This window comes from Hemicordylus capensis, chromosome 16, assembly GCF_027244095.1.
Source record: "Hemicordylus capensis ecotype Gifberg chromosome 16, rHemCap1.1.pri, whole genome shotgun sequence".
Lineage (NCBI taxonomy): Eukaryota > Metazoa > Chordata > Lepidosauria > Squamata > Cordylidae > Hemicordylus > Hemicordylus capensis.
Window position 1 is genome coordinate 12,783,096 of NC_069672.1, and position 1,139,438 is coordinate 13,922,533.

General features: G+C 50.3%; 19 protein-coding genes and 2 long non-coding RNA genes across 77 annotated transcripts; 8 read left to right on the plus strand and 13 right to left on the minus strand.

Annotated features, from left to right (window-relative positions):
* The first annotated feature begins 15,282 nt into the window (after window positions 1–15,282).
* On the plus strand, window positions 15,283–19,741 carry HES4 (hes family bHLH transcription factor 4). Its single transcript, XM_053281572.1, has 4 exons — window positions 15,283–16,773; window positions 17,456–17,551; window positions 17,887–17,974; window positions 18,803–19,741. Exons 1-4 carry the CDS (start codon window positions 16,666–16,668, stop codon window positions 19,384–19,386), a joined length of 876 nt encoding a protein of 291 aa, XP_053137547.1. The 5' UTR covers window positions 15,283–16,665; the 3' UTR covers window positions 19,387–19,741.
* A 25,177-nt stretch (window positions 19,742–44,918) lies between these two features.
* PERM1 (PPARGC1 and ESRR induced regulator, muscle 1) lies at window positions 44,919–117,309 on the plus strand. Its single transcript, XM_053280818.1, has 8 exons — window positions 44,919–47,327; window positions 49,593–50,401; window positions 51,970–52,119; window positions 59,494–59,650; window positions 96,633–96,700; window positions 107,573–109,529; window positions 112,700–112,813; window positions 116,140–117,309. The coding sequence occupies exons 6-8, from the start codon at window positions 107,573–107,575 to the stop codon at window positions 116,220–116,222; spliced, it is 2,154 nt and encodes a 717-aa protein (XP_053136793.1). The 5' UTR covers window positions 44,919–47,327; window positions 49,593–50,401; window positions 51,970–52,119; window positions 59,494–59,650; window positions 96,633–96,700; the 3' UTR covers window positions 116,223–117,309.
* A 5,510-nt stretch (window positions 117,310–122,819) lies between these two features.
* On the minus strand, window positions 122,820–173,074 carry PLEKHN1 (pleckstrin homology domain containing N1). The gene is made up of 16 exons (XM_053280824.1): window positions 172,721–173,074; window positions 163,455–163,554; window positions 149,426–149,572; window positions 148,520–148,600; window positions 146,150–146,237; window positions 141,258–141,382; window positions 138,189–138,338; window positions 137,200–137,280; window positions 130,245–130,314; window positions 129,049–129,203; window positions 128,603–128,788; window positions 128,244–128,510; window positions 127,541–127,684; window positions 126,429–126,638; window positions 125,965–126,013; window positions 122,820–125,575 (listed from the first exon to the last, which is right to left on the minus strand). Exons 1-16 carry the CDS (start codon window positions 172,927–172,929, stop codon window positions 125,385–125,387), a joined length of 2,253 nt encoding a protein of 750 aa, XP_053136799.1. The 5' UTR covers window positions 172,930–173,074; the 3' UTR covers window positions 122,820–125,384.
* A 2,280-nt stretch (window positions 173,075–175,354) lies between these two features.
* On the plus strand, window positions 175,355–259,917 carry NOC2L (NOC2 like nucleolar associated transcriptional repressor). 3 transcript variants are annotated; one of them, XM_053280821.1, is made up of 18 exons: window positions 175,355–175,502; window positions 213,587–213,761; window positions 214,928–215,041; window positions 215,163–215,283; window positions 218,115–218,205; window positions 219,032–219,110; window positions 220,325–220,435; window positions 221,415–221,528; window positions 221,995–222,183; window positions 225,087–225,226; window positions 233,669–233,780; window positions 240,724–240,837; window positions 242,523–242,624; window positions 244,119–244,262; window positions 246,288–246,401; window positions 247,648–247,783; window positions 257,071–257,217; window positions 258,520–259,917. In XM_053280821.1, the coding sequence occupies exons 3-18, from the start codon at window positions 215,012–215,014 to the stop codon at window positions 258,645–258,647; spliced, it is 1,872 nt and encodes a 623-aa protein (XP_053136796.1). In that variant the 5' UTR covers window positions 175,355–175,502; window positions 213,587–213,761; window positions 214,928–215,011; the 3' UTR covers window positions 258,648–259,917. The 3 variants fall into 3 exon arrangements, 2 of the variants coding, with proteins under 2 accessions (XP_053136796.1, XP_053136795.1); XR_008312609.1 differs by lacking the exons at window positions 175,355–175,502; window positions 258,520–259,917 and adding exons at window positions 210,726–210,817; window positions 252,227–252,422 and having other exon boundaries at window positions 257,071–257,207; XM_053280820.1 differs by lacking the exon at window positions 175,355–175,502 and adding an exon at window positions 210,726–210,817 and having other exon boundaries at window positions 258,520–259,916.
* KLHL17 (kelch like family member 17) lies at window positions 182,069–210,645 on the minus strand. 2 transcript variants are annotated; one of them, XM_053280823.1, is made up of 12 exons: window positions 210,600–210,645; window positions 197,961–198,220; window positions 196,738–196,859; window positions 195,625–195,846; window positions 193,326–193,442; window positions 191,659–191,872; window positions 191,277–191,421; window positions 190,479–190,646; window positions 190,130–190,218; window positions 189,702–189,775; window positions 188,021–188,202; window positions 182,069–187,528 (listed from the first exon to the last, which is right to left on the minus strand). In XM_053280823.1, exons 2-12 carry the CDS (start codon window positions 198,169–198,171, stop codon window positions 187,300–187,302), a joined length of 1,773 nt encoding a protein of 590 aa, XP_053136798.1. In that variant the 5' UTR covers window positions 198,172–198,220; window positions 210,600–210,645; the 3' UTR covers window positions 182,069–187,299. The 2 variants fall into 2 exon arrangements, with proteins under 2 accessions (XP_053136798.1, XP_053136797.1); XM_053280822.1 differs by lacking the exon at window positions 210,600–210,645 and adding an exon at window positions 206,502–206,782.
* A 987-nt stretch (window positions 259,918–260,904) lies between the features above and the next one.
* Window positions 260,905–510,974, minus strand: SAMD11 (sterile alpha motif domain containing 11). 10 transcript variants are annotated; one of them, XM_053280812.1, is made up of 17 exons: window positions 510,533–510,974; window positions 506,512–506,653; window positions 477,487–477,577; window positions 447,790–447,838; window positions 387,513–387,604; window positions 350,268–350,446; window positions 340,330–340,380; window positions 320,778–320,902; window positions 305,347–305,439; window positions 296,619–296,789; window positions 291,016–291,166; window positions 280,910–281,025; window positions 279,681–279,759; window positions 278,667–279,364; window positions 269,694–269,818; window positions 264,950–265,060; window positions 260,905–262,276 (listed from the first exon to the last, which is right to left on the minus strand). In XM_053280812.1, exons 5-17 carry the CDS (start codon window positions 387,582–387,584, stop codon window positions 262,037–262,039), a joined length of 2,211 nt encoding a protein of 736 aa, XP_053136787.1. In that variant the 5' UTR covers window positions 387,585–387,604; window positions 447,790–447,838; window positions 477,487–477,577; window positions 506,512–506,653; window positions 510,533–510,974; the 3' UTR covers window positions 260,905–262,036. The 10 variants fall into 10 exon arrangements, with proteins under 10 accessions (XP_053136787.1, XP_053136788.1, XP_053136789.1 ...); XM_053280813.1 differs by lacking the exon at window positions 510,533–510,974 and adding an exon at window positions 509,949–510,280; XM_053280814.1 differs by lacking the exons at window positions 506,512–506,653; window positions 510,533–510,974 and adding an exon at window positions 485,107–485,124.
* Window positions 510,975–511,780: 806 nt separating this feature from the next.
* On the minus strand, window positions 511,781–784,078 carry RERE (arginine-glutamic acid dipeptide repeats). 15 transcript variants are annotated; one of them, XM_053280792.1, is made up of 25 exons: window positions 783,856–784,078; window positions 783,248–783,321; window positions 705,757–705,873; window positions 688,213–688,683; window positions 667,042–667,112; window positions 637,650–637,755; window positions 636,858–636,954; window positions 631,050–631,154; window positions 617,707–617,755; window positions 614,172–614,296; window positions 613,704–613,803; window positions 604,856–604,954; window positions 574,440–574,520; window positions 534,021–534,183; window positions 531,617–531,709; window positions 530,717–530,916; window positions 527,476–527,640; window positions 526,345–526,458; window positions 524,511–525,853; window positions 523,041–523,263; window positions 521,828–522,551; window positions 518,854–519,006; window positions 517,903–518,049; window positions 517,153–517,333; window positions 511,781–515,377 (listed from the first exon to the last, which is right to left on the minus strand). In XM_053280792.1, exons 4-25 carry the CDS (start codon window positions 688,535–688,537, stop codon window positions 515,344–515,346), a joined length of 4,698 nt encoding a protein of 1,565 aa, XP_053136767.1. In that variant the 5' UTR covers window positions 688,538–688,683; window positions 705,757–705,873; window positions 783,248–783,321; window positions 783,856–784,078; the 3' UTR covers window positions 511,781–515,343. The 15 variants fall into 15 exon arrangements, with proteins under 15 accessions (XP_053136767.1, XP_053136771.1, XP_053136773.1 ...); XM_053280796.1 differs by lacking the exon at window positions 705,757–705,873 and having other exon boundaries at window positions 527,476–527,637; XM_053280798.1 differs by lacking the exon at window positions 705,757–705,873 and having other exon boundaries at window positions 523,128–523,263.
* A 245-nt stretch (window positions 784,079–784,323) lies between these two features.
* On the plus strand, window positions 784,324–787,629 carry LOC128338418 (uncharacterized). Its single transcript, XR_008312610.1, has 3 exons — window positions 784,324–784,617; window positions 784,971–785,144; window positions 786,965–787,629. It is a non-coding gene; the product is annotated as an uncharacterized LOC128338418 (long non-coding RNA).
* Window positions 787,630–790,022: 2,393 nt separating this feature from the next.
* ENO1 (enolase 1) lies at window positions 790,023–813,169 on the minus strand. Of its 3 annotated transcripts, none has more exons than XM_053280785.1 (12): window positions 813,031–813,169; window positions 807,850–807,943; window positions 803,404–803,499; window positions 800,103–800,161; window positions 799,411–799,480; window positions 798,520–798,653; window positions 796,805–797,027; window positions 795,412–795,609; window positions 794,193–794,394; window positions 792,658–792,766; window positions 791,466–791,524; window positions 790,023–790,622 (listed from the first exon to the last, which is right to left on the minus strand). In XM_053280785.1, exons 2-12 carry the CDS (start codon window positions 807,932–807,934, stop codon window positions 790,553–790,555), a joined length of 1,305 nt encoding a protein of 434 aa, XP_053136760.1. In that variant the 5' UTR covers window positions 807,935–807,943; window positions 813,031–813,169; the 3' UTR covers window positions 790,023–790,552. The 3 variants fall into 3 exon arrangements, with proteins under 3 accessions (XP_053136760.1, XP_053136761.1, XP_053136762.1); XM_053280786.1 differs by lacking the exon at window positions 800,103–800,161 and adding an exon at window positions 800,488–800,546; XM_053280787.1 differs by lacking the exon at window positions 813,031–813,169 and adding an exon at window positions 812,620–812,638.
* An 11,017-nt stretch (window positions 813,170–824,186) lies between these two features.
* CA6 (carbonic anhydrase 6) lies at window positions 824,187–842,230 on the plus strand. Of its 3 annotated transcripts, XM_053280775.1 has the most exons (10): window positions 824,187–824,329; window positions 824,421–824,618; window positions 826,951–827,133; window positions 832,980–833,128; window positions 833,806–833,901; window positions 835,186–835,252; window positions 836,332–836,489; window positions 837,556–837,679; window positions 838,975–839,073; window positions 840,180–842,230. In XM_053280775.1, exons 1-10 carry the CDS (start codon window positions 824,191–824,193, stop codon window positions 840,791–840,793), a joined length of 1,827 nt encoding a protein of 608 aa, XP_053136750.1. In that variant the 5' UTR covers window positions 824,187–824,190; the 3' UTR covers window positions 840,794–842,230. The 3 variants fall into 3 exon arrangements, with proteins under 3 accessions (XP_053136750.1, XP_053136752.1, XP_053136751.1); XM_053280777.1 differs by lacking the exons at window positions 824,187–824,329; window positions 824,421–824,618 and adding an exon at window positions 824,990–825,059; XM_053280776.1 differs by lacking the exons at window positions 824,187–824,329; window positions 824,421–824,618 and adding an exon at window positions 825,197–825,288.
* LOC128338405 (solute carrier family 2, facilitated glucose transporter member 5-like) lies at window positions 824,264–861,360 on the minus strand. 3 transcript variants are annotated; one of them, XR_008312602.1, is made up of 13 exons: window positions 860,744–861,360; window positions 857,041–857,139; window positions 856,173–856,333; window positions 855,171–855,295; window positions 852,930–853,082; window positions 852,701–852,826; window positions 851,414–851,601; window positions 850,414–850,524; window positions 849,418–849,519; window positions 848,890–848,962; window positions 847,824–847,951; window positions 845,825–846,793; window positions 824,264–824,370 (listed from the first exon to the last, which is right to left on the minus strand). XR_008312602.1 is itself a non-coding variant. In XM_053280778.1 (12 exons), exons 1-12 carry the CDS (start codon window positions 860,810–860,812, stop codon window positions 846,563–846,565), a joined length of 1,566 nt encoding a protein of 521 aa, XP_053136753.1. In that variant the 5' UTR covers window positions 860,813–861,360; the 3' UTR covers window positions 842,853–846,562. The 3 variants fall into 3 exon arrangements, 2 of the variants coding, with proteins under 2 accessions (XP_053136753.1, XP_053136754.1); XM_053280778.1 differs by lacking the exon at window positions 824,264–824,370 and having other exon boundaries at window positions 842,853–846,793; XM_053280779.1 differs by lacking the exons at window positions 824,264–824,370; window positions 856,173–856,333 and having other exon boundaries at window positions 842,853–846,793; window positions 860,744–860,778.
* Window positions 861,361–883,682: 22,322 nt separating this feature from the next.
* LOC128338408 (solute carrier family 2, facilitated glucose transporter member 5-like) lies at window positions 883,683–894,962 on the minus strand. Of its 2 annotated transcripts, XM_053280783.1 has the most exons (14): window positions 894,873–894,934; window positions 894,197–894,277; window positions 894,048–894,124; window positions 892,908–893,003; window positions 891,320–891,480; window positions 890,759–890,883; window positions 889,623–889,775; window positions 889,261–889,386; window positions 887,054–887,241; window positions 886,664–886,774; window positions 886,288–886,389; window positions 885,352–885,427; window positions 885,105–885,232; window positions 883,683–884,181 (listed from the first exon to the last, which is right to left on the minus strand). In XM_053280783.1, exons 3-14 carry the CDS (start codon window positions 894,090–894,092, stop codon window positions 884,008–884,010), a joined length of 1,485 nt encoding a protein of 494 aa, XP_053136758.1. In that variant the 5' UTR covers window positions 894,093–894,124; window positions 894,197–894,277; window positions 894,873–894,934; the 3' UTR covers window positions 883,683–884,007. The 2 variants fall into 2 exon arrangements, with proteins under 2 accessions (XP_053136758.1, XP_053136759.1); XM_053280784.1 differs by lacking the exon at window positions 894,197–894,277 and having other exon boundaries at window positions 894,873–894,962.
* A 3,796-nt stretch (window positions 894,963–898,758) lies between these two features.
* On the minus strand, window positions 898,759–912,308 carry LOC128338406 (solute carrier family 2, facilitated glucose transporter member 5-like). Of its 4 annotated transcripts, XM_053280780.1 has the most exons (14): window positions 912,259–912,306; window positions 911,824–911,991; window positions 910,909–910,987; window positions 909,186–909,281; window positions 908,618–908,778; window positions 907,337–907,461; window positions 905,849–906,001; window positions 905,644–905,769; window positions 904,577–904,764; window positions 902,760–902,870; window positions 902,183–902,284; window positions 901,646–901,721; window positions 900,584–900,711; window positions 898,759–899,005 (listed from the first exon to the last, which is right to left on the minus strand). In XM_053280780.1, the coding sequence occupies exons 3-14, from the start codon at window positions 910,951–910,953 to the stop codon at window positions 898,832–898,834; spliced, it is 1,485 nt and encodes a 494-aa protein (XP_053136755.1). In that variant the 5' UTR covers window positions 910,954–910,987; window positions 911,824–911,991; window positions 912,259–912,306; the 3' UTR covers window positions 898,759–898,831. The 4 variants fall into 4 exon arrangements, 3 of the variants coding, with proteins under 3 accessions (XP_053136755.1, XP_053136757.1, XP_053136756.1); XM_053280782.1 differs by lacking the exon at window positions 910,909–910,987; XR_008312603.1 differs by lacking the exons at window positions 898,759–899,005; window positions 900,584–900,711 and adding an exon at window positions 901,958–902,039 and having other exon boundaries at window positions 901,714–901,850; window positions 912,259–912,308.
* Window positions 912,309–915,030: 2,722 nt separating this feature from the next.
* Window positions 915,031–926,915, minus strand: LOC128338343 (solute carrier family 2, facilitated glucose transporter member 5-like). The gene is made up of 13 exons (XM_053280598.1): window positions 926,784–926,915; window positions 926,224–926,298; window positions 924,476–924,571; window positions 923,360–923,517; window positions 922,591–922,715; window positions 921,900–922,052; window positions 921,694–921,819; window positions 920,763–920,950; window positions 919,165–919,275; window positions 917,512–917,613; window positions 916,957–917,032; window positions 916,712–916,839; window positions 915,031–915,450 (listed from the first exon to the last, which is right to left on the minus strand). Exons 2-13 carry the CDS (start codon window positions 926,266–926,268, stop codon window positions 915,220–915,222), a joined length of 1,539 nt encoding a protein of 512 aa, XP_053136573.1. The 5' UTR covers window positions 926,269–926,298; window positions 926,784–926,915; the 3' UTR covers window positions 915,031–915,219.
* Window positions 926,916–930,308: 3,393 nt separating this feature from the next.
* LOC128338660 (solute carrier family 2, facilitated glucose transporter member 5-like) lies at window positions 930,309–946,983 on the minus strand. 9 transcript variants are annotated; one of them, XM_053281393.1, is made up of 14 exons: window positions 946,670–946,679; window positions 945,825–945,990; window positions 944,876–944,970; window positions 943,038–943,136; window positions 941,938–942,092; window positions 940,744–940,868; window positions 938,501–938,653; window positions 938,294–938,419; window positions 936,667–936,854; window positions 935,869–935,982; window positions 935,159–935,260; window positions 933,788–933,863; window positions 933,525–933,652; window positions 930,309–930,729 (listed from the first exon to the last, which is right to left on the minus strand). In XM_053281393.1, the coding sequence occupies exons 3-14, from the start codon at window positions 944,942–944,944 to the stop codon at window positions 930,487–930,489; spliced, it is 1,578 nt and encodes a 525-aa protein (XP_053137368.1). In that variant the 5' UTR covers window positions 944,945–944,970; window positions 945,825–945,990; window positions 946,670–946,679; the 3' UTR covers window positions 930,309–930,486. The 9 variants fall into 9 exon arrangements, with proteins under 9 accessions (XP_053137368.1, XP_053137370.1, XP_053137366.1 ...); XM_053281395.1 differs by lacking the exon at window positions 945,825–945,990 and having other exon boundaries at window positions 946,670–946,983; XM_053281391.1 differs by lacking the exon at window positions 946,670–946,679 and having other exon boundaries at window positions 945,825–946,131.
* A 2,089-nt stretch (window positions 946,984–949,072) lies between these two features.
* LOC128338659 (solute carrier family 2, facilitated glucose transporter member 5-like) lies at window positions 949,073–983,352 on the minus strand. 5 transcript variants are annotated; one of them, XM_053281388.1, is made up of 24 exons: window positions 983,205–983,352; window positions 982,808–982,882; window positions 981,593–981,688; window positions 979,617–979,771; window positions 979,158–979,282; window positions 977,552–977,704; window positions 977,237–977,362; window positions 973,880–974,067; window positions 971,535–971,645; window positions 970,076–970,177; window positions 968,535–968,610; window positions 968,305–968,432; window positions 962,087–962,161; window positions 960,482–960,577; window positions 959,816–959,973; window positions 959,131–959,255; window positions 957,401–957,553; window positions 957,195–957,320; window positions 955,380–955,567; window positions 953,899–954,009; window positions 953,148–953,249; window positions 951,870–951,945; window positions 951,623–951,750; window positions 949,073–949,484 (listed from the first exon to the last, which is right to left on the minus strand). In XM_053281388.1, the coding sequence occupies exons 2-24, from the start codon at window positions 982,850–982,852 to the stop codon at window positions 949,251–949,253; spliced, it is 2,877 nt and encodes a 958-aa protein (XP_053137363.1). In that variant the 5' UTR covers window positions 982,853–982,882; window positions 983,205–983,352; the 3' UTR covers window positions 949,073–949,250. The 5 variants fall into 5 exon arrangements, with proteins under 5 accessions (XP_053137363.1, XP_053137360.1, XP_053137365.1 ...); XM_053281385.1 differs by having other exon boundaries at window positions 968,305–968,450; XM_053281390.1 differs by lacking the exon at window positions 981,593–981,688 and adding an exon at window positions 981,445–981,521 and having other exon boundaries at window positions 968,305–968,450; window positions 983,205–983,328.
* A 1,837-nt stretch (window positions 983,353–985,189) lies between these two features.
* LOC128338662 (solute carrier family 2, facilitated glucose transporter member 5-like) lies at window positions 985,190–996,980 on the minus strand. 3 transcript variants are annotated; one of them, XM_053281400.1, is made up of 13 exons: window positions 996,891–996,980; window positions 995,599–995,671; window positions 995,211–995,309; window positions 993,789–993,949; window positions 992,708–992,832; window positions 991,230–991,382; window positions 991,022–991,147; window positions 989,894–990,081; window positions 987,751–987,861; window positions 986,716–986,817; window positions 986,225–986,300; window positions 985,982–986,109; window positions 985,190–985,411 (listed from the first exon to the last, which is right to left on the minus strand). In XM_053281400.1, exons 2-13 carry the CDS (start codon window positions 995,635–995,637, stop codon window positions 985,214–985,216), a joined length of 1,506 nt encoding a protein of 501 aa, XP_053137375.1. In that variant the 5' UTR covers window positions 995,638–995,671; window positions 996,891–996,980; the 3' UTR covers window positions 985,190–985,213. The 3 variants fall into 3 exon arrangements, with proteins under 3 accessions (XP_053137375.1, XP_053137376.1, XP_053137377.1); XM_053281401.1 differs by lacking the exon at window positions 995,211–995,309; XM_053281402.1 differs by lacking the exon at window positions 995,599–995,671 and having other exon boundaries at window positions 996,891–996,923.
* A 1,100-nt stretch (window positions 996,981–998,080) lies between these two features.
* On the minus strand, window positions 998,081–1,010,543 carry GPR157 (G protein-coupled receptor 157). The gene is made up of 5 exons (XM_053281096.1): window positions 1,009,230–1,010,543; window positions 1,003,488–1,003,701; window positions 1,001,188–1,001,382; window positions 999,579–999,856; window positions 998,081–998,902 (listed from the first exon to the last, which is right to left on the minus strand). Exons 1-4 carry the CDS (start codon window positions 1,009,931–1,009,933, stop codon window positions 999,638–999,640), a joined length of 1,332 nt encoding a protein of 443 aa, XP_053137071.1. The 5' UTR covers window positions 1,009,934–1,010,543; the 3' UTR covers window positions 998,081–998,902; window positions 999,579–999,637.
* Window positions 1,003,629–1,006,484, plus strand: LOC128338519 (uncharacterized). The gene is made up of 2 exons (XR_008312648.1): window positions 1,003,629–1,003,767; window positions 1,004,598–1,006,484. It is a non-coding gene; the product is annotated as an uncharacterized LOC128338519 (long non-coding RNA).
* Window positions 1,010,544–1,054,788: 44,245 nt separating the features above from the next.
* H6PD (hexose-6-phosphate dehydrogenase/glucose 1-dehydrogenase) lies at window positions 1,054,789–1,070,283 on the plus strand. Of its 7 annotated transcripts, none has more exons than XM_053281087.1 (6): window positions 1,054,804–1,054,927; window positions 1,057,738–1,057,839; window positions 1,059,687–1,060,333; window positions 1,063,852–1,063,969; window positions 1,065,824–1,066,093; window positions 1,067,030–1,070,283. In XM_053281087.1, the coding sequence occupies exons 3-6, from the start codon at window positions 1,059,704–1,059,706 to the stop codon at window positions 1,068,388–1,068,390; spliced, it is 2,379 nt and encodes a 792-aa protein (XP_053137062.1). In that variant the 5' UTR covers window positions 1,054,804–1,054,927; window positions 1,057,738–1,057,839; window positions 1,059,687–1,059,703; the 3' UTR covers window positions 1,068,391–1,070,283. The 7 variants fall into 7 exon arrangements, with proteins under 7 accessions (XP_053137058.1, XP_053137062.1, XP_053137061.1 ...); XM_053281086.1 differs by having other exon boundaries at window positions 1,057,738–1,057,826; XM_053281081.1 differs by lacking the exon at window positions 1,054,804–1,054,927 and adding an exon at window positions 1,055,521–1,055,652.
* Window positions 1,070,284–1,079,845: 9,562 nt separating this feature from the next.
* On the plus strand, window positions 1,079,846–1,121,899 carry SPSB1 (splA/ryanodine receptor domain and SOCS box containing 1). The gene is made up of 3 exons (XM_053281098.1): window positions 1,079,846–1,080,086; window positions 1,112,953–1,113,819; window positions 1,119,492–1,121,899. The coding sequence occupies exons 2-3, from the start codon at window positions 1,113,126–1,113,128 to the stop codon at window positions 1,119,617–1,119,619; spliced, it is 822 nt and encodes a 273-aa protein (XP_053137073.1). The 5' UTR covers window positions 1,079,846–1,080,086; window positions 1,112,953–1,113,125; the 3' UTR covers window positions 1,119,620–1,121,899.
* The last annotated feature ends 17,539 nt before the right edge of the window (window positions 1,121,900–1,139,438 follow it).

Genomic DNA, 1,139,438 nt, shown 5'->3' on the forward strand with positions numbered 1-1,139,438 from the left:
AAGCTGCTGCCAGTCCGTGTAGACGACACTAGGTGGACCAAGTGTTGGACTCGGCATAAGGGCAGCTTGCTATGTTCCTAAGAGGTATATGTGTCTAGGGACAGAGAACAGGAGGGCGGCTGACGTCCAGGCGTTTGGTTTGGAATAACCTGCCCCTTTGGAATGGGCTGCAGGTCTGGAAGCTGCCACAAACTGAGTCAGACCATGGTCTATCTAGCTCAGTATTGTCTTCACAGACTGGCAGCGGCTTCTCCAAGGTTGCAGGCAGGAGTCTCTCTCCGCCCGATCTTGGAGATGCTGCCAGGGAGGGAACTGGGAACCTTCTGCTTTTTCCAGATTGGCTCCATCCTGTAAGGGGAATCTCTTCCAGTGTCCACACATGCGGTCTCCCATTCACATGCAACCATTGCGGACCCTGCTTAGCTAAGGGGACTAGACCTGCTTGCTACCACCAGACCAGCTCTCCTCTCCAAAACCATCCGTCTCCAAAGAAAGCAGATCCGGCAAAGGCTGTGCGGCTGGGGCCTGGGAAAGAGGAGGCGGGGAAGGACCCGGCCTTCAGCTCTGCGGAGCACGGCGCTCCAAGGAGACGTCCTTTCTGATTAGGCACAACTGCTGAGCAACCCCCCAAGGGTCTTGACCCATCTTGGTAATTAAAGACCCCACCGCCTGCGCGGACCAGCAGAGCCCCTCTCTGCCTCCTCCCAGGCCAGTTCTTGAGGCCGGGGCCACAATTAGCCCAGCTGGCCTCCCCACCCCACCCCCCACCCCCCAGCCTCGGCTCCTGTCTGGTCAGCTCTGGGGCCACTGTGATGTGGGAGAACACATGGTGGGTCCCAGTGGGGGCTGCCCTCCGCTCTGGGGGGAGGGACCCGGGAGAGATGAAAGGTGCATTTCGGGGTGTCCGGCCCATTACCCGGCTGCTACCTCATTAGGCGAGGGAATCGGCCGGTCCCCTTTTCGGCTCCTTCCTTCGTTACTGGAAGGTCTATACGGGACCTGTCCGTGGCAATCAGCGTCCCAAGTCAAGACGAAAGGGCTTCCTTTCTGCCGCTTGGTCTCCTGCCACCAACCCTTCGTAATTCATCTCGGCCCCCGCCTTCCTTCTGAATTCATCTCCGCGGCCTCATCCGCACAATCGTTTGAATCCAGGTTAACGGGGGCCTTGTATGTGTGTTCTCTGAAGCACCGTCAGCCAGTTTCGTCCTTGCCGCTGGTAAGGACTGCTCAGCCTCGGAGGAGGGTGCCCGCGGTGTTCCTGCACGAGTCGCTACTCTGAGTGGAGAGAGATGGGTGGGATGCTGGTCCGACCCCATTAACGGCCGTGGGGATAGCCCGATGCTTCTGTTGAATCAGAGGAAGCTGGAATGGTCCCCCTGCGGATCTAGGCCTGAAGCAGGGATCGTAGAGCAAAGGCTCTCTGCCATGATCCAACAAGGGAGAACGGGTAGAATCATTGAAGAGAAGAGAGCCTCCGGAGAGTTTCTCCTCTCTTCAGTGATTCTACCCAGTCCCGATTGGAGAACTGGAGGTGCGCCATCCCTAGGCAAGGAGAGGATGGGGAAGCAGGAAGCTGGGATGATGCAGGGGAAAGATATGGGTGTTGTCGGGGTTGCGTTTCGGCAGCTGCAATTCTTGAACTGCTGATTCATCTGACTCCTGTCCCTGAGTTTCTTCCGACCTGCAGCAGCTCTGCAGAGCTCAGAGGACCAAAGTTCCCCCAAGATCTTTAGTGGAGATGCCAGGGATGGGATGGGCTTTACTCTGAATGGGCTTTACTCGCCCATCCTTACTTTACCTTCCGAATGGGCTTTACTTTTTTTTCTCCACGGGCTTTTACTTGTGAGTTTAAGGGCCCTTCCCAACGGCGTAAGCAGCAAGGGAAATGCTGACCACAATCTCTCTCAGCATCGTTCTCAGCATGTACATAGTTCCCTTCTCCAATATGCAGTTCCTTTCATCAGCAGACACCAGAGATTATCTTTCCAGGCCTTCTGCTGGGCTTCCGTTAGGAACATGTGGCAGGGCTCATTGACAATTAAGCGATCCTATTAATTATTTACCCAGCAGTCTGTGGGGACAATCAAGGGGTCTGGCGAGAGGAACAGGCAGCAGGGATGTGCTTGCGTTTCCCTTCTGTCTGGGACAGATCTTCAGTCGTGGTGAAGTGATTGCGTAGGACAAAGCCATCTTTGTTTGTTCTTGCCTTTAAAAGTTGCAATTAACAGATAATTAATCTGGCAAAAAAAGGGAGTGAGATATTGGGGGAAAATGTGATGAGGAGGAGGGGGAGAGGAGGAAGAAGAAGAGGAAGAGGAAGAGGAAGAGGAAGAGGAAGAAGAAGAAGAAGAAGAAGAAGAAGAAGAAGAAGAAGAAGAAGAAGAAGAAGAAGAAGAAGAAGAACCACCACCACCACCACCATCATCTCCCCAAACAGGGACATTTTTAAAATGAACTTTTTGTTGAGTTTAAAGTTGGAGGAAGAAACATCAATAACTTGCGCTACGCTGATGACACCACTCTGATAGCTGAGAATGCGGATGATCTGCAAGCTCTAGTAATGAAAGTCAAGGAGCACCGTGAAAAAAATGGGACTAAATGTAAAGAAGACTAAACTAATGACAAGGGGAAACCACAACCAGCCTCAGAATTGACAATGAAGACATTGAAGTGGTGGAAAGCTTCTGCCTTTTAGGATCGACCATCAACAGTCAAGGATCCAGCAGTCAAGAAAGACGCCACAGACTAGCACTTGGTAGAGCTGCAATGAAGGCCTTGGAAAGGATATTTAGATGCCGTGACGTGTCTACACCTACAAAAATTAGAATCGTTCAGACCATGGTTTTTCCTGTGACACTCTATGGATGTGAATGCTGGACTTTGAAGAAGCAAGATAGAAAAAGCAGTGATGCTTTTGAACTTGGGTGCTGGAGAAGACTTTTGAGGAGGCCATGGACAGCCAGGAAAACAAACACATGGATCGGAGAACAGATCAATCCAGAATTTTCACTCAAGGCACAAATGACCAGGCTCAAACTATCATCCTTTGGACACATTATGTGAAGATCCAGCTCCCTTGAGAAGTCCATAATGCTGGGAAAAGATGAAGGAAAGAGAAGAAGAAGATGACCAGCAGCAAGGTGGATGGACTCGATGATAACAGCAATGAATGCACCACCAAGAGACCTAAAAGGCCAAGTTGAAGACAGCTCATCCTGGAGAGAATCTCTCTATGTGGTCGCTCAGAGTTGACACCGACTTGACGGCACTTAATCAATGAATCAATCAATCAGTCTGAGGATTTTTATTCATTCATTCATTCATTCAGTTTCTATACCGCCTTTCCAAAAATGGCTCAGGGCACTTTACATTAAAATTTATTCATTTATATCCCACTCTTCCTCCAAGGAGCCCTGAGCGACATATATGGTTATTTCTCCTCACAACAATCCTGCCAGGTAGGTTAGGCTGAGAGAGGTGACTGGCCCAGAGTCACCTGTGGACTGTCATGGCTGAATGGGGGTTTGAACTTGGGTCTCGCTATTCTTAGTCCAACACTCTAACCACTACACCACACTGGCTCTCAACTTCTCTCTCTCTCTCTTTTAAAGTTTCTAGTCCTTAAGGCTGAAGTGAAAATATGCTAAGCAATGAGCTATGTGGACCCTTAATTCTGATCAGACCTGAGGTATCACTAGGTTGAACAAGAATTGTTAATAATAATAATTTTCAAAATGCATGATTGCATTGATCTGAACACTATGGATCCAGGATACTGTCTGCACACGGGGGAGAGGTTCAGATTTCCTGCCTTATGCCACCTCGGAACAATGACGCTTAAGCCGTAGCAGCTTCATATGGGGGGGAGGGAGATAATTCTGCAGAAGGGAGTTCACACACTTCTTCAGTTTCCTTCCTGGCTGATGTTAATGGAGGTGTGTCAGCCCTCGTCAGCACGTTAATCCTCTCTGAACGGCTCACAAAAGGTAACAAAACTCTCATCCGTGGCTGACCGGGCTTGTTCTGTCTTCTCTGGAAACCGCGAAGACTGAACGTGTTTCCATCCTGAGTCATAGTTTCAGTAGCAATGCTGACTCGACAGGTCTGGAGAGGGCAGACGTGGCCACTTTGGGAACACACCAGAGGTTTGTCTCGGCCAGCGTCTTGATTCCAAGAGGGGCTAACAAGATGTTAAGTCTAATTGGAACTCACAGAAAGGACATACCCTCTTGGGGTTGTTTTTCCCCTGCCAAAGCCCACGTTCCAAGGTATACAGCCCCTAGATCTGGAGGTTCTATTCTGTGACCGTGGCCAGTGGCTGTTGATAAGGCCTGTTCTCCATGTATCTGCCTGATCCAGGGTTGCACAATGTTGGATGCAAAGCAGCAGAAGGTCCCAGGTTCACTCCCTGGCAGCATCTCCAAGTAGGGCTGGGAAAGACTCCTGCCAGAAGCTATGGAGAGCCGCTGCCAGTCATTGCAGGCAATGAGCCAGGGTGGACCAAGGGTCTGACTCAGCGTAAGGCAGCTGAGCTTCCTATGTTCTTGTATTCCCACTTCAATCCTGCTCGTACCCCAGTTTCGCTATCACCAGCTAGTCATATAGAACCGTTCGAAGTCTTTTTGCCTAGGTGAATTTGGCGGCAAGCCCAGGCAGGCCTACTTAGGAGTAAGACCTGTAGCATAGATACCATTACACGGGATCAGGCTGTGCAAGAGGCCAGAGCAGGAGGGATTCCATTCCATTTGTCTCTGGGATTTCTGTGTCGGATGCAAAGGTATGGAGAATTAGGTGATTTATTCTTCTCACCTCCCAGGTCTCCGTTCATGTCTATCAGGCTTGCAATTGGCAGTGTGAACTCTGCAGAGGACCCCTAAGGCAAATGACTGCCCAGTAAGAGACGGTAGCACAGGTGGGAGGCAGGGACGGAGCCACCATTGAGCGAACGGGTTCAAAGAACCTGGGCCGCCACCAGTCAGGGGCCGCGAGTGCAGCCCCAGACACGCCCCCAAAGTCTGACCCAGAGGGCATTCTTTTAATCCCAAATGGGGTTGCATGCATCTGATGTCAGATGTGGGGGGCGGGGCTAGGGGGCTGCAGCAGCCTCCCTACGCTGCTGGTGGGAGGGGAGAGAGAAAGAGAATGTGTTCCGTGCACACCTCTAGTGAGCACTGTACGATTCCCCCCCTTAGGGGATGGGGCCACTCTGGTGAGAGCATCTAGGTTCCACATTCCCTCCTTGGCAGCATCTCCAAGATAGGGATGAGAGAGAGACTCCTGCCTGCCACTGTGGAGAAGCCGCTGCCAGTCTGGGTAGGCAATACTGAGCTAGGTGGACCAAGGGTCTGACTCGGTAGAAGGCAGCTTCCTCTGTTCCAATTTCCCTAATTTGTAAGTGCCTGCAGACGAGTGTGAACCCTCCTGCCGAGCTGAAACCCTCATTCCCACCCTCTAATTCTGTCCTGTTTGCAAGAGATGTCGTCCCAGCCGCCTACCTCACAGGGGTGTCGCCAGGAAGACGACTGCCGGCGCTCGATAAAAAGCACTTCATGCCCACCATGAATTGGAGTGGTGTCTGCATATAGCCAGAGCAGAAAGCCCAGGTCCTGCCAACACACCATCACAAGTTTCATCTCATTAGGGTTGTAAACACGCTGGACTTTTTTCACCGCGCTCCGTTTAGGCACCAAATCAAATGTTCCAGTGATTTACGAGATTCGATCTGGTCTCCCGCCATAAGCCAGCCCAGGCTCCTGATGCCCGGATAGCCGACTTGAAAGGGGGAAAAGGTGCCCCACTGTTTCAGCTAAGTGACCCGTTCTAACGGGTCCCCTTTGAGGCAGAGCATGGGTCTCTTTCGAGAGTTCATTCGACACAGCTTACAAAAGATTTTCACCCGGGATGAGAAAAGTTTACAAAAAGTTGCGGGGAGCGGGAGGGAGGGAGAGGGGTGGGGTGGGGTGGGGGGCGGCAGAGTCTTTTAAAAAGAGAATAAATTACCTTTTGCTGTGTCTGGGTTGCGCTAATCTGATTAGGCCAACCTCATGAACGGCCCCAGTGAAAAGGCAGTGGGGGAAACCATAGATTTTCAAGAGAAAGGACCAGTGATGTTAGGCAGGTTGGAACAAAACTCAAGGTCTCGCAGCCTCCTTGCCTACAGATGGCCCGATGACAAATGGATTGAGAGGCAGAACCAATATAATTGATGCTTCTTCTTCTTCTTCTTCTTCTTTTTTTATCTCCAGGTATGGGAACAGACACTTAATAAGATTAAGGGAGGCAAAAACGAAAGACCCCGTGAACACGATGGATATTTGCAATGGGTGTTTGGAGAACATAAAAGTTTGAGGGCTCTTGAATGATGCCCCGGGGGATGGTGTGGGGAGCCATTTGAGTTAATTAAGTTAGCAATCCTTGATTGCTCAATAGATCAGAGCTGGTTAGGCGTCATGTCGGGGTCCCTGCGCACGAAATATGGATAGGGCTGTTTGCATAAAGACGGAGGACCCTTTAACAACTGGGGGCAGTGGGCATGAACCCAAACGTTTGGTAAGGTCCCACGAAAAGGTGGTGGGACCTCCACGTCAGACAGGGGAGTATCCTAAAGGGAAGGTCACAACAACCCTGCAAAGTCCTCCAGCCTGAGAAGCGGTGCTTAGCTACGGCCCCCATCCGTTGCGTGAGCTGACTGAGATCACTTCCTAGTCAGGACGCGGAGGATCGCAGCCTCGGAGAGATTAGCCAGCCGGCTCGGAAGAACGTGAGGATGTCCAAGTCCTTAAGACTCCGTTCTCAGATTCCTTCGCACGCCGGAAGAACACGTTCTGCTGCCCCTTAGCAAATATAATTAAGGAGCAGTATCCATGGAGGGCCATGTAAGGAGATTTTCTTCTGGAGGCCTTCCTAATACAGATGTAATTGACTCTGTTTTCTGCCTTTTGCACACATATGCACCCGTCTCCGTCCTATTATGCACCAGCAAATTAACTGGGGACCCGCTGAAAAGGGCCTCTCCATCCGGGAGTGCGTTTGGAGAATGGAGCTCGGGCGGCGTTAAATCTGGACACCCCCATTCTCTCCTTGCTCCGGCTTTTTATCTCCGCCGCCTTTTCAAGATGTTTTCAAGCTGGGGAGAAGTCAGCCAATATGTGCTGGAGGAAACCAGAGGGGCACTTTAAAGAAGCCTACATCTGTTGCATTCAGGAGGTCAACCGGCCGTCTCTGGCTTTCTCTTCAGCACGCTCCACAAGACTGAACTTTGCTACTCCCCTCGAGCGTCCCCCTAACTCTGGGGGGGAAAGGGGGGTATTGTTTCATCGCTCCCCCAACTTCCCTGAGCGATAGGAAGATCTAAGCACGAGAGGAATGGAGGCTTAGGAGGCTTGGCAAATATCTTTATCTGTGCGGATAAATAAACTCAGCTCGAGGCCAGATTATGACATGGTGAGACCCTAAGCCAGGCATCCCCAAACTGCGGCCCTCCATGTTGCTGAACTACAACTTCCAGCATACTCAGCCACAAAAAATTGTGTCTAGGGATGCTGGGAGTTGTAGTTCAGCAACATCTGGAGGGCCGCAGTTTGGGGATGCCTGCCCTAAGCTATATCAACCATAAAAGGCCCCATAGCATTACTAAATGGGTCCCAGATTCTGCCCCAGTGTGCAACTCTATCACACCACCTTCACTGCACTATTTACGGGTTACAATTCAGGGCTGCGCAACTTTGGCCTTCCTGCAGATGTTGGACTACAGTTCCCATCATCCCGGACTATTGGCTGGGGATCATGGGAGTTGTAGTCCCAAAACATCTGGAGGGCCCGAGTTGTGCAGTTCTGGGTTACAGCAACCCTGAGACGCTGCCCATTAGCATGGTAGAGGACCTTGGGGTAAACCAGGCCCTGGTCTGATGAAATTTTGATATAACTTGGGAATTATTCCTGCACGGATTGATAAACTCCATGTGATAAATGATTGTGCAGCCATAGAAGCGTGTCTTTGGCTTCTCAGAATGACCGTGTAGTCTGTTTTCAAGTCCTTTCCCCTGTATTTTTTAACCACATATAAAACTTGAAATGTAATCCTCCGTTGGTATTTAGAAGTCTCCTGTAATGCGAGGCCCTAAGCAGTAGCTTACTTCGCTTGTGGCTTAATCTGGGCTGGAAGGACAGTTAGGCACGCGGACGGATTTTGCGAATCTTTTAAAAAGCATCGATTTCTTCGCAAAACAGACAGCAGCAGACCCTTAGAGCTCAGCATGGTCTACACTGACGGGCAGCTTTACCACTGATGCTGAACATATGAAGCTGCCTACTGAGTCAGGCCCTTGGACCATCTAGCTCAGGATGGACTACACTGACTGGCAGCAGCTCTCCTGTGTTTCCAGCAGGAGTCTTTCCCAGCCCTACCAGGAAATGCTGCCAGGGATGGAAACGGGGACCTTCTGCACGCAAAGCTGATGCGCCAATGCTGAGCTACAATCCCCATGGTAAGCTGCCATCTACTGAGTCCAGCCCTCGGTCCATCGAGCTCAGCATTGTCCACACTGACCGGCAGCAGCACTCTAAGGTCCCAGGCAGGGTCTTTCCCAGATCTACCTGGAGATGCTGCCAGCTATCAAACCTGGAACTTCCGGCACTCTTCTACTGAGCTACAAGCCCTTACAGGATACCTTGACAATCTAGACAATCCACCAGTCGCCCCACAGAACCAAACATTTTGGAAAGTAGGAGACCTGTCAAGAATTAGAAGGCAAGCGACAATGCATATCGCCACCCTGGTAGACCCTGGCCTTTTCGTGAGTGGCCATAAAGATGGAGCATCCTTTGGCCCAGTGACTGAGGAGCTGTCCGTGGTACTAGACATGGAGAGAGTGGTGGGAGACCAGTGGGTGGGACCCCACTGGTCTATCACCACCGTTCAGTTCCAGTTGAAGGGCTGGATCCTATCAACTTCTTGGCCGTCCGTTTCATCCCCCTCGATGGCCCCTCTCTCCTACCTCTCTGGCTTGAGATTGGCACAAGGCTGCTTGATGGATCAAACTGAGGTGATGATGATGATGATGATGATGATGATGATAGCGCCCAAACCCTACGTCTCTGGGTGGCTTACAAGGAAGCAAATAAACCAACAGAAAAAGTTAAAAGCATTAATTAAAACAAAATAAACGACAGCAGAAAAAGTTTAAACGTTAGTTAAAACAAAATAACAGAAAAGAGTTAAAACATTGCAACCACTCATTTCCATTTCTAACCTCATAGGAAGCTGCCTTCTCCTGAGTCTCCGTCTAGTTCAGTATTGTCAACACTGACTAGCAGTGAGCGACTCTCTCTCTCTGCCTACGGAGTCAGACCCTTGGTCCGTCTAGTTCAGTATTGTCAGCACTGACTGGCAGAAACTCTCTAAGGTTTCAGGCAGGACTCTCTCCCAGCCCTACCTGGGTGCTTTCCAGACTAGACCCTGCAACGGAGTCATGACACATCTCTGAAGGGTGCTTCTTCCACACTTCCTGTGTCGTGACACCGCAGTCCCGACGAAAGCGCCAGGGTGCCGTTCATACGTCGGAGGCCTTGTTTCGAATTTAATTGCTGCAACTTAGTGCTACGGCGTCATTTATCCGGCGTAAAAAAGGTCTTGTTTTTCCGGGTTGTTCGTTTGCACAAGACTGCTCCCCCGTAATTTGCCTGTGAATGGAGCAGTCCGCCGCTTTTGAGCGGCTAGTCTGGAAAACGCCCTAGAGAGGCTGCCAGGGTTCGAACTCGGAACTTCTGCAGGCAAAGCAGATGCTCTGCCACTGAGCTAGGGATGAGCCTGGTGGACATATATGAAGCTGCCTACTGAGTCAGACCCTGGGTCCATCTAGCTCAGTATCGTCAACAATGGCAGGCAGCAACTGTCCAGGGTCTCAAGCAGGAGTCTTATCCGGTGGGATAAGCAATAAACTGTCGAAACAGGATAAAATGCATTGAGCCCCATGGAAACGGGCAGGCTGCTGAACCCCTTTCCCAAAGCATGCACGCACATGTACACACACACACAACCTTCTTCACAGAGGGCCGTGCTGTCCTTCCAGCCAGATCCCAAGCCTCAAAAGCACGCCCAGAGTGTTTGCTTCCATTCGGGCCATCGTCACGGCTTGCAGGAGGAGGAGGGTGGTACAGATTCCCGTGGGAGTTATTACACGAAGTCCCTTTGATGTTTGTTGAAAGAGAAACCTCCGTGTGGGGTCTCTGCAAAGAGTCTGCAACATGTACGTTACTGCTGCTGCTGCTGCCTCTCCTCTGACAGCAGCAAAGCACAAGAAACTGCCCCGGGAAACGAAGCACGGTCCCTTATCGGAAACAGGCCAGCAGCACAGGAAGCTGCCAGAGTCAGACCCTTGGTCCCTCTCGCTCAGGATCACCTACTCTGACTGGCAGCAGCTCTCCAAGGTCTCAAGCAGAGATGGGGCTTTCCCAGCCCTCCCTGGAGACGCTGCCAGGAACGGAACCCAGGACTTTCTTCATGCAAACTCCACCACCGGCGTTCCCTCTAACAGGGAATCCCAGATGTTGTCGACGACAACTCCCATAATTCCCAGCCAAAGGCTACCACAGCTGGGGATGCTGGGAGTTGTAGTCAACAACATCCGGAATTCCCTGTTAGAGGGAATCGAGTCCACCACACTGTACAGATCGTATGAAGCTGACCAGCCGAGTCAGGTCTTTTGGTCCATCTAACACAAGTTTGTCTGCACTGACTGGCAGCAGCTCAGCAAGGTTCCAGGGAGGAGTCTTTCCCAGACCTACCTGGAGATGCTGCCAAGGGCTGCACTTTGGACCTTCTGCATGCAAAGCAGATGCTTTGCCCCATCCTTAAGAGATATGTGTGTCTTTAGACTTATAATTATTATAATAACCACAAGGATTACAGCCTTGCCATGATGTGTGGATCTGCACTCTCTGAGCCAAAATATATCCCTCTATTATTTAATTCCAAAAAAAATTGGATATTATATTTTTAAAATGTAGGTCGCTCTGTTGGCCCCTTAGAAAAAAAGACCAAAGGATGCAAATACTTTTTTTAGGGCCAACTAATATATTGCCAAGGAGTGAGCAAGTTTTCTACTTATTCAGAACTCTTCATTTTAGCATCCAGCCGGATGAAGAGTTCTGCAGAACTCAAAAGCTGCTTACTTGTCGGAAATGTTTCTTCTTCTTCTTTTCTGACGTGTCACTCTGCAAAGTGGACTATAGGTGGCGCTGGCGGGCTTCCGTCTCTCTTCGCCTCTTCTTCTTAGCCATTTTCCAGACATAATTATTCGTGAACAAGAAACTGAAAAACAGGGTAAGGACGGGAAAGGATGCAATTTTCCAGCCGCCTCTTCCAACACGCAGCCACACACACGGTTTTCTTCCTTTTAAACATTGGGTCGTGCTTGGAGATTTGATTATCGGGGAGGTCTGGAAAAGAATTGAAGGGAGAGGTTTTTTTTAAAAAAAAGAAAATACGATAAACCAAACCATTTGATTTTACTTTGTGTTTCTGTGTGTGGCCCAGCTCATCACTCAGAGTCACGTGTGGCTTTAGAAGAGGGCTAACAAGAACAGAATCCAAAGCCCAGGGGACACCCACTCTCACTAGGTGGCACTCTGCACATTCTCCAAAGAACTCTCTGCATAAGATTATCCTCACTCTTTCGCGTGAGCATTACAGAGGCTCTGTTCATCCACTGGCTTCATTTTGCAGTGGTAAATAAATGGCCAGTCGTGTTCACTCTGGATTTCAGAGTTGCCAGCAGGGGGACCTTTAATGAGTCGCCTATGGGGCGCAAGACCCCAAATCTCATTTGCTGCCTCCTTCCTCCCTGACCTCTTCCAGAAAGGAAGGGCAACCATAGAGACACCTGCACCGAGCATGGGAGAGAGCTCCCTAGGAGTGGGAGAGAGAGCTCTTAGATCTCGGCGGCGTCTGCCTTCGTAGTTGCTTTATTTTATTTTAGACTTTCCTTATAGACTTAATTTTATCGTAGACTTTTAAAAATGTAATTATTCTGGGGGCTTTGTGGGCCCAAGACCTGAATATTTAAGCACTTAGCAATGCCCCTTGGAGGTCAGCTTAACACTAAGAAATCATGAGGCAGGGAGTTCCACAGTAAAGTGGCCACAGGGGGAGGCTCTGTCACACACAGCCACCCAGCCAGCTTCGGATGGCAGCAGGAAACGCAGAAGGTCCTTCTCAGACGGTCCTAGAGAGCAGGCAGGAATCATGTGGGAGGAGAGCATTGTTTATCCCTGTCTTAAACTGTGCAGTGCTCTCAAGGTAAAATATGGCTGGTCGGGAGCTTGACTTAATCCCCAGATGTTCGGGGAATGGCTCTGGTTATTCAGCTGGGAGGAAGGCCGCCAGCAGCTGGTCTGAAGATGCTTTTTGTTCCTGCCAGAGAAGCCTCCAGGGGTGTCGTGGAGTGTGTGTGTGTGTGTGTGTGTGTGTGTGTGTTTGTGTGTGCACCCAGACAGTCAGACAGAAAGACAGATCTGGCAGGGAAGCAGGGAGGGAAATGTAGGTAGGTAGGTAGACAGATTCTCCATCCTCAAGTCTATCCCGGTCTAAAAAGAAACATAAGGTGGGCACCAGTGACAGACACAGCAGGGATGCTGTGCTGGGGCTGGATAGGGCCAGTTGCTCTCCCCCTGTTAAATATATAAGAGAAATATCACTTTCTGCCTCTTGGCCCATGTAACTGGGATGGTCCCCAAACTGTGTGCCGCAAGAGGACCTGAAGATGGTTCTCAGCCCCCAAGGAGCTTACAGTCTAAAAAGAAGCACAAGGGAGACACCAGGAACAGCCACTGGGAAAGATGCTGTGATGGGGTTGAAGAGGGTGCCCCCCCGCCCCGAAATTAAATATAAGGATATCACTGCTTTAAAAGTGGCCTCCTCTGCTTTGCATGCAGAAGGTTCCCGGTTCACTCCCTGGCGGCATCTCCAAGTCAGGCTGGGAGAGACTCCTGCCTGAAATCTAGGAGAAGCCGCTGCCAGTCAGTGTCGACAGTACTGAGCTCGATGGACCAAGGGTCTGACTCAGTATGGCAGCTTCGTATGTTTCTGCATGTCCAGCCCCTGGGAGCATCCTGAGCGAAGCCCCCCCCCCGCTGGAAAACTGGAAGAACCGCTGCCAGTCAGGGCAGACAATATTGAGCTAGACGGACCAAGGGTCTGACTTGGTGTGAGACAGCGTCCTGTGTCCCTCCTTTCTATTAGCAGGGGTGCGTTCCTCCCTGGCTCTGGCAAAAATGGCATTACATGGGGACATCGGACGCTGCCATTACTGAGTCAGACCATTGGTCTCTCTAGCTCAGTATTGTCATCACGGACTGGCAGCGGCCTTCTCTGTACGTCTCCTGCTGGATCAGGCAGAAGCTTCTCTCAAGAGTGGCTAATGGGCTTTTGTTTGTTTGTTTTTAAACCTATTTTATTTTTTTTGCAACCGTCTGGGAGAGAAAGACCAAGCAGCCCCATGCCACACTGCACATTATCTCTGCGAGGGAAAGCAGAGAAGCAAGAAGGAGGGCGCGCGGGAGGGGTGGCGGGGGGGGGAGAGAAAGAGTGATGAGAGAGGAGAGAGGCGTGGTTTTCCCATGACTGCTTTAGTGCTTCTCTCTCTCTCTCTCTCGGCTTGGCTTGCGCGGCAGGAGTTTTGCTGGAGAGGATCTTTCTTCCTTTCTTTTTTTTAAAGAGTGTGTCTGTGTCTGTGTGTGTGTGTGTGTGTGTGTGCAGGAAGCCAGAAGCGCTTTGGCACGCGCTCTCGTGGGCCAGGCGAGAGGAAGGAGGGAGGGAGGGAGGGCTGGGGGCCCCCGCGCGCCCGCGCACGCGCGCACGCACGCACTCCCCGAGCTGGCTGGCCTCGCACAGCCGGGAGGAGGCACGACGAGAGAAGCACGGGCCGCGGCCGCGAGGGAAGGCGCGCGGGCGCAGGGGCAGGGAGCGGGGGAGGCCGTGATTGACAGCTCCGGGAGCCGCCGGCCAATCGGCGCCCGCTTGGCTCGCGGCCGCGCGGCTATTGGCTGCCTGCCTGGCACGGCTTCGCGTGCCGGACCCGCTGCTGCTTGCTGCTGCTGCTACTTTGGGCTGGTTGTTGTTTTTCTTTTTTTCTTTTTCCTTCCCCCCCCCCCGCCTTCCTTTCTCCTTCTCCTCCTCCACCGCCCCCTCCCACCACCCACCCACCCACCCACTCCGGCTGCTGGAGCAGAGTTTTTGCAACAGCTGGAGGGAGATGCGGGCGAGGTTTTGTTTGGAAGCAGAGAGAGAGAGAGAGGCAGGTCTTTTAAATGAAACCAGGCAGAGAGGAGCCAGCCCCCCCCCCCGCCATCTCTCTCCCTCTCTCTTTTCCTTTTGCACATCTGCCTGCTCTCCCTTTTAGAGCGCGCCATGGAAACCGCGAAGATACGATACAGATAATATAGATTTTTGAAAGCCCTGTTTTAAAAAGCCGCGGGGGAGGCGGGGGGGTCGGTTCCTTGGCGGATGTCCTCCCATTGCCAGAGGTTTTCCAAGCAGCCTTAGTGGGTCTGTGCCTGCTAAAGCAGCAGCTGTATTTATAATATCGAGGTAGATCTGCATCTGTATTATAAATGTATCTGTTGCTTTATTGCTCCCAGACCCACGAGACTGCTCTGTGTTGCTGAGTGCAGTGCAAATAAGAATGGGAAGAAATGCAGGCTGTGGGGGGCGGGCGGGGGGGCTTGTCAGAGGCCGCTTTTCCAACCCGGAAGAACCGGCGGTGCTTTAGGATTAGGGTCTGATGGCCTTTTCTGTGGACGCAATCATGTAAAAGGATCATCGGGAAAGCAAGCACAGAAGTGATGGAAATCGCTGGGATGGGGGGGCTTTAATTCCTTTTAAAAAAAAACAACCCGCATCTTTTCTATTGAATGTGAAGAGTTTGCTTAAAAAAAAAAAGACCCCCCCCATTTTTTTAGTAATGCAGCGGGTACCACTGGGGGGGGATTATTCCTTCTTCTCCTTCTCTGCTCTCTGTAAGAAATGTTTTTAAAATATCTGGGCCGGATTTAAAAAATAATAATCAAAAAAAAATCTCTGCTTTAACAACCTTCTGCACCTTAGCCAAGGAAACTCCCACAGGGAAGGCTCCTTACTGATTGCCGGGGCGGGCCACGTCAACCTCTGCCCAGCCTTTTTAATACTTCCAGAGGTCGTCTGTGTGCGCGGGGTCCCCTTAATCCTCAGATAAATACTTGGGGTGGAGGGTGGGCGGGGTGGGGGGGAGAACCGGCAAACAAACAAATAAAATTTAAATAAAAGTACAATGCAAGTAGCCTGTCGTGTTTAGAGGGGGGATGCCCCCCCTCGATTTCTTTACTTGGCAATGCTTTGGAAGCCCGCACGTATCACTGAGATTTCTGCATGCCAACCTGTGCTGTTAACCCCCTGCTTGAAAAGCTGGGGAGCTGAGCTGTGGCGCCCTCTTGATGGCTAAACAGGTTGAATCCCCCACTTTGGAGGGTGTTGCTACCCTCCCCGCTGCAGTCTCTCTCTCTCTCTATATATATATATATATGCAAGCAATTGTTGCATGATTGTTGGGGGGTGGGTTTAAAGTTCATATATGTATATATTGTTGCATGAGTTTTTGGATTCATATATGTACAGTTGCATGGTTTTATTAAAAATCCGCATATGTCTATATCGTTGCATGGGTGTTTTTAAAAAATTCATACATGCATACTCTCATGGGTATTTCCAATTCATATATGCATAGTTGCACGGGTATTCTTTTTTTAAAAAAAAATCGTATATGTCTGTATTGCATAGGAGGGAGAGAGAGAGAGAGAAATTTTGGTTTTTAAAAATTAATATATTTATACATTGCATCGTTTTAAAAAAGAATGCCATATACGTATATATTGTTGCATGCAGATTTTTTTCTTCTTTTTCTTTTTCTTTTTTTCTTTTTCTTTCTTCTTCTTCTTTTTTTTTTAATTTTGTGGAATCTCTGCGCGTGACTGACAGCTCGCGGGGGCGTCGTCCAATGGCGGAGCCCGACGGGGTGAGTCCCGTCTCCCATTGGCTGGCGGGAGTGTGGGAAAGAATGTGGAGAAGCTTTCACACGAATTGGGAAGCGCCTCCGGCTATAAAGGCGCAGGGGGGTCCCTGCAGCCTCGCAGCCGCCCGCCCGCCCGCGCTGCCCTCTCCTCCCGCTACAAAAAGCCAGGCTCAGCCAGCGCTGCAGCCGCCGCGGGCGTGCCTGGAGCCTTGCCCGTGCACCCTCGCCTCGGACGCCGGCTTGCTCGCCAGAGGGAGGCTTCCCCGCTCCCGATGCGGTGGGGCCGGCAGCAGCAGCAGCAGCAGCAGCAAACTCCCTGAACGGCTGAGCTCAGGAAGCAGCAGCAGCAGCAGCAAACTCCCTGAACGGCTGAGCTCAGGAAGCAGCAGCAGCAGCAGCAAACTCCCTGAACGGCTGAGCTCAGGAAGCAGCAGCAGCAGCAGCAAACTCCCTGAACGGCTGAGCTCAGGAAGCAGCAGCACGCCTCTGCGCCTGCACCCGCGTCGGATGTACAGTGTCTTCCAGCCGCCGGTCCGCCTCGCCTGCTCTGGGTGCCGCCGCCGCGTTGGTTTCCTTCCCAGTTTGGCTGCCGCGTTTGCACCGCCTTCCAAGGACTGCAGACATGCCGGCTGACACCATGGAGAAGCCGACCGCCTCCCCCATCGCGGGGGCCCCGGCCAGCTCCAGCCAGACCCCAGACAAGCCCAAGAGCGCCAGCGAGCACAGAAAGGTAATACTGCTTCCCTGGCGTGGTTGGTTGGGGGGCATCCCTCCATCACATACACAGACACACGCGCCACTTGATTTCTGGATGCAGGTGGTGGAGATGTGTGGGGGGATATCAAGATCCCCCCCCCCGACAGCGGATGTGATCTGTTTGGATCGAGACCCTGTGGCCATCCCCTCGGACCCTGATCACACATCCTAAATTGAGATATGGGTGTCCTTGGTGTGGTGGGGTCTGCTGGTGTGGCTGCAGAAGATTGCTCAGTGGGGGGTGGGTTGGAGTCGTATGTGTGTACGGGTGTGGGGCATGCTCATGAGGACTAGCTTCTTGGCCGGGATCTGTAATTAGGACAGAAACTGTAGGTAGCCTAATTGGCGTTCGTTTTCTGAGTTGCCCTGTTGGTGTGAATGCACAAGGGTCTAGAAACCAGATATACTGCTCTGTGTGTGTGTGTGTGTGTGTGTGTGTGTGTGTGTGTGTGTGTGTTGCAATGCTAAGAGGACCCCTCACTCAACCCAAGCAGATGCCGATATACCTTGTTGAGTTACCGGAGCTTTAGTTCAACTGCAAAACGGCTAGGAAGCTAAAGCAAGGAAGCCGGCGGCGTATCAAGGTGTTGGGTGGAAGCCTGTCTGGTCTGATGCCCGCCTAATCTGCTGCTCCTCTTCTCTCCCTCGCCGTGCAGTCTTCCAAACCGATCATGGAAAAGCGACGGCGTGCCAGGATCAACGAGAGCTTGGGCCAGTTGAAGACGCTCATCCTGGACGCTCTGAAGAAAGATGTAAGTTGGGGAGAGGGGGAGAGGAGAGGGCCCTATCCGGGTGGGTTGCTAAGAGGGGAAGCGCGGGGTCTCCGGGCAAAGCCAGGGGGCCGCCTACGTGAGCGCAGTGTGCACACCCAAGCTCCCGGAGAGATCCCAATGGACTCTGAAATATTTAGCTGTCTAGTTTGTACCATGGCTGGAGCCAGTGAGGGTGGGAAGAGAGGTGGGCCCAGGCGACCAGATGCAAGCAGGCCACGTTGCAGGGGAGACTCCTTTGCATTTTCTTCTGCACCCCCCCCCAACAAGCTCACTTCTCTCTCTCTCTTCCCCCCCCCTTTTTTCTCCCCCACCAGAGCTCCCGACACTCCAAGCTTGAGAAAGCAGATATCCTGGAGATGACCGTCAAGCACCTGCGGAACCTCCAGCGGGCTCAGATGACAGGTCAGCGCGGCAACGTCCTTCTTGGCAGCTCTCTAGGGCAGGAGTCCCCAGCAGTGTAAGAGGAATTCCCAGAGGGGCTTGACTACAACTCCCATCACCCCCAGTGTCCTCTGGCAGGGGAATATGGGCGTTGTAGTCAACCCCATCTGGGAATCCCTCTAACAGGGAACACCGGCTATAGATTGCGTCATCCCCTGCCACAGTGGTCTTTGTTTCTGGACCCTCTTGTATGCTTGCCCCTCGGTCTGGCCTCTCGACAACCTTGTAAGCCGCCTTATAACGCTTTTGTAAGGTATACAGATAAAACTTTATGGCCTCACAAGGCGTATGGGAGGGGCCCCGCCTGCCGTGCATTTGTTCCTTCCAGGGAGGTACCTTCACAGGGGGATATCCCTCCTCCCTTTCAAAAAAAAAAATTCCTCATACCAACCCCCAGCGAGGTAGGCTAGGTAGATAGAAAGTGATTTCCCCAAGAGCACCCAATTGAGCTTCACGGTTGGGCAAGAATCTGAACCCAGACCTCACAAGTCCCGATGTTTGACCCGCTTCACCGCAGTGGCTTCCCTAAAGGGGTTTGCCCAGGGGCCGCCAAGAAGCTTCATGGGATTCGAACTCGGATCTTCCTCGGCCAAACCTAGCTGACGGGCGGCACGGCCTCCCCAAGAGCTCTGCGGAGGAACCATTTCTAAGGCCAGCAGAGAGCGGGCCTGTCAGTTTCCTAAGCAGACGAGGGGGGAGGATGCATCCCTGGGGGAAGGAAGGGGCTGCCAGACTCCGAGGCTTCCAGCAGCTAATCTCCCTCCTTCCGTTTTCTTTTCTCCGCTGCAGCCGCCCTGAGTGCCGATCCTACTGTTCTAGGCAAATACCGGGCCGGATTTAACGAGTGCATGAATGAGGTCACCCGTTTCCTCTCCACCTGCGAAGGGGTGAACACGGATGTCCGCAGCCGGCTGCTGGGCCACCTCTCGGCTTGTCTGGGTCAGATTGTGGCCATGAATTACCCTCCGCCGCCGCCGCCCCCGCCGCCGTCGGCCACCAGCGGGCAGCCGGCCCATCTGCCTCAACCTCTGCACGTCCAGCTGCCCGGCCCGGCGGGAGCGGCCGGGGCCATGCCGGTCTCCTGCAAACTGAATCCTGCCGAAACCCTCTCCCCGAAGGTCTATGGGGGATTCCAGCTGGTGCCAGCTACCGACGGGCAGTTTGCTTTCCTCATCCCTAACCCGGCTTTCCCGCCTGGCACCGGGCCAGTGATTCCGCTCTATGCCAACGCAAACATGCCCGTCTCCTCGGGCAACTCCACAGCGACGCCTTCGGCGTCCCCCGTGCAAGGACTCACGTCTTTTGGGGGCAACTTGGCCCCCGTTTCCCAAGCCGGAGGGGAGCGCAGCGAATCTGTCTGGAGACCCTGGTGACTGCCGTCGGACACACGGTCCCCACAAAAGACTCTGAGAATATATTTGGTTCCGTTGTATGGAACTTGGATTTCTGTTTTTGTTGGTTTGTTTTTTATTTATTTGTTTCCAAAGGTTGGGATTTCAGTTTGTATTTTTTACTCCCCCCTTTTTTTTTAATTAAAGAAAAAAACCCACAAATTAATACGTGTTGGTTTATGTGAAATAATTCCCGTTTAAAAAGAAAGTCTTAGTTTTGTATCGAATATTCCCACATATTATGCCAAAGCTTCTTTTTCGTGAGTCTGTGTACGTCTGAGCTTTTTGAAAGTGTTGGAAGGTGTTTGTACAAATAAAAACTTTCTTGAACTAGAAACGCTGATGTGTCATTTGGCGGGTGGGGTGGGGGTGGGGGCGGGGGCGGGGGTGGGGGCAAACTTGAAAATAGCTACTCCCCTAGGACAAGTAAGGGGCAAGCTCTTATAAAATTGGATGATGTAAAAATGGAATGATGTAAAATGTCCTATGGACTAGCAACTTGGCAGAGCTCTTCTGCTTTTAATGGATGCATTACAGGTAGAACCCCTTTTGTCCATCCATGTAAAGTTTATGGCAAGCACATTTCCACCACAAACCTTTGCATGCTTGCTGAGGAGTAACTCCCACTGTGTTCAGTAGGCTTATGCATTCAGAACTGCAGCCTTAGAAGTCCTCTCTCTCTTAAATGGAGGTTTTCATAGGGTCCCCTCCCGACTGAGACACAGTACTAGTTCACACAACCATTCGAATCTAGGTTTCATGTGGGTTACCGGCATTCCCGTGATTGTGTGAGCCCACGCAAAATGGTTTATGGTCTGAGCTGAATCTGGGGTTCCCACCTCAGCGTGGGTTCACACAATTGCGCTAACGTCAGTAACCCACATTAAACCTAGGTTCAAACGGTTGTGTGAACTAAGCCACAGAATAGCTAACCTGTACCTGGCATGTGCCCCTGATAGTTTTTGAAGTGAGAAGAGTCCTTCAGAGCCAGCAATCTATCCTACCTAGATCTATCATGATCTCCCTTGAATCAAATCAATGGTGGTTTCTAGGGGAGTCGTGATAACAGAATTTAGAATGGAAAAAATGTGGATACACATTGGTTGGACTTTTGCCAGGTTTTCTAGCCCAGCGGGAGCATGTAAGCCTCCCTCTGTGCTCCCGCGGGGGCCCCTGAAGACCACCACTTACATCCTGCCTTTTTAAGCTGACCTTTGTGTATCTAGAAAATTTAAAGACTAGATTTCCCTGCACAATGTCCACCCGGGGGGTGGGTGGGCAGGGGGGTACTCATTTCTGTATCACAGTGTGAAAATTCCCCTTCAAGCACAACTTCCTCAAGGATCAGAAGCCCAGCTGTGCCCTGAAGCCTTAATTTTCCACAGTTGACTCTTAATGCCAGGCGTGCAAGCATTGGCAAGGATGATTTCAGGTTGCAGGGGATGCACTTTGCACATGTGCAGGGGCACGTTGTTATTCCACACAGCCCAGGGCTGGGGGCCAGCCTAGAAACAAAGTCTGAAGAGTAAGCTCGCGTACCTGCGCCATGCTTCCAAGCACCCTTGCATAGGATCATAGGAAGCTGCCTTATACCAAGTCAGACCCTTGGTCCTTCTAACTCCGACTGGCAGCAGCTCTCCAAGGTTTCAGGCAGGGGTCTTTCCCAGACCTACCTGGACATGCTGCCAGGAAGTGAACCTGGGACCTTCTGCATGCCAAGCAGATGCTCCGCCACCGAGCTACGGATGCTGCCTAATGAGTCAGACTCTTGGTGTGTCAACCTCAGTACTGCCAGCACTGACTGGCAGCAGCTCTCCAAGGTTTCAGGCAGGGGTCTTTCCCAGCCCTACCTGGAGATGCTGCCAGGGATTGAACCTGGGACCTTGTGCATGCAAGCAGATGCTCTGCCACTGAGCTATGACCCCACCCCTTCTTATTTTGTAGGGAACTGGCAGGTATTCGTCCAGCCACCCGTTTCCTTTCAAAGAGGTGCTGGGGCGAAGGTATGCCAGGAAGTCACACCTTCTGCCCCAGAAACCCCAATCCAGATGTACAGGAACAAGCGACGACATCTCAGCAGGGAAGTTAAGATGTTCTTTATTATTAGTCCAGACATGTTCCCCAGACTGAACTCTGCCACAAATGACGCCGGGGATTGCCAGCTGGCCAGAAACAAGCCAAGCCTGGTCTGATAATTCTGCCCGCTTAAGGGCTGGCTGGATCCACAGAAACCAGCCAGGGGGGGGGTTTATGGCCTGGGACGAAACTGAGAAACCCTAGGATGTCAGAGCTGGAAGGGTGGTTTGAGGTCCTCGCCCAGCCCACACCTGCTCAGGGCAGGAATCTGACAGGTGTCTGCCCAGCCTCTCTTTGAAGACCTCCAGCAAAGGGGCTGAGACGGCAGGATTGGGAAAAACCCCTTCCTAAGACATCAGAGGAGTTCCTCTGCCGGTCAAGCGAAGTAGGACCGATGATGCTTCAGAATAAGAGACAGATTCACGTCCCCGTTTATCAGGAGGGACCACATTCCGTAGATACACAGGCAGCTGTCAGACTGAGTCAGACCCTTGTTCCATCCAGCTCAGGATTGTCTACACCGACGGGCAGCAGGGCTTCAGGCAGGAGTCTTTTTCTAGCCCGACCTGGAGATTCTGTCAGGGATTGAACCTGGAACCTTCTGCAGGCAAAGCAGGGGCTCCGCCACCGAGCCATGTGGTAGAGCAAAGGCTTTGCACGCACAAGGTCCCAGGTTCAAATCCTGCCACCTGCAATGGGCAGGATACAAGGTTTCAGGGCTGGAAGAGCCCTCACAGGGCACTCTAGAGGCCCTCTGCCAGTCCGATAATACGATATTGGACTAGACTTGGGGTTCCCTAACTTGGATCCCCAGACATTGGTGGACTGCCACACCCATCATCCCTCTGCCCATTGTAGCGGGGGCTGATGGGAGTTGTAGTACAAAATTTCGGGACAAAATTTCCAGAACTCCTGGTTTCGGATGACCCACCGCTCTTTCTCACCCCAAAGCACAGGTTGATCTATTGATTTTAAAATTAACCCCAACTCAGCCCGGCCTGAAACCCACATTTTGTCGTGAGCTACCTGGGAAGAAGACATGCACGCACACCCGGCACTCTTCTATCTCCACCTCGTCTCATTCAAGGAGACGGGAGAAGTGGGGGAAAGCTACCCTCCCGCCCTCCCTCGGAGGGGAGGCAGAGAAAACCTTGGCCCTTTTGTGGAGAAGGGTAATTACAAGGTATAAAAGGTCTCATTGAAAATGCCGTGGGCTTCTTGGCAGGCCGAGAATCTATTGAGATCCTGGGAATGCAGCACAGAAGGGTTAAATGTGCTTCTTTCCCTGCTCTCCTCCCCCCCCACCCCCCGCCCCACGGAAAGCCCCCTTCTCATTGACAGGGCGAGATGGACTCTCATTCTTAATGGGGTTGTAAATTCAACCGCCTGCCCTCACAATGCCTGGCCCATAAAAGAGGCCTGTTTCTTTTTCTTCTTCTTCTCTCTCTCTCTCTCAGCCTGCCCCCTCTCCTTCGTCCAGGGCGGGAAAAGAATGGGGAAGACAATTTTGCCACCCATTATGACACACACACACACACACACACACACACACACACACACTCACACCCAAAGAAAGCATGTGAATCAATCCTAGCAAAAAAGGAAGCAACTGCAATACCTTTAGTGAGAAATGAAAATCGGCACTGCTTAAAAAGCCATAAAATTAAAAAATGGGGAGGGGGCAGAGCGGGGGGGGGGAGCCATAAGGTGGGGTCAGGTCTCTGTCTCAGGTGGCTGATCAGAGCTCCGGCCGTCTCCGTTTTCTCGGTAAACCGCTCGGGGAACTTTTTAAAATTGAAAAGCAGCATATCCATAACGGGGACCATAATCGTCGCGGCAATGCTGCACGGCATTTCCGAATTCATTGCACGTCCTATACAGTTTCTCGGCAACCTTTACGACAGCCCTGTGAGGTGGGCTGGCAGCGTTATTAATTGAGGGATGGCCTTGCAAGTTGCCATCGGGTGACTCCCATGCGTTTTGGCGCAGGAGTTTTGGGCGCTGGGATTACTCCGGCAGAATTTCCCGCGCTGGGAACAAAACGTGGCAGTGTGTCCTAGACTCCTCCTGTGCAGGGATCCAGCAAGTGTGGGACAGCAGGCGGTCTTCTTTAAAGTCTCATGTGCAGAGGTTGAGTTTCAAGAAGGGGGAAAGAGGAAAGGACACTTTCCCCCTTCACCACTCCCTTAGGCCTTCCTCTGCTGCTCTAGAGGGGCAGGTTTGGAACTGCGCAGGGTGGAGTTCTAGAGGGTGGGAAGAGGAAAAGGTGTTATTTTCCCTTCCCTCCTTCCTGAAACATCTGTATCTGGTGCAGGGAGGGGAGCTTTTTAACCTCACACTGCCCACATCCACCCTTTGTCTCCATTTTCCTTTTTAACGGAGTGACACTCAAGCTCAAAAGCCCTCAATATTCCTTCGGTCCTGGAGGTTCACAGGGCCATTTAGGATTCTTTTTTTTTTTTAAGACAAAAAAGTTCCTTTAATTCCCAGTCAAACACACTTCTGCATGCCGAGGAGGTACCTAGGGAGCAGAGACTACTTCTTTATTAAATGAACAAGTTCAAGTCCCATCAGCACCATAGAAGACCCATGTGAGGGGGCCGTAGCTCATGCCAGAGCCTTGGCCACGTGGGAGGTTCCAAGTTCAATGCCTGGCAGCATCTTCCAGTGGGGCTGGGAAAGACTCCTGCCCGAAACTTTGGAGGAGCTGCTGCCAGTCCGTGTAGACAATACTGCACTAGACTCAGAGGGCAGCCGCAAATGTTCATCAGGAGCATCCTTGGCTCAGTGGTTGAGCATCTGATTTGCATGCAGAAGGTGCCAGGTTCAATTCCTGGCAGCATCTCCAGGAAGACCTGGGAAAGACTCCTGCCTGAAACCCTAGAGAGCTGCTACCAGTCAGAGTAGATGATGCTTGGCTCAGAAGGCAGCTGCAAATATTCACCAGGAGCCTCCTTAGCTCAGTGGTTGAGCATCTGATTTGCATGCAGATGGTCACTTGCAGGTTCAATTCCTTGCAGCATCTCCAGGTAGGGCTAGGAAAGACTCCTGCCTGAAACCCTGGAAAGCGGCTGCCAGTCAGTGCAGACAATCCTGAGCCAGATGGACCAATGGCCTGACTGAGCTTCCAGTGACCCCAGTTTAAGAGACATTGTTGACACTGACTTCAGCACGGCAGGCCCAGATTAATTTGCCTGGATCTCTTCTGGGGAGACGGAAAACCGCAAAAGTTTTCCCCGGAAAGTCCTGGGAGAAAACGGCCACCTTTACTTTCAAGTTTTGGCAACATCAGAATTTGGCTCAGGGAACAGAGAGCTGGCACGGCGGTTGCAGCTGGAACAAAGGTAGATGTGCCTTCAATTCTGGCCCTTCTGCTAAACCAGAGAGGCTCTTAGCTCTGCACTTAAAGCTTTGCGTTAGATTGCTCTACCCATTAAATCAGTCCAAGCATGCAGCCCTAGATATTTGGATATCTCTTGGGTGTCAGCAAGAAAATCAGCCATGCAAATAAGCCATCCGGCTGGTATAATATACGTCAAAGGACTAGATCTCTCTCTCTCGATCTCTCTCTCTTGCTGGTGCTGCTGAGTTGAAAGTCCAAAGAGGTGAGTCAGGGTTGGAAGAGGTGGCAATAATGCCGGCTTTGTCATATCTGGAGGGAGAAAGGTTGTTTGAAGGGAGGCCAACCTCTTTGGCACGTCTGCCGTGAGTCCAGTCCAAAGGCTGAGGTCATGCCCCATGGGCGTGCACTGCCATTCGGAGCACAGTACAAGGATGCATTGCCAATCCTTATCCGAGCTGGTCTCTTGCCACTTGCTAAGGGCCTCTCAGAAATGCTCCTCTCTCCTTAGCTAGGCACGCCTTACGAGCCCTGCATTATCAGGCCAAGGACTAATCCGTGCCAGCATCCTGTTTCCCACGGTGGCACACCTGATGCCTCTGGGAAGCCCAGGAGCAGGGCATGAAAGAAGAGCCCTCCCCAGCCTCAGGCATCCTGAGGTGATACACTTACTTCCCAGGGGAATACACACAGGATTGGCCTGTTAATGCCAGCACTTGATTGCTGGGAATCTCTCTCCTGTGTCCAGAATGCAACACCCATGCAGTTCGGGAAGATGGTATCTGTCAGATAGGGGAAAGGGGAGAGATACTGTGGTGGGGAAAGTGGCCAGAGATAATCTTTTCTTCCTAGGACTAGAGGTTGGGATGGCCCGATGAAATGGATGGGCAGCAGGTTCAGGACAAAATGAATGATTCACACTGCGCATAACCAATTTATGGGATTTTCTGTGGCAAGAGAGGATTATGGCCACTGGCTAGACAGAGAGACCACTTCTCTCTCCTCTCCCACAACTTCTCTTCCTCTCCCACAATTAACTGCTAACCCGTTTAACGGGGTGGCCACGTTCTAAACTGGTTAGCAGTTAATTTAGGACAGACAGCAGGAAGAGCTTCACATGAGGGGCACCCCCAGACTTCAATGCCATACATGGTGGGGGGCCCCTGCCAGGGCGCATATGGCCTTCACAGTCTGGCATAGCTACCCAGGGGATGGCTAACCCATCCAAGCAGTGGGGTAGCTACAACTGAGAGGCGTAGCCAGGGGAGAGGGGGGCCGTGTTCGCCCCACTTCCTGGAGGCCCCTTGAAGAAAATAGGGGGGTTGGGGAGCAGGGGGGCCCCTCAGGAGGTGGGGGCCCTGGGTCCTTTGAACCCATCCGCTCAATTATAGCCACGCCCCTTGATGGGTTCAAAGAACCGGGGCCCCCAGCTCCTGAGGGCCCCCCCCGGCACCAACCCCTCCCTATTTTCTACATTATCTCCGAGGGGCGGGCCCGGGAGAGGAGCGAACACTGGCCCCCTCTCCCCGAGCCACCAACGCCTCCCCTGCTCGACTCCAAAGGAGGGGTTGGCCACGATCCTCAACTTGGCAGCTTCCTGCCTCCTCCTAGGCTCTAACCACTGCACCACCACTGCCTTTTTAAGCGGGGCGGCGGGGGGGTCCCCTTTAAAGTCCGAGGTAAGGGGAGACGCTGCAGCAGCAGCCCGAGCGAGCCCCCGGCCAGCTCTCCGCCTGCCCGCCCGCTGCCTTGGCTGCCCTGCCGGAGCAGGAGGCAGAGAGCGCGCTGGGCTGGCGTCCGGCCCGCCTCTCCAGCCCGCTGTGCGCGCTGCCTGGAGGTCGTGAGAACCGGGCGCACTCCGGCAGCCGGGCCCTCCTCCTGGCCTCCCTCCTGCGCGCAGGCCGCGGCCGGGCGCGCCGCCAAGGCAGGCTCACAGAGAGGGAGGGAGCCCTCCTGGCCGGCGGCGGCTGCGGCTGTGCTGCTGGCGGCCGCAGGCGGCGGCGGCGGCGGCTCTTGGCCAGCCGGGAGGAAGCGCTCAGCCGCCCACGCGGGGCCGGGCTGGAGAGGGAGGGACGCGGCAGCAGCCCTCGCCTCCTGGCTCCGCGGCCGGGAAGGAAGAGGGAGGCAGGAGCGCGCCGCCGGGCTGCGCCAGGCAGGAAGCGTGAGAAGCGAAGCCAGGCGGGCGGCCGGGCTCTCCAAGGCGCTGCGCCGCCGCCCGCCCCAGGGCTGGCTGAACTGGGCCCTGATCCAGCTCCGGGGCGTGGCGGCGCTGCTGCTGCTGCTGGCTGCTGCTGGGAACAGGAGACTGGGCTTGCAAGGGCAGCAGCTCCAGCCAGAAAAGGGGCCCTTTCCCACCCCGCCCACACTGCCCTCCCTGCCCTACTGAGGAAGGTGTCCTTCCAGGGTCCCCCTCCCCGCTCGGTCCTAAGCCACCTAGGGCGTGAAGGGCCATTCCCAGCACTTCGCAGGGGAGGCTGACTGAGTGGAGCCTCCATGTTCAGAGGCAGTGTGTTTGTGAGTGCCAGCGGCTGGAGACCGCCGGCGAAGCGAGGGGTGTGGGGCTGGTGCCTTCATGCCCCGCTGCCGCCGCCGGTGGGCGTCTTGGCCGGTGGCATCTTTGGGGGCACTTTGGGGGGGGGTAGGATGCTGGGCTAGGCAGATGTTTCATTGGTGGAGCGTCTGCTTTAAACGGTGCCCTGCCTGAAAGCTTGGGAAGCCGCCGCCGAACTGTGTCAAGCACCTTCATTGAGAGGCCATAGCTCAATGGGAGGGAAAGCCATGCAGAAGGTCCCAGGTTCGGTCCCTGGCTGGCAGCATCTCCAGGCAGTGCGCCGGGGAGAGGCTCCTGCCTGAAACCCTGGAGAGCCGCTGCCAGTCAGTGTAGGCAGTCCTGACCTTGATGGGCCACGGGCCCGACTCAGCAAGGCAGCTCCTTGTGTTCCTATGATGACTCAGCAAGGCTGTTCTTAATGGCTCAGCCTGCAACCCTGCGGTTTCCTGCCCTGAGTTGGGGGTGGGGGTGGACTAGAAAGCCTCTAGGGTCCCTTCTGACACGAACATCTAGCATTCAGCTTTCTTGGGTGTCAGTGGACATACGTCTAGCTTAGGTTAGATGGCTTTAAAAGGGGATTAGAGCTAAACATGGATGGGTTATTACCCTGTTTCCCCGAAAGTAAGACCTACCCCGAAAGTAAGACCTAGCAGTAATTTCTGATGTACCGCTAATTGCCCTAGTGCATTTTTGGGGGCTAAAATTAATATAAGATGCTGTCTTATTTTCGGGGAAACACGGTATTAGCCATCCTAAGTGGAGCCTCCAGGCTCAGAAGCAAGCAGTGTACCTCTGAATCCTGGGCCCCGGAGACAGAGAACTGGGGAGGTTGGCACTTTGGGGCCCTGATTTGTTTGTTTGTTTGTTTTATACACTGCCTGACTCCAAAGGCTCTAGGCAGTTCACAAACCATAAATACAACAAAACACAACCCAACAAACTATTAAAACAATGGAAAACATTCAAGGATTACTAAGAGCCAGGCTTTGCAGGTCCCAAAAGGCATCTGCCTGGTTACTAGATAGACACTGGTTTGCTCTGGCATGGCCATTCTTACATTCTTATGGCCCCGGCTGGTACAGTCTGAAGTTGCACTAACCAAACTGGGATAATAAGTCAATAAATTCGTGGCAGAGCATCTGCTTAGCATACGGAAAGTCCTCAGTTCAAACCCGGGCAGGATCTCCCGGCAGACTCCTGCCTGGAACTTTGGGAGAACTGCTGCCAGCCAGTGTAGACAGTGCTGAGCTGGATCAACCAAGGGCCTGACTCAGTAGACGGCAGCTTCTTGTGTTCCTCACTGGAGAGGCCAAAGCCAGGCCCTTAGAATATAGCTGTCAGCTGTGCTCAGTCCGCAGGGCAGAGGGGAAAGGCCCTGATCCGAGCCTTCGGAAGCTCGTGCTGCAGGTCACAGCTGGCCAAGCGGTGGGCAAGTTGACTCGGCCTCTTAATTTGATTAATTGGAAATAAGTGCCTCTGGGGAAGCGGCCACCATTCTCCGGGGTCAGAGGGGGTCACTGCACTGAAGCGCTCCCTCGGGACTTTCCCTTCAGCCTGACCGGATCGGAATGCCGGCGCTTTCAAAGGCGGGCGGGTTGGCGCCAAATTTCTCGGAGTGGTTGCTCTCCGCTTCTCCTGTGGCGCTTGACCGGACACGCCCACCCTGCTGAACGCAGACGCCGGGCCCGGCACAGGCAGCTCCGCCTGTGTTGTCTGTCTGCGGGTCCTCGGAGCAAATTAAATAATTTAAACCCAGCCCCTCTCTCTTTCCCATCCACAGCAAATGTGTGCCCCTTTCTCCATCCTAAGAGAGCATTTTAAAATTCTCTTTCCCTTACTGCCCCTTTCCTGGTGTGGGCACAACACTCCCCCCCCCCCCCGGTGGCCGTGACTGCAATCCATGGGAGTTGTCCACCAGGGCTTCTAGAGATGTTGCAGCCAGGGTTGCCCTGGTCATACCCTGGTGGCTCTTTTTATTAGTCTTGGTGGGCACACAGTCCCCCCCGGCTCAATCCCTGGCAGCATCTCCAGGTAGGTCTGGGGGAGGCATTTAGGAACATAGGAAGCTGCCATATACTGAGTCAGACCCTTGGTCGATCCTGCTCAGTATTGTCTACTACACTGACCGGCAGCAGCTTCTCCAAGGTTGCAGGCAGGAGTCTCTCTCAGCCCTATCTGGAAGATCCTGCCAGGAACCTGCCAGGAACTTGGAACCTAGATGCTCTTCCCAGAGCAACTCCATCCCCTGAGGGGAATCTCTTCCAGTGCTCACACGTCTAGTCTCCCATTGAAATGCAACCAGGGTGGACCCTGCTTAGCTAAGGGGACCAGTCATGCTGGCTACCACAAGACCAGCTCTCCTTAGGTATATTAATCTATTAGGTATAGAGGCAGGTATAGGCACCTTAAGTGGCACAGCGGAGGGAATGCTTGACTAACAAGCAGAAGGTTGCCGGTTCGAATCCCCGCTGGTACTATATCGAGCAGCAGCGATATAGGAAGATGCTGAAAGGCATCATCTCATACTGCACGGGAGGAGGCAATGGTCAACCCCTCCTGTATTCTACCAAAGACAACCACGAGGCTCTGTGGTCTCACCAGGCGTCGACACCGACTTGACGGCACACTTTACCTTTTATGGAATATGAAGCTGCCTACTGAGTCTGACCATTGGTCCATCCAGCTCAGTATTGCCTACTCTGACTGGCAGCGGCACTCCAAGATTTCAGGCCAGAATGTCACCCAGCTCTGTCTGGAGATGCTGCCAGGGAGTGAACCCGGGACCTTCTGCACGCAAGCAGGCAGATGCTCTACCACTGAGCCCCATCTCCTGAGGATAATCCCACCCCTCCAGGAGAAGATCTTACCGGGCTCCCTAAGGCAGAGCCCTGCTTGTCCAAGGGGACAGCTTATGTTCACTACCACAAGCCCCGCTCTCCTCCCCTTCAAGCTGCGGCTTGCATTTTTAACCAACCCTGCTACCATCCTAGCAGCTCAGATTGTACTAATCACTGTTGTCAGCTGTTTCAAAAGGAGGTAGGGAACTGGTGGCATAAAGGACAGGAAAACACCTCCGAGAGCTGGCCACACGTCTCTCCATCACAAGGCTGACCTTGTGTACCGTCCTGCGCACAGAGGCGCCTCCACCCAGAGGCTTGATGACTTCCCTAACCAGGGTTCAAGTTGTGTCAAGGTGTGCTAATAAGCAGCTGCTTTGTGGGGCAGCCGGAGGGCGGGGGGGGGAGGCAGTGTGTGGGGATCGCGTTCGGTATAATAATAGCAAAAAGGGGATTGTTTCCAACCGCTTGGATCTTCTTCCCCGGCTCACTCCAAGCAGGTCATGGCAAGTCCTGGCTGAAAATCCAAAGCGGAAGATGATTTGCAGGCCTGCTTAGGTACCTTTGGGGAGGGGGGGGGACAAGCAGCCCTACTGATCAAATCATTCTTATGCTGCTCAGCGGTCTGCGGCCTCCCCCACAGGAATCATTAGGAGCCGATCTGCCCCCCCCCACACACACACAACTTCTCCTTCCCTTGCAAACCCGACATCCTGCAAATCCCTTCAATTCCTCCCGACTCAGAACCATTTTTCTTCCCGTCACGCCAGTTAAAAATAACACCTTGAAGATCTTCCATTTCTGGTGCGAGAGTGTGAGAACTAGAGCAACAGGCCAGGCGCCCCTCAAAGCAGGGAAGATGAAGGCGCCCGCCCTCTGTACACTGACCCTCATTATCCGGACCGAGATGTCTCCCCAGCGAAAAATCAAAGACTGGTTTCAGGTCTCTTCTCCCAAAAAGGAACCTCAGAGGATTTTCTCAGATTCCCTACCGCCGCAGTGTTTCCTATGGCCAGCAGCGGACAAACAGTTCCCGGGGGTGGTGGTGGGCAGAATACATCTTCAAAATAAAGAAATAATCATAACACAGGGCACTGAAGCCTCTGCTTCTCCTTACCCACTTCGTCTTTCTAAGTTCCCAACCACACCACCCCCATCCCCAGCTTAGGGACATAGGAAGCTGCCATATACTGAGTCAGACCCTTGGTCCGTCTAGCTCAGTATTGTCTTCACAGACTGGCAGTGGCTTCTCCAAGGTTGCAGGCAGGAGTCTCCCGGCCTCAGCCCTATCTGGAGATGCTGCCAAAGAGGGAACTGGTCCCTCCCTGGCACCACAAGACCAGAAGAGAGCTGGTCTTGTGGTAGCCAGCGTGTCTTGTCCCCTTAGCTGAGCAGGGTCCTTCCTGGCTGCATATAAATGGGAGACTGGAAGTGTGTGCACTGGGAGATATTCCCGCTCTGGGAAGAGCAGAAGGTTCTAAGTTCTGGGCAGCATCTCCAAGACAGGGCTGAGAGAGATTCCTGCCAGCAACCTTGGAGAAGCCGCTGCCAGTCTGTGAAGACAATACTGAGCTAGAGGGACCAAGGGTCTGACTCCGTATATGGCAGCTTCCTATGTTCCTAAGTTGGAACCTTCTGCATTCATGCAAGCAGGCAGGTACTCTTCCCAGAGCAGCCCCATCCCCTAAGGGGGACATTTTTCAGTGCTCACACATGTAAAGGTTCACCTGACCATTACTGGGGCAAGGAATGGGGATCAGGCCCAAAGCCTTTCTCGTCCAGCATGTTTCCACCCCACCCCGAAAGAATGCACGCGATGGAATTATCAAACTATTCGCAATAGACAGGAGAAAGGACATCTTCAAGTAACGCCTCAGTCACGAAGGCATGCCCCGTCTCCTGCCTTTGTTCCCCTGCAACTGGTATTCGGAGGCAACCTGCTTCTGAATCTAGAGGTAGCCTATAGCCTTCAGGACTAGCAGTCTTTGATAGACCCATCCTCCATGAATCTGTCTAAGCCCCTTTTAAAGCCACCCAAACTAGTAGCCATCACTGCATCCTGTGGCAGAGAGTTCCACAGATCAATGGTGCAATGTGTGAAAGACATACTTCCTTTTGTTGGTCCTAAATTTCCTGGCAATCCGTTTCATGATTTCCTTGCAATTAACTTCAGTCACCTTGGTGGGGCCTGTATAGCCAACTGGCCCCTAGCTTTTCCCCAACCTGGGTGCCTTCTGTCCCCAGCTGCGCTTACTTATCTCTCCCCGCTGTGTGTGCAGCTAGCTTGTGTGTGCTCTCTCACTCTCAACAACAACAACAACAACAACAAATATTTATATACTGCTTGTCAACAACCGTTTCCAAAGCGGTTTACAAATTTATTCGATTTTTCAATTAGAGAAATAATACATTCATAGATGGATCCTTGTCCCCAAAGGGCTCACAGTCTAAAAAGAAATGTAAGACGGACACCAGCAACAGTCACTGGAGGTACTATGCTGGGGGTGGATAGGGCCAGTTACTCTCCCCCTGCTAAATAAAAGAGAATCACCACGTTTAAAAAGTGCCTCTCTGCCCAGTTAGCAGGGGTTAACTCTCCGCCTTTCTGCACGCTCCCCAAACGTTGGTCTGCGCCTTTCTCTTAACGAGAAGTTAAGCTGCTATCGAAAATCGATTCTCTGAGAGCACAGCGCGGCTGGAGTCTCCGGCGAACCCCTCTGTGGTTTCATACAGGACGTCTTGGAAACCTTAGAAGCCAAAGGGCTTTTTAAAAAGCTTTGACACCATTTATATATAAAGGAAAAGCCAAGGTGAGAGCGTCAACGTCTACTCAACAGGATGGGGACAGACGGCCGTCTGGCTTTCAGGGAAGCCTGCATCGTCTTTAAAGGCTTGACCTTTCGGCTGGCCCGCTCCCCCAGCTAAAACTGGCCTCTGCCGAGGAGCTGTGCTTTGTTTACTTAGGCTTAGGAAAGAGGTTTCGGGTCACAAGGTGGCAAGGAGTTCAGGTCCGGCAAGGGAGTCCCGGTTTCGGACAGAGACCGGCACCGAAAGCCAAGCCGAGTCGAAGAGCCGCCTGGTATGTCTAGCGTGTCGGACGTATCGTTCCATCCCAGGGTGTCATGCGAGCGCCCGCCTTGCTGAAACGAAGCAAGGCTCGTTCTGGTCAGCGGCTCGATGGAACGCAGCCTGGGGACCCCCATGCCTACTGCCTAGGGTTGCCACATGTCCAGCGATTGACCTGGACAGTCCAGGAAGCTGACATCTGGTCCAGGATGTAGGAAAACGGAGTCGCATCTTGGATACGAAATATCCAGGAATTTGGGAGAGGAAGGTTGGCATGTCGGAAGCTGCTTTGTCCTGAGTCAGACCCTCGGTCGATCTAACACAGTCTTGTCTACACCCGGCCTGCTCCACTTTGGCCCCCCGCCAGCTGTTTTTTTTGGACTACAACACCCATAACCCCCAGCCAACAAGGACCTAAGAACAGCCCTGTTGGATCGGGCTCCAGGCCCTGTTTCCCACAGTGGCCCACCAGATGCCTCTGAGAAGCCCACAGGCAGAAGGTGAGGGCATGCCCTCTCTCCTGCTGTTGCTCCTCTGCCATTTATATTTAGTGGCATTATGCCTCTGAGGCTGGAGGTGGCTTATAGCCACCAGACCAGTAGCCATGGCAAGACCGGTCCTCCATGACTTTGTCTAAGCCCCTTTTAAAGTCGTCTTGGCCACAGACATGTCACCTTAAGTGGCGCAGCGGGGAAATGCTTGACGAACAAGCAGGAGGTTGTGGGTTTGAATCCCCGCTGGTGCTATCTCGGGCAGCAGCAATCTAGGAAGATGCTAAAAGGCATCATCTCATACTGCACGGGAGGAGGCCATGGCCAACCCCTCCTATATTCTACCAAAGACAACCACAGGGCTCTGTGGGCGCCCAGAGTCGAAATCGGCTTGACGGCCACACTTTGCCTTTAGGCCACAGCCACAGCGGCCAATAGCCAGGGATTATGGGAGTTGCCGGCCAACATCTGCAGGAGGGACAACGTTGAGCAGGCCTGGTTTACCCTGACCGGCAGCATCGCTTCAGGGTTTCAGGCTGGAGTCTCTCCCCGATCTACCTGGCGATGCTGCCAAGGACTGAATTTCGGACCTTCTGCATGCCAAGCTGATGCCCCACATTCGCCACGGCTCCAATGTGCTGACACGAGGCCCTGTAGGCAGCCCCTACTCCTCACTGTCTTGTTCCATATCTCAAGGTAAACAGGAATGCTAAAGAGAACTCATTCCTGCAACCCAGCCGAAGAGAAAATGTGTGCAGAGAGTGCTGTGATGGACGGATGATGGGGCCCTCATATAGCTGATGACCTGTCAGGTGAAGCTCTGCAGCCAGGAGCGCTGGATGGGGAAACGCATTCACCGATAATAACGAACTTCCCCATCAATCACAAATATTGTGATACAGGGGCCGGGTGTGACAGGCCAGCCTAACGCCACTGTGGATTGACACCTCTGCGGATTGCAGAACAGGGGATCATGCAGATAGAAAGGCTGGGTGCCAGTTTAGGGAAAGAGGCCAGCACACCCCACTGGGGGTCCTCCAGTGAAATAAAATTCACACAGAAAATTGCTGGGAAGAAGCAAAGCATTTGAGGGCTTTCTTCATTGGGGGGTGTATGCATGGAAAAAAGGTGTCTGAGGGAGCCATGCCCAAGAGGGAGATTTATCTCGCTCCAAATGCTAGAACACAGGGCATCCAATAGAACCGGCTGGCAGGAGGTTCAAGACTGGGAAATGCATAATTAGAAAGCTACGGAACTCACCGACACAAGATGTGGCAATCCACCCCTAGCTGAGGCCTCCTTGCCGCCAGATGAGGCAGGAATGAGGTGACAGAATGCTGAGGGTGGATTGTAGCACCTAAGATGTGAGGCGGAGGACTGAATTTTTCGATCCTCCCTCAGTCTGAAAAACCACTCCCTGTAAGTAGAAAACTAGTGCAACAGGAAGTAGGTTGGGACAGAGCTTCTCTCTTCGATGTGTTTCTTTGTTTATTCATGTATATCTCGCTGTTCCTCTAAGGAGCCTAGAGCAGTGTACATAGTTCAGTTTACTCCCACAACAGCCCTGTGAGGTAGGTTAGGTTGAGAGAGAAGTGACTGGCCCAGAGTCACCCAGTGAGTTTCACAGCTAACAGGGATTTGAACTCGAGTCTCCCCAATCAGAGAGGATTTGGGTCCCCCACCCTGCCAAAAATCAAATCTTCATTATAGTCAACAACCAGCTTCATATGGTGAATAATCACTATAAAACAACAGCAACAATAATAATGGCGATAACAGCAAAGCAAGAAATTGTGCAAAACATATAACATGGGGACCTAAGCTGTCATATTTATTATTTTATTTATTTGTTCGATTTCTAGACCGCCCTTACGGAATAGCTCAGGGCGGTCCACAAACATATCAAAACCGTTAAAATCAATCCATGATCGGGCGTGAACATTTTAAAATACAATAAAACAGCTAAAAACTAAAAAACAATTCCAAACCTTACAAAGACCCAAGACATTAAAAACCCTGGAAGGCCAGGCCGATAACATATAGCAACGGAGACGAGCTGCGAAGGAGAGCCTCCATGTCTAGGAGCAGTACACCGCAGAAGAGCAGGCACTAGGAGCGGACAATGGGGCGGAGGGGGGAACTGCTACCTTAATACACGAACTTTGCAAGAGCTTGAAACTTCTCTAAGCCCCCAGGAGGCCCCGCATTGCTGGTCTGTGCTTCCTCCTCCTCCTCCTCCTCCTCCTCCTCCTCCTCAACCATCCCAATTATTTCACGGATGGAATCCAGACAGGGGTTTTTTTCTCTCCCACAAGGACAGTGAAGGGTGTTGGCGGCGGCGAAGGAGGAGAAGGAAGGCGGGCAGTCAACTGGCAGGCCGGCCGCAGGCTCGGGCATGCTCTGGAACGTAGCTGTGGGGGGAAAGTTATTCATCATCTAATTCCTCCCTGGAGGTTTCTCAGACTGCTCTTTCCCACCCAAGGTATCCGGTTAGGGCTGTCAGGCAGGGAGGGCCCCCCCCCGGGTGACACAGGGCACAAGGCATGGGAAAATGCCGAGCCCGCCCAGTCCTCACGCACACGCCACTTGCTTCACACTGGAAGCTCACCTGCCGTGGGCCGGTTCGTTTCGTGTCGTTGCAGCAGCTGCACGCTGCCGGCAAGCCGCCGGGCTGCATCGGGTCGGGCGGGGGGGGGGCGGGGGGGAGAGAAGCCAGACGGTTTTTTTCTGGCAGGGTGGGTGGGAGGCGAAGTCAGAAGAGCTGCAGAAATAAGTGGATGTGACTTGATGCTACAGATCCAGGATTTCATAGGAGCATAGGGAGCTGCCGTATACCGAGTCAGACCCTGGGTCCAATTAGCTCAGTATGGTCTACCCTGACTAGCAGCGGCTTCTCCAAGGTTTCAGGCAGGACTCTCTCCCAGCCCTACCTGGAGATGCTGCCAGGGATTGAACCCAGCTCCTAAGCATGCTCTTCCACTGAGTTACAATCCCACCAGGTTATCTTACAGCAGGCAGTGTTCATGTGTGGTCACCCATCCAAATGCAAACCAGGCCGGGCCCTGCTTATCAAAGAGGGCAATCGGAAATGTTGCCTTATACCAAGTCAGACCATTGGTCCATTCAGCCCTCTATCACAGACACTGACTGACCACAGCTCTCCAACTCAAAACATATCTCTGGGGTGCAAAGGATGTACCCCGCAAACAGCTTTACCATCCATCCCATGGTTAGCAACAGCAGAAGGAGCAATTCAATGCACATTACTGCACACAGGTCGTGAAATTCTGCTTAGCCAGTGCAGAATTTAGATAGGCAGGCAGGCACGTCGATTTCGATGTTGCTCTGGAATATATTTTACACTCCCTGCTTTTTCATTCGAAATGCCTCTTCCCTCCCGGGCACAGACCCCTTTGAAGCAAACAGAAAGCCAAAAGGCTGAAAGATTCAACAGGATACAAAATGCAGCACAGGGAACGAGGCTTTTTCTCTGCCTGGTTTCGCCCAGGTCAAAGTTCATCAGAGCAGTGCTGCGCGTTCAGGAAAAGCTGGTAATACAAAGCACGGAAACCATCTCCTCCAACCTGTACTGTGGGTCTGAGGCCCCTTGCCACACCTCTGTCCCCATAGCTGACATCCTCCGGCTGAAGGGGAAATAATTGTAACATCAGGGCCAACCACCCCAGCTCTACAGTTGGAATTTTAAAGGGATCTTCTAGGCAAAGGACAGTCTTAACGTGGAAAGTCTTTTATGTTAAAGCTCACAGGGAGGAAAGTCTGCTGTCTGCTCAACAGGCTTGTTCACACCACCACTGGCAGGCCAGGAGAAGATGGGAGGAGACGAGAGCTGGTCTTGTGGTAGCAGGCGTTGAAAAGTGGAATATAAATATTCATAGTAGTAGCAGGATCAAGCTGTTCAGCCTAAAAGGAACCTCCATGCTCCAAATGGCCTGTTTGGGAGCTTTTCAGGGCCCCCACCAGGCCGGAAGCAGTGGTAAACAGGAGGGTGGATGACATGGTGTGTGCTTACCAAAGGGATAAAGCCCATAGGCTGGTCTAGCTCCACAGGAATCTCCAGGGTTTCATCTCGTTGCTCTGCAGATCCCTTCATTTAGCTGGAGGGTGTCTACCTCCAATCTTTGCTGTAGGACTTTGCCTTGAGTCGTGACTGGTGGCATCTCTGACCTGCCCGCACCATAATCCCACCAGCTGCACCAAACCAAGGTTCGCAAAGCATCATTGGGAAGGGACTGCCCTCCAGCAAACGGGCCCAAGAAGACAGACTAGGTGCTTTTTCCCACACCTCGCACACATCACCTCTTCATCCCAAATGGTGCAACTTGGCATGAAGTTCGTGGGAGGAGAAGGCAAGCAGATATTCAGAGAGGAGCTGCGAATGAAGTTACGAAACTCAGAGGTATCAGGGGTTCATCACAGATCAAGGCTCCCTAGGACTGTGTTATTCCCATAAAGGGTGGCGTTGTGTAGGAGCGATAATTTCAACATCTCGTGACTTCCTTTTGTCGCCCTTAAGAAGGGTTGAGAAACCCTAACTCTTTGTTTTTTGAATGCAAGCTAGGATCAGTAGTGGAGTGAATGGATCTTTCTCTGAGAAATGGTGAGAATATGAATGAGAATTATGTATGGTACACATTCAATAAGTTTGCCTGTTGTCCCTCTTCAGGTGAGGGCTAGGGGGACCTTCATCTCCCATTCTGTGCCCATTCTGCAAAATGTGTACAATCACACTGGGGTATTGGAAAGAGATCTGAGATGTGGTCCATTCACACCATAATTATTAAAGGTAAAGTTGTGCCGTTGAGTCGGTGACTCGGTGTCGACTCCTGGTGACCACAGAGCCCTGTGGCTGTCTTTGGTAGAATACAGGAAGGGTTGACCATTGCCATCTCCCACGCAGTAGGAGATGATGCCTTTCAGCACCTTCCCGTAACGCTGCTGCCCGATAGAGGTGTTTCCCATAGTCTGAGAAACATACCAGCGGGGATTTGAACTGGCAACCTCTTGACGCAAGTCATTTCCCCGCTGTGCCATTAGATGGCTACCATGGTTATTAGGGTAGGACAAATAGCCTAGCCTAGTTCAGGAACTTTGCTAACTCCCATTTTATGATTGTGTGCTCTTAAAAAAGTAAGGCCGGAGAGGGACAACATGATTGTCTGGGTCAAAGGAGCTGCATCAGAGGGTGCCCTTCTAACCCTACCCAGCTCTCTAGCCAGCACGTTACTAAGGTAGGAGGAAATGTCATCCAACCCAGCTCCTTTCTCCCAGATGATCGCTTGCTTTTTTAAAGGGCCCATGATCCCAAAACAAGAGCCAGCAGGGAGCTCCCAGATTAAGGCAGGGCCTAGTAATCAACACGTGAACTGGCCTTATGTGCATGTGAACACATTTTGAGCTCACAACATGTGCTGTGCCCCCATCGTGATGACCCCTCATGAGATCAGGGGAGAGGGGGTGAAAGAAAAGGTATTCTTGCCTGGTTGTCTCAGCTCTGGCTGCACTGGGGACTCCTCGAAGTCAGGGGATGCTGTGTTGTCATGTTGTGGTGGGTGAGCTTCCTGACAGGTTCTCCTGGTGTGTGTGTGTGGGGGGGTGGTCCTGGTGGCATGACACTGGGTCGTAGGATATCCCCACCCGGTCTCAATGTAGGACGCTGCCCTGCAGCAACTCACAGGAACATGTGAAGCTGCCGTATACTTAGCCAGACCACTGGTCTCTCTAGCTCAGAACTGTCTACCCAGACTGGCAGCGGCTTCTCCAAGGTTGCAGGCAGGAATCTCCCTCGGCCCTATCTTGGAGATGCCACCAGGGAGGGAACTTGCAACCTAGATGCTCTTCCCGGAGAGGCTCCATCCCTTAAGGGGAATATCTGAACAGTGCTCACATGTGGTCTCCCATTCAAATGCAAACCAGGACGGACCCTGCTTAGCTAGGGGGACAAGTCATGCTTGCTGCCACAAGACCGGGTCTCCTCTTCCATGAACCCAGGACCTTCTGGCATGCAAAGCAGGTGCCCTGCCTCTGAGCTAGGGCCTCATCCCCTAAGGGGGGAACTGTCTCGCAGCGCTCACATGTAGTCGCCCATCCAAATGCAAACCGGGGTGGACCCGGCTTAGCAACGGTTACCGTCCCATGCTTGCTACCCGAAAAGCAGCTCTCTTTCCTGTTGCCTTCGGAAAGGACAACGTCCAGTGTTCCCGCCGCACTGCTTCGCTTTGCTTTTTTCCCCTAAAGGCTGCCGGAGATAAAAGGCGCTGCTGTGCTCCCTCCCCGGCTTCTCCCCACCGGCAAGCACCAGTCAGCACCGCAGCCCAGAGCCAGACGCACCCTCCCTATGTTGCTGCTGAGAACACAACATCCGTATTAGACTTGGCATCCTTTCACTGATACGGAACCCGCGTGTCTTGGCTTCTGTCGCCCTCCGAACGAACGCCCTGCAGCGGCTTTCGACTTTCTGTCCCAGCCGCCGATGACGCTAAGAGAGAGAGAGAGATTTGGGAGTGGGCGGGCCCCAGTGAAACCCATTACGGTTCGGGAGACGAATCAAGGGCAGCCGGCAACATCCTGTCGGGATTGCTCTTCTCGGGGAAAGAGCGGATGAAAGCTGGCACCGCATTATCATCTTCAATGGATTCGAATTAAAAAGATCCCTGACAGAGCTGTTCCTAATGCAGAGGGACAGGAACACCGAGCATGTGGGCTGGTCCGGGGAGAGATTTCAGGGACTCGCTTGCAGCAGCCAGCAGATCTGTTTCCAGATGGTCTGATTTACATAGCAACCTAGGAAGCTGCCATATACTGAGTCAGGCCCTTGGTCCATCAAGCTCAGCGTTGTCCACACAGACTGGCAGCGGCTTCTCCCAGGTTGCAGGCAGGAATCGTTCTCAGCCCTCTCTTGGAGATGCTTGGAACCGAGATGTTCTTCCCAGAGCGGCTCCATCCCCTAAGGGGAATACTTTACAGTGCTCACACTTCTAGTCTCTCATTCATATGCAACCAGGGTGGACCCTGCTTAGCTAAGGGGACAAGTCATGTTGGCTACCACAAGACCAGCTCTCCTCCATGGGGAGGAGATTATTCCATCCTAGGGTCTTATTCTGGGGTGAGAGTCAGAGCAGCCGCAGAAAGGACACACCCCGTCATAGGGGCACAGGATGCTGCCTTATACCAAGTCCAACCTTGGTGCATCTAGCTCAGTATTGTCTGCACTGACCGGCAGCAGCTATGCTGGTCTATGACCATAATAAAGGTTGATTGATTGATTGACCGGCAGGAGCTCTCCAAGGTATTGGGTCTTTCCCAGACCTAGATGCCGATGCTGACAAAATTTGAACCTAAGGCTTGCTGCATGCAATGCAGATCCTCTTCCGCTGAGCTATAGGACGGGTGTGCCTGACAAACATATGATGCTGCCTACTGAGTCATGTCATTGGTCCATCTACCTCAGTATTGTCTACACTGACTGGCAGCAGTTTCTTCAAGATTTCAGGCTTTCCCAGCCCTTCCTGCAGATGCTGCCAGGAATTGAACCCAGGGCCTTCTGCGTGCAAAGCAGATGCTCTTCAACTGAGCTATGGACTCTCCCCATATATGAAGCGGCCTCCTACTGTGTCAGACCTGTGGTCCATCTAGCTTAGAACTGTCTACGCTGACTGGCAGCAGGATTTTTCAGGCGGGCGTCTCTCCCAGCCCTGCCTGGAGAGGTTGCCAGGGTGTGAACCTGGGACCTCTTGCATGAGAAGCAGCTGCTCTTCCTCCAAGCTAGGTCCCCATCACCCTTAGGGCAGGCCTGCTCAACTTAGCCCCCGCCCCCAGCTGTTTTTGGACTACAACTCCCATAATTCCCAGCCACTGTGGTCAATAGCCAGGGATGATGGGAGTCATAGGTCAACATCTGCAGGAGGGCTGAAGTTGAGCAGCCCCGCCTGAGGGGAATATTTTACAGTGCTCACATCCAAATATTTTAGTCTCCCATCCAAATGCAAACCAAGGCAGACCCTGCTTACCATTCCTGCTCGCTACCACAAGTACGGCTCTCCTCCCCATTCATTTCTCTTGTTAAGGTGCCAGCATCTTCCCCCAGTTTCCTAGCTATTAGACCAGATTACATAGGGACATAGGAAGCTGCCATATACTGAGTCAAACCATTGGCCCATCTGGTTCAGTATTGTCTTCACAGACTGGCAGCGGCTTCTCCCAGGTTGCAGGCAGGAATCTCTCTCAGCCGGATCTTGGAGATGCTGCCAGGGAGGGGACTTGGAGCCTTCCTAGAGCGGCTCCACCCCATAAGAGGAATATCTTACATGGGGATACATGAGTGGAGGGGAAGGAAAAAGCAACTTGGGTCTAGTGTACATGCATGTTAGTGGATGCACATGGTGGCACACTGCTTCTCTTCCATCCCACACCATAATGGCTTCTCCAGATACTAAATGCAGCTGTTCTATAAGGAGAAGAACAAAATTATTTTATTTATCATTATTCCTGACATTTCTATACTGCCCTGTACAAAAAAAGGTCCCTGGGCAGTTCAAAATCTAAAAACCATTTAAACAATGACACAATTAAAACAATGTTTAAAAAAGGACAAATATGATTATTTCTTACATGTGCAAGCATTCTACTAAATAACCTTACATTACAACAAATATTGGTTATTGTCAGTTTAACATACAGCAAGCAGAGAAGAGCAATGTGCAAAAGTCAGGCCAGGAGAAGAGGGGTTTTCTATGACCGCCAGAGTGTCCCTGTTTTCTTCCGAGAAATGTTAGTGGGTCTGTCAGATGTACGTATCTGAACCATCCAAAGATATCAATGGCAAATTTTAGTCAGCAAAGCTGAGAGTTAAGGGCACCCTTGCTTCTTTTCTCAGGCTATTCGGGTAGCATGTTACAGGGAATGGAGAAAAGAAAATGAAATTGAAACGTGACCCTTTCTTCTCACAGTTAGATTATAATGTTATCCCACACTGTCCCCCGTATCTCAAAAAGGCCTTGACCTTGAGGGTTGGGTGCTATTTCTTTCTTTCATTTATATCCCACTCTTCCTCCAAGGAGCCCAGAAGCATTATTATATTTATCCTCACAACCATCCTGTGAGATAGATCAGGCTGAGAGAGACGTGACCGGCTCAGAGTCACTCAGTGAGTTTCGTGGCTGAACAAGGATTTGAACTCAGGTCTGTCACTCTAACCACTACACTATGCTGTGCCATGCAAATGTGCCTGCATTCACAGCATAATCTGGTCCTCCTTTCATGGAAGTAAATCTCCCACTAAGTTCTGTGGGGCTGAATCCCTAATCAGTTTGTACCCCTTCTAACGGAGCAAAGCGGCACCTTTTAATAAGGCGGTTCTCTTCTATTTAGCCCTCCCTGGAAATGCTGCCAGGGATTGAACCTGGGGCCTTCAGCATGGAAAGCAGATGTTCTACCACTGAGCTAAAGGCCCCCTTTTAACACTTTATCTGTATTTGACATCTTGTGGGTTTTTAACTTTTTAACTTATTTCAAAGGTGGTTTTAACCGAGTCTTGTGTTTAGTTCATTTCTGTTGATTTTATTAGTTTTATCGTGGATCCGTTTTACTGATTCCTGCGAAGCCACAATGTACCAGAGGGATGGGATAAACATATTTGAAATAAACAAACACAACACCGCGTGTCGACCACCCGTCTGCAAAATGCCGAGAGACAGCAGGCCGGATTTGACGCTAAGCTCTTCGATTCCTGCGAGGGCTTCATCCCTAACAAGCTGGAAAGCGTCAGAGTTCGGTGCTTCTAAGGGACCCTGGAACAGGCAGTCGTCGGCGCACCTAATTCTGCCTAGAATCCAGCTGCTTTAAGATGCTACAAATATTTCTTCAACATTTCCTGCTCGAATTTCCCTGCGTCGTTCCACTCCTGTCAAACAAGAAGAGCTATGACTTCCCGGAGATGCTGGCAGAACCGTTTCCCAGGGCAGAAAAGGGGGGGGGCGTGTGGAGGCCTCTTTTCTTTTAACATCTGAAACAAAAGACTGATTGTATCAAAGGTCATTCTGGGATTTCCGTATTTTAATCTGCTAAATCGTATAACTCTTAAAACTCGGTAGCAGATACCCCTGGCTGTACGAAGGACAGTGTGGTGGCGTGTGAGTGATTCCAGTGTTTAGCTAAACAACATGAAAACCAAAACGATAACAAGCATACAATTTAAAATTAACAACATCCTAAAGCAAAAGTTTCCACTCACCAAGTTCTTTCTCTAAACTTGGCTGCAGAAAGAGTTAACATCTTTGGGGTTTTGCTTTTTTTCCTGCCAACCATCCCTGTGCTTTTAGCAGCAGCAGCAGCTTATTATTATTATTATTATTATTATTATTATTATTATTATTATTATTATTACATTTATATCCCGCTGTTCCTCCAAGGAGCCCAGAGCAGTGTACTACATACTTAAGTTTCTCCTCACAACAACCCTGTGAAGTAGGTTAGGCTGAGAGCGAAGTGACTAGCCTAGAGTCACCCAGCAAGTCTCATGGCTGCATGGGGATTTGAACTCGGGCTCCTTGGTCCTTCACAGGGTTGTTGTGAAAGAAAAACTCAAGTATGTAGTACACCGCTCTGGGCTCCTTGGAGGAAGAGCGGAATATAAATGTAATAATAATAATAACAGCCTATATTTTGCGACGATATCTATAATAACCAACAAACAGTATTGATGATAAAATTCTGGCATCCCAGGTCCTTGGGAAGGACTCGATGTCTGGATAAAACAAACCAGTCAATAACACCTGTCTGACTGTGTAAACAAGAAATAATAATAATAATAATAATAGATAGATAGATAGATAGATAGATAGATAGATAGATAGATAGATAGATAGATAGATATGCAAAAAGGAAAGAGGGAAGACGTACAGAGAAAAAGATGTGCAGAGAAAAGGAAGGAAGGAAGGAAGGAAGGAAGGAAGGAAGGAAGGGGAAAATGTAGCATTCACAGTATCTTAAAAGTCCTTCAAAGTAGTTGAAGGGCTACCTAGAAAGTCTATGACTGAGGTAAAACTTGATCCGGGGCCCTTTAACTGAGGTAAAATGTAAGCCAGCAGCTTTTGCTGAGGTAAACTTTGAACCAGGGTAACAGAAAACGCCACTACGCTCGGCAGGTTTCCCGAAAAGGGAAACAACAGCCTATATTTTGCGACGATATATAATAACCAACAAACAGTATTGATGATAAAATTCAGCCATCCCAGGTCCTTGGGAAGGACTCGATGTCTGGATAAAACAAACCAGTCAATAACACCTGTCTGACTGTGTAAACAAGAAATAATAATAGATAGATAGATAGATAGATAGATAGATAGATAGATAGATAGATAGATAGATAGATAGATAGATAGATAGATAGGCAAAAAGGAAAGAGGGAAGATGTACAGAGAAAAAGATGTGCAGAGAAAAGGAAGGAAGGAAGGAAGGGGAAAATGTAGCATTCACAGTATCTTAAAAGTCCTTCAAAGTAGTTGAAGGGCTACCTAGAAAGTCTATGACTGAGGTAAAACTTGAACCGGGGCCCTTTAACTGAGGTAAAATGTAAGCCAGCAGCTTTTGCTGAGGTAAACTTTGAACCAGGGTAACAGAAAACGCCACTACGCTCGGGCAGGCTTCCCGAAAAGCATGGAAGAAGCGTCTGCTTCCAGTTTATGTGGCAGCATTTGTGTGGAGGGACAGAGTGCCGTCCAGTGTGATGTTTAGATGCGCAAGAAGGCAAACTGCTTGTTTACAAAGCCGCACACCCCAGAAACCGTCACGCGTTCAGCCGAACGGAGCTGACGAGAGGTCACCCAGGGAATGAACGCCACCACGCACAGCCGGACTGTCATCTCTCCCCAAAGCGACTTTCTCCTCAGGGAGAGGCGCTTCTGCGCTCAAGTTGCCGGAATGGCCTTGGGCGTGCGGCTGAGGGGGTGGTCTGGAGAAACGGAGAGGACAAATGAGCCCTGATCCCTCAGCTGCGTCTGCTGCAGCCTTCATCAGGCGTCAGGCCTCTGCTTGTCCAGGCCGGGCCTAACATGTCCTCTCCTCCTGCGCTGCATGTCCAATTCTCCCCCCCTCCCACAGCATTTGAACTCTGCTGACACGGATCAAGCGTGAACGCCGCCACGGAGCAGTTTGGTTAAAGAGCTTTCAAGAGGGGTCCGTGACCTGGTGTGAGAAACATGGCAGTTCATATATCGAGAGAGGAAAAGCACACATGAAGGGCAGGCCGGGGGGGCAGAGCGGGGAAACAGACACAGGGGGTTCTCGGTTCGGGCCGACGAGTCGGGAGAGAAACGCCCAAACGGGCCGACACAGGTCAAGAGGGCCACGGAGAAATGTGCGTTTCGTTGCGGGAACGGCCCGCTTGGGACAACAGCTGGTCTGACCCCCATAACTCATGAACTGTTATTTCCCTCACACAGAGTCTGTGACTACTAGGGTTGCTAGCCATCCCGGATGGGCAAGGGGTCTGCAGGGATTGGCCTCTGGAAAACAGGGCTGGAGATTTGAAGGGCTCGATGTGGTGTAAAATATGATGCCAAAAAAACCCCTGAGGGGGAATTCAGTCAGGAGGATTCGTGAAAGGATGAGGAAAAGAAGGCCAATGGTTTGTTGACAGAAATTGGCAGGGAAGTGGTTTGTGGACAGAAAGTCAATATTTTGGCGGCTGTTTTTAAACTCAAGCAAACGTTTCCCTCATTGTTGTCATACCAAGGATACCTCTTTTTTTTGTTTATCAATTATGGCTTTTCATTTATTTTGCCACTGGGACAAGGTTAGAAGCAGTTCTCTGGCTCCTGGAAGGCCACATTCAGCAAAAGGAACAGCCCTTGAAGGTGAAATGTGGAAAGAGCCATCTGTTCTACAAGCACTTCTGATTATTATTTCTTCCTCATCAGCAGGGTCAGGGCCTTGCGCCATCCACCATGGTATTGTCAGCACTGACTGGCAGCAGCTCCCCAAGGTTTCCGGCAGGGTTAGGGTTAGTCTCCCGGAACTACCTGCTAGGGGTTTTAGTATTGTTGTTGGTGGTGTGGTGTTGTTGTTGTTGATATACCACTTTTCAACAAAATCAGAAAAAGAAAACAAGACAGAAGACCCTGTCCCCAAAGGGCCCACCACCTAAAACTGGATTCAACCTGAGACCATCTGCCTGCAAAGCAATTACTCTACCATTGAGTCACAACCTATCGTCATAATCTAGTTATTTTGCACCGAGTATCCAACGGTCAGAATATATTCCGTACTACAAGCTTGCCTCCATTTCATACCAGCTTCAATTGTCGTGGCTTTCCCAAAGGATCGCAGGACTTGTCGTTTGATAACGCTTCTAGGAACTCTGTTAGAAATCTCAGGTCCCCTCAAAGAACCCAAATGAGGGGCTCGACTAGATGACCTCTAAGATCCTTCCCAGCTCTAAAGTTCTACTATTCTGCTCTTCTAACTGCAGTTCCCAGAATTTCTCACAGAGACCAAATGACACCAGTTTAAGCCGGCATGGCAGAGATGTCTTCTGTCGCATAAAGGTAAAGTGTGCCGTCGGGTCGGTGTCGACTCGTGGCGCCCACAGAGCCCTGTGGTTGTCTTTGGTAGTATATAGAAGGGGTTGACCATTGCCTCCTCCCGCACAGTATGAAATGATGCCTTTCAGCATCTTCCTATATCGCTGCTGCCCAATACAGGTGAGCGGGGATTTGAACCGGCAACCTCTGACTTGCTAATCAAGTCATTAGATGGCTGTTCTTCTGTTGCATAGTGCCTCCTTAAAAGACAAGCCCACAAGGCCTCAAGGTAAGGTGGCCATGTGAGAGAGCTGAGGGGATGGCTTCTATCTTTGCAGAAGAAGCCTGTGTGAATGACTGAATAAAACATGCATAGCCAGAAGGCCTCAGGATGAGAAAGGCCATGTGAAAGAACTGGAGGTACACTATTTTTGTTTTGCAGTAGATGTCTGGGTGAGTGGTTGTGCCTGTATGACCTGAACAGCCTTAGGCCCAGCTGGACTAGAAACTAGAGACAGATAAGTTGCACTTTGGGTTTTTTTGCCCAAGTTTTATGCAGCATCCCACACCCCCACTCCCGGGAGTTGTTTGCAATAACCAGTTGTCTTAATAGCAGAGATCTGCTCTGTGATGATGCTCTTTTACATATCTAGCACCTTCAGGGTGCAGTCCAGACAGATGTGCAGGATGCTCCTAAACTCTTATCATAGGTGGTTTGAAAACACGGAGAAAGGGAAGATTAGAATTGTGTCATGGGAGTCTGCAAAGTCCCCAGTTCATTAGCAAATAAAGCTTGTAAAATGATGCAAGCTTAGGGGTGGGGTTGTAATGTTAGTTGCTAATTATTCCCCAGAAATTTGCAAGAGACATTGGTGTCAGTTTAGCAACTGCATTTCATGCTGCAATCGCGCAATGCGGGCGCGGGCGGGGGGGAATAATAATAATTGCAATAATTATTTGTTTAAACATTTCACTCATCTGCTTCTACTGAGGCATGGCCATGACGCTACAGCAAGGGGGAGAAGAGATTTGTTGGGTCCTCCAAGTCCTTCTGCCCATTTGACCCAAAGGAAAAATAACCAGATCACATTCAAGATGGAGGGGGTGGCAGACAGAGAGGTCATTCACACAATCAAAAACTGTGTTATAGCTGGGTTTGGGAACTGTGTGTGCTCCCAGTTTTCAGTGGTGTGGAAACAAGGTGAGAGGAAAACCAGGGCAGCAGAGATTGTGTGGAAGCCAGGTTGGAGGAAAAGCTACCCAGGTTTTCTTCCCACCTTGCTTCCACCACAAGTTTACTTTCTGAGTTTACTGAGTTTACTTTCCTTGCCAAAAGATTTCAGTTACAGACATTTGCAGAGTAAATGCAATTGCTGAAGGTGACCTGTTCTTAGGAACATTCTCAGGTCTCCTAACAAGAACTGTGTACACCAGACATCAGGGTCTCCATTTTCCATATGCTTCTCCAGGTGTGTTCTGTGGAGTTTGGTCACCATCCACGAACATCATCATTAGTGCCTTAAATAAGACAAAGCCTGCTATCTGCTGCCCATATGCAGTTGCAGTGGTGACGAGGATGAGGATTTTTCTTGGGCCTGATAAGAATATGAGTACATTGATGTGCTTATATTTTAAAGCTTTGGATCTCTCTCTTTGCTTTGTGAGTCCAGTGGGCATAGAGCCTACTTGAACACAGAAACACAGAAAGAACATAGGAAGCTGCCTTCCACTGAGTCAGTCTCTTGGTCCATCTAGTACAGTATTGTCTGCACTGACTGGCAGCAGCCATACAAGGTTCCAGCAAGGGGCTCTCCTAGGCCTACCTGGAGATGCTGCCAGGGATTGAACCTGGGACCTTCTGCATGCAAAGCAGAGGTTGTCCCACTGAACTAGGCATGCTCCAAAATGAACACATGACGCTGCCAAACTGAGTCAGACTCTAGCTCACTGTTGTCTACACTGACTGGCAGTAGCTCTCCCAGCAGGAGTCTTTCCCAGCCCTACCAAGAGATGCTGCCAGGGATCAAACCTGGCATTTTTGGCATGCAAACAGATGCTCTACCAATGAGGAATATCTGACAGCGCTCACGTGTAGTCACCCATCCAAATGCAAACCAGGAGAGACCCTGCTCAGCAAAGAGCAGCCCCCAATGCCATAAGACAGACTCTCTTGAACGAATCTCACAAGAACAACCTTGCAAGAATGAATCTCACAAATCTATGCCTCAGTAGATGCAGATGAGTAAGAGATTTAACTGCTCTATAATTTAATTTCTACCACTTCCCCAGGCAACAGAACCCAGTGCCGGCGTTTCTTCCCTGGCTTCAAGAGCGGCAAGCCGTGCAGACTGTGCGCTTTAAGGCGCAAATGCGCATTTATGGTGCCATAAAAACGAGGACGACACAGGAAAAGCCCTCCGAGGCCTCAGATCCTCCAGGCCGGGCCGTCTCCCTTCCTGGTTTACAGCGCCCAGCCAGTCGGATTGCCGAGAAGGGATGTTGGGAGCAGCCCCAGTAATTAGCTAATGAAGGCAAGACGGTGTGGAGCAACTTTGAAGCACCAGAGCATGATAAAGGTCAGGATGTGGACGGTAGATTGGCGTCACTCCCAGTCCTCCGGGCTCAACTGTCCAGCCTTTCCTTTCCTCACGTGGCCTGGCGTTAATTCATTCCGCAGAACTTGTCTGGCATCTCCCCGTAATCCTGCTCGCAAGGGAAACGTAATCCATTTGGCACATGGGAGGATGGTTGTGCAGACCAGAGATCACTGACATTCACTCAGGAATGTCAGTATCTACAACTGCCCTTCGCTCTGCCTCCGTCTTAATCTTTGCCGGCTGCTCCACTCCAGGCTCACAGGCCAGCCGTCAGATGGTATAAAGTGCTTTCAGATGCCAGGACGTGCAATGAAAAACCTGGCAGGGAGATTTGCCTGTGAGGCGCACATATTTTTATTTTAAAAAAACCAAAAAAAACCCCATGCAAATCTGATTATCCTTTACTGCCACAGACACCTACCTAGGCTACGCGTGGGAAAGTTAAAGGAGAGAGAGAGCGAAGAAGAATCAAGAGCAAGCATGGGGGAAAGGAAAGAAAGGGTAGGTGGCAAGACTGAGAAATTTATATTTTTACCCTAGCCCTTTTCCCCAAGTTGCTCAGGTGGGTTGCATTATCCTCTGCTGCACAAACGAACGTAAGAACAGCCCTGTTGGATCAGGCCCAAGGTGGCCCACCTAGTCCAGCATCCTGTATCACACAGAGGCCCACCAGATGCCACTGGAAGCCCACAGGCAGGAGTTGAGGGCATGCCCTCTCTCCAGCTGTTACTCCCCTGCAACTGGTACTCAGAGGCATCATGCCTCTGAGGCTGGAGGTGGCCTATAGCCCTCCAACTAGTAGCTGTTGATAGACCTCTCCACCATGAAGTTATCCAAACCCTTCTTAAAGCCATCCAGGTTGTTGGCTGTCACCACATCTTGTGGCAGGGAATTCCACAAGTTGATTATGTGTGGTGTGAAAAACTACCTCTGTTTGCTGGTCCTAAATTTCCTGGCAATCTAGAGTTCCCAGCTGTTGATGTCAACATCTGCAGCAACCTGAACACAGTGTGCCAGGATGTAAGTATACAGAGTGACTATAGCCCCTCGAAGGGTTCTACAGTGGTTAGTGTGTTGAGCTGGGACTGGGGAGACTCGAGTTCAAATCCCCCTTCAGCCATGAAATTCACTGGGTGACTCTAGGCCAGTCACTTAACTCAGACTAACCTACCTCCCAGGATTATTGTGAGGATAAGCATAGCTTATGTGCTATGGGATCCTTGGGGGAAGAGGAGGACATAAATTTAAAAATAAATAGATTTTTTAAAATGGCATAAGGATTGAGTGCTTCTCAGCATTCTCCATATATTCAGAGGAACACTTAGTGCTTCATGTTTCAGGGCTGAGGTGGCAGGTCCTGAAGTTTGGTCCTATCACCCCCCCTGACTATCCAACTCCCCATCATCCCTGACTATTGGCTACAGTGACTGGGGATGATGAAAGTTGTAGTCCCACAACAGCTGGAGGGCTGAAGTTGTTTAGCAGACCTGACATACACGAACAAACATGGGAAAGGTTAATCTTCAGCTCCGAGATGCACCTCCATCAGAAACGCATTGGGCAGTGACTTGGATCAGGGCCTTTTTGGTGGTGACACCTAAGTTGTGGAACGTCCTCCCCATAAAGCAGGCTTTCTTAACCTTAGGTCCCCAGATGTCATTGGACTAAAACTCCCATCATCCCCAGCCATGGCTGGGGATGATGTGAGTTGTAGTCCAACAACATCTGGGGACCCAAGGTTAAGAAACTCTGCCTTAGAGGACATTCCTTCCGTCATCAGATTAAGACTTTCCGGTTCTGAAGACTGGTGCTTTTATTACTGACAACTGCAGTTGGACCCTCTGTGTATTATTGTTGCTGAGTCCAAATGCAGAAGAGCACTTCTATCTATCTATCTATCTATCTATCTATCTATCTATCTATCTATCTATCTATCTATCTATCTATAATATTTCTATACTGCCCAAAACTTGCATCTCTGGATGGTTTACAATTAATAAATTGTAAATGTATTGTAAATTTATAAAAAATTATAAATTTAATAACATAAATAAATTTCTTTCTCACAGATTCTCAAAATTTGGTTTGGACAACCACCTAATCTACAGATGGGGAACACAAGATGGTTGCACATGCATACCGTAATCCTACAGAAGCACGAACAGGTTACAGGACTGGGCACGGAGTGAGTGCCATTTCCTCAGAATCTCAGCTTTCAGGTTAATAAATATGAGTTTTTCATCATTTTCATCCTGGAAACTGTGTGAGCAATCCTAGCTAAAATAGCAGCCGCCAGAGTGGGTGGCTGAACAGGGTTTCTCTAGTGGCCGTGGGGCAAAGCCATGGCCAAATAAAAATGAAGGATGCACGACAGCCAAACTTGCTAAATAAGTGACACAAAGAGAAAATATTAAGATCTGAAAGACTTGCATAACGTATGCTGCTGGTTATAGATTTTCTTTTTATTTATCGTGAATGTCTGTGCCACCTCTTTCAAAGGCACCCAAGGCAGTTGGTAAATGTATTTTTATTTTAGATGTGTGTTTTTCTTAGCACAGAGATTTGATTCCCTAAGTGCAGAGTATTAATCTTAGGAACATAGGAAGCTGCCCGATATGGAGTCAGACCATTGATCCATCTAGCTCGGGATTGTCTACACTGACTGAGAACGGCTCTCCAAGGTTTCAGGCAGGAGTATTTCCCAGTCTTACCTGGGAGTTATCCACACATGGCTTCATGCTTCGGGGTAAAAGTTGAGCGAAGCCACTTTGAACTACACTCGCGGCATTGAGGGAAGCAGCCCCTCCCCTCTGCTCTCGGGTTTTGTTTTGAAACAAGTTCACATGGCATGCCTCCGTGTTTTCCTTCTAGCCAATGGGGTGGGGGTGGGGGCAGTGCTTCCTAAAGAGCAGCATCTGCATTTCTAAAGAGAACATCCCTCTTATGTGCCTCTCGCTATTTGTTCTGGCATTTTCAGAAAAAGTAGCTTAAAACTAGCATTTTAAAAATCCGGAAATACATCGAGATAAGCTAGAATTCGCAAGACAAAGCCCAATTTGTGTGTGGAGTGGGTCCCAGGATCTCGAAGGGACTTCAGGGTAAGTTTGGCAGGTGTATGAATGCACACTCTCTCCTCTGAAGGAGATTCGGGGTAGAAGCCCTGTCTTAAAAAGCCTCCTGGAAGTTTTTCACACAGGGCTCTCTCCTCTGGAATGGAGAGAGTACGTTCACATATCAGCCAGATTTACCCCAAAGTCCCTGCGAGTTATCAGGGAGCAGTTCACAAACAATTCGAGTTTTTCACTGCGCATTAAGAGTATAGTCTGATTTATATCTGGGGTAAAAAAAAATCCATTATTTTCGTTGTTTTTTTAGAACAACTTTGATTTCACAGTAAAGCTTCCCAGTAAAAGCCACTGTGTGTCAAAGTCCCTGGAGATATGAGGCAGTCAGTGAACTTGGGATGTTCTATTGAACCACAGCCCATCCCCTAAGGGGAAGATCTTACAGCACTCACATGTTGTCACCCATCCAAATGCAAACCAAGGCAGATCCTGCTTAGCAAAGGGACCATTCATGCTCACTACCACAAGAACAGATCTCCTTCTTTTTGGAGCTGATCTGTGATTATTCTGTGTACACATCTGTAGGCTTTTGTTGCAACAGGCAGCTCGTGGCAAAGGCTTCACGGAAAAGGAAGTTTTTGAGGAGGTATCTGAAGGGCAAATACCTAAGTGCCTTGAAGACTGTTTTAATGAAAGGTGGTATAAAAAAACAAAACAATAAATAAAATAAAATAAAATAAAATAAACAAAGAAAGGAGGCGCCATGCAGATGCTCTGAGAGGCAGTCCCAAGCATAATATCTGATTCGATACAGTCAGGCAGGCAGAACTTCCCCAGATGCTGTTTATTTATTTATGTATTATTTATTTATTTATCTATCAAATTTGTACACCGCCCCAAACTTTCGTCTCTGGGTGGTTAACAACAGCATAAAACAAGTTCAAAACAAACATAAAACAAATTTTTGTATATGTTTTTTGTATAAAACATATACAAAAACTAAAAACAATTTAACAATTTAAAAATAAACCACAAATTAAAACCTAAAGATTTAGGAAGCTGAGAAAGCTTGGGCGAAAAGGTGGGGGATCCATCCCCCTGCCAAAGATGGGGACCCCCCTGCCAAAACTGTGGGAGATGATGGGATTCATAATCTAACAATAGTCGGGAAGCCCTGAGCTAGCAGGGTGCGATGCATGGGGCTTTTAGAAATCCAGCAGTCACATTTCGGTCCTGCGCTATTCCCCCCACATGCGAGCGGTTGGCCACGCAGCAGAATCTCTCTCCCCACAAAAGTGGCTCAGGCACGGCATCGAATCATTTTGTTATTCACCCCTTCTGCTAAGTCTCCAACCAAGTAGAAAGCAAACACGAATAGCAGGGCAGGTTTTGTTATTTTTTTGCTTTCTCTCTTTCAACATCGCCACTCCACCGTCCTCTTTCAGTGGTCAACACTCGTCACTGCTGAGCTTTCCCCTCTCTTTCTCTTTGGGGAGGCTTGGAAAAGTTTACTTGGCTGCTGGATGAATAGAGATGGCAATAAAAAAATAAATAAATAAAATAAAGGGACAATGCCCGGCCCTTGTGCGGAGGTACGAGTTGAGCTATTGAAACTCTACGGCTTAGGTCAGATGGGGACCATATGTCACCATTCCACAGCATAGTGGCGCATGGTATCCCTGGAACCCAAATCAGCCTGGTGCATTGTTTCCATGCCCGGGCGATTTCCCCCCCACATATATTCATAGCCGACATGAAGGCCTTCCTCGAAGACAGAAACAAATTGATACATACAAGCGCCCACCCCCATCGGGCTCGCATGACACATTTCTTGCAGACAATAAAAGGGCATTTCAGACTGTTTAAAATCTTGAGAAAGAGTTGGTTGCCACGGCAATCGGTGGTAGGCCCCCGATGCGGCCCATTAAACTCCAATTGCACCATATTCATTAGGACTGACTCTCAGGAGGTAGGGGAGGGAGAAGAAGAAGAAGAGTTTTAAAATGGAGTTGGGGGGTGGACCTAAAGAATGGGTCTCCACAATAACCAGTTTGTTCATCAATTCAGGTGTTGTTTAATTGGTTCCATTCAGGGGCCCCCTTTGTTTAAAGCGATGGCCTCCACAAAAGCCCCACTGACTTATAATTTCCAGCACTCTATCAGGATGGGTTTCTTCAAATCCTTGAACAGCACTTCGCGGCAAAAGCGGGAGCAGGGGAAAGAAAGGGATAAATCAAAGCCGGGGAGGAGATTTGTACTTTGGAACTGGCTGATGGAAAGGCTTGTAAATTTGGAGACGCCTCTTGGCCGGGTGTTCTGGAAAGGAGGTTTTTAAAAAGAAGGACGCACCTCTGCTTAGGCGTGGCAAGGCTGCTGTGTGTGGAGCATGAGGCAAAGAAGTGTCCCACTACACACGTGTTGAGCTGAGATTTGTTTGCAGATGCTCGTAATGTGCCCCAGGACTTTTGTTTTTCCCTTAAAAGAAAATTTAGAACTTCACAATAGTAAGTGTAAGAGCAATTCCGGTCTGGTAACCGGTCCACTTCTGGGCTAGATTCAAGGTGCTGGTCTTGACCTTTAAAGCTCTAAAAGGCTTGAGGCCAGGGTACCTTTCGGACCGCATTTGCCCATATAAACCTGCCAGGGCCCTCTGCTCATCGTCTCAGGCCCTGCTCATGGCCCCGCCACTAACAGAGATCCAGTTGGCGGGGACTAGAGACAGGGCCTTTTCAGTTGTGGCCCCTCGGCTTTGGAATGTCCTCCCTGAAGAGCTTCGCCATGCTCCCTCCCTCAGTGTTTTTAAAAAGCAACTAAACACACAACTTTTTACAGAGGCTTTTAAATGTTCAATCTGTTTATATCTGGTAGGTTCTTTCATTGTTACAGTTCTAAGTTTTTAGCTTTTAAAATAACTTTTAATTTGAAACTTTACCAAAAAAATGATTGTAATGTTGAATGTGGCCTTAGCTTGGTCTTTTTAACTTCTTTAACTTAGATTTGGTTAACTGTATGCGTCTTATTTTACATCCTCTCTTTTTATTGTGCTGTGAGCCGCCCTGAGCAGTTGGGTACTGGAGGGGTGGGGTATAAATACTTTAAATGCATAAATAAATAAATTCACACAGGTGGGAATGTATATGACACACACCGGTGCATTTTCCTGGTCTGTGTGCACCAACTTTAGGCTGGCCCACACGCTCTTTGATAGGGTAGGACAAGCCTCTTACCCACATTCGGGAACTGTGCACACCCTGTTTTTTGTGATCGTGTGCTTTCCAAAAACAAGGTGGAAGTGATGGTCTGTGAGGCTCCTGTGAGGCTTTGGTAGGGCTGGGTTGGAGGGCTTTCCCCCTAACCTAATTAAACCACTCTCCTACCCAACGGGAGTGTCACACACCGTCACCTCCCCACAGGGCCGGCCCAAGGTTTGGGGGTCCCCCAGGCGAAGCCTGACTTCAGCACTGACCAAAACACTTTCACTTTTCCTTGGAATTGCTCTGAGGTTTTACCTGGAAAGGCACCCTTCCAAATCTGCTCAGAATTTCAGATGGATCAAATCCAGCAGCAGAATAGGGAAAGGCACAAATTTAGCTCCCCCCCCCCATGCCTGCACGGACGGGTATCTCTCATCAGGCGGGTGATCCATGATAGTCCAGCCTTTATTTGTGGTCGCCACCAATCCTCTTCCCCCCTACCCCCCTTTAGATCCTTTCCTGGCACACATGCAAAGGGCTTAGCAGGGAAACGGGTCTGTCATCTGCACTGGGGGATGGAGATGTGAAGAGCCAGTCGGCGCCCTCTCCTACATCTCAGAAAGGATTCCTGCTGTTTCTTACCCTCAGAAAAGGCAGCAGGAATGACTGAGTCCTCTGGGGAGGAGATCTGAGTGGTGGCGGTGCTGGGTGCCAGAGGGCTGGGGGTACTCACCCTGTTGACTTGGCAAGTGGGTCTGTAGACGCCTGGAGATGCACAACCCTCACATATGCTTTGCTAGTTTTCTCAAAAAGAGACTCTTTTGGGGTTTCCCAGTTTTCTGCTTGTGGAGGGACCCCAAGAGTGGCACCTGTTGGGTTTCTGCCTACTAAAAGTGCCTATCCTATGTAAGAGATTTTTAGATGCCCCAAAACTCCCACAGTCAGGAATAAATGGGGATTCCAAAACTCTCACATTAACAGAGCCTGTGGATTCTTCCTCTCTGCTGATTGCATCCCCTCTGTTTCTGACCCCAAATGCTCGGGTTCAGGGAAGGGGCACCCCTATCAGAGCATGACGTCCCCTTAGCTAAGCAGGGTGCACCCTTATTGCACATGAATGGGAGACCACATGTGAGCACTGGAAGATATTCCCCTCAGGGGATGGAGCCACTCTGGGAAGAGCAGAAGGTTCCAAGTTCCCTCCCTGGCAGCATCTCCAAGAGAGGGCTGAGAGAGACTCCTGCCTGCAGCCTTGGAGAAGCCGCTGCCAGTCTGTGAAGACAATACCAAGCTAGTTAGACCAAGGGTCTGACTCAGTCTATGGCAGCTTCCTATGTTCCTATGCCTGGGGCCCACAAAATGAGTTTCACAGTCCTTGCCCCTGCCCTATGGCTGGCCGGTTATTAGGGTGCCCTGACCCAGCCGTGGCCATTTTGATTCAATAAGCCCATCAGATTAGAAGGGAATAAGATGTCCATCTGTGTGGTGAATGGCATGCCCTCAAAGAAAAGCAAGTTTCCCACCAGTCCCTTAAGTCCCAATTATTCCCAGATTATCTTTTGAAACCTGAAGATCTCAGCTGAATAAACCAGTTGGCTGAATTACTGACAGGCGGGTGAATCTCTAAGGGGGGCAGAGAGGGAGCTGAGCCCCGTGGGTTAAAGGTGCCGGTCCCCTCCGGCGACCTTTGGGGGTGAGGGATGCTGTGTTATTGACTGGCGGCAGATAAGCAGCCGAGGGTTTGCTGTCTCCTTTGGCATGCCAGTCAGGCAAACAAGAGAGGGCGAGAGCCTTCCAAAGTTAAAGAATAACTCTTTGGAGGGGGCAGGAGACCCCGGGGTCTTCATCCCTGCTTTGGGCCCTTCAAACCAAGCGTGAGGTAAACAGCTTCAGAAAGGAGAGGAGGCAAAAGTCACCTCCATGGTTACCAAAAGGAGCTTTGCTCTCTAGCAACAAAGGTTTCTCTCTCATCTGCCCGCCCTCTCTCTCCAACCAGCTCTCCTCGTTTTTCTTACAATATGCAACTGTATAAGAGGCAGAACTCCCCTTCAAGAGGCACAGAGAGCGGCTAGGAAGAGAAAAGTTTAACCTCCTGCTCGGCTGTCCCACCAGAAGGTGTCCTGACGGGAGCTAGGGCTCGCCCAGATGGGTCCCTCCTTCCTTAATTTCTAAGCCGTGGGGCTTGCCAGATTTGGGATCTGCCCAGACAAACCTGCCCACCCGCCAGCCCAGCACCTGTGAAGGGCTTGGCAACAACCTCTTGGAGAACTGTGTTCTGCAGTCCCGGGCCGGCAGCAGAAACATGAGCCAATCGTGAGAGCGAGCGGGGTGCAATGGTTAGACCAGGCTTGCTCAGCTTAGCGCTCGCCCCCAGCTGGTTTGGGACTATAATACCAAATTATCCCATCACACCCAGCCAATGAGCTACGGCTTCATCCCTTAAGTGGAATTTCTTACAGCCAACAGTACTCACATGTAGTCACCCATCCAAATGCAAACCAAGGTGAGCCCTGCTTAGCAAAGTCAACCCATTCATGCTCGCTGCCACGAGACCGAGTTCAAATCTCCATTCAGCTATGAAACTCAACGGCTGCCTCTGGGCCAGTCATTTCTCTCTCAGTCTAACCTACCTCACAGGGTTGCTGTGAGGATAAACAGAACCATGTACGCCACTCTGAGCTCCTTGAAAGAAGAACAGGATATAAAGGGGGGGGGAGGTGGGGTTGAGTCTGGGGGAGGTGGTGGCAAGTTCCACAGGTCTGCCCAATAGTATTTTTTTAAAAAAAATTACTTCCCACCTATCCATAAGCAATGTTCGAGGTGCAGAACAACCTCAGGTTCAAACAACATCATCGATAGAAATACAAAGATTGTAAAGATACAACACAGAACTAAACAATACAGAACCAAAGAGCAGGGAAGATGTTTTAAAAAGCCCCATTACATCGAATTCAAAGCTTTCTGAAAGAGAAAGTTTTGTACTCTGCATGTGGCAAAGGCTACAGTGTAAACAGAATCATAGGCCGATATCCAGTGACACTGCGCTTGCGCAAACATGTTTATTATTTATTTATTTTATTTACGACATTTCTATCCCGCTCTTCCTCCAAGGAGCCCAGAGCAGTGTATATGGTTATGCTGATCCTCACAACAACCCTGTGAGGCAGGTTAGGCTGAGAGGTAAGTGACTGGCCCAGAGTCATCGTGTAAGTGTCATGGCTGAATGGGGATTTGAACTCGAGTCTCCCCAGCCCGAGCTCAGCCCTCTGACCACACCAGCTATCCAGATGCATGAATGTTCTGCTGTGAAACTTCTCCTTTGTATGTTTGACAGGGAACTTTTGCACGAGACCACAACTTTGAACATCCTGCGACCTCACACAGCTACGCAGCCATCTCGCACTAGTGCTATTTCGTTGGTTTCGCAAGCACCTGCGGAGTCTGGATGTCCCCACCATAGAATTTTATAACATCCCGTCATGGAGGCTGAGGTAAGTCAGCAGTAATCTAGCCCTCAGAATACAGCATAAGATGTCACAGTCTCCGTTTCGGAAATGAATTTCAGTGTATCGTGCACCTCATCCGAAAGGTGGTCGCCTCGCTGGTGGAATGGGGTGATTTCCATACGAATACTGAAAATGCAGAAGTGTTGTAGGGCAGAAGAGTTGAATAATAAATAAAGCTGGTTTAAAGGGGGGGGAGACCTGGGCGCCCTAAAATGGAACTATTGATTTCATTGTGTGCTCAGGACAAGAGTAGAGAGAAAATCAAAGCCTTCCGTGGTCATTTTTCTATCAAAAAGTGATGTCGGGTGAATAACTGATTTACATGCCAATGTAAAATGCTGTTCTGACCTAGGGTGGGGAGGAGGGGAGCCCATACAGACTGTCTATTATCTGCAATCAATTATTACCAGAGATCCTGGGAGCTGCCCTACTAAGAAGACGTTAACGAGGTGCTCCCTTGTGCATGGGGAGACGGCCTACAAGCATTTAATTCGTGATAGATTATATTTATCACACTGACAGCAAAGGGGGTCGAGGGGCTACTCTCCTTGGCCGCCGTGTGGGTGGGGCGACGGGGGTAAGGGCTTAAAGGTTGGGAAGGAGAGGTGGCGGAGGGGAGGGAGACCCTTCCCATAATCTCACATTGTTCTGAATTATTCATTAGAGTCCTTAAAGGAGGGGGGATAAATCAAGAGAAAAACAAAGCCCCCGAGATGGTATTGTGCTATCTCTTGAGGCCAGCTCCAACCCAGGGCGAGGGGAAGAGGGGGGCAAGCGGCAGAGGCGGAAAACAGCCTTTCGGGGGTCATTTAGCCATAGGGAGAGGCGAAGTTATTAAGAAGTGTTTAAGAGATGTAACCGGGCCTCTTTTTTAACCTTGGCCCACCGGAAAGGTCACTCGCCGGGTAAAGCGTAGGCACCCAGGAGAATGGTTTGCTACATGCATGCACTCACCATCTGGACCTGTTTAGGGCGTGGGTGAAAAAGACCTACATCCAAATCCCCACCCAGCCACGGATCTCACTGGGCAGGCCTTGAATCTGCGCTGTGCCTGGTCTGCCTCCGTAGGCAGGGGCGACCCAGGGTACTCCAGGTTAGGAAGCAAGGGGCAAAATGCTGCCCTGCCCCAGCATGCCTCTAAGTGTGGGGGCAGCCCCCTTTCCCAACCGACTCCTGCAAGCTTTGAAAAAGCAGGAGCAAGGAGGAGGGACGCTTGCCAGCAGCTTCCTTTCCTCTTCTCAGACTTCTTGCAAGGTTTGCAAGGAATGTGAGGAGAGGCTCTCTCTGAAAAGTTTGCCAGGGTCAGATCGGTTCCCTTAAGAGTTGCTTGCCTCCTACCTAATGTTCCGATGATCTGCCACCGGAGGCGATGGCCTCCCCAGGGTGTGTGAACGGACTGCCTTTGCTTGTAAGGTTAGAGCAGGACAAAATGGGATATCCCTCTGTGGGTTGCTCTGAAGTTTTGTAAACATTTTGTGCGTGTTTTTTTTTTAAAGGACGAAAATACTAATATTATTAATATTGGCTGACATTCTGGGCAGTCTAACCACAGCCAGAATGTCAGCCATCATGATTGATTGATTGGTTCGTTGGTTGATACGCTGCTTTTGTGCTGGGGCTGAATAGAGTCGGTTGCTCTCCCCCTGCTAAATATTCTCTAAAAGAGAATCCCTGAAAGGTTTCTTTTTGCCCAGTTAGCAGGGGTTAAGACAAAGATAATACTGTACTCCTATGGCCTCCAACATTTCACATCTGAAAACAGGGAGCCACGTGTATTTTAAACAGTTTTTTTTCCTTATTCCACATGCTACTTGGGCCTCTGCCTTTCCTCTCTGCGTGCTGTACATTATATTTGTTTACTCTGCAATTGCCAATCCTGGCTTCTGAAGCAGCAGACATCATAAAACTGACCCGTTCCCTTGAAAGCTCTCAGAGTGCATCTTGTTGGACCAATAAAGTAGTTCAGCTCAAACATGTTCGGTGTTTTGGAACGTTCTCCGTAGTGGTCCCCAGTGGGATGCCCTGCGTCGTTTCAAAAACCTGAAAAAGAAACTTGCCTGAGCCAGTGTGGTGTAGTGGTTAAAGAGAAGAGAGCGGGGCTTGTGGTAGCAAGCATGACTTGTCCCCTGGCTGCATATGCATGGGAGACTTGATGTGTGAGCACTGTAAGATCTTCCCCTCAGGAGATGGAGCCGCTCTGGGAAGAGCATCTAGGTTCCAAGTTCCCTCCCTGGCAGCATCTCCAAGATAGGGCTGAGAGAGACTCCTGCCTGCAACCTTGGAGAAGCTACTGCCAGTCTGTGTAGATAACATTGAGCTAGATGGACCAAGGGTCTGACTCAGTATGTGGCAGCTTCCCATGTTCCTATGTTGGACTAGTACGGGGGACCCGAGTTCAAATTCCTGTTCAGTCATGAAACTCACCTTTGACTCTGAGTCAGTCAGGGGCGTAGCTACCATTGAGTGAATGGGTTCAAAGAACCCGGGCCACCATGTTCCAGTGGCCATGCCTGGCACCCCAGCCACACCCAGTCTGACGTTAGATGCAGAGGGCGTGGCCATGTTAGCAAACTCCCCACCTCCACCACTGTTTGGAAGTAAAATTCGGCCAGCGTGGCTTGCCACTTGGTTTGCAATGTGGTTGGGATTGCAAGGCAGGGAGAGGCATTCCCGGCCAGGCTGGGAGCCCAGTGCTGGCTGAAATTTCTCAAAAACGGAGCTGCGTGGCCAAATTTTACTTCCAATTTTACCCATCAGCTAATGTGGCCATGCCCGCTGTGCCTGACGTCAGATGCAGGGGCCGGCGACGGCAGGCTGGGCAGGGGCCACCATCATCCTCACTACACCACTGGAGTCAGTCACTTCTCTCTCAGCTTAACCTACCTCACAGGGTGGTTGTGAGGATAAACAAAACCATGTACACTGCTCTGTGCGCTGTGGAGGAAGAACAGCATAAAAATACCTTACTTACCTGAATCCAAGACTAGTTCCTGCCCCCGCCCCCCCCACCCCACCAAATCCTTAGATGTCCGAAATCTGAGGAGCCTCTTAAATTCAAAGTCCTCTTCCTTTGGGGCAGGTTGTGCACTGCCCAGAGCCTTTAGAACGCGATAGATAGATAGATAGATAGATAGATAGATAGATAGATAGATAGATAGATAGAACAAGTATAATCTTTATTGAACCTCTATTTTTAAAGGAGATTGCCTTAAATTCAGAATCCTCTTCAGGTAAATAAGCTATAGCAAATAAACAGAGTCAAAAGAAACGTATTCTGTATATATCCTGGGTGCCAAAAGCTCTCTCCAGCTACTTGCTTAAAAAACTACCCTCCATCTTCAGCTTTTGAGGCCGGTTCCCCACCCCACCCCGCTTCTCCTGTCTGAGTTGTGAAGAGAAAAGGAAAAATCATCTAATGAAATATTTAAGATTTCGGCAGGCAGGAGGGCCTTGAGCGAGGCATTGTTCTCCGCCTTCTTGCAAAAAGATGGGAGGTAGGCTGCGGGCAGGTTGCTAGGGTGTCTCCATATTGATGGGAACGGAGTGGGCATGGGCTACAGCTGTGATCTCCCGGCACCCAACTGAGCCACCAGCAGGGAAGCCTTTGTCCTCCTTTGTGAAGAAGACACCGAGGGGCCAAATTTACACAGACCTGATTGCAATCCTGCTTTGTCTCCAGCCTCAGCCAAAAGGGGAGCGGAGAGAGCACACAGGGAAGAAGGGGAGAGAGAAAGGGGTGACAGTCGTGATGAATTCCATCACTGCTGGGCCACATAATAAATTCAAACACAGGAGAAATCCCGGCTCCCCCCGCCACACACACACACACACCACCCGCCCTTCCCTCTCTCAAAGAAAATCTCCCACTGCTTGCCTTCTTGGAACCTGCTTTTTTCCCACTAACTGCTGGCTGATTTATTGCGGCTCTCTTGGAGAGAGCATATGTGGCCAAGACGGCTTTGCCTTGCCTGACGTTTCACTGAAGCAGCTGTGGGGCAGGGCATTTCCCTGCAACGGAAGCCGCGGAGGAATCACACTCAGCCAGGCCCCACAGCCCCACGTGCTTTCTTGACACGCGTCCCCTCTCAGGGCCGATCCTAAGGTCTTTGGCGCCCTAGGCGAAGTTTGATTTGCACACACACACACCCCTGCCGACCCCCCCGCCAAGAAATGCAGAGCGCCGGATTTAACTTGAGCCATTGAGGCTGCTCATCCGCAAGGTCAAATGACCAGCCCACACAGATGACCAGCGGATGACTAGTCCACGCTGGCTTAGCCATGAGCCATTTTTTCAAGTGGAGGCTCTCTTATATTTAGCAGCAGGGAGCAACTGTCCCTAGAGGCCACCTCCGGCCTCAGAGGCACGATGCCTCTCAATACCAGTTGCAGGGCAGCAACAGCAAAAGAGAGGGCATGCCCTCAGCTCTTGCCTGTGGCACCTGATGGGCCACTGTGGGAAACAGGATGCTGGTTTAAAGAGGCCTCTTTGGGCCTGATCCAGCAGGGCTGTTCTTATGTTATCCAGCCCCAGTGCAGCATTCATCCAGTGGCTGTTGCTAGTGTGTACCTTGTTTTCTTTTTAGATTGTGAGGCCTTTTTGGACAGGAAACCCTCTCTCTCTCTCTCTCTCTGTCCGTCTATCTATCCATCCATCCATCCATCCATCTCTCTGTCCATCCGTCTGTCCATCCATCTATCTATCCCTCCATCTACCTATCAATCTATCCATCTACCTATCCATCCATCCATTCATCCCTCTATCTATCTATCTATCTATCTATCTATCTATCTATCTATCTATCTATCTATCTATCTATCTATCTATCCATCCATGTAAATCGCTGTGAGAACTTTTGTTAAATATTCGTAGAAGCAGCAGCATCCTTTGTGTTTATTTCCTTGCTAGATATATAGGGTGCATTCACACGGTCCACTGGCAAGGAGGGAATGGGTAGTATCCTGGTGAGCGTGTCATCCGAACCTACCCAGCAGCAGTTTCCCAGCCCTCTACGCAACTTTCACCCAGCATTCTCTGCTCTGCTTCAGATCTTAATTACAGAAGTCCAGTGAATGTCAGGTGGGAGTCAAGCAGAAGGCTTGGGAAGCAGCACCCGTGGACCATGATGTGAACCCACTCGTCTCCTGCTTTGTTTTAAGTTTGTTTGGGGTTTGTTTTTTTTGTTTGTGTTTGTCTTCTACACAGGAGCTCAAGTGCACGTCAGGAACCGTCTCCTGAAACGCAGAAGGCAAACACAAGACAGTAAAGCAGCACTGCTCAACTTCGGCCCTCCTGCAGATGTTGGTCTACAACTCCCAAGATCCCTGGCTATCGGCTACTCTGGCTGGGGATTATGGGAGTTGTAGTCCAAAAGCAGCTGGTGGGTGCGGGGGACAAGACCAAAGTTGAGCAGGCCTGCTATAAAGAGATGGCTGAAAGACCTGCACGCTTTGGGGGATTTCTCGGAGCCTCGGAAGGTCTGAAATCTGACTCTTTAAAAGACAGACACGCACAAGGCAAGGGTGGGGGAGGAAATGAAGTTTACTTGGGTCTCCGACAATGGTGTGGGTCAAAGGCCTCACACTGGCTGTCCAGCTGCCTGGACATCTCTCCCCACCCCCGGCCACCCCCCAGCCTCTTCCCTTAATTTATTTTCTACTTAATTTGACATAATCATTGGAGATTATGTCAGGGCTGCAAGGAGCAGGCTAGATTGTCGAAGGCTTGAAAGCAGGCTCTTTGGCCTGTCAGAATTTTTCAAGCCGCGAAGACACTAATGAACTTATAATGAGAATCGGCAAGGCATCTGCAGGAGGGATGAAAGGGTGAGTGGGTAGGTATGACCAGCAAATTGTGTTGCTTCCCTATCAAGACAGGCTTCTGATAGAAATTGCTTCTCCATCTCACCAGATTTCTATCTCCAGCGTGGAAGTAATTTCTAAAACAAGAGAAATTGTTTTCTGCCAGGAAACGCATTATCTCTTGCCCCAGACATGTGGCAGCTGGTTACGGCTTTTCAATGAGGAAGAAATGGCACTTTGCCCATGCTCAAAAACACTCGGGCAGTTCCAAGGGTAACGGAATTTAAAAACAGAATCAGAAGCAATGTCCAAAGTTTGGCACACAAGGCTCTCCTATAACCCTGGATTGTAGGGGAACATGGGAACATGGGAAGCTGTCTTAATACTAAGGTGGACCATTGGCCTGTCTAGTTCAGTACTATCTTCTCTGACTGGCAACGGCTTTCCAGGGTTTCAGACAGTCTTTCCCAGCCCTACCTGGAGATGCCAGGATTGAACCTGGGACCTTCTGTATGCAAAGCCGAAGCTCTACCACTGAGCCATGCCCTCACCCCCAACAGATAAGAAACGGCCTTATATAGAGTCAGACCCTTGGTCCATCTAGCTCACTATTGTCTACTCTAACTGGCAGCAGCTCTCCAAGGGTTCAAGTAGGAGTCTTTCTCAGCTCTTCCTGGAGATGCTGTCAGGGATTAAACCTGGAACTTTCTGCACCGCATTCCTGCACTCAGTTTTCCTGGAACTTTCTGCACTCAGTGCTCTGCCACTGAGTTAGAGAGAGACCTGATCATAGATAGCTGCCAAACTGAGTCAGATCCTTGGACCGCCTGGCTCAATGTTGCCTGCACTGACGGGCAGCAGCTCTCCCGGGTTTTCAGGTCTCTCTCAGCCCTACCTGGAGAGGCCACCAGGGATCGAACCTGGGACCTCCTGCATGCTCTGTATCACTAAGCCACAGCTCCATCCCCAACTCACAGGGGTCTTAATTCTTATTGCCTCCACGCACCCTCTCCTGTTTTTCCATCTCTGCTGGATTGCCAAGCAGGAATTCCAGCTCTTTTAACTGGCTTCCACAGGTCCCTAAACTGGGGGCCCGGAGCAGGCTACGGAGATTACCTTCTTTCTCAAGAGTTCCTCTTTCTGCATTTAAGTGGGTGGTGATGACGGGAGTCATTTCTCCGGAGAAAGAAAGGAGGCGGGCGGATGGGGAGGGACAGAGAGCCATGCTCTTGAATGCGCAATGCTCTGGCGGCGGCGGCGGCCCTCTTTCTTCCTGCCGCGTGACACGCAGGGCTGGCATGCAAAGCTGCATCGTTAGTTGTTATTAATGACCCTGGCTCTCCTTCGGTCCCCGAGGGACAATCTGACTTTAATAAGCCGCAGCTGGAGGGTGGTTTCCGGGCCTGCTGCAGCTGAGGGGAGGGAGGGAGGGGGGGAGGGAGAAAGCAGCACCAGAGGAAAGAGAGAACAGGCGGTGAGCAGTGTTCTCCCTCCGTGGGAGGGAGCCAGCCAGGGATGGTGTGTGATGAGCGGGGGGGGGGCGCACGGCCGTGCCATCCTCTTGCGGTATGGGGAGAAGGGAAGCAGGCTTGGTGCCCCCAGAGGGAGGGCCCAGACTTGGTCCAGAGAAGGCCCAGGCAGGCAGCAGCAGCAGCAGCAGAAGAGTCCTGGTCTCCTCCCTTAAAGGTAACGTTGTGCCCTCGAGTAGGTGTCGACTCGGGTTGACCATTGCCATCTCCCGCGCCGGATGAGATGATGCCTTTCAGCATCTTCCTAGATCGCTGCTGCCCGATACAAGTGTTTCCCATAGTCTGGGAAACACACCAGCGGGGATTTGAACCAGCCACCTCTTGCTCACTAGGCAAGTCATTTCCCCTCTGCCCCATGAGGTGGCTTGATCATCTCCCTTAGAGAACCGATGAAAAGCTGGTTGAAATGATAGGGGGGCGATATCTTTTGACCCTACTGCAGCCACTTGACTGTGGCTCTTAGAACCTAGGAACCTAGGAAGCTGCCTTCTACTGAGTCAGACCCTTGGTCCATCTAGCTGTCTTTTTAAAAGTTATTGTACACCGCCCAGAGCCTCTGGATGGGGCGGTTTAAGTAAGTAAGTAAGTAAGTAAATAAATAAATAAATAAATAAAAGCTCAGTATTGTCTGCACTGACTGGTAGCAGCTTCTCCAAGGCTGCAGGCAGGAGTCTCTTCCAGCCCTACCTGGAGATGCCGAGGAGTGAACCCGGGGCCTTCTGCATGCAAAGCAGATGCCCTGCCACTCCAACGACAGGAGCATGTAGCTGCCAAACTGAGTCCGACCCTTGGTCCATCTAGCTCAGTACCGTCCACACTGACTGGCAGTAGCTTGCCAAGGTTTCAGACAGGAGTCTGCCCCAAGCCTAGCTGAAGATGGTGGGGCTGCACCGATCCATCCCTCCTGCAGATGTTGGCGTACCACTAACTCGCCACTATGGCAAAAACACATAAAGGGAGGCTTCTTGTGGGAAAGAGCAGGTGCTCCCACTGAGAAGATGCTGTCCTGCATACCCACCAAACATATTTCAAAATAAAGCAAAATCTGCTGACACCCAACTCCTGGCGCCCACAGAGCCCTGTGGTTGTCTTTGCTAGAATACAGGAGGGGTTGACCATTGCCATCTCCTGCACAGTATGAGAGGAGGCCTTTCAGCATCTTCCTATACCGCTGCTGCCTGACAGAGCTATACACAGTTATTTAAAGTGTGTGAGTGTGAGTGTGAGTAAGTGAGTACAGAGGCACTCTTACCCCTGGACTTCTGGGCCGAAGTCCAGGGCCTCCACAGCCCCTGAGGGCCTCCAAATTCTCTTTAGTCTGTCCCGGGTGGTGTGTCCACCCAGCGGAGCATGATGATGCTTAATTTGCAGGGGAGGGGGGCCTCAAAAGGCCTTTTAGTCCAGGTTCCAAAATTACCGAGGTGCACCTCTAAGTAAGTATGATCTGAAAGAGCTGGCAACCCTAGTCTGAAAAAAAAAAAAAACAAAAAGGGAGGTAGATAGCCAAGCTTCTTGTGGGAGGGAGTTCTCAAGTCGGGGACCTCCACTGAGAAGACCGTGTCCTGAGTTCCAAGGAACCATATTTGGGACCTTAAGTGGCGCAGCAGGGAAATACTTGACTAACAAGCAGAAGGTTGCCGGTTCGAATCCCCGCTGGTACTATATCGGGCAGCAGCGCTATAGGAACTTGCTGAAAGGCATCATCTCACACTGCGCGGGAGGAGGCAATGGTCAACCCCTCCTGTATTCTACCAAAGACAACCACCGGGCTCTGTGGGCGCCAGGAGTCGGAATTGACTTGACCGCAGAAACTTTAGCCTTTGCACACAGTTATAGCAAACGTGTGAGAGTGAGTGAGTGAGTAAGTAAGTAAGGATGCTTAAACGAAGCAGAGGAAAAGAAAGCCTTCCTTGCACGTAGGGAGGAAAACAGAGAGGAGATGTTAGCGAAACATTGGGAAGGGGAAAAGCGGCATCAAGAGGGGCTCCGAAGGTGGTCTCCCTAACCCTAATGCCTTTCCCTGCTGTCCGGCTGGGTCACCCAAGCTAAGCGGTGAGCGGTGACCTTGACAAGGGACCGTGGCCAAGTTCCACGAGCCAGAGACTGGGGGGAGGAGGCCTGCGGGGAGCAGGGTTATGAAAAGCACCTTCCCTCCAGCATGTACACAAGGAGCAGGAGCTGACAGGCCGACCTCGGTGCTTGGCGGCCGCCCAGCTGCTTACACCGCTTGGCACGGGAGAGCGTGAGAAAGCAGGGGCCAACCACCCAATGTCATCACAGCTGCAAAAAGTGGGGGGGGGATGAGAAAAGAAAAGAAGGGGGGGTTGTGAGCCTGCTGCTGCGCAGGAAGAGAGGGGGGGACCCTAATTAGAAAAATATGCAGCCCGAGGCCTTTCCGCCACGAAAACACACCCTCACTGACCCTCTCCTGCCAAATGTGCAATGTTGAGTTATTTGAGGCTATGGAGTGTGGGATTCTTTAACCCGGCTGAGGCAGGGTGTAGCCAGGAGGGAAAGGGCCGGAAGAGGAGGAGGAGGGAGGGAGAGGAACAGGGGCCCCACAAAGCCAAGCTGCCCCCTCTGTGTGTCCGGGCTGCAAGATGAAAAAGAAGGGACACCATGCGGGCGGGCAGCCTCATGCGAACCTAAGAAAAGCCCTGCGGGATCAGGCCAGAGGCCCGTCTTGTTTCCGCCTCTTGCTTCAGGCAGTGGCCTGGGGAATCTAGGACCAATGAAAGGAAGCACTTCTTCTCCACACCATGCTATGGTGTAAGCTGTGGAACTCTCCGCCACGGGATGTGGCGATGGCCACCAGCATGGACGGCCCTGAAAGGGGCTTAGGCAAACTCAGGGAGGACAGCTCCCGGACATCTGGTGTTCAGGGGTATGCCCTATAGCGGGTTCGGACCCCAATGGGGGGGGGGAATTTCAGGCCCCCGCCACTGCCGCCACCACCAGGCCAAACCGCCGGTCTTCCCGCACTGGCAAGGCCCATGCCTACCATTCGGAGCATGACACAAAGTAGGCGGCAGAGAGAAGACCTGGTCTTGAGATAGTGGGCATGAATTGGCTAAGCAGGGGCTGCCTTGGTTTGCATTTGGATGGATGATGTGGGAGCACCGAAAGCTATTCCCCTGAGGGGATGGGCCCACAGCTCACTGGTAGAGCATCTGCTTGCTTGCATGCAGAAGAAGACCCCAGGTTCACTCCCCGGCACCCCCAGGAAAGAATCTTGCCTGCCACCTTGGAGAGCCGCTGCCAGCCTGTGTAGGCAGCACTACTGAGCAAGATGGACCAAAGGTCCGACTGGGCAGAAGGCAGCAGCTGCCATGTTCCTTTGGCAACGGCGGGGCCGCTGTAGCTCAGTGGTGGGGCATCTGCTCTGCACACAGAAGGCCCCGGGGCTGCAAATCCTTGCACAGAGCTCGCAACCCGGAGGGCGCCCTGGCAGAGCTGGGGGAGAGAGAGACCCCCCTGCCGCCTGCAAACCTTGGAGAGTTGCTGCTGCCAGTCAGTGTGCAGGCAACCCTGAGTTCGGCGGACCAAGGCTCTGACTCAGTACAAGCCAGCTTCCGGTCCCTCAGTAAGGCTGCCCCCGCTTATGGCACAGCACGCCAGCAGGAGGAAATCCACCCACGGCCTCGCTGCACCCCCGGAGTATTCCGTGGAGACAGCCCGGACGGGCCACCCATCAGGCCGTGGAGGGAAGCGTCGGGCGCGGGGGATCCGTGGCGGTGGCCGGCTTCCTTCCTTTGCTAATGAACTTGGGTGGCTGGTTGCAGCCCTGGCCGGCGAGAGGGGGGGGGGCGGCGGCGGGCGGAGGCGCAGCCAGCAGCGCAAGGGCGCGCGCAATGGCCACTTGCTCTTTGTGACAAGTCCGTCTGCTTCGTGTCTGGGAGCGAGGAGCCGCCGCAGCCACCCACGCAGCCGCTCGGGACTCGGAGGCTGAGCCTGCTTTTCCCAGCGCCCTCCTCCTCCCTCCTGCTGCACTCGGCTCCCTCCCTTCGTGCCGCTGCCCTCTTCTTCGGGCTCGGCCCCCCAGAAGCAGGAGGGAGCAGGGCAGGCAGCCGGCTGGCGAGCGGCACGCACGCCCGAGGCGCCTGCGGAACGGGGGGCCACCCGACCTGGCTGCTGCAACCCTTCTTCGTCTCGTCGGGATCTCCCTCGGGAGCTCCCCGCCGGGCCCCTCTTTCGAGAAAGACCACCGCTGTGGAGAGCGGGAATTGTGGCAGCAAGCAGGACGTGTCCCCTTTGCTAAGCGGGCGCTGCCCTGGTTTGCATTTGGATGGGAGACTACATGTAAGATATTCCCCTTAGGAGATGGGGCCGCGTTTCTGGGAAGGGCATCATCTGAGCGCAGAGGATCCCAAGTTCCCCTCCCACCTAGCATCTCCAGGTTCCCTCCCTGGTTGCAGCACTGAGAGAGACTCCTGCCTGCAACCCTGGAGAAGCCGCTGCCAGTCTGTGTGGACCATAAGGAACAGATGAAGCTGCTGCGTTATACTGAGTCAGAACATTGGTCCCTCTCTAGCTCAGTATTGTCTACACAGACTGGCAGCGGCTTCTCCAGAGTTTCAGGCAGGAGTCTCTCTCAGCCCTGTCGTGGAAATGCCACTGAGGGAACTAAAGGTGTTCTTCCCAGAGTAGCCCCATTCCTGAAGGAGAATATCTCACAGTGCTACAGATAGTCTCCCATTCAAATGCAAACCAGGGTACACCCTACTTAGCAAAAGGGACAATACATGCTTGCTACCACAAAACCAGCTCTCAACTCCCGCCCCCGCCCCCAACAGATGTTGGCCTACAATTCCCATAATCCCTGGCTATTGGCCACTGTGGCTGGGAATTAATGGGAGTTTTCATCCAAGAGGTTGCTGGTTCAAATCCCCACTGGCATGTTCCCCAGACTATGGGAAACCCCTATATTGGGCAGCAGATATATAGGAAGATGCTGAAAGGCATCATCTCATACTGCGTGGCCCGCCTGTATTCTACCAAAGAAAACCGCATGGCTCTGTGGTCGACACTGACTCAACAGGCACAACTTTACCTAGACCAAAAACAGCTGGGGGGTGGGGGCTAAGGTGAGCAGACCTGGTGTAGGCAGTCCTGAGCTAGATGGACCAATGGTCTGGCTCAGTATAAAGCAACTTCCTATGTTCCAATCAGGAGTGGTACATAGGAAGCTGCCATATACCGATTCAGACCATTGGTCCATTGAGCTCAGTATTGTCTACACAGACTGGCAGTGGCTTCTCCAAGGTTGCAGGCAGGAATCTCTCTCAGCCCTATCTTGGAGATGCTGCCAGGGAGGGAACTTGGAGAAGATTTTGCTCTTCCCAGAGTGGCTCCAGGGGGGGAATATCTTCCAGTGCTCACACTTCTAGTCTCCCATTCATATGCAACCCTGCTTAGCTAATTGGACAAGTCATGCTTGCTACGACCAGACCAGCTCTCCTCTCCAGATCTCCTCTCCAAGGTAGAAACAAGTGTCCCTGAAAGGCAGGCTGTGTGTGTACCTGCCACTGAGCCCCACTTGTATTGTGCCACCCCAGGGGAGTGTAAAGTACATTTTCGTGCTCAGCTCAGACAGGAGAATGCTCAGCACCGTCCCTAAACTATTGTCTCTTTCCCAGGCTCATGGGAACATTAACAGGCCTGTGGCTCCACATCAGGCATACAGGAGGACAGTTTATGCAACCCTAATGGGGGGGAAGAGATGAGTCCTACCAGTTTCAGGAGCTGGGCAGGGCATGCTTCTTTTTGGCGATTGTGTGTTGAGTCAAACAAGGTTGGAGACAGCGAGCGTGATCGTCCCTCGAACAAGGTAGGTGGAGAAACTCTCCTAACCAGCTGGAGCTTGACAGATGATCATGCTCCCCATCTCTGACCAGTGTTCCCTCTCACAGGGATTCCCAGACATTGTGGACTACAACTCCCAGAATCCCCAGCTGCAGTGGCTTTTGCTGGGGGGTTATGGGAGCTGTAGTCCACAACATCTGGGAATCCCTGTGAGAGGGAAGGGAACACTGTCTCTGGCCTTGCTTTTATCTAACACACGATCTCCAAAGGAGGTCAGGCTCATCTCCTCCCCAGTTTACAGTCATGTGAATGACCCTAGGATCTCACTGTGAGAAAATGGTCCGGTTCACACAATAGTTTGAATCTAGATTTAGGAACATAAACATAGGAACCCTGAAAGCTGCCTTCTACCGAGTCAGACCCTAGGTCCGTCTAGCTCAGTATTGTCTACACCAAGCCTGCTCAACTTTGGCCCCCTCACAGCTATTTTGGGACTATAACTCCCATAATCCCCAGCCACACTAGCCATGGATTTTGAGAGTTGTAGGCCAACATCTGCAGGAGGGACAACGTTGAGCAGGCCTGGTCTACACAGACTGGCAGCAGCTTCTCCAGGGTTGCAGGCAAGAGTGACTCCCAGCCCTATCTTGGAGATGCTGCCAGGGAGGGAACTGGGAACTGGGAACCTTCTGCATGCAAAGCAGATTCTCTCCCGCTGAGCTATGGCTCTGTTGCAGCCGGTCTGTCTGGTACAAGGCTGGGGAAGAAAAGAGAGGTGCTTTAAGAAATAAACAACTTACACTTCCCTGTCCTGACGAATGCATTTTAAAAGGCTTTAAGGCAGAGGAAGGAAGCAAAAGGAGGCAAACAAAGGTATTTCAGGCCTCATTCTGATGCCATCCCTACGGGAAAAGAAATGAGCTTTTTCTTTCTTCCTCCTTCTCCTTTTCTTTGCTGAAGTTAAGCCCTCGGAATGAATGCCTTAACCAGTATCCCGGAAACCTGACTCATTTTATGATAGCACGAGTTTGCCTTATTAAAAAAGAAAAAAAGAAAGAATGGCGAGGCGGAGGGGGGCAGGGAGAGACACAAGGTTTTTATTCTCCTCTCCCAACGGCAGCCAAGGAAAATGGGAGTTCTTTGATAATATTTATGGTCTCTTGAGTTGGAGATGACAGTGCCGCTGTGTTGCTGAAATGGGTCATACCGGATGGAGGAGCCTGACGGGTCATATTTGCACAGCAGACAGACTGGTGGTGGTTTCTGTTGCACGGAGAGCCGGGTTGTGTTGATTCAGGGTGCAGGCGTCCCAGAAATTCTGGCCACCAGGACCATCTTGGGGGACAAATGCTCAGAGAGCTTTTGGGCAACGTCAGCCCCGCTAGAGATGGAAAAGATGTGACAGCATTGTTGCAGTAACCACTTTCTGTGTGTCCTCACCCCTTCTTTATCTCTACCCACAAGGGATTGGGGTAAAATTTCAAACATTTTTTTTTTTTTGGCACGGAGGAACGGGTCAGGGTTAGGGCCCTGTACGGCCCTCTAGTTTTTTAAAAAACACTACAACTCCCATCAGCCCCAGCCATAGTGTCCAATAGTCTGGGATGATGGGCATTGTCGTCCAGCCGAAGTTATGCAGCCCTGGGTTAGGGTTAGGGCCGAATCTCTGGAGGACGTTCTTGCCTGTTGCTATTTCCATTCCTTTTACAACATCGATAAAATTGTACAGTAGTTTTTTGTGTTTTTTAAACTTTGTAAAAGGATTTTTTAAAAAACACCATTGTAAATGTGGCCACGGCAGGCCCGAGGATCAGGACAATCAAAGCCTGAGAACACACCGAAAGCCGGAAGTATTGCAATATGATCCCCTCTTTTCCAACTCTGGGGGTGTAGACCTCGTCAAAAACCACAGTGAACACTGTCCTCCCACTTGGTACTGACCACCCCTAAAGGATGACTGCGGTTGTGCCAATATCCTGCTTTGCCACACCTGACACCAGCAAGATGCATGAGGATCATGCCCACACTTCCGGACGGCAAACTGAGATTTGGGTAGGGTTGACCAGACTGTCATAATCCAAATGAAGAATTGAGTATTGGACATGATTTGTGGATAAAGGTGAAGTGTGCCATCAAGTCGATTTTGACTCCTGGTGCCCACAGAGCCCTGTGGTTTTCTCTGGTAGAGTACAGGAGGAGTTTACCATTGCCATCTCCTGTGCAGTATGAGATGGTGCCTTTCAGCATCTTCCTATATCGCTGCTGCCCAATAATATAGGTGTTTCCCATAGTGTGGGAAACATACCAGCAGGGATTCAAACCGGCAACCTTCTGCTTGTGAGTCAAGCATTTCCCCACTGTTCCACTTAAGTGGGCTGTGTATATGCCCAATGTATGGCTGTGTGTCTGGAGAATGTGCTCTTGGCCACTTTGCTGTGAACCTGGGAGCTGTCTTTTTAAAATTCAAGTTTCTAGCCCTTATGAAAGGGTGATGAGAATACATGGTGAATCACAGAAACCCAAATGGGGGCTGAGTAAAGTTTCTAGCAGCCTGAGCGCTGGGCTTCAGTTCCTTGCACATCATGCAAAAATTGTAGGATACACATTGCAAAATCAGTACAGAAATCATGCAAATGTGTCCCCTATTTGCATTATTTATGGACTGAAGAATCTAGCTGGTCATTGCATGCAGTATTTATTATTTATTATTCACATGGTCAGACAGATGTTATTGACTGGATTGTTTTGTCCAGACATCGGGTCCTTCCCAAGGCCCTGGGATGCCTGAAGTTTATTGTCATTATTGCTGTTGTTATTGTTGTAGTAAATATTGTTGCAAAATGTAAGCTGTTCCCAGAAAAGTTGCTTTTTGTAATTGACTGATGGTAATTTCCATGGCCCCTATAGTATTGAGGTGTTCTTCCAAGATGTTTTGGAATTGCATCTAGCGCACCATTACTACTGCAATTATTTTGGTCTTCTTCTGCTACAACCTTTAAATTTCGATTTGAAGATCTTTATATTTTGTTATTTTTTTCTGTCTCTTTTTCTTCTATCCTGCTGTCCCCTGGTATTGCTATGTCAATTATTTTGACTTGTTTTTCTTGCTTCTCGACTACAGTTATAGCTGGTGTATTATGTAACAGATGTTTATTATTGTATTATTATTTCTTGTTTACACAGTCAGACAGGTGTTATTGACTGGTTTGTTTTATCCAGACATCGAGTAGTAGTAGTAGTAGTAGTAGTAGTAGTAGTAGTAGTAGTGGTAGTAGTTATTTCTGGCACATGTTGCCCAGGGTAACATTGTGATGATGCATGGTTATTTTGCTCTGCTGTCTTTAACTTTGGGAAGATCCAAAGAACCTGAGAGGGAGTATAGGCAACTGATACTGTGTAAAGGTAAAATGTGCTGTTGAGTCTGTTTCAACTCCTGGCACCCACAGAACCCTGTGGCTGTCTTGGGTAGAATACAGGAGGGGTTTCCCATTGCCATCTCCCATGCAGTAGGAGATGATGCCTTTCAGCATCTTCCTATATTGCTGCTACCTGATATAGGTGTTTCCCATAGTCTGGGAATTATTATTATAGGGTTCACATAGTCTGGGAAACATATCAGCGGGGATTTGAACTGGCAACCTTCTGCTTGTTAGTCAAACATTTTCCCGCTGCACCACTTAAGGTGGCTAGCTGTGCAAAAAAGTTGATGCCTGAGGGAACATATTCAACCGGCTCCCCACCCCTAACACTGAGACAGATATACTCCCCACCCCTAACACTGAGACAGGCTGGAATGCTTTGTCAGTTCATCAGTTAGATGAGCTGGTCCACAGTCTTTAGATTGATTACTGCCAATCAGTTTGATTGGGCCATCCCTAGCTCTGCCTGTATGAGACAGAGAGAGAAAACCTTCTCTCCATCTTCTGCACACAGATATCATAGGAACATAGGAAGCTGCCATATACTGAGTCAGACCATCTAGCTCAGTATTGTCTTCACAGACTGGCAGCAGCTTCTCCAAGGTTGCAGGCAGGAGTCTGTCTCAGCCCTATCTTGGAGATGCTGCCAGGGAGGGAACTTGGAACCTTCTGCTCTTCCCAGAGCGGATCCATCCCTTAAGGGGAAAATCTTACAGTGCTCACACTTCTAGTCTCCCTTCCATATGCAGCCAGGGCAGACCCTGCTTAGCTAAGGGGACAAGTCATGCTTGCTCCCACAAGACCAGCTCTCCTATCCATTTGTAAATCTCTGTGGTCTTCCCCTTAGCCATCTTTATCTGACCTAATTATCTTTCTTGGAAACATAGGAGGCTGCCTTAATACCAATCCAGACCCTTGGTCCATTTACTGTGACTTAGGATTGTCCGCACTGACTAGCAGCGTCTCTCCAAGGTTGCAGGCAGGAGTCTCTCCCAGCCCTACCTGGAGATGCTGCCAGAGATTGAACCTGGGACCTTCTGCATGCAAAGCAGATGCTCTGCCACTTGAGCTATGGCCCCATCCCCTAAATAAATAGCCGTTGCTCCATCTAGCCCAGAATTGTCTACACTGACAGGCAGCAGCTCTCCAAGGTTTCAGGCAGGCGTCTCTCCCAGCCCTACCTGGAGATGCCACCAAGGACTGAACCAGGTGCCTTCTGCATGCAAAGCAGATGCTTCCCACTGACCTACAGCCCCATCCTTTCATAAACAAAGTGCTCATTTTGGTCGCCCTTTCCAACACTTTTTTCAACACCTCTGTCGGGCAGCAGCGATATAGGAAAGTGCTGAAAGGCATCATCTCATACTGCACGGGAGATGGCAATGGCCAACCCCTCCTGTGTTCTACCCAAGACAACCACAGGGCTCTGTGGGCACCAGGAGTCGACACCGACTTGAGGGCACAACTTTACTTTAATGTCAAAGCATGTGGCTTCCAGACATCTGAGAAAGAAACCCTTGGAAATATGGAGAGACGTGGGTTTCTTTGGGTGGGCAGAGCTTGTGCCAACAGACAACAGGAGGCTGGATGGTAAACAGAGGGGGGCAGGAGTTCCCATGCTCTCTCTGGGGCAGGCTCTACCGCCTGCATACCAGACGGAGACCTCACATGAACCAAGTCAACATTCCGTCCGGTTGTGCGTGCGCACTGGGGCCCACAAAGTGAGCTTGGCAGGACTTCTGAGAGGATGGAGGAGAAAGCCAGGCTGTGTCAACTGACTGGAAGAGAAAGGAGGGACCGGGGGGCGGGGAGGAGGAAGAGGGACAAGGCATTGGCATGATAGATGCAAGTCACTGCTCTCATAACAGAAGTCTCAGGTCTGGTCCAGACTAGCGGCAGAATGGGGTGGCAAGGCACAGAGTGGACCATACCAGGCTGGAGGGGTGTGTGTGTGGGGGGGGTTGGAGGGAGTGCCATTTCTTATTTCTCGGACTAACCTACCTCACAGGGTTGTTGTGAGGAAGCAATGAGGGGGCAATAAAGATAAAGCAAACAAGCTACCGTGAGCTTCAACTCCTCCTAACTGAGCAGAGAGGCACCTTCTAAAGTGATGATTCCTTTCTGTTCAGCAGGGGAGAGCAACTGACCCTGTCCAACCCTGACGCAGTATTTTCCAGTGGTTACTGCAGGTGTCTTGTCTATCTTATGTTTCTCTTTAGGCAGGGAATGAGTTTGTGGACAGAAAACAACCTTATTTATTTGTTCATGTAGACTGCTTTGAGAACTTTGGTTGAAAAGCAACGTATAAACATTGTAGGAAAGGAAATACCCAAAGGGGCAGTGGATGGGGCCGTGGCTCAGTGGTGCAGCCTCTGCTTGACAGTCCCAGGTTCAGTCCCTGGCAGCATCTCCAGGGAGGGCTGGGAAAGGCGGCCCTTGCTTGAAACTCTGGAGAGCTGCTGCCAGTCAGAGTAGGCAACACTGAGCCAGATGGACCAAAGGCCTGACTCAGTAATAGTAGAAGGCACTCAAGGCAGATAAGGCAGAAAGTACATCTCCTGCTGGCTTATATACAATTCAAACAATGAAAAAGCAATCAACAATTAAAAACAATATAGAAGTTTTAAGTAAAGAAGAAAATGCAAGAAGAAGAAGAAAGATGATGACGAAGGAACTGGAAGTGGCAGGCAGGAATTCCACCGGAGAGGCTTTCCCTCCCCGCCCACCACCCGTCCAACCCCTGTAGAGTTGCGCGGCCGTGGGAAACGGCACCTTGTTTGGAACAGCCGTCCTCCAGGCTCCGGCATGACGCACGACTTTGCGCGCGCGCGCGCTCCATCTTGGCCCGGCGGCAGAACAAGCAACAGCCGCAGAAAACTGTGCAAGCTTGCTTTGCGCGTGCGGGAAAGCGGGGGGGGGGGGAATGGAGGTGCGCGCGAGGGGTTGGGGGCGCGGCACGCCTCCCCTCCCCGCACAGCTGCTTCCTCTCTCAGTCGCGTGGCCCTCGGTGGCGCGTGCAGGCTGCTCGCGCCCCCTTCCCCGCACGCACACACACACACTCACTCACTCAATGTCTGCAAGCCACAGCTGGCAGCGACTGGACGACGGAGAGGAGGTGCGCGCCACAGAGGGGCTGGCTCGGGGGCGGGTGGGGGTGGGGGAGTTGCAGCCATTGGAAAAGCTGGAGGGGTCGCAACTCCGCACTTAGATGTGTTTACTTTGGAAAGGAGAGGAAGGACCCTTTGCGGGGAGGAGCAGTAAAATCCAGGAGGGAGCGCCACAAATGCCTGTTCGGCGGGACCTGAACTCCCCTGGCAAGGCAGCGTGGCAGTGCCTCCCAGGCTGAAGGAACCGCTGGCTTCTCAAGGCTGAGCTGCCTGACGCAGAATGGCCCCCTCTGGGCATGCTTGCCAGGTGGTTCTAGAGCTGGTCTTGTGGCAGTGAGCGTGAATGGTCCCCTTTGCTAAGCAGGGTTTGCCCCGGGGTTGCATTTGAATGGGAGACTGCATATAGGGACACAGGAAGCTGCCATATACTGAGTCAGACCATCTGTCTGTCTAGCTCAGTATTATCTTCACAGACTGGCAGCCGCTTCTCCAAGGTGGCAGGCAGGAGTCTCTCTCAGCCCTGTCTTGGAGATGCTGCCAGGGAGGGAACTTGGAAGCTTCTGCTCTCCCCAGAGCGGCTCCATCCCCTAAGGGGAATATCTTCCAGTGCTCACACTCCTAATCTCCCATTCAAATGCAACCAGGGTGGACCCTGCTTAGCTAAGGGGACAAGTCATGCTTGCTGACACAAGACCAGCTCTCCTCTCCTCTCCTCTCTATGAGCCGCATAAGAAATTCCCCTCATGGGATGTGGCCATATCTCAGTGGAAGAGCATCTGCTCCCATGTGGAACGTCCCAGCTTCACTCTCAGACTCCTCCAGGTAAGGCTGGGGCTAGAGAACCTGCCTGCCACCTTGGAGAGCTGCTGCCAGTCTGGGTGGGCACTGGCAGTACCGAGGCAGCTGGACCTGAGGCCACTGGACTCTTATCAGGCAGCTTCCTATGCTCTGTTCCTTGCACTGTGGCAGTGGGGCCATAGCTCATTGGTGGAGCACCAGATTTGCATGCAGGAGGTCCCAGGTTCAGTCCTTGGCAGCATCTCCAGGTGGGCCTGGGAGAGACTCCTGCCTGAAACCTTGGAGAGGCTGCTGCCAGTCAGTGTAGACAGTGCTGAGCTAGATGGATCAAGGGTCTGACTTGGTATAAGGCAGCTTCCTGTAGGCTTACGTACCCTGCTCTCCAGCCCCAACCTCTCTCCTCCTTCTCCTGGTCCTCAACGCCTAGCACGCCCAGCCTGCCCAGCCTCTTGTATTCTCTTCTTCCTCCATCCACCCTGCAGGCCAGCCACCCACTGCACCCACCCTGCCTTGCACAGGGGCGGAATATGATTAGCGATATTAAGAAAACAAGGCCTCTTCCCCGGACTTAATGACCCACCGGCTGCACGGCCTGCTAGGCAGAAATCTCCAAATCCTGGAACGGCTCCAGTTTTGACTCACTGGAGGTCAAACGTCTCATCACAGGGAAGCAGCCACAGGAAGCGGCTCGGAGAGGAAGAAACGGGGGCTGTCAGGAGGGGCCCCACAGCGTTCTGTTCCCAGAACTCAGCAGGCCCCACAGCTTTCTGCTCTATTAATCCTTTCCAAGTTCCGTCCTCACTCCAAGGCGTGGATTCTTCTGAAATCACACAGGCCGACTCTCTTGCCAAGAGGAGACCCAGGGCTTGTGGTGTCCATCATGGGACCCAGAGCTGAGCGTTCTCAGCTCCAGAAAGTCACAGGTTGTGTCTTTAAAAGAAAAGAAAAAAAGCACCCTCAAGATCATTTTTAATCTTGAGATTATTCTTTTTTAAAATAAAACTAGCAAACTTTCCATCAGGATGACAGGCAGAGAAATAATCGAGCTAATTGTTTAGGGGCTTTCGTGAGTGTTGATTCGTTTCTGGGATTAAAGGTGCCAGTCACTTTAGAAGCCTAGACTTTTGGCCTGTAAACCCATCCTAGATGTGTGTGGGCTGGCATATGCCATGGTGGGCAAAAGGCCCTTTGCAGATACTCAGAGGCATTTCTTCTTCACGGTTTCATTAATCTGATTATAAGTAGACCCTAATGAGAAGTGTCAGGACCTACAGGGATTCGCCACTTTCAAGGTTAGGTTTCAGTCCTGGAATATTATTTATTTATTTGTTGAATTTCTATACCGCCCCTCCCAATTTGGCCCAGGGCGGTTTGCAAACGAAACCGCCATTAATAATATACATTGTTATATTATTAAGAATATGTATATGCAGCTTTCCAGCAACAACGAAAAGTTTTCAAAGTGGTTTACATGGAAACGTAGGAATAAGACGATTCCCTGTCCCAAATGGCCTCACAGTGTATAAACTTTGTGAGGCCAGTGTGTAAACTTTGTGAGGCAACATCAGCAAAAACCACTGGGCATAAGCTGTGCTGTGACCGGATAGGGACAGTTGCTCTCCCCTTTGCAGGGAAATGCTTGACTAACAAGCAGAAGGTTGCCGGTTCGAATCCCCGCGGGTGCGTTTCCCAGGCTATGGGAAACATCTATATCGGGCAGCAGCAATATCGGAAGGTGCTGAAAGGTACCATCTCTCACTGCGCAGGAGGAGGCGATGGTCAACCCCTCCTGTATTCTACCAAAGACAGCCACAGGGCTCTGTGGGCACCAGGAGTCGAAATCGACTTGACGGCACACTTTACTTTAATATGGTTATAATGCAGCCCCTCTGAAGGTGGGAGGAGCAACAGAGCTAGTTGGGGCCAAGAGCCCCCTCACCTGCTCTCAGTGCAGGTGCCTCCATGGCTGCTTTTCCTTCCTGGAAGAGGCCGTGGAGAACAGGGAGGGGGCTGGCAAGATTCGGAGCTCTCTGAGCAACTCGCTGGGAGCCGGTGCCCCATGGCCCACCCAGTACGGACGTCCCTGCGGGGGGCTGTCTCCAGGAACCGGCATTCCTCTCCAGGTGACTCTTGGAAGCACTGCTTGAGATTTGAGCGGCTTGAGCTTGTGACAAATATTGGGGCTGGATGTGGGGGGAGTTATAGGGGAAGAGGTGGGCGGGAATACCCAAGGGCAGTCAGAGTTGGCAGCCCTGAAGGGCAGGCTTCCAGACCAGAGAGGTCTCTCTGCAGAAGGTCCTCTCCACTGATGCCGCCACACCAGTTCTGAATCCTCAACAAGTTGGCCGCCGCCGGGGATGGCGAGGGATGGAGGTTGTGCCCATCCAGCTGAGGCGGTGGCTTCTCACTGGATCAGCGGCAGCCTGGCCTTTCCCCCAGGAGCTGAGCGACCGTGCGAGGCCCCCTCACTCCGCCCCAGCCACTGGCACTCTTCCTCCTCCCTCACCCTGAGCCAACAGAACCGATGCTAAATTCTTCCCAGCTGGACGTCAGCGTTACATGCATCATGTTTTTTCCCCTTCCCTCCCCACCCCGCTTGGCCCGGTGGCTGCATCTGTGGGCCAGACACCGCTGCGTCGACTTGGAAGGGGAAACCGAATCCTCCCCGCTTGCTTCGGGAAGGAGCCAGGCCGCCTTAGCCGTCCCAGAGACATGTGCGTCAAAGCAACCCTTGAAGTCACGAGGGATTGCTCAAGCCGCTTTTGGAAGAGCTGGGCCCACAGCCAAGCAGGGGTCCCATCGAGGGAGAGAGGGAGGACACAGGGAGTGCTTTTATCAGAACATCGGAAGTTGCCTTCTACCTAGCTCCGTCTTCTAGTTCAGTGTTATCTACACAACGTACACAAGAGCTGGTCTGGTGGTCGCAAGCGTGACTTGTCCCCTTAGCTAAGCAGGGCCTGCCCTGGTTGCATTTGAAAGGGAGACTAGAAGTGTGAGCACTGGAAGATATATTCCTATTAAGGGATGGAGCTGCTCGGGGAAGAGCATCTAGGTTCCAAGTTCCCTCCCTGGCAGGGAGAGACTCCTGCCTGCAACCTTGGAGAAGCTGCTGCCAGTCTGTATACCAGGCTTGCTCAACTTACGCCCCCCCCCGCTGTTTTTGAACTACAACACCCATAATCCCCAGCCACAGTGGTGAATAGCCAAGGATTATGTGAACTGTAGGCCAACAACAGCAAGAGGACCGAAGCTGAGCAGCCCTAGTAGACGATCCTCAGCTAGATGGACCAATGTTCTGACTCAGTATATGGCAGCTTCCTATGCTCCTGTGTACACTGGCTGGCAGCCGCTCTCCAAGGTCTTTCTTCCCAACCCTACCTGGAGATGGTGCCAGGGTTTGGAGCACGGTTCCCTCCCACAGGGATTCCCAGATGTTGTTGACTACAACTCCCAGCATGCCCAGCTACAGTGGCCTCGGGCTGAGGATTCTGGGAGTTGTAGTCACCAACATCTGGGAATCCCTGTCAGAGGGAACCGGTTTGGAGTGGGGGCCTCCTGCGTGCCACACAGATGTTCTGCGGGGGCCCCATCCCGTGCCATGTTTCAAGCCACCCGTGTGATTATTCCGGGGTTCTTCTATGTCCCATCAGCTCACTTACCTTGCATTGTTTGTATCGTGACTGTTCTTCTGTTCGGATAAACAGGGTGGGCTTCATCTTGCACGCATGCACCCCATTTCAAACCCTGTCATGCCAATTTGAGGCATGTAATTTTAGGAGAGAACCAGGGTTGGGTTAAAATGGGGGTGGGGCTGTCACTGAGTGGCTTTGTGTACAGGAGGCCCTAGGTTTGGTCCCTGGCTGCGTCTCTCTCCATGGAGAGCTTGAGAAGACTCTCATCTGGTTCCTTGGAGAAGCTCCTGCCAGTCAATGTAGACCATGCTGAACTGGACAAACCAAGGTCCGACTCAGTATAAGTCATCGGGTCTTGTGGCAGCGAGCACAAACAGTCCCCTTTGCTAAGCAGGGTCTGCCCTGCTTTGCATCTGAATGGGAGACGATATGTGTGAGCAGTGTAAGAATTCCCCTTAGGGGATAGCTCAGTTTAAGAGCACCTGCTTGCCTGCATGCAGAAGGCTCCAAGTTCCCTCCCTGGCAGCATCTCCAGGATAGGGCTGAGAGAGACTCCGGCCTGTAACCTTGGAGAAGACGCTGCCAGCCTGTGTTGACGATACTGAGCTAGATGGACCAAGGGTCTGACTCAGTATATGGCAGCTCCCTGTGTTCCTAGCTTCCTGTGTTCTATGTAAGAAGGATTTGGGGATGGGGCCATAGCTCCTTGGTAGAGTGTCTGTTCGGCACGCAGAAAGTCCCAGGTTGAATCCCTGGCAGCGTCTCCAGGCTGGGAAGACCGCTGGAGAGCCGCTGCCAGTCAGTGTAGACAATCCAAAGCTAGCTGGACCAATGGCCTGACTCTGGTGTGAGGCAGCTACCTAAAAAACCCGGCTTGTGGGGCCTTTTAAAAGGATAAGTAGACAGGCAGGGGATGAGCTTATCCCACTCCCAAGGATCCTCTCTCAATGCCTCTGGCATTAGCATTGCTAAACAGCCCCACATTCACAAAGGTGATTTGTGGGTCCACCCTCAGGGGGACGTCCAAAGTACATATGACTTTTGGGGTGGGTGGGCTGGCTGGTTTTAATGCTTGAGTGGGTGGACCGACCTGTGTTGCCAGATTAATATAAGGTTTTCAAAACAGCCACATCCAGTTGTCTCATCACAGGCCTGGTTCCAGCCACCGAATTCAGGACGAAGGACAGGAAGGAGACCCTCCTCATTTTCCTCCCAGTGAAATCTCTCTGCTCATCCCCTAACGGAACCAGAAATGACACCTCAGCAAGAATTGTGTTGCCTGGAAAGGGATGAGGCAGAGAATTAATTCCCCTCCCACCAGAAGGGCCCTGAGCAGCAGTGGTGCTCAGCACCGCTAAGACACCCACACCAGGACCCTTCCTAACCCGGTTTCTGAGCCTCCTCCTGGGGCACAGAGTGTAAGAAACACATTCCAGGACTGTGGTGGCGAACATGACTTGTCCCTTCTGCTAAGCAGGGCTCATCATGGTTTGCTTTGGGGTGGGTGACTACATGGTGTGAGCGCTGTGGAATATTCTCCATTGGGGATGGGGCCTGTCGCGCAGCCGTAGAGCTGCTGTTTTGCATGCAGAAAGGTCCCAGGTTCAACTGCTGGCAGCATGTCCAGGTAGGCCTGGGAAAGACCCCCCTCTGAGAAGCCCTGGGGAGTTGCTACCCTAACCCTAACCCTAAACCAGTCAGTGTAGACAATAACGAGCTAGGTTTCCTGTGTTCCAAAGTAGCAAGACCCCTTTCCCGGGGTTTTGTGGGTCCCTCTGTGCCTCAGTATCCAATTACCAAACCCAAAGGCAGGCCTAAAATAAACACACACACACACACACACACACACACACACACACACAGAGCCAGTGACTTGTTTAGATCTGGATGGCAGTGGCGCGGCTGAGCGGAAGGCTTTATTTTATTTTCCCTTCTTTCTTTTTTGGCAAGGTGGGGGTGAGGGCGAGCAAAATTTCCTGCTGGCCTTTCTTTAAAAAAAAACAACACCCAAGGTGTGTTATTTGTTCAAGGCTATCCAAACATTTGCAGAAGCCCAGGCAGCCGGGGAATGCGCAAGGCGGTGTGTCCTAGGCGTGGGAAAGTGCTGCTCTCCTCAACCTTTTGCAAGCCTCATTCCCCCGCCCTGAGGCAAGCAAGCGGTTCAATTAAAAAAAAAAAAGGGAGAGAGAGAGAAGCCAGTGCCAAGAGATTTATTGAGCTGATAATGACAGCTTCAGTCAGCAGCAGGCAGACATTGGGGAGAGAGAGAAGCTGGGAGGGGAGGGGAGTGGAGTGGGGAGAGGAAGGCCTCCAGATCACAGGAGAAAGAAAGGAGAGGAGTGTACGGATCAGCCAGGAAGGATCTGGTGTCACCGGAAGGTGAGAGAACAGAGAAGCAGCCCTGCTCTTCGCTGGTTTCGGTGGTTAATCTCAAGGATGAAAGCTGTCAGGGGGGTAGAGTTGCCACTGTCTTGGCCCAGGTCCCCCTTCCTTTCAAGGCCAGCCGTTCCCAGACTTCTGACAGCAGAGCTGACACGCAGTGCGTTCTTTCCTCCCCCCGCTGAATTCAAATTTTAAAAGACCCATTTCGCTCTCTGCATCAGGAACCGTTTAGAATCACCCCACCTTCTAAGGAGCTCCCCCTGCCCTGGGTGGCTGTGTGAGTTGCTGTGTGAGTTGCAGGCCAGGTACTCGCACAGAGATGTGACAGCCGTCCTCTGCAGGTAGAGGATCCTGCTACGTTGGGAAGTGTGGAGTGACGCATTCAGGGACTGATTCTCAAGATCAAAAGCCAGGTCGCGCTTTTGATCTCACAGTCAGAAGCTGGGATGCTGTGCTAGCCCTAATCTGGGTAGGATGGTGTGGGGCAAGACATCTGCTGTAAGAGTAAAGCGTGCTTCATCATAGGTTTGAGAAATACTGAGGTCATTCACACAACCAAACTGTGTTCTACCCAGGTTTGGGAGCTTTGTGTGCTCCCAGTTTTTGTTTGTGTGGAAGCAAGGCGGGAGGAAAACCTGGGAAGAACTGATTATGAGCAAGCAAAGTAGGAGGAAAACTTGGGAAGAATTGATTGTATAGAAGCAAGGTAGGAGGACAACCTGGGTAGCTCTTCCTCGCACCTTGCTTCCACACAATCACTTCTACCCTGGTTTTCCTCCTTCCTTGCTTCCACACAACCGAAAAGCGAGAGTGCACACAGCTCCCAAACCCGGGAAATACACAGGTTTTGATTGTGTGAATGACCTCACTGACTTGATCATTGCAGCGTCAACAGAATGGGCTACCTACCCCAGATATGAAACCTCAGAGTGAACTCCCCCTCACCTCCAGCACAGTGCTTTCCCTAAAGGGTGTCCGTTCACACATCCAGTCACTACCAGGCATCAAGTCAAGAGCAACCCAGGGTTAGATAAATATTTGCCCAGAAACGACCGAGTTATAACAAATGGTGCCTCTACTGTTGCATTATGCTACTGTAACTTTGCGACATCCCGTTACTCTATCAATATTTGCTGTAAACACAGTTTTTATATCTTTGAGTGTGCGTGTGTGTGCATGTGGACAGGCAGTGCAGGCATAGTTAACTGAGTGGCCCAGGGTAATGGGAAAGCTATGTGTGGAAGGAATAGCTCCATCTGGGGCTAAGACTGTTGAGACCCTGAGGAGCTCACGCATACCCAACCACTCACGCAGGCTTTGGCTGCAAAACAGAAAGAGGGTCTCTTTTCAGTCCTTTCACCTGGCCTCTCTCATCCTGAGGCCTTCTTGAGGCTCAGCTACTGCTTCCAAGCAGACTTTCCGGATTGTGTTTCAAGGCAAAGAGGTCAAAATGCCCTGTGTTCTCCCTGCAAGCCTATTTGCGGAGAAGGCTGTGTTTCTGTCTGAGTCACTGTTCCACAGCCCCACCTCCTCCAGTCAGGCACCACTGATGACGGGGCACGCAGTTCTGCTGTGCCTCCGAAATGGGGTATGATTAAGCCAATATATTCTTCCGGATCTAACAAGATTGCCTACCCACAGAGGAGGGTGCCTGTTGTATTGTGGCATGAGTCACTGTTCAAGGTTTTCCTCCTCCTAATTAGCCTCTGCTGGGGAAGGGCAAGGAGGCAGTTCCTTACCTACTTACTTAGAGTTATATTCTGCTCTTCATCCATGGAGCCCAGGGTGGTGTACATGGTTATGTTTATCCTCTCAGCGACCCTGCAAGGTAGGCTAGGTTGTGAGATCAGTGACTGGAAGTCCAGGGGTAACAGCACCTCTGCACGCACATGCACACGCACACCCCCCCCCATGACACTTGCAGTATTTTTAACACGTGGGTTTTTTAAGGGCACAGACAGCCACGGAACTCACAAGAATGTCAGAATATAAAACAGGGATCTTTGGGCAAGTATGCAGCAGCAGGAACATTTCAACCGGCAACTTCACAACCTCTTCCCATCCCACATATTTCTTTCCCCACACCCCCCCCCCCCCCCGCTGTCTCTGGAGCAGAGGTCACGCTCGGCTGCCAGGGCTGCAAGGGGGGGGGGTGTCAGGGTGTGTGGAGGCCCTGGATTTCGGCCCGGAAGACCAGGGGTTCGGTATGAATGCCAATGCCTGTGAGGAACAGTTAGGAACACAGGGACATAGGCAGCTGTCGTATGCCGAGTCAGACACTTGGTCCATCTAGCACAGTATTGCCTACTCTGACTGGCAGCGGCTCTCCGAGGTTTCAGGCAGGAGTCCCTCCCAGCCGTCCCTGGAGATGCTGCCAGGGACTGAACTTGGGACATTCCGCATGCAAAGCAGATGCTCTACCATTGACAGGGTTTGTCACCCACAGCGTTTGCAGTGGCAAGCAACCTCCGGTGGCAAAATCCAGTCCAGCAAACCCTCACTTAGTTGGAGGCATTTTAAATACTGCCCTCAGCCGCTGTCTGAAGCAACCCTTGGTTTATCACTGCCTCAAGGTGCAACCTGGGTGTGTTTGCCTTCAATACATTTCCCCCTCCATGGGGAAGAAAGCGGGATATAACGGCAACAATGCCACTTTTTGCCTACTTTGTTTTAAAAAATGGCTCTGAGGGAGAGATTAGAGATAGCTTTTGTTCTCTGACCTGGAGGCCCTCGCCGCTCTGGTCAGCCCCAAGAACCCCAAGGCTCAAGGGGGGAAAATGCTGCAAGTTAACATTGCTGGGGTGAAATTCTGGATATATAGCCTCTGTCCTTTTGATTGCAGGAGACAGACAGACTATACTCCAGCTTTCTCTGTCCATTAGTCTGGGGTGAACCTGCCCACACGTCTATACCCCTCTAGGGCCCTTGGAGGAAGAGCAGGATAGAAATCCAGAAATACATAAATTAAATGCATCTCATTGCCTACCATGCTTGTGAAGAAGGCAGCGGGCAATTCTGAAAAGCGCACTGCATCGTAAGTGTTTTGCATGCACCCAAATCGGTTCAGTTACAAACCTACCAAAATAACCACACAGTTTACTTATTTAGAATGTTTATACCTAGCCCCTCCAGTATTTATATCTGGCCCCTCCAGTATGAACCACCTTAAGTGGCGCAGCGGGGAAATGCTTGACTAACAAGCAGAAGGTTGCCGGTTCAAATCCCCTCTGGTCCTATATCGGGCAGCAGCCATATAGGAAGAGGCTGAAAGGCATCCTCTCATACTGCACGGGAGGAGGCAATGGTCAACCCTTCCTGTATTCTACCAAAGACAACCACAGGGCTCTGTGGGTGCCAGGAGTTGAAATAGACTTGAGAGCACACTGTACCTACAGTACGGTGATGCTTGGGGTAGCTCATAAAACCAATAAAACAGATAGACTGAAAAAGAATTTTAAAAGAAAGAAAGAAGAAGGAACAGGAATTGGCCAAGAACAAGCTTTGGTTAAAACAAAATTTAAAATAAGTTAAAAGTTAAAACCCGCTAAGCTGCAGCTGAAATATTAAAATGCCTCTCTAAAGAGATGGGTCTTTTTTTAAACTCCTTTTTGGAGATTTCCCAAGGAGGGAAAGCAATTCTATCTCCCCCCCCCCTTCTCCCTCCCCACATCTTCTGCCCTGTTGCTGCTGTATATACAGATATATATTTTTCTTTCTCCATTTACGTTTTGTTATGTCAACGCCCGGGGCCAGACAAACAGTTTTTGTCCCACGCTTAACGCTTAAGCACCCCACTTCAGGATGGAGAACGGATAGATCTGTTTACTGTAAGCAGCTTGTGAACGTGGAGGGCCTGGGTGTGTTTGCGACTGTGTGGCCAGGGCAGTGCTGCTCCTGTGGCGTTAAGAAGGCCCTCCTCGGCTGCCAAAAGCCACACGGGGTCCTGGTTATGCTCCACTGGTCCACTGGCATTCAGAGGCACAGGAACCCCCGGATTTTTACGTTGCATGGAATTGCAGTTTTTAAGCTGCACTCTGGGGAACTCATCTTTAGCAACGGACATAGGCACGTAGGAAGCTGCCTTATACTGAGTATGTATGTATTGGCCCAGCTAGCTCTGTGTTGTCTACCCTGACTGGCAGCGGCTCTCCAAGATTTCAGGCAGGAGTCTCTCCCAGGCTGACCTGGAGATGCTGCCAGGGATTGAACCTGGGACTTTCTGCATGCAAAGCAGATGCTCTGCCACTGAGCTAGGATCCTACATAAGAACAGCCCTACTGGATCAGGCCTAAGGCCTATCTAGTCCAGCATCCTGTTTCACACAGTGGCAGCATAGGAACATAGGCAGCTGCCATATACTGAGTCAGGCCATTGGTCCATCTAGCTCATTTTTTGTCTACCCAGACTGGCAGCAGCTTCTCCAAGGTTGCAGGCAGGAATCCCTCTCAGCCCTACCTTGGAGATGCTGCCAGGGAGGGAAGTTGGAACCTAGATGCTCTTCCCAGAGCGGCTCCATCCCCTGAAGGGAATATTTTACAGTGCTCACACAGGTAGTCTCCCATTCAGATGCAAACCAGGGTGGACCCTGCTTAGCAAAGGGGACAATGCATGCTTGCTGCCACAAGACCAGCTCTCCTCCTAAACTCTGTCCTGAGCTAAGATGGGCCAAGGGTCTGACTCTGTATAAGGCAGCTTCCCATGTTCCTGGGTCATGGAGGGCTGAGAAACCCTACCTGTGCTCAAGTCCCTTCTCCCCCGCCACCACCTGCTCTACCGAAGCCTGTCGCTTTCCCTCTTCTCTCCGTCTCCGATTCCTGAATGAACCCATTCATAAGCCTCCAGTGTCACAGAACCTGTTCTGCCTCGGGACTGTAGCCCAAAGTATGATCCTGGAGGGTTTTTGTGGTTTTTTTAAAACGATGCTTAAAAATAAAAACCAAAAGCCCAGACGACCTGCACCTTGAATAGCAGGTCACCGTGTGAACAAAGAAGCCCCTTGACTTTTCTCCCAGGCGGGGAAGCTGGCAAGGAGCTGGCTCTTAGCCTAAGCAATGTGGGAAGGCCTGGCCTGCTTCTCTGTGGCTGCACCTGTATGCTTAACCCCCCTGGCTCTGTGCGTGGCGCCGGAACGCACAGCCCTCTGCCACAGCTGCCTTCACCTGTGGGGAGAGATGAGGCGCAGTGTGGGAATTCTCCACCCTCCTTGACTCGGAGCCAGAGGTTATGTCTGTCCCGGGGCACAGCCCAAGCAGGCGGGTTAATGAATTACGCAGGAGTGTGGGGCGGTGGGTGGGGGGAGAGGGAGACCAACCGGCATGCATGCGCGCACACACACACAGACAGACAGACACAGACACACACAGCAACAGAACAGCAAGGCGAGGCCTGGTTTCAGAAGTCAAGTATGCAGAGGCCTTTGACAAATTTTATGGTATGTGGTTTATCACCCGTCCGACAAGCTCTTGCCCAACCTGGAAGTCAGTAGTGTGGGAAAAAAAGACTTCTGAGAGAGAGGCCAGGGAGGAGGAGGAGGAGGGCGGGCTTAACTCTTTCATGCCCACCCCAGATTCGCAGCCGTCGGCAGGTTTCCTCCAACACTTTCTCGTTGCTTGGCCTTTTTGCACGGATTTTGCTTATTAGTGATAACAGCAGTTAGACTATTTCCAGGCACGGAGAGGGAAAGCTTGGTAAGAGCATACTGTGTTGACCGGAACCCAAGACTGTTTCCCTCCCAAAGTGTTTTGATATTAGAAACTGGAGGCCGTCTTAAATTCAGAGTTTTGTTCTTTCGAGTAAATGCAGGTATAGCCTGTATTGAACCTATACTTTTTAAAGGAGTGGTGTCTTCAGAGTCGTCTTTGATTTGAAAATCTGTCTCACAAAATCAGATTAGGAATATAGAAAGCGGCCATATACTGAGTTAGACTCCTGGTCCATCTAGCTCATTATTGTCTACATAGACTGGCAGCGGCTTCTCCCAGGTTGCAGGCAGGAATCTCTCTCAGCCCTATCTTGGAGATGCTGACAGGGAGGGAATTTAGAGCCTAGATGCTCTTCCCAGAACGGCTCCATCCCCTAAACGGGGGAATATGTGCTCACACTTCTAGTCTCCCATTCATATGCAACCAGGGCAGACCCTGCTTAGCTAAGGGGACAAGTCATGCTTGCTACCACCAGACCAGCTCTCCTCTCTCACAAGTGGCTGGGAGTTGTGGTCCATCCACATCTGGGAAGCCACATTTGTGGCACCCTGGATTAAAGGCCCAACTGGATGTGATGCAATCAGAGCTCCTGACCTCTTTTTCTTCCCAAAGAAGCAGTCACATGCACGGCAGACAGAAGTTCAATGGGTGCAGTGTTTCAAGTTTCCCCTTTATTTTCCTCTTAACCGTCGTGCTGCAGGCAGAAGTTCAACAGGTGCAGTGCTCCCTGGCACCATTGCTCGCCTTTCGCAGCCCTGTATTCCCAAGGCAGTTCAGCAGGGTGCATGGATGTGTCTCACCGCAAAGCTCCACCCAAGCAGTAGGCACCTCGCCTGGGTCGTCCCTGCAAGAAGGCGTAACTAATTGCATTGTTAATTGGAGTTCTGCGGGAAGGCTGCAGGCAAGCCGGGCGTTGTCACAGGCCCTGGTGCCGTTCCTGCTATGGGCTGCACGGCCTTGCCTAATCACCCTGCAATTACTGTGGCTGTCTCGTGGCATCCAGTAGCCCGCAACCAGGGTGGGAAAGTTACTGAGTTACTCATTTGCACCTCCCTTTTCAAACAGTGGTATGTTGACAGCTGCCATCTTCGCTTTGGTACTGAGCCTGGCTCTCCACCTCTGTTCCGGCCCTGAGCTGGAAAGCAAAGATGTAACTCAGCCCTATTCCTTTACACTGAGCACAGGAGTGTGGAGGATGCTACCTTTGGGAGGCCACTCTAGCCAACTCTTTTCTGTCCTGGAGGACAGAAGTAGTTTCCCTCCGCGGCGTCTCCTGTGCCTTAACCTCTTAACCCAGGGGTTCTCAGATTTGAGTCCCCAGATGTTGCTGGACTACAACTCCCATCATTTCCATGCCACAGCAGGAATCTCGGATTCTTCTTGGGCCACCAATTGACATCGGTAATCTTGGCATGGATTCGCACAATCACACTAATGCTGGTTACCAATGGTAAACCTAGATTCCAATGATTGTGTGAACCAGGCCTCTCCGAATACAGAATCAGTGGCAAATGCAGTACTAATCACAATAAGAAAAGCAGACCTCTATAATAAAGAGGTCTAGAGAAAGAAAGTTTAGGAACATAGGCCTTATACTGAGTCCAACCCTCTGTCCCCCTAGCTCAGTATTGTCTACACTGACTGGCAGCAGCTCTCCAAGGTTTCGGGCAGGAGTCTTTCCCAGCCCTACCTGGAGATACTGCCAGGGATTGAACCTGGGACCTTCTGACCGCCAAGCAGATGTCCGGCCCCTGAACGGCAACTTCTTGTCAACTCAAGAAGATTTCTTTTGTGAAACTTGGTTCTCTGGCAAACAATACCGGGAAGGAAAGGGGAAGTTGCTATTGTCTTTATTCCAAGGTTAATCCTGGGAGTTTGTACGCTAACACCTTGGCACCAAGAAGAAGCTGCCTTCTTACTGTGGCAAGGAGGAGAGAACAACCCTCTGGAGCAAAGGCAGTCACGAACTGCTTTAAAAAAAACCAGACACACACACCCAGTTCGGTGTCTTCTTATTTTCTCATGCTGTGCCAGGCCCACACTGGCAGCTCCAGGACTACCGGGACAGAGGAGCGTCTATCTGGGGGTGAGCTACTGGATCAAGGCGCTCCACACATCTTCCAGGGCATGCATTTCCAGACAACCTGCGTTCCAGACCCTCTTGGCATTTATCCACCCTCTTGCTGTGTGTAGCCATCAGTTTTCTTTTGGTCGACTCAAGCCTCCTTGGCAGTCTTTCCCAGTCCATAGGAACATAGGAAGCTGCCATAGACTGAGTCAGACCCTTGGTCTATCTAGCTCAGTATTGTTTTCACAGACTGGCAGCGGCTTCTCCAAGGTTGCAGGCAGGAGTCTCTCTCAGCCTTATCTTGGAAATGCTGCCAGGGAGGGAACTTGGAACCTAGATGCTCTTCTCAGAGTGGTTCCATCCACATCTTCCAGTGCTCACATTTCTTGTCTCCCATTCATATGCAACCAGGGTGGACCCTGCTTAGCTAAGGGGTCAAGTCATGCTTGCTACCACAAGACCAGCTCTCCTCAACTTTTGTAATTTCTTCATCAGTAATATTAAACGCTCCCAGAACGCTGTCGGCAGGGAGGGTCCACTAGGCTGAGCCCCCAAGTATCAGTGACAAACCTCAGCCCAAGTAGCATAGGAACATGGGAAGCTGCCATATACGGAGTCAGACCCTTGGTCCATCTAGCTCAGTATGGTCTACACTGACTGGCAGTGGCTTCTCCAAGGTTTCAGGCAGGAGTCTTTCCCAGCCCTACCTGGAGATGCTGCCAGGGATTGAAACTGGGACCACCTGCATGCAAAGCAGATGCTGCCTGATGAATCAGGCTATTGGTCCATCCAGCTCAGTATTGTCAACACTGACTGGCAGCTGATTAAAAGCCAAAACAGTTAAATTAGCAATCCTACACACAAGGTAAATTAAACTCTAGATATATTGCTGGTAAGGAACCTCTCCCAAAGGGTGGAGGGTGTGGCTTGTGGTGGGATTTTATTAACCCAGTCAGCTCGGAGGGGCAAACAGTTGCCAGTGGCGCTTATCAGGATGATTAACTGAAGTGCTACACAATTAACTTTTTCACTGCTTGCAGCCTCTAATCTACCCGGCATAACTCAGAAGGGTGACAGATTGGCTGTTTATTTGTCCAGGTTACTAAAGGAATGGGGGTGGGGGGAGAGGAACAGCCCTCCCCACAATTTACGGCCGGGCTCTGTGACAGGTTCAGAAACAGAGGTGCTTGGCGGCGGTAGGCTGAAGCATCAGGGACAGGCCTATAGAGGGGCCCTGTCTGCACAGACTGGCAGCGGCTTCTCCAAGGTCACAGGCAGGAGACTTTTCCAGCCCTAGCTGAGGATGCTGCCGGGGAAGGAACTTGGAGCCTTCTGCATGCAAGCATGAAGATGCTCTTCCGCTGGCCCCATCCCCTAAGAGGAAGATCTCACAGCGCTCACTTGTAGTCTCCCATCCAAATGCAAACCAGGGCAGACCCTGCTTAGCAAAGGGGACAATTCATGCTCACGACTACGGGTCCAGGTCTCCTCCCTGAGACAAGCTCTGCTCTCGGAAAGTGCACCCAGTCTTGGCGGTTCAATAAGGATGCCTGTATGGGGCATGTGCTTCAAACCTGTATTTGTCTCAGGAACATAAGAACAGCCCTGCTGGATCAGGCTCAAGGCCCATCTAGTCCAGCATCCTGTTTCACACCGTCGTCCTGGTTCACACAAGGCTTGTTCACACAGTCATTTTAATATAGCTTCAATGCGGGTTACCAACATTAGTGTGATCGTGTGAACTCATTGCCAAGGTTGGGATCTTGGGCCATAAACCGCTTTGGCATGGGTTCAGACAATCACTTAAGTGTTAGTAATCCACATGGAACCTGGATTCAAATGACTGTGCGAACAAGCCTATTATCTAGGTTTAATGTGGGTTACTGATGTAAGCGTGATTGTGATTTACTGCCCAAAATGAACCTGAGATTTCCCCTCTTGTAGGAAAGATAGCAGAGTTTAATTTTGAGAGAGGGAGGGAGGACAAGCCAAGCTTTAGGGCAAGCCAACCTGAAGCTTGCCTGGAAGCCGTGCCTCTGATTAGGATGCCAGTTACCACATCACAGGCGTGTGGGAAATGGCTGTGTGACAAGCACCCAGATCTGTTTCCTGGCAAGGCACAATGCCGCAGCTGGAAATATCACATATAGGACCAGGAGTGCAGGCAGTGTAGGAGGATAACCTCGTCGCCTCCCTCAGTCATGGCCAAGGGGAGGGGTTTGATCTTATCTGGTGCGAATGCGCAAGGTTGCGCAGGTTGGTTTTTTTTTTTGGGGGGGGGTTTGGACAGTGGTGCATGCAAAACGTGGAAGCATGTTCCAGCCCGCAAGGTGGCTTCACTTTCCAATTTATTATTAGCACCCAACATTGTACAAGCAAGCAAACGGAAGCACCCAGTTTCACCTTCTTGCAGACACTGGGTGAATAACATTTTGGAAAATGTAACCAGAGAAATGGTCCGAGATGGGGCCCAACTTCCTAGAGATGCATAATTAAATAGCAAGTTCCCCTTCTATCTTCATTTACATATATGAACATTCTCTTCTGTCCTTTCCCCCTTTCAGTGTCTTCTCCTTTTCCTTCTCCTCTGTGGTAAACCATATAAATATGTTAAATAATGCAGTTGATAACAAAACTTGGAGAAATAGAAGTAAGGCCAAACGTGCTTCTCACTTCCCTGAAAAGACAGAATGTTCTTACTGTCCGTTTCCCAATCTTTTCTTATCCAGGAACACTCAAAGGCAAGGGAGATCCCAAAGTTTCTCATGATGAATGCATTTCATTTCACTGAGTGCTGGTGAGTTATTTGAATTTTCCCCCCTCCTTCTTCTTGTTTTGGTTTTGATGAATGTCTGTATGTGACTTTGTTGCTTTTTCCTGCACTAATATCAACAAATATAAGGTGTTTTCAAACAAACACACAAGTTGCCAAGAAGTGCAAGAGACCCTGAAGCTTCATAGCAGGCAAAGGCAGGTCTGCAAAGAGGAAACCTTGGGGCGATACCTTGGGGCGATACTAATCTTGGGGCGCTATACTCCCACACACCCTCAATATGAATACATTGCGGGGGGCAGGTTTATGGGGCTCCTGGGAAACTTGTCCCACTTCGCACCCTCGAGAAGTAGCAAAGGGATTGGCTCTGGAATCACCCGGGAGCACAAGGATTTTGGTCCAAATATCCGAGCTGGAAGAAGATTGAGTCAGGGCTCAAATTAATCCAGGGCTTGGCCTTCCTTAGAAGACCGTTGTTCTCCAGGAAGCCAAAGATGGCGGCCACAGTGAGAACCCATCCAGTAACAGGGAGGTTTCAGGCTATTTAAACAAAGCCATTCAGACCATATTTGTTTGTTTTTGCATCCCTATCCCCTCCCTTCTTCCAAGGAGCCCTGAGCAGTGTACACAGTTATGTTTATCCTCACAACAAGCCTGTGAGGAAGCTTAGGCAGAGGGAGATGTGGCTGGCCCAGATCCACCGAATGAGCTTCATGGCCGAGCAGGGATTTGAACCCGGGTCTCCCCGGTCCTGGTCCAAGACTCTAACCAAGTTGTGGGCAAACCTGGCGCTCCAGATGTTTTAGGCCTACAATTCCCATCATCCCCAGCCACTGAGGATGATGGGAGCTGTAGTCCCCAAACATCTGGAGGGCCAAGTTTGCCCATGCAAGATGCCGGCTCAGTCACGGTTATGCCGAGATCCAGCCCCTTTATCAGAGCTAGCAATGCCCCCACATCTAAAGTCAACCCTCTTGACTGCAGTTCTTCGTTGGTTGCTTTGAGTTTTTAGCTGGAACACAAGTTTGTTTTACCTTGCCTGCTGCCGCCCCCTTTCCCTCTCTCTCAACTCAGCCCCCGCCCCCCACAATTTCAGAGCACTCAAAGGACCCCATGGCTTTCCCCCCATTTGTGGGCACACTTTAATCTCAGCCACAGCGGCCTCCTGCCACGTCCTCGAGCCATAAGACAAAGAGGCGTTTAGGCTAATAGAGTTGCCAGCCCGAGCAAGGCCAAGGCAAGCCGCTCAGCGGTGAGCACACAGAATTGAACGCTTGGACGTTCCCCCCGCCCCGCCACGTCTGTCCCCAAAACCAATATTGACCCGAGCCCCCCGCGTGGCGGCTTTTAGAGAGGTTTCAGCACACAAATCAAAACTTTCCACAGAGACGCCCGCCCAGGGGGTTGCGTCTGAGGGGAGGCGAAGACAATACCTCTGCCGGGATGGGGCCAGGCCGGCCCCACTGGGATGACGGCAAAGGAGCCCCACTTTCCCCGGAGGGCGTCCAAGAGAAAATGCCCCCCTCCGCGGCCTAAAAGCCGGGCCCAACCTGCCCCGAATCGTGGGGCCACGTGAGGAGGTGGAAGACGGTTGCGTTTCTCCTCAAGCCGCCGTCTCGACAGAACTGGAGGAGAGCGTTTTGGGTGTTGAGAAAATAAAGGGTTTTTTTCCCTTGCCCTTAAGAAGCAGCCGCTTATGTTCCATTAAGAAGCCCTAATGGGGCCTGGAGCTTGGGCCAAGTGGAGGAGAAAGAGGCAGGGTCATGCCAGAACAATGTCTTGTTGACATCACTTGAAGGAGCGATTCATGAAGTGGCAAGTGGCTGAAATCGCCCCCCTCGACTATCAAAGAAGACTCTGAACTCTTCTTTCTGTCCCCGCCCGCCTCGCCGCTCCTGTGCCCCTTCTCAGCCGCCATTTCCATGAGGCGCATCGTTAGAGGAGGCTAGTAGGGGAGGGTGGCGGCCATTTTGCCTCCCGCTCCGTCACCTGCTGAGGGGAGCAGCAGCCACCTTCTTTCTGTGAGGTGGGAGTGTGAGGCAAGGTGGGGCTGAGCCTGGGGGACAGCAAGGTTGGGGGTGAGGGGGGGAGAAAGCTTTGGGGGGCAGGAACTGGCTCGCCCGCCTCATTAGTGGTCACGTGACATCATTATCTCACATTAGCGCCACTCTTGCCACAGTAATTGGGAAGCCTCCGGAATGGCCTAGGTGACCTTTAATTATCGTGGCGGGCTTTTTCAACCCCTCGGATGGGTTTTTTCTTCCCTCCCCCCTGGTTGCCTCGGCACAAGGCCTTATTAAAATGCCAACATGGGGGAAAGTGCCAGGCCCACGCGGAGAACTTCTGAAGGAAACTGATACAAAGGCAAGGTGGATTAACCATCGCCGGTGACTCCCATGTCTGTGGCTTCCTCCGCCACAATCCATCGCCTGACCTTCACCCGCGAGCAAGCGGGTGGGGAATTGCCTCCAGCTGACCCACTGCTGGGTTGATTAGCTGGGCCGAGATACCCCGCCGGAATGGTCCCTCCACCAGCTCTGAATGCCTCCCCATTGAACTCTATGGGGGGAAATTTTTACCCGACCCCTCTGGGTAAAAGTAATGAGCAGCGCCCAACGCAGCAGATGGGAGCAGCCAATGATGAGAAGATGGCTTTTATTTTCCATCGGCAAATGGAGGGTGGATCTCTTTGGAAATCCTTCAGAATGGAGCGTTGGGGAAAGAGCGAATGGAGCTGAACACAAGGAAGCAATTTCTGAGAAACGTCAGGCTGTTTTAGGCCCCTGACTGATCAGGAGGGATAACACGGTGGAGTTAATGGCCTGCAGTCTAACCTCGGTGTCATCCAACTTTCCTCTAATAACCGCAGCTGAGGAAATATCCATTCTCCAACTGCTTTAACCATGATAGTTTTCTTCCCAAGGAACCCGGAGCTCTAAAATATCTCCGTGTGGGGTTTTTGGGGGGGGGTTTTTGGTAAGCAAAGCCAGCGGAAATAAGAACATCTGTCAGGTTTTTAGATGCATCCGGAAGTTTTCATTTATGCCGTTAAATGCAGGACTTCAGACTCCTACCAACATTATTTATTTTATTATTATTATTATTATTATTATTATTATTATTATTATTATTATTATTATCAACAACAAAAAACAGTCATGAGGGAATTCTGGATCAAGGACTGTGCAAGCGGGAGATTAACCCCACCTATGCTGTTTTCCTGCCAGGTATCCCCTGAATGGTTGACCCAAATATCTCCCACAAAGGTATTGGCTTCAGACAGCAACTTTGGGACAAATAGCAGCTTGGAAGAGGGAGATCTTTGGTGGGCGTTGTTGGGGCAGGGCATAGGAACATAGGAAGCTGCTGTCTACTGAGTCAGACCGTTGGTCCATCCGGCTCAGAATTGTCCACACAGACTGGCAGCAGCTCTCCAAGGTCTTGGGCCCAAGAGTCTCTCCCAGCCCTACCGGGAGATGCTGCAGGGACTGAACCTTCTGCATCCAAAGCAGATTCTCTACCACTATGGGCCCATTGCCACCCCCTGCACCCCGCCTCTCCCTGCCTCATGGAAAGGCCGCCCTTCTTTCTGTGTCATGTGGGGCCAGGCCCTTATCTGTCTCCTCTCCTGCAGTACTGGGCTAATGACCCTCCCCTACCGTACAAAGCAAGCGTTTATTAATATCACCGTCTTTGCTCCCTGTTCTGGCATTTCCGGGGTTAAACCAGCCTCTTATTTTTATTTTGGTTTTACACTGCTGCTTTAATTCGAGCCAGATTGAGTTTCAGGAGGCGGCAGCAGCTGCCTTCGCCGGGAAATTCTCCTCCTTGCTCTTGTGGGCATGTGTGAGAAGTTGAGGAGGGGGTTTGCCAGGGGCTTCTGGGTGTGCGTGTGCTGTGATCACGCCAAGCGGACCTTTTCCTCTCAGTTGCACTTTGAAGCCGGAGACCAAAGGTGGGCGGAGGCGGGGGGGCAGGCGGGGAGACCAGCACAGCGCCCGGCCTGTCGCCAGTCAGAATCCCAGCCCCGATGCCGGCTCTTTTCCCGCCCGGAATGCCATTCTTCTTGGCAGCCCTCGACGGGAGTGGCAGGAGAGCGGAGAGGTGTGGGTGGGCAAGCAGGGAAAGGAGCCTGGCATGTGGAATGATGGGATCCCGCAGATGTGGAACAGAATTTTTTTCGCCCAGGTGGGGGGCGGCGGTTATGGGAGAAGGAGGGGTTGCTTCGGCCTACCGGGAAATGAATCAGCTGTGCAGGAAGAGAGAGAACACTGCCTTGCCTCGTGCATGGACGGCAGTCAGCCCAAGGCGGCCCTCTGGGGCCATCTGTGTGGCCCTCGGGTTGTAGAGAGGAGCTAAGCTCTGGGGAGAGCGAGAAGGTTCTGCAGCTCAGTGGTGCTGGAGCAGCTGGTGGTTTGCAGGTTCTGGGTTCAGTCCCAGGCGGCATCTCCAGGTAGGGCTGGGGAAGACCCCTGCCTGGGACCCTGAAGGGGGCTGCTGCCGGTCAGTGTTGACAACACTGAGCCGGATGCACCAAGGGCCTGACTCAATGGGAGGCACCTTCGGACGTTGCTTAGGAAGCATCCATCGCTTAGTGGCAGAGCATCTGCTTTGAATGCCGAAGGTTCCTGGTTCAATCTTCGGCAGCGTCTCCGGGGACTTTTATGCCCAGCAGGTTTTACCGCGAGTTTATGGGGAGGCTTTACCGCGAATTCGAAGTTGTCCCAAAAAAGCCATTGCAAATAGTGGGGTTGTTTTATTTTTTTTAACCCCAGATATAAATTGGGCTACACTCTACCGTGCAGTGAAAAGCCTGAATTGTGTGTGAACTGCTCCCCAGTCACTCGCAGGGACTTCGGGGTAAATCTAGCCGATATGTGAACACACTCCCTCCATTCCAGAGGAGATGTGAATTTATTTATTTATTTATTTATTTAAAATATTTCTGCCCCGCCCCTCCAGTGCAGTACTGCTCGGGGCAGCTCACAACAATAAGATAGACACAGATACAATAAAAGTAATAAAATTAACTTTTTTAAAAAAAGTCAGATTGAAAACCACAATTATTAGGTTCAAATTAAAACTGAAAATTCTAAAAAAGCTAAAGAAGCTAAAGAAGCTACCAGATATAACAAAACAATCATGGAGCATTAAAAAGCCTCCTTAAAAGGGTGTGTTTTGAGACGTTTTTTAAAAAAACACTGAGAGAGGGAGCAGAGCGAAGCTCTTCAGGGAGGGCGTTCCAAAGCCGAGGGGGCCACAACCAAAAAGGCCCCGAGTTAAAGGGCTTCAAAAGCCCCATGTGAGAGACTTGCAGGTCGGGCTGGGAAAGAACTTTGCCTGAAACTGCCCAGCTGCTGCCAGCCAGTGACTGAGCTGGGAAAGAATCCTGTCTGGAAACCTGCAGAGCTGACAGTCCGTGTAGAGAGCTAGATGGGCGAATGGCCTGACTCAGTAGACGGTCCAGGGGCTGGTCTGTGCTCCATACCTGTTACGGCATTTCTCCCAGGGGGTTGCCAGCACCGCTGGACTCTTTGAGAAGAGCTCAAATGTTTCTGTGTAGTCTTCCCTGGCAAGCAAGAAGAACACAGAAGCTGCCCACCTTGGTTCTAGGGTCTCATCTTTCTCTCTGGCCTCGAGTGACACCTAGTGGCTAAAAAACAACTGGCAAAGTTGGGTGATGTGATGCCACAAGCAGGCATCACATGAAGCCATCTGTACTCAGAGGTAAAGGGCTTCTGAACATGCAGGCTCCATTTAGCTACCGTGCCAGCTTCATTCTGTTACCATGCCCAGATAAACATCTGAGGGCCAGTGCAAATGTAATCAAGCAGGCAGGAAAGGGTTGTCATTCCCATGAGCGTGATTCAGTACATCTGGAAGGGTCCACCCAGCCTCAGCGGCACTAGGGTTGCCAACGTTTCATTGCCAGAATGAGGGACACAAGTTTTTTTTGGGGGGGGGGCTGGTGGTTTATGCAGTGGTCATCAATAATGCCAGCATTGTTATTTTTCAGAACATATTCAAGTGATACCACTTTCCCACCAAAAACTTCTCAAAATAAGAAGCCACCAAAATGAGGGACAAATACTGTCCCTATAGGGACCAACATTTCACCCCTGAAAGGAGCGACGTCCTGTGTCATGAGGGACAGTTGGCAACCTTCAGCAGCACCCCAAGGGCAGAAGGGACATGCCTATGAATAAACCCCTCCCCCCCAATCCAAGTGAATGGGGAGGAGAGGAGAGCTAATCCTGCAGTCGTTGTGGGCAGGAATTATCCCCTTTGCTAAGCCAGTCCCTGCCCTGGTTTGGATGGGTGACCACATGTGAGCACTGTCAGATATTCCCCTTGGGCTATGGGGAAGCCGAGCATTTGCTTTGAGCGCAGAAGGTCCCGGGTTCACTGACTCCCTGGCAGCATCTCCCAGTAGGGCTGGAATTAGGAAAGCCGCTGAGAAGGAAACCTTGTTCCCTGACAGCTGCATACAGCAGAATTTCGCGGGTTTTTAGTGGGGTGGGTTTAGCTCTTGCCTATGCCAGCCCTGGTTGAATGAATGCACCACTGAGAGACCCTAAAGGCCAAGCGGAAGACAGATCACCCTGGAGAGCATCTATCTTTGGGGTCGCTAAGAGTCGACACACCGACTTGATGGCACTTAATCTATCTATCTATCTATCTATCTATCTATCTATCTATCTATCTATCTATCTATCTATCTATGCCAGCAAAACCAATCAATGCCAGCAAAAATCAATCAATCAATGCCAGCAAAACGATGCTCCTGACAAAAGGAATCTCAGTTGGAGTGGGTGCTGCGAGAAAAATGTGAAGGTGAACCAATGCCCCCCGCCTCCGCCCAGATTCTTCTTCAGAGAGGCAGGAGGGAGAGAGCAAAAACTGTTAAAGGGGAACTAAAAACTGTTAAAGGGGCCCTCTCTTCCTGGGGGCCCAGCGACATTTGTCTCTCCCTTCTTTCTTTAGTTGTAGCGCTCCTATCCCAAACGTCTAGTGCTTGGTGCCAGAGCAGAACCATTATAACCAATGCTGCTTTCCTGCAGCACGACCAGCAGATGGCAGTTTTCAGCCACGTTTCAGCCCTGGGCGCCACGACCCACAATCTACAGGCGTCAGCCTTTTGAGAGTGTAACACACAGGGGGCTAGCCACCTAATGGCGCAGAGGGGAAATGACTTGACTAGCAAGCCAGAGGTTGCCAGTTCAAATCCCCGCTGGTACCTCTATCGGGCAGCAGCGATATAGGAAGATGCTGAAAGGCATCATCTCACACTGCGCAGGAGGAGGCAATGATAAACCCCTCCTGTATTCTGCCAAAGACCGGTGGTCCCCACGAGTCGACACCGACTCGACGGCACACTTCCAACACACAGGGGGCTCCAGCATTCTTAGCCAGTGTCTAAAAACTGTTAAAGAGAGCACTGAATAAAGAAGGGGGGAAGAGAATCCCACCGTTATGGGGGATGAAATGTTTTGAGACAGGTTTCAAATCCCACAGCATACACACTTTGTTTTATAGTCCCAGCCTTGCTTCTGCTTCAAACCAATGATAGTGCAGGTTTTTGACACCATGGAAGATATTCTGGGCAGTTTAGTGGAGGCTAATGTGGGCAGAAAGAGGCATGCCTCCTCCCGCTCCCTTTCAGGCAGGGGGAAGTAATCTTGCCCCAGCCGACATTTCTAGGAATCTTTGTGGGACTTAAGACGGCAGGCCGTGTGGAAATCTGGTGTGGTTGTGTGGCATTGTGGGTTTTGCTGTGCAGCTTTAGCAAACATTTCCCGTTTGGGGGGATTGCAGCCGGCAAGAGTTATCTTCCTTGCGTCTAGACAAGCCGTTTGCAGATTCCCCCCCCGCACTCAGCCCTTTTAGCCAGAGGGAAGTTTCCTATCCCCCGCCTCCACCCCCAAAGCAGGAAGTAGGATAGTGGGTGAAATGAATTGGCCCACGCCACCATCCCATGCACGACGGACGGGCAACGGCTTCCCTTTTTACTCCATAAGCTCACATGATGGAGGCAGAAAGTCAGAGTCTGAATATTCTTGTGAGTCTTTTCTGTCAGTCTAAAAGACCATCCAGCATTTAGGTTCCACGGAGACCAGCCAAGTGAGGAGGAGAGCCGGTCTTGTGATAGCGAGCATGAATCCTCCCCCCCCACCCTGTGCTGCACAGGATCCATCCTGGTTTACATTTGGATGGGTGACTACATGTGAGCACTATAAGATACTGTATTTCCCTTAGGAGATGGGGCCGCAGCAAAGTGTTAAAGCATCTGCTGACATGTAGAAGGTCCTCGGGTACAATCCCTGGGAGAAACTCCTGCCTGAAACCTTGGGGAAGCTGCTGCCAGTCAGTGTAGACAATACTAAGCTGTATGGAACAAGAGTCTGACTCAGGCTGGCAGCTTCTTATGTTCTTCTGGAGAATCCCTAGCTCAGTGCTAAAGCATTTGCTGACATGTAGAAGGTCCTGGGTACTATCCCTGGGAGCATCTCCAGGTAGGGCTGGGAGAAACTCCTGCCTGAAACCTTAGAGAGCTGCTGCCAGTCTGGGCAGACAATAATGAGCTAGAGAGATCAATGACCTAAGGGAGCTTCCTGTTGTATGTAGCTGATGATGCTGGGGAAGCCACAAGCATGAGACAGAGGCAGCAGCCTTCACCCAGCAACTTGCCCCCAAGCAACTGGTCTTCAGAGGTAGAATGCTCTTGAACATGGGGTTTCCTTGTCTCGTGTGACTAATAGTCATTGAATCTTTGTGAATCTCCTAATTCCCTTTTAAGGGCACTTAGCTCAGTTCCTGTGGCAGCAACTACACTTCAAGCCAGAGTCCAGAGTGCCGTTGTAGCCCTGCCCTCCCTCTTCTGCCCACCCACTCTGTGCTGAGATTAAATTGATTGGGACAAAGTTGGTCGAGATGTCATGGGAGCCGTGGGGCACAGGCCCCCAGTGGATGGCTCAGAGCCCCCGATCTCATTATCCTCCTCCTCCATGACCTCTTCCATGAAATGCAGCAGTGGAGGCACAGAGCACAGGAGAGCGCTCCTGTCCCAGGGATGGGCAGACCTGGCGCTCTAGCTGCTGCTGAACTACAACTCCCATCATCCCCAGACACGGGAGTTGCAGCAGTTCAAGAACAGCTGGAGGACCAAGTTGGACCTCTCCCTGCGAGCCTCACCTTGCTAGGGTTGCTGTATCCAAGCTTCCCAAATCTGGCGGCCTAATTTGCATATCATGCAAATCTGCATATCATGCAAATTATGCGGCAACTAATTTGCATTTTATTTATTTATTTATTTGACAGATTTGTAGGCTCCACCCTCCTTCTCTGCCCTCCCATGTGATCAGATCCAGAGTGCAATCCGGGCAGTGCATTTGAAATCCGTGTAAATCCGGGTGGAATTTAGCAGCTGGGGGGAGGAGCCAAAATCCGGGGGGGCTACCCTAAATTCCAGGGGCCATGGAAACCCTTCACTTAGCCCTCAGGCATGCTATCAAGCAGAAAGCGAATTCTTTGGTGTGCCTGTGGGAGGGCTCCTTGCCCGGAGTGGCTTGCTATTCCTGGACGGGCCCTTTGCATTTATAGAATTTCATGTGACAGGCTCAGGAAGGGAGGTTATTTTCAGCCTGCAGAACCTGCCTCTTCCGAGTCGCCCTGCCTGCACTGCCAGTGCCAAGGGTACCGGGTTCAGCACCATGCCACGCTGGGAGAACTTTGCTGTGCTCTCCCCGGCGTGGCCCTGGCATCAGGGCAGGCTGTTGGCAAGGTAGGATCTGCAGCAAAAACCCCTCCCTTTTCTGTTTGCATCTGCTCTCCTCGGAAGGAGCGGCCGTTTTTTGTGATTTAGTCTGCGAGCCAGTGTGGGGTGGTTGGTACCATGGGCGGGGGACGAATGCTCATGTTGATTTTCTTCCGCTGGCCTTGTGGTAGAAAGCATGACATGTCCTTTTGCTAAGCAGAGTTTGCCCTGGTTGCATTTGAATGGGAAACTAGAGGTGTGAGCACTGTAAAGTATTCCCCTTAGGGGATGGAGCCGCTCTGGGAAGAACCTCTAGGTTCCAAGTTCCCTCCCTGGCAGCATCTCCAAGATAGGGCTGGGAGAGATTGCTTCTGCCTGCAACCTTGGAGAAGCCACTGCCAGTCTGTGAAGACAATACTGAACTAGATGGAACAAGGGTCTCAACTCAGCATATAGGAGCTTCCTGTGATCCTGTGACAACAAGGTCTATGCCCCTAGAGATGGCAAAGAGGCAATTTGCTTTGCAAAACATTCAGCGTTGGGTATGTCGCGAAGAGCATGTTAGTAAAGATCCGTCATCAGCTAGTGTGACCTTCAAGGCCTCGTCCTTCTGTGGGGCGAACTCTCCAGGCCTCTCAGCCAGGCAGTGACTTTCTAGGTCTATTTTAACTCACACCCTCTGCTGCCACTGTTTCCCCCTCATTCAGTATAAACGCCCGTTTTGGGTGGTATTGAAAGGTGTAAAATAAACAAACAAAACAAACTCCCATAATCCCCAACCAAAGGCCACTGGGACTTGGGATTAAACAATGCTGGGCTGGATGATCTGACTCAGTAGAAAGCCTCTACCAGAGGCTGTGGTAGAGCCCCTTCTCTGCATGCATGCAGAAGATCCCAGGTTCAATCCTCGCCTTGGTGAAACTTCGGAGAGCCGCTGCCAGTCAGTGTAGACAACCCTGAGCTTGACGGACCAAAGGCCTGACTAGGTCGAAGGCAGCTTCCTAAGTTCCTGTGCAGCTGAACTTTGATCGCCTTAGTTCACAAAACAAGCATGCTTGTGGTCAAGTCTTGCTAAAACATAACTCTCCCCCCCGTCCCCCTCCCCACTTGCCCCACCATTCCACCCCTTTGGACCTTCCCAGATGGAGAATTTTGAGTACAGCATCCAGCTGAACGACCGGGACTGGGCCGAATTCTGCTTGGCCTCTGAAGAATGCAGCCTGATCCAGCCCATCTTGGCCACAGCTGACGAACAGCTCCTCAGCAACCTTGAGGAAGGGGAGGCTGAAGACAGAAAGTCGGTCCGAGTGAGGGTGGGCCCCGCTTTAGCCCACAGAGCCCCTGGCAGACACCTGGTTGCAGGAGAGGTTTTGTCCGGCAGCGAGGACGAAACGGAGATGGGCTCTGTCAGCAGGTTCCTCTGCAGCCACAGCCAACTGGGCACGGCTTTTCCGCCGTCTTCTGGGACCCAGGAAGGTCAGATGTCTCATGTTGCTTTAAAGCCACCTGGAAGCCAGTCAAGATCTGCCAGAGGACATGAAGCTCTCTTTGCTGGGAAGGAGAAAGAATCGGAGATTGGAGGTCGTCGCATGAATCCTGACAGTTCCACATCCGTGGTCTCCACTGCTGTCCAGGAGGACAACGTCCCAGGGCAGGAGATATCAGAAAAACTTACTTGTGCTGGGCAGACGAACGTGGATACTTCAGAGGGGATGGAGAGTCCAGCAGAAGAAAACAGAAGTGGCCCCCTCTGCTTGGAGCTACAGCAGCCTCAAGATAAAGTCGTCTCCCGGGCAACCTCTGTCGACTTCCAGTTTCCAACATCCGTGGATTGCCTTGCAGCTCATGAGAATCCAGAAGCCCTGGAGTCTGAAGATCTAGCTGCATGTTTTCCATCTCCAGAGCCTGAAGGAGCTGAGCACCCAAAGAAGAGCACCAGGCCCCTTCAGGTCAATGTGATGGCACGGGTGACGCCATTCCAGGAACAGCCTTCTATATTTCAAGGGCATCCAGTTCCGGTTGTGAGAGTCTTGACTCCAGTTGTCCCACTGTCAGGGAGTTATGGGGAAGGCACCTTGGAAAAAGAGAGCCATGGGGAACATGATGTTGCACATCTCGAAGAAGAGGGGAGGGCAGACCCTAATGAAGACTTAAGCCATGACATCCTGAAAGCCGAGGGTCAACGTGCCCAAGTAATGAGTTCTGCCATCGGCGGTGGAGTAAATTTGCAACAGTTCCCAGGAGGACTGGAGAAATGTCCACGCCCAACATTAGCCGTTGATTCCAGATGTGACAGGGTGCTGGATAAACACAGAGGAACTGCTCCATTTCTGGGAGGAGCGGAGAAGGGTGATGTTGGAGAACCTTGCCACCATCTTGGAATGGCTGCAGCACCATCAGAAGAGGAATCTCACGGCCCGCCTCCTGGAAACCAGGGACCGGACTTCTTAGCAGAGTCTGTTCCTTGTTGTCTGGCACAGGAGGACTCCCCAGAAAGCAACTTAACCGCCCTGACCTCGCCAGAGATGTATGACTATTTTTCCTATGGTGACACCCAGCAGCAGGGAGGAAAGATGAGGGAAGGGATGGTGGAGGAAAGGCAAGGTCCAAACACTGACCCCGGAGTTCCTGAAATGTATGGGCCAGAAATGTATGAATATTTCTTTAATGAAATGGGTGAGGACTGGGCGAGAAAGGACAGCATGGATAAAGGCATAGAGCTGGAGGTGGTCAGCACTGCTGAACAGCGATCGATTCCACCTGGTGGCTCGGAACACCCCGATTCCGACACGGTAGACAGTGCAATGGCCATCTCTGTCCCGGAGGTGTACGAACACTTTTTCACCAACGGAGTCAAGGGCAAGAGGAACTGGAGGCGGATTTTGCTGAGCGTGCCAGCCTCCGAGGCGAGGAAGGTTGCGAGAGCTTTAAAATCCCTGGTCTGCAAACCAGCACGCCTCCTCCAGTCGCGTCCAACGAGCCAGGGGGCTCTGCTTCGGAGGGGATCCCAAGGGAGGCTAGTGAGCCTGTCTCCAGTACTGTTGAGAGAAAGCCAACCAAGACCGGGAGACCCAGGAATAGCTGTGATGGTACCACCAGGTACCATTTCCCCCCATTACATAGATTGCTTTGGGGTTCTTACTGCTTGCTACTCTGATCATTTAAAACAATTTCACAATTAAACATGCCAGTCATCCACACCCCTAGGAAGGGGAAAGAAGTGATAGCATCGCAAGGCCTTCAGTAGGGATGTGCATGAACCTCTTTGGAGGCCCTTTTATGGTTCGAACAGGTTCGAACATTGGCCGGCGTGAAGGTTCGATGGCGGCGGGGGGTCTGCCTTTAAACGTGGGGGAAGTATGCTGCTGGCCCAACGGACTTTTAGGAAGTAGAGCGCCAGCAGGGGAAACACGGTGTGTGTGTGTGTGTGCATCCTCCCCTGCCCTTAAAGTTATCCCACCCCTATCAAACCGGCCCCTGCTGGTTCCATGCACATCCCTACTCTGAGATGGTACCAATGGTCAAAATTTGTGGGCCTGGCTCATAGACTAAGGGGAGACATCAATTGGTTGGTGGGTGGGTGGGGTTGGGTTGGGTTGTGGAAGGAGCCATATGTTCCTGACAAAGAGAAAATTCCCCTCAAATGCCAGGCATTAAGACTGGCAAAGAGAGAGAAGATTACAGAGAAGGGAATCTAAGCAAGAAGCCAGGTCTGCCTTCCTCGGTGTTTCTCCACTACGCATTATTTGCATAACTAGGCCTTCTTGCCTTGGCAAGAAGTGGCTAATTACATCCGCCTTAGTTGATTGCCCAGCCCTAGATCAACGAAGAAACCATCCACAGCCTTAAGTCTTACAACACACCGCAGTGGTTAAAACCCTTGTAGCCGGCCTCTATGCTTGTTCACTCAGAAGTAAGCCCCACTGCATTTAGTGGGATTTACTGGTAAAGTAGGTGGCACAAAATTAGACTTGCGACCTTGAGTTTAGGGCTACCAACTCAGAATGACGCTATTCCTGGAAGGTCCCCCCCACCACCAGTGTTTGGTATGATATCAAGGCCTTAAAATCTCCAGACTTGCTTTGAAGGGTCACCTGGGCATTTTTCACACAAAGATTTTAGTTCGCATCCCCTCCGGAATGGAGAGGGTGCATTCACATATCAGCCAAATTTACCCCGAAATCCCTGCAAGCTATCCGGGAGCACGTCACTCGTAATTTGGGTTTTTCATTTCACTTTAGAGTGTAGCCTGATTTATATCCAGGGTTAAAAAACAAAAATCCACTTTTTGCATTGTTTTTTTTGGGCAACTTTGAACTCACAGTAAAGCCTCGCAGTAAAGCCTGCTGTGTGAAAAACACCCTGGGAGAGAGAGACCAATTCCTGGAGGCTTCAGGGCATTCCCAGAGGGCTAGTAACCTATTTGGAGAGAGCTCTAGTGACCCCAAAGGGAAATTGTGTCCTGCACATACTTTGGAGACATAAAGACACATAAGCAATGGTTCAGTGTTGCTCCTTGTGGAATCAAAACAATACACCACAACTATTCAGAAGCTGTTGCCAGCTCTGAACCTCACGACCAAGTGAGCCTTTTGCTGTTCTGTAGGAGGACGGTGCAAAGAGGGCACACAAAACAACAGACGTAGAATTGGAACTCATAATCCATAGGAGAGCGTTGCAATCACACCGCTAAGACACAGCATTTGTTTAAATACAGGTTCAACGGTGGGCAGCCAAGATGGGGAAGGGGTCTGGAAACCAAGTCCTATGATCAGGAATGAAGAAACGTTGGCTCAGTTTATCAGCCAGACAAAATATTTTATTCGTCAAACTGTGTTGGTGCATTTGTTCATCAGGGCACTTTCCAGATTAAACACTACCCCAGTGTCACTACGGATCTGCTGAGTATGCTTCCATACATCCCATGTTGTGACACCACAAGTCCCTGCGCTGACAGCAAGGTGCCGTTCACATTTCCGAAGCCGCCTTTTGGATTTTATCTTTCCGTTCCAGTGCTACAACCCGGCATGTGCATTGCAAAAAAGCCGCTGTATTTCCCCGTTGTCAGAGTTTGAGATTCTGGGGGTCGTTTTCAAGATGCTCCTGCCAAGCCAAAACATTTTACCCTTGTTGTAGCGTTTAATGTGGAAAGCGCCCAGGACTTTTTGCACTCATCAGGCATCATTTTTCGCCCATCACAGACTAGTAAAGGTAAAGTAAAGTTGTGCCCTCGAGTCGGTGTCGGTGCCCTGTGGTTATCTTTGGTAGAATACAGGAGGGGTTGACCATTGCCATCTCCCTCACAGTATGAGATGAGGCCTTTCGGCATCTTCCTATATCGCTGACTAGTAAGACTAGTGGATTTCTGCAGCCCTGACTATGAGGAATGGTTGAACAGAAGGAGCTGGGGAGGTTTAGACTAATGGGAGACACAGTTTCCATCTTCAGATACCCAGTCATGTAGGAGGAGCAAGCGGATTGCTTCTCTGTTGCCAACAACTCATGGAATTCGTTGTAAAACTTTTGAAATTTTGAAACAAAGAAGCAGATTTAGGCTGGGACATTAGGATGACTCTCCTGAATGCAAGGACAGTGGAACAGTCTGCCTCTTGCAGCAGTGGGCTTTCGTTTGCTGGAGCTTCTTCCCCCTGAAGACTAGAACCAGTGGAATGGCAAGGAAGCAGCAGATCTAGGCTAGACGTTTGGAAAAAGAGCTGCTTGACAGTGTTTTAGACATCACTGAAATCTGTTTTGTGGCTAGAGATGATGGGAATTGTAGTCCAATAACATCTACAGGGCCAGTTTTGCCCACCCCTGCAAAGACATATTTATTCACCCAAGCTTTTTAACTAGAGTTGCGGTTGTAAACTATATTAATGTTTTGATTTGTTTTGTGTTTGTTGTAAACTGCTCAGAGAAGTGAGTTTGGGACCGTGTACAAATGGCGCAGCGGGGAAATGCTTGACTAACAAGCAGAAGGTTGCCGGTTCAAATCCCCACTGCTACTATATTGGGCAGCAGCAATCTAGGAAGATGCTGAAAGGCATCATCTCACACTGTGCGGGAAGAGGCAATGGTAAAACCATCTTGTATTCTACCAAAAGAAAACCACAGGGTTCTGTGGGCACCAGGAGTTGAAATTGACTTGATGGCACACTTTACCTTTACAAATGAGAGAGAGAGAGATCTTGATTTGGGATGAGCAGATGCAGCCTCATTGCTTTTCAAGAGAGACACACACCTTGGTTCTTTTTCTTCTCCCTCCCCAGAGAGGCCCCTCCAGCTGGTTCTCACACACAGGGACATGTGCCTGGGGTTCGTGGCGTTGGCTTCATGGGCTGTCAAGACCTCCGATCTGCAGGCTCCGGATGCTTGGAAGATCGGTAAGACCTGGCCAGGGCTGCGTGGGAGGCAGAAAGCTCTGGGCGGATTTGGAGAGGGGGCAGATTTAAGCCTGGGTGATAGGGAAGGAATGTTAACATACTGGTTGTGTCCTGGGTCGCGGAGGAACCAGTGCTGGGAATTGTTTCTCTCTCTTGCTTTTTACTCTTTTAAAACTGCCTGTTTAAATGTTCTTCTAAACCAAGGGTTCCTTGAATCAAAATGAGCTGTACTTTACTCTTACTCCTGAAAAACACGGATCACAGAAAGCTGCCTTCTACTGAGTCAAACTCTGGGTCCCTCTAGCTCAGTATTGTCTGCTCTGACTGGAGGCAGTAGCTCTCCAGGCTTTCAGGCAGGGGCCTTTATCAGCCTTAGCTAGAGATGCTGCCCGCCCGGAATTGAACCTGAGATCTTATGCGTGCAAAGCAGATGCTCTACCAGTGAGCTGTGGGTCCCCTGATGAACATACAAAGCTGCCAAACTGAGTCTGAGCATTGGCCCCTCTAATTCAGTATTGTCTGTTCTGACTGGCAGCAGCTTTCCCGGGTTTCAGGAAGAGGTCTTTCCCAACTGGAGATGCTACCAAGGCTTGGAACCCGAGGCCATCTCTGTGCAAAGCATGTTCTGTTCCACTGGGCTAGGGTCCCTCCGTGAAAGTTTACAGTTTGTAAGAGTAAAAAAATCACCCGCTCTTGGACACCTTGCATTGCTGTGCAAGTCTCTGATCTGCCGAGTCACTGATTAGGACTAAAAAGGGAGTAAACCTTCAGAGAAGCAACTCCTACAGAGGCAGAACAGTGAAACTCCCCTGAGGTCAGTTGCTTCTCTGCCTTGGGAGGGTCCAAAAGGACCATTTTCACCTGACGCAGAGAAAGGACAAAGCAGTCTGCCCCTCAGCAGAGGCAGGCAGATTGGAAGCTGGACCCGCCACAACAATGAGCACGCTGGGACACAGCAGGCAGGCTCTTCTGGAGGTGGGTACTTGCAACACACAGGGGACTTTAAATTAGGAGTGTCTGCTCCACAGCCCACGAGCAGTTCTTTCAGGGCCCACCAGTCGGGAATGACTCATCTATCTGTCTGCCTACCTACTACTTCATTACAGCTTGCTGAGCCTTTCCACCTAACGCCAATGGTTTAATATTATCATTTATTCATCATAGTACACACACACACACACAAACACACCCCTCTATCCCACCTTTCTCAGGAGACCTGGTGGCTAACAACTCCAGAAATAAAACCATATCATTATAAAACAAGGAACAACGGCCAGCCGAGAAACCACAGGCAGAGGAGCAACCGGTGTTCATTCAGGAGTGCAGCTGAAAGGCATACGCTTCCCGCTTCCGTCCCTTTTTCTGCCGACCTGAACGCTCAGAGGGTGCCCCTTCAGTCAGCCGGAGGCAGGGGAGCCTCTTATCGCCCCATCTGCCCCAGCTCTGCACGCCCTCTGCGAGGCGAGGTCAGTCTCATTCTCACCACACCTTTTCCTCCCATATATTTCTTAACACCCACTGACAGGAGCTTTAATTGACACGCTGTCAAATCCTCCTCGAGCCAGCTTGGCGCGCACTGGGATCGCCCTGCCGGCCTGCTAATAAAGGTAGTCCAGGCCCACGGGCGGCCAGCCCTGTTCTTGGCCCGCCAGGGCTGCAACAGAGGGAGCCTAAACGAAAAGGAAACACCATGAAAACCCGCCCCTGCTGGGTCAGACCCAAAGTCCATCCTGCCGAGGAGGATCCTGTTTCCTCTGGGAAGATGCCACAAGCAGGGCCTGACGGGGGTGCCGTCCCCTCTGCTTTGTTGTACAGGCTAGTAGCCAGAGGTAGACTGCCTCTCTCCATGGAGGCTTCATTGAGCCCTCACGCTTCACAACGACTGATAGGTCCAGCCTTCCATGGATCTGCCTAACCCCCTTCTCCAACCATCCAAGCTAGTGGACATTGCCACGTCTTTTGGCTGCAAATCCGTGACAAGTGGTAGTTCATTATGAAGCGCTTCCTTTTGCCTGTGTCCTGAATTTATTGCTAGTAGTAGTTCCATGGGGGAGACCAATCTTCAGGCTGTTCCAGCTTCTAAAAATTAACTTGCATAGGAAGCTGCCTTATACAGAACCAGGCCACTGGTCCATCTAGCTCAGGATTGTCTATACTGACTGGCAGCAGCTTCTCCAAGGTTCCAAGCAGGAGTCTCTCCCAGGCCTTCCTGGAGATGCTGCCAGGGATTGAACCTGGGACCTTCTGCAGGCAAAGCAGATGCTCGAGATCCAAACTATGGCCCGGTGCCTTTAGACGCTGAGTCCATAGGAAACTGCCTTATACGGACCATTGGTCCGTCTAGCTCATTGTTATCTACACTGACTGGCAGAAGCTCTCCATGGTTTTGGCACAGGAGGCTTTCTCAGCAGAGCAGATGCTCTACCACTAAACAGGTTCCCTCTGTCTGGGGCTAAACTCAATACTTTCTGGTGTTTTTGCAAGACCTCAGCTCCTCTGCAAAAGAGTTCAAAATAAGCTTTGCAATACCTGAGCTTCCCAAAAGCTGAAGCAGAGCTTCTCCTTGCAAGAACCTGATGTAGGGCTGCTGTGTGCAGAATTCGTCTTCCAGAGAACTTCCACTTTGGTGTGTTGTTTTAAAACAAGTTTCTAGCCCTGATGGATGGAAAGAAATGCTTGGGGCGGGGGGAGTGACACGTGGGCAAATCCCAGGTGCCAGAACTGTTGCTGAATGCAAAATAATACACCATGAATGGTTCTTATTGCTAGAAACATTTATACACCACTTTTCAACAAACAAACAACAGTTTTCAAAAGGAATGAGAAGGTGGTTTCCTGCCCCATAGAGGCTGAGAATCTGAAAAGAAACACAAAGGATACAGCAGGAATAGCCAGTAGGGAGGGACGGCATGAGATGGACAGGGACAGCTGTTTCCTTCCTGCCAAACACGACACAGCTTTATCATTTATAAAGGTGCCTCTTGGCCCAGTTAATAGGGATCAAGTTGTGCAAACCGAGAACTCATGCAAAGTTACATAATGTGTGCAGGGCACAGGATTTTTGGAGAGGAAAAACACAGAGTCACAGCCACGGCCCAGCACTTTCACTAGTGGGGACCAGTGATGTGGCTGCAAATGCAGGTGCAATCCATGACAGCCCCCATGGATATGCCCACCCCCACAGCCAGAGAAGCTGAGAAGCCCCTGCACATCCCCCCCCACACTCCACTACACCCCTGGTGGGGACGGCCTCACTTCTTGTGGATGACATAACCGTGCGCCTGTCTAATCTCTGCCTGTGCTGTGGGTTGCGTCTCTTTCCTCAGTGCTCCTGGCAAACGTTGGCACCCTCTCCGCCATCCGCTATTCCCGAAGACAGGCCGTTGAAGACAGAAAACAGGGAACCTAAGGCAGAATGAGGGAACCCCACCCGGTTTCTGGTGGGCCATGCAGGACGGTTTGGAAAGCACGCCACGCTTTCCTCGGAGGCAGGGAACCAACTTGTGGGCACCCCCAGATTCCAGGACTTACTGGGGTCCCCCTGCTGTGAAAGGAGGCAGATCCGCCAGAAAGAAGACTTCTCCGGAAACAAGTGTGGTGGGTGCTACTCAACCAGGGTAGCATTTTTGAATGTGTAACTAGCTAGGCTGTGACCTATAGATGCAACAGCCAACAGGTCACTCTGGAAGTCCGTATGAAGTATGAAGTAGAAAAGATTCCGGTGGTGAGCTGTAGGGACAGTTTAAAAACAGAAACAAAAACCAAGAACCACCACCCCAAACTCTAGAAAGCAAATCATTAGGAGGACATTCTGACTGTACTGGGGTGGATTTCATGGAGGGAAGAGACAATTCAGAGGGGAGATGTATGCATATACCGACCGTTTCTAAATATTTAGGTGGATGTTTAAGATGATGTCTGAAGGGAAGGTGGGCCACTGTTTCTGCTGAGGACAGACGCAACGGCTTTTAAAAGAAAGGAAAGCACACTTTTACTCAGCAAGAAAGGAAATGTCATAGGAAGAATATAATATTAAAGGCCTGCAGGACCTAGGAAGCATTTAGCAATTCCCCACACAAGACAGATTTATTGCTCCTCTAGAGAAGCAGCTGCCAACATTTGAATTTGATAAATAAATAACTTCAACATGGGGATGTGTGTCTTTTTAACAGCAGTGTAGGCAGAGACGTTTGGGCTGAGTATCAGGACGCATAGCCTTGTTTTGCCACAAAGGAAAATAGGATTGAACAGTTCTGTGGGTTCCTTAGGAACATGACAGCAGTGTGTGGTTCTCTCTTACATGTATTTTGTTGAAGAGCTAACTTCTCTAACTGGAGTTACTAAGAGCATTTGTGTTAATAAACGACCTTGCTTGCTGTGTCGGCAAGAAGCCGCTACTGTAATGCAGCTACCTGACGAAGAAGAGTTCTGCATAACCCTAAGGTTTGCAAATTCCTGTATCGATGGAAGTTGAGCTAATAAAGGATACCACATCACTGGTTCTGCGCTGGTCAGTCCTAGGCTTTTGCTTGGAGGAAAGATTTACTCCGCTCGAATTGCCTTTGGAATTCTGCCCCTGATCCCTTCACCTCACAATGCATGCTTAGGAACGGAGGGAGCTGCCGTATACTGAGTCAGGCCACCAATCCATATGGCTCAATACTGTCTACCCTGACTGGCAGGGGCTCCCCAACATTTCAGGCAATGGATGAGGAGGGGAGGCAAGTCTCTTCTGAACCGGCTTGGTGCGTGACAAAGCGTCTGAATGCAGCTGCCTTTTAGCATCCTATAAATTCCTAATTAATTCACACCCATTAACGAGATCACTCCAAGAGGAACCGAAGCAAAGCGCTCCCTCTCCCTGCCCCCACATGTTGGAAGCAAGCTTGACCTTCTGAATCTCCTCTGGCTGGCCATGCCGCTGATGAGCACACGGGAGCCTTGCCCTAATTTAAAAGCAGGCCATATTTCCTCTACCAGAAATCAAAACAAGGGTTCTCCCAACGCTTGGCACAGCTTCAGTTTCTCTTTGCAAGCAGGCCCCCTGGGGGAAAGAAAGGTCTTGAATCTAACCCTTCACATGGGGAGGAGAAAATGAGAGAGGCGTTCCTGGAGATCTTATCCACTCCGTCTTCGGCTTGCGTGATCGCTGTTTTGTTCTCGACGCCGAGGTGGGTGAAATATTGATTTATTAGAGATGAGGCAGCAACTAACCATCGCCCAATCCAGATGGGCTCAGGAGAGACGGGGAACAAAGATTAGAAACTGCAGCCAGCAATGGGAGATAAGAAGCCAGAGGTTTCTGCTGGTCTTCTGGGAGTAGCAGAGTTCCAGTGGGAAGCCACTAAACTGGGTTTGTCTGGAAACATTCCCACGCAGCATTTGCTTCTTATCCTGACCTTTCCGAGTTGCCAGCCAGCTCTCGGTACTTGATCCAGAGTTTCAGGGCCTTAACTTCCTACTCGAGGTTTCCAGGAGAAAAGAATGACCTCCCAGAGGGAGGACATACCCTCCAACTGTCCTGATTGAGGGCCAGCAACTCTGGTGCCTGTCCCTATTGAAATTATAACAAGTTATAAATTTGTATATATGAAGATGCTGAAAGGCATCATCTCATACTTGTGGGAGGAGGCAATGGTCAACCCCTCCTGTATTCTACCAAAGACAACCACAGGGCTCTGTGGGCTCCACAAGTCTACACTGATTCGACGGCACACTTTACCTTTATAGCGCTTGAGCATTTGTATAGCGCTTGAGCATTCCTGTGCATTATGGGCTCATCAGCCTCCTCTTGCGGCTGAGAGACAGCGGTTTGCCTGAGGCCGCCTAGTGAGTTTGTGGCAGAGGTGAGGTTCAAAATGGGGACTTCCTAGAATTTCAGAGTCGGAAGGGAGCTTGAAGGTCCCCTCGTCCATCCCTCAGTGCAGACAACAGCTGCAGCATCCCTGACAGGTTGCCTCGAAAACCTCCAGCCATGCATGAGGCAGGCTGTTCCACCAACCAGCTCATGGAGTCAGGAAATTCCACCTCAAGACTAGCCTCAATCTGCGTCTTAATTTCAATGCATTAATCATAGTCCTCCCCTCAGGGGCCACAGAGAACAAGCCCGCTCCTCCTCCTACACACAGCCCTTCAGAGATTTGAAGACTGCTCTCATCTCTCATCTCTCTCATCTCTCCCTTTAGTCTCCTCCTCTCTGGGCTAAACATCCCCAGGGACTTCCATGCACAGCAGGTTTTACCACAAGTTTATGGGGAGGCTTTACTGTGAATTCGAACTTGAAGCCGTCCAAAAAACCCAACACAAATAGTGGAATTTTTTTTTTTTTACCCTGGATATAAATCAGGTTATATTATGATGCTTGCCATCTAATGGCACAGCAGGGAAGCAACCTGCCTAGAGAGCAGGAAGCTGTGGGTTTGAATCCCCACGGGTATGTTTCCCAGAATATGGGAAACTCCTCTATCAGGCAGCAGCGATCTAGGAAGGTGCTGAACAGCATCATCTCATACTGCGTGGGAGATGGCAATGGTCAACCCCTCCTGTATTCTACCAAGGAAACCACATTGCCTCCTCCCACACAGTACGAGATGATGCCTTTCAGCATCTCCCTATATCGCTGCTGCCCAATTAACAAAAACCCCAAATTGTGTGCGAAGAGCTCTGAGCTCGCAGGGACTTCGGGGGTAAATCTGGCCGATACGTGAATGCACCCCCTCCATTCCGGAGGAGATGCAAGCTAAAAGCCGGGTGTGAAAAACTTCCTGCCACCTGATGGAGCTTCCCTGCTAAGCTGTGCTTTTGAATCTGTAACCACTGGCAAGAGGACTTTCCCGGGCAACACCAGCAGTGACCTTGCGGCCCCCCCTTTACTTTGCAAGAAGCCTGCCAAGGCAAGTGAAACGGGCTGGCATTTAGAGGCGGCGACGACAGGGGCACCGAGTCGGCCTCTCTCTTTCCCCAGCATGCACCCTGCCCAGCATCGGATGGCGGGTTTCCTGCCAAGCCACTGAAAAAGTCAGACAGGTGCTCCTCTCTCTGTCACCATTGTCTCCAGGTTTCGGTCCGTCGCCGTCGGTGCCAGCTTCTCCCCAAAGTGCCCCTGAAACATAACGCCAAGCGCGGGCAGCCAGAATCCTTCCTGCCTGTGGCTTTGGGATGTCAGAGGCTGGAATTAATGTGGGTCACGTACCGCAAGCCTCGGGCAGGTGTCTGCAGGCTAAATCCACACCTCGCCCTGCAACGAGGCTCTGCGGATAGCTCAGAGCATGAGCTCTCTGGGGCCACACGATACAGCCACCTTGCTGAAGCCAGGCCCGTCTTGGTGTGCTCAGCGCCTGGAAGGGAGGGAGACCCACGTATGGGGCTGGGGCATCTGCTTAGCATGCACTAGTAGGTCATAGGAAGCTGCCATATACTGAGTCAGACCATCGGTCCATCTAGCTCAGTATTGTCTACACAGACTGGCAGCGGCCTCTCCAGTTCAGTCACCGGCAGCATATCCAGGCAGAGAAGTTTGGGAAAGTCAGCTGCCTGAAACCTTGGAGAGCCACTGCCGGTCCGTGCAGGCCATACTGAACCAAATGGACCCAGGGGCTGACTCGGCATGCGGCAGTTTTCTGTGTTCCTAGTAATCTTGTCAGTTGTCAGCCGTTAACAACAGCGCTGTTATTATCAATATTTATACACCCCATTTCAACAAAAAGAAAGTTACCAAAACAATTTACATAGCACAAAGAATGAGGAATAAACACTGATCTAACATACAAGTTGTTAAAGCGTGCCATTGAGTCGGTGTCTATTCTTGGCGCCCACAGAGCCCTGTGGTTGTCTTTGGTAGAATACAGGAGGGGTTGACCATTGCCTCCTCCCGCTCAGTGTGAGATGATGCCTTTCAGCATCTTCCTACACCGCTGCAGCCCGATAGAGGTATTTCCCATAGTCTGGGAAACAGACCAGCGGGGTTTCGAACTGACAACTTCTGGCTTTCTAGTCAAGATTTCCAGCTGCACCATTAGGTGGCTGCTACCAGGTGTTGGTAAGTGGCAATGGGAGAGGGATATGTGTTTGGCTTCCGGGCCTCCCCAAAGGGCATGTATCTGGCCACTCTGGGAAATGGGATGCACACGCACAGGGACCTAGGAAGCTGCCTGGTACCAAGTCAGACCCTTGGGGTCCATCCAGCTCAGTATTGCCTACACGGACTGGCAGCAGCTCTCCAAGGTCTCAGGCAGGAGTCTCTCCTAGCCCTACCAAGAGATGCCGCCCCAGACTGAACCTGGGACCTTCTGCGTGCAAAGCAGATGCTCTACCGCAGAGCTACAGACTTCCCCTGTATATGAAAGCTGCTTTTCTGTTGAGTCAGACCCTTGTCCCATCTAGCGCAGTATTGTCTACTCTGACTGGCAGTAGTTCTTCAAGGTTTCAGGCAGGAGTCTTTCCCAGCCCTACCTGGAGATGCTGCCAGGGAGTGGACCAGGGACCTTCTGCATGCAAAGCAGATGCTCTATCACTGAGCTATTTCTCCATCATCCCCACTTGATGGAGCTCTGGTCTGATCCCGCAGCCTCTTCTTACCTTCTAAGCCAGTATCTTAAAGCAGCCATTCAGGGGTGCCGCTATAATTGTGCGGATGGGTTCAAAGAACCCAGGGACCCCCCAGCTCCACCCCTTCCTATTTTATTCATTCTGTCTCTCACTTCGAGGGTCCTCCAGGGAGAGGGACGGACACGGCCCCTTCTCTCCTAGCTACGCCTCTCCACCAGAGTTGACTCTTGCCCCCATCCTCTCTTCCCCGAAACTGGCCATTCAGTCAAGAGGCAGCAGGCGAGATCCTTGAGTGGAAAACTGGCTGAGAAAACAAACTGAACATCTCAGCCTGCCTCTAATCCCATCCTTTGATATGCGCCTTAGAAAGTTTGCTTCAAGATAAGGGTTTGCACGTGATGAGACAGAAACGGGTACCATCTAGCACAGAAACTGCCTCTCTTGTACAAAGAAGATATCCAGAGAGAGCCCCTTCTGGATTCATGCCAGGTCTGGACTCAACAGCAGCAGCAGCAGCAGGAAGATCTAGGGGAGATCTAAGGCTTTCTGCTTGTTGGGAAAAGGCACGCAGACCACGCGAGAAGCCAAGCAAAGGAACAGTTGCGACATCTTCCCCTGCAACAAGTATAAAAGGGCTCAACCCAAGGAAAAGTGGTAGTAATTTCCTCGTATTACATAGGAAGTCATCTTAGGGCAAGCCATAGCATTGGTCCATCTAGCTCAGTATGGTTTACACTGACTGGCAACAGCAGTTCTCCAAGGTTTCAAGGCAGGAGCCTCTCGCACAAAGAGAAGCCAGGGAGTGAATCTCCCCTAAGTGGAATATCTTAGAGTCCTCACGTGTACAGTAGTCACCCATCCAAATGCAAACCAGGGCAGGCTCTGCTCAGCAAAGGGGACAGTTCACGTTCGCTCCCGCGAGACCAGCTCTCCTCCCCACACGTCGGTGAAATCAAACACACAGTTCCTATATAGAAGCAAAGCCATTTATGCTGCAGGCTCATAGGAACATAGGAAGCTGCCATACTGAGTCAGACCATAGGTCCAGCTCGCTCGGTATTGTCTACACAGACTGGCAGTGGCGGCTTCTCCAAGGTTGCAGGCAGGAGTCTCTCTCAGCCCTATCTTGGAGATGCTGCCAGGGAGGGAACTTGGGACCTAGAAGCTCTTCCCAGAGCAGCTCCATCCCCTGAGGGGAATATCACATTTCAATATCAAATATTGGTGCTCACACATCAAGTCTCCCATTCATATGCAACCAGGGCAGACCCTGCTTAGCTAAGGAGACACGTCATGCTTGCTGCCACATGGCCCGCTCTCTTTTCCTAGGGCTCCATTCGAAGTGCCTGTCCTCGTCCACCATTCAGATTCTGGAGCGACATCGAAGCCACAAGTGTGAACACACCCTGTTCAACTCCTCAAATACACACACACACACAAAATCAACCCTCCAGGATGATCACGATATATTAACTTTTATTAAGGGTACGGTCTTCAGAGAAGTTGTGAAGAAAACTGTACAGCAAGTTAGGGTCTAGGCATTTACAACTTTGCAGTGACACACCCCCCCTACACACACATACACACGGACACACACCACAGACAATCTCCCCCCACAGTCTTTGGACGCTGCTCTGCCCACAGCTGAAGTCCAGCCATGTGCGTTTTCAAGGCCGCACCTCCCTCCATTGCAGGCTTTTGCTTTGCAGATAGCTCTTGCAGAAATCTCCCCCTCAGAGTTTTGTTTAAAAAAACAAAAAAGAACACCTGGAATTCACATAATAATGCTATAACAAGCTTCCCTGGGAGTGGATTACCAGGGAAACAAGAGACATCCTGCGAGGGCTCCAAGCTGTCCAGAATTACAATATTGAATAGATTCCCCCACTCTCCCTCTCCCTGAAAGCACCCAAATTTACATATTAAATAAAGCGTCCAGTGAAAAAAACATGTAAACTTTGCCGAGTGCTGTGCTGTGACGCAACAAAACCAAAAGCATTATTCATTTCTGCTTAAGTTCAAGTAAAGGAGGTCTGGCAGGCTTCCTTATCTGGGACCAGCACAAAGTCATAAAGGCTGGACGAAAGCTTCCATGCACTTCGGGGTCTGGAATACTGGCTTGCAGGATCGAAACCAAAAGAGCTTGGAGAAGTGATCCCTGTGTGTCACATGCTGGCCCTCTTGGATCGGGGGCAAGGCCACCTTCGCTCTACAGCTGCTGCTGAACTACAACTCCCATCATCCCCAGCCACGGGGATGATGGGAGTTGTAGTTCAGCAGTGGCCTCTCCCTGTTTCGGAGCTTGGCTCTCTCCAGCCTAAACATGCAGTGGCCAACTGAGTGGTCTGGGGCCTACATCAGATTCACAGAGCCCCTGAATTTCTACCTGCCTTTGCAGCCAGCGCAGCCACATTTTCTTATGACGGTGGCCGCCAGGAGTGGTGCACAGGTAGTCGGCACCGAACACAGTGGGCCCACAGAGCGGGCTGTCGTCCCCAAACCAGGCGATGAGGGAATGCAGACTGCCCCAACCCAACACTGAATGGTAGGGAGCAGATTCACAGGTCAACGAGTTCGCCCTTTCAGCGTGGGGGGGCCGCTTCGGACACGAGGTGGACCTTCAACGGTCCAGAGGATGGTTCTCATGACCGGCAGCTGAGTAGGGGATACTAGCTAGACGCTCCAAACTATACGCTCCAAAACGAGCGATACACTCCGAACCTAATGCACGCACCCGAGAAAAGGCAGCGTGTCGGCAAATATCGAGGTAGGAAGAGGGGGAAGAGATGGTCCGCTAGCCCCAATCTGGGTAGGATGGCAGCAGCTAACACACATGATGTACCCAGCACTGTACTGAAGGTCCCGCCCCATGCTACCCTACATCCCGCCCTGCCCAGATTGCAGCTATCACATGATCACGTCCCCTTTTCCTGCCTCGTTTTTTTGCCAACACCATACGGCCATTCCTCAGGAGGACGTGTGATGCTTGGAGCCTGGCTGGACATCCCCCCTACGCAGCTGTTGGTGGTAAGAGCCAGTCCAAGGTCTAGTCACAGGAGCCTCCGCCAGGACCTCTGCCTCTTAATCCTGGGGGCTGGTGATTGAAACACTCAGAGGTACTCGCGTCTTGATTGTGTGCCCCAAGAGGCAAGGACCTCATTCTTAAATCAGTTTTCCCCAGAGGTGAAAACAGACTGTCTGTCATCCATGAGCCCTCCTTTCCCACCCCCCTAAAGCAGTTTAATATATCGATATATACTTATAACCATAATAATCTTCAACAGTATACCATTTGCGTCGTCATCTTCCACCAAGCCAGGATTGCCTGCAATACTGTCCGCTTTAACACACCTTCACAGACTTCAACACTTTGGGTCACCAATGTTTATTGTACCCTCAGTTGCTCCTGGGTTGTCCTCTGTCCCCAAATTCTTAATACTGAAGGGGCCAGAAAATCCCTCTCCCAAGGAGCCTTGTTCCACCCATAGTTGCTGGATTCTTCTCCACACCCAGTGGGCTTCTAGGTCTTCTGTAGCCTTTGGACTGAGCTGCAGGTTAAAAATGCAGCCTCTCTTCCTTGCTTGAACAGTCAGTAGGTTTCCTTCTTGCTCCTCTTGCATAGAATGGCAAGGGCAGTCCATCAGGTGCCAAACTAGGGGTGTAACTCCCCACCTTAAAAATGAAGGACACTGGTTTTTTCTTCATAACAACTATAAAGGCCCGGAGGCCCAATTGCACGAGTGAGGACTTCTTGCTAGGATTTCCCGACTCCTTGTTTTCATAGCATTCCACCAGAAAGTAAACAAACGAAAGAAAGAGTGTCCAAAAATAAATGCGAAGGGCAATCAGAAAGGGCACACCCTTCCCTAGGATAACTCTTCCATTTCCAGGGCAGAGGGGGAAAGCAGAGTCTGGACAGCTAGGAGATCCCCACCCAATCTTTACATCATCAGCTGGAGACCAAAGACCAGGGCGCTGGCAAGACCCATTTCACCTTCTGCCCAGCGTTTCAAGTCACTTTCCTTCAGCAGTGGTAAATCTCGTGGCTCGACGCCGGCGCAATCCGCCAGGACCCGGCCGCCTTTGTCTCCGTGTCCCAGATATTGTCGTAACTGAAGTCGCTCTGAAAGCTTTGGAGCTCGGCGTAATCGTGATAGGCCGAGTCGAGCCGTTCTCGGCCGTTTCCCGGCAGGTCATAGGGTCCGATGCTTTCGTCTGCAGAGCCAGAGGATAAGGGGTGCAGGGGGAGGTCAGTATATTTACATGCAAATACATGGTGCCTTATAAAGGAGAAGGCCATTGGTCTATCTAGCCCAAGTACGGTCTACTCCAAGGCTTCGGCCAGAGGCGTTTCCCAGCTCTCTGGGAACAGGGACATGCTAGGGACATGTAAGGGCTCTACTATTAAGCTAGCCCTTTATTATTTCAGCTCTCTGTGGTTAGGTTGCATCCTCGCCAGTGTTCTTTGACCCATTTTGTTTGATTTCATCTGGATTCCTCCCTCACTGCTGGGCACTCTTTCTGGAAACCCCGCAGCGGGCCCCTTAGGACTGTATCAAGTCAGGGCACGAGGGTCCAACCCTCCCACTACCCGAAGGACTCACCAGAAGCCGGCAAGGAAGGCGCCAGAAATTCATCCCTTGATAAGGTGCTCTGATGAGAGAGAGAGAGAAGAGAAACACGATGACGACCTTAAACACCACCAAGAAAAACGACAAAGGGTTTCCTTTCCCCCCAGTACGACCTCTTAGGGCCAAAGCAGCTGTGGCATTAAATAATCTAGTTTGGAAGGTTTTCTAAGATCTTAAGCTAGCAAGGACTGGACGGGGGCGTGCGTCTCAAACTGGATTAGGACTGCAGCATGGGAGTCTAGGCCTTTAATGCCATTTGCATAGGAGCAGGAGGGCTGGCCAGAAATATGGCAAAGCAGACCAGCAGCACGGAAGACCATCCCAGCTGGAACTGTCTTCTATGCCTAGGAGTCAGAAAATCGTGCCTGTGTGCATATCTATATATATGAGAGAGAGAGAGAGAGAGAGAGAGAGGTCTGCCTCTCAACTGTACTTACACTCGTCAAATAGTCGATGTCCGAAGGGGGTACCATTGAGCCAGGACTGCTGAACCTCTTTGCAGCCATCGGCTCTCGCCAGTGGTTGCCCAGTAGTGGCTGGGAATTCTTCTTCTGCAGCGGAGGATGCTGGGAAACCGGGACAGACACTGGCATGGCTGGGTAGCCATTCTGCTGCTCCACACCGTTCTGGCCGTGGCGTCTCACGAACTTTCGGGAAAGGAGGACACTGCTGGGTTAGCTGGTTATTCTGAGGAGGGGGAAGCCCTCTCTGTACCCACCCAGTTTGTAGCTTGATGGGATGCAAGCAGAGAGAGTGAGGCACGAACCCCAAAACTGGTGGAGAGAGAGGTTTTCCAGTGAACGGAACGTTAGTGATCTATCACTGCTCCCTGCATCTCTCAGTGAGGCTGTTCTGAACATCCCTCCTGATTTGGAAGGTGGTAGGCCCAGAACAGCGGTCATCAAGAGATGCAGCAGCCAGTCTCCTCTGAAGGCAGGCATTTCAGAGGCAGTATACTGGTTTCAAGTACACTGGTTCCTGTAGGGCTGGAAAACAGCCAGGAAGGACTCGTTTTCCCACCCTGCTCATGGATTCTTCAGAAGCCTCTTGCTGGCCAATTCTGGGAAACAGAAAGCTGGACTAAACAGTCTGATCCAACAGCACTCTTCTTCGGTTTTGAGTTCTGCTATGTATCTGCGTCAGGAGTTATGTAAACCACCCCATCGCACCTGATGCAGAGAGGCCGCAGAATGACCCAGCCCCACCCACAGGCAAAGCCAGGGCAGCTGGTCGTGTCAGAGACCCAGCAGGCAGCCTTCTCGGAGGGTGGGCCCTTCTGCCGTGTGCATGCTCCATTCACATTGGAAATGAGAGCAGAACGATCCACCCTCATTGAAGGCTGATTGGGCAGAGACAGGTCCAGAGGAGTCCAGAGATGCATCAGGCAGCCTCCTACCCAGGTGAATGCTTTGAGCTCACGGGAGCCTTTCATTGGTTTTATTAACTTATTCCACCAAACCCCTGCAGTTTCCTCGTCGGAATTCCCAAGTCACACCTTTTTTTGTCTCCCTTTGGAAGACCTCACATCAGCTTTAGATGCGCATATTACCTCTTCGAGGAAGTTGGGGTCCCCCGCCCCACGTGCAGAGGGAGAGTTAGGTGTGTAGGGGTCAGCATACATGGGGGAACAAGGCTGGGGCGTCTTCTCCAAGTTTTCAGATGCCATGCAGTTCTGAATTCTTGGCAAGTTCCACTGTTTTAGCAGAGCAAGAACAAGAGCAGTGTGAATACAGAAATCAATTCCAGGGAAGAGTTAGTGTGTTTACTAGGCTGCATGCAATTCTGATGTTTTGGGGTACTTGCAATTTGCAAAAGAAAAAGAAAAAGCAACAGGGGAATTCCAAGGGTAATGGAATCAGGCATGTGACCACTTTTTCGATAACTGTAGCCATAAACAAATTTTCAAGTTAATCTTATATATAGGATTAGAAAAAGGACATCCACTATAAGACCAACTTTTTAGAAAATCCTTAAATACTATCATGTCTGAAACATGCAAATTATGTCGGTAACGGAATCAGAAGTGATATCCAAAATTCCGATTCCGTATGTTGCATGTTGGAGACACTATCTATAATATTTAAGGGTTCTGTAAAGAGATGGCCTTCTCCAGGAGATGTTCTTCTGCCAGTGGATAAATATAACATCAACTTGGGAAATTTTCCTTTGGCTACAGGCATTGAAAAAGTGGTAACTTGCTTGATTCCCTTCCCCTTGGAAGTGCCCACCAGTCTCACTGACATGCCCCTTACATTGTTCATGTCCAGACGCCGCGGGGGAACCTCAGGGTGTCGCTGGTGAACCAGGGCTGTGTATGGCTCATTGTACACAGGAGACAAGGCTTCTCCATTGGGATGCTCCGGGATGAGCTGGAAATGGCTCCTTTCCGAGTCCTGGGTGTTGGGTTGCGGCTGCTGGGCCGGCGGCCCACCTTTGCCTTTGGACTTGCGGGAGCTTCCTTTTCGTTTCAGTTCGGGTTTCAGAAGCCCTGTGCTTGTTGGGACTGGGTGGCTTGGGCACTGTAAGAGGAAGGGAACGCGATTCGTCACCCAACAAATCAAAGCCAAAGAGGTTTCCTTAAGCACCCTCTTTCCCAAAACTCCCAACTTACATGTACTGATTGAGGCAAAGGGTCTTCAACGAGCCGGTTATCGGGCATCACGCCGTACGACTGCCTCTCCGAAATGGAGCCTGCGCTGTTCTGGGAGTGGTGAGTGGAGGTCATCCCTTTTCCTCCAGATGCCCAGGAATTTGTTCGGCCATCAGAGGTGAGCGAGCCTCTCCCGCTTCCAGAGAACTAAACCAAAGAAAGAAAGGAAGGAAGGAAGGAAGGAAGGAAGGAAGGAAGGAAGGAAGGAAGGAAGGAAGGAAGGAAGGAAGGGACTCTTGGGTATTAAATATCACAGAGTCTGAATGGATTTCCCTCGGAACAACAGGATACGGAGAGTTGCCCGCAGACAAGAGAGAGGCAGACGCAAGTCCTGCTTGGACAACGCATAGAAGACCTAGTTCAGAGGGACCCAGGCCATGCCATGGGACAGAGGTCTGGGGACTTACCTGCCCTAGGTGTGGTGGTTTTGGTCCCGAGAAGCTTTCGGATCCGGAAAGGGAGGAATCAGCATTTCGGAACTGAGCTGTTTTCAGGCAGTACAGCCACTCCTGGTAATCATCATAACTGGAGCAAATCACCCGAATGGAGTTGATCAGTCGGCCTGCAAGGGGTATACATCACATCTGTTTGACTGTCACATCGGACCATGGTGCAGGGATGACTGCAAGGGGTAGCAGACGCTCCCCAAATACAGTTCCCGCCCTCCCTTCCACCAGACTGGAATTTCCCAGCAAAGTGTCAGACTATAGAGTATATCATGTCCTATAGCCTAAATTAATCATTTTAAAAGAAGGCTGTTGTTTAAGGAAGCCCCATTCACTCACTCTTCAAGCCCAGAAAACAAGCAGAAGCCAGTGCGGCGAGGTGGGAACTGGGAGGACCTCCAACTTCCCAGGAGCCAGGCCAACCCCTTCACTTCCTCCCTGGTCAGAAACTGGGCTGGGTGAGATCCTGTGTGTAGTGGGGTGCAGGGTTATCTCCCCTGCAGATTTCAGCTGGCCTGGGACTGACCGCTCTCCCCACCTCTGATTTTCCTGCCACGTGGTCTTGGACAGGAAGAGAAAACTAGTCTGGAAGGTCTGACCTCATCCAAAAGGACAGGATTTTCTAAGAACCCAATAACCTTCTTTGCCACCCCTTTGCTCCCCTAAATGAGCTGTTTTAGAGACACTCCTGTCATGGTTTGAGCTTCCAGACGTGCTCATGATGGTTTCTGTCCTCAGCATGCCTCTTCATAAAGACACTCCTTTCTCCACAGCATAGCAGCCCCTGGAGGTAGCTATGGTTTGTTGCCCCTTCAGATCTCATGCCAAATCATGGTTAGCGGAAACCATAGTTTGCAAACCCAGTTCAAAGCTTGGCTTCCTAGTCAGGCTTGCCGGTTGATTCTAAAGCACAGTTTGCTGCACCAAACCATTGTCAAGTTCCCCTCTTTCACCATGATACTGACTCTAAGCTTTCTTTATCCTCTTTGGATAAGTTTTTAATCCTGCCTTCTCAAGAGAGGCCCTGTTTCCTGGCTTAAAACCCTCTCTCTGTGTATCCACCTCCCATGCTATGGGTCTCATCATCACAGCACTTCTTTGCCTGTGAATAACTACTACCCTTTAGTTTCGTTCCATGTTCACCATCTGTGGCATACCTTCTATTAGAAAAGAGGTTTTCTGGTTTTCTTCAAACTGTACTTGGATTGCATTCAGAGGCAATTCTCCCTGTTGGTAGAAAAAGAAAGAGAAATTAAGTAAATAGATCTTAATCTTCCATGTCCCAATCCAAAGAAGTCTCGCCCAGGCTGAAACTGCTCACCTATGGCATATCAGCTCACCTATGGCGAGCTAAGGATTGCACTGTGGCAAATAAATTTGGAAGTTCCACAAATGCTGGTCTTTCTTCTTTTAGGCAACAAGTTGTACCAGATTTATAGCTCCTTCTCTTCACCACTATGCTAGGTCAGCTCTCATTACATCGTATTTGTTGTTGTTAACAAGATATTTACACACTGTTTTTCTAACAAAAAGTTCTCAAAGCGGCATGCCTAGCAAAACAAATGAGAAAACGGTCACCTGTCCCCAAAGGGCTCACAATCTAAAAAGAAAACACGAAAAAGAGTCACCAGCGACAGACACTGGAAGGAGATGTTCTCCTGAGTGGAATAGGGAGACAGTTGCTCTCCCCTGCTAAATAAAAAAGAGAATTGCCACTTTAAAAGATGCCTCTGATAGCTGTCAGAATCTTCATTGCTCCGTTTTGAAAACAGAAAAAGATCTCTCTTAAAATTGTGGGAGAGCAAGTTAGGTTATTATCAGAGCTTGCACATTTAAGTTAGACTTTAGGATATAGAGGCGGAGCGGCGGAGGGGAGAGAGAGAGAGAGGGAGAGAGAGAGAGAATCGGGATATGCTGGGCGTCGTTGAAAAGTTGTTTTAATTGGGAGAAAATGAACAAAAATGGCAGCTGATGTTAGAGAGATCTGATGATTTGCTGAAGGTATTTACACTTGGAATTTTATAGCGCAGAACAAACAGCCAAAGAGACATTTAGACTCATTCAGTGCAGCTGTGAATGAGGATGTTTATTTGGATCCGATGCCCACGCAAAGCCTGGTTTGGAAGCAATTATGTATATCTGAGAGGATTTCGTATGCACACATGTGTTTATTTCTGTGCATATTTTAATGACAAACCGTTCACATTAAAAAGCCCCGAGTGTCATGAAGACACTTCTTTGGAATCAATCCCTGCTAAGTCACTGTCCCAGTTTGGGCCTTTAGGGGATGTGTGGTTAGCAGTGTGCAGATGCAAGATGTGCTTCGCTCCAGGTTATAGCTCTCTGCACCAGGTCTAGAGAACTTCCAGCTCTGAGTTGGGGTTGATGGCGGTGGAGACATCTTATCTCCAGTGTACATACTTGGGAATGGCACAGCCATGAACATGACGGGGCCAGAAACATCTCTACTGAAACATCACCGAGCGACAGCCCCACCCCCAGAGGTAGAAAGCTCTGAGGGAGGGGGCCATAATGCAGTGGAGAAGCATCTGCTATGCACACAGTGGAGGTGTTTCAGAGAGTCTAGATGCAGACAGAGTCAGGGATTGGTGGGCTGATGTTAAAGATGCCAGCCACAGAAGGAACCGCTCAGCTGCTCTGAAGAGTCTTCGTAAAACTCAGGGGGATGAAGCCCTAGCTCAGTGATTGAGCATCTGCTTTGCATGCAGAAGGTCCCGGGTTCAATCCCTGATAGCATCTCCAGGAGGGCTGGGAAAGACCCCTGCCTGAAACCTTGGAGGAGCTGCTGCCAGTCAGTGTAGGCAATCCTGAGCTAGATGGCCCAAGGACCTGACTCAGCAGAAAGCAGCTGTTCCTGTGTTCCACATTGCCCATTTCACACACCAGCGACACTTGGCTTGGACAACAGATTGTAGGCCAGTTACATTTTTTCCTAGCACTTCAAAAAAACTTAACTCTCTCTCTCTCTCTCTCTCTCTCTCTCACACACACACACACACACACACACACACACACACACACACAGAGCTTGAAAAACAAAACACCATGCCAGACAGACTGTTGCAAAGTAAATGACAATGTACAGCAGGTGGAGAAAGGCCTTGAGCAACATATAACTGGGGGACGACAACACTTGGGCAGTTATCATTGACAACAGAATCGAGGCATTACAAGCATATCCTCATTTTATCTGTCAAAGGTGGGAGGGAATGTATGTAATTATAATCCTCGTCATCCTTCTCAGAAGCATCTGAGACCCATAGCAGAGCTGTCCTTAAGCAGGGCAACTAGGGTGGGTGACCACCCAGCACCCTGTTCTTTGGAGGCAAGCTACACAGGAAGCTGCCATATACTGAGTCAGACCCTTGGTCCATCTAGCTCAGTATTGTCTTCACAGGCTGGCAGCGGCTTCTCCAAGGAGTCTCTCTCAGCCTTATCTTGGAGATGCTGCCAGGGAGGGAACTTGGAACCTAGATGCTCTTCCCAGAGCAGCTCCATCCCCTAAGGGGAATTTCTTACAGTGCTCACATGTAGTTTCCCATTCAAATGCAAACCAGTTGCAAACCCTGCTTAACAAAGGGGACAAGACATGCTTGCTACCACAAGACCAGCTCCCCTCCCCTCAAATGCCAGTCACGTCCCACGGAAAGACCCGCCTGGACTCTCATGACCTCCAACATCTCAAGAAGCCAATGCTGTAAAAGAGGACAGTCCTGTGACCCCAAGGACTTTGTTCCTAAGATGCCTCTGGCCACTCGTGTCTAATCCCAGCCTCGGATGGCACCCGACGCTGTTTGCTTTTTCGACTCGAGCAATTTGTTCAGGATGCAGTAGCAGGTTCTGTCTGATTTTCCTGGCGACCTTGGGGAGGCGAGGGATTAGGGAGCAGAAGTTCTGTCTGGTGTGCAAAGATCAGAGCAAGCAAAGTGCGGCGAGGTGAAAGCAGGGGAAAGGGCGTGTGCAGAAAGCGATACAGAAGGGCAACAAAGACCCGGTTCGGAACAGAGGATCCAGTGGAAGGAGAAGGTGGTTCAAGAAGGTGGTTCAGTGACTAGAAGAAGCCAGCTGGAGCACAACACTGAGGCAGTGAGGAGCACACACCCAGAGGCAGCCCTTACATGAGGCATGGGGAGGGGTTGCCTCGGGCGGCAGATGATTGGGCATGAGCAGGGTGGCAAAATGCTCCTGTTACTCCCATCAGAGCAGCTCTTTGGGACCGATCTGATTCATTTCCAGCTTTGCCTCTCCATCATACACCTTGCAAAGTTTTCAAGAAGCATGAGGGGAGAAGGGAAGGATGCTGGCCACTTTGCCTTCTCCCTGCCCTTTGGGTACTTCCAGAGCTTGCTTTGGAAAGGGGGCTGGCCTCCCCCAGCTAGCATTTTGTACCTTGCTTCATGCCCCACAATACCTCAGGCCACCCCATACCCGTGGATAAATGTAGAGTGGCAAGCTCCTATCAGACACTGACACAGGCAAGCACACCCGGCCACCCACAGTTATTCCTAGTACTTTAGGAACAGAGGGAGCTGCTGTGTACTGAGTCAGACCATTGGTCCACCTAGCTCAGTACTATCTACACTGACTGGCAGTGGGTCTCTGAAGTTTCAAGGCAGGAGTCTCTCCCAGCCCTACCTGGAGATGCTGCCAGGGATGGGTGGAATCATTTGCACGGCTGCCCAGAAAGCAAGAGAATTTAAACTTACTAAAAGAATCAAGTCATACGCCCGAGGACTCATCATTGTCCTGCTTGAACAGCATACCGACACCCCTCTTCTCATCCACACCCACTCCAAAAATCTGGTTTATTTCCTTTCTAGCCACCTGGTAGTACTATCTGGCTATTTGGCAACAAGTCTGACAACCTTAATCTCAATACTTAAGAACATAACAGCAGCTCAGCTGGATCAGGCCCAAGGAAGCCCATCTAGTCAAGCATCCTGTTTCCCACAGTGGCCCACCAGATGCCTCTGGGAGAAGCCCACAGGCAAGAGGTATGTGCATGCCCTCTCTCCTGCGGTTGCTCCCCTGCAACTGGTATTCAGAGGCATCTTGCCTCTGAGGCTGGAGGTGGCCCATAGCCACCAGACTAGTAGCCGTTGATAGACCTCTCCTCCATGAATTTGTCTCAGCCCCTTTTAAAGCCATCCAAGCCAGAGGCCATCACCACATCCTGTGGCAGAGAATTCCATAGATTAATGATAATCGGCAATACTGAGAGCCAACGTAACAACTTAAACCAGAGAGACCCGAGTTTGAATCCTGACTCAGTCATGAAGGTCACTAGGTGGTCCTGGGCCAGTCATTCCTTCCCAGTCAAATCTACTTGACAGGCTTGTTAACGAGGATGAAATTGGGAGTGGGGAGCCATGTCCTCCTTGGAGGAAGAGCAAGATGAATATGAAATTAATCCCCATGAGGATTGTAAGGTTAAACCGTGCATTGTGTTAACTGCCAAATCCCTAGTGAGGAGGGCTGGATCACAGAGGCTGCTGCGAAAATGACAGCTCGCACCCAAGCCCAGAGTGACCCAGTTTGCTTGTCCCTTTCGCTCTGTTTTTGGTTCCAGATTTTGTCAGCGTTAAGCAGGAATGGGGAACTGAGCCCACGGAAGGCACGGCCAAGCCCAGACATGCCTACAGAGAGAGCCAGGTTCCTTCAGTGGTTTCATGGGGCAATGAGTCACATACTCTCTCGCACAGACGCATCTCGGCAAAAAGCAGAACTCCTGCCATGCAGAAGGCAGACAGGGCTGCTGGATCCTGGAGCATTTTCTCACGCTTTCAGTTCTCCATCTTGTGTCTCAAGGTTACCAGGGGCCGGGGCTTGACCCGGAGCTCCAGGTTCTTAGCCTCTTTCTCGGGGTCCCCAAGGAAGGGAATTAAATCTCAAGGTGAGGGGGCCAGAATAAAGTGGAAGAAGTCCCCTGGGGCCAATCTCCAGAGTCTCTTCCCACTCTAAAGGTTAAAGCATGTACTTCCAGGCTCTGTTGCCAGATTTGGCTTTTTCTAAGCCAAACTTTGGGTTATGGCCCATTTGACTCACGAGTATACCCCTGAGGTATTTGTCTCTCCTGGAGCTTTCCCACACAACAGGCTTTACTGCAAGTTCGAATTCCCCCCCCAAAAGACGACACAAAAAGGGTTTTTTTGTTTTTCCCCACACCTATACAACTCAGGCTGCACTCTTAACGTGCAATGGAAAACCCGAATTGTGTGAGGTGCTCCCCGATAGCTCGCAGGGACTTTGGGGCAAATCTAGCCAATATGTGAATGCACACCCTCCAGTCTGAAGGAGATGCAAGCTAAAAGCCGGGTGTGAAAAACTTCCTGGGGAGTGGAGGAGTGACTGAGAATCCAGCGTAGACGCAATGCAGGAGGCCTCCCTGTGGCCTTTCGGGGATGGGGCTCCAAGCATTTGCTTTGCATGCTGAAGGTCCCAGCGTCAATCCAGCATTAGAAAGATTCTGCCAGTCAGTGTACGCAATACTGAGCTAGATGGACCAAGGCTCTGACTCAGAAGGTGGCAGCTTATTAAAAGGGGAGGGTCAGAACTTGATGGTAGAGCATCTGCTTTGCATGTTGAAGGTTCCAGATTCCGTCCCTGGCAGCATCTTCAGGTAGGGCTGAGAAAGACTCCTGCCTGAAACCTTGGAGAGCCGCTGCCAGTCCGAGTAGATAGTATTGCGCTCGATCAGGCCTGCAGAACTTAGACCCTCCCCCCAGCTGTTTTTGAACTGCAACTCCCATAATCCACAGCCCCCATGGGCAATAGCCAGGGATTATGGGAATTGTAGGCCAACATCTGCAGCAGGGCCGAAGCTGAGCAGCCCTCAGCTAGATGGACTAAGAGCCTGACGCAGTAGGCAACATCCTAGGTTCATCGGGTGCATCCACAGCTCAGTGGTAGAGCATCTGCTTTGCATGCAGAAGGTCCTAGGTTCACCCCCCTGACCTCTCCAGGTAGGGCTGTGGTGGGGGAAAGACCCTGTCCAACAGCCTCTGCCTGTCAGAGCAGACAAAACTGGGCTGGGTAGACCAACGGTCAGGCTCAGGCAAAGGCAGCTTCAGACAGGAAAAAGGGCAGTGGTGTCCAAAGAGGAACCAAACGGTCGCTCCAACAGGCATCCTTTACAACAGGGCCCTTGTCCCGGCATGGAAGGGTCTTGAAGTGTGATGCGGCTGGCTGGGAAGCAGCCCAATTCGGCCAGCTGTCAGCAGCAGCTGGACCCTCGTGCATTTCCCCACAAAACCACAGGCATGTGCTGCAGCAACTGCCCAGTGACATGAGCAGGGGACCCACGGAGAACCCAGCCCCTGGGAAGACGGCCAATTTGGAAAGGAATCCCAGGACTGCTGCGGGTTGCAGTGGGCGGAATCCGCGTCAGAACTCCGTCCGAGGGGCAGCCTTCACCGTACATTCCGTGCCGGCTCCGGATATCCAAGCAGGAAGCACGCAGCGCTTTGGATCAAGCGCGAAGGGCAGGTGCACAGAATGCGGCCTCTCCTGATGCGGGGAGGAATCGAGAGGGAGAAGCGACCTGGGGAGTCGGGGCATGTTTCCCACTTGGCAAGAGGCTAAGACCCTATTCGCACTGCGGGCGCCGGGCTCTGTCTACCCCGTACCACTTCAGATCCAAGTCTGAGACTGAATGGTCCTCCATAGATATACGCAGGTAGACCAGGGCTGCTCAACTTCGGCCCTCCTGCAGATGTGCGCTTACATAGGAACCTGCCATATACCGAGTCAGACCATTGGTCTATCTAGCTCAGTATTGTCTTCACAGACTGGCAGCGGCTTCGCCAAGGTTGCAGGCAGGAATCTCTCTCAGCCCTGTCTTGGAGATGCCGCCAGGGAGGGAACTTGGAACTTTCTGCTCTTCCCAGAGTGGCTTCATCCCCTGAGGGGAATCTCTTCCAGTGCTCACACATCAAGTCTCCCATTCAGAAGCAACCAGGGCAGACTCTGCTTAGCTATGGGAAGAAGTCACGCTTGCCTTCACCAGACCAGTTCTCCTCTCCGAGATGTTATGGACGGCACATTAAACATGGGATAGGAAGAATGCATGGGGAGTCTGAGAGAAGCACTTACCTTGAAGTACAGACCGCGGCGTTCTTCAGACACAATTACCAGAGTGGAAGGATAGAGGATCAGCAGTCGGTTGTGCTGCTCCTATGAGGGGGGGGGGGTGTCACAAAGACTGAACATCAGAGGGAGCAAAAATGGTCAATTCAACCCTACATAGACTCCTAGATATATTCGATGAAGTCACAAGCATAGAAGGACCCAGAAGGGACACACAGTTCAACCACCCCCCACCTCAAATCATGGCGGTGTGTGTGTGTATTCTGCAACCAGCTGCAGAATTCGGCTTTCTGAGAACCTAATTAATAAGGTTGGGGGAGAACAGGAGAGCCTCAGAAGCCAGAGGAGTGGGTAAAATAAAACTTCTACTGGCTTGGGGCAGCAGCTGTCTCCTGATCTATAGCCCCACATCTAGCAAGAGCAGTTATGCAAATATATATAACCCTTGGGAAAGGCCCCTTTCCTACCTGGAGACAGGATAGATCTCCCTACCTGCAAGTATCAAGTATGGTGAGAGCCAGCATGGTGTAGTGGTTAGAGTGTTGGACTAGGACCGGGAAGTCCCGAGTTCAAGTCCCCGTTCAGCCATGAAACTCACTGGGCAACTCTGGGCCAGTCACTTCTCTCTCAGCCTAACCTACCTCACAGGGTTGTTGTGAGGATAACATAACCATGTACACCACTCTGGGCTCCTTGGAGGATGAGCAGGATAGAAACATAAAAACAACTAAAAAATAAATAAAATATGTGCTCCGCCGCGGAACTACAGGTATCCTCTAAGCAGACTGTTTGAGACTGAGAAGTAAAGCGAGATGGAAGGAATTCCTTCTTGGCCACCAACACCCCACACGTGAATATGATCATCTGACTCCCAGCAAAGCCTACCCACCCAATGGGTCCACCCCACCGCCACCAGATAAACACCAAACAACGTTAAGGGAGATGCAAGCAAAATCAAAGCTTATTTTGCTCTCTGGTGGAACAGATGATCGTACCTGGAAGGGCAGGTGTTGTAGCTTCACTTTAGACACACAAAGGATGTCCCCCAGAGACTCCCGCTGGGTGCCCCTCCACTCCTGCACGGGGGCGTTCTGCACAGACCACCTCAGCTGCTCTCTCCCAGCGGAGTTTTGCTTCCAGTCATTCTAAAGGGAACACAAATGTCATGCTCACGTAGGCACCGGCAACAGTGTTCTCACCCGCCCTGCCTCCCTGGCAAGCAGGACACCCAACAGCACAGAGATCGTTTCTGTGAGGGTCTGGAGAAGAAGAGGGACAGTGGGCGCCAGCCCTTTCTGCTCTTCGGAAGAGACTCCCATTGCTTCTTACTTCCTCCAGACTGCAGCAAAGAACAAGAGAGAGGGCCTGACTCTTCTCCCAAGGTCTTAGAGCAGGGATTCTCAACGTTGGGTCTCCAGATGTTATTGGACTTCAACGCCCATAATCCCCAGCCCCAGTGGCCTTCGGTTGGGGATTATGGGAGCTGAAGTCCAGTAACATCTGGGGACCCAACGCTGAGAATCCCTGCCTTAGAGCATTTGTAGCTGGAGGCCAACACAAGTAATGTCTGGCTAGTTAAGCCCACCCAGCTTTTGTGGGTCTCCAAGTACGAAATCCCTATCCGCACATCATTTCAGCCACTCATACAATCTGTGTACAGCGTATGCCGGTACAGTTATTCACTTACTAGGCTAGTTCACACAATTGGAGAATTTGGATGTTGTGTACACTCCCCATTTTTGATCACGTGTGAGTGAAGCACAAGGTCAGAGACGGGGGGCTTGATCGTGCCCTAAGCCCCAGCTGGGCGGGACGAGCACGCCCGACCCAGATTCCATCCCCTGCTTCGGGAGGGAGAAAAATTGTCCTATGGTAAAGTGCCATAGCCCTCTGCATGAGCTCTGAGGTCCTCTTTTCCTCTCATTACTGTTCCCTTTGGCAGAAAGGCAGACTTGGTTGCTCCTTCCAACGAGGCACATTTTAGTTCTCGTGTGAAACAAGATAAGCTTTGCAAGAGCAGAACTGCTGGATCAAGAGAGATTTCCCGGCTCTCACCACACTATAGGGACAGGGATCCTGTTGAGTGGAACCCTAGGCGTAGGATCTCCTGAATAACTCAGCACAACCCACAAACCAGTTATGCTGGTTTGCCTTCCGCCTTCTATATGCTGTGCTTTTGTCAGAAAGGGAGAAATGGTTTTCGAGTCTGGAACACAAGAAGTTGCCTTTGACTGAGTCTTGCCTTGCTCCGTCAAGCTCAGTGTTGTCTACACTGACTGGCAGCAGCTCTCCAAGGTTTCGGAGAGGAGCTTTCTCCAGCCCTGCCTGGACATTGAACCTGGGACCTTCTGCGTGCAAAACTGATGCTCTTCCTAAGAGCTACAGATTCTCCCCTAAAGGGACTGCTTCATACCAGATCCAGCCATTGGTCTATCTGATGCACTATTCTCCAATAACATGGGAAGCTGCTAAACCGAGTCAGACCATGGTCTATCTAGCTCAGGGTTATCTGCATGGGCTGGCAGAGGCTCTCCAGGGTTTCAGGCAGGAGTCTCTCCCAACCCTACTGAGAGGAGATTTGGTCTAGGAGAGAAGAGCTGGTCTTGTGGTAGCAAGCATGACTTGTCCCCTTAGCTAAGCAGGGTCCACCCTGGTTTGCATATGAATGGGAGACTACATGTGTGAGCACTGGAAGAGATTCCCCTCAGGGGATGGAGCCGCTCTGGGAAGAGCATCTAGCATCTCCAAGATAGGGCTGAGAGAGACTCCTGCCTGCAACCTTGGAGATGCCGCTGCCAGTCTGTGTGGACAGTACTGAGCTAGATAGACCAAGGGTCTGACTCAGTCAATGGCAGCTTCCTATGTACCTGGAGATGCTGCCAGGAACCTTCTGAATGCAAGCAGATGCTGTCCCACTGAGTTTCGTTCCCACCCACCAGCACGATGCAGCACCAGCGCTGAGCAATCAGGAGGCAGACTGGAAATGCTGAGTGGGTAAGCGCGATCTCCTGGTTCCTCATCCTGGGCAGCATTACTCACACCGGGGAGCAGACTGAAAAGGGCTTGGTTTTGCAGCACAGGAGGAGAGCTTGCTAGCGAAGGAATTTCCAAGGCCCGACACAAAAGCGTTCGGCTGGCCTGCGTGGTGGTTGGTTTCCTTCACCCCGCTGCCCTGCCCCGCTCACAGGTGTGGATTCTGGGATGGCGTCCAATCCATTCTTGCTAACTCATCATTTCCCACACTAAGGCTTTGTTTTGGGAAAGTTCTCTTCCAAACCCAGCACAGGCCTCCTTGAATCCCCCACCCCCCCCCCCGCCCCCGAATAGAAACACAGCCTGGGAATGGGAGCAGAGGGGCGTCATGGGTTTAGAACGGGAGCAGAGAGAGACACCTTGCCTCAGGGGTTGATAGACAGGTTTGCATTCTGCAACTTTAGCCTCGGCTAGCAAGTAACAGGTCTATCCGCCCTGCAGAATAGGGCTGTAATCTGGTTAAAGAAACTTTTGTTGATTAATCTTATGAGTCAGTGGACTAAATATGTATAACTATGCATAGAAAAACTAGTAGTTCTAGAGGGAGGGGGCAGATGTTGTGTTTATATAATGCATCTGTAGCATCTTCTTGGAAGGGAGGGCTCATTCCTGTCAGTCTGTCTGTCTCAGATAGGAAGGAATGCCTCTCTGAAGACGGCACATATCATCTGCAGGGGTGTGTGTGTGTGTGTGTGTGTGTGTAAGAATAACTTTTTAAAAAGTCGTGCTGACCCATTAATCAACTAAACATCACAGCCATCATTAGTAAAACTGTGTGAATCCCATGATTCCACTCCATTTTTTGTTACTAGGTGTAGAATCCAACATCCTGAGAACTGCACTTTTTACATTTTTAAAAATAAAAACATGTTGCTAGTGCTTATCTTGTTCCAACAGTCATGTCACCTGTGGTCAATTGCTAGGGAGGGGAGAGGAGGAGGGGAGAGGAGGAGAGGAGAAGGGTTACAAGAATGCCAGTTCCGTCATTGCACAACTTTGCCCGGACATCCAGCCTCAAAGCAGACGCTCACCTGAGACAGGAAGGGCATGTCCAGGCTTCCTCCATTTAAATGGATCTGCTTCTCCAAGTGGTACAGCCACCGCTTCAGCTCCGACTGGTTGGGGCAGTAGACGATCAGGGGGTTCAGCAAGGGACCTACAGGGGCAAAGTGGGGAATACGTTGATCGTTTTCAGACACTGTACAGGACGCTGGCAGGGCAGACATGTGCCTCTATGAAGCTCCCTTTGGAGCAACTCGGTCTTTGTTGAGCATTTGGTGGCTCGGTTCACACAATGGCTCAAATCTAGGTTTAATGGTAGGAACAGGAGGAAGCAGCCTTATACGGAGTCAGACCCTTGGTCCATCTAGCTCAGTATTGTCTTCACAGACTGGCAGCGGCTTCTCCCAGGCTGCAGGCAGGAGTCTCTCTCAGCCCTGTCTTGGAGATGCTGCCAGGGAGGGAACTTGGAGCCTTCTGCAGGCAAACAGACTGCCCAGAGAACTTGCGTTTGGGGCGGTATAAAAATTTGTTAAATAAATAAAACAAACAAACAAAACAGGCAGGTGCTCTTCCCAGAGTGGCCGCATCCCCAAAGGGGAATATTTTCCAGTGCTCACATTTAAACGGCAGACCCTGCTTAGCAAAGGGGGCGATTCATGCTTGCTACCACAAGACCAGCCCTCCTCCCTCTAGTCTGTTAATCTAGTTAATCTAGACTAAATTATCTAGTCCAGTGTTGTCTCTTCTGACCGGCAGCATTCCTCCAAGGTCTGGGGCAAATATCTTTCCCAACATCCTTTTAACTGGAGATGGCCAGGATCAAATCTGGGGCCTTCAGCATACACAGCACGCCCTCCACCCCTGGCTTTCAGTTCTGTGATGCTGTGAATCTTTCACAGCAGCTCTCTGCGACACCCCTCCAAGTCCAGACCTGGGACAAGCTACCTGTCAGTTCCAGGATTCCCATCTGTCGGCAGACAGCCCTGTCCCATCATTATGATAAGCTGTTAACGGCCAGCTTCCCGACGACGGGATATGACCTAGGCTAACAATCAATCATTTATCATCTGCCTCTTATTAAAGCAAATATCAGGCCCGCTTTGAAACTGGTCCGATGGCGGCGCTTGGAGCTCTTAGATAAGCCACTACTCAGCCAACCGTCATAACAAACCATTATCAGCAAAAATTAGAACTTTGGCCTTCTAGGGAGGCTTCTGCTGTGCCGTGTTGAACGCAAACACTGATTCATTCAAGCTTTGCCATGGTTCTGCCCAGCAGGAAAAATGCAATTCTCTCCCGTCATGCCAAGAGGGGAACTGAAAAGCCTTATGATTATGCTTTCTCCACCTGTGGAAGGGAGGAAGGGGATTACACCCCGATTGCTTTTGCCATTGGGGCAATTCCAAGGGTAACGGAATCAGGCACGTGACCACTTTTTCAATGACTGTAGCCATAAGCAAGCTTTCAAATTAATACTATATATGTACCCTGTGGCAAGAGAAGCCCCTCCTAATATAAGGCCATATTTTAACAAGACCCATAAATGTTATAGTGTCTGAAATGTGCAAAATAGGTCGGTAACTGAATCAGAAACCATGTCCAAAGATGCTGATTCCGTTACTGGTGTATTTTGCACATTTCAGACCGAAGGGCAGTTCACACAATCATTGTTAGGGTTGGAAGAGCCTCCTACCCTAATTAGGGATCTGGGTGCACTCCCGATTTTTGATTGTGTGTTAGATAAAAACAAGTTTTTAACAAACTGAGGCGGGGAGCTGGATCGTCAGTCAAGTCCTAGCTGGGTATGATGATTTCCCCCACCTACTTGATTCAGAAGCTGGGAATGGAATCTGGGTAGGGCATGCTTGCCCGACCAGCTCGGGCTCAGCTCACGATTAAGCTCTCCACCTCCTAGCTTGTTTTTAACTGGCATGCGGTTGAAAATCAGGAGTGCAGAGAGCTCCCGAATTCGGCTACGAGGCTTCACCAACTATGTGAATATTTACAGGTTTTGTAAAAATATGGCCTTCTAGTAGGAGACGTTCTCTTCCCGGTGGGCGTATATAACATCAACTTGAAAATCTGCTTATGGCCACAGTCAGTGTAAAAGTGGTAACATGCCTGATTCCGTTATCCTTGGAATGGCCCACAGAGTCCAAAAGTGCTTCAGTTTCTCTTGTGCATAGACGCTTGGTTTATACCCAACTTAAAAACAGTCAAGGAGAGAAATGACTGCATGTTGAGGCAGGGACACGAATCTCTGTTGTGGCTTTGGGAGGAGCCAGGTAGAGAGAAAATGCTACACTAGGTAACTTTTGAGTCACTGCAGCAGTTGACCCAAATTCCAGAATATCCCAGTCTCTGATTGGACAGGGAGCCTCATACAGCTTGTGGTTTTGCAGGCGCTGCTGTAATAAGTGGTTTCTTGGGCTCATCCACAGGGCATGAACTTTTCCCCTCTGCAATCTTAAAATCGCCACGCAACTTTCCCCTCACCCTCAAGGGCAATTCCCTTCAGAAAATACAAGAGGGAAGGGACTCGTTTTCGGTGTGTGTGTGTGTGTGTGCGCAGACGAACATCAGATAAAATTTCAGTGAAGAAACAAACATTCCCATTTCATTAGCCTCCAGGAGGCTTGAGACCCCACTTGCAGGGTGGCTGGGGCTCTGGCTTTGACCTGAAGACCAGCATCTCCAGGGGAAGGAATGAGATCTCAGGGCAAGGGGACAGGCTTGAGGGGCAAGCTACATTTTGTTTGGCTTTCAGAGCTTTTGTTATTAGCTCTGTCCCGATGGTAGCCGACAGGCTCCATCCCTGAGACACCAAGCACAGTCAGACTCGGACACAGTCAGACTCAGACATCTTAGGCGTATCGGATCCCACGTATCGGCTCCTATGAGGCTCCGCCCCTGCCCTACAAGGTCCCACCCCCTGACCTGCCAGGCGCCATCCTTTCCGTTCTCAAGCTCCCATCCCGGAACCTGGAGAGATCTGGCAACCTGAACCACTAAAAAGGAGCACGTTTTCAGGACAATTCAGAACCCACCAACTGAGACTGAAGCATCCAGAGATATCAGGTCTCCCTCATACAGTGCACTAGTGAAGAACTCAGGAGGACAGACCAAGGCATGAGTACAGGGGTCAGCAGAGGCCTGGAGGTTGCCAGACACCAGACGTTTCTGCAAGATGGACCAGAGTTCGAACTCAGAAGGAGGCAGCTTCACACGTTCAGGAAATGTCGGGAGAAAACCCAACTGGTACCCACTCTCCACACTATTATTATTATTATCATCATCATCATCATTATTAACCACAGTTCTACCCTGCTCTTCCTCCAAGGAGCCCATGTATGTGGTTATGTTTCTCCTCCCAACAACCCCGTGAGGTAGGATAGGCCGAGAGAGAAGTGAATGGCCCAGAATCACCCAGTAAAGTTCATGGCTGGATGGGGATTTGAACTCCTCCTTGGTCCTAGTTCAACACTCCAACCCACTCCAGCTATTGGGAGTACAACTCGCATCATCCCCAGCCAGGGGGTGATGGGAGCTGTAGTCCAACATCTGCAGGAGGGCCAAAGTTGTGCAGTCCTGCTCCAACCACTACACCACATTGGGACTCCTCTGCTGGGGGGATTCCTCTGCTCTTGAGCGAGACCGGACAGGAGAAGTTCCTCAACGCCGTGCCTACTGCTCAGAGCCAGTTCTGTAACCTTCAGGTTGATGCTATCAGGACAGCCAGCCACAAGGTCACGTGGAGAAGTTAAATTCCCTCCTGCACACACCACCTTCTCCCGCCATCTCGTAAAAAAATAATAATAGTAGTCTCTTTTCTGAGTCATGACACTTTGCGGAAGCCCTTCCCAGGAGAGGTCCCTGTCTGCTCACTGGCTTGGAGGGCTTCGCAATTCCTGCATGACGGCTGCTGCTCCGCAGCTACCAAGAACGGTTACAAAGCATGAGGCAGCCAGAGAGAGAGAGAGAGAAGTGATAAGAGACAGTATATTCAGCCAAAGCCCAGTGAGTAAGGTGCACAGGATTGGCTGCCTACGTGCATCTGTGCCAGGCATGTCTTAGAATGACGGAGGCTGAACTCTTCCGTGCGTGCACGTGCATACAGAAGGAGGGAGGGCAAACGGGTTGCCTTCTTTCAAGTCGGACCATTGAGTCATCCAGCCCAGGGTCGATCCTGACCTCCTGCCTGCCTCTGTATGTTGGCCAGTTTCAAATGTTACAGCTCCACACAGCTCTCTTGGGAAATCAGAAGCAGGGCTGGCACACCAGGTAGGAACATAGGAAGCTGCCATATACTGAGTCAGACCCTTGGTCCATCTAGTTCAGTATTGTCCACACAGACTGGCAGCAACTTCTCCAAGGTTGCAGGCAGGAATCTCTCTCAGCACTATCTTGGAGATGCTACCAGGAAGGGAACTTGGAACTTTCTGCTCTTCCTAGAAGTCTCCCATTCATGGGCAAACCAGGGTGGACCCTGCTTCGGTAAGGGGACAAGTCATGCTGGCTACCACAAGACCAGCTCAAGACCTACCACAAGGCAGGTGTGTTGTGCTCTTGAGAGCTGGTCTTGTAGCCAGCATGACTTGTCCCCTTACCGAAGCAGGGTCCGCCCTGGTTGCATACAAATTGGAGACTTGATGTGTGAGCACTCTAAGATATTCCCCTTAGGGGTTGGAGCCACTCTGGGAAGAGTATCTAGGTTCCAAGTTCCCTCCCTGGCAGCATCTCCAAGATAGGGTTGAGAGAGATTCCTGCCTGCAATCTTGGAGAAGCCGCTGCCAGTCTGTGTCGACAATCCTGAGCTAGATGGACCAATGGTCTGACTCAGTATATGGCAGCTTCCTATGTTCCGGGGTGGAAGATTGTCCCGTCTGACCCACAAGAGGAGAACAGAAATGCTGTTTGTTACCTGTAATCTGAAAAGCATGAACTTCTTCCTGGGATTCCTTTGGGTTCTCCAGTTCATTCAGCTGCAGTTCTCTCAAAGGCAGCAAGCCCTGTGGAGACAGAATGCAACAGTCATATTCTGTAGCTGCCAACCCAGTTTTCTTTACCAAGCTGCCTTTTTAAAAATATCGATGTCTATCAGAAGGGAATCAGACACCGCAGACCCAAGGTTTATTCCCATGACTGTGTCCCATTGGAGTGGTGGTGCTGCATACGTCAGACCCAGGGCAGACAAGCGGATGAGGCGATAATGTGTTCCCTGGATCCGTAGAGACTACGGATGGGGGAATCTCATGGATCAGTGCTCCGCCATGAAAAATAAACCACCTGCACATAGAGATCAGCACTGAGGAAGAAGGCTCAGCTGGAACCCTTTCCTCTCTGCTAGGGCGTGCCCATTTTCTATGTGCAGGAGAAATATTTAATCACGTTAAAACCTTTGCTGTAGTTTGAAATGGTGCAGTGCAGGAAACTGAGACAGACCCTTGGTCCATATAGCTCAGTATTGTCTACACAGACTGGCAGCGGCTTCTCCAAGGTTACAGGCAGGAATCTCTCTCAGCCCTATCTTGATAATGCTGCCAGAGAGGGAACTTGGAACCTTCTGCATTCAAGCAGATGCTCTTCCCAGAGCAGCCCCATCCCCTTAAGGGAATATCTTACAGTGCTCACATGTCATCTCCCATCCAAATGCAAACCAGGACACACCCTACTTAGCAAAGGGGACAATTCAGGCTTGCTGCCACAAGATGCTGAAAGGCATAATCTCATACTTGCAGGGGAGTAACAGCAGGAGAGAGGGCATGCCCTCAGCGGCATCTGGTGGGCCACTGTGTGAAACAGGATGCTGGACTAGATGGGCTTCCTTGGGCCTGATCCAGCAGGGCTGTTCTTATGTTCTTACATAGCTCCAGGAAACACACAAGCAGTTAGCTCGAGATAAGGGAGCAGAGATGACAATCTCTCAGTATCATATTCCCAGAATGCACGGCACTGGATCCTTGCTCCAGGGAACGACAGAGAAAGTAGTTCTAGAAAAGAGTGCACTCTATAGACTGAGACAGGTCTATCCGCTTTGCCACCATTGCTTAGAGGACCATGACTGGGCTGTGTGGGAAAGGCATGACGCCAAGCGAGGTATGGGGTAGAGATATGACCCTCAAAGGCACCCTCAAAAAGGCACGAGGCTTTGAGAGAGAAGTTCGTTTCTTCACCTCGCGATGGGTGATTCACAACCCTGTGATGACAATGCATTTGCCTTGAACGGCCTTGGGAAAAGGACACGTCATTTTTAAGGCTTATCCACATCTCTGACAAAAGGAACTCGTAAGCAGCATATCTGGATCAAGGGCACAAGCTGCAAGATGGGTTGGGCGCACGGCAGACAATACCGGAGGGGGACTGAGCAGGATGCAGAGCAAATAAATACTCAGGGGACGGACTCTTAAAGAGGAGCAGGAAAAGAAGAAGCTGCCGCCCAGCATGGAAGACACCAGGATGGACTGGTTGGGAGAGCTGGCCTTGTGGTAGCAAGCATGAATTGCCCCCTTTGCTAAACAGGGTCCCCTTGGGTTTATATTTGGATGTGAGCCCTGTAAGATATCCCCCTTAGGGGATGGGGCCGTAGTGCAGCAGAAAAGCATCCATATGTTTGCAGGTTCACTCCCTGGCAGCATCTCCAGGTAGGGCTGGGAGAGACTCCTGCCTGAAATCCTTTTGGCAAGCGGGACTCCCAGCACCCCACAGACCTCCTCCCCAAAGGTCTCTGCTGCCATTTTGGAGAAGGTAAGGAACAGCAGAGATCCTTCCTGAGCAGTAGCAGAGGGCTCCCCCTGTTTATTTCCCTCTTCGTGGCGCTTTCCAGACTAGCTGCTCAACAGCAGCAAAATGCCTCCGTTCAGGCAAGTCGCACTCGAAACGTAAACAGCAGGGGGAGCAGTCTTGCGGAAACAAACAACCCGAAAAAACAGCAACTTCCTTACGCCAGATATACGATGTCCTAGCTCTATATCACAGTGATTAAATTCGAGACAAGGCCTTGGAAATGTGAACAGCACCCTGCTGTGATGTCACGATGCAGGAAGTGTGGAAGCACACTTCCGAGATCCGACGTGACCCCGTTGCAGGGTCTCATCTGGAAAGTGCCCATCTCCCAGTGCAAGTGACAGATGGCCTGCTTCTCTGCTAAGCCCTCTGCCTCTGCACCAGAAAAGGGTCTGAGGGAAGAGAGCGGGTTGGTGGTAACCAGAAGTAATGGCTGGCTGAGCCGAGCCCAAATTTGTCGGTCCCTGGTTATGGGCAATCACAAATCTAAGATTCTGACTTCCTTTACCTGGTAAGTGAGTCCATTGGGACCGAGGGACTGGAAATAGAGGTAGGCTTGAAAGAGTTCCAAGTAACAGTCGTTCACCTCCTGCAACAAAAGGAGAGATTTTTATTTATATATATATAATTTTTGCAGAATAGAAGCTTCGCGGTTTTTTCAAGCATCTATCCATCCCATTGTTGATTCCAGACAACAGGGGTTTCCCAACCCGTGGTGATCCAGATATTGCTGAAGTAAAACTCCCATTATCCAAGGCCCCAATAAATTGGGGATGATGGAACTTGCAGTCCAGCAACATCTGGAGTGTCTGGTTGGGAAGCCGGCACACAGGTTGGGAAACCCTGGTTTGGAATATCCACTCGAGTGGGCTTGATGGAAAAGGAAACACAGAGTTGGCTTCAGCCTATTGGTGGCACCTCTCTCCAAATCTCTAGACAGCCTCCTCTAACAGTTTCACATCTATCTTCAATGAGATTGGAGGAGAACTGGTCTTGGGGTAGTGAGCCTGATTTGCCCCCTTTGCTAAGCAGGGTCCACCTTGGTTTGCATTTGGATGGGAGACTACCTGTGAGCACTGTAAGCTATTCATCTTAGGGGATAGCTCAATGGAAGAGCATCTGCATGCTTGCATGCAGAAGATCCTAAGTTCATTCTCTGGCAGACACGAATGAGCTGGAAGGACCTAGGGTCTTACTCGGTATAAGGCAGGTTCCTACATCCCTAACCTTAGGTAGCTGGGAAACAAGATAGAACCTTGTGGTATTCCACAGGAGGAATGCTTCATAATAGCTTTCTCATCTGCAATTTCTATTCTCCGGTCTCCCACGGGTTTGAGATAGGTCTTGGTGCATCTTTTCTTCTCCCCCACCCCCACCAAATGTCTGGTATTTACCTGTCCTTCTCAGAGCTCACCTGACAGTGCTGAAATTTAAATTTGACCTTGGAGTAATAGATAATCTTCCCCAGATTCCGCACCACCGTCTTCCTCCTCCCTTTCTTGAAAAGGCTTGGGAAACGTTGGTCAAAGTTTTCCTTCTCGTGGTCCTGGTTTGTAAGGCTCTGTAACAAAGAGGGAAATAAACAATTTTGGATGGCAGATCACATTGGAAAAGAGAACCCACAAATACCTGAAGAGGACAGCAGAATTCACAGCCAGCCAGAACTTTACTAGTATATAATACTCAAAGATAACCAACATTGGTGCCTAAAAAGTCAGATTCTGCCAGGCTATATTCATGACACCTGTTGAATACATGCTCCAAAGAGGGGTTGGTAACTGAACTTATTTATGCACAAATACAGGACAGGGAAGATCTGGCTTGGCAGCAACACAGGGGTGGGACTACCGTGTTCCGGGGTGTCCCAGGCTGGAACAAGGGCCCCTCTACCCCTCAGGACCATGCCCCTCCGCCCCTCTGACAGCTGAATTTCTGGACTTGGTTTCTGATTCCGTTACTGGTTTATTTTGCATGTTTTCAGACACCATCTATAATATTTAAGCTTTTGAGGGGGGGGGGATATGACCTTATAGTAGAAGATGTTCTCATCAGTGGGTGTATGTAATATCAACTTGTACATTTACTTACGGCTACAGACATTTAAAAAGTGGCCACATGCCTGATTCCGTTACCCTTGGAATTGCCCTCTGGGCTATATGTAAGAGGATAGTGCAACGTTTATTCATTGTACCTGAGTATACTACTACTTCTCTATAAAAGGGGAAAGGGGTTGTGTGTTGCTGGCAATGTCTCTGTCCTTTGGACCAATACATATTAGAAAATGGGCATTTTGGGGACTGCAGACCATTGATTTGGCCTGGCAGAACTCTGCTCCCAAACACTGAGATGCCTGCCCTTTAAGTCAAGCGGTCGGAGAGGTGTGTGTTTGTTGCCCAGTCTCCATGCCAGCCGAGGATTTAACATTTTATTACTGCTCTGCAGATCCCTTGCTTGCGGTCCTGGAGAGGAGTCAAGGAGGGATTTAAAAATCAAACTAAAACTAATCTCGTTGCAATTAATCCGGCTAAAGTGGTTTGAAAAGGTGATAACTTAATTTGACTCAAACTAGAAGTAGCCGCACCTGGGCAAAAGTCAGTTGCCACATAGAGCTTCCTCCTAGACAGACACACACACACCCCGGCCCTCTCCCTGCTGCTTTTCCAAGATCAGCTTGATTGTAGCTCACCCCACCCACTGGGCACAGGAAGTTTCGCCCCCTGCTATGCATCTTTCCATGACTGCTAGCCTACAGCCACACCTCATTTTTATTGATCACAGAACGCCTGGACCAAATAAATAAAAACAAACACTTGCTATGGAGTTTTCCCCTCCATCAGAGCCGTCCCACTGAACTCCAAAAGCAGCCTTGGCCGAATCCAGCAGGCGCTGGGATCAACATCCATGTGGACGGACAGGATTAGGCACTTGTCTAGTCTTTCTGAGGCCAAGCTGCTCCCTATTACAAGTCAGTGGGGTGTAACAGCAATGGATTTGGACAGGAGAGATCTGTGTTCAAATTCCTAACCCTAACCCTCTGCCATGAAGCTCACTGAGTGATCTTGGCTAAGGTGTGGGTTTCTTTCCCCCTCCCCAGTCTAACCTACCTCACACGGGTTTGTTGTGAAGACAAATTGGGAGAGGGGAAATCTTGGCTTCAACCTTGAGCTCCTTGGAGGAGGACGAGGAGAGCAGAGAGGATTTTTATTACAGTCCATTGACCAGCAAAATACAAGAGACCTTCAACATGAGGCCAATAAACCAATAGAAGACAAGAAAAACCTTTTTTCTAAAACTCATAAGAAACATACATAAACAAAAATAGGAACATCGGAAGCTGCCTTATACTGAGTCAGACCCTTGGTCCATCTAGCTTAGTATTGTCTGCACTGACTGGCAGTGGCTCTCCAAGGCAATGGTAAATCCAAGTCCAATTTCGACTCCTGGTGCCCAAAGAGCCCTGTGGTTTTCTTTGGTATTTATTATTATTATTATTATTATTATTATTATTATTTTGGTATTGGTATAATACAAAGGGGTTGACCATTGCCTCCTCCCACGCAGTATGAGATGATGCCTTTCAGCACCTTCTTATATTGCTGCTGCCCAATATAGTACCAGTGGGGATTCAAACCGGCAACCTTCTGCTTGTTAGCCAAGCATTTCCCTGCTGCGCCACTTAAGGCGACTATGTAGCTTGATATATTGTCACGTTATTTATTGTTACGCATTGTTAAACGTGTAGCTTGGTATATTATTTATTTACACTTTTTTGTAAACCTGAAAAGCGGTATATAAATGCAAAACAAAATAAATATAAACAAAACAAAAACACAATTCAACGAAAACATCCCCAAAATATTCACAAGAAATGTAAATATGCATTAAAGAGAGAGAGAGAGACACCCAACCCTTGGAACTACTTTTAAAATAATCTGGTATTGGGGTGCAATGTTCCCTGTAACAGAGATTTGCAGATGTCATTGGCTACAACTCCCATTATCCCCTGCCAGCCGCCACTGCAGCCAGGGATAATGGGTGTTGTAGTCAATGGCATCTGCAAATAATCCCTGTTACAGGGAATGCTTCCAGTAGGGAAGGAGCCTATGGTAGCCCCAAAATGGCCTAACCCTTGCCGTCTGTCTACCTGAGAGAGAGAGAGAGAGAAAAAAAAAAGCAAGGAGCTGGAAAATGAGAGACAGAGACCATGGGACGAATGGCACACAATACCGCTCTTGCCCTCTCACCTTCAGCTGTCACCCGTCTCCAGCCAGACAGCCTCTGCAATCTGCCCCATCAAACTCTAGAAGGCATGTGTTATAAGCACAAACGAAACGAGTTTAAAAGGTCTTGTATGGCCCAAAGCAGAGCGTGGGGGCTCAAGCAGCAGGCAGATCGCCAGGGGAGGGAGCGTTAGCTGGCCGCATCTCGGCTGCTTAATCCGCAGGGGCTTGCTTTCTAAGCAGACGGTGCCAACCAGACAGCTGCAAGAAGAGCCCCCTTGATGGAGGGAGGCTCAGCAGTTATTAACCAGACCAGCATTGCCCTCCTGGGCGCTTGGCTTACCTCACCTCTCTGGCATCGGCCTCCCCTGCCTCCAGCAGCCACTTCAGAGGCCTTCAACAGCTCAAGAGGAACGGCTTGACGGGTGGCAGGGCGCTAACGATCCACAATCCCTTTTTTAAATCTCCGGTTTCTTTGGGCCTAATTGGATCGAGAAACTGCAGAGCCTATAGATAGGCTGGGCTCTAAGTTTGGGGCAGGCTCCCGTAGACGGACAAGAGAGGGAAATACCATGAATTCTCTCTTTTGCTAAGCTGGGTTTGCATTTGGATGGGTGGCCACCTGGGAGCACTGACTGCTGTGTTGTATTCCCCTTCAGAGATGGGGGCATTGCCCAGTGGTAGAGCATCCTCCTCAGCCTGCATGCAGAAGGTCCTCGGTTCACTCCTTGGCAGCATCTCCTGCTCAGGCTGGGAGAGACCTTTGCCCGAAGCTATGGAGAACCGCTGCCAGTCAGTGTAGGAAATACTGAACTAGATGAGCCAATGGTCTGATTTGGTATAAGGCGGTTTCCTGGTAGCAAGCATGAGTGGTCCCTTTTCCTAAGCAGGGTCCACCCTGATTTCCATTTGAATGGGAGACTACATGTGTGAGCACTGCAAGATGTTCCCCTTAGGGGATAGCAATAGCAATAGCACTTACATTTATATACCGCTCTATAGCTGAAGCTCTCTAAGCGGTTTACTATGATTTAGCATATTGCCCCCAACATTCTGAGTACTCATTTTACCGACCCCGGAAGGATGGAAGGCTGAGTCAACCTTGAGCCCCTGCTCAGGATCGAACTTGTAACCTTCTGGTTACAGGGCGGCAGTTTTACCACTGCGCCACCAGGGGCTCTTCTGGGATGGGGCTGCTCTGGGAAGAGCATCTGCCTGCTTGCATGCAAACCGCCTTGGGACTGTTTTTAATGAAAGGTGGTATATAAATTTAACAATGGATTTTAAAAACCAGCAATAAATAAATAAAGGTCCCAAGTTCCCACCCTGGCAGCATCTCCAAGATAGGGCTGAGAGAGACTCCTGCCTGAAACCAGGGGCATAGCTATAATTGAGCGAATGGCCCCCAGCTCCTGAGGGCCCTCCAGCTCCATCCCTCCCTATTTTCTTCATTATCTCCCTCATTCTGGGGGGCCGCCAGAGAGAGGGATGAACATGGGCCCCCTCTCCCCTAGCTACACCCCTGCCTGAAACCTTGGAGAAGCCGCTGCCAGTCTGTGTTGATGATATTGAGCTAGATGGACCAAGGGTCTGACTCAGTAGAAGGCAGCTTCCTATGTTCCTAAGGTAGGGGCACTCTAGTCAAATGTGATGTAAAGTCATTCTTGTTCTTTTTGAAAAAATGAGTCCATTTCTGTTAAGATCAGAGGATGCAGGCCTTGGAGTATCATAGAGTTCTTCATCTAAGAGAACACAATGCTTGCTAAGGGTTAGTTCACACTGTCCCCATTTGTAAAAGCACAGCTGGTACTCAGCTATCCAGAATCAAGGAGCGTCTGTGTATTCTTAAGCCCTAAAACAGATGCACGCATTACGACTTCTTGTACTGCACCAGTGATGAAGTATCCCACGTCCCCAGCAACCCTTTCTGCATGGCTAGGATCTGAAGGGGAGGACTGATCACAGCTCTCACTTTTGCAAACTTCTTTCAACCTCAGAGTGCTTCTTCTGCTTACAGCCACCGAGCAGGGTGCCTATGCACATACTTATAGGATTGCCAACTCTAACTGAAGCTATTCCTGGAGATCTTTTCCTCCAATAATTCCCCCAATAGCAAGCCATTAGAATATCCAGGATTTCTTTCCGAGCCACCTGGAGATTGATGCCCGGTTCCTGGAGATTCCAGGGAGGGAGGGCAACCCTACTCTCTTGCCCTACATATCAGAGACGCAGCCTCAGGGCGTGGTTTAAAATTAGGAGACGGTCCTTAGATCTCCACGAGGCTCAGAGATCAGGCACAGAGAATGGAATTTATCCCATATGCAAGCCGCAGACAGAAGCAGCATACACTCAAAAGCTGCTTCCTAGGGTTTAATTATCAAGGCCAACCTTTCATCAGGAGAGCTGCTGGCCGATCTGCCCCACTTTCCCCGCCGTAGAAACACAGAGCGGCCCCAAAGTGGAGGAGTCCATAATTATCAAGTAACATGCACGCTGAACCCGAGATGAACAGGGCTGTTAAAGCAAACCGCGGTGCTTCCCTATGAAAACTGAAAATACATTGGAAGGCAAGCTTCACATTTATACCCAAGAAGCGTGTAACAGTATGAAGGATCCAGTCAGAACAGCCCACATTTCTCTGTGTGTCACTGTTTTGCCCGCACCTCCTGTGGGGAGCTGGGATGGGGTTGAGTGGCAGAGCATCTGCTTGGCATGCAGAAGGCCCCAGATTCACTCCCTGGCAGCAGCATCTCCAGGTAGGGCTGGGAAAGACTCATGCCCGGAACCTTGGAGAGCCGCTGCCAGTCAGAGCAGACAATACTGAGCTGGATGGACCAAGGGTCTGACTCAGTAGGAAGCAGCTTCATATATAGGGGGAAATAGCAGCTTCATATATAGGGGGAAACTCTCTTATCCCAATTCAAAACTCTTGTTTTGTATAGCTCGGTTATTGTCTTTTGGCAGCAGGGCTTTAGACGGAGAGCTTCCCCAACCCGATCTGGAGGTGCCAGGGATTGGATTTGGGAGCTTCGGCCAGAGGCACTCTTACCCCTGGCCTTTGGGGCCGAAGTCCAGGGCCTCCACAGCCCCTGGGGCCCCCCAGATCCTCTTTAGTCTGTCCTGGGTGGCGTGGTCGCCTGGCGGAGCATGATGATGCTTAATTTGCAGGAGTAGGTGGGACCCCTCCAAAGGCCTTTAGGTCCAGGCTCCAAAATTACCTAGATGCACCTCTGGCTTCAGCAGGCAAAATATGCTCGCGTACCGTAAGACACTAGTATGAGTTATATTTATGGTGTATTGAACTGGGTCTCATGCTTATCCGTTTTGGAGGCCCATTTTCTAGGCCGCACGGTGGGATATACATCTATCAGCAAAAATTCCTGAATAAAGGGTCGGTTTGCGGGGAAATGACTTGAGTAGAAAGCCAGAGGTTGCCGGTTCGAATCCCTGCTGGTATGTTTCCCAGACTATGGGAAACACCAGTATCGGGCAACAATGATATAGGATGATGCTGAAAGGCATCATCTCATACTGTGAGGGAGAGGGCAATGGTAAACCCCTCCTGTATACTACCAGAGAAAACCACAAGGCTGCAGGAGTCGACACCGACTTGAGGGCACACTTTACTTTTGCTACATTAAAATCCCACCTCAGTGTAGTCATGAGAGAACAGGCCCTCCTCTTATCATCCAAAGACCCCCCAGGCAGAGACTGTGTTCACATTCTGCACAGTACCTCACACACGGCTGAAGGTATTAAACCGCTTAACAGTACCAATAACGAGCACACCGAAGAGCTAAACGAGCCTAAACGATGCTGGCAGAATGACTGAGGAAAGTTTCAAGCTCTCAGAAGTTAGGAAGCAGGAAACGTTTTTGAACCGACTCAAAGATACCTGGACCCACACCCCAGCACGCCACCTATGCCGTGCATTATTGAAGCCACACACCCAGTTTTAATTAGACAGCCTTCAGGCCATTAAGTGGCACCTAGATCTCATCTTTTGGTGTTCCCAGGCTTCCCAAGCCAGTAGGAATTCGGCACATGCCTGCCTTGACGTAAACCACAGGTTGCAGCCTCCTAAACCTAGTTTGGCCGGATTGCAACTACCGATTATGACCAGACTAGGGTGGCCATATTCTGGCTTTCCAAATCCAGTTGCCTCATTTGCATATCATGTAAATTGGCTTGAAAATAATTTTGGAGCAGAATCAGGACTGCACATTTTGCTCCATCACTCCACTTCTACAAGGGCGAGAGCTTAGCTTTAAGAAAAGAATGAAAGCTGAAATCTGGGTGAATCTCCCGGGGGGGCTAAGCAATCGGGGTGAGAGGCTTAAAATCCGGGTGAAGCTTGGAAGTTCAGGGGAGACATGGCAACTCTAGACCAGACTGAGATGGCAGAAGCCGGGTTAATAATTTTCAAGAGGAACGGGCTTCTAAAGTCAAGTTCATAGACGAGTGGGTGCATGCTAGGAAATTCTGTCAGATATTTTACTTTTAGCGTGCCAACAGAAAAGATGGCAAAATGGGATAAGAGGCAGATGATAAAATGGCCGTGGGAAAGGTGTGTGTTCCCCCTGCATTTTATAATGTCACCTACATTCAAGAGTTGCACATGTGTCTGATAAATATGAAAGGTAAAACACCGGACAAAATACAGAGATACCACCCAGTCTTGTTCGCATGTGATGATTAAATAATCATGACTAATTCTGGGGAAATCTCTTGCACTGCCTGCCAGTTCCGTGGGGCTTATTTTCCAATTAGCACAAATCTTTCACATCCTTGAAAGGTCATGGACAAAAGGACCCACTGCCAGGAACCATTGACTTCTTCAAGAGGCTAACGTTGTGGGTGGTTGGCCAGCACACAGCACATATGGCCTTATTCCCAGCTGCACAACTTCAACCCCTCCAGCCGTTGTGGGACTACAACTCCCATCATCCCCAGCCACAGTGGCCAACAGGGGGATGATGGAACTGTAATCCACCAACAGCAACAGTTGTGCATCCTCAGTCTCTCATTCCTTTTGCCGTGTGGTAGGAATAATAATTTGTTACAGTCAAATTGACCAGATTTAGCACAGAACAAAACTGGAAATATCCGAATGAGTTTTCGGTCAGGTGGATGTTATTATCTATGCCTGCATAATACCAGCAGAAGGAAGGAAGGAATTAATGGTCCCAAGTTCCTTCCCTGGCAGCATCACCAAGATAGGGCTAAGAGAGAGATTCCTGCCTGCAACCTTGGAGAAGCCACTGCCAGTCTGGGTGGACAATACTGAGGGAGATGGACCTAGGGTCTAATTCAGTATATGGCAGCTTCCTATGTTCCTATGAATGAATGAATGAATGAATGAGAGAGAGAGAGAGAATGTGTGTGTATCTTTATTTTATTTATTTATTTATTTATTATTCCTCTGTGTAAACCACCCTGAGCCATTTTTGGAGGGTGGTATAGAAACATAATAATAATAATAATAATAATAATAATAATAATAATAATAATAATAATAATAATAGTGTGTGTGTATAAAAAAATTAGACAGACACAAATACCAGGTAGTGTCTGCCCTGTGAATCGTAACAGGTGTACAAGTTCCCAGGCCTAGTTCATGCTTGACCAGTTCAAGGGGAGACTGAGGTAATTTCTTCCCTCAGCATTTATATGTTTAATACAGAAAATGGGGTAAGAAGTGGCAGCAGCAAACATGGGGTTAGAAATGTGGAAACTAACGATATATTCTCAACATTTAAGAAGGGAGGTCATAGGTGGCAAGCAAATACCACACAAATTCAAATCTCCAGTTGATTGGACCCAAATTTCTCTCTCTCTCTCTCTGTATATATACGCATACACACACACATATATAAAATATTTATTTTACTGTATCATTGTTTGGTTGTTTGTTAATTTGTTTCTCACTGCCCTGGGGTCCCAGGATGAAGGCAGTATATACATATAAACAAACTCACTCAACTGCTTACAAAGGAGGGGAGGAGAGATTCTCTCTCTCTCTCTCAAAAAAAGGCAAGAAATATTCTCTCAAGCAAGATAGATTTCTCAGGTTCCTCAAGCAAGACATGTCTGTTGGTTTTGGGTGTGTGTGTGTGTGTGTGTGTGTGTGTGTACACACACACACACACATACACACATGTTGTTGTGTGAATGGGTTGCTTATTCATTTGTTATTCACTGCCATGAAGTCCCAGGCTGAAGGGTAGAGGGTGTGTGTGTGTGTATATATATGTGTGTGTAGATAGATAGATAGATAGATAGATAGATAGATAGATAGATAGATAGATAGATAGATTCTATCTATCTAGTAACAGTGAATATTACTAACTCACTCCGAAATTTTCATTATTATTATTTTTAATTTAAAGAAGAGAAATATCCTCTCAGGCAAAGATCATTTTCCCAGGAAATATCCTCTCATCTTCCTGAGGCAAACTGCCCCACGCCCCCAGCCCAGGCGGCTCGAATAATAGTTTTGTCTTGTGGCCTAAAGCAGGAAGGAACCAGAGTTTCATGTGTGGTTTTTTGGGGTCACCTCCTTCATCACTCAGCGGTATTTCCCCCCTCCAGGCTGTTCACGTTTCTCCCGGATAAACACTCATGCCTCCCTTTTCCCAATTAATCCCAGCCGAAGGAGGTTTTGGCGCTCTCAGGTTTCCCTCACCGTTTGCATCACCCTCACGAGAGGATTTTGAAACCCGGTTTCTCTGTGGGTTGACCGAGCAAGCTCCACTCACAGAGAACAAGGCCCTGACATGTCTTGTCGGCTCCTTCTCGGCCTATAGGCGAGGCAAGTTAAAAATTAAACTCCCTGAGACCTTCACTGGAATGGAATTGAATGATAAGCGTTTAATCATCAGGGACGGCCGCCCTGCAAGGAGGATGTCAGCTTTGGACAGATTATTGCGTCAAAAGTCGAGTTGCCATGCCCCCCACCGAAATTCCAGGTTTTACCCTGATTTGAAGCATCTCACCCAGATTGCTTAGCCCACCCAGATCTGCCCGGATTTCTTCTTCTTCTTCTTCTTCTTCTTCTTCTTTTTCTTCTTCTTCTTCTTCTCTAAGCTCTAGCCCTTGTAGGAGCGGAGTGATGGAGCAAAACGGGCCGTCACAATTCTGCTCAAAAACGATGTTCAAGCCAATTTACACACGATGCAAATTAGGCACCCCGATTGGGAAAGCCAGAATAGGACAACTTTAATCACAAGGGAGCTCTAAATGGAGCCTCTGCTTGATAACAATGAAGTAAAGTGTGCCCTCGAGCCGGTGTCGACCACAGAGCCCTGTGGTTGTCTTTGCTAGAATACAGGAGAGGTTTACCATTGCCATCTCCCGCACAGTATGAGATGGTGCCTTTCAGCATCTTCCTAGATCGCTGCTGCCTGATAGAGGTATTTCCCATAGTCTGGGAAACACACATTAGGAGGGGGAAAGAGGTGTGTGACGGGTGGGGGGAAGATGTAATATTTGTTATCTAGACTTCTCCTTCTTACTCATGGAGCCAACCTCGTTTTCTCCTTCAGGACATGAGCACTACAACTTGGGAAATACTGCAATACAAGAAGCACAGGACAGTGGCCAAGCCTCAAGCTCTGGGTTCAAATATGTCCGCCTTTGCCACAGGCAAGTTGCTTAATCTTTTCTCAGCCTCCAGCGTACACAGTGCCATACGGCGTTAAGAACCAGTCTTCCTTTCACAGTTGCACCAAGAGGATGAATGCACGCAACCCTCGTGTACACCGTTGTTATGATGAGGGCAAATCAGCCGTGGTGTTGATGCCAACACAGCAGTTCTGGCGGTTGTCGGACATGATAGAGCATTTCTAACATCTCCAGCATTGACCCCCATGAGCAACAGAGTCCTAATAAAACCACAAGAGGTAGTCTTGTGGGAGCAAGCATGACTTGTGCCCTTAGCTAAGCAGGGTCTGCCCTGATTGCATTTGAATGGGAGGTTTGATGTGTGAACACTAAGATATTCCCCTTAGGTAATAATGGGGCTGCTCTGGGAAGAGCATCTAGGCTCCAAGTTCCCTCCCTGGCAGCATCTCAAAGATAGGGCTGAGTGAGACTCCTTCCTGCAACCTTGGAGAAGCTGCTGCCAGTCTGTGAAGACAATACTGAGCTAGATAGAACAATGTTCTGACTCAGTATATGGCAGCTTCTTATGTTCCACTGTACACCATGTTAATTCAACTGGAACAAATACAGCCACCCAGCTCCATGGTGAAAGAGGCCTACACACAACCACACAGGGATACAAGAAGCAGCATTTTAATGACTCAGACCATTGGTCCGTCCAGCTCAGTATTGCCTATACCAGCAGTGCACAACTTCCAGCTGTTGTTCGATTATGACTCCATCCCCAATATTGGCCTCTGCGGCTAGGGATGGTGGGAGTTGTAATCTAACAACAGCTGGAAGGCCAAAGGTGTGCAACCCTGGTCTACACTGACCGGCAGCGGCTCTTCAGGGTTTCAGGCAGGAGGCTTTCCCAGCCCTACTTAGAAATGCTGCCAGGGCTTGAACTTGGGATTTTCTGCAGGCAAAACAGATCTTCTGCCACTGAGCTACAGCCCCATCCCTTCGGGGGAATATCTTGCAACAGACAGTGGTCACATGTAGCCACCTATCCAAATGCAAACCAGGGCAGACCTTGCTTAGCAAAGGAGACCATTCATACTCACTGCCACAATCCATGCACTCTACTTCCCCTTTCCACAACTCTGTTAAAGTTGCTAACTCTGGCTGAAGCTATTCCTGGAGGTTCCACTTCCCACACCACTACCACCACTATTTAAACAGTGAATAGAGGCTCCAGGCCATTCCTGGTGGGTTGGCAACCCTATATACAGGTCAAGGCTGGACGACGGGAGGCAGTCAGAGCTGGGTTGCTTGAGAACTGGTTACTCCCCACCCCAAAATATGCACTATAGGGATAATAATATTGACCCACATTAGAGGGTTATGCTACAATTATTGAGTAATGTATGCAAAGCTCTTTGAACTCTCCAAAACATGCTATGTAGATGCTAATTATTACATATAAATGCTACTCCCCAAACACACACAACAAATTGATAGGCTTTTGGTCCACCCCAACTCCTAGTTGTTTTCACAGCTTAAAAGACCAAACATTTATTCTGGTCTGTACAGCACCAGAATTAAATACCCCATGCAGAAACTCATCTCATATAATGTTAAGGCAGTGCTGCTGCTGAAACCCACTTCTGCATGGCAGGGACTCAGTGCAGCTGCCATAATGTATGTCAGTGGACTGACATTATTGAATAGAAAACCTCTGTGCCAGTGACCTCCAGGAAGGGGTAGCCAAAAATCAAGGGGTCCAAACTCCAGCCATGTTAAAACCTCAACACAATGTTTTTTACATTCTGCTCAAACACCAGTTTCTGGAAGATTCTTAGGCCTTGGCAAGTCTGCAAGGGAAGAGAATTTGGTGTAACATGAGCTAGCTTCTAGGAATACCTCTCTCTAATGTGATGGCTAGAGGTTGCAAGTGGCAGATATCCAGTGCAAGAGGTTATGGCCTGATTCAGACGATCCAGCAAATCAGCAGCTCTATTCAGACACCACATTCTACAAGTGTACAGATATTTATACACTCATAGATGTTTTTGTGTGAATGATTGTACCTGCATTCATTTTAAATGTGAACCTAGGTTCAGGTCCCCTCAAATGCGTGATATAGATAGGAAAGGTACTTTAGTACAGTATGTGTGTTCAGCATAATGTGAAAGTAACTGCACCTGTGTGAAGATCTGTACCTGTGTACACTGAACATTGTAAGGGTTTTGGACATCACATGTGAATAAGGCTATTCTGTCGGATGGTGAATGAGCCATAGAACTTGTGTGCATCTCCCTCCATGTACCCAGTTAAATGCAAACCTATAGAGATCATGGTTTCTCAGGACTGCTTTCACTACATTCCCAGTCCAGACATCACTGTGGTTTAAGAAATCAGGACACTTTACGTTTGAGGAAAAGCCAGGTTAAAATCTTGCGTTGGTTTTGAGCCACCATTTCCTAGAGTCCCTTGCCTTGCTTCTTACTCATTCAGAATGGCTGCAGTCCCTGCACTGGGAGGGGGAAATTTGCACCTGATAGAATCCTCCCTTCTCCACCACCCTTACAGATCTCTCTTCTTGCCCTGTGACAAGCCCATCTAGGAACGACTCTCAGGTACACCCACCTCTGGAGCTCCTACACAATTCCCAGGCACCACCAACTGCTGGAAAGATTGGGTGCAACTTCTCCTTGCACCCCGGAAAGGATGAATCAGTGTAATCCATAATCTAATTTCCTGTCTTCTCAAAAGAACAGGGAGAGCAGTACAATTCTTTCCTCCCTAGCTCTTTGTACCCAGAATTCCAGATAGACAGGTTGGTGACAGGGCCTTATCCCCACCCATGGAAGCACAGCGTGAGAACATGCAAGCCTTCCTCAATGGAGAGGAGACTGTGTTTGCATTCTGAATTCTTGTTAAAAAGGTTCAGGGGCACAAAACTCTGACTGTGCCCTGGCTAATTTGTGTATTTTAGCTGCAGCTAATTAGCAGTTTGCATATCATTAGGATAAATGTGGCAGGGCCACTGGCTGGCATCTTGTACTTTCACTGAGAGTCCGGCTGAGTCTCTCCCCGTGAGGGAGAGAACGCTCTCAGACGCTTGCTTCTAAAGAGAGTCTCAAAACTGGCTACAATGCCAACAAACTTAAAAAGCCATTCTTTTTTAATGCATCCAAAACCATCCTGGCATCCTGGCTTCCATCCCTAATCCTCCCAGCCACTCTGGCTCCATCCCCTAAGGGGGGGAATCTCTTCCAGTGCTCACACTTCTAGTCTCCCTTTCATATGCAACCAGGGCAGACCCTGCTTAGCTAAGGGGACAAGTCATGCTGGCTACCACAAGACCAGCTCTCCTCTGGAGTCCAAGCCTTATCTCCTCAATCACAGCAAACAGCCTTGCTCAAGTCCCTATCTCTCAATCGGTTTCTCACCAGAAAAAGGAGAATAGTAACAACCTCTCTGATAACGGGATTAACAATGTAAAGGAGGCCTTTGTGGGGACTCATGGAACTCTTTACCAAAAGAAGTGCCATATACATGAATAGGAACAAGGCAGTTGTCGTCACCACCAACCCCTGCCAAAACTGGTTTTGCTGCTGTTACATTGGTACTTGCCTTTCCAGGAATATACTGGAGTATCTTGTCTGAGGTCACATCTCGCTCCTGTCCAGGTTCAAACCCAAAGAGGCCTGCTAGCTTTTTCTTGTTCTCTTGCCTACAAAGCAATTAAAACATAAAAAGAGAAAGATAGTCAGGCAGGATCAAGGCAAGCAAAGGAAAATCAAGACGGTGTCAGGGCAAAATTAGCAAAGCTTGTCGCTCCTAAGTGTCCAGGCCTCATAGCTGGCTGTCAAGAATGTAAGAGGCTTAGCTGAGACACTGTAGGCTGTTTGGCTTGGGTTCCTTTGTCTTTGAACAGATGAATGCTTAGCACTTTCTGCCCTGGAAGGTCTGGCAGCTTAGAAGAATTCAGTCTTCCTATGGGCAGAATTAAGGAGAAAAGAAGAGGCTTCTAGTCTGCCTCCTTAATTTTATTTATTTTTCCAGTTCTGCCACTTAGGACACCAAACAGGATGCTAGACACATAGAAAGAAAGAAAGAAAGAAAGAAAGAAAGAAAGAAAGAAAGAAAGAAAGAAAGAAAGAAAGAAAGAGTAAGTATAACAGGACAACAATTTTTAAATGACACAGAGGACTAAATGACAAAAAGACCTTCCATACTCTACACTGGGATCTATTTGGAGGCAAGGTTAATAATCTGTAAATATGACTGTGAGCCACAGCAAAAGTCAGTGTGGTTTAGTGGCTGGACTTGGTCCACAAGGCGAGGTGAACTTAAATCCCAGCTCAGCTGTGAAGCTCATGGGGTGATCTTGGACCAAACACTCTTCCTAAGCTTAACCTACCTCTCAGGGTCATTGTGGGAACACAACAACCCTGTGAAGCAAGCTAGGCTGAGACAGAGAGTGAGTGGTCCAAGATCCTCCAGGGAATGAAAAGAGGGGATGTGAACCTGACTCCCACTCCTAGTCCAACACTAGGACACACAGCCTCTCCAGCATAGGCCAGTTTCATTTTACTATTATTATTGTTACTTATATATGTCAGTTTCACATGTAAGTGTTTTGATTTTTTAAAATTTATCTATCTCCTGTTTTCAGCTTGTGGTATGAATGAAAGAGCAAACGTTATTTTTTAACTAAGACACTAAATCAATAAAAGGAATTGCTCCCCCACTTGCCAATTCAACGTTCAGCTAGACTAGATTCTCTTCTCACGCTTTACTAGGGCATTGTTGCTGTCCAGGTGTCTGCTGATGTCATCCAGGGTTTTCCCACCACCACCCTCACCATCTCCAGACACAGTTTCAGTTCTTGAAAGCAAAATTACAACATTCCTCTCCGGGAGGAGATTTGTGTGTGTTTTTTTAACCCTATGCTTTCTTGCATGGGGTTGCATCATAACAAGAAGAAATTCTGCAAAAGCAGCTCTGGTTTTTAAGCCTGTCACTGCTTTGCCCTCTGCAGCAAAAAGCAGCTGGGGGTGAGATTTGGGTCAGGGAAGGGTTAAACTCCCTCCTCCACCTGCACTGTTGCCCCAAGCCAAATTGCAACCCCGCCACTGCTTTTTCTGTGGGAGCTCCAAACATGGAATTTAAGTATGGCATCTGGTTTAACCCTTGGGGCTGCTGCCACCTTCCACATTGCAAATAAGGGAAATAATTACCTTTGTGGTGTGTTTATTATGGTCAGATACACAAGTCTTTCTCAGGGCGGAAACTCATACTTAGAAATAGGAAGCTGTCTTATACTGAGTCTGACCCTTGGTCCATCTAGCTCAGTATCGTCTACTCTGACTGGCAGCAGCAGTTTCATGCAGGACTCTTGCCCCGCCCTATCTGTAGATGCCAGGGATTGGTCCTAGGGCCCTTCTTTAGGTTAATAAGAACATAAGAACAGCCCTGCTGGATCAGGCTCAAGACCCATCTAGTCCAGCATCCTGTTTCGCACAGTGGCCCACCAGATGCCGCTGGAAGCCACAGGCAGGAATTGAGGGCGTGCCCTCTCTCCTGCCATTGCTCCCCTGCAACTGGTACTCAGAGGCACACCCTTGAGGCTGGAGGTGGCCCACAGCCCTCTGACTAGTAGCCATTGATAGCCATTGGATGATTTCCTCCATGAAGTCATCCAAACCCCTCTTAAAGCCATCCAGGTTGTTGGCCGTCACCACATCCTGTGGCAGAGAGTTCCACAAGTGGATCACGCATTGTGATCAGGTTAAGAATCAGGTTAAGAATACCAGGTTAAGAATCAAGGTGGTTGAGAGATGGTTAAAAAAGGAGGAAATCTCTCATCTTTTCATTGCACTATTATGGATCAGACGGAGATTTTAAGGCTGGAAACAGTCAGTCCATTTTAACTGAACGAAAGTGGTTTGGAGGAAGTATCACTTCATGTGATATAAACACACACTTCTTTTATCCCACTGTCTCCTCTGGTCAAACAGCTTCTGCAGGTTTTTGAAATCATATATCATTCTGCAAAACCTGATCGACTAGAGGCGAATACAGGATGAATCAACTGTATATACAACAGGCAGAGATACCTCTTCAATACCATCTGAAACTTATTTGACAGGAGGAGGCTTGTCTCCAGCCTAAAATTAGAAGTTGTGAAGAGAGCCTGCGCAGTGGTTAGAGGAATGGGGATGAGGAATGGGGAGACCCGAGTTCAAATCTCTGCTCAGCTAGGGGACTCATTGCGTGATCTTGAACCAGTTACACACTGGGGGCCATTCACACAACCTACTGGGCGGGCGCGGCTTCACAAAATCTGCCTTCTCCCCAGACGAGCATCCTGAGTTGGGTGGGAGTGTGCACGATCCCCGATGCTCCGTGGAGCAGGGCAGATCGCTCCGAGGCGGGGACTCGTTATCCTGGCCTTCGGGTATCCCACATGGGCGCTCTAAGCACCTGTCTCTGCGTCAGCACGAGCTACAAGAAACCTGCACTGACAACATGATCCTGGGAGCTGATTGCTCCCTTAAGCTTGACTAAGAGCCAGGCTTCGGCACTAGCTTTGGGGCCGCGGTACCGCCGGGATCCCAGCAGTTCTCATGGGATAGCCTTTTAATTGTTTTTACCGTGCTGTGAACCGCCCTGAGCCATTCTGGAAGGGCGGTATATAAATCTAATAAATAATAATAATAAATAGCCCAGGCTTGGAGGCCTAAATCTGGGCTTGGCTGCTCGTGAGAACAGCTTCACTCTCTCTCAGCCTTACATAGGAAGCTGCCTTATACAGAGTCAGACCCTTGGTCCATCTAGCTTACTATTGTCTACACTGACTGGCAGCAGCTCTCCAAGGTTCCAGGCAGGCATCTTTCCCAGCCCTACCTGGAGAGGCTACCAGGGGTTGAACCCGGGACCTTCAGCAGGCAAAGCAGACGTTTTACCACTGAGCTATAACCCCTCCTGCTGCACAGGTTTGCTGTGAAACTTAAAATGGTGGAGACAGAGAACCATGAGCTCTTTGGAGGAAGGGCAGCGGCGGGGGGGGGGGGGCGGGTAGGGAAAAACATAAAGAGAGTAATAATTATTCTAGATTAATTTAGAAGATGCCAGGATTCAAGGATCTATTAAATTAGTCCTGTGAAAGACAGCCAAGAGAGCTTTCTCCCACGGCTTGGGGATTGCTTTTGAACCTGAACTGAGTTTCCCTGAAAGGAGCCCACCCCCCACCCCACCCTGCCCGCAACATTGGGCAAAGCCAGTGGTGGCAACGGAACAAAAACTGAACAGGGGCACAGAAGGGGCAAAGAACATTTATGGGTGGGCAAGCTGTGTCCCACATATGAGGTCCCCGAAACAGAAATGGGGGGGGTGGGCAAACCCCTTGTCTGGGGGGGTGCTTACCCCACTCCCCCCCCTACCTCGGAACCACCCTTGAGCAAAACACAGCACTGCACAGTGAGAATGGTCACTTGCACATCCTGGGACTGTGCAGAGCATTCAGTGTCGGCCAAAGCTCCACACAGGCCCCATAAACAAGTAGTCAAGGTGCCGCAGATCCACTTGGGGTTGGCGGGGGCCACCCCTGGCCCCCGAGCCATAACAATGCTGAGCACTGGGCTAGAACATGTCCCAGAATCCTCTGCAATGCGCCCAGTGGCGAACATGCAGGCAGGGGTTCCTCCGCAGGCAAGCAAGAATCCAGGATTTTCTGAAGGTGGAGCCTTTGAAAACCCACTGGTCTTAGCCTAGCATTGCTTCCACAAATAGCGAGCCAGCTAGGTTCAGGAAGCTCACAAGAGAAGGATGAAAATTAGGGCCTTTCCTTGCCTGTCTGCACCAGCTGGTCCTTAGAGGCAGTGTTCCCGGTAACAGGGATTCCCAGATGTTGACTACAGTCCCCCAAATCCCCTGCTACAGTCCCCCAAATCCCCTGCTACAATGGCCTTTGGCTGGGGGTGATGGGAGCTGTAGTCAACAACATCTGGGAATCCCTGGTCAGAGGTATACTGCCTCAGTATACAGAAGCTCCATTTAGGTGTCATGACTGCCAGCTGCTGGGAGATCATGAATTTAACGAACCTCCTCCGTAACGTCCTCTCAGCAAGCATCACCACATCTTTTGGCAATGAATTCCATGGGCTGTGTGAATGAGTTCTTCCATTGGGCACACACATGATGATCAGGACCCAGCACAGGCATACGCCCTCACATAGTCTTCACACACGTGATCTACTTTTAGTACTGCTTCCAAGACTGAAACACATTCTGCAAAAGAATTCGGTCATCGCTGAAGTGGCCCTGAAAAGCCTTCAAGGGCACACACGTGCCAGTTTGCTAGTGTGTATTTGCTACCTTTGCTAGGAGTCCTCAGGTTGCCACACACACACACACGCACCCCTAAAGCAAATAATGGATTCTCTGAATCTGCAACCCCTCTTTTGGCCTAGCTCAGCTGACTTCACTGGCATTACTCACAACACTAAGCAAACAGAGAAACCCACCACCTGTTGCTACCCTTGAGTATATCCAAGGGACCCAGTCCTGCATAGCTCTGGACGTAATCTCTCAATGGCTTAATCAAACAAAGGAGCAGAAACAAATGGATTTAAATGCAGTGACCTAATTGGAAGAAATGATCCCATTGCTCTCGACAATAGACACTGTTCAAGTAACTGGGGTGGGGTCATAGCTCAGTGGCAGAGCATCTGCTTGCATGCACAAGGTCCCAGGTTCAATCCCTGGCAGCATCTCCAGGTAGGGCTGGGAGAGACTCCAGCCTGAAACCTTGGAGAGCTGTTGCCAGTCAGAGTAGACAACACTGAGCTAGGTGGCCTAATAGCCTGACTCAGTAGGCAGCTTCCTGCATTTTTTTTAATGTGCAATGACTTAAGACACAACTCAGTATGTGCAAGTGTTGCATTTTGCAAACAGTGTTCATTTTCTTCAACGGGTCGGCACATTTAGGCAGTGTTCCCTCTAACAGGGATTCCCAGATGATGACTACAACTCCCATAATCCCCAAGCAAAAGCCATTGCAGCTGGGGATTCTGGGAGTTGTTGTCAACGACATCTGGGAATCCCTGTGAGAGGGAACACTGCTTTTAGGCCATTCTCATGCCTGCTGTTTGCAACGTCACACATCACAGAGTCACGCACAGAGTGGTAGCTGGAAGCAGGGGAGGTTCCTTCTTTCCAGCAGTGCTCCTCTGGAGACTCCTCTGGTGCCTACAGCAGTTTATTTGCTGTGGCTATTCCTTTCTGGAGAAGGAACGGTGCGGTATGCTGATCAACAGGCTGCTTCCACCAGAGGAGTCCACCATTTGGGCTTTGGGCACGGAACAGCAATGACTGCATTGGGATTACCTGGCCAGACTGAGTTTTCAACATATCACATACTCTCACATGACCCACACAGCTAAATTTCTGCACTGCACGCCCCTGAATAACCCATTCAGTTGTTAACGCATGTAAAACTGTATATTATGCATGTGTCCATGTATGTTCAGTATTAGTACAGATCAACATGTCCGAAAGTATCTGCATGTGCAAGCCTGGCCCTGCACATCTAGGAGACTATGGAGAAAAGAGGGCAACCAAGATGATCAAGGGCCTAGAGCACCTTCCTTATGAGGCAAGGCTACAATACCTGGGGCTTTTTAGTTTAGAAAAAAATATGACTATGGGGAGACATGAGAGAGGTCTATAAAATCATGCATGGTGTGGAGAAAGTGGATAGAGAGAACTTCTTCTCCCTCTCCCATAACACTAGAACCAGGGGTCATCCCATGAAATTGACTGCCATGAAACTGACTGCCGGGAAATTTAGGACCAACACACGGAAGTACGTTTTCACACAACGCATAATCAACTTGTGGAATCCTCTGCCACAAGATGTGGTGACAGCCAACAACCTGGATGGCTTTTAGAGGGGTTTAGCTAACTTCATGGAGGAGAGGTCTATCATCGGCTACTAATCAGAGGGCTATAGGCCACCTCCAGCTTCAGAGGCAGGATGCCTCTGAGTACCAGTTGCAGGGGAGCAACTGCAGGAGAGAGGGCATGCCCCTCTCAGCTCTTGCCTGTGGGCTTCCCAGAGGCATCTGGTGGGCCACTGTGTGAAACAGGATGCTAGACTAGATGGGCTGCCTTGGGCCTGATCCAGCAGGGCTGCTCTTATGTTCTTATGAGAGGCTGTAGCTCAAGTGAGAAAGCACACGCTTTGCACGCAGAAGGTCCCCCAAGATCAGTCCCCGACATCTCCCGTTAAAAGGTCTCAGGGCTAGAGAAGATCCTGGAGACAGAGCCACTACTGGAGTACTGAAACAGAGTGAGCAATGTCTGACTCAGTATAAGGCAGAGGCAGCACCGGTTGTGTGCGGGGGGGGGGGCACAGAAGGGGAGAGCTCTGTCCCACCTTTCTGAAGCAGAAATGGGCGGGGCAACTTCTTTTCCGAGGGGGTGCTTGCCCCCTCCCCCACCGAAGCCATCCTCCATGTAGGGCACTTCCATATATATTTTTTCAAAGAAAAATAAGTGTTAGAATCGGATTCCTGTTAAGCTGGGCAACGAGGTGCCTTTTCAAGAGGCAGGTCTCTTATATTTAGCAGAGGGGAGAGCAACTGTCTCTGTTCATACTAGCATAGCCTCCCCGCACAGTGGCTCTTGCTGGCGTTTGCTCTGTGCATGCCTGCGCGCATTTGAGCCCCTTTGGGACCAGCCAGGGACCATCTTCTCATTCCTTTTGGCCCATCAATTGATCTTGAGAAGGCTTTTTATTGAAAAGGAATATTCAAAATCTCAACAAGAAGCAGTCTTGACGCCTTGACACTTTCCCCCACCTAAAAGCAAACACCCTGCTGCCAGTAATCATCTAGCACATTAGCAAGAAAGATTCTAGCCCCACCCACTCCCTCTGTGCTAGCTTTTGACTTGCAAGCAGTTGTTTACGCAGAGGGAGATTTTTTTAAAAAACTGCCCCCTGCACGTTGAAGTGGTACAGTCTCACCCCTACCACCTCATTCTGCTCCCTGTGGAGACCAGGCCTCTGTTTCAGGCAGCCAGGACTTCGACAACACCACACACATAACTAGAGATAACCCAAGTGCCTGTCCACTCACAGGCAGTTAGGCATCTAAAGCTGGTGGTTAGTCATCAGATTTTGTTTCAGCTGCCCTTACTCCTAGGAATCCAAACCAGTTTTCCATTCCTCCATATATACAAACATTTTGCTCGGTGGGAGTGACTATGCGGGATCTGTCTAGGGCTAGATTAAGTCGGGTGAGAGCCAAGTGAGCGCAGGGCACCTTAGAATGACAGGGGTACCCACCTTACCCGCCCCCCCCCGCCCCCAGCACAGCCATTCGATAGCAAACCAGAGTTAACTTTGCAAAAAGCAAAATGCAATGATGACAAAATAGCATTTCTTACATACGGACACTGCCTGGTGTTCTAAATTTGGAGGGCAACGTGCTGTTTCAAAATCAGTTTCACAGCAACCCAGAGGGCCTAACCCACACTGCTGGTGGTGCCCAACTGTACATCTACCCAGGGGCCACACCTCAAATGTGATGATATTTTGACACAGAGAATTGTTTCCAGGTAGGAAATAGCATGCAATCTGCCTGTAGGTCTTGCATATAATGATCATGCGGACATGTTATTCATTTCAATGAGATGAATGCCAGAGATATAACTCTGTTTGCATACACAGAGACTGACTTCTCATACTGCACAGGTTGAGGATGCGATCCTCAGCGCACTTACACAGAAGACCCACAGAGTCCTATGGAGGGACTTCCAAGTTACACGTTTAGAACTGAGCTGTGACAGATTTCCTGTGGCACCAGCTTTCGTGGACTAGAGCCTCTTCAAGTGTAGGCTGCAGTCTGTGCAAGGGCAGCACTAACAAAATCATATGCCACAGTAAATCTGTTCGTCTTTGAAGTCCTGCAAGGCTCTGATTTCACCATGTGTGTATGCAGCAAAACAGACAAACACACAGTTTGCAAAACTGCATGCTTTTCTCTAAACAAAGTAATATCCACATTGGAAAAAGTAGTCACAAAATAATCCCTGTAACACCAGAAATTGACCACAGTTATCTCGGGAAGCATCAAAAGGAAAATACACATGCATATATACACACACACCCCTCACCATTTCCCAAATCCTCTAGAATTGCTTCCCTTACTGTCTTTTGAAGGCAAATTGATTTTGGGGCCCCATGGGTGTAAACCACCTAGTTTTCACACTGAAATGGGCCGTAGAAACAGCTGTACATATTTTGGATTTTAAATTCCAAGCGAGTCCCGAGAAAGCAGGCTCTTTCAGACTCTGCCTTTAGGCAGGGGAAAAAGTTTCACCCATGAATCTCTGAAGCAACACTTCATGTTAAAAGTTGGTTTCTGAAGATGCATTTTAATTGTCAATACTGGTTGCTTACATTGTTTTTGTCGGCTGCCTTCAAGATTTTCAATTATAACAGTTGCATATAGGTGGTTTTTTTGGTTTAAGAAATGTATTAAAATTAACCAGATTCAAGTAGACCCATCTCCAGCCAGTCCCCAAGGGAAGCACAATAAGCAAGACAGCTGCACTTCATCCCCCAAAGTTTAAGAAAAGAACTGGGCAGCCAAAATCCTTTATACACGATACTAGAAGTTATTCTAACATGCGCATTTATAAATCCCAAGAAAAAATATCTCTCGCTCTCCTGGGAGAGGCAAGACAGTTTTAAGAGTCCCGAGAGAAGAACACGACAAAAAAGTGATCTTCAGCGCGAGGGATTGAAGGGGTGGTGGGGAGCGAAGAAAGAAAGACACACACACAAGACTGAAAGCACAGATTCTGGGAGACCGTGTACTACTCACTCTTTCCTGAGCGAATTCTTTCTGGAGAAGGAATATCTGAAGCGCCCAGGTGCCTGGGGAATACAAGCCATGTTCCCCATGTTGAGAGCAGTATCAGCCCAGGAACAGCTGTGGGGGAACCGACGGGAAGGCAGGCTGGAGTGCACAGACGAGGAGCGTGTGAAGCTCGGGGAGGAGGTGTGCGCTGTAGCTGTTGGAGAGTGTGTCATTCAGTCTTCCCCACTTCCGTTTGCAAGGGTGACTCTTATGGGTGTGAACTAGGAGCAAACAGTCTTTTGGCCAAGGGCTGTTTTGCTGCTGGAGTGGATTCTCTCATGTCCCCTCCTAGGCTGTCTCTGTGGACTGATAGCACAGTTTCACAAGTTGGAAGGGTGGGGGCGGATTCTCTGTGCCTCCTTCTCCTTTCCAGGTGGATGGAAGAGCCAGGGGCTTTAAAAAGGAAGCTGCCAGCCACTGAGTCAGGCATTGGTCCATTTAGTTCATTGTTGTCTGCACACTGACTGGTATCAGCTCTTTCCCGATAAACTGAAGAGGCCCATTTCTCAACTCCGGATGCTTTAAAAATGAGGCTGAGAGACTGAATCTAGGAAGCTGCCTATCACTGAGTCAGATCTGGATCCATTTCAGTATTGTCTACACTGGCTGGCAGCAGCTCTCCAGGGTTTTAGGCTGGGGTCTTTCCCAGCCCTACCTGGAGATGCTGCCAGGGACTGGAAGTGATCTTCCGCATGCCAAGCATGAGTTTCACCCCTGAGCCACAATCCCCTCCTTAATTACTGCTTGTCAATTTCATCTAATAGGATGAAGGCAAATATTTATATACTGCTTTTCAACAAAAGTTTCCAAAGCGATTCATTCATTCATTCATTCGATTTCTATGCCGCCCTTCCAAAAAATGGCTCAGGGAAGTTTACATAGAGAAATAATAAATAAATAAGATGGCTCCCTGTCCCCAAAGGTCTCACAATCTAAAAAGAGACATAAGATAGACACCAGCAACAGTCACTGGAGGTACTGTGCTGGGGGTGGGTTGGACCAGTTATTCTCCACCTGATAAATAAAGAGAATCACCACATTAAAAGGTGCCTCTTTGCCAAGTTATCAGGGGATTACATAGTGTGTGTGTTTTTTTAAAGGCTCGCTGTCCCCAAAGGGCTCACAATCTAGAAAATAAATATAAAACAGACAACAGCAACAGCCACTAGAGAGGAATGCTGTGCTAGGGACAGATAGGGCCATTTGCTCTCCCCCTGCACTATAAAGAGAATCATCACTTTAAAAAGGTGCCTTTGCTCATTTAGCAAGGGGCTTTAAAAATAAGGCCGAGAGACTGAACCTAGGAAACTGCCTATCACTGAATCAGTACTTGGTCCATCTCAGTGTTGTTTACACTGACTGGCAGCAGCACTCCAGGGTTTCCGGCTGCGGTTTTTCCTAGCCTTACCTAGCGATGCTGCCAGGGATCAAAATTGATCTTCTGCATGCCAAGCATGAGTTTTACCACTGAGCTACAGCTCCTCCCTGCTTGTCAATTTCATCTACAGGCAGCTGGGCCAGTTAAGATCTTAAAGCAAAGCTAAACTATTTGTTATTGCATACTTTCTATTAACTCCCCCTCCCACCTGACGTTAAAACTAGAAGTCCACTTCACTCATTCAGCTGAAATTTTTTTACTTGTAGAGCGTGGAAGAGTAAAAAGTGTCTGCCCACTATAGAGCTCAGCCCCTGTGTTTCTACATGAGTCCTAGTTCTGAGTTTGCCCCATTGTAGGGAGTAGAACAGGGGAAGTCAATGTGTGTCTCTCCTGATGTTGCTGAACTACAACTCCCATCATCCCCAGCTATAATATTGTGACTGGAGCTGATGGGGGTTGTAGTTCATCAACATCTGGAGAGCTACATCATGTTGCCTACTCCTGAATATCTGGGTCAGAGAGGCAATGTTCCCAGAAGTTGTTGACTACAATCCCCATCATCCCAAGCTGCAGTGGCCTTTGGGGTTATGGGAGTTGTAGTCAACAACAAACCCAAGGTCAGAGGCCTTGGGTTGTCCCTGGAGCTTGATCTGCAGTAGTAGCAACAGTAGTAATAACAATTACAGCAGCAGCATATTACTCCTAGTAGTAGTAGTACTATCACTAGTAGCAGTACAAGTAAATCAGACCCAGTAGGCTCTTGCCCACAAAACAGATCATGGCACAAGGGGCCGAACCCCTTGAGGTGCCGATTGATTGATTGATTAAGTGCCGTCAAGTCGGTGTTGACTCCTAGCGACCACATCAATAGATTCTCTCCAGGATGATCTGTCTTCAACTTGGCCTTGAAGGTCTTTCAGTGTTGCATTCATAGCTGTCACCATCGAGTTCATCCACCTTGCTGCTGGTCGTCCTCTTCTTCTCCTTCCTTCAACTTTTCCCAGCATGACGGACTTCTCAAGGGAGCTGGGTCTTCGCATAATGTGTCAAAAGTATGATAGTTTGAGCCTAGTCACTTGTGACTCAAGTGAGAATTCTGGATTGATTTGTTCTATGATCCATTGGTTTGTTTTCCTGGCTGTCCATGGTATCCTCAAAAGTCTTCTCCAGCACCAAAGTTTAAAGGTGCTTTGCTACTACTATTGTCCTTGTTCTTACAGACTAACATGGATTTTCAGAAATCCACCTTGGAAACAGAATTTTGCATTGCCATGGGTGAAACTGCACATCATCTACGCACCATCGTTGGGCTTTGGCTTAGGGGAAAAGGCTTCCATCATGGCTTGCTGCTTCAGACTCCACAGAAAGGTAATTGCTCACAATCCCATCATCCTTAGCATGTCTTGAATGTTTAAAATTTAATTAAAGCATTTGTAGCTGAATCGGTCCCAGGCACCAAAAAGACATAAGAAATACAAAGCCAAAGGCTAGATTAACAAGTATTCTAAGTAGGACTTAGCAGAAGGTGGGCTGTAGTTTGTCACTGGATCTCTGGTCAATTTCTGGTGGGGCACTGCTGGTTGCTGGTAGCCACTGAATGCTGCAGCGGAGAAATGACTTGATTAGCAAGCCAGAGGTTGCCGGTTCGAATCCCCACTGGCAGTTTCCCAGGCTATGGGAAACACCTATATCGGGCAGCAGCGATATCGGAAGATGCTGAAAGGCATCATCTCATACTGAGTGGGAGATGGCCATGGTAAACCCCTCCTGCATTCTACCAAAGACAACCACAGGGCTCTCTGTGGTCGCCACGAGTCGACACCGACTCGATGGCATACTTCACCTTTACTGCTGGTTGCTGGGATTCGTGTAAAAAAAAAACAATAATGTTGGATTGGGTGGGTTCAGTGGTAGAGTATCTGCTTTGCATGATGGAGAAGGTCCCAGGTTCAGCCCCTGGCAGCATCCCCAGATAGACCTGGGAAGGACTCCTTCCCGAAACCTTGGAGAGCCTCTGCCAGTCAGTGTAGACAATACTGAGCTAGGTGGACCAATGGCCTGACTCAGTAAAGAGCAGCTTCCTATGTTTCTTTGCGGGGGGGGGGGGGGCGGGGTGAGATGGGGCCATAACTCAGTGGCAGAGCATCTGCTTTGCATGCAGAAGGCCCAGGTTCACTTCCTGGCAGCATCTCCAGGTAAGGGCTGGGAGAGACTCCTGCCTGAAACCTTGGAGAGTTGCTGCCAGTCCGTGTAGACCCTGAATCACATAGACTACTGATCTGACCTGGTATAAGGCAGCTTTCTATGTTCCTAATAAACAGGTTAGCAAAACCTTACATGTAGAGGCAAGTCCACCTACCTCTTGTGTGAGGAGAGCTGGCCTCGTGGCAGCAAGCATGACTTGTCCCCTTTGCTAAGCAGGGTCCACCATGGTTTGAATTTGGATGGGAGACAACATGTGTGAGCCCTGTAAGATAGTCCTCTTAGGGGTTGGGAAGATCTTCATCTGCCTGCTTGCCTGCAGAAGGTTCCAAGTTCCCTCCGAGATAGGGCTGAGAGAGACTCCTGCCTGAAACCTTGGAGAAACTGCTGCCAGTCAGTGTAGACAATACTGAGCTAGGTGGACCAAGGGTCTGACTCAGTAGAAGGCAGCTTCCTACGCCCCTATGTTTGACACAGGAAGGCACGTTCTTATGTTCTTAAGCAAGACTGAATACCTAGGCTCACTGAACACAGCTTAGCTACACCTTGACAGTCAAGTGATGCTGAGTATGGACTCTTTGCTTTGCCAATCTAAACACACATTGGTGGACTATAGGGATTCTAGGAGTGGGGGGTGGGGGGACGGAATATGCAATCATGCTGGTTGTAAATCAGCCAGCTGGCAACCCAGTGTTGGGGTCTTACCGCAATTGAAGAGTTCCCTCCTGCCCACGTCATTCCAAACCTGGGCATCACCCACCTGATCTCACTTCACGGCAGCTTGGCTTCTTTGAAGTTCATGCTTTACTTACAGCAACAGCTTCTGGACTTGTTCCCATCTGCTTTCGATCAAATGCTAGATCCTATACAACGAAGGTCCCCCAAGACAAGTCTCAAGAATCAAAGCGTGGGCAACGTTTCCCTCCAGCTGACTCACTCCAGCTTTTCATCCGGTGTGCCTCGCTTCATAGGATCCACCAGGCCTACAAAAGCACCTCTGTCCTGTGTAAAGAACTAACAGCTGCTTCCTCGAGATAGAGGGAAAGCAGCTTCAGATAAACTTCAGCAGATGCCAATCAGCCTGTGGAACACAGCGCCACAGGGTTGTGTGCGATGGCCAGTAACGGAATTCCGTTTCAAAGGAAATGCGTGTAGCATGAAACCACCAACGGCTCTTCGGCAAGGATAAAGGAATAGGTGGCAGGGAAGTGGGTTAAATACGAGACAGACCAACAAAGGAAGAAACTGTGGCTGGGAAAGTCAACATTGCCTCCGAATAAATTATGCCAAACATCTTGCATTTCTGCAGATGGGCTGGGAGCAGAACGACACATTCACCCACCAACACAGGGTGCCTAACCCCATGTTTATTACTAGTATGCAAAGCAGCAATGGCGGGGAAGTATATGTAAAGGAGAGGTGGCAGATGGGAAGGTGCTAACCTTTTCCCATACGCCACTTTCCCTTGGCCATCTTTCCCCTGGGATGTGTTTGCCTCATAGGGACACAGGAAACTGCCTTACACCGAGTCAGGCTCTTGGTCCCTCTAGCTCAGTATTGTCTGCACTGACTGGCAGTGGCTCTCCAAGGTTTCAGGCAGGAGTCTTTCCCTGGGACTTATTCACACATGGCTTCATGCTGCGGGGTAAATGTTGAGCGAAGCCACTTCGAATTACACTCGCGGCATTGAGGGAAGTAGCCCCTCCCTTCTGCCCTTGGGTTTTGTTTTGAAGCAAGTTCACATGGCATGCCTCCATGTTTTCCTTCTAGCTAATGGTGGGGGTTGGGGGAGAGAGAGATTACTAAAGAGCTATATCTGCATTTCTAAAGAGAGTATCCCTTTTATCATGCTTAAAGTAGCTTAAAACCAGCATTTTAAAAACCCAGAAATATACCGAGATAAGCTAGAATTTGCAGGACAAAGCCCGATTTGTGTGTGGAGTGGGTCCAAGGATCTCGAAGGGACTCCGGGGTACGTTTCGCTGGTGTGTGAATGCACACACACTCTTCTGAAGGAGATGCGGGGTAACAGGCCCCCCCAAAAAACATGTAAAAGGCATAGGGAGTGAGAATCCTATCAGGGCTGAAGTGCTGGAAGAGGGGTTTAATCCTTTTGCCCTCATTACTTCCCTTCTCTGAGTAGCTGCCCTTTACACCCACAGTTTGCACCATGGGGGAAGATGTACAGGGAGTGTGTGTATGTGTGCCTGTCTTTTTTCCTCCTCCTTTGAGGAAGAAAAGAGTCAGGGCGCATCACTTCTTGAGAAAATGGCAAAGGAGAAAAGGGTTAAAGGACTCGAAATCAAACACAGAATCTCCTATCGTTCTGGCCTGATTTGTTGGGAGCTTGAACATACATTAAATGACCCACACTCCTGTTCCTGGTAATGAAGGGTTTTTTTTTTCTTCTTTAAAGGGTTGGTTAGCAGACAGGCTCCATGCTTGGAAAGACTTTATGCAACTGGTGGTTATTTATAGAAATCTGAGACTGGAGTAAGGGGGCTGGGCTGCAATGCAGAGCAGGTGGGGAACTGTATGGGGAAAGAATACGCCACTGACTGATCCCACATACAGACTCCACCGGTATTATTTACACCACACCATCCTTGTCTGCACGGATCTTCCAAGAGGGTTTGGGAAGCAAGGATGCAAGCTTTGGAATTATACAGAACTGTCCCTCGGGTTAGATGTTCAAAAACGGTGCTGGGGTGGAGAAGAGAAAAAGAAAACAGACATTCACTCGTGGAGACTAGCCTTGATCAGACTAGCCAAGGATCTTTCCAGGGCTGGCCGGTCCAGAAGGTAAACCTGGGTATAGGTGGCCACCTAGGGTACCAGTTTTTTGGGGGGTGGTTTGTGCATGCACAAACAGTGCCAGAATATAGTCAATACTGTCAATTATTCCTTCTTTCCCTCTGGTATTGCACCCCTGAAGTACTGACCAGTGGTGTAAGGATGTAATACATAATCCTGCTCCCCCCGCCCCGGTCCCCTCAGGCTTGCATATTCTGCACAGTCTTCTTTGCTTCTTTGCCTCAGATTCCCCCCCCCGCCAAAAAAACCCCCCACCTAGCCTCACCAGCTGCACTCCGTCTCTTGAAGATGAATCGCCTGCCTCAGCATTCCTGTCCAAAAAGAAACGGTCTCCGGCTGAATTTCCAAATTCACAGCAGCCCCTTTTCATCTCTGAAGAGTGTTGCAGTCCTAGCAGACTGGTTCAGTCTGCATCCTCAAACTAGCATGGCCTATTCATCTGCTGATCATCTGCACGGGCTGGTATTTGACCTCACTCACACACGACCTGCACAGCCTGCACGGTTAACACCATTTTATTTATATCGATGTTAACCACTTTGGGAACTTTTGTTGGAAAGCAGTATATAAATATCCGCCGTGTTCGTATAAGGCTCCGCACTTCTCAACGGGGAGTGGGTGGGGCGCGGAAATCAAACTTTGCCTAGGATGCCAGGAACCCTAGATGCTGGCCTTGAATCTCCCCCCTCCAGCTTGTACAGTCTGCAGAAACGGAAACAAAGACCTTCCCTGAACCCGTGTTTTCCCTGAGGGACACTTGCATTCAAAGCATGCCCTGAAACTAGGACTTAATCATCCTTATATATGTGCTTCATAATAACTGCAATTATGTTGTACTTGAAAGTCTCCAGAATGCTTTGAATATAATTAACCTCTGTGATTCTTACGACGACTTCGTAAGGTATATCATCTGGTGTGGAGGCTGAGAGAGAGGAACTTGCCCAAGTCCACCTCCTTGTTTCCCAGCAGAAGCTGAGTCTGAATTGAGGGTACTTGGTTCCCAGATGACTTGCTTTGTCAATACGCTACACAGGAATTCTTCTAGAAGTATGTTGCTACCGTGGTGAAAAATTATGTAGGGACCGAATAATACTTAAGGTCCTATCTAGGGGATAGGGCCGTGGTTCAGTGGTGGAGTATCTGCTTTGCATGCAGAAGGTCCCGGATTCAATCCCTGGCAGCATTTCCAGATAGAGCTGAAAACCTTGGGGAGCTGCTGCCAGTCAGTGTAGACAATACATATGTTCATCAGGTACCTCCATAGCTCAGTGGTAGAGCATCTGTTTTGCATGCAGGAGGTCCCTGGCATCTCCAGGTAGGGCTGGGAGAAACTCCTGCCTGCCTGCAACCTTGGAGAAGCTGCTGCCAGTCAGTGTAGACAATACTGAGCTAGATAGACCCATGGTCTGACTCAGTATATGGCAGCTTCCTATGTTCCTCCTATCTAGGGCAGAACTGTGGCCTTCCCAGCCCTTCCTCTGTGGATTTTCATCTTGCATTCCTACTTAAAAAAAAAAAAAAGGCTAACAGGTTGCATTTCCAAACACCAGCAACTGTCACACGTGCTCAGAGTTTCCTAGAAAAGCCACAGCTCCTAAAAGACTGGGAGAGCTTCACAGCCGGAGGGAAGAGATTCCCCCTTAGCAAACTGATAGGGGAAAGCTAGCCCCTTCCCTCCCGCTCTCCCCTCTCCTCCATGTGGACTGGATAAGCCAGCCCCCAGCCCACTGTGCAAGGGAGCAGGCATGACAGACAGCAGCTGCTGAAGGGTTGCTGGGCTGATCTCCAGCCGCCGGCTGTCAGGGAGAGGCAATCGGGACAGCTCTTGCCTGTGGGCCAGTATGTGGACAAGGTGAAAGGAGGATAGGGTTGCCTTTTTATTCCCACCCAAGGCTAGATGTCGTCAAGCACAAACAGAATCCCAAAGCTGCAGTGTGTGTTTTGTGCATCGGGCGAAATCGGGCTAAGGGAGCCTAGCCCAATTTTGCTCGCAGCCGAGCCCGGTCTCACCAAAGCCAGGTAACCATTAACACCAAGTTGCTTGGCAGGAAGCAGGGCTTTCTCTGTGGTTGGCAGCAGGGCCGATTTGGCTCTTCCCCCCCAGTGCAATGCACTACTCTCCCCCACTGTTTTTAAAATAGGTGGCCAAAACTTCTTTAAGAAGAGCCCTGCCGGGCCAGACCAGCAACCAGCCCAACCCAGCATCCGGTTTCTCACACTGGCCAACTAGCCACCTCTGGGAAGCTCAGTGGTGGGGCAACAAGACAGAACCCCTCCACTGCTGCTCTTCCTCAGCATATGATATGCAGTGGTATACTGCCCCTGGGAGGTTCTATATCACCATCACCACCAGTTATTGAGAGACTTATCCCACCCGCCCTCCATCCGTTGCCATGGACTGAGGCAAGGATATTCAAGCATAAAAAGGCACATACCTTGGGCAGCTGGCTGAACCAAAGCTTAAATGCAACGTATGAGAGCGCCCTCACCTGGCATCTGAAAACCACCAGCTTGCACCACACATCCAGCAGGCAAGGTGGTGAGACCATTTTGGACTGTACAGATTCAGAATTGTGCGGCTGAATGTTTTCCAGTTGGGGTGAGAGAAAGTCCTTAGAAACATCGATGTATTACAGAGGCCGCTAGAGTTCTTCTGACATGCAGTTTCCCCTATGCGCAGGTTTTTGTTTCTTTCAGTGTGGCAGAATATGCAAAACAAACAAACAAACAAACCCATATCTAGCATGGAATGGTACACTGCGAGAATAACTATAACCACCTCAGCTACTGTTCATGTGAATAAATAATATTATAGGGTCAATATGTGTGTTTCCCATAACAGCCAAGTCACTGTGCAGAACACTGGTGGTTTAAAAAAAAAAAAATCACAAGGAGCGACAAGAGAGGATTCTGTGATATTCATGAAAAACTTATTTTTTTTATTGTACACACTGGCTCGTATTGCTCAGATCCCCACCCCGTTATAGTGCAAAACAATTCAGAAACACAAAATAAAGTTAAAATGCACATAAATAAAGTCGACACACGTTGCATATAAATTAAAAAGAGGCTCTTTCAAGGTTGGGCAATTGAGCTGGGGGTTTGCACCATGGCTGAGCCAGAGGGTATATTTCCAAAGGGCATGGAGTATATGTTGTGGGGGCGGGGCGGGGGGAGACCAGGTTTATCCTCCCCCCTTCCCAAGCTCCTCTGCTACAGTCTCAACACATGCTCAACTCTGGGTAACAAAGCATCCCCCAAAGACAGCAGGGCTGTGCTAAACAGTAACATACTCCAGATGAAAAGCACTTCAAAAGTCACGTTCAGATTAGTCTAATGCAGGTTAAATTAAGAAAAGGCAAAAGGGAAACCACAACACGTGCACACTCACAAAAGAGGCCCTTGATGGCTTTAGTCACTGTTTTGGCTGGCAAGTTTTTTGTTTGTTTTTTAAAGTACTTTCACAATCTCACTCACCGTCACACTCCTATCACAGAGATGTGGGATGGAAATTTCCCCCATACTTTATTTTGTTGTGGAAAATGTTTCCTTTCTAAAATTTCTGCTTGAAGAACCTTTGAGACACTGTGACAAGAAATTGCCATATTTACCCAAATCCCGGACTAGATTTTTTCCAAGTTCTTTGACATTAGAAATCAAGGGGGCATCTTCATATTCAGACTTCTCTTCCTTTGGGTAAATATAGGTATGACCTGCCTTTAAAGGAGGTAGTCTTAAATTCATAGTTGTCTTCTATTTGGGGTAGATACAGTAATATGGTGGAGGCTTTTGTGTTTGCTTTTTATTGGTCAAGTAAATGCCCAATCAGATCACAATCTGTTTAGTTTTTCACATCATGAAAATTGCATGAGAAAATTGCGGAGAACAATTGCATGGGGATTTTTTCTGGGGAAATTTCCAGAAAACCCACATCTCTGCTCTTATCATAGAGAATCAAAATTCTCCAAGAGGCTTCCAGCCCTCTCCTGGCATTTTAGGGCCAGGTGAACTGGGATGCTCTCAGAAGCTCTTCTGAACCTTAAGGACACAAAAGGCGAACGTCATTGCCCTAATAAAGATGTCTAGGCTTGGCACAACACAGTGAATTAACAGGGCAGTTCACAGAGTGCTTTCCTGTATTTCTTAAAAGAAGCCATCCATCAACGCTACTCCCAGATGATCGCAGAGAGAACATCCACCAAGGGATTCAGTGGCTGCTCCTGAGATCTTCCACAAGTGAGCTGCATAGATGCCAACACTTTCCCCTGGACACACCCCACACACCAGGGGGCCAGGAGCTCAAAAGATCCACTCTGTGGATGCTAAGAGTTCATCTAGACGTGACTCCCTAATCTTCTTGTTGACCAGGAATGCAGAAACCTGCCAGGTAGACAGAGACTCTTTCCTGTTGGACAGCTCCATGGTGTGCATACTGTATAAATGCTATGGCTGTGGATGGTGTGTCCCAGTGATGGAGTTCCACATCCCTAGATTGCAAGGATCTTAAAAAAAATGGGAGCTTTCCGGAGAAGTCCTGAACGTTACCTTGGAAGTGGCCCTCTGCTAAATCCAACCAATTTAGAGTCGCAAGTGGCAACTTCCGTCCTTTCCCCCAGTATGGGAATTTGGTATCCCACACCATCACAGGTCAGCAAAGAATGCACAGAAAACAAGACAACACAGGACTATCAAACAGGCCTTGGTTGGGTCACACACAGTTTGATACAAGCAAAGATGATGAAAAGAAACAAGGCACTGATCGAAAAATCAATTGCGCACTATCCTAAAAAGTATTGCACTGGCAAAGCTCCAACGAAGCGAACTAGTGGAAGGGTAGTTATTTCAAGTGCTCAGATCAAGGAAGGTACCTTAGAAGCACCTTTTGCTCAAAAACGTGCTCCTCGCACTCAAGAAGTGTCTCTGTAGGAAGGGCTAAACATGTCAAAAAATGTCCTTTCACACACACAACTGTATGGAGACTGGCTAGTTTGAAAGCTCTTAGAAACATTAAGCTAGGGCCAAACTTGACAGGATTTGGGGATTATTTTTCTTTATCAAAAAGCACCCACAGGGGAGGGGGTAACTTGGATCGAGGCCATGAACTGGGTCTAACCCCTTTCCCTAGGCCACAAATCCCATCTAAATCCTCTCTGAAGCCATTAGCCACTGAGGGGGGAAACATACAGGCACAAGTAATCCATGTTTTCCCCTCCACAGCTAGCCACTGTGTGTGAGTGAGAGGGGTTTATGCTGGGAAACATAAGCTGCTGTCAGCTTGTCTAGTGGCAACTCAGAAGGGAGCCCTTTCTGTAGTCGCCCGGAAGCCGTAGAATGCATTCCCTGTCAGAATAAAAGCTGCATCATCTCCAATGGCCTTTAGAAAAATATTGAAGGCACACCTGTTCAGCCAGGCATTTAGTTAAGTGTGACTTGCTTTTAAATGGCTTTTAAGGATTTGATTTTAACTTACGGAGGATTTGACTTGGCTGCAAAGTGCCTGGAGACCCTGGTTATAGACGGTCTATAAATATGTTAAATAAAATAAATGTGGGGGAACAAAGAGCCCCAAATGGGTGGCCCCCGTGGGTGCTTTTTTAACAAGGGGTGGGTACGGCGGGGAGTCATCAATGTAATTTCCATGCCACTTTTAGCTTGACCCTCCGTCTCCATGCAGGACTGCCACAACCTCCAGGTATGTAAGCAAATCACATATGTGGACAAAGAAGTGGCAGGAGGTCAGGCTGGGCATTCTTTGGAGCTGTGCAAATGTCATTCTCTGTGCAGAGTCCCCGCTCCTACCATCACTGTTGTCAGGCAAACTCCCTCTACAAAAATCAGACCTGGGCTATAACCAGTATTCCCTGTAACAGAGATTCCCAGATGCTGTGGACTACAGCTCCCGTAATTCCCAGCAGCAGTGGCCTCTGGCTAGAGATTGTGGGAGTTGTAGTCAATATCTGGGAATCCCCGAGACAGGGGTCACTGGCTACAACGCTTTGTTTTCCCACCCTGAAACCCAGCAGCCTTTTATACGAGTCTTAAGCTCTCTCTCCAGTTGCCAAAGACACACAGACTGAAAACTCACGGCAAGTTAAGCTCTCCATGCAGAGACACACCATATGAGGAGGACAGGGCTGTTGTGTATGCGCCAAACAAGAAGCCATCAGCTGTTTTTGCAACAAAAAGCCAAGCCCATTATTGCCGCAGTGGAACCGAACTGATGAATGAGAGAGAGAAGATAAATTGGAAACAAGGAGATCTGAGAACAGGATGAACAAGTACAAATTGGAAGAAGTCTTTAGCTAGATGAATTAGGCCAGAATTGCAAAAAGGAAAAGGAAAGGGGTGTGTGTGTGACCCAGGGCTACTGAGGTAAAAGAGCTGGATCCGCTGCAGTGGAGGGTGGCTGAACTCAGGATTAAGCCCCACTTGCAAGGTCTCCATCACACACAGATCGCATCAAGGATAGTGTATAATGTAGTGAATCGCATCTTTAAGCAATGTCCCCCGCCAACAGAGGTTTTCATGGTATAGGTGGGTCTCGGACAACAGAATTGTTGGGTTTACAATACGAACGCAACGAGAGAGTTTGTTACATCCCAGCTCAATGCAGGGCTCCTGGGCCAGTATCAGAGCATCCTTTTCAGTGCAGGTTATCCCAGTATGCATGTGGCATTTCCTTGCTCTCTCTTTCTCCGAAACACACACACGTGCTTCTCCAAAGCATCAAGTCACAGCAGTCACCACTGGCGAGGAACTCCTCCGTCACGAGTGCGACTGAAGCAAACCCGAGTTCCGCCAGAAGTACAGCACTCCCACTGAAATGAATGGGTGGCACACAAGAGGACTCTGAAATCAGCAGGACTTAAGCGGATTGCACAATGCCGCTCTGAAATGGCCAGTGCTACACAAAAGTATTGCGAAATGAGCAGGGCTTGAACTGGACAATAAACGGGACATGCATGAGAGTGCCGCTATAAAACTCTCCATCATTTCAATGGGAACGCTCTGTTGCTGGGCAACCCCCATTCATTCCAATGGAGCTTTTGTACAAGTCCCCCCCCCGCCCCCACATGGATTGCACTCACTGGAAAAAATATTTTAAAGTCTACAGCTGTCTCTTCATCCCTTTCTGCAACCCTCCTACTTAAATTAAAATAGAAGGGGCAGGTTCAGGGAATCCCAAATCTGATGGGAAATTAAAAATGATAAAAGGCTTTAAAATAATTTCAAAATACAAGCCGGAAAAAAAAGAAAAAGGCGACGGATATATAGTCGGAAGGACACACGTGCATTCTGGGAACTTGCGCCATTCTCCAAAGACCATTCCAGAGCAGCCTTGGATAAATTGCAGTCAAACACCTTGGACTAGCTTCTTCTCGATATGGAAAAAATCAAAATGAAATTAAAAAAGAGCCAGCACATTGGTGGGTGCCCCTGCACGCTGTGCCACCAAAGAGGGCAGGGGAATGTCAGAAGTGGTGGCGCAGAACCAGTTTGAGACCATGAAGGACTGCAGAGGATGTTGGGGGACCTTGTGATGTTGCCGTCGTCCCCCTCCAGCCCTGTGTGGCTGTTGTTTTAAGGCATCCCTTTTGATAGACACCAGCGAGAGAGGCATTGCCTCCTAGTCTTTAACAGTGCGCTATAGGCGTGGGAATAAGTTTTGGCTAATTGTGACATTCACAGCTTACATTCAGCTGTTGGTGCAGCCGACGCAAGGGGCTCTCTGGCCTGAAGAGATGGGCTTGGTTGCTTCTTGCATCCCGGTTGGTTGGATTAAAGCTCCGTTGTGCATGGCGGAGTTGAAGGTCACGTCCGGTCGTCGAAGTGGGAGATTTAAGGAGTCTGGCCTGGCAGGGCTAGACGGAGGGGTGGGAATCGGCCCACTTATGATGGAGCAGACGAAAACCAGGAGGCCATTTTTGTTAACGGAAGGGGCTCTTGTTGCAGGAGGTATGTGATCCACATCCCCTCCTGGAGCTACACCGCGAGAGCCAGGAATGGACCCCCGGGAGACATTATTACTAAAACGGTCTCGACGCAGTATCTTCACAGAGAATGGCTGCCACAGGGATCAGGCCAGGCCGGCTTGGCACTCCGACAGATGCTGCAGTCCCCTCGAGGCGAGGCGTGACCGGACTCTTTGTCAAAGACTCGTCGAGGAGACAGACAGGGTGGGCGAGGAAGGGGGTGGGAAGTTGAGCAGTTCCAGCACGGCCACGCCCACGCTGCTACGGCGGGTGAACATGCAGGAGGCTGCCACCCACTTATTGCTGCGTGGGTTGTACTTCTCGATGGAGTTGAGGCTGGAGCTGCCGTCATTGCCGCCCACCGCATACAGCCACCCGTCCATGGCCACCAAGTCGTGGGTGCTCCTGGGAAGAAGATCAAGGCAATATACATATTTATAACTTTCTACCTCACTTTCAGAATTCCAGTTTGAATAGTAGGTATTCATATATATTCCTGCTATTCATATACCTGCTGGATAAGCTTATTCTTGAGCTATAGCACCTAGATTCTGTTGCCCCATTAGGGTTAGGAAGGAACTTCCATATTCAGTCGCAGTATACTCCAAATGCCAGACGCTGGCGGGAAATCCACTACCATCAAGCTCTGTCTGCAAGCACTCAGGGGTCTTTGGTAGAGATGTGCACGAAATTAGCATGAATCGATTTGAATTTTAACCATTGAACAGAGTGGAGCTTCGTTCAAATCGATTCAAATTTACCCACATTTGAATCAAATTCGCCTGAATTTGAATTGATTCGAATGAATCTCCACTCTGTTCAGTGGCTCCAAATTGCCCGAAGCAATCGGACACCCAGCACAACCCTCAGCCCTCTTAGGAATCAGCTCCTCCCTACCTCCGGATGTTCATGGGCGCCACACTTTCCCAAGTGTTGGTTTTAGGGTTGTATCGCTCCACAGAATTAAGGCAGCTGGTCCCGTCGTTGCCACCCGCCACATACAACATCCCTTCCAGGACAGCCACACCGGCACTGCTGCGGCGACTCAGCATGTTGGCTATTGGAGTCCACGTGTTGATCTGGCGGGAGATAGCGAAGGAGAAGGGAGGAGGAGAAGGGAGGAGGAGAAGGGAGGAGAAACAACTTACTGTGCACATAAGATGGAGAAAGCAAAGGGCTCCTTTGTCTCTCTCCCCTTTCCTGGCATTCGGCACAATTCAGACATGCTCTAAGCTAAGAAAGCTTAACTAGGGCTTGGTGCAACATAGTAGTGCAGTGTCAGAGTTGGCAAACTGTTGCTGCAGCAGTTGGAGATCACTGCATCTACAACCCCAGAAGTCCTGAGCAGGCAGGAAATGAAAGCAAATATGCCATACATTTGGAAGCTGAAAGCATGGTTGGCTTCCAGACGATGGTGTGCAAATCCAGATTTGAGGCAGTATCTGAATTGGACTACAGAAAGAGAGACTTTCGGACTCGGGAGAAGAGAAGAGGTACAAAGTGGACAAGGTCCCAGGTTCAAGTGTTGGTATCTCCAAGGAAAGACCTGTCTGGGCCCAAGAAGAGCCAGCCAGAAGAGACACCATAATGCTGCAAAACATCTGTTGAAATTCACCCTACGTTGAGTCCATTTCCTTTGAAATGAAATTCACTCCACGTTGAGTCCATTTCTTTGTGCCCGTCTTGTTTTTGTTATGATCTGGGTATATATGATCTGGGTATATTTTATATGGTTCGTATAAAAAACTTACTTACTATTTTTACTTATATACCACTTTTCAACAAAAAAGCTTTCAAAGTGGTTTACATAGGGAAAAAATAATAAGATGGTTTAAGCATAACTACGTCCACAGCTTATTGTGATGATAGTTTTCCTACAGTTATTACCATAACCCAGACATTATCTTGATGTTTGGATAACCAAATTCTCAACCATGGTCTTTCCAAATCTTGAAAGGGAATCAGGAAGAGCTTTTCCTAACCCTTAGTTATTTATTCCTCCATAACAGCAATGATTGTACTTGTCTTCATAGAATAGCACAACATGCAGCACACACACACACAAATATCCCATCACTACCACTTCACCCAAGTTCTCCGAAATCACAGTTAGTTGAACAACCCATCTTGGACTGACAGGGAGCTTGCCACAGAAACTATAATCCCCAGTGACTTATGACCAAACTAGGCGATGCATCTATTGTGTGATCAGAGCCTGTACGCTTGCTTTCTCCAATATAAATAGCCCACAGGGAGCCCTTGATCCGGGGCTTCGGTGGATCAAATTCCCCCTCCCTTGCCACCAATCTGAATCAGGGCCCCTGTGCATGTTATTTATGTTTTGAAAATTCAAGCATGCAGGCTCTAATCATGCAATACACATATTGTCAAGCTGGGCCCAGCACCCAATCATGACTTGATAGGAAATAACACTTCTCTCTCTCTCTTTCTGGTCCACACTGGGAGTCATATGTCCCATGTAGGTTTCCATTCCTTCTTGCTCAATGGCTCTCATGCTATTCCAGTGGAGGGATACTGTCACCGCTCCAAGTCCTTTGCTTCACTTCTTCACATTTACCTGTGGCTCATACTTCTCCACGGTTGCCAAGTGCGATGAACTATCGTAGCCCCCGACAGCATAGAGGTTGCCATCTGCAAAACATACAGACCACAAGATCTATAAACAAACCCGTTGTGACACAAGAGTCCTTAGGGCTCTGAAAGAGGATTGAAGAGATGGGGTGGAAGCACAATAACTAGATTTTCCTTCCTTCCCTCAGCAGTTGGGCCAAATCAAATGTGGTAAACTAAGGAAAGAAGAGGCACAACTGAGATCTAATAATCCAAACACCCAGCACCCAGCCCCAACATGCAAGGGAAGCATTTCACACAGTTGTCTGCACTTTGACTTCTCAAGGAGGCTGCCAGCACTAACTCTGACATTGGTTTGCACATTCTCAGAACACCCCAGCAGGTTCCTCTTTTTGATTTAGAAGTTAACCTCACCTAGTGTGGCCACTCGGACATATCTCCTCCTGGTGCTCATGGCAGCGATCGAAGTCCAAGTACCCGTCAGGGGGTCGTATCTCTCGGCACTAAGGCAGTTCACAAGAGAGGAACAGGCCAAGAGTTGAGAGAAATTCACAGGGAGGACACACTTCTGCACAAGAAATTCATCAGCTATTTACTCTGAATGTCCAAGGCCTCCGATTCTGGAACAGGAGGTCCAAGAGGTCTTTCAAACCATTTAAAAAAATGTATGTCGCAGTGATGACAATAATCTATGTTAGCAGCTGGCCAAGATATCATAATGGAGTGAGAGGAGGATAGGTGGATACCAGAGACATCCCCTTACCTGTTGAGACACGAAGCCCCGTCGTACCCTCCAGCCGCATAGAGGAGTCCGTGCAGTGCTGCTACCCCTAGACAGCTCCGTCTGGTCCCCATGGACACCTCGGTCTGCCACGAGTTGGTGACGGGGTCATACGATTCCACTGTGGCCAAGTCAGATGTTCCATCATAGCTGACATGAACAACAACAACAAAAATGTTCTTAAAACTTTGTGGGGGTTCTGGGGATTGTCGAACTCCATCAGTTACAGTTGCCTTATACCAAGCCGTACCCTTGGTCCATCTAGCTCAGTACTGTCGACACTGACTGGCAGTGGCTCTCCGAGGTTCCAGGCAGGAGTCTCTCCCAGCCCTACCTGGAGATGCTGCCAGGGAGTGAAGCTGGAACTTTCTGCGTGCAAAGCCGGGGCTCTACCAGGAGGAATCAACCTTTCCCACCCTCACTTCTTTTTTTCTTATAGACATTGACCAGGCCAGCCATGATCTTCCACCTGAGCACCAAGCTTACCTAGAGAAGGCACTTGGCTGCTACTGCTCAATACCCACCGGACTCAGGCAAAAAATCCCAAATAAATAAATTTTTTAAAAATGGATTTAGCCCACAACTGCAGCTCTCCAAGGCCTCAGGCAGAAGTATTTCTCGGTCTGGCTATCTGCAATTCTCTTAACTGGAAAATGAACTTGGGATACATGAAGAGGATGTATCCCGAGCATGACCCTCCCCGGATCATGTCCCTCCTCAATGAAGGCAGGATGTATGCCTTGAAAAGCTGCCTCTCCTTGGCAAATGATTTCTCCTTACCCGCCCACGGCATACAGCTTGTTCCCAATGGCTGCGACGCCCACCCTGGCCCGGCGTGTGGACATGGAAGCCACCATGTGCCAGCGGTCTGTCCGGGTGTCGTAGGCCTCACAGTCTCCATGGATGGCAAACAGGCTGCCTCCACCTGCAAGAAAACACAGCAGGCAGCATGAATCACCGGAAACCAACAGAAGACTGGGGAAATGGAACGGTTCCATTGCCTCATGGACACCAAGTCAACTTGGGCTCAGTCCACAGAGGATTATTTCCAAAGCACTGAAAGCTGCTTGGATTTGGATTCTGAGGGAAGCTCTCTTATTTTGAAGGAAGCGCTCTCCAAGACCCTTCCCTTATTTCCTGAGGTTTGGTCGTTCCTCCTTACCCACAGCAAAGAGCACAGTGCTGGCCCCCTCGCAGCGCCGGGGTCGGGTCCTGCTGTTGCTCAGCACCCCGCGCTGCTCGGGCATGAGGTGATACTTGAGGGCCTCAATGAGAAGGTCCTTGCACTCCGAATGGTGCCTCACGAGGAGTTCGGTGTCCACGTTGCTCATCAAGAAGTCACGGCTGAGGAGGGGAAGCCGGACACACTTCATGAGCTGTGAAGAGAAAGGCACGTTGGGATGAAGCGAGGAGGAAATGTCAACACCGGCCAGACTGACTGTGCCAAGATCAGGAGCCATAATCACAAATGTGGACATGCAAGAACAACTATCATAGGAACATAGGAAGCTGCCATGTACTGAGCCAGACCACTGGTCCATCTAGCTCAGTATTGTCTTCACAGAGTGGCAGCGGCTTTTCCAAGGTTGCAGGCAGGAATCTCTCCCAGCCCTATCTTGGAGATGCTGCCAAGGAGGGAACCTGGAACCTTCTGCTTTTCCCAGAGCGGCTCCAGTGCTCACAATATATCTTCCAGTGCTCACACTTCCAGTCTCCCATTCATATGCAACCAGGGTGGACCCTGCTTAGCTAAGGGGACAAGTCATGCTTGCTACTACCAGACCAGCTCTCCTCTCTGTCCTGTGAGAGAACTAGGAGGGAGAGCTGGCCGGCCAAGAAAGTGCCACACACTAGCTCCTGGGCTGGCTTAGAATTGCCCCACCACTAAATCACCACATTCAGTCTGGATTGCAGGAGGAGCCAGGGGAAGGACTATAAACAGGAGGTGGGCTATTCCCAAGAGTCCCCCCTCAGCAGACTGCAGTTGGAGCTTGAGTGAGGTCCATCCCCAATTCCTTCCTTGAGGCGGGCCACCGAGTCCGGTGCGGCCCCCATAAAAATCCACCATACTGGCTGCATTGGTGAAATGAAATCCCAGACTTGACGATGGGCAATTATTCCTTCTCGTAATGTTCCTTTCCCCCACATGGGGGTGCTCATAACACAACAACATTGGAAACCCGGATATGTGGCTAAGACATACGGTGAAAAGCTCCATGTCTTGAATTAACGGGGATCTGCGTTATGTCCGAATGCTGACTCAGCTATAACCACCGTTTCATGCCTATTTGGTGGCCGGGCAGCAGGGAGGGTCTCCCCTCTCCTTCAACTGGAGTTTGGCTGGCCACAGTTTGGTGAACGTCTGCAGTGCCGTTTGGAATTAAGAATGGAAACCTTGGCCATGCTTTTCTCCAGTTAACTTGTATGTCTGAACTGGGCCAATGACAAAAATTAAGCTCCACTAGGATGAAACCATAGAAAGAAACAGGATTCCCCAGATGTTGTTAACTACAACTCCCTTCATTATGTTTGATCTAAGATCGTAAATAAACAACTAACTCCCTTCATTCCCAGCTGCAATGGCCTTCATCTGGGGATTATGAGAGTTGTAGTCAACAACATCTGGGAATCCCTGTTACAGGGAACACTGGTCCCCCTCTTATTCTCGCTCAAGAAAGGCTTTCAATGGTAGGGGAAGAGGAGGAATTTGCCAGACGTTGCTCATGCCACAACACGGGCATGTTGGCACTGTGAGAATGGATGCACCTGGGCACCTTCCCTCCATCTCAGACTCTTGTATCGGAGCTGAAGCCACGCTTGGCCACATACCCTGGGGATATGCTGCCTCCTACTATCCACGTCATGCTTCACCCAGCTCAAGACGGCTCGGTAGACTTCTTCTTCCGAGGGCACATTGAGGCTGTCACTGGAGATGAGGTCCAACACCTAAGGGGCAAGGGGGGGGATGAAAAATCTGGGTTAGCCTACACACTGAGCCTGAGCGGAAGGAAGAGGATTCCAAGCATCACCTATCTGTGCTGCGCCCTCCACGCTCCCCAGGGCTGAATGCAAACCTGCTCCAATGCCACGTTATGCCTTCTGCCGGCAAGGCTCAAGCTTTGAATTCAAGGGTGTAGGTACAACTGAACAAGGGGCAGGCCAACAGATGGGCCCCTGAGGGAGAAGGGGTCCGCTCTCTAAGCCACAGCTTGCCCTTCTCTCTCCCGACCCCACCGCTCCAAAGAGGAAGGAGGGAAAGAGAGAAGGCAGGGTCCCACCTTCATTTTTTGTTTCCGGGGCCTACTCCAATCTTGCATGGACCGTAAAAAAAACCCCATTCCTATCTTGCTACGCCCCTTGTTTCAATTAATTTGGATATTCTCTGGAAAGGACTTTGAGGTGGGGCAGAATGGAAGGAGACAGGCAAGTGGGCTTCCAGAACAAGAGACACAGAGAAACTGGCCGCAGGTTGGGGAGGTTGGGGAAGGGAAAAGACACAGAGATGTTCAGGACTCTTCCATCTCTCCCCGCTCCCTTTGAGCACTGACAATCCCTCTCAGCGCCCCACCCTCCAGGTTTTGAGATTTCACCAGGCAATGCTCATTCATTTCCAAGCAGACTAGAAACCTTTTGTTTAAAAAAGAGAATGAAATAAAAGGTTCATTCTGATTGCTGCACCACTCCAAACCCACAGAAGGATACTCGCCGCCCTCCTAAGAGTAAAGTCAGCGATATGAACCACTGTCTTATACCGAGCTGGACAATTGGTCTACCTCAGTACCGCTCACTCCGATTAGCAGCCGGGTCTCAAGCAAAGGCCTTTCTCAGTCTTGAGGTCCTTTTATCTAGAGGCACCACCGACTGCGCCTGGGATCTTCTGCATGCAGAGCATGTGCCCAAACAACTGAGCTATGCCCCCTCCCTGAAACAGCCCTTCTCACATCTCCCCAACTGCAGAGGGCATCACAGTGGAGCCTGCCAAGGGTCGAGTGCGCCCGAGGGCAATCTGGCACCGTGCCACTAGCACAGGCAGGAAGGGCCTCATGGAAACATTGACTGTGCTTTAGTTCTTAAAAGAGAGGGAGGGAGAGACTGGTGTTCTCTTACAGCATGAAAAACTGATGAGGTCAGCGTACACACACCCCTCTCTACCAGCTGTACAGATTTGTCTTTGCCTTGGAAAGTCATGTGGGCACTGTGGTTGCTAAGGGGCAGGGACCTCCCTATTTTAAAAAAAATATTTATTTTTTTTAATAACTGGTGTGGCTGGGAGGAACCAACTCTCTTCCACGACCCCCTGCTTCTGACCTCCCTTGCCGCAGTAGGTACAGTACAAGCTGTTTTTCCTCTAACACACAACAAAAGCCGTTTTTGTTGTTGCAAAACAAACAAACAAAAACCGCCCCCCGCCCCCCATTTCTAACATCAAAGAACTTGGGGAAAAACCTAGTCTTGGGCTCAAGTAAATACCGTATATGGATTGTTGTTTGCAATGCTGGATAACAGCCTCTGAAACTCGAATATGCAAACAAACCCCCTCACCCCTGTAACTTACCTAAATATACACAATATTCATATATACAAGGTGGATATCTGAAGGACCACCTGCTCCCAAGGGTTTCTGCCCACTTGGCAAGATCATTAAAGGGGGCTCTGCTCCACGTGCCGATGGTGAGAGGCTTGGTTGTCGAGCATGCGGGACAGGGCCTTCTCAGTCATGGCCCCAGGTTTTAGAATGCTCTCCTAGCTGGAATCTATCTCCTTGACAGTTTTCAGGAAAAAAGAAAAAGACGTGGCTCTTCATCCAGGCTTTTGAATGGATGTATTGTTTTTACTGCTGCTGCTTTGTGTTTTATGTATTATTGTTTCTGTTTTTATGGGTTATTAAAATTTTAAGTAGGGATTGTTTTCATATTTATATTATCTGTACTTTTGTATTTTAATTTATGCATTGTTTTAATTTTTGAGATCATCTGTACCTTTGTATATGAATTATGCATTGCTTTAATTATATTGTAAATCGCTCTGAGCTTACTTTAACAAAAAGCGGTGTATAAGCTGAAGAAGCAGCTTTTCAAACTTCCTTGAAAACCTGAAGCGACCATGAAGAGGGAAGGCGTTTCGCTACCTGCTTCAGAGGCAGAAGCATGAACTCCTCCGTCTTGGAGACGTCCACGAAGTGCTGGAGGACATACTTGTGGGCCGACTTCAGCAGATCGCTGCAGGAGTGGGTGTCCGCGAAGCCCCGTATGCCCAGGCAATTGGATGGGTCTAGCTGACTCAGCAGGAACTTGCAGCAGGCATCCCGAACCCCATTCAGCTGCAAGAGGCTGGCAGCAGGGAGCAGCGTCTTCAGCGGCAGAAGAAAAAGACTGGTTAGGTGAGTCCCCTTCACCCTTAGCTCAGTCTTGGCGTCCCTGTTGCAAAGGAACAACTGAGGCCCAAGTTCTTCTCCCACCTCTCTCCCGCAGAGTGATTTAAAAGCAGTTCTTCACGCAGAACGTGTTCTTGGGAACCCAAGTATGACTCAACAGCGTAGCAGGAACTTCAATAAGATCAGTAACAACAGAGGAGCTTTCCTGAACATTCACACAAGATACTTATCTGCAGCAGGACCAGTGGTGGCCATTGCAGCTAGGGATGCTGGGAGTTGTGAAAAACACCGTATGGAGAACACCAACTAGGACCATTGACCATTTGGCTCTGTCCCTCCCAGGACTGCTTCCACCCATTCCACCTGGTCACTGCTGATGATCTCTTAACTGGCTCATTTTTCTTCTCTGTTTTTTAAATCTTGGTACAGTGCTTAGATTATAACATTTTTAAGCACTTTAAAGATAACCAGAGCCAGCACGGGGTAATGGTTACAGTGTCGGAGTTAGAGTAGCAGAAAGACCCGGCCGGGTTCAAATCCCTGCTCAGCCATGAAGCTCATCTGGGTGACTTGGGCCAGTTGGTTGTCATGCAAATACATCCCTTCTGCCTGGGAAAAGGAGGTGACTTTGGGGCCTGAAGGATTATTTCTGCCTTGGGGTCTCAGTTAAGGTAACCTCCTCCTCCAGCAAGAGTCTGTTTCCTGGCAGAAAGGAGGCAAATCTATGACGTCACTTTCTCTCGCAGCCTAACCTACCTTACAGGATCGTCGCAAGGATAAAACGTGGAGTGGGAACCTAGCACCTGAATCTCCGAGAATAGAGAAGGCTACCTCTCTAAAGAAAGAAAAAGACGACTACCTGCTTACCTGAACGTTCCCTTCTCCCACCACGATCTCAGCTGTGTAGGCATACTGCACCAACTGCTCCAGCGCTTGGGGGTCAATGTCATGCAGAGTGACGTGCGTCTGTCGACTTTCGCTCATCTCATCTGCGGCAACAAGGACACACATGGGAGGATCCCATGAGACCAGCCTCAAAGCCGTCACACAGGCAGGGGAGGGAACTGCACCTCCCGCAAAGCTCACGACTAGTTTTTTGTGGTGCGCAGGAACACACAACAACACACAACAGTTCATCAGAGCCTTGGATGTGTCTCACTCTGGGGTGGGGCCATAGCTCTGTGACAGAGCACAGGGTCTGCCTACAGATCCCAGTTAAAAGACTTTCAATAGGGCGGCTGGGAGATACCCTGGCTTCGGACCTTAGAAAGCTTCTCTAGGCAGGGCAGGGAAAGACCCATGCCTGAAAACCCAGAGAAGCCACTGCCAGTCAGTGTAGACCAATGCTGCTCAACCAGCCCTCCTGCAGATGTCGGACTACAACTCCCATCATCCCCATTTGCCATTGTGGCTGGGGGTGATGGGAGTTGTAGTCCAAAAGCAGCTGGAGGGCTGAAGTTGTGCAGCCGTGGTGCAGACAATACTGAGCTAGATGGACCAAGAGTTTGACACGGGATAAGGCGGCTTCCAATGTTCCTAAAGCTGCTGCCAGCCAGAGAAAGGAGAGGAATCAATCAGTGGTCTGATTCAGGAAACCAACAGCGTGTAATAAAGTTTCACTTTAAAACAAAAAGGGTATGTTTCTAGCCCTTATGATTGCAAAAATCTGCTTGGAAGTGGGGCAACAGCTGCACAGTTTTAATGGGGGGCCCAAGCCCACCCCCCACCCCATGCCAGGAAATACATACAATTATGCAAAATGGTACAAGAGATAAAAATTATGCACAAGAGTAAGAAAAACTGCAGAGCCAATTATGCAAAAGAAGACTGGATTCATGATCCTTAGATCTGTTTGTTTTTATTTTGGGGTCGGTTAAGTATCGTTTTATGGCCAGTAGACCAAAATAAATTCAATTTTTAAAAAAAAAAATGTTTTAAAGAGAGATACGATGCAAGTCAGCATTTGCATAATCTAGACAGGCTGCAGAACCCGGCTCAGCAGGGCACGGACTGCTCAAGCGCGGGATTCCCATTGGGCTGAGCACAGGATTCACGCAGCCCCGGGAAAGGGGCTCCGAGGAGATACTTGCTCGTGAACATGGCGTGGAAGTAAGGGCTGCAGGAAGCCAGCACCACTTTGTGGGCCTTGATCTCCTTGGTGGCCACGTGCAAGACGATGTCGCAGAGGAGGCCCCGCTGCCGCATGCGGTTCATACAGACGAAGGCGTCGTGGTAGTGCCGCTTGGAGTTGTGGGAGATGCTGTGGCCGTCCCGGTTCAGGAGCTGCATTCCGCTCTCCATGGTTGCAGGCGGGTCACTCCTGGCTCTCGGCAGTGCCCTTTCGGCCTCGCTGCGGAGACAGCCCCCCAAACAAGACACAGCAAGTCAGGACCTCAGCAAGCCGAGGAAGTGAGGTGGCCCCAAGAGGAGAGGCTCAGGGATCCCAGGGAACAGGATCGGCACAGGACAGCAAGGGCGGGCAGAAGGTCATTGTAGACTTCTGGGCGATTTGCAGAAGATTGTTAAGGGATTCGGACTCCCTGCTTTTTAAAAACAGCAAGCGAAAGGAAAACGATACGGTCAAAGCTGGCCCCGTACTAATTTTGCGCCTTTCTCAGTATTCCCCACCCGTGTTCCCTCTAACAGGGATTCCCAGATGTTGTGGACTACAACTCCCATAATGCGCAGCCAGAGGCCACTGTAGCCGGGGATGTTGGGAGTTGTAGCCACATCTGGGAATCCCTGTTAGAGGGAACAATGTTCCTCACCCTGCAAAATAGGAGCACTCAAGTCGGTTGTCTTTGACCAGGTCTTTATGCAGCTCTGTATGCCAGTTTTAGAGTGGCGTGTAAACACACCTGATCTGTCATAATTCAGATATAGCTTGTACTTTTTTTGAAAGTTATCCCTTCACTCAACGAAAAAACCATTCTAAGGGGATGGAGCCGCGGCTCAGTCAGTGGTAGAGCATCTGCTTTGCATGCAGAAGGTCCCAGGTTCCCTCCCTGGCAGCATCTCCAAGATAGGTCTGAGAGAGACCCCGGCCTGAACCCTTGGAGAAGCCTCTGCCAGTCAGCACAGACAATACTGAGCTAGATGGTCCAAGGGGGGCTGACTCCGTATCGGGCAGCTTCCTACGTCCCTAGCCAGTTTTTGTGTTCAGGTCAACTCCTGAATCCCATAACCGGTTCAGATTGCCCACAAGACCCGTTGCCGCACACCCAGGCCATCCCTCCACGCACACCCTATCCGTCATGACCCACGAGCGATTCGCTAGCGGTTCTCATAAAAAGGAGCCATTGACAACCATTCAGCAGACCAGCCTGCAATCTGTCCGCCCTCGCATCCTGGCAACGAGTCACACGCACGTTCTTCCAGGCCTGGATGTTTTTCACAGACACCTACACACACCAGACTGCAAGGGGAAATGTGTATGCGTGCAAGTCTAAAAATAGCTGTTCCTCAGCTCTGGGGAAAGGAACCCGCTTAATTTATTCTTGCAAATAGCGGGGCATAAGTTGGAGAAGGAAGTGGCAAAGATGACGGAGGCAAGTGCGGGAGTAAAAAGAATCACCATCCCAATCGCCTCCTGCTCCCCGCTCCTCCAAGTCAACAGACACATGCAGGAGGATTTCAGACTTCCAGGCAGACTGAAAACAAAACGTCAAGATGGGAAGAGGGCGCTTCCTGTGGTGGAGGGGAGAGGGAACTCCATCCTCATCTAGAAGAAAGGAAAGCATTGGGTGATGATGGCTGAATGGATCTGACTCTTGAAAGTCGCCTACACACTGCTGATCGTGTGTGTGCGCGCGTGTGTATGTGAGAGAGAAGCCCGTGCAATTTAAAGCCGCCAAGGCATAATGCACAGCGGGCTTGTTAATTAATGTTTGCAAAGTAAACGGCGGCGGAAGCACACAGTGTAATTATGACTGGTAGAGGGTGGGTCATATACTCCCACACAGCAGCAGTATTTCAGCAGGTGAGGATTTGCAACACTCAGTGCTTCGATTTCTCTTCTCCCGGGTGAGATCACCCATTTCTTGAGAGAGGAATGTTTGCGGGCTGGCCCCTCTCCAGGTGTTATTTATTTAACACTAGAACCAAGGAACAGCCCAAGGCCTATCTAGTCCAGCACTCTGTTTCTGACAGTGGCCCACCAGGTGCCCCTGGGAACCCCACAAGCAGGAGATGAAGGCCTGCCCCCTCTCCTGCTGGTGATCCTCTGCAGCTGGTATTCAGAGGTGGCCTATAGCCACCAAGACCATTAGCCACGGATAGACTTTGTCTAAGCCCAGCTTAAACTCCCATCCAAGCTGGTGACCCTCACCACATCCTGCGGCAGAGAATTCCATAGATTAATGATGTGCCGTGTGAAAAAGTGCTTCCTTTTGTCAGCCCTAAATTTCCAGGCAAATCAGTTTCATGGGATGACCTCTGGTTGTAGTGCTGTGTGAAAGCGAGCAAGATTCCTCCCTATCCGTGACCACCCTTGGGATTGCCCACATGTGTCTCCACATCACCACTTCCATGTGGCACCTATGAGCTACTAGCCCAATGTAAGTCAGGACAGAAGCAGAACTAGATAAACCCACGATTTGACCACCAGGTACCATCTCTCAGTGGCACAGCACACAGCTTGCATGCAACAGGTCCCAATCCCTGGCGGTCTCCAATTCATGGCTCAAATGGCGGCGGCTGCCAAGACCCCTCCATTGAGACCCCAGAGACTCACTGCAAGTCCGAGCAGACAATACTCTGACATGAAACGCAGGTTGGGCTGAAAGAGACCCCTGCCTGAAACCTTGGAGAGCCACTGCCAGTCAGTTCAAAGAATACTGAGCGAGATGGATGGAGGGTCTGACTCCCTATGTTCTTAACGCCTCGCTGCTCAAAAGTAGCCAACTGTCTATGCACCAAAGGCCCAGTTACGAGAACGGACAAACAGAAACTGCCAGCAGTACGGAGACCAGATTCTAACCCTTTCCTTTTCTTGAACAAATATTAATCTCTCTCTGTGTGTGTCCGTATGTGCATGTGTGCACACACCATACATAAATCTGTAACACACTGCGAGGCAAGGGGAAAATGTTTGCACAGGTGCAGGGCAGCGGAGCGTGGTCCTGCAGAACGAAGCCAGGAGCCCCAAGCGAAGTCTGTTCCATCAAATACACACACAGGGAATATTTCCAGGGGGAACAGATGCAGGGGGATATCCCTGTTACGAAGGCAGGGCAGAGATAAGGCTCCCCACTCTCACGCCACGAGAAATGAATCCGCCACTTTCTCTGTCAGGCCCAGAAGGAGCACAGACTTCTGTCTGCGCTGCCAAGGGAGCCCGAGTGCATGTGACCACCTTTTCCTCCTGACTGGAGCCCCGAAGGAGTCTCCGTTGAGACAGAGCAGAAGCCGGAGGTCTGCAGCACACAATGAGGCGCAATGAGGTAGGAGGAGAAAACGAAGGCGATTCTCCAGAACAGGGTCTCTGAACCTTGGGCCCCCAGACGTGGTTGGGCTACAACTCCCAGAATCCCCAGCCACAAAGGCCACGTCTGGGGATTCTGGGAGTTGTAGTCCTTCAACATCTGGGGGGCCCAGGTTAAGAATCCCTGCTCCAGAACATAGCAAGCTGCCTTATACCGAGTCAGACCATTGGCCCATTGAACGCAGTCTTGCCTACACTGTCTGGCAGCAGTTCAAGGTCCCGAGCAGGAGTCTTTCCTAGCCCTTCTTGGAGATGCTGCCAGGGATTGAACCCAGGTCCCTCCTGCATGCAGAGTAGAAGCTCTAGCACTGAGCTATGCCCACCCACCCCGGCTGTGGAATGCCCTCCTTAGAAGAGTGTGCCCTCCTCCGCCCTTGCTCTCTCAGGCATCCAGTCAAGCCTGGCTTTTCCACAGAGCCTTTCTGCATCACTGAATGATGGACCTCTGATTTGTTGAGAGGTTTTTGTTTGTCCATTCTCTGAAATGTATTTGTTTACACAGTATCCTGTTCTTCTGGAGTACCATGGGTTGGGAGCCCCTGCCTTAGGGGATGGGGCCGTAGCTCAGGAGTAGAACGCCTGCTTTGCATGCAGAAGGTCCCGGGTTCGATCCCTGGCAGCATTTCCAGGTAGGGCTGGGAGCGGCCCCTACTTGAAATCTTGAAGAGCTGCTGCCAGTCAGAGTAGGCAATATTCAGCCAGTTGGACCAGTGGCCTGACTCGGTACAAGGCAGCTTCTTATGTTCCTAAAGCCGGTGCCACCACTGAAAAAGCCCTGCTCCTGACTGAGTCACCTCCGATCGCATTTGGCAGAATGTCCCAGAGAGCAGTCCTTCAGCTGTAAAGGGGCACACCCAAGGCCCAACACATGTGATCCATTGGTCTTGCCAAAGCTTGCTTTGCCCTTCTTGATGCATTTCTGCCCAGCCAGCTTCTCATTCTCAGGCTCAGGTCCTAAGCGGGTCGGCTCAGGAAGCCTCTCCTCCCTCTCATTTTGCAGCCCTCAGACTGAACCCTCCTAAAAATAGCCCCTGCTGTCTCCAAGGACGTGACGCAAGCCACTCAATTAATCACGCACTGTTGCCAACGCAGGTAGCTTCCAACACCGCCCGTCGGGTTCAGCGTGACATTTCAGAGAACTGAAGGGACCGAGTCCACACAAACGAACAATCCAGAGGCCACATGTTGCAAGCAGAACAGAGCCACCGTGAAGGGCTGCCTGCAATACCCACCCTGGAAAGGCGGGCTTCTTCTACGCCCCAGATCTCACCCACCAGCCCAGGCTTGGCTTTTCAGAAAGACTCTTGGCCTGGCCGATCCCAACCCATCGCCAGGATTTCCTCTGGGCTGTTTTTGTTTCAGTCATGCTGGTTGCTGGTCGCATCTTTCCACTTTTAAGATTTTATATTTCGGTTGATGCCGTGAGCCGCTTTGAGGGCCACTGGGTGGGAAGGTTGGAGTTTAAAAGTTTTCATTAAATTAGGGTTGCCATGCTCCCCAAAATTCTGGGTTTCACCTGGATTATAGGCATCCCACCCAGATTCACCCGGATTTCAGCTTTCGTTTTTTTTACAAAAATGCTAAGCTCTAGCCCTTGTAGAAGCAGAGTTATGGAGCAAAACATGCTTAATTCCACTTGGAAAACTGACAATTCATGCCAGAGTTTCTCCAAGTCCGAATTAAAATGGCAAGCGCACATCCCTACCTCTGATCTTGGCTTGCCCAGCTCTACCATCCCTAGCCCAGCAAAGGTCTCTTGCTCCCTTGCCGCCCCTTATCCCTGGGACTGCCACCTTTCTCGTTCTCTTTAATCCCTCCTCAAAACCCACCTTTCTTCAGGAAGCTTTTGGATTTGGGGAGGAGAGCTGGTCTTGGGGTAGGAAGCATGAATTTCCCCCTTTGCTTATCAGAGCCTACCTTGGTTTGCATCCGGATAGGTAGCTAGAGATACATATAAATATGACAAATAAATACACATAAGCACTGTGAGATATTCCCCTTAGGGGATGGGGCCATAGCTCAATACAAGAGCATCTGAGGTCCCAGGTTCAGTTCCTGGCAGCATCTCCAGGTAGGACTGGGAGAGGCTCCCACCTGAATCCTTGGAGAGCCGCTGCCAGTCAGTGTAGACAATACTGAGCTAAATGGACCAAGGGTCTGACTTAGTATAAAGCAGCTTCCTTTGTGAGATGGAGCTGTAACTCAGTGACTGTATCTCCAAGCATCTGCTTTGCATGCACAAGGTTCCGTTCCTGGCAGCATCTCCAGGTTAGGGCTGGGAGAGGCTCCGTTCTGAAGCCTTGGAGAGCTGCTGCCAGCCAGTGTAGACAATACTGAGCTAGTTGGACCGAGGGTCTGATTTGATGTAAGGCAGCGTTCTTTACGAAGCACCATGCCCACAGAGGGTGCTCTGTACAGATCAGCAACAAAGATTTCACTCCTACCTTGGAAAGGGTTTACGTTGAGAGTGTCTTAGAACTACCAGCCTTCCCTGGGGGGGCGACTTCCTCATGCTTCTGAACCAGTCGCTGTCTTGGGTGTGCCTCCTGTTTGGGAGGAGGCAAGCCCAGAGCAGAGCAACTCATGCAGAGACACAACCGAGAGCCTCCTCAGTGAGCAGGAAATTCTCCTTAATCTGTGCCTTGGGAGGAGAGAATGATCCAATCACACCCATCCGGAGAGGTGGCAGAATTACCCAACCCTGGGCAGAGGGGAGACTGAGAAGAAAGAGGCAAGGCCAGAGCAGGCGAGCAGGCAGAGTTGTAGCAGGCAACCTCCTCTGTGAGTGCCTGCTTTGGGCACACAGTAGCACTCACTGTATTAGGCATAATTTATGCAGAGATATAAGGCATAAATATCCACTGAGGGCTGACCATTCTTAAACACTCTGTCTAGAAGTAAGCCCTCCTTCCTGGGTGTAGGAGCACTGCTGTCGTTATTTATACAGCGCCCCACCTGTGACTTTTGCCAAGAATTAGGTCTCTGCCCCAAGGGGCTCGCAATCTCAAATTAACACAAGGCGCACTAGCAACTCTTGTCAGGGATGAAATACAACACAAATATTAAAAAGAAAACAGTGAGGTCTCTAATCACTGAAAACAGAAAGGAAGATAGTTGGGCACTGCATTTGTTTCCTTCTTCTAGAGCAGAGGTTCTTGACTTTTCTGCACCTACAGACTGTCCCCTCCAGATCCTTAGGTATCACCCAGGGGCCCTTACCCCATGTATTTATTTATTTTACAAGGCTCCCACAAAAACTAGGGGGGGAACCACAAGAACTGTATTCTGCAAGCAAGTTAGTGCAGCCAAGATTTTCCACCAGCCACCTGGACCTACTCCATGGACCCCAGTTTAAGAACCCCTGCTCTAGAGGGGGCCTCTTCACAGAGTGGGGCCTTCTTTTGCTTTTGCTATAGCAAAGATCCTTTCCATGCACACCTCAAAATGTGACGTGTGGGTGCGGTAAACAGGGGCCCTATCATGCAGGGACACCAATCACAGGGTGGAGGGTCAGCTGTGGCTCTCCCTCTGAGCATGCTCTCCATGGCAAATCCAGATTTGCAGTGGGACAACAAGGCCAATGCTAGGCTTCTTCTGTATCCCCCCCCCCCCCACACACACACGACCCCAAATCTAGCTGCAAAGAGACAGGCCAAAGCGAAGCCCCACCAATATTAATATTGTTAGCAGGTGGCAGAGAGAGAGAGGCCACTGCAAATACTTCTTCAGGACTTGATCAATATATATTTTTGCAGCCGAGCGTCCAGCAGCGAGACCCTAAAGCTGGATCTGGAGGGCCTTAAGAACCAGATTCCTTTGTGTCCAGAACGCCCCCCCCACACACACTTCCCAGTTCTATAGGGCTGAAATTGACGCAAGTGCAGACCAACCAGGTGGAAGGCAATTTGTATTTAAAAAAAAAAAAAATTAAGGAGGATCCCTGTTATTTCTGTTTTGCCATTCACTGACCGGCTTGCCCAGGCTGTGGAGAAGTCCTATTTCCTTTTCAAACCCGATAAAAACAAAGTGTGCGTGCGTGCAGGAGGGAGAAGGAAGAAATTACTTTGGCTGAAATGCAAATAGATGTTTGAAAGGAATTTCCTCCAGGATATGCAACCACCAAGTGCCCTCCTTAAATTAAAATAAATAAATAAATAAAAATAAATCCGATCTCTTCTGGGCAGCAGCAGCAATGCAGGCTTCTCTGACACTGCAACTGGAGGTCTGTGGAGCTAGGAGTAGGCACACATCAGCTGCAATGGACCCCCCCCCAAAAAAAAACACACACACCACGATCCATCCCCTTAAAGAATTTTACACCTGCTCTACGGAGTGGGGGGTAAATGCCACATTTCAGCTCAAAACAAGAATGTATCTCTTATAAGACAAGACTTGGAGACTGCAGTCATAAGGCAGTCACCTGAAATAACCCTCCAGCCGGGACATCAGTGTGCGTCTACGCTTTCAGCTGCAACACACACACACACACACACAACACGCAGCATACACAAAACCACATTAGGCGGCAGATTCACAGGCAAGCCAGATTCCTGTCTTCTTGCCCGATCTCCACACACACTGCGGCGAAGAGCAAAATTCTTTGCAGCGTTTTCCTGCAAACAAAGGGAAATTCTCTCCCCTACCTCGCCTCCACCCCCGCTTCCTTTTGCCTCTCGCAAGTCTGCAATTTAAAGAAAATGGGCAGTAAAAAAAAAAAAGAAATTTGTACAGCGCCTAGCGCGCAACGTAAGGCGCTTGGAGTATTATCATCAAGGGTCGTATTAGACCACCTTTTTGTTCCAGAAACACTTACAGCCTGCCCGTGGCGGCGGGGGGGGGGAGAAAAGGAGCACAGCTGACCGGGTGCGAGGGTGGGGGTGGGGAGAGAAGAGATGGAGATGCACAAAGGATGCATCGGCAGCCTCCCCATCCTCCAAACTGCAGGAAACAAGCTCGACATGAAAATCCGCGCACCTCCCCTGACAGTCCCAATCAGCCCCTTTCCCCCCTGCTTTGTCCAGACTTGCTGCTGTTTTTCCCCCCACCCCTCCCTTCCAAGACCTGCAGACTAGTTTTAATAAAGAATAATGATGGTGACGATGATGAGGGCAGCAGAAAGATGCTGAATGAATTGCAAGCTGGCGCTCACCCAGCGGAAACCTCCAGGGCTAGAAAGCAAAGGTGCTTTCCGTGGTCGGGCGGTTTGCTCTCCAGATTGATGGCTGGTGAAAGTTAAGTCGCTGCGAAAATTGCTGCTGCCCCCCTCGCAGCCAGCCGGGTGTCGAGGAGGAACCTTCTGCGCTGAGGCGGCTGCTGCCTCTCTCGGCTTCACGCGCTTTCCTCTTTGCACCTCTCTCACTCCAGCAAGGGCGAAGCTCAGCCAGGCTCCCCCACCGGAGAAAAACACCAGCACTTTTTCCTCCCCGCTAACCCAAGCCTCTCTCTACTACACTACAGCAATCATATACCAGGCAAGGTTGGCTTGCTTAGTGTGTGTGTGTTGTGTGTCTGTGTCACGTCGCCGCCCGCGCCGCAGCTTGCAAAGGAGATGGGTGGTGTTGTGTGTAGAATACTTCCAGCCCGAGTCTGCAGTGGGCACATTTACTCGGAAGTAAGCCCTACCGATTTCAACAAGGCTTACTCCATAGTAAGTTATGGCATGCAGAAGGCCCCAGGTTCAAGCCCTGGCAGCATCTCCAGGGAGGGCTGGGAAAGACTCCTGCCTGGAACCTTGGGGAGCTGCCGCCAGTCAGTGTAGTAGGCAATAGTGAGGTTGATGGATGGATCAAGGGTCTCTGACTTGATATACAACTTCCTGCACAGCCCATGTAAAGTAGACCATAGTTTCAAAGATGCTGGGGCAGGGGAGGGGACTCATCTCAGGGGCATTTATTATTATTATTTATTATTATTTATTCGACTTCTATACCACCCTTCCAAAAATGGCTCAAGGCGGTTTACACAGAGAAATACAAAATAAATAAGAAGGATCCCTGTCCCCAAAGCGTTTACAGTCTAAAAGAAACATAAGATAGACACCAGCAACAGTCACTGGAGGTACGGTTGCTGGGGGTGACCCTTGGGGAACAGGCCCCCAAGGAATTGCTCAGAGCCCCAAATCTCCTCAGCCCCCTCCTTCCTCCATGCCCTCTTCTAGAAAGGAGGTACAGTAGTGGAATCACCTGAACAGAGTTTGGGAGAAAGCTCCTGGCCTCACCTAGCTCTTTGCTGTTTCCACTTTCATATGTGCTGTACTGTAATATTAGAGACTTAATGTGCTGTACTGTAATATTAGAGACTTAAAAAAAACAACCCATGCATAATTATTCTTGAGGGGGTATGATTAATTATCAGAAAGGGAGCTGTGGGGCTGGGCTTTGGATCTTTTATGTACTTAGCAACATCTTTGGAGCATCTGCTCTGCATGCAAAAGGCCCCAGGTTCATACATCTCCAAGTAGAGCTGAGAAAGACTCCTGCCTGAAACTCTGGAGAGCCATCGTCTTCAGCTTGGCCTTGAAGGTCTCTCAGTGGTGCCTTCATTGCTGTCGTCATCGAGTCCATCCACCTTGCTGCTGGTCATCCTCTTCTTCTCTTTCCTTCCACTTTCCCCAGCATGACGGACTTCTCAAGGGAGCTGGATCTTCACATAATGTGTCCAAAGGATGATAGTTTGAGCCTGGTCACTTGTGCCTGGAGTGAGAATTCTGGATTGATTTCTTCTGTGATCCATTTGTTTGTTTTCCTGGCTATCCATGGTCTCCTCAAAAGTCTTCTCCTGCACCAAAACTCAAAAGTGTCAATGCTTTTTCTATTTTGCTTCTTCAGCTTTAGCATCCATAGACTGTCAAGGGGAAAACCATGGTCCGATGATTCTAATCTTTTTAGGTATAGACACGACACGGCATCTAAATATACCCTTTCCAAGGCCTTCATTGCAACCCTACCAAGTCCTAGCTTGAGGTGTCTTTCTTGACTGCTGGATCCTTTACGGTTCATGGTCGATCCTAAAAGGCAGAAGCTTTCCACCCCTTCCATGTCTTCATTGTCAATTCTGAGGCTGGTTGCTGTGCCCGTTGTCATTAGTTTAGTCTTCTTTACATTTAGTCCCATTTTTTTCACGGTGCTCCTTGACTTTCATTACTAGAGCTTGCAGATCATCCGTATTCTCAGCTATCAGAGTGGTGTCATCAGCGTAGCGCAAGTTACTGATGTTTCTTCCTCCAACTTTAAAAGCCATGTTCATCTTCCAATCCAGCTTTTCTCAGTATAGGTTCAGCATATAAGTTGAATAAATAAGCTCAGTAGCTAACCATTATTGGTGGTTACCCTGAGCACAGAGGCAGAGGGCTTCTTTTCTGGCACAGAGGCAGAGGGCTTGGGAGAGAAGCAGGTCTTCTGCTTCTAGCACTGGGAGAAGGAGAGGGAAATAAACGGGTGGGGTGGGGCCCTCTGCTACTGCTCAGGATGGATCCCCTGCTGTTTCTTTCTCCAAAATGGTAATGGGAAGGAGACCTTTGGGGAGGAGATCTGGGTGGTTCTGGGTGTCCTGCTCGCCAGAAGGCTGGGGGATTACATTGGCAAGTGGGTTGGTCCATGCCTGCCTACCCAGAGATGCTGCCAGGGATTGCACCTGGGACCTTCTGCATGTAAAGCAGGTGCTGTAGCACCAAGCTATGGATCCTGCGCTAAAAGGGATGCTGAGTCTGACCACTGGTCTATCTAGTCTGATATTGCCTGCTCTGAAGGGCAGCAGTTTCTCCAGAGTTTCAGGCAGGAGTCTTTCCCAGCCCTTCCTGGAGATGCTGCCAGGGATTGAACCTGGTAGGGGTATGCATGGAACCAGCACAGCCATGTTTCCCCCGCTGGTGGTGTGTCTAAAAACAGTTTCGTGGGGCAACAGCGTACCTCCTTGCTGCCCGGTGTACACCGGACCGGAAGTACCCAGAAGTTCCCGGGGCAGCAAGGAGGTACTTTGCCACCCCACAGAACCATTTTTAGATACCTCGCTGGCAGGGGAAACGTTAAGAGCTCCCTCCCCAGTCCTTAAAGCTACCCCCCTCCCCCCAAAAAAACCCTGGCTGAACTACTGGACTTTTGAACTGGTTCGGCGGTCCGTAAAAGGGCCTCCAAACCGGTTTGTGCACATCCCTAGAACCTGGGACCTTCTGTGTGCAGAAGAGATGCTCTTCCACTGAGCTGCAGTCCCTCCCTTTTCACATCATAGGAACACAGGAAGCTGCCATATACTGAGACATACCATTGGTCCATCTAGCCTAGTATTGTCTACACAGACTGGCAGCAGCTTCTTCAAGCTTGCAGGCAGGAGTCTCTCTCTCAGCCCGATCTTGGAGATGCTGCCAGGGAGGGAACTTGGAACCTAGATGCTCTTCCCAGAGCAGCTCCATCCCTTGAGGGGAATCTCTTCCAGTGCTCACACATGCAGTCTCCCATTCAAATGCAAACTAGGGCAGACCCAGCTTAGCAGCAAAGGGGAAAATTCATGCTTGTTTCCACAAGACCAGCTCTCCTCCTTTCAAGGGGTTACCTCCTGTGACCCAGGTAAGAACCCTGGGAACCAGGCTTAGAGGCTCCAAACAATTTTGTAGGTTAAGAGTCTGTCTTATGTTAATGTTGAAAACATTAATTGGGAGCCAGTTAGGGTAATCTTTTTCCTGCATTATTGTTTTATCCTGGTTGTGGAAAGGTATATGGACCAAACAAACACTATGACTTGACCAATTAAATTTATTTCATAAAGTCCATGTAAAAAAAAAAAAAACCACCACAAAAAGAAATAGCAGATTTCAGGCCTAGGCATTTATTTATTTGTTTGCTTGCTTGAACGATAAATATCCCGCGAGCCCTCCAGCACACAGCTGCTGCTCAGGGCGGCTTACAGTAAAAACACAGAATCCAAAATAATAATAAAATAAATAAAAAATAATAAATAAATAAAATGAGAGATCAAAACACAAGAAAAGACAGCGAACGAACCTGAAACACAATGAAAAGCAGAGCAGATAAAAAGGAAAACAGCAGCCAGGCAGGTTAAAACCAGAGGAGAACGCGGACTCATAAAGCAAAGCAGGTCTACTCAGAAAGCAAATGCCATTGTGCCTAGTCAGGCTGACTTCCAGGAAAGCGCACATAACAGATTGCAGCCCGTAATAAAGAAATGGTGCATTAGAAAGAAAGAAAGAAAGAAAGAAAGAAAAGGAAAAGCTCGCGGCGGGAATGCGCCCTACCGCTTGGCCCCCGGGCAGAACTTCCTTCTCTTTCTCTGCCCGCCGCGGCGCCCGTGAACCGCAAGATCAACCCGGCGGCCGGCGGCGGCTCCGGGTCTCCCCTCGCGACTGCTGCATTCTGGGAGCGGAAGTGCTCCGAGCACGTTGCTTCTTCTTGCTGCGGCCGGGCAGGCAGGCGGAGAGAGAGAGAGAGTCAGCATGGCCGCTTCCGCGCAGAGGTGGGTCGCCCTTGGGGGGCTTTTGGCTGGCGAGCCCCTAACGGGGCGCGCGTGGTAGCATGCATGACCTCTGCGGCTGCCTTCGTGCAAGCAGGCTGGGCTATAGGGGAAGAGAAAGCTTCCCCCAAGGGGGTGAGCTGGGCATGGGGCGGCGGGGGCGCCCGCTGGTGCTGCTGGTGGCCATGTCTCCAGTACTGCTGCATTCATTATAAATCAGGGCTTCTCAAACGCGGGTCACCAGGTGGGGAGGACTACAACTCCCATCGGCCCCCTTGACTCAGTGGCCCCCGGGTGATGGGCATTGTAGTCTCCACATCTGCAGTGAGGGGGATGTTTGAGAAACCCTGTTATAAATAATAAAACATCTTAAGAGCTTAAGGCCTACTGACTGAATTTTTTGGAATGTCACTTCTATATGTCCTGAGCTTTTGGCTGATGGAAGAACACAATACAGTATAAAGGTTGTTTTACATTTAATGCACTTCATTCATTTGATTTCTACACCGCTCTTCCAAAAATGGCTCAGGGCAGTTTACATAAATAAATAATAAATAAATAAGATGGATCCCTGTCCCCAAAGGGCTCACAATCTAAAAAGAAACACAAGATAAACACCAGCAACAGTCACTGGAGGTACTGTGTGCTGGGGGTGGATACAGCCAGTTACTCTCCCCCTGCTAAATAAAGAGAATCACCAAAGGTGCCTCTTTGCCAAGTTAGCAGGGGTTGTAGCCTGAGCTTCTGGATGTAATTCTCTCAATGTTTTTTCCTCTTCCTCCTTTGATTTTAGAGCTGGAAATCGCCATAAATATAGTTGGGAATCTGTGGTGTGTGTGGAATATGTGTGGTTGGTTGGTTGGGAAAACATACAGGGACTGTTATGGGTTCAGTTTGGGGATGGGGCTTCTCAAAGGGATGGAGGTTTCTAGTGGTGTGCCTTTCATGGGCCTGGGGGAGTGGGGTGGGTGCAGTGCCAACTCAGGATTTGGGGGATTCTTGAGCAAAACAATGAGGTCATTCACACAATCAAAAACTGTCTTCTGTCTGGGTTTGGGAGCTGTGTGTGCTCTCAATTTTCAGTTGTCTGGAAGCAAGGTAGGAGGAAAATCTGGATAGCTTTTCCTCTTACTTTGCTTCCACACAACCAAAAACTGGAAGCACTCACAGCTCCCAAACCCAAGTAGAAGACAGTTTTTGATTGTGTGTATGGCCTCACTGTCATTGGGCCCTTTAACGGAGAAAAGATGGGGTATGCAAATGAGTATTCTTTCATGATGCCCTCCTCTCCCCCCTGATCTTTTTGGGATGCTTTGTGCCCAGTGAGAATGGTAACATTTCTGGAGCAGTAGGTCCTGGGTTCAATCCTTGGCAGCATCTCTAGGTAGGGCTGGGAAAGTCTCTTTCCTGAAGGTGGAGAGCTGCTGAAAGCATTAATACTTGAACACTGAGCTAGATGAACCAAGGGTCTGGCTCAGGGCAGCTTCCTATGTTCCCTGATAAATTCCTATGGTTGCTGCACTCCAGAGCTGACCCTGAGACAGTATGGCTCATGCTACCCCGCTTTCCACATAATTTAACCCCATGGCCCTTCTTGTATTGGCAGTGATCATCCTTGCCTTGCCATTTGTATTTTATTTACTTAAATGTTTATCCACTGGTTCTAAACTTAAACCCGAACACAAAATAAAGAAACCCGCCAACTTAAACACTGTCCAAGATTACAAAAATAACCAAATGCGTGGCATAAACAAAGCAGCTGAAATAGGAAAACAATTTCACAGGAGACTAAAAACTCCCGATCAGGGAAGCTCAAAGACCTTCTTGAAGACCAGGTGCTTGAAGAACGGGAATGTTGGATCCCCAGAGGCCTCGTTGGGGTGTGCGTTCCCGATATCTTGTAGATCTGGCACTTTAGAATGTTCAGAGCATTTTCTCAGAAGATCTTACAATGGTCCTGCAGGGGAGACTTGCATCATTCCCATATTGCAGGTGTGGCCTTTGCTGCATATTTGTAATAGCCCGAGCTTATGATATGTATATTTTCTAGGCAGCGTATGTGCCTAGAAACGTAATACTCATGCCTTGGAATTTGATGTAATTACTTCATCCTAAGCACATCTAGTGCCAACAAACTTGATTCTGTTGGACTCTAGACTCTCAATGCTTGGGAGGAGAGCTGGTCTTGTGGTAGCAAGCATGACTTGTCCCCTTAGCTAAGCAGGGTCCGCCCTGGTTGTATACGAAAGGGAGACTAGAAGTGTGAGTACTCTAAGATATTCCACTCAGGGGATGGAGCTGCTCTGGGAAGAGCAGAAGGTTCCAAGTTCCCTCCCTGGCAGCATCTCCAAGACAGGGCTGAGAGAGACTCCTGCCTGCAACCTGGGAGAAGCTGCTGCCAGTCTGTGAAGACAATACTGAACTAGATAGACCAGTGGTCTGACTCAGTATATGGCAGCTTCCTATGTTCCTTGATGCCTAGGAATTTGACAAGGATGCCTAGGAGAAACGTATCTAGCCCTGTGCAGAGCGTAGCACCTAGAAATAGATGAGTTGCTTCCTTTTAAGGCTGGTGCTGGTTACTGAAGGATGGTATCTTAGCCACAGATACACTAAGGGATTTTCTGACCTACTTTTAGAGTTCTAAATGGTCCAGAGTCTTCGGCAACTTGCAGAGATTCCACAGCAGTGTATTCCCTGGCAAACCTGTCAGTGTCAAACTTCTAATTCCTGTGCTGATTTTTTCTTCTTAAACTCTCCTCCTCCCATCAGGAAAGCGAAGAAGGGGAAAGCTTCCCAGCACAAAGACCAGCTCTCCCGGCTGAGGGAGCGAGATCCAGAATTCTACAAATTCCTGGAAGAAAATGACCGCACGTTACTTAATTTTGATGACTCCGACAGCTCTGATGAGGGAGAGGAACTTCACACGTTGCCTGACAAACTGGAGGTACAGGAGCTGGATTTGGTTGTGTGTGCCACCCGCGTGAGAGCAAAATCCTCTTTATAGGGACTAGTGGTTTGGCCTTGGTTCAGAGGCATTCAGCAGGTTTGAGTTTAATTTTGGTTCTAACTATAGCACGCTGCACTGAACCATTTGCCAGCACTATTTATTTAAAACCCACTTTTCAGTCAACTTTGACTTTTAAAGTGGCTCGCAATCCAATAGACAGTTAAAATACTGTGTGAGTGTCTGTGTGTGTCTTCTGGGCCCCTGATGTCCTACTCCAATTTCCAGGGTGTTCCCTCCAGAAGAAGGGGGCGAAAGGAGCTGTAGATGGACTTGAGATGGCTGATAAGATGCTAGTTCACAGAGCAGCCCTTCTGCCAAAAATAATTACTACTACTACTACTACTGCTACTACAAATATTGTATACCGCTCTTCAACCCAAGTTCTCAAAGTGGTTTACACGGGAAAAATAAATAATGCTGGTTCGAATCCCCGCTGTTATGTTTCCCAGACTATGGGAAACAACCTGTATCGGGCAGCAGTGAGATAGGAAGATGCTGACAGGCATCATCTCAGACTGTGCGGGAGGAGGCAATGGTCAACCCCTCCTGGATTCTACCAAAAGAAAACCAGAGGGCTCTGTGGTCACCATGAGTCGACACCAACTTGACAGCACACTTTGCCTTTACCTGTCCCCAAAGGGCTCACAATCCCAAAAGAATAAGGCAGTTACCAGCAACAGCCACTGGAGGGATGTTGTGCTGGGGTTGGATAGGGCCAGTTGCTCTCTCCCTACTAAATATAAGGTAATCACTACTTTAAGAGTTGTCTCTTTACTCAGCAGGGGTTAAACAAATTTAGGACTGGAGAGAGACAACATTTTTAACAGTTGAAAGTCATTCGAAAGATGCTTTCCATGGTATGTGTGCCCATTTCTTTTGCCTCTGGTCAAGTTGGTTTTGCAGGTTTTTGAAGCCATGAAATAATCTGCACAACCTGTTATATCAGATGCAAAAGTTGGGTGAGGGTCTGTATTTGAGCAGTGATCCCTCTTTTGAACCATTTTTGACTTGCGGGGGGCGGGGGGCAGGGAACAAACCCTACCATAAGTGTCAGAATGTACTCTTACAATATATCCTGGCATCCTTTTGAAAAACTTTTGTAGGAAGCAAGTGATGATGATGACGACGATGGAGAAGAAACATTGGCCAAACGGAAAAAAGTTGAATTCATCTCTGTGACATTGAAGATGGTGGAACATTGGAAAAGAGCTGCAGAGGCAAGAGATGGAGATGGCTTTTGTTACTTTAAACATTTTTTTTATATTAAGGGTAGAGTCAATTAAGCTTTTTTAAAATTGTCCATATTTCATTCTCTCCCTCTCTCTCTTAAAAATCTAGAAGCAACTGACTCCTAAGCTCTTCCACGAGATCACCCAAGCTTTCAAGGCCTGCGTGGTGACAGCCAAAGGAGAAGCTGTTGGGTCGGATCCTGCCAAATTCAAAGTCACAGACAGCGCAGGTAAGCCTACAAAACCGAAAGCCAGTAACTAAAAGGCAATCTGGACACACAGCAGAATCATACAGGTTATCTGCACGGACAGACTGCAATATTTGGGGCTCTCTGGTTTTAGAGGAAAGACAGCTGAGCAGGGGATATGACAGAGGTTTGTAAAATTATCAACAGTGTGGGCAAAATGCAGAAAGTGAACATCAGAACAGCCTGCTGCTGGATCAGGCCCAAGGTGGCCCATCTAGTCCAGCATCCTGTTTCTCACAGTGGCCCACCAGAGGCCTCTGAGAAGCCCACAGGCAGGAGTTGAAGGCATGTCCCCTCTCTCCTGCTGTTACTCCCCTGCAACTGGTATTCAGAGGCATCATGCCTCTGAGGCTGGAGGTGGTCTATAGCCCTCCGACTAGTAGCAGTTGATAGACCTTTCCTCTTTGAATTTATCCAAACCCTTCTTAAAGCCATCCAGGTTGTTGGCTGCCATCATAACTTGTGGCAGAGAATTCCACAAGTTGATTGTGTGAAATTATTCTTCCTCTCCCACAACATCAGAACTGCAGGTTTATCCCATGAAATAAACTGGCAGTAAATGTAAGCCATTGGAGAACATTTCCAATTCAGAACATTCTGGAGAAACCACATGTCTAGCTGTGTCTGGCGTTAGGTGCTGCTGTTTGGCCAGTCCTGGCTTATTGCCTTGTTAATTACAGGTAATAAGGGAGGAGAGCTGGTCTTGGCAGGAATGAGCAAGAATTGTCTCCTTTGCTGCCCTGGTTTGCATTTGGGCGTGATGTAGTGGTTAGAGTGCTGGACTAGGACCGGGGAGACCCGAGTTCAAATCCCCATTCAGCCATGATCCTTGCTGGGTGACTCTGGGCCAGTCACTTCTCTCTCAGGCTAGCCTGCTTCACAGGGTTGTTGTGAAAGAGAAACTTAAGTATGTAGTACACCACTCTGGGCTCCTTGGAGGAAGAGCGGGGTATAAATGCAATAATAATAATAATAATGTCAGCACTGTCTGCTGTAAGATATTCCCCTTGGGGCAGGGTTCTCCCTAATTTTTTTCATCTGTGTGCGGATTGAATTTTGTTCTGGGCAGCAGTATCAAGTCAGTGTGTGCGCACGTGCATTCAGAGTGGGGCCTTCCCATTTTAACCTGAGCAGGATCTAAAATTAACAGAGTGGAGCTCAAAGAAGGTGTGAGCGTGTGCACGCGCTCACGCCTTAGAGGGAACACTGCTGAAGTGAGTGGGGTTGCCGCTCAGAGGCAGAGTGTCGAAGAGATTGAGCTGTGTTTGGCTCCCGGTTTTTCCATGTGGCTTATCAAGGAGCACATGGCAAAGATGGGTGCAGATGGGTCCTTCACCCCCCCCCGGCTGTACAGAAGCTGCTCCAGCAGGGGGTGCCAGAGCAGTATCCATCCCTGGCTGGTGGCGGAAGCTAAAATGGTGTACGGTAACCTTATTTACTCCAGTGCCTCAGAAGGCACCCCATGCACTGAAAGGTCCCGGTGTTCAAGTGATCAAGAGGACAGACTGCATTGGAAACAAGGTGGCCCCTCGGAGGCTCATGTGGGCAGTTAGGAGTTCTGGGTTTTGCAAAATTACTGTGGGATGTGTGTTTAGATAAAACCCTCCTCAAATTACGATCAAATAATCTTTATCGGAGGGCTACTGATGTGAACATTTGAAGCTGCCTTTTATTGAATCAGACCATTGGTCGGTCTAACCCAGTGTTCTTTCCCTGGCCGTCTGAGACACACTGGTTTTTATTTGAATTTTTTGAATTTTTATTTGAATTTGGGGGATTAGCTTTCTGTTTAAGAGAGTCATAAGAGCCAAATGTGCAAGAGGATCCCGTTTTCTCCTTTCCTCTGATCAGTTCAGGCCCTGTTCTCTGCTTCCCTGCACCCTCACTTCCTTCGCCAAGTATTGCAGCATGAATTTTCAAGATTGTGTTTGCACCCATCAGGACTGGAAACTTAAAAGAACGAATTAAAACTAAGATTCTTTTTCGGAGGCTGGTTTCTGTGCCTCTTGCCAAACTCGTTTGCAATTGTGGAAGCACGAATAAAAGAAAATCAGTTACAATGTTGTCCTGTGTGTCTTCCGTGGATCTCAAGGGCAGAGCATGTAGGAATTCCTCACATAGGAAGCTGCCTTATACTGGGTCGGGCCATTGGTCCCCCTCTGTCAGGATTGTCTACACTGACTGGCAGCAGCTCTCCAGAATTTCAGGCAAGGGTCTTTCCCAGCCCTACCTGAAGATGCTGCCAGGGATTGAACCTGGGGCCTTCTGCATGCAAAGCAGATTCTCTGTCACTGCAGCTACCGCCACATTCCCTCATCCAGGCACTGACCAGACCCAGACCTGCTTCAGCAAGATTCCAGCATCATGTCCCTTCAGACCAGAGGCGAGCTGGTCTTGTGGTAGCAAAGATGACTTGTCCTAGCTAAGCAGGGTCTGCCCTGGTTGCATTTGAATGGGAGACCACATGTGAGCACTGTAAGATATTCCCCTGAGGGGATGGAGATGTTCTGGGAAGAGCATCTAGGTTCCAAGTTCTCTCCCTGGCAGCATCTCCAAGATCAGGCTGAGGGAGACTCCTGCCTGCAACCTTGGAGAAGCCGCTGCCAGTCTGTGAAGACAATACTGAGCTAGATGGACCAAGGGTCTGACTTGGTATACTGCAGCTTCCTATGTCCCTATGACCATAACCCTGGTACTTACGTATATGACATATAAGTGGTATAGGCCTCACTGGGAAAGGAGCTCCACATGGTTACCACAGTTGTCGGGAACAGCCAAGAAATTCCTCCTGTCTTTTTTCTCTCCTGCCTTAGTGTTCAACACTCTCATGTCCTTCTGTGTCCGCGACCTCTTTGCCTTGCTCCAGAAACTGCTTCAGGTCAAACCTGCAAAAAACAAATCCAAGTAAGTTTTCTTTTTACAGTTCCTTGGTTTCCTAAGTCGTTACCGTGGAATAGGCTGTGCCTCAGGACGAATGGCCACAGTGACCACAAATGTGGCCGTTTGTGCTTCTTCCCAAGCATCTTTGTTATAACAAGTCTCTCACCCCCACCGCAAAGATTGTTATTCCTGCTTCTGCCTTCCAGAATCTAGGAAAAAGCAGACTCTGCCCACGGGGTCCGCCAGGACTCGAGTGTGAATTATCCTGGCAAAGATTTTTAAATTAAACTAATAATGATTTGGAGGGGAGAGGACTCATGGATGTCAGGGAAGCTTTTTTTTTTTAACCTGCTGCTTTAGAAATATTTTGCCTCAGCCCAGAAGCCTAGTACCACCACTAAAATGCTGGGCCCCAGCTCCTGAGCTGCTGAGAACAAGAGCTGTTGAAGGGTGACCCTGTCGGCATTGAACTTGCGGGTCAAACAGGGAATGAAGCAAACAGCTGGGTTAGGGTACAATTAATCCCTTGTTTCTTGCCACAGGCGTCGGCTCTGTTGCATTCTTTGAGGCTGCCATCTGATCTGGCCGGGACTGTGGGCAGCAGTGGGCTTGTGCGGGGGAGGGACTATTGTGCTTGTGAGTGTAGTTGTGCATGTGATCATGGCTCCCAACTATAAGCCTGGAGTCTTGGCGGGTGTCCTGAGCAAAACAAGGATAGGCTGCATGACTAAAAAGGGTGTGTGTGTGTGTGTGTGTGTGTGTGTGTGTGTGTTTTCTAGCACTATCACACCTGAATAATATACCATAAAATGCATAGCATGTTAACCAGCCTTCTTGCTTTGTTCTATAGGATGGTGTTGCCTTCCTCCAGCCCACTCTGGAGCAAGCTTCGTCTGGACATCAAAATGCACCTTGGCTGCACTATCCAGGTAAAATGTGCTGAGCTCTGTTGGAACATCAAGCCCGGACTGGACCCCTGTGGCCTGTAACAGTGTTCCCTGTTTTTGACTACAAATGCCATCATCCCCAGCTGCAGTGGCCTTTGGCTGGGGTTCATGGGAGCTGTAGTCAGCAACTTCTGGGAATCCCTCTTACAAGGAATAGTGGCTTGTCTGGTATCTGCGCTGCGATAAATAAAATAGTTTCTACGAGAGTTGCTTCCTCACACTTTTTTGATGGGGCTAGTGATCCGTTTGGGAATTCTCATAGTTGCCATCCCGATTTGTAGATCGGGGATGGGTAGAAAGCAGCCACAGTCTACCAGAATGGACTGTTTAACTCCTTCTAGTTACTGGATTCTTGCACCAGGCAAAGACACACAACATTTGAGGGTGGTTAAAGTGGTCAGAATACATACTTTAAAGGTTTTTCGGGGCATCTCTTCTCCCACCCACCCCTGGCTGAATATGTGTGGTGAATTTGAGCAGCGAATATAGCACTTAGCACTTACATTTATATACCGCTCTATAGCCGGAGCTCTCTAAGCGGTTTACAATGATTTAGCATATTGCCCCCAACATTCTGGGTACTCATTTTACCGACCTCGGAAGGATGGAAGGCTGAGTCAACCTTGAGCCCCTGGTCAGGATCGAACTTGTAACTTTCTGGTTACAGGGTGGCAGTTTTACCACTGCGCCACCAGGGGCTCAAGGTTTGAATATGTGTTCAAATCCGTTCCAGCACACTTAAACTGTTGCTGCTGACCATGGTCTGGCACAGTATCTGCATTGATCAACCATGGTTATGATCATAGTTTCACCTTTGGGTGTGTTCAGATCACTTCCAGCACCCGTAAAGCATTATACTTCTCTGTACCCTTAAAAACGGTGGCAAAACATGGTTTCTGCTAACCATGGTTTGGAACGGTGTCCGAATGGGTCAACCATGGTTATGGCCATTGCTTTGCCTCCAGGGAGGAGCTCTGCACTAGAGAACGGAGTGCCAAGCAGCTGGGAAACAGGAGCAACAAGCAGATAAAGACAATTGTTTGCATGTGCTCAGACTGTAGTCTGGGTTCTTAACCACGGCTAGTGCAGAACCACGATTCGGCGTCGGGTGTATGGCGTAAAATACAATCTGAGGAGGCTGCCGCTGTGGCCGGACCGAGACTTTAACGCCGCTCCCACCTTCTGCCCCCTTGCAGCTCCTGTCCTGTTTAACAGAAGCCTCCGTGGGAGCCGCCGTCCTCCAGCACGTCAACTCCATCGTGCCTTATTACTTGGCTTTCCCAAAGCAGTGCCGCATGTTGCTCAAGGTCAGTGCAGCCGTTGGTGCTTGATGGCGGGGGATATGGCCGCCGGACAGGGCCACAGCCAACCACTTAGCTCTGCTTGGCAAGGAAGTTTGGCTGAGTGATTAGCTGACAAGCCATGTCCCCTCTTAACAGGAAACCCCAGATGTCCCTGACTACAACTCCCAGCATCCTCAGCCAAAGCCTACTGCCGCAGCTAGGGATTCTGGGAGCTGTAGTCAACAACATCTGAGATGCCCTCTGATAGGGGACACTGCTGAGAAGACTTCTAGGGCCTGGATGGTGGAGCGCTTCAAAGGGAGATGCCAGCCGCCTTGAGTTGGACTTGGAAGTGCAGTTCCTGCGGGATTGGTTTATGGGACAGTGGAACGGTTGGAGCAGGGAGAGCTAGTTCTGCGGTAGCGAGCATGAATTATCATCCCCCCCTTTTAAAAAACGTTTTTATATCCCGCTCTTCCTCCAAGGAGCCCAGAGCGATGTACTACATACTTAAGTTTCTCCTCACAACGACCCTGTGGAGTAGGTTAGGCTGAGAGAGAAGTGACTGGCCCAGAGTCACCCAGCAAGGATCATGGCTGAATGGGGGTTTGAACTCGGGTCCTAGTCCAGCACTCTAACCACCACACCACGCGGGCCCTTTGCTAAGCAGGGCTCGCCTTGGTTTGCATTTGTATGGGTGACTACAAGTGAGCGCCGTCTTCTGTATGATATTCCCCTTAGGGGCTGAGTCCGTCATTCAGTGGCAGAGCATCTTCTTTGCACGCTGAAGGTCCCAAGTTCAGCCCCTGGCAACATTTCCAAGTAGGGCTGGGAAAGACTCCCCCCAGAAGCTTCGGAGAGCCGCTGCTAGTCAGTGTAGGCAGTCCTGAGCTCGCTGGACCAAGGGCCTGACTTGGTATAAGGTCCTCACGGTGCGTGGGGTTGACATGGAGGGCCGTGTCCTGTTGGCTAACGCGCGCCTCTCTCTCCACTTCCTTCCCAGCAAGCCACCCATCTCTGGAGCACAGGCGAGGAGACGGCGAGGGTGTTGGCATTTTTGGTGCTTAACAAAATCTGCCGGCACAAGAAGGATGTCTACTTGAGCCCGGTCCTCAAGGTAAGCTGGTGGCGAAAGCTCTGTGGGCAGACGCAGTGGCCATATTCTCGTGGGCCTCTTCATCCTTCTAGCCCAGTGCCGTCCACTGTGGCTGGCCACAGCTCTCCAGGGACTCCTGGGTGATCCGGAGAGGTCCATCTGCAGTTGCCAGCAGCTTGTCTGGTGGCTACTGAGGGACGGGCCTTCTCTGTCTCCGCCCTGGCACTCTGGAATGCGCTCCCTGCTGAAATAAGAGCCTCCCCGTCTCTGACAGCTTTTCAGACTCCTTCAAAAGATGCATTTGTTCAGCCAAGCTTTTAAATCAGAATTGTGGTTTTCAGTTGTTTTAATGTTTTGATTTTTGATTTGTTTTATGTTGTAAACCGCCCAGAGGTGTACGTTTGGGGCGGTGTGCAGATATGACAACGTAAATAAATTAGCAAAAAAATAAATAACGGCATTGCTTCTGTTTCTCCCTGCTGTTCAGCAAATGTACATCTCCTATGTGAAGAACTCCAGATTCACCTCCCCCAACGCGCTGCCCATGATAAACTTTATGCAGCGGACACTGACGGAGATGTGTGCCCTCGACACTCAGGTCGCCTACCAGCATGCCTTCATCTACATCCGGCAGCTGGCCATTCACCTGCGCAGCGCCATGACCATGAAGAAGAAGGTGAGTTGAGGGCCTTGGAGATAAGCAAGTGTGACCTCTGTGTGTGGAGACCCCTGTTAGCCATCAGTAGGACCTCTGCCCTTGAGCTGGTGCACCTCTGGATTACAACTGTTGTGGGACGAACGAGGCCAGACCGCCATTTTTGTGCTGGGTTGAATCCTTAAAAACTCCGTGTCCTCTTTGCTGTGCTGTTCTGCTACCTTGTGCCGATTCAAAAGCTGCATTTCATCTTATTACCCAAAGCTGGCCAGTAGCAAAGAAGATTATGGAGTCTCCCCAACTTTGATTTTTTTTTTTTTTTGGTGGGTCCTCTTTTCAACAACAGTTTCCACCTGTCACTTGTTCTACTTTTATCAGCTGCAGCCTGGTCTTCCTATAGGGCCCCCCCCCCCGCGCCTTTTTTATTTTGGAGGAGTGTAGGAGTGGGTAATTCTCTCTCTCCTTAAACAGGGTCTCATCCAGTCTGAGTTGGATTAATCGGAGACAAATTGCTAATCCCTCTCCTTTATTGGTGTTTAAAGACAACAAAACTGTCACAGATTAGCAGCTGGTATTTGCCGGGGTCAGTTACCGCCTTAAGCCTCCCCACAACACCCTCCTCAAAAAGGTGCTCAGACGTTGCAGATAAGCTGAGGAGAGACCATCGAAGTCTAGGACCTTAATTGGATCAGCTTGGCTTCTCGTACCCTCAGCCACGAGCCAGACAGGACCCCAATCCAGTTAGTTCCACGGCCCAGGAGAGGCAGTTCAGAGCGAAGTGGCTGGAGATCTGAAGATTAGATTCTGCCAGTGCCCAGACCATGTAAATCCCAAAATCTTGATAATACATGGTAATTCATTTTCTAGCTCCACTTCTATGGGATCTGGGAGAAGTTATGGCGATTCCTGGCAAGTGTGTTTCAAGGGTTCAGAGTGCTTTGCCCACAGAGAGGGCTGACCTTGGGGCCAGACTGGATGCGATTGTTTGAATTGTGCGTCTTCTGCATTCATGTATAAAACATACACATGGGTGTGATTTCCCCATGCACATGGGAGGAGAGCTGGTCTTGGGGTAAAAGGTAAAGTGTGCCGTTGAGTCAGTGTCAACTCCTGGCGCCCACAGAGCCCTGTGGTTGTCTTTGGTAGGAATACAGGAGGGGTTTACCATTGCCTCCTCCCACGCAGTGTGAGATAATGCCTTTCAACATCTTCCTATATTGCTGCTGCCCGATATAGATGTTTCCCATAGTCTGGGAAACATACCGGCGGGGATTCGAATCGGCAACCACTGGCTTGCTAATCAAGTCGTTTCCCCACTGCGCCATTAGGTGGCATGGTCTTGTGGTAGCGAGCATGAATTGTTCCCTTTGCTAAGCAGGGTCCACCTTGGTTTACGTTTGGATGGGTTACTACATGTGAGCGCTGTAAGATGGGAATGTAGCTCTGTGGAAGAGCATCTGCTTTGCATGCAGAAGGTCCTAAGTTCCCTCCCTGGCATAATCAGGTAGGGCTGGGAGAGACTCCTGCCTGAAACCTTGGAGAAGCCGCTGCCAGTCTGAGTAGACAGTACTGAGCTAGAAGGACCAATGTCCTGACTCGGTAGAAGGCAGCTTCCTGTGTTGCTGTTTTAACATTGAAAGGGATTCTCAATGAAGGAAGCTGAATTCTTTCCCTGCTTTGCAGCTGGTCACCCATTTCCTCCTTTTCCCACCTCCAGCCAATACCAGAAGTAAACACAGTTGTTAGAACAGTGAACCTATGAAGTTGCTTTCTACCGAGTCAGAGCCTGGGTCCATCTAGTTCAGTAATGTCTGCACTGATCGGCAGTGGCTCTCTTGGATTTTAGACAGGGCTCTTTCTCAGTTCTACTAGAAGATGAAGCTGTATATTCTCTTTTGAAAAGCATGTGCACTGTAAGTGAGCCATGGCCCCCTTCCCAAAGGTGGCAGTCCAGGGAGGAAAGGGGGAGATGCAAGACAAGCGAATCTGTATGTCTACTCCTAGCACTGAGTTGCTGAGAGTGAGGAACCAAGCTTGCGGCTCTTGTATCTGAGACCAGGCAGGCCCTTGCTGGCTTCTCTTACTGGGCTGATGAGCTGCACTACCCTCTCTGGCCATCATATGGGTGGCGCTGCAGTGCAGCACAAAACAGGCCAGTACCTCCTGGGTGAGAGCTGTCCCAGTGATGCAGGAAGCAGGGGCTGCGGGAGAAATGCAAACGGGGCAGACACATGATTAAAGAAATGTTGTTTCCATATCTCATCTGGTTTGACCTTCAGTAATCCTTGCAAGTGGTAGGGAGGCATCCCGACATTGCCAGTGGGATGGGGTGGGATTCCAAGAGATTGTGTGTGTGTGTGTGTGTGTGTGTGTGTGTGTGTGTGTGTGTGTGAGAGAGAGAGAGAGAGAGAGAGAGAGAAAGAGAGAGAGACTTCTAAGGATTCCTAATGAGTTCATGGCAGAAGTGAGGCTTTAACCAGGGATTTGATATCTAGCAACACACTCACTAAGCCAGTATGCCACTCCAGCTCTCAAAATAAACCTTTTCCAGGTGGATCAGACTTAACTGGTAGATCAGGCTTGTGAGATCTCCTTGTGAGATTGTGAAGTTAGGGTCAAATCAAGCCTTACAAAGATTATGGGACATACTTGTCACTGCAGCTCGGGAGAGATCGAAACAAAGGCACACGTCAATTTCACCGAGATAGGCAGCATAAATATATAACGCCTTTTGTATTTATTTATTTAGGATTTTATAGCCACCTGGGTTGCTGGGCTTCTGGGCCTTCCATAGCGCCCCCTAAGCTGCTCCCCCGTGGAGAGCAAAACCAGAGTTGGTAATTGAAAGGTGCTGGTGCCGTTAGGATTTGGGTGTGAGTCCTGGGGCTGGTTTGATGACTCCCCCCGCCTCTCTGTCTCTGCAGGAAAACTACCAGTCAGTTTACAACTGGCAGTACATCCACTGCCTCTACTTCTGGTGTCGGCTGCTGAGCACCCTCCATCCGAACGAGGTCCTGGAGCCTTTGATCTACCCTCTGACCCAAGTCATCATTGGCTGCATTAAGTAAGTAGCAGGAGATCCTAACCCTAACCCTTCCTTCTTCTTCCTCTTTTTTGCACGCTGTGTGTTTTCCTTTTGCTTGTTTGCCTCCTGGAAGTCCACTCTCAAGGTGAATAGGAAAGGGCGGGTGTCTAAAAGGAGATGGTAGCTGGTCTAGGTGGCTTTAAAAAAAAGAAGAATCCACAGAGATCTGCCATTAACTATTAACCACTATGATTTTATGCAGGGGTTCTTAGACGTTGTTAGGCTTCAGCTCCTGTCGCCCCCAGACACAATGGCGGAAGGGAGGATGGAAGTGGCAGCCGAATAGCACCCAGGGACCAGTGTTTCCTGGAATAGGGGTTCCCTGGTGGTCTTGACTACAACTCCCATAATCCCCCAGCCAAAGGCCATTGCATCTGGGGATGCTGGGAGTTGTATTCAACAAAATCAAGCCATCCCTGTTACAGGGAGCGCTGTTGGGGACCCGAGTCCAAGGACCCCTGACTGAATAGAACTTCCATGTTCAGAGGCAGTTTACCAGATGAAGGGGACAAGCCCCAGGACATCGTTAAGAAGTTCACAAGCAGGGCCTAGAAGTAGCTGGTGGACCACTCTGGGAAGCAGGATGCTGGTCTAGGTGGGGGCCTTGGGTCTGATCCAGCAGGGCACTTCGTAGGCCTTAGTACCATCTGTGAGGACAGCTCACATGTGCATGCTAGTTGCAAGGGCCGAGTGTGTCCTGGCGGAGGTTGGGGAATGGGGTCCATCGCCTCCATGTACTGTTGGGAACTATTTGGAGAAGGTGGACACTCGGCTCCATCCAGCAAGCCTTTTATGTTCTTCAGGCATGGATGGATTAGCTTATGCTTATTGCTGAACTGTTTCTGTGGTGCTTTTCTTAAGAAGCTCCCACTCAGAGGTTCTCTTCATCATATCTTGCTAAACATTTGAAGTGTGACTATCCAGAGCTCAAGTGCTGTGATGGGTTTTTAGGTATTTAGTTGGGCATAGCTGGGCATAACGTCCTAGGATCCGTTGGGCACTCCCTGCCCTTGGATACCAAAAGGCAGTCAGAACGAAAACCTAGGAAGCTGTCTTGTACTGAGTCAGACCCTTGGTCCATCTCGCTCAGGATTGTCTGCACTGGCCGGCAGCAACTCTCCAAGGTTTTTGGGCGGGGGGTCTTTCCCAGATGCTGGGCCACTGAGCTATGACCCCATCCTCATTATTAATCTTACATTGTTCCTCAAAGACCCTCTGACTATGAGTCTCCGGGGGACAAATTCCAAAGGCATCTCTGTATGCTGGGTCTGCAACGTTGCGTTGATCGATCGATTAAAGACCTTGAGAACAACTAAAAACATGCTCCCGGTTGAATTGGTTGCTACCTTTTTTTAATTAAAAAGCTGCAGACGCCAGACACGCTTTTAGCAGTGGCCTTCCCTCTCCTCTCTCTCTCTCTCTCTCTCTCTCTCTCGCACAAGAGGGGAGATCGCTTCTAGGGTGGTGCCTGGGGAGGCGCGTACCTGCAGCAGCTACAGACAGAGTAAGCTTCCCCCTCTCTGAGACTGCCGTTTGGTATGCAAATGTATTCAGATTTAATTAACAGATTAAAACTCATATGCTGCTCTGTTGACGAGGAATTTTTATGGTTGCCTGCTTGCGATGGCCTCAGCCAGCAGTGATTCTTTGGTTCTCCTAAGTCGGTGATTCTCGGTGAACTCTGCAGTGATTTGGTTCTTTCAGCGGTGATGCTCCCTGTCTCGACTCTCTGTAGGTAGCTCACTTCTCCTCTGAATCTCTGTCTTCCCCACCTTTGTCACAGTTGCACTCGTACTGCTTTTGTGCTGCTGAAGGACATAACATAAGAACGGCCCTGCTGGATCAGGCCCAAGGCCCATCTAGTCCAGCATCTTGTTTTCCACGGTGGCCCACCGGATGCCGCTGGGAAGCCGCACAACCAGGAGATGGGGGCATGCCTCTCTCCTGCTGCTGCTCCCTCAGCTGGTCCCAGTCTTTGCTTGCTACTTAAACTGCCCAGGACAGTTTAAGCAAGGCTCTCGCTTACAGTTTAAGCAAGGCGCTGTCTCGCTCTCATTTTCTCTCTCTCTCTCTCGCTCTCTCAGCAAAGAGTCAGGTTTCAGGAACTGGGGAGCATGGGAAAGGTGCCTTCTACTAATGGAGCCAAGGGTCTGACTCTAGCTCAGTGTTGCCTACACTAACTAGCAGCAGCTCTCCGAGGTCTCAGGCAGGAGTCTCTCTCCCAGCCCTACCTGGAGATGCTGGCAGGGATGCAACCTGGACCTTCTGCATGCAAAGCAGATGCTCTGATACCAAGCTGTGGCCTCATGCCATAATCCCTGGCTATTGGCCACTGTGTCTGGGGATTACGGGTTGAGCAGGCCTGGTCTTCACTGACTAGCAGCAGCTTCTCCAAGGCTTCAGGCAGGAGCCTCTCCCAGCCCTACTTGGAGATGCTGCCAGGGATCGAACCTGTGACCTTCTGCATGCAAAGCCGATGCTCCAACGGTGAGCTAGAGGCAAGGGAAATTGACTGTCGGCCCCAACTGGCCAGCAGCTGGGGTTAAGGCAGCGGTGGGCAACCTGCAGTTCTCTGGCTGTTGTCGGACTACAACTCCCATCATGCCCATAGACAGATTATTACAGTTGGGGTTGATGGGAGTTGTCGCACAGCCACAGTTGCCTGCTCCTGGGTTATGTCGCAGTGCAGCACATAAGGCTCAGGGGCCAGAGGCGAGAGTGAGAACCAGGCAGAGGTCAAAATCCAAGGCAGCAGTTGAGGACCGGGAGCGTAGGCAGGCAGGGTCCTCGCTCCACAGGCGAGATGCTGGGACTGAGGAGCAAGTCCTGAGGTGAGGGCTTTATAGGGCCCAGTGGACAGGGATTGGCTCTCAGGAGTCAGCTGACAGGATGCTCAGGCAGGCTGGTACTGCCACCTAGAGGGCGACCTGGAATCACAGAGCTCTGTCTGCCAAGCTTGGAAGAAACCGGTTCAAGATTCCCCTGCCCCCAGCCCCTTACGGGGCATCGGAAGCGAGCACCAGCAGCAAGCGCACAGGCCAGGTGGCCGCCCCCGGGAAGTAGCAAGCTGGACAGACTGTTGCTCGCTTGATTTGGGCAAAGTTGCCTCTCCCTGGAGACTTCCAGAATCCTTGTTATTTCGAGCACACGCGCGCGCAACGGCTGATGCCACGGTTTGGAGCCGTCGGTGGCTAATGGGCGTGCAATAAATTCCCTAAAACTCCAGCAATCTCCTGAAATCCTGTTAGTGCCGTGTCCAGATTCTCGGCCCGCGCCTCTGCCGCCCCTCGCGCACTCCCAGGCGCCTCTGAGTGTTGATGAAGATAAACAGGCTTAAACGGTCTCCAGCGCTCGCCTCTCCTCCCACCCCTTCAACCTCTTCTCTCCCCCACCCCAGGGACGCCTCCGCCACTTAAGCGGAGCTTTTAATTGTCCTTTGGACGCGCCGAGGTGGTTTTCCACCTGTCTGGGCAGATAAATCAGCTGCCTGGAGGCCTCCCGGAAAGGTGAGCCTGGCAGGTCGCTGGGAGAGCACGATTGCAGGAAGCGGAATTGGTTTGCCGGGGACTGTCCTACACGGAGCAGCACTTAGTGCGGTGGGCAGCTGCCACTTGGGTGGGGCCTGGAGGCTTGGAGATGAGTGGGGTGAGGTCCTGTGTGGTTCTCTGCCTCCATCTGCCCCATCTGGGTTCTGTGTTGAGAGCGAATTGTGCGTGCCCGTACTCCTTGTCCTCACATTTCTAGTCTAAGCTGCTGTTTCTCATCCTGTGGTTTAGAAAGAAGTGTTTGGGAAGAGCTACAGCTCTTGGGTGGAGCCGCTGCTTTGCACACAGACGGTCCCGGGTTCCATCCCCGGCAGCATCTCCAGGTTGGGCTGGGAGAGACCCCTGAGCCTGAACCCTTGGAGAGCTGCTGCCAGTCAGAGGAGCACTCCGGGGGTTGCTCTGCGGAGATGGGAGAGCCGGTCTTGCAATTGCGAGCACGAATGGTCTCCTTTGCTAAGCAGGTCTGACGCCGTATAAGGCGGCTTCCTGTGTTCCTAAGTGGGGGACTTTCTTGAGCTTGAGCTTTGGAAATGTGTTTTAAATTTGCACAAATTACCAAATTGCAGGTGAAAGCAACTCTTTAAAAAAAAAAAAAAAAAGACGGATCTCTCCCAGCTTGCTTAAAATGACAGCTTGGTGAGGCAGAAACCCTCCATGCCCGCTCCCCGCTCCTTCTTTGCTTGCCTTTCTCCCCCCGGAAGGTGGCGCTTTGCCCTAGAGAAATAGCTGACAAGCAGACGGAGAATCAGGGGAGGGTGAAATGGCAGCGGGGAGGGGGAGAGGAGCAGAAAATTGCCGTCCACTGGAGCTCTCTTGCTTCAGGCAGGGACCAGGGCAGAATTTGAAATGTGCTTAAACAAGATAACTAGCAGCACCGGGGTTGCCGACGAGAGTTGGAATTGGCTCCTTCTGCGCGCTGCCTCCTGGGCCCCCGCGATCCGACGTACATAGAAAGTGGCGGGGGGGGGCGGCGCTCCAGCCAGCTTTAATTTTGCATGTTTTGACAGAGTGCTTTTTGGGGAGGGTGGGAGGGGGACGGGGGAGGCTTCGCGAGTGCCAGAACGGATTTCAGACTGCGGCTGCTTTGGAAATCGTTTTGCCAGGAACAGAGTAGCAGAAGGGAGGGGAGGGAGAGGAGGGGAGCCGTCCCTCCCAATTAATGTACGCACAGAGCTGCCACGGAGGAAGCTGCTCCGTACCGAGCTGGTCCAGCTAACTCAGTCTTTGTCCACACTGGCGGGCAGCGGCTCTCCAGGAGGCAAAGAGCCTGTCCGGAGGGAGCCTCTCCCAGCCCTTCCTGGAGAAGCCGCCGTTGAACCTGGGACCTTCCCCTGAGCGACAGCCCCATCGGGATATAGGAAGCGGCCTTATGCCCGATCAAAGCACAGATCCCTCTGGGTCACTATTATTTTATTTTATTTTATTTATTCGATTTTTATACCACCCTTCCCAAATGGAACAGGTAACAGTCAAAACAGAAATATTAAACAATGTAAAACCTCAATTAACCATTAAGACATCATACAAAACAACTAAACAATCAGAACAATTAAAAAAACAACAACCCTGAAAACCAGGGTTACAGCATTAAAATAGTTAAAATTAATTAAAAACCCTGGAAGGCCAGGCCAGACAAATAGGTTTTATTGTCTGCTTTTGCCGGCAGCAGTTCTTGAGGGATTCGGGCAGATATTTCTCCCAGCCCTTCCTGGAGATGCTGCCAGAGATTGAATTGGGAACTTTAGGCGTGCAAAGCAGGCGTTCTTCCACTGAGCTATGATCCCACATGGCTTCCTCCCTCCCTCCGTTTTTTCTGTGGCAGCATTTCAAGCCTGTTCTTATGTGAGATATCTTTGCCGAAGGATGTCCATCGAGTGGGGATTTGAACACGGGCGACTGTCCCGTCATGTTCAGACATAACACTTACTTCACAGCACAGGCTGGCCTGCTATTCTAGTGAGCTTTGGCCATTCCTTAAAAGCAGCCTTGATTATTTTCCACAACAGCCCTGTGAGATGGGCTAGGCTGACAGAGGATGTCAGCTGTCTGGGAAACACTTTGAGCCAAACGTGTGAATGGGGGAGTGGTTGTGGGTGTTGCTTCTTTCTTACATAAAGAAGAGAGGAGAGCTGGTCTGGTGGGAGCAAGCATGACTTGTCCCCTTCGCTAAGCAGGGTCCGCCCTGGTTGCATATGAAAGGGAGACTAGAAGTGTGAGCACTGGAAGAGATTCCCCTTAGGGGATGGGGCCGCTCTGGGAAGAGCAGGAGGTTCCAGGTTCCCTCCCTGGCAGCATCTCCAAGATCAGGCTGAGAGAGATTCCTGCCTGCAACTTTAGAGAAGCCGCTGCCGGTCTGTGAAGACAATACTGAGCTAGATAGACCAGTGGTCTGGCTCAGCATATGGCAGCTTCCTCTGTTCCTACGTACATTATCCTGCCCTCCCTCCAAGGAGCTCAGGGCAAGGTCGGTGCCCCCCGGCACCTTCCTTGGGAAGCCTGCCAGGGCTTCTTCCCCCCAGTCACCCCGCTGCCCTCCGGGCTCTGGAGCGGTTGCAGCTGGAGCCTGTAGAGCTGCGTCTGGCCTTTCAAGCCAGCGTGTCATGAAGAGCTAGTAAAAATAAGCCTTCCCTTCAAAGCCTCTTTGTGGAATGTTCTCTCCCTGCTCGCTGCTCTTTGCTCAGCCCGTGCATTGGGAGGGAAGCAGAGTCAGGGCTAGCTTACTTTTCATGTTAGGCCCTCCACAGATTAGGGCCCTCTCCCACTGGTGCCATTAGGGACTCTGCCCATCCGCCTGTCTCCTGCAACCCCCTGGGTCAAATCTACTCTTTTGCACGGGCTCAGAAGATGGTCTTAGGCATGCCACAGTTCAGAACAGGGGATGCTGCCTTAAACCGAGTCAGGCCCTTGGTCCATGTAGTCCAGTGCTGCCTACTCTGACTGGCAGCGGCTCTCCAAGGTTTCAGGCCAGAGTCTTTCCCAGCCCTACCTGGAGAAGCTGCCGGGAGCTGAACCTGGGTCTTTATGCATGCGAAGCAGATGCTCTTTTCCACAGCACCACGGCCCCAGGTCAGCAGCAAGAGCCCTGGCAGCCACAAATCCTGGCTTGGCTACCGATGAGTGGACACCAGACAGGTAGTTGCAGCCAGCAGAAGGAAGAGAACAGTCAAGGCCAGGACAGGATCAGGAGAGCCGGGGTGGAGAGGATCAGGAGAGCCCCTGACACACAGCACCTCCGATTTTTCTGGATTCAGCTGCCATTTATTGGTCCGCATCCAGCTCATTACCGCCTCCAGGCAGCGGTCAAGCACCTCAACCGCCTCTCCTGATTGAGTTGGAATAGGGAGATAGAGCTGAGCGTCATCAGCATACTGGTGCCACCTCACTGCAAACCTCCTGATGACCTCTCCCAGCAGCTTCATATAGATGTTAAAAAGCATAGGGGATAAGAGTTTTAGTGAGACTTAGAAGATCGTTCCTTCTAGGACACACAGATTTTTGACATCCGGCTTTGAATGAAGTAGACCTTTCATGGTGGGCTGAGAAGAAAACAAAGCTACCCAACACCCGGCCTTTCTGAAACCCGGACTTGTGAGTCAGGTGCTCCACTGCCTCGGTCAGGCGACAGTCCATCCCAAGTGCATGTTTTATTCCAGGACCGTCCCTAGCCACTGGAAAGTTTTTAAGGAGCCTGCCAGGCTGTGGAGCTCTCTGAAATTAATGGCCTTGGTTTACAGTAAATCTATACCTTTTAACAGGTTTATCCCCCAATCAATTAATTCCTGTAGAAGGTTTTCGTCACCCGCTTTGCCAGTTGCCAGGTCTCAGGCGCGAAAGTAGATTTATTTCCATAATGGATCCAATGATAATTATTTCACTATTTGGTGGGGGGGAAGCGGGCGAAAGGGTGGCCCGTGATTTATACGGTGCGGCTGATGCAGTTTCTCGCCCGCTTGGGTTTTTTTACGACCGTGGTAGCCTCTTCTTCCCGAGGGGCCGTGCCGTGGGAGTTTGCTTCTCGGAACTAGAGCTGAGATCTGGGAATTGGGTCATAAAATGGCTTGGGAAGCAGGAGAGGGCTTTGGGGAAAGCGGCAGGGAAGAGGCTCCCTTTCCCTTCTCTCTCTGTAGCACTTCTCCCAGAACTGCAGTTAATCGGGAGTGATAACTTCCAGTCTGTGTCTGCATCACAGGGGGTGGGATAAATGGGAATCAATGATGGTCAGGAACCTCCGTGTAAGAAAGGCAGCTTTTCTTGAGGGTCATGATGGTAGGGAACCAACGGTCATGATGGCAGGGAAGTGAGTGACTAAATCTGGCACCTCTCCCTGGGATGATCGGGGGGAACCGCCGGCCCCAAAGCGTGCACAGATGCTCTGTGCAGGGTCAGCTCGTAGTACTTACTCCACCACTAGCATGCGCAGTGCTCGGCAAGGAATGAGAAGATAGGTCCACATCCCAAGGAGGTCACGGGTGTGTCACATGGCTCAAGGGGTCCCAGATGTGGTTGACTACTACACCCATCATCCTCAGCTGCAGTGCCTCATGGCTGGGGATGGCGCAGGTCGTAGGAGTCCCCGTTACCAGGAACGCGGCTCACCGTCCAATATCGACACAAGGAAGACAGCGGGAAATAGAGGCAGGGACAGGAGGACGGGACAGAGCCGGAGGGTATTTCTTTGTCTCTGAATGGTGGGTTAGTCGCCCCATTTGGCCCCGGGGTGCCCGGGGTGGGGTTTCACCCTTGGGATCTGGGCGGCTTTGCCACCACATTGGCCCTCCTGTCCAGCGCCGGTGGAGAGTGCCTCCACGGCCGGAGTGGCATTGGAAACCCGAATCCCCTGGCTGACCACTTCCCCGCTTCTCTCTCGCCCTGCCAGGCTGGTGCCCACCACTCGTTTCTACCCCCTGCGCATGCACTGTGTCCGGGCCCTCACCCTCCTGTCGGAGAACACGCGGACGTTCATCCCCGTCCTGCCCTTTGTCCTGGAGGTGAGTCCTTGGTTTATTATCCGTCTGGATAGAGTGAGATGGTGTGACACTGTCGATGTGCCGAGGACGAGAGGAGATCTGGTCTTACGGGAGCAAGCATGGCTTGAGCTAGATGGACCAATGGTCTGACTCAGTATATATATACATATGGCAGCTTCCTGTGTTCCTATGACGGGGCTCTGATCCAAGGGGCTTGTACAGGCTAAGACTGCATCCAGAGGAGGCAGCAATCAAGAGGGTAGATTGTGCATTCTCTCTCCCTCACCCGGGTTCATTCACTCAGAACAGCTTTTGGGCCTGTTTCCTGACGGGAAGCAGGTAAGGCCAGAGCGGCGTCTCCCACGAGGGCATCCACATGCAGATAGAACATAGGAACCTAGGAAGCTGCCATATGCTGAGTCAGACCATTGTTCTGTCTAGCTCGGTATTGTCTACCCAGACTGGCAGCGGCTTCTCCAAGGTTGCAGGCAGGAATCTCTCTCTCTCAGCCCGATCTTGGAGATGCTGCCAGGGAGGGAACTTGGAACCTTCTGCTCTTCCCAGAGCGGCTCCATCCCCTAAGGGGAATATCTTACACTGCTCACACATCAAGTCTCCCATTCATGTGCAACCAGGGGGGACCCTGCTTAGCTAAGCGGACAAGTCATGCTTGATACCACAAGACCAGCTCTCCTCTCCTCTCCTCTGACCAGCAATGCCATGGGGGGTCCCATAAAGAAGGGGCGGTGGGTGGTGGACTATCCCCTCCAGGGTCCTCCAAAACAGAGGTTTTCTATTGCCCCCACTCCCTCCACACATTTCTCTTGCCTGTAGGGGGGGCCACCCGGGACACTTGCATTTTCCAGCTTTCCCTCTGGTGCTTCCAGAGATGCGGAACCCTGGATACCTCTGGGTGATGCATGCTTCTTCCCACTTTTCTGGGTCTCTGTGGGTTTTTTTCCTTGCCAGTTTCTGGGCCACAGCCAAGGGGATGTTCTCTCCAGCTGGAGGGAGGAGTGCTGGTCTTGTGGTAGCAAGCAAGAATTGCCCCTGTGCTAAGCAGGGTATGCCTGGGTTTGCATTTGGATGGGTGACTACATGTGAGTGCTGTCAGATATTCCCCTTAGGAGGTGGGGCCACAGCTCAGAGGAAGAGCATCTATATGCTAGCATGCAGAAGGCCCCAGGTTCAATCCCTAGCAGCGTCTCCAGGAAGGGCTGGGAGAGCTGCTGCCAGTCAGTGTAGACCATACTGGTCTAGATGGACGAATGGTCTGACTCTGTATAAGGCTCCTTACTGCACCTTTGGGACATCCATAGGACTGGATTCGCAGGCTTCCAGCTCAGAAACGGTGACTTCTGGGTCGCCGAGAAGCCCGCCGTGAACGTTGGCTGGGGATATTGGCTGCAGTCTGTTCCTGGCAGGAAGGAAGGGACTTGCCAGGCCACCCTCTCCCCCACTTTGCCATCCCTGCGTGGTGCTTCACGTCCATGTGTTGTGTCTGAAAGGGAGTGAGAGGCCAGGCGTGGAGCGCCCCCCCCCCCCGCTGGAGGAAGGAGGGGAAGCCGCTGCCTGGGAACTGGCCAAGCCAACTCGGTTCGTTGCTAATCAGGGGGAAGTGAAAAGGCTCCTGCAGCTTTTTCTTACGTTACTGCAAACGTCCTCTCGGAAACCACATCCTCCCGGTCCGTAGCAGCCAGCAAGGCCCCTCCGGCCCTCCCGGACCCCTTGCGGCTTCTTGGCTGTTCCTTGTGCATTGGCTTCCTTCCGTCCCCCCCACCCCTGTCTTCTGAGATCCTGCCAGTTGGGTTGAGCATCTTCCACCCCCGCTTCCACCCTTGTTCTGTTTTTTCGCCCCTTTCCTCCACCTCCGGGAGATAAAGCGGTCTCCGCCTCTCTTGTGGCAAACCACAGAGATCTGCCAGCCGTTCCAGTGGTTGGCCCCTTGCCTTCCTCCCAGCTTCCACATCCGATGCTGCTGCTGGGCCTTGCAGCGAGGAGCAGGGGAGCTGCGTAGCCGTTGAAGCACTTATCTCGGGTCTTTCCTCACCCTCCCCTCCCAGTCCCTCAAGACAAGCCTTTGGAAGAAAGTGGGGGAAAGCTGTCCAAAATCTTAAGAGTTGATTGATTGATTGATTGATTGTTGAATTTATATACCGCCTTTCATTAAAAAACAATCCCAAAGCAGTTTACAAAAGTTAAAAAAAGCATGCAAAGTTTAAAAAAAAACAACCATACAGTTTAAGGGATATTTTTATTTGTTACATTTTCCTTTCCTCGAAATTGCACAGGGTGGTGTTCAAGGTGGTTCTCCCCCCCGCCCTCCCGCCCGAGTCCATGGCAGCACCTAAGCCCCCAGAGATGGATGGACCTTAGGCAATGGCATTGTTGCACTGTTAACTTTCTCTGTGTTACCACCCTTCTTTATCCCTGCCCTCCAAACGATGCGGGGGAAATTGCAGTCATTCTTGCACAGAGGTTAAGGCTGGGGTAACAGTGAACAAATGTTTGTCCTCACTCCTTGGAGTAATCTTTGGAGGGCACTCCTGCCAATTTTCATTTCTTTTCCTCTGACAATATTGACGACAATTTGTAGCAGTTTTCTGTGTTTTTAAAACTTTTAACAGCTTTTTGAACCCCATGGCAAATGTTGCCACTGCAGGCCTGTGGGTCAGTATGAGAAGACTGGTCTTGTGGTAGCAAACATGACTTGTCCCCCTTGCTAAGCAGGGTCTGCCCTGGTTGCATATGAATGGGAGACTAGAAGTGTGAGCACTGGAAGATCTTCCCCTCAGGGGATGGAGATGCTCTGGGAAGAGCATCTAGGTCCCAAGTTCCCTCCCTGGCAGCATCTCCAAGATAGGGCTGAGAGAGACTCCTGCCTGCAGCCTTGGAGAAGCTGCTGCCAGTTTGTGAAGACAATACTGAGCTAGACGGACCAAGGGTCGTATGGCAGCTTCCTATGTTCCTATGACTCTGAAAGTCTTACAATGCTATCGCCTCTTTTCCATCTGTAAGAGTGTAGACTTCCTCAAAAATCACCATGAGCATTTGTCTGCCTAGATGAAACAGAAATATTGACACAAGCTGACACAAATATTGTGTCAGCTTGCCACATACTGCAGTGGCAGAAAATAAAAAGCAGGCTACATTGCTTGTGGGCCTGGTATCAGCGAATAACATTTTTGCATACAACCCCAGAGATCTCCCAGGATAAACGATAAGCAATGGCCAAATAAATATGTCATTCAAGCCATTGTAGAACTTACAACAAAAGAATAAAAGGATCAAATCTTCCATTTCCCCAGATTCACTTAGACACCAGAATACAGGCATACTTCTTAAAATTGTGGTGCATATTGGGACTTGAGGTGGAAACACCTCACTTTGTAGTACAGAATCTATGACCACATGCCGGCAGTAGGCAAAACAGCAAGTTTGATGGCCTGCCATCTTCTCCCCTTTTTCTATCTACTCATGTATCTCTTATCAGGGTTGGGATGCTTTGAGCTTAAATTCTGCACCGAGAAAAGTCATATTCTGTAACCAGTTGCAGAATTTAAGTAAAGTTGTGCAAGGTTCTCTTCCCCTCTCCCCCGATTTTTGTCTTCTCCCTAACTCTGTGAGCCAGTTAGGCTGAGAGATGGTCACTGGCCCCTGCTTTCCCAGTGAGCTTCCCGTGGGCACTTGAACCAGTCTCTCTTCTCCAAGTCTGGCTTTAACTTCACCAGGCTGGCTTTGATTCCTCTGTGGAGGGGAGAGCAAAAAGCTGTGCCAGAAATCCTGCTCTTCATCCTCTTGGGCTTCTCAGATAGCAACAAACACCGCCCACATATCTTTGCACCCATGAGGACTAGAAACTTGATTTAAAAGAAAGTCAAGAGTTTCAGGACTTTGCCTTTTGTAGTCAAGGCCAATTTCTCCCTCAAAGTAGGAGGCTACAGCTGACAAAGAATTAACTTCCTCTTCTTGCTCCCAGTAAACAGGACGTTTCAGATAATTTTCAGGTAGCCGGAAGTCCGTCCCCTCATGCTCAGGGAGTCAGATCCCCAGTCCCTTCCTGTCTTTGCTCCTGGTAGGACAGGCTCCTTGAGGCTCCTGCCCCATTTCCCTCTCTTCATTCATTGGTGAGCTGTAGTCTTTCTGTTGCCCTTCTCTCCTTTAAAAATTAAAATTGCCGGGGGGCGGGGGGGATTGGAAGTTTTCAATGGGCGTGGATCCCACTCAAGCAGGGGATACCGTGACGGGTTCCCTCTCGGAGGACCCCGGAATGGAGGATCGGGCCAGAGCCACCCACAAGGCCAAGGCCACTCAGTGGCGCCGCCATCTTTCTTCTCCCCCACATGGGCCAGAGCGGCGAAGGGAAAAGGGGTCGGCCAGGAAGGGGCGCAAGCTAAGCACCAACCCCCTTCAGCATGCCTTTTGGGATTCCCCGGCTAAAGGGCACCCCTGCTAGTGAAGGCTAGCCAGCCTCTATCTCTGTCGCCACAAGGCAGTGATGGCTTTGCAATGGCGAAACCTTGCTCCCTGGTTCGACATGGTGTGTGTTGGGGGGAAGAAGTGCTTCCTGCCTTCCGCTCCAGCTCTCCCTGCCTTCCTCCCCCCCCACCCTGCTCCGCCGCCCTCCCTTTTCCCTCTGCCCTTGTCACCACCACGATGACAGGTTCAGCGTCTCGCGCGGCCCCTCCAGGCGCTGGAATTCCCCAAGCCCCTGCCACTGGAAATGAGAGCAAGCGCGGTGATGAGCCTTGACAGCAACTTCTGCTTCTCTGGCGTGGAGACCGCCGGCTCCCAGCGGCGGCTGCTCTTCTTCTGGGGGTGGGACGCGTGTCAAGAGTGGGCGAGGGGCCGGCATGGGGCGAGGGCCACGCTGGCTGGTGTGGGGAGGTGGGGAGCACCGTGCCCCAGCCGAGGCCGGCGCGGGGGGAGGTTCGGGTTCTGCTCCACTTAAAGCCCGGTGGCTGCGGCTCGAGCCGCCTTCTCTGCATTTCAATTATTTTTTTGCGTCGGGGGCGACGGTGACAGGCGTTCACTGCAGCGGCAGGAGCCTTGTTCGGCTCCAGCGCTGGAAGGCAAGTGCGGGTAAACAAGGTGGAAGCGTCCGCCTCCTCTGCCCCACGGGGGACAAGGCTGGTGTGCCAATTTAAAATCATCTCCTTCCCCCCCCCCAGGGGCTTGTGGGAAGAAGCAGGGAGGGTTAACCCTGCTATGCGCGGAGAGGCACTCAAAAAAAAAAAGGAAAGGAAAAGGCGCACGCAGCTGACACTTTAAATGGCTGAAGCTTCCTCGCTGATGGATGTGCAGGACCCGCCGCGCGAGGGCTCCCAAGAGGCCTCGGGATGTGGAGCGGGGAATAAACAGCGGCTCTGAGAGAAGGCTGGGGGGGGGGGTGCTGGGGAATGATAAACGGTTTCCCACCAGCGTCGGGCAGCAGATGGAGGCGGGGATCCAAAGGCGCAGGCTGTCAGTCCTGGGAGCCCAAAGGGCCTTTGGGCTGGCCTGGGCGGAACAAGCCTCCCGCCTCCCCCCCCCCAAAAAAGCCACCTGCTTTTGAAACCCATGCAATGGAAAAGAGCACCCGAGCCAGTTTGAGATGGGGCAGGGGGCGTTGTCTGTTCAAAGCGGGCGGGGGGAGTGAAGAACAGCCCCGGGGTGCGAACAAGCCCTTAAGCCGCTCTTAAGCCTTTTCTTTGGCTCGTGGTCAGAGTGTTGGGTTCATGCTTTCTCTGCCACAAACCTCACCAGGATGGCAAGCTTATTCCATTGAAGAAAAAATGACCATATTCACCTGAATCCAAGACTGGATCTCCCCCGCCCCCAGGTTCCTTCATGTTGAAACTCCGAAGGTTATCTTAAGTTCTGAGTCCTCTCCCTTTTGGGTAAATAAGGGTATAATATGTATTTAACCTCTTTTTTAAAAGGGGGGGCTCGTCTTAAATTCAGAGTTATCTTGTATTCGGGTAAATATGGGTATCTCGCTGTTCTTCCACACAGTGGCATTCAGGGCGACCCATGAGAAAATAAAACCATTAAAGCAAAAATACAGCCACAAGTCGGACACATCACAGAGCAACAGTGAGGGCAGTGCAAAGCAAGTCAGGTCCATTAATTGCAATATAGCAGTTTGCCTTTATACAAAGTCCACCATCAAAGAAAGCAAGCCTCACATGGTGAGCATTTAGAAGCGGAGCAGATTACAAAAATCACGAGGCCAGGGAAATCAAATCAAAACAGTGCCATGAACCATACTGGCTGGCTGTAGCTGCCGCCGCCACGTCACAGACGCGCACCACTATGAACTGTACCTACAGCACAAAGGGTAAATGAGCAGCCTTCTCCAGGGAGGAGACCAGGAGCTCCTTGCAGGGAGCCCCCTAAGATTATGTGGAGCGTCTTGCTCTGGGAGATTTCTTGGGCACCTGGGAGAAACTGGGTAGATACCTGACATCTATTAAAGACCTAGCTTTATCCACAGGCCTGGAATTATCTGACTTGAATTTTTTATTTGCGGGCTCTTTTGTTTGTGGCCACATGTGCTCTGCTGTGTGGATTCTCATTTTGTTGTTGTAACGTGACCTTTAGGAACCAAACTTGCTTTTTCAAAAGCAGGACAAAAGTTTAAAGAGCAAACGTTCAGTTAAAATATATACACCTAAATGTTGAAAAATAACCAACAGATGAGACGACTGCCTAACAAGAGAAGTACTTTTTGCATTAAGGGCAGGGGAATTATAGTAAGTGTAGAAAATTAGATGTCCTCTTGCAGGAACAGCTTCAACAGAAGAGGCAGTAGTTTAAAAGCCCGGGTTTCCATTGTATCAGTACATGAAGTTGGGTTTTTAAGTCTGCCTAATGTTGAATTAGCTTGTTTGTACAGCCACCTTGAGCTTTCTCACCATTCGATAGGTGGGATATATGATTTGAAGCATAATACACAAACAATCATCCACTCTTTCTCTTGTAGATTTTCCAACAGGTGGACTTCAACAAGAAACCCGGCCGAATGAGCTCCAAGCCCATGAACTTTGCTGTGATCTTGAAGCTCTCCAACACCAGCTTGCAGGAAAAAGCCTTTCGGGTAAGGAGTGTGAGTGATTGAAACTGGGCAGCAAAGACCTTATGAAAACATTGGAGACAGTAAGGAGAGGGTTGGCTCATCGTCTGCCTTTAGGCAATTCCAAGGGTAACGGAATCAGGCATGTTACCGCTTTTTCAGTTACTGTAGCCATAAGCAGATTTTCAAATCGATATTACATATACCCACTGGCAAGAGAATTCCTACTATAAGGCCATATTTTACAAAACCCTTAAATATTACAGTGTCTGAAAGGTGCACAATATATTGGTAATGGAATTAGAAACAACGTCCAAACGTTCTGATTCTGTTACCAATGTATTTTGCACATTTGAGAATCTACCTATAATATTTATGGGTTTTGTAAAAATATGGCTTTATAGTAGGAGATGTTTTGCTAGTGGGTATACAAAATATCGACTTGAAAATTTGCTTATGACTACGGTCAGGGAGAAAGTGGCAACATGCGTGATTACATTACCCTTGGAATTGCCCCTTGAGAAATCTCAGCTTGAAGAGTTAAAACTGTGAAAGCGGAAGCTTGGAGAGAAACTTCCAGGAGCTGAAACATGTACAGACCTAGAGAAAAGATTCAGGCAGACTGAATCAAGGCAGACTTCTAACATTCCGAAATGGTTAGGGTTAGCAAAACTAGTGAACAGGAAGTGCTCCCGGAAATGAACGTCCTAAAGGTAACCTGTCTTGTGTCGCCTAATTAATTAAGAGCGCAGTTACGTGTTGCCAAAAGTAATTAAGCTGAGTAATTAATGATGGGCTCTGTGACTGGCTGATTTGCGTCATATATGCTGGCACCTTGTTCTGATAAAGAATTGTGGTGAAGAATTAGTCCTGGGGGGTTACCTGGGATGCTTCATATGGAAACTGGCCAGTAGGACATTGTAGTTTCCCCTATGTAAAGATTTGCGAAAAAGCTGAATTTCTCAGCAGGGGATACTGCACTGGAAAAGGAACAGGAAAGAGCAGCAAATATTGGGGGAACGTTCCTATGAGGACAAGGTGCCTTAGTCCTGCTAGAGCTGGTGATTCCGGTTTGAATTCCCGCTGGTACTCTATTGGGCAGCAGCGATATAGAAAGATGCCAGAAGGCATCATCTCATACTGCATGGGAGGAGGCAATGGTAAACCCCTCCTGTATTTTACCAAAGAAAACCACAGGGCTCTGTGGTCGCCAGGAGTCGAAATCAACTTGATGGCACACTTTACTTTTAGAGAAAGGTAAAACTAAGGGGGCCTGATAGAGGTGTATAAAACGCTTTTCCGTAACCCAGGTGATATCCTATTTCTGAAGTATCTCAAAGAATTCCTCGTCTCCTTGGGGAGATTTTCATCCTGCTGCATTCCAGAATAAAACTGTAAAACCAGCCTTCTTCCACACAGGTGTTCTGACAATAGTTTGAATTTAGTGGGCCCGAATCACTAGACATCAAGGAATGGCAACCCAAGGCAAATAGCGTAGGAAGTCAAAAAGAGCAGGTGGAGAGGGCTCTTCCTCTCTCCTAATACTGACACTCAGGGTCGCACGATGAAGATGACTGGCAAGAAGATCACGACTGACGAAAGAAAGAACGTGAAACTTTGGGTGCCCTCGTCTGAGTAATTTCTTCCTTTGGAGGCCTGAGTTGGACGTATTAATTTTTGTATGTCTCTTCTCTCCCTCTCCCCGACAGGACGGCCTCATTGAACAACTGTATGACCTGATTTTGGAGTATCTCCACAGCCACGCCTACACGATCGGTTTTCCGGAACTGGCTCTTCCCACCATCCTTCAGGTAAAAAAAGTTCACCTGGGTGCTTAAAAAGTCCATGCTCAGTATCCAGCCAAGTGTCTTTTCTGCTTCCTTGTATGTAGCATTGCAGCATTCTGGTTCTGACGTTGAGCCTAGAGAAATGGCTTTGGGGTGAAGGGAAGGCACATATTTTCCTTTTACACCCACCAGAAACTGAATTTCCAGCCGTGAAGCGGCTGCTTTTCATTCTGCCCCATCTCCCTGGGTGGCAGTCCAGCTGCTGCACCTCTGTCTGGGGAACGCCTTTTGCTCCGCTCTCAAGACGCATCTCCGGGCCAGCTTTCCCTTCCCGCCTTGGCTTTGCCCTTCCTGGAATTCTCCCCCTCCTTCCCTCCCTGGCTCGGGGCTGGCTCCCGGCTCCGTCTGGCTCCTTCCCGGATCGCTGCACGGCAGCTGAGCTGTGAAGAGGCTCCAGAGCGAACTTTACAGCCTCCCTTTCACTTGGAAAGCAGGACGCGGCAGGGCAGGTCAAAATAAGCGGAGGTGGAGGGGCGTTGGCGGCCGCGTCGGGTGGAAACTTGGTGACGCTCTTCCCCTCCTGCCTCGCCCCAAACCCGGGCCGGCCGCGTTCCCCCTGGAAGGTTTTGTAGGGAAGGAGCGACCGCCGGTCTTTCTGATGAATTGCCAAGCTGGCTCTTTCAGGCATCCGCTGATGGCCACAACTAACCATTTCCATCCCTAGCCAGAGCAGAAAGCGGTGGCTGGGGGCAGGGAGGAGACAGGAGAGTGGAAAGGCAAAACTGGGAACAGGGCTGGATGAGGGACCCCCCCCCCCCTTCCTTGGAATACCTAGACACATTAGGAGTGGCCAGGGTCTTTGCCATCCATCTTCTGCTTCCGTATCTCAACTCTCCCCTCTGTTATTTTGGGCTAGCTGGGGTCTGGTCTCACATGTCTGGAACATGCGAACGGCCAGGTGCTTCTTATCACTGGATCCGTCCTAAGGCCTGCCTGTCAGGCATTCTGTTTCCTGCAGTGGCTCACCAGATACCTCTGGGAAGCCCATGGGCAGGAGATGTCCTGCTGTTGCTCCCCTGCAGCTGCGATTTAGAGGCATCCTGCCTCTGAATCTGCAAGGTGGCCCGTAGCCATCAGGGCTCGCAGCCACGAATAGACCTGTCCTCCATGAATTTGTCTAAGCCTTGCTCAAAGCCCTCCGAGCTTGGTGGCCACCATCATATCCCGTGGCAGAGAACTCCCTTTGGGGCTGTGAGCGAGGCCCTGGCCATTTCTGCCCGGGGGGACCCGAGCGGTCTCCCTCCTCTGCTTTGTGCTTTCCAAATCCTAGCTGAGGTTCCCAAGTCCCATCCATTCCAGTTGCTGCGCTTTGCTGGTTGCGTCCAAACATTGGATGAAAAGCCATTAAGTCATAAGAGTTGGGAAATATTTGGAGGAACTAAAACCGGGACCAGCTGATGGAATTCTTCTCCTCCTTTTCTGCCGTCTCGCTCCTTTCCTGTGCCTGCCCTCGTCCAGCTCAAGGCCTTCCTGAAGGAATGCAGGGTTGCCAACTACTGCAAGACGATCCGTCAGCTCTTGGAGAAGCTGCAGGAAAACTCCGTCTACATCACCAGCAAGCGCCAGAAAGCTGCCTTTGGTGTTGCCAACTGGGAGGCTGTGGTGAGTCTCCCGCTCCTTCCGGCTTCCGTGTCCCAGGAGGGGGGTGTGCCGGCTCTCAGCTTGGTGGGATGGAGATGGTTGCAGGAGGAAGACAGGACGGGAGAGAAGGGCGGGCTCGTGATGCAAAGTCTTGCCTGCATCCTCTGCCATATCATTATTGAGAAGCCTTCGGCCCACGAAAGGAAAAGGAAGAAGGCATTCCTATTTGACTGCGCACCCTGAGACGTCTCAGATGCACTAGGGAAGTTCTGTAGGATCGCTGGCCTTCTCATAAAGCCCTCTAGATATCCTTAGTTGTTGGTTTTTCACTCTCCAGCCTCGTGAGGGCTCACAGCTCCAGGGTCTCCCTTTAGTACAGGAGCCAGCTTGTGTGTGTGTGTGTGGTGAGTGTCAGTTCGCTCTCGGGGGGACAGATTCTCATGCTGACTCTTGACAAAAGACCACACCCTGAGAGATGGGGGAGAGGGGACCACACAGCAAGACTTTGATTGTGTCCTCATGCTTGGGTTGTCCTGAGCAATTAGGCCAGCGGCAGCCACGTTTACGGTGGGGTTTTAAAAGTTCTAAAAACACGGAAACTACGATAACATTCTGTTGATGATGTCGGAGAAATGAGGATGCAAATGGGCAAGAAAGTCCTCGAAAGCTGACTCCCTGGAGAGAGGACAACCCTTCATTCATTCTGACCAGTGTTCCCTCTCACAGGGATCCCCAGATGTGGTTGACTTCCCCAACCAAAGACCCTTGCAGCTGGGGATGCTGAGAGTTGTAGTCAACAACATAGGAAGCTGCCGTCTACTGAGTCAGACCCTTGGTCCATCTAGCTCAGTATTGTCTACACAGACTGGCAGCGGCTTCTCCCAGGTTGCAGGCAGGAGTCTCTCTTAGCCCTATCTTGGAGATGCTGCCAGGGAGGGAACTGGGAACCTTCTGCTCTTCCCAGAGCGGCTGCAACCCCAAAGGGTGAATATCTCACAGTACTCACACTCCCCAGCTCCCCAACATCTGGGGGTCCCAGCGGGAACACTGATTCTGACCTTAAACTCTGTGGGGGGAAAGCTGCAAATCTTACCTTAATCGTTTGGGGGGTTGGGATGCAGGAGGGGTGACCACACCCAGCAAACTGCAAATGCAGCCATGCTATCGCCTCTCTGCCATCTCTAGTGGGGATAGATGGTGCCCAGGATCCCTGTGAGCATTCGACCCCTGAGACAAGACCAATGCCCCAAACTTGTGGGCCTGGCCGATAGTCCAGTTGGGCAGCTGAAGCAAAGGCAGGTGCGGATGTGATGCTTCCTGATTAAACCATGGTCAGCAGGTCAGGGGCCGCCTTCTGCACTCTCCTCTGGCTCCCCGTCCTCTAATTTTCAGAGCTATAGTGCAGCCTTCCTGTTTTGGCTTCCTGGCTGTTAGCCACAGTTTTGCAAACCCACTTCTAACCAGTTGGTTGGAGCAGACGATACTGAGCTAGATGGACCAAAGGTTTGTCCCGTGTCCCTAAGAGCTGCGTCTCTGGAAGCTCCCCCAGTGAACTGATCCTTCCTTGCAGTCGCTTAGAGCTGGACTAGGGGAGGAGAGCCAGCCTTGTGAGCTAAGCAGGGTCCACCCTGGTTTGCATTTGAATGGGAGACCCTGTGTGAGCTGTGTAAGATATTCTCCTTAGGGGATGGGCTGCTCTAGGAAGAGCACCTGCCTGCTTTCATGCAGAAGGTTCCACGTTCCTTTCCTGGCAGCATCTCCAAGATAGGACTGAGAGAGACTCCTGCCTGCAACCTTGGAGAAGCCGCTGCCAGTCAGTGTAGACAATACTTAGCTAAATGGACCAAGGGTCTGCCTTGTAGAAGGTGTGAAGGCATGCATCCTATGTTCCTGTGAAGACATGCTATTTCGGCCTCGGTTGCTCCATCTGTAAAATGGGGATAGGAATATTGACATGCCTGGTGTCCAAAAAGAAAGGCGAGGTTGCCTGCCCAGGCTGCTAAGATGCTTGCTCTGAGCTGCTGCTTGCGTTGTCTTTTGCGACAGGAACAATGGGAGAAGAAGGTCCGGGAAGAAGGGACTCCGCTGATGACGTATTACGTGCACTGGAAGAAGCTGAGGGAAAAGGAGATCCAGCTGGAGATCAGCGGCAAAGAGCGGGTAAGGACACAAGCTGAGGCTGTTGTCTGACACAACACGATCTGATGATTGATAGCTTGTTGGCATCTGGATGCCTTTATGGGTCTTTTCTTGTTTTTCGCATCCCGTCTTCTCCCACCCTTTTTTGAGTGTGTTTCTCTGTTTGGTAAACTTGGCCAGCCTTCTGGGGCATCATCTGCTAAATCCTAGATTTAACACCATCGCTCAGACAGCTGCTCACCACCCCAAGCGACGGCCTGCCTGCCTCCGTGTGGCTACTGGAATTCTCTGTTGGGTTTATTAGCCGACTGGCAGAGAAATGTCGCCTGTTTAGAGGAGGAAGAGGTGTCTTCTTTTCCAGGTGGTGGAAGGACTGAATTGCATTGGAGATTAGGGCAGGCCGTTTAACAAATGTATGTTGAATAGATATAAGGGGTGGTTAAAAAAATAATTAAAAACTCTCTTGCCTGGCCCATGAGAATCCTACCTATCACCCAGGGAAAAGACAGACTCTGATTTATCTATCTATCTATCTATCTATCTATCTATAGAACAGAACAGAACTTTATTATGGTTATAGACCAATATACAAAGAAATACAAACAATGCATTGTGTAAATAAAATAAAAAAGAGAAGAAAGAAGTATATAAACTACTGATGAAATGCTTTGCTAAAGATCAGATTGAGTTTTGCAGATTATAAAGCAAAACCTCGCCACTATATTAATAATTTTTTCATCTGTATCTATTTATCTATCTATCTATGAATGAACTACAGTTACAGATAGGAAGTCTGCCCTTTTTTCTCCTTCTTTCCTAAATGGCTAACTCTCATTGTTACTGAGAGAGCTGCAAACCAGCGTGCTTTCCTTTATGGTGCATCCTAATAGGCGTAGATAAGCAGTGCAGGCATAGAAGTCAAGAAATCTCTCTGCTCTCCGTAGTTTACAAGCCAGAGCAAATGCACAACACTTGGTGTTGCTGAGAAATTTGGAGAAGCTGTTCAGTGTTCTGCAAGAAGCTGGAAATCAAGGGGGTGGGGTGAGGGAGTCGGGTTGGGCTGGGTCTGACGTAGGAAGCTGCCTCCTACTGAGTCAGACCCTTGGTCCATTTAGCTCAGTGCTGTCTACACTGACTGGCAGCAGCTTCTCCAAGGTTTCAGGCAAGGGTCTTTCCAGCCCTACCTGGAGATGCTGCCAGGGATTGACCTTCTGCATGCAAAGCAAACGTTCTACCACTGAGCTCTCCTCTCTTCCTTTGCCTGCAGCTAGATGACCTGAACTTCCCTGAAATCAAGCGGAAGAAGCCAGGAGAGTGGAAAGAGGATGATAAGAAGGAGTTCAAGGACCTTTTCGAGCTGGACAGTGACGACTCCGAGGAGGCTGGCGGCCTGTCTGCCAAAGGTATGGCATCTCGTCCGGGTTGCAGGGTTGTCTGAAGCAAGGTTGCTCGTGTCTAGTAGGGAGAAAGGTGTGGTTTGCCCACTGGCCACCAGGGGGCCACAGTTAATTGTCAAATCCGCTGCAGACTCCAAGTTTCCCAGAAAAAGGGGGAAACTGTGAACAGCCAGAAGCCATAAGATGCCATGAACAGTCAGAACCCATCAGGAAAGTTTTTCTTCCCTCTGAGTTGCAAAGTCATTCTGCAGGGAAAGAGCCTCTCCTTACGTTTCGGTTCCCTTGCGGGGGGGGGGGGAGTGGTGTGTGTGTGAGCGGGTGTCGTATTTTGGTGTGTGTCATATTTTGGCAAGCTGGTTTGGGGGGTTAGAGAAGGTTTGCCCTGATAAAGGCAGAGGGGAAAGCAGAAGGTCTGGAGCCGTTGGGTGCACCTGTTGGCAGCAGGCTGTGTGAGGCATGTCTGTCTTAGTATGAATATCTCTGGATGGGCTTTAGAATTCAACAGGCACTCATGCCGAGAGAGAATTCCAGGACGGACCTGGCCTTCCACTCAGCCTCCAGTTCTGTTTCCCTGCTGTCTGTTCCTCCCTCCAAAACCCAAGTTTTTAATTTTTGCAAGACTCTGAAGGGTAAATAAAACCTGTCCCCCTTTCAGGAGTGCAGCAGTGTTGACTGTGCGTGTACGTATACCTCTCTTAGCCTGAATGGAACCTCCAGGAACAGAAGCAGCATACCAGATGGTACAGAGACTGGCTGCTTCTGGGAACAGGACAGATGGGCTTTTTTAGTCTGATTGATTTATTCAGCTAGCTAGTTCCTTCTGTGTCGTTCAGGGCTGCACAGCTTTGGCCCTTCTCAGATGTTGGCCTGCAACTCCCATCACCGCTGACTGTTGGCCACTGTGGCAGGGGAGTTGTAGTCCAGCATCTGCAGGAGATCCAAAGTTGTGCAGTCCTGGCATAGGGAGTGCTTACACGGACTAAGAAGATGGTTTCCCTGTCCCAGAAGAGACCACACAAGGGAGGCACCAGAGCAAAGGGAAGGAAGTGGAGGAAAACGGGCCGTGGGTGGGAGGGAGGGAGACGTTATTGTCAGGCCAATGGAGAAGGCCCTTGGCGTCCTTCCTTTCTCTCCACTGCAGCCATCTAGCAAAGTTCTTATCGATAAAACTCCTGCTGGAGAGGCCTACCGGCACCCATAAACCATGTAAGCTGAAAGTAGAACCTCCATGTTCAGGGGCAGTGTATCGGGAGGGGACCAAACTGGAGTAGGCCATCCCCTTCACTTCCTGTTTGCGAGCCTCCCACAAACATCCGGCTGGCAGCTGTTGGAAACAGGATGCGGGGCGAGACGAGCTTTGGATCTGGCAGCACAGTCCTTACGTGTGTGTGTGTGTGCGTGCGTGTGCACCTGTGCGCATGTGTGGAGTCTTCCTCTTGCACAAATCTGGGCGCCTGTTTTGCTGCAAAACACGACAGGCCCTTCTCGTCGCCCCCGGCAGAGTAAACAAGGCGTCGTGCCGTATCGATTTGATCGGGCTCCTTTGCAGTCTCTGCAGTCAGCACTTTCTTCCGAGTCGAGCGGAGCGGAGCGGCCTCTGAAGAGGCAGAAGCAGGGCGGCGCTGGGGGCTCCTTTTTCATTTTTGCACGGTGGGGGGCGGCGGCAGGTTGTGGCGGGGGGTGGCCTTTGGGTGCCCCCGGGTGGCGGGGAGGGATCGGGATGTGCTTCGCTGGGCCGCCTGCCGAGGTAGCTGCCAAGCCCGCGACACGGCTCTCCCCGCGAGGAGCAGCAGCAGCGGCGGCGGCGGGGGAAATCCTGTCGGCACGAGGCAGGCTGGCAGCGCGAAATGAAGTGACACGTTTTGGAGCTGGCGAGGCTCCCTCCGCCGGAAAGCAGCAGGAGCTGTCACAGCTGGAAATCGCCCCCTCTCTCCCCCCCCCCAGCTTGGCTCGGGCAGCCGTGTGTGCCGGGCAGGGGGAGCCGAGGAGGAACAGCGGAGCGTTTTTGTGCCGTCTCACGTTAGCCTGGGAGAGGGAGACGGGAGGCTGCCCTGAGAGCCAGTCAGGCCGTTGGCCCGGGGGCTAGAGGCAGCCTCCGCCCACCGTCGGCATGGCTCCTTCTTGGGAGCGTGTGACGCTCCGGCCACATCTGGAGAAGAACAGCACAGAAGAGCAGCCCTGCCGGATCAGGCCCCAGGAGGCCTCGGTCGCCCAGCGCCCTCCTTCCCGCCGTGGCCCCCCTGATGCCTCCGAGAAGCCGACGGGCCCGGTCTGTGCTGTTTTTCAGCACCCCAAGAGGGGCTTGTAATGCCTGCTTGGCTGGGGTGGGGGGCTGCCCGTGGGAGGGGGCGGGAAGGAGGGAGACAGGCCCAGGCCGGGCGCGCCTCGTCTCCCCACATCAGCCAGGTGGCACCATAGCCTGGTGGAGGAGGAGGCGGCCAACTCCCCCCTTCTCGATAAGAACGGGCTTCCTCTTCACGGGATGGCTTTGGTTTCTTGCCTGTGTTCAGATGAGTGGAAAATAAGCCGTTAATAGCTAGGAAATTACCAATTTTCTGTTAATTAGCAGCAGCTCACAGCCCCTCTCCTTTTTTTCTTTAATTAAATATTGCAGTAGTTAAGCACTCATTAGTGCTTTATAGCGACTATAATCTCCGCGGAATAAGTTTTGTCTAGAGGGCCGGCTGGCTCCTGACTGTTAACCGCTGTAGACTTGGAACTCGGGGATTTGCTGCCTCCTAGTTCAGGGGGGTCCCCCCCCTCCATTGGGTCCCCAGATGCCGTCGGACTACAGCTCCCATCATCCACAGTCACTTGTGGTGGGAGTTGTAATCCAACAGGCAGTATCTAAACAGAACAGTGGTGCTGTCTAGCTAGCAGCTCTTGTGAGCTAAATTTGACCCAGTTCTGTGCTCTTAAAAAAAAAATGCTATAGGAAGAGACTGAATGAGAGATTTCGTTCATTTTTATTCACATTTTTAAAAACCCATCTCATTTTCCAAAATTGTCCGGAACATGAGGACTATGTACTTGACTTGGGCATTTAAATAAGAACCATCAGTGGGGGCCCAGGAGTGTCTCGGCCGTGTAGTTGTCCACTGATGCTTGGGGTGGGGGAGGAAGAGTGTTTGCCCCCTCTTGTGTTACTTTGGAAGCAATCAAGTGCCCTTTTTATTCTAGTGAACTTCTGCAGGTAGGCAGAATGTTGTGGCTGATGCAAGGAGCACAGCCCAGTTCTGTGCAGGGTTCCTGCTGCTCTAAATCTCGGAATAAACTAGGCAGTGGAGGAGCTTTTGGGGAGGCTTCTTGGACCCTGGCCTTGCAAGGTGAGGACCACGCTCAGGACCTTTGTCGTTATAAAAATGGGAATTTGTGAGTAAGAGGAGGGAGATCGTTCAGACCTACCCTGCTCAGGTTCTTTCTGCAGTGAAGCCCTGAGAACCCAGCTGGTCTGTGCAGTGAACGTACAAGGGAGCAACGTGCCTGAGGGCCCCGTGAGGAACCCGTAGCAGAGCTGGGGAAATTGCACCCAGCTCCTTAAGGCAGACAGATTATGGGGAGGGTCTTTGGAGCCATCTGGTCTCCTGCCACCATCACAGGCACCACTGTGGGGACAAAGGAGAGGGCCCCTTCCTAGGCAGTGTGGGTGCTTCCATCCTCTCCAAGGAGAGGAGAGCTGCTCTGGTGGGAGCAAGCAGGACGTGTCCCCTTAGCTAAGCAGGTTGCATAGTCTCTGCCCTGGTTGCATATGAAAGGGAGACTTGATGTGTGAGCACTGGAAGATATATTCCTATGAAGGGATGGAGCCACTCTGGGAAGAGCAGAAGCTTTCGAGTTCCCTCCCTGGCAGCATCTCCAAGAGAGGGCTGAGAGAGATTCCTGCCTGCAGCCTTGGAGAAGCCGCTGCCAGTCTATGAAGACAATCCTGAGCTAGATAGACCCAGTATATGGCAGCTTCCGATGTTCCTCCCTCCTGGGTGTTTTGTGGGTGCAGATCTAATACTGGGGCTCCACCTTTTCACAACCGAGTGATGCTCCAAGGGACACTTATTTGGCACCTGCTTTCCAAGCATCCCTATGCAGGCCTGTAGCCAGCCTAAACTTGGGGGGGGGGGTGTTTACAGAAAAAAGGAGTGGGGGTCAGGTTCTACTGCCTTAGTTGCTCAACATTGCATCACAGCATAGCAGTATATATGTCCTAGTTTAAAAAGAAAAAAAGCGGGTGGGGGGCAGAGAAAAATTTATGGGGTCTGCCCTAGCCCCCACCCCATCCCCACTATGGTTTTGAAGCTGTGGGCCTCGGGGTTGGAGCAGAGTGGTTCTCCCCCTCCCCCCCCGCGCCCCTCTGGTTTTCTCAGACTTGTGTGTGTGTGCATGTTTGTGATCTCTTTAGAATTCTTGATATTTTATTTTCTCTCCCCCTCTCCTGTTTTATGCCACTTCTTGCAGCCTTCCAATCTGTCTCCCTGAACGCAGGAGCTAAACAGGTCGCCGATGCTGAGAGTGGTGGGCGGTGCGGTGGGGGGAGCGCCTGGCTCCTGCAGAGAGGAGGAGGAGGAGGAGGATGAGGCGGCGGCGGCGGTGGCAGCGGTCGAGGGGCCGGAGCGCCTGGGGCCAGGCTGCGCGCGGCATTTCCGAGAAGGAGGCGAGTGCAAGATGGCCTCCCTCGCCTGCCAGATTTGATCAATGGGCTGTCTGCGGCCACGGTGGGGAAAGGCGGCAGCGGACGCATTCCTCTCATTTACCGGCTGACGGAGCTCCGGGAGGCCAGGCGGCTGCTGCGGGCGGTTATTAATGGCTCGGGGAGAGTTGGTGGATTGCCTTGTCACGAGGCAATTAAAGCCGGAGAAGAGCCGCTCTGCCGGCCGTGGCGTCTCTCCAGGCTGGGCCCGTAATGAGCGATCTGTCCGCATTAGGCGACGGCGCGCCTCTAATGAACTTTAGCGGGTTTCTTCATTTATCCAGCACGTAATCATATTACGCCAATTTAATGGGGGGGCGGGGGGTGGAGTGGCCAGAGCTTGAGGAGAGACCCTTTCCCCCCCCCCGTGCGTTCGGGGAACAAATTTCCCGGCGCGTGACTGCGCATATGCGCTTGGCGAGCCCGATCTGTAATGAGCGATGGTCCCTGGGGTGGGGGGAGGGGAGAGAGCGGGACATGTTCCTTTTATCCGGTAATTAGCAAGTCGCCCCGAATGTCAGCGTGGAAGAAAAAGGGGGTGATGGAGGAGGAGGAGGAATAGATTGTGTAATAACCGCCGGTGATGACTTCAAATTTTCCCTCTGGGGAGTCGCTTCTCCCCTCCCTCTCTCATCCTGTGGGCTTCTGCCTCCTTGTTTTTGTACACTTTGATTAAATGAAAGAGAGAATTCGGCAGAGTGGAGGATGTATGTGCAGATACGCCTGTGCGGGCTTTAAAATGCAGCCCCGGCCTTGGAGGCACCCGGTTAATTTCGTCTGCATTAGCGGCCACGCTGTTCTGAGGGTGGTGGGGAGTTTGCAGGGTCTTTCTCGGCTTCTGCCTTTCTGTTGTGATCAGCTTTCTCTGAAGTAGGCTAAGCCTCTTTTGCCCAGCGACCTTTGTGACCCAGGGGGGTTTGAAGGCAGGGTCCCCACGTCCCTGCCCGGCACTCGGGCCCCTGCATCCCACTGGTTTTTCCTAGGACCTTCCGGGCAGCGGAGAGGCTGTTCTGCCCAAGGCCCTCCGTGCCAGAGGAACTGGTGGGGTCACTCTTTGGTGGCTGGTAGATGGCATCGCCCCAGTGAGGGCGCCGTCTTCTTCCCACCCATTTAAAGGGGAATGATATCTGCCCCCATATTTTTCTCAAGGGCCGATCTCCGTCATTATTCCGGTTTCATCGAAGAGGGGAACTGAAGCTCAAGAGTCACGCCTGTAGTGGAATTGTGAAACTGCCTTGCAGGATCAGACCCAAGCTCCATCCTGCCCAGCATCCTCTTCCCAAGAACAGCTGCCCCAGATGCCTCCGGGAACTTCACCACAAGCAGGCCAGGGAGACCTCTGGGACGGCTGTTTTTGGAAAGCAGGGCAGCGAGGCAGGATTCTTCCCGGCTGGAGGACCTGGCCCTCAGAAGCCAGCTGGTGCTTCGCTCTGATAGCCCCTGAGAAACGCTGCTCTTCTCCATGAATTGGTCTCGCCTCTTTTAAGGGCCATCTCAGCGAGTGGCTACGTAGGAAATTCCAAAGTTAGTTCCACGTTGCACAAAGGTGATGAAGGGAGTGGAATCTCAAGAAGACCCTTCGGAGTGGAATCGTCTGTCTGCCTTTTCGGTGGCTGCATTCGAGCGCTTCCTTCCGCCTACCCCATCAGCCACCGCCGGTGGGGCATGGCCCAGCCCTCCTCTCCCCGCAGTGGTTGCAGACCAAGTGTGGTCAATTTCCCAGCCTCGGGGCCCTCCCCTCCCGCTGCACCTCCAGTAATAGCTTCATCGCTAAAGTGATTAATGCCGCCTTTAGAGCGCTCACTTCCCGACCAAATTGTATTAAAAGTCAGGCTTGTATCTCCGGCTTAGCTGGCGAGGATTCCGGTTGGAGGGAGCGAGGGCCGGGCACAGCCCGCGTGGCCAGGATGCTCTTGGCTTCGGATTCGAGGGGCGCTGCTCTTGGCCCTCCTTGGCTTGTGGCCCTCGCTCCGGCGGCGTTCCCGTGTGGCCTTGAGGGAATCGACCCCCTTGCAGCCTTTTCTGCTCATCAGGATGAGAACGCTGAAGCACTTTGCATGTGGAAGAGTTTGCTGCTGTTTTATTATTTCTAGAGGGGCGCCATTGACAAGAGTTTTTGAAAAAGCAGTCTCTGCCCCGCATGAGCTTGTGATCTTAACGCAAAGGGGTAACACGGCTGGAATGAGCGCAGGTTTGCACTTAGGTAGACTCTGTCTCGGGTTTAGGGAGTTGGTGTGAGATCCAAGCGGTGGGGTCAAGCACTTACGAGGGAGGCTTCGAGAAGGTCGCCGAACTGAGCAGTGGTTAGAGGGCTGGGCTGAGGGGACCTGGGTTCAAATCCTTGCTTGGCCTGTGAGCTTGCCAGGTGTCCTGGGGCCAGACCCTCTTGGGCGTCTCTGCAGGGCTGGTTTCTCTCCACCTCACCTCACCTCACCTGCCTTTGGCCAGGTCTTTGTGCAGCTCCACTGGCCAGCTTGGCAGCTGCGTGTCAGAATCCCTGCTCTGAAACCACTTGGGTGTCAATGGGTGCTTGGATGAGCAGGCCGTCCCAGTCTTTGGCGCGTGGGGTGCGGTTGGTAATTGGCTCCACCCTCCTGGGCTGCCTCCATTTTGCACCTGGCTCCTCGGGGTTCGAGTGGAAAAGGAAGTAGATTCCACAAGCTAGAAGTCTGCCCAACTTTGATTCGAGGGAACATGAAGGTGGTCACAATAATGGGCCATTAGGATTAAAGGCGGGGTGGGGGGAATTAGCATTGCAAGTCCACATGGCAGCTCTAAAGTAAGAGTAAAGTGTGCCAACGAGTCGGTGTTGACTTGTGGCGCCCACAGAGCCCTGTGGTTGTCTTTGGTGGAATACAGGAGGGGTTGACCATGGCCGCCTCCTGTGATGCAGTATGAGATGATGCCTTTCAGCATCTTCCTAGATCACTGTGGTGTTTCCCATAGTCTGGGGAACATACCGGTGGGGATTCAAAACAGCAACCTCAGTCCAGTCATTTCCCACTGCACCATTAGGTGGCTCCATGGCCGCTCTACTGGTGTGTTTTTCTAGAGCAGTGGTTTAAAAGTGCTGGCCCTAGCTCTCTGGAACTCCCTGCCCCTTGATCTTAGGCTTGCTCCCACTCCTGGCCGCGTAATTTTGGACAAAAGTTGAAGACTTATTCATTTCCGCAGGCTTCCCCTTCAGTCTGCACATTGCCCTGCCATTGCCCTGCCCTAATGATTGCTTTATTCTGCATTTCTTTGGCGTTAGAGTTTGTGTTTTACCGTGTGTATCGCTTAATGAACCTTGTTCTAAGCTGCCATGAATTCATTTGTGAAGAATGGCGGCACAGAAATGTTTTAAGTGAAGAAATAATTTTGTGTGTGTTTAAAAATTAAATCCACCCTCCTTTTCAGCATAGGGTGGCAAGCTCCCCTATGAATCCCCCCCCACCAACCCTCTGGGCACACATGCTGGTTGGCCCCCCAAGTGCAGACATCAATCAGGCCGGTTGGCTTTGGAATTGGTGGCCGCAGCTGGGCTCTGTTGGCGCAGCCGGTCTGGGAGGGCTTCTATCACCAGGCAGCCGATGATAACCCTTTTCCCGCCAGCAGCTCATGATGAATGGGGGAAGAGAGGCTCTTTTTGTTCCCCCTCTCTCCTGTGTCCGCAGAGATAGGCCGCTCAGGTGCTTGTCAACATTATCGGCTGTGGAAGGCAGCACTGCTATCCATCTTGCGGTCGGGGAGGAGGTGGGGCGGCAGGTGGGGTGTGGGGCAAGAGGCGGCATCACATTTGTAGCCGAGATGAGTTTGGGGATTCTCTCCTCATTGCAAACGCTTGATTTTGCTAGCAAGGAATTCACGGTCTCCTTGCATCCCCCCCCCACCCTTTAAAAAACGAAACAAAAAGAAGCTGAAAACTATTGGAATGGCAAGACTACAATTAATGGCCTGAAAGCTTATGAATAAATAGCCTTCAGTCTGGAGTCGTCGTCGCAATTGAAGGCCTAATTCCCAAGGCGGAGTTGGGGGAAATCTGGATAGTCATACAAGTGTGTTCCAGCTCGGGCGCTTTCTTTGCACTGGTGAGGCGTGTCGAACTGGGACCGGGGAGACCAGCGTCCAGATCCCCGCTCAGCCATGAAACTCGCTCGGTGACTCTGGGCCCGTCACTTCTGCCCCAGCCTTGCCCACCTCATGGGCAGTCTTCTCTCTGTTTTTTTTCCTTCTGTCTGCGGAATGAATTTTGTCCTGGGCGGCAGGATCGAGGCACTCTGCGCACATGTGCGTTCAAAGTGGGCCCTTCCCGATTCAACCGGAGCGGCACCTAAAATTAGCTGAGCGGCCATTCAGACATGCACACGCACATTCGCACACCTGAGAGGGGACACGGCTCACGGGGTCGAGGTCACCCAACGAGCCGGGGGTGTGTGTTTGTGTGTCTGGCTAAAGGCCTGTATCCGCGTCGTGTCCTCCCACCCCGTGCCGTTTTGAAAGGGCAGCCTTTGCATGAAGAGTCCGCCATGTGCTTTCCCCCCCCCCAGCTCTGGCCATCGGGGGGTCTCTTGGGCTCTGTGTGTGTGTGTGTGCACACTGATCCTTTCTTTTTGCCTTGACGTTAACACAGGGAAACCAAAGGCCAGGAGATCGGAGGACGGTCTAGATAGTGATTCTGGTGGCAGCAGCCAAGACAGCGGCGATGAGGACGAAGGAGAGTATGAAGTGGAGGACGATGACAGCGACGGCGGAGAGGAGAACTCCAGTGATTCTGATGGTAAGGGGGACGGACGTGGGTGGCCGTCTTGCGGAGGTGTGTAAAGGCAGGAGCCCTCTGGCAAGCGTGAGGAGAGGCGGGGGTTCAGGAAACGTGTGCGGGGATGCAGGTACGCTTCCGTTTTAGAGGCGGGGAAGTTGGCCAAATGGGGCTAAGTGCATGTGCAGCCAGGCATAGGTGGTAGTAGCCTGTGCAGATGGCCCCAAAACCCAGGTGCCTGTGTCTATGAAGCTGCCGGACACCGAGTCAGGCTGTCGAGCTCTCAGCTGTGGCTGGCAGCAGCTCTCCAGGGCCTCTGGCAGGAGGACTCTTGTCGTCCGCTATTGATCCCTTGGCTTAGTAAACTGGGGGGTGTCACTGTGTGCGCGCGCACAGCCTGTGCTCTACCACGGAGTTACAGCCCTGCCCTCAGCCCTGCCCTGCTGGTTCCGTCCCCGGCAGCATCTCCAGGTAGGGCTGGGAGAGGCGCCTGCCTGGAACCTGGGAGAGCCGCTGCTGCCAGTCAGTGTAGACAAAGACTGAGCTAGAAGGACCACGGCCCTCTGTTCCCAAGAGGCATTTTCAGAGGGAGGGAGGGGACCGGCGTGTTAGGTGTCCGGAAAAAGAGATCCCTCCCCATGCTCTCTGGCTGGCTGTGCTGTGTGGGGATGGATGTCCAGGGCTGGTGATGTTCAGACTCTCCCGCCTGTGGAGAGCCAGGCACTGGTGCTGCTGCTGCCCCAGAGAGCCAGTTCTGTTTCTGAGGGGCTGTGTGTCTTGGGTGGGCTGGGTGGCACCTCCCTTCTCTGGAGCTTCCTTCAGCCGGAGAGGGGAAGGGAAGCCCCCTCGGAAGGCTCTTTCGAATGCTTCTTGCGAGTGGGGAGACCCCAGCGCCGCTTGGGGGTGCCGGCAGAGTGCAGAGACAGCACTGCTGGTCCCGTCTCCCAGTCAAGGTTGGGGGGTTAGATCTGGGGGGCGCCTGTAACATCCTGCACCCCATTTCCAGCTCAAAACAGCCTTGGGTTGAAAACAAACCCAGAGAAAGCTGTGGGGCGGGGGGGGAAGGGGGCGTTGAGCAGCCGTTAAATCGCCCCCTCCATCCAGTAATGCTCCAAATGTTGCCTCTGAGCTGTGTCACAGGAGCGCAGGTGCTTACGCCCCCCCCCCGGCTATCTGGAAGATGCAGCGGTGCCGATAAATTAATTAGTGCCTCTGATTAATTAGCAATGAGCCGCCCCTGCCTGCCTGCCTGCCTGCCTCTCTCCCGGCTCTTCCTGATAAGGCAGGATTTACACCTCCTCTCTCTTCCTTCCTTCCGCGCAGGGGGAGGCGGAGGGGCCAAGCGCAAGGGCGCCCGGAGGAGGAAGCAGCTGTCTCCGGCGGAGCTGCAGCAGCTGGCGCAGGGGCCGGAGGACGTGGTGGGAGACCTGGACTTCTCCGATGACGACTGACAGCAGCGGCAGCGGCGGCCCTTGCCTGTTCCCCTGCGGGAGAGCGCCGGGCTGGTGACTGGAGGAGGGGAGGTAGGAGCCGCATGGGGCAAGGCCCTGCCGCCGGGGGGAGTTGCTTTGCGCAGGCTGCCACTTGGCATGTGCAACGGCTCTCCAGCAGCGCTCGAGGCTTTGGCGTTTGTGGCTACGCCGGGGGCCGTAAAGCGGCTCCGGCAAGCTCGTAAAAGGCCCTTGTTACACACACACACACTTTAAATAACGCAGAGTGGATGGCGCTGCCCCAGCTCCCAAGTCCCTGCTCTCTTTTTGTCTGGAAAAGCCTCCTGCTGCCTCCCAGCCCCGGTAGGCGCGAGATTACACGCCAGCCCCTTTCCCAGTGGGCAAGAGCTGGAGGCCCGCATTTGCAGCCCTCCTGCCGGGCACGGGGGCCGCCTCCCCTGCTCCGTGAAGGGACACGCAAGTCCTGTCTCCCTGCAACTGCTGCTCTGTAAAAATGTGTCCTACTGTAGAGTAGCAGGAGAAGCCCTTGGGCTTTTGCGTCGCTGTGCAAAAATATGTATTTTGTATTTTGGTGTATTTTGTTTGTTTAGAAATGTCTTTCTCTCTCACACACACACACACACACCCCAGTTCTTGGACTCTCTCTGCTTTTGTGTTTGCTGGTACCCAAGGGCCTGGTTCAGAGTCATTTGAACCGAGGCTTAATGAGAGCTGTGTGAATCGGAATCATTTCTATCAACTCACACTATTGCACTAATGTCGGTAACCCACATTAATCCTAGTTTTGAATGACTGTGTGAAGCCCGCTCACACAGTCATTCAAAACTAGGATTAATGTGGGTTACCAACATTTAGTGCAATTGTGTGAGCGGGAAGTCCATACTTGTTTATTTGTTGTGAATGTTAATGTGAAGATTATTGTTAAAATTAATAAAAATTTAATTTTAAAAAAGAAAGAATGACTGTGTGAAGCAGGCCATGAGTTGTTTTTCCCCCTCTTCCAAGGAGCTGGCCATGTGCCCTCTTTTCTGTTACTGCTGGTGGGTATTCTGCACTCTTGGAAGCGCTTTGCTGGTGCCAAACAGGCCCTCTGCCTTATTTGCCAGGAGCAAAGGACTCTCTTTTGTGCTCACATGCTGGGGCAGGGCGGGGTGACGGGTTTTGCGCCAGCAGGCGAAATCTCTGCTTCAGTACTTGGCGAACCAACTGGCCAAACCTGGTTCCCACCAGCCAGATGCCATCAGGTAGAGTGAGGAGGCGGCCAAGGTGGGCTGTTCTGCCCTCCAGTCTCGGGGGGGGGGGGCGGGGTTGGTGGAGGAAACTGCCTCCAGAGCATTGGTGGGCAACCTTGAGGCTCCCTACTGGGTCAGCCACAGCTGGAGGGTCCAGGTGCCCACCCCTTTCAATCAAGAGAATCATCACCACTTTTAAAGAGGTGTCTCTTTGCTCCATTAGCAGGAGGCTGGTGTGTGCTCCAGGGGCAATGGGTCAAAGGGGCAATGGGTCAAAGGGGCAATGGGTCAAAGGGGCAATGGGTCAAAGGGGCAATGGGTCAAAGGGGCAATGGGTCAAAGGGGCAGTGGGGCAAAGGGTCAATGGGTCAAAGGGGCAGTGGGGCAAAGGGTCAAAGGGGCAGTGGGTCAATGGGGCAGTGGGGCAACGGGGCAAATGGGTCAACGGGTCAAAGGATCAGTGGGGCAATGGGTCGCTGGGTCAAAGGGGCAATGGTAGGATCACTTCATTCCAGTGCCATTCATCCAATTACCCTTTTGCATGTATGCACAAAATGGTATCTTGCCTCTCCCCCGCACCATGCTGCCTCCCTCAACACTCCTTGGTACTCGTGCTTGCTCCCCCTCTCCCAAGGAAGGTCGACCTGCACTCCCTTTCTGTGCCTCCATGATACTCCTCTTCCTCTTCTGTGCCATGTGCAAAACTGAGGAAGTGAGTGTCTTGATTGCAGTTTGGGGGGGGGGGGGGTTGACTCCCAGCCAGGGACCGTCACTCAACCCTTTGCGGTCCGGTAGCGTTTCAGGGACCGGTGGTTGAGAAACTGGCTCTCATCACCTTCGCCCACTGTGAAGGACGATGGTATACCATGGTCCTTCACAGTGGGCGGAGGTGATGAGAGTGTGGCCATGGTCCCTCTGGGCGTACCCACCTCCTCCTCTCTTGTGTAGCCGCTTTGTAAGACTTTCTCCACAGGAAAAGGCAGCTGCTGGGTGCATCCCATCCCAAAGAACAACCATGTTATAAATTAAGTGATTTTGTTTTTATTATTATTATTATCTTTAAATTGAGTTTGCTGGAAAGCATTGGCCTTGATGTGATGATGGGTAATGACCATTTACAATATATAAAGAACCTAAGGTACCACCAAGCAATCTTTGTTTTGATTTTTTTTTCTTTTTGAGAATGCAAACCAAAAAAAGAAGACGACGAAAGGTAAAGTCCAACGTGCAGGTAGGTGTTTTAAACAGAGAGGGCAAGTAGAGAAGAAAGAGCATCAATCACAGGATGGTTTCCCACCACTGTCCACAGGGCAGGGAGCTTCCTGCTGCAGCAGAGCTGCTGCCCGGGTACCTGTTCCCTCTGCACGACGACCCTCCCTTCAGCAATATCCACACACGCACAAAACAAAATTAAGAATGGAAAGCACAGACTCTGTATACACAACTTTTCAAGTAGGGGGGAGAATCCAGCATCCTCCCTCGCACCGCTCACGGCGTCTCCACCTCTCTCGCCCTCTTTTTCTTCCACAAAACAAAGTCCAGGCAGGGCTGGCCCAAGAGGGGACTCCTACCACAGCCGCTCTGCAAATCTTAAAGCAGCAAAACCCCTGAAGAAAATGCAAGCAACCAAAAAGTTGGGGAGAACAAAAGAGCCCAAAAAACTGGCACCCCACAAAACGTAGCTGTGCTGTACCATCCAAACTGAAGTAAACATGGACCGGAACTTGTGCCTTGGGTCACTCCGTCTGTCTTTGGTATTGTTTCAAAAGTTGTTAACGCTGCATAGACACCCTGAAAGAGGAACTGGGTCCAAGGTTCCATCCAGCGAGGGACACGTCACAAGGGCACAGGGGGGCAGAGTCTCTCCTCCCTGGTGGGGGGGCATTGGGGGGAAGGAAGGGGTTGTGGGTCTCACCTCAACAGTTCTCTAGAGTTGCATTTCCATGAAGGCAAAGGGGGTGGGGGTGGGAATAGTCTCTCTCTCTCTCCAAAACTGTGTGTCCTGTTAAAATTGCTCCCGAGAAATCTTTGGATTAGGTTCTGCTGTCGTCGTCCTCCTCTTGCCACCTCACAGCTGACGGCCTCGTTCCCCCCTCGGGGTTCTTCAGACTGCAGATTCCAGTTCTGGAAGCCAGCGGCCCAAGCCGGATGGGCCGGTTAGGACGGAGGCTTGGCTGCGTCGGTGAGCCCAGCCAGCAAGGAGGGGTTTCCGTTTTCCTGCTTTGGCGAGATGCGGCTGGCCGGGAGGAGGGTGCTGCTGTAAGGGCTGCCGGTCGAGGGCGGCCGCAGGTCGGCAGGAGGCAAGTCGCGGTCAGTCGGCCTCAGGCCCGGGGGCTGCAGCGGAAAGGCCATGGGGAAGCTGGCCATGTACAACACACGCCCGACTCTCTTGGCTACCTTTGGAAAGGGGGCAGGAACAGAGGGGAGATTAATTTCAGTGGCAGGAGAACTCCCGTCCCGTCCCGTCCCGTCCCACTGCCTGGAGTAGAGACCCTCAGAAAAGGGTCATCTATTTTATTGCAGATCAGGCTGGCCACCGGTGTTCCCTGCCAGAGGGATTCCCAAATGTTTTTGACTCCAACTCCCACCATCCCCAGCTGCAGTGGCTTCTAGCTGGGGATAATGGGAGTTGTATTCAGCAGCATCCAGAAATCCCTGCTGCAGGGGCCTCTGTTGGCCAGTCATCTCGCTCCGTGCTAGACACAATAGACATTCTGCAGCAAGGCAACCTGGATATACGGTGCGAGCAAGAACAGGCCCATTGACTTGCGCAATCTAGTCTGCGGCTGCTAGTCCCGGGGAAGGAGGGCAGAAGGAGGACTTCGAGATTTCGCCAACTGTTAGCCACAAACCTTCAAGCCTATCTCCTTACCCTAAGGATAGAAACTTGCCTCAAGAACAAACAAATAGAAAGATTATTATCAGGGTGCTAAACTGCTCCAAAGATCAACTCCAAATACCAGTTTCTATGCTTGTGCAGAATTGCAAAACACACATTGAGGGTCTGGGTCTCCCGATACTTCTCTCCACAGCATGGCTGGGCCTGCTCTTGCCCGGGCGCTTGACACTTTCTGCTCTGCAAACCTGTTTTAAGCACTGTGTGACCCACTTAAGACCCGCCGGGCTAGCCGATTTTCTCCCATCGTGCGAATAGCCTCACTGACTCTAGAAAAGCCATTTCCCAGTAAGCAGTCTGTTCTTCTCCCATTGCAAGCTTAAATGACCAAGATACAGAAGGCAGGGCAGGGGGGTGTAGATTTAGGGGTGCAAAGGAAACAAGGCTCCCAAATATATCTGGGATCCGTCACCTGGACTCTACACACACACACACCCCTTAACACTTGACAGATCTTTAGGTTGTCCCACACCCACTGTACAGACGACAAAGCTGCCTTCTACAACGTCCAGGGTTGCAGATGGGCGTCTTTTCCAGGCCAACCCAGAGATGCTGCCAGGGAGGGGATTTCTGCCTGCCAAGCGGGGACGCTACCATGGCCACCTCCCTCAAAGCACTGAAGATGCAGCCCCCCCCCCCCCCCGGCTTGGTCAGGGTTCCAGGCTGGGTCCTTTGGCATGTTCACTGAGAAGCCCCCCCCCCGCCAGCTGGTGAGGAGGGGGGGGAACCCCTTGTGCTGAGGCCCTACTGCTGGCGGTTCCGCCTCCCGCCTTGCCCACCAGCCACATACATTTGTTATATTATGTTAAAACAATAAGGGCAACTTTATTACCTTCCCTGCAGCCCTTACTGTTTACGAGGGAACTAATAAAAAGGTTCTCTGGGCAATTGTTCCCTGCGGATCAATTTGGGTGAGGAAATAAAACTGATGCAAGGCGGGCGGGCGGGGGGGGGGAGTGGGGTGGGGCTGGAATTAGAGAGGAAGGAACCCAGGGGCACCGATCCAGCCCTGCGAGGGCCTTGGACTGCGGGGTGGGTTCGCTGGACTGGGTGGGGGGTGGAGGGGGCAGCGGGGAGGCGAACCTTAAGAGCTTTCCTGACCCGCCTCCCCCTTCCCCAGGGCTTGCTAGCCAAATAAGAGTCTGGTTGTTTGGGGTGAACGAGGAGCCCATTTTTTACTGCACTGTTAACAGAAAGCAGCTGTGAAGGGGCTGGGCTGGGGGGCTGGCTTGGCCCAGGATGGAAGGCGAGGAAGACACGCCCACCTCCCGGGGGCGGAGTGAGCCCCAGCCGCTGGGGGGGGGGGAGGCAGAGGGCCCCCACTGGGTCGCTGGGAGCCCAAATGATGTGTGCGAGGAAAAACATGGGGGGAGAGGGAGCCCTGGGGGCTGGGGAGCCACGGTGAGGCGTCCCTGAGCCCACGCCATGCCAGTGGCAAGCAGAGTCCTTGCCCGGGCTCGGAGCCCACAATGGGAGACGCCCACCGCCCCACACTGCTGGAGGGGTCTGCAGCCCTCCAGAGCTCGCCCACTCCTGCAGCAGTGCGGGGGGTGGGGGGGGAAGCTTAACAGGACGGTTGGAGTTTGGATGAGGAAGGCCGCAGGGAGGGCCCTCTGCCCGGCTGGGCTCCTCGGGGTGGGATCCACACCCAAGCGAGGGGAGATGGGAAAAGCTCCTGGGATGCCGAGCAGTGCTGCAGGCAAAGTTGGAGACCACGGCGAGGAGACCCTCCGACGGGCAGGCCAAGCAGGGTGCGAGCTGGCCTCCCTCTGGGCGCCTCCAGAGCCCAAGGGCTTTGGCCTGACCCTGCTGTCCTCTTCCCCGGCCCCTCCAGGCCAGCAGGTCCTCCAGACGGAGGGTCCCGACAGGGGTACTGGAAGGGCTCCCGGGGGGTACTCCGAGCCCTCCTGAGTACCCCCTGCGACAGCTGTGCCGGTATGGATCAAGAAACCAATGTGTGGGGCATAGAATATAGCCTCCCCCACAAAAGGCCATCTCTGGGCGGGGGGCAGGGAGCAGAGCAGCAGCTCCCATGTCGGGAGGGGCACAAAAGAGGCGGCGATTCCCTGACCCGCAGAACGGGCCGGGACTTGACCCAACTGGGCGGGCGGGAGGGGGCCATCAACAGTCAGTAGCAAGGGTCTGGTGGGGCGGCGGCGTCCCCGCTCTCTTACCTGCGACCTTATTTTCAACGCTGGTCCCAGTTTCAGCCCCATGTTATTCAGTAAGTGCTCTTCCGTCAGGAGGGGCAGCGTCTCGCCATCAATGGCCTGCTCGCGGAAGACCTGCCGGGGGGAAGCGACAGCTCAGCGGCGCGTGTGGAGGGGCTGGGGCCAGCCAGGGATTCGAAGTGGGGCTCGGGGGCCTTCCTCGGGCACTCATTTCAGGCCGCTTAACACGGATCTGGCCCCCCCTTGGCCTTCGTGTCATGGGGTATGGCACAGAGGGCTTTTTCAAAGTTATGAGGATTATTTACTATGAAACTCCTGGGATTCAGAAATCCTTGAGCAGACGTCTACCAATGCACTTGCCCGTGGTGGGTGCCCCCAGCTTTGGGGCGAGCAGGACACCCAGCACCACACAGTCCTCCTCCCCAGTCCCACTGCCATTTTGGAGAAGATAAGACAGCAGAATCCTTCCTGCACAGTAGCAGAGAGTTCCCCCTGCCTCTTTCCCTCTCCATCTCCCAGTGCAAGGAGCCAAATACCGGCTCCTCTCCGAAGCCCACTGCCCGTGCGCCAGAAAAGGATCGGGGGTGGTGGTGTTGGGGGCAACCACCAATGATGGCTGGCGAGGCCTCTGTAGACCCGATAAGAAAGACTGGCCCAGCCATGCCACGGAACAAGGGGGGAGAATGCACTTCCATCCCTCCGAGGCTGCAGGGGGACGTGGGGATCCCGCCTTGGAATCCATCCCGCATCCAGACACCGCTTGGGGATCCTGCCTGCCAACCGAACACTTAGCACCACCCGGGGCAGAGGGCCTGTTCCTGCCCTGTGGGCTTTTCCGCCCGCTGGGCTGCGTTTCCCCAGGGGAGCCTCCGGCGAGGCGAAGGCTGCAGCCAAGCCTCGCGCCTCGTTCCTCCACATGTGCGGACCAGGCCGCCGTTGGCTGTTGCGAGCAGGCACAGATGGAGGGGCCGCGGCTTGAAGAACCCACTTGCTTGCCCTCCCTGCTTCATCGTCTTTTTATAGCGGGATTCTTCCAGCAAGGCCCTTCCGGAGCACCGCCTGTCTTCCTGCGCGGCGACCTAGCAGACCTCAGATCGGCTGGATGTCTTTCCTCCCTCCTCCTCCTCCTCCTCCTCCTCCTAGGCCAGCCTGGCCAGAAGCCAAATGGCTCCCACAGGCGCGCTCGGCTCCAGACCTCCCCAGAGCCTCACCCACCTCAGGGCCTCGCCCGCCCCACAAGCTGGGCGAGTTGCAACGTGCCATCCGGACACAGATGGAGCGTCCCAGGGGCCGAGGCCATCAAGGGCAGCTCTGTTTCCAGCCCAGAGTTCTGCGGCCAGAGACTTCGCCCCCTTCCCCCCCGCCCCGCTTATTCCTAATGCAAAAGGTCTGGCCGGGTTTTCTCGCTGGCAGGAGCGGAGGTCAGCTCCGTGCCAGACCTCCCCGGCAGCTGCGGTTTTTGGAAGAGAGAAGCAGGCAGACAGCTCTGCGGCCCTGGGTCTCCGCGGTGGCCTGGCCCGCTCGCACAGTGCAAAACCTGTTCAAGGATAAGAGGGGCCTGGACAAAAACCGGCCGTCTCCCTTTAACTCGCTCCCTGCCAGACCCACTTCTCCCACACTCCCCAACTTCCTCCCTTGGTTGGCCACTTCGGAGGCATGTCAACAGGGCTTTTGAGATCCTTGTTTGCAAAGAGGAGGGCTGCTCTTGTGGCAGGGAGTGTGGATTGCCCCCCCCTTTTAAGCAGGGTCTGCCTTAGTTTGCATTGGAATGGGAGATGTTCCATGTAAGATATTCCTTACATGGAATATCTTGTGGCAGGGAGTGTGAATTGTTCCCTCTGCTAAGCAGGGTCTGCCTTAGTTTGCATCGGAATGGGAGATGTTCCATGTGAGATATTCCTTACATGGAATATATCTTACACTGTAAGAGATTCCCCTTCGGGGATGAGGCCACAGCTCAGTCGCAGGACTTCTGCTGGCACGCAGAAGGTCCTGGGTTCAAGCCCTGGCGGCATCTTCAAGACGGGCTGGGAAAGACTCCTGCCTGAAATCTTTGGAGAGCTGCTGCCAGTCAGAGGAGACAGGAATGAGCTACAGGGACTAAGGGTCTGACGAAATATATGGCAGCTGCCCAAGCTCCCGACTCCTGAGGGCAGCTCTGCCAGCCGAGAATCGGGCCCCTCCAATCTGAAAGCCCTTAACCACCAAGTGGGGCGCCTAGCTGCTGTAGTCCAGGTGCCACCAGTGGGAGGGTGAAGCTGCCAAGACAGCAGCCTGTAGCCTGCACAGAGGTGCTTGGCTGCGGATTATCCCTGCCGAGGAAAGCGGCGCATTCTGCACTAAAATATGAGATTTCTGCACTAGCCAGAATTCTACAACAACAACAACAACAACGTATATACTGCTTTTCAGAAAAGTTTCCAAAGTGGTTTACATAGAGAAATAACAACTAAAAATACATCAATAGGATGGATCCCGGTCCCCAAAGGGCCCACAATCTAAAAAGAAACATGACAGACACCAGCAACAGCCCCTGCAGGGATGCTGTGCTGGGGCTGGATAGGGCCAGTTGCTCTCCCCCTGCTAAATAAAAGAGAACCACCACATTTAAAAAGGTGCCTCTTTGCCCAGTGAGCAGGCTGATCCACTCTCTCCGGCTGCTTCAATGAAGCATGTCACGAGAGGATTGGCACCCTGGCCTGGAGGCCCTAGAAGGAGGACAGGCTCAGCGAGAAAGCCTGTGGCAGGATGGGGGGCGGAGGCTCCAGCCCCCTCTGGGCCTTCCTCGATGCCTTCCCAGTCCGGTAGGGACAGGACGGGGGCTGTGTCTGGGCCAGAGATCCTTCCGTGTGGAGAGCGCACAAGTCTAAGACACACGTGCAGCCCATTCCTAGCTCCCGTAACACTCTGGGCTGTGAACGGCCACACTAGAGAGCCTGGGAGAGGGCACTGCCCCATAAGCTACCCACAATGCTTTGGTCTGGCTTGGGCAGCAACAACACAGGCCCGCTTCCTGGTGGCTGCCCCTCCAGTCTGAAGCTGCTACCTCTTCGGGGAAGCCCCTGCCCCGAGGAGCCGACAATCGATCTACCAGGAGACAACAACAGAGGGGGGCCGAGAGAAGAACAAACCATCGTCTCCGCTACTCCCGTTCCGTTTCGGCTACAGTGTGGGGTTTGCAGACTAAGTGGTGGTTCTGAAGGCTTCGTGGGGAAGGGTTTCCCCCCCTAATCCTTATGTGAAAGGTAACTTTTCCTTCCCTTTACAAGTGATCTCTGATTCATCAGGCGTGGCTTTGCAGTGGACCAAAGAGGGCTTTTTGAAACTATCTGGCCTAATCGGTCATAGGCGCCATCCCGCAAGCAATATTTGAGTGTGAGTTTTCATTCAGGCCGGGAATAATCAGAACTGGGGGGTGGAGGTGGTGGCGGGGCTGCTTGCAAGACCCTGCTCGGCACCTTGTTCCCCCTCCGGGTCTGCCCCCCCCGCCCGCCCGCCCACCTGCCAAGCCTGCTACCCTCAGGGCAGGACAACCCTCTTCTCCTTCCTTCTGTCTGCCCCCAGATGCCTCCGGAGCCTGGCCCCTCACTTCTGGTGCTCTCCGCTCTCTCTCTCTCAATGGGGTGTTTATAAGAGGCCTTGGCTGTGTCTGGAGCCAGAGAACAGACCCGGGTTTTGTGTCCTGCCCGGCAGCCACATACTGAACCACTTCATGGTCCCTGCCTGGCATTGATGGATGCAGTGCTCCGGACGGCATTGGGGCTGGTTTCTCCCCCACCCTCAAGCGCACGGGTCAATTCGCCTTTAAGCTGCACAGTTCTGACCTACGGACCAATTTCCCCACCGTTGCCAGACAAACATCACCGCCATAATTAAAATCTTTGCATGCCGCATTTTTAAACAACGTTCTGTGTCTAAACTGGCAGCAAATAAAGTGTATTTTGTAATAAACACTCAAGATGCGGAGTCCTGACTATTTGATCTCCCCCTCTTGAACCTGGTCATTTCCCTCTCTATAAGAAGATACATACTATTTTCCTATCTTTTCTTTCTTTTCCTCGGGGTGGGATCTAGACCTTCTGCTAGAATGAGTGGAGAGATAACAACTAAGCCAGCCTCTGAGCATGTACAGAGCTGCAAGGCCTTCACCAGTCTGGTAGGTGACCTGCTTCTCCCTGCTTTATCTTGGGATCAGGCGTTCTGGGTCAGAGTATAGGAGCAGGCCTGTGGGCAATTCCACAATTATGTACAAGGGCAGAAAACACAGTGTGTGGCACTGGCCACTGAATTCAACGTCCTATGAATTGCAACTTTCATTTTTTAAAAAAAATAAAGGGAATCAAGTTTCTAGTCCTTGTGGTATGGACATACTTGAAAACAAGTGGACCGTGTCTGCGGAAATCTCAGAAGCTAGAGACACGGGGCACAGCTTGAATCTCCCCAACCAGGAAAAGCAGACTGAATCATGCAAAGTCATAGCACCTGCAGAACAAATGACGCCTACTGCTACGATCTGCCCATTTCATACAGGTTGCCGAATCCAGATTGCCTGGATGCAGAATGTGAGTCGTCTCTTCAGCACTGGACACACGAACAGCTCTGGGTCAAGCCCTCCGCAAGTGCCAGCATCTCTTCTAGAAACCAACCCCGGCCTTGCTGGTTTGGGGGAAGCCAGTGGAAACGCAAGATGTGGGGTTTTGTCCCCCCTCCCGCCACCGTGACTATTTGGGAGCCGGCCGGGACTTACCTGAGTGTACTCGGCACAGCCGGACAAGCCGCCCACAAAGCTGCAGACGTCTTCCACGGTCCACTTGCTGACGTCCTCCAGCGCTGGGCTCTCTTCCCCGTCCAAAAAGAGACCCCCCATGGTGGCTGGGTTGGGTTTGAGGAAGGAGCAGAAGGGAAGCAGGGGTTGGGGAGGAGGGCGGGCGGGCAGGGGGGGGAGAGGAAACATAAATCATCAGACTCTGCACGGACAGCCACGCCGCCGCTTTCCCCCAGCCACCCATCCATCTTTAATGAACTGCCAATTAAAACACCAGGCAGGGTCAACTTGCAGGCCTTGGCCTCCTGCAGGCTCCTCGCCTTGGGGGTGGTGTTGGGTGGGGGGCGGGAGGGGGAATGGCGGTGGGGGGGGGCTGGGGAAGGCGGGAGGGAGGGCCCCCTCCCCGCTCAGGCCTGCAACACGTCCAGTGCTCTTCATTGGCAGCCGAGGGAGGGGAGCAAAGCCCCGAAGGAGGGCCAAGCGGAAAGGCAGCACAGAGAGCCCTGCCGGCTTGCCAACCAGGTGGGTCTCCGTCCGCCTTCAGCAACGTGCCTGGAATAGCAACGAGCCCTGGCAGGCTAGCAGGGCCGGCTTCCCTCTGGAGTTCCTAATTGCGCTGCTGCTTAAGAGACAAGCGAGCATTAGGAATTTGGAGGGTTCCGACTGGCCATATAAGAGAGCGGGGGGGGGGTAGAGAGAGAGAAACACACACACACACACACACACACACACACACACACACACACACACACACTTCTGGCACAGAGACACCACACAGCACAGCCCTTCAACCTTCCTTTAAGTACAAGGTGTACCTGGACAGGCACAAGGCACTGAGCCCGGAGGCCCCGGGGGATTTTCCATGCTCCCGCCCTTCTCCTCGGAAGGCTTCACATGGGAACTGAGGAAGCTGCCTTCCAGCGAGTCCGGCCACGGGCCCTGCTAGCTCAGGACTCTCTGCACTGACTGGCAGCGGCTTCTCCAGGGTTCCAGGCAAGAGTCTCTCCCAACCCTACCTGGAGATGCTGCCAGAGAGGGAACCTGGGACCTTCTGCATGCACAGCAGATGCTCTGCTACTGAGCTGTGGATCTTCCTGATGAACATCTGAAGATGCCTCCTACCGAATCAGGTCCTTGGTCCATCCAGCTCAGTATTGTCTACACTGACTGGCAGCGGCTCTCCCAAGGTTTCAGGCAGGGGTCTCTCCCAGCCCTACCTGGAGATGCCGCCAGGGGCTGAAGCTGGGACCTTCTGCCTGCAAGGCAGATGCTCTGCCACTGAGCTAGAGATGCTCCTGATGAATAGATGAAGCAGCCAAATCGAGTCAGACCCTTGGTTCATCTCAGTATTGTCTGCACAGACTGGCAGCAGCTCCTCCAAAATTTCAGGTGGGGGTCTTTCCCAGCCCTCCCTGGAGATTCTGCCACCAGGGACTGAACCTGGGACTTTCTGCACGCAAAAAGCAGACACTCTGCCTCTGAGCTACAGCCCCATCCCCAAGACAGTGGTCTGCTCTACACTAGTTATGTAGGAAGCTGCCTTCTGCCTTGGTCCATCTGGCTCAGTCTGGTCTACTCCAAAGAAGAGTGGCTCTCCAAGCTTTCAAGCAGGAGTCTCCCCCAGTCCTACTTGCAGATGCTGCCACTGAGCTCTGGCCCCATCCCCTCAGGGGAGCATCTTCTAACAGACGGTGCTCACATATAGTCACCCATCCAAATGCAAACCAGGGCAGACCCTGCTCGGCAAAGGGGAGACCTGATGCTCACTACGGCAGGACCAGCTCTCTTCCCAAAGATGCTCGACCCGAAACGCCTCGCTGCTTGCAGCCAAGATAGACAGCGGTCCTCTTCCGCAGCTGCCCCCTAGCGCCATCTCTATTTTACTTCTAGGAAACAGACCAAGAGAAGAGATTTCTGAAAAGGGATCTCAGCCCTGGACATCTCCCTCAAGAAGAGAGGCAAGTTCCTGGTGGACCCTCTGCAAACACACAAGACAGGTTTATTTCCATGGTAGAAATGGAATAATTTCCATATTTCACTACCGTGAAATAATACCCCCAAAAATGTGGTGGGACTCCCAACATTTTGGAAGTGCACCTTGCCTCCTAGGTGTGGGCAACCTGAACAACAAAAATCCAACCAAAAATCCAACAAAAATCTCCCAGGCAATTATTTCGCCTGCCAGATTTATGAACACTGGGGGGAGGGGGGGAAATCCCAGCTATGCACCAAAACCGGCATATTTCAGGGCTCTCCATTTTGAAGTATCCTTGCTTTGGAGAAATGGCTGTGCTTAACTCCACCAAGCGATTCCTGCTATATTTTCAACCATGTTTCTGTCCACCAGAGTTCTAAAAATGGGGGAAATGCCCCAAGATGAGCATGTGGCAAGGCTCACAACATTCTGAAAATGTTGTAGATGTGGATGTGCTTAACAACTCATAATAAAATCATCATCATCATCATCATCATCATCAATGATCATCTCCAGCAGTAGCAAAATGAACAAATCCACTGCAGAGAAACCACAAAAGCAGCAGCAGCAACAACAACAACATGAAAACACTTGCCAGGTCATAACCTAGTTCTCAAATGCCAATGGGATGCTGACAACCAAGGACCTGATCTTGTAGCAGGAAGTTCCACATGCTGTGGTGTCACCACAGAAGAGACACTCTTGAGAGTTGCCACCAATGGAAGCTGCACAGAGCACTTGGTCTGAACTGCCACTTTCCCTTTCCTCCTCAGCCCCACTGAGACCTACTCCACCCCTTGCCCGGGAAGACACCCTATGGGAATGAAGAAAACAGGGACTGACCCAGAATGTCTGTGCTGGGGCAAGAGCACACAGTGCCAGAGGCTGCAAATATGATGGGTGTGGAGAGAGAACAGCTGCAATGCCTAGTTGGTCTCAAAAAACAGAGATACAGAACAGGTAATGTTGCACTTCAATATCGAGCCCAGTTTGGGTGGTCACAGCAGCATCCAAACTTCCAGGCTGCACAGAACCCTTTGTTTGTCAGTGAAACCTGAACATCTGTGCGACTCAGAAAGCTTGCCAGACTTCTCTATGCGCCTACAGAAAAGAGAACTTTGCTGACTGAGAGACCAATCCAGCCAGGAGACTGGCGCTTCGTTTGCAGCTCCAGTGATCAGGATTCCGGCGCTCCGGATGCTGAAGCGTTTCTCTCCCCACAGCCCGCCCCCCCCCCCGGCCCTTGGAAGAGCGACGGCAGCTTGGTAAATAGAGGAAGTGGAATTGAGCTCAATTATTCCAGGCACAGCCGAGGCGGCTCCGGCGAGACGCCTCCATCTGCAGCCAGAGCCAGCGTCTCCGAGGGGATCTGGCAGCAACAGCCAAGTGATTTCAAATTATGCACTTCCGTCTTCCAGAGGCAGGCCAAGGAGAGCAGCTCAGCAGAGCGGCCGGGAACAGAGCCGCCTCCAGATTCGGATGAATGCTCTCCAGATCCACCGAGAAGGGCAGCAACTCAAAGCTGCTCCCAGCCGAAGAGGACCAGCGGATTTCCGGAGACGTTCCCACCGACTTCCATTCTGCACGTTTCCTTGCCTACTTCTTCCGCCAGAGGCTCAAAGGAAGCGGCCTTCTACCGAGTCAGGCCCTTGTCCCACCTCGCTCAGTACTGCTGACACTGGCTGGCAGCGGCGGCACTCGCAAGTTCCAGGCAGTGGGTCTCTCCCAACCCCACCTGGAGATGCTGCCAGGGGCTGAACTGGGGACCTTCTGCAGGCCAAGCTGGTTCCCCTTTCACTGAGCTGCAGCCCCAGCACCTCAGGCAGGGCTGAACAACTTCGGTTCTCCTGCAGAGGTTGGCCAACAACTTCCGTCATCCCTAGTGACCGCTGGGGATGATGGGAGCTGTAGTCCCAAAGCAGACAGAAGGCTGATGTTGGGCAGCCCTGTGCAAAGGGGAGCATCTTACAGCAGGCAGCGTCCACGGGGGAGTCACCCCTCCAAATGCAAAGCAGGGCAGACCCTGCTTAGCAAAGGGGGCCTGCTCTCCTCCCCACGGAGGAAGCCAGCGTTTGCCCACGGGAGAGGGCCTGCATGCTCGTCACTGGCAAGGGTGGCACAGACGCCCCACAAGTGGCCAGAAGGTGGCAAGTCAGAGCCAACCATTCTCTGCCCTGGGGGCCCTGTACTGACCCACAAGTGGACTTCCGTCGATGGGGACTTGGGGGGTTCAAAAGAGACGTGCGTCTTTGCTAACTTCTCACAGTGCACACACTGTCTGGGAGCTGCCCAAGAAAGCCGCCAAGGTGGGGCCAGCTGGCTTGTTTCCGTGGGGTGGGGGGACGGAACCACCACAGGAGCAAGGGGGCTCACCTCTCGAGACCACCGGCTTAAAGGGATGCCACATCAACCACGATCCACCCAGTCCAGCGGCACCTTTTCAAAAAAACCGCCCAGGCCTTTTGGAGCCGTCCTCACCGGACTGCCCCACGTTCGGGGGGGGGGGGGACGGGGACTGACACCTGCCCCACAGACCTTACAAAGCAACTTCAGCAGGGGGGAGGTTTAAAGCAAGGAATCCGTGCAGAGAGGAGAAGTGCAGAGAGGAGAAGGGGCCGGCTCCAGATCTCGAGTGCTTACAGAGACTTCCTGACACTCCTGGCCGTGTCACTTGTCCAAACGATGGGGGCGCAGAGGACGCCAGGTCCTCGTCATCAGGCGGGGGCTAACAATCCACATTCTCTCCTGTTCAATTACCACGAAGGAGAGGAAATTAAAAGAGAGAGAGAGACACACACACTCCCAGACGCTATTTTTTTATTTTGGCAGGGGGGAGATGCGAGATCTCTCCTGAGCCTGCCTGTAGGAATCCACAAGTATTTTCCACCCGGCCACACAAATACAGCCCCTGCCAAAATATTTATCTCCAGACACAGCTCATCTCCCCGCCTCTCCCCGCCGCAGGGGAAAAGAAAACACAGACCCTCTCTGCTGGCGTAAAGGTCTCGGAGCTGAGGGATGGCCAGGTAGAGCGGGCGGGAAGCGGGGCGTGGGGAGAGCAGCTCCATCGGCTGTTCTCGGAGCCAAGAGGCCCGGTTTTGCCAAAGCAAACAGTCCCAGTCGGAGGACAAGCGAGGACGGCATGTGGGGGGCGAGGCAGATCCGATGCCTGACGCAGCAACGAACCAAGCCCTCTCTCAGGAGAGCATCCTTCTCCACCTCCACAAGCCTGTTATCCTCCCCTGGATTCCCACTGAGCAGAAATGGCCTTGCCACTAGACCCCGCGGACTCCCGCGATACGGACCGGGCGTCTTGCTTGGGAACTTAAAGGCCCACAAAACTAGGACCGACCAGCAAACAAGAGGGATTTGGGCCCCGATTCTGTCCCAGTAACCCTCTGTACCCCGAAAGTCTAGCTCCTGTACCAAGGACATTCAGATTCTGTTTCCAGAAGACTCAATCATTATTAACAACCTCTTTAAAAATCCAAATTCTTTCCTGAAAATCCCACCCCACACACATACAATTTCCGTGACTCCCGCTCCCCCACACCCTCCAACCATTTCCAAGTTTGTAGCCGGAAAGGCCCAAATCCTATGCTAGAACTTGGAAATCGTTTCCCTGCTAACTGGGCAAAGAGGCACCTTTTAACGTGGTGATTCTCTTTACTGAGCAGGGGGAGAGGAACTGGCCCTCTCCACCCCCAGCACGGGACCTCCAGTGACTGTTGCTGGTGTCTCTCTTATGTTTCTTTTTAGACAGTGAGCCCTTTGGGGACAGGGACCCATCTTATTTATTTGTTATTTATTTGTGTAAACTGCCCTGAGCCATTTGTGGAAGGGCAGCATAGAAATTGAATAAACAACAACAACCAGAAACCCTCCAATTCTGAAGGTACACATTATTCCAAATGCCACTGCCGAGATGGGCAAACTCCATGCTCCAAATCCATCATTCAAGTCGGGGAAATGGGTTTAATATTGCAGGCCTCCTTGCAGCTGCTTCGTGTCTAGGGGATGTGGAACGGTTTTGTGCTGCTTCCTAGGGGGATAAGTCACCCTTTCCTGAATGCCTGATAGCCAAGATACACCTTTGCCCGCCTTGGCTAAAACCGGAAGGACCCTGCAATCTTGCACCCCCAGACGTTGCCATCGCTCTGTGGCAGACCCGGAACACACACACACACACACACACACACGGCTTTGCCTCCAGAAGGTCCCCGGTTCAATCCCTGCCTGCATCTCCAGCTAGGGCTAGGAAAGCCCCCTGTTTGGAACCCCGGAGAGCTGCTGCCGGTCCGTGTAGACAATACTGAGCTGGAGGGACCAAGGGCCTGACTCAGCAGAAGGCCGCTTCCTCTGTTCTAACCTAGAGGCAGGGTTCCTCAGTGGGGCAGCGCCCCCCACTTCCTCGCCTCCATCTCTCACACACCTAGCGGGATCCAGCCCAACCCGCCTCTCTCTCGCCATCTCAGGCCCACAGCCCAAATGAGTAGCCGCCTGCCCTTCTGTGGGGGTCTCACAGCTGACCCACGTGGGCGGGCGAGGTCTAATCCATCTCCCTCTCCCTGCGGAGGGCTGGGGGGTCAGGCAGTGGAACTGCCAGGCTGGCGCTAATTGCTCTCCAGGCCGCGGATCGATGGGAAGATTTTAGCCTCTTGCCGGCCCCATCCTTCACCTTTTCCAGAGGGGGGGAGAGATGCGGCCAAACCCCTGACGAGATGAGGTCACTTGGCAGCGGCCAGGTTTTTCTAAGGCAGCCCGGGGAATCGACCCGGCAATGGGCTGCCGCGTCGATAATTTTCTGTCACTGGGAATAGAAAACGACTCCCCGCCTCCAAAGTGCTGGAGGAGCCAGCCTTTCCTCCCTGGAACGCGGCCAGCCTCTCTCTCTCTCCCCCGGATCGTTGGCAGATATTCCGCCTCCCCCCCCGCCCTCTATCCTCCGCCTTCCAGTTGTTCGTGCTGCATTACTTGCCTCTGCATCACCAAAGGCAATGAATGGGAAGGCAGCACAGGTGTGTGCACAGAAGAGCTGGTGTATAGGGCGTATGGATGCTGCCGCCTTCTGAGTCAAGCCGTTGGTCCATCTAACTCAGCACTACCCTGACTGGCAGCGGCCCTCCAAGGTTTCGGGCAGGAGTCTCTCCCGGCCCTACTTGGAGATGCTGCCAGGGATGGAACCGGGGGCAGACGCTCTGCCACTGAGCGAAGGCCGTTCCCTTCGTTCACATGATTGCTTGGTGACATCAGGTGGCTACTTTCATATATTGATGCTCCTTCACTGATAAAATCACCATGGACAGATCTCTCCTCCCTCCCTCCCTCTCGCTCTCTCACACACACACAGTCACCAAAAACACAATGCCTGCCAACAAACTGAGCGCACACACTCGGGACCAAACCAGATGTGTATCCTGGCCCTGCATGACTGTCTGGCTTTTGGCCTTCTAAGTTACATGACTCCCATGACAGGGGATCAGGGACATGGCGTGCAGGGAGGGAGGCCTCAACCCTGCCCGATATGCTGCAGTCCCAACGCAAATCACACCCCGGAGGTCCCGGGAGCCCCAGACCCGGAGATCCCCCTGCTGCCAGACATGCCAAACCAAAACATCTCAAGCATAGGGGGCCAAGCAGTGGGACTGTTCACGGGACCCCTAACAGTGTCAGAGCAGCGCTCAGCCAGGCGGTGAGCTCCGTTTGTTCACAAAGCTCAAGAAAAGAGGGAGGCGAGAGATCAGCTGGGAGCTGGGAGGGGCAGAACGCAGGTTGGCCATGGCCGTCCTTCCCAGCTCCGCCGCGATCGCCCTCCCCTCCTCCTCCTCCTCCTCTGCTCTTTGAGTTCACAGCACCCGTGTCAGGCGGACAAGCCTAGAGTGCAGCTTGACCCTCACCAGGCTCCGGCCATCAAGGGAAGAAATTAGGCACGTGTGAACCCAGCCCCAACCGCAGGGGATCTTGCTGGCTTCGAAAAGCCGGCAGCAGGCTTAGCTCCAGTTCTAAGAGCAGCGGTTTTCCAGCCCTTTGGCTCAGCCCAGCTGCCAGAAAACAGAAACGCCAGGCGCGCACATTCCCAGACGCCCCTGCTGCTGGCCTTCAAACGGGCCGGCCGCTGGAGCCACGGACCAAGCCTGAAGTGGGCCAAGGCAGGCGAGAGGAACTGCGTACCCAGCGCTTCCTCAGGAAGGCCCCGCGAATGCTCTGAAGGGCCCATCCACGTGCTCCGGAAACGGCCCGTTTCCCTTTCCAGCCGCCAGCAAGGAAAGGTTCTTGCCAAGCGGCCTCATCTGCTGCGGGAGCTGGGGAGAGCCATCAGGCCCGGCCATCTGTCTGCCAGGGAGACGCTGCTCCGCTCCTCTGCACCGGGAGGCAACCTGGCACTGAGCACCGCTGGCCCAGCTTGCTCCTTCCCGAAAGGAGGGAGACTGCTCTGGCCCAAGTGGCTTCTTGCCCCCCCCCTCCATTCCGGCTCCCAGCTTGTCGCCGCCGTTCTCCTGCCGGAAGCCTCTCCACGGGCAAAACGGAGGCAAGGCAAGGCAGAGGCCGCCCCGGCACACGGCCCCCGGCTCCGGCACTGGAAATGCAATTCACACGCCCTGGCTCAGGCCAGACCACACAGCTCCTGCTAGACTCTTCTGGAAGCTGGGGCAAGCACTTCCATGGACGCGGCTAGTACTGCAGGGCACCTGTTTTGCAAGGAGGCCGTCTCAATCTCCAGGTAGGGCTGGGAACAAGCGCTGCCCGAAACCTCGGAGAGCTGCTGCCAGTCAGGGTAGACCGTACGGAGCAAGCTGGAACCAGCAGAAGGCAGCTTCCCACGGCCAGAGCTGGGCTTATCAGCAGGCTTTCTGCTCTCGGAGTCCGCCACGCACCCGGCGCTTGGTCCCGCTCTGGTCGGAAGCCTCGTCCCAAGCGCGCGCGCACACACACACACACACACACACACACACACACACAGAGCAGCCATCCTCACCTACCTGCATGGAAATAGGGACTCATGGTGTACGGGAAGCCAAACGGCAGCGGCTGAGGCGGCGGGAGGGAGGCAGGCGGCAGGTATTTGGCCTCGGCCTTGCTGATGACCGGGCCCAGGAGGTCCTGGCTGGGCGACTCGGCGCTGGAGGAGCTGCAGGGGGCGTTGGGGCCGGCGGGCAAGTCGCCCAGTTCTTTGGCCCCCTCGCAGGCTTTGGCCGGCTCTTTGCCCTCCTTGGCCTCCCCGGCCGAGCCGCCGCCCTCGGCCTTCAGGCCCTCCGGCTTCTCGTCGCCGGCCTCGGCGTCGCTCTCCGAGTCCTTCATCTCCTCGTCCGGGGCCCGGCTTTCGGACAGCTCTTTGGCTTCGGCCTGGCCCGGCCCCTCGGCCCCTCGGTGGTGGGCCGCTTTCCGGCTGGCCCGCCTGCTGCTCGGCTCCTTGGGCGGCGTGGGGGAGGCGCTGGGGACCCCGTGGTGGTTGAGCGAGAGGAGCGGCGTGTTGTTGTGCCGCAGCACCAGCATGGCGTTCCTGCGCGAGAGCTCGTCCCGCAGTGGGTGGCCCTCGGGGATGTCGTGGACGTTGCGCAAGGCCGGGTGGTCCGGCGGCAGGCCCGGGTGCAAGGTCATCGGGTCGCCGGCCAGCAACCTCTGGCGATGGAGGTTCTCCAGCTCCTTCTGGCGGATGATCTCGGCCGACATCTCGAGCCTAAAAGAGAGACGAGCGAGAGTGAGTTGGGGAGGAACCGGACCGGCGAGACCCGAGTTCAAATCCCCGCTCGGCCAGGAAGCTCACTGGGTGACTCTGGGCCAGCCACTTCTCTCTCAGCCTAGCCTCCCTCACAGGGTGGTTGTGAGGACACACGTAGCCTTGTACACACCACGAAGAGGGGGATGGACATGTAAAAACCACTAAGGGTTCAGCCCCGGCTCAGCCACAGACTCACTGTGTGTCTCTCCCAGCCTCACATCCCCACTTGGTGGTGCAGGGGGGACCCCGTTTCCCGAGGCACGGAGCTTCTCACCTGGCGAGATTCTGTTTCCTCAGCATCTCCTGCTGCCGCGCAAACATCTCCGCTTGGGCTGGCTGAAGAAACCCGTAACCTGCCGGTGGGAGCAAAGGCAGCCGGAGTGACTCATATGGACGCGGCGGGCTGCTTATGGGCCTGACCGTCCCCACTGCCTCCGTGTAAGGCCCGGGGGCCAGTGAGGCCCCCATCAACCCTAGTGCAGCCCCCGGACTCCGGGAGAATTGGGCCCGGGCGATGTTTCGGCCAGATCTGCACAGTCCCGCTGGCTCCACACGGAGGCTGTGCCTTGCCCAGTGCCGGGGTGCGTGTGCTCCTTGAAGGGAAACGGAGACCCTGCAGGATCCTGGAAGGGGCGCACCGAGCGCTGGGAGTGGTAGCCCTTCCCGGGGCTTCCCTCCAAGAGCGCTGGAGAGAGGGCTCCTCCGTCTCTCTTCAAGGGCCCTCCCGGCCCCGAGAACAGCACAGCGCCCTACAGCAGTCAGAGCAGTGGGAAACAGCTCTCGCGTGGCAGGCGTTTTGCCCAAGTGGCCCCTGCTTGGAAAACAGTGAAGAACACCGCCCGACTGGCTCCAGCCTGGTACTGAAGTCCAGCCCGGGACTCCTTCCTCGGATTGGCATCGAAGACCGCAAGCAAGAGTCCCGTCCCCCCCCCCCCGCCCGCAACTTGAGATGGGGCGGCCGGAAATCTCGGGAGTCGACCGGCAGCCTTCTGCGCACAAGGTGACGGGCCCCTCACGCCCCACTCTGCCCCCTTTCAGTGCTGGCGTTCAAAAGGAGGGCCTCTGGCAGAGGCACTGGCTGCAGGGAGAAGGGGGCGGCCCCAAGTATTTTGGCGCCCGAGGGAGAAAAAACCAGACACGCACACCCGAAACCAGGGACAGTCCTGCCAAGGAGGACACATATGCCCGCGTGGGAGAAGAACCCCCACAAGCAGATCCAGGGACTCCAAGCCTGGTCTGCCTTCCCTTCCTGGAGCACCCCATATTTGGCCATCGCTATTCATTTATTCATCCATTCAGTTGATTGACTGATATTCTGCCCTTCCAAAATCGCTCAGGACGTTTTGCAACAGGATAAAAACAATTAAAACCAGGCCCAGCAGATAGGTTTTTTTAAGGGCTCCCCTGAAAGACGGTAATGAATTCAAATGACGGATTTCTGCCGGGAGAGAAGGCACAGGTATGTAGGCACTAGATAAGGCACACCCAGCTAGGCACACTTACCTGGCGTCTGGCACAACGCCGAAGGCACCCCTAAGAAGGGGGGTCTCAAATGAGGGCCCAGCGCAATGTGGGGGGCATTCTGAGGCGACAGGAGGGGTGGCGGGTGGGACATCTCCCTAAAAAAGCAACAAAAACAGGGAGGCCATTCAACATTTGGTTTGGGGACGGCGGCCAAGTCGGGGAAGCTGGGCTGAAGGAGAGAAGCGAGGAACAGGGGGCCTTTGCTGAGCAGGGACTGACCTGGTTTGCATTTGGATGGGAGATATGTGTGAGCACTGTGAGATATTCCCCTGAGGGGATGGGGCCGCACAGGGAAAAGCACCTGCCTGCTTCCCTGCAGAAGGTCCCAAGTTCCCTCCCTGGCAGCATCGCCACGAGAGGGCGGAGAGAGACTCCTGCCTGCCTCCTTGGAGAAGCCGCTGCCAGTCTGGGTAGACTATAGTGGGCCAGATGGCCAACGGTCTGACTTGGTATACGGCAGCATCTTATGGACCTATCGGTCCACCTGGCTCAGTATAGTCTCTGCTGATGGGCAGCAGGGTTTCCTCTCCAGAGTTTCAGATGGGGGTCATTTCCAGCCCTCTGTAGGGATGCCGGGAACTCCCCCAGAGCCTTCCAGTTGCAAAACACAGGGCTGTGCTATGGAGCCACGGCTTCTCACTGCCAGGTGGGGGGAGAATGAAACTGGAGGTCTGTATCCATCCTATTCATATCTTGAATACCCTGCTCTTCCTCTGGAGAGCTCAAGCCTCTCCGCGTCCAGTTTCTGGGCAGCCTCTCACCCAGGCAAGCACACCTTTGCTTCATGGTGGGCCATCAAGACCCCCCGGGAGGCCACTGGGGGAGCCCTGGGGACCCTCAGCCCCTCTCGGCCCCCACCGCCAAATCTACCCCGTGGCGGCTTTTCAGGGCAGTATTCCTGATGGCCCTTCGGATTTCAGAGGGCAGAGACACTCCCTGGCGTCTCTTTCGCCCTCTTTCCAGCTCAGGTGCCCTTTGGAGGCCGGCTTGGTCTCGGGAAAGGCCCGCCAGCTCCCAGTGGTGGCAGGGAAAACTGGCAATAGTTGCGGGTGATGAGCCAAGGGAGAAAGGGGTGCAGGTGCAGATCGGAGCTTGCCTTCTGGGAAAGAAAGAAAACACATTTCACGCGACTAGCTCTTTCAGTTCCTTCTACATTGTGCTGCCCTTTCGAAAAAGGCCATTCCCAATCACCAGAAAATGTCCCCGAGAGAAGTTAAGATCCCCACCTTGGGTACAGTTCACTGCTTGCTCTGCCACCGCTGAACCCAGGGGGTCCTCAAACCCGGGTCTCTAGACGTTGCTGGACTACAATGCCCATGAGCCCCCTCCGCAATGGGCTTGGGGTGGGGGGGCGATGGAAGTTGTAGTCCGACACCATCTGGGGACCCAAGCTTGAGAACCGCCCTGGGTTAACTCCACCATCACAAGTTTTGAAGGTGGCGCGGCACGATCTCGTTAGCCGGCTCATCCGGTGTCGACCCAGCCCTTTCGGTGGCCAATCTGGCATCTCTCGGCAGGGATACCACGTCCCCACGGTGGGGGCGGCTTCCTGGAAATATCGGACGGGCTAACGATTCTGTCTCGCAAGGCCATTAAAAATATCCAGCCCACAGACGCACGCGTGCAGAAACGGAGTGCTATAAAATGAGAGGGACAGAATCTTCTTCCTAATGAGACGCTACGGATGCTACGTGCGGGGAGAGAGAGAGAGAGAGAGAGAGAGAGAGAGGGAGGATGGAGTGGCTTACAATGTCCCGCGTCCCGTTCCCCCCCCCGGAAGACCGAGGGCGTCGTCCCCTTCTCCTCCGCCTGCCCCCCACCCCCTTCCTGCCCCGCCGTCCTGCCTCCTCCTGCCTCCCTCCCGCGCTCTCCTCTAAACTAATTGCACGGCTCCCGGCGTCTGGACGAGAGCCACCGATCGATCCGTCGCTGTTGAAATGTTAATGCTAATCGTATAACCGCTCCGCCAGCCCCTCGCACTCCAGTGGCAGTGCCAATTAATCTCAGGTAACGCAGCGCATGACCTTCGGGGCTCAGCGCCGGGGCAGCAGCCAAGCGATGCTTATGTAATTACACCGTGAAGTGTGTAATCACCTGCCCTAATCCCCGAGGCCTCACAATTAGCCGAGGCCTCGGTCGCCCGGCTGCCAAGTGCGCTGCCGCGCCGGACAGCCGGGCGGATGAATAACGGACCATTAAAGCGCCGCGGCCGGGGCTGGGAGGGGGCCGCTCGATCGTAATTAGCTGTAATCATGGGGAGACGAGCCTGCCAGGCGTGCCGCTCCTTGGAGAAGGAGCAATTTCGGAAATCAAGTGGCGTTTAACTGCTTGGTGGCCAAGCGGACGCCCTGCCCCCTCTCCACCTTCCCGTAAAGACGGGAAGGGGAGAGGGGGGCCCGAGTGGGGGGCGGCAATGCACAGACACGGGGGCATCCCGGCAACCCGAGGCACACCAGCCTGTTCCCACTGCTGTAGCAGCAGAGCTGCAGCTCAGTGGCCGAACAATCTTTGCATGCAGAAGGTCCCACGTTCACTCCCTGGTAGCATCGCCAGGTCGGGCTGGGAGAGAAATCTTGGAGGGCTGCTGCCAGTCAGAGTAGACAATACTGAGCTAGGTGGACCCAGGTCTGACTCTGGAGGAGGCAGCTTCCGACTTGCCATTTCCTTGCCTCTTGCAAGCTACCCTCTTCCCCTCCCTGACTGCCATGTGCTCCTTCAGCCTCTTGTGGAATCTCAGCCCCACTGATTCCCCAAGTCTCTTCCGATCCCAGCACGGTCTCACCTCCCACCTCATCCCTGTGCTGTTCCATGTAACAACCACAACAACAAATATTTATATACCGCTTTTCAACAAAAGTGTCCAAAGCAGTTTACATAAATAAATAAATGAATGAATAAATAAATAAAGATCAGATCCGATCCGATCCAAATCAGGGGTCCTGGCCATGAGCCTTCCGATGCTGTCCGACTACAACTCCCATCATCCCCAGCCACAACGGCGTGGTCAAATGATCTAGTGCAGGGGGCGGTTTCCAGCAATGAGCTTTGTGGTCCTCCGAAACCCATCAGGGACCCACAAGTTGCGATCCAGAGCAGCAGAAAAGCTCCCCTTGAAGGCCATTCACCGCCCTCACCGATCCTCCCGGCAATGTGTGTTTGAAGGGGAATTCAGAGGGGGGCCTCCGGCTACCTTTCCGCTCTTGGGAGGGGTCCCCGTGCCCTGAACATTCTGGCCGCGCCGAATCCTTTGCAACCTGCAGGGCTCCACGGCCGACGGAAGAGTCCCCTGAACTTTGGGAAATCATCGTGTCTCAAGGAAGGAGGAGGACACCACACAAGGCCCCGCTTGTGGGTCAACCCATCCCTGCACGGCCTCACCCACCCGAGGGGAGATGGAAGGAAACGCTGGGGGGCTGGGTTGGAGGACTATTGACGTTCGGCTGGGCACACTCCCCCCTCCCCTCCCCAGGAGGCTGGATCTCAATTCTTCTCCTGCGTGAACTTTTTGGCTCCAGACGCCGCCGTGCAGCGGAGTCGGCTTTCTCTCCCTTTGAGGGCGCATTGATCGGCTGGGGCTCTGGGGGCCGGTGGGCTTGCCAGCAAGATAAGACGGAGGGAAGGGGGGCGCTGTCGCCAGAGGGCTGGAGGAGGTTAGGCTGCGGTCTTTTTCCGGCTGCAGGAGTTTGGAAGAATTAAGAGGACACGGGGGGGGGGGAGATGGGAGGAACGGCTGCAGAGAACAAGAGTTGGACGCAGAAGATGAAGGGGAGCAGCAGCAAGTGTGTGCGGAGGCCACGATTCCAAAGGAGCGCAGGGAAAGCGCAGGAGGCGGTGTGGAGATTCAGGCGATTCTGCTTCCTGAAAATGCCAGCTCTCTTTTAAAATGAAAAAATAAAAATCCTAAGTTTCCAGCCCTGACGGCCATGAGGAGGAGGTTGAAAGAGCAACGGTCTGAAATCTTTGGTGCCAAAGGGTCTGGCAGTTTAAGGTTTGGGGCAGTCAGGGGTGGGATTGGAGAGCTCTGGAAGAGGTGGGCAAAACCGGAATAAATTATGCAGAGTAGTAAGCGTTGCAAAACAAATGAGGCAAAGGAAGAGCCATTATGCAAATCAGCCCCATCTGCATAATTTATACAGCATGCAGAAAGCAGCTTCTTCTTGCTACAGAATGCAAGTGAAAGCATGCACACACACACACAGACACACAGAGCACACAGTTTTGTGTATGTTGAATCAGACCAACAACAGAATGTGGGTCTTAGGGTGTAGGAGATCTCTGGAGTGGCAGCTTTCACCAGTCTTACCGAAATGATGCAAAACCAAAGATTAACTATTCATCTCCAAGTAAGCATTCAGGGTATACCAATGCGACTTTGTGTAAGCACCCAAGGACAATTAAGAAATCAAACACAAAAGAAACCAGCGTTAGAAATAAGCCTGGGTGTGTTCATATTTGTGTGCACACACAATCACGCACACACACGCACACACACACACAGTCAGAGGCTTGCAGGGAAGGGTATCAGGGGTTTTAACAGTGTGTTTCTAAATTTGATATGTCCTTTAAGAGGAGACAAATGGTTCACAAGGCTTTAAAAGTATCGACTTTTCTTTAACAATAAGCGCTAATGGCCTTCAAATAATCAATACTTTAAGTCATTACGGGGTTACACTTTATACTGTTAAAACTGGCGTGGCGTTTTTAACCCTCCCTCGACTAGCCTCTATCACAAGCTCTCTCCTGAAAAGAGGGGAGAGGGTGGGATTCAGATGGGTGCAGATCAAACCCCCCAAAGGTCACTGCCGCTGGGGGTGCAGCATCATACCTTGCTTTTGGGTTTCTCCAAAGCATCCAGCTGTCCCACATCAGAAACAGGATACTGGACTAAACAGACCTCTAGGTGGTCTGCTCCACAAGAGCTGGTCTTTGTGTTTCTAGAGTTCGGGGATACCAGTGACAGCCACCAAATGGTTGCCAAAAGGCATGTTTCCAATGCCTGGCTTTTCTGGCCGGAAACTAAATGGTAAGTTGACCAAAGTCTTACTCTTGCCCTTTAAAACAACAGGGCAGGAGTGTGACGGACCCTGCTGTCGGGAGAGGACTGCTTTGTAGGAGGAGACCAAGGGAGAGGAGGAGACCTTTGTAGGAGGAGACCTTCTTTTCCTCACCGTACCTAGCCTCTGAGAAGTGCATAAACCTCAGAAGAGAGGCATAACTGTTCGGTTGCATATAACTGGGTTTCATAATCAGTAGATCGGAAGAGGCTGAAAGGCTTCATCTCATACTACGTGGGAGGAGGCAATGGTCAGCCCCTCCTGTATCCTACCAAAGAAGACCACAGGGCTCTGTAAGCGCCACGAGTCGACACCGACTCGACGGCACAACTTTCCTGAGGAGGAGGAGGAGGAGGAGGAGGAGGAAAACACGACGTGGGGCACTCAACTCCCCAAAGTCTGATTCCACCACCTCTTGGGCTCCTGAAATTTCAAACATACCTTTGCACCCATAAGCAGTGTTCAGATTCAAGGGGGACCAAGCCCCCTTTCCTTTTGTTCTCCCCCACCCCCCACCCCTGGAGTTCCTGTTCTCAGAAGGCTGCAAGGGGCATGATATGGCTACATCGCGAGGAGTCAGCGGGTACAGCTTGTGGATTGCATTCGCCCCATCTGCTCTCCCCACACTTCAAACACTGCTCATCAGGACTAGAAACTTAAGAGGCTGCATTTAAACCGAAATTCTCAGGTAAGAGAGTTCTACGCCCAACTTGTCCCATTTTTGAGCCCCTACAAAATCGGGGCAATCACCTGGCCCCCTGCCTGTGGAGAGCCAAAGCGCTGAGTCCATCTCGGCTAGGACTGGCCGCTCTGCCTCTCGAGGGGCTCCCCCCCAGCACTGCCACTGGAGCCCTTAGAGTCCCTTTAGCTCCATGGACCAAACCAGGGCCTGTGATGTGTAAGCGTGCTCTGGGACTTGGAAGTACAGTCCCCACCCCCCCCACCCCCAACTTTGCTTCTTTAGGAAGATAGGCAGCTGCCTTCTACTGAGTCAGACCTTTGTTCCGTCAAGCTCAGTATTGTCTACACAGACTGGCAGCAGCAGCTCTCAGGAAGAAGGACTCCCGGTCCCAGCCCTACCTGGAGATGCTGCCAGGGGCTGAACCTGGGAGCCGCTGCAGGGAAGCATGTAGATCCTCTTCCATACGGCCCCAGACACTAAGAGGAATATTCAGAACGCCGGCACGCAAGGCTCCCCTCCAAATGCAATCCAAGGCAGGCCCTGCTTAGCAAAGGGGGCAATTCATGCTCGCTGCCGCAAGACCGACTCTCCTCCCAGGAATCTTTTCCAGGGCTCCATCCATCCACACCAAGTCAAATGCTACTCCGCTGCCTCTCCTCCCAGATGCAAAGGCCCCCTTCACTCCTCCCTTTCTGGGATGCCACCTTCGTAAAGAAGCCCCCGTCGCCCGCGGCCTTCTCCCCAACCCCCCCCCCCGTCCGTGCCCTCCCCCCCCCGCCCCCAGCTAATAGCCGAATTCTTCAGTGGCTAATTATTCTTCTTGCTGCTGCATCCGTGAACTGACCTAATCCCCACGGAGCTGCCGGCAGGAAGCTGAAATGGAATTTTAGCACCATGCCAAGCCATTTCCATTCCCCCCTCACCCCAGGACATGCATTATTGCCTGACTCCCGGGAAAGGCAGACGCCATAAATCTCCCCCCAGTTTGTTCTGCTCAAGCCAGAGCCCTTTGGGCTGCCTCCCTGCTCCGCCACCGTCCTCGCCGCCTCCGCCCCGCTCTCCCTTTGCCGTCTACCTGCAGTTAGAAACCCGCAAAGTGCGTCCCGCAGGGGCCCGGCCCGCACAAAAGCCGCTTGGATTCACCTTGCGGGTGGCAGGGAGGAGAGACGACGGCAGCTCCCAGACGCACAAAACCCCAAACTGCATTTGCACAGGCTTGATCAGACCGAGCTCCCGGGGAAAACCGTTCCTCCGCTTTGCAAAGGAAGGGCACAGTGCACAGCCCCAACTGGCCAGTTCTTGTATCATCATGAACCTGCTTCCTAGCCCCTCCCCTTCTCAGAGGAGATTTTTCAAATGTAAATATTTGGGGGTTGATTTTTCAGTAAATAACTATAGTGCCAAATACACCGGGAAGATACAAAAGATGATTGGAGTGGGGGCAAGATCAGCTTTCGCTTGGAAGGCTGCACAAGCAGCGCTCACTCCACAACAGAAAACCCGACACCTGTTTCCAAGGGAGTTTGCACAAAGTGCCAAATACATTAATGATGCAAGATAAACATCCAAATGGGGGGAATGGGTGTGTGTGTGTGTTTAAAATGTGCTTCTGAGCAATGAGCCTTCTAGGAAACCCACCCGCTCTGTTCCTTTACTAGCACTCCCTGCAGCAGCAAAGATCTGAAAAAACATACGCACAGGTTCAGCGTGGGGCAAGATGCATACCACAACGAGGGGCAAAGCGTTCACATGTAGCCTGCCTCTCAGTGGCCATCCCATTTCCCTAGCATGGTGCATAGCCCTCAACAGACTCTGCTCTTCCATGAAACCATTTCCTCCTTTTTTTTCAAGGCGAAGCCAGTGGCCGTACCTACGTCTTGTAGCAGTGAGTTCCAAAGCTTTCCCCCAGGGCAAAACTGCAGTTGGAGAGGGGGAAATCCCGTTCGGAACATGGCCAAGGCAGAGGGTGAAACTCCCCTCCTCCAGGAGCCTAGATGTTAAGTAGGCTGGCCTCAGCCATGTGCTTTTGAGTCACGTCTAAGCTAGTGGCTGCCACTGCATCTAGTGGCAAGCGAATTCCATCCAGCCCTTATGCATTTTTGTCTGGAGGAGGGTTTTCTTTGGTCCATCCTGAATCTACCACCCGACCCTTTCACTGGACATCCCTGTTTTCTGGCACCCCTCCGCGCTGGAGCAAAGGTGAAAACCAGACGCCGTCCGCGAAGCAGCGACTGGAATTGGCCTGACCAGAGATGGAAACATTAGAGAAAAGTTTGCCACGAGCACAGCCCTACTGGATCGGGCCCAAGGCCTATATGTGATGCAGGACTGGAATGTGTGATTCTGTGATCAGCCCCAGGTAACTGATCATGCAGCCAATCTGGTGAGAATGGGAGAAGTCCACAAAGCATGGTTATAGCAAGTTAATCTGCTACATAGATAACCCAGCACCCCATTTTCCACAGTGGCCCACCAGATGCCCCTGAGAAGCCCAGAGGCAAGAGATGGTGGCCTGCTCTCTCTCCTGCTGCTGCTCCCCTGCCACAGAACCCAGGAAGCTGCCTTATACAGAGTCAGACCCTCGGTCCATCTAGCTCAGTACGGCCAACACTGACTGGCAGCAGCTCTCCAAGACTTCAGGCAGCAGTCTCTCTCCCAGCCCTACTCGGAGATGCTGCCAGGGGCTGAACCCGGGACCTTCTGCGTGCAAAGCAGAGGCTAGCTATGGCCCCACTATCCCCTAAGGCAGAGCTGGGGAAACTTGGCCCTCCAGATGTTGCTGAGCTACAACACGCGTTGTCACTCAACGATACCTGGAGGGGCCAAGTTTGCCCCGTCCTGCCCTAAAGGGAATCTCTTGCAGTGCTCATACCGGTCGTCTCCCATCCAAACGCAAACCCAGGCAGACCCTGCTTAGCAAAGGGGGCAATCCGGGCCCGCTTCCAGGAGGCCAGTTTTCCTCCGCCGCTGACAGGCAAACGACGTGCAACCGACAGGCCGTCCCCTTGGCTCCCCCCCGCCCGCCCCCCCGGCGCCCCCTCCCCCCCCCCCCGCCGGCTGTCCTCCAGCAGCGCGATTTCTCAACAACTCCCCTGGCAGCGTTCCAGGCCACACAGAGCTGGGGAGGTTTCCTCGCCGAGACTGGCGGAGCTGACACCCACCCATGTCCGCATTCCTGGCGGCTCTGTCTCCAGCACGCTTCGGCGGCTCGGGGGGTTTTATGGGTCAGGGTCAGCCAAAGTGCAGCCCGCCCCCGTGAAACCGCCTCCTCCCTTCTTTCCCCGGAGAGGCTCGCTAGGCACGGAGAGGCAGGCTGCAAAGTGAGGCGGGGGGAGGGCAGAGCCCCCCCAAAGCTGCCGCTGGGCCTCCATGTGACCCGGGGCCTGTTCCTGTTGGGGAGGACGCCGGGGCTGGATTCCAAGGTCTTCTCAGAAGAACAGGGCCTCTGAGCTTACACGGATGGCCTCGACCTCCTCACTGCACCCGAACGGCACAGCCAGGGAGCACCCCGGGAATCCAAGGGGAGGCTGGTCACGCCTGGGTCACGCCTTGCCTGGGGACCTAATCACGACATCCTTCGGCCAAGGAAGAGGGGAAGCTCCGAAGCCAGAAATGGCCCCAGAAGAGGCCCAGCCGTCACGTCAGCGACTCCCGGGCCAGGGTTTTCTAGACCCGAAATCCCTACAGAGCAATCAGCAGCTCTGGGCCTCTGCCAATCCGGTCAAGGGGAGCGCCTTCGGAGGAGTCCAAGCAAACGGTCAGAAGCCGCCAGAACCCCAGAGGCCTCCCGACTGGGAGGAATACGGCCACCATTTCCTGCTCGGAGCAAAGGGGTGGGCTAGATGACCTCCACGGCCCCTTCCAACTCGTAACCTTGCATTCGTCTACGATCTGCAACGCTGCTCCTTCCCGGGAGTCGCCTCAAGGCGGCTGCAGAGAGGACGGGAGGCAAGGAGGTTCTCCGGTTCCCGCCTGCCCATAAATGCTTCCAGGCCAGGCCTGTGCCTGGCCTCAGTCGCGTGGCCCGCTGCCCTCCCATGATGGCCACTAGCTTAGTTGGCTTCAGAAGAGGGCCAGACAGATCCACGGGGGAGGTCTTCTCACTGGCTACCAGTCCTGATGGCTACGCGGAACTTCCAGGCCAAGGGGCAGTCTACCCCTGAAAACCAGCCGCTGCCTCCCCCAAGACATTGGACTGGCCACTCTAGGAGACAGGACGCCCAACGTCCTTTGGTCTGACCAAACAATGGCCTTGGGCTGGGGATTATGGGAGTTGCCGTCCACAACACCGGGGAACCCCTGTGAGGGGGGACACGGGGGGGGGGACCCTTCCCAATCCTGAAAGGTACCTTTCGGAGAAGTGCGAATCCCGATGCTGGGGAAGGCCCTGCTTCCTGCGCTGGCTGGAGGAGTTGCCGGCCGAAGGGAGATGCGCCTCCATGGTGCTGGGGTTGCGTGCTGCCGCCGCGGCCGCCACCTCTTGCCGCGCCCGGAGGAGATCTGCGGAGAGAGGGAGAACGCCGGCATGAGCTGGGGGGCCAGAGGGGGAACCCCCACGTCACCAGGGCCTGGGCCTGGAGGAATCCATTTCCAAGTGCCGGGCCTCTGCCGGGGGAACGTGCGACCAGGGGGCCTCTGAGCATGTGCCGAGTGACTTCTCCCTTTGCACTCAAGTGGCTGCCATCAGCCCCGCGTGAGTGGGCCAAGGGCTTGCAGAGCCGAGGGAGGGAGCCTCGCGTCGCCAGCTCTCCCCGACAGGCTTGTGCAGAAGGTGTGATCTGCCAAAGCAGTTGCAACCACTCCAGTGTGTGCGCAGCGTCCGCAAAATCCCCGCCGCCGAGAACCCTCCCATGTGTGTGGACGGCCTCTCCTGGCACGTCAGCGAGCTGACAGCCTCCCTTCTGCAGCTGGCGAGATTTAAAACTGCAGATGAGCGAGGCTGGTTTTTTAAAAAATACCCCCAAACAGACACACACACCCCCCTCTGCTCCATCCCGCTGCGGAGAGCTGGGAGCCAGCAGAAGCCAGACCCGGGCCCCCTTGCTCCACATACCCCTTTCCTATCTTCCGGGGTGACCCTCTTTCTCGGTCTTCAACCCCACGAAGCCACTGCCCCCCACGGATCGCCCCACACCATCGCCCTCCTCCTGCCTGCCCCGGGACGTGGCCTCCCACGCACCCCTCCCTCCCCGCCTCTCCGAGAAGCTCCGTCTGCAGCGCTCCAGCAGGCAGCAGCGGGCTTCTTTGGAGCATTAAAGGGGATCAGCCGGAGAATTACGGGACGGGGAGAGGCGAGAGAGGAGGCCACTTGGCAGCCTTCGGGTCCAGCCGGGGGAGAAAGAGAGAGAGAGAACGGCAGACCAAGCAATCCAAGGGCACCGGGTAGAATGACCCGAAGGCTTCCTGCCGACACCAGGCCTTCCCACGGGAGTCCCCAGGCAGAGCGGCGGACGGGAGGAAGGTCTGGTCGAGCCAAAGCGGGACCCCACCCCGCCGTCCCGCGGGTTTGGGCTTTGGCACGTCAGAGGAAATTGAGCAGCCGGCCCAAGAGGGGGCGGATTCCTCCCCGCCCCCCCCCCGCCCCCGGATCCAAGCTGCGCAGGCCGGGGCCGTTTGGATCCCACATGGCACCACATCAGGCACCGCTCATGCGCAGGAGTCCAACACCTCCCACATTGCAAGCCACCGCATGGAATCAGTCCCACAGTTGTCTTGCATTCGCTCCTCCTTTCGGCATCCCTGAATAGACCACAGTTTCACAGGACAAGCTGCAGAGCGTGAAGGGTGCTCCAGAAAGGGCTCTTTCACGGGGAGGAGAGCTGCTCTTGCGGTCGTGAGCATGGACGGCCTCCTTGGCTAAGCAGGGTCCAGCCTGCTCTGCATTTGGATGGGAGACTACGACATGCGAGCACTGCCTGCTGTAAGGTAGTCCCTTGATGGAACCTCCATGTCCAGGAACAGCGTACCACTGAACACCAGCATCTGGGGGGCAATAGCAGGGGAAGGCTGCTATGGCCTCTGTGCTTCCTAAAAGCATTGACTGGCCACTGTGGGAAGCTGGAGGCCGACGGGCCTTCTGTGTGGTCCGGCCAAGCTCTTCTCAAGCCCCGAGTTCATGTGCAGGTTTCCAAGCCTGCCTCCTTGGCCCTTCCCCGGGGCAACCGTTCTGCCCTCGCCTGCCCAAGGCGGCCGACTGCTTCCCACCCTGAGCCCCCCTCCCCTACGCGCCGCCAAGGAAGCAGGCAAAGTGGCCGGCAATAACTCACCCGCCTGCCACCCCCCCCCCCCCCGCTCGCTCCAGTGGCGCAGCCTGCCTGGGATTTATTTATAGCCCAGCCCAGGGGCACATCCATCTCTGGCTCCCGCCATGCTGAGCTTGTCCGGACCAATGTCTGTCCCCATCCCTGGCTTCTGAGCGGCGAGGAGAGAGACGGCTCTCTGCTGGGGAGTGCGGGGGGGGGGGCAGCGGCGGCAGCAGCAGCTCTGACGGGGGTTGGTTGGGCATTTGCCAGTGGGAGGGCAGGCAGAACCTGCCCGGGGCGCTGCTCCTGCCGTGTGTGTGTCTCGAGGGCCCCCCGTGGCTCAGTCCCCCGGCCAGTGTGGGGAATTCCAAGCCTGCACGGGGTGGGGGGAGAGGCAGGGCAGGGCGGGGGTGAATCATGCACTCAAAGCTGGAGAACAGCAGCGGTGGGGGGGGGCAGAGGGGAAGGGGGAGGCCTGCCGGCGGGTTTCTAACTGGATTTCTAACTGGGACACGAGGCTGGCTGCTGGGCACAAGAGGGAGAGAAAATGCGCCTAGCTGGCACGACGCCGTCGGAGCCAGGCTTCTCAGAAGCAGCGCGATGCCGCCCACGGCTTTTCCTCGGGGTTCTGCACCTTGATCCCGTCTGATCAGAAGCCGGCCCGGCGTCCGGCTTCCCGCAGAGGCGGGTCAGATGCCTCCGGGATGCCCAAGAGCAGGGCATGAAAAGCCAGCGCCCACCCCCTTCCCATCTGCAACGGGGACCCAGAGGGACCCACTGCGTCTGAACACGGAGGGTCCGTCTCTGCCGGGGGTGGAACCAAAACGCCTGTTCTCTGCAACTTTCTGTTTCCCCGCGGTGGCCAGCCAAACACCACTGGGACTGTGAATCCTGCAAGAGTTCCACCCCCCCCCCAACGCTGCTCTCCAGCACTTGGTAGTTAAAGACAGACTGCTCCTGAACATGGAGGTTCCCTCCAGGAGTGAGACCCCAAATCCTGCCATCCCCGCACCTGAAACGCCACGCCTGGTCCTACCAGCCCACCCTCGCGGGGGGTGTCGCAACAGGGAAACATCTCCCCGGAGTCCGGGGCAGGCGGCAACTTTAAATTAATGCTTATCCCCTGAATTTGATCTTCTGTTGCAGCCGAGCAAAACCAGGCAGCTGTGGCGGATTAGCTTACCCCCCCCCCCCCCCACCGCACCGCCCGCCTGCCACCGCCTTTCTAAACCAGGAGTGTTAATCCTTCCACGGCCAGGTAATTAGCGAGCGCTAATTAGCGGCTGTTTGTACCGCTATATTTATTATTCTATTCAATGCCTTTACCCTCCTGCAAAAAAGAGGCCCGGAAGAGAAGTCGGGAGACCGATGGAGCCTTTGGCAAACGCGGAGTCAGAAGGGACCTGGGAGAGCTTCACCCACCCCGAGACCACCAGCGCCAGGCAGCCCTTCGCCTGAGAATCAGCCTGGCTGCCTTTCTGGCAGGGCTCCTGCCGATTTCGCCAAGGCAAGACCCAGACAGAAATTCAGGATACTAAACAGCGAAAGCCTCACCGGGAGCATTTCCAGACAGGAGGCTTTACCGCAGGTTTACTGCAAGGCTATACTGCGAGTTCAAGTTTGCCCCCCCAAAACCACACTAAGAGAGGGTTTTTTGTTTTACCCCAGACATAACTCGGGCTATGCTCCAACACACCATGAAAAACCCGAATCGTGTCTGGAGCGCTGCCTGATAGCTTGCAGGGACTTGGGGGTAAATCTGGCCAATATGTGAACGCACACCCTCCATTCCGGAGGGGTAGCGAGCTAAAAGCCCCGTCTGGGAATGCGCCCGGTTCACCTCTGCACATCAGGTGTGTATTAACGGCACAGAAGTCCAGACAGAAACTTCTGGGTGGGAACAAGGTTGTCCCTCTTTCTCCCTGCCCCTATTATTCATGCATTAATTTGAGGGTTTCTCTACACCAGTCTGGTTCCACAGTGGAAGTGCTCAGAGCGGCTTGCGGGATATCATCACACCACGAAAAAGAAGAGTACAAAAAGCAGATTTGTAAAAGCGAGAGAGGACCAATAAATGTAAAACACACACATTGCTGAGGAGCAAATAAGCCAGCAGCTTGTTGGGAAAGAAGCACCTTCAGTCGGCAGTGGGAAACTGGCAAGAACTTTCACATTTAGGGGGCCACTCCAAAAAAGACCCTGCCATGTATCTCAGCCAACGGCACCTCAAAAGAAGGCAGGCTGTGCAGAAGGGCTTCCCTACACAATCTTTATGGAACATCGGACTCTCGTGATGGAGAATTTTATTTACACACACCCGCGAAGAGACAACAGGCATACTGTGTCCCAGAGAAACTTCACTTTTTAAAAATCCCAAATTTTTGCAGTAATTTTTATAGGAGATAAGAGCTGAGAGAGAAGGAGAAACTGCCAGCCCCGCCAGATAATTCTCTCTAGCCAGTGCCTGTATACCTCCAATGCTTATGAATTAATTATCTGAAAAAGGCAGGTCATGCCTTCTTGCAGTGTGATTGTGTGTGTGTTTGCGGGGGAGCGGGGGGGGCCCCTGCAATTTAGATGCCTGACGGGCTGCCAGCGCCAAGAGCAGCATTGATCCCGAATGACCGCAATAATCCACCCAGCCCCTCCCCGCTCCCGCCTCCTCACTCCCCTGTCTTTCACCCGCTCGCGCACGCACACACGTCCAGAGGATGCGCTATTTACAATGCTACGCTCTCTGACGGTTTGGAAATCGAGAGTGATTGACACAGGGAAACTACTGGGACGGCAGTTGGAGGCGCGGAGAATTGCGGATGCAGGATTGAAGTTGATGGAGAGTGGCGTGCAGAGGAGGAGGAGGCGTGGGGAAGGAGAGGCGAGCAATTAAGCAAAAACATTTTCTAAATTATTAAGCATTAGTCGGTGCCACCGGGCGTGCCCACAGATAATCAGCGCTTTGCACTGGCAGGAATAAAATGTATCCCGCCCCCCCCGGTCTCACCGAGCCGATCACTCCCCACATCGCTTCTGCTACTCCAGGGCTAGAGAGAGAAAGGGAGCTAGTCCCACTGGGCCATCCAGCCTTGCCCCAGACAGGCTTCTAGGGAGCGGCTTGGCTGGTCACCTGGGGCGAACTGACAGCTGCCTCCAGGCAATCAAGCCAGTTAATATGAGGAAAGCTGATGGTTGTGTGTAGTCAGGGGCTTCTTTCTTCCTGACCACATACAAGAAGAGTCTATCTGTGTAGGAGAGAGTGTAAAATATCGACTTGGAACCCGCGTGCAGGGTGGAGGTTTCTGGGGCACACAACTCAAGTGAGGGGCAAGTTAACACATGCTCCGTTTCACCACTACTCCTGCGTGCCCTCAGAGCACACCCAAACATGCCCTTGCAGCTGCAAACTGGAGGGCAAGGAACCTAACGGGGATTTCTCGCCACTGCTGCAAAGATTCTCAAACCCAGGTCCCCAAATGCCGCTGGGGTGCAACTCCCATCATCCCCTGCCAACGGATGGTGGGAGCTGTAGTCCAACAAACCCTTTGGGGATGCCTGCATCGCTGGTTTCCTCTCCAAGGGCCCCCAGATGAGCTTCGGGAAACCCCAAAGTTCCCCAGAACAACCCTCACACGGAGGTGGGGAAAGCCTCAGAAAGAGAGGCAATGAATCTGACGGCTAGAGCCGCCTCCCCAGAGAAAGCCAAGGGCCCTTACCGCTGTGGCTGGGCACTGCCATGCTGTTGGCCAGCTGGTAGAGGCGCTGCTGCTGCTGCTGCTGCTCCTCAAAGGTGCCGTGTTCGTTGAGAGCCGACATCATCCGCCTGTAGTGCTCCTCCGGGGTCATCTGAGTCACGGCGCCCTCCAGCAGGGGTGTGTGGGAGTTCTCTGCAGAGCAGGAGGTTCAACATGAGAGGTGCTGCTTCCAGTTGAGCCGGGCCCTTGGCCCCCCCGCTAGCAAAGGGCTGCCTGCTCTGACCGGCAGGCACTCTCCAAAGGGTTCCCGCGGGCAGGGAGCTCGGTAGATGGAGACGCCGGGGAGGGGCCCGGAGCCCTTCTGCAAGCAAAGCAGGTGTGCTCCCGGCTGGAGCTGCGGCCGAGATGAGAGAGTAACACTGAACGAAAGGCGGTGGGGAGAGGGATGGGAGAGACGAGAGGGAGGAGACCAGGAGGGTAGATCTCCTTTGCATTTGGGAGAAGTGCAAAAAACGCCACGCAGCAAACGGGTGGACGTGTCCTCGCTCGAATGCAAAGGCTTCCCAAAGCAAAACCCTACCCACTGAGCATGCCGCCATGTGCGACACGCTCCTAAAAGTGCTGCCGTGCTCACAACACACACACACACACACACACACACACACCCCGCTCCCTTACGCTTGCCAGGGAGCCAGGGGCCGCCCGGGGGGTCCCTAGCCAGCAGCGCTTCCGGACAGTGGGCAAAACGGGCAGCCCCCCCACGCCAACGAAGGGCCGCCTTCTGTCCCGCGGATCTGCCCACCCTGTGAGAATATCCAGAGGGGCTCTCTGGCGGGCGCCTCCTCTCCCGGAGGCCGGAGTGACAGCCACACAAACGGGGGCCTTCTCGGTGGCAGCCCCCACTCTACAGAACCCCCTCCCGCAGGGATCCAGCTCGCCCCTGCCTTGCCAGTATTTTGTCTCCTTGTCAAGACTTTTTTTCTTTTTTGCGGAGGCACCAACGGCCTCTGGGAAACCCACCACAAGCCTCTGAACAGGGCGGTAGCCTGTAGCCATGTTCCACTCTCACTGATGCCTTTTTAGCGCGGTTGGCCACAGTCCACCGGGGCAGGGGATGATGGGAGCTGTGGTCCAGCACCAAGGGATCCTGGTCCGAGCCCCAGGGGTGCCTGATGCCAACCTGCCTTCTATGTTTTCTCCTGGATCCCCTCGGGAAAAGGAGACCCGTGTGTGTGTGTGTGTGTGTGTGTGTGTGTGTGTGTGTGTGTAGGAAGGAAACATGCCAGGGATTCGCTTGGTCCTTGCCAAGGCGCACAACCACTGACGAGGACCGATGAACCACCACCCTCAGTCTCCGTGTGGTGGGCTTGACCACACGCACCCTGGGCCTAATCTCCCTCGCAGGGCTGGCGTGCGAGCAGATCTGGGATCACCCTTGCCCTCTGCCCAGGGCTCCCTGGTGGAAAGAGAGGGCACCCGCGCGACCCATCTCTCGGCCGGTCCCTCTCCGGCTCCGCGGGAGCCTGCCTCTCCCTTCGGCAGCAGTGAAAGCGCCTCTGGCCGTGGGGTCCCTGCTAAGGATAAAATCCAGGCCGGGTGACGCTGGTTGACTGTAAACAGAGCTCTGCGGTCATTACCCTTCTCCTTCTCCTCCTCCTCCGGCAGCGCCTGCTCTTCACGCTGTTTTATCTCCGATCATCCCCCCACCAGCCGAAGCTTTTCATTACTCAGAGGAACTCCCAACCACCGTGTAAATGTTGCAAAAGGCGGGGAGGGGGAGGAGGGGGAGGCGGAGAGGAAGGGCAGGCAAATCAGCTGAGGGGGCCCCACACATGCTCCCCCCACAGTACGGCTCCATTCGAACAGCCAGAGCGTTAACGGAATGAGATAACCACGTATATAACGTCACATATGTGACATACAACGGCTTTGCCTATGCGCCCCCCCCCTCTTTTCTCACTGCCAGGAGTGGGGCACGGAGTTGTTCAGGCCTGGAGGCAGCAAGCGGCTTGCACAGTTCTGTTGTCCTGGACGTGACTGGGCTGGGCGGCCCTAGGAAGAGGACCTGGAAGAGGCGTCCAAAAAACCCCTTGCTTTCCATATTTGTCCTGACCCCACCAAAACTGCACAGGTATAGGTGCTTCCGTTGCCATAAATCAAGTCAGGCCCTTGGTCTGAAGGTGTGTTTTAAGATGTTTTTTAAAAAAAACATGGAGGGAGGGAGCATGGCGAAGCTCTTCAGGGAGGGCATTCCAAAGCCGAGGGGGCCACAACTGAAAAGGCCCCGTTGCTAGTCCCCGCCAACCGGATCTTTGTTAGTGGCGGGGTCATGAGCAGGGCCTGAGATGATGATGATGATCAGAGGGCCCTGGCAGGTTCCTCTGGGCGCATGCGGTCCGACAGGTACCCCGGCCCCAAGCCGCGTAGGGTTGTATTTTGAAAACAACCACCACCTTCTGACGGCATCTCTATCTACGGCCCCTCCCCACCAAGCAGAGGGATGCATTCTGTGCCAAGGCTGGGAAGAATCCACCACCACCACCCCGCCGCTGCCCCTTGAGTCAAAGGGCAGTGGGGGGGGGGGCGCCAGGGCCTCCCCCCCGCCCACCGCAGAAGACCTGTTGACTCAGAAGAGGAGCGGGGGGGGTGGCGGAGGAGGGAGCAGCAGTGCAGCAGGTGGCTGACCCCCAGGGGAAGGCAGGCGCTGCGGCTTGGAATCCCCCCCCCGCACCCCTCTTGTTCCTGCTGCTGCCACTCCTGGCTGCTGACTGACAGGGCCTCCCGTGCCTATCCGCCCCCCTGCCTCCCCAGAGAGCGCTCAGAAAACCACCAACTGTCTCAGCCCCCCCGCCCGGCTTTGGGCTGAAGCTGCCGGCGGGGGGGGGGGGCGACTCACGGGAGGTCTGAGGGGTCCCCCGGCCCGGCCGCTCTGAAGCCACGGAAGGAGGTGGCAGGCGGGGGGAGGCAGAAAGATCATGACACTTCTCATTACCGCCAGCTCCTCCCGAGCTGCTCCAGGGAAGACTGCAAGCGGCAGGCAGAAGCTGGGCACCGAGAAAGGCTGCCGTGGGGGCCAGCTTTTGGGGGATCCCACCCGCCTGGCCCCCGCTAATTCCCGCTCTGTGCGGCTTGGCTGTCTGCTTTGTTCTTTAGCGCCGTCGCCGGCGGGTTAATGCGGGAGGCTGATCCCGTCAAATCCCCAGCCCCTGCCAGGTGTGGCAGGGGACCCCAGCAAGGCTGCCGGGGGGGGGGGACGGCGGCAGCTGCCTGGCCTTCTGCTCCGCCCCACGCGCAGAAGCGCCACCTGCCCCTCCGACTCGGCCGGACGGGGCCACGCTGTGCATTCGAACCAGCGCCCTTGACTGTGAGGCCTCACTGCAAGTCCGTGGCATAACGGATACTCCGGCGCAAAAAGAGGATTTTGCTTTTTCTCTTTTTACTCCATACATAAATCAGGCCAGATTCCAGTATGGAGGGGGAAACCCGAATCATGTGCGCAGTGCTCTCTCTGAAATACTGCAAGGACTTCGGGGCAAATCTGGCCGGTAGGTGAATGCACCCCCCACCCCCAAAGAAAAATCGTGGGGAAGTGGCTGTCTGAAAAAGCTCCTGGAGATGCTGCAGAGACTGGACCTGCCACCTTGTCCAGGCGAAAGAGATGCGCTGCCCCTGGACAACTACAGCCTCTCTCCAGGGGATTCGGCAAAGTTGGAATTGCCCATCGGCCATCCGACCTAACTAGGATGAGTCACTCACTCTGACATTGCATTGGGTTCTCCCCTGCCCCTGCCCCCACATAGGCACATTTAAGAGCAGCCCTGCTGGATCAGGCCCAAGGAGGCCCATCTAGTCCAGCATCCTGTTTCGCACAGTGGCCCACCAGATGCCACTGGAAGCCACAGGCAGAAGTTGAAGGCATGCCCTCTCTCCTGCTGTTATTCCCTGCCTCATGCTTGCAACAGCCTAGCCTGAAATCTCCTTCCCCCCAACGGAGACACTTCTGCTGGAGTTTTCTGCAGCTGCACAAATAAGATGGGGTCGGGTGGGGACTCACTGCAACCGTCTTCTCCCCCACCCCCACCTCATGCCTCTTCTCCAGGGTATCTTGGGAGCCCATCTCCACACTCCCGTGCTGGGAGCGAGGATTTGACTGGAAGGCGAGGAGGAGGAGGAGGAGGAGGAGGAGGAGAGAGCGGGAATCGTCTCCGGGGGAGAAGGCTTCCTTTCTCCGTGACCTGCCAGCACGGCCCCTGTTCCGTGCCTCTGATATGTTCAGATTTCCATATGAGACGCAGGAACGTTCTGACAGGGGGTGCCGAGGCGGCCCCTGTTTCCACCGAGATAGAGCTGGTGTTTGATCTCTGGAGCGCCTGCTGGGGTGGGCGGAAAGGAAGGTGACTTGCTTCTCGGCTGGAAGCTTTGGCAGCCCCTCCAGGGGTCTCTCCCCCCCTCCCCCCCCCCCCGTTGGAGAGAAAGAGGAGAACAATTCACGCCGCCGCCCCTGCTTGGCCAGCGCCAGAGCAGCCATCGAAAGGGCGATCCGGAGGGCCGCTCCCTCCCAAGGGTGGCCGCTGACACTTCACGGCTGGGCCCGCTACTCTGAAGGTGCATCCAGGGAAGAGGCTGCAGCGGTGGGAAGGAAACAGCTACGATTTGCAGAGGCTGGGAAGAGCGGGTTGCTGAGGCTGGCATTTGCCACCCCAGGAGGGGATGGGGTTTCAGGACAGGCAGCGCCTCCCAAGAGCCAGCCGGGGAAGGGTGCCCTTCGGGGAGTTGGGATGTGGCGAGGGCCACCAGTTGGGATGGCTTTGAAAGGGCCTTGGACACATGTATGGGGGCCGATCAGTGGCTACTAGTCTTGACGGCTATAGGTTACCTCCAGCCTCAGAGGCAAGGTACTTTTTCACACAATGCATAATTCACCTATGGAATTCTCTGCCACAAGATGTGGTGGCAGCCACCAGCCTGGAAGGCTTTAAGAAGGGCTGAGATAAATTCATGGAGGACAAGTGTATTAATGGTTACTAGCTTGAGGGCTATAGGCCACCTCCAGGCTCAGAGGCGAGTTGCCTCCGAATCCCAGCTGCAGGGGAGCAACAGCAGGAGAGAGGGCATGCCCTCGCCTCTTGCCTGTGGGCTTCCCAGAGGCATCTGCTGGGCCACTGTAGGAAACAGGATGCTGGACCTTGGGCCTGATCCAGCAGGGCTGTCCTTATGAGTTCTGAAACTGGATATCCGACTTCTTCTCTTTTGTCTTTAAAGGGGCAAACGCACAAAAAAGAGCTCCTCCTGCAGTGTGGGGTAACTATCCCCACCGTGCTGTGTGCCCCAATGAGAACGACCCCTACCAAGCTGGTATTTGGCATGGCGCCCCAGAGGCACAGACACAATCCCATGGCTGCCCTGGCCCTTTCCAAACCCTCCAGAGTTAAATTGACATTTCATTTCCCTTACAGCAGCTGCATGAATGGTCAAACTCTTCTTTTCCTTGAGCAGTCAGAATGTTTGTGAGCCCTTCTGTGACATCACAGCAGCTTGGCCAATGGCTTAAGAGGGAAGGGGTCAGGTCTGCGGGCAAGAAATCCCATCACAGAACTAATGCAGCTTGGTTCTTAAAATCTCTTTCATTTCAACCTCTGCAGATAAGCAGTTGAACCAAGATCATTCTGACCCAATCTCCAGCCGGATGTGATAATCTGTTGCTTCAACCTGAAACTGCCCAAGTCTCAAGGTGTGGGGAGGGGAGGGAGACTTCCATTTGTGCAGCAGCCGGGGGGGGGGAGAGAAGGGAGGACCTTATTGGGGGTGCGGAGGGGGGTTTTTGGGATAAGCAGCATTGATTCCAAAGCGATAGATAGCCAGGTCTCAGGAAAGCCTGATTAAAGCTAAGCTGCCTTCTCCAAGAGATGGATTAAACTGCTATCACCTTGATTAATTTTTGAGAGGATGCAGCAGCTAAGGGGGAAGGGGTGGGGGTGGAGACAGCCCACAGATGGATACTGCTAACATATTAAGAGAAAAACCAGCCCTACTGCAAAGCAGCATTTTTATAGGTTAAGACGGCCTGGGTCCCATCCGATCCGCTGGCACCTTGTGCATTTCGGCGTCCCACCTGAATCTCTACTGGAATACTGAAATCTGTCTAATTGGAACAGAGAGGAGGGGGACAGGGCAGGAAACCAAGGAGGCATTAATTTCCCGGGCCAGGAGAGGAACACGGTTTCAAGCTTGTGGGCAGGAACATGAGCTCAAAGGTCATGTCGCATGGATGGGTATGGAGCCACTTCCTCGGCTTTTGATGATCCCCACTGTATTCTACAACTGCAATGCAGAACGACAGCACCCTGAAGACCGCAGCTTGTATCTTTCTGTTTAAAATCAAGTCTCTAGACCGCATGACGTTTGTGATCTTGGGCAAGACAGACTACAAAAAGGTGCTGGAGCAAGATAGATAAGCAGGCTCCAGCAACCCCGGAAGGGACAAGCATGGAGAGGAAAGCGGCAAGCAAGGATTGCTAGTTACGCCTATGGATGTGCAAACAGGTTCGATGCTGAACATGTTCGATGCCGAACTGGTTTGGTTCGACTGTCGGGTTCGAACCAAACCATCCCATTCGGTCCGATCCCGGACCGAAACCCGACAGCTGTTTGGGGGGGTTCGCGATTTTTTTAAAAAAAAATCAACTTGCCCCCTCTAGGGGAATTGTTTGAGGCAACGGGGCGGGGGGGTGTCCATGGAAGTTCTCCCCGCCCCCCCGTCCTCCCTTACTGTCCAAGCCAGCCCATTCGGGCCTCCCCCCTCCGGCATGGTGGCCATTTTGGAGGCCACCGCACCTGCACAATGGGCCTCTGCATGGCCTTAGAATGAACCTGCAGGGGCGGGGTTTGTGGGGGTGCCCAACTGAACTGGCCTGCTCTGGTTCGGGTGCGGTTTGGACTCAAATCAAACCAGCCAGTTACGTGCACAACCCTAGTTGCTCCACCCTGCCCCCCCCCCCCGCAACTTTCCTCTGCCTCTTCAAAATGCCAACAGGCAAATCTCGTGTTGGGTATTAATTGAGGCACAAACAGTGTGTGAAAAGTGCAGAAGAGGCAAGGGATGCAGGAAAGGAGGGGCATTTCAGTGACTTGCAGTGGAATAGCCATAAAAGAGGGGCAGGGTGGTGAGCCAGCATTCTGACCCTACAGACTGATGAGATCGGCTTGTGACCATCTGTGTTCCCCTTTAATAATTTTTGCACTCGCAGTCCAATACTAAACCAAATTCATAGCACATGGGAGGAGGTCCTAGGAGACTCTGAAGGGTGTTCTTGTTGTTGTTGTTTTGCAGGTCCGCCATCTTGTTTCAAGATGGCACCCACTCAAAGCACAGATAAACACCCCTTTGTGGTTACATGTGCTGACAGTCGGATACACAGCAAATTCCCAGCGCGTGGGAGGTGGTCCTAGGGAAGTGTCACCAGGAGAAGCAGGAAGCAGGCTCCAATCGCTCTACTTGGAACTACTTATATCTTGTTCCCACAATGCCCCATGAACCGACATCATCCTGCATCATCATTTTGAGGGCAAACACAGATAGAAATAAATTGCAGCTGCCATCTTTCTGCCACAATGGCCTTTTTAAAACCCACAATTCCTTTTGGAACGACGCTAAGTGTCACTCACTGGGGCATTGTGGGACAGACAATGGCGGCTGCGAGGGAGGGAGGGAACGAAGGAAGGACGGAAGGAAGGAAGGAAAAGAAAACAAGCTATTTCAACCCCACACTCTTTCACTTCCCACCCCCGCATCCCAATTCAGGTGATGTGGAAAACCCATCCGAGAAAACTCTCCAAAACTTCTCCTTGAAATACAGAGAGAATTTCAGTTTCTCCTTGGGGAACCTTGAAATTCGGAGAGGATTTCCACCCTGGAGAAATTTCGCTGCACCCTATTGCTGGCCATAACTCGAGCGTCTCTCGCCACGTCTTCTTCGGGGAGCTTTTAAAAATTGTAATCAGCCGGATGAGGAGGAAACTCTGAACCCATCCAGAATATTCAGGAGAGCTACCAAGGAGGACCCAAAACGCTGGGCCCCTCGTTCTGCATTCCCAGAGGGTTTGGGGCTTGTGCCTCTCCCCGCCCTCCACCACCCGCCCTCCACCCAGCTAACTTCTTTTGAAACTCAGGGGCTTCCAACAGCAGACGGTGATACAGCATGGCGCAGTGAGCACGCGCATGCATGCGTGCTTCTGCTATTCGAGGGGGGAAATAATGCTCAAAATCCCGCTGCCTGTGCCCAAGCCCTCGAGAGTAGCTCTGCATTCTGGCCAGGTTCTTTGAATTTTTGTTAGCACTTTAAAAATCCAAACCCTGGGAAGTGGGGGGGGGGATGGAATGGGGAAGCCAGCAAGAAAGCCAATACCACGGAAGGAAGCGGGTATGATACTTCAGCTAATCTTAACGACGAAGCAAGAAAAGGAGCGGATACAAAACCATGCACACGATTATGTTCTCATCCGGTGCGACTCAACGCTCCGCAAAAGCAGAAGCTTCGCCAGATCTGGCAGGGGGTGGAGGGTTAGCATAAATTAAGAGACGCTCTCGTTCAGGGATGCCTCGCACAGCCTGGCCTGGGGAGGGCCACTCCTTTGGGGCTGCATCAACCGTGAGCCTCCCTCCTCCCCCACAAATGTCCCACACTTCAGAAACAGGGAGATATTGTGTTTTTTTAATTAAAAAAAACCCCAAAACGGCAAGAGTACCTACCCTTTGGCGACTCGCTTCGGGATTTCTTGCTCTCGAGAGGACACTCGCTGCTGCTGTTGGGTGAACAGGCTCGCCTCTTGCCTAAAACTTCATCTGGAAGAGAGGAGGGTGGAGGGGTGAAGAGGGGAATTAGAGAAGAACAGCAGCTTCTGGTTTCCCCCTTTCAGTCAGAGACCGGGGGGGGGGGCGCATTTTGCTTCCCCGTACACAGGCTCCCGAACTCGGCGGAAAGGAGAAGGAGGGCAGGCAGGCATCGGGAGCACTCAGATATGCTTTCCTAATCATGCCGCCCAAAGGGACGCCTCGAGCCTTCAGCGCGCTGATCAATGGCCACCGTTTGCAGCCATAAATTTGGAAATCTAGTTTATTTCCTTACTGAACTGCATCATCTGATCAGCTGTTCGGTGTCCCCAGGGTATGTCCACACTTTTCATGCCTTGATGCAAAACAGCTGGGGTCTGGGGGGGGGGAGAAGAATCACGCCCCCACCAACACACACAAAAAATCTGCCCCAAATCTTCCTTCCTTCCTTCCTTCTCTCGCTCTCGCTCTCTCTCTCCCCACCCGCCCTCCCCCTCTCCCTCCCCGTTCTCTTGGTGATCTCAAACCCTTTGAGCAATCTTCTCCCCTCTAGACTCTGCCAAAAGCACTTTGCCTCTGCATATGTGCCGTCCTAGCAAGCCAATGCAAAATATATAATGTACAATTACAGCATCTTCTCCTCTCCTCAAACCCGCTTCCCCCCCCGCCCCGCCGCCCCCTGCTTTGCCCTTCTCCTCCTGTACAGATTTAAAAATCGATATCCTCCCGTAATAATGCTGGGGTGGGAACTGAAAAAGCATGTGTTGTTGAATACAGACAGGAAAGAAGAGACTGTGAGTTGGCACAGGCGTCCAATTCTCATCAAAAAGACTCCTTAAAGGTGTGGTGACTCTGCCGGGCTTCCCCTCAAAACACCCACCGCCCCACCGCCAAAACAACATGACTATATTTATGGGTGGGTGTGTATGTTGCAGTTTGGTAGAAACATGCGGGGGGCGGGGGACTCAAAGCTCAGAGTGTCATACTGGGCAGAGATCTGCCTCCTGATAACTGCCGCTTGTATTTGAAATAAAGAGCAAGTTTCTCGTCCTCATCAGCTGTCAACATTTCAAAATGCAAAAGCAGGGCTGGGCAAGGTTTCCAAGGGCCGAGGAAGCAAGGCATTTTATGGCACATCGCCATGACCAGCAAAGCCAGAATAAATTATGCATACTGGTAAAAGCAGCACAAATATATGCAAAAGAAGTTATGCATATACAAGTTATGCATATACACACTTTATGCAGGCTGCAGAACTGAGCTTCTCCTGGCATGCTCTTATTTTATCTTATTTTTAAAAAGACATACAGCTCTGTGTATATTTTGCAGCTGCTCAGGAACTAACCCATTTAACACTCTTGCTGCTTAGCTTGGGGGTCTTTCAGTACTTAAGTGACTGCTGCACTCCAAAACGTCTAACTCATGTATTAACTGCAATGCTGTACAGAAGAGACAACCAGTTTGAAAGTGTGCAAGCCTCTTCACAACACAGAGCACTTTCTCCAGGGAAGGACACAAAGATTGCCCAAAACACTTCTAGGTTGTTTTCTTTAAAATATAATAATAATCAACACAGATCTTAAGAATGCCTGCAGTAAACATCCCATGCAGACATCATTTTGAATGTGTGCATCAATTTCACATCACAGCCGATCACAAGAGTGAACGCACTGCAGCATCATAACCGGCAATGGAATCCGGAATGCAAATATGCAGATGAAAAGGGTGGAGCTATGCAGATGAGGCTGGCTCTGTTCCCAGTCCCCCCCCCCCACACACACACCAAGTTCTATGGGATACAGGTGCACAGATTGCAATCAAGGGGGAGAAACATTATCCTCTCACCCCACTTAGCTAATCAGGGGTGGGTTTCTCCCTGAATTTTCACTTTTCCCTGTAGAAGTGAATGGCTGCCATTCAACAGGTACAATCAGAATGATCCCACAGTAAGCTTCATGGCTGAACAGGATTCGAACCTGGGTCTCCCAGGCCCAGGCCTCTAACCACTATAACACCCTGGCTCAAGTGTGTTAACACCTGCCAGAAGATTGATAGTGAAAGCTTCGAATCAACCTCAGATACCCATTTTAGCCATTTGGGAATGCAGACCATGTGAGATATGTTAATGCCTAAATAAATATAATTTCAAATGCCTCCAGGACGGAAAAAGGAGTGCTTTTTATCAGCCTCGGCGGACACACCAGCTATGCCTATTTCTGGAGGTAAATGACCTTAAAACAGTGGTACATACAATCTCCAGGCTTGACTACTATAATGCACTCTACACGGGGCTGCCTTTGTATGCAATCCAGAAACGACAATTGGTGCAGAATAGGACAACCAGAACTGGTCTCTGGGATAACCTGAAGAGACCATATAACGCCTATGTTAAAAGAACTGCACTGGCTTCCAATATGTTTCCGAGTGAAATACAAGGTCATTACCTATAAAGCCCTCAATGGCTTGCGTCCAGGGTACTTAAGAAAGCACCTTGTATGTCATGAACCCTGATGCCTATTGAGATCATCTGGGGAGCTCCGGTTACGGTTGCCACTGGCTCACTTGCGGGCGACTTGGGACCAGCGGGGCCTTCTCTGTTGCTGCCCCAGGGCTCTGGAATCCACTCCCTGTCAAAACAAGGGTTTCTCCATCCCTGTCAAAATAAGAGCTTCTCCATCTCTGCCAGTTTTTTTTTAAAAAAAGATCCTTAAGGCACACCTGTTTTCTCGGGCTTTGAGTTATTTAACTCTAAACTGTTCGCTTTACTTCATAACATTGTTTTGTTTTATCCTGTTTTATATTTGTTGTATTTTAAATCATATAGAGATACATATATCAGGCGGAACATAGATAGATAGACAGATAGATAGATAGATAGATAGATAGATAGATAGATAGATAGACAGACAGATAGATAGATAGATAGATAGGTTTGAATTTTAGGTACGCACCATCGCCCATGATGCAATATGCCACAACTCATATTTTTGCGCTCTGTGATACGAATCGTTTCCCCCCTCTAAGTTTGTATCATATTTTTCTTTTTCTCCTTCTGCACCATGTGCAGCTGTATTTTAAATCCATATATATTTTAAATATCTACCTGTCTGTCGATCTAGCTATCTAATTTAAAACCCATGCAACAACCAAGAGAGAAATCCAACGGGTGCCGCTTCCTCCCATCACCACAGCTTTACGGTGGGAAAAGCTCTGGGCAAAAACCGTTACTAACCGCAGCAAGTGGGAAACAAAGAAGTCGCTAACGCTGAACCATGTCTGGTCAAGCATGAACGATGTGCACGTTTCTGGGCACCAGTGTGGGGCCTCGCCTCGCTCTCGTTGGTCACCAAACCTCTTTCTTGCAGGCATGAACTCTGCGGCAGAAGGGGGGGATGGACGCACCCGGCCGCCTCTCCCAGGACAGGCCCTGCTGTTCAGTCCATTGCCACGGCACGTGCAACAGGCTTTTCTGGGCCCTGGAAACCGCTTTCCTGGCAACAGGGTTCCCCCCGCAACCCCCCCCCATAGGCCAGCCACAGCGTCGGCTTCCACCCTCCCAACCGCCAGCAACCAGCGGAGGGACAATGGGGTGGCAGGTGAAACGCGCTTGGCGGGTTCTGGGCGGCCGCCTGCCATCTTCCCGTGGCTCGGCGCTGCCCTTTGCCGGCAGGAACCAGCGGGACAAAAGGAGGGAGAGGGGAAAGGTCATGGGAATTACAGGGTGTAATTTGAACAGAGGGCATCCCGGCCGGGCCGGGCGGGGAGGAGCAACTGGAGTCCAGAGACCTGCAAGCCACGAGCAGACGGGTGGATTTCCATCTGTGTGGGATGTCCGGCCCCTTGTCCGCCCCGATGGGCCTCTGTGCGCAACCGCCAGGCTGCAAAGTGCCTTTGGGTGTTCACCGCCTGGCCTACCGCAGCCCCAGTGACGCTAATCCCCAAGGGGGGCGTTGCCTCCACTCTGCTTTCCCATTGGCTCCTCCTTCCCTGAGCTCTGTGGCTCCTCTACCATGGTGTCCTGCCGGCCTCTACCACCTCCAGCCATCCTTCCCTCGTGTTCCGACTTCAGCGTTGCCACCTCAACCTCTTATTTCAGGGGGGCCAACTTGAAGCTCTCCAGCGGCAAGGTTGGACGACAACTAAATTGCAGCTGGGGGGTGATGGGCATTGTAGTCCAGCCATAGCTGGAGAGGCTGGCCAACCGTGACCTCTCCCATTAGCCCTGTCTTCCCATTCCAGCTCCAAAAAGTGCCACTCTCGTATCTTGGTCTTGTGTGGGTCTTGTGTTTATTTTTTTCTACGTTGTGCATTGGAGGAACTTTAGGTGCTTAGAGAGAAGGAGAGGGCCAACTTGGCTTGCTCTGTAAAGCAAAGGTGGCAGGATCTGCTTTGCTTTTTTGCAGGAACCCTGAAGGCCACCATCCAAAACCAGGTGCAAAATAGGGATGGATCTCCCCTAGCTCAGTGGGAAAGCACCTGCTTTGCATGCAGATGGACGCTGGTTCAATCCCTGGCAGCACCTCCAGGTAGGCCTGGGAGAGACTCCTGCCTGAAACCTTGGAGAGCCACTGCCAGTCAGTGTATTCAGTCCTGCGCTAGATGGACCAAGGGTCTGACTTGGCATAAGGCAGTTCCTATGGACATGCATTAAGAGCAGAAAGGAGCAAGGCGCCTCCAAACACACTCTCAGCCTGGGGCGCTGTTTTCAGCACCAGAATTGGTCCCCAAGTCCTTTCACACAAACATCCACTCCTGGTTCTCCCTCACCAATTTTTTTTGTCATTTCAGCGGGTTGGGTGGGGGGGCTTTTTGTTACTGATGCTGCTCCTGCTATACAATTCCGACCCCTTCCCAAACTACAGCACTTCTCCCACAGAACATGCTCATCCATCTCCTGCCTGTCCCTGCTGTACCATACTCTGTATCCCGCTTAATGGCCTCTCAGAGAGAAGATGGTTTGCTGTGGCCAGCCATATTTCTGGAGGAAAGGCTCGCTGTAGTTTTTAATAGTTCTTTGGTTTTTGGCTTTTTATTCATATCTTTTAATTTGAACCTTTTTTAAAAAAAGAAAAGAAAAATCGTAATTTTAAATGTGGTTTTAGCTTGGTCTTTTAACTTGCTTGACTTTATTAGCCTTTTATTTTACATGTGGTATCTATTTTATTAATGTTGTGAGTCGCCCTGAGCGGCAGGGTATCGGAGGGGATGGGCAGAAATATTCTAAATAAAGAAAATTATCAATTAATTGATTATCCAGACCAAAGTAGGCGGTGTTTCAATCTTCCTGTTTGAGGTCTTTCTCTGTCAAGGAACAGTGATCAGGCTTGGTGTGTGTGTGTGTTTAACCCTTTCTCTTTGCCACCATCCCAGTCAGGGGCACCCTGAGCGAAACAAGCAGGAGGGTGTCAAAGGCACTTCCCTCCCAGGCCAAACAGCAGGCACGGAGGGCCTGATCAGGACTGCAGAAGAGGGAAAGACTTAAGGCTGGTAACGGCCCCCTGCGGCTGTTATTTCACAAAGAAAAAATCGAACGTGGAGGACCGCACACTGTGACTCATGTTACGTTGGCCCCGGGAGACTGAACACCCGGAAGAGATGAACCCCGCAATTGTCTGGTTTCCAAGGGCCAGATTCTGGATGCCTCGTGGAAGTTACTCTGCAGGAATGCAGTGGCGGGGAGGGAGGGAGAGGAGGCAGGGGGTCGCTGCAGAGCCCTCCTTTGATCTTCACCTGTATTAAGGCTGCTTACGAGGAGAGGTGCAGAGCCCTGCGATGTTCGTTTTTACAGCGTGCGCCAGGCCATAAACGTCCGGTAAAAATTCATAGAATGGAAAACAAGCCCAGCCGTTCCGCCTCGTGACAAAGAAGGAGACTCAGCGGTGCAGATGCTGAGGGCGGTTTCTTTCTCATTCCCAGATTTTTAAATATTTATTTATTTATTTATTTATTTATACCCCACCCTTTTGCCCCCAAGGAGTCCAGAGGAGGGCTCACAGCCCCCCTCCCTTTTATGTTCACAAAAGCTCTCAGAGGTCATACCCTGGTTAAGATGGGAGCCCTGGCTCCTGTTAACCATGGTTAGCATACAAAACCATAAGGCTGAGAGGGCTGACAAGGAAAGGAAAGAATGTGTGCCGAGATGAGAGGGCTTTATTCCTGAGGCTGGTTCCCAATGGCAAAGAATTGTTTGCAAGGAGCCAATATGTCTGAAGTGGGCAACAGGAGCGAAAATGCTGGATTCTCCTACGTCTTTCAGTAGGACCTTACGAGTCGATTCACACAGTCAGGTCAGAAGCTGTACCACAGGCTTGCCCTCTCCCTCCACTTTCCTTGCAAACAGATTTCCCCTTCCCACTTGCTTTTTTTAAAAAAAAAACTAGCCACAGTACAGCCTGGGATATACACCAATAGCACTAACCATGGTTCGCTTGAACCAGGGCTTGCAGGTCACCTTCTCTAACTCTGGGGGCACAGCACTAACACAGCAGCACAGCTAGCTTCAAAACACTCAAAAGGCGATGCACAACCTTGTCAGACACTGCTCTCCTAACCATGGCCAAGATCCAGAATATGACATCTCCACTGGGCCTAAGAGGCGCTGCTCCAAGCACTTGAACCACATGCAGGGTACTAAATGTGGAAAGGAGCTCCACTCTGCTCCAGTGGGCAAAAGCTCCACAGTCTGGTTGTCCATGAGCTCTCTCATGGCAGACAACCCAACCAAAGGCTTCCAGGTTCAGGCCCTGGCAGCATCTGCAGGTAGAGCTGGGAAAGACTCCCGCCAGACTCCTCAGAGAGCGGCCGCCTGCCAGTGTAAACTAAGCTAGGTGGACCAAGGGTGCGGCTCGGTATAACGCCGCTTCCTATATCCCCAAGCCTGCCCCAGGGCCATCTTAGCCTCTTAGGGCCTCATGCTTCCCCGACAGGAATCGCAGCCTGCACCGCCCTGGGCCCATTACCCATCACCATGGCAACGTGCAAGGCCCATGCCAGCCAGAGCCGCTTCCTCCTCCTCCTCAGACCCCCGGCCTGACAGTTCCATGCTGACCGTCCCCATTTCGTCTTGTCAAGGCCTCGCCGCTTTGAAGGCAGCCGCGGAGAGATAGCGGCTGCACGGGGCGCTGCCAGAGGAGCCGTGCCCTCGGCGTCATTTAACCGTCCGACTGCACTCCTGCAGCCCCCACCGGCCCGTGACAGGCTTTGACAGCCAGACTCCTTAATTCCTTTTTCTTATTCCCTTAATCTGTCATCTTTATCAGGCCGGGGAAGTGCCAAGCGGCGTGCAAGAGCCCCAGCCCCGATCAATCTCCACATTACAGCTGACAGAATGGTGCTAATAACTTATTGATCTCGTGTTTGCCGGGCCCCACTGGGGCCGGAACGGCTGCCATTGATTGGCTTGAGGGAAAAAGAGCCTCTCGGCTGAGAGCGAAGCGGAAAGCCTTCAAATTGTCTTCTTCCCGAGGAGCTCAAAGGCAGAGGGAGGGCGGCATGGAGGAAGCAAGCGGTGGGGGGTGGGGGGGAGAAGAAAAGGGGTTGGGGGAGAGAGGGAGAACAGGGGGAGAAGAAGGCAAGGGGGAGGAAGGAGGAGGAGAATGGTTCAAAAGCAAAAAAGATGTAGGATATATTTCCATATCTGGGGGGAAAAGTCACCACAAGGTGAGCATTCTCGCCAATATTCATGTGATAAATGACTTTGTGGAAATCTGCCCTCGTGAGCCATTTTCAAGGAGCATGCCGTCTCTGTGTGCGTGTGTGTGTGTTTTCTCTCACAAGACCTGACTTTTATCAGATCAATGTAGAGGCGGGAATGGGGTGGAGGTGGGAATGCAGTAGAGGCGGGATTGCCTTAGGGCGATCCATCTCAGAAACGGCCACATGAATCAGCACACGTGAATCAGGAAGAGAGGGTAAAGGAGGCATGGAGGAAACAGGAAAGGAAAGCATTTTGATTACAGCCCAGGGAGGCATGGCTGGTTTGCCAGCTGGTGGGCATCATGTTTAAAATGTGCTTGGCCACCAGCACAGATGCCCCCTGACCTTTGGGTACTGACACATGAGCTCCAGCATGGTGTGGACGGTCAGACTAAGACTTGGGAGACCCGGGTTCAAATCCCCATTCAGCCCTGAAGTTTCCCTCTTCCGCCTTGTCCCCCCACCAAATTCAGCCAGAAGTTTGGCCAAGGGGATTTCTGACCCAAATCTAGCCTAAATGGGCATTAAGCTGGAAGAAGAGACAAAGGGGAAAGGAGTGGGTGGGAAACGCGAGATGCAGGAAAGGGGGAAAAGAAGAGAACCCTCAAAGTGGAGGGTGTGAAGCAGGAAAAGGAGGAGGGGAGTGAGAAAAGCAAGTGAGTGGGAAATTGAAAGGGGGGGGTGATGTGTGCACTGTGAAGCCTCTCCTGAGTTCTTAATTGGTTGGGCTCTCCCCCCACTCTGGGACGCAGCTGCTCCCCGGCCAATTAGTTTCCCGCTGCTGGAGAGAGCACAGCATCAGCGGAACAGCCGTGTTCAATACCTTGCTTTTGCAGGATGGCGGGGAGAGGAGGAGGAGGTGGTGGAGGGGGCAGGTCCTTGGTTAATTTATGAGCTGTGGCCACATCCGCGGCTTAACCCTTCCCTCTCCACGGCCTCCGGCTGCACCCTCTCCCACCTCCCAACACAGAATTCAAGGAGACCAAACACACCACCACCCTCCTTGAAACTGCAGAGTGTGAAATAGCCTTAATGGTTGATTTCGCAACCATTGGGAGGAGGTCTGCTGGTTATTACCTATAAAGCCCTCAACGGCGCCTTCTTTTCCATGCCGCCTAGTAAGATCATCTGGGGAGGTCCGGTTAGGGTTGCCACTAGCTCATTTGGGGGTGACTTGGGCTTGGAGACAGACGGGGGGGCCCAAGACCTTCATCATGATCCAGGAAGTTCATGAAGTTCCCTCCCACGAAACTGAGATTCCAGTTTCAGGAGATTTAGGAAAGGCAAAAGGAAGACCTTTTTCGCACAGCGCACCATTAATCTGTGGATTTATCTGTCAAGGGGTGGGGTGATGGCCACCAGCTTGGATGGCTTGAGGTGGGGCTTAGACAAATTCATGGAGGACAGAAGGGCTATAAGAGCCCGACCTCCAGGCCTCGGAGGTCAGAGGCCTCCAAACACCAGTTGCAGGGGAGGGACAGCAGGAGAGGGGGCAGGCCTGCATCCCCTGCCTGGGGCCTCCCAGAGGCATCAGTAAAGCAGGTAAGATCAAAATCTAGGACTGCAACAGCAGCAGCTTAGATACATAGGAAGCTGCCTTATACTGAGTCAGACCCTTGGTCCATCTGGCTGGGTGCACTACACGGACTGGCAGCAGCTACAAGAAGTAGCAGGCAAGAGCCTCTCCCACCCCTAGCTGGAGATGCTGCCAGGGAGTGGACCTGGGGCCTTCTGCATGCCAAGCAGACGACCCTCTGCCACTGAACTGTGTCCTCCTAGTAGACAGTGCTCACATGCTGGTCTGCTGCCCAACTGCAAACCAGGGCAAGCCCTGCTTAGCAAAGGGGACCATTCATGCCTGCCACCACAAGGCTGGCTCCCCATCCCAATTTCCTTGGGACAAACATCCACTTCAGGGAGAGGTGACTGCTGCCAGAGGAGAGGATTAAAAAAAACCCACAAAAAACTCCTCCTGTGGTCCAGGTCCAAATGAGAGACTCCTCCCTGCTCCCCCGGCTAATTTTTAAAAAAGAAAAGAAGACCATCTGGTAACCACCCAGTTACAGTTGCCACCGGCTCGTTTGGTGGCAGTTCGGGACCAGGCCTTCTCTGTGGCTGCCCCGGGGCTTTGGAATAGGTTCCCTGTCAAAATAAGAGCATCTCCATCTCTGATTGCTTTTAAAAAGACCCTCAAGACACACCTGTTTTCTCAGGCTTTAACTGTTTGTTTTTATCTCATGCAATTGTTTTTAACTATTTTTGTTTTGTGCTATTGTTTTGCTTTTACTCTGTATATATTTGCATGTTTTAAACTGTGTACATTGCCTAGAGATACACATATATCAGGTGGCATATAAATATAACACAAACATAAATTTTAAAGTGCAAAGCAGTGGCGGTGGGGGGTGGGGATTTTTAAAGCACACTCACATCCCAATTTGGCCTCTAGCCACTAGCTACAACTTCACAGGTGTCCCAGAAGATAACCAGGGCGAATTCCTTCCTTGGTTTTCGAGAGCTGGAATACACCAAAAAGCCCAGAAGAAACAGAGCTGTGCATATTTCCTACAAACACAAGCACAGAATGTGGTACTCCCAATGCAGAAAGAAGTCCCGAAAAACCTCAGCTTTTCTTTTTCTTTCTCAACCACACTAACCCTTTAAGACAAGCCTGGTAACGTGTGTGTAATGCTGGGTGGAAGCTCAGATACTAGGTTCCAACCACTGCTGCTGCCTCCTCAAGCAGCAAACTGGTTCTTTTTGACATGGGCTATGAATACTTCCAGAGAAGACCAGAATCTAGTCCTAAAGACAAAAAAAGTGAGTCACAGACCACCACATTCTTTATTGGCATTTCGGATGTAAAACTGGTTTCCCTATCAGTGGCTCCTGAGTTCTGACACACTGGGGGCCCCTCTAACAGAAAATCCCAGATGTTTTTGACTACAACTCCCAGCATCCTCAATCCAAAGCCCACTGCAGCTAGGGATCCTGGGAGCCGTAGTCAACATCTGAGATTCCCTCTTTCAGGGAACACTGGAGCCCACCCAATCATGGATCCTATAGAGGACAGAATAAGCTAGCACCAGTCAAGGATTCTAGAGCAAACCAAGTAAGGTAGCCTCTGAGGTCTGGCTGTGAATAATGGCATTGAGAGTGAGGACAAGAAAGGGCGATTTAAACAAACAAGCAAGCAGTTTTACAAAGAGTGTCAAACACGAGCTAGATACAAACTTTCAGAGCAGAGCAGAATCTGGCCCATAAAGGCAGAACAAGACCAGAATTGCACACCAACACATCCTTTATTGGCATTTGCAGACTAAAACTGAACTGGTTTTCCACTCTAATTTCCAGGAGCTGGAGGCTCCTGAGACCTAGGTGATCCACCTAGTCAGGGATCCTACAGCAACCAGAATGAGGTAGCGCCAATCAGGGGTCCTAGAGCGAACGGAACAAGGTAGCCTATCATCAGTTTTGGCTGTAGATAATGGCATTAAGAGCGAGGGCATGCACGGGCAATTTAGACCAACATGCAAATGATTCTGCCAAGAGTGCTGAACACAAGCCGAAAAAGGGGGAGGGCTTTTCTCAGCAATCCCAAAAGCATTTATGAAAAGCAGCAAGTCGTTTGGGACCAGCCCTAGGAAAAACTAACAGACCCAGGCTGAAGAATCCCCTACAGACATGCAAGAGGATCCGATTTTCTTCTGACAGGCACCATCTCTGCAAGCTTTCTCCAACCACCGCCCATCTCGCTACTGCATGCCCTGGCAGAGTGAATTAGCCAAACTGGATAGAGAGGATTGGATTTGTTTACAGACACGCAGCAAGCTTCTCAGGGAGGCTCTAAGTCTGTGTTTGATGTGCAAACTGCCGGCTTTGCTGCCATGCCTTTGTCAGGCGGCCCGGCTCCTGCGCTCATCCCTTTGTGTGTCGCTCTCAATTAAGATTAAAAAGGGCCTTATGCCATCATCCTCCCTCTCACACACGGAGAAAATCCCTTTGTGGCAAGAGAGCAGCACCTTGTAGGCAGCTTCCCATTTATCTGATCCACGGTGCGGGGGGCGGGGGGGGAGGCGAGTTGGGGAGGGAAGGAAGTCTCTGCAACTATACAGGGACCAAGTTCTCCATTAGAACAATTCCAGGGGTTAACCAAACAAACAAACAAAAACCCTACAGATTTTGCAATGAGAATAAATCAAGTCGATCTGCATTCCCCCCCCCCCCCGCCCGATTTTATTTTGCAGTTGTAGCAGTGCAAAACTGCAAGGAGAGACAATCTAATTGCTTTTTGCCATTATTATGTAGAATATTAAGGGGAGCAGAACCCGCCTTGTGGTAACGAGCACGAATTCCCCCCTTTGCTAAGCAGGGTTCACCTCTGGTTTGCATTTCAATGGCCGACTACATGCGAGTGCTGTAAGATGGAGCTGTAAGCTCACTGGCAGAGCACCTGCTTGGCATGCAGAAGGTCTCAAGTTCAGTTCCTGACATCTCCAGGTCGGGCTGGGAAAGACTCCTGCTTGACACCTTGGAGAGCTGCTGCCGGTCAAGTGTAGACCAGGCCTGCCCAACCTAAGGCCTGGGCCCTGATCCCACCCCCAGGGCCTTTTTACCAGGCCCCAGGTAAGAATATCCAGGAGGGGAGGGGAGGAATGGCCATTTATTTGGGGCTGACATGTCTGATGCAGTAGGGTTAAGGTCTATTTTCTGGCCAATATCCTTGGGTTTAAAAGTGTAAGTGCTGTTCACATTTCCAACGCCTTCTTTCGGATTTTATCTTTGCATTACTGTGCTACAACAGCGCATGTGCGTTGCAAAAAAAGTAGCTGTATTTTCCAGTTGTGAGCGTTTGAGATTCTGGGGACCGTTTTCAAGACCATCCTGCCAAGCGGAAGCATTTGACCCCTGCGGCAGCGTGTAATCTGGAAAGCGGCCCTTAAATGCGGGAGCAGGGGGGAGGAGAGATCCGACAACTAAAACGGCTTTCTTTAACTATTGTTGACATTATTCGTTTATTTATTTTAATTAATAATGAACGTGCTGAAAACTAACCTCGGCCCCCAGGCACGAAGTCGTGGCTGGTTACGGCCCACCGGAGCGTTTGCGTGGCGTGCCCCTGTTTTGAATGAACGAACAGAAAAAATAAGCCCCCCACCCCCCCAAAAAATATTGAACGAGCGGGCTGGGAGTAGGCTGGACATGGACCCAGTTTTGCCCTTGCCTCATCTGGCCTCTTCCTGGATGGATTTGACCGGCAAGGCGATGCTTGGCGGAGTTTAACCGAGCCGCTCTCTCCCCAAACACGAGGCACAAGAGCATCCCGGCAGCCTTTCAGGAAGCGGAGCCGAGCGCCAGTGATCATGATAATAAATCTCCCCGTGCCAGGCGGAGAGCGCGGGCCCACCACACGCAGGCCTGCTCCATGATTAAGAGATCCCCGTAATACCTCCTGGTCCCTGGTGGGCTGGGCCGAGCCCAATATAGATAGCATTGCATCAAACACGTTAAGAATATCTCAATCATTCAAGCGGCAACCCACGGCAGCTCCGAGACCGATCGATGGGGCAATCAGATTTTATCAGCGCCTGCCCTTCTGCCTCCCGCGCTTGCATGCATGTGTTTGTTGGAGAGGCAGGAAGCCGAGTCAGAGAAGCCATCCCACCCTCAACGGAAACACAAGCTGCAGCCCCTGGTGCTTGACATTTGCAGCTTGGTGCGGGCATGTAGGGGTACCTGGTGGGGGCGGGCTTAAGGGTGCAGAAGCAGGACCCCAGACGGAGAAGCTGCAAGTGGCTAGCCTTCCCCCTTCCCTGCCAGGAAGAACTCTGCTCAGCTCCCGCCGCCCAGAGACAGCAGAGACGACGGCCAAGAGCCTTCTGGCCTCTACCATCAGACAGGGTCATGAGCGTGCATGCCTGCTGCTGGAAATGGTTATGGCATCCTTATGGAATCAGTGGAAAGGCAGGGTATAAACCTTCTAAATAAACAGAGAGTCCAAAGCTACCTGAGCTGTGGGAAACCTGGACCCACATGGATGCGCCAAGACACATCACTTCTTAGCACAGCAAAAGACCCACCAACACACTTTCTCTCTCCCCCAACCCCCAAAGCCTCAGATACAAAACCCCAGAACTCCGACAGCAGGCCTACAATCCCTACGAACTACCTTAACATCCACCCCCAAGGGACCTTCCCCTCCAGTATTCGGTATTCAGAGACAGACTATCCCTGTACATGGATGCTCCTTCTTAGCTACCACGGCTAAAAAGAAAGCAGACCTGCCTTCCCTGAATCTGCCTACTCCAAAACCCAAAGAGCATGACCAAAGGGAGAGGGCCCATCCACCCTGCCTTGTGGCGGCAAACACCGTCCTCCCCGCGGAGGGCTTTTCCAGGGAACCAGTTGTCAATCACGAAACCTCAGGGGCTGAAAACTGGAAATGGACCTGGAAGTTAAGCAATCGTGCTTTTGAGCATTGCTGAGTTAATGCTAAGCCCAAAGCGGGGAGAAGCAGCTATTCAAAACTGGGGGAAGTCAGGATGTGGGTTTAAACTGCAGGCCCCCCACCCACCCACCCCGTGCAGTGTTCCCTCTAAGGTGTGCACGCGTACACGCACTCACACATTTTTTTGTTGTCTGCTCAGTCCATTTTAGATCCCGCTCAGGATGAATCAAGAAGACCCCACGTTGAATGTGCATGTGCACACCAATGCCTCGATATTACCACCCAAAACACATCTCATTCCACACACAGTTGCCGGGGGGGGGGGTGGATTAGAGAACACTCTTTCCCCTTAGAACAAGGGTTCCGGAACTGGAGTCCCCAGATGCTGCTGGATTCGACCCGACATCCTCCCCGGCCACAACGGCCTTTGCCAAGCACTTCTGTCCGTCCAGCTTGAAAACTGTGGGGAGGGTGTGTTGATGTCGGGATTTTGTCCGGATGAGCACCGCGCCATTCTGGAAAATCCGGATCCCCACCACCGTTTGGCGTCTGGCCGGCCACACCATGTGCCTGGTTGCTTGCCTCGCCACCCCCCCCTACCCCCCACTCCCAGGGGCCTGTTACTCTGCAGAACCCGTTCGCCAGCTGAGCGTGGAAATAAAAAAGCGCCACCCACCGCCGCCGCCGCCGGGGGGAGAGCCTCACTTGTTGATTGATGCGCTCTCGGCCCTTCTCGGCATCCCGACCCCGTCTCCTTCCCACTGACGCTGTCAACTGTCAACGCGCAAAGAAGCAGCAGCAGGAGGTCGAGCCGGCCTCTCTCTCTCTCTCCCTCCCTCTCTCTCTCTCGTTCAACAGCAAGACAAGCCAGAGCCTGCTCAACTCCACAAAGGTCAGACCGCAGTATAAAGTCGAGCGCGCCACTCAGGCAAGGGCCCGGCAGGGACGGAGGCGCCGCGCGACAAGCGTCTGATTAATGCAATTACAAACCCGACCGGGGTCCTTTCTGCTCCGCTGCCCGCTGACGCTCCCCGGCCCCTCTCCCTAAGGCCGTTTTGCTTCTCCGACGGAGCACGTTTTTAAGACACAGGCCGCTGGAGCCGAGGATTGCAAAGGATGGATGCCGGGGCTCAGACAAAGCCGTCTTTCTGCTTCCCTCGCTGCAGCCCCAACACAGGCGAGGAAGGAGAGGTGGGTCGCCCCTTACCTGACACTCCTAAGCTGATATCCAGACTGCTTCTCTTGAACTCGCAGCGGCTCTGGGTCTCTGGCATAACGAGCTGCCGGCTCTGGTGGAGGTTGGAGATGAAGGAGGTGAGGTCGTTGTCCCGGCTGCGAAGGAGAACAGAAAGGGTTCGGTTTACGGCGGTCCCGGCTATGGCCACGATGAATACTGACATGCCACTTTTCCACCATACTCAAAGCGGTTTGCAAAGAATAATAAATCAGATGGGTCCCCTTTCCTAAAAGGCCTCACAATCCAAAAAGAAACATAAGGTAGATCCAGCAACAGCCACTGGAGGGATGCTGTGCTGGGGTTGGATAGGGCCAGTTGCTCTCCCCCTGCTAAACAGAAGAGAAGCGCCACTTTAAAAAGGCGCCTCTTTGCTCCGTTAGCAGTACGAGCGCACACGAGTCGGCCAAATTTCGTACATCTCCCAAAAGCTCTTGTGAAAGGAATCTCCTGGCACTTCCAAAACTCTTAAGGCAGTCTGAATGTGAACTGGAAGAAAATCTACCAGTGGGAAAGGGCTCCAGACCAGGGCCAGCTCTGGGATTCAGCGGGTCTATCAGACTCCTTAAGACAGTCCTGACCCACATCGGAGACAGGGACATGTTGCAGCTGTTGTTTACAAAAATAAACCCAAACAAACATGGAAGGCCAGTGACATATTTAAAGTCACGTCTGGTTTGGCTATAAATCACTGCCTTTTTTTAAAAAAGTCAACATTCAAAGAGGCAGAATGAACACAAATGGGGATAGGTGAGAAAGTGAGAAAGTAACATATGCTGATGGGTTGAAGGACAAATTAGATGGTTGGATAGGAAGCATAAATTTTATTTAATTCCATATATTTTATGACAGAGAGAGAGCGCAAATACTTGCAGAGGTCTTATTTTAATGTAAACCACCCTGAGCCATTTTTGGAAGGGCAATATAGAAATCAAATCAATCAATTAATTAGTATTTTTTAGAGAGTGGAAGACTGTTTGAACGAGAGATCCTTATTTCCTCAAGTTGTGCACTCACCTCTCTGCTTCTACCTCTGATCAAACAGGTACTGGAGGTTTTCATACCCTAAAAACCTGCAAACCCTGTTTGACCAGAGGAGACAGCAGGACACTGGAAATGTGTGTGCTCAGCACAGAAAATGAAACCTCTTCCAAAGGGCTTTCAGCTCTGCTAAAAACAGTGGGTCTCTACCCTTACATTGGACATTGACACATTTCTTCTGGGTTTGTCAACATGCACATGTAAATATCAATATTAGCCAATGCCACACACTCACTATAAGACACATCTCTGTCTAGATATCATAGTTATAACTCAAACGAATGGTCAGATCTTTTCTCCTTAAAATGATACGTTTCTCCCAGTTCCTTTCCAAGGTTGCCTCGCCTTTCTCAACTTGAACTCTGAGGACTGACCCACACATATGTACACACACATCCTTGAATATAAGACTCAGGAGTGATTCTCAGAAAAACCTTATTAGAAACTCTTTTGATACCACAGGTCGGATGTACAGAGGTGGAGAGCTGGTCTTGCGTAGGGAGCCTGAACTATCCCCGGTGCTAAACAGGGTTCAACCCTCAGCCATCCACCCTCGGTTTGAAAACTTCCAGAGGAAGAGAGCTCACTACTTCAGGAGGCAGGCTGTTCCACTGTCCCACAGCTCTTACTGTCAGGAAATTCCCCCTAATGTCTAGCATAAATCTGCCTCCTTGCCATTTCAACCCATCTGGTCTCCCTCCAGATCAACAGACCCACAAAGCCAAGGGAAGCCAGCAACCTTTGGCACCCAAAACTCAGGAGGCATCTGAACGTAGAGGCACCATTTAGACCAGGCCTGCTCAACTTTAGCCCCCCAGCTGTTTTTGGACTACAACTCCCATAATCCCTAGCCATAGCAGCCAAGAGCCGGGAATTATGGGAGTTGTAGGCCAACATCTGCAGGAGGGCCGAAGTTGAGCAGGCCTGATTTAGACCATCGCCACTTTCAAAAGACCTGTCCCCTCCCTCAACGTGGCCTTTTCTCGCCGCATTCCAAGGAAGAGAAATACCTGGAAAGATCTCACGGCAATCAAGACTGAAGGCAGGAGTCTGGCTCCCCATACTCACATGACCAGCAGCCTTGCTCTGCGCATTGGCAAGACGCAGCACATGACATGCACTCACCGACGCACGGAAGAGCTCTCTAACCTGTGGCCACCCAGGCCATGCATTATCTGCCAAGTTACCTAGCCATCGCCTCTCTTTAAATAGCCCCCGACAGCATGCGGCATTCCTCCCCAGCTCGGACCCCAAGCGTCCCAGAGCCGTTCTGATGTGCCCATCCAGAGCGCGGGAGAAGTGGGGGGTGGCTGCTAATCTCCAGCCCGGCGCGCTGCTTAATCAGATAAAGTTTATGACAGAAAAGTCATTAGACGGAGGTGCTGCCGATGGCGTCTGGGTCCAGATTTTCACAGGGTGCCGCCGATTATGGCAGGCTGCCTGTCGCCTCTTTCCTCTCTCCAGTCGAGCCAACCTTGGGCCTTAAGGAGGTCCGTGCGAGGCTTCCAAGCTCAAGGATTTGAGCCCACAGTGCATCCCACACCCAGGGACCCACACGGTGGCTAAAGGGCAATGCTGATCATCCGGTACGGATTCACCCTTATGAAAGCCCCAATGCAATTACCTCCCGCACCTCGCTGAGGTCATGGAGATGTTTTCGGAACATGCACGGGTGCGCCAATCCCCCCCCCCCCGCCGAGACCGCAGGGAGCCACTTCCAGGCTTATCCCCGCCTAGATGCCACCTTCAGGACGCATTATGCAAAATATTCCTAAAGGAGTTTAGGGGATTAATTTGAGGCGATTATCGGTTCTTCTTAATCGGGCAGATCAATACCTGGACGTCGGGGACAGAGGACAGCGAAAAGCTGCCCTCAGCAAAACAGGGAAGGGAGTGGGGAGGAGTCACGGTGGATTTGTCAGTGAGTTTAATTGATTGTGATGGAGCCTGCCACGGAGATTCTCCCCACCGCCTGTACGGCTGGTATGAGATGACCACGGGTCTGTGTTTTAGGTCCGTGCTGTGACCCAGGGACTGGTCTGCAGAGGCAACAGAATGCTAACGGGTCTGTGAATTCCCCGCTGTGTTAGGGATTCACACATCCTGGTCAGACCCAGTGGCTTCCGGCGGCCTCCGCGGAGAGGAGAGCTGGTCTTGTGGTAGCCAGCATGACTTGTCCCCATAGCTAAGGAGGGCCTGCCCTGGTTGCATATGAATGGGAGACTTGATCTGTGAGCACTGCAAGATATTCCCCTCAGGGGATGGAGCCGGAAGGTTTCAAGTTCCCTCCCTGGCTTCTCCAAGATAGGGCTGAGAGAGATTCCTGCCTGCAACCTTGGAGAAGCCGCTGCCCGTCTGTGAAGACAATACTGAGCTAGATAGACCAATGGTCTGACTCAGGATATGGCAGTTTCCTATGTTCCTATGACCATCTCCCAGTCTGGGATTGGGGCATATGCTCGTCAGAATACAATATATACGCACAAAAGGAGAAACTGTTCTGTCCCTACATCGCCAAACCGGACGTAACCATAACTATAAGGTCCCTTCCCAACATAACCGAATTCGCTGCAAGCAGTAAATTGGCCCAGCAGGAGTCAGTAATGGTGGACAAGCTTCCCGGGAAGGCGGTGTGTCCGTTACCGATCTTCCCCTTCAACATGCAGAGCAGGGGGAAGTTGAGAGTGTTCCAAGAAGTTGAGAGTGCACGCGAAGTTCACACCAAGCAATGACAAGCCCAGTGGGCATCCAGTATGAACTGCGTGCGCACCCTAAAATGCTCCCCAGAAACCTCCACCACACACAGGGGTTCCACAGTAGAGAAGCTGATGTTCTCCAGAAACTAATGATAGAGATTAAGAACCTGAGCGGGGAACAGTTTGATGAAGAAAGAATGTATCCCTATTCACACATACAACCAGTGTACAAAGGTACATATCTGTACACAGGTACAGTTATTCACCCATTACGGTGAACACAGGAACAGCAGTACACTTCCTAACTTTACTGTGCATGGAAGGGACTTCTATTCAGGTTCATGTTTAAAACAAATGCCAGTACAGTCACTCCCACAAAAACACAGATGAGTGTACAAACATGTGTACATTCGTAGGTTCCTGTGTTGGCAGTGTGGGATGAGAGAGGCAGGCTGAAAGCCAGAAGGGCACACCAAATTTCTCACCAGATGCACAGGAGAAGAAATCAAGGTACACCCCCATCTTACAGCTTTAACTGGCCAAAGATGGCTTGTTCACAATGACCCGGGTCAGATGATCCGGAGGTTGCAGGATCGTCAACATGACTCAAGCATCTAAGAGAGGGGTGCATTTCGGCCCTCCTACAGATGTTAGATTGCAGCTCCCATCATTCCTGACTATCGGCTCCATGGCTGGGGATGATGGTCTTGTGGAGCATGAATTGCCTCCTTTGCTAAGCAGGGTCCATCCTGTCTTGCATTTGAATGGGACACCACATGTGTGAGCACTGCAAGAGATTCCCCTGAGGGGATGGAGCCGCTCTGGGAAGAGCACCTGCCTAACCCTGGAAGCACAAAAGGCACCCAAATGTTTGCAAAGGACGTGTCTACAATAAATATATAAATACAAATCAATACGGACGGTCCCGGGAACCTTCAGGCAGTAACAACAACAAAAAAAAACCACACCAAAAACCCATGTGCAATGGTTGATGTCTCCGCTGAGCGCACTGCTTAATCTATTGTCTACATCTAATGGGGCTAATAGGGAGTTTGCCTTCCCTCAAAAGAACGAATGTCCTAATCCATCCTCTGTAATAGCCATATAATGATTCACCAATGGCAACTGGAGAGCTCGGCAGCTTACGGGAAATGGAGCTCAGGAGGCTGCATATGTGCAAAATGACCCCTGGGCAGAAAGATAACCTCGGCCAGCCCTCGCGGGATGAAGAAGACAACCAAGTTGAAGTGAATTCACACACACACGTAAGCAGCACTGCTGGGGGGAGCACCGGGGTCTAGAGAAGCCGCTGCTGCTGCCAGTAATGTGCCTTCTCGCTGACCCCTCTCGAGCCACCCTTAGAAACCCATTAAAGGCAGGATTCTCCTTTACAAGTATTGACCCTTGAAACATTGTACCAGGTCAAACTGGTCCGTAACAGATCCGGTCTGGTTTGGTTCCAACTTGGACCGGCCGCCTTTTTTTTTTTAAGCTGGTTCGGTTCGTGTTTGAACCAGTCAAACCAGGCCAGTTCGATTCAAATCACTTCTGCACACCTCTATCCTGAAGCCCAGATTATGCACACCTGATCCCTGTGGTAGGGATTGCAGATCTCTTATTGCCGATGGAACATTTATTGCAGTTTCCCAGGTGAATCTTTGGGTCGTGCCAAGAGTTTGCACACAAGCACGAGAGACACGCCTCCAGGAGCATCTGGCGCTGGTGGGGAAATTTTCTGCATCGGAGGCAAGCTGAAACTGTTCACGATTTACTGCTAAATGTTTCCATTTGTAATTAATACATCTCCCTTTGGGTGTGATTTTTTTGAAACTTTGTGAACATTCATTTACATCACCCTCAACTGCACACACAGAGTTGCTATCATATAGCCAAACCTGATTGGCTACACAGCATTGTGGCATCATCCTCTTCAGTATGTCATCCCTGATTGGCTAAGATCACCCATGCGACTCATCTAGGAAGGAGAGAACAGCAACAGATTGGGTTGGAATGGGAAGATAAAATTGACTATTCATACAAACAGAGTTTTGGTGGGGGCGGGGGGATCTCTACTTTCTACCCCAAATCTGGAAATATTCAGTATCGCTCTACATCACATGCTGGGAGAATCCATGCAGCAAGCTGTGCGAGCAGTATAAATGATATTATTGTGCGTCTCACTACAGCTCTCCCAAGGTTGGCAATGACGTGCAGCAACCGACAGGCAAACTGGCTGACCCAGGTGGGAAGAATTCCCACAGCAAGACGACTGCAAGCGTTTAAGTCGGGGCTGCTCAGCGTTGGCCCTCTTGCAGATGTTGGCCTACTGTTCCCATAATCCCTGGCTATTGGCCACTGTGGCTGGGGTTTATGGGAGTTGTAGTTCAAAAACAGCTGGGAGGACTTGGGTGTAGGAATTGATAGCTTACAAAATTGATAATTGATAGCTTACAAAAGGAACCATAAGGGAAGTACCTATTTTTCTGTTGTTCTTGGCAACAAAAGGAATGAAAAGTAGACCTTTGGTGTGATTGTGGCACTCACGGGCATTGCTTATTCGACTTTTGTTGGAAGGATTGAATTCCCACCGACTTTGCAGTCGTCTTAAATTTGTGAACTCTCTCTAACCTGTCATCTGTATCCTTTCCAAACAGATTGTCCCTGTTGAATGGAAGATCTTCCATTCGAAGCTTGGCCTCAGGCCCAAGCGTGGTGGGTTGGAGCCAAGCATGCCGACATAAGAGCTACGGCTGCGGCCATGGTACAAGATCCACAGTCTGCTTCATGTCGTGCCGAGTGTAGTTGTTGCTTTGTGATTTGCAGACCTTCAGACAGAAAGGTCATGGTGGGACCTCTCCGATCTGCTGGAAGCTGTTGTAGAAATGGTTCAAGCTTTTCTAGAATAAAATGTGTATAACCAGCCACACAGCCCTGATAGTTAGATATACAGAGTTGCAGGTTCGTGGTGGCATAAATGCGCTTCCCAAAGGAATCCAATTTTTTTCCTTGTTGAGACGACTCGACGACAATGGAATTGTCTGCCTGATGGACTCGATGCCGGTTCTCCAGTTTTTTCAATGTAGGCTGGATGGACGCTGGCTTAGACCAGGTAGCCTTGACCACTTCTGTGATAGGAGGAAGAAGTGGTAAGGAAACAGGGGTAAGGGCAGAGGGCTTTGAGCAGCCCAAAAACTGGGTCAGCAGTCTTATGCTTCAATTTTTGGGTCTCCAAGCGGCAGCCATGCATTGGACTTCCTCTGAGTAAGGTTTGTACTCTTCAGGGAATTCCCCTTATCCCCATCTAGAATATCATCTGGCACAGAAGTTCCTAGTGGTGCATCAGGGCCTCCGCTGGAGGGCGAGGCGGCATCTCCATCAGCATCTGAATCCGAACCAGACGGGTCCACAGGAGTAGCAGGCTGATTATTTAGGGCGGGTTTGGCAGGGGGCTGGGGCGTTCGCTTATCCTGGGGTTGAGTAAGCTTAGAAGATTTTCCCCTTCTTATTTTTCTGCTTTTTGGATACTGTGGTTTCAGGTACTCCTCTAGGAGAACGGGATCTGGATCGCGAGCTACAAACAGGGCACAATTCAGTGCAATGGGTCTCTCCAAGGCAAGCGAGGCAGCAGTCGAGCCTGTCAGAGGCTGGGAGCGTCGCCAAACAGGCAGAGCAATTATTGAACCCGGGCTTGGCAGACATAAACCACCCTTTTTCTGAGGGAACATAGGAAGCTGTCATATACTGAGTCAGACCATTGGTCTATCTAGCTCAGTATTGTCTTCACAGACTGGTAGCAGCTTCTCCAAGGTTGCAGGCAGGAGTCTCTCTCAGCCCTAACTTGGAGAAGCCAGGGAGGGAACTTGAAACCTTCTGCTCTTCCCAGAGCGGCTCCATCCCCTGAGGGGAATATCTTGCAGTACTCACGCATCTAGTCTCCCATTCAAATGCAACCAGGGCAGACCCTGCTTAGCTAAGGGGACAGGTCATGCTTGCTACCACAAGACCAGCTCTCCTCTCAGGGTGGGAGGGCGGGCACGGGGGGGTGATAAAAAAGGACACACAAAAGGGAAAGGCAAGAATATAACAAGGTGCTAGAAAGCAAGGAATAAACCAAAAATAACAAGGTATGTGAACAGAAGGCGCCTTTAAAAAAAAAAAGCAGCTCTGGCCTCAAAAGAAAGCCAAGGCAAAAGGTCCACAGCTGGGGGCGGGGGCCTAAGTTGAGCAGGCCTGGCTTAGAGGTAGGGGTAAGAAGGGCACTCTCAGAAAGGGCAAGAATGAGATCACCTCTTTTTCTATCTCTAGTGGGGTAGATGTCAAATGCCACAAGGAACCTTGGCCCCCTGAGATGCCCATGGTCAAAATTGTGGGCTTGGCTGATTGACCGATTGGGGTCCCCTAGCCTCCCTCCTCCCAGAACTCTGGTTTCCAGGGACAGATATGCAGACACCCACAAATGCTTTTGCTGGCAGCGTCTAGCCTGCCTTAGCCGCAATGGAGAAACGATCAGGCCGTTGGCTGTTTTGAAGTTTTTTAAAAAAAAAACTAAAATGGCTCGCGGACAAGTGTTAGAGGAGTCAGTAGTGTCTTTAATGGGGAGAAGGACGAAGAGGCTAATGGATCGACATAATTAACCCCCCCCCCAAATAAATCAGTGTCAGAATCTTGCCGAGGCAGCCAGACGCCTGTGGGGTCTCTGGTGAGATTCTGAAGTGTGAGCACTCACTGTGATGGGTTGTCACGGGAAGGGGAAAGGTGGGGGTTGAAGGAAGGATACCCTGGCAATACGCAGAAGGAGGGAAAGGGACATTGGAAGCGGCCTTATGCTGAGCCAGACCCTTGGTCCATCCAGCTCAGGACTGTCTGCTCTGACTGGCAGCGGCTTCTCCAGGGTCCCAGGCAGGAGTCTTTCCCAGCCCGACCGGAGGATGCTGCCAGGGAGTGAACCTGGGGCCTTCTGCATGCCAAGCAGGCGTTGCAGCACTGAGCTACACCCCACCCCTGCCATCCCCAGGGAAGGGAAGCAATCTGCCCAAACTCACCCCTCAAAAGAGCCTGGGAGAGGTTTTTGTCAGGACCCCGGCAGGGATAGCCATCCCCAAATCGAGACCTGGAGGGTGCAGAGAAGCTGGAAGCTACCGAATTAGGAGGCAGCTGACGGGAAAGGACCCTGCTAACCTGAGACCTGGAAGAGTCACGGGGAAGTGGAATAGATAATCCCAGGCTAGAGGAAGCAGTGGTCTGTCTCCGGATAAGGCACCTGCACCTGCATATAAACCGATGATCAGCGCTCATCTGTAAATTGGTGTGGGGGGGGGGGAGAGGCAGAGGCAGAGGAAGATAATGAGATATGAAATACAACGTCGGGTGGGCAGGGGAGCTTCGCTCATCTCGCCATCTCTTAACGATCCTTCCGCCGCTGCAGGGATCGTATTAAATTTCCCTGATCAATACCATCGCCATAAACCTGTCCCGACCCTCTGCCCTTCCTTAACATATAAAATAAAATCCAATATGCAAAGCAAGGAGGCGGCAGCGGCAGCGGCAGAGACAGAGCAGGAGAACCAGAGAGACGCTAAGAAAATGGAAGGCCTCCCTCTGCAAATGCGGCTGGACCTCAAGGAATGATCCGGGGACGTCAGACGTGGTGTTGCTTATCGGCATAACAAACGGCCTTCTACTGAGTCAGGCCATTGGTCCAGCTCTGACTGGCAGTGGTGTTCCGGCCAGGTCTCAGGAAATAAAGGTCTTTCCCATCACCCACAGCCTGACCCTTTAACCAGAGATTGATCCTGAAGCCTTCTGCATGCAAGACAAAAGGCTATTTAGCTTGGAGCTACTTAGCACTAAACTGACCAATGTTCCTTCTAATGGGGATTCCCAGATGTTGTTGACTACAACTCCCAGAATCCCCATGCAAAAGCCATGGAGTTGTAGTCAACAACATCTGGGAATCCCTGTTAGAGGGAACACTGAAACTGACAAGGCAAAAGGCGTGCCACAGAAGGAAACAACAAGAACAAATATTTATATACCACTTTTCAACAAAAACTTCCAAAGCGGTTTACAGAGAGAAATAATACTAAATAAATAAGATGTCTCCCTGTCCCCAAAGGTCTCACAATCTAAAAAGAAACATAAGAGAGACACCAGCAACAGTCACTGGAGGTCCCGTGCTGGGGGTGGAGAGGGCCAGTTACTCTCCCCCTGCTAAAAAAAGAGAATCACCACATTAAAAAGTTGCCTCTTTGCCCAGTTAGCAGGAGTTACGCAGGTATCCTGAATGTCAATACTGCACAATGCGACCGGGTCATCTAGATCTCTTGGGGGATCCACTCCTGGGCAAGAACCCCCCGACACAGCTGGGAGAACAGCAAGAGGCCCCCTCAGATCCTTGAGCAGCCAGACATCTGGCCCTGGTTCCCCGTCTCCAGGCCTGTCCGTCCCACAGCCGCCAAGTTCAGCGCAAAAGAGCCTCTTGGGAGCACGGCATCCGGCCCAGATGATCATCCTTCATGCATCGGCTACAAATCACCGGCACCCGTTCAGGGCTACGTTGCGCTCTCCGCTTTGGTGGGCCATTACATCAAGGGCTGACATGTTCTGTCGTCTCAGTGAGGCAGCCTCATCAGAACGTGGCGGGGCCGAGTTCAGACAGGGCTGGGTAACGTGAGGGGGGCCGCGGTGGGGGGGGAGGATTTAATGATAGCAGTGTAATTTAAGACAATCGGTTACTGCAAATGAGTGGGGGGGGGCAGACCTGCACCCACTCAATGTAGTAAATGGTCCTCCCCTCCCCATAATTAGAGGCCTCTGCTGAGAGGGGAGGGAGTTAAGTCACCCAGCGTCAGAGGAACATCGGGAGCGGCCTTACACTGAGTCAGACCCTTGGTCCATCGAGCTCATTATTGTCTACACTGCCCGGCAGCATCTCTCCAAGGTTTCAGGCAGGGGTCTTTTCCAGCCCTATGTGGAAATACTGCCAGTGACTGAACCTGGGGCCTTCTGCATGCAAAGCAGATGCTCTTCCAGTGAGCTATGGCCCCATCCCCTAAGGAGAATATCTTACAGTGCTCACAGCCACTGTTCCCTGTAACAGCGATTCCCAGATGTTGTTAACTATAACTCCCAGAATCCTCAGTTGCAATGGCCTTTGACTGGGGATGCTGGGAGTTGCAGTCAACATCTGGGAACCCCTGTTAAGAGGGAACACTGCTCACACGTAGTCTCCCATCCAAATGCAAACCAAGGCAGACCCTGCTTAGCAAAGTGGACAACTCAAGCTCGCGACCACAAGGCCAGATCTCTCTTGGCACCACTCAAAAGCTGATCTTCAGCCCCATTCAAGCACCAAAGTACAACCACTTTTCTAAAGCGAAAACTTGCCAAATGTTTGGGTTGGTTTTTTTAAAAAAGAAAATAAAGTATCATACTTCAGGTGTTGTCCAAGTTTAAACAGACAGAGGTAGCTTTTCAGTCAGAGCCACATAAATGAGAGCGAACGCCCAGGGATGGGAGAGGTGAGTACGGTATGTCAGCCAGAAATCAGGCCAGGAGAAAAACGATGAACTTCCATAGGTGCCATTAGAAAGGGACCCCCAGCCTGGCCTACAAATACTGCTGCATGGCTATGCTACCATTTAACCTTATTAAAGAGAAACCAGGGTGTAGCCTTAGAGTGAGAAGTCACAAGGGCAGCTTGGCTGGGCTTATAAAAACAAAACCTGAAAGCAAATGACACCTCGCGCAGGGTCCTCAAGAGCCTCTCTGACCGGAGCCTTCCCCGAGTCAAGAATGCTCGAAACCTCTTCAGGGCTAATGAAAGCACAAGCAGGCCCTGTGGAAAGGGTCTTGCCCAGAGCTCCCATACGGAAATAAAGACGCCCTCGGCCCCTTTCCGTGGTCTTTAAACCACAGTTTAAGGAGCAGGTTTCTGGGGCCAAACCTCAAAGGGTTTTGCTTTTTAAAAAAAGGAAAAGTGGGTCCTCCAAGGAGGGGAAGTGGATTGCAGAGAACATCCCAGAGCCTTTCTAGAACTTTTCCCCCAAAGTTCCATGCTGGAACAGATACCGAACTGGTAAAGGAGGAAGCAGCATTCCTGCACTGCGGTGGTTCCTAAAACCTCATTTTGCTCCAAGGGTCTTTAGGTGCCATCTGGCCAGCTACTGGCCATCTAATCCAGGACTGCTCAACCTTCCCCGCCCCAGCTGTTTTTGGACTACAACTCCCATCAATCCTCAGCTACAGTGGCCAATAGCCAGGGATGATGGGCCAACATCTGCAGGAGGGCTGGAGTTGAGCAGCCCTGATCTGGTCCAAGGTGTTGGGCTAGACGGACTAGAAAAGGACCCTGGAAGGCCTGTTCTGATAGTCTCTGGATCCTATCAGAGACCAGACTGTTTTGTGCAAAGAACGGGGCCTTTTCAGCGGTGGGCCATCCACGTGGAATTCCCTTCCTAAGGAGGCCTGCTGGGATCAACCCATCCAAGCGTTTAGGTAGCCAGTTGAACCTCTCTCATCCAGAAGACGGTTGGGACCTTCTACTGATTATCTACTGATTGCTTTAAAAGGTCTTTTGGGCTGTCCTCTTATATTAGTTACCCAGCGGGGTTTGAGGGGGCAGATGGGAGAAAAATTTTCAACGAAGCAGCTGCTCCCATCCCCAGCATTTCACCGCGGGCAAAAATCGCCGAAAGTGAGGGTCTCGCTCCTTAGGCACACCCTTTAGTGGAGCTCTGTCCCACGTCAGCAGGCTGTGCCTGGATTTCACAGACTGCATTGCTGGAAGCTAATCTGGAAGCTCCTTCTCAGGCAAGAACGTGCAAGAAAATGTCGATCCTGATGAAATGTCCACCCTGCCTTTCTTCTAAGAACTCAGTGCGGCACAGACCCCTAGAGATGGAAGAGAGGCAACAGCATTGCAAGACGTTCAACTTTCAGTGTGCTCTCAGGCTTTGATGGCCCTGAACGTCAGGAATGCTGCGGACACATTTGCAAAAGGGTTCTAAAAGCTTTGCCAAGTTTTTTCGAACCCCCAAACTACTGGGAAGTTGCATCAGTGCTGTTAGAGGAATGGAAATGACAATGGGCAAGAACACTGTTCCCTCTCAGGCGTGCGCATGCGCTCACACATAATCTGATGTCCGCTCAGTTAATTTTAGCTCCCGCTCAGGTTGAATCAGGAAGGCCCCACTCTGAATATACCTGCACACACACTGCCTTGACACTGCCACCCAGAACAAACCTCTTTCTGCACACAGATGAAAAAGAGTGGGCAGGGATATCCTCCAAAGAGTACACCGTAGAGAGTAGAATACAACCATTAAGCAGTATACAACCATTTGCTCATTGTTACCCTAATCCTTTCCTCTGGGCAAAAATGACTGCAATTTTACCCGATTTGTTTGGTGGTGATGTCACCCACAGGAAGCTGTGAATGCAAACAATGCGATTGCCTCTTTTCTATCTCTAGCTGGGTAGAACATTGCCCCCCCCAAAAAAAATCCCTGTGAGCATCCATCTCCGGAAATGGTAAGGGAAAGGGTTCCATCGAGTCGATTTTGACTCCCGGTGCCCACAGAGCCCTGTGGTTTTTCTTTGGTAGAATAGAGGAGGGGTTTGCCATTGCCTCCTCCCACCCAGTATGAGATGATGCCTTTCAGCACCTTCCTATAGCACCGCGGCCCGATATAGTAGCAGTGGGGATTCGAACTGGCAACCTCCTGCTTGTTAGTCAATCATTTCCCACGGCGCCACTTCCAGAGATGGTACCAATGGCCAAAACGTGTGAGCCTGGTTCACGGACTAACAAGATCAACAGTCTCCCTGCTTGGCCGTGAGCAAGTGGAAGGGAGAGGCCTCCACACCCCCTCAGCCTTGCCCTGGAAGAAGGGCCCGCCGAGTGGAAAAGGCCTTGAGTCACCAGCAAGGTCAGCATCCACAAAGCTCCCGGTCAGTAAAACCAGGACCTCTGAGTCAGCCAAAAGGAAGGCCGGCAATCCGGGAGAAGCTGACAGCTCAACTTGATCATCCCCCTGCCCACCCCCATCCCTCACTTATCGCCTTGCAGGCAGCATGACAAAACCTTCCTAATCGCCAGGCCGCACAGCCAATACCTTTCTTCTCTGGTCGATGGCGGGCAGAGCAGCCCTGGGAGGATAAGACCTGAAGGCAAGCGACTCAAGGATTTGGGTCAAGGCTCTCCAGCCTTGCCATCGGTGTCTAATCAGTGAGCCAGGAGGGCGAGAGAGAGAGAGAGAGAGGGAGGGAGGGAGGGAGGGAAAGGGAGGGAGAAGAGGAGAGGCTCGGCATTAAATGGGGTCATTTTGACCCACTGAGAGGATGCTTTGGTTTTTCCGTCTGAGGTGCTGAGACAAGCTTTTGCAAACCTGCATCGACAGAACCCCCGTGGACCTAGAGCGCTTCTCCTCCTGTGGACCCCTTCCATTCCGCTCCAGGGTCAAGCTGCAGAAACGGGACTTTGCAACTCAGCTAGGCTGGTGGGATTAAAGGCAACCAGAGTTCCATTTTCGTCCAGCTCCAAGTGATCCCTTTCCAGCTGTTCTGCCCATGGACTTTTACCTATGCTGTCGTAAAAGCCCGGGCGTAAACTTTTAAAACAAACACACACACACACAGAGTATCAGACTTCACTGCAGTGGAGGGACACAGAGCGAGGGGCTGAAACACTGAGTTCACTGGAGTGACCAGATTTGAAGAGAGAGGGATTTGCAGAGAGGAAAGGTGCCGAGCAGATGTCTGGGGAGACAGTTCCAGGCACGAGGGGGAGTGATCTTCAAGGGAAAAGGAGACCCCTCCACGTCACCTTAAGTGGCGCAGTGGGGAAATGCTTGACTAAAAAGCAGAAGGTTGCCGGTTCGAATCTCCGCTGGTACTATAGCAGTGATATAGGAAGATGCTGAAAGGCATCATCTCATACCGCACGGGAGGAGGCAAGGGTCAACCCTTCCTGTATTCCTCTAAAGACAACCACAGGGCTCTGTGGGCGCCGGGAATCGAAACCGACTCGACGGCACACTTTCCCTTTACTGCTTTCACCCGCCGATTTGCAGAGGGCCCGCTTCGCTCCTGGATTCATCCCCGCAGCTGCTGTCTATCTTCATTGGCTTGCCCGACACGGCTGCGACCAGAGCCTATAAATCTTCCCTCCCGGCATCCATCAAGCACCTGCGTTATCGATCACCCCCTGGCCACAGCGCAACGTGGCTGTTAATACAAAGGCTTGCTGGCGGCAGCACGAGGGGCCCACAGAACACAGCCCTCGGCGGAGCACCCCAGCAGCGTCTGAGCCATCTTCCAGGGAATCCGGGGGCTTCCTGGGGAAATCATCAAGGCTCTCTTAACGAGTAGGCTGGCAATGACAGACAAGCCTCCTTGAAAGACGGCCGGGCCGGGCCTTCCACAGGCAGCTGCCTGACACCCAATCAAACCCTTGGTCCGTCTAGCTCAATAGTGTCTACACCAGGGGTGGGAAAACTTGGCCCTGCAGCTGCTGTTGGAACTACGGCTCCCATCATCCCCAGCCACAGCGGCCCACAGTCGGGAATGATGAGCATTGCAGTCCGACGTCTGCAGGAGGGCCAAAGCTGCGCAGCCCTGCTCTTAAACCAACCCACTCCCCACCCGACAGTGCCCAGGTGCACTCTAGGGAGAAGGCATGACTCTCAGAACCAGCAGGTCTGCAGCATAGCTATATCCTCCTGTGAAGGAGACAGGGAAGAAACTGGGAAAGGACAAAACTGGGGGGAGAGAGGGCATGTATTAATTTTTTTAAAGGAGGTCTGTGGAATTTAAACTGGGTCCCAAGTTGCAATCTGGGGCTCAAAGAGAACCCTGGGTCTGAAAAACGACTCTCTCCGACCCGTCCCGGAACCCTCTGCAACCCGCAGACGTTTCTCAGCAGCAATGTAGAAAGGAGCCAAGTATGAGCAGGAAGTGTGGCAGAACTTCAGCGTCCCCCGTTTTCTACTGCAGCCTGTGAGACACATCTGCCACAGACATTTCCTCCAGACCTCGCAGATTGTCTTATTTAATTATTTTCTAAAGGCCTTTCAAGTTAAACAGCGGAACAGGTCTATTCATCACTCGCTCCTCGGCTGTTGTCTGAAAACCAAACAGGTGTGTCCCCAAACAAAGTGCATTCGTGCCTCTGGGATGGGTTCTTGTCACCAGACCCTGGCCTTCACAGGGCTGGCTCTTTGGCGTGCAGGAGGCGGACCGGGTAGCCCAGGAGTTTCCTTGTTTGCATTGGCCACACCTACAGGAAGAACGTCCTGGTTGACAGGGGAGGCCAAGGCAAAGATGACCCTGTTTTCTATGCCTTCCTCCGGGAACACTGAATGCTACCTAGAGAGTTAGGCTGAAGTCTTGAAGATCAGACATCGGTCAGAGGTCTCTTCCGAGTTAGGCGGACAGCAGGAAGGTTCTCCTAATCCTCATCTGGGTAGAAAGAGCACCCAGCCAAGGTAGGGGAGCCCGGCATGCTCTCCATCAGCAGTCGGTCGTGAAAACCCATCAGCAGCCACGAAAACCCATCAGCGATCAGGAAAACCCAAACAAGAAGATAGGGGAGAGTGATCACCTGGGAGGCAGGAGCTGGGTAGGATGGACGTGCCCTATCTAGATTCTCTCCCCAGCATTTCACCAAGGGTGAACTAAGAGCTGTCCTACCCAGCTCCCATTTTCCACACAATCACTCTCCTCTCCTCTTATTCGATTTTACAAGGTCAATCAAGAGTGTGCCTGGCTATCCTACCCTGATGAAGATCATGAAAACACGCCTAATGACTAGCCAAAGGTAACGTAGTGAGCTTCATAAATGAACAGGGCTTTGAACACAAGACTCCCATCTTAGAGTAGCTGGTTCCTATGGCATAGGTTGGCCTTTGGTGTGATGGGTGGGTAAAAGGCCCAGTCTAGAATCACTTCCCTTTTTGTTCCCAGCAACTTTATGGCCTAGAGCAGACTTGACACTTAACCGTGATTAGCACCAGCCATGGTTAGTTTGCTTCAAACCCACCAAGCGAAGCTACAGCGAGCTCAGCAAGTGGCACCCTGCCTCGAAAGGGCACGATGGCCACCTTGCCAGCAGGGAGGCACAGCAACTGTCTTAAGAACCCATCAAATCACCCCAAAGATCAGCTTAACCATGGTTAATGCAAACCATGGTTTGCAGACTCACTTCACTTAATGGCTTGTGGCCAGCCCTGAACCATGGCTGAGGTTTTCAGGCATTAAGGTTTAGCCATGGTTAAGAAAAAAAAACCACGGCCAAGCGTTATGCCTTGCCTTTCGAGATGCTCTGCCCTACTGAGATAACCCAGTGTAAGGGCTTCAAGATCTTGCAAGAGCAGGTGGGAGAGATACCTGCGCCACCGACAGCGTCCTGCCTCCTACTGTGTCACCACCACAGCCCCAACTGCGCTGATCCCACAGAAAGCACAAACGTTGAGTCCTTCTTCCCTTCGGTTTGCTCACATGACCGATTATTCCGCGCGAGGGAGCTTAGCTCTAGCTAGAACAGCAACCTGCCCAATCCCCTTTGGAGTCAAAAGGAAAGCGAAGCACCCTCAGCCCGCCCAAGCTGCTCAGCAACCTGAAGCATTAGGCCTCGGGAGTATCCACACCACTAAATCCTGACTGCTTGAAAGAAGAATAAAAGGGGTGGGGGGGGGGACACTTAAAAGGGAATCCCATGAATAACTTCATTTACTGAGCCATTTTGAAGCGTTTTTACAGCGCGTCCAAGGGAAGGGTGCATTTTTACAAAGGGAACGTCATGGCAGGGAGTAGCTTCCTTTAAAAGGGGGGGGGGAGAGGGAGAGACGCACTAAGCAAGCCTGCTAAAACACCAGCCCTGTGCTCACTTCAAAGCGCTGAAGAGAAAGGATTACCAGCGAGGCCTCCAAAGATTGCAATCTTTCCCCTTTCGGGGAAGGGAAGCGAAGGGGGGGGGCGAGAGTACCACCGTGTCAGGTTTTGGCGCCGAATACAGCAGGACCTGTTTGTACCTAATTAAACATTCTTTCATCAAGGACAACAGAGACAGCGACTCCAAGGTGACCAGACTGCACACAGACGGGGAGGGGAAAAACCGAAGAAGAGCGGCACCTTTGCAGGCTGGGAAAGGAAGATCAAAGCGAGGAGGATGGAAGGCAGGCAGGTAGAATCAAGTCAGGTTGTTCCCAGGCGTGGGGGTGGGGAGACACCACCACAGGCACACAAAAAAGAGCATGCAGGGTTTGGGGTGACCGCGCTGTGATGCAGGCCGGCTTGGGGGGAAAGGGCCACGGAGGCCTGCATCCCGCCCTCTTTTCCTGAAATCCCATCTGCGTGTGTAGAACCGCCAACTCCCGAGATCCTGCGACACCGTCCCAATGCGCTGATGCACTCCAAACCAGTGTCCCCTCGAAGGCGTGCGTGTGCACGCACACGCACACATTTTTGGATGTCCGCTCCGTTCATTTTAGATCCCACTCAGGCCGAATCAGGGAGGCCCCCCTGTGAATGCAGGTGCACACACACTGCCTTGATCCTGCCGCCCAGAACAAAACTCATTCCACACACAGAATAAAATTTTTTTTTAGAGAGAACACTGCTCCAGACGAGCCATGAAACAGGACTCGGGGTGGGGCCGGTCGGATGAGGGCAGGCTCGATTCCGAGGCTGGTCAACAGGACGAGAAGCAGATTTAGCCCCCACCCCAATGACGTCTCCTGTGCAAGGCACTCTATGGTCTCTCCTGTAAGTGAACAGACACTGTTCACTCCCAAGGGGGAAGGATTGTTCACTGGGAACGCCACCCAAGTAGGGAGAGGTGCGCCCTCCATCTTTGAAACTGGGTGGTCTGATATTCACGAAAAGAAAGCCTGTGCAGCGCGAGTCACAGTGCTCCCCACCCCACCCCCACCACAACGCTTCCCAATATGCCAGCCCTCTTTCCACACACATGCCTACAAGGCCATCCATCATGACGACTGGCCCTCCCCAACAGCAAACATAACAGCCGACACTCAACCTTTTGGTCCCCTTCTCACAGTTTTTTGGCTGGCTGCTTCACAACCTTGTAACCCGCCACGGGTCTGTCGGCTTTTCAGGAGAGCAAGGAGGGGGCCAGTTCACACAAACAAATTGGCAGGGTGGATCTTTGCAGAGTCTGCTGAAGTGGCTGGATGCCCAGCAAACCCACAGCCTTGGAAAAGTAGCCAAAGAGACATCCCACTGATATTCTGATATGTATTTCCTGCAATGTAATGACATTGGGAAGGTCACAGGAACGTAGGAAGCTGCCTTATACCGAGCCAGACCCTGGGTTCAGCGAGCTCAGGATTGTCTACCCAGGCTGGCAGCGGCTTCTCCAAGGTTTCGGGCAGGAGTCTTCCCCAGCCCTACCCGGATGCTGCCAGAGATTGAAACTGGGACCACAAAGATGCACTACTGCCACTGAGCTACAACCCACATGCCGAACTCTGCACGCATCCACATGATTCACAACCTGCCCGCTGGGATGTACCAATTGATACTTCCACCCCTGTCTAGGTTCGACTTTTCAAAGAGAGCTGCCACGTCCCTCCCCAAATTTGGACTGTCCAAAGGCAAAAGGAGAGGGGGAAACACAAAGAATGAAAGCAAGGGAGCAAGGTCGCACAGTTGACCCCTAAGGAGGACCTTCCACAACTCTCCAACAGGGTCCATCCTGGCATTTTAAAACAGGCAGTCATATAAACTCTATGTCCACCACAACAGGGAGGGTCCCCCAAAACTGGTACCTGCAAGAGGTCTCGCGGAAAGAGATGTTCAGATCCCAGTGCGCGTGTATCCTGTTGAGGAGGGAGGAGAGGAGAAAAAGAGAAAAAGAGAGAGCTTTCAGTCACAAGTGCCAGAACTGCAATGCGTCACAGCTGAAGAGAAGCACAGCCTCTTGGTCACCTGGGCAGGGACCACCTTTCTGATCACTTAACCAAGGTCAGGAGATTGAGGGCACCCTAGAAGCCGTGCACTCTCCTTGACCTCTTCAACGTTAAAGGTGGTGTGCCGTGCGACATTTGCTGAGGTTTGCACTAACCATGTTTATCTGTAAAAGTAAAACCAGGGTCTGCAAACTCTGGTTCAAAATATGCTTCAGAACTACATAGGCTCCTAGGAAGCTGCCTTATACTGAGTCAGACCTTTCGTCCATCTAGCTCAGCACCGTCCTCACTGACTGGCAGCAGCTCTCCAGGGTTTTAGGTGGGAGTCTTTCCAGCCCTACCTTGAGATGCTGCCAAGGATTGAAACTGGAACCTTATACAGAGAAAGCAGATACTCTATCACTGAGCTATAACTCCATCCCCTATCCATGGTTAGCACTGCCACGGGGGGGAGGGGAGAGATAAACCATGGTTGAGGCTGGAGGAAGAAAAGGAGGGAGGGAGAGATGTGGGGTGAAAGATTTTCCAGAAATTTTCCCCAGACTTCATTTTTCAGTGTAAAATTTTCCATGTCTTACATTTCTACTTGGCTGCTTGAAAAACCTTTGAGATACCTCCACTGTATTAACTTACTGGCGGTGTGTCTTTTTTAACTGTATAAATTGGCCAAACAGCATGCCAAATCAGATCACAATCTGTTTAGGGCACCAGGAAAATTTGTATAGTGTTTTGTGGGTTTTTTTTGAGGAAAAATTAAAGCAAATGTTATGCAAATTTGCATGGGAAATCCCCCCCCCCCGGGGAGGGGGATGCAGAAAATGTTTCAGTTCAAAAATCTCCAGCCACCCCACATTTCTGGAAGGAAGGAAGGAAGGAAGGAACTTCCCGTGGAGAGATCAGGAATATATCTGCACCGGGCCAAACTGAGTTTGCGTAGCACTTTAAAGGAGCAACCTGCATTGGCTAGCAAGGTCTTAAAAGGAGAAGGGAGTCTGGGGACAGTGAGAGATTGCGTCTCCGAGTAACAGAAGGCGCTTCCAGGAAGCCCGAGCAGCGGAGGCCTGGCCTGCATTAGGGAAGCCCAAACGCCTGCCTTGCGCCGCTCGGCTCCCCCCTCCTCCTCCCGGCTGTAAATAAATCATTAGCCCTTTCGCCACCTCTGAAATTAATTCTGCATGTTCCACCTGCAAGCTGGAGAGACAAGACTCCAGACAAGAGACAGCCTAAATTTAGACGCTGACAGGCGGTGGTGGTGGAGGAGGAGGTCCCCCATCACCCTCCACCCCGCCAGTGTCCGCGGCGGCCAGCACCACCGCTCGGCTGCTCTCCTCCGGGGGCATCGATTTTCTCAGCCTTCTGCAAAGCGAGTCCTCAAGGGCTGCCTCTAGCAACGCACGGCCGTGTCGGAGTCAGGATCAAGCCCATGGACTAGAACCGCCTGGCCCGGCTTGCTTGGCTGCCTCAGCAAACCCTCCTGGGAAATCTAGGAGCTCTGCATCAGAAACCCACCCGCACCTTTTTTGGGGAGCAGGGCTGCTGGTTTAGACTGCCAGTTGGCTTGTCTGGTTCTGCATCTCCCTCTCCACCCGCGGGTTCTCGTGGAAATCCTGCCGGTTGGCCTGGCCCGGAGAGCAGCCGCCTCTGCCTCCAACGGACTACCCACAATTCCAGCTTGGGCTTGGGCATCGTTCTGCAAGGACGATCAGATCCACTTGGGACTTGGCCCAAGTCCTGCCTGCGTGCCCCAAGCTCCAAGGGCAGCCTCGATCCCCTTCTGTCCAGATTCGAATGCCTGGCCAGAAGCACCTCCCTAGACTCACACAGGGTAGCACCACCCTTTGAGACACTCTTTTTGCTTTCTCCAAGCTTGGGAACCGCCGTTCTTCCCCAGATGAAAACATCCCTTCCTATCACTACTGCTGGTGGGAGGCCACGGCGGAAAGAGGTGGGGGGGGGGGACTGTGGGAGGCAGTGTTCCCTCTAAGGCGTGTGCAAGGTTTTTGATGCCTGCTCAGTTCATTTTAGGTCCTGCTCAGGTTGAACCAGGAGAGCCCCACTCTGAATGCAGGTGCGCACACAATGCCTTGGTACTTCTGCCCAGAACAAAACTCATTCTGCACACAGGTGGGGGGGAAATGAGAGAGAGCACTGGGTGGAGGTCTTGCAGGATACAACTGCAGCCTCCGGGACCTCTCAGGAGGGAGAAAGGGGAGGTCCGGATCTCTGCAGGGTTGGGCTGGGCAAAGGCATCCAAGGAAATGTATGGGGCAAGGCAACACTGCCATGGGTTCGAAGTGAGAATTCGAAAGCATTGCTCTTAGCACCGCGGTACCCTCTTCTGGCCACTAGAGGCATGAGGGGTTATGTTAATAGGTCTCTCTTGGTCAGTTAAAGAGTCAGAACTGTCCAGTTGTTGTTGAAGGCTAGTGCTTGTTTGGGTATGTGTTTCAATGGCTCTCGCTCAGTATGTGATGTTTTAATTTCTTAATAAACCTTTGTTTTTTGAACTCAACCTGCTGGCTCCGGATAAATCTCTTGGGCTAAACCTCTTTACCACCAAAGCATACTCTGCTGTGTGGAGACTCCTTGCACCACTGAACCCCATGTTGGCCCAAAGTTCTCATGACAGAACAGTTTAGTTTAGATCCAAAGAAAAGAGCTCAAAGGGACAAGCTGCGGAGAAAAGATTCAGCCTCTCGCTCACCTGAACGCTCCTTTAAATCACCCCTGTCCAATTGCACACAAAAATGGGGCAAAGTCAGGTTGAAAGATTCAGGTATGCTTTCATCCTGTGAACCCAGGAAATGCTTGCAGAATCCAGAAGTGGCACGGGAACAGACAGGAGCAGAGCAGGGAGTCAAATCCTGGGAGCTGCACTCACCAGGTGCTTGATTGCACAGATAAAGTCAGTTACGAGAGAGGGCAAGGTTCTACAGGAGCAGAAAAGGGCCTCAACCAATCAGACCAGGGAGGGGTGGAGCCAGGCAGAGGACTAGAAGAGTTCCTTGGCCCCAAGAAAGTCAACAGCCTTCCACTGAGAGCCTCCAGGAGCAGTAAAACCTGAGCTCCTGGTCGGCTGGCGCACCGAATCACTCGGGGGCTAATGACCCTCACACTAAGGCAGCAGCACAGACTGTGATAGGAAACAAAAAAAATGCACATATGCAGTTGTTTTCTACTGAGTTAGACTGTTCTGCTGAATCTACTGGTCCATCTTGCTCAGTACTGTCTATACTGACTGGCAGCGGCTTCTCCAAGGTTTCAGACAGGTGTCTTTCCCAGCCCTACCTAGAGATGTTGCCAGGGTGTGAACCTGGGACCCATCTGCATGCAAAGCAGATGCTCTTCCACTGAGCTACAGCCCCATTCCCTAAGGGGAATATCTTACAGCGCTCACATGTAGTCTCCCATCCAAATGCAAACCAGGGAAGACCCTGCTTAGCAAAGGGGACAATCCACACTCACTACTGCAAGGCTGGCTCTCCACACACCGGCTGGCACCAGTGCACGGCACTCCCGGATGCCACACCAAAGCAGCTGACCCCATAAAGTTGAATATGGCTGAACATCTAGCCTCGCTAGGCTAGCATCGCAGAGCATTTTTAGCCAAAGGGAGGGGAAGCGATACACGGCCAGGGAAGAACCGACATCTGTACCTTGGCAACTGCTGCTATCTGTGGAGCTGGATAATTAAACACCCATATTTAAACAAATGAATAGGTAAGAAATGAAATTAAATCCCAATTATCTTCTCTCTCTCTTCCCTTTCCCCCGCCCGTTCTTGGGTCGCTTAAATGAAGCTCCCGCGCCGTGTTTCTCTAGTTTCTATGGTGTTATCTCCAATTAGATTTCTGGGGCTAATGTGCGTTTCGGTTTAGCGGGTTATTCATTCAATTGAAATCAAATTGCTAATAATTTGCCAGCTATCAAGCTGCACGAGCCGCGTCTTTGGGCGGGATGAAGGGGGCAAGATGGCTCCTTATAAATTACTAATAATTAAAAAGAGGGGGGGGAGGGAGCCAGGCGAATGGCAAGAACGCGGCTGCCCATGTTCTCCCCTCTCTGTCCCAGCCGCTCCGTCCCTTCCCTCCAATGTGCAATCAGTTACGAAGAAGGTTTAAGAACAAGGCTCCCTCTGTGCTCGGAGCTGCCTTCGGAGAGGAGAGAACCAGCCGTATGCGGAAAGGTGGGCTGTCAATGCCGCTAAACATGAAGAGAGAGACAGAGAGGGAGAGGGAGTCCGAAATCTAACCGGGAATGCTTGAGAGGGCTCCAGGAATCTTTAAGAACTTGCTGAAGAGAGAGGCAACCCACGGAGCTGCGCCTTCACCATCCACCTCAGCCTCTTCACACATTCCTTTTGATGCGGGTCAGTATTAAGAAACGAAGACGCTCACGTTGGACTCTGGAGGTCAACGGCTCTTCTTTGGATCTCAGCCCCAAAATTTAGGTGCCAGACAATGGACACTAACTAGATAAAGTTGCCGGACTTAAGAGACAGACGCTGTGAAGGGGGCGGATAAGTGGGCTTATCGCTAGCCCTTTCGGCTTGCCCAAGGCCACCTGCTGCGTTCGAGGCGAGACTTGAACCCAGGGCTTCATGAGGCACAGCTCAACCTCTTAGCCGCTCTGCCAAACCAGCTCTCCCTCGAAAAACAACCCTCAGTCTCTGGATGGGTCCCATGAAGAACCCTCAGAACAGAAACAGGACTGCCTGGGGCAAAACGAGATTGCAGCGCTACATGGGATGGAGCGGGGGGGGGGGGACGACAGAGGTGTGCAGTACCTGCCAGGTAGGACACTTCTGTCGCTGCTGCTGCTGCTGCCAACAAGGAAGAAAGAAGGGGAGGAGAGCTGGACTTGTGGGAGCGAGCATGAACCGTCCCCCTTGCTAAGCATCATCCACCTTGGTTTGCATTTGGATGGAAGAATATATGTGAGCGCTGTGAGATCCCCTTAGGAGATGAGGCTGTAGCTCTGTGGTAAGCATCTTACTCTGCATGCCGAAGGTCCCAGATTCAATTCCTGGCCTCTCCAGGTAGGGCTGGGAGAGACTCCTGCCTGAAACCGTGGAGAGCTGCTGCCAGTCAGTGCACGCAACCCTGAGCTAGATGGGCCAAGGGTCCGTTTACGGCAGCTTCCTATGTTCCTAAAGACAGACACATCTGCCACCCTGGTAATGGAGGGAACTCCACCGACAGAAGACCAAGCCCAGAATAGTAGCCTTGTTAATGCCAGGTGCTGGAAAGGTGCGTAGCATTAGCGACTATGCTACACTGTGCACACTCCCAGCTTCCCAAATTTTCTTTTAGGAAGGGATTTCACACACACACACACACACACACACACACACACCCCTCCCCGCCACCGGTTCCGCAGCACAATAAAAGTAGCCATTTCCTCTCCCTATCAAATCTAAGTCCTCATTAGACCGGCTGCCGCTTCCTGGCACTCTGGATCAAATCCAGCGCTCGTTTCCCAGACAGATCTTAAATGCATTTTATTTATTAGGGCGACAGTCATTATTATGAAGCGGTGGCGGCGGTGGCGGCAGGCATCTGTGCTGGAGGAGGAAAGATCAGGACGAGACAGAACCGAGCCAGGTGGCGCGGGGCAGGCAATGCTGGCGCTGAAGGCAGCCCCCCGTAAATGGCACTGGGGGACCTGCCCCACGACCCCTGGACGAGGGAAAGAGCCCTGCCGAAAGCCTTGGAGATGCCGGTTATGCCCCTTGCTCTGGCAGCAACCCTTTGCTGAACCCTCTTTCCTGCATGCACAAAAGGCACGTTTTCCATAGGCTGGCGTCGATGCACTGCAACTCCGTGGGCCCTGCAAAACACTGGGCCGGCTTTTCGCACTCTGCAGAAGACGTTTCATCCACCGGACACCCCCAGTTACTGGAGCAAAAGTCAGGCAAGGTCTGCCATCTTGAACCCAAGAATAAGTGGGGCTGGCCTTGCGAGGGAACACTGGCACACAGGAAGCTGCCTTGTACCGAGTCAGACCCTTGGTCCATCTAGGTCACTATTCTCTATCCAAACTTCCCCAGCAGTGCCGAGAGATTCTACCAGTGGCCTTCTACTTTCAGAGCAGATGCTCCATCGCTCAGCGGCAGACCCAACAGGCATAGGCCTCCTCGGCAAGAACCTTCCACCAATTAGTTCCAACCGAATGGAAGATCCTCACAAAGTGAGTTGAACATGAGTTTAAAACATACTAAAGAGAAGATGCGACGCTTTCAGAAAACATGGGTGCTACGTATCTCACGGGTGTCTCCTCCCCTCTGGCCCCACATTGCAACCTCTGCTCCGTCAAAAAAGCCTTCTACTGATCGGCACCTGGCGCGCCTCGTGGATCAGGGCCGCTGTCCTGTCCTCTGGACCACGCTGGCTTCTCGGTCAACGGAAGACAAAGCCCAGGAGGGATGGGCCGGTGGCAGCGGCGGCAGCGGCAGCAGCAGCACACGTACCCCCGGACAGCAATGGGGGGAAAGCTGTGGGAGGTGAGCAAACCTGCGCCGAGGTCTCAAGGAAGGTCCTCCCCACGTAATGGGCGAGGGGCAGCTGAGGCCTGAACTCCAATCAATTAGCGAGTCAAAGAGCAGGGGCTCCGAGGATGTCAGAAATCGCTTTCCACTTAAGCGCGCAGAGATGCTCTGACAGACTGACAGCCGCGAAGCATTAGAGCCTCCGCGGAGCCTGGCAATTTTGCTATTAGGAGATGGAAGCCTCGTCAGAGGAGCGCAATGACCCGGTTTGCTGGAGGCGAAGTGGAAAGGAAACCGGGGGGGGGGCGCCATAATGTGGGGCGGGGGGCGCATTCCTTCTGCTGAACCGCAGAGCTAACTTGGAACATCAGTCAAAACAGGGCGGTGAGAGGAGGGGGGTTCTAAAACGGAGATCTAGCCCTTCCTTGGCCCGATCCATCCATCTTTCCACACCTCTCGCGGATGCGTCCCCAGCCTCAATGCAACTGTGCAGCTTCCTGTGACACTCGGTGCAGCCCCCAGGAGGTTAGCGGGGCTCTTGTAAAACATCAGGCTGGGCCGACAGCCGGCTCTGCTCCTCCTCCTCAGGATTGTATTTGCTCAAATACAAATTTGCCAGGTTGGCCCAGGGACTTGTGTATTGTGAGCCAAGGCGAAAGGGCTGTTCTCGTGAGCATTAACAGGGTAGGAGAAGGTGTCCTACTCAGGTTCAGGAGGTTCTGTGTGCAATCCCATTGCGTGGTTGTGTGCGAGTTAGAAGCTAGATTGCTGACTAGCCCTGCTAAGTGAGCAAAGAGGCACCTTTTAAAAGTGGTGCTTTTATTTAGCAGGAGGAGAGCAACTGGCCCTATCCATCCCCAGCACAGCATCCCTCCAGTGGCTGTTGCTGGTGTCTCTCTTTTAAAAATAAATAAATTGTGAGCCCTTTGGGGACAGGGAGCCATTTTTATTTCTTTATTTATATTTCTCTATGTAAACCGCTTTGGGAACTTTTATTGAAAAGCAGTATATAAATATTAGTATTAGTAAGAGGGGAGTATGATTGTGTGGGAGACAGCTGCAGGCTCCAACAGTGGCAGCCCACCCAGCACTTTTACCTAGGTAAGAGGAAACTCTTTTACTGGAAGGGGGGCCCACACTGGCTAATTTGTCCCAGGCCGTGCACCCTGCCAAGGCTAAGGAACATAGGAAGCTGCCTTATACTGAGTCAGACCATTGGTCCATCTAGCTCAGTATTGTCCACCCAGACTGGCAGCGGCTTCTCCAAGGTTGCAGGCAGGAATCTCTCTCAGCCCTATCTTGGAGATGCTGCCAGGGAGGGGACTTGGAGCCTTCTGCTCTTCCCAGAGTGGCTCCATCCCCTAATGAGGGGAATCTCTTGCAGTGCTCACACTTCTAGTCTCCCATTCATATGCAACCAGGGCAGACCCTGCTTAGCTAAGGGGACAAGTCACGCTGGCTACCACCAGACCAGCTCTCCTCTCCACAATGCTAACGGCATCACAGCAGCTCAACCAATGGCTAGGAGGCACGCTTGGACAGGAAGTCTCCAGGCCACCAACAGCCCGCTTACAGCCTCATTTATGCCTTTTGTAAATGAATAAATTACTTCATCCCTCTATGCCAAAGACGTCACCAACTCCTCTATATTCCCATCACAGACACTACAGCCTGCAATTTAAAGAAAGACGTAAACACCAAGGAAAGGGGGCATCTAAAACACTAAGCAAGATTTTTTTTAAAAAAGAAAGCATACCAGGATCTATAAATCTGAATCGCCAATTTTTTGTTGCAATATAATATACTAAAACCATACATATGATTCTCAGTCATTCTCCCAACCAACCTGTAAGCCAGGTCAGCATCTCCTTGTTATAGGGCAATTCTTGTTTCAGTGTTCAAGAGCAGATGGATCAGGCCCGCCACAGGAGGGCCTGATCCCTTACCCCACTGCCACTAGGGTGGTTTGCCAAGAGGAAATAAGGTTCCCTTAGCACCAACCAATGCTTTTGCGTGTGCCTTTCCCTTTCTGCACACACACACACCCACCCAGCAATGTTTCTGGTGCCACCACTGCATCTGGCAGCATCTCCAGTTAGGTCTGGGAGAGACTCCTGCCTTGGATCTTGGAGAGCTGCTGCCAGTCAGAGTAGGCAATACTGAGCTAGACGGACCAAGGGGTAGGAGGCTGGGTAGGAGGCTGCTTCCTTGGTTCAACACTCCTCCCTCCTATCACATCTCTCCCCTTTTCTCCTTGCAGTTAAGGAGGGAAGACAAAAAGGTGGGTGGTGCGATTTCGTCGGCTTCCCTCTGCAGCCTGTCGGGTGCTGGGTGGAGCGACCACGCCGCCTGTGAGAACGGGTCCACCGTCGGCCACCGGAAGCAGCCCGCGTCACCCTGCCTCATGGTAGGGCCAGCCCAGGTGTGGAACAAAATGTGCAGCAGGAGGAGGATAGGAAACTTGCAGCCGCTTAGGATGGTTCTTTGCAAGCGTGGGTTTTGTGGGGCCGGGGGGGGGGGGAGATGGCCTCTCTATGCATCCTTGACACATAAGCTACAGTCAAGACTGATGGCCATAAGAAGTGACAGGTCAAGCGATCAATGTGCCTTGGCTGGATGGAAGGGGAGGGGATTGATCCAGCACCTGGCCCCCAAGAATGCAATGTTGTAACCCACCAAAGGAGCAGGCAATGGCTCAGCCGCTCGCAAGCACCACACCCATAAAACACACCAGAAAAGCAATTACACAACTTCCGCCTTCCGCTCCTTTGGTGGTGTCCTTTCCTTTCCTTTCTTTAAATAGGGCTTGTCTCAAAATCTGAGCAATTTCTGTGCATTAGCTCGGACAGGGTGATGATGGAGATTATGAGGATGCTGAAGATGTCAGAGGACAGCTGCAATGACACACATTTTGGGAGGCTGAGGCTGAGCAAGACACAGCTGCATTACGTTTTTATTGCCTTGCACTTAGAAGATCTTACCAGCAGCCGATTTCCCCAGAAAATCCAAAGTGTCAGACCCTCCAGTTGAAATTGCCAATAGCTCAACCTACCTATGATTCTTCCCCAGAGCCAAAAACAGCCTGCCCTCACAAAAAGCAGTAGTGCGTGTCAACGTTCTATTGATGGCTTTTCTACCCACTAGAACATTCTCTAGCATTGCATGACATCACAGCAGCTCAGCCAACCATGTGTGAGAGGGATATGCAGCCAATCCATCAGGGACTTTGTCCCTCAACTTGCAATTCTGACTTCAGAGTATATACAATCACCCACTTTTAACACTTTGCGGGAAGGGCAAGGAGGCTTACCTTCTTTTCATGATACTAATATGCAAATCCTCCTCCTGCTTGACATCAGGGTGGTGACCGTTGACCTTGTCACTCTCTTCGCTGTCGTCGCTGTGTGAGAAAATGGAGGGCAGCTCTTTCTTCGGGGTCCTGGTGGGAGGCAGGGGGATAGTCCTCTTCTCAGCCAGGCGACCCCGATTCTGTCGACGGGAGAAAGTCACAGCCAAAGCAAGGACAGAGAGGAAGAAAGAGAGGGAAAGACTGATTAGGGGAATCTGCCAAGAAAGACACTTCTCTCAAACTGCTACAGCAGAAAACATTTTTCGTACTGCTTAATTTATTTATAGTTATATACCACCCTTGGTCCCAAGACTCCAGGGCAGTTAACAACAAGATAAAAACAATTCAATAAAAACATAAAACAACAGAACAAATACAACTAACAGTTTAAAAGAAACAAAGGACACCTCATTCGTCTGGATAAAAAAGGCAACCTTCACTTTCCTCCTAAAGGCTGGGAAAGAGGGAGCCATACGGATCACAGCTGAGAGCAAGTTTCACATCCTGGGGGCAGCCACTGAGAAGGCCCTGTTTGACAGGCCCTTTCAAAGCACTAGTCCAGAGCTTGACAAATCCCAGGCACCAGGGAGCCATGGCGCCGAAAGAATTAACCAGGACACCTGAATCAGAATATTCAAAGGTGGAGTTACATAATAAGAGCTTTATGTGTCCCAGGCAGTCCTGTTTCTGTTCTAAGAATTTTACTTGTGAAAGGGATAACGAGAAGCCCATTTACTCTCCTCCTCCACAATGTCCATTACTAAGCCTGATAATTTTGTAAAGTATCCATTTCTGAATCTTGGGCTGGCTCCTAGATCCAAAGAAAGGTATTGCTATGCAGCGTCTTTCTTTAGAAGTCGCAATTTATCGTATCAATTAGAGCCGGCAGTGCACAAATCCCCAACAAATCCGCTGTACAGCATCTACTGTGACTCCACATGCTGCGGAGAATGGCGCTGATCAGATCGTAAAAACCATTTAATGGCCATTATGGTACCTAAGAGCAGTTACCCAGTCTCAGTGGCTGCCCAGGGACTCATCAGACCTAACGAGAGAGAGAGAGAGAGAGAGGGGTGGGGGGAACGGCAATGGCGGAAAAAGGAACACCCCTACTGGAAATTATCCAGGTCCTGTGAACATAGCAATAGAGAGCACACCTGATAATCACTTCACAGGGGTTAGTTACCCCTTAAACTTCCTTCGCACAGGCCTGTCTCGACCAAACTGCACATGATGTTAAGTCTATTAGGGGCAACAAGCTTTTGAAAAAAGTGAAAGGACAGCGGTTGGTTCAGGGATTCTGCAGATGAGCACCACGGCTTTAACTCTACCTTCTGCCCTGTGACATCACAGCAGTTCAGCCAATGGCTGAGAAGCTTGCAGCTAACAGGCGACTGCCTTAAGTCTTATAAATACAGAGCAGGAGCCAGTTAAAACAGAGGGCTTTAAGATTCCCTAGTCATTAAAAATGAGCTGTTAGCTTTTCCTAGGAAAACATTGGCTGGATTCAAGGTTCGCTCCTAATTTATTCTGGTTTGCCTCCTTCTCAGGAACTAGGCACAGTACCGCAGTCTATCTCAAACATCCGAAGCATTTCACAGCCACCAGTCCAGGAACCTGCCTGGGAAAATCATCACCACCTCTGTTGCCGCCACCCACATTCCCCTTGCAAAAAAACCCCCAAAGAGTATTTTAAGAACGAGTCAGAACTTCATCCGCTTCCAGCACAAACAGCGCTTCAGCCCAGAGGAAAACCCTTATGGGCCTCCTTTGAGAGCCCTCGGATTCTCCTCCCAAGCTGCAAATAAGAGCAAGGATTCTTCTCCCCCTGGGCTTTTATTTTTTAGACAAACTGGAATCTTGAATGCAATCCTCCTTGCCAAAAGAAAGCAGAGCTCCAGTCTCTAAACTGAGAGGCACTGGGGTGGTTTCTTTCCTGGCAGTCACACGGTCCAACGTTAAAAAGCCCTTTCAGCTCAGTGCGTAGCAGCAGTTACTCCCAAGCACAGGAAAAAGCACTCTGCACGTGGCCAAAAGTGCTTGCTTCCTCTCGACACTTGCCTTTGTTTTCCACGGCGGAGCCCTGGCACAAGAAGCAAGGCTTTTTTCTAAGCCTCCGCATGCACACACATAAGGAGGATTCAAGTTTGGAGAGGCTCTTTTGTGTGCCTCACTGCTGTCTGAAGTACGGTTAGCAATAACGTGTGAACAGGCCTCTTCTGTAGGGGCACCATAGCTGCTGGAACTCCCTGCTTCATGATGAGAGCAGGAAAACGCCTTCCGTCTCCCAATTCTATTTCCTACCAAAAACTTTGCTTTTCCAGCAGACTCTGAATCTCTCTGGTAGTTGAAACCATGTTTCTGTAGCTTACCCTCCTAATTTATTTATCATCTTGTTCCTCTTGCTGCTATTGTATTTCTGTTACCATCTGTAAACAATTTTAAAAACTGTTTTAAAGCTGCCATTGCTGTTCACCGTGAGCACAGTAAAGAGCAGAGGTTAACCTCCAGAACAGAAAAGTCCACCACGCCGCTTCCATGTAAATCAAAGCGGTATTTCCATCCTGAGCATGAGCACGGCTCTCCCAAGAAGAGGGAGAGGGAGGATTCCCACCCCGAGCTGCTGATCAAGGTCAGCCAAATTACGAAAGCCACCCTCCACTCAAGCCAACAAAACGGGAGTGAGAAAGAACAACGGAGATCAGGCTTGCAGATGGAGAGGGATTGTGGGAAAGTGCAGGCACTGAGGGAGAGAGGGGGAAAGGAAAGGTCCCCTGCGCTCTCAGAGGGAAGGTCAAAGCGTATCAACGCCCCTGTTGTGATGTAGTACAGCTGCCAGAAAAGGAGGAAAGATTCCTTCCAGTAGGTCCCCAACGAGCGCTTAATTGATCCCAGAGACGTGGAGGCCTCGGCTAAGGAGGAATTCGCAACATGTGGGAGGGGAGACCAGAGAGAGAAATATTTGCTAGGCTGCATGGTCAAAAAGCTTGAAGAAAAACAGGATCTACTGGTGGGGAGGGTGGGGTGTTCGTCTTCGGGGAAGCGCAGGAGAAACAGACTCCTGAGCAGGTTTGGTGGGAGCAAGCATGACTGGTCCCCTTAGCTAAGCAGGTTCTACCCTGGTTTGCATTTAAATGGGAGACTACATGTGTGAGCACTGTAAGATATTCCCTTCAGGGGGTGGGGCTGCTCTGGGAAAAGCATCAAGGTTCCAAGTTCCCTCCCTGGCAGCATCTCCAAGATAGGGCTGAGAGAGAGATTCCTGCCTGCAACCTTGGAGAAGCCGTTGCCAGTCTGTGTAGACAATACTGAGCTAGATGGAACACAGTTCTATAGGTTTCCAGTAGGAAAAGCCAGCGATAGCGGGCATCTATTGGCTAGTACCCATGCCGCTACCAACACATCTTCATCCTCAAATCATCCCAGGAGTAGTTCATTTTAGATCTCGCTCAGGCTGAATCAGGAAGGCCCCATTCTGAATGCAGGTATGCACACACTGACATGATACTACCGCCCAGAACAAAACTCATTCTGCACAGAGTTGAAAAAAAGTTAGAGGCATCACCGGTAACTAGGTTGACAAGACCTCCAATCGCTGGGCTGGGGGAGAGGGCTCTGCTCCAGCATCCTGGAGGGCCACAGCGGGTCAGAGCAGGAACTAGAGGCCAATGGTCTGACTCCACAGCAGGCAACTATACATGTGGGAGAGAGTGCAGATTAGCAGACCCCGCACCACAAGAAGTGCATTTTTGTTTTTGGAGTGGCTCAACATAGGGACGCAGCAAGCTGCCTTATACCGAGTCAGACCCTTGGTCCATTTAGCTCAGGATTGTCTACACTGACTGGCAGCGGCTCGCCAAGGTTTCAGGCCGGAGTCTCACCCAGCCCTACCTGGAGATGCTGCCAGGGATTGAACCCGGGACCTTCTGCGTGCAAAGCAGATACTCTATATCCGAGTGACAGATAACCGTGATGGACATCTAGCTGCCGAACCGAGTCAGGACCTTGGCCCACAGCTAGCTCAGTGTGTCCCTTCTGATGGGCAGGGGTCTTCCCCAGCAGCCCTCGGGCCTTCCACATGCAAAGCAAAATCTCTGCCCCTGAGTGACAGCCCCATCCCTTGAGGCCAGGCAGCCTCTGTGTGGAGTAAGGGGTTATGCGTTTACTGCCACCATAAACCCCCCAAAATGAGCTCAAATAAGCTCCAGATGGAGAGGAAATCCCCACATTCAAGCTGGGTTTTCATCTCCTTGTTATTGACACAGAGGTTTGGTGGGGCTCCAAGAACCGTGGCTGGGAAAAGCAAAGCTGAGGCCGATGGATTTTTAATTAAGGCGCTGCACAGGCGAGAAGGCCCTAGACTTCCTTGGCGCAGAGAGAGGAGGCGGCTGCCCTCTGTCCCTTCCTCTGGCTTTCCTGCTTCCACGCCAGCTGCTGCGATTACCGAAAGGGTCACGGCGGGTTCCCAAATAAGCCCCCCGGTTCTCCCACAGGCCTTCATTACACATCCCAGGGCTAGCGCCTCGACATTGCTGATTGTTTCCATAGCAAATCCCGGGCTGGGGCGGCCCGCCGCCTCGCTGCCTGGTGCTTAACCAGCTTTGCTATTAAAACGCGGGCCGCCGATAAAAAAAGAGAGAGAGACGCTTCCCCGGCTGCACGCCGTACCCAGCTCCACCGTCCACGTAATGAGGGAATGAATAAAAGAACAGCCGGCTCTCGGCAGCTTTCCCACTCGGCGCGCGCTTCCCTCATCACCTGTCAAAAGCGGCCTAGTTCTCTGCCGGCTTGCTAATGTGGTGCATTGCTTGTGGGGGTTGACGGGGTGGGGGGGGACCCACATTGCGATGGCTCCTGTGAAGCCACAAAGGAAAGCAGGAGGGGAAATGGGGGGCAGAGGGACACGGCCCAGCGCCAGGACGCCTCCGAACGCGCCACATGGAAGACGTTTCTTGGGTTCCGGGCCAGAAAGGGCAGGTGAAGGCCTGCGACTGGGTTGCATTGTGACCTGGGTACCAGAAGTACCATCACCACCATGTTCCCTGTTGTCTTTGCTTGGCAGGAGAGGGAGGGAGGGAGGAGAAAGGTGGTACAGGTGGGCCACTGTGGGAAACCGGACGCTGGACTAGAGAGGCCCTGGGCCTGATCCAGCAGGACTCTTCTTATGCCTTGTGTCAGAAGTATCAGAAGTAGGCTCCGTCAGGCCTGGACGTCGAGGCTAAACTCAACACTACTTCGAGAGAGTCTGCTGACCCTGCAGGTTCCCCCTTATTTTGTGTGGGGCACACGCAGACAGGATTGTGACTGCATCTGGGCAGCAAGGCAGCAGTAATGACACTTTTCCCCAATCCAGACTGCACACCCTTACATCTTCCCCAGAGAGAGAGAGAAATCCATTGGCACTATTTCTATTTAACCCAAGTCCCCAGGGAACTATGTAACATCACGTCTGGTGACAGCAGAAGAAAGAAAGAAAGAAAGAAAGAAAGAAAGAAAGAAAGAAAGAAAGAAAGAAAATGACCCGAGGAGTGGATCTGGCGCAACTGAACTCCTCCCCAAAATCCAACCCAGGAATGCTGTGGCTTTATCCACCTGGTATTTTTCTACTATTTCAGCCCACCTGCCGTTTTTGTTGTGATCTTGATGCTAGCTACTCTAACTGCTGCTTTTCCTTTGGTTTGAATATCAGTGCAAATTAATTCCAGTTGTTTTGCAGCGTCTTGTTAGCCGCCTCAAAGCTCTGTTTGATAAGGCAGGGTCTGAAGGCAAGTCATGCACTAGGTAAACAAAACATCCTTTCCTTGAAAGGCTGGCATATCTCTACGTTAAGACCCATCCATTTCAGGGCAGCAGGAAACGGTCTGTTACCTGCTTTGTTCAATCCGCGGACAGCCTTACGTTTTGAAGCTCTCCGGAATGAAGAAAACACAGGGAGACAGGGAGACTGACCCAAGGACAGGAAGGGGACAAATGGACCGGCAAAGCAATTTGGCGCGAGCAAAATGAGTGGATCAAGAGTCAAGGTCCTCTTCCTGGGAGAGCCGCATTTCTTGGGCACAGAAAAACACACACACACACACACACACACACACACACACACACACACACACACACACAAGTCAGAACTAAAAATATCTCCCCAGCTGTGCGTTTCTGACTGAGGCATACAGCTGCTGGTACATATGCACTTTAGCCTTATGCACACTGCACGCCACTTTAGAGGAGCGAAGACACACAGCACCCTGATTTCTTGGCAGTATTTTGCTTTCCCATTTCACAGAGTCCATAGAATCAAAACACGAAACTCAAACTCAGGTCAGTACAACCCAGTGGCCACCTTTTATAGACCAGGGCATCAAAGAAAGGGGGAAAGCAATGCAGAAGAGGAACAAAGGAGCACAGACACAAGGTGCAGGGCTGGCTCAAAGTCGTTTGGGCCCCGAGGCAGGAAATCCAAAACGACATCCCAACACAACCCGCCGGGAGGTTCACCTGTGCGAGCGTCTTTGGAATGAACAGAAGCTGCACAGAAGGACAGGGTGCCATAGCTCAGTGGCAGAGCATCTGCTTGGCATGCAAAAGGTCTCAGGTTTGGTCCCTAGCAACCTCTCCGGGGAGGGCTGGGAAAGACTCCTGCCTGAAATCCTGACGGGCCCGCTGCCAGTCAGTGGGGGACAAGACTGAGCCAGATGGACCAAGGGCCTGACTCAGTAGGCAGCTTCATATGTTCACCCCATGCATCCACGGCTCAGTGGCAGGGCCACTCAGTCTGTTCTGCATGCAGAAGGTCCCAGGTTCACTCCCAGGCACGGCTGGGAGAGACTCCTGCGTGCACCACCCTTGGAGAATCACTGCCAGTCAGTGTTGACAGTGCTGAGCTAGATGAACCAAGGGTCTGACTTGGAATGAGGCCGCTTCTTATGTTTATCAACTTATTCATTTATTTGTCATCATATTTATATACCGGCTGATATGTGTCTCTTCCTATGTTATTGTTATTGTTATTTTTACATTTCATATCCCGCTCTTCCTCCAAGGAGCCCAGAGCAGTGTACGGCATACTTGAGTTTCTCTTTCACAACCACCCTGTGAAGTAGGTTCGGCTGAGAGAGAAGTGACTGGCCCAGAGAGTCACCCAGCTAGTTTCATGGCTGAATGGGGATTTGAACTCGGGTCTCCCCGGTCGTAGTCCAGCACTCTAACCACAACACCACGCTGGCTCTCCTGTGCTTTCCTGCCTGCCTTCTTCCTCCATGCAAGGGTGGCGAGGAACCAGTTCTGTCAAAACCTGCTATACAGCACCAACCTATGCACCTTCCCCTGAATGCAAATCTCACTGTGTTCAGTGGGCTTATGCCCAGGTAAGCCTGTTGGACCGAAGCGAAGCCTTCTGGCTTCGTGCCACAGAGAGCAAAGAGGAGACTATTGACCTGCACTCCCCTCCCTGGGTCCGCGGGCGTTGTGCTCTCCTGATGCCGCCGACAGCAGGCAGCTTCCACCAGGGGGGAATTCCACACATCAGTTGCTTTGGCAGCACATCTGTTGGGAGTGCTCCTCTGCTCCCAGGGCAAAGCCCTGCCCAGGCGGCCAAACGCACAGCATCTTTCTTTCCGACGGAAGACGTTCCCTGGCTTCCTTCCTCTCCTCCAAGACAGCAAAACTGGAATCTCTCCTGGACACTCGCAAGACGGGGGAACTCCAAACCCATCAGGCATCTGGAGAGTGCACTTCGGGCCAAACGAGGAGTGTACTTAATCACATTCTGGCTGGCTGGCCTTGTACCCCTCGTAAACAGCACACAGGGGTTGATCCAGCTCAAGCACCACTTCCACACTACCAAATTGACTTAAAATAGAAGATGACTCTGAATTTAAGACGACCCCCTTGAAAAATAGAAGCTAAATACAAGTTATACCTGCATTGTCCCAAAAGGAAGAGGATTCTGAATTTAAGATGACCCCACCCACACCCACCCCAATTTCTGACATCAAAGAACCTGGAAAAAACCTAGTCTTGGATTCTGATAAATCCATTTAAAAAAAAAAAAAAAGCAAGCACCCAGGAACACATTCTTGACAAATTGTTTTAAATCTAGAATCCAGCCCCAAAATTTGGGAGCCAGATGACAGACGCTTGACAAAACTGCCGAACTCAGTGATGGACATTGTGAGAGGGAAGGATAAATGGGCTTCACTTTGTCGCCTTTAGAAGTAACACAGGAGAAGAAACAGGGTAGCCTGGGAAAGAATTAGTATTTTGTTGAATAACCCTACCTCCGAATATCCGAGTCGAGGCACTGTGGTTAAATTTCTCTGCACCATGGCTCCCTGGCACCTGGGATTTGTCAAGCCCTGTGCGAGAGCCAATGGTGTGATTAAAGGATCTTCAAGATCGGTCCTCTGACAGCTCCTCCGGTCCTCACCAGCTCCGCTCAGAAATGTCTGCACTTAACAGCCGTTCTGATTTTCAGACCTCTTCCCCATCCAGAACGTATTAAGCTTTGCTCTCATGTAGGAATGGTTACGGCCTCATTGGCATCCACAAGCTGCCAGCAAGACTTCCAAAGGGAGTGGGGAAGCAGAGAACGGCCAACTTTTCGACCTTGGTGAATGCTTGTGCACCGTGTGTCTCTTCTTGTTGCAGGTCCTGCACGCCTTATTCCCCAGGGCAGGGAGGGGGCACGGCAATTTGTTGAAATCTAGAAAGTTTCCTTAATAGCTTTGTCAAGGGAGTCCCTGAACAATTTTATTCCATCAAATCGGGCTTCGGTCTAAATTACTCGCTAGATCCAGGTGCCACTTGGACTAAAGACGCCTTATTGCTTGGGGATACATGATGGGGGGGTGGAGGGGGAAAGCTTGGGCTTGGGGGCTGGTCTGCTAGTATTTACTCACAGTGCCAGTAAATGGACACAAAGGCAGCTTGTAAATTCTTTTGCATCTCCAGAATCTTTGATCCCCCAGCTGCCTTTTGACAGGACGGATAATTTCAGGAGGTCAAGAGAGCACGAGCGCCCAGACAGAAACTTCAGAACTTCCAGGACTTGCTTCTGCTGCTGGGTGGAGTATGGACCGTATCCCAGCCACCTGGAAACGCAGAGGGAAGGGGGAGCGGGGGGGAGATCAAAGTGAGGGAAGTATTCCCAGCTCCACATGTGACCCGGGCTAGGCCGGCGCTTCATATTCACACCCAGATTCCCCCCCATCTGCAGCACACAAGCAACTTCGTAAAACATTTTCAGATCCACCAGCGGGCGGCTACATCTGTGGTTTCCGGGAACAGAAATCCAGATTCCGCGCAGAGAAGACATTCCATGAGTCAGGACGGTTTGCATGTGAACTTATGGACTTGGCATAATTCACGTTGCTTCTTCCAAGATTCGGGCTCTTCTGTGGGTTTAGACCAGAGGGCCACACAGAGGAGGAGCAGGAGGAGCAGCATGGTACAGTGGTTAGGAGTTTAGGGCTGGGGAGACCAAAGTTTTAATCCACACTCAGGTATGAAGCTCACTGTGTGACCTTGAGCATATATGACGGGGTGATGAACCACATCATCCTCAGGGCCCAGCCACAATTAAGGCTGGGGATGATGGGAGTTGTAGTTCAGCAACAGCTGGAGGGCCAGGTTTGCCCCACCCCGATATATGAAGCAACCCAGCCAGATGAAGTTACGTGGAGCCCATCTAGCTCAGCATGGTCTACACTGACTGGAAGCAGCTCTCCTCTCCAGGGTTTCAGGCAGGGGTCTTTCCCGGCCCTACCTGAAAAGGCTGCCAGGGACTGAACCGGGGACCTTCTGCCTGCAAAGCAGATGCTCTGCCACTTACCTCTCTCCTCTTTCAAACATCACGGACTTATTTTTGCACTGGTTTCCCATGAGAAATCTGGGGCTGCTAATGGACAGGGATGGCCCTTCATAAAACAGTGCATAAAGCCTTACAAGCATTCAGACTATAAAGCCTTACAAGCATTCACCAGCTAGTCACCACCGACAAAAAAAATCATGCAATGCAACCTTCTAAGGATCTTTTTCCCCTCTCTCTCTACTTGCACACCTCTGTAAAATGAGACTTTCCCTCTTCCATGAAGCCTCTCTCCCTTCTGCGTGCAGAGAGACAGACACACACACACCAGGCACACACAGCCCCCCAATACTCGGTACTGTCGAGAATCTGGGTTTCCAGAGGCAACTCGATGCACAGTTTCTATCCCACCCTGGGGGTGGGAGGAGGGGGGGAGAGAGAGACCTTCCAGCAAATTGCATTACTTTGTTTGGTCAATTGGCCTACAAATTGATTTTCCTGTACAAATAATGAACATTTATGGTTATTTTCCCTATAGACTTGCTTTATTTGCCATGTAACAAAGAGCGATTTTCCTGGATTTCTCTGAGACGCGAGTTTATCCCCGGTTACCGTCACACACACACACACACACACACACACACACACACACACACACACAGGTGCTTGTCTGAAAACTGGGGGGATGGGGCTGCAGGCAGAAAAGGGTTCCCTTCTCATCAGCAGCGCCACCCCCGAAGTATTGCTGAGGGCCCTTCTCTTCCTCATAGGGTCAGCGGCAGCATATTGCTGGAGGTGGCGGAATCCAAACTTCGGCAAAAATTCTACTCCAGCCAGGGCCAGCTCTGTGTTAAGTGCATGCTTAGAAGTAGGCATGGAAAGGCACCGGGACTTGAGAGGCTGCCTTAGACCGAGCCAGACCCTGGGTCCATCCAGATCAGTATTATCTACACACTGACCGGCAGCGGCTTCTCCCAGGTTGCAGGCAGGAGTCTCTCCCAGCCCTACCTGGAGATGCTGCCTGCCTGGGAGCGAACCGGGGGCCTTCTGCGTGCAAAGCAGGGGCTCCACCGCTGAACTACAACGCCGTCCCCAGACGCAGAGACCGTTTGGGAGAGAGGCCACTTCGTGGCCCAGGTGCCACAGCCAGCCAGGCCTTCTTGCTCCCAAGCGCCCTCGTGCCACTGGGCACAACTTGGGCCACCCCTCCAGCACACGCGGTCTCCAAAGCTGGCAGGGGCCCTCATTAAACGCCGGTGGTGCCGTTGACTTGATGGGCGGACTCAGGTCTTTGATGGGAGTTTCCTTTATTCCCTTCCCAAAGGGGAATTTCCCCCCCTTTCTTTTTTCCTTTTTACAAAATCGGCTGGGATGGGCAGGTTCTTCTCACACAATTCAAAAAAATTTTTTAAGGTACCTGCACGTTGGCAACGGCTCTCGGGAACGGCTGCTTCAGTTTAACAAAGGCTCTGTGTATTTAGCTGCTGCCGTTTTCTCACAGAGACTCTTTGTGCAGAGAAGGCCCCACGAGAGCTTAAATTCAAGCACCCAAAATGGCACACACACCCCTCTGCCCGGCTGACCAACGTGGGACGCAACCCATCAGGAAGTTCTCCTGAGCAAACCCCACTCACATTTTCTTTTTCAAAAGGAATCTTCATTCCATCTTTATTCCAAGAGAGGTCAAGGCGGTGTGCATAGTTCTCCCTTCATCATTTTCTCCTCCCAACCACCCTATGAGGTGGGTCAACTGGAGAGGAAGTTACTCGCCCAAGCTCATCCAGCTGAGAGTGTGGACTAGGGAGGGCCTAGGTTCAAATCCTGTTCAGCCGTGGAGTTCCCTCATAACCACCACTCTCTCTCCCAAGCCTAACCTACCTCGCAAGACTGTTGTGGGGTGTGTGTGGAGAAATGGGATCGCCCCGACTTTGGAGCGCTTTGGAGAAGGATGAGATGCAAATGCAATAAATGAGAACACCCAGTTTTCTCTCTCCTCCTCAGCGGGGAAATCCAGCAAGGGCCACGTTTCACGCCAGAGGTACCGTGGCCGCTCACATCCCTCCCCATCGGTTCTTCTCCCTTGCTGAATTACCTGGGTGTTGATTCTCGGCTTGGAGATCTACTACAAAGCACGCTGGGTCTCCAGAGGGAACGCCAAGGGGAGAGGGGGCAGGGAAGAGGAAAGCCTTTCAAAGGAGGCAGCCCTCTGAAGGACTCCAACCCAAAATGCAAAGGGGAAAATGTGCACGCACTCATTAGCGTTCTGCTTCCTCGCCCCAGAGTTCATTTTCCAAAGCTCTTGAGGGTCCTCCGGGGGGAAATTAGCCAAGAGCCACCGGTGAGCAAACCCGGCAGCTCGAACAAAGAGCAAGCCGGCGGTGCCGGTTGTGCCGTCATTTGACAGTTTAACAGGTGCGCGGAACAGCTGCTGTGTTTAGGGGTCATTAGCAACGTACATGGCTTCGCACATTTGCACAGACGGGGACACAACCACAACCAGCCAAGATACAGGAAGGGCCGGGGGAGCAGGGCCCGCTCAAAAGCACCCAGGGAAGCAGACTGGGAAGGAAGTCGAGATTCTGCAACCGGCAGAGGGAATGCACATGAATTCTGTTCGCCTGACTTCTCCCACTTTGTGGGTCATATCCTGAAATTACCGTTCCACATCACCCTGCTTCTGCGAAATCTCGGGCAAAGAGGGAGGGGGCTAAAGGCCCACTCCTAAGACCCAAAGCTCTCATTCAGCAAGATTCCTCAGGCAATTTCAGATTTTCACCAGTTGCTGCCGGCCGATTTGCAAGTGGATCTTTGCAACCACGAGGGCTACAGGCTTGGGTCTCGCTTTAAAATGAAAGTGAACGGGTCTCAGGAAACGGCCCTCTACACACAAGACCAGATCTCGCACTCCCAGAGAACTGCGGCACACACAGAGCTGCCAGGGATGGGCACGCGCTCTCCTCAATCCACAGCCCGGAGGCCAGCTCAGCAGATCGATACGGAGCTGAATAAATAAAGGGCCGCCTGAGCATTCGGCCAAGATGGCGTTATGTCAGGGCCCTGACAGTATCGATCCCTGGCGCAAAAAGCACTGCGCAGAGACCCGAGGGCCTGGAACAGCGGTGTGCGCTGGGGTCAGTCGGATGAAGAGACACGGGAAAGGAGAAGGCGCGCACACAAGATTTCCCTCCTTGCACCACATAAGACGAAACAACTCCGAATTCACCCACCCCAAATAACGACCTCAAATTCAGTTCAAATTTCTCACAGCACGATCAGAAAAAACAACCACCTCTGCAGTTTGCAGTTCTGCATCCTTCTGAAATATAGTGGCCAGCTAGATGCATGAATAGTTGCTTCCCCCACACGCCACAGCAACTAGTATGCTGAGGTATACTGCCTCTGAAGGTGGAGGCTCAATTTAGCTGTCAAGGCTAATCGCCAGCCAGGGATAAATCCCGACTCCGACTCCTCCGTGAATCCGTCTAATCCCCTTTTAGGCCATCTAAGCTACTGGCCGCAGCGACATCCACAAATTTTCAAAAATTAATGACGCATTATGTGTACTGTTTCTTTCAAATCCACTGGCAGGCAATTTCCCTGAATGAATCTGAATTCTAGTACTGTGTGTGAGACAGAAATAATCTAATTTTTCCACGTTACCCCTCTCTCTCTTCCCCCACCCCCCCCACAGCATGTGTTTTAAGGGTCACTGTTCCCTTTAAGGCGTGTGCACATCCATGCGCTCAGACATTTTTTTGATGTCCACTCATTTAATTTTAGATCCCGCTCAGGCTGAATCAGGAAGGCCCATCCTGAATGCAGGTGTGCGCACACTGCCTTGATCCTGCCACCCCGTACAAAACTCACTCCGCACACAGATGAAAGCAACTAGCGAGACCCACTGGACAGGCTCCTCAAATCTCTGCAAAGGAGACGGCATGTTGGGGATTAGCGGGTGGCAGCCACCCCAAGGCCACGGACAGAGATTACAAAAGGTATGCAGCTTGCATGGAGGGGCCACGGCTCCCTGGAGAAGCAGGGCACGCTGCAGTCACCACCCTGGATTGCCCCCCCTGGATGGAAACCTCGAGGGTGGGAGTGGAGCTGGGCCTTTGATGTCTTCCGCAAGCAGCCGAGATGCGTGTGTGAGTGTGTGGAAAAGGACGGAGCAAGCCGTGTGGCTGTCTGGGTCTCCCTGGGGTTGGAAATCCTGGAAACAGGCAGGCGGCACCCCGAGGCGGGCAGTCCCTGTAAACACATGAAGCTGCATTCCCACTGAGTCAGGCCCTTGGTCCCACTTGGCCCTGTATTGACTGCTCTGACTGGCAGCGTCTCTCCAGGGTTTCAGGTAGGGGATCACTCCCAACCCTACCTGGGAGACAGAGAGAGATGGGACAGACAAAAGAAAGCCACTTCTTCACACATAATTAACCGGCGGAACCCACTGCCACAAGATGTGCAATGGCCACAGGCTGTAAAAGGGGATTGGACATATTCATGGACTGTCAAGGGAGGGGCAGTCCTTTTGTGGCTCCTCCAGGTCAGCAGAGAAACTTGTTGTGGGGGCAGCAACAGGCCCTTAATGGGTAAAACTCCTGGAACAGGTCTCTGTTAGCCCAAGCACAGCGCTGGCTGGCTGCCTGCCCCACCACCCCCACCCCCACCACCCCCACACACACCCCATAAATCCTTCATGCTTTGAGGCTGAAATCGCAATGGCAAGCTAAGTTCTCAGCACACGCCTAACAGGCATGACCAGACGCAGAAATGCAGGCGCACGTGCACACGCACATACACAGCAGCGGGTGAGATTCTTGACATTTGGCTTGGGGTGTGGGTTTTTTTCTAACCCGGGGAGGCCGAGCTCAGGGTCAGCATCTGGCCGTCTGTCAAGCTCCCGCGGCTTCCCGGTTATTTATTTATTTGTCCCTAACCCAATTTTCCAGCTGGAGCTGGGCGGCAGAGTAACTCGATCAAGGTGCCCCAGGCAAGGCAGCGATTACCTCCCCGCCTGCCCCCTCCTTTCAATCGACAAAAGCCCTCCGCCTCCGAAACAGGCAGGCCCGTTCAGAACGGGCAGGTCTCCCAAGCCAGAGGGGTCCAGCCAGGCTGCTCGGTTTTGATGCCGCTGATGTTCAGTGTTCTTAAAGTGTGCCGTCGAGTCAGCGTCGACTCCTGGTGCCCACAGAGCCCTGTGGTTGCCTTTGGTGGGATACAGGAGGGGTTGACTATTGCCCCCTCCCGCGCAGTGTGACATGATGCCTTTCAGCAGCAGCAGCAGCAGGGGTTTTTGGCAACATTAATTCCCCTCCCCCTCCCCCTCCCCTGCTCCAGAGATGGAAAAGCGGTGATGGCAAGGTTGCACTTGCCACTTTAAGGGTGTTTTCACTCCTCCTTTATCCCTACCCACAAGTGATTAGGGTGAAACTGCAGCCATTGTTGGACAGAGCAAAGGGTTAAGGCCGGGGTTAGGGGAACAATGAACAAATTGTGGTACTCTTGTCCATGGAATAATCTTTGGAGGACATTCCTGACCATTTTCATTTCCATGCCTCTGGCAACACTGATCAAATTTCCTAGTAGTTTTTGTGTTCTTATTCTTTTTTTTAAAAAAGCTTTTAAAACACCATTTGCAAATTGGTGTTGCAAACTAACCACTACTAACTGAGCAAAGAGGCACCTTTTAAAAGTGGCGATTCTCTTTACTGAGCAGGGGGAGAGCACCTGGCCCTCTCCGTCCCCAGTACAGTGGGTTGCTGGTGTCTCTCTTATGTTGCCTTTTTAGATTGTGAACCCTTTTGGGAGAGGGAGCTATCTTTATTTTATTTATTGATTTCTACCGACCTACGTAAACTGCTTTGGGAACTTGTGTTGTAAAGCGGCATATAAATATTAGTCGTATTCATATTCAGCCACTGCAGGTCCAAGGGTCAGGACCATAAAAGCATGAGAACACGCTGAAAGCGGAAAGTCTTGCAATGCTATTACCTCTTTTTCATCTGTGGGGCGGGGCAGGTGTGTGTGCAGACCTTGTCAAAACTCACAATGAGTATCCGACCCCCCAGACGATGATGGACCCCTGCAAGCTAGCCCATGTACTACAACACCGTAAGAAAAAACCCAAGGAAAAGATTATTCAAAGCAACAAGGGGGTGAGCCGTGGGGCTCCAAGGCTTCCAAGACAGCATGTGCCCCAGTCAGAGATTTGGGGCTAAAAATGGGGGGCTAAAAGCACGCTGCTTGCCACTGTGGAGGACAGGCAGAGATTCACCCACCCTGCCAGCGCCTGGAACGCAAATTACTGTTTTGTGGGCATGTGTCATTGAAGCCTGTCTTATGTGACCAGGCTTAGCAGGAGAGCAACTTGCCTGGGGGCCAAATGCCTGGCCCTTGCAAAGGAGGACAGCTCTCGCTCGGAGCGAGGTATGTGGCAGGGGCGGAGAAGCGCAGAGCCCGTAATCGCTCCTGACAGTTGTTGTGCCGTGCAGAGAAGTTGCCGCCGCCGCCGCCGCCTTCCGCCCCAGCTCTCTCCCACTCCTGAGCCACCCGCTGGGACTGACATCCTTCCAAGAGAGAGAATGTGTTTGTTTAAGGAGGTGCAAGTCTTGGCAAAACAGACCCTGATCAGTTATTTGGATAACTGAAAACCCTGCCCGGCTTTGTTACCTTTGTTGCAGCCAAACAGGAAGGGCTGGGGAGAAAACAAAGGAGCCCAGACAGGGACTCCGGGCTAGAAGCGCATCCAGGTGTGGAGAGAGGGCTTGGCTCACAGACGCAAACCACAGAGGAGTTCCTGTTCGCCTTGCAGGTGGGAGAGGCAAGGGAGGGGAAGCCCACTCCCCTGTCCGTATTATCGCGCACACCAGCACGCACACACAAACCATGCCAAAAGGGAAAGGGAAAGTGTCGACTCCTGGCGCCCACAGAGCCCTGTGCTTTTTCTTTGGCAGGATACAGGAGGGGCTGGCCATTGCCATCTCCCACGCAGTATGAGATGATGCTTTTCAGCACCTTCCTATTTCGCTGCTGCCCGTTATAGGTGTTTCCCATCGTCTGGGAAACATAACAGCGGGGATTCGAACCGGCAACCTCTGGCTTGCCAGTCAAGTCATTTCCCCGCTGCGCCATCAGGTGGCTCCATGGAAAATTGAGGACACCATTATTTGTTTTTGTCCCACCCTTCCTCTAAGGAGCTCAAGGGGTCACATACATGGTTCCCCGCCCTAAATTGATGCTCACAACCCCCCTGTAAGGTAGGCAGGTTCGGCGACAGGAGAGTGGCCGGCCAAATGCTGCCCAGGGATGAACTCTGCAGCCAAGCAAGGATTCGGGACTGCAGGACTGCTAGTTTGGAGGAGACAAGGGGTGGCGAAGGGCACTGTGAGGAGCGTGAGGATTCTGCTGTACATTAGATACTTGCAGAGAGAGGTAAGGGAAGCCGTGTTGTTAATTTATTTCCTCCACTAATGACCGCAAGCCTGACATTCTCCAACGCATTCAGAAAATGGGCCAGATTCCTCTTAGAAAACAGTGAGGCTGTTCATGTGAGTGCGAGGAACCAGGAATAGGCTTGTGCGGAGAAGCGGGATCAAGGCCGATCCCAGCACTGCCTCTCGGAGCAGCCCGGGAATTCCCCCCACGCTTTCACCTGGGTAAAAGGGTGCACGTGTGCCACTTGCAGGGCTGTGCGTGGGCTCGGGCTGGAGGCTATAGGATTCGAGCTGCAGACACAGAGCCAAGCACCTGGCTTGAGGGGAAATCCCCCACCATGCACTGCGCTCCTCAGGTGGTGCATTTAGGGCAATCTGGAGGCCAAGCTTCATTTTCCTGGCCTCCACAGTTCCGTGCTGCTCAGAGCAGCGTAGGGTGTGTGGGCACATGAGCTGCACACCACACATTAGACCAGGAATTCTCAGTGTTGGGTCCCCAGCTGTTATTGGACTTCAACTCCCATAATCCCCAGCCCCAGTGGCCTTTGGTTGGGGGTTATGGGAGTTGAAGTCCAATAACATCTGGGGACCCAACGTTGAGAATACCTGCATTAGACCAATGATAGTTGCCGGGGGGGACTGGGGTAGGTTCGACTCTGCCTTCCCCGCCTGAGTAACGGTCGTGTAACAACCTTACTGCCTCCTTGGATTAGGCCAGACCTTCCAGGCTAGATTTCTCTTCCTACCAATGTTGCCTCTAACAGGGATTCCCAGGTGTTGCTGACTACAACTCCCAGAATCCCCAGCTGCAATGGCTTTTGCTTGGGGGTTCTGGGAGTTGTAGTCAACAAGCTCTGGGGAACCCCTCTGAGAGGGAACACTGCTTCCTACCCAAGACCCCATGGAAGGAAAGATGGAGAGACGGCAGTCCCAGGCCAGTGGGAATCTGCAGGGTAGATGGCCCTGCTCCCACGGCATACACCAGGCTTCCCCAAACTGCGGCCCTCCAGATGTTGCTGAACTACAACTCTCAGCATCCCTAGCCACAATCTATTGTGGCTAGGGATGCTGGGAGTTGTAGTTCAGCAACATCTGGAGGGCCGCAGTTTAGGGAAGCCTGGCATACACAGTCTCAGCTGGCCAGGAAGGAAGCCAAGGGGTTGGCCTGGCTCCTGGGAGGCTGGAGGAGTCTCCGGGATCCCTGAATGCACTCGCTTCTGCTGCTCGTTCCGGGGTAGAGGAGTGAGTGAACAAGGCTCCTTTAAAGAATGGGAGCCTTTGGAAATAATGAATTTGAGCTCTAGGACTGCCATATGGCTGCATTGCCTCACACTGGCAGTGAAGTCCCAGCCTGTGCTGGATGGGGACTGAGAGAGGGGCAGGGAATGTTTTGCGTAATACTCCAACCACCGCGCTCTTGAGGCCGAGTCTCCATTGCAGCGCTACACACGTGGAAAGCCCCTGCAGAGAGGCTTGCTGAGCACCCAACCCCAACCCATTTCCGGCTCCGGGCAAAGTCCCTGCACGCCGCCGCCCAAGTTAGCTGCTTTTCTGAAAAATCGATTCTGCTGGCCCCACTGCTCCATTCAGCTCCTTGTGTATCTAGAGAGGAGAGCTGGTCTGGTGGCAGCAAGCATGACTTGTCCCCTTAGCTAAGCAGGGTCCACCCTGGCTTGCATATGAATGAGAGACTAGAAGTGTGAGCACTGGAAGAGATTCCCCTCCGGGGATGGAGCCGCTCTGGGAAGAGCAGAAGGTTCCAAGTTCCTTCTCTGGCTTCTCCAAGATCCGGCTGAGAGAAACTCCTGCCTGCAACCTTGGAGAAGCCGCTGCCCATCTGTGAAGACCAATGGTCTGACTCAGCATATGGCAGCTTCCTATGTTCCTATTATGATATGCCTCCTCTACCTTCTTTCTAAAGGTGTCCAAGGCAGCCAACAGCAAACATAAAACAATCATTTTTAAAAAAACTAAAACTAAAATTCAAAAAGGGTACAGCAGATGAGAGAGTTTTACAAGAGTCGGTCTACTCAGGGGCAAGTCCTACTGAGTTCAATGGGACTTACTCACTGATGCTTTACTCATTCTTCCAGTACCTGAAGGGCTGCCACATACTTGCATTCAGAGGTCTGCACACACATATATATTTCTGTGTAAATAACTGTACTGCTGTTTGCTTAAAAAGCTAACCGGGATACAGGCCCCCTGAAATGCAGGAGGCAGACTAGAAGTGTATTGCCATACCAGCATTCAATGTAATGTGTGAACAGCTGTCCCTGCGTTCACTGTGCACAGACTGTATGAGTGTGGAATGTAACATGTGAATGGGGCCTATAGCAGAAGGCAAAACCTTGTTTTCCGATGCCTCAGGGGGCTGGACTCTAGGCTTACGTTACAGGAGAGTAGATCTCTGCTGAACATTTAGGAGAAACTCGCTAAAGGTAAGACAGTTAGTTATTCATGGTAGGTTCGGCAGGAACCAGGTGCCTAGGGGGCTCTCGCTCACTGTTGGGGACATTCTAGATGGCCCACAAGATCCCTCTCCAACTGTACCTACTGTATGATTCTATTCCATGGTTCTACTCCAAGGTAAGCAGGCATAGGATAGCGGGCATAACGTTTCTGCTAGGAACAGTCATACTCTTGGGCCCATCTAGCTCAGCACTGTCAACACTGACTGGCAGCAGCTCTCCAGGGTTTCAGGCCAGAGTCTTTCCCAGTCCTACCTGGAGATGCTGCCAGGGATTGAACCAGGCACCTTCTGCATGCAAAGCAGATATTGCACCACTGAGCTACGGCCCCAGCCCCATGCTGAGTAATTCAAAGTTTGTTTGTTTGTTTCTTAAACAACTGTTGTAAGCTTTCCTGGAAGTGTTGATAAACTGAAGGGCAGCACTCAAACATGTTTCATAAACAAGAATTTTACAGAGCAAGGGAAAGAATCACGGAATGAAAGAAGTTGCCAACACACAGAGAGACTTTAACATTGCACAGCGGGGCGACTTCTGGAGAATCTTGGCTTGCATTTTTCTTCTTCTTCTTTTGCGTATATTAAATTTAAAAAACAAGTTTATAGCCCTTTAGGTGGCAAAAGAGATAGGTTTGGAAGTGCATGAACTGACAGAATATGACTTGGAAACCAGAGTGGGGACTGAGCCAGTTTGTCCTGCTTGCAGCTTCAACTTTTTCATTTGCAGAGTTCAAATTCAGTTGCAGAATTCAACTTTTTTTTCTGTTGCAGAGTTTGGGGTAACTTAGTTTGGAGGTCTGGTTTCTTTTCTTCTCTTCTGAGCCAGAGCCCTGCCTACCCAGCCCTCTGAAACTGCATTTTTTTATTCTCTCTGGCCTCTTTATTCACTCCGAGAATGATTTTAAGATTTCCCCTCTTGGGCTCCTTGTACCAGATTCGAGGCTGTGAGGCTTCACCTGTTACTCTCACCCCAGGAAAGCTTTTGTGGCACACTTTCAAGAAACTGCCAAGTCTCTCAGGGGGGGAAGAGAAGAGAGAAGGGGAAGACCAGACAGGAGAGCTGAGGAAACTTCAAAAGTTCCTTTGTCCTAGTTGGCCGCCAAAAAATTTGCCTGTACGTGGGTGAGCTGAAGGGTTTGTTGTTTCCCACCCAGGTATGAAACAGATGCTTCAATCAGCTTTACTTACACCTCAGTTCCTATCCCTTCCTTCTCAGTGTGTCAGCAAGCAGAAAGAACATCTTTCTATGCTGAGACAGGAACCATTTGGTTGCTATTTTGGAAGAAAATTCCTTCAGGAGACCAGATGAGGAAGCATTAAGAAAGTTGGTCCGTCTGCTCTTTGAAGAAACCAGTGGCTAGCTCAGATACAAGTCGGAAAGCCAGCTATCCAAAAATCACAAGAGCTAGCAATTTGGGGGGGGGGACTTACTCCAAGGTGATGTGGGGAGGCTACCTTGGCATCAGCATCCCACCCACTCATGGCAGCAAACAAGATGCCCAGGCCAAGAATCTCACCTTGCAGCCTATATGCTTCTCCCAACTAAAGCACCAGTATTCCCCACTTTCTTTCTCAATCTTAATCAAAACAAATACATATCCCAGTTCTTGGCTGCATAGCCACACACACACACACCACCTGTTCTCACGACAAGGCCTTTTACAGGCAACCAATTAACATAAGCACCGCCATGCTGGATGTGAGGCTCAAGGCCCATCTAGTCCAGCATCCTGTTTCACACAGTGGCCCACCAGATGCCTCTGGGAAGCCCACAAGTAGGGGGTGAAGGCAGGCCCTCTCTCCTGACGTTGCTCCCCTGCAGCTGGTATTCGGAGGCATCTTGCCTCTGAGGCTTGAGGTGGCCTATACCCATCCAACTAGAAGAAACATAGGAAGCTGCCTTATACAGAGTCAGACCCTTGGTCCATCCAGTTCAGTGTCGCCTACACTGACTGGCAGCAGCTCTCCACGGTTTCAGGCAGGAATCTCAGCCCTATCTTGGAGATGCTGCCAGGGAGTGAACCTGGGACCTTCTGCATGCTAAGCAGATGCTCTTCCAGGGAGCTATGGGCCCATCCCCAAAGGGGAATATCCTACAGCACCCCCACGTAGTCCCCCCTCCAAGTGCAAACCAGGACAGACCCTGCATAGCAAAGGGGGCCATTCCTGCTGGCTTCCACAAGACGGGCTCTCTCCACACTCCATATTATGCAGAAATCTAGAGTATCCAAAGTCCTTCCTGCACCCCACCTTCAGACACTAACCAGCAGTATTATTACCCCCATAAGTGCAGAGGGAAGGGCTGGAGGAGAGGGTGGGTGAGAGCACAGTTGGCCTAAGCCCCCCCCCCCCACCCCGCCATGAGCTCCCTGCAAGGCACGTTTTGCTCCAGCCACTTTGCGATCCACCCAATCACACACTGAATGTTATTGTGCAAGGTGTGCTTGAGCCTGGCAGCTTCTCCGTCGGGGCGGGGCGGGGCGGCCCAATCCAAATCGGAGGCATGCCCCAGGGGTGGGGTGGGGTGGGGGACAGGACGGGGACTTTCCTCCCGAAAAGGCTTCCTGCTGAAAATTGCCCACACAAACGGCTGTTTTTGATTCCAAGACTATTTGCTTCAGCACCGGAAAACACAGCTTGGGAGACTGATCGGGGGCAGAACGGCCCCACAAGAGTGTTACCCCCACTCCCCATGGCCGATGGGGGCATAGCTCCTCCCTGTTAAAAAAGAGAGGGTGCCGGAGTGAAAAAGACACACACACCCCGTTAATCAACCCGTCTAATGCAACCCCTCAGGGCCCTTGAGTGGCTTCCAACTAAACCCGAGCCCAGAGTTGTGGCTTTCTGCTTGAAACCGGAAGTGTGCGCAGTGGGGAGGTTCTGGGGGACTGCAGCGCGCTCACCTTACCCACCAACGCTGCTCCCCGCTCGCTCGTGCCACCAGGACCAAGCAATGATGCTGCCGCTGGGCTTCAGGGCTTCCGGGCTCCTTCCTGCGCGGGCGGCGGGTCGGGGGGGGGACCCCCAAGAGCCAGAGCAGGAACCGGGACTTCCTGCCACGCAGGATGGCCATGAAGCCGCCAAGCCAGGGCGGCGAGCAGCAGGAAATCAAGCTTCCTGCTCTCACACAGTCACTTTCTGCCCTGAAGAAACAGCACCCAGCGGCTGCAGGAGAGAGTCAGCAGCACCAGCCAGAAGAGGGGCCCACCTCAGACTTGAAAAGGACAAGAATGCTAGTGACTGGTTTCTAACAAGAGCTCTGCTTCTTCAGTCCCAGGAAAGCTGCTTTTTACCGAGTCAAGCCATTGGTCCACTTAGCGGAGTACTGTCAGCACTGACCGGCAGCAGCTCTCCAGGGTTCCGGGCAGGAGGCCGTCCCAGCCCTACCTGGAGATGCTGCCAAGGACTGAACCCGGGACCTTCTGCATGCAAAGCAGATGCTCTACCACTGAGCGACGGCCCCTTCCCTAAAGGGACATACTTTGATGGACACAGGATAACTCCCTGTGGAATGCAACAGAGAAATGCAGAGTGTGACAGGAGACACAGAACTCGGCTTGCTATGCAACTCCACTTTCGTTCCATTTAAAAACCCAAGTTCCTAGCCCTTATGGCTGGGAAAGCTGTGCTTGGGCGTATGGGCAACGCCAAGCTGAAATCCTGGGAGGGGAGGCCAACAAGATTCCCAGGGGTACAGAGGCTTCAGTGCTCTCCACTGAGCTCCTGTACTTCTCTCTTTCCTAACTAAGGGAGAAAACAGTGAAAACTGAATTATGCTATATGAATTATGAATTGTGCAGTAAAAACATATTACGCAATGATGCGAAGACACTCAATTTGGAAAAAAAAATCCAGCCAGCCCCAGAATTCTGCTTTCCTTGGCACAGAATTCTCACTTAACACAGGGAGTGCACACAGTCTGGCCACAAACCAACAAAGTACACTGTTTGCAGGTTACTAGTCCATAAGGATTTTGTACAAACCTGTCGTCTCACATAGCCCTTTGCGACTTGAAAGGAGGAAACAAGAACCAGCTTCTCTTCCTTGTCCTTTCATTTATTAAATCCTCCCTCTACAGCAGGGCTCCACAACTTCAGCCCTCAGCTCTTACTGGACTACAACACCCATCACCCCTGACTATGGGCCACTGTGGCCAGGGGATAATGGTAGTTGTGATCCAACAGCTGCAGGGCTGTAGTTGTGCAGGCCTGATCTGCGGGGCTCGGGGTCACGTACAGGATTCTTCTCTCCACCCTCCTACTTTATTCTTACAACCACTTCATGAGGTAGACTAGGCTGAAAGAACATAGGAAGCTGCCATATACCGAGTCAGACCATTGGTCCATCTAGCTCAGTACTGTCTACCCAGACTGGCAGCAGCTTCTCCAAGGTTGCAGGCAGGAGTGTCTCTCAGCCCTATCTTGGAGATGCTGCCAGGGAGGGAACTTGGGACCTAGATGCTCTTCCCAGAGCAGCGGATCCATCCCCTCAGGGGAATCTCTTCCAGTGCTCACACTTCTAGTCTCCCATTCATATGCAACCAGGACAGACCCTGCTTAGCTAAGGGGACAAGTCATGCAGGCTACCACAAGACCAGTTCAACGACCTTCAGTGCCGGGTGAGGATTTGAACCCGAGTCCTTCTGTCCCAGGTTCTAGTCTGACACTCTTGTGCAGCTCTCAGGTGACCAGACGGACGTAGTTTACACACCAGCCCAGTCATAACCCACCCCCCCACCACTGGAACAATTCTGCATGGGCCAATCGCCCCATGTCATAAAGACACAGCTTAGGGAGCCGAGAGAGGGGTGGGGAAAGTTATTGATTGGGGAGAATTCATTTTGCTACGAGGGGACGACACTTTCACTTATTTAATCAAGGCCCGGCGCTGAGACCACAGTGAATTTCAGTATTATCTAATTCCATCTAATCTCATTCAATCACCGCTGCTCCATCATCGCAGAGAGGAAGGCCTGCCCGTTCCTGTCTTCAGGCGCTATCGCCCGTTGCCTTAGCAACGCAGCAAAAGTGGTTTCCACAGAGCCGGAGTACGACATAACACATACATCTCCAGTTTTTTCTATACCCCCCCCCACACACACACACACACAACCAGAGGAGAGTGTGTTCGACACTTCATGGGCACAGGCCTGTAGCCCCCAAGCCAAACAGAAGAAAAACGAAATCTACCCAAAACTCAAGAGAACATAAGTGAGCAAGAGAAGGCGAGTAGTCACAACCATCAAACGGGAAGGACAGGAGGAAGGGAGCAGATCTGGTTCTCATGCCCCATTCTCTGGCTCTGGAAGGCTAGCACTGCTGTCACACGCTAGTGTGACCAAGGAAGAGTTATGCAGATGAGCAGGCAGGGCTATTGAGATGAAGGTGGGGCTATGCAGATCATAGGAGACTTGATTCCTAATGGATGCAATTAGCAAGGGGGCGGGGGAGAGGAGCGAGACCGAGTTAAGCTACCACCCAGCGGGTGCACCCTTTGACCGTCTATGGCTATGGCCGTACTACCTTGAATGTGATTGATTGATGGCTTAATTTCTATACCGCTTTTCATCAAAAGGATCCCAAAGCGGTTTACAGTATAATTATTCTGTATTTCTGTCTGCCAGTATTGCCAAGCGGACTCCTATCTAAGTACTAAACAGGCCCGATGCTGGTTAAATAGAGAGAGATCCTATTTTTTTATATTTAATACTTATTTTTTATTATTATTTCTTGTTTACACAGTCAGACAAGTGTTATTGACCGGTTTGTTTTATCCAGACATCGAGTCCTTCCCAAGGACCTAGGATAGCTGAATTTTATTTTGATGATTATTTCTTGTTTACACAGTCAGACAGATGCCACCCTGCCAAAAATGGCTCAGGGCGGTTTACACAGAGAAATAACAAATAAATAAGATGGCTCCCTGTCCCCAAAGGGCTCACATTCTAAAAAGAAACATAAGATAAGACACCAGCAACAGACACTGAAGGTCCTATACTGGGGGTGGAGAGGGCCAGTTACTCTCCCCCTGCTAAATAAAAGAGAATCACCATGTTAAAAGGTGCCTCCTTGCCAAGTTAGCAGGGGGTGCACTTCTGTGCACACAATTAAAATACAAATTAGAAGTACAAGTATTAAATATAAATAGGATCTCTCTCTATTTAACCAGCATCAGGCCTGGTTAGTACTTGGATAAGAGTCCACTTGGCAATGCTGGGTGCTGTCAGCTTTTCCCCCCTGGGGATGGAGGACATCCCTGAGTGGTTCAGCATCTGCTTCGCACCCAGGTTCCGTCCCCGGCAGCATCTCCAAGTAGGGCTGGGAAAGACTCCTGCCTAAAACCTTGGAGAGCTGCTGCCAGTCAGTGCAGACAATACTGAGCTTTGGTCTATGACCGTAAATAAACGCGACATTGGCAATAATGAACTAGATGGGCCAAGACCCTGACTCCATATAAGGCAGCTTCCTATGTTCCAGAGGGACAGATTTCCCCTAAGACAGAAGCGATCCAAGCTTCTGCCGATTTGAAGTGCACTCATACAAACTTCCTGGCGTGAAGTTCAGGATCCCGAGTCAGCCTTTAGCAGGTTCAGAACTCATTCTGCATCCTGAGTGACTCATGTTTCCTGGAAACGCGTCCACCAGCAATCAGCCACCCCGTCTTTCCCTCCACTGTACCCCATTTGCACAGGAGTTCCAAATGATTTGGAAATCCAACTCACAGAAGCTGAATACATTATGCAAAGCTGAGCATATGCATGCAAATATATTCTGTTAAGCAAACTGTGTTCCAATAAGAGAATTTTGCTATGGGGATCTCTCTCTCTCTCTCTCTCTCTCTCTCTCTCTCTCTCTCACACACACACACACACACACACACACAGAGTTGTGTTTTAGGTGCAGGGAGGGGCACAGAATACAGAGAGACCATGCCCACTGGAAGAAATCATACAATTGCTCATTTGCTAGCTGGGCTTCTAAATAATAAATCTATCCAGATAATTAAAATACCAAGGCGGTCTGGTTGAAAAGCTGGCCAATTTGGCAGGTGGGACTGGAAAGGGATTTTGCAGAAGGGCGTCCTCCCCTCTGCCATGTGCAAAACGAATCAAGAGCAATCAAAGCCCCAGCTCTAACCCAATCCAGAATAATGCAGGCGAGGCTCTCTTCCACACGGCTGGGAATCCCCACCCATCCGCCTCCTTTAGGCAAGTGACACTGCAATCCTGCCTGGGATTATAGCCTCAGCTCAGGGGAAGGGGCCGTGTTTCCCCTCCCGTCGGAGGGAGGGAGGGAGGACCAGGCTGCCTTCCATGTGACCCGACCAGAAAGATAAAGTCGATGGCGGCTGTCAGTTTCATAGAGGCTTGCTTGTTAAAGGAGCAAAATGTCTTGGAGCACTAGCTGGAATTCATGCGCACAGCAGCGCATGCAGCTGCCGTATGCTGAGTCAGACCACTGGCCGACTTAGCCCAGAGCTGTCTGCACCATTTGGCAGCAGCTCCTCAGCATCCCAGGCAGGAGTCTTTCCCATCCTCTGCCCCTTGACCTGGAGACTGAGCCCAAGCTCTTCTGCACTTCCACTTCCCCCCTGCCAGCGCTCGGTTTTTTGAAAGTCCACCAGGGCGGCAGCACACCTCCCTGCCGTTCCGTTGCCCCCTTGACTGGACGTACCCAGAAGCACCCAATGCGCCTGTGCGCGTCGGGCGCGCGGGGCGCACTCGCAAGCATGCACATCGGGCATGCCAGCTGTTCGATGCGCTAGTCGTTCATGCCAGTCCGTTCATGCACTTGGGGCCTCCGAACCGGTCCCGTGCCCATGCCTATCTCCTATGTTCCTAAATACCTAGCAATGCCCCCGGATAGCTCCATCGACATGTGAACGGTAACAAACAATGCTCAACTCAGTCCCAGGCAGGATCAGGCCAGAAGTCTCTGGCAACGAAGTGGTGGAGGGGGGAGAGGAAGACAGAAATACTGCAGAGGCGGAAGAGGCGGCCCTGTCAACGGAGAGGCGGCACTGACATCTGTTGTGCAGCAAGCCTCTTGCCAAATCTCCAGATTTGGGGAACAGACCGCGCAGAGCAGAAACACCGGCTGAACACCCAGGGAATTCAGCCGCACGCAGAGGGCAGAGGCAAACATGTATTTTTAATTTTGTGCACACAGAGCGAGCTTTATTTCATCCTCGAACGCGCTGCAGGAAAGCTCTCCTCGCCAACGCCAACATCCAGCAGAGAAGAGAGCTCTTCCCCTTTCCCAGGGCTGTGCGGGGAGGAGGCAGCTTCTCCGAAGGCTTGGGGCAGATGGGCACACCCAGCTGGCCGCCGCCGGGGAATGCCAGCCAGCCGGCCGGCCTTGTTGCAGGCTCAGCCGCGCGCCGGCCCCTCTGGAGGGAGCTGCCACCGAGCCCCAAGGAGGGCAGCGAGGTGGGACGCGCAGAGCCGCCGCAAATTAAAAACAGTCGCTCATGCCCCGGAGCGGTGGAGACAGCCCCGAGCGCTTTTAATGACATCTCTAAATAATTTTGACAGCAAAATTACTTATCTGAGCTCACCTTTACACTGCCCTTGACACATCGCTAACAAGATGACGTTGCTTGCCGGCCGGCCTATTTATGGCTTTATTTGCATCCTCCCCCACCCTGTCACCCCATGCCTTTTCTCCCCCCACGCCCCCCCCCATCTCTCCCTTTTTAACAAGTTCACCTAAATCTTGATAGTTTACCAACTGGCAACGCAGACAAACCTCTCCCTTCCAGCCTCTGCCAAGTCATGAGGGCCTGGAGTTCTCAAACTGGGGTCCCCAGCTGTTCTTGGACTACAACTCCCACCATCCCCAGCCACAACATAATGATGGGAGTTGTAGTCCAAGAACAGTTTGAGAACCCCTAACGGGTGCAGCCGAATCCCAGTCTAAACCAGGTCAACACAAGAACTGTGCAAGGAAGACCTTTGGTGCTCTTGCATCACTTCCATGATCTCAGTAACCTGTACGGTGACCCTTTTAAGGTAGGGCTAACACTTTGCCTTAATGTTATTACCCACATGTGGAGGAAGGACAGAGCGCATAAGCGTCACCATGGCCTTCGAATAAGATCATGGCACAGGGGAGATTTCAACCAGGAGTTTCCTAGTTCACACCTCACGCTCTTAACATTGGTCTACAGAAACACTGTTTGGGGTTGGTTTTTTTAAAGAAAGGTGTAATGCATCATTTACCATACATTATTTCTGTATTCCGAGACTATTAGAAGTGTGGGATGCCATTAACCGCACATTATTTCTGTATGCAAGGCCAACTTGATTAAAATACAGAAATGTAGAGTACCTGCTGGTGATGCTGGGAGTTGAAACCCAACAACTGGAGAGCCAAGTTGGAGCACCCCTACTCTACAAAGTCAAACACATACATGGCACAAACCACAAATCACCTTGTGATGGTGGGTTAGGGAGCCAGTGTGGTGTAATGGTTAGAAGGCTGGACTAAGAACAGGGAGGCCTGAGTTCAAATCCTCATTCAGCCATGAAACTCACTGGGTGACTCTGAACCAGCCACTTTCCTCTCAGCCTAACCTACTTCACAGGGTTGTTGTGAGGAGAAACATAATCAAGCTCCATGTGGGAAGAACAGGATATAAATGTAATACAATAAATAAACAAACAAACACTGGATCAGGGTTTCATAAGATCAAAGGGCTACCAACCATGTCACCTACCCTCAAAATCCCACAAAGTCACACATGCGCACTTGTTCATCAGCAGCAGCCCCTCCTAATGAACCGGGGGGGGGAGGGCAGCTTGGGTTGCACCTCTCTCTCTTAGGAACATAGGAAGCTGCCTTTTATTGAGTCAGACCATTGGTCCACCTAGCTCAGTATTGTATACCCAGACTGGCAGCAGCTTCTCCAAGGTTGCAGGCAGGAGTCTCTCCCAGCCCTCTCTTGGAGATGCCTTGTGGTAGCCTGCATGACTTGTCCCCTTAGCTAAGCAGGGTCTGTCCTGGTTGCATATGAATGGGAGACTAGAAGTGTGAGCACTGGGAGATATTCCCCCACTTAGGGGATGGAGCCGCTCTGGGAAGAGCAGAAGGCTCCAAGTTCCCTCCCTCTCCAAGACAGGGCTGAGAGAGAGATCCCTGCCTGCCACCTTGGAGAAGCCGCTGCCAGTCTGGGTAGACAATTCTGAGCTAGAGAGACCAATGGCTTGACTCGGTATATGACAGCTGCCTGTGTTCCTATGCCAGGGAGGGAGGGAAGCTGGGGCCATGTTTCTCCCAGAGTGGCCCCAGCCCAGAGCGCTTGGAGAGGCCCCTGTGCTGCTGCGCTGCGGGGTGGAGAGGCGACGGCTCCGACTCACCCACTAGCCTGCAGGGAGGGGCCGCCTTGGCGCTGGAGACGGCGCGGAGCCCCCGCCTCGCCTCGCCTCCTTCCTTCTCCGGGCTGCATGCAAGAGCGGCTGGCCCCGTGGGGGGAGCGGGCGGGCGGGCGTCCGGCCTGGCCCCGCCATGACCTCCGCCTCCTCTCGGCTCCCGCGCCGCGCCCTTCCGCCCGATTAGCCACGCGGCTACCGGGTGGGCTCGCTCAGCTGTGCCGCTTGATTGATGCGGAGGGAGAGCCCAGCCGCGCCACGGGAGAGCCGGGAGGAGGCGCCGAGGCTGCAGCAGCAGCGGCGAGAGAGTCCTTCCCCCCCTCTCCCTCCCGGGGGCGGGCGGCAGCCGGCCAGAGAGCCCGGCGAGAGCAGAGCTCCTGCGCCAGAGCAGGGAAAGCGCAGGGCTGGGCGTCGGTTCCGGGACGCGCCATCGCAAAAGAGCCTGCGCTCACGCTGCCCCATCCGGGCGCAACAGACTGTCTGTGCAGGAAGGGGCTCGCCGGCTTGCGGGGAGTTCACTTTCCAGGCGGGCTGCGGCTTCCAAGTTCCCCTCATCGCCCTCGGTGCGTGGCGCAGCGACTGAGCGGGGAAGGGGCTTGCGGCGGCCCCTTGCCCCGTCTCTTCCGCGCCTTTCTAATGCAAAAAAGGCTCGTTCCCTTTGGGGGGCGAGGCGGGTCCTAAGAAACGTGGCGCCCCTCCAGTTGTTTTTTTGGGGTTTTTTTTTGGGGGGGGGGCTGCATCTCCCCCCAAAAGACCCATATGGCTGCTGAAGGTGATGATGGGGAGGTTAAATATTCTATCAAATGGTTCGTTCCCCAACACACTTCAGGCGGGACGAGAGGCATGCATCCAGTCTCAAGTTCAGTCCCTGGCAGCATCTCCAGGTAGGCCTGGGAGAGACTCCGGCCTGAAACCTTGGAGAGCCAGATGCGATGCTTTTCCAATTGCGCCAGCTTCACACATCCAAGTGTACCGAAATCGTGCAAGACGTGCCTCTCTGTGTGGATCAGCCCGAGGAACGGATTCAAGGCTCAGAAGGGGGACCACATCAAAGTCCAGCACACCACCCAACCTCCAGGAACAAACGTACTCTGGACTAGAGGCAAATGAGCCAACAAAGTGAATGGATAACTATAAAAGGGCACCCAGTGGTGGGACACCATCCTTGCAGCTTTCCCTTTTGCCCCTAATTCCAGAGCTGCGCAGTCCCTCTCAGGAGAAGCGGTCCTTGAATTTTCCTCCTGAGGTATCACAGAAACATTCAGCTGACAAAAGGCTTCAGGCATGAGACAGGGCCCGGGAGCGCTTCCTGCCCAGCAGATTTCCAAACTCCAGCTATAGCCAAATGCAATTTCCTCTTCCAATCAATTCCCACCCACGCCCTCCTTTCTGGGTAGCTGACGTGGTCTCCGACCATTCATGGAGGTTGATTAAAGCCCCTGACACTACAGATCTGATTTGGCAGAAGAGCAGGGAGGGGGAAATGGGGAGGGGAGAGGATGGATCAGATAAATTTAATTTCATCTTTACAAGGACTGGGCTGCCAGCAGGGAGACTTGGTGGTTCTCACTCTTTAGCCTGCAGGGTTAGCAGGAAAAGGCAGCTTACTCTTCTATGGCCAATCCCTTCCATGCTTCCTTAAAAAAAAATACAATACAGTAAACGGCTGATGTCTTTGGTTATTAATAAGCAGGCAAGCCAATGGCTAAACCTGGCTCTTAAGTGGGAGCAAGCATTAGCTGCAGTCCTTAAGTGATTTGCCATAGGGTAATCTCATTTACTTTAGTGGGGCTACTCTGAAGAATACCACCTGAGAACTTGGAATATATCTGCACTCCTCAGCACGCTTATCTGGGGGTGAGGCCCATTGAAGCAGGACTTACTCCTGAGTGGATGTGCCCAGGCGTGAGTTAGGAACATAGGAAGCTGCCATATACCGAGTCAGACCCTTGGTCCACCTCGCTCAGTATTGCCTTCACAGACTGGCAGCGGCTTCTCCAAGGTTGTAGGTAGGAATCTCTCCCAGCCCTATCTTGGAGATGCTGCCAGGGAGGGAACTTGGAATCTTCTGCTCTTCCCAGAGTGGCTCCATCCCCTGAGGGGAATCTCTTCCAGTGCTCACACATGAAGTCTCCCATTCGTATGCAACCAAGGCCGACCCTGCTTAGCGAAGGGGACAAGTCATGCTTGCTCCCACCAGACCAGCTCTTTTGGCATTTTTAATTTTTTCCCTTTTCATTTTAGAGAAGGAAATTAAAATCAAAGTAGATCTGAAGCGGTCAGGGGGCAGGAATGAAAGGTCACAGAGGAAGTATCAACGTAAGTTTTAGCTGCAGTATCAGAGTACTTGACAAGTTAAAAAATAATATTTGGGAGGGATTCCCCCCACCTTTGAATTAGTAAAGGAATAACATTACAACAGACTTGGTAAGAAAAATTCATTCGAGCCTGATCTATTCAGCAGAGCAGGGTTGACTAGCTCAAGGATCTTGGCAGAAGGACTAAAACTTCCATCCTCCCCAGCTGGAATAAACTACAGCGGCACTTTCCTCCTTAATTTTAAGTGTGTGGGGACAGTCTGCAGTTGCGTGGTACTGCTGAGGGGGAAAGCGCTCTGCGTAAGCACAGAAGCACTTCTAATCTAGATCTGTTTCTTTAAAGGGGTGTGGCTGAGGATGGGAGGGGCTGGTGCTCAGGGGGCATGGCTAAAAGAAAGGAGGGGCTTCAAGGCCAAAACCTTGCAAGAGATCTCCAGAAAGCCCTTCACTTCAATGCCCCACCTGCAAATCCACTCACTGGGGAAGGCTTTCCAGTGGGCACCACTCCTTCCTACCCGGCGAGGGAAGGTCTTCACGTGGAGCCACCCAAAGACTTCTGAGGGGGCGACTGCAGAGCTGCCTTTGCTTGGAGATCCTATCGCATCAAGAGAAGTCTCAGCATTGTTCTTTGGGCTCGCTGAGGTTACTGAGTGTGCCGTTCCAAAAATGGAACCAAGCGTTATTGACACAAAAAGCTTTTAAGGTGGATCCTGTCTGGCGAACGGGCCCCAGGAAGATTACTCCGAAAGTTAAATATTCTCTTGCTTTTGAAAAGCCTAGTGTGTAAATCCATCAAGATAACCTCCCTCGGAAGTTAAACAGTAAAAGACAATGGCTGAGATCCCAAACCACACACACTGTTTCAGCCTTTCACTCTGGTTGCAAGCAAATGTTTCCAGCATTCAAATTACAACTCGATGGGATGTCCCTCAAAGTTAAAGCAAATGGGGTCACCCCTGATCACATGGCGCTTTAAGTGCACTATGGAGCCCCCACATGCAAACTAGAGCCACCGGATCAAAGTCTTGTGAAGAGCTGCTTGTCTCATCGCCTGTGGCGAGCTGAGAAATAGCTCCAGGCGACCAGGCAGGTGTTAGGGAAGTTGGCTCTCTTTGCCTTTTAGGCCACATGTGAACCACATAAGAAAGGACATTTAGGTTAGTCAGTTCAGAGAACTTATTTTCAGGGCTGTTCAGGGCACACAGGCAGAATTTAGAGAGGATTAAGCATGCTTAAGAGTCCTTGGTTTTAAATTGGGAGGATAGAGATAATCGCCCAGGTGCAACCACTGGGTGAAAATTTACTCTCTTGCGTTACTTCCCTCTTTGTGAACAGTGCAATTTACACACACACCCCTTTGCAAAGTGAGAAATTGAAGCCCTATAGAGTTCTGCACATTTCCTCCCCCTAAGTGGTTTTGCAGGAATGCTGTCGTCCTTCTCTGTAGCTTCTCCAAACCTCTGCTCTGTACAGCAGTTAATTCACAGGTTGGCTATCAGTTGGTATGCAGGTGTGTAAGCAGCCACTCCTCCAAAATACAGTGATAGACTCCACCTTAGCCCAATTCGACAGACACCTTGCTGAACAGCCCGCAGCAATGGCGATTTAGAGCCCACCATGACTCTGTGCAACTGCTAAATGTCAGAAGTGACCACTATATATTCATGCTGGCTCTTCAAACCAGATATTCAATACTCCACCCACTCCCACCCCAACAAATCTTGCATTCAAAATGCATGGGATGTTTTGCAGCCACTCAGAACTGCCATGTCAAGAAATGCTGAATATGCTGGGCTTAGGAACACAGGAAGCTGTCTTATACCGAGTCAGACCTTTGGTCCATTTAGCTCAATATCGTCTACACTGACTGGCAGCAGCTCTCCAAGGCTTCAGAGAGGTCTTTCCCACTTACTAGCCCTACCTGCAGCTGCTCACAAGGATTGAACCTGGGACTCCCTGCATGCAAAACAGATGTTCTACCACTGAGCTATGGCCCAGCTTCCTATTATTATTACCATCACCATCATCATCATTAATTAATTATTATTATATATGTATATATTAATTATTAAGACTCAAAAAATGAAAAAGCCCACAACACTTGTAACATCCCTGATTAAAAGCAGTCAAACTAACACAAAAAAATAATTAAAAAAAACAAAAAACAATAGACAAAATCAAAACCCCAAGCCAAGCCAAACATTTTGGACTTCAGACTCACAATACCATTGCTTTACAGTGGACATTGAAATGCTGGGTATACTATCCAAATTTCCACATACTCAGCATTCCCAGGAGTTCTACTCTTGGACTATTTTTGATGAAGGACTTAAAATAATTATCTACATCAGAAGCAACTCCATAGTTATCTCTAAGCCAGTGGGGAGGGGTGCAAATGGAAACCCAACAGGGTGGCGAAAGAGTGCCATTCAACATTTCAGAATGTTTTTTCTATGTCCGTTTCAATTAGAAGTTGCACAGCACGTTGTAGATTGCTTGTTTGATCTGGTGGATTTCAGCACAGCCTTCTTCCACATTTATCTGCAGGGAACGTTCCTATGTAGGGTTGCTGGCAGGGCGCAAAGGGGCACCGATCTGGTCCGCCCCATCCCTGCAGGTCTCTGAGGGCCCACACAACAAACTGTTGTGCATTCAGCACAGGTAACCAAGTGACCATGGTGAAGGGGGGACTTTGGCCAAAACACTGTGAAATATGGGTCCCATTTTATAGGGAGGTGAAGGGTTGCTTAGTGTGCTTCCTGTTCAGCAGAACCAGAGGTCCAGGGTGTGGGTATGAAAACACATCTTTATATGAAAATGGTTCAGCCTACAAGTTGTAGCAGAGTGCATTGGAACTGACTACAGCTTGGAGTAAAGCGACTTTCCATTGGGAAATCAGCCCCGAAGTCTCTGCTCCAGAGGCCCCATATCACCCCAGTTTCCCATTTCCCAACGGAGGAACACCTGCTGAGTTATAGGAACATAGGAAGCTTATACCCGGCCACACCCTTGGTCCCTCTAACTCAGTACTGTCTACACTGACTAGCAGCGGCTCTCCAAGGTTTCAGGCCCGAGTCTCTCCCAGCCCTACCTGGAAAAGCCAGAGAGTGAATCTGGCACCGTCCGCATGCTAGCAGATCCTATTCCACTGAGCTATGGATATGCCTGATGAACACGTGAAGCTGGCTACTGAGTCCAAGACTGCTGCTCCACCTAGCTCAGTATTGTCTACATCACAGACTGGCAACGGCGCTCCAGAGACCTTTTCAGGTCTCTTTCAGCCCTACCTGGAGATGCTGCCAGGGACTGAAGCTGGGGCCTTCTTCATGCACAGCAGATGCTCTTCCACTGAGCTAGGATTCCAAGCCAATCATGGCGGTCTCTCCAAGCACAGTTTGATGGAAGGAAACCTCTTTCTGCTCTCCCACAGAGGACTGGTCGGCTATCCATGACCGGCTCCCCCAGGGCACGTCTCCAAAATGCATGGAAACCAGTAGCACATGGCCCCTCACTGCTCCAAATCCATAATGGAATTTTTTGGCTCTGACCAGAACAGCACACACCCAGTTTCTGGTGGTTGTTTTTCCCCCCATGGTACATCACAAATGCTTTGAGTGGGGACTGGGGGGGGGGGTGCCCTTTCAGATCTTGCTAAAGAAAGGATACGGCAGCACCTGATAAACCAATAATTTCATTCATCATTCAGCAGCCCTGTCCACATTTTCAAACATTTCTAGATATGCAGCCGGACTCCTTATTCAATAAGACAGATCATGACATCACCTCTTCCAGGAAATTTGTGATGTCATGCAATTGCCAAAACGTTCCCAGGCAAGCAATTCCATAAGCATGCATTTGAACCTGAACCAAACACACATCATCACACCCCTATAATCAGGATTAAACAACCCAGGACGCCTGGTTTCCCCTCCCGGTTCTGCACTCTCAAATCATCGACAGAGACTACAAATCTACCCCTAAGCATGACTTGAAACAGGGGAACCATCTTTTTACTATCCTGATTTAGAACGCAACGGGGTGGTTAAAAGATGCTAAAGGGTACAATTTATCTGCGTTAAGGGCTTCTCTGAGTGCAAACAAATTTGCATGCACATATGCTCTGTTGATTTAAACTGCATCTCCGTCCCAGCAAAGTGCAATTATGACTGGGGCCTTGTGCTTGAATCAGCCGTAGGAAACACAATGCAAGCAAAAATAATTCTATCCGTGTGTATGTGTGTGTGAATGAAACAATACAAAATATAGAGAAGGGTTAAGGTCGTTATCTCTTCAGTCTTTGCGCAACACAGTTCCACAACTTGTGCACGGCTCTGTCAGCTCTTGCCGTGCAAGCCTATGCAAGTCTACTCAGAAGTAAGTCCCACTGAGCTGAATGGGATTTACTCCCACGGACGCATAGATAGGATTCCAGTCTTAACCTCAGATCCTTTTAATACCAGCTATTCTGCACGGCTGAACAATATACGAGGAGGGCGGAGAGTGACAGGAAGGCTGGTGGATAGCTTGCAAGTTGTAACAGTCTCCCCCCAAATCATCCGAAACATTCTGCTTGCACTTGAGTAGCACTTGGCCCCCCCAGCGGCATTCAGCACCCTACAGAATATAGCCCTCAACAGCAAGGACCCTCTAGCTCTCAGCAGTACATTCACAGACTCCTGATTCCTCCCCAACTAGAAACTGTAACCAGACACAAGGGGTGGAGGAGGGAATAAAAAGGAGTAAAAAGGGGTGAGGTCAGGGGCTTAATTCAAACAGACATTTTTGTGGTGGTGCTTGGGTTTTAGCAATAATCTTACCACTGGAGACGAAATTCGACACCCAGGGCAATCACAGATTGGAGGATGTACCTGTAAGATTCCTTTGGACATAAGCGTCTTCAAACTTTTCCCTGGATGTGGAGAAAATGGAGAGAGGGAGAGAGAAAGACAGGTCTTTAGTCCGGCTTTTGAAAGAAAGAGAGAGAGAGAGAAAAAAAAGGGCTTTGCTTGCACAAAACAGACTGGACCCTCCTCCTCCTCCTCCTCTCCCCCTCCTCAATCCCTTCCCCTCCCATGTACCTTAATTGAACTTTCTACCCTGTGGAAAGGATGAAAAGGAGAGGCAGGGGCCGCACTCATTAGCCTACATCTACCCTTGTTAAAAATGTTCGATGGGCTGAAAAGATGGATAATGGGGCGGGGGACCCCCAGGGAAAGAGTCAGTGCTGGAGGCAGCCAGCCGACGACATTCCCACCTCTCCTCTTCACCAGCAGCACGGTCAAAGACGCAGGCAGTGGCCATTAACAATTATAAAACTCATATTCAGCAGCAGCAGCGACCATCAAGGCAAGCAGGCAGCCAGGGAGGAGGGAGACAGCCCCACTCTTGGCCGGGCGGCCTCCTGCAAACCGGCCTCCATCCCTTGCACATCAGCTCTCCCCAGAGGAATGAGAGGAGTTTTCCTGGAGGCAGCCCAGGCACTGGCGACTGGGGAAGGAGCATCATTAGAGCAGCCACCCCTCCCCATCCTCCTCCTCCCCCCCCTCCCCCTGCAGGCGATCAATAAACAAGGTGAGGTGTCAGTCACCTCCTAATGGCTCCTCGGACCCCTGGCACGCCACATCCAGCCCTCAGCTAATGACATGTCAAGGCGGCCTCTTGGATTCTTCTCCCTTTCTTGCTAATCCCCTCCCTGTCTCTTGGGCTGGCTTCGCTCGGTCTTCCGTTGCCTCTCCGTGCGGCGGCGGGGGTGGGTGGGATATACAGTGGCTATTTTCTCTTTCCACCCCCACCCGCCTTGCAAAGCGCATTGCATGCCCCCCTTTCCTGGAGGCTGGGGCTGAACAGACCTAAGATTGGGAAGCAAAGGAAGGAGTGCAAGAGAAAGAGTGGTGGAGGGGAGATGTGCAGAAACAAGGAAGAGAGGAATAATGGGTGGGAGGTGGGTGCTTTTTTCTTTCTTTCTTTTTGAGAGAGAGAGATGGTAGCCTACTGCGGTGGTCCCCTGGCAGCCGCCCCCGCCACCCACCTGCCTCAACACGCCCTCCGATCCGAACAGAGTGGCGGTGGTTTCCATTTCGGCTTCGATCCGCCTCCGGAGTGACTCCCCTCACCCAACCCCGCGCCCCAAACCTGACAGGCGCCTCTAAAGAAGAGCCTGGCGGACGCGGCTCTCTCAGCGCTGGGAGACAAGCCCCCGCCCCAACGCGCGTCCACCCCCCCCCGCACGGCACACACGCCCCGAAAGGCAGGCTCGACGACCCCCCCCTCCAAACCGCAGCCCGGTGCGCCCCTCTCGCCCTGGCAGCGCCTCCACTCACCGCTCCGGAGTTGCGAGGGATGCGGGGCTTTTGGCCCCACCACGGGCGCCTCGGGGAAGAGATGTGCCCGTCACGGGCAGCGAGGAGAAGGGGAGGGCAGCGGGTGGCCCCGGCAGGCAGAGCCAAAGCTGCGCCCATCAGCAGCGGGGGGAGAGAGGCGGGGAGCTGGGGCGACTGGCCAGGGGCGAGGCGCCGCTCACACTCACCCCGCACGCCACCAGCATGCACACGCGCGCAGCTCACACGCGACGAGCCCGGCCAGACGTAAACAACAGCTGTGCAGACGCCGCTCTCTCAGCAGCGCCCGTGGCCAAGCCACAACTCGCGGGGCCAGAGGCAAGCAAACACGCACACGCCCCAGCAGCAGCAGCAGCCCCCCAAGGGCGCCTCTCCAAGCGCCCCTCCTCCCCGGGCCCAGAGCCGGAGTTCCCGCAGGCTGCGACACGCACACACACGGGCTCCGGGCGCCAGAGAGCTGCCTGCTTCGGAAGTCGCCGCCTCTGGTCAATTTCGCGGCGGTGCGCACAGACGGCCCTGGCGGCGGCTCCCTCCGCTCCTCCGCGCCAGCCTCTTGTTTGAAGTGGGGGAAGGCGGCGGGGGGGAGTCTCCAGCCTCCCTCCCGCGCGTCGCCGCCGCCGCCCAGCCAGTGCAGGCTGCCCCTACCCGCCGCCCTGCAAAGCCTCGCCTCGCTTCGCCCGCACCGGCGCCTCGCTCCCGCTCCGCAACTTTCTAGCTGGGCGTGAAACTTCTCCGAGGGTAGGCAAGCCCTTCTCCTCCGCTCCGCGTGGGCGACGCCGCCGCCGCCGCCCCTTTGCACGCACACGCGCTCACCCGAGGGGAGCTCTGCCGAGCCGCGCAAAGGACGGCGCTCGATCGAGGGGTGGGGTGGGGGGCAAAAGGGAGCTGGCCAAAAGCCCCCCCCGGCGTGCGTCCATACCGCGGCGGCTCCAAAGGCTGCTGTCGTCCGTGCGCCCGCGAGGGTCCCTCTTGGAGTCCACGCGAAGTCGGCTCCGCTGGTCACGAGAGAGGCAGTGACCGGGGAGGGCGGGGGCTGGGGCGGGGGGAACCGGATCAAGCGATCTCTCTTCTTCGATTCAACGGCAGTGCCAAAGTTGTCCGAGTTTGCCGCTCACACCCCTTTGCAAAACGCCCCTCATGGTCCCCAACTTCGATAGAGTGGATACAGATCACGCTCGCTTTGCTCCACGCAGAACTTTGGGTCCCCGCGAGGGGAAAAGCAACCCAAGTGCCTCTGTCCATGCGCAGAGCGCGCCTTCCTCGCAACGCTCAAGTCAACAGCAAGCATGCATCTAAAACACGGGGGTGGGGTGGGGTGCGCGACTCCAAAAACAGAACATCTGACTACCAGACCGGCTGAGTCCCGGCACCTATCATGGCAGCTGCCTTTCGCTGCCTCCATCACAGAGAAATCCCTGCTCAAGAGCTCTGTGAGGCAGGAAAGCCTAAGCCTTCCTTTCCCCGAGCCCGTGGTAACTTTGATAGTTTGACACACACACCCCACGGGGGTGGGAGAGAAAGAAAACCCCCAGCAGTGCCTCGTTTGCCAGTCAGCGCTCCAGAAGCGCGAGCTTTCCAAAGTGGCCCGACGAGGAGCGCTGTGCCGCTCCAAAGCTGACACACTTCCCAACTAAGTTAGCCTGGCAGAAAGCAGAAGCCCTGGCCGCTCGCTCGCCCTCCCTCCCTCCCCGGCAGGCCGGCTGTACCTTTGTGCCTGATGCTGCGCTTCCAGTCCTTGGCGGTCTCCCGGCCGCTGACGAACTGGAACTCGTTGGGGGTGAGCCACTCGGCCCGGTAGCGGATGGAGGGCCCCTTGCTGCCTTGGCACAACTTATTGATGTAGAGGAGCGCCTTGTTCTCGCCGCACTCCACCTCGATGCAGGGCTCGCCGTTGTCGAAGAAAGGCTGGAAATCCGGGATGGAGGAGAAGCGCTCCAGCATCAGGTCCTCGGGGAGGGGGTGCGGGTGCGAGTGGGCGGCGTGCGGCGGCGGCGGCGGCGGCGGGGGGGCCGCGTCGTGGAAGCCCAGGTAGGCGCGCGGGGGCGGCGGCGGGTGGTGGTGGTGGTGGTGGGCAGCGGCGGCGAAGAGCTGCTCGTAGGGCGGCGGGTGCGGGGTCACCACGGGGATGGCGGCGGCCAAGGGCACCACGTACTCCGGCAGGGTCTCCATGGGCTGGTTGAAGGCGGCCAGCGCCAGCTCCTCGCGGTCCGGCCGCTCGCGCTTGATGGCCGGCATGGTGCTGGCGGCGGCGGCGGCGCGGGGCGCCCTCCTCGCCTCGCCGGCGCGCTCCGGCACCGTCGCCGCCTCCTCCGCCTCCTCCTCTTCCCGGCTCGCAAGTTGCCTGCTTGGAAGGAGCCGCCAGCAGGAGCAGCAGCAGAGCAGGCGGCGGCACAGGCGGCAGCAGCAGCAGCAGCAGCTCGCAGGCGCCGGCGAGGGCTGCCCAGGCAGCGGCGTGTCCTCCAAGGAGCCCCCGCGCAGCGCTCCCCCGCGGCGCAGCAGCAGCCAAGGGGCGCCGCCGCCGCCGGGAGGCCGCCGCCAGAAAGCCCAGCCTAATGCGCCCGGGAGGAGCTCAGAGCGGCGGCGGCGGCGGCAGGTCTGCCCCCCCGGGTTAATACTTGACATCTTGGCCGGCGCGGCGCCGCCGCCGCCGCCAGAGACATGATTTCGGTCGCCAAAGGGTTATCGATCTCCACACCCCGAGCCGCCAATCGACCCAGCCGCCTCGCTCGCCCTCGCCCCCGTCCACGCCCGGACCGGAGGACCCCCTCCCGGCTGCGAGCTCGCCCTGCCGGCCCCCTCAGCGCTGCTGCCTCCTCCTCGCCAGGGCAAGCGAAAGTTTCTTGTTTGTTTCCCAGACCGAGGGGGGTGCGCGCAGCCCTGGGCGAGGCGCACGGAGCACACCTCCCTCCCTCTCCCCCGCCACTTCGCAGGTTTGTTTTGAAATAAAATGTTTAAAAAAATAAAAAATGCGCCCCTTCCTTCCTTCCTTCCTCCCCCTCGCCAGCCAGGCTGCGGCGCGCGCCTTTGGCGGGGCGGCTCTGCCCCCTGCCCTCCCTCTGGGGGAGAGCGCAACTTTTCAGGCTTGCCCCCCCCCCGCGCGCACCCCCGGCAAGACACCGAGAAGGACGCACTTGCGCACGTGCACCTGCGAAGTGGTCGACGGGTCCCCCCACCCGCGCCAGCTTGGGGGACTTGGTGGCGGCGCTGGCTGGAGAGGCGACTTCTCGGCGACCAACCCCTAGACAGATTTGCCCCCCCAGGCCCAGTGTCCCTGGCCGGGTCCCCAAGGGCCCCCTCCGCCGCCTGGGGGGGGGGGTGGCGGCAGGCAGGCAGCCCTCTTTGGCGGGGCTGCCGCCTCCTCGCCCTGTGACAGGCGCGTTTATTGTGTACTCGGAGGATCCTCTCTGGCGAGGCGGCGGAGTTCAGAGAGACTCGGCCCCAACAAGCGTCCCCGCCGCCGCCGCTTCCCTAACTTGGCCCGCTTAAACAGCACAAGGCGCTCGCAAGGGGGGGGGGGGAGAAAAAGAGAGAGGGGAGCGGAAGGTGGGGAGACCGCTCTGGGAGAGGGGGGCAGCGACGGCCAACCGCCGCCCATGGTCCATGGACCTGCCCAAGTGAGTCGCGGCTTGGGAAGCGTCTCCTCGGGGGGGGGGCAACACTGAGACCCCCGCCCGCGCTTCTCTTTTCGAGGCAACGAAGCTTTGCTCTCCCCCAGCCCGGCACCCCTCCGTCGTGTGGCCTTCTCCAAGCACCTAGCGCCAGTCCCACACCCCCCCACACACACACGGGATGTGCCCGCAGGAGAAGCAGGGGCAACCTGCCCTGCGCCAGGGTGTGGCTGACCCCTTTCTCGGGTGGGGCAGCAGCTGTGCTGACAGGCAGCAGCCACACATTCAGCTGAGGCGTCCTCCTGACTGAGGCAGGGGCTCCCAACCCGGAGGGGGGGGGGCTAGATGTTGCTGCACTGACTAGGCTTCCCGTTGCGGCTGGGGATGATGGGAGCTGTAGTCCAGCGACATCTGGGGGTCCAGGCCGGGAGCCCCCATCCCAAGGCAAAGAGGCTGCCCTTGGGGGCCTCTGCAGGCCCACATGAGCAGCCCCAGGCAAGAACCGGCACCCTATCACATGCTTCACACAACCACAGATTGGGGGGCGGGCAACTGCTTGGGACACCCCAGCTTGTAGGGCCGGGGCGGCAGCAGGCATTTTAGTCTTCCTTTTAACACTCTAAAATCAGAGGATGCAAAAGTGCTTTTTATTGCAGTGCTCACATGAGAGGGGGCAGAGGAGGCTCTTTCAGGCCCGTAGCCAGTCTAAAGTTGGGGGGGCTGCCAAAAAAGGGGGGCAGCTTATCTGTCCCCCATCAGTCCTAAGGGCAAGCAACATTCAGTTCTTTAAAAAATATTTGTTTGGAAAAATTGGGGGGCTCTCCCTATACTCCTCATACTCCCCTAGCTAAGGGTCTGGTTTCTGCCCTCTTAACTACAGTTTTTAGAAGGGGGGGGGAGGATTTATGTAAAATTGGGGGGGTAGAATCGGGGGGGCAAGACTTGCAGATTTAATTATTCCCCCATAATTTGAGCACTGCATGAAGAAGTACAGACCCACAGACCCACATGTGCGAAATTGACCATCTGGCTGGACAGAGATAAATCACACCTGCAAAAAGTGTGTGATTTTTAAATTTTTAAAATCTTAATGTGTTTTTATCTATTATGATTTTTATCTTTTTACGATTTTTAAATGTGTTATATTTTATGTTTTTATTCTATACACTGCCTAGGTATTTTTATACTAGGCGGTATATCAATTCAATAAATAAATAAAGTGGCGAAACCTACCAATGCCATGAAAAATAAGGTATTCAGAAACTGAGTGAATGGAGGGGCCGGACGCTGGGAATGGAAGAGTCCCAGCGTTCAGAATAACAGAGGATAGGGAGGGGGCCCTAATTAAAACCACAAGCCTCGTCCCCCCCTGACTCCTCCCAATTAAGTTATCACTCACTCACACTCTCTTCCCTCCCTCCCTCTCAGGCTCTCTCTCTCACACACACCTGTAGCCTTCAAAAAACATTAGCGAGTGGGGCAGAATCAAAAGGTAAAGAGTTGGGGGCTCCTGGTACCCTGTCATTTTTGGCTGTAGGCCAGCCTCGACCCACAGTAACCACCCCCATCTCACTGGCCCCTTCTTGCTGTGAGAGCTTCACAGTTCTGGGGCACATGTGCTCAAGCACCACATTAGGTAGACCCATGCACACACTGCACACCAAATCAAAAAGAAAGAAATGCAACCTTGACATGTGAGGTCCCTTTCTCACAAATTGAAAAATGGGGGGTTTTTTAGGTGGGACAGCAAAAGCGGTCCTGAAGCCCTGCATCTGGGGTCACCGGTCACCCGCCATTGAGTTTACGCATCTGAATTTGGACACTAACAGACATACACTTACAAGCTTGGAGAACAGATCTGCTGGCCCAATCCCCGTATTCTTACATAACAAGGCAGGGAAATGAGCCAGAGAAATCACCATCAATCATCATCATCATCATCTCCACTTATTTCCCCCACCCATCATGATTAATGTCCCATACACAGAGGGAAGGGAAACCAGTGTCACTCCTAGTCTGTGGTTTCCAAACTGGGCCAGACAAGTAGTTCACAGCTAGAGTGTTGGGGTGGTATTCTAACGGCCATATTTATCGCTTTCCATTAAAAGTTTGATAGCACCATTTAAAATATTGCATTCAAATGTGTCACATGTTTACTTGCCAATATTTCTTTGTAGTTATTTATGTTTTTTAAGTTAAAAGGGGCGGGCAAGTCAATAATGAGGCCAGCCTGGCACACTGCCTGCCATGAAATAGACTCTTTTTTACAGTATTCGGCATGGTTTGGCAACAGCCACTGCTCCCGAACTCCAGGGCATGGGAGACAGAGGCCAGCAGAAGCTCTGTCTCCCGCTCCTCCACAAAGGCGACTGGCGCCCACAGGGCTTGTCGGAGGCCCTTGTGTTCCTGTCAAAACGCCCAAGAGAGTCTGCTCCTTGGGTCTCTGAACAACACAGTCCGGAATGCAGAACTACATCCGGACCCTGAAGAAGCGTGTCTCCGAAACGACTCTGCTCAAAAAGCTTATGCGCCTGGTTGAAACTTGGCCAAGCACTGGAGTGATTTCAGAGTGAAATACCTTCCGTGCCCCTTCTTAGCACCCCAGGCTTCACTGGCAGGATGAGTCCTTCAAAAGCTGCCCACCCTGACTCAGAATCACTCTCAGGCAGCTAGGGCAAAAACCTTCCCCAGCAACCGAGAGGCTGATGGACTGAACTTTATGCAGACAAAACTGTATGCATACTTTCCACCAACAAACACCCTTGAGGGATAAGAGAAGTTGCTTACTTATATGGAACCAGATTAATGCACCACCCAGTCCCAATCCACCAACTAGCACTGGCTGAGCTGTGGCCATGACATATGGAGCGGGCACTCAGCTCAATGTGGTCTACTTTGGCTGGAGTCACGGGGGTTGGGGGGCGGGAGAGAGAGAGAGAGAGAGAGAGAGAGAGAGAGAGAGCGAGAGAGCGAGAGAGCAGGAGACTGAACTTGGGACTTTCTGCAGACTATCATGAGTAGCTGTCTTCTACTGAGTCAGACGATTACGAACACAGGAACATAGGGAGCTGCCATATACTGAGTCAGATCATTGGTCTATCTGGCTCAGTATTGTCTTCACAGACTGGCAGTGGCTTCTCCAAGGTTGCAGGCAGGAATCTCTCTCAGCCCTATCTTGGAGATGCTGCCAGGGAGGGAACTTGGAACCTTCTGCTCTTCCCAGAGCATCTCCATCCCCTGAGGGGAATCTCTTCCAGTGCTCACACATCAGGTCTCCCATTCATATGCAACCAGGGCAGACCCTGCTTAGCCAAGAGGACAAACCATGCTTGCTACCACCAGACCAGCACTCCTCTAGTTCAGTATTGTCTACCCTGACTGGCAGCAACTCCCCAGAGTTCCAGGGTCTTTCCCAGCCCTACCTGGAGATACCAGAAATTGAATCTAGGACCTTCTGCATGGAAAGCAGGGGCTCTTCTCACACTGAGCTGTGGCCTCTCCCAAGCCCAAAGGGAGCTGCTTTCTGCAGAGCCGGACTACTAGTCCATCCAGCTCAGTATTACACTGACTGGCGGCAGCTCTCTCCAGGATTTCAGACACAGATCCTTCTTTGCATTGTGCCACTGCTGCTGCTGCTTTTGAAACGATTAATTTTTTAATATCTTTAAAATGCTTTATCGTAAGCCACTCCGGAAGTCTTTGGACTCATAGAGCAGGGCATAAACACTTGTAATAAAATAAAAATAAAGTTTCAGAATGCTCTTCAGAGGTAGTTGCACACAGAGAAGAACATTACAGCAACCCAACCTAGAAATTACAGTGGCTGCTCTCTCCAGCTGTGATTTTATTGCATTAATGCTGTGGTTATATTTTTATTGCATTTTACTCTGTTTCTGTGTTGGACACCCTTAGGGGCCTAGGTGAACAGAGGAACAGAGAAAACTGCCATATACTGAGTCAGACCACTGGTCTATCTAGCTCAGTATTGTCTTCACAGACTGGCAGCGGCTTCTCCCAGGTTGCAGGCAGGAGTCTCTCTCTCAGCCCTGGAGGGCGGGGGTGGGTGGGTGGGGGAAGGACCTGAATTCCTGCCTCTCCTGGTAGCACCATACCTCTGCCTAAGTTTTTCACTCCTTACTTTTACATCTCCTCCAGAATAGAGGTGTGTATTCACATATCTGCCAAATTTACCCCAAAGTCCCTGCAAGCTATCAGGTAGCACTTCACACACAATTCGGGTTTTTCATTGTGCATTAGAGTGTAACCCGATTTATATCCAGGGTTTAAAAAAAATAAGCTTTTTGCGTGGGTTTTTGGGGGGGCAACTTTGAACTCGCAGTAAAGCCAGCCTTGCAGGAAACCCCGCAGGAACAGCCTGCTGTCTGGGGAAGCGCCGGGCTGCTTGATCAGGAGAGATGTTTCCACAACAGAGAAACCAAAAGGAGCAGCCTCAAAACTAGCCCAGGTGGGCGGGGGTGGGGGAGAGGGAGAGGGGGGCCCTGGAGGAGATGAAGCGGTCCAAGAAGCAGGGCCATCAGAACTAACTGGAGAGATCCTCTGCTCTGCCCACTTTCATCTAAGCGAGGCAGCAAAGGGCAAAGTTCTACACTGGTTGCCTGGAATGAAGGGAGACATCTCAACAAATCCAATCAACTTTCCCCCTCTGCCTAAGCAAGCGCCCCAGAGCTCGGCTCAGAAAAAAAAATGCCCCAAAGGTCTGCCATTTTCAGAAGAAATCACCCGCGGCTCAGAATTGCCTGCCCCCCAACAATCAACGGGATGGAATTGGCAGCCGTTCTTGGGGGCTCCGCGGAGTCCTCAGCGTGGCCCTGGCTTCTCCATTGTATTCCCTTTCCCTTTTCTTTTCCCTCTTAGTCCGATTCCCCAGGCAAGGGATTTAATTGAAGTAAACCCGTTGCCTCGGCAACCATGCAACATGGAGCTTTAATCAAACAAAACTCCGATAAGACGGGAAAGAGGACAAAACAAAAATAAAGGCCCGTCGCAAAACTACGGCGAAGGCAGAAACTTAAGGGCTGAGCGTGCCCATAAACTAAGCGCTGCAGACTCCTTGCTCTCTCTGCAAATGTTTTATACAGTCAGGGCCCGTCCGGTGAGGCAAGGTGGCCTCCACTGCCTCAGAGGGCCACGGAGCACAGCAGGGCGAGAGAGACACAGACGGGATCTGCAGGAGGGGGATTCTCCCGCCCCAAACCCCACTGCAGCGCCCAGAAGGCAGCGGAGCAGAAACCGGGTAGTTGGTTCCGGGATGGACCGCCCAGGAGAACAGCTTCTCCATCCGCAATATGGGGGGTAATAATATTGAGGGGGCGAGGCCGTCATTCAGCAGCAGAGGGCTGGTGCTGGCCTTTAAGGGTATAGTTCCCAAGCTTGGGTTTTAGAGCCCTTACTGTATTTCAAATGGCTTCAGTTATGCCAGTGGTTTTTTTAATTGGTTCTGTGTTGTGGACCACCCAAGGACTTTTTCTGTATGGGGCAGTACAGTATAGAAATGCACTAAATAAATAATGAGTAAATGTAAAGCCCGGCACAGCTTGGGGCTCCAGTACCTGAAGAGCTGGTCTTGTGGTAGCAAGCGTGACTTGTCCCCATAGCTAAGCAGGGTCTGCCCTGGTTGCATATGAATGGGAGACTTGATGTGTGAGCACTGGAAGGTATTCCTCTCAGGGGATGGAGCCACTCTGGGAAGAGCAGAAGGTTCCAAGTTCCCTCCCTGGCGGCATCTCCAAGATAGGGCTGAGAGAGATTCCTGCCTGCCACCTGGGAGAAGTTGCTGCCAGTCTGTGAAGACACTACTGAGCTAGATAGACCAATGGTTGGACTCAGTATATGGCAGCTTCCTATGTTCCTATGTTTCCTATGATGGTCCTTCCCCATAGCACATGGCTGCATAGGAAGCTTCCTTCTACGGAGTCAGGCCCTTGGTCCAGCTAGTTTGGTATTGTCTGCTCTGAGAGGCAGTGTCTCTCTGGGGTTTCGGGCAGGGGGTCTTTTCCCAGCCCTACCTGGAGATGCTGCCAGGGATTGAACGGGGAGATGCTCTCCCACTGAGCTCTGTCTGTCCCCATCCCTTAAGGGGAGTCTCTTACAGCAGACGGCGCTCACATGTAGTCAGTCACCCATCCAAATGCAAACCAGGGTGGACCCTGCTTATCAGAGCCCCCCCCACACACACCGCACACCCTGTCTGCTGCATGGGCGCAACAGCACCACCGCCTCTGCCCCGCAGTCTTCTCCTCCTTGCACACCACGCAGCCCCCTCCTCTCCTATTCCCTGGCCAGCCTTTCTTCCCCTCTCGTTCCCAAGCCTCGAGCGAGCTGCAGGCTAAGCTAGCCAGCACTATTACCAGCCTTGTGTGAGGCAGCCCGACAGGCAGAGCTGCCTCCTCCTCCCAAAACAAAACACAGCACCCCAGGCTTGGGGGAAGCTCCCGAGGAACAATATCTATCTATCAATTGATAGCTAACAACATAGGAAAGGGAGGGAGGCAGGGAGGGCGGGAACCTCTCCGGCCTGCCCCCAGCTCGCTTGTTTGCCCAGCAGGAGGCAGAGAGAGAGAGAGAGAGAGAGAGAGAGGAGCCCCATCCCGCCCCCCCAGTGGGCTTCAGCGGTGCCTTCTCTCCCTTGGACTCGGCTGCTGCTTCCCACAAGGGCAGTTCCACACGCCTGCAATCCATCACAAGGGAGGCGTAACTCTTTCCCCGACAGGCCTGCTGTAGCAGATCACAGACGGCATGGCATGGCACAGCAGGATCAGAGGCCGGGGACCTCTTGCTGAGCCACGCCGGGTGGAAGGAGAGGGAGGGGGGGAGGCATCTCCAGTTGGGCAGGGAAGGACTCCGCCTTGAAGAGCTGCTGCCAGTCAGTGTAGACAATAAGCGAGATGGACCAAGGATCTGGCTCAGGATGGCAGCTTCCTATGATCGACTGAAGCATCCGTAGCTTGGGTAGAGCCTCTGCTTTGCATGCGGAAGGCCCCAGGGTGAATCCTTGGCAGCATCTGGGAACGAACCTCCTACCCGAAACCTTGGAGAGCTGCTGCCAGTCAGAGTAGACAATAAGCGAGATGGACCAAGGATCTGGCTCAGGATGGCAGCTTCCTATGATCGACTGAAGCATCCGTAGCTTGGGTAGAGCCTCTGCTTTGCATGCGGAAGGCCCCAGGGTGAATCCTTGGCAGCATCTGGGAACGAACCTCCTACCCGAAACCTTGGAGAGCTGCTGCCAGTCAGAGTAGACAATACTGAGTTGGATGGACCAAGGGTGGTCTGACTCAGTATAAGGCAGCTTCCTATGTAATCTCTAGGGAAGGATTGTAGCTCAGTGGGAAAGCGTCTGTTTTGCGTGCAGAAGGTCCCAGGATCAATCCAGCTAGGGCTGGGGAAAGGCTCCTGCCTGAAACCTTGGAGAGCTGCTGCCAGTCAGTGTCGACAGTACTGAGCTAGATGGGCCACAGGTCTGTAGAAGGCAGCTTCAGTGGACGCAGCTCCCTAGATTCCTACTATTAGATTCCTAATTCTAGGAATATTAGATTCCGAATAGATTCCTAATTCTGCAGTCAGCTCGGCCCGGAGTAAACCAGCCACCTTGCTGGAACCTCAACCATCTGCCGTCAGAGGCAACCCCCTCACCCTTCCTCATAAAAGAGCCGTCCCTGCTTGAACCTTGTTCAGGTGTGTGGGTGGGTGTGTGCGCGCACACGAGCACACACGCACGCGCATGGACATTTGTGCATACCCGGTAATGCCCATGGTTAGTCTCCCAGCCTCCCCCCCCCCGCGCCACTGGACCAGGCCAGGTTAGCCCAGCCCCTCCCATTGGGGGCACACCCACCTTTTACCCGCTGACCGGCAATAAGCACCACGCTATATACCATTTGTATGCGCTCAATGGTTTGCGCATAGGAGAGTAAGCTGCAGTTACTGGAGCGAAGGCGAGCCTTGATTTCAGGCCGAGACCAGCTTCTCCCAGAGAGCGCATTTAATCTGGGCTACTGGGCAGCTCCTCCACCAGAGTTCAAGCGCCCATCTGGGGAACGGCATCCGCTTCTGAGCTTAATCGAAACTGGCACAGGTTTGCACTGGCTGCGGATGGAGGGACTCTGCTGCCGAGCCCCAGAACCTTTCATTCAAGAAATTGGGTGCCAAACATAGGATGATGAAGACCAGCGTGAAGGAAACAAGCCCGTGAGCCATCCCTTGGAGACACACAAGCAAAGTGGACCAAATTCCAGTTGCCATCACATTTCTCATTCCCATAGCGATCTCTAACAGCACCCTCTGGAGACAAAAATGATCCACCTAGCCCCCAGCATCAAGCCATCTGCTTGAGCGGGCAAAGTAGGTAGGAGAGGAGGCAGCCTTCCTTTTGATCAGGCCGGGGTGGTTGTTTCGGTCTTTCACCCGATCGCTGACAGGAGTTCGGCCGCTGAGCAGCTGCTCCCGCGCCCGCGCCCAGGTCAAAGCGACATCAAAGGCTGCATTACCAGGGCTGTCTCTTTACATTTGTCACTTGGCATCTGAACCGCCCTCCTCTCAATGGGTGCACTGGCAGGCTTAAAATGGGCCTGGGGGGGAAAGCCCCATGGTTGATCCACAGATCTGACAGCAGGGCGGACTCTCTCTCTCTCTCATGGATACACACACACACACACACACACACCCCTACCCCTTTAAGGGATCAGGGTCAACCTTTGCTTGGGGTATCAAGGCAGCACCGCTTTTGCAGACTGCAAAGAGTCTGGTGCATCCTGGAAGACTAACAGATTTAGGTTGCAAACCTCCTGTTCTCTCAGGCTTTTAATTGGAATGGATTTTAATAATTTAAAAAAAACTTGTTTTAATAATTTTATTCTAATTCTTTTTATTGTCATTGTATTTTAATTCGTGACTTTTAAATATTTTAAATTTTGTACACTGCCTAGAGACGTATATATCAGGCAGTAGAAAAATTGGATGGATGGATGGATGGATAGATAGATAGATAGACTGACTGACTGACAGACATACTGGAGTGTAAGTCCCACTGAACTCAGAGGTGCATGTTTACATCTGAGTAAACATGCCTAGGATTTTTCTGTCATGGTGTCAGAAGCTTTCGTGGCCTAGAGACCCCACCTCATCAGACGCATCATGATGCACGATCCTCAGCTGGAGGAGGCGCTTGGGCAGAGTCCTCCCTTGCTTGGACTGAGGAATAAGCCCTGCTGGGGCAAGGGCTTTATAGGGCCTGGTGGGCAGGGACTGGCCATTAGGGATCAGGTGGGGCGATGCTACCGCCCAGAGGGCGCCCTTGAAGCACAGAGGTCAGGTTGCTAGGCTTGCAGTGGGGCCGGGTGCCAGAGCTGGATTGCTGGGAGCCCAGCTCAAGCCACCTGCCCTGTGCCTGGAGAGCAAGTGGCCACATGCACACGCTTGCCACCAAACGGACCTGGAAGACAAGTCCTTCCCCGCACCATCAAACAGATCACAATACAGGAGAACCCTGGTATCTGGGGGGGGGTGTGGTTCCGTTCTCCACTACAACTGCGGAGAATAGAACCCACAAATACTGAGTCATTAAGTCAATGGGACTCAGGTTTCCGGAGGCTGTGGGGATGGCAAAAAAAGGCCCCTAAAAAGCGGGGCGCTACCGTGCTCCACAGGTTTCCAGGTGTTCAGCAATGCCCCCCTCCCAGCAAGTCCCGTTTTTTAAAGTGAAAAATCGAGGGGTCCTTGGTTTGAACAAAGGAGCCACAAAAGGGTTCTTCTCCTTGTGGATATGCAGATACTGTATAATTCCGTATACGTGGAATTAACCCCTTGTGAACTGTTTGTTTTGATGTATGCCGAAGTCGGGTTTCAATTCCCCGACCATGGATACCCGAAACCGTGGAAACTGGATCCGCAAATGGCGAGGTTTGCCTGTAATGCTGCTCCTCCTCTAAGCCTATCCTCCCCTAAAGAACAGCCCTGCTGGATCAGGCCCAAGAACGCCTATCTAGCCCCACATCCCATTTCTCACAGTGGCTCACCAGGTACCTCTGAGAAGCCCATAGGCAAGAAACGAAGGCATGCCCTCCCGCCCTCCCTCCCTCCTGCTGTTGCTCCCCTGCAACTGGGCTTGAGAGGCATCTTACCTCTGAGCCGGGAGCATGTGATTTACATGCAGAAGGGCCCAGGTTCAATACCTGGGAGCAACCCCAAGTGGGGCTGAGAAAGACTCCTGCCTGAAACCTTGGAGAGCGCCTGCCAGTCAGTGTAGACGCTACTGAACTGCATAAGCCAAGGGTCTGACTTGAGGACATCAGAACAGCCCTGCTGGATCAGCCCCAAGGAGGCCCATCTAATCCAGCATCCTGTTTCCCACAGTGGCCCACCAGATGCCTCCGAGAAGCCCACAGGCAAGGGGTGTATGTGCAGGCCCTCTCTCCTGCGGTTGCTCCCCTGCAACTGGTGTTCAGAGCCATCTTGCCTCTGAGGCTGGAGGTGGCCCACAGCCACCAGACTAGACTAGTCTCCATGGATGGACCTGTCCTCCACGGGCTTGTCCAAGGCCGTTTTAAAGCCATCAAGCTAGTGGCCACCACCGCATCCCATGGCAGAGCATTCCATCGACTAATCACGCATTGTGTGAAAAAGGACTCCCTTTTGCTGGCCCTACACTTCCTGGCCATCAGTTTCATGGGATGGCCCCTGGCTCTAGTGCTGCGAGAGCGGGGTGGGATTCGGTCTCTCCACACTGTGCATAATTCTAAAAACCCTGAACACGCACACAGATAGGCACCACCTCCCCCACTCTCAGCACAGCTTTTCCGCTACTCTAAACTGGACATGTCTGGTCTGCATGGTTTCAGGCGCCCAAAAGCTGCTCTGGCCTTTATTTATTTATTTTGCCAGACCGAAGACAATGTGAGCTTATCCTAATGAGATTTTGGGTGCTGCTTATCCCTCCGGTTCACTGAGGTTAAGTGCTCTTGCGGCTCAACGACAGTAGCAAACTTGACAACCTTTGAAAAAAAGTCTTGTTGCAGAACGAAATAAGCCCAGACCTCGGGGGTGGGGGCGGGGAAAGAGAGACACAGCTAACAAGTATCAGGCCATCCAGGGTGGAAACTCAACTTGGGCACTATCTTAGGGGTACGGTTGATGGCAAGAAGCTGTGAAATTCAACTGGCCATCTGGACACCATGTTGGTTTGAAGGAGCCCATTGCTCGGGCGGGGGGGGGGGGCGCATGTCCCAAATTTGGCTTGGGGTTGCGCTGCTAGGGGTGGGGGGATCCAAATTCAGCATGCAAAGTGACCCAGCCAAATTCTGCAACCGAAAATTCTGTATCGAGTCAGATTCTGCAACCTGAAATGTATGTGAGCTGTGTCAAGGTGGCTTGTTCTGCATAATTTATTGTGCTTCTGTTGGGGTGGAGGGACAAAGCGCTATATGGGCATGGGCAAGGGGCTGAGCTAGAAACCAGGAATCCCCTGTCTTTGTCAGAAACCACTTCTGGGGTACAAGCGAAAAGCAGCATGCAAAACACATGTTAAGAAGGACTGGCGGGCAGATCTATGGGTCTGCCGCAGGATGGGCTGGTCCCAAAGAGGGAAAGGGGTCCTTTCACATTCCAAAATAAGAGGACTGAGGTCGGGCTCCTGTCCAGGGCCGGGCTCCTCAGCCTGTTGAGCCTGTTTCCCCTCACCCACCTACACGATCCCACCCCCCACCCTCATGCAGTTGCATCGGCTTTTCCCGATGTAATTAACAAGGAGCAAAGGCCTTGGGGGATACATTAGCCGCGCTCCAGGCAGCCAGAAGAGGATGGCAAAATAAATGGGCTCTGGAGAGCTCTGGGGACATTAGTGGGCCTGCAGACGGCGAGGAGGCAACAGCTGGAAAAGTAATGCTGCGAACCAAAAGGCAGAGGAGATGTGTGTCCATTCCTCTCTTTCAGAGAGAAGGGAGAAGGAAGTGGGTGGGAGGGGCGGGGAGGGTTCCACCCTGGTTTGCATTTGGATGGGAGACTACATGGGAGCACTGGAAGATATTCCCTCCAGGGGATGGGGCCACTCTGGGGAGAGCATCTGCTTGCTTGCTTGCTTGCTTGCTTGCTTGCTTGCTTGCTTGCTTGCTTGCATACAGAAGGTTCCAAGTTCCCTCCCTGGCAGCATCTCCCAGACAGGGCTGGGAGAGACTCCTGCCTGCAACCTTGGAGAAGCTGCTGCCAGTCTGGGTAGACAATACTGAGCTAGACAGACCAAGGGTCTGTCTGACTCAGTAGAAGGCAGCTTCCTATGCTCCTAAGATGGAGGGGCAGACATGCACCACCTGGGCAACAGATGCAGTGAAGGGGTCAAAAGTGCCCTGGACCCTCCATCACGCTCCATCCTTCACCTGCGTATCCTTCACTTCTAGCTGGAGACAGATTCAGGCAATAGCTAGATTTCATATTTCCAAAAAATACAGGATTCTTTGTCCTAATGGCCCTTGGTGCAGTCAGAAATCCATGTTGCACTTAACAGGAACGACTCTCATCAGGTCTGCCTGACACCTCCAGCATTCTGTCTTAAGACTGTTATTGCTCTTATGAACATAAGAAGCTGTCTTATACAGAGTCAGACCGTGGATCCATCTAGCTCTGTATTGTCTACACTGACTAGCAGCAGCTTCTCCAAGCAGGAGTCTCTCTCTACCCTACCTGGAGATGCCAGAGATTTATTTTCACATTTCTATCCCGCTCTTCCTCGAAGGAGCACCAAGTGATGAACATGGTTATGTTTTAGCCCCACAACAAGCTTGTGAGAGAGGTGTGACTGGCCCAGAGTTACCCAGTGAGTTGACCCATGGCTGAACTGGGATTTGAACTCGGGTCTCTCCCATCCTAGTCCAATGCTCTAACCACTACACCACACTGGCTGTGGTGTACAACCTCAGGGATTGAACCTGGGACCTTCTGCATGCAAAGCAGGTGCTCTAGCACAGAGTTATGGTCCCATCCTGAAGTCAGGACAGATGCAGAGCATGGTAGAGACATATACTCAAGGAGAGAGACAGGGAAATTAGCCAGAGCTCCTTCCAGCCTCACCCCCAGAAAAGGCCCCCTTCTTAAATCCATTGACAAAATGGATAATTAATAGCCTGGCAACCGGGAGAATCTAATGAAGGAAATTCAGCGGGTGCAGGTGGGGGGGGATGTTAATTAAGGCCTGTAAACCACTTTGAGAACCTTGGAAACCTTTAAGAACCAGGGTGCCAAAGCAAAAGATTCTGCCCAGGAACCAAAACCCAAGACCAAAACAAAACAAAACAAAAATACAGCACAGATTCAAATTGTTAACTGGCAGGAGGAAAATTCAACTTCCTCTAGAGCAGGAAGACTCCAAGGGTGTTATTGCACACCTCCCTGGGTCAAGGAAATGGCTTTTCGTACCTCCACAATGACAGGCAGAACCAAAATGTGCGTCTCTCTGTACACACATATGTCAACGCACTCATCCCACAAGGACAGATACAGTCCTGACTGCCACAAACAATCCCCGCACCCCACAAACTGATTCAGGTATGTAAAGTTAGTAAGGCATATGGTAAACATACAGCTAATAATAGCATTCCCTGATGAAAAGCCATGGAGGATTTGGAAAACTGGGCTAACTATATTATTATTATTATTATTATTATTACTACTACTACTACTACTATTACTAGATGTTTTTATTTGTTTATTACATTTCTATTCCTCTCTTCCCCCCCAGGAGCCCAGAGCAGTGTACGTGATTATGTTTATCTTCACAACAACCCTGTGAGTTAGGTTAGGCTCAGAAATGCATGATTGGCACAGAGCCACCCAGGCACTTTCCAGGCTAGCTGCTCAATAGCAGCAAAATGCCTCCGTTCAAGCAAGTCGCATTTGAAGCGTAAACAGCAGGGGGAGCAGTCTCGTGGAAACTAGCAACCCCCCCAAAACAGCGACTTCCTTAAGCCGGATCTACGACATCCTAGCTCTATATCGCAGCAATTAAAGTCGAGAGACAAGGCATTGGGAATGTGAACGGCACCCTGCTGTGATGTCACGACGCAGGAAGTGTGGAAGCACACTTCCGAGATCCGACGTGACCCCGTTGCAGGGTCTCATCTGGAAAGCACCCCAGTGAGTTTCAGGGCTGAACAGGGATTTGAACTTGGGTCTCCCCAGTCCTAGTCCAACACTCGAACCACTACAGCATACTTTTGGTTACATGACACTTTTGCAACAGTGCCTTCTGGGTTGTTGTTGTTTTTGGTCACAGGTATGACACAGATATCATGCCCCAGGTTTACAGCCAGATATATAAAAACGCCTTGCCCGGGTCAGGGGGCTGAGCTAGGATCTCCAAGGTCTCTTCCCACATCCTATGCAAGTTCCCTCCCTGACAGCATCTCCAGACAGGGCTGGGAGAGGCCACTGCCAGCCTGGATAGACAATACTGAGCTAGATGGACCAGGGGTCTGACTCAGTAGACGGCAGCTTCTTATGATCCTCCTAGGTCCCTATGGATTGCCTCTGTTGCTCAAGCCTCTTTGTCCAAAGAATCCTCCAGTGGTCTTGGCAGAAGGACAGCCTGACTGCGGGGCATTTGTGAGAGCCTAAATCTGGTTTAATGAAGTCACACCTTGTCTGGTGATGCTGCCTCTGGGCCAGAGGAGGAGGGAGAGATTCAAAGGGGATATCCACCTAATAATTTCCCTTGGGACGGGCCAGGCCAAAGAGGTTTCGGTGCCTGCCTGCGGTCAAAAATCCAGACAGCACCCCTCTACACACACACACACACACACACACACACACACCCTACCCATGGAACCCTGGGAAGTTCTCCTGCACAAACCTCACTGAAATGACCCAGAGCTGCACAAGAGCAGGTCAATCAGGCATGCTCGGGAAAACCTTCCAGGAGGCTTTTCAGATAGCAGGCTTTGCCGTGAGTCTGGGGCATAATGCATACTGGAGCAAAAAGAGGATTTAAAAAAACAAAACAAAACCATGGACATAAATCAGGCTAGGTTCCAACATGGAGGGGAACACCCAAATCATGTGTGAAGTGCTCTCTGAAATACTGATTGATTGATTTGATTGATTTCTATAAATTATTGAACTGACGACTTTGCGGTAAACCTGTGACCCCACACGCACCCTCCCAAAGCAAAGTCACAGTCAAGTCACCAGCTCCAGGATGTGATTTATTCATTTGGTCTCTCATCTTTTGTCCATCACAGAATTCAAGGGGGCCTAGGTGGGGCTCCCAGGGGGCATCCGCCCTGGCACTGAGCAACCCCAGACCTGCTTCGCTTCAGGCACGCCACCACTCCGCTTGCCTTCAAGACTGTAGCCCTGGCATCATGTGCATGGTCTGGGGACCCAAACGGGCCTCCCCACCAGGCTGCCTCTTGCCCACAGGTAAAACGACGTGGTGGATTTAGGCATGCATGGCCACCCTGGAAGGTTGCTGCCAGGCTTTGACATGCAGAAATCCAACAGATGCAGCTGCCCCCCATCATCTCTGACCCTACCCTCCGCACCCAGGCAAAGCTTCACCTGCCGGTGCCAGTCAGCGGGGAGAGAGCCAGAGCCTCCCCACCGCCGCCCTAAGTACCCAAGAAGGCAGACTTTTGGTGGGCTTCAGCCGGGAAGGCGTCGTTGCTCGGATCTCCCTTGCGCAGGTCCCCGCCGCCGCCGCCTCGGCTGCTTGGCAGCCGCCCCGGAGCCACAGCGCTGCCGCCGCGGGAGAGAGGCAATAAATAACCCGGCGAGAGGAGCGACAGAGCCCGGAGGGCGGCGCAGACCTGCCCCTGCCGCCGCCGCCGCCGCTGGAAACTCCTGCAGGCCTCCCGCCCCCGAGCGCCTGGAGCCGGCCGGGCCAGACCGAGGGAGGCAGGAGGTGCGCACCGAAGCGGCCCGGGCGGGAGGACGGAGTGGGAGGTGGGCGCGCGGGGGGGAGGCCGCCCTGCCCGGCCAAGCCTGGCTCGGGATCGGCAGCTCCCGACCTCCCAGGCGACTCCGACGCCGCCTGAGCGCGCTGGACACCAAGAGGGGGCCCTTTCTGGAGAGGCGCCGTGGGTGGCTCTCGTCTTCGGGCGCCCGCTCCCCAGGGCTCCCGGCGGCGCAAGGGACAGCGGCGGCAGCCAGCCAGCCAGCCACCCGGCTGACAGCAGCAGCAGCAGCACCCCCGCCCGTGCTCGGCTGGAGGGAAATGGGAAAGGTGCCCCCCGCCTCCGCCCCACCAGCAGGAGTGTCGCTATGCGGGAGCACAAGTGGGTTCACAGAAGGCGCGCCCTTCCGCTCCTGAGGGCCCCCCCCCCGCAATACCCCTCCCCATTTTCTTTATTGTCTCCCTCACTCCGAGGGGCCGCTGGGGAGAGGGGTGGACACGGCCCTCGGACTACAGGAAACTGTCTTATACCTTATCCTTGGTCCATCTAGCTCTGCCTTGTCTACACTGACTGGCAGCAGCTCTCCAGTGTTTTAGGCAGGAGTCTTTCCCAGCCCTACCCAGAGATGCTGCCAGGGATTGAAGCTGGGATCTGCTGCATGCAAAACTGCTCTACCACCAAGCTATGGGTGTGCCTGGTAAATATATGAAGCTGCCTTCTGAGTCAGGTCCTTGGTCCATCTCGCTCAAGACTGTCGGCACTGATTGGCAGCAACTCTCCCAAGTTTTCAAGCCAGAATTTTGCCCAGCCCTACCTGGAGATGCTGCCAGGGAGTGAACCTGGGACCTTCTGCATGCAAAGCAGATGCTCTCCCACTGAGCCGTGGCCCCACTGCCTATGGGTAGCAATTTTGGACAGCAAGTCTAACCAAAATAACAACTCTACTATTTCATTCTGTCACTCACTTTCTGTCAGCCACAAGAGCGGGTTAGTTGGGATTTTTCTTAAATCTGTGGAAAGAGTGTAGGTCTGATCCTTTCATCTTCTCAAAATGTTTTTGTATTCAAAGCATACAAGTTGAAAGGTACCCGAAGGGCATCAGGTCTAGCCTCTTCCCCCAAAGCAGACCTTTCGGCCACACAGAACCCTCTCTCTGATCAACCTACAAAGTCCGGGCCACAGTTTGCTACATGCAGAGAGCAGGTGCAGTTTGTTTGTTTGTTTGTTACATTTATATCTCGCTCTTCCTCCAAGGAGCCCAGAGCGGTGTACTACATACTTAAGTTTCTCCCCACAACAACCCTGTGAAGTAGGTTAGGCAGAAGAAGTTGAAGTTGCAGAAGAGTTCCCTGCAGGGCAAGGAACTTTAGATGACCGCAGAAGGTTTGCCAAACCATGAAAGCTCCGGGAAAGGCTAAAAAGGAAGCAACCAGGAACGGAACGCCCACCCCATCCCACTGACAGGGGTAGGGAGGGGAGGAAAGGCTTCCCAGCACCAAATACGTTGACAAGGCAGAAGCTTCAAAAAGGGCTAGGGTGACTGGCTGGCCTTCACAGAGCCGGTTGCCCAAGGGAACTTGCATCATAAGAACATAAGAACAGCCCTGCTGGATCAGGCCTACGGCCCATCTAGTCCAGCATCCTGTTTCACACAGTGGCCCACCAGATGCCGCTGGAAGCCACAGACAGGAGTTGAGGGCGTGCCCTCTCTCCTACCATTACTCCCCTGCAACTGGTGCTCAGAGGCACCCTGCCCTTGAGGCTGGAGGTGGCCCACAGCCCTCTGACTAGTAGCCGATGATAGACCTCTCCTCCATGAAGTCATCCAAACCCCTCTTAAAGCCATCCAGGTTGTTGGCTGTCACCACATCCTGTGGCAGAGAGTTCCACAAGTGGATCAATTTGTCAAAATTTCTGCCCTGCTCTCTGTACATGTTAGGGAACTCGAAGCAGCCAGCAGAAGAGAGATGCAAGAGCCTAGAGCAGTCCACGCCACCTTGAACTGGGTAGGAGACAAGTCCTACTCAGTCTTGCTTCCATTGCAAAATTGTCGCATTTGATCTTTATTATGGTCAACAGCCAGCTTCATATAGTGAGTCGCCACTATATAATCACAGCAGCAGCAGCAGCAACAACAACAACAATAATAATGGCAATTGTGTGTTAGATAACAACAAAATAGGAGGCAGGAACTTGATCACCTATCAAGCCCCAGCAGGGCAGGATGGGTTTCCCCCTCCTACCTCGCCCTGAAGCTGGGGAGGGAATCTTGGTGGGGCCAGCTCCTACTCCCCAGCTGGGGCCTGACAGCCAATCACACTCCCTGCCTCCAACCTTGTTTCCCTCTAACACACAACTGCAAAACGGGATTGCAGCCACTTCCCAAAACCAGGTGTGACTCTTCTCCTACCCAGATCAGGTTTTTGTGTGCAAAACCGTGGCACAAATCACGCAGGCTAAACCAAAGTTCTGCACTTTGGCTGAATTTATGCAGGTTGCAGAATCCAGCTTTTTGTGCTGCAATGGTTGGGTTGCTTGGGTGCCCAACTTTAATATTTTTCCAGCACAACAAAGACACGCTTGCACCCGCGGTTGATGCAGTGCAATGAATAAACATGGAGAGTGACAGAGGATGAATAACGCTCTGCAAGCCAGTGGCATTGGGTGGTTTTAACCAGTTTTCACAAGCAGGCAGGGGCGGGCGGGCAGGCGATGCACTCCCCCAAATCCCCAGGTTTATTAAACACCATCCTGGTTGCTGAGGCAATAAACCTCAAAAGTGCGAACGGTGCCGGTTCCTCTTCTTCAGCTCCCTGGCTCTGTGGCCTTTTCCAAGCTGGAGCTGCCAAGTGTGAAGATGAAGGTTCCGCCGTGTGGCAAGAGACAGCAGCTTAGGCGCTTGGCTTGCCTCTTCCCTTTTATCGCGCCAGCCGCCCCCAGCAGTGGAGAGGAACACGGCTGCCTTCTTGGAAGAGGGGAATCCTGCACCCACGCTCAGACTCCGACACGCCCAGAAACCGACTCTCGCCTCCTCTCTTGTGGCTTCCATCTCCCCTCCCCTCCTCTTTTAAAACCAGAGGTGGGTAGAACCAGTTTGGCTCACGTCTATAATTATAGCCGCTTGGGGTTGTGGTGGAGCAGGAGGAGGAGGGGAGGCGGGGAGGAAAAAGAACCTAGTGAAACTGGGGAGCGTGGGGGGAAAGGGAAAGAAAGCAGACATGAAAGGCAGGGAGGCTGCTGGGCTTCCCACGCCATCCGTAACTGGAGCAACGCACGCCATGGCCTGCTGGCATCGGCACACATGCCCCTTGCCCAGAATACGGCTCGCCTTTACTTTCCACCGGGAAGAGGTGCCATTTGGGCACCTGTTGCCTGGGACAGATTGCCGTAATTACCCCTGAAACGCAAACGTAAAGGTGAATGTGCCAGACTGATGCAGCCGGAGGCAGAAGAGGAGGCTGGGCGGTGTGTTAAAAACAAAAAAACCAAAAAACATAGGAAGCTGCCATATACTGAGTCTGACCCTTGGTCTATCTAGCTCAGGATGGTTTACACAGACTGGCAGCAGCGTCTCCAAGGTTGCAGGCAGGAATCTCTCCCAGCCCTGTCTTGGAGATGCTGCCAGGGAGGGAACTTGGAACCTTCTGCCCTTCCCAGAGTGGCTCCATCCCTAAAGGAGAATCTCTTCCAGTGCTCACACTTCTAGTCTCCCATTCATATGCAACCAGGGTGGACCCTGCTTAGCTAAGGGGACAAGTCATGCCTGCTACCACACGACCAGCTCTCCTCTTTGATTAGGATCGCTTCCCTGGGGCCCAGAAGATGCTGGCTCCACCAGCCATTTCTTCCCCAAGACACTCCCTCTTTCTGCTGCTCCTCAGGTATAACAGCCCTGCCTTTCTATGAGAAGGGGAGAGAGGGCTACAGGGGAACAGGACAGAAGTGTATGCAACTAAGCACGGTGTGGATCAAGTGGGTAGAGAGAGATGGAGCTCTCTATCTCCGCTGGGAGCTTCAGGGCAGACAAAAGGAAGGACTTCTTTTCACGTGTAGTTAAACTGTGGAATTTGCTGCTGCCAGATGTGGTGATGGCCACCAATCAATCAATAAATCCCAAAAGGCCAAAAGGGATCAGACAAATTCATGGAGGACAGGGATATCCATGGTTACTAGCCTGGATAGTTGTGCATTTCCATCAGGGTCAGAGGGGGCATGCCCCTAAACTCCAAGTGCTCCCTTTCCCCCACTTGCGGGTTTCCCAGATGCAGGAGGCAGGACTCGACGATGGGCCTTTGGCCTGATCCAGCAGGGCTTTTTCTTATGCTCTTATGTAAAGAAGCTCTGGTACATGAATGGACTCTCTGGAGAACAGCCAACCCAGATCGGTGCATGACACCACAAGTTTCATTTTGCACTGAGATATGAGGAAAGATCATGGCCAGAACCTACAACGATCGTCTCTGCCCCATGTTGTGCATACATGGCTGAAGAAATATTTCAAAACATTGTCAGTAGCCAGGACGACGGGGAGTATTCCTTCAAGCAGGAGTCTGTGCTAGCCTGTGGAGCAGCAATAGAAGTTCTCTTCCACTACAGAAGCAAATCTTCTAGGGCAGGAGTGAGGCCGCCTTGGCCCTCCAGCTGTTGTGGAACTACAACTTCCATCACCCCCCACTGCAGTTTATTGTGGCTAGGAATGATTGGAGTTGTAGTCCAACAACAACTGGAGAGCCAAGGTGGCCTCACCCCTGCTGCATGAGCCTCACACACGATCGCTTCCTTCCCCTCTGACCTTGCTGTCTCCCTCTCATGAGACCACAAAACTGGTGCATGCACAGTCCTGCCCTGTTCATAACTGTGTGAATGGGCCTAGTAAGTCAAACAGCAGAACTAGTGTAAGAAGTCAGCCCCCAAATCAGAGTCCTTCTGGAAGCTCCTTTTCCTTTTTGGAATGCCAAAACAGCTGCACGGAACTCTTTTTTGCAGGGCTGCAGAAATCCACTAGTCTACTAGTCTGTGATGAGTGAAAAATTATGCCTGACGAGTGAAAAAAAGTCCTGACGAGCAATGTACCAACATAGCTTGACGAGTATTTTGTCTGGCTGATAAACTGGGCCAACATTTCTTCACCCCTGCTCTTTTGCATACAAAGCAATCTGCCAGAGATCTTCTGCTCCCAAAGATTAGAATCTGTGCCGGAGGTTCGGCTCCCTTCTGTGGCAGAACAGATGGTAGATCCTATTGGTTCTCGCTGGCCAAACCGGTTCCTCTTTGTCGCAGGACCCGGCGGCCTGCCCCCTTTGCATAAATAGCAGCACTTTCATCACCCTGGGGCCTTGGTGATCTCCGCGCCAGAGAGAGGCATCTGTGCTTGGATTGCTGTGACCTGCTTGACACAAAAGAACGCTGCGCCCCAAAGCACACCTGGGCAGCCACAGCAGCCGCGGCCTTCCTTTTTGGAGACTGAACTGCACAGCACCAGGCTGTGGGTTTGGTGCTGGAAGCAGCTCTCTGGAGGGAAACCCGGCTGGCCTAGCAGAGTCGCCAGGAAGCTTAAAAGCTGAGCTGGGAATCCCAAGTGGGTGGACAGCAGGAAGAAGAGGGAAGTCCTCTCTGGCGGCGTGATGTCAGACGGGACCGGTCTCCCCCTCCACTGACACCCCGCCGCAAGCAGGAAGCATATGATATGCTAGAGGAACGGTTTCTTTTGATGTACACACTCATCTCACTATCGCCTCTAGCAAGCAGGGCTCCGAGTTTTTGAAACAATGCAAAGAAATAAAAAACCCTGTACGTTTTGCAAACAGAGACTATAGCAACCCGTGCACACACCACCCTAACCCGACACACATTTTAGGCCAGCGTTCTTCAACGTAAGGCCCAGGGGCCAGTGGCAGCCCCCATCCACCCGAAGTGCGGTTTCCTGGCTCATTGTTTCTTGGGCATGTGTGGAGTTTTCAGCCAAAGCTGAATACTCTGCACAGCACCCCGGCACCATGAGGAGGAGGTGGCTATTCCCACCATGCCGTGCTGGGCCTTGCCCAGTGCTGAGGGACAGGCAGGGGGTCCTTTAAGGGAAAAGGGGGACTTTTTGAGCCCCTGTGCCATCTTGGAAGGGGTGCACAGAGGACTGGGAAGTGCATCATTCCCCGCGCCTTCTCCCTACAGCTCTTAAGAGAAGGCTCTGTCCCTTCTAAAGGGCCCTCCTCCCAGTCCTGGGGAAAGCACAGTTCTGTGCCGAGGCCGGCATGGTGGGGAATGGCTCTCACAGGGAAGGACCTTTACCAAAGTGGTCCCCAGGAGTGTCACTATAATTGAGCGAATGGGTTCAAAGAACACGGGCCTCCTCTTCTCCAGCTACGCCCCTGGTGGCCGCCACTTGAAAAACAATGAAGACCACGGTTTCAGCTGGAGGGTCAGAACTGGAGAGGACGCAGGGACCGACTGGATCCTCGCGCCACCTCTCGCCGCAGTCCTGGGCGCTGCCCTGCGGGCAAGGAAGCCGCTGTCCCGCAAGCCCCCTCCCGCAGATGCACAGGGAGGCGTGGGCCGTGCTGTGTTTAGTATGCAGAGCGTGCCTTCCTCCCTAATTAAATGGAAAACGCTGTGATTAAAACTAGTCAGATAGTGCTGAGCGGCAGGGCTTTATATGCTCCCTCTGGAAGCCCCACAGGAACGCGCGGGAGGGGAGGGGGGAGAGTGGTGCCTGCCAGGGAGACTGCAGATGGAACAACTAGAACAGAAACGAAAATCCGCTGGAGAAATCAAGGAGGAGGAGGAGGAGGAGGAGGAGGGAAGCAGCGGGTTTATTGACGGGCAGATTTTAGCTCACGGGAAATTTGGGAGATGCAAAGGCAGGGCGAAGGCGAGACCTCTCCGCACAAGGAAGGTGCACCACTCTGTCTCCCCGCCAGCAGCTGCATCAGCGAGGAGGGGAGGCCTCTTCGTGAGGCAAAAGGAGGCAGCCGTCCAGCAAGGAGGCAAGAGGCCACCAGAGCAGTCCTCTTGGGGACCGAGCCGGCCCTGGCAAGTTTGGCTCATACTCCTGGCAAAGCTTGCAGGGAACACGGAGGGAGGGGAGGAGGCCGCTGGCAACCTCCCCTCCTCCCCACTTTGCCACATCACTTGGGTTCGTTCTGGAAGGGGGCATGAGCCGCCGAGGCGGGGTTTATTTGGCACCCCACTCCAGGCACTGCAATGGCTGGAGCCACTCCTGCTCATCAGCCCAAGCTTCTAGTCCTCATGTTCAAAGTGACACACTTCTCTTCCTAAGCTTTCAACTTCATTTCCACGCCATTCCTCCAAACACAGCACAGGAAGAGCCTTCAAGGAGAAGCACCGCCTAGCACAAGACCGGCTGCCACAGCCGATGGTTAGTATTGTCAGAGTTCGGCCATCCATGCTGACCTGCTAGCCTAAAAGGATTAGCACAGCACTGGTCCTGGTGGCTACAAGCTACCTCTAGGAACATAGGAAGCTGCCCTATACTAAGTCAGACCATGGGTCCATCTAGCTCAGTATTGTCTTCACTGACTGACAGAGGTTTCTCCACCATCTCAGGCAGGAATCTCGCTCAGTCCTGTCTTGGAGATGCTGCCAGGGAAGGAACTTGAAACCTTCTGCTCTTCCCAGAGCGGCCCCATCCCCAGAGAGGAATATCTTAACAGGGCTCACACTTCTAGTCTCCCATTCAAATGCAACCAGGGTGGACCCTGCTTAGCTATGGGGACAAGTCATGCTGGCGACCACAAGACCAGCTCTCCTCTCTCATACAGTGAGAGGTACAGAGGCAGGAGATCTCTGAATACGATGGATATGACAGATACTGATATCCCGCTTTTCAACCCAAGTTCCCAAAGCGGTTGGCATAAATATAAGCAATTAAAATGGCTCCCCCTCCCCAAAGGGCTCACAATCTAAAAAAAAAGAAACAGAAGATAGACCCCAGCCGCAGCCACTGGAGGGATGCTGTGTTGGGGATGGAGAGGGCCAGTTTCTCTCCCCCTGCTAAATCAAGAGAATCACCACTTTGAAAAGCTGCTTCTTGGCTCGGTTAGCAGGGAATACCAAGGAAAGGGGAACAACAGCAGGAGAGGGGGACATGCCCTCACCTCTTGCCTGTGGGCTTCCCAGGGGCATCTGGTGGGCCACTGTGGGAAACAGGATGCTGGACTAGATGGGCCTCCTTGGGTCTGATCCAGCAGGGCTGTATTTAGGTAGCATACAGCTCCACAACCTGGTCTGTGGGTGTCAGATGTGGGGCCCCCTACTAACTGGACAAGAAACACCTTTTAAAAGTGGGGGCTCCCTTTTATTGAGCAGGGGAAGAGCAAATGTCTCTATTCAGCCTAGAATGGCATCTCTCCAGCGGCAATTGCTGGGGTCATGCACATGATGCATGCCTGTGCACATATGTTTAAGACTGTGAGCCCTTCTGGGGACAGGAAAACATTTTCTCATACCTTTTGCTATGTAAACACTGAGAGTTTTTGTTGTTGTTGTTGAAAAGCAGTATGTTAATACATTTTTATAAGTAAGAAAATATTTATTTAAGATGCTACTGAGCAGAAGGCACACTTGTTAGGAACACAAGAATCTGCTTGATACTGAGTCAGACACCTGGTTCATCTAGCTCAGTATTACCTGCACTAACTGGCAGCGGCTCTCCAAGGTTGCAGGCAGGAGTCTCTCCCAGCCCTACTTGGAGATGCTGGCAGGGAGGGAACCTGGGACCTTCTGCACCCAAAGCAGATGCCACTGAGCTACGGTCTCATCCCCTACAGGGAATATCTTACAGCAGAGAGCACACACAAGCTCCCTCTCATCCAAATGCAAACCATAAGAACAGCCCTGCTGGATCAGGCCCAAGAAGGCCTCTCTAGACCAGCATGCTGTTTCCCACAGTGGCCGACCAGATGCCTCTTGCCACGGGCAAGAGGTATGTGTATGCCCTCTCTCCTGCAGTTGTTCCCCTGCAGCTGGTACTCAGAGGCATCCTGCCTCTGAGGCTGGAGGTGGCCTATCGCTCTCCGACTAGTAGCCAATGATAGACCTCTCCTCCATGAAGTTATCCAAACCCCTCTTAAAGCCATCCAGGTTGTTGGCTGTCACCACATCTTGTGGCAGAGAATTCCACATGTTGATTATGCATTGTGTGAAAAAGGACCTCCGTTTGTACCAGGATGGACCCTGCTTAGCAAAGGAAACAACAATTCATGCTTACTACCACAATCCCGAGCCACCTAATGGCACAGTAAGGAAATGACTTGACTAGCAAGCCAGAGGTTGACAGTTCGAATACCCACTGGTGTGTTTCCCAGACTATGGGAAACACCAGACTATGAGAAACACCAGCAGCGATCTAGGAAGATGCTGAAAGGCACCAACTCATACTGTGTGGGAGGAGGCAATGGTCAACCCCTCCTGTATTCTACCAAACACAACCACAGGGCTCTGTGGGCGCCACGAGTCGACATCGACTCCACGGCACACTTTAGCTTACCACAAACCCACTAAAGAGTGCCCAGTTCACTAAACCAAGGCAGACTTCAGGCTTGTGTGATCCTTGTTGTTCTGGAACCATAAGGGTCAACAAATTTGTAAACAGCATGATGTGTGAATAAGAAGGGGGAGAAAATCAGCAGAAAAATCAAACGTGATGGGCAACTCTCAGTTAAACTGATGATAATGCTGGAGAGAGGAAGAGAGAGAGGGAGAGAGAGCGAGAGAGCGTGCACAATGAATTAGTAATGTTCTGCAGGCTTCCCTCCTGCCTTCCAAAGGTGGGGGTCACCTTACACCCAACCTGAAGCTTGCCCCCCTGCTTGCCCCACTTGTGGTACCTCTGCCCTAGGTCGGGAAGTGGGACCACCCCACACATCCCCCCCAGGGCGGGGTTGCTGCAGACGGCTGTGCTCCATCTCTGGAGCCAAGCTGCCTGACTTGCATTTAATTAACGGACACAGCAGAACCAGGTATGGAGAGGGATTTCTAATCCTTGCCTTTCCCTTTCTGTTGCCATGGGTTTCCTTCCAGAGTTTGCTTTCTTTTTCACCCTCTCCTCCCCTCCCTCTCCTTCTCTGCAGAACTTGCACCAGCGATCAGGACTAACCCTCTCGCTGAAGAACAGTTCGTCCCATTCCAAAAGACTCCAGCTAGGTCCGTGCGCAAACCATAGCCGCTGGTGCACGGATGGATGTGCCGGCTGACTCTTGGGGGAGGCTTCTGGGGTGAGCACATGAAGTGACACATACCCTGCAACTTTCCTTGGGGAGGACAGCCGAGCATGAGCTAGCGGGCATGAACTGTCCCATTTGCTAAGCAGGGTCTGCCCTGGTTTACATTTGGATGGGTGACTACATGCAAGCATTGCGGGATATTCCCAACCTGTAGTACTCTAGATCAGGGATGCTCAACGGTTGTGTCCCCAGATGTTACTGGACTTCAACTCCCATAATCCCCACCCAAAGGCCACTGGGGCTGGGGATTATAGGAGCTGAAGTCTAATAGCATCTGGGGACCCAACGCTGAGAATCCTTGCTCTAGATGTTGCTGAGTTACAACTCCCATCATCCCCAGCTACAATTTATTGTGATTGGGGTTGATGGAAGTTGTAGTTCAGCAACATCACAGGATGGGTACCCCTGTTTTAGAGGATGGGGCCATCGCTCAGTGGAAGAGCATCTGCTTTGCATGCAGAAGGTCCCCGGTTCAATCCCTGGCAGCATCTCCAGGTAGGGCTGGGAGAGACTCCTGCCTGAACCCTTGGAGAGCCACTGCCAGCCAGTGTACTGAGCTAGACGGACCAATGGCCTGACTCAGTATACGGCAGCCTCCTATGACTATGCTCTCCAAAGTTTCGCACAGCCCTCCAGCCTTCCACTCCATGAAGAGACAGCAAGGAGAAGGAAAAGGACACCCAGCTTTACTTCCATGGTTACACAACACAGATGCCGATCCAATTATGCGACGCTGCGCCCCTCAATCCATTAGAAAACAGAATTTCACACTGCAGAATCCATCACTGTAGGTCCTTGGACTTTGTGGGGGGCGGGGGGGGTGCATGCGCACATGGAGGTCGTGCAGAACTCAAAGCAGATCAACCGATTCTCCTGACTCCACTGCTCTAGCAGTTTCCTTTCCTTTTCTTCCCTCTGTCTCAAAATGTGTGGAGCCAAAATACAGGATAAAAGCGCTTTAATATAAAGGAATAAATTCTGCACGGTTGCAGGACTGGGCAGCACTGCCTTCACCGCCGCCAGCACGACGGTGCCAGCCCTAATTCAGAACTTCCCACGTTCTCTGAGTTTATGTTTGACATTAATGTTATTTAAACATCTTCTTATCCTCCCCCCCCCCCCGCTTTACAGATTTCATGCCTGGCCTTCTTTCTCTCTCACTCTCCGGCTTTCTTCTTTTTTTAATGATAGTTTATTAAGAAAAGCTGACTCTACCTCCGCTCCGTCTCCTGGAGCAGCTCTGGCAAATAAAAAACCCACCTCGCAGGAGACAGTTTTATTCTGTTGATCGGAAGACTGCCAGCCCAATTTATGACGGGACATAAGATCTCCAAATCTGAATTTATGCCTCGTGGCGTAACGACAGGTCAATGAGATTAAAAGTGCGTTCATGAGAGCGCTGTAAGGCAATTTGAGTTTCATGGTTCCGTGGTGATTGGGCATTCAGTCTGAAAAGGGGGGTGGTGGGAAGGAACCCCAACCAGCCTTAATAAAACATTCACAGTTCTCAGGGACATAACTCATTATCGCAGCCTTGTCGTCTCCTTTGCAAACACCCCCTTCGCCATTAAGCGGGCCAGCCACCCTTTCCCCCTCCTCCCGTAATTTCGGAAGGAGCCATCAAGGAGATAACGACTGCGGTAATAAATGGCCTGAATTAACAAGAGAAACGCTGCCTTGTCAAATGGTCCTGATGGTGCAAGGAAAAGGAAGGGGGAGAATGGGAACGTGCGGGGGGGGGGGGGCGTTCCTTGATATCAAGGAAGTCTGTTTGCGCTCATGCCTTCACCTCTCCCATGCCGCTTTGCCTGGCAAAATCCAGAAAGAGCAAAAGCATGGCCGCACCAGAGCACCACCGACATGGGACACACGGACAGTGGGAAGAAATCGGGGATAGCTCCAAGAGGATCTTTCCCCAGAAGAGCTCATCCAAGTACCTAGAGCTGTTGGCTTGGCAGACAGATTACTGAGGTAGTGCCAGTTCTTCCCTAGAGGAATATTCCAGCTTGGGACACCAGTAGGTGAAAAGCCTTTTCAGACACAATGCATGGAAACGCTGTGTAGACACAGCACTTAACCATGGCATAGTTTCCTTAACCATGGTTAAAAGCTACATCTAGACAGCCGCTAAGAACTGGTTGCAAACCAGGATGAGATTCTGGTTTGGTTTCCTTATCCATGGCTTAGAGCTACATCTGAACTACAGCTAAGAACTGGTTGAAAATTAGAATGAGACCATGGTTTTGTTTTGTTAACCATGGTTAAGAGCTACTCCTGAACTACAGCTAAGGATTGGTTGCTAACTAGAATATGGAACCATAGTTTGGTTTCCTGAACCGTGGTTAAGTGTTACACCTGAACAATGGTGGATGCAAACCAGGATATGAAGCCATAGTCTGAAGACTGTGAAGCTATTCTCATGAGCAGCAAAAACTGGGCTGGGGAAGCCCAGCCCAGTCCGCGCGGCTCACAGCAGCAGCACAGCGGCAAGCCCTCCCAAGTAGCCCGCTGCTTAACCCAGGTTTGGGGTGCAAGCATGCCCCCAAACCAGGCTAAGTGATCATGTGTCTGCAGCCGCGGCGGTCACACTTGGGGGGGAGGGGCGCTCCCAGTAATGCACCGTGCACTTGTGTGGTGCATTATTGGGAGCCAGCGTGGTGTAGTGGTTAGAGTGCTGGACTAGGACCGGGGAGACCCGAGTTCAAATCCCCATTCAGCCATGAAACTAGCTGGGTGACTCTGAGCCAGTCACTTCTCTCTCCGCCTAACCTACTTCACAGGGTTGTTGTGAGGAGAAAATTAAGTATGTAGTGCACCGCTCTGGGCTCCTTGGAGGAAGAGTGGGATATAAATGCAAAATAAAATTATTTATTATTATTATTATTATTATTATTATTATGGCTGGCGGGGGGGGGCGCTCCACAGCAGTGCTTCCCTGCGCCCAACCCCCGGAGCTGCCGGGTGAGCCGCAAAACGCCCACAGGAGATCCACCTGCCCAGGGACGGGTGAGGGGTTGTCTGCGGGGAAGGTTGGGAAAACCCACTCTCCCCGCAGACCTCCTTTCAGCACTTCATACTGCTTGTGTGAAGCGCCTCCCTACTTGTGTGAGCAGCAGGTATCATCTTAGAAGAGATATTCTTCCACTCTCTCACACACCCACACAAAACCACCCCCTCTCATTGGCAGCCAAAGCACTAATCCTCCATTTGTAGGCAACTGATGGGGACTTCTCTGAATGGCACAGAGTAAGGAGGAAGCCCATATGACAAATGGGACTAGATCCTGTAGAAAACCATTAATTTCCACCTTCGTTGGGCCTTGTTTTGTTGTGCCTTAATCTCCTCTCTCTTGCCACTGTGAAAAATAAAAACCTTTGCATGCAGGAACCTAATCCATTACCAGCAGAGAAGAGGACTTGGCCCACCATAAATCTGAGCAAAGGCCAGATCTGTCCCAAGACTGCCGCTGCCAAGCCAGGGCCATGCAAATCCTACCCACTTCTCCATTGGTGCTGAAAAACCATCTGACCTCAAAGCAATGGCTGCATACTAAACCTCTGGAAGTGGTGGCTTCCTAACACACACACACACACACACACACACACACACACACACACACAATATGTCTGTATCTGCACATGTATGTAGCTGCCCTCCATGTTTGTTTTGGAACTATGTACAGGCTAGGGCTTTGGTGAATCTCCAAAGGAGACAAAGTTTGATCAATCCATCAGGAAGGGGAGGCCCAGGGTCTTGAAGTGCCCAAAGTGAGGCACCAAAGGATGCTTGGCCCTACAACCCTGGTGGAGGTCAGCCCCCTTTCAAAGCTGACTGTGGGCACGCTTTGAAAGTGGTGAGGAGCAAGGATGCTTGCTAGCAGCCACCTCTTCTCTCCCCTTGGGTTTCTTGCAAACTTTGCAAGGAGAGGAGCGCCTTCAAAGTCCTGTGGAGCTGTTTGGATGGCTGAGGCAGAGGGCATCTTGCTGCTCTCTTGGCATCCCAACACTCTGCCGCCCGAGGCAGCCCATCTCATCTGGCCTCACAAAAGGGCCGGCCATGCCATCAGGGTATTCAATTAGCTACAGAGGTTCCTGTTTCCCAAGAGAATCTACAGTCATGGGAACCTAGAAAGCTGCCTTACACTGAGTCAGACCCTTGGTCCATCTACTCAATATTGTTTGCATTAAACAGAAGCAAGGTTTCAGACAGGAGTCTCTCCCAGCCCTACCTGGAGATGCTGCCAGGGATTGAACCCTGGACCTTCTGCATGCAAAGCAGACGCTCTGCCACTGAGCTAAGGATCCTCCTGATGAACATCTGAAGCTGCCTCCTCCTGAGTCAGACCGTAAGTCCATCTAGCTCATTACTGTCTGCACTGACTGGCAGCGGCTTCTCCGAGGCTGCAGGCAGGAGTCTCTCCAAGCCCGATCTTGGAGATGCAAGAAATTGAACCTGGGACCTTCTGCATGCAAGTAGGCACTCTTTCACTGAGCCACGGCCCCATCCTCTACGGGGAGTACCTTACAGGGCTCACACGCCGTTGCCCATCCACATGCAAACCAAAATGAACCCTGCTTAGCAAAGGGGACAATTCATGCTTGCTGCCAGAAGGCCAGGTCTCCATTTTCTGTGCTTTTTTTAGTTGCAGAAAGGAAGGATTTGCTATGTGCTTGTAGCTGTTTAAGAACACTGGATGTAGCTGAATTCAGGCACAGTGTAAAGGAAGCTTGGTATGGCAGGAGGCCTTCCCTGTTTGCTTAAAAAGAGAATTCTAGTCTCCTGTCAAAACAGAGCTGGCTCCCCAATCCAGGATCCCTGTGCAGCCCTGCCGTATGGCAGAAACTGGGCCACGGCGGCTTGTTTATTGAGCAAACACGCCTCCGACCGGCAGAGAGATAACCAGGATGTGCCTGCTCCATCTTTGTTTAATCTGCTCTGTTGTCAGGCAGGGCGGCGGGCCAGTAAAAGTTTCCCCCCTTTGCTCAGGCTCCAGGGGCGGCCCGGCTTCAGAATTTATACAAATAAAGAAAGAAGCTCAAAGTGTCGGCAGCACCGATCTGATTACAGAGTCATTTATTTTCTGGTCGTTAATAATTTGTGCAATAAAAGATTGCGTGCCTTTCTGAGTTAGTAGGAGTTATTGGCACAAATTTCCCCTCCGTGCCGGTGCGAGGCTGTGCTTGGAACATAAATTATTAGTTTCTTATCGCTCTCCTCTTCATTTTTCATGCTGCCACGGCTGAATCACCAGAAGCTAGCCCCCGAGCTTTGCTCTTATATTATGCTGCAGGGGCGAAGCGGCAGAAGCGGTTATTCTGCCTTTAATTATACAGCCGTCTTGCACGCTTAACCCTCCCCCGGCCTTGGCAACCAAGGTGTGCGCACTGTGTTGTGCTGACTGCATGCCGCCTGCAGAGACGCCGGCCAGGTACTCCACCACACCGCCGGCTCCACTCTCTGCGCGCACACCCCTCCGCTGACAGAAGCTGGGATGGCAACCCGACAGCCTTCCACGGCCCTGCCAAGTTCTGACAAGATATCCATCTGGAAGACGAGCGAGAGGGTTGCATATGTTTCTCAGCAAGCCACCCTCAGAGATAGCTGCTTGAGGAGGGATGGCTGGGAGATATCACAGGAGTTGGCAGGCAAGCTGGGTGGATCTGCGGCATGCCAGCAATATGGCGCCATCCGCGAGTGGGCTGCTGGCCAGTGATGGGACCGGCTGGGGGGTGAAGGGCCAGAGGGAAGAGCGTAATCCGGGCGACGTGGCTCGGCGCAGCTTACCAAGAACAGGAGCTGAGTTCTTGCAAGCGGGTGGAAGCTCATGGGAGGAGAGCTGGCCTTGGGGCAGCGAGCAGGAATGGTCTGCTAAGCAGGGTCTGCCCTGGTTTGCATTTGAATGGGAGACTACATGTGAGCACTGGAAGAGATTCCCCTGAGGGGATGGAGCCGCTGCTCTGGGAAGAGCATCTAGGTTCCAAGTTCCCTCCCTGGCAGCATCTCCAAGATAGGGCTGAGAGAGAGACTCCTGCCTGCGACCTTGGAGAAGCTGCTGCCAGTCTGGGTAGACAAAAATGAGCTAGATGGACCAAGGGTCTGACTCAGTATAAGGCAGATTCCTATGTTCCTATGTCTTTAGGGGATAGGGCCGTAGCTCAGTGGTGGAGCATCCAGTATGCTTACCATGCAGAAGGTCCCAGGTTCAATCTCTGGCAGCATCTCCAAAGAGGCCTGGGAAAGACGCCTGCCGGAAATCCTGTCCCAAGCAGGGTCTACCCTGGTTGCATTTGGATGGGAGACTAGAAGTGTGAGCACGATGAGATCTTCCCCTTAGGGGATGGAGCTGCTCTGGGGAAAGCAGAAGGTTCCAAGTTCCCTCCCTGGCAGCATCTCCAAGAGAGGGCTGAGAGAGACTCCTGCCTGCCACCTCGGAGAAGCCGATGCCAGTCTGGGTAGACAACACTGAGCTAGATGGACCAAGGGTCTGACTCTGTATATGGCAGCTTCCTATGTTCCTATGATCACTAGCCAAGGAGCCCAAGCAGAGGCTGCTTTGTGGCACTCCGTCCCCCACCCCCCACCCCCTTATTTCTGGTTTAGCACAGAAACCACCAAAGAGCTGGCAGGGAGCTGCCATCTGGACATGCCTAAAAAAAGAGGAAGAACAATCCTCCGTGCAGGGCTTGGCAGATGAAGTGCACAAGAACGGGAGATCTCCTGGGCATTTTTATTCGGCTGTATGAAAGATGCTTTCACACCCATAGGGGCTGGAGCAGCTCCAGCGAGGCCAGTTTCTCATCAGAGAGAGAGAGAGAGAGAGAGAGAGAAGAGGGTGTGATCCCCCCCCCCCCCGCTTGCAAGTGTGTGGGCCAGGTGAGCGGCACATCCTCCTCCACGGCAGGGGGAGGCAGGACAGAGGGCAGAAGTGGGAAGGGGAAACATGGGAGAGGGAGGCGAGTGGTCACTGAAAAAGGTGAGGGGCAGGCGAGCGGTAGGTAGGCGAGTAACTCCCACCCGACTGGGCATTAGGGGCTCTCAGGCTCCCTCCCACCCCCTCCCTCTCCCCAGCCTCCCACCGACCCCCAACTGGTGCAGACCATGGAAGGCGAGTGGTAGGTAGGCCAACTTCTAAAGGCGAGTAGCAGGTGAGTGGTTGGTCACTGGTCTTTTCAAATCTCAGATCATAGGGGTCCGTCTTGTCCCGAGTCAGGAGCTTGGTGCATCTAGCTCAGTACTATCTACACTGGCTGGCAGCAGCTTCTCCAAGGTTTCAGGCAGGAGCCTTTCCCGGCTCTACCTGGAGATGCTGCCAAGGATTGAACCGGGGACCTTCTGCATGCAGAGCTGGTGCTCTGCCACTGAGCAATGGTCCCTCCCGTGCCCAGAGGTGGCATACGTGGGTCTCCCCCGTCCAGGCACTGACGACACCAAGACCTGCGTAGCGTAAGCAAGGTGGCCGAATGGTGTGCCTTTAGACCGTAGTCTTACAGACAAGGAACTTGGTGCTTCCAGAGAGCAAGAAGAGTAGAGACTGGGGCATGGTGTCCGCTCTCCCTGCACTTCAGATCTGCAAGATCACTCAGCCCCTGCTGGTGCACAGACAGATGGGGAACTGCATGGGTTGAGCTTTCCTTGCGCTTGGTTTCCTGGTCTGAGTGCAGGAGCATCCCAGGGAAAACGCTCAGCTTTCAACTGGAAGTTCAGGCAGCTGCTGTCTGGGTGGAGAACAAGATGCTAAAGCCAAACAAGATTTGGATTTCTGCAGTCTGTTTCCAAGTAAAGCGTCAAACCTTGCTGGTCCTTCGTTTGCAGAGCACAGCACAAACTACAGACTCCCTCTGGAGTCTGCTAAGAAGCAGGAGTAAGAGAACACAGATAGCTACGTTGCTGGAGTATTTTTCACACAAGCACACACACACATACACACAATCCCAAGCTACTCCCTGGCGAGAAATTATATTTTAGGAATCCCCTGCTGAGCTATAATCAAGGGGAGAGAAAATATATGGGAGTTTATGCCTCAAACGCCAGCATCAGAAAGAATAGCTGCCATGAAAGCCAAGGAACAAATGCACGCTATATAACTTGGGGAAAAGGTGGAAGCAACAGACCAACAGGATGGGCTGGGGAGGGAATACAAGCACCCCTACCGGGAAAACCACTCAAAATAGCTTTCAATGCACGGCCCTTTTGGAGGGTGTAGAAGCACCCCTGGGCATCAGACCAAGAGAAATCACGCATACACTTATCACACTTATTCATCCTTAGGCCTTGCTCTCCCCACAGATGAGTATCCTTCTGGATAATATCACTCGCATATATGATTGCTATCCATCTTGCCCAGGCAACAGTAGAGTGGAACATGTTTTTTTCTGTTGTTTTTAATTGATATGTACGCAAAATCTAAATTACCCTGTGATTAGCATCAAGGCTGCACTGGAGGCACACAGCAGCTGCCGTAGGGCAACCCCAAAATGGCAAATGGTCAGGCAAGCATTCTCTGATGGGGCTGCATCTGACAGTGATAGGCTCATAGCTCAGGGGTAGAGCATTTGATTTGTAGGCAGAAGGTCCCAGATTCACTCCCTGGCAGGAGGGATGTGCAAACAGGTTCGACATCAAACCGGTTCAGTTCGAATGTTCGGGGTTGAACTGAACCACCCCCTGTTCGGTCCAAACCTGGACCAAACCCCGCACCCCCGGCCATGCAGAGGCCCATTGTGCAAGCGTGGTGGCCTCCAAAATGGCCACTGAGTTGGGAGTGGGGAGCACAAAAATGAGCCAAAGAACAAACAATTATTTTGGAACTAAGGGAGGCTGGTGGGGCGAGGGAGAACCTCCACAGACCCCGCCGCTGACTTGGATAACTCCCCCGGAGGGGGTAAGTTTAAACAAACAAACAAATAGAAGCTCATGAAACCGCCCCCTGGACCGAACCGGACTGATGGGGGTTTGAGGGTGTACCTGAACTGAACTGGACTCGAACTGAACTGGACCAGCTGCTTCCATGCACACCCCTACCTGGCAGCATCACCAGGTAAGGCGGGGAAAAGACTTCTGCCTGAAACCTTGGAGAAGCTGCTGCCAGTCATTGTGGACAATACTGAGCTAGCTGGACCAAGCTGCGACTCTATCTAAGGCAGCTTCTAATGTTCCTAAGCAGACCGTGTTGGTGAAGAACCAGCCAAGCTCCTCAACGCTACCTCACTTCCCATGGCCATGGGCCATAACCATGTACTTCTCATTAAGTCTCCTAGCATAAGGACCAGACCTTTTCACCCAGAGCAAAATTGACCATAGTTCTGCGGTGTTTGGAATTAGAAAGTAGCGGAGGGGGGCCATTAGAGGGCGGCCCATGGGCCCCCAGTGAATTGCTCAGAGCCCCGAATCTCATCCGCTGCCTCCCTCCTCCCTGACCTCTTCCAGAGAGGAAGGAGGTGCAGGGGCCTCTGCAGAAATCAGGGGGGAGAGAGCTCCTGGCCTCACCTAACTCTTTGCTGCCTCCACCTTCATAGGCGCTGCATTAGGATATTAGAAACGCTAAAAAACACAGTAATTATTCTGGGAGGGAGGGGTGATTGAGTTTAATCATCAAAAGTGGTCCCTGGATCTTCTAAATACCTAGCAACGCCCCTAGGAGGCAGATTGCAGACCAGGGAGAAAACAACGGAGGTCATCAGCCAGACTAGGATCTCACCTTGACTCCTCATCCTCTCTTTCCCGGTGGCCTTGTGGACTTTGGCCTGCCAAAGGGCACTTCTCAAGGGCTCAGAGAAGCACATGCCTTCTCCGCTGTTGATCTAAGCGTTTTGGGAAATTTATCACTCTTCCTTCCATTAACTAGAGCTTCCGTCTCTCTCTCTCCTCGTCAAAGATCCATGGAGGATTTGTTTCCCCGCCACTAGCACCTGTCAAGGCCATGCTTTCTATAAAATAAGATGGCAGAGCACCAGGCAGCAGAGTCGTTAAAACGAAGCGACTCCAAAGATGCGCACCCGATATCTCCCCGCCCCATTCCAACCCCCCTCTCCAAAGTCCACCCATCTTCCAAGCCCCATTCCTGGATGGCTGAAAACCTCTCCCTCCACCCCATGGAATGAGGAGGGCAGTGAAAGGTGGAGAGGAGGCCATATCATGAACACTTGGGAGCGTCAAGGAAAAAGCCAGAGGAATGTTTCGAGCGACTTCACCAGGCGAGTTCAACAGCTGGCGGCGCGGACAGAATCGGACAGGGCAGAACAGGTCAAACTTGTGGCCCGGAAGCCCATGACTAGGTGGTCTGCCGGCACTCAGTTTTTCAAAACAACCTCTGGAAGCACCACCCGGGCCCTCCACTCAGACACAGCCCTGTAGAACGGCAGAGGGCCTGCTTGAATTCTATCAGTGCAGCCCTGGACAGGAAGATAAATTAAACCAGGTGGGTGGCTGATATTCAGAGAGGAGAAAAATAATTCAGACCGCACACCAGCATACATCTTGTGCGTTGGTGCTTCCCTGTAAGATCTAATAGTAACGTCCACGGTGGCAGGGAGCCCTAAAGCTCTCCTCTCCCCACCGCCATCAAGTAGAACAGAAGTGTTTGCCCAGAGATCAGCAAGAGAGGAAAGCCATCCCCTGGCTGGGTGCTTCCTGGAGGTCGCCCACTCTTGGAAAGAGGCTGCTTTTGGATCTGTATTGGCTTTGGGTGGGCACGGAGGGAGTAGAATAATCCCCCTATCGCTGCCTCTACCCTCTAGCCCCTGGAATGGGGGTGAGCGGTTAGGAACAAACACCGCCCCGTGATAAATTATCTGGGGCGCTCGCTCCTTCCGCTCCCTCAACAGCAGCTGACCTCCATGTCAACGGCAACCCTCCCCACTTTCTATAGCAACTGTTATCCCAGCCTCTCTCCAGGCCCCTGACAGACATTAATTGATTAGGCTTCCCATCAATACGCCTGGGAATTAAGTGACTAATGGCCAAGCAAATAGGGCATGGAGACAGGAGGGGCACCAGGAGGGCGGGGCGGGGGGGGGGGTGCGGAGAGCCATCCTGGAATATTTATTAGGAACGGAGTTCACAGGAACTGCAGAACTGAGTCCCTGTGAACAGGGCCAGGCCAAGGTCCTGGGAGAGGAGAGCTGGCCTTGTGGCAGCAAGCGTGACTTGTCCCCTTAGCTAAGCAGGGTCCACCCTGGTTGCATATAAATGGGAGACTAGATGTGTGAGCACTGGAAGATATTCCCCTTAAGGGATGGAGCCGCTCTGGGAAGAGCAGAAGGTTCCAAGTTCCCTCCTTAGCAGCATCTCCAAGATAGGGCTGAGAGAGACTCCTGTCTGCAGTGCAGCCTTGGAGAAGCTGCTTTATATTCTTACATTCTTGTGAGTTCAGTTGCTGTTTGGGCCCTAAAGAACCCACGTGTTAAAAATGCTGCATGTGTTGTGTGTGTGTGTGTGTGTGTAGGCAATGATACTTAACTGGCTGGGCGGGGGGTGGGGGGGCTCCAGAGGCCTTAGGTCCAGGCTCCAGAATTGGCTTAGGTGAACCTCTGGGCATATGGGAACAGAGGAAGCTGCCTTATACTGAGTCAAACCCTTGGTCCATCTAGCCCAGTATTGTCTACACTGACTGGCAGCAGCTCTCCAAGGTTTCAGGCAGGAGTCCCCCCCCCCGCCCCCAGCCCTACCAGGAGATGCTGCTGCCAGGGTTTGAGGCTGGGACTTCTTGCACACAAGTAGGTACTCTACCACTGAGCTCTGGCCCCATTCACTAAGGGTATCTTACAGCAGACAGTTCTCACATGTAGTCACGCATCCAAATGCATAGGAAAGGGGACAATTCATGCTCGCTACCACAACTGCAATTCTGGTCCTTCTTCCCAGCAAAATAAAAGCTAAATAAACACTGCATTTCTGGACTACAACTCCCATAATCCCCAGCCACATTGGCCAATATCCAAGGATTAAAAGGAATTGTAGACCAACCTCTAGAGGAGGGCTGAAGTTGGGCAGCCCTGGGATAAGGAGTTGCCCAGAACTCTTTGCCATGCAGGGCCTGCTCTGCAAGACCAAGAGCTCGGTCAGGCAGGCTTCAGGTTCCAGCATTTGGGGGAACTGCTGGCTGTGTCGGCCCAAGCCAGCCAGAAGCGGGCATGTGATACAAAACAGGCAGGGTTCAAGTCCAAGAGCAGCAAACAAGGCTTAAAGGGGCCAGAGGCAGGTCTGTAGTCAAAACCAGTCCAGGGTCAAAATCCAAGGCTGCAATCTGTGAAAGGGCGCAGGAGTTGAGGCGTAAGACAAGAAGCCAAGCGGCTTAGATGGCAAGCTCCAAAAAAAACCCCATCTGCATCCTGCTCCCAGCCTCTAGAGCCCTGCAAGCTCTGTCCAGCTCTAAAGTTTGCATCCTCGCTTGCAGACCAAAAGGGGTCTTGCATCACCTGCACGGAACACAGAAGGCTGCCTCATTCATTCGATTTCTTCATTCATTCATTCATTCATTCAATTTCTTCACTCATTCATTCGATTTCTTCATTCATTCATTCATTCATTCATTCATTCAATTTCTTCATTCATTCATTCGATTTCTACACTGCCCTTCCAAAAATGGCTCAGGGCGGTTTACACAGAGAAATAATAAATAAATAAGATGGGTCCCTGTCCCCAAAGGGCTCACAATCTACAAAGAAAAACAAGACAGACACCAGCAACAGTCACTGGAGGTCCTGTGCTGGGGGTGGCTAGGGCCAGTTACTCTCCCCTTGCTCAATAAAGAGAATCACCACTTAAAAGGGGTTGTATGACTGGCCGTGGTGCTCCAGAGTTCCAGGCAGGGATTGAACCTGAGACCTTCTGCAGGCAAAGCAGCAGCTCTGCCACTGAGCTACAACTTCAGGACACACCGACTATTTAGAAACTGCACCCAGAGAGAGCATCGAGCGGACCTTGCCTTCCTCGGGATGGAATGATAACATCGCCCCACTCTAGAGGGCAATTTTATGCCAGGGGGGAACTTGGGCTTCGCTCCTGTGCATCCCAGACCTGCTGTGCTGCAGGCGCCGAGACGTGCGTCTCTCCTAGGGAAGAAGCGGGCGGCGGAGATGCATAAGCCGGGCTGCACAGCCACTTAATGAGGCACTTCAGGTTCAATGAGGTGCTCCGTCTTTTCTGTTCGAGCTCGGCAGTTCTCCCCTGCCTGGCGTTTTGCAGGCATCTGCACGGAAGAAAGCACTGCTATTTCCTCCCGCCACAGCTCTGCTCTCACCTTCCCTTCCTGTCCTCCTTGCCCACAGCACAGACAGACCTTGCAGAGGGGCGATGGGTACACTCACACTTCACCCTCAGGCCTTCGCGGGTCTTTCGCTGCATCACACAGCCCCAGGTAACCCCCGTACAGCAAGGGGGAGGATGAGAGAAGAGAGAAGCCACACGGAGAGTCCAGGAGGCCAGGTTTGAACCTGACAGCGACCCCACGGCTCACTCTTGGAGCCCTCACCAACAGGATTGGGCGGTGGGGCGGGTTTCTCTCACACAAGAGCACAATGCCTAACATTGGGTTCCAGGTCGAGATCCTGAACTACTTCTTCACACAACCCATCGTTAACTTACAAAGTTAAGCACCACAAGTGGTGGTGAGGGCCACCCACCAGCTTAGATTTATGGTTTTAAAAGGAGTGGATGAATTAATGGAGGATAGGTCTTTTCACGACGATTAGCCTTCACAATTATTGATGTACAGTGGAAGTCCAGATGGGAAGATAAGAAGCTGCCTTTTACTGAGTCAGACCCTTGGTCCATGTAGCTCAGTACTGCCTACACGGACTGGCAGCGGCTCTCCAAGGCTTCAGGCAGGCGTTTCTCCCAGTCCTACCTGGAGATGCTGCCAGGGAAAGAACCTGAGACCTGGATGCTCTTCCACTGAGCTACAGCCCCATCCCCTAAAGCGACTATCCGGCAGCACTCCCGTGGAGTCTCCCATCCAAATGCAAACCAGGGCAGACCCTGTTTAGCAAAGGGGACAATCTGGGCTACCTATCACAAGACCAGCGGTCCTCCCCAAAGTTGACATCAACACACAACCTGCTGGTGAGCTTCCCAGAAGCATGTGGCTCTGGAAACCCAACGCTGGACTCAACAGAATTCCCCTCTTATCTTCTTTTGGCTGAGATTTATGCTCCCCTTGTATGTACCGAGAGACGCACAACGAGAGAGACGCGCTGGAGGGGAAGGGGGGGTGCTGTGCTGCTGTCCCCCCACCCCACCCCGCGCCTTTCCTTGGCTACAGGCCTGCCTCTAACCCACCGCCTGAGAAAACAGCCCCAGCTGGAGCCGCTGGGGATGCTGAGGAGAGACGGTGATGAAGCCAAAGACGACGGCACATTTCAATTAGCAAGGCCGCCCTGGAGCCGCCTCCTGCGTGAGTAATTTACCATCCTGGCAGCCGAGAGAGAGAGAGAGAGAGAGAGAGAGAGAGAGAGAGAGAGAGAGAGAGAGAGAGCGAAGCAGCAGCGACCTGGATTAAAACCAGACTCCCTGCCCTAAAACCCTGCCTCTTCAGACAGCGTCCCCAAAACAGGCACCCTGGAAGACCGATCTCTGCAGCCCCACCGGAGATGCGTGCACCACAGAACAGCAGCCCCCACCTAAACACTTTCTCAGGGCGTAATTAGCAGCCCCCGCCACCACCCAGCAGAAAACCTGGTGGACACGCTTAGGGGGAAAGGACAGTCTCGTTTCTACATGGTTACCAGGAGGGTGGGGTCTTGGTTCTTCCTCTGTGCAGCTGCACAAATGTGGGATACAGGGGCGGAGCCAGCACTGGGCAGACGGGTTCAAAGAACCCGGGCCGCCACCAATCGGGGACTGCAAGCGCAGCCCCAGACACGCCCCCCGCATCTGAACGTCAGACACAGGGATGTTATTTTGGTCCCAAACGGGGCCAGGGGGCCGTCTGGCGCTGAAATAGGCTCGCGCTGCATTGGAAGCATGGCTGGAGAGACTCTCGGTGGCCCCATTTAGAAGAGAGATTGGCCCGCACTGCATTGGCAGGAATAAATCAGCCCACAGTGTGGGCTGATCTCCCTTCCAAACGGGGCTGCACGGCCCCATTTGGGAGGGAGACCACATCCCCTGCGTCTGACATCAGACACAGGGGCGTGGCTAGCTGGGCCCCGGCGTCTGACATCATCCGTGGGGGCGGGGCCAGTGGCAGCGGCCGCTCATGGGCCACTGCCAGCCCTGCTACGCTTCTGGTGGGCTGCAAACAGCACATAGGCCCCACTCAGACACGACACTGTATGAGCCTACAGATATCACACATTTTTGATGCTGAAAGGCATCATCTCATACTGCGTGGGAGGAGGCAATGGTCAACCCCTCCTGTATTCTGTCAAAGAAAACCACAGGGCTCTGTGGGCGCCAGGAGTCGAAATCGACTTGACGGCACCCTTTACTTTTACAGCAGCATGCCTCCTCTCTGTACCCTTCCTTTGAGGGGACGTCTACCCAGGTTCCCTTTTGAAATGAATGCCTGATCCAGCGGGGTTCTTCTTACAATCTCCCTCGTCCAGCATGGGACTCATGAAAGGGTTGCTCTCTGCTCCTGAATAAGGAAGACCTCGACTGGAGGCTTTCTTGGGAACAGACTCCGGCCGCCAGCGTATGTAACATAAGCTATGTGACCTTCTGAAGATGCCAAGGGCTGTCACCTGAACTGCCGCACATCCCACACATCCCAGGACAGCCTCTAGCTGGGTCTGAGTCACCTCTGACTCACCTAGCCAGACTTCCAGATTCAGTTGAGGTTATCAGGAGGACAGCAAGAAGGCCTCGCCCAGCCAGATGAGGAGATAAGCAGAGCTGGTTCACAAGCTCTGGAAGGAGCCTTTGTGTGTATGTGGGGTGTGTGTGTGTACATGTTGTACAACTTACTTCTTGTCTCAGGGTGAAAACCTTAATAAAGAGAGTTGGTGTTAGGAAGATAGGAAGCTGCCTTATACCGAGTCAGACTCTTGGTCCCTCTCACTCAGTGGTGTCTACACTGACTGGCAGAGGTTTCTCCACAGTCTCAGGCAGGAATCTCTCTCAGTCCCATCTTGGAGATGCTGCCAGGGAGGGAACGTGGAGCCTAGATGCTCTTCCCAGAGTGGCGTCTCCATCCCCTAAGGAGGGGGATCTCTCCCAGTGCTCACACATCAAGTCTCCCATTCATATGCAACCAGGGCAGACCCTGCTTAGCTAAGGGGACAAGTCATGCTTGCTCCCACAAGGCCAGCTCTCCTCGGGTTGCTCAAACCTACCCAGACTGAAGTGGAACTGAAGCCCTGTTCCCAAGCACCAGAGAGGTGGTCCCTAGTGACCAAGAGAGGCCATCATCTGATGGGCCACCTGCCCACTGCATCTTCCTTCCAAAGCACACTCCCCGCCCTCCACCACTGTTTAGATGTTGAACAGAGATCCAAACGTGCAGCTTGACCCTCTGCGATGCTTCATTTGAGACACAGAGATGATTTCACACAACACATTAATGATCTATGGAATACACAGGATGTGTTCCTAGCTACCAGCTGAGCAGGGTTTATCAAAAGGGAGGACACAGATTCATGTAGAAGAGGGCTATTAGCCATGATGGCTATGTAGGACCTCCATGTTAAAGGGCAGTATACCTCTGAATGCCAGTTGCTGGGAGCAGTGACAGCAAGGGAGGGCGATTTGCTTCCGCGCCCCCACTTGTGGGTTTCCCAGAGGCATCTGACTGGCCCTTCTGAGAAACAGGACACCGGGCCTTTGGTCTTACCCAAGAGGGCTCCTTTTACCTTCTTATAACTTCCGGATCTGCTGGGGGAAGAAGCAAACCGACTGACCGGCATCCAGCAGAAATGCCTCAGGTTGAGCAGAGGAATATTTGGCTCCCTCCGTTCTGTTTTTTCCGTCCCCCAGAATGGCGGTGGGCTTCACTCCACCTAGTATCCAGATCTGCCCTGAATTATAATGACGGCAAGCTGGGCAACCCTACAGCCAGGAATAATAAAGCTCCCTCCTGGAGAGGATGGCACAGCTGTGCAGGGTGTGAGCTGCCTCCCAGCCTGTTTACGAGAGGAGAGCTCGCCTCAGAGAAATGGACGTGAATTCCAGATGCTCAGCATGGAGCTGGCAAGAAAGTTTTATCCTCCCCCCCACTGAGACAGTCCTCATGCGTCCACCGTTAGCAGGCCGTGGTGTTCCCACGCTTTTCCATTACTCACCTCTGGGGCAAGCGGGAAGACTCTTTGCAGGGGAGACGGCGGAAGAGAGGGCGGGAGCGTTCTGTGGGGTTTCCAACACACACACACACACACACACACACACACCCCGGCCGCCGCCGCATTGCGGGCAAGACGGAGCGTTGAGTGATCGTAACCAGCCAGACCAGATTTGGCGGCTACCCTCCCTTCCTTAAAGCCCCAGAGACTCCACTCCAGAACTCTGCCCTTTATTTGTCGAGGTTAATATCTTCCTGGAGAGCCAAGGTGAAGCTTTGCTTTTAACTCGTCTATCCTGATTAATCCCTCTTCCTACCAGACAAGCTTTGAAAGTCTGAGGCCCTAACTCCACACACACACACACACACACACAGAGCTCCTCTGGGTTGATACGCAGCATATAAAATTTGCCGTCTTTCCCGCCAACTCCTCTTCTGCCTAACTAGCAGTGGGCAAGGTCCCCTTGGCTCAGCTGGGAATTCAGCCTAGCAAATCAACCTGCAAGTGGAAAATTAGAACATCGGCAAACTAATGAGGCAGGGAGAGGCGGCCGCCTCAGAGGGCAAGTTGGCAGAGGAGGCAGATTGTCCACCAGCTGCCTCTGCTTTCAGCTGCTTCAGCTAGCCTGATCTGATTTATCTACTTCTTTTTACATTATAGCCCACTCTTCCTCCCAGGAGCCCAGAGAGTAGTTTACCTGGTTATGCTGATCCTCACAACCCCATGAGTTAGGTTAGGCTGAGAAACAAGTGATTGGCCCAGAGCCTCCCAGTGAGTTTCATGGCTGGACAGGGGGTTTGATCTCCTAACCCAGCACTCTAACCACTACACCATGCAGCCCTTGCCCTCTTCTTCCCTCTTGCTTAGTCTCCAGATTTATTATTTTCTTTTCTTCCAGCCTTCCTCCAAGAAGCTCAGGGCACTGAATGTGGTCCGCTCACCCCACATTTCTATCCTCACAACAACCCTGCAAGGCAGCTTGCACTGAGAGAGGGTTACTGGCCCAACACCACCCAGTGAGCTTGAGGGCTGTGCGGGGATTTGAGCCTGGGTTTCCCAACCAGGCCTAGAATGAAACTCTAACCACTATACCACCCTCTCATTATTTATATTGCACCATAACAGGTGCAATATTGGGTACAGCACCCAGCCTCAGAACTGACAATGAAGACATTGAAGTGGTAGAGAGCTTCTGCCTTTTAGGATCGACCATCAACAGTAAAGGATTCAGCAGTCAAGAAAGACGCCGCAGACTAGCACTTGGTAGGGTTGCAATGAAGGCCTTTGTGTGACGTGTCTACACCTACAAAGATTATAATCATTCGGACCATGGTTTTTCCCATGACACCCTATGGATGCGAAAGCTGGACTTTGAAGAAGCAAGAAGGATTGACGCTTTTGAACTTGGGTGCTGGAGAAGACCTTTGAGGATACCATAGACAGCCAGGAAACCAAACCAATGGATCACAGAAGAAATCAATCCAGAATTTTCACTCGAGGCACAAATGACCAGGCTCAAACTATCCTACTTCGGACACATTACGCGAAAACCCAGCTCCCTTGAGAAGTCCATAATGCTGGGGAAAGTGGAAGGAAAGAGAAGAAGACGACGACCAGCAGCAAGGTGGGTGGACTCGATTACAACAGCAGTGAAATGCACCACTGCGAGACCTAAAAGGCCAAGTTGAAGACAGACCATCCTGGAGAAAATCTAAGAGTCGACACCGACTTGACGGCACTTAATCAATCAATCAATCACCATCATTGCACGTGGAGCCTTACAGACTTACTGTCACCGCTGAACTGTGGGTAGCAAGCAGGATGGAGCCAGAGCCAGGAGAAAAGTGTTACTCAAGCAAGTTCCTAACCCAAACACGGAGCCTTAATGGACCTTCCTGTTTGGGAGGGTTCAATAGCCAGCTAGGTAGGCACTGGCAGAGAATCCCGGGGGACTCTAATTGTCCAGAAAGATACTCCAATCTACAGTCTAAGGGACTCACCAAATGGGAAACCATGCCGAGTCCCCAGTTCCAGTCCTGGGGGGTCCCTGTTCCTCCCATGTAGGAACACAGCAAGCTGCCCTATACCGTAGTCAGACCACTGGTCCGTCCAGCTCAGTATTGCTTACACCAGGGGTTCCAGATGTTGCTGAACAACAATTCCCATCATCCCCAGCTACAATTTATTGTGGCTGGGGGCGATATGAGTTGTAGTCCTGCAACATCTGGAGGATAACAGGTTAGGAACCACTGGTCTACACTGACTGGCAGCAACTTATCCTAGGTTTCCGGCAGGAGTCTTTCCCAGCCCTACCTGGAGATGCTGCCAGGGAGTGAACCTGGGGCCTTCTGCATGCAAAGCAGACGCTCTGCCACAGACGCATGGCCGTCGCCATCCCCAAAGGTGGCATACATGGGTCTCTCATCCACACTTGGTCTGGCCGCACCAAGACCTGCTTAGCTTCAGCAAGGTGGCTAGACTGGCAGGTCCCTGTTTCCAAGGAGCTTACAATCTTAAAAAGGCAGCAGCGGGGAGGGGGACAAACAGAGGGATGGGAAACTAACAAGGGGAGGGGGAAATGGTGTGGACAAATGGCATTTAACCCCTGCTAACTGGGCAAAGAGGCACCTTTTACTGTGGTGATTCTCTTTATTTAGCAGGGGGAGAGTAACTGGCCCTATCCACCCCCAGCATAGTACTTCCAGTGACTGTTGCTGGTGTGTGTCTTATGTTTCTTTTTAGAATGTGAGCCCTTTGGGGACAGGGAGCCATCTTATTTGTTTGTTATCTCTCTTTGTAAACCGCCCTGAGCCATTTTTGGAAGGGCGGTATAGAAATCGAATTAATAATAATAAATAATAATAATAATAATAATATGTCCTTAAAGCTTAGTTACAGCTGGGAAGGAGGATTAAGAAGATCACCCCCCCAAGGCCACGTGAAACAGGTAGGCTTCGAGAAAGGATCTGAAAGAAGGGAGAGAAATTGAAGTGAAACCATATTCAAGGAGGGTGTTCAGGTCACAGGGGAAGCAAGAGACTGGGCAGAACTTATAAAGAAAGCAGGAGGCGTCTGGCTTCTTATTTTCTACCATGGAACTGGCAGAGGCAAAAATTCCATCCACACAAATGACACTCCGGAAGGATACGCCACGGCCCCTCAGAGGAGGAGGAGGAAGCGGAATTGGCGAAAACAGATACAGCAAATTGAGAGGACAGTTGACAGAGTCAAGAATGCCAGAGCTCTTCCTTCCAATTGCAGATTGGGGCTGGTGACGCTGCAAAGCACGGGTGGGGGGAGTTAATAAGGATAGCTCACCAACAACCCACAAGGGCAACTACTTATATGCCGCGTTCCAACAAAAAGTGTCCAAAGCGGTTTACATAGAGAAATAATAACTAAAAATAAGATGTATCCCTGTCCCCAAAGGGCTCACAATCTAAAAAAACCCACCATAAGATAGACACCAGCAAACGTAAGACAGACTTATGCTTAAAGGGCCTGCGGCAAGACTCACATAAGGCGTGGGGTCATCCAGTGGTGCCCCTCCCCTCTCTGCCTCGTGTCTTAACAACAGCCTCTCTTGGCCAGCTCAAGGGCGACAGCAGCCCTAACCCTCCTAAAATGAGCAAGCCCCATCATCAAGGATAAAGGATGATTCACCCACATCCTCAGATGACTCAGCACTTATGAATATTCAAAGCTGCCTCTTCTGCCTTATTCCAGGTCACGCCACTGGAGGTTATTTTAAGTGGAGTGGTGAAGAACTGAACTTGGAGCTTATCTTAGGAACACACAGGATGGTGCCTTACGCCGAGTCAGACCTTGGGTCCATCTAGTTCATTATTATCGACACTGACTGGCAGCAGCTCTCCAAGGTTTCAGGCAGAAGTGTCTCCCCGTCATACCCGGAGATACCAGGGAGCAAACCAGGGATCTTCCGCAGGCAAGCAGATGCTCTGCTACTGAGCGACAGCCCCATCCCCTAAGGGGAATATCTTACAGTGCTCACATGTAGTCTCCCATCAAAATGCAAACCAGAGTGGACCCTGCTTAGCAAAGGGGACAGTTCATGCTTGCAACCATAAGACCAGCTCTCCTCCTCCTAACATCATCACTAAGCCAAAGAAAGCCCCTCTGCAGAAGCTTCCAGGGGCTGTGTGGCCCCTGGAAGGTCCAGCATGCCCTGCGTGAGCGCACAGGGCATGCTGGAGGGACCCCTGAGCCGGGAGGCTGCTTTTAAGCCTCCCGGTCAGGGGTCTACCCGAGCCCGGTGGTTCTCACGGCCAGGCAAAATCGGGCAAGGCTCTTCCGCATGTGTGTTTCACCGGAACCCAATGTCAACTGGGTTCCCAAAGCACAGGGGAAAGAGGGGGTCAGGCAATGGAAGCACCATCCTCTTATATTTATGTCTGCTTCCTGACCTGATGCATATTCACACCCCAACCCCCTGACCTTCCGTGCCAGGAAAGTTCACTCGAGAGAGAGAGAGCAAGAGGCGTCTTCTTTTTGAAGGCTCTCGCTTCCGACCAGCTGGTGCATGGAACAGAGGCACAGCACATCATAAATTCCAGCAGGCCTTATGCACTAGAAGGCCAGGCGAAGGATTCTTGATGTATTTAACAGGAGATCTTCCTCCTCGCTCTTTCTAAATGAATAAAGTGATGGAAAGACATGGAAATAGCTTTATGCTAGCAAAGAAGGAAAAGGGCCAGTATCTCTTCTCAGCAAGGCAAAGCGGCTTACGATACAGTTCTGAGGCCAGGCTAGATGTGATTTTAATCCTGGCATTAGGCCTCCTGGTGTACTTGCTTTCGGTTTTTGTTTTCTCTACAAAGGACAGGTGTGGGAGCAAGTGTTCCGGATCAGGACCACAGCAAGGGTGGGATAGGGTGAAATCCACCCAGTCTTTCTGCCGCAGTCCCAGTGTGTCTTCCTACAACTGCTATGAATATTTATATACCACTTTTCAACTAATTTATCAAAGCAGTTTACACTGCAATAATAAATAAATAAAATCATTCCCTGTCCCCAAAGGGCTCATAATCTAAAATAAACGGAAGGCAGACACCAGCAACAGCCAGATGAAGGGATGCTGCATTGGGGTTGGGGTTGGGGTTGTATAGCACCAGCTGCTCTCTTCCCCTGCTAAATGCAAGACAACCACCACTTTAAAAGATGCCTCTTTGTTCAGTTAGCAGGGGACAAAGCCGTATTTCCCACCCTCACACGTGCTATTTACGGGGGGGGGAGGAGTTTGGGGGGAGCAAAAGATGCCAAGGTCAAAAGCATGATGGAAATCACACGTAAGCTGATCTGTAAATGAGACAGCTTTGGCTCAAGTTGGCCTAACTTTTGATTTTTGAAAGATATCTGCTTGATATGCAGGCTCAACTTCTGGCATCGCCAGGCAGGGCTGGGGAACACCTCTGTCTGAAACCCTGGAGAGCTGGGAAGGGAGGTCAGTAGAAGAGCGTCTGCTTTGCACACAGAAGGTCCCAGGCTGAATTCCTCCTGGCAGCATCTCCAGGAGGTTATTCACACATGGCTTTATGCCCCGGGGGATCCAAAGAGCAAATCTGTTTCGGAGCAGATTCGAGGAAGTTTAATTGGGGGGATGAGATGGACCATCCACAGAGCTGTCGGCTTCTCCCCGCATCCCCTGCGATCTTTCTCCTGTGCGCATTCCCACGGCAGGCTTCACCATGAGATTTACTGTGAGTTCGCAAAAAAAAACACAACCCAACGCAAAAAGTGGATTTTTTTTTTTTACCCTGGGTATAAATCGGGCTACACTCTAGTGCACAATGAAAAACCTGAATAATGTACGAAGTGCTCCCTGATAGCTCGCAGGGAGGTTGGAGTAAATCTGGCCAATATGTGGACGCACACCTCCGTTCTGGAGGAGATGGGAGCTAAAAGCCCTGTGTGCGAAAAACGCCCAGGTAGGGCTGGGGAAAACTCCTGCGGAAACTGTGGAGAACAGCTGCCTGTCGATGCAGACAATACCGGGATAGATGGGACAAGGGCCGACTCAGTAGAAGGAAGCGCCCTATGTTCTTAAGCCCCAACCCCAAGCCTGGCTCCTTCCTGAATGCTGCCCTGAAAAAGGAAGCTTGCTTAAGCTAAGTTAGGGCTGCCGTGTTCTGGCTTCTCGAATCCGGGTGCCTAATTTGCATTTTATGTCAACTGGCTTGAAAACTGCTTTTGAGCAGCATCGCGACTGCACGTTTTGCTCCCTCACTCGGCTCCCTCAAGGGCTAGAGCTTAGCTTGTGTGTGTGTGTTTAATGAAAGCTGAAAGCTGGGCGACTCCAGGAGGGCTAAGCAATCCGGGCGAGAGGCTTGAAATCCGGGTGAAACCCAGAATTCTGGGAAGGAGGCAAGGCAAGTCTAAGCTAAGTGGATACCCAAGAGGAGGAAGAGGGACCCCTTCTCCTCCACTGGCCCTACTGCAACCAGAGCGGCTAAGCCTGGAGTCTTCACTAAATACATGAGCAGCCCCCACCCTGCCTGCCCAGCAGTGCTTCGCAGCAGAGAATGACTGGCAGCTGAAAGCCCAAGAGGAGCCCCACACAAAAGCCCGTAATTAGGAAACTGAAAGTGTGGCGGCGGCGGTGGCAACAGCAGCGGGCTGAGGGGCGGGGGGGGGGGGAGAGATAGGCCAGGCCTGAACCTGGGGGTCAGCGCTGCTGGAGAAGCTCGAAGTGACCTCCCTAATCACCCACTCCAGGAGGAGCAGGGAGGAGGAAAGGCTGCCGCCACCGCCACCCTTTGTGCACGCTGCCCCCTTCCCTCTCCCTTCATCCTGCTCCATTTATTTTTCAGGAGCCAGCCTCAATCGATCGAGATGCCCATCGAAATGTTCATTAGCCCCAATCCTGTTTTCTTTTGTTTTTTAGAAGGAGGAGGAGGAGGAGAGAAGCCGGAGCAGAATGAGGAGCAGGAAGAGGATTCACTCCCTGGCAGAAGTTCTTCTCCTTCCTCCAGCCTCCCCTTCTATCAGCAGAAGTGTTCACTCTCGGTGCTCATGTTAGTGGAAAGAGGGCGGCAGAAGGTTTATCAGGAGAACCGAAAAACACTCCTCCCCGGGGACAGAGCACATCCATACCGGCAGAGTTCTTTCATCCCCCCCACCCCCACCCACCGCCCCCTCTCTCAGCTCAGTAAAAGCCTCAATTAACTCTGCATTAATTATTAAACCAGAACAATGCCTCTCTGGGTTCCGACTCCGTCACCGCCGCTTCTTCGGAGAAAACTTGGCTCGGCTTACGGTTCAGGACATCAATATCATACTTCAGGGGGCTTTGGGGTTCCTGCTTAGGAGCTCCTTTCAATCTCCCCGCCGTTCCTTAATTGTTGCCTCTAGCAGATTTAAATGAATAGATCTCCAGTCACCGCTCAAATGGCAAGAGCGCAGAGAATAGGCATTGAGGTCCATCTGTCCTCCAACTATACATGCGACATCTGAGGTGGGAAAGGTCCAAATCCCCCTCTGTCTCTCAGGGATTTGCTACGGAATCTATGGAAGGGGAAAGTCTCAAACTGTGCACCAGCGAACCCTGGGGTCCCACAAAGGCCTATCCAGGCTCTTTAATAAGAAGGCCAGCTTGCCTACCAACTCTTGTGGTTTCATTTATCGCCTTCCCTTCCTGCAGGGAGCATTCGGGGCATTGCACGTTGTTTCCCTTTCATTTCACAACAACCCTGTGAGGTGGATTAGGCTGGTCCAAAGCCACCCACAGCGGAGTGGAGCTGGCCCAGTTCTCTGCAATCCTGGCCCAGCACTAACCAGTATGCCACACCGGCTCCCAACGACAACACCTTCCCTTCAAAGTAGAGCCGCTGCAGAGCATTGGGTGTGTTGGGCCATGGTGGTGGCCCCCAGGCCTGCATGAAGGGAATGTGGGCTCCAGGCGGGGGGGAACCTCAAGTCCTGTCCAATGGGCAAGAAACACACAGCGGATGTGCGGGGGTTCTCCTTCAGCAGAGTGGTTGGCGCGGAGAAGGGTTCACGGGAAACTTGCATAGAGACTGCTGCAAGGCAGAAAGGTTCAGCTAGCACTGAACAGTGGCTAAAGGTGTGATTGATGGGATGGCAAGTCCCCAGATCAAAACTCATCTCAGAGAGAGCGGAATATGAACATCCGTCGCCGAGCCACAATGTGAGGATAACAACACTCAGCCTCACGGGGCTGCTGTGACCATGTCCGCAAAGGGCTGGAAATACCGAGATAATCGGATTTGTTTATTTATTTTCAGGGGTTGCTCCCTAGCTTGCTTCATGAAACAAAGTCCCAGGTGGCTAACAAATGGACGTTGAGCAAAGACAAGAATAAAAACAAAAATACTACCCACCAAGACGTGAAGCCAAAAGCAGCCACAGGAAAACCCAGAATGGCGGTTCAACGGGTTAAAATAACGCACGTAAGGCGCTGGGAAGACCGAGATAAAGCCTGCTTGAATACCTTCCCCGTTTCTGAACCGAGTGAAACAGAGTTATTACATGTGTAATAAAGCCAGGAGGACCCAGAATGGCATGAACAAGCCGAAAGAAAAATAAGCCCCTTTCCCAACCGTGCTGGGAAAGTCCTGCTTTAAACATTCTCAAAATATGGGCTTTGAAATATCTGAGTCAGTTCACACATGCATGTTCTTCGCCTGAGGATGGCAACATCAACTGACAACTTGGATGTGGGACTGGAGGGTCACATACAACACCCCACACAGACCTTTTTTACATCAACCGGCTGGGGTGGTCAGTACCGTCTTGGGGGAAGAATGCTCATTTGTGATTTTTGACGAGGTAGGAATGTAGGAAGCTGCCTTATGCCGAGTCAGACCCTTGGTCCATCTCGCTCAGTATCGTCTGCACAGACTAGCAGCAGCTTCTCCAAGATTGCAGGCAGGAGTCTCTCTCTCAGCCTATCTTGGAGTTGCTGCCAGGGAGGGAACTGGGAACTTAGATGCTCTTCCCAGAGTGGCCCCATCCCCTGAGGGGAATATCTTACAGTGTTCACACATGTAGTCTCCCGTTCAAATGCAAACCAGGGTGGGCCCTGCTTAGCAAAGGGGACAATTCATGCTTGCCCCCACCAGAGAGATCTACACCCCTAGAGATGAGAAACAGATGATAGCATTGCAGCGCTTTCAGCTTTCAGTGTGTTATCATGCTTCTATTGTCCTGACCATCGGGCCAGTAGTGGTCACATCTGCAAGGGTGTTGTAAAAGGTTTTAGAAACACAAAAATTACAATGAAAATTCATCAGTGTTGTCAAAGGAATGGAAATCACAATTGGCAGGAACGTCCTCCAGATTATTACTCCACAGAGCAACCATTTGTTCACTGTTACCCACCCTAACCCGGACCTAACCCATCCCTATGTGCAAAAATGACTGCAAGTTTACCCCAATCATTTGGGGTCAGGGAAAAAGAAGGGGTGATAATAGAAAGCTGTAAATGCAATACCATCCGCTATTTGCCATCTCTAAGCAGGTAAACACTGCCAAATATCACAGTGAGCATTCGTCCCCCCAAGATGGTAACGACGGCCAAAATTTGTGGGCCTGGGTCAATGAACTATTTCCATATCACATCAAACCCAGTGAAGCTGGTTCACACTTTCAACTGTAAGCATGAAGCAACCAAGTGTAGGAAAACAGAACCATGCTACATGCGTGTGTGTGTGAACCCGCTGTACATTCTCTTCCAGCTCAGAAATCCACATTTTTATTTTGCAGTTATTAATGGTATATACTTGCACAACAAAGAAACCCAAATATCCTCCCATGACGGCCCCACCTCCGCTGTCTTTTGGCAAACCAGCCTCACAGCAACCAAACAAACCAGAACTGGGTGGTGGGGAATAAATAAGCAAGCATATTTATACCAAAGGAGCCGTTACCAGGTTCCTTTCTATTTTCCTCCCGCTCCAAAGCGCTTCAGGGCAGCAGGGGGGAGGGTTGTAAATATTTCATTCCATGCCTTCCTTTTGCAGAAATGCACCCAAACTCTACGTTTTGTTGACTGGGGCGGGTGGCGGAGAGGAAGTAGAGGAGTGTAAATGTGGTTTGTGCATCAGCCATCAGCGAGCATCACGCTCAAGCAGACGGCTGACCGGTTTTACGATCTCCAGGTGCAAGGTTATCTGCAGAGGCTGCTCTCGGGGGACCCGCGAGGTGCTCAGAGCTTGTGCTAGTGAGAGAGAAAGAGAGGGGCCCTCTGGAGACAGCCTCAGATGTCTGGGGGCACCTGTCACATGGAGAGAGCGTACTCAGGACGCTGGGCCACATTCAAAGTGAAAGAAAGCAGAGAGGCACAAAGGTGTGTGTGTGCAATGGGGGAAGGGGGAAGAAAGGAACCGAGAGAGGAGTCCAGTCCCTCTCAGGCCTGCAGACCTAGGGGGGAGCAAACCAGCTATTGTGAAGGTTGGGAGAAGCAACCCTCAGACCTACAGCAAAACCTCAGGCCTAAAGGGATTCTCCAAATTTCCTCCAGCAAAGGTCAAGGAACACCCTGTGGATCCCTGCAAAGTCCATGCCTGGCAGGACGCCTGATGAGAAAATTCAGTAAAAAACGGAGGTGAAGGACTTTGCCGCCTATACTGACATGCAGATGAACCAGCGGTCCGGGGACCGGCGGTCACCAGCCTGTGCCCTCCCTAAGACATCCCTAAGGCCGCACATGGAAATGAGAAAAATATCTGAGCCAAGGATTCCTTCCAAGTGTCCGCTGCCTGCTGAAGAACAGACCTGCTTTCTCAACGGCACTTTTAGTAGAATTTAAACTGAAAAACTGCTAACGGCTACGGGAGGGACTTCAAAGGAAGGCACGTAGCTTTTCTGGATCACAGCCGCAAAGGGCGAATAGTCAGTTTTGATTCAGAAGCCTTCCTAGCATCCTTCCACAAGGTAAGACTGTAAGGCAGCTCAAGACCTCTGTGTGCCGAAGGCAGGGTGTCAAATGCTAGCCCCCTCGGCATGCCCCCTCCACCCCCTATTCCCGTTTTTAAAAGTGGGGCACAACAGAGCATTGTGCCCCCCTCGCCGGCACCCCAGTGATCTGCTGCCTGAAACGACCGCCTTGCCTCACCTCATGGAAGGCCGGGCCACCCCTATAAGGGAAGACAGTGGACTACAAAAGGGCAAGCACACCAGGCCCTTGAAACAAATCTTTCCTATTTGGAAAGACTGGCCCACATTCAAATGCCGTCCAGTCCCTGCGCTGAGCAGTTTCCATCCTGAAATTAGTAAGTGCTTTGTCGTGCTGCTGCTCACTAGTCTAATTTTCACCTTTCGCTTTGATAACTCAAAGTCATTGACTTTGCTTAGGGAAGCAATAGCTGAAAAGGTTGCACCAGAAATACCGAGTTCAGAGGAACTTTCAAAATGAAAGATTTGTTTTTGCTACGAAGAAACCCTTACCCCACCTTTTTTCTTTCTTTTTGTTTCAAAACCCTCCCAATGACGACCCTGCCACGACCACAATCCCTCAACTAAATGCTTACAAGTCCAACCTAACTCACTGAGGTCAACCTTTGAGTAAACATGTTCACAGCTGGATGTCTGGACATTTTCATTTCTTTAAAGGATGCAAATACTCTTTTCCGGAATCTTCACATTTTCAGCATTAATACAGCGAATGATTGCACGTTTTAGTTATTTGGTTTAAATTATAAACCACCCTGAGATAAAGGGCAATATAAAAATATGATAGATAGATAGATAGATAGATAGATAGATAGATAGATAGATAGATAGGAATTAGATAATGAAAAGGTGTTGTGTTTTTTTTTTACCTTTCCACCTTCAAGAGCACTGCTCCTCTGCTCAAGGAAGTCCATCTCTCTGTGAAAATTCAAAATATCAAACTCAGTACAAAATAGTGCAGGCAGACTGGACAGGCTTACAGAAATACAACAGAATTACACCAGTATCATAGATCTGTTCATTTGAACAGTGAACTTGGTACACAACAGGCATTTCTGTAGTCTGAACTGCTCTATCAATAGCCAAACGTCCTCTGCTTATGAAGACAGTATCCTGCAGCCCTTTCACACATGAAGGTGTGCACCTATGGTTTTTAAGGGCACACCTAAAAATGTAACAAGCGAATACAACAGGGGAATGGAAAAACACGGACCCTTCAGCTGCATTCAGCAGAGAGGTGGCACTGGCCGCCTCTCCCTGTCGAGCATTTGTCTGTTTTGCAGCCACAAATCCTGTATGTACTTGGAGGCAAACCTGGATTTGTTGCTGTGAAATAGACAAACTTCATTATACGAATACGACAAATATTTATATGCGAATACGACAAATATTTATATGCGAATACGACAAATATTTATATGCGAATACGACAAATATTTATATGTGAATACGACAAATATTTATATACTGCTTTTCATTAAAAGTTCCCAAAGCAGTTTACATAGAGAAATGAATGAATGAATGAATAAAGATGGCTCCCTGTCCCCAAAGGGCTCACAATCCAAAAAAGAAACAGAAGATAGACCCCAGCAACAGCCAATGGAGGAATGCTGTACTGAGGATGGAGAGGGACAGTTGCTCTCCCCTGCTACATACAAGAGAATCGCCACTTTAAAAAGGTGCCTCTTTCGTCCAGTTAGCAGGAGACAGTTAACCAAAACAAACCATATCTGTTATCAGGGAAGGGCAGGGAGTTCTCAAACTTGGGTCCCCAGATGTTGTTGGACTACAACTCCCATCATCCCCATAGTGGCCAGTAGTTGGGGATGATGGGAGCAATAGTCCAACATCTGCAGGAGAGCTGTGGTTGTGGAGCCCTCCATAAACCAAAGCAGTGGCAAGTGGCCTGCTATAAGACTGGACATCTAGCACGTGAAGGTGAACTTGTGCATCAGACAGAAGCGACATCCTAAGAAACTGCAGCCGGATGAGAGGATCTTAAGAACATAAGAGCAGCCCTGCTGGATCAGGCCCAAGGTGGCCCATCTAGTCCAGCATCCTGTTTCCCACAGTGGCCCATCAGATGCTGCTGGAAGCCCACAGGCAAGAGCTGAGAGGGGCATGCCCTCTCTCCTGCTGTGACTCCCCTGCAACTGGTACTCAGAGGCATCCTGCCTTGGAGGCTGGAGGTGACCGATAGCCCTCCGACCTTAATGTACCCCTGAGCCTTACAGATGACCACCAGCAACCAACAGGCTGAGAAGCTAGATGGCAAAAGAGCCATTTCCTCCTCTGTTGCAGAGATGAGAAAGGCAAAACTCTCTCGGGGGCCCCGCAGCGATTATCATTGATTTCATTAGGAACTGTGATCTCCAGCATGTCTGAGGAATCAGCAACCAATGATCACGGAATAATTAGATTTTTTGAGTTCCCAGCTCGCAGTGCCCTGCCAAGGGCCGTCACCTTAAAACCCATCCGCAGAAGCCCACAAAAAGGGCCTAGAGTCGAGGGGGGAGCCAGCCAGCAATGTGCTCAAGTTTAAAATGACATTTATAAATACACATATTTTTGGAAACGGAGAAGAAGAGTTTGTGTGTGTGTGCGGTTTTTTAAAGAGTTTAGTCCACGCAGGGATTAATTGGAGAGAGGGCCTGCTGATGAGACACAGAGGTGCATAATCAGATCTCACAACCTCTGAACAGCTCACTACAGGGCTGAGGTGGGGCGGAAGGCAGGGGGTGGCATTTTGCCCACCCGGTGCCCGCCGGTGCCGCTGCACTCCCTGCTCGCACGCCACTGCACGCCCGCCTCCTCCGCCTGCCAGCTGCTTCTGATACCAGAGAGGCCACTAACCGCCGCCACACACATTGCAATAACGTGATTTCAATGCACCCTGGCAATTAGACGCTTCGCCGGCTGCAGCAAAAGAGGCCAACCGGCAGAAGAGGCAGCAGCAACGGGGACGGGCGTGTGGCAGCAGCCAGGCTACGGGGTAACGGGGGGGGGGCGCCAAAGATCCTTGGGCCAGCCCTGGCTCACTTCCCACTTGCCCGGTTCTGGCTCCTGGCTAAGAAAAGGGTCAAATCCCACTTGGGGAAGCCACTTGCACTCTGGCTGGGGAAGGGCTTGGCTGGCATCCTGGCTTGCTGCTAAGGGACACACCAAGGGGAAGGGGCGTCCGCCCTCTTTCCCCCCACACTGGTTGCAGGCTCCCCAGGGGCACCTGGTTGGCCACTGTGTGAAGCAGGAGGCTGGACTGGGCGGGCCTTTGGCCTGATCCAGCAGCAGGGTTTTCTTATGTCTGCACTACACTGGACACAGCAAGGTCAAGGAGGCCAACTCGAGTTGCCACCAGTGAGCGAACCTGGGACTTTCTGCAGGCAACGCAGGGGGGCTCTGCCACTGAGCTGGGGGGCGGGGGGCGGGGGGAGGACATCATCTCTAAACATGTGTGGGGCACCACCGTGGCCCAAGCGCAGCAGCAGGATGAAGGCAAACAGACCTGCCCTGCTGTTGCTCGCTCCCCAGAGGACGGGCCCTAGCTCAGGCAGAGGTAGACTGCACCTGAACGCGGGAGGTTCCTTTCGCACTGGAGGCCGAGACAAGGGGATAAGCAGAGCTCTGGCTGGCTCCATCTTGCCATTGAGATGGATGGAGGCTCCCTCCCTCCCTCCCTCGCTGCCTGCCTCCCTCTGCAAGGGGGCCGCCTCGGCTGGGGACGCTGCGCCCTCGCGCCGCCGGGGTCAGGTCACCTCTCGGCTACGCTCTCTGGGGCCTGCCACTTGCGGCCGGGCCTCCCACCTGGAGCCGCCGCCGCCGCCTCCGGCCAGCTCCAGACGGCGCAGCGAGCCGAGACGCCCCCGCTGCTGCTGCTGCTGCTGCTGCTGCCGCTGGCAGATCGATGCGGCTCGCCTTTCATCTGACCGGCGGCGCTCTGGGGAGGGGACGAGGCGGGCAGCCTTCCCTTCCCGGAATGCGCGCGGCAGAAGCGGCGAGGCGAGAGCCCGCCCGCAGCAGCGGAGCCACACGGAGGGCGGGCGAGGCGGCGGCTGGGGGGCGGCTGCTCCGTCCCCTCGCCCGCCGCGCTGCCCCGGGGGGCGCTTGAGTCGTGCCAGCGAGCGGCCTTTGCGCGCAGCAGCCGGCAGGGCGCACGCGTTGGGCAGCCTCTTGGGGAGGTGTGTGCTGTGCGGGGCGCCGCCGCGGCAGGCAGACAAGGACAGAGGAGCAGCGAGGCCGCTCTTCGGTGGAGGGAAATGCGGCTGGCACAAGCAGCTAGGCCGCCTTCAAAACCAGATCTGCAGATGAGAAACTCACTCACTGGAAGAAGCAGAGAACTGGGGCCGAGGGCGGACTGAACAGGCTCCTCGCACACAGGCGAGTTTTCAGCAGCTTCTTGAAACACACACCTGGGCGGCGGTCGTCAGATGTAGGCTTGCGGCCCTGATCCTATGGACGTTTACCTCGAAGCAACTCCCCTCCCTTTTCAAGGGCACCCAGTTCTAAGTAAATGCATGTAGGATTACAGCTGGGTGGGTGTGTGTGTTTTAAGCCCAAAGAACAGAACGTTTGAATGCAAGCACTTACATATTGGCAAACTGTGCGCCATACACCTGTGCTAACCAGCAAGACAAGTCACTTTGGTGGCTGTGGGCATTTTAGGCAATGTTGCTGATGTTCCTTTCCAGACCTAGCAACCTAACCCATTGCTCGACCTGCGCTGCTCTGTGCAGCAAGTGGGGAAAGAACCCGACCTTTCTAATGAAAACTCTCTGCTCCCTCTTTTACAGCAGGGTTTTGCAGCCGTCAGACAAGAACAGCAGCCTCCAAATGATCAGCTGAGCTGCTGATAACTCCTGTCTGACCATACAATGCAGCACAGCAGCCAGATCTTTCACTCAAATCTATGGGATTCTCTGCCACATTTTATTTGTTTGTTTATTCGGTTTCTATACCACCCTTCCAAAAATGGCTCAGGGCAATTTACACAAATAAAAAAATAAAAAAATATAAGATGGAACCCTGTCCCCAAAGGGCTCACAATCTAAAAAGAAACCTAAGATCGACACCAGCAACAGTCACTGGAAATACAGTGCTGGGGGTGGATGGGGTCAGTTACTCTCCCCCTGCTCAATAAAGAGAATCACCACCTTAAAAAGGTGCCTCTCTGCCCAGTTAGCAGGGGTTAGGATGTGGTGACAACTACCAGCCTAGATGGCTTTAAGAGAGGCTTAGACAAATTCATGGGAGAGAGGTCTTTCAATGGCTACTAAGACTAGTAGCCATTGAAAGACCTCTGTCTCCTCCATGATGAATATAAGCCACCTCCAGCCTCAGAGGCAGTGTGTGTAAAGACATGCTTTTTCACACCTAGGTAATTTTGGAACCTGGACCTAAAGGCATTTGGAACCACCCACCCCACCCCACCCCACCCCACTGCTGCAAGTTAAGTATCATCCCTCTACACGCACGCGCACACACACACAGCATGACACACACAGTATTTTTAACGCATGGGTTTTGGGAGGGCACAAACAGCACCTGAACTCACGAGAATGTACGAATATAAAACAGCTATATTTATGCAAAGATGCAATAGCAGAAACATTTCAACACGCAGTTTAACATAGCCCCGTCCCACCTTTCCCTCCGTCTCTAAAGCATGCTCTGCCATGCGGTGCAGGTCACAGTCACGCTCAGCAGCACAGCAGGGGCTGGCAGCACAGTGTGGCGACCACACACCACCCAGGACAGACTAAAGGGGCAGGGGCTGGGGGCATGGAGGCCCCGGAAGTCCAGCAGTAAGAGCAAGATGCCTCTGAATCAGTTGCAGGGGAGTCACAGCAGGAGAGAGGGCCTGCCCTAACCTCTTGCCTGTGGGCTCCTAGAGGCATCTGGTGGGCCACTGTGCAAAACAGGATGCTGGACTAGATGGGCCTCCTTGGGCCTGATCCAGCAGCAGGCTGTTCTGATGTTCCTGCTGCTGCTGTTAAATTATTGAGAGTGGGAGGCCAATCTACCACAGATCACCCCCAGATCCACCACTAGAGCCTGATGTTCTTTCTGCCCATCTCCAACTGAGCTGCCCAACAATGAGATCCTGTGCTTACTCAGAAGTAAGTCCTCTTTAATTCAAGGGGGCTAGCACCCAAGGACATGTGCACAGGACAGCAGCCTGGAAAGATATTTAGCTAACCCTTTTCAACTGACTTGCAGGCAGGCTTAGCAGCTCTTCTGACAAGAGTAGTTTGCATTCCTTACTCTGCCTTTCGAATAGCTGAGAGTCCATAGCCTGTGGGGCCACACAGAAACGGCTCCCCTCTCCCCTAAGAAGACACAAGAATGCATACTAACCAGGACACCTTGCACCCTGACCCCTCCATCAAGCGCACACAGCTTAAGGAGAGGCAGGGGTAAGCCTCCAGCTGTGATATGGGTCAGAAAGCGGTCCATCTGATCTCCCTTGAGTGTGAAGGCTCCTGACTGTGGGAGACCGCAGTCTTGTCAGTGTGCAGAGTGGGGTAGGGGTGGGCGGGTGGGTGGTGGAACTTGCAGAAAGGAGAACAGGAGTGCAGCAGAACAGAACCAGAGGCAGGCCCCTGGCTGTGGCTTCCCTTCTTGCTAAGCAGAACAATCAGAAATGCAAAACAAAAGGAAGTTCAAAGTGGTTTTTCATCTCCCCGGCCCAAAGCAGGGCGGGGGGGGGGATAGGAGGGGGCAGGAACTAGTTGGGCTCATCAGATGGTTCTTATTTTTAGCCGGGGCCTTAATCTCACATGCGATTTCCTTAAACCCAGCTTTCAAGACAGCAATGCTGCTCTAGGCAGCCTCAGGCCTCTCCCCCCCCCCCCCCGGCCCCATGTGGTCTGGGGCTGCCTCCTTAGCAGAGATCACATCTGCAGTGTGTGTGTGTGTGTCACACACACGGGGAACATGTCTCTCTTTCTTCATGGCACTGGTGGAGAGAAGAAAAGGGAAAGGCATCATAGCCCTGAGAACAGTTTAAAAGGTGCAGCTCAGCTCAAAGAGGGAGTCGCTTCTTGTCATGAAAGGCCTCTCTCGGCCTCTCTCGGCACTTCTTGTCAGAGGGGACAAGAGTGTTCACCGCCTATGCAGGAAACATTGCCCCGGACAGGCTTTGTCTGCCTTCAGTGACATCGTGTTCTCAATGTGACCCAGGGCGGAGCCACCACTGAGCGGACGGGTGCAAAGAACGAGCGAGTCCTCTGGAGTTCATGCCCAGCCCGCGTTTCCTAGCTGGGTGCATTTAATACCCCCGTCTCCCTCCAGCAAAGGAGAGGGAGGGGAATAAATACACCCAGCCAGCAAACACTGGCTGGGGATGCACTTCAGCTCTCGAGCCAGACTCCCGTGCGTGCAGAGGCGCTCTTACCCCTGGACTTCAGGGCCAAAGTCCAGCGCCTCCACACCCTCTGGGGGCCCCCAAATCCTCTTTACTCTGTCCTGGGTGGTGTGGTTCCTGTGCCGCTGACCTGTGCCGGGTGCTTTAGAGACGGAGTGGGGAAGGAAATATGTGGGATGGGAATATGTTAAGTTGCGTGTTGAAATGTTTCTGCTAATGCATATTTGCATAAAGATACCTGTTTTATATTCTTACATACTTGTGAGTTCAGTTGCTGTTTGTGCCCTCCAAAAACCCACGTGTTAAAAACACAGCGTGTGTCCGTGTGTGTATGATGCTTAACATGCAGCCTCCGAAGGCTTTAGGTCCAGGCTCCAAAATTACCTCGGTGCACTTCTGCATGCACATGATATCACACACAAGGGGCGTCACTGGCGAGTGTGCATGGCGGGGCCACCAGGGACGGGGCAGAATCCGGGTCTCCATTCCCTGGCTCTGCCACTGATGTGATCCCTGATTGTCTAGGACAGGGCTACAGCCCTCCTGCAGATTCTCATAATCCCACTGCCATTTTTAAGAAAGTAAGAAATAGCAGGACTCCTTTGTGAGCAAGGGGAGAGGGCTCTCACGGTTTCTACCCATCTCCATCCTCCAGTGCAAATGGAAGAAGGCCTACTTCTCTCCGAAGACTGCTGCCTGTGTGCCAGAAAAGGATCTGAGGGGAAAGAGGGGATTCGAGTGGCAACCACAATCCCCTCTTCCCTGGCTAGTGAGCTAAGCCTAAATATAATCTGGATCCCTGACCAGAGGTGACCAAATGAGTTACTATTCAGAAATGAGTTTGTTTTTTTTAATGTGGTCTCTTGGAGGAAATTTTTATTCGCCAGAGGTGAACAGGTGAGTGACTATTTTAGAAACTGCAACTTATTTAAAAAGTGGCTCAGAAGAGGGAGGAGGAGAAAATGACACACGGTTCCCATTAAAAGAAAGCATGTTCTCACTCCTTTATGAGGGAAGCTGGGGTATCAGAGCAGGAGGAGAGGGCGCGTGCATGCACGCAGGTGCGGAGGAGGTGGGGTGAGGGAAACCAAGGTTAAGGAGGACTGCCCTGAGGTTTGGAGAGAGCAATGCTGGAGAGCCTTGAAGTGCAGACATGAAATATGGTGCTCTAACAGCTGTTTAGCACATTAGCCTGTTGGTGTGCAGGCGGGGAGCCAAGGACTCAGAAGCCTGAATTTCAGCCCAGCTTGAGCGGAGAGACAGATGCAAGTGGGGGGTGGGGGTGGGGGTCAGCCCTGGCCGTTCTTCAGACGGGGGGTGAGCCTGAAAGACACGAAGGGAATGGTGGGTGGGTGGGGGAAGGAGTCAGAAAGTGAAAAGATGCTGGAGCAGAACAAGGGAAGAGGAGGAGGAATAACCTCTCCAACTCCCGCTTGCTAGCCCTCCTGTCTCCAGCGGCAATGGTTATGTTCCGAGAAGCCCCTGGCGGGCGGCCCAGGTTGTGCTGGCTGGGCTCAGCTCTCTCTGGTATTAGAAGGGAAAGGGAAAAGAGGAGACACCTGCCAGGAGGCAGGAGGCTGGCAGAACTAGACTGGCTTGAGTTTCAAGAGACAGGGCCAAGAGGTTCGACCTGCCACCCAGCAAAAGTCGGCGATGGCCCCGTGGCCAAGACCACTGGCTACAGACAGCATGCAACAGACTTTGCATGCTCAGAAGGAAGGAGGTGGTCCATGGGTAGAGTTGCCACGCCCCCCGAAATCCCAGGATTCATCTGGATTTTAAGCATCCCACCCAGATTGCTTAGCCCACCCGGATTTGCCCATATTTCAGATCTCTCTTTTTTAAGCGGAGTGGTGGAGCAAAACGTGCAGTCACTCTTCTGCTCGGAAATTATTTTCAAGCCAGCTGACATAATATGCAAAATAGGTACCCTGATTTGGAAAGCCAGAATATAGCGACCCTATGACCATGGGGCATGGGCCCCACTGAATTGCTCAGGGCCCCCGGATCTCAATTGCCACCCTCTCTCCTCCATGAACTCTCCCGGAAAGGAGGTGCAGCAGCAAATGCACCTTCTCAGAGCCGGGGAGAGAGGCCCTGGCCCCACCTAGCTCTCTCTTCCACCTTCATGGGTGCTGTATTATAATATCAGAGGCCTTAAAAAACATCATAATTATTCTTGGGTGGGGTTATACGAGTTTAATTCAGGGGCGTAGCTAGGGGAGAGGGGAGCCTCTGTGCGCCACTCTCTCAGGTGGTCCCTTGGAGTGAGGGAGAGAATGAAGAAAATAGGGGGGTGGAGCCGGGGGGCCCTTAGGAGCTGGGGGCCCACGTTATTTGAACCCATCTGCTCAATTGTAGCTACACCCCTGGTTTAATTTTCAGAAGGAGAGGCTGTGAGCCCGTGCCCTGGATCTTGTACGTATCTAGCAACGTCCCGGATGACGCTAGGGAATGGAGAGCTGAGAAGGTTATGCCAAAGTCTGCACTGTAAAAGTGGGGTTTGGGGACTTTGAAGGAAACAAGAGAGGCCATATCACAGAGGTGTTTGGGAAGGGGGTTCCAGGCATATGGGGAAACAAGGGAGAAAGGGCGACATCATCTGAAGCGCAAGCCCAAAAGGAGAGGGGAGAACACGCAGACTTTGAGATGAGGCTGTCAAGTACATGGTCCCAGGACTGGGGAGTAGCCAGGATTAGCTTGGGTTCAAAAAAGGCAGACAGGATCCAGAATCGCCCCATGTTGAGTCTGTGTCAGTCAGACTAACCACATGCTAGATCTTTTAGCCAGCTCTTGTGCTTCGCAGTGGCATCACACCCAAACCAGACCCGCAAGTGCTCAGGAAACGAGGGCTTACATCTTCTCGGAGCAAGTCCAATGTGTTTCCCTTCCCCTGCTGCGCTTGCAGCAAAGGTTACCCCCACACACACGCACACTCCACCCCGCCCTTACAGAAGGGAGTTCCCTTGAGGGAAATAGCTACCACCTACTCAGGAGGACTTTACGGGAAGCACCGGAAACCAAAAGATGTTTTCCTCTGAGAGGCAGGCAGGCAGGCCCTTGAAGGGAGAGGCAGGAGGTTCCTGCCAGGGTGAGGTGGAGGCCCACGCATATGGGTTAGGGGCAGCCCCTCTTCTTGGGCTTCCCCTTTTAGAACTTCCCCCGCTTCACAAGGCAGAGAAGGAAGCCAATCGAGGCCAGGAGACCTCACAGAGGAGGAGGCAGAGCAGTCTGCTTTCTCTTTCATCCCCTGCATTAACACACCTTTGAGGAGCAGCAGAAAATGGAAACAGCCTTCTGTCTTGTTTTCCTGCCTCAGGCATGCAAATGCAGATGGCGAGGGGAGAGAAATGAGTCGGAGCGGAGCGTGGGTACAGGATTCCCATGGCGTGTGCAGCCTGGTTAATCTTTACGGTATTCAGGCTCCTCGTAGGTGAAGGTGACTAGTCAGGATTAGACACAATCCTGAGCAGGGCTGTTAATGCAGGCCTGCAACAGGGTTCCTCCTAAGCCAAAGAGGGGAGGAGAGTCTAGGCTACACTTAGTGGGACAGAGAAGCATCAATTTATTGGGCATTAATACAACACAGTCTGCAGCCTCGTTATTAGATTTCAGCCATGCAGTCCCCAACAGAGCAAGGGTACAGATTCCCTTTTCAAGGAGATTGGCCCAACTTCTTAGGAACACAGGAGCATAGGAAGCTGCCTTCTACCAAATCAGATCCTTGGTTTATCTAGTTCAGTTTTGTCCACACAGACTGGCAGCGGCTTCTCCGAGGCTGCAGGCAGGAGTCTCGCTCAGCGTTATCTGGAGATGCTGCCAGGGAGTGGGCATCGGGTCTTCTGCATGCAAGCACACAGGTGCTCTCCTCAGAGAGACCCCATCCCCTAAGGGGAGTATCTTACCATGCGCACCCAAGTGATATCCCATTCAAATGCAAACCAGGGCAGACCCTGCTTAGCAGAAGGGACAATTCATGCTTGCTGCTACCACAAGACCAGCTCTCCTCCCAGCTTCTTGTGAGGACTGAACACCAACGTCTGTTCTTCGTCAACAGCCTAATCGTGTGTGCATAAATCCCTCTTCCAATGTATAATTGCTTCCCTGCATGGTCAACTGGAGAGGACTTTAATGGCTAATCAGCAGCCTGCAACACCCGCCAACCATTTCACATGAAAACAGGGAGACTTCTGCATTTTTAAACACAGTCAAACTCTGTTCCCTGAGCGGCCCTGCCTTCCCCCCACCTGCATGCTGTATGTTGCATTAGTTTACTCTGCAATAACCAACCTGTCCTCTGAAGCAATAGCATTATTAAACTGCCCATAACATTTCCCTTGGGGGAAGTGGGAGGGGAAGAATGTTTAAGCTCACGATGGAAGCAGTTGCCCTTACAGAATAACTTCAACTCAAACATATTCAGCCACATGCATTATCTGGTGCTGGGAGGGAAGCAGAGCACGGTCTACGCACCTGCATTGGTGCACAAGTGTGCTACATTCAAGATGTATCCGCTCTCCACTCAGATCCTCAATGTCTAGAGGCCCATTTAATGGAGAAGGGGCTGAAACCCAAAGAAGTGCATTATGTGTGCACACAAATTTCACAGCCCCCAAGATCTTCCCCAAAACAGAAGAATGGGACAGAAACCAAAAAACCAGGAGCTATCTCTGGAAAACAGACAGTAAGCATTCTGGTAGCTGGGTTCCCAAAACAAATGGTCCCCCCCACGGCCTCTAATTTGAAGCAGGCGTTCTCAAACTTGGGTCCCCAAATTGTGCTGGATGACAACACTCATCGCCCCCTGCCACCATGGCAGGGGATAATGAGAGTTGTAGTTCAATGGCATCTACAGAGGAACAGAGGAAGCTGCCTCCTACTGAGTCAGAACCTTGGCATTGTATTTCAGCAACAGCTGGAGAGCCCACCCCTGCCCTAAGGTCAATATTTCACGGCTGTGCGGCTCACATGTGGCCACCCATCCCAATGCAAACCAAGGCAGACACTGCTTAGCAAAGGGGACAGTTCATGTGCACTCCCAGAAGGCCAGCTTTCCTCCCCATGGAGAACCAAGGCTGGGGATCCTGGTTCTGTGCTGCCAATGGGCCGGTTGGGCTAGATTTGGACCTTCCTACTGACCAGAGAGACTCCAAGTCAGTCTCGGTCTCTCCTCCTTGGCCGCCATCACTCCAGGCACCGACAAAGGAACTCCATCCAACCCTCCCTGCTGGTGGGCCAGGTAGGTGGGCCGTGATCTGGCCCGGGGAACGTTTGTTTGTTTGTTTGTTTGTGCTTGTCTTTATTTTCCGCGCTTTCATCTTATTGCTCACAGCCACGCTTGGGCACGTTTTAATTAGCTTATTACTTTTTATCTGGGAAGACACGAGCGGGGGAATAAAAACCGCTCCAGACGTCCGCAGCTTCCCTACATCTCTGGTGATTAAACTCTGCGCTGCTCCAGCTTGGTGAATTTTATCACAGCTTTATTTCCTTTAGAGTCATCGTTGCCGTAGTTTGTTTGATTAATTCTCCGCCCGCCTGCTTGCTCTCCCTCCCCCCCCTTCTGAATATTCAGGAGATTGGCTGATTCGGTGGAGTTGCTATCGCTTATTCGGCTGGGCGCGGGAAGCGGGGTGTCCTGGGTCACGTGAGTGGCAGGGGGCTCCGAGGACCAGGGGGCGTGGGCAGCCCAAGTGCTCAGGTGCACAGCTAAGGCAGAGGGGGCTTGTGCTTGCCCCTCTCCCCGGTGGCCCTTTCGCACAAGCCAGCCACCCCACTTGTGTGTGACGTCACAGGCAGGGGGTGTGGCCAGCAACCGGAAGGACCACCCCAGCCCTCCTGCATGCAATTCCTAGCCAGCTCTGTTGCCAGCTGTGTGTTTTCTTCATTCTCCGCCTTGAGAGAACAAAATAGGGAAGAGGCAAGCCAGGCAGCTCTCCGGAGCTGGGCGGCTTGGGTTCTTTGAACCCGTCTGTCTGCTCATTTATAGCTCCAGGGGCTTTCTTGAGCCCCTGGGGAAGAGAATCCCAAAGATGAGGAACGTCCCTTGAGAACACCTCCTTGCAGAGCTAATTTAGATCACAGGGTTCTTCTGTTGCTGGTTAGGAAGCTGCCTTATACTGAGTCAGACCCTTGGTCCAGCTAGCACAGTACTTTCTGCGACACTGACTGGCAGCAGCTCTCCAAGGTCTTTCCTAGGCCTACCTGGAGATGCTGCCAGGGAGTGAACCTGGGACCTTCTGCATGCAAAGCAGACAGCCCTCTGCCACTGCGCTAAGGACATGCCACGCCCCATCTAGTCATTCTGGCACGAGCAGCTTGCCAAGGGATTCCTACGTAGAGGCAAGATTAAAGATGCTGAGTAGGACGTCATCCTGGCCTCAGGATTCTTTCATAGGGACTGGCTGCTTTGGGTGAACCAAAGAACCACCTTCAAGCCAATCCTGCCAATTCAAGCAAAAGGCTTCCCCAAAACAACCCAGTTCTCTGATCCACATGACCAGCTATGCGCTCTTGGCACAGAAATCCCAACTTGTGTGTGTTGGGCTCCCAGCGTTTGGTGCTAACATGCAAGTGAAGGAGGCGGCTTGCTTTCTTGCTCTCCCCGTTGCAGGCCACCGGGGACAGCGGAGTGGATTTGGGGGTGTGAGAAATGGGGTGCAGGTGGTTTCTGCGTAGGGTTGCCATATTCCGGCTTTCCAAAGCTGGGTAGCTAATTTGCATATTATGCCAATTGACCTGGAAATAATTTCTGGGCAGAATCGTGACTGCCCGTTTTGCTCCATAACTCCATGTCTACAAGGGCAAGAACCTAGCTTTTTTGCTTTGAAATTAAAGCTGAAATCCGGGAGAATCTGGGTGGGTTAAGCAATCTGGGTGAGATGCTTAAAATCTGGGTGAAACCTGGAATTTCGGGGGGCATGGCCACTTTATTTCTACGAGAGTACATCTGTGCACTCCATCTGTTAACCCGCGACCTGCTACCCCCAACAAAATTGCTTGTAAAAGAACTGGTGGCTGTTGATTGATTACAGCTAGAGCCCACGTTTCTTCTGTGACGGAAGGCAGCAGACCTGGAATTCCTAGGCAGTCTCCTATCTAAACAGTGGCCAGACCCAAGACTTGCTACTCAGCACAATGCAGTAGGTAGGAAACAGGGGCGGGGGGTGGGGGCGGAATTATTAACTTCAATGCACAGTCAAACTGACCAGACCCAGACTTGCTTAGCTTTAGCAAGGTTGCTGCAATGTGTGCCTTCAGGCCACACTCCAAGACCTTGCAGGATGAGAATTATTAACAGACCCCTGGCACAGTTTGAAGCCACAGGGTGCAGCCTCCAAAGCGAAGGAGGCCTGAGTCCTTCCAAGGCTTGGATGGGAGGTCGTCAAGGAACCTCCTGCACACCCCCTTGAGTTCCAGCTCAGAAGGAACATGGGATATAAACGCAATAAATCAATAACTAATAAGCTTTTTGTTTTTTTTTTTTTTGGTCTCTTCAGCTACCCTGAAGCACTCTCTTTGATTAGCACGGGGATACCATTCGAGCTGCTTCAATTATTGATGTCCAATTTGGTTAATTCCCTAAGCAGGGACTCTTGACACAAAACTACAAAGTCAGTGAGAGAGAGAGAGAGAGAATGTGTTGGGGAACGCTTGCTTTCCATCCCACTTTCCATCCCACTTTCCATCCCACAGGATGCCACCTTCTCCCAAGTCAGACCCTTGGTCCATCTCCCTCAGTATTGTCTACTCAACACTGACTGGCAGCAGTTCTCCAGGGTTTCAGACAAGGGTCTTTCCCGGCCCTTCCTGAAAATGCTGCCAGGGACTGAACCTGGGACGGCCCCCATCCCCTAAGGGGAATATCTTACAGAGCTCACATGCAGTCACCCATCCAAATGCAAACCAGGGTAGAGCCTGCTTAGCAAAGGGGACAATGTGTACTCCCTGCAAGGCCAGCTCTCCTTCAGCAAGTGCATTTCCTTTCGCAGAGGTTGAAAACAGCAGGGGTGGGGAGAGGAAAGGAAATCTGAATTTAAGATCAGAGATGCCTTTTGCATACCATACAAGCCTGCCCAAGGTCTCCATTCCACTGTGGAGGCCTTCCTTAAGGTCACTCTGCCGTTGGAAGTACAAAAGGTGGGTACCCAGGAAAGTGTCTTCTCCGTTACGGCATGCAAGATCTGGAAGGACCTCTGGAGAGAGGCGGTGAAGGGCTGTTCTGTACTGCTGTGGTCAGTTTCATGGTTTACCTCCTTCATGGGGATATGTTTGCCACGTTCGGCCACTGTTTACATCTGTTAAAGTTTGCTTTCCTTGTTATTGGCTTTTTTGTTGGGCGACACATGGTGTATGCGTTGTTTGAAATGTTATTCTAATGCGGGACCAAGTACTCAAGTGGAAAAGCCGAGGTAGGGATACACTTATTTGTAACGCACGAGCAATGTAGATGCCGCTTTATGGAACATCAAAAGACAGGTCCCTGCCCAGAGGCATTTATATTTCTACAGAAGGAGATAAGACAGCAGCATACATCTGGTGGGCCACTGTAGGAAACAGGACGCAGGAGCCTGATCTAGGCCTTGGGCCTGATCCTGCAGGGCTGTTCTTATGTACACTCCCAAGCTGCAACACTCCACCTTGGGAAGCATGTAATTTTTTTCTTTTAATCCAGACAGACATACACTAGAGGAGGAGTTGTTCCCCCCCCCCAGGGTCATTGCAAGGATCCCTGGGGCAACTTGGCACAAAAAGCTGCCTTAGACTGAGTCAGACCCTTGGTCCATCTAGCTCAGTATGGTCTGCACTGACTGGCAGAGACTCTCCAAGGTTCCAGGCAGGCGTTTTTTCCAGGCCTCCCTGGAGATGCTGCCAGGGACTGAACCTGGGACCTTCTGCTTGCAAGCAGATGCTCCACCACCAAGCCATGGATGCTGCCTAGTGAGTCAGACTGTTAGTTCATCTAGCTCAGTACTGTCAACACTGACTGGCAGCAGCTCTCCAAGGTTCCAGGCAGGAGTCTCTCCCAGCCCTACCTGGAGATGCTGCCAGGGAGGGAACCTGTGACTGTCTGCATGGAAAACAGAGGCTCCTCCACTGAGTTCTGGGCAGAAGGACATTCCCAGCAAAGAGAGTGACCCCACTGGTGCCTTCAAGTGCTGCCCCCACACATGAAACTGAGAGGCTGGAAGAAGCCCCTGTGATGACACAGAGGCCTCTGAGGGCAGCCCTGCCATTTGTGGAGGGGACGGGTGAGAGGAGGAGGAGGAGGTGACTCATGCTGGCCTCTCCACTCCAGTCCTCCCAATGCAACAGGATGATAATCACACACTAGCCAACCTAGCCTACCAGGCTGCTGTTATAACCTATAGCAGTGTTTCTCGATGTTTTTGGAGCCATGGACCGGTACCTCCTATGTGCGCAGTTTCCAGGACCAGCAGTTAGTAAAGGGGTCGCTCCCTCTTGCCCCCACCCCCAGGCACCCCCCAAAACAATTTCAAGCTGGGGGGGCACCACCATGGGGAGCTCTCCGGAGCTCATTTTTAGGCAGGCAGCCCTCACTGCTGGGATAACACTCATTTAGCTTCCTCGAAATGGACGTTATCCCAGCAGTGAGGGCTGCCTGCCTAGAAATGAGCTCCGGAGAGCTCCCAGCAGCGGTGGCCCCCACCGGCTTGAAATTGTTTGGTGGGGGGATTAATTCCTCATGGACCAGCACGGACCGGCATTCAACTCCTCGCGGACCGGCACTGGTCCACGGACCGGTGGTTGAGAAACACTGACCCACAGGCAGCCCTGTGAGCACGTCCTATAAATGCTCAGCATTGCCATTTGTTGCAGCTTCCCCTGTTCTAGGAGCGAGCCCAGGCACTGAGAAGCGGGCCCAGGATTAGTCCGCGGCTCACTGAAACCAAAGGAGGGTTGAAGGTGTAGGTTAAGCCTGAACCCTGCGAGCTGGGCAGAAATCTAATCTCGGCTCCAAGCGTGGAGAGAGCGGGAGGCAACAGCCAGAAGGAAGGGGATCGGCTGTGCCTCTTGCTAGGCTCGCGTAATGAAGGACCTCCCTCCCTCCATCCCCCCCCCCACAGCACCCCCGAATCAGGCTGGGCAGTTTGGTCAGCTCCTTGAAGCGTTGCCGACTCAAGCAGCCACATCCCGCCCCCCGCCCTGCCCACCGGCCTGTTGCCTCCCTGGTGGCAAGCGCAATGAGAAATTTATTTCCCGTGACGGAAAAAGCCAAGGTTGGGGGGCGGGGGGAGAGAGGCCAGACACACCTGACCGGCTCCCGCCCGCCCCCATCCTCTGCCTGTCTGCAAAGCAAAAGGAGAAGCCGGAGCTATATATTGCTAACGGCAGCCAAAACCAGCCAGGGAGGCCCCCTCACCTTGCCTGCAGGTATCGCCTGCATCTAACCTGTTATCTTTAGAGGCGTCGTCTTAAATCCAGGGTCACCTTCTATTCGGGTCAATACTATATTTCAAAACCTGTTTCGCCACCAAATCGGTGTGACGGGGGCAGGGCCGTGTGGATCCCCCCCGCCCCCGCCAAATCCCTATAGAACGGAGCGGGGTGGATTTTATGCCCAGCACGAACTGAGTCCACCCCCTTGCAAAATTGCTTCTTAGGAGCCACCGTTATCTTGCAGGGCTGTTGTGGCAGGCGTTGTAGTCCAACACAGGAAGGAGAGAGCTGGTCTTGTGGCCACGGGCATGAATTGCCCCCTTTGCTAAGCAGGGCCCAACTTGGTTTGCATTTGGATGGGAGACTACTCGTAAGTAGGGTTGCCAGCATTTCATTGCCAGAATGAGGGACACAAGTTTGTGGGGGCTGGCTGGGGGGGGCGCGGGGAGCTGTGAGGTGTACGCCGTGGTAATAAAGAGCCTGAGTATCATTGACGTCTATGTAATTGAATTATATGCTTTTGAATAAATGAGGGACAAATGAGGGACAAACGCTGTCCCGATAGGGACCAACATTTAATCCCTGAAATGAGGGACATCCTGCATAATGAGGGACAGTTGGCAACCCTACATGTAAGTGATGTCAGATATTCCCCTTAGGGGATGGGGGTCATGGCTCAGGGGAAGAGCATCTGCATGTCTGCACTCAGAAGGTCTCTGGTTCCCTCCCTGGCAGCATCTCCAGGTAGGGCTGGGAGAGACTCCTGCCTGCAACCTGGGAGAGTCACTGCCAGTCAGAGTGGATAATAATAGGCTAGGCTACTAGAAGTGTGAGCACTGGAAGATATTCCCCTGAGGGGATGGAGCTGCTCTGGGAGGAGCATCTAGGTCCCAAGTTCCCTCCCTGGCAGCATCTCCAAGATAGGGCTGAGAGGGATTCCTGCCTGCAATCTTGGAGATGCCGCTGCCAGTCTGGGTAGACAATACTGAGCTAGATGGACCAGTGGTCTGACTCAGTCTATGGCAGCTGCCTAGGTTCCTATTGTGTAATAAGGTATAGGACAGCTTCCTCCTCTGTACCAGCTGGGGGCCCAGGTTTGGGAACCCCTGCTGCAAATGTTCAGACAGGAGGACCATCCTGCCTTGACCCTGGAGCAGAGGCCAGAAGAGCAAAAAGGCGGCCCCTGAGAAGAACCGGAGCGGAGCCACTGAGCTTTTCTCCCCCCTACCCCCCCTACCCCCATCCTGGGGGATTTAAGCCCCCAGAATCCGGGCTTAAATCTGAGACAGGATTTACTAGGCAACTGAGTATCATGACTGGTGTTTGAGGGGCCCGGAGAGGCAGAGGATACCTTTTGTAAGGTAAATTGCTGGTTAATAGCCCAGAATGGCCATCGGATGGGGGTTAATCGCTGGGGCATCTTTGGCGATCTCTCTCCTGTGTTTGAATGACAAAACCCTCCTAGGGGAAGGGGGCACGTACACCCCAGTGTCTGTGTGTGTGTATGTGTGTGTGTGCACACACACACAAGTATTTGCAATTTGGCAGAGTTCTCTGATCTCCCTCTGGGGATGCTGCCGATACCACCACCGAGTCTGGCTCCTGGTGCAGCATCTAGCTCAATATTGTCTTCACTGACTGGCAGCAGCCCTCTAGGCCCAAGGGTTTCAGGCCAGAGTCTTTCCTAGCACCACGTGGCAGTGGTGCCGCCAAGGCCTGGCGTGGGACCTCCTGCACACTCACAGCAGCTGCTCTGCCACTGCCACGGCCCCCCATCCACACACACACACCCCCGTAGAGAAGCAGACTGGCTGCTTTGTAGGAGGGCCTCCTGTTTGCCTCCACTCACGCTCTGCTTGAACATTTGTAAGTGAAGCGAGCAAACCCGCACAAAACCTCTCCAGGGCGCTCTCTGTCTTGCCCGCAGGAAACCAAGCCCTGCAAAGCGCAACCACTTCTCACCGCTTGGGGAAGCAAGGAGCATGCATGGGACACAGGTCCGCCCCAAGACATATGGTGCCATTCATCACCAAGACAGGAGTGCCTCTCCCCGCGTGCAGAGTGCATTACCCAGACCGCTGCCTAATTGCAGCCCCAACACGCCTAGGACGACCAGGAGAGAGGGGGAGCAGCCGGCAGGCTAGAAGGTGCAACTTCCAGCCACCAGGAATAGCCCTCCACGTGCCTTCTGCCACCCCCAGCTCCCCGGCCGGCCTGCCCTCAAACCAACCTTCCTGTGTAGGAGCCCCGGGGAACCCAGCCAACCAAACAAGAGGTCCCTTTGACTGCCGCCTCTCCTTTCTGACAAACTTGTTCCATTTGGAGAATTCCCCCGCTCTGCACCCTGCCCCGGCGCCCCTTTCTCCCACACCCGAACCATCTGGTTACAGTTTGCACTCTGACATGTTTCCTCTGTGGTCTATTTCTTGTTGTTTGTTTAACCAACCCAAGCTCGAGAGAGGAATTCCCCGTGGCTGCCGCTGTGTGTTTGCGTGGGGACGTGCACCCCGCCTTTCCCCTGCCCTCAGACATTTAGATTTATTTTATCGGGGACGTGGGGGGGGGGTCCGGGCTCTATTTTTCCGCCCTTCTAGGATGGCTACGAGATTAATTATCGGACTCTCTCGGCATCTGTTCCAGGTTATGAAAGCTTTACGGGGCTGCTGCTGTTGGAAAAACGCTGTCAGGTGGCAGTAAATCTAGCGGTGAAAGGAGACGGGGGGGGGGTACAAGGATCCCCTCCCGCCCCCGAAGGCATGGCTTGTGGTGGGGTGTCCATTTCCTGCAAAACCTGTCTTGCGTAAGTATCCTCAGCTATGTGCAGCCTCATTGCTTCGTATCATGTGTAGCCGGTTTCAGGTCCCCGCCACCACCACCACCACCCTCTGCCAGTATTTGAAATGTTAGGGGGGCGGTTAACAGGGCCACGGCCTCAGCATTGGCACCCAGATTTGGAACGCCCTCTCCCTTTGCTAAGCAGGGTCTGCCTTGGTTTGCATTTGGATGGGTGGCTGCGTGTGAGCGCTGTCAGGAATTCCCCTTTGAGGATTCCCCTTCAGAAGGTGCCAGGCAAGGGTTTTCAGTCCCTGGCAGCATCTCCAGGTAGGGCTGGGAAACGCTCCTGCCCCAAACCCTGGAGAGCTGCTGCCAGCCAGTACCCAGACTGGCAGCGGCTTCTCCAAGGCTGCAGGCAGGAATCTCTCTCAGCCCTATCTTGGAGATGCTGCCAGGGAGGGAACTTGGAGCCTTCTGCTCTTCCCAGAGCGGCTCCAACCCCAAAGGGGGAATATCTTGCAGTGCTCACACTTCCAGCCAGACTCTTGGTCTATGTAGTTCAGTATTGTCTAGACAATACTGAGCTAGATAGACCAATGATCTATATGGCAGCTTCCTATGTGCCTATGTCTTAAGGGCTTAAGAACATAAGAACAGCTCTGCTGGATCAGGCCCAAGGTGGCCTATCTAGTCCAGCATCCTGTTGGAAACACCAGATGCCCGAGAAGCCCACAGGCAAGAGCTGAGGGCATGCTCCCTCCCCTGCCATCGCTCCCCTGCAACTGGTATTGAGAGGCGTCTTGCCTCTGAGGCTGGAGGTGGCCTATAGCCATCAGGCTCGACCTGTCCTCCATGGTTGTGGATAGCCCTGTCCTCCTGTCCATGGATAGCCCTGTCCTCCATGGGTTTGTCCAAGCCCCTTTTAAAGCCATCCAAGCTGGTGGCCATCACTGAATCCCATGGTAGCGAATCCCATAGACCAGGGTTTCTTAACCTTGGGCCCGCAGATGTTGTTGGACTACAACTCCCATCATCCCCAGACATGGCCTTTGTGGCTGAAGATGATGGGAGCTGTAGTCCAACATCATCTGGGGGCTCAAGGTTAAGAAACCCTGCCATAGAGGAATGACTTGGTATAAGGCAGCTTCCTTATGTTAAGAAAGGCTGGGGAGGGTCAGACGGCCACACACCGATGAGCAGCCTCCTCCAAGGACAGCTCATTCGGCTATGAATCACGCAGAGGCACGGCGGCAGCCTCCTCTACGGGGAGGTACTTTTGGCTCCCAGGAACTTTTACGAAGGTAAGGTTATTTATTTCCCACGGCTCACAGCTAGAGATTTTATTTAAGACCCCTCTGAACATTGCAAAAAATGTTCTGCCGCGTGATAAACGGCACGCCCCATCCCTTGTGGAGGAAGCACAGCCTCCACCTCCCAGGCAGGTCCTCCTGGCCTGCTTCACACTGAGGGGTGTGTGTGTGTGTGTGAGGGGGAGAACCTCCGCTCAGCAGCGGCTGCCTTTATTGTTTTTAATGAGCATTTAAAACCCCTGGCTGTCCAGGCTGCGGGCCGCCTCCCTGGGTGGGTGCGTGCATGGCCATTAATCCTCTTTACTCCAGACTTGATTTAATTTATCATTAGGCTCGGATGAGTAATTTTATCTTGCAACACAATTCAAGGTGATAGATGAGACTGTGAAAGCAGGTGATCTCCCGGGTTCAGCTTCCCTTCCCTGGTTTTCCTCCTGCCCCAGCCCCAGGGGGCGGGGGGGTGGGTTTCCTGGCGGGTGGTAGTGGGGGTGGGGGGTGGGGTGGGGGAGGCAGGGAGAAAGAGAACAGCCTCGGCTCTTCTTCTGCATGGAGATATTTACTGTTTTGTGACGGGAGGAATTCTCTATGGGGGTGGTTTTCGGGCAATGCAGAGCTCAACTTGGGCAGTAGCTTTAGATTTCTTGTTTTGTTTTTAGGAGACGCGGGGAACATTTGGACTTAAGGAATAAAAATATATTGTTTCTGTGGGCTGGACCAAGGCCTCAGCAGAGTGGCAGGAATCCAGGAACCAGCCAAGCAAGCGGTACCACTTTGGCCTATCTCTCTTCCTACTGGAATAAATAACTTTTCCAGATTGGGGGTGGGTTTTTTTGGGGGGGGGGCTCAGAGTTCCTTTTCATGTGAACACATGTAGCTCCTTGTGCTGAGTCACAGGCCATTGGTCCATCTAGCTCACTATTGTCTGCACTGACTGGCAGCAGCTCTCCAAGGTTTCAGACAGGAGTCTTACCCAGCCCTACCTGAAAATGTTGCCAGGGATTGAATCCGGGACCTTTCTGATGCTCTTCCAAGGAGCTACAGATCCTCCCTTAAAAAGACGGCTTCATGCCAAGTCCAACCATTGGTCTATCTAGCTCAATATTCTCTCTGACTGCCACGATGCCAATACCAGTCAGAGACTAATGCACAATTCCAAGGGTAACAGAATCAGTCATGGTAAAACTTTTTCAATGACTGTAGTGTAGCCAGAAACAAAATTTCAAACTGATATTATATATACCCACTGGCAAGAGAGCATCTCCTACTATATGGCAATATATTTATCTTATAGTGTCTGAAATACTTCAAAAATACTTCAGTGACAGATTTAGAAATTATGTCGGAACATTCTGATTCCGTTACTGACATATTTTGCACATTTCATACAGTATCTATAATATTTCAGAGTTTGGTTTAAAAAAAAAATGGCTTATAGTAGGAGATGTCTTCTTGTTAGTGAGTATATATAATATCAACTTGAAAATTTGCTTATAGCTATAGTCATTGAAAAAGTGGCAACATGCCTGATTCCGTTACCCTTGGAACTGCCTTACTACTGCTCAGTCTGAGTCCACCTCTACTAAATTAACAATAAAAATTAGCATGTATGTACATAACTTTTGAGAGTATTCACAGTGCTTCACATGTATTCTCTCGGCACTCTCTCTACCCACCCTGTAAAGTAGGCCTGTGTTATTTCCCTCATATTGCAGAGGGAGGGGAGCTCCAGGCCGCCAGCACCTTCATGGCAGAGGTGAGTCCTGAACAGAAGACTTCCAACTGCACAGCTCAGCCTCTTCACTACTAGCTCTCACGTCCCTAGCACATCTGCAACGTCTGAAAAACCTTCGTCTGAGGCAGACGCACAAATGAGTCATGCAAACCCTGTCCGAACCTCCCCTCCTCCTTCGGCCCCGACATCTGACCCCAAAGGGACTTTTTTTGGCTGAGAAAACAAAGGTATTAAAAGCAAAAAAAAAAAAAAAAAAAGTGCCACACATCCAAACCAAGCCCTTCCACCCGCCCACCTCCGCCACACGGCCACCCCGTTTCCCATGTGCATTCCCACTGCAGATTGGAGAAGCAGCTCCATTAGCCCAGCATTGATCTCTCATCACATAGGGGAGGCAATGATTGAAAACCTCCAGCCCTGGCTCCAAATTTGTATGGGGGAGAGAGAGGAGGGGAGCAGGGGCTGGGGGTGGGGAAGAGATATTTGGGCCAAGCACAGAACCCAGCAGCAGCAGCAGCAGTGAGGGGGCGGGCGGAGAGCAGACGTGCAGCTGGGTCCCCAAGGGCTGAGGTGTGGTAAACATATTCATCTCTACTCCCCGCCAAAATATCCGCTCCTCCTGCGGCACCACATCTCCCCGGAGAATTAAGAGCGTAAATGATGGCCCTGACAAAATGATGAAGCGCTCGCCCCTGAACGGCGAGGCGTTGTGCTCCAGCCGGAGAGCCAAGGCAAAGCTGGACTTGGCACCGGGCTCTGCCGACTGGAAGTTATCTGACGCAGGAAGGAAGGGAGCTCTGCTCCAGCCCTCGGGCACTCTGCGCCTCTCTCCAGCACCCTTGCGGTCCCAAACCATCAACATCAAAAGCAGGAGAGGGGCAGGTTGTGCGGGGGTACCAGCCTCGGGGGCAGTGGGAAGAACATTATCTCTCTCTCTCTCCCTCCCACACACACACACACACACCCCTCTGGTTGTTTAACTGTGCCTTGCCTGGGCTGGATGGCTGGAGCTGCATTTGAACAGAAATAGGGTTTCCTTTCCAGCCAAAACCTCTCTAGGATGATAAAAGGGTTCCAGGTGAGAGAACGTGGCTTTAAGTAGGCCTCAGGTGCCTGACGCTCAGTTTGGTGTGCCAGCAAGGACTTGGTGGTAAACAGAGGCGCTCTTACCCCTGGACACCGGGGCCAAAGTCCAGAGCCGACACCCCCCGAGCCTCGTTCGTCTGTTCGGGGTGGTGTGGTCACTGGCTGCGCTGCCGGCCCATATTGCTCTGGGTGGCCAAGTGGGATTGTGACCTGCGCCGGGTGCTTTAGAGACAGAAGGGGGAGTGGGGAAAGAAATAGGCAGGATGGGAATATGTTAAGTTGCATGTTGAAATGTTTCTGCTGATGCATATTTGCATAAATAGACCTGCTTTATATTCTTACATTCTTGCGAGTTCAGTTGCTGTCTGTGCCCTCAAAAAATCCATGTGTTAAAAATACAGTGTGTGTGTGTGTGTGTGTGTGTGTGTGTGTGTGTGTGTGTGTGTGTGTAGGAGGATGATGCTTAACATGCAGCCAGCAGGGCAGGGGCGGGGGAGCTCCAAAGCCTTTAGGTCCAGGCAGAGGCACACCTAGGTAATTTTGGTGCCTGGACCTAAAGGCCTTTGGAGGCTCCCTCCCCTGCAAATCAGCATGCTCTGCCGGGTGACCACACCACCTGGGACAGACTAAAGAGGATTTGGGGGCAGCCCTGGACTTGGGCCCCGAAGTCCAGGGGTAAGAGCACCTCTGGGTGCAGGCTCCAAAATTACCTAGGCACACCTCTGGTGGTAAATGGTAAACCGACTTTCAGGTGGCGTCTGGCCCCTGGGGTTTTGTCTCCTGCCTTGACCTGTCTCTGCAGGTCCCTCCTCCAACCGGCAGCCAGCCTGGGTTTCCCTTCCATCATTAGAGGAACCTAGGAAGCTGCCATATCCTGAGTAAGACCCTTGGTCATTATTGTCTACCCTGGCTGACAGTTGCTTTTCAGGGCTTCAAAGCAGGAATGTTGTTCCGACCTACTTGGAGAGGCTTCAAGGCAGGGAGGGGATTGAACCGGGGACCTCCTGTGTGCACAGCAAGTGCTCTGCCACTGAGCTACGGGGCCCCTCCCTAGAAAGGAGAGAGTGCTCTCGAGCTCCTACTCAAGGTTTTGCTTAAAGGTAAGTAGACAGACTGCAGAAGGAGTGCTGCTTGAACGGAGGAGAGCTCCTCTTGTCGCCGTAAGCATGAATGGCCTCTTTTGCCTCTTTTGCTAAGCAGGGGTCCACCCTGGTTTGCCTTTGGGATGGGTGACTACATGCGGCAATCGCCGTCGGCTGTAAGCTATTCCCTTTAAGGGATAGGGCTGTAGCTCAGTGGAAGAGCATCTGCTTCTCATGCAGAAGGTCCCAGGCTGCGTCTCCAGGTAGGGCTGGGAGAAGATTCCTGCCTGAAACCTTGAAGAACCACTTTGCCAGTCAGGCTGCTCAACTCCGGCCCTCCAGCTGTTTTTGGACTACAACTCCCATAATCCCCAGCCCCAGCAGTCAATAGCCAGGGATTATGGGAATTGTAGGCCAACATCTGCAGGTTGAGCAACCTGGGTGTGCAGACAGTACTGAGGCAGTATCAGTGTTGTCTTCACAGACTGGCAGCGGCTTCTCCAAGGTTGCAGGCAGGAATCTCTTTCAGCCCTATCTTCTCACACAGCTTTGCAGCACCCAGCCCTGCACCATTTTGGCAACATCAAGCTTCCACCTGCAAATGCATCCCCTTCTTGCTGGCCCCTCCACTGCAGCAGATAACAAACACCTTCCTGCTGTGCTGCGTGTGGAGGCTCATGAATCAATAGTTCCAGGGCAGCGGCTAGGACACAAGTCAAACTGTCTTGGAGTCTATTAGAACAAAACACACACAGAGGGAAAGGGCAGGAAGAAGGGGGAGAAGCCCAGAACCCCGATAACCATGCAACGTTCGGAACAAGGGCTAACCCTGGCAGGTTGGACATCACATCCTGAGCAACAGCAGAGACTGTGATGATTCTGTTGGAATGAATGTGTGGAAATGTCTAAAGAAATTTGATGGAGCAAGTGGGAAGACCAATTTTAAACATTTTCCCAGATACTTTTAGACCCAGTTCTGAATAAGATGAAAACGGCATGCGTGACATCTGGTACTTGGAAGGCACAGCTGTGCAACTTTGCAAGCACTAGACACGTGGGTGCATCCATGGGGCAAAGACTGGAATCCTATGAACACTCGCGGAATGTGCTAACAGGAAGCTTAAAGGCACTCTTTCAGCCTCTTTCAGCCTCAGTAATGCCTTTGCCTTTCCTCACTGGACAGGCTGGCACTGCAATTGTGTTTTATAGCAAAAAAGAATAGCAACAAATCAGACCTGAAAACACACAATAAAATACCACAAAACACTGGAATGCAATACTTTTGCAATGAAATTGAGTAGGGTCTTGATTAAAAGTGAGTGAGCAACTGTCTGGAAGGAACAAAGGAATGTAGGAAGCTGCTTTATACTGAGTCAGACCCTTGGCCCATCTAGCTCAGTATCGTCTACACTGACTGGCAGCAGTGGCTCTCCAAGGTTTCAGTCAGGAGTCTCTTCCAGGCTGACCTGGAGATGCTGCCAGGGAGCAAACCTGGGACCTTCTGCACGCAAAGCAGGTGCTCTAATACCAAGCTGTGGCCTCATGCCTAAAGGAGAAACATTGGAAGCTGTCTTATATCGAGTCACACAACTGGTCCATCTAGCTCAGTGTTGTTTACTCTCACTGGCAGTGGCTCTCTCAGCACTGCCAGGAACTTGGGACCTTTTGCATGCAAAGCAGATGCTCTGGGGCCATAGGCGAAAGATCTCACAGAGCTTGCATGTGTAGTCACCCATCCAAATGCAAACCAGGGCAGACCCTGCTTAGCAGAAGGGACAATTCATGTCCTTCACCACGAGACCAGCTCTCCTCCCTGATTCCAGCCTTGGCTATCTAGAGTTGGGCCTGAGTCCCTTGGGGCCCAGAGAAGTTGGAGGAGAGCACAAAGGATAAGAAAACATTACAGTATATTCCAAGGAAGGAGGACGCCTGCACAATTACACACCGAGGGGCGAAGGTGCCGTGGGGAGTTAATTGAATCTGTCGCTGCTCTGGGGAGATTGTTATGTGAAGGACCCTCCTTTGTGGTGGTGGGGGGGGGGGAAGAAAACCAGAGTGCGGCCTTTACAGACACCGAAAGCTCCAAGGGAGGGCACGACAGACCAACTCAAGGGGAACTCAAGAGAGCTGTAAATCACCAGGCCCAGATGAGATTCATCTGCAGGTTGCGAAATGAAAATAAAAACCTCCCAGGCATGGAAGCCCTGCCAGGCCGAGCCCCCACAGCAACTATTTCTGGAGAAGCGGAAAGTCAGTTACGTGACCCACCACCACCGGCAGCACCCCGATCTCTGCAAGAACGGAAAAGTGCGAGAACGGAAAAAGCAACTGGGGGCGTTTTAGGCTGGTGTGATGCCGACGTCCGTCCCAAAGAAATGGGTGGAAATCCTGATGGAGAGCAAGTGGCTGGCGGCGCCCAGTGCAGAGGGCTTGGTGAGAGTTCTCCCTTGAAGGATCGGTCCGTTTTTGATGTCGGAATGAGGGTCCCCCTAGGCAAGGCCAGGGGCACAGGGTGTCGGGGAAGACGCTTTGGGAATGAGGCTGTGGCTCAGAGGCAGAGCGTCTGCTTTGCGTGCAGAAGGTCCCAGGACAGGTTCCGTCCCTGGCAGCATCTCTAGGTAGGGCTGGGGCTGGGAGAGATGCCTGCCTGAAGCCTGGGATTGCTGCTGGCAGCCGGGGCAGACAATACGGAGCTAGACAGGCCATGGATCTGTACAAGGCGGCTTCAGGAGAAGGCCGCTCCTTATATTCCTAAACCTGCTAATTTTGCAGAGTCTGACTCAGAACCAGGGTTACAAGAGCTGCTTGGGAATGCAGCAGAGATCAAAGGACAAGAGGGAATGCAGGGAGGCAATGAGAGCAGAAGAGCAGGGCCTGAGCTCAGAGGCAGAGCCTCTGCTGTGCAGGCAGAAGGTCCCCGGTCCAATCCCTGGCAGCATCTCCAGGGAGGGCTGGGAAAGGCTCCTGCCTGGAACTCTGGAGTGCCTCTGCAAATTTGTGCAGGCCAGAAGTTCCCAGCCTGTGTTCCTCCCGATGTGGCTGAACTACCATTCCCATCACCCCCCACAATAAACTGTAGCTGGGAAGAATGAGAGTTGTAGGCAATACTGAGCTAGTTAGTTGGACCAATGATCCAGTCTAAGACGAGAGAAGGTACCTTCCTATACTAATTGGAAGCATCCATGTCTCAGCGCTTTGCATGCAGAGGGCCCGGTGCTCAGTCTTTCTTTATCTTCTATATTCATCATATATTATACCCTTTATAGGTGCACCTCTAGCCTTTGGCAGCATCTCCAGGTAAGGCTGGTCAGTGCCCCCGTCTGAAACCTCTGAGGGCTGCTGCCTGTCAGAGTAGACGATACTGAGCTGGATGATGGACTGATGGTTTGACCCACTATCCGGCAGTTTCCTATTCATAACAACCAGATTCGCCAAGGGCGCAGCCCAGAGGAATTCAGCGTCAGTATCAATCAATATTTATTTAATGCACAGCAAAAAACAAAACAACAAAAACCTACCTTGCTACATGAATTAGGCAAGTCAGGAGTGAAGGAGACTCCATGAAATTTAATTAGGATTGTGACAAATATCATAGTGACAAATGATTTTTGAACTGAAAGTAGTGAGTTGGGTTTTTGTGGGGGTGAGGAGAAAGTGGGGGGGGGACCCCTTACCGGTGATATTAAAACTGACACCATTTTTTGTAAGGTAGATCAATTGCAAGAGTTTTAGTCAATAAATTAAGTCTGCATACAAGTAAACCTAATAGCTCTGGGTCGAAACACACTTTGTTAAAATTAAAGAAAGCGGAGCATTTGAGCCTGTCTCAGCCCAATAATTTGTTTCCAGAACTGAGTTCACTGTTCTTCCACACAAAAATCCACATTGGGCAGGGGTGTCGCTATAATTGAGTGAACGGGTTCAAAGAACCCGGGCCTCTAGCTCTTGAGGGCCTCCCAACCGGCGTGGTATGACCAGATTCATAGGAACCTAGGAAGCTGCCATATACGGAGTCAGACCATTGGTCTATTTAGCTCAGTATTGTCTTCACAGACTGGCAGCGGCCCCTCCAAGGTTGCAGGCAGGAGTCTCTCCCAGCCCTATCTTGGAGATGCTGCCAGGGAGGGAACTTGGAACCTTCTGTTCTTCCCAGAGCAGCTCCATCCCCTGAGGGGAATATCCTACAGTGCTCACACATCAAGTCTCCCATTCATATGCAGACCCTGCTCAGCTAAGGGGACAAGTCATGCTTGCTACCACCAGACCAGCTCTCCGCCCAAATCATCTCCATCATCAAAAGGAGGGCTGTATGGTAGGCCTGGGTCCCAGATCCTTTAGGTCCTTAGCCATGACTCTGCTTGCCTCCTGATGGTGCTTCTTCGGGAGTACACACACAGGCCGATTTCTCCCTTATGCCAGCACCAGCAGGGAGGACCACCTGGGAAGCATTTGGCAGCTGTTCCCTCCTAACCACCACCCGCCCGCCCCCCGCCGTCTCCCCTCCTACTCCTGTCCATCCAGCACTGATGGATGGGTATTGGTTTTGGCTTCGTGCAACGCAGAAATCTGTCACTTCGTGCCAGGGAGAGGTGACAGCAAATCCATCAGCGCAGAGAGAGCAGTCGCTTGTGGATCACTTTCAAGGCCGCTGGGGGCTGAGGTCCTCCCGTTCTTTCCCCCCTGTCTCCCCAACCCCATCCCCAACCTTCAGTAAATCACGGTTTGAATACACCCAGTCGGGCCTGCATTACATTTATTTCAACTCCAGGCAAGCGAACACCCCCCCTACAGAGCCAGGAATCTGATCACATAGTACTTACCCTCGCCATGTACTGGCCACACAAAGAGATGGAGTCACTAGTCCATGAAGTATTCCATTTGCCCATTTGAAACATGCCATTTCCTTCAAACCTGAAATATCAGAGTGAAATTGGGTAAGCGTGTTCAGGACACAGATCCATGCTTTTAAGATTTAACAACAGCTCGATTCCTGCCCCCCTGTGTTTCACAGTTGGGAGGCAAATGCAACATGTTTTGTAATGCAATAGCTGCCTTGAAGATCATTAAATCAGAATATGGTAGGCATGTCCAGGACACCATTCTACACTTCAAGTTTCAAAACCCACTTTCAACAGGAACAGGAGAGACGTAAAAAAAGATGCAGTGGAATAACTCCCTAGAGAACTGAGCGATCACAATCAACCTGAACCCATTTTTGACTTAATCTTCTGATTTTAAGAGGGAGAAGGAAAAATGCAAAAATACTTTGTACTGAAATGTCTCTAAACCATGGCTCCTAGAAAGTTGTGAGTAACTACTTATTCCCTAATGCCTGGATTCCACACTATCCTTCTCTTCCGTGTGTTTCTTTTAGATTGTGAGCAGTCTGATTTAATGGATGAAAAGCATTTAGATTATTTTTCTGGAGCACTATATATGAATGAATGAATGAATGAATGAATGAATGAAATAATGAAATGAAATAAAAATAGTTTTAAAACTGTTAAATCACTGCTCCTATCTCTACATGCCAGATATGCATGTACTATTTGAACATAAGAACAGCCTTGCTGGATCAGGCCCAAGGCCTATCTAGTCCAGCATCCTGTTTCCCACAGTGGCCCATCAGATGCCTCTGGGAAGCCCACTTGAGGCTGGAGGTGGCCTATAGCCATCAGGCTAGTAGCCACTGATAGACTTGTCCTCTGTTAATTTATTCAAGCCCCCTTTAAGGCTTGTGGCCTTCTCCACATCTTGTGGCAGAGAATTCCATAGATTAATTATGCATTGCATGGAAAAGTACTTCTTTTTGTTGCTCCTAAATTTCCCTACCTTCCGTTTCATGGGATGACCGCTGGTTCTAGTGTTGGGAAAGAGGGAGGGAGATTTCTCGCTGTCCACTCTCTCTCTTCCATGCATAATTTTATACACCTCTATCATGTCTCCCTGTAGCCACCTCTTTTCTAAACTAAACAGCCCCAGATGCTGTAGCCCAGATGCTGTAGAAAAATGAAAACCAGTTGGAACACAAGGCGTAAGCCCATAGGATTGCAACTCAACTGAAATTTGGGGAAGCTGTCTGTGTGTACACAATGAGAGATGAGATTTATTATGAAGCAAAAGTTTGGCCATATGGGAGCGGCGAAAAAGATTTTGAGCAAGGGATAACAAAAAAGGAAAAGAGCTGGCTGCAGCAGAGCAAGCGTGGCAAGGCCTCCAAGCTGACAGCGGTGAATTTCCTGGCTGCAGCCTCCATCACCTCGTGGGACGCAGCTGGATCAGCTGGGGAGTGCATCTGGAGAGAAGCCCAGGGGAGGGCTGGCTGGCCAGCTTGCTTCGTTTGTGGAGAAATGCCCTGCAGGTTCCAGGCGAGCGGGCCAGGATGCACAGAGGCCTTGCTGGACTGCAGACAGCCGAGCGCAGGATGATTTATGGATCTCTGCAGATGGCATGTTCCAGGCAGAGGGCTCCAGACCAGAAAAACAAGGGCCTGCTTGATCCTGGCTTAAAGGGCCAACACTGCTTTGCAGCATCCACGCTCTCTCTCTCTCTCTCTCTGCTTTGGCACGTTAACATTTTCGGGCACTGACCCCTCATTGATCGCATCCAGCTCTTTAAATCTTTAATTCACTTATTTATTGGGGCTTTTAAAGACCTCGCCTGAAAATGGCGGCTAATTAAAAAGCTCATTAGCTGGCATTTTGATTCCCTGGGCCTGGCGCACCATCGTACGGCAGGGCCCTGCTGTGCCTTTGGAGCCATGGCTGGCATTGCCTGGCCTTACCTACCCGGCTTTATGAGGTGTTCCATATTTTGGAAGATGGCTGGCCTGCCACCCTCCCACTTTCAAAGCGTGTGGGCTCTGCTTCCCACGTCAGCTTTGCAGAAAACTTAGGAGCCTCTGTTAGTGCCTAGAGATGGCACATTGGTTTATAGCAATGCATTGAACGTGGTGGGTGGGGGGATGGGGGGGGTTGCATGCTGATGGGTTGCAAACCCCTCCCCTGAGGTTTGGCCAGTGTTAGGACCATCCCAACCACTCCCTTTCCATTCTTGTCCCCCACATCTTGGAGGCTTCTCCCTGAGAATTCTGACGGAGCCAGTGCAAGGCGTCTTTAAGGGATGGTGGGCCAGTCTTGCGGTAGTGAGCATGAATGGTCCCCTTTGCTAAGCAGGGTTTGCCTTGGTTTGCATTAGGATGGGAGAGAAGATGTGAGTGCGGTCTGCTGTAAGATATTCCCCTGAGGGGATGGGGCCATTGCTCAATGGAAGCGCATCTGCTTGCATATCAAAGGTCCCAGGTTTAGCCTCTGACAGCACCTCCAGGAAGGACTGGGAAGGAGCCCTGCCTGAAACCCTGGAGAGCTGCTGCCAGTCAGTGTATGTAGACAATATGGAACTAGATGGAGCAAGGGTCTGAGGCAGCTTCCTATGTTCCTGGTGAATACTGGGCTAGATGAAACTAGTTGGACTAGGTATGAAGCAGTCCCTTTAGGGGAGGATCTATAGCTCCTTGGAAGAATATCCGCTTTGCAAGCAAAAGGTCCCAGGTTCCATCCCGGCTGGCAGCATCTTCTTCAGGGAGGGCTGGGAAAGACTCCTGCCTGAAACCTTGGAGAGCTCTGCTGTCAGTTGGTGCAGATGAGACTGTGCTAGATAGACCAAGGGCTGTTCCTTATTTTTCCCGAATGGTTTTTCAACCATTGTGATCAAGAAGGAATTTGGGGAGCGCAGGAGTTGTGCTGCTGACATGTACAGGCAAGTTTCCACCCCAGAGCCCAAGGCCATTGCGGGAGGCTGGAAACTGCCAGAAGGAAAGGGTTCAAATGTGGCAGCGCCCCAGCCCACGGCTGGCACATCTCAAAAACTTGTCATTGGTTTTCGTTTGTTCATTTCTCACACATTAAAATGACCCACCCACCACATTCCCCAAAGGGTTTCAGGCAGAAAACATTTCCCAAATAGGAAACACTCCTCCCCTCTCTCCCTCTCCCCAAACTACAGGTGACATGGCAACCCCAGACTGGAGCTTTTCACACCTTTTTCTTTTCCAAAAAGCAACTGGGGTTGGGTTGGGTGGGGGCATTAGGAACCCCCTGCATCATGGTCCCAAAGGGTTGCCAACTGTCCCTCACTACGCAGGGTGTCCCTCATTTCAGGGATGAAATTTTGGTCCCTATAGGGACAGCATTTGTCCCTCGTTTTGGTGGCTTCTTATTTTGAGAAGTTTTTGGTGGGAAAGTGGTATAACTTCAGTATGTTCTAAATAACAACAATGCTGGCATTATTCAATAGCATATAATGCCATTACATATACATCAATGATACTCAGGCTCTTGATTACCACTGCATACAACTCCGCCCCGCCCCCCGCCCCCCACTGCCACCCCCCAGCCAGCCCCCCAAACCTGTGTCCCTCATTCTGGCAATGAAATGTTGGCCACCCTGCGGAAGTTGCCCCCTTCCAAACTACTTTTAGCTGCAAAGAGGAAACGGCCCAGGCGCCACATTTGATTGTCAGTGCTGGGGGCTTCACAGTGGATCAAACGGCATCTTTTGAAATGCTGTTCAGGATCCCTAGGGAGCTCCCTCTCGCAGAGATAAAAACCAAGATAAAAGCAGGAGGTCTCCACCACTGGGGCCTTCCCTTCCCTGCCACAGAAGGCATGTGGAGAAGCAGCAGCAGCAGCAGCAAAAACCCATGTGGGAAGTGCAGCAGCAGCAGCGCCTCCGCCGTCTCTTCCCTTCCCCTCTTTCCTCCACCACCATCTGGCTGCTGTGCTGCCTTCCAACAAGCCCCCTGGCTCCCTTCCCTGCCTGGGGAGGCTCCTGTTTTTAGCTCAAGATGTGGGTCCAGAGACGCTCCGTGTGTGCCACAAAGTTAAAAAGGAAGCCATGATTACAGAGGAGCGGTTGGAGCGCGTCGGAGACAGCTTGCACACACATCTATGTACACACGGCGGAGCCAGTTGGCAGCTGCATGGCAAACCCATCTGGGAGGAAAACGCAGGGCTGATCCGCTTCCTGCTGCCCTCGGCTTTGGCTGGCCAGGAGGGCAAACCAGAATGAGACAGCCGCGCGGCCGGCCGGGCAGATTGCGCTCTGGCAGAACTTGGGGCCGCCGGCGGGGCGTTGTGTGCGGCAGGGGCCAGAACTGCTGCTGGGTTTGGGGTCTGGCATCCCCACCGAGTGGAAACTGGGGAGAATTCTAAACACCTCCTACACGCCTCCCCCCCCAGCCCGCTCATTCGAGGCGGGTGACGGGTGACATGGAGAAGATAGTCAGCTCCTCTCCGCTCCTGCGTGCCAAAACCTCTGCCATTGCCTGGCAGGAACGGACTGGAGGCTTTCAGCCCACACACGTCAGAGAGGCAGTTCTTTCCCCAGATTGCTCTGCCTGGCTGCCACAAACCGGCACCTGAATTTTAAAATGTGGGTTTTTAACGTCAGCATTGTTGTTGTTGTTGTTACTAGTAGCATAACCCTACTTTTCTAGGTGCACCCCTTCCAGATGACTGATAGGAATTGATAGCAAGAAAGCAGACACGACCCCTTCCTGTCAGCAGGTCCGACCCTAGGCTTTTGGCACCCTAAAGCTTGATTTTCACACACATACACACACAAGCGGCCGAGAAGTGCTATATTCTGGCATTGCGCAGCCAAGAACTGGGGGCCTGTGTGAATGTCCAGTGGAGGAGCTGGCCCTTCCCATAGGTCAGCAGTCACGGCAGGAGGGTCCTGAGCCCCTGGTGAAGCTGTTAATGGGGCTGCTTAGATTTTTTATCTTGAAAGCAGGACAGATCGCTTGACCTTTGACACCACTTCTCACATCTGACTTACTCATCCAAGCAGTCCTGAGCAATACATGAGCATCAAACCTCTGATCAGCCTTGTGCATCTTCTTCTTCCCCATTCACTCAGTGGAGTGCAAATAAAACACAATCCTACTGCCCCCCAGTCACCTGGGTGCAAGCCAAGAGCTGTCTTATCTGCTCACTCTGCAGGGTGCAGACAACGAAAGAAAAAGCTCTCTCAACAACCCTTGATTGTGCAAAGCAAACATCAACAATTTGTGTGCGATGCCACCAAATAAACAAGGCCCAAGGACCTAAAGAAACCGTCTTTTAAAAATAAATCACTCCATGGTTCTCATTACAGACTTCTGACCTTGCCATCTGCTTTTTTTTTTTTTAAACTCCTAGTCCAGCCAAAAGGCAGGAGCAGCTGCTGTGGAGAACAGAGGTAAGAACATAAGGACATAAGAGCAGCCCTGCTGGATCAGGCCCAAGGAAGCCCATCTAGTCCAGCATCCTGTTTCACACAGTAGCCCACCAGATGCCGCTGGAAGCCACAGGCAGGAGTTGAGGGCAAGCTCTCTCTCCTGCTGTGACTCCCCTGCAACTGGTACTCAGAAGCATCCTGCCTCTGAGGCTGGAGGTCTGGCAACTTGGTCCTAAGCGCCAGCCCACCACAGGCACAAACCACTATGGCCCATGACGACTGGTTTAGATTTCCTTACTCAATGCTTTGCAGACTGATGCAGAAGACTAGTACGCCACACATGTGTTCTGTGCATGCAGGCGGGGGGGAGAAGCCCTGTACAGACCGAAAAATAAACCCAGGAGTGGGTCCTCCCTGCCAGCCAGAGAGAAGCCATCTCGTGGGCCTTCTCTGTCGGACTGGAGACCTGATGCGTCTGCCCTTGGAAGTGGTTGTGAGTTTCCAAACAACAAAACAGTGGCGGGGAACAAGGCACGTGCCCGGCTCTCTGCAGCGCCTCCACTCTAGCTACGGAAAAACACCCACCTGACCCACACTCTGCCCCTCAGTTCCCAGTCCCTTCTGCCTCTCTGGAGCTGGCTGATTATTTTTGGCTCAGGCAGAAGGCAAAGTCGTCCCCTCCCTCCCCTCCCCGCCTGTCGAACAAGAAACTCAGCCAGCAGGAGGACTATGGTGGGAGGGGGGACTGGGACGCACACACACAGAAGATGCTTTTTAAAATGAATAGGCTACATTTGCATTTCTGTTGTAGTCATGACCGTTAAGCACCTCTCCAGCTCTGAAGGCTAAAAACCATTCTCAGATTAATTTGGAGTCTAGAGGGTTCCTTCTCTCCTCCCCCACCCACCAGCAGACTTTTCAGTTCAGGATTCTTGGTTCGGGGAAATGTGTCTTGTTCTGGGTTCAAGAAGTGCTGAGTTCCAACCCCAGATGAGCCCGAGGCACCGGATCCGGGAAGGGCCCGTATTTCAGGGGTAGAGCCTCTGCTTTGCATGCAGAAAGTGGCAGGTTCAACTCCGACAGCGTCTCCAGGTAGGGCTGGGAAGACCTCTGAACTCGGTCGCAGGAACCCGAAGAGGTGGTCATGGCTGATTGCTAGGTGGCTTCAGAAGGGGGTTAGGAGCATAAGAGCAGTTGTGCTGGATCAGGTCCAAGGACGAGCTAATCCAGCACACTGTTCCAGACATTGGCCCATGAAGTGCTTCTGGGAAACCCCACGACCAGGAGACGAAGGCGTGCCCCCTCTCCTGCTGTTGCTCCCCTGAAACTGGTATTCCTTCAGAGGCATCCTGCCTAGGAACATGGAGTTAGCCTGGAGCCATCAAGACTAGTAGCCACCAATAGCCCTGTCCTCCATGGATCCGTCTAAGCCCTGCCTGCTTAAAGCCACCCAAGCTGTGGCAGAGAATTCCACAGATCAACAATGTGCTGTGTGAAAAAGTAGATTAGATGTCTCTAGTTAGAAGGCCAGGGCTACTATAATCCATGATGGAGGTTCAGAGACAGTATCTCTCAGTACCAGTTAGTGGGTGGCCACAGTGGGGGAGACTTGTCCCCTTAGCTAAGCAGGGTCCACTCTGGTTGCATATGAATGGGAGACTTGATGTGTGAGCACCAATATTTGATATTGAAATGTGATATTCCCCTCAGGGGATGGAGCCGCTCTGGGAAGAGCAGAAGGTTCCAAGTTCCCTCCCTGGCAGCATCTCCAAGATCGGGCTGAGACTGAGACTCCTGCCTGCAACCCTGGAGAAGCCGCTGCCAGGAGCTAGATGGCCCAAGGGCCTGACTCGGTATCAGGCTCATGTTCCTAGTTCTGCTCTTCACTTGCATTTCCCCAGCAGTCTGCCTGCAGTGCTAGATACCTCACTGTGCTGTTAGAGACAGGAGCAGAGGCGCTCTCTGCACATGGCTCAGGAGCACAGCCTTTCACGGTCGCTTCGCCCCGCCTTAGCTCAGCGTGACACCCAGCAGCTCTCCCGTCGTTTCCCCCTCTCCCCGAGGAGGAGCCAGAATCCCTCCTGCCCTGCCTGGCTGGTGCTCGCTCTCCTTCCAAGCTCTCGGGGATGGCGGCGATGCTTGTTTTCTCAAGCTAATCAGAAGCACATGAGCAGCAGCGGAGTTGCCAGGCAGGGCGACAGCTGCAGGGAATTACTCACTGGGGAGGCGAACAGGAACCACCGTGGTGGGCCAGATTCTTCCTCAAACACAGTCTGGCCACGGCTCTAGGCCCTTCCGGGAGGCTGCTGAGCAATCCTGCTGGAGGAACACACACCCCCCCCCCCAGCCGCCCCGCCACCCCCTTCCTCACCCTTCCCAGCACTGACTCACTTCCCCCAGGCTTGGCAGGAGAGAGCCTCTGTGTGTGTGTGTGTGTGTGTGTGTGTGTGTGTGTGTGTGTGTGTGTGTGGACATTGGGCGGCAGCGGTGGGGGGGGGATGAGAGAAGGGGAAAGGCCGGCGGAGTGGGGTGGGGGGAGAGGTCAAGTTCTGTGGGGGCCCCAGCAGCCTGGGAGGCATCCGCTGCTCTCCACTCTGACCCCTGCAGCAGGGCCTATTCATGGCTGACCCGGGATGGGTGATGCCCCCCCCCCACCAAGAGAGACCTTGCAAAGGTCTCAGGGCTTTGGAGGGCAGAGAAGAATAGCACACATTGTAAGGCATTCAGCAAGGGACAATGCAGAAATAAAGAAGGGGGGGTGGAAGCCCCCAAGGAGAAGAGGATTATGTATCAGCCAGGCTGGGGGATGCTTGGAGGCTGGTGCCCGGGTGAATTTGACACCCACAGATCCGCAAGATCCTGGCATCGGAATTCAAGAGAAGAAGCTGCCGTGAGTCAGACCCTTGGTCCATCTAGCTCAGTATTGCCTGCACAAACTGGCAGCAGCTCCTCCAAGGTTTCAGGTGGGGGTCTTTCCCAGCCCTCCCTGGAGATGCTGCTGCCAGGGATTGAACCACCTGGGGCCTTCTGCATGCCAGGCAGACGCTCTGCCTCTAAGCTATCACCCCCATCTCCTAAGGGGGATATCTTACAGCAGACAACAGCACCCACATGTAGTCGCCCATCCAAATGGGAACCTTCTGCATGCAAAGCAGGTGCTCTAACCCTGAGCTGCGACCGCCATCCTGCAGGAGGGATGCAGCACAACCCAGATATTTGAGGAGACCTGGGCAAGGTGCTCTCAGGAGGGAGAGGGACCTTCCCATGTCAGTGGGCCCCCAACGGGCTTGGTTCTGGCAAACAGAAACCGCTGTCTGGGACAATTGGGAACTATTTGGGAACTATCAATGGCAAGGCGTTGTGCAGGGGCTGAAATGTTTCGCATTTACAGCTGATATCCCTGGCAGGCCTCCTTTCCTCTGTGGATGTATCTAATCCCCTTTTCAGGCCATCTAAGGTAGAGTCCATGCCTTTATCATGTGGCAGCGAGTTCTGCAGGTCAACTGTGCACTGGGAGAAAGGTTCACTGGCGCTTAGATTAGAGCTGTCATCGACACCCTTCTTCAAACACAGGACCAACCCTGGCCTGCAGCCTACGCTGTGGTGGGACCCCGCCTCTAACAACTGCTTGATGCCAGATGTCCATGATTTTGCCTCTAGGGGTGGCCCTGTGCAGGGGAGGGGGAGGGAGGGCTCCCCATATATTTGCAGAAGAGGGAATGATCTTGTCAAGGCCAGCTTCCCCACTCCCTGCATAATAACAAGCTTCCGCTGCCGCCTGCAAGACTATTAAAAGTGAAGGCGCCCTGTCCTTATTTGCACTTGGTGGCTCCTGGCCTCTTTGGGGTTTTTCTGTGAAACAAAAGGAAACAAATAAAGAGATGGAGATGGCAATGGGGCGGCCTTGGCTGGCTGTTGGAACTAGGATGACTCACCCAGGCGCTCTGCTTCCACAGCAGGGTTCTGTATGGCTTCTGGCAGGGCTCCTAATACAGGCCTGCAGCACAGGAGGATGCTGAATTCACCCACATCTGACCACAACACGAAACCCACCTAGGCTCAGATTGGGCCCCCCAGCCAGCCAACCCGCTGGTTAAGGCCTGGTGCTCTAGAGAGTCTAACATCCCGCACGCGATCTTAATCACCCCTTCCTTATAACCCTGTAAGATGGGGGAGGAAACCACAGCTTGATGCAAGCTCTCTTAAGGAGCCTGGGGCAGAGGCAATGTTCGAAAATGACAGGCTGGCAGCATGCATTCTCGGCAACTTCTCGTTAAGGAGTCCTTGGGGAGGGGAGCTGGTCTTGTGGCGGCGAGTGTGAATTGTCCCTTTTGCTAAGCAGGGTCTGCCCTGGTTTGTGTTTGGATGGGTGACTACATGTGAGCACTGTCAGATATTCCTCTTAGGGGATGGGGCTGCAGCTCAGCGGCAGAGCATCTGCTTTGCATGCAGAAGGGCCCAAGTTCAGTCCCTGGCAGCATCTCCAGGGAGGGCTGGGAAAGACCCCTGCCTGCAACCTTGGAGGAGCTGCTGCCAGTCAGAGCAGACAATCCTGAGCTAGGTAGACCAAGGGTAGAAGGCAGCTTCCTCTGTCTCCATGCTGCTGATCTCTGAGAAGAGCCTTGACATCAGGAGCCTGTGCCAGAGGAGTGTGTGCCTGGTCCTGTGTGGGGCCCTGCTGTTTCCTCCCTCGGGCTCATTCACAACCACCACCCACTGCCCCGGGAGACGCGCTTGGCAGGTGGGATGGCAGCGGCGGCGTTGTTCCCGCAATATGGCACTGCTGAGCAGCATGGCAGGCTTGGGAAGAGGGAACGGAAGGGGTGGGGGGGCGCACACCAAGGCTCTCCACATTCCTCTCTGCGCCTCTGGGGCTGCCTGGATACCTCAAGTCAGCTGTCAGGGGATAATCGGCGTCGAGTCCTAATTAGAAACCACCCTGGCTGGACCTGAGAGGGTGGGCTTGGCTGCTCCATCTGGCTGGGATGGCTTTTCCTCCTGCGGCAGGGAAAGGCGGACAGGGTGGCGGGAGGAAAGGGGGGGAGAGAAGACGCGACAGGAAAGCTCCGATACTCCCAGGCGCTCGGGCTGGGGGCGGGAGACAAAAATAACCAGCCCAGATCCAGAAGGCGGCATGTGACTGGGGCCGAATGCAGACAGAGGAGTCTCCTCCCTAGCGCAGAAGAATGAGGCCTGTATCTCGCCACCCCGCCCGCCCCCTCTGTCAGCCGGAGCATCCGAGATGCACAGTGGGAGATGCGGAAGGACAACGGGGACAGACAGAGGCCCCTTTGCCAGAAGTCCTTTCTAATGGTGCAGCACCGAATCTCCTCGGATTTTCCGGTGAAGGGAAAGAGAGTGTGTAGAAGTAAGAATCACCCTTGCTTCCGGGGAGGAACCCAGGTCTTATGCTTCCATGAGAGTCAGTGTTCTGGCTGTGCCTCCTGACTGCATGGATGTATTCAGCACAGCAACTCAGACAGAGATGCTCTGGGGAGCCTCCTCCCGTTGAGGGCAACGCCTGCTGATTCTCTGCCCAGGGCATGAATTAATGATCCCAGTCCCACCCACTGCTCCAGAAAGGCAGCAGAATGAGCCACCTCCGTGAAGGCAAAAGCCAAGACTGCAAATCAAGCAGAGATGTAACAAGGACACTCTGCTGAGAGATGGTCCTTGGGGCAAACAGGACAAGCCGCTGCCAGGCAGGTTAGACAATCCTGAGCGAAGATGGGCCAATGGTCTGACTTGGTATAAGGCAGCTTCCTATGTTTGTATAGCTGTAGTAGAGAAAGAGAGAGACACCGATGTGCATGGACATTAAAACTGGGTTTGCAAAGGTGGACAGCTCCTGCTTCAAAAAAGCCCCCTGAGCAGAAGCCTTCTCAGACACCACCGCATGGAGGACCCGGCACCCAACTGGGCATACACACGTTTGCTTCACAAGTGCTACTTTCCAGCTCTGACTGGCAAGACTGCAGTGCCAGGGATCTGTTTTCCGCCCTCTGCAAGGAGGAAGCTGTGCGCCTGCCCCTGTGGCTGTGCCAGGTCAGGCGTGGCCTCCTGGCTGAATCCACAGAGATGCTCTCCATGGACTTGCTGCCCGGGATCCTTGCACAGCAGGGCCCAGGGAATTCGGAGGCTGCACAAAATGTGTGTGTGTGTTGCGAGCTTGAAGAAGCTGGCGGTGGGGGTGGGGGTGGGGGGGGCAAGAGACTGGCCAGGCTGCCTGATGCTAATCTGCATGAGCAGCTGCTGCCCCCACCCCCCTGCCTCCCTTCCCCTCTGCAGGTCTTTGTACCCTGCTGCCTGGTAGTTACGTGAGGCCACTGGGGGGCGGCGGCGGCGGCGACCGCCGCCGCCGCCACCACCACTCCCGCTGCTCTTCCGCCGAGTTTAACCCAAGGTCAAGTAACAGGCTTGTGAGCTCTTGAGAGATTTAATTTTCAAAGCGCTCCCAACATCCCCTGCCCACCCCTGCCGCCTCCCTCCCTCCCCCTGCTGCCGCCACCCCCGGGATAGGCCTTGGCAGACGTCCAAGGACTGTGAGCGCCGCAAGGGTTTCGCTCTGGGGCAAGCCGCCAATCAATAGGGCTTTGCTTTCTCTTGTTCCAGCCGAGGGAGGGAAGAAAAGAAGCGCGGAGGAGGAGGAAGCGTGGGGGGGGGGGGCTGGGGACCCGGGGACCCCTCTTGGCCTTTCGCAGGCTTGGCGGTGCCTCCAGCAAAGCGTAACCTACGGTTGACACAATCATGAAGCGCGGCAAGAGGAGATGCGTCTCAACAGGGCCCTGCCCCACCCCGAGCCAGATGCGGGGAAACCCCCGGGGCGGAGGAGGCAGGGGAGGAGGGGAGCAGATCTGCATGGAGGGAAAGGGCCTTGCTTAAGAAGCCGAAGGGGTGGGGAGAGGGGCTGGGGGGGGGGTCACAGAGGACCCCTGACAAGGGTGGACATGGGGCCAGGTAGGGCAGAAGTTGGACCCAGCCCATATACAGATGGCGGGCACACTTGCACATTGCACATGGGGGGTGGGTGTGTGTCCGGACACAGCCAAACTATCGTTCCTTTGGGTTGTGAGGATGCAGCTCCCTCAGCCGATGGCCTCAGCTCTCCCACTGAGCCACGGCGGCAACACCATGGTTTGGTTAACCGTGGCTGGCTTCTTGAGCCACAGGAGAGCATTGGGTGTATTCGGGGTCACAGTCCCAGGTGAGGTCACCGTTGAGGACTCCCATGAGCCAAGCATCTCTGTGCCCCTGAACCTAGCCCAGAATCTTCTGCAGGGTGTGGAGGATTCCACCCATGCAGGCCCATCGCACAACCGTTTTGTGGTGAGGGGCCTCCTGGGGGTTGGGGAGGATTGCACAACAGCCAGAACAGGTGGCCAAATCATGACTCAAGGGCATTCAGTAATAACTGAGCCGCAGTTTGCATTGCAAGAGCTCCCAGATAGGCTGGAGGCTCAAGCTTTAGTCATGTGGCTCTCAGGACTCTCCGCCAGGGCTGGGATTTGGGGCACTCTTGGGCTAGTGCTGGGCAAAGGCATGCCGGGCATTTGTGCAAGCAGCCTCTACCTGCCTGGGTGCCCCAAATGCAGATGCTGCCGTGGGAGCCGTGGTGCTTTTGGGATCTGGGGCCCGCCCTGTCCCATGCTTAGATGCACCGTCCCCTGGAGCTGGCGCTGGCTCCCTTCCATCTCACATCCTCACAACAACCCTGTGAGGGAGATAAGGCAGAGAAAGAGAGAGAGAGAGCTCACAGCTGATTTCCAGTTGTCTGATAGTGGGAGTGGGAAACCGAATCTGGATCTGAAACTGAATCACTCCAAGCCAGACATACTAACCACCCCACTTGAGGGACTCTCAAGTTATATAGGACCCTTTTTTTGGACAGCTCCCTCCGAAGGTCTCTGGTGCGACTATTTGTGCTCCCTGAAATTCCTCTCCTGGAACCAGGAGCCTGGCTAGAGACTTACAAGATCTTGGCCCCAGGCCCACAGCCCCCACTTTTGAGAATTAAACTCAGTCACGCCCTCCCTGCCAAGAATAATTGCACATGTTCAATTATAATACAGCACATATGAAGGCAGAAGCGGCTGAGAGCTCGGTGAGGCCAGGAGCTCTCTTCCCGGCTCTGTGCAGGTGCCTCCACGGCTGCATTTCCTTCCTGGAAGAGGTCATGGAGGAGGGAGGGTGGCAGATGAGATTCGGGCTCTGAGCCATTCAGGGGGGCCCCGTGCCCCATGGGCCCCCCCCAGGAGCGCCCCTGCTTCAGGATTCGCTCCGTCCTGGGGTCTGCTCCTGGCAGCCCATTGCTGACGCGTCCCCTTCCCTTGGCACTGCAGGATGTTGCCCTGCCTGTCAGAATCCCTCTCCCTCCCCGCGCAGATGCCGCAGGGCTGTGCGAGGAGGCAGCCAGGCACCCAGGCCTGGCTCCTCGCCTGCTCCATGGCCCCAGCCTCCCTCGCTGCCTCTTGCTTCACTGCTTCCCCCTTCCCTCTCCAAATTGCCTGCAGGGGGGTTCAGGACGCCAGCAGCAGCAGCGGCGGAGAGGAAGCCTCCACCGGAGCCATGGCAGCTCTGGGCTAATTGATGTGCGCCGCTCAGGCGTGGTTGGAGCCAGGCATCGAACCGCCGTCCCCAGGGAGCCGCGGTGGCGGCAGCAGGAGCAGAAACAAACGGCGCTTCTCAGCAACAGCGCGGAGCCTCCTCGCACTCAGGCCCTCCTCGCCGCGTCCCCGCCCCGCCCGCAAATGTGTCTGGTTGCAGGCTTCTAGAGAGGCCCAGCTGCCTCGGCAGGTATGGCCTCGTTAATGAGCAATTAGCTCCCAGCCTAATTGGGCAGCGGAATGGCTAATGAGCCCAGCCTCGGCTGTCTGTGCCCTCATTATCCCGCGGCTCAGCCAGTGGTAATATTGAACTTCTGTCCTGCTTCCGTCAGGCCAACAATTGGAGAGCCAGCCGGTTGCCTGGCAGGTCAGATGCTCTGGCAGGGCTACTCCCCTCCCTTCAAAAAAGAAAGAAAGGGGGGGGGGGATGGGGGGGAAAGAGAAAATCCAACCCCCCCTTCACTTCCTTCCCAGAATCCCAGCTCAAGCCCACAGTGAAGTTTCCTAAACCGATGGTAGCTGAGGGCCAAATGAGACAAAATGCTGATTAGCCTGTGTGTCTGTTGCTAGACGCAGACAGTAGCCTCACCAGGCCCCCATCTGGATTGGGACCGAGGTGGAGGGGACGGAGTGTTTGCCTCCATCCCCACCGTGGCCCTGAGCCAGATCTTCTTCCCCCCTACCCAAAGCCCTATTTGCCATTGACTCTTCTAACATAAAATCAAGCTTGGGCCACCACTCCATTTGAGAAAGATTTACTTCTCGAGTGTAGGAGGAACACAAAAACATAGGAGGCTGCCTTAGACCGAGACAGATCTTGGTCCATCCTGCTCAGTCCTGCCTACACTGACTGGCAGCAGCTGCTCCAAGGTTTCAGGCGGGGGTCTTTCCCAGTCCTACTTGGAGGTGCTGCCAGGGATCGAATCTGGGACCTAGTTCTGCATACAAATCAAAAGCAAATGCTATAGCTTATTCCTATAGTCCTCAGTAACCATTATAACCTTTTCAGTTTGACATGGTTTTATGCTGTAATAGCTGATTTATAGTCCTTACAGTTTCTATGTTCTGGTTGCCTTATGCTTGTCAAAGACCGAAATAAAGATGGATGATTTGCATACAAAGCAGGTGCTTCACTACTGAGCTGCAGCCACATCCATGGACATCCGGATCATCCGTAAGTGGAGTCTGCCAGCTACATTTCTGTATGTGTCACCGTTCTGGATGTGCCCCCCCCAGATGATTCATGCAGGGACACAAGGGACAGCCTCCGCTGAGCATGAGTAATTCTCCTACGTGCTTGCACTGAGACCCACTGTCTGCAGCATTTGGCCAGTCACCACCTCTCAGCCTAGCCTACCCCCCCGGGTCGTTGTGATGATAACAGGGAGGAGAGACCTTGCACACTATCCTGAGCTGGACAGACAAGCTGCCATATGCTGAGTCAGACCCTTGGTCTATCTAGCTCAGAATTGTCTTCACAGACTGGCAGCGGCTTCTCCAAGGTTGCAGGCAGGAATCTCTCTCAGCCCTGTCTTGGAAATGCTAGGGAGGGAACTTGGAGCCTTCTGCTCTTCCCAGAGCGGCTCCATCTCTTGAGGGGAATATCAGGGTGGGAAAGTATATTAAATAATAGTAATAAATTCAGCAGTTTGCTTCAGTATTATGCATACCACTTGGCCCTTCCACACCACGCACAGAAGGAAAAAATTAAGCCAATCTATGCAGATCAAGCAAAACCACACAGTTGCTCCAGCTTGTCTTGGTGCAAATTATCGTTTTGTTCGGTAGTTATAAGAATAAGGAGCTGCGCCCGGTTTTCCCTCCCCAGTCCAATAGCGTTGATTTTTGCCGTTCTGGGAGGAGTCAAAGAGCCATTTCTCCGCTCAGTACAGGACCTTGCACCCTATAGGGACTACATATACTTTAAGCAAGGACAGCAGAAACAGAAAACTGCAATTTAATTCGCAGAGTGAAAGCAGGAGCCGTCGGAGGGGAGGAGCTGTTGTTCAGGGACAGAGAGCAGAGCACCTGCTTTGCATGGAGAAGGTCCCAGAAATGGCCGCTGGCGATATCTCCAGGTGGGGTTGGGGAAGAAGACACTTCTCTGTCGGAAACCCTGGAGAACTGCTTCCAGACAGTGCAGACAGTAGGCTGGGCATTTTTACCGTGCTCACACAGGTAGTCTCCCATTCAAATGCAAACCAAGGCAGATCCTGCTTAGCAAAGGGGACAATTCATGCCTGCTGCCACAAGACCAGCTCTCCTCACCAAATGGGGGCGGGCAGAGCTTTGAAACTGAGCTAAGGCCTTTGCCTTGCCCTGGTGATCATTGTTTGAAGGAGCCTCGTCCTAAGGTAGACAGACCAGAGGTCTGACTTGGTAGAAAGTAGGTTCCGATGCTTATGAGATTATAAACCTATCTAGCTCAGTTCTTACGCAGCCATCTTTCCCCGCTGTGCCTGGTGGAGCTAAGGCAGGGATTGTCCTTCTGTGGGACCTCCTGTGTGCAAAGCAGGTGCTCTACAAGGAAAGGTATTTCTTTTTGACAGTCTCTTCTGTGCAGTAGCTACTTTCCAAAGTGTTCTTTAAAAAAAGAAGAAGCAGCAGCCTTCAGAGAGGCTTGTTCGTGCTTCCCGTCTCCCTCACGCCTCCCTCTTTCTCTCTGCAATTTTCTATTTATTGCTTCCTGATCCTTAACGAGCCAGCTCCTTCCCCAATCATCGCTAATTAGATTGTGTGTCCCTTCACGAGCGCAGACACGCAAATGCAGCAGCCCAGCACACATGTCCGCCGGGCCTTCAGGAATCAATGTTGCGTCACCCAAAGGTCACGTCGCTCACTCAGACACGGCTTAAGCTCATAAGTTCAACCACAGCCAAATGGGAATTAATATTGCATTCTGCAGAAAAGAGACAACATTAAGACTGGCCAAAGGAGCATCTTAAAGGACAGAGGCTGCGCTTGGGTTTTTATACATACATTCTCTCTCTCATATATATATATATATATATGTGTGTGTGTGTGTGTGTGTGTGTGTGTGTATTTCCCCCCCTCTCCCCCCACTTTGACAGACTCAAAGAGAGCTGGCTATGGGCACCAGGTTTCACCTTGTTGATTTCAAAGTCATGTCTTCGCCTTTGATATTGTCAAGATGTTTTCCAAGCCAGAAATATGGCCTTTGAATTTTTCTTCTTCTCAGGGTGAATCTGCAGATGGCCCCCACAGGAGAGAGAAAAGCAACTGAAGACATGTGCACCGTCTGGAGGGGGGGGGAATAGGAAGCAAGGAGGAAAGCAGGTGCTTTGATGGGCCAGATCAAGGAACAATTCTGGGAGGGAAAGCAGAGATGCTAGCACAACCCAAAGAGAAGCGAGGACAGGATCTGCTATACACCTTGCTCTTTATAGAGTGACAGGAGCATATATTAGACGGCACCAAAAAGAAACCCTGAAAGAGTCGTAGAATTGGAAGGGCCCTTGGAGGTCTTCTAGTCTGACCCCACTGTTCTGTGCAGGAGTCGGCTGCAGCATTACTGGCTGGTGGCCCTCCAGCCTCTGCGCGAAAGTGAAGCCGTGCCCATCATCGCTGCGTGAGGCAGACTGTTGAGCAGCTGTTATATGAGGCAGAACCCCGCAATCCCTCAGTCTCTGTCAATCACCAGCAAAAGCTGTTGCCTCTATCTTCTGCTTGTGGGCTTCCTAGGGACAACTATTTGGCCACTCTGGGAAACAGGATGCTCAGCAAAATGGGTCTCCAGACTGATTCAGCAGGGCTCTTCATTTCTTATAACCAGACCATAGCTACCGAAAAGGAGTGTGTAGTGGTGTTGGTGGTGACATGCGGCTTGACCTATGCATTAGTTATGACATGCTAGTTATCGATGTCTACCTCTCTTTACAAAGAAAAGCCTGTTTCCCCAGGATTGTGGTGCACCTCAGAGGTGTACAGGCATACAAAGTGTCAGCAGTGAATCAGCTGTGAAAATGCAACACAACACAGGCAGAGTCTTTGCACTCTGTGTCGGGCTGAGGGAGACCCAGACCCTCTCCACCACCCATTTAAAAGGACAATAGACTTGCATAGTACTGATTGGCCAACTCCTGTGTCAACCACTAAGCTGGCTTCATCCCCCTCAGAGCCGGGCTGTGCACAGGCAGACTGGATGGACCGTTGCCAGTCATGAAGCCACTTGTCACCTCCTTGTGAGTACAAATTCCAAAGTGTAAACACACACAAAAAGGCAAAAAGAGAGCTTTAAAAAGAATAAAGCATTGAACAAAATTTTTAATTACATAATAATACCAGGCCCCTGGAGAATAAACAGTCCATTGGAAGAGTGAGGGGAGAATTTGGTGCATCAGGAGAGGAGTGAAGGTGGGAGAAAGCAGAGAACCACCACCCCCAGCAGCAAAACAAACAAACAAACAAAAATCCACACCTTTCTCCAGGTGCACTTCTATGCAGCCTTCAGGGTGACCATGAAACCAAAGACAGGGACTATGCTGTTTGGGCCGGACTCAGTTCTAAATGGCTCCCATAAAAGCAAGAGAGTACGGCTAGGTGCCATGAGCACAATGATGGATTGTGCCCACCTGAGGTATGAAGACTCTTCCCCTTCATGCTCCTCTCTCATCATAAAGGTAAAGGTAAAGGGTGCCATCAAGTCGATTTCAACTCCTTGTGCCCACAGAGCCCTGTGGTTTTCTTTTTTGGTTTACCATTGCTGCCTCCCGCACAGTATGAGATTCTACCTTTCAACATCTTTCTATATCGCTGCTGCCCAATATAGGTCTGGGAAACATACCAGCGGGGATTTGAACCAGCAACCTTCTGCTTGTTAGTCAAGCATTTTCCTGCTGCGCCACTTAAGGTGATCCTCCCGCCATTAGCATTTCACAGGCATAAAGAAGTCAGTTGTTGGACTGTGTCTTTTTGTCACACTCTAGGATGACCAAGAGACAGAACCTGAGATAAGGTGACTATTGCAGAGAGACTACAGTCACACTCTTTTGTGGATGTCTGTTCTTGCTTTCCAGGAGCCTTTAAAAGGGGCTCAGACAAATTTTGTGAAGGACAAGTCAATCAACGGCTACTAGTCTTGATGGCTACAGGCTACTTCCAGACTCAGAGGCAGGAGGCCTCCCAAAACCAGGGGACATTGCAAGGGAGACACAGTGTCAGGAGAGGGGGCACGTCTTCACCTCCCACTTGTGGGCTTCCCAGAGGCAACTGGTGGGCTGCTGTGGGAAACAGGATGCTGGACTAGATGGCCCTGGGGCCTGACCCAGCAGGGCTGTTTTCATGTCATTAATATAATTCCTGTGGGACACTAGTGTGTGCCCCAGCAAAAGTTGGGACATAAAGCTTTAGAGCAACGTCCCCCAATTCCTGGGGAAGAGAGCTGGTCTTGTGGTAGCAATCATGAATTGTCCGCTTTGCTAGGTTTGCAATTGGGTGAGAGACTACATGTGAGCGCTGTAAGATACTGCCCTTAGGGGAATAGGGCTGTTGCTCAGCGGTAGATACATATATGATAAAGAAATAGATTAGAGCATCTGCTTTAATGCAGAAGGTCCCAGGTCCATCCTCTGGCAGCATTTCTGGGTAGGGCAAGGAGGGATTCTTGCCTGAAACCTTTCAGTGCAGACAATGCAATACTGAGCTGGATGGAACAAGGGTCTGACTCAGTCTAAGGCAGCTTCCTATGTTCCTCATCAAGCAGCCCCTTTCCAAACAGGGAGTCTGAGCCTCCCCCTCAGAGACAATGCTCTCATTCAGCCGAGAATGACAACGCGTGAAATGCGGGAAGCTGAGAGAGTGACAACTCTGTGGTCCGTGTTACCCAGAAGGTCAGACAGTATGGTCGAAGAAGCGCCTTCTGCTGGGTTTGGAAACCCACATGTCTGTGATGGGGAAGGGAAAGAAATGAGGGGAGAAGAAAAAAAACGGCATTAAATAAATATATCAAGAGGAGACAGGCTGTGTCTGGGCAGGGCAAGAGAAAAATTGCCTAATTGCAGACGATACGTTACAAATGATTTTATGGGAGGTTTTAACGGCAAAGTGGCTTTCGCTGTGCCATCCCTTCGCCCTCGTGGCAGTTTCCATGGAAATAAATGGTAGCATTTTCTCTCTCCCTCTCTCTCGTGGTTTGCTGTTTTTCAAAATTACGATTAAAATCACTTCAGGAGGGAAAACGGCAGATTTCAGGGAAATTCCGCTAAGACTTGCATTACCACAGATGGGAAGGACAACCCAGGTGCCATCTTTTTTGGAGGGTAATGAAACAGGCTGGGTCTGGCATACATTATACACGCTTTCCCAATGTGTGTGTGTGTGTGTGTGTGTGTGTGTGTTCTGCAAAAGTACAGGAAGAAGCAACTAATTAGAGCAGAATTCAGTTTGCCAATAACCCGTTTTCACTTACACTAACATAGGAGAAACAGGATATAAACCTGAGAGTCTTGTGGTAGTGAGCATGAATGGTCCCTTTTGCTAAGCAGGGCCCACCTTGGTTTGTATTTGGATGGGTGACTACGTTTGAGCGCTGTGAAATGATCTCCATAGTGGGTGGGGCTGTTGCTCAGTGGCGGAGCATCTGCTCTGCATGCAGATGGTCCCAGGTTCAACCCCTGGCAGCATCTCCAGGGAGGGCTGGGAGAAACTCCTGCCTGAAACCGTGGAGGGCTGCTGCCAGTCCGTGTAGGCAATACTGAGCTAGTCTGACTCAGTATATAGCAGCATCCTATGTTCTTAACCCCAGTCATGGCTGGGGATGATGGGAGTTGTACTCCAGCTGGGAAGCTTCCTCCGGCCCGGTATAAACGATTACAACAGACAGGAATGGGCTGCGTCTGGTGCATAGGCTACTGGCTTCCTACCAGTGATGCAGACTCTTCCCAGTGCATGACAGAACTTCTCTCTTTCTTGCTGTGACACACATCACTTTCCTTCCAAATGGAGGGAATGGCTGACACCCAACTGTGAGGCCAAGGTAAAGCCACTAGAGGTCTGGTTTTAATGGTGCTCTTGCGAATGAAATGAGGCTAGCACAGGCTTCTCTCAAGTTCCAGGAACCAGTAAAGAGCAGGAATTAAACCTGCATCCCTGTGAGAGACAGAACCCCTAAATCAAACTTAAGCCACCTGCATCCAGAGCAGCATTCTCCTGTTCACCGCCCAGCGCGAGCGCTGGAGGCTGGGGCAGGTCCAGAGGAGGAGGGGGCCACACAGGCGGCCAGGGAACTGGAAAAGAAGTCGGACAAGGAAACGTTGAAGGGACCGAGTACATTTAGCCTGGACAGGAGAAAAGACGGGGGGGCGGGCGGGAGGAGAACAGGATGGGGAGAGCGCCCACTCCTGGACCTGGGTAGCACTTGCCTCTCCCCAATTTATGGCCCTGTGGACTCCATCTCCAAAGATACTTTCCTCTCCTTAAACTTCCACAGAGGAGTTGGTTTAAATTAGACAAGCCGGAATCTCCACTGCCTTCTGGAAAGAGGCCCTGTGGCCTCTTCTGGTCTTACCAGTGCAGACACAAATGGTGGGGAAGGAAACATTGAGAGTGGCAGTGCCCTCTCAAGGAATCTCGGGGGGCCACCCAGGTTGGCGGAGGGGCCACGGGGTGGCAGTCCTGGCTTCTGCTCAAGCCTCAAGTCTGACTGCTGAGCCCGGCGTCTGAGGGGGAGTCTTGGCTGACATCCGCGGATTTGCACCTGGGTAAGCCAAGCCGAGACCGTGGTGGTGGGCTGCTTGGTGGTGGGTGCCATCAGCCGAGGGCCAGCCGCCACCGCAGGAGATGGCCACAGAAACCGGGTGGAAGTCGGTGGCTCATTAAATGTAGGGCCTGAAGGAGGAAACTATTACTGCCCCCTCTCCCTGCTGGGAAAGTCCTTCAGAGACTAGCAAGTTTCAAACCTAACAACAAGTTCGAGACCAAGGGAGGACACAAAAACAAAAACAGGCAGGCTTGTGGATTGGCTGGGTGTTCCAACTTGTTTGAACAGCACGAGTTTTTAAACATGAGGTTTGGTTAAGCAGGGCCTGCCCTGTTTTGCTTTCGCATGGGAGACCACATCTGAAGGCACTGGGAGATCTTCCCCTCAGGGGAGGGGGCCGTTCTGGGAAGAGCACCTGCATTGGCCAAAGACCATTGCAGCTGGGGAAGATGGGAGTCGTGGTCAACCACCTCTGGGAATCCCTGTTCCCACTGATTGTAAGCCCCTTGGAGCAGGGCCCTCTCATCTCATTTTCTGCAAAGCACCATGCACACCTAGATGGCTATATATAATCAATAATTTTTGAAGTGCATGATGTCCGTCTTCTTCAGTTTGGCATTTCAAGGCTGTTAACCACTTCTGAAACACATCAGTATAATCAGAACAGAAGACAGCAAGAAGGTTCGGGGGGGGGGAGTATTTCCATTCTATACCAATAAAAGGAGAAGCTTATGAATCAGCAGAAGATAGACCAATGATAGAATGATGTGCACATCAAAGACTTGAGTAAACAGGACACACTTTGCCTGGTGCCTGAAGGATAACAATGAAGGTGCCAAGAAGCTCTTCCTGGGGAGGAAATTCCATCTTGGGAGCACCAGCACAGAATAAGCCTTTTCTCTGCAATGCCTTGAGCTCTGGGGAAAGGGCCCTGTGCATTTCCCTACAGAGAAATCCACCCATTCACAGCTTTCAGCAGTGCAGTGCAAGCTCCGTGACATCTTTTCCCTTGTAAAAAGGCAACTGTGGAGGGGGTTAGGAATGAAGTCAGTCACAAGGGAAGGGGGTTAACCTTCCCATACCCTAGAGGGGAAAGCTTACAGCAAAAAAGTCGCACTGCTGAACATATTAATTATTATTATTATTTATTCGATGTCTATACCGCCCTTCCAAAAATGGCTCAGGGCTTTAGAGTGGTGGTGGTATTGATCTGGATTGAGACACTTCAGCACTTTCCAGATTACACGCTGTTTAGCAGTAAAATGCTTCGGCTTGGGAGGATAGTTTCGAAAATGTAAACAGCTTGCACAACAACCCTCCTGCAAGAGGAAAATACAGCTTGCTTGCTTTTTTCGTTTTTCGTGATGCACATGCAACATTGTAAGACTAACATGCAAGGATAAAACCCAAAAGAAGGCATCGGAAATGTGAATGGCACCTTGCTGACAGCACAGGGACTGTGACGTTGAAACACAGGCAGTACAGAAGCACACTGAACGGACGGTGGTGACACTATTGCAGCATGTAATCAAGCGCCCTGCAGGATCTATAGATGACACAGGGAAGCAAAATTTCCCAACCAAGTTTTAAGGCTTCTGTGGTCTCAACCAGCAGTTTGCTCGCCTCTTGGTGCAGCCCTTCTTGGCTAAGGCACAAGGGCGACGCCGCATACATGTCATCGAGAAGGCCGCCATGCATAGACGTGGATTCCAGCTCCTGTTGACAGCCAGAAGTGACCAGACAACTTCCGCTCATCGCAGCGCATTGAGGGTAAACCAAAGCCTTGTTCTGATCAACACCCAGCATGGAATTCCACCCACCCACCCCCCGCTGGTGACTTGGCAGCTTCCCTGGCTGCCTCCAACCAGCCGTGGCTGGAAACTGTGAAGCAGACACAGCTGCCTTGAACTCTGTGCCCAGGCGCCTAGATCGTGAGAGGTCATGTCATAACCGGACAAGGAAGGGTTGGGGGCGGGGGTCTACTGCTCTGAATGGGAATGGGGTAAAAGGAGGTCAGCTGAGCAGACCTGGGTGCCTTGAGCAGAGGATGGAACAATGCCAGGTACAGAGGGCTGAAAGGTATGAAAGAAAACCGATTCCCACCCTGCCACCTCCTTCGGTTGCATGTGGGTAGCCCAATACATGGAGAGAGGCGCACGGTGGCTCTGCGTCTTTTTCAGCCACCCACCCAGAGACAGAAAGCAAGACTGGTAGAGGATGGACACAAGATGAGAGCGCACACCAGACTGAATATGCTCTGGCTTTGCTTTCGGAGCCACTGTAATAAGCAGCTCCAGGAAGGAGAACGGTGCTCGGCAATAGCTGGACCTGGTGCCCAACGAGAGAACAGGAGAAACCTCCCATGCCTCTGGGAGGAACTTTGTTACTGGCCCTGAGAGATAGTGGAACAAGAGCCCCTTGACAGAGGCCTTGCCGAAATGCTTTGGGCCACCAATGAAGTTTACCCCAGAGGTGTGCAAGATTCCTCCTCTCCTCTCATTGGACTTGGTGCTTCTCCCTTTCCGAATCTTCTCGGCCTGGGGTGTGTGTGTGTGTGTGTGTGTGTGTGAGAAAATCAAGCTTTGCCTAGGGTGCCAAAAACCTAGGGTCGGCCCTGCTTCCTTGCTATCAGTTCCTATCTGTTATCTGGAAAGGGGGCACATAGAAAGGTAGGTTATACTACTAGTAATAACAACAACGCTAAAATTAAAAAACAACATTTTAAAATAAAAAGGTTCTGTATATAAGTAGCAAGAGAGGAGGCTGCTGCTGGCACCCTTCCCACCTCCTTGTCACTTTCAACGCTTGCAAGGGTCAGACTTGAAAGGGGGCCGGCCCCACAGCATTTGACTTCTTGCTTCAGGTGCCACAATACTTGGGCTGCTCCTTGTACCTGTGCAACAGCACTCTCTCCTGCAAAGACACATGAACACAAGCAGCAGCTGTAGGCTGAGTCAGACCCTTGCTCCTTCTAGTTCAGTATTGTCTGCACTGACTGGCAGCGGCTCTCCAAGGTTTCAGGCAGGAGTCTTTCCCCAGCCCTACCTGGAGATGCTGCAAGAGGGACTGAACCTGGGAAAGCGTACAGATGTTCTTTCACTGAGCTATGGCACCGTCCCCTCTGGGGAATATCTTACAGCACTCACATGTGGTCTCCCACCCAAATGCAAACCAGGACAGGCCCTGCTTAGCAAAGGAGACAATTCATGCTTGCTATCGCAAGACCAGCTCTCCTCCCCAAAGAGAACACAACAAGTTCAGCTGGGAAGGGGCCATTTCTCTAAGGGAGAGCATCTCCTGGGCATGCAGAAGGCCCTGGGCTCAACTTCCTTCAGGGAAAAGGTTGGCAGGTGGATGGGTAGGCAGGGGCGAAAACACCTCTCTGGAACCTGGAGAGCAGCTATCAGTCGGAACAGCAGAGAATACTGCCCTAGATGGACCAAGGGTTCAGTTCAGGATGAGGCAGCTCCGTGTGAGCTCTTCCATAGCAGCCCCGAGAAAAGCAATTTCACAGCAGGTAAGTCAGTAACAGGAGCCCTTGTGTGTCTTCGCCTGGCGCTGCTACCTTTCAAGTTGCTGCCTCAAAGTTCAGCCCGGTTTTTTGCTCTGCAGTATCACATAGACACATCTCTCCTCTCCTCTCCTCTCCTCTCCTCTGGCACTCCTTGGAGAACTGAGGTGCAGCATGAGCTCCCCCTACTGCCCAAAGGAAGAATTAAGGCTTCATCCGCACACTAAATCAGGGGTTCTTGGTCCCCAGATACTGAAAGTCCACAATTCCCATAACTGCCCAACACAATGGCCTTTGACATTGTGGCGGTGTGTGTGTGATTCTAGTGGCAGTCCATTGACACTGGGGACCAGAATTTGAGAACCCCCTGCACTAAATGAAGCAGCCAACAATTTGACAAACTGCAGAAGATCGATTATTATTATTATTTTACATTTATATCCTGCTCTTCCTCCAAGGAGCCCAGTGTGGTGTACGGCATACTTAAGTTTCTCTTCCACAACAACCCTGTGAAGTAGGTTTGGCCGAGAGAGAAGTGACTGGCCCAGAGTCACCCAGCAAGGATCATGAGGCTGAATGGGGATTTGAACTCGGGTCTCCCCAGTCCTAGTCCAGCACTCTAACCACTACACCACGCTGGCTCTAATCTAGTGCTGAAACCAGGAGTACAGATCCCCTCTAAGCATTTGAAAACTCCCCTCCACACACAGTTTACTGAACTCCTCGCCAAAGTGATTTTCCTCCCCCCACCGGCCATCTTAAAAAGTGGTGTCCTGTCCTCTGCAAAACAAATTCCTCTCTCCCCCAAGAGTTTCTTTCAACTCTAGTTGCAAGCAACTAGGGGACACGATGACCCAAAGAGCACCTCTTTTATTATCGCTTATTTATGTCCCCCATTTGCTCAGATACCCATATTACCACCACAGTCCTACCACCTAGGATTGCCAACTGTCCCTCATTATACAGGATGTCCCACATTACAGGGATGAAACTTTGGTCCCTATAGGGACAGCATTCGTCCCTCATTTATTCAATAGCATATAATTCAATTACATAGACATCAATGATACTCAGGCTCTTGGTTACCACTGCATACACCTCCCAGCCGTCCCCCCTCCCCAGGAAGCCCCCACAGACTTGTGTCCCTCATTCTGGCAATGAAATGTTGGCAACCCTACACCCCTCCAAGAAAGTGAAAGCTAGTTGTGTACGAGCAGAGGGAGGAGGGAGGGGAGTTCCCCAAGAGCTTAGAGAAGCACAATCACCTCTAATCTGCCCCTCTGCTGCAAGTGGGAAGACTGGAGTTTCTCTAGCCAAGGAATGCAAGATTATTTGGCCTGCCCGCTTAAAATGGCTTGTGACTCCCCAGGAGAACCAGCTCTGGTTAAATCTTTGATTCTCAGGGCAAGACTCACAGACCAGCAAGAAAAAAGATAGGCAGCAGTGCCCTCTAGTGGTCAAAAGTAGGGATTGTGGGGCAAACAAGATGCTTGGTGACCAAGACCAGAAGTCTGGAGCTTGAGTGCAAGTGAGCAATTGACGATACTGAAGTTACAGTGCCGCAAATGGTATTGGCTGAAATCTGCAGAGTATGCCAAAGTCCCACGATTCACGGCTATGAAAACAACTGGAAACCAAATTCCGTGTGTGTGTGTGTGTGTGTGTGTGTTTTGAACAGGCTTAGTTTCCCCAAGCCAGACTAGAGACGCCCGGTGCAGTCCTGGGAGACAAGCTAGCTTTTGGCCCTACCAGTTTTTCCGTGTTGAGATTCTAAAATGATTTCTGTTAGAGGCCTTTCCCCATAGCTCTAGATACACTGAGGCTACTAGTGCTTACTTGGCAGTGAGGAAAATCACCCCGCAAATGAGTAACTTCAGGGCTGAGACTCTGGTATTGTAAACCGGTTCCTGGGCCCAGCCTTGGCAGAAACGGAACAGCTTAATTTGGCATGGAGAGCCAAGCCCAGTACAATGGACGAAGACCACCCCTTGTCAACTGAGACCATGTTTTGTACTAAACACAGCTTTATTGAAAGCAAAGATTTGGTTTCCACCATCCATAGTCTGCCTACTTAGGCTATGGAAACTCAAGGGTAGGTTGTTTCCTTAGTCCACACTGCCACCCACCGGGCAAATTCAAGAACTGCTGCACAGCGACGAATTCAAGGACCAGAGGACCCACAGACACATCCCTTCCAAAGCCTTGTCAATCAAAACCCTGTTTCCATCAGTCTTCTAAATTAATGCCACCACAGAGGACACTTGGTAGGCTTCCCTCAGCAGGCAATTCCACAGGAAAAATGCAGTCACAGAAAAGCCCTGCTTCTCTCAGTCACTTTCCTAGTTGGGGGGATACAAGACAGATGTTCCCAGTCTTGGGTCCCCAGATGTTGAAATACAACTCCCACCATCCCTTTGGCTGGGTTTGGGATCCTAGCTTAATGGTAGAGCGTGGAGAAGGACCCACCACCTCCAGGGAGCGCTGGGAGAGACTGCTGCCTGCAACCTTGGAGAAGCCGCTGCCAGTCAGGGTAGACAATCCCTGAGCGAGATGGACCAAGGGTCTGGTTTGGGAAAAGGCAGCTTTATTTTCTCCTATGTTGGCCACTGTGGCTGAGGATGATGGGAGCTGTAGTCCAACAACACCTAGGTAGCCGAAGCTGGGAACCCCTGGTATTGAAAATAAGGCCTCATTTGAAGACAAAAATGCCCAGGGAGGTTTTTCTTGGGGAGAGGATGTTCCCTTAGTCAGGCCTGCTCAACTTACGCCCTCCAGCTGTTTTTTGACTACAACTCCCATAACCCCCAGTAACAGGGGCCAGTAGCCAGGGATTATGGGAGTTGTAGGCCAACATCTGCAGGAGGGCCGAAGTTGATCAGCCCTGCCTTAGATCTTAGGCTGAGAAGGGGATAGGAAAATTGGCAGCCAAACTGACCCATTCAGGACTGCTCAACTCCAGCACGGATAAACGTGCTGATCACCCATCGCTCTAGTACACAGCATTAAAATCCCACCCCCTGTTTAACCAACACAGTACCTGTGATCCAGCAATGTCTACCGGTACAAGGTCTGTACTGAACACAGAGGCTCGCCCACCAGCCACACTTATCTGGCTCTGGCCAAACTAAGTGTGGGGTCCCCAGAGATTTCTTCTTGTCTGGGTGGTAAACGAAGACAAGTGGGGAGGGAGCTGAGATGGTGGCAGCTGCCTTGACTTTGGTGCAAAAGTATGAAATGAGGATGTCATGGCTGATGAGTATTCAGAGAAGCTGTAACTCTTGGCAGGATCCGGAGTAGGCAGGAAGTGGAGGGGCTTTTTGGAGGCTGAGAGAATGGAGCACAGCTATGGCCATAAAGTACGACTCTGGTACAAAAAGGGCCCCAGGTTCAGCTGTGGGAATGGGGCTACAGGGCACATGATTTGCATGCAAAAGTTCCCAGGTCAGTTCCTCCAGCATCTCCAGGTAGGGCTGGGAAAGATTCCTGTTTGGAATCCCAAAGAGCTGCTGCCAGTCAGAGCTGACAATACTGAGCTTGATGGGCCAAGGGCTTGACTCAGCAGAAGGCCACTTCATATAGGATGGTATTCTACGCCTTCACCCTCTCTAAACCGCTGCTTCACACACACACCCCAAGCACCTGGGGGATTTATCGACATCTTTATCGGAAACCATTTATTTCTTCCCTCAAAATGAATACAGCCTCTATCACTGTGGAACAATACATTTCAAATAAGCATTAGGGCAAATCTGCCGCCTTGGCATGAATAAAAATCGATCAGGGGACCCATTACCTTGTATCCATTTTCCAGAGGGGGGAAAACACATTGCAAGGCCAGCCCAAGACAGAGAAGCGGCATTTACATTTAGATGAAGGTGTTTGCAGCAGCCCTTGGACGGATTCCAGGCACCTGGCATGGTCTTCAGTGGAAGCGCCTAAGCCAAAAGCGGAAAGAGAGCAGGAAATCAAGTCAGACATCGTGTAAGGCTACCCATCTCAAAACATGTTGGTGCATGGGGGTGAGAATCCAAAGGGCACACCCTCTATACCAGGGATTCTCAACGTGTGGGTCCCCAGATGTAATTGGACTTCAACTCCCATAATTCCCAACCAAAGGCCACTGGGGCTGGGGATTATGGGAGTTGAAGTCCGATAACATCTGGGCACCCACATGTTGAGAAATCCTGCTCTATACTAATCAACAGGGGAGCAATTACAGGCATAGCCAGCCTCTTTCCCATGACGGAGCCTGAGGCGGCATACCCAGGGTTCCAGGGGTTTCCCCATCCAGGCCTGGACCTGCTTGGCTTCAGCTAAGTGGCTGCATCTTGGGACACAAGGAAACCTCAACATTAGCACAAAATACATTGCGCAAGCAAAGACCGACAGACAGATTGGTATCAGCCCTTCTACACGGCAGAGTTTTGCATTCTGGGAGCGGGATAGCTCGGTGTTCTCTTAGTGGGGAATTTGAGTGGTTTTCAGTTCACACACAAGCCTGTTTATACTCTCTTGGTCTGACCGGAAGGTTGATGGGTGTGGGCGGTGCTGGATGTAGGCACAAGCTAAGGAAGCAACAGCTTAGGGCAGGGGTGGGGAACCTTGGCCCTCCAGCTGCTTTTGATGGGAGTTGTAGTTCAAAAACAGCTTGAGGGCCAAGGTTCCCCACCCCTGGCTTAGGGCATCCCTGTACAACGTACGGCTGGATCCAGCCTACAAGTAGCCAGAAAGTTCAGGAGCCATGAAGAACTTGGCATTTGTGTGGGGCTGGCACAGTCAGTTACCCCACCAACTGAGCAGAGACAAGGGTTATTATCTGACCACTATCCTTGGTTAAAATTGTGGGCCACTGTGGGTAGGAAAACTAGTTCTGCAAGGAACTAGTAACTGCTTTAATGAATACTTATCTTTCTAATCAATTTTTATTGCAATAATCAATGCACTGAAAATTGACACCCCCACACCCACACCCCATGGCTGTTTCAGGACCACTGGGGCATTTGAGTTGTGCAGCTCTGGCTTAGGACCTCACATTACCAGGGGCCTCTGAATACAAAAAATGACCCAACTTCAGGTTTTACATAATGTATTTTCATTTAAAGGTGTTTCTAAGGCAAATAGGTTTATTGCAAGATAACTGGTTTTATTCGATTGTTAGTTTTTTGTTGTATCTTTGCCGAGTAAAAATAAAGCTTTATTCTTTCCGTTGTCCTTTCCGTTAATTTTTTTTGGTAATGCTATGGGGCCTTTTAAGCTTGACTGCAGCATGTTATAATCCGGCCCTGAGTGGGGGAGACCAGGAGACCCAACAAGAGGTCATGCTTCAGTAGGAAGGTGTGGTCCCTGCAGAGAAGCAACCAAATCTTAATGGTATAGTAGTACACGATCAACATGTAGTAGAAGGTCCCAGTTCAGTTCTCTGCATCCCTGCTCACACGGATCTCAAGGCTGGGGAAGAGTTTCCATGTGGAACCTTGGAGAGAAGCTGCCAGTCAGAGCAGACCTAGATTGACCCATGGCCTGACTCAGTAGAAAGCAGCTGCATAGGGTCAAGATTTGTTTTACACTTAGAAAGCACGTGCCATGTTGAGGGGTAAATGGGAAAAGGGGTGCTACGAATTTCAGCTTGCAACACTTGCTTTTAAGAAGCATTAGAAACACACCTCCTTACCTGTCCTGTGTAGCACAGGATCTCAGAATGGGACTCCTGCTCCCCACACTACTGTTGCCACCCTAACCTGACTATAGGGTAATATCCCAGCTGCCAGGCTAGGAACTTCTCTTTCATATCAGAATTTCTCCTTGTCCAGCCCTACCCCTGGCAAAGGCAAGTCAATAGCCTCAGTGTCTCCACACATCCACTGTAGTGTAGGTTGGGGTGTGTGAATCGCAGGCAGTGATGGAGGGAGGGAGAGAAAGTATGTGCGCGCGTGCATGCACAGGGCGGGGGGAGAAACAGGGGAAGGGCCTCAGAGAAGTAGCTTCCCCCGTTGCTGAGTCATAAACTGGATTTAAAAAATAAATAAAGAGGGCTTCAGCATGGATATGCATACTTGAAAGTTAACGCCATCAAAACCAATAAACTCACTTCAGAGGAAACACCTTTCCTCTGAAATAATGTGGAAACACGTGTCCTCTGAATAATGGGGCAGCATTCTTGCAAAACCAGTTCTTTTCAGGAATGTAGCATGTGGGAACAAAGTTTTATCCTCCAGCAAATAATTCTTTGCCCTCCTAGGTCCCCCATATATTTTCTGGTGATATTCCTAGCAAAAATGTGGGTACATGTATGAAAATCATGGGGCCCTAGGTTTTTTGTTTGTTTGTTTTTAAATGAGGAGCTAATTTGCAAAATATGTTATATTTAAGAATTGCTCAGAACCGACCAGTCTGGGCAGCATTCAGAGTGGCCACCAAGTTTAAAGCAAATGCACAATTCAAAAAAGACCAGGCTTTTCTCTGGCTTACTGCAGCTACTGCACCAGTCAGGGATTGTGCAAAGGAGAGTCCCAGTGGCAAATCCGCACAAGTGCAGTCCCTATGGGAGGGGAGAAGCAGGACTTTGTCCCCCCTCCCTCAGATTGTAGGTGCTGTCCTACAGAGGTGCTGTGGACAGGTACATAAGTGCTGCTGTGGAAGCGAAGAGGAAAGGGCTGAGGGTTTGGTGGGGATCGGGGGAGTTGTACGAAAGCAGAGGAGGAGGATCCCTTTTAAACCAGGTTGGGGGTGAAGGATAGCAGATATTCTGATCCCCATTCAGCCATGAGACTTGCTGGGTGGCTCTGGGCCAGTCACTTCTCTCTCAGCCTAGCCTACTTCACAGGGTTGTTGTGAAAAGAGAAACTCAAGTATGTAGTAGTGCCTCCTTGGAGGAAGAGCGGGATATAAATGTAAATAACAATAACCACCACCAGGTCCTTGGGAAGGACTCAGTGTCTGGATAAAACAAACCAGTCAATAACACCTGTCTGACTATGCAAACAGGAAATAATAACAATTAACAACAACAATAAAAAACAACAACAAACAACAATAAAGGAGGAGGCTAGAAAGAACAAGACATACGTGTCATAAATGTTTGCGTTTGCTCTCCCTTTTTGCCGTTTGGTGGCATGTTGTGCGTTTTTTGTATTGCATTTTAGTATTGTTTTGATTGCAAGCTCCCTCAAGCAGCAGTGTGCTAGAGGGACCAGTGCAGAAAAGGTTTTAAATAAATATGTAAATATTTACTTCTCTCTCTCTCTAGAGCCAGCAACCTTCAGGCAATTGCTCTCAGCCTCACCAAGGGCTGTTAGGGGGAGAAACTGTGGCGGTGGTGGTGAGCCATGTGCACCCTCCTGAACTCCTCGGGAGGGGGGAGGGGGGAGGAAGAGAAACGCAATTAAATACACACACACAAAAAAAATAATAATACACAAAAGCGCTTGCTCTCCATCCCAAAGCCAAGCGCTGCTGTGTTTAAGCCTCAGCCGCTTCCAAATGCCATTCTCCATAAGGTTTCAAATTAAAAACAGGCCCTGGGGTCCAGGAGGCAGGGCCCTCTTTTCATGAGCTTAATTTAGAAGTCAGTTTTGTTTGAAGGAAGTACGGTGAGAATTCAAAAGAGAGAGAGAGAGAGAGAAGCAAAAACCCGGCACCAGCCGCCGAGGCCTAGTGAAGCCTGAACCAAACTTGGGGCCCTTTGGCTCCATAAAATGGCGGCCGCCCTGCCCCCTTTTACCTCAAGGCAGTGGGGTGGGGAGCAAAGCAGGTAGAAGGAACCCCCACCCCTCTGAGGGATGCCTGTGGGGTCAAATCCACCCCAAAACACTCACCTGAGGAAGGCAGTCTTGGGGGGAGCAGAGAAGAGCCCCCCCAGGCCCCTCCTGGGGCAGAGGAAAACGGCCGCCGGGCCTGAGCACTGGCCTCACACAGGAGTCTCTCTGAGGGGAGGGTGGCAGGTGCAGGGCTTCCCACGCTCTGGCAGCAGACGAGCAGCACCTGTCCCCTCTCTCAGGCCCACTGTGCTTAAAGCGGCAGGCGCCCTCAGCCAAGCTGGAGCAGGCCCAAGGCCCCCGGAGGGCAACACCCGGCCCCCCCACAGTGGCCAGCCAGGTGCTTCTGGGAAGCCCACAAACAGGACACGGGGCAACAGCTCCCTCCAAGCGCTTTGCCCCTCAGACTGGTACCCAGGAGGTCTCTGGAGGCTCCACTTCATCTGTAAACTGGGTCCTCAGGAGTTGGACTACAACTCCCATCATCCCTGGGGTGATGGGCACTGTAGTCCAGCAACAACTGGGGAGCCAAGTTTTGAGACCCCACGTTAAAAAACCAAAATCTGCAATGGGAAGTTTGTGTAAAGCCTGAGTAGCTGGCCCAGAGGCATTTTAAATTAGTCGGGCCCTGCGCATTTTCTCATTCAGCGTGACCCTTGAAGCTGAATTGCTGCTTCAGCTCATGTCGAACCATTCTTGCAAGCGCTTTCCCAAGGAAAAGGTTAGCAAACTTTGTAAGCTCCTTGAAGACAGAGACCTTAAAAAAATACATGGTCATTCTGTCAAGTGCCATGAACATGGATGGAACTATATGAATTCTAAGTGTGTATACTTAGTATAAATACTAGGTGTGCACCCTGGTGGTAGTTCCTGAGTTGTTTTGAAGTCATGGCTGATCCAACACATTTTGTTTCATCCTCACATAAGCCTAATTAAAGCAAGGCACAATCCCACTGCAAAGTTCTGCTACTAAAGCATCCATTTATTTCATGGGTCACAGGAGAGCTTCCCAGTGGAGCAGGTCCGAAGTGCCCTATCTGTCCACCTCCCACTCTGCTGCCCTGCAACGGTGCCGGAAATGCATCGACCTCACTTCCTTACCTTGTTGTTGGATCGCTTCTCTAGGACCACGCAGAAGTGAAGACCATTTGGGCGAGGCAAAGACTTTCATTGGTTGCTCCCTATAAACTTGTGAAAAGTTTATATAAAGCATGCGCACACAGACACAAACACACACACACACACACCCTCCCTGCTTGCGCCCCAGTAACAGATACACACCAGCCTTGGGAAACAAGAGCCAACTGCCGTAGTGTAGCTTGGTTTTTATTTATGTCCACAAATATTTCAAAAAAATTACAAAATACTCAAATGGAGAGAACACAGAAGTCACGATTTCTGGGTTTTCTACTCTGTTTTACACTGTGTTACCCCATGGCAAACTACTCATATATACACTAAGCCTCAAGATATATATATAAATGCAGCTGTCAGAATTCTGCGTTTTAAACGGTGCAGTGAAACTAGCTCAAACCATGGACAACAATGAACAAGAGACGGCTGGAAGGAGGAAAGAAACCCACAGAAAGCAAAAAAAAATTTTTTTAAATGAATTGTCAAAGTTCAAAGAAGAAGAAAAATTTTTGGAAGGAATTCTGAAAAGGTAAACATTGAAAAGGGTCTGGGTGATTCGAACATGAGCATGATGGTCTTAAGAGGCCGGGAGCAAATAACACTGTAGTTAATCATTAGACCCAAGAAGCAAGAGACTCCTCTAGGCTTCTCTGCCAACCTGGAATGATTCAGAATACTAACCTAACATTAAAAAACCCAAATACCTGAACAGTTTCTAAAGAGGAGCCAAAGAGCACTACATGTCAACAGGGTGGGGATGGAATCAATGGGTACCTTTGACCAAAGATGTGTCTTCACCAGCCATGCTGAACTATCCCCCCACCAAAAAAAACCTATCTCCCCCAAAGAAATGCAGAAACTGGAAGGGGGCTAGAGACCTCCAAGGAGGATTCTTGTCACCCTCACAAAGGTACCATTCCCAGGTTTCTTTGTGGGGGGAAGTCATGAGAGCTTAAGATTTAAGTTCTTTTTGTGGTACTCAAATGTCTTGTTTTTAAGGGTATCTGGTCCCAAACGACCTTGAGTTATGTTTTTGCTTTCTCCTGAACTCAAGGTTTCAGTTCTCAATGGTGCAGGAAGTGTCCCACGATAAGCAAAGTACTAATCCTGCTTGCACGTATCCTGGACTCGTCTCCATCCTCTGTACAGGGGACTGGCAGGGACTAGCACAGGTTTAAGCCACTGTATGTCTGGGACAGGTGAGCACTCGATGCTGTGTGAACATGACCCTAATAACGGCTCTCTGTTTGAAAAAAGAAAGGCCAGCTTCATGTGGTAAAGCTTAAATGCTAACTTGAGAGGCTGAGGAGAGGGAACCAGGGAAGAGGGATACCAACCAAGAAAGCCTCTTTCCCCGGTCCCACATAGAAAGAGCTCAGAATTCTGTTAGGCAGGTTTAAAACCCCACATGTCTTTGGAGGCCAAAAACGATTAGCTACAGGGTTATCTGATGTGACCCACTGGAGTCCGACAGAAGGACCACCACGGATTAACAGTCTTCACAGCAAAAGATACAGCCCTCTGAAAGAGAAAACCAGAATGGAACAAAAAATGGAACACTTGACAATGAATGCAACGGAAAAATGTAACTGGCAACACGGACATCACACGCTTCTATAGATCCTTGCGCCATTCACCTTGTTAAAAAACCGTGTCTAAAGTAACAGTTGGGGGGGAAGAGGGAGAAATGGGATTCGTACAGTTGCTGCGTGCTTGTGTGTAAGACATCAGAAGCGGCTTACAGAAAATGCACACTGATTCATAGCTTTTAAAATGGCTCTGCCTTTGAACTGGAGAGCACTGACCAACCTAACCGAGAGGGGCGACTCCTTCTGGGTTGCAGAAGGCAGGCAAGTTATGAGCTGCAAATGCAGTTAAAACTCCACTCTGACCTACTGGAGTGCTCCTGATGAGGAGCTGGAGGAAACCCAGTTGACTCTGCTGCTGTGGATTCTGGGGGAAAGAACCATCTTTTCTGTTTAATATGCAAGTTAACCAAGTTCAGCAGCTCTTTTGCCACGCTGGGGGTGGGTGGGTGGTGATTCAAGTACACAGGTGATGCCCCATTCTCTCCAGATGTTGGGCGGCCCATTCTCTCCAGATGTAGGGGACTGCTTCATGTGCACATTAGTTGAGCATGGAGCATATCCCAGTGCTGAAGAGAATGGAGAAACCTCTCCTTGAACAGCTTCCAGCAGGATTTGTGGCCAGACCTCTAGAAGGCTGAAGGAAACTTAGCCAGATTATTATTTAAAAAGAAAAACTGTGGAAGGAGGGATGGATATGCATTTAGGAGATTAATCTAAAAATGTACACCACGTTAATGAACAAAGAGGAGTGATACTCGGGGTGCCCGACAATCAGCACAGCCCATTCCTTTAATGCAGGAGCTCTCAACCTTGGGTCTCTAGATGCTCTTGGACTACAACTCCCAAGGGCCTTTGGGCCACTGTGGCTGGGGAATGATGGGAGTCGTAGTCCAGCATCAGCAAGGGGCCCAAGGCTGAGCACCCCCTGCTTTAAAGGCACTACCAGTGCCAACTCCATTTGCTTTACACTCGAAGAGTGCTCTGAAGATGCCCACAGGCATTGATTCCGCTTTCAGTCACCTAGCCCCAATGCAGGAGCGGACTGTGTATCCCTGCTGAGAAACTGAATTTATGACAAACAACCTCCAGAGTTGAAAGCAATCATGATGTTCATGGAACAGAGGAATTAAGATTTAAAGAAAAGGGGGGGAAACACACCATGAAAGAAAACAGTCATTTTGTTAACATTATCCCTGCAACTCCCTTTAATGCTTATGTTGCTACCAAACCATGAAGTCAAGCTTTTATCCATTTTGAAATTACTGACCCCTTCCCCTTCCCACCCACCGTTGTCTCCCTTTAATTAAAGGGATAATTATATATATTCCTCTTATATTAAAAAATCAACTCTGTATTTTTGTCATTACCAGGTAAGAAGTAATGATTTTGTGATGCTACTGAAGGAAAACCAAAGAAAGGTAAAACAAACAAACAAACAAACAAACAAACAAACAAACAAAATCAGGACTTTGTGGAGATTATAATAGTTTTTTTAACCCCTAACCCGAAAAAATTATTTACAGACTTAAAAAGCCATGCTGCAAAGCTCTCTTTAAAATTATGAAGTTTTCCTACAATGTATTAAAATAAAAGTAGATTTTCATTTAAAATTCTTGTTATAGCACTTGGATTTTCAGAGGTTGTTATGCCGCCTACTTGCAATTCTTGGTTTATTTTTTCCTTTAAAGTATATATATATATAAATTGAGTGTATCTTTTTATGCACAGTGGCTTGCATTACGTTGTGAACCTGATTCTAGCACCTACTCAAAACGAAAATAAAATTAACCCAAAAAACCAACCAAAAAACCCCCCAAGATTGCCCAGGGAAATTCTCTGAATATTTCGAGTCCTGTGTTATTTCTCTCTCTCTCTCAAATAGGCTTCTTAAACAGGTTTTGTCATGCAAGGAGTCTCCCGAACTGATCTTGAGAAATCCTCTCTACAAATGAACACTAGAATATATGCGCTGATTAAAGTCTCGAGTGTTTGGGCTTGCTTATTTCCCCCCCACTTTAAATAGAGAAAAGGTATCTTTAGAAGATTATTCTCTTGCTTTTTGCAGTTCTTGCGTCTGCACGTAAACACATTCCATTGCCTCCAAAGGATCAGGCTCTTCTGTAGTCAGCGTCACAAATAAATAATTTATTACAACTGCTTGTCACCTTCTTTCTTCAGTCGGCTAAAAGAGAGCAGGAAGGAGAAGAGGGGTTAGGTGCTTTGGGGGCTTCTTCTTAAGAATTCAACGGATTTCCAGAGCGCCTCCCTCCAACTCAGGGTAACTGAAAAATGTCCAGAATGGCTGGATCGCTCAGAGCAGTGTTCCCTGCTACAGGGATTCCCAGAGGTGGTCGTCTACAACTCCTGTCACCAATCCCCAGCCAAAGGCCATTGCAGCTGAGGATGCTGGGAGTTGTAGTCAAGAACATCTGGAATCAGTACAACAGGACACACGGACTCAGTAACGCTCCCAATGCTGCAAGCAAGTAGTCAAAGGGTAGATATGGTCCCTTGTACATTTCCCTCTTCTCTCGTCTGGTGGGGGGGGGGGGTTAGAGGAGACGACAGAAGCCCTCTTCACACATTTTGTTCCATGTTTGTACAATCTGTGTACTGTGTGCACAGCTACAGATCTGTATAACACATGTTACAATGGACACAGGTACAGCAAGACCCTTCCTATCCGTATCCTGCAGTTCAGGAGGCCCGTACCCAAGCTCACTTTTAAAAGGAACACAGGTACAGTCATCCACACAAACACATGTATGTGTGTGCAGACATGTGCATGCAGGTACAACGTAATGTCTGAGCAGGGTTATACGGGGATCTGCATCCCTGCCCGGAACTCTCAGGTTTTAACTAACAACATAATGTTTTGGCACTGAGCTTCATCAGGCACCTGGGATGTGTGTGCACTCAGGTCTCAGCACCCTCTTCAGGTACAGAATGGAACAGAAATCTACATCAGCCACTCCTGCAATTGGCAATTAGTAAGAAGCCTCTCAAACTGGCCAGGCATGTTATAAAGCCTGGACTTAGGAATACAGGAAGTGGCATCATATTGAGTCAGACCTTTAGTCCATCAAACTCAGTATTGTCTACGCCAGGCCTGCTCAACTTCAGCCTTCCTGCCGATGTTGGCCTACAACTCCCATCATCCCTGGCTATTGGCCACTGTGGCTGGGGATTATGGGAGTTGTAGTCCAAACACAGCTGGGGGAGGGGGCAAAGTTGAGCAGGCCTGGTCTACCTAGACTGGCAGTGGCTTCTCCAAGGTTGCAGGCAGGAGTCTCTCCCAGCCCTGCCTGGAGATGCTACCAGGGACTGGACCCGGGGCCTTCCACATGCAAAGCAGATGCTCTACCACAGAGCTATGGATGTGCCTACTGATTAATCAGACCCTTGGTCCAGCTAGCTCAGTGTTGTTGACTCTGACTGGCAGCCACTCTTCAGGGTTTCAGGCAAGAGTCTTTCCCAGCCCTACTTGGAGATGCTGCCAGGGATCGAACCTGGGACCGACCGCATGCACAGCAGGTGTTTCACCGTGCTGAGCTCCGGCGACACAGAAGTGCTTCCTGCTCCATCAAACCCAAGCAAGTGACCTTCAGGGTATAGCTGCCCTACACTGACCCAGACAACTCCTCCTCGGGGCCGAGGATGGGTTTTCCTAACCCCAATGGCATTCCACAAGGTCTTCTCTCAAATGCGAAAAACAAGCTCAACTTTGCCGAGACAAATCTAGGATAGACTGGGGCCACGCCAAAGCAACACCCACCCACACACACCCCCCCGCCGCTTGAAAACCGACGGGACTGAAAGCGAGAGCGCCTCTGGGGGAAGATCCACCCCACTTGTGTCTCTCCTCGCTGCAGCGACATGGAGGGAGGAGTTGGGCAAGAAGCAGCATGTGTGAGAAGCAGCCGCCGGGGGGATTCCCCCCACCCCGATCCCGCTTACCTGTAATAGTCTTCTTGGCTGGGAAGGTGGCCCCCGTGCATGTGAGGGTGCCCGTGAAGCCACTGTTGTTCCATCGCTAGTCTCTGGAGCTCTGCCGACTGAGCGTGCATGGCCTGCAACTGGTGGGCTGCCGACATCGGAGGAGGGAGAGTGCCAGGCAGGTCGCGTGGATAGGGGGTGCCTAGAAAAGACCCCTCACTTAGCCCAACATATCCAGCGTGGCTTCAGCGTGGTCCACGTGGTCTGCCAGTTGGCTCTGGACAACCACTGAATACACACTGCTATGGGTCAACTGACACGCGGTGAATTTCTAGTTGGCTTTAAACAACCAAAAAAGTGTAAGGGGGCAGGGCTGTCTTGTTTTCTTGGGCTAGCAATCAGCTAAAGGACGCTAAGGGAAAGTAACATGCCATTTATGCATTCATCACTGTGTGGGGGGCGGGGGCGGGAAGACACTCATTACCAAAAGATGAGACGGTGGCTGCTAGCTTAGGTGACTATCAAAATCAAGTATGGGGCAAATCTATGGAGGAAAAGGGGTCTAACAATAGCTAGAGGGAACCTCCATGGGCAGAGACAGTCTGCCTCTGAATTCCAGCTGGGATTTTCATGCCTGCCTGGGAGTGCCCCGGGGTCTTCAGGCAGGCTGCTGATGGAAGTGGGGTGTTGTCCTAGATTGACTGAAGCTCTAACCATCTGGCATCCTTCAGGCTAAGTTCTTAAGCACCCAAGTCAGCAACACACACTCACCAAAGACCGGGTGCCGAAGCATTTCATGCTCGTGGGGCGGCTGCCCTAGCAACGGGTTTGGGATAGTACCGGGAGGGTAGGGGAAGCGGGCCAAGTGGGGTCCAGCTGCCAAGGGATCCACGAGGGGATGAACAGGTCCTGCTGAGCCTGCGGGAGGCAAAAGGTGCAGGGGGCAGAATTAAAAATGTGCCGGCTGCTTAGAGAAGCCTCGCTTGGTGCAGGGATCAAAAGCATCATGACTAAGAGCGGCAGAGCCTTGCTGGGATCAGCTAGGCAGCCTCACGGAATGCACTGGCCAGTTAGCTGCCCATTCACCCACTTTGGAGAGGTTCTTTGGGAGCTCCTCTCAGCCTGCTTTGGTTTTCACTCCCGAGCAGTTGGGTGTAATGAAACCAAAGCCGACAGCAACGACGACTACAAATATTTATGTGCCTTCTCCTCCTCTTGCATGATGGAAAATTCCACACAAGGAGATGGACTTCCATCTAACCGCTGCTTCCCTGAGGCTCCCAGAAAATTAAGGGCAGCGTTTTGCCAGGTCATCCTGCCCCTGATTCTTGCTCTGCTGTCGCTGCACCAGAGATGGCTGTAATTAGGAGCCCTGCAAGCTGAGCTCATCTATGTCCGAGCAACCCATCCCCAGAGATCCTGCTCCCTGTGCAGCCGCAGGACTGCGTTCACAAACTGAGCCAGTCTCGCCTTGGGGTGGTTTTTTTAAATCTTCTTGAATTCCACTAATTCTTCCAGATTGAGGTGCTAGACCCTTACTTATTCATCCATTCATTCAATTTATATACTGCCCTTCCTGAAGTGGCTCAGGGTGGTTTGCATTTAAACCAAACACACCTCAAAGAACAATGAGAAAACATTTAAACCAGGTGGAAACTCATTCAAATCCAAATCGAGAAATCATTAAAAGCTAGGCTAGAAAGATAGGTCTTTAAGGCTCGCCTCTTGTCTTTTGAGAGGTCCTGTTCCAACATGCAGGACCATCAAGGAGGCAGGAATCGATCGGGTTAGCAGCACTCTGAAGTGGCCAACTCCATTTTCGTGCTGGAATTGGCGTCTGCAAGGCGCTGGACAATCCTGACATCATTAACCAGACTATAGGAACACAAGAGCACTTGGGTTCAGTGCTGGATTAGGACCCTGGGAGATCAGGTCAAAACTCCTGTTCAGAACCGGCCGAAATCCCTCGGAGCCTGCTGGGCCCCTGGGGCAGGGGGCTCTCCACGCCACAGAGTGAGGGGCACAGCCCGATTCTACCCCCCGAGCCCAGTGATCTTTTTAAAGCAGGGGCCACTTTGACCAAAGAACCCTTCAGCGTGAAAGCCATTCCCCACGGAGCTGACCTGCGCACAGTGCTGCACTTTTCTGAGGGCCCGAGACGGAGCCCTCTCCTAAGCTCCTGAATATCTCCCCAGATGGTGCAGAGGCTCCGGGGGCTCCATTCCCCTTAAAAGGCAAAGCACAGCCCTGCCTGGTGAGAACAGCCGTGCCACGTGGCACCAGGGGCGACTGCGCGGCCTATTTAGCTGCAGCCCAAACTTCACACAGGCCCAAGAACTAACAAGTCGGAGTGTGTGTGTGGTGCACTTCAGGCCGGGGGGGGCTGCAACAACTGGCTTCTGGGCCTTACAGTGAAGAACACTTCCCGAGAATGTACGAATGAAGCTCGGACCCTCTGGCCGTTAACACCTCCACAGCTAGGTAGCCCCCCAATACCTCAGGCATTTCTAAGGCAAAGGCTGTCGCTTCCAGCAAATTGTACAGCCTGATTAAGACTGTAACACACACACACACACACACACAGAGGCACTGACACCTGGATTGCATGCAGTGGATGCTGGGTGGTGGTGGTGGTGGCGGGGCAGGGATCCTGTCTTCGGGTCCCTTCCACTGGCCATCTATTCCCTCCCATCTCAGCCACGGTCCCCTTCTCGGCCGAGATGGGTTGCCCCGTGATTTCCAGTGTAGAGGGGTGGGCCACAGGGCACCTGCAAAGGACAGAGCCCAATGCAGACGGCCGGCTGAGAGGCTCCATGTCCTGCACGGCGCGTATCCTCACATCCCCTTGATGACGTGGTTCTTTCTGAACAGAGGACTTGCCTGGTTCCTCTGAGACACGGAGCGCTTTCTTCCCCTGAGAGTTCTCACAATTCCTTCCCTCGCCAAGAAAGCAGAGGCGCCCGTCTATTTTTACACGCAGGGCTCGCTCTGTTCTGTCTGCGTGCACAAGAAGTACAAGTGCAGTTTGACAGGTGAAGGGAGGGAACACTCTGTCCTTTTGTTCCTGACTTTTCTGTGCACGCGCACACATAAGCGCATGCTCCCCCCCTCCCCCCCGCAAGGCCTCGATTAAGTGCACTAATTATCCATCCAAAGGCATCAGAGAACTCAAGAGCCACCCAGAATATGGCCTTTCTTTCTACACTGACTGGCAGCGGCTCTTCAGAGTTGCAGGCAGGAGTCTCTCTCAGCCCTCCCTGGAGATGCTGCCAGGCATTGAAACTGGGACCGTCTGCATGCCAAGCAGATGCTCTGCCCCTGAGCTTATGGTCCTTGACATTGTATGTTTGGGACATTCATGGCAGGGACCCCACGGGCGAGGCATGTGCACCCAACAGGTCTGTGTGTGTGCAGGAGTCCACCTGCCTCTCTATCACTCTGTCCGAGTGCTTATAGCAGGCATCTTGCTAGTAGAGGTTTCTCATTGCCAAAGAGCTTCTGAGAAGTCGAGGGCCTGCTCCCACTGTGCTCAGGCCTAAGCACACCCAACCCATTCTGCTACTAAAGACGGCTTCGATGCAGACCCAAGGAGCAACCCTGTCCTAGAAATGGGCTGGGGGTGGAAACCAAGGGGCTGGGGAAGGTGGCATGGACGACCTAATAGGAACAGAGGAGCTCCACGTGGACCCTCCTCCTTCTGATAGTCAAGAAGGCCAGCCCTCTCCCAGAGCATTTGGCTAATCTTGCAGCAGAAGCTGCTGCTGAAATCAAGGGCAGATTAAAGAACGCGGGCAGATTAAAGACCTAAGGTCACGGGAGGCCAGCAAATTCAAAGACCTCGTTGCAGTTGGAGGAGGCAGAAAGCACACCCCCCCCAAAGCATAAAGCACTCAAGATCTCTCTTTCCCTCTCTATGGCTTCATAGGAACATAGGAAGCTGCCCTATACTGAGTCAGACCCTTGGTCCATCTAGCTTAGTATTGTTTACTACACTAACTGGCAGAGGCTTCTCCAAGGTTGCAGGCAGGAGTCTCTCTCAGCCCTGTCTTGGAGATGCTGCCAGGGAGGGAACTTGGAACCTTTTTCTGCTCTTCCCAGAGCGGCCCCATCCCCTAAGGGGAATCTCTTCCATTGCTCACACTTCTAGTCTCCCTTTCAGATGCAACCAGGGCAGACCCTGCTTAGCTAAGGGGACAAGTCATGCTTGCGTCAGAGGAGGAAGGTCCCAGCCCAGCTCTTTTCCTGACCAAGAGTTTGCTGCTTGCCAGGAGCTCCCTCTCAGAAGTGCAACAGCCCATCCCTAAGTGGTCTGAAGTGGTACAGCCCTTTCTACGCAGCAACCATCCTGGATCCACTCAATGTGAACTATAAAGCTGCAATATGAACCATACACTGTACAATGTTGTACATTTGCACAGTGTGTTTTTCATATCACAGTTTTATAGCTCACACTGAGCAGATCCAGGGTTGTTATCCAGGAGGTATTATTTGCTCTGTTGCACATTCCTTTCGTGTTTCACTTGAGAGAGGAGTACTCGTGGCATCTTTGCCTACCGCCGATTCTGTCCGCGTACGACCCCTTCTTTTGCCCTGCAGCCCCTTCCGTGGAACAGGCAGCCTCCACCACTTAAGGGTCCGCCCCCTGCCCTTCCGTTCACAAGAAGAGGGCGGGGGCGGCAGGTCAGTCCCGACTCACCTTGATGCAACGGGTCCTGTTGATGGAGGTGTAGATGCGAGTGTATGTGTGAATGTTGGTGGTGATGTGGGGTCACGTTGAACATCTGGAGCCTGGCCAAGGGGTCGTTGGTGAGCGAGGCCATCCGCTCGGCGTGTATCCTCTCGGCCGCCAGTCTGTCTGGGTAGCTCATATCAGGCCGCAACTGGGGGCCTGCCAGAGCCAGTCTCTCCCGCTCCAGGGGATTCAACCCCGGGTGGAAGGAAGCAAAGGGGTGCGGGCCCGCCGTGGGGGGGATGGTGAGGGCGCCATGGCGGGCAAAGTGCTCCATGGGATTGGTGGCCGGGTGCAGGGCGTCGAGCTCCGGGGGCTTGACCTCGAAGCCCGGCTTCATCCTCTCCCGCAACTCCCGCTCCCGGATCTCCCGCTCCCGCAGCTCCCGCTCCCGCAGCTCCCGCTCCCGGATGGTGGGGTCCACGTTGTAGAGGCCAGGCATGTGGTAGGCCAGAAGCGGGTCGGCGGGGTTGAGGGGGACGAAGAAGGGGTGGTTGCGGTTGGTGGGGGACATGACGTGGGGGCGCGCGTACTCGCTGAGAGTCCGGAGTGCCGGCGTGTCCGGCCCGATGTATGGGGGCACAGCGGCAATGGTGGTGGGAGGCGGCTCGAACGAAGGCCTCATGTGAGCCGGCCCAGTCAGCTGGGATTCTCCGAGGCGCCCTTCGTGGGAGGAACTGGACGCCTTCTGCTGCACAAAGAGGGGATAAGGAGGGGGTATTTAGTGCGGGAAGCATCAATTGGCCCAAGGAAACTCAGGATCTGGCTGGCACTGCAGCTCCGAACATGGCAGTCAGACACTCTCATGGTGTCAAGAGAAGAGAAATCTGGGCCATTTGGAGCACGACTGAAAGACATGCCATGCACCCAGCCATTGTTTTCTAGGTCTTTCCAGCTAAAACTCCCCATGAGCTGGGAGGACGCCAAAACCAAGATTCCAGTTTGGAGGATATGCAAATGGCATTTCCACTACAGGACCAAGCATGGGTCTCCAGCCAAACCAGACCACCACCCAAGAGGCAGTCCTGCATGCATGAACTTGACTACATCTTCCGGAGGCCACACCGGAGCAACCCCACCCCACCCTGGAAACCCAACCTGGCAGCATGCAAACACGGCTTCCAGTGAGCCTGGAGCCCGCCGGGATCACCCCTTCGGCTTAGCAGACAGACCAACCTACCGCCGCTCTTTCTGCTTCTCTCTCACGCTCACGCTCTCTCTCCCTCTCCTTTTCCTTTTCCTTCTCCCGTTCCCTCTCTTCTCTTGCCTTCTGCTCTGCCTCCCTCTTGGCTTTCTCGAGGGCTTCCTCTCGCTTCTTGGCCAGCTTGGAACCCGCCAGCGGCATGAAGTACAGATCCGTCCTTGCGCAGGAGTTGTAGCCACGGTCCAGGTGCTTGTAAAACCTGGAAGTGCCGGGGGGCGGGGGGGAAGTAAGCATATGAAGAATAGGAGCTTGAAATCAAGAAGTGAAAGTCAGCTGTGTGTAAAGGCGCTAGTCCTCATGGGTAGGGCTGTGTGTATCCAGCACCTTCACAGCATCTGGAACCTTGTGGGTCTCAGCTGTCATGGCCACAGGAAAACAAAGACGTGTCTGGAAACGTAGGCAGTGACTGGGGAGGAAGCAAGTTGCTTCATACGTGGTGTCTTCCTCACGCAAAAGGTGGGGAAAGTACACTGTTCTATAAAGAAATGCACTGCATGGTGTAGTGGCTAGAGTGCTGGACTAGGACTGGGGGGAACTCAGTCCAAAACCCCATTCAGCCATGAAACTCACTGGGTGACTCTAGGCCCGTCATGTATCTCTCAGACTAACCTACCTCACAGGGTTTTTGTAAGGAGAAACATAACCATGTGTTCACACTGGGCTCCTTGGAGAAAGAGCGGAAGGTAAAAATAAAACGGGGATAAGGCAAGTATAAGGAACTGTTCCCTTTTCTCTATGTGTGTTAAAGCGACCTTCTAAAAAGACATGCAATCTGTGGAAATCAATAAATATATAGTTTTCTTTGGGCGGGGGGGGGGGTGTAGGAAGCCACAAATACAAGGAAAAGGGATTGCCTTCCTCCCCTCACAAAAAGGTGTGCAGAAAATGTATTCATCTAAGAGAATGAATGTATGCGCTCTGAGCTATGCAATCCTCCTCCAAAGGGACATTCTTTTTTAGATTAGACATTTTTAAGCAACGTCATACTGAGCCACAGAAATGGGGGAAACCTGATTAACAACCTGGATTCCAATCTTCTGGAACTCTCTACTGTTCACATTTCTCAGCCTCAATGAAGTCAATTCCTCAATGGCCAGGGTTCCCAACCTGGGCCTCCAGATATTGCTGGATCCTAACTCCCATTTGGCCCAGCTACAATTTACAATTTCAGCAACATCTGGAGGCCCCCACGTTGGGAACTGTTGCCCTACGGTGTTTTGTAACCCCTCTTCATAAATTATAATATACATTCTAACAGCACTGGCACCATCTGACCCCAGGACATTCCTCTTCTCACGAGAAGGAAACCTTCTCTGACACGGCCCCTCCACACCATCGAATGGCCACACAAGCAGACGGGCCCTACGTGTCTGTCGCCCGAGATGGCAGCCCCACCAAGAGGAGGATTTTGGAAAAGCAGCCCAGGTCTGCCGCCACGCGCCTTACCTTGCCGACTGGCTGGCGTGGCTCGGCGTGTCCACCACTGTCGGTTCTGGCGAAGGGCTTCTAGGCGGGGGAGGCGGGCTTTCCGGCTCCTCAGCCTCGTCCGGAGCCTCCTCTTTGATCTGTATTGGCGGTATCGGGCAGGATGTCACCACGGGGACGCTCCCGCTGGAGGCTGCCGACGTGGAGCCTGCCGCCTGTGGTGGGGCACCAGGCACGGAAGGTGGCGTGGACGTGGAGGGGCAGGAAGGAGGAGTGATGCAGGGTGGGCCCCCTCCGGGGACAAAGGGGTGCTGGGAGAAAGGGGGCTGGGGAGGTATCTGGTGGAGACTGGAAGGCGGATGGCTGGCGGAGGGAGGCAGGCTCTGGCTCTGGGTCAGGACAGGGGGCTGCGCTGGAGAAGGCTGGAGCGGCTGGCTCTGGGGCATCAGCTGCAGGGGCGGAGGGTGCGCAGAGGGCGGGTGGTGCGTGGAGAGGGAGCTGAGCGGCTTCAGGGCCGGCGGTGGGGGAAGGTTGGAGTTCATGGAGAAGGGAGATGGCCCCGAAAGGTGCTTGTGGGAGGGCGGCGTGGGGAGCTGCGGGATCGGGGTGGTAGGGGGCGGCTTGATATGCGGCATGGACAGGGGGGCCGGGGGCAGGGGCTGTTCTCGCGGGGGCTGAGGCAGCTGCTGCAGGGGAGAGGGGGCCTGCAGGGCCGGCTGTGCGGCTGGGACCTGAAGTGCCACATGGGGGTGGGCCGTGGCCTGCGCGGGCAGCGGAACCTGAGACGAGGCGGACGAGGGGAACGGCTGGGCAGGGAGTGGGTGAGGCAGCAGCGGCTGGGCCTGCAGGCCGAGGGGGAGCGGCTGCAGCTGCCCGTGGAGCGGCGGCTGCAGGTGAGACTGGGAGGCGGGGGCCTGGGGCTGGCCGGGGGAGACCGCCAGAGGCTGGAGGGGCGGGTGAGGCGAAGGGAGCCGCTGGGGGTGCAGGGCAGGGGCTTGCTGGATGTGGGCGTGTGGGGGCACAGGGGCCGGAGCCTGGCTGGGCGGCTGGGGCCCCGGCGGGGAGACGTGGGGGGCTGCGGCAGAGGGGGCACTGGAGGCGGGCGGCAGAGGGAGCTGCGCCGAGCCAGGGAGGGAGGGTGGCAGGGCCTGGGCAGGGCCGTTGGGGGTCTGCAGCACTTGCTGCTGGGCGGAGGAGTCCGAGTCGCTCTCATTGTCCTGAGGGCTGGGGATGCTGGGCGAGGTGCTGCGGTTGTCCTGGTCAATGTCCTTGGGGTCGCTGCTGCCCTCGTCGTTCACGCTGCGGCTGTCGGAGCTCTCCCCTTCGCCCTCCCCCTCCGAAGGGGAGTCGGGCCTGCTGATCTCCTGCGGGGTGGCGGGGAGAAACGGGCCTGGTCAGCGCCGGGGGGCTGCTTTCTGGCCAACTTGCTCCCCAGCCAGGCTTGATGGCGGAGGGGGCCACAGCTCAGGGGCTGAGCCGGCAGACAGGCCCAGGTTCCGTCTCTGGCAGCACCTCCAGGGAGGAAAGAGTCCTGCCTGCCTGGAGAGCTGCTGCCAGTCAGTGACCTGAGCCCCCCGACATGAGCTAGCTTGGCAAACAGGGAACAGTCAGCGGATGGGAGCAGCAAGAACATGACCGCTGTGGGGCTGTAACTCAGTGGCTGCGCATCGGCTCTGGGTGCAGGAGGTCCCAGGTTCGCTCCCTGGCTGCACCCCCAGTCAGGGCTGGGAGAGCCACTGCCAGTCAGTGTAGACAGGACTGAGCTCGGCGGGCCAAAGGTCTGGCCGGGGAGAAGGCAGCTCCCTCGGGCCCTAACGGAGGGGTGGGGGGAAGCAGACCCTCTGTCAAGGCTTACTTGTGTCTTGGTTTTTTTGGCGTTAATTCTGTCGGGCTCTTCTGTGTCAGACGCCGCCTTTTCTCGCTGCCGCTTGGAACTCTTGAGAGGAGAAGACGCCTCTTCTTTGATCTTCTGCCACAAATGAGAAGTGGAAAGGGATACTGTGAGGAGGAGGAGGAGGGGAAGGTGGCAGCAGGACCACTAGCAGCTCTCTGGTGGGAAGGCTTCAGACTGACGCCAACCCTGCAGGTTAAACTGCTTCCCCTAAAGGAGCAGGGGAAACAGCCACAACAGCTGGGTCCTCCCAGCAGCCAGCCAGCTGCTGCAGAGAGGGCGGGGGGAGGCAAGGAGTTTCCTTCAATGACCACTTGCCCACAATGAGCCCCTTTGGGACACGAAGCTGTGTAGGGCACCATGCACAAATGGGACAACAGGGACAGAATTGTGTAGAAGACGACTTGGGTGAAAGCAGGAGCGATCTAGCAGGATCACTTTCCAGCTGCCCCCCACGGACCCCTGGAATTCCTCAGAAGCTTGTTAGGGATTTCTCAGCGAGATCCAGCACAGCAAACAGGTTTCCTTCAATGACCACTTGCCCACGGGTGGGGTGTCCATCTCCCTGAGCCACAGGAGACATGTTGGATGCATTCTGGGGGGGCTGTGAGGGCCATCTCCCCTCGCTAATGCGCCATGCGATCTGAGCACGGCCCTCGAAATACAAAAACGCACATTCCACTGTGTAAGATACGATGTGATTTCTGGGACAGAAAAGCAAGGAGATTCCTCCGGAGATACGCCAAGGTACAGAGGGCTCCCTGCAGGTGGGGAGATTAAAGCAAACAGAAACGGCCACCACAGTTCTAGTGCCAGGCTGCCCAACTTGGGTCCTTCAGCTGTTGCTGGACTGCAACTCACATCATCCCCAGCCAGAGTGGGATGATGGGAGTTATAGTCCAGCACCTGCAGGAGGACCCAAGTTGTGCAGCCCTGATCTAGTAGAGACAGCACAGGACTCTGATGGGCAAGGCCCGGCTCCCGGGTGGGTGCCCCTTCTCAACCAAGCCTCACTCACACACCCGGCCACCACTTGCCACGGGTGTGTGTGGCCAGAAGGCAGCGGGTGCATCCCTCTCGACGGCCTGCACTTACTTTGGTGGACTTCTTCACCGAATCGGCCTTGCTGTCATTACTCGAAGTGCTGGCGGCGCTGGGCGAGTTGCGGCCGCTGGATCGGATGTCTTCGTTGATGGGCGAGGCTCTGCCGTCCGGGCTGGTGGGCTGCTTCTTGCGACCACTGCGTAGCGTAGACATCTGCTGGTGGAGAGAGGAAGACGGGGAGTGTGACCAAGGCTGGTCGCACTCGCACCACCACCCCCAACAGGGCAGGAATGCCCTCCATTGATCGGTTGGCCAGGTGGCGTCCTCAGGGGCGGACTAGGGCTGCCCTCAGCACCTGACACCCTTGGGCAGAGGAGAAGCCCCAGCGGGGCCGGTGGCTGATGCAAGCGGGGACTGGGAGTAGTAGTCCAGGGCTTCTCCAGATGTTGCTGGATTACAACACCCATTGTCCATGGCTGCTGCGATGATGGGGCCTGTAGTCCGACAATATTATGGGGACCCAAGCAGAAAAAGCCTGGGACTTGTCAGCAACCGGTGGCTGGGTGCCTCCCGCTTATACTTCGGGGCCAGATGCGGCAACTGACCCAGGAGTAACAAAGAAACCCGTGCCTGCTGCCCCATCTACTGCCAAGGTAACAGATGGGCGTCTACAGCAGGGCACCTTGCCCATCACCAGCCCTGAGGCTGGCAGCAGTACCCCCAAGTAATCTCCAAATACACCACCTGCTGTTCCCTCACCCCACCCCCAAGAATCACCTGCAGCAGGGGGTCTCAAACTTGGCTCCCCAGGTCTGGGACTACAACTCCCATCATTCCCAGCCACCATGGCCCAAGGCCAGAAACATTCAAGGGGACCAAGCCTGAAAACTGCTGACTGACAGGGAAAAGGAAGTTGCTACACAGCGAGTCTAGGCATTTCTCTTTGACTTGCTGGGCACTTTCCAGATTAAACCCTACAACAGTGTCACTCTGGATCTCCTAAGTGTGCTTCCTGCGTTGTGACACCGCAGTCCCTGCGCTGACAGCAAGCTGCCGTTCACACTTCCGAAGCCTTCTTTCGGATTTCGTCTTTGTGTTACAGTGCTGCAACGCTGCATGTGCGTCGCAAAAAAACCGCTGTATTTTCCCGCTGTAGGAATTGGAGATTCTGGGGATTGTTTTCAAGACGATTCTGCCAAGCCGAAGCATTTTGCCCCTGTTTAGTGTGTAATCAGGAAAGTGCTCTGCAGAGCTCAAATGGTTTGGCCACTCATGGTCACCTCAGCCAAGGGCAAAACATGACAGAGACGGGCAAGTGCTGTCAATGGGGCCTACCACAAGTTAAGAGTGGTGCGATAACCATGTTAATTGTATGAACACAGCATGTTTACCACAACCACTGTGTAAACACTGGGAAGAGACTTGTTTATCCGCTAATTAAAAGAATCTGCTTTGCCCCTCCTTTCTTCCTGCCAGCAGGAAACCCAGCTAAGGAGCTATCAGCCTGGATGCAGAATCTCTTTTAGTGATTTGTGCCTGATGAAGAACATCTCATTCCTAAGCAATCGGACCCGTTAAACGGTTTTAACTCTGCATTTCACACGACCCCCGAAAGCAGCCACAGAAGAGAGACTCTCCGTATTTTTCATACTGTAGCTGCTTGTCCACTTTTTGTAGCCCTCCTCAGAGCCTGGTCTGTTAAAACCAAGGATTGCACATGTTACAGACTTAGTTCCCCGCTACATAGGCAAAGAGGCACCTTTTAAAATGTGATTCTCTTTATTTAGCAGGGGGAGAGTAACTGGCCCGATCCACCCCCAGCACAATGACTCCAATGACTGTTGCTGGTGTCTGTCTTATGTTTCTTTTTAGACTGTGAGCACTCTGGGGACAGGGAGCCATTTAATTAATTATTTCTCTATGTAAACCGCTTTGGAAACTTTTGTTGAAAAGCGGTATATAAATATTTGTTGCTGCTGCTGTTAGTCCATCTTAAAACAAACAACAGTATTTAAAAAAACCTAGAATAAACCAAGAGCAGGATAGACAAGCAGCGCCAGAAAGGCATTTGGAGTCAGCATGGGCCCTTCCTAAAACTGCCAATGGCTTGAACGTGCTGGTGGTGTACCAGGAAGATGATGCCGCAGTCATTCACACTGTTCCACTGGCTTGCTTTCTCACGCAGCAGCTGTTTGGCTAGCGAGACCTGCCCTAAACAGGATGAAGCCAACGCAAGGAGCTGACGGTGCAACCGACAAGGAGTTTGGCGGCAACCGGGATGCAGCAATCGAGCGACTGGGGTGAAAAAGGAGGAGCTGGCTGCCCGGCAGCCCCTGCCAATCCGTATGAATGAGAAGAGGAACCAAAAACCTGCTCGGTTTTCCCCTCCGACTGACGGGGTAGAGGGAGGCCTGCCTCTTTTGCTGGAATACGTTCTGTGCATGCCGAAGGGCCCAGGTTCAACCTCTAGCAGCATCTCCAGGTAGGGCTGGGAAAGACTCCTGCCCGAAGCCTTGGAGAGCTGCTGCCAGCCAGAGCAGACAATGCTGAGTGAGCTGGAGCAAGAGTCTGACTCAGCAGAAGGCAGCTTCCTATGTAGCTGGTTGTGAGAGTAGACAGTACTGGAGCCGAGGACCAAGGGCTCAACTGTGAGGGAGGCAGGCTTGCACACAGGATCTGTTTCTGCAGCCCTTATTGTAGGTGGGTGGGGTCAGCAAACCCTTGGAAGCCAGCACTGGGGGAGATGGCTTTTTAGCAAAAGATGGTCTCTTTAATCATGCTCCATGACGACCTCTAAGGCTGAGAGAGTATCGGTTCCCTCCAGGGCTTCCTTTCAGGCAGGACGAAGCACTGCCCAGCCCCGGAAGCTGGTTTTCTCTTGCCTGGGCTCAACCCCAAACCTCTGGGTCCCTGTTGTGGCTTGGAAACCACATTCAAACCTCAGCTCCTGGGTTTGATCAACAACCGTGACGAAACCAGGATGTTTACCTCGCAGCTCTGCAAGGGGGCGGAGGGTGTCAGGGGAGGGAGGACACCGCCTGGCCAGCCTCAGATCACAGCCCCAACCCCGCCTGCTGAATTGTCTGAACCAGCCAAACACGGCGTATATATCATTTGCGTCCGTGCAGCCGGCAAACAGGAGAGCAAAGGGGTGGGTGCTGTTGGCTCAGCTGCACCAGCCACTGACCACAAAACAGCCTCATCCTTAAATCGCGGCAGGGGGTGATGGGGGTTGTAGTCCATCACCACCAGAACCGGAACCGCCCCCCGGGCTAGGCAGCGGCTGGCTTACCGAGCCTCGACTCCGCCGGGTCCTCATGCTATGCTTCCCGCTGAGTCCGTCATCTTCCTCTTTGACAGGCTTAAACATAAAGGGGGGAGGGTCTACCGGCTTCTCAATGGGCGGGAGCTCCCCGTACTTCTTGAAGTGGATGCGGCAGTCGGTGCACAGCAAGATGTTCTCCCGTCCACCGTGGTGCCAGTCCTTGGAGGCTGTTCGCAGGCGGAGGAAAGCAGGGGACAGTTTTTGGGACGGGACACGTGCCGGGCAAAATGTGCAATCAGGACATTGTCTTGGTCACTTGGGACACCTATTTTTGTCTCTCTCTTCTGCATGGCCTGGGTTACATCCCAGCCACGCAGATGGCCATTGGGCATGCGCGGCGGCCTCCAAAATGGCCCCAACCACTGAAAACGGCCCAAAAATGCCCAGAGGGGGCAGGGACATAAGGAGACAACCCCCCATGGCAGCAACAGTACACCCTGGCGCTCCAGAATGTCTGCCATTTTTGTTCTTTAAAAAAAACCTTCCCCCTCCCCACAAGCCGGGCCCGAACTGGTTCGGACTAGAGTCAGACCAGGCCTGGCTCTAGCGTGCACAGAATGGAATGGGACCAGGTTCAGTTAAGAGTCTGGTTCTACTCGAATTGGGTTTTCCAGTTTTGTGCACACCCCTCCTTCCTAGCCCAAACATAGACAAACACCCCCCAAATCCAGACAACCCAGAGCGGCAAAGTCCTCTTTTGTAGGGCATGGGGGCACCCAGGTCACCTCCTTGGACATGTCCACCTAAAAGTGGCGCATGCTTACAAAATGGTGATAGAGACCTAAGGGAACCTCCCTGCTCCTTCACATCCAGCTCATCTACAAAGGGGAATGCACGAGACCGAGGAGGGACACAAAAGCTGCTTACTGGTCGTGAAACAGTGGCGGCAGGCGTAGCCCTTCAGCTCCTGCTCGCTGTCCTCGCTGTCGAAATCATCTTCGCTAGCGGAGCTGAGATCCACTATGAGCAGAGAGAGGGGAAGACAAGAGCAAACAACCAAGTCAGGGAAATTTCTTTCCCTCCAACCCCCCGCCCTGGCTGTGCCAACATCAGCAACAAGATAGTCGTTTGGAGAGAGAGAGAGAGAGAGAAAATGAATGAATGAATATATATTCTGGCACTTTCAAGATTAACAGATTTATTGGTAGACGCTTGCATAGACTAGAGTTCACTTCATTAGACACATGAAGAATTATCCTTCATGTGGCATGCATCGCACACACACGTTTAGAAAGAAAGGCAACACTGGCCCTCTTCAAACGTTATGTCCAACCCTGGTATGAGTGCACAGCACACACAGGTACAAATCTGTGCCTACAGTTATTCATATGTTATGTTGAACACAGGTACAGCGGTACATTTCCCAATTGCACCCTGCAATTCAGGGGGCCTGTACCGAGATTCATTTAAAACGAACACAGGTTGCAGGCATTCACACAGAAATATGTACACGTGTGCAGACATCTGTACACGCATGCAAAATACCGGTAATGTCTGAACAGGAACTTGTGTGCAAGAGGCAAGCACTGAACCATTTGCACTGTACAGCCTTCCCCATTTATGGCTTTCCCCTTTATATACCCAAGTGCATATTGTCTGCCAAGAGAGGATAACATGCCAGGCATCTGATGGAGCGGGCGCTGGTCTACGGAAGCGTATGCCCCGATACATTCGTTAGTCTCCCAGGCACCAAAGGAGCCTCCAGCACGGCTATCGCTCTGGAACAAGGCATCCATCTGCCGTGCTGCCTGCAGCCTGAGCATAGGAAGCTGACTTCCACCTAGCTCTGTCTACTCTGACTGGCAGCAGCTCTCCAGGGTCTCAGGCAGCGATCTTTCCCATCCACTGCTACCCCAAATCCTTCTGAACTGGGACGCCAGGGACGAAACCTGGGAACTTCTGCGTGCGAAACATGCTCTACCACTGAGCTATGGCCCCTTCTCTGCTTGAAGTGGTGAGAGTCAGGACCAGTGCTCCCTGCCACACAGATGCCCAGATGCTTCTTACTACAACTCCCATAAGCCCCAGTGAAAAGGCCACTACAGTAGGGGATTATGGGAGTTGTAGTCAACAATACTTTGGAGTCCCTGTTAGAGGGAACACTGGCCAGAACTGGTCGGGATCTGGATTGGGAAGAGCCCAAGAGCGCATGGAAGCAGGGGATCTATTTCCCTCAGGGATTCAGGGGGAAAGTAACACCCCCTCCATGCTGCTCAGGTCCGCAGTTTGCCATTTGGGAGCAGGGTGCATGGCAGCATCCTCGGGTCTTGGATCAAGGAAGCTTAAGACACTGAGGCTAAATTCCAAGAGGGAAATCATTCCAGATTCATAACAGTTCTCCTCTGAAGCATTTACATCCCTGATACGGGGTTTTACCCAGGGTAGCCGCCTTGAGTGGGGCAGCAGGGAAATGCCTGACTAACAAGCAGAAGGTTGCCGGTTTGAATCTCCGCTGGTATGTTTCCCAGACTATGAGAAACTCCTATATTGGGCAGCAGCGATGCAGGAGGGTGCTGAAAGGCGGCATCATCTCATACTGCGCAGGAAATGGCAATGGTCAACCCCTCCTGTATTCTACCAAAGAAAGCCACAGGGCTCTGTGGGCGCCAGGAGTCGACACCGACTCAACGGCACACTTTACACCTTTACTGTCCACATATTTTCAAGCAGACCTCTGCAGCCATAAGGACTAGAAAACTGTTCAGAGGAAGAAAGTAGAGGTGTATAGGAAGCTGAATTCTGCCCTCCGGGGCCACCTTCTTTTCTGTGCTCTTATGGAATTGCAGTACGTGTGTGTGTGTGTGTGTGCGCGCGCGCACACACACACACACACACACACACACACACACACACCAGGGCCTGTCAGTGGTAGCAAGCATAAGCAATGCATCTACACGGCCAGACCCAGAGATGGCAGAAGACTACACTCGCTCTTACTGGGATGTGCATTTGCGGGGTTCATCTCCACAGAATCCAGCACCGCAGAAAGCTGTGCTTCCCATGCAAATGGGGCTAAATGGAAGCGTGTTTACAGCCAGGGCGACGTTTCCATCAGCAGCCTTTTTGCCTCCCGTGCGGCACAAAACCAATTGCTCGCTGATCCCTGGCACCTGCCATCCGCGGGGATAATGAATTGAGAGGAGGGGCCGCCGGGGGCTCGAACTCCATTTCCCCCGGCTGCGTTCGGCCCGAGGCGGAGAGCCATTACCGCCTGTTTGAGCCCCGTGCCTCTGAACAGAAATAAATGCGCGGCTTTTAGTCTCCTACTTACAGAATTCGCTGGAGGGGGGCCTGGAGGGGGTGCTAACCGGCGTGGAAGCTGTCCGGGTTTTAATCCTCCGAAACACCGCCTGCCTCCGATGTCTGCGGTGCGCCCGGGAACTGGCCGCTTCAGGGGTTTTCTTCCAGTAGTAATAGAAGGTGATCAGTTCTCCCTGAAAAAGCAGAAGGAATGGCAATTGGGTCCAACGGAGCTCTCCCAGCCACGTTGACACGGCACGTTCAATGGGCACTGAAGGCCACATCACCAAGTTTCATGTGAAAAATCGCCTGGGTAAGTAAGGGCAGGATTGAGATGCAGGCCTCCCCACCCCTCAAATGAAATTAAATGGAACCTAAACGGGAGGTTTACTTCTGAAGACCCAACGCTGCGAACAAACAAACAAGAGAGATGTTGGCCATCATCTTCAGGACCCATTTATTATTGATGGGCTGTAGCTCAGTGGCAGAGCCCCTGCTTGGAACGCAGAAGGTCCCCGGTTCAGTCCCTGGCAGCATCTCCAGGGAGGGCTGGGAGAGCCGCTGCCAGTCAGTGTAGACAAGACTGAGCTAGACGGACCAGTGGTTTGACTCAGTTTGGCAGCTTCCTATGTCCCTCTCATTCTTGCCTGGAGCCGCTGCCGGAGATTGTCCCTGGATGCTTCTGCATGCAAAGCACATTCTCTACATTCCCAACACAGAAAGATGCCTTATACCGAGTCAGACCCTCAGTTCATCTAGCTCAGGACCGTCCACACTGTCTGGCAGCAGCTCTCCAAGGTTTCAGGCAGGAATCTCTCCCAGGCCGACTTGGAGATGCTGCCAGGGATGGAAGCTGCACGTAAGCAGACGCCCTACTGCTGAGCTAGGGTCCCGTCCCTGAAGAGGAAGATCTTACTGCAAGCAGCGCTCACTGCAGTCAGCCATCCAAATACAAACCAAGGCACACCCTACTTAGCAAAGGAGACTATTAAAGACTGCTACCAAGTACTTCTGTCTCCAGTCTGTAGAAAGGATCTCATCTCACCACTTTCTTACTGAAGTCAGAAATGCGTCAAAATCACATATAGATGCGGACAGACAGCAATGGCAGCCCTCCGGCATGGAGGACAGGCCGATTGGACATGGGAGCACCAGCCTTGCTGCCAACACCATCTCACACCAATCTGTGAGCGAGCCTCATGGCCAACTCCAAGAAAGCCTTGCTGAACTGCCAACGTCTGAAACTGGGAAGACAAGCCCGACTTTTGTAGGGCATGGGCTACAACTTTGTTCTGTTGACCTGCCCCCAACACTGCTCAGCTGTGGTTTTTAAGCTGGTACTTAAGATTTTCCTGTATGGTACTGGAAAGAATTACGGAAGAGGAGGAAAATATTTTACAGACGGGTTTTTTTTTTAATCCTCCCTAACACCCCTGGTTTGAAAACCCGCACCTGAGATTAATACGTATTAGGGACAAGGCTCTACCGCAATACCCAAACCATATTAAAGCACTCTATCTTTTAATCTGAACATACACGGCCACATTAGGAGAATCAGGCAGTAAAAACACACGCCTAGAGAAGTCCGTGCTAATTCCACAGCCTAATGAACCTGGCTTACGTTCAAAAAGCGGCGCAGACGATATTCAAACTAGCAGGTGTGATGTCGCACTCAAGCGCAGCATGTGGTTTTAATCTCCTTGTGCTTTGCTTTGAAACCCCATCATTTCTGAGCGGCGTGTCTGCCTCGAGGGGGAACAGCGCCGGCTCTTTCAAGATGCAAGCGGACTGGAGGTGTTCGAAGCAGCCTCTTGAAACGAGCCTCTGCTGCCGCCCACAAAAGAGAGCAGGGGGCCTCCTCTTTGAACCGGCCTATGATCTAATCCCTATAAACGTCAACCTGTGCACTCCCAGGCCACATCTCACAGCTTCTCCGTCGGCGAAACTCCCCGCCACAAACGGGACAAGAGCAACAGCGGCCCTATTAAGCGAAAAAGCAAACCCAACATGCCGCCTTAGGAGAGTTAACCGGCACGGCTGGAGGCTTTTCAAAGATGGCCAGTGTGAAACAGAAAACTCTGGAGCAATTCCAGGAAAACCCTTTGATTTTGGCTGGCTCTGCTCCCACTCTGGGGGCCAACAGAAAACCCTTGCAGTTGTTATGGTGCAACATCACCACCACCCAAGGAGAGCTGTTTGTGTACACATGCAGGCACGCCCGTGTGTGTGTGTGTGTGTGTGTGTGTGTGTGTGTGTGTGATGGCCAGTGCGGGAGCAGATACTGTACACCACAGGGGAATCTGCACCATGCCCCCGTGAGCGTGCATTTCGTCCCCAGCATGCCTAGCTGAAGAACACATGCAACGAACAATGTCAATTGGCAAGTGTGTATGTCGGCCAATCGGCCAACACTCTCCCCACATGGGGAGTAGATATGCAGTCCGGGCAATGTATGAAACCGATGCAGAGGCTATGCCTATGGAACTGGGTAATGCTTGCGACACCTCTGAATAATTCAGATTCTTGGACATGCGTTAGGGATCAATTGCTCTGACCAGCCACTGTGCAAATTTGAGGACACTGACAATGTGGGCATGTTCTCCAGGCCCACGCACCACTGGTGTTTATGTACCCGTCAACTCACATTAACCCCAACATACACATACCCTGCTCCGCCTCTCTCATATCAGGAACACTTAAAATGGAAGACAGACACACACACACTTAGGAACCTCTGCCTCATCTAGCATTTTTATTCAATCCCCTTCCTAGTGTCTCCTAGCATGGAATTAGCCTTTGACACTCCACTTACCACCCTCCTCCCAACAAGGAATGACTACATCAGCAGGGTTTGGTGCCGGTTCTGAACTCAGGAAGCTGCATTGCATTATCGATCCATCTAGCCCAGGACCGTCGATTCTGGTGGCTCAACAACGCCTCAGCCCAGCAATACGGGAACTTGAGGTGGGGTGGGGAGAGAAGGAAATGCTAGAGGTTGGACCTTAGGAACTTCTGCATGCCAGGAGCTATGGAGTTCCTGCCCATCTGATTTCCCACCGCCACAGAGCTAGTTCAAACACTGATGGTGCTGGGTGTCATCAAGTGTCTACATAGCCACTTGTATGGTTGCCAATGGAGAGCAGGAATTGTGTCTAGCCAACAAGGAAGGGAAGCGTTGGGAAACTGGAAGCACTGGGTTGGGATCTGGATGGAGGGTAGAGATAGTGAAGGAAGAAGAAGAAGAAACTGGGCCAAAGCCTCAGCAAACTCAATGCTGAGCGTGTGCTTATTCATTCAATCTATATGTACGAGCCAAGGCTTCTTAAACCAGTTTACGCATAATTTAAAACCCCCCAAACAATCACGTTTCTGGCTGTGAGTGCTGGTGGTTCTTAGAGCCAAGTAGGTCCAATGCAAAAAGAAAAAAGAAAAAGAAAAGGTCCATCAGGAAGAAGTTGGCTGGGGGTGGCGTTGGTGGGCCTTCTCCTCTGTGGGAGAGCAGATGCAAGAGCACCCCTGCTGCCATCTAGTCTTCCCTGCAGCAGCTCCGAGGGGCAGCCAAGGTTGGCGGGGAGGAGATGGAAGCAGGTGGGGTAGGAGGGAACGAAGCAGAGAAGGCACTCACTTTCTGGGGAGGGAAAATAAATAATACATAAATAAGATGGTCTAAGAGCCAATCCCAAAATTTAGGAGCCAGGCAATGGACACTTGGAAAAAATGAATGGATTTAGTGACGGGCATTGTGGAAAGGGACGGTAAAGGGGCTTCTCTTTCTCCCTTTTATGAGGAACAGAAACAGGACTGCCTATCAACTCAAACTAAAGAGGTTCACTTGAGGCCATCCATCCATTCCACTGCAAATCAATCATTAAGGAAGCAAGCCGTTTACGAGCACATGTGATGGGGTGAAAGGCCTCTGCCGTCTTTCCAAAGCTGGAATTTCAAGAACGGCGGCTGAATTAAGCGTACGATTACATTCTAAACATCGAGGATTGCCAGCCTGAGAGCAACGCACCGTCATTTGAATTCTACGGGGCTCATCTAAACGAGGGGGGTGCCTGGACAAGGGTGAATGCACACTCAAAACCACTGGCGATGTCCGGCTCTGCACAGCAATTCCATCCTGGGTTTTCCGAGCTGCCTCGTCTCTCAGAGGCTATCATGTCTAGCAAAGGCATTAAATGCCGGAGTGGAGTGAATCAGAGAGGATTAGGAGCGCCGTATTGGGGACTGCCTGGGTGGCGGGAGCCCGAACACACACAAAAGGACAAAGTCGAGGAAGCTTTGCTTCTCCAAACAGGGAGGCGAGGTGGTTCGGGCTCACAGCTTCCCCGCGAGTCAAGCCAATTGAACTTTAATCAAACATGCAGAGTGTGTGCCGGCCACAGAAAGCCCATCCACCGTGCATAAATTCAGGCGAACAAAAGCGGCTCTGGAAATCAATAGCCTCCTGAAACATTAACGCCGGCGATCATTGATCAAAAGGGCCCTTCACAAAAGGCTTGCCTCGCAGATTAGGCGGTGTTTTTCTGCTCGCACGCCAACACAGCCGCAGACACAGAGGGCCTCGTAATGGCCATTTTGTTCCTGGGTGATCTCACCCCTTTCGCTCGCAGAAGGCGGCTGCGTCGCCGGAACAGCTTAATGCCTCCGTGTGGCGGCCGGGGCTAGCAAGAAAGGCCAGGCTGAGCAGACACCCGGGGCCGGGCCCCGAAGGCAGACCCCATGGCTGCTTTTGCGCTCCCGGCGGCCGGCTCCTGTCGCTCGGAGGGCAGCTCCCAGCCAAGCCTGCTCACATGCAGTCTATTTTTAAGTGTCTTTTTGTGGCAGCAACTGAACATTCCCGAGGAAGAGATACATCAAAGTCCCTTGCAGAAAAGCATCAGCAGAGGGGACCATTTTGTTCCGATTTTGTCCTCACCATTTCACCCTGGGGCACGAAATGCACCCTTGCAGTGGACAGGGTCTCTGTCTATTCCCAAAACATCTCAGCTCTCGACTACCCTGGGAAAGGCTGGGGCGAAACAGCAAACTCCACGCTGCGTGCCCCTCTGAGCCGCCTGCAGGATTTTGCGGGGTGCAAAGGTGAGTCCTTTCCACACGGGCCATGCGTATGGTGTGTGTGACCTCATCGCTTCACAGCTGCTCCTCACCCGTCCTTAGCGTGCCCTGCTGGGTTCTGTAAGGAGATCTGGGCCATGCTCACTGCTGGGAGAGGGAGCAAGAGGGAGGCTGCCATCAATGCCACCCCAAATATCACATGGAGTCCCTGCGCCCTGGAAGACGGACTTCTGCTGTGCTCGCTACTGACCATAGCACGGTGGCCTGTGACACAAGGTGGCAGTGTCAAGAGAAATGAAGCCCACTCCCTGAGCTCATAGAAACCTAGGCAGCTGCCTTCTACTGAGTCAGACCCTTGGTCCACTGGGCTCAGTGTTGCCTACCCTGACTGGCAGCGACTCACCAAGGTTTCAGGCAGGAGTCCCTCCCAGCCCTACCTGGAGATGCTGCCAGGGATTGAACCGGGGACCCTTCTGCATGCAAAAAGCACATGTGCTCTGCCACTGAGCAGTGGCCCCATTCCCCATCATGGTGCACCTTCTCTTGGCCTCCAGAGGGGGGAAGGAATGGGATGCTCCACCCCACAGCCCCATCAACGGAAAGACCAAGCAGGAAGCACGGAAAGAGGCTGTGCACTTTCAGCACACGTGAGCAATCTGACGAAGCGGATCGTTGCCTGCTGCTAATCCCGGGTCTCCGCATTTAAGGTGCGACGAGACTCTCTGCTGGCTCGGCGGCAAACAAACTGACGTGGCGGCTCCTCTGGGGGCGAATCTGTGCATGCGCGACGCCCACGGGTGAGCGCAATTAGTGTTTACAAGCTGAAGAGGGTCGCAGCGGCATCGGGATCAAGGCAGAGAACATGGGGAGCACCTGGATTTGCCACCAAGCAGGAAAACACGCCGAGGGCACCGTGGCACAAGGGGCTCAATGGCCAGTGGAGCACCTGCTTGGCAGGCAGAAGGTCCCCAGTTCGATCCCTGGCAGCAGCTCCAGGGAGGGCTGAGAGAGACTCCTGCCTGCAACCTTGGAGACGCCGCTGCCAGTCAGTGTGGACATCACGGAGCGAGATGGACCAAGGTTCTGACTCAGTATGAGGCAGCTTCCTACGTCACCTTATAACTCACCACCGCTTTTGACACTGCTCTACTGCAGGTCCCACTCACATGGCCACTTATTCGGGAATAGTTGAGCATAAATGCCATGTCCTGGGTTTCATCTTACTGTTGCTGCCCTACATTCTCCTCCGGCTAAATTTATTTCTAACTTGTGTCTTCTCTCACTCCTCGAGGAGGCTCAGAAGACTATAAACACGATAATTCTAAAAAGCACAACACAAAAAGACGAACACATTTACTGTGGCCTTAAGTGGGCAGGAGACCCTTCGTGGTCCTCCCCCCCCACCCGCCGTGCCCAATTTATCTCTTGTCCCCGTTTTATGCTCTTACCCGTATTTGCCCTGAACAATGAATTGTTGGGTGAGGCACTTTTCAGTACCCCACTTTGACCAGTTCAGTTCCTGTGATACCAGATTCATTTCCACAGCCCCTCCTTATCCTTATCAGTAGCTTTCAAATGGAAAATACACAGTACAAGCTGTGCCAGTGCGCTTGCCTTACCACTGGTAAACACAGGATTATCGCCATGTGTGCACTGCAAATCCAAGAGGCTGCCGCGGGAGACAACCCCCCTCCTCGCCAGGCCGGGCACCGGAACGCACCGCTCTACCTTCAAGTGCCTCTTATGGCATCATAGAGCAAGCCAGCCCCTCATAATTGCTCTTTAATTTCCCCCGAGCATAGCTCTGCCAAGTGAGAGAAAGCCACACACACACACACACACAGAGACACAGGTTCAACGTGGAGCCATCACAAAGCAAGACCGACCAATTACTCTGCGAATATAATGGTGGTGGCGGCGGCGGCGGCAGGAATGATGAAAATGCCAGGCAGGGCCACTGATTCTCTAGAACAAGCCCAAGTCTGTGTACCCCCGTTTGTTCCCGTTTTAATGAAGGGGGAAGGCAAGGCTGACGGGATAGATCGGCTCGGGTGCAAAAGGGCTTCCGGAGGGAAGAGACGGCATCCAGGGAGCATCAACCCTCCCAATAGCAGCTTCCCTCTTGGCCTCTCTGCAGGGCCATTCCAAGCACTGGAAAGAAAAGGGAAAGAAGCCTCTGCAGCCGAGAGTGAAACCAACCCTCTTCCGCTGGATAGGGAGGCCACTTTGGATGTTAAAGAAATCTATCCTGCCATTCGGCCGGTCATTTTGCACTGCTATGTGATGTTCTTGGGAGACCCTCGCCTCTTCGCAAAGGCCCTCAGCAGCTCCCTCTGCTGGCTCTTCTGCCTCATTTCCTTCTTAAAGGCACAAATCAAGCAATACCAGCATACCCAGGACTGAGCGCCGTCCCCAAACCACCCTCCAAGTACCTCTTTCAAGGACTGCCATTAACAGTAGATGCTGCTGCAGGAGAAGCAGCATATGGGGCAGAGCAGGATACAAACCAAGCCAACCAGCCTGAACACCAAACCTGACATCCACATTAGTTTTAACAATGCAAGTTCACTAGCAAAGAATCCCCAGATTCAGAAACCAAACACTCAACCAATCTGCTTTCCTGCTGCCCAACTCTTGGTCTTGCCGATGTGCAAACCCAGCCACCGAACTTGTTGAGAACAGCAAACCAAGGAGAAATCCTGTCCTGCGGGTTCTGGATCTTGATAATCTGAACACTGCCTCCTCGGAAGTTAAGGTTCCCAGCCCACACGCGTCGAAGCAGCAGGCCTGTAGGATTCAAGAGCCTGTGGGTCGAACTCAGCTGAACAGCCACAGACTGGGGACCTGCGAGGTATGTAGTTGTGCAGGCCGGGCAGGTCACAACACGGCTCAAAACGCACATGCAAACACAAGGAGGAGGAAGCCAAGGGAATAATCCCCAGAAATGGCTCTGGATTGTTTTGAAATTGATTTTATGTGGTTTTAAGCAGTGTGTTTTTAAAAGTTGTTTGTTCTGATGTTTGTTTGTTTTTTAAGAATTGTTGTGCACCACCCAGAGCCTTGTGATGGGGCAGCCTAGAAATGCAATAAATAAACCAACAGTGGGTGTACTAGAACCACTTTGCTGCTCTTTCCAGTAGAAATTCCAGGCAGCATTATGGGCTGGCCTTCAGCAGAATTCCCATTTTCTTCTCCATACACACACATCTCTGCCAGCAGTGACAAACAAGGGTGTGAGAGTTCTAATCAAGCTGCTACTCTCTCAATAGGTTGCCCAACAGGGCTGATTAATGCCCCCCTTGGGTCTGCAGGGGGGACTCTACCCATCCCCAGAAATCTCTTACTGGAAGTGTGAACGCAGACCTTCCAGGAAACAATTAGGAACTTCTACAGTGTTATAAGAACGCCTGATGAAAAGTCCTCCTCCTGGCTCAATGGCTCCCCAGGATAGGGCTTCTAAATATCAACATCTAAGGACACATTATGAAATAGGTGGGCTTCTGGAAATGACAGCTCTTGTGAGGAGATGTTCTTTTCCACCTCCACTTCTACTCTCAACCCAATATCTCATCAGGCTTAACATGAGCCAGCTTAATCACAAACGCAAGGGAACTAGGAGGAATGAAGTCTTGATTCAATGCATCATGTCCGACTTCTGCCTTTGAAGCAGAGAAAGATGCCTCCTGCCCATCAACTGCTCAAGGACGGATTGGCTAGTAACCCTGGTTTACAACTTTCCCGGCAGTATGCAGTCTGGCTCACTTTCCTGAGTCATCTGAAATACATACCTTGTCCAAAAGGGACTCGCTGCAGCCCAGTGCACTGAAATGAATAAATGAACAATCAATCAATCAATCTACGTGGGGTTCGGGTTCACGTGCTTGGCATTTATTGTGGCTGGGGATGGTGGGAGTTGTAGTTCCACAGCAGCTGGAGAGCCAAGGGGCCTTCCCCGACTCCAGCATTCTCTTATAATTCCAGACAGACACAGCCCCAATGTAGCTAAACCCGTTTCTTCAGGGGGGGAAAGTTGAAGGGGTCTCCTGGCACACCAGGATCAGAGCCTTTGATGATCCAGGCAATGGGCTGATGGCCTTTGGATAACTGCTCCCTGGAGACTGCATTGGCGTTCCACACTCTTAAAGAAGTGATGCTTTTAAAACCCATCACGGCAACGCGAGAGCTTCGAAATGCATCTGCTGCTCCTCAGCCTCCTTCGGATGCACCCCGCCTCAATCAGTCGTGCCAGAAAGGGAAGAGAGCAGTGGTCCCTGTAACAGGGATGTTGTATACTACAACTCCCATCATCCCCAAAGGCCACTGCAGCTGGGGATGATGGGAGCTGTGGTCCACATCATCCGGGAATCTTTGTCACAGGAATCACAGGGGGATTTGCAGAGCACGGTCCTTTGGCCTAGAACGGCCCCTGCCGCCTTTGCCATCGTGGTGGTGGTCGTCGTCATCTTCTTCTTCACTGTCTCCCAAAAGAAAGGAGGGTGGGAGAGGCAGACAGAAGGCAGCCATAAAGCTGTTCAAACTGCCGTGCTCCGGCCCCGTAAACATTTTCCTATTTATCTGCCCTTCATTACATGTGCAATCTTATTATCTCTGCACAGCATCAAAGTGACAGCCGTCAGGGTCACCCTATATAATGTACGTTGGCAGTGTTACATTTAATGATGGGCGCCAGGCGAGATGTGAAGATGCGAGAGCGGGGTGGGAGCCGGCGGGCTGTTTTAAAGGGATCATCCGTTCTAGCATTGCCTTTCCCGAGGTGATAATTGAATGACAGTGGCTGGAGGGAAATCCATTTTTGAGCTCAGGGAAAGGGCTGTTAAAAGGAAAATGCGTTTTGCATGGGAGGGATGTAATGGCTGCCGGAAACGGCGCGGGGGGGGGGGAAGCCTCCTTCATCCTTATTTTTTGTGGGTTTTATTCAGCAGATGGGAATTTATCAAGCCAAATCGAGCTTCAGAAATGGAGATGGAGAGATATTTATTTATTTATTTATTTATTTATGTAAGGTGCTGAGACCGTAGCCACTGCCTCTTCAGTAGCAGGAAGCATTTTGGGTTGTGGTCTGCGTGTCAGATCCAATTAATTCAAACCAGGGATCCCTTTTTGTTTTTGCTTCGAGAGGCAGTCTCTTCATCTCTGTCATCTGGTTCTAACATGAGAAGTTAAACGCTATCCTAATTGCAACTTAAGCAGCCCTTAAGATCGCCTTAGTAGTAAGATGGAAATTCTCATTAATCTCCATCCCTCTTACATTCAGCAACACTCTAACAAAGTGGCAAGTTACTAAAGAAACCTCATTAGTTTAAAAAAAACACAAAAACCCACACAGACCCACTACAGAACGCTGACTAGCACACCGTGAAGTATCCTGCTAATTAAAACTAGATTAAACTTGTCATAACAAACACTTATTCCAAGCTGCAAATCAGGGCTGCTTTCATTCTATCTGCTCCCTCAGAATGCATCTCCAAGTCATTCATGCAAAACACTCACGGGGGTGTAGGGATGGTGCCACGGGTTTGATGCCACAGGGAGTGGGTTCTTTTTTAAGAAGAGAGCAGGTCCTGACCTGCTCTTGGCTGGCACATGCAGCTTCCTGGGGTGGCGACGCTTGTCCCAAGAACCCATGGGTGGTTGCCATGTGCATGTTGGCACCATGCAGGGATCCTTGAGACAAGTGCCACTGCAGCGGCAGCGAGCAGGTAAGGACCAGCTCTCCTTTAAAAGAGAAGAGAGAGAGAGAGAGCGATCCCGCTCCTCTCCTTGTGGTGCCGAACCGGTGCACGGACCTTGGATCGTGCACATCCCTCTCGGGGTGCCCCAGTTGTGAAAGAGAACAAAGCACAAGATAGGGTGGAGAGATGCACAATATCAATCACAATAATTTCCATGTTTATTATTGTTACAGAGCTATACTGTTTACTGAAAACACTGATGCCTCCCTTCTACCGACAGCATCCAACGAAGCCAGGCAGTCATGAATGGATCCAGAGCGATACGGTTTTCATTTCAATTGCAAAAGGAAGACGGGACAAGGACTGGTCACATGACCCTCAGCAGGGTAGAAGAGCTACTGATCAGTGGCTGTAAAAACCCAAACATCAAGCTGGGGGGTGGGGGGAGAGGAGAGTGGGGGGGAGTCAGGTAGGACAGGTGTGCCCAACCAGCATTCTGTCCCCAGCATTTTATCAAGGATGGACCAAAAACCGGCCTACCTGGCTCCGACGTCCCACACAATCACTCTCCCCTCCTCCTACCTTGATCTTTGCATCGGGAGTGCGCACAGCTCTCCCACCCTGGCTGGGCACTCCTCCGACCCGGATGACAGTTGTGTGGACAGCCCTACTGTTTTGCACTCCGGCCAGAGGAGTTTTGGGGCATGCAAGGCAGCCAAGGCCATCCGCTTCCCAGGCATCTCCGTTGCCTGCAAGGTGCTGGGAACCCCCCCCCCCCCGAGGCCATCTGAACACCCAGACTAGCCCCCACTTTGCTTCCTGGGAGCTAAAGCTGGCTGGACTGACACATGAAAAAGTCGCCACTTTTCTGGGCTTGTCTGCAAGACCGGGCCAAAAATAGGAGGAATTTTCACTTGCAAGTGCTTTATAAGGCCAACGCAACTCCCCATGTGGTGCAGAAAGTCAGCATGGTATAGTGGTTAGTGTGCTGGACTAGGACCAGGGAGATCCGAGTTCAAATCCTGCTTCAGCCATGCAACTCACTGGCTGACTCTGGGCCAGCTGCTGCTCTCTCAGCCTAACCTACTTCACAGGGCTGTTGGGAAGATAAACCCAACCATGTATACCGCACTGGGCTCCTTGAAAGGAGAGTGGGATATTCGTCGAAAAATAAACCAATAAAAAGCAGAAGAGTGCTCCACTGTTGCCTCTCTTCCATCCTCTCTTCCTGCTATGGCCCGTGGCAAATCTCGCCTGTGGGAGCGTGGTCCCAGCTCCTTTCACTCTTCTGCTAACATTCCCATTACGGACCCAAACAAGCTTCTGCAGACCCCCCACCCATCACCCCAGCGCTCGTGACAGGAACTTTTCCTCATAAAGGGTGAGGTGTTTTTTGTTCTTCTAAAAGTAACAACTCCATTTTAAAAAGGAAGTTGCTATTCCCAGCTCTCTGACTCAATTGCTAGAATTGGATGAATTTGGTACAGTGGTAAAATTAACACCAAAGCACTTCTCTTCCCAGTCAAGGTTTGTTTTGATGCAATAAAGATCTATTACGCTGACACTGCTAAAGTGCACAAGAGCCTTGCACATTAAGGCCAGAAAAATGACTTGCCCATAAATATTTCTGCTAGCCCACATGGCCAAGCCACCTAAAGAGGCAGCGGGGAATTGACCTACCTAGGGAGCAAGAGGTTGCTGGTTCGAATCCCCGCAGGCATGTTTCCCAGACTATGGGAAACACCTATATTGGGCAGCAGCGATATAGGAAGATGCTGAAAGGCATCATCTCACACTGAGCGGGAGGAGGCAATGGTCAACTCCTCCTGTATTCTACCAAAGACAACCACAGGGCTCTGTGGGCGCCAGGAGTTGACACCGACTCGACGGCACACTTTACTTTAGCCCACATGACCAGACAGACCAAGTAAGACTAAAGAAAAAAAAAAGTGATTATTATTAATTTTTTTAGAAGTAGTTTGAGAGGGTTTAGATTGTAGGCATTTATCTATTCTGTCCTAGTATAATCTCTGATCATATAGGTCTGGCAGGTTTTTTTTAAGCAGGAAAAGTCAGAGATGAAAAAGAAATGAGTGTACACACCACAAACAACTTCCTGCAACTGCCTTTAACACTCCAAAACAAAACAAATCAAACCTGATGTCTGCCTCCAACCTACACTAGTCATATGTGCAATGACTGCCTAAACAGGGCTACACAGTGAGAGTTTCTTTGGTTAAGAGCATTCAGCCACACAATCCTCTGCCTGCAGTCTGAAGATGTTCAGCGCAGAGACCACTGGGCAGCTGGTGGGACGTGGAGCTTAGGCCTGGTCTGGCAAGGAAGCAAAATGAGGGGGTAGAATATCAGTCTCACTCCAGACTGGAAGCGAAAAAGGTGCCTTTTAAAACAAACAAACCAACAACCACCCAGAAGCCTTTGCAGGAAAACCTCATCGTCATGCAGCATTGCTGTACCGGAGTTGTGAGGGGAAACGTGATCAAGGGGCAACTCTAGAATAATGAGTTTGGGGGAAGCAAAAGTGTGGCAAAGAACATGACTAGGGGAGCGAGGATTTTACTATGCTTTACATAATTAGAGGTAAGGTAATTAAAGATGTTGGTTTATGCACCTTATTAATGAAGCTGGCTTGGCATTTTCAAACTTATCCAGAAAATGGGCCAGATTCCTCTTAGAAAATGCTGGGGTTTTTTTGGATAAGGCCAAAACTTCCGGCCTATTTTCCAAGCTAGTTTTCTCTTCCAGTCCAAGACCATGCCGCAGGAAAGACGAGGGAGGGGAGAGGGAGTCGCACCAGGCCAACTGAAAGCTGCAGGGGAGATGGGCCTGCACCCCACTGCACAGAGTCCCTGGCCAGGAAGGAAGCCGAGGGGTTGGCCGGGCTGCTGGGAGGCTGGAGGAGCTTCCTCCCTCTCTGGCTGCACTGGATTCTGCTGCCGATTGCTCTGGGGTAGAGGAGAGAATGGGCGAGGCATCTTTAAACAACGGAGGCCTTTGAAAAGATTTCATTCAAGCTATGGGACACTACAATGGTCAACCCCTCCTGCATTCTACCGCGGAAACCACACGGCTCTGTGGTCACCAGGCGTCGACACCGAGCCGACGGCACCACCTTTCCCTTTTTCCTTATAGGACACGGATATAATAGGACTGCATTGTCAGACCCTTGGCTGTAAAGTCTGAGTCTGGTGGACGAGGGAGTGGAAATCTCTTTTGCAGCGAGTACCTGAGACCCCTTGGCATCATCCCTGGACATGGTGGCCACTGGCTGCCAGGAAGAGCGCTGGACAGCCGATGGATCTTCCCCCGCATGGAGGGTAATTTTGTCTTGCCCTGGCTCAGGGCTTGACCGCCCCCACTTTCGCGGAATCTGTCGACTCAATGAGATCAGGTCACTCTTTGCGCCGTCTGACTTTAAGCACAGCAACGCAGCGGACCGTGATCCAAGTGCAGGCCCAAGCCGGCGGAGTGCTTTGTGAAGAGCATGCCCAGGGGGAGGCACGTTTCCCGCGCCACGTGCCTGGCAGAGAGAGCTTCCTGGCTGAAGCGCTGCCTTTCGGAGCACAGCCGCCGCCCTCCGGTTTCTGCACGCAGCATTCGACACGCTCAAGCCGCAGCTCGGCAGGCAGGCCCAGCGTTAATTAAGAGCGGATCACCGCAGTGATAGCCTCCTCGGCTAGCAGCGCCTGCCATTTCAAACCACCCGTCACCTCCACTTTCTCAATGGTGCCCCCCCCCCACCGCAGCCTCCTAACCAACCTGCTTAACCTTTCCATTTGTGCGCTTGTCCAGGTGTGGAGCCGGCAGCTCTGCCAACAGCCCATCACCACCGCATTAAAAGAAAAAGAAAGAGACCAGGAAATAAAAACGCCACTTTCCCCTTTCTGCAATGTGCTGAATGGCCCAGCCAGCTGACACATCTGCGTGTGCCTGTGTGTGCTTTAATAAGAGGCCATTTTGCAATATCCGGCATTTCGTGACAGCTGAAGAGAGAACGGGAGGCGGGAAAGAAGTGCCACCGTGCACGGCAGGCTGGGCCAAAATTAGGCACCTTGAGACGCTTATGGGCTGCTTTCTTCAGCTGGGCAAAATCCTACCAGTCCTGCTTGATCACATCACGACCTCCCTCCTCTCCACGGCGCTCAAGGCAGCAGCAAAGGCGGGGCTCCCTCGTTCCACCCGAGACACCCAGCAAGGGGAGCGCGGGCTTGCCCAGGGCCGTCTAAAACGAGTGTCAGGGCTGAGTGGGGATCTGAACATGGTGGTAGCCCAGGGTGCCACAACTCTGGCCCTCCGGTAGATGCTGGACTCCTAGTCTCATCACCCCTGACTACTGGCCACTGTGGCCGGGGATGATGGGAGTTGTAGTCCAAAAACAGCTGGGGGGCCAAAGCTGTGCAGCCCCTGTCTCTCCTCCCTGACTAAAGCTAGATTTGTCTGCCTCCCCACATTAGCTTATGGAACTGCTCTCTACCCAGGCACACACTACACCCACTGGATCACATTTCTAGTGAAAAGGACCGCCTCTCCCTGCCTGATAGGTATGCAGGATGGAGCCTTTTCCCAATGGGCAATGAGTCTTGGGAACCGCCCCCTTCGCCGGCCTCCCCTCTCCGCCTCCCTTTTGGGGTTTCAGAAGGGAGTGCAGCCCCAACCCCTTTCCCAGCAAGCTCTGTGCTACTTTACATAGGAAGCCGCCTGGCACCATTGATTTCTCTAACTCAGCGATTAAAATTCGGCGGTCGATGTCCTCCTGTCCAGCAACGGACTTTATGGACTAATTCCAGCAGGCCCTCTGCCTGCTGAGTAAGAGCGATTCAAAGAGCCCTGCCCTCCTCCAGATCTATAACTCTACAGCAATCCAGCTGGTTACCCTGCACTAAAACTTCTATCATGACTCTAGTTACCCCTGCATATATTGTATACTGCATACCCCTGCATGATTGTATAGGTCTTTTAATAACTTTTTTATATAATGCATTTTTGCCTCTTTCTATGATGCTCTTAATTTTATTTCTACTCCTGATTTTTTATAGCCTTTTAGTATATGCTTGTGGTATTATTCATCTACAGGCTTTTAATATTTATTCCTTTATAACCATAGTTTTATTTTGAATTTTCCTTCTATTTTTGGTCTCTTATAACCTTGAAATAGGTTTGCATCTTGTATTTAGTCATTTATCCACAGGCTTTTAATATTTGTTCTTTTATGTAATCACCCCTTTTACTTTATGCTGATCTACGATGGTAATAAAGATGGATTGATTGTCGTCACCCATCCAAATGCAAACCAAGGCAGACCCTGCTCAGTAAAGGGGACAATTCATGTACACTATCACAAGATCAGCTCTCTGAAGATACTGTATTTTTAAAATGTTTAAATTGTCTTACTGGACCCTGTGTGCTGAGGCAGTGAGAAGAGAAGTTAAATTAAAATAGGAACTTGCGTTGCCAACTGGGATTAAATGTGGATCCTGAGTCTGAAGAGGCAGAAAGCTACTGTTGCCTCATCTGTCGGCGGGGCCCAGTGGGTGATCCTGGCATTGAGGCTGGTAGCGTTCATCAGAAAGCCAACAGCAGCCGATTAGCACAAACACAGATGTTGTTTTCATGCAAATTATCCCGGTAATAAAAAGCAAGTGAAAGCAGCAGAAGGAACAGGATATATGGCTGAGCGGAAACTGTCCACACACACACACACACACACACACACACACAAACTCACACCCACCCCAATTACAGCACTTCCCCATGTCAACAGCTTGACCTGTAGTGGCCACAGCACTGAGTTGGTCCTTAGAACTCCTTGGCTTTATTCTTCTGGATTCCCTTGATTGGATGTAATAAATATGACTAGACAAGCGAATGAGGGGAAGGGTAGAGGGCGGAAACAGTCTTACTGAAGACTCTCCTGGAAGCTCCCCACAAATTATCGGCGAGCTGCATAACTTCATGATGATGCACATCTGTGTACCGACTCCTCACAGTGATATAAATTAGGTCTGCCATTCTTAAAGGATAGCATTCATAATCGGAGACTGGGGGGGGGGCATCTGAAGTCAGCGATATCACGGGACCCCCCAATCTCGGCTGGAAGAGTCTCAGCAGGCTGGCTGCCCAGTCTGCTAAACGTGCAACCAAGGAAGGGTCTTCATACATTGGCAGTATTTTGTCGTCCGTCATCTGGGTGAAGATCCAGTGCCTAGTCCCGCCCCCCCGCCCCGCTCAAGTGGGAGAAAAGAAATGTGGACAACACACCCTTTGCAAAGGTCTTGGCACTACACACTTGAGCAAAGAAATGAGAACGCAACACAAGGCTCTGTCTACAGCAGCTTTTTGCCTCCGGCTGAATGCAAATCAGAGAAACCGGGCTATTCTAGATTTCTATTCTGCCATTAGGAACCTAGGAAGCTGCCTCGTACCAGGTCAGACCAATCCTCCATCTTGCTCAGGATTGTCTGTACTGACTGGCAGTGGCTCTCCAAGGTCTTTCCCAGCCCTACCCGGAGTTTGGCGGGCCAGTAGCAGAGCTCTGCGTAAGGCAGCTTCCTGCATTTCCGTGAGCGAGGCTGGCCCTGTACTCCGAGAGACCAGTTTAGAGAGGAAGCCTGTTGAAGGCAAGGCGGAGCAGCACGACAGCCATCTTGACAAAACGTTTGGGGAATTCTTAGTTGGCGTCATTCTTCATCCTCTTCATAATTCTCTTCGGACAGAGAATTAAAACAAGCACTTTAATGATCAAACTACCAGCCCCTCCACATTTTGAGCTTTGGGTCAGAAAACGCAGATTTTATATCTCCAATACTATGCATTTGCTGTGGGGAAAAGAAGATTGCTCTGAAATACCTGAACGAATTGCAAAAATTCAAAAGTAACCAAATAAACCACAAACTAAGATTTCATCCACCTAGATAAAGCCTGATTTGTTATTACTACCCAAACTTCATTCCATCTGGTTTATTTATCTATCAAATGTGTACACCGCCCCAAACTTTCATCTCTGGGCGGTTAACAGCAACATAAAACCAGTTAAAACATACACAAAAAATCTTAACACAATTAAGGCAATCTAAAAACCAAACACAGGTTAAAACTTAAAAATTTAAAAAGCTGGGAAAGCTTGTCTGAAGAGGTGGGTTTTCAAGTGCTTTTTAAAAAATTTCAGAGATGGGGAGGATTGTATTTCAATAGGGAACGCATTCCACAGTCTCGGGGCAGCAACTGAGAAGGCCCGTCCCTGTGTGGCCACCAGTCGAGGGACCCCCTTCTGCCACTGCAAACATTCAACAATATAATGGCCGATCATAGAGGCTGGGTGCCGTGTCTAAGCAAGGTCGTCAATGCCTTCCTCACATCTCTCCTCTAGGTAGAGTTAATTACAGCCCCAAACAAAATATTTATGAAGCCGAGGAGCCCTCTGAATAGGGAGAAGGAGGCAATAATGAATTATGTTCAACATTTGTTCAGCCAGCACGGGGCAAACATCTGCTTCAAGGTTGCGGAGCAAACATTTCTATCAGCTCTGCCATCTTGTCTGGAAAATTACAAAGCCTGGAGGGAAGGGAGGCTATTAAAGTCTCAGCCATTTGGAGAGCAGCTCTGTTCTGACTGATGCAAGTGTCATATGGAATAACACGGCTGCTATGAATATAATGTACTTAAAAGAAGAAGGAGAAGAAGGAGAAGAAGAAGAAGGAGAAGAGTCATTCTCTCAAGGCTTTCTTATTTCACACGCATCCACTGTTACAATCACAGATAGGCAGACTTTAATGAGAAGAATATGAGCGGATCAAGATCAAGATAACCAGCTAGGTGTATTTTGGGGGAACCTAAGAAAAAGATGCTTGCTTCTGAACTTTAGTCCCCATTCGTGTCACTTTCCCCATGTATTGCTATAACCATGCTGACTTGAAATGCAATACTCCTGTTAAATCCAAAACATTATTCTCAGCTAAATAAATCAGTGCAGTCACAGGAACACAGGAAGCTGCCATATAGTCAAACCCCTGGTCCATCTAGCTCAGTATTGTCTACCCAGACTGGCAGTGGCTTCTCCCAGGTTGCAGGCAGGAGTTTCTCTCAGCTTTATCTTGGAGATGCTGCCAGGGAGGGAACTTGGACCCTTCTGCATGCAAGCAGGCAGGTGCTCTCCCCAGAGCAACACATAGTGTAGCTAATTATAGACGCTTTGTGGTCCATTTCTAAATTCTCCTCAACACCATCGTTTTCCAGAGAGTTTGAGCTTCTCCGATATGTTCCTGCCTGTCCTTTAAGATCACCTTCAGAGGCTGGGGTGCTGCTACCAGGGAGAGAGCCTTCTCAGGAGTGGTCGTGTCCCGTCCCCCCAACCAATGGGATACCCTCCCTAATCTTCCTTGTATTCCTTTAGGCACCAGGCAGAAGCCTCCCTCTTCCGGGAAGCTTTTAATTGCTGCTGCTGGCTCTGTATCAGCTTACTGGCCATTTTGTTTTGGAAATTCATGTCTTAGACCTCGTCTCCAATGTTCTTTTTGCCAACCACTTCAAAGTCTCTGATCAGTTGAACAGCATATAAATATAATTAATCAATAACCGACCCTCCTATGGCTCTTGGGGGGCTTTGTAGCGGACTGGTGCACCTGTCTGTCCATCTCACCGCTACCATCTGTCTTGCACACGTTTCCTCAACAAAGCTTTGCGGACGCACCGAGGGCCGATTTGGAAATGGGGGCCAAGCTGTCCCTTTAAGCCCCCACCCGCAGCCTTGGCGGGCCAGCACGCGATCGCAAGAGACAGAAGAGATGCTCTCCGCAGCCACGCCACGAGTTCCCACACCGGAGCTTTTCAATCCAATGACTTCCAACAGCACGGGGGGAAAGGAGAAGTAAATAAAACTTGAGATTAGATCCATTCGGGGTTATTTTCTTTTTAATACCGGTAACGAAATTGTGGTGCGGTTGCCATGGCGACCGTCGGTGCCAGCCTCCTCGGTGGAGAGCCACAGATGAGCTCACGTGATGCGCTCAGCCAGAAGGCGGAAGGCCACGCACATTCCAATTTTATAACAATTTGCCATAATAGGGGAGAGATGAGAAGACAGTCAACTGGAAAAAATGATTTTTTTTTTCTTTGTGTATTGCAACATGGAAAGCAACCCAGCCAACCGGGGCTGGTCAGCCGAGTCACTACCTGACACCTTGTGTGTGACGGACAAAAACGGCATCAAACCTGAGAGTGGCATTGTGACTTCCTAATAATAATAATAATGATGATGATGATGATGCAGTTCCAAAAGACCTTGAAGAGCACCTCAACACCAGAGGGGCCACAGAAATCACCATCAGCCAATTACAAAAAGCAACTTTACTGGGAACAGCCTATATTCTGCGACAATATCTATAACAACAGCAACAACCTTGACAATAAAATTCTGGCATCCCAGGTCCTTGGGAAGGACTCGATGTCTGGATAAAACAAACCAGTCAATAACACCTGTCTGACTGTGTAAACAAGAAATAATAATAATATATTTAAAAACAAAACAGTTGCAGCACTGGTGTGGAGAAAAGAGAACTGGCAAACAAGTGTTTTTCCCTGGAACAGCAACATGCCAGATTCCTGCAAGGCGACATGTTCAGACAAGCTGGGTTTTCTCCTTTTGGCTCATCTCAGAAAAGTGACTGAAAGGACCCAGGAGCCTGATGGTGACTCAAATACGCTGAAGAACGCAATTTAAATTTGGTTATCCAAAAGAGCAGGCCGTGTTCTCCACGCCGCCAAGCCCAGGAGTGGCTTTGTCGAAATGGCAAACTTGATTTCCTGCACAGATGTGCAAGCTTTGGCAGGCATTTAAAAGGCTTTTATGGGGAAAACCACACGGGACAAGGGCTGCACGACGTACTTGTTGGTTTCAGTTCAAACTACAGAAAAGTGAGCCCGTCAGGAGAACCCTGGAGGCTTCAAAAAAGTAGTAAGAGAAGAGTGAGAAGCCCAGCACATTTTGCCAAACTTCCTCCTAAACGGCAATATTTCAAAGGGACAGAAGGTGTTCAGGACACACCTTCTAATGAGAAAGTGCACAGTTGTGTGGATTGCAGGCGGGATCAGAAGAGGGTGCAAGATTACACCCTGGGCTGAGAGGATAGGGCCTGGGTGGAGCATTTTTCAGGAGGGAGATCATCACTCCTTTATGGTTACAGGAACCATTTAGTGAAAGTTGATCAAGTAGCAGCAACAGCCTCTCACCTCATCCAGATGATCCGTCATTAGCACTTTAAGTGGTAAAAACCAAGTCCGGCGTCCTTCAGTCCAACCACCCAAAGGTGTTCTGCTCTGGTTCAAAAATAGAATGGTGTGTTCAGAAAGTGGGGAAGCTGTGGAGTAACTTCCTCTAAATCCTGGAGGGGCTTTTGGCGGGGGGATGGAGACAACATCACTTCATTTATGGAACCAACTTACTGTTTGAAAGTCAGTACCTGTGAAACATTCATGTTGAGCAGCAGACCTGTCAAGTCAAGTATCAGGTCACCCTCAGAAGGCGACCAGCTGATCTCAGGAGCCTCCAATGACCTAGTCACCTGACCTACGGAGGCATCAGGTGGGCAAGGCTTGGGGTGTACAATGGGAGGCTGCCTTATATCGAGTCAGAGCCTTGGTCCATCTAGCTTAGTACTGTCTACACTGACTGGCAGCAGCTCTCTAAGGCTTCCGGCGGGGGTCTTTCCCAGTCCTGCCTGGAGACGCTGACAGGGAATGAACTTGGGACCGTCTGTATGCAAACCAGATGCTCTTACCACTAAGCTACAAGAGTGTACCCTATTTGTCTGACTCCAGGAGTAGGGTTTTTTTCCAAGTTTTTTGATGTTAGAAGCTGGGGTGTCATCTTAACTTCAGAGTCCTCTTTCTCTGAGGTAAATACAAGTAAATCAAATAAATAAATAAATAAATAAACCCGTGTCTTTTAAGGGGCTTGTCTTAAATTCAGAGTTGTCTTCAATGCAGGTCTATACATAGTCAGGGCTGGACAAGAGTGAATTCCTGTATCAAAGTCGTCTTTGGTCAGGGAAGAGTTACAACTCTACCCGCTGGGCTTCAGCCTCCAGCTGCTCTAGGAAGGAGGCTCTGGTGTATATTAACCAGGTTTCCATTTCTAAGCAGATGCCTCGGAAGGAGGCGGGACTGAAAGAAACACGATCTCCAGGGCAAGCTTCACAAAACCAACAACTTCTTTGCTGGACCCCTCTCACTGGATTTGGCCTCCATGGTCCCAACACTCCAGTTAAGGACTTTCTTGAGCTTCTCTAGCCTGCTTCAGCTTCCCATAAACCACTGACGCCACTTTTAAGCTATTAGGCAGCCCTGAAAATGGCCGATTTCGTCTCATTGGCCAGAACCATCAAGCTGCGTGGACCACATTTCAAAGGCTCGGATTACCGATCTCTTAGGTATTTTGCAAGGCACACAAGGGACGACCGACTCCCCACCACAGAAGGCGATACCATTAAAGCCCACGGTGTGGTTCGTTAGCAGCTTTTTGTGGTTTGGTGTGCTTGCTAGATTTGGAATGCTGAGCGTATTTCAACAAGTGAGTCTTCTTTCTCTTCAGAGAAAGAAGCTCCAGGTTTAAGTTGAACAAGATCCAACTGCCCAAGGGCACTTGATAAAAGCTGAGGCCACCTTGTGAAGGAGGGACGTGGCGGGGTCAAGGGCGCCCTGAGGAGAGGCATCAAAGGAACAGAGCAGACAAAACACAGAACTTCTCACAAAAGGCTGTTACTTAATTAGAGGGTTTTAATTAATGGGTACACAATCTCCCTCTGAAGATAAGATAGCCGAGTCTACAGCCAAGCTTCTGTGCGTCTGCCCCTGAGGCCACGGTGTGCTGCAGGCACAGCACCGGTTCTGCAACCAAGCTGCCAAGAATGCGCCTTCCACTGGGCGATGGGGGAGATGATTATTAACGGGACGAAACGCAACAATGCAGCAGGCACAAAGCGTTGGCAGCGTGGAACAGCTGCTTCCCTTCAGTGGCCCCGGGTGGAAGGAAAGACATGGAAACCTTTGCACTGTGTACCCAATGGAGGTGACACTGCACCAGATTCTTTGGCCTTGCATCCTGTGCCAAGACCGGAGCGGACAAAGAACTGAGTTGGGAACAGCAAGGACTAAAGACTCGGTGAGGACAAAATCTGGATTTCTCTGCTCCCCTCACAAGCTGAGGTTGTGGAAATGCAACCATCGAGAGAATCCAGATTGGTGGGGTTCCATGGTGAAGTTTGGTAGCATGTTCGATGCAGCCAACACACACGTACCAACCAAGGATGGTGCTACAAGGGACAGCCGGGGAAAGTCCACGCGGGGTGCAGGACAAAGAACCTGATTCTGGGGTAATGATTCAGCACGCTGACTCCCAGAAGACACAGACGGCATATTCTTCCAGCATGGGGATTCTCTTCACTCCTACAATGCCAGCTAAGGACTCAAGGACCAGAATATTTTTGGCATGCAGTGGCAAAAGGGAGGAACATTCTTGTTACATGCCCCCACTACCGCTTTCCTACTCCTCCAGTGTCAGCTCCAACTGATCCACGAGTTCTATTTCCACACACCCTCTACTAATCATGCAATGTACAGCAGAGCACCTAAAAAGTGCTGGTGATGCTGTGTTGCATGACGGGGCTGGTCACTCAATGGAAGAGCATCTGCTTTGCAGGCAGAAGGTCCCAATTAATCCCTGGAGGCATCTCCAGGTAGGGCTGGAAGAGACTCCCGCCTGAAACCTTGGAGAGCTGCTGCCAGTGAGTGCAGACGGTACCGAGCTAGAGGGACCAAGGGTCTGACTCAGTAGAAGGCAGCTTCCTGTGTCTCTACAAATGATTATTTGCATCTGTTGCTGCTGCATGTCTGGGCCGAAAATGTGACAATGACTGATTCCTTGCATTCAGACATCTAGCAACAGTGCATCATTTATTCTGCTCCCAGCTAACCATCAGAAGTCAGCCTTCCAGGTGGCAAGAGAGATTTCTGAAGCAGTCTACTGAAATTCTCTAAAGGTTACTCTTCACCTGCCTGGCTTCCAGCAGAGAAAAATCACACACTATTTCTGAGCTTGGCCTATCCCTTTTTCTGAGTCCGCCCAAACAGCAAGAGCTCAGCCACTCAGAAAACACTCCAAAGTCCTCACATATGTGCTCAGTAGCAAAAACAGATCCCATGAAAAGGCAGCTCTTGACCGAAGGGTGTATGGCGCTCTTTGAATCCAACGGAATAAGGACATTCTATATCCTGGAATAAGTTGCAGTGGAAACAGGCTCTTCTGTCAGAGAAAGAGGAACTCTGTATGGTGATTTGCTTCCCAGGCTAAGTCAAAGAGCAGCCAGGGATCCTGGTAGAAGTGAAATCATTCGGACTGCGGGTTAACTGAACGGATGAGACCCTTGGTCCACCTAGCCTAGTATTATTTGCACTGGCTGGCAGTGGTTCTCCAGGGTCGCAGGCAGGAGTCTTGCTCGGCCCTATCTTGGAGATGCTGCCTGGGATTGAAGCGGAGACCTTCTGCAGGGAAAGGACATGCTCTCCCACTGACCTACGGCCCCATCATCAAAGATGAACAGATTCCCTCTTGACGCATGTGCACGTAGCATTTTAAAAACGTGCAAACCTGTGGGTGAAAAAAAAAATGAAATCTCACTCTTAAAAGTTATAGAGCCAAAAAATGGACATAATTTTAAGCCACTGTTGTTTATTCTCACACCCCGAAGAGCACAGCGGAGAAGCACAGAAAGGTACCCTAAAGGAAGTAGCCCTCTTTCCAAAGCACCCATTCAAACCTTCTCCAATGTTGTGATCCTTTAGTACAAAAGTTCCCAATCTGGGGTCCTCAGATGCTGCGGTACTATGATTCCCATCATCCCCCGCCACAACAGCCAAAGGTCATTGTGGCTGAGCATGATGGGAGCTGTAGTCTCCAGCAACATCTGGGGGCTCTGGGGCTCAAGATCTGGAACCTCAGCTTTAGTAGAAGATGCAATGTCCAGTGTGTCTCTCCAATCACAAGGGACAGCCGGTCCAGAATCTGGCAGTCCATGCTGCGTCCAGTGGCAGAGATTTCCGGACGTTCCTTGGCACTTGTGTCCAGCTCCCTTTTTACACTGAAAACCAGGCTGTCACTTTTTTCGCTACAAGCCTTGCAGATGAAAAGGCTCAGTGATACATCGACCCGGAGACGAAAGCAAGCGAGGCAAAGCCAGAAACACCGAAGCCTCTCAGCAGAAGAATCGGCTTCTAAAACCGGACAGCAAACATCCAGCACATCAGAAGCCAAGAGAACAGCAGGCCCCTGGGCTCTCTGAACAACAAAAGCCTCCATGCCACACCAAAGGTGACACACCGGGTGTCTGTAGCTCATCATCGCGAGGAGGCAAAAGGTCTGGAGATATGACCCCACCGAGTTATTGTGTGCTTTGGAGAGGAGGGAACAGTGGGCGAAAGGGAACGAGGAAGGCCTGCCGTAAAGTCTTTGAGAAGCCTAATTGCGTACGCGGCCCGCCTCTTGCATTGTATCACAGGGTCTGGAAAATGCCGGAACTTTTTTTTAAAAATAAGGGTGGGTGGGAGGGTGGGGAGGGATGCGTTTCTGTGAAGTGTCGGCCTTTCCAAAGGAAAGCCATTAAGGCACTCAGGCGCTGCGCGTTTGCTGTGATTAAAGGGAACGCTGGGCAGGAAGTGTGGCTTTTGTGTCAGCTGAATTGCACGGAAACCAAGCACGGGGCCGTGAGAAACGCAGCTGTCAACGCTCCAGACACACTCTCTTGCTGGTCAGAGAGCTGTGGGGAGAGGGAGGAAACGGCTGCCCAGAACACTCAGTGGTGCTGAGCAAGGGGGGAGCTAGGGATGGCCAAATCTGGGACTGCCCACCCACGCCAGGAAGCAAGGAGACTTACCCAGGTGTCGCACAAGGGCTGTCGGCAGCATCACGGAGGGCTGTAACCCTCCAGCAGCGCCAATGCTGGTTCCTACTCACAACGTAGACCAGGTGCATGGAGACACCACGAGAAGCTTCCCACACTGGGTGCTGTGTGCAGTGATAGTGCAGAAGTTGCGACCCTGCACCTGCCTGCCTCAAAAGGGAGAGGTCACCAACCCGACGGCCGCTTTACGGCAGGGAGATCTGACGGCCGCTGGCGCTGGGCCCCATGGAAGTTCTCTCCATTCTCCAGTTTCTCCGTTCCAGTTCCATTCTCCAGTTCCTGCACCTCTGGGGAACTTTAGGTTTTCTTTTGAAATGGGACACGGGTGCATTTAAAACGTTGCCTTGGGACTTTGCAGCAGGAAACACAACTCAGTGTAGGAACGTAGGAAGCTGCCTTCTACCAAGAGATACCATAGGTCCCTCAAGCTCAGGATGGTCCACACTGACTGGCAGCAGCCCTCGAAGGTTTCAGGCAGGAGTCGGCCCCGCCTGGAGATGCTGCGAAGGACTGAACCTGGGACCTTTGGCATGCAAGCAGATGCTTGCTCACTGAGCTATATGGCCCCATCCCCGAAAGGGAATCTCTTACTGCACTCACACGCAAACCCTGCTTTGCAAAGGGAAAAATTCATGCTCACTACTGCAAGACCAAGCCACCTTAATGGAGCAGCGGGGAAATGCTTGACTCACAAGCAGAAGGTTGCTGGTTCGAATCCCCACTGGTCTGTTCCCCAGAATATGGGAAACACCTCTATCAGGCAGCAGCGATATAAGAAGATGCTGAAAGGCATCATCTCATACTGCGTGGGAGGAGGCAAGAGCCAACCCAGTTTTGCTACTTTCAGCAAGGAAGAGAATGCAACTTTTCTCCTCTCTTTTTTGCAGATGTGTGGGTGCACAAGTGTTCTCTTCAGCCAATGCCGTTAAGGTAATGAAAGCCTGGGAGCTCTGGCAGGAGAGTGCCTTTTGCCATTAAAAGGAGGGACATAATTAAGCTTACTGGCAACAAAGCTAATCAAAGCTCAAGCTGGCATCAAGGGCAACAGAAAACATCTCCAGTGTATCACAGCCTCCCCTCTGGCTGCCTGCCTGGAATTTTCATTGCAACTCTGAAATGAAGAATTTCTTTCTTTTTTTAAATAAAGACACCCGAGAGCAGTTTCGTAATGGCACTATCAAGCCCCACCCCAAGGCGCCATTTCTGCGCAGGTCAGCCCTTCACAAGGTCCAAAGAATTATTCCCACCCCCAGCGCTCAGTTAATGTGGGACACGCCCCACATTCTCTCGCCCATGCGAGCCCAACGGAAATGAACAGGTGCTGTGTAAGCATTAAGCTGCCACAAAGGGAGATGGACGTATTTCCTGAACGGCACCTAAAATTATCCTGAGGACATCTTGTGCGGAGCAAGCTGGCTCTAAGTCAACAGATGCCAGGCTGTCTTCTGGGGCATGGTCTAAGGGTGCATGATGCAGCCGCCTTACTGAAGCTAAGCCTGACTGGGTCTGCTCAGGGCCTCGATGGGAGACTACCCGGTAGCCTCATATACGTTGGAATACGGAGGGGAGGAGAGCTGGTCTTGTGGTAATGAGCACAAATTGTTCCCTTTGCTATGCAGGGTCTGTCCTGGTTTGCATTTGGATGGGAGACTACATGGGAGGCCTTGTCTGCTGTAAGTTATATCCCCACCCCCTGGAGAGGATGGGGCAGTAGCTCATTGGAAGAACATCTGCTTTGCATGCACAAGGTCCTGGGTTCAACCCCTGGAAGCATCTCTAGGTAAGGCTGGGAAAGACTGAAACCTTGGAGAGCTGCTGCCAGTCAGTGTAGACAATCCGGAGCAAGTTGGATTAAGCTCCTGACCCCGCAGTGTTCATCAGGAGCATCCATAGCGCCTTGCTAGAGCTCTCAGCTTTGCATCATGCAGAAGGTCCCAGGTTCAGCTCCTGGCCGCATCTCCAGGTAGGGCTGAGAAAGACTCCTGCCTGGAACCTGGGAGAACCGCTGCTGGTCAGTGTCAACAGACTGGACAAACAACGCCCAACAAGAGCTGGTTCCCTCCCTGGCAGCATCTCCAAGAGAGGGCGGAGAGAGACTCCTGCCTGCAACCTTGGAGAAGCCGCTGTCAGTCTGTGAAGACAAGACTGAGCTAGATAGACCAATGGTTGGACTCAGTCTATGGCAGCTTCCAATGTTCCTAACTCCAATTGGCCATGCACAACAAGGAAGATCTAGCCTGCACGGTAAAGCACTGCTTTAGTCTGGACAGGAACCGTGACCCTACAAGGAACTGTAATATGGCAATTCACTAACTTCAGAGAACTTCACAGGCATGTAGCCAGACAGCTGTAGGATCCTCCCTGCAAGCCAGGAAGACAAACCCTGGAAACTGGTCCACCGACTGTTGGATATTCATGCAGTGTCTTTCAAGGGTTATGCTACCCGAGACGTTTCAAACAGGAAGGAAGAAAACTTGGCTGCAACGCTGAAACAGAGCATTATTCTTCTGAGGCCGTGTGTATATTATTTCTTCAAAACTGGGCAGGAGACGCACATTTCGGGACAGGATGTTTTGTAACAAGAGGAAAGGATGCTTGGTTAACTTTTACCTTCCCCATTTCTGTTGAGGGGTCCACATTCTAAAGCCATGAGCGTTCTCTTTTGGTTTGAGTGGGCAGAAAGGACTGGGTCGGACAGGGGCCATGCTACACAAATTGATGGGAAGGGCTAGAGAGAGATTTCAGTTGGAATTGGGCAGTAGGAACATAGGAAGCTGCCATACAGAGCCAGACCATTGGTCTCAGATGATGTTGACTACAACGCCTTTCACCCCCAGCTGCAATGGCCTTTGGCTGGGGATTATGGGAGTTGTAGTCAACAACTTCCGAGAAGCCCTAATACAGGAAATGCTGACAGTAATCTCCAGCCTTTTCTAACCCGAGCCCCAACTTTCGCCCAGATATCCAACCTGGAACTCGTTTATTAATTTTTAGTGGTATGTACGACAGTATATTGCTGGCTTGACTGACCTTAGGCCAATCTGAGAACTAGTTGGGGTCCCAGATGCCTGCCAAGGACCGCTGCCCAAGGATGCACCCAAGGATTCTGGTCCCTCCTGCCCAGCAAGAGTACAAACAGGGAACTTTACTGTCTCCCTTGGCCAACAACCTTCCCTGCCAGATTTTCTCACTGAGAAATCCTCTACAACAGGCCTGCTCAACTTAAGAACATAGAAAGCTGCCATATATTAAGTCAGCTCAGGTCCATTTAGCTCAGTATTGTCTACACAGACTGGCAGCGGCTTCTCCAAGGTTGCAGGCAGGAATCTCTCTCAGCCCTATATTGGAGATGCTGCTAAGGAGGGAACTTGGAACCTAGATGCTCTTCCCAGAGCGGCTCCATCCCCTACTAAGGGGAATATCTTACAGTGCTCATGCATCTAGTCTCTCATTCAAATGCAACCAGGGTAGACCCTGCTTAGCTAAGGGGACAAGCCATGCTTGCTACTACCAGACCAGCTCTCCTCTCACCCTCACCAGCTGTTTTTGGACTACAACTCCCATAATCCCCAGCCACAGTGGCCAATAGCAAGGGATTATGGCCAAAACCTGCAGGAGGGCTGAAGCTGAGCAGCCCTGCTTTATAAGCTTCTAGGGGAAATCTGAGAAAAGAAACAAACGGACATAAGCCCAGCCACTGGGGATTGGTGGGTTCTTTATCTGAGGTACAGCTGCCCCTTTTGTTTAAAAAGTTCCAGCTATTAGCCAGGCCTATTTATGCTGCTTATTTGCACTCAGGTTCTCCCCCTCCCCATCTCCATAATATTGTAAACTATCCCGGATCTTCAAGGACAAGACAGAATAGGCATTAAAATATTAACCGCCAAAAACTGCCTCGGGCCTTGCATGTGGAAAAGAGCCTACACCAATAAAGAACAGTTTGCTCCATCCCCATAGAAAGAAATTGTGTCGGGCTCAATAAATGTTAGTGGACAGTGTGTGCATGTCTGTTTATTGTGTACGTACTGGCACCGCAAATTATTCAGAGAGAAAGGTGCCAGGCTGGAATTCCAGGAGCCTTGAACTTCTACAATGCCATGTTGGCTACAAAGGCACAACACTCAGGTTTGCTGGCTAGAAATATAGATGGAAAAGCAACCCCTCCCAAGAGGGGTTCAGTAAGGGAGAGCCAGCATGGTGTTGTGGTTAGAGTACTGGACTAGGACCGGGAAGACCCGGGTTCAAATTCCTGCGGAGCCAAGAAACTCACAGGCTGGCTCTGGGCCAGTCACTTCTCTCCCTGCCGAGCCTACCACACAGGATTGTTGTGAGGATAAACACAAGCATGTACACTGCGCTGAGCTCCACGGAAGAAGAACAGGATACATATATTTACTAAAATAAAATTTTAAAAAGATTAAAGCACACAGGAGGGGAAAGCACCACGCTAACAGGTAGGAAGGAAAGAAACCGAAACGGTGCAATGCCGTTTATGAAAGAGGAGATCCCGACATGTTGGAATCTACTCTTAAATCAATTGGGTTGCACTGTTCTGGGTTCCTTCCTTTAAACAAGATTAAGCAACCAAGGCAGGGAACTCCTTCATGTCCTGGGCCCTGGTGTAGTATGTGGTGCCTGGGCCCGTAGGAGGGTCTTCTCTGTGGCTGCCCCTCTTCTTTGGAACACTCCCCCCCCCCCCGATTCATTCAGCCCACTGCCTAGCTGCTTTTAAGGCCCTCCTTAAGACCTACCTGTTTCGGCAGGCATGTTTCGGCAGAGCCAGCGTGGTGTAGTGGTTAAAGTGCTGGACTAGGACCGGGGAGACCCGACTTCCAATCCCCATTCAGCCATGAAACTAAGTGGGTGTCTATGGGCCAGTCCCTTCTCTCTCAGCCTAACCTACTTCACAGGGTTGTTGTGAAAAAGAAACTCAAGTATGTAGTACACCGCTCTGGGCTCCTTGGAGGAAGAGCAGGATATAAATGTAATAAATAATAATGATAACAACAACAACAACAACATGCCCTTTTTAACTGGTAGTGGTACTGTTGGCCAGTGCCTAGAGTCTTTGGAGGCGGCGGCATATAAGAAAAGTTTAATAAATAAATCAAGATAAACACACTTTAAGGCAGGGTAGGCAACCCCTTGGCTCAGCAGCTGCTGCTGAATTGTTGAACTCCTATGATCCCCAGCGACAACACACTGTGGCTGGGGATGATGGGAGTTGTAGTTCAGCAGCAGCTGGAGAGCCAAGGCTACTTGGCCTGTTTCCAGGTCCAGGGGGAAACAGGCACCATGTCTATGTTTGTTTGACGGACAGACAGTGTGTCAAGGTATCACTGGGGAGTGTGTGCGTGCCTAAGTACAAAACAGGGCTGCTCAACTTCGAGCCTCCAGGTGGCTTCTGGACTACAACGCCCATCACCCCCAACCTCCGTGGTCTATACAGACGATGGGAGTTGCAGTCCAGTATCTGCAGCAAGGCCAAAGCTGTGCAGCCCGGGTGCAGGACCAAGCGGGGGGGGCACCGGCTTCTCCCGCCCTCCTGAGCAGGAACCAGCAGCACGGCGCTTGGCTTGCGACTGGGGCGAGAGGCAGTCTGCTAATGGCTCCCTCTGGCTTGCAATAATATTTTACTTCTCGCACACAGTAAAGCTGCGGGACAAAAGCAAACACCAGGGTTTCAATCTCCTAAGTAAACTGGAAAACAGAGCTGCTGCATAAATAGCCGGCTTGATTTACGGCCCGCGGTAAACAGAGCGGCCGCCTCCAACGCTGGCACCGGGAGGCCGGCTCCTGGTTTATGGTTCCGGGGACAGCTGCGTCTGAAGCTATTCCCAGCCGCACACAGAGCTGTGCCCTCAGCGCCCCTGCCAAACCCCCAAGAATGAGGCGTCTCCGATGTGCCAAGAGCCCCCCAGGTCTTCGGGTCTCTCAGACTCTGGGGCTCCTGCAGGCAGGGCCACAGCTCAGTGGAGGAGCAGCTGCTTTCGTGGAGGAGGAGGAGGAGGAGGAGGGCCCAGCTTCAACCTCGGCAGCATCTCCAAGCGAGGGCTGGCAGAGCCTCCTGCCTGAATTCTTGAGAGAGTCGCCACAAATCAGGGTCAATGCTACGGAGCTAGATGGACCAAGGGCCAGGATGTTGGCCTACAACTCATAGGAACATAGGAAGCTGCCATATACTGAGTCAGACCCTTGGTCCATCTAGCTCAGTATTGTCTTCACAGACTGGCAGCGGCTTCTCCAAGGTTGCAGGCAGGAGTCTCTCTCAGCCCTATCTTGGAGATGCTTCCAGGGAGGGAACTTGGAACTTAGGTGCTCTTCCCAGAGCGGCCCCATCCCACTACATTTCAATCAGGAGATTCACATGACCGATGTGGTGGGGGGTGGAAGGCTGTGCAAAACAGACCCCCCCGCCGCCCCAGGCAAGCATCTCACATTGCTGGGAAGTGCAGACTGCATACCCACCCAATCGGCACTACTGCACGCAGCACGGATCTCCAAAGGCCCCCAGGTTGTATCCCGCAACGTGTGCACTGAGCAGGGTACACTGGGGGATCCCCATCTCTGTCTCTCCTCAGGCTGTGTGCAGGCCAAGGAGACACACCATCCCAGCAGCTTTAAAGGGGAGGGGAGGCTGGGTGGGAGCACCAGGATTCACGTGGATCCTGACGCTCCACACAAGCCGCCTAACCCAGGCTCGGCTGCCCTAGCCTGCTTGTGAGAACAGCCTTCATGGCAAGTGGGTCCCAACTGCTTTAAATGGGGGAGGTAGAGACATCCTCAAAAACGCTCTCCGGTGGGGAAAGCGAGCCTGTATGTTAGGCCAATGGTCCAGCTGCAGAAGGCTGTAGCTCTACGCTCACGTACCTGGGAGTGAGTCTCATTCAAGACGGTGAAAATTAAGCCTGAGAAAACATACAGAGAGGATTGCCCTGTAAAACAGCCTTGCTACGGTTATTTTTCATACTTTTTAAAAAGAAGTCAGAAATGAAGGTTCTCCGGTCCAGAGGAAGAACCAGACAGGGTCTGAAACACGTGATGGGGCTAAGCAGAAAGTGTGAGTTCTCCCCTTTGCTAAGCAGGGACTTCCCTGGTTTGCATTTGGATGGATGACTGCAGGTGAGCACTATCTGCTGAAAGATATTCCCATCAGAGGACGGGGCCAGAGCTCAGTAGCAGTGCATCTGCTCTGCATGCAGAAGGTCCCAGGTTCAATCTTTGGCAGCATCTCCAGGTAGGGCTGGGAGAGACTCCTGCCTGCAACCTTGGAGAGACTCTGCTAGTCAGTGTAGACAATCCTGAGCTAGATGGACCGACGTGGTACAAGGCAGCTTCTTACACTTCTATCCCAACTCAGTTTTTGGAATCTGACTTTAAGCAGGGTGGGAGAAGGAAACGTAAGCCATTATCTGACTTAAGACACTGAAGACGGATCTGTTTTTCAACAAAACCCTCCCACTGCAATATGCAGAGTATGGAAGTCCTGGCAGCTGGGAGGCGGGCTGGAATGAGCAGCAGCGGCAGAGGCTGTTTATGTTGGCAGTGGTTTCCAGCCCTAATGGAAAATTTCAGCTTTGGCTGCATCAGGAGCACAGAGAGCGGGGGCGGGGGGGGGGGGGGAAGGGGAGTTATTAAGGAGAAAAAGGTATGGCGCTTGAACAGCAGCCACCACCAAAAAACGCTTACACGGCGCCCCAGGAAATGACGTGCCAAGGCCAGGCTCTAAATTAATGCGTCTCATCATTAGGGAAACAAACCGTCCACACTGAAGAGGCGTCCTGTGGGAACGGATGGTCGGAGAGGAATGCCCACCCCACAGACACACAATTAAGACTCCGCTCCCGGCGAAAAAAACAACAACAACCCACATCCACAACACATACACAATCTATGGTTAAACAGAGAAAATGGCCGAGGCACAGGGAAGCCACCACTTTGCACGGAGGAAGAAGAAACAGCAAAAAGCCTTGCCTAAGCAATTATCTTCTTCCCTCCATTAAATCTGTGGGCTGATTGGGGAGGCATCGTTAGCTCCAACTCGCCAGCGAATGCACCACACGGACAGCATGGTGACCACTGTGTGGGGCTGGGCGATTCTGGGTGGCGTACAGGCCCCGACCCCATGCTTCCTGCTCGGCTCTGGGCATTCAAGCACACTGGCCCTTTCCAAAGTGCCTCAGCAGCCTTGCAACACCAACTTATCACGCCCGGGGTGAAGCAAGAGCCGCTTCCAGAAGCCAACCAACAACCTGAAGCCAACCCTAACCCTAACCCTAACCCGAGACAAAGGCACTAAAGACCCAAGAAGGAGACTGCTTATCTAGGACCCCAATCTCTAGTTAAATCACCCCAGGCTGAAAGCACAGAACCGCCAGCATATCGGGCATTGCTTGTACTTGGCCTCGGAGATCTGTCCACAACAGCGTCTGAGGGAAAGAACCAACGTCTTTTGGTTTGGGGTGCAATCCAGCTCCCTTAAAAAACAGGAGTCTTTCATCTGACTTCAGTGCTCTGCGCCCCTGTGCCTCATGGCCACCTTTCCGTTTTGCCAAAAGCGATTCCTTCAGAGTAGATTCAGATGTTCAGGCAGCCCCCACCCCCCCAACAACCATACGCACATGCACACCCAGCCAAACACAAGCATGTGGTACGATCCTCTTGGGAGTGCACATCTGAATGTTCTCCCAGACCACCACCCACCTTACATACGGACAGCTTGTATTTCACCTTAAAAAGAAGGGTTGTAGCCCATGTTCCCTGTAACAGGGATTCCCAGATGTTGTTGACTACAACTCCCAGCATCCCCAACTGCCATAGCCTTTTGCCTGGGGGTTATGTTACAAGGCAATACTGGTTGCAGCCTAGCTGTTTCTCTGCCCAGCTAGCTGTCCATATTTTTTGACATTTGCATCAAGTGTATGATTCTCCTCTGGGATTCTGACTGTGATACAGCCCCAGGAAGGACTGTACCATGGCCTCTCTCTGAACATTGTAACTGGCACCCTTCCAGCAACAATGGTATGTAGATAAGTTTCCCTCCCAGTAACCGATGTAGAGCTACCTTCCCCCCAGAATCCGAGCCCTTTCCAAAAAGAATGCTAAGATGGCAGACACATTTGCAACATCCAGGCATGGGATTTCAATATATATTTAAGTCTGATATTTATTATGAAAAGTTATTTTTGATTTCAGCACATCCTGAACACTAGCACAATGCAGACTAGAAGATAAAATCAATAATCACAAAATAACTACAAAGAAAGAATTGTCAATGTACTTTTAAGTCAATGTCTTCTTTCATCCCAAGATAAGGAGCCAAAAGCCACTCAGAGAGTGAGAGAGAGTGCAAACATGACTGAGCTATAACACAGGTTTGTGCAAAGTGCATTGCCTGCTCGCCTGGAGCAAGTGAAAAGCACCCCTAGGCGAACAGAAATGAAACCTTTTGTAAACCGGGAAGTAAGGCAATTCCTTTTTCAAGCTATTAATTCAATTCAATTAATCTCAAGCTATTAATGTGCAGCTAATGACTAATTTAGGAACATGTGGGCAAGCAGGCTAGCAACTCCTGTGGTCTTATTTGCAATTTTGCAAAGGCAATTTGTTGCATTGCTGTGCTTATAGTATACTGACGTTCAAATACATGCCTTTCTTCTCCAGGGTGAACATTTTCTGGCCCAGCTCAAGCTCTCTCAACTGGTCCTCTTTCTTTCATCCAATCCAGCTTTTGGATCTAGTTTGGAGGACGGGCCCAAGCTGGAGGGAGCTTCTATTCTTGTACCAGCAGCTCAGAAAATGCAAACACAACTTCTAAACACATCCACCAGGAAGCACAACGGGCAAAAATCCTTTGAAGTAAGTTGGGCAAGCACAGGCTTAAACACACACAGACACAGACACAGACACAGACACACACACAGACACAAACAGACACACCCCTTTGATTCATGGGGTAAAAGGGCCCTTTCCTCCCCCAAAACTCCTTCTACACCTGGCTGCACACTTGTTTATTGTGCATATGAATTTGTTCTAAACTGGCAAACAAGACGTTGTTTTTAAACAGGAGGGAACAGATAATAAAAAGCTCTCTTATATAGGAAATACAGCAAATACTTTTTCTTTTCAGCAGTAAATTTCCCCCCTCTGCTGAACTTTCTTAAACAAAGCCAGGCTTGTAAATAATCATTCACCTGTGATGAGGAAGAATCATTTTTTAAAAATCATAAAACAAGTTAGAACAGTAAAGTTGCTTCTTTTCCTCTATTAAGTCACAGGTGGCTAACTGGCACATGAAAAGGTAGCCACTTTTCTGGGCTTGTTTGCAAGACTGGGCCAAAAATAGGAAGAATTTTCACTTGAGGGCACCTTATATGGCCAATGCAACTCCATGTGTGGTGTAGAAAGTCAGCATGGTGTCGTGGTTAGAGTGCTGGACTAGGATCAGGGAGACCTGAGTTCAAATCCTCCTTAAGCCATGCAACTAACTGGGTGACTCTGGGGCCAGTTGCTTCTCTCTCAGCCTCATCTACCTCACATGGTGGTTGTGAGGATAAACATAACCATGTATGCCACTCTGGGCTCCTTGAGGGAAGAGCAGGATATCAATGAAAAAATAGATAGACTCGAAGACAAACCAACCTAAGGCCATGATTCTAACATAACATGCAGCAAGAGCATCCACTGAAGTCACTGAGATTTATTCCATGTCAGATTAGGGTGCAAGTGAGGGCGATTTCACACAGGACATCTTCTTGTGCGGAGAGATTTCCGTGTAGGAGGAAACCATATAAAAATGAGGCTATCACCCAATGAAAGAATTCTTAGTTGAGCACACACATTGTAATAGATAAAATCTACATGCATTTGCCTTTGAATTAAGAACGGCTCTGGGAAAAGCAGATTCCCTCTGATGATGGGGCCACCCAGCAGGCAGCATCTTCGGGCAGCCCCCTCTTATGTGTAAGAAAAGGGGCGACCAGCAGGACGCCTTGCCACCTGCAGTTCCTGTCAGTAACTCCATTTGCATCATTCCAAGTGTTCAAAAATCCGCTGGCCATTTCATCATGGGTGCTTTCTTCAATCCATCAAAAAGATTCCTGACCAAGCACTCTACCCACCACCGGATCAATGCTGCATCCCTAGTAAAAAAAACCTCCAGCGTCTGCTTTGCAATCATGGCGTGCTGAGAAGCCTTTGGGCGTGGTTTTAATGGGATCACTGACCCTTGTGAAAAGGAGCTCTGGGGGCCAGGCACCCATTCCTTCCTTCCTGCACTCAAGGGACCCACGAGGGGATGGGGCTGCTGCTCAGTGGTGCAGCATCTGCTCTGCCTACAGAAGGTCCCAGGCCCAGGCCCTGGCAGCATCTCCAGGGAGGGCTGGGAAGAAAGGCTCCTGCCCGAAAGCGTGGAGAGCCACCGCCAGTCTGTGCAGAATAGACTGTGCTGAGCTAGATGGACCCAGGGTCTGACTTGGGAGAAGGCAGCTCCCTAGGCCTGGAGGAAGGAACCGCAGGTAGCTGGAGACAAGATACTCTCCTGGCTCCAGGGATCACACGACCTCCAAAGGCCAACCCTGCGCCCACTGCCCCATACCAAGCCCCATCACATGCCCTCCGTCTTGGCAATCTGGATAGAGCGCCAATGTGGTGAAGAGCTGGAATATCAGATGAGGGCCAGGTGGCCAGGTCCAACTCCCTACCAAGCCATGACGCCCACTGGGTAACCTGGTCTCTCACTGTCTCTCAACCTTGCAAGGTGGCTGAGAGGATATGTGGGGAAAGCGGTGTCATGTATGCCACCCGGGGCTCCTTCAAAGAAGGAATACGAATACAAATACGACAAATATTTATATACTGCTTTTCAACAAAAGTTCCCAGAGCAGTTTACATAAACAGATGCAATATAAACAAGAAATATCAACCCAGTAAATCAAAGTAAAACGGACTTGCTTCTGACACTAAGAGACTCATTCTCAAGCTGAAAAGGAGGACGACCATGGTGAGGAGCTTCTGAGCAAGTACAGAGTATCCTGCCCTGCCTAAGCTTACCCTTACAGATCTGGAATTAGGCTCCAGGTCAAAGGGTACAACTGCCAAGTAAGCCCGAGACCTAGACACATCTCATTTATTTATTTATTATTTCTCTGGGTAAACTGCCCGGAGCCATTTTTGGAAGGGCGGTATAGAAATTGAATAAATGATGATGATGATGACGACAACAACAACAATTTGTAAGAATTAAGCCCTGACTAATTCCTCCCAGTGTCAAGTAACAGCCAAGTGTCCTAGTTCCAAAGTATCCTAAGTGGCATTTCCAGTATCAACAGAATTCAGTCACCACTCAAACAGCCAATGCCAGGCAAATACGGGCTGGGCTATGCAGACGCGGGGGGAGAATGAGCACTCCACCCTCAATCCTTGCTTCCTTGGCACAATCCTGATCTCCAAACGTGGCTTTTCAGTTTACTACCTGAGGTTCAGGGCCATGCATCATTTTAGACTGCTCCTTGCTCCTTGGGACATCTCTCTCTAACAGGCCTGCTCAACTTTGGCCCTCCAGCTGTTTTTGGGCTACAACTCCCATAATCCCCAGCCACAACGACCAATAGTCAGGGATTATGGGATTTGTAGGCAAAGAGGAGGAGGAGGAGGAAGAAGAAGTAGCAGCAGCACTACCCCCTTCCAAATAATATCAAGCAAAATAGCCAAGAGCAGTTCTGGTGGAACTGAGGTTCAAGCAAATTCATATCATGACCTCAACCTGGTTGTACTAAAAAAGAGACAGAGAGCGAGCGAGCGCATAAAAATAGAAGAGCAGCAGCCCACAGTAGCTGCTACATGTCCTGCCCTGCAATTCCCTCCCACCATGCTTGGCCTCCGCCTAATTGAGGAGGCAAGATCAAGCAAGAGGAAGACCTGTGGGCAAGAACAGGAAGCAGAGATTAAACAATCCGTTGCAGGTCAAAGGTTACTCACAGATCAGTTACTACCAGAGGCAAAAGAGGCCTAAGTTCGAGAGAGACCCACACAACCCAGCAAACCGGCCCTACTCTAATGCTTCACCTTCTCAGCACTAAAAGTTTAGGCCTCACACAATAAAAATGTGATGCTTGAGCAGCAGCATCCAGAGTTCATATTTCACAGAGCTTGTAACTTTACAGAACCCCTTGGAAATAATTTTAAAAGAGGCTGCGAAAGGGCACAAGGTATTTGGCAAGTCCAAAGTCCTACAAGTGTGGGGACAGTGGCTGGCGCCTTCTTCCTGTAATCCAGCTGGACTTTGCAAGAAGAAAACACTGAAAAAAAATGCAGACTTACCGTTTGCAAAGGGAAAGTGTGGTTGGTCTGCAAAGCACGTTGTGAAATGGAAAGTGAACATGTGTCAGAACAATTCAAGAGAATGTGTCTGTTTCAAAAGTATACTTGAAGCAAAAAGAAAATCTGTGCACGTTATATACTTGTGGGAGAGCGCCTTTGGATAAATACCAATGTGTTTTCTTCTAGCATATGTGTCCATTTCTCTTTCAAAATCATATGCCGTTTTCAGTTCTCCAAAGTCATTTTTCTGCACAGCACCACTGGCCAAAGAGTCATTAAAATGCAAAGTTTACTTGTTCTTTCATGAGCCTGCCCTGTATAAATGTTTGTGTGTGGGGGGGTGTAAATGGGGGGAAACTCTGCAGGAAGCATTTCAACCCGTAGGCCTGTCTGATCCATGTGATGTTCTGATTAATCCTTCGTAAGGACAGATCCGTCTGTCATAACCCAGCAGCGAGCTCAACAGCCACACTATGCACCAGGGAGGGAAACCTCGGAGCCCGAGTTATTCCGTTCAATTAAAACCATGCATCACAAGCACAATGTCTCTCTTCCTCCGTTCGCCAAGCAAGCAGACATTTTCATGCCAAAGAGATCCTGCCACGGACAACCTGTTCTTCAAGCCACACTGAAGAAATGCCCAGTGGAATGACCACCAAGGGAAAAAGCGCCACCCCTTCACCGGCTGTGTTTGCAGCTCTTTTCTACCTAAGAGGCGAGCAAGCAAGCGGGAACAGCCGGCCGGCACAGCAACACCTGCAGCAATGAAACCGAAGCTTCTAGAGAACTAGCATGATCAGACCCGACCTGAGCTGGATCTCCCAGGGCCCCGTAAAACTTCCTCCACTTTGCAGAACTAAAGCCATTTCCGCCGATCATTGGCACTTGCTAGATTTTTTTTTCTTTTAAAGCAAAATCTGTCGGCCGTGCGGTTTCGTATAGCTCAAGGTAGCCACAATCTTAACCAGCTGAGGAGCAAGACAAAATCCATCAGCTGTCATCTGCTGAAGCACGACATGGGTGAGTGGGGGCCCCACTTAACACAGACTTCTACTCCTCTGGATGCAACCAAAATTCCTTTCCATTTGGCCTTCTGTTCAGCAGCCCAGTTTCACTCAAGGGTTAGCAAAATAACCATGATTAGCCCAGCATAAGTGCTTGTTTACAATTAGGTCTGAGCCGTGTCCGCAAATCCAGCCCTCTCTGACATCAACAACACAGGTTTGCAGAGGAAACAGTTTACAAAAACATAGTGTTTGAAGACCGTGGGTTTTGGGCTAGCTGTGGAATTGTCCTAGCAGCTGAGTTAGGGTTAAAAGGCAACAGCTTCCTGAGATCAAATGGAGGAATGCAGAGTGGCATTTAAACAACAGCAAGTTACATAAAGTCCACTGATACGCTACTTACCGTCTCCTTATTGGGAAGCAACTCTTTTCGGATTCTGAAGAAGTTTTTTCCATACTGTCTGAGGCCTTTAATGAAGCGTTTCTGTGTTGAAAACAAAAACAGAGTGTCAGCAGACGGGGGAAAAAAATCTCTTTAACCAGCACAGTAGTTAAAATCTCAGCTGTGGAAAAACATGCACAAACATACAGGTGAGGCCCATGGAAAATGCAAGTTTTCAGGCTTGGCTCTCGTGTCTAGTCCAATATTTGAAAGATTTAAAGAACGTACAGAGAGAGAGAGGGAGAGGGAGCTAAAAACCCTGTGCCTTTTTACAGATAAATGACACAAGTTGTGTGATTCCTTCAGAAGCTTTACTGAAAGCAAGCTGCCCGCCTCCCTGGAAAAAAAACACACTGAAAACCCCAAGTAAGATCTATTTCCAGCTAAAATGGGGGAGGGAGGAATGAAGCCAAGGGAGGTGGCCCCCCTAGTTTTCCTCCTCTGGGTCCAGGTTGCTTTGAAAGTTAAAAATACAATGCTGAAGACATCCAGAATAAATCTCTTCCAGGGAAAAAATTACAAGGCTTTGCTCTTTTTTCACCCGTTTGAATATAATCATCATCCAGGTTTGGTTTCTGAATCCTGAGCCGCCAGAGATTTCTGTTCACTCTTACAAATAATCCAGTTGGGCAGTGGTTTAAAATCAAGAGGCACGACACAAACTCCCTGGGCACTTTGCCGGTTCTTGGCCCAAAACTAACCTCTCCCCACCGAAAAGCAAGTGGGGTGATGGAGAGAGGAGTTAAAAAGTGCTCTTCAAATCCAGAACGAGACGGGAGCAAGCCCAGTCTTTTAAAGGGTCTTCTAAAAAGAAAGAAGAAAAACTCCAAAGCAACAACAAGCCCCAAAGCAGACAGCCTTCTCCTTTGCCTATGGGGCCCGGCGAGAAGAGATTCTCCCCCCCACCCCAAGTAAGCCAATGCTGAAAGTGGAGGAGAGGGAAAAGCCAAAACCTGGGCCTTGCCTGCTCCGGTGTGTGCCCTGCAGGGAGACAGTGGCAGCAGCAGCAGGCAGAGCTTGTCACCCGGGAGGCTCCGACACTACAAAAGGGGGAAGGAAGGAAGCAAAGGAAAGCGGAGGCAACAGCAGCAGCAGCAGCAGCAGCTTAACATGTGATCTGAGCTGAGCTGGGTTGAGCAGCAAGAGAGAGAGAGAGAGAGAGAGAGAGGCTGGCAGGCTGCAAAAGGTGGCCTGGATCGCCCAGCCGGATTTCCCCAGGAAGGGTGTTGTGAACAGCGGCAGCTTTTAAATCAGCCCTTTCAAGCATTCATGTCCCGACCTTGCCAGCCGCACAACGCCCCGGAGGGGCAGGCCAGTATTTACACCCAGGCTTTTATTTTTTATTCTACAATATACGGGTTGCCCCTTGGCCCACAGCTGGCATCCAAGCTAGCTCGCGGGAGAAACCGTTTTTACCCATATCTGTTCATGTACCACTTTGCAGCAGAGATGTTCAGACAGCAATTTAGGCAGAAAAATCAAGAAGGTGGCTATGCTGTAATAAGGCGCTGCGATACAATTAAAACGATAAAAGCCTGCAATTAATAGCAGCTAAAATACATCACCAAAAAGGGGAAGCAGAATCTGTAACATATGAAAACCACAGAGTAGGGCTGCACAACCTGGGTCCTCCAGCTGTTGTAGGACTACGTCTCCCATCATCCCTATTGGCCACTGTGGCTGGGGACGATGGGAGCTGTAGGCAGTAACATCTTGGAATCCCTGTTACAGGGTAAAAGGACAGGGAACCCCCCACCCCACCCCACCCTGAACTCCCATGAACGGACAAATCACAGACCAGGGGGCAGAGAGAGAGAGAGAGAGACTGAGATTGATGAAAGGCTTGAAAATATTTACTTCTTTTGTTTGAAATGTTTACATTCTGCCTTTCAATCCAGGAGGCTTCACAAGGCAGCTCAGCTACAATGTGAAAAATAAGACTGAGCAAGACACCACCACTGCAATGCCATCCTAGGGAGTGCGTGGCAGAGGGAAGGCTTAAACTGGGGGCGTCCTGAGTTGCAGCCCAGTCACTGTGCTACAAAAGCTGGGAAACAAAAAAAAAGAGCCAGCCCAACGCACATCTAGCTAAGAAGAAGGCCCGCTGAACACAGGAGCCTAGCTCAGCAGGAGAGCCCTTGCTTTGCAGGCAGAAGACCTCAGGCTCCATCCTTGGCAGCATCTCCAGACAGGCCTGGGAAAGACTCCTGCCTGCAGCCTTGGAGAGCTGCTGCTGCCAATCCGAGCAGCTGGGCAACCAACTCCCCTTTCCATGCAGCAGCCATTTCAATTTGTGACTGTCGGCTCTGAAGTCTCAGGGTGTAACCGGTCTTGGCCCCATAACATGTTATCAAATTCACGCTCTTATGTTTACGGGACCTCAGCAGTCACTGATCTCAGATCTAAGCACATCAAGACACCCACGAAAATAACCTTATCCCCAGACATAAGATGACTGTCCAAAGTAGGTCTATTTTTATCTAGCTAGAGAGAAGTCCCTTTCAAAAAAGATTTCGCAAGAGCTTCCCATATCCTAATTCCCAGGGCTTTTCTTCTGGGGATGGAGAAGCACAAGACTGAGCCAGCTTGGGAAAACTTGGCAACAATCTGGATTTTGATACGGGGTGGGAGAAGTCCACTGTGGCATTTGCGAAAGATCCACTCCCGAATGGCGGGGAAGGGGAAATGGTGGTGAAATACCCAATACTGCCAGAACCACCATTCCAAAACACAGATTTCTAAGTGCAATCGGATTTGCACCATGGTGTGTGTGTGTGTGTGTGTGTGTGTGTGTGTGTAGTTCTTAAGTGGACTTGCAGGGTTAGTGGACTGAGGTGCCAGTTAGCCAGGATGCTCTGAAATCAGAGATACCCAGCAACTCTACCTGCCACTGTGGTATAAGGCCAGAGATTTATTTTTAAACAGAGGAGCAAGGCGAACCTGAGGAGCAGCTTTTCTTGCTCATGAGAAGACACAAGACACCAAGCTTGTTCTCTGAGCTGCATCGAAGGGGTCCTATGGCACTGCCTTCAGTGGTCTGCCCTACCAGCGGAGGTTACCATGGTTAGTTACCTCTGCCTGTAGCTTGGGGACCTTTTTGTGGCTTCCTCTCACTTCCTCCCTGCGCCAACGTTTCATCTCACCATTTCTCAGGTTCTCAACATTCAGTAATCTTCCAGCCAAGGAACCAGATCCTTCCTCTACTGTGTATTTTCCTGTGGTCTGCATCCTCATTTGTGAAATGCATTATGACATGCTATTTACCTTGGCTCGCAGAGCTGGGAACTGTGGTTGCTTCCCCGCCTCACAAAAGAATTTGAGTGAGAAAAGCTTCACCATTCAAAAGATTTCTTTTTTCTTTTTCAAGGAAGGTGCTTCCCTTCACTGGATCCTATAAGCCATTGCAAAACTTCCTCTTTTCAGAGGACCTTTTCCATATCAATGGGCTTGCCATGAAACCCCTGAGTCTTGCAGAGGATCCTGGAGCTGTCTTCTTGGCAGGGTGGCTCAAGGGCCCCTTCCATGTATTCTTTTTTACACTAGATCCACTTATGTATTTTAAATTTACAATGCAAGAGAGTAGAAGCATAAAATGCTTTTAAAAGCATTTTAAAAATTAATCTTTATTTTTTAAAAGATTAGTTATGCAGTTAAAGCCTAACTAAATTTTCATATGACGCTGCCTTACTTATACTGAGTCAGACTATTGGCCCATCTAGCTCAGTACTGTCAGCACTGACTGGCAGCTGCTCTCCAGTTTCTGATCGGCCAGCCCTTTTCCAGCCCTACCTGGAGATGCCACCAGGGACTGAACCTGGGACCTTCTGATTGCAAAGCCAAGTGTTCTTCCACTGGGCCACATCCCATAGCCTCAGTGACCTCGAGGATTTACTCTTGGCTTTAAAACCAAAGAGGAGAGCTGGTCTTGTGGTAGCCAGCATGACTTGTCCCCACAGCTAAGCAGGGTCTGCCCTGGTTGCATATGAATGGGAGACTAGAAGTGTGAGCACTGTAAGAGATTCCCCTCAGGGGATGGAGCTTCTCTGGGAAGAGCAGAAGCTTCCAAGTTCCCTCCCTGGCAGCATCTCCAAGATAGGGCTGAGAGAGATTCCTGTCTGCAACCTAATTTCCAAACTAACTGGGCTACCTCGGTGGTTCTATCAAGAGTCCTTTCTTGCCCTTCTGTAGGGGTCACTTCATCCTCACAATAATGGGGTGCAGTCAGTGAGGAGGATTGCTTCACGCATTATGTGGAACAGCATGAAAAGCACATAGGAAAGGATGTCAACCACACAGAGATAGTAACAGCTGCACATGTGAAACGCAGCCCGGAGGTACTATGACCTGGATCCAAAGAGCTACTTCCGATACACCCTTAGACTTGGGAATACCAAATGGAATTTGATATTACCCAGACCAACACCATTCCATGTCATATCACCATTTCCTTTTGAAATGCATCAGTTTCCTTTTCCACCTGAGGGGCTGCTATTGGAGACATGTACGCCCAGGGTCTTCCTTGGTGTGCAGAACTAGTGATGCAATCCTGGTCTGCAAAACAGTTGGCTTGGGTGAATCCTAGTTTTCCGAGCCATCTTGAGCAGTATTGAACTGGAGGAATAGGTACAAATATTTTAAATAAATCCCCTCATGCAGACTACTTTTCTCACCATGTGCACTGAGTCTGGAAATCTTCTATGCCCTCTTGAACAAGAGAGAGGGGAGGGGAGGGGAGGAAGACAATCTTGCACTGTTGATTTCTGCTCTGGATAACTGAAGTTAGCAGGTCCAATTGCAAGTCAACCTATGCTATGCTGGCTTCCCTGGTTCAAGGTAAAGCTCTGCACTGCTTTTGCTAGGACCGAGCCGCACCACTGGTCAATTTTGCTCAGTATTGTCTACCCAGACTGGCAGTGGCTTCTCCAAGGTTGCAGGCAGGGATCTCTCTCAGCCCTCTCTTGGGAGATGCTGCCAGGGAGGGAACTTGGGACCTTCTGCAGGCAAGCATGCAGATGCTCTTAGAGTGGCCCCATCTCCTAAGGGGAATATCTAATAATGCTCATCTGTAGTCTCCCATTCAAATGTAAACCAGGGCAGTCCCTGCTTAGCAAAGGAGACAATTCATGCTTGCTGCCACAAGACCAGCTCTCCTCCTGCTGTTCACCAATGATCTGGAAGTGAGAGAACTAGATAACACAAAATGCAGAAAGGGGTGGAAACTGTCCAGGCTAGACACCAGACAAGTCGTCCAGACAGACAAGGAATCCATTTAAGCACCACCAATTTAACTAAGTGACTACGATCAATTGAATAACCAAAGTAATGACAGCATTGGAAAGGAGATACCCCTGCGGACTTGGTGGATTTATCCAACACACTTGATTGAATTGTAACAATTGTATTTAATCACTCCTTGCAAAAATATTTTTTCAGAAGGGGTTGCCAGGCTGGAGCCAGAAGCTTGATGAATCTTCTCCATTCACCCAGCATTTGATTTTGCTATTTAGCATTATAATTCAAGCGACTGGATTACAAAAGCCACAGGTATTTTTTCTTAAGACTTATGCGTTAAAGAGAGCGGTAAGTCAGTTAAAGTGTCTACTTTATAATTTCCACTCCTGAGCTCCCTGAAGCTTTTTCTCTCTGCACATTTCCCATCTACTCTGATTAAATGTTTGCAGCAAATGCAATCTCTGAATTACTTTTACATTCGACTCAAGGGACAGCTGAAATCCCTGTAGAGACATGCAAAAGCAGGAGCCTATTCCCACAGCAATATTACGCTAAGGCTTGGGTGGGTGATAAGCAATCCACAGATCCTCTCACCACACACCCACCCACACCCACCCCGCAAGTCTGCATCCAGGACTCTCGCAATCCTGTTTTAAGGGAAGCAAAACTGCCAGAAGGCAATGCCTCGTCTATTCCAGCGTATACCCCCGCAAAGGATCAAGCTTCAGGAAGCTGTACCAGGGCTGGATGGGACCTGTGCAGCCTTCCAATCCAGACCCTTGCTCCTGGCAGGAAATTGCTACAGCCACGTATGTGTTTTTGAGACCCAGATACACTTTACTTTTTCCAGCAATCATTTTATCACACCCTCCTCTCCACTCTGCCCCACAGCACCTTGGCACTCGGGGCTGTGAATCCCAAGTGCTACGTCAAAAACGGCCGCAGGTGTTATCCGACAGAGATGTATCGGAGGGGTTTGGATGCAGCAGTTAGGATTTACAACCCAGAACAAGAGTGCATTGTAGGGCAGGGCCAAGAGAAGGGTGTGGCAGAATTCTCTCCAGGAAGTCTATCGACAGACAGATTGATACTGTTTTTGTTTCGTGGTGTTGTATACATTTGTTCCGTAAGCTGCCTCGAATGTTTTGTAAAGCAGGATACAAATAAATACATACATTACACACACACACACACACACACACCAGCTCTCTTTGCCCACACCAGATCATCCCCCCTAAGGCTTTCTCCAACCTCCATACAGATGTGGCTCTTAAATGTGCCCCTTGTCTTGAAAATAATGTGGGACAGCCATTTCTGGACCCTCAATGTGAAGCAAAGGCCCTGGCCACAGCGTCGGCGGTGCTCCGTGAGCTCTCTTGTTCCCATGGACACGTTTGGGACAAGGATACTCCATGCAAACCAGCACATGGGCCAGACCCGAGCCCTAGGAAGACGGCAGGATGTGATGCCTGGCCGCACTCCCACGGCAGCCATGCCCCTTCTGAGGTGCGTTTCCTGCCAAAATGAACAGGCAGAGGCCTGGCATGTGTCTCAGTGCTATGCCATGCTCCCTCTAAGAGAGATTCCCAGGTGTTGTTGACTACACCTCCCATAATCCCCAAGCAAGAGCCATTGCAGCTGGGGGTTCTGGGAGTTGTAGTCGATAACATCTGGGACTCTCGCTGAGAGGGAACACTGGTGCTGTGGCCTGCTGAGGGGATGCTATCCCTACAAAACATGAAGGGAGAGAGAAATATCCCGTCTCCTCCCTCCCCACCAAATTCTACTAGTAATGCCCCAATGGACAAGAAAGAATGAAGGCGAAGAGAAAACGGCCCACATACTGAGGAAAATCACGCGAAAGCCATCCCACTGCCTGACTTGTCCTTTTAATCTCAATGGGATGACTTTGAGTAATTCTCCTCAGGGTGCCAGCCTCTCTTTATCTATCCATCCATCATTAAAAAAAAAATCACCTCAGATTTTTTTTTTAATCATTGCTCCTCTCGGCAATTGGCTGAATGGAAGAGGACCTGTTCTCCTCACAAACAACAGAACCATGAAGTGAAATGAAGGCTCTCACCTCACCCCAACACATTTCAGCCCCACAGTCGCCCTGCAAGGCACTGAGGGAGAAGGTCCCGTCCTGGGCGAACTTCCGGCCAGGTCGTAAATGTGAACACCAGCCGCCCTGGTCCAGGTCCACCACACCACAACTGGGCGCTAAGCCTGCAACAGCAGCCACCTGCCGGTTCCCGCAACCCCACATCCGCACACCCGTCTGCTGAAAAACACGAGGGGAAACACCCCCATTCGCTCCAGGGACTGTGGATACACCAAGTCAAAGAAGGGGCATGGGAGAGGAAGCTCAGCGGTGTCCTGTCCTCAAGAGAAAGAGCCGCCAAATACTGAGCGGGGCCCCGGATTTCCGAGCCAAAACAAGTCCCAGTCCACCGTTCACACAAGCAAGCGATAATCCAAGGGGCACCCAGAGGACCAACCAACCCCACCTCGCCTTTCAATATCTTGCCGGTTTGCAATGCATGTAACTTCTTACAGAAATCTATTGGGCAGAGATGAACGAAGGGAAGGTCAGCTTAGCCATGAGCAAAAACCTATTTTTAGTTCACAGCAGCGGTCATTAGTGGCGGAGACGACGTTTGCGGAGCGCCTTGACAAATGAGCAGCGTCTCAGGAGTTAAAAAACACACACAACACAACACGAGTGCGGCACATTTGGGGCAGTACTTTTGCGTTGTGCCTGTTAATAAAAAAAGAAAAAAAGCAGCATTAAGAAATGCTGTGGCTTGCCGGGTCAGCGGCCATTGTTGATAGACAATACAGATATGTGCTTTGCGAAAGCGGTTGCCATGGGTATCGAACGGCAAGAACACAAGGTCTCCCAAAGCCATTTTACAAGCCGAGAGACTCCCCCGCGTCCCTCTGCCACATAATTTATGAGGTTCTCTGGTATCCCTGCCACAATGTGTAAACAGGGGGGCTATAAATAACTGCAGAAGCGGCGAGGAACAAGCATGCTAATGTTTGCATATGTGTTACTTGTAGGCCTCATATTTTATCTGCCGAAACAAATGGCGTGACAAGATACACAAAGCCATTATGTTCTGACTAACAGAGCTCAGATGCAATGTTTATCAATGTGGCGATAATGCCATTACGGCGGCTGCAGCTAAGGTTATGCACCAGAGTTCCCGTTATCAAGGGATTATAGCTTGCCAGCGAAGACTGAGGCCCAGGATTAGAAATCGGCACCGGGGACTTGGCTTGGCATTCACATTGAACGGTTTCAGGGTGCCATTTCTTTACCTCAAGCTTATTTTGCTACTGGCACAGCCCACTGCTGAAGCAGAACATCCCAGGGATGGAGCTTAGATTATTTTCCAGAGTGTTCACACATGGTCAGTGGATGTACCACTGAGTACTGCCCCCAAACCTTAAGCATGCACAAGAGGGATGCCAATCTGCCTGGCAAACCTATATTGCTTTTGCAGAAGCGCAAGCATTAAGACTGTCCTCCAAGCATCCTGGGAACTGTAGTTTAGCAAGGGTGTCGAGAATCTGATTTCTGCTCTCTACCGTCCCTCACAGGACAGACAACTTCCCTGTCCCAGGTGATCCTTGTTCATCCATACTTTATTTACACAGTTAAACAGTATCAATGCAGAATACCTGTTGATGTACACATGGCTGACCTGAATTATAATTTCACAGTGTGTTGATATGGACCTGAGCGTGTATTTACACTCCAGACTCAAACTGGTTTAACAATCATGACCCGTGTTCCCTGTAACAAGGTTTCCCAGATATTGTTGACTGCAACTCCGAGCATCCCCAGTTGTAATGGCCTTTGACGAGGGATTATGGGAGTTGTAGTCGTCAACGGCTGGAAATCCCTGTTACTGGGAACACTGATCATGTCCTCCTTACCCCAGGGGGCACTGGGAACTATAGTTCTCGTTCTAGCACAACACTGCCGGGGGGAAGGTGTCAGAGTGGTTGGAGTAACTCTGGATAGAAGGAGGCTCTCTTTGGAGCTGTATGCTTTGTGCTCCTGTGCAGACTTCCGGCCTCGTGTACAACTAGCAGCATCCTGGCAGGACAAGAACAGAAAGGCTTGAGGAAAGAGTCCTATTATATGGGGAGCAGAAGATACTAAGGCTAGCAGTCCAGAATAAACCAGAGAATAACAAGATCGAGAAACAGTCGCTTGGATGGGCTGGCTTTGCGGGGCCTTTTCTACTGGGTGCCAACTCCGAATTCATGTCTCTCCATTGCATCTGAGGGCCTGTACACAAGGTCACTTTTTAAAAGGAGCGCAGGTTCCATCATTCACACAAAAACATTGACGAGCGTACAGACATTTGGAAGCTCCTACAACATAATGTCAGAGTAAAGCTATAGCCAACTGACATAGCAAGTTCCCGCCCAGTACATAGCAGCTGCATGTAATAAGGAAGCTGCCTTGTACTGAGTCAGACCCTTGGTCCACCTAGGTCAGTACCGTCTACACTGACTGGCAGCGGCACTCCAAGGTTTCAGGCAGGGGTTTTCCCCAGCCCTACTTGGAGATGCTGCCAGGGACTGAACCTGGGACCTCCTGCATGCAAGGCAACAAGGCTCCACCCCCTGCAACAAGCAGGTTCACTAAGAAGTGTGTTGTATAGCGCTCCTGGGGGGGAAACTTTGTTAACTAATAAGAAATAAGAACCTTGGCACCTCAGAGATGCCAGCAACCCACATTTACTATGTTCTGTCTACTCACACACACACACAGCCACACCGTCATTGAGATGGCTCCCAAGGGAATACCAAAAGGAGCCCAGGACAGGAACTGGCTCCACCTCCCCGACGCGAAGCCCTTGGGGCTTTTCTTAGGAACAGGCCTCCTGCCCAAGTCCCCAATCCCACCCCTTGCCTGCTCAAAAATATTGGCGTTAAGCAAGCAGGAGCACAGCTGTGTGTAAATTACATATATAAACAGATTAGATTTGTAATATTTACGCCGCATTCAAACACATTAATGAGGAACATTTGCATACCCGCTTGGCAAAAATCAGATGGCACGCAGAGCAACCTTTCATGCCTGAGAGTATTTGTTGAGGGTGACTGTGGAAACAGACTGTGCGCGCGTGTTCATATGCTTGCGGCGGGCATGTGTGCAAAGCGATGCATGTGCGCCCAGACACAGAGGTTTGGGATGGCCTACAAATATGACAAACCAACCAACAAATGGGGAAGGCTGTCTACCGCCCAGTCTGTACGTAGAAAGCCTTCAAAACTGTGGCTGAGGTGCGTTCAGTGGAGGTCACACACAGACTGACCAGGCCAACATGCTTTGCTTGTGCCTTTAATCTGCACACCTATGAACATAAGTAGAGCCCTGCTGGATCAGACCCAAGGCGTATCTATCTAGTCCAGCATCCCGTTTCCTATAGTGGCCCACCAGACACCTCTGGGAAGCCCACAGGCAAAAGATGCAGGCAAGCCCCCTCTCTGGCTGATTCAACTGGTATTTGGAGGCATCCTGCATCGGAGCCTGCTTGATGGCTTTCCATTAGATTAATCCAAGTAGAGCAGAAGAGGGTTGAGGTAATGAATGTCTTAATCAGCAGAATACACAGTGGGTTGTGCGTGTGTATATCGGTGTATGAACAAACACATACGTTCATTACATACACTTCTATCCTATCCCTTCCCTAAAATGCTTAGGATTATTTATTGATTTATTTCTTGTCATATTTATACACCACCTGATGTTTATCTCTAAGTGGTCTACACAATTTAAAACAAATATAAAACAGCGTAAAAACAATTAAAACAATTTCACAGAATAAAAACGTTAAAAACAATTTCATAAGATAAAAACAATCAAACCACTTAAAATTAATTTCAGTTAAAAGCCTGAGAAAACAGGTGCATCTTGAGTGTCTTAAGAGGCATTCAGAGATGGAGATGCTCTTATTTTGACAGGGAACACATTCCAAAGCCCTGGGGCAGCCACAGAGAAGGCCCGGTCCTGAGTTGCCACCAAACGAGCCGGTGACAACCGTAAGTGGACATCCCCAGATTATCTTAATAGGCGGTAGGGTTCATAAGATGTAAGGCACTCTCTTAAGTAACTTGGACCCAAACCATTGAGGGCTTTATAGGTAATAACCAGCACTCTGTATTTCACTCAGAAAACTATCGCAGCCAGTACAATTATTTTACAAATCGGTGTTAAATGGTCCCTTCAGGTTGTCCCAGAAATTAGTTTGGCTGCCGCATTCTGTACCAGCTGGAGTTTCCAGATTACACACAAAGGTAGCCCCACAGAGAGTGCATTACAGTAGTCAAGCTTGGAGATCACCAGCATATGTACTTAAGGTCATTTACCTCCAGAAATGGGAGTAACTGATGTATCAGCCAAAACTCATAAAAAGTGCTCCTGGCTACTGCCTCAACCTGAGAAACCAGACAGCTTTGGATTCAAGAGCACTTCATAATATCATGGGAGGTGAGGGGAGGTGCTCAGTGGGCTGGCTTTAATATGAACTGAGCAAAGCATGTGTGTGCATACCAGCAATGGTGTAGGTGACGGCACAAAAATGATAATGTGAAGAGGAGATTCTCCAGCATACATGCAAAGGCTCAAACTGAAAAATCAGCATGGAACAAACATGATAGTACAGGTGACAAAACATCTAGAAGACCTTTCTGTGAATGCGTGTGCATGTGAGAGAGAGAGAGAGAGAGAGAGAGAGAGAGAACCAACGAGAACGAGAGAACACGAATGAACATGAATCTTTTTTTTGGTCCTTCCTTCCAGGCTTCGAGTGTCAGGAGGCTGCTGACCTTATGTTCTATCCCCAACTTCTAAATTCTACTGTCGGTACATTCAAGGAGAGCTATTTTTACATATACATATAGATTTTTCCAAGTCACCTACTGGGAGGAGAAAAAGAGAAGTTAGATTGTTTCCAGCCACATCATTTACTGAGTGGAATCCCAAACCGAGAACATTTCCCCAAAGGCCGCCCGTGGTAAATCAAATCATCTGCAAAATAAAGAGTATTTATTTTTCCCCTCGAAGAGCCGCCCTTTGGTTATCATTGACTCTAAGTGCGTTTCCATCCCGCCTCCCCTCTCGACGACACGGGTGAAGCCCTCCCTGCGTCCAACCATTTCACGTCAGCTCCTGTCAAAGGTCTGCTCCTGCCTCCTGGGCTCACTGCGCCCGCGGCCGCCTCCGATACATCATCCGCCAAGCGCGGGCAGAATTGCTCCAGTCCCGGGTTGCCTGGCAACCAGCACAAGAGAGAAGTCTGAGAACTGCTGACAAATAGCCAGGAGGCCGAGAACAACAGGCTTCTCTCTGTCAAAAAACCGGTCGCAGGAGAAGGGCCTCCTCCCCGCCCGCCTTCGCCCCTCGCTAAACACTGCACGATTGTGTGCAACACAAAAATGCAAAAACCAAAAGCCTATTGTAAGGAACACACACACACACTTCCTGCCTCCACTGCTAATTGTTCAAGAGCGGCCGGGAGGCTGCCATCACACGGCTGCACGGCAACCAGCAGCGCGATCCGGTAAACGAGATAAAGTCCACAGCGCCCCGGGAGTGCTAATCGAAGCGAGCAGCCTATGGCGACGTGGCGGGGAGCTGGTGCGTGGACCAGACCATGTTCAGTATGAAAAGCAAAACAGCGGATGGAACAATACCGGAGGCATTGATGGCTTTCTAGGGGTGGATCAGAAATTTAAAGAGGTTCTTTTCGAAGCAACCCCACAGAACGGGACCATCATCCTAACACTCTGGCAATACAGTCTGTGGACTGCATTTCTGCCCCCTCCACCAACTGTACCCCTAGAGAAACTATAGCCCTGCAAATGGATCCATACAATGAACTGGTGTCGCTGAATCAACAAGACCTTGAGTCATGAATCAGGGAGCCCCCGATTCAAATGTCATCTCTGCCACAAACTTACTAGAATGGCCTCAGGCAAGTCCGTTGTTCCTTTTAATTCAAGGCCGTCATATTTGTACTACTGCCCTGCCTTACAGGCATCACAACACAAGACACATAGCCATCCTATCTATGTTATGCAAACAAGACATATCCATACAGCCTCCTCCTTGCTGTCTTCTCAAAAAGCAGGAAAAATCACATTGGAATTAGGGAACTAACTGCTGCCAATACCCTGCCCTATATCCATGCTGCTGACTTTCCCTTTCGGAGTTCAGTATCATTGCATAGTTATATATGTGACTATTTTTGATTTATGGAAAACCCGGATTTTAATAATGGTCTAGACACGTTTATTTAAAATATGTGTATCCCACCCCTCCAGTGAGCTTCTGCTCAGGACGGCTCACAAAGATGACACCATGAATAAAATAGTACAAAATGAAGAAAACTCAATTAAAGACTAGACCCAGCTAAAACTAGATTTATGAACCTAAAACCTGCTTGTGACAGAGAATAAAAACTAAAATATCTTTTTTAAAAAACTGGTTTTAAAAAAATGTATCTCTCTAAAACCTTGAGTGGGGGGAGCATGGCAAAGCTCATCTGGGAGGGCACTCCAAAGCTGAGGAGCCACAACCAAAAAGGCCCTGTCTAGTCCCTCACCAACCAGCTCTCAGTCAATGGCAAGACCGCAGACCAACCATGTTTTTGGAATACGTATTTTTAGTGACTAGTCTGTCTCCCCATACATGCCAGTGTCCTAAAAATGGGGTGTGGGCACGCCTGTGTGAGTGTGCGTCCAACTTTTGTACAACGTCCCAGCTTGATGGCATGGGCGCAAATTCTCGCTTGTCACAGGCAAGTGGCTGTTTAGAAGTCTGAGCAGTGCCACTGCGAACTAGATCCTAAAGTCCAAAAACAGTCAGCATGGTGTGGTGGTTCCAGTGTCATTCTAGGACAGGAGAGACCCGAGTTCAAATCGCCATTCAGCTGTGAAATTCACAGGGTGATTTTGGGCCAGTCACTTCTCTCTCAGCCTAACCTACCTCACGGGGTTGTTGTGAGGATAAACAAAGAGCATGTTTATGAAAGAGCAGGATATCAATGAAAAAATAAAATTAAGAAAGGATGGAGACATTCCTATGGAAGGCCTGCTACTCTATTTCTGACCTCAAAGAGGGTGCTCGGTGGAACGTAGGTTTCCTTCACTGCTGGTCCTACTGCAAAGCCCCTCAGACAGCTGATTAATTTTTTTCCTCCAGTATTCAAGGGTGGCAAATTGTCCATTCTTTTTATCTGGGGAGTCCAATGGTGCCACCTGCTGAGGAATAGGACTCTCAAGGCTAGACTCTCCAGGGCATTTGTGACCCAGAAAAACAGGCGAACTTTCATCGCTGCCAAGAAGCACTCAAATATATCAGATCCGGGTTCTGATTCTTGTCTGCACAAGGAATGAATCCACCCCGGTTGTGTCCAGATTTAAGCACATAAGCGTCTCTTGAAAGATTCAATCTAAGTGATAGTTTAAAAGCAAAACAAAGTGTATGCATTTTTAAAAATATATTTCCTGGGGTGGAGTCACAGGCTTTCAGATCTAGAGCCCATTTCTGGCAATGCTTCTCTCAGAGACACTCAAGCAGTCCAGGATAATGTATGCCAAAGTCTCCTACAGTGAGCTGACAGAAGAGAAATCCTAAAAACCTCATGATATATTAGCTACTTCTTGCTTCGCGGTTTTTATGTTCCCCATAAACCGGATTAGAACTCACATATGCAGAAATGTTTTTGATCCTTACGACTGGAAACTTCCAAAACAGCCAGTTAACTCTGCAGAGGAAGGAACCAGTCGAGAGGAAAATTCTAAATATAGGAACAAGAGTAATATGAAATGTGTAGCACAGAGAGTCCAGGACGCCAGTTCCCCATCCCCTCCCTGAAAGAGACACCGGCGCTCTCCATCTCCTCCTTGTAACTCCCCAACTCAAGCTTTGGGAGAGTCAAGATGGCGTCCAGTGCACGGCAATGCTCTCTGGCATGCTCCCAACGCCAAGATAACAATCTCAGCCCCACGATAATCTCGGGTCTTCTCCCAAGCTATCGCTGTCACATAAACAGAGATAAATTCAGTCACCTTCCCATTCCTGTCCCTTCCAACGAAAGCAAGTTTAGAAGGGTGCCAATCACAGGACCTGAGAAGACTCATCCTAGGTGGTCGGGAAGTATTGCATTCCATCCCGAGGCTCCGGCTATTCTCTCTCTAACAGAGGTAGAGAGGAGCATGACGGGTCCATAATGAACATAGCAATTTTTGTAGCGATTCAGTGCACTCAGACCAGAGGAACTCTGAGACACAAATGGAACAGTTTAAATAATAGCAAGAAGCATTTGTACAGTGCTCTTGAGTGTTCAAAGCACTCATGTATAATCTTCTTGCTCTCCTTTCAACAGGGCTGTACAACTTCGGCCCTCCGTACAACTCCCATCCTCCCCAGCCAGTGCCCAATAGTCAGGGATGATGGGAATTGTAGTCCAGCAAGAGCTGGAGGGCTGGAGCTGTGCAGCCTTGCATTACAACCATGGTATAAGGTGGTGGTTCCCAACCTGGGTTTCTCCAGATGTTGCTGAACTAAACTCCCAGCACCCCCAGCCACAATAAATTGTAGCTGGGGATGCTGGGAGTTGTAGCTCAGCAACATCTGGAGGAACCCAGCTTGGGAATCACTGCTATAAGGTAAGGGTTATTATCCCACACTGCAGATGGGGAGCTGGGGCTGAGACTGAGTGGCTTGCCCAAGGCGACATTGTGAGTCAGTGGCAGAGGCAAAATCCCAACAGTCCTGCTTCTCAGCTCAGTCTCTTACCCCCTACCCCACTTAAAGAACTTCCTTTAGGATCATGGCAGCAGCTGCTAATAATTATTCTTGGATAGGTTCTTTGCTCCAGAGGTGCTCTGACGATATCCTTTTTGTTTGTTCCAGGAGAGGAGAAGGGATCTGCCACGTCTCATCCTCTGCCAATAGTCTGCAAGACATCTCCGTTAGGCCCTGAGCCCAAAGGCCACCACAAACTGGAGGAGAGGCGGGTGGTGGAAAGATTTCAATCCATTTGACAAGACTTTGTCGTATTCGTCTGGGGGAAAGCAACCGATTTCATTACCTTACCCTGAACCAGCGTCAACAGCAGCTGACAATATTTCGATAGACACCAGAAGATCTGGATTGTTGAAGACTCTCTATAAGAAGCTGTTTTGAGTTCTGTGCTGTTTTCTCTGAACAAATGCAAAATTGTGCATTTTTCTTGTAATTACAAAGCAGCACATACAGGCTCCCTCTTTTTAAAGCTACTTTAATGAACTGGAAGCTGCAGCTGTGCTAAACAGTGAAGAAACAAATCTCCTTAAAGAGGAGAGCAAAGGCATCACATCTGCCTCATGTCAGAGGAAGCAAGTCGGGATTTATTCTGCGGGCTTGAGCCAGGCGGGGGCCAAAGTTGAGGCTTGTTGGGATGGCGGGATATTGGAAGTCCAACGACTCCATGGTATTCCTGCTAACTGAGCAAAGATGCACCTTGTTATCATGGTGATTCTCTTGACTGAGCAGGGGGAGATGGCCCTATCCATCCCCAGCACAGCATCTCTCCAGCGGCTGTTGCTGGTGTCTGTTTTAGGTTCCTTTTTTAGATTGTGAGCCCTTTTGGGGACTAGGAGCCACCTTTGTTTATTTATGTTTATTTCTCTATGTAAACTGCTTTGGGAACTTCTGTTGAAAAGCAATATATAAATATCCGCTGTCAACTCCTAGCTTTTGATCTGTACTGCTAATCCAGGAGTTCCAGGGTACAAACAGAGTTGCAAGCAAAGGTATAAGTTACAACCTCCCTTCCACTTCATTTATGACTGAATGGCCATGTAAAAATCCAGCATGGCTGTTAGCAACACCATCAGACCTAGCTAGGGGAAGCTGCAGTGAGGAACAGCAAGAGCCGAGCCCTGAGCTGAGGGAGCCTACAGGCTGCAGGACCACCTGATCCCTTCTAGCCAATGGATGTTAAGAGCCTCTTCCATTGGTCTGGCTGGTTCTCTCTGCAGTTCACCCCCCCCAACTTGATCACAGCTGGGGTGGCAGCACAGAAGCCCACGCTCCTCGAGAGGCTGATTCGTGACCCTCTGTGGGCGGACACAGTGGAAGACTTTTCATCCAAGATGTGAAAAAATTGTCGTGAGAGCGCAAGCTAACAGAAGCATCTGCCCAAGAGCATCAGTGCCGCTTCAATTCCAGAGCGCACCCCTGCCCACTGGACTCCCACGTTAGGGGCAACAAGCTTCATTCCCACATATAGAATCCAGATTGGACCCAATCCTGGAAGGAAGCTGTTCTCTACTTACCTGCCTATCCCTCTCAATGGGTAAAAGATCAATGGAGGAAGAGAAGAGGAGAACACCCTCTTTGTTATGGGCCCCACCACCTATGAAGATCTGGGGAGCTCCGCCTGTCGTTGCCACCAGCTTGCCTGGTGGCTACTCAGGGACGGGCCTCCTCTGTTGCCGTCCCGAGCCTTCTGAATGCCCTCCCTGCCGAAAGAAGAGCTTCCCCCTCTCTTAAAAATATGTGTGCTCATCCAAGCTTTTAACTACTTGTAAAGTTGTGAATATGATTTAAAGTGTTTTTTAAAGGTTTTTCATTTTCATTTCAGTTAACGTTGTATTTGTTGTAAACTGGCCAGAGACACGGGTTTGGGGCACGATACATATATACTTACTAAACCAAAGAAAGATGAGCGAGACCAGGATTCAGAGAGCTGTGCCATGCACACACGCACCGCACGCACACACACCCTCCCCGCAACTGGGGATGTTGGACTCACAATGCCTGCAGACAGGAGCACACTTTGGAGACAAAGCACAGCAAAGCACGACTGAGATATGGTAGTAGGGTGTTTTGTGTGTGTGTGTAGGGAGGCCTGCTGTGCCAAGAACCCCGTCAAAAGTTACACTGGGCACACACTGGGCACTAGAACTTGGGCGTGCCTAGAGTAGCTGTCTGGATCCCAGCCCCCAAATGCAACAGGTTGGAGGTGGTGGGTGGAGGCGGCATGCCGGGCCCAGTCGGATCAGAGCACAGCAGCAAGAGCTTGGCTGGGGCCCAGGAAGCAGAAGATCCCCGTCCTGGCAGACTGGAGCCGTGAGCGACGTGGACATCCAATGGGCATCTCCCAAGCTGGGGGGGGGTGTATTACCAACAGCCCCCCCCTCACTCCTCCGTTGCTCAGAGCCTTGGCTGCCCCAGGAGCTGGCACAGAAACAGCTGCCAGGCCATGACGGGACCCAGGTCTGCCCACCCCTCCGTGAGGCTTTTGTCAGAAGCGTTTAAAGTTCTCGGCAGAAGTGACTGATCCGTTCCTACAACGTGGCTCTCCAATTACCGGGGAAGAAGCTGGCTCACGCAGTGCATTTGGCAGCAGCGTCTAAAAAGTAGCTCCATCCCCCGCCCCCCTTTCCCTAAGCAGATGATTCATGCGTTCCCTTTCTTTTCGTACAGGGCCTCCAAATAAAAACATTGAGTTTCAGAGGAAAGTGTGCCAAAAATATTTTAAGAGTCACCCACGAATAAGGATAGGGGTGGAGGGAGGAAACAAGAAAAACAGCAAAAGGACTAGGGACTCATCTAGAGCGGAAGAGCACCAATGGAAGGCAAAGTTGGCTGAGAGGTTCTGAGGGCCCTGGAACTCCCTGACCCGCTCCCTTCTGCCCTAGAAATCCATTCGTAAAAGAGACACCCAAATGGAGCATTGAAGGTGGCCACGACCATCGCCCCCCTCCCCAAAGCAGCTCCACGCCCTCCCCAATTCCAGCTGAATGCTCCCATCCTTCCAAGCCAGTGGAGGGTAAATAAGGCGTGAGGTTTATGGGGTCTTCTAAATGCATGAGCTCCTGCATGACCAATTCACAGCACAGCCTAAAAGCCATCTCCGTCTGGTCGGAAGCTCTGAATACACAGCAGGGAAAAGGGAAGACAGACAAAGCGGCAGCGGGTGGCGGAGGAGGGTGGACATGTTGGGAGGAAGAAGCATCACCTTCCGAAGGCAGCATGGCCCCCATCAGAAGGCTGGATGGGGAAGGTGGTCAAGGGAAATGCTAGCACCCCTGTTCCCTATAACAGGGACTTCCAGATGGGGTTGACTACCACTCCCATCATCACCAGCTGCAATGGCTTTTGGCTGGGGATGGTGGGAGTTGTAGTCAATCACATCTGAGAATCCCCATGACAGGAAACACTGGCTGGCACTGTTGTTCGGAAAGAAAAATCTAGCAATGGAGTCCTACTGCAGGTTCTACTACCAAGGAAGTTAGAATGGCCATCTGTTAGGAGCAGTGTCTTCTTAGTGGTGGCTCTTAGTGGTGTCTTCTTAGTATATGGCAACTTCCTATGTTCCTAGGTTTTTCTAAAACAATTGCTATGAAAATATCATGCTTATGAAATGTCTGTCTTCTGCTAATTGACATTTTAGTTTCTTGTGAGCCACCTTGATTAGATTATTAGAGAAGCAGATGAGGAGACCCTAATACTTACTCAACTTTAAGCCCCACTTTGTTCAAGGGGGCTCATTGCCAGGTTCTCTTTCGAGGGCTTCAGTGTCTGAAGCCTTCTCTGCGACAGGATAATCATTAGCTTTGCTAGCTCTGTTACCCTTCTAATTAAGAGTCTTGGATGGATAAAGAAAATGATTAATATTTAGATTAGACGTGCCTACCACACGAGGAGAAGCCTATTAGGCAGGAAAGTGACACCTCCACAAACTTAAATTAAATAATAGCTCCCACAAGGAGGCTTTGGAGCCGCCCATGGAAAGGCAAGCCATTTGAAGAGCTGAACGGGAAGGCGGGATATGATGGATCGCGAGTTTCCCTTTGCCCGCTCTCTTCTGGCCTGTAATGACAAGCACGCTCGTTTTTCAGACTAATTGAATATGGCTGCATCACTTGGGCCGTGGAGGAAAGCAGGGAGAGGCAGAGACTGGGACGCTGGCTTCGATAAAACGAGCTTCTGAATTCCCTTATAGGCAATTTGCTTTCGGAAGAACGGCTTCTGCCGTTGTAGGGCAGGGTGGGGGGGAGATCCAAACACAAACATGATGTCTGCACGCTGAATGGAACGAAAAAGGCTGGTGTCCATGCTGGCGAGCTGGGTAGGACAGACATCCTAGCCAGCTTCAGGAGATGGGTGCGCTCCCAATTTTTGGTTGTCTGTCAACAAAAAAAGAGGAGGGGGAGTGATTGTGTGGGAGGTGGGTGTGGGCTCCAATGGCATTTCATAAGTACTTAGAAGCAGCGCTGCTGGATCAGGCCCAAGGAGGCCCCTCTAGTCCAGCATCCTGTTTCCCACAGTGGCCCACCAGATGCTTCTGGGGAGCCCACAGGCAAGAGGTCTGTGTAGGCCCTCTCTCCTGCGGTGGCTCCCCAGTTCCCTCCACCCTCAGTGATACGCTGGGTGGGACGGTACCACCAGAGCCTGAGCCCACCTCCCACACCACCACTTCCCCTTCCTCCTGCCCGGTTTTTCCCCCCTGACAGATGATCAAAGATGGTGAGTGTGTACAGCTCCCAGAGCTGAGTAGGATGCTTGTGCCACCACCCAGCTCGCCCCTGGGTGCCAACCAGCCTAAAAGAGGGCTGAAGATACAACGGACGGGATGAACCGCAAAGGGGAGGTGTGGATCGGGCACAGCAGCTATGGGGGCTTCTGGACAAACAGGAGCTGCTCAAACACACTTTCAGATGGAGAGGCTCGTGCAAAGCTAAGGAGATGGGTCTACAGATCTCCCTGATTGGAGGCAGGGGGAACCACTTTTGCTTTGCATAATCGTCTAAGGATTTAAGGACTAGTCAAAATTCACGCCTTCCCAACATTTGTTTTTTAAATAGCCATAGGACAACTTTCTCTTTCATGGCAGACATAATTATAATGAACTCTCCTCCTTTAAAAGGCAGTTAAAGAGTAAAATTCTTTTTCCTCAACTATGTTTAAACCCCCCGTTTATCACTCTCTCTCTCAAGGAAGCTTACTACAGATATTCCCCACCACAACCCCAATAATATGTGTTGTCGCGGCTTTTGCACAGAGTGGATATTTCTTTGCAACCCACCACATTTCTAACAGGGATGCTGGATGGTCTCTAGTCCCTCAAAACAAACCACCACCACCACCACCACCACCACATTATCCCATAGAACGAAAAAGCATCCTCTTGCAGAAACAAGCCCTGGGTTCTGAAAAATAGCATCGGGCGTGTTCATGTGTCTTCAGAAAACATCGTGGGTGCAAGAAGAGAGATCATCTGTGCCCTGAAGGACCTTTGTCAATCTGGGCTTAACAGAACACCACAGCAACAACTAGAACCAGCTCTCGGCAGGATAGTGGCTCCTCTGAAAGAGTTGCCCACCCAAGCCAGGTGGCTGCAGAAGGTTCGACAGCCAACGTAGGTGAGAAAAGCAGGGGAGCTCTACCATTTGGCTGCCATTCTTGCAGCTTTCGGGCTACTGTATCGGTGGGAGTCCAACGGACACTATTTCAAGTCTGGGAGAAGGAGAGGAAGATTTGCAGGATGGTCCCATAGAGAAGTCTCAATTGTAAAATCAATCAGTACAAGCCTCGGTCATGATGGCTTTCCTATAATTACTCAAAGAACCAGAAAGACAGAGAGTGGCGTCCATACGTGACTACTCGGAACCGGCATCCTCCCTTCCTGGCACCCCCAGTAGGTTTGGGGGAAACACTGTCAACATCTTCTGGCTCCTTTTGCACCTGATCTTCACCCATGGGGAAGACAGGAAGGGGAGGGGCCTGAGCATCAACCCTGCTCCACAAGGGATTTTCTAGTAACATAGGAAGCTGCCTTCTACTGAGTCAGACCCTTGGTCCAGCTAGCTCAGCACTGTCTTCACAGACTGGCAGCGGCTTCTCCGAGGTTGCAGGCAGGAGTTTTTCCCAGCCCTACCTGGAGATGCTGCCAGGGATAGAACCTGGGATGCTCTACTACTGAGCTACAGCCTCATCCATTTGTGGGCTACCTGGGCTAGCAATACCAGCCAATCTGTAGATTCTTTCCCCCTCTCCAGTGCTTGTACTGTCCCACAACTGGAGGAAAGGGAGAAGAAATGGGGGAAGAGGTTCAACTCCCTTTTGCTTGGGTAGTGAAAGGATGACACTTTGACACTTGCGGTTCTATTTCGTTGTTACTGGGGGGTGGTGGGGGTGCGGAGTACGGGAGGGCGGAAGGAAACCTGGCCTGTACTTCATTTGCTTCAGAATATTTGACACACAGGTCCAATGATATACACAGAACAAAACATGTATTAGCTTTTCCTTTACTCCCACCGGAAAGGGTTTGATGCCGAGGCAGCCCTTCGGCACTCAACACCCCAAAATGGCCCCAGGCCTGCTCTGGCACACTGAGCTGCAACTAGCCTGTATGTATGTATGTATGTATGTATGTATGTATGTATGTATGTATGTATATAGTTGGTTTTTTGGGTGGGGGTGAGGGTGGAATCTGTTCTTCTGCAAAGCTCAGATCTTGCCACTAGGTGGCTGGCTTTAGAGGAATAATTCTACTCCTACTTGCAGTCCTTTCCGCAATTAAAAGCAGAAAGACCAAAGGCAAACCCTTGGCTATTGGCCAGGGGTGCCTTTGCACGGCTTCGGCTAGTGCGCCAGCTGCGTCCCTTTAAGAAGGCAGATCTAGCCAGTTACTCCACAATTACTGGAGAAGAGGACTATCAATGGCCACTAGTTGGAGGGCTGTGGGCCACCTCCAGCCTCCAAGGCAGGATGCTTCTGAGTACCAGTTGCAGGGGAGCAAGAGCAGGAGAGAGGGCCTGCCCCTTTCAACTCCTGCCTGTAGGCTTCCAGTGGCATCTGGTGGGCCACTGTGTGAAACAGGATGCTGGACTAAATGGGCTTCCTTGGGCCTGATCCAGCAGGGCTGTTCTTATGTACCCACGCCTTAGTCATGTCACGGCTGGATTACCGTAACACACTCTATGTGGGGCTGCCCTTGAAGAATATTCGGAAACTGCAGCTAGTGCAAAACGCAGCCGCTGGGATTTTATCTGAGGCTGCTTGTTGGGATCACATCATAGCTATTTTGAAAGAGCTGGTTGCCAATTTCTTCCTGGGTCCAATTCAAGGTGCTGGTTTTGACCTTTAAAGCCCTGAACGGTTTGGGCCCGGGACACCTGAGGGACTGCCTGCTCCCAAGGGTTGCTGCCTGCTTGACAAGGTCATCTGAGGGGGGCTCTGCTCCATGTGCCGACAATGAGGGAAGCACGTGGGACAGGGCCTTGTGTAATTTTTACAGTCTTGCTTTAATTTTTCTATGTGAACTGCCTTGGGATTGTTTTCATGAATACAAATTTAACCATCAACCAAATCAATCAATAACATTAAAATAAGATAAACAAACACTGAGTCGGGGAGAAATCGGGGGGAAAGACAGGCAAAACTCCGCCATCGGCCCATCCATGTCTGCTCCCATCTCTCCCCACTGCTCCTGCTGAAAGCTGGGCTTTCCTTCCTGGCAGATAACCCCCATCCTGCTGTTCGGCTCACGACAACCTCCAGCGGCCAATCGCCGGCCGTTGGCTTTGAACCTCATGAGCTCTCCCCAAACTGGAGATCAGCCGCCAGGGACGGTCCCTTATATCATCTGAGCTGTCGGTCTCTATATTTCTCACTAGGAGGCGGCCACCAGACCTCATGAAGAGAGGGGGAGGCCAGGGAGAAAGCGCGCCCTGGTGCAGACCCAACTGGTGCATGCCAGCACCACCTTACGCGTTCCAAGGCCACAGGAAGGTGGGCAATTATTCCAGTTTAAAAGAAAAAACTGCAGGCTTTAACCCCTGAATGATTCTCACCACGGTTCCTTTCATGCAACCAGACAACAGTGTGAGAACTGTTTACGTGTGGGGCAACGCCAGAGGGTGGGGGGCACGTGTGTAAACGTCGGTTACACAGGAAGCTGCCTTATACCTACCCTGACAGTTTCAGACAGGAGTCCTTCCCGGCCCTGACTGGAGAGGCTGCCAGGGACTGAATCTGGGAGCTTCGGCATGCAAAGCAGATCCTCTTTTTAGTATTTTAATTGGTTCTGAATTGTTCTGACATTGTTTTTACATTGCTTTGAGCATTGTGTTTTAAATGCTCTTTGTTTGTGTGTGTGTGTTGTGCACCGCCCAGAGCCTTTGGATGAAGCGGTCTAAAAATGTAATAAATAAATGTATCCCTGAAGCACGGGATCGCTGAACTTGGAGACAGTGCCCATCGCACAGGCTGTGTGTGTGTGTGTGTGTGTGTGTGTGAAGGGCCCCTAACAAACTACGGACCAGAGAGAAGGAAGCAAGAGAATGGCTTCTCATTTCTGCAGCCCTGGCCATCAGTTCTAGTAGCCAGTCACAGACCTGACCATGAATTTGTCTAAGCCCCACTTGAAGCCATCCAAGCTGGTGGCCATAACCACACTGGGGCAGAAAATTCCATCGACTGATTATGCACCGTTTGGAGTAGCACTTTTGGCGGTCCTAAATTTCCTCGCAATCGGTTTCATGGGATGACTCCTGTTTCTCATGTTGTGAGAGAGAGGGAGACCCCCACCCTCGGTTCTAGCTGCTTCCCACTGTCAGCTACGCTAAAATGGCAAACTGAGGGGAAATACCACTGCGGCGCGGTCTCTCTCACACACACGCGCACACACAAACGCATGTGCACACACGCACACACAGACACTTGCACCTATCACAAGATCTTTTAAACAAATCTGAGACTAAAGCACGTCCCAGCCACTTCTGGCACCCCTTACTCAGATTTCGTAGCAGATATTCCACGCAGAAAGAGGCTAAGGGACAAGAGCATCTGAATCTTGTCTTACGCCTCGAGTCTTTGTTTCGGCAAGGAAGCCGCACCATTAAGATGTTTCTATACACAGAACGAACAAGATGTACATCACACACACAGCGCCTGCAAAACGGACTCCAGCCCTGTTGCTAAGGAACTACAAAGGATAATGGCATTGGCCCTCTCTGTTTATGAAATAAATTGCTTTGGGAAGGAACGTAGGCTGCTTTCCGAGTCCTCTTGTGTCTTGTTCTCGTTTCTAAATGAACACGGGGAAATGACTGAGAGCGGCCAAGAGCGCACGCAATCTCCGCTTTCTGAAAAAAACCAGCCTTGAAAACGAGATGAAATGCATCGTTTCAACAGCCCAAGTCTATTGTACTTATTAATCTTTTGAGAGGCAGATTTCCACAGAGGCGCAAGCAAGAAGACTGGGAAAGGGCTCCTTCTCTTTCTTTCTGTGTGCAGGGCACACGGACAAGCTCACAGCAAAAGGCAAGTGACACCCGCAGATACATTTCTATCCTCCTTGATTAAGCGTGGCTAGCCTATGGAAATAGAGGAACCCTTCAACAGTGTCAAACGGAGCGCGTCGCTTTCCGTCTCCAATCAAGAGGAAGACCTTTTAACAAGGGCATCTCACCAGCGTAAATATTTGCCCGATTACTTTGGGGACTGGGGGGCGGGGGGGAGAGACCGTCAATATGGCGAGTGTGTAATGTCTAAAAATATTCCACAAGGCAGCAGAATGATGGATCAGACGTCTGGCAGGGGAAAGCAGACGAAAGCCGTAACCAAGTTAAGAAAGGGCTAATGGCTTTGATAGCGGCGGAAACATGAAGATTAGCAAAAGGGTCCTCCGGTTCCCCATTCGGAACGGAGGGCTGAATTCAGGAGCACACGAAGCTGCCTTATCTGGGATCAGAGCATTGGTCCGTTAAGTTCCATACGGTTTTCACTCAATGTCGGTGGCATTTTCCAACCCTACACAACATTTTAAAAATGATTCTGCTGGATCAGGCCCAAGGAGGCCTCTCTCGTCCAGCATCCTGTTTCCTACTCCACCCCAGGCTGTGAATCGGTTCCATAGATCTAACCCTGAAGGCAGCTGGAGGAGAAGCATAGGATGATGATGATGATGTTGAAGATGATGATGATGATGATGATTTCGATTTCTATACTGCCCTTCCAAAAATGGCTCAGGGCGGTTTACACAGAGAAATAATAAATCAATAAGTTGGCTCCCTGTCCCCAAAGGGCTCACAATCTAAAAAGAAACATAAGAGAGACACCAGCCACAGTCACTGGAGGTCCTGTGCTGGGGGTGGAGAGGGCCAGTTACTCTCCCCCTGCTCAATAAAGAGAATCACCACGTTAAAAGGAGCCCCTTTGCCAAGTTAGCAGTGGGGAAGGGGTTAGGAATAAGGGTTGTCATTTTCAGGGAGTGGCCCGCTGACCTTTCACCCACAATTCAACCACTGTGCTCTAGAGCAGGAATTCTCAACGTTGGGTCCCCAGCTGTTCTTGGACTTCAACCCCCATAATCCCCAGCCCCAGTGGCCTTTGAATGGGGATTATGGGAGTTGAAGTCCAATAACATCTGGGGACCCAACGTTGAGAACCCCTGGCTCTAGAGCATCTATTTCCGTGTAAGCATTCAGTTCAAACCAACTACAGCTATCGCAACTGCCATAGAGATACCCCTGAAGCAAAACATCGCGTTCCCATCAACCTACAGACTGGTATGCTTCCCCAAACCCAGCTCCGCAGAGCCTCTAGGCAATTTCTCCTACATCTCTGCAAGAGTCCCTTTGTTGTGAATTGCAGGATGGAACGCAATACCTCATTCCATCAACCACCTGCTTATCTGATACTACAAGCAACCTTCACATTATGCCCACTTGGTGATTTGATCTTGTTGGCACCAATGTGCGTCCCTCGCCCTGAATTTTCCCCATCCTCTCCTGCTGCCAGAGGGACCATTCTTCCATTATTCACGTGAATTATGCTGCCAGTGGCTACCACAAACAGAACATAAAATTCAGAATATTTTCGCCTCGGTAAGCAGCTCTGCCCTTCCTCAACCCTCCAAGATGTCTGGCTTCAAAAGGAGTTAGCCAGGGGGCGGAAATAAATTCTTTCCTTGAGAGCAGATATACCAAGGAGATGATGGAAACCATGCAGATGCGTGCGTGTCACGCAAGTAATTTCTTGTCCAGGCAATACCAGTTCACTGAATTACAAACATTTGCAAGTACGTTGGAGAAATTAATTTGCCACTTCCTGTCATTGGGTGGGTGGTGGTGGGGGGGGGAGAAAGATTTTCATTTATATTTATGACAAATGGGGCTTAAAAACCGAAGCCAGGTGTTGAAGGGTACTTTAAAATTTATGAACTTGTAAATCCATGAACACGGCCAATTAAGGTTTATCACCGTCAAGGATTAGCTACCCTTGGATATAAATTTAAGGGGTTAGTGGAATCAAGGTTGTTTACTTCCAACTGTGCAACATCAAAAAAAGGCAACCTAAAATATTTAAAAGGCAGTCTATTTCAAAAGAGAAGTTGGAGTTGACAACGACACAGTGAGATTTCAGCAGAGGCGAGGGTGCCTTTGTGCGTCACTCCCAATAATCCATCTTTTCACTGTAAAAGGCGCACTACGTCAGGATGCTTGAAGTGAACGCCCAAGTAGCAGAAAATATGAGCATAGAGTTATCAAGTATATGTCTAGAGAGTTTTAGTTTGCTTAAAAAAAAAAAAGAGCAAGATCTGTTGCAACTGTAAAGGCTTTGTTGTTAAGAATTTTTAGCTAAGTATGAAATTTGCACATTCTCTAAAGTACACCATAAGACACTCACCCCTTTTTAAAGACAGCCTTTGCTGTTACATAACATGGATATTTGTAAGCTGTCTCTTTGGATTATTCCAATATTTTATGCTAATGGAATGGATGTTTTCAAAGTCTTTCAAGACATGTATGCCAGATTTCCTAAAAACCCATCTTTTCCTAGTCCCCATATCCTACTGAAAGCCTGAAATACCATATTTATCCAAATAGAAGAGGACTCTGAATTTAAGATGACCCCCTTCTAAAAAAAATTCAAAATACAGGTTATACTTGTGTTTACCAAAAAGGAATGGGATTCTGAGTTTATGATGAAATTTCTAACAGCAAATAACTTGGGGGGGAAACTTAGATTCAGGTAAATACAGTGATTTCATCTCCTTCCCCTGCGTCCATTTCGCACCCGTGAGTTAGTTTACAGACTGTACGCTCCTCGGGGCAGTGACCACACCTCTCATTCTTCGTAAAATGCCATGTACAAAGATGGCACAATATAAATAAAAACAGAGGGTTTGTGTGTGTGTGTCAGAGAGAGAGAGAGAGAGAGACAGACAGACAGACAGACATTGATACACCAGTGTTATCAACTGCATGATTACAGTAGACCCCGACCTCACCCCAGCTTTGAGAAGCAAGACACTCCAAAACACTTTGGGAATAAATGATAGCCTTTTGTTCCTACACAGCTCTTTCTTGGTGCTGCCCCCCTGCCGACGATTCCAGCGCGCAAGTCGGCTCCCCTCAACTCTACAAAGGCGACCCGGGTCCTGGGTCGTAAAGCGAATTCAATTAGCAAGCTTGCTGTTCTTCATAATCAACATCAGGCTGCTAATTAAGACCCCAGTGCCACGCTGCACCAACATGCCCGTGCGTTACGGGGCTCTGCAGAAACCGGGAACTCTGCCTTCAGCTAGCATACATAAACAAACAGAATTAATAACTATCCGAGTGTGGACGGGTGACTTAATCGGTTTCGATTAGATGCAGCTCAGCCTGGAGCCCTTCTGTTATTTAAATGTGTTCACAGTGTTTTAATTAAAAAGCCTAGCCAACGGAGGTGGGCTTTCGGTCCTTCTCCATCTTTCTCCCCCCTTTTGTTAGTCCAATTGATTCGGGGGGCGGGGCGGAGGGGCTGAATCATAGAAAGAAGGAAAGGACACGCCCGAGCAAAGCAGGTCGGCAAGCAGCAGGCAGCCTGGGACCCCCTGCTCACTGGGGAAAGGGGAGAGTCACCGGCCCTCTCCACAGTGAGATGGCGAGGCTCTGGGCCAGTCACTCCTCTCTCAGCTAACCTACCTCACAGGGTGGTTGTGAGGATTAACATAACCATGGGTTCCTTGGAAGAAGAGTGGGATATATAAGTGTAAAATGTCCACTGACTGGCAGAAGCAGTGGCCCAGGGTGCCAGGCAGGCGTCCCTCTCAGCCTGACCTGGAGATGCTGCCCGGGACTGAACCGGGGACCACCTTCTGCAGGCAAGGCAGGGGGGGCTCTGCCACCATTTCATTTTATGCATGTTATCTATTTTTTCGTGTAAATGCTTCCAGCAAATCTGTGGGAAAGCGGTATATGAATATCCGTAGTAGCCAAGATTCACGGCAGTAAGAGCGATGGTCTCATCTGAAATGGCCTTTTTCAAAGGGGAAATGAGGGCTGTGCTCAACTCTAGTGTTTAGACCAGCAGCCAGGACTTGGGAGTGAGCTGAGAGAGGGCTCCTTTATACCAAGCCAGACCACTGGCCCAGCTAGCTCAGAACCGCCTACACTGACTGGCAGCAGCTCTCCTGGGTTTCAGACAGGAGTGTCTCGCAGCCCTACCTGGAGATGCTGCTGGGATCGAACCTGGGACCTTCTGCGGGCAAAGCAGATGCCCTTCCCCTGAGCTACGGCCCTCACCCCCACGGGGACTGTCTTGCAAGCCCTTGCATGGAGCTGCCCATCCAAATGCAAGCCAAGGTGGGCCCTGCTGAGCACAGGGGACAAGTCATGTTCGCCAACGCAAAAGCAGCTTTCTTCTCTAAATACACCCAAGCTACTTGGAAGTAAAATCGTGGCCGCAAGAGGCATACCCAGTGGAGAAGCCGCTTAAACGCTCCCTTTTACTAGCAGCTGCTTGGGGTGAGCTGCAGGAAGCCTCGGAAACAAGGGGCCGGGAGGAGGCCCACGGCAACCCACAGAACTCTCGCATGCCCGAGGGCTTTGCTGCTGGAGAAAGCAGAAGCGAGCTCCACTTTGCCTGCATTGATGCAGCGTAGGGGTTGGGGGAGATGCTGGTTCCCTCCGGCTAATTAGGCACGGGCTGCTAACATATTGGTCCTGGAGCTGTGGATCTGTCGGGAAGGGAGACCCTCGCCTCCCCTGGCAACAGGGCAACCAACCGAGAGCGCCTGGGAGCCCGACAGGAGCAGTAGGAGAGGCAGAAGGGCCCGCTTCCTCACCACTTCATCTTCCGTCCAGCACTTCTCGATGAGCTTCGGCACGGGCTTCTTCACCAGGCGCTGGAGGGCTTTGCCGGCATCGTAGTTGCTTTCGTGGAGCTGCAGGAGGGAAGGAGAGAAAAGCAAAAGCAGATCAGCAAAGGGAAGCCGGCGTGCACCCTGGAGGAAGAGACGTGACTCTCCCCGCCCTGCTCCCGAAGCTTTTTCCAAGAGAGATCGAGAGCCAAAGCGGATACTGAGGAGTTGGCGTTTTCCAACAGGACAGAAAAATCCCACTGGAAAGGCAGCCGGGCTGAAACAAACCCTCTTCAGAAGGGGGCCTGTGTGGGCCCTCTCTGGTTGGCCTCTCGCTGCCCGGCTGGGAAGGGCTGGCTCAGGCTAGGGTGCCCTCGGGGAACGGAGGAGCAGGACTCCGTGCCCGGCGTGCCCACCTGAAGCTCAGCCTAGGGGCTACGCATCACTTCTCTGGGCCTGGGACACACGCGTCACCTGGGGGTTCTGGAAAGCGGAAAGACTGCCCAGTGTCCTTGAGAGCCCAACGTTGCCAGTCACAGGAAGCGGCTATACCGAGCAGACCCTTGGCCCATCTAGCTCAGTCTTGTCTGCCCGGACTGGCAGCAGCCCTCCGGGGTTTCCGGCCAGAGACTCTCCCAGAGACGCTGCCAGAGATTGAACCGGGGACCCTGTGCAGGCCAAGCAGTGGCTCTCCCACTGAGCCACGGCCCCATCCCCACTGCAGGTAAACCCACACCAGGAGTGGGCAAACTGGGCAGGGGATACACATATCCCCCCTCGGTAAATGGGATCATCCCAAATCCAAATTTACCGCCCAATACACATACAGAATAAAAACACATATGAATACAAACATATGGTGTATCTATCAAGCAAGCATACAGGAGAATAGGAGCATATTGCAAAAATGAATAAGAAGCCTCACTCAATGGAGTGGATCTACTGAATGGATAATGATCCAAAAGAGTTACTGCTAAAAAGTGGATAGACATGCAAGTGCAAATCAGAACACCATGTGAAACCTTATGAGATGTCCCTGAGACATCAATAGGTGCATCTTCCCCCCTTGTCACCTGGACCACACCCTCACGTCTTTCAGGAATAGATGGCGGCTGCGACCATCGATTGCCGGGGAGCCACCGCAGGAGAGAGGGCATGCACATATACCTCTTGCCTGTGGGCTCCCCAGTGGCATCTGGTGGGCCACTGTGCGAAACAGGATGCTGGACTAGAGAGGCCTTCTTGGGCCTGATCCAGCAGGGCTGTTCTTATGAAATGACTGCCCCAGCAGGAGCCTGAATATGCTCCACATCACCTTCCAGAAACCACAGCTAAGGGGAACTGGGGGAAAGGGGGGGGTAGCCTCTCCCGGCCTCCTTAACTCTAGCGCTGCTTAAAAAGCAAGCCCTCTTCGGGTGCAGCATGCAAGCTGAGCTCTCCCACCAAGAACCCGAGTCGGGTGTGGCTGACGGCCACAGGCGTGGGGCCTACACAGGAGCAGAGGCAGCAGCCCGCTGGGACGTCAGCTGAGGACCGTCTACCCGGACTGGCAGCAGCTGCTCCAAGGTGAACATCCCAGCCCTCCCTGGAGATGCCGCCAGGGACCCCCGGCACATGAAGCAGATGCTCGGCCCCTGAGCTCCGGGCCCATCCCCATGCCCAAGGGCAGACCCACAGGGCCAAAGGCTTGCCGAGGTCCCAAGCCCTGCACGGAACGGTCCCTCTGGGGGAGCCTGGCTTGGCAGCTTCCCCAGCAGGGCGAGGGGCACCTGCAAGGCTTTCATCAGCCTGGCCTGCTCCCCCACGTCTGGGATCCGGCAGGAGAGCTCTGCAGGCCGGGGGTGTGAATGCCAAGCAGGCCATTTTTAGAAAGCGAGCGCCAGCTCAACGTGGGATTGTCACCCAGCGAGGTTCTCTGTGCTGGCTTCTTGGCATGACTCATGGAAGGAATCTATTTTTGCCCAAAGGAGCGGAGCAAAACCATTCCCGTCCTTTCCTTTACTCCCCGCACTTAACAAACTGGAAGAAGAACGGAGACTGAAGGAGGCTGGGAACAAGGCACCGAGCTAATGGCTGCACTAGCCACCGGGTGCTTTTCCGCAGCCCTGAGCGCTTGCGGCATTCAAGATCAGGCCGGGCACTCGCTGCACGCCAGATCCCGATCCTGCTCAGCCTCGGCCCTGCTGCTGCTGCCGTCTTCTGCCTTTCCAAAGTGACTCGCATCCAGGCTGTTGCTAGAACAGCGACCTGCTCAGCACTGTTGCATGTTGCTGAACGGGGACGATCCAGGATGACCCTTGGAAGCGCTGCAGTGGGCAGTGCGGGCCAGGAAGAGATTCTGGAATGTGCCTCGGAATTCTGACTCCGGACCCGCCTCATCCTCAAGGAGCTCAGAGCTGTTGAGCCGGGGCTCTGAGGTTCTCCCATCTCCACCAGCGGGCAGGAGGAGTAGAATACAATATACATTCACACCCACAAGGGATGAGGATAGTTTTTGCGAGAGTGGGCAACAGAGAAAGCTGCCCTACTGAGTCAGAGCTTGGTCCACCTGGTTCAGTATGGTCGACCCTGACTGGCAGCAGCTTCTCCAAGGTTCCAAGCAGGAGTCCCTTCCCAGGCCTTCCTGGAGATGCTGCCAGGGACCAGACCTGGGGTCTTCTGCAGGCAGAGCAGATGCTCTCGAGCTGAATTACAGCCCCAGTCCACGTGCGTGTGCGCAGGCGCAGGCACACTCCGGTTCTCACACAGAGAAAAGGAAAGAGCAGAAGACAGATCAAGCCTGATAATCCCCAATTCTCAGAGGTTTCCTGCTTGACACCCCGCGCCCTTAAACACCACCCTGCTGCATTTTTATTTGTTCAGGTAGCCAACGAACGGCAGCTGGGCCACCAGCACCTTTGCCCAGACGGGCTGTAAAAAAGGAACAAAGCCCCAACCTTGGCCTCGCGGGGCCCATTTCACACTCCTTCCCGCCCCGGGTAAAAGGCAGGCAGGGATTCCAGATCCTGCCCACACGCCCTTCTATCCCGATCACGACAGACACTAAAGAGCTCCGGATCCCAGGCAGGGCTGCTTAGCATAAACTCTGCCACATTAGTGCAAAGCTGGGGGAGAGGCGGGGGCCGGGCGCCGGCTGCATTTCAACACCCGCTCCGCCACAGAGCTGCCATTTTCGGGCGGCGTGATGCCACAAATAAATTCTCCTCTTGGCACGGCTCAGCTGTCAGGCACCTCTGTTCGGTAATGAAGCCATGAATTACATCTCGCCGCTCTGACATCCCCGGGTCTCGCACATCAAAATATTGTTCTTCCGTTGTAATTTATAACTTAATTTAAACGTCCCTTTCCTGGTGACCTTTCCTGCGTCGGGACGGCATCGCATCTGGCAGCTCCTGTGCCGGGGAGGCACTCTGCCACAATTACCGTCATTAGGAGCCCCGCCTGGAAGCCATCGCCGGCATCGGAGGCTGGAGTCTCGCTCAGATAGTAAATAATTGGAGTCCATTAAGAGCACAGCCAGATTGCAGGAGGCCATTCTCTTGCGGGGAGGGGCGAACGAACACACACACACACACACACACTGTTACAGAAGCAAAAAAGGGCCAGCAGGCCAACTTAAAGCCTCTCCATAAAAAGCCGGAAGAGAAGACAGCAAGCAGCCTTCAACCAGGGCTGGGCAGAACTTTCAATGACCAGCTTTCCTTGGTTAAGGGCCGGGCAGGCGCTCTTTGTAGGAACATCGGAAGCTGCCATGTACTGAGTCAGATCATTGGTCTATCCGGCTCAGTATTGTCTTCACAGATTGGCAGCGGCTTCTCCAAAGTTGCAGGCAGGAATGTCTCTCAGCCCTATCTTGGAGATGCTGCCAGGGAGGGAACTGGGAACTTTCTGTTCTTCCCAGAGCGGCTCCATCCCTTGTGGGGAATATCTCACAGTGCTCACACTTCTAGTCTCCCATTCATATGCAACCAGGGCAGACCCTGCTTAGCTATGGGGACAAAGTTATGCTTGCTACCACCAGACCAGCTCTTCTCTCCCTTGTATGCTTCCTATGTGCAGCAGAATTGTAGATGTCTACCATTCTGCACGGAGGAAGCTGCCTTCTCCTGAGACAGACTCTTGGTTCATCTAACTCAGTATGGTCTGCACTGACTGGCCGTGACTTCTCCCGAGGTTTGGGCAGGAGTCTCTCCTAGGAGATGCAAAGGCCTGAACCTGGGAAAGCAGGCAATGCAGGGGCTCTAGCTGTGAGCTGGGGACTGCCCTAATGAACAGATGCAGCTGCCTTCTGGGTCAGACTCTTGGTCCTCGGGTTCATTATTGACAACACTGATTGGCAGCGGCTCGCCAAGGTTTCAGGCACGGGTCTTCCCCGGGCTTACCTGGAGAAGCTGCCAGGGAGTCAACCCAAGGGCCTTCTGCAAGCAGAGCAGGGGCTCTACCACTGAACCATGACCCCATTTTCCAGGGTATTTTGCAGTCTGTATCAGTTGTAGCCCATGAACCCCTTCTTGAAGACAATCGGTTTATGGCTAGCATCTTCGCTTAGACATCCCCAGACAGACACACTTACCCATGGCATCTGGCAATCTAAACCATGTTTACGGATAGAGCCATAAAACAAGACGTGGAACCATGGTTTGAAGTAGGCTTGCACACCATGGTTTGAATTGATCGTGGGTGAGCATTACATCTGCATGGAGGGTGCATGGTCAAGGGAGTTTGCCCTCGCTCTCCGCTTGCAAGGTAAGAAGCAGGTCTCACTGTTGCTCTCCCTACACCCACTCTCAGGGGCAGGGCTGAGCTAGGTAAACTAAACCAAGACTCCACCGCACACCTGGAAGCTTAACCAGGGCCAGGGGCAACAAACCATGGTTAGCACGAACCATGGTAAAGCATTATGCCCACACTAGGCCCATGCCGACTGCTATTCTGGGAAACAGGTTGCATTTCAACAGCTAAGAATTAGGCTATATCCTGCCTGTCAGGCCGTGAGCATCTCAGGGAGAAGAGACACGGATCCCCCGAGATGTCTGGCTGCATGGCTGACCAAGCAGCCTCTGCCCTGAAGCGTCAATGCTTCCGCCTTTGAAGCACGAGCCTTAAGTGACGACAAGGACCCAGCCGAGGGAAGAAGTCACATTAGAACGTGTGCTAATATGCATTTAAATAGTTCTCCCATGCTTGTGGTGGTGTCTCCAAGTTAATGAACAAGAACATCTCGGCTGAGGGCAAGTTAAAAACGGGCAGCAATTTGTCTGGATGACATCTTGCTCGGAACCAAACACCCCTCAACAGGCTGCCGCGTGGGCCATTCGGGGAGACAGGCTGCTGTTCAATCAGGTGGTGAGGAAAGGCTGAGGAGTCGTCATTAATAAAAGAAAGGAGAGGGAGAAGGAATAGGTTTAGGAGCAATTGGCTACCCTTGGTTACCTTCTGCAAAAGGTAACCAAGTTTTTAAAAAACCCAAAGCAGAATTGTCATTAACTCACATGTGGGGAGGGAGGGAACCGCGACAGGGTACAAAGGGACATAGGAAGCTGCCATACACGGAGTCAGACCATTGGTCCATCTCACTCAGCATTGTCTACCCAGACTGGCAGGAATCTCTCTCAGCCGTATCTTGGAGATGCTGCATTGGAGACAGTACTGAGCCCTTTAGGGACACCATACGGAAGTTCAGATTTTGAGTAACAACAGTCTCCAAGAGACAATGGAACCACTGCCAAGCAGTGCCTCCCACCCACAACCCCCTCAGACATTCCAGAAGGATACTGTGGTCAGTAGTATCAAAGGCCACTGAGGCATCCAAGAGAACCAACAGTGTCACACCCTCTCGGTCAATTCCCAGTTGGAGATTATCCATCAGGCCGACCAAGGCAGTCTCCAGCCCATAACCTGCCTGAAAGCCAGTTTGAAATGGGTCTAGATAACCAATTTCCCCCACCGGGAGATTTTGGGACTTGTGTGTGGCAGAAACCAGAGTCATGTTTACAACATGCTGTGCTGAGACCTTCTCTCCAGAGACTGGCAGATCGGAGACAGCCATTTTCGACAAGATGTGGAACAGGGATTCCCAAGTCCATGCTTTAAAAATCTCTTGCATGGGTGCGCATGCACACTACGCTGTCTTCCCTTGTGTCAATTTACAGACTGTAAGCCCCTCAGGGCAGGGACCTATGTTCTTATTCTCTGTAAAGCACCATGTACATGGATATGTGATTACTATTACTTATCAATTTTGGTGACATCAAGAGAGGGCTAAAGACTGCTCCCTGTTTTGAGCTGCTTGCACAAGTATGAAAACACAGAATCTCAATTATGATTAAAGTGGTACTGCACTGTGAACCACCATCTTGGGGGGAAAGGCAGGGGGTGTGTGCGTGCCTAAAGCACAAATATAAATTAGAACTACAGAGTAAAATTACACAGAGACATGGCTGCACCAACGCAAGCTTGCTGCTTGTGAATTTTAATTAAGGAAGTGATTTAAGAGGGCTCCTGGATCTTGAGGAGAAAGGGGTTCATCCTATTATGATGAGAAGGAAAGGCTCTTTTTCAAGATTTAGACTCTTGCACAGGGAAATGAATCCACGTGCGTTGGAGATGAGCCCTCCGAACGCGCAAGGATAATTTTTAAAAAAAATCTCTGCTCTTGCTAAGGCGCCTGCATGTTTTCTGGTGTTAGCGTTAATCTGTTCTTTTATGCCTGCTGATCTGCGAGCTAATAAAGACAGACTCCATGTCAATTTCGCCTTTGAGGCTCTTTGAGGGGAATCTTAATATCGCCTGTCTGTTCACACTCCTAAAAAGGACAAGGCAGGAGCACAGGCATGAGACGATGAGAGAATCTGCATAACCAGCAAATGTCCTTGCATTCACTGCTTACAAAAAGCCCCCCACACATCAGATTTGGGGCTAGGGCATGGCAGAAACACAGCTTCCCATCATCCAGGAAGGAGGCCTTTCTCAGGGACAGGCTGGGAGACCGTGGCACCTGTCCCAAGAGCCAAACCTAGAGTTCACAGACAGAGTCCCTGAGGTCAGCGAGCGGAGATGGGGCTTAAGATGCAGACAGCAAGGAAGGTCAGAAGGCCAGGATCCTACCTAGGAGTCAGGGACAGGGCTGCAGTTCCGTGGCTGAGCCTCTGCTTTGCATGCAGAAGGCCCAGGGGTTCAATCTTTGGCAGCATCTCCAAGTAGGAGAGACTCCTGCCTGAAACCTTGGAGAGCTGCTGCCAGTCAGTGAAGGCAACACTGAGCTAGATGGATGAACACCTGACCCTGTATAAGGCAGCTTCCTGTATTCCTACCAGTCCGGAGTCTGTCAATTGCAGAAGGTTAATGCGGCAAACCTCTCTCTTCCAGCGTTCGGTATCGAGGATTTCCAGATGCTGACTACAGCTCCCAGCATCCTGAGCTGCAATGGCCTTTGGCTGGGGATTACGGAAGTTGCAGTCAGCAATATCTGAGGATCCCTGGTGGCGCCCTGTTCCTTCTCCTGACTGACCTGGGCTTAGTCCAGGGACTATGACAGGGGCTACCAGGGCCTGGCTGGGTGGCCCAATCCATGCCTGGAGTGCATGTTCTCCAGAGCAGGGATTCTCAACACAGCCTGATTTCCAACAGGTACAGCAAGCGTCACACTCTGAACGGCCCCATACATGCCCAGAGGAACATTTTCGGTCCCACTTTATTTTTTGAGAAAAGCACCACAAGGCAACCAGAGGGCTGGGCGGGGGGACCTCACAACAAAAAAATAGTGCTGAAGAAGAAGAAGAAGAAGAAGAAGAAGAAGAAGAAGAAGAAGAAGAAGAAGAAGAAGAAGAAGAAGAACTTGAAAAATTTACCCATGCTATTAAGCGAATAATCACTGGAAGGTGTTGTTCAACTACATAATATAATACTGCACAGCAAAAAACGTCCCTGCTCTTTATTCCTATCGGGTGTAATTAACAATAAATCATACTGAGGGTTACAGCACCCTGTTATTACATAAATAAAACACTAGCAAAGAAGCTTGTCAGGACTGATTTATGTGAAGTGCTGCTCTGAAGTTTATTGCATTTCCATAATAAGAAATCATGCAGCATATCAATTTTTTACCATTAATCTTTCGGGGCCGTATTATCATTTCTAAATACACACATGCACACACAAACACACCTCTTAGTGCAACATAAACCACTTGCTAGCAGAGGTTCAAAGAGCTGGTCCCCGTCCTTCAGGAAGGAAGGAAGGAAGGAAGGAAGGAAGGAAGGAAGGAAGGGCAGACCACAGCCACAAAGATTGGCTCCGTGGCTATCAGGTGGTGGCAGAAGTCACGACCCAGGGCACACTTAGGAACATAGGAAGCTGCCTTGTACAGAGTCAGACCATGGGACTAGCGAGTTCACTTTTGCCTTCACTGACTGGCAGCGGCTCTCCCAGCCCTCCCTGGAGATGCTGCCAGGGATGGAAGCGGGGACCTTCTGCAGGCCAAGCCGGTGTTCTGCCCCTCAGCGCCAATCCCATTCAAAGATGCCCCTGTGTAATCCGGACCAGCTTCAGTATACGCAGGAGATCTGTGCCCTGGGCCATCCCTGGCAGCAGCGACTACAAAGAAGGCTGCTCCCACAAACCAGCCTGAGATTACAAAAGCAACGCCTTCTTGCCCAAGGCCAGTCGTTCCAAGCAAGGCGGCTTTTCTTGTTTGGGGAGAGTACAAGGGCCCTTCTCAGGCACTAGATGCAGAGCCAAAGGCCCACAGAGAGCAAGCCAAAGGTGAGAGGACACCGTCCAGAACGCTCTTCCCAGGAAGGCAAAGGCTTTGGTGATGCAACGGGAGACTTACTGTGTTGAGTGCGTTGAGTGTCGTGTCGTCCCGGGAGGCAGCCACACAACCATCTTCTGTGGACCCTCCATCGCACATCCCTGCAAAAGCTGCCATGCTCCTGGGAAAGTTAAGAAAAGGCCTTCTAACATTTGTGTTTGGGGGTGGGGGAGCTTTAAACCCTAAAATCAAGCCAAAAAGAAGAGTCAACAGTGCTCCATGTTCACATGACCCTAACATTAGGGAGCACATGTTTGTAGCATCACATCACTGGGGGGAAAATCCCAGGGTCCTCAAACCTGGGTCTCCAGATTTTGCTGGACTACAACTTCTATCATCCCCAGCCACAAGGGCCTTTGTTGTGGCTGGAGACCATGGGAGTTGTAGTCCAGCAACAGGGTCTGAGGCCCTTGACGTCACAGGATGCCACAGCCCAACAGAGCAAATCTCACTAGAGGAACGAAGGAAAAGCCTGGGGGTCCACATTACCGTGCTGCCCTCAGGTACATCAGGAGGTCGCAGTCATTCACTCCGGGCATCCACACAAGCTCCTCATGCTGCGTCACAGTGTCGCCGTCTCCAGGAGAGAAGGGCTGCAGCTCTGGAAGCTTTGCCTGGAAGCAAGAATTCAGAGGCAGACAAGGGGATGCGAGTTAACCAAACATGCTGTGATCTTGGGCTGCCGGTCTGACTGAGTTCCACTGACCCCTTTGAGCGCAACAGAACTTGACTTCTAAAAAGCCACTTCCACAACTTACCTGTGGTTGCCAACTTACCAAAACCTTCCCCCCTTAGTGACCAAGCCAAGAAGTTTTTGGAAAATTAGAGGGTGTGTGTGTTGCTGACTTCTGCTCACACACACACACACACACACACACACACACACACACACACACACACACCAGCAAAGGAGTTACATAGGCACTGATAGGCAGCTGGATTCGCTGGATCGTGTTTCAAGCCTAGCCATTTATGAACTGATCTGCAAGCTGCTACAGGGCTGACACCCATTTTACAGATGGAAAAAAGAAGTCCGCAAAGTCGCCACAGTCTTCCAGAACATCCGTGGCAAAACCGAGTCTAAATTACGGAGTCTCCTCAAAGAGAGATTAGCCTGAACCCCAAAAGAATCCTCCTTGCTTCTCTCCCTCAGCCCTGCACTGACTGAATCTCAGTCCGCGGGGAAGCAGAGACCCTGAGCTGATCCAAGGGCAGCCCAGAGCGTGAGAATGTGGCGTGGTGTGAAGAAACACTGCATGGATGCCGGAAGAGTCAATTAGAGGCATCTATCAGCCGCAGCGATCTGTATAAGACCGTCCAGAGCATTTCAAGTCTGCCAGCAATTACCTTTCTGAGTTAAGATGCAAAGCACATCGGAAAGGCTCTATATATTTATACACACACACACACACACACACACACACACACACACACACACACACGTACGTCACAAGCCACCAGTTTGGAAGACTTTAATGTGCTCTAGTCATCCCTCCCTCCTCCCCCCTGCCCCGCCCTGCTTTTCCAGGGAAGAAAAGGATGCATCCCAACTTTGCCACTGATCAATGACAAATCAGCCACATCTGCAACTGGTGCCAGCAAGCTATTGCAGGTGGACAGGTGTGCGGAAGGGTTTTACAGGGGCTTCAGCAGCCCAAACAGGATCTAGAGGCGCAAGGCAGCCCAACTCCTGCCCTCCAGCTGTTGGGGGATTGCATCTCTCATCATCCCCAACTACTGGCCACTACGGCTGCGGGGGGGGGGGAGTTCTAGTCCAACCACCAATGGAGGGCTGAAGTTATGCCCCCTTGTACAGACAGGTACATTTCTGGGCCTTTTTGAAACTGCAAGCGAGCGCAGAGAAGGAAACGGGGCAAAAAACGTGGCCAACACACACACACACCCGCCCCCCGAATAACGCTACACTACACTACATGGGAAGGGCTGTTTCTGCCCCTCCCCTCGGAAGCCCACCGTGCCGCCCGAAAGTATGTTCCCGAGAGTCACATGACAACGTGCAATGACAGTTTTCAGCTCAATAAATGTAATATTTATTTATATCTACATAAACCGCTTCGTGAACTTTTGTTGAAAAGCGGTATATAAATATTTGCCGTATTTTTAGAAATTTGTCATATTTGTCTTTACCCCTTAACAGACTCCAAGAACATCTTGGGAATCATGCAGCCCAACTTTTCATACCCACCAAGAGTGGGGTTTCTTGGTCAGACATACACACTAGGGATGTGCAAATCAATTCGGGTAGAAATCAATTTGTACCCGAATCTAGCTGATTTGGGTGTTTTGGAGACAGAACAAATCGCCCCTGTGGTCCATTGGCTAGATTCAGGTCCAAATCAAATTGTGCTATATTCTATCTGAATTGATTTGAGATTCAGATTCCTCATATCAATTTCCTCAGATTCCCAGCTTTCATTAAAAAAACAACAACAACAAAAACCCCTAAGCTCTAGCCCTTTTAGAAGTGGAGTTATGGAACAAAATGTGTGGTCACTATTTTTCAAGTGTTTGGATTCTTTGATGTATAATAACTTTTCCTCAGTGAATCCCTATGAGGATTCATTACGTACCAAAGAGTCTAAAAACCTCAAAAATCCCTAAAATATAAACTGAGTACCCAGTGGCTTGCGGGCTGGGGGGTAGTTGGCACAGGGGGTGCCATGAATGTCCCGCCCACAAAGCAGTGGGGCCAAAATGAACAGAAGAAATGAAGGTGTGTAATGAAGACACCAAAGAATCTAAACAAAAAAATTCTAAAAAATAAACTGAGTACCCCAGTGAGAGAGAGAGAGAGAGAGAGAGAGAGAGAGAGAGAGAGAGAGAGAGAGAGAGAGAGAGAGTAGTTGAGACATAGCAGTTGAAACTGTCCAATGACAGTCAAAATGAACAGAAGAAATGAAGGCATATAATGAATCCTCATAGGGATTCATTATGGAGGAAAAGATTAGACACCAAAGAATCTAAACACTTCAATATTCCTAAAAAATAAACTGAGTACCCCACTGCCGCCCAGGTGGAGGTATGTGCAGTTGGCACCTGGCAGTTGTCAATCCAAATTCCAAATTGAATCTAGGGTGATTCAAGGGGACAGAGTCGGACACAGAACAAATCAGGGGTGTTTCACTTCGAGCACAAAGCATATTAAAAAAATTGATTTGTGCACATCCCTAGTACACCCCCCCCCCGAATCCAAAGATTTAAAAGCAAATTCTGGGTGTAGATTCCATAGTTAAGGAGCTAATTCAGTTGCCACATCAGCCACTGGCAACCTCTGCTTTATGTCCAATGCCGAGGTTCCTGGCGAGGCTGACCAGGAGACCCTCATTTTTTGCGGGTTCTCCATTTGCCGTTTCAGCTATTCATCATGAGGCTATATATATCACGGGGGATATATATATAGCAATAGCAATAGCAATAGCACTTACATTTATATACCGCTCTATAGCCGGAGCCCTCTAAGCGGTTTACAATGATTTAGCATATTGCCCCCAACATTCTGGGTACTCATTTTACCGACCTCGGAAGGATGGAAGGCTGAGTCAACCTTGAGCCCCTGGTCAGGATCGAACTTGTAACCTTCTGGTTACAGGGCGGCAGTTTTACCACTGCGCCACCAGGGGCTCATTATCATTATATCACAGGAAATATATCATATTTCCATTATCATGGGGGTGCCAATGTCGAAACCGTGATAATTGTAACCTTGTGCCTATGGGAATGATAACTGTGCTCCTTGACATCATTGGCTGGCCTGCTCTGATGTCACAGTGAGTCTGTGTTGGCAGAGTCATCACAGAGAGCCTTGATAGCCTTGGTTCTCTGGCCGGTGCTGAGGTGGCCCTGGAGACCTTTGAATTTGAACTCCTTTCTTCTGCAGAGTTCAGCTCCCTTGACAATTGTGGCATGCCAGGCAACATGACAGGCTTTCAGACACCACCTGGTGGTTTGCACATCAGGGGACACCCAAGACAGACATCTGATTTTCTTAAAAGGCATTTCTTACCTGATGGCTGGGGCCAACCCGGATTTCACCCTGTGTGCTGTTTAACCTCCTGCAATGAGACAGAACCACCAGTTAGCAGAGAATATAATGGGCACGACACAAACTCTCCTTGTGCTCTCTGAACACCAACAGGCAGTATCCTGACAGACAAACTTCTCCATTTATATCAAAAGGCTTTAGAATAGAACTAGGATCGTTACATGGGCCCAGGAGAAACTGCCAGAGATATTCTCAACCACTTGGAGCAACATTTCAGAATTGAGATTGGTACCACACTTTTCTTAGGACGACACAAAACCAGGCACTAAAATCAAGATCTCTGCATCAGCAACTGCACACAAAGCCCTCATTCAAAATGTGAGAAAAGTTATAGGATGACGACATGGTACACTGGTTGCTCACAGTTCACACAAAATATTTCTTTAAAAAGGAAACGGAGAACGTAGCATTAGACCTAACGCAGGAGCCATGATCGTAGGACTTTTGCAGGGGCCTGAAAGCCTCGCTTGAGAAAATCTACCAATACAAAATTGGATTCTCTCCCCCTCTTTGGGCGGGGGGGGGGGGGGGGCAAAAACCAGGCAGACTGCCTGCTCAACCTGAAATGTCTGTGTCAACAAGCAGCAAGGTTTGGTTTTCGGAACAGATCAGCTGCGCCACCCAGTTCTGCTTTTTTCTGCGTCGTCGACCCAGTGCCGTCTTCAGCAACTGCCTGCCACCTAGCTGCATGCCAAGGGAGCTGCCTACTGCAGGCCAATTCTGGCTTCCAAGAGCGGTTGCTGCTTGCCCCATTCCGGTTGCCCTGCTCCTCTTGGGACCAGCATTCAACCGGCACAGCTAGCAAGGTCTTGGGAGCCCAGTTGCCTGGACACCCCCTCTTGGGAGGCCGGCGTTTAGGAGTCGTAGGGGGTTCTCTCTTAGCTTGGTGCACCTGGAGAACTGCCTCTGTCCTCCCTGCAGACATGAAATCAGTTTCCAGTCCTAGAATTGTTGTCTTAGATTGAAACTTGGAAGAGTTTCACAAGCGCTGCTACCAGCAGCAAAGTTTTATGGCAGAGGGGGAGAACAACCTCATTGGCCGTTCAGAAGGTCCCTTCAATGCTTTGTTTTCAGAAGTGTGCAGTCGACTACATCAATCATCATCAATATCCCATCCCTCTCTTCAAGAAGCGCACGCTAGTGCAGGTGATCACAGCCACCCTGTGGGTTTGGTTAGGCTGAAAGACGCCAAGACAATCCCCAGTCACCAAAGTGAGTCAGGATTTGAACTCAGGTCTCCTCTCCTCGGTGCTAATTCTGAGGCACTGCCCTCTAGTCTATACAATACTGGCTCTCGGGGTTCCAACAAGGGCCGTGGCATGCCCTTCCAGTATGTTCGCTTCTACAGACACTGCGGTCTTTGCCAAAAGTGGTGCCAATTCCTAAGGCTGCAATGCCAAACCAAAAGCCTTCCCAGACATGCTCGGGGAATCCCAACCTTTTGCACCACCAATGCTATCATGTGCCGGAAGGAGATGGAAGGATGTCCAGCATCTTGTTACAACTGCTACCTAGAGCCAATATTTTTAACCGAGAATGCGGCCACCAAAGCACCTGTGATGGCAGAGAAGCCATTCCGATCTTGACATTGTTCTCGTATATAGGAAGCTGCTTCACCAAGGCAGACCCTTGGTCCATAAGAACATAACAACATCTAGCTCCGTTGTGTCAACAACCGTCTTCCCTCTAACAGGGATTTCCAGATGTTGACTACAACTCCCAGGATCCCCAGCCAAAGCTATTGCAGTTGGGGATGCTGGGAGTTATAGCGAATAACATCTGGGAATCCCTGTTAGAGGGAACACTGGTCAACACTGACGGGCAGCGGCTCTCCAGGGTTACAACTGTTCTTATGTCATCCTCCCACTTGCAACTTGGGGATCTACTTGGCAGCGAGAGCATCAAGCTTACATCACCACATTAAAAACCTAATATTCCAAATACTCTGTACAAAGGTGGAGTTTATCAAGAAAACTTGTGAGCAGTTCAGAAAGGGGGGCAAGGGGGGGGAGAGAAAAGCACCTCCTCTTTTTTCTAAGCCTGGTCTGTACTGCTGCGGCAAGACACCCCAACACATTCATAAGGAATCTAATGCACTTTGAAGGCCAGACAATGTATCTGAATCACCTTCTCATCTCAGTAAGTTTTTAACAATGGGAGGATTTACGCCCCTCATGCAGGCGGCCAGGGGTGTCCCGACACATCCTGCGACTTGCTGGCTGCACAGAACTGATTCCGAACACAGGAACATCCACAGCTGGGATATGCCACGCTATTGTGCTTCCTCTCTGTGGAGTTCACAGTCAGGCAAGGAAGATGAAGCACACTTTTATTATGTAAAGGGGGGTGGGAATTGAGTGAATAGGAACGAATGCTCACAGAGAGACAAAATACAGGCTTCCTTGGTGTAATCTTTTCTTCAGTCCCAGCGCTTTCATTCCCGCCGTTCGGTTTAGAGTGAGAAAAACAAGCCGCTAAACCCATTCCTTTCTTCCGACACCTTTCTGTACAATGGCTCCCTGCCCAGAAAGAAGGCTCGCAAGAAAAGGGACTCTGTGTGGTCCTCGTACGAACACTCCGAAGAGAAAGGGGCGGATGTGCTGTCGGGGCAGCCTGCTCGCCCCCGCCAGGCAGATCCAACCAGAATGCATTCGGCTCCCCCAACCCAGCCCCAAAGGGGCACTCAAAGCAGCCAGAAGCGGAGCATGCCGCAGCACGGGGCAGGGCAGGGGCACTCGGGATACCAGCAGATTACGGGAGGAAAGCCTTCGAAGTATTTCTGCGTGCTGGCAGGCAATCCAAAGATTGTGGATTTTTTTTGGGGGGGGGGGGGGGGACAAAAAACCATACCTCCTACTGAAAAAAGTAGAGCATTCTTTTAGAACATACCTTAGTTTCTGCCGTAGTCTTTTTTCTTTCTTTCTTTTTAAAAAAGGACATGTCTATGCTTTGTTTTAGTGTGTGTGTGTGTGTGTGTGTGTGTGTGTGTGTGTGTGTGTGTGTGTGTGTTTTTAAGTAAAAAGATCAGCTCATACATAGGTGACTCTTACTGAAAACCAATGCAGCTCTCTCACAGGAACATAGGGAACTGCCTTATACAAAGTCAGACCACTGTCCATCTAGTTCAGAATTGCCTACACTGACTGGCAGCAACTCTTCAGGGTTGAAGACAGGGGTCTTCCCCAGCCTTACCTGGAGATGCTGCCAGAGATTGAACCTGGGACGTTCCTCATACAAAGCAGATGTTGTTCTCCCGAACGATGGATGCCCCGGATGAACATATGAAGCTGCCTACTGAGGCAGACCATTGCTTGATCTAGTTTAGTATCACCTACACTGACGGGCACCAGCTCTTCAAGGTTTCAGAAAGGGGACTCTCCCAGCCGCACCTAGAGATGCTGGCAGGGACTGAAGCGAAGACTTTCAACGTGCAATACAGAAGCTCTGCCACTGAGCTACGGGTGCCGACTAAAACTCAGCGGCAATTCCATGCTCCCTTCCCATGCAAAGCAGAAAAAGGGCTTCCACCCTAAGGATGGCCAAGGAAGCGAGGGCTGGCAGCTTCACTTTCGTGCTGCAAGCTCCAGCCGATATGGGCTTGGCTCCCTGCGGTGCAAAGGCAAGTGACCTCACCCAGGGGGCTCCCAACACTGGGTGGCCAGACGCTGCTCAACTACAACTCCCATCACCCCCTGCCACTGTGATGGGGGATGATGGGCGTTCTAGGCCAGCAACAAGTGGGCACCCAGTGTTGGGGCCCCCTGCTCAAGCCAATCTCCCCTACAGCTGACCGGCTCACATTCTTCAACATACATTCAAGAATAAAAAAATAAAAATAAGCAACAGATCTGTAACTGCTGTTGGTCACGCCGTGGGGCAATTGGCTCCATTTCCCCCCCCCTTGCTCCACCCATTTGCTGGAGTTTGGGGAAGGGTGAGGGTGCAATTTGCACTCTTAAGAAAGCCCACTTGGCAGCCAAGGGAAATGGCAACCCTGAGGAGGGGGGACACCCTGGCCGCTTTTTTGGGGGGGCGGGGAGCAGAGAGAAATGGGGGGTGAAGGGAGAGGGGGGTGCAGAGGAGAGCAGGGAGTGAGGAGCCAGCACAGCGGCGGCGGCGTATGAAATCCAACACCAAAAGGAAACCGAGGTAACAAAGTGGTATCCATGGCAACGACAACTTAATATTTCAGTCCCTCTTCAACTGCAGCGGATTAAATATAATGACAAGATGTTCCCCCTTTGAAAAGTAACCTGTTGCCATGGAAACGTTGTAGTCTCTCGAATAAACAGGGACAGGACAGAGAGGAAGGGGAAGCCGGCGGGAGACTATCAAAAAGGGGGGTGGCGTCCCCGTGGCCAAGGGCGGCTCCGTCGGAGAGCTCTGAGCCCGGGGTGGAGAAGAGGGGCACTCGCTCCCACACACAGCCACTCTCCATGCAAGAGCAAACAGCTGGGTTTCTATTGCAACCTCCACGGGGCAGAGACCCTTCTTTCTTCCTCTGCAGAGCACCAAACACATAGTGGGCACGATATTAAAATCCCAGACAAGGCCCCAGGGGACGAGGCCCCAGAAGACCTCCGATCCAACCCTGGTATCTCCAGGTGTGGATGGGAAAGACCCCTGCCTGGACCCTCTGGGGAGCCGCTGCCCGTCAGTGTAGAGCACGCCAAGTTAGATGGATCTGGGGTCTGACTCCGTCCGGCAGTGTCACAGGTCCATCAGCAGCGTGCAGAAGGCCCCAGGTTCCATCCCTGGCAACCTCTCCTCATGTGGCTGGGAATGGCTCCTCCCTGAAACCCTGGAGAGCTGCTGCCAGTCAGGGTAGCCAGCACTGAGACGGAAAGACCAAGGGCCGGATTCTGCAGAGAGCCGCTTCTTACGCACCCGCGTCATATTTTTGCTGGAGGGAGCTCATCTCTCAAACCCAAGCTGGAAGCCTGGTACAGTCACGCAATGAGGTTCATTTCAGTAATAACCCCAATCCAGAAATGACTGCCCACCCATCTCATGGCTTGATTAGCCTCAAATGCCAAATCCCTGGCCAGGCCACAAGTGCCCAACCGTCTCTGAAGCATCCAAGCCGGGGCTCCGGTGAACCTCCGAGAGCATCAAGGCAGAGGGCCGGCCACATCCCTCCCTACCAGACCCACCAGGCTTGGTCACAGGAAGCCCCGGCTGGAGATTCCCTGGCATGTGTTTTTCCATTCAGATATCCCACTCTTCACTGATTGTATTTAGAGCCCAGAGTCCAGGTGGGCAGGGCTGAAAGTTAGGCGGAGAGATCAGCGGCTGGCCCAGAGTCACCCAGGGAGTTTCACGGCCGAATGGGGATCTGGACCCGGGTCTCCCCGGTCCTAGTTCAAGACGACACAGCCTGGATATGCTGTTCCTGGGGTGGCGGACCTGAGGCGCTCCTGCCTGGATGCTGCTGGGGTCCCAGAGAGTGTGGCCTAAGGTACAGCCACCGTGCTGAAGGGAGACACCAGTGTGCCACCTTTGGGGATGGGGCCGGAGCTCAGTGGCAGGGTATCTGCTCTGCATGCAGAAGGGCCTGGGTTCAATCCCTGGAAGCATCTCCAAGTAGGGCTGGGAGAGGCCCCAGCTGAAACCTTTCAGGGATGCTACCAGTCAGAGTAGACAATATTAAGCTACATCATCCTACGTTCCTATGCTTGGGAATCCCTGCCTGCAGCCATCAAGGGTCAACAAGTCCTTAGAAGCATCCAACATCTTACTGCTATATTTTTTAGCACTGGCAGGTTATTACTCCTGTCCCCCTGGATGATTTGTTCTTTTAATGCACAAGACTCTCGGCTGTTTTAGTGTAACTGCACTTTGAGGGAAAACAGGCTTTCCCCCATTTTTGTTTTTGTTTTTTGAACAGGGAGCCCATAGCAAGCTGGCCACAGCTGAGCAGCAATTTGAACAGAGGCATTCCCAGGACCCAAGACCAAATACTCTCTGTCTGGACACATTTCACCCTGGTGCCTCAATGCTCTCGTCATCAACTACTTCGAGATTTCCAGACCGATTAAGGTCTCGAATACCACATTAAAGCAGTGTTTTCTAATTAAACAAATGAGCAAACATGCACCAACCCTTGAATATTCAGCTCTGATTTCACCCTGTTTACATCTTTTATTTACTGAAAATATTTATACCCTGTCTTAACACCAAAAGCAGCTCCCCAAGACAGATTACAACACATAAGCAAACTGTTTATAAGGGGAAAATATATATAGTGATAAAATACCAACCCACGAAAAAACCAGACAAGTCAGACAGCAACAAGGTACACAATCCACTAGAAGTTAGTTTTAGAAGAAAGAGACTTTTAAAAAAAGAAATGCAGTTCCTATTTATTTCTTATAAACCAGACTTAATACCCAAACCAGATATATACAAAGCTATCTATTTGCTGGAAAACTGGTTACTGTTTTGGTCCTTTTCGGTTTCATAATCATGCAAGTTTGTAACTTACGTTCTTTAGGGAGGGATCAATAAAATTAAGGCATAAGTACGCTGCATCTCTCACACATAATGGACTTCGCGCAAACGTCACTCGATTTTTCTCCTAGATGGCTGTATATTACTCCTATTGCTCCTCACACTCCTGCTGTACTTGGGAAACTCTTGACAAAACTCCAAACTCCCACCACCACACAAGCTGAGTTCAGACAGATGGTTACTTAGAAGAGGTCTTCTCCGAAATGGCATATAGTGGGGGTTCTCAAACCTGGGTCCCCAGACAATGTTTGACTACAACTCCCATCATCCCCTGTGGCAGGGGACGATGGGATTTGCACTCCATCATAATCTGGGGACTCACATCTGAGAACCCCTACCATATAGGAAAGCACTTCCCAGTGAGGCTCATCTTGCACCAATCATCATCATCATCATCATCAATATCCTGCTTTTTGTATTTATCTTCAGTAGCTTGGTGAGAAATAGGCCTGGCTCCAGGGCAGAGGGCATGCAGGGAGGCCTGGGAAAGACTCCTTGTCCGAAGCCTCGGAGAAGCCGCTGCCAGTCAGAGAAGACCATCCTGAGCGAGATGGACCAAGGGTCCGACTCGGCAAAAGGCAGCTTCGTTTCTGCACGGGAGAAGCCCTAACTCAGGTGCAGAGCTCTCTGCTGTGCATGCTGGAGGCCCCAGGCTCCACCCTGGCAGCATCCCCAGGTAAGGCTGGGAAAGAGCCCTGCCTAAAGCCTTGGAGAGCTGCTGCCAGTCTGTGTCGGCAAGACAGAGCTGATGCGGTATGAGGCAGCTTCCTCCCATCCTATGTGCATGGGGCAAAGACACAGACTTCCAAAAAGAGTATCAACTCCCTGAAAGGGCTTCCAGCAGGTCACTTTCCAAAGCTACCCAACTAGTCACCTCCCTTCAAGGCAGCAAGCAGAGCCAGATCTGCTCAGCACCAGCAGGTTGGCCGCAGCCACTGGAGCTGGAGATGCTGGGACATGTAGTCCAACAAGTCCATCTGGGGACCCAACAGGTGAGCTCCGTGTCAGGGATGGGGACAGAGCTCAGTGGCTCTGCTTGGCATGCAGAAAGCCCCGGGGTTCGCTCCCTGGCAGCATCTCCAGCTACGGTTGGCAAAGACCTCGCCGGAAAGCTCGGGAGAGCCGCTGCCAGCCAGAGCAGACAATACTGAGCAAGACGGACCAAGGGTCTGACTCGGCCTAAGGCAGCTTCTGACGGCGAGGACTCCGGGACGAGTCTATAGCCACTGCTGTGGGTCGACAGCGGGGTCTGGAGATGCTGCCAGGGATGGAAGCTGCAACCTCCTGGGTGCAAAGCAAGGACTCTCCCACTAAACGACAGCTGATCCCCAACGTGGGTGGGCAAGCGTGTCGCCCGCTGCTGATCTGGTGGCTGGAGAGAGGCTCCGAGAAATCCAGGCGTTCCCTGCAACGTCGCAGCTCATAAGGCAAGGGTGTTGCCCATCCAACTGAACGTCTCCGGTAATATCAATCCCCTTGAGCTGTCCAGCGGGGGATACTCAATCTCTCTCTCTCTCCCCAGAAAAGAGTCTGCCCAGCCTGGGGGAGTCCAGGGGCAGCTCCCACCCCCAGCCCGGCTTCTCTGGGAACGTGCTGGAGAATCTCGTGGCTTGCCAAAACAAGCGGGCCGGAGCAGGCCCCCTCCCTCCTCCGCGGCAGCAGCCAATGGCAAGGGCTCTGTGACCCCTCCTCCTGCCGAACCCTTCTCAAGGCATCCGCGCCTCTCCCAGGCCCCAACATTCCCTGGCAGGCGGGCTCTGCAGCAGCTCCGAGTACCTGCGCTCCAGCTGGAGGGACTGCCAGGGCTGCCTGCAACTGCAGCGTGAGAGGAAGGGGGGAAAGGGGAGGTTGGTGGGGGGGAGGAAACCAGCGCGCCGGCGTCTGCATTGGGGGGGGGAGAGACACATGCATTCCGGACACTGCTGTCCTCATGCGCTTCACGGGGACAGCGGGGCTAATGAGGGTGCCGAAAGAGACGACAGGCAGACCGAGACGAGACCGAGACGAGACCGAGACGGCATGCACGATCCCGGCGAACACGGGCTCCCCGGCTGGGCAGAAAGTGCCACGCCACAGGCACACCGTGCAGCCCTCCAGAGGGGAGTGCACGCAGCTGGCAGCCTACCTGAAGGGGCCGAGAGGGTCGTCCATGACAGTGACACCTCCTGGGGGCGGCAGCGGCGGCGGCTTCCCTCTGACCTTGGCGGCTCCGGAGAGGAAAAGAGAGGAGCGGGGGGAGGGGGGAGCGAGGAAAGGGGGGAGGCTGCCCGTTTTCCCTGAGCCCAACTCCTCAAAATGGAGGCCCATGCAGTCAGAGGAGGACCTGCGAGAGCTTCCACTGAGCTTGTGCTATGACCTAAGCCCGCACGCAGAAACTTCGCCCTCGGACTGACAGCACTGAGCATGTGCTGTGACCCCCTCCCTCGCCCACACGGCGCAATCAATCTCGGCCCTGCCGTTTCCGTAAATAAAGCCCAGCCAACAGACACGGCGGGCTGCCATCCCTGCCGCCGTAGCAAGCTAGTGTGCAGGGAAGTGGGGCCTCTGCGAGGGAATCTGAGACGGGCAACTGCGGCGGCAGCGGCGGCCGGCGGGGGCGGAAAGAGAGCCAGCCTCTCCTCCTCCTCCTCCCCCGGCCCTGCAGTCCGAACTTGGACTGGACGGAGGAAGTGGGCGGGGGACCCACCCGGCTTCCTCCACCGAGTTGCTCCTCTAAGGTAGACAGGGATTTCCAGACTCAGAGCCAGAGGCAGTGCTTTCGAAAATAAACAGATATTTGGAAGCCGTCCTCTGGAGCCTGAGAGTGGCAAAATATGCAGGAGAAATCCTTGGAAGAAGGGAGCTGCTCCAGGCACTTCTCAAAGGCGCTTTTATGGCATTTAGCACAGCGAGGGCCCCCAGGCGATGTGCACACAGCCACTGCAGTTTTACACCATGACGCAGACATCGACAAATCCACTTGCCCGCTCGCTGGTGGCCCTAGCCCTCTGGCAAGCAGGACCTCCCCGCCCAGCACCACAGAACTCCTCCCCAGAGATCACATTTCTACTGACGTTTTTTGAAAAGGACCACCTGATGGCGCAGCAGGGAAGCAACCTGCCTAAAGAGCAGGAGGCTGCGGGTTCGAATCCCCGCTGGAAGGTTTCCCAGACTATGGGGAAACACCTCTATCGGGCAGCAGCGACCTAGGAAGATGCTGAAAGGCATCATCTCATACTGAGCGGGAGATGGCAATGGTGAACCTCTCCTGTATTCTCCCAACGGCAACCCCAGGGCTCTGTGGGTGCCAGGACAGCACAATCTTTCCTTTCCTTTAAGAAACAGCAGGAACCCTTTCTGAGAGCATGAGCAGAGGCTCCCACGGTTTCCTAGCATCCCCATCTCCCAGCGCAAGTGACAGAGGACCTGCTTCTCTCCTAAGCCTTCTGCCCGAGTGCCAGAAAAGGATCAGAGGGAAGAGAGGGGCTTGGTGGCCACCACAAATCATGGCTGGCTAGTGTGGTAAGCCGAAGAGGGTGAATGCCGGACCATCAGCTTTATTTCTTGCACTGTCCACGTGGTCCTGAGTTGGGGCTGGTTTTAATCGGGATTCACAGAGTTAAGGAGCAGAGCCAGACTCACTTCAAGCCTGGTTAGCAAAGGGCACATGATGCCCAAGCTAGAAAAGGGCAAAAATGATGCGCGTCCCCAAGCAAAGGGCAGAAAAATGCCCTCCAATGCCTCAGCCCAAGGTTAGCTCCAACTATTTTGCTTCTGAAGTTAGCGTTCCTTTGACTCCCCCTTTCTGACTCCAAGACTGTCAGGAATCTTGGTGCATGAGATGGGAAAAGCCACTGGTGCCAGGGTCTGAAGCCAAGGCCTTCTGCGTGCAAAGCAGATGCAATACCCCTGAGCTATCTATGGCCCTGTCTCTAGTGTGTTCCTGTGCATCATTTTGGGTTTCGACCCACGAAGCTCTGAAGAGCCAGGGATTGCCTCCTGCAACATAAGCCAGCCTGGCAGCTGGGATCTTCACCAGAGGCCCATCTTCAGAACTGCCCCACCTCCAGAACTCAGGCGGGCCCAGCAGCTGGAGAGAGGGATGCGGGCAGGGTTGGGCTCCTACGAGGGGTATTTGTGTGACCCCACGCCTGCTGTCAGGTCCCAGGAGAAGCCTGCCCTGTTCTCCGGAGCTTCGGTTCGTTAAGGGTGTACAATCTGGTCGCGATTTACCAACACCACACCTGGTCAATCAGTCGTTCTGGTTTAAAAACTACAGCCAATTTTGAAATGTTTTCTATTTGTTTTGAAATTTTCTATCCTGTTGTAGCCAGAGGACCCAGAGGAGAACCTCAGACGCTAGAGTTGTGGGATGGTGCATATAGGGGAAGGCACTGGTGTTGTCTGTAACTGGGATTCCCAGATGCTGTGGACTACAACTCTCATAATCACCAGCCAAAGGCCATTGCAGCTGGAGATGATGGGAATTGTAGTCAACAACATCAGGAAATCTCTGTTACAGGCAACAATGGTAGGCAGTCCTTAAAGCATCCAGGACTCAAGCCAAGACCAGAACCAACATCTTGCACTGGGCCAAACCAACGGGTAACTAACACAGATCAATCAGTCACAGTCCTATGCTCTGTCTGGCCCAAACATTGGCCAGTGACCTTTTGGACCACTGGAAGTTTGCAGAAACATTTTAAAGGCAGCATAAAGAGGCGGGTACCACATTGGGCAGAAAAGGAACCACAGGAATGTTTCCAACACACCCACACCCACTCTTGAGGGCCAACTGTGTTATTCTTCCAAAGGGAAATATACATCATGGCTGTAAGAGACAGAGCAATTCGCCATCATGTGTTACCCGGATTTCTCTCTCCAACGGCAGATCTACCAATAAAACTTCCAAGACCCACAAATCACGCTCCGAACTGGAGGAGAAGCAATCCGGCAGCCCTGATGTTCCCTCATCCTTAACTAACTGTGCTCAGCAGCTTTTCAAAGGGGAGATAAATAAAGATCCCAAACCTGCTCGCTTTTTATGTGGTCGGCTCTCTTGAGAGAGCAGAGCGCTCGTCAATAACGCTTCTACCATGGCAGGCTGGGTTTTGTGTGTGTTGTTTTTCCAACACACCCTTCGAGCACTGCCTTCCTCTCTGCACCCGGGCAGCAACTTCACGGCACCATAAGGAAAGCGAGAATCCCACTGCCTGGGGCTGCCTCCCCGTGAACCAGGGACGGCGGCACACAGAAGGATTCCCAAGACAACGAGGTGGTGCCGTCAGGGGTCCAGGTCAAGTGCAACACAGAACCCTCCTCCAGCCCTTAAATGGGACACACTTAGGAAAGGAAGGGGTGCAGCAGCAGAGAACAGGGCCAACGGTGCCTTCGACTCACTGCTCCAGGAACCTGAGCGCAACTCTGTCAGGAGCGTCTCAGGGAGGATTGCAAACCCACTCCGCCCCGCACAAACCAGCTCCTATTTTCTGAGAGGCACGCGGTTGATTCTCTCGTTGCAGGCAAACCACCGCTCACCCGCAAAGGCAACTGCTTGCCACGGAGCAAGCCCGAGTCTGTGCGCCGAGTTCTGTGCCACAGATGGGGATCCGAGGCAGCGGGAGGACGAGGCCAAGGCACCCATTCCCAGATGGTCAGTGCAGCTGGGGCTACAGGAGGGTCCCGATTCCGCTTGCCCATCAGCTAGCTGGATCACCGGAGCCAAGGGAATTGGGGGCAGCAAAAACCGAGGTGTCGCCATTCTTAATCAGGTGCCAGCTATGTGCTTGACAAAGTATAAGGACTGGTCTCTGCCCCCAGGGGCTTACACACTAGAATTCAAGATAGGGAGCTCCCATCCATCGAGCTCAGCACCGTTTACACTTGCCACCAACAGTTCTCCCAGGTTCCAGACAGGAGTCTTTCCCAGCCCTCCCTGGAGATGTTGCCAGGGCTTGAAGCCGGGACCTTCTGCATGCCAAGGAAAATGCTCGCCCACTCAGCCACGGCCCCATCCCCACAAGGGAGAGACAGATACTCTGCCACATAATCTGGCAACCCTAAATCCAGCTGTGACCACAGCTGCCCAGAAGCCTAACCACAAGACCTGATTTCCGGCGACACCAGTGCTCCCCAAGTAATATCCAGATTGGTCCGGTGTCTGTGTCACAGGGGCTGAGGGACAGCGTAATCACGGCCTTACGCACCAAGAGTTGCCAGGTGAGACACACTGCCATTCAAAGAAATCCCCACCATAAGCGAGCCCCCCCCCCCCGCCCAACAACAACAACACCCAGCATCAAAACAACGCACAAAACTAAGTCGGTTACAAAAACTAACACCTGCAAAATATGGGCAGTCTTTGACACCTGAAATAGATAGACTTGGGCCTGTCTCTGGCAGGAGTTTGCAGAGGCCCAGGCCCATGAAAACAAGATGGGCGTTTACGCCGATATCACACAGCAGCCTCCTCCAACTCGGGACCCCCAGCGGTTGCTGGAGCACAACTCCCGCCCTGCCCAGCATCGCTCCGCGTCATCTGGGGACCCAAGCTGGAGAACCCCCTGCCATATTGCTTCTTCACACTCACAGCAAGACAAGTCATGGGAGGGAGCCTGCGTTTGAATCAAGACATAAAGAGGAGGCCTGTGAGGGTGAAAGCGCCGGCCACGTGCCATGGCTGGGGCGGGGGGCAGTAGCCAGGCCCGCTCCTCCTCCTCCCCCCATCAAGCCGCTGCTGGTCCACACAGTTTGCACAGTCCTACGTAAGGCCTTAAAAAGGAGAGGAAAGGGTTTTTTGTGGCAATGCAACTCACCTCGTCTCTGGATTGTAGCCCAGGATGTAGAAAAAGGAATCCACCCGTGCTTTGAACTCTCTAGCAGCAAAAATGTCAGAGAAATGAGAGATATTACACTTCCCCCTGCAAGGAAGAGGGGAAAAAATTAGGCTATATATATATCTATATCAGGCTGTCTAGCTGGGTAATGGGAATGTTTAATTGGTCCAGATGGGCCTGCTATTTCTCCCGCTGGCGCAGTTTCCGAGTGGCTCCTGACTTTCAGGGTTGAAAGAAACGTAAGATTATGCACTGGTACCGTTTTAAATATCCAACAATATGTTGAGCAAGCTGCCAATAACCCCGCCTTACTTCAAAACAATTATAACTGGCTTGAACCCGTTCTAAAAATGGTACTAGCAATCCACAAGGCTGCTTGCCCAGCGCCAACATTTCCTGGACAGTAAGACGCTCACTAGAGATCAGAGATTCCCCAGCCTTGGGTCTCCGGGTGGTTAAAAAAAAAAAAAAAGGTAAAGTTGTGCCGTCAAATCGGTGTCGACTCCTGGTGCCCACAGAGCCCTGTGGTTTTCTTTGGTAGAATACAGGAGGGGTTGACCATTGCCTCCTCCCACGCAGTAGGAGATGATGCCACCTTTCAGCATCTTCCTTTATCTCTGCTGCCCAATATAGGAGTCTCCCATAGTCTGGGCAACATACCAGCCAGCATTCGAACCAGCAACCTCTGGCTTGGTAGTCGAGTCATTTCCCCGCTGTGCCATTAGGTGGCGCTGGATCACAATCCCCTTCATCCCCAAAAGCCACTGTGGATGATGAGAGTTCTAGTCCATCGCCATCTGGGGCCATCTGATCTAACAGATCAGGGGAAGGCCCCCTTGGCTCTCCAGTGGTCGCTGAACTACAGCTCCTATCATCCCTAGCTACAATAAATTGTGGCTGGGGATAATGGGAGTTGTAGTTCCACAGCCACTGGAAAGCTAAGGTTGCCTACCCCTGCGATAGAGGATGCTATGTTTCTGAAATGACAGGAGTCACCAATACACTCAACCCTGATCCCACAGCTGTCTTTGTAACACTTGCTCTTGTGCTGGGTCCTCCAAATCTCAGGTCTGCCTCTGACAGAAGATGCTGCTTTAACTGTGCTGCCACTAGCCCAATCTGACTCTTTGCCAGGAGCTGAAAGGAAGCCTGGAAGGAGGGGAATCGGCATTTTCTCTCCTCTCTGCCTTCACCCCTTGCGACTCCAGCTAATCCTTCCCTGCTCCACCCACCTCGGCTAAATTTGGACGATTTATTATTTATTTATTCGATTTTTATACTGCCCTTCCAAAATGGCTCACGGCGGTTTACAATTAAAACAGAAACCATTAAACCAAGCAACAATCAAAACAAAAATATAAATATGAACATCAAATAACAATTAAAACATCATTTAAAAAAACAATTAAACCATCAGAACAATTAAAACCCTGAAAACCAGGTTAAGAGTATTAAAACAATTAAAACTAATTAAAAACCCTGGAAGGCCAGGCCAAACCGATAGGTTTTGAGGGCTCTCCTGAAGGCCAGTAATGAACTCAGATTACGGATTTCTGCCGGGAGTGCATTTCACAGCCCAGGAGCAGCTACAGAGAAGGCCCGCCACTGAGTCGCCACCAAACAAACCGGTGGTAACTGCAGATGGTCCTCCTCAGATGACCTCAACATGCGGTGGGGATCATGCAGAAGAAGCCCTTTGGATGGGGAAGGTGGGTGCAGAACTTCTGTGGCACAGCAGAATCTTGCCCACATGGCACCACACGCCAGGTGGGCATCGCTGCTGCCCACTTGACATAACAGCTTTTCAGTAAACGCAAGTTGGCAACCAGATGGAAAACGTGGGTGCTGGAGCTGTGTGAACAGGAGGGGATACGCTCCAAAGTAGTCTGGACCCGTGTTCCCTGTAACTGGCCCTGTCCACCCCCAGCACAGTACCTCCAGCGACAGTTGCTGGTGTCTATCTTATGTTTCTTTTTAGATTGTGAGGCCTTTGGGGACAGGGAGCCATCTTATGTATTTATTATTTCTCTGTGTAAACCTCTGTTTTAATTGTAAACCGCCCTGAGCCATTTTTGGAAGGGTGGTATAGAAATCAAACAAACAAAACAGATGTTAACTACAAATCCCATCATCCCCAGCCAAAGGCCACTGCAGCTGAGGTGATGGGAGATGTAGCCAAGGACATCTGGGAATCCGTTACAGGGGACACTGATCTGGACATTAAACTGGCTTTTGCTAGCCCACTAATGGCAACCACAATTCAAACGAAGATTCCCTCCCCCAGGCCAGGAGGCGCCCTCGCGGTAGCATTCACGGTAAGGGAAATGAGCAGGTCCCGCCTTCGCACTGCAGCTGTGCAGAATCCTTTCTGCCTTGGGTGGGCCTTGCTCCAAAGACCCACTGAAGCAAAGGGAGCCTATCAGTCATAAGAGTGGAGTTGAACCTCCCGGTGCAGAGGCAGTCTACCATGGAATGCCAGTTGCTGGGGAACGACAGGGGAGAGGATTGGGGCTCCCGCCGTCTCCTTGTGGGCTCCCCAGAGGCATCTGCTGCAGTCAAGACGCTGCCCCCTGCTGGCTCCCCAACGCCTTGCCTCAGGAAAAGGCCGCCCTGAGGCTCTGCTGGGAAGGCGTTAACAGGGACGCAAGGGCTGCTCTCGAGCTGACAGTTATGTTTCCGCGCCTGGATCCATCAATCCAGCCGGGCGCATTTTTAGCTCCCGCTCTCTCTTCTCGACATGCCAATTTCAGACTGGAAAGCTCCTTGCCAGGAGACGTGAAAGAAAACGCGCGCTGACAGTCTGGAGAAGATGACAGCACCCCGGCGGACTCTTCCGGGTTTAATTTAAGAAAAACATCACAGCCCTGTAATGAGCCCAATCAAAAGGGTTGCTTCGTTCCCTGCCGCCGAGTCGGCAGCTGACGTGACTCGAAGCCCCTTCGGCGGCGCGGCCCGGAGCGGAGAAAACGTCTCCAGATGGCTCCACTTAAAACGCCAGCCGAGCATTTTCGGCAGGGAGGCGGCTCAGTGCACACTTTGACAACATCCATGTGCTCTTTCTGCCAGTCTGAAAACGAGATGTGTGGTGCCCACGGTACCTTCGGTGAGATTCACTGCAAGCCATGCCTCCTTCCCCAAAAGACTAACGGTGAGCAATTGCCTCTCAAGACCACCAGAGGAAAGAGATCAGCCAACACCCCTTGGGAGGAGGCTGGCGGGGGGAGCCTGATCACGCAGACCCACAGCTGGATAAGATGCAGAAACTGGGAGCGACTTGCTAGAAACCAGAGTCCCATCGTCCCTTTTTACTACTGCAGTTACCCAATTCCAAGACTAGGTTTTCCCCAAGTTTTTTAAATGTTAGAAATAGGGAGTCATCTTAAAATTCAGAGGGTTTTTCCTTTGGGACAAATATAGGTATAACATGTATTTATACCTAGGAGAGCCAGTGTGGTGTAGTGGTTAGAGTGCTGGACTAGGACCTGGGAGACCAGAGTTCAAATCCCCATTCAGCCATGAAACTAGCTGGGTGACTCTGGGCCAGCCACTTCTCTCTCAGCCTAACCTACTTCACAGGGTTGTTGTGAAAGAAAAACTCAAGTATGTAGTACACCACTCTGGGATCCTTGGAGGAAGAGCAGGATATAAATGTAAAAATAATAATAATAATAATTTAACCTGCATTTTTTTAAGGAGGTTGTCGTAAATTCGGAGTCTTCTTCTATTCGGTTAAATATGTTAAAGGAGTTTCTAGCCCTCATGTTTCTAAAGGCAGAATGGAAACAAATAGTCTCCATTAATTTATGGAATGAATTAACGAGGGAGAAGGAACTAGCCCGTGGAAGGGAGCTTTGGGACCCAGGACATTTGGGCAATAATACCCAACCCAATCCTGCGATAAGAACACAATTAAAAAAACAACAACAGTTCAAACTATTAAAAATGTAACCCAGCCAGAACCACAAAATATTAAAAGCAAAACGGAGTCTATGGAATGCACACAGACAGAATCGATTAATCCCCAGCCAAAGTGCCTACTGAAGAAATCAAGTCTTCACTACTTCATCAAAAGGCAAGTAGTGAAGGAGATGGAGGACATCCCACAGCCCAGGCACCATAACTGGAAGAGCCCCATTTCATTTTCCCACCTGCCCTACTTCAGGAAAGTTCATGTGGAAGGAGGCCATATTTGAGGCTTAGCTGCACAACTTTGGTCTGCCAGTTGTTTTTGGACTACAACTCCCACCATCCCCAGTCACAGCAGCCAACAGCTAGAGATTATAGGCGTTGGAGGCCACCATCTGCAGGAGGGCCGAAGATGTGCACTCCCAATATAAGGTGTGCTGGCCCAAGACCCCGAGGACCATAAAATCAAGACCCGCACCTGAAATCAGGTCTGGAAACAAGTCGGCAGCCGACAGATGACGCAGTGCTGAAATATCACACACTGAACACCCCTCAAGAGGCGAGAAGCACTTGCGCTCATACAATCCTGCCTGTCCATTGTGATCTCGTGACTGGTAAGCAGGTAAGCAGGACAGGGCGCTCTTGGCCAGGGGTTCTCAACGTGGGTCCTGAGATGCCGTTGGACTCCCCTTGATGGGTTGGTGGGAGTTGCAGTCCAGCATCAGCTCAGGAGCCAAGGTTGAGAACCCCTGGCCTACGTCATGGCACCCAGAATTCCAAACTGCCTTCTTCTGAAGGCACGTCTACCTCCTCCACACACAGACGTAACCCTTCCAAAGTTAGTACAGACTACCTGCATTTAGACGAGCCTCTAACACAGTTTCAGAGGACTGACTTCTAGGCTGTCAATTAGGGGACTGAAACAGAGTTCCGTAAGATCAGACCTCTGCTGACTGTGTTTTGGCATTCCTCGTGGGGTTCCTGCTCTCTTGCACAATCTTGGCTTTATCGCTTGAATGACTGCAAGCCACTCTGGGGGCCCACAAGACAGAAAACTTTCAGACACAAGTGACTGGATTCGGTTGTGGACCAATCGAAGGTTCTGAGCCCCTTTTCAAAGGCAGCCCCACATGGAGAGAGCCACAACCATCAAACCGGGAAGTTACCAAGTCACGAATGGAGTGCTGGCCATTTAAGGCTTCTGCCAGCCAACGGCAGCATCTTCCCTTGGGTTCAGAAGTGAGCCAGTAGCCAGCGTCACTGCTTCAGGGCTGCAGATATAACAGGATCCTGCTCACTTAGCACTCAACCAGTGTTCCCTTCAACAGGAATTTCCCAGATGCTGTTGGCTACCATCCCCAGCTGCAACAGCATTTGGCTGGGGACTATGGGAGTTGTAGTCAACAACATCTGGGAATCCCAGTAGCACAGAGCAAAGTCCTCAGAGGACGCTGCTGTTCTGCACCAACTGAAGTTTCCAAGCAGTCTTCAAGGGAAGCGCCATGTGGAGCACATTGCAGCAGTCTAATCCAGAGGACCTTTCATCATAATGCTGCCCACCAGCACACAACTGCATCGAGGAGGTTTCTTCCTCCCAGAGATGTAAAACAACAAAGCAGGCAGGTTATGTAGCTGTTGGCAGTAGGGAAAACTCCAGATTCCTGAATACCATCAATTTTGGCCAGATAAAAACTAGTTTTTAAAAGTATTTTTAACAACAGCAGGTAACTAAATCATTGGATGTAGCAAAAAAGCATCTAGAGCTCATCAAGAGACCATAATGATGCACACAAGGAAGGCAAAAGGAGAGAAAACAGTGCCTCTTAGTATAACCTGCTTGGTCTTCATAAAGCTTTCTAACAGTTCCTTTCTACAACTTACCTAAGGGCAGCAGCATGATAGGTGTCCACGTAGTCTGAAATGAAAAGCTCTCGGTTCTTGATCACTGGGTCTGTGATAACCAACTCACGCCCAGAATCTGCAAAAAGGACATCACAAATTTCAGCTGCGGTGGCTCAAAAGAATCTGCATTTGCTACTTTGAGGCCAACGTCTTCAAGGCAGAGGTTTAGCTGTGTACGAAGCCAGCAAGATGTGGAATATACGCTAGTGATGAAATGATGCAGTTCTTGGGTCAACACCCCCCCAAGGGGCTATTCCTTCTCCATGTGCCCTCATGACCATTACAATCTACTGAGTTTGGACACCAAGGGCAACCCTATCTTATTTGCAGAGACCCAGTGCAGTGTTCCTTGTAACAAGGATTCCCAGAATTGCTGACTACAGCTTCCATCATCTCCCAGCTGTGATGGCCTTCAAAGCTGCTGGGATCTCTGCATGATTGGGGCCTCTACAGAAGACCATTTTAAGCTGCTCTGAGATTTCCAAGGAATAACGGAAGTGTAATGAACCAACAGACAGAACGGGAAAGGACCTGTAGATCAGTGGTGGAGCATCTGCCTTGTCCACACAAGCTCCCAGGTTCAGAATCTGCAGGTAGGGCTGGGGAAGCCCTGTGCCTGAAGCGCCCAAGAGCCACTGCCAGTCAGAGTAGACAGTGCTGCGTTAGATGGCCCAAGGGACGGACTCAGTAGGAAGTGACCTCACAGGTCCACAGAAGACAGCTTCCCAAGGTCACAATGGAGGCTGTGTCCCCCCGCAGAGTTCTGCTTACCGTTTTCGTTGTGCCGGTCCTGGACTAAGTGTTGGTAGACAGAATCCGGGACTTCAGACTGGCGGTAATACCATTTGACATTCATGAGAAGGTGGTCCCGTTTGCTCTGAAAGGCAAACAGAGAAGGGCATTACACGCTAGGGAATCACCCCAGTCTCCCCAGAGATTTTTCAAGTCCCACACAGAAATCAGCTGAAGTTAGTAGTCCTTTCCCCCCATCAGTACATGGAAACCAGGAGACGGCAAGAGCAGCACGGCAGCAATGCGGCATTTCCCCACCAACACACACAAAAGGTGGGCTCCCATATATCCAAGGCCTGGGCATGACTATCCTCAAACATAAACCGCCATCTTGCTTCGCCACTTGTCACAACCTCAGAGAGCGTCCCAAACTTAGATTCATTCGCTGGGGTAACTTTAAGCACCCCAGCCTCCAAAAAGACACAAGTCACCAGACACCAGATCTTCACAATGGAAGCTTGACGAAGAGCCCTGTGAGACTTCAGAGAATCACACTTCCCTCGGCAGCCTAGAAATCAGTCCGACTCAGAAACCCAAGTGTCGTTGGCTCTTGTATAGCGGGAAATGAGAGGGCTCAGAGAGGTGGCTGTTTTCATACCACTGCCTTCAGCCTGGCTCAGATATTCAAAAAGCACCCCAAAGGTAGCCGTTCCAGCAACTCCAAGGACACCCCCATGGGAAGGGAACAGCAGCATCGGACCTCACCAGGCCAGAGAGGCCACTGCTGGTCACATAAGCACAGCAGCACCATTTTTTCTCTCCAGCCACAACAAAGCACCTCCAGGAAGCAGCCATGGTGAAGCATCAGGCATGGCTTCTACCTCGGCTTGCAACTGCCCGGGCCACCCGCAAGCCGCAACCGACCAGGCACGAACCAGGCTTCTGAGAGAACACAGACTTGAGACCGGTGTTCCCTATAAAAGGGGATCCCAGATGCTGTTGACTACAACTCCCATAATTCCCAGCCAAAGGCAATCACAGCTGGAGATGCTGGGAGTTGCAGTTAACCCCACCTGGGATTCCCTGTTACAGCGAACACCGCTTGGTGCCCTTTGATGTTTCAATCTCTCCAGAATGTTTAAAGCAAGTCTTTAAAAACAGTTCGTTCACAACGAAACTTTGTTGAGCATTTCTCCCTTGGTCATGATGTTTGTGTGGTGCCCCCAAACCAAGCAACTGGGGAAGCCCAAGGTGGTCCCCCTCCCCACCTCTTAAAGGTAGTGTGCCGTCCAGTCAATTTAGACTCCTGGCGCCCACAGAGCCCTGTGGTTGTCTTTGGTAGAATCCAGGAGGGGTTGACCATTGCTTCCCCCTGAGCAATATGAGATGATGCCTCTCAGCATCTTCCTATATCGCTGCTGCCCAATATAGGTGTTTCCCCAGCGGGGATTCGAACCAGCAACCTTCTGCTCCTTAGTCAAGCATTTCTCCGCCCCGCCACCTCTTACCGCTTAGCAAATCTGAACGGAAGGCTCAACTCTCAGAGAAAACCAAGTGCAATACCATGAAATGTCCAGCCAGGGGCAGCATTGTGTCAGGGAAAAAACACAGTCCATCAGACTGCTAGATCAAACTGGTGTGAGCATCTTGGCCTGGCACAGTTTCCTCAAAAGCTGTTCCAAAGGGAGACTCTCGCCTGTATTCAGGAGCCTGGTGGTGCTCTCGATACAGGCTGAGTGCGAGCAGCTCTTTCCGGCACCCTGAGCCCCAGCCCTCGTGGGGAAAGGGATGCCAGCCGCAGCACCTAAAGCCCCACCGGCCCCAAAAATATCTACAAAGAACCACAGGTTCCAGCCAAGTGGAGCCAGTTCCAGAAACTCAGATTTTTGAACTGCTGGATCGTGCACGAGAGAATCGTTTTGAAGCAAATACGGGCACACCTGCTTCATTTTTAGGCAAAGGGTGCAACTAGCCCTCTTTCAACATGCACCCATATTCTCACCCCATCATTCCTGCAAGGAGCACAGGGTGGCATAGGTGGGTCTTCCTTCCCACCCCGAAAACGCAAGAACTCAGGAAGCTGCTTTATACTGAGCCAAACCCTTGATCCATCTAGCTCAACGCTGTCTACACTGACTGGCAGCAGCTCTCCAAGGTTTCCAGCAAGGGTCTTTCCCAGCCCTACCTTGAGATGCTGCCAGGGGTTGGACCTGGGACCTTCTGCATGCAGGCATGGAGATACTCTCCTATTGGGCTATGGCCCCATCCCCTATGGGGAATATCTTGCAGTGCTCACATGGAGTCACCCATTCAAATGCAAACCCAGGTGGACCCTGCTTAGCGAAGGGGACAATTCATGCTTGCCACCCACAAGACCCGCTCTCCTTGCCTAGGAACCCTGTGAGGTAGGCTAGGCTGAGCCTGGTCCACGGACACCCAGTGAGTTTCGTGGCAGGATCTAGGGGGCATGCTTTGAGGAAGGTCAGCTGTGGTGCACTCTAAAGGTGCCCAAAGCTGCGGCTGAAAGTGGGAACACACTCCTTCAACTGCTTCTGCAATTTCAGCCAGCATTTCCCACATGCTCTCAACCATATCTTCATGCCCATAAGGGCTAGAAACTTGATTTTTTTTAAAATGAAAGCTGAGAGTCTCAGGAAGTAGGATGCTGTGCCCACTAGTACATTCTGTGCTTCCATGAAATTGAAGGGTATGCATCGTCCTGGCTATTTCCTCATTTTGCCTGGGCCCTTTTCTTGTTGTATCTCAAAGGAGAAACAGCTTTTAAGGCTCCGGGAGCAAGATATGCACTAGCTGAAGGGATGGGGCTGTAGCTCAGTGGCAGAGCATCTGCTTGGCATGCCGAAGATCCCACGTTCAATCCCTGGCAGCATCTTCAGGGAGGGCTGGCAAGACCCCACCTGAGCAAAGTCAGAGCCAAAGTGTCCACATCTCCCGGTCCTACTTCCTCCAGGGGTTTCGCTTGAGGCATTGCTGGGGCCAGAAGAGGCAGAAGGAGAAGCATTCGACCCAACAACCTGCCAGGATCGGCAGCTGAGAATTTATAGACCCCCGAGCCTCCAAACCGGAGGGCTCAGCATTTTTCCCACCGTGCTGACTCCCGGCCTTTCGAGCAGTACATCAAGCTGCACGCCAACAGGGCCGAAGGCTCTCGACGCCCACCCACTGAAGGGCGGCAAACCAAAAAATAAAAACCCCTTTGCTGTTTACGAGCGCCTTGCAAAAACAGCCAGCTACATTCAAATCCCCCGACAGATGATGCAACGGAAAATATGCTGACGCGCTCATTTGCCACAATCTGCTCTCGGCTGATATCAGAAAGCATTTCGCGTGCAAATCACAGCTCTCCTTGAAGGTATCATGTCTCCGTGATTGCTTCTTTTGTGCCCAATTAATTTAAAAGGCTTAACCATGGAAATCAGGCGGAGTATCTTCCCCTCCAGTGCAGCAGCATGGCTTGGGGTGAGTGTGGGAAGCGGATCTTGCTGAACCCATCAGCGGCTAATAATATATTGTGGCTTACAGCTGAAACCCTCATTGAACCACCAACACTGCTCAAGGGAGAGTCGTGATGTTCGGAGAGACTCAAGGGCCACTGAGGCCAAGGGCATGCTACGAAACAAGCCCTTTCCACTCAGACACACAGGGACAAACAGATGAGTGAACGGAGCACTCCGAGGCCCAGGTGCCAGCAAGAGACGACTAGTAGCCCATGCAGTTCATCAGGGCTTCCTCTGACCAGCAATGGCTCTCCAACAGGCCAACAAAGATAGGAACACGGGAAGCTGCCTTATACTGAGTCAGACCCTTGGTCCATCTTGCTCAGGATTGTCTACACGGACTGCCAGCGGCTTCTCCAAGGTTGCAGACAGGAGTTCCTCTCAGCAGTGTTCTCTCTAATTTTTTTCCCCATCGGTGTGCAGAATGAGTTTTGTTCTGGGCGGCAGGATCAAGGCAGCGTATGCGCACCATGTGCATTCAGAATGGGGCCTTCCTGATTCAACCTGAGCGGGATCTAAAATTAACTGAGCGGACATCAAAAAATGTGTGAGTGCATGCATGTGCACATGCCTTCGAGGGAACTTGGAATCTAGATGCTCTGCCCAGAGTGGCCCCATCTCCCGAGGGGAATATCTTACAGTGTTCATGCGTAAGTCTCCCACACAAATGCAAACCAAGGCAGACCCTGCTTAGCAAAGGGGACAATTCATGCTTGCTACCACAAGACCAACTCTCCTCGGAGAAAAAGCAAGATCTCGGAGACGCCAGAATTCAGTCTGGGAACTTGTCAGAAGAGGAGCCGACACACTACCACCGAGCTGCTAACATCTCGTATTTGTAGACCAACTTTTAAATGGAGGGCCCCAAGACTGGTGAGAAAATAATTTTTTAAAAATTTACAGTAAAATGACACACACAAATTTGGAACCATCAAGGCACACACACTTCCAGTGGATGGTGCTTAATTCCTACAGGACTGATGGACCATAGAAAAAAGATACGAGTGGAGCTCTCTCTCAGGAACATGCCACAGTCCCCGAACCACAACCCAAAAGGCCCTCTTTCCGGCCAACACTAAGCTCAGTTTTTGAAAAGATGGCCCAGGCACAGAATCTCACGGGCTGGTCTGAAGGTCCCGAGAGGTTTCACGTCGGAGAAGGTGCTTCACCCTTCCTTTCCCTCTCAAAGGCACAGAACCTCCACAACCTCATTTCCCTGCATCCAACGTAGCCGGGGTGCGGGGGAGCCATCAATGGGCTCCTGTGGGTCTGGCTCTCGGCCCCTCCAGCCCTGGAGACAGCTGCCTGTTGGCTCCTGCCGGGGTCACCCGCCGCAGCACAAAGACAGCAGCCTTTAAACCTGTTAGTGTTATCTAATGACTGCTCCGTCTACAAGAGCTTTTCTAATAGAAACAGGCTGTGATGGCTTATCTCGGTGCACAAGCCGGGCCTGAAAGGACCGCCGGCTTGATGGAGCACAGTAATGGAAGGCAGGAAATGAGAAGGGCTTGGTTAAGCCGCCGGTAATCGATCAGCGGATCCAGCCAAGTGTGAGCCCAGCGAGGGAATAAGCAGCTCGGGGGTGACCAATAATGCCGGTTCCAGGACAACACCCCAGGCCTGTCATCTCTGCAGGAGGAAGAATAATCTATGGACACTCTATAGGATTTCTCTCGCGCCCCACTCCTGTATGCAGACACTGGAGTGTCCCACTCTTGACATCAGCAATTCTTTGGGGGGGGGGATGTGTTTGGTCTCCTCTCTGCTGTTTGCTCCCCTCCTCTGAGCTCACTGAACAATGCCATTTTAAAATAAAGAATCCACACACCCAGACATAAATTCACAGCCCTCCTCGTTATTAAATCACACAAAACCCAGGCAAATCTTCTCTTTGTCTTCTCTGTCACTTTCCAAACGATATAGTGCGTGGGATCTCTTTTGCTGGCTATTAAACTGGAGTGTCCCCCCCTCAGATGAAATATCTAAATTTGTCTCAGGCAGCAAACAACTACCATTTTATAAGCTGGCAGAGTTTGGAGATCCTGGGATCCTTTTATGCTGCCAATAGAGTCCTGTTAGAATACTGAAGAGCCCATTTCATTTTATTTATTTTTAAAGTTTCTAGTTCTAGAGGTAAATCTGGATACATTACACAACAAACTAAACCACTCTCAAGTGACCACCTACACCAAGCAAGTGGGGTCATATAGGAGTTTCTCCAAACTCCTCCTGTTTGGAGAAATTCAAAGGTAAAGTGTGCCGTCAAGTCAATTGCGCCCACAGAGCCCTGTGGTTATCTTTGGTAGAATACAGGAGGGATTTACCATTGCCTCCTCCGGCATAGTATGAGATGATGCCTTTCAGCAGCTTCCTATAATCACTGCTACCAGATATAGTCCCAGCGGAGATTCAAACCGGCAACCTTCTGCTTGTGAGTCAAGCATTTCCCCACTGCACCACTTAAGGTGACCATGCACATTATTGGTGGTTTTGTTTATTCACAAACTACTTCTCAGACTCAAGCACTCCAGCAAGGCTGGGTGGGCTGTACAACTTTAGCCCTCCAGCTGTTGTTGGACTACAACTCCCATCATCCCCAGCCACAGTGGCCAATAGCCAGGGATGACGAGAGCTGCTGCAGCCCAGCTGCAACGAGGGGGCCAACACTGTGAGCATGGCCGCCCTGACAGCCACTGGTGCCCTCGATGCAGACATACCAAGTGCCCTCGTGCGCACGGTCAGACAAGCGGTCGTAGGGGGTGCAAAAACGACGGGACTCGCCCCCATGCCTGAAAGGCCCGTTGATCAAGAGACTTCTCCCCGCCCAGCCTGTGGAGAAGCTGCCTAGAATAAAGCATCCAACCTCAGATATGGAACAACATCCCAGCACGGAGGAGAAAACGGGTTTGTCCTTGGGCAGGCGCCATTTCCAACGCAAATCAACCCAAGCCCCTCCCCATGAGGAATCCCGAACCGCACAGGGTTGTACGCCACTAAGTCGACACCTGCAGGGGCAGAAAGAGGGAGACACACTTTCTGAGTGGCCCACAGAAGCAGCCTCACGGTCTGTTCCAAAGCAAGCCTGGTTTCCCTATATATCCTTTCCGTTTCAGCACCACTGTCTTTGCAGAAATGAAAAAGCACTTCCTTCCAAAGCAGAGTGAGTGAGTGTGTGTGTGTGTGTGTGTGTGTGTGTGTGTGTGTGTGTGTGTCTCACACACAAGGAAAGTTATTTTATCCACGTCGTGTGTGATCGAGAGAGAAAGCATGTCTGTGTTTTATATATATCAAAAATAAAACTATCATAAGCTATTTCACAAAAGGTCACAGGCCGCTGCTTACTACTTCTCATTTAATCCCGCTGAGGCATCTTTCTGCTCTGTTTCCTTTTTTATGTTCTTTGAATTTCACTCTATCGCACCTGATGTCAGATAAGCCATGCAGAAGCAGAGACAGAAAGCAGAACCACCTCTTTGTTTATAGGTGGCGTGATACGGCCCTGGGAAGCAAGGAAGGAAGAAGGGTCACCCAAACCAGCTCTCACCCCGCTCCAATTTGCACATCTTTATTTTAATGTGAAAAGATATTAGAGGCAGTCCGACAGACAGAGGCCAAGCGGGGCGGGAGCTCAGCAGGAGAGCATCTGCTTCACACACACACAGGTCCCAGGTTCAGTCCTTGGCAGCATCTCCAGGAATGGCTGGGAGAGACTCCTGCCCTGGAGAGCTGCTGCCGGTCAGTGCAGACCACACTGAGCCAGATGGACCAAGGGTCTGACTCGGTAGAAGGCAGCTGCCTATATTCCACCCTCAGCAGAAGTCTCAGCAGAATTCACAGCTGTCTTTGCTTCTTCCCAAGCAGCCGGTCTGGGGTGTTCTGTGCACTGAGTGTCGAGGAAGGAGGCAAGTCACCAATCCGTCAACAGCAAAAAGGAGCCCCCGAAACATGGCTTCTTGTAGGCCCTGCAGACCACTGAGGTCTCCTCTTCCCTTTCTGCATCAGGTGTGACTGGATCATCCATCCACTTGAGGTAAGAGGCTCAGCAGAATTCCCTGCCTACAAGTGCTGTCAAGCCCTACATATCGGAGGGGTCGCAGCGCTAGGCTTGCCTCCTTCCAACCAGCACAGAGACTCATGCAGAAGCACAGGTGGAAAACTCCCACAGAGGGCGGGAAAGTCTTATCCTCCCTAAAAGTCAACCTTTGCGAGAGTATGGGTTAAGCATGCCTCGGGCTTTAATTCCGGAGGGAGGACGCTCTTTTTAGTTTGGAAAAAGAGTGGCATCGGCAATTCGCCTGAGAGTGGAATAAAAAGCTATTTTAAAAAACAAGGTTTTTGCCCTTTTAGTGCTTTCAAACCTTTCAAGCCAACGCAGCCGAATTGCAGGTTCTCACCTGGTGCACAATTAAAGTGCAGCTCCACCTGGACTTTCAGGCGTCTGCCCGTGCAAAACCTTTGCTTATATAAACACGGTTGCATACTGTACACACAAAGGCACACACTCCACTCCTACAGCAGCTCATCTAGTCCAACAGGATCATCGGGGCAGGAATATAAACACAAACCCCGGCCACAAGGTGGGATGTGCAGTGTCAAACATCTGACATGCACGTCAGTGGCCTCAAACAAACCTCTGGGAAAGTCCTTAGTGACTTGTGGCTTCCTGTGCTCCAAGACGAGCACCACAAAGGTGATTTCTGAGAGAAAACCCAAGAGCACCCGTGAAGGGATGGCTAGAATTGGTTGTTTAATTGAGCCTTGATGGCTTCTGATGACTGGTGCTTACTAGCTACTGCACACTCCACCAGCTCAATTGAGGACAGAGAGAAACAGGTTAGCAGGTGGAATTCAGTCAGGGAAGAAAGCAACCAGAGATGGACTGATCTATCACATTTTTATGCCACCTGATATATACATCTCTAGGCAGTGTACAAAATTTAAAACAATATGTAAAAATCAGCACAGATTAAAACACATGGAACAATTAAAACAGTAGTAGAAAACAGAAATAAAAACAGTAGCATAAGAAGTATTAAAACAAATTATTAAAATTAATTCTAATTAAAAGCCTGGGAGAACAAACAGGAGAGTCTTCCTGAAAACAAACAGAAAAGGAGATGCTCTTATTTCAGAAGGGAACATATTCCAAAGCTCTGGGGCAGCCACAGAGAAGTCCCTGTCCAGAGTTGCCACCAAACAAGCTGGTGGCATCCATAACCAGACCTCTCCAGAAGATTGTAACAGGCGGCAGCGTTCATGACAAAGGATTCGCCCTCTTAAATTCCCTGGACCCAAGCCGTTAAGGGCTTTATAGGTAATATCCAGCACTTTGTATTTCACCTGGAAACATATTGGCAGTCAGTGGAGTTCGCTCAAAACTGGTGTTATGTGGTCCCTTCAAGTTGTCCCAGAGACCAATCTGGCTGCCACGCTCTGTACCAATTGTAGTTTCCAGACTACATACAAAGGCAGCCCCACATAGAGTACATTACTGTAGTCAAGGCTGGATGTTACCAGCATATGTACCATTGTTTTAAGGACATTCACCTCCAGAAATGGACATAGCTGTCGTATCAGCCCAAGCTGATGAAAAGCATTCTGGCCACCGCCTCAACCTGAGAAACCAGAGAGAGCTTTGGGTCCAGGAGCACTCCCCCAAGCGACGTACCTGATCTTTCAGGGGGAGTGTAACCCCGTCCAGAACAGGCAGAGTGAAACCATCTCTTGGTTCCTGACCCGAGAGTTTTATGGCTGAGTGGGATGAACGAGTCTCGGGAAAGGGGGTTCCCAGGTTTGAGAGGCCAATTCTGCACTCCTTGGAAAAGGTCCCAACTGTGCCTGCGTTGTCTGCTCTCTCCTGTCCCACCAGAACATTGATAGCACCCAACTCCCTAAGACTCCCCAGATCCACTTTCTTTACAAGGCAAGAGACTTAGCAGTAGCCCCAGAACTTCCGACAACCCATCAGAGAGGTGGGGAGCCATGAGAAGAGATCGACGGGCTGCATCTTACTGAAGCTGTTCACAAGGAGGCCAGAAATGCCGTTTCCAAGCCCTGCTCTCCCAGCTTCCTGTTCAATTTTGCGGCTCTGGTTGCAGATTAGGTCTCTCCTCGCAAAGCACACTCGGCAGCAGCGAAGGGGAGTATCGATAGCTTGGCTGCCCTCCTCCCCCCCCCCCGCGCACTTTGCCCGATTAGCATTTCTATTGCCGCACTAGGCGCGAAGCCCGCTGTAAATCACACGCACTCCGTGTCAGGTGCAATAACCAAAACAGTTCCCTCAACAACCAATGGCCTCACAAATGCATTTAACTAAGCCTCGAAAATGTGCCCCGGTAATTAAATTCCATCAAGGTTTGTGAAGCCTCCGCCCGGAGGAAGGCGAGGCCCAGGCAGAGGGGCTTTCTACGGGGCTGACATTTGCCACCAAAATGTCATTTTGGCATTCGGTGCGCATCTAATTGCCGCGCGCCACCAGCTGCAGAACATTAAAACAAGCGGCGCACAGCGGTGGAAGCGCTTTGAAGCCACCACGGGCGGCTTAAATAGATTCCTCACCCTTTAAATATCAAGGGGGAGAAAGATCCCTCCACGGCTCAGCAAGGGGTGTGCTCTTTTAACAAAAAGGGACTGATCGGGGTTGGAAAGGCTACCGCACCAAAGGACTGCCCAATGCAGGCCATGGGGGGTGGGGTGGTGGCCCGGGCAACCCACATGGCTACCCAAAGATGGCACCTGCCTCCTAAATGCAGTTTGTGGAGGGGGAAGAAAAGCAACTGAAGCACAGGCGGTCTAGCCGGATAAGGCAGCAACCAACCACAACAGGAGCAGAAAGCCAACGAGGCCAGGCAATCGGAAACCGATTCTGCCTTGCTTTCCGACAGAACCGAAACTTGAGTGTGGGAAAGCAGAGATGGAGCTCAGAAGAGGGAGTGCAAGACCAAGCCACGCCAAGGGTCTGACGTTGTGGGTCCGCCACATATCCGGCCCCTCCTTCCAGTGCTGCCGACCCACCCGGGCTTTTGAGGGGTGCTCATCAGAAACAGGCTGTGCTGCAAACGAGAGATGCACGGGTGGCTGTGGGGTTCATGGCCACAGAGGACTTGGGGCTAGCTTCCTCTGAAGAAGAGGCCCTCCACAGAAATGCCCCTGCAGCAGAAGCCCCTCCGTTGCAAAGGAGAGGAGCTGGCGCTGAGGGTGGAGGAGCAGCCCGGGTGGCTCAGACTGACCCACCCCCTCCGGCTTCCAAACAGCCGCCAATCGGATGCTTCTGGAGAGTCCGCAAGCAGGGGAGGAAGGCAGAAGCCCAGCAACTGGTGTCCAGAGGCACACGGAGGCTCCCACTCCCCTGAGCCATCCGGGTCAATGCCCAGCGCCAGGTCCCTTCCAACTCGAAAATCCTGCCACCCTCACACCTCCCCTCCACCCTACGTTCTTCTGATCCCATTTCAAGCACACCTAGGACGTGTAGAACCAGCTGCGTCGGCCTTTGGATGGTGGCCACTGTCTGCCCTCTGATAACACTCTGTACTCGTGCACTGGATGTGCTATTGCCCTGATGGCTGAATATTCAGGTTTGACGCTCCAGGCAAACATTCACGGGATGAGCTGCAGGCATGTTTAGCATTGCAACGCTTCCATCTTTAATTCTAGCCGCAACTGATGGGTATGTCGGCCCACCTCTCCTCGGTCTGCCCGGTACAGCCAGCAACCTGCAGAAGCTCTTGCCACAACAAGCAGGCGGATTGCCCTCCTCAGCACCTTCACCAGGGGACCCCCTCTCTGCACCGCAGTGGGTGTGCCACAGAACCCCGCCGGTGCAGTTTGTTCCGTGGTTCAAGCTCGACTGACGTGGGGAGCCAGACTAGTCCACTGCCCACGGAAGAAGAAGTCAACCATCAACACACACACACACACACACTCCTCATGTTGCATGCATATTATGTATTAAATTACTGTTGGCATATTGTGTTTTTAATCGTGTTTTAATCTTTGTTATGTTCTCTGTAAGGCCCATGGCTGTCATAAATTGATTGACCGATGGATTGATGTTGCATGTAGTCCACGGGCAAGCTGAGGGGACAGATTTGCATAAGGTCCACCTAATGGCACAGCAGGAAATGACTTGATCATCATGCCAAAGAGGTTGCCGGTTCGAACCCCCACTGGTGTATTCCCCAGACTATGGGAGACACCTCTATCGGGCAGCAGCCATATAGGAAGAGGCTGAAAGGCATCCTCTCATCCTAAGTGGGAGGAGGCAACGGTCAACCCCCCCTGTATTCTACCCAAGACAACCACAGGGCTCTGTGGGTGCCAGGAGTCGATACAGACTCAACAGCACAACTTTCTCATACTTAAGGGATAAAGAAAGGGCGATAACACAGAGAGAGAGAGCTGTAAGTGCAATTGTGTGGCCACCCCTTTTCCATGCTGGCAAACCCCGAGGCTCCTCACAACACAGGTTCAAAGCCACTGCTGGGAAGTGACACAGGCTGCAGTTTTTGCACGTGTCGCCCCAACTGTAAAAGCCCTCCGCCCGCACTTGAGCTCCCGCGCCCGGTTTTTCCTTTGGCACCCCAGCGCCTGTGTGGGAAGAAATTGCACCCAGGGGTGACGCCCCCAGAGGTGAAGATTATGCGGTAGGCAGAATTACACAGAGTAGCAGATTCCACGGCCAAATGCAGAAGGGGGGGGGGAGGGAGAGAGGCTGTGTGTGAGAGAGCGCACACAGACAGCTGCAGTTTCCAGATGAAAGATTTATGATGATATTTTACCGCACGCCTATGGAATCTGGCACTTTGGAGTGTGAAGTCTTTTCACTCGGGAGGCCAGGCTGTTTTGGAGCTCAACGGCTTAGATTAGAAAGCAGCCCAAAAGGGCTCTGAGCTCACAAAAAGACAAGAGGCAGAAACCCCAAACAGAGGTGGTGGGGTTTTTTTTTTTGAAGGGCACTGCCAGACAGCATGGGATGTGCAGGCATCAGTTAGGGGACCCTTCGGCTGAACTATCATTTGACCGTGTATACTGTGCCGGGAAACAGAATATTCCCGACAAGCACTTCCATCATACAAAACATGCAGAAGCCGAGCTCCACATGGGAGGCCAGGAGGTACCACGACTTGGCCAAACCCATTCTGGGAAATGCAGTTCAACAGCACGGTTGTGAAGAAGACCAGACCAGCAGGATTCCGAAGGGTGGGGGGTTTCCCGGAGCAACAGACAATGTTACGGATCATGCTCCTACATGGCATCTTTGACGAGGCCCGAGAGGAGCCAGAGAACAGAAGTCATCGAATTGCTCACTTTCCAAATTGAATACTTGTCTGCTCTTTGGAGCCACTGTCCAGACCCTGAAGTCACCCATTCATTGCCTGGCTGCTGAAAACCGAGCGGGAGGCTGTAACTGACATAGCCAGCCTGGGATGCTGCCGCCTTATACAGCGTCAGACTCTTGGCCCATCGAGCTCGGAAGTGTCTCCCCACAGTTTCAGGCAGGAGTCCTTTGCAGCATGACCTATGACTGAGCTACAGCCTCATCTCAGACTTAAGGGACTATCTTACATCAGCAAGGACGCCCGTGGCGTCTCCCATCCAACTGCAAACCCAGGTGGACCCTGCTTAGCAAAGAGGACAGGTCATGCTCCCTACCACAAGGCCAGCTCTCTTCCCTTGCCTAACTTTTTGCTAGAAAGCTAGGCAAATGTCTGCCCCCCTGCTTGTTCCTTTCTCCTCCTGCTTGACGCCCAGCATCACAGGGCGGGCCCTTCTCCTAGCTGAGAAGAGCAGCCCTGGGTTATCACAACTGCCTGACAAAGCCAACATCATCACAGGCACTTCGGTGGTGGTGGTGGTAGGCAACGACATTGCAGGCACAAAAATGTGCACCGCCTCGTCCCGAAAAACGTTGGAAGCCCCACCTGTGTTGAAGTGATTCAAGAGAATTTGGCCGGCTCCATTTCTGTGCACGCTTTCTTTCGGGAATCACTCTCGATTCCCAACTAATGTATTTATTGGGAGAGGGAGGGGAAGATTTGTCCAGTACTGAGAAGAAAATATTTCAAGCTCACATTTCTATACACACTCTCCCACACCCTCTCCCTCTCCCACACCCTCTCTGGTGTCTGGACTTGTGGTACCAAGCATGACTCGCTTCCTTAGCTAAGCAGGGTCTGCCCTGGTTGCATTTGAATGGGAGACTAGAAGTGTGAGCACTGTAGGATACGCCCCTTAGGGGATGGAGCCACTCCGGGAAGAGCATCTAGGTTCCAAGTTCCCTTCCTGGCAGCATCTCCAAGATAGGGCTGGGAGAGATTCCTGCCTGCCACCTTGGAGACAATACTGAGCTAGATGGACCTATGGACTGACTCGGTATATGGCAGCTTTCTATGTTCCTATCCTGAGACAAAAACTATTACCAATGCAGGACTGGGAAGGATTATTACAGACATTTATATACCACTTTTCAACCCAAGTCCTCAAAGCCGTTGACCAACATAAATAACAACTAAGATGGTTCCAAATAAGCTCACAAGCTAAAAAGAAACAGAAGGTACAACCAGTGAAGGGATGCTGTGCTGGGGCTGGATGGGGTCCATCGCTCTCTCCTTGCTAAATAGAAGAGATTCCCCACTTTTTAAAAGCTTCTTTTCTCCTACCAAGATCCTGGCCAGATAAACAGACACATTGCAAGTTAAGGCTTAACCACTGTGGGGGCTGCTGAACCTCCACTCTAAGCCATGGTTAATGTCAGCAAGGGAAAGGTGGAGCGAGCATGCATCCCAAGGCTAACTCCCAACTAGTGGACCGTGGTTTGCAGGCCGCCAGCGCCACATCACAACGGCGCCCTTATGGCACCGCTGCCGGCCAGACTAGGCAAGGCAAGGACCACAGATCTCAGAATGCAGCTTTTTATACCATGAGAGTTCAGAATCTCTCCCTTACCTTTCCACTGAAGAGCCCAAAACCTAATCTCGGGGAGGCTGGTGAAAACTGAGCCCTCCCAGGGAGACACTGGCTGGTCACAACCGAGTCGTTTCCAGTCCACTGGCCAACACACCCGAGGAGCCGAACAGCAGCCTGGCCTCTGCTTCTCCTGCTCTAATTAATTAATTAATTAATTAATTGCATAAATATCAAACATATTTATGTGCGGCCCAAAACCGATGTCACTGGGCGGTTTACAATAAAACCGTACAAACTGAAACAATACATCATCCAAATAATTTAACATTTAACACAGTGTTAAAAACTTCCAAGAACTTGAAAGAGCTCGAGCACGGGGAAGGTTTTCTCCAAGGCAGTCTCCACGGCTCCCCACCGCCAGCGCGCCACGCTCTAAGCGCCGGGCACAGAAGGCTTCCTGCAGCTCCTCTCGTAGAAACGGAGCAAAGGCACCTCTGAGTGCCACAAAGACAGACAACTGCACAACTACTGCAGTGGCTTGGAGGCTGTTCAAAGACCCGGGTTGGAAGAACTGCTGTGTCTGTCTGATTAGTCAGCCGGCGAACCCAAACCGAGGCGAGGGCAGAGAAGGGTAGGACCCGACAACCCACGTTGTGAAGTGAGAGGTTTGCTACTGTGATTTCCCCTTGCCTGCACTTGATAAGGCACCAACGCCAACTCGGGAGGCCAGAGGAGGCCTTTTCTTCTCCACTATCAAAGGGAGAAGCCTGCCAGCAGAGGGTACCTTGAAATCCAGGGATGACAAGGCACTGCAACTTGAACCATCGCCTCACGCTGCCCCATACCAGAGGGCCATCAAGAGCGCTGGTCTTCTGATCAGAGCACTAAAGCCACTCAGGCACTAGAAGCCGGGTCCTCCTCCAGCACATGGGAGACTGAACTTGCCTAATGAAGAGTCAGGGTTGTCGACACTGATGGGCCGAAGCTTCTCCAAGGTTTCAGGCAGGAGTTGTCCCCAGCCCTTCCCGGATATGCTGGAAGGGACTGGACCTTCTGCATGAAACCAGATGCTCAGCCAATAAGCCACAGTCCTCTTTCAAAAGGACTGTGGTGAGAGTGCTGGTGAAACGTTTTGCTCTTAGGCCGGAGGCTCAGCCTCATTCAACGGGGGCAGGATGAGGGCCATTTCAAACGCTCCAGACTTTCAACTGGTTTTGAACTACATAGATAAGCCACTTCTGCCCTTGAAGGAAGGGAACGCAGCACATTTAGGATTAATGAAATTGCTGCATAGAAAGCAGGAAATGGAAAAAAGAATCCTTATACACCCCTAATTTAATTAAAGAATTATCTTCTTAAATTACATCTAATGGCCCCAAACTAATACCGGCCAATCAGTCGCTTTCATCAGAATTGCAGCTTGCCCCAGATTTGGGCTGAGACCTCAATCAACAGAAAACCAAAGAGTCCACTGAGTGAGTCAGTAAGTAGTAGATACTTTTACCGTCCCAATCATAGGCTAGAAACAAAACAGCAAAGGACACAGAAACACACGCAACATTATTGGTACAATCAAATAAATGAAATGGCTCACAGCAGATAAAAACCAGTGTTTTAAAAGGATAGGCAAAGGGAAATATATACATATATTAAAAGAATGTTGCATATTTTAAAACCAGCAAGACTTTATACAGTGGGATATAGAACACTGAAGCTGATGTATATACGTCGAAACGTCTGTTGAAAGTCCCTCTTTCTAGGTTTTAATTTACGCAATAAAATAAGGTCTGGGGAGAAGTATTGTAGCAGATCCATCATGCGTACTGCGTCGCCATAATATTAACCAATTCATCAAGACTTAAGAAGTAGACTCAAACCCTAGCAGCTGTCCAAGCAACGCTTGCCACCCTGCCGCGGAGGAATCCCCAACTGCAGAATCCCTATAACCGGAGGACTCCTTGAAGCCGGCCCTCTCAACTAGAGGAATGTATAGTTAGGGCAAGGCCTACAGGAATTTTAAAAAGTCTTCAGATTGTGTTTAAAATTAAACAGAGATGGGACACGCCTAAGATCAAGGGGCAGGGAGTTCCAGAGAGCCAAGGCCACCACTGAGAAGGCTCATCAGTACAGTAATGACATAGGAACCTAGGAAGCTGCCATATACTGAGTCAGACCACTGGTCTATCTAGCTCAGTATTGTCTACACAGACTGGCAGTGGCTTCTCCAAGGTGGCAGGCAGGAATCTCTCTCAGCCCTATCTTGGAGATGCTGCCAGGGAGGGAACTTAAAACCTAGATGTTCTTCCCAAAGAGGCTCCATCCCCTACTAAGGGGAATCTCTTCCAGTGCTCACAGTTCTAGTCTCCCATTCTTATGCAACCAGGGTGGACCCTGCTTAGCTAAGGGGACAAGTCATGCTGAAGGTGGCAGGATGCGCAGAAGAGGCTCTCCATGTGATCTCATAGGCCAGACAGAGCTATATGGGAGCAGGGGGCCCTTCAAGGTTCTTGGCCCTAAGCCATAAAGGGCTGAAACACGGCAAGAAAAGAGTGTTATATCTGCAATAGGTCCAAGTCAAGGCGTTGGGCTACCCTTTCCATGGCAGAAGATCTAACCAGTCAAGGCCACGGCACTGGAATATAGTGATCCGTGTGACACTCCCGCTCCCTTGGAAAGAAAACCCAATTTGGAAAGTGGGAAAACAAACACATCTAATGAATTCTCCTACGTGACTTATGAAGTGTAATAACATGCCTTAGGAGATTTCTTCCTGTACCAAATGAGGGTGGGTGGGTAAATCTTCAAGTACCCCCTGATGGCTTACGGTGGCGGGGGGGACGCAACTCCAATAATCCAAAAGGTCAGGAACAATATTAAATAAGACAGCCGTTCTTGCTACTCAACACTCCATTGTAACTCCAACCGCTCCAGATAACAGCTTTAATTTTTATTTTTATTTTAGTAGATGCTCCAAGGAGCCCGTGGCTTGCCCGTGCTCTTGTGTGTTTGTGTGTTTTCTTGCTTCCAAGAAGACAGCTTCTGTTTTATTTAGCAGCCAATTATCTGAACGCCAGGTGTAGGAAATGGCTGTGTTTACATTGGGTGCACACCAGGAAATGAGACTGTGGGGAAAAGCGGCAGGCGAGAGGTCTGAGGTGCCACCGCGTCCCCCTGGTAAGAGGTTTGCTTAATTACGAATGCAGGCAATTAGGGCTTCGCCAATGGATACAGATACAGGCAGGCTCCGTCTCCAGCTCTTACCAACGTGTTAATATTGCATTCCTCTCCTTCCAAATTGTGTCTCATTTTCCAGTGTTAGTTATCTATCTCCTTGCTGGCGTGGAAATCAGGACGCAGCCAAGTGCAATTCTAAGCCAGTGTCAAGACGAACGATGGCCACGATGGCCGTTGTTTTTTTAAAGCCCCCGCCCAACACTCAGTCTCCTGAAACGAAATTGTGATGGCAGCTGGTACCAGGGAGTGGGGTGCTGGTGCTTGTTTTAGCTGGAGGGCTTTTAAGGTCAGCTAACTGTGGAGCAGCAAGACCCGTCACTAGCCTAGGAAGGAAGGAAGGAAGGAAGGAAGGAAGGAAGGAAGGAAGGAAGGAAGGAAGGAAGGAAGGAAGGAAGGGCTAAGCCAGCCACCATTCAAGCCTGACCCAGAGTCTTGTGGCAAGGAAGAGACTGGCTAGCACTTGCCCAGGGCTGCAGCTGCCTAGGCCAGGGCTGGGATTCTGACCATTGGAAGGGCAGTGCAAGCCATCATCAGGGCAGTTCACACAACCACAGAGTGGAGGCAGGCGGTACCCAGCTTTGGGAGCTGGGCACGCCCCCATTTGCAGATTAGGTGTTAAGTAAAAGAAGATGGGAGGCAGAAAGCTTGATTTCAGTCAAGCCTCAGCTGGGCAGGATGGGTTTTCCCGCCAACCTCCCGCCAACCTCCCTCCGAAGCTGGGGAGGGAATCTGCGTGGGGCCGGCTCCTCCTACCCTGCTGAGGCCTGACAGCCAATCACGTCCCCTGCCTCCAACCTTGTTTTCCTCCAACACACGACTGCAAAACGGGATCACACCCAGTTCCCCAAAACGGTTATGACTCTTCTCCTACCCAGTTTATGGCCATGTAAATGGCCCCAACGTGTGCTGAGCAAACAAGACCCACTCCCTCCACTACTGGTGTCCAAGCATTTGGTACACTTAAGAACAATCAGGACTAGATATCTGGATATCTGTTAAAAACCCAAGCCAAGATGTTTAATCAAATTCTACCTTGCGGCCTAGCGCATGTTTAAGCATGAACCTCTCTCACTTCGGCAGGTTCCCAAATCCTGAACTATGGTCAACAACGAACATGGGTGGCATTTATTACATTGCTGATTGCGCATTTAAGGGAGCCCTGCAAAATAAATGACTTCTCGTCACTTGACAGCATATCAAAGAGGTTTCCTAACCAACTACCAGAGCCAGGAAATATATTAAATTAAGGCTGCAGCTACTAGTGAGAGAGCAGAGAGCAATTCGTTTTGAAGGCCGATCTTTGTGAACCATTCCAATGGACTAACTCCTAAATATTGATGGTTTTCGCACTTGCTGTCAGAAGCAACTATAAAATCCAAAGGTGGAAGCGAGGGAGGTTGCCCCTTTTCTGAGAGAAGGAAAGACCCAGGGAACAAAAAACAGAGGAAAGGGGGCATCCATGCTCTAAGGGATGCCTACAACTGCAGACTTCTGGCTTGCAGACTTCTGCCAAGCCTTCTGCTAGAATCCCAAGGCTGACCCAGCAGTGCAAGGCATACACCAGCGGCTCAGTGGGACACAGCCAGACACAAAATGGCGGCCCATGGGGGCAGCGCCAGTTACCTGCTGTGCCCCATGATCCTGGGAGGCCCTTCTTCATCAAGATACAGAGATGGATTTTCAAAGAAGTTTCGGGGTAAGGAGGAACATGGTGCCAGCTTCTCTATACCATGCAGTGTGTGTGTGGGAGAGAGAGAGAGCGAGAGAGCGCGCAATGCTACCTCCCTGCCACATCATGTTGGAAAACTCTAAGTAGCAGAAATCTAGCAACCCGATATGCCTCCCCCATGACAAATGGCAAAGGCAATGGAACAGAACTGGGATATAAGAAGAAAGTAATGAGACAAACCACCCTGAACTGCCAGTTGGAAATTAATCTAGGACAGCAAGCAAGAGGCAGAGAGGACGCAAGGCTTTACACATGTACTCACCACAGGCTATGGTTCTCTGTCCTGTTTGCTTGCCCTGGGTTACATTCCACACGGGACAGGGCCACAGCTCAGGGGCAGAGGATCTGCTCTGCATGCTGAAGGTTCCAAGTTCAGCCCCTGGCAGCATCTCTGGGTAGGGCTGGGAGAGACGCCTGCCTGGGACCTTGGGGAGTTGCTGCCAGTCCGTGTTGACAATAATGATCTAGATGGACCGAGGGTCTGACGGCGTAAGGCAGCCCCTGATGTTCTGCAGTGCTTGAATGATGCACAGCTCTCAATCTCAAACACAGGTCTTGCCTGAATCTCTCTGGTGCAACAGCCCAGGTTGTGCCAACCTTTCCACAAACACTGAACAGCACCGGGAGATAAGAGAGTCTCTCTGTCTTATCCATTAGCTGAAGGGAAGCCGTGGGGCAGGGGGGTGAATTTGCCCGTTTTCCCTAACCAGGCCAGGGATGGATGGGGCGGGAGGCAGGGGAAGAGAAAGACCTCTTTTCCTAGAAAGGGTCTATCTGTGAATCACCCATGGTATACTGCAAAAAAGAAAAAAGAAAGAAAGAAAAGGGGAAAAAGAAAAAAAGGCAATAAAAAGGTTCTCTCTTTCAACTCTCCTCCAACATATCCCCTACTTTTAATAATGGTTTTGAAAAGGCTAAATGCCATCTTGGCAAAAGCAGATCAAAGATCTGCAAGGAGGAGGAGGAGGAGGAATTATCCAAAAGGGATTCATAATGCAAGCCGAAATAATTTTCATACAAAACGCCTAGCAAATCCCCCCCCAACTCCACCCCCCACCCCCACCGACAAACCGCCAACCGAGGTAAATCCCAGATAATGAAACATTGTAAAGAGAGGCTCTATTTAATAATTTAGCCCCTGTCAAGGAGTTTGTATTGATTCTTGTTTCCAGCACGGGGAGAGAATGTTATCTGCAGCCTTACAGCTCAATGACAGCATCAGCGGATTTAATCACCACACAAGCTCCTGCCATGCAATTCTTAAAACTGTCACCTCCGACTCTTTGTCATTCTGCTGCCGTCCCTTCATATCCTGCCCGCCAACTCCCCCCACCGCCCTCCGATCTGTCCCCACAGAGCCAGAATTCTCGGCTTCGTGCATTAAAAACAAGCAGCCAGACCTCGTTCAAAAGCGAAGTGTGTAGGAGCACATGTAGTCTTTTTAAAAAAAAAAAAACCACACACACACACACACACAGAGTAAGTTTAAAATTGCTACACATTACAGCCGCAACCCAATTTGTCTCTTCCTAATAAGAGCGTGCTCCGTGGCACGACCAACAATTTAGCCCGGATGCAGAAAAACCGTTATCCTGCCAATCCCTGGACATCTGCTCTAGTGGAAGGTTTGGGGTAAGAGAGACGGAAGGAGATTAAGTGGTGATGGGGGGGAGATGGGGCTTAAAGGAGGAAGAATCCAGAGGGGAGGAACAATCGGGGTCTATATTAATCGGCCTGCCTCCCACCCACCCCGACCCCGTTCCAAAAACGGAAAAGGTCAAGGACGGCCCCACGGCCGGCGGGAGGAAAATTAGCCCTGAATTAATTTAGCGCGGCAGCTTTGGGGAACACAGGGCCGATTCATTCGCAGGCAGAAGGCGACTGTTCCACATATAGGTGTTGGTGGCTGGACCAGCCCTCCCTGCCCCCCCGGGAAATTTGCATTCAGAAGTATTATCCCCGCCTAATGCATTCCAGCCCTCCACCCTTGGAGATCTGGGAAGGTATTCTCCCCTTCAGGTGAGAGGGGCCGCTCCTTCCCTCCCTTTATAACCCTTTGGATGGCACCAAAAAAACGATCCCACAGGCCCTCCCAGCCAAGGTCATCACACACACAGATTTTCCCATTACGGGGCGCCGGCGGCAGCTCACAACTGTCTTTTTATGCACTTCTGCCTTTCTATCCACAGACTATAAATTGTTACAAGGCCCTGGGGCATGCCAGCTTTGTTCTCAATTCAAATCAGGCTTCCAGGAAGGCAGGCGGGTGGGCGGGGGGGGGGATACAAAGCATCACCGACAAGATGCTTTAATCAAGTAAACACACCGCCAACAAAGGGCAAACGCTCCGCCTCTCACAACGCTTCCGTCACTGCAGCAGGCCCGCCATTTTTCAGGTCCGTGGACGTGCGGCGAATTCCACGCTGGATTCAAAAAGAGGGCAGTGCCCACTTATAAACAATCCAAATGGACCAAGTCAGAGACAGCCTGTTAACACCCTTTGACTGGACATACAGGCAGGGTTTCCCGCCCCCTTCTTGCTTCAAATCAGGCTTTCATATTCAAAAACATGGGATGGGACATGGGGAGGGGGATGCAGCTCCGTTAGGGTGCTGGGTTGGCATCCAGAAGGACCCAGGTTCAAACTCTGGGGGTTCCCCAGGTCGGGCTGGGGAAGGTTATGGAAATGAGGGGATCTCTGGACTCCTTCCGCCATGGAGGAGCTAAGAGAAAATGCAAGAAATCCACCAAGAAGCACAGGAGTTTCCAACTCTGGGTCCCCAGGTGTCTTTGGACTACAACTACCATCATCTCCCAGCCACAATGGCTGAAGGGGCTGGGGATGCTGGGAGTTGTAGTCCAACCCTATCCGAGGACCCAATCGCCGAAGTAGCAAGAGGCTTATCACCAGACCCAGAAGAGTCACGGTCACACTCCACCCCCCAACGTTCCCTAGAGCAGGAATTCTCAGATGTTGTTGACTACAACTCCAAGCATCCCTAACTGCAATGGCCTTTGGCTGGGGATTATGGGAGCAGCAGTCAACAACATCTGGGAATCCTTGTCACTGGGAACACTGCCCCCACCCCCACCTCCCGTGATGGGGGTCTGGCAGGGAATTGGTTCCGAGGCCAGGCCACTTTGAGCCGAACTGGAATCAAGACTGGTTAGGGCACTGAGAACATGGCCTGCCCAAGCCTTCCAGATGACCCGGTTCCATGTGAACTGAGGGGCCACCAACCTCATCCCTACTAACTGGGCCAGGAGGCCTATTCCAACTGGCGGCACCCTTGTGCTGAGCATCCCCTCCCAGAGGCTCTTGCTGGTGTGTCCTTGCAGACTGCGAGCCCTTTGGGGACAGGGAACCACTGGCTGTCGCCTCTTGCTGTGCCACTTCTTCGAGTGTTTTGCTGGAAAGCTGTATGCAGCAGCACATGAGTCTTGAAGATGAGTCTTGAAATTAGGGGTGTTGACATGATACTGGAAAATGAAGCAACACCATCTTGGGATTTTGCTTTTTGAACTTGGAATCGGTTGGGAGCCCCACTGCTGACTGACTTAGCAAAAGGGTGCACCTTGCATACCAGGCAGTGCAGCTAAAAATACTTGAATCTCCCCCACTCCCACACCTCTCCCTCCCCCCGCAATCCACCACAAAAGCAAAGCCGCACAACCTAGCCAGAGTTCTCCTTCACCCCATGCTTCTCTCTGTGCTCTGGGCCCTGAAATGAAGTTAACAACACAATGTTTAGATCAACCCGGTGCTGCCGTAATTGTGTGTCCCAGTGCCCACAAATTGAATATGCCTTCAGTTCGCTGCAGGATTAAGTTAAAAGGAGCAGATGGCAGAGCAGGAAGCTGCTCTTAAAAGCAAATATCCTCCGTAATATTCCCCGATAGCCGGGGCCGGCAGAAAAGGCAAAGAGCTAACAAGGGCGAGTGGGGGCTTCCTCACAGCCAGACCCAGAGTGCAGGCGCTGCTTTAAGTAAGAGCAACAAACCCAAATCTGAACACTTGCAGGATTTGTGACCCCAGAGGGTGGGCTGGGTTTCAATAAGGCCGTTTCTCCGTCTGGAACTAATATTCGTATCAATTCAGCTGTGGATTCACAAGGCGGCCTGTGAGAGCTCCCGACAGTCCCCGTCACACATTTGTTCATGTTTGCAGCTCCTGCAAGGTACGTCAGGTCCGATTCCGGCTTTGTCCGGACCAACAGCTAGCTTGCTTGGGATGCTTTTGGCAGAGAACATCCAGGTGCATCTTAAAATTGGGCCTGGAGTGGCGAAGAGAAAAAGGCCGGCTTCCTCTGCACGACCACGGGCTCCAGCAGGGAGGCCATAGTTGCTTCACCCTCTCATTGCTTTAGTCCTCCTTCCCTCTTCCTACTTTCCATCCCAGTCCACTCTCTCAACACCACGGCATCCATCAAATCAAGGCTGGTGCTAACCCTGGTTTGTGGCTTCTGTTTCCACCCTGCCCTTCCTCAAAGGAGCCAAGGGCAGCTTTTATGCACCCTCACCATCCCCCCGTGAAATGGATGAGGCCAGGGGTTCTCAAACTTGGATCCACAGATGATGCTGGGCTGAAACTCCCACTGCCCTGAACCACAAGGGCTGGAAGCAGGGGTGTGTGTGTGTGATGAGAGGTGTAGTCCAAGAACCCATGGGTTAGGCCGAGACACGCATGGTGGGCCCACGGGCAGACGCTGCTCACATGTAGTCCCCCTTCCAAATGCAAACCAGGTTAGACCCTGATTAGCAGTGGGGACAATTCATGCTCGCTACCACAAGATCAGTGAGCACACACGCTCGCTCACCCTCTACTTGACCCCTGTAGAAAACTGGGCTCGAGAGATCTTGGGTTTGCTCTAGGGAGGCTCTTCTTAGGTTTCTATGCGAGCCTGTAGGTCTAACATGAACGCTGACCACGCAGTTGGGAATATCAACAAAAACTGGTGCAAATAAACGTTGGCTAACAGATCTGAAGGCTTTGGTAATTCAACCAAGTGCGGGGAGAAAATAAATCTATGGGGAAGGGTGAAGGGGAGCATGGAGCAACAACTGATCAAAACACTGGTCTGTGCCGGTTTCATTCTGTGTGTGGGTGTGTGTGTGTGTGCGCAGACACACACACACGCACTCATGCTACCCCAAGCTTTGACAATCGGAGCTCGTGCCAGGAAAATTAACATTGAAATGCAATCCCCGTGAGCCGGAGAACCTATGCGGCATTGTTTTGCATTCTTACAATTCCACGCCGCGCCTCTTAAAACAAAGTTGTTGCCCTGGGCCCTGGGCCCGCAGACGGGCCGCTGTCAGTGATTCAAGCCCCAAGACAAGGGCATCTTGTTCCTTGCATGGAGGGAAACACAGGTGCAAGAGAAAAAGGGAGAGCAAGGACACCAGTCAAAGCCACACACGGCCATAGACAGCAGCAGCCTAGTCCATTACCCAGAAAAGCAACTGGTCTCCAGGCCTGGTTTAGAAAGCAACTGTGCACCTTGGAAAAGGCCCAGTTTGACTGCCATATAATCTGTACTTGGCACATTCTGATATACCACAGGCAGATGGCACACAAGATCACCCTTGCCCAATCCGGGAGGTGATTCACAGGAAGTATTTCGTGGCTCCTGACTGCCCTGAGCGCACAAACTCTTTGGGAATGATTCGGACATGGTTTTTAAATGCAGTTTATACTGCATGTGCGCAAAGCCACTCTCACACACAAGAGAACTTGGGTCAGGGTGGGCAATTCTCCCTCGCCCAGGCGAGAACCCAGATCTTATGTGTGAGGCCCTCTCCTCGAATGAACACAGCAGCGTCAATAACAGAAAAAGGAGATCTTGGGAAGGAAGCGAAGGCTCCATTGGGTACTAAATAAAAAGCAGAGCAAGGCTACACAACTCTGGCGCTCCTGCCGATGTTAGACTACAACTCACTAGTGGCTACTGTGGCTGAGGACAATGGGAGTTGTAGCCCAGCAACTGGAGAGCCAAAGTGGTGCCGCCTGGTTCTAGAGCTTTAGTCTGCACCTGGGAGACCTGGCTGGGTGTGTGTGTGTGTGTGTGTGTGTGTGTGTGTGTGTGACATAACCGGTTTGCCCGATACGGTTCGAGTTGGAACTGGACTCAAAACAGGGCATGTTCAGTTCTGTGACCCCAAACAAGGAGCCCGGCTCAAATTCAGGGTTCTAATTTTGTGAAACAAAAATATTACTCCTACTCCTACTCCTCACTGCCAGGTTCAGCAGTGGCCTTGAGGGGTGCTGCAACAGCTGGGGGGGTGGGGTCCTCCGGCAGTTCCCCCTCCCCCCACCAGCCTCCCCGCAGTCTCTGAAGGGCCATTTCAGTCTGTTTTCGGGCCTTTCTGAGGTGGCAGCAGCCATCTTGGAGGCTGCCGCGCATGTCCCCTGGCAATTTGCATGGCCGGGTGGCACTCCCCGAGGGTGTTCTAGAACCCCCAGGCTGGCCCCAAGCCAGTTTGCACATCCCAAGACCTGACCTCATTTGATTGCATCCGTCAGCATCCCTTTTGCACGAGTGTTTCAGCTTTCCCTTTTAGCAGAGGAGGAAGAGAGAGTTAAACATGATGAATTAAGAGTGGGCTCCATATTGCAAGTTGGTGTGAAAGCGAGTCCTGAAAAAGCTCACGACTGCTGTTCTTGAGGGCAGGTTGGGGTCTTGGGGCAATCGGCAGTGAATCCGCAAGGGGTTTGTAGCGCTCAACTGGTTCGCGAGAGCAACGACGAAGAGGGGTTGAAGGAAAACGGAGTACACACTCTCAAGTGACATGATGATCGAAGGATATCAAGTGGATCAAAAGTTGGGAATGGGGCCACAGCTCAGGGACAGCACACTGGCTTGGCATGCCAAAAGGTCCCAGGTTCCATCCCTGGCAGCATCTCCAGTTATGGCCAGGAAAGACCCCTGCCTGAAGTCCTGGATGGCTGCTGCCAATAAGTGCAATCAAAGATGAGCCAAGGGTCTGACTCCGGATAAGGCAGCTTCATACACTCAAAACCAGCTGACAGTTGTAGGCCTTAATTAGAAAACTAACAGGGGATTTAAAGATCAGGGAGGGGCGAGGGGGGGGGATAAAAAGAGAAGAGGCAGAGGCAACCACACAATCATTCCATAAAAGGAGGTCAACATTACAGTTCGTCTTGCACATCACTGCCAGTCTGGGCTCAACGCAAAACCTAGAAGCAGAAGACCGAGGAAATATTACTAAGGTTTGGGGGCGGGGGGGAGAGCGAGAGCGAGCATGAGTGTGCACCTCTTTCTCAAGATATACATAAAGGTACTAAAACATACGACATGCTGTTTTGCAGGCAGCTTTAATGTGTTGTACCAGACCAATACTGACAACAGCAGCTTCAGCTTTTATTGCTGCTAATACCCTAAGCAATTACGGCTGCACAGCGGGAACTTCTGCCCAGAATGGCGACTATCACACTGTAATTCACCATTTTCTTTTCTTTTTTTTAAGGAAAAAAAGGAGTAATTCCTCCTGAACAGAGACACACCTGTTAATGTGCAAAATTGCATAAATGGGACTTAGAATGGTATCTGAGCCCGGCAAGCTTAAAAGCCATTGCTTTCTCTTTTTTTAAAACCTTAAAAAAAGAAGAAGTAGCAGCAGCAGTATTGTTGATGCGATAGGAATCCCGAATTTGCTAGAGAGCAGGGCTGGGAGGAAAACCAGAAAGGCAACAATAACAAAAAGCCCTTAAAAAAACAACAACAACAAAAACACCAGGAAACTGGACTGACTCCAAAAATCAGAAGGATGTGAAAAATTACCTGCAAGGAGAGGAACTGTACATAATTGAGATCTCCGGGGGGTAAAAATAGCAGACACATAAATATTGAAACAGGCTGTCAGAGCAACCAGGGAAAGGAAGCACCACTCTCCCACACTGCAGCTCTGCAAAATTCTCCAGAAAGGAGGGAGGAGAACAACAGAAAAAGAGGCAGCAGAGAATGAGAAAGACTTTGGTGGAAGCAGACGGTGGGTTCCAGGGCCGAGGAACGTGCCACCCAAACACGTACGTGCGTGTGTGTGTTTTCAGATTTAAAACGATCACTTTCCAACCTAAGAGCAACCAGAATGGAAGCTTTCACAGAAGACCGCCTTCTAATGGGCTTGGTTGAGCTCTCCCCACCAGGGACGGCGGAGAGCAAATGCTTCTCTGGCTGTGGGTGGCGCAAGGAGGCACACCTTGCCATCTGCGCCAGTTGCAGAACTGTACAGATGCAGAATAGGCCTCCCGTCTCGCCTGCAGAGGGCCATGCTCTTGCTTTGATGGGGCATATGCACCGGGGGTGGGTGGGTGGGTGGAGGCGGGGGGATGCCACTCAATACACTCATTCAGTTGCTTCTCAAGGAACAAGGGGAGTCATTTAGTGCAAGGCCAAAAGCTCGCGAAGGGGGTGGTTCAGCCCAACAGCAGCCTTCGGTGATCACCTCCAGAAGGTTTGAAGATCATCCAGCTTCCTATGCCTCGCAACACAAAGCATGCATCACCTTCTTGGAGAGAACAAGCTTTAACAGGGAGCAAACCAAAACAGTACAGTCTACAATGGCTTCGCACAAATACACCCAACAGTGGCTCCTGGGGATGGATGCTAGCCAGACAGACGCCTACCTCTGAATTCCACCTGCAGGAGGGAAGGAAGATCAGGGAAGAGTTTGGGCTCAGGCACTGTGTTTGGGCTCCCTGGAAGCAACCGGCTGCTTCCTGTGTGAAAAAGGCTGATGAACTGAATGGACCTTTGATCGAATTCCGCAGTACTCTTTATGTGGTGACCCACCATGGTGAAAGCAGCCCATCACCCAGGTACAGTGGCCTGTCAGGCGCTTTACAACCAGCCTGCTTCTGCAGTGGAAGGCAGGCAGCACGAACAGGTGGTTTCTCAAAACTCCTGGTGGACCAGAGTCACCCAAGGGTGGCTGGGCTGCGGAGTCTGGATTTGCAAGGAAGGGATGGAAGTGGAGTGCTCCTGAAGAAGCAGAGATAGAAATGGCAAGGTGACCACTGAGGACCAGGTGGAAAGGCACAGAGGCCTAGAGGAAAGGCTCTGTTGGAGTGGGCCTTGGAGGACGGTCTTCCAAGAAAAGGCTTGGTGAAGAGAGGAGGAGAGATTGCTCCAAGCACTGCCTACATAGGGGTGGTCTAGATCAGGGATTCTCAACGCTGGGTCCCCAGATGCTATTGGACTTCAACTCCCATAATCCCCAACCAAAGGCCACTGGGGCTGGGGATTATGGGAGTTGAAGTCCAATAACAGCTGGGGACCCAACGTTGAGAATCCCTGGTCTAGATGCAACTCTAAATGTGTACGGAGCCAGCAGCATCCCGCCCCGGCACTCACAGATGGCTACTTGCAGCTATAACATCCACACAGGACCAGGGTTCCCTGTAAGTGGTCATTTCAGTTGCAGATGCTGAGAGCTGGAGTCAACAACCCAGGAAGGCTGCACAGGATCTACGCTCAAAGTCCAATGGCTGGAGGCCAAACTCCCAAGTTGTCGCCCATGTTTTATACTTCACGCTAAGCACACCTAACATCTAACAAGTGGGCACCCACCAGGCTCTGAGGCAGTCACACACTTTGCGCTCAAGACCTTTCTGCATTCTCCGCAGACCCCACTTGCTTACAGCCACATCCAAAAGACCTCCAAGGCAGCACGAAAAATGTACTAGAAGGTAAAATCATGACCACCACCACAATTTCCCCTAGAGCTGACACGACAGCAAATCGATACGAAGTCAAACCTCCGTTCAACGGCACACCATGGAGAAGCCGAATCTCGGAACATCAACTGAACCACAGCAGGATAGGCAATGAGACTCAAAGAGACCGGAAAGCAACGAGGCCAGAGGAGTTCTGATCCTAACAAGACGCTGTTTGAAAGATTTAGCTTCACACACATTCCCGTGTGGAAAGGAAGGGGAACGGAAGCGAAGGTGCACCATTGCCGTCAGGATGGAGAGCAGTGACATTTTTCATTTAATTAAAAAAACAGGAAAGGCATCGCTTACCAGTTTGAAGTCTTGAATGCTACAGATGAAGTATGGGGTGTTCGGCCGGCGACTCTCAATATACACACAATCTTTTAAAAGGAAAAAGAAGAGATTTCATTTTAAAAACAAATTGGCCATTAGCTTCTGAATCATGGCAAAGATAAACAAAGCTGTGTATTAGATACACACACAGGGCTGCTCAAGAGCACCACAATGAATAGCATGATAAAAACATAATCGGGCATCTTTTAAAAAAAAAAAAAAGTCACATTATATTGAGTGAAGGAAGGAAGAACACTGCACAACTTTTAATGGAGATTCCCACAGGGTGTTGTGTTATGAGAACAAGTTAAGTCTAAAGCTCCGGTAATCAAGTGGCAACCACAGCCAGGTCAGAACCCGCGAATAGCCCCCAAAAGACAAATATCTCGTGGCTGCTATTAAACACTCAGCTATGCTGACCCATTTTTTGCTTCTAATTGTGAAGAAGACCAGAAAAACCCAGTCATAGCTGGAAACTGAAAACTCCATCAGCTTTCCCTTGCAAGGAACAACTTTTTTAAAAGTCTCATTCCCCCCACCCCACACCACCACCACCACCCCATTCTCTTTCCTTCCTGTGAACCCAAGCACAGCTCACAAATATCTTCTATTCTATTACCTTCAAGTCCCTCCTTGTCCAGCCTTCATTTCTCCTTATATCCTTACCCATGACTTTGGGGGTGGGACCACAGCTCTGTGGGAGAGTATCTGCTTGCTTGCATGCAGATGGTCCCGGGTTCGGTCCCTGGAGGCAGCAGCACCTCCAGGTAGGGTTGGGAATGACTCCTGCCTGGAACCTTGGCGAGCCGCTGCCAGCCAGTGTAGACCAGGGATTCTCAACGCTGCATCCCCAGATGTCACTGGACTTCAACTCCCATAATCCCCAACCAAAGGCCGCTGGGGATTATGGGAGTTGAAGTCCAATAACATCTGGGAACCTAACGTTAAGAATCCCTGGTGTAGACAATACTCAGCTAGCTGGACCAAAGGTTTGACTTGGTATAAGACAGGCACGTCCTGTGCACCTTCGCTCTTCAGCTCAGCCATCCAAAGGTCTCTTGCTCCCCTTAAAACACAAACTGCCTCCCCAGACAGCTCTATGGTGCCATCTCTCGTCTCCTCGACATCCCTTTTCCTGGAGAAGGTAATTGAGAGGGTGGTGGCCTCTCAGCTCCAGGCAGTCTTGGGGGAAACTGATTATCTAGACTCATTTCAAACGGGCTTTCGGGCCGGCTATGGGGTGGAGATTGCCTTGGTGGGCCTGATGGATGTTCTCCAATTGGGAATTGACAGAGGAAGTATGACTCTGTTGGTCCTTTTGGACCTCTCGGAGGCTTTCAATACTATCGACCATAGTATCCTTCTGGAACATCTGAGGGTGTTGAGGGTGGGAGGCACTGTTTCACAGCCGTTCCACTCCTACCTCTCAGACAGATTCCAAATGAGGTCCATTGGAGACTGTTGCTCTTCAAAATCTGAGCAGTGTGACAAGAAGCTTTATGAAGAGCCACATACCCGGATGGTCCGAAGCAAAAAAGATTACCAATGAGCAGGCCTCTCTGTTCTGACTGGCAGCAGCTCTCCACCATTCCAGGCAGGAGTCTCTCCCAGTCCTAACCTGGAGACACTGCCAGGGATTTATTTATTCATTCATTCCATTTCTATCCCGCCCTATCCAGAGGTTGCGGGCAGTTGAACCTGGGACTTTCTGCATGCAAAGCAGAAGCTCAACCACTGAGCTATGGCCCTTCCCTGAAAACTCTTGCTGCACAGGGAGCTGCCTCCTACCGAGTCAGACCCTTGGTCCGCCAAGTTCAGTATTGTCTGCACTGACTGGCAGCAGCTCTCCAAGGTTTCAGGCAGGATTCTCTCTCCCAGCCCTACCTGGAGATGCTGCTCGGGATTGAAGCTGGGACCTTCTGTGTGCAAAGCAGAGGTTCTGGCCCTGAGCTGCAGGACCCACACGGTGAGTGCCTTCCACTCACCCCAAGGTAGGTGCCCACCTCTTAGGCCGAGAGGCCCAACTGCGGCTCTCTTTCCTGCCCCAGCTCAGCGTGCAAGACACAGGCTCTCCCCTCCCCGCCACCTTGCACACTCCTTCAAGACAACCAGGAGAAGGCGCAGGGAGTGAGGAAGGTGTCTGTGTGCAGAGCTGCAGGGGATGAAGAGGAGCGGCTTTTTCGCTGGGCTTCTGTTCACTGTATTGAACTGCCCAGGAGCTGCAGATGGCAGATCCCGAGACACCCCCTTGGCCACTCCTCCATGCAGCGTGCCTCTCCTCCCCTCTCCCTGGGAACGAACATGTTGTTCTGCCAAAAGGCATATCTGTGAATAATCCACACGAAGATGATCCCGCAAGCTCTCTCCCCTCGCTGCTTTAATACCTAATTGTTGGAGAAGTGAAGAAAAGAGAACGAGCAGGAGGGAGGGAGGGAGAGTCGAGCAACAGAACTCCTTCGCCATCTCCTCTTTACAGCCGACAATTCTAAGGGGGCATTATCTTCACTATAAAGTCTCTTACGTTTATGGAAATACGCCTTTCATCCCCAAAGATTATATACCACAGGCTGAAATTGAGGCCAAATGCAGAGGAATTAATTTCTTCGATCACTGGAGAGGGAGAGCGGACTCAAACCACCTCAAGGGATCAGAACCCGGCAACTGCTTAAGTGCGATACCACAGAATCATTCAAACTGGGGGGGGGGGGGAGACGCTTAAAAAACAAACTGACGTGGAAGGATGAATTTAGATAAGCCAGGGAGTATTATCCAAGATGGGATTTGACAGAGTCAAAGCCTCCGGCGCCTTTGTGAGAGGTACCTTTGTGATAGGTACCATGGCTACGAGTGATGAAGAGGCTTGTGCGGGGAGCACACCTCATGGCACTGAAGAGGTATAGGATTGCATCTTACACCGGAGGTTCCCAACCTCGAGGCCCCAGATGTTGTTGGACTACAACTCCCAGGGGCCTTTGGCCATTGTGGCTGATGGATGCTGTAGGCCAACAACGCCTGGGGACTCAAAGTTAGGACTCCCTGGCTTATACCATCACTAACCAAGTGCCCCCACTCAAGTGACCCCTTATTCGGCTAGAGCTGTGGAGCTAAGTTCACCCTCCAACTCCTGGAATTTGCCCCTCTGGTCCTCCCCTTTTCCATACCCATGGATGGGGCAGTGGAAGATGGGCGAGCCATTTGGAGTCGGCCCGACATTCAGGGGTGAGGGTACTATATTGACGGCATCAATGATGAAAGATGGTCCCAGCTGCACATGGCACAATATGATATATGTTGCTTGCAAGGAATGGGAAATGGGCAAAACCAGGCCTGACACGAGGCGGTCTGGAGGCAAAGCCAGCACCAGATAGGGCAGCATGGAGACAGTCCAAACCATGGAGACAGTCTTGGCTTTCAGGTAAGGAGCTGCTGAGAGCAGTCAGGTGACTGACTGAAGGAGGAGGTCAAAGTCTGGTGCTTTCTAGGCCATGGTGGGATCCTATGGGCGCCCTTCAGTCACCTGACTGCTGGACTTGATGCTACAGGACCACTCTCTGGCCAGCTGCACTGGTGGGGAATAGAAACATCCATGAAGGGCAAGTCTACGCATCCTAATCTTGATGGTTATACGCCTCTCCAGGTACAAAAGCTGGACACCTTCGAAAACCAGTCACAGGGGAGCAACTGCAGGAGAGGGGTCATCGCTTCTGCCTTCATCTCCGGGTTATGGGCTTCCCAGAGGCATCTGGAGGGTCACTGTAGGAAACAGGGTGCTGGACTAGAGAGGCCTCCTTGGGCCTGGTCCAGCAGAGCTCTTCTAAACAACTGTATGCTGCGAAAAGGCTAGAGAACACCACAGCACTTCTTGAAACCCACACCTCTCTGCGTGCGCCGAGCACCTTGGCCTCCAGCTCGCTGGCATTTCACCAGCAGGAAGCAAATTCCAGGCATGGCAGGAAGGATAACAGAGTGGTCCTCGCCAGATGTATCCTGGTGGTGCTAACCTCAAATTAGTGACTCAGTCCCTTGAAAAACCAAGAGATGAGCTCAGAAGCCACGAGAATCAAGGAGCTGTTTGTGGGTTTTCATCACAAGGCTTTTAAAAATTATAAATTATTTTAAAATGCAGGTAAATTTTTTAAAGATGGGTTTACAGGCAGCATGCAAGCCCCTGTGCAAATAATGCAAGGCATCACTGCGAACTGGACCAGAGTTCTGTGGTAAAGCACCTATTTTGCATGCAGAAGGTCCAAAATTCAATGTCTGGCACCTGCAGTTAAAAAGTTCAGGTAGCAGGCGATGGAAATGACCCTGATCCGAGAACCTGGGGAGCCACTGCCAGTCAAGGCTGGCTAGTTGGACCAGTGGTCTGACTCTGTATAAGGCAGCTTCGTCTGTGAACCAGTCAGAAACATTTATGCCACCAGAACAGGGAATGGCAAGGAGTTCCTCCTGAAAAGCAGGATTTGAAAAACTAATTTATAGGATTAACTGGCTTGTCGATACCCATCTTTGCTATATTATTTTGGCTCAGAAATATGCAAACAAATGGAGCTCACTAGGCGAACAGAAAAAGAACATCATGTTCTCAAGAAGCAATGGGGAAAGCTATTAAACTCAGCTGTTCTGTTCCTGCAACAGAATCTAAATTTTCTCCAAAATTTTCAGAACTCACCCCCCTGCCTGGCCACGCCTCACGCCCCGGGGGCCCAGCAGGTCAGGCAGGCAAAGCACCAGACACCAAAAGCCAACGGCTTCAGCTACTCGATACCTGCTACCAGAGAGAAGGGAGGCTGAAGGGGCAGGATCCCTGGGGACCACTTCCACTCCAGAAGCCAGGGACCCACTTGAGATCCCGTGGCCCTCTGCGGCTGTGCAGGCACGCAGGCAGCCCTTTTCGGAAGAGGACTTGCGTCACAACACAGGCAAACAGCTACTGCTACAAAAGGATCCAATGCACCGGATATCACCAGGTTTTAGGACGCTGCATGGCACAGCGGTATGGAATATTCTCAAGTTCTTAGGCACAGGAATAGAACTGCTGGGTGTCCAGGAGCATATGGTTTTTCTTGGGCAAATGCAGACAATATTGAGACCAAGGGGGTGGGAGCACCTGTATGGTTCAGGAGGAAGAAGCATTTGGATTTAGACGTGGAAGACCTTGGTTCAAATCCCCACTTGGTTAACTTGTTTACTCAGTCTGGTTAATTTCATCACTTTTATTGTATACTGTAGTGTACTGGAGGGGTGGGGTATAAACATTTTAAAAATATAAATAGTTTAGTTTAGTTGTTTATTTACGATCTTCTTAGATCAAACATTAAATATATAAATATAAATAAATGGGATCTTTCCAGGCAGTTGATATGCCACAAACTACCAATACTGAAGATGAACTGGGCGATAGTCTCACTGCACTGCAGGGGTTCAAAACCCTTTTAAAACAAGGGCACCCCCTTCTGCCACAAGCCTTCAGTTCAGGAGAGTGCGCGAAAGGAAACACACACCAATTTAAAGTTAGGATGGCGGGTGACTCCAGTCACTGGCTCACCTCCACACTAAGTTACTCAGAAGCAGCCTTATTGGAATGAATGGGACTCGTTGACCTGTCCTGATCATTTCCAAGTGCTAATTTTCTGAAGCCTGTCACTCAGGCTGGAGGGAGGGAGTATGCTGAGCTTCAGCAGCTGGCCAGCCAATCAAGAGCAAAGGAGAAGGAACCTCCCCTCCTCCCTCCCCTCCTGCAGCGGACACTTCGCTGGCCACGTGGCGGCTTCCAGACGCAATCCTCGGACGGGGAACAGAGTGGCTGTAACAAGGGGAGGCAGGAGGGCTCTGGATACCCCCAGGGAGCCCTTCAACTGTCCCTAGGTGTACTCGTGCCTTATGTTGGGAACCCCTGCTCTGAAAGAGGATGTGTCCACCAGAGTGGCAAGAGCAAAGTGGCCCCAAAAGGCTCCCCCCAGACTTCCTTTTTTAGACGAGTTAATCGCTGCAAACTTCTTGCAAGGCTAGAATAAAGCTTTGGTGGGTGGAGGGGGGTGGAGAATAACATGGTTTGCAGAAGCTAGCGGATTCCTGTTTTCTCCATGAGAGAGAAATTAACTTAACCTCTGAACCGGCCGTTTCTCCTCCACTCCCCACTCTGCCTGCCCCCGCCACTGCACCAAACCTCCTGAATAGAGTCGCCACCGTCCCTTGACATTAATGCTACTGCCTTGTTGCTGGACAAAAAAGCCATTTCCTGCCGAGTGCTTCTAGTGTAACCATAGTAACTTAAGCGGGTCAAAGCCTGCAAAATCCCGTGTGCCAAATTCCGACATGCCAAAACTCTTATTTGTAAAGCAGGGCACTTTATCAAGCAGGGCCCCTATCCGCCAGGATGCGTGCCATTAATCATCGGGGGGGGGGGTGGCCGGGCTGGACGGAGGCTAATGGGCTTAGAAGGGTGGCGGGGGCTCTCCCCCTCCCCGGGCAGTAATGAATCCTATTGCTTATGTTAGGAGGAAGAAAAGAGGAGGAGGGAGAGCGGATTAGGATCTAGAACAGCCTGAATCCGCGATTTGATTGCCGTCAGTCAACCTCCTCTCCCACTGACAACAGGGAAGGAGCAAGTGTGCTGTCCTGCCCATCTCCGAGATAAAGTGAGAAGAAAATTATAGCCGGGCTTTGTGTCGACATTTCCATTACAAAGCCCCATCTCCAGGGCTTAGAACTCCAGCACTGCTGCTGCTGCTGGGTGGAAAGAGGCATACCAGGCTTGGGGCGGGCAGCGTCCCCCTCCCTCCTCCTCCAGAGTCTTTTCAAGCCAGCCAGGGAGTTGGGGCAGTGCTAGGCAATAAACTCATGGAGATCTATCAATGGCTCCTAGTCTGGGGGCTATCGGTCACCTCCAGCCTCAGAGGCACGATGCCTCTGAATACCAGTTGCAGGGGAACGGCAGGAGGAGAGAGGGCATGCCCTCACCTCTTGCCTGTGGGCTTCTCGGAGGCATCTGGAGGGCAGGGTGCTGGACGAGATGGGCCTTGGGCCTGATCCAACAGGGCTGTTCTTGGGTTCTCATGATGGGGTGGCACAAGAGTCAAATGCCTGGGGCAACTTTCCCCCACCTCTTTTGCAACTAAACGCTATTTCCGATTCCAAAATACAACTTTAAAGAGAGAGAGAGAGAGAGAGACCAAAGTCAGCCTTGGTGGCCTCCCGTGACATCTAGAGATCCAAAGAGGAACGTTCTGACATCACTGTCCGGAGAGATTCTCCATTTCTGTTGCTGCTTATTTGCCAGAACCTGCCGTGTTCTGTCGCAGGTGCACACTCACAAATTGGATCCCCAGTCAAAGGCTCTCTGGCAGTAGGGGCTGGGCTGGACATCCAAGACGGAGCGATAAGCGCAAGGGAAGAAGGGACCCAGTCTCATTCCTGGGAGCATCTCCAAACAGGATAAGGAAAGGCCTTCATCTGAAAACCTGGAGAACCACTGCCAGTCAGCGCAGACAACACTGAGCTGGGGGGACCAAGGGTCTGACACAGTCTGGCAGCTTCACACGCTCAACAGGAGCATCCATAGCTCAGGGAAAGAACTCCGGCTTTGCAAGCAGAAGGCCCCAGGTTCAATCCCTGGTAGCATCGCCAGGGAGGACTGAGAAAAACCTCTGCCTGAAACCCTGGAGAGCTGCTGCCAGCGAGTGTAGACAATACTGAACTAGATGGACCAAGGGCCGGACGCTACACTAGGCAGCCTCCTTTGTTCCTGTCCACCCAAGTCCCCGACACAAAAGCATGTACAGCTCTGGCCTTCCACAGTGAATCCTCTTTGGGCCTGGAAGAGGAAATGATCCTTGAGAGCCACCAACGTGGACTGTTTACAGCCCCCCATGGTCAACTCCACAGTTGCTCCCTTTGCTTTCAAAGTCTGGCTAAAAGCTTCTTGGGCCGCACTGCACAGATTTCCTGGCACTGCCACTGACCTCGGGGGGGCCGTTCTCAGCCTCTCCCTCGGAGGCGGACGGAGCCCCTTGCTGAGCACCGAAGCGGCCCTCAGCAGAGCTTCACATTTTATGGGTACATCATTAACAATCTGCATAACATTTGCACTTCAGATGATCAATCCCACTTGTGCAGTTTCCCCACCCAAGACGCGAGGAAGCAGATCTCGGGATGTGCTGGAAACCGTCACGAGATCTCCACGTGTGCGCCTTAAGTATCATGCAACCGTCAAAAGGGCCTATTCACAAACGGGCGGCGCTGCCAGAGACAGACACTTAAGTGCACCTTCTTGCTGCACAGAGACCTGCAGAATTCGGTTTATCAAGATCTGTGAGCCATCCAAGTCAATTAACTTCATCTGGAGCTGCGGTAATAGCAACAACAAAGGCATCCACCCTCGGCAAACCATCGGGGGGGGGCACCTTCTTTAAAAGTGCCACATTCTGTCGGTATCCTGTCGGAGCTCACTTTTGGTTCCCTGAAAGAAACCCATCCCCTAATATTCTGCCCATTCCCTTGGCAACGGAAACCAACAACATTTGCCTGCTTCCTCCAACTGGACTGGAGGCAAGGATGAGAAGGTAACACTGGAGGATAAAACCAGCTGTTGCCCAAAGCAAAGCCGACAGTACCTGAGCCTGCTGGGGTGGTCAGTACCATGGTGGGGGGGGCGGGGGCGGGGAGAGAGAGAGAGAGAGAGAGAGAGAGATGCTCACTGTGATGTTTGACAAGGTCTACATCCTAGAGATGGGAAAGAGACAATGGCACTGCAAGGCTTTTGAGCTTTGGGTGTGTTCTTCTGCTTTGATTGTCCTGGTCATCAGACTTACAGTGGCCACATCTGCAACTGTGTTTTAAAAGCTTCGCAAAGTTTTAAACACACACACTGCTACAACAACGTTTGATTGATGTCATCAGTCCATTTACCCTCCCCGTCCAGAACATCCATCATTAAGTCCAATAATTTTGTCAAGCGTCCACTCTCTGGCTCCCAAACCTTTGGGCTGGCTCCCAGAAGCAAAGACAATTGGTCACGGCCTGATCCAGAATCCCTGCCACAGAAGTGGATCTGTGCCTGATCCAGAAAGAACCCAAACAGTTGGCCCCTGGCAAGCATGCATGGGGAGAAGATGCCATCTTGGGCCCGGGGGCGGGGGGATAACCAAAATGTTCCTCTCAATAGCCACCTCCCTCCAAATTCCAGATGGGAGGTCCTCTGAGAACAGCTACAGTGGATGAATTATTTTTAGAGCCCAACCTCCTAATATTAAATGAAAGCCTGGTTAATTAGCAAGAGAGACCCTTTTAACAAGTCTGGAAAAATACCTTCCTTCCCCATTTGGAGCTTCCACCCTCTGAATGCCAGTGGCTTTACCGCAGCTGAGGGATGCACAAATTTGGGCTTGGTTCACTAAGCCATTACTGGTGGTGGCCACCAACCCCCTCTCTTCCCTCAGACCCTTTCCTGGCACGGAGACAGAGGGCTTAGGAAAGAAGGGGTCTCCTGCCATTTGCAATGGGAAACTGAGGCGGGAAGAAACAGGGGGGAGCCCTCTCCTGCGGCTCAGAAAGGATCCTTGCTGGGGAGGAGACCTGTGTGGTGCTGAGCATCCTGCTCACTAGAGGCACTCAGCACTGGGGAGCTGGCCAGTCGACCTGCAGATGCCTGCCACAGCCTCCTCCAATGCAGCACAAGCACTGGAAATTCTTTAAACACTGGCAATGTTAACAGTGCAATGCTTCTTCTAAACCAGGCCTTAAGATAAGGCGAGAGAAAGAAAGGAAAGGGATCTGGTGGGGGAATGAGAGACGTGTGCCTGCTGCTTTCGAAGGGGGACAGGCACAGAAAAAAAGAAATCAGGTAAGGAGAAGGTAAGAAATCAGAGTGACAGGTAAGAAGGTGTACATTTACCTCCACCGCCCACACGGCTGACAACAAACAAATTGCTAGTCTGATATCTCCTTGTTGTTGCCTGCCGAGCGGATTTCAAGCCACGCTGCCGGCTCATCAGGAAAACAATGCACTGCGGCCCCGCTCCGAGCGGTCCAGCCCGTTTGCTGGAGCCAACATAGGCTACCCGTTCAGGATGCCTGCACGGCGGTTCTTGTTTCACAGAATCATTGCTATTGTGATTCTCCAAGAGAATCCATTTTCTTTTTGAAGGAGCTTGCTGCAACTGCTGCTCCTTAATGGACTGTCAGTATAATTTAGATTTCATCAATTTAAACTCATTCAAGCCTAGCTCCTGATTGTACAGTAAATGGAACATATTTCTATTCAACAAAATTAATGACAGTTAATTGTAGTCTGGAGCTCCCAGTTTTATGAAAGCAACAGTTCTCTGGTTCCAGCATCAAGCTACATGATTTCCCACTCCAATTACTCCCTTCCACGCTCTTCCCTATGCCCTGTACACTCCTATTTGCTAGGGCTCCCATCGCAAGACTAATGTACATTTTGATCTAGTATATTGTTTCCAGCTCTGACAGATATGCCCAATACTCGTGCAAACTGCTGACAGCTGAAAGGCAAAAGGGGGAAGGGAGGCAGCAGTGCCCGGCCCCCAATTCTCACCGCGGTGCTAAAGGATATTATCTCTCCAGTGAAGAGTTGGAAGAGAAAGCTCCACAGTCCTGAGAGTTGGTTCTGATCTGCTGGTGTCGGGCCATTTTTCTCCCCCCCTCCACTTCTCATTCTGAGTCTTGGATTCCATCTCTGTGAGCATTTTCAGGTAGGACTTGGGAGCGACTCCTGCCTGAGACCTTAGAGAGCCGCTGCCAGTCAGTGTAGACCAGGCCTGCTCAACTCCGGCCCTCCTGCAGACGTTGGCCTACAACTCCCACAATCCCTAGCTATTGGCTACTGTGGCTGGGGATCATGGGAGCTGTGGTACAAAAACAGCTGGGGGGCCTCGGTTGAGCAGGCCTGGTGTAGACAATACCCAGCTAGATGGACCAAGGGTCTGACTCAGTATAAAGGGCACGACTCGGTCTATTTTCAACTTTTGTAAACCGCCTTGAGGTTGTTTTTAATGAAAGGCGGTATAGAAATCCAACAATCAATCAATCAATCAATAAAATATATATAAGAGCAGCTCCGCATATGTCCCTAAATGGTAGCTTCATAGCAGCATGCAGTCAGCCACCAAGACGGTTTGGGGTGTTTTTTGGGTTGGCTGGGATGTTCTCGCACATTCCTTCTCAGTGTGTTTTTCACAAACCGCTCCAGACCCCTGGATCTATACTCACAGCCGCCCAATCAGGCAAAGAGGCACGGCTGCAGCAAGATGAATCAGAGGCACGCCAAGCAGGAAACAGACCCTCTGAGCGGAATCGGTCGCAAGGCTCCGTCTCCTCCGCAAACTGAGAGCATCGGCCGAGAAGGAGCTGAGGGTTGTTCTGTTGGGGAAACAGATGCCTCCTCCGCTGCTGCGAGCCACGCATTCAGGGCAGAGGATCTGTCTCCCTCTTGTCTAGCAATTTGCTAGCCATCCACCCAGCACTTTTATAATCAAGCCTCGCAACCTATCAACAAGGCATTTCGAGCCTAAGTGCTACACGCTTTCTAAAATAAGAGGTGGAGGGAGAGGGTTGTTATTGTTGAAGCCACAAATGGCTCTTTTCCGTACAGGTGAGGCTGTAAGAGGCTTCCAGCAAAATTAGCACAGCTGCCGAAATGCCAATCATAGGGCAGAAGCTTTCACCCGTTCTCTCTTCAGCAGCGTGGCCCCTTCCGTCACCGGTTTTCAAAAAGGAGAAATTATAGGATCCAAGACACCTGTCTAGACAAAGACGTGCCACTTCAGAGGGCAGGGACACACATTTCCCTTTCTCTTCAGGCCAATGCCTCAGAGAGGAAAGAAGCCCTAAGCAAGAGAAGCGGCAGCCGTTCGCCACCACTCCTAGCAGCCATGAATATGCCTTGAGGAAACTGCTGGGATGCTGCAAGAAATAGGTTAGATCAGGAATGAAGGGCTCCTGGGTGCTCCAAGCAGTCATTCACAGAGGAGTCTGCCCACTGCCTCTCTGAATGATGTGCTGTTCTGGCCATTCCCTCTTCCCATCCCTGGCTGAGCCTGTTTGGAAATGTTGCTGTATCCAGTTAGATCTTTCAGGCATCCAGCGCAGAGATGCAGTGGCATGCCCTGTCCTGCAAGGAGATTGCCCACTGCATCTCTGGCTGAGTCTCTGATGTGGTGCCACCTCCTTCCAAATTACAGGAAGTCACAACCAGCTATTTAGGTCGTGCTCTTGCAGCTCTGCTGACAACAGCCCTAAGTCTGATCAAGTCAACTTTTCATGAGCATACTCAAAAATTGCATCTGATTTAACTGCAGGGAAGTAGGGTAGCTAGTCACAACAATTAACTCCTTCCTTGTTCTTGCTAGAACATGGGTAAAGCCATTTCCTTTACCAGATACTAGTATATAGGCCACCACTAGTCAAATAACTTGACTAGCAAGCCAGAGGTTGCCAGTTCGAATCCCTGCTGGTATGTTTCCCAGATATATGAGGCAGCATCGATATAGGAAGATGCTGAAAGACATCATCTCATACTGTGTGGGAGACAGCAATGGTCAACCCCTCCTGTATTCTACCAAAAAGACAACCACATAACGCTGTGGTCGCCAGGAGTCGACAATGACTCGACGGCACACCTTTAGTATATCATATACTGGTGATAAACTAACCACTCAGGCTCACGACATCCATCTTTAACCATCAGGAGAGAGTCTCAACTTTCCACTGAAGCAGTGCAATTGCTAACAGTAGCTCCACGAAAGATGCCAGTACGGGACTATCCCCCTGGGCCCAGTTAATGGACTGGTAGTATCGGATTCCGCAGCACTCCTGAAGCAAGCAGGTATGGATCTGATCGGTCGTTTCGATGGGAGACCATTGGGAGCCCCACAAAAGAATCAGTTGTCAATACACTCTCTCTCTCTCTCTCTCTCGCCTTTAAAAGAGAGATGTCCTCTTCCAGATCAGTGATTTTCAAACCAGGGTTATCCGGGCTCTCTCTGACGCAAGTCCCCTGCAGCAGTCAAGCCAATAAGGAAAAGCTTCCTGGAAGACGCAGAGTTTGCAAATGGCTGTTCCCTCCTCTGTGACGTGTCCAGAACCATGCTTGACCTTCAAGTGCTGTCTTATGGGGCAGCGACCATCAGAAAGATTTGCTGAATCTACAGCCGGCCAGCTGGCAATCTCTCAGAAGATGCCGATGCATCTTCTGCCAACCCCTACTCTAAGCCGCTTTATCACAAAATCAATGTACACACACACACACACACACACACAATAAATAAATAAATAGTGAAGTCGTGTTGGTTCCAGCATTTCAGAGAGACACAGTCCCCGTCTCAACACATTTGCTGCCTCCCTCTTTGCCCAGAAGGCTGCTTGCTTTGTTTAATGAAAAAAATGCATGTGCAGATAGCTAGCTAGCTAGCTAGCTAGCTAGCGAGGAGAGCCCATTTTAAAGGATCAGCCCCCATTTATCAGGCCTTAAGAGAGGTGCCATCTGTCATGCATTAACAGCTGCTCCATGCTTTAGGAGCCAGAACAACGCCTGCCACATTAGGGCTGGGGGAGGGAGGCAGAGATTTTCACCTTGTAATGCTCAGTTTTTGTTTCTAGTAAACAGGCCAGGCAGAAAAACGGCTGCTTTGCTTTCTTGATGTAAAGCAAGGAGGGATCGTTGGGGGTGGGGGGGAGCCTCCGTGGAGAAGTAGGGTTTGCTTACACATTACAGTGCCCCGATGCAGCATAGATGCATCGCGGAGTCAAATTGCTGGACAATTCGAGTCCCAAGGATTAAAACCCTCTTCTCTGAAAGAAGCCGAGCCCAACCCTGGCTCTCATTCACATCCCAAACTGAACGAGAGCACTCCCAGCATCCGATGCCTCCAACCACTTGGGCTCACCCCAACTCCACTGGCTCAAGCCAGTCTCCCTCAACTATGCCTGGAGAGTTCCTGTTCCTTGCCACGTGTGTCCGTTGCTGGGCAAGGGCCACCGCTCAGCAGAGAAGACCCGCACAGAGAGAGAGGTCTCAGGTTTAAGCAGCCGTCCGGTTCTTTCCAAGGGCCAGTTTCCTGGGGGATGGTGCCTCCACCAGCTGAGGTGAGGACCCTTCCACCTTATCTCCACAGCCTCGATTGCCACTTCGAGCGGCTGAAGGGGGAGAGAGAGGGAGCCCAGAGGCTGCTCTAACATCTGCTGCCCAACAGAGAAAAGCCAGCCTCCCGCAAGGGGCGTCTGCTACCAAGGCCTGAGGGCCATCTTGCTGGGCACTATCTGTGTTGGATCTGCTGCACAGGAACAGAGGAAGCTGCCTTCTACTGAGTCAGGCCTTTGGTACATCTAGCTCAGTATCATCTACACTGACTGGCAGTGGTTCTGCAAGGTTTCGGGCAGGGCTCTCTCCCAGCCCTACCTGGAGATGCTGCCAGGGAGTGAAGCTAGGACCTTCTGCATACAAGCAGACACTCATCCACTGAACATCCCCTAATGGGAGTATCTTGCATCACTCACAAGTAGTCTCCCATCCAAAAGCAAACCAAGGCAGATCTGCTTAGCAGGTGCGACAATTCACGCTTGCTACCGGGTCACCTTCAGTGGCGCAGCAGGGAAATGCAACACCTCTGTCAGGCAGCAGCGATATAAGAAGATGCTGAAAGGCATTATCTCAGACTGTGCAGGAGGAGGCAATGGTCGACCCCTCCTGTATTCTACCAAAGATAACCACAGCGCTCGGTGGTCACCAGGAGTCAAAATCAACTTGATGGCACACTTTTACCACAAAACCAGCTCTCCTTCAGGAGCTGCCAGAAACCTGACCTTTTTTGCTTGAATTGTATGCAATCCATTTTGAGAAACCTTGGCCTGAAGAGCATCATGCAAATAAATCAAAATAATCACAACCACCACCACCCCAGCATCTTCTGGGGCGGGGGGGGGGGAGGATCTCAGAGAGGACAACTGGGAAACACCCTTTGCCTGGAGCCTCAGAAGAACCATGGCCAGCAGAGTATGTGATACTGGGCTAGATGGACCAATACTCTACCTCAGCATAGGAAATCCATATGTAGTGCACTGCCCATCATATACATATAAGTAAGTTAAGCAGCAGTTAACTGGGAGCTGCACTCTCTCCTGCAATCATTGGATCAATTGCTGTGATGTCACAGAATGTTCACAAGCTATTGAGAGGGAAGGGCCAGTCACGGAATGCCGATCATCAGCTTTGAACCAAATAGGTCAGGTGCTGTTGGTGGCGGGGGGGGGAGGTCTTCTGCCAACCCTCTGTGCTGTTGGCAGAACAGAGGCAGGAGGGAGGGGTTGGTTTGGATTTGTATATTGACTCAAGCTGAACACAGCCAATCTGAGTTCCTTAAATTTCTCCTGGCTTGCTTGCTCTCTTTAATTCTGGCACATTTGCCTCTCTCAGCTGGTGAAGCTGTCAGAACAAATAGAAGGCAATATCTGGAAGCAAGACAAACACATGGGTCAATGTCAAACACAAGCCAATCACTCTCAGGGCGCCCGCCAAACGCCTGCATTTCAATTTCACTCATGTCCTCCAACTCAAATACCGTTAGACTGCTTAAAAAACAACACAAAAAAGCATAACCAAAACGGCTTTCCTCTGCTCTCTTTCGGTTGTCAAAAGAGAAGCTCTTCGTACAACAAGAGAGAGCAGATCTCAGATTAAACAACAGTTTCAGCAATTTCCTTGGTGAGGAGCAAAGCAAAGCATCAATGTATAATTATTATAACGGGAACATTTAATAATTAATTGAGCCAGCAGAAGCTAAACCTCCGGAGCTTAGGAGTTCAAATGCTGGCTCGCGAAGCAAAAGGGCAGAGAGGATTGCAACTTCACCGTAGGAAATCTCAGCCCAATTAGGCTCTGGGTAAATAATAATATATAAAAAGAGAACCTGGCTCCACTCTGGTGGGATGCCAATGTGCGGGAGAAGGATCTGAGAGCAGGGGAAGCACAAGATGTCCAAGCACCTGCAGGCAGGTAGGTAGGTAGGTGGGGGGGGGTGCACGCCCCCAAAGAGGTTCCCACTTGGACCTCAAATGTTATACCATCTCCCTTTCCAGGATCCCTGTCGAGGTGTCTGCTCTTATAGAGCGTGTGTACTTCAGTCTGGGGACCAGAGAGAGATTGGGACGGTTAAAGCACCATGCCGCTCTTGTGAGAGCGATACTACCTGTTCCAGAACAGATCAAAGTCAGCTGCCACGCTGAGAGAAGACAGAAGTCAGCAGAGAAGGGTGTCCTGTAGGCATCTCTGCCCGCAGCAACACACAGCACACCCTATGCAGGCGGCCTCAAAATGTGCCACCGGGTTCAGTGGGGCTTATTTCCAAGTTAAGGGGCGCACTGGCAGAAGCTAAGGAGTGCACGGGGAATATGCATATTGTGTCAGACGTAAGGGTCTGGGGGTCCAGTGGGGCTTACGGATAAATCAGGGTGCACAGCTCCGGCAGATTTAGACCGCCGCTCCCCGCCTAGAAACCGAGGCGCCCACAAGGACTCGGAGGAAAGCAAACGCGATTATTTTCACCAGAAAGAACGTTGGCCCACAGCAAGGTCCGGATTTCAACCACACACCCCCTTCTCCCCTCTCGACTGCAGGCAGGAAAGGTTTGTGTCCACAGGAAGCGTGGCTGGATCTGACCAGCCGCTCATTGGGTCAGCCTTCTTGTTCCCCCAACAGAAAACCAGATGCTCTGGGAAGTCCGTAAACAGGGTAGGGAGGTCCTAGCCCAGCAACTCGAATTCAGGGGCACACCGGCTCTGAAGAGGGAGGTTCCACACCGCCATCATGGTTAATTGCCAGCCACAGCCCTCTCCCCTTCCATGTCTAATCCCCTTGTGAAGCCGTCTAAGCAGTCGGCCATCACCGATATTGTGCCTGTGAGTTCCACAGATTAAAGGCGTGCTGTGTGAAGAAGTTCCGTGCTCTGGTCTGTCCTAAATATCCTGCACATCAGTTACACTGGGTGGCCCCTCGTCTCACAGAGGAGAACAGTCCAATTGACTTTCTCCTCATGGTGCCCCCATTTTCTGCGCCAAAGGGAGAAGACTCCACATATTTAGGAAACCCACTCCCGCAGAGAACCAGCCAGTGCTGTCATTTATTATATCAACTATGGATTATTTATAAAGCACCTAGAAAAATAAGGTGCTGTGCAGAAATATAAAGAGACGTGGACTGCAAGATTTGGAACCAACGTGGATGTGTTTCCCCCAGATCCACAAGAATGCTGCTCATATGGGATTTCCCAGAAGGAGAGGCGCTGCAGGCTTCAGAACGCAGACACACACACACACACACCCCGCCGACGCCCTTCCCCACTTATCTGGAGGGCTCTCCGTGGGCCTCCTGGAAGCACTGCTGAAGTGGAGGGATCATGTGATCAGCTGGCTGCCTGCGGTGCCCGCCCGCCCCCCTCCCACACGCTCGCCAGAAGTGGCGGCAGCTACATTCAGAAATCACCTCCTTTGCAGGGTGTAATAAGGAGGGCCGGGCATCTTGTTTTGTGTTAACGCGATTGTCTTGGGCCAGAGCACCCATCAGAAGCCTGAACAAAAGCCCAAATTACAGGCTTCCTGCTCTCTGTTATGGGGCCTCCGCCCTCTCCCTCTCTCTCCATGAAACGAGCAGAGGAGCAGCGTGTGCCTCCACTGCTAAGTGCTCTCTCGCTCTCCCCCTTGGCAAGCAACCCTTCAGCAGATGAGGACTGCGCCCAGCCAGCTCCAAAGCACTTCACAGCTGGCACCTAGGCCCACAAAAGAAAGCCCAATAGGAACCGGGCATCCCGCCTTGCCCACGTCCTCCGAGGCCGGATGCTCAAGCAGAGCACGCAGCCCTACCTTGCAAGGGTGGGAGAGGCGGAAGGGACACTGGCGAGACGGAGAGGCTGAAAGGAGCCAAAGCAGGGGAAGGCCTGCCACGGTGGGCCGGCCACTCCACCGGCCTGCTGAAGCCCGGCTGCTTGAGAGGGGCCAGCCCCCTCGGCCCACCTAGCTCAGCACTGGCCACTGATGGGCAGTGGCTCTCCAGGACGCCCGACAGGCTCTCCAGGCAGGGATCTTCCCCAGCCCTGCGGGACACAGCCTGGGACCTTCTGCATGCAAAGCAGATACGCGACCACTGAGCTCAGGAGGCTCCTGGTGGAATATTGGCAGCTGCCTTCCGAGCCAAGTATTGTCTGCTCGAACTGGCAGGCGTCTTTCCCAGACCTTCCTGGAGATGCTGACAGGGACTGAAGCTGGGAGCATCCGCATGCAAAGCAGGTACTCCATCACTGAGCTATGGCCCTACCCTTCTGTTCCTTAACAAGGTCCTTAGAAGTGTAGAAAAAGCAGCCCATCAATATTCAGAAGCTGTTTGCCTGGTTGGAATCGCGAGTGACCAACGTACAGAGAAAAAGACGAGTCCATTGCATCACCCCATTTTTAGTTCTGGGGCAACAGGAGAGCATTGAAGCTAGAACTTCGTTCCAACGACCAAATCAAAGTCGGCCCCGCCAGTCAAGCTAAGCCTCCCACACCACCCCCATATATTCTTGCATCCAAAGGCCCCAAGACAGCACCAGAATAGACTAAGGATGTGCACGAACTGGTTCGGCGGTTCTTTTACGGATCGCCAAACTACTCCGAATGTCCAGATGGTCCGGCGGCAGGGCGGTTTCCTTTAAGGAGCAGAGAGGGTGTCCATCCCACTCCACTCCCGCTGCGTTTCCCCCACCGGCGCGATCGCCAAGACGGCTGGAGCAGGGCTGCTGTGCACCTCCTTGCCGCCCCGGTCAGCATCATAGCGGAAGTGGCCGTGCACGAGCTGACCAGGGCCGCAAAGAGGTGCACAGCAGCCCCGCTCCAGCTGTTTTGGCAATAGCGCCGGTGGGGGAAACGCAGCGGGAGTGGAATGGGATGGACAGCTTCCCTGCTCCTTAAAGGTGACGCACACACACCCCACCGCCGCCGAACCACCCGAACGTGACATGCCCGACTCCCTGGAGCTCTTTCAAGAAAGGTGGGTTCAAAAAGGCAGGGCAATGCAAGACGAACCACAGCTCGGAACCTCTGCCTCGCAAGGGACCGAGACGTCCAAGAGGAGACTGTCCCTCTTTGGGGTGTGATGGGCACACTTGGCATTTCTCACACCATCCTCAGAAGCAACGCGGGCATTTCCCCTTGGCTTGCTCGTCTCTCTAACCTGCCAGAGGACCAGGCCCGTGAAAGACGGTCCTCTCGGGCCAAGGTCACAAGGTGTCACTCTCGTGGAACCCAGATAGATGGAAGCAAGATCCGTTCCTCTAATGCTCTTCCCTGATTCCCCTTTTAAGCAAAGCGGAAAATGTCCCGTCCGTCCCCCTCCCCACCCCGACCTTTGTTTCCATAGCCCAGTTTTGCTGTTTAGATGGCCGCTGATGCCATTGTTGGAAGGGATCCTCACAAATCCTTTTAATCCTTGTCGATCCTTTTAAATGTCTCTGGATGGCCAGAGCAAAAATGACAGTGCCCTCATTTCCAGCAGCGAAGCTGAGAGAGGGGTCCTCCACAGGAAGGCGCTGCTGCTGCTGCTCTCCCGCCTGGCTCCCTGCCCGGCTCTTGTCAAAAGCAGAGCTCCCTTTCCTTGCCAAGCCAAGGGAGGCAATCCGAAGGGAGCACCCCATGCAGTTGGGCTCTGCCCGAGAAAGAGAGAGGGCCACAGAAAGGAACCAGCGTGGTCAGTGTTCAGAAAGGTATCTGCAGATGTCGCGGATGTCCCAGTGGCAGCAATGCCGAGATGGGAGTGCCAAACCTTGCCTGCCCACCCCTCCCTCGCCATCAGGGCTACTAGTCCTGATGGCCATAGGCTACCTCCAGGTTCAGCGGCAAGGGGCCTCCTACCCCCAGTTGCAGGGGAGCAAGCAGCAGGGTGGAGCAGGAACCAGAAGGGCAGGCCTTCTGGGGGGCCACTGTGGAAAGCAGCGTGCCTTGGGCCTGATCCAGCAAGGCTCCTCTTCATCCTGATCTCACATTAGACAGGCACATTCACAGAGGGCTCGAAAGCCAGAGAGGGTGCTTCGTTTTTAAGATCTCGGTTACTGGACTGCCAGGGAGAGGAAGTCAAACGCAATTACTGGCACGCATCTCCTGGAACCACCAAGTGACAGGAGCCAAATATTCAACTCCTATGACACAGAATCCCACCAAAGGCGGGATGCCAGGTTATATGCAACACAGAGAGGCTGCTGAAATAGGGCAGCCCATGTCAAGGTCTCCCCTTTGCTAATCCTTTTTCTGATGCTTGGGTTATTTGGGTCAGAGTCCGTGTTCCCTCTTCACAGGGATTCCCAGATGTTGGTGACTGCAACTCCCAGAATCCCCACCCGCAATGGCTTTTGCTTGGGGATTCTGGGAGTTGTAGTCACCAACATCTGGGAATCCCTGTTAGAGGGAATACTGCACCCACCAGTGGCATGCTGGCCTGAACCCAACGCACTGCCATCTCACAGAAAAGCACTGTCCATGGCTTGCTCCTCTTTGGGGTAAAATGAACAGGCAGTACATCTTCAACAGCACACCCAAACCACTCTTCATTCACAACCCAGTCTCTTACCCACAATGTTTTCCCATGTAATAAACATTAAGACCAGAACAAAATATCCGAAGCAGGCCCAAACTTGGCCCTCCAGCTATTGCTGAACGACAACTCTCGCCAATTTATTGTGGCTGGGGATGATGGGAGTTGTAGTCCAATGGCAGCTGGAGGGCCGGGTCTGCCCACCCCTGGTCTAACGCGAGGCTGCCAAACTTCAGCCCTCCAGCTGTTGTTGGACTACAACTCCCATCGTCCCCCACTGCAGTGGCCAACCACTCCAATAAGCCCTGTGTTTTAAAGAGGCTCTTGAAGGGGCAGAAGGAGAAGGAGAAAAATGGGAGCTGTGCAGCTCTGGTCTAAAAATATTTCCAAGTCCCACTGCTGCTTCAAATTAACCTTTTGAAGGCAGTTTCTGATGCTGTGGACTACAACTCCCATCATCCCCAGGTGCCACAGCCTCGGGCTGGGGATGACGGGAGCTGCAGTTAGCAACATCTGGGTATCTCAGTGTCAGGGAAGACGACTCGTGGTGCGGAGCCCAAAGAGGCCTCTCTTACCTCCCGGCCGGTAGACGACGTCGTCCTCGGTGATGTAGGACGTGATCTCCCCGCTGTCTGTCCTCTCGTAGCGAGACTTCTTCTTCGGGGGCTTCTTCTTGTTCTTCTTGGTGGACTCCTCCGTGGTGGCGCTGGCGTTGTCGTTGTCCTCATCCTCGCTGTGGTCGCTCTCGGCGTAGTTTTTGGCCCCGCCCTCCAGGGTGCAGCTCCGACGGGGCCGCGAGTTCTCGCCCTCCCTCGCCTTCTCCCTCTTGTCCCGCTCTCGCTCCCGGTCCCGGTCCCGGTCCTTCTCTTTCTCTTTATCCTTCTCTTTGTCTCCGGTCATGATTCGCCACGTGCCTTCTTCTGTCCTCTCACGGCTGGGCCTCCGTGAAAGGTAGACAGTCAGCCTGGGCTTCAGTCTTCTGAATTTCTCACTCAATTCCAGGGAAAATTCGACCACTCCAACAACCCCAGCGTTTTAAAAAGGCTCTTGAAGAGACGGGGAGGGGGGGAAGAAAAACAAGGTATTAACTATATGCATTTTTCTGCTGCTCTCTTAAGTCCTGAAACAAAAAGTTGGGTTCCCTCCCGCTAAATATTGCAGCACCACATGCAATAAAGCCATTTTAAAAAGGGCCACACAGTCACCGCCAGAAAGTCCAAACTATCACCCCGTATGCCCTAGTATAGCACTTTGGTCTCCATGCATCATGTATAACCCCAGCACGGTATCCCTCCAGTCACAACTGCTGGTGTGTTGGGTTTCTTCTTAGACTGTGAGCCCTTCGGGCACAAGCAACCCCTTCATCTATTAATTAATTTATTATTATTAATAATGATGATGATTAGTAGCAGTAAGTCACTTTGAGAATCCTTTTGTCAGGACATAAAAGTCGGGCCTGTCCCCAATACCTTTCAGGACCCACCAGCCTCCATATGCTGACAAAACGGCCAACCGACCAAACCAAGCCAAAAGACTGAATGGCCATTTCCCCCCCTCTAACTCAGCGGTATTTTTTCAAAGGGACCGAAGCAGTGGCCTTGCATGGAGTCAAACCCTTGGTCCATCCAGCTCAATACTGTCTGTTTCCAGCAGAGAGCCGTACCTGCTGCTGGGGAGTGGACCTGGGGCCTTCTGCGTGCAAAGCCGGCGCGCCAGAACTGAGCCATGGATGCTCCTGAGGGGCATGTGCTGCTGCCTACTGAGTCAGACCCTTGGCCCACCCAGACCCCACCTTCCCTAGTGCTGGTTATTTCACGGGCACACAAAGATGGGTTTTAAAAGGCATTGTTGCTTTCTTAGGAAGAGGGACATCAGTTTCTTAGAGGGCATTGTTGCTAAAAATATTCTCCAAAATACAAGCACATTTGGCAAGGTGGAAACACCTAGCCGGTCAACTGGCCACTTTTGATCCAGGCGCCCCATCTCACTGCTGCGGCCACCACAAGGCCTCAAAACCTGCTTTAAAAGCGGACACCACCGCAGAGCAACTTGGGAGATGGCCCTCCCACTTCGGGCGGGACCCTTTCCGAATGCACTGGAAGTCCCAAGTGCAAAACCCTCTCCATCAGAAGCCACACCCCTTTGGGGGCCAGGGTGTGGATGCTTTGCACAAGGCTTCCCAAGTCAACCTTCCGCGGGAGACCCTAACCCTGCGACATCCAATTGCTCGGCTCCAGCCACGGGAAGGGCCACAAACTAAGCCTTCACCACACGGCAGCTTCCCTGTCAATCTCCAGCCCAGCCTGCTGGCCTGACAGGTTGTAGGAGACGTGCTTTTTGGTTTGGCGTTCTGTTTCTGGAGCAACAGCCGGTGGAAACGGGGCTGGAATGGCTGGCAGCTGCTCCCGTGCAAAGCCTCCGACTACACAGAATTTTGCACCAGCTACGGAATCCATAAGCACGCTTCTCAAGTGAAGGAGGGAGGGAGAGAGAGACTGACAGCCTTTTGCATATCTGCAAGTCTGCACTGTTCAAGGTACGCTGGTTTTTAACAGGCAGGGCCTACGTGGGAAAGGGCTTCTCTGGCAGCCAAGGAGCCCTCATCAACTGCTACCTCTACAGGTGTCCTTGCTGTGAACAGTGCACTCGGCACTCAGAGACAGAACCTTTGGGGCCAAAGCTGGTGTGGTGGAGCACAGCGGCCAAGAGGGGCTGGCCTGCCACGTGGGACACCTTCTTGGTTTCCCACTTCCATGAATTCACTCCGCAGCCTTCGGCAAGATACTCTCTCTCTCAGCCTCAGTGTCTCCATCTGCAAAATGGGGACAGAAATCCTGACCTGCCTGATAGGGCGTTCACACACTCTCTTGGGTTGTGGTACTCCAGGGAGGCCCGCCTGGTGACTCTCTGGCCTTGTCAATTTCCCCCGTGCCACGCATTCCAGCCTCCAACCCCACTCGAATGGCCGCTGGTCCTCGCCTGACATGACCAGCCGCTCGCAATCAGCCAACATCCCTGCAGGAGATTTGCCTGCTCCCCCCTCACCTGCCACAATATCCATCACAACTTCCCCTAATGGCGCCAAGGGTCTCTCTTGCCTGGCTCCTCAAAGCCCCAATAAGGGAATGGCCACTTTGCAAGGCGCTTCTTGGCCCAGGATGCAGGGGGGGAGCAGGGGAAGCAACTGTCTTTTCACTTGCCACCCAATCACCCCCCCTCCCCACTGACCTGGAGCAAGAAGAGCTCCTCCTCAGCCTCAGGGGGCTCTGCTGAGGTCCAGATGAAGAGCTCCCAGGGACCAACAGAGCCCCCAGGCCTCCAGCTGCCAACCCCTAGCCAAACAGCTTCCCAGCGAGCCCATGGGCCAGGGGGGCTCCGCAGGCCTGCTCTCCCCCGAGCACCACAGCAACTTGCATCCAACGGGACAGTCGCCTGCCTGCTGAGCGCAGACCCCTCTGCAAACCAGGAAGGTCAGACCGTCACCCATTTCCAAAGAGGAAGATCCCAGTTTTTAATTCACTGCAGAAAGCCCTACAGGCAAGCCAAGGGGGGAAGGTCCCTATGGGGTGTCCATTCTGCGGCCGGGAGGCGACTAAATGAGCAGCCAGTGAGGGCTGGAAACCACACACAAACACACACACACCGCATTATATTCCAGCTCTTGCACAGGAAGAACTGCCAGCAAGGCATGTTCACCAGCTTACTTCATTGTTAGGAAAAGGAGAGAGAGTGAAAGCCAGACCAGGCTTGGGTGCCTGAACTGGCCACTTTTCAAGCTTCGAGTAAGAACACCATGTACTCGAAGGAATGGAGGCGCAGGGCGGTGAAAAGAGGTAACCCAACTGGGTAGAAACGGCTGGCACAGAGAGGAGGGAAAGGCCCAACCCAGCCCCTCACATGGTCTTGCTTCAAGTCAGAAAGTCTCGGAAGTCAAATTTTCGCATTATGACTTTGCTTCTTTCACTGGCCAAAAGAGTGCAAACAAGGAAGGAGAGCTGGTCTTGTGGTGGCGGCCATGGCTTGTCCCCTTTGCTAAGCAGGATCCCCCCTGGATTGCATTTGAATGGGAGACTAAATGGGAGCCCTGGAAGCTATTCCCTTTAGGGGATGGGGCTGCTCTGTGAGGAGCACCTGCCTGCTTGCATGCAAAAAGTTCCAAATTCCCTCCCTGGTAGCATCTCCAGGTTGGGAATCCTGGTTAGAGGGAACACTGCACCCAACAGTGGCATGCTGGCCTGAAACCAACGCACTGCCATCTCCCTTAAAAGCACTTTCCATGGTATCCACTGACTATGCTCAGCCAAGGATTTCATTCTCTGAGAAGCCCAGAGGAAATCCTGTTGAGTAAGAGAGTCAGCTATTCCGCACCCTGGCAATTTAGAATGCTTACACCTATCGAGAAATATTGGGATTGGAAAACGGCAGAGAGAATAAACTCTGTGAGCCTGAAATCTCTCCCCTCAGATCCTAATACAGTCCTCCCTGCCCCCCCCCACACCCCAATTAATTCATAGTCCCAGTTGGCTTCTACTCCCAACAATGACAACATGCAAGGAGACAAATTGACTTTGCTGTCATAACTCCGGGGCGAAGACTGGAGTCTCTCTTTTTCTCTCTGTGCCATTTTCCTGAACAAGGCAATCATCCAAGGAAGAAAGGATTCCAATTCCTTCCCCTCTCCTAAAGCGCTTGCAATCATTTCTTCTCCAACAACACGCAAGAGGGACCTCATGTGTACAGCAAATGAAGATGTTATTTGCTTGGAGAACCAGCCGCATCTAGGGGGCTTTTTGTAGATGGGAGGATGGAAATTCTGTGTGCCTGGAAGGCCAGCCAGCCAGCCGGCCGCCCCCACGCCCACCCCACCCACACAAAACAGAGTCACCTGCAGAAATGAAGGGTTGTGGTTGATTCCATGCAGAGAATCCTCTGGGCAATAACCCAATATAAGGCCATGTTAAGACTAGTGCCTGATTGAAGGCTCTCTCTCCCCTACAGCCTGGCACCAAGCATCTACAAATCCACTTGCCAACTTGCCAGTGGCAAGTGCCCCTAGCCCTCTGGTGAGCAGGACACCCAGCACCACACAGATCTCCTCCCCAGAGATCTCATTCCCAAGCATTATGTGAAGGTAAAAGAACAGTAGGGCTCCCCCGTTTCTTTCCCTATCCATCTCCCAGGGCAAGTGACAGAAGACCCACTTCTCCCCTAAGACCTCTCCCTGTGTGCCAGGAAGGAATCCAAGGGAAGTGAGGGGACTGGTGACAACCACAAATAGTGGCTGGCTAGAGAGCCAAACCTACATTTGTAGGTCCCTGCCTGGCACACTGGAGGACTAATAAGGTGCATCCAACAGACATAAAGCCAGACCACAGATACAGTCTCCCCTCAGCTTGCTTCCAGAACATTTTCTGTGGCACCCATGGGGACCTACCCACCACCCAAATTTGATGCCCCTAGGACCTTCATAAGTGGCCCGAAGCGATCTGAATCCAAACTGAATCTGGGGTGATTCGATTCGAGCACAAATCGAATCAAAAATCAATTCATGCACATCCCTAACACACACCATGCTCCCTTTCAAAAACCTCTCAGAACTGATCCATCCTGGATCTATCTGAAGATCTATCTTCAGTTATTCTTATTTGCAAACTCAGCTTCCTAAAGGCAATTGTAAGTGAGTGGGGAGAGACCTGGTTCAACTCTCTGCATTGGCTTTGGCTATATCCACTTCCTGTAGCCTTTGTTAAAACTATAGTCAACAATAAGGGCACAAAAACCTTTGACCATGTCCAGCCTCAGGAGGAGCAGTTCAGGCCTATGCAGTCAGCAGAGCATGGGATTTAGTGCTCTAGCACACTACGATACTCATCTGGTGCTCTAACATCCAGGAGAGGGAATGGTACCTAAGAAAAGGTGGGAGAATGTAACACCGGGTGCTATGAACAAAAAAGCTCCTTTCCACGACGCTAATGTACCACCCTTGTGCAGGCCATGTTGCCCCACACAGGGAGTCATAGAGGTGAGAAGGCAAGGACCATGTCGCCCCCTTGTGGTGAGGAAAGACTATACATCCACCACCTGCCATGCAGAAGATCAATGTGCACATGGGCTGTGTGAATAAGCCAGGATGGAGAAGGAGTCAGCATACAATATAGGACTGATCGGTAGTCTGAGGACTGGGCAGAGAAAGCAGGCCTGAGACCCAACAAAAATTCATTTTTACCATAGAACCCATAAGACTCATAAAAATTCATCATATCCATTTTTCCACAGTGAGGCAGGCTCTGCTTTTTCCCTTCATGGGGGAAAAACCCTGTGCCTCCAACTAACATAGGATGAGGATTCACCACAGCAGGTTCCAGGGCAAAATCCAGTCTTCTGGGAAGGATCACCTGGCTCCCACAGTTGCCAGCCTAGAGACAAGAGGGGAATGGGCATCCAAAATAGCTCAACTCCTGGCAGCCCTCTTTAGGGACAGATAGAGCCACTCTGTGGGTAAGCTCATGTCAGAGCACTGGCACAAGACCATGGAGAGCCAACCCAAATATCCAGAACCCACTGCCTTGATGGAGTCTGTGGGAGGAAGTCGCTGGGGTCTGAACAAAATGGCACCACTGAGAAGCCCGAAAGCTGACTCATCAAAAGAGAAGGCACGTGTTTTGCCGCCAGGCAACACCGCCATGGCGGAAGGACCTTCTGAGGAGGAGGAGGAGAGTTACACAAGCAGCAGAGCATCCACAACGAGGCGCCAGCCGAAGGAGCTCACAAGGGAGCAGCCTCCTTTCCGCTGGCTTAATCCTCATCAAACGGCTCTAACAAGGCATGCAATGTGAGCAAGCAAACTGCAGTGGCTAATGGGGAGACGTGGCGAGATCGGAGGACTCTGAAGTCATTTCTTCACAACCTTCCCATAAGTATCCGAAGTGAGAACCCGGGGGTCCCCCCACCCTGGGCCTCTCCCTGGCAACATGGCCCATCTTCTGGGAGACAGCCCTCCAAGCAGGACTTGCTTGTCCACAGCTGCCTCTGCTCCCCGCCCACCCACAGCGAGCAGATGGCACTCCGTTTTATAATCAGGATTAGTCCCCAACCTTTATTAATTAAACTAGCAAAATGCCTGCCATCAGGATGGATGGGGAATGCTCGGAGAGCACGCTGGCCAACGGCAGGGACTGACGCGACTGGTGTGCCCAGTGGCTGCCGTTGGAGGCGGCTTGGCCAGAGCAGAGCGATGGTCCGAAGGCACGCGAGGCAGCAGCAAAGGTGCCAAACCTGGACAGGCCTAGATCCAAAATGGAGCCAGCCTCTGGGGAGGCTGGGAGGGGACTCCTGTCCAAAAACCTAGAGAACGGCTGCTAGGGCAGACCACGGTGATCTAGATGGATCAAGGAATGACTCTGGCTGCTTTTGGGCCGGTATTTTGCCCTGTACTACTCAAAACGGGTTTTTAAATCTGCTTCTGCGTGGACCCAAACACTGGTCTCATCAGCAGACTCTCTCTTGGCCCACAGCAATGAGTCGACTCTTCCTGGGGCCACTTTTTGCCCTGGTGGCCACAACGCCAAGGCAAAAATAGTCCAACTTGCCCGCTGAGGACTGTCATCAACATACTTGTCAAGTGTCATTTGAGCAGCAGCTGGATTACAGCGGTTACATTCTTTGGGTTACTCTGTGAGCATTTCTGGGTGGTTTATTGGCCGACAGGCTTCACCTTATTGTTTCCAGTTGTTCTTTCTGCCCAAGTCCAAACAAATAGAGCTTGAACTATTTGCTTAAGCTGTGCACACACACACACTCTCTCTCTCCCTCATTCATAGCAAGGAATACCAGCTCGAACACACTCCAAGATGGAGGAAGAGAGTTAGAGATCTAATTTTCATTTTAAATCGGTAATCGACAACAGCAGGATGAGATGGTTGCTGTTAAGTAGATACATGCACTTGCCTACTTTCGTTAATAGAAAGTGGCCGGTTCAAACCCCGAGACTTTTATCTCTCAACGCACACCTATGGTTGCTAAAAAGCAGGCACCTACAAATCCATTTCCCGGCTTGTCAGTGGCGAGTCCTTTGGCAAACAAGGACACCCAGCACCACGGAGAACTCCTCCCCAGAGGTCCTGTTTCCACTGCCATTTCTGAGAACAGCAAGCATCCTTCCTGGGCAAGAGGAGAGGGCTCCCATGGTTTCTCACCCACTCCATCTCCCAGTGCAAATGCCACACAACCCGCTTCTCTCCGAAGCCCTCTGCCCATGTGCCAGAAAAGGATCTGAGTGGAGAGAGAAGGCGGAGACCACCAATTATGGCCGGCCTAAATTTGTAAATTCCAGCTCAAGAAGGTCCCTACCCTTTCTAAATTCAATTCAGAGGTTGGTGCTGGAACCGTGTTGTGGGCACAGTTCAAGCCTGTGCCACCACACCCCTGTGGAGACCACATTTCCCAGGCTTTTTGCAGGGTAGGGGTCAGTTTTTAAAAATGCTAGCACCTGGAATCAGATGCAGCCATTTCCATTCCTCCATGAATGCGGGACGGGGGACCCAACAGCACTCCAGGCTGTGCTCAGAGACGTCTCTTTGTAGGCCACTGGCTATGTCAGTTGTGTAGCCAAAGTATAGTGTACAAACCAACCAGAGCAAGCCTGTGGCAGGAGAGGAGAGTGATCACCTCATGAAAAATAATTCACACAGGGAAGGAAAGTGATGGAATTCATTCTTGACAACTCATGCAGAGAACAGGTCAAGGCCCTTGGGGGATCCAGGCAAAATCCTCACCCCAGTTGAAAGCAAGAAAGAAAGTGTGCATGTCATGCAAATGGATACCCACATATATCTGACTTGCAAATAGGTCCACAAAAGGCTACTAGCCCATCTGACCCCACATACTGCTTTTGTAGCATTGTAACACCACCCACTGTGTAGAATGCTTCCTTGCCCAGTCACCTGGAAGCAATTCTCACTCGCCAAAGGAGGTCAGACAAATGGCTACTGATACACCTGTAATCGCTTACTCAGACTGCCTAGCGGAACCACAGTGACTACGATTGCTGTGTTAGTCCCAAAGTCTGGGAGACAGAATGCATAGCAAGGTCTAATGAAGACTTCTGAGACGCTCAGAAACTTGCACAGTTGTGCTCTAGTCAGACTAATTTGATCCACTGAAAAATGGCAGCTTTTCACTTATATCACATCTCCAAGTTGAGGTGTGGACAGGGCAGAAATACAAAAGCGTGCTCTTGAGGAAGAATCTTTTCAGACAACATTCTGATATTCTACAAGACAGCTCCTTTTATGCCAGCATCTGCACATTCAGAAGCCCCGATAGGGACATGCGTGCTGTTTATGGAAACATATCACGCACCCCACACTAATCCGCTTACTTAACATTATTCCTCTTTCACAGACGCTGTCGTGGGCTAAGCACACTTACCACTTTACGTGTAATTGCACCTGAATGCTACGCAACCCATAAAACTCACAGTAATGGGAGGGGGGCAGAAATGGGGGCTGGCTGGGTGGGATACCCCCCCCCCGCCCCCAGTTCTCTAATGTAAACTGTGCTAATACATCACAAAGATTGCCAAACACACAGATGTTGACACAGATGTTTAAAGCTGGATTAGGACAGTAGAAGTAAATACATTGGGGGGGGCGCCTCTTAGTGGAGCCTTGGCAAGCTCAGTAGCTTAGATTTTGCAGTCATTTCTTTCGCGCTGGCAGCTGCTCATTCACACTGCACAAAACCGCCATTAGCACAGCTGGTTCTGCCATCACCTACCAAGGGGGGGGGACGGACGTGCTGATCACAGCACCACGGATTGAGCGGGATCCAATGGCCGCTATGAGATCAAGCTGCCGAGCGATTCCTGGAGAGAGCCAAACCTCTCACAAGAAGGGAACAGCACGGGCAAGGGAGTGCTTCCCCCAAGGCCTTCAGCTGAAATAAGGACAGAGGAAGGCAACGTCCGGAACCAGAAGAGGTTTACCTTGAGAACCACCAACCAGGAGCCACTTTTGTGCAGGACAACTAAGTAGCTCCTTGGCAATCCCCAACTGCCAGCCAGCCTTTGACCTTCTGAAGTTCTCTGCCTCCTACAACGCTGGGCCACTCTGTAGGAGATGTCCCAGGAGAGCTTCCCTCACCCAACTCAACCTTCAATTCTCTTGTCGCTCTGCTTTCTAGACCGGGGCCCACGATGCAGTCGCATTCTATTTGTTCTGGAAGACGTTTGCTCCTGGTTTCTGACATGCGTCTCCAAAGCAATGAACCACCCTTGGAACCACACCGCAAGGTCAACATCAGTGAGCAAGCTCTCTGGGGGACACACATGTGCTTTTCCACCTAGCAAAGGGCACCTACATGTGGGCTTGACAGGTCCCAGGCGCCAGGGAGCTGTGGCACCTAGAAATTTAACAGTGGCTGAATTTATCCAGAGGTAGAGCCCTGTTCCTGTGCTAAGCACCATATTTACCCCAAATAGAAGACAACTCTAAGATGGCCCACCTAAAAAAATAAATTAAAAAAAGATTAAGTGCAGGTTATAGCTCTGTTTACCCAAAAGGAAGATTACTCTGAATTTAAAACAACCCTCTGATTTCCAACAAAGTGTGTGTGTGTGTGTGTGTGTGTGTGTGTGTGTGTGTGTACGCGTGCGCACCAGAGGGAGATCAAGTCTTAGATTCAGGTAAATATGGTGTGTTACTTGAGAAGGGGGATAAAGAGAAGCCCATTTATTCTTCCCCTCCACAATATCCATCACTAAGTCCAGTAATTTTGCCAGGTGTCCACTGTCTGGCTCCAAATAAAATCTGTCAAGGCCTGGACCTTCACGGGCTCTCTCCAATTCTCTGGCCAGGCCATGGAACCGGACTGACTTCTGGACTCAAGCAAGAGTGGAACAGCTGCGCAAGCCTTTGATGGGCCACCCAAAGGCTCTCCCCTGGATTGTCAAAATGCAATTTGATGGAGAAACATTTCTGGAAGGAGAAGGGAGCACTGAACCCAAGCCCACCACAGTGGGATTTAATTGTTAGTCGTTTTCAGAGCTAGTGTCCCACCCAGAGAGACTAACCCCACCCCAACCTCCAAAAAACACTAAATAAAGATTTATCAAGGAATTCTGGAAGAGCTTATGTCACAGCGCGATTGTGAGAGAGAGGGAGGAAGGAGGTGGAGGAGGAGGAGGAAGCGTGGCCCCAGCCAAACCAGGCAAGGAACATTCTGAATCACAGAAGCAGATGTCACCAAAGGAGTGGGAATCTGAGACAGTTCTGCCATTTACCGAGATGTTCCGAGCACACTCGCTGGCTTTTAAAGCTCTGCCGTCGCCCAAACACACACAAAACGCTCTATGAACAAGTCACAAGAGCTCCCTGTACCATTGCAGTCATACCAGCTGCAGCCAAGTCTTGGAAGCGCTCAACGTGGGGGGGGGGGGGGCAGACTGCTATTGTGCTCACCCTGCTAGCCAGGAAGGCACACACTGAAACCAGCCTCGGGCGCTGCTTTTGGCACACTCTTGAAACAGCCTCCTCTCTCCCGCTGCCTTCGCTTACTTTACCCAACCTCCATTTTGCATGTTGCAGCTACTCTGTTGTTCTTCCTAGGATGACAGACTAAGTATCCCTCCGAGTTATCTAAGGGAGCACCTTCTTTTACATGACCCCCCACCGCACCTGAAGGTCATCTGAGGAGGAGGTCCGTCTCCAGTTGCCACTGGTTTGTTTGGTGAAAACAAGGAGGATACACGGACCAAGAAACAAAACATATACTGAAAAGTTTATAAACCGTGTAGAGAGTCTATTCCCACACACACACAAAGGATAAATAAACATATGTTACGAAGCACACAATTACAAAGAAATAGCCTGTGTTCAAGATCCCAAAAAGTGTGGCTGAAGGTTTAATTGTATCCATAGTCCTTATTCGTCTGGTGGCAACGCAGAGGCGGGCTGCTCCTGGGCTGTGGAATGCACCCCCGGCCGAAATTTGTAATCTGAGATCACTGCCGTCCTTCAGGAGAGCCCTTAAAACCTACCTATTTGGCCTGGCCTTCCTGGGTTTTAAATGATTAACTGTTTTAAATTGTTTTAAATTGTTGCCCTGATTTTCAGGGCCTTTAGCTGTTTTATTGGTTTTACTGTGTTTTAATAGTTGGATTTTAATTGTTAATTTGTTTTGTTTTTATTATGCTGTGAACCGCCCTGAGCCATTTTGGAAGGGTGGTATATAAATCTAATAAAATGAATGAATGAATGAATGAATGCTTGTTGGGGGTGGGAAGAGACACAACATGCATTGCCTCTTGGCGCATTCCAGTAGCCTGAGCCATCTCTTCCGAGCACAGCCAGGTGCCACTGACACTCAGGTCCTGCCAAATCCAGATGAAACAAGGGAGGCAGCTGAACCATAGCAGCACCAGGCTTTTCCGCCCACAACTAGTTAATCTCTCCCAAGCAGGAGTCACTTCTGTTCTCAGTGAACACAGGGAGCTGCCTACTGAGTCAGACCCTTGGTCCATCTAGCTCAGTATTGTCTACACAGGCTGGCAGCAGCTCTCCAAGGTTTCAGGCAGGAGTCTCTCCCAGCCCTACCTGGAGATGCTGCCAGGGATTGAATCTGGGACCTTCTGCATGCAGGGTGCATGCTCTCCCACTGAGCTAAGGCCCTGTCCCCTAAGGTGAATATCTTACAGCAGACAGGACAGTCACGCATCTGAATGCAAACCAGGGCAGATCCTGCTTTGCAAAGGGGAAATACCCCAGTGGCATCGGGGAGGGGAGGGCAACTTTTTAAAAGAGCTATCTTAAGTGAAAAACCACATGCACGAAGAGAGCTCATCACCCACCTGTCCAGACTGTTTTAAATCGCCCACCCATTCCAGATGAATGGCTATTTTTTTTCAGTTTCCCCACAGTTGTCCTCAATAACTTTCACTATTTGGAAGCCGCAAAAATCTTAATGAAATCTTGAAAGGTGGATAAAGCACACTGGACAGCTTCAGACAACCTAGTTTCCCGGGGATGCCAGATATCCTCTGGCTAATACAGAATTCTCTGCTTGCCTGGGTTGAAGGAGAAGAAGAGACCGCTGCTAGAGCCAGTCAAAGCAGTAATACGAAGCAGCTCGTCTAACACACACCAAAGCCTGCCTTTGTCTCCTTAAAAAGGCCAGACTGGGACGCTTGCAAATTAGAGCTGCAAACAGCCGTTGCCAGTGGAGAAGCCCAGCTCCATGGTTCTCCGACGACTGGCACACCTGCAAAGACCAGAAAGGGGGAAAGGACCCGCGTACCGCATCTCACATTAATACCCGCTAAGAGGTTTACGTGCTTACAGAGTCAGGTTTTAAAGATAATGTGAAACCAAGTCCAACAGAAATACTATGAGCTCATAGCATCAAGGCAACTTAGCACGCAGGGTAACTAAAAATATGGAGATGGGCACTCCCTCTCCTCCCCCCCCCACCGCCCCCTCCCTCTCTCGCTCAAGCAAGCCAGACAGATAAATCTTTTAACAAGATTTGCATGGGTCATGTGTTACTGGTCTTAAAACACACAACAGCCCCATTCTTCTGAGAGCTGTTAGTCTCATATTGCAAGATAAAAAGGCACCGTGTTCAGCAAACGCCAGATTAAGGAGACCGCAGAGCTGCCACTGCTGAAATGTGGGGGGGGGGCACTCCTCATCTTGTCCAGAGAGAATTTTAAAAGTTGGCCCAACCTCACTTTTATTCCCCCCCCCCTCTCTGTTTTCAAGTGCAAAAGAGTAACATTCCAATTGTTCAGAGGAAATTGTTTTTAAGCAACACTGGAGGCTACAGAGAAATCAAAAGGCCTTCTGACTGCTTGGAAAATATCTGCATCAGAACATCCAGAGTTTTTTTGTGGGGGGCGGGTGGAGGCCTACAAAAGCCTCCCAGACAAAAGGGCAATTGAACTGATGACTGCCACAGATAATGTTGCAGTATTTGCACTCTGCCTTGCGAACAAGGACACCCTGCCAGTTCCCAGGACTCAAAGGAACAGGCTTAGGTTTTGAAACATTCCAACTTTGATGTTTAAGAAGATTAAGCGGCATGGGCCCAGCAAGGCACAGAGCTGGCTTTTCAGCTACAGCCTGAAGGGTAGTGGGTAGAGCGGTGTAGTGGGCAGAGTGCTGGTCTTGCAGCAGGAAAGACCCGGGTTCAAATCCCTGTCCGCCCATGGCCATGGGTCAGTCGCGCTGCCAGCCTAACTCACCTGAAAGAGCTGTTGTGATCACACACACACACACACACACACACACACAGTAAGCCACTGCTTTTTCACACCGACCTGGAGTTCCCTCTTGCTTCATCATTTTATTTTAGGATCTAATGCAGGCCCGCTCAACTTTGCCCCCCCCAGCTGTTTTTGGACTACAACTCCTATAATCCTCAGCCACAGTGGCCAATTGGTAGAGATTATGGGAGTTATAGGCCAATATCTGCAGGAGAGCTGAAGTGGAGCAGCCCTGGTCATAGGGACATAGGCAGCTGTCATATACTGAGTCAAGCCATTGGTCTGTCTAGCTCAGAATTGTCTACCCAGGCTGGCAGCAGCTTCTCCAAGGATGCAGGGAGGAATCTCTCTCATCCCTGTCTTGGAGATGCTGCCAGGGCGGGAACTTGGAATCTTCTGCTCTTCCCAGAGTGGCTCCATCCCCAGAGGGGAATATCTCACAGTGCTCACACATGTAGTCTCCCATTTGTATGCAACCAGGGCAGACCCTGCTTAGCTAAGGGGACAAGTCATGCTGGCTAACACAGACCAGCTCTCCTCTATCGTAAGGCTTGCCCACGGTGGCCAGGGGTGGTGGCTGCTGTAGTCAGACAGCAGCTGGGGTGCCAGGTCATGCAGCCCTGGGCTAATGTTTTCAAGACCAGGGATCTAAAAGACTTCAGTAGCAACAACCTTATAAATGATAAGAATATAGACAGCACAATCAACAGCAAAAGGAAACAGCCACAGCCACAGGCAGCAGGGACAATATGAAAAAGGGACAGTATGAAGGGAGGATAGTTTAGCTCTACAGCCACAAAGGAGCAGAGAATCACTCTTGGTAGACAGGCAAAAAAGAGTTAGAAAAGAAAGTTACAACGGCACAGATGAGTATTTGCTAAGCTCGGCACAGGGAACCCTCCAGGAAAAAAGCCCACCGAGGGCCAGGAGGAACAGGGCTGCAAAGTTTTGCCGGCCAGAGAAGATGTAGGAGGGGAGAGAAATCCTTGCCCACAGTTACCCCTTCCTTGAATTTCCATTTCGCCCCTTGGAAGCCAAGACAGCCTGGTGAGCCAAACAGCCCCACCGTGTGGCTGGGATCTGGCCCCAGACAGTTGTGAAAGGGGCAGCCAACCCTGCTCTCCTCACGCAGCTGCATGAAGTCACCAAGCTGACTGGGAAAGAGGGCCGCCCGGGCCCAGGGGGTCCCATGACCTCATGCCAGCTGGGAGCCAGAGGCCAGAGGAGGCCAGCTTTGCTCATGTTTGCAACTTGCCCTTCTAAGGCATGCATATTTATTTCTGCTCATTTCTTAAAAGACTCAGTTCTACGGCAAGACAGCTAGAGCAGCTTTCCATAATAACCCAGGCACATGAACACAAAGTAAAAAGAAACCTACGCAATACAGCAAATGAGCAGAATAAATCCCAGAAGAAACAGGAACGAAGCCTTGAGAGCACGAGCAGATCCAAAGGGGGCGGGGGTGCCGTGTTGCCTCTAACAGGAATTCCCAGATGTTGAGGACGACAACTCCCATAATTCCCAGCGAAAGGTCATTGCAGCTGGGAATGCTGGGAGTTGTAGTCAACACCACCTGGGAATCCCTGTTAGAGGAAACACGGGGTGGGTGGGACCCACACAGAAGTAACACACACTCACCCCACGCCAAAGGCCCCTCCAAGGAGGTGCATTTTCCACTTGGCATCTAGAAACACCAAGTGTGGGGGGGGCCAGCACAGGCCTCTCTAAGGGAGACACTCTACCAAGTAGGTGCCACCGCCAATAAGATCTTGCAACTTGTAGACACTCAACATGCATTCAGGGCAGCTTACAAACCACCAAAGCCAAACAGCAATTAAGGACACTGAAAGAGTAAAGTACTGTGCACTAAAACAGCAAACTAACCACAGGCAATATGCTGATAAACATCAACTGCTTATCGGGATTTCACACACACACACACAAAATAGCAACTGTCCCGTATGGGAGGCTGACCACATCAAGGCTGCGTGTTCGGCCAGCGAGCAAGAAAGAGTCAACAGACCGGACATCGAGAGGATGTCTGAAGGGACGGCAACGTGCAGGCAGTACAGATGCTACGATTCCGCGCACGTGGACTTTGAGAGAATCTCAGCTTCCATTTTAAGGACAGGTTTCTAGTCCTCCGGATTGCAGAGTGCATGGGCAATGCCTGCTGAAATCTAGGAGTCTGGGGGAAGGAATGAGTAAGATGGGTGGTGGTGGGGGAACAGCTAAGCATTAAACCCAAGGGGAGGGGGCCATCACTGCTCAGCTGGTAGAGCCCTTGCTTTGCCCCCAGCAGGTCCCAGGTCCCATCCCCCGGGAAGGGGGGACCTGCCCCTGAAGAGCTGCTGCTAGTCAATGTAGACAAGGCCGAGCGAGATGGACCAAGGGCCTGACTCAGTACGAGGCAGCTTCGTGTGTACTGCAGACAGGGCTGCAGTCCAGTGTAGAGCAGATCGGCCATGTGGGTGCCAGGCCCCAGGTTCCCTCCTCGGCAGCATCTCCAAGTCAGGCGGGAAAGACTCCCGCCTGAAGTCTTGGGAAGCCGCGGCCAGTCAGTGGGGACAATGCTGCGCTGGATGGATCAAGGGTCCCGTATAGGGCAGCTTCCATCGTGTGGCTCAATTGGTGCCAGGCACAGACTCCAACACACACACACACACCCCGCCAGCACAGAACTGTAACCGTTTAGCACAGAATGCACACAACCCTGGTAGGAGGCATGTGGATATAAGAGAGAGCCTAGCATCCCAGCCCAGGAGACCCAGCCCCTAGCGGCAAGGGTGCCTTATCACGACTTCATCTCCTAGATTATTTCTCACCAGCACTCTCTGCTGCAGAAGAGAGAGAGAGAGAGAGAGAGAGAGAGAGAGAGAGAGAGAGAGAGAGAGAGAGAGAGAGCGCACATGCGCGCTGTGACTGTTGTGGGGGAGCCAAATCCAAACCAGCAGGTCCAGAAAAGCCTTTTGCAAAGGCAAAGGCAGGCGCCTCAAACCCACATCGTCCTCTCCCACACAGGGGCCTTCTTCTACGGGGGGGGGGGCACACTCTGGGTTTGCTGCATGACCAGGGGCTGCTCCTGCCCTCTTTGATCTGCCTGCTTCCATCATGTTCTCGTTAAGGCGGCCATAAAGAAGCCTGTCACTTGGAGAGGAAGGCGGGCCGCTGCTGGGCGTGAAATGCAGCTCCACCCATCTGCACTTTGAAGGCAGAAAGTGACATCCCAGTGCTAAGTATATGGTCCTTTTATTTCCCTCCACTTGCCCAGCTGCATTTGGGGAGAAGCTGGTCCCGACTGCAGGCCTGGTGGGTGGGGGGGAAGAAGAGGAGGAGAGGTGCCATCCTGGGGGTGGTTTCCTGCTTTTTGCATGGCAGGAGTGCGAGGCATTTCATGGGCACACTGGGCAAGATTTTATGTCACCATTTCCTCCATAATCACCCCACACTCCTGGACTCCTAAGAACCCACAGAGCACTTCCAGAAGCCATCACCTGCAGAATCCCTTCAGGCTGGGCAGGCGGCTGTTAATGCAGAGGCCCCTCACCCTGTATGCCTCCCTTAGACTCAGTGGCCAGGTTCAAAGGAATGCAGAGAGGAGCACAGCCTACTGTCAAAACGCTTTTCGGCATGAGACAGAAAGATTTATAGGCTCTGAAGGGAAACCAGAGTATTAAGGCATTAGATAATAACGGGGATGGAAAACACCCCATCAAGAGAGAGACGAATGACTACAATAGAACTGGTAGTTTGCATCAACTGAAGTGTACAAAAGGAAGAAAAGGGAACACCCACAGGATTCCAAGTCAAATGCAAAGCAGCAACATTTCAGGTTCTGGGCCATAACATGCATTTTTACCATCTAACGCCTTCAAAGCATTTTGCAATGGAGCCAAATCGCAGGAGTCAGGTCAAGTAATGTGCGAGTCGCAGGGGTTCAGCATGGATGCCATCAGCACTTAATTCCTTCCCGGTCCTGAAAGCAAGGTGGAGACAGCAGCTCAGCTTCGGTGTCAAGAGTCCTTCCCACCGGCCATCTTGACAAATGGCTCCTGGCATCCCCTCAGAACGCCAGACGCTTTCCCAGCAAAGAAAGCAGGCGATGGCGGCGGAACACACACACAGTTGGCGGTGGCCTGTCTTCCTTCGCAAGATGTACCAGGCTCCGGCAGATCATCCTCAAGCAGAAAGCTCTCTCGAGCACGCTCAACGGGGGGAACCGGGGCTTTTTCCAGGCAAGGTTTTTTCTTAGGGGCACAAGAGGCAGATTTCTCACCCAAGAGGCAGCTGCTGTGCTGCAGAAGATGGGCTTCCTACTGCAACAGAACAGACTAGTTCGATGGCATGGCCCCACCGGTGCCCCATGCCTTCCAGTCACTCTAGTGAGTGACCCAGGCCCACAAGTGTGGGCCACCGGGACCATCTCAGGGGACAAATGCGCCAAATGGTACTTGGCAACATCTGCTCACTGAGAGATGGAGCACATGGTTGCAGCCTCTCTGGGTTCTCTCCCCTTCTTGATCCCCGCCCCAAAACGATGTAGGGCAAAATCGCAGTCATTTTTGGACACAGCAAAGGTGAAGCTCAGCGTTAGGGGTAACAGTTAGCAAATGGTTGTGCTCTCTCCGTGAAGTCACCGATGGAGGACATTCCTGCACATTTTCACTTCTACTCCTCTGACAACACTTTTTGTGTTTTTAATACTCTAGAGCAGGGATTCTCAATGTGTGGGTCCCCAGATGTAATTGGACTTCAACTCCCATAATTCCCATCCAAAGGCCACTGGGGCTGGGGATTATGGGAGTTGAAGTCTAATAACATCTGGGGACCCACACGTTGAGAAACCCTGCTCTAAAGCTTTGAAAGCCTCCCTCCCTGCAAATGTGGCCACTGCAGGCTCAACAGTCGGGACAGTCAACGGGTGAGGATGCACTGAAAGCTGAATGTCTTGCAACGCAATCACTTCTTTGCCATCTCTGACCAGGCTGTAGACATGGTCAAAAGTAATGAGGAGCCTTCATTCCCCTCACATCACCACCACAAACAGTTATCTGGAGGGAGTCATCAGAGGAGAGAGGAAAGGTTTCCTCCCGCAAGCAGCAGCTGCTGTTGCAAAAGGATCGGCTTCCTCTTCGAAGAGAAAGGCTTGCTTTAGAGGTGGCACGGCCTAACTGGTGCCACCTACCCTTCGATTCCCTGCCTGGCTTCTGAGTTTGCAACAACAACAACAACAACCACTCTAGCTTTGCCAGGATGTCTCAATCTGCCAGGAGATGCTCACCGCAGACCATAGCTTGCCTCCGAGCCAGAAGGGGAAGCCACAGTTTGAACTAGGCTTCCCCTTTTGGCTTGGAGGCAAACGATGATTTGCAGCCATCGCCACAGCTCGCCTGGTTTGGATGTCTCGGCATGCTGCCATTTTTGCAAGGCAGGGAGGGAAAGGGAGCACGTATGGGGGAGAGGAAGGGAAGGAGCACCCAGGTCCAAAGCCCATTCTCAACAGCCAAGCCACAACTGGCCGCGGCAGCTGAACTAGGCCGCTCTATTCCAATATGAAAGTATTCTGCAACAATATCGCAGCTGGCTCTCGGTGTGAGAAAAAGTTTGTTCTCAGTCGACTGGCATTAAAGGCACTTTTAATAGGATGCTCTGGCTGAGCGGGAAGGAGAGGCACACGTGGATTTCAACTTACTAATGCCCTGCCTCAAGACCAATTTAGATCATTGCTCAGCAGCAAGTTAGTAATCAACCAGTAATGAACAACAACTTTGCACAAGCACGGGATATGAAATGCAGGGGAATACGCAAGAGGAGGGGAGGCGGCTGAACAGAGACATCCCGAAACTTTAATTTTTAAGAATTGCACCACCACCCCACACACCTCACTGGGAGAGGAAGTCACCCATCATTTACACAGTGGCAAAGCATCATCCTGATCAAGTAGCTTGTGTTTCCAATCAACAGGCAACAGCCATACAACAATATGAGAACCCAATAACAGCCCTGCTGAATCAGGCAGGGTGCCTCTGAAGACCAGTTGCAGGGGAGCCACGGCAGGGGAGGGGGCCTGCCTTCATCTCCTGCTCGCGGGCTTCCCAGAAGCAACTGGGCCACTGTGGGAAACAAGACGCCGGACTAGAGAGGCCTCCTTGGGCCTGATCCAGCAGGGCTGGTCTTACGATTCTGTTTGGTAGGCCTCTCTTTGGCAACTGGCTGTGCTCTCATTCTTATGTGGATGTTGCCTCTCATGCAGATGGGCAAGGACTACACGTGCCAAATCAGAACAAGACCAGCATTCCTCTCCCCACGATGGCCAGCCCGATGCACCTGGGAAACCAGCAAGCCTTGCCAGTTGGGAGGCAGCCAACCCATCGTGAGCAGGCTCCTCATGCACTCGGCACCCCCCAGCCCCCCAAAGCAAGACCCAGCGGCCAGCTCAGGAGATGTCCCACGCAGAAACTTCAACTCCTTCACCCAGGAATAAAACCATCCCCTCCACAGCAGACCCCACACCCTACCCACGCCTGCCTTCTTGAGCCAAAGGGTCCCACTCACTTTAGCACATTCTTCTAGGCTGCCCCTCACTCCCACAGGCAGGCCACAGGTGGGCAATCTAAATCCGAAAAGCGGAGAGGCGGCTTTGACCAGGACCAGGATCGAGATAATTCAGACTGAGATTTTAAGGCTCGAGTAGGGAGTCATCTCCCACCCCCCACAACCCGCTCCATTTTTTTAGGACAGATCAGCCCTGCCTTTAATCTCCAGCCTCCTTTTCTTCCCTTTACTGGCATTTCCAAGACTATAAAGATGCTCGTGCCACCAGAGAGAGGGCTTTGCCCATAAACAGGAGCTTGGGTTACATATTTACAGGCTCTGGTGAACTTTCCAAGGGCACACAATTAAAAGCGTGTCTGCTCCCTTCTGGCCACTTCCTCCCCAAGCACCCCCTTCTAAATAGCTTCAAGTAGAGGCAGGGGGGCACCCCACACAAGGCCCCCTGCTTCCATCAACAGCTCTTCCACCCAGATAACAGATGATCCTCCCTTTGGATAAGGAGTGGTTTTTCTCATGACGAGCAAAATCCCTATGTCCGTTGCTCCTGCAGTTTCCCTTTCTTGACTTCAGAAAAATGAGACCTCACTTCTGCACAGCCAAGTTACCGCTATGCTGCTGGTCTGGGCTTTTCTTCTTGCGAAACACAGACTCTATTATCTCACAAACCTCAGCGTTCTCCTCTGGCAAAATCCACCTTCACGCTGATCTGCTCTGACTTGGGGGATATTATGCCATCACTCCGGCAACCCAGTTCAAGGGGCTGCTTGACAGACGGGCGACACAGAATGACAGCTTGGATAACAGCCTCAAGACTGTTCCTTCCTGCAACGCAAGACTTAAGGTTGGGATGGAGAGACGGGGACGGGCCGAAGCAGTTAATTTCTTTTCACAAGTAAAAAACGAGCAATATCATCCCAACTTCCACAGAACTGACAAGTAAAATGCTGTTTAAACCCCAAAGTGACAGATGTGGCAATCTCAAAAGGAGCGCCAGCATCTTCCTGAAGGACATGTTTCCAAATCCTTTATTTCTTTAGAATTTGTTGTCGGAGAGTTTTGTCAGTTTCATCTTCTACTTATGACAATGATCAAGGTTTATTCGAAACACTCGGAAACCAGATTCATAAGGAGGGCCCTAGAAAGTGGGCCCTTCTTAAACGCGGTGAACTTCTTAACAGGTGACAACCCCAGGGGAAAAAGGGTGATGGGGGGAAAAACCAAAGCAAATTAGTCTTCTGCTGGACCACAAGAGAGTTTTTGGATGCAGGACCAGTGCTGAATAGAAACTCCCCATCCTGACAAGTCAGGAACATTTCACAGATTCAGAAAGGAGCAAAATATATATAGAGAGAGAGAGGCCAACTGGGTAGGGACAAGGGTAGGGACAAGGTCTGGCCTTCCACCAATCAATCCACACAAGCTGGAGACTTAGGAAGGGAAACTCCCAACAAGCTCTCTACAACCCATCCAAACTGGGGAAACTTTCCTCCCCGCCCCCACCCCCCAGACTGCCAGATCTGGTGATGCGTCAGGCCTGGCCATGAAGAAAACCACCCAAAAGGGAAATTAGCATGTTGCATGAAGCCCACCCACATTTTACTACTGCTTCCCCACATGGAACCCATTAGGACAGACCCCCCAACAGGTCCCTCTCTCCTCCTCTGATGCAAGGGAGATTTGGGGGAGGGAAATATCTTATTCTTGCTACAATCCAAGGTACAAACACAGCTTCTACTGGTAGGATGGGGAAGGGTTTCCATTACAAGTCATATAGTCCCATCAGGGGACGGGGCTGTAGCTCAGTGGAAGAGCATCTGTTTAGCCTGCAGGAGGTCCCAGATTCCATTCCATTCATAAATAGATAGATACATTCCTGCAGCATCTCCATGCTGGGAAATTGGGAAAGACCCTTGTCTGAAACCATGAAGATCTTGGCTAGTCAGGGCAGATCAGAGGTTCCCAACCTTTTCCTTTATGTGGGCCACATCGGGAGAAGAGCTGGTCTTGTGGTAGCAAGCATGCCTTGTCCCCTTTGCTAAGCAGGGTCTGCCCTGATTTGCATATGAATGGGAGGCTACATGTAAGGTGTATGGGCCGCTCTGGGAAGAGCACCTGCAAATTTACATGCAGAAGGTCCCAGATTCCCTCCCTAGCATCTCCAAGAGGGAGGTCTTGTAGTAGCAAGCATGACTTGTCCCCTTAGCTAAGCAGGGTCTACCCTGGTTGCATATGAATGGGAGACTAGAAGTGTGAGCACTGGAAGAGATTCCCCTGAGGAGATGGAGCCACTAGGGGAAAAGTGTCTGCGTGCTTGCATGCAGAAGGTTCCAAGTCCCTGGCAGCATCTCCAAGATAGGCTGAGACTCCTGCCTGCCACCTTGGAGAAGCCGCTGCCAGTCTGGGTAGACAATACTGAGCTAGATAGACCAGGGGTCTGACTCGGTATAAGGCAACTTCTTATGTCATCACAAACTTTTGTGGGTCGCCACATATGCAAGCCATTTTTAACATGCCCTATTGCTGGCGGGAGTCAAGCTTACATATTGAGGGGTATTAAAAACAGCCTTGCTTGCCAGAAGGCTGGGGGCACTTGCCACTGGCAAATTGGCAAGTGGATTTGTAGGTGCCTGCCTTTAACTGTTCTTGCTACTTCCAAGATGCCTTAGTCACTCCCGATACCACCATACAGAGAAACAGACGGAATATCTGACCACATAATGGGAGTGTGTTGCTTTCCCCTAGTCAAGCGTTTCAGGAGAGCAACATGACATCAGAACATATTAACTGTAACAAGGCTTCAGACTACGCAGAGCTTGGGTACCTTTTTAAAAAAACACTTTCCTGTTTGGACAAATAGCTCAGAGTGATCTATAAAGTGCTGCTGTATCTACAAGGATGGCGACCAAGGGGACTGCATGGAGCACAAGAAAGTGCACAGCTCTTTTATGATGTCAGACAGCTTTATAAAAGAGGAGAGTCAAGAAGGTTTCACCAAGGACATGCAGGGGATTTCTCTCTCTCCCTCTCAATGGATGAGGAACAGCCTGCAGGAGTGCATAACCTCTACCTGGAAAAGCACTAAGCATCCAAAAGCACAATGCATGGGAAAGAAGTAGTGCTAGACCTAGAAAAATCGCTCCAGGGTTGAAGAGGAAACTATTTTAGGCAACTAGATGTCTCCAAGTTCCTCAGCCCCACATTCTAGGGCCTGGTGTAACCCTGGCTCCCTGCAACTCATAGTCTGCAAATTTGAAAAGCACTCTCAGAAAGGTGTGCTCCTTTCACACTCCCTCACCTCTCTAGTGCAAATTCCAGTCCTTCCCTTATCAACCTTAACCATGGATTATCTGAAACACTGCTAATCATGGTTCAGAATCACCACCAACCATGGTTCACGGTCAACCAGGGCTCTCACATCAACCAGAATTTGAAATCAGGACATCAGTCAGTTTTGCTAACTCGGATTAAGAGGGGGAGCATGGTTAACCTTAGTGCAGAGAGCTACCATAGTTAAGGCCGAGAAGGAAAGGAAGGGGTAGAGTAATGGAGGAAGAGAAGGGAGGAAATCAACAACCATCTCTTTTTGTAGCAGCCAATGTTACGTCAGAACAGCACTTTCTTCTATTTAATTTGGCAACTCAGACTTTTTATTGAAGGGACCCATCAGTGAAGGACTGCCTTCACAGACTTGCGAGAGAGATCCTCTGAAACCCCAAACCAGGCAACAGTCCACGCCCCAAAGATCCTTTAGGTCCAGTTCGTATCAGTAACCCAGCCACACTATCAGAACAGCACCACCACCACACACACAAAATGAGCCTGTTGACCATTCAGAATGAATTTCATGTACCCACTTACAAGCTTCCAGTTGGAGCTATGAGAAATTGCCATGCTACTGGGCGGTGTGTGTGTGTGTGTGTGTGTGTGTGTGTGTGTGTGTGCGCGCGGCACAAAACACAAAAGCAAAAAAGGAAGGCAGAGTGCTCAACTTAATGGCAGGAAGTTATTCATACATCACTGGGTGTATGACGAAACCTCAGATGCATTTTGAATGTTACTCGCAATGTCATCAGGACACCACAAATCAATGTTGGTCCGCCCAAGTTATTTATAGTAATCAGACTTTTCTTTAACTTAATATTCACCTCACAGATGGGTTGGAGTCTTCCAGAGAACACTAGAGGGACTATCTTAAGGAGTAACCATGGCTAGGATTCGATCCACTGCCTCTTTGCAGAAAGACAACTGAAGTGTCAGCGCCTCTGGCTAAGATTTAATTTCAGCAGCAAATATTTGACTTCAGCACGGCTAGCGCAGTGCCAAAACTTCAAATATGTGAGCAGCTTAAGCATTCCCAATATATTTAGTTTGGGTTTTTTTTGAAAAAACATTTTGTTCTTTTTAAAAAAAGTTTGGAGGAAGAATCCAACGTTTTCCTCTTGGTTTTTAGATTCCAAGTTTTCACATCCTTGCAAAATTGACTCTCATGCTCAGCCTAAAAAGACTGCTGGTTCTCTTCCTTTTTTTAGCATCTCTCCTCTGCTAGAAAGCAAGCCTCAAGAGGGTCTTCTGTTCAGATTACCAGAAACTAAACTAGATGAAGTTATTCTCAGATGACCCGCAAAAAGGGGGGCCTTGTGCCACAATTAGCATGCCCTCCTTAAAACTTTCAGCCACTGAACCAAGGACTTTCCTTTCATGCGCATAAGAACAAAGGCATTTGATGTCAAAGCTGTAATTTTGGAGCAGCAGGCAAGAAAATGAAGGTTGGAGCAAAATAATGCCCGATGGCCTTACAGGGCTATTGGCGTCATCTTAGCATGAAGGAGGGCTGCACACAGTGGTCCATCTAATTTTTCTCATCTCTGTGCGGAATGAGTTTTGTTCTGGGCAGCGGGATCAAGGCAGTGTGCGCACACCTGAATTCAGAGGGGGGCGTTCCTGATTCAACCTGAGCAGGATCTAAAACAAACTGAGTGGACATCCAAAAACTTGTGAGTGCGCGCACATGCCTTAGCAGGAACAGTGGCTGCAGAACCCCAGCCTTCCTGAAGGGGTGTGACTATAACTGCCATCACCACAGGCCATCAACCGCTGTGGCTGGGGATGATCGGAATTGTAGTCCAACCACAGGTGGAAGGCCAAACTGTTGCCGCTCACACTAATGCAGTGAGAGAGCACTGCCCAAGTGCAAAGACCTGCCTGCTCTCATTAGAATCCCAGCCTGAAGATGGAGCAGGTTTCGACAGATCCCTCAGGGCTGCAGACAAAAGCCAACTCATGCCCCAGGCTTAAAATCAAAGCCGGAGAGGGACACCTTCAAATAAGGGAGGCAGAAAAAGGGAGGAACTTGTGGAAGCCATGTACCTGCCTGCCCTCTGGTGCCATGGGTCGACTAAACCCACTGCACAATGCTCCATGGATCCCAGCCCCTGAGCAAAATGTAGACAAGGGAGAGTCCAGTTTCTACACAAAGGAAACGAGGAACAAGGTGGAACAAACCAGATTTGCATCTCGACGGCAAGGTTTGGGTTTGGCACAGATCCCCTGTCCCTCCCCACAACAGATGGCCCTGGCTTTCATGAAGCTCGGGTGTGTGGTGCAGACACCACAGCACCAAGTGTCCCCCTTTAGAGCTGTAGCTCAGCGGTGGAGCGTCTGCTTTGCATGCAGGAGGTCCCAGTTTATGGCTGGCAACATCCCCAAGTATGGCTGGGGCAGACTCCTGTCTGAAACTGTGGAGACCCGTTGCCGGTCAGCGTAGACAATCCTGAGCCAAGGATCAGACTCAGTAGGCAGCTTCCCATGCCCTTTATTTTATTTATTATTATTATTTTATTATTAAAACTTTTATACAATTTATTCAATTTAGACTGCCAACAGACATCTCGGGAGCTGCTAGCTGAGCTTCCCGGGGCGAGAAGCCCCTTCCCTTGCTGCCCCCTGCTCCTTAAACGCTTTCATACACATATTGAGCGTAACAAGATTTATGACCGAGGACAAGCGGGCGTTCATTTTAGACCGAGGGCTCATTCTCTCCAAAAGAGCAGCAGTTAGTGACGGAGCCGCCGTCAGAATTTGCTACCCCTTACAAAGCTTTCTCTGCTCCAGTACAGTAGCGCACTCTTGTAATCGGGAGATTAAGGCTGCTTATTCATGTGTGAAATGGAGACTTGATCCCTTCCTCTTACCGTAGGCTGGAGAGAAGGAGAGAGAGAGAGAGACCCACAAACTCTCTGCCATTTCATCAGCACCCTGACAACTGCCACGCACTGCCTAACACATCACTTCTTTGATTGCATTAGGGGGATGAGGGGGCCATAAATAGTTGGCATTTAAAAGACAAGAAACCCCTTCCTGCCCCAAGCCCGACCTTTGAACTGGACTCCAGAGCTGCATAATCAGTGTTTTGCCATGAGGCAAGAGGAAAACATTACTCAGACGCACATCTATGAGCCCAGGCATCCTCGGTGCAGAGATCTGAGCTGCAGCTGCCTTTGAGAACCAAGGACAATGGATGAATGAATGAGAGAAGCTAGGGGGCTTTAGGGTCTCCGTAGTGGAGTCTGCCCAGGACAGGCCATACCTACAACCCCTTAGGTTAGTTTCACAGTATTGCCCATCTCACCAAAACAAGACTGTCAATAGCTGCTCAGCATGTCTTGCATGGCCATGTACAAAGGGAGTTTACATGTACACATTGCCCCAGGGCAGAAGACATATCTGAGTAGTTTACCAAAAAATGGCAGAAATAGAAGAAGCCATATGCAAAACAAAAACAAACAAACAAAAAGCCACACACACACACAGAATAAAGACAAGACAAGCATTTGAAAACCCAATTTAACTAAAAGCTCTTCGAAAGAAGAGTTTACCATCTGCCACACAAAAGTCAGTAATGGGTGGGGTGTCAAGAATGTTTGCCAAAGAGAGTAAAAGGACAAGTTGCCACACACAAAGAGGCTCAGAAAAGAAGGCAAGGTACTCCTAAAAAATAATAATAATGGCTTGGCTTCTCTTCTGAGCCGATAGGACTTTCTGAAGACTTTCATCACAGCCCGAGTAGAATTTCGGAACATTCTGAGTGCCCAGAGTTCATTTCCAGACTGACCACTGCAGCTAGGGATGGAGAGAGTTGTCGTCAAGAAAATCTGGGAATCTCTGTTCCAGGGAATGCTGTCCTCCGCCGCCATCCCGTTTAAGTCAGACAAGTACTATTACCCTCCAAGACACGAAGCGCTACAAAGCACAGCGGCGTTCCAATAACATGGCCTTCAAGACAGAAATCGTCACCAAACCTCTCCGCAAGTACTTCTGCAGGTTAATGGGACGGCTCGGCAGACACTTCAGCCACACCACAAAACCACTGCCCCATCCACCATGGCTCAAGAACAGCTCAAGCTCAATGAGGTCAGGGCAGAAAGCAGCAGCTCCATGGCAGAGCATCTGCCTTGCAGGCAGAAGGTCCCAGATTCAATCCCTGGCAGCATCTCCAGGTAGGGCTGGGAAAGTCTCCTGCCTGAAACCCTGGATTGCCGCTGCCAGTCAGTGTGGACAATGCTGAGCAAGATAGACAGAAAAGTCTGGCTCAGTATATGGCAGCTTCCTATTTTGCTCTGGTATTGTTTTGCTGGGGGGGGGAAATCTCGATCACACCATCCCTTCTCACCAATGCAACTCCTCCCTCGTTTCTCCAGGCAATAACCTGACAAAAATACGAAGGAGATCATAAAAGTGTAAGGAGGCAAAATGATAGATTAGGAGAAAAATCCTCTCAGCCTTCATAATTACGGGCTAATGTTCCAGACAAGCCAACACAGGAACACCAGAGCCATGCATCCCGGGGAAAAAACATATTTAGCAGCTTCAGGACAGCGGCAATTTCTCAGTGCCAAGGCAATCACGCGCGACTAGACAATGCGAAGTCCCTCCCCCTTGTTAACTAGATGGATTCCCAACCCTGAAATATTGTCGCTGGCTTAGCAAGAGGCTTTTTAAGAGATTAAGGTTATTCAGCTGGCTGTATATCATACAGAACCCCATCCTGAACATCAGAGTAATGTAAGAGGGTCATGCGTCATATACATAACCCACAAATAATTATACACACCATTCCAAGTGATGCATGTGCCTTATTTTAGATCTGTTTTAAAGGTCCGTTCTTTCTTCAAACGATCATCCACTGACATGCCACAATTCCTCTCAGTGGGGAATTCACCCAAGAGCAGGAAAAAATAGCAGAACTACCATCAACCGCAAGTGCCAAAGACCGTTTCTTCTAGGATGGAAATAATAATATACCGTTTCCACTAGACAAGGAGCCAGCAAGGTCCAGGGTCTTGTTTGAACTAGCCGCACTAGCCGTTTCCTGGTATCAGTGCTCAGAGGGAGGGCTCCAACCTGGATCACGTGCAACACATTACAAGGGAGAGCCTGCCCACCCCTCTCAAACCACCACCGCGTGGACAGGAGCAAGCTTGCTGAGCCTCCTGTGCAAATCAGAGTTTTCTCCAGATAAGCAGACAGAAAAGACCTGGGGGTAGTCTTGCATAAACAGATTGTGTCCGGGATCTGGGCGGCCAGGCACAGAAGAGCGGGGGTGGGGAGAGAGGGAAATGCGGCTAGTATTTTGGTAGGCTTATTTGCACGGCTGGGCTAAAAGGCTTCCAGGTCAGAGGGCAAAGATTCCAGGCAAGCTTTGAACCCTGGCAGCCTTCACTTTAGAAATTAAGTGCTGTTAATGTGTAACTTGAGAAGAAAGTGCTCTGGAGACATTTACATACATATATATATATATACATATATATATATTCCCCCTTTCTTTTTTCCCCTTTTCCTCTTAGCCGGCGAGAGCAATCATGGACATAATCTGTCCCTTCAAGGCACCAGGTTTTCTCCCTGTAAGTGAAACCTGATACACAGCCAATTGAGATCTCTGTGCAAGGAGAAATTCACCAGGTTTCTATTAAGTGGGCATGCAGGACCCAATTAAACCTATTCAGCATGGCCTGGTTTTTCCCCCAACAGCCTAACCTCTCCCATGAGATAAATTTTAAGATCTACAGGCCCAGATGTAATTCACTACAGACCGGCTAAGTCCTAGCATGTGTTGAGCTGTGATCTATCCCCCAGAGAAAGAATGAATGCTGGTACATTTTTTAAAAAGTCATAAGGTACTCAAAATTCTTGTCTGAGTCAGGAGATAAACTATTTTCAAGGGGAAATCCTGTAGCAGCAAATAAACCAGGGGTGGCAAACTAGTCTCCAGGATCATTTTAGTCACCCAACGCATTCCCCCCCCCCATGGCTCCACAACCAAATTTTAAACCAAAGTATAATAGAACTGTTTTCCATAAGATGATCTTCCAACAATTTTTTAAAAAAGAGAACTGTTATTATGACTTGCGCAATACAAATCTCAAAAATGGAGACTCAATTAGAGATCACCAAAAAGCTGCAGCAATTCCTTCATGCATGCACTGATTAGAAAGGGGTGTGGAGGGTCAAATGTCCCAGGGCATGACATTTTACCAGCCAGGTATATTGTTATTGTGAACACCAACCCCAATGAGGCCTGTGCCAGCTATACTCCAAACAGGCACAGCTGCACAAGGAGGGGACGCGGCGATTATACTATTTATAGCACAAGTGTTTTAAATGTTTGCTCCCATTTAATTGCCATGGAATTCCAACAGAGAACAGCATCCTGGAGAACGGAGTCTGATCCTCTGGAGTGCATACTGATGGACTCAGCTGTATGGGCAGAAAAGGTAAAAGCTATGTCCACAATACCGGATGGGAACTGGGCGTGAAATAGAATTCTCTGCCTAGAGTTCATCTCAGCACGCACACATGCACAAAGAGCTTTGTGCTTTTTTTATTGGCACCAGGGCTACCTTGCAAATACCCGGTTTCTGACAGGCCACCTGATCGTCATCCGTGATGGCCAAGATTCTACTTTGGTCGACAGCTGCCCAAACTGTCTACTCTAGATCTTGACAGTTTTATTGTGGAAGATAAAAGGGAGAGAAAGAGAATAGTAAGTCCACAGAGGAATATTTGGAAAAATACTTACCTGATGGCCCCTAACAAGTCACCTCTTGGCGAGTAGGCAAGAAAGCATCCCCGCCTGAACAGAGCTGGTCCTTTTGTTTGCTGTATTGCACAAGTTCATATCATATGTATTGCCACAAAGCATATCGTGGAAATCAACGCTGCCAACGTTTTGAATATGCAAAAAAAACAAACAAAGCTCAAAAGAGGCAGACGCTATTTCTCTCTCTTTAAGAAAATAAAACCAAGCGAGAGACAGAAATAATGCATCAAAACAGACAGTAGGCCATTTCCATACAGTATCCATAATTACTTTATTACACCACGCAAGGGCAATCAGTCTCTGAATGGCTCTAATAACCTTGACTTGATCAGAATTCCCCCTACATCTGTCTCCACAGGCAAGGGACTCCTCCAAGTGCAAAGCCAGTTTACTACATCCTCACATTCAAGCACCCAGTTTTGTTGTCTCCCATCTCACAGAGTCAAAAGACTCAACATAGAAGGATTACCCAAGGTGGTTGACTCAATCAGGGAGAATGTGTGGGAAGACCCACATTCCTACAACTCATCTCAAAGGAGCTGTTTTGCTTCTTAAAAGAAGAAAAAGGGAAGAAGCACTTGTTTTTGGCTCCTTTGTTAAGATTTTTAAGGAAACCAAGCAAAACACAATATGTTTTGACTGCCTGTACAAGCCAACTCTCTAGGGACTGCTCTGCCAGATTTAAAGAGAGGGATTCTCCCTCAACTGCTCACGGCACACTGCCTCCTCCTTTCTCCCTCAATAGCTCCGTTCAAAACCTGATGTAATATCACCACCTGCCCGAGGCATCTGCAGGCCTCACTTGAAATTGCCTTGAAATTGCCGCACTGGGGGTCAGTGCAAACCGAAAAAGTTCTTGCATCTACCCCAAGGTTCTGGAGGAGGAAAAAAGAAGCTTCTCTGCTTGGCAAAATAAGGTGCTACCCAAACTGAATGGAGACTACTCGAAAGGTAGCCTGCTCCATTAGGAAGAGGCATTATGATGGTCCTGCTTAGAGCAAGTGCGAGTCATACAAGAATGGCTGTAGAGCTGTCATCTTCCCAACCCTGACCATAAAACAACAGCCCCTAAAAAGGAGGTCCCTGGAACTCCCTGCCACAAGATGTGGTGACGACTACTAATGAGATGATTTTAGAAAAGGTAGACCTATCAACAGGAATTAGCTGTGGCAGATAAATGGATGGCAGATGTTCAATGATGAATATGTGCTACAAATAGGCTTGTGTAGTAGCAGGCAGGTCTTCAAATACCTGGTCTCAAGCTGTTTAGGGCACTGATGCCACTCACAATCCAGGGACTTGAAGTTTCAGATGCAGTCCAGCACTGAAACCAGGGGGAGACTGTATCCACACAAGCCCGCATGTATGACCCACAGGCAACTAGCATCCTAAACCCCTTAGCGGTGAGTGCCCCCAGCCCTCTGGCGAGCAGGACACCCAGCACCACACATATCTCCTCCCCAGAGATCTCTTTTCCGCAGCCATTTTTTAGATAGTAAGAAACGGCAGGAACTCTTTCTGAGCTGTCGGAGAGGGCCCCCTCTTGTTTCTTCCCTTCTCCATCTCCCAGAGAAAACGACAGAAGACCTGCTTCTCTCCTAAACCCTCTGCCTGTGTGCCAGAAGAGGATCAGAGGGGAGAGAGGGGATTGGTGGCAGCCACGAATCATGGCTGGCTAGCGAGTTAAGCTTCGGTTTGTGGATCCCTGGAATAAAGGTGTACCTGGCTTCCTCTGATGGTGCCCACTGACTACACCAGAGACTCCAGCACCTGAAGGCAGCAAGAACTAAAATGCATTAAGAGACAGGCAGAAATCCTTCCAACAGTTCAAGCTTAGACAAAGCTCAGAAGCCTTTCCCTTCATGTGCTGCTTTGGTAGCCAAGCGCGGCTCTTTTCTTTGGAAGAGAGCAGCACGGCAATGCCTAACTTCTAGGAATTAAGACTACAGCACCACCAGTCTGGAGGAGAACCTCTGGTAGTTGCACTTAAATTATAACCATTTTCACAGAAGAAGCTAATCACAATGAATCATTCCTTGGAAAATTTGCACTCTTACTTTCCCCTCGAGGAAGTGTGCAGTCATGCTGCTAATGCAGAATTTACAGCTCTCATTTCCTCCATACTTTTGCTAACGGTGGGAAGAGAAAGAGACCATCCCTGCTGTCAGATGAGAAATTGTCCTTAATAATAGAAACAAACAAAAACCCGTGCATCGCACCACAGCAAAACCCTGATGCAGGAGCAGAGACCTTCTCTTGACAGGACTGAAAGAAAACCAACTAGCAACAGCCACTCATCTCTTTTCCCAAGCCTATTGGACCCTACTGTAAAGGGTCAAAATTAAAACACTGATTTTCATTTTTCGTATTTGAAGGAGGATTTTAAGGTGAAACCTGGTGCTGCTCATGAATCAGTCCCTCACTGTCAATATAGTACTTCTCATCCTGCTTTCCAAGCAACTGTTTGTAAAATATACCAGACCAAAAATGTAATTCTTCAATGTGAGCAAAGCAAGGAAAAAGGCTTGCTTTCCACTTTCATGCCTCAATTCCTCTCCAACCTATTCTCTTGGACTGCTCTTCTACAACCATCTAGCAAATTTTGACAAAACAAGAACAGCAAAAAGACAATGACCCAATACACCATGGCTTGCAAATTGGGCACCTGCTTTGTGAATATGGACTCCTTTCCTTTCCGTGCAGAGAAGAGGCTGCAGCCCTGGTTTGAAGCAAGCTTGCAAGCCATGGTTATAGAGCAACCTGGTTTGCACTGGTGTGCATGCTGGACCATGAAACCACAGTAAATGCCAGGAAGCAAAGCAGCAAATTTGCATCAGAGATGAAGGTGAGCTCCTTCCCCAAGGCTGGCTTCCAATCGGCAAATCATGGTTAGCAAGGAGACAGCGTTACACCTGCATCAGGTTCAACATTTAAGAACATAACAGAAGGACAGGCCATTGCTGGATCAGGCCCAAGGAGGCCTCTCTAGTCCAGCATCCTGTTTCCCACAGTGGCCCACCAGATGCCTCTGGGGAGCCCACAAGCAAGAGGTGAGGGCAGGCCCTCTCTCCTGCTGTTACTCCCCTGCAACTGGTACTGAGAGGCATCTTGCCTCTGAGGCTGGAGCCACTGATAGACCTGTAACCATTGACAGACCTGTCCTCCATGAATTTGTCCATGAGGCAGTTCCACCATGACCTCAGATCTCACTCCTGGTCAGTTTAAGACTACTTACTGGTCATAGTAGCATTTCCCACAATCCTCAGCAAGCCTTACCAACAATCCTGTAAGGTAGCCCAGTCCTGTCCCCATGTTGGAAGGACTAAGGCTGAGAGTTAGAGGTAATGGCTGTCTAAAACCCCACCCCACATTTTAGGGCTAAGTTTAAAAATGAACTGGAGACTTGCTGCTCACAGTTCCGCGCTGACAAAAAACCCAACCCTCTCTCTCTTTTTGGCATGCTGCTGGTGTCTGGCTCCCACACACCCCCATTTCCTTCAGGACTAGAATCTTAGCAGTTTGCACCACAAAAACCAGGCGTGAAAGTGAATGAGCAGCATGAGCCATCATCTTGCCGCAGGATTACTAAACGGACCTCTCTCCGAATGATCCCCTGGTTGGTTTTCGCAGCAGAAAACATCGCCTTGCATTGTATCAGGCACTGGTTCACCCTTTATGGCAGAATCCCCCTTCACATTCTTGCCAGGGTTTGAAAACCAGGCTATGGCCCAAGGACGAGACTATTAATAGCTATGCGTTGCTGTTTTTTAAATTATCGCTAGAGAGCCTGATGGGGAGCGAGTGAAGACACCTGTTAGCAGGCAGAAGGCAACCCCAGGAGGCATTCAGCTTGAAATCTGCTTGTCAAACATGCAGGGCTTATTTGTTGTATTTAGGAGAATACAGAGAGTTGACTGCGAGCTCACGTTTTGCCATCTAGGGTCCAAGGGCAGAGCTGATCCACAGTGCGTTTTGGATTGCCCTGCAAAGAGATGCACAATTTCTCCCTTTTTCCATGCATCACTGTGCTGTCTTGTTGTAAACTACTTATGAATTGAGAGTCACACACGTTTGCTCCAACCGCAGCTGCAAACACAGGGTAAGCCAGGAAGAACAAGGAGAGTGGTGGAAAAAATATCCTAGAAGAATGGAAACTGGATTCATCAAGACTCTGCTGCACTCAAAGGGACGTGTGTGGCAACTTGCCAGCCACCTGCACAGCATTTGCTAACACCAACCAAGCAAGGTAAGCATCTCCTGATCTAGGTCTACAAGCCTTGACCTGGGCTCAAAGGAGCAGGGGCTGTGAGGTTCAATGAGACGCCACCAAAAATTCACACAACCCGAAGCTAGAGTGGCACTGAGACTGCAGCTTTTCCATTTTCTATTACTATGTTCTTATCCCACCCAAACGCAGAGCAACGTACATGGCCTGACCCTGTACCCCTTACAACCATCCTGTTAAATCGTTCAGGCTAAGAACTGGTTACTGGCCCAAGGTCACCAGCTGGGATGGAGCCACAACCCCGTTGTGAGGGCATCTGCTTGGCATGCAGGAGGTCCCAGGTTCAACCCCCAGGTTCATCTCCCAGTGGAAGGTAGATGCTGCCAGGGAAAAGACCCCTGCCTGGAGAGATGCTACCAGCCAGCTGGTACATCCCTGAGCTAGGTAGGCCAAGGGTCTGACTCAGCAGATTGCAGCTTCCTGGAAGTTTCTATGTCATCCCATGAGTTTGGGGGCTGGCTGGGGAACTGAACCCAAGTCTCCCTGAGCTAAATCCAGCTGAAAATCCCACTCCACATCTTCACAAGCCCCCCGCCCCCCAAATCCTATTGCCTACCCTTGTCTCACACTCTCACTCACACACACACACTCTCTTACCCCTGGAATTCTGGGCCAAAGTCCAGGGCCTCCACACCCCCTGGGGCCCCCCAAAATCCTTTTTAATCTGTTTCAGGTGGTGTGGTCGCATTAAAAATGTGTTAAAAGTACTGGGGAGGGGGGGCTCCAAAGCACACACATCCCTACCTAACTTTCTGCCCCTTATGAGCAGCGAGAGCCTTTTCAACCTGCTCATGTTTTCGCCGAAGAATTACCCTTGCACAGTGTTTACCTCCACTTCCATTCTGCTTGCTGCCAATTAATCAGACCTCCAGTCAAGACACCCCATTAGCCGTATGTACAAACAAATTTCATGCATGTTGGGTTTTGTGGCTTTGACCGACACTGCACCCTGCCCCCAGCAACTCTCTCAGCTTCATCTCTTATCACACCACTGCTTTGGGCACGTTCCAGATAACACAAAGGATACCATCCGCGTCACTCACCAGCAAGAAGGGGGAGGGAGAACAGAACCAGTCACTGAGTTGGCAATATCTGCAAGAGAAATCTACTCAGAACAATCCAGACACAGACCCATTGGATGGCCTGGCAGTAGTGATGTGGCATTGCTAAAGGTAAGCAGGCATGAACCTAATCAGTCCCTTGAATGAGAGTCCACCAGGAGCCCCAGCGAAGAGGATGATATTATTCATCAACACACACACACACACAGACACACACACACACACACACAACACTTCAGTCTTGTGGGTTTCTTGCATTCTCATAAAATGTTCAAAACAAGGGGGAGTCTCTAACATACATTTAAGAACAGGAAGGGATTCTGTAACCTTCACTTCCTAAGCTTCCAGTCGCTAACCACCCCCACCAGCTCAACCCCAGATCTCATCTGTTTATGCCCTAAACATTTAACCTGATGACTGCATGTGTTTATTAGCCTTTTCACAAGGTCATTGATCATATTTATTATGTTTCCACTTACTCTATCCCATTGTTTGAAAACCAGGAGTGGTGCTGCAGTACATCCACATTTCGTTTTCTGCTCCCAACAGCCCAGTGAAGTTGGTTAGGCCAAGTCATAAATGGCTCAACATATTCTCCCTTTTCAGAGGCTGCAAAGATTATCTGGTGCTGGAAATGGTTCTCTCCATCGTACGGATCTTATGACTTCCCCAGAAGTTGGGGGGGGCACTACTTCAGGGAGCCAGTACAGGACTAGGTGGACCTGATCCAACAAGACAATTACTGCATGCTGCTAGAGATATGACCCACCTGGTAGAGCTCCGTTGCCGAGAAGCCGTTTCCACACACACCCTCTATTTGCGATCCCATACAACAGAAAGCAGTTCACCTGCACGCTTGCTTAACTGATATGAATTGACAACACTCCATTAAGGGCAGGGGGGCACTCAAAAATCACACTCTGCAGCTTCAGAAAGGGTAGCTCTGTCCCCCGCCAAGGCAGCAAGAGGAAACCCTTCCTGTACCCCAAGACTTCCTTTCCTTATTTAAAAGGAACCAAGAGTCCTGAGGCACTTTAAAGATGGGACACATTCATATGGCATCAGCCTCCGTGGACTAGCATCCATTTCCATCAGTTGCATGTAATGAAGTGGATTCCAGATCACAAAATAATACATGTGCTGGTCTTTATGGGACCACGAGACTCTCTTGCTGGTATTGTTGAAACAAGCTGCCCCCTAGAAGTTATTTCCCACTATTTACATCTGGGTTTTTAATTCATATGGGTCCACAAGGTGGCTTACAATACCTGAAAACACTTTAAAAGTCACAAAACAAAGTTCTGAGCACAAAGTGCAAACAGCCACCGGCACCACTCAAAACCAGCACAGATCAGCAACCATGTTCAGCTTAATTTTCTATGTCAACAGCTTTGAGTACTTTGATGAGCAGTATATAAATATGTGTATTAGTAGTTGGTTTTAGTCAATCAGCCCCAAAAGCCCTCTGAAAAGGCACTGTTTTGTCTGGCATCTTAAAGATCACAAGGATGACACTAACAGAGCCTTCCTAAGGAGAAAATGGCACAGCATCAGTGCTACAACTTGGGAGGCCCTGCACAACCTCTCTGGGCACCTCAGAGGGTGGGAGGGAGCATGGCGTAGGCTCTCCGAGGAGGACTTTGATTGGCTCATGTATATATGGGCCAATCATATAGGATTTCTCCTATAGGAGCACAGATCGGCTGATACAGGAGAAAGCGGTCCTGAAGGTATCCTTTTTTTAGGCATATTGTGACCTGTGCCAGAGACCAAAGGGGTTGCCTAATGGCTCAGGCTGTACCTGTCAGCTCAATGCCTTGTCTGAACAATCCACCCCTGGCTTCCTGTGGCATTGCTCAGGGGAAAGAGACTAGTAGCTATGCTTTAGCCATACCTATAAATACACACACACACACACACACATATATATATATATACATACACACACTTGCATTTTCTATCCTTTTGCACTCCTTGCCCCTTTCACCTTCTCCTTGACAAGCCAAAGCAGTTTTTTTTAAAAAACCTCCCTCACAAAATGAGCTATTAGTTACCAACAGGAGGGAACAAAAGCCTGTCACGTCCCATCACATAAATAAAAATGAACAAGGAGAGGGGAAGGAAGGAAAGAGGGAGGGAGGTGGCGAGCAAACTCCACTGCACAATTCCAGGCAGCCTCCCCGTTCAGGAGACCCCACGCTGGAAACGGGAGCCAATGCATTCTGACACAACAGCTGTCTGCATTGTTACATTAATTAAAATAAAAGGCTCGCCTACAAGCGACTCACTGAACCCTTACAGAACAAGATCATGGAAAGGGTTCCTTTTTTTTTTCTTTTTTTTAAGTGCTTCATTTAAGGAACAAGTGGCGTGGTTGTGCCAAAGCAAAAGCAGATGAAGGAGGTTGTGGAAGCCTGTGAAGAACCACGGCTGTTTGAAGTAAACACACACACACACACACACAGAGCAGTCCCACGCCATAGAACTAGGAGAAAGCACACAAAGGAAGTGGCGAAAGGGGGAGAGATTACGTCAGCCCTTGCCTCAATTCATAAATGCTAACCACAGAACAAGGCAAATTCTCAACGGCCTCTCTCTCTCTCTCTCTGGAATCCTGCTTAAATGTAGGGAATGCATATACACAGAGTTTGAGGGCTTCAAGATATGCTGCTCAGCAGCAGTTGAGGCTGATGCATCAACTTTCAGAAGGACGTGGGGTTTGGAGAAAGGAAACACACACACACACAGAGTATAATCCTAGTCCATTATCCCACAGCCAGATCAAACACCTCCAAGCACTCAGCCTGCCCCAGCAGAGTAACAATAAGCACCCCACCAGAGTGGATTTCAAGCACACACAGGTCCCGAAGATCTGTTACAAAACCGCTCACACACACACTCCTAGATCTATTTATTTACACACTGTACCAGGGGTATGTGGAAAGAGAAAGGATGAACGTATGTCTCAATTCTCAAGGTTGCTGTTAAGGATCTTTAAAAACATGTCTGCCTAGTGTAATTTGTGTGGTTTTGTTTTTTTAATTGGGCAACCGTAGGTGCTTGCAAAGTACTGGCTGCCTTTAGAGGACAGGCCCCCAACTCCCCACAACTGCAGTGGTCGTTGGAGGCCTGGAACTAACTGCCCACAGACCAATGCCTGTTGACACTGCAATTACGTCCCTCCAACTTTAAAGCTTTAAATCCCGCTTAAGTTCTTTTCTAGGAGTATAAAACTGGAAGACACTGTATATCTAGCCCGATTTTCTCTTCTCTCAGCCTTCTCTCTTTTTTAAAGAGAGAAAAGAAAAGTTTTAAGAGGAGGATGACTGTGCCTTCATGGCTACAATTGCCCCAGTGCTTGGTTGGAGGAGCAAGTCCCCTTCCTCTCCATGGGGCTTATATAAAGTGGATGGAGGGTGGCAACCTCTGTCAACTACCATTTGGGATCAGGTATCGTGAAAAATCCCATATGGCTCAAAGGAGGCCATCTAATCTCTCTCTCTCTCTCTCTCTCTCTCTCTCACACACACACACACACACACACACACACACAGCACACACCCCACAGGCCCTCCAGGGAAGATTAAAACAAAATCCTAGCTATAGAACAAGAGCAGGGATGGTTTCTGTCTCGGGGAAACAACAAGTGGCGGCGTGGGTCCCCCACCTCCCCAACCCCGCCATGTCAACTAAGAACAAGGTTGAGCAAATATGGCAAAAAGGCCCTTTAGACCCAGCGGCGCACCAATTAAAAACATAAAAGGCATTCCAACACATACTTCTGCTCCACTTCAGTAAGCAGAGTGAAAGATTTCCCCCCTACTAACACACACCCCAAAAAGGGGGGGGGCTGTACCACTACCCCGCTTTTGCATTCCACCCACACACACAAAAGCTTGCCTTGAATGTAAAGAGCATGGTCGAAAGAAAGTTTGCCCTGGCTGAGTGCAACTCCCTTGTGTTAGGCTCTGAGTGGGGTGTGGGGGGAGAGACACACAGGCAGAATGTGCCAGCGACAACAACCCCCCCCACACACACACACAGGTGGGGGGGGGGGGCTTGTCACCTTAAAGCGCTGGGGAGCGGCGCCTGGGGCCAACACGAGCGACCCCTTCGCCTGCTGCCCAGCGGATCCATCCCAGGTGCGGCTTGCTCAGCCACCGCCAGGAGTGCAAGGCTCTCGCAGCGCTCAGGTGGCGAGCAGGCGAACCAGGTCCTGCTGCTTCGCGGCCAGGCAAGCCCGAGTCGACTCCGTCTCGAGAGGAAACGCAACTTTCACTTGGCACACTTCTGCGCGCGCGCGAAACGCCCCCCCCCCCCGCCCGCCCGCCACCAGCCCAGCAGTTAGGCGAGGCAGGGGACAGGGGAGCCGCCGCAGCAGGCAGGGATCGGGGCCCCTCACTCACCCCAGCCAGCCTTGGACTTTCCGCTCGGCATCAACCCCCCGCAAGGCGCACGGCGGCCGACTCCTGGCGCGGCCGCGGGCCGAGGCAACCTGCCCGCAATCCCAGCAGCTGTTCCCGGCTGACCCCGGCGGACCTTGGGCTGCCGCTTCTCAGGAGCAGGAGGAAGGCAGGCGGCGGCGGCGGCGGCGCGGAAGCCACACGCGAAGCCCACGGAGGAGGAGGAGGAGGAGGAGGAAGAAGGCAGAGCAGCAGGCAGGGGCCAGAGGCGAGCGCGATGCACTTGGCGAACAAAAGGAGGCCCCCGCTTCACTGCAGCGCCGCCGCTGGGCCAGACAGGAGTGCGGGCGCCAGCAGCAGCACAGCCACGGGCGGCGGCGGCGGCATGGCCCGGCTCGGAGAAGGAGCAGCCCGCCGGCGGCGGCCGCCCGGCCTGCCTGCGCGCAGCAGCAACAACGGAGGGCTGCGCTCCTCCCGCAGGCGCCGCCGCTCAGCAGCTCCTCGGCAGCGGCAGCAGCAGCAGCCACCTCCACATGCCTCGCCGCGACCCAGCCGCCGCGTTTGCTTTCGAGCCAGACACCAGGAGGAGAGGGAGAGCGAGAGGGAAGCTCAGCCTCCCCAGGACAACCAGCCGCGGCGCGCCGCAAAACCCGGAGCGGAGCTCGGCCGCCGGGAGAGGGAGCGCTCGGCGCAGAGGGCGGCGGCGGCGGCGGCGGCAGTCCCGGGCTCGGGGGCTGCTGCTGCTGGCCGCCCTCGCCAGCCAGAGCAGCAGCACCTCCTGCCCCCTTTCCTCGCCAGCGCCAACGCCGCCCCAGCAGCCGAGGCGGAACCGGGAGAAGCTGGCTGGGTGATTGATGGCGGCTCTTTAATAGCGTGGTCAGCTAGAAAATGCATCTGCAAGCAAGATATTAAGAGAGGCAAAGCATCCCCGCGAGTGATCTGACGCGGCTGCTCACATCCGAGAGAGCTGGCGCTGCAGCAGCGGCAGCCCCAGGAATATTAATGCAGGCAGCCAGCTCCTGCCTCACGCCTCACAAATGCAGATCAAAACACACACAGGGAGGGAGATCAAGAAAGCAGAGAGGTGGAGGGAAAGCCAAGCGAGGTGGGAACACACACACACAAACACCCACCCCACAAGCCAGAGGCTGGGAAGGCAGAGATGCCAAGCCAGTGGTACCCGAGAGGCATCATGACCACACACACACCACACAGGCTGGGTAGCTGCTGATACAACCAGTAAGCCATTTTGTCAACACCCAGCTGCAAGCACCAGCCTCTCCCACCAAACAGATTCCTCTGCTAAGGCACACAGTCCTCTTTCAACATTTTTTTTTTGGGGGGGGGGACAGTATTTGATGAAACTGGGATCTACCAGCATGCACCCAGCCAAGCACTGCTGTCAAACGAGACGGGTATGGCGCTGGAAAGAAAGCCAAAGCCATCAAGCGCAATGATTAGCGAGCAATAATCAACGGACGGTTTTGCAGCGATCTGAAATGAAAATGGGTCTGAAGGAAACTGTATTCACACACACACACCCCAGAGGCAGCCAGAAAGGGACAGGATTTAAGGAGTGGCAATATAGAATTTAGAAGCACACATTCCTTTTCAAAAACAGCAGTTTTAAGCTCCACTGAAGGGCACCACATTAGGGCTGTGTTTGCACCCACAAGGAGTGCCATGAACAGGAGGTCAGGGTCCTCATGACATCACAGCTCTAAGGTCACCAGGAAGGTCTCTTGCTTGGCCACATGCATATCTTGTGCTCCATAGCCCTGGACACCCACTACCCTTCCGCTGAACATCTGCAAACACGTGGACACCCACATGGACGGGTCTCCCCACTTTACCCCAAAGAATACACCCACCATGTACACTCACGTGGGCTGATCTCCCCGCTTTACCCCCAAGGATGCAGACAATCCACCACTGATGCCCACCCAATTGCCGGGAGAGCGGGTGGCTGAGAGGGACGCCCGAGCCGCCTTTGCTGATCTTCAGCGTTTGCCCGGTGCACTCAAGTTCCACGTTTACTGCCTATTTGCTGGCCGGCACTTATTTTGCATTGCTGCACTCCCAAGGCCTCTCTCTGCGAGATTAAAAAGGTCCAAGCTGCAAGCCTTAATCTGCTCGGCACCAGCGACATGCGGCTGCCGAGACCGCCAGCCCAGCTAATGAAGTCTAACACCCTTGCCACCCTGAAAGGCCGCCGTGATCAATACGCTCTTGAAGGCAGCGGAGCCAGGCTCCCTTGAAAGATCAGCGCCACACATTAGCGTCTCAATGGGAGCCTGTCCAAAGCCAAGGTGCTCGGTGGAAATAAGCTTCCCAGCCGAGAGGCTCAGTGATGGAACTGCACCGCCAGAGCCAAAAAAAAGAAAGGGGAAAATCAATCCCCGAGTCAAGCTACAAAGCCGACTCGGCACTTAAGCCCCTCGCCCTGTTTTTGAAGCAAGGGTGGCCTGCCACCCAGCAAGCCACAGGAAGGGTGTGTGGCTCCAGCAAGGGCCTGCTGCTGTGGTGCTCCACACCCTGTGCTGCCAGGAGAAGTCTTCCCGAAGTGAAGTGTATTCAGGTTAAGTGGAAATCTCTTGTCTATCACACAAACCCACCCCGCATAACTCTGCTCAAGCAAAAATGGGCTTGTACGAATGAGGGCCTTCTGCAGATGCTTTCACAAATGGCTTTCACTCACGCACCCACTTCTCCTGCATATACCTCCACCAGCTATTGCCCACCGTGGGCCTCACATTCCGAAAAAGCACAGGACAAAGCCAAGCCCCACAGCTGAAGGAGAGGGGGGAGGTGCAGGACCACTGTTTCCCTCTAAGGCGTGCGCACAGGTGCGCGCTCACAAGTGTTCTGATGTCCGCTCAGTTCATTTTCGATCCCGCTCAGGTTGAATCAGGAAGGCCCCACTCCGTATGCATGTGCGCACACGGTGCTTTGATCCTGCCGCCCAGAACAAAACTCATTCTGCACAGAGAAGAAAACAATTAGAAGGACCTCTGTGCAGGACATCTTCTCAGAAGGGCTAGGACGGGTTGGCTTGACAGCTCCCACACTCCATGGCCACTTGGCAAGATGACTGGGAAATGTGGGGCATGGCCTGAGTCCCATCACTTGGCCAAGAATTTAAATGAATCCCACCCCACATTCCATTCCCACAAGCATAGGGAGAGTTGTCCCAGAAGGGCATCACTAACTTGGCCAAAGATACGCAACGCTAGCATCTCCCTTAAGAGGGAACCAAGACCTATAAAAGGTGTGCCATTTGGGGAAAAATAATGGCTATCTAAGCTCAGGAACGCTGACCTACTGAGCCGGCAACCATCTTCTAAAGCTTTGCCCTTAAATCCCAGCTCCCCTGGGATGCCTCAAACAATTATGGATGTATCCAATGATAACTACGTTGGACCTGGACAAGGGATGGTCACATCCCAGTGTTTCAGAAGCACAAGGCCCTCAGGTGAAGCTTCTTCCGGTGGTGACTGCAACAGGACAAGAGGCAATGAAGAGGCTAGCAGAAATGCAGTTGCAGGGATTATTTAGGGTGTCCTTGAAAGCACCCATTATCTCCTCACACCTGGCTGAAGTTATTCAAACTGACTGGAGTTTTAGATGCCCTTCCCAAAAATAAAACACAAGGTGTACCAAAATCCATGTGAGGGAGTGGTGTCAAAATATACCAACACAGAATCCCCGTGAACCTGCACCAGAGACACACATGCAAAATAAGCATAGGATAAGCAGCAGACAACTCCAGCTGATAGACTTGCATTTTTAAAAACCCAAAAAACTAATTTTGAAAATCCACCTCCTAAGGCTCCAAATCGGACTTGCTTCCAGCCCACATCCTTCTTCCACCCATCCCACCTTTCTCTGACAACCTCCTCTTGTGCCTAGTTCCACCTGAGAGAGCACTTTTTGTACAGCTCTTCAAATGCCCGCCAGCCAAGAATTACAGCATTTTGGAGCTGGAAGGGGCACTAGAGCCTTCCAGTTTCATTCAGAGAAGGAAAAACTCCAGCGGGATGAGGGTCCAACGTTACTGGCGCTCAAGTTACCCATCTCCCCATTTTACCCCCACAACAACCCTGTGAGGTAGGCTGGGGGACAAACTTGGGCCCAAGGTCACCCCACTGAATTTCATGGCTGAGAAAGGAAGGGAATCTAGATATCCTTTGTCTGCCACTCCAGCCATACCACCACGCAGGCCCTGATGGCTGAGTGGGCAACATGGACCTCAGGTTTTCCCCTTCCAAGCCCTGCCCATGTGTGGGTGGTGCTTGAGGCGCACAGGATACAGCCAGAAATTTTTAAGCTTGCTTACATTTCTCCATGCAAGACATCAGATTAGCTTTTGTGCCACAGAGACCCCTGCAGCAGCACTTGGGTAGGAATCCAGCTCAGCCACTATAATTATTTTAGATTCAGGAGCAATGTGCACAAACATTCTTGCATTAAAAAAAAAAAAGGAACATGGATGTGGGGAGCTGCCCCTGGATAACCCAAGGTTTTACATAGAGTGTATAAATGGAGGTAGGTGGACCCCTCCAAAACAGATTCAAAATCGGAACTGGTTTCCATTTCAAACCAGTTTAAACGAGGCAAAAGTTGCAACTGGGTGGGTGTGTACTGGTGCTGCAATTCAGATCTGACTGAAAAAAGGACTCTAGTTCAGGGCAGTACTGGGAGAGACTGGAATCATCTGCACCAGGTCCTAGCCTGGCGCTTGTGGCTCAGGTGCAACATGCAACAAAGCAACCCACAACATGCTCAAGCAACCGGCAGGATTGCCTGATGCTGCGCAGGGGCGGCTCCCAATCCAGAGCGGAGGCAGACTCCAGGCCGGGTTTCCGTGCAGCCTCCATTTATCAAAACAACCCTGTCATGTTGAGTACCATTAACAGATAATGAAAGGAGACAAGGGATGCAGTTTCAAGCAAAGCACTCAGCCTTGTACAGGCCTAAGCATGCAGCCAAGTGATCCGACATCTGACATTATTATAAGCATTATAATTAAACAGAATACCTAGTTTAAGTAACATTAAGGTTGTGACACAAACCAACAAAAGCGGGTGAAATTCAAAGTTAAAGCTTTGACACACTGTCATTAACTCCTGCTATTTGCAGAGGAGAGCCGAGCGAGCGGGGCACAGTTTTGAATAACACCACGTGGGTGCGTGCCTGTGTGTGTGTGTGTGTGTGTGTGTTGGAGAAAGACTCTAAAGAGGCCAACGGAGCTTGCTTTTAGGGCTGGGAAGCCAGACACCCCTTTTAAAAACACGGATAGGGCGAATACTTATATGCAGCTTTTCAACCCAAGTTCCCAAAGCAGTTTACACACAGAAATAAATAAAGGGGCTAGGTCAGCAGCTTTCCGATCCAATGATCCCTGGGAGCCTGCAGGCAAACACCCCTGAAATACAGCTTGCATGTGGCACTTCCAGAAGACATCGGGGAGAGAACCGATTTCTGCTTGCGGGGAGCATTTTCGATGGAGCTTTCTGCTTGCAGGGTGTGTTTTAACGTGGGAGCAGCATCCAAAATGGGTATCCCCATCGGCAGTCAGGAGTGGCCAACCAAGTCCAAAATTCGACCGCCTTATTCTCCTGCAAGTGCAGACCTGAGGGCTGTCCTCACGATTGAAACTAGGGTAGGAGAAGCCTCCTATCCTACTTTGGGAGCTGGGCACACTCCTGATCATTGACGGGGTGTTCGATAAAGACAAGGCTGGAGATGAGGAGCTTGCTTGTCTTGTCAAAGCCAAGCTGGTAGGACCCGGATGCCACCCCTGGCTATGGAATCAGGTAGGAAGAAAAACCACCCTACCCAGATGGGGCTTAGCTCACAATCACGGTCCCAGCCTCCAATCTTACTTTTATCTAACACCTCATCCAATATTGGGAGCGCACACAGCTCCCAAAATGGGATTGGAGGCTTCTCCTATCCCATTAATAATTGTGAGAACAGGCCCTCAGGCTTGTGCAGAACACAGAACCGGCGCCAAAATCCTCTACTGCAGGGTTCTGGGGCAAATACACTGCATCTACGTGGCACAGTGTGTTGCAGGCACAACCCCGCCAGCATCACCAGATAGGGCTGGGAAAGAGCCCTCTTCAAAACCCTGGAGAACTGCTGCCAGACAGAGTGGACAGTACTGAGCTAAACTGCCCAAGGGTCTGACTCGGTATTAAGCAGCTTCATGCATTCCAGGTGGGAAGACAAGTCAACATGGAAAGGGCTCCTTGAAGGCAGAAAGTCTAAAAAGCACCGGGTTGGGCAGCCTCCTTAAGCCATTATCCAGCAGGCAGTGCAGGTGGAACACCCTGCCACTAGGCACAGAGCAGCACACAGCAAATCTTCCCCAGCCTTCAGGCAGTAACGCTTTCCAGCCACACTGTTTTCCACAGAAAGCAGAAATAATTTATACCCTCTTGCGAGAGCTTTAGTACACCTGAAGAACATTAAATTGAGACATAGCACCAGATCTATCGAGTAACAGCCATTCTCAGAAATTCCTTCGGAGAGAATTAGCTCTTATCAAAGCATGCATAAATACTTCACCTACTAGACAAACTGAGCCAGGAGGAGGAGGAGGCGACGACCAGATAAACATACTTCAGCAGGCAAAACTAATTGTAAGAGCACTTTGCCTTATCGGATAGATCACATTAGAAATGCATTATTAAAATTTACTAAGCACTTAAAGCTGAGCAGGTCATAAGAGTTGGTGCTGGGGAGCGAAAACGGCGAGGGTGGGGGAGGAAATCGCAGCAGCTAGCAACAGTTTTGGCTTGCAGAAGGAATTCGGCAGCTCTGTTTAGCGAACACCATTTGCACTGACGAGAGAGGGAGTTTGTTAAAGCCATTATCAAGCACAACGGAGACAGGCACTTGACAAATGCTGCTCGAACCTGGTCTGATGCGCTTCTGCACGGCTGGAATCCGGCCAAGCAAACCTGTTTAACGACACGCTTGTTCAAGGCATTGCTTTGGGTATGTTCACGATTGAACTTCGGCAGCAGCCAGGGAGGGCGAGGGTCTCTGTCAGGGTCACAGCACCAGTCCATTTCACTCCATAAGAGCACCACGCACAACCCAGAGTGGTCCATATAATCTACAAAATGCCCAGCGCACAGATCTTTGCAGATACGCAGCCCAATCCAAACCCCCCAAGGTTCGCCCAGTAAAAGCAGGTTTATTTTTACATGGATATCCTGCTCTTCCTCGAAGGAGCCCAGGGTAGTGTACAAGGTTATGTTTATCCTCACAACCACCCTGCAAGGTAGGTTGGGCTGAGAGAGAAGTGACTGGCCCAGACTCACCCAGTGAAGTCCATGACTGAACAGGGATTTGAACTTGGGTCTCTCCGGTCCTAGTCCAGCGCTCTAACCACTACACCACACTGGCTCTCTCTCTCTCTCTTGAGCTGATCCAGTTAGGGCAGAGATGCTTCCCACCAGCCCTCTTATATCCTCCTTACCACACACGGTAATCACTGTGCAGGCATCTGTGTAGGCGCTCAATGCCTAGGGCCACTCCCACAGCCCTTAGGGTTCCTAGATGATATTTCGGTTTATCTCTTTTTCATCTGGTTTCAGAGCTCCCAAAGCTTCTTATAAAATAACAGAAGCCTCATACAAGAGCATACTACACCACCTTTCGAATACACCCTATCATTAAAAACCGTCTCACACGTAAGTTATACAGCAGCAGAAAACCATAATCAGCATTGTTAATTAAGGCTACAAATCTAGTTCCAGGTCGCTCAGAGGAGCATCAGAAGGAACGTGGGAAGCGGCCATGTACCCAGCTATCTTGGTCTTGCCTACACTGACCGGTAGCGGCTCTCCAAGGTTTCAAGTACGAGTTTCTCCCAGCCCTACCTGGCACCTTCTGCATGCTAAGACGATGCACTACTACCAAGCTAGGGTACACCTGATGATCACACGAAGCTGCCTTCAGAATCAGACTATTGTTCCATCTAGCTCAGTCTTGCCTACACTGACTGGCAGCAGCTCTTCAAGGTTTCATGCAAGAGCCTTTTGGAGCCAGACCTGGAGATGCTGCCAGGCATTAAACCTGGGACCTTCTACTGGTCTGTTAAAACCAAGGATTGCACATGTTACAGACTTAGTTCCCTGCTAAATGGGCAAAGAGGCACCTTTTTGAATGTGGTGATTCTCTTTATTTAGCAGGGGGAGAGTAACTGGCCCGATCCATCCCCAGCACAGTACTTCCAGTGACTGTTGCTGGTGTCTATCTTATGTTTATTTTTAGAATGTGAGCCCTTTGGGGACAGGGAGCCATCTTCTTTATTATTTCTCTGTGTAAACTGAGCTATTTTTGGAAGGGTGGTACAGAAATCGAAATAACAGTAATAATAAAACAACAACATCTCTCTGCATCCCCAGCTATAGTGTGCATCATCTGAACCACACAACTATAGCCAGCCTTTAAACCAGAGATGGAAAGCCGTTCCTAACCATGGTTGCAATCTCCGGTTTAAAGGCTAACTTAGGTCAGCAATAACTGTGTGTGTGTGTCAGTTCAGGCATTACCACTAAATTATGGTTAACACTAAGCAGGAAAGCTGGGTGGAGGGGAGAGGAAGATGCAAGCCGAGGAGGAAGACAGAGAAGGGCATGAGCTTGTGGGTGCTCTTGATCGCCAACCATGGTCTGGCAATCTGCCCAGAGGAACAAGCGAACGTTCCCAACACGAATGACAACTGGTTAGCATAAAATAAACGAGTCTGAAGTGGAGAGACGGTGCTTGCCTTTTTTTTTTTAAACCAGCCTAGGTAACCCTTTTGTGAAAATCAACCACGCCAGTTCAGCAGTGTTAAGGGGTAATTGCTCCGTTTCCCCGCAACACTGAATCCATTTCCCAACCGACTCCACGGGCCAACCAAGACTGCATTTCCCAGAGTTCCCTCACGGGAAGCCATGACGGTTCAGCCGGCGTCACGCAACCTGAAGTTGGCACAGGTGAAGTCCAAACTTCTCCTGGGCCGAACCCCGACCCCAACGGCCCTCGCTGATACAAACGAACGACTAGACCCCGGAAACCTTGCTGGGCCCACCCTGATCTCTGCTTCCCACCCCCTCCCCAGCAACCCAGTCATACTTGCCCAGCAGCAGTAACAGCCGCAGTTGCTGCGTCAAGCCGTCTCAGTTCTCCTCTTCGGCAGGCTGTCCTTGGACAGGCCGGCAGGGGCTGAGCCTGGGCTCTTCTTGGCTTTTCCGAGATCTCGCTCCCAACTGCCACCCCCTCACCCCCCCGCAGAGAAACCGGCAGTTTTAGAACATCCAGCAGGGAGGATTCCACAGGTCATGCCACGGGGGGATTTAAAATTAGTTCTGTTATATCAAGTGGGGTGTGTGTGTGTGTGGAGACACACTTAGAAACCCCGGCTTATAGTGTGGGAGCCTCCTTTGCCTTCCAGACTGCAACACACAAGCTGCGGAGCAAATGCTCTGTCTGTGTGTGTTTATTTTTCCCTTGAAGCGCTTTCTGGACCCTTTTGGTTCCAAGTCAGCCTTTGGCAGCAGCGATCTAGGAAGCTGCTGAAGGACATCCTCTCATACTGCGCGGGAGGCGGCAATGGCCAACCCCTCCTGGATTCTCCCCAAGACAACCACAGGGCTCTGTGGGCGCCAGGAGTCAGCACGGACTCAACGGCACAACTTTCCTTTAGCTCAGTCACAGAGCCCACGTTTTGGCCACGGCTCCAGTGCCTTCCTCAGAAGTGGGGGTCCTCTTCTATTAAGCAGGGAGACAGAAATTGCCCCCCATTTATCCCCACCCAGTGGCTGGCAGCCAGACTAAATTCCTCCCGAGTTGCTCTTTAGAGTAACTCCTGAGTAGTACCATTGAGGAACTTCGGCTGGATGTCTGCCAGCGTCTTTTCCAATCTGCAGGTCTCTCTCTTGTGCTAGTCAGTTCTCCCCGGTCCCAAAACAGCCTCACAATCTACATTCCTTCTAATATGTAAACAGCTTGGGAAAACGTTTTTTGTTGAAACACAGCATACAAAATATTAGCAACAAGGAGCCTGTTCCAAAGCTGGCAGGGAGAGGAAGGATCGAGACAAATACTCATCAAGACAAACCAAAGTGAAGGTTTGTTTAAAACTAGCGGGACCAACTGAAAATACTTTCTAGCGGCAGGGCTTTATTTAGGCTAGCTGTTCTTTTTGGTTAGACTAAATAAAGCCCAAACTATTGCAAGTATGAGCTTCTCTGTAGTTCATCCCAAGGTGAGCGATCAGGCCATAGCTCAATGGTAGAGCATCTGCTTTGCAGGCAGTAGGTCCCAGGTTAAACTCCTTGGCAGCATCTCCAGGGGAGGCCAGGAAAGACCCACGTGTGAAACTCTGGAGAGCTTCTGCCAGTTAGTGTAGACAGTACTAAGTTGGATGGATCAAGCGTCTGACTCAGTCAGCAGTTGCATATGTTCATCTGCAGCATCCATAGCTCAGGGGAAGAGCCTCTTCTTTGCATGTAGAAGAGATCGCAGGTTGAACCCCTGGCAGTCTTTCCAGGTAGGGCTGGGAAAGACTCCTGCCTGAAACCTCAGGAAGCCACTGCCAGTCAGTGTTGACAATCCTGAGCTAGATAGCCTATAGAAGACAGCTTCCTCAGTTCCTAAGGCAGTTTAAAAACAAAAAACATGTAGTGGTTACAGGGTTGGGCTAGGACAGGGGAGACCCAGGTTCAAATCCCCACTCAACCATGGACCTCACTGGATGACTCTGAGCCAGTCACTCCTCTCTCAGCCTAGCCTACCTCACAGGATTGTTGTTAGGATACACATACCCATGCACACCACTCTGGGCTCCCTGGAGAAAGAGCAGGATATAAATGGGAACTTATTTATTTATTTATTTATTTATTTATTTACATTTATATTCCGCTCTTCCTCCAAGGAGCCCAGAGTTAGGTTTCTCCTCACAACAACCCTGTGAAGTAGGTTAGGCTGAGAGAGAAGTGACTGGCCCAGAGTCACCCAGCAAGGACCATGGCTGAATGGGGATTTGAACTCGGATCTTCCCAGTCCTAGTCCAGTACGCTAACTACTACACTACGCTGGCTCTCAACATAAACAAACCCTTCTCAGTTACTTAAAAATCTCCAGTTGATCACAAAGTGTAGGTTTGTTGGTTCATTTGATTTATGGTATTTTTATTCCACTTTTCCTTGCAAGGTGGCTCAGGTTGGTCTACACAATTCTCCCCTCTTGTGTGTGGATGTGTGTATATCAACACCATTTTAAAGAGGAGTGAATACACTCAGGCCAGAGGACAAAGGGGTGATTGCCCCACTTTTCAATGTTCTCCACCAACCCAGTTTTAAGGGAACATCACCCTGCTTCGCCTGCCACCCTGTTCCAATCTCAAACATTCGCTCAACTCTTGTGAATGGAAAATATGACACCTCTATCAACAGCCTGCGGTATGTTTAAACTATTATAATGTAAAGCATGCTTATTCTCACAAAAAAACGAGCGGAAATGACTACCAAATGCTTCCTTTTACAATCTCTCCAGAATAGGGGAGAGTCTTTTAACTGGGGGACAGGGCAGGGGGGCGGATTTTCCCAACAGAGCAAATGCTAGCAAATAGATCTCTGCAAGAAACTTTTGCTGTGGATTTATGATCTTTTATTGAAGGGGCAGCAAAACGGGGGGGCACTGTATTCTCCATGTTTTTAGTACATTAATCACTTTTACATTCAAGGGCTTTAAAAAAACTCAATAGCTTTTTTTTTTGAAGTGACAATAACCACAGGAAGTGACCATAGCTATATTAGTCTTTCCCTCAAGAGGGCCAGATAAGCTTTAAAAACAGGAAGTCTGCACAGCGATGATGAAGTTTTAACAGACCGGAACCACAAACCTGCAGAGCAGTTACAGAGACATGTCCAAAGGGGAACAGCTGGCAAAGGTGGTGGCGCACACAGATGGAACCTATGAGCAATGTGGGGCGGGGGGGGGCGGTTTAAGGCGAATGGAGGGGGGGGAGCGTGGATGCCACCCAGTATTTCAAACGTATTCCTGGGGGCTGGAACTAATCAAAATGCTCCCTTTTAGCTGGAGCACCGTGATGGGGAAGGAGTCCTGGATTCCGTTCTCTCTCTGGCCTATTTGCGATAACTACACACACACACACACACACACCCCACAGAAACCGATGGCCAGTCCAACTTCACACTAACAAAAATGGTGGCTCAACATGCCTGGCAATTGCATGCAGGATCCTAGTTTTAGCCCCTACAGCTCACGTTAGCACCCGCTTTGCCCACGGAAGGAACCAGGTCCAATATCTGGCATCTCCATGGAGGAGGAGACCAGGGAGCAACAGAATGGGGAAGGCCTCCCTGCACCTCAAGCCCCAGAGAGCTGCTGCCAGTCAGAGCAGACAATACAGAGTGAGGTGGACCAAGAGTCTGACTCAGTATGAGGCAGCTTCATATGTCTACGTGTCACACACAGACAGCGTGCAAAGAAGCTCCGTCGACTCACGTGCACATCCGCCTTGCAAAACATTGCTCACTGGAAGACATGACAGCCAAATGTCACCATTCTACAAGCTCTCTGTCAACCCAGCAGTACCCTGGCAAACCAAGCAGGCCTGGGGAGGTGTGTGTGTGGGGGGGATGTCACCTTCTCAAATCTCATATTCCATTATGTGTGTAGTGTTTTCTGTGCGTTGCTTTTTTAAAAAACACCTGCTGTCCAGCGTGTAAATTTCTTAGGCGGCACAAAAAAACGCAAGAGCTCTCAGATGCACAGAATCTCTTGCGTGCTGCATAAAGAATCACCCAGAAGCTGCTTCTCAGCCTCTTTCAACAGCGCTAATCAACTGTGATTAAGAGGAGTGAAAAATTCAACTTCTGTGTCGTCTGCTCCAGTTTAGTGGTGAAATAGACAGAAAAGACCCAGATACCCGGATTGTTCCTGTACCCAGGTCTGACATTGTGGCTATAACACATCAATGGATCTGAACTGTGTGCATGCAACATTGCACATGAAGCCATTCCCCTCGACACTTCCGCAAAAGGCAAGGATGGATTGTGCCCATATTAAGGCATCCTGAACCAGGGGAGGGGGCCCTCTACCCTCCATCAATATTTCCACCAGAAATACGTTGGCATGGAGAGAGCAAAGTGCCTTAAGTCAAGCCCATTTGTTTAGCTCATTTGCAGAAATTGTTCTATTTCCACACGGAGATGATAAGTCAGGCACAGCGCGACATATTCTGCAGCAAAATCACATCGTTTGGGGCCAGCTCCGCCTGGCATGTTCTCATGAGTAATGTAGCTGGCACAATTTGTGTAAATAAGCTTCACGTTTTGGAAAAGGCTGTGCTACTGCTCCCCAGACAACTTCCTTCAAGTCTTCTCAGAATGAGAGTTTGGCACCAAAAGCATCTCTGATCTTCTGTTTATTTCTCTCTCCTCATTGAGAGTGAAAGGAAACTATGCATTAAGATCTAGGGGAAAGCATCGCAAGACAGATACACTTCGAGGTAAAACCCCTCGTTTGTAACCACACAAATTAATTCCAATGGCCGGCAGTACAATGTGAATATGTTTACACCACTGTGTGTGTTGCTGTCGTCGCCTTTCTGTGGCTGGCTCCCCGGCGATGGGGTTCAAAACTGCCATCCTCTTTGGATTCCAACATGTGTCCCTCTTCCTTCCGCTGTTATTGAATACTGCTTGCTCTGCTTATACACTTGTCACTAGGTGTCGCATTAGTGCTCCCTGCACAGCTAAACAACACTACTGCAGAAGGACGGAAGGAAGGGAGAGGAAGGGAGGACAGAATCCTCTGCTGCCCTTCTCTTCCAGTGCAGGAACACAGGAAGCTACCGTACACAGAGTCAGACCACTGGTCCATCTATCCATCCGCTTCATCTATACCACGGCTGCATAACTTCCGCCGCTATTGGGACTACAACTCCCATCATCCCCAGCCAAAGTGATCAATCGTCAGAGATGATGGGAGCTGTAGCCCAACGTCTGCAGGAGGGTCGAAGCTGTGCAGCCCTGGTCTAGACTGACGGGCAGCAACTCTCGAAGGTCACAGGCAAGCCCTTTCCCACCCCTTCCTGGGGATGCTGCCAGGGATGGAACCTTCCACATGCAACACAGCTGCTCTTCCACTGAGCTGCGGCCCCATCCCAATCTGTTTTTATGCTCTGGATGTTAATCTTACTAGACTTAATGGTATTCTGAATCATTGGCGCTTATAAATTATACATCACTTTAGGCACTATGGTGGGAAAGCAGTATAGAAATTGAAGCAAAAAAGACAATCAACAAGCAATCCACCACTGAGGCTTGGTGGAAGCGGGACAGAAGAGGTTCAGAACGGATGAGCCTCAGAAGGTGGTCTGCAGTTGTATTTTGGGAGGGCGATCGCTCAGTAAGACAACATGCACTTTGCATGGACAGACTTCCCAAGCAGTGTTCTCTCTCATCTTTTTCATCTGTGAGCGGAATGAGTTTTGGTCTGGGCAGTAGTAGCAAGGCAGTGTACACACACGTGCACCCAAAGTGGGGCCTTCCTGATTCAGCCAGAGCAGGATCTAAAATTAGCTGAGCTGACATCAAACAATGTGTGAGCGTGCACACTCCCCAGCTCAACCCGTGGGCACCTCCCATTAAATGGGGCTCAGAGAAGAAGGCTGGGAAGAGATCTTGATGGCTATAGGCTCCCTCCAGGATCAGAGGCAAGATGCTTCTGAATCCCAGTTACAGAGGCTCAACACAGCAGGAGAGGGGGCAGGCCTTCATCTCCTACCTGTGAGCTTCCCAGAGGCACCTGTCGGGCCACTGTGGGAAATAGGATGCTGGACTAGAGAAGCCTCCTTGGGCTTGATCCAGCAGGGCCGTTCTAATATAGATACGCCACCAATCAGAGCAGAATAAAACTGGACTAGGCAGGAAAATCGATCCAGCATTAAGGCATAGGCATTTTTAACCACACGCCTGCACGCCAATGACCTAGAATCTATATAGGATTCGGGAAATAAAAAGCAAACAACTCACATAGATCTTTGAATGTGTAAGCTCATCCCAGCAATAATGTCTTAAGACACATTTGTGTAGGAAAATTAAAACCAATCTTTTAAAAATAATAATCTGTGGGATGGGAGAAGCCTGTGGACCATAATGCTAATCGGGTTTTTAAAACAAATCTCTCATCAGGGAAAGATGCACAAACACAGAGACAAAACGGCTTCAAAAGAGGCTACAAAGAAAACGTTTTCCCTGATGAAAGCAACTGATTACGGATGGCAAAGCCCACACTGGAACACATGTGACTATCAAAAGGGAAGTTAACCGAAGAACAAACACCCGCTTATTATGAACACATTTTAACACTCTACATGGAATTCCAAACAAAAAGAAAGTTGGGCGGTGGGGGGGAGCAAATCAATGCATACAGCTGGTAACAGCATTCTGGCAAAGCCAAGAAGATTCTAACTGAACAAGTAGTGAGTCAAGCTAGAACCGCTAGAACCAAGCTGAAACGTGCCATCTTTGCCTGGACAGGGTAAACTTGCCATCGACTAGCTAATCTGCATCTGGTTCATTTTAAGGTGGCGAATCATTTGCTGTAATGCCACCTAGTGGCTGCCTCTTGAAATGCCATCTTGCAGTTCCGTCAGACTGCTGCTACGTCATATATGGCCGGAAGAAGCTGCCTTTCCCCGAGTCAGACCCTTGGTCCACCTGACTCAGTACTGTCTGCAATGACTGGCAGCAACTCTCCAGGGTTTCGGATGGGGGCCTTTCCCAACTCCACCGGGAGATGTTGCCAGAGACCGAACCTTTGCATGGAACGAAGGAAAGCCTTATGCCGAGTCAGACCACTGGTCCATCTCGCTCAGAGTGGCCGACACCAGGGCTGCAACACTCTGGCCCTCCAGCGGTTTTTGGAGTTCAGTTCCCATAATTCCCAGCCACAGCGGCAGACCATCAGGGACTATGGGAGTTGTGGGCCAGCATCTGCAGGAAAACAGAAGCTGGGCAACTGGTCTACACTGACGGGCAGCAGCTGTCCAAGTTTCCAGGTAGGAGTCTCTCCCAGGCCAACCCGGAGATGCCAGGGAGTGAGCCTGGGGCCGTCTGCGTGCAAAGCAGATGCTCTACCAGTGTGGTACGGCCTGATCCCCTAAGGGGAATTTCTTACAGCAGATGACACTCTCATGTAGCCAACCAGCCAAAAGCCAACCAAGGTGGGCCCTGCTTAGCAAAGGAGAGCTCATTGCTCCCACCAGAACAGCAAACCTCCTCCTCAGAGACGGAGCAAAGCAGAAACCGATTTGTGTAGATGAGAAGTTCCTAAACTTTTGAGACAGGAAAACCACCGTTCACTCCGTCATCGTTTCAAAACGCGACTCCAACCGTCCAAGAGACTGGGCATTCCTATCTGCACTTGCAAGGCGAGAGAGAAAACCCCAAGCAATTGCTCAAAAGCTTCAAGCAGTTTGTTGGGTCGGGTAACAGTTGTATTTCTCTCTGTCTCACCTCAGCACAACCACCTTGTCCTTGATTCGGGTATTGACAGACAAACTGCTGAATTTTAATGCGAGTGTTTTGTCAATAAGTATTCGCAGGCACTTCGCAAGTTCATTAATAATCCATTAAGGAGACCCAAATTAAAGCGCTGCTGGAAGGCAGCTTCCCTGGGAAACCAAATCCGCGCCTTCTCGGCTGGCAAGAGCTGGACGCACCACATGTGGCGCATTGAGATGCGTGTTGGGTCTCTCCCAGCCCTACCTGGAGATGCTGCCCCAGACGGAACGTGGGGCCTCCTACATGCCAAGCAGATCACAAATCACTGACCTACTGCCCCGCCGCCTTGTAATCAGCTCCTCCCTTGCATGGAGGAAGGGAACTTCCAGCCCCGAACACCGGTTCCTGTTACATCTGAACCAGGCCATTGTCTGGGATGCAAGAGGCTTTTGCACGCATTCCCACTTGCAATCTTGCAGTAATGAAGATCAACTCTCTGCCCTGTGCAGCATTCAAGTATGCAGAAGACAGACCCATCGAGTTTCTGGCTTCTATGCGGGCTTGGAATATTTACTTCAGCGGTTTTTCTGCTTGGCTTCCATGCACAAGCCTTTGTTTCGGAATGGCCTTTCAGATGGTTCACTGCTGATTAACCCATTTTCATGCCTTGAAGCGCTTGATTCCTATTAGTGCCGACCGCAATCTGCGCATTGATTTTTGCCACAGTCGGGATCGAGGCGGGAAGGGGGAGAGAAATCCAAGCCCCTCCCCACCAAAAGAGTGCTTTTCGCATTAAGCAGCTACCCACAATGTTAAGTACCACGACGAATGCCCAAAGCCAACACAGCAGCCATACACAGACATGCTTTTACAGTTACACACAAAAAATGTTGGATTTTTTTTGGTGGGGGAGGAATCTTCTTTGTACAGAAGCACAGGGCAGGACTGTTCTTGGTAGCATTGCCGAGAAAAGGCTTTGGGACTTTCAAATACTCAGAATTAGAAACAGATCATGTTCCGGCTCTGAATTACCATCTTTTTACTCCACACCGTGACCAAGACAACCAAAAATAGAAGCCTCCAACCGAAATGGCCTCCCAAGCTTTGCCCACCACACCCCCTTCTTAAATGGAGTCTTTATGCCCAACAGATCTATACAGTTCTTGTACCACATCCTTCCACCAAGATGTACTGCAAATCAAAGGTTTGATTTCATCGCCTGGAGCAAGCTTCTTCCTGTTAATATCTGGCAGGGGAGACCAGTTTTAATCTTCTATCCGGTTGAAACAATTACCATTCCCAAGACCAGCCTTAAATTGGGTAGTAAAAATCACTTGTTTTATATTATCAGATGATTATTAAAATAAAGAACAATGTTTTTACAGTGGCAAGCCAGGACTGAAAGCATAGCTTTGAGCGCAAGAAAGGCCCAGTTCAGACATAACACTAAAACATGGCTCAATGCTACGGGAAGTAGCCCAAGGGAGCCATGGGTTCGCAAGCGTCACCTCCCCTTACCTATGGGGCTGGAGCTGTAGTTCAGTGGCAGAGCATCTGCTTGGCATGCACAAGGTCCCTGGCAGTATCTCCAGGCAGGGCTGGGAGGGATTCCTGCCTGAAATCTTGGAGAAGCCGCTGCCAGTCAGTGTTGACGATTCTGAGCGAGATGGGCCAAGGGGCTGATTCGGTGTAGGGCAACTTCCTATGATCCTGGCCAAGGACCCATTTTAAGTGTGAAAGGGCTGCAGATTCAAAGTCGCGTCACTCTGTTCAGGTGCCCCCGATTTTGTCCAACAGGCCTCTAAGGTAAGGATCAGCAACTGCAGGCCCTGGTGCGAAACCTGCCCAAATGCCACCATATGGGCCCCAGTTGTCCACTGGCAGGCAAGAGAGGAGTGTGGAGGGAGCAGTGATGGTAGCTAAAAGGACCTGCCAGGACGGGGAGGTGCTGGTCCCCAATCCTGCCCCTCTCCAGAAGCCCTCCTGCACCACTTGGCTGCTGCCCAGAACCCAACGGCATCCTCCGCACGCCTTGAAGGGAAGCAGCAAGTGAGCAGCGGCTGGGGAAAGCCAACAACTTCACCCAAAGCAAAAGCACGTATTGTTCCCAAGAGGCTTTTAAGTCTACGGTTCTAATTTAAGCTCTCACAGGACGCATTCTGCTCGGGCTGGGAAGCTACCAGCTACTGAGTGTTGAACTTGTTAACCCACCCAGGACTAGCAGCCTCGAGAAAAATTCACACACACAAACGGGCATCTTCCCCGTCCACAGAACCGGAATTCTGTCTGGCACCGACAGTTAAAGTTCTATATCGCCCAAGGCCACAGGTCGATATGAAGCAAGCTTGTCGAAATATGAGCAGGAACCAAAGAGAGCTCTGCCTTTAAAAAACGACTAGGGCATTTAGAAAGGGAAACCCATTCTTCTCAACGTCTGCCAATCGCAACCTTTCTTGGACTGTTTCACTACCCTGAAGGGCATTTTCGTATCGGACGGGTCGGACTCACTCTTGCGGCCCTAAATAGTATTCAGTGCCTACTTAGGAGAGAAGCACCACACAGAGTCCGTCTCCCACTCCCTGCCACAGGGGAAAACAACCCCGTCCATCTCCAGTGGCCTGTGTGTGCAGCCAGATGCATGAACAAGCCCTTCCAGTATTCCAAGCCGAGAAGCATTCCGGTGCTCTGCTTGTAGAGCCCAAGGATTTTTTGAAAGCTTGCTGAGCAATCCACCAGGGCTTAATAATTAAGACGTATTGCCCGGAACGGTTCTTCAAGCCAAACCGACGGCATTTGCTGTGAGGTTGGGAGTTTTCTTTTCCCCCTACCAGGCAGAGATGCCTTGTGGTTGCAAACAGGAATGTGCAGTGCCTCCCCGCCTTCAAATCCCAAGTCTCTGTGTGTGGAGACTGGGCTCCCGTACATGTTGCTTTCTAGCACCCTCTAGAGCCTCCTGGCCATCAACTCACCACAAGCCAGAAAGAGATTTGCTAGCCAAGTCATAGAAGAGAACTTGCAGAAGAATCTGGCTGTGTCAAGTTCTTGAAAAAGCCCTTTTAAACAACAGAGAGAGAGAGAGAGAGCGCACACTTCCCAGCTTCCAGAGCTCTAGTTACATTCCAGACAAAAACCGTCCCTCATTCATTCAATCACCAAGTGAAAAATATCAATTATGAAAGCTTCCAAGTGGGAAGAGGGGGAAGAAAGCCAAACCCAAGGCACAAAACCAACTCCACATGTGCGGAGATCAGTTTTCAAGGCCTGGAGTGGATTTCTGGCTCTTTCAATCAGCTATTAGCACTTTTTAGAGCATGTTTTTGGACATTACTCACAATCTGTGGGGTTAATTACCTAAGGTGCCTTTCAAAAGGCACTTAAATTAAAGCTGTAATTCTATCCTGGGGTTCCAACAACGATAAATCTCTTGGATTGGGATATTTACAGTTTAACCACATTGCCTGTTCCTGGCTTAAAAAAAAATTGCTGTAAACCAATGGGGAGAACTTTACTGTTTTAGCATCTTTTCATCTTTGCTAAATGTTTGAGCCAACTGTTTTGAACATATGCAGGGTTTACAAGTTTGGTACCACAGAGCAATATGAGCAGAGTCCATCACTTGGCCCTCTTCCGAGTGTCCTTGCCAAAATCCTCCAAACTGTGCTGAAAAGGGTTATGGCGCTTACCTAGGGCTTCCGCATGCCACTCACCTATGTGAAAATGTCTGCTTCACTCGCTCTCACTTTCGCCTGTGTGCGTTTTTGCTTTTGTTTTACGTGACTGCCTTTTCACAGGGCGACTGATGATACGATACGCAGAGACGGATGTCTTTGACGAGCTTGGGAAGCTGCCTGGCTAGTGGCACTTTCTGGCACGCTGCAAATGATAACGTCTTGCATTGTAGACCAGGAGGAGGCCTCAGAGGCCCAACACTTGCCTAACGAGCAGAATTCTTTGCACTGGCGGCTGTTTCCAACTACTGTCTTTTGAATAACCCAGAGTTGAAACCTGTCCATCTGTCTCCCTGCTTCCGCAACGACGTGTTTTACCCCAGTCATCTCGGGGAAACCTTGGTTGTCATACTAACCATCTTTGGGGGCACTTTATCGCCATCTGAAGTCAAACACTCACTCACTAACCATGACATGTATGCCTGAACTGGAGAATTTCCCCCCGCCAGCTCCTGGGGTATTTGCTGACACTTGCAGAAAACGGCATGCTAGGGAACTGAACTGGAAAGGCAATCACAGAACCTATCTGCCCACACGCTCTGTCAAACTCAAGAAGGCAAAGCCCGCTACTGGATAGACAAATCCTCTGCCGCCATGCTTTAAAACAGGCTCAGCATTGGGAGCGGCCTTCTATCGAGTCAGACTCTTGGTCCATCAAGCTCAAAATTGTCTACTCTGACTGGCAGTGAATCTCCAAGGTTTCAGGCAGGAGTTTCTCCCAGGAGAGGAGATCTTCCTGCCTGGAGATGCTGCCAGGGATTGAACCTGGGACCTACTGCATGCAAAGCAGATCTACCACTAAGCCAAAGCCCCACCCTACAGTGCTCACATGTAGTCTCCCATCCAAATGCAAACCAAGTTAGGCCCTGCTTAGCAAAGGGGACAATTCATGCTCGCTACCACAAGACCAGCTCTCTTCCCCGGTAGACAAGGAATCAGTAGTAGTATTACCCTTTTTTAAAAAAATAAAAGAAAGAAAATAAATAGGTCAAATTCTGCAGGTTACCAACCAACAGCTTTCAATTAATCAGCTTTTCGGCTACCTGGATTCTTTCCTAACAGCATGTACAAAAATTACAGGTCTGATGCCGTGTTTGGATATGATTATGACCTTAACTCTTTACACTGCTTTTAAGACGCAGCTTGCCGACGGCGAGGCAGGGCTGTTTAGAACGGCACCCCCACCCTAACGCTTCCAATTACATGCTAAAATGCCTGGCAATGTGCACTGCCTTATTTACGTTGCTGAAATAAGCCATCATTCCGCCAGAGAGAATGGGAGGGGAGGGGAAGGAGAGAGTCATGAAGTACTATTATTGTGTAATCCGCTTTCCAGCGCTGCAGCGTCTTCTAACAAGATTGTGGCGCTTTCACATTGGATCAGCAAGACTGTGACCTCTACTGGCAGCTACAATAACCAATATTAACACCGGCGAGGAGAGGCGATGCACAAATCCTCCATGGGCCGGTGCTCCAGAGGAGCTTCCGCTGGGTTGGGAGGGAAGAAACAGAGACGGCAAGAGGCGTGCTTTTCAGTCAGACCCAAGTGCAGGCAGCACAGCCAAGTGTCAATTATTAAGCACTAGCAAAGTGCCCATCAAAATGAAGGATGATGCATCTGAGGAAGGAGGGACTGTGCTCTGCGAGAACCGGAGTGGGGGAACCATGCGGTTCCAGGCGCTCTCCACACAGTGTCTGCACCCCTGCCAGACCCCCCATGGGTGAGCATCAGAAGGGCCATCAGCTTTCTGTCTGCTCCACAACAGCATGCTCGGGGTAGCACTTCACTTTTCTCCACTGGAATGGACAGGCAGTGGAGGTGCATTTGGGGACCACACTGGAGAGGAGCATAAAGCCATATTGTGAATCACCCAGGGATTTTTTTCATATGGGGCAGTATACAAATGTACTAAATCAATAAATAAAATCAACCCCATTCCTGCCTCTCATGAACTCAGTAATCAACTGTCAAGCATGCTTCCAGTATTATAGTTGCAGGCTTTGGGCTACAAGTCCAAACCAGCATTCCCTGCAACAGGGATTACCAGATGGTGTAGGCAGCATCCCCAGCTGCAATGAACTTTTTTTTGCATGGAGGGGTATATGAATGTACTAAGTAAATAATAAATAAATAAATAAAAATGGGTGCAAATGGACCCACTGCCAAAGTTAGATGCTCCAAGAAGAAGGTACCAGACACTACTCTTGCAGGGGTGATCTCCACCAGCAGAAGTTTCTCGAACGCGTTTCAGAGGCAGCCCACGAGAACAGGTGGCAGTTATCTAGTCTAAAACTTAGGAAAGCCTTTTCACTTGCTAGATTTACTGTTTCGCCATCCACTGTGTTCACAGGTCATATGGCCAGAATTCCTGTTATAGAACGCGTGTGTCCATGTGGGTGTGGGGAAGGAGAAGCTGTGATCCATTTATTCTTTTTGTTGCTATCCCTACAACTGTTTCCATGATGTATTTATTCAACCGCTGCTTATGCTGCATCCTGGGAGGTCTTTGGGGTTCTATGCCCATTTTTTATTCACCGATACCAGGCCCTATATTACAAGAAAAGTCGCCAGCTTCTTCACTTCTGCCATCAAAATACATGGCAAGCAGATAAAATCTGTCTAATTGATCTGAATTACCTTAAGTCAATGTTTGCATTATTTTAGTATCCTGTGAATTGTTTAGGTCATTGTTTTAACTACCGAATTTGAGTCAAATCTCTTTGTTATGGTTATGGAGTATACAAATAGACAGACTGATTGAATTAGCTGCTCATTCCAATGGTAGTTCCAAGGGACACTGGTGTTGGGATCATTCTTTTTATGCACTCTTCTTTTCCTTTTGGAGGAAAGGAAGCGTGCATAAAATACCACACTACTTTTAATATGCAAGCTGAATCCTCAGGTTTGGGCACAAAACCCTACACTCAAGGCAGTTGATGTCCAGGATCAATGGTTCACCCTCCACAGGCACAGGTGAACATCTATGATCACTGCCCAGCAGAGGCTCCGTTATTGCATTTTAATACATCCGTTACAGAATCTCCTGTACTCCATCATTAACCTGGAATCAGGTTTTGTAATATGGTTTTTGATTCATATGGCTGTGCTTGGTTAATCTTAAAATGCAATATTCCGTGTTCAGTGGTTCTGGGGGCAAAAATCAATACTGCAATACAAGAGGAGGCTGAATGACCTCAAGGGCAGCTGTGTTTCCCAGATTAAGATTTACCACCTTAAATGCTGCCAAGGCAGCTAAATCAGGTGTTAAGGCTTCCATTGGCAGTTTCAAGCCCACTACTAAGATCTCCCACCATCATTAACAGGAGGGAATAGGAAGCCTAAGCTCTTATTTTTTCATTTATATTCTGCTCTGCCTCCAAGGACGCCAGACATTGTTATGTTTACCCTCACAACAATCCTGTGATGTAAACAATGGCCCCGAGTCACCCAGTGAGTTGCATGGCTGAAGGCGGATTTGAATTTGGGTCTTCTCATTTCTAGTCCAACACTCTAGCCATACAACACCATGCTGGTTTGATGCTTAGTTCCTTGAACTGTCCAACTAAAAGTCTTGTGCAAACCACAATTCAGAAGTCAGCTCCACTGGATTTCAGTCAGAGCTGAAAGCGTGCGTGCGTGTGCGTGTGTGTGTGTGTTGCCTGCAATGATTCACAAGCACTCTCTTGTCCTCTTCTGATGCTAGTTGTCTTAGCTCCTTCTGGGAAGAAGTGATGTCATTGCCTGAAGTCGTCACCAGCCTAGAATTATTGTGTGTGATCAGCAGGACGACATCTGCCACTTCAGTACTCAACCACTTTCCCACAGTGCTGCTAAGTGTATTTCTTCCCAACCAATGTTCCCAAAGGTGCTCGACTATTAACCTCACACCTGGTCAAGAAGAGCCCTTTGCTTTCTCTATTTCAACTTCTTAAAAAGCCACCCACACGGATCGGCTGGGGCGGGAGGAGAGAAAGCAACATATGATGGGCCTTGAACATACTCCAAGGCCCAAGAGGGAGCAGATAAGAAGGTGTCTCTTGGGAGCTTAGGACCATCTGCCATCATTACTATATGTAGGACACAGTTCCCACCCTCTGGCTGAATTGATACATACATATGATCAGGGGACTGGCCCTTTCCCACCCCCACCACAAAATCCCCACCATCTCCCACAATATAGATCCATGGTACTGCAGGAAGAACGAGATCCCCCCATGTACTGGTTGCACACTTTCCCCTTCCTTTAGAGTGAGAAGTTTAGGGTGCTTCTTGCAGAGACACTGTTCCCCTTGGAGGAGACGGCACTGGACATATATGTGGCTCTGCGCCCACTGCTTAGTGGCAGAGAACAAGCTTCACATGCAAAAGCTCCCAGCTTCAACCCCCAGCTTCTCCAGCCAAAATCTCTGCAGAAGAGATGCTACCAGCCAGAACAGGCAAGGCAGAGCAGGAGGGTTGTAATGGGTGGGCTTAGCCTCCTTTTTACAATGCTTTTGACGTCCCTGAAATGCACAGCAGTTCTGTGGCTGCACCAATGGTGAAAACCGGGCACACGGACACACCCCACTTATACTTCTGGTTCCAACATCCTCCTCTTCCCTACATTCCTCCTTAATTGTTTGCCAAGGAAAAGCCACCACTTTAAACAAACAGACTGCCACATGTTATCACAGATAGCTTTAAGTGCCTTGGGTGTTGATGTTTTCTGTGCTAAAAAAAAGACTCTGTGAATGAAAAGAGTTTACACCCATCGCTGGAAGTGCCTTTCTTCTTTTCCGTCACCATCTCTGTGCATCCTTTAAAAATAAATTCTTCACAAACACTTCTATTATCTGCTAAAATCCCAACACAATGTTTTTATCTCCTGTGACAGCCAAGTATGAGTGGATACCAAATACCGACAAATACAGCAAGTATTTCTTTTAATAAATTGCCAGGCAATAAAGAGAGTATTAGAAGGCAGGCAGCAAGCTCAGGGTGTATTGATGGGTACCGAATCCTTCAGGCGTTACACAGCTCATGCAAGCCGATAGCTCCGTATTATCACAGCAACCCGTTTCCGTCAAAGGCAATTACTCCAGGGACTCGCACAAGGAGGGCCCCGGCTTCCGGAGGAACCTCCCATTAACAGTCAAAGGCTTCAGATGCTGGAAAGAGGAGGGGAATATGGACAATCTGTCATCGTCAATTACCACCGATGTTTATTAATGTCAGGGCAGGACTGAGGAGCAAATAATAAAAGCCAGAGAGTTAGGAGATTACAAAAACAATATGCAAAATGGCCAGCGGGGTTTTTAAGAATGAAGAAGACACACACACAGAGTCGCGTTTTTAATCGACTGGCAATCTGCAATCTTAGGCATCTGCACCAAATCCTACTAAGCTCCCTAGGCCCTCCCTTTTTTCTGAATTGACAGCGTATTCTGATGTTGTGTAGGACAATCCAAGGGCCACCTGCCTTCCCCTCCATCCACAATCCAACACTCTGCCTTCACAAGACATCCCCACCTCTCTGTTCACTATACAGTCAACTTCCACCATTCATCAGCTGGGGAAACACTATGTTAATAAAATGCCCCACTAGAATTTGTGGTCTGTGTTTCAATGACTTTCGCATGATGGCAACACACAAACATATTAGTTCAGAAACTAATTGCACAGCTTGAGAATCTCAAATATCAGATGTTCCAAGACCTGCTAAGACACCCAAGGGCTGTTTTATCAAGAGCGTTGTCCTGAATGATCCACAAGCCACTCTCTTTTAGTATATGGGGCAGACGTGGGAGGGGCAGAAGGGAGGAGAGAAGCCAACTGCTATTCCCTTTCCACAGGCAAATATTTAAATGAAACAACCCTATTTTCCAGACAGCTGCCTTCAACTTAAATATGCTGGGCCTTTGTTCCCTAACAAGGCTGTTTCAATTCCCATTATATGGAAAAGATCAATAATTTTATTCTGATTCAGAATGCTGTTCCTCCAATCAGGCCTTTTACGGTGGCCTGCTCTGGAGAAGTGGGAATAAGGGATAAAAAACCACAGTTGTAAACAAATGCATCCGTTGCCTTGATGGCTGAGAACAGCAGCAGAGAGTCCTCTCTGGGGCAGAGCTCTCTTCCCTGGAGAACCCACCTTTAGTCAATTTGAATTAATCAGAGACTTTCAAAAGCGACAACAAAATTAGCCTAGCAACTTTTGCTTTAATAGAAACACAAATGTGTTTCTTCCCTACTGTGACACAGGACAGTGTGAGACAGACACACGGATTTTGGTTTGTTATGCAATATGCAACATCTAGGATTTTGTAACTTGTGATTTAAGAATTCCCAACCAGTGTTCGCGCACTCACCGGGCTTTTGATGTCCACTTAGTTAATTTTAGATCCTGCTCAGGTTGAATGAGGAAGGTCCCACTCTGAATGCACATGGTGCGCACACACTGCCTTGATCCTGCCACCCAGAACACCACCCATTCTGCACACAGATGAAAAAATGAGAGAACTACTAGCAGTTGCTTAAAGTGCTGTGTTTGTTCAAGGGCAAGGGCCACAGCTCAGGGGCGGAACAGCTGCTTTGCACACAGAAGGACCAGGTTCAACTCCAGCATCTCCAGCTAGAAGCATCAGGAAGCAGAGCAGGCCTTGGGAAACTGCCTTCGGATCTAGGAGCCAGCCCAAAAATTGACCAGTCAGACAATGGACACTTGACAAAACTGCCAGACTTGGTGACAGACATTGTGAAGCGGGAGGGTAGATGGCTTCTCTTTATCCCCTTTACAAGTAACATCCTTAGGGTTGCCTGGGACAAACCAAGACTGTATTAAATAAATAACTCTGCGGATCCTAGTCTAGGTGCCAGAGTTAATTTCTAGGTGCCGTGGCTCTCTGGTGCTGGAGATTCATCAAGCCCTGTTGCAGACAATGGGAAACAATTCTACCCAAGACCACTACCATTCACCCAGCTGCTACCAGTCAGAGCAGACAATACTAGCTAGCTGGACCAGTGATACGACTCAGTAGAACGCAGACTTGTGTGCTCAGAGCAGGTCAGTGCCTTAACTGCCAGCTTCACAGCAAAGGCCCCCCAGGGGTGGGCAAACCTGGCCCCCCAGCTGCTGCAATTTAAGCTTGCCGGAAACGCCAGCGGTGGTAAGTCAGGATGAAACATCCAGTGCCCATGTTGCAAGGCCAAACATATACATACATAGACTTTTTAAAGACACGTTGAGAGATTCTGCTGGAAGGAGTCTTAAAGAGCTGTCAAGCATGAGTTGCTCTGCTCCTGCTCAAACAAGACGACTCACAGGGCCATGCAGCGATGTGGTGCTTCTGCCCAGAGTTGCGTTTGCTTTTCACCTTCTCTCTCCAGGAAATATGCCGTGCAGAGCGGACGCTAAGAGGCCATTTTATGCCTTAATTAAAGAAATGCCTCTCAGAAGCCAAACTGTGAGCTTCACAGAATTGGGGGGGGGGGAGAAAGAGAAGAGAAAGAAAGGAAATTACCTTCCTGTGTATTAAGTCAATGAACCTGTCTGAATTTTCCGCCAGCCAAAAAAAAAAAAAAATCAAAAAACTCGCATTCAAAATTGGCTGTACAACAACAAACAGGCATCCAAATACATACAGACAGACACACAGGCTTTAAAGCCTCTAAGTATGCACACTCTATATTTAACAGTAATCTGTCCTATAGCGATTAGAAAGACAGATAGCATGTTGTTTTAATAGAGCTTAAATGAAAAAGGATCAATATTATTTTAATTTTTAAAGGTCTGTTTATGAAATGTAATCATCCTTCATTAAAAATGCAAGCTGTTCTTCAGGAGGAGGTGAGCACACAAGATGCAGCATCTGAAGTCTCTCCAGGATAATCACCCTCTCTTGGGAGGGTCTGTGGATGCTTCATCACACCACTCAAGCTGCTATTATTAAAAAGTGCTTCCCCGTGAAATTAAAAAAAAAAATGGGGAGAGAGTGGGGAGAGGAGGAGGGGTCACAGATTCTGAACCAAAAGGCTAAACCAATTGTGGGGGTTTGTGGGGGGGGGGATGTATGAGTATCGAGTGTCGTTAATGCCAAGTATCAAGTCATGATCTCTTTGTGAACCCAGGCATGCCTCATCAGGGAACATTAAAAACAGTGATAGGAGGAAAGGAAGTCTCAACCCTCTTACACCTAACAGGTTCAACTCACATAAGCAAAGCTTCTACACACACACACACACACACACACACTCCTTGCAGGACCAGGAATCCTGGACGCCTCTCTCATGTGCATCCACACGAGCATCAAGATATGCATCCAAGCATCGACCCCACTATTCACGCTGCATTTCTTTCTACATAGTGCACTTCCAAATGCATCCATCCAGATTAGGGCATAGCCAGGCGCAGATACATGCCTTCTTAAATAGTGGCGCGAGCTGGATCGGGTTGACAGGGTTCTGACAGCAGGTTGCTGAATAGGAGTTTGCCTTAACAGCCGTATTTAATTCAGTTTTCTAGCACAGCAATCCAACACTAAAGAGCGGTGCCTCCATACTGAATTTGTCATTCTTCACAATTTCTGAACACAGCTATATTAATCTATTGTATACTGAAATCTGAATTGATCCAAGTCAATATTCATCCTTCCTGACTATGGTATTGCTCTCTTGCAAGTGTCCCCCACGCCAAAGAGAGGGGGAGAGAGAAAGAGAGAGAGAGAGAGAGAGAGAGAGAGAGAGAGAGAGAGAGAGAGAGAGAGAGAGAGAGAGAGAGAGAGATCACTACCTTTGAAAAGTCCTTTTTCAAAAAGAAAAGCCACCACCACCACAATAATTGCAAGCTTCAAATGTACTTGCACATCTAACTTGGTATGTGAATGTCAGAGCAGGCTCTCATTATGATTAAAAGAAGAATTTCACCTTTTTTTCTTGCACTGGAGTTCAAAGAACCTTCTCTCTCACACACAGACACTCTCTCTCTCTCTCACACACACACACACCTTAAAATCTTCAAAGCTGTGTCTACCGCCATATTAGAGGCGAGACCTTTCCGTTTAATTAAAAATGCTAATGCAAGCAGCCATTTCAATGTGACTGCATATGGCCAATTATAACACAAAGTTTTTAATGAATAAATTCTCCATTATTCATCTCTATTGCTCAATCTCTTTCCAAGGGGGCAAGTCAGCATGACATTAGGAAGGCACCAGTATAAATATCCCGGGGATGCCTGTCGCAGCCTTTGCATTGGGGGCGGCGGGGGGGGGAGGGTTGGCTCTCTTTTTCGGTTTCGCCTCCGACTCTCAAGCTGCTTGCAAGGGCGGGGGGCAGACACAACGCTTATGTTATAGAAGCGCCGTTGAGTGCAGAAGCACCATACGCCCGCCCACTGTATACAGACGCTGAGTAGATCTTGCTTTGGCGAAATCTGCTGAAGCACAGCGTACCTAGTAACTCCCTCTCCGCCTCGGAACCTGCCGGCAGAGGATCTGCCAATATCTCTGTGTGTGTGTGTGTGTATTTCCATTTCTGCAGTAGCTCCCTCAGAAGGAAGGCCACTGCAATTGAAGGAAGCTGAGCACAAGACAGTTTAGAGTGTTTGGTTTTCGGTTTTCATACAAGAGACAGGGGCTTTGCCCTCCCCTCCAAGATCCGCAAGGTAGACAGCGCTGACAATATGTTACAATGGAGCTGAAAGAGACACTACAGCGCGGGGCTGCTCTGTTTCCCCAGAAGATTCATTACAGGTACATTAGAAAGTCAAATGAGGCAGCTCTGCAGCCTGCTGAAAGCTAGCATATGAAAGGAGGTTAATAGAAATGCATTTCATTTTAAATGGAGGACGTTTAGGATCTGCAGAGGAAACATGATAAGAATATCGGGGTGTGGGCTCCCCCTTTCCTGCGATGCCCTCTCAAGTCCAATCTGGCAACATCAAGGCGGCGGTTTTCCCCGCGGTGTGGGCTTGCATGGGGTTGAGCCAAGGATTCCTCATCTTAATGCCTGGGCTTCCACATGTCCTTATGACACCTTCTACAGAGATCTCTCTTTTCATCCGCCTAGCCCCAGTGCCAGATTCAACACGGTTTTCTTGCCAGCACTGCCATTGTGATACCCGGGAGTTAAACCGAGAACCGTCAATTTTGCCGAAACAAAACCTACATTTTCAAACGCACCCGAATCAACGAGAAAATCATGTATATATAAATTTTAAACCAGCATAATAAAACCCCTTTTGCACAATATAATTTAAAGTCATTAACTGGGGGAGGGGGGGAAGTGTCATTAAGATTAAAGTTGCCTTCCCAGGGTACAATACATTAATACCACTCGGCAATATGCTGGCAGGTTCCCAAGCTCCAGGCAACAAATCATGCTATCACAGCCTATTAAATAGCATTGCTTTCTGCTTCTGTTTTGGAATAAGTGCTGGCTGTTAACAGCTCGTGAACACACACATACACACACCTGATTTTGCAGAAGAAACATTGCTAATTGATCGTACAGGCTTCGTTAAGTGAAGCTACTTAGTTTTGTTTTGTCACATCTACTGTATGGAAGAGCTTCTGTTCACCCCACACTGGGAGAGGGCAGGCAAGTATTTGATGCAGCCAGAGTCAGCACCATCATCTCACCTGACCTGATGGTTGCATTCATTTAAACCTGAAGGCCAACTCGATGGCAGCATTCCATCTTATCATAGCATTAGCGCAGGGATGGCCAACCTGACGCTGAGGCTTAGAAGACTACAGTTCCCATTATCCCCAGCCACAGTGGCCCATAGCCAAGGATTACTGGAGCTGTGTTTCTACAGCTGGAGGGCATTCAGTTGGCCAACGCTGTGCTCACCTTTAACTTCCCATGAGAACTCTTTTCTGGAGAGCATTCTGCCCTCCTCACCCACATGGATGGCTTGTTGGAGAAATTAGATGCCATCCAACTCCTTTCTCCTGTGAATGGGGCAGACCCTATCACAAGGGTTGTGACCCAAGAGTATCCCAGATGTGGTTGATCATAACTCCCAGCATCCCCCAGCCAAAGGCCACTGCAGATGGAGACGCTGGGCTCTGTAGTCAACAACAACATCTGGGATTCCGTTACAGGGAACACTGCCCAAGACCAATGTGACTGTGCAAACTGGCTGCCAATAAAGTGGCTCATTCACCAAGTACCAGGCACCATAACCCACAATTTCTTTGTACAAGTGTGAGTAACGTGATCCTCAACCGTGAGGTGCCAGAAACACTATTCAAGAACAACAACAACATTTCTCTTTCGTTCCAAAAATCTAGACTTGGGCAGCAGCAGAAGGGGAGGAAATAAGTTATTAAAATTAATGCATTAAGCCATCGTAACTCTGCTCCTTTTTGTTACTGGCAATATTCCCACTAGAATGCTGGCCTGTCTGGCTGCTTTAGTACATCCTGTTGAACACTCCCTTTTAAGATAAGCATCACTTAAGAATAAGAACTAAAAAGGCACAGTCATATCACCTTCTCAAATTAAGGAGGAAGGGTGGAAAATCCAGAGAACACTGGTTTGGATTCAGGTTTAGAGTCTCAGAAAATATGTCTGCATTAAGAACCAACACAATTTATTGTTCTTGCTCGCTTCTAGCCGTGATAAATTAGAGGAAATTAAGTCTTCTGCGTTCTTGTTTTGCCATTCAGATTACTAGCATTTAAAAAAACTAAAACTACACACACAGAGAGACAAAGAGCGTGTGCAGGAATCTGGTGAGTAACCAAAGTAAACCCTTCTGTAGGAGGGCTAAACAAGTTCCTTCTAGCTAAGCAAAGTAAAACGAGCAGCGTGAACATCCCTGAACGAATGGCCGAGTGCTCAGTGTTTGCCTTGCTTCCTCACAACACACTGCAATGTGAAAACCCACCCAAGAAACTAGCTGCGGGCATTTCACAGCCACATCCCACTAGTTAAGTCAACGGCACAACTGGCCCAAACCCCTCCGAGGAGGAGAAGCCATTAGAGCAGAACGGAATCAAAGCTCTCCTCACACGACAGATGTTTCGTGCCGCCGAGCCAACAGACTTCGCAAGCTGGCAGCAGCCAAAGGGATTTTCCAACACTTTAGAGGGTAGCTTATCAAAACACTCTTTGTGCCCTTGAGCTGAGTTTCCCCCCCCCCACCAGATTTTATGGCTGCACCTGCTTTCAAAAACAGGGAGGGACAGGTACATTTTTCCTTCCGAGGGCTGAGATGGCTGGCAGGCAGGCGCCATGGCTGTTGCTTCAGATGCCATATTATGCCCATGTCGGGCCTTGGGTCCGATTCTCATACAGGAACACAAGGAGGGACAGAAGATGACGTGGTACTGGAGAGGTCAAGGGCATTGCGACTGAGACAGGCTGCCCACACTGAGGAACTAGACCTGGAGCAACCGTTCTGTAAAACCAGACGGGCCCTTAATGGTCCCTCATTATCACCTGGGATGATGTGCAGCGGCAGCACCACCGCCACGCTGGCCAGAGAGGGAATTGCAGCTCAGGAAAGGTCAGGCCAGGAACGCCTTCAGCCTGTGAGCCAGACTGGCGGTAGAAAGAACCAGGGGCTCTGCTGCCCAACCCGCTGTGCTGCCGCTCCGTAAGTCACCACGAACAACAACTACTATTCCTGTACGAGCCTGCCAGGCAAGATCAGCAACCAAGGCCTTCCTCCAGTTGCCCCAGCACTAGAAGTCAGGCGGGTGGCCACTGGCGTGGTGGGGCCTTTTTCACAATGGCATCCCAGCGCCAAGACATTTCCCTAGGAAAGTTCTCAGGGCTCCACCAATCCCACAATTTAGGCAGCCGACTAAGACTTCCCTATTTTCCTGAGCTTTTAACAGACAGGAAATAAAACTATTTTCCTGTGTTTTGCTGTATTTACTTTCATGCATCTATTGCATGCCTCCTTTCAAACTGAAGTGGGGAATGAAATAAATACCTAAAATTAAGACTATTTGGGTTTGTTTCTTCAGCTATGAGGATCCTGATGCAGCTCCACAGTAGTCTTCACTATTCAACCCCCCCCCCCACCAGCCGACATCCAAAATATTCATGTTCCCCTAAAAGGTCTTTTCTCTAAGACATGAACTCTTGTTCTGCTTTTTGGGAGACCAGAACAGGAGATCAGAGCTTGGCCTACTCCTCAGGCCCCAAAGAAGCCATCCTGATGAGCAAGGGGTCAGTGGCACAGCCCCACTGAAGCGGAATCCACAGTACTGGTCAGGCTCTTGGTTCTGACCCTCAGGTATTTGGGTCTCAGCAGAATGGCACTCTCCGTTCAAGACACACGCAGCTCAAGCATTCTTTTGGAGTCTCCCTCCATCAGCACTTCCTCAGAGGCACCCACAAACTGCTGCTGAAACGCCAGCACGTCGAGAAGGCTACTGGGGGGTTTGGCACGAGAGCTGCAAGCGAGGATCTGCCCGAAGATATCGAGTGCTGCATTGGGGACACTTTGTGAATCTGCTTAAGGGAACTGCCAGTGCAGAATTCATGTACCTCTGAATCGTGCCTGCTGTTCAGGTGGGGAAAGTCCGAAAGTATTTGGCTGCTCAGCGGCTCAAAACACCCCTTGGGTAGGTGTACTGCATAATCTCGTGTTGGCATACAGGAATTTGACAGAGCTTTCAAACCTTGTTTGAAAGTATTTACAGTACTGTATTTACAGTACTTAAATACAGGATCAGTTACAGGATGAGGCCCTAGCTCAATGGTAGAGCATCTCCTTTGCACGCGCAAGGTCCCAGCTTCAATCTCTGGCAGCACCTCCAGGCAGGGGTTGGAGAAGCCACTGACAGAAGCCTTGAAGAGCTGCTGTCCGTCAGTGTGGACAGGACTGAGCTAGACGGGCCAATGATCTGACTTGGTATAAGGCAGCTTCCTGTATTCCAGCCCTGACGGCTCTTGACTCACTCACTGCCCGTCAGTGTAGGTAGTTACTGAGCTAAGTGGGCCAATGGTCTGACTAGGCACAAGGCAAGGGGGGCGGTGTGTGTGCACATGCGCGCCCTAGTTCCTACATTGATGGAATTAAGCTGGTATCCTTGGTTAGGACTGGCAATGCTCAGAGACAAATCTAGAGAGCTAACCAGATGCCATTGGAAGGCCCTTGCAGAGAGAGAGAGAACGAATACACATACCACAGTTAAAAGTGTGTCCTTTTCTTTCCTGCTCCACATACAGTTCTGTGCAACCCAAAAGCTTGCAAATTCTCACCAACAGATGCCAGTTCAATAAAGAGAAACATTGCTTTTATCTTCTCTACTTAAATTCCAAGGCAAGAAAAATTCCTTTATACAATATATCCTTGGGCAAGAGGGGCACAACATAATGTGTAAGACACATTTTTTGGCGGGGGGGGCGGGTTTGACCATCCCAAGATTTCCCAGGGCTGGGGTGGGGGAGGAAGAGAGCCAGAGTGTTAAAAAGCAGAACCACACAGCTATGGACCCTTTTGACAGAAGTGTCAGAAGAGCTTATATTCAGACACTTGGGGCACTGCCTGTTAATTATGCCGTGGCTCAATAATGCACTCCTTAATTAGTGTACACACATACATCCTCTACTGAATAAGTCCATTGATATTCCAGACTCACAGATCTTCCTCTCGTCGCAACAAGTTCGGTTTTCTTCTGATGAAGAGAGGCTGGGACAAGATTTAAGAGGCATCTTAATTAAACACAAATGTAGGGTGGCAAAGGATGGCTGGATTTATCATTCAAGGCGGAACGCTTCAGAGGCAACAAACATTACTGCAGAAAAGAATTATGGAAAAGGAGGAGAGAACATGATTATTCCAGCCCAGCTCAGAAGGCATATTTACACCCGCCCGAGGCCAAAAGAGCTGCATCGGCAGAGATGCATTTTATAAGAGCCAGAATTCAAAACATATTCAGCAAGGGCCTTCCAATGGCATCTGGTTACAAATTGAGATGGGTCTCTGAGCACTGGCAGTCCTAACCAAAGACTCCAGCTCTATTCCCACAACATAGGAGCTGGGGCAAAAACAAAACAAAACAGTGTGCGCACTTGTTCTGCATTCTTGATGTACCTTTTAGATTTGAGTTGGGAGAGAAGATCAAGCGCCATCGTAGCCCATGCTGATCTTTGGTAAACTGAGAATGAGGGCGTGGCAAACGGGCAGACATTTGCCTCCCCAAACAGGTGTCCAAACCAGCTTTGGTGCACAGCAAAATAGAATCTGGAAAGGCAAAAACACACACGAAGCTGCCTTCTACCAAGCCAGACCACTGGGCCATTCAGCTCAGCTTTGTCTGACGATGATGATGATGATCTTTGTTAGTCGCCCCATAACAAGTTGTTCTCTGGGTGGCTCACTACACAGCATTAAAACGTGGAAAAAAAATTAAAAAACATTAAGTCATAATAGACCAAAAAGGGGGGAAAGAAAATACAAAATACAATACAAAGCCATTAAAAAACCTCTAAAGTCAGTTAAAAATCAAATCTGAAAATCAAAATTTAAAATGGGAACATGGGAAGCTGCCTTACCCAAAGGCAGACCCTTGGGCCATCTAGGTCAGTATTGTCAATATTAGGAAGAAAAGCTGGTCTTGTGGTAGCAAGCCGGAATTGTCCCTTTTGCTAAGTAGGATCTGTCCTAGTTCACACTGGAATGGGAAACCACTTGTCTGAGCACTGTAAGATAGTCTCCTTAGGGGAGAATAATCTCCTTAGGGGCCCCTCTGGGAAGAGCACCTGCCTGCTCGCATGCAGAAGGTTCCCAGTTCCCTCCCTGGCAGCATCTCCAGATAGGGCCGAGAGAGATTCCTGCCTGCAACCTTGGAGAAGCCCCTGCCAGTCTTTGCAGACAATCCTGAGCTAAATGGACCAAGGGTCCGACTCGGTATATGGCAGCTTCCTCTGTTCTTACGTCTACACTGACTGGCAGCAGCCCTCTAGGATTTCAGGCAGGAGTCTTTCCCAACCCCACCTGGAGCTGCTGCCAGGGAACGGCTGTTTTTAAAGTAGGGGCTTCCTCTGGCCACTCGCGGATGAGCTTGAGGGATGGGGTCATAGCTCAGCGGTACAGCACCTGCTTTGTACGCAGAAGGTCCCAGGCTTAATCCCAGGCAGCATCTCCAGCTAGGAAGGTTTCCTGCCCCAAACCTTAGAGAGCTGCTGCCAGTCCGTGTCGACAACACTGAGCTGGACGGACCAAGGGTCTGCCTCAGGGCACGGCAGCTCTCCACGTCCCCATGCTTTGACAGAAGTCACTGAGCAGGTTTCTGGCTCAGGTAGGAAACGTGAGGGGAGTCCTGGGGTCCGCATCCAGATTTCTGATCACACACATTTGTCATACAAGACGCCTGCAGCAGGGGCCTGGGGTCTCCAGCTTATGCTCAGGTTTATCACAATATCCAGCAGTGCAGCAACAGCAGCTCTGAGCTCTTCGCCATGCAGATACCGGAGGGGGAGCTGTTTAAAGGCACACAAGTCATTAACGCCGCGTAAGCTGTTCGGCCCCGGAGCCCCAAAGCATATGCAGAACAACAATACACAAGGCGGGCGGCAGCAAGGGGGAATCGGGATGCCGCACGCTCCGGACTCACAGCCTGCCCCACAACCATCCGTTACAAGATTATGCTCTCTGCTGCTCCTCTGGGGCGGCAGCAGGGCCAGTAGAGTCTACTGCAGAAGTGGGGGGGGGGGCAGAGATTCAGGAAGCCTCCATGCTTGAGAAGGAAGAGTGCAAGTTCTCACACCCGCCCATTCACAACAAGATCCCAAGCTGGAAGGCAGCCATTTTGGACCCATCCCATCACTACCTCCATTTCCATGCTGCTTAGCGGATGTTTCCCAAGCCTTTCCTGGTCACCACAAAATGCCTTGAGGCTTCTACCAGTCAGAGCAGAGCTTCCCTGGGAAGCCAAGAGCATGCTCTCGATTTCATAGCCGGCAACCATCAAAACCTCTCTCTGTCTCCACAAACAGAAAAGTTTGATGCTCAGAGTTCGATGCCTTCCTGTGGCCACAGAGTTTAGTGTCCACTCCAAAATTGCTCTTTTTCTCAAGAAGGAAACAACTTAGCCTTGATTAGCAAAAGGAGGCAAGGAATCTTTTCCAAGACCAACTCTCTTGGATTTCGCCATTCATTTCTCATCTTTACTCCTGAGGAGGAACTGAGCCTCCAACCTTCTTTTTAACAGACACATGGCTGGCAAACGGAAGCTCACACAGCTCCCAAATTAGGGCAAGTGGCTTCTCCTGCTACAATGCTGATCGTGTGAACTGCCCTTTGCTCAGAAACAGAGGTGGCAAACTGGAGGATATACCCACAGACGTGCCTTCCACAGAGGGACAGCAACACAGGCAGATGCTTCAAGGCTCTCAGGAACTTCAATTCTCATACCACACTAGCAACAATCTTACAGGAGAAGATTGCTAGCTGGTCTTATGGTAGCAAGCATGAATGGTCCCCTTTGCTAAGCAGGGTCCATCCTGGTTTGCATTTGAATGGGAGACAACATGCAAGTACTGTGAGATATTCCCCTTTGGGGATGGGGTCACTCTGGGAAGAACACCTGCATCCTTGTATGCAGACGATTCCAAGTTCCCTCCCTGGCATTTCCAAAACCTAAGCGTCTTGAGAGCCTTTGTCCAGCAAAACAGGGTAATCTGCTTGCAAAAACAGTCAATAGGAAGCAGACTGAGAAGGTCCCACCTCATCACCTGAGAGCTCCCTCTCCTCCCTCTCTGAATTGGACTTCCCTGAGGAGTGTACAGGATCGGTACTAAAAGGTAACCTGCAACATAACCTTGCCATAATTGATATTTGCAGTCTTAAAAACAATCCAATTCTTTCCTGGAAGGCTCTCAAAGACCGTTTTTACAATGACACTCAAAGATGGGATCCCAGTGCCTTTGGCATATTCTCTCTCTCTCTCTCTCTCTCTCTCTCTCTCTCTCTCTCACACACACACACACACACACACACACACACACACACACGACTAGCGAAACTGCATTCAAGTAACACTAGCAGCTTAACAGAAAGCCACCAGAATGCAGATTGCTTGTCTTCATTCTCTGTGACAGGAGTTCCAATATATCAATCCCGTTAATTAGTAATTACTAAAATAAATTTCAGGAGTAGAGGTGTTAACCTAACTTTTTTTTTTTTTTGCAAGCACTATTTATAGTTCCTCAATGCTTTTGATAACTGTTCTTTAGAGCATCTTTCACAAGATTCAAAATTCATAGACTGAGCAACCTTAATACTCCACTAATCTGTTCAACAAGGACCAGATCATTTTCAACGTGTGCTTCCAAGAAAAGTATTTAGAAAAAGTATGTAATCTTCCAGAAGGCACTGCAGCATACTAGGATTTTTTTTTTTAAAGATACCTTTACAAGTCTAGCAGGAACTCACAGAATGCTGCCTCGAGCATTCAAAGGTCTTTTAACAATACCCCAACCCAATTCGGTAAAGCAAGCTTCACCCTACATAGTACCAAAACTTCTGAATTTTTGGACATTGCCACCTCAGGTGGCAGAGTGATCCTATACGCCTACGTCATTTCCAACCAGAAGTCTCATTTATAAACACAATTTTGTGAGCGGAACGTACCATCAGCTAACATCTCAAGGGGTGCCTCTCTAGCATGCATGTCAGGCTTAAAATTAGAACCCGCCCGAACTGCACTCCAAGGAAAGCTAGGGCTCTCTGAAGCTGTTCTGTAGATCCTCAAGAAGAAGAGAAATAATGCCAGACAAGCTGATGAAGAGCACATGCCCAGCACTACCAGTCTTGCCTCTACCACATTCATTTGCAAGGGAAGGATTATTGGCAATTTTCTGGAACAGGTGGCCAGCCTGAGGCTCTCCAGCTGTCGCTGGGCTACAACTCCCATCATGCACTGCTGCATGATGGGATTTGTAGTCCAACAACAGCTGGAGAGCCTCAGGCTGGCCACCACGTTCCAGAATGCAGACACCATCCATGTCGGGCCAGAATAGAGCCCTATAGGCCTGTGAACAAAACCCCCGATCGCTGTCTTCTCTAATCAGCTTCAAAACTCTCCGGAACTGACATTGGGATTTCTTGACTGCTTATTTGCTAAAGGGTCCCTGTGCATCTAATGAGAAGATTCCTCAAAAGGAAGCAAGTTTGAAAATCACTGCTTGACACCACTATACCTTTCCCACACCCTGTCCAGGAAAGTTTTGATTTGGCAAGGTGGGGGGAGAGGAAAAAAGATCTCTGGCATCATCAACAATGAGGGCCTTTGTGCTGAAGTATTTCAACACCAAGCAAGGATGGTTTGATGCCATCTCTTGGCACAGCAGACAGAAATGTCATAATTATCTGAAGCGCACGAGAACACTGTGCCTGCCAGACGGCCTTTTCTAGCGTGAAGCCACACAACTTGCTTAGCTTCAATTATTAAAAGTGGGGGTAAAGGATGCTTACTCAGAAAGTATAACATTATTGTTAGGGAGCATATAGAAGAGTTTATATCAGCACAAGATAGATGTCGCTGACTTATAGCGCTTTAGTACAAACCATAAAGCATTACAATGAAAGGCATTCAGGCACAGCAAATCTTGTTAAATGCATTTTGATAACAGCAGAAAAGGGCCTCCCTCGCTTTCATTACTGCTGCAGCAACATATTTCACAGTTAATACTAAACAGATTTCATTGAGCACTATCAGGCTAAGCACCAGATTTCAGCACTTTGTTTATCTGAGCATGCAATCCCTCCGACGCTTTTCACGGCAAGCCAGTGACCCTCGCAAGGAAGAGAAGCAGTGTCCTACCCACAGCCAACTTTGGCCCCCCAAACTCTTGAGCTGCAACCTGACCCCTCCATCGCCCAAGTTCCTCTTTGCACTGCCATGCTGTCCTACAGCCTGCAAAACATTCCCACCATTTTCCGTTACTCTGAGGATATTTCGCTGGTCTTCTCATCGCAAATTCAGCTCACTTGTTCCTAAACTGGGCCTAACCTATAATCAGGCAGAGGGCAAAGCCCATATCAATGCAACTTACGACCACCCGATTGGTCTCTCCCCAGGACTCTTTCCCAGCCTTGCTTGGAGATGCTGCCAGGGAGTGAACCTGGGACCTTCTGCATACAAAGCAGGTACTCTGCCATGGCAGATATTCACACTTGTACATCAGCTATCGGCACAAAAGGCTATTGCAATAGCCACTGGTGGTTTTCACTTCCATGGCCCAAAGCCAAGCACGCACCAGATACGCCTGGAATAAAGAGTCCCTGCTTTCATTCCTGCACTTATTCATGGACATTTTATGGGTGACTTTTCCTCTCTCCTAGAAGGCAACTGGTAAAACACAAAGGATAAAAAACAGAATAAAGTTTAATTAAAGCTACCCTAATGAATGTCACTGGGTGCTTACCGATTTCTTCATGCCAAAAAGAAACAGCAGCTCCCATTAATAATGGTGGTTGTAATCTGGCAAATTAGAAAGCACAATAACGAGCTATGAAGAGTGCCTGAAAGATTAATTCCTACAAATTAGAATTACCTTCACTTAAGGAATGCAGACACTATTCTTCTGGGGTTTTAAGCACTGTTTGCCTGAAATGTATACAGAGCTGTGCCCTGCAACCTTCTACTTAAAATGGAGAATGAAAATTAAGAGCTATTTTTTCTGCTACAAAAGCTTCTGTCTGATGCCTGAGACTCTTTTCAGTAACTCCTCACTCCAGCTTTCGGTGAAGCTGCTCATCCATCCCAATCCAGGAAAACAACTCTGACAGACTTCATAATATCACAATCGGTGTACACACACTTGTCTGTCTAAATGCTCAACTGGAACAAAAAATGAACAGGTTTAATAATTCAGCTGCGATGCCATCTATTACTAAGCTATTCAAACACAAAACCATTCTGCGCAGTCACAGCTTTATCCCACAAATTACAATAGTCTTTGAAGTGAGAAGCCAAGATTTGTCTCTTAGTAAACAGCTCCTTGTTTCCACGAAGGAAAATCATTTCTCCCCTCGCTCTGCAGGGAAAGTCTGAAAGCAACAGGAAAGTTGAAAGAAAGGTGAAGTAGTTAATGTCACTCACCATTCATTCATTCATTCATTCATTCAATTTCTATACCGCCCTTCCAAAAATGGCTCAGGGTGGTTTACACAGAAATAACAAACAAATAAATAAGATAAACAAAATGGCTCCCTGTCCCCAAAGGGCTCACATTCTAAAAAGAAACATAAGACACACACCAGCAACAGTCACTGGAAGTACTGTGCCGGGGGTGGATAGGGCCAGTTACTCTCCTCCTGCTAAATAAAGGGAATCACCACGTTAAAAGGTGCCTCTTTGCCAAGTTAGCAGGGGAGGACAGCATCTCGTTACCAGCCACGAGGACAGCATCACGTATGTATACAGCAATTCTCGGAATACAAGCAGAACCAGAAAAATTAAAGCAAATGACCTCTAAAAAGATGTTTGTAAAATGCAAGTTGAGTTGCTTAAAAATATAAACAGAAAGAGGGTGGTCCCTGATATATCCAACTCATTTATTCAACTCTCGTCAGCAACATCAGCCTAGAACATACATGCTAACAATCAGTCTGAAAGCAAGTACATCTTTGAACTAGCCAAATGCCACAGCAATGAAAACCAGTGACATGCCTCCGGAATGTGAAGGGGTGGGGTGGGAATACAAGTTTGCATGCTTCTTATGTTCATCTACATCCTTATATGCTTATTAGAAGACAGGGACCCAACAATATCCCTGGCGGTTGCTAAATTTTGTTATACATTGATCAAACTCAGAGAAGCTAGAGCACAGCAATCAGTTACTGTCAAAGATTCCTGATTTTATATATTTGATGACATTTTAGACTTTGTTTCCATTATTGTTTCTCAACAAACATACATCCTCTTTCAGTGATGGCTCCAAAGCCTTTACAGCAGAGGGAGACTGTTCTGAAGAGAGGCAGGGTTCTGCTTTCTTGAATGTTCCAGTGAACCAACACCTCCTTGAGATGTTGGACTTGTGTGTGCCCTCTGGCACCAGCTGCTGCCTTTGAAGCCTGCACACCTTTTGAAAAGCCTGGATCGAAGGCTGTGGAGACATCAAAGAGGGACAGCCCCTTTTCCAAAGGGTTTTGAAGGGGCTCAGCAAAGCAGAACCAACCCTTGAAGGCCAGCCTGGTGGAGGAATCAAAAGGTCTAAAGTCACAAGGAAATGAAAACCACTGCAGTGGACACATCAGTAGCATGAGCTGTGATGGAGAGGAATTTGCAGTCTTTACCTTTCTGGCTACTTCCTTTTGAAATGTCAGATTCTCTCTTGAGGGTAGGAAACAGCCTTTGTCATCACTGACACAGCAGTTAGAATCCTTCAGCAACAGCCTTAAGTAATTGACTCAGCCCCCCACTCACCCTTCTCTGCAAGCCTGGAGCATTCCAGGTTAGAAAAGAGAGCGTTTTAGAATAAAGCTAGGGAACACTGGATACATACAGAAAAGCTATATCATAGGGGCCATAGCTTAGTGGTAGAAGATCACAGGAAGCTGCCATATATTGAGTCAGACCCTTCATCCATCTAGCTCAGTATTGTCTACACAGACTGGCAGCGGCTTCTCCAAGGTCGCAGGCAGGAGTCTCTCTCTCAGCCCTATCTTGGAGATGCTGCCAGGGAAGGAACTTGGAAATTTCTGCATGCAAGCCTGCAGGTATTCTTCCCAGAGGAATATCTCTTCCCTAAAGGGAATATCTTACAGTGCTCACACATGTCTCCCATGTCTTGTGGTAGCAAGCATGACATCCCCTTAGCTAAGCAGGGTCCACCCTGGTTGCATATGAATGGGAGACTAGAAGTGTGAGCACTGTAAAATATTCCCCTCCGGGGATGGAGCCACTCTGGGAAAAGCAGAAGGTTTCAAGTTCCCTCCCTGGCAGCATCTCCAAGATAGAGCTGAGAGAGATTCCTGCCTGCAGCCTTGGAGAAGCTGCTGCCAGTCTGTGTAAACAATACTGAGCTAGATAGACCTATGTTTCTATGTTGCCAAATGCAAACCAGTCTGCCATTCAAATGCAAACCAGGGTGGATCCTACTTAGCAAAGGGGACAATTCAGGCTTGCATTGACAAGACCAGCTCTCCTCCTTCATCTGAACATATGGGCCTCAAAAGGCCTCTTTGATGAACAGCACCAACCAGTGGTAACGGAAGTGAACATGCACACACAAACAGGCGAAGAGAATTTACTCATACTGAACACAACTGTGCATAGGAAACTGGGTAACGCTTTGGGTTGTGTGGGAAGACTGACAACCAACCAGCCAACACCATGCTTTGTTTTATTGCAAACTGCTGGTTAATAGTAGTGCAAAGTCCCACCGTACTACGTCAGAGCAATTAAAGAGCACAAAGAAACCAAGTCAGAAGAGGCCAAATGACACTCTCCAACAGGTGGTCATTATGACATCCCAAATTGTGCGATTTCCACACAAGCATGCTTCTTCTTCACCATCAGAGGAGCCAAAAATAAAGAATGAACTCCTGAACACAGGAAGCTGCCTTCTGAGTCAGACCCTTGGCCCACCTAGCTCAGGACTGGCTACACTGACTGGCAGCGGCTTCTCCAAGGTTGCAGGCTCAGGGGTCTCTCCCAGTCCTACCAGGAGATGCTACCAGAAAGTGAACCTGGGACCTTCTGCATGCAAAGTCAGCCATCCAAAGGCAAACCAAGGCAACGACAAGACCAGGGTTTTCACCCCTCCTGTTCATAGGCTACTCATACCGACTCCAGCAATTACAGCTGCGTGCCACGGACCCAAACCAAACACCAAAAAACCTCTGGTGCGCATGTATCCCGAAAAAGAACGCCAGACACGCAAGCAAAAACGGCAACCTCTGCAATTCAAGCAAAGTGTGCGTTCAAGCTGCGGGAAACATGGCAGCAGCAGCTGAGCGCTGGAGCTGCACTGAACCCGTCTGCCTGTGCTCCAGCCTCACTTGCTGATCCTCTCTGAACGCTGAGCAAACAGGAAATCTGGTTAAAGGAACAGAAGAGGAGAAGCTCTAATGAAAAACTGCACATCAAAGCAGTAAGGTTAAAAAAAATAGGCACAGAAAATATCAGGCATAAAAAGAAACGGTAAGAAAAAAATGCAAGTGTCAAAGCAGCAGAAAGGAAGGCATTTTAATTTAAATGGAGATGATGCCAGACAAACAATTTAGTTGCTGGTTATTAATTTTATTTTATTTTTTAATCATTAAAATGAAATGGGGGGGAGAGTTAGAAACGTGCAAGCACAAGGCAAAATGCTATTTCTTTTAAATATTTAGAAGAGAGGAGGAAGTCTTAGGATTTTCCTAAGCATTCAGGAAATAGAGCAGATTGCCTGTATAAAGTATTAATTTCTAAGGGAGGAACTTCCAGAGTGCTTGAATTAACTGAAATGTGAACAAGCTTTTAGACAGACTTTACCAGAGAAATAAAGGCAGCTTGCCATCCAAAGGCCGCTAAGCTGCTCACAAACTCAAAATCTCTCCGCTACAGCTCAGAGCATTAACTTCAGGAGGTTTGTTTCCCCAGATTTTAACCAGTGCGCATATTTCAATTAGAACTGCAATGCACATTGTTTATTTTCTATCCCACCTTTCAAACCAGAAGGATTCCCAAGGCAGTGCTCCATGTAACAGGGATTTCTAGATGCTGTTGACTACAACTCCCATCATCTCCAGCTGCAATGGCCTTTGGGGATGATGGGAGTTATAGTCAGCATCTGGGAATTTCTGCTATGGGGAGCACAGCACTGCGCCCTAAGGTGGCTTACATAAAAATAAACTATAGTCATATTAGAACTGTTTCAACCCCCTCTAACATACAGTATTGCTCTGGGTACCAGAGCCTCACTGCCACCCCCTTAAAAAACCCCAGTCCTCATTAGGTGGTTGAAGCTGTTCATGTCCTTTTCATCCTGTTGCAAGATCCTGCTAGGTAGCCTGGGTGTGGGTGTGTGTGTGTGCTCGCGCGCATGTATCACACAGGTGATACACACCCTACTTCCTACCCCCCAGAACAGCATTTTCCCCTCTCCAAGAGCAGGAAAGTCGAAACAGGATGCAGCAGTTATGCCTCAGGTGAACAACTGAGCAGCTTTATGTGTTTAAGAGCAGGACACAGCAACTTCCAAAGTTACTTATAATACATAAATCATCTCTACCCCTCCCTCCCCCCAACACACACACACACACACACACACACACACACACACACACACACCAGAATACAGTCAACAAGACAAAAAGCAGCTATCTGTCTGTTCCTTTCTTAGTTCATGTAATCAGTTCCAATGTACCCCTTCCTAATCGGGCAGCCGATTTTTTTAAAAGTAATTTTACTTTTAAATGCAAGTACTTACAAAAACCACAGATGATGAAAGGCAACACCTTAAAAGCAGCATTCTCCCCTCTTTTCTCCCAGGTGGGAGGGGATCCCTCTTCCAAAGGGAGGCATGATGCAAACCCACACAAGTATCAAACAACAAATACTATAGGCTTCCTTTCCTCTGAAAACTCAAGCAGATGTAAAGAAATCTTTGGGCAGCTGCATAACTAATAAAATTTGAATAAACAGAGGTAAGCTAGAGTCCTGGCCTTCACCTTTTGAAGAACTGGGAATCCTAGTTATCTTCTACAGCCAGCTATGAAATATAGCTTCATCATACCCACAATGCAGAGCAGGCAATGCTCAAAAGTTATTTCCTGTATGGAACCCAGACTAGCAAGTGGTACACCACACACATCTGCCCAGCAATTTCACATGACAGCAGAGGTTTTCCAACAGGATTTAGCCCATCTACACACAATCCTCAACAGACTGCTCTTCATAAAAGCAGCTTCTTCCACCCTTTGCAACACAGAGATTTTAACAATAGGGATAGTGGCCACCATTTCCCTGCTCTGAGAGACAAGTCACCACCAATGCAAACTGGATCGTGCTATAACAAGGGTTGTCCCGTGGCACCCTTAGAGACCAAAATATTGATTGTAACATCAACTTTTGTGGATTACTGCCCACTCCTAAAGCCGATGCTCAGGAAATCAACTTGTCTCCAATGAATGCAAAATGATGCCTGGTGGGGGGGGGGAATCCCGAAGAGTTTTGTGCAGTGCTCCCTCTAACAAGGATTCCCAGATGTTGTCGACTACAACTCCCAGGATCCCCAAGCAAAAGCCATTGCAGCTGGGGATCCTGAGAGTTGTAGTCGACAACATCTGGGAATCCCTGTTAGAGGGAACACTGGTGTTAAGAACATAAGAACAGCCCTGCTGGATCAGGCCCATGGCCCATCTAGTCCAGCATCCTGTTTCACACAGTGGTCCACCAGATGCCACTGGGAGCCTACAGGCAGGAGTTGAGGGCATGCCCTCTCTCCTGCTGTTACTCCCCTGGTTTATGCCAACATAGCTCAAAGAATCATCTGATGAGTAAAGTTTTTGTCTGGCTGGTGACCTGAATTGATGTTTCTTGACCACTGCTGCTACTGCTGCAATCGATGCATTTGTTTTTAAGGTGTCACAAGATTCCTCCTTGCTTTTTCTGTAGACTACCCCTCGCATTACAAATAAAATGGCCCACAAAATGTTTGTTCATCTTTAAGATGCCACAGGACTAAACTGCTTTCATTGCAATTTGACTAACATGGCTATACCTCCTGGGATTTGCTCTATGCAACACCAAGGCAAGTCTTGAAAAATCCCAAGTGCAAGGGTGCCATGGCACCGAGAAAGATTTGATTTGATTTTGATGGTGCCCAGACTAGGCTATTTTGAGACAATTACCTAAAAATATTTTTGTCCCAGGCAACCCTGTTTCTGCTTTAAGTATGTTACATTTAAAGAGGATAAAGCGATGCCCATTTACCCTTCCCCTACACAACTGTCCATCACTAAGTTCAGTAATTTTGTCAAGTCTCCATTGGCTGGCTCCTAATCCAAAGAAAACTGGTGAAGGCTTCCCTTCTTCAGGCGAAGCATGCTTTCCCTAGACCATCTGAAGTCTGTTTTTTTCAACCCAAGGTACACACACTAGTTGCTCTCTCTGAACAGAACCTAACCACAGAAGGGAGAGATGCAAAATACAAGGGGAGGCAAGCAGCTGTGTTTTAAAGTGTACCATTCAAACCTGGAGTTCTCCGCACACAGCAAATATTAGCATTGTATTAGGTCCACATCTTGAAATTCCAGCCCTCCTTTCATACCTGCTCACTCACCAGTTCAAAGAATGCTATTAAAAGTGTTGTGGATTCTAGCTAAACCAGTTTCTAATGTGGTTTGTTTTAGAAACAAAGAAGGATGCTGCCTCCCACCGCTCCCCTTGCTTTCAAACCACACAAGAAAGCAAAAACCCACAAGCCATTTCTAAACCTTCCCATCTGCCCAGCATGTCTTGAAGACCTTACTCCAGAACTGAGTCCTTGGTGCCTCCCAAAAGAATTCAACCCTCACCAGTTTACTTGGCCCCAAGGAAGGAATAAAAGAGTCATCACAACACACAGATCGCAACTGGCCACTTTCCAGAAGCAAACTGCAAAGTCAAAGGAAAGTGTTGATGCAGCCTTCCGAAAGGAAGTCAAAATGCGGAATAACCTCCAAGCAGCTCAAGACACCCCCTCTGGAACTGCTAGAGACACCAGTGTCTGGCGGCGCTTTCGAAAACAAAATTTCAAGTATTCTTTTCATCCTCTGTCAGGGAAAGATCAAAGTTGCCAAATCGGAAACCCCAAGAACCACATGTTGAAAAAGAGAACTAAAGGCTATAAGTAGTTCAGGAACGGCCTTTTAAAGAACAAGACACCAAATTTGTTTCATGCAAGCGGGTAAAAAGTTGAAGATCCATAGGTCTGCCATACTTTTCCTCTCTCAGGTTGGGAGAAAAACCATCCGCCATGTTCTCATTCTCTATATTTCAAAGCAGGAAGGGTCCAGGTGTTGCCTATCAGCCCTTTGTCCAGAAGAGCTCACAATTAATTTGGCTTAATCTCAATACTAAATCAGTTCCATTTCCTCAAAGTTTAAAAAAACAAGTCACATAGGTGACCTCTGCAGGAACACAGCAAAGGAGCATAACTTCCCACACCATGGCGAGTGCCTCTCAAGCTCAGCGTAACTGTTTTATTATTTAAAATAAAGAACAAACTGTCCTGTCCTCTGCACAAGCTTGAAACTCAGAAAGAGGTTGACTTTGACCCAATGCTGGGCTTCCAACGCATCCAAAAGCCTCCAAGGGTCAGCATGATGTCAGAAACAAGTGCCTGCCCATCCTGGAGTCGAGTCAGCAGCAGCTGCCATTTTGCTACCAACCAACCAAGATTTGTGCGCCCCAGGGGAGCCCACGCTCCAACCCATCCTCAAATCAGAATACAATCCCTGTTTCTCTTTAGTTTTTTTAAAAGGCGACTTTGCCAACTAGAATTTGAGACACTTGATCTTGGGGAGGAGAGCTGGTCTTGAAGTAGCACACATGAATTGTCTCCCTTTTTAAAGCAGGGTGTACCCTAGTTGGCATTTGGATGGGGAACTATGAGCTAGTGCTGCCTGCTGTAAGATATTCCCCTTATGGGGCCATAGCTCAGTGGTGGAGCATCTGCTTGCACGCAGAAGTTCACATCTCCAGGTAGGAGGTAGAGAAACTTCTGCCTCAAACCTTGGAGAGCTGCTGCCTGTCAGTGTCAATACTGAGCTAGATGGACCGATGGTCTGATATTGAATAAGGCAGGTTCCCATGTTTTGTGGGGAGGGTGGGGTCATAGCTTAGTGGTAGAGCATCTGCTTACATGCAGAATATCCCATGTTCACTTCCTGGGTGCATCTGCAGGTAGGGCTGGGAGAGAATCCTGCCTGAAACTTTGGAGAGCTGCTGCCAGCCAGAGAAGATAAAACTGAGCTAGATGAACCAAGGGTCTGACTCCGTTTAAGGCAGCTTCCTATGTTCCAATGGCCCCTGGAACATAGGAGTAGCTTCCCTATGGACTCTGCCTATCCAGAAGAGGAGTGGGGGGAATCAAAGTCTCTTTGAAAAGCAATAAGTACACATTTCAGTATCTTTTATTTTTTGGCCAAAACATACTGCAGAGACAAAAGCAAGCGAGTATCATATTCATTGATGGGGAATCTCTGAGGAGAAAGCAGAACAGAGCTCTGCCCCCCGCACACTCACCATCTCAAAACAAATAGAACTCCCATTAGTGTAAAGGGGCACATGCATACATGATGAGGCCGGACTCATTTATATTCTGCAGACGAGATAAATCAAAGATAAACAGAGCCCAGGTCAATTTAGGTTGCATTAGAGTAAGCACCTCCTTTCCCCGCTCTTCGCATCCTGGCTCATTTTTAAGCCCAAGATTTGTTTTAATTTCACTTATCACCTAGGAATGTGTAGTGATGCTTTCCAATTTACTGGAGATGACACACAGTGCAAGCAGCTTGCCATGGCAATTAGCCTGGCTCCAATTCCCAATATTTCTACTACATCAGGGATTCACAAAGGATGCCATTGCAGGTCTCCCAAAGTAAGAGGACACACTCCTCGTGCCTCCCCATCTATAATTAAGATGGAGCAGACGGCATCAGGACCACAGGATATTTAGATCCCCCTGGGGCAGAAACCCCAAGCACAATCCTAGGCATATTTCCTTGGAAGTATAAACCCTATTATCTTCAGTGAGGATTACTCTCAGGAAAGTGTGCCTCAGATTGCAGCATAAATGAGGGAAGCTGCCTCAACCCCCCCCCCCCAAAAAACAACCAACAGCACTAGTGACCAGGAAAGCAAAGCCCACGTCACATTTAAGACATGCAGAAATCTCTTGGGAAGAGCCAGGTGAAATCTACACTGACAGGTAGTGTCCTTCCTTTCAGGTGGATCTTTCCAAGCTCTACCTGGAGACAACCGGGATTGAATTTGGGCCCTTCTGCATGCAAAGCAGTGGCTCTACCACTGAACGATGGCCTCATCCTCTGAACAGTGCAAGCACATATTATGAAATGTGGTCGGCAGTTCAACAGGTAAAAGTTAATTCAATATAGAGGCCTGTCTAGACAAGGGTACCTTCACCAGCCTATGACTAGACGAGACACCTGAAGAAAGGCACTCATAAAATCTGGGCGCCGGAACTGAGAAAGCCCTGTTCCATGCACCTCCCAGAAAGACGTGGGGCAGCAGCTCTCAAAAGGACAAGAAGGATCATGAGGAAGCAGGTGGCCCTTCAAGTACCCTAGACTCAAACATTTAGGGGTTCAAAGGTGGTAACCAGCAAACAAGTTCAGCTCAGAGAAGCAACCAAACCCAGAGTAGACCAAACAGCAGTTGTGTCATATCCTCAGAATCCTGAGCCCCCATCAGCCGCCTGCTGCACCAGCTGCAGCCTCTGAGCACTCTTCAAAAGGAAGCCTATTTCAATAGCCTAAACAGGATGGGACCAAGCTGTGCCCAGGCGCCCTGGCCACAGCTGCCCACCAAGGGTCCAGAAAAGAGCAGTCTAGGAGCACCCCCAGCCGCAAATCTTATTATTCCGAGGGAATGCCACCCTGCTCACAACATGTTCCATCACCAGCCCTAGAACAGTTTTCCTGTTGCCCAACAGCTCTTCCACCTTGCCTGGAAGAAATCTGCTAGCCCTCACCCAGCCCACTATAGATCCTCAGGTGCTGATGTAGAAATTCCACCAGGAGAGAGGGGAAGAGAAAGAGCGCACACGCTAGACATCACCCACATACTTGGCAACACTGCACCCCAAGTCTACAGACAACTCCTCAAGAGGTTTCCTATGGAAGTCAAACAGCAGTGGGGGACAAGATGGAGCCCTGAGAAACTCCTTAGATGCTGATCTAAAAGACGAGAGAAAGAAGAAGAAGGAAAAACAAGGAAAGAGCCGTACAAGGGCAACAGTACACAAAAGGGGTTGTGAACTTGAAGCCAAGGAATCTGGTTACTAGAGAAGCCAAGGTGGAATTTCATTAGAAGGAGATTAGTTAATATTTGTCATATCTTGCCAAAGGCCACCACTTATACATTTGAAGGGGAGCCAAGAATGCTTGCAAGTTAAAAAAGAAAGAAAGAAAAAGATGGGACGTTAAAGCGGACTAAGCTGAAGGCCAAGCTTTTCATCCTTGAGTTTTTTGTGGACAAGGGAGGGCAGAAAACAGCCTATGGGCACGCTTGATGGTAGCTGGGATTATCCCAAAGAATCCTGGTGTAAATGGGCCTTGAGAAGGTCCTTGCTGGATCAGACCATGTTCTCAAACACACGTGAAGACTCGAGATCCCTTTACACAGACTAGTTCTGCCTTAAATGGAAAGATCTCCTGAATGTAAACACTCTTGCTTTGAGAGTTAAAATTCATTACCAGATAAGAACATATCTTGCAGTTCCATAAGAGGAGCCTTGCTGGATCAGGCCTAGGGTCTATCTAGTCCAGCACCCTGTTTCACACAGTGGTCCATCAGATGACTTGGTAAGGCACACAACCAGAGTATGAAGGCATGCCCCCTTCCATCACTGCTTCTCTGCAACTGGTATCCAGAGGCATCCTGCATCTGGACCTGGAGATAGCCTAGAGTCATCCAGACAAGTAGCCACTGACAGACAAATTCATGGAGGACAGATCTAAACCCAACTTAAAAGCCATAAGCTGGGGACCATCACCACATTCTATGGCAGAGAATTCTGTAGATTAATCATAAACTGAGGAAGTACTTGAGAAACCATCGAACTCTCTGACCTCCGTTAGCTACGTTTGTTTGATGTTTAAGTCTTTATTCTGGTTCTTGAGCTAGACACACTTTGGAGTTTATTCACTACAGGATCAGGTTTGAGGTTCAAATATCAGAAACCCACATTTAAGGTTCAGCCATTTTTTGGCCGACCCTACCTTGCACCATTATTGGCATTAAAATTAGCTGCGTATCAGTCCCAAATCTGTAGAAAAGGGCAGAAAACAGTTCCCCACAGACACATCTATTCATCACCATAGTCCGCAACACCACTGATGTTTTAATGGGAAAGACAACATGGAGAACTGCAGCATGCCACTCGCTTAAAGGAAATGCAAAATGCTTGTAAGATGACGCAACAACCTGGGGATCTGGAGTTAGAGTCCCAACTTAGCCATAAACAAAACTTGGACAAGTTATTCCCTTGCCCTCCATTCTTCATCTGTAAAACGGGGAAGAAATGGGAATAATTAGTTCTCACAAGGGAAGAGGGGGAGAGTAAGACTACAGAAGTACTTGGCAGAGTCAGAAATGCTACAAAAATATCAGCAGTGCTTAATTACAGTGTGTGCAAAGCTCGGTGCCACTCTCATACCCATATGCACACCCCTCCCTTCTGCCCATATACTGGCTATAACCCACCATCCCACCTCCCATGTTCTAGCCCTTTAGTGTATTCTCATTCATCTTAGCTCACAACCATACTCCACTTCAAAAAAAAGCCAGTATAACAACTATCCAGAAACCAAAATAAAATATCTTCTTTCCCTAGAAAGTTTTGGGGAAGGGGGTGCAAGAGAGGGGGAAGGCAGAGAAGCACCTGAGCAAGGAGGCTAAAGTTTACTGTTTCCACTCTCACAAACAGAGGAACAGCAGGAGCCGCCAACCTAAGCAAAGGGGAGAGGAAGACAAGGACTAGAGCTGGGTTTTAGGTTTTTTCTTCTTGTTGTTTACCTCGGATGGCCTCTCTTTCTAATCTTGTAAAGACAGGCGTAAAGGGGCAAGTCTCCCCAGGTGATGGGGAGGAAATCTGAGAAAGGAGGCGCATTTCTCTTTAAGCGAGCATGGTCCCAAGTATGGAGAGTGAACAATAAGATCCCACCCACCCTAGGCATTGTGTAGGTCTCTCCCTCTCTTTGCTCCTCACCAACTGATTAGCAAGACTATTCTCCACCCACAAGCAGTTATTTTTTAAAAAAGAAAGCAACCCTGGTAAATAAAATTACAGGGCAAGCTCCAGGAAGAAAACAAAGTCATTCTTTTAATCAACAAATAAATTTTATACAACTATACCAATTTGTTCCTCCCTCCCCCTCACCCTTCAGGCTCCTTGTGTCAAACAAAAACACAGCAAAAAAGGTGTTGTGAGATATATATTTAGCACCTGGCAGTGAGAATCAAATTAAACGTTCATAAGCGTAGTAGCAGCAGCACCAATATACACCATAATTCCACAATTTGATAAAATGTATCCTAACCCAAGCAAACCTTTGTTTGTTATGGAACATACTACATGGGGGAGGGGGGGGCAGGTATTATTAAAAACATAAATGCATTCTGAACCCTGAAATGCAATTTCAAAACTACAGAGGCCTAGCCTGTGTCTCAGTTGCAGCAGTGACTTGAGCTTCATTTACACAAGCAAAACAGATTGGAAACTGGATCTGCCCTTCCAAAAACACAGAGCTGTATAAATGTTTTCTAAAATGCCCTGGCCATATAACACCCTGGGACAAAACTGTTCCCAAGCAAGGAATCAGCAAAGCCAGTCAGTGAATTAAAAGCAAGCCAGTGTTCAAAAATATACCAAACCAAACTACATGCTGCAGAAGATGAATGAATGAATCATATTGTCGTCTTACAGCCAACTTCAACAGTTACAGTTTTCATGAGTTCAACCTCTGCATTCCTTTCCCCCAAATGTCTTCCAAACTTTAAGATGACAGGGTAGGCAAAGATAGCTGCTAAATAAAGTAAAGCAAAAAACAAAAACATAGAATCTCACAGAAGTGTAGTGATTTCATAGAAGGATACAAGTTTAAAATTCTTCTCACCCATACTCAACTACATTTCTCTTAATGCAACTAAAAGTCTCCACAGAGTTCATTCACTATGGGTAACAAGTTAAAAATCTTCCCCAAGCCACCCTTCTTTCTTTGGTTTCTTTCATAAACAAACACAAGCAGTCATTTACTACCAACAAAAACAGTTTACATACAAATTGTGCTAAAATAAAAAACAGGAAGGAGGGAAGAAAAAACAAACATTAAGTCTACATACAGAGTCCAGAAAACAGTTTTTCTTCACCCCAACTATCTTACATTATGTCAAGTCTTTCCAGTGTATTCATAAGACAATAATTGTCTTCTTTCACAAGACAATACTGTCTTTTTTTAAAATCATAGGTTCATAACATCACAGCACTTGGCTATCTATCTATCTATCTATCTACACACACACACCAAAGTACTAGCCAGAGATCAACAGTTCCAGGAAGGGCAGAAAGCCATGGGACAAACTGTCGGTTTTAACCTCTTCCTGAATCGCACCCACATGGCCTCCCCATATTTATTCAAGCAGCATGATTGAAATGTCCCACTCATTCTGATTCCTAACCAACAAAAAAAGCCACCCAGACACTCCATGGAGAGAAGAGGAAATAAATTCAAGACAACCCAGATTTAGGAGATTTGCAGTGCTCTCCCTCCAAATGCAGTGTGTATAAAAGCCTTTTCAAAACAATAAAAGCCTTTTCAAAAGTCACATGCGAAACTAGCACTACACTAGATGCTGAAAGGGGAGCTTTCCCCACCCAAAGACACCCCCACTCACCCAAAGCATACACAGCCTACCACCATCACCCCCACAACCCAATTTACTCCTGAAAAAAACCAGCAGTGGATTGGATACAGAATCCCAACACAAAAGCCATCATGCTGGCAACTTCCTTCCTTACCTTTTCCTGGCAAATTACACCATCAGTAGGATTTGTCTGGTTTTGCTGGTGGAGAGGAAGATCCCAACCAATGTCTAAAAGGAAAAAGAAATTAAAAAATTGGGGAGGGGGGCAGAGAGAAAGGGTGGGGTGCAGAAGGTGTGGGTCAGGGCTAGAATGTGGGCATATTCGGGATTTGAGGGCGTGAGGAAAGAGAGAAGGCCATGGAAGCTGCAGACAGGCAGTGGGGGGGGGAGAAGAGATAGAGAAAGAGATGAGGGAGGAGTGCAGAGATATGGAGAGGAGGGGGCTTCTGTTATGAATGGGAGCAGTGAAGGGGGGAAAGAGAGAGAGAGAGGCCGGCTCTGTGGGATTCTCTGATGCTTATGGAGTCAGGTCCTTCAGCATTTCCAGGGGAGGGGGGCGCACACACACAAAAAGGGGAGAGGAGGGGACAAGGCTGGGAGGCTGTTGGAGGAGGAGGAGGCAATGTGCTCAGAAGAGAAAAGGAGGAGGAGGGAGGGAGGAGGAGGAAGCCAATGGGCTGAGGGAGGAAGCCAGGGAGGTGGGCGAGCTGTGAGGAGGAGGGAGGGAACAGTCCAGCCTGCTTCAATAATATATACACACACCTTCCTCTCCCTCTCTGTAGGGAGCTAGCTATGCAAAAGGGGGTGAGGGGACAGGGCACGAGCAGCAGCAACAGCCTTCTCTTTTCCTTTTTCTTCTCCTCCTCTTCCACCTCCTATAATTAATCTCCTTTTCCTCTTTCCCCCCCACCCCTCCTTTCCTCTTCACACAACCCAGCAACCACCCTCAGGCAGGCCAGCCAGCGTCACATGCCAGTATCGCGCCTCCTCATTGGCTTCCGACCCGGTGCGTGGAGGCGGGGGAGGGGAGGTGGGACCGAGGCGCCCGCGTGACCCCGGCACAGGAGGCCTGGCCAATCGGGACGAAGGGGCGGGAGTGATTTAACGCTCGCCCTCGCTCGCGCCCCGGACGGGGGCGGGGCCGCTGCTGGAGACGCTGCTGACGTCATCGCCCTCGCGCCCGGGACGGTTGGAGATGGTACGCGTGCGCGGAAGCCCCCTTCCCGCCCCCCCCGGGTTCCCCCTAACGCGGGTTTATTTCCTGGTCTGGAGAGCTTTTCTTCTTCACGTGGGTTTTCTCCCAGCTGTATGTGTCTATTTATAATAAATAGTGTGGCCAGGAAATAAAACAAGTATAATCACCAGTGCGATCGAGATAGATATAGACATATCTTTTTGTATGGGGCAGTGTGTGATGTGTATACACTTATATATACACACACATACACTACATATTTTTAAATAAAATAAATCATTATTTCCACGTATTTTCATTTTCTTCTGGGATTTCTTCTGGGTTTAAAGGTATTTTAAGTTATTTTAATCTTTTATTTCATGTACTGTTCATATTGTACTGGTCTGTGACTGTAACTATAACTAACTGACTGACTGACTCTCTTTCTCTCTCTAAATAGATAGATAGATAGATAGATATACACACACACACACACCACCCTTTCAGCTGAGTGGATGTCTTTCTGTCTGTCTGTGTGTCAATAATATGGCCAGGAAATAAAATATATACAAGTAAAATGTCCCCTTCAAATAAATAAAATACGTATGGATCTGTGTAGTCAGGGAAAGAATCAGCAAGTGCCCTACATATTTTTTAAATAAACTAATTTGTGGTTTCCCTCACATATTTCTTTTTTCCTCAGGGAATTCCACCACCCAATCTCGGCTAAGTGGATTGCTTTCCATCCCGCACTGCATGGTTCCCCGTGGCTGTGGCAGCTGCTGTCTCCTCTTCAGACTGTATTGCCAGCTCCTTTGAGACATTCCTTTCGCTGTGTGTAAACTGGTTTCCGAACCTTTGGGTTGAAAAGCGGGATGTAAGTATTCTTAGTCGTCATAATACTAACTGAGCCAAGAGGCACCTTTCCAAAGTGGTGGTCCTCTTTATTGAGCAGGGGGAGAGCAACTGGCCCTATCCATCCCCAACACCCTCCAGTGGCTGTTGCTGGGGTCTGCCTTAGGTTTCTTTTTTAGATGGTGAGCCCTTTGGGGACAAGGAGCCATCTTTTTTTAATTTATATCTATGTACACTGCTTTGGGAACTTTTGTTGAAAAGCAGTATGTGAATATTCGTCATATCTGTATTCGTCATATTCGTTCACATATTCAAATGCAACAAAAATTCGCATTTTGCTAGCAATGGAACATTATTATTATTAATTAATTATTTATTGGTTAAAACATTTGTATCCCGTCCAAAACACAAGCCTCGGGGCGGTTTACAGCAAAACAGTAAAAACAACAGTTTAAAAGATTAAAACATTACAACAATTAAAATTTAAAATGTTAACACTATTAAAAACACAATTGAAAACATTAAAATGAGGACATTGTACACTATTGGAAGTCTTCAGAAAGGTTCTCTGTACAAAGCTGGTACTAGAGTTTGGCATCTAGTTCTCCTGGAAACATTAAGCCCATTCACATATTACATTACGAATACGACAACGAATATTTATATACCAGTTTTCAACAAAAGTTCCCCAAGTGGTTTACATAGATAAAAATAAATCAATAAATATGGCTCCCTGTCACCAAAGGACTCACAATCTAAAAAATAAACATAAGAAAGACACCAGCAACCCCACTGTGCTGGGGATGGATAGGGCCAGTTGCTCTCCCCCTGCTCAATAAAAAGAATCAGCAAAATTTGAAAAGGTGCCTCTTTGCTCAGTTAGTAGGGGACTAGTTCAATACTCATTCAACAAGTGTACACTGGTACAGTCATTCACATATTATGTTGATATGACCCAGTATAAAGCAGATTTGTTCTTTCCATAGAAGAGGATAGATTTTGGCTTAACATTGGGATCAAAGTCTTAACAGTAATAGCAGCTTGACAATTGAACCAATTATCTAATGAGTGGGCTCTCAGAATTCCTCCAATTCTATGGTTCTAATATTATAATATTAACAACAAAATAAATCATTTAAAAACACACAACATGCACATGTCTATATGCTGAGTCATTTGAGTTAAACAAAATGTGTGCAAACACCAACACCCGTACACTTTCACACAGAGAATATACATAAATGTACAATGCCGATGGGATTCTGCACATTTCCCAGTCAATGTGGATGATCCCTGACAGAGAATGTGATCATGGATGTTTTGCATTCTTCACAGGCAATGTGCATAGTCCCTGAGCAATGGACTAGACATTTTATACAGTACCAGATGGATGCCGCACACTTTTGCATACTCTCCAGTGTCACTTGGTGATTATGGATATTGACCAGGCAATGTGCAAAATCCCGTTCTTGCAGTCGGCTTCTGAACATTCTCCACTGGACTCTAAACTCATGTGAACCGCAGCATAGAAATATGTTCTGCTATATTATGGACATTGCACACATATGAATATCGGAGAAGGAAGCTAATAAATAGTAGCAAAGCGGCTCCAGTTCCCACATCCAGGGACCAAGAGAGGCGTCTCATCCCATCCAATTAAATAAAGGAGACCATCAAAAATTTATTCTGCAATCAGGAAATTGCAACTGGGCCTCCGATCATGATGGATGAGTCATGGCCTCTCCTCAGCACGCTGTAAAAGCAGAATGAAAGGCTAATTAAACAGGCAAATGTCAATATGGTGATTAGCTTACCGTATAATATTCTGATTGGCTTTCACAGACGACCTTCTTCCACTCCCCCACGATTTGAGCTTCTACGCCCTTTTCTTCCATGATAACATATTTTGAGAGACTCAAGAAGACCAGTGCACTTAGGGGGCTGAAGGTTTATTCCAAATGCCCCAGCCAGCAACAGCATCAATTCTCAGACACCCACGGTTGCTCTTGGCTCTGTATATCTGTGTGTAACCGCTGCTAGGATGGTTATTTATTCAGTCCGTTCATGCTCAGATAACAATCCTTGAACTCAGATTTTCTCCTCTGATTTATTGACACACTCGAGAGGTGAATTTGTGGTCAAAGGACGCTGAGTCAGCCACCAATGGGAAAAGCAAACTCTTGACTCACCTCTCGTTAAAGTCGCCACCTTTGTGTCTGGCAGGCGGAAATTAAACAGATAACTTCACATACACACAACGGAGATGCAGGAATGGATAACGTTTCACGGGTGAAGTGTTCGGGCTGCGCGCAGTTGTTAAAGATAGAGGAGGCCTACCAGGAACACCCAAGTCTGGTTCAAGGGGGATTATGAGTGAAAGACAAAATAGATTTAAAAAGTCTGAAATTTGTATTGCAAGGGTTGGAATTGTTTGAGAGACTTGGCCTGCTTTGTTATCTTGTTGATAAAGGAGAAATTAAAAAGTATGCCACTACGGGCCAATCAGAGGTAGAGAGGTGTGTGTGTGTGTGTGTGTGCGCGCACTTCTAAAAATGCCAGCGTCACTTGACTTGCAGAACACCTGCAATCTCCAAGCTGATTGCATTATCATGCTTCTGCATTGTGCAAATCAGAATCTGCATAATGCAAAACCACTTGCAAGTCACAAATTTGTGTCATGTACTGACAGAGACTGAGCTGCTAATTAGGAAGTTCCATGGGTTGAATGCCACCTGTCTGCATTCACAGGGGAGCCATGCATAAACACACACCTTAGCCTGTGAGAAGAGAATGCTCCTACTGACCTACCTAGCAGGTCTGGAGGTGACAGCAACATAATGTACCCTTCTAGAGCATCCACTCTGCACATAGAAGGGGCTAGGTTCAGTACCTGGCAGCATCTTCCAGCGTCTTGGGCTGGGAAGGACCCCATCCGACATCAGAGCACCACCGCTAGTCACTGAAGACAGTACTGGAGCTAGATGAACCACAGGTCTGCTATAGTCTAAGGCAAATTCTTTTCTGTTCCTTAAAAATGCTAATATTAGAATGCCCTTATACAAATCTATGGTGCGGCCACATCTGGAGGTCACCATATCTTAAGGATATTGTAGAACTGGAGAAGGTGCAGAAGAGGACAGTCAAGATGACCAGGGGCCTGGAACGCTTTCCTTATGAGGCAAGGCTACAGCTTTTGAGGTGCTTTAGTTTGGAAAAGAGGCAACTAAGGGGAGACATGAGCAAGGTGTATAAAAGTATGCATGGAGTGGAGAGAGAAATTGTTCTCGCTCTCTCACACTAGGACCAGGGGTCACCCCATGAAAGTTGAGAAATTGAGGACCAGACAGGAGGAAGTACTTTTTCACAGCACACAATCAGTGGAATGATTTGCCAGGGATGTGGTGATGGCCACCAGCTTGGATGGCTTTAAAAGGGGCTTCGACAAATCCATGGAGGACAGGTCTATCAATGGCGACTAGTCTGGTGGCTATGGACCACCTCCAGCCTCAGAGTTATCATGTCTCTCAATACCAGTTGCAGGGGAAGCACGGGGGGGGGCATGCACATACCTCTGGGTGGTGGGCTCCCCCCCCCCCGGCGCCTCATACACAACCCCCTCCCCTCAGATAAATGTAGTTTTGTAAAACCAAGATCCTCACAAGTGGAATGTCTGCATTCAATACCCATTTTTTATTTGTAAGGTGACATTTCAGAAAACCTAACTTCTGACATGTTCCTTAGCCAGTTAAGTATCCACCTAAAAACAGGTGTTTTGTTTTGGGTAGTTGATGTCAAATCACGAAAATTGGCATTTCTGAAAGTGTTGCCATCTTGCTTGATGTTACTAATGACAATTAAAAAGTGTGAGAAAATGCAGACTGGTGAGTAGTGGTATATTAAATCTAATTTTGTCCACGACTGGGGTACATAACTTTGTCAACTATGTTGCTCCAGCTGCTTGTGGACTACAACTCCCATAACCCCCAAGTCTGATAGAAATGTAGTCTAATACCTACAGGACTGAAATTGTGCAGCACCTAAGTCAGGGATTCCCAACCTACAGCTGCTCCAGATGTTGCTAAACTACAACTCACATCATGCCCAGCTACAATTTATTCAACATCTGGATGAGCACAGGGGTGGGAACCCATTTGAGTTTTTCACTTGCTCATTTTAGTTGTTTGGATCCAAGGGTTGCTGGATTACACACACTCCACAAGGGGGCACTTGGAAACTCTCCACACTCCAGAGACCAATCCTGTTTCCCTCCAGGCAAATGCATGAAGTGCTAGCTAACGGGAATGGGAATGCATCTTCAAGCATATATGCCTGCTGCGGGGAGGAGAGCTGGTCTTTGTGGTATGAATTGCTGCCTTTGCTAAGCAGGTTCTGTCCTGGTTTGCATTTGAATGGTATTCCCCTTAAGAGGATGAGGCCACTCCATCCTGCCTGCTTGCATGCAGGAGAGGAAAAAAAGATGTCCCTCCCTGATCTCTCCAAGATAAGGCCTTAGAGAATCCGCTGCCTGCCTGTGTAGACAGTACTGAGCTCAATGGACCAATCGTCTGGCTGGGTATAAGAAAGCTTCTTAGCTTCGTAATCAGGGCTCACATGGGCATACACAGAAGGATTCAAGTATGTCGCAAACATGAAGCAGCCCTCCCTGCAGCGAACAGCTTGCAGCCAGTGTAGACAATACTGGGCAAGTCGGCTTCCTGCGTTGCACAAGCATCAAGCCAAGCCCTGTAATAAGTGCATAAGAAACTGCAACCCATGCCTGAGTTCCCACCACACTGTTCCTCAGAACCCATGTGTCAGTACCCTCTCCAGCCCCAGATCGTTGAAGCTGGTCCCCAAGCTCAACCCAGAGGCTTCCCACAACAGACTCCAGGCCACGCCAGACGTTTCTCTTCTTTATTTACCTCACATGGAGCGCTACTATTTTTATTTTTATTTTTTGTTTCTCCTGTTTGCAGGTACCTCAGGCTGCACTGCAAGTTACATAGCTTCACACACTAAGTAGGGAAAGGGGTGGGGAGGGAGGGAGGGAGAGGAGAGGAGAGGGATATACTGGTGGGAACTTTCCGCTTTCTTCTGCAACACGGGGACTCTTTCTCCTCCTCTGTTCCGTCACTCCAAGGGAAAAGGGGGGAGGTGGTCTGTCCACAAAAAAGCAGCCAAGCGCTTTTAGAAGCAACAGGGTGGAGATGGGGGGGGGGGAGAATGAGAAAGAGGACGCACGCCAGGTGAGTGGTAGCCGTCTGTCTGTCTCCGCCGTCCAAGAGGAGAGGCCCTGCAAACTGCTCTTTTCCCCTCAGCTGCCCTTCTTTTCCAGGACACAGGTACCAAGGGAGTGGGGAGAGGAAAGGTCTAATTAGGTGACTAGTGCTTTCAACCACAACCGGAGGAGGGGGCCCTCGGCCGAGCGCCTTAGTTGACGCGGGGGTTCCTGAAGTTCCTGCCGGCAAAGCGGGCCTTGCTGCCCAGCTCCTCTTCGATCCTACAGACACACAAAGAGACAAGCTCGAGTCGGGGGGAGGCCGTTTCCGGCGGCTCGTGCAGCACCGCTTCGGATCAAGGCAAGGCAGAGGATGGGGCTGTCGCTCCGTGGTGGCACACCTGCTCTGCATGCAGAAGGTCCCAAGTTTCCTCCCTGGCAGCATCTCCAGGTAGGGGCTGGGAGAGAGACTCCCGCCTGAGACCCGGGGAGAGACGCTGCCCGTAAGAGCAGACAGTGTGCAGCTAAGCTGGAGCAAAGGTTAGACTCCGCACTAGGCAGCTTCCTAGGAGTCCAGCAATCTCAGCCATCTTTTGCGTGGCCAGGGAGAGGGGTAGAAAGCTAAGCACAGAGCTGAAATCTTGCTCCTTACACCCATGAGATCCTAGGCTTTGCAGCTCTGCCAGTGACTCCCAGCATGTTTTCAAGCTGGCCTTTGCAGCCACAAGGGCTTGAAACATGCTACGGGGAGCTCCAGTTTGCAGGAGACCAAGCTCCAAGTTTATATGCAAAGTATATAAAACATAAAAAAATATTTTATAATAATATTTATATTTAGATGCAATGTGGACACTTTCTCTTCATTGTTAATGTACCATGTTTCATTAACTAGGGGAAAAAACATGCTTTGAACAAACAGGCATAATGATACCATCCTTTGGGGTGGGTATAATCCTATTGGGGACGGGGGAAGGATTTGCTTCCAATTATGAAATTATAGCCCTGGTTGTTACAGACTTTGGCCTCTATAGAACTACACAATAGCCAGCCTTCTACTTTCAAGCAGGTAAGATAGGAGATAAAAAGGAAACATGGCGGGAGCTCATCTCTCCGCATACTCCTTACCTCAGAAGCTGGTTATATTTGGCTAGACGTTCAGATCGGCAGGGAGCACCAGTCTTGATCTGCAAAGGAAGAGATGTCTAGTAAGGAGCAGAGCCTGCAAGCTAAGCAATGCCACGTTTCTCTCTCGCGTAGGGCTTGGAAGCCCATCTCCCATCCTATGTGGGGTGAGAGGGTGCCTCTCAGATCTGCCCAGGGAAGCTATTCCCAGCTGTGGTGCCAACACCAAGGAGGCGGCCCCAACTGCGTTTTCTAGGAGAGACGAGCCTCTGATCTCAAGGCCTGAGCAGGTTCATATGGGTGACGGTAATCAGGCCTTAGGTACGATTTTTTTTACACACACACACACACACACACACACACACACCATTCATAAGGAGTGTGCTCTCAGATCATTCAAATGTAGATAAGAACTTAAGAACAGCCCTGCTGGATCAGGCCCAAGAAGGCCCATCTAGTCCAGCATCCTGCCCCACACAGTGGCCCACCAGATGCCTCTGGGAAGCCCACAGGCAAGAGGGGAGGGCATGCCCTCTCTCCTGCTGCTGCTCCCCTGCAACTGGGATTGAGAGGCATCTTGCCTCTGAAGCTGGAGAGGAGAGCTGGTCTTGTGGTAGCCAGCATGACTTGTCCCCTCAGCCAAGCAGGGTCCGCCCTGGTTGCATATGAATGGGAGACTAGAAGTGTGAGCACTGGGAGATATTCCCCTTAAGGGATGGAGCCGCTCTGGGAAAAGCAGAAGGGTCCAAGTTCCCTCCCTGGCAGCATCTCCAAGACAGGGCTGAGACAGACTCCTGTTTGCAACCTGGGAGAAGCCGCTGCCAGTCTGTGAAGAGAATACTGAGCTAGATAGACCAATGGTCTGACTCAGTATATGGCAGCTTCCTATGAGATATGTGAGTCCCAGAGAGCAGCACAAAACAGCAGAAGCGGCAGCCAAAGCATTCCTGACCATACACCAGGCCAAGGGGGAGAAATAAGTGAGTGAATGTTTACCCACGAAGTGAAGCAAGTGGTTTCCCCCAAAAAAGTTTACTATGAGCCAAGTTTTCTTTCTTCTCCTGGTAGCAACTGCTTAGACATCAGTTCTCCCCGCCCACTACACGCACCCTCAAGTGGTACAGTCCAGGAACATTTGGGCTCACTTGTCTGCTACGAGAGGAAAAAGCAACGCTCCAAACACAGCCCAACTCACCTGGCCAGTGCAGAGTCCAACCACCAGGTCGGCAATGAAGGTGTCTTCGGTCTCTCCAGAGCGGTGACTCACCATCACGCCCCACCCGTTGGACTGGGCAAGCTTGCAGCTGGAGCAGGAAGAGATGCAGAGGATGTTTAGCTTCCCATGCAGTACAAGGAGGGCTACCTTGTCACAAAATGTGTCCCGTCCCCCGCCCCTCAGCCTGCACGACCACGAGCCATACTATGGCTGGCTCCTATGTTCATGCACACACCACAATGGATTCAAGAGGGGGATTAGACAAGCTCATGGAGGAGGAGAACCCCCAAGTGGAACCTCCAAGTTCAGAGGCAGTCTAGCTCAGAATACTACATAGTAGGGCAAGGGGCATTGGCCCTGCTCATGGCCTCGCCACCAATGGAGATGGCTGCGGCCCCTTGACTTCGGAACACCCCCTGGAAGAGGTTCGTCATGCTCCCTCCCCTTCAGTGATTCTTTAAGAAAGAACCAAAGACATCTTTTTGGAGAGATTTTAATATTTTATCCCCAGTTTATATCCAGTAGACGTCTTAAGTGTTCAGCTGTTGATAGTTTAATTTCAAGTTTTTTAAAAGAAATTGCCCTGATTGTGGTTTTAATATGGTCTTTCAACTTCTTAACTGGATTGTTCTATATACTGTATCCATTTTATTAATGTTGCTCCGAGCAGTGGTGCACCAGAGGGGTGAGGTATAAATATTGTAAACAGATTTTAAGTATCCCACAGAGAAGTCGCAGCCAGCCAGAGGTGCTGAACTCCCCGCATTATCCATGAGGCTGTGGGTGATGGGAGTTGTAGTCCCAACAGCTGGAAAGCCTCAGATGGGTCACCCCCTGCCAAAGGAGTTGAAAGCACCTTCACTGCCACTGCTGAGTGTCTTATTGCAGCAGACGCCGTGCAGGACATCAAAGTCGCCAACACCCGATGGAGGCATCAAGATCTGACCATTCCCTCGCATCGCCTTCAGCCAAGGCTGCACACCTGACCGTCCGGCCCACTCCACTCACCGCCACAGGGCGGGGTGTCTTCAGCTCACCCCGACCCACGCACACAACGGCTACAATTATTTTTAAAACTGGCCGTTTGGCCTCGCAACAGCACCTCCTTGGCTTCGGCCAATTCTACCGCCTCTGGTCTCCGCCACCTAGAGGGGGCCCCTACAGAGGTCATCCAGCTCAAGGATCCTACACTCTGCACATGCCCAGAAGACTTAGGACACCTGGTAGTCATGCCGACTGAGCAGTGGCCCCTCTAATGTTTCTCATCTCTGTGCGGAATGAGTTTTGTTCTGGGCGGCAGGATCAAGGCAGTGCGCGCGCACCTGAATTCAGGGGGGGGGGGGCGTTCCTGATTCAGCCTGAGCGGGATCTAAATTGAACTGAGCAGACATCCAAAAGCTTGTGAGCGTGTGCACACCTTCAAACAGTGCTACCGAGGATCCTCCCATCTCATCCCAGCCCACCAGCTCCGGCCTCACCCCGCTCTCCGGCCTTCTTGCTCCCGAGAGACTTACGCCTGGAGCGACTCCGTGACCGAACCGATCTGGTTCACTTTGAGCAGGAGGCAGTTGCAGGATTTCTCCTCCACCGCTTTGGCGATGCGCTTCGGGTTGGTCACAGTCAGGTCGTCGCCAACCACCTGGATGCCCACGTTGGCCGTGAACTTCTTCCAAGCGGCCCAGTCGTCTTGGTCAAAGGGGTCTTCGATGGAAACCACTGAGGACAGAAGACAAGCAGCAGGTCATTACTGGCTATGGGGCAGAACATTAGGGCTCAGAATGAGATTCTTCACGTGCTGGGCACTGGCCAATCTTCCTCATCTCTCCAGAGGCAGGTAACCAATTTCCATTTAACGGAAGATGGGGAAAAACAGACTACAGAGCTCCCCCTTGCTACACAGGCAAAGAGGCACCTCTTTAAAGTTCTGCTTCTCTTACATTTTAGCAGGGGACCCTATCCAACCCCTGCACAGCATCCCTCCAGTGGCTGTTGCTGGAGTCTGCCTTAGGTTTCTTTTTAGATTTCATTTCATGCTAACTTGGCAAAGAGGCACCTTTTAACATGGTGATTCTCTTTTATTTAGCGGGGGAGAGTAACTGGCCCTCTCCACCCCCAGCACAGGACCTCCAGAGGCAGTTTCTGCAGACTGGCATCTTCGCCAGCCAGCCACTGAATCCACCTGCACCCCATCCCAACCCTCTCTCAGTTCTCACAAACAGGGTGCTGCAGAAATCCACATGCCCGGTGAGTTAAAAAGAGTCCTCATGAGCCATGTACCTACATAGCTGGACAGGTAAAATATTTTGTCTTGACTGATAAACTGAGCCAACATTTCTTCACCCCTGCACACCAACTCCCTAAGCTGCTGAGGCAGGGGATGATGGGGGTTGTAGTCCAAAACCAGGAATAAATTAAACTATATAAAACTAATTAAAATTGTGAACTGCCTTGCAAGCCTATCCCGGCTGAAAAGCAGGATATAAGTGAACAAACAGTGCTATGTTGAACATCGGCTGCTCCAGCCTTTGTGGCTGAGGAAGATGGGAGTTGTAGCCCAACAACATCTGGGGGCCCAAGGTTAAGAAAGCCTGAGCTACTCCAAGAATGGCCTATCCAAGACATCCTGAAAGACCATCAAGGGGGAATGAAGCTGAAGAGATCTTCAGATTTGAGTGTGGCCGGCAGCCAGAACCCCCAAACTACAGCTGCTCACAAGTATCTCTTGGCACTCACATGGGTAGTTCTTGACAAAGCCCTTGTACAAATCAGCCAGCTGGTCAGGAGTGATGTATCTGCTGGGGTCATCGGAGGACTTGAAGTCCAGGTCGTACTTCCCGTCGCGATAGAATTCGGAAGCTGCCACGTCCATCCCAATGACAATCTTGTCCGTGTACCCAGCCTTGCTGATGGCGGTCTTCAGCAGCTCCAGAGCTAGGGAGAGAAAGAGACGACAATCTAACCAACGTCCGCTTTAATGGCAGCTTTGTATGGATTTCACGTGAGATTTCCCTCTTGTACACTGTCCAAGTTACCAACTCATCCTGGGAGGAGCAAGGGAAGCAGAGCCGTCGGAATCACAATTTGGGTTTTAAGACAAACCTGCTGGTCTGCATGAGCACCGAGGATGCCCAACAACATGCATTTGAGGGACCAAAGGAGACAACCTTGCAAGCCATTTTACTAGCCTATTGAAAGTCATGCCCTGTCTTGGCAGGGTGGTGACTGTGGTAAGGGAAGAATATGGGAAGCTGCCATATACTGAGTCAGACCTTTGGTCCATCTAGCTCGATATTGTCTACCCAGACTGGCAGTGACTTCCCCAAGGTGGCAGGCAGGAGTCTCTCAGTCCTATCTTGGAGATGCTGCCAGGAAGGGAACTTGGGACCTAGAGGCTCTTCCCAGAGCGGCTCCATCCCTTGAGGGGAATCTCTTCCAGTGCTCACACATCTAGTCTCCCATTCATATGCAACCAGGGTGGACCTGCTTAGCTAAGGGGACAATTCATGCTCGCTGCCACAAAACCAGCTCTCTTCCCGCTTACTTCTTCAATAACAGCAGTCCTCCCAGGAAAGCTGGTTTCATTTCTCCTGGCTTTAGGTATTTACAGCCAGCATCCATATCTGTAGCAAGTCGGGGAACCCTGAGCAAGAAATCTCTTGCTTGAGGGCCTCTGTTCTTCTGATCTGTGCCACTAGGCCTGCGGGGTGCTCCAAGCAGCATACACACCCACCAATGGAGATTTTATCTACTCCTGGCTTGCACCACAAAACCCAGCCCTCATTACAGAAACCAGTTTCTTAACATGCCCTTTGAAAGTGGATTGAACTGCTGGTTTGCTGCCATATATATGGAGCCACTCCATATATATGGAGCCACTGCGTAAGTCTCTGCAAGAGAAGAAGCTTGAAAATGCCCAAATAGTGGCTGTTGCCATTTCAGAAGCCAGACAGGGAAGATTCTGTGGCCGGAGGACAAGTGGACACCAGCACACAGTTTCTTGCCAGCCCCCAGAATTAGAGAGATAGCATACGATTACAAACGACTAGCATGATTAACACAGATTGCTCCTTGGATGCAGAGCTTTGCAGAATAGGCAGCCAAGTGCCGTTCAACTTGGTTTCCTTACCTTCCTTGTTCTCCAAGATGTTGGGTGCAAAGCCACCCTCGTCCCCCACATTGGTGGCGTCCTTCCCGTACTTCTCCTTGATGACGTTCTTCAGGTTGTGGTAGACCTCGGCACCGATGCGCATGGCTTCCTTGAAGTTCTCAGCACCAATGGGGAGGATCATGAACTCCTGCATGGCCAGTTTGTTGCCCGCGTGGGAGCCGCCATTGATCACGTTGAAAGCCTTGACCGCGGGAAGACCGGACACAAAAGCAAGCACCCAGGTGGTTTGTTAAATTTCAGAAACTGTCCAACTTTGTGCAAAGAACGGACAGGACGGAGCATTCACTTCTCCCCCACCTGCCCCCAACACTACAACTCAGGTTCACCCAACAAGGATGGCAGTAGATTTGGGACAACTTCACGCAATACGTGATTAACCTATGGCAGGGTTTCTTAACCTTGGGCCCCCAGACGTTGTTGGGACTACAACTCCCAGAATCCCCAGACATGGCCTTTGTGTCTGGGGATTCTGGGAGTTGTAGTCCAACATCTGGGGGCCCCCAACGTTAAGAAACCCTGACCTAACCTACCCCTTGCCACAAGATGTAGGGAGAGCCACCAACATAGGTGACTTTAAGAAGAGTAGACAAATTCATGGAAGACAGATCAATAGCTATGAGGAAAACTAGCTAGATCCTCCATGTTCCGAGGCTGAATACCGCTGAATACCTTTTGCTCGAGGAACAGTGGTAGGAGGTGGGCTTTTACGTCCTGCAGGTGGGCTTCCCAAAGCAACCTGTTCAGCCACTACATTAAGGACGCTGGGCTACCCAGGTCTTTGGTTTGGACAACCAGACGGGTTAGAAACATCAGAATCTGCCTTGTAGAGAGCCAGACCCTTGGTCCAGCTAGATCAAAGCTGCTCAACTTCAGCCCTTCTGCAGGTTGGCCTTCAACTCCCATAATCCTTGGCTGTTGGCCATGGTGGCTGGGGATTATGGGAGCTGTAGTTCAAACACAGCTGGGTGGGGGCCTAAGTTGAGCAGGCCTGATCTAGATCAACACCGCCGACACTGACTGGCAGCAGCTCCCCCAAGGTTCCAGGCGGGAGTCTTTCCCAGCCCTACCTGGAGATGCTGCCAAGATTCAACCTGGGATCTTCTGCAGTCAAAGCAGGGGCTCTGCCACCGAGGTATGTCCCCCTCCCTCAAGCTTGAGACCCCAAATGTTGCAGACTCCCCCACCCCATCACCACCCTAGCTGCAGTTAATTGCAGTGGGGGATGGGCATTGTAGTTCAGCAACAGCTGGAGGGCCAAGGTTGGCTACCCCTGCTATAGAGCAGTTGGACTCGATGACATAAGAACATAAGAACAGCCCTGCTGGATCAGGCCCAAGGCCCATCTAGTCCAGCATCCTGTTTCGCACAGTGGCCCACCAGATGCCATTGGGAGCCTACAGTCAGGAGTTGAGGGCATGCCCTCTCACCTGCCATTACTCCCCTGCAAATGACCTTTGAGGGGCCATTTGATTTATCTATCACAATTCTGACAGATGGCTGCCGACAGGATTCCCGACTAGCTCTCCACACAACGGCTAAGCGTAGGGGAGCATCCAGAAGCTGGCACATTCCCCCCACCCCCCGCTACGAAGTGGTTTGGCCCATGCTGCCAACTCCTTCCGCTGCGTGCTAGGACTGAGCTCAGCCTAAACCACCCGAGCGGCCAAACTTACAGGGACTGGGAGGATGACGTCCTGGTTCCCAGCCAAGTCGGCAATGTGGCGGTACAAGGGGACGCCTTTCTCAGCAGCACCAGCCTTGCACACAGCCAGAGACACCCCCAGGATCGCGTTGGCGCCAAACTTGGCTGGAAGGCAAGAGGGAGAGGGGTTTGGTGCCTCTTCTCTCAGAAGGACTCCAGCTGGAAATGCAGCTTCCGTTCGCCTTGCCCACCCTCCCACCCTCATTTATTTTTAAGATGCTTATTTTGCTCGTTTTTAAGCTGTGTGAGCGGACCTTGCATTGAAGGGCACAAGTGAGATTTGCAGTCAACAGGACAGAGACCTGTTCAGCCCTCACCCCGATTTCCTCTCCTTCAGTCTTGGGGCCCTCCAGATGCTGCTGAAGCACAACTCCCAGCATCCCCAACTACAATTTATTCAGCAACATCTGGAGGATCCCTGGTTCAGAACCATTGCTCCTAGCACATGGCTCCAAAGAGGCAGGCATGTTTCGTTACCTACACTTGCCTCTGGCCGGGATGCTTTCTCTCCTAGAAATTAACCCAAACCACACAGAGACGATGAACTAGGAACACCATAAAAGATCCTGCAATTGACAGACACCAGGAGTCTTAAGGAATGGGCCAGGGGTTGGCCACTAGCCAACCAAGTGCCCGATCCAGACGTCCCCCCCACACATCCTTCATACTTTTTGCACGTCAGAATACCAGTGTGGGTGAAATACCTCCACCCTCTGGGAGTCTTGGATCAGGCAAGTTTTTCTAACTCAGGGAGGGGCTCAAACGCCCATGAAGGTGGGCAGCTTTTCCTACACCAACTCCAGAGCAAAAGAGAACAGTCACAAGAGTACATCTGATGGGCTGAGCAACGCCCTAGACTTACACTTGTTCTCTGACCCATCCATTTCCAGCATCAACTTGTCAATCTTCTCTTGCTCCACAACACTTATGTTCTGCGGGAAAAAGGGGAAGAAGAGGACCACCCATGAGTTCAAGCGCTGATGTGATCCACTGGGGAGCAACTCTAGTTTAAGCCCCTTAGGGAGCTGCCAGCCACAGTCAGGCCACCGGCCCATCTTGCTCCAGCACTGACTGGCAGCATCTCTCCAGGTGGTCTTTCCCAGCCTGCCTGGAGATGCTACCAGCTCTGCCACTGAGCTAAGCTCACCCATTAAGCGGCCTTTTAAAAGGTTTGCAACCTTAAGTGCTCTCCCCCCACCCATTAGATCCGGCCCCTGGACATTTTGGAAAGTATCAATTATGGACGCATCTAAAGGGAACCCACCCCCACCTGGTTGATCTTGGGATGCAGACACTGCAAGCAGTTTCCAGTCACAGGCCTCCTGTCCATGCACAGCTGTGCCATTCCTACAGCACTCCCCAGAATGCATGCAATGCTTCTGTGGGTCATATTCACACCCGCACACCTCAAAAGAGCCATTTCCGGCTGGCAGAAGCTTAGCGTGGTCCTTGCGTTCCGGATCCACACAGAGAACCGAGCCGACCAAGGCAAGAAACCCCAAACAGCTAGCTAAGCTTGTGCTCAAGGGTTAGCGAGAGAAAGGATGCTCCTACCTTGTTAACCAGGGCAGGTGCAATTGTTTTATTGATGTGCTCAACAGCTTTTGAGACACCTGGAAGGAACAAGCAAATCAATCACTAATCCAACCCACCCACGGCTAAAGCAGGCATTAGTAGAGGATCACTCAGAGCTGCAATCACGGGCCCCAACCACCGAGCCCTCGAGACAAAATATTAGACTGATGGAGGGGAGCCTTTAGTGAGTTTTAATTTTAGGTTTTTTTTCTCAAGAGTCGTGCTGAACCCGATTACTTCATGGGGCGGGGGAAGGAACGGTCATCGTCTAGGAATGCCTGCCAGGAGGTTAGTTCGAAAATCCATGCACGGAGAAGGTGCCAGCCTAGAGAGACAGGCTGCGCCGTGAGCGTGCATCCGTTACCTGAGTACACAATGCCGGCGCCAGGAATTCGTTAACATATTTAACGGCTCGGGAGACACCTGATGGAAACCAAGTGGACGAGGGGAGGGAAGAGAGAAAAGAGAGAGAAAGAAAAAAGGAAGAGAGATGAACGCCCACAGGAGAACACAGAAGCAGACCGTGCAAGGGAGAAGTGAGGGGTGCAGCCATGGAGATGCTTCGCAAAAAGGATCCGGGCAACCTGCCAGTGTGGAGGTCCCATAAGCAGCAGTGGGACACAAAGCAGAAAGGGTGCAAATTGGTAACCATCCATCCAAGAGGAGTAATTTAACAACTGCTCATTTCGCATCACACACCTAACCATGGTTTGCGCCAGCCATATTTCAGAAGCAAGGTTTGCATTTCCAACCACCCACCCCAAGTGTGATGCAGAGTCCATAGTTTAGAGTGGCCATCCTGCTTTCATCCTCCGTCTAATCAGTATTCCGCTTCATAATCCATCTCCATGGTGCAGCTATCCCTGGCAGAAGAGCTATGGCTGGAGCCATGGTTAGCTAAATTCGGACATCATGCTAACCATGGTTCTCTAGCTACACTATCATATCTGAATTGAGCTCTGTTCTTTCAGAAGAACAGAGTCCATCCAGTTAATTCTGAAAGGAATAAGACTATTGAGGAGAAGAGGCTGGGCCGAGAATAGTTTTTTGCTATCCCTAAATGTCTCCAAGCTCAAGCCTGAAGAGATGCGGAGAAGAGGTTCCTTGTTTGATGGATTAGGAGTTGGGAAAGTTGAACTTGCTGTAGACCAGGGATTCTCAACGTTGGGTCCCCATATGTTCTGGGACTTCAACTCCCATAATCCCCAACCAAAGGCCACTGGGACTGGGGATTATGGGAGTTGAAGTCCAAAAACATCTGGGGACCCAACGTTGAGAATCCCTGCTCTAGACAGCTGGAGCTGTCGGCTTGGAACCCAATACATTATTCAACTAAGTAGTGAGAGGCAGGGAAGAAATATGGGGCATTTAAAAGTTGTATATTTTAAATGCTCATACACTGGTGCCTGAAAATAGCACAAACCAAGTTAAGAAACTGAATTTACACCATTGTTTCTTAGGATTCCTTGGAGAGATGGGAAGCTGCTTGGACTTCAACACTGTCCAAAGTATTATCTACTCTGACTGGCAGCAGCCCTCAGGCCTATATCATCACCTACTCTGACCGGCAGCAGTTCTCAAGCAAATTCCTTCTCCATCCCTGCTACATCAGCTCTAACTAGCAATGAGGTTGAACTTGGGACCTTCTGCATGCAAAGCAGGTATGCTACCACAGAGCTTCAGCCAGTCCAGCCCTCCTCCTCCTTTCCAAAAAGCCAAGTCAGTCTTATTCTTTTACGTGTGTACTCTAGAAGTTCCCTCAAGCTGAAAAAATCAGACCCAGGCAACAGATGCTGATATTTCATGCAAGCTCAGAGCACCGAAAGCCAAGCAACCTTCTTAGCTGGAAAAAGTAAATGGATAAACAGGGGAAAGGACAATAAGAAGGCAAGAGGGGGGGAAATTAGATGCATGAAGGAAAAGAGAGCGCAGGCAGAGATATTCAGCCAAGGTGCAAGTGAATACAGTTCTCCAGCCTTATGCCGACATAATACATAACTCAGGTTTGTTTCCCTTAGCCACAGTTTACCCCCAAGTGGCCACATGGTTGGCTGTATGCCACGGCATAAAAGCACTGTTTAGAATGGGTTTACAGAATTGGGCTGCATGCACACCTAAGCAAACCCTGGTTAAGGCACAGAGAGAGAGAGTGAGTGTATGTATGTGTATGTACATCCACAAGGCTCTTTCCATCAGCCTGGCTGACCCCTTCTCTCCTGTTAACTCCAGCAGCAGTTGCTAGAGTCTCTGCATGATGCGTGTGCGTGCGTAAGTGCAACACAGACTGGCAGGCAATTTGGGACAGAGAATCAGTAGCAGCAGCACTGATGTGGCCACTTGCTTAGAAGACTTTGAAGGGGATCTGACATGTCCCTGCGGGAGGCCCAGTTTGGCATACAGATTTTTCAGTCCATCGAGGGAGGGCTCTTCTCTGCATGCTCAGTTTTTTGAGTTTCCCCAGTGACATCAGAGGCAGGGACTCTCCAGCTTGCCTATGTAATTCTGTAAGGGGCCATGGACACAGACTGTGCACCTTTCGCAACTTACCACTATGGGGTCGGGGAGGGTGGTTAGCAACTGACTGGATGCCAGCCCTCTCCATCACAAAAGGATTAGCAGCAGTCAATATTTCTGACTCTCTCTCTTTAAAAAAAGCCCTTTATTACGAGAAAATACAGAAGCTTCCCATTCAATGAGGGCAGTACAGAAAATCAAATAAACGAGAGACTCGTTTTCTCAGAGAAATATAAAGGAGTGCATTTGAATTGCTCTGGAACAGGCTTGCTCCACTCGGCCAGCCCCCACCCCAGCTGTTTTTGAACCACAACTCCCATAATCTCCAGCCACAGTGGCCAACAGCCAGGGATGCTGGAAGTTGTAGGCCAACATCTGCAGAAAGGCTGGAGTTGAGCAGCCCTGCTCAGGAATGATGTATTTACCAGAATCCAAGACTAGGGTTTTTTCCCCTCCAAGTCCTTTGCCATTAGAAATCGGGGTGGTCATCTTAAATTCAGAGTCATCTTCTCCTTGGGTGAATACGGCGCACCCCCATGCGCAATGCTCTTGCCAGTGTCTTAAAGAGTGAGCATGGTCTGCCTGCAGAAAGAGGAGCAGCCAGGCCAAGAGGGCTCTCGCGCGCCATCCTCTTGGGGGCACCTGGCCACAGTGGTCGCAAGCAGCACCAAGCTGCAAGTGGCAGAGCGAGAAGAGGCCACAGGCCAGAACGGAGACTGAGAAAGGGTCCCGGGGTCCTTGCCACCGTAGGGAGAGGAGGGCTCACCTTTCCCCAGGAAGCGGGTCTTATCATTGTCGCGAAGTTCCAGGGCTTCGTAGACGCCGGTGGAAGCACCGCTGGGAACGGCAGCTCTGAAGAGACCTGAACACAAGAAGAAGAGCCGGAACAGCACAGAAAGGTCACATTTTCTCCTGGCTTATGCCTTTTGCCCACACTCCGTAACATCTTATTTACAAGGCCACGCTGCACGACAGATGGGCAAAACCCTCTTATCTTCCCAGTTCAGAATGAGGTCACTCATTCCTTGAAAGAATTCCAAGGAAAAAAAGAGGGTTGGGATTCTTCCCAAGAGCTTGGAAAGACCTCAGTCCTTGCAGATCTAGCCATCAATCAAAGGAGAAAAGAAACCCTGGCAAACTAAAAAAATTCCCAGAGATCTTTGCACCAGGAGCTTCCATTGGTAAGCAGTCTTCTCTCTAATTTTTCTTCCATCTGTATGCGGAATGGTTTTTGTTTTGCTCTTGCAGTATCAAAGGGGTGTGCGCGCACCTGCATTCAGAGCAGGGCCTTCCTGATTCAACCTGAGCGGGATCAAAAATTGGACTGAGCGGACGTCAAAAAACACCAAACACTTGTGAGCAAGCACACATGCGCACGCCTTAGAGTGAACACCATTGGTAAGCCTTTATGGCTTGAGTAGCAATGCTTCATTCTCCTTTGCACACACTCTGGCTGGCCGATTCTTGGCCCATTTAACTCTGTTCTGTCTACTACTCTGACTAGCAGCATCTCCCCAGGGTTTCAGGTGGGTTTTCCCGAGCCCTACCTTGATGAGGCTGTAGCTCAGCGACAGAACATCTGCTTAGCATACAGAAGGCCCCGTGTTCAATCCTTGGCATACCCAGGTAGCACATGGCGAGGGCAGGGGGAGAACTCTATCTGAAACCCTGGAGAGCTGCTGCCAGTCAGAATAGACAGTAGACAGACCAAGATCTGACTCAGTAAAAGGCAGTTTCCTATGTGTCTATGCTGCCAGAGATTGTACCTGGGGTGCCTCTAATGATCCCCACTCCACTTTGGGGGACTTTTCACAGACCGAACAAGGTTGGCCCCTGACCCATGAAAACCTGATGTCAGAACAGATGGCCAGCATAGAGTTCCACAGGCCTCTAGTTTCTCCAAATCCAAGTAATTACTTCTGAAAAGCTCTCGTTAGGGAGAGCAGCTTGGCAGTCAAGCCTTAATGCTGACTGGACAGATCCCCGCTTTTCAGAGGAATGGTTTTTCACAGAGCTCTCTAGTGTATCGAGATGCCAACTTCTCTCTGCCCGCTGGGACTCCAGGCTCATTAGAATGACCCAGCCTATTTCAGCGGGGAAGGGAGGCCAAGGGCCCTATTAGTTCGCAGTGACTATTGTTTGTGCTGGTTCCGCCAGGCCGGGCCAATTCCCACTGTACACAAAGGAAACGTCCGCTCTTATAAGACACGGAGCAGCAATTCACCAAGGACGGCGGGCAGAGGAAGTGGGTTCGAGGACCTCTCGAAGGGCAACCCCAATTACAGGCGACGCCGTGGATCTGAGCGATATCCCCAAGCCCAGAAAAGCGATCATTAGGCAGTGCAGGAAGGAGGCTTGCACAGAGGAAGGAACGGAGATAGTTGCAGCTTCCTGCTAAGCAAGAGGCCGCAGAGAGAGGGCTAAAGTTGCCTGAACTGCACAGGGAGGGGCCCAGATGGGGCAAAGGCAAACCCTCCCTGTGCAGAGAAGGCCTGGCTTCAGATGCCGAGCACAGGTGAACACGCCCGGGACAGAATGTTAACAGGACTGGCTCGTGTTAGGGGAAATGCAGAACCAAATCCAAGAACGGGGGTTTCTGGCTTGCCTTGTAAGGAACCCCAACACACAAGAAGGGCTAATCGGTTCAAAGAAAGGAATTCAATAAGCGGGCAACTTGCAGTTATACAACTCATGTTTTATTCCTCCCCACCCTGTTCTGCCTATTTTATTTATCTTTGCAGTGAAAGATGGGTCAGCCTCAGGAAGGTTGAGTCTGACCCATGCTTTCCCCCACAACCTGACCAAGATGCAAGGTCAGCTAATTGCATGTGCTTACCTAGTCAGGCTAAGGAAACAGGGCGACTCAGCTGCTCTTCTACTTCCCAGGGGGCAGAGGGAGGCCTGGTCTACATGTGAGTGGAAAGGACTAAACCACTTCAGAATGGGGGGGGGGGAGATACCATTTTCCAATGCTCTCCTAAGTTACAATCACTAAGTTACAATCTGCCTTGCAAGTAGAAAACCAGCAGTGGGCTGGATCTGAACTTCTTTCCCTTATATGCTACTTTTCTGCTTGCAAGGAGCTTATAATGCAACATAACATTGGGAAAATAGCATGCACACGTGTGCACACACACTCTCTGGAGTAGTCTGGCCCATTCCAACACCAATGTCCCATGTATCAGGGATTCCCAAATGTTGACTACAACTACTCCAGCTCTCAGCTGCTGGGGTTTATGGGAGTTGTAGTCAACATCTTGGAATCCCTGTTACAGGGAACACTGCTATCCCCTGCTTGGTGATCAAAGAGGGACCTTTTAAAAGTGGCAGATTGTCTTTACTGAGCAAGGGGGGAGCAACTGGCCCTATCCATCCCCAGCACAGCATCCCTCCAGTGGCTGTTGCTGGTGTCTCTCTTATGTTACTTTTTTCAGATTCTGAGCCATTTGGGGACAAGGAGCCACCTTTATTTGATTTTTATTTCTCTATGTAGACAGCTTTAGGAACTTTTGTTGAAAAGCAGTATATAAATATTTGCCATCCTGGTAGTAGCGTCAACCACCTTAACCTGCTGCGTGCATGCACCAACCAGTTCCATGCCTACCCCTCTGATGACCCCCACCCCAATTCCCACAGCGGGGAAATGCTTGACTAACAAGCAGAAGGTCGGTACTCTATCAGGCAGCAGTGATATAGGAAGATGCTAAAAGGCATCATCTCATACTGCGCGGGAGGAGGCAATGGTCAACCCCTCCTGTATCCTACCAAAAGACTATCACAGGGCTCTGTGGGCGCCAGGAGTTTAAACCGACTTGACAGGATGCTTTACCTTTACTTGTAATTCCCAAATGCTGCCTTATCACTCCTGCCCAAGAACCCCGCCCAGGGCATTCGCCCTTGGCTGGATTCCCCACCCAGCTGCTCCCAGAGGATCCGGTTGCCAACCCGAAAGGAAGCCTTCAGCAGTTGGCCTGAATCCATCGAGGAGGGCTACAGTAATGCACTGACTTAAGCTCGCAACAGCTGGGCCGGTTTATTTTTAATCTCGGCACTCTCAAGACAAGACTTGCCAGAAGGCAGGGGCTGAAGTGTTCTCATGCCTGGCGCTGTTTAAAGACGCTTCTGCCTTGTTAGCAGCGAATGGAGAAAGCAGAAGGGGAAACTGGCAGGTTTGGGTACCCCACAGCAGGTTTTAATGCTGTTAATTAGAGAGCATGGAATTAGTTAAGAGGCGGTCCACCTTTGGGGCTCTGGCTGCTGTCGGACTACAGACCCCATCATCCCCTGCTGCTGTAGTATATTGCTGCTAGGGATGTTGGGAGCTGTGGTCCAGCAATAGCAGGAGATCCTTAGGTTGACCACTCATGAGCTGGTGTATCACAACATGGGGGGGTTGCGGTGTTTGAATGGATTAGAGAAACATACACCCTCTCCAGAGTTGTTTGGCAGATATGAATGGAGAACTAGAGGGAGGGCAGGAGAACCAAACTGGTCTCCCACTTCCTTTTGGGCACTGGAGAAGGCAGGAGGAACAAGATCCGTCACCGGACACTAGAATTTCTGGTCATCCCATGGAATGCATTAGCAAGAGATTCCAAGGCAGATCAAGAACAGACTTCTTCACGCAATGCCAGAGCTTGTGGAACTCTCTGCGACTTTAAATGCAGATTAAGATAAATTACTGGAGGAAGTGAGCTAGATCTCTCTCTCTCTGATGGTTAGTCATGAGGGCTATGTGAAACCTCCAGATACAGGAGACGTCTATTCCCAAAACCAGTTGCTGGAGTGAGGGATGGTTGCTCTGAAGTAGCAGAGCTCTGGGAGGGCTTATTTTGTTCTCCAGAGCCCAATGGCTGAAGCCACCGTAAAGATGCTCCTCCCCTCCCCAACAGCCAAGTTCTCCTTGTGTGCCACAGGAATCTGGGGTTGGGGGAGAACAGCAGGGCTGACGGCCACCACAAGCCAAGCCAAAAACCCAACAGACCTTGCTTGAGAATGCAAGGAAGAGGTTCAGTTTCCATCTGGATGGTCCTCAACAACATCTATGGAGACCCAAATGCTCTACCCTCAGGATGCAAGCGGAGCCTGGTTGGATCAGACTTGGAGGCCCACCTTGGCCAGCACCCAGTTACCAACAGTGGCTCAGCCGATACCTGCGGAAGCCAAAAAGCAGGGCAGAAAGCAGGCCAACCACTATCCCCAAACGACTCACCATTAGAGGTGAATAAGTCCACTTCAACAGTGGGATTCCCACGAGAGTCAAAGATTTCACGAGAATGGATCTTGAGAATGGACATGTTGCTGGTCTGTGGGGAGAAGAGGAGAGGGAGTTAAGCTTGCAGAAAAACAAGCCACAGGATATATGGTCCAAGAACGTGTGTGTCTCATGGCAATATACCCAAGCCACACCTCCATATGGATGCACCACACTGGACCAGTACCAAGAACGCCAAGCCTTACTAGAGCTGCGGATGTGCCTTTTAATTCCAGCTGTCTTTTGGCACAAACTATTTGGAAGTCAGCCTTCAAAGCAATATGGGTTCTTGGCATACCTGCCTTCCTGCAAAGATCACAGCAAGACTGAACAAAAGGGAAGAGACCAGTGTTGCCTGTAACAGGGATTCCCTGATGTTGCCAACTACAACTCCCATCATCCCCCACTGCAATGGCCTTTGGGTGGGGGTTATGGGAGTTGTGGTCAGCACCATCTGGGAATCTCCGTTACAGGGGAACTCTGTCTCACTTTGCTATGTTTGTAGAAGCAGAGAGAAAACTGTCTCCCTCTCTCACAGCCCTAGAACCAGGGGTCATCCCGTGAAACTGCCTGCCAGGAAGTTTAGGACAGGCAAAAGGAAAAACCTTTTCACACAGCACATAATTAGTCGATGGAATTCGCTACCATGGGATGGAATTCGCTACCATGCACCAGCTTGGATGGCTTTAAAAGGGGGCTTGGACAAATCCATAGAGGACAAGTCTATCAATGGCTAATAGCCGGATGGCTATGGGCTGTCTCTAGGCTCAAAGGTAAGATGCCTCTAAATATGGGTTGCAGGGGAGGAACAGCAGGAGAGAGGGCATGCCCTCACCTCTTGCCTGTGGGCTCCCCAGAGGCATCTGGTGGGCCACTGTGTGAAACAGGATGCTGGACTAGAGAGGCCTCCTTGGGCCTGATCCAGCAGGGCTGCTCTTATGTAGATCAGTGACTACAGTGGCTTTTGCAGGAAGTGAGCTGTTATTATGAACATAACCTGCATCCTTCAAAAAACAAACAAACAAACAAACTACACAGAGAAGGCAAAAGCCCCCAAATCCTAGCATACTCACTACACACCAGCCCAGCTGTCTAACAAGCCAATACGGAAGAAGCAGCATTAATATTATCCAGCTGTCCTTGAGCGGTGACCTCCTCCCCGCAAGCCCCTCCCTTTCCTGCACAGCCTGGTAGCTGCGTTTACAGCACTGCAGCTCCAGGACTGCACCAAGCAGGCTCGTCTTTTAACCTCTTAGGCTCTCCATTCCCCTCCATTCTTCCTTCTCCCCCATTTGTCTCTTTGGGATCAGACTTGTGGCGCTTTCTGGACTAGTTCTGGGAAAGAAGTCACCCCGAAATCAGACACCTCCTCCCGTTTAAACTTGCATTTCACTTTTAAGGAGTTGCCCCAGTAGGTAAGGAGAGGGGGAGAAGTTGCAGCATCAGCTGATCAGGCAGACGGCGCATATCCCAGAGAGTTCTGTTACACCACCCCCCAACGGAATTTAGCATGCGGGTAATCTGAAATCCATGCACCCTCCATCAGAGAAGCTGGAAGGGAGTACTAGAGCTTACATCAGTACAGATCAGAGCTGCAGACTGGTTGGGCAGAGAAAGAACTGAGCTCAGGGCAGACAGCTCTGGAATGTTAAAAAAAAAAGAGAGAGACTGCCGGACTCGTGCCTCAATCTGTGGTTTTGGAAAGCAGAAATCACAATTTCCTGCCTGTCCCAAGATGCCTGAACCTGCCCTGTGACTCAGCATTTCACGTAACTGACAAAAATTGTTTAAGAAGCCAGCTCTGAGAAAGGGGATGACTCAGTTTCCCTCTTCTCAACACTGGCACGTCCGTCCGGAACAGATTTTGTTCTTTTAAGTGCCAGCTGTCTGCTCTCCCTGCTTGGGAGAAGTTTTCTCATTCTGCAAGCGTCCGCTTGAACGCTACAGAGCAACCCAGAGTTAAAAAAAAAAAGTGCAAAAATTAATTAAGTGAAAAACTCAGCAAGTACACTGGTTTATTCAAAGCAAGGCTGGGTCAGGTAGAGATGTGGAGGCTTAGAAAAACAAGCCAGAAAAGGAGAGCCCCCTGGGAAAAGATTTCCAGGGGAAGTCCCCCCCCCATTTTTTCCTGGAAAATTATCTTCCAGGAAAATGGGGGGGGGGGGCAATGTTGTGATTTGCCCCAGGCCTTCACATCTCTACAATCAGGCTCCTCCTCATCTCCCAGGACCACCCCACCCCACTTCTATTCTTCTGCCTACGCTTACAGGGGATTTTCCCTCTCCAAAACAACTTAAAATGCCTTCCACAGATGCAGCAAAGTGAGACTGAAGGCTGCAGACACTTGAACACATGTATGAATATGTGGAAAGAATTCCCTGAGAGCAGGAAGTGAGCACTGCAAGGAGCAACCCCGGCTAGGAATGCACTAGTTTTCTTTTTGCAGGGAGGCTTTCATATAAGGGCACTTTCCAAAAAGGGCAGACCCTACCAGAGGTCTGAAATGGCAGAACTGCTGGTCTGGGGTCGCTCTTTGGTTGCTCTCCACAGCCAAGGGCTCCCAACAAGCAGAAAGCTAACAAAAAGCAGGGAGTGAGCAGGGCCAGAAGCTCTCCCCTGATGGATTAGCTTTCTGCTTTCAAGGAGAGTTCAAGGCACGATAAATATACTAAATATAAATAAGCAAGTGGAGTTTGTGATCAGCCTGCTGTCTGGTTGTCTGCGACAAGCAGAAATTGCCTCCAAGTCATAAATAGATTCCTTTTTGCTCTCAGGCCGTCTGTGTGCCAAAAATATCTTATGCTGGAATATGTGGGGCAGGGAAGGCATGCCAATATAGGTTTACAGACTTCCGAGAACATTTCACAACGTTACTGTAAGCAACCTGGGCAGGGACTGTACTACCCTTCACTCACTTACCACATGAGGGGTTTTTTTTTTAGATGCATCTCTTAAATAATAAAAAAATAGACTTGTAGATAGCAAGTGGGGTCATAGCTTGGTGGCAGAGTATCTGCTTTGCATGCAGAAGGTTCCAGGTCCCCTCCCTGGCAGCATCTCCAAGATAGGGCTGAGAGGGACTCCCGCCTGCAACCTTGGAGAGGCCGCTGCCAGTCAGTGTAGAGACACTGTGCTAGGCTCTCCTGGGCCTGACTCAGGAGGCAGCTTCCTAGGAAAGGATTTAAAATTCCGTATTTGTGAACAGGGAGGATGAAGGACAGTTGCAGACTGTCGCAAGAGGAGAAGGTCCAGCTCAAGCCATACTGTGCAACAGACAGAGTTAATCATTACATAAGTTGTACAGATATCATCATCATTCAAGATGTCGCTTAATTTTTTTTTAGAGCAACTTATGTCTGAAGAGGCCATACCAGGTGCCATTTCCAGTGGAGGAAAGGGCAGACAAACCCCCCACCACCATACACACACACCCCAAGAGAAACCAGCCCTGAACTAGGTCCCTTTGCTGAAACTCCATGATGCAAAATCCTCCTACTCAATAGAGACAAGTATCAACTAGAGAAGGGAGGAAGTTAGCTATGGTATGAACCAGAGCCTTTTTTTAAAAAACACCCCTTCCTTCCTTGAGTGAGCACATGGCTGCAACGTTCTGTGTCACCCGGCAACTGCCACCCCCATAAATCAAGGCTTGGCTTCGTGACACCAAGCATGGCCTAGATGGAAGGAGGAAGCTGCCTGGTCGCCATCTCATCTCCCAGCCCAGTTGCCAGAAGGCCTCTGGGTAGTTTCCTTTCTCGGGCTGCTAGGGGACATTATTTCGGGCATTATATAACGCTTCTACATTAAGATACACTCCTCAACGCAGAATTCCAGAGGAGGCATCGAGAGCCCTAGGAGCAGAGGCATCCGGCAAGAAGAAGAAACCAGCCAGAGAGTCCTTCCCCCTTGATGCTCAACAACATGAACCGGAGTCGTCGTCCTCTGAGCAAGTGACACCCACAGGGCTGGCAGCAGGGAAAGTGGGGCCCCGCACACATTTTGGAATCCTTGCAGTTCAAGGGAGCCCCTCGCACTACCACCCCCAGCTCTGCAAGGCCAAAAGGTGTGCCCAGCAAGCAGGCAACCGGGTTCCCCGGTCTGCAAGAGGCAGAAGCATGGCCTGGCCACTCACCAGGGCATGGGAGGCTCAGGTTTTTATTCACTCCACACATGCCACAATCTCAGCTTTTGCAACCGTGAACCAAACATACCACCCCTTTAAAAGGATCTGGGGGAGCGAGACCCCCCAAGGGAGCAAGAAGGCAAAGCCACAGCACCCTCTCCTTGGCAAACGGCACCACCCGATCTCACCCCGCTGCCCAGTTTTTTCTTTCCCAAGGGGACTGAGGCACCTCCCCCCCCCACCTCCTCCCTGGACCTCAGCTTGATCCGCCCCCCGCGCCTCCCCACCCCTTTTCAACAGCTCCCAATGCCCTCTAGTCACTTCGGGCCTTCTTGGGCCGCGATGCCGGCCTGGAAGATGAGAGGCTGCACCCACGTGCGGACACCTTAAGGCCAGGATGTCTGGGGAACGGGCGCGGGGGTACCCTCAAGCATGGCCCTTCGCTCCTTCCAATGGAAGGGCCCTTCCTTGGAACCTCCAAATCCTTTAGGGCAGGCCTGGGGTCGCCAAGAGCCAGCCTTGCTCGCCAAGAGAGACTGCTGCTGCTGCTGCTGCAAGCAGCTCAGATTGCGGGGATGTGGGGTGGGCGGGGGGGAGAAAGATACCTTTAAACCAATATCGGGAAAGGAATCTATCCGGTGGGAGCGGGGAGCCCCATGCTGGCCTCCAAGCAGAGCTCAACCTGGCTCGAGGCAGCCTTTATTCGCCCTCCAGCGCTTTCCCCCCGGCCCCATTTCCTTCCTCCCCCCTCCCCGCGCCCAAAGGTGGATTTTTGCAAAAATGTTGCCAACACGCCCTCCCTCTCCGCACGCAACAAGCTTTCCTGCCCCCAAGGAAGGGCAGGGGGGAAAGGAGCGACGCAGCGGCTGAGAAGCCGCCCCTCCCTCCTCCCCACTTACCTGCGGCTAAACTGGGGGGGGGGAGGAGGAGGGCACTAAAAGCACCTGCAACAAGAAAAAGGAGAAAACAGTGACACCCCACCAAAGAGGCAAGAAGATAAAAGTTAGGACACTAACTGGAGAGAGAGAGAGAGAGTAGAGGAGGCACCACGCAGCTGCAGGTCACGCTTCCAAGCGACTGAGGAAGAAAAGCCCCCGCTCGCGCTGAGCTATAGCCGGGTCCATGCAGATGAGGGGCCCCACCGAGGCCTCTCATTGGCCGGCCCGGCTCCCCCCGGCCTTCCCCTGATTGGTCGGGAGGGGCCTCGCGCTAGGCTCGGCCTTCTGGCGCGTGCGCTACGTGCCCAGGCGGCCTCTTTTGCTGAAGGCTAGGGTTTGGTGTTTTTTCTTTCTTTTCTTTTCTTCCCCACTTCCTCCAAGGGGTGGAAAATCCCCGCTGTTGAAAACGCAGGAAAGGATGCTCGGCGCGGCGCATTCTTCTCCCACCTCGCGCTCTCTCTCTCTCTCTCTGCCTCATATCTGCTGCACTACATAGGAAGCTGCCATATCCTGAGTCAGACCCTTGGTCTATCTAGCTCAGTATTGTCTTCACAGACTGGCAGCGGCTTCTCCCAGGCTGCAGGCAGGAATCTCTCTCAGCCCGATCTTGGAGATGCTGCCAGGGAGGGAACTTGGAACCTTCTGCTCTTCCCAGAGCGGCCCCAACCCCTAAGGGGCATATCTTCCAGTGCTCACACTTCTAGTCTCCCTTCCATATGCAACCAGGGCAGACCCTGCTTAGCTAAGGGGACAAGTTATGCTTGCTAACACCAACCAGCTCTCCTCTGTGACGCTTGCCCAGCAGCGGGCCTCCCCATCACTGCCAGGAATGAATATCTACTATTTCCACACACCCCACACTAACCTTGTTTCCCGATCCTTCTTTTCTCAACGTGTGCTAATATGGGGAGGAACCCTTGGTTTGAGAAATCAGGAACGGATTTCATTTATTTGAATTTACACATGCATTTGCTTGTTTACCTGTTTTTCTTTAGTTGCACTTTTATTATAAGCAGCGTAAACTGCCTTTATCGTTTTTTGTTGGAAAATGGTGTCTGTGAGAGCAGGAGAGAGGGCATGCCCTCCACTGCTGCCTGTGGCTTCCAGCAGCATCCGGTGGGCCACTGTGTGAAACAGGATGCTGGACTAGATGGGCCACCTTAGGCCTAATCCAGCAGCAGGCTGTTCTTGTGTGTGTCTGTGTGTCCCCCCTCTGCCTTAGGAGCTTACAATTATACAGTCTGGGGGCCCCAGGTTTGAGAACCCCTGTGCAATAAACAAGGACATGGATTGATGGATTAGGTGCCATCAAGTCGGTGTCGACTCTTAGCGACCACCTAGAGAGATTCTCTCCAGGATGGTCTGTCTTCAATCTGGCGTTTTAGGTCTCTCAGTGGTGCCTTCATTGCTGTCGTCATCGAGTCCATCCACCTTGCTGCTGGTCGTCCTCTTCTTCTCTTGCCTTCCACTTTCCCCAGCATTATGGACTTCTCAAGGGAGCTGGGTCTTCGCATAATGTGTCCAAAGTAGGATAGTTTGAGCCTGGTCATTTGTGCCTCGAGTGAAAAGCCTGGATTGATTTGCTCAATGATCCATTGGTTTGGTTTCCTGGCTGCCCATGGTCTTCTCAAAAGTCTTCTCCAGCACCCAAGTTCAAAAGTGTCAATACTTCTTCTATCTTGCCTCTTCAAAGTCCAGCTTCCACATCCATAGAGTGTCACGGGAAAAACCATGGTCCGAACGATTCTGATCTTTGTAGGTAGAGACACGTCACAGCATCTAAATATCCTTTCCAAGGACATACTATTCTCATAATATTCTAATAAATGATGGCTGGGGATGATGGGAGCTGTAGTTCAACAGCATCTGCAGACCCAAGGCTGCCTATCACAGCTCTTCAATCAGGCCTGCTCCACTTAGCCCCCCCCAGCTGATTTTGGAATACAACTCCCATAATCCCCAGCACAGTGGCCAATAGCCTGGGATTATGGGAGTTGTAGGCCAATATCTGCAGGAGGGCAGAAGTTGAGCAGCCTGTCTCCCCCCACCCACCCACCGCTGCAAGTTAAGCATCGTTGCTCTACACATGCAGTATGGTATACAATACCACGAGCTAGCGTGGTGTAGTGGCTAGAGTGCAGGACTAGGGCTGGGGAGACCCGAGTTCAAATCCCCATTCAGCCACGAAACTAGCTGGGTGACTCTGGGCCAGTCACTTCTCTCTCAGCCTAACCTACTTCACAGGGTTGTTGTAAGGAGAAACCTAAGTACATAGTACACTGCTCTGGGCTCCTTGGAGGAAGAGCGGGATATAAAATGTAAAAAACAAAAAAACAAGTGGGTTCTTGAGGGCCCAAACAGCAACTGGACTCACAAGAATGCTCAGAATATAAGACAGGTATATTTCGGCAAATATGCATTAGCAGAAACATTTCCACACACAACACACTCTCATCCCACATATTTCTTTCTGCACGCCACCCTCTGTCTCTAAAATACGCGGCGCAGGTTGCAATCACACACTCGGCGTGGGCCAGCAGCATGGCACGGCCACCACCGCACCCAGGACAGACTAAGGAGGATTTGAGGGCCCCCAGGGGTGTGTGGAGGCCGTGGACTTTGGCCCGGAAGTCCAGGGGTAAGAGTGCCTCTGGCCACGGTGGCTGAGGATTATGGGAGCTGTAATCCAATGAGCAGCGGTCCTGAGAAGGTGGGCTACCTGCAGGAGGTGCCTGCCCTGAGGCCATCCTGCCCCAGGACCTGATCCCAGAATTGCACCTGCCCCAGTGAAAAGCTCTCCTTTCCCAGAAGGCTTCCCCACATTAGGAAGTCTTGTTTCCAAATGGCTTCGAGGCTTGGCATCTCTCCCCCCCCCCCCCCGCTGCCCCCAAGTATGGAATAGGAACATAGGAAGCTGCCATATACCAAGTCAGACCCTTGGTCCATCTAGCTCAGTATTGTCTACACAGACTGGCAGCGGCTTCTCCAAGGCTGCAGGCAGGCGTCTCTCTCAGCCCTATCTTGGAGATGCTGCCAGGGAGGGAACTTGGAACTTAGGTGCTCTTCCCAGAGTGGCTCCATCCCTTGAGGGGAATATCTTACCTTCTGGTCTCCCATTCATATGCAACCAGGGCAGACCCTGCTTAGCTAAGGGGACAAGTCATGCTTGCTCCCACAAGGCCAGCTCTCTTCCGGTCAAAGACCAGCATAAAACCAAGGCAACAGTGTATATCATGATAACATAATAGCAACAGCAAACTATAAAACAATTACACTGTATAAAACTGTTAGGTCCGCCGATGGAGGGTGTAAGTCCTGTTGAAACGGCGGCATCACTAAAATCTATTCTAACAGTTAGTCATATTAAAATATGATGAATAAAAGCTGGTTACAAAAAGGCTAGATTCATGTGGGGTCAGATGAAATTGACCAACGGACTCCTCCAGCGAGCTGGTTCTCCCCATGAGTACACACGACTCCTCGCATGACCTGCCCTGATGCATTACGTTCGGGATTTGGACTGCAAGGGTTGCGTGCCCCATGAAAGACGGAGTCACTAGACTGCTGTGGCTGGAGGCAGCAAGCATCCATGCCGAAAATCCTGGCACCGTTCAGGTGTTGGTATAATTTTTCCTAGCCTCAGCTTGATTTTCTTTTAATAGTGGAGTAGGGCCACTTAGCAGGGACAGGAAGGGAAGGGAGCCGTCCAGACCGATAGGAAAAATGTCACTCTTCATTCATGTGTGTCTGCCTGATCTGCTGTATGTATGCCCTTATTTTTACAAAATAAAAAATTTCCCCCTCTCCCCCTCTGGGAGAACTGTATGGCATGGGTTTCCGTGGGAATCTGGACCCATTACCCAGTTAATCGGGTGCTGTGCCTACTCCTTCAAAAACAACAGAATACTTTCTCACAGAGGAACAGAGAGCGGGTGCAAGATGGGAACAGACGGCATAAAAAAGGAACAGAAAGTTACTGTTCAGCGTTGACATAGGGAGCAGTGAAAGGGTTTGGACGGACTGTATTTGTTACATTTGTTATTTATTGTTATTATTATTAGAGGTGGAGAGAGAGCAAGTCTTGCAGTAGTGAGCATGAACTGTCCCCTTTACTAAGAAGGGTTCACCTTGGTTTGTATTTGGATGGGAGACTACATGTAAGCACTGTCTGCTATAGGGTACTGTCTTCCCCATAGGGCAGAGGTTCTCAAACGTGGGGCCCCGCATGCTGCAAGTGTTCTGCCAAGGAGTTACTCTGGCCTCATCCTCAGTTAATATATGAATAGCTGCACACACATTGACCTTCATGTGCACACTGTACACATATTGTGCATGTCTTGAGCATAAAGTATGAATAAGACTAGGGAATAATTCAGGATTTTCCGCACTCGGGTCCTTGTGCTCTTGAGTCACGACTTTCCACAGTGAGCTGGAAGCGCAATTTATTTATTATTTATTTTTAGTTCAATAATAAATAAACACCTCTCCCTTTAACTATGTTTACTTGGAAGTTCTATCCCGCAAACGTTTCCTGCAATGTTAACCACCAAGTTCTTCCTTACAGTGCAGAGGAACTGGTGATGAATTGCCCCCGGTCCTAATCCAGCACTCTAACCACTACACCTCGCTGGCTCTTTATCATGTGCCTGCCCATGTGTACGCTAACGTCCACAAATCCGCAGTTCACCAATCCGATCATAGGCTTCCTAAGTTAAGGCATGAATGGGCCACCATAACTGGTGAGTGCATTTAAATCAGAGCTGGGCAAACTTCAGCTGTTGTTGAACCACAAGTTGTGAACCATAAATTGTGGCTGGGGGGTGATGGGAGTTGTAGTCCAACAACATCTGGAGAGGGGCACGTTTGCCCAGCCCTGATTTAAATGGACTAAGTGTACAAGGAAGGTTTACACACAGGTAAGTGCTGTTAAAGAGGGGGAAGAAAATGCTTCCTTGCCTCTTTTTTGCAGGCAGGGGTCACTCTCTCCTCACACTTTCTGGCACCTGGGGGATTGACTTGCTTTTTGGAGGAACTACCTCTCCGAACTAAACTAGAGGTGACAGAATGGCTGTGTGTGGGTTTCCTCCCATGTCTGCGACATAAAGGAGGGAGGCAGGAGGGGAGGTTGTGCGGTAAAGGTGCTGTGCAGGTGAAACCCTATATGGCTTAGGAGGACCAGGCTATTTAGTATCTGAGTTCATGAAACGGCCTTATACTGAGTCAGACCACTGGCGCCGGTTCTATGGAGTCTCGGGCAGAGATTGGTCTCATTCCTGGCTGCTACCTGATCCTCTGAACTGGAAATGCTGCCTAGGATTGAACCTGGGACCTTCTGCATGCCAGGCAAGTCCTCAACAACTGAGCTATGCATGCTGCTGATAAATGCACCAAGCTGCCTTCGACTGAATCAGCACACCAGTCCATCAAGCTCAGTATGAGCTTCCCAACCTGGGCCCCCAGATGTTGATTGATTGATTAAGTGCCGTCAAGTCGGTGTCAACTCTTAGCGACCACCTAGATAGATTCTCTCCAGGATGATCTGTCTTCAACTAGGCCTTCAAGGTCTCCCAGTGGTGCATTCATTGCTGTCGTAATTGACCTTAATGTTGGTCGTCCTCTTCTCCAGATGTTGATGGACTAAAAATCTCACCCTTCTGGGTCATAATGGCCTTGGCTGGGAACTGGTCTTGTGGTAGCAAGCATGACTTGTCTCCTGTGCTAAGCAGGGTTCACCCTGGTTGCATATGAAAGGGAGACTAGAAGTGTGAGCACTGGAAGAGATTCCCATTAGGGATGGATCCACTCTGGGAAGAGCATCTAGGTTCCAAGTTCCCTCCCTGGCAGCATCTCCAAGATAGGGCTGAGAGAGAGACTCCTGCCTGCAACCTTGGAGAAGCCGCTGCCAGTCTGTGCAGACGATACTGAGCTCGAAGGACCAAGTAGAAGGCAGCTCCCTATATGATCCTGTTTTCCTGTGCCCAAGATTGGGAACCTCTGATCTGCAGTGTCAGGCAGCATCTCTCTGAAGTTTCAAGCAGACTTCTTTCCCAGAGCTGTACTTGGAGATCACCATCATCATGGTAATATCTACAAACGGTTTTTAACCAGAAAAGTCCTCAAAGCTCTTTAGACAGAAAAGTGGATGACATGGTCCCCTCTTCCGAAGAAATGCAAGGGAGAGCCCGACGGCAACATTCACTGGAGGGGTTCTGTAACTCTGGACTGAACAGGGGCCTTAAATATAAGAGAGCCACAACTCTCGACAGGCACCCAATAACTGGGTGCCTCTTTGCTCAGTTAGCAGAGGGTGCTGCCAGGGATCAAACCTGGGCTTTTGACATTCAAGGCTGCTGCTCTGCCACTGAGCGAGGACTATTCTTCCACCACGGAAATCACGACCGCACACACGAGGTTCATATACAGTCCCCCATCCAGAGCTGCTTAGCTTAGGAGCATAGGAAGCTGCCATATACTGAGTCAGACCCTTGGGCCATCTAGCTCAATATTGTCTACCCAGACTGGCAGCGGCTTCTCCAAAGCTGCAGGCCAGAATCTCTCCCAGCCCTATCTGGAGATGCTGCCAGGGAAGGAACTGGGAACCTCCTGCAGGCAAGCAGGCCGGTGCTCTTCCCAGAGCAGCCCCATCCTCTAAGGCAGGCCTGCTCAACTTTGCCCCCCACCCCCCAGCTGTTTTTGGACAGCAACTCCCATAACCCCCAGCCAATAGCCAGGGATTATGGGAGTTGTAGAGCGACGTCTGCAGGAGGGCTGAAGTTGAGCAGGCTTGTCCTAAGGAGAATATCTTACAGTGCTCACATGTGGTCTCCCATTCAAATGCAAACCAGGACAACAAGGGGGACAATTCCCGCTGGTTGCTACCACAAGACCAGCTCTCCTCCCGTCTTCAGCAAGGGGGGGTGGAGGCATCGTATTTTCCCAGAAGGTGCCTACGTGCTTCGCCTCTGAGCGAAGGCCTCTCCCATATGAAGCACTCCACTCCTCAAGATCTGCTTGCCCCTTCCCTCTTTGCTTCCAGGCCCCCAAGCCCTCCCCTCTCTCTGGACCTTTGCAAGGGCAGCCTGGAGTTCTACAAGTATTATTTTCATTCCGGTCCTTCTTGGACTGGCAGGGATGCTGCAGACAGCAGCACCACATCACCTCCTCTGCCATCTGTGCAGGAGGAAGGACAGTTTCGCTCCTCGCTCATGGGCACAACCAGCCCGTCCGCCCACGACAAAATGTTTGCCCAGCATTTGGGAAGACGCAGAGTGCTCTATACCTACTATGTTATTGTACGCCTGTATGAAAAACTCTCCACCGAACTGAAAACGCCATTGTTTTTGCCCACTGGATGTCACAACCCTTCAATAGCACCACGCAGAGGAATGCAGAGGAGGGTGGGAGACAGGGAGTGCTTAGACAGCACCGGGGGAAACCAGGCCCTTTCCAGAAAAAAATGTGGCTTCTTTCCCTCCAGCTCCCGCCCCCACACCACCCGTCTGCAGTGTGCGGTTGCTGAAAGGCTCCTGTTTATTGGGGGAGTGTGTGTGTGTGTGTGTGTGTGTATCTTTTTTTTTTTTAAAGCACAGAATTAATTAAAAGTGCTTTGCTTCGTTTTCTGCTCTCCGTTATGCAACAGAGAGTCAGGTGTCATGGCTAGGGTGGCTAGAATCAGCACTTCTGCCTCTGACTCAGCTTGGGTTGCCAACTTTTTTTTACTGGGCCTTGCTCCTGGGCCTTTAAACAAGAGGTTGATAAGAACATAAGAACAGCCCTGCTGGATCAGGCCCAAGGCCCATCTAGTCCAGGATCCTGTTTCACACAGTGGCCCACCAGATGCCGCTCGGTTAAGGACAGGCCCTCTCTCCTGCTGTGACTCCCCTGCAACTGGTACTCAGAGGCATCCTGCCTTTGAGGCTGGAGGTGGCCTATAGCCCTCCGACTAGTAGCCGTTGGTAGACCTCTCCTCCATGAAGTTAGCCAAACCCCTCTTAAAGCCATCCAGATTGTCGGCTGTCACCGACAATCGTGTGGCAGAGAATTCTACAAGTTGATGATGCGTTGTGTGAAAAAGTACTTCTGTTTGTTGGTCCTAGATTTCCCGGCAATCAGTTTCATGGGATGACCCTTGGTTCTAGTGTTATGTGTGAGAGAGAAGCATTTCTCCCTATCCACTTTCTCCACACCAGGCATGATTTTATAGACCGCTATCATGTCTCCCCGCAGTCGTCTTTTTTCTAAACTAAAAAGCCCCAGGTGCTGTAGCCTTACCTCATAAGAAAGGTGCTCTAGGCCCCTGATCATCTTGGTTGCCCTCTTCTGCACCTTTCCCAGTTCTACAATGTCCTTTCTTAGATGTGGTGACCAGAATTGTACGCAGTACTCCAGGTGTGGCCGCCCCAAATTTGACTAAATAAACCCAGCTCCTGGGCATACTTGGGACTAACTTCAGCTGAAATAAATGAGGCCTTTATTTTCAAGTTGCCTTTGTATTTAGAATCAAGGCACAGGATGCGCAGGGCATCTTGGTTGACTGAAGACACTGTTTGTTGTTGTACATATCCATGCAGGCTTGAGAGTGAAACAGTGAAACACTTCATACAATGATGAAGGTTCTGCCTGAACAATTCTGTGTCACCCAAAAGACTGCATGTGCTGCACACTTCCAACTCACATTGTGGTTGAGGGGCTGCAAAGACAGCCACTCAGTTAAGGACAGAGAATGTGCTGAGATGAGATTTGAACTTGGGACTTCCCAGCCCATGGGTCTACAGACAAACACTCCACTCCATGTTTATGAATGCTCCCCTGTACAAAGGAAACACCTAGCAAGTAGAAAGCTAGTGTTTGGCCTGGAATTTTTCCACCCTGGTGTGCTAGCTTTCTCCTTGCGGGGAGGGCTATCTATCTATTTATCTATCTATGTATCTCAGAGTTATACCACCTAATTCTGGAGCACGGGTGTAAACCAGGATTTATTCACATATTGCAGGGCTCATGACTTTGCCTCCCCCCACCAGAAGTCATTGGACTACAGCTCCCATCATCCCTGACTAATGGTCACTATGCCTGCCGATTATGGGACCTGTAGTCCAATGACGGCGGGAGGGCCACAGTCCTGTACAGCTCTGATGTATGGGAAAGGACCTTTTCCTTTACTCCATTTTCTTCTGCTAGAAAGCCACAATGGAAGATGCAGCAGTGCCGATCCCTTTGTGACCCACACAGCCCCCTTTCTATCCGGCCATCTACCCACAGCCCCTTCTTCTCCTTTCTCCCTAGGCCCGGGGTGAGTTCTCCAGTTTTGCAGGAGGCAAGCAGAGTGCTGCAGCTTGGGAAACCATGCCATTTCATTCAAGAAGCTTCCCATCACTCCAGCCTCCCACAACCATGCCTGTAAGAACAGATGGTGCTGAGCTCTCTCTCTCTCTCTCTCTCTCTGCCCCCCCCCCTTCGGAGGAGTCATTCATTCCGACAGCTTCACTGAGCTGTGCAATGGCATTGCTAATCAAACAGGCCCTCACAATGCATTTCATAATCCGTGTAGATCTAGGTTGGGTAAATAGTCCTTGAAATTAGCTGAAGGGGCAATTCCTGACCATCATACCTGCCCATGCGCCAGTGAGACATTCCTGCGCCCGGCTATTAACTCTGTCACACCTGCAGGCTTACGGGGCAGTGTTCAGAAGGTTTGCCCGTGCCTTAATCCGGCAACTCAAGGGGTGTCCAAGATGTTTAGAGCTTAGACTTGTTCAAGGGGGAAAGGAACAGCGAAGCCCCTAAATGTCTATCAATTAATCAGAACTGCAGGCTACCCAAGGTCACCAACATCTGTGTGTTCAAATCATTTGGCACTCTCTGAGGATTTTCACCCTGCAGGAAACAAATGTGTTGTTTTAGAGAACCTAAGAGCAAGATATCTATATCCAGAATGGCTGACGTCAGAGTAACGCACTCGACAGTAAGGCTCTGGAGTTACTCTAAAGGATGACTTAATTTCAGTCCGACTACTCAGGAAATGACTTGACTAGCAAGCCAGAGGTTGCCGGTTCGAATCCCCATTGGCATGTTTCCCAGACGATGAGAAAAACCTATACCGGGCAGCAGCGATACTGGAAGGTGCTGAAAGGCATCATCTCATTCTGTGCGGGAGGAGGCGATGGTCAACCCCTCCTCTGTTCTACCAAAGACAACCACAGGGCTCTGTGGTTGCCAGGAGTGAACACCGAATCGACGGCACAATTTACCTTACCTTACCTAGAAATAATGTAGTCTGGAAGTCAGGCAATATTATAGGAAGATGGGAATTGTAGTCCAACATTTGGGGACTCACAGTTTGGCCATTATGCCTGCAGATGATGGGAGTTGTAGTCCAACAACATCTGGGAGACCGTGCCTAATTGAATATAATCTCATCCTAATGGCGGGGAGAAATTTTCTTGTTTGGAGGTTCTAGCAGCGGAGCACAGCTGTTGTATACCCTTGACTGAAGAACAGTACACTCCTCCTATCTGGGATGGAGCCGCTCTGCGAAGAGCATCTAGGTTCCAAGTTCCCTCCCTGGCAGCATCTCCAAGATAAAGTGGAGAGAAATTCCTGCCTGCAACCTTGGAGAGGCTGCTACCAGTCTGGGTAGACGATACTGAGCTAGATGGTCCTATGGTCTGACTCAGTATATGGCAGTTTCCTATGTTCCTATCTAGCAGCAAAACTAATGGCCTACAATCCGAAAGAGAGAGAAAAATAGAGAAAGGGAGGAGAGCTGGTCTTGTGGTAGCTAGCATGACTTGTCCCCTTAGCTAAGCAGGGTTCGCCTTGGCTTGCATTTGGATGGGAGACTACATGTGTGAGCACTGTAAGATATTCCTCTTAGGGGATGGAGCTGCTCTGGGAAGAGCACCTAGGTTCCCAGTGCCCTCCCTGGCAGCATCTGCAAGATAGGCCTGAGAGAGAGACTCCTGCCTGCAAGCTTGGAGAAGCCGCTGCCAGTCTGGGTAGACAATACTGAGCTAGATGGATCAAAGGTCTGACTTTGGAGAAGGCAGCTTCCAATAGCCCTGTGGAACTCACAAAGGCCTACATTGAGTTTTCGGGTGGTCTCCCCTCCAAATACTGACCAGGGCCAGACTTGTATAGCTCAAGCCACGTAGTTGCGCCACAGACCTTTGGACGATACCCTGGTGCATCCTGGGAAATATTAAACATTCATACTTCCAGTATAACCGAGAGAGCAGGTCAATGCCAGCTCCCCAGAGAAGCCCGAGCGGGCAGCGGAAAGGTACAGACCGTAACGTTGGCCTCGGTGCCGTTGACCTTGTGTTCTCTCCCCAGCTCTCTGCGCTTGCCTTCCCATTAGAGCACTCGTGGCTTCTCCCAGGTGGGTCGATAAGACAGCATTAGGTTTTAGCATCTGGCAGCCTGGAGACGAAAAGAGCAGGCTGATGATATTTGTTATTGTTTTTCGGCAGGCAACGCAAACCGGTGGGCTGGACTTGGAGTAAATTGTTATTTACTCTCTTTCCGGGACTGGGAGAAGAAAACCCGAGGATCCCGTGCCTCGGCTCCATTCCCAGACTTCGCCGCAGCCATGAGGACTAGCAGCTGGGCTCTCCCTTTGCTCCTCCTGCACCTGAGCTCTTCTCATGTCCTGGAGTGGACATACAAAGGTAACAAGAGGTGGTGGGGGGGGTTGTAGCGGCTGCTTTGAACCCTTTCTCTCACCTGCTGTCGCTTACAGCCTGCTGATTCGGCAGACGAGGGGAGCGAGAAGGCTTGGATGGAAGCTGCCTGACAGAGCCCAGTGCCTAGACAGGTCCCCTTAGAAAGGAATCCAGTCTACTGGAAGTGGGAAGTCCTCCCAGTGATGGCCAGTTGCAGCCTTATGTGCTGCTTCGACCTGTTGTGTGCTTGAAAGGAAGTCCAGCGGGCGGGACTTTCCTCCCGAGTGCCTGAAGTGAGGGGGGGGGGTCGCAGAATGAAGACCTCCGGAGGTGGGACAGTGGACTGTACCATCTGGGCCTGTGGGTGAGGGGGAGGTGAGAGGGGTCGCAGAATGAAGTCCTCGGGTCCTGAGGTGGGAGAGTGGACTGTACCATTTGGGCCTGCAGGTGAGGGGGGGGGGTCACAGAATGAAGTCCTGGGGTCCTGAGGTGGGAGAGTGGACTGCACCATTTGAGCCTGCAGGTGAGGGGGAGGTGAGGGGTGTGTGTGACAGAATGAAGTCCTAGGGTCCTGAGGTGGGACAGTGGATGGTACCATTTGGGCCTGTGGGTGAGGGGGTGTCACAGAATGTCCCACCTGAGGTGGGACAGTGGACGGCACCATTTGGGCCTGCAGGTGAGGGGGAGGTGAGGGGTGTGTGTGACAGAATGAAGTCCTAGGGTCCTGAGGTGGGACAGTGGATGGTACCATTTGGGCCTGCGGGTGAGGGAGTGGTGAGGGGGTCACAGAATGTCCCACCTGAGGTGGGACAGTGGACGGCACCATTGGGGCCTGCAGCACACGCCTAGACCAGGTCACTCTCTGCCACCGGTGAGCCTTCTAGCAGCTGCCGCCTGAGGGCTCTGCCACTTCACTGGGATGCCCGCGAAGCCAGACTCCAGCCCCGCCCCCCGCACCAGGGCTCAAGCTGGCCGGGGCTGAGCCCCTGCTCACACCGGGCCCGGGTGGGCCAAGCCCTGCGCATGGGAGACCACACGGGCTGCCTCTCCCCCTGTCCCGAATTAGCAGGGAAGCTACCAGACTCGAGAGCGAAGGGTGAGCCCCGGCACCTCTTTCTGGAAACGGGTTATGCTAGAGGGTTTGGCTTCAGAGAGAGCGTTTGGCCTGCAGACGGAAGAGGGAGGCTGCTTACACCCTCAGATATTTGGGTTTGTTCTCTCCCTCCCCCCCCCGCAAAAAAAACCGGGGAGAAAGCAGGCTGAAAACGTCGATATATCTATTTATTCCCCTCGAATCCACTCCTTCCTCTCTCTAAGAAGAGAGCCTGGTCCCACAGCACGGCCCACCACAATCTTTCGTCTTTGGGGGCTGCAGCAAAATGCCCAGATTGTTTTTCTCGTGTTTCTGCTCTTTCCTTTGGAAAGAGGCGACTGTGGAAAGGATCAATAACTCTCACTGCTAATAGTGAAGTGAGCTGCCAAAAATAAGAGAGCGAGGGAGGGGGGATCTGTATTGATTGCAAAAGGATGGGAGGTCTGACAGGTGGCCTTGGTGGTTCTGCCTAGCGAGCCGCAAAGGGCTAAAAATATCAAGGGGAGAGAGACAGCGAGAAAGACAAGGAGGGCTATCGAACGGCTGCAGCAGAGCTTTGGTGACTTGGGCATGATAGAACAGAGGGGCAGCAAGTCCCTGTTAGACTCCTCCCCACAACCACCATTGGCTGTTGTCTCCAGGCATCCCTGAGGCCATTGGCTGAACTGCTGTGATGTCACGGAAGCTTAAACCTGCCCAGCAGTCCATAAACTGATTCATAAAAGAGCAGCAATCACGCTGGTATTCAGAAGTTTGGTGTTCCAAAGTTCAGAAGCAGCGTCCAGAAATACGCCTTGGGAGAGCTGGAAACGGGTGGGGAGCTGGCCCTGGAGATGCCGGGGGGGGGGAATCTGGAACATTCGGCATGCCAGCACGCACAGGCACTTCCCAGAGCGGCTCCATCCCCTGAGGGGAATATATCCTCCAGTGCTCACCCACGTCGTCTCCCACTCAAATGCAAACCGGGGCACACCCTGCTTAGCAAAGGGGGCCATGCCCGCTTGCTGCCACAAGACCAGCTCCAGCAGAAGGCTGCTTCCTGTGTCCATAGCTGTGGGCCACAGAAAGTCGGCAGCACAGCTTCTGAGCAGGAAGCCAGCGGCAGGGCCAGGCAGGGGTGTCCTCCCCCCCCCCCGGCCGGCCGGCTTTGGAAGGTGCTGCCCAAAAGCAACAGCTTCCCGTTGCTTCATGGCCAGGCCGGCCCCGCCTGACAGCCTGTCCTTCGCCTTCTCTCCGGCCTGACAGAAGGAGATCTGGATGAAGAGCACTGGGGGAGACACTTTGCGGACTGCCTGGGGAGGCACCAGTCTCCCATCGATATTCAGAAGAGGAACGTCAGATACACCCCGGACCTGGAATCGCTGCGACTAGAGGGCTACGGCGGGCCCCTACGAGGACATTTCACCATGACCAACAACGGACACTCAGGTGAGTTTGGGCGGTGCGCGGCGGTGGGACATCCCTGCCCCCTGCCCATGATCCACACATCTGCCGACCGGGACCTGACATGGTGTCAATTCTTTAATTCAGTCCTCAAACCTATAATGCAAGATTCAGCCTTCCAGCCGACCTTGGACTACAGCTCCCATCATTCCCAGCCACAGTGGCCACCAGTAGTCCAGGGCGATGGGAGTTGGGGCGCTGCAACCGTGGGGGGGGGCAGTGCGGTGCACCCCAGTGCAATAAATCAGATCTTGGGGCAACTTCAGGAGCTCCTTGTTAGATCAGTGGCTCCCACCCTGGGGTCCTCCAGATGTTGCTGAGCTACAACTGCCAGCATCACCGGTTACACTTTATTGAGGCTGGGGCTGCTGGGAGTTGTAGTTCAGCAACATCTGGAGGAACCGAGCTTGGGAAGCACTGGCCTACAAGCCCTGAAGGCCAATATAGGCATGTGAATATTATATGTATGGATTGCTAGGATCTATCTGTGTCTGTCTCTGACTACTGCTATCACTGTGCATGGCGTTAACAAAGGACAACAGGTCTCTGCCCCAAGGGGCTTACAATCTACAAATCAGCATGGGGAAGAGTATACAGGAAGGGGAGAAAGGAATATTCCAGCAGGCAGGAATAGACAGGATTATATAAATCAGGGAATCTGTTGTTTATATTTATCATCTATATTAGTTTTCTAAACAAGCCCTTCTCATCCGTTCTCAATTACAACAACCTGGTATTTCAATCACAACAACCTGGTGTTTTTATTCCTATATTGCAGCTGTGGCGCTGAGAATGAAAGGTATTGGCTTGCTGAAGGCCACCAATGCCCAGTGTGGAGGTTACATTCCCAGCCTCTTAACCGTGGTTACAGGATCAGGAAAACCTCACACCCTTGCAATCTTCCACTTCCTCTTCCTCTAGCTCAATTAAATCACCCTCTTCCTTCCATTGTGGTAATAGCATTACTTCTGCACCAAGGTTAACACTAACCATGGTTAGTCTTGAACCTGTTTGAACCGGGGTTAGAAGCTGGATGAAAACTCTGGCTAAAGGTAACCACGGTTTTAACCTTGGTGCAACCCTCAGTGCCCTGCATTATATCAGCTCTACATCATCTCCCAAACACTGGTAGCTGTCAGTTTTTCACTTTTTCAGCTAAATGCTCTTTGCAATCCATGTAAGTTTCCCCTTTTTAAAAAATTGAGCAAGCCACCTCCCCTGATCGCGTTTATTTCAACTTCCTGCTTTGTCATCAGTTTGTGGGGAGTTTTTTTTTTTTTTAAATTCTATTCTGCTAATTTTGTGCTGATTTCCTCAAACTAGAGGCGGGAAATCCAGTCAGCAGCATGTATACAATCGAGAAAGCAGGAGCTGTTTGTGTTTCTGCATGAGACATTAAAAAATAAGGACAAAAGGACAGATCCAATGTTATATACTGGTTAATTCTTCCAGTGCAGCACAGGGATATTGCTAGAAATTCTTTCTGACAATACATTATGCAGAAAGGAGGGGGGTAGGCAATATTTAACTCGCTTATGCTGTCTTTTCCAACATGCTCATATAACATGGGAAGCGCTTTTTAAAAAGCACAGGAGTTGTACAAATGGGGCCATAGCTTAGTGGAAGAGCTGAGCCCTGGTGGCATCTCCAGGTAGGGCTGTGAATCTCCCTCAAACCTCGGAAAACCACTTTAATAGACCATACTGAGCTGGATGGACCAATGGATTGACGTGGTATAAGGCCACTTCCTATGTATTTGTGCTAGCTTTCCGTAGCTTAGTATAGCTCAGTGGCAGAGCATCTTCTTAGCATGCAGAAGGCCCCCCCGGTTCAATCCCTGACAGCATCTCCAGGTAGGGCTGGGAGAGACTACTGCCCGGAACCTTGGAGAGCCGCTGCCAGTCAGAGCAGACAATACTGAGCTTGATGGACCAAGGGTCTGACTCAGTAGGAAGCAGCTTCATATATAGGGGAGATCTGTAGCTCCGTGGTAAAACGTCTGCTTTGCATGCAGAAGGTCCCAGGTTCCATCCCTGGCAGCATCTCCAGGTAGGGCTGAGAGAGACTTCTGCCTGAAACCTTGGAGAGCCGCTGCCAGTCAGAGCTGACAGTCCTGAGGGAGCAGGACCTTGGGTTGGATTTGGTATAAGGCTGCTTCCTCTGCTCAACGCTGTTGCCAATGTCAAGAGGTACGCAGGGAATCCCGACGCCATTTCCCCCAGGGTCAAGACTGTCTGCTTTCTGATCATGGAAAAAAGAAACAACTCTCAAAGAAATCAGAAGTCAGAATTATGAGCAAAACACACAGACCCCTCTGCCCCTTTCTCAGCTGAAAAGGTCTTGCATTCTCCAAGCTCTGAGGGCTCTCTCTTCAAAACACTCCAGAGAGACCCCCAGCTGTTCAGAAACCATCTCCTTATCAATGGATGGACCATCCAGGGCTATTAACCAGACTTCAGACTTACAATGGAATCCCTGGCCAGCAGGGACAAAGTATGCTAAGAACTTTCAGCAGGCAGCTAGCAGAGAGAACAAAGAAGGTGGTGCCACTCTAAAGGCTAACCAAAGTGCTTTAGCATAACATAAGCTTCCTTGGCCCTTTTGCATATTATCAAGTTATTAAAATCTCCCGGGTTCCTTCCAAGAGTCACAGGGGGGTGGATGAGGATTCCTGGAGGGTTGGTGTGACCCTACTATGTCCACAAAAGCTTATGCTAAAATGGATTGGTTACTTTTTAATATGTTAAGAAACTAACACAAATCCAAGCATTTAGAGGAGTTTGCAAATTTTCTAAAGTTTTACTACTTAGAAAACTAATTAGTTACTACTACTTAGTTTCTAAATTTTGCTACTAAGTCGGGAGAGGTTTCCCATTGCCATCTCCCGCACAGTATGAAATGATGCCTTTCAGCATCTGCCTATATCACTGCTGCCCAATAGAGGTGTTTCCCATAGTCTGGGAAACATGCCAGTGGGGATTCGAACCAACAACCTTTGGCTCCCTAGGCAAGTTACTTCCCCGCTGTGCCATTAGGTGGCTGGCCTACGAATAGGAGGGGAGAAAACCCGGGTCTTGTCGTTGCCTTGGTTTGCATTTGGATGGCTGAATATGTAAGCACTGTGTACTGTACGATCTTAATTATTATTATTATTTATAATTTACATGTTTTATAACCCGCTCTTCCTCCGAGGAGCCCAGAGTGGTGTACTACATACTTAAGTTTCTCCTCACAACAACCCTGTGAAGTAGGTTAGGCTGAGAGAGAAGTGACTGGCCCAGAGTCACCCAGTGAGTTTAATGGCTGAATGTGGATTTGAACTCGGGTCTTCCTGCTCCCAGTCCAGCACTCTAACCACTACACCACGCTGACTTGATGGCTACTGCTTTTTAACAGGAAGTTCCCAAAGCAATGTACACAAAAAAAGGAAAGGAAAGTTCCTTGTCCCCAAAGGGCTTACAGTGTAAAAGGAAACACAAGATAGACCCCAGCAACAGCCACTGGAGGGATGCTGTGTTGGGGCTGGACAAGGCCGGTAGTTCTCCCCCATGCTTAATATAAAGAGAATCACCACTTTGAGGGGCGCCCCTTTGCCCAGTGAAGAATGGCATGACCTGTCCAGCTCTTTCCATTTCCCTGAACATACCTGAGGACTCTGGGCTGCTGACAGAGGCCGGGGAAATGCTGGAGCACTGAGACAAACTGGCTCCAGGGGGAAAGAATCTCTCATTGTATTGCCCAGAAAGATAATGGTTTCAGGCCACCTGCTAATTATACGCTGCGATGTATAGCCAGCCTCTCATTAAGAGGTTTCTGCACAGCAGTCTTCTCAGCCTCGCTCTCTGCAAATTAGTCGGGTTTTGTTGTGTGTGTGTCCCCCCCACCTACCCGCCCGCCAGGGGCTCTGAGCATGTATTTGTGTGTTTTCATGTGATCTCATTAACACTGTAATTATTGCCAGTTAGCCTAAACCGGGTTTTAATCAGGAAGAAGGGCCGAGGGCCTTCCCCTAGTGCTGGCTATCTTCTTCAGGACATAGAAAAACCTGTCACTCCCACAACAACTAATCTCTCTCTCTCTCTCTCTCTCTCTCTCTCTCTGGAATGGGGATAGTAACAGTGCTTCAATATCTCTCTTGTGCCTCATAGGAACCTAGGAAGCTGCCATATACTGAGTCAGACCCCTGGTCTATCTAGCTCACTATTGTCTACACAGACTGGCAGCAGCTTCTCCAAGGCGGCAGGCAGGAGTCTCTCTCAGCCCTATCTTGGAGATGCTGCCAGGGAGGGAACTTGGAACTTAGGTGCTCTTCCCAGAGCGGCTCCATCCCCCTAAGGGGAATATCTTACCTTCTAGTCTCCCATTCATATGCAACCAGGGCAGACCCTGCTTAGCTAAGGGGACAAGTCATGCTGGCTACCACCAGACCAGCTCCCCTCTTCTTCCCTTGCTTTGCAGTTCTCTAGTCCACTCCCAAACCTCGTCTAAAGGGGCAGCATCCCCCCCACACACACACATACATTTTTTTAAGGATGTGGACATCCACATCTCCAATTAGCCTTTGCATGCAGAAGGCTGACTGGAGATCTGGTTGTGGAGGTCAAGGTTGGTTGTAAAAGATCCTTCTTCCCAGCTGGAGATTTTGGCCCCATGGCCTTCGAATCCCTTTGCAATACTATGTGGCTTCCGCCCGATGCCCCCAGACTCTTTTTCTCTGGTATTTATGGTCTGTACGGAATTATTTTAGTGAGTAAACATGCCTAATTATGAGACAAAATATCATGGCATCCTCACACCATTAAATAGTATTTCATATCTATATAATTAGGGCCTATTGCAGACTGGGTTTCTGGGGTTATTTTGGTTTGGTGTTTCAAGGTTCGAGCTGTAAAGAAACATGTTTTCAACCTGCCTGCCCAGCAGAGAGCTTTTTGAACAACAGCACCTGTCTTTGTCTACCCAAAAACAGAAGACAAGGAAGCACATCTTCTAGTGTTTCTTTCATAGGAATGAAATGTTCTTTTTATCAGCGGGCAGGATGTTTTATAGCAAGGATGGGACACACACTCTCTCTCTCTGTCTGCAACTGATGTACGGCTCCTGAAATAATGGCCGTGTTAATATTATATTACAGGCTGGCAAATGCAGTCATCTATCAGCAAATAAGGAAATATTACTCCTCCAAGCTCTCTTTAAAATACCCATGCTCAAGTAATTCTTGGATTTGTCAAAGAGACATATTTTATAATGTTTTATATATAACCAGCCGGTGCTTGCCCCTAGCTCCTCCCCTGCTCTTGCCATTGGCTGAGCTCCTGTGACATCATGGAATGTTCACGAACATTCCAATTGCTCTGAGGAAAACTTGTCAGGGATAAAATATTGACAAGACGCATTTTTGTGGGTTTCCCAGATGCACCTTCCACTGCATCAGGTAAAATGCTGGATCCTTTGGATGGAGCACCTTTGGCCTGATCCAGCAGGGCTTTCTTATGTTTTTATGTTTTTATGTTTTTGGCAGTGGTGAGGGGGAAGTAACAGGAGTTGCCACTCCTGTACAAGAATCCTGTAAATGTTATGATGCCTGGTTGTCATGTTTGGAGACTGAGACAATAAAAATATGGCTATGAAGATACCTGATTAGGTAGATAACAGTTTGTGTCTCTGAATGCTGGCCTCAAGCGGTTATTGGTCTAGTTCATATTTGCAAATACGGAAAAAACTGAGTTAATTAGCGAAACAACAAGAGCAAGGTTGCTAAGTGGCTGCAATTATGGCCATGCTGTTGATTTTAGGGTGACTTCACTCCCTGTTCTCACTCTGCCTTCCAGTCCAGATAAACTTACCTCCCACCATGCAAATCACCCAAGGGCTTCCTGGGACCTTCACCGCTGTCCAGTTCCACTTCCATTGGGGAGGACTAGATCTGGAGACCAGCGGCTCTGAGCACACCTTGGACGGGATGCGGTACATTGCTGAGGTATGCAGCCTTCCTCCCTTGGGAAAGTTGAGCCTGGAAAACCAAAGGGAATTTCTGATCCTCGAGTAAACAGTGTATGGAACTGTTTTAAATTGTTTTAGATGGTTTTCCTGGGTTTTTAGCTGTTTGCATGTTTAATTGGTTTTATTCTGTTTTTATAGTGTTGGTTTTCATTGTTTTAATTGTTTTTATCCTGTTGTAAACCGCCCTGAGCCATTTTGGATGGGCGGTATATAAATCGAATGAATGAATGAATGAATGGGTCCATTGCTCAGTGGAAGGGATCTGCTTGGCATGCAGAAGGTCTGGGGTTCAACCCCTGGCAGCTTCTCCAGGTAGGGCTGAGAGAGACTGCTGCCTGAAAGCTTGGAGAGCCACTGCCAGTCAGGGTAGACAATACTGAGTCAGATGGACCAAGAGTCTGACTCAGTAGGCAGCATCAGATGTTTCTCAGGCACATGCATAGATCAGTGGTAGAACATCTTCTCTGCATTGTATCTAAGATCTGACTCGGTATAAGCTCATACCTATGTTCATATGAGCTCGAATCTTCACACAGTGCATCTGCATAGTTTCCAGGAAATGTGTTTTATGGCATTTCAGTCCACAAAAAGTGCAAACCCACCCTATCAAAGCCTGCGTTTTCACCCCCTCTGCCGCCTTGTTCCTCCTTACAGCTACACATTGTCCATTACAACTCAGCCAGCTATGCAAGCTTCGAAGAGGCAAAGGATAAACCGAACGGGCTGGCAGTCTTGGCTTTTCTGTATGTGGTAAGTGGCAGATGGTAATTGGTGTGGTGATTCTCAGTCGTGAGAATTCTCGGGGGAAATGTAACTAGAGATTTTGTTTCCTTTGGATGTGAAAGCACCCAAATGTATTGTGCCGGGGGGCGGGGGGGGCGGGGAGGGATTGTAATATTTCATCTGTTTACCATAAAGTGGAACATAAATGGGGCAAACAGCTGGGACCCCTACACAGAGGTGCACCTAGGTAATTTTGGAGCCTGGACCTAGACCTTTCAGAGGGCACCCCCCCCTGTCTGCACCCAAACTAGCTGCACACAGCCCTCAGCACACACACACACACACACACACACACACACACACACACCCCAGGAGAAGGGGCAGGTGGGTGGAGCAGACCCAGTCGTGGTGGAGGATGGTGAGGCCAGGCAGGGCAACAGAAACTGCTGAGCAGACAACAGCTATATGAAACAGACACTAGATGAAACAGACACTAGAGATGAGACACTAGATGAAACAGACACTAGAGGGCACCAAAGGAATGGCAAACGGGAAAGGGGCACCATGTGAAGGCTGGTCAGTTATTTTCCCTATGAGGGCAAAATGTACAACTTATTAGCAACAAGACGCCGGGTTGCCAACCAGCTCTGGCTGCAGTATTTCTGGAGGGCCACCCCCCCCCGCCCCACATTCCAGTGGTATTCTTACCCCTGGACTTCGGGGCCAAAGTCCAGGGCCTCCACATCCCCTGGAGCCTCCAAATTTTCTTTGGTCTGTCCTGGGTGGTGTGGTTAAGACCTGTGCCGAGTGCTTTAGAGACAGAGCAGGGAGTAGGGAAAGAAATACGTGGGATGAGAATAGGGGGATGATGCTTAACTTGCAGCTGGTGGGGGGGGGGACTCCAGCAAAGGTGGTGGGGGGCTCCAAAGGCCTTTAGGTCCAGGCTCCAGAATTACCTAGGTGCACCTCTGCCCCTTTCAGTATTTCCCCCAATATTTTTCAACACATCTAGCCATTACAATCTCCAGGATTGTCTTCAAGAGTCACCTGGAGGATGGAGGGTGATTTCTGGAGACTCCAATCCAGGAAAGCTGGCAACCCTAAAGGGGGGTGAGGGAAAAGAAAGCGAGTGCTTGTTGGACTAGTGACTGTGTGTGTGTGTGTGTGTGTGTGTGAGAGAGAGAGAGAGAGAGAGAGAGAGAGAGCAAGCAAGCAAGCAAGCAAGCAAGCAAGCAAGCAAACAGGAGAAAGTGCAGGTATTTCTCCTCCTGACATTCCTTTCCTGCTTCAGTTCTGGCTTTTCTCTTCCAGGGTGGTAATTTGGAAAATACCTACTACAGTGATTTCATTTCTAACTTGGCAAAGATCAAGTATGCAGGTAACGTTTGCGAGACGAGAGATCCCACTTAAAAGTCTTAGCAGGCGCTTTCCTTGGTTTTGCTTGCGGAAGATCTCAAGTTTGGCCCCTGGCAGCGTATCCAGGTGGGGCTGAGGAAGACCTTTCTCGGTCTGCAACCCTGGGGAGCTCTTGCCAATCAGAGTAGACCACAATAAGCCAGATGGAGCAAAGATCTGACTCTGGAGAGGCCTCAGATCTATAGGTATACCAACCAAACAAAAATTGTGGTTTTCCCTGTGCTTGTAATCGCACAGTGCTTAGCATTGGATGTGCATTGTAAATAAAGCTCCTTTCGAGGCCTGACACCATGCAAATCGCCTCGTAGCAATTGTCCTGCATGGAAAAAGACCTTATTTTTTGGTCTCCCTTAGCCACGTGCATTCTTCTCAGGAATATAGGAAGCTGCCATATTCTGAGTCAGGCCACTGGTCCATCTAGCTAAGTGCAGTATTGGCTACCCAGGCTGGCAGCAGCTTCTCCAAGGCTGCCTCTCCCAGCCCTACCTAGAGATGCTGCCAGGGAGGGAACTTGGAACCTTCCGCATGCAAGCAAGCAGATGCTCTTCCCAGAGCAGCCCTGTCCCGTGAGGGGAATAGCTTACAGTGCCCCCATGTAGTCTCCAATTCAAATGCAAACCAGAGGGGACCCTGCTTAGCAAAGGGGACCTTTCATGCTTTCTGTCACCTAATGGCACAGTGGGGATGTAACTTGCCTAGAGAGCAAGAAGTTGCTGGTTCGAATCCCGGCTGGTATGTTTCCAAGACTCTGGGAAACACCTATATCATGCAGCAGTGATATAGGAAGATGCTGAAAGGCATCATCTTATACTGCGCGGGAGGAGGCAATGGTAAACCCCTCCAGTATTCTACCAAAGACAACCACAGGGCTTTGTGGTCGCCACAAGTCGACACCGAGTCGACAGCCCAACTTTACTTTACTTCACCACAAGACCAGCACCCACCCACCCACCATCTGTAGCGTCACAAGTTCATTATAAGGACTGCAACAACATAATGTCCGCTTTGAACACGGTCCAAAGGCTCGGTCTTGTTTTTAAGGGCAGCACATCGAACTTGGCACCCTCGACGTCCTGTCCATGTTGCCCGAAAACCTTGCACATTTCTACAGATATAACGGCTCCTTGACGACACCCCCGTGCACCGAGAACGTGATCTGGACGATCTTTGACTCACCCATCACGTTGTCCCACGCGCAGGTAAGAAAGTCTTTCTTTCGCCTTTGCTTTCTGCTCTTTTTGCATCTGCTCCTCAGTCTTGGATGGTAGTAATAGCTCCTGGGGAAACAATTGGTTGGTACATTCCACCAAACGGTGTTGCAGTGTGTCTTACACACAAACTTGCCACATCTGTCTTGCAGGCTGCCAGTGGGCTACTGCTCTCAAAATATGCAAAGTGCCACCATAATGGCAGGAGTAATAAATGCGAGAGCCACCTCGTGGCGCAGCGGGGAAATGACTTGACTAGCAAGCCAGAGGTTGCCGGTTCGAATCCCCACTGGTATGTGGTCACCCGAAGTCGACACCGACTCGATGGCACACTTTACCCTTAATAATGCGAGGCAGGGATTCCCCAGTCCCCAGATGCTGTTGGTCAAAAACTCCAGGAGAAGAGCTGGTCCTGTGGTAGTGAACAGGATTTGTCCTTTTTGCTAAGCAAGGTCTGCCTTGGTTTGCATTTGGGCGTGTGACTACATGTGAGTGCTGTAAGAAATTCCCCTTGGGGGATGTGGCCATATCTCAGGGTGGTGTAGTGATTAGAGTGTTGGACTAAGACTGGGGAGACCCGAGTTCAAATCCCCGTTCAGCCATGAAACTCACTGGGTGACTTCTGGGCCAGTCACTTCTCTCTCAGCCTAAGCTACCTCACAGGATTGTTGTGAGAAGAAACAACCATGTATACCGCTCTGGGCTCCATGGAGAAAGAGCAGGATATAAATGTAAAATTAAAAAAAAAATATCTCCTTGCATGCAGAAGGTCCGAGGTTCTCTCTCTGGCAGCATCTCCAGGTAGAGCGGGGAGAGACTCCCGCTTGAAACTTTGGAGAGCCGCTGCCAGTCAGTGTAGACAATGCTGTGCTGAGCTAGATGGACCATTGGTCTGACTTGGCATAAGACAACTTCCTAAGCCCTAAGCCCCATCACCCCTGTGGCAGGGGATGATAGGAGTTGTAGTCCAACGGCATCTGGGCCCCCGAGGAGGCTGCAAAACCAGAGAAATCCAATGTCTTCCTAATGATTAAAAGTCGTGACTCCTTGCTTGTAGATCAACCTGTTGGAGAATGCCCTCCTGGACTGGCAGAACGCCACCCTGCGTAACGATTACCGCCGCGCACAGCCCCTCAATGACAGGGTGGTCGCATCGTCTTTCAAAGCCAAGCCTGCCACAGGTACGGGCCCGGGGCTTAGCACGTAGAAGGCCACGTCCGTCCCACCCACGCCACTGTTTGTTATGACAACATAGGCCGGCCTCTCGAGTAACGCTGCGCTTCCACACCAAGGAGGCAGAAATAGGCCAGAGGTGCTTGCTGCCAGGGAATATTTTGACCCCGAGAGTGACGGTGACAGAGGTGGTGGAAAACTGGGAAGGGTTCAAAGCTAAAAGCGAAGCCGCGTGATGTATGCTCATGGAAACATACCCTCACTGAAACAGATCTATGGCGTTCCAGTTATGCCATTCATCCAAGGGGCAAAGTATCCGTAGCCACACGCTGTAGAGGCAGAAGGTAGCTGTCCCACTGCTGGATAATCGAGCACTATATTAAGCAGTGCATCGAGCCAGCCTTTTAATTTTACTTCCAATTGGGAGGAGAACAAGGCCTGGAAAGAGACTCTGCCTCCAAAACAGGGCACTAAAGGGCTCTAGTTTGGAACGGACTATGGTCTTGCTCTGATTAGTCAATGAGCCGGGCCTACAAATGTTGGGCTTCGATACCATCTCAGGAGACAAATGCTCATAGTGATTTTTGGCAATGCCTATCTACCCCCCTCAGCCACCTAAGGGCGCAGTGGGGAAGTAACTTGCCTAGCAAGAGGTTGCCGGTTCGAATCCCCGCTGGTATGTTTCCCAGACTACGGGAAACACCTCTATCGGGCAGCAGCGATATAGGAAGCTGCTGAAAGGCATCATCTCATACTGCGTGAGAGGAGACAATGGTCAACCCCTCCTGCATTCTACCAAAAGAAAACCACAGGGCTCTGTGGTCGCCACGAGTCGACACCGACTCGACAGCACAACTTTACCTTTACTTACCGACTAGAGATGGAAAAGAGGTGATAGCAGGGTTGCACTTCAGCACCCCAGCCAACTCATGTACTAGATCCAGAGTCCTCTAATTGTCACATGTTTGGGGCAGGGACCTGTGAGTTCTGCTTCCGACACTGTGCCAGCATCGAATGCACAGCTGCTCCGTTCATGAGGCGAGGCGAGGCAGTTGCCTCAGGCAACAGATAATTGGGGTGTCAAGTGAGGCAGCAGGATATCCCTCCTGCCTCCCATGTAAAAGAGAGAGAGGAAGAGGAGGAGGAGGAGGAGGAGGAGGAGGAGGAGGAGGAGGGTGCATGCCAGGGGCGTGCTCATTGGGCGCCCTCCTCAGGCACACACAGAAGTCTTCAGCTGCCACTGCTCTGCAGAGAAAGCAAGGACAGGAGCCAGACTAATCTGTGTGGACACTCATTGCTCTAGAACCCTGCCATCCAGAGACCCTCACTTTGAAACTTGACGAAATACGAGCCCAGCTCCAGGAAATGAAGCAGCATCTTCTGGACGCTCTGAGGAAGCCTGGTAAGAATCCGAAGCCCTGCTTCTTTCGTTTCCGAGAAAACTGTATACTCAGCCAAGGAACTTAGCCGTGCCAAGGCCAGGAGCACTCTCGCTACAGAGGCGGGAACAGAAAGGCCAGAGTTCGCCAGCACAGAGTGGAATGATTCCTAGCAGAGATTAAGCACTGTAGTCTAGGAGCAATATTCATCTGCCTTTTCAGACTTGGGACCTACCTTTAACCCCAAGCTGTCACATGAGGCCCGGTTTAATTTTTAACATATATGTGTGCCTCTTTCTTTCTTTCTTTCTTTCTTTCTTTCTTTCTTTCTTTCTTTCTTTCTTTCTTTCTTTCTCTTGTCCTACCTTCTCTGTTTTTCTCGGGGCATGTTCACTAGGGTGATCACCTGATGAAAGAAATCTTAATTCATCAAACTAGCTGCAACCAATTAAGATGGCATACCCACTTATCTGAGTCATTGAACTCAGTGAGGCTTCCTTCTGAATAAGCAGGCGTAGGATTGTAGTATAAATCTGCACAGGAAATACGCACTTTGCTTTAAGATGGTGCATGTATAGAAGCATCGGATTTTAAGAAATGGAAGGAGGCTTGGAGGTCTTCTCGTCCAGCCCTATGCTCAGTACCAGAAACATCTATGGCATCCCTCAAAGATGCCTGTATGAAAATTCCAGTGAAAGAGAGCCCACCACAGCATGTGGGAGGCTGTTCCACTGCCTCACAGCTCTTACAGTTAGGAAGTATATGTTGTGATTGTGTGCTCATAAAGAGCAAGGAAGGAGTCAGGGGAAGTGATTATCTGTGAGGCTCCCACCGGGTAGAGGGCTTTGTCCTACAAGGTAGGAGGAAAAGCCCTCCTGCCTAGTGGCAGCTTTGCACCCGATCACCTCCCCTGCCTCCTACCTTGCCTTTTACGAGCACACTATCGCAGAACAGGAGTGTGCACAATCCCAGAGCCTTGGGTAGGACGCTTGTCCTACCCTAATTAGGATCGTGTGAACCAACTTCATGTAAAGAACAGGTATTCTGGCCTGATGGAAGTGCAAGGTTTCTAAATGTCAGGTTGGCAAAGCACAGCCCATGCATGAGGATTTCTGATTGGTTGTTCCAGGTGGCAGTCCGGACACGTTCCAGGCATTTTTCTTCCCCCCAGAAAATGTGGCGAGCTATGCTCAGGTCCTCCCCTTGGAGGTCATGAAGCTGCATGCCTTCACCCTCTGTTTCTGGGTCCAGAACCTTAACCGAGGCAGCCAAACTGTCCTCTTCTATTCCACCCTGAGCAAGGACAAAGAACTGGTGGTCACAGTGGGCTTGGAAGTGGGTGTGTGGGTTGGTGGGCAGCATGTGCAATTTGCCTTGCGCCACAAGTCCGAAGATTGGGTCCACCACTGCGTGACGTGGGCTTCCCTCTCTGGGACCGTTCATTTGTGGATCAATGGAGCAGAGGGCACGGCCAAGAACTTCCAAAAGGGCTACGCGATTCAGAGTGGCGGGACCATCATTCTCGGAAAGGAGAAGAATTCCTTGCTGGATGTCTTCATCAATGGATTTTCAGGCCGGATGAGCCACGTGAATCTTTGGAACCACGTCCTTGAGCACCATGATATCCGGGAACTCTCACTTTGCAGGCACGGTGGGCGGAAGGGGAACGTCATCGCCTGGGGAAGGACACCGATGACGTTGTCGGGGGGAGTGACTGTGGATGTGGACAGCAGCTGTGGTTGATGTGCATGTTTTAACAAAGTCACTTCCATCCATGCTGGGGAAAGCATGGATTGGTACAAATTAGTATTCGTTCTTCTTCTTGCTATGCAGATTACAGGCGGCTGCTTCTCCCCTGCTAAAAGTGTATATATGTAATCCCAAAACGATGTGCCAGAGCTGTGGGTGGCTTTTACCCAGTCTTCTTATTACAGGGAAATCTCACCACAAGGTAAGCACTCCCTGTAGTGCTTCTGCGTTTATTGGCGTGTAGTGGAACGGACGTACACACAACTGGGGGCGGCGGGGGGGAGAGAAAAGAGAAGACACTCTTTCTTCTCCATTTTGCTGGACGGCAGAATGGAAAAGACAGATCGGGATGGTAGATCTCCCTCCCCTAGCTGTGCATGGAAAATATGAGGGCAATGCAAAATGCAATTTCCAAATGTCTTCTCCCTTTTGTAATGTGTTAAATGCCATGAGATGTTTGTAGCAGGTGATCGTAGACAACTGTCTAAAATAAGTAAAAACGTGTGGATACTTTCATAACAACACAATAATCTAATAACACCACAATACATATTTGATGTGTGGTGTGATTTCTCTGCACAGAAATGGTTTGTGTGAACTCTCATTTTCTTTCCTAGAAGATAGGAAGGAAAATCAAGGTGATGGTAGAATGGAAGAGGACAGACAGATTGGTCTGGCTAGTGCAATTCTCCTTCTACTAGCCCTGCATGGCAAATATGGGGACAATGAGAAATTGTTCCAATTCATCTGGTTATTTTTACTCTGTAGTACATAATCTCTAACTATTCCATTTGCCCTTTGCTTAGCCAGTGGCTCTCATTCAAACCCCATGTCGCTTTTGGGTGCTGTAAACCCTGGAACTGGTGTAAGCATTGATGTTTAAGAGGCAATGGGGCTTCAGATCTGGATGGGTGCAGTTCATATCAAAAACTGCCAACTTCTCAAGATGCTGATGTGTGTGTGTGTTGGCACCATTGTTTGTGCGTGCTCGTGAAATCTGTAAATGAACCCTGTTGTGCACATGTGTTTCCTGGTGTACGTTTGCAGTCATTTCTGGAAGACCGCGGTATAAACATGATCCTGACACATGTTCTGTATTTAAATAGAGGGGCGTGCACACCTCTGAGCTACGATTGGTTGGCTGTGCTAAACATTTTGCTCCCTTTATGAAAGCGAGAGACAACAAGCCTTTCTTTGAAGCCAAAATAATTGCAAACCCACAGGGCTTAAATTAGACCAGCCGTAGCTGGGAAACTGGAGGAAAAGAATTAAATCACTGCTGGTTGTGTGGCCCTCAGAGGATGTGGAGAGCCAGAAAAGTCCATGGAAAACAAACATGGTTTGGGGGTTATATATTTAATATTATTTTACACTCTTGTTCAGAGAGTTGGCACAGCCATGTTATCAAAATAAAGCCTGGGCCAAATTCAACTCTGCTCATACTCTTGACTTGAGTTTTAGCAGCACCAGCATTAGAGGTAACTGAACAGCACCAAAGTGCATTGAAGTCCACCATGAGGCTGTTTGTTTAGCTACTGGATGGCGGCAGGCATTGTTTTGATTGCTGTAAGAAAAGCTGTGATTAAAGGGATGCTCATAGGAGTGGCAAGCGAGGGGGACAAAGCTGGAGGGACACAGACCAGTTCCCCAGGTATTTATTTGTACAAGGTGAATCTCACATTTTATCCTAACGTATCCAAGTATGTACTACAGTTAATCTGACCCATTTGACATCCACACCCGTGTGTGTGTGTATGTGTGTGTGTGTGTGTGTGTGTATAGAGTTACAACTAACTCCAGTGGATTAAAAACAAAAGGGGTGTGTGTGTTTTGCAGCTCATTCACTTTGGCCACTTATCCGATTCCCCAGCTCCCACCCTGCTTCTCTGGCTCTATCCCGGCTGCCCCAACCTACTAGGCTCTGCCCAAACATGTCTGTGTGGATTCATGGGTGCCACTTAGGTATCATAATGCTTTGATAACATGATTGAGTGTGTCTTTGCTTTCCGTTGAACCACAAGTTCTAGCAGCTGCAAGACAAAATGTGTGCATCTTTCCAGATTTTTTATAAAATGGCTTTTATTGTGGCTCCATTTAAAACAAACAAACACAAAAAACCACCAATAGATCATTTGTGAAACAAAAGCGAAAAAACACACACAAGCCCACTCCACTATATTTACAACAGCATAGGTTTTGCCATACACCCTCTCCTGTAGACAAATACTGTTTTGTTCAAAAACAACCAACACCACCAAACGAAGACCAGTCATTATTGTGATTAGCTAGACTTCCCACTAGGTTCTACAGAGTAAAGAAAAGGTGCACCACAGTCTAGCCTCGCCTCCGAGTGCAATGACTGCAGTTTAACACACCACCACATTCCCATCACATCTTAAAAGCACTTCCATGGTTAGCCATGGTTAGGAAAACACAACCTGGAGCGAAACCAGCTTCTCAGGTTTTCGGGTTGCTCAGATAGGTTTAAAAGGAAGCTTGTTGTTGTTGTTGTCCACAGCTACTAATATAGCGGTGCAAGGAATCACCAGGTGGGATCATGTAGCCACGACAGCCCTATTCTAGTCTGTGCACACTGTCCAGGGGTGTAGATCTGTATACGAGTACAGTTATTCACACGTTATGTTGAAGGCAGGTACGGTGGTACACCTCCTGCCCGTATCCTGCATTTCAGAAGGCCTGTACCCAGGTCTGCTTTTAAAATCAACATGGGTGCAGTCATTCACACAAAAAACGGGTACGTGTGTACAGACATCAGAATGCAGGTACAACGTATTGTCTGAACAGGGCTGGGCACTGAATCCAATCCCCAATCCCGTCCGTTCCATTTAATGTGTTTTGTGAGGATCTTAACTGATCCCAGTTTGGTTGTGTATATGGGTGTGTGTTTTCTTTAATAGCTCCATGCAGAGGGGCCCGATCTGTATTAGTGGGGCAAGAGCAAAAAGTTAAAAGCTCCCTGCTATTTGCAGTACAGGACTGCCAAGATTGTTCCTGCGATCCACGGCTCCTCTTTGGGTGGGTGGGTTGGGGACACACATATCTGCAAAAATGAGACTCTTAACCTGAGGCTTAGATTGGTCCTAAGTTAGACTCAGATCAGGACGTTAAGGCACCATATTGTTTTAATGATGACGGTTTTATCCTGGCGGCAGATGCCGATGCAGAGGACCTGAGATTCAACCCTGTGCTAAGAGACTCTGCCCCATTCATGTGTTCAACACTCATACAATCTGTGTACACTGCATGCAGGCACAGGATCTGTACACAGGAACAGTCAGTGCTCTTACTCTGGGACCTTGAGGCTCTGGTCTGTGGCCTCACAAGGGGGGGGCCTCCAAATGTCCTGGGGGGCCTCCCCAAGCGGTCTGCTGCCAATCTTTGCCATTTTCACCACCGCAGTGGGCGCAGCAGCTGGTAGGCCTGCTCCTTAGCAGCTGCCCGCCTCTCTGCACATGCTCAGGGGCCCACTGCTCACTCTGGCTCATCAGCGTTATTGACCAGCAAGAGGTGCACCAGGTGGCCAGCCCCACACATGGCCTGGAGCACTATCATTTTACGCAAAAGCTTGTACAGGTGTGCAGACATCTGATTGCAGGTGCACATAATGCCCGGACCGGGCTGCCTTCTTGAGACATTTGGAATCTTTTGCCTCCCCACTCTTCACCACAAGGCAGAAAGGACTTCCAATGTTATTTTGGGCCCTAATGAGATCTCATTAGTGACCCTGTCGAGTTTGAGGCTTTGGAGAGGGTTCTTTTTTTAGGCTTGGAGAGTCACAAATGCCAGCCTCACCCCTGGGTTGAATTTCACAGCTTTCCACTCACAGAACATGGTCGTCACATGCCCCATTCTCTTATTTCTCAATAAGAGGAACTGCAGACATCTTTGGTGCGGGAGGAAATGCGATGAAGGGGCTCCAAGCTGTGCTGTAGATATCCCCCACTAGCAGGGACAAAAGCTGGTCCCAATGCACAATCTCTACGGTAAGGCACAGGTTTTCACATGATACAGCAATGGTTAGGTATCCATTGCTCCAGTTCTAGCTGGCCAATGCCTTTTCTTACATCAACTTCCTGAGAAGTAGCCATGCTAGTCTAAAAACAACATCTTGTGGCATCTTATGGGAGGAGATCTGGTCTATCAAACATGCATTGCCCCCTTTGCTAAGCAGGGTCTACCCTGGTTGCATTTGAATGGGAGACTACATGTCTGAGCACTGTAAGATATCCCCCTTAGGGGATGGGGCCGCTCTGGGAAGAGCATCAGCGTGCTTGCATGGAGACAGTTCCAAGTTCCTTCCCTACCACCTCCAGACAGGGCTGAGAGAGACTCCTGCCTGCATCCTTGGAGAAGCCACTGCCAGTCTAGGTAGACAAGACTGAGCTAGACAGACCAAGGGTCTGACTTGGTAGAAGGCAGCTTCCTATGTTCCCAAGACTGACAAATGCATTGTAGCATAAGTTATCAGCATCTACATTTGTATCAGCATCCACAATCGACTTCATCAGATGAATGAAATACTGTCCTCCGTTGGCCAGTTAAATATACATGAGGATAAATTTAAAAGAAAGTAAACCAGAGGGCCAAATGGACATGAAATGCTCATTTCTCATTTCTTTTCCAGTCTGTGAAAATCCGATGGAAAGCTTAAACATATAGAACACATTCCAGTGTTAATTAACTTGGCAAAGCTAGGAGGAGTTTCTTCTTCTTCTTCTTCTTTATTTAATTTATATACCGCCCTTCCAAAAATGGCTCAGGGTGGTTTACACAAAAACATCCATGACTGCTGTCGTGAACAGCTGCTGTGCTTATCTTGTGTACATGTAAGCTTTACATTGTCACAGACTATACATGCCTTTTATTCCCTAACTGTTTGATCCTGCTATTAAAACATTTTGTGTTTCCTTTTCTCTTTCCCCATGTATATATAAACTTGGCAACTGAAGAAAACACTTTATACATCTTTCCTGCCCTCCACCCCCACCAAGTATCTTTGCTGACCTGAGGAAATCTTCCGTCACATCTCAAGGATATTTTCAGGGCTATAATTCAGAGGACACAAGTAATTTCAGTGTCTTCTACTCGTGGGAAAGGCACAGAGGCAAGACATGCTTTCCTGACAGTGTCAAGGAAACAGGAGATTTCTTGACACTCTTGTCATTGAAAAGTTCGGAGTCTTGGGGCCTCCAAGGTGAGGTCACAAGTGAAATTTCACAGGTGATTGTTTTACACTTTCACCACAAGCAGGTGTGTGGGAAGCCAGCCACTCCCCTTACCTGAAATTCCCATTGGCTCAGTCATACAGTGAAGGTCCAGCTAAGACTGCATTTAAGGTCACGGGAGAGTTTCCTAAGCACCCATCTGGTAGGGAATCACTTTGCCAACGTCTTTGTATCTGCAAAGCAAATATCCAGCCATGTTGATAAGCTTTGCAGCGTTTCAGAAAGGATCTGCTCCGTGCTGCTCTCCAAAAAGGCTCTTCTGTTCAAAGTGAGCATCTTCTGTAGGTGAAGCGTCCGCAGATTGCAAACGCCACGAGCCCGAAAGAAAGGCAACCTCCTGGGTCTTTTTGTGCGTTTTTGCCCATATTGAAAAGGTATTGTTAGGAAAGAGCATTACACCCAGCCCACGACAATGTGGAGAAATACGAATGGAAATGGCAGACGCCATCAAGACCATGAGTCCCAAACCAAAAGGGAAAATAAACTATAGCCAGTCCTGCGCAAGGGCGGAGACACCTCACAGAGTGCTGTTTGCCTCGACTTTCTTGCTGTAAGGCACCGAATCCTCTGTGAAATCCTTGAGTTCCTCTTTGTTGGCTTCCACCTCAATGCCGTTCCTCTTGGCCATGATTTGGTTGATCTCCATGAATGTCTTATTCTTGGTTTCGGGGACGATGAGGAAGATGTAAATGACGGTGGCCAAGCAGATCCCGCAGAAGATGAGGAAGCAGTAAGGCCCGAGCCCTTCCTAGAGAGGAAGAAGAGAAGCAGGAGTCAGAGGAGATGTTTTTATTCTTTGCCCCAGAACCACCACCAGAGAGGGTATGCCATGTGATTCACTCAACGTTTTCGACTACAACTCCCACTACAAATCCCCGGCCACAGTGGCCCACAGCTAGGGATTATGGGAGTTGTAGGCCAGTATCTGCAGGGGGGCCGAAGTTGAGCAGCCCTGCTTTAGACCAAAGTATACAAACAACAGACTCCAGTAGCAGTGGGTGTCCTGGATCATAAGAAAATTAAAGAACAGTCCTGTTGAATCAGGCCAATTTAGTCCAGCTGTTTCCCACCGTGGCCCACCAGATGCCACTGAGAAGCCCACAGGCAAGAGCTGAGGGCATGCCATCTCTCCTGCTGTTGCTTCCCTGCAACTGGTATTCGGAGGCATCCTGCCTCTGAGCCTAGGGGTAGCCTATGGTCATCCAGATTAGTAGCTGTCCTCCACGAACTTACTGACGCGCTTTTTAAAGCCATCCAAGCTGGTGGCCATCACCACATCCCATGGCAGAGAATGCAATCAATTAATCATGCGCTATGTGAAAAAGTATTTTCTTTCGTCGGTCCTAAATTTCCTGGCAATCCATTTCATGGGATGACCCTTGGTTCTCGTGTTATGTGTGAGAGAGAATATGTCTCTTCCTCCACACCATGCATCTTTTTATAAACCTCTAACACAGGGGTAGGAGTTTGGCTCTCCAGCTGTTGTTTAACTACACTCCCATCATCCTCAGCAACAATAATTAGGGAGAAGGATGATGGAAGTCGTAATTCAACAACAGCTGGAGCGGAAGGGAGCATTCAAAGACCCAATCCTCACTCCTGTAGCCCATGTTATGTAAGTATCAATGCAGTTATTTATTATAAGCCTTTTCATCCCCAAACTTTATCTGTCCCCCAAAACAGTTGCTAAAACACTGTGAAGCTTATCACCATTGCTGAATATTTGGTTTGCAAATAGGATCACTTCCAAAGTGTTATGAATCCCTGTTTTCCCTTACCTCCATATAACTGAAGACCAGACCCACTGTGAAGTTGGAAAGCCAGTGAACTGACCCTCCAACCATGAATGCCGCGGGGCGGGAGGACTGAAGGAACATCTCTATGATCATCACACTCGGAATAGGACCTGGGGGGAACGAAAATGTGACACTTCAGCATATCAGTCTCTTACATGCTGCATTCAGACGGGACGGGGGAATGAAGGTTGGGACAGAGGAATGAAGGAGGAAGGGCATCTGTACGCTTGCGTGCAGAAGGTTCCAAGTTCCCTCCCTGGCAGCATCTCCCAGATAGGGCTGAGAGAGACTCCCGCCTGCAACCTTGGAGAAGCTGCTGCCAGCCTGGGTAGGCAATATTGAGCTAGATGGACCAATGGTCTGACTCAGTATATGGCAGCTGCCTATGTTTCTTCCTATGCTCCGTGAACCCTCAGTTTGGAGCCACAAAACTCACTACGATCTCAGGGTTCAAATTGGAGTCTCCCACGTGCAACCTCGGGTCGTGTAATGGACGTGCCCGGAGTTGCATGTGTTTTGACGTAACAGTAAGGAAACTGAAGGTGAACTCCAGTCCTCTATTACGTGTGAATGCAGCCAAAGTCTCTGATAACTGCACACTGTCCAAACACTGGAATTACTAATAAACCTCCCAAATGGTTATAAACATATAAATTGCCATATACCAAGTCAGACTTCCCTGTCCTCTCTCAGCTTCTAAGATTTCACCAGCAAATGCCCATTTTATAGAGCCTATGTTCCAGTCTGGGGCAATGTCTTGGTATGGACTACAATTCCCATCACCCCCTGCTAAAATAGCGGATGACTGGCAGTGGAGGGGGTGATTAGAGTTGTAATCCAAAAACAAGTTACCCAAGACTGCTCTGTTCTCAACCAATGAGAACTAGAAACTTGTGTGGTGTTAGTTTTTAGTTTTTTTTTTAAATCAAAGCTGAAATTTCTCGGGAATGCCGATTCGTGTAACCAGTCCATAGAAAATACGAAGCTCTGAGCACAGATAAATGTATCTGCTAGATAAATTCGTGAGCAAAGAAAAGACGACACTTACTTGCACCAATGGCGTGTCCAATGACGTAGCAGATGACGCAGGCTATGCTGAGGTACGGCATCCATTCGATAGTCTGTTGGGGGATTTGGTGAGTGTTTAGAGCAGGCCTGCTCAACTCAGCCCCCGCTCCCAGCCGCTTTTGGACTACAACTCCCATAATTCCCAGCCACAGTGGCCAATAGCCAGGGATTATGGGAATTGCAGACCAACCTCTGCAGGAGAGCTGAAGTTGAGCAACCCTGGTTTATTTATCATTTATATATGTGATTTATATACCTCCCACACTTCCCCAACTGAACTGCAGGGAATAACACACCTTAAGCAGCGTTCCCACTAAGGTGTGTGCATGTGCCCCACACACACACACACACACTTTTTGATGTCTGCTCACTTAATTTTAAGACTCCGCCCAGGTTGAATTGCAAAGACCCCATTCTGAATGCAGGTGCGTGCACTGCCTTGACACTGCCCAGAACAAAACTCATTCCGCGCACAGATGGAAAAAAAAAATTAAGAGGGAACACTGACCTTCAGATTCAGAGCCAAGGTTAACACAGCGCAGGAGACACAGCAGATCCCAAAACCAAGCAGCAGCAGAATTCTGCGCCCCAGGGCTTCTACAATGAGCACCTACAAGATAAGAGAGGAAGACGACAATTCAGCCTCTCTGCACAAACCCGTCGTTCTTGGATTTACAGTGCAGTGTCGAAACCAGTGTGGCAAACTGTTTGGAGATGGGAAGATCCCGAGGGCTGCCATCATGTGCCTACTGCTGATTTTTATGTGCGCCCCACCCAAGAACCGCCCCCCCCGCCGGTGGCTTGTGTGTGGTTTCATGGCTGCATGTTTTAATGGGTGCTGGTTTTGTTCTGCTTTATACAACTGCCTTGTGGGGGAAAGAACTGTAGCTCAGCCGAAGAGCAACTGCTTCAAACTCAGAAGGCTCCAGGTTCAATCTTGGAAGCATCTCCAGGTAAGGCTGGGAAAGACCTCCATCCGGAGACTCCGAAAAGCTGCCGCCGGTCAGTGCAGACATTACTGAGCTAGATGGGGATGGGGTCACAGCTCGGGGGTAGAGCATCTGCTCTAGTGTGCTGAAGGTCCCAGGTTCAGTCTGTGGCAGCATCTCCAAGTAGGGCTGGGAAGGACTCCTGCCTGAATCGTCAGAGAGCCGCTGCCAGTCAGTACTGACACTGATGGAGATGGACCAAGGATTTAACTCGGTATAAGGCAGCGTCCTGTGCTTCTTTGACACCGTAGATGGCAGTTTCCAATGTAAAGGTAAAGTGTGGCGTCGAGTCGGTGTCGACTCCTGGTGCCCACAGAGCCCTGTGGTTGCCTTTGGTAGAATACAGGAGGGGTTGACCATTGCCTCCTCCCGCGCAGTATGAGATGATGCCTTTCAGCAGCTTCCTAGATCACTGCTGTAGCCTATGTTTATTTGCCAACCGATTTGGGCGTGGAGTGTCCTTTGGGACTGAAAGCACCAGGAGTGGAATAATAGCAAACAAAAACAACCAATACCGCAAGCATGGTCATGACAACGTTGACGGCGCCTGTTCCGGCGGTGACGAACTGCACCTGGTCCTTTGCCACACCCGCGTTTTCGTAGATCCGGTCGGCATAGTAATAGACCTGCAACGGGGCCAAAACAGTGGTTCATTGAGCCATTCCTTCATTCAATTTCTATACCGCCCTCCCTAAAGTGGCCCCGAGTCGGTTAACTTTTTTTTTTAAGTATATAATATGTGTAGTAGAAAACAGTAAGAAAATCAATAAAGAGCTAAAAGACTGAGCTAAAACTGCACTGAAGAGAGTTACAAATTTTGAACGCTTCGGATTGAAAACTGCAAGTCAAAAGATAAGCACTAGGATGATTTAAGGGCCCTGGACCCCAGGAAGGGAAAGGCGGAAGTGCAGTCAGCCAGGAATGTGTCGCTCTACCCTTTCCAAGCTCTATGTCCAGAGGTAAAGGTAAAGTTGGTGTCGACTCCTGGCGCCCACAGAGCCCTGTGGTTGTCTTGGGTAGAATACAGGAGGGGTTGACCATTGCCTCCTCCCATTCAGTATGAGATGATGCCTTTCAGCATCTTCCTCTATCGCTGCTGCCCGATATGGGGGTTTCCCATAGTCTGAGAAACACACCAGCGGGGATTCGAACCGGCAACCTCTGGCTTGCTAGTCAAGTCATTTCCCGCTGCGCCATTCGGTGGCTTGGCGACCACAGAGCCGCGTGGTGTTCTTTTTCCTCCGCCACCCCCAACACGGCGGCTCCCGCAGTGTTTCCCCCTCCCAACATGGCGGCTGTCCCAGGGAGCCAAGATGGCGGCAGCGAGGCCATCCTTCAGGTCTGTCTCGGGGTGGGCTGCGCTCCAGGTGAGCCAGGAAAGGAGCGTGGCGGGGAACGCACTTACGTTATACCCTCTAGAAGCAAGGAGCTGGCTTTGACGGCCCTTCCCAGCTCCACGGCTCTCAAACCCTTTCCCCCTCTCCAACGGCCATCCCAAGAAGCCAGCTTATTTACCGCGTTCACTCCGGAGAGCTGCTGTCCCATCATCATCACGATGATAGAGATAAGCTGCCAGCGGAGACCTCGGTAGGTGAAGAGGGTAATCACGGACATCCGCCCTTCCGCTTTCTCGGCCAGGTCTTCCTGCCTCATCTCTTCCATCTCGTCCTCCACATCGTCCCAGCCTCTTAGCTTCTTCAGAGCTGGAGGGGAGGAAAGGGAGGCAATGAAACTTCAGGAAGCAAGCGTAAGAAAAGCCCTTCTGAGTTAGGTTAGGTTCCCTGCTAACTGAGCAAAAGAGGCACTTTTTTCAAAGTGGTGGTTCTCTTTATTGAGCGGTGGGGGGAGCAACTGGCCCTATTCATCCCCAGCACAGCATCCCTCCAGTGGCTGTTGCCTGACTTATGTTTCTTTTTTAGATTGTGAGCCCTTTGGGGATAGGGAGCCATTTTATTTATTTATATCTATGTAAACCGCTTGGGGAACTTTTGTTGAGAAGTGTTATATAAATACTCGCTGTATTCGTATCAGATCAAGGGCCCATCCAGTTCAGCTTCACGCAGTGGCCAATGAAGTGTGGTAGGGAAAGAATATGACCACGCCCCTTGGTGGTCCCCAGCACCTGGAGATCTGATCCTGACGGAAATGTACAGCTATCGAGACTGCTAGCCATGGATGGCCTTATCTTCCATGAATCTGGCTAATCCCCTTTTAGAACCATCTAGATTGGTGGCCACCACCACATCCAGTGGCAGTGAATTCTACAGTTTAACTACATGCTGTGTAAGGAAGCGCTTCCTTTTGTTCATCCTCAATCTCCCAGCATTTAGCTCCAACGGATAACTCCGGGTTCTAATGTTATGAGAGAGAAAAACACGTCTTTCTATCCACTTGCTCCAGACTGTACATATCATTTTATAGACCTCTATCATGTCCCCCGTTCTTTCAAAGCCAAAAAGGCCCAAATGTTATAGGCTTTCCTCATAGGGGAATCACTCCAGCCCCCTAATTATTTTGGTTGCCTTTTCCTGCACCTTTCCCAGCTCTACAATATTCTTTTTTAAGCAGAAAGGATGGAGGATATTCTGAGCTCAGCTCGCCCTGGCATGTCTCCATTACAACCTGAACCTGAATGGTGTATCCTCCCCAAACGGACGGCGCCAAAGGAAGAGAAATTCCCTAAAGGGCTGCTGGCCCAGTAGCAGAGTACTGTAGGCATTCTCTTTTCCGCCGTTCAGAGGTAGTAACAAAACACAGAGAGACGTTTAACGTCTCCTTCTTCCACCTGGGATTATCACATACCTGCTTTAGCTCCCTCTTCATCTCCTTTCTGGATCAGCAAGTATCTTGGACTCTCGGGGAAGAAAGGCAGCAGAAGAAGTTGCAGGGCTGCAGGAACCCCAGTGAGACCCAGGAGTACTGGCCAGCCTGCAGTGGGGAGAGAGGGGGAGAAAGAGACAGATGTTGCCAGGCCTGCTAAGACGGACATCCTGCACTGCAGCCTGAACGCCCGGCTAATTCCCTAATTTACCGTCAGAGCTTCCCAGGATCATCCGCATCCCCAAGATCTGAGCTGTCAGGATCCCAATGGTGATAAAGAGCTGTGGCACCACCCCGACAGCTCCCCTGAGGTTTTTGGGGGACATCTCTCCAAGATACATGGGCACAACGTTGGAAGACAGGCCTGGTGAGACACAGCAAAGCAAAGGGTGAGGAGAATGAGACCAATAAAGGGGGTGAAAGGCGAAAGAAACAGGGTGTCAACCAGCATGGGCGGAAGGTCGACGGTGACCCGCTCACCGGTGGATCGCCAGCATCCGCTGGCTAATGAGAGAATCTGTAAGGCACCCAGAGAGTTCTGGAACCAGAGGATCTCCAGCGCCACTAGATCTCTGTTCCTACTGCCAAGCTGGCAAAATACAACATCTGCAGGAGGGCCGACGTAGGGTAGGAGGAGGTCTGTGCTTCCAGAGCGCCATCTAGGCTGCAGTACCAGCCCGCCTGAGCATTCCGTCAGCTGACCGACAAGGGCCAATCCCAGCCTACCAGGCCCTATAAAGTCCTCGCCTCCGGAGTTCGCTTCTCAGTCTGCACTACTGGTTTTGGATACAACCCAAGCGCCTGCTCTCTTGGATCTTCTCCTGCCTTTTGGGACCATGGCATGCAGCTGCTCCATGCTATCTTGGACCGACAGCTTGCTCCTCCAATCCAGGCCCTGGGTTGCAGCGGACCTTTGCCAAAACCTCATGGATTCTTGCAGAGAAGGTTGCGCTCGAAGACCATGAAAGATGGATGTCCGCTCACTTCAGTGTGTGTTCTCCATACTCTCGTTTGCAGCACGAGAAAGGAAGATAGGAATCTGAGCCTATTCCTCTACAGCCTGTCTCCTCCTTTTAAGTTTCTAGTTGCATCAATTTGTTTTTTAATAGGCTTGTTCAGGTGACCACAGGCAGGGGATGAGAAGCCCCCGCCACACCTGGCTCTTCTAGGCAGGCGGGGTGCTGCTTCCACCCTGACGACGGTCCTGTGAATAAGTCTAATGTCTACTCTGGCCCTGTGTTTGGCCAATCACCAGCTTGCTTGCCTGCCTGCCTGCCTGCCCAAAATAGGTCCCACCCTGGGGCCTGAATACTTTGCACAAGAGAAATTACTCAAGAGGAAAGTATGAACACTCACACGTCCACCCCCCACACGCAGTTGACAATATCCTCAGCAGGCCAGACTGGCAAAGAAATACCCTGGCGGTCTCCTCCATCATGTCCTAGGTGTTTGCATAAGGAAGCTGTTTCAATATTGGACATATAGCAACCGAGAGCCGGTGTTGAATATATATGGTCCAGGTTATTTTCAGCCAAGCCTTATGTGATATGGCTTGTCCTCCAGCGAAAATCCTATTGATTCAAGCCGCTTTGTTGTTCTTGCAAACATGCCTCCTGTTTACCTTTGACACCTAGAATTTGCTCTGCATTGATCAGATCTGGTTTGCAAAGGAAAAGGGGGTAAATCTGACATGCATAAGGTTGACAGGGCAGTTGCTGGATGCTGGAATTTAGTTCTGGTTTCTCCACAGACCAAACTCAATTACCCTCTTACCTGCCAAATTTCACTTCAAGGGAAAAGGTAAACATAAACCACTATTTGCTGACTTTTAGAAGCATCCCCAAAATCTGCTTCCTTAAGTGCCCACTTGGCAAGGATTCATGAAATATTCACCCACTGTCTGCTTTGTTAACTACAGAATACATCTTTTGAGAGAAATCAATACTGCTAAGAAGGGAGGCTGGATTCTGTTCTGCATTACATGACAAGAATAGTTTACATCCCCTGTATCAGTGATCATATGAACATAAAAAGCTGCCTGATGCCAGAGTCTGACCACTGTTCCACTGTGTGCAGTGCTGTCTACTCTGATTGGCAGCAGCTCCCCAACGTCTCAAGCACAGAGGGCCTTTTCCAGCCATCCTGCCTTATGAAAATTTTAGGTACCAGGGATGGAATCGGAAGACAACCTCTGGGCAAAGTATGTGCATCTGTCCACATGCATGTGCAAACCCTCCAGTGGCTGTTGCTGGTGTCTATCTCATGCTTCTTTTTTAGGTTGTGACCCCTTTGGGGACAGGGAGCCATTTTATTTACATCTATGTGAACCGCGTTGGGAACTTTTGTTGAAAAGCGGCATATAAATATTTTACGTATCATCGTATCGTATCGTATTGTCTCGTCTCGTCTCACCACTGAGCTATGTACCCTTTCCTCAGTGCATCCTACTCACCTGCACATATCCCAATGATGATGCGACAGACGATGATCACTTCAAACGTCTTTGCTGCCTTGGAGGCTCCCATGAGGATGGCAGGGATGATGGAGAAGACGTTGTTGATCAGTAAGGTGCCCTTTCTATGGAAGAAGAGGGGGCGGGGTACCACGGGCTCTGTAAGTGACTGTGGATCAATACATCTGCTTCCAAGCCACAGGAAACGGCTTCATACTGAGCTGGACCACTGTCTCATCTAGCTCAGCCTGGTCTAGACCAGAGGTTCCCCTAGCCTTGGGTCTCTAGATGTTGGGACTACCACTCCCATCGTCCATTCCTTCAGCCACTGTGCCAGGGAATGATGGAAGTTGTAGTGCAACCCTTTGGTGCATACTGGCTGACAGCAGGAGTAATCATGACCCTCGGTCTATACTGACCCTCAGCCAATAAAGGTATCTCTTGGTCAGATGCCCACAACTTCCAGCATCCTCAGTTGCTATGACCTTTGGCTGGGGATTATGGGAGTTGTATTCAGCAACATCTGGCAATCCCCATTATACAGATCTCTGCTTTATCAGCTCTACTGGCTGCTCAATTGTTTTTAGGTTTCTGAATGTTTTGTTTTTAATTTGTATTATTGTTGATCAGATATTACATGTTTTCCCCTTAACTATGTCCTGCCCCAAAGGCATTTGTCAGCTGAGTGGCATATAAACCAACCTCAACATCCTCCCCTGATGTGACTTGCTGGAAGAATTCCAAGTTCCCACAGGAATATAGGAAGCTGCCATATATTGAGTCAGACCCTTGATCCATCTTGCTCAGTATTGTCTTCACAGAGTGGCAGCGGCTTCTCCAAAGTTGCAGGCAGGAATCTCTCCCAGCCCTATCTTGGAGATGCGGCCAGGGAGGGGAACTTGCTCACACTTCTCGTCTCCCATTCAAATGCAACCAGGGTGGACCCTGTTTAGCTAAGAGGACAGTTCATGCTTGCTGCCACCAGACCAGCTTTCTCTTTACCTCCCGCATTTGTTCACCATGGGGCCAACCATAAGTGACCCGAAGAAGCCTCCAAGTGGAAAGAAAGACACCGTGAGAGACCAGAGGGCCGTCATCAAGCCCTTCTCCATGTACTCCCCATTCCTCGCGAAGTAGGTTTCGTTGTAAAAATCTTGCATGAACTGGAAGACATACACAAGTGTCGCACGTCAGCCACGGAGCAATGACACATTTCCTAGTTCAGTCTTTATTCTGTATACAAGTCTGTTGGACTGACTTGTATATGGTGGGATTTTATAGGTTTAATATCTATTTTAAAAGATTATATTAAGCAAGAGCAGGAATTACCATCACTCGAGGATTTGGCTTGGGACCTTCTGCATGCTAGCTGTACCAACAAGCTATGGGCCCGCCCTATAAGAACAGAGTCAAATGTACCTTTGAAGCTGCCTCCTACTGAGTTAGACCCTTGGTCCATCTAGCTCAGGATTGCCTACACTGACTGGCAGCAGATCTCCAAGGATTCAGGCAGGAGTCTTTCCCGGCCCTACCTGGAGATGCTTCCAGGGATTGAACCTGGGGCCTTCTGCATGAAGAGCTGATGCTCTAGCACTATGGCCCCGCCCCAAGGGGACATACGTGGGTCTCCCATCCAGGCACTGACCACAGCAGGAACTGCTTAGCTTCAGCAAGTTGGCGGGACTGGGTCTCACTTCCTCAGATTAACTGCTCTGGGATTAGGGGCTGCCAACACCGCACCTCCCCGGGGAGAAACTGCAAAGCCATCTTGGCGATGTGGATGGCTTGAGAATGTGAAAAAATATTGTTGGGGGAGGGATTCATGCATTCAGGTTCCCGCCTGCCCCATCACCACCCAGCCTCAACTCACCGGTGCTGGAGAGTTGATCACGGAGACATTATAACCGTACTGGAAAGAGGACCCAAAGGCAGCGATCAGGGTGACCAGGGCAAGGACAAGAGACATCCTCTGTGGGCAAGAAGAGAGAGGAGGGACGGTTATGGGGGTAGGGGAGACCGACAGAGCTTGATTTGGACTCGGCTGCAAAACGACAACAAAAAGTGCCTCTGAGCACGTGCAGAATAAAGGTTCCCTTACCACGGCCACCTTTCAGCCAGGATCAGGGAGATAAGAGCCTTGAGCCATAGGAAATATGGAGAGAGCTGGTCTGGTGGTAGCAAGCATGATTTGTCCCCTTAGATAAGCAGAGTCTGCCCTGGTTGCATATGAATGGGAGACTTGATGTGTGAGCACTGGAAGAGATTCCCCTCAAGGGATGGAGCCACTCTGGGAAGAGCATCTAGGCTCCAAGTTCCCTCCCTGGCAGCATCTCCAAGATAGGGCTGGGAGAGATTCCTGCCTGCACCCTTGGAGAAGCCGTTGCCAGTCTGGGAAGACAATACTGAGCTAGATGGACCAAGGGTCTGACTCAGTATATGGCAGCTGCCTATATTCCTATGCAAGTTGCAATGAAAGTCATAGGAACGTAAGAAGCTGCCGTATACAGAGTCACACCCTTGGTCTACCTAGCTCTGTACCGTCTACACTGACTGGCAGCGGCTTCTCCACGGTTTCAGGCAGGAGCCTTTCCCAGCTCTACCTGGAGATGCTGCCAGGGATTGATCCTGGGACCATCTGCCTGCAAAACAGATGCTCTTCCTCTGAGCTTCGGCCCCATCCCTTAAGGAGAGTATCATACAGCAGATGGCGTTCTCACATGTGGTCACCCATCCAAATGCAAACGTAAGGTGAGCCCTGCTTAGCAAAGGCGACAATTCACGCTTGGTATCACAAGACCAGCTCTCCTCCCCAGAGAGTGGACAAATTAAAGGCGGGGGGAGGACGGGGCCCCTTCATGCAGTCCAGATGACACCCCCAGCCCCCCCCAACCCCATCTTCCTGACAGCCTTCTCAAAACAGTCGCTAAAAGGTTCCTCACAACAAGCTCAAGGGACTAGGCCCTCTCTGGAGCACCGGTTTGAGACTGGAGAGGCATGTGTGTCTGAATATAGGCAGGAGGCTGCACAACCAGCGTGGTGTAGTGGTTAGAGTGCCGGACTACGACCGGGGAGACCCCAGTTCAAATCCCCATTCAGCCATGATGCTTGCTGGGTGACTCTGGGCCAGTCCCTTCTCTCTCAGCCTAGCCTACTTCACAGGGTTGTTGTGAAAGAGAAACTTAAGTATGTAGTACACCGCTCTGGGCTCCTTGGAGGAACAGCGGGATATAAAATGTAAATGTAAAACCACTGGAAGCACCAGTTTGCAGAGAAGGCCTGAGTGCCAGTCCCCAGCACCCTCCTATCCAGAGCCATCCGGGATGGATGGGTTCCCCTGCCTCATGGTGTGTGTATGCCTGGAGAAACTGCATCCCTGTAAAAAGGAGGGGGCGAGATGACCTTTTAAGGCACCTTTTTCCAACCCTGCCCCACAGGGTGTCACCAGGTGCCAACCTATAAACAACACAGCATTCTGGACCGGCTCTGAATTCGGGAGCTGGGACAGCTTTTTAAATGTTGCTAAAGCATTAGCTCTCTTGTTCCTTGTAGGAAAAGGCCGATCATATTTTCCACTGAGGCGCCTGGCCAGAATGCTTGCTCTCTCCTCTTCCGCCCCCTCCTCCCTCACCCCCTTTGAGGTCCTAGGGTGCCCACCCACCACAGCCCAAAGACAGATTTATGACGGGCGCATGGTGTAACAGGAGAAGTCTCGGAGTAGCCAAGAGTTCCTACAGGGTTTCACACAAGCAACTCCATTCAGGCACTTTAAACAGTGTGCATTAAGGGGGGGGGGACCAGAGGCTTGAAATTATTTTACAGCAAAATAAAAAGCTTGCTTCTTGTCTGATGACCTGCAGGGCTTCTTTTCTGGCTGAACATAGGAGGCTGCTTCATACAGAGTCGGACCCTTCTTCCCTCTAGCTCAGTAGTAATACTGAGTAATTCTGCAGAATTCCAGGAAGGGGGCCTTTCCAGGTTCTACCTGGACAGGCCAGGGATCAAAGCAGGGAGGCCCGGCAGAGATGAAGGGCCCTGGGACAAAAAAATTGAAGATAGGCCCCAACACCCACCCACCCCCTGCCATTACTGCTATGAATATTCATATGCCAATTTCCAACCAAAAGTTCCCAAAGCCGATTACAGAGAAAAATAATATAGCGGATGGTTTCCTGTCCCAAAAGGGCTCACAGTCGAAAAGGGAAATTCATGCAGATACCAGGAACAGGCTCTGGATGTGCTGGGGTTGGAGAGGAAAAGTAGCTCTCCCCTTGATAAATGAGAATCGCCGCTTTAAAAGGCGCCTCTTTGCTCAGAGAGCAGTGGTTTGACGTCTTTGGAAAGGGGGGAGGCAGAAAAAGGGGGGAGCAAGCTGGTGTTCAGCTGGTGGGCTGCCCCCCTCTCCCTCAGGGGGCCCCCAGGGGACATTCGCACCCCCATCCCATTTAACTGTGGCTAAGCCCCTGAATCATTCATCCATCCATCCATCCATTCATTCGATTTCTATACCGCCCATCCAAAAATGGCTCAGGTGGTGGTCTTAAAAAAGGACTAAATAGACGCAACACTTGGGTGTGCAAGGAATAATCTGGTGAGGCCTTAAACACTCTAACCAATGCAGCAGCATGTGCTTCCCTGGGCCTCCGATGAAGTGGAGAGAGCAGTCCCCAAAAGCAAATATCACAACCCCCCTGTTTGTGTTCCCGTGCCACCGGTGAACAGGCCCATCCCTCTGGAAGTGGGGACAGGTGGAAAACCACGAACCCCACCCCCTGGCCTTCCTGCTACCTTGCTGGCCACCTGCCGGCTGCCACAAAAACAAAATGGGCAGAAAGCAGCAGCCCCCCTGCAGGGCTGGGATTAAGGCTCTCAGCCACTCGCCCCCCCCCTGCTCGGCATTCGCCATCTCCGCAGCAGCATTCTTGGAACCACGGTGCAAAAAGCCAGGTGGGGAGAGGTCCCTGCCATCTCTTTGTTGTGGCCAGTCTTCACTAATCCAGCCTAGTTCTCAGTGGTACTACTCAGGAGTTGCTCTAAAGGGCTACTCGATTTCAACAGCGCTTCCTCGAGAAAATTTAAAGTCAGGACCCATCTCTCTCCCTCTCTTTAAATGGCAGCATCCGCGCGCCCCCGCCCCACGCGGTCCCCGCGCTTACGCGCCACCATCCGCGCGCCCCCTGCGGTTCCTATCTCGGCCCCACTGCTTGCAAAGTCGGCCTGGACCGCAGCCAGCCTAAAGGTGTTTTTTTGGGGGGGGGCACTAAATAAAGTCGAGGGGGCAGCTGATCTAGCCTCTGTAAGCCGGCCTGGATCAATGGATGGGTCTTCCAAGAGCACCAAAGCCCCCATCCGTCCTGAGCGCATGGCGCTTGTTGGTGTTTTTAAAACACCCCCAAACCAGGGGCTAGTAAGACCCCTCTGAAGGCGACCCCATGTTGCCTTCCCCGCAAAGGCTCCCAGCACCAGTTGCCCAAGGGCAAGTCCTCGCCCAGCTGGGCAAGCTGCAACCCCCTCTGCCCAGCGCCCCCTTCCTCCCTCGGGTCTGCAAGCCGGGTGCCTGCCTGCCAGCCACTCACCCCTTTCCTCTCGGGGCAGGCTTCTTGCCCCTTCTGCCCTTCCCCGTTCTTGGGCTTCGTGGAGTGCATCGTGAGGTGGCCCTCGCAGTCCTGGGCGACTCAGCTTGTGGGAGAGCTCGCCAGCAGGCAAGGCGCGCGGATGTGCCGCCGGATCTTTCTCCGCGCGTCTATATATGCCTCGCCGAGGGTAACGGGGAACACCCAGCAGCAGCAATCTGGTTTATAGCCCAAGGAGGTCGGGAGCTTGTCCTCTGGACTCGCCCCGCCGTGCTGCCTCCTGCCTGGGTTTCTCGTGCCTGCCTGCTGCTGCCGCTGCCGCCGCCGCCGCCTCCTCCTCTTCCCCTGGCCCCATCCAAGGCCCTGCTGCCTCTGGCTGGACTGGAGGCCAAGCGTTTTAAGGAGCGCGTGGGCCAGGAGCCATGCTCGGGAGGCGACCGGGCGCGAGATTTGCATGCAAGGCGGGCGGGCGGGGCGGGGGGTCTCAGGTCCCAGCCCCTTCGGATGACGCGGCTGGGGGAAGCCCTCTCTCTCTCTCTCTCTCCCGCCGCCGCCGCTGCCACTCCCACCCAGGCCTGGCCTCGAGGTCTGGCTGTGGCCAAGGCGCGGCAGCCTCTCCAATTCCGACGCTTCTCCCCGGCTGCAGCGGGCTCGCTGGGGCTGGCTTTGCAAGAGCCGCTTGACTTGGCCGCTCCCGGAAAAGAGGCGGCCGCCGCCAGCCAGCCCCTCTCTCCTTGCAACAGGCGCGCGCGGGATTGAGCAATAACGAAAGAAATCCACGCCGCTGGCGGGCTTGGCCGGCCGGCCGGAGGCGATCACTGGGCTTCAGGCAAGCGGGAGGTGCCTGCCTCCGCTCCCGCTGTGCCTGTTCTCCAGCGTCTCTCCCTAGTGTGCCTTACGGGGGATGTGGGGGTTTCCCCGACCCCACCCCGCTAACTGGGCCAAGGGATGGTTCCCTTATGCTTTTTCTGGGGCAGAGAAACCGGGACACAGGAAGCTGCCTTTTGCCGACTCAGGCCCCTGGTTCATCCTGCCCAGTATTGTCTACTCCAGGGTTTCTTAACCTTGGGCCCCCAGGTGTGGTTGGACTACAACTCCCAGAATCCCCAGCCACAAAGGCCATGTCTGGGGATTGTGGGAGTTGTAGTCCAACCACATCTGGGGGCCCAAGGTTAAGAAACCCTGGTCTACTCTGACTGTCAGCAGCTCTCCAAGGTTTCTGGTAGGGGTGGTTCTTTCCCAGGCCTGTCTGGAGATGCTGCCAGGGATTGAATCTGGGACCTTCTGTATGCAAAGCAGATGCTCGGCCATTGAGCTAAGGATGCTCCTGATGAACATTTGCAACTAGAGTCCATCTAGTTCAGTATTGTCTCTGCGCTGACTGGCAGTGGCTCTCCTCCAGCTGTTTCAGGCAGGAGTCTCTCTCAGATCCCAGCCCTACCTGGAGATGCTGCCAGTCAGAGAAAGTGAACCGGCCCCTTTCTAGGCGGTTGCTGTTGCCAAAGGCCCCAGGTTCAACCCCTGGCAGCATCTCCAGGTAGGGCTGGGAGAGACTCCTCCTGCCTGAAACCCTGGAGATTTACTGCCAGTCAGTGTGGACAATATTGGACTAGATGGAGCAAGGGTCTGATTGGTGTAAGGCAGCTTCCTGTGTTCCTAAAACTATAAAATGCACTAAAACCAGTATAAATCCCGGGGGTGGGGGAGAAATCACCGTTTCTGCTGTTGCGGTTCTTGGTTCCCAGGGGTCACCATTTTTCATTTTGTCTCTTTCCCCATATGTTTTTATAAAGCTGCCAACCAATGGACTGTAGTTGGTGAAAGCTTTTGTTAATGAAAAATCTGTTAGGCTTCAAGGTACCATTGGACTCTCTGTGCTGGTTTTGCAATTGCTGCAACACAGATGCAGTGTAGAATCAACCTGGTGGTAACAACCTTCAGAGCGGTCCCTCTGGAAGTTGTTACCATGCAAGATATTCTACTTATATTTTCTTTCAAGGTTTTGATGCATTTAAGAGTTCCGTTTCCACCTTCCCCAGCTGTCTCACTCACCGATGGACCTGAGCTCGCCCTGGGGGATTCCTCTTTAAGAAAAGCACTTTGGAGTATGTGAAAAGCAGCTTTCCTTCAAAGAACTGCAGGGGTCGTCTTTGTGTGTGTGGGGGGGGGGGGTTGCCTTCCAGCCTTTTGCTCCTGTTAATCAGAAAGGACAGCTTATGTTTTGCAATTCACAGAAGAATGCTCCTTTTTTTTACATATGGAACCCGGGAATCTCATAGCCACTCCATGGACCGGACATGTGTGTCATGAAGGTGTGCCAACTTTGACAAATCTAAATTAAGACCAGCTGGAAAATGCAGGAGGATTTGTTTTTGTTTTTAACGAGTCCCAGATCATTTGGAAATGAAAAGAAATCGCTCCTGAACATAAATTTATGAATGATTGTTTAACTATCTTTTCTGAACTAAAGAGTTTTCATTCTTTAACTCAGTTACTGTAACTTTAACTAACTTTTCTTAACTAAAGATTGTTTCTTAACTATCTTTATGTTCTCTCCCACCCGCCCTATACTCTTGGTTCCAGTGTTCTATCAGGTACGTCTGCGCTCTGTGGGTGGATTCTTTTTTGAATGGTGCAGGTGGGAATTGTGCCCACTGATCTGATTCTTCTGGCCAGCTGGAATACCCTGGCTATCAGTTGAGTAAGGCCATAGAAGAGTCATAACATATAGGTGGTGGTGGGGTTGCCCCTAGGCTGCATGTGGTTGCCCCTAGGCCATGCCTTCTTTTGGGGGAGGGGAGGTGCTCTTGTGGTCAAGTAAAGTAAAGTGTGCCGACTCCTGGCGCCCACAGAGCCCTGTGGTTTTCTTTGGTAGAATACAGGAGGGGTTTACCATTGCCTCCTCCCGCGCAGTATGAGATGATGCCTTTCAGCATCTCCCTAGATCGCTGCTGCCCGATATAGAGGTGACTGTGCTTCCCATAGTCTGAGAAACAGACCAGCGGGGATTCGAACCGGCAATCTTATGCTTCCTAGGCAAGTCATTTTCCCTGCTGTGCCATTGATTGATTGATTAAGTTCTGTCAAGTCGGTGTGGACTCTGAGCTGCCACATAGATAGATTATCTCCAAGATGATCTGTCTTCATCTTGGCCTTTAAGGTCTCTCAGTGGTGCTTACGGTGGCTCAAATTGCCCTCGTTGCTAAGGAGGGCCTGCTTTGATTTGCATTTGGATGGGTGACTACATGTGAGTACTGTAAGATTTATGCTGAACAATGGGAACCCTCTAGGTTTTCAAGTGATGCTTGCACCTTCTCTGCCCTACTTCATTTTGAAAGGCCAGAAGTGGGATAGGAAAGACAAAATAGCCCCAAGGGGGACCAGGATTACTTACATTCTTTGGATTTTCCCCCCCAAGGACCTCCTCCCCTTAATTGCTTTATAACACATTCCAAGGTTGTAGGCTGCTCTTTGTGAACACAGCATGAATGGGTGGCTTGTTTTCCCACCTCATGGCGAATGTGTACGTGATCTAAATCAGGTCTGTGGGAGTGTGTGGGGGGAGAAGGGGGTTAAAGCCCCCCACCCTCATAGTCCCAGTCTTTGGGGAGGGACAATGAAGCTACTATTTTGTTTAAAAGAAACAAGTACCAGATACAAGTTTACTTGTATCTTGTTTTTCATCTTTTAATAAATAATGCTGTAATCTTTTCATCTTTTGTTGTAAACCACCCAGAGACTTGTGTTTTGGGCGGTATACAAATGTGCTAAATAAATAAATAGCCTGGGGCCTTTCATGTGCAAAACCAGTGCACCCATGGAACCCACCATGGGACCCTCCAGTCTATGGCCAGGAGGTCATCCACTGCACCACACCGGCTCCCAAATAAGCATTTTTGTTGTTCAGGAAAAGTATTGCCCATGTGTATGTGTGTGTGCGTGTGCATCTAAACCACTTCTGGTAGAAGCTTTGGGTTCAGCTACGGTTCTTCCCACCCTCTGCAGTTAAAAACACACACACAACCCACCAAAAACCACCCCTGTCACAAGGCCTGTTTCCCACATGATAAAGCAAATGACTCCGCTTGGCCATGCCAATGTGTGAAGCTCCACCTCTCCCTTGCCACTGCTGTGCGGCCTCTCCTGTGAGCAGGGTTTTTCCTGCTTAGCACAGCTCTTTGTCAGTAGTCTGTGCCTTCCCGCTTAATTAGGGCAATACACCATTTGCCGATAACCATTTGCTGATTTGCTAAGTGGGATTGAAACTAATCGCTGCCTACAACCCCAGTGTTCCGATAGCGCTCGGTTTATGACCCGGACAGGTACACCCAGCCCCGCTGCTTCCTTGTAAGCTGCTCATGACGCTAACATGTGGACGCCCCACACACAGGGCTGGCCCAGCCTGAGAAGCAACGGCCTCACCATTTCAAGGACACCTTCCACAGCTATGTGCAGGTCTTTGGGAGAGAACGTGGACAGTAAGGGGGTGAAGCAAGGTTGGAGTGAGCTCTGGGTTGCCCTGCTAACTTGAACTCAAGAGCTGCCCTGCTAACTTAGCAAAGAGGCACTTTTTAATGTGGTGATTCTCTTTATTTAGCAGGGGGAGAGTAACTGGCCCTCTCCACCCCCAGCATAGTACCTCCAGTGACTGTTGCTTCTGTCTACCTTGTGTTTCTTTTTAGATTGTGAGCCCTTTGGGGACAGGGACCCATCTTATTTATTTGTTATTTATCTATGTAAACTGCCCTGAGCCATTTGTGGAAGGGCAGTGTAGAAATTGAATAAATAAAAAATAAGAGGTGAGGGCCAACCTCTGCCCACTGCTCCCCCCCCCACTTTTGCTGCAGAAGAACTGTTAGAACATGGTGAAAGCCAACATATTTTCTCGCACGCCTTTTCTCGTGTTCCTGTACAGATAAGATCTAATTTAGCCAAATACAAGAGGACTCCGGATTTAAGATGACCCTCATAAAAAATAGAGATTAAAGACAGGTTATAGCTGGACTTTGAAGAAGCGAGATAGAAAAAGTATTGACGCTTTTGAACTTGGGTGCTGGAGAAGATTTTTGAGGAGACCATGGGCAGCCAGGAAAACAAACCAATGGATCATTGAGCAAATCAATCCAGGCTTTTCACTCGAGGCACAAATGACCAGGCTCAAACTATCCTACTTTGGACACATTATGTGAAAACCCAGCTCCCGATTAAGCGAAAACCCAGCTTTGGACTTGATTACAACAGCAATAAATGTACCCTTGAGAGACCTTAAAGGCCAAGTTGAAGACAGATCATCCTGGAGAGAATCGATCTATGTGGTCGCTAAGAGTCAACACCAACTTGACGGCACTTAATCAATCAATCAATTATAGCTGTGCCAACCTGAAAAGGAATGGGACTCTGAATTTAAGATGACCTCCCCAATTTCTAACAGCAAATAACTTGGGGGGGGGAATCTAGTCTTGGATTCAGGTGACTGCAGGATCACACACTCCCCCCACACAAAAACGAACAACGGGCTTCTGCCCAGCTGTCCCGCTCTCCTAGGGACATTTGTTCCAAGGAGCATATGAGCATCTTCAGTTGGGGGAACAGGCTCCCAGTTACAACACAGATTAACAAAGAAGAGACAGACATTCAGAGAGGAAACTGAGCAAATAGCATCACTATTCATTCTTGATCCTTTCATGTCCCATTGTCAGGCTCCTCCAGTTTAGCATACAATAAGAAGACACAAGGGGTGTGTGTGTGTGTGTGTGTGTGTGTGTGTGTGTGTGTGTGTGTGTGTGTGTGTGAGATTTTAATTTGCTTAGCGCAGCAGGAAAACATTGGGGCAGTCTGAACCTTTTGTTTTCTTTAAGCACCGGGTTGACCCCTGACTTCTGTGTTTTCTCCATGACCCATTTATTTCTCTTGACATTCTGGTGTTGACTTTAGAGTCCTTCCTGGCAGTTAATAACAAGCCAGGGAGGAAACCCACGTGTTCAAACAACCTGAATGCTATCAAAATATTTTAATAAGAGTGCCTTTCGTTCTCTGCTTCTCTTTCTCCCGACTTTGCTGAAGTGCATGGCTTTATTTTTGATACACACTATCTAGTCGACTGTTTACTCAAAGACTCTTTGGAGCTCATTCAAGCCCGCTCTTCAGTTGCAGTTGAGAGCAACTGAGTGAAATGCATTTCTTTCATCTCACCAGACACTGCTAGGTAAATACTGGAAAGGTAATCAGCAGGACAGGTCGGGCTGCGTGTGCATTTTGCATCTGAGTCACAGAGGAAGGTTGGCACTGCTTTTAAAACCAAGTTTCTAGCCGTGGAGACTGCTGCGGAAATGGCAGGAAAGTGTGCAAGTGGCAATATATTAGCCAGGGGTGCGGCTATAATTGAACAAGGGGACCCCACAGATGTCTCTCTGGCAGCACCAGGCAAAAAAGGGGGGGCTCAGAAGGGGCAAAGTGTACTTCGGGGTGGTCAAGCTGTGCCCTGCATATTCGATTTTGGAAACAGACATGGGGGGCAGGTAGGAGGGCAATCAATTTAACAGGAGGGCCTTGCTTCCCCTCTGGAGCTGTCCAGACCTTTGAGGGGGGAGCACGGAAATAGGCATGCACATGTGAAAGTGTCTGCATGCATGGGAGTGTGTAATATTATTTGCACAAGATTTAGGGAAAGGGTGTGTTGGGAAAGTGTTTTTCACACTGTCCTTACAGTTCGGCGGCAGCAAAGATCCAGGGCAGGGCAGCAGGGGAGGTGTATTTCCAGAGGCATATCTTCACCATTTTGGTCTCACTGCTCATTCCAACCTTGCTGCACCCCTGGTCTTGGCCTGTGCCCAGTGTACCCTCTTGCTCTCCGCTCTGTCTGCGAGAAGCAGAACAGAATTCTGGGAAGCCAGATTTACCTAATCTGGACAGATTGTAAAGCGCAACCACTTTCAACAGCATTTGGATGACTTGCCGGAGGGTTGTGGGGAGTGTATTAGGTCCTGACCCCTGCATGCAGTTGGAGCAATTCCGGCTCCTGATCAGAGCGTGCACAGAACAGGCGTAACTGCCGTTGTCTTTGCCTTCGAGTCTAACGGGGACAGAGGCTAAAAGCCCCTGGCATCCTCTGTGATAATGCATGGAGGAGAAGGAGTTTCACCACCACCATAATCTGCTGCTACCACCCCCAACACAAATGATCATGCCTCGGCTGAACTGGACAGTTGAACTCAGGTGAGGGCCTTATGTACAACACTCGAATGATAAGTATACAGTGTGCACAGGTGCAGATCTGCATGCAGGTAAGTTATTCACACCATATTGTTGCCTAGGTACCTACAAGATCCAGGTGCTGAGTCCACAGTTCCCCCCTTTAATAATTAAACTCAATAATGCCCACCCAGAATAATTATGGTTTTGTTTAAAGGCTCTAATTTTATGTTATAATATATGCCTCCACCTATGAAGGTGGATGCAGCAGAGAGCTAGATGAGGTTAGGCATTCTCTCCCCTTCTCTGTGCAGGTGCCTTTGCTGATGCACTTCATTTCTGGAAGAGGTTATGAAGGAAGGAGGGTGGTGGATGAGATTCGGGGGCTCTGAGCAATTCAGTGGGGGACCATGCTCCATGGTCCACCTCAGCATCACCCCTGATTCACATACAGTCGTCCCTTGCCAACTGCAGGGGTTCCGTTCCTGGAAACCTTTGTGGATGGCGAATTCACGGTAGACGAGCCATAAGAAAGCACTGGGAATGGGATTAGGGGAATCGCGGTCACAGAAGGGCCGAAAAACAAAGTAAACATCAGAAAGAATTGTCCCCTGACCCCCCAAAATCACCCCGACCCCTGGAAATGACCCCCTGACCGCAGAAATAGTCTGGGAAACATACCAGCAGGGATTCAAACTGGCAACCTCTGGCTTGCTAGTCAAGTCATTTCCCCGCTGTGCCATTAGGTGGCTTAGCCCATTTCAGGCCAGCCTTAAAATGAACGCTTCCTAAAGGTCACTTAAAACTGAATGAGGCTCAGAAATCAGCAAAATTGACGTTTTTTGAGCAAGGTGCTTTAGACTGATTTTAAACAGCTTCCTATGTTCCTATGTTTATGCTAAATCATTGTAAACCGCTTAGAGAGCTCCGGCTATAAAGCGGTATATAAATGTAAGTGCTATTGCTATTGCTATTGCTATGTTTCTAAGGCTTTGCCAAAGGTTTTATTTCAATGTTTGACTGTTCCTATTGGTATTCCCCCCCACCAAAAAAAAAAAACCTGGATGCCCTACAGATTATGTTGAATAAATTTATGTTACGAACAACACACATATCCGCCCCGCCTTGAGAACTGGCCTTAGAAAAATACAGCAATTCAGCTACAAAGGAGATTTAGCAATACCCAAGATAGATAAATACACAGTTGGTATCTCCTTGATGGGAAGTGGAAATAAATCTCAAGGATGGGCTGTGGAACAATGTGGCTTAAATATCCTTTTGAGGAAGTAGATGTTAGGGTAAAAGAGAGAGATGGGGGGAATAGGTCAATCATGTCGCCTAAAGGGAATATCATTAAGGATTGGAGAAAATACAAAAGGAGTAGGGCCCGGACCTCTCCCCTATTCCTTCACCAATTTACAGCAAAGGATTTAATGGCCTTTTTTCAGGGCATGAGAAAGGGAACCCATATCTTGCAAATAATCAAGTAGGTTACCTATAATAAAGTGAACTTTGCAAGAACAGATTTTCCCTGTGGGGAAAATAAATAACAACAAAAATAACAGTCTTGTAGCACCTGAAAGACAAATTTATTTCAGCATTTGTGGATCATCAAGAAGTGGAGTGTAGACCATGAAATGTATTTGTTAGTCTTTAGTGCTACAAGACTGTTGGTTATTAAGAGGAGGATTTTGAAAATATTCTATATTGATGGTCAGTTTATTTATTCTTCTTTGTAAACCGCTTTGTGAACTTTGGTTGAAGAGCGGTATATAAATATTTGTACCGTAGTAGTAGTAAATTCCCATATTCTAAAAATGTGCAGATTAAATCATATACAGTGTTGGAGATGTAGTGTTAATGTATGTCTGGATGGGACTGTAAAAAACAAATTAAACAGTAAGGGAAAGCAAAGGAAAAGAGTAATTCAAGGAATTTTTGGGGAAAGGAAGATTTTATCTGCTAGAATCCTGCAGCTGGTATAAGAGGCTTAGTTGATAACAGGAATTTAAACTGAGTAATTAAGCTGATAAGGAGCCCAGGATGTTTATCGCTAACAATTGGGATTCTATCAAGACCCTTTCTTTGTGTCTCCAGACATATGGAATGGAATGACTGTAAACACAATGGCAAAGATATCAGGTAGTCAAGCAGGAAACCTGATCTTTGTTCAATCAACTGTCAGTGATTGGAATGAATGTGTACATCAGTAGAGTAGAACATTTGTATAAGATTATTCAGCCCACAGCTGAGTTTGCGATAAATTTTTGACAATAGTCTTTGACAATATGCCATTACTATGAAGTGGTTTGAGTATTAGGTTTAGGTTTTTTCTTCCCCATAGGCTTTTAATGAAGATCGCAATTTTGCATAATTCCTTTGTTTATTGTGATCTTTCCTCCAGGTTTTTCTTAAGTAGTTTTTAATTTACATTTTTGTATCATTCACAACAAAAAAGTGTTGTGAAATAAAAATCTGAAAGGAAAGCCTTGAGAATTCTGAAAAACTGAAGATTGACCCTTGTACTTTCGCTTTTTTAGGTCGCTGTGCTCAATGTCCATATGCTTCTGGTTGCCTGGTTTTAGTTATAGCCAGTGAACACTATATTATTCACATATATTATTAATTATACACAAGTGCAACAACAGGTCCTCTATCAATTCTGTTCCTTGTCGCTTGGAACGAGTATAATTTCTTCCTTATGCTATGGAGACCTTAAATGCCATCCAGGGGTTCTCAAACCTGTATCTGCAGATGTAGCTGGACTACAACTCCTATCAGCCCCTGCCACAATAAACATTGATTTCTATATGTTCCGGGGCCTTTAAATTCTATCAGCAGGATAGTTCCCACTTTGGTGTGTGGAATTTATTATTTGTTCTCTTCTGCTCTTAGGAACCTAGGAAGCTGCCTTTAACTGAGTCAGACCATTGGTCCATCCAGTTCAGTATTGTCTACCCAGGCTGGCAGCGGCTTCTCCAAGGTTGCAGGCAGGAGTCTCTCCCAGCCCTTTCAGGGATTGAACCAGGGACCTTCTGCATGCAAAGCAGATGCTCTGCCACTGATCTACAGCTCCATCCCGTAAGGGGAATATTGTACAGCACACAGTGCTCACATCTAGTCACCCATCCAAATGCAAAAGAGGGCAGCCCCTGCTTAGCAAAGGGAACTATTCATGTTCGCCACCACAAGACCAGCTCTCTTCCCCAACCAAATACACATGCCAAAAGATGTGCATATTTGTTTTTCTATTATGATAATAAAGATATATACAAATACATTTTTTAAAAAACACACCACCTTAACCCTGAAATAAATAAATGCTCGCCCCACAGTTCCATTTCAGAAATGAAAATCCATGTACCTTAGAGTACAGCTTCAACAAAGAAAGAGATCAAGAGAGGGATCTCATGATTTATTGAGACTATTAACTTCTTATTAAAAAAACAAGTGAGCAGGTTTGGTGAAATGGGAGATTAGATACGTGCACAATCACGAGTTATTCCAAAGCAAACAAATTACTAGCTGTTGGAGAGCTTTGAAGGGCTGCCTATCACAACACAACTCCATTAACAACAAAAGCATGCAGCAAATAACTAGTGGGCAGAGGGAGAACTTTACACAGATAGTTGTAAAGGAAGCTTGTGGACTACATGCCAAAGGTTACACAGAGCCTGTCTTGTGCTAACTGAACCTCTATGACTGCTGCCTAACATCCAAAAACTTTTCTGTTGGATACTAGGAACATAGGACGTTGCCTTATACGGAGTCAGACCATTGGTCTGTCTGGCTCAGTATTGTCCACACAGACTGGCAGCAGCTTCTCCGAGGTTGCAGGCAGCAGTCTCTCCTCTCAGCCCTCTCTTGGAGATGCTGCCAGTGAGGGAACTTGGAACCTTCTGCAAGCAAGTGTGTAGATGCTCTTCCGTGGCCCCATTTCCTAAAGGGAGTATCTTACAGGTAGTTTCCCATTCAAATGCAAACCAGGGCAGACTCTGCTTAGTCAAGGGGACAAATCATGCTTGCTGCCACAAGGCCAGTTATTGCAAAGTCAGAATGGATGCCCCTTGCATTAACATCAGGTAGGGTCAGACCCATAGCCAGCTGTTGGCATGGTATTTACGTGCCACACCAAATAATTCTCTTCTGCAGCTTCACTGACTGTTTTCACTGAACATTTTATAACCTGCCTCCCCTGGCTTCTGCAATCCGCCCCCCACCCCCAAATTTTGAGGCCGTTTACAGGCCTGGGTAGGGTTGCCAGCTCCGACTGAAACTGTTCCTTGAGAATACTTCCCCCATTTCCTGCCCAATAATATCATGACAACAAGCCATTAACATCTAAAAACTGCTTTTAATAACAGCCTGGATGCTGAGTCTTGGAGACTCCTGGCTATTCCTGGAAGGTTGCTGAGTGAGAAGGCACCTTCAGTGCCTACTCACAAGTAATTTCAGCAAGGTCCCCTAGCAACTTCAAATAAAACTTTATTGCTTGTGATTTCAGCCTGTTTTACTGCTTTCTACCTATTGCTCTCAACTGGGGGTTTAGGGTGCCATTTCCTCTGGAATAGCCTTTCTGTGACTATTTCTGTAGTGGCAGTGCAGAGAGTCTTCCATGGTTTCCTCTCATCATTAGATTGGTCGGTTTCTAATGGCAAATTTCGATTTGGTTATGGTGTCATGTAGACGCTCCATAACAAAAGCCGGGATGGAGTATGGAAGTACCCAGAAACCCTTGAGGAGTGCCAAAGGAATGTCCTGGAATGCAGGTTTTTTTGCAGCCTTTCTAAGCACTCTAGTTATATGATGCCCTCTCCTCTTTAAACTCCATTCCCTTCCCTCCCTAATGGCCTCATTATAACAGCTTAGGCCCCAAACTGGCCCTGTCCTCGATCCACCTGTATCCCATACATGCATTTGATGAGCTGACTGAGCAAAGAGGGACCTTCGTAAGGTAGGGATGTGCACGGACCCAGCGGGGGCTAGTTCGGCGGTTGTGGGGGGTGGCTTTAAGGGTGTGTGTGGGTGCACTTACCTCCTCCCCCAACGCATTTCCCCCGCTGGCAGGCCTTAAAAATATTTCTTAAAGCAATATTTTTAATGAATAGCGATAAATAAATAACTCGGGATATGGGCCAGTATCTGGAACTTCACGCCGTGAGAGGTCAGACCAGTTCCTCCATGGTCAGTGTTTCACTGGTATTTCTAAACATATTTGTTCTGGCAAGCGTTCCTAATTTGTTGTGTTGCTCTGGTGATCTCTCTGATGGTTAATGTTTCCTGCCGGGTGTATGTGTGAATTGTTTGGTTTTCAAATTGCTTTTGATTTTTATTACATTGCTGTTTTTTAATGGATTATTTTAGCACCTCTGTGTTTGGAGGGGGAGAGCTGGGTACATATGTTCCTGTCAATATTAAACGCAGCAACAGCAAGGAGCAGGTACCTCGGAGATTGGATTGTCAACTCTCCAGGATCGCCCTGGAGTTTCCGGAAATCGGCACCAATCTACAAGTGACTGTTAAAACAACCCTGGAGATTTTAATGGCCTGATATTGTGAAAAGTATTGGACAAACAATATGGTGGGGTGGGCGGATAACTTCAGAATCAGACATTGCTGGCAAGCCTTCCTGAAGATACTCTCGCCCAAGGATCTGATATTGTCAAAAGTTACTTTGGTGCAACGTCCTGGGGAGGAAAAAAACCATTATAACTTATTTATTTATTTATCAAATTTGTATACTGCCCCAAACTTTCGTCTCTGGGCGGTTTCCAGGGATCAAATAGAGTTCTGTAGTGTAGTGTGACTTCTTTTCTCCAGGAAAGGGGGAGAAATTGCTAATGTATGGATAGTGTATAGAGATCTGTGGTCTACTATTACTATGAATACAACAACCCTAACCCAATCTTATATTTCTGTTTTAGATTGTGAGCCCTTTGGGGACAGCGAGCCATTTTATCATTTTATCTATCTATCTATTTATTTATTTCTATGTAAACCGCTTGGGGGACTTTTGCTGAAAAGCGATTTATAAATATTCATCATATTTGTATGTGTGAGTGGTTACCGAAATGCATTGTTGTGGGCAGAACTGCTTTAGGTCTGCCCTGAAATCTACAAGAACCTTTAAAAAACAAACAGACACCCACAGAAGAACGTATAAGAGAATCACCACTTCTAAAGGTGCCTCTCTTGCTCACTTAGGTGGCCAGCCTTCTTGCAATGGGAAAACCCATTGCAAGCCCTAATTTCCAAAAGGGTTTTGTGCAGAATAACCCTGGCAAAAAAGGAACATAGAATAAGGTAAATAAATAAGAAACCAGCAAAACGACAAGCCTGCAGTGATACAGCCAAAGCCTCTGGCCTTTCTGGGAAACAAACAGCTTTGCAGTCTTTCTGATAACTCCCCCACCATAGGGGTAGGTCATGTCCTCAGCTAGTGCAGCTTTTGCAATGTCGTTTTTCAGGACAGAAGAGTTGTTTTTAGCATTTATGTTATTGAACGCACTTATGTCTCTGCTTTTTGCACAGGGCTTCAGGCCAATCTGTGTGGGGGTATCCCGTATGAACTTTACCCCTGCAGAGCTGAACAACTCTGGCCCTCCAGCTGCTGTTGGACTACAACTCCCATCAGCCAGCATGATTAGAGTGCTGGACTAGGATCGGGGAGACCCGAGTTCAAATCCCCATTCAGCCATGAAACTAGCTGGGTGACTCTGGGCTAGTCACTTCTCTCTCAGCCTAGCCTACTTCACAGGGTCCACAAGGGCCAGGCCTGCATCACTTGGCATTGCCCGCCTCCTGACTCCCTCCACAAGGGTCAGGCCTGCATCACTTGGCACTGCCCGCCTCCTGACTCCCTCCACAAGGGCCAGGCCTGCATCACTTGGCACTGCCCGCCTCCTGACTCCCTCCACAAAGGCCAGGCCTGCATCACTTGGCACTGCCCGCCTCCTGACTCCCTCCACAAGGGCCAGGCCTGCATCACTTGGCATTGCCTGCCTCCTGACTCTCTCCTGAAGGGCCAGGCCTGCATCTCTTTGGCCCTGTGTGGTCCTGACTCCCTTCTGGAAGGAAACCAGGTTTGCATACCTTCCATTGCTTGCCTCCTGACTCCCTTCTGAAGCCTCAGGGCTAAATCACTTGACATTGCTGCCTGCTGAAGCTTTCCTAAAGGACTGGACTTGCCTCACTTGGCATCCTCTGCCTCCTGCTGCCTTGAGGCATCGGCCTTCTGACTCGCTCCTGAAGAACCAGACCTGCATCACTTAAAGAATGGTGAGTCACAAACCAGGGTTTTAGCCTACTTTCGGCACAGAATGTACCCTTATGAGATTGCCTTGCTGTCTGTGCAGCATCCTTGTGTGTGTGTGTGTGTTGTCCCCTCCCAACAACTTTGCAATGCCTGCAGCAGTGTGCACCAAATTTGGTACAGATGTTCCTACGGACACCTGGACGGTGTGGTTTTTGATGTTATCGTGCACTCCGGTCCAAGACGGTCGCCACACGGAAAGTAGGTGGATTAGCTTTTACCAGAATTGCTTGTTTTATTCAGTGATAAATTGATTTGGGGTGAGACCTGGATGGGAAAATACTCTTTGGTTTGTTGCCCCTCCACTTTCTGAAGGCCGTAGCCTCCAGCACACATTGCTGAGGTGCGCAAGAAGAGATGGTTTGGCAGAATGCCTCAGGCAACGAAGAGGGCTGACTTAAACAGCCCTTGTGTGTATTAACCCACAGTATAATATGTTTTTATTGTGTTGCTGAAGATGTGAGTTCATGGTGCATGAGGTCTTGTATATACATACCTTCCTTACTATCTGACTAGCTAAATCACTACCGATTCACGCCTGTTCCATCCGGCAGAAAGGTCTGCACTCCAAACCTTCCCACTTGTATTTTTATGGCTTGGCCCTGAACACCTCATGCTGTGGTGCAATTAAAAATAAATTGCCGGTTGTAAATTGGAGCTAATAGAAGCATGGTGGTGAGGGGGGCGGTTCTCAGGCAAAAGCACCGTGGGTTATCGGTTATCAGAGTCCTTAATTTACCCAGAAGGTTGAGGACAAAGTGTGATGATTCCACAAGTAATCATTAGGCTTCATTGTGCTATGTACTATGCAGGATTGCGACCTCCCCACCACCCCTTCCATATGGACCACTGAAGAATGGTAAAAATGGTAGTAGCGTCAATTCAGTAGAAAAACATATCCAGAAGCCGTAGCAGGGTGATACCTTTATTAGGAGCAACTAAGATGTCACAAAACAGCAAGCTTTCAATTCATCCAGAACTCTTCAGACTAGATGTTAAGCAAAATAACAAGGAGATGTAGGGAGACATCCAGCCTGCAGAAGTTTTCTGGAGAAATTGAAAGCTTGTTCACTAGTTTGTGACATTTTAGTTGGTCCTAATAAAGGTATTACTCTACGCTGGCTTTTGTATAAAGATAAGTACTTTAAAATATGGTGATCAACACTTTACTTTACTCCAACTCAATCACTCTTCTGCTGCCTGGAGTTCCTGTATTCTTCTTTGCTTCTCCCTGTATTTGGAACTCATTCCAAATGCTCATTCTTTTCCTTCAAATCTTTCCTCAAAGCTTCTGGAATCTTATTTCCATTTGAAAGGAAGTGTAAGTATGTGTAAGCTGCACTCATTCACTGCTCCCCTGGCCTTGATTGATTGCTGTTTGCCCCTCACCATTGAAATGTAGATTGCAGTCTCCCTGGGGCAGGGACCTGTAAACTTGCTTATGTAACCCTGCAAAGTGCTATACAAGCTGACAGAGCTGTCAACTCTCAAACTGTAACCTGTGTATAGACTTATTCATAATAACTCTCTTACTTAGCCTAGTGATCTTCAAGTGGATTGTGCTTGCGGTACCTGGGAGACGGTTTTGTTTTTGTAAGGTCGCTTTTAAAAACATAAACAAAGAGGTGAGAGGGGGAAAGGGAGAAAGATCTACGCATATACAGAGAAAGACCCAGTGGGAAGGAGAATGACAGACATATTGGCTTTTGGGTTTGGAGTTTGACTTTTGGAGACTGGCTCCCCCTGCTTTTTATTTTGCTACCGTTTTGTCTGATCATGTCCTGTTTTATTACCTTGTATTTACTTAAGTGTTAATGTCTGTGCTTTGTTGTTATAAGCTGCCTTGAGTTCTCCAAACAAGGAAGGAGGGATCTAACAATATATTGGGGTGGGGGGTGGGTGGGGGTTAAAATGGGTGACACACGGCAAGCATGGTGCCCTGGATAGCGCCTAAGACTAAAGAGACCCGAGTTCAAATCCCCACCCAACCAGAAAGCTTAATACTGGGTGATCTCACAGTCCAGTCACTATCTCCTAGCCCAGCCTAACCTACCCCCCCCCCACACACACCCCAGGTTGTTATGAGGATAATAAGTGCAATGCTTAAAATACGAACTGGCAAGATGCCTCTGGATCCTGGCCTTTCCTGGGGTGCTTATATCCTGGGGCTGCCTCCCACCCTCTTTGCCCTGTTTATTAATCAAGGGGGAGGGGGCCCAATGTGTAAGCAGCTGAGAGTAGAAACAGGCCCTGAAATGCAGCTCAAAAATCCTTGTAAGTCTCAGGGAGGGGATGTGTCAGCGCCAGAAAGGTCACAAAAATGCAGTCAAGCTTGAAACTCTGAGACCATCAATCCTTGGCTGTGCATTTGGGAGCAGATGGCAGTTTTGCACTGTGTGTGTGTTGTGTGTTGTGTGTGTGTGTGTGTGGTTTCAGCAAGCAAACGGTGTGGGGGAAAGGCTAACCTGCCTCCAGCATGCTCTGGTCCCTCCCAATTCAGAGTTATCCCTTCCTGCTGCTTTTTTGTTAAGAAATTTCAGTAGCCGAAAATCTCTTAGGCTCTCTCCATCTGTCAGGAGAGCTGGTCTTGCGGTAGCAAGCATGACTTGTCCCCATAGCTAAGCAGGGTCTGCCCTGGTTGCATATGAATGGAGACTAGATGTGTGAGCACTGCAAGATATTCCCCTTAAGGGATGGAGCTTCTCTGGGAAGAGCATCTACAGGTTCCCAGTTCCCTCCCTGGCAGCATCTCCAAGAGAGGGATGAGAGAGATTCCTGCCTGCAACCTTGGAGAAGCCACTGCCAGTCTGTGAAGACAATACTGAGCTAGATAGACCAATGGTCTGACTCAGTATATGGCAGGTTTCTATGTTCCTATGTCCCTTTTCACCAGGGATAGAGCCTATGGCAAATCACTGTTTTTGTCTCTTGGGGATGCCTTGGGCAATTATTTTCACCTGAGTTGTCATAGTTGTCATTCTTCAAGACCCAGCTCTCCCCCGCCCCAGTGTCTCAAGGAATTCAGTCTCCAGATCGGCGGGTGAATGCATCTTATCTCTAGTGCCCCTGCATCTCAGTGGGTGCACAACACGAAGCTATCATGTGCAGCGCATGTAAGGGGTGGAATCCAGACAGTCTTCAGCAATGTGTCAACATGGGTGGGGTAATCCTTAGTATGAGAATGGGTATATCACTCTTTTTATCTGCATTGGAAATCTGGAATCACGTGCTCTGCATGCAGCTTATTTGCTGCTTTCCATTTGTGGCATGCTCGAAGAAGTCAGAATTGTACACCACACCTCCAAGACGGCTTGGCCATGCCCCCTACACATTCACGGCCATGTCCGTGTTTTCCTCGGATGGTGAAATGAATACAAAGGAAATGGTCAGCAGTGTCATGGGAAGAATAAACAGTAGACTTGGCATCCTCAGGAAAATATGAAATGTGTCAAAGTATCGATTTACATAATAAATACTTTATTTGCACTATTAATTGTAAGCTGATTTGAGTATCTAAGAGGGGGGAAACAGCATATAAATATTCTAAATAGGGAATAGAATGAATGGTATTGGCAATAAGAACAGTGAGTATTGGGTAGCGATCAGAGAAAAGGCCAGATGTGCTAGATAAGAAAACATAATGAGTAGAAGATGAATATGACCAGCATGATCCAAGGACTGGGCTTTGATCAAGATGAACTATAGTAAACCCAGTTGAGATAAAGAACAGTTGTTTGGAGTTTATATGGCAGCCTCACCTTCCTAGCCTGGAAAATGGGTATAATAGATTACCACCAAGTGGAATGAATTTTTTAAACACTTTGTGCAGTGAGAGCTTTTAAAAATAAATAAATTGCAATATAATATTAGTAGTCCTGAACTCTCTGATGTGCCTTTATTTATGAAGATGCTTTTTTTCAATGGCCTTCTTTAATATGCAATTGAAAGTTAAAAGTTTAAAACATTCAGAAGTTTAAAAACTGAAAAACTAAACCACAGGTGTAGCAAAATAGCAAACGTTTCTGTGTAAGACATTCTGAGTGTTATAGAAAGGTGGCTGGGGTCTTGTTCTTAAATGCAACTCCACAACTTTTAAACTTTTAACTTTCCATTGTGCATTAAAGAAGGTCATTGAAAAAAGCTTCGAAGTGTGGAAATGCGTATCGCATCACTCTTATACGGTCTTTTATCATGATGATTTTGTCTTGCTGTGCCTTCAAAGAACTCAGGGCAGCAGGCATTACAACAGTGACCTCTGCAGATGTGTGATGTTGGCCAGGCACCACTGTGGTGGCCATCCCTAAGTAATTTTGGCACGCTTAGCTGAGAAATCCCCAGGGTGCCTGAAACATACAGTCACACTCCTCTTGCCACATCACTGTTGCAAATCTGAACATATTGTTACACATTTCTTCTCTCCCCAAATGGTAAGATGTTGTAAGGATAGCAATAGTTTTGTTTGGATGAGAGAGAGCACTAAAGACTTATAATACCGTATCTTTGCAATATTTGCTTTATTTACAAGTATGCAGGCAGAGGCGCTCTTACCCTGGAGGCCCCCAAATCCTCTTTAGACTTTGGTTTGTGTCATCAAGAACCTACGTGTTAAAAATGATGCTTCACTTGCAGCGGGGTGGCGGCCTCCAAAGGCCTTTAGGTCCAGGCTCCAAAATTCCTTAGGTGCACCTCTGTATACAGGTATTGTATTAACCCCTATAAGCACAGCTGCTAACCACGCACCAGATTTCCAGTGAGTGATTGGTGCATGCACCTCAGTTTCAGCTAGAAACTTCCAGCTCTCTTCCTAAAATTCAAACTGCAAACAAACAGTTTATTTGCTTCTCCTCTTACTAACTGGAGGCTTTCACCCTTCCCATGCCTGATGGGTATTCATTCCAAAGACTGGAGAGAGATTCCCAGCTATCAAGGAACATTAACATTCTTTTATACAATTTCTAACCCCATAATCAGTAATACTTTCTGCAATACTGTACTGAAAGACCTACTGACTATAATAAAGATGCCCCACCCTTATAACAATTAAATATATGTAGTCCAAAAATAAAAAACCTGCATGACTCACCCCTTCCCTGGCCAGGGAGGTCAGCGTTCTCTCAGAGCCCTTCTCCATTTTCAGGTTTGAGGGATAGAAAATTGCAATTGATATAGGCGTTTTCGCAGCAAGGAAAATGGAAGAAAATGGTGAAACACGGGACTTTTGAAACCCCTTTCTGCACTTTGGCTCTTGATTGCTTAACAGGCTGATTCTGCCCTCTTGGACCTTAGAGAAGCTGTCCTGGAGACCGTGGTGGGTTGTTTTTTTACCAAGCTTAATATTCTCCGTTTCTTCTTCTCAGCTGCTTTGGAAAGCAAAGAGCCGGTGGGGGACTTGGCAACAGGAACAGAGCTTTTTTATTTCCGTGGATCCTTTCCAAAGCTCTTCTGGAGGTCAGATGTTACACAACATGGTTGTGGGTAGTCAAAAAAGACCACGGCCTTAACACACCCCACTCGTCACGGGGTGTGATCGGGGTGTTCTTTCGCCACTTAAGCAGTGATCTAGAGCAGCGAAGGAAACCTGGCCGGTAATTAGGCTCAGATCCTGCTTGGCTGTTCTTTTTGGTTGGGACCAGAAGTGGGGAAGAGAAAGATGAGTGGGAACAGGAAAACAACCCAAGAGAGGCAGATAAACTCTTGGCATTGGCAAAGCTCACAAGCCAAGCTGTGGGCAGACTCTCAGCGCCCCACACATGTTTGCCACATGACCTGCTGCTGCTGCGCACTTTGACAGAGTTGCATAAGCCATTTTTCAGGGGTTGGCAGCTAAGTATCCTTGAGCCAAGTCTGGCCTACGAATTGTGCACATGTGCACACACACACACACACACACACACACACACACACACACACACGCATTATATCTCTTTTCCTTTGGTGTCACTGGTGTACATTGTACCTGACGCTGGAGCTGGCAAACTGTTACCTGTTTGGTTCATATTCTTTTTCCCGCCCGATGAGATCTGGATCTTGCAACTGTATTTCTACAGAATGGTTTGAGGGCACATGGTGAGGTCACACAGAGCTGCTACAGAGGGCTAGGACTACGGTACAGGCCAGGCCTGCACAACATATCTGGCCTATGGAATTCTCTGCTGGCTCCCAGGGGTAGGAATATCCTGCAGCAACAGCAGGACTGGAGCCATGAAGAGCTCTTGGCCGGTCCCACAGGTGAGCAGCATCAGCATCCGGCCCCTGCTATCATTCTGGCCACAGTGCTGTATTTTGCACTAGCTGAAGCTTTTGCATACTCTTCAAGGGCAGACCACATACATGGTGGCATTGCTCAGTGGTAGAGCATCTGCTCTTCATGCAGAAGGTCCCAGATTCCTAGGTTCAGTTCCTGGCAGCATCTCCAGGTAGGACTGGGAAAGACCTCTGCCTGAACCTTTGGAGAGCGGCTGCCGGTCAGTGCAGACAGTGCTGAGCTAGATGGACCAGTGGGCTAACTTGGTGTAAGGAGGAGATGTCTCTCTTCAGAGGCAAGATGCCTCTGAATACCAGTTGCAGGAGAGTAGCAGTAGGAGAGAGGGCATGCCCCCAGCTCTTGCCTGTGGGCTCCTTGGAGGCATCTGATGGGCCACTGTGTGAAGCAGGATGCTGGACTAGATGAACCTTAGGTAGGCCTGATCCAGCAGGGGCTGTCCTTATGTTCTCATGAGCTTTCCCAGGTTCCTATGATGCATTGTAGTAATGTTTATAGTTAAGACGAAGCCAAATCTCAGCCTGGGCAAGGTGTTAAAGACTACCTACTGCATGTAAGCAATCCTGAACTTCCCAGCAAAAGAATGGGAAAGTATAAATAAGTAATTTACTGAAGGCAGTCACTGGTCTGAGTTTCATCTGGGCCATTCACTTGATCTCAGTGAGTGCACTATGGCCCAACCCTAGGCAAGGCATTTTCTCAGCCCTGCCACTGAAATTTGAGCTGATCCTAATCTCCCTTATCCCTAATCTCCTTTCTTATAATCCTTGTAAGGATTATAGCAAGATAATGTATGAGAGACCTTTAAATGTTCAAACACACTAATATAAATGCAAAGTTAATCCACATTATTCTATGATATGAAAAAATAATAAACAAGAGTTTTTGAGAAAGCATGGAAACTCTTCCTTCACCATTGGATAACCAAAGTCACTACCCTTCATGTGTGTGGGAGTAATACAAAAAGGGGTAATGTTGCAGTCACAAGCTAGGATCAACTGGCACCACAGATCTTCCGACAAAGTTAAGGATACAGCCAAAGGCTTAATTCCACTGCAGTTATGCCTCTCTTGCACTGAAGACGTCTGAGCAGATGCCTCCTCCTCTGCACCTCTGGCTCCCTCTAAGGGCACTTTGTGGCAATAGCTGTTGTGGGATTTTTGTTGTGGGAATCCTCACTGTACTCAGTTGCTAGGTGTGTAGTGGTTGATAAGTGTGGAATTTTAGAACCTCCTGCTCTAAGATACTGTATGTCCATGCCATGGGGAAACCGTGTTAGGACATGGGCGGTGTTATGTTTCAGTGTGGGGTGGTGGTCTGGGTTTAAGATCTTGCTTGGCAAAAGAGCTCAGTGGGTGGCCTTGGGCACTCCTCTCTCTCAGCTTAAGGTAAAGGTAAAGTGTGCCGTCAAGTCAATTTCGACTCCTGGCACCCAGAGATCCCTGTGGTTTCCTTGGGGTTGACCATTGCCTCCTCCCACGCAGTATGAGATGATGCCTTTCAGCATCTTCCTATCTCACTGCTGCCCGATATAGGCATTTCCCATAGTCTGGGAAACATGCCAACGGGGATTCTAACCGGCAACCTCTGACTTGCTAGTCAAGTCATTTCAGTAGTCAAACTGAAATTGTCATCCTTTAGAGCAGAGATTCTCAACCTTGGGTCCCCAGATGTTATTGGACTTCAACTCCCATAATCCCCAGAACTGGCAACCTTCTGCTTGATAGTCCTCAGCTTAGGCTACCTAAAAGGGCTGCTGTGAGGATAAAGTTTAGTACTGTAAAGAGATTTAGACCCTAAAATGTACTAGATATGATTAACAACGCCACCAGTCTGTATTCGCATGCTGGTGTCTTGACAGCTGTGCTTAGACTCTGACAGCTTCCTTGCTAAAGCTAAGCAGGTCTTGTTGTGGTCAGTGTCTGAATGGGAGACCCATGTCTGTCACCTCTGGGGATAGGGCCGGAGTTCACAGGAAGAGCACCTGCTCTGCATGCAGAAGGTCCCAGGTTCAAACCCTGGCGGCATCTCCAGGTAGGGCTGGGAGAGACTGCTGCCTGCAACCTTGGAGAAGCTGCTACCAGTCAGTGTAGACAATCATGAGCTAGGTGGACCAGTGGTCTGACTTGGTCTAAGGCACCTTCCTGTGTTCCTAGGTGGAAAGATAGTCTGGCTCATGTTAGGCAATTCCATATAATTAAAATAAAATAAAATACATAAAACCCAAATATTGATCACCAATCTTTGTAAAGGAATACCAAAACCTGAAAGCGAAAGCAACTAAGAAGATGCAGCAGCTCTCTGTCTTTCTTGACCTGTCTCATTTCTCATGGCAGAGGAGCAGAGAGTCTCTTTAGTACTAAAAAGCTGTTCCTGTAGACCAGGAAGAACCCTTATCATCAATGCGGCCAAGACAGTTGAAGAACAATGGCTAAGGGTTGTTCTGTGTCTTTTGCTTCACAAAAAAATTATAAAATGGTGCCTTAAGTGCTTCCAGAGTTTCTATCCAATTGTCTGTGATTTGACCAGTATCCTCTTGGCGTTCTGAATTAAAATGAACCTCCTGATATCCAGAAAGCTTTTGTTCTTGGTTTCTGGGACAACCTTGAAGGTGTAAATAAAGGCAATTATGCACGCTGGCAAGAACAGGAGGAAGCTGCTGGATCCAAGATTGTCCTGTAAATGAAAATAAAAAGGGAGGGGAGAGAGGTATGACTACAATGTTGTTCAGTTATTGCATATGTGTCTTCCTGGATCCCTTCTTCCAAGGAACCTGGGGCAGGGTTATCTCCTTATTTTAATCCGCACTTAGGGCCATGCTGCATATTTTGCTAAGCCCATCATTAGCACTGACAGGCTTAGCTTTTCTTTCTAAAATAGCAGGTGTGGGAGAGGAGGGATCAGGCACCAAAGGGAGCTCCCCCCCCACCACTCCCGTGTGTCAAAGAGCAGCCACGAGGAATTTGGGATCCTTAAACTGCCAAAGTCCCAATCCAGATTTCTTCCTACTGTAGCTTCAAATTGCTATGTTTGAAAGAAAATGCAAGCCCATCAGAGAGAGTGTGGGTTGTGTGAGTGTGTGGCTTGCATGCAGCAGGGGCTAAAAGTGATCTTGTGGGGGAAGGTGGGTTAAAACCTGCCTCCCCCTGCAAGCTGTCCACCTGCCAGCTCGTGTGGTCATGTGAATAGTCCCCCAATTGTCCATCTAGCTCAGTCTTGACTACACAGACTGGCAGTGGCTTCTCTAAGGTTGCAGGCAGGACAGGAGTCTCTTTCAGCCCTATCTTGGAGATGTCAGGGAGGAACCTTCTAAAGGCAAGCAGGCAGATGGTCTTCCAATAGTGGCCCATCCCCTTGAGGAATATCTTACAATTGTCACATGCAGTCTGTACATCTACAGAAGATGTACATTCATGGAATGCCCTGAAAATTATATTATAAAGAAAAATTACTGGCTTGAATTTGTCGGGGGAACAGATGATGATGAAGAGTGGATCAGCCTAAGAACATGGGTTCATCTGAAACTTTTGGGATGTTGGTGCTGAGTTACTAGTTCACTCTTTCTATTTGCCATTAAACTGATCCGCACAATCACTTACCTCTACATGAAGGAATGTCACGCCTGTCAAAAAGTACAAGAACCAGTGCACAAATCCTCCAATCACATAGCCTGAGGATCGAGATGATTGAAGGAACAGTTCCGCTGTTATCACATTGGGAATAGAAGCTTCGGGGGAAAGAAAGATCAAAGCACTGAGTGCTAATTTTTATTGACTCACAATTTATCTGTTGCATTCGTATCTTGTGCTTCCTTCAAAGAGCTCAGTACATAATCTGATTACTTACCTGGCCCAAGTGCCTGTCCACAGAGGAATAAATCAACGAATATTGTGTTGAGGTATGCCACCCATGAGAGGTTTTTCTGTTGGAGAAAGTTGGTCATGTTTCAGTTGTGCAGAAATGTGTTTGCTAGGCGCCCCTTATCTTAAGGGATGTCCCTCCTTTGCCAATGAAATCCCTCATTTAACAGTATCACCGGCCCATAAAAAGGAAGAGGTATCACGGAACATAAAGAACTCAGTCCATTTTGAAATATGTGATATTGGAGTGAGCAGGAAAGATCCAAGTGAGCAGGAAAGATCTGTAGTGGAAGTTAAACTTCTGCCCACTTTAATCCACTGCACAAAATCCAAGTGAGCTGAAAATAACATTTCTGTCATGTATTATTTTACTTGAGGCACAAATGACCAGGCTCAAACTATCATACTTTAGACACATTATGCAAAGACCCAGCTCCCTTGAGAAGTCTATAATGCTGGGGAAAGTTGAAGGAAAGAGAAGAAGAGGACGACTAGCAGCAAGGTGGATGGACTCGATTACAACAGCAATGAATAGACCACTGAGAGACCTTCAAGGCCAAATTGAAGACAGATAATCCTGGAGAGAATCTATCTATGTGGTCACTAAGAGTCAACACCAACTTGATGGCACTTAATCAATCAATCAATCAATTAATTATTTTAGGGATGACAAAAAGTTATTTATGGTTAATAATAATAATAATAATAATAATAATAATAAATAATTTACTATATTTTATATAACACCTATAACAGTAGTCTCAAGATGGTCCACAAATCAAACTCTTAAAAGGCAGTTCTTTTTGTATTTGACCAACATTTCACCCCACATTCTGTGGGGAGGCTCAGCCCTGGTTATAGGGAGCATGCCAGAGGGTCGTCTGTTGTATAATGGTAATGCCTGAAGTTTTAAATTACAAACCTGATATGGAATGGTAATGCATAACAGAACACCAAACAGGGCACAGCTTGCGAAGCCAATGAGAAGCAGAAGCCTCCGCCCCACAACTTCAGTCAAAACCATCTAGAGAATATAAAGGCAGGAAAGTGAATGAAAGTGAGTAAATGTGAGTACAGCTCCTAAGGCTAACCAGCAGCCAGGCATTATGTGCAATTATATACAGCTCTTTAACCAAGGATTCTTAGATTCCGTGTCTAGCTATAGTTCCCAGGATTCTTGGAGGAAAGCCTTGGCATCAAAACTGGCATGAGACCACTATAAAAGTGCATAGGGAAGACAAGCACGCAGGAGAGCAGACCGGATTTAGAGATTTAAAAGGGAGGAGAGACAGACTTACCCCTAGTGAGATTGATAAGATGAGAAGAGCGGTTGAGCATATACTGATGTACCGTACGTTGTCCAAGCCAATCCTTGTCGACGTATAGATCCTCTCCGTATAAAAGTATGCCTGAAATCAAAGTGCAGCAGCCAAATGTTTTAGCTGCACAGAATAACCTACTGCAGAGAGTCTGAGAGAATTAAAGAACTCTGTCCCGAACCCTGGACATCAGCCTGCCCTTAATCTTGAATATTGTCAGAGCAGCTCTGCTAGATCAGGATATCCTTTAGAATTGGCAGCTCAGGTCTCCGAACGTTTATTCTGGTAGCGGGGGGGGGGGGGGGAGCCCCAGTGCACACCGTTTTCTTGGCTGGGCCTCTGAACTGCTTGGGATCCCGCATTACTTACTGCATTGACACCAGTGAGCTGCTGCCCAGCGGTCAAGACGATTACAGAGATGACCTGCCACCGTAGGCTTGCAAAGCAGAGTAGCTTAAGTGAATTCATCTGCTTTTCTGACTTGTCTGCAAGGTCCTCCTGGCGGAACTCTTCCATCTCATTTTCCACATCATCCTGGTCTCTCAGTTTCTTCAAGGCTGAATGGGAGGAAAGAGTTGGAGTTGGACAGGGTGTGTGTGGGGGGGGCTCAATGGTGGGGAGACTTCCAGGTACCCTACTCAACCAGTTTGGGGCCCTTTGACCAAGGGCTCTTCGCAGACCCACTTTATGCAGAAGAGGAGGAGCATACAGAGAACCCTCTCGTGCCGCTTTTGACATTCATGTAAAGAAAACGTGCTGACACGTCCTGGGTGGCAGACCCCTTTTCTAGTCTTGGAAAGAGACCCATGTTAGCATCCTCTGTAGCCAACCCTACATTGCAGGCCTGGCATGGTTGCCATTCATCTATGGCTTCAATTCCATGTGATTCTATTGGTTCCCTCGCCTCTCCAGTTCCTCTGTAAGCTCCTTTGGGGCAGAGATCTGCCTTTTTTGTTGTTGTTGTTGTTAAGGAACCCCCTGTACAAAACTCCGTCTATTTATGCAAACCATGTTTAGTCCTCTTTTCCAAAGTAGCTTATTAAACAGAGATAAAAACATTAGAACTCTAAATGCAGGCTGTTAGAAACAATGAGAATAGCACTGAAGGATGTAAAGAAATGCCTAACAAAATTCCTAACTGGCCAAACCAAACTCCAACTAGAAAAGGCAGTAAAGTTTATAGAGGTACTTCAAGTGGAAGATTGCCCCACAGCCTTGGGGCTATCACGGTAAAGACCCTGCTTGACAGCTACAGTCTAACTCGCTGAGCAAGGGAGCCACAGAAAGCAAGGCCTGGTTTAAAGAGTGAAACTGGCTTCCTGTTGATGACTTTAAATAAATGTAAATTGAGGGAAACTGTATTTATATGTATATTATATATACAACTAGTGTTTTCAGGCCCGTTGTGATAACGGGCGCTAGTAGGGGAGAGTTTCCCCCCCCCCACTTCCTCTGGCCTCCCCCGCCCACGCCCTCCCAGCTGACCGAGACTTCCTTACCCAAAGCAGCCCGCGACAGTCGGGCGATCAAAAATCCATTTTTTGCGAAGAAGAGAGGAGCTCCCGAACAGAGCTCCTCTCTGTGTTAAGCCAATGCCCAAACTGCTGCTATGGACGCAAAGGACGCCTATTGCGTCCTTTGCGTCCATAGCAGCAGTTTGGGCATTGGCTTAGCACAGAGAGGAGCTCTGTTCGGGAGCTCCTCTCTTCTTCGCAAAAAATGGATTTTTGATCGCCCGACTGTCGCGGGCTGCTTTGGGTAAGGAAGTCTCGGCCAGCTGGGAGGGCGGTTGGCGGCCATGGCGGCGGCCGCGGAGGCATTCTTCTGGGCCGTTTTGGCCCTTAATCATTTGCGTGGGGGAGCGGGGAAGGAGTATTTGGGCAGCTGGGAGGGCGGGAGAGTGGGCGGTGGCGGCGGCCGGGCAGATTCTGGGGGCGCCGCTGCCGGTCCGGTCCGCCCCCGCCTCACATTCCCGGCCGGTCTCCCCGGACGGGCAAGGGCCCCAAGGACTCGCAGCCGCCTGGCTGCGGCGGCGGCACCAGGCCTCGGTGGCGGCTCTGCCGCCGCCTCGGCCGGCTTACCCCGTCGCCTCCTCCCCCCGCCTGGCTTCGGCGGCGCGGCTCCACCGCCACCTTGGCCGCGCTGCGTCCTCTGGCCGAGGCGGCGGCTTTGCCGCCGCCTCGGCCAGTCTCCTCCTTCCCCGCATTCCCGGCTTCTTCGGGGCGGCCGCTTCTGGCCGCCCAAGATGGCCACCGGGTGCCGGCCGTCATGTCTCCCTTGCCCTGTTCTGCGCCTGCGCTTCACGCAGGCGCAGAACAGGGCAGGGAGGCACGGACACACGCTTGGTGTCCGTCCACGGACGGACACCAAGCGTTTTATTAGAGAGGATGCACCATGGCCATATATAAACAACAATATGGGTATAACCACAGCGATCTGGTAATGTTAGAACTATGAGATCTTGTGAGAGGGGTCAACACTGGAGTTACATTGGGTGGTGGGAAAATCTCTTCAGCCTGAGGATTATTACAGCAACAAAGGATATTCACACACAAAAGCAATTAGAGCCATTATACCATTCCTTGCTTTTTCTTCATCCTTTTTCTGTATCAAAAGATACCTAGGACTTTCAGGAAAGTTGGGCAGTATTATCATCTGAAACAATGCCAGGATCCCAACAAGGCACATCAATATGGGCCAACCTGCACAAGAAGATACAACATATCTGATCGGCTGCAGGCCCAAGGATGCATCCCTCTGTTTTCTCTTCAAGGTTCCCCATGATTTCAGGAAGACCAAGAATCTGAACCTCGAGGATGTCAGTGTTGAGGAAAAAATGTAGTCACCACATTGATGATCCCCCTCAAGCTTTGGGAGGAGACCTCTGCGAGGCACAACACTATGAGGACAATACTAGAGAATATATCCTCTGATTTACCTTCGTGGGTCCCCAGGATTTCACGAAGAGCAAGTATCTGAGCTGCCAGGACACCAAGGATGAGGAAGAGGTGGGGTGTCATGACAATGCTTCCCCTCAGATTTTCAGGGGAGATCTCCGCGAGGTACATGGGGATTGCAGTGGAGAATATACCTGGTAAGGGATAAATCAAGGGATAATTCACAGGATGGGTGTCAAGTGTGTAGAAACAGATGAGCCAGTGAAGCTATTCCCAAGACCAGGGGAAATCGGGCTAAAGGAGCCTAGCTGGAACTGTGCGGCTCCCGGCAGCAAACTGCAAAAACCACCCCTCCCCTTAAATGACGTTAGCGGAGTGAGTGCTCCGCTAACCCCATTTGGTTGATTGTGTGCTGCCGCGGCAACACATGAGGAAACTCCCGCCGGGAGGCTGCCGGCTCTGTAACACCGATTGTGTGAAGTGCCTCAGTGTGGTGTAGTGGTTAGAGTGTTGGACCAGGACTGGGGAGACACATAGAGTGTTCTTGTGGAGAAAGTGGACAGGGCCATGGTGTCCAATGCCATGGGTACACTGGTGAAAATTATCTCAACATCAACACAAAATCAGATCCCTCAAAGGCTCCCAAAGAGGTGTTCTAAATACTGCTTGCCAACTCTGAAATATTCTTCAGATATTGTGCCCTCTTGCATTTAGATGGTATGAGGCCATTGGGCTAATCTAGAATAAGCAACAATGACTCAGACCTTTCTGTGTTCCTGTGTTCATGAAAAGTCACCATCTCCCAGCTTTATGTATGGCTTGAACTTTGCATAATATGATTCTGGAGAGGCAGTAGAAATTCTGGGGGTTTGATTTGAGTCAGAGCTCTGCAGAGATAGTGATGTGTGAGAGAACCACATATATTGGCAAAGCTTTCCCTGGTGCTATTGCTGCAACAGAGTCCCCTTTTCAGATGAGCTAAGCTGCTGCTCAGTTTAGACAAACGTCATGTCTCTTTGGCAATAGGAACTGCAGCGGCCAAAACTTTATTTTTTTCTATTTACTGCTAAGTAGCTACAAAGTAATCTAAAGCCGATTATAAGGCAAAGGTCTCAGATCAAAGAGCAAGCATTTCAGGCACATCACCTTCCCCACCGCCCCCAGGAACATGACTCACCTGCACATATTCCAATGACCAAGCGTGTAACCATGGTGAATTCATAGGCCCGTATCACTTTGACACAACCCATGAGGACAGCACCAATGATGGACAGAAAGCTGTTGATCACCAAGGTACCCTTCCTGAAAAGAGAGCGAAAAGGGGTGGGGGTGGTAGGGAGATGCCAATAAATGTATAGCAACCCTGTGGGAAGGTGAGCTGCCTAGAGAGCAGGGGGCTGTCGGTTCAAATCCCTGCTGGTGTGTTTCCCAGAATATGGGAAACTCCTCTATCGGGCAGCAGCGATATAGGAAGATGCTGAAAGGCATCATCTCATACTGCGTGGGAGAAGGCAATGGTCAACCCCTCCTGTATTCTACCACGAAAACCACAGGGCTCTGTGGCTGCCAGGAGTCGACACCAACTCGACGGCCCAACACACACACAACCTTAAGAGAGGAGGGGTGGGAAGGGAGGAAACTATGGAACTGCAATGGTCAGAATGAGCAACCTTACACTGGCAGCACTCAGTGAGGCCTCAGGACAGCTAGCTCACCAAGGACAATGTTCTCTCTATACCTGCCATATTTATCCACGAGGAAGCCAACCAAAAGAGACCCAACAATGCCTCCCAGCGGGAACAAAGCAATGGTGACGCCCGTCAGGAACGAAGTGTAGTTTGGGTCCTTGTTGAGAATGCTCTTCTCTCCGTAGGATACATTGTAGAAGTCTTGTAGGAGCTGGTAGGGGAGAAGCACAGGAAAATGGGCACGAAGGCCTTTCCGCACATTACGGGGCAAGAGTTCTGGGTTTGTGACTGAATGTATGCATGAGAATGGGCAGCTGCCAATCTGGGTTGCCCAGCGAATGTTCTTCTTCTTCTTCTTCTTCTTCTTCTTCTTCTTCTTCTTCTTCTTCTTCTTCTTCTTCTTCTTCTTCTTCTTCTTCTTCTTCTTCTTCTTCTTCATCATCATCATCATCATCATTATATTTTATATCCCGCTCTTCCTCCAAGGAGCCCAGAGCGGGGTACTACATACTTAAGTTTCTCCATTTTATTTATCTTATTTATTTGATGTTTCTCTGTGTAAACCACCCTGAGCCATTTTTGGAAGGGCGGTATAGAAATCGAATAAATAAAATAATAAATAATATAACAACCCTGTGAAGTACGTTAGGCTGAGAGAGAAGTGACTGGCCCAGAGTCACCCACCAAGTATCATGGCTGAATGGGGATTTGAACTTGGGTCTCCCCGGTCCTAGTCCATATCACTTTTTAAGGCGTGAAGTGGCCCTCCAGCTCTTTTCTCAAGAACAGAGACATGTCCTGGTCTCAGTTCTTGCCCTATGCCTTTGCTTTCCATACACCCCTAGGGGTCTCAAGCTGGGCTCCAAAACAGGGAACTCTCAGACACAGAAAGCTAGCATGTCAGAGAGGGAGTTGGGCTAGAGTCTTCCCCCCAGCATGCTAGTTTCCTATGTTGGAGAGAGCTTCGTATTTCTGTCGTTTCGTATTTGTATAGTTTCAGCCTCCCTGTTCAAGTGGTACAGACCAGACACATTTTAAAAAGTATCCCATTACATAGAGAACAAACATGTGATATTTAGGAGAAAGCTAGGCTGGAACCTTTCCCAGTTGCACCTTTGAGGGGGCCCTGGGCACAATGCCCTCCGTAGTGCCCCCAACTGGTTGCTTCCCCCCCCCGACACATTTGTCCCCTCTCGCCCTCTTTCTCTCCTCTAGTCCCTCTGCTGCAGTGAGAAGGGGATTGGGGCTGGGGGCTGCAAAATTGCAGGGCGGCTAGAGAGCCCACACATTCCAGCTGCCAGCCCTTTCACTGCCCGCTCCATTTGCTCTGGCTGTGGGCAGCAAGAGGAAAAGGAGGAGTGGAGCTGGCAGTACAAATGATCGGCAGCCATAGAGCTCACCGGAGGATGAGGAGGGGGATGAGGAGGATGAGGAGGGGGACAGGAAAGTACCAGAACTCTAGACATTAGTGATAATGTGTATACGCTGACAAAATGTTAAAAGGTACCCCCAACATCTCCCCTAAAGACAAAAGGGACAAGTATCAGAAACAGTAAATATCCTCGGTACATAGACACTGTTGAAACTTACCCATTAACTGCTGCTTTAAGAAGAAATCACACTGCAAGGCCAACTTACCACAGATGGGGAGTAGACCACCCACAGGTTGTAACCATATTGGAGAGACCCAAAGCTGGAAACTACCGTCACCAGGAAAAGGCATTTTGTCATCCTCTGTGGGAAGGAATGGTAGACGCTGAAGCCTGGGTGCACAGGGCAAACCATTCACAAACGAACACAGAATAAAAAGAGAGGTCAGACATCCAGATATTGCATGCAGATGTGACTTCTTGTACTCTTGATTGTCCAGTTGTTTCCAGAACAGTTTGAGGCTGTTCTCACATGCAGGGGAAACGGGGCGAAGGGAGCCCAGCCCGGTTTTCACTGCACATGAGATCTGCTGGGAGCTGCATAGTTCCTGGTGGTGGCACGGCAGCAAACCCTCTTGGGTCGCCCGCCGCTTAACCTGGGTTTTGGGTGCAGGAGCACCTGAAAAGCAGGTTCCTGGACCGTGTGTTGCCACGTCGTGACTCTGTGCTGCAATGACTCATTCATTCATTCATTCATTCAATTTCTATACCACCCTTCCAAAAATGGCTCAGGGAGGTTTACACAGAGAAATAATAAATAAATAAGATGGCTCCCTGTCCCCAAAGGGCTCACAATCTAAAAAGAAACATAAGAGAGACACCAGCAACAGTCACTGGAGGTCCCGTGCTGGGGGTGGAGAGGGCCAGTTACTCTCCCCCTGCTAAATAAAGAGAATCACCACGTTAAAAGGTGCCTCTTTGCCAAGTTAGCAGGGGCATGCAAAGCAGATGCTCGACCACTGAGCTATAACTCCATCCCCAAAATCTTAGGGCTGGGGAAGGAAGAGGCATGACAAGGAAGAGGGTGTGGGAGGGAGCTCAACTAGTTGAGAGTTCCACTCAAGCTTTGCCTTGCCTTGAGGGTTTGGGGGTGTTCGAGTGGGAATGCTCCAAACAGCCCAACTCATATTGTGGGCAAACAGGAGGTATGAACCCCCTGTCTCATATTTATTTCCTTGTCTCTGTTTTTCCTTCCCTGTTGCCCCACCTTACAACATTTGCTACAAACAATAGATTTCTTTTAGTGACTTGCATGTTGGCCCAGTCTGCAGCCTGGAAAACAACTGCATGTTAACCTGGATCATCGCATCCATTCACTTGGCAGGATAGGTAAACCCTTCAAACTCACCCTTTTCTTGTATGTGGCCTCTTCTATCGGCTGTATCGTGGTCATGCTTTCTCGAATATGTCAGGAATTGAACTCAGCTGTAGGAGAACAGGGAAATTTTGTCAGGAGTTTAGTGATGCTTTCAGATTACTTAAAAACATGAGGATTACCTTGCTCTATGAGACCCAAGGGACCATCAAGTTTGGCATCTAGTTGCTAACAGCTGTTAGTCCGATGTTTCTGGGAAACTCCTAAGCATGAAACAAAGGAAATGCCCTATTCTTATTGACTGTCTCTCAGCATCTGTTAATTGGACCTCTGAACATGGAGGTCCCATTTGGCTAGCATGGCTAATAGCTGCTGAAAGACCTAGCTCCTTCTGTGAATTTCCTTAAATCTTTTTAAAAAAAGGGAAAAAAGAAAGCAGTTTAAGCTAGTGGCTATCACTATATTTTAATGCTAGTGTTTTAATTTAATTTATTTTTAAATCAGATTTGTTTTTAAATTTTTTAGATTAATATTTTAATGTGTCTTTTAAATAACCTTGTTTTTAAATTTTATTGTGGGCCGCCTTGGGATTTTCTTAATGAAAGGCGGGGTATAAATTTAACAATAAAAATAAATAAAATATCCTGAGGTACAAAGCATTCATGGGAGGGAATTCTTAACAGTTACAAGCTATAGAGATCAGAGTTCAGAGGTTTACAGCCCAGAAAAATTGATTGTTTAAACAAATCCAGATGTGGGTATTTGTGGAGTCTCTCTATAGGCAGCTACTCCACCCTGTGTAGGGTAATCTCCACGCAGATGTTTGGGTACAAACAAGAAAAGACCACGCAGCCTCACCGTAGCTTTCTGAAGAGAAGTCATCCAAGCCCTGTTTTCTCTTGAAATAATAAACTCGGAAGACTCATGGCATTGCAAGAGCCAATCAGGAGAAGGATGCTGGAAGGTTCTGGGAGAAGGGAAGCTGTTGACAGTTGAGAGAGCTGAGAAAAGGCATAATGTCTGAAAGAAAGGAGGCAGATGCAGGAGCATATAGCTGCACAATAATTTAATGCAGAATAAGTATCTGTGTAATAGATCAAGGCTGCGTTCACACAATCATGGCAATTGTGGTTAAAGAGGGAACCAGGACCACTGAGCCCTGTGGAGTTGATTGTAAGAACCTGGAATTTCCAGGTAATCTGGTCAAACTGCTGTGGCTAAACCACATTTAACCAAGATAGATAATCAGGATCAGATCCTGGTTCAAGGATCCTGGTTATCACTTCACACAATTACACAATTACCATGACTGTGTGAACACAACCCTCCTATAGCATAGTGACTAAGAAACTGAGCTATGGATCAGAAATTGAAATATAATGTCTGTGAAATACAGTTTAAACACTTGAAAACACTGGCCTAGTTCACATAATTGTTAGAATCTAGGTTTAATGTGGGTTACTGACATTTGCGTGATTGTGTGAAACCACACCAAGGTAAGCATCTCATATTCATTGTTGGCCATAAACCGCCTTGGCATCCGTTTACACAATCACACGTCTTATGTCGATAACCCACAGTAAACCTAAATTGGAATAATTGTTTGATCCAGGCTAGGTATTGCAATTATTATATCGCTCTTTTAACTCCCGGGATTTAATCTGTACTTGGAATATGTGACATGATAGCAAAAGAAGAGTTTCCCTGGGCAAGCAAAGGGTGGATTTTCCCTCACCACTGAACAAGCATAGCTCAAACTTGCAGATCTGAGATATTAGAGTCTAGTTGATCTAATGTATGTTCAGCAACTGTGAAGCCAGGTTTGCATGTGTGAAGGAGCCCGTCACAGACATAAGCATCATGGACCCCCCCTCCCCATATCTCCTCACACAATGCCAGATGCAGTGTTTTCCAAAGACACAAGTTCACATACAGTGGTCCCTCGACTTACAAACTACTCGTCATAAGTATTTTTCGAGTTACAAACGGCAGTTTTAGATCCGGTTTTAGATGCAGTTTTTTCGACTTACAAATTTTTAGATGGGGTTTCCTCGACTTACAAATTTTTAGATGGGGTTTCCTCGACTTACAAATTTTACATGCGGTTTCCTTGACTTGCCTGCCTGTTTACTGCCTGTTTATTCTTGAAAAGAAACGTTCCTGTGCAGTTTGCAAGCCTTACTGGGGGTCTGGGTCTTTTTTCTAGGCTCCGGAACGCATTAATCCGTTCCCAATGCATTCCTATGGGAAACCGCTTTTCGACTTACGAATTTTTCGACTTACAAATGTGCATTCGGAACGGATTAATTTCGTAAGTAGAGGGAGCACTGTATTTAGCTTTCTGGTCTCTCTACCCTCCAGCTGTCCTGAATCATCCAAGATGGTCACAAATGTCCGTTCTGAATCATGGTGATTCACTGACCAGGGCTATGAATAGCTTTATTGCGATAACTGATCAGATGTAAAAACAAACAAATGCTACATTCTGATAAGAACTCAGTCATACCAAGTACACCAACACAGAAGCTTCTTGTAGCAGCATCTTGAAAGCAGGGCTAGAACTTGCTGCCGATACGTTTCTGGGCAAAATACAAGGCGCTGGTTATGACCTATAAAGCCCTAAACAGCTTAGGCCCTAGGTATTTAAGAGGACATCTTCTTCGCCATGCGCCTCACCGCCTGTTAAGATCATCTAGAGAAGTTCGTGTGTAGTTGCCGCCAACCCATCTGGCGGCTACTTGGGAACAGGCCTTCTCCGTTGCTGTCCCTGGTCTTTGGAATGCGCTCCTTGTTGAAATAAGAGCCTCCCCATCTCTGGCAACTTTTTAAAAAGGCACTGAAGACAAATTTATTCACCTAGGCTTTTAATTAGATTTATAGTTTTAAAATTTTTAATACAGGAGCCACCACTGGCCTCCCTACTTGCCTGCTAGCTAGGTAGGTCTTATTGGGCTACTCAGCCTACCTTTCCCTGCACCTGGAACCAGGGATGGGAGCTGACCTAAATCCTTCCCTGGTCCTGCTTGAAAATATCTGGAAGCTAGACTGGGGGAAGAGGAGGAGGACATGAGGCTGCTCCTGCAGCAGAAAGGACTCATCTCTTGAGAGCAGAGGACAGCACATCCAGGTGGGGTGTAAGCCCTAGAGCTAAGAGAGGGATTTTCCAGAGGCTGTGCAGTAACAAGACTTAGGGGCCGTTCACACATGCAGGCAAAACCAGGCTAAGGAAGCCCAGCCTGGTTTTGGTGCGTGTGAACCACCGGGAGCCTGGTGAACCACCAGTGAACCACCGGGAGTTTCTCACAGCGGCAGCAAACCCGCTTCGGGAGCCTGCCGCTTAGTTTGGGTTTGGGGCGTGATTGATCGTGGGTAGGTGCCGCGCGGGTCCGCTCGGCACCTACAAGCGAATAGCCTCCCGATCGGCTTGGGAGGACCCCCATAATGCTGTGCGCACTCTCACAGTGCATTATGGAAGTTCTGGGGGCATCGTGGCCCTAGAAACTCTGTGCTGCCGGCAGAAGCCAGCAATCATCTGGGCGAGTGGTCTGTTCCTCATCGAGGAAGAGACGATCGTCTGCAGAGGAGGTAAGCTTTTCGAGGCTGCCTTCCTTTGCCCCTTTTGAGCCCTTTCTCCGATCATGAGAATAGGTTCCTTGGCTTTTGCTATGCAGAACTCTAGCCGCTTTGTACTTCCTCCAAATAAAGACTCTATCGGTGCTCCTTTCAATGAGAAGTGGGATGTAAGCATGTCCCTATATTTGCCAACCTTTGCAGATTTGTTCCCAGGACCAACAGCAGCTGTGGAGAGGAGTGCTCTGGGTCAGTAGCATGACAGGGAGGAAGAGTTAAACCCTCTTCCCCATGATCTGATTCAGAATCATTCCCATGAGGCTGCTGTTTAAATGAACAAAAGAACATATAAAATGACACTAATGCCGCTAAGGAAATTGTGTACCCTGTAGGGACAGGGGACCATCTTATTATAATTCTTTCTCTATGTAAACTACTTTGAAAATTTGCTTGTTGAAAAGCAGCATATAAATCATTATCATTATGTACGGTTGGAACTTTAGAGTATCAAAGAAAAAGGAATGTGATACATAAAAGAAAGAAAAACCACTTTGCAATGAGCTTCTTTGGCTGAGTTGCAGAGGCCTTTACATTTTCTTCTTTTGGTCTGCCGTTAACACCTGTGTTCTTTCTCCAAATGGGCCAATTCTATCTATCTATCTATCTATCTATCTATCTATCTATCTATCTATCTATCTATCTATCTACCTACCTATCTATCTCCAATAAGAAAATAGTTGGAAAGGAGTAGGGAGGAATGATGCTCTCCAGTTCGAACTGCCATTGGCCAAACTACTGTGATGTAACAACATGTTCATGAGCATTCTAACTGGCTTGGGGAGGGGCTACATTGCAGAATGGTAAAAAACCAATGCAGCTGACTGTAATGGGAACTGGGAGGTCAATCTGGAAGGAAGATAGAGAAGAGCTTTCTGGTAACTTCCCTGTACCTCTATAGTTTCACACATCACCTAAAAGGGTAGAGAGGAAATGGATTAAGAGCGGAATTGTGGACCATGGATTGGAGAGCCAAGAGGGTTTAATATATTCAACTCTTTAATTATGTGTGCACTTTATAATTTAGATATATTTCACAATAGGAGAGTAGAAATGTCTGAATATGAAAAGGGTAAAACACTATCATCAATGTGTCAACACAACTAAGACAGATGGATTCTATTGCAATCTGTACCTTTTATTGTTATTATGAAATAAAACATTGCACACACAAAATGCCTCCAAAGCTTCTAACTGTTTGTCTGCTTCCTAGCCAGGATCTTCTTGGGTACGTGAACTGCCATGAGTCTTCTGATATCCAAAAAGGTCTTGTTCTTTGTTTCCGGGATATATTTGTAACTATAAACCAAGGCAACAAAGGGGATTGGCAAGAAGACGAGGAAGCCGTAGGGCCCAACTTTTTTCTGGAGATGATAAAAACAAAAATTAAAAAGGAGAGAGAGAGAGAGAGATGGACAGGAGCAAAGTACATAAGCGTATTTATTTATTTCATGTACATCTTTCTGGACTGTTTCTTTTGAACAGCTCAGGGCAGGGTTATCTCTTTTGAAACATGGACACCTTGGAATAAGGACCAGGTGTAAGGGGATGCTGTATCTGCAAGCAGACATGGAATGTGTGTTCTCCACTTCAAGATTTATGTTGCTTAATATAGAGGTTTGAGCTGGAACCTGGAAGACGGCACTGTGCAGAAGGTAATGCTCTGTTGATCAGGCAGAAGCAGAATTCCAAAATCCTAGGATTCCAGAATTCCAAACTCCCAGGCCTAGCCAATCCAGAGACTTCATATGGCCTGCCAATCACAGGGGCCGATATTGAATGCACACCTGGGCTCTTCCTAGCTTAAGTGCAAATTCTGATGGGAGATGTCATGTGTCATCCACACGACAAAGAGCCCCTTATTGCCACCTGCACCTGAAGAGGGCTGCAACCCCTGAACACATGGAGTCCCAGCCTCAGACCATGAGGTTCCTGGCAACAGGCTAAGCTGAAAGAATAACTTGTACTTTCACACCATGCATTTTATGGCCAAGAACATAATGTGAACCCTTATTTGTTCCCTATATCATGCAAGAAAAGACATACATCTTTGAGATGCCTTAAAATGCAGCTTTCAGTAACAGACCAAAGCCTGGTTCACATGACTATGAATAGGGTAGGAGAAACCCTACCCTAGCCTACAGCATCTGGGGCACTTTACCCAGCGGGATAAATCCCAGCGGGATTTTTTCCACGGGATGTGGTGATGGCTTGGCCACTAGCCTGGCTGGATTTAAAAGGGGTTTAGACAAAGTCATGGAGGAGAGGTCTATCAATGGCTACTAGTCTGGTGGCTGTTGGCCACCTCCAGCTTCAGAGGCACGATGCCTCTCAATACCAGTTGCAGGGGAGCAATGGCAGGAGAGAGGGTATGCCCTCAGCTCTTGCTTGTGGGCTCCCTAGAGGCATCTGGTGGGCCACTGTGTGAAACAGGATGCTGGACTAGGTAGGCCTTGGTGATCCAGCAGGGTTGTTCTTAGGTTCTTAACTCCCTAGCCACATTTGGGAATTGTGCCCGCTCCCATTTTCTGCTCAAGCGTGAGTTTTAAAATGGTCAGAGGTGCCAGCAATGATTGTGTACTGAACAGGAGCGGGTTTGGAGGGCTTTTCTTCCTGCCTCATTAAAGACCTAGGAACAACTTTGGCGTAGGAAGGAGCCTTCCAAAAGATACTGCTTGGCACACGATCACTGCCAGTGCCTCCAAACTTGTTTTTTACTCACACATGAACAAAAAAAGGGGCAGCATGCACAGCTCCCAATTTTAACCCTGGCCTAGGTTTGTAGTGGGAGCAAAGGATAATCAATGTACCTGCCCAAGGACATGGATTCATGTGTATTTTGGGTGTGTGTGTGTGTGTGTGTGTGTGTGTGTGTGTGTGTGTGGTTAGGCTTGGTTCACTGATCCAGACCATCCACTCCACACCAAACCGCAGTCACTCACCCGAATAGTTATGTACGTCAGTCCAATAATAAACTTGCATATCCAGTACACAGATCCCGCAAATATGACGCCGGACACACGAGACGACTGAAGGAAGAATTCCGTCGTCAGAAGGTTTGGAACAGTAGCTAGGTGGAGAGAAAGGAGATGCTTTGTGTCCTCGTTTGTACCCTCCAGCTGTGCATGCTGCCAATATTGGTCATCTGCTAGTGAAAACCAAGGTTGGAGGCACTGTCTGGGATTGTGTGCTCAGCAGTAACTGGGCTGGAGGACTTCCTTTTCCGCAGCACTTGTTCCTGGCTGCTGAATGGGGTATGATAAAAGCACTCCATCCCTGCCGCTGATGAGCACACGATCCCAGACAGTGCCTCCGGCTTTGGTTTTTCACTGACAGCCAATGGGAAAACAGGAGGTCATTCAGCTCCCAAACGAGGGTAGGGATCTTCTGCCTTACTCTCCGTGGCGTGAACTGCCCTAGTGAATGTAATTTTTTTCACTTGCTTGATACGTTCTCTTTCCTGTCCACACCTTGTGCCTCCCTGCCAACTGCGCAAAGGGACACCTTTTCAAGTGGTGGCTCTTTTACATTAAGCAGGAGGAGAGCAACTGCCCCTATCCAACCCCAGCACAGCATCCCTCTAGCGGTTGTTGCTGCTAAGTGGCTGCAGGAGGCTCTCAGCACAGAAAGAAGTTTGTTCGCTGGAGTCTTGCCCTCCAGGAATGACTCCATATGACTTTAGCGTGGAGCATATTCAAGGGAAGACCAACATCAGCGCAGAGGCCTTGTCCAGGGGACCCTTTGAGGACCCCAACGGAATTTAAGGAACCTCTGCGGAGGGTAGATACAACAGAGGGTGAGAGTGTAAACGTGTTATTTGAAAAGTTACATTGTTGCTTGTGTCTCCCTTGTTGATCTTTAGGCTGTGAGCCCTTTTGGGACAGGGTAGGGAACCATCATATTCATTCATTCATTCATTCAGTGCAAACTGTTCTGTAAACCTTTATTGAAAAGTGCTATATAAATAGTCACAGTAGTTGTAGTAGTACCATCTCATCACTTACTTGGTCCAGTGATGTGTGCAGCAACGAAAGTAATTACCAAACCTGCGTTGATATAAGACAGCCATGTGAGGGTCTCCTGTTGGAGGAAGGTGATCTTGCTTCAGTCATGCAGAAATGAGGGTGCCCATATACTCAGTATCTTAGGGGAATCATTTTCTTAGCAATTAGCTTCCCTTATTCCAAAGTATTGCTGGCCCAAAGAAAGCTGTAGATGGCACACAACATCGAGAACCAAGCCCACATGAAATACGTAGTTCTGGAATGTATCATCTGAGTGAATTTTGTGACAAAGATCGGTAAATGGTAATCTACCTTCCTTCCTATTCCTCCACTTGAATCTTTTGTGCAAAATCCAAGTTTGCATTTCAGAGTAATTGTTCTCTTAAGTATGCTTCTGTGGAGAAACCAATCAGAAGAACATCCCGTATTCCATAACTCCCTTAAAAAAAAAAAAAACTTCAGAAGTGTTAAAGGGTACCCCACTGCAAAATGCTCCACTCTGAAGCACATGGGTGCTTGGAGTTTTGTGTTACAAACCTGAAGTTTGATGCTCACGGACAACACCACAGCGCATGCACAGCAGATCGAAAGGCCAGCAAGAAGCAGAGTCCTCCGTCCCAGCGAATCGATGAAATAAATCTAAAGAATGTAAAAGCAGGGAAGTGAGTGACTGGGGGCACATGTTAGAGAGAAAGAGGCTATTGTGAGCCAGTGCAGTGTGCTGGATAGAATACTAGACCTAGGCTCAAATACCAGCTTGGCCATGAAAACCCATTAGTTGACACTGGGTCGATTGCTATCTTTTAGCTTAACCTATTTTGCAGGGAAGCATTAAATGGGGATGGTGATGGTTATATATACACTGCTCTGAGTTCCTTGGAATATGGGCAGGAAAAAATGTAAATAAATAAAAGTTGTGGGTGTTAGGTGGCTGGTAACAAATTAGTAACAAGAGTTGTAGGTGTTAGGTGGTTGGTAACATCACATGGAATTAGTCATCGGTGAGTAGAGGTACACGCCCTCTTTGATGAGGAATCCTCAGTGTAAGCAGTACTCTCAAAAGTGTGTATAGGCCTGCAGTGTTAAAGGAAAATAAAGAAAGATGGAGGCTTACCGTCACCATGTTCACAACAAGGAAAATAGTGGCCAGTCCTGCACCAACGTATGGGAACATGTGTTCTTGTACTCCCATAGCCAGGTATATTTTCTCTGCGTAAAGGTATGCCTGAACAGGTTAAATTGTTGACATTTTTAGATAATTTGTAAATCTATAACTGACTTTCGTTCTATGCAAATGCCAACCCTTCCTAAGGGGCAAAATTGCAACTTGCTTCTGTTGGTTAACCCATGTTGCATTGAGACTCCCAACCAGAAGCAGCTAATTGCCATCTAATTACACTCCCCCAGAAGGAACGGGTACTGTTCCTGGAGTACTCCTGGATCCAAATCTCTCCCTGGTGTCTCAGTCTGAGGCAGTGGCCAGAAGTGCTTTTCATTAGTTTCGACTGATATGCCAGCTGTGTCCATTTCTTGAGATAAATGATCTTAAAACAGTGGTGCATATGTTGGTAATTTCCAGGCTTGACTACTAGAATGTACTATATGTTGGGCTGCCTTTATACATAGTCTGGAAACTGCAATTGGTGCAGAATGCGGCAGTCAGGTTGGTCTCTTGGACAATCTGAAGAGACCATATTACTCCTATGCTAAAAGAACTTCATTGGCCAATAAATTTCTGGGCAACATACAAAGTGCCAGTTATTATCTGTTAAGCCCTTCATGCCCTTAATGGCATGGGCCCATGGTATTTAAGAAAGTGCCTCCTTCATCATGAATCCCACCCCTACTGAGATCATCAGGGCGCTTTCTAGACTAGAGCCTATAATGGGGTCAAGAGGTATTTTGGAAGTGTGCTTCCACACTTCCTGCGTTGTGACACCACAGTCCCTATGCGAACAGTAGGGTACCGTTCACATTTCCAGTGCCTTGTCTCGAATTTAATCACTGTGATATAGGACGTCATAGATCTGGTGTAAGGGAGTTGCTGTTTTTTCGGGTTGTTCGTTTCCGCAAGACTGCTCCCCCTGCTGTTTACATTTTGAATGTGACTTTCCCGAATGGAGGCATTTTGCTGCTGCTGAGCAGCTATTCCATTGTGACTCTGGAACGTGTACAATCTAAATTCCTGAGAGCAGCGCTCTGTGTCCCGAGATGGGTCTCCAATGCCACCCTGCGCCTGGAGACAGGCCAGATCAAAGTCACCCTTTGTGACTCGGGATTTTGGAATTCACTCTCTGTCAGAATAAGAGCTTCCCCATCTCTGGCTGCCTTCAAGAAAGGTCTTAAGAAACATCAGGCCTTTAGTTTTAAAACCTTTTAATTGCTTTTAATTTAATTTTGTTCACTGTTTCACTTGTAATGAAAAGCAGCATGGACTCTCCTTGGTTATTTCCTCTAGGTTTTAATGTAAGGCCATGCTCATTCTGGAAAGCCAAGAGATCACTGTCAACCTGTATCAGGGCATGAAGCTTGGCTCTAGATTACCCCGATGACCGCCTACCATCCACGTGAAGGAACTTTGTGCTTGCAAACCCCTTACCTCTAGAGTGGTGCCAAATTCACCACAGAGCCTGATGAGAGTGTTACAGGGTTCTGGCCCTTGTGCAAGATCTGGAGAACAGAATGGTGCCCTGAGTGCACAGAAATAGGCTATTCCTAGAAATTCACAGGATGTTATGGGTGACCCCAGAGAGTCAGTAGAGATGTGCAGCTGAAAACACCCAGGATTTCCTTGCTTGTGTAGACAAGAACAGACAACTCAGGATAACAACCTGATCCTGATGTCACCACTGCAGAATCTTGATTGTTGAAAACAAGACTCCATGACCACATTTTTCCTTACTCACTGCTTGGGGATCTTGTGCTACTTACTGCATTGATGTCAGCAAACTGCTGGCCGATCATCAATATAAAAATGGAGAGGAGTTTCCATCGCAGGCTTCGTAAACACAGAAGTTTAAAAATGTTCATATTCTTTTCTGCCCTCTCAGCAGTGTCCTCCAGGCGGAGTTCTTCAATCTCATCCTCCACATCAACCTGGCCTCTTAGTTTCTTCAAGACTGGATGGGGAGAGAAAAAGAAAGGATTTGAGCTGCAGGTGGAGGCTGGTACAAAGAAGGGGAGAAAATTAGCACCAATAGCCCTCCAAAAAGGAAAGGGAACAATCCCAAAGTACCAAGAAACAAAATGATTGATCTCAGTCATCCATCAAAGGAGATTCAAAAATTGAAGGCTGTTCTGATAATTTGGAAAAATTGAAAAACATTGTTCCATTCCATCTTTGAACTCCTCACAAAAGTATGTACGGCTCCCAAATCTCGGCTGGCCACTGCTCCACTTTTGAATAGATCACCAGCCCAATATGTGGGTTATTGTTTATTTCATCCCGCAGATTCAATTTTGTGTGTGTGTGTGTGTGTGTGTGAGTGTGTGTGAATCTAACACACGTTATCAACAAACTGTCGGTCTTTGACAATGTACAAAAACTGGACCCTCTAGCCAATTTGAGCCTCAAATTATTATACTGTATGATTGTATTGCCAAACAGTAGGCGATGATGGCTATAAAAAACGAATGTGAAAGAAAGTAGAATGTTTCCACCCACTCATTGTATTTCATCCTTAGCAAAGATTGTTTTGACTCAAAATTATTTCTCTGACTTGAAGAGTGCCACTAACTTATCACTGATGATCCTAAACAAATCTACACTGAATATGCAGCTATGCAAATGTACAATGACAACTCTCTCTAAAAACAACAACATAGGAAGGGCAATGACCCAGTAACATTAGAGATGTGAGATCCCGTGAGAAGAACCAACGATGGTGTTACTTTCCACACCTTTGAGTGTGTGAAATCTCTTTAGCTTCAAGAGTTATCACAGCTATGGAGGGTGTTCACTCCCAAAGGTCTCTATGCACTGTGCGGTGCCACTATACCTTCCCTTGCTTGCTCTTCATTCCTCTTCTGAATCAGTAGATACCTAGGACTTTCAGGGAAGAGAGGCAGTAGGAAGATGTCAAATAATGCCAGGATCATAGAAAAACTCATCAGTATTGGAAAGCCTGCATAAGAAGAGACGATTGTAAAGTACCATGCAAATGTGATCTGCTACAGGCCAGCAGAAAGACTTTTCCGACTTACCTTTAGTGTTCCCGAGGACTTCCTCAAGAGCAAAGATCTGACCCAACTGGATGCCCAAGGTGAGAAAGAGTATGGCCACTGTGTTGATGGCTCCCCTCAGATATTTTGGGGAGATCTCTGCGAGGCAGATGGGGACAGCGCTTGAGAACATGCCTGAGTGGAAGGTAGAACATGCCTGAGTAGAAATCAAGGCTTAATTTATGATATGCGTATGGTATGTCTAGAAACATAGAAACATCTTCATGGAATACAGGTGGCTGTTGTAGGTGATATGAGTAATTCTCAACTCACCACCACCTTAATGTGCCTGAGGGACTGCTAGGTAGAACTGAAGAGAGAGACATGGCACTTGATGCCAATCGTACAATGATGACAGGAACATAGGAAGCTGCCATATATTGAGTCAGACCATTGGTCCACCTAGCTTAGTATTGTCTTCACAGACTGGCAGCGGCTGCTCCAAGGTTGCAGGCAGGAATCTCTCTCAGCCCTATCTTGGAGATGCTGCCAGGGAGGGAAACTAGAACCTTCTGATATTCCCTGAGGGGAATATCTTGCAGTGCTCACACGTCTAGTCTCCCATTCAAACGCAACCAGGGTGGACTCTGTTTAGCTAAGGGGACAAGTCATGCTTGCTGCCACAAGACCAGCTCTCCAGTGCTGGAGACTCACAGCACCAAATTAAATGCTATAAGGCCACACAGATAAGCATTCTTGGTGGCTAACGCAAAGAAATAAAGAAAAGAATTTGAACTCAGAAGCCTTTTCTCAGTGGAATTTTTGTAGGTTTTAAAATCATTAATTTCCCAACTCAATACCCCACAGGGTTACAAGACTAACCCTACCCATTACCACATTAAGAACATAAGAACAGCCCTGCTGGATCAGGCCCAATGCCCATCTAGTCCAGCATCCTGTTGCACACATTGGCCCACCAGATGCCGCTGGAAGCCCACAGGAGAGAGGTATGTGCATGCCCTCTCTCGTGCTGTGGCTCCCCTGCAACTGGGATTGAGAGGCATCCTGCCTCTGAGGCTGAAGATGGAGCCATGGCTCCAGGTTCCAGCCAAGAATCCTAACAGTGAGCTTTATATGTCCAGTGCCTATGCATTCATTAATGATTTCCCTGGTGCCTTTGCTTGTCTCTTTCATTATGTGAATTGCTGCTCTACTACCAAAGAGCCAAGCTGCTCTTCATCTTAAGAAAATGGCTTGTCTCTTTGGTAGCGTGAATTGCTGAAAACTTCAAAAGGAATCTGTGCGAGTTTCCTCTCTGTGTGCACATACTGTTTCTTTGGATTGTGGCCCCTATTTCCATTGCTCCTGTTCAACACACAAGGAGTGGAAGCTTCTCAGGATGTGCAGATTCTTTCATAGACACATGAGTCTGAGACTACAAGGCAAAGGCCATGAATTCGACAGTCGATTTCAGCCCTGGCACCTTTCAGTTGAACAAATTCATGAAGAACATCCAGGAATCTGACTCACCTGAACATATTCCAGCAACAAAGCGTGAAAACATGGAGAATTCATGGGCATCTACTAATTTGGAACAACCCAAGATGACAGAAGAGATCAATGACAACACGTTACTTAGCAGCAAGGTGCGTTTCCTGAAAAGATAATTACGACAATTAAGAAGGCAGTGGAGATAGAGGGATGTCAATGAATGAATGAATATATGTATGTATGTATGTATGTATGAATCAGTCAATCAATCAATCAAACTTTATTTCAGTCTCTGATCAGCAAAACAAGAGTAATGGGTGTAATACACAGCCCTGCAGTGATCTGTCCAAGTCCTGAACCCTGCCCTGGATGTTATCCAGGGTGCTGATTCCCTTCCCATCTCCCTGTCTGGCTTTGGACTATATCCACTATTCTGGACTTCAGTCCTGTGATGAGGCAGATGCTGGCCTGCAACAGGATAGAAAACATGTCTTGAAATCACTGGATCATACTTTACAATTTGCTCTTCCCAACTATAGCTGCTCCATCCCCTGAGGCGGGGGGGGTGGGGGGTGGGAATATCTCCCAGTGCTCACACATCAAGTCTCCCATTCATATGCAACCAAGGCAGACCTTGCTTAGCTGAGGGGACAAGTCATGCTTGCTACCACAAGACAAGCTCTCCTCCTTATTTTTTTGTAGGATTCTAGGGGCCTGTCTAGACAGTACAGGGGATATGGGGCAGATGAAGCCTCCTTGCCTGGCCCATAATGTCTAGGACAAGATATAACTTATGCAACATCACTGTATGTCCTGTTTCTCCAAACACCAATGAGTTGAATGAAAGGAGAGCTGGTCTTGTGGTAGCCAGCATGACTTGTCCCCTTAGCTAAGCAGGGTACACCCAGGTTGCATTTGAATGGGAGACTACATGTGTGAGCACTGTAAGATATTCCCCTCAGGGGATGGAGACGCTAGGAAGAGCATCTAGGTTCCAAGTTCTCTCCCTGGCAGCATCTCCAAGATAGGGCTGAGAGAGACTCCTGCCTGCAACCTTGGAGAAGCTGCTGCCAGTCTGTGTAGACAATACTGAACTAGATGGACCTATGGTCTGACTCAGTATATGGCAGCTTCCTATGTTTCTATGTTCCTAGCTTCTGGCAGTGGGAGGGGAACTGCTGATGGCAATTAAATTTCTTCTGCTAAGCACTACGAAGGAGAAATGGGAGCATGGCAGCCACATGTCCCCTTGCTCCGGTTCATAGTGCCAAGTTAAATTACCTGCAAATGGTAATTCACCAGTCACAATATTCTCTCTACCTGCCACATTTATCCATCAGGGGGCCAAGCAGAAAGGTCCCAACAAAACCTCCAAATGGGAACAAAGCAATGGCGATCATCATCAGGACCCAGAGAAGATGTTGGTGTACATCAACCACATTCTCGTCTGTGGTAGTGCCATTGTAGAAGTCTAGCATGATCTAGGAAAGAAGAACACAATGGTTGGCATTAGCACCTTCCCACACATTAAGGTGGTTCACACAATCACTAAGAGGGTAGGACGAGCATCCCACCCAGCTTTGGGAGCCGCGTGCACTCCCGGTTTCCAATGACCTGTTACCAAACAGCTACATTGGAAGAGGTGAGGGTGTGATCATCTGTGAGAGAGGATCTGGGTAGGACAGTACCGTCTTACCCAGCATTCGTACCCAGCATTTAGCTTTTTGCTTGCAATTTAACTTGCAATGGATAAGGGCAATTGCCGTCCTTGATAGTTTCCTATTGTTGGAGATGGATTTCCAGTGCATCGACCTTTTGCACCAACTATCCTAATGACAAAACCTCTGTTCTAAAAAGGCAGCTGCCCTGCAGGGCAAGGCTATCTTACCACAGCTGGGAAGTTGATGACCCAGATGTTGTAACCATATTGCATAGATCCAAGGCAGGGAACCAGCGTAGCCAGAAGAAGAGGTCTTGTGAGGACCTATAGGAAGGAGCAGCAGATACTGTGGCTTGTGTATACAGTGCATTCCATTTTAACTTTTTTAAAACTGAAGACATTCAAGTGGAGCCCTGCTTGGTCTTTGCTGTGTTCTAGTTGTTTGTAATACATTAATATTCTCTGCCATATATTCCTGTTCCATTCTTCCATTCAGGGAGCTTCCTGTTCTTTCTAGTGTCTTGCTGCAGCAATGTGTGGTGTTGTCTATTAATTTCTGAGGTTCATCCTAATTACACATTTTTAAAATCTTCCCCAGAAGCAGTATTAGTAAGTAAGTAAAACTTAATTTCATTCATAGACCAGCAATACAACAATATAAAACAAATAAGAAATCATCATCATCATCATCATCAACAATATTGATAATAAAATTCAGCCATCCCAGGTCCTTGGGAATGACTCAATGTCTGGATAAAACAAGCCAGTCAATAACACTTTATTTTTGTGTATAAAATAAAATAAAATAATAATAATAATAATAGGCCACAGAAATAGGGGCCACAGAAATAACCATCAGCCAATTACAAAAAGCAACTTTACTGGGAACAGCCTATATTCTGCGACGATATCTATAATAATAACAGCAACAATATTGATAATACAATTCAGCCATCCCAAATCCTTGGGAAAGACTCGATGTCTGGATAAAACAAACCAGTCAATAACACCTGTCTGACTGTGTAAATAACAACAACAACAAGATAATCATATAAAATCAGACTACATTTATACGCATTTGGCATATTATATAACAATATTTGGCCACAATATGAATAACATCCGAATTAGGACTAGTGAGCAAATAGTTTAAATAACAATCATCTCCACGACTCGGAATATTAATCAAAAGTGGGGCAATTAGTTGGCGTCTTATGTCTCTGTAATAATCACAGCACAGAAGAACATGAGCAGTTGTTTCAACATTACCAGATCTACAAGGGTTAGGGTTAGGGTTATCTTGATGCATATGATATACCCTGGAATCTCCCATGGAGTACAGCTGTTGGGAGAGCATTTACACGGGCAAGTGTTAGAGCTCGTCTAAACTTTGGAATTAGAATTCTACTTAAAGATGTACCAGGCTTGAGCTCGATGCTTTGACTTCCTATGTAAATATTACTTGATAACTTTACATGTTCCATCAGCAAACCCAATTCATGGAAAGGTTGCACAATTGTTCTTCTAGCCTGGTGGAAACCTAATCCAATAAGATCCTCTTGAGAGAATCCATATAGTACAGAAGCAGTATTAATGAACCCATCAGTAGTTTATATCCAGAAATATTATTTACATTATAGGATAGAAATTGCTAGAAAGCTCTCATAAATGTTTACAAGTGGCAGATGCTGATCTAAAATGCATTAATCAGAAATCAGGACTGAAAGGCTTTTCCTTGTTATACTATATGTATTGTCTTATATCTGCTCTTATCCTTTATCCTCCCACTTTACAGATTTGTTACCAATAATATAACATTACTATAGTAAATAAATATGTATGTATATAAGATACTTACATATTTATTTTATAACCCTATGCACAGCCTGGAAGCCTTGGAGTGTCAATTATTTTTTAAATCCAACAGGATGGACCAATTCATCCAGCTCACCCTTTTCTTGAGTGTTGCCTCTTCTGTCTCATTTTCTGTTTCCATGAGTTCTCTCAAAGGAGTCAGAAATCAGATTGAGCTGTTGGGGAGTAAAAAAGTGATCTTCTCAGGAGGTTATTGGCTCCTGCAGCTTGCTTGAGAAAATGAGAACTGGCTGGATCAGATTCTGCTTCCCACATCAGTCATTAAGGGGCCTCTGGGAAGCTCACAAGCAAGACAGGAAGGTGATTTGCCTCTGTTGTGACTTCCCCTCATGGGTATGCTGCCTCTGAACATGAAGGATCCTTTTAGCCCTCTAGAGATCTGTTGAATCATTTTAAAGAACCTTTCAAAGTCAGCACATCTTATGGCAGTGAGTGAGGGAACAGTTTTATTTATCTATGTAGTATATTTGTTTACCGCCCCAAACCTGCATCTCTGGGCCGTTTACAACAAATATAAGATAAACTAAAACAGCTTAAAAACAACCACAGTTCTACAAATTAAGTTAAAAGCTTGGATGAACAAACGTGTCTTGAAGGTCTTTTAAAAACTGTCAGAGATGGGGAGGCTTTTATTTCAACAGGGAGCACATTCCAAAGCCCGGATCCGGGCAGTAATGGAGAAGGCCTGTCCCTGAGTAACCACCAGACGGTGGCAACTGCAGATGGACCTCTCTAGATTATCTCAGTGGGCGTTGGGGCTCATAGCAAAGACGACGTTCTCTTAAATACCTTCCTTGGGTTCCCTTTACACCGCCAATTTGCCCCAAAGTCAGAAGCTGGGGGAAGGAACTGATTTCCCCAGAGTAACTAGTTTTATGAACAGAACTAAATGGGAGAACTATGCAGTCTGTTAACAAGAAGGTACCCCACCCTATGCAGGGTTAGGTCAGAGGTATCTAGAGTCCAGCAGGCATGGGACAGACTAACTAACCGTAGCTTTCTCGACTGGTGAGTAAGGGAGAAGTCAGCCAAGCCCCGTTTACTCTTGAAGTAAGTTACTTGGAAAGATAATGGCACTGTGAGAGTCAAGCAGGAGAAGGATGCCGGAAGGTTCCGAGGGAAGCTGTTGACAGTTGCGAGCTGAGATGAGGCACAAAGTCTGGAAGAAAAGTGGGTGGGTCGGTGTAGACGCCTTTCCTTACAATAAAGGGCTCATTCTCACCACCCTAATCAGAGGAGTCAGAGGAGGAGAGCCTTATGCACGTACAGTCAGCAGTGGTGCATTTGCAAAGTCAAGGGGGGAGGAGGGGAGAGTGATCATGTGGGATCTGGGTGCTGGATAGGATGGGCATGGCCAACCCACATTTTGTCCCCAGTGTTTTATCAAGGGTGGACAAAAAGCTGCCCCACTCTCCCCTCCTCCTACCTTGACCTTTGCAAACACATGGCAGCTGTCTGGAAGTCTGAGTGGCCAGTTCTACTACCTTGGCTGGGTGTTCCTCCTCACCCAAAGTGAGCCTAAAAGAGTGAGCCTGAAGAAATCCCTTGTTCAAATCCCATCTCTGCCATCTTTTCATTTTTGCAACGTATAGATAGTAATATCGGCCTACCTTCCTGGCGGATGTTAAGAGAGGAGAGCTGGTCTTGTGGCAGAAAGCATGACTTGTCCCCTTAGCTAAGCAGGGTCCACCCTGGTTGTATATGAAAGGGAGACTAGAAGTGTGAGCACTGTAAGATATTCCCCTAAGGGGATGGAGCCACTCTGGGATGAGCATCTAGGTTCCTGGCAGCATCTCCAAGATAGGACTGGGAGATATTCCTGCCTGCAACCTTGAAGAAGCTGCTGCCAGTCTGTGAAGACAATACTGAGCTAGATAGACCAATGGTCTAACTCAGTATATGGCAGCTTCCTATGTTCCTGTGTCCCTATGATGATAATACAATGTCAGTGAAAGCACAATGAATACACAAAAGCCCTGTATAGATGCTGATTTTTATATCACTCTGTAATACTCTCTGGGATTTAATCGAAAACCACAGAAAGATCCAAAAATCGCTTCTCGGCCTTTTGGCTAAAATCAAGTGTAGTGTGTAAAGATCCAAAAGGATCAACAGAGTCACACTCCCTTAGTCGATAGCCAGTTGGAGATCATCCATCAGGCCGACCAAGGCAATCTCAACCCCATAGCGCACACAAAAGCCAGTTTGAAATCGGTCTAGATCAGTGATTCTCAAACTTGGGTCCTCAGGTGTTATTGGACTTCAACTCCCATAATCCCCAGCCTCAGTGGCCTTTGGTTGGGGATTATGGGAGTTGAAGTCCAATAACACCTGAGGACCCAAGTTTGAGAATCACTGGTCTAGATAATCTGCATCATCAAAACCTGCCCAGAGCTGAGAGGCTGCCACCTGCTCAATCATCTTGCCCAACCATAGAAGATTAGAAACAGGTCTGTAATTAGCTAACTCCAAGGGATCCAGTGCAGCTTTCTTCAAAAGTGGTCTAATAATAGCCTCCTTAAGACAAGGAGGCATCCTGCCCTCCCTCAGAGAAGCATTTATAATATTTATCAGACCCTCTCTGATAATGCGATTATCAAACGAGATAAGCCAACCTGGGCATGGGTCAAGAGAACAGGTTGTAGGACGCACAGTCCAAAGCAGTTCGTCCACTTCTTCGCTTCTTCCTCAGGAGTTCACTTCCTCAGGAGCCATGTGGCTCTGTTCGGGAGCCAGACCATGCCCCCCACATCTGATGTCAGACCCGGGGGGCAGGGTGAGCGGGGCCGCCGCGGGCAGACACAGGTCGCTGGCGGTCTGGCTCCGTGCCTGGAGAGTGAGGCTGTTCTCACTTTCCCAAGCCCTATGCCTGGTCTTGGCTGCCCGTGAGAATTGCTGGGAGCTGTGGCAGAAAACCTGCCTAGGATGTCTGCCAGTTAGCCGGTTACTGAGCGTGCCCTTAACCCAGGCTAACTGCTCGCCTGTCAGTGCCAACTGATCCCGGCTGGTGCTGACACAGGAACAGGTTCCTGGCTTTTTAAATGCGTCCTTCCCCCAATGTTGCTTCTCCCATTGCTCATGCAACTTTTCTGCATTCCTTCCTTCCTAGGTAGGTAGGTGTGTGTGCGCGTGTGCGTCTCATAGCTGGATCCTGTGCATTATGTTTCTCTCAAGTACATCCTCTTGAGCTCCATGGGAGTTACTTTCTACGAAGTGCACAACAGATTTCAGTCTTAATTTTATGCGTCTTGCTCTCCGCCTCCTCAACACTGCCTGTTTCTTCTTTACCTCTAACAAGACTGACACTCAGAGTTCTGCACGGAATGTGATATCCTTTTCCTTCCCCACTGGCAGCCTGCAGACATCTAGGATACTATGTTTAGTGGTTTTGCTGTGGAGAGGCACTCAGGACATTCGTAAAGGTAAAGTGTGCCGTCAAATCGGTGCCGACTCTTGGGCTGGTGACCACAGAGCCCTGTGGTTTTTCTTTGGTAGAATACAGGAGGGGTTTTCCATTGCCTTTTCCTGCGCAGTGTGACATGATGCCTTTCAGCACCTTCCTATATTGCTGCCGCCCGATAGAGCAGATAGATATGTTTCCCATACCAGCGAGAATCCGAACCAGCAACCTTTGGCTTGCTATTCAAGTCATTTCCCCGCTATGCCGTTAGGTGGCTCAGGACATTCTTAGGTACAAATAATTACCCTCCAGATTCTCTTGGCCACTTTCTCCCCTTTCCCTCATCTTCTCTCCTCACATGACTGCCCCCTTCAATTCACCTTTCCAACTCTGCTAGCAAGTGCTTAAAGTAACTGAAAGGGTCTTATTTTCTCCCTGAACTGGAGAGGAATGTCCAGCTTGCCCTATTTTCTAATTTATTTATTTATTTATTTTTATTGTTAAATTTATATACCGCCTTTCATTAAAGCACTCCCATGGCGGTTTACAGCAAAAATTTAAACACAAGATGGTAAAAAAGAGACAAAATATTAAGTGAAAAAAATATTTGAGTGGGTGGATGCCATGCTGTTAAGGGAAATGCAACAGTAATTGTTCAGACATGCCCAGCCACTATTTTGCAAGGACCCCCTCCAGTAGTCACTGTAGTCTCTAGCTGCACACACAAACTGGAGGGGGAAGAAGCAAACAGTCAGGGAGGAATTGGCGATTGGGAATGAGAGAGAGGAGAACAATTCATATATTCAACTCTGTAATTTGCCATACATTTTATAAATTAATATGGTAATGTCCAGGTCACAAGAGTACAGAAATCTATAGAGAGGAAAAAGGCAGGGGTGGGGTGGGGTGGGAGGTAATTCTTTAGGACCAGAAGAGAAACTACTGTCACAAATGTGTCAACAGAGCCAAGACAGGGGAAGGACATTGTTAACGTTTCAGTGCTGTTCTTCGCTCATTTCTTTTTGCAAAGTCCAATACAGAACGCTGCCTAAACTCCTCCTTGAGTTCCTCTCTCTTGATATTGCTCCTTTTATCCATCATCCTCCTGATATCTAGAAAGGTCATCTGCTTGGTTTCTGGGATAAACCTGAAGGTGTAAACAAGTGTAGCTGTGCAGATAGGCCAGAAGATTAGGAAGATGTAAGTCCCAAAAAATTTCTGGAGATGAAAAGAGAGAGAGAGAGGGAGGGAGATGGGCATAAGTACAATAAGAATCTTATTTATTTATCCCGTGTTTTATATTGAGCCATTTTGGAAGGATGGTATATAAATTGAATAAATAAACAAATAACTAATAAATATCCCTGGGTTTCATCTTCCAAAGAGTTTAGAGATAGATCACCTTTAAAAAAAAACAACAGATCACAAGCACTCAGGAAGACAGGTATCATGGAGGCTGTATATATAAGTATGAAGTGTGCATTATACTGTATATCCCAGGATCTCTGCAATTAGCTGCTGGAGGTAGGGTTTGAGCTGGAGCTTATAGGAGTGCAGTAAGCAGGAGGTTTGGATCTGTTGATCCAGCAAGGGCAGAAGGTCAGGCTGTGTGTGTGTCGTGAGTGTGTGTGTGTGTATGTGCACGCACACGGACACACACATACAAACCAGGCTTGGCCATTCAAGAGGCTTCATCTTACCCCCCAGTTATGGAGGCCTATACTGCACAAACACACTATTGCCTTCTCTTCCTGAAGGGAGCTCTGAAGCCTCAGCACACACAGTCCATAGTAGCTACCAGCCTCAGACCATGGGGTTCCTGGTTCAACCCTAGAACCTCTGTCAGCATGGTAAGCAGAAAGACAGTGGACTCATTCACACAATCCTCATCAGGATAGGAGAACCGGATGCACTCCCGATTGTTGATCATATAAATCCAAACAACAAGGTAGGAGAAGAGGAGAGTGATTGATCATTTGGGAGGCAGGAATTGGGTAGCACAGCTTTTTCTCCACCCTCAGTTAAATGCTGGGGAGAGAAGCTGGGTAGAGTATGCCCATTCTACCCAGCTCACAGCTCCCAAACACTCTCTCCCTTCCTCTTCCTTGTTTTCTGGGTTAACATGACAGCCGATGGGGAGCATGGCCAACTTTCCGACCCTGGCTGGGCACTCCTTCCACCAGTGAGGATCATGAGAACCTGCCTGTTGACACACAGTCAAGGCTCCACGGTGGATATTAAGTCTAAGTAGGGATTCAAACTCCAGTCTACCTTGCCTACCACAATACAAAAAGATGTACATTTCTGAAATGTCTTTAAATTCAGCTTTTAAAAAACCCAACAAAATGCCTCAAATTTTCAGGGGCAGGAAATGATAAGGAATTGATCAGTCTTGGGACATGGCCTCATTTGTGTGTTTTGGGGAGTGGTTTGGGGCTGGGCTTAATTTTCTGGTAAACTGATCTGCAAAAACATTCACCTCTATAACAAGGAATATGACCGCTGTAAGAAAACTTGAAAGCCACTGCCCAAGTTTCCCAATCACAAAGCCTGACGACCGGGATGTCTGAAGAAACAATTCCACTGTGATTATGTTGGGAACCGGGCCTGCGTGGAGAGAAAATATCAAGTTGTTGAATGCCATTTTTCTCTGGCGCTCCCATTCTATCACATTTGTATAGTGTGCTACCTCCAATGAGCTCATTGCATTATTTGAGAACTTACTTGGTCCCATGGTGTGACCCAGAAGGAAGATGGTGGCACTAACTGTGCTGACGTAAGACATCCATGGGACACTGCTCTGTTGGAGAAAAATGGTCAGGCTTCAATCATATATGACTGAGGTTTCCAGGTGCTCCTTATCTCAAGAGTTGCTCCTTATCTTTGGAATTGGGTTTGCTTGGTCCACCGCATGGGTGGTCCATAGAATGCAGCTATTGTCATAGAACATCAACAGGCAAATTTGTGTAAACTACACAGCAGGTTAGTTTTCATGACCAGCAATAAGGCATGACAAGTGTCCTGACCAACTTGGGTAGCTGTGTGTACTCCCATTCCAAAGTATATTTTCATCTCATTTATTCTTCTGCAAATCATCCAACTCAAACCATCCCCGGAATTTTCTAAACACCACTGTTCAAAAACACACTTTTTTAAAAAAAGGGGTCTGCTAAGTCCATGACCAGGTTTGTAGGGTGGAGAGAGGAGAGAATGCCAAGAGACAGCTCGTTGTATAACAGCCAGCTTTAAATTACACCAATATAAGTTTGAGTTACAAACCTGAAGTTCGAGGCTCATGGTTAACAGAATGCAGAAGAAGCTACTGATGCCAAAGCCAAAGAGTAGTAGTTTCCTTCGCCCCAATGAATCAACAATATAAATCTAGAGAATATAAATTCAGAGGGAGAGTTTGGATGTGTTAGGAAGGAGGAGCCAGGGCAGTGAAGAGAGACTGAGGTTCATATCCTTATTGGTCTGTGAAGATCAAGGGTTGAAGACTCAGTTGCTCTCTCTCAGCTTATCCTGCTTTACACGGTTCTTCTGACTGCAGGTTGGATGGTGGAAGCATTGCATTTGGCTGGCGGCCGGACAGGCACAGGCCCTCTCGGTTGCTGCCCCGAGACTGTGGAATGCGCTCCCTACTGAAATACGAGCCTCCCCATCTCTGGGGAGTTGAAAACCCACCTCTTCTCTGGAACACTTGAAAACCCACTTCTTCAGCCAAGCTTTCCCAGATTTTTAAATTTTTAAGTTTTAACCTGTTTTAATTTTAAGATTGCCTTAATTGTTTTAAGTTGTTTTGTGTATGTTTTAACTTGTTTTATGTTGTTGTTAACTGCCCAGAGATGAAAGTTTGGGGCGGTGTACAAATTTGACTGACTGACAAATAAATAAATAAACAAACAGATAGATAGATAGATAGATAGATAGATAGATAGATAGATAGATAGATAACCAACCTCATTATTAAAGAGAAGAGGTACACTATTCACTGATAAAAAGTCCTCATGTGTACAATACATACTGAAGTGCACTGTTTATTTTATTTGTCATATTTGTAAACCACTTAATATATACAGTACATTTAGGCAGTGTTTATTGAATGTGTGTGACCATTGCCACGGTCAGGGGTGCTTAAATGTAAAGGACCCAATACGGGGGGGGGGGGACATCTGCACACTTCAACTGGTTTAACAGACTTCAACTGGTTTAACAGCTGAACTCCTGCTAACCCAGCAAAGAGGCACTTATGATAGTGGCAATTCTTTTTCATTTAGCAGAGAGAGAGCAACTGGCCCTATCCAGCCACAGCACAACACCCCTCCAGTGGCTGTTGCTGGTGTCCACCTTGAGTTTCTTTTTAGACCGTGGGGACAGGGAGCCATCTTTATTGTTATTTTTCTATGTAAAGCTCTGATAACTTTTGTTGAAAAGCAGCAGCAGCAGTAATTTCCAGTCCCCAGGGATCCCTGAGAATTATTCTTATGTGTGAGGAATTTTCTGGGACTTCCTGAGCACTTTTAATACATTTCCCCACTTTTGGGCAACTGTATCTCTATTCCCACAGGAAACATGGAGAAATCTGGAAGTTTAGCAAAGCTGTGATTGGGCAACAGTTGCTTGACAACTGCAAAAAAGGTAGAAACAGGGTCAGAGGTTAGTTCTCTTATTCAAGTATTATTCCACACAAACAATAAAACATATCTGAAATCTGAATTTCCCTTCAGATAGCTTCCAAACCAAAATCCATGGAGGTGGAATATTCTAACAAAGGAGATTCAGAATCTTTGCCAAACTACAATTTCCAGCATTCTTTTGAGGACAACTAAATTAAACTGATATAAATGTGTGTAGAAAAGATACACCCTTACAAGCAGATTGAGCTTAGAAAACTAAAGATAGGAAGAAGAAACAGAGCTGGGAGACACTTACCGATACGAAGAGTGAGAGGAGGCCAGCTATGTTTGCTGCTATATTGATGTACTGGATGTTCTCATTTTTCACCCCTGTTTTCAGGAATATTTTATCTGAATAATAGTAGACCTGAAATCAAAAGTCTTAGATGCATGGAAGAGCCTATTGGTGGTTGAAAGTCTTGGGGAAATGAAATATTGTCAGCATTTCCTGGGTCTAAGATTCTGCTTTCCACAGCAAAATCAGCTTCAGACAGACAGGAAGCCTCTTTTATTCTTCCTGACTGCAGAGATGACATTTTGCCTGTAGTTCAACTTGCAAGGGAAAGAAGCAGTTTACAGTCCTTGATCATTTCCTAGAGCTTTTATGGGAAGGCTAAGCCCAGTCTGGAAAGCCAAACACCATTATACCAGTTGCAGGGGAGTCACAGCAGGAGAGAAGGCATGCCCTCAGTTCCTGCCTGTAGGCTCCTGGTGGCATCTGGTAGGCCACTGTGTGAAACAGGATGCTAGACTAGACGGGCCTTCGGCATGATCCTGCAGCAGGCTGTTCTTATGTTCTTGTTCCCAAACTATCCTATTGCATGATGTTTGGCTCTGGATCATTCCAGTAACATTCCCCCATCTCAGCACAGATGCTTTGTACCTGTGACACTTTAACTGCTAAGTGATGCCAGCTTCACAATAGAACCTGACCATCCTGATAGCATTCAATATTTCTGGCCCCTGTACAAACAGCTGGAGAATAGAATGTTCCCTTCAGTACACAGCCTAGATTGGACTACTGCAATTGTAGAGCATGTAGATTGCTCTACATGGGGCTGCCCTTGAAGATGGTTCGGAAGCTTCAGCTGGTCCAGAATACTGCTGTCAGGATGCTCGTGGGTGCAAGTCGCTTCATGAGTATCACGCGCATCCTGCTGCAGCTTCATTGGTTACCGGTCTGTTTCTGGGCTAGATTCACAGTGCTAGTCTTGACCTGTAAAGTTCTACATGCCTTGGGGCCAGGGTACCTGTTGCAGGGTACCTGCATTTGCCCATATGAACCTGCAAAGGCCCTCCACTTATGGTCTCAGTCCCTGCTCATGGCCCCGCCACTAACAGAGATCCGGTTGGCAGGGTCTAGAGACAGGGCCTTTTCGGTTGTGGCCCCTCGGCTTTGGAACACCCTCCCTGAAGAGCTTTGCCATACTCCCTCCCTCAGTGTTTAAGAAACAACTAAGCACACATCTTTTTAAAGAGGCTTTTTAATGCTCCGTCTTTGGTTATATCTGGTAGCTCTCATCTCTCAGTTTTTGTAATTCACAGTTTTTAGCCTTTAAAACCCTAACTTTTCATTTGAAACGTAATTCTGATTGTGGTTTTAGCCTGACTTTTAACTTGTTTACTTAATTTGGTTAATTTTATTTTACATTGTATCTATTTTATTGTTGTGAACTGCCCTGAGCAGTAGAGTACTGGAGGAGCAGAGTATAAATATTTTAAACAAAACAAAACAAAACAATAGAGACAGACAGTGAGTTATGGGTGAACCAAAGACCACCTGGTCTTCATTCACATCTCCCAATTTTTCTTGGTTCAACATGTCCTAAGCATATGGGATATCACCCTCCTTACCGCATTGATGCCAGATTGCTGTTGGCCCACCAGTAAGACGACGACAGAGATGACTTGCCACCTCAGGGCTGAGAAACGTAGAAGTCTACATAAAGTCATGTTCTTTTCTGACTTCTCACCGACATCCTCCTGACGCATCTCTTCAATCTCATCATCCACATCATCCTTGCCCCTCAACTTCTTCAAAGCTGGGTGAGAGGAAATGCAGAAAATATTTGAATGGTGGGGGGGGGGGGCTAAGAATGAAACTTTCAGCTACCACATGCAATATGTGGCAGCAACACGGTTTTTGGAGGCTGTTGGCAAAGATTGCCCTCACTGAGCCCACTCAACCCAGGTGCAGTGTCTAACCTGAAATTCTCTGACATCAGCTTTGACTTTTATGCAAAGGGGAAATACTTGCCCTTTAGGGATATTAGACCCTCTAGTGGTGATGGCAAATGCCCCAACTTAGAACCCCCTAGAACAGGGGTAGGTGACCTTGGCTTTCCAGCTGGGGTTGAACTACAACTCCCAGCATCTCCAGCTACAAGGAGCACACAAGTCATTTCCACCTCCTGGTATGTAGGGACATAGTTCTTTAACTAGGTGGGAGTAGCATTTAGTCTCTACCCCTGCTCCCTACATGCTCCACACTCTACTTCATAGCAGCATTTGGACCGTGGGGTCTGCGTGGAGGAACAGTTTGGGGAAAACTGCCTTCCCACCCAATTAAAGAACAGCACCACATTGCACTGGAGTGGTTTAGGACAAGCATGCTTACTGTGCACTTACATCTTAATCACACGGGCTAACCAGGCCAGGCAAAATATCATCCCAGCTGACCCAGTGGGATCTAATGTCAGGTCAAGACTTTTCAGCCTGAGGGGTTATTGCAGCTATACAGGTTGCCCACGCTCATAGGTCTCTGGGGTGTTCAGCGCCAACGTACCTTCCTTTGCTTTCTTTTCATTCTTCTTCTGAATCATGAGATACCTAGGACTTTCAGGGCAGAAGGGCAGAAGGCAGGTTTCCAGGATACCCACACACCCAGGGAGGCTCATCAATTTTGGCAAGTCTGTGCAAGAAGAGAAATATATCAACCGTGGTGGCGTACTTAACATGGCACAGGTCAAAGTACATATCTTCTCCCTTTACCTTCTTTGGTCCACTCCAATTCGCGAAGAGTAAAGAGCTGAGCAGTCAGATGACCAAGGCCAAGAAAGACGATCGGCAACGTGATAATGGCTCCTCTCACATTTCTGGGGGAAATCTCTCCGACGTAGGTAGGGACAGACAAGGAGCAGATGCCTGGTTGTAGAGTATATTGAGGGATAATTCAGTGTATGACTGTGGCACATAGAGAAGCATATGAACAAATTCATGGAGAAGAGGAGACTTCAGGGTGTGGTGATGCGTAATCATTCATTATCATGTCCAAAAGTATTCCATGCATTGGTAATGCTCTCCTTGCTGTCTTTGCTACAGCAGCAAGATTTGCCAAAGAACCAAGCCACCTTTGCCAAAGAGCCAAGTTCAGTATAAGAAAGCAACTTGTCTCTTTGGAACCATGAAATATCCTGGTGAAACCCACAAAACCAGGACATCTCCTTTGTGCATGCACACGTTCGTTCTTAGGATGGTGGCTCCTGTTTTCAGTGTCCCTGCTGTAGCACATGAGCAAGAAGAGAATGCTTCTGAGTATGTGCATTCTTCTTTACAGTGCTGAGTAGCCACAGATATCTGGAATAATGAGGCATAGACTCCAGCTCAAAAAGCATGAATCAGCCTTGGCATGCTTCCTTAAAAATAATAATAATAAAGCATTTAATTGAAGTCTCTGACTGACCTGTAAATATTCCGGAGAAGAAGCTTGAAATGACGGTGAATTCGTAGACATCTACTGCATGGGAAGTACCCATGAGTATAGCAGAGATGATGGATATAACATTATTGACCATCAACGTACCTCTCCTGAAAACACAGTCAGCTGGGGGTTAGGGGGGAATCGCAATGCATGGTAACAGAAAAAGAGCAAGTGAGAGACGTGGGGGAGGAACTTTGGAATTGCAGTAGCAGCCCCATCGCTTTATGGCTATTTTGTTCTGTTTTTGCGATTTGTGGGAAGGGACAAGGAAGCCGTGCAAGGCACTCCAGCTTGAAAGCTGCGCCAGGCACTCCAGCTGCGTAAGGCACTCCAGCAACAAATTCCAGCTCTCAGCCAGAGTAAGCCGTACTGATCCACAGCCTTTGGCTTCTGAGCGGTTTCTAGCCCTGTTTACAAGGACCAGAAACTGACTTTTGAAGCCTGCTGCAGAGTCAGCATGAGCCACACGTTCCCTTCCCTCCATGCCTAATTAGGTCCCAGGATAGGTCGCTGGAAGACCGGAAGCTGCCATTTACCGAGTCAGACCCTTGGCCCATCTAGCCCAGGGTTGTCTACAGTCACTGACTGGCAGTGGCTTCTCCCAGGTTGCAGGCAGGAGTCTCTCCCAACCCTACCTGCAGATGCCACCAGGGTTTGAACCTGGGACCTTCTGCATGCAAAGCAGAGGCTCTTCCACTGAGCTACAGCCCCATCCCCAAAACTGATCAATCACAGTGTTCTCTCTCCTTACCTGCCACACACATCCAAGAGGGAGCCGGCCAAAAGAGACCCAACAATACCTCCAAGTGGGACGGAGGCAAGTTTAAAAGCCTCTCGGACTGTGACGCCTTCTGATGATTCGACGTCCGTGTCTTCTTGTTGTGTTGTGTTATCATCGCCATGTATTCCCTACGAGAGGAGCACATAAACAATCGTCATTTGGACCTCCCCACATATTACAATACAGCAATCACATTTTTGTTAAGTGTCCGCTTGACTATCAAGCCAGAGGTTGCCGGTTCGAATCCCCGCTGGTATGTTTCCCAGACTATGGGAAACTCCTCTATTGGGCAGCAGCGATATAGGAAGATACTGAAAGGCATCATCTCATACTGCGCGGGAGATGGCAATGGGAAACCCCTCCTGTATTCTACCAAAGACAACCACAGGGCTCTGTGGGCGCCAGGAGTCGACACCGACTCGAGGGCACACTTTCCCTTTACACTTGACAGACTTGCAATCAATCCTAGCTGCCCAAATGTGAACCTCTGTTATGCACTTCTTTGTTTCATTCACACATTACATTTCTGTAGGGAAGGAGGCTTACAAGATCAGTTACGATTTGTGTCCCACTAATAACTTCTGCGTCTACATTCTGATACGAACCTGGTTGACAGCATATGGGAGGGCCCTGATGGGGGCATTTTTATCTCACTCCGCCATCCAGTCCATATGGCTCCGTTCCATCTGGGCAAAGCCAGAAGGTAGCAAGAGAGTGGTTGCTGGTACCCAAGCAGCTGAGACGTCCTTTTTCACCTCTCCAGCTTGTTAGTACAAGTTGCTACTACAGTGTACCCCTTGCATGTGTGCACGTTTACATGCATGCACACTAGGGTCCAGATGCATCTCCCTCACCTTCCTCCTCAGACATTCAACTTCTAGACACCAAGGAAAGGGGCTGGATCCAGAGCACCCTAATGCAAAACATGCACACTGAAAACCTGAAAGCGTTTTTAGAGTCCCCCCCCCCGCACCTTTCATGGCAAAAAATAGAGGAGGTACAGGAAATATGGGGTGCCTTTGGTAAGCAGAGACCGCTGGAGTGACACGTTAACCCTGTTCTAAGAAGTTATCTGCACCACCTTACCACAAATGTGTGGCTCGACAGCCAGAAGTTGTAACCGTATTGAAAAGATTCCAAGGAAGAAACTGCTGTAGCCAGAAGAAGCACCTTTGTCAGATCCTAGAAGAAAGAGCAATAGATACTCTGGCTTGAGTGCATAGGGCAAATGTATATTCCAATTAAACATTGTATAAACTGACAAGTAAAAAGCTAAACTTAAATACAGAATAAAAATCGGAATTTAAACATAGAGTAAGGAGAGTTGTCAGATGCAGTACTTACAGATTGGTTGATTCTATTCTGACAATCTTTCTAACAATCCAGAGTGTAGCCTTGCATAATCCTTACCCTGTGCCACAGGGGTTATTTATTGGTAACGTATCAATATACACATTAATATTGCTTTCCACAATTTCCTGTTGCATTTTTCTGGGGAGAGCACTTCCTGGTCTTCGTAGTACCTTGCTACTTCTGAAGACACAGTAATTCACATATTTTCAAATACTACCTTGGCGCTTTCCAGATTAGACCCTGCAACGGGGTCACGGGGTATCTCTGAAGGGTGCTTCCACACTTCCCATGTTGTGACACTGCAGTCCCGACGCTGACAGCAGGGGCCATTCATATTTCCAATGCCTTGTTTCGAATTTAATCATTGCAATATAGTGCTATAACGTATATCTGGCATTAAAAAGTTGCTGGTTTTTCGGGTAGTTTTTTCGGGTAGTTAGTTTTCACGAGACTGCTCCTCCAGCTGGTTTGCTCTTTACATTTTCAATGTGATTTGCCTGAACTGCAGCATTTTGCCGCTGTTGAGCAGCTAAACTGGAAAGCACTTTGGTATTTCTCCCCACCTACAAGAAGTTTTTTTCTTCTCCTCCCATCAATAGTTTGTACCCAGAAATGCCATTTACATCATATTACTACCTTCCAGGAAACATCAGTAAATATTTATAAGATGCAGACTGTGATGAGAGTCACAACAATTGGAAATGACTCGCTTTTCTCAGTGAAAGGCACTTTGTTTCCCCCCTCCTTAGTCTTTCCCTAGTTTTTGATACTTTCTTGTTTTTATCCTCTGCTCTCCCAGTATACCATCACTGCATGCACATCGTAGCATTTGTTACCAATAATTATAAATATTAGATTATTGACTTATATACTGGTCTTATGCCCAGCCTAGAAAATGATTACACATCGAGGACATTCACACAATGAACAACTAAGTTCTACGTGGGTTTGGGAGCTGTGTGTGCTCCCAGTTTTTGGTTGTGTGGAAGCAAGGTAGGATTAAAAGCTGGGTAGTAGTGATTGTAGCCACCTAATGGCACAGCAGGGAAATGACTTGAATAACAAATCAGAGGTTGCCAGTTCAAATCCCCACTGGTGTGTTCCCCAGACTATGGGAAACTCATCTATCAGGCAGCAGCGATATAGGAAGATGCTGAAAAGCGTCATCTCATACTGCGCGGGAGGAGGCAATGGTCAACCCCTCCTGTAGTCTACCAAAGAAAACCACAGGGCTCTGTGGGCGCCAGGAGTCGAAACTGACTCGATGGCACACTTTGCTTTACCTTTAGTAGTGATTGTATGGAAACAAGGTAGGAGGAACACCTGGGTAGCTTTTCCTCCTACCTTGCTTCCACACCACTGAAAACTGGCAGTACACACAGCTCCCAAACCTGGGTAGAACACAGTTTTTGATTGTGTGAATGATCTCATCAACTTAGATTGTCATTGATTTATAAACCTGACTGGATAGATGAACTCACCTCTCTATTGGGCCCGACAGTGGTGAGCCATTTAAATCTTTCCATGCTTTCTTGGATAGAAATCAGAAGGCTGAACTGTGGAGAAAGAAAGGGGTAATATTGTCTTTTCCGGCTTGCTTAAGAATATGATAATTGCTTGGCCGGATCAGACCAAAGATGCATCTGATCCAATAAGGAATTTCAGGATGCTGACAAGCAGACCTAAAGGTAATAACTTGCCTCCTGTTTCTCATCACCCAGTATTTGATTTTAATAGCATGGCCAATAGCTGTTGACAGAGCAGCCCTGGTTCAGGAATTTGTCTAATCATTCTTTAAAAGCCATCTATTCTAGAGACCAACATCAGAGATTCTGGCAGTGAACATTCATGAGACAGGATTGTGTTAAACTTCTGATTTATCTCTTGAACACTTAAACAATGTCAGAAGCTTCTAAGAGTCCAATGGAGCTGATAAACAGCCCCCAAACTGGGTATATGTAGCATTTGTCGACAGCCAATTCATCCTGCACAAAACAATCTCCGCCTTGTGAGAGAATAGTTGAAGAACACACAAACTCACCACAGCTCTCTGTACTGGTGAGAAAGGGGGCAATCAAGCAAGCCTCGTTTTCTCTTGAAATAAGTCACTCAGAAGGCCAACGGCATTGCAGGAGCCAATCAGGAGAAGGAAGCCGGAAGGTTCTGGTAGAAGCTGTTGACAGTTGGAAGAGGGAAGAAGGTCAGGTGTAGGAACATACCTTCACCATAATTCAATGTGGATTATTTTCCTGCAATAGAGCTGGTCTAGCATTGTGTCCGAGAGCACTAAACATCAGGAAGTCTCCTGTTCAAAACCCACAAATGTACTCAGTGGCATTAGCCCCAGCCCTTTCATTTGCAATCTGAGGATATTATTCTTGGACCACCTTACTTGGTGGTGGTTAGAGTTGCCATGTAATGCCCTGGTTCACACAATCATTCAAATCTTAGTTAAATGTGGCTACTGACATTCGTGTGATTGTGTGAACCTACACCAAGGTGGTTGATGGCCTAAGATGAATTTCCCACCTTGGAGTGGGTTCACACAATCACACTAATTTTGGTAACCCACATTAAACCCGATGTGAATAATTGTGTGAACCAGGCTGATGTTTGTTGAACTGAAGTGTTCCATAATCTCCCGGGACACTTGAAAGCACTATACTAATGCTGGTTCTTGTGAATGTTATATCACTCTTTAACCTCCTCCAGAATTTCATTTCTACTTGAAACATGTGGAGTGATAAAACAGAGGCATGCCTCTGGGCATGCGAAGAGTGCATTTTCCTCTCTGCTGAGCAACCTCAGCTCCCACTTGCCGATCTGGTTGGTTCACCCATATTTGTTCCACAATGAATGACCACAAGGCCAGGTAACTACTTGCATGTTTTTAGTGCCAAATCACAGTTATAAATACAGATCGAATGTTCCTATATCTCTTCACTCATCATCTCAAGTGTAGTGCTTTCCATATCCAGTTGCCAAGCTTTCTCACCCTCCAGCTCTCTTGAATCACCTGGGCCCTTTCCAGATTACCCGCGTTCAGCAGTAGCTTACTTGGGGTTGGCAGGATCGTCTCGAAACCATAAATAAAGGCTGTTGCTCAAAGCCACCAGTGGGGGGAGCAGTCTTTTCTAGTTTTCGCAAACCTTCTCCGTTGCTGCCCTTGGACTTTGGAATGCGCTCCCTGTTGAAATAAGAGCCTCCCCATCTCTGGCAACTTTCAAAAAGCAATAGCAATAGCACTTACATTTATGTACTGCTCTATAGCCGGAGCTCTCTAAGCGGTTTACAATGATTTAGCATATTGCCCCCCAACATTCTGGGTACTCATTTTACCGACCTCGGAAGGATGGAAGGCTGAGTCAACCTTGAGCCCCTGGTCAGGATCGAACTTGCAACCTTCTGGTTACAGGGCGGCAGTTTTACCACTGCACCACCAGGCTTTTAATTAGATTTATGGTTTTGATTTTTAAGGTTCGTTTTAAATGGTTTTAATTGTAAACCACCCAGAGACACAAGTTTTGGGTGGTATCAAAATATGTTAAATAAACAAACCAGCTGCAACAAAGTTAAAGCTTTTATTGAATGGCATCAGAGATCAAGTGGGAGAACAGATAAATAGGGTTGCCAGACCTTTTGTCCCAACATCTCCTGTGCCTTTGAAAGCTGTATAAAAGACAGCCGAGTAAGCAGCTCTCATCTCTCTTGGCAGGAGATCCTTGTCATTCTTGAGTCACGGTAGGGCTGCAATGCAGGTACAAGAACCTGCCGGGTGCTGTGGGACTCTCTGCCTGGTTTCTGGCAGCCAGGCATGATAGCCTTTGCTGAGCCCCGCAAGGGTGCTTCTCAGCCTTTAATAGTGGGTGGGCATACAGTGTGCTGCTTGTTGCTTTCCTTCCAGAAGAGGGCAGACGTGGGTAATGGAAAACTTAATTCAAAGCAAAACCCAGCTGCCAATGGGCTCAGAAGTTGCCTTATATGTCCAGGTCTTGCTCCTAGCCTTTCCTTAGCACATCCGCTCTATTCAGGGCCCCAACCTCCATGCTCTCCCAGCCTTCTGCTCCCCTCTCCACTGAGGCTCTTGGGGGGTCGGAACAACAGCTGCTGGACATCTCCTGTGATCTCCTGCAAAGCAAACCGAGAAAGTTTCCTCTGCTAACTGTAGCTGCCACTTCTGCCCTTTTAAAAAAATAAACGTGCTGGATGGGATGGTGCCCAAAGATGCAGAACATCCTGTGGAGAGAGCCTACTGGCAGCTGGGCTATTTCCTGCTTCCCCCTCGGCTTTGGATTCGTCCCCCCCAACTACATATATCCGCCCCACTCCCCTCCACACTATGTACTGGGTGAACATGTGTGTATAATTGAGCATATTACTTTCTATGGATATCGTGCATTCTTTTGTGGCTGAGAAGCACTGCAGTAGGCCTTTTGATTTCACTAACAATTACACCAACCTGTGGCTCTTGCTGGTCTCCCCCTTATGTTTATTGTAAGCCTGTTGGGGACAGGCAACTATTTTCTTTTCACATACCTTTGGCTGTGCAAACTGTTTTGCGCATTTCTTTTTCCGTTCCTAAAGGGCACACAAATATTTTAATAGAAATAGTAATCGTCATATTTGTATCAATTGTATTTCGGGTGGTGTAATTATGATTTGGCTAGATTTTTCTCTTGTCTGTTCCTTTTAATCTTGGATTGTTGCTTTTTACATGTCAGTTGCGTTGTGGGTTATGACCGGGGAAACACATTTCGATTACGTTTACTGCCAGATCTGCTCTTTCAAATACATTTGGCAGTCATTCGTAGTATGACGCTGAATCTGGGGGTGAAATTTAGGAGCATTCTTACTCAAACAATGCCAAACTTTCCATATTTCATCTTCGTTTGCTGGCATAAAAGTGGGCGCAATGGGGAAATAGTAGGATAGTGGCAAAGGCAACGCAGCAGCCCCATTTGCTGAAGAAGACTAGTTCAGCCAGCTGGTTCTGGGTGCCCCTTTCACCAGGTCAAATGAGTAGCTTTGAAAAGCTGCACCTTTGTCTTACACGGAGATGGAAAGGAAATACAGTCTGCTCCCTCTGTCAGCTCCAAGTTCGGAGAACCTCCGGGGCCCACTGGGCCGCTGATGGAGGAAGGAGGCTGGGAAGGCCACTGGCTGATGGAGGGAGCAGGGCAGGGCAGGTAGGCGCATGCACGCAGCTGGAGATGCAGGCTGCCAGCTGACAGGGAGAGCAGGAGCCGGAGAGTCTGTTCTATGAGCAGCACAAAAAACAACATTCCGGGGTCAGGAGGAGCAGCCCACCCACCACTGCCCAGTACAAACTCTTATGTGCCACCACTATGGAGTCCAGTATTAAAGACTGCAGATTCCAAAATAATAATAAATAAAGATTCAAAGTGCGAAATAAAGTTCTCCCCCCCAACATCGTCTTTGAGCAGAGAGCAGTTGCTACTCATTGCTTTGTTTTGACTTGCACCAAAGGGCAATTCACACAACTATAAACGGGCTGGGTAGAAGATGCTTTTGTGCTTGTAAAAAGACAAAGACAGAGAGCTGAAGGCACATCATATATTCAGATCTGGAATTCTGAATATAGCTTGTAATTTAATACAAACATTTTTAGAGCAGGAGGGTAGAAACGTCTATACAGAGAAAAAAGTCCAGGCTGTTCCATCAGACCTGAAGGGAAACTACCACCCCCAATGTGTCCACAGAGCTGAGGCAGTTGAAGGACAGCATTAGCGATGCATGAAGAATCTTTCCTTATTGGTTTTTACAGCGAACTGTGTAGAACGTCTACTCAATTTCCTTGTTCCTGACTTCTTCTTGCGGAGGATAATCTTGGCCACATGATTTGCCATGATCCTCCTGATTTCTAGAAAGGTCTTGTTCTTGGTTTCTGGGACAATCTTGAAGATATAAATAAAGTTGACTATGCATGTGGGCCAGTACACTAGGAAGGAATAAGGTCCAATACGATCCTAGATGAGATGACAAAACAGGAAAAAAAGACATCCATTTATCACAATATAGACATAATCACTATTACAGATATTATTGTTGGTGTTAAGATATTAGCGTGAGCCAGGGTGGTGTAGTGGTTAGAATGCTGGACTAGGACTGGGGAGACCTGAGTTCAAATCCCCATTCAGCCATGATCCTTGCTGAGTGATTCTGGGCCAGTCACTTCTCTCTCAGCTTAGCCTACTTCACAGGGTTGTTGTGAGGAGAGACTTAAGTATGTAGTACACCGCTCTGGGCTCCTTGGAGGAAGAGCGGGATATAAAATGTAAATAATAATAATAATAATAATAATGTATATTTTCTTGCGTCACTTCTTCTGAGGAGCTCAGGGCAGGGTTATAATCGTTTTCAACGCTCATGAACACTCTGGAAGGTACATAACATAGCCAGGCTGCAAGTCAGGTGCATAGCTACAACTGAACAGAGGTGAGCCAATGCCCAGGGCTGTGGGTCTCTGGGGCTTCCCAGCTGCCACCCCTGTACCACCACCACCACCCCCTATACACACAGGGCACTCCAGTGCTACTGGGCAGTTCTGAGATGTCCCAATCCCAGCAAGAGCAGCAAGCCCCTTAAAGGCAGGCCTGTTCTCCCTGCCCTCTGCTCAGCTCAGCAACCACTTGGTAACATAATCAGGCTGCACAAGTGTGAAAGAGGTAGGTGTGGTGATGAAGGCAGGCCCATCCTTAAATCACGCCTCAGGGCTGCCTCCCACCTTGCAATCTCTGCTGTATATGAAACTAGGCATGGAGTGTGCGTTTTCCTCCCTGAGATATCTGCGGGCAGTTGCTAGAGGTCAAGGTTGAGCCTAAGCCAGGAGGATTCCGGTGTGCAGGAGATATTTTTTTTATTTATTTATTACATCCCTATACCGCCCTATCCATCCAAAGACTGGGCGGTGGAGATATTGCTCTGTTGATGAGGCAGAAGCAGAATGCTGGACTCCTGGGATTGCTACCAGGCCTGGCCAGTCCAGAGGCTTCATACTGCCAGCTCAGGAGTCAGTGTGGCTTAAAAACATTCTGCCCCTCAAAAAGGTTCTGACCTCTGAACACAGGAGAGGAGAGCTGGTCTGGTGGTAGCCAGCATGACTGGTCCCCTTAGCTAGGCAGGGTCCATCCTGGTTGCATTTGAATGGGAGACTAGAAGTATGAGCACTGTCAGAGATTCCCCTCAGGAGATGGAGCCGCTCTGGGAAGAGCATCTAGGTTCCCAGTTCCCTCCCTGGCAGCATCTCCAAGATCAGGCTGAGAGAGACTCCTGCCTGCAACCTTGGAGAAGCCGCTGCCAGTCTGTGAAGACAATACTGAGCTAGATAGACCAATGGTCTGACTCAGTATATGGCAGTTTCCTATGTTCCTAACACATAACGGTCCACAGTAGCTCCCACTCTCAGACCTTGCAGTTCCTGGCTCAAGCCCCAGACCTCTTGACAGCAGACTAAGCTGAAAACGAGTCATGAACTCAAGGCCATGCAGTGGGCTATATGGCCAAAGAGGATTTGAACCCCAGTTTGCATGAATTGTCCCCTTTGCTAAGCAGGATCTTTCCTGGTTTGCATTTGGATGGGGGACTAAATGCGAATGCTGTCAGTCACCCCTCGACAACTGTGGGTTTCCCAATCGCGGTTTTGAGCATCCACAGCTGGGAAATTGTGGCAGGTCTCACCAATCATGACTTGAGTACATGCAATTCTCGCGGGACTTTGTTGGCGCGATTTTCCAATGGCAGGAGGCGGGAAAGAGTGGAGGAGTGTTGGAGAGGTGTTGGAGTGTTGGAGAGAGATTTGGAGAGGCAGAGGTGAGATGTGTGGAAACTGCAATATTGGGGGAGAAGTTTGAGAACTTCAAGAAGTGCTTCAGCCTTCACAATGTGAAGCTTGCTGGGGAGATTGGCTCTGCAGGAGGCTGCAATTGTTTTTCCTGCGGAGCAGAAAAAGCTGACCAAGGAGAAAGTCTATGTGCCCAATGTGCCCAGGTCTTCAATGTGGACGAGATTGGACTCTTTTGGAAGAGGATGCCTAGCTGCACCTTCATTGCCAAGGAGGAGAGAAGGGTTCCAGGATTCAAGGCTGCAAAGGACAGGCTGACCCTTCTGTTCTGCACCAATGCCTCAGGTGGCCTGATGGTCAAGCCCATGCTGGTCAAGGCCTGATGGCCAAGCCCATGCTGGTCCGTGGATCCATGGGTACTGAAGGGGAAGAGCATGAACCACCTCCCTGTTTTCTGGAGAGTGAACACGAAGGCCTGGGTAGCGCATACCATCTTCACATCTTGGTTCAACGACTTCATGAGGTGGAGCGCTACCTAAGAGAGAAGACTCTGGCTTTCAAGGCGCTGCTGCTGCTGGGCAATGCCCTAGGGCATCCTCTGGACCTGCTGCTTGCCCACCCCAATGTAGAAGTGGTGTTCATGCCCCCAAACACCACATCACTCATCTAGCTGATGGACCAAGGCATCCTCCAGGCACCATCCAGGCTGAAAGCTTGGAGAGTCGTGGCCAGTCAGTTTAAACAATATTGAGCTAGATGAACTAGGGGTGTGACTCAGTATAAGGCAGCTTCTGCTGTTCCTATGATGCATATATCTGAATTGCCTTAACATTTAGCTTTAGAAAAACCCCTGAATTTTGGGAGCAACAATTGATAATGACTTGTTTATCCTGATGATACTGCTTTGCCCCTGTTCAACAGGGGGCTTGGGCTTGGTTTAGCATGTCGGACAACCCCCTCCCCGCTGCAGGATCACCTCACCTGTATATAAACAAATGCGAACCCTGTAATAAAACTGCAGAGCCAATGCACAATTCCCCCAACCACAAAGGCAGAGGACCGCGATGACTGGAGGAACATTTCCAGTATAATCATGTCGGGAAGTGGACCTGGGTAGAGACAAAGAAAAAAGAAAAAAAGACCATGGCCCAGAGTGCCATTGTTCATTGACTCACTAAATTGCCCCTCCCACTTGTATCTCGTGCATCCTCCAAGGAGGGTAGGTACACCATATGAGCACTTACTTGGCCCCATGGCTTGTCCAACAAGGAATATGAAGACCAAAGCTGCGCTGATGTAAGACATCCATGGGGCCATGTGCTGTTGGAGAAAGGTGACCTTCAGCCATGCATGAGTAAGGTTGCCAGACGCTCCTTAAGGGCCGTCCCTTCCTTGCAGTTGGCATTCCTTATTCCACAGCATTGCTGGCCCATAGAAAGCAACAGAGACCATGGAACATCACGAGCCAAGTCCATATAAAGTATGTGAGGGGGATCCACACAACTGTTGTAATGGTAAGAGAAGCTTCCTACCCAGAGATGTACTCACAAACTCAGAGAAATATAGGTGCTCTCCATGACAGCTCCACAGCCACTGGCACCCTGACAGCCACGCCTAATGGCTACACCTCACTTAGACAGATGCAGTACTTTGGGGGCTTCTGTTACAAAGAGTCAAAGATAGTTGCCTCAACCTACATTGCACCAAGCTCCGATGGTTATTCACCTAGAAGACAAGCCTGGCTTGTCAGCTACAAAGAGTAGGGGGTAAGGATCTTCTACAAGGATCTACAAGGATCTACAAGGATCTTCTACAAGGATCTTCCTTGTAACAGAAGATCGGAAGAATGGTAATAAAATCAAATGTAGTCTCATCTCCAGTTATGTAACAAACTAGTGGGATAGCAAGAGTAGCATATTATTTCCTTTAGAAAGCAAAGGGCTCTGCATCCCTGCTGAGATCCTGGCAGGGGAAAAAGGACCGAGAATGCATCCCTGCCCATCCTTGCATGATTATACCCTTCTCCTACCCTAATTTGGGAGCTGGGCACACTCCAGATTTTTGACCATGTGTTAGATAAAAACAAGGTCAGAGATGGGGAACTTGAGTAACAGTCAAGTTTGTCCCAGCTGGATAAGACGAGCAAACCCTATGCAGATTCCGTCCCTAGCTTTTGAATGAGGTAGGCAGAGAAATCGTCTTATCCAGCTTCTCCTACTCAAGAGTCTGGGAGAAGCCTACTCAGGTGCCTCCTACTCTAATGACAATTGTGTGGACTGCTTTGAGGTGTCAGAATGGAATATGTAAGTAAATTTTGCAGGAAAGATTTTGCAAATGGGAATCTCTGTCACTGCCCATGCCCTCCACTTGAATCTTCCATGCAAAATGCAGGATAATTTTAAATCCCAAAGCAACTTTTCTTCCATGTGTTCTGCTGCTGACGAACCAATGAGAAGATCACCCTGCAATTGAAAACATCACTGTTTTGAAATATGCCATATATGTGTGTTTGCGTGTGCAATTTATATATATATGAATGAATGAATGAGAGGGTGCCAAGGAGAAGACAGTTTGGCTCTAAATTATACTAGTGCTTGGCATTTTGAGTTACAAACCAGAAGTTCGAGGGACATGGTTAACAGAATGCAGGAGATGCTGCAGATGCCATAGCCAGTGAGAAGCAGAACCCTCCGCCCGACAGTGTCAACAACAGACATCTAGAAACAAAGGAAAGAAAAGAGAGAAAGTATTTGTGTTAGAGTGAAAGATGGCCTCAGAAGCCAGTGTGATGTTATGGGTAGAATATTGGGATTTGGACTTAATTTTCCCTACAATTCCAGGATTCTTTTCGCAAAATAATAATAACTAAGATTGCCTTAGCAGTTCTTCTTTTTCATTGGTTGGGATTTGGTTTTATTTATGCTCATTTGTTTGGGTCCAAGGGCATGGTGGTCCGGCACAAAATACGGCCACCTTGCTGAATCTAAGGGAGGTCTTGGTAAGGATGGTCACTGCCTGGATGGGAGATCCATGTTAAGCCAATTTGTGGGATGAGGCCACAGCTCAGTGGTAGAACATTTGCTTTGCAGGCAGAAGGTCCCAGGTTGAGTCCCTGGCAGCATCTCCAGGTAGGGCTGGGAAAGACTCCTGCCTGAAATCCTACAGAATTGCTGTCAATCAGTGTAGGCAATACTGAGCTAGATGGGCCAAGGGTGTAAAGCAGCTTCCTATGTTCCTATGGCATAAAAATGATATCAAAGTTGATAGCAAAGCTTAGGAGCAGATGGAACAAAAATAAGAAGAGACAATGGTGGGAGAGACTTACAATTACCAGGAGCATGACGATGGCAGTAATGGTTGACCCCACACTGACAAACCGAGCACTCTGTCCCGTTACTCCTGTCATATTTGCAAAGATTTTCTCTGCATAATAGTATGCCTGAAATCAGAGCACCGCAGTCAAAAACCTTAGCAGCACGAGAGAAGCTACTGATCTCTCCGTTGGCCTTGATCCCTCAGCCTTAGGTGACGATTGCCAGTCTAAATGGAAATGGTCAGTTGAGACGAAAATAGCATCCTTGGGCTTCTGCAGCATATGTGCTAATTGGGAAAGACTTTAATGCTTGGCTCTAGATAACCCCAATGACCTAATATCATCAGGGCACAGCCCTTAAGCCCTTACCACAAGGTGATGCCAACTTCACCATTGAGCCTGAACAGAATACGACTGACAAACATTTATATGTCACTTTTCAACAAATTTTCTCAAAAAGGTTTACACAGAAAAATAAATAAAAACGAAGAAGATGGTTCCCTGTTCCCAAAGGGGTCACAGTCTAAAAAGAAACACAAGGTAGACACCAGCAACAGCCACTGGAGGGATGCTGTGCTGGGGATGGAGAGGGCCAGTTGCTCTCCCCCTGCTAAATTGACGAGAATCACCAATTTGCAAGGTGCCTCTTTGCTCAGTTAGCAGGGTTGGTTGAATATTCCTCCAAGTGCTGAATAGTCAGTAGGGGGAAAATGCAGATGTGAATATTCTCCCAAGTGCTCAGAGGTTGGCCCAGCGTCTACCTATTTCTTGGCATCACCTCCTAATCTCTTGGGATATTGTCCTACTTACTGCATAAATGCCAGAGAGCTGCCGACCACACATCAAGATAATGACAGACAGAAGTTGCCATCGCAATTGCTCGAAACCTATAAGTCTGAGAACGCTCATTTTCTTTTCTGCACCTTCAGCCAGGTCCTCTTCCCGGAGCTCTTCAAGCTCATCTTCCACATCATCTCGGCCTCTCAGCACCTTCAAAGCTGAATGGAAAGAGAAGGAGAGAGCAACCGTGTTGTGGGAGAGAGCCAGTTCATGGGGAATCTTTCCAGCACCAAATGCAGAACCTGGAAGATGGATTGGTGTCTGCTCCGGGCAGGGGCACAGCTAGGGGAGATGGGGCCTATGTTTGACCCTCTCTCCGGCAGCCCCTTGAAGTGAGGGAGATACTGAAGAACATAGGGAAGAGTGGAGCTGGGTGGCCCTCAGGAGCTTGGGGGCCTGGGTTCTTTGAACCCATCCACTCAATTATAGCTACACCTCTGGCTCCAGGGTATTAGTAGTCCTTGAGCAGGACTACCCTGAACACACCCACTTCACCTGAAAGAGGTGTGAGATTGACAGACTTCGGGAACTGCCTGAAATAATTCCTAACCACCTAAGCCAAGCCCCAGCTGAGAAATACTTGCCTGCAGAAAGGAAAGGGAAAGGAATGTTTATCTCTGCTCCTTGTGGAAAATAATTCCCCAGTCTTGAAGCTATTACTATAAAGATGCTGTTACTAACTACTAGTCTGAGGGCCATAGGCCACCTCCAGCCTCAGAGCGAGATGCCTCTGAATACCAGTTGCAGAGGGAGCAACAGAAAGAGAGAGGGCATGCGTTCAGCTCTTGCCTGTGGGCTTCCCAGAAGCATCTGGTGGGCCACTGTGTGATACAGGATGCTGGACTAAAGGGGCCTTCTTGGGCCTTATTCGGCAGGGCTGTTCTTACTGGCAGCTACAGTTCTAATGTTCCATGCTGATGGAATTATGAAACTGGGATAGGTTCCAAAATGATGATCTATAGATAAATGTACATTTACTTATACATCATGTATATGTACACTGAAATAAAATGTACATTGATTATATATAATATATGTCTTGATCTCACAATCAGAATCACAGTTGGAGGAGCACCCAGTCAGGGTAGGAGAGCTGTGCAAGCTCCCGATTGGCAGTTGTGTGTTTGCGAAAATCAAGGGAGGAGGAGGAGGAGGGAGGAGGATTGTGTGGGAGCTGGGTAGGAAGGGAGCAGCCCACTCACATTCTGTCCCCAGCCTTTTATTGAGGGTGGACAAAAAGCTGTCCTGCCTAGCTCCTGGCTTCTACACAATCACTCTCCTGTCCTCCTATCTTGATCTTTGCAAACCACACAACCACCTATCGGGAGTGAATACAGCTTTCCTACCTTGGCTGAGCACTCCTCTGATCCTGTTTAAGGTTGTGAGAGCACTATAATGATATATAATGTACATTAAACAAGAACATGGAGGTAAAAACAAGAATCTAGTAATGTCAGAAGCATGAAATCTTGTGAGAAGGGCCAGTGATGCTTTTATTTAGCACTATGGGAGAGGGGATTCCCTTCAGCCTGAAGAGTTATCACAGCTACATATGGTCCCACGTGGGAGATCTTTCTGCTTTTCAGGGCCATTGTACCTTCCCTTGCTTTCTTTTCATTCCTCTTCTGAATCAATAGATACCTAGGACTTTCAGGGAAGGAGGGCAGCAGGAAGAGCTGAAATAATGCCGAAGTTCCAATGATGCTCATGTACATTGTCCAATCTGTACAAGAAGACAAAAGTTATGATCTGTGACGGCGTGTTGGATCCGATTCGGGACAAATGATGCACCTCTCTGATTTACCTCTGTAGTTCCCCAGGATCGTGGGATGCCCAAAGAGCTGAGCCATCACGACACCCACGGCGACAAAGAGCTGAGCCACCATGATGATGACTCCCCTCATGTTTTGGGGGGCTATCTCTCCAAGATAGATAGGGACAACACTGGCGAATATGCCTGGTTAGAGGATAAAACAAGGGAGAATTCATAGTATGTATGTGACGTGCAGAAATATATGAACGTTTGGCGATGGTAATTGCTTGCTTATCTCCCTTGGATGTCTTCTGTATAGTTCAGCAGGTGCCATTCTGACACTCATGCTCAGTGCACATGAAAGGCTCCTGGGTTACATTGTACAGAGACATGGCATTCAACACAACTGGGATGCTGATGGTCAGCTCTACTGTGCATCAATTCAGATCCCCCAAGGTCACATAGAAAAGCATTCTTGGTGGCTGCCTCTCACCTCTGGAATGATCTTTCTCTGGACTCACCAAAGCTAGAACTTGTGCTTTCCCCAGAAGTGGTATAAGATAATTAAAATTAATTGTTGGTAGCGAGAGAGAAGATGGAATGATCAGCATATTGTTACCCACCCTAGCCCCTGACCCCTTGTGATGAGACATCCTATATGGCAAATAAATCAATAGCATGATACGCCTACAGGAGGGTCTTTTATTTCTTTCATTTTTGTTTTATAAAACATTGTCTAACCTACAGTCCCACAGAGATGCAAAACCAGCCCTATCCAGTATTTCATCCAGATCCCAGAAACTACGCATCATGCTAGTCACATTCTAGAACCTGGCCATGATGCAATGTAGTGAGATGAACTTTACTTTATTATGGTCATAGACCAGAATACGAGCAGTGATACAATTTACAATATAAGCAAGATAATCATAACAAGATTTAAAATAATAATAATAAGGTCATCCACACACAATCAAAAACTGTGTTCTACTTCAGTTTGGGATCTGTGTGTGCTCCCAATTTTCAGTTGTGTGGAAACAAGGTAGGTGGGAAACCTGGGCAAAGGTGATTGTGTGGAAGCAAGGTTGGTGGAAAAGTTGTGCTTTACTGCAGGGCTGTACAATGTTGGCTCTCCAGCTGTGTTGGACTTCAATTCCCATCATCCTCAGCCACAGTGACCAGTAGTCAGGGATGATGGGAGTTGTAGTCCAGCAACAGCTGGATGTTGTCTGAAAACAGTTGTGCAGCTCTGCTTTACTGGGTGCATTTGCTGAGGCACTTCTGACAGTCAAAGAGCCAAGCTACTATTTTAAAGAGAACGACTGGAATTCCTGGAAATGGTGAAAGATTTGAAAGAGAGCTATAGTTATGGCTCCTCTCTGTGCCTGTGGGCATGTGGCTTCTTTGGGCTGCGGTCCTGATTTTCCATATATATTTTTTATTTTTATTATTATTATTATTATTATTATTGATTTGATTTGATTTGATTTGATTTGATTTCTATATCGCCCTTCCAAATATGGCTCAGGGCGGTTTTGTCATGGCTTAGACTTCTGACTCAGAAGAGTTAGAGCAGGACGACTTACCAGCTAGTGAGGGCTTAGAGGCACAGCCACAGGATTTGGCAGAGAAACCAGACTCTGGAGCTGAGGATTCACAACAGCTGCCAGACATGATCTCTGATGGGGAAGAGCCTGGGATTTCACCTGTCTTGAGACAACATCTCAAGAGGCAGGCTCAGTGGGAGTCACGCAGGTGTAGGAGATCCCAAGAAAGAAAGCCAAAGTGCTCACTCAGGGAAGCCTGATTGGCTGCTGGTTCTCTTGAGCCATATATATTCAACAGTCTGTCTTTGCTCTGATGCTGTTTGCAACTTTGTTGGCTGCAGATAGTGTGCTCTTGAATGTCAACCATTTCTGTGTCCCAGTTTGCCTTGTCTGTACTTTTCTGCATTGTTCCCTTAATTCCTTGTTCTGTGTTCTTTGCTTGTTTCATTCCTTGTTTTGTCTTTTCCTTCCACTTATTACTCAGTTAGTGTTAGAGGGGGGTACCTAGTTTCAGTTCAGGGGACTTATTCCATTGACTAATTGCTTTGTGAGCCTTTTATTTTCCTTCATTTGGTTTCGCTGCTGCTTTCCGGTTACTCTCAGGGGGAGTGCTGAAGGGGGTTGTAAAATCCTGTTGGGTTAGCCGAGCGAACAGATTCATGACAGGTTTACACAGAAAAATAATTTCAGGCACATCACTTTAATTTAAAAAAACCACAAACCACTAACTGCATAAATCTGACTCACCTGCACATATTCCAGTGACGAAGCGTGCAAGGATGGTGAATTCATAGGCCCGTCGCACTTTGGACCAACCCATGAGTGCAGCAGCGATGAGGGAGAAAAGGCTATTAGACACCAAGGAACCTTTCCTGAAAAGAAGTAGACTTATTTACATAATGATTACTAGTGTAGGACAAATGCCCTACCCTAGTTCGGGAGCTCTGCACGCTCCTGTCCTGTAATTGTGCGCTCTTCAAAAGCAAGGTCAGAATGGAAGGAAGTGATCGTCTAGGAGAGAGGAGCTGGGTTGGAGGGCACCTTCCTATTCACCTCTTGTGCTCAGCACTTTACCAAAGTAGGAGGAAACGAGCCTAGTGAAAAAGGATGGAGGTAGTGAGCAGATGCCGGTAAAAATAATATGGTAGCATCAAAAGAGCTGGGGAAGGAGGGGAGCTATAGAACTGCTGTATCGGGGTCCTCATCTTTTTATGGATAGTTAGTTCTGGCTTTGCTACTAGTGGGGAAGGATAAGGAGCTATGCAGGTTATTTAATCTTCAACTCCCAACCACTGTAAGCCTTCTTCAGCTACCTTCTAACTTCTGAGGTTTCAGCAAGCACTGCTCACACATTTTCACAAGGGCTAGAAATCTGCTTTTGCAACCTTGCTAGGCAAGATTCTGCTAATGGGAGATGCTGGGGATTGAACCTGAGACCTTTTGCATGCAAATCATGTGCTCCCCCTCTCAGTATGATCCTTCCCCAGTGGTGTAATATATTGGCAGAGCTGGAGATTAATGTTCGATGATGCCCTCTGTACAGAATAAATTTGAAGCCAATTTGTATAGTATTTCCTAGTGCAGGGGTTCCCAGCTGATGGTACTGGTACTGCTAGGGGTAACTGGATGGCTCCCAAAGCGTACTCAGATCCCTGCTGCCTTCCCACGCTACAGCCGTGCTACTGTTCCCCATCTGAGGATTGCTGGTTTGAAGCTGATGCATCTTCAGCAATATGTCTGCTGCAGAAGGGGAAGGATTAAAGTGATGACATCACATATTTCTCTTACAAAATGTTGCCAGAGGGACCTGGGTCAATGGCAGCCACGCATTTCCACTGAGGGAATGTCCACATTTCCTTCTCTCCAACCCCCCACCCCGCCAATAGTGCCTGGTTAGGCCCTGGGTTAGGTAGTTAATCAATCACAATATTATCTCTCTACCTGCCACATTTATCCATCAGGGGGCCAGCAAAAAGAGACCCAACCAGGCCTCCGAAAGAGAAGAATGAATATTGGAGAGCATCTAGGAACTTGATAAATCCTTTGGATCTGCTTGTCTTCGCTTGACGGCTGACTGCCGAAATGTTCCACAAGTCCTAGGAACGAAGCATATCATGCATTAAGCATTAAGGCCTTTCCGTCCATGACACGGCAACAATTCCTGCCTGATGACCGTGTGCACTGAGTGCTTTAAAAAGGGGTTAGACAAATCCATGGAGGACAGGTCTATCAATGGCTACTCTCCTGATGGCTATAGGCCACCTCCAGCCTCAGAGGCAGGATGCCTCTGAATCCCAGTTGCAGGGGAGCAACAGCAGGAGAGAGGGCATGCCCTCACCTCTTGCTTGTGGGCTCCCCAGAGACATCTGGTGGGTCACTTTGGGAATACGGGTACTGGACTAGATAGGCCTTGGGCCTGATCCAGCAGGGCTTATGTCCTTGAGAGGGAGCTGCCTGCCCTGTGAATGTGCCTGTATGATACGTTCCTTTGTCTGACCCACGTGTAAGAATTTTTAGGGGTGAAAAAGCCCTCCAGCACTTCATCCTCCAGCGCTTCACTGAAGGACACAGGCAAGCTTTGGCCTCCAACCCTGTCCAGTCCCATTGCTTTTTGTGCACCCTGGTCAACAACAAGCTTTTGCCAGTGGCCCACCCTAATGGAAAAAGAGGGGTCGTTCTCACAATCAAAATCAGGGTAGGAGGAGGGGCCAGCCAAGCTTCAAAACCCATGCACATACCCAATAAATGGTTGTGCATCAGCAAACCTCAAGGGAGGGGGAGAGGAAGTGATTGACTGCTAGCCCCAATCTGAGCAGGATGGTGCAGGTCATGCTTTTCCTCTCCCTTCACTACAGTGCTGGGTAAATGAGGTGGGTTAGCCGGTACCATCCTCCCCAGACCGCCACCCTACCCAGATTGCCATCCTACCAAGCCCAATAAATGGCAGCTTATTGGGGATGATGGAAGTTGTATTCGAACCACAGCTGGTGAGCCTCAGTTGGTCACACCTAGTCTAAGTCATCATTGCTGAGCCATCTTACCGCAGATGGGTGATTGACCTCCCAGAGGTTATAACCATATTGGAAGGATGATCCAAAGGCAGAAATCAGCACCAGAAAAACAAGGACGACTGGCAGCTTCTGCAGGAAGAGGAGCAGAGACTGTGTACAGGGCAAAACATTCATAAATACTTCGTTATCAATCATTTACATGTGCACAGAGGTGCACCTAGGTAATTTTGGAGCCTGGACCGAAACCCCCCCCCCACCCCAGTGCAAGTTAAGCATCATTTTTTAAAAGATGTAAATTCTTGAGGGCACAAACCACACCACCCAGGACAGACTAAAGAGGATTTGGGGGGCCCCAAGGAGCGTGAAGGCCCTGGACCTTGGCTCCGAAGTCCAGGGTAAGAGCGCCTCTGCACATGCAAATAAAACCAAAATTGATATACAGAATTACAAGAGAGGCCAGATGTTCAGATCTAAATTTGACTTTTGTAAACTTTTGACAGTCCAGTTATTCTGTATCCTAGTTCCCCGTGTCTTCACCAGCACATTGGGCATGCCTTCACATAGAGAGCTGGTGCTTCATGGGGAATAAATTTATGCCTTTATTTATTTGGGGAATTTATATACCACTCACCATCCTTGACACCAAGGCAGTGTACAAAATAATAATGAGAAAAATGATCAAAATATAATCTGATAAAGATTAAGTAAAACAACAAACAACGGAAGCACAACCGCAGCCATTAAAATGCCCAGTAAAACAGCAGCATTCAAAGAGAACGAAACAATGCATTTCAGCATGAAATGCAATTAAAAGCAACTCAAGTAATGGGAGAAGAGGAAGGTCACAGCCTGGTCTCCCAAATAATACCACCACAGATGGATAAATTTTAATCAAATGCCACTGATGGTTCAGCTGTAAAGAATTTACTCTAACTTCAGATAAAATCCCTTGGAAAAAGGGTTACTTCACCGAGTCAGCTGCCTAATGTTTTGGACCTTTCCATGTTGGTCCCCCACAGTATTTTTAAGCTGCTAACTCATCCTAGAGGTTTTTTTCTTTTCTTTTTAAGATACCAGTTTATACATTATTATTGCCTGCCACATATTCTGTTCCATTCTTTGGTTACAGGCGTTTCTCTTTCTTGAGTGTTTTGCTACAATTATATGAATAGTAATAAATGTATTTCCGATTAATTTCTGGTTGGTGCTCCCCATTTCTGAGCCTGACAGCATTTTTGTATCTTCCTCAGAAGTATTAGAGAATCCATCTATAATTTGTACCCAGTAATATCTTTTATGTTACCTTCAGGAAGCATTCATATGTACTGACAAGATACAGGGCCCGCCTAATCCAAGACATATTTACTTGGAAAGAAGTCCCAATGATCAATGAAAGGAGTTTAGAAAGGACCCATTTATGCTCTCATTCGCTCCCTCCCATTTGATATTTATTATCTAAGACAAGCTCCTTAAAAATAGAGGTTAAATACAAGCTATGCAAATATTTACCCGCTATAATACAAGTTATGCAAATATTTAGCCCATTTGATATTTATTGTCTAAGACGAGCCCCTTAAAAAAATAGAGGTTAAATATAAGTTATACAAATATTTACCCGAATGGAAGAGTAAGAAGACCCCCTGATTTCTAAGTGCTAAAGAACTTGGTGGGGGTGGGGATTAGTGTTAGCTTCAGGTAAATACAGTATGTGTTATATCTTTATAACTGGCATTTAAAATAATTTATAAATTATATGTTATATTTTTGGCTCACATATCACTTCTAGACACATACATTATTACACATCAGCTTCGATCAACAATGAATTAAAGTCAAGTGGGTTGGGCGGACTAAACCTCTAAACTCACCTTTTTCTTGGGCTTTGCTTTGGCTACCTGTTCTGTCATTTCCATGTTTTCTGCTACCCCTTCTGCCATTTCCAGGGATCAGAAATCAGGCTCAGCTGTGGGGGGAAATGGGGGACGGGATAATGTCATGCGGTCACTGGCTCTCTTCCGCTGGATGAAGAACATCAGAACTGCCTTGCTGGATTAGAAGGAATTTTGGTCTGATCCAGCAACTTGTGTCTCACACATGGGCATCTTACTCCTGTGCATCATGTCTCTGGGAAGTGCACAGTCAGCACATGAAAGCGATGTTCTATCTTTCATATGTTCCCCACAGTCCTTGGGATATGGAGATAAATGGGGCAAAGGCAAAGGGGGCCTTTCAGCATGGAGGCCCCATTTGCCAAGCATGGCCAATAACTGCTCCATGAATTCCCCCAGTCCCTTTTCAGAAAGCCACCTCAGATCATAGGCATTGTCACATCTTTTAGTAGTGAGCCTCTGTGGGGGAGAATCGCTTTAACATTCCAATATACCCCTTGAGCATTTAAACAAAAGTCGGAGAGACTAGAGGCAGTGTTATTCTACTATTTAAAGAACCCCAGAAGTGGGGAACTGCGAAGTCTGCTAACATGAAGCCATCCTACCGTATGCATAAGAACATAGGAAAAGCCACCCAGCCCAGCATCCTTCCTCATGCAGCAGCCAACCAAGAGCAGCTGGGAAGCCTGCAAGTGGGGGGAAGAGGGCAAATGCCCCCTCCCATTGGTGTTCAGGGGCATCTCCCCTCTGATCCTGATGGAAGTATATCGCTACCAAGGCTAGCAGCTGTTGATAGCCCCATCCTCCATGAATTTTCCTAACCCCATTTCAAAACTGGGGTGATGGGTGGCCATCACCACATCTGGTGGAAACAAATGCCATAGTTTAACGACACATTGGGGAATCGGCAAAAAGCACACCAACTAACTGTAGCTTTCTCTACTGGCGAGAAAAGGAGAAATCAACCAAGCCCTGTCGTCTCATGAGGCATGTCGCTTGGAAGGCTAATGGCATTGTGACCCGATCAGGAGAAGGATGCCAGGAGATTCTGAAAGAAGCTGTTGACAGTTGCGAGCTGACAGGAGGCATGAACTCTGGAAGAAAGGGGGCAGTTGTAGAAGCCGAACCTCAGAACAGTTGGAGGCGCATTGGTTACTGCCAAGGTGGAGCTGGTATAACCCGGTAGCTAACAGACTGAGCGACAACCCAAGAAATCCCGTGCTCAGATCTCATCACTGCCGTCTCCTGATCACTGCCGTCCTGATCACTAATCACTGCCGTCTCCTGTGGGGATAATAATACTGACCTACCCTCATTTAGGGCAGAATGGGTGGTGCCCACCCCAAAATTTGCCCAGGTCAGCAGCTGCTTGCTTCACTGACTTTGCCTCCTAGTCTGTGATGCCCTGTTCCCCTGCTTGCAGCCTGCCTGCTGCAATGTTCCCTCTATCCACGGGAACCAAGGAACGAAGGGACTTGTAGTTCTTGCCACGCTTTGAGGTCATACACACAATCAAAAACTGTGTGTTACCTGTCAGGGTTTGTGACCAAGGAAGCTACCACTCCAGTTACAGAGTGCAGAGTTGAGTTATTGCAGCTACTTAAGTAACACGCATGGAGATCACTGTAGATTCTAAACTAAATAGGTTTATTGGTGAAATACATTTGGGATAGGAAAGACTTATCCTGTCTATCAGCTACACAATGAATAGGTATGGAGAGAGAGAGATGTTTCCATCGACTCTCGAAGAGGAAAGGAAGAAGACTGACTCACTGCAGGAAGTAACTGAGGAGTTAAGGCAGGGGTCTCATAGTGTAGAGCAGTGTTTCTCAAACTTTTTGGAGTCAAGGACCGCTAAATTCTTCGTGCAGAGTTTCAAGGACCGCTACATTCTTCATGCGCAGTTTCCTGGACCAGCAGTTAGTAAAGGGGTTTCAAGTCTGTCTATCTGTCTGTCTGTCTGTCTGTCTGTCAGACTTCTATACTGCACAAAACTTGCATCTCTGGGCAGTTTAGAATGAAAATAATATAAGCATTAAAATAATTAAATTTGGAATCTTTTGCAAGCATGGAACATTAGGGGTTCTTAACCTTGGGTCCCTCAGTTAAACTCCCATAACCCCCAACAACAATGGCATTTGGCCACTATGGCTGGGGATTATGGGAGTAGAAGTCCACCAACGTCTGGGTACCCAAGGTTGAGAACCCCTGAATCTAAAAGCCTGGGTGAACAAATTTGTCTCCAGTATGTCTGGAGTGGAGGTGCTTGTGATTACTCAATGGAGAGGGGATGTTGGGCCATTAGAAAAATTCAAAAGCTACATGGGGCCAATGAAAACAACATACAAGCAAGCCCCACTGATGCAAGAGGGAAACAGCGTTCCCTCTCAAGGCGCCTCGACCACAACAGGCAGCTGGGTTTCAATCAACCAACCTTTGGCTGCAAACAATGAGCATGCAAGAACCAGCAGCCCTTCAAGTGGCGCCCACTGCCATACTTTTTCCTCCATGCCCCCGCATCGCATACAGTTTGAAGCTGTAAAGATAGGGAATAAGATAGCTGTAGGAAGATCTCAGCAGCACGTGGAGGCAAGGCACAATAAGGGTCCCACGCCTCCGTGATACTCTTCCTCTTCCGTGCCATGTGCAGAATTGAGTAAGTGAGTGCCTTGATTTCAGTTGGGGGGGGGTTGACTCCCAGTCAGGGACCGGCACTCAACCCTTCGGGGACCGGCAGCGGTCCAGGGACCGGTGGTTGAGAAACACTGGTGTAGAGGTAAGCAGGGACGGGTAAGGAGACCCTCACTAGCTACCTCTACTCCCAATGCCACTAGTGGTCATTCGGATAATTGGTGCAAAGGGTCAATGCACTGGGACTCCATCTCCAACACTACCTCGGTTTGGGAGCTGTTTGCTCCACAGGGAGATAGGTTTGTGTGAATTATCTCAAGAATTATCTGTCATTCAGCCACACATTCGTCCTCTTGGTGAGGGTCTTGCAGCTCGTGAAGCTCCCCCCATGAAAATGAATGCACTTGATGGCCTACCTTAGCTCTATTTATTTAAAGCATTTTTATCCTCCTCTTTAGCTGATGAGGTTCCCAGAGCAGTTTCCATAAAATCAATCAATAATAATCTTGTTAGCTGCCCTGTAACAAATTGGGCGGCTTACATCAGAGGATTAAAACACACAATAAAAACACACAACACGTTTATTTATCAAGAGTTTATCTTGGAGCTTGGATAGTATTGAGGTTTGACTTTTGTTGATGTTAAATCTCCCTGATGTAGCTTTCTGTTCTCCCAGTTTTTCTGAGGAATGAAGAAATACAATTGACAAATGCCTGCAATGACTTTTTTCACCACTTCTGGCAGGAAGAAAAGTAGTGGCCTGGTTCACACAATCATTCAAACCTAGCTTTAATGTGGGTTACCAAGATTAGCATGATTGTTAATCCACCTACACCAAGGTGGCTTATGGCCCGAGATAAATCCTGAGATTCCCACCTTGGCATGGGTTCACACAGTCTTGCTAAAGCCGGTAACCAACATTAAACCTAGATTGGAATGGTTGTGTGAATGACACCAGTGTTTTTAGAAATGGTGGGTAACATCCAGAGGAGCCGAATGCAGGCTCTCCAGACATCCCCATGCTGCTGTGTGTTCACTCCCTGAAACCTGGGCACACTATTTGTGCTTGCACAAGAGCACAAATAGCTTTCGGAACTTACCTGTGTTCTGGAACTGCTCTTTTGGATGGGAAACCCATCACATGACCATCACTCTAAAAGGGCATTTTGGAAAGAGTATTATGGTGACATGCCATCTTTTCTCCCCACCTGGCTGCCCAATGCAACCCACCTCTCAATTTCTGCTAGCAGGTGGTTAAAGGAACTTAAAAGGACACCTTTCCTCCCTGCTTCAGATATTGGAGAGGAAGATCCAGTTTGTCCTCTCGTCTAATTGGGGCAGACGGGCAATATTGTTAAGGGAGATACAACAGAACTTGTTCAGATCCTCACAAAATGTTGTCGGGTGAGAGGAAGACAGAGAACCACCTTCCAGTAACCTCCCTACCCTCTAATCTCACGCAGAATCCAGAGAGCCGGGCAGGAAACTGAGTGTTTGTGGGGTGGGGGGGAATTGGGGACTAGAGAGAGGAGAAAAACTCATCAATTCAACTCTGTAATTGTATGTATATTTTATAACTTAATAAGATAATGTTTGTCATAAGAGTAGGAAAATCTGCATGGGGCGGGGTGCAGGGCGGGAGGAGCCAGGCCATTCCTTAGGACCAGAAAGGAAACTACTATCACTGATCTGTCAGTAGAGCCAGGATAGTTGAAAGACAATGTTACTGTTTCGTCGATTTTCTTCGTGGGTGTCCTTTTATAGATCCCCGTGTTAAGTGTCGTCTGAACAATCCACCTGAGCTCCCCTTGATCGTCTTGCCCACATGGGTTACCATTGCTCTCCTGATATCTATGAAGGCCATTTGAGTCGTTTCTGGGATCATCTTGAAGACGTAAATAAGGGTGGCTGTGCAGATAGGCCAGAAGATGAGGAAGATGTAGGTCCCAAGAAAGCTCTGGAGATCGGGGTGGGGTGAGAGGGGGAGAGAGAGAGAAAGCTATGGGAATGAGGGCCATACAGAAGCTGATTTGTTTATCCCACCGTACGGGGGTTCCATCTTCCATGGAGCTCAGGGAAGGATGATCTCATTTCTTTTCATCTTCACAAGCACCCTGGGAGGCAGGTAGTCGGGTTGCCAGCTGTCCCTCACTACGCAGGACGTCCCTCATTTCAGGGATGAAATGTTGGTCCCTAGAGGGACAGCATTTGTCCCTCATCTTGGTGGCAGGGCGAGCAGCTTCTTATTTTGAGAAGTTTTTGGTGGAAAAGTGGTATAACTTGAATATGTTCTAAATAATAACAATGCTGGCATTATCCAACAGCATAGAATTCAATTAAATATACGTCAGTTATACTCAGGCTCTTGATTACTACTGCATACACCTCCTGGGGCAGGCAGGCAGGCAGCCAGCCCCCCCCTCAAAAAAAAAAAACATGTGTCCCTCTTCCTGGCAATGAAATGTTGTCAACCTTAGTGGGTAGGAGGAACAGGCTGGTGGGGAGCCGATCTGTGACAGCAAGCGGCAAGTGTGCATTTCCTCTCCCCGGATCTCTGTGAGGAGCGGCTGGAGGCAGAAGTCTGAAGTGTAGCTTAGAGGAGTGCAGCAAGCAGGAAGCCTCGACTGGGGGATCCAGCAAGGCCAGAAGGCCTTGCCGTCTATCAGGCCTCTTGTATACCAAGCCTGGCCAAGCCAGAGACTTGATCCTGCTTTCTGGGCACAGGGGCCACCCTTTGCACAGACACCCTTGCGATGCCTGTGCCCAGAGAGGGCTCCAAGGCTGCAGCACACTCAGTCCGCAGTAGCTCCCAGCTGCGGGCCATGATGAGGTTCTTGATTCTAGAACCTCTGACAGCCAGCTGGAAGACAGTCGGGTACTCAAAAGAGGTACATGTCGGAAGTGTCTTCAAATTTGGTTTACAAGATCTACAAAACTGACCTGGAATTTTTGAGGCACCAAATGATCATTTCCAGGCAAGACGGAGGCACTCGGGATATGTGTGTGTGTGGTGGTGGGGTTGTAACTTGGGTTGGATCTGCTTGTCCTGGGAGGGGTTACACTTCCCCCAGAAGGAACAGGCATGTAGTTTCAGAGCACTTCTTGACCCAGGCCTCTCTCTGGCTTCTCAGGCTGAGACAGCACCAGAGGTGCTTTTCATCAGCTGCGGCCATTTCTGGAGGAGGACTGCCTAAAAACAGTGGCAGATACGCTGGTGAGCTCCAGACCTGACTACTGCAATGCGCTCTGTGTGGGGCTGCCTATATACGTGGTCTGGAAACTGCAGTTGGTACGACATGCGGCAGCCAGGCTGGTCTCTGGGGCAACCCAAAGAGACCATAGTACTCCTATTTTAAAAACATTCCCCTGGCTGCCCATACGTTTCTGGGCAAAATGAGGTGTTGGTGATGACCTGCAAAGCCCTAAAAGGCTTGGGCCCAGAGTATTTAAGAGGACGTCTTCTGCTTCAGGACCCCCACCACATATTAAGATCTTCTGGAAATGTCTCTCTGCAGTTGCCTCCTGCTCATCTCAACTGAGGTGGCAACTTGGGGTCGGGCCTTTCCTATCGCTGCCCCGAGGCTCTGGGATGAGCTCCCTGTTGCCGCAAGAGCTTCACCTTCTCCAGCAACCTTTAGAAGAGCTCTCAAGACACCCTTGTTTAACCAAGCCTTCACCTTCTGTTAGCTACGGTATCAGTTGATTTGTGTTTAGTGTGTTTTTCGTCTACCTTCCACATGGAAAGTCTTCTTATGGAATTGCCTTGGTGTCCAAGAGTGTGTCCCCCACCAACACCTTTGCAGTGCCTGCACTGATTTGTACCAAATTTGATACAGATGCTGTGCCACACAGGGACACCTGAACGACATGGTTTGTGATGATGTCAAGCACCCTGATCCCAAATGGCAGCTGTACAGAAAGTGGGCAGAATTAGTTCTTACTTGCACTGCTTGTTTTTGTGTAAACTCCCATGAGGCGCCCTTTTGGGGCAGTATGAAAACATAATAAATAATGGGTCGATCTTCGGACACGGCTTCCTCCGTGTGTTGGTGCTGGGCATAGTTAACTGGCATACTGATCTGCAAAATCACTCACCTCTATGAAAAGGAAGAGTACTGCCTTAGCCAAGCTGCAAAACCACTGCACAATTTTCCCAAGTACACAAGCCGACGTCCGGGATGACTGAAGGAACATTTCCACCATCAGCACATTGGGAATGGGACCTAAGTGAGGCAGGAGATTCAAGGTGCTGATTGCTGTTTTTCACTTACTCATTTGTGATCGACTCCATTTCTATTTTGTGCTACCTCCAAAAAGCTCAATGCATCATTGGAGCACTTACCTGGTCCAATGTGTTGTCCAATGAGGAAGACAAAGACACCAAATATGCTGATGTAAGACATCCATGGGGCACTGTCCTGTTGGAGAAAAACGGTCAGACTTCAATCATGCATTAGTGAGGTTTCTAGATGATCCTTATCTCAAGGGTTGCCAGGTGCTCCTTATCTTATTTGGAATTGGATTTGCTTGGCCCACAGCATAGGTGGCCCATAGAATGCAACTATTGTCATTGAACATCAGGACCTGAATCTGTGTAAAATTCACGGCATCAGAATGCAGCATAAGAACTGCCCTGCTGGATCAGGCCCAAGGCCTATCTAGTCTGGCGTCCTGTTTCCTACTGTGGCCCACTGGATGCCTCTGGGAAGCCCAAAGCAGAAGATGAAGGCATGCCCTCTCTCCTGCTGTTGCTCCCCTGCAACTGTTATTCAGAGGCATTCTGTCTCTGAGCCTGGAGGTAACCTAGAGCCATCAAGACTAGTAGCTGTTAATAGACCTCTATTCCATGAATGATCCAAAAAGGTAAAGTTGTGCCGTCAAGTCGATTTTCAACTCTTGGCGCCCTCAGAGCCCTGTGGTTTTCTTTCTTAGAATACAGAAGGGGTTTACCGTTGCCTCCTCCCATACAGTATGAGATGATCCAAAGCCCCTTTTAAATCCTTCCCTTTTAAAAGCTGGTGGCCATCACCACAACCCGTGGCAGAGATAAAAGGTATTTCCTTTTGTCAGTCCTAAATTTCCTGGCAATCAGTTTCATGAGATGACCCCTGGTTCTAGTGTTGTAAAAGAGGAAGAAAAACTTCTCTCTCCACTCTCACCACACCATGCATAATTTTATAAACCCTAATCATGTCTTCCCTGAGCTGCCTTTTCTCAGAACTAAAAAGTCCTAGTTGTAGTCTCGTCAGGAAGGTGCTCTAGGCCCTTGATCATTATGGTTGTCCCCTTCTGCACAACATCCAAGTCCACATTGCTGGAAATATCTATAAACATTCCTTCCCACTTTTCTACATCCATTCTTCATGCAAGATCCAAGTGAATCTTAAATTCCAAAACAACCTTTCCCGCCTCATATATTCTTCTGTGTTGTGGAACAAATGTCCAGAAGGACACACTGCATTTCAAAACACAGCTGTTCCACATTCTCCTTTGCTTTTTTAAAAATAAATTTGCTTGTCAAGTCTCTGACCAAATTTGTGGGGAGAGTGGAGGGTGTCAAGAAGCATGTTTAATGGTCACATGTAAATTACACCGAAACTTGACATTTTGAGTTGCAAACCTGAAGTTCGAGGCTCATGGTTAATAGGATGCAGAAGAAACTGTTGATACCGAAGCCAATGAGAAGGAGTTTCTTCCGCCCCACTGAATCAATGATATAAGTCTAGTAGAAACAAATGCAAAGAGAGAGGGAGAGTTTGTATGTGGAAGGGGAAAAGAGACCACAATGAGCCAGGGTAGTGAATGGAGCGCTGGAAACAGACTGAAGGTCATTTGCCTATTTGGCCATGAAGAGCTTGGGCTGGAAGGCTCAGTTCCTCTCTCTCAGTTTAACCTTCGTTACACAGTGACTGTAGCATCAGGAGGGGGGGGGGTTCATGGTCCCGAGGTTTTTGAAAGGAGAGAACAGGATAAATATCCCTTCCCCTGCCACACAACCACAAGATCAGCTGCAATGCACTATTGTGTTACACCAGAACATGCTCCTGGAAAGCTGGAGACCTTTTTTTATTTTTATTTTTTAATTTTTTAGAAGAAATTCTGAATTAGATACTTCCTACTGACCTGCAGATACCAAGTTTTGCATGGACAATCCTGCCACTTCAATTAGCTGAATGCACCAGCCTCCACCTCACCCTGCTTGCACTTTCTCGCACTCACTATTACCCACGCTCCCCCGGTGGTGGAGGACCTGACTTCAGACTGGATGTCCAGTCTGAAGGGTGCCACTGCTTACAAGCAGGTTTGTCCTCAGGAGCAGATTGAGTTTAGAGACTTAAAAATGGGGAGGGACAGACTTGAGAGATACTCACCGACAGCAAGATTACTAAGAAGACGAAGCTGCTTGCCATACAAAGCATGTATGGGAGGATGTGCCTTTTTACCCCGGCTTTCAGGAATATATTCTCTGAATAAAAGTATACCTGAAATCAGAGCACAGCAACCAAAATTCTTAGATGCATGAAAGGAACTGCTGGTAACTGAAAGATTTGAGCCTGGAGTGAGATGCCCTGCACTGAATCGTGAGACTATTTATTGTAGGTTCTCTCTCCATAACTGTCTGATTCCAGACATATCTCAAATGTACTTCACCAGTAAACCTATTCAGTTCAGATTGTACAACAATCTCCATGCGTGTTCTGCAACACCCTGCAACAACTAAACTCTGCACTCCCTGTAAGAGTGAGCAGCTTTCTTTTGGCGCTTTGCTAAATAATTACAAACATTCAATTACCGTCCTCGATAGTTTCCTGTAACTATTAAGGTAAGGGTACGCCCTTTCAGGAAAGCCAAAAACCATTCCCAAACTGCCTCATTGCATAATACTTGGCTCTGAATTATCCCAATAACTTTCTGTTGTGGGAAAATCCACTGGAACCTTGCCCTCCTGTTTAATTCAGTCCCTTGCTTTCATCCTTCCATCAGATTTGACAGAGAATGGTGCGTCTTACTGAACTAAAGAGGATTAGGCCAAGTTCCCACAATAGAACTCGTTGCCTGACAGAATTGAGTCAAATACGAGGGATGTGTGCTTTAAAAAAAAAAAAAGCTTTTATTCGTTATCATGAAGTCACAGTACAAGTCAAAAAAGTCTGGGTACGCAGTGGATAGCTTATATAGATTTTTAAAAGCAAGCAAATCAGTAAATCCTACAATACAAGAGTTACTGTTTGGCCTATCTGCCCACCCTACTGATCTACTCCTTATCGGTATCTTCTGGTAGAGCCAGCTATGTTTCTTTTCCTGCTGAATGGGGAATTCATCTCACGACCTTGGCTACATACAGTATCTTTTGTCAGGCTCTGGTATTTACTACCTCTTGGTGGAGGACCTTCACATTCTTAAACTCAAACAATTCCATTCTGGCCTACTGGCCTTAAATTCTGTTAGAAGCCTGAACCAAACTTTTATACACTTTGTTGTGAGCCTGGATTTACCATTTCTACATCATTTTCACCATCTCCACCATTTCAGCACAGGTGTGCTCTGTACCTGTGACACTTTAACTGCTCAGTGATACCAGCTTCCCCATAAAACCTGAACATTTTGAGAGCGTCACATATTTCTGGGCCCCGTACAAACAGCTGGAGAACAGAATGTCCCCCTCAGTATATAGCCTAGAGACAGACAGCAAGTGATCGGTGAACCACCTGATCTTCATCTGAAAACTCTCTGCAATTCCTTGCTTGTATATGCAAGAGTTTCTATCACAGGATAACAATCCTCATAACAGCATCAGGATATAGTAAACAAGTTCCTACGCCCACATTTCCCCCAATTCAACCTTCCTTACCACGCTGATGCCTGAGAACTGCTGCCCCACTATTAAGACAACGAGAGAGATGATGTTCCACCGTAGTTTTTGGAAGCACATAAGTTTAAGAACATTCATGTCCTTTTCTTCCTTCTCATCTATATCCTCCTGATTCATGTCTTCGATCTCCTCTTCCACGTCAGCTGTGCCCCTCAGCTTTTTCAAGGCTGGGTGGGAAGTGATGCAGAGAATATTTGAATTGGGAGGGGAGAGACTCTGGGATGAAACATTTTTGCTACCACAAACAGTCTCTTTCAGTTCCAGGATTTTGGAGACCCTTGGCCGAGGTCTCCCTTAACCCAGAAGAGCTGCAGTGTCCAACCTGAACCTTTTCTGACTTTTACATAAAGGTTGCATGTTACGGGTGGCAGCTCCTCTAGCAGCCTTCATGAGCGCCCCAACTTAGGACCCTCTGGAGCAGTGTTTCCTGTAACAGGGATTTCCAGATGTTGTTGACTACAACCAGCATTCCCAGCTTCAGTGGCCTTTGGCTGAGGATTATGGGAGTTGTAGTCAACACCTAGGAATTTCTGTTACAGGGATGGGAACACTGCACTTTTCATGGATGGCCCTAAATTATATTTATATATATTGTTATATGTCTCTGTACACATGCACGTGTACACACAATTAAATGTGGATGGCTGTATGTAAACTGCCTAGGGATAAACAAGCGGTTACAATTCACACTCACTAATAAGAGCATCAGAATAGCCCTGCTGGATCAGGCCCAAGGCGGTCTATCTAGTCCAGCATCCTGTTTCCCACAGTGGCCCACCAGATGCCTCTGGGAAGCCCACAAGCAAGAAGTGAGGGCATGCCCTCTCTCCTGCTGTTGTTCCCCTGCAACTGATATTCAAAGGCATCCCACCTCTGAGGCTGGAGGTGGCCTAAAGCCACCAGACTAGTAGCCATTGATAGACCTCCATGACTTTGTCTAAGCCCCTTTTAAAGCCATCCAAACTTGTGGCCATCACCACATCCCGTGGCAGATAATTCCATAGATTGGAATTATCCAATCTTTTGTCGGTCCTAAATTTCCCAACCTTCAGCTCCATGGCAAGACATGGGGTCGGTGTGGACAGGTGTTCACCTGAGTGGCTTGGCTTGTGTGATTAAGATGTGAGAGTGTGTGTCCTTCCCTCCACTTCTTCCCTTACCCAGAGAGCGTGTGCAGTCCCCCTGCGCATGCGATTAAAGCATGTACCGGAGGAGGAGATGCACACTCATCACTTACTCCTATCTCAATAATGGTGTTTCACACAATGATCACCAGGATAGGAAATGTCTCCTATTCGAGTTCAGGAGCTGAGTGCACTCCCGATTTGTAACCCTGTATGAGATAAGAGCAAGGTAGGAGGCAGGGAACTTGATCATCTGCCAGGCCCAGCTAGATAGGGCGATTTCTCTGCCGACTTCGTTCAGAAGCTGGGGACAGAATCTCCTCCTCCTCCTCCTCTTCCTCCTCCTCCTCCTCCTCACTAATGCACTCCAACTACCCAGCTGGGGTTCAGCAGACAATCAAGCTCCCTGCCTCCTCCCTTCTTTTCCTCTAACACAGGATCACACACTGAGAGCGCACCCAGCTTCTGAAAATGGGTAGGAAGTGTCTCCTCCCCAGTTCATGCTCGTGTGAACGGCCCTAGTATGTGAAGCAGGTTACCACTGAAAATATGACCCAAACTGGCTCAGTCAGGTCTAATATGGGGTCAAGGTTTTTCAGCCTGAGGGGTTGTCATTGCTAAGCAGGTTGCCCACCCCCGGTGTTCTCTGTGGTGTCTGACGCCATTGTACCTTCCGTTGCTTTCTCTTCACTCCCTTTCTGAATCAGTAGGAACCTAGGACTTTCAGGGAAGAAGGGCAGTACGATGAACCCAATGAGAGACATGCTTCCAGAGATGATCATCAAGATTCCCATGCCTGGGCAAGAAGATAAACTTTTGAACTAACATGACACACTTGATCTGCTATAGGCCAAAGTATGCACCTCTTCAGTTTACCTTCATGGCTTCCTAGGCTTTTGATGCTAGTAAGGAGCTGTGCCAATGAAGTACCAAAGGCAAAGAAGAGAGGCAGCATCATGATCACGGCTCCCCTCACCTTGTCAGGAGAAATCTCTCCAAGATAGACTGGGATAGCACAAGAGCCTAAGCCTGGTTAGATAGTAAAATAAAGGATAGTTCAGAGTATGCACATAATCAGTAAAGAAACACACAAGGGTTTGTTTCTGTAGGTTTCTCCAGCCAGGGAGTGGGTGGTGGTGGTGTTTCCTAGCTTTCTTGCCCTAGGGAGGCTTCCAAGACAAAAATAAGGGAGAAGGTCCCCCTTCTCCCTTCGTAGTTGTTCAGCAGAGTCAGACTTGCAGGGCGCCAGAAGGTGAGGTCCTCACCAATGCTCCCCCCACTCATCATAGTCCAGGCTGTGTTTATATAGGTCCCGGCAAGCATTGCAATTCCCATGGGGGCATGGCCTGCTGTTGTCTGGTGAACTTGCTCCCACAAGGGTTGCAAAGCCCTCAGACCTCTTCCTTGTCCTGTCTCCCTGCCCTGGGGCCAGTCTGGACGTTCAGGAGCCTCCGCTTCCGGTGCATCCCTAATGACATCATTAGTCAGAGATCTCAGGGGCACATGCAGGTTTGGAAACGCACCTGACTGGCTGGTGTGTGTGTGTGTGTGTGTGTGTGTGTGTGTGTGTGTGTGTGTTGGTTTTTCCAACTCACTCCCCCACACGCCAGCATCTCCAGACCTTCTCACAACCATGAGATGCGTCCTCCAATTTTTGATTGTATACGAGTAAAAACCTAGTTAGAAGGAGGGGAAAGTGATCATACAGGAGTCTCACTCTGGGCCAAACAACCTTTCCCCTGCTTCATTAAACAGGTACAGGTCCTGGGTAGGACACTGCCATCCCACCAAGTGGGAGGCTCCCACACGATCCCAATCCCCTCCTCCTACCTAGATTTTTATTCGCACATGATAAAAAATCAGGCGCGTGCACAACAGCCCCAGTCCTCTTGGATCTGCCCTGGCTACCTGTTCATTTCTGGGTTTACTTCAGTGTACTAGTTCTTAGGTTTAAAGCCCTACATGGAATCTGGGAAGCTCTCAGAAGTGCTGCCCCCCATCTGTTCTTTCAGCCCCTGCGTTTCTGATCCAGGTCCCCCACTGTCTAAGGTCAGGCAGGTGAGCATGAGGAGAAGGGCCTTTTTGGTTGTGGCTCTGGCACATCCTAGACTGTTCTCCCTAGAGAGGCCCATATGGCTCAGTCATCTTATGGCTTCCAGTGACTGACCCATTAAAGTGGCCCCTAGAGGAAGCTGAACCGAGAGTCTGCTCCAACGGCTGGCTCTGTTATCCAGGAATGCTACCATGCTGCTTGCTGGTAGCATACCACCCCACTGGAGACAACGCCTTTGATTCAGGTTGCATCTTCTGGAGAAGATGAAAGAGAGAGTCTCTTTCCAAGAGAGTCTCAGAGCCTGTCCATCTCCTGGAAATGGCACATGTTCACAGTATCAGTTGGGACACCGAAAACAGTGGTGAGCACTGGAAGAGATGAGCAAGGAGAGAATGCTACTGAGTGCGTGCTGAGTTTCCCCTCTTTACATCTGAAGATATCTGGGATATTGAGGCAAAAGTCTCAGGTCAAAGGGCATGAATTTCAGGAGAACTCTGCCCTCGCATGTCTCCTCTTTAACAAACAAATGGTTGAATTCAAGACATTGACTGACCTGAACAAACTCCAGAGAAAAAGCTTGAGAAGAGCGTGAATTCGTAGATATATATGATACTGGAATAACCCATGATGACAGCAGCAATGATGGACACAAAGTTATTGAATATCAAGGTAGCTTTCCTGAAAACACAGTGAAAAGGAGATGGAGAAGGATGCATAAATTTAGCATAACATACTGTAAGAACATAAAAACAGCCCTGCTGGATCATGTGGTCCAAGGCCCATCTAGTCCAGCCTCTTGTTTCGCACAGTGGCCCACCAGATGCCGCTGGAAGCCCACAGGCAGGAGTCGAGGGCATGCCCTCTCTCCTGCTGTTACTCCCCTGCAACTGGAGGTGGCCCTCTGACTAGTAGCCGTTGATAGACCTCTCCTCTATGAATGATTAGGGTAGCATAAAAAGAGCACAAGACACATGGGGTGGGAGAGAAGAGATGGGATGGCAAGCAGATCTCATCTTGCGATGATTTTGCTCTGCTTTCACTCTTGATGGGAAGAGACGAGGAGGCCCTGCAACAAACTGAAACTTCCACTCTTAACCCTATGCAATCATATCCTTTGGCTTCAGAGGTTCCAGAAACTTGCTTTTGAAACCTACCTACAGGTCAACAAACCACTGGCCCACCGGTGACGAGTTAGGCCCTAGAATAGGTAGTTCATTGATCAGATATCATCTCTATACCTGCCACATGTATCCAGTAGGGGACCAGTACAAAGACAGCCAATTATGCCTCCAACTGGAAAGATGAAAATTGCCAGGCTATCCAGGAACGTTAAAAGTCGTGGCGAATGGCTGGCCGGCTGATGCTCCTCTGTTGAATTGGGAATTCTATCCATACTCTAGAAGAGGAGCACATAATAATCTGCATTAGGGCTTTTCCAGGCTATGGGTCAGTTCACATGATTCAAAAGATCTCTGGTGATGGTTAAATTCTAGATTTGTGCAGTATGCCTGTTCCTGATTCCCCGTTGTGAGAATCCAGAAATTTTTGACGATGTTGGCTTGGCAAGGCACCAACCCAACATTTACCCAGGAAAGATTGTTAATCTTAGATCTGATCTCTGGCTGTCAATTCTGGGTAAATGCAGTTTGTGTGCTGCATCTATCCCACCCTCATCAGATATTTAATTTCTAGACACAAAGGAGAAGAAACAGAAACTGGAGGCATACTGATGCAAACATGTACTCACTAAACACTTTTTGAAACGTGTTCTCGACATATCTCACAATGACAAAAGACAGAAATGGTACCAGAAATGCAGAATGTCTTTGTTAAATAGAGACCGTTGGAGGTCCCTATTTCAACTACTATTCCAATAAATCACATACTGTATAAGGTTATCTTACCGCAAATATGAATTTTGCTACCCAGAAGTTGTAACCATATTGGAGGTATCCTAGGGAGGAAATCATCGAAATGAAAACAAACTTCCCAGTCAGATCCTAAAGGAGGAAACGGCAGATATAGTAGGTCATAGTGTATAGGGCAAATGTAGATTCTAATTAAATATGGCACACATCACAAGTTAAGAGTTAAAATTAAATCTAGAATAAAGAAAGAGGTCAGATACAGCACCTTGCTGTTTTATTAAGCTTGGTTCTATTCTAGTAGACTGGAACCAACCAAGAATACAAAACTCTCCAGCCATCCACCATCGAGTACTCTATTCCAGAAGGTTTCTTTTTTTATTTTTGCAATATATGAAGAAATGGACATGAATATTGTCTGCCACATGTATTCCTGTTTCTTTCTCCTACTGAGGGCACTGCCTGTTCGTTCCAGTGTCTTCCGGCTACTACATCTATAGTAATTAAAATAATATCTGGTGTTTCTTTCCACCTACAAGGTTTTTGGCTTTCTTTCCCCAAAAGAAATGTTAGAGGGACCATCAGGAGTTTGCATCCAGAAATCTCATTTACAGTAGGCTGGTTCACACGATGATCGACAGGATAGGAGAAGCGTCCTACCCTAGCTCGGGAACTGTGTGTGATCACATTTTCTGCTTGTGTGTGAGTAAAAAGCAAGATCGGAGGTGCCAACCATGATCACCTGTTATGTGGCAGCTGGGTAGGAAGACTCTGGACACAGCTCTTTAATGAGGAAGGAGAAAAAGCTTTCTTAGTCAGCTGCCATTTAACAGACTGTCACTGTTGGTGCCGCCGACCTTGTCTTTTACTCATGAGCAGAAAACAGGAGCCTGCAGAGCTCCCGAACTAAGGAAGGACGCTTCTCTTATCCTATTTATCATTGTGTGAACTGTCTTATTCTATAGAACCACCTCCCAGAAAACACTCTTAAATATTTACAAGATGCAGATCCTGATCTGAGACACATTAATTGGAAAGCAGTCTTGTTGGTCTGCGTTAAAGAGACTCCAGATATTTTGTTTTCCTCTTTTCCTCTTTTTTTGAAACTTCTATAGATATGTTGTCTTCTCTCTGATTTTATCCTCTCTCTTCCCCACTTTACAACCATTGCATCCACACCATTCCACTTGGTACCAATAATTCTGAATATATTATTGGCTTAGAAGCAGGCCTTATACACAGCCCAGAAAATAATTATATAGTTATATAATTATATATTAAACTGTATAATTATAGTTTATTCTGTATATGTTAGATGTGGGCTAAATCCCCAGCTCCTAATCTGCTGTACAGTTCCAATGCTGTGAATGGCTCCCTTGTGTCCGTCGGAGTCTGTGATCCCAAAATGTTCCTCATTCCCTCATCAATAGCTTGTCAATGACTTACCAACCTAGTAGGACAGATGAAATTTTCATGCTCACCTCTCTCTTGGGTAATATAAATATTACACTACCGACTTACAAACAGGTCTTATACTCCGCCCAGAAAATAATTATACATAAATTTAGATTCATTTATTTATTTATGTCTTAGATTGTCAATAAATTATAAACCTGGTAGGATAGATGAACCCTTCATGCTCACCTCTCTCCTGGGCCCAACACTGGCTATCTTTCTCAGTATTTCCATGCTTTCTTGGATAGAAATCAGGAGGCTGAGCTGTGGGGAAAGAAGAGGTTGATCTTGTGTCTTCCCGTTGTCTTAAGAACACGAGAACTGCTTGGTTGGATCCAACTAGTCCAGTAGGTAGGCTCAAGAAGCAAGTGCCCACCAAATGCCTGCCGGAAACGGACCAGCTGGCTAGAAGGCAGTAACCTGCATCTCGTTTGCCAGCAGCACAGAGTACAGAGGGTCTTATAAAGAGTCCCCAAACCAGGTAGCTGTGGCACTTGTCTACAGGCAGCCAGCCCACCCTATACAAGGTAATTCCCACCCTGGTGTTTGGGGAACACAAACCAACCGTAGCTTTCTGTACCTGTAAGGAAGAAGCCAACTGAACCCTATTTTTTCTTGAAACCAGTAACTCAGAAGGCTCATGGCATTGTGAGACCCGATGAGGAGAAGGTTCCAGAAGGAGCTGTTGACAGTTGGAAGTGAGAGGAGGCACGAACTCTGGAAGAAAAGGGGCGTGCCTAGGAGCCTAAACCATGAAATAATTTATATCAATCTCTGCTCAGAGTCTGTTCTGATTGGTATTCCCTCTTCTTTGTTCTCTCTGTTCTTCTTTCCACTTTTATAAACACTATCGCTAGAACTTTGCTGTCTCCTCAGATGTCACCTCAAAGACATTGCTTCTCAATGAAGTCTATTCTGACATTCAGCTGCCAGGTTTGGTGTGTGCAGTTATGAAGTGATGGACATGATGGTATGAACCAAGCCTAGGTGTGAGGGTCTCCAGGTCAGTGTGTGCAACTCCCAAACAGGCTTCAGTCTAGGCACAAGCATGCTTAACACTACTAGTTGGGTCTTAAGGTGGAGTGAGTTGGTGGATGCAAATTTTGAGTCCAAAAACAACTGTTCCCTGGGCAGAGTAAATTGTGGATCAATGGATGAAGCCAAGAGAGTAGGCTTTGGCGGAGTGTCTGGGTACAGAGTCAAGTGGTGTGGACTGGTTAAGAGACAGAGCCTGGGGTCTTGGTACAGGTATGGTGTCAGTACAGGAAAAAGTATATGGTTTATTCAACTCCCCACCCAATACTAAATCCAAATCAAAAAGGACCAGGCAGGTCAAGTATCTGATAGCTGGCAACCCTCCTTGTCTTTCTCAAGCAACATCTTCTGCCTCTGTAGGTTGGCTGGCCCACTCCTCCTTTGAAATCTCTTTTTTTAAGGATGGAAAAGAAACACGGACACACAGTTGTTGGGCTGGTCACCCAGAAGGGGACAGTTTTATTATTCTTTTTTAGAAAGCAAGAAGAAGCAGCAGCACATACAGCTCAGTAGAGTAACTCAAAGTTTGTCTCCTTCTCATATGAAAAATCACTTTTGCTGGAGGGAGGTCATTGCCTGCTGGAGTAGCATCTTCTCTTGGTTACAAGCAGGGTCAAGTAGCCAGGATGCCAAGGCTGGTGTGTGGGGGGGGGGGGGCGGCTACCCAGCTTTCCCACTAGTACTTGCAAGTAATAGGGATTGCTGGAGCTCATAGATGAGCACACGAAGGAGAACCCCGGTGAAGTGTATATACTACTCTTGAGCTTACCATCATTTCAAAGGGCTCATTTATTTATTCAACATATTTTTATACCGCCCCAAACCTGCGTCTCTGGGTGGTGTACAATAACTTGAGCAAGAAAAGTCCTTCATAGGAACGTCCTGCACCACACTACCACTGTCCCCTCCCCGCAATGGGGAGGAAGCCCACCCCATCCACTCAAAGTGGGAGCCAGGATCCCTTTCCCTCCCGTTTCCTGGGTGGAATTGGGGCCGGCTGTGGAGGAGACAGCTCCTTGGTCCAGCAAGTCTTTAGAGAATGGCTTGCCCTCCGGCCCTGAAGACCTCAGGACAAATCCTTCCATGCTCTCAAATGCATCATCTCATACTGCGTGGGTGATGGCCATGGTCAACCCCTCCTATATCCTACCAAAGACAACCACAGGGCTCTGTGGTCATCAGGAGTCGACATCGACTCGAGGGCACACTTTACCTTTACGCTTGACAGACTTGCAACCAATCCTAGCTGCCCAAATGTAAACCTCCATTATGCACTTCTCTGTTTCATTCACACATTACATTTCTGTAGGGAAGGAGGCTTATGAGATCAGTTACGATTCGTGTCCCACTAATAACTTCTGTATCTACATTCTGATACAAACCAAGCTGAAAGCATATGGGAGGACTAGACTGCCAATACTAGAAAATCCTCAAGGGACTCCTCCAAGGCGAAGGCAGAGCTGTGTCCTTGGTCCCCCTGGTTCTCCTGGTGTGGACCAATGGTCTCTGACTTGGCATAAGGCAGCTTCCATTGCTCCTAATTGCCTGCCATATCTCCTGGGTCATAGCTATTTAGTGGTTACCAAATGCTGCTAAAAAAGGCAGTGAGGACATGCTGAGGTATAAATAATAATTTGTGGTTTTAAATTGTTTTTAAGATTCTCATTTTAATTTGTTTTAAGTTGTTGTAAACTGCCAGAGATGGAAGTCTGAGGAAGTCTACAAATTTGAGAGACAAACAAACAAACAAACAGGTCCTGCCAGACTTTCTTGACCATTTTCTCCTCTTTCCTCCACGAAGAAGAGAGCTGGTCTTGTGGTAGCAAGCATGAATTGTCCCCTTTGCATAGCAGGGTCTGCCCTGGTTACATTTGAATGGGAGACTACATGTGTGAGTGCTGTAAGATATTCCCCGCTTTGGGGATGGGGTCGCTCTGGGAAGAGCATCTAGGTTCCAAGTTCCCTCCCTGGCAGCATCTCCAAGACAGGGCTGAGAGAGATCCCTGCCTGCAACCTTAGACAAGCCGCTGCCAGTCTGTGTAGACAATACTGAGCTAGATGGACCAATGGTCTAACTTGGTATATGGCAGTTTCTGATGTTCCTAAAGGGCATTATGATGACAGGCCACCTGCTTCCCCCACATGACTGCCCCTTCTATCCACCTTTCCAACTCTGCTGCCTATTCGGTGGTTACAAGAATTGAAAGGGTCTCCTATTCTCCCTGCGTCAGACATTGGTCAGGAATGTCTGCTCTATTTCCTAATTTGGGTGAGTTAAGATGTCCATGTGCTGTTAAGGGAAATTCAAGAGTACTTGTTCAGACATGCCCAGCCACCATTTTGCAAGGACCCCCCCCAATAACCTCTCTCCCCATTAACCCCATGCAGAACCAGGAGGGGCAGGGTGGAAACGGAGTCGAGGAGGAACTGGGAATTAGAAAGAGGAAAGCAATTCATATATGCAACTGTGTAATTATGAGTATAATTTATAAATTAATAAGATAAAGTTTATGCCACAAGAGTAGAAAAATCTGTATGGGGGAGGGGGTGAAAGGTCCAGGCCATTCCTTAGGACCCGAAGGGAAACGACTATCAGCAAGTGTCAACAGAGCCAAGAGTATTGTTAAGGTTGCACTCGTAATTTCCGTTCATGTCTTCCTCTAGAAGAAGAACGCCGCTGACTTGCTTTTGGTGTACTTGCACGCCCTCTGGCCACCTTACCCAAGTGAACTGCCATCGACCTCCTGATCTCTAGGAAGGTCATCCTCTTGGTTTCCGGGATAAACTTGAAGACAAAAATAAGGGTGATCGTGCACATAGGCCAGAAGATGAGGAAGCTGTAGGTCCCAAGAACACTCTAGAGATGCAAGAGAGGAAAGGAGGGAGAGAGGAAGGAACTGGCATGAGCGTGGCAGAGGAGCTTATTTCATCCTCTTATAGGCCTCTTGCTAGGCTTTATCTTTCAAGGAGTTCAGGGAAGGAGGAAGATCTCTCTCTCTCTCTCTCTTTAATATCTTCACAAGCACCCTAGAAGACAGATATCAGTTGCAAGCTCATATGTGAAAGCAAGCATCAAGGGCGTATTTCTTCCCCCAGGATCTTGGCAATCAGCTGCTGGAGGTAGAAATTTGGGAGGAGGGTATTTTGGGAAGCAAAAACGATCTGGGGGTTGGAGTGGCTTCCCTATGAGGAAAGACTATACCTATACCTTGGGTCGTTTTAGGTTTTAGGTTTAGTTTCGTAAGAAGGCAGGTAAGGGGGCAGCCTGAAAATAATGCATGATGTGGATAAATTAGAAAGAGAGACGTTTTTCCTCTCTGTCTCACAATATTAGAACCTGGGGGCATCAGTTGAAGCTAAATGCCGGAAGATGCAGGCCAGACAAAAGGAAGTGCTACTTTACGCAGTGAGCCCTTTCTCATGAGCCGTGAGAAAGGCAGGGATGGAGCCCTAAAGAGCTGACCTCCCCGCAGACAATCATTGCGCTTCCCTGGGTGGGCGGATCACCCGCTCAGACCAGCAGCTCTGAGGGTTGGGGTGCCGGGACGCATTGCCCCGATTCACGCTGCCCCCCCCAGAGCTCCAATAATGTCCCGCGCAAGTGTGCGGTGCATAATGGGGATCTCCCTCCTCTCCCCGAGTCTGCTAGCCATGGCGGACAGATGATTGTTAAAACAAGGTGAAGGGAGCACTCACTCCCTTAACCCCATTTTAAAGGGAGGCGTCGTAGGCAGGTTTGCTGCTGTGGTGCTGCTGGGATTGGCCCGATGATCCCAGGATCACACATGCGTGTGCAAAGCCAGTCTATCCAATATGCACAGATTTGCAGGAGCGCATGTGCATAGCCTCGGTGTGTCGTTTAGGACTTCCATTTATATACCGCTCTATAGCTGGAAGCTCTCTAAGCGGTTTACAATGATTTAGCATATTGCCCCCCAACATTCTGGGTACTCATTTTACCGACCTCGGAAGGATGGAAGGCTGAGTCAACCTTGAGCCCCTTGGTCAGGATCGAACTTGCAACCTTCTGGTTACAGGGCGGCAGTTTTACCACTGCGCCACCAGGGGCTCAACTATTTAAGGGTTTAACTATGGAATTCACTACCACCAGATGTGGTGATGGCCACCAGTCAAGATGGTTTTTAAAAGGCAATTAAACAGATCCACGGAGGACAGGGCTATCACCAGCTACTAGCCTTGGTAGCCATATACTTCCATCAGGATCAGAGGGGGCATGCCCCTGGTCACCGGGTACTAGGCAGCACCAAGGGAGAGATGGTTTCCCCAACTGCAGGATCCCCAAGTTCACCTGGTTGGCCACTGCATGTGGCAGGATGCTGGACTGGATGCGTGTTGACCATTTCTTTCATTTTTTCTGATTTTCCTGTGTTCTCATTTATTTTTATTTATTTGGCAAATAAATGCAGGATGTTTATGCAGGAAGTGGGGCTGATATTGCATAAACGCTCCATTGACCCCTGTGCCTACAGAGGGCTCTGAGGCCTCAGCACACACAGCCCCACAGCCTTAGACCATAAGAGTCCTGGTTCAAGCTGCTGAACCTCTGACAGCAAGCTGGAAAACAGCGAGGGACTCGGGGCAGAGCCACACAGTTGGTTTTATAGCTGACTGGGGTTTGGTAGTTCATACTAAGTATCCATACAGTATTGCAGTATTCATACTATAACTCCCGGCAATCACAGAGCCCTGTGGTTGTCTTTGGTAGAACACAGGAGGGGTTGACCATTGCCTCCTCCCACGCAGTATGGGATGATGCCTTTCAGCATCTTCCTAGATCGCTGCTGCCCGATATAGTACCAGTGGGGATTCGAACCGGCAACCTTCTGTTTGTTAGTCAAGCATTTCCCGCTGTGCCACTTACACGCTACAAAAGATGTACCTTTCAGATATGTCTTTAAAATTCAGCTTTACAAAATGAGCAGAAATGACTTGAATTTTCAAATAATAATGAATTGATCAGTCTGGGGAGACGGCGTCATAACCCCAGCTAACTGGGCAAAAAGGCACCTTTTTAAAGAGGTGGTACTCTTTATTTAGCAGGGGGAGAGCAACTATCCCTATCCACCCACAGCACAGTACCCCTCCAATGACTGTTGCTGGTGTCTAGCTTACGTTTCTTTTCGGGTTTTTTTAGACTGTGGGCCCTTTGGGGACAGGGAGCCATTTTAATTAATTTATTTATTATTTCTCTGTGTCAACTGCTTTGGAAACTCTTGTTGAAAAATGCTATATCAATATTTGTTGTGGTGGTTCACTTGTGTGTTCTGGCGAATGGGATGGGGTTGGACATAGTGGGCAAGCTGATCTGCAAGTTGGACATAGTGGGCAAGCTGATCTGCAAAATAACTCACCTCTAGTAAAAGATACATGACTGCCGTAATAACGCTGGCGACCCAAAAGGCAGTTTTCGCAATTACAGCCGCCGATGCACGGGATGACTGTAAGAACAGTTCCACGATCATCACGTTGGGCACTGGAGCTGGGTAAAGAGAGAGGGCTGCCATTTTTCACTGACATAGTAGTTTATCCATCCTGTTTGTATTTTGTGCTGTTTCCAAGAAGCTCAGTTTTGAGCACTTACCTGGCCCAATGGTGTGCCCAATAAGGAAGACCAAGGTGCTAATTGTGCTGATGTAAGACATCCACGGGACAGTTGTCTGTTGGAGAAAGATGACCGCACTTCCGTCATGCGTAAGTTAGGTTCATGAGCATTCCTTATCTTACGGCAGGACTGGGTAAACTTGGCCCTCCAGCTGTTGCTGAACTACAGCTCCCATCATCCTTGACTATTGGCCACTGTGGGAGTTGAAGTCCAAAAACAGCTGGAGGGTCAAGTCTGTCGATCCCTGTCCTATGGGACGGACCAACTTTTGAATATGAAACCTGCTAATTATTTAGATAAGCTTAAGGGTAAAGTGTGCTATCCAGTCGATTTCAACTCCTGGCACCCACAGAGCCCTGTGGTTGTCTTTGGTAGAATACGGGAGGAGTTTACCGTTGCCTCCTCCTGTGCAGTGTGAGATGATGCCTTTCAGTATCTTCCTATATCGCTGCTGCCAGATATGGTACCAGCAGGGATTCGAACCGGCAACCTTCTGCTTGTTAGTCAATCATTTCCCCTCTTAAGGTGGCTTATAATAGCAAAATAACATAGACCTCCTACACTAGCATGCTTTGAAGTTCTACCTTCTGTTGTGTTTGAGGGTAGGATTTAAAAAGTCCCTTATGCAGAGCCATTTTGTCTTGAAAGGCAGGAGCTATCGAGACACTGTTTCATGTGCTACTATACTGTTGTTTCTACAGGGACACTCACTGTTTTTATTTTATTGTAAACTGCCCAGAGACGTAAGTTTTGGGCGGTATAAAAATATGTTAATAAATAAATAAAATTGTGCCCCTGCCAGCAAATTACCCTGGCCACCCAGATGAATTCTATGTTAGTTATCTTTTATCTGATAACGATGACAGAATCACTTATGCAGTCGCTAAGTTTTGCCTTGTTGCCATTATTGTTGATTATTATTGTTTATTTACAATATTTCTATACTGCTCAATACTTGCGTCTCTGAGCAGTTTACAATTAGAATTTGTAGTACCTGTATAGTTAAATTTTGTGAGGTTTATGACTAGCTGGATAAGTTATTGTTACTGTTTGGACTGTATGTATATATTTCTCGGGTCAGTGACCACAGATAAACTGGACTATGAACTACGTCTTACGGGATGTCCCTTCTTTGCAATTGGCAACCCCTTTTCCACAGCTTTGGTGGCCCATAGAATGCAGCCATTGTCACAAAAATATCAGGACCTGAATCAATCTAAAATATGTGGCATCCAAGTACATTGTGCTGGAAGTGGGAATCAACATTTCTTCTCAGTCTACTGCTTGAATCCCCCATGCAAAACCCAAGTGAATCTTAAATCCCTAAATAACTTTTCTATCCTTTCATGTATTCTTCTATAGCTCAAACAACCAGGACACATTGCATTCCAACTGTTCCAAAGCATGCCTTTTTAAAAAAATGTTGCCTGTCAAGTGTTGGGGGAGGGTGCCAAGATGCATCCTATGGTGTAATGGTCAGCTTTAAACAACACTGATACGTGAAGTTTTGAGTTACAAACCTGAAGTTCGAGGCTCATGGTTAACACAACCGAGAAGAAGCTGATGATGGAAAAGCCAAGGAGGAGGACTTTTCTCCGCCCCACTGAATCAATGATATAAGCCTAGTAGAAACAAATGCAGAGAGGGAGAGAGAGAGTGTTTGCATGTGAAAGGGAGAAAGAGACCGCAATGAGCCAGGACAGTGAACGGAGCGTTGGAAATAGACTGAGGATCATATCCTCCTTTGGCCAGGAAGAGCTTAGGCTGGAAGGCTCAGTTCCTCTCTCTCCGCTTAACCTGCATTAACATGGTTCTTGTGACTGTAGCATCAGGAGGGGAAGTACATGGCCCTGAGGCTCTTGGAAGCGGGGCAGGATAACCATGTAAATCAATAACTGTTGGGGGTCTTACGTGGTGCGGGTGGGTTAGTGGCAACATCATCTGAGTTAGCCATTAAAGACTAGAGCAGGCTTCCCCAACCTGCCGCCCTCCAGATGATGCTGAACGACAACTCCCAGCATACCCAAATTGTGGCTAGGGATGCTGGGAGTTGTAGTTCAGCAACATCTGGAGGGCTGCAGGTTGGGGAAGCCTGGACTAGAGGGACATATCCCTCACTGAAGTAGAGTCTTCATGTGAACAATACATGCGGAAGTCTCTTTCTTGTTGAACTGATGTGACCATTGAAACAGGCAAGGATCGAATGGGAAAGGCCTGAAGCAGTGACGGAGGGGCATACCCGCACCACAGATGGAAACTGGTCCAGCAGTCATTCCCTTTCCCCAGGGACCTCTGGGAGCCATTCTTCTCTGTGTGGGGGATTGTCTGGAGGTGCAACTTTGGGTCACTTTTGACACTCTGACCCCCACCCCCAACTCCGATGGGAATAGAGATACGGTTGCCCACAGGAAACCATAGAGAAATATGGACACTGAGCATAGTGTGATTGGGTAGCAGTGTGGTTCACAACCCCAAAAAGTTGGGAACAAACCCAGAGAAGACTGCATTCATTCAGGTATTATTTCGTATGAACAACATGTATTTGAAAGCTGAATTTCCATTCAGACAGCTTCCAGGTCAAACTTAAATCCATGGAGCTCTCTAACAAAGAAAATTCAGAATCCTCGTCAAACCACAATTCCCATTATCCTTTAAAGAAAGCTGTGTCAGCTAAACTGGCATACAACTTGTGTCAACTAAATTGGCATACTAAACTGGGTCAACAAAACTGGCATACAACATTGTAGCAAAGATATGATTGTAGCAAAGATACCTGTTTACAAGCAGGTTAACAACATAAAATAATAATAATAGCAAATTGTTCTTTGGGCAGCTCACATAACAGTAAAATAAAAAACACACACACCCCAAATACGACTAATAAAAAGCAATTTCAAAACATTTTCAAAGCATTTTAAAAGCTTGGGTAAACAAGAAGAGACTTAAAGATGGGGAGTGACAGGGCTGGAAGATACTTACCAACAGAATGAGTGAAGAGATGATAAAGAGGATTGTGGAAAGAAGGATGTACAAGATATACTTCTTGGGTACCCCTGATTTCAGGAATATCTTCTCTGAATGGTAGAATATCTGAAATCAGACCACAGCAATAACATAAAATAGTATCTTAGGTGCATGGAAGAATCTATTGGTGGTGGCTGAACATTTAAGGAAGTGAAATACCCTGCATTAAACGATGGATGTCCACTCCCCATAATCTAGAAGAATTTTCCTTCTTGGAAGACAAGGCTGTTTGCTGTACTTTTCCCCCCCATAATTGTCCAAATCCAGATCTTTTTGTTTGTTTGTTTGTTTGATTGATTGATTTACTGCCCTTCCTAAAATGGCTCAGGGTGGTTTATACTAAAATAAAAAATAGATAATTATTAAAATAAAAAACCCTATAAAAGCAGAATAAAATTAATATTAAATATTAAAAGTCAGGCTAAAAAGATGGGTCTTTAAGGATCTTCTGAAGGCCTCCAAGGAAGATAATCCTCTCATATCCATGGGGAACATGTTCCACAGTCTAGGGATGACAACTGAGAAGGCCCTATCCCAGGTCACCACCAGATGAACTGGTGGCACCCAAAGACGGACCCCTCCTGTTGATCTCAGAGAGCGGTGACGATCTTCTAAAGAAAGGCACGCTCTCGGGTAACCAGGACCTAAGCCATCCAGGGCTTTAAAGATAATAATCAGCACTTTGTACTTTGCCCAGAAGCGTATTGGGAGCAACTGTTTAAGAACAGGCATAATTTGGTCTCTCCAGGGAACCCCAGCGATCAATCTGGCTGCCACATTCTGAACTAACTGAAGTTTTCAAATTACATACAAAGGCAGCCCTAAATAGAGCGCATTGCAGTAGTCCAACCTGGGGGTAGTCCAATACCAACTGGCGTACCACTGTTTTCAGTTTATTTACCTCAAGAAATGGGAGGAGTTATTGAATCAATCACACCTTGTAAAAAGTTCTCATAGGAACATAGGAAGCATACTGAGTCAGACCATTGGTCTATCCTGCTCAGTATTGTCTTCATAGACTGGCAGCGGCTTCTCCAAGGTCGCAGGCAGGAATCTTTCTCAGCCCTATCTTGGAGAAGCTGCCAGGGAGGGAACTTGAAACCTTCTGCTCTTCCCAGAGCGGCTCCATCTCCTAAGGGGAATATCTTCCAGTGCTCACACATCAAGTCTCCCATTCATATGCAACCAGAGTGGACCCTGCTTAGCTAAGGGGACATGTCATGCTTGTTGCCACAAGACCAGCTCTCCTCTCCTGGCCACAGCCTCTACCTGAGGCATCAGGATGAGACCTGGGTCCAAGAGCACTCCCAGGCTATGAACCTGTTCTTTCTGGGGGAGTGTAACCTTGTCCAGAAAAGGAAGTTCTATCCCATCTTGCAAATTACAACTCCAACAATGAGCACCTCCATCTTGCTTGGAGTCAGCTTAAGTTTATTATTCAGCCCATTAGTGCCTGTAGTCAGGCATTTAAGGGGCTAACACCATTTCTTGATATTGAGACAAGGAAAAATAGATTTGGGTGTCATCAGCATATTGATAACACCCAGCACCAAATCCACTGATGACTTCGTCTAGAGGTTTCGTGTCAATGTTAAAAACCCCTGAGGGACTCCTTAGAGTAGCTCCCGTTTTGAAGAGCAACTGTCACCAAGCACCATGATCTGAAATATACCCAAGCCATAGGAGCAGAACCACTGTAAAATGGTGCCTCCTATCCCCAAATTCCTCAGGTGATCCAGAAGGATAAACTATGGTTGATGGTATCAAAAACCATTGAGAGATCCAAAAGAACCAGCAGAGTCACACTCCCTCTGTCAAGTCCCTGGTGAATATCATCTATCAGGCCGACCAAGGCCACGTCAATCCCATAGCCTGTTCTAAAGCCAGTTTGAAATGGGTCTAGATAATCCATTTCCTCCAAGACCATTTGGAGCTGGCCAGCCACCACGCATTCAATCATCTTACCCAACCATAGGAGGCTGATGACTGGGCTATAATTGTCCATCACCAGAGATCCAAAGTAGGCTTCTTAACAAGGTGTCTAACCACCCCAGCACAGCATCCCTCCAGTGGGTGTTTCTAGTGTCAACCTTATGTTTATTTTTAGATTGTGATCCCTTTGGGGACAGGGGACCATCTTATTTATGTATTGTTTATTCTTCTATGTGAGCCACTTTGAGAACATTGGTTGAAGAGCAGTATATTAAGAAATCGTAGTAGTCGAATATAGAAAACAAGATCCTATGCCCACATTTTTCCTGGCTCAACCTCCAAGGCATTTGGGATAGCCCCTTCCTTACCACGCTGATGCCAGAGAACTGCTGTCCTCCTATTAAGATGAGGAGAGAGATGACGTGCCACCGTAGGCGTCGGTAGCACAGAAGTTTAGCAACAGTCATGGCCTTTTCTGTCTTCTCAGCGTTATCCTCCTGATGCATTTCATCGATCTCGTCTTCCACATCCTCTGTGCCTCTCAGGTTTTTCAAGGCTGGGTGGGAGGTGATGCAAAGAATATTTGAACTGGGAGGGGAGAGACTCAGGATGAAGCTAGCACCAAAAATGTCTTTCAGCTCGGTGATATTGGAGACCCTTGGCCAAGACCACCCTTACTAAGCTCCCTCAACCCAGCTAAGGATCTGTGTCTCAACTAAGAATTCTTGATCCAGTATCCAATGTAAACATTCTCTGACTTTTACACAAAGGTTGCATGTTAAGGCTGGTGGCCCCTTTAGTAGCCATTGCAAGCGCCCCAACTTAGGACCCTCTGGAGTGAGTCCATGGTGAGATCCTGGGGGCCAATGGATACATTACATGGATGGTAGCGAGCCAGATATGGCTCCCTTAAGATATACTTCTGTTGTTAACCTCATCTCTCCAATGCCTCTCTCCTTCCTCACTATCAAAATGTATCTCTTCCAGGGTCAGGATCCACAGTTTTATCTTCTTTTCCTTCTCAGCATTGCCATTTGTTAATGAATCTCACACCCACAAATGTTTAGGCCTCTTTTTTCAAACCTCCTCAAGCAAACCAAATCTCCTTCTCTAGTGGGAAGGAGGGCTGGTCTTGTGGTAGCCTGCATGACTTGTCCCCTTAGCTAAGCAGGGTCCACCCTGGTTGCATATGAATGGGAGACTAGAAGTGTGAGCACTGGAAGAGATTCCCCTTAGGGGATGGGGCCGGGCCGCTCTGGGAAGAGCAGAAGGTTTCAGGTTCTCTCCCTGGCTTCTCTAAGATAGGGCTGAGAGAGATTCCTGCCTTCAACCTTGGAGAAGCTGCTGCCAGTCTGTGAAGACAATACTGAGCTAGGTAGACCAATGGTCTGACTCAGTATATGGCAGGTTCCTATATTGTTCCTATACCAAACAAAATTAAAAGTACCACAAAATAAACGAGACAGTAAGAACAATGCATTCAAGGACTTCAAAAACTGCCTGAAAAAAATCCCTAACCAACCAAGTCAAGGGCTAGCTGCAAAATATTTCCCTTCAGAAAGGGCTGCAAGGTGGGTAAGAAGATATAGCTGTACATCTCATTTGAAAGTGTTACAGCTTTGGGGCCATTTCTGTACAGGCCCTGCTAGTCCTAACTTCTGTGAAGAGGTCCTGGTTTGAAAAGAACAGCCCACTTGTCACTGATGGCCCTAATATAGAGATATACATGTGTATAAACAGTTCTCCTTTTATAGTCCTTTTATTGTTTTGTAAACCGCCCAGAGAACGTGTGTTTGGGGGGGGGGAATAGAAATGTATCAAACAAACAAACAAACAAATAAACAAACAGTGTATTTAAAAAGTTAATCCAGCAGGACTCTGCTAAAAGCAAATGTTTCAACATAAAGATGTCATTTTCAATGTTGATGTTTAACAGTGTTTGAGGCAGCATTCCTATACAGCAAAACTGAAACTCTCCTAGCCAGTCACCTGAAGCTGATGAAAAGCACAGGGGAGAAGAGATAAGAACACTTTCCGGAGCTCAGCACTAACAAGGAGTGGGGAGGGGGAAGGAACACGTTAGACAGGACACCCTTTAGAGGCCGATATCTCAGAATTTCTTTAAGTTCCTCTTTACCATCAAACCTACCAGGTTTCAGTTTATCAATGTACAATGCTTCTCTGGTTTTTCCTTTAAGTGTGCAACGTTCTGTCTCCAAAATACACACTTTAAGTGGTTTTTTTCCTTTTGGAGATTGGCCATTTTTACCCTAATTAGGGTAAAAACAATTTTACCCTAATTGTTTGGGGGGGATAAAGAAAGGGTGATGGATGTCACACAGAAGGCTCAACCATGCTATCGCCTCCTTCCCATATCTAACAGGGTAGATGTTACCAAAGATAAACATCTTTGTTAATAAACAATTTACCATGAAACTGATTGCCGGGAAATTTAGGACCAGCAAACGGAAGTATTTTTTCACACAACGCATAATCAACTTGTGAAATTCCCTGCCACAAGATGTGGTGACAGCCAACAACCAGCATGGCTTTAAGAGGTTCTTGGATAACTTCATGGAGGAGAGGTCTATCAATGGTTACTAGTCAGAGGGCTACAGGCCACCTCCAGCCTCAGAGGCAGGATGCTTCTGAGTACCAGTTGCAGGGGAGCAAGAGCAGGAGAGAGGGCAGGCCCCTTTCAACTCCTGCCTGTGGACTTCTCAGAGGCATCTGGTGGGCCACTGTGTGAAACAGGATGCTGGACTAGATGGGCCTGGGGCCTGATCCAGCAGCAGGGCTGTTCTTATGTTCTTATGTAAAGATCACAATGATTATTTTTCCCTGGACATAGCCAACATTTGTGGGCCTGGCTCATAGACTAAATTTATTTATTTAATTTATTTATTTAACGTATTTGTATACTGCCCCAAACCAAAGTCTCAGGGCGGTTCACAACAACAAAACACTAAACAAAACATTAAAATCAATGAAATGCTAAAAACAGTTTAAGACAAATCAATAACAATCTAAAATTTAAAAAGTTAAAAAGCCTGGGTAAAAAGGTAAGTCTTCAGACACTTTTTAAAAGCAGCTAGAGATGGGGAGACTCTTATTCCCACAGGAAGTGCATTCCTGAATAACATAGGGCGAGATGGTCAGGCATCTAAAATGGCCCAGTGAGCTCTAACATGCAGCTAAGTCTCTTCTGCCTGAGGGCAGTAGTGGATTAACGGAGAGGCAGAGTAGGCACTTGCCTATGGCGGCAAAATTTGAGGAGCAGCAAATTTCGCCCCTCCTCAGATTTTGCCATCTCTTTCTGTGGGCAGCAGCAGCTGCAACGAGGGTGGAGTGGGCAAGGAGAAAGTCCCCCTTTTTACCTTAAAAAAAACACAAACAAACCATTTTTGTTTAAGGTAAAAGGGCGGCAAAAAGCTTAATCTGCCCCTGCCTGAGGCGCTGTCATTGCTACACAGGGTTAGGGTTAGGGTTAGGGTTAGGGTTAGGGTTAGGGTTAGGGTTAGGGTTAGGGTTAGAGTTAGAGTTAGAGTTAGGGTTAGGGTTAACCCTAACCCTAACCCAACCCAACCCAACCCAACCCAACCCAACCCAACCCAACCCTAACCCTAACCCTAACCCTAACCCTAACCAACCCAACCCTAACCCTAACCCAACCCTAACCCTAACCCTATGCCCAGAGGTCCCTGTAGTATTGATCACCATTGTACCTTCCATTGCTTTCTCTTCATTCCCCTTCTGAATCAGTAGATACCTAGGACTCTCAGGGAAGAAGGGCAGTGCCAAGAACGTCACGAAAGACAGGATTGCAGGTAAGATCATCAGTGTTAGTATACCTGTGCAAGAAGATAAAAGTTATGAACGGTCGTGACACATGTAAATCTGCTACAAGCCAAGGTATAGATGTTTCTGTGTGACATCACCCTTTCCTTTACCTCTACCCCCATACAGTTAGAGTAAAGAGAAACATGTATCAAGTGGTACAGAAATAGGAGGATTAATTAATTAATACTTCTTCAGCTTACCTTTTCGGTTTGCTAGTTTTTTGAGACGAGTAAGGGCTTGAGCCGTCAGACCCCCAACGGAAAGAAAGACTGATGGCAGGATGCACATGCCTCCTCTCACGTTGACAGAGGCAATTTCTCCAATGTATATTGGGACAGTACAGGAGAATGTGCCTGGTTAGACAGTAAAATAAGGGATAATTAAGAGTATGTGTGTGGCATAAGAACACAAGAACAGCCCTGCTGGATCAGGCCCTACCTAATCCAGCATCCTGTTTCCCACAGTGGCCCACCAGATGCTTCTGAGAAGCCCACAGGCAAAAAGTGAGGGCCCTCTCTCCTGCTGTTGCTCCCCTGTAACTGGTATTTAGAAGCATCTTGCCTCTGAGGCTGTAGGTGGCCTATAATCACCAGACTAGTAGCCATTGATAGACCTGTCCTTCATGGATTTATTGAAGCCTCTTTTAAAGCCATCCAAGCTAGTGGGCATCACCACATCTTGTGGTAGAATGTTCCATAGAGGACATAGCTCAAGGAACCATCTGATGAGTAAAATATTTTGTCTGGCTGGTGAACTGAGCCAACATTTCTTGACCTCTTCAGGTAATGTAATCCATCATCTGCAGAAAGTTGTGCAGACCTGTTCTATATAGATGTTGAAGTTGCACCAGTGACCAGAAGTGTCATTTAGCAGTTTCAAGTAATGCACCGGCTGTCCCATTTCCTAGAGAAGACAGGACTGGCCATGGTCATTCATGCTCCAGTAACCTCAAAATGGGACTACTGTAACATGCACTTCATGGGGCTACCCTTGAAAAGTCCCTGCACACTGCAGGAGGTCAAAAATGCCACTGCTGTACTACTGTCTGAGATGGGCAGGATAGAACATACAACTCCAGTCCTCTTGGATCTGCACTGGCTAGCTGTACATTTCTGGGTTTACTTCAGCGTGCTGGTGCTTAGGCTTAAGCCCTACATGGAACCTTGAAAGCTCTCAAAAGTGCTGCCCCCTTCTGCTCTTTCAGCCCCTGCGTTACTGATCCAGGTCCCCCACTGTCTGAGGTCAGGCAGGTGAGCATGAGGAGAAGGGCCTTTTTGGTTGTGGCTCTGGCACATTCTAGACTGTTCTCCTTAGAGAGGCCCATATGGCCCAGTCATCATATGCCTTCTAGTGACTGGTGAAGGCCTGGCCCCTTCAAGTGGACTCTAGGAGGAGCTGAACTAAGAATCTGTTTTGATCTGCTATTCTAGTACGCTACAATGCTGCTTGATAGTGTCGTGATTATGGTGACATCGTATGGAGATAAGGCATTTAATGCAATTTTCATCTTCTGGAGACTCCCCCAAGAGGGTCTCAGAGCTGGCCCACCTCCTAGAAATGACATACATTATAAATTTCAGTTGGAACCATGTTTTCTGTGTCCCTGCTCAGCACTGGAAGACATGAGCAAGGAGAGAATACTTCTGAGGATGTGCAGAGTTTTTCCTCTTTACTGGTGAGGAGAGGCAGATATCTGGGATAATGAGACAAAGATCTCAGGTCAAACGGTATGAATTTCAGGTAGAATTCATCCCCAGCATGTTTCCTTTTCAAAGAACAAATAGTGAATTTAAGACACTGACTGACCTGTACATATTCCAGAAAACAAGATTGAAAAGAGGATGAATTCGTAGTTATCGAACATGCCGGCACAAGCCAGGAAGAAAGCAGAGATGAGGGACATGAGGTTACTGATCACCAATGCAACTTTCCTGAAAATGCAGTGAAAAAGGGTTGAGGGATGCTAGTGAATATATGGTAGCACAAAAAGAACAAGAAAGAGATGACGTGGGAGAGGAACAATGGAATAGCAATAGGAGGCTCATTTATAATTATTTTGTTGTCACAGTAAACCATATTCAGCCACATCCCTTGGCTTCTGATGCTTCTGCAGGCCTTGCTCACAACTGGCTTTGTTTCTGCAGGCCTTGCTCACAACTGGCTTTTGAAGGCCTGCTAAAGTTAGCATGCGCCACATTAACCTGCCCTGGTGCCTCGTTAGGTTCTAGGAGAGGTTGTTCATTGATCATAAAATCATTTCTCTACCTGCCACATCTATCCATCAGGAGACCAGAAAAAAGAGTGCCAAATATGCTGCCAATTGGGAAGATATAAGATGGGAGACGATCTAGGAACAGGGACAATAGTGACGGTTCCTTGTTCAGATTTGGTTCTGTTATGTTGTGAGCGACACTTGTTTGCTAGAAGAGAAGCACAGGACAATCAGCATCAGGGTCTTTCCACACATTGCAGCAATCCCCAGATTGTGAATAACATTTAACAAACTTCCAGCCAATCTATTTTATAGTTGCTTCCCTCATACACACAAATAAAACTTATGTAAAGTAAAGTAAAGTTGTGCCGTCCAGTCGGTGTTGACTCCTGGCAACCACAGAGCCCAGTGGTTGTCTTTGGTAGAATACAGGAGGGGTTTGCCATTGCCTCCTCCTGCGCAGTATGAGGTGATGCCTTTCAGCACCTTCCTATATCGCTGCTGCCAGCACTCACATGTCATCTCCAACTCAAATGCAAACCAAGGCAGACCCTGCAGGAATTCTGAGGGGCAGCAGGGAATTGTTCTGTTTTTTCAAACAAGAGGAACACCTGACAGGTACAGCCACCCTTGCCCACTGCTAGCTCCTCACTTAATAGTTGTTACCACACCTGATACCTTTCCAGAGATGAAAACTGGGCATTTACATATTTTTATTACTTCTTTTTAGAGGAAGGATCACTGCTCCTCCAGATACAAATTGTTGCAGAAAGCTTGCCACAGTTAGCTGTCATAAACGGGCTTCTCAAGGAGGATGTATCAGTAAACCAGCCACACTTTTTTTATCCTGTCCAAATTTAATGAATGTGTAATAAAACATTCTGCATGGTCCCCACTGCACATTGGGAGCATCGAGAGAGGTCCATCTCCGTATGCCGCCGCCTTGTCTGGTGGTGACCCAGGAGTGGGCATTCTCTGTAGACATTCATGGTTTAACATCTTTGCCAGCCTTCGAAAGAGCCCTTAAGACACATTTTTTAAGACACAGTCTTTTAGTAAACTCTGAATGTTTTTAAATTTTTAAATTGCTGTTTTTAACTGTTTTTTGTTTTGCTTGTGTTTATTTTTGTGGACTGCCTAGACCCTTTGGAGTCAGGGGGTATATAAATTTAACAACAACAACATTTAATTAACCACCCAAGGACCTTTTTTGTATGGGGCAGTATATAAATGTACTAAATAAATAAAAATAAATAATAATCTCAAAATGGGTCTGGGCGACGGATAAGAGCCACCCAAACTCATTCAACAACGCTGACAATGAATCTGGATAGATAGCTATGAGGGTTGGTCTCACAACCACTAGGGTAGGAGAAGTGCCCACCTCTCACAACCACTGAGAACCACTTCCATGAGAGCCTCCCACCCACTGAGAACCTCTCACAACCACTAGGGTAGGAGAACCCTTCTGGAAATGCTCCTCTGCAAGCTGGGACATGGAGGCAGGAGACACAGGGAATGCTTTCTGTCCACCCTCACTCGGGAGCTTGGTACAAGTTCTGGGCTCACCACCACACCCAGCTCTCAGGAGAGCATTTTTCCTCCCTCCTCCCTTGCTTGTAGAATTCTCACGAAGGCTAAGCGGGAGCATACACTGTTCCTGAACTAGGGCTGGAGGCGTCTCCTACCCTCGTGAGCATCGTAAGAATAACCCTACGAGGTTGTGAGCAATGGAAGAGCTGCCGTATCCTGTTGTTGCATGCCCATTTATTTCCATGCATCTGTACGAGAGTCAAGATGCTTCTCCCCCACCTTCCCCAGAGATTTTGCTTCTAGACACAGGAAGGAACCTAAAGCATCCTAATGCAAACATGTACTCACAGAACACTTTTTGGAAGGTCTGCCCAACATCTCTCACAACAACAAAATATGGGAGAGGTACCAGAACTATGGAATGTCTATGGGAAATAGAGACGTTTGAAATTACACATTAACCAATTAAGTCATGTGCAGCGCGGGGCTATCTTACCTCAAATACGAGTTGCACCACCCAGATGTTGTAACCGTACTGGAAATATCCAAGGGAGGCAAACATAATACTCACAACAAGCATCCATGACAGATCCTAGAGGAAGGAGCAATAGACACTCTGGCTTGAGGGTATAGAACAAATGCATGTTCTAATACAATATGGTATGCAAGGAAAAAGCTAAACTTGAATATAGAATAAAGGGAACCGTTCAGATGCAGCACTTTCCCCTTATGTATCTATTAAGGTTGGTTCTGTTCCAGTATAAAATACCATCTTTCCAACAATCCAAAATGGAGCCCTGTTTCATTTTTACTCTGACTTTTTGGTTGTTTGTAATAGTAGAGGCCCTCATTATCCGCAATTTCAACACCCGTGGTTTCGCAGTATCTGCAGATGGTCTTAGACACCCGGTTTATTGTCTCTAGGTGAAATATTTGCAGTTCCTGAGTGGCCAGAAATAATTTCCGGTCACTGTTTTACAGTGTGGCGCCATTTTGTGGCTCTTAAAAGAGAGACCTAACCCATGGATTCCCGTAAGGATAAATTTCTTTATTCACGGCTTCCAAATTTGCACCTATAGATGGAAACAGAACCACTGCGAATAAAGATTGTCTCCTGTATATGAATACACACATGAAAACTATCTCCTACATATTCTTGGTCCATTCTTCTATTAAGGGTACTTCATGTTCTTTCCAGTGTTTTGCTATCACTAAAGGTACAGTAAATAACATGTTTTCAGATAATATCTGGTGTTTGTTTCTTCCTACCTGCAAAATAATTTTTACTCCCCCTGAAGAACTATTAGAAGGTCCATCCATAGTTTGAACACAGAAGTATCATTTTCATTGTATATTACAACCTTCCAGAAAACATTCATAAATTTTTACAAGATGCAGATCCCGATCTCACATTAACTGGAAAGAAGTCTTGTTGATCTCAGTTAAAGATAATAATTTTCCTTTTAGCCTTTTCCTCCTTTTCGATACTTACATATATTTGTCATCTCTCTGCTTTTATCCTCTCTTCCCACTTAACAATAATCCATCCACTTCATTCCATTGGGTGCCAATAATCATAAATATTACACTACTGACTTACAAACAGGACTTATACACAGCCCAGAAAATAATTATACATGAATTTAGATTTATGTATTAGATTGTCAATGACTTATAAACCTGGTAGGCTAGATGATCCCTTCATGCTCACCTCTCTCTTGGGCCCAACACTGGCGATCTTTCTCAGTATTTCCATGCTTTCTTGGATAGAAATCAGTAGGCTGAACTGTGGGGAAAGAAGAAGATAACCTTGTGTCTTCCCATTTTCTTAAGAACACGAGAACTGCTTGGCTGGATTCATCTTGTCAGTAGGTAGGTAGGTTCCAACAGCAGCAGCCCACCAAATGCCTGCTGGAAACTGACCAGCTGGCCTGAAGGCGGTAACCTGCGTCTCTTGTTTGCCAGCAGCACAGAGTATGGAGGGTCTTATAAAGAGTCCCCAAACCAGGTAGCTGCAGCATTTGTCTAGGGGCGGGCAGCCCACCCCTATACAGGGTAATACCCCTCTGGTGTTTGGGGACAAATAGGCAAAGAACACACAAACTAACCACAGTTCCCTGTACCCATGCATATGCGAGAAATCCACCAAACCCTATTTTCTCTTGAAGTCCCTCGGAAGTCTTATGGCATTGTGAGACCCAATGAGAAGGAGGATGCCAGAAGGTTCCGGAAGGAGCTGTTGACAGTTGGAAGTGGAGAGGAGGCACGGACTCTGGAAGAAAAGGGTCAGGTGTAGGAGCCTACCCTCAGAATAATTTAAGACGGGCTGATTACTGCCATAACGGAACTGGTGTAACACAGCTGCTAAGAGACCAAACTACGAATCAAGCAACCCCAGGCTCAAATGTCACCTCTGCCACCCCCTTCATCTGCAAAGTGGGGATAGTAGTGTTGATCTTAGCACTGTAACATAACGTCACTAGCACTCACATGCCAAGCTTACGGTTTACTTTATTACCCTTCAACATTCACAAAGTTTTAAGTATGAATGTGTTATATGTGAAGTGAGAACAAAATTATGTTTATCTACTACGACTACTGATATTTACATACTGTTCTTCCACACACACACACCCAAGTTCTCAAAGTGGTTTGCAAAGAAAAATAAATAATACATAAATAAGATGTCCCCCTGTCCCCAAAGGGCTCGCACTCTAAAGAGGGATGTTTATCTATCTTTCCTCCTCTGGAAACGGCTGAAGACAATAAAAGGAAGGCTTCTTGGCATCAGTAGCGTGCACTCTCAGTGTCCCTGGGATTGCAATGATTATCTGGGTGCCCTGTCCCTCTCTCCTGCTATCAGTCCACAGCCATATTCCTTTTTGCTCCCTGTGGCCTGTTTTCAGGAAATGCCCACAGGAACTAAGGAACTCTGGAACTGGAAGTTGAGAGAGCATAACACACTGTGGGGCATGCTTTCTGTGTCACGCACAGACACTATCCTATGGGATCTCTACGGGACACCCCATATAGATATAGGGGAAATAAGTCTGCATATATACTCTCAATGAAAACCTGGGTCACTTTTCCTCCTACCTTGCTTCCACACAATCACTTCTTCCCAGGTTTTCCTCTTACCTTACTTCCTCACAGCCGAAAATTGGGAGCACACAGAGCTCCCAAACCCGGGTAGAACACAGTTTTTGATTGTGTGAATAGCCTCATGGTCTACAATCTAACCTCAGTTTTGCCCTCATTGGAGGTTCAGGTCTGGCCTGTAGGTCTACTTGCAGCCCAGATCTGGACCTCCACCGAGTAAAATGTACCCATACATGCCCTCCATGTTTGGATCCTATTTCCAAGACAGATTGTGCAGCTTTCAGGCAGGATTCAGCTGTAGGCATAGTTCAAAGAGGCTTACTGGGGCCAGGTGGGATTAAAAACACCAACTAGAGCAAACTCTGCCTAGGCCAAGCCAATGTAATGCAACAGAGCCTGGATGAACATTCAGACTGGGCTGTAGAGGTGGATCAATTATGAAACACATTTCTGAATGAAACTGAGGTCTTGGCAGAGATGAATACGTCGAATAATTTTGTGTGGAATCAAACTGAGCATTGCTATTGAATGCAGGAATAAAAGGCTGGTGGGTGATGGTTCTGCAGGAACCTTCTACTCTAAGACTGCCCTGTCAGTGATGGAGAATTAGCTGGCCGCAGTGGCACAAGAGCAGAATCCACCTTTTCAAATAAATGTCCGTCTAGTCAACTTTGTAAATGAAGCACAGCATGACAACACTGTAATTCACAGAAGCTCACGCCAGAATCAATATGTTAGTCTTCAAGGTGCCACAGGAACTTGTAGTTGTTGCAGCTACAGCCTTAACCATGGCTTCAGCTCTCTGGAACTCTAGTTGTATGAGTACTTTATAATATAATAATTACAAATAATGCCTTCATGGCAGGAGAATAGGAGTCTGTCAGGCTAACAAAAGGCCAAGCTATTCCTTTGAACCAGAAGAAAAGCCACTGTCATCAGTAAGTCAATGGAGTCAAGACTGCTGAAGGACCACATGACAGGTTCTCTTGCCTTCTTTTCCTTTTTATTATCATTCTTATCAAACAAAGTGCCCCCGGAGTTTCTGTTCATTTGCCTGACCTGGGTCCATGTTCAACGAGTTGGCATGGATTGCCACAAGTCTCCTGTTAACCAGAAAGGTATTGTTCTTGGTTTCTGGGATAACCTTAAAGATGTAAATAAGGGTGGCTAAGCAGATCGGTGAGAAGATGAGGAAGGTGTAGGTCCAGAGATATATCTAGAGAAGAAAACAAAAAGGGAAAAGAAAGAGAAAGCACCATACAGAAGCATATTGATTTATCCCAGGTTTAGGTTCCTGGGCTTCATCTTTCAAGATGCCCTAATTTCTTTCAATCCTCACAAGCAGCCATCCTGGAAGGCAGCTATTGGGGAGGAGGTGATATATGAAACCAAATGTGAAATGCACATTTCGAATCTCAGGATCTCTGCAATCAACTGCTTGAGGTGGAGGTGAAGCCTAGAAGAGTCAAGTATCCGCTAACACAGGGTTTCTTAACCTTGGGCCCCCAGATGTTGTTGGACTAGCCACAAAGGCCATGTCTGGGGATGATGGGAGTTGTAGTCCAACAACATCTGGGGGCCCAAGGTCAAGAAACCCTGCTCTAACAGTAGTAGTAATAATAGTAGAAGTATGCATGCGGTTCTGGCTCGAATGTTTGACAACAAATGATAGTGAACTCATCAGCATGGTTTCATCAGTGTGTCTACTTTGACTTGGTTGGGCTCGACTTCTCGATCCAGACCATCCCCTCCCCTCCCCACCCAGCTGATCTGCAAAGTCACTCACTTGTATATGAAGGAAGCCCATCTCCATAAGAAAGCTGCAGAACCAATGCACAGATTGTCCAACCACAAAGGCTGACGACCGGGATGACTGAAGGAATATTTCTGCAATCACCAAGCTGGGAATTGGAGCTGGGTGCAGAGAAAGGATGAGAGGTTGGGTGTCAGTGTTCACTGACACTGTTGCATCTATCCCACTCGTATTGTGCTTCCTCCAAGGAGCTCAGAACATTGTTCTATTGCTTACCTGGGCCAATAGTATATCCAAGAAGGAAGATGATGACAAAAGCTGTACTGATGTAAGACATCCATGATATTGTTCTCTGTTAGAGAAAAGTGATTTTGCATCAGTCATGCACAAGTGAAGCTGCCAGGCAGGTATTCCTGATCTCAGGTGATTTCCCTTCTTTGCAGGTTGGCACCACCATATTACTGTCTCATAAGAGATGTCACAGAGCATCAAGAAGCAAGCCTACATGAAACATGTGACAGCATGCAAGTAAATTTTCCAGATAACATCTGGAACAGAAACCCATGTTCCTGCCCACTTCTCTGCTTGATTCTGTCACTGTTCCAAAGCAGACGTCATTTTTAAATATATACAACCAACTTTCCAGCTGGTTAACAGGGTGCTATTTAGCCCATTTGGGCAAGGGGAAAGTGAGGATGCCATGGACAGACCACAGAGTGATGCTCAGCTCCAGATTACATTAATCCTTGAAGTTCTGAGTTCCAGACCTGGAGTTCGAGGCTCATGGTTAAGAAAAGGCAGGAGATGCTGCAAATTGCAAAGCCAGAGAGAAGCAGGAACTTCCGCCCCCAGAAGTCAACAACGTATATCTAGAAGATAGAAAGGTGGGAAGTGCAGGTGACAATTTGAAGAGTAAGAGGCCATCACAAACCAACAGGTTGTCATTGACAGGGTGGCCGAGATTGATTGTTATTTGTTTGTTTTCACATTTCTATTCCACTACTCCTTCAAGGAGCCCAGGGCAGGGCACATGGTTTTGTTTATCCTCACAGCACCCCTGTGAGGTAGCCGAGGCTGAGAGAGAAGTGACTGGCCCAGAGTTATGATATGAGCCCCTGGTGGCGCAGTGGTAAAACTGCCGCCCTGTAACCAGAAGGTTACAAGTTCGATCCTGAGCAGGGGCTCAAGGTTGACTCATCCTTCCGGGGTCGGTAAAATGAGTACCCAGAATGTTGGGGGCAATATGCTAAATCATTGTAAACCGCTTAGAGAGCTCCGGCTATAGAGCGGTATATAAATGTAAGTGCTATTGCTATTGCTATTACCCAGTGAGTTTCATGCCTGAATGGGGATTTGAACTCAGGTCTCCCTGCTCCTAGTCCAACACTCTAACCACTACATCATGCTGGCTCTCCATGTTGTCTGCAACCTGCAACCGAAGCAAAGGTTTGCACAGAGGAGAGCATGTGTTCCCAGATTGGCGGCAACCTCTGATGGCACTATTATGGCTGAATCCACCCATAGAATATTGGGCTGATATCAGAGTTAAATGTAATTGTGACCCAATTTTCTCTTCAGACTGATCCAAGTCAAATCGGAAGCCAGGCAAAGGGGTGTGTGTGTGTGTGTGTGTGTGTCTGTGCAATTAGACTCCAACTCTATGGGGACCTCTAGCAAAGAATACTCAGAACCTTGCCAAAATACAGTTCTCAGGATTCTATGAGATAAAAGTTGGCAGCAAAGATACACGCTTGGGAGCAGATGCAGTTTAGAAAGTTTAGATAGAGATGGAAGAGACTCACCAACATACTGGTCACCAACACAAGGACCATGGTTACTGCCACAGTCATATATGAAACGTTCTCTTCGTTTATCCCTGTAGTCAAGTAGATATTCTTCATATAAAAGTACACCTGGAACCAAACCACAGTCACTGAAAGTCTTAGTTGCGTAGAGGAAGCTACTGCTGACCCACAGTTTTGGTGAACTAAAGAATCTAGCATTGAATTCTAGATATCAGCTGCCCATGATCAATCCCTGAAAGATGAGACCACTCGTGGTAGGTTTTCCCCACAATTGTCCAGTTCCTGGCTTGAAGGTAGGCCTTGTTCTGGCCTCGTGAGACTGGAAAATGTGGGGGAAGGAATTCTCAAAGACAAATCTGTCCCTCTACGATATCTCCTCCTCAAAACTGCTTCAGAACCTGTCAATAAATCTGAGCGCACAATCCTTAAATTTATGTTTTCCTACGTTTTGTTTCGAAGGGTGGAGGAGTGAATCCCAAGGAGAAGTAAGGAATGGCAGCCACATTTCCCTATAAACAGAAATGGTAGAAACCCAAAGAGTCAACATACCCCGGTAAGGCAAGAGAGACTGCACTCTCTCCCTCTTACCAAAACCAGAGCATAACTAGATGTTGTTTGTTCCCTGGCTTTCAACTCCCAGATGTGTCTCCCCAGTAAGATCAATTAGAAGAAACATGGACCATTACATCACCACATTTAGAAATCCCCCCTCTTCAAATGGAAAGAAAGTAATCGGAACGAGGAAATGGTGAACACAATGAAACCTTGTCATGCATTCCTCTTACTAAATGTTACTAGGGAGACGCAGTCAATGTCTAATTAAACCCTCAGCAATCATGTAAATAATAGCAGAATGATTATAGCTAGTGGGAGAAGCTCATGAGTCTTTAGAGCAGTACTGTACAACTAACTGCATCTGTGCTGAATCTCATATACTTAAACCCACCCCCACCCCCCAGTCATTCTTTTGGACTGAAATCACAGCTGGTAGCAAATTTTGTTCGCTGTTTTTCTTGCGAAGAAAAGAAGCAGGAACTCTCCTCAAATATCCCGTGGAAGTTTTGATCTAAAAATACCCATTCCAGAAAGCCAAAGGGCCATTGCCAGTCGACCCCATTGCATAATCCTTTATTCTAGGTTGCCCCAATGACTTCATCTGAGCTCAGGTGTGAACGTAGCTGTGCAGCTCTCAGTCGTGAGGGCACAGGATTGTTCTGGCAAGCAGATGGAGAACAGAATATGACTGCATGTTCACTTGGTCATCCTGGAGACATGGATAATCCAAGAAAATTAGCGAAGGCGTGTGGTAGCAAAGACATGTGCCAGGATCTACCCTGGATTTCCTTGTTTTTATAGACAAGAGTTGAAAACTCAGGAGACGAAGCCTCACGTCACAGCCTTCAAATCTTGGTTTTATGTATGGTATGTATGTATGGACGTATGTATCTATGTATGTATGTGTTCTTATACCACCCTTCATCCTAAGACCCTGGTTAACAAAAATAATAAAGTTCCAATAAAAATGACCTAAAAGCAAAACAAGCACAGCTACAATTTAAGAAGTAACCGGGGGAAACTCATTGGCCAAAACCATGGATAAAAATGGCAACCATCAATTTCTTCTTAAAGGCTGGGAGAGACGAAGTCATGCTGAGCTCAGCTGAGAACAGGTTCCACAGCCTGGGGGCAATCACCAAGAAGGCCCTGTCCCATGTGCTAGACAAACGAGCCTCCACGTCAACACATGGAGCAGAGCTCTCCCAGTTGATCGAGTCAGGGGGTAGATTCAGCTGGGAATAAGCGGTCCTTAAGCCACTTAGGGCTTTAAAGGTAATAATCAGCACTTTGAAGTGAACCTGGAAACAAATGGGCAGCCAGTGCAGTGCCTTCTGGATCGGAATAATGTGTGCACTGCGCGCAGTCCCAGAAATCAATTCAGCAGCTGCATTCTGCACCTCCTGTAGTTTCCAAATGCTTTTCAAGGACAAGCCCACAAAGAGTGCATTGCAATAATCCAAATGTGACGTGACTAAGGGTTACGGTGACAGGGGCCAGATCACACGGCCGTGCAAAATAAGCTCCTGTTACTTTGTTTTTCTTGCCTTCACCTCCTAACTGCTTGGGGTATCACTTGACTCACCACATAGGCGCCAGAGAACTGCTGGCCAAGTATCAAGACCACGACAGAGATGACAGCCCAGCGCAGTTCCTGGGAGTGCAGAAGCTTACAGACATTCATCTGCTTTTCTGCCTTCTCGGCGACATCCTCTTGATGGAGCTCCTCAATTTCATCATGAACATCATCCTGGCCTCTCAGCTTCTTCAGGGCTGGACAGAAGGAAATGCAGAAAGAAGTTGAGCTGGGGTGGGCAGGAAGAGTGGATTCTCTTTATTAATTAATTTGTTCTTGTTGTTGTTCAACACATTTTTATACTCCCCAAAGCTTACATCTCTGGGCAGTTAACAACAAAAAACAAAAAAGTTAAAACATTAATTAAAACAAACAGGGAAATTAAAACACTGGCTAAATGAATGACAACAAAAGGTTAAAACCTTAAAACAATATTTTAAAACAATGTTAAAACTATTAAAACGGTATTTAATTAAAAGGCTGGGTGAACAAATGTGTCTTTAGAGATTTTTTTAAAGTTGTCAGAGATGGGGAGGCTCTTATTTCAGCAGGGAGCACGTTCCAAATCTTCGGGGCAGCAGTGGAGAAGGCCCGTCCCCAAGTAGCCACCATACGAGCTCTCCTGATGATCTCAATAGGCGGTGGGGTTCATGACGAAGAAGATGTTCTCTTAAATACCCAGGACCCAAGCCATTTAGGGCTTTATAGGTTATAACCAGCACCTTGTATTTTGCCTGGAAACTTATCAGCAGTCAGTGTAGCTCTTTCAATACAGGAGTAATATGGTCTCTCCGAGATGACCCGGAGACCAAGCTGGTTGCCGCATTCTGAATCAGCTATAGTTTCCGGACTACATACAAAGGCAGCCCCACATAGAGTGCATTACAGTAATCCAGCCTGGAGGTTACCAGCATATGTACCACTGCTCTGAGGTCATTTCTCTCATGAAAAGGACGCAGCTGGCCTATCCGCCAAAGCTGATAGAAGGCACCTCTGGCCACTGCCTCAACCTGGGACACAAGGGAGAGGTTTGGATCCAGAAGCACCTGCAGACTGCGCACTGCCAGACTTTAGTCCGAGGAGTTATCACAGCTCCATGGGTGCCCAAAGCTTGAGGCCACTGCGAATTTCAAATACCTTGCCTTGCCTTCTCTTCGTCTCTCCTCTGGATAAGTAAATACCTAGGACTTTCAGGGAAGGAGGGAAGTAGAAGGAGCTGGAAGACCGCTGGAATTGCAGTGAGGCTCAGCATGATGGGCCAACCTGTGCGAAAAGACATCGTCATGACCTCAGATGGCACAACTGGGCAGCTACGGACAAAAGGGCACACATCTCTGCCATTTACCTTCGTGTGTCCCTAGGATTTTGTGAAGACCAAAGATCTGAACCAGCAGGACGCCAATGGCAAAAAAGAGGTGAGACAACATAGTGATAGCTCCCCTGAGGTGTAGGGGAGCCAACTCTGCAAGGTACATGGGAACCACACTGCTGGAGATACCTAGTTAGACGGTAAATCGAGGGATTATTCACAATATGCATGTGCAGAAACATATGGACATTGACATGAGGTTATACAAAAAGGAGTAGGCCTCGGTGGGTGGTGGCAAGCCATTACTCATAACCCGGGATGCTTTCTACAAAGTTCAGCAAGCTGCCATCCTGTCTGTCCCACTCCGCAAAGTGGGTGAAACTGTATGAAGACATGTGTATGAAAGTGCCATTTCATGCCATTGGGATGCTGGTCATGCTCCACATCAAATCAGGTCAATTAAGGCAGGCACACAGATAAGATTTAGGCACATAGGAGCATAGGAAGTTGCCATTTACAGAGTCAGACCCTTGGTCCACCTAGCTCAGTATTGTTTACATTGACTGGCAATGGCTCTCCAAGGTTTCAGGCATGAGTCTATCCCAGTTCCCTAACCATGAAACTGTCTGCATGCAAAGCTGATGCTCTCTACTAAGCTATGGCCTCACCCGCTAAGAGGAATACCTTACGGCAGACCCATCCAAATGCAAACCAGGGCTGACCCTGCTTAGCAGAGGGGCTAATTAATGCTTACGTCACGACAAGAAGACCAGCTCTCCTCCCATAATTCTAGGTTGCCTCTACAAAGGATTTTTTTTTTTTACCATGTAGTCACCAAGGCATACATCCTGTACATTTTCCAGAAGTAGCATGTCTTTTAATTTTTAATTAAAAGCAGCTGGTGGAGGCCATAGAGAGGATAGAATAATTAGCATACTATTAACTCCCCAACACACACCCTTGACACAAGATGCCCTGTATGGGAAATAAGTCAATGAAATAATCTCACATCTGCCCAAAGGATTGAATTTGAGATTACAGAGAATTACAAAATCAGCCCTGTTATAATTTGCACCAGAGCTCTGGAACCCATAAAAGCAACACATTTATACACCAAATAACCCCATTGCTAACCAACCCCTGCGTGTGAAGTTCCAGAGACAACCATTAGCATACCAAAGCCAAGAAGGGAAATGCATATGGCTAAGAAAACTATGCATGTTGGCAGTGTTTTCGCTCCGTGTTCTAGCGGCAGGAATTCCCACCGCAGAGGAGCCAAGCCCACAGGTCAGTGCAAGCAAATGGCTTGTCTCTTTGGCAGTGCAAAACTTTAAAATGAAGCCGTGCTCATGACTCTGCTCTGTGAGTGTATACATCACTTTTTGGGACTGCCGCATCTGTTTTCTGCTCAGCAGAGGATCAGGACAGCTAGAAAGCTTTTTACTACACACACACACACACACACACACACACACACATATATATATATCACTGAATTCAAGCCCTTGACTCACCTGCGCTTATTCCAATGACCAATCGTGCGAAGGTGATGAATTCATAGACCTGTAGAGCTTTGGAACAACCCATGAGGACACCAGAGATTATAGGCAAAATATTGTTTAACAGCAATGTCCCTTTCCTGAAAACACAGCCAGCAGGGATGCCGATGAATGAGTGACAGTATCAAAAGAGCAGAGGAGGGAGATGAGCTATGGAGCTGCAAGAAGGTCCCCATCTTGTTGTGGATAATTTGTTCTGATTTTGCTACTTATCTGGAAAGACACAGAGGCACTGCAAGGCACTGGCACTCCAGTCTGCAAGTCGGGTTGGCCCACCCACTAGAGAGAGCTAGGCAGTCGTCTAGGGCACCCATTGTTGGGGGGGGCATATAAATAATGCCAGACGATAGCACTACTGATTATGCTTTCTCTGCTTGTTGTATTGCACCCCCAAAGTACTGCCCAGTGGGTGCAATATGTAATCCTGCCCCCTGCTCCCCAAAGGACCTGTACATTCTTCACCCCAAAATACAAAGTCTTCTTTGCTGATTGCACCTCAGCCCCCAATAAACGGCTAGTCCCGTAAGCTGCATTCCCTCTCTTGAAGATGAATTGCCTGCCTCAGCATTCATTTCCCAAAAGAAAGCATCTCAGACTGGATTTCCAAATCCACGACAGCCTCTTTTCATTTCTTCCTTGTTTGAGTTTTGCCCCCATAATAGACGGGGAACTCTCTCCCACTGTATCCTCACACCAGCCCAGGCTAGACATTCGCTGGCCATCCACGCGGGCGTGATGAGCAGCCTGCACGGCTCAAGTTAAAGCTGGAGATCTACATTTCTCATCTGAGAGTGGGAGCACCAAAATCAAGCATTGCCTCGGGCACCAAAAATCCTAGGGCCAGCCAGCCCTGTCTGCCGGCACTGCAAACCTCACCCCACCCCGGCCCCCGGCCCCTTCTTTTGGCCTGTATGGCTGCTGAGGATCTCCTCATCCCTTCCCTCAAATCTATAGGGCAGCCACACATCCCCCACATAATGTCAACTTAAGCCCCGGGGATAAAAAGATTGCATCCGCCACAGCAAACTCTCTGTACCTGCCACATTTATCCACCAGGGGGCCAGACAGAAGAGCCCCAATCAGGCCTCCAGTGGGGAAGAAAGAGGTGGTGAGACCCCACACAAACAGGACCAGTTTTCTGTCTGTGTTGATCCTGTTCCACTCCCTATAGGTTTCATTGTAGAACCCTTGTATGAACTATGAGAGAAGGGTATAACAATCAGGGTTAGGTGTTACGGTGTGGTCGCAAATTCTTAATTTTTTTTATTGTTAAATCTGTATACCGCCTTTCATGAAAACAATCCCAAGGAGGTTCACATAGAAAAATTAAAACAAGACTATTAAAAAATCACACAATTAAAATATTAAGCTAAGAAATAAAAACAGAGATCTAACTAAAAAAAGATTTTTAAAAATACATGCATAAAATCACCATACAAAACACAAAGAAGCAGCAGAGGAGACAATCACATAAAAGCCTGGGTAAAAAACCAAGTTTTCACATGCTTTCTAAAAGCCGTGATGGAGACCGAGGAGCGAATAGCCACCGGGAGAGCATTCCACAGTCTGGGGGCAGCCACAGAGAAGGCCCTGTCCCGCGTGCACGACAACCAAGCCTCCCTCATTGTCGGCACCCGGAGCAGAGCCCCCCTCAGATGACTTTGTCAAGCGGGCAGCAACCCTTGGGAGCAGGCAGTCCCTCAGGTATCCCCTGCCCAAACCGTTCAGGGCTTTAAAGGTCAAAACCAGCACCTTGAATTGGACCCAGAAATGAACTGGCAGCCAGTGCAACTCCTTCAAAATGAGTGTGATGTGATCCCAACAGGCAATCTCAGATAAAACCCTAGCGGCCACATTTTGCACTAGCTGCAGTTTCCGGATATTCATCAAGGGCAGCCCCACGTAGAACGTGTTACAGTAATCCAGCCATGACATGACTAAGGTGTGGGTAAAAGTGGCCAGATCTGCCTTCTCGAGAAAGGGACACAGCTGGTGCACTAGCCGAAGCCGTGCAAAGGCTTCGCCTCCACCTGAGCAACCAAAAGTAGAGCTGGCTCCAGCAATACCCCCAAGCTGCGCACTTACTCCTTCAAAGGGAGTGCAACTCCATCCAGAACCGGTAGACTCTCCTCATCCTGATTGGCTCTTCTACTGACCAACATTACCTCCGCCATTACCAACCAACCCATCACGGCCTCCAGCCCCCGATTCAGGGCCTCCACTGCAAAATCCTTAGGAACAAAATCCTTAGGAACATCCACCGCAATTCCTTAGGAACACAGGGAGATGCCTTTTGCTGAGTCAGACCATTAGTACGTCTAGCTTAGTCTTGTCTACACGGACTGGCAGCAGCTCTCCAAGGTTTCAGGCGGGAGCCTTTCTCGGCCCTCCCTGGAGATGCTGTCAGGGATTGAGCAGATGCAAAGCGGATGTTTGACTCACCCTCTGCCCATCTTACCTGAGATGGATAGCTGATCACCCAGAAGTTGTAACCGTACTGGAAAGTTGATCCAAAGGCGGAAATCAGTGTAACCAGGACGAGGGGCCTGGTAAGGTGCTATGGGGAGGAGTAGCAGACACATGGCTTGAGGGTGTGGGGCAAAATACAGACCCTAATTTGAGACACATGTAAGAAGTTGGGAAACAAGCCCTACAGTGAACCTCTGTTTATCCTCTTCATCTTTCCTGACCATTCAATAACATATTTTCCTCCCTTGTCCTCCCACTTTACATTAATTGCCACTAATAAAATCATGATATTTGTTCTAGTTTTGGTTTTCATACTGTCTGTATCTGCAACTTAGACTGTCAGCCATTAGTAAATGGAGAAAACCCTCCACACTCACCCCCTTCTTTGATCCGCTGTCGGTCTGGTCTATTTCCATGCTTTCTTAGACAGGGATCAGAAGTTCGGGAGAGCTGTGGGGGAAGAAGTGGGAGAACTTCTCAGGCAGTAATTCTTATCGTTTACTGAATGGTCAGAGCAAAAGCCGTTCTTCTTCTTCTTCTACTACTACTACTACTACTACTACTACTAGTCCAGCATCCTGCTTCAGCTGGAAAGCTCAAAAGCTGGACAGGAAGGTTGTCTGTATGCCAGTGCTTGGTATTCAGTGCTATACTGTTGTCATAACCACAGACCCTAAAGCTCCTCGACTACATGATGGGGTGGAGTGTCTGGGAGAGGAGTTGGACTGGGAGGAACAGAGGCATCTGCCTTACATTAAGTCAGATCCTTGGTCCAGCTAGCTCAATATTGTCTACACTGACTGGCAGCGGCTCTCCAAAGTTTCAGGCAGGAGTCTCTCCCAGCCCTCCTTGGAGATGCTGCCAGGGAGTGATCCTGCAAGCCTACAGCTGCTCCTCCATGGAGCTATGGCTCTCTTCCCACTGGGGAATATCTTAGAGAGTGCTCACATGTCGTCTCCCATCGAAATGCAAACCAAGGTGGGTCCTGCTCAGTGAGAGGAACAATCCATGCTTGCTACCATGAGACCCGCTGTTCTCCCACACCACTGATCCAGGCTCCCGGTGATCCCCTGCTACTGAGAAACTTCACACCAGAACTTCAATCAGCACCCCCTCCAAGGGTGACAAGGCTCAGCCTAGAATTGGAAGGAATCTTCTGAGGACCTCTCAGCCATGATGGAAGCACCCACTCCCCCAGCGGCTCGCTGAGGAACGCCACTGGAGCAACTCCCGCTTTTGTTGCAATACCCAGCTCTGGAATCTCCTGATCAGCTCTGACCGTGGTCCTGACCAGCTGCCCTGGGTACCATCCAGTCTGGGGCATCCCTGGTCGCAGAGGAGACGACAGCGGGTCTTGGAGCAGAAGAGCTGACCCTGGACTAGGGGGGCCCATTTGCCTAGCATCGCTACTAACCCTTGTCAGACCATTGTCCTCCATAAAAAGATCTGCCATCTAAGTCAGTGGCAGTGAATGTTCACAGGAAGGAATCGCATTACACTTCCAATGGACCCATTGAACATCCCCCCCAAATCAGAAGGGTAATTGGCTGTATAAACAGCCCCAGAGGCGGGTCGCTGTGGAGTCCATCTACAGGCAGCTAACCCACAGTCCAGATGGAAATTCCTACCCAGGGGTTTGGGGCCAGATAGTCAGAAGATGCAAGCTAACCGTAGCGTATTTGCTGGTGAACAGGACAGACAATCAACCAGGCCCGATGTCCATGTCAGGAAAGCTGCTTGGAAGGGGAATGGAATGGTGGGAGCCAATCAAGAGGAGGCGGCCAGAACGTTCCGGGGAAGCTGTTGACAGTTGTGAGCCAAGGTGGGGCACCATCTCCAGAAGAAAGGAGGGGGGCAGAGAAGTATTCCTCTGCAATAACGCTGAGGAGTTACTTCCAAAATGGAGTTGAAATAAGAGTGTGGCAAGGGGACTTTGCTATGGATCTGCAAGTCCCTGATTCAAAGTTAGACTGTGCTGTGTATGCACAAGGCAGCCTCTCTCAGCCTTACCCCCGCCCCGGAAATCTACGGGCAACACTATTGAGCTACCTTACAGGTTGTTGATAGGATCACAATATAATGTATATTGTAGTTTTTAACCCCCTGCTAACTGAGCAAAGGGGCGCCTTTTAAAGTGTTGATTCTCTTGTACTTAGCAGGGGGAGAGCAACTGGCCCTATCCAGCCCCAGCACAGCATCCCTCCAGTGGTGGTTGCTGGTATCTGCCTTGTGTTTCTTTTTAGTTTGGGAGCCCTTTGAGGATGGGGGGAGTCTTATTTATGTATTATCTATTTTTCTGTGTAAACCGCTTTGAGAACTTTGGTTGAAGAGCAGTATATAAATATTCATATTAGTATATGAAGCATTTGGAACATTGGAAAGCACTATATAAATGCTGTGCACTGGGACTATTATATTACTGTTTTAATCTCCTCGGGGATTTAATTTGAACTTGGAACATGCAAAGTGTGTGTGGATGTGTGTGTACACACACACAAACATACACCACCCCCAGCTCAAAACACTTGGTTTATTGAACTAAATACCCAATGCCAAGTCCAAGGCAAAAATTAAAGGGCAGCTCAAATACTGGATGATTAGCAACGTTCCTTATCTAGCTCAGTCTAGTCTACACAGACTGGCAAAGGCTTCTCCAAGGTTACAGGCAGGTGCTCCCAGATCAGCCTCAGGGGAAGATCTTACAGTGCTCATACATGCAGTCTCCCACTCAAATGCAAAGCAGGGCAGACCCTGCTTAGCAAAGGGACCATTCATGCTTGCTACTACGAGGCCAGATCGCCAGATCGCCTCCTCTCTCTCTCTCTCTCTCGACCACATGGAAAAGAAACACACACACAGTTCTGAGGACCAAAAGAGTGATCATTTTATTTTTATTCAAAAACAAAAAATAGAGCAGCAGCAATACAAGATGCCTCAAAATTAGTCTCCTCCTTGCTCTAAAAATAAAATTTAAAAAACAAACACATCGTTTATAATATGACAAACATAACTAGAAACATCCAGCTTTTTCACAGTGTTCCTTCCACAGTTCCATGGTAAGGTATAGTCTAGGCCTTTCTTACGTTCCGTTTGTACAGCAGACCTCAGAAGTTAAGTCCAGGCCTCTTTTTCTCCCTTCCTCTATGCTGTGGCGAGGCTTTGAAGTGAGTGTGCTTTCAAACCAAATGTGTTCCCTGTGCAAGTCCCCACGCAAGGGCTATACCACCTCTGAATCATTATCCAGCTCTGAATCAGGCTCCCGGTTAGGTCATCATCAAGCACAGAGCAGCAGATTTTACTGGAGGATTCCCTGAATAGAACAATCCTAGGCACAAAACTGACTACTCTTTTAAAAGAAAAGAGAAAAACCCACTCTCTTCAGGATTACTAATATTTCCGCCTTCCCACCCAATATAAGAATTAAAAAATATATTAAGAATGCCCCAATTCCAAGTAACTACAAAGCCTCTTAAGAGAAGAACATTTGAAATCAGAAGCTGGAACACGTCTGCATAACATCTTCCAAGAAGCCCTGAGAAATGAAAAGCAAGCTGGAGTCCAGTGAGCAATATAATATGTCCATCACAATGCCACTATTACTGCTTTCCCATGACGATTCCAAACAGTTGCTAGTTTCCCCAAGTAGCTAACTCCGCAGGTACTTCATAGCACATTGCTTGCCTGCCCAAAAATAAAACAGAGAGAGCCAGTGAGATGATACATTTTCATGTTCGGAATAATAGACGTGTGAGCTTTTGCGTTAACACAAAGCCCTTCTTCAGGCACAGAGTCAGGTGCACAGATATAACTATATACTCTGCCATACCCACTCACTGATAAGGCTATCAAAATTGTTAGGGAACTTTCATACTACTGGATGTTTGAGAACATTCCATTGCATTGCAGTAGTTCAGCCAATGGCAGAGTGCGAAATAAACTCTGCCCTGCCACTGGCCGAACTGCTCTGAAGCTACAGAACGTTCACAAACATTATAACCAACATGGATGGGGAAACGGGGAGAGAATCTGCTATGGGATGCTGAAAAACCAGGGAGGGACCTCTAACCACACATAGCGCACCTACAGTGGCAGAGAGAAGATGGAATTGGGGAAGCAGTGGGGATTGCAGGTTAGTTAGAGAACCAAGAGGGCATTTCATGTATGCAACTCTGTAATTGTGTGTGTACTTTATAATTTAATAAAAAGGAACCACAAAGGGACAGGAAGGGCAAGATAATCTGGTGACGGAGGAGGAGAGAGAAAGGCGCTTGATTCAATGTATCAGCTGCAAAATAACCGTCCGAGTCTTTGTATGAAGTTATCTAAATTTTTAAAACAGGCAGCCAAGAACACTCACAGTTACAATCCAGGCTGAGTAAGGCCATGTCCTTTGCTAAGGTGCCGATGCTTTGGAACTCAGGTGCTTGAGAATTCAGCCCTTGCTCGCTCACTTTCCTGCCAGTCCTTGCTGGGAGAAGCCTGATCCTGGAAGAGGGTTTCTGGGCTTGACACAGAATGACCCCTGCTATCGTACGACCAGCAGCACAGGCAAGAAAGAAGCTTGTTCCGAACCACCCGCGTGCAAAGCACAAACATAATGCAGTTGGCTCCTCCTTGGAATGTGTTCCCAATGCCCTGAAAGAGAGAGGCAGGCAGTTCTTGAAAAGCTCGTTTTTCCATCCCAGGAATCTCTTTCTTTAAAAAAATAAATAAAAATAAAGTCTACCTAGTTGCAGTGAAGGCTGTCTCTACAGAGAAAGGCCTGGGCAACCGCCTCTCTCCTTGGTGTGCTAGCTTTCTCCTTGCAGGGTGTTTTAGACATGGAGGAAGGTTGACCGTTTCCTCCTCCACCTACACACTTAACAGCACAGTGCAGTTTTAGCACCACAGGATTCTACCTCTTCATACTGCTGAGTGTGTAGACCAGGGCTCTGAAAATCCTTCTACAGTGTGCGGTACAGAAGTGCACTTAAGGTAATGTTGGAGCCTAGACCTAAAGGCCTGTGGAGGCCCCGCCCCCTAGTGGAGCCCCCCACCCCATGCAAGTTAAGCATCACCCCCCTACACACACCATGGCAAACACAGTATTTTTAACACGTGGGTTCTTGAGGGCACAGACAGCAACTGAACTCACAAGAATGTAAGAATATAAAACAGGTCTATTTATGCAACTATGCAGGAGCAGAAGCATTTCAACACGCAACTTAACATACTCCCATCTCACATATTTCTTTCCCCACTCCCTGCTGTGTCTCTAAAACACTTGGCATAGGTCATAATCACACTTGGCCGCCTGGAGCAGTGCGGGCCAGCTGTGACCACACCACCCCGGACGGACTAAAGAGGATTTGGGGGGCCCCCAGGGGGTGTGGAGGCCCTGGACTTTGGCCCCGAAGTCCAGGGGTAAGACCGCCACTGAAGATACATTTAAAAAGGAGGTTTGCTAGCTTTCAGATCTGTTTGATCTCCAGTTCGTCAGGTAAAGCTTTAGTTGATTAACTGATGGACGGCCACTTTGAGCCAGCAAAGCCAACTCTTTAAACTGGCCAAGGGGGCGGGCCATGGCTCGGGGGGTAGAGCACCTCCTCTGGCATCTCTCACTCTCACTACTATGACGACGACGACGACAAGGCAGATTTATATACCCCTTTGCCACAAGCAGGCTTACGCTCTAAAAAGAACCCCGAGGTAGAAACCAGTGGGAAAGGACAGCTGCTCTCCGCTGCTCAAGAGAAGAGAACCCATCACTTTGCTCAGTCCCTTGCTCAGCCTCGCTAAAAGGCTCCCCAGTCCGAGGAGGCAATGCTGAGCAATGGGATAAAACGTCACTGCCCATTCTCCTCCATCAACATCTTCTCCTGCCATCCTCGTCGGAGGCCTTTTGGGGGCCCCACAGAGGGAAGGACCAGCTTCCCAGGCCCTGCCTCCGACCCTCCGAAGACCAGCCTTAGGACTTCAGGACTCACGTGTAGGACCACCAGCACGGGATTCCGCACAGCAGGGGAGCTGCAGAGAGTCAGCACAAACCGGACCGTGCTCCAGATGCGGAGGAAGATGAATATCACTGGAATCAGGGTCAGTTTCTTGTCCGCTACAGAAGTCCTTGGGGAGGAAGACGGGGCACTCGACAGGATGGGGCGGTACTCCGAGAGTGCCGCGTGCTGCAGGAAAAGAAAGGGAAACTCTGTGAGGAGTGAGGGGAGAGCGAGGCCTATAGGATGGGAAAGGCGAGAGAGCTTTAGTATCAACACAGACGAACCACCACACACCCTCGAGCAGAACTGACTCCACTTTCAAACAAGACATGTGTGCAGTCATCTCACTCACTAGCCCTGGAGGTAAAGAGCAGGGGCAGACGGGCCCCGATCCGGATCTAGACATGGCTCTTCGGCAGGAACGCCTTCATGATCTCAGTTACCTGTACAATGAACTTGCAAGGTGGGTCATCATTATTCCCGCCACGCTGCAGGTGGAGGAGGGAGGGGCTAAGGCCCGGAGCGTGGCTTGCCGAAGGACAAATTATTTATTGAGCGTGTGGCTAAGATGAAACCTGGGCCAGTGTGTTTCCCAGAGCAGAAAACACGCCTGATTGTAGACGAGAAAATCTCCTTACTCCAGCTGCACGAATCAGTTCTGACAAGAGTTTTGTTAGGAACGTGAATAGTAAAGACAGCCTGACCCAAGTATAAAAAGCCAAGGCGAGGAGACTGGCTTGGAATAGATGTGATGAAGCCAGGCCTGGAGCTGGGGATGGATCACGTTTCCATGCCGTCATGCCAACAGCTGCGCCCATGCACAAATCCTGCCTCGTTTATAGTCGAGCCACTTGGGCCACGTCCAGGCCCCAGACGTCGGCCTCTGAATGGGCAGAGGGACACGGTGTGAAAGGACCTAGAACTTTCCATTATTTCCTGTGTGCACTCTCTAACCAGAGACAGTCAAACCCCTGACAGGAATAAACATCCACTGGAAAGTGAGCCTACATGGACTCTTCCTTAAGTTCATTCCAGTTCCCAAACCCGAGGGGATTCCTTCCACCTCACCCCAGATTTAGAGGGGAGCGCATGGAAAGGAAAAGCAGAGACAGCAATGTTGGCAGAAGGTGGGGGGAGACAGGATTTGCACACAAAAGCCACTCTCTTTCAGCCCAGCTTCACCATCTGAAAAATGGGAGGAGGGCTGGTCTTGTGACAGCATGCCTGAATTGCCCTCTTTGCTAAGCAGGGTCTGCTTTGGTTTGCCTTTCGATGGCATCAACAGGTGAGCGTGGTGAGATATTCCCCTGAGGGAATAGACCCGTAGCTCAGTGGAAGTGCATCTGCTTTGCATGCCGAAGGACCCAGCACCTCCGGGGGTGACCAGGGGCCATCCCATGAAACGGAGGGTTGGGAAATTTAGGAACGACAAGAGGAAGTACGTTTTTACAAAGCGCATATTTCATCTATGGAATTCTCTGCCACAGGATGTGGTGATGGCCACCAGCTTGGATGGCTTTAAAAGGGGCTTGGACAAATCCATGGAGGACAGGACTATCAATGATGACTAGTCTGGTGGCTGTGGGCCACCTCCAGCCTCAGAGGCAAGATGCCTCTGAATACCAGTTGCAGGGGAGCAACCGCAGGAGAGAGGGCATGCACATACACCCCTTGCCTGTGGGCTCCCCCGAAGCATCTGGTGGGCCACTGTGTTTGCAGCAGGAAGCTGGACTAGATAGGCCTTGGGCCTGATCCAGCAGGGCTGTTCTTATGTTCTTAACATCTCCAGGTAAGGCTTAGAGAGACTCCTGCCTGAAACCTTGGAGAGCTGCTGCCAGTCAGTGTAGATAATACTGAGCTAGATGGACCAAGGGTCTGACTCGGGGTAAGGCAACCTCCTTTGTTCCTAAATAGTGACCTAAGGAAAATGTCTTGGAAGTGAGGACATCCCAGCTTGCATTTAGCCCCAGGACTCAGAAAACGAGAGAGGTCACTACAACCATGCAATACAGCTGCCTGCTAAATACTGAGCCATGTTATGAAAACGGCACACAGCTTGTGGGGAAAGTGAGATATCCATTTTTAAAAACGAATAAAATGAACTATTTGTGGCTCAGAGCCTAGAAGAAGTAAGGCAGAGGGAGAGAAGATTCCTGCTCTCTTTATAATTCACAAACATTTGTCTCCCTATTTATTGGCCTGGAAGATTTAGACTTGCCGAAGGAGACGAAGCAAGAGGTGTGAATGAACACTCTCTTGTCTGGACAAGGGAAGCAACCCCAAGTACTAACCGCTCGATTTATGTGCTTCTTTATGAGGATGTAGAAGATGGGCAATGTCACGTAGGCCAGGATCTCCCACACCTTCCCCGCAAGAAGCATCCAAAGGACCCGGTCCTCCACGTTGAGGTTAATCCAGCACCAGCCGACGGAGACATCAGAGGCATCGTAGCCGATCTTCTTCATGGCAACGGCTGCCGCCGTGATGCCGAGTGGAATCCCCCAGCTGAGAACAGAGAGAGGAGGAGGCGTTGCTGGACTGGCGAAAAGCCATGAGGAACATCACGGACAGGTATATACACATACCCAAAAAGCACTCCGCAGACAGCTCCATCCCTGCACCCAGTAAGAACGTCAAGGGAAAGAGACCATCTGGGCAGCCTTTCCTTGATAAAGGAAGGGGTTAGGCAAGGGGCCCCAGCTGCAATCTTGGGATCTCAGAGAGCAAGGCTAAAAGAACCTGCTACATTGCTTTTCAACAAAAGGTTCTCAAAGTGGCTTACATAGGTCTCCTGCTAACTGAGCAAAGAGGCACCTTTTAAAAGTGGCAGTTCTCTTTCTTGAGCAGCGAGGGGGAGCAACTGGCCCTATCCATCCCCAGCACAGCATCTCTCCAGTGGCTGTTGCTGGTGTCTATCTTAGGTTTCTTTTTCAGATTGCGAGCCCTTTGGGGACAAGGAGCCATCTTTATTTATGTATTTATATCTATGTCAACCACTTTGGGAACTTCTGTTGAAAAGCGCTATATAAATATTGGTCGCATTCATATCCCACAGAAAAAAAAATATTCTTTCTTACAATTTAAGAGAATGAAACATTTCTTATAATTTAAGATAATTGGTTATCTTAATGTAGTACAACAAATTAATAAGATGGACTGTGTTGGACTTCCGGGCCCCATATGTTCAGTCCAGCACTGGGCTCTTGACCAGCTTGCCTTCGGACTTCACTGACTGCAAGCCCAGACCTCCAATTGCATGCAAAAGGGAACAGGAAGCCAGTGCAGGCGGCGGAAAGGAAGGCCCCCCTCTGGGCACGGTATCTGCCTCTTCGGCAGTGGCCTGGGCCGTGGCACTCCAGACTTCCGGCTTCCCACTTCCTCATCACCCTGCTTATTTTCAGAACTAGGTAAGCGTCTATTTGAAGACAAGCTTCTTCTGCAGAGCTACAACCCCAGCGGGAGGCAGACACGGACAGCTGGAGGATCAAGGGACCCACCAGACGCAAAGGCACGATATCACCAAACCCAAGCTGCATTTAATCCCGTTTCAAGCGGGATGGATGGGGTGTGGTTTGGGGAGCCAACACAAACGGTCTGGGAGCCTTGCTGGAGACAAGCCCATGCAAATCTGTTCAGCTCTGCTCGACGGGAGACCCCCGTGGAAAAGCAGGATACATCAGAACAAAAGCCAGTTTTTAGCTGCCTTCAAAAGTTGTGGCCACTGTATTTTTTGGAGAAGTTGCTGAGAATTCTGTGAGGAAGTCCTAACCGCAGCTCTGCATCCCCATCTGGGGGTCATGTCGATTACACAGGTAGCAAAACTGGTTGGAATCTATCAAGTGAGAAGGCCCCAATCCCAAACAACCAAACATGGGTTAACCAGCGACTAGACCAGGGCTGCACAACTTCGACCCTTCGCCTGGGCTTGGACTACAACTCCCATCTTCCCCAGCCACCGTGGCTAGTAGTCGGAGATTATGGGAGTTGTAGTCTGCGGGGGGGGGCGAAGTTATGCAGCCCTGTCCTAGACAGAGGAAGTTGCTGTATACAGAGTCAGGTCATTGGTCCACCCAGTTCACAACGGTCTCCTCTGACTGGCAACAACTCTCCAGCGGACCTCAGCCAGTGGACACTCAGTGTCTTGACTGGAGACCAAACCTTGGGGCCATCTGCAGGCAGAGCGACGGCATCTCCCACAGACCTGCTAGCTAAACGGCTCCGGCCACTCCATCTTCTGGGATGCTCAAAGGCCTCTATTCATAGCACTCAGCTGCCCAAAACCGTTGGTGGTGGTGGTTGTTGTTAAGATTCCCCACCTCCCCGCCCCCCGGCCGAACAGAGCTATAAATACGCACTGGTCACAAGCACAGAGGCTGACCGCTTGCTTAATGCCGCTCTGCGGGTGACCGGTCATATAATCTTTCCTTCCAATCGCCCTGTCTCTGCGCTCTCGAGCTGTACCGTCAATGGCCAAGCTCTCTAATGTTGGCGATTTGCCGCCGCCGGAACACACTGCTGGGACTGATCACCCCATGCAGAAGCAAGGCAGCTGCAGCCATGCCTGTTTCCCTGTTTTTTAAGCTTTAAGCTCCTTCCTGCCTTGCCCCAAGAGTGGGTCATGATCAGTGCACTGTGCATTCCAGGACACAAACGTGGAACTTGGGCCCAGCCGCAGACTGGATTACTCAGTGCCGAGAAAGGTACTCTGCTTATGCTCAGAGTCACGCCTTCCTTCCCATGTCCCAGGGAGGCTGAGCCCCAGCATTCAGTAAACTAGGTTCCAGGGTCAAATGTCAGCAGGTACTAGATCAGCCTACGCTGTGCGGGCACGCCTGACAAGAAACAAACCTGTCGCCCAGTGTTTGCACAGGTATGGTAGTACAAACAGCCTGATGTTTGCATTTCCATTTAGCAGGATGTGCAAAGGCCTTCTGAGCACACTCATAACAAAAGGCTCCGTTCCGAAGTGCTGCTTACAACATGCTGGCAGCTATTAACAGTTCATAAAATGCCTTTTTTAAAAAACCAAAAAAAACCCTGCATCATGTAATATGCAGCCTCCCACTTCGTGTTTGGCAGCTGACAAAACATTTACTAATCTGAACAGCTAAGAATGCTAACAAATATGACTTTCTCTTTAAAAAAACGTCAGTTTCACTGTTTGTCAAACAAAAAAGTTTCTTCCTGGCATATCTAGGAATAAACATCCTCTGTGTTTTGTAATTACAATCACAAGCAAAGATTCTTAAAGGTACAGAGAGTAAAGGCAAAATGTGCCATCAAGTCGCTTTCGACTCCTGGCGGGTGGTTGTCTTTGGTCGAAGAACACAGAAGTGGCAATATTTTCCTCTCGGATCTATGCAGGCGACACATTCCACGGCTGGGAGCAAGTCTGGGCTCTGTTTCTTGGTCACACTACAGCACAACAAAAAGACAGAAACCCTGTGTGTGCGTGCGCACACAAAGTCTGACTGAACACAGTTCAGTGCGGTGGGTTCTCCTTCAGCCTACCCTGGTGGGCAACACAGCTGTAAGGATAAGAAGTAGGCCTTTCATCCACTCAAACAAATCTTAGTTGATTAATCAAATTCGTTTTAATCAACCCATATCCTAAAGTGTCTCAATTCATCTACGGACATTCCTTTTGGGTTGGTTAAAAAGGATTTTAAATAGTCCCCCGATTAATTGGTTAAAAGTTGTTGCCCTAATAAAATGGCAAAAAAGGTGTCATTTTGTCTGATGAAGAGTGCAGCTGGGGGCAGGGAACAAGGAAAATCAACAAGCCCGACAGAAATCTAGATCAACTTCTGCCTTGCCTGGCTAGGAGGAAAAGAAACCCAAACCCACCTGAAACCCGGAGCACGAAGCCAGTTCCCCATTCAAAAGCCACTCCCGAACTTGGTTCTCATTATATTGTGGCCAAGTTCTGAAGGCAGGTGCCGGGGGGGGGGGGGAATGAGAAGGGTGTGAACCGAGGCCTCACTGGGGCAAGTGCAAAGCCGGTTTTCCTCTGAAGCTCCAGCAAGAGGGCAGGACTGAGCACGTAAAGCTGCCACCTACAAGTCAGACTCTGGGCCTCTCCTAGCCAGGATCCACAGGAAGTGTTGATATATTGGCCCTGGGACCATAAGACGCAAGAACTTCCATCTTGCCTTTCTTCCACCACAAAATTCAAGGCAGAACGCCGGGAGTTCCCCAGCAGTCTCGGATCCAGGCCCCTCTGTGCATTCTTAAAAGCAGTCTATGTTAATACCTTCTCAGCACCTTTGTTCTCTCCCCCCCCCCCACCGTATAGGTAATACTTTTCACATTATCAATTATACTGCTGAGCTGTCATCTTAAGATACATTTTCCCATCCTAAGTTCAAAGTGGACTTTGAAACTGTTTCAAAACATAACATTTAAACGGCATCAAGTGTGTTCACTGATCCCACCGCCCGACCCCAAATCAATATTTTCCGTCCGACTACTTGAAACAGAGATATGTATACGGCTTGTGAAATTAATATGGCGGACCTGTTATATTGTAATTTGCTATATATGTATGCCAAAATCAGATCACAATCTGTTCAGGGGTGTTGAGAAAAGGTGTCATTTTCTAAAGAAAGAGCATGCCGATTTTATGCAAATGAGTACAGTGTGCATAACTTCAAATTTTTCCAATGGTCAAAATGCAAGATTTTTTTTTTTTAAGGCTAACACCAACTTCTAAATAAATTAGTTAGATGCCATAATAAGCAAGGGACCATTTACAGCTCTGCATAAATATGCATCTGTATGTTTTGTTTTTTGAACTCCAAAGCTAACCACAGCCTCACTTCCTCATCTGTAAAAAAAAAAGACACAAAAGATGATGCCATTCCAAGTTTCTTTGGAAACATTTGACAGAAAAGAGGAAAGAAAATAAAAGCGGAAGATCAAGAGAAATCAGAGCCAAGGAAACACATTAGAAAAAAAACGCTTGGTGGTTTGGGAGTGACTAAATCATCTTCTACAAAATTGGTTAGAAAAACCTGCCTGTCCCAGAGCATCAAAGGATGCCTGTGTTACTCACAGCTTGGGGGCTGCCATGTGATCACAACATGGCATAATGACAGCTTTTCTTCAAACTTGAGGTGGGGTGGAGCCACATTTCATGGGAAGCAAAAAGCTCCAGCAAGTGCCTGTGAAACGGATTTCTTTTGTTGAGCTTTAGCAGACATTCCCATCAGGTTACTTATTGGTCAAATTTGCATCCTTCTCTGCCCCAAGGGGATAATCTAAATTTCATCAGCAGGAGAGATAAGGGAGGGGTGGGGAGGGCAGGCACCAAGCAAGTATTTCAGGGTTTAGGGGAGGAATCGGGAGGCGGAGGGGGGTGCCATGTGCAGGGAGCGGGTTCAAGGCCTAAGGGGCAGCGACGAGGGAGAAAGGGCAAGGCAGTTCAAAGGGGCAAGAGGCTCTGAGTGAAGGGAGTCGGCTTGCAGGAGCAGGGGGGTCATAATGGGCAATCGAGGCAGCAAGACTGGATCGGGCACGGCCTTAAAAGAGTTCTAAAAGCAGGAGTTGTGTGCAGTGGAAGGAGATGGGAAGCCAGATCTATATCAGGGACCGGCAGGGACACAGGTAGGAAGCTGCCTTCTACCGAGTCAGACCCTTGGTCCATCTAGCTCATGACTGTCTACACACCGACTGGCAGCAGCTCTCCGAGGTTGCAGGCAGGCCAGAGTCCCTCTCAGCCCTTCCTGGAGATGCTGCCAAGGCGGGGCCTGAGGCCTGGACCTCCTGCATGCAGGGCAGATGCTCGGCTACCAGCCTCATTCCAGACCTGTCTCTTTCCCCCACGCCCCGCAGCTTGGGTTCTAGCTAGAGAAGGACACCCAAGCAGAGCCGGTCCAGGCAAAGCCTGCGGCGGCGGACTCCTGGTCTAGCGACAGCAGCAGCAGCAGCCAGCAGCCGGCCCCGCCCCGGCTGGCTGCCCCGAGGCGCTTACAGTCGAGACCTCGCCAGCGCCCCGCGCGCGAACCTCACCACGGACGAAGGGGGCCACGAACCTCACCACGTGGAAGGCGGCGAGGAGTCCGGTGCTGCCCGGCGCGCCGCGGACGATGGTGAGGTAGAGGTCGAGGGCGATGGCCATGGTCCAGAAGAAGGAGCTGGTGTTGGCGAAGGTGGAGAGGGCGCCCTGCGCCACGCAGTCCCACGACGAGGCCGGGAAGTCGCGCAGCGCCCCGTAGAAGTAGGAGGCGGCCGAGAGCAGGTCGGCCAGCGAGAGGTAGAGCAGCAGCTGCCGCGGCCGGGTGCGCAGCTCGGGCCAGCGGGCGTGGGTGGCCACCAGCAGGCCGGAGCCCAGGCCGGAGAGCGCGCACGAGGCCAGCACCAGCCCGCGCTCCGCCGGGGACACCTCCGTCGTCGTCGTCGTCGTCGGGGGCGCGGCGCTCAGGCCGACCAGCAGCAGCAGGGCCATGGCGGGCGGGCGAGCAGGAAGGCGAAGCGAAAGCTGCTGCTGCTGCTGGCAAGGGACGGGCGGAGGGAGGGCCGGAGGAGGAGGAGGCGGCGAGCCGGGACCAGCCCGCGCCCGGACGCAGAGGAGCGAGCAGCGCCTGGCGGCGGGGCGAAGGAAGAGCGCTCGCCACGGGGCAGAGCCGGCAGCAGGAGGGCGGAGGGGCGCTCGCTCGCAACTTGCCGGGACCCCGAGGAGGAGGAGAAGGAGGCGGCGGCTGCTCTGGCCCAGCCCGGCGCCGCCCTTCATCCTCATGTGAGCGGGCTGCTGGGGCGCCCCCCTCCTCCTCCTCCTCCTGGGCAGGGCTTTGGCTGGCCTCGGGGTGCGGGCCTGGCGCTCCGGCTGCCTCTGTGTGCTCCTCCTCCTCCCCGGCTCAGACACAGAGGAGGCGGCGGAGGCTCTTGCCGCCTGGCGGTACTTCGAGCCCAGCTTGGCCACTAGGGCAGCCCACCGTCAGAAGCAGCGGCAGCAGCGCCTCTGGGCGGCGGCTCGCTCCCTCCCTCCCGGTGCCCCCGGCTGCCCCCGACGGACTCCCTTCCCAACCAAGCAGCTGCGCCCTGACACGTCCAGGGCAGGGACCTTCCCCTCCTACTCCCCTTCCACTGTACAGCGGGGCAGTCGAGGATCTCTGCCGCCTCCCTCCAGGCTGGCGGCGGCGCCAGTCAGCCGCTCCCGCCGGCGAGGCGCCGCAGCAGGACGAGGAGCCCTCCGGCGAAGGAAGAGGCTGCTGCCTGGTGCGCCTCGGGAGGAGGAGGCCGTGGATCGGGCTCCGAGCAGCCGCCCTTCCAACTGCTGCACCCCCAGAGCAGGTGTGCAGAGACAGAGGCGGGTCCGGACCCCGGCGGAGGCGAAGGGGAAGCCTTGCGGGGCCCGAGACACTAATGCGGGGGAAGGGGGCGGGGCGGGGCTCTTTTTAGGAAGTTTTGCGGGGCGCTGATTTGGAGCGCGCAATCTCCTCTTTGGCCTCTAGATGTCAGCCTTGGTCCAGGTCAAACGCTCCGCTCACGAACGCCTTCAAGGCCCCTCCCGTATTATTCTCTGGGGTAACACAGGTCTGTGAGGTGTCGGGCTGGGCAGCTGGGATGATGCCAACTGGGCCAAGAGAGGCCCCTTTTAAAAGGGCGGCTCTGGTCCTGTGGGAGCAAGCATGACTGGTCCCCCTAGCTAAGCAGGGTCTGGCCTGGTTGCATTTGAATGGGAGACTTGATGTGTGAGCGCTGAAAATATATTCCTCTTAAGGGATGGAGCCGCTCTGGGAAAAGCATCTAAGTCACAAGTTCCCTCCTTGGCAGCATCTCCAAGAGAGGGCTGGGAGAGATTCCTGTTGCCTGCAACCTGGGAGAAGCCGCTGCCAGTCTGGGTAGACCATCCTGAGCTAGACGGACCAAGGGTCTGACTCCGTATACAGCAGCTTCCTGTGTTCCTATGACCCAGGATCGCATCCCTGCTGCTGACGGTGCTGCTGCTGGTGGTGCCTCCCTGGTGTTTCTTTCAGGGTGGCAAATCCCTATGGGACAGGCAACCATCTTTTTTAACCTGCTTTATTGATTGTGTTGTTGTTGAGATGGGGTAGATAACTATTCAAAATAAATCATTATTCCCCTATTGTAGATAGGAGGCCACAGCTGAGAAAACCCATCTAGTGCCTAAAGCCAGCTAGTGAGTTTATGATAGGATTAAGATTTGAATCATGGACTCTTGGTCACTTTGAAGAAGGGGAGATAGGGCTTATAATTTTACTACTACTACTACTAATAATAATAATAATAATAATAATTAATAATTGGGTCTTTCCTAAGAGTGGATAGCCCAAGGCCAATGTGTCTTTCAGCCAAGTTCTTTCAGGCATTCCTGATCGAATGCAAAAGAGCCTCTTTTGTTGCAGAGATATGCAAAATATGCTTATTTAAAATTCTGGGCAGCCGAGAGCTCTCAGGCATGGAACCCAAGTTCAGAGGGGGACAGTCCCAAAGGATGCAGACTCGACCACAAAAAGGACAGAAGTCACATAGAGCTCTCAGGATGAGCTCCCAAACCAGTTAACATCAAGCACAGAAGCAGGATTTCCACTGAAATTTGTTTTACTAAATACAGGGTGGTTTTTATTACGCATGTGGGTGACAGGAAACCCAGAGCTAAGATCACTAATACCTTTGTTACAGGGGTGGAGCTATAATGGAGCGGATGTGTTCAAAGAACCCAGACCCCAGCTCCTGAGGGCCCCCCCCGGCTCCCCCCTCCCTATTTTCTTCATTTTCTCCCTCACTCTGAGGGGCTGCCAGAGGGAGGGGTGAACGCGGCCCCCCTCTTCCCTCGCTAGGCCCCTGCTTTCTTACTGATAAAAAGGAGGGACTTCTAAATTCCAACTGAGCTGGTTTGGAATGCCAGTCTGAAACTCATAAAAAGTAACACTCATGAAAAAGTAGAACACAGATTTACATAGGAGAAACTGAGGCTCTCCCAGACTTTATATGCAACCAACATCTTTACTAAACATGTTGTTTAGCCCATTTATCTCCTGCCACTAAAAATAAAATTTTCACCAGGCAGCTCACCATTTAAAATCTATAAATTTAATCCTCGTAGATGTGCCTGTCCTGATGCGTGGAAAGCATCCCAGCACCCAGTGGATTGGCTGGGCAGTGGAGGCTTGCACGCGGCAGGACTCGGGAGGCCATTGAGCTGCTGCCGGAGGAGATGGCAGCAGCTGGTGGGACCGGCAGGCATCAGAGACGCCCGGGGGAAGAGTTAGGGTGAAGGGGGGGAATCAGGGAGAACTAGGGGCACAGATGCTGTGCGCCTGGTCAGCTAGTAACGAAATAATCAACAATGAAAATGATAAACCAAACAGAAAATGGTTCTGCTTTATATAGATACAGGTGGTGTATATAAGCTGTTGAAAACCCACAGAATGTGATTTTGGGTTCAGAATACAGTTTCCTGAGAAGCTACCCGGATAGCCACCGAAATGCCTAGCTTCTGAAGAAATGCTTGAAAGTATGTAAACTGAAAATATGTAAACTTGAAAGTATGAGGCAGGGCTGTGGTGCCTGACCCAGAATAAATAGTGCAAAGTGGTGCAGAAGGAATTGTGAGAAGCCACCGAGATGATGCACATTTGCTTGGTTTGCATAATATGTGCAGAATGCAGTTTTTCCTGCTGCAGAACTTCAATGTTGCTTTAAAACAGATTATACCCCAGATATATCTTATCTATCTATCTATCTATCGTATTTGTATATGACCTGATATGTAAATCTCTAGGCCGTATACAAGAATGTAGGGTGCAATGCCTTTATCCTACAGTGGATTAAAAAAGGAGGTAGACAGCTACAAGGTTGATTTTGCTGGCCAAACAGCACAATTCTATGCAGATCTACTCAGAAGTAAGTTGCTGTGTGTGTGTGTTTGTGGTACAATGATGGGAAACACAAAATGAGTTGCATGATAAAACTAAGTGAAACGTAATTCTGTTTATTTGATATACAGAATTATATCATGCATTGCTAAATAGCTGTAATAATGAATGAGTGTGGCTGATTTGTGTAAATGTGCTCACATTTAAGAGATTATATCATAAGAACAGCCCTGCTGGATCAGGCCCCAGGCCCATCTACTCCAGCATCCCATTTCACACAGTGGCCCACCAGGTGCCGCTGGAAACCCACAGGCTGGAGTTGAGGGCATGCCCCCTCTCCTGCTATTGCTCCCCTGCAACTGGTACTCAGAGGCATCATGCCTCTGAGGCTGGAGGTGGCCCACAGCCCTCCGACTAGTAGCCGCTGATAGACCTCTCCTCTAGCCAAACCCCTCTTCAAGCCATCCAGGTGGTTGGCTGTCACTGCACTTTGTGGCGGAGAACTCTGTGGCAGAGAATGTCATATACAGCACAGGTATTTATAGTAAGGAAAAAAGAGATAGTGGCCGCTTTGAGTGAATATAATCAAACGCTCCATTAATATTCACCTTCCTTAAGTACGGTTGGTCTATCCAGTTCAGTATTGTCTTCACAGACTGGCAGCAGCTTTCCAGGATTTCAGATTTGGGTCTTTCCCAGCCCTACCTGGAGAGCGGAGGCGGGGATGCTGCTGGGACCTTCTGCATGCAGAGCAGAGGTTCTGCCTCTGAGCTGTGGATGCTGAATGATGGGAAAAATCCCTGAGCAGGCTTCTCCCTAGCCTAGTTGTTACACTTGTTTTATTTATTTTTTAAGTGAACTGGTTTTCTTTTCAAAAACAACCACCACCACCTGGGACCTCAGAGCATGCCAGAAAGTCACAGGTTCAGGGAGAGACTCCTGCCTGAAGCCCTGGAGGGCCACTGCCGGTCTGTGTTTGACAAGACTGAGCCCGAGGGGCCAATGCTGTGACTCAGTAGAAGGCAACTTCAGGTATTCATGGAGGCCCTACTGAACCTACACCTTTTAGCTCTCTGGGAATGGATTTTAAATGGTTTCACAGCGATCGAGAATTAGCCTGCAGTGGCGAGAGACTCCCTTATCTTCATTAAATATGCTCAAGATATCACTAGTATTGACCTACTGTAACGATGGCTTTTAATTGGTTAATTAAGTCAATCAGTCAAGTCGGGCTTAATCGGCTACTGGAGCCTTTTATCAGGTTACAGCCGGAAGAGTAAACATGGCAGGCTTGCCCCCCAACTGCAGTGGGTAATCTGTCAAAAAGAGATTCTGGGACTTGGCAAAAGAAGGTTCTGGGGCTGGTGGCCTAGAGGCAGTCCTCTCTCCTCCAGAAGCAAGAGTAGGATTGCCAGGCACAGCAAACCTCCTGTACCTATAACAGGCAGAAATTAAAGGGGTGGAACTTTTCCTGGGAGAGAAACTTTCCTGGGAATGGTTGTGAACTGCCTAGAGCCTTGTGAGACAGGCGATAGATAAATTAATTAAATAATGACAGCATACAGATAAGTGAAGGGAAGCATGTCAGGCCTGGGCTCTGTGCCAAGGGGCCAAGGCAAAAGAGAAGCTAGCCACCCAGTTTCCCTGTCCACAGCTCACAGTCCCTCCTGTTCCTCGGCCCCTGTGTGGGGTGGCCAATGTTGGTTTTCTGACGGGGCTCCTGTACCTCTAAGAAGCGGAAACATAGCAGCAGATTTTTTTCCTGGCCTGGAAACAAACACGAAGTCATATGCCAGAGGGCAGCCTGTCTCCACATACCGGGCCTCTCCGTGATTTGGGGTGCTTCCTGGAGCTCATCGCCAGACCCTCCACTCCTGCTGGTTTCCAAGAAGCTGTCCAGGTGCGGGATGGCCGGAGCTCCGTCCCGTTCCCAGAAACCACTGGCGTGGCGACGGCAAGGGAACTCCCGATGGGCTCGATAACGTGCAGCACTTCTGGGGCAGTATTCTTGCTGATTGCTTCCTTGATCGTTCCACACAACAACCAGCTAAGACACTGCCAGAGAAACACTCACAGACAGCTCCACACTGCTGACTCACAAAGAAGAACCTTTCCCCCAGCTTGTCTTCTCTCAAGTCCTGGGAACAAAAAAACAGGCATAGCACCACAAATTTAACACACACACACACAAACACACAGGGCTGGTTCTGGTAGGACCTTTGTCACTTGCGTTTTTGTACATCCATGGGCAAGGGGTCCGTTCGGGCAGGTTTAACCCCTCCCCGCAAATCAACCCTGGGGACCATAGTATGAGGAGGGGGTTGCTAGGGATCTCTCAGCATCCTCACTGCACTACAGTTCCCAGGATTCTTAGAGAAATGTTATGACAGTGTCCAGCTTCAGCCAGGATCAGGCTCTAGGTAGGTCTGAGTTTCAGGGCAAGGAAGTTAGTTGTCCATGCAAGGCTGAAGCAGGCTTGAGGTCCAAAACAGGCAGAGCCCCAAAAAGGTTTCACTTCAGATACGGCCTCACTCGGAGGAAAAGGGCACACTTTCTCGGACTTGAAGATGACGACGTCTTGGGGAAGTGCCCAACCTTGCCTTCTACTGATGCGGGCCATATTGGCACTTGTGGGATCCATCGCCATGCCGTGAGTGTCTGTTCTTCCTGGCTGCACCCTGCTGCTCCTCCCCTCAGCAACCCAGTGGGATTATGGCGGGTGAAACAAGGGCACTCCGTGACTCATCACAAGCCCATAGAAATTTGTCTTGAGTCATGCAAGCTAGCTACTACATGGCTGTGGAAAGGGGAACTCTGCCGAAGCAGACAGAGAAGTGAAAGGAGGACGCCATTTAGGGCATGAGAGAGAAAGGAAGGCCAGCTTGGTGAAGGAGACCTGGAAACTGGAAGCTCCTCCCATCCTGGGACAACTTCCCAGTGTCACACTGCACAAATGCAATGTGTTGTTACCAGATGCAGAATTCGAGGCTTGAGGGAAGGGAGAAATAATCTCACCTTCAGTTTTGTAAAAAAAAATACACACCAAGTTACTCGTCCTTAAATTGGGGTGGGGGTGGGGACAAATAGGCTTCAGAGCAGTGTGGGGGACCACTGGTGACATCTCAGCATCCAGAATGAGGCAAAAAAGGCATTTCTGTGATAGGAGGGTGGGCTTTCGATACGCTGCATATCTCTCTGACCTCCTTGTGACCAGAAGAATTAGAATAAATTATATAAGATCAGGAAATGGTTGCAAGGTTTGGCCAGTTTGAATAAATTATACGAGTTGTGGAAATCGGCTTCTCTTGAATTATAATAGTTAAGACTCATATAGTATGAGTTTCATGTACTTTAGCTTGTAGCAATCCTTACAACTGTTTAAGATAGGTCAGTATGACCATCCCCATATTACAGATGGAACATCAGAGGTTGACTTGCCTAAGGCCACCTGGAGAGCTGGTGGCAGAGGCGGGATTCTAATCACGGACTTGACCATCTCTCACTCTTGTTGCCTCTACCCAATACAAGCTCTTAGAACTGGGGTATATCTAGCTGCATAATTTTATTACAATTATTGTATCACTTTTAAAAAAATGTTTTTACTGTACACTACCTGGGTACATTTGTAGAAAGGGGGTTTATACATTTATAATAAATCTAAAATAACAATGTGTATTATTATTTAGATTTAAAGCAGATAGAGGAGAGATTTATGTCACTGAGCGAATGTGCAGAACCAACTGCTTCATTTTAATTGTAAAATCTACACCTCTTGAGAAGGAGTAAGACAATCTAATGGACTCATATTTAGGAATAAGTCCATGCAATTCAGAGGGACTTGCTTCTGAGTAAATATGAATAAGATTGTGCTGACGTCCAGGCTAATGTAGTGAATAGCACTACTCAAAGAGTAGTCGACAGAAGCAATTTCTTAATTTCAATAGGACTACTCAGAACCAACTTGGTCTGGTTGTCAGTCACAATATTTTTTTCGACAATCTACCTAATCCCTAGAATTGAAGTCACTCCGATGTGTCTTTAGGAGAAAAGAAAAGAGAAAGAAAGAAAAAGAATTACCTGTTCCCTAAACGTCTCCGGGACAAGCATCCTCCTCTCTCTTCGGCAGACCACTGCCTAGGATTTCACCCAGCCTGCAGAGAGAGCACTCCTTTCTCTGGGTGGGGCCCCCACATTCGGCGCTCTAACCCGATGTTGACACACATACACACCCCTCCTGTGAAGGCCAGACTTGCCCTCCTGTGCCGAAAGATGAACCAGATTCCACGCCACGATAGCCCCACCTGTGCACACCTGAGCGGACTCCTCATCTCCTCACAGTGCATGTGGAAAGGTAGGTCAGGTACCTCTGCAGTGAAAGTATTTTGACTGCTGGAAAACGAAAGCAGGAGGGAAGAAAAAGGCCAGTGGGGTGGGGGAGAGATGAAAAAGATTATTTGGATGATCCATCTCAAGCAAAAAATAAACCCACCAAAAATTAGGTGCAGAGCTACCTGAAGCAACAGATGGGATATAGACATTTCTCTCCTCCCATATGTCCTGCCTCACCTTCAAATGTCAGCTTTTCTTTTTCCCACCTGACTATGCGCTGGGGGACTCCAAGAACTGAGAGACTCTAAGGCTCACAGCAAAGCTGTGCTCACCCAGGAACACACAACAAGGGTGCTAGGCAAAGAATTCAGCTTCCTAAAAACGTCATGTAAAATGAAACTAAGAAAAAAAACCAAGTTTCCAGTCCTCATGGGTCTCTTCCTGTTTTAGTTTTAGTGTTAATGTTGCCCCAAGTTTCCAGTCCTCATGGGTCTCTTCCTGTTTTTGTTTTAGTGTTAATGTTGCCATGCTTTGTAATTTGCTGTTTTTATCAAGTCCCCTGAGCTGGTTCCTTGAAACTTCCAACTCTTTCTCTGCTATTTGATTATGTGGGGGGGGGGGGTGTCTGCAGAAACACACACTCCAAAGCTGTAGCTTGCACAGGAATGCAAAACGAGACATTGATTCCACTGAGAATTTCATTTAAAACAATTCATTTTTGAAACATTCCACTCTGTAATCCTTATGGGTGCCTTCCTGCTTTTATTGCTTTGTGATTTTATTTTGTTTTCGTAACTTGACGGGTTTATGTAAGATGATTTTCCGGTTGTTCTTAAACTGGTGTTTAATGTTGAGTTTGCAAATGGTCTTTGGGGCCATTTTGTCAAGAGGAGGTCTAGAAATATTCTTAAGGCACCTACCTCGCAGGGTTATTGTGAGAGAGGAGGATCTCGTAAGCCACCTTGAGCTCCTTGGAGGAGGGCTGGAATACAAAGGAAAATAATAAGCATTAATAGACAGCCTTAGGAAAAAAAGTTTCTGCTGTGAGGGTGGGGGGGAGGGCATGGGAACCCACCACCCCCACTCTCAGCTTAATCCCTCCACCTCCACCTAATCCCTCCACCGGTCCAACCAGGAGAGCCAGCTCTCAGGGATGTCGGGTTTCAGTGGAGTCCTTTCCCCACTGCAGGTGGAGGAGGAGGAGGAGGTAAAGACACGGGGCTGAGCAAAGGGCACCTCACACCCTCAAAGCACACAGTTTCATGGCTGAGTCACCGGCATGGGGAACAAACAGGCAGAACGAAACAGGCTGGCAGCGGCCTACCCAAGGCTGGGTTATTACACAACTTGTCAAGAAGCGTGCCTCCTCCAACCCCCCGCCACCGGCTTATTCATTCCCAAACCTTGTGCTGGGACATGCTAGCTAGCGTGCACCGACAGACCCGTTCATGCGCCGCCAAACATGGATTGGCCAAATGCTTCAAAGCCAGAGTCGTTGCCGACGGAGGAGAGTCCCCACCGCAGCTCTGCCCGAACCACCGCGGCCTCGGGTTGCCTCTCCTTCCAATTGCCCTCTTCTGGGCAGTTTTGCCTGGTCTCTGCATCGGACAATTAATTCCTTCCCAATGCAGAGTCCCAGTGGGATTATCCACCCTCCAGTGAGGCTATCTGCTCTGTCTCTGGACCAGTAATTGCTCTGGGCTTGCCCAGGAGGCCGTTCCCATGCAATCCTTTTGGGAAATGCCCCCTCCTGTTTGTACGCAGGAGAGCAAGAGTGGCAGCTTCAGTTCCACCTTGAGTCCGTGACTCCCTCTCAGGCTGACCTGGACGAAGGAAGGCTGGGCTAGAAATGTCATCGTTGAGAATAAAGGCATAATGGTTAGACGTTTGGGAAATGCTGGGCCAGCTCTCAGTTGCTAAGCCAAGAAATGCCAGGGTGTTCAAAACTCGCTCAGAATATTTTCACTACTAATACTAATATTTATATTTATACCGCTTTTCAACAAAAGTTCCCAAAGCAGTTTACACAGAAAATTAATTAATTGATAAGATGGTCCCCAAAGGGCTCACAATTGAAAAAGAAACATAAGACAGACACCAGCAGCAGCCACTGGAGGGATCTATGATGGGGTTGGATACGGCCAGTTGCTCTCCCCCTGCTAAATAAAAAGAATCGCCACTTTTAAAAGGTGTCGGTTTGCTCAGTTAGCAGGGGTCTAACTGGGGTTTTTAATTGTTTTACTTTGACATTTGCACTGCAAGGAAGCTTCAGGTCCAAAATGAGTGCAAATTTTCTTTGTGCTGAATGAGTTTCTAGTCCTCCACTTGGTGGTCAGGGCTGGATGTTAAGCTCAGGAACAAACTAGATGTGAGGGCACCAGATGCACATGCGCGGAAACACGGACCTGCGTCAAATGTGGAAATATTACCTACAGATCACCTCCATAAATGGCCCTCCTTGGTTGACTTGCCGCAAGTGTTCTGAACAAGCTAGAGTGTTATACAAGTGTGTCTTTATTTTATGTTTTTGTTTTTATTATCTGTAGGTAATATCTCCATGTTTGATGCAGGCCCATGCTTATTTTTGAGAACCTGGTGGTTGAAAAGCAGGAGATCTATCTAACAAAGAAGTAAAAGAAGAGCGGCGGGTGGGGTGGGGGGTGCAGACCCCTCTCCTGAAATCTGCCTCACTGCCGTACTTTTCCATTTGGTTCTGATCCCAAGTGAGGGGAAGGTTGAAGGGAGGTATAGGAATGCCGGAATTCCGTTCCGGCCCTTAGCACAACATCAAATGCTGATTGCAAAGCAGGCAACGATAAAACTAATTCAGGGGCAGGAGTCATGAGCTGCCAAAGATCTGCAGGGCCCCCCTCCGACTAGTGATGGACCAAAGGGGGTTGGGTCCATGGCACCCTAGTCTCTAGCCCGCCTTTTCTCTCTCCGACACATCCACTTGGTTCAGCCTTGCCCAGAATGGAGAGACGCTCTTGCTCTTGCTAACAGAGAGGGCTCTTGCGATTCTGACTTCTCCAAGAAATCAGCTGGAAGTCAGTGTGGCCTGCCCTCTGGAGAGGGTCCTCCTGGGCTCTGGCGTTGGCCTAGAGACCTCCCCACACGACAGGCCCCACACAGACATGCTGAGCAGCCTCTGAGAAATGTGTGCATTTCACCGTGCCCTTGATCTGCATCCCCCCCGCTACACACACACACCCCTTCAAAGGTGCCCTGCATGCCACACACAGCAGGGTGGCCCGCCCTCCAGGACTGGCCTGAGAAATCTTCTCCAGCAATGGCACTGATAAAACATTGGGCGGAGGGGATCTCCAGGAACAGCTCCAGGCAGAGCTGGCAGCCCTGTTTGTAGGCTGCAGCCTCTCCAGGATTGTCCTAGAATCTCCAGGAATTGACAGCCATCTCCAGGGGACTCTTGAAAGCCAGCCTGGTGATTCAAATGGCTTGATCTTGCGTGTGTGGCTGGCGGGGGGGGGGGGGATTGACAACCCGAATGCATGCATGTCCTCTGCAGACTGGCAGCCTCTCTCTCCCCTCTCTGCACCCACGGACACCCAAAGTTTGTTTACCTGTTGAGAAAGAGGCACCTTGCGACTCTGGACATGGGTTTCCCCCCCAAAAAAAATGTTGGTCCCCCAGGAGAGGGCTTGTGAAGCTGTCTGTGATCCAAGCCAGCCTTGCTCTCTCTCCGATCTCTGTGGGACTGGACAAGCCCAGACAAGCCCAGACAAAATCATTTTCTAAGACCGCCTTGCAGCTCTCCTCCTCCCCAGACTGGATGCAAGCAGGCATCAGTCTAAGAGAGAGAGAGCCACACTCTGAAAAGTCATGGTTGAGCCAGCTTCCCATGGTGGAGGAAGGTGCTGGTTTTGAGCTACACAGCATTCTTCATCAGGGAGGAGGAGGAGGAGGGAACTAAGCAGGGAATGACAGGATTCTTTAAAAATAGCAACTCTCATCTCAAACAGGGACTCACAAGGTGGCTGAGGTGGCCTTAAGTTAGCCAGTCTCCCGTTTTCAGCCCCAGATCTGCAAATGGGGAACAAGAATGCAAATCTACCTTACAGGGTTGTGGTAAGGATGACAGAGAGAAACCTAGTCACAGGTATGTAGCCGCGCCTGACTAGTCGCGTCCCCAGATTGGGATGGCCACAAGGTGCCTATTGTGATGTGTATGGCATGCGCTGATCAACATCTGTATTGGCTATGTATGTAGAAAGTTGCCACGGTGAGTAGTTGTCCTTGGTTGGATTGGGGCAAATGTTTTAGATGTGCTAAAGTGCCAAATGCTTATTTATTGCTATAGTTATCATTATAAACCAGCAAAAAAACAATGGCTAGAAATTAACTCGAAACAGACATTTTAGCAAGTATTACTGACTTGCTATGTGGAAGCACTTTCTGTGCAGGGAATTCATAATCCCTGAAACAGCCCTGTCCGAAGTGACCAAAAATATTTACCTGTGGGGTGGATTCTAGAGAACTAAAATGCCCTGGACTGACTTCTTGCAGGCCTTCTAAATACACAGGCTTTAGAGATACACAGAACTCTTCCTTGAGCATCTTGGAATGGGCGCTTCAGCCATTGTGTTCAGAAACACAAGAGCGCGCCTGATAACTCCTTGCCCCGTGTTCTTCAAGGTACTAGGAAACCTGGCTTCTTGTGAGCTGCGGGGACCTGCAGATTGCAGACAGCAGGATGTCTGCACGTGTTTTGGGCACAGCGCACGCTCCAGGATCCAGTCTGGCTGAAGCGGAGGGGTACAGAAATGCAGCTCCTTGACTGAGATGGTGCCAAAGAATGTGTTTGGGGTGGGGGGCAAATGAAGAAGGTGGCAGGAGAGTATACAGTTTGGAATGGTGTGTGGAGAGGGAGACACTTTTCACCCTCTCTCACAATGCTTGAACCTGGGGTCACTCAGTAGAGTTGGTGGTCTGCAGTAGATGCAGGGCAGATGGAAGAAAGGACTTCTCCATCCAGCGTATCACTGATGGCCATGAGACCTCTGCTGATGGTCATGAGCTTAGAAGGACTTTAGAAAACAGTACATGAGGTGTACCATCTGGTACATGAGGTCAGCACCATCTAGGGGGACGACGGAGGCTCCTGGTAATCTCTGACAAGGCCTACCGACCCGGAGATGCCAAAGGGGAGATCGCATGGCAAGACCTCCAGCTTCCTGTGTCTTCTTGAGCTTTCGTTCTCCTGACCACGGGGCCTGCAGCGGCCAAATTGGCAGTGGTGTTTTAAAAGCTTTGGGAAGACTAAAAGCACAGGAACGACTATACAATTTCATGGATGTTGTCAGAGAAATGCAAACGCAAATTGGTAGGAATATCCTCCAAAGATCACTCCGTGGGGAGAATACAACCATTTGTTCATTGTGAACCTGACCCTGATCCTTTCCTTGGCGCAATAATGCTTGCCATTTTACCCTAATCATTTGGGGGTAGGGATAAAGAAACAGTGGTCACACAGAGAAATCTGTAAGCACGACCACGCTATCCTCTATTGTCCATCTCTGGGGGGCACACATTGCCAAAACTCCCTATGAGCATTCATCCCCTGAGATGGTACTGAAGGACGAGACACATTTGCAGAGGAGGAGAAGTCCATCAACAGCGGTTAGCCATGACAGCCAAGTGGAACCTCCATGTCCAGTGGCAGCATGCTTTTGGGTCGCAAGCGCTGAAAAGGGCCATCATCTACATGGCCTGCTTGTGGATCTCCGAGAGGCATCTGGCTGCCCATCGTTGGAGGAAGCAGGATGATGAGTGGCAGCTTTGGTTTGATCCGGCGCATTTGACGTTCCGTTTGCCTTTATTGATGGTTGAAAGAGTATTGCCAGGGGAGACCTTCCTTCGCAGTCAGTCATTCTAGAGACCTGAGTAATTTGGAAAAGCCCAACTGGCAGCCGAGAGCAGCATACTGCAGCGATGACATCACAAACCACGAACCCGGGCGGCCAGATGCAACCCACACCAGCTATTTGGTCCCTCCGCCTCTGTTCCAGATGCCTGTGTCCCCTCCGTCTCCCCTCCCTGCCAGTTTGCACTCCTTGGAAACGTTGGCTCCGAATGGAACGACAAAACGGTGCTTTCCCTGCCTGCCCTCGTCTTGCTGGACTAGAAACTGCAATGCACATGAATAAAAGATTAAAGAGAGATCCTGCCTGCCTGCCCCCAGCCTCTCCATTATCTAATTTCCACACTTTCAGTCTCCAGTGACGAAACCATTCCAAAAACATTATTAATCAGGAGGCTGTGATTCCAGGTTTACCAGCAAGGTCACCAAAGTCTGCGGAATTAATGGGGACTTCTTACCCCATTGATATGGCTGTGGCCAGCAGGGCAATCCAACACACACAGTTAAGTATGCCGAAGAGACCCCCTTGAAATGCGAGCACAGGCAAGCCTGCAGCTAAATGGCGTAACTCAGCAATGAGGGCCATGAGTCTTACTTCCTGGTAGCTACGCTTCAAAACGCAACCTGAAGGAGACGTCTGCTGAGCCAGACCAAAGGTCCTTCTAGCCCAGGAGCGTCTACACTGACTGGCAGCGGCTCTCCCAGGTGGTTCCCCCCCCCCAATCCGCCCCCAGCCCAACCTGCCAGGGATTGAACCTGGGACCTTCTACTGTGGTTCAAAACTGTGGTTCGGATCCATACGCTTGGAGCACGATCTCCATTGGTTGTCAGCTCTCATGAGTGCCCGCTCCGGGAATTTCTGGCGACTTTTCCAAAACCCGAAGCTACAAGCCTCCCTTGATGACAAACAAAAGCCTCTTCAAGTTCCTAGACCCCATGCAGACAGAAACCTCCAAAGGTAAGCAGCTACGGAGCCTGCCCTAGAAAGACTTCTGTTGCAGACGGCCTGCACAGACGTGTCCTCTTTTGCTGCAATTAGGGATTGGCGGTTTTTAATTTAGAATGTGAGGAGTGGGTTTTGCAGTGCGGAGAGAGGGCCAACTCCAGGCATTTCAAGATGTGTGCAAATGAACCTACCATCTGGCCCTGTGGAGAGGGTTGCATTTCCCCCCTGGAAGTCTTGAGAGGGAGAATATCACCCCAAAGCAGTGTCATCCAATGAGCTTCTAGCAAGCCATAAATTTAAAACTTAATGGAGTTCCAAGTGTCATCATAACTTATCCTGACACTAATTTCCCCCTGCAGTAATCAAACCCAACTCCTCTGAGTCCCAAGGAGAACAAGCCACAAAATGAGCCACTGATTGGCACCAAAAAGAAAAGAAAAGAAGCTCAGAATTTGAATGCAGGATCTGGTCACATTGACAATAAACATCTAAGCCGAATACTGCTCTTTCCAAACCAAAACTGAAATATTTAGAACATGGAAATGATGGTTTATAGATATACTATTCTGCTGGAAATCTTAATTCTGAGTAAATAAGCATCATAAGAGAATGAAGCGCCACTAAGTTTAGGGCGCCTTACTCCTGTGTAAAGTGTGCCTAGGACTGCAGCCTTAAAAAGGACTCCCATCCATCCTGAATACCTGAATTATCCGGACTCTAGAAATAGTAGTGCTCGAGAAATATTTTGCTTTTGGGGTCTGTAATTTGCTTCTTGGGTCCGTAGTGTGCATGAGAAAAGTGGGGATGAAATGTAATCACAGAAATGGGGTGGTGTGGAAATTAAGAGAGAGAGAGCGAGAGAGAGAAAATAATACAGAATATAATTTGCCTGATCTACAGCCCAGTGAAACCTTCAGTCCTTGTTTAAATCTGAAGGGTGGGTTAAGATCCGCTTAAAAAGCCAAGGATGCCGGTTTCCGTGGGGGTCTGAAAGAGTCCCGGACAGGGGCTCTGGTGGGATGCTCAGCTTTAAGAGAGAGGATGAAAGCATAACCAAGGGAAATTTTTGTGGAAAGGAAAGATGGAGATGGATAGCTTTACCTATCTCCCCCCCCACCTCATTTCACACCTGGAGAAACAGAAGTAGAGAGAGATGGTCACTTACCTGCTGCCAGGGTCTGCGGAGAGCCGGCCCTGGGCAGAGGATGCTGCCGCTGCCGGCAGAGCTGGCTGGAAAGTTGACTGCAGTGTCTTCCTGAGCACAATGACATTGTTCGGGATCTCTGGCAGAGCAAACTGCTCAGCTCAGCACACTTCCCCCCACAGTGCCGCAACACGGGCTGCAGGAGTTCTGCATATCAGCATGTGCCGGGACTCTTAAAGGGGAATGCAGCCTCACCGAGGAGCCAGAGAGGCAGGCACGGAATCAGGAGAGGGGGGAGGGAGGGCACGCTGTTGGCGGTCGCCGTCGCAGCCTCAAGGGTGCCAGGGAGCATTGCCAAGGTCATCTGGACCCCTCTCTCTCCTCTCTCGCCCTGTCTCTTCTGATCAATGGGCAGGCGTTGGAGAAGGCAGAGGGGCTCAACGTCCACGGGGTCCATGGCTGGAGTGGCTGGCAGACCTATGCGCTCCCCAGGCGCATGGCCCCCTTGCCATCAAGGTAGCCCTGCTCCAGAGCACTGCGGGGCCATCATGCCAGCCCCATTCGTTTCCACGGGGCCGTGCGCCGGAGGTGTTCCCAGCTGGGGAGCACTGGCCGGAATGGTGATCAGCATAGAGGCACTGCCCTTGCGCACAAGCCCCTGGAAGGGAATGGTGCCATGTGCAGGAGCACTGCAGGGCCACTGTGCTTCTTCTTGGGGCCATATGCAGGAGAATTTCAGAGCTGAGCGCATCCCGTAGTATTAGGGATTTGGATGGCGCTCAGAATATACTGAGCACCATCCCAATCTTCCCCTGTGCAGGGCCTTGCTGAAATGAATGAGGCCACACGCAAAAGTACAGCAGTGAGGCTATGCGCAGGAGGGCTGATAGCACCATTTAGTATTATTTAGCCATGCACATTTCTAAGCACTTTGTTTTTTATCATCATCATCATCATCATCATCATCATCATCGTTATTGTTCTTTCCTTGTTGCTTAAGCAAGACTCCCTTATCGCCCATTCACCTGCACAACAGCCCTGCAAGGTAGGCCACACCATTCCTACTTTTGCAGTTTAGATCAGTATAATGATCCCCATATTGTCATTCTCAAAATGCAATTGATGTAAATACTCTAAATCACTATGAAGTTATGACCCAGGTAAAAGGCTCCCCCAAAGATAATTAAATCCATCCTCTTTGCTTCATGGGCACTGAGGTTAGTGGACTACATCACCGATAAAGTCAGCCAATTCAGATTACAGAGTGCCACAAATCAAGGAAAAAATCCAAACATGTACACTGCCACGGCAGTCCCAGATCACCTAGCAGCATGCCTTTGAAGATGAAAAGCCACAAGACAGCAAGCGGGGACTAGAAAACTGGGGGAGAAATCCCAGGTCCAAAATGTCGTAGGTATTATTCAAACCAGGTCCCCTACATTCCTGATAGACAAGAGTCTTTTTGAAAAAGGGAAGGCATGTCTCGCTCAGAGTAAGAATCACGCACGATCCAAGAAATTCACCTGCTATATGCATGGGCTTCCAGAATGAAAGGCGCCAGCCTGCAGGATCCACTTAAGGAAATCCACTTAAATCGCCGAGATAAGCGAGTCAGGCTACGCACAACCACGGCGGCGGTGGTGGTGATGGTGTGTGTGTGGGAAATCACAAGCAGCAAAGTTCCGTGCTTGCTGCTTTCTTGGAAAGGTGGTTACGTTTCATGCAGCCCAATCCAGGGCATACTGAATCAGAAGTAAATACAGTACTTTCAGTGGAACCTACTTCCTAGTAGGGATGGCGCAAGATAGCAGCCTTGTCAATATGGATTCTACACAGTCATGATAGACTCACATCAAGAAACTCAAAGGGATGTTTATTTTGTGCAATGCTAATAATAATCGCTGGCTGTTGCAGATCTTGGTATGGGTCTTTTTTTCGTGGTGGGGTGTAACTTTCTATATTTAAGCAGTGATGTTGTGTGCGATCTGATTTTCCTAACCCAGCATTAAGTTTTCCTTTCGCAGGAACTTCAGTTTTATATTAGAATCTGATTCAGTGAGCCTTGTTAGAGATGAGGAACAAAACTGCTCTATCTTTTCACTATACTATCTTCTTCTTCTTCTTCTAAATATTTGTTGTGCGTATTTTAAAAACTAAAATAAAAAGCTTGTCTGAAAAAGTTGCATGCGTCCTTTCCCATATAAAAAGAAAACCCATATAAAAAGAAAAAGAAAAGAGGGGATCAAGAATACCAGGGTCTCAAAGAAAAGGGAGAAGAAAAGGACCGATAAGGGCAGAGAGCTTTCAAAACTAGGGACTAGAAAACTTGAAGTGAGTGAAGGAAGTTTGTAGAAAGGAAATCACTGAGGAGGAAAACTGGAACCCCAAGTGATTCGGTTTTCATTTTCAATCAACCAAAGTTTGTTAAACATAAAATATACAAAACAAAGCATCTTGGCAATCAAATAGAAAGTACTGATAACTTGTTGCAATATGGATTATAAAGGCAACATGGATTGCATATTTAAATTCAGTATAATATATTTGGTTTTCCAAAAAGAATTAGGATTAGGTCCATCACCAGTTTAAAGAAATCTTAGTCAATTAATTATGTGGCTGCTAATCAATTTCTTAATTACTTCTGCATATGAATGAATAAAACAATTATTCTGAAGGGGAGAAAGGCATTCTTTCTTTGTTTTCAGATGATGCAGTATTGCAGCAGGCATCATTGCAGAAGTACTATCCTGTGCATGTTTATGCAGAATTAAGTCCCATCTTATCCAAGGGGATTTACACCCATATATGTGCATAGAATCACAGCTAAAATTAATCCCGGGCTTCTGAAATGGCACAGCGGGGAAGCAACCTGCCTAGAAAGGAGGCGGCTGTTGGTTCAAATCCCCGCTGGTATGTTCCCCAGACTATGGGAAACTCCTATATCGGGCAGCAGCAATATAGAAAAGTGCTGAAAGGCAACTTCTCACACTGTGCAGGAGGAGGCAATGGTCAACCCATCCTATATTCTACCAAAGACCACCACAGGGCTCTGTGGTCACTAGGATTGTGGTCACTCGACGGCACAACCTTTCCTTTCCTTTCTGAAACTTGGGTTCCAGACGTTACTGGACTAAACCTCCCATAATCCCTAGCCATAAGAACATAAGAGCAGCCCTGCTGGATCAGGCCCAAGGAGCCCCATCTAGTCCAGCATCCTGTTTCACACAGTGGCCCACCAGATGCCTCTGGGAAGCCCACAGGCAAGAGGTGGGTAAGGGCATGCCCTCTCTCCTGCTGTTACTCCCCTGCAACTGGTATTCAGAGGCATCCTGAATACTAGCCAATGGCCTGCCATTGTGGCTAGGGATGACGGAAGCTGTGGTCCAACAACCTCTAGGGACACCTGTTTCGAAACCCTGGGATTAATCCAATTCAACTAAAAACTACAACTTTAAATAGCTTCTATTACTGTTAATAGTGGGGTGATTTTTCTTTATATCAGACCATAATTCTAATAATAGAATTATTATTTGAAAACTAGACAGACAATTTTACTAATTTTATGGGGAAAACATCTGGAAAAGACTAATAAAGATTAAATTGAAAAGCAGTTCAGGTGAAATATGTAATTCAATGACAACACACATCAACTACTAAATTAAGTAAAGGACAAGTTACATATAGGTAGAGAGGTCTATTATTAATTTCTGTGGGGGTCTATTATTTTTCCAGAACCCTGAAGTTTACCACTCGGAGCCAGATAAAAAATAGTAATGTGGGTGCAGAGCCCTAGTCAGCCGCCAAATGGCAGTTTAGGGGTGGAGTTCCCATGAGCTCTCATGCACCCCGTGGATAATGTGCACACCCAAGCCCAGATCTACATCTGAGTTCCTACAGATCGATGATTCTAGCACCAAACTCACAAAGATGTGGTCAAAGCAATCAATTAGTAACATTACACTGAGGATGGGAAATAAGCAATTAGCACAAGGACAGTCATAGCAGTTAAGTTATACATTTTTTTTAAAACTATTGGAAGTCAGCAATGCTGCTCTACAGTGAAATCACCCAGAGATCTCTCAGTAGATCTGGATCTACCTTTTGTCCACCTTGGCCCCAATATAAAGAAGACTTTTAAAAAAAAATCCCTCCAGTTAACTGCAGTCATGAGACCTAGAGAAACGTAGCCAGATACACTGAGATACGTCCTGGTAAAGAAGCGACTGCAGGAGAAAGAGAGAGACAGACAGACATGATCAGAGATGCTATAAATACCACAGAGGTAAAAGGCTAAATGAATGGACAGATTCATCAGAGTCTCAGAAGAATGCCTGATAAACATTAAGAGCCCCCAGCTAAAAGAAGGGAGAGTTTAGGCTGGATGTTAAGGGAAAGGTTCAACTGACAGGACAGCTTTTAAAGCAGCAGTTCACCTCCACAAAATTGTTTTGGAATGATTAATGTGGAATCCTAATCAAAAAAGCGAAATTGCAGTGGACAAAGCCCAGGGTTGTTGTTTTTTTTAGAAAACTGATTAACGAAAGACATCTCCTTTCTTTCATTGATTTGTTAAATTGAGGAAAATCTGCACAGCAGAATGTTCCAGGCCAGAAACAAACAAACAAACAGGACGTGGAAACTGGATCACCATGTTGTAGATTAACAAAATGGTTGACCCCAAAATTCAAAGCAAATGTTGGAGATCCACATGCAATTATGCAGTAGTCTTAATTATTATATTGCATATTTCAGAGAACACTTCAAACGAAGGCTGGTCTGATGATAACCCCTTTCAGTTTTGACACCTTAATCATGAGGTTTATATTTATATAAACTACCGGCTGGTGTTATTGTATAAGATAATATATTTTATGGTTGTAGTAAGAGTTCGTCTGGTCGTTGACCGTAATAAACTCGGATTCTGATTCTGATATAAATGTATCTGTCGACTGAGACTGATTTATTCAAAGCCATGGGTGATTAGATTCCCCTAAACTGTGGTAGACACGAGACTGGTTCTCACGACCAACAGCTGAGTAGGAGCAACACACCCAAGGAATGGTTGCTGATGGTAAAAATCGAGATGGGTGGGGGGAGTGATTGTGTGCTGGGTAGGACATAAGAACAGCCCTGCTGGGTCAGGCCCAAGAAAGCCCATCTAGTCCAGCATCCTGTTTCACACAGTAGCCCACCAGATGCCTCTGGGGAGCCCACAGGCAGGAGTTGAAGGCATGGATAAGGACCCAGGCACCCATACCCCCCCCCTGCACAGCAGGTTGGCACATCGGGCACTGGACTGATTAGAAATAGGTCAAGAGGGATGTGTCACTTATGCCCATTTAACAGATGGGGAATCAAGACTGAGAGAGGGGACTTCTTTAAAGGGACACCCGAGTCCTCCGCCGAGGTAAGACAGGAGCAGGGCTCTCCCAGTTCCGAGGCTTAATGCCCTGTCCAGCAGTCTCATAATTTATTTAAACCAAGTCAAATGGTTTCAAAATGTCTACACGAACACATGACGGTTCATTATAGCACACACGATGCAAACATAGCAGAAGAAATCATCACAGGAGTAGCGGAAGTATGATATCTGTCCTTCCGTCAGAAATGCGGGTCAGGCTGGCTGGCAAGGGAGCAGCCATGCTTTGTGACATGCTAAGAAAACTCTTCACACGGTCGCTAAGAGGGCAGGACCACTCCCAATTTCTGACCGGTACATCAGAACCGGCGGGGCGGGGGGATGAATACACAGGTGCCTTTCGGCATTAACTTCCAGGGAGGCGCCACCACATCCCTGTCCAGTAAATCAAGAGTCCCAAATGCGTCGCCATGTTGCCTTTTGCACACTGTGAGTGCGACTTGGAGGCTGGGGTGGCGGGGCAGGCATCTGGAGTTTGCCACCATCTGCAGCCGGATGCTGAGTCGGCCGCCCCGTGTCCAGGAGAAGCCCAGCAACAAAGGGCTTCCGAGGCACCCCTTCCCAGCCTGTCTGAGTCACAGGAACCATCCTGACTTGATCAGTGTTCAAGAGGGTGCTCATTGCTTCCTTCGAGGCCAGGCAGGAGGAGGGAGGGAGGGGACTGCGGTGAGGAAGGGGAAGCCACCAGGAGATGAGCTGGCGGTGACTCTTCGGCAAAGCCCACCCCTGCAAAGCAGAAGCACTGGCACTCTGCCCGGCTTGTTTTCCTTTGGGCGAATCTGGCCAAGCCAAGCTGACTGTCCGGCTTGGGCAGAGGCAGAGTTCAGTCTGGATCTGGAGGTTTGTCTCCTCCCATGATCTAGTGCGGAAACAGGGTCATCTACGGAAACTGAGGCAGAGCAAAAGATACCCCGTCTTCACATCCTGCATTATTGGCCTGTGCCATTCACGGCCAGAAGGTTTGGGGAGGGACTGAACACTCAGCACACGCCTGAGGGAGAAGCAGGATGGGACAGCCCACCCGCAGCGGAGGCAAGGTCAGAGCTGGGTATCACGCAGAGATACGGCCAACAGCCTCCTCTGTGGATTAGATTAAGGCGACTCGAGTTCAAATAACCACTCAGCCATGAAGCTCACTGGGTGACTTTGGGCCAGTTATCCTCTGTGAAGATAAAATGGAAGGTTTGCATGCTTCCCCAAGCTCCCAAGAATAATAATTAATAACAATATAGTTGCTGTGGTGTAGTGGATCAGCCCTGAAGAACAGAAAGCCCTCGTCATGGGAGGTCTGTGGGCACTGGCTCCCCCTCCTGGTCAATGTCCAAAGCACAGCGTTTCAAAACCACACGCCACTGGCTGAGACAATACATGGGTGTTTCTTGGGAAGATGTTCACATTCTCTGTGCAGGGGAGTGCAAAGCTGGAGGCTGGGGCTGGAAGCCCCACTACTCCGTCAAAGAAGCACGCAACGCAGCAACCGTGTGGCATACGAGACATTTGGAGCATATCTGAAAGCATCCCCTACTATTCTTTGGACCACGTCATCGGCTTCTGTTTCGGGCCTGGTGGGACAACAAAAGCAAAGAGGAAAGACGGGTTGAGCGTGGGGCGTTACTCTACAGATCTGGGCATGCAGCTCTACACTTTGTGCAGGGTTTTCAAGCACAGTCAGCTCAATTCCTCAGCATACCAAGCTGCCCCATACTGAGTCAAGTCATTGCTGCATCTAGTCCAATATTGGTCTACTCTGACTGGCAGCAGCTCCACAGGGTCCCTGGTTCTTTCCCGATATTTTTATTCTACTTTTCCATTTGAGGGGTGGGGGTGGGGGAGAAACGAGAACAAAGCAGTAACAGCATTTATAAAATAGAAGCACAATACTTAGAACATCACCACAGTACAATTATCAGAACCTCAACAGCGGCACCATTCAATGCAATCCATCCCAAGAGGCATGGGGATCAATATGTGTTTGCTGCCTGATGAAAGGTGAGCAGGAATGGGGCCAGGTGGGCCTTCTCCAGGCCCACACTGGCACCGTCTCCACCTGCCATACTTCCAGGGCTGGAAGGATGCTGAGCACGGCTTCCCAGGACAACCCCAGCGCATCCAGGCAGGCTCCTCTGAGCAGAAGGGGCTCTTGGGGTATCCTGTCTGTGGCTGTTGAGAGATGTGAAGGGCAAGGCCGGCCAGGGAGCAGCATCCTTCTCTGTATCCGTTGGTTTTCTCTCCCGCATGTTTGCCACAGAAGGGACTCCTGGGCGTTCCATAGCATCCTCCTGTGAAGCGTTCGAAGGCACAAACTCAGCCCGCACCCCAACATGGCGTGGACTTGGCGCACACTCACTTTCCCCCACACGGGGGACACTTTGGCCATAAACCTCCAGTGCGAGAGCCATTCCCCACAATGCGGCTCACCTCCGCAGAATCCGGCGCTGTTCTCAGGGCTGGGAGGGCCCTTGAAGAGAGACGGAGGAGGAGCCCACACTCTAGGAGGGAAGCGCTGCTGGCAAGGGCTACGCTTCCCAGCACTCTGTGCCAGCCTTCCAAGATGGCCCCGGGGCTCCAGAGGGCTCTGTTCCCCTTGAGGGGCTGCCCCATCCCCAGGGCGCTGGGCAAACTGAGATGGGTCTTCTCGACATGGTGCCAAAGAGACTGTGCAGAGTATTCGGCTTTGGCCGAAGCTTCACACAGGCCCAATAAACCATTAGTCAGGGGGCTGCCCTTAGGGTTGAGGGGGGCACTGTAACGCCCCCAGGCCTTCCAATGAAGAACTCTGCTCAAGAATACACAGAACATTTCCTTGCAGTTCTGCAGTGCGGGGGGAATTAGCTCCAGTGGACACGCTGCCCATCAAAGGAATCCGTCCCCCACAACTGATCTCATCTTTGAGAAGCTTCTGAGGGCTCCCCAGAAAGAAGAGCCATTGGAAAAGCACCGGGCGAAGCCGGCATGACTTGCTCAGGGACATCCGCTCAACTTCCTGGCTGCGAAGCTAGTTGGACCCGGGTTTCCCACATCCTGGACAGAGAGGATGCAGAGCCCATCTGCTCTATGAACCAGAGTCCATTCATAGCCTGTGGAAGCCTCTCAGGGTGGCGTCATGTTAGTCAACACTTGATTTCCGCAACGGCTCGGATCACACTGGGCTCCGAGCCAGCTTCTCAGAATGGGGGGAGGGAGGGAGGGAGACCCGGAAAGCTGGCCAGTCATCGTAAAACTCTGCACAAATACGGTGGGGAGAACCCAATGCCCACCCTCCTCATCCGCTGCCCCTTCGTATCTGTGCCCTTTTTCCTAGACGTGGAATGTGGGAGAAGCCAGCAAACCTCACCGCCTTAAAACTGTTGCTGTTGGCACATCTTGGAAATCCGTTACTGTAAATATAGCAGAAAACTGCTGTGTTTTCAAAAATGCAGACCAAAGGGGCTTTCGATACAGCCTACCAGACCATTTTCTCTCCTCGAAGAAATTCAGGTTGGTTTGTCCTTGAGGAGAAGAAGGGTTTTTAAAAAGGTCCTGGCTCTTAGGATGAGGTTTGTTAACTGCACTTCCTCTTTGGAATGAGCCTGCAGTGGAAGTCTATGTGGCGTCCCATTTAAAACGGAGGCTGGGGACCTGGGATATCACTGCCGGGATTGAAGTACATAAGAAGAGCCCAGCTAGATTCGGCCAAACGTCCACTTAGTATCCTCCTTCCCAAAGTGACCAACCAGATATCTCTAGCAAGCTACAGCCAGGACTCCACACAATTACTTCCCTGCTGCTTTCCAGCCACTGAGATTCAGTGGTAGACTGTTTCTGCACAAGGAGTTTCCATTTAGCAATCACAGCCAATAGCATCTGAAAGACCTTTCTCCGAGGATGTCCTCTAATGCTCTAAATTAGTTTGATTAAAGGGCACCTAAGCTAGTGGCCACGTTGCTATGTCTTGTGGCAGTGAATTCTGTGCATTAATTTTATGCTGCATGAAGACGTTCTTGGTTTTTCCCCCGTCCTGAGTCTGCTGTCCGTCAATTTCATCGGACGAACCCAAAGTCTCGTATGATGAGAGAGAGAGAGAAACCTCTTCTCTATCCACTTTCCCACACCTGCTTAATTTCAGAAACCTCTCTCGTAACATCCCCCTTAGCCATCTTCTTTCTAAAGGAGTATTAAAGAATAACGAATGAGCTATGAAGGCTGCAACCCTCCACTAGCTTACCAGGAAGTAAGTCCTATTGAACTAAAAGGGATTTACTTCTGAGTAGACAGCCTTAGGATTAGCACGCTGGAAGGTCCCCTTCTCCCCGTCCAAATCCAAGCTCCATTATAAGCTTGCTAAGTGGGCTTTTGCAAGCCAACCCCCTCTTCATGAAAAAAACAGCCATGGCCACTAAACGGAGGCTTCCTATTCAGGAACAGAGGCACTCTCACCCCTGGACTTCAGGGCCAAAATCCAGGGCTTCCACACCCCCTGGGGGCCCCTAAATAATCTTTAGTCTGTCCTGGGTGGTGTGCTTTGTGTCCACAAGAACCTCCATGTTAAGAAATGATGCGTAACTTACATCAGGGAGCCTCTAAAGGCCTTCAGGTCCAGGCTCCCAAATTGCCTCGGCGCACCTCTGTTCAGGAGCAGTATGCCTCTGAATGGCGGCTGGGCTTCTTGGGAGCGTCTGGCTGGCTGGCTACTCTTGGAAACAAGATGCTGAATTAGAGGATCTTCTGCTCTGATCCCGCAAGGCAGTTCTTATCAAGCAGGAAGCCAACTCCAAGAGGGTCAGTCTGCTAATGGCTACTAGCTAAGCAGAATGTGGTCGCTAAGAGTCGACACCGACTTGACGGCACTTAATTGATCAGTCAAAGCAGAGCTTCCTGGAACAGAGGCAATCTACCTTTGAATACCAGCAGCAGAGGGCAAAATGCGAGCGAATGGCCAGTGACGTCAAGCCCTATGGCTGTGGTTCCCAACCTGGGTTCCGCCAGATGTTGCCAAACTACAACTCCCAACACCCCCAGCCTCCATCAATGGTAGCTGGCAATTTTATTTCTCTATTTATAGCTATGTAAACCGCTTTGGGAACTTGCTTGTTGAAAAGCGGTCTATGATGGGAGTTGTGATTCAGCAACATCTGGAGGGACCCTGGTTGGAGACCACTGCCCTATAGAGTCCGGCGTGAAGGGAGAATGCCCTTGTGCTCACCGCGATGGCGCTCAGCGTTCAACTGGGGATGTCTCGGAGTCCTAGCGGTCGATGGGGAGCCCCAGCTTGTCCTCCGTGTCTGTTCTCATCTCTGCCGCCTACCGATATACGGCGGGGGCAGTTTCCTCCTCTGCCAGGAGGCTGTGCTGCCAGGAGGAATGGCTCTTTGGAGAGGACATCTGCAGTCCTTGGCTCTCTCGCGCTCTCTCTCTCTGCGTTCTTTTTTTGCTTTCGTCATTTTCTAATATCTTATGGAAGCAAGAGGGGGAAAGCTGGGAGCGGGCACGGTCTCTGGAGCGCGGTGTTCTGGTGCGCACGGGCCCAGGTGGTGACGGACAGGCGCTTGGCACCACCAGCTGCTTATGGCGGCAGCGGAACAAGTGAAACCACTTTAATATGCACAGAGTGGGTGGCCTGGATGGAGGCCCTGGCTGCTCCGTGTGGACTGGTGAGATCACCCCGCCACGTCCCCTGAAGCAGCGTCCTTCGCCGCAGAAGTCTCTCCGTGGGCTGGGACAGAGGAGGACGGGACGGACCCCAGAGCGGGTGACGGAGGGGACGGTGTTCCAAAGGACACAGGCGCACGTGAGCGGCCCCGCTTGGATTGGCCCTGGGAAAGGATGCCTCCCTTGGCAGCTCTTTGTAAGCGCTTTATGGGCAAGGGCCTTCCCGCAAAGGAAGATGACGAGCAGGGAAGCCACGGGATGGAGTCCCAGGATGCTCTTCCAAACACAATCCCCTGCCCTGAGCAGCAGCTCAGGGTCTGATGTGGGCCAGGAGCACCAGCACCAGGCCCTGAGCGAAACCAAGCGGGAGCGTGTTGGCCAAGACCAGTGGCGCTCAGGGCCTCTGGGCACCCTCCTTCCCTTTTTAAAAACAGGGGCCTGAAGATCCGATCATTGGCTTCCTGAGGTGTCTGCAGCCACCTTGCCTCATGGAAGGGCTGCACCCCAGAGTTTGTACCTCCTGAGCCTCCAATCCTCACCAGCTCCTTTCTCCCAGTCCGTTCGCTCGACACAGCTGGTCTGGCCAACCAGTCACACAATTTTGAAACGGTTTCCCTCTGCAATGAGCGCTTGTCAAAATGCAGTTACACCATTGCAACAAGGCGGATTTCACCATCATGAGGACTGCATGACAGTGGAGGGAAGAGAAATTAACAGCTCATTTCAAGAGGGAAACAAACACCGTACCAAACGTACCAAACAAATGTTTGATGTGTGGTGAATGTTGACATTCATGTGAAAGTTCCCTGGCTTATCCCTGCTTGCATATCCCACCTCTGTGGCATCCTTCTGTTTAATTGTAGACTATAAACCCCTTGGGGCAGAGACCTGTCTTCTTGTGCTTTGGAAAGTTCCAAATCCCCATTCGCCATGAAACTCACTGGATGACTCTGGGCCAGCCACTCATCTCTCAGCCTAACCTACCTCACAGGGTTGTTGTAAGGATAAATATCACTGTGTACACCACCCTGGAGGGTCACCTTAAGTGGCGCAGTGGGGAAATGCTTGATTAACAAGCAGAAGGTTGCCAGTTCAAATCTCCGCTGGTATGTTTCCCAGACTATGGAAAACTCCTATATCAGGCAGCAGCAATATAGGAAGATGCTGAAAGGCATGATTTCATACTGCGCGGGAGATGGCAATGGTAAACCCCTCTTGTATTCTACCAAAGAAAACCACAGGGCTCTGTAGGCACCAGGAGTCAAAATCGACTCAACGGCACTCTCTACTTTTATACCATCCTGGGCTCCTGGGAGGAAGAGCAGAATATAAGTGTAAAAATGAATAAAATAATGCGCACAGTTCACATTCTTGAGGAAGAAGATATAGGTCCTGTGAGAGCATTATGCTGCCTAATCTCCTGACCATAGCTAAGAGATCAGGAGTGTCCCATAAACTCACCAAGACCCCACCTCCCTCTGCTCCTCCTGTGTGTAAATTCCCCTTGCTTTGCTTTTCAGCGCTAACATGGTTAGCATTCCACAAGTACTGGTCCTAACACAAACCATGGTCAGGGCAAACCAGAGTCCTGTTCTGTCCCTAACTCTGGTTTGCCCCTAAGCATGGCTGTGAGTCCAGATTACAGCACGTGCCATGTTGCACCGTGGTTAGCTCTGATAAGGACCAGGCATGGGGAATTTGTGCACCAGAAGGGAGGGAGGAGAGGGGTGGTCAGAAACTCTCAGGGCAGCCCCGATCTCCAAACCGTGCGGTTCTGAGCTTAGAAACATTCGCCGCTTCCCAATAGACCACCCGTGGGTGGGTGCACACGTAGGATGGCACATATCAGGTGTGGCAAATATATGCATCATAATTCATGTGGTAGCTGTTCACATCCCATGTTTAACCCCTTAGTAGCCTACAGGGCACACGGTTACCCCAAGTGGAAATCCTACTTGGGGGCTCCATTTAACTCTATTTCCTAACATCAAATACACGCATCTTCCAAAAATGGGTCTCATTCTCCCCCCCCCCAGATGCCCAAATAAGCACCGATTGCCCCCGTCTTGTAATGGCGAGTTCCACAAGTTTAGGCCTCCTGTGAAGAAGTCGTGTCTGAGCCTCCTGCTAATCAGTGTCCGTTGGGTGAACCCCGGTTCCAGAGGGAGCAACGTCTCCCCCGCCTCCTGCCCATGCAGGGAGATTTTGTGCAGAATCCCACCCAGCTGCCTCCTCCTCCTAACGACAGGGCGGCCCTTCCCGGGTTTCTGAGTCAGTACAAAAGTGCGAAGCCATCAGCCTTGCAAGCACGCGCCACTATCCTGGGAAGGGCACTTGAATGCCAGAACTGCAGCACAGCCTCCTGCAAGCCCGCTGAAAAGGGCACACCTTTATGGGGGTGGGGGAGAAGAAATATGTTTCAGCGCACCTGGGAATAGAGAGAAATACCATTCTGCTTGCTGCAGAGGTGAGCTGGCTCCAGGCCTCAGACAGGGATGGATTCAAGGCCACCCACCGGCACTTTCTCTTCTGGTCTCTTCTTCCCCTCACCTGCATCGTGCACCTCCCTCCACCCAATTCCTGCCATTACTCTGGATTCTGCAGAGGGGGCAAGAAACTGGAGGAGAGAGGCACAGGGAGGGCTTCCAACGGTCAGTTGTAGCTCGGATCATTGCCGCAAGAATGGGCAGAGCTTTGGAGCACAATGCCAGACAAGTGAATGCTGCAATCGGATTTCTAGAGCCAATTTCCAGGTGTTTGGATACCTGGAAATGCAATGCACTGAAGATTCCACACACACACACAGCCCTACGTAGTGTGTTGCATTAAGAAATAATAATTATGCGCTGCAACTTCATAACGAACTCCTGATTTCTCTGTGTTGGTTTAGTTTACATCCATGCCACACTTTTGGACTCTTTAGGCTCCCACCCCACCCCACCCCCCCAAGCAACTTACAACATAAAGACACAATAAAATGCTATTACAAATTGATTTAAAGAAAACCAACGTCGGGCAAGGCAAGTGAAGGATATCAGAGAGAGCTGGGAAGGGTATGGAGAAGAGGAACCAAGATGGTCAAGGGATGGATCATTTCCCAGCAAGGAAAGGCTGCGGCATTTGGAGCTTTTAAGTTGGGGGAAAGGCAGCTAAGGGAGGAAATGATAAAGAGGCTGATAAAAGAATGCTTGGTGTGGTGTGGAGAAAGTGAGTAGAGAGAAATTTGCCTTCCCCATAATATTAAAATTCTGTCCATCTGCCCAGATAGCTAGTTAGAGAACCTCCATGTTCAGAGGCAGTATACCCCAGAATTCCAGTTGCTGGGAGACAAACAACAGATTTGTCTCTAATTGCTGGAAGACCAACCACATCCTGCTTGAGGATTTCCCAGAGGCATCTGGCCACCCACAGTTGAAAACAGGGCAGCAGAGCTGTTCTTGGGAACACTGGAACGTAGAAATCCAATGCAATATGTTTCTTCACCAGTATGCTTAGGATTACAGCCTTACGCAACCCAATCCTTTTGAAGATTTACTCAGGAGCAAATCCCATTTTGTTCTCCAGGACCCATTTCCATGTGGATGCTATGACCACTGCTATAAATATTTATATACCGTACCGCTTGTTAACAAAAGTTCGAAAAGCAGTTTACACTGGAAAAAATCAATACATAAGCAAGATGGTTCCCTATTCCAAAAGGGCTCACAAGTTAAAAGGGCAACCAAAGTTATCGGGGTTGGAGTGATCCCCATATACGGAGAGACTATAATAATGGGGCCTTTTTAGTTTAGAAATACAGGAGGAGGACATGTCAGAGATGTATAAAATCATGCACTAAGTGGATCAAGTGGAGAGAGAGAAGCTTTTCTTCCTCTCTCACATTAGAAGCTGGGCTCACTCTCTGCAGCTAATTGCAGGGAGATTCAAGACAGACCAAAAAAAGCACTTCTTTACACAATGTGTATTTAAACGGTGAACGACCACCAATCTAGACGGTTTTTAAAAGGGATGGAAAAACACATTCATGGAGGATGTTTGGCTGCTTAGTTAATTAAGACATATTTACTCTACTTGCTTTCTTTTGTGCTGCAGTATTCTAGTCCTCATTGTTAAGATAAATCCTTTTATTTGCTTGCTTATTTATTTATTGTTCGATTTTTATACCGCCTTTCATAAAGTGGTTTACAAAAGTTAAAGCAAAATAAAATTCCATAAACATCACATATAAAACATTAAAATCAGTTAAACAATAAAAACCATCAAACACCAAACAAAAACAACTACCACAAACAAGACAAACAGAAGTTGGAGAGCTGAGAAACCTAGCAGCCCCCAAGGGGTAAAAGCCTGAACAAATAAAAAGATCTTTAGTTGTAGACAGTCACTGGGAGAGCATTCCAGAGCTTGGGGGCAACCACAGAGGAGGCCCTGACTGACTCATGTGCACAACAATTTAGCCTCTCTCAACATCAGCAAACAGAACAAAGGCCCCTCTCACAACTTTGCTGGGTGGGCAGCAACCCTTGGGAGCAGGCGGTCCTTCAGGTATCCAGGGCCCAAACCGTTAAGGGCTTTAAAGGTGATAACCAGCACCTTGAATTGGATTTGGAAACAAATTGGCAGCTCTTTCAAAATAGGTGTAATATGCTCCGAGCAAGCGGTTCCAGAGAGAACACTGGCAGCTGCATTCTGCACCATCTGAAGCTTCCAAATATTCTTCAAGGGCAGCCCCACGTAAAATAAATTGCAGTAATCCAGCCGTGACGTGACTAAGGCATGGGTAGGGTTGCCATATTCTGGTTTTCCAAATCCGGGTGCCTATTTTGCATATTATGTAAATTGGCTTCAGAATCATTTTTGAGCAGAATCGTGACTGCACGTTTTGATCCATAACTCCGCTTCTACAAGGGCTAGAGCTTTGCTTCCCCCGCCTTTCCCTTTTTAAAATGAAAGCTGAAATCTGGGCGAATCTGGGTGGGCTAAGCAATCTGGGCGAGATGCTTAAAATCTGGGTGAAACCTGGAACTTCTGGGGGCATGGCAATTCTAGGCATGGATAACCGTGACCAGATCTGCCTTCCCGAGAAAGGGACCCAGCTGGCGCAATAGCCGAAGCTGTGCAAAGGCACCCCTGGCCACCACCTCCACCTGAGCACCCAAAAGCAGAGCCTGGTCCAGCAACAGCCCAATCCGCACACTTGCTCTTTCAAGGGGAGTACAACCCCGTCCAGAGCTGGTTGAATCATCCGATCCCGACTGGCTTTTCTACTGACATTTCTATCCCCACTTGCAGTCATGATCTCTCTCTCTCTTGCAGAGTTCGAGAATACTAGGTGATGGTGTTACTAACCTCTCCCTCTGCACCATGCCTCTGCATTTGGAAAATCTGCTCTCAAAACAACCCGTACAGCAGTGATCTTCGTTGTAAGGCCCCCCTCAGCCCTAAGGGCAGCCCCCTAACTAATTGTTTATTGGGGCTGTGTGAAGCTTCAGCCAAAGCGGAATACTCTGCAAAAAGCTGAATACCTGGCACCAGGCAGAGGTGACCATAAGCCCGCCATAAAGTGCTGTGCCCAACATAGGGGGAGGCTCCTTTAAGGGAAACGGAGCCCTCTTGAGCCTTGCACCATCTTGGGAGGTGTGCATAGAGTGCTGTGTAGCCCTTCCCAGCGCTTTCTCCATCGAGTTTTTAAGAGAGGGCTCCGTCTCTCTCAAAGGGCCCTCCCAGCCCCGAAAAAAAAGCCCAGTACTGTGCGGAGGTCAGAACAGTGGGAAATGGCTCTCACCTTGAAGGATTTTTGGCACAGTGGCCCCCGCATGGAAAAGAGTGAGGATCACTGCCGTACAGGAATACAGGAGTGGGCTCACTGCATCCCATCTGCCCCCCTCTCCCATCGCTTTGGCACCTGCACTTGCGTGCAGAGACAGGGCTGATTTACCGAAATGCACGTTTGCTGCAGTACCGGAGGAGGCCTGGAGAACATGCTGCTCACTGAGTTATGAAGGGGAGCAAATCGATAACTTTGAAATAAATGAAGTGCCTGCAAAAAGCCAGAGTGGCTGCACGACGGGCGATACCTCTCCAAGGGAAAATGGATTTGTGAGCAGAGAGAGACACACAATACCAGCGGGCTGCAGCAAAAGGCTCCACTTGAAGAGGATTTGCAGCTGCAAGAGCCTCCAGCTAGTGTGGAATTCATTTCTCCATACTGCAAGTACAAGATGTGGTCATGGGCATGGCAACAAACATTTTTGGCCCCACTCAGTGGGCACAGCTAGTAGCATTAAGGCAAATTTTCACAGGCAAACATTTCTGGAACAAAAATGGAAATTTCAGGAGAGGGGCTGATATGTTATCTGAACTAACACCCCCCCACACACACACGCCAAAATTCTCAGTTTTTCCCATTTAATTCCAGTTCATTGCTGCTCTTGGCAGAAACTTTGGTGCTATCTGTCTGTTTGTCTATCTGTCATTTGGCCCTTCTATCCATCCATCCATCCATCCATCCACAAATTCTTGATTGACTATATATTGTTCCTCTTCTTGCTGGTTACATGCAAGATATATTAATAATAATTAAGTAATTAATAATCCAATCCCCGGTTGGATCCCAGCCAATCAGAGATCACGACATAATAGCTGCATGACAGCAGTACAAAGCCAAATCAGAGTGAGGCCATTCTTCCTGCCCTCACTCTGAATAGGTAAATATTACGCCCCATTTTAAAGACCTGTAGCATTATAGCTGGAATGGGGGGCACATTTGATGGGGGAAGCCTTTTGGCTCAGCCTTAATAGCCAGCCCACAACATCTTTGCTGCCTTGGAGTGTCTTCACTTGGAAAAGGTGGAGAATACATCCATTTTAAATAATAATAATTATTTTTTTTTAAAAAAAAAATAGAGTTTCATGTGGGCCCCGCCAACCTCTACAGCCTCCTGGGGCATATGGCTAGCAGGGATCCCATAAGGCCAACACATAAGAGCTTCCCACAAGAATAACTCGCTCAATCTGCTGTGAGAGCCAACAAGACCACGTCAAATTCAAAACTGTGTGTTCCGCAATCACACCGCACAATTTGGACTTCAGCCCCAGGCACAGAATTCAGTGTTCTATAAATCTAGGCTTGTCCAACTAAGAATTAGCACTAAGAATTGAGTAAGTGGATAGCGTCTGGCAAGGTCTCAGAAAGTGGAGGTGGTGAAGGTGTGTTGTGTCAAATATAACCAACACAACACACGAATGGTTCTGTCATCTTAGCAAACAACATTTTTAAAAGAAAAAAGAGCATTTTAACAGTGAGGACTAGAAGACTGCTGGGGGAGGGAGGAAAGCAATTGAGATTCTATAATCCCTAATTACTCAGCGAATGGTGGACCACAGAACACACTTGGTCAGAATGTTATGTACAGGTAATACGTGAAAATTAGGACCTGAGAGACGTAATGTTTGCATTCATAAGAAGCACGAAATAATGTTTGAATGGGGGGGGGATGCATTTGATTATGTCTGTGTGGCCCTAGATAAAGGCCCCCCTGGTGCAAACTAATCCTTAAGACATCGTAAGGCAACCTATAAGATATCTAAGTGCAGTTAAAGTCCAATCATGAAAACACTCCAAACCATGCCGTGATGTGTTCACCAACTGGCGAGGGAGCACTCTTCCGCATTAGGCATACACTGCAGGCTGCATTCACGGGGCAGACAAAAGGAAGCCCTTCTTCACACAGTGCATAACTAATCCATGGAATTCACTGCCACAGGATGCAGCAAAGGTCACTAGACTAGATGGCTTTAAAAGGGGCACGAACAAACTCAGGGGGGACAAGTTATCAAGGGCTATCAGCCCAATGGTGGCTACCTGCCACCTTCCGTTGCCAGGGAGCAATGGCAGGAGAAGGGGCATGCCATCGTCTCCTGCTGGTGGGCTTCTTCCCACCCAGAGGCATCTGGTGGGCCACTGTGGGAAAGAGACGCTGGACTGGGGAGGCCTTTTGGGGCCCGATCTCGCACACGAGGATGCCTTGCACCCAACAGATCGCGGTTCAACTTTCCCTGGAAATCCACTATGGAATGGGAGGAGAGTCTGCAGCCTCCCTCAGAAGCCGATTCCCTCGCTAAACTGCTCTGGACATGAGCCGATTCTCCCACCTGCCTGTGTCTGAATAGGGGCTTCTAGACCACACAGAGATCCACTTATATCCCCATCGCATCGGGTGGAAGCACGACACGCCACGGCATCCCCGGAGCCACAGAGTTGTGGGTGGGAGAGCAGTGGGGGTCCGGAGCCCCGTTTCACTGCAGGGGAGATTTCTCAGCAAGGCTTAAAGACTCGGTCTCAAGGAGATGTGGCATTCAATTGCAATAAAAGCGGCATATTCGAAGGGTGTCCTTGCCGCCATTTCTGATGTCTGAGCTGGATATTTTATTTTATCTGGATGGGGCCACAGCTCAGTGACAGAGCAGGCCTGCAGAAGGTCACAGGTTTGATTCCTGGCAGTAGCATCTCAAGGCAGAGCTTGGAAAGATGAAGACCCCTGCCTGAAACCTTGGAATGCAGCTGCCGGTCAGTGTCGATAACACAGACCTAGGTTCCTATATCTCATCATGGGGAGCGGGGTTTTTTAACAGGAGGCAGATCGGCTTGTTTGGTGTAACGGGATTTCCGTCTCCGAGAGAAGTCCCTAGTCCCTATAGGCCCATTGTGAGTCAGTCGGAGAGATAAGTGCCCCAGGGGAATAATAACTGTAAGGTCCTTGGGAGCAGGGGCTTGTCTATGTTGCTTATGTACGTCTGTACGTGTGGTGCCAGTGTTACTGCTAGTAAGCCTGAGTGTGTGTGTGTGTGTGTGTGTGTGTGTGCATGGAACAGTCGCGCATCTGCACACCCCCCGTTTCCCCCTTCCGCTCTCTCCTCTCCCTTGTGTCTCTTTTTGGATTGTGAGTCCTCTAGGGCAGCGGACTGTGTCCTCTCATTCTGTATAAAGAACAGACACACAGATGGAAGGAGGAGGAGGAGGAGGAGGAGGAGGAGAAGCTGAACAACAGTACCACTTGGGCTGGTGCAGAGCATCTGCGCACTAGTTCTCTGGCCAACCTGCCTGCCCCCCTCTCCTCACCCCCACCTTAAGCCATCTGCTGCCGTCTGGGATGGTGATGGAGGTGGCTAAAGCGCCTTCCATGAGCCCTCCTGCTGCTGCTGCTCAAATGGCAGGTTGGGCCGTTTTCGGCCCAATCCGGGGCTCTCTGCACAGAGAGCCCCGGAATGGGCCCAGAACAGCCCAACCTGTCTCACTCGGGCAGCAGAAGGGCTCACGGAAGGTGCTTCCACAGTCTCCACTGCCACCCGTGCCTCAGTCACTGCAGGGGCGGGACCCTGCTGTGGGTGCTGGCGCTGGGCTGGCTGGGTGCTGCTGCCGCTACCACCGCCGCCTCCTCCTCCTCCTCCTCGCTGCCACCTCGGCAGTGACAGGATTGGCTTAGCACTGCGAGGGCGGGGTGAGGGCAGGCCCTGCCAAGCGTTTTAACGAGATAGGTAGTCTAAGGCCCAGCGGGAGAGCCCTCCTCTCCCCCTCTAAACTGCAGCAAGACTGGCAGCCCCATGGCACTGCTGCTGGGCTTCCCAAGGAAGAGCGGGACATCAACGGTTAAAAGATCAACAACAAAGGATGTCTGAAGGGAAACCAACATGTATTTCCAGGTGCATGGAGAAAGTGCGGACGGGAAAGTCCAAAGGGAGTTGGCTTCGATGGTGCCAGACCTTGGGTCCTGCTCACCCAGGATTGCCTACTGCCCTGTCCGGCGGCAGCTTTCCCGGGTCTTCTTTCCCTGGAGAAACTCTCCTGGGACCTTCCGCATGCAAGCTATGGCCTCTGAGCGATGGTCATGGAGTCCAGGAGGGCTGTAGCTGTGAACCCCCCAAAAGGCTTTGCGCGGAGACAGATTGCAGCTCCGTCCAGCCTAGTCCTGTTCACTCTGATGGGCGTCAGGCAGGGGCCACATTAGGGGGTGGCCCATGATGGGGCGGAGGCCTCCAGTGAACGGCTCAGAGCCCCGAATCTCAGCAGCCACCTCCCTCTTCCTCCATGGCCTCTTCCAGAAAGGAAGGGCAGCAGTGGAGGCACCTGCACAGAGCAGGGGAGAGAGCTCTCAGCTTCCCCTGGGACAGCACCAGGTATTAGGGGAACACACCACGCTGTATCATACTATTAGAGATTTTAAAAAAACATACAGAATTATTCTTGTGGGGACATGGTTGAGTTTAATTCTCAAACGTGGGGCTGTGGGCCTGGAGCTTTCAAATCCCTGGCAACACCCTCTGGCTCTCTAGGGTGAGATCCTTTTAACAGAAGGTGCCCACAGATGAACCTGGGAACTTCTGCGTGTCAGATGTGCCCTTCCACTGAGCTACAGCCCTTCGCACAAGTGGCTTTGGGAGATCCGATCAACGTTCTTGGCCACCTGGGGTCAAACCACCATCTCCATTCTGCGGTGGCCAACTGGAGCTTTCTGGCAGGCCTGGAAAGAAGTGCCGGCGGGGTCTACTCCCTCCAGCTTCTAAACCGCCACGTCTAGGAATTGAAACCTTTCTCTTAGCTCTGCAGCAAAGCCTGTACCCTAGTAGTCGCCCGTGGCGAATCCCCATGTCCTGCAGGCAACCAGAGATGGGGTGTTGTGTTTCTTTGTAAATTGCCATCAAGTTGATCTCTTTTCTCTTTCTGACTGGTGAGACGTGTGGTAATAGGTCACAAATAATGAATATGGGGTCTGTAGGCAGGCACACTAGGAACACATTTCTTTCTCAGGTTTAAATACAAAGCTGTATCAACTTGTAAGATGCAACTTATACATATCCAGTTAAAGTGGAAATTAAATTCTTTGCTTTCCATTACTCCCCAGAGAATTCACATCTTCCCAGCTCTGGCAATTAATTTGTATACCTAAATGGAAGCAAACCTTGCAAGGCACAAGATTATGTTTTAGACATTTTCTGATGTGACCAAGAAAAATTAGTTTTGGAAGAAAAGGCTCACGTCATCTACGTCAGCAATGCTCTCATTGCTTTTTGGGGAATCAGGGGTCACTCTGACCATTTCTCTCTTTCCCCTGGTGCTGGCACCTGCAACCCCCTTAAATACTTTCGGATTCATCGTTGTAAAAAATAATCACAATTATAGCAGCTGATTTGCCCAGTCACTGGAAAGTGGTTGGATCTTTATGGGTCCCCAGAGACTGCCTCCTCTCTCCAATTAAGCAGATTTTTAATAAAAACCAGAGGACATTATCTTGTTTATAAGAGAAAATCTAAGCACAAGGAATGCTACACAAGAGGAAGAGACTTGACAGCAGACAAGATTCAGGCAGCCCAATCCTATGTATGCTTACATGGAAGTAAGTCCCACTTAGCTCAATGAAATTTACTCCCAGGTCAGTGTCTGCAGGATTGCATTTTAGAAACATAGATTTCTCAGTTGGAACCTACCTTCTGGAGCTTGTCATGCTTTATCTCCAGTGTACGAACAGGAGAGGTGCCCGGCTGGATCAGACCACAGTCCATCTTGTTTTCTTCTGTGTCCTACAGTGGTGAACCGGATGCCTGTGGAAAGCCAGAGCGATAAGGCAACTGACCTTCCCTATTTGTCTGCAACATCAGGTATTAAAAGGTATACTGCCTCTGCAAGTGGAGGCTCCATTAGCTTTGAGGCTTAACAGCCATTGAGTGAATCCTTTGTGAATTTATCTCATCCTTTCTCAAGCCTCACAAGCCAGCGGCCAACAACACACCCTACAGTAGTGAGTTCCACAAGCTAATGATGTGGCCTTTCTCAATCAGCTGCTGGTCAATTTTACTGCGTGACCCCCAGGTTTCTAGGGTGGTGAAAGAGAGAGAAATATTTATCTCTACCCACACTCTCCACACCATGTGTAATTTTATAAACCTCTATCACGTCCTCTCCCCGCCACAACTAAAAAGCCCCAAATGCTTTAGCCTCTCTGTGTAAAGGAAGCCGTTTTGATTGCCCTGTTCTGGTCCTCCTATGGCACCCATCCTGAGACATCCAGAACTCTCCCAATATTCCAAAATGGATAATTCCCAAGTTCAGAGTGCTTTGGGGTGTGTGTGCGTGCTTTAAAGCCCACCCAGGGGGGAGAAGCAGAGGGGGAATCCCTTGCCACTGCTGCTGTAGCGGCAGATTATTTGAGGAGGGCGGGGGTGCTTTCACACAGCATAGCAGTCTTCAACCTGCAGTGGTGGGTTCCTCTCCTGCATTTCAATCCAGCCAGGCACATGGGTAGCAATGCAGGAGGAAGTCAAAGGAAGGAAATACAGGGCAGGTATTAATCTTGGGAGAGCCCCCTCCCCTCGCTAAATGCTTTTTGCTGCAAGGGAATGCCCTCTGCTGCACACTCCTTCTGCAGCAGAAGGAGGGGGGGGACTCTCTGCAGCTCTCTCCTTCCTTCCCCCAGAGTTTCCACTGCAGCGAGACTGCATCAGAACGAAGGAAGGGAAAAGATGCCATGCAATGCACACACACACACAACTTCCGACTGAAGACTTGTCTTGGTTAAATTCGCCATGCAGAAATCCAGAGCAGACCACCATCAGACAGATTTGACATACAGCAATAATAATATTTTTAAAAGCTTGGATTGCTGAGAAACTGGAATTCTGCTGACCCATCCCTGCCATGGCTCCCAGGAAATATATTGCAGGAAACCCCAAAAGTTGGACTGCAATCTCTTACATAAGGGGAAAGGGGGGGGAGGAACTGCCTCCCCCCTCAAAAAATAAGCCATATATTTGTACATCAGCTGGATTAATCTTGATCTCTGGGGCTAGGAAAGAGACAGGTTGCAGAGAGAGAACATTCAATAAATAAATAATAATAACAATGTAATTGCCATGATAGCAAAGTCAAGCTATCAAAACTCTCTGGCCACACAAACACACAGAGACACACCCCCACCCCCAAGTTACCTGACTTCTGCGGGAGGTGATGTGCAGCCCTCTCATCCCCGCGCTGGAATGAGGCTTGTTTAAAAAGTTACAAGCTTCTGGTCAGGAGGCAGGACCGGAGAAGGAGCCCCTGCACCGATAGGATACCGGGGAAGCTCAGAGCAGCTGTTTAAGCGAGGCAGAAGAGGAAGGAGAGGGGCGGGGTGCGAAGGACATGAAAGAAATCCCTGAAACCCCTTGGCAACCATGCCTCGCCAAAGGCAGACCCGGAGCTTCTCCTTCTCCCCCCACCCCATTTCTTTTTGAAAAGCCAGCCCATCGAGCTAGACAGCCCATCAGCAGAGTTTGAGCAGACGGGGCAGTGATTCAACTGTAAGCTCTTCGGCGCAGGGACCTACAAACTTGCCCCTTTTCCTTTCCTTTTCTGCTTTTTATGTTACATGGCAATGCACCATGCACATCCACAGCACTGTGTAAGGAATCACACACACGCTTTTGTCCCCCTGCCCTCTCACACCTTAACAGTTCTCTGTGTGTGCACGAAACCAGGAATCAGCAGAACAATTCAGTTCACACATGCATGTCTCTCTCCTATGGAGAGCTCAGTGGCAGAGCATCTGCTTTGCAGGCAGAAGGTCCCAGGTTCAAACCCTGGCAGCATCTCCAGGTAGGGCTGGGAAAGTACTCCTGCCTGAATACTTGGGGAGCTGCTGCCAGCCAGTGTAGACAATACTGAGCAAGATGGACCAAGGGTCCAACTCAGTAGAAGGCAGCTTCTTTGGTTCCTCCTGATGGCTCACAGCTGGACATGTGACCAGCCTCCATGGAGAAGTATTGTGGGGATGTTGCGTCCTAGAGTGGCTTCGAGGAAGCTCACAAGCAAAGCATGAAGGTGGTGGTTGTCCCCAGCATTTCATGTCCAGAAGCAGACTGCCTCAGAACATGTATGCTCATTTAGCTGTAGGATTTCCCTTGCTGCATCAGTTCAAGGCTCCTCCTAGCCCAGCATCCAGCTTCCAACAATGGACAGCTGGATACCCTCGGGAAGCCCACCAGCAGGGCATGAAGACGATAGCTCTCCCTTGTTTGTCCCCCAGCAAGAGTTATTCATAGGCACACAACTTCTGAATATGGAACCTTCAGGGACTTGGAAGCTCAGTCTGTAGAGGTCATGGTTGCCAACTCTCCACCAGTCCCTAAAGCAGCTTGATCCACAAGAATCAGCAGGTGACATCTTCTTTGTTCTTTCTCTGTGTATCGAAAAGCATCGCCATCCGATTCTTGCAGAACCAATTTAAAAGCACAGGAGCATCCCGGCCATATTTTTCTGGCCAGTTTCCAGCTCTAAAACCAGCCTTTGATGTATAGCGGTTGTTTCCTCTGGGCAACTCATCCCTTGATGTCACAGATGCAGGGTAATTACCATACTACAATGAATATCTATATACTGCTTTTCAACCAAAGTTCCCAAAGCAGTTTACATAGATATAAATAAACAAATAAAGATGGCTCCCTGTCACCCAAAGGGCTCACAATCTAAAAAAGAAACAAGACATCCCACTGGAGGGACGCTGTGCTGGGGACGGATAGGGCCAATTGCTCTCCCCCTGCTCAATAAAGAGAATTGCCACTTTAAAAAAGTGCCTCTTGGCTCAATTAGCAGGGGGAATGACCAGTTGGGGTGTGATTTCTCTCATGGTTTCCTCTTGTTTCCTTTTGTGATTCAAGTTAGAAGAAATCTGTTCCATATTCAGTTTCTAAACTCTGCCGGACACCCATGGGAAAAACATAGAGACATGTTTCTCTCTCAGACAGTATCACCCCATCCCGTAGTTGCTGGCGTGGGTAACAGAGAAAACATTTGGGAGCGGAGACCGGTGTGGTGGTGGGTGGAAAAGAGACTGCTACTGGAGAAGCTGCAATGTTGCATCTGGGAGAGATCCTCTGCATCAGCTCCCCTGCCCTCTACACAGCTAGCGCAGCACTGTAAGCCCAAGCAAAAGGGATAGGTCCCTGTCCCAAGGAAACCGCCATCTAAGGATGCCAAAGTGGGACTTGCTCCGGCGGGATTCCGTGGGGCTACCTTCTGCCCTAGCATGCCCAGGAATGCACGGTGCAATTGGGGAGAAGTGTGTCTATCAGGTGTGCCCGAGAGGGATGTGTGTCAACAGCGCACAGCACGCAAGACGTGGGCTTCATTGCAGTTGGAGGTGAAGGCTGATTGTGCCACAGGCTTCGTGGGTTTTGAGGAGTGGGGGCATCCCAGAGGTGCTCAGGGAGAGCATTCAAGGCACAAGGGAGAAGGAGCAGAGCAACTGAAGGAATCAGGAGACAAAAGTGGCCATGGTGGTGGGAGCAAAAAAGTCACAGGCCAGGCTTTCTTCAAGCCAAGCTCCTTGTTCTGTGAAAGGCGTCATGTGTATGCGTGTGTGTGCAAAATGTCCACTAATCACTAGCACCCACAGGAGTCCCAATCCCACAGCAGCACACCTTTCCCTTTACACCGTGTCCTGCTAAAATCATACCCCACTGAAGTCACTCTCAGGGCCGTTTACTGACTTTCTTTCTCCCTTGGCTGGTTCTCTGTTTGTCTGCCTCGTTTATCTTGCGAAAAGGCGCCGTTTCTGATTAATAACCCCCAGCCCACAGAAGCTTAGGTGGTGAACAATCAGATGAAGTAACAGTCAACTCCACCTGCTGAACTGCTGCCCTTTTAGTAGAGTGGCCAACTGTGTAGCCCACCTCTGCTCCTTCGCCTTCAACAGGAGTTCAATCTGCAGACATTAGCGAGTGCTATTTGTTCATCTCCATGCAGCAAAATGCTTCACCAGCTGATATCTGCTGTTAAAGACACAGGAGCAGGTCAGGCCATTTCCCCCAATCAGTTGGCAACCCTAGCGCTTAGGACTCTGCTGCCAGAAATGCGGAAAGGGACATTATTCTGATCCAACCTTCCCTAGTGAGTGGCTGCCGCAGTGCAAATCATAAACCGAAATGGGTTCACGCTCGCAATTTTCAACTAATTTATTTGCGGCATGCATGTTTGATTGGCAGCTCTGGCTGTGGAATTGGTATAAAGCACTAAACCGTCGCCGGGTGCTCAGGAGGAGGGGGGTGCGGGCAGAATGGGCTCTCTCCCCTCTCTGCGGCTCTTCAGGCCTTCCCAACTGCAGCAGTTCCCATCTCCGTCGGATGCACACCGCTCGGACAGGCTGCGTGTGCACTGCAGCCTTCTGCAGCAACTCGCTGGCCGAGCAGGGACGCTCCAGACCGGCTGGCTCTCCGCTTGCTCCGCTAGCCAGGGTATTCATTGCAGGTGTCACGTCCTTGTCTATTAGATTAAGGCGCGGGGGGGGCGGGGTCAAGAAGACCATCTGAGGCGGTGCAGAATTGAAGGTGATCATACCTGGACAGATCGATCGGAAAGGGAGACCTCGGCGCAATCAAACCCTCCACCTGCGCTTCTGTGGACGCAAGCCCACTGTTTTGCAATGATGGGTCTGGCATCTGGCCTGTCACCAGCAATTTTGAAGGCCTCGGGGTGGAGGCATACTGGGAATCCAGGCGAAAGAGCAAAAGCCGGCTCAAATGCATGTGTACAGCACAGGTCGCCAACCTTTTTAAACAAGTGTGCCCCTTCTGTCACAAACCTTCAGCTCAGGTACCCCGTAGAGATTTTATGTGTGTACACACACACACACACACACACACACACACACACACACACACACAGGGGCATAGCTATAATTGAGCAGATGGGTTCAAAGATCCCGGGCCCCCGAGCTCCTCCCAACGCCACCCCTCCCTATATTCTTCATGATCTCCCTCATTCCGAGGGTCCGCTGGGGAGAGGGGTGATCACAGGCCTCCTCTCTCCTAGCTACGCCCCTACACACACACACACACACACACACACACACACACACACACACACATATGTTACAGTTGAGACAGGCTACACCAGTCACTGGCATACATCCAGACTAAGTTACTCATCAATCCTTCCAGTGAAATCAATGGGACAAGTTTACTTGTCCCATTAATTTCAACGCGAGTACTCAGTGCTAATTTGCTGAAGCGTGTGACAGTCAGGCTGAGTGGAGGGATATACTGAGCTTCAGAACTTGGCCAGCCAATCAGGAGCAGAGGAGGGAGATCTTCACCCCCTTCCTCCCCTTCTGCAGTAGACACACCGCATCACTGTGCTGGCTTCAAGTTGGTGATGCTCAGGTGGGGAACAAATAACGTGGCTACATGGTGGGGAGACGGGGTGGGGAGATGGGGTCTCTGAGGACCCCTGGGAGCCCTTTGTGTACCCCAGGGGGACTAGTACCCCCTGTTGGGAACCCCTGGTATAGCACAGTCATTGTGCTATACACATAAATGACGTAAGGACCTGCCTTGCATGGTGAAAACTCGGAAATGTTTCCTCTTATTATTATTCATTTTATCTCTGTGTGTCGTGCGGTGGTTTCCCAAATGTGTGCCATTATTTGCAAACAAAAACATTATTTGCAAAATAAGCCATCTGCTGATCTCACGGTACCCACGGACAGATGAGGCTGCCTGCTGCTTCTCTGGATGATCACCAGCTTTAGCCTTCCCTCTTCCCATCAGGCAGCTTCGTGGGTAACTCTGCTATCTCTCTGCACGAGGCAGCAGATCATGACCATATCATGCAGAGACCCGACAGAATTACCTTTGGAGGAGATACAGCCAGAGACTCACACAGAGACGGAGGTGGGTGAGGTGCGCATATGCAGTAATTTGAGCTTCCTTTCATTTGAGGATGAGCTAACCTGAACATTTCACAGAAAAGGTGGTTCAGGAGGGGTTCTTCCTTGATGCTTGCTTCCAAGTGTGTGCTCACACAGAACTGCCGCCGTATGTGAACTTCTAATAGATTTTTCAGTCATCACAAGTTGGCACAGATTGCCAGCTCTGACTGGAGCTGTTCCTGGAGATTGCGCCGCGCCCCCCCCCCCATCCTGACCATGTCTTTCTCTAATACTTTTCACAATTTTAAGCCCTTCCAATCCCCAGAATTGCTTCCAGTAGTCACCTAGAGATGGTTGCCGATCCCTGGAAAGTCCAGACCAAGCCTAGAGGGCTTGGCAACCCTAAATTCACTTGCTTTCAGCAGCCCAGCCTGTCTCCAGCAGATGACTTGCCCAAGGCTTAAGCCATGAGTCTGTGGCGGAGGCTAATCTTGAACCCAGCTCAGATCCAACCATTAGAGAACACCGCCTCTCGGTTACAGCACTCCCCATTCCACAAAGCTGCGACCAGACGTTTTAAGAGCCTAAACAATCTGGGGGCTGGGATTTTCCCAAGCTCCCTCTTTCCCCAGACAGAAATGCACTCACCCTCCCGCTTCGCAAAGAGCCTGCAATTGTGCAACATCAACCATAATTTTTTTCCCCTTTACCCTGCCTGTTACTAGGAGAGAAGGCGGAGCCACGCTTTGTGCGCGCGCGCCTTTTGCACAGAAATAATCCAGACTTGGATCCGGTTCACGTTTGACCCCAATACGCAATTTTTTTAAAAAAACCATTTTGGGGGGCTCCGCGCCACGAGTGGTTGGGAGGTGAGTGGATTTCGGCCGCACTGGCCTACGGCGAAAGGGCGCGGAGCGGGGCCGGGAGACATGCAAAAGGCCGCTGGGCGGGATCTGCAACCAGCTAGCCGAGCGGTTCTCCGCCTGGCCGGGGAGCTGCGTCGGCCGGAGCTGCAGCCCCGTCGGAAGGAGCTTTGCGGCTGCGCCGAGCCCCTTTGCGGAAAAGCGTCCGTGCAGCGCGGGGCTGAGAGCGAGGCGCTGCTGTGCTGGCTGGAGGGAGACCCGGCGGGCGGGGGCCTTCGTTCTTCATTTAGTGAGCCAGCCCGGGGCTTCCGCCTTGCAGAGCCGCTGAGCGCTTGCTGCCGCCGCCGCCGCCGCCAGGGAGTGTGGCGGGCTGCCTCGGTGCCCAGCGGGGAGGAGGTGGCGGCGGCGGCGGGTCCCTCTCTCCCCTGCCTGCCTGCCTTCGCCAGGGAGAGGAGTTCGCAGCGGCCTTGGCCTGCTCTCCATCCCCGTCCCAGGAGGAGCCCAGAGAGAGCCGGGCTGCACCGGGGCGACGGTCACGACCCCTCCCCGGTGGCCTGGGAGGAGGCCGAAGCGTGGCCCGGGTCTAGACTGACGGCGCGCACAGCGCGGGGGGCCCCTTCCGGCCTGCCCCTCGGCCTTGGCCTGGGGGCTGGGGGGGAGTTCAGGTCACATGATCACATGGTCATGGTGCCTGCCCCCCAAGGTGACATCTGGTAGATGTGCGGCCCAAGGTAGGCAGCGGGGCGCGGGGAGGGGGAGCTCGAAACAGACAGAGGGGTTCCAGGGCCCCCACAGCCCCTGCCCCCCTCCCAATCCCCTTTAGTCTGACCAGGGTGGTGTGGTCCCCCAGCGGAGCATGAGGATGCTTCATTTGCAGGGGAGGGAGGGGGGCCTCCAAAGGCCCTTAGGTCCAGGCTCCCAAATGACCCTGATGCACCTCTGAAAAGAGGACATGTTTGCATCTGGTGCTCAAAACTGGAGGTGTGGGGTTTGCCCCATAGGGGGCTGGAGTTTGGACCGTGGGGATTCTGGGCTCTCTTGCTGCTCTTGAGTCAGATGGGGAGAAGAAGTACCTGCGCTTTCCGGAATTTGCAGTGACAAACAATATGCTGCGTTTGGGAGCTTTTCAGCCCAGTAGCTCAGCAACCTGTACAACAACCCTGCAAGGCAGGCCAGGATGATCACCTCTTGGTGGCAGACGGGGATGGCTGGGAGAGTGCGGCTTGACTGCTTAGTGAGTTTGTGGCAGTGACAAGGCTGGAAGGAGATTCAGAGTTCAAGCCTTTGCAAGGCCGGGTTTGTGTGAGTGGATCTCCGTAGAAGTCCAGAGGGTTTGCCGGTAATCCAATTCACAGCCCCTGTTTGGGAATCTTCATGTGTCATGGTGTTTCCATATGCTCTGCATGGAGCCCTCAGCCTCGGAACAGTGTGCTGGTATAATACACACATTTGCAAATGAGATGATGATGATGATGATGCTATTTACACACAGTCTACCAGATGTAATTGACTGAATTTGGTACTTTAATTATCGGGCCCTTTCCAAGGGTCTAGGATAACTAAAGAAGAATTAAAGATATTGTCATAGTAATCATGCGGTCCTGAGTAGTGTGGCCTTCTGTAGGTGATGCAATTTTATTGATGCCCAAGGTGTCGAGATGGTGTTTGGGTTCCTTTGGTACTGCACCAAGGGCACCCACAACTATTGGCACCACAATTGGTTTCTTTTCCCAGAGCCACTCAATTTCAGTCTGAAGGACCTTGTATTTAGTTATTTTCTCCAATTGTTTTTCATCAACTCGTCTATCCCCTGGGATGATTATGATATTACGGTTGCTGGCAGAGCGGCCACAAGGCTGTGGCAACCTCGCTGGTGGGTTCCAGTGCCGTTTGGAAATTGCCTGTCTTGGGCAACAACTTTGTTTGATGGCTCTGACAGTTAAGTGAATTACCCAAATAAAAACCAGACCTCAAACCCTGCTGGATTTATTTGACTGCCTGCCGGGAACAGCAACAGAATATTGTGCAAGTGGGAAACTGGTTTTCCAGCTGAGTTAGAAACAGGTGGCGCTGGGGCTGCTCCAAAGAGATACGAGTGGAGTCATCTGCCATTTTGCTGGGTTCTCGTAGTGAAACCTGTACGCACAACACACTCGCTTCCCCCCTCCTCCCAGCCCCTGCTGCCTCCAAGAACTCCAAACACCAGGGAATGCTTCCTACATGTGTGGATTGTATGCAGCACCCTGCAAGCGCCAGCACAGGCTTGCAATTATGACTTGCAAGCAGTCGCTCGCCTGTGCTAACTAAGGTTCGCCTGTAGGCGACCAGGCAGGAAAGCTCCTCTGCGGCTGTTGTTTCAAGCCACACATGCTCTATTTGTGAGGATGCTGCTCCCTCATCCTTGTGGGGCTGTCCTCCTTCAGAATGCACATGGGGGAATTGTGCGATCAGATTGTTCCTGCAGTATTTCCATAGGCTGCTGATGCTGCAGAGATTCTTTCATGGCCTCCCATATGGTCTAGAACAAGCACAAATAATGCTGTTTGTGGACTTGGAACTTTTGAGGGATGCTTCTGTCAAAGATCACTGGAGGGAGAAGCGTCGTTTTCCTTTTTGTGCAGAGGGGTGATGCGGAGTGTAGGGAGTGTGAAGTTTGGTGGGAGGCATTTCGTTCCTGTGTGTTGGCTTTCTTTCTGGGAATGGGAGCGGTCCAGGCAGCTTCTTTACCAGGAAATGTTGAAAGTTGCTTATCTCTGGAATGGTTATTTGTTTAACCCTCGAATGGCCAGTGGGGTTTGTGACTTCTTTCACTTTAGAACCAGAAAAGCCTGCAGAAGGCGCCCGCTCTGAGTGGATTCCAGCCCGGGCCAGGGTCTCTGGGAGTGGTTTCCCCCCTCTGGCTCAGGTGAGTCTGTCAGGTGAGCTCCACAAAGGGTAGAAGCAACTGGCTTGCTTCCAGGTGGCGGGCCCCCCAGGCTCCAGCTGGTGGGTAACCATTCTGGGTTACGGCCCCTATTTCACACGAGTATACCCCTCAGGTTCTGGCTTCTTCTCCAGGGTGTGTGCGCATGTGTGAGAGAGAGAGAGAGACGAGGGCCTGCCCCAAGCAGCCCCACTTCCAGGCTGCTGCTGATTTCCATGGCGTAACAAAAAGTATCTCTTTGAAGTATCTCTTTTAGGCTCACTTCTCCTTCAGCAAAGATCCAGTTAGGTTGTGAAAGACCCCAAAGCGGGGCAGCATCAGGGGGCAAAGTGTCAGGGGTAGGATCTTTACAGGGCCTGCTTTTCTCTCCTTTCCAAGAGAGAAGTCAGGAGATGGCTGGCGTCTTTGCGAACACTTACCCCAAGAGAAGACAACTCTGAAAACTTAAAAATGGAGCTTCAATACAGATTAGACCTGTATTTACCCTAAAGGACCAGGACTCTGAATTTAAGATGCTGGCAGCAGCATCTTCAGATAGGGCTGGGAGAGACCCCTGAGCCCGAAACCTGGGAGGGACGCTGCCAGCCAGTGTAGGCAATCCTGATAGATGGGCCAAGGGTCTGACTTGGCGTAAGGCAGCTTCCTCTGTCCCTGTGATCTTCCGGCCTGATCTGGCTTCAGTTATATCGGTGCCCTAGTTACTTGCAGGCGGCGCCACTGCAATGCTCTCAGTGTGCGGCTGCTGCTCTTAAAGACAGCCTGGAAACGTCCATTGGGCCAAACTGCAGCAGCCGGATGCTTCTCTGCGGCCCAAAGATCGGAGCGGCACGTAGCCCTGGTCTTCCGCCACCTGCGTGCTTTGCGCCTCCTTCTCTGAGCTCAGCGTAAGGTTCTGTATCGGCCTGCAGAGATCTCGGCACGTTGGGACCAGGTCGCTCCAGGCAGCCTGCTCCCACGGAAGCCCCGTCCTTCTGGTCCAAGGCCCTGCTCACCCGTTTGTCCTCGTGCAAGGTCACCAGTGCCTGGGTTGGTGGTGCCACTGAATCTGACTCCTAGGCTAGCCCAGAATCTCTGCCTCTGGCCCCCTGTGGTTAGGGGAGCGGAGCTGGTCTCACGGTAGCAAGGATGAATTGCCCCCTCTGCTAAGCAGGGGCCACCCTGGTTTGCTTTTGGGATGGGTAAGTACATGTGAGCGCCGGAAGACATTTGGAGGCCATTGTTCAGTGGTAGAACATCTGCTTGGCGTGCAGAAGGTCCCAGGTTCCATCCCTGGCAGCATCTCCAGGTAGGGCTGGGAGAGACTCCTGCCTGAAGCCTTGGAGAGCCGCTGCCAGTCAGTGTAGACACTGTTCCGATTTAGGTGGACTAATTGACTCGGTATAAGGCATGTACTTGGGGGGGCTCTGGGTCTGGAATCACGCCATCCATCAAGGCAACCCAGTCATCACAACTGCAGAATAAGTCATGGAAACAGCAATTATAGCTTTATTTGCATAATTCCCCCAGACCTTCTAATTTAGAGGGCCATTTGTCTCACGAGCATAATTGAGCCCTGTTGTTGTTGTTGACTCTGTCTGTTTATTTTTGCTGTATGGAATAAGAGCCTGTTTGTTTGTTTTGTTTTGTTTTGGGCCAGGGAACAGAGTGTACATTCTTTAGAAACAATCTACAATAAATACATACTGTTCCATTTCACTGGTCTTCAACCAAAATGGCCAGCTCTCTTTGGAAGATGGTGGGAGTTGTGAAATATAGGGTGTGTGTATGTTTGAGAGCGTGCTTGTTGTGTTGTATTTACTCCGGGTTTAAAACTTCCAGTTTTATTCCTGCTTCTTCCTCCAGCTTGTCCTGTGTCTAAGATGCTTTTAGCGGCAACTTTGGGGACCGTCTTCCTCCTGGGAGCCGTGCCCTCGGTGGCCAGGGAGTCTCGTGGCCACATCTCGGTGATCCTCCTCGGTGCCACAGGAGACCTCGCCAAGAAGTACTTGTGGCAGGGCCTGTTCCAGCTCTACTTGGATGAGGTGAACAATGGGCACTCCTTCACCTTCCACGGGGCCGCCACTACAGAGCCCAAGCAAGGCCAGAAGGTGATGTACAACCGCCTGAAGAAACTGGCGTGCCCGCCTGATGTGCCGCCGGACAGGTGTGCCGTGGTGAAGGACCAGTTCCTCAAGCTCACGGAGTACCGCCAGGTCAAGACCGCAGAGGACTACGCTGCGCTGAGCCAGGAGATTCAGACTGTCCTTCGTCAGGAGGAACTGGAGGAAGCAGGCCGGATCTTCTACTTCTCCGTGCCCCCCTTTGCCTACACAGAGATTGCCCGCCACATCAACAGCAGCTGCAGGCCACTGCCTGGGGCCTGGCTACGGGTGGTCCTGGAGAAACCTTTCGGCCATGATCTCCGGTCTGCCCAGCAATTGGCTGGTGAGCTGAGGACCTTTTTCCGGGAGGAGGAGATGTACCGAGTGGACCATTACCTTGGCAAGCAAGTGAGTAATCAGTGGCAGAAGTTGGGGCCAAATCTGTCCTTTTGAGAAACTCCGTCTGGTGAGACTCATGCAGCAGAATGATGTAGCAGAGTCCTGGGTTGGTGGACTGTGCCACTTCGCACTGCAAGTGCGAGAGTCTCATTTTTTAGGCTCCCCTATATGGGAGGGAACTCCCCATAAGTCGAAAATTGGCAGAACCAGGACAGGGCTGGGTTAGAGTCTTTCTTTCTGATGTGCTAGTTTATTTCTTGAGGGGTTTGTGTTTTTTAATGGGGGGCATTCAAAATGGGGTGGTGTGTCTAAGCTTATGCTGTCCATTCTACAGCCTTGCTCTTCAGTATCCGTAGATCTGACCTAAGTGAAGTCAAACTTGGCTCTACGACAGGAACCTTATGCTGTATTGTTCCTAAAAGGCACCAAGCAGTAGCTAAGATCGGAGTTTTATTATTATTAATAATAACAATAATAATAATAATAATAATTCAATTTCTATACCGCCCTTCCAAAAATGGCTCCGCGCGGTTTACAGAGAGAAATAATAAATAAATATGATGGATCCCTGTCCCCCAAAGGCTCACAATCTAAAAGAAACATAAGATAGACACCAGCGACAGTCACTGGAGGGGTGCTGTGCTGGGGGTGGATTGGGCCAGTTATTCTCCTACTGCTAAAAAAAGAGAATCACCGCATTAAAAGGTGCCTCTTTGCCAAGTTAGCAAGATCCTGTTGGTCTCATAATGTCTCCACCTTTCGTTTATTAAAAAACTATCGCACACAGGCCTCTGAGCATGTACAGAGTTGCTTTCTTCTTCCAGGGGAAATGAGCTTCTTTCAAAGAGGAAAAAAGCCACCACCAGGGAAGGTGTCCTTAAGTATGAATAGGAGGTTTCACATGCAGGAAGGAAGGCCCCTCTGCTGGATTTTACAGGGTGGGCAAACTGATGTGGAAATATTTTAGCTCATCGTGTCCTTAGCTTGTTGGTGGCTCCACATTTTACCGAAGAAAACTGGAAAGAAACCCACAGACCGCGGCAGACCTTTCCCCCACCAATGTAAGAAGGCTCAGTTATTTCATGAGTTTTTTCTCTGTGAGGTGGCCCGCTGCTCCTTACGTGTGTGCCTGTGTGTGTAGAGACAGGGACAAAAAATAATAATCCCTGCCATCTTGGATCCACCTGATCTCCCAGCCAAGGTCAGGGCTTCGGTTTCGCTGAGTCATCAGCCCTCTCCGCCTCCTCTGGCACATCCGCTCTCGTTTACAGAGAGGCTGCCAAGCTCCAGCTTTCTAAATGAGGCTTTTAATTTGATAAGATTAAGGATGTGGAGCCTGTACATTTCTCCCTTTCACACACACACACACACACACCCTCTTTTTAAATTTTATTTATTTTTAACAGCCAGCTTTGCAAGAGAGCAGGGAGGCAAATGCGACACAATCGAAGAGAGACGGGTGCCTTGAGGGGTAAGATTTTTAGACCCCAGATCAGGAAGTCAACTCTGGCTAGTGTGTGGCCAAAGCAAGGTTTCATTTTTGAGGCAAAGTGTAGTGACCCCGGGCTAAATGTGTGAAGTCGAAAGAGAAGAGTGCCTCTGGTCATGTGCAGAGCCCCTAGCCTTCAAGGCTGAATTGCCACCATCCTCGCCCTGTGCACTGGGGATGAACGAGACAGGGTTTTCAGGTGTCGGGGAGAAGGGTTGGACCCCCTGACTTAACTAGTTTCCTAACTTTCAGGGAGGCGGTGGGCTTTCCACCCTCACGTGGAAGCACACAGCCAGGTGAGCCTCCAGCTCACGTCCCGACTGCCTCCACAGCAGCTAGGCCCTGGAACTGTGTGAGCAGCGGCATCCTGTGGGTGGCCATTTCGATAACCCTGGAGAGACTGTGAATAGGAAGAGAGGGGCCTGGCTGTTGGGGTGAGCACGTTGGCTGCAAGCAAGGAGTCCCTGCTCACACCCCGGCATCCCAGCCAGATCACTTTGGCGCGCTGCGAATGCTACCTTGACTTGGCCTCCGTCGCTCCCTGGAGATGCGGGTTTCCACATCTTCCCAGTGCCTGACTCAGCCACTTGGGAGCCCAAGGGGATTGCAGGCCTGCGTGTGCACCGTGTGCAGTTTTGCAGACAAGGACGTTTCCCCCCACCAGGTGAAACCTTCCAAAGGCTGCTGGTTCACCAGTTTATTTCTTTTTCTTCCCCACCCCGCCCCGTATTTGCTGTGCGCATAGCCTTTGGAGACTACCCTGCCGTGAGCTGGAACCCTGGTAAATGCAGTGACCTTTCTCACGTGGTGGTTCTCTTTATTGAGCAGGGGGAGAGTAACTGGCCCTCTCCACCCCCAGCACGGGACCTCCAGTGACTGTTGCTGGTGTCGATCTTAGGTTTCTTTTTAGACTGTGAGCCCTTTGGGGACAGGGAGCCATCTTATTTGGTTGTTATTTCTCTGTGTAAACTGCCCGGAGCCATTTTTAGAAGGGCGGTATAGAAATTGAATAAAGGAAAGAAAGAAAGAAAGAAAGAAAGAAAGCCCTGAGGTTCAGCTTCAGAAAGCAGAGGGAGCATCATTTCACTCAACTCACTAAATATCAAGACCGGTAGGCTGAGAGGACTGGGGACCCTGCCTTACAGGATTCTTATATGTTAGGAACATAGGAAGCTGCCTATGTTAGACCATCTTGCGAGTCAGACCATCTTGCTCAGGATTGTCCACACTGTCTGGCAGCGGCTCTCCAAGGTTTCAGCCAGGAGTCTTTCCCAACTCTACCTCGATATGCCACCAGGGATTGAACCGGGGGGCCTTGCATGCCAAGCAAATAGCCACCACTGAGATATGAATGCACCAGATGAACATAAGAAGCGGCCTTATGAGTCCGACCATTGGTCCATCTTGCTCAGGATTGTCTACACTGACTGGCAGAAGCTCTCCAGGGTTTCAGGCAGGAGTCTTTCCCATCCCCTACTTGGAGATGCTGCCATGCAGTGAAGCTGGGACCTTCTGTGTGCAAAGCAGACCATCCCTAGGTATCACTGAAGAAAAATAGCCCCAATTGGAAGCAGGGTAGCCGAAGAGGACTTTTTCTGTGAAAATAGGTAGAGCCTGTTCTTGACTTCTACTAGGCCTCTTCCTAATTTGGAATGACTTGACCACCAAATGCTTATCATAGAACTCTTAGCCAATCAGAAGGCTGGGCTGGACCGGAAGCCAATCAAGGCTTGAGAAATTGCAGAGGGAAGATGGGAAGATTCAGCCCCGGCGCTGATGGGAGAACCTCTCTGGCAATGGAATGAGCAGCCAGGATTTTTGTTACCGTGGGATTCAGTGCTGGACACACCCTTGTTCTGTTGGGGTGGGGGGTTTGTTCTTGCTGGATGCAAATCCCCTGTCTTTCCAATGGCTGCTGCAGTAATTCCAAGTCCCCAGAAGCAGCTCTGTTTTCAGCAGCGAAAAGCTCGTACCAATAGCTGTGGCTTTAGATGACTTTGATCTCCTCTCGTTCCTCCCTTGCTTTTCCCCACTCCAGGCTGTGGCCCACATCTTACCGTTCCGAGACCAGAACCGACACCATTTGGACCCCATCTGGAACAGGCACCATGTGGAGCGGGTGGAGATTGTCCTGAAGGAGACAGTGGATGTGAAAAGTATGTGAGTCTGGACTTGAAAACCCTTGCTTTCAAGTTGTGGAAGGAGGCTTCGTTTACATAGGACCAAAGCAAGCCGCCTTATCCTGAGTCAGAGCATTGTTCACCTAGTTCTACTCTGACTGGCAGCGGCTCTCCAAAGTTTCCAGCAGGAGTCTCTCCCAACCCTACCAGGAGATGCTGCCAGGGATTGAAGCTGGGACCTTCTGGAAGCAGAGCAGATGCCCTGCCACTGAAGTACAGAGATGGGTATCGTGCAATTGTCTTCTGATTTGTATCGCTATCTTGACTAAAAGCTTTCAGCAGAGAGCATTCCTAATAGTCTCTGATCTCGATCTCTCTCTTTTTTTTAAAGCCATCTGAGCTAGTGGCCATCACACAACCTCTTGTGACCATGGATTTCTTATGCTAATTATGTACTGTCTGAAGGTGTCCTTTAGGAACATAGGAAGCTGCCATATACTGAGTCCGACCCTTGGTCTATCTAGCTTAGTATTGTCAGCACAGACTGGCAGCGGCTTCTCCAAGGTTGTAGGCAGGAATCTCTCTCTCAGGGCTATCTTGGAGATGCTGCCAGGGAGGGAACTTGGAACCTGTAGATGCTCTTCCCAAAGCGGCTCCATCCCCAAAGGGGAATAGCTTCCAGTGCTCACACGTCAAGTCTCCCATTCATATATGCAACCAGGGCAGATCCTGCTTAGCTAAGGGGACAAGCCATGCTTGCGACCACAAGAGCAGCTCTCCTCTCTGTCTTGAACCTGTGGCCATTTAACTTCACTGGGAAACCCTAAAGAGTTCTAGTCTTACGATGGTGGTGGGGAGGGGGGGAAAGGTTGTGGCCCCTCCAGGCTCCAGTGCCTTCTAGGACTTGGTTCTGCATTCCAGTCTCCCCGGCCCATCCAGGACCGCCTGAGCCTCCCGTTGCTGGGAACTCAAGGACACAGCTGTGCCGGGTTCCACTGCAGTGCTGTTGCGTCTCTCCTGCAGCACTGACTGCTTGGGCTTCACCTGCCACCCGCCCCGGCCCAGGGACGTCCGCTGGGCACCCTCGTTTTCTGCAGCCTCAGGCCTGCATCTCTGCGCCTGCTGCTGCCAATTCGCAATTGCTTTATTAAAAGCCTTGAGTGGTTTTTTGGCTCGGCGGGCCTTTCCTTCTGGGGGTGGGGGTGGGGAGAAGGTGGCGGCTGGGAAAGAGGAAGGAGACGGGTGTCACCCTGCCCTCGCATTTGCTAGCACGCGCGCATGTGCACACACACACCTTCCCCTTCTCATTGTGTCTGCTCCGCTGGCTCTCGTGCCAGAGCAAATGTGCAGCATTGATTTCATTAATGAATGCGGCGTGCACCAGGAGGAGATGGATTTCCTTGCTCCAAAGTTAAAAGCGGGGGGGCCATGTGCCATCTGTGGAGGTTGCCAGCAGCCGAGTATCGGGGAGAAATTGGGGGGGTCACACAGAAACCAGTAGGCCTCCTCTCCCCCACTGCCCCCCGCCACCGATCACCCAGGAAGACTATGGATATTAGAGGCTTGAGAGTTTTAGCAGCCTTTGAAAGAGCCCTAAAAACATATCTTTTTAGCCTGGCCTTTAGTGATTCCTGAAATGACTTTTAAACTGGTTTTAATTTTGTTTAGTTTAGTTTTGATGTTGTTTTAATATATTTGTATTTTTATTTGTAAGCTGCTCTCAGGTTTCTTTCTGAAGATGTTTTGAAAATGAACACAACAGATAAATGCTAACTCATCATCCGGTGCAGATTGCCGAATACGTGCTGGCCTGCTTATCGGCTGAAATAAATAGGTGGGACCAATCTCGCTGACCTGGCTTTTTGCCTCCCTTTTCTTGTCTGCACTCAGACCGCACCGGTTTCTATGAACAGTACGGGGTCCTTCGCGACATCCATCAAAACCACCTGACGGAGGTGCTGATGTTCCTGGCCATGGAGCTGCCTGCAAACATCAGCAGCTCGGAAGACATTCTCCGGAGCAAGCTGCAAACGTTCACGGCGCTTCAGGCCCTGGAGAGGAGCAGCGCTGTGGTTGGCCAGTATGGAGCCTACAACGGCCACGTGAGGGAGGAGCTGCAGAAGGAGCAGGGCTATTTCAGCAGGACGCCCACCTTTGCAGGTAAGGCAGAGTCCTGAGGCAGGTGGATGAGGGATGTTTGGCCTCCTGAGGCATGATCAGGGATGCTGGAAGGGGTGTGAGGGAGGAGACAGGCTAGTTTATTTCCTCCAAGAAGCTCAAGGCTGCATAGATAGTACCTCCCACCACCTTTATTATCGCAACAACCCTGTGTGGTAGGCTAGACTAAGAGAGAGTGTAACTGGACACCTATTAAGAACACAAAGTACAGCCCTGCTGGATCAGGCCCAAGGCCCATCTAGTCCAGCGTCCTCTTTCCCACGGTGGCCCACCGATGCCTCTGGGAAGTCACAGGCAGGAGTTGAAAGGGGCATGCCCCCTCTCCTGCCGTTGCTCCCCTGCAACTGGGATTCAGAGGAGTCCTCCCTCTGGGCCAGGAGGTAGCCTGTAGCCATCCAGACTCGTAGCCATGGATAGACTTGTCCTCTGAATTTCTCTAAGCCTGCTGATGGCCACCACCACATCCCATGGCAGAGAATTCCATAGATGGATTATGTGCTGTGTAAAAAATTACTTCCATTTATCACTCCTAAATCGGTCACTTTCATGGGATGCCTCCTGGTTTTAGTGGTGTAAAAGAGGTTTTCTCACCTTCTCTCTATCCACTGTCTTCACACCATACATAACTTTATAAATCTCGACCATGTCTCCTCTTGGTTACCTCTTTTCCATACTAAAATGCCCCAGATGTTGTAGCCTTGCCTCATGAGGAAGGTGCTCCAGGCATCTTGGCTGCCCTCTTCTGCACCTACTGACTCTTCCGTCTGAGGCTGGGGTCTTCCCCATTACTGGCGGCCTTAATCTTTTCACTGAAGATACTGGGGACTGAGCCTTGGACCGGCCATTTGCAAAGCAGGTCTTCCACCCTTGAGCTCTGGTCTGCCTAACTCAGGTTCCCTCTTTCCTCTGTTGTCTCAGGGGTCCTGGTTCACTTGGACAGCCTGCGCTGGGAAGGGGTCCCCTTCCTTCTCATCTCTGGGAAAGTCCTTGACGAACGAGTCGGCTATGTCCGCATCCTGTTCAAGAACAGAGCTTACTGCATCCAAAACGAAACAATGCAGGACGCTGAGAGCAGCCAATGCAAAGCCAAGCAGATCATCTTCTACATCGGCCATGGAGAGCTGAATTCTCCCTCTGTCCTTGTGAGCCGCAATTTGTTCAAACCTGTCATGCCGGAGGGCAGCTGGAAGGAAGTCCTGGACCTCCCACACTTGCGTCTCTTTGGGCAGCCTCTCTCTGAGTACTATGCGTACGTCCCCATGATGGAGAGGGATGCATATTCCATCCTGATCTCCAGGATTTTTCATGGCAAGAAGGACTCCTTCATCACCACAGAGAATCTGCTGGCCTCTTGGGAGTTTTGGACCCCGTTGCTGGACAGCTTAGCTAGCGAGGTGCCCCGCTTGTATCCTGGGGGCCATGAAAACAAACACCTCCTGGATTTTGAGATGGTGGGTAGGCAAGTGTCCTTTGTGGTGACAGAGATGGTGGAGGTGATGCACGCTAGGGACGAGCAAAAGCCAGACGCCTACAAGACCATTCAGTCCAGGTTCCGGCAAAGCCAGTTGATTACTGCTTGGTCAGATGAACTGATCGGCCGCCTGGCGTTGGACATTGAAGCAGCAGCGGCAGCTGCCATTGGGAAATCCAGGGCGTTCCACTTGGCACTCTCTGGTGGCTCGACTCCCCTAGCTCTGTTCAGGCAGCTGGCTGTGCACCACTATGGTTTCCCCTGGGGCCACACCCATCTGTGGTTGGTGGATGAGCGCTGCGTCCCTCTCACCGACCCGGAGTCCAACTTCCGGCACCTGCACGACCACTTGATCCAGCTGGTCCGGGTCCCCTACTTCAACATCCACCCTATGCCAGTGCACCTCAACCGGAGGCTCTGTGTGGAGGAGGACAAGGGCCCAGAGTTGTATGCCAAAGAGATCTCAGCGCTGGTGGCCAATGCCAGCTTCGACCTGGTGCTGCTTGGGGTGGGCGACGACGGGCACACGGCGTCCCTCTTCCCGCGCTCGCCCGTTGGCCTGGAGGGAAGCCAGGAGGTGGTGTTCGCCGAGAGCCCTGTCAAGCCTCACCAGCGCATGACGCTCACCTTGCCGCTTATCAACCGAGCCAAGCAGGTCTCGGTGCTTGTGATGGGGAAGGGCAAGCATGATATTGTGACCGTGGTCAGCCGGGCGGGGCATGAACCCAAGAAATGGCCCATTTCTGGGGTCAACCCCAGTTCCGGGCAGATTGCCTGGTATGTGGACTATGAAGCTTTGCTCGGCTGATGTTTCATTAGCAGCTTCACCTCATCCTTCCATGTTGCTGTCAGGTCCTTCTGTCTTTGCATTATGGCTCATTCTGTCCTCACGGGAGTCTTGCTCTCTGGAGGTGTGAAGACCCACTGGCTGGCTGTTAAAGATGAGGGGATCAGAATTTTCTTAGTGGATCGGCCCAGGGTCCATCCGGTCCCACATTCTGTATCCTACAGCAGCCACCCAGGTCTCCTCAGCACCCAGGAGATACGCAATCAGGGATGGGGGTGATGATTTATCCTGAAGTTTGTCCCCCAACTATTAGTACCACTGTCTCTGCACATGAAGGCTTCATGTGGCTATCATGGCTAAGAGCCATGGTAGCCTTGCCCTCTCCCATGAGCTTATCTGCTCTAATTCCTGAAAGCACTCTAAGGTGGTAGCCATCATTGCATCCTGTGAGGGAGAGTTCCATAGGTTAATAATTCAGGCTTGGAAACTTATGAGCAAGGCGTTTGAGTGCCAAGTGACAATTTTCCAATTCTTCCTCCTGCTTGAAGTCAAGCTTCTTTACCACTGTGTGCCTCAGTTTCTCTGAGAGAGAGGGAGAGAGAGAGAAGGGGTTTATAAATGACCTACCCTGCAGAGATGGCCTACAACCTCTTCTGATGATTTCCCTTTGTTTCATTGGTCCCTTGAAGGACCGTTTGGACATTTGCCAGCAGTTTTACCCTACAGTAAATGGCTCAAGATCTTTGCAGCACTGAAAATGTGTGTATTGCGTATTTTAAAGAGGCCTGGTTTTCTGAATACATTATACAAATTAAGCATGTATGCAAAAACATGCATGCCTCTTGCGTAACTTGCTTCTGCTGAGGCGACCTGCTTCAGGTCATCTGAGGCTTCCGAGATCTCACTGGGCATTGTCCACTCCTTACAAGGAGTGTCGGCACACCAGCCATTCCCAAACCTACGTAGCATCCCCAACCTATGTGGCTTGACCCTTCAGCAAGCCTAACTGAAAGAGACCCCTGCTTTGTTCAGTGGGGCTTACTCCCAGGAAGGTCTGCAGGAAGTTGCCACTTTTGATTTGATGTGGGTCAACTTGCCTAAGCCAACCCATTTGGGCCACTAGGTGGTGCTGTTGCACAGGTCTCGATTTGCCTGGGTACAGAATTGGTAATTGGTATAATAATTCGTGTTTGGCTTTGTGCAAGGTGAACAAGACCTTCAGGACAATGTGGAGGCCTTCCCTGGAAGCTTGTCTGGGGATGCACAGGAAGATCAGTGGTGGAGAGCAAGCATGGCTGTTGGTACCGATCTTTCCGCCCATGTGCCACTGGAGGCACAACCGGTGCAATGCACAAACTGAGCGTGCACTCAGAATCCTCCGCAATGTGCTGGCTTGTTTGTTTTTCTTTGCAAACATGCAGAGGTTCCTTGGTAGAGCAGCAGCTACTCATACAGAGACCTAACAGGCGACTCCTCTGCGGGTGGGTCAAATGAGCAGTATGTCTCTGCATTAGCCGCGACTGAAGGATGCGGTCATGCGTGATCCATCCCCAACAGAGGTTGATTGGAATGAGGAAAGATCAGAACAGGAAATCACACAGAGGAGCAGTAGGCAGCCTGTGGAAATTACTGCTCCGATATAAAGAATGTGCCTTATATAAATACTACCAAACTCTGAAAGGGTTTTGTCTCTCCAGAGAGATGCAGACACATATCTGACTTTCTGTGCAAGGTCAGCCATGGCATTTAATTCTACTGATGCTCTTTAAACAAAATGCCCTCCGTGTTTGCTCAGAGGAATCAATTGTTGAGTGGTTTTATATGTCTTCTTTTTTCTTTTTAAATGAACACTGGAAATAAAGTTTTATTTTTATAAATCAAAATGCAAAATAAAGCTTTTCTCTATTTAGCAAAGTGAAGAGAAATGTCTGTTTGCTTGGGGGCCATGAGCTCCCTTTGGCCAGAAGGAAACATTTCAGTTGTTTTAGCATGTTGCTTCTGAGTGTTGATATTTCTACGCGTGGATTAATTGCCTCGAAAGGCTGTGTCTAGTGTGACAGATTTCCAGCACAAGAGCTCCAAAGGGTAGGGGATAAGTACACAAGCCATCATTCATGACAAGGGCCGTGCATACATCTGTTTTGCTGCATTTATACATGGCACAATCTGATCAAAGGTAAGCATGTTTAAATCCTGTCAGTTTTAGCAGCAGAATTATCTTAAATCTCTCCCACTTGGCTTGTCCAGGGTACGACCCTGTGTGGGTAGAAATCATCCGCAGCAGATTTTCCTTTACCACAATGCTGTTACCCTGATAGAAGACAAAGCTATGGGGGACCATTCAGTCCTGCTTTTCTCCTCCTTCTGCTGTTAAAAATATTTATACTCCACTCATTGAGACCAAGTCAGTTAAGAACAGCCCTGCTGGATCAGGCCCAAGAAGGCCCATCTAGTCCAGCATCCTGTTTCCCACAGTGGCCCACCAGATGCCTCCGAGAAGCCCACAAGCAGGGGGTGAGGGCTTGCCCCCTCTCCTGCAGCTGCTCCCCTGCAACTGGAATCCAGAGGCATCTTGCCTCTGAGGCTGGAGGTGGCCTAAAGCCACCAGCCTAGTAGCCATTGATAGACCTCCATGACTTTGTCTAAGCCCCTTTTAAAGCCATCCAATCTAGTGGCCATCACCACATCCTGTGGCAGAGAATTCTATAAGTCAATTCTGTGCTGTATGAAGAAGTACTTCGGTTTCAGCAACGTTCTGCTAGTGTGGCTGAGATCATGGCATTCCATGGAGCCCTGCAAGACTCATGCAAACGTTTAAAAGTGGGAGGGATGCAAAAGCTGTGGCAGGGATAACAGCTGAGCTTTGTGTCCAGCAGATTCAAGACAGAGGAAAGAAAGTTGTTATTCACACAACCCAGAATTAATTTGTGGCATGCCCTACCACCAAGTGTTATGGTCTCTGGTTTAGTAGACTTTAAAGGGGAACTAGACAGAGTTGTGAAGGAGGAGGAGGGGTCCTATCAATCATGAGCTTCCAGATTCAGACACAGTCTATCTCCAGATACCAGTTCAGGAAGCATCTGGCCAGCCACTGTTCTGGATTAGACCATGGCTCTGACCAAGCTCTTGTGTTCATATGTGGGGGTGGATGGCAGTGGCAAAGGGCTACTGTATATCTGATCATGCTCGAGCCACCACAGTAATTTAAATAGGAACCATTTCTGATTTTCTCCGATCTCAAAGCTGATCGGCGTTCTTTGGTCTGTCCTGAGCCTACTGCTAATTGACTTCTTTGGCTGAATATAAGCCGTAGCATTGGAAGAGGAGAAAACGAGTCTCCGTCCTAAGGTTGCTGTGCCGTTCCTGAAACAGCCTTACCAATCCCGTTCCTAAAAGTCGCCTCGATAAACGTGTGTGAGCGGAAGATTTCAGCAGAACCAGTCTGCTCCAGTCCCTCCCTCTGCAGAGAGCTGGCAAGTGTGCCTGTAGCAATGCAGCCCTCCTGTAGATTCTGGAGGCGCAAGGGCTCTTTGGAGAGGAATCTCCCTAGAAAACCTCTCTCTCTCTCTCTCTCTCTCTCCCTCTCTCTCCTTTTCCAGTGATTGGCTTTTCCCTCCCCGCCTCCTGTGATAGGTATTTTCTTCCCTTCCCCAGGAGACGGTGGAGATGGAGGTGAACCACAGTTGGCTTTAGCAGATGCTAAATCTGACAGGGAGGTATGGAGAGAAAGTCTGCTCTATGGAAGTTGCTAGGCAGAAGCCGGCTAATGCCTTGCTTCCCAGAAAGTCAGCCATGCCCTCATTCCAACCCTCTGGCTTGGTTCTTGCACCCTGGGTGACTCTGCTGATTCCGAGAATACTCCTGCAGCGGGTCAGTGACATGCAATGGCCGCTCAAGGTCTCTGCGTGCTTGACATCAAAGGCCAGCCCCTTAGGCCTGCTCTCCTCCCCCCCTTTCCACTTTTTTCAAAGCAGGGGGCGGCAGAGCTCCCTGCCCTCTTTCCCCCCAGATGCACCTGCTTAGTCACTGTGAAGCAAGATGCTGGGCTAGATGGGCCTGATCCAGCAGGGCTTTTCCTTGTGTTCTTATGTGGACGCTTCACTGGCGCCCCAATAGTCTGCTGGCTGAGGCTACTGCATCACCTCGCCTCTTGGGAGGGCCGGCCCTGGCAGCTGGAAACCTCTGGATTGGCCTAGTGCAAAGGCTAGGAGCCCAGCCTTCCAAATGTCCATGGTCTTCCAGTTGGACTCTCCTCCCTCCCAACAAGATCCAGTGTGGTGTTGCGGTTAGATTGGTGGAAGACCCAAGCTCACACCCCTCCTTGCCCACAAAACCTCCTTGGTGACCCCCAAGCCCGTCACCTAGAGCTCAGCCGAGCTGACCTGACAGGGTTGTGTGGAAGCTAAGAAGGAGGCAAGGTGTGTCGGCCACCCTGACTTCTCTTGGGGGAGGACTGAAGAGTGTGTGCTTTGTGTGGCATTAGGGTACTATTTCACATTTGTAGAATATCCGTCGGACATTTGCAAGCAAGCTTGAGCTGAGAGAATCAGCTTCTGATCTCCCCATCTTGGTCTCGTAAAACTTGGCAGGGGGGCACTGTCGTTTAATGACCAAGTCCCTGTTTGGCATGCAAAAGGTCCCAAGTAGTCCAGTCCCCAACACCTTCTGGTTAGGCTGGGAAATCACTGGAAGTCGCTGTGTTCTGTGTCTGAAGTCCTTCGAAAGCCACTGCTCATCAGTGTAGACAGTACTGAGCTCCATGGACCAGTGGTCTGACTCAGTAAAAGGCAACTTCAGATGTTCATCAGGAGCATCCATAGTTCAGTGGTGGTTCTCTGCTTTGCAGGCAGAAGGTTTGATCCCTGACAGAATCTGGTGAGCCTGGGAAAGACCCCTGTCTGAAACCCTGGAGCGCCGCTGCTGGTCAGTACTGAGCTGCTGCCAGTCAGTGTCGTCAGTACTTAGCTAGATGGCAGCATCATATGTTAAATTTATTTAGCCCTTAGTTTACACACAGAACACACCCCTCAAACATTTGTGAAGAATTCAGCTGTTTTGAAATAGTGTCCCAGAAGGGACAGGACAGAAAGAGGCTTGTTTTCCGAACATTGCAGTCCAGTGACTTCCCATCTCTCACTACATGCATTTGGCTCTGGTGTTCCAGCTGTTCTTATCTCCACAACGGACAGCCTGAGCTGAGCGTCACGACCCACAGAGTCAAAATAACACAGCGATGCTCTCTGAAGTTACGCCCAAGCGGACTGCGAAATCACAGAGCTTGTCCAGGGGTGCTTGGATGGTGTCTGAAGCAATCTCTCCTTCCTAGAACAGAACGGTCCCAGCCACCCCTGCTGCGTACTCCAAAGATAAGAGGAGATTTTGCACCATGGGAGACAGGAAAAGAACGCCCAAGGCTGATGCTGAGAGGCATTTCTCCAAGCTGTGATGCAAAGCTGGTGTTAAGGGCCAGCTTGACCCCATAGCAGCACAGGCAGCGGCCTAGGCCAAGTCAGGGTGCCCGAGGTGGCATGTTACCAGCTGTGGTCAACAGGTGGTGCTGTTCTGGATGCACAATTACCTCCCTGCCCTACAACGACAGTGGGTCTGGGGTGGAGGACACCCCCTCAGCTGCAAAGAGCAAGGAACTTAGCGGCCAGGGGGAGCAAGCTTCAAGTATGATCATCCTTGAGTGGGGGACACAGTTCAGCAATTTTCTCATGCAATGCAAGCACAATTTGCACGTCAGGAAGCAATTTGCTTGCACTGGCCCGGCGTGGGTGCAGTGGGCCTTGTGGATAGGGGGGAAATATGAAGTATTTGCTACAAAGTAGTATTTGAAGAGGCAAGGTACATCAATGCACCACTTCCCTGCAGAGTGCACGTCAGTCATCCGTTGAATTCTTGCAGGGCAAGGAGAACTGGTCTTGTGGTAGGTGAGCATGGATTGTCCCCTTTGCTAAGCAGAGTCTGCCCTGGTTTGCATATGAATGGGAGGCTACAGGTGTGAGCACTGTAAGATCTTCCCCTCCAGGGATGGAGCTGCTCTGGGAAGAGCAGCTGGCTCCAAGTTCCCTCCCTGGCAGCATCTCCAAGAGAGGACTGAGAGAAGCTCCTGCTGATTTCAGGCGGTTTGATGCTTGTTTCAGGCCAATCTGAAGGCGGTTTTCAAGACGTTTAAAACAATATACAACTATAAAAACTGCACAATAGAATTACATTTGAATATAAAAAATACAAATCTAATTAAAAGCTTTAAAAACATGTACAATATAACCATAAGATACAAAGCAGCAGCAACAAAAACACTCATCTAAAAGCCTGGGTAAAAAGCCAAAATTTTACTTTCTCTCCATCACTGTTTTTAGAAAGCAAGTAAAATCTTGGCTTTTTATCCAGGCTTTTAGGTGAGTGTTTTTGTTGCTGCTGCTTTGTATCTCATGGTTATATTGTACATTTTTAAAAAAGCTTTTAATTAGATTTGTATTCCTTAAATTCAAATGTCATTTCTACTGTGCAGTTTTTATAGTTTTATATTGTTTTAAATGTCTTGTAAACCACCTTGAGATTATTTTAATGAAAGGCGATATACAAATTTTTAACAATAAAATAAATTCAACAATAAATAAAACCCTGGAGAAGCCGCTGCCAGTCTGGGTAGACAATACTGAGCTGGATGGACAAATGGTTTGGCTCGGTGTTCCTAGATTCTGACACTGGACTTGAGTCTGCTCACAGAGCCTGTCTAAAATCACAAGTCTGGGCACATACTTTCTGTGGAGGAAATCCCAAATAATTTGCACGGATCTAAAACAGCCACCAATGCTGGCAAATGTGGCCATCTCTCATATTCCACCAGCGTGCCTCAGAATTCGTACCTGTCACTATGACTCAGCAATCCCCCCCGCCCTGACTTTTTTTGTAGGAGTTGTGTGTAGTTTTTCTGCTCTTGATTATGACATATTTGGACTTTTTGTTTTTGGCAGGAATTTAAAACTGAAGCCAGATATAGACTTGCCAATGGTTTTCAAAATTTCTGGGCAGCTCTGAGGGCCTCTGAGCATATGCAGGGTTGTCTTCCCAAAAGAATTATGGAATTACCTTTTCCCAAAAGGACTTTGTTACTTCTGAACATGTGCAGAGGCCTCACTTTGCTTGCTTTGCTTTAGCCATTTTCTTTTGCAAACACAATCCAATAAGCAACAAAGTCAGGGACAGAATGGGAAAAAGTCACAATTGCATGAATGTCACATACAGAATCGAGAGGAACAGAGTGTGATTGAATATATGTTTACTTGGAAGTCAAAGGAAAGTTTTCCCAGGAAAGTGTGCACAGGATTGCAGCCTTACTTGTTACACAATGTTACAAAAATGGCTAAGAAGTCTCCTTCGTATACCCAAAATCCTCTGCTGCGAGGCAACTAGTTATGGACAATGAGGTCAAAAACAGGGCGGCCCTACTATGGGGCAGGATGACACAGGCGGCTTGGGGTGGCAGGTTATGGGCCATTTCTTGGGGCAGCATGACAGCCTGCCCAGCAAAACTGCCCCGCCCCTGCCACCATGGATGGAAGGAAGGCGAAATGGTACCCCACTTCCTTTCGTAATAGAAAAGGAAGAAAGCAGGAGAGATTTGAAAGAAGGCAGGAATGGGCTATGTGATTTGAATAGGGTGGGGGAAAGAGAGAAAGGGGAGGAAAGGGAGGGCTTGCCATTTTGTGCTCTCCTTCCCGCAGCAAAATGTCATGGGCCTGCTCCGAGTACCCCTGCCAAATGAAGTGAGGCTGATGGCTACTAGGGACAGGGCCTTTCTGGTGGTGGTACCGTACTCTATTTATGGAATAAGCCTCCCCAGTGAGGCTTGTCTGGCACCATCACTTCGTCTTTTTAGACTGCAGGCGAAGACCTTTCTGCAGGCGCATAGCAACCTTACCAGGAGCCAGGGGACAAAGTGCAGCTAGGAGGCTCCCATCTTTTTCCTTCGCACGCTAGCGCTAAGCCACGCCCGCTAGCTGTGCGCCCCAGGCCATGCGCAGAGGCCCGAAATGAGACAGGGTGTGGCCATTTTTGGCCCATTTCGAGGCTCTTTTCTCATGCGCACAGAGGCCTGAAATGGGCTGAAAACGGCCCAACCTGCCATTTGGGCTGCAGGGGGGCCCATGGCAGGAGCTCTCGCCACCACCACCGCCTCTCCCCTCACTGCTGCGAGTGCTGCTGGAGCGCCACATCCTGCAGTCTGTCTATGCTACCGCTGCACAGTAGCGGTTTACAAATATTTTTTAAAAGCAGGAGAAGACAACGACTGGGCGGGACTGGCCTTGGGGGCCCTTTGGAGGCCCCTCAGACCCTGTGGGCCAGGGGACATTTGTCCCTTCTTGTCCAATGGACCCTACGCCTATGCCTTTCTGTTCATGCAGGCCTTTTAACAAAAGTTGTGAAATGTTTGTGCATTTCATCATAGCTTTCTTTTGTTTTGATGTGCTTTTAATTGTATGTTTTTATTCAGTTGTTTAATTGCTTTACTTTGTGAACTGCCCAGAGGACAATTGCTATGGGGCGGCTAACAAATAAAGCTGTTGTTGCTGCTGCTGTTATGGGCCAGCACTGGTCACCAACGTTTGTCAATGCACACCCAGTGGCTAAGCATCTCTGAACATGTGCAGAGTGTACCTTCTGAAGTATATCCTTTACACAGGTCTAAGAATAATTGGCTGGATCTCTCTTATTGCACCCGCGCCTTGCTGCGCTTTAATCTTCCACCAATTACTTCCCTTTTGTAGGTTCACAACAAACCTGGACGGAGAGTCAATTATATTTTGTTCCCAGCGGCTTATCCATGACATCACTCCATTCAGCTGGCAATTGAAGCTGCATAATTTGGAGGAGATAGCCAGGTGTCATTCTTTGATGTACGTCAAGCCGGTCCATAATTACATGTGGTTGTTTTCATGTTGGCTGTCACACACATACCCCTCTCTCTCTTTTTCTCTCTCATGTCTCTGACTGGCCCTGTATAAATAATTATTAGTAACTCCTGCTGAGTTCACCAAGGAGACAAAATTCAAATGAAATCACGTCACACCATCCGCTCTTATAAGCCACTCCACCTCCTGCATTATATTTACTGGAGACCGTCCACTTGTTCACTGGAAAATAAAATCTGCCTTCCTGGATCAGCCGAAAGGTCCTTCTCGTCCTGTTTCCAACAGCAGCGTGCCTGCCAATTGCTTCTGAAAGCTGCCAAGCACGGTGGCAGCGCTGTGGTCTTTCCCTGTTGTTTGGCTTCAGCCTCCGCTATTCGGAGATAGCCTGCCTCTGAACATGGAGGCTCTGTTTTGATATCATGGCTCATCCCCTGTTGCTTCACCTGTCCCATTGATCTGATCCTGCTGCAGTCCACATTTACTCAGAAGTAACATAGGGCCTCTTCCCAAGAAAGTGTGCATAGAATTGGAGTCTTCAAAATATGTTACATAGGAACATAGGAAGCTGCCGTATACTTAGTGAGACAATTGGTCCATCTAGCTGAGTACTGTCTTCACAGACTGGCAGTGGCTTCTCCAAGGTTGCAGGCAGGAATCTCTTTCAGCCCTATCTTGGAGATGCTGCCAGGGAGGGAACTTGGAACTTTCTGCTCTTCCCAGAGCGGCTCCATCACCCGAGGGGAATATCTTACAGTGCTCACTAATGGGACAAGTCATGCTTGTTACCACAAGAACAGCTCTCCTCTCCTAAAAGATTCTTGATTCTTGAATCAATTTGAACATAGGAAGCTGCCATATACTGAGTCAGACCATTGGTCCGTTTAGCTCAGTATTGTCAACCCAGACTGGCAGCGGCTTCTCCAAGGTTGCAGGCAGGAGTCTCTCTCAGCCCTATCTTGGAGATGCTGCCAGGGAGGGAACTGGGAACCTTCTACTCTTCCCAGAGCAGCTCCATCATGCTGAGGGGAACATCTTGCAGTGCTCAGACTTCTAGTCTCCCATTCATATGCAACTAGGGTGGACCCTGCTTAGCTAAGGGGACAAGTCATGCTTGCTATCACAAGACAAGCTCTCTCCTTATATTTAAATAACATAAACTGTGTGGGTGTATATTTTATTGATGTAAACTGCCATGGGCATGCTTTCGGATGAAGACATGCTGAAGTTCAAGATACCGTTGAAACTTTGGGGATATATAGGCAAAGCATAAGGCAGAAAATCCCACCCACCCATCCAGAACAGTTTGGGCAGCCCCCCTCAATGGGATTTCTTTCCAAGCAAGTCTTTTTAGCTTGCAGCCTCTAAGAGCTTCACTGGGTGAGTGTGGAAGATTACAGCATTAACTGGGAGAAATTGGGTTTGAAATACTTCCATTACGCTCAGATAAGCACATCTAGGATTGCAGCTTTTGTGCCTAGAGCTGCAACTAGGAGTGTAGAATAGAAAGCTACCTTACACCGAGTCGGTCCATCGGTATTGTCTACACTGACTGGCAGCCAAAGGCGCACCTGGGTCATTTTGGAACCTGAACCTAAAGACCGGTGGAGCACCCCACCTCCCTCCCACCCCCACCGACATCCTCCTCCTACACACATCATCCCCCCCCACACAGTATTTTTAACACATGGATTTTTGAGCAGCAACGAGACTCACAAAAGAAGGTAAGGATATAAAAAACAAGGATATTTATGCCAATATGCATGAGCAGAAACATTTCGACAAGCAGCTGAACATATTCCCATCCCATATATTGATTCCCCCTGTCCCACTCTGTCTCTAAATGGGCCCGGTGTACGGCTGGTGGCATGGTGCACCGACCACAGCACCCGGGACAGACTAAAGAGGATTTGCCAGGGGGTGTGGAGGAGGCCCCGGACTTCTGCCTGGAGGTCCAGCGGTAAGAGCGCCTCTGCTGGCTCCAGGCTGGATTCTCGCCCAGCCCTACCTGGAGATGCTCCCAGGAATTGAACCTGGCGCCTTCCGCATGCAAAGCAGAGACCCTGCCACTGAGCTACAGATAACCCCGATGAGCACAGAGCTGCCAAACCAGTCAGTTCCTTGCCCCATCTAGCTCAGTCTTGTATAGTCTGACAGTCTTGCCCCCAGCCCTACCTGGAGATGCTGCCAGGGAGGGAGGGATTGAACAACTGGGGGGGCCTTCCTTCCGCATGCACAGCAGATGCTCTGCCAATGAGCGACGGCCGGGCCTTGCGTGCTTCCCCTTAAACAAACAGTGTGGGCCCCACTAAAAACTAAGCGCGGCCGGGCTCGCGCGCTCGTCCTTCGTCGGCCGCAGAATGCGCTCGTGGATGCCCCTGGGATTTGCTCCCGGGAAAGCGCGCGGCCGGATCGCGGCCGCCCTCTGCGCCGCGGCCCCTTTAAGAGGCGGGGCTGGGGAGGCCGCTGGGCGGGGTCTGGGCTCATGTGATGGGCCGTCCTCGGCTTTTACCAGTGTCTGGCGCCCAAGCCGAGCCGCTGGGCTGTGGCTGCTGCGGGCGGAGCCGATCGGAGGAGCTCCTCCGCGGTGCTGTCTCTCCCGTGCGCACGATGGGCAGCGGCGCTGTGGGTTGCAGCCCTGCCTGAATTCCGGGCTGGCTGGGCTGGGCTGGGCTGTGCATGCCCCTAGAAGAAGCCCCAGCTTCACCCCTCCTGCAAAAGGAGGCGCCGGCAGCAAGCGGGTCCGCGCGGAAAGTCAAAGCTCTGCCTCGGAAGCGCCTGCTCCGCGTCCTTAAGAAGGTAAGATGCGAGGCGGATCGTGGCTGTGTGCAGAGACGGGTGGGCCAACTCTGTCCGCTCCCCACCCCCATTAACAGAAGTGGTGACTCGATTTGCGGCGGCTTGTCTCTAGAATAACCCGAGAAAACCGCTTACTCCGGATTAATTACCGCGCTGTCCTTGTAGCGTGGGAGACTGGGTCTGTGTGTTCGACCTCCGTCTATTTAACTCCTGCCTAGGGGTGAAGGGGAGGGCAGGGAAGCTACAGTCGGGAGCAAGCCCCGCTGAACTCGGGGTAGGGGGCAGCTTCCAAGTAGAAGCGCATGGGAGGAGGCATGTGATATCCGGCTACCAAGGACCCCAGTCCAGCCTGTGATGCTGGAAACGAACACGGGTTAGCTAGGCATGGTCTTGTGTAGGGGGCGAAAGAATGGGTTGACTCGCTCTCACTCTGTGCGCGACTTCACTGCCAGAGGAAAGTTCTGCACTCTTTTCCCCCCGGAGGCTGGGAGTTGGTGCTGTGCATTGGAGATCCTGAAGCACGATGGGGCACGATCCTGCCACAAGTGGAGGTGCGCCCCGCTTCCACCCCGGAGGGGCCGCCCGCTTCGTTTCCTCCCACTGCAACGCAATGGGATGTAAACTTGCGTTGGGTTGCACTTGGTTATCGACTTAGCACCAGGCAAGAACTTCTCACATTAGAATAATGGGTTGCATAAGAAGAACAAGAGTGTTGCTTGACTGATAACTAGCGCCTCTCAAGATCCTGAGTCTGTTGCTGCCCGGGAGGCAAGCGGACTGGCTTCTTGGCTACACAGGTATGTCTGGATCTGCACTCCTTGGCCACCGCTCCTCTGAGGTAGGCCGCTTGGAGTCACGGTCCTTGGGGGACTCCCAAGCAGTGGGGATCTTATTTCTGCATCCGGTCCAGGGTCTGTCCTGAGAAAATGTTCTCGGCCTTAGGTGCCATCATCACGTTTCTGGCAGCTTGGGCATTTCCCCAACTGTTAGATGCTTTTCCGTTCTCGCCTTTCAGCTGAACTACTGACTTGCTGGCCACCCAGCGAGTCAGAGGGATGGGGCTGGGCTGTGAACCCAAACCGCTGCCCTGTGGCTGAACCCCATAACTTTGGGAAGGGGAGGAGATTCCTCTGAAGGACTTGGGGTAGCTTGTTGTGGGAGAGAGGAAGCAGTGGCAGAAAAAGTGTGCCAAGTTTGCCAAGGGTCTGTGCCGACCTCTTGACTCGGTGGAGTTGTGTGAGTGACCACAGAAATATTTGTCTTCTGTTATCGTCTTGGAACTGGGAAAATGCAGGAAGGGTGACCAAAATTATTAGGGGCCTGGAGCCTGTGAAAAAGTGAATGCATCTGGGGGGTTCAGCTTTAGAAAGGAGGATATAATTGAGGCTTATGGAATCATGTATAGTGTGGAGAAAGAGGATAGTCATTTTCCCTCTCTCACAATACTAGCACCTGTGAAACTGACCAGCAGTAGGTTCAAGACAGACAAATGAACCCACTCATTTCTCGAAACACAGGCTTAACTTCTGGAACTCACTGCCACAAGATATGATTGCTGATGACTTTAAAAGGGGGAGTTAGAAGAACTCATAGAGGGATAGGTCTATCAACTGTTGCTAGCAGTTTATACTGATGAAAGAGATTTATTTTTATCTCAGTATCTGAAAGATCTCCAAAGCCACTCAGTGGAGACAATTCTTATATGCTTATTAGAAGACAGGGACCCAACAATATCCCTGGCAGTTGCTAAATTTTGTTATAGATTGACCAAACTAAGAGAAGCTGGAGCACAGCAATCGATTACTGTCAAAGATTCCTGATTTTATATATTTGATGACATTTTAGACTTTGTTTCCAATATTGTTTTCTCTTTTTACTGTGTATATTCTGGGTATATTGATTGATCTAAGATCGTAAATAAACAATAACAATACTATTACTGCAAGTATGTACATGCTACTTTTCAGGAAACGTTTATCAGTAAAAGAAAAATACCAGTTGCTGCGGAGCAAATGTGCAGGAAGGCTCTTGTCTCCCAACCCTGCTTGTGGGTTTTCCAGAGGTATTTAAGTGACTGAGCTGCAAAGGTCCCTGGTACGAATCTTGCCACTTCTATGAACTCGCTAAATAGTCTTGGGCTACATGCCCTCTGCCTCCAGGGCTGTCCTTGGAGAGTCCTGCAAATCAGCCAGTGCAGGGCCCCCTTCCAGTTAATTCTAATGGGGGTTAAAAGAGCGGGTGCTTGCCATGCCCTAAGGACAGCCCTGTCTGCCTCAGCCCCCCATCCCAATTTTCAGTACAGACAATATAGGTCTACCTTACAAGGTGGGTGTAGAAATTTCTCGGGTAACCTACTTAAAGGGGTCTGAACACCCTCTAGAGCAAGAGTAGACCACCTTGGACCTCCAGCGGTTGGACGACAACTTGCATCATCCCCAGCCACAATAAAATACAGCGGGGGGGTGATGGGAGTTGTAGTTAAACAGCTGCCGGGCCAAGGTTGCTGACCCCTGTCCTCAAGGATTGTAGAACTGGTTGTAAAGCAGGGAGAAAGAGAAGGTCAGCTGGGATTGACTGGTAGATCTCTGGGTGGCTTGCTGTAGATCACAAGGCTGCCTCATCCTAGTTTAACAATACAGCCCCAACCAAAAGGTATCTTCCCACCCCCGAATTAAGCTGCTGCCATGCAGGGTGAGCGGCAGCCTGGAGCAGATTTCTGTGTACAAAGGAGGACCATGGGCTCAAATCTGGGACCAGAAATGCATTTCAAGCCTAGCATTTGGCTCGGAGGCACCCTGTTTCTGGAGCAGCCTTTTGGCTCTTAAGCCACTGTGGTGTGGTGGGCCTGGGGTGGTTCTGGAACACAAGGAAAGGGGACTAGGCAGGTGATCCTTCCTCGCGTTGTCCCCACACTGGGGAGGACCCCTTGCCTGGCCACCTCAACTGTTCGGGAGCCCCCAAGAGGGCTTGCGAATGGGCTGGAGGATGCCCTCTTGCACAGATCTGACTTGCACAACAGGAGCTTCCCGCTCCCTCAGGGGCTGCCGAGAGAGAACATTCTTCTCGTGAGAAAATGATAGTTCAGGGCTGGGAGGGCGCCCTGTAATTGCTGCCGAGCGATTAGCCGGAGGCTGGAGCAAGGGCGCATTTCCTTTATCGCGGCACCAGGAGGAGGATGAGCATGTCGGAGAGAAGCACTTCCCAGCCAAAGGTCAGCCGTGGCGGTGTGTGGCAGCGGAGAGAGCTGGGATGCCGCTTGCCTCTGAAACGGCAGGCTCATGGAGGAGGAGAGGGGGATGTGGGGCCACGGTGGCATTGCTCGGCTCCGTGATGAAGTCGTTGTCTTCAGCCTGCTTTCTCTGAGAAGCATTCTGAGCAAATCTGCCCTTAGGGGCTAGTGAACTAAATGGGTGCTGATGTTGCTGATGTTTGAAGAGTGCTTCTTAGATGCATTCAGCACAAATTAACAGCTCTCCCTATCCCAACCTTACAATTAGAAATTATCAGTGCAAATAGTGCATGGATCTAAATTATGATGCCAATTTAAGAGAACTGGAAGAAATTCTGCCACCCTAAAGGATTGTAGAACTGGTTGTAAAGCAGGGAGAAAGAGAAGGTCTTGTTCTCGCCTGCCCCTAAACCATTTTTCTGTCGCATGTGCCTCTTGTCTGGGCCATGGACTTGTGTGCATGCTGGATTCTGTCCTCTCCGTTGAAAGCTGTGGGAGCAGAGAGTATGGAGGGTTTTGGAATGAGGTTATTCTACAGAGATACCTGGTTGTGTGGGCATAGTTCATGCATGCCTTGGTAGCGGCAAGGGATGCAGCCACCTTGGCTGTGACTCCCCCCCCCAAAAAAAAACATGGAGTATTCTTTGCCGTCAAATACGTGGCATGGCTGGTTCCCTGCCCCAAAGAGCTTACAGTTGGAATGAAATGGCTTCTGAGAGGATTCCGCCTATTCTCTAGCAGTGTGGTGGGTAGGATGAGCAGGCGCCTCTGCCTGGGGGAGGGGGTGGCCCCCTCTGTTTTGGTTCTCCTCACCCCACCCCAAATTGTCAAATACCATGGGAACGTTTCCATTGAAGCAAAATTGAAGATGACAACAATGAATATGTATATACCGCTTTCCAACAAAAGTTTTCAAAGCGGTTTACATAGAGGAATAACAAATAAATAAGATGGATCCCTGTCCCCAGGGGACTTGCAATTTAAAAAGAAACAAAAGATAAGACACCAGCAACAGTAACTGGGGGTGGATGGGGCCAGTTGCTCTCCCCCTGCTAAATGAAGAGAATCACCACCTTAAAAAGATGCCTCTTTGCCCGATTAGCAGGGGTCTTTTGTCTTAGAATTGGAGAACAGAACATCTCCTCTTGGGCACAAAACAGTGTCCTGACTTATAACCAGGTGAGATCTCCTCCTTGGTGCCTGTCCCAATCCCAGAGGACAGATAGGCTTCCTCATTCAAAGTGTGAATTACAAGCCTCTTGTTTGGGCACTCATCCTTTCTCTCCCCTACTATCCTGCTGGGCTTAATGTATATTTCCAGACACTGTAGGAATGCGCCTTGACCAGGCGTGCTGTGCGATCTCACATGGGTGCATGGAACTGCTGAGCAGGTTGTTGCATTGAAGTCAAAGTAGCAAGATGCAGCAGAGGTGGTTTGTTTATGTTTTATTAATCTAATGTATTTGTATACCGCCCGAAACGCAAGTCTCTAGGCAGTTTACCACCAGTGGTCTCAGCATTTAAGCTAGCACGTGCTGCTTCCCCCAAGCGTTGCAGATGAGTCCACAAAAGTTCCTGGCCTGCATCGGTTTGCCTGGAGGCAGTTCTTGCTCGCCCTAGGCGACCAGCTTGGCACCAATCTGTTCTTTAGTTCCTTTGTTACAAGAGCTGTAATACAAAGAAGATGTGGGTGGATGGTGGCCATTCTACAATATTGCTCTTTAGTTACTGAAGCACAGTCTGCAAAGGGCTCTTTCTCGAGCTCACAAACTGAGTGTTTAAAGCTGTGCTTGATGCCATGGGAGTTGTGTCCTGGAGGGTGCATTTTGGGCAGTTAGTCCCCAGTGTATGCATGTAGAGATGCATAGAGACTCACTTTGTGGTCAGGCAACCTGCAACAAAGGGCCGGATTCAAATGCTTGTAGAGTCTAAGTTCCCAGTTCTCATGGAGGTGGCCGCTCTGTTTCTGACCTGTACTGTATGCACCATGCTGGGGTGGAGGTAGCAGCACCGATCCTGGCTTTGTCTCACCCAGTGTCTGAGTTGTGTTTGGTTTTCTGTCACAAGAAAGGACTTGCCACGTACCGAATCAGACCCTTGGTCTATCCAGCTCATTACTGTCTAATCTGCATGCAAAGCAGATGCTCTACCACCGAGCTGCGGTTCCAAAATATGTTTGGGTGTATTAAAACGGGAGGTGGGCATTAGGAAGGAAAAAGCAATTGGTGCTTGGGAAGTGCAATATGTATTGATGCTCAGCTGCTGACACACCCTCCATGAATCCTTGTTTTGTCTTGGCATAATCTGCGTCTGCCCTCACTTTGCAGCACACGGTACATCGCCCTGCTCTGTGCCAAGTTCTCTCCTCCCAGACGAAATAATGTCGTTGCCGTGTGCACAGTGACCCCATTGTGCTGCACACTCCTCCGTGTGCAGATGTGTGCCTGCTGTGAGTGTGTGGTGGAGAAGCCTTGTTTAATTGGATCCTAATTATAACTGCAGAAAGAACTCGAGATAACCATTGTCTGTGCTGTTTCTGAGTGTTTAGAGGCGGGGACTGGTCTGTTTCCCAGACTATGAGAAACGCCTATATCTGGCAGCAGCGATATAGGAAGGTGCTGAAAGGCATCATCTCATACTGTGGGGAGGAGGCAATGGTCAACCCCTCCTGTATTCTACCAAAGACAACCACAGGGCTCTGTGGGCGCCACGAGTCGACACCGACTCTATGGCACACTTTACTTTACCCACAGATTTTAGGCTTGGCTCACTAGCTCCCCATTATCTGGGGAGGAGTTCTCTGTGGTGCTGGTCGTCCTGCTCGTCAGAGGGCTGGGGGCATGCGCTACGGAGCACCCCTTTCCATGCGGCGCACGGACTACTTGCCCTTGCGGCAATGTTCCAAAGAAGTGGCCTCGAACGGGTCATTTTCCATCTGGGAAAGGAAGGGTGGCTGGTCCAGCGTTAAGGGCCACTCTTCTTGGTCACACCACTGACCCCTCCAAAACAGTCTGCAAGCAGTAGAAGAGAACCAGCCCAGTTTAAAACCCTCAAGCGTGCAGTAAGCATAGCTGGAAAGAACAGCGGCATCCGGAATAAAGGGGTGTGCAGTGTGAAATACTCTCCTCTAAAGAATGGTTTTCACAGTCTTCCTAAAATTTGGGGGTGGGGGGAGCCAGCCAGTTGGGCTTCCCGGGGAAGGGGGTTTCAGGGCTTAGGTGCCAACACTGAGAAGACGCTTCCCATGAATCCCAAAATTTAGTCTCAGGCAGAGGTCTGCTTCGGTGAAAGAAGAGGGTAGGTGGAGAAAACTGGATTTCCAGAGGGTATACCTTCAGTGCCCCTTGACTATCAAAATGGCCCAAGCTTCACAACCTATCTCTATCTGCATGCATCTGGCCTCCCCAGTACAGAAATCTGCTCTCCGTTGATGGCTTTCAGCAGCTCCCCCATACACGGCTCTCTGCAGTGTGCCTTCCACATCAAACTCCCAAATAATGACACTCATACACATTTCCATCCTTGGTCTACTAGTACAAGTGTTGGGTCAAGCACTCTGGTTTCCTTGGCAGGAGCCACCGTGCTGCTGTGTAAACACGGGGTCTGCTTACAGCCTAGTGCTCAGAAATGCAAAAGGTCTCTCACAGCAGCAACCCGAGGGCGGGCGGGCAGGTGCTGTGTGGTCGCTCAGGACTCCAGCACAGCAGACCTTGGCCTCCATGTCACCTCCTTAAAAAGCACCCAGGGCTGATTTCCAGAGCAGTTTCTCTGGCTGGAGCTCTGACACATCTGGTGATGGAGTTGACAAGTACTTGTTGCCTTTTTCATCCTAGTTCAAGGGTGTGTGACTGAAGGTGTCTGCGGGTGTGGCGTCTTCTGGAGCTGGGTGGTATACTGCCACTGCCAGTGGAGGCTCCATTTAACCGTGGCTATACTTCACCCCCATGAAGTTGTTCAGTTCCTCTTTTTTAAAGCTGTCACAACCAGTGGCCGTCACGACATCACATGGCAGTGAGTTGCCTAGATTGATTTGTGTTGCATGTGAAGGTGTCCTGGTCTGTCATCTGTTTCACTGGGAGACCCTGAGCTCTACAGACCTCAGAGTTGCTTCAACAGGAATTACATCTTTCGGCTCTTAATTAAAAACAGAGAGAATGCATTGCATGCTCCTTTGTTTGCACACAGCCACACTTCTGCTGCAGGAAATGGTTGTGGGAATGTGATTTCTCAACGCTAATTGCGGGAAAGGCTTCAGACGGAGCCCAGGGCCAGGCCTTCCACTGAGCAAGCATCCCAGTGGCTGCTTGCATTTCTGGAGGCTGCCTCATCAACTGGAACTTGGGAAGTGGGAAGGAATTCCCCCCCCCTGCAAATTCCCAACTCATGATAAGGAGGAGCCCCTGTTGCCAGCTGAATTCGGACAGCTTCTGCCTCTGTATGCTGGACTGTGACTAATCCCTATGTCAGTTTCCTGAAGGGTGTTGAACAATCTGTTGTTCCTGGTGCTGGCAGAGCTTTCAATGGGAAACTTTCCCCCCCACTTCAGGGCTAGGCAGCCTCTCTGCTTGGGACGAGCTCTTGAGCTGGGAGGCTCTGGCTACCGTGCGTCCAACTGGCATCACTGGCTCCTCCTGGTTGACCAGATTGCTATAGGGACTTCTTGCTGAATGTGGCAGGTGTCAGACATAATGAGCAAGCTTTAGTTAAGGGCTGAAAATCTTTGCCCTGAGGTGAGTGGGAGATCGCTTGAAGTTGGGCTGGATGCAGTTAGTCCTCCAAATTTCTTACTTACACAGTTGAATCAAGTTGACTTGCCTCAAGCCGGGACAGGCTGCTCAGGAGAAGCCACTTGCCTCAAGCCGAGGTTGACGGAACATCCAGCTGTTGCTACAGACAACATATGTTGGTTGGGTGCTGTGCTTTTGTCTTGAGTACTACACAGGTGACACGCTTGCGCAGCAAAGACGTGACGGTTGTGGGGACGTGTACCTGAATTGCTGAAGGAATGGCCTCTCTGGCAAAAAACAGGACTATGTTCTCTGTGCCCAGGCTACCCAGATTCTGCCGTGCGAACTGAGTTCTGCAATTAAATCATGTAAACTTGGCTAATGTGCACTTTGGCTTCTGCCAAAAGCCGTGAGGAGGGGAGGAGATGTATTTGGAGTACTGGAAAACTTTGCACATAGAAAGCTGGTTCGAATTCATGTCTCGGACGTGCTACTTTTCTTCATGGTTTCTGCACCTCTGGCCAGTCTTCTGAGTGATGGTTCAAAACCCTGATCTGTAGTGACCCATAAGACTTGTATATACAGACCACCATGCCCAGTGTGTGACTCATGGGCTGCAGTTGGTAACTCGCTTCTCCCCTCAAGCTGCCATTTTGCATCTGTCTCCAGTTGGTGGATCGGGGGGGGGGGGCTTTCCAGTAAAATCCCCAGTGCATACCACAAGGCTGATGTCTGCTCCCCAGTTCAAGGCGGCCCACCAGAAATTGGCCAGTCCGATCATGGCCTGCAGCTTGGTCAACTTGACTCCGTCCGTCCACAGGGCTACTTGCTAGGCTGCCGGGGGCACTTCTCTTCTCTTCTCCCAAGTTGTTGACTTAGCTGGAGTGGCGGGTTCTACTGTGGTTTTTTGTTTTGAAATGTGACTGGACCGGTACGAGGAGCAACTTCAGGACGCCACTTCCTGATTGTACAACAAAAGACCTGTGGTTTGGGTGGCAGTTGGGAGATCATTGAAAAAGGATTGCTTAGCCGTTCTGACTCTACCTGTTCCTGGAATCTTACAATCAAGGACTTAAAATAAATAAATAAATAAACCACACTGGCTTCTAGCCAGGAGAAGTCCCGTGGGGAGTGGGGACTTCCTGGTGCCTTTGGCTTCCACTGCGCACCCTCCGCCATGACAAGAGATTGCCTGGCAGATGGACGGTCCCATTCAGATGGGACTTCCCAGGTGTGGGTGGAACTGGCTAAAGCACATCAGGGGTACGACTAAGGCAACTGGGTTTTCCCAGTATTCTTTCATTAAGGGGTGGGGGAGCATAGGAAGCTGCCTTCTACTGAGATGGACCGTTAGTCCATCTGTGTCAGTATTGTTGACACTGACTGGCAGCAGCAGCTCTCCAAGTTTTTAGACTTGCGGGGGGGTGTCTTTCTCAGCCCCACCTGGAGATGCTGCCAGGGATTGAACCTGGGACCTCCTGCATGCAAAGCAGTTGCTCTGCCTCTCAGCTGGGGCCCAGTCCCAAAGGTGGCACACTTGGGTCTCCCATCCAGGCCCTGAGCACACCGAGCCCTGCTTAGTTCCAGCAAGGTGGCTATATTGTGTGCCCTCGGCCCATGCTCTGAGACCCATGGGTGATGCACCTGTGTGTGTCATAGAAGTGCATTTCTCCCCTTGGTCCTATATTTAAGGGGGCACTCCCCTCCATGCTGCCTGCCATATGCCGTTCTAGTCTGTACTAAAAAAAAATTAAAAAATAAGCCAACTCAGTTGGCGTCACCTTAAATGTGTTTTATCCTACCCTTCCTCCAAGGTGTTCAGAGCTGCAATCATGGTTTTGTTCTCCCCTCTGCCCCATCTTATCCTCTCTCAATGAAACATAGGAAGCTGCTTTCTACTGAGTCAGACCCTTGGTCCATCTAGCTCAGTATTGCCTACACAGACTGGCAGCAGCTTCTCCAAGGTTACAGGCAGGAATCTCAGCATCTTGGAGATGCTGCCAGGGAGGGAACTCGAAACCTTCTGCATGCAAGGGGGCAGGTGCTCTTCCCAGAACATGTCGGGTACAGGAGTATGAGATGGTGATGTGCCCCAGGTCACGCAATGAGCTTCCTGGCCAAGCAGGATTTGAACCCACACCTTCCCATTCTTGGCTAGGCCTATGTGTGTGGTGCTAGAGCTGTGGTGATGAAATGAACATGTGGCTTTGATTCTGGGTGTCTGTCTGTCTCCAGTAATGAAATGTAGGGAAGAAAATAGCTGCATAGCTCATGAGATCTGCTCAGTTTGGAAACTAAGTTGGGGTTCAGGGCAACCTTGCTGGAAGGTCACGGATGGGGCAGTTGCTTCCTCCTACTTGGTCCTACACAGCAGACTGCATTTTGACAGCCCAATCTTGACTTAGCAGTAGTCACTTAGTGGAGTATATTAGCATTTAAACCATACTGCTTGCACTTATTTGAAAGTCTAGTTGTGGAAAGCAGGTGTGGGCAAAAGGTAGGTGGTGATTTATTGGTAGATTGGGTGGTGTGCCGTCGGTCAGGTTTTATCAGTGATGCATTTCCTTTCTGTGTTGTATGTGTCTAAATTTTTGTTAGCTACTGCTAGCAAAGGCAGGCGAAATGGTTCAATTCAACTTTCTTGCTGCTCAAAAGGTGCCACAGGGCTATTTTTAAAATAGAACATTTTAATATTTGAAACCGCTCTGCAAACCACATGCATTTTGGAATATCGTAGAAGATAATGGTGTGATACAAGACGGTGTAACCTTCCAGATTGGTTAACTACTTGCCTGCTTCCGGAGACGAGGGACTAACAGGGCATGCATAAGCAGTTAAATCAGCGCTTTCGGGTTTCCAGAAAATGCCTGAAAATCGTTTTTCCAGGCATTTTGGGCAAATACAGTTCTTCGTGGCTGCAAGAAATGCACGCTGTGCAGGCAACTGTCTGGGGTGTCCTTGTGGTAGATGGCCCTGCTCTGCTGGCTTTCTGGAGAGCTCTGCTTTCAGAATCCTGTTACACTTCTTGCTTCGAGCTTGTTGACTTGGCCACCCACAAAAGACCATTTGACCAGCAATCCCATCTGCGTGCCGGGGCTGCTGCTGAGTCACCTTCCGAGTAACTGGCACAGCTTAGACAAGCCCCAGCTGCCCAGCGTGGAGCAAGTGGCGGGCATTGCAGAAGAATCCGAGCAAGGCAACTCCTGGATGGAGGCGCAGCTCATAGGGTCCATGGCTGGAGTTGAAAAATTCCCTCTGTGAAGTTTGGAGCCTGTGGAGTCGGCTTGGACTGTGGCTGCCCATGCACTGGTGGTCAAACGCTGGAAATTTAACAATAAATAAATCCAAGACTGTAGTGCTCAGTGTTCTCCAGCTGGCTCATGGTCCAGGGTGGCTTGGTTGATATTTCCACAGTGAGAAACGCACAGTTAGGAGAAAGTTGTGGATTTGTGTTGAAAAGGGACCTTCCCTGTGTTCTGACGTGTACTGCCAGCCAACCAAATAAAAGAGAGAGACGGGGTGTGTGTAAAGCAGCGCTTGACACATCCTAGGTGCCATGGTGCCTAGACTAGGAAATTCAGAGGTAGAGTTATTTAATAAGATCTGTATTTGTCCCAGACAACTCTGTTTCTGTTCTGAGGACGTTACTTGTAAAGGGAACAGAGAAACCAGTTTACCATTTCTATCCAGCTGACTGTCACCAAATCCGAATTGGAAAATTTTGTCAAGTATCCAGTGTTGGGCTCTTACATTTTTGGGGTGGTAGGCTCCAAGAGCCAAAGAAAATTTGTCAAGGCCTATTGTTAAGGAAGGGCAGCCTACAGGCAATGGGGAGAAAGGCCTGGCATGGCACCTTAAAGGAAAAGAGGGCAAGTTTCTGCCACAATGGTGATGATTTGCCACAAAAGAGCAGCAAGTTGGGGAAGGGGGAAGAGTATGCAACTATCTCGGTTCTACAGGAAAACCTGGGCAGTACTGTCCTTGGAACGGAGTTGCGCACAACTGTGAATCAACAGTAGTTGGATTGTGGTGTTCCTTTCTCTTTTTGAAAACTGTAAGCTTTCTGCAGTTTCTACTTCAGATTGACAACTTGGGAGTGGCTTTTCAAAATGCAGGATTTGCTGACTTCTGTGCAGGAACTTGCTGTGTGTGTAATGCCCCTAAAAACACAACTTCACCTTGATGATTGAGATTGCATGAGAAAACCCTTTGTACTACTAAGGAGGCAGGGACTGTGGACAAAAGCCAACTCTGAACTTTAAATGTTTTTTTCTCCTTCAACAAATGGGGGGTGTTGCTTTTCAAAATGACTTTTTATTTAAAAAAGAGAGTAAAGCACGATAAAAATCACAACAGGACTTGTAAACAGAGCGCCCAACCTCATTTTGTTCTGAATTTCAGGTTGGTCTGAACTTTTGCATAGCTGAAGGCTAGCAGAGTCAGCTGCTCTCTTCTTTCCCTGCCCCAAATATCTGGCAGGGTTTGAAACAAAAGAGTAACCTATAAATATCTCAACTTCTGAAGACTGTAAATGGTTCTTAATGATGGGTACTTAATGTCTCCTAAGTTTTCCTGCCAAATAAGATTTAGTAGGTGCATTTCCCCTTAAAGCCGGGTCCTCAGACTCTGGTCTCAACATTCTGTTGTTCTAGGACTCCCATCTTCTCCAGCCAATGTGGCCTGGGATGATGGGAATTGTAGTGCAACATCTGGGCACTTGAGACCTGTGCATCTTTAAAAGTACCGTCCCACCAACGCTTGCTAGTACAGTGTGTCTGAACACTGCACGGCCACATTAGAAGAACGTTAAGAGTCCTGCTTTATTGGAGCAAGATAAAAACGATCTAATCCATTATCTTTTGCCAGTGGTGGCCAGCCAGAAGCCTCGGAGAAGCCTACAAGCTAGGCATTGGCTCCTCCCAGAAATGGATGTTCACAGGTAGACTGCCTCTAAACATGGAGGGTTCCATATAGCCATCGGGACTCACTGCTGTTGCAAGACTTCTCCTCTCCCCATGGATTTGTCTAGTTCAGGGCTGCTCGGCTTCAGCTCCCCTGCAGATGTTGGCCTACAAGTCCCATCATCTCTGGCTATTGGCCACTGTGGCTGGGGATTGAGACTTGTAGTCCAAAAACAGCTGGGGAGGGGGGCAAAGTTGAGCAGGCCTGGTCTAGTTCCCCTCTTAAAGCCATCTAGGCTAGTCACCGTCGCTACACATGGCCGTGAATTCTGTATGTCAATGTGTTGTGCAAACACGTTCTTCTGTGGGTCTCATGCCTGTCAGTTTCATTGAATGACCCTCTATTTGTCTCGGATGAGGGTGGGAGAACCTTCCCCACCCCCATTTGCTATGTATAACAGGGCTCTGCCCCCTTTGGCAGTGGCTGGATTAAGCTCCCACAATCCATGACTACTGGCCGCTGTGGCTGGGCAGTTGTAGTCCGACACCTGGAGGGTTGAAATGATGCGGCTCTGATGCATAATGCAAGCCTTCCAGGTAAATGCAAAGCCCCCATCCAAGTGGGCCATAGGGCAATTCTTGAAGCAGTCTCTGCTTCAACTGGCTTTACATTGCCATCTGCCTCGGACTGGTTGGTTTTCCTTACACCCTGGACTGCTGGAGGCAAGCAGCCCTTGCTGTCACTGTGCCCTCTGGTCCTTGCTGGGCTTACCAGGCAGTGGCCAAGGTGCTGGCAATGCTTCCCTTGGAGCCACAGCTTAGAACTTACCAGGGGCCCCGACATACTGTTGTCCTGGAGTGGCACTTAAAACAGTGCATTCCAGCTTCCTAGCACCCACAAAGAAAACCTAGAGGCCCAGTGGAGGCACTGGTAGAGGGGGCCCTCCCACATCTTTGAGGCCCTGGCATTTGCCCAATGATGCCGTCTGCAAGTGTGGGGCTTCCTCAGCTTTGTGGAATGTAGACTGTATTCCTGGACTTGAGTACCAACTCTACAATGCAGTCGGTGGCATTGCTCTGAAAGACGTTTAGATCTTACATTGGAAATCAAAGGCCTCCAAATTTGGGAAGTGCCAATAAGGATTGCAGAGGGACTGTGTCTTGATGGGGACAATTCCACATTCAGAGGGCGTTTTTTCTGGCCTGAGAGGCAGTGGGAGCGAATGGATGGAGTTGGTCCAACTTAACATGGACAGAACTTGCCCAACTTGGCTGGAAGGTTGGCTGCCAAGCTGGTGGCTCTTGTGACTAGTTTGCCGTGGCACAGAACGGGGGATGAGGCTTATGGAGAGTGTTGGTTACATAAATGCACCTTGTAAACTCAGGCATACCAAAGTGTAATTCCATGTCCCGCTCCACTTAGTCTGTGCCTGAGGGTTCCTCCCCGAAGCTTGCTTGGTAATGAGTGCTTTGCTTCCCCACGTCTCGAGGGCGGTGCTGTGCATGTCCTGGGAAGCAGGAGAAACGAGACGGGTGGTGAAACGACTCCTGCAGTGGCCACGTGGCTGAACCAAGGTAGCCGCTTCGGAGGGAAAATGGTGATACAAGTGATACTAGCTGTGGGCGGCTGGGTTTTCTTGTTGGGCTGTAGCGTGGTGGTAGAGCACCTGCTTTGGAGGCGGAAGGTGCTGGGTTCAGATCCCGGCAGCTGAAAGCATCCCTCGTAGCCAGATGAGGAAACGTCAAGCTCTTGACCAGGCTGATCCACGTGGCCACCAAGAAAAACTGGTTTCTTCAACCTCTATACATTGGACCAAACCGTGCTTGTTTCCTGTTGAATAACATTGCCATTTTGACTCTTCTTTGCGTAACTTATTCTGGTTTCCGTGGTGTTAGGGCTCGGGCAAGAGCTGGGCAAGCAATGACTGCCTGACCACTGGTTGGAAAACTTGCTCAGCGACTTTCCTGGCCGCTGAGGCTTTAATCTTGAGAGCTAGAACCTTTATTTTTTTAAAGCAACCAAATTGAAAGCAGGGGTGCTCAGAAACAATCTTTTTTCCTTTCTTTTTTTTTGCACATAAATCAGAGTTTTGGGCACATCTTGGGAACTGTCTCACTTGGGTATCTTATATATTGAGGGTAGCCATCCCTGGCTCTCCCACTGTCTCCAAATGCCCCTGCCAAATGAGCCAAAGTGGGTGGCTACAAGGGGGAGGGCCTTTTCAGTGGCAGCATCCTGTCGGTGGAATAGCCTCCCCAGTGAAGATTGCCTGGCATTGTCACTTTCTCTTAGACCTTTGTCTTCATGCAGGCTTTTTATGATTTTTAAAAAATGTCTTTAAATGTTTTGTACTGTACCTTGTATTTGCGATGTTGTAACTTCTTGTGTGTGTTGTAATTTGTTGTGTGCTCAGTTGGATGTTGCGAGTCACCCAGAGAACCACCCATGACATTGTGTGGCGGGGGACCCAAAGTCAACTTTCAGCTCATTAATCATTACATTAAAATGATTGTTAACAATATTAAAGCAGTTATAGCTCCTTGTTGATCTCCGCCATTAAGGGACCCACAATTTTTAACCAAGGATATTGGCCAGAAAATAGGTCTTATCCCTGCCAAGTCAGTGGGGGACCTGGAGTGCATGCCAGCCCTAAATAAATGCTCTTTCCTCACCCTAAGTCGCTGTCCTCCTCAGGTTGCAATCCTAGTCATGCTTACTTGGGCGTAAGCTTCACTCGGTAGACCATGGGACATATTTCTGAGTAAACATGCATAGGACGGCGCTGTAAGGCAGTTTCTAGCTCCTGTGGTACTGCAGGATAGCCATACCTGGGGGCCAGTGAAGTCCATGAGGGCCAAATCTGGCCCCCGGGGCCTTATGTTGTGCAGGCCTGATGTAGAGAGACCTTGAGGGCTTGTCTGGACTACTTCAGTGGGAAAACCTTGGAGCCTCCATGAGTCTGCTGTCAAGTACAGGAGCTAAGCTGCAGCCCACGCTAAGGTCTCTCTTCCCCTCCCTGCTATTGCCTGGGTGTCTTCTTTTGGCTGCTGCCTGCCAGGCCCAGAGCCTGGTCCCTCCACCCCTGCATTTCCTAATAACACCTGTGCCTGGCTGCCACAATACCTGTCTCAGGGACCTCCCTGTGGCAGGGGTGTGTGAGGGAAGAGTGTCTAATTGGCAGCAGTCAAAAATTGGCCGGATCGAAACATGCTGCGCGCCTCCTGAGTAGAAGGTGTCAGCCTACAAGATGACATAAGCCCTGGGTTGGGCTGCCTCGGGGTGTGTGTGTGTGTGTGTGTGTCCAAGCCGGGGTGGGTTCTCAGTTACTTTGTTCTTGGAGAGTTTCTGTGGCACCTCAGGGAGCATTCTGGGATCTATGGTGACTTCTTTTAAGAAGGCCGAGAGGTACCCTCTGACAGGTTTGCATGTCCCCTCAAGCGGCAAGGCTGCTCCTGGTCCTTAGTGACCCAGCTTAGAGTAGCCCCTCCTCTGGAGGCTTGCCCTGGGTGACAGAGCCTCCTTGGTGGTGGTGCTGCCATGGATTTATTACAGAACTGGCTCCCCCATCCACCTGCTGAACCCTATTGCCCTGCTCCAGTGCCTTTAAAATGTTTCTGCAAACACCAGTATTCAGATTTTTCTTTATGGGTTGGGATCAGGGTTCCCTGGGAACCTGGGATCCCCAGATGCTAGAAATGTAGGAAGCTGCCTTCTACAGAGTCGGACCCTTGGTCCATCTAGCTCAACAGAGTCTACACCAGGCCTGTGGGTCAGGTCCGGCCCACGGGGAGCTTCTTGATGGCCGGCAGGTAGGAATATTCTGTAGCAACGGCAGAGCCATGAAGACCTCTAGGATGGCAGCCTCAAAGCAACAGTGATCTAGGAGAGGACTTGGCATTTGTTTGGAGCTGGCGTGCACTCCAGGTGCCCCACTGACTGAGCAGGGACAGGGACTCTCTCTCCCTCCCTGGAAATGCTGCCAGGGATTGAACCTGGGATCTTCTGCATGCAGATGTCCTTTCTCTAAGCTAGGGGCCAGCAACCCTATGGCGCATGTGCCAGAAATGGCACATGCAATGATTTTGAGCTTGTGTCTGTGATGCCTGTTGGCTAGCACACACTCCTGAATGCAGGCGTTCTGAAAAAACAAACATGCACGTGCGTGAGAGAGCCAGCCAGCCCAGCCGCAGAGACCTCTGCTGCTGATCCTAGATGTCCGCTGCCTGCTACAGGAAGCAGCAGCATGCCAGCCAGAGGCAGGCAGTAGGCATCCTCTTGGCCGCTCTTCCTCACGTTCTGGCTCTTTCTCCCCTCCAGCCACCAACTGGTCTGTTGCTCAGATTGAAGTGACAAAGCGCACAATTTTGCCGAAGGACAGAGAGGGGCCGGCCGGCCAGTGAGGCTTAATGTAGTCTGGAGAACAGCACTAGGAAGAAGAGAGGCAGTGACCAGTGCAGGGCTATCAGCCTGGTGGTAACTGGGGGCGGGGGGGGGGCTCGTAGCATGACCGATGGGGCCGCTTCATGGCCTGGCTGAGTCAGAGGCCAGGGCTGGTGAGGCAGGGATGGCGGCCTCGCTTGGAGTGGCACCTTTCCTCGAGCCACCTCTAAAGACTCGGCACAGCCCTTCCAAAATGTTGCCGACCCCCTGAACTAAGTCGTGTCCCATCCTCTAAGGCAGGCCTGCTCAACTGCCCCCCCCCCGGCTGTTTTTGGACTACTACAACTCCCACAATCCCAAGCCATACTGGCCAGTAGCCAGGAATTATGGGGCTTGTAGGCAAACATCTGCAGGAGGGCCAAAGGTGAGCAAGCTTGCCCTGAGGGGGAGGATCTTGCAGCACTCACTGGTCGTCTCCCACCCCAATGCAAACCAGGGTAGTCCCTGCTTAAAAAGGGGGTGATTCATGCTTTGCTACTGTTCACAAGCAAGGGGCTGGCTCGCCCTCACGTGTGCTTTGCTTGACTTCTCCTTGGCGGGGCAGTTGTCTCCTGCACTATTCCTACTGCTATAACTCTGTTTCTTCACCCATTTCCCTGCCAATATTGTTCATGCCAAGGACTGTGAAAAGAGGAAGGTGGCTCCACAAAAACAGCATGCAAGATCTACAGAAAGAGCTATAAGTGGCTGTGTGACGCTCCAGCTGTGGGTTTCAGAGAGAGCAGAATAGCATTTCCCTTCCCTGCTACTTGCATCTTTGTGTTGAGGCCTAGCTTAGAAGAAGGCTGGCTTCCCTATTGTGTATCCTTACATTGCAAAGCGACAGGGCGTCCTGTGCATGAAAGGGACTTTGCTGTTGCAGTTGACCCATCCTTCTCACATTTACGGCCACGGTAACTGAAATTTGCCAAGGAGCTGGGAAGGAGAGCAAACGACCAGATGGATGTTGCTTACGGCTTATCAGTCAAGGCCAGGATGACAACACCCATCGGAAACATCCTGGATCAGCGGTGGGGGTGCTGATAAAGATGAGGATTGTCACGTAGAACACCACGGAACTGGAGGGCGAGAATGGGGCAATGACTTCTAAGACCAGGATCTGGAAGGCTGGCACCAAGGATGGCCTGTTTACACCCCTGACAGTTGTGGGAGCTGACCACTCCTTCACCATCAAAGGCCATGAAGAGTGTGAGACCAGAGGGCCGAATCAGTAAGGTGCGGTACCCTAAGTAAGACCCTCAAGAGGTCACTGATGGGTGAAGCCCCATTGGGCTCAGGCTGGGTAGAACCTTCCTGGTTGGGAGCACTACCTAGCGCGCCTCAAGACCAGGGAGCTATAGTCCAATTGGCCTTATTGGCAGGGGTCTCCCCTATCCCAGTTGGCCAGGCAGAACCACCTCTATTGGTGAAGTCCCTTCTGGCTGAGCAGAACAGTCCCAGTTGGGAGCAGTACCCAGCGAGCCTTGGGGAAGGGGTTGTAGTCCAGTAGATTGAGTGCAGCACCCCATGCGCCTTGGGACGGAGGACCCTGACCCAATACATTGTAAAGACCCCAACCCAATAGTTGGCAACACAGTCGGCGCTTTGGCTCACAGCCAGGCGTATGATCATGCATAAGGGTTGTGCTGCTTGAGTGCTGGTGGAAGTCGCAGGTGTTGTGTGAACTTGACTTCACTCGTGTCCCAAGGCGAAAGGAGACCATAACCAGTTCTCACAAGCCATGCCACAAGAACTGGCATACTGTGAGATACAGATGAATAACTGAGGGCTCCTGGCAGGCTGAAGAATCTCAGCAAAGAAATGTTTGCCTGCTGAGTCCGAGTGATCCCTGTTCAGACGGTGTCCTCTTCAGCTTGTGGGGTTTGGGTCATTCTGCATCGCAACCTTTCAGATACTAGTTGAGGCAAAGATGCAGAAGTGCTGCCTGGCTTGGGAAGAGCCTGCCTCCTTTGCTCCCTGCAGGAGTCCCTACTTTGGGTTTGCCTTGCACATCAAAATGCTGGCTGGCTCTTCCAGAGGGTGGCTGATGCCTGTCTCTGCTGTGGACGTCCTTTGCCTTCCTGCTTGCATGCAGAAAACGCCTCACCTCTGCTGTCAGTTTGGGAGATGCTGGTCGACGCACAGGGTTATGTAACATCCTGGGGCGATCTCTTCTGACCTCTCCTTTTTAAGAACAGCCCGTTCCGAGGCGAAGGAAGAATGCCAGAGTCTTCCCTTCCCTTCCTGGCTGGTTCTACAGGCCGCCTTTGCCAGCTGCAGCTTTTCTAAAGACTCCAGGCCACCGAAGAGAGCGTTTGCTTCTCTGTCTCCATGTAGAGAGGCAACCCTGACAGAGGCAGAGGACAAGGCGGGGAGTTTTGTGCGTGGCCTCTGGGGATGGGGAGAGGTACCAGCAGCACGAGGAATGGGCCTCCACCTTGGCCTGTGTTTGTGGGGCTTGGAAGATGATTTCGCCACTTCTGCTTCCTGTCTTTGGCTGGACTGCAGGAGGGTTTTTTTCCACCGCTCTTTGTTTTCAAAGTTTTGCTTTCTTTTTTCTCCCTCCAGCTAAGATTTGAACAGAAAGCTGGAAATTGCTGCCAGCTTTCTGTCACCCGGGCTTTTTATCTCCCACTCTTCTCCTTCCCAGAAAGGTGTTGCATTTCATTCTTTGTGTTTGGTTGCAGGGCTAAAAATGAACAGGCCTCTTCTGCCGATGGGGGAGATGTGATTTTAAAAATTGCCATCTTCCAGTAATTACACTTTTGCAGCAGATCTGGCACCTTTCCTCTTTGTTGGAGATAAAGCACCACCCATGCAACCTCAGGGCTTTCACAAACCATATTCTGGCTTCCATATTTGATCCCTCCCCCCCCTCCCCGCCCACCCAAGAGTACTTTGCAACATGTTGCCTGTGTGTGTGTGAGAGAGAAGGGCAGGTACAAATACCTTCCAGTTGCATGGATTGACATTCATGTGATGCACAAGTTATGGGGCTTGCTTAAGAGTGCTTTGATTACCCAGTTGTGGTGTGTCGTCAGGGTCCCTTTAGCAATGCCAAAACTGACTTTGGCACACAGTAGGAGACTTGTCCTCCCTCACCAGGGACAAGAATGCTGCAAAATAAAATGTAAGTGGCTTCTATGGAGGTTGTTCCATTGGGTGAGCCTCCATATGCAGTTGGGTAGCCTAACTTTCACTATTGACCACATGTTGTGACTTGCAGGCATCCCTTAACAGGAACACACACATGGACAGAAGCTCAGAAGTAACTAGAAAACTGTCACAAGAAAATCACACAGTTAGTACAAGGGGCAGCTGGGGTGGCCGGTACCATCCAGTAGGAGAAATGCCCCTTGTGAGTTTTGACAAGGTCTATACCCCTAGACATGCTTTCCGTGTGTTGTCATGCTTTTATTTTCCTGACCATTGGGCCTGCAGCAGGCAAACTTGCAATGGTGTCTTTAAAGCTTTTTAAAACTTCCTTAAAGTGGCGATTCTCTTTATTGAGCAGGGGGAAAGCAACCGGCCCTCTCCATCCCCAGCACAGCATCCCTCCAGTGGCTGTTGGTGGGGTCTATCTTAGGTCTCTCTCTTTAGATTGTGAGCCCTTTGGGGACAGGGAGCCATTTTATTTCTATCTATGTGAACTGCTTTGGGGACATTTTTTGAGAAGTGGTATATAAATACTCGTCGTATTCGTAAAGCTTTTAAAAACACAAAAACTACTATAGAAGTTCATCTATATTGGAAGAATGAAAATGAAAATTGAAAGGCATGGTATCCAAAGATCATTGTTTGCCTAACGCTGACCCTTTCCTCTGTACAAAAATGACTGCAGTTTTACCCTAATTTGGGCGTAGGGATAAAGGGGAGATAACACAGAGAAAGCTAAAAGTGAAACAATGCTATCGCCTCTTCTCCTTTTCTCAAGGCATAGATGTTACCAAAAATCATGATGAGCATTTGTCCTCTGAGATGGTACCAGTGGTCGGGTGCCTGGCTGATGGATTAAGTGTCAGAAGTGCCCAGGAGTCCTGACCAGTATAGTCTGTTAATGGCTCTTACTCTTAAACCTGGTGGGCATGGGTTCTAGTCTCCAGTACTTGCCCACCTGAGGGCTGGAAACTGGCCCTGGTAGAAGGTTGAGATAAGTGACGTGGTGATTCTCAGAATGGTACAGGTAACAGTGAAGCCGGTGCTGTATCAGAAGATTTCCTCTTTGTATGGTTGTGCAATTCATCTTGGAAAGCCAGTAACTTCCACGACGGGGAGGAGCGATCTAAAAGGATTTGCCTCTGCCATGGAGGACAGGATTTAATTTCCCAGAAATCGAATCTGGCAAAAATGTGGCTATAGAGCAACTTGAAAGGCTTTCTTCTTACAAGAGGGGCTTTCCTTTGACACTAATGTGTCTAGCCTTGACTAATTGCAGAAGAGATTGGTCTCCCAAAGTGGAGTGCAAGCTCATGCATGGAGTCTGCTGTTCGGAGACGCATTGCTTCATCTCGTTAAAATCCCCTTAGCTCTCTCAATCCTTGTTCCAACAAAACAATTGCAGTGCAAGGCTAAAAGTCGAATTCTTCCCCCTTTCCCCAATCCATTGTCTTCTACTGCTTTCAAACTTCTGGCTTTTCACGAGGGTTTCCAACGTTGGGTCCCTGGGTGTTGTGGGATTGCAATTCCCACTACAGCTCTGGCTATGGTGACTGGGGATGATGGGAGTTGTAGTCCCATAACACCTGAGGACCACCCAGGGTTGGGAACCCCTGGGAAACCACTGCAGAGATTCTGAGCTCAGGTAGGCACTCGTGTGTGGGTTACTGGCCCGGCTTATGACTGCAGTGCATCTTTGGACACCCCCAGCACTCATCAGCTGCAGATTACACGGAAGCATTAGTAGTGGGAGCAAGCTGTCTTTCTGGGAAACACCCCATCTTCACTCAGGCTGGTCACTGGAGACTTTGTCCTTTGTACACAGCTGGGAGACATTTGCATATTTTTTGTAAAAAGGCCCCAAACAACCCTTTGCTCAGTGGCAGAGCATCTGCTTTGCGTGCAGAAGGCCTCTGGTTCAATCCCTGGAAGCATCTTTGAGCAGGGCCGGGAAAAACCCTTCTTTGTCTGGGACCTCAGAATGCTGTTGCTGCCAGTCTGGGTAAACAGTACTGAGCTGGATGGACTGACAGGCTGACTCAGCAGAAAGCAACTCTGTATCTTCCTGGAAATGTTGAGCTCCTGTCTGGATTCCAAGGAGCGAAGCCTTTGGCTTCCTCCCCTGGTTAGTTCATCCGTCTTGTCCAGAGCACAGATGACAAGCCTATCCTGAGCTGAAATAGCTGCTGGGTTCCTAGTTAGCTCTTTTGTTCTGTGGGGGTGCTGCCTGACCCCAGGCGTGTGGTGGCTGGGTTTCAAGGTCTGCAGGACACATTTGTGCTGTGGGTCTTGTTCATTTGTCCTAGGGTGACTTGGGCTGTAGCTGTGTGTGCATTCTGTCTACAGTTTAAAAAAAGAAAGAAAAAAGGCAGAACTGCCAGAATTCTGGCAAGTTCCTGGTGAGAGGCAACATTAACTCATTCCTCCCGGTGCCCAAGTGCTGGAAATGACTGATCAAGACAGTTCACTGTTCTGTTGTCATTGGAAAGCGACAACTGACCTGCATCACTATGCAGGAAACCTCGCAGCCAGGCCTAACCACCAAAACCAACTTGGTGGAGCTGTTTCCGCTCGTGGGGTGGGGTGGGGTGAAAGCTCCTCTCTCTGCTCGACTTTTTCATTGTCTGGAGGACTTGAAACCAGAGCAAGGAGACAAGAGCTCTTCAAAGCAGAGGTGAACTTCCGGCTCTCTTTCTCCAAAAACTCTGCAAACTGGCTAGAGCCACCTTAACCGTACACCAGGACTTGGCTTGCTGCTTCTGGGCTTGTTTTGAACGTGGCTGAAAAGGGATTCCCTCTCCTGAGGTAAGGAGCTGGTGGGCACTATGGGAACATAGGAAGCTGCCATATACTGAATCAGACCCTTGGTCGATCTAGCTCAGTATTGTCTTCACAGACTGGCAGCGGCTTCTCCAAGGTTGCAGGCAGGAATCTCTCTCAGCCCTATCTTGGAGATGCTGCCAGGGAGGGGACTTGGAACCTAGATGCTCTTCCCAGAGCGGCTCCATCCCCCTGAGAGTAATATCTTGCAGTGCTCACACATCAGGTCCCCCATTCACATGCAACCAGGGCGGACCCTGCTTAGCTAAAGGGGCAAGTCATGCTTGCTCCCACCAGACCAGCTCTCTGCTCTCCTGTATTAACCCCGCGTGGAATTCTAGGTTTTGACACACCAGGCCTTGACTGCTTTGCTTCAGAGAACCAGTATGTAAACGCATGAAGCTTCTGGTCCATCTAGCTCACTACTGCCTCCACTGCCTGGTGGCAGCCCTCCAGGGTTTCATATGGGCATTTCCCAGCCCTACCTGGAGATGATACTTGGGATTCCACCTGCTGTCTTCTGTATGCCAAGTAGGCGTCCTCCATGAAGCTACAACCCTTTCACAATACAACAGTGATCAGATCTGGCTGTGCTGGAAAGCTTTGCAGACCCCTCTGTAAAGCATAGAGGCAAAAAGGACCCACTCCAGTCACAAGTTTCTTCCTTGTTCTTGTTTGAACAGAACAAACGTCTGTTGCTTTGAAAAGCTGTGCCTGTCTCTGCTTCAGGCTGTAGGCAGAGCTGGGGTGTCTAGCGTGCTTCAGCAGCAGTGCAGAAGGTTACGTTAGCCACAGACTTCGTTTCCTGAGAGACCCTGCTTTCGTTTATTATAAAGGCAAGGCTGGCTGATGCTGCAGAGCCAGAGGTCTCAAACTGACTTTCTGCGATGGGGGCGTGTGGCTTAATGCTTGCCCTTCCCATGTCTAGCAAAGCCTGAAAAATTACACGGTGCTCAGTTGCAGAATTCTGCCAAACTGTAAACTGGTACGTTGTGCAATTCCTATATCTTTTTCATCTGAACTTTAATGTAGAGATTTTTCACTGGAGGAAGGCAGACAACAGAGATCAAAACGCAGCTGCTGCAGAGAACCCCTGTGCCTCCAACCTCCCTGGGGTGTGTGTGTAGATTTGCCGCCTCCCCAATCAGACGTTTGCCCATGCAAGTGGTTTACTTCTAGTGCTTTGCATGGCCAGGAGAGATCTTGCATAAAGCTGTCTAACAGTTGGGGGTCTGAGAAGTGCAAGCGATCCCTGGCTTCGGATTCTGCAAGCTCTCATGCTGGGATGATGAATGGAGACCTTGATCTTAAGCCGCTTGAGAACGTGCTCTGTGTAAATCTGCAAAGGCCAGCCACATTCAGGATCCGGGTAGGACGGGTCTCTTGCCACAGGTCAACTTCACAGGTGGCTTTGACCACTGCTTTTTTTCTCCCCGGGGGCTCTTAGAAAAGGGGAAATGGTTCTCAAACAGTCTTAAGTGGGCAGAAAGAATGGGGAACTAGGTGATCTGCAATAGGTCGGCAAGGGTTTCAAATTCCTTGTGGCTTAACAGACCCCCCCCCCAAACTAGATTACTGAAAGCAAGCAAGGTAGCTTGGGGGAAAACCATGAGCCAACATATGCCTCTGAGCCTTGGTATTCCCCACCTGTAAAATCCACAGAGTGCCAACTCATGCGGGGGTGGGGTGGGGGGAGGAGATCGCTAACTGGCCCAGCCCCCTAAGCCACCACTTTCATTTTGAGCAACCTGCAAGACTGAACCCAATGACCTAATGCTGAATTGGCTACGTGCTGCAAGGATTGGTACAGCAGCTTAATAAAAGAACAAAGTGTCTCTTCCAAGAGGTGATCCTCTTAAGATATGGCAAGGAGCAGTCAATTAGCAGGCTGGATGTCAACAGGACAAGTGCGTACAAAACCTCTCTTTTTGATGCCTGGTCATGGACTGAAATAAAGTTGCTGCCGCTACTACTACAAAACGGGGTTGTCTTCGAGCTAGGCAGCTTTTTGCTGCTTTAAAATGATGTGGGTGGGGGCTCTGGATCAGGGCAGTGGATAGGCAGGGGATGTCACCAGTATCTCATTTTTAAAATCTGTGTGCAGAGTGAGTTTCGTTCTGGGCAGCAGGATCAAGGCAGTGTGCGCACACCTGCATTCAGAGTGGGGCCTTCCTGATCCAGGCTGAGCGGGATCTAAAATTAACTGAGCGGACATCAAAAAACGTGAGAGCACACACGCGCCTTAGAGGGAACCCTGGATGTCACCCTTTCCGGTCCTGACTAATGGTTGCTGTCTTGCCAATCATGTTGGTTTAAGTGAGGCTTGCGGCACGTTGTTGCCTTTGCTAAGCAGGGTTCACCTTGGTTTGCATTTGGATGGGTGAGTACATGTGAGTGCTGCTTGCTGTAAGGTACTCCACTTAAGACAGGTGTAGGCAAACTTGCATTTAATTATGACTTATTGCAGTCGGGGGTGGTGAGATTTGCAGTTCAGCAACAGCTAGAGAGTCAAGGTTGCCTACACCCTGCCCTAAGGGGATGGGGCCATAGCCCAGTAGTAGAGTCCCAGGTTCAATCCCTGGCAGCCTCTCCAGGGAGGAATGGGGAAGACCCTTCCTGGAAACCTTGGAGAAGATGCTGCCAGTCAGTGTCGGCAACACTGAGCTAATGGACCAAGGGTCTGACTCGGCATAAGGCAGCTTCCTTGGTTCATCTGCCAGGGGACCCTCATGCGTTACAGAGGATTCTAGGACATGTTTAAGGGTATGCACTCATACCAAGAGGTGCAGCTGTCTTCTACAGTACTGAGCGAGATGGACCTCAGGTCTGACTCGATGTAAGACAGCTTCCTGTTCTGGGCCCACCGTGTCTGCTGTCTTGAAACAAAAAGGCAAAGATAACAGTGCTCTTGGTATTGCATGCTTTGTGAAATACTGGATCAAGGAGAGAGAGAAGAGAATTGTCACACTGAATCAACTATTCTGATGTTCCTGTATGTAGATCTGAGCTTTATTTACCAACATTAAAAAAAAAAAAAGTAACTTATGAATCTGGTACTGGTTGGCCCTTTGTAGAATTTCTCATGCAGCCTGCCGGTGTGTTTGATTGGTTTGGTTGTAACCCTGACTGACGTGTGTGTGTGTGTGTGTGTGTGTGTGTGTGTGTGTGTGTGGCGTTGCTGCTGTGGTTTCCAGGAAATGCTTGCATCTTGTGCTTCCTGCCAGTCGTCTGATACTGGCTGTGCTAACAGCCCTTGACAGCCGAACCCGGCAGTTGACAGGCCTGTAGCTCGAAATGTTTGTGGCGTGGGGGAGGGGGGAACTCAGAGGTGATGAGTCTGGGAAAGAAAAGGCAAGTTCTGAATCGAGCAGCAAGCCAAGCATCTGCTTGCTTGCAAGGGCTTTGCACTTGACGCAGATACCCAGATGATGTTGACTGCCGCTGCCATCATCCCTGAATGGTGGCTGAAGGGATGGGGATGGTGGGAGTTATAGTCCAACATCTGGAAGCCCAGGGTTGGGGAGCGCTGGACTAGAATGTCGGCAGATAGAAGGCGACGTGCTGACGATTGACCCATTGAGTTGAATGCTCCCCGCGCATGTTGCCTGCCCCAGCCTTCAGGGACAGAACATCTGCCTTGCATACAGAAGGTCCCACAGCATCTCCAGGGGGGGAATGGGGAAGACGCCCGCCTGAGACCTTGGAGGGGTGTTGCCAGTCAGTGTAGACAATACTAATACTGATGGTCTGATTCTGTATAAGGCAGCTCCCTATGTTCCTATGAAAGCCGCAGTTGGCAATGACTTTCTGCTTTGCCTTGAAATCTGTTGGAATTCAGCTGAATTGTAGACTGAAAATGCCAGTAAGTAAGGGTGCAGCTGTAATGATACAGGGTGCCCTTTACCCTGGGCCCCTGAGTTGGGGGTGGGGGTGGGTACTGCCAGCTGGGAGACAGTTTGCTCTTTACTCTGCACTGTTGTTGCATGAGGTGATGGCCATAGGCACGTTAAAAGTTTCCAAACAAGGGGAACTTGTACACGTATGTGTCAAAGTGTCTCTGCATTTATGGGGAGTGTGTGATCTCATTGGGATTGGAGCAAGAGAATGTCTTGTATTCCACCGTATCCTTGCAGTTCTGCAGCAAAGACATGGGCGGGGGGAGAAGAAGGTGGAGCGCCCAGGGCCCGTCTGTGCTGCTTCTCCCAGGGCCCAGTCCAACCTGCTGCTGCTAAGGTCTGGTGTGGTGCCGCTTTCTCGTCTTCCTCTTGATGGTTGTGAACCAGAGTCCCAGCGGCTGAGTCCCTCTCAGTGGAGGCTTTGCCACCTTGTGGTAGAACAGAGAATATGCATTGAATCCATCCCCGGTGTCTTGCATGTGGCCCTGCTTCCCATAGGAGCAGGGAAGTTGACACTGGCTGTAGGGTTGTGCACAGGATGGAGACCAGCCTTTCTCCTGACTAGCTGATTGGGATGGTGGACAGCAGGTGTTGGCCCTGGTCAATGGGTTGTGCAGATTGTCGCTTGTTGCCACTGAGAACCAAGCCAGGTATTCCAGTGTTCTGACCCAGTTTAAGGCAACTGGGTAGGGAATAGAGAGTGGACAGAGAAATCTTTCTCCCTCTCATAACACTAGAACCCAGGGTTATTCCATGAAAATGAAGGCCGGGAAACTTAGGACCAATGAAAAGAAGTACTTTCCCCACACTTTTTCATCACATAAGTAATCTATGGAATTCTCTGCCACAGGATGTGGGGATGGCCACTGACTTGGATGGTTTTAAGAGGGACTTGGACAAATTCATGGAGGACAAGTCTATCAGTGGCTACTAGTCCGAGGGCTATAGACCACCTCCAGCCTTGGAGGCAAGATGCCTCTAATCCCAGTTGCAGAGAAGCAACAGCAGGAGAGAGAGCATGCCCTCACCTCTTTTGCCTCTGGGCTTCCCGGAGGCATCTGGTGGGCCACTGTGGGAGACAGGATGCTGGAATAGATAGGCTTCCTTGGGCCTGACCCAGCAGGGCTGTTCTTATGCCGTAAACTTAGTTGTGTGGCCAGAATAGGTACTGGGTTGGTCATGCTGGCTGCACAGAAGTGAGAGTGATGGAACACAGGAAGTTGTTTGTCATGCAAGTGGAGAAGAGTGTAATATTTTGGCATGCAGTTGTGTGCGTCCAGATTCTATTTTATTTTGCTTAAATTTATGTACTAACTTATAGCTGAGACTGGCTTATTGTGTGATATGATAGAAATAAAACTTATATCTTCCAAGAGGCATTGGGAATCTGGGTCCAGAAGTCTATGGATCTGGACAATATCATTACAATACTCGGTCATCCACCCCACGACCCCTGCAGAGGGTGTGAGTAGCCACGAGCCCAACCTGAGGAGATAACCCTCTCTCCATGACAAGGGAATTATTTCAGGTTTTCTCCTACTCACAGATCACCAGCCTCTATCCCACAACGTAACACCACGTTGAATGTATGACTAGTTAATCATTGGGTCTCTCTATCATCTGAGACCCAAGGCTAACATGGCAGCCATGAAACCCTGAGCTTCTCCCATCAAGGCATGAAGGTTGACAACTTTTAAGGCCAATAACTTTGGGGTCCCCAGCACCATGTCGGACACCAGACATGGCTTCCACCAGCTTGGTCAGGGATACAGTTGGGCAACTGTGTGGACAGTACGCCAATAGAATCCTGGTCCTACAAACACTCAAAATAAGGCAGTTTGTGGGTGGGAGACCTGACTAAGGAAATGGAATCCATGTGGTCTAGCTACCCTCCCTGCTTTTTGAATGGAGGTTGTCACTGCACCTGGAAACCTGAAGGTCAGAGCTGGAAGAAATTGTCTCCCCTCCTCTTGGCAGGAAGCTGGCAAAGGACATTGTGGCAGGGGATGATGGGATTTGTAGTCCAGCATCATCTGGGGACCCTACATTGAGAGCCCCTTGAGTACCTAATCAGTGTTCTCTCTAATTTTTTTCATCTGTGTGCGGAATGAGTTTTGTTCTGGGCGGCAGTATCAAGGCTGTGTGTGCGCACATGTATTCAGAGTAGAGCCTTCCTGATTCAACCTGAGTGGGTTCAAGCATTAACTGAGCGGACATCAAACGTGTGAGCGCACACCTTAGAGGGAACTGTGTACCTAATACTTACTCTACTAAGCTACTGGACACTCGACAAGAAGAAACTAAAAATCTTCTCTCTTTTTTTCTCTGTTTGTCCAGTTCGGCATTTACTCTAACAGGGTTTCCCAACCAGGGTTCATCCAGATGTTGAACTACAACTCCCATCATTCCCAGCCACAAATTGTGGCTGGAGGAGATGGCAGTTGTGGTTTAGCAACATCTAGGGGGACCCCGGGTTGGAAGCCCCTGCTCTAGAGCAAGCAACCAAGTGTTGACCCTCCTTGTATGAAAGAACGGGTGGTCTCCCTCCTGCTCCCTCACCATCATTCTGTACCTTTTTTTTCGGGCAGGATTGTGTGTTTTGTAAGTTTTTGGTGTGTGTGTTTTTTAGTCTGATTCACGCTCACCGTTTTTCCATGCCTAGCAAAATCCTGATCATGAGTAACTGTTGTGACTGCAGCTGGCAGGGGTTCTGGGAGATTGCCTCACTCCAGGAAATGTTTAAAGCCTTTTTTTCTTAGAAAGCTAGTTCCCACCCTTCTGGGGGTTTCTGTCATGCACCCCTCCCCAAAAGCCTCAGTCTGGCCTCCTCTGCCATACAGAAGGTTGCTTGTTTGGCAGACGGAATGCAGAGCGAATGGTTTCCCTCTTTCTTCTTCTTCTTGGTGGCACGTTGTGCAACTTGCAAGGAAGGACGAGGTCTTCAGGGATCCTAGGACTGTATTCCAGTGTAACTTCTTGCTCTGCTCCCGGCCATTCGGAAAAGCCATGGAGACTTGACGCCCACATCTTCTGCCACAGCGGCTTTCCAATCTCCTGGAAGGATCCTGTCTTTGGACGAGGGTGGTTCAAAAGCGAAGCGGTGTGTTGACGTTCTTACTTGGTGGTTCTTCTCCACACACCCCTTGCTTGGCTCGCAGCAAATCTTTTGGAGGCAACTGTGTTGCCGAGTGTGGATGGAATGTGTGGAGCTACCGAAGCCAGGCTGAGCTTGTTTTCCTGCTATTTCTGCCATGGCTACTCGGGACTCTTCCAAGAGTTGCTGCTGGGCTGAAATATAGATTTTTTAAAGTAAATCTCTCCTTTCCCTGCCAGTGTTCGTCAAGGAAGGCAGTGTCCAGGAGTCGGGCTAGCTGTTCCGTCCAGGCTCGTAATCCCAAGGCCCCTTATTTCAGTGCTACAATTGAGATTAGAACTAACACGTTCATACCGTGAGCAGGGAGAACAGTAGCTTTCCGAAAAAGTAATTTAAAGCTTGAGGAGAGAAGCATGGCTTGGTGTTTGGGGAGCTTTATGTATTATAGGGGACAGGGAGAGTTCTGCATTGTGCGATGTCTTGTCTGGTTTTGCTGGCTTCCTTGAGCTGCACTGCCTTCACAGTGGACTGCGAAATCTCTCTGCCCTTGGAGGTCAGCCAGAATTGGAGCCTGAGCATTTCCCCCATTGAAACCTGTACTATTGAAGCACTGACTGTATTGACTCCCTGACTAGGGCCTTGGTTTGCACTATCCACGGTTCCCCAAGAATTGTTTGCAGGGGTTCCCCTAAGCAATCAAGAGTGCCTCTGAGTATGTGCAGAGTGGTTTTCTCTAAATAGCTAAAAATGGCCCCAGGACTATGGCAAAGAGGCAAAGTGCAGGCACTTCCAGCATGGCTGAGAAATTGATCCTGGGGCAGAGGGAGCTAGGCTGGTAGGAACCGTCTCTGCTTGCTAGAACATGCTGGTGGGCATTCCCTGCTTCTTCCAGTGTTTAACAGAAGAGGATGCTAGATAAATAGTTGAGAGCAGTGTCAGGCTTGGCTTCCCTCAGGGGTCCCTTCCAACTCTAAAATTCTGTTCTGGGCTTCATAGTTGCTGAGAGGCTTTGTAGTGTCTTGGCTTGCGTTCTGGCATGTGTGTTTAGAAATTTGCAGACTGGGAGTGCTTATTTTATTTTATTTTTAAGCAAGGTGGCTGGGGAAAATGAATGAGTAGGATTTGAAGCACGCAGAATTTCTTTGTTTTTCACCAAGTAGAATAATTGTGTCAGGGGGAGAGGGGGCTGGCAGGAGGGTTGCAAAGATAAGCCACTGGGATAGAGGGTGCGTGCGTCATGTAATCGAAACGGAGGAGTGATACTGTTCTCGCGAGCCCGGGGGACCTCTTGTCACGGTAAGGCAGACAGCCAGGGAAGACTGGCTCAGCAGCCAAGCGAAGAGCCATCCCGAGGGCAGTAGGAAGCAAGGCTGTGTTGCTACCCCGCCCTGCAAAAGCTATAGTGTCCTCCAACCCAGAGAGAAGAGGATGCTCAGCAGGGAGCTCCCACCCAGCAGGCTGGCTTGCATAGGAAACTGCCATAGACTGAGTCAGACCCTTGGTCCGTCTAGCTCAGTATTGCCTACACAGACTAGCAGCAGCTCTCCGGGATTTTAGGCAGTTGTGTCTCCTAGCCCTAACTGGAGGTGCTGCCAGGGATTGAACCTGGGACCTTCTGCATGAAAAGCAGGTGCTCTGCCAAGGGAGGAGAGCTGGTCTTGTGGCAGCAAGCATGACTTGTCCCTTTAGCTAAGCAGGGTCTGCCCTGGTTGCATATGGATGGGAGACTAGAAGTGTGAGCACTCTAAGATATTCCCCTCCCTGGATGGAGCCGCTCTGGGAAGGGCATCTAGGTTCCACGTTCCCTCCCTGGCAGCATCTCCAGGAGAGGACTGAGAGAGGTTCCTGCCTGCAACCTGGGAGAAGCCGCTGCCAGTCTGTGTAGACAATCCTGAGCTCGATGGACCAAGGGTCTGACTCAGTATATGGCAGCTGCCAACGTTCCATTGAACTATGGGCTCTCCTAGTGAAGCTGCCTTCTGTTGAGCCAGGCCTTTGTTCAGACAGCTCAGCCCCCATGGTGTACCAAGCACTGTATAGAGGGTGGGGAAGAAGCATGTCCTGTGACACCCTGCCAGATGGTGGCTAGCTCATGATCACTTCCCCCTTCTACCCGGATTGTGGTCGTGAGAACCAGCCTTATGCAGTTCAGCCTGGTGGCAAGAAATATCTGGGCTGGGGAGGTCTTGAAAATGCAGCACCTTGGGCTCGGGGTGCCATCACCGGGCGCTCCAAGTGGGGTAAGAGCAAGCACCAACTTCAGCAAAGCACGTGAGTCATGAGGGCAGGTTGGGTCCTGGCCTTTTGCCTACACTCTTCCAAGGTGTACGCCTGGGAAAACCTGGTTCCTGGGCTGGCTCCTTCCTGCCCACCCCGGCTTGGGCCCCTGGACAGTCAGTGTCCGTGTTCTAGAACACAGAACTTGAGAACACACCGAGTCTTCCAAGTGGGTGATGCAGGAGTGTTCTCTTCTGTTACTGATTGTACTGGAATGGGGCAAGCGTCTCGACCATGCCCACCCTGGGCAAGGCAAATGGGTTCTGTGGATCTCCATCGCACAGCCTCGTGTCCTCCTTGTTAACGTTTAACTCCCCCCCCCCTTGTGTTTCTTTCCATCCATTAGGCAGTACTGACGGTGAGAGCATCTCAACAAAGTCTCCTAGCAACTTCCCTGCCCTCCAAACTGCCCCCCCCCTTCCGCCAGGGCTTAGATGACAGCTGGGGACAGACGGAGCACAAGGTCAATTGATGAGCCCGCCCTGGCAGTCTATAAATAGGTGACGGACGACGGTAAGGATGGGGCAGAAAGTCACTGGTGGGATAAAGACGGTGGATATGAGGGACCCGGCGTACAGGCCTCTCAAGCATGAGCTCCAGGGATTGGATTACTGCAAGCCTGCCCGCCTGGACCTGCTTCTGGACATGCCTGCGGTCTCCTATGAGGTTCAGCTGGTGCACTCGTGGAACAATGACGACCGGTCGCTCAACGTCTTCGTGAAGGAGGACGACAAGCTCATATTTCACCGGCATCCGGTGGCCCAGAGTACGGACGCGATCCGAGGCAAAGTGGGGTACACACGGGGTCTCCACGTCTGGCAGATAACATGGGCAATGAGGCAGCGGGGCACACATGCGGTGGTAGGTGTGGCCACAGCGGATGCCCCTTTGCATTCAGTGGGGTACACGACTCTCATTGGGAACAACCACGAGTCGTGGGGCTGGGACCTCGGGCGGAACCGGCTCTACCACGATGGGAAAAATCAGCCAAGTAAAACCTACCCTGCTTTTCTTGAGCCGGACGAGACGTTCATTGTACCGGACTCGTTCCTGGTGGTCCTGGATATGGATGACGGGACATTAAGCTTCATCGTAGATGGACAGTACATGGGGGTCGCGTTCCGGGGACTCAAAGGGAAAAAGCTGTACCCTGTGGTGAGCGCCGTATGGGGGCACTGTGAAATTAGGATGCGCTACTTGAACGGGCTTGACCGTGAGTATCCTCTTTATTCCTGGGTTGGGTGTCCTGGGTTCACATGTTTGCAAGGAAGGCCAAATGGTTGATGGCCATGGTAGCTCTGGAAATCGAGCAAGCAAGATGGCTGCTTGACCAAATCTAGGCTCTCTCAAGTGGCATTTGCTGGCTGTTTACCAGCATGTCATTCTTAACACCTCAAATAGTTTCAACTCGTGCAAAGTTGGCAGTTCTCCAAGAAATGTCAACTTTCAATTTGGAAAGGGAAATAAAATGGCCAACATCCTGTAAACCTTTTGCGAGGACCAAACTTTGACTGTCACTCCTCCTGGCAGCTTATACCTGCAACTTTCAGGTGATAGCGATTGATTTTTCCCTTCTCAAAAAAAGCCTCCCAAACTGCTCCCTCAATTTTTGTGGCCTGCAAATGGAGCATTCCAACTGGGGTGGCGGTGTTAGGGGGGACACAGTTTGGGGCCAGCCCTGCTTTCAAATTGAACTATGCCAGAGGGGCAGAGTTTGTGCTCTGAGAAATGATTCTGAGTACTGGGAGTCTCATAGAGGACACTGCTCACAGAGCCTCTGCACAATTTGCCAGTTTCTAAGACGGTAAACCTGGAGCTGTAATTGACTAATATCTCTTCACTGGGTGTGATTGGAATGATCCAATTGTACCCCAGTTGAATTGCCTGTCTTCAGAGGAGCCAGCCAGTTGCATCTCTGTATGGGTCTCCTCTTTATTCCAGTGGACATTGTTGGAGCTGAGCCGTGAAGGGGTTTCCGTGAGGGCGAGCGATTCTCAGAAGCTTAACATCACCAAGACTTTTGGCTACTGATCTGCACCCAGCAGAGCAAATTCCTCTTAGCAGTCAGGGGTTTTTGCACTGAGTCACGGCACTAAGGGTGACTCAGCAAAGTCTGGTCTAGCCTCCTCCAGTGCTTGTGGCCCATCTGTCTTTAGAGCTTTCTTTTTTCTTGGTGTGTGGCACGGTCCCGTCTGTTCCCGGTTTGTCCCAGCTGTAAACACTTATTGAACATATTAGCTTTTATTGCCCCCTTGCAGATTTACAAATGGATTTTGGCAGAAGTGCTGAAAGAACCTGAATATTGGGGCGGGGGGGAGAAAGGGATGCTGTTCTTTGGGGTTGAGCACCTTGTGCTAATCACTAGAAGTGAAGGGGTTCAGTGAAGCAAGTTCTTCTGAACCGATGAAGCTGCCTCCTGCTGAGTTGGCCCTTGGTCCATCTAGCCCAGCATCATCTGCCCTGACTGGCAGCAGCTCTCCAGGTTCTTGGGTAAGATTCTCTCCTATCATCTGCTGTCTGACACTTTAGCTAGAGATGCCAGGGATTGAACCTGTGACCTTACACATGCAAAGCAGGGGCTGTGCTGAATTAAACATTAGAGGCACACTGCACAGCTGCAGACAAGTAGCAAAGGAGGCAGGTTTCAAAACTGCCAGAGGGAAAACTGTTAGGATGGAGCCAGGGTAAATGGGATCCATGGAGAAGGTTCAACTCTGCAATATTCAGGGAGGCATTGCTTCAAATTCTGTGTTAGAATTTACTTCTGAATCTTTGCACCTCTCCCTCAATTGGGCGTGAAGCTGGAGCAGAGTGTCAAGCAGGAAATGCTAGCATTGCATTTCTAGGAAGCTGCCTTCTACTGAGTCAAACCCTTGGTCCATCTAGCTCAGCATGGTCGACACTGACAGGCAGCAGCTCTCCAAGATTTTGGGCAGGAGTCCCTCCCAGCTGACCTGGAGTCAACCTGGGACCCTTTGCATGCAAACAGCTGCTGCCCTATTCCTTAGGTGCTCAAACTTGGGTCCCCAGGTGTGCTGAGGGATGTAGAACAACATCTGGGCCTCAAGTCTGAGCACCCCTGCCCTAAGTGGAATACCCTGCAGCAGATAGGGCTCATGTGTAGTCGCCCGCACAAATGCAAACCACCATGGACCCTGCTCAGCAAAGGGGAGAATTCAAGCCGGCTACCACGAGACCAGCCCTCCTCCTCCTTCTGAATGCCATTGAGATGCATCCGTATTGGTGAATTCACCAAGTTGGCATATGTTTACCTGTCTCTTTAACGGAGTTCCTGTCCTGACCCCTGCTGAACACCACTTTGCGAAGTCACACCAGCCATTGCCCACAACTGCCTATCTACAGCCTTGGGGGTCTAGGATCCTGCCTGCCTTGAAATTAAAATTGAGATTGTTGGGATATTGCATTCTGCACCTTCCAGAACACAACGTTGTTATCTTGGATGTAATCCTTTTGTTTTTCTTCTCTAGAACAGGCAGCTGCTTGGCAAACAGGTATTGCTGGTTGGGTTCCCTTAGCTGTAGGGTGTGTGGCCTTTGGAGTAACCTCTCGAGGTCTCGCATACATCTTCTTTGCAGGGCAAGGGCACGGTTCAGATGCGTTTGGCTGTCTTTGATGGGCTTTGGGCTCACGGGCACCTTCTTCCCCTGGTTGGAGCAAACCAGGCATGACATTCCAGACTGGCAGATGATGGAACCACGATTCCAGTTTGGAGGCGAAATACTGGCTCATTCTCACAGTGATTCATTGGGTAGGAGCAGCTCCTGTTTTCCGATAGTCCATGAGTAAAAAGCAAGGTAGGAGTGGGAAGAAGTGAAGGTCTATTAAGCAGCAGCTGGGTCAGAGGGCTTTTTGGCCTACCTTGTTAAAGAGCTGGGGGCAACTGCTGGGTAGGATGGAGCCCTCCAGCCCAGCTGCTGCTTAGTAGACCATCATTTCCTCTACCTCCTACCTTGCTTTTTACGCACAGACAATTGAAGCATGAGTGCATACAGCTTCCCAACTTCTCCAAGCCTTCTCCTACCCAACTAATGATCATGAGAACAGCCCTACAGAATGATACTGGTTTGTGCTACCAGCCCGGCTGCCTAAATTCTCCAGCGTGATTATTGAAGGGGGTTGCTTGGTAGCAGTGTTCCCTCTAACAGGGATTCCCAGATGTTCTTGACTATAACTCCTGGAATCCCCAGCTGCAGTGCCTTTTGCTTGGGGATACTGGGAGTTGTAGTCAACAACATCTGGGAATCCCTGTTGCGAGGGAACACTGCTTGGTAGTGCCAGAATGGTGTTCTCTGCATGCACTAAACCATTTCTTCAGCCTGGAAATAGAGAATAGATTTAGCTTGTGGATTTTGGGGAGGGTACCTCAGTGGTAGACTATCTGCTTTGCATGTCCAAGGTTCAGTCCCTGGCAGCATCTCCAGGTAAGGCTGGAAAAGCATCTTGGAGAGCTGCTGCCAGTCAGTGACTTAAACTGTTCAGTGGTCTGACTTTGCGTAAAACAACTTCGTATCTTCAGCCTCATGAGCCTTGCTGAATTCCTCCAACCCTTCAGGAATTGGAGTTGAATACTAAACGCGGAGCTGGTGTCAGACTCCCTGGTGGATAGGAAATCATCTTGGATTGTACCAGTGATTTCATGTTCAAAAGCCTGGAGTGGTTCGTTCGTTCGTTCTTTTTCCAAGCTGGCCAGCAGTAACTTCTGATCGAGGCTCATGACTTGAACTACCTCAGTGGAAAAATCTGGAGGAAAACTGCAGCTGGAAACGGGTCACCGCAGTGAAGTTTGCCCAGAGAAGAGGAGTGCTTAATTACCCGTATCCGTGACGTAGGCTCAGCATGAAGTTGCAGGTGTCCTTGCCTGTGGTGTCCGCAAGCAGGCTCTTTCAGGAAATCTTAGTCAACAGGATGCAGTCTCCTTAGATCTCTGCCATGAAACACGCTACCTTGCTTGAGACCAGCCAATACTTGCAGCTGGACAGGATTCCTGCCCAATTTTTGTTCCCCTTGGCCTTGAGCCCACATGTTGAATTTTAAGGCAATTTGGTAGACTAGGGCACTGGTTGAATGGAATGGGTTGAGGATTCTGGAATGGGGGCTTCTTCGGAAAACTTTCCACTTGTCCTGAACTGGGATCTGATTTGGCATGTTTGACTTGCACATAGTAAACGAAACTAAAACTGCTCTATTTTAATGTTTACATAACATATAAATCTCTCGAAAGTTGCTTTCCAACTAGTCTAAAGTAGCTGAAAAATGTTTGACCCCTTATACCACATCTTGAGGGTGTTTTCTCCTAATGAAACCAATTCAAAACTTTTATCAGACACTTCTCTCTCTTAATTAAAAAAAAATTGAATAGTTCTGTGTTAAGAATAACATCTCAATAGCTGAACTTCCTTTACATTGTTCAAATGCTGAAGGTCCAAGTACTGAAAAGATGCCTTTTTAGCACTCCCAAAGAGTTCTTCAATGTGATGCATTCTTCCTTGGGATGCTCACCTAAAAACAGTTTTTCAGTTTTGAAATGGCCTGATTTATCCAGTATTGTGTTGATTTGCATCTTAATTTTATGAAGGAATGCTTTTTTTTCTTTTGCAATTCAACACTTTTTTTCCTGCAAAAATATAACCGGGGAGGAACTTCCAGAAAATTTTGCCCATTGGAGAAAATGCTCTTCAGAAAATGTTCTGTCCAGCATCATGGCTTGAACTTGAGTTATCAAGTAGGCCAGTTGGAGAAGAAATATAGAGCAAATGAAGAAGCAGCTAGGGCTCTGTGTCTGTGTTCCTAGATCACAGAATTTGGCTTTCCAATTGGTATAATTCAGCTTTGGATGACCCAAGTGCATGATTAATAATTGCTTTGAGAGTACACACACTGTTGAAACGGCTTAGCATTTAGTATCAAGGCTATTGGGCTGCATAGAACTGATCTTTCAGTCTGTGGTCCTGAAAGCAAAATGCTAAATTTCTAGGCTGGTGCTTGAACTGGTGCAATCTTAGGTTGCTTTCAGCAAAAATACCTTGGCATACCTGGAGGTTGGGTTAATTAGACTGCAACGTGCCTCCATGCTCGAGAAAGCGGACTACACAGGATTTTATACACATGCGCACACACACCGCTCTCTTAAGAATCAGAATTCTGCATCCAAGTTAACAAAATACTTGTTCCAAAGAAAGCTGGACTCTGATCTATCTATGCATAGTGAATTTGTGCACTCAATGGCATAACTCTTAATCATGAGAAGGAGCAAAGAGGAAAAGCACTGATTGGGTAGAGAGACAGTCTTGCAGTAGCAAACGTGAATTGTCCCCTTTGCTAGGCAGGGATTGCTTTGGTTTGCATTTGGATGGGTGACTACACGTGAGCACTATCTGCTGTAAGAGATTGCCCTTAGGGGATGGGGCTGTAGCTTAGTGGTAGAGCATCTTGCTTGCACACAGAAGGTCCCAGGTTCACTCCCTGGCAGCATCTCCAGGTAGGGCTGGGAGAGACCCCAGCCTGCAACCTTGGAGAGCTGCTGCCTGTCGGTGCAGGCAATACTGAGCTAGATGGGGCAAAGTTCTGACTCGGTAGAAGGCAGGTTCCAATGTTACTATATCCCCTGCTTCAAACTACTGGAAAAATCCTCATTCTGTAATAAGCAACATGGTGGTTCTGATCCAGGCTGGCTTCCATGACAACCCTGTTAGTACATTAACACTGTTGCCATCTTCGGGTGGGTCATCTTGGCACATGTGGCCAGAGGCTGCCTTGCCAGTGCATAGCGCAACTGGGCTTTGAACTTGGACCTCAACCCACCTGCCCAGGTATTAACGTCTTCCTTCCTGTTGCTAATGAGCTGCCTCTTTTCTCCTTCTGTAGCGGAACCCTTGCCTCTGATGGACCTTTGCCGGCGCTCCGTGCGCCTCGCTCTGGGCAAGGATCGGCTGAACGAGATCCACGCACTGCCACTGCCTGAATCACTAAAGAGCTACCTTCTCTACCAATGACACCCGTTTGGGGTTGGGAGGACAGATTTGTGCAACAAGCCGAGTGAGGCCGCTGGTTTAGCGGTGGCATCTCTGGACAGCGATTCTGTTAGTTCTATAATACATACATGACACCCACCCTCTTAATTTGACACTTCTTCAGTAGGTCCCAGTTCAAAATCTATTCCCTCTTATGATGCCAAATGCAAGCCACATGAAGAGCGCCCTTTTAGTGGAATCACACTGCAAGAATCTGGACTGGAGGAGAGATCCCAGCCATATGCAATCAAGACAACTGACACAAACCAATAGAACCTCTTGGTGCCACCTCCTGTGCCCAGTTCTTGACTAACAGCCATGTGGAACGCTTTCCGTGGTCGCTTCTGCTCTTCTATACTGGCCAGGGGTGGCCACCCCACTAAATCTGAGAAAGAGCATTGGAAAAGGAACAGTCAACATGGTGGAGGATGATACCAGGTGCTAATGGTGGTGAGTGGTGCTGAACACCAACCTGAGGATTACAAAAATCAAAACTTGCCCCACAATGCTTCCGTGGGAGAACAGCAACGCCAAAAACTGAGTTCCATGTGGACGCGTGTTTGGGACTACAGTACTGAGATAAGCAGCCGCTGCTGATGTCAAAGTCGTGTCTTGCCCTCCGTTCGAATGCTGTTATGTCCTTGGCCTTATTTTTGTGTGTTGTCCCCATGGGCCCTGTGCACTTATGGTGGGGCACAAGGCATAGGCACTCCCATCAGTCCACTTTCTGGGAATTGACTTGAACCTTTAACTTGGCACTGGGGATGTTTCTGGAGCTGCTCTAGTCCACTCCTGCATGGGACATGGTTGTGGCTGATCTTGAATCTGCTCTTCCAGGCTGAGTGTCTTAACGTGACCTAACTCTTCCTATTAGTTCATGCTCCGGTCAGAATCTTAGCTGGGAAAACACTCTGGCCATAAAATGGCTTTGAAACGGGTGTGCCTGCTGGGTTTTCTCTTTCCTAAATGGCTCCATGATCCTTCAGAGTTACAGTTTGGGTCGCCATTCTGTGTCTGGACCCAGGCCTCCCCGCTTGCTCTACTGCAATATAGCAGTAATGAGACTTGATTCGCCTTTTTGAGGTCCCAGTCATATGGTAGGCAAGGGGCTTTGCCAATGAACCAGTTAGATGCTAGTTCCTGCCTGCCTGATTGGGGCAGACAAAAGGATCTGGCCCTTCTCCTTTGCCATGTAATGTCTTGCTTTTCTGACTTGGGTCTATGAATGCTGCAGATGCAGGCAGCCTGGTGCACCAAACTGCGTTGAACTTGGATTCGAGAGAGGCTTTCTTACCATCCAGTCTGATGCTAAGCAGAGCTGGAATGCAGGTTAGCAGTCAGGTACAGAATCCTTCGCTTGTGAATGGTGCTCCATCCCTTGAGCTTGCAAAGCACCTGAAGAAACTGGGGTGGTGTCGAAGCACGCACACACATCGGCATCTGGTACAGGGGGTGTAAGGAGTGTGAATGAACACTAAAACCTGGAGGGCTTGATTGGGGTTCTTGCTGCAGGTCAAGGCAATGGAAGGGTGAGTGTAGAAAAACGAGCTCCCCTCTAGTGAAGCCATTGGAGGGGCACTGTGAGCGAGCTTCTAGGTTGCCTTATGGAGGGCCTTATTTTGCACAGGGTTTCTTCTTCATGGGGGAGGGAAACACGTTTGTCTCTTTTTCCACCGGGTTTGCGTAGGGTATGTCTGTTCCTTTTCGTTTGGCATAGGTACAGATGAGCATATTTGTTAGAAAAGGTTAATATATATATATATTGTGTTTGTATGCAAAAGGACTGTGTGGGGTGTGTGTGTGTGTGTGTTTTAAAAAGCTGCTGTAGGGCGTTATGTTTTTTTTAAATGAAGAAAATAGCCTATTTTTTAAAAAGCACACGTTTGACGCCAAGATCAGAGCTGGGAGGAGTGTTTGACCTGCCTCCTTTCTCTTCTTTTCTTTTTTTAAAGTAAAACCTGTTACAGGGTGAGACACTTAAAATTGCACAGTGAATTTTAATATGTACAGAGCCTAGCATTTTGTAAAATTGCCTTCAGCCCTATCTGTGTCTTCCACTGTCACTAGCATTTGGCCACCCACATCTCCGCTGTTACTCGACAACTCTCTCTTCTCCTTTCCTGTTTTATCTCCGGTTGAAGCCCCCATCCACCCACCCTTGGTGTATCTGGCTTGTACAGTTTTTAAATCCCCTCACTCTCTTTTTCCTATTGGCTGTAGATAATCGGTAACCAAATAAAGTTTATTGAATATTGAAAGCCAGTAATGGTTGTCATTCTGTGTTATAAGAATGGAAGTATGGTATGAGCCTTGATATCTGCAACAGGGCAGAAAAGGGCAAGATGCTAACAGAATTCACTTCCTGAGTGTGTACATTTAAAAAAAAAAAAATCTAAGGCTGAAGAAAGGTGGGGCAACTTTAAAGGAAGTACAGACATGCTTGGGAATATGGAGGGTGGTGGTTCAATATACCTGAAAGCAGGTACAACCAACCTTGGGTGCCCAGATAACTCCTGGATTACAGCTCCCATCAATGGCCTCTGGCCATAATGGTTTGGGGAGGATAGGTGTGGACCAGGGCTGTGCAACTCTGGCCCTCCAGCTGTTGGACTACAACTTGTAGAGCATGCTGGGCTGTATAGTGTTTGGCCTCATCCAGCAAAACACATGCTTCTATTGATCCCGTTCCCATGATCAAAAGCTAGGTGGGAGGAGTGTCCAGCCAGGGTTCCCAGCTGTGCATGATCCTGAGAACCAGTCATGTGGTTCATCAAGGTAAGATGATGGGAAAGTGATCTGGACGCTGGCTGCGATCTAGGTAAGAACGTAAGAACAGCCCTGCTGGATCAGGCCCAAGGCCCATCTTGTCCAGCATCCTGTTTCACACAGTGGCCCACCAGATGTCACTGGTAGGGGGATGCAGGGCATGGTTTCCATCCTTCTAAGATAAAATGCTGGGTAAATGATGATGATTGGCCATGGTGTCCCACCCTGATAGTGACTGGCACATAATCACTCTTCCGTCGTCCTCTGTCAACACTTGCCAGCACAGAGCTGGTTCTTGGGAGCACATGTGGCTTGGGATTCCTGGCTGGACACCACCTCTTCCTCCTCCTCCTCCTATCCAGCTTTTGATTGTGGGAACAGGCCCATAAAGTGGCCCTGTGAACATGCTCTCAATGCAGATGAATGAACTGGGAAGAGAAGCGCTCTTGCCTTGTAAACTTAACACCCAGTGGAGCCGCTGCCGCTGGGGATTCCAGTAAACTCCAACGGGACCACCTCACTCTTAGAACCGCACGGAAGAGAGTTGCCCTGATGTGGCTTCCTGTGCTGCAGAACAGCAGTGACAGAAGCTGCACTGGGCAGAAAACTTCCCTTCTGTGCAAATGGAGTCTTAAAAGTCTGTTCTGGACCCGGTGATGTGCTAATAAAATACCGATTTAATGAAGAAAGTCTTGTGGGGGCTTTATAGGCCAGCTTCCCAGGTGGTATCAATCAGACTCTGTTCCTGTAACTCGGGCAGGTAACTTGGCGGCCAGGAGGCTCCTCCGCCTCGTACCATATGTGGACAAAATCAGCCTTCCCTACCCACGGCATACGCCCCCCCTCCCCACAGTTCCTGATGGAATGTGGGTTGCGCTAGGCCATAAACCGTGAGGACGGAGGAGGAGGAAGGGGGAATACTTTTGTCCGTGCTCGCTTCCAGACACCCAAACAGGCGCTTGGGCCAGCTGTATCAAGCAGCTGAAATAAATGACCTCCTTACAGTTTGGTGTTTATGAAAGTTGCTGTGGCAACAGCTTGTGGAGGGGGGGGAGAGAGAGAGAGCCGGCTCTTCTGGGCTGCTTGCTAAAGGCTGCTGCACGTGAGCTGGGCTGAGTCTCTCGGCTAGCTTGACGGTGTGCACGCACCAACGCACACATGTCTCCCGAGCCTGGGAAATGGCGGGGCCGGTTTGAATGACAGCTCAGCTGACCAAAGCGAGTCTCCCCCACCCCCCATTTTCCGGACTAGTTCTATCTGGTGTCCGATGCTTCCCCACAGTCATGGACATGGAATTTCTTCTTGGCTGCCTATGTTAGTGTGTGTGTATATATCTTGCGATATAGATATAGATCTATATAGCGAGAGATCTGAATCCAAGACTAGCCCCCACCTCCCAGATCATTGATGATAGAAATGTGGAGGGGATGTAATCTAGAATTCGGTCTCCTTCCTTTTGGGTAAATACAGGCATAACCTCCCTCCTTTTTTTTTTGGTGCTAGTCTTAAATTCAGAGCCACCTAATGGCACAGCGGGGAAATGACGTGATTAGCAAGCCAGAGGTTGCCAGTTCAAATCCCTGCTGGTATGTTCCCCAGACTATGGGAACACCTCTGTCGGGCAGCAGCGATATAGGAAGGTGCTGAAAGGCATCATCTCGTGCTGCGCAGGAGGAGACAATGGTCAACCCCTCCTGTATTCTACCAAAGGCAACCACAGGGCTCTGTGGGCGCCAGGAGTCGACATGGACTGGACGGCACACTTTACTTAAATTCAGAGTTGACTTCTGTTTGGTAAATACAGTATTTTTAGCCCACTTCTCACTCCAAACTTAATGGTATCCCATCATTCCTCTGAGGAGCTTAGGGTCGCATTCATACTCTGGCTTCAGAACAATCTTGTGAGGCAGGCTAGGCGGAGAATATTAACAGTGCAATGGTGCCAGTGAGCTTCATGGTTGAGCCCCATGGCTAGTAACCATTGATAGACTTCTTCCATGAATACAGGTGAAACTCAAAAAATTAGAATATCGTGCAAAAGTTCATTAATTTCAGTAATGCAAATTAAAAGGTGAAACTGATATATGAGATAGACACATTACATGCAAAGCGAGATAAATCAAGCCTTAATTTATTATAATTGTGATGATCATGGCGTACAGCTCATGAGAACCCCAAATCCACAATCCCAGAAAGTTAGAATATTGTGAAAAGGTTCAACAGTCTAGGCTCCAGGTGTCCCACTCCAATCAGCTAATCAATCCATAACACCTGCAAAGGGTTCCTGAGCCTTTAAATGGTCTCTCAGTCTGGTTCATTAGGAATCACAATCATGGGAAAGACTGCTGACTTGACAGTTGTGCAGAAAACCATCATTGACACCCTCCATAAGGAGGGAAAGCCTCAAAAGGTAATTGCAAAAGAAGTTGGATGTTCCCAAAGTGCTGTATCAAAGCACATTAATAGAAAGTTATGTGGAAGGGAAAAGTGTGGAAGAAAAAGGTGCACAAGCAGCAGGGATGAGATGAACGCAGCCTGGAGAGGATTGTCAGGAAAAGGCCATTCAAAAGTGTTGGGGACTTTCACAAGGAGTGGACTGAGGCTGGAGTTAGTGCATCAAGAGCCACCACACACAGACGGATCCTGGACATGGGCTTCAAATGTCGTATTCCTCTTGTCAAGCCTCTCCTGAACAACAAACAACATCAGAAGCGTCTTACCTGGGCTCAAGAAAAAAAGCTGGTCTGTTGCTCAGTGGTCCAAAGTCCTCTTTTCTGATGAGAGCAACTTTTGCATCTCATTTGGAAACCAAGGACACAGAGTCTGGAGGAAGAATGGAGAGGCACACAATGCAAGATGCTTGAAGTCCAGTGTGAAGTTTCCACAGTCTGTGTTGATTTGGGGAGCCATGTCATCTGCTGGTATTGGTCCACTGTGCTTCATTAAGTCCAGGGTCAATGTAGCCGTCTATCAGGAGATTTTGGAGCACTTCATGCTTCCTTCCGCAGACGAGCTGTATGGGGATGCTGACTTCATTTTCCAGCAGGACTTGGCACCTGCCTACACTGCCAAAAGTACCAAAACCTGGTTCAATGACCATGGGATTACTGTGCTTGATTGGCCAGCAAACTCGCCTGACCTGAACCCCATAGAGAATCTATGGGGCATTGCCAAGAGAAGGATGAGAGACATGAGACCAAACAATGCAGAAGAGCTGAAGGCCGCTATTGAAGCATCCTGGTCTTCCATAACACCTCAGCAGTGCCACAGGCTGATAGCATCCATGCCACGCCGCATTGAGGCAGTAATTGCTGCAAAAGGGGCCCAAACCAAGTACTGAATACATACGCATGCTTATACTTTTCAGAGGTCCGATATTGTTCTATTTACAATCCTTGTTTTATTGGTGTCATGTAATATTCTAATTTTCTGGAATTGTGGATTTGGGGTTCTCATGAGCTGTACGCCATGATCATCACAATTATAACAAATTAAGGCTTGACTTATCTTGCTTTGCATGTAATGCGTCTATCTCATATATCAGTTTCACCTTTTAATTTGCATTACTGAAATTAATGAACTTTTGCACGATATTCTAATTTTTCGAGTTTTACCTGTATGTCAAGCTCCCTTCCAAATCCATCTGAGCAACTGGCCACCATTGGTCATGTGGCAATGAGTTCCATAATGCAGTGTGTGAAGTAGTCCTGGATCTCCTGTCAGTCAGTTTGATTGGATGAAACAGCTCTCTCTGCTTTACATGCCATGCTTATAAACCCATGTTTATAAACCTCTATTGTGTTTTGTCTCACAACTTTAGCTTCATGTTTCCCAAACACTGTAGCCTTGCCTTGTAAGGAAGATGCTTAACTTTGGTTGCCCTCTTCTGCAACTTTCCCATCTCTCCCAATAGCCTTTTTCGGGTCTTAAAACTGCATCGGCATCCTTTTAACAATTCATAGCAAAACTGCTAGTGTGCAACTGATATTCATGTAGAAACTGAAAGTTTAGGAAGAAGATCCAATCCAGTTTAGAAAGTTACATTGGTATAGAGTTCTAGCAGTTTTAAAGGAATTTCCCCCACCACTTCCGCAAAACACAAAACAAAAACCTGCCAATATTGGTTCAAATGAGCCAGTTTTCCGGTTCTGATCATGTTCTTTGGGTTGGCACCAGTGTGAAGGTGTGGCCTGGAGCAGAATAGAACACTTTTTTACCCAAGGTCAACAAACTAATTCTCCATCCAGATTAAAAAATCTTTGAGGCAGGGCCTAGTCAGCGAACCTCTGATGTACCTCCTGCACCATCTTTGTCTCTGAACTGTGTTGTGTGTAGCTGGTTATGCTGCAGGCAATGTGCTCTACCATCTTTTAAGAAGGAGACCCATGGACCTTCGGTAGGGTCATCTTCATAATGGCCCCCACCCTATGAGAGTATTCATGGAGTTCTGAAATATTCAGAATATATATACTGCATATCCCTTTCAAGACTTGTTTTGAAAGTGCCAGTGAGGGAATTGCATATTCTGAAATTCCCTGCTTGTTGAAAGTATCTCAGGGAAATGGGAAGGCTAAACTAGAACCCCTGATGCTCTATTTTCCTATGGCCATGTCAGAGACCCTGCTTTTGATTGGTAATGCTCTTATTTTTCTCTACAACTCCAGATGTTTAAGTGGCAAATGTTGCAGCACAGCACAGATGGGTAAGCATTGGGTAAAAGTCAAGAATGGATTCTAGAAATGTGTACTTGTTCTGTACGTGCCATGAAGTGAAGGTGTCATTCTGAAATTAGGTTTATCCCTTTGGAAAGAGCTGGATTTTTGTTAATACCATTTTCCTGTCCTGCAGCAGTCTGATCGAAAGGTTATTTGAGATGCACGTTTTAGGTTAGTTTGTCCATGAGCTGTGGGTTCCAGGGTGTCTGGTGCTACTGGGTAATTTGTGTCAATGTTGGGTTATTCAAATAATGATTGCATACAGAGCAATTCTGAACCACACAAATAGCCAGTGTAGTGGTTAGAACATTGGACCAGGGCCTGGAAGTTCAAATCCCCATTCAGCTGAGAAGAGCTGGTCTTGTGGTAGCAAGCATGACTTGTCCCCTTAACTAAGCAGGGTCTGCCCTGGTTGCATATGAATAGGAGACTAGAAGTGTGAGCACTGGAAAAATTCCCCTCAGGGGATGGAGCTGCTCTGGGGAGAGCAGAAGGCTCCAAGTTCCCTCCCTGACAGCATCTCCAAGATAGGACAAGATTTATTTATTTTTAATAGGACAAGATTTTTTAATTGAACCAACAAACTACCAAAGCATACAGTACGTTGCCAAAGCACAATTATATACAAAGTGGTTGTTTGTACATGGGCTGAGAGAGACTCCTGCCTGCAACCCTGGAGAAGCCGCTGCCAGTCTGTGAAGACAATACTGAGCTAGATAGACCAGGGGTCTGACTCAGTATATGGCAGCTTCCTATGTCCCTATGAGAAACTTGATGACTTTGGGTCAGTCACTCATCTCTTAGCCTAATCTGCCTCACCTGGAGCTTTCCAAAACAGCAGAGTTTACTGCGGGTTTACTGCAAGTTCAAAGTTGCCCCCAAAACTGACGCAAAAAGTGGATTTTTTTTTTTAGCCCAATATAAATCTTAATGCTCACCGAAAAACCCGAATTGTGTTTGAAGTGCTCCCCGATAGCTTGCAGGGACTTCAGGGTCAATTTGGCCAATATGGGAACACACCCCCTCCATTCCGGAGGAGATGTGGACTAAAAGCCAGGTGTGGAACACTTCTGGTTGGTTGTAAGGATAAATATAACCATGTATACCACTCTGGGTTCCTTGGAGGAAAAGCAGGATATAAATAAGAAGGAAGGCCAGTTATGGTGGCCTTAGCTTACAATAAGTTGCATAGACAAGAGCAGTCTATCTGGAAGAATGAGACAGAGCAGGCTGAGAGTCCTCTTTGAGATGAGAGAAACAAGGGTATATCGAACAGTGATGGGCCAGCAATGAGAGAGGGAGGGATGTACGCATTTATATATCTTGTACTGAATCAGGCCATTGGTCCATCTATTCCAGTACTGTCTACTCTGACGGGCAGTAGTTCTCCATGGTTTCGGATGGGGTTTCCCCGACTCTGCTATGGAAGATGTTTTTAAATGGGAGGTGCCAGGGATTGAACCTGGGGCTTGGTGCAACTCTACCACTGAAGCTTGGCTTGAGAAAGTACACTGGGCAGCAATTCCCAAAGTGTGTGCCAAGACATGATGTGCCATGAGAGAGAGATGAATGGGAATGATCAAAGGCTCCTGCGAGCCCAAAGAGGAGGGTTGCCCTCTGCATGATTGACTGCCTCAGATGTTGCTGCCTTGTAATCGCTTCCCTCTGGAAGAGAGTCGCTCTGTCTGGTCTCTGCTTCAAGTGTGACTGAATAATTCCAGTCGCTCCTGATGCCAAGACACCGTTGCATTGCCCACCTTCAAAGGAGGTTGCCTGTTGTTTCTCTGGGTGAGTTGCTGCACTGGGTTGGCAGCCCAGCGTGTCTTGGCACGGCTTCAGATAGTACGCCGGCTGCTCTGCTTCCTTGTTGCATCGAGATGGATTCAGCCAACTGATTTAATCCGAGCCACGCTGCAACCCTGTGTTAACTGGTGATTATGACTGCATTGCAGCAAAAGTGAAAGCGGGTCAAAGAGGGAGAATAACGAGCAAGCCCCATCGGCCATGACTGAGCTATCCAGACCTGTCCATGCTCACAGTTTGATTTACGAGTCTCTTGCTGCCTCGTCCGCCCTTCAGACAGAGAACTATTTGAGGCAGCTGCCAAATGTTTTGTCTGAGTGTGTTTTACAGCTTGCATACTGTTTAGTGGAACTGCCTGCCTACAGTTCACAGTGCCCAGGCACAGCCTGTTCTTGCTTGCCTCCACGCCCTCTGCTCCTCTGCCTGTCCTTTGCCTTTGCAGCGTTACGTGTCCGGTGGCAGGTGTGTGAGCAGGGAGTCCAGCGGAACCTGAACCCAGGATCTGATCTGGAGAAGGTCTTGCAGTTAATTGGAAGTGAACCTACATCTCATGGGTGCCTTGAGGGGAGTCTAGCTCAGGGGTAGAACTACCTGCGTTGTGTGCAGAAGTTCCCAGGTTCAGTCCCTTCCATCTCCAGGTAGGGCTGGGAGAAACCCCTGCAGTGTTCCCTCTCACAGGGATTCCCAGATGTTGTTAACAACTCCCAGAATCCTCAGCTGCAATGGCTTTTGAGCCTGAACTGGAACTTCTCCTAAATGCCAAAAATTGGGCACCCATTCAGAGCAAGTGGATCAACTAGTCAGATGCTCAACTTCCGCATGTATGATTCAGATATTTCATAGAGTTGATTACCGAACATGAAATCTAAACTGGTTCGACCTGTCTTGACTGATTACTGAACTGTTTCTTAAAGCAAGCGTCTGAACCAGAGGGTAAATGCTGATGAATGGGGATCTTGATTTGTCAACTTGGCTATATAACTCCATTTTGTCAATATAGTGCGACACACACATCCCTCTTAATTCCTGGTCTTAATTTTTTTTTTTTTTAAACCAAGTATCTTGAGGAGTTTCTTCTCAAACATGACAAAAATAACCCTCTTGTTGGGAAAGTATTTATCTGAGCGCTAGTGTCCCATATCTTTGCACCCCAAATCATTCCCTCCATTAACGCTGGTATCACAAACCTTGAACAACCAGTCCTTTATCGTTGGCACTGCTTTTCTCCACCTACAGATAATACAGATCTCTGCAGCACTTTATAAGCTCTGAACAATACCTTGTTTTCTGAGCAGAGAGATTTTAGAACGGCATTCTTATATACTGTAGCATGATTGCCATGTGGCCCTGGAAGCTTTAATTGCCCTGCCCCACAAGGGAGATGGACAACTGCCTTGCCCCTAACTTGTCAGTGTTTGAGATGGCTGCCCCATAGGGTAAGGTTCCTTTGGGTATTCCATCTGCTCTGGGCAGAACACAAAGGATACAGTGGTCTACACATAGCTCTTCATTTCCACAGCCTAGATACTTAGAGATCATGTCATGATTGATCATACGAGATGTCCGAAGAGGCTTGTCCTGTCTGTCCAGGAATTTGCTAAAGTGGACAATGTGTTCAGACTCAGTTTGCGGTTGCCAGAAATGTTATGTATGCAGGATTTTTTCTAAAAAAAAATGTATCCAGCAGGAAAGAAAACATCCATTCCCGTTCCGGCCTTGGATAGACCTTGGATATCTAGACACCGGACTTGCTGTCGTGTGCTGGGCAGGAAGAGGAGGTTTGACCAGGTCAGTTACAGATTGTGAGCCCCTTGGGGCAGGGAACTATCTTGTAATTCTTTGCAGTGTGCTATGCACACAGATGGTGCTACATAAACTAAATAGGCAAACGAATAATTATAGGTCTGATCAGAAGCCTGGGCTCACTGTAATGGTCTGTGTGTTCTTGAAGTGGTTATTCCTAATCTGTTCCAGGGCATGCTGTTGTGGGGGAAGTTATTTAAGTAATTAAAGACCCTGAGCCCAAAACAGCCTTTCTGTGAGTGGGAGTCTGATGTCTCTGTGTCTTGCTCCTTCTCAGTCCACCTCTGCCAGAGGCAAAGGCTTCTGTTGTGTCTTTGATTGGGTGGTGTTTACTTCTGTGGGCCCCTAAGGGAGACCACATTTCTGAGGGATTCACTGGCATTGCCTCATCCCAATCGGCACATCATTCCGGCATGTCTCGGTGGCAGCTATGATTCCCATAGCCACTAGTCCTGAAGCACAGCAGCCTTACTCCTCCTCAGAGGAGGCTCCCCACTGTACCTCTGGATGAGTCACTGTACCAGACTTGCCTGTATTTACTCACCAAAGGCTATATTCTACCTTTCCCCAGAATCTGTAGTGCAAAAAAGCAGCTTAAATTATACAAATAAAATAAGTGTGCTTTCAGTTGGAAGACATGCTTGGATCAGTGATCCAAGCAGGGGCCTCGTACACCCTCTGAGAATCTAAGTCAACTCTATTCTATTTTGGCTATTCTTGTTCCACTTAGCTTCCAAGGAGACGTTCCTGGTTCTCTCTTTAGGGAGGAAAGCTAGTCTTGGTAAAGGTAAAGTGTGCCGTCAAGTCGATTTCGACTCCTGGAGCCCACAGAGCCCTGTGGTTTTCTTTTGGTAGAATACAGGAGGGGTTTACCATTGCCTCCTCACGCGCAGTATGTGATGATGCCTTTCAGCATCTTCCTATATCGCTGCTGCCCGATATAGTACCAGAGGGGATCCAAATGCAAACCAAGGCAGACCTTGTTTAGCAGAGTCTTGGTGGTGAGCATGAATTGTCCCCTCTGCTAAGCAAGGTCTGCCTTGGTTTGCATTGGGATGGGTGACTACATGTGAGCACTGTAAGAAATTACCTTAGATAATAGGTCCCGAGCTTGGTGGTAGAGCATCTGTTTTGCCTGCAGAAGATCCCAGGTTTAATCCCTGGCAGCATCTCTGAGTGGGGAAAGACTCCTGCCTGAAACCTTGGAGGGCCACTGCCAGTCAGTGTAGTTAATACTGAACTAGATAGACCAATGGTTTGACTCGGTATAAAGCAGCTTCCTATGTTCAACTCCTCTTATCCTTACAACAACCCTGTGAAGTAGGTTAGGCTGAGAGTTGAAGACGGGCACAGATCACCCAGTGAACTTAATGGCTAAGGGTGGATTTGAACCCAGGTCTCTTTAGTGTCTGACGAGAACTCAAGTTATTACCCCACAGTGGCTTTTTTAGGGGCAGAAGTGAAACAGGAGTCAGGGCTTTTAAATCTGGATGAGAAAAGTTTGGGAAACCAAATGAGAGACCATGGCTCTCCTGTAATGTAAAAACCACCTGTGATGCTGCTTCAGACCTTGAGAAATGGCTTGGAAGTGGTTTCTGGAGAGGATCGCCGTGTGATATTTATATAACGAGCTCTTGTCAGGGCTTATGTTCTCACCGGCTCCGTGCCTTTGTTTCAGACAGGCCTCCTGTTGACTATTAGCACTGAACTCTGACATCTGATGTCCTGAGAACAGGGTGTTTGTATTTGTGTGTGTTTTTAGGAAGTCTGTTGGCCCTGATCCCTTCCTAGTGGTGTAATCGCCTCCTTAGCTGCACTGGAGCCCTGCCCGACGACCTCCCCTGGGAGAGATCCGACTGAAGCTTTCTAACAAAATACACACATAATGAAGTTTTCATGCATATTTTAGAAAGGTTCCAAGACTTTTCTTTAAAAATAGAACATGGAGCCATTCCAAGGAAAGGGTCCTTGCTCGCGAGATAAAGAGGTTCGCTGGAAATCATATGAACTAGTCTCTGTAAAGGCCTATCGGTGTTAACAGCAGCTGCATTTAAATTGGTTTGAGGCCAGCTTGTGAACTTAAAACTCTCCGGTGAAGAATGTAGGGCTTTAGCCTGAATGGAGTCCATGGCTTGCCCAAGTGTTTGTGGCCCTCCCCACAAAGAGAAGCTATATACAGGCTTCAGAATTGTGGTGTTCCTTTGAAAACTGAAAATTCTGGCAGCTGGAGCCCTCTAGATCTCATTGTAGGAGGACAGGATATCCTATTGCTATGCATGGTATGGAGAGAGTGAAGAGAGAGAAGTTTCCCAGCAGTAGAACTTGGGGCATTCTCATGAAATGAACAGGCAGCCAGATTCAAGACAGAACTCACTGCCTCAGGATGGGAGTTGATGGCCATGGTGGATTTATGTCTTTCAAAAGAGATTAAACAAGCTCATGGCAGATGGATCTACAGATGTGGTAGTCATTGCCCTAGCTGGCTTAAAGGAGAAAAGAGGCAAACTCATGGAAGAGATAGCCATATCGACCCACCGTGTATTGGGGCAGTATATCTCCGAATCCCTGTCGCTGAGCTATTGCCTTCCTGCCCTGTTTATGGGCTCCTGATGGGCTGTTACTGGAAGCAGGATGCTGGATTCGATTTCTGATCTGACCCTATAAGGCTCTGTTCAAATGGAATAGCATCGTGGATAATTCATACGGATGTGGCTGAGCATGTAAGAACAGAAGAGCCTGGCTGCTGGTTCAGGCCAAGAGAGCTGGTCTGGTGGCAGCAAGCATGACTTGTCCCCTTAGCTAAGCAAGGTCTACCCTAGTTGCATTTGAATGGGAGACTAGAAGTATGAGCACTGTAAGATGTTCCCCTCAAGGGATGGAGCTGCTCGGGGAAGAGCAGAAGGTTCCAAGTTCCCTCCCTGGCAGCATCTCCAAGATAAGGCTGAGAAAGACTCCTGCCTGCAACCTTGGAGAAGCTGCTGCCAGCCTGGGTAGGCAATACTGAGCTAGATGGACCTATGGTCTGACTCAGTATATGGCAGCTTTCTATGTTCCTATGTTTCAGGCCCAAGGCCTATCTAGTCCAGAGTCCTGTTTCCCACAGTGGCCCACCAGATGATGCTTCTGAGAAGCCCACAACCAAGAGATGAAGCCATGCCCTCTCGCCTGCCATTGCACCCCTGCAACTGGTACTTGGAGGCATCTGGCTTCTGAACCTGGAGGGAGGTAAGGTAAAGTGTGAATATAGTAGCCATTTATAGACCTGTCCTCCATGATGATGGCCCAGTTGTAACCACAGCTTGCTTCCTTGGCTTCTAGGAGTCATTCTCCAGCCTATCTGTCACATTCTGTGTGTGTGTGTGAGAGAGAGAGAGGTGGGGGGAGAGAAGGCACGCCCTTCCAACAATTCTTTTTCCTTTTGTTTTTCATGCAAAATTTACCCCCTCCCCCAAAAAAGAACTAGAGAATGAGAGAAAAGAGCCCCAAGGAGTATTTTTATTTATGGCCGCTTTAGTGGGCTGCTCTCTGTCTAGACAACTGCTATTAACATCTGAAACAGCCCTGGAATCTGAAACGCTGCTTGTATGGGGCAAGTGGGGAGAGACAGAGAAAATAAGAAGCTTGTGGTGGCTTTGTTGTTTTTTTTAAGTATGCAAAAATACACAGCCAAGTGATACAGGACCTCAGGAGGCAGAAGTTAACTCTATTTGCTCTGTGCATCCTAACAATATTCTGTTGCTAGCAAAATGTCAATCACATGGAGTCGGGGAGTGCTTGCAGAGGGCTACACAGTGGCTTGGGCCAGTCACAGTTGTGTTTGTCACTTTAAAAGAAGAAGAAGAATTGCATGGGCAGCAAGGAGTGAATGGCTCCCTTGCATTCTTCTCCTCAGTTACTTGTCTCGGCCTTTTGCTTCTTTCACCAACTTGCTGCTGCTGCTGGCAGCCGCACACCGGGAGACCTTTTCGCTCCATTGTTGGTGGGGTGGGTTTTGCTGAGTCGCCTCTCGCAGGGTGAGGCCAAGACTAGCCAGGAAGCTGGATCTGTCCCAGCTGTCTCGAGAATTTCCCTCCCTTGCTGGCAGCTGGAGGCAATAGAGGAGAATCGCTTTTGCATGTGCATACTGGTGAAAGGAGGGGGGGCTGGTGGGGGATGGATTGCAGTGGAATATATGAATTATCCAGGTAGCACCTGGCGGGGGAACCGCAGCTGCGGCCTGGCTCAGAACAATAGCCTGGGATGGAGCCCGTTCCTGCCTGCCTGACTCTTACACTTCCTTGTTCTGTCAACCTGGGAAGGGTCTCCTTGTCTGCAGCTCTTGGAGGAAGTGCTGCTGTTTCTGTCTGATTGCACATATGAGGTTCTAGGAGTTGGGCAGGGCTTGGTTTTCCTTTGTGCAGAGCTCTTCGAAAGACTGGGGCACACAGGAAGTTGCCTTATACTGAGCCAGACTTAGAGCGTGAGCCAGGCCCACCAGTCTTGGTCACTGGTACCATTTCCCGCCAGGGACTAATGCTCTGCTCATGGTGACTTTTAGCGATGTGTACCCCCTTAGAGAAGGAAAAGACGTGATAGCCTTGTTGCAATTACAGCTTTCTCTGTGTTATCGCCCTTTCTTTATCCCTAGCCCCAAACAACTAGGGTAAAATTACAGTCACTTTTGCACACAGGAAAGGGTTAGGGTCATGGTTAGGGTAACAATGAACAAATGGTTGTCCACGGCGTAAACTCTGGAGGACGTTCCTGCCAATTTTCATTTCTATTCCTCTGACAACATAAATGAAATGTTACAGTCGGAAGTTCAAACACCATTGCAAATTTGGCTGCTGCAGGCCCAAAGGTCAAGACAATAAAAGCACAACACACTGGAAACAAGAAGCCTTTTTTTTCTTTTTTGCAATCCTATCACCTCTGTTCCATCTCTGAGAGTGTCAGCGTGGTCAAACTCACAAGGAGCATTTGTCCCCCGCCCCCCAGATGGTACCAACCACTCCAGCTGGCTCATGTACTAACTATGGATCCATTTTACTCAAAACTGCTACACTGACTGGCAGCGGCTTCTCCAAGGTTGCAGGCAGGAGTCTCTCCTCAGCCTTGTCTGGAGATTTCAGGGTGCCCCTCCCAGTGCCACAATCCAGATCAAGTCTCATGGCGGCTTCTTTTATGTTAAAAACAAAAACAAAACAAGACTGCGTTTCACATTGCCTCTAGTTTGACCCAAACACCTTTCTTTTCACTGGCCCTAAATGAGGCAATTGTTGCAATGGCCCAGACAGAGAAGCTCTCCAGGAATACCGACCCAGCCTCAGAGGGCAGACTGGAAATGTGGCTGGATTTCAGTACAGGAACCAGTTTGTGGTGGCAGTGTAAACCAAGCTCCTGGTGTGGAGGATGCAGCTGTATCCTCCTCTCGAGGACACAGCCACCTAGCGGATACGACACTCCCGTTCACACACCCATTGTCTGCTTTCTCCAGAACCGCTTGGCTACAGTAACACCCACCGGAACAACTGCTTTTGTTCCTCTCGATGTACTGGTGTTTTCTCGTCTGTCCTGAATTGACCGCCTGCCAATCTTAGCCCAAAGATAATGGACACATCTGAGCAAATGCAGTTATTCGGTATATCTTATCTATTAACTAGCAGCTTCTCATTTTTGCAAACTTAGTAGTGTCTGAAATTCTTCCATCCTTTCTTTCCCAATGCCACAGTATGGATAACCATTCTTACCCCCTGGCTTAAACTATCCCTCAGCCCTCAGGGCCTGGCCCCTTTGACCCTGCAGGACAATTTTTAATCCTCCTGGAAATGAGCCATCTGGACTAAAGTGGTGCTACTGGCCTTTCCCCCTCCTCTCCTACTTGCTATGGGCTGTGACAAGGTGAAAATGGCCATCAAACAGAGGATATTGGACACTGAGTGCCAGGCTGACCTAGTCAGGGCTAGTCCTCGGGAAGACTTACGGTAGATATTCTGCCTCTCCTGCTGCGTACTTGCCACCGTTGGAAATCCCAAGCCATGGAAGGGCCTTCACCTTTGCCTACTGTCATGCCCTCCCCTCTACTGTTTTAGAAGGCAAATACAGAAAGATTCCAATCACGGAGAGACTCTGCCCCTGTGACACTGGGGAGGCTGAAACCACAGAGCGCATGCTCCTCTCTTGCCCTAGTTATAGAGACAGTCATGGCCAAGCTTATACTTCCGTTACTCCTCAAGTACCTTGGCCTACATCTGGATGTTGCTATCGGACGAAGATCAAGCCTTCACGTGTAACGCTGCCAAGTTCTGCGTGGCAGTGTGTAAGATCTGCCGGGCCCCGACTCCCGGTCCATAACCATGCATCAGCCTTGTATTGCTTTTAAGTACTGACTATTTTACTTGCCCGCTCAGTTCCCCCAGTTAGCTATCCTGTTTTACATATCTTATTTTAGCCACTTCACTTTATACATATTTTATGTCATTATCCTTTTAAGCATAGATGCTTATAATTATGACTATAATCTTAGTGATTTTACAGTTTTGACTCTCTTTTCTCTGTTTTAAGGGGTAGTAGTTCTACAGTATTCTTCATAATACTAGAGTAGTAATTTTAAAGTAATATGACTCTACTGTTTCGTAATTTGAAATTGATTCATGCTCTACTGTTCTATCTTATGCTGGTCTTGGACCGTAATAAAGATGATTGATTGGCTATCCTGACACTTCTTCCAGAACCTCTGCCCTGCACAGCACGTGGCCAGCTGGAAATTCTGGAGTGACAGCTGTCCCTCTGGCAGGTATGCCAAAGAAAGCCGCCTGTGAGGCTGGAAGAGCCTGCCCAGATGGTAAGGGGGCGGCATCCTTCATTGGATCTGAATAAAACAGTGACGGAGTTGAAAGCAAGGGGTGAGTAATCCCTTCCCACTCCCATTCAAAACGATGATGCCTCCTGGTTTGATGAAGCCCTCCGAGCTAACCAGCTGCTTCATAATTTCATGACGTAATTGTCTTGGCTCGTCCAAGATAAGAGGCAGGCAGGAGGTGGGTGGAAGAAGAATTGCAGGATACAGTATGCCAGAAATGTAACCAAGGCTCACACAAGTGTGGGCTTCAAAGGCGTACAAGTAGACAGCTGCCGCAAAGGCTTTTGAAGAGGATCCAGACCAGGAGAGGTGTTTGAAGAAACACTTGTCCCACTTTTTTCTATGTACCTCACTGATTCACAACATTGCAGAAAATTCTGGGGCATGTTTCATGACCCAGAATCCTTTTCAACAGGACATGTAAGGGCACAATCAAGAACAGAGTAAGAAGCTTCTTCCACCTTAGTTCAGGAGCTGTTCCATGTTGGAAGGTATGTTGACCTGGGAGTCTGGTCACAGCTCCTTAAAGCGCCTCCAGGGGAGCTGGTCAAAGGCGGAACTGCAGGTTCTACAAAGTCAGCTGATCAGGAACCACCAGTGAACTCTCACATCCTTTTCGATAAACAGAACGGGCTGCTGCCCCTTTAACTGAGCAACTGGTCACTCAGCTGCCCTCCTTGCCAATTGGACTCAGGGTCAGGGATTCTCACACACACCTCCGAACGGCTCAGCAGAGCTGCACGAAAACCTGCTCGGTGGCAATCACTGAATGCTCCTATTTTACAGATAAGGAGCACTGAGGTCGTGGAGAGAAGCAATTGGTTCATGCCAACCAAGGCAGAGGGCTTTTTGCCAATCTAGTGCAAGCAACGCAGAGATCTACCAGATTCTGATCTACTGTTTGCTGACCCATGACTTGGAACACACCCCAAACTCGTGATTGTATATTGCAGGAGAAAACTGATGGTCATGGGACGAGCCATCTTTCAAAGAAGCTGGTCTTATGAGGAACCCCCTACAAGCTTCCTAAAACGCCAAAGAGGGAGGACATAAGGCTTGTTCTCACGGTAGTTGTTACGGGAGAAAGCTTCTCCTATTCCACTTTGGGAGCTGCAAGCGCTTCCGTGTTGTGATAGTCTGTGAGTTTAAAACAAAGTCAGAGGCAAGGATCTTGCTTGTATGCTGAGTCCCAGCTTCAGAACGAGGTCGGAGGAAAAACCATCCTATCCAACTGGGGCTTAGTTCACGAGCAAGATCCCTATAATAATATCAGTTCTGTTAATAATCGTGAGAATGAGCCCAGTGTTTGCAAACGGCTTCCTTTAAACTTCCCTTGGAAAAACGGGCATTGCATGTCCTAAATATGCCTAGTCTGGTCCAAAATTATTAGAACAAGTCAGGAACAATTTTTCACTTTGCTTTTCTGAAAAAACAAACCAGCACGTACAGTCAAGGGCCCAGCCATTTGGAATACATTTTCTCCTCATGTTCCTCTTGGGTTTTGCTGTTCTGGCCGGAGAGAAGTCAGAGGGAAAATGGGCTACACCTGCCTCTCTGGGCAGCAGCAAAAGGAAGTGACTCTACCCTCCAAGCGTTCTCTGTGGAAAATTCCCTAGGAGGCTTCTGCACAGGACGCCACCCACTGTCCCCAGCTGAGAGAGGCCTAGAAGGAACCAATTCCCCCATTTTACTGGGTCTTCATTTTATCACTGGAATTAGGGAGGGTTGGGAGAAGGGTTTTTTTATTTTTACTTTTTGCTTTTACGAATTTGACTCTGTTCTAATTAGGTGATACAATTTCTTCGGATGAAGTCCGGCTCTGAGGGGGATATAAGGTTTTACAGAGCCTGCTGCAGGATGCTGTGTTTTGTGT

What these genes read in the sequence shown, in the direction of transcription:
- HES4 (XM_053281572.1), top strand. Translation starts at nt 16,666, where the DNA reads ATGCCGGCTGACACCATGGAGAAGCCGACCGCCTCCCCCATCGCGGGG. An exon ending in GCGCCAGCGAGCACAGAAAG is followed by an intron (nt 16,774 to 17,455) that starts GTAATACTGCTT and finishes CTCGCCGTGCAG; the next exon opens with TCTTCCAAACCGATCATGGA. An exon ending in CCAGCGGGCTCAGATGACAG is followed by an intron (nt 17,975 to 18,802) that starts GTCAGCGCGGCA and finishes TCTCCGCTGCAG; the next exon opens with CCGCCCTGAGTGCCGATCCT.
- PERM1 (XM_053280818.1), top strand. Translation starts at nt 107,573, where the DNA reads ATGGAGAATTTTGAGTACAGCATCCAGCTGAACGACCGGGACTGGGCC. An exon ending in AGCTGTGATGGTACCACCAG is followed by an intron (nt 109,530 to 112,699) that starts GTACCATTTCCC and finishes CTCCCTCCCCAG; the next exon opens with AGAGGCCCCTCCAGCTGGTT. An exon ending in TCCGGATGCTTGGAAGATCG is followed by an intron (nt 112,814 to 116,139) that starts GTAAGACCTGGC and finishes CTCTTTCCTCAG; the next exon opens with TGCTCCTGGCAAACGTTGGC.
- PLEKHN1 (XM_053280824.1), bottom strand. Translation starts at nt 172,929, where the DNA reads ATGACACACTCTCCAACAGCTACAGCGCACACCTCCTCCCCGAGCTTC. An exon ending in CCAATGGACTCACTTACCAG is followed by an intron (nt 146,238 to 148,519) that starts GTAAAGGAAGTC and finishes CTGTCTCCACAG; the next exon opens with GGCTTGCTGCCTTTGAGAGA. An exon ending in GCCGCGGTCTGTACTTCAAG is followed by an intron (nt 130,315 to 137,199) that starts GTAAGTGCTTCT and finishes TTCTACCAACAG; the next exon opens with GGAGAATTGCCTCTGAATGC.
- KLHL17 (XM_053280823.1), bottom strand. Translation starts at nt 198,171, where the DNA reads ATGGAGAGCGGAATGCAGCTCCTGAACCGGGACGGCCACAGCATCTCC. An exon ending in TGGAGAAGTATGAGCCACAG is followed by an intron (nt 188,203 to 189,701) that starts GTAAATGTGAAG and finishes ATCTCCCGCCAG; the next exon opens with ATCAACACGTGGACTCCAAT. An exon ending in GCGCCCATGAACATCCGGAG is followed by an intron (nt 187,529 to 188,020) that starts GTAGGGAGGAGC and finishes TCTTCTTCCCAG; the next exon opens with GAGCACCCACGACTTGGTGG.
- NOC2L (XM_053280820.1), top strand. Translation starts at nt 210,798, where the DNA reads ATGGCCGCTTCCGCGCAGAG. An exon ending in TGCAGGAAAAAGCCTTTCGG is followed by an intron (nt 240,838 to 242,522) that starts GTAAGGAGTGTG and finishes TCTCCCCGACAG; the next exon opens with GACGGCCTCATTGAACAACT. An exon ending in TTGCCAACTGGGAGGCTGTG is followed by an intron (nt 244,263 to 246,287) that starts GTGAGTCTCCCG and finishes CTTTTGCGACAG; the next exon opens with GAACAATGGGAGAAGAAGGT.
- SAMD11 (XM_053280806.1), bottom strand. Translation starts at nt 391,268, where the DNA reads ATGCCGGCCATCAAGCGCGAGCGGCCGGACCGCGAGGAGCTGGCGCTG. An exon ending in GGCGTTGTGCCAGACGCCAG is followed by an intron (nt 279,760 to 280,909) that starts GTAAGTGTGCCT and finishes TCCCACCGGCAG; the next exon opens with GTTACGGGTTTCTTCAGCCA. An exon ending in GAGTCCCTATTTCCATGCAG is followed by an intron (nt 269,819 to 278,666) that starts GTAGGTGAGGAT and finishes AACCCAACCCAG; the next exon opens with CCACCATGGGGGGTCTCTTT.
- RERE (XM_053280791.1), bottom strand. Translation starts at nt 688,537, where the DNA reads ATGACCGGAGACAAAGAGAAGGATAAAGAGAAAGAGAAGGACCGGGAC. An exon ending in CGGTGAAGAAGTCCACCAAA is followed by an intron (nt 526,459 to 527,475) that starts GTAAGTGCAGGC and finishes CATTTGTGGCAG; the next exon opens with AAGATCAAAGAAGAGGCGTC. An exon ending in CCAAAAAAACCAAGACACAA is followed by an intron (nt 525,854 to 526,344) that starts GTAAGCCTTGAC and finishes GCCACCCCGCAG; the next exon opens with GAGATCAGCAGGCCCGACTC.
- ENO1 (XM_053280785.1), bottom strand. Translation starts at nt 807,934, where the DNA reads ATGTCCATTCTCAAGATCCATTCTCGTGAAATCTTTGACTCTCGTGGG. An exon ending in GGATGGGTCAGAGAACAAGT is followed by an intron (nt 798,654 to 799,410) that starts GTAAGTCTAGGG and finishes CTTGCCTTCCAG; the next exon opens with CCAAGTTTGGCGCCAACGCG. An exon ending in CTTTGTCAAGAACTACCCAT is followed by an intron (nt 794,395 to 795,411) that starts GTGAGTGCCAAG and finishes TTCTGTCCTCAG; the next exon opens with TGGTTTCCATCGAAGACCCC.
- CA6 (XM_053280775.1), top strand. Translation starts at nt 824,191, where the DNA reads ATGCCAGCTCCCCAGAGAAGCCCGAGCGGGCAGCGGAAAGGTACAGAC. An exon ending in GACCAACAACGGACACTCAG is followed by an intron (nt 827,134 to 832,979) that starts GTGAGTTTGGGC and finishes TCTGCCTTCCAG; the next exon opens with TCCAGATAAACTTACCTCCC. An exon ending in GGCAAAGATCAAGTATGCAG is followed by an intron (nt 835,253 to 836,331) that starts GTAACGTTTGCG and finishes CTTGTTTTTAAG; the next exon opens with GGCAGCACATCGAACTTGGC.
- LOC128338405 (XM_053280778.1), bottom strand. Translation starts at nt 860,812, where the DNA reads ATGCACTCCACGAAGCCCAAGAACGGGGAAGGGCAGAAGGGGCAAGAA. An exon ending in GATCCTGGGAAGCTCTGACG is followed by an intron (nt 852,827 to 852,929) that starts GTAAATTAGGGA and finishes TCCCCACTGCAG; the next exon opens with GCTGGCCAGTACTCCTGGGT. An exon ending in CCTTGGCTCTGAATCTGAAG is followed by an intron (nt 848,963 to 849,417) that starts GTCAGTGTTCCC and finishes ATCCCCCAACAG; the next exon opens with ACTATCGAATGGATGCCGTA.
- LOC128338408 (XM_053280784.1), bottom strand. Translation starts at nt 894,092, where the DNA reads ATGACCACGATACAGCCGATAGAAGAGGCCACATACAAGAAAAGG. An exon ending in AGGCCACATACAAGAAAAGG is followed by an intron (nt 893,004 to 894,047) that starts GTGAGTTTGAAG and finishes TCCTTCCCACAG; the next exon opens with AGGATGACAAAATGCCTTTT. An exon ending in GGTCATTGGAATATGTGCAG is followed by an intron (nt 889,776 to 890,758) that starts GTGAGTCATGTT and finishes ATCCCTTACCAG; the next exon opens with GTATATTCTCCACTGCAATC.
- LOC128338406 (XM_053280780.1), bottom strand. Translation starts at nt 910,953, where the DNA reads ATGGAAACAGAAAATGAGACAGAAGAGGCAACACTCAAGAAAAGG. An exon ending in TGAAGAGCAAGCAAGGGAAG is followed by an intron (nt 904,765 to 905,643) that starts GTATAGTGGCAC and finishes CTCCCCATCCAG; the next exon opens with TCTTGAAGAAACTAAGAGGC. An exon ending in CCGTGAGCATCAAACTTCAG is followed by an intron (nt 901,722 to 902,182) that starts GTTTGTAACACA and finishes TTCCTCCAACAG; the next exon opens with GAGACCCTCACATGGCTGTC.
- LOC128338343 (XM_053280598.1), bottom strand. Translation starts at nt 926,268, where the DNA reads ATGGAAAGATTTAAATGGCTCACCACTGTCGGGCCCAATAGAGAG. An exon ending in TGTCGAGCCACACATTTGTG is followed by an intron (nt 923,518 to 924,475) that starts GTAAGGTGGTGC and finishes CTCCTCTCGTAG; the next exon opens with GGAATACATGGCGATGATAA. An exon ending in TGAAAAGAAAGCAAAGGAAG is followed by an intron (nt 920,951 to 921,693) that starts GTACGTTGGCGC and finishes CCTCTCACCCAG; the next exon opens with CTTTGAAGAAGTTGAGGGGC.
- LOC128338660 (XM_053281395.1), bottom strand. Translation starts at nt 944,944, where the DNA reads ATGGCAGAAGGGGTAGCAGAAAACATGGAAATGACAGAACAGGTAGCC. An exon ending in AAGCAAAGCCCAAGAAAAAG is followed by an intron (nt 943,137 to 944,875) that starts GTGAGTTTAGAG and finishes CTCTTCCTGCAG; the next exon opens with AAGCTGCCAGTCGTCCTTGT. An exon ending in GATCCTGGGGAACTACAGAG is followed by an intron (nt 938,420 to 938,500) that starts GTAAATCAGAGA and finishes CTTCTTGTACAG; the next exon opens with ATTGGACAATGTACATGAGC.
- LOC128338659 (XM_053281385.1), bottom strand. Translation starts at nt 982,852, where the DNA reads ATGGAAATACTGAGAAAGATCGCCAGTGTTGGGCCCAAGAGAGAG. An exon ending in CCATGAGCCTCGAACTTCAG is followed by an intron (nt 968,611 to 970,075) that starts GTTTGTAACTCA and finishes TTTCTCCAACAG; the next exon opens with ACAACTGTCCCGTGGATGTC. An exon ending in TGGACAACACATTGGACCAG is followed by an intron (nt 951,751 to 951,869) that starts GTAAGTGCTCCA and finishes TGCCTCACTTAG; the next exon opens with GTCCCATTCCCAATGTGCTG.
- LOC128338662 (XM_053281400.1), bottom strand. Translation starts at nt 995,637, where the DNA reads ATGGAAATAGACCAGACCGACAGCGGATCAAAGAAGGGG. An exon ending in ACAGCGGATCAAAGAAGGGG is followed by an intron (nt 995,310 to 995,598) that starts GTGAGTGTGGAG and finishes TCCTCCCCATAG; the next exon opens with CACCTTACCAGGCCCCTCGT. An exon ending in CGAAGAGAAGGCAAGGCAAG is followed by an intron (nt 990,082 to 991,021) that starts GTATTTGAAATT and finishes CCTTCTGTCCAG; the next exon opens with CCCTGAAGAAGCTGAGAGGC.
- GPR157 (XM_053281096.1), bottom strand. Translation starts at nt 1,009,933, where the DNA reads ATGAGGATGAAGGGCGGCGCCGGGCTGGGCCAGAGCAGCCGCCGCCTC. An exon ending in GCCGCCTTCCACGTGGTGAG is followed by an intron (nt 1,003,702 to 1,009,229) that starts GTTCGTGGCCCC and finishes CTCTGTTCTCAG; the next exon opens with CTGGGGGATTCCACTCGGCA. An exon ending in CCGTGCTGGTGGTCCTACAC is followed by an intron (nt 999,857 to 1,001,187) that starts GTGAGTCCTGAA and finishes TCTCTCTTTCAG; the next exon opens with GGCATTGGGAACACATTCCA.
- H6PD (XM_053281081.1), top strand. Translation starts at nt 1,055,592, where the DNA reads ATGATCACATGGTCATGGTGCCTGCCCCCCAAGGTGACATCTGGTAGA. An exon ending in ACCATTACCTTGGCAAGCAA is followed by an intron (nt 1,060,334 to 1,063,851) that starts GTGAGTAATCAG and finishes TCCCCACTCCAG; the next exon opens with GCTGTGGCCCACATCTTACC. An exon ending in GGAGACAGTGGATGTGAAAA is followed by an intron (nt 1,063,970 to 1,065,823) that starts GTATGTGAGTCT and finishes GTCTGCACTCAG; the next exon opens with ACCGCACCGGTTTCTATGAA.
- SPSB1 (XM_053281098.1), top strand. Translation starts at nt 1,113,126, where the DNA reads ATGGGGCAGAAAGTCACTGGTGGGATAAAGACGGTGGATATGAGGGAC. An exon ending in CTACTTGAACGGGCTTGACC is followed by an intron (nt 1,113,820 to 1,119,491) that starts GTGAGTATCCTC and finishes CTCCTTCTGTAG; the next exon opens with CGGAACCCTTGCCTCTGATG.